General features: G+C 38.2%; 18 protein-coding genes and 1 long non-coding RNA gene across 44 annotated transcripts; 7 read left to right on the top strand and 12 right to left on the bottom strand.

The window, feature by feature from the left end:
* Positions 1-5,700: 5,700 nt before the first annotated feature.
* MGC82221 (uncharacterized protein) lies at positions 5,701-24,606 on the bottom strand. The gene is given in 9 exon segments (NM_001091493.1): positions 5,701-5,880; positions 7,485-7,623; positions 9,441-9,576; positions 9,967-10,227; positions 12,690-12,909; positions 16,364-16,451; positions 17,875-18,016; positions 19,570-19,671; positions 24,578-24,606. Coding segments are annotated over 9 exon segments (1,134 nt in total). The 5' UTR covers positions 24,596-24,606; the 3' UTR covers positions 5,701-5,852.
* A 684-nt stretch (positions 24,607-25,290) lies between these two features.
* On the top strand, positions 25,291-70,524 carry parp14.3.L (poly (ADP-ribose) polymerase family, member 14, gene 3 L homeolog). 2 transcript variants are annotated; one of them, XM_041562472.1, is made up of 16 exons: positions 25,291-25,607; positions 25,997-26,109; positions 43,971-44,065; positions 44,225-44,261; positions 50,103-51,295; positions 52,483-52,737; positions 53,115-53,339; positions 54,095-54,161; positions 55,013-55,156; positions 55,722-55,781; positions 57,149-57,325; positions 61,822-62,016; positions 62,712-63,350; positions 65,207-65,343; positions 67,483-67,657; positions 69,183-70,524. In XM_041562472.1, the coding sequence occupies exons 2-16, from the start codon at positions 26,103-26,105 to the stop codon at positions 69,470-69,472; spliced, it is 3,696 nt and encodes a 1,231-aa protein (XP_041418406.1). In that variant the 5' UTR covers positions 25,291-25,607; positions 25,997-26,102; the 3' UTR covers positions 69,473-70,524. The 2 variants fall into 2 exon arrangements, with proteins under 2 accessions (XP_041418406.1, XP_018111808.1); XM_018256319.2 differs by lacking the exons at positions 25,291-25,607; positions 25,997-26,109 and adding an exon at positions 31,747-32,004.
* Positions 31,812-96,833, bottom strand: LOC121393596. Of its 2 annotated transcripts, none has more exons than XR_005961178.1 (4): positions 96,520-96,833; positions 35,805-36,001; positions 34,329-34,476; positions 31,812-31,987 (listed from the first exon to the last, which is right to left on the bottom strand). It is a non-coding gene; the product is annotated as an uncharacterized LOC121393596 (long non-coding RNA). The 2 variants fall into 2 exon arrangements; XR_005961177.1 differs by lacking the exon at positions 96,520-96,833 and adding an exon at positions 37,932-37,998.
* On the top strand, positions 85,104-120,949 carry LOC108695267 (protein mono-ADP-ribosyltransferase PARP14-like). The gene is made up of 15 exons (XM_041562484.1): positions 85,104-85,287; positions 96,161-96,255; positions 99,005-99,041; positions 99,612-100,771; positions 102,076-102,330; positions 103,241-103,465; positions 104,275-104,341; positions 104,926-105,069; positions 107,125-107,184; positions 108,146-108,316; positions 110,863-111,057; positions 112,698-113,327; positions 115,897-116,033; positions 117,478-117,655; positions 120,211-120,949. The coding sequence occupies exons 1-15, from the start codon at positions 85,116-85,118 to the stop codon at positions 120,504-120,506; spliced, it is 3,822 nt and encodes a 1,273-aa protein (XP_041418418.1). The 5' UTR covers positions 85,104-85,115; the 3' UTR covers positions 120,507-120,949.
* A 19,353-nt stretch (positions 120,950-140,302) lies between these two features.
* Positions 140,303-173,951, top strand: comp.L (cartilage oligomeric matrix protein L homeolog). The gene is made up of 19 exons (XM_041562449.1): positions 140,303-140,426; positions 148,205-148,287; positions 151,136-151,187; positions 152,985-153,172; positions 153,864-154,001; positions 155,864-155,938; positions 158,047-158,187; positions 162,849-162,953; positions 163,694-163,801; positions 164,104-164,260; positions 165,742-165,860; positions 166,485-166,537; positions 167,328-167,521; positions 168,716-168,894; positions 169,503-169,551; positions 170,012-170,208; positions 171,003-171,175; positions 172,462-172,601; positions 173,524-173,951. Exons 1-19 carry the CDS (start codon positions 140,357-140,359, stop codon positions 173,574-173,576), a joined length of 2,274 nt encoding a protein of 757 aa, XP_041418383.1. The 5' UTR covers positions 140,303-140,356; the 3' UTR covers positions 173,577-173,951.
* Positions 173,952-193,788: 19,837 nt separating this feature from the next.
* On the bottom strand, positions 193,789-265,594 carry crtc1.L (CREB regulated transcription coactivator 1 L homeolog). 5 transcript variants are annotated; one of them, XM_018256291.2, is made up of 14 exons: positions 265,374-265,594; positions 248,268-248,384; positions 236,285-236,422; positions 232,343-232,404; positions 229,341-229,432; positions 228,661-228,740; positions 224,365-224,408; positions 223,369-223,589; positions 216,860-216,909; positions 215,329-215,562; positions 208,281-208,382; positions 202,319-202,402; positions 200,238-200,418; positions 193,789-196,658 (listed from the first exon to the last, which is right to left on the bottom strand). In XM_018256291.2, the coding sequence occupies exons 1-14, from the start codon at positions 265,497-265,499 to the stop codon at positions 196,447-196,449; spliced, it is 1,743 nt and encodes a 580-aa protein (XP_018111780.1). In that variant the 5' UTR covers positions 265,500-265,594; the 3' UTR covers positions 193,789-196,446. The 5 variants fall into 5 exon arrangements, with proteins under 5 accessions (XP_018111780.1, XP_018111779.1, XP_018111787.1 ...); XM_018256290.2 differs by having other exon boundaries at positions 216,770-216,909; positions 265,374-265,589; XM_018256298.2 differs by lacking the exon at positions 248,268-248,384 and having other exon boundaries at positions 216,770-216,909; positions 265,374-265,593.
* On the top strand, positions 248,181-698,751 carry fkbp8.L (FKBP prolyl isomerase 8 L homeolog). 3 transcript variants are annotated; one of them, XM_041581993.1, is made up of 9 exons: positions 248,181-248,275; positions 680,511-680,821; positions 685,865-686,034; positions 687,169-687,257; positions 687,698-687,915; positions 689,361-689,533; positions 690,142-690,219; positions 695,347-695,478; positions 696,549-698,751. In XM_041581993.1, the coding sequence occupies exons 2-9, from the start codon at positions 680,542-680,544 to the stop codon at positions 696,633-696,635; spliced, it is 1,227 nt and encodes a 408-aa protein (XP_041437927.1). In that variant the 5' UTR covers positions 248,181-248,275; positions 680,511-680,541; the 3' UTR covers positions 696,636-698,751.
* LOC121393593 lies at positions 273,925-277,793 on the bottom strand. The gene is made up of 2 exons (XM_041562431.1): positions 277,159-277,793; positions 273,925-274,251 (listed from the first exon to the last, which is right to left on the bottom strand). Exons 1-2 carry the CDS (start codon positions 277,746-277,748, stop codon positions 274,200-274,202), a joined length of 642 nt encoding a protein of 213 aa, XP_041418365.1. The 5' UTR covers positions 277,749-277,793; the 3' UTR covers positions 273,925-274,199.
* klhl26.L (kelch like family member 26 L homeolog) lies at positions 298,114-311,919 on the bottom strand. Of its 6 annotated transcripts, none has more exons than XM_041562377.1 (6): positions 311,803-311,919; positions 310,236-310,422; positions 307,850-307,927; positions 306,271-306,500; positions 302,435-302,617; positions 298,114-300,125 (listed from the first exon to the last, which is right to left on the bottom strand). In XM_041562377.1, the coding sequence occupies exons 4-6, from the start codon at positions 306,381-306,383 to the stop codon at positions 298,544-298,546; spliced, it is 1,878 nt and encodes a 625-aa protein (XP_041418311.1). In that variant the 5' UTR covers positions 306,384-306,500; positions 307,850-307,927; positions 310,236-310,422; positions 311,803-311,919; the 3' UTR covers positions 298,114-298,543. The 6 variants fall into 6 exon arrangements, with proteins under 6 accessions (XP_041418311.1, XP_041418304.1, XP_041418315.1 ...); XM_041562370.1 differs by having other exon boundaries at positions 311,751-311,883; XM_041562381.1 differs by having other exon boundaries at positions 311,779-311,876.
* Positions 323,086-353,220, bottom strand: tmem59l.L (transmembrane protein 59 like L homeolog). Its single transcript, XM_018256253.2, has 8 exons — positions 352,839-353,220; positions 344,111-344,216; positions 339,723-339,817; positions 336,069-336,218; positions 329,455-329,554; positions 328,554-328,665; positions 327,895-328,012; positions 323,086-326,723 (listed from the first exon to the last, which is right to left on the bottom strand). The coding sequence occupies exons 1-8, from the start codon at positions 353,001-353,003 to the stop codon at positions 326,562-326,564; spliced, it is 1,008 nt and encodes a 335-aa protein (XP_018111742.1). The 5' UTR covers positions 353,004-353,220; the 3' UTR covers positions 323,086-326,561.
* Positions 457,861-542,580, bottom strand: crlf1.L (cytokine receptor-like factor 1 L homeolog). Of its 4 annotated transcripts, none has more exons than XM_018256220.2 (8): positions 542,197-542,580; positions 492,765-493,043; positions 483,265-483,394; positions 482,436-482,605; positions 481,400-481,557; positions 480,276-480,444; positions 475,830-476,012; positions 457,861-458,908 (listed from the first exon to the last, which is right to left on the bottom strand). In XM_018256220.2, exons 1-8 carry the CDS (start codon positions 542,249-542,251, stop codon positions 458,868-458,870), a joined length of 1,185 nt encoding a protein of 394 aa, XP_018111709.1. In that variant the 5' UTR covers positions 542,252-542,580; the 3' UTR covers positions 457,861-458,867. The 4 variants fall into 4 exon arrangements, with proteins under 4 accessions (XP_018111709.1, XP_018111717.1, XP_018111731.1 ...); XM_018256228.2 differs by having other exon boundaries at positions 475,834-476,012; positions 542,197-542,579; XM_018256242.2 differs by having other exon boundaries at positions 457,861-458,945; positions 542,197-542,578.
* Positions 625,923-639,370, bottom strand: rex1bd.L (required for excision 1-B domain containing L homeolog). Of its 2 annotated transcripts, XM_018256209.2 has the most exons (5): positions 639,021-639,370; positions 635,454-635,536; positions 632,267-632,471; positions 629,774-629,862; positions 625,923-627,104 (listed from the first exon to the last, which is right to left on the bottom strand). In XM_018256209.2, the coding sequence occupies exons 1-5, from the start codon at positions 639,021-639,023 to the stop codon at positions 627,032-627,034; spliced, it is 453 nt and encodes a 150-aa protein (XP_018111698.1). In that variant the 5' UTR covers positions 639,024-639,370; the 3' UTR covers positions 625,923-627,031. The 2 variants fall into 2 exon arrangements, with proteins under 2 accessions (XP_018111698.1, XP_041418375.1); XM_041562441.1 differs by lacking the exon at positions 639,021-639,370 and having other exon boundaries at positions 632,267-632,545.
* Positions 644,921-649,305, bottom strand: uba52.L (ubiquitin A-52 residue ribosomal protein fusion product 1 L homeolog). 2 transcript variants are annotated; one of them, XM_018244982.2, is made up of 5 exons: positions 649,222-649,257; positions 647,600-647,713; positions 646,186-646,272; positions 645,261-645,363; positions 644,921-645,068 (listed from the first exon to the last, which is right to left on the bottom strand). In XM_018244982.2, exons 2-5 carry the CDS (start codon positions 647,700-647,702, stop codon positions 644,975-644,977), a joined length of 387 nt encoding a protein of 128 aa, XP_018100471.1. In that variant the 5' UTR covers positions 647,703-647,713; positions 649,222-649,257; the 3' UTR covers positions 644,921-644,974. The 2 variants fall into 2 exon arrangements, with proteins under 2 accessions (XP_018100471.1, NP_001085456.1); NM_001091987.1 differs by lacking the exon at positions 649,222-649,257 and adding an exon at positions 649,296-649,305 and having other exon boundaries at positions 644,932-645,068.
* Positions 655,070-663,569, bottom strand: kxd1.L (KxDL motif containing 1 L homeolog). 4 transcript variants are annotated; one of them, NM_001093315.1, is given in 6 exon segments: positions 655,070-655,635; positions 655,844-656,455; positions 657,096-657,142; positions 659,515-659,667; positions 660,636-660,745; positions 663,391-663,441. In NM_001093315.1, coding segments are annotated over 5 exon segments (588 nt in total). In that variant the 5' UTR covers positions 663,436-663,441; the 3' UTR covers positions 655,070-655,635; positions 655,844-656,222.
* An 11,747-nt stretch (positions 698,752-710,498) lies between the features above and the next one.
* On the top strand, positions 710,499-783,590 carry ell.L (elongation factor RNA polymerase II L homeolog). Its single transcript, XM_018256197.2, has 12 exons — positions 710,499-710,783; positions 751,653-751,700; positions 757,439-757,560; positions 760,244-760,407; positions 768,200-768,453; positions 770,874-770,998; positions 771,416-771,515; positions 775,275-775,734; positions 779,784-779,850; positions 779,940-780,111; positions 780,725-780,769; positions 783,058-783,590. Exons 1-12 carry the CDS (start codon positions 710,580-710,582, stop codon positions 783,172-783,174), a joined length of 1,878 nt encoding a protein of 625 aa, XP_018111686.1. The 5' UTR covers positions 710,499-710,579; the 3' UTR covers positions 783,175-783,590.
* Positions 783,591-813,643: 30,053 nt separating this feature from the next.
* On the top strand, positions 813,644-816,942 carry LOC121393530. Its single transcript, XM_041562364.1, has 3 exons — positions 813,644-815,488; positions 815,565-815,627; positions 816,008-816,942. The coding sequence occupies exons 1-3, from the start codon at positions 815,323-815,325 to the stop codon at positions 816,520-816,522; spliced, it is 744 nt and encodes a 247-aa protein (XP_041418298.1). The 5' UTR covers positions 813,644-815,322; the 3' UTR covers positions 816,523-816,942.
* An 8,434-nt stretch (positions 816,943-825,376) lies between these two features.
* LOC121401340 (putative nuclease HARBI1) lies at positions 825,377-827,363 on the bottom strand. Its single transcript, XM_041585752.1, has 3 exons — positions 826,662-827,363; positions 825,750-826,118; positions 825,377-825,519 (listed from the first exon to the last, which is right to left on the bottom strand). Coding segments are annotated over exons 1-3 (1,017 nt in total). The 5' UTR covers positions 827,308-827,363; the 3' UTR covers positions 825,377-825,517.
* A 15,707-nt stretch (positions 827,364-843,070) lies between these two features.
* Positions 843,071-863,342, top strand: isyna1.L (inositol-3-phosphate synthase 1 L homeolog). 5 transcript variants are annotated; one of them, XM_041580951.1, is made up of 12 exons: positions 843,077-843,102; positions 844,857-845,033; positions 854,887-855,006; positions 856,373-856,534; positions 856,913-857,042; positions 857,125-857,318; positions 857,788-857,937; positions 858,279-858,494; positions 859,428-859,592; positions 860,903-861,016; positions 862,408-862,625; positions 862,884-863,342. In XM_041580951.1, exons 3-12 carry the CDS (start codon positions 854,893-854,895, stop codon positions 863,110-863,112), a joined length of 1,692 nt encoding a protein of 563 aa, XP_041436885.1. In that variant the 5' UTR covers positions 843,077-843,102; positions 844,857-845,033; positions 854,887-854,892; the 3' UTR covers positions 863,113-863,342. The 5 variants fall into 5 exon arrangements, with proteins under 5 accessions (XP_041436883.1, XP_041436885.1, NP_001086783.2 ...); XM_041580949.1 differs by lacking the exon at positions 844,857-845,033 and having other exon boundaries at positions 843,071-843,102; NM_001093314.1 differs by lacking the exons at positions 843,077-843,102; positions 844,857-845,033 and adding an exon at positions 851,518-851,545.
* Positions 863,343-868,948: 5,606 nt separating this feature from the next.
* ssbp4.L (single stranded DNA binding protein 4 L homeolog) lies at positions 868,949-1,098,271 on the bottom strand. The gene is made up of 18 exons (XM_041562361.1): positions 1,098,053-1,098,271; positions 1,052,827-1,052,899; positions 1,029,250-1,029,311; positions 1,019,994-1,020,078; positions 908,783-908,872; positions 887,125-887,208; positions 884,982-885,041; positions 884,279-884,345; positions 881,438-881,508; positions 881,042-881,109; positions 879,352-879,397; positions 878,347-878,382; positions 878,145-878,199; positions 876,903-876,973; positions 876,555-876,633; positions 874,381-874,409; positions 874,193-874,294; positions 868,949-872,401 (listed from the first exon to the last, which is right to left on the bottom strand). Exons 1-18 carry the CDS (start codon positions 1,098,106-1,098,108, stop codon positions 872,372-872,374), a joined length of 1,164 nt encoding a protein of 387 aa, XP_041418295.1. The 5' UTR covers positions 1,098,109-1,098,271; the 3' UTR covers positions 868,949-872,371.
* Between the last annotated feature and the right edge of the window lie 55,162 nt (positions 1,098,272-1,153,433).

The following is a 1,153,433-nucleotide window of genomic DNA, read 5'->3' as shown; positions in this document are numbered from 1 at the left end:
GCTCTGTATTACACTAAACTTACCTTAAACTTGACTGGGCAAGTAACAATTCTCCCCAACTCCTGGTAGAGAATAAATTACATAAACTCTTTCCACTCATATGGGCCCTCACTGTACTGTTGGAGGAAGGGTTAACCACACTGATTCCACACACAGAACTTGATGTCACAAATAACTTGAGCTCCAGTGGTTCTTAAAACAAATGAAAACATTTTAGTGATAAAACAGATTCACAATCTCTTTGCCTAGTGCTGATCTGAAATAGAAACATCAGATACTTTGAACAGTTTCATCCCTCAGGTGTTACTTTTACTTTTCAGCTGCAGAGTTCACAACACCCCAGAGGTATTACTCACTGCCTTGGTGACACAATCTCCAGCACTAGGCGATGTTCGCTATGGTCCCCCTCTCCAGGAATCTCCTATCCCAAACCTAACTGCAGAGACGTAACTAGAGGGGGACGGGCCCTGGCCCGGGACGTGCAGCCGGGCTCTGCCCCCTCCGTACGGCCGGAAATGGCCGCATTTCCCTTAGAAGAGAGTGGCATGCAAGCTGCCAGGGGGCCCTGAGGGGGTGCAGGCCCTGGCCCAATCGCACCCCCTGCTCCCCTGGTAGTTACGCCACTGCCTAACTGATTGAGTCCCTTTACTGGCAACATCGACACCGCAGGGTACTAACCCTTCCTGGGGCATCTGGCTGCTTTACTAAGTACCCTGCACCTGCCTTTCACTGGCTGGCCTTGACACCCCTGGTTGAATACTGAATTGCCAGGGAAATATTTTGAAAACTTTTCTAAAATGGAAACAACTCCTCCTCCTTTCTGTAAATCAGGCCTAACTCTTAGCTGGCCAAAGCCTTCCCAGCGGACTGCAAGAAATAAAAGTTGGCAAAAACTTTACTCCCTACACATGGACATATATCTGTGCTGGAAATCTTGCATTCACTTATTATGACCAATGTATTGATCATACAGCCACTATCACATATATGCTCATAAACTTTGCTCAGTTTGTGTCCGCTCCAAAGGAGGACTTTCCTATAAAAAAAAAAGGATAGTACAACGGTTTATCAAAGTTTAAGTACTTTAAATACATTGTTCTAGTCTGTGTTAATCTACCAAAAACAATCCAAGTGAATTCAAAAGTAATAATGCAGATTAGCATATGGGTGTGCGTGGGTCTACTTTCACCCACAGCTGTCACCATTATACTTTTATATGGGGGGGTTGTGGATGCACACCTGAGGCCAATTTCCAAAAAGTATAAAGCCCTGTCTAAGTAATTCAAGTAAATATGCCAGTGCATGTAATTTTACTATGACTAAAGATAATAAGTTAGGGACCACCATGTGGGGTTTTACCTTGACGTGGTATGGTGGCTTATCAATATTATGATCATAACTTTGTACCAAAAAAAACCCTGTTTCAAAATTACATGCACTGGCATATTTACTTGAATTACTTAGACAGGGCTTTATACTTTTTGGAAATTGGCCTCAGGTGTGCATCCACAACCCCCCCATATTTAACCATTATACTTTTCTCAACATTATATTTATTTAAAAATGTACATGTTTATTACAATAATTTAAACTGTACTGCCCTCACGGCACTGTACTTAGGGTTGCTACCTTTTAAAAAAAAAATTACCGGCCCGGTGGGGGGCGGAAAAGAAGGGGGTGGGGCGTGACACAAAAGGGGGAGGAGCTGATGAGGGCCTGCAAAAGGGGCAGAGCCATGTGGAGTAGCATCACAAAAGGGGCGGGCCATGGGGGAGTAGCGTCACAAAAGGGGCGGGGCCACCCGAAGCCGACGAAAATGTAAGTTTTCATCGGCGGGCAGGGGATTTTGTAAATGGTATTACAAATTATCGGCAGCTACATTGCCGGTAAATTTGTAATACCGGCCCCGGCCCTGGCAGGTGTTTTACCGGCTAGGCCGGTAAAATACCTGCCGGGTGGCAACCCTAACTGTACTGTGTGTGTGCAGCTAGACAGTCAGCTAAACAATAGCTAGAATCTTCAATAAACAGAAGAAGTTGCTTTCTTGTAATATTTACTGGTGGATTCTACTGTTCTTATATCTTTTATATTTATATTTTTATGTGAAACTGAAAAACAATACAGATAACAGCGAATCAATATACGCATATGCAGAACAAATGTAAACACACTTACACATCTAAGCATCTAAGTGCAATAATGAATTTACAGACAATTGGTGTCCCAGGATTGAGCAAGAAACACCCAATGTCATGAGGAGAAAACATACAAAGTGAAAGCAATTTTACAACTTCCTGGTTTAGGTCGCTTCCTGCTTACATATTTAATACAGTACCTTTTTTTATAGCGGCCTCAGTGAGAGTGGCCACTAGATGGCAGTGCACCTATTAATAATGTAATTCTGCCAGAATCACTATGAGGGCAGCACATACTAAGACACCAAAGTATTATACAAGTGTATATTATAAAAAAAAGTCTATATAGTAAAAGGTGTAAATATCATCTCTCCGAAAGGCGTCACCCCAGGTGTCTTTAAAAAGCTCTTTTAAATAGTTTATAGTGAATAAACTGAACTCTGGGATGAAAAGGCTGCAGAACATTTATTACAGGATTACATTTAAATGTCATCATTCCATAAACAATCAAGTGGATCAACATAAATAACACCACATAGTATGAAAGTTTGTATAACAAAAAATTTAACTCTTTAACAACTGTTAACTGGAATAATCTTGTAACTGCACAGCACAACTAGCGATGTCAGCTGTCACGTTAGCCTGGAACCTACCTCGTCCCCCAAACAGATTACCACAGTGGCCCCTTGCTTACCTCTGAGGTGCCAGGCCTGTCAAACACGCCTTAACCATACAACTCCCATCCTAACCAATCCGTTGTCTCCTGAGCTCGACCACCCCGCCACAATGACCCTCTATGCTACCACTATATGGGGGGAGGGAGGGCAGGTTGTTTCCCTGTGCTGCCTGAACAGGAATTAGGAGTAAGGACTTCCCTGCCCCCTATTTCTACCCCCCTTTTGTGACACTCCCCTGCCCCTTGACTCAACCAATCCCAACCCGCCCGTGGGGGCCTAAGTATCCTCAGTCCCTGTCATGCCCCCTATTCCCTACGATTTTCTTACGGGTCATCGGGGTACTGGATCACATCGGCTGCTTGATGCAGTCCTGCGACCCGTCTGCGCCCATTCGCAGCATTGTAATCCTTAGGGCCGAACGTTCGGATTCACTCGATATCGCCCTCCCATTAGTGGGCATATGTGGTTAAGATCCGCTCGTTTGGTGACCTCGGAAAATGAGCGGATCTAATAGTGTATGACCACTTTTAGGCTGCAGGAGGATTTCCCATTGTGTGATTTTGGCCAATTCTGCCATGAGGCTACATTATTGCACTGCAAATCAAAGAAGACCGTCGAAAGAGACCGTCGCCAGTGCAGTTTCACTCCCTATCACCAGGCGAAAGATGGTTACTCCGCAAATTCACTAAAGTGTGAATTTTACAGAACGTTTCCTCTTTCGCCCTTAGACCAGACGAACTGATAAGATAAGTTGAAGCTATATCCACCTCAATCTTATGTCAGTGACATCATATCCTGTATTCCGAAAAGTCATAAAAGTTCTTAAAAACGCTGGCATTTTTTCACATTTTAAAGCAGGATTGCCTTCAAAAGTCCTACCTATTTTTGTGTCAACATTTTTTTTTCAACCACATTTGTTATAGGATGGGCTCATGTCTAGGACAGTAGAGGAAATGCTCGCACTGATGAATTAACGCTAGTGAAATTTTGCCAGCGTTCTGCTGCCCAGACGCAACTTCACAATTTAGTAAATTAGCGTAGTGGTAGTGAATTTTTGCCTGGCGAAGTGGCGCGAATTGTGTCGGATCGTTCGCTGGCGAAAATTCGACCTTTAGTGAATTTGCCCCATTGAGACAGAGAAAGATGCAACCAATGTTCCCTGTAATTCCTTCTCGGCTATGTGCACACATTTAAAATTTTTGTGCACAGTTTTTAAAAACTGTGTGCTCAAGTCAGAATTACTACAAATCTTTGTGTGCACCACAATTTGTTGTGTGGGCCTCAAAATTTGTGTGGGCCACTTAACATTGGCTTCCATCAGGTCTTAACCTATATATAACTGTGTGGTTGAAGTTTTGTGTGAGTGGGTGCTGTATGTCTATGACGAAGCAACCTTGTAGGAGTCTTATGTGACATATATTTTTTTTCATGGGGCAGAAAAAGAGTACATGGTGGTACATGTCACTGCAAGTTTTGTGTGTTTGAGTTTGCAGAGCTTGTGTATGCTCTGCTGCAATCTAAGGGTTCCCCACTGACCAAAACACTGTTCAGTCAAAACAGACCAATTCACAATCCTACATGGAGAACACTGCAAAACTAAGAGAAAAATTTATCAAAGGTCGAGTTTTTCGAGTGTGGTTTCAGTAAAAACTCGAATTTTTTGGGTTAAAAAAAGCTCTAATTTTTCAAGATTTATGATGGCCTGGAGCTGGAAATAGCTCAAATAGCTCAAATCTGAAACCAATTCAGAATGTTTGTAGCCTTTTTTATGGTGGTTTTCGCTCAAAAACAATAACTTCGAGTGATTCAAGTTTTTTTTCGGAAGAATGATGTCATATAGTGACTGAATGTTAAAAATTTTGGCTCAAAGTTAACAGAACCGTAACAAAACCGAAAAAAGCAATATTATATGAGCTACACCTCAGTTTTATGACCTGTGGAAACAGCCTTGGCCGCAATCTGCTGCATTTATATGAACTTGTAAATCACCATACATTTCATAGTGGTGGTACTTTATCTATTAGATATATTAGATACATTATGTACAATATCGAATCAAATCTAGGACTCCTTTATAGTTCTAGGTCCCATTGTATGTGTTTTTTTGCAAACTACAACTTAAAATTGCATAAAAAGTGTACAATTGACAAAGCAATTATCTCTTTGACCATGGCTTGTTAGACACCCTACAATATGGTTGTCAGCCATAACATTCCACACAAATGTCTCTAATATGATTCACCAATGATTGGTCATCCACAAAAGCCAAAAAACTTTTTCTCCATATTTATACTGCTAGAGCCCTCAGCAGATTTTGACACCCTCTCCTCTTTCAGTACATCTATATTCTTAAGGTACTACCAGTTAGGGCAAGCTGTGCGACACCCAGGTGGGTGCAAACCTAAGCTGCAGGACAATTCCCTCTTTTTAATTCTGCCATAAAACTACATAATTGCAGTTGTGAGCTGGGCATGAGAAAATCACTGTGTGACCTCAGTTGAGACTGAGACAAAGAAGATGCAATTCTGTTGAGTTGAGTGAAAATTGTTGGCCCACCTATACTTGGAAGGCTGAACTAGGTGTTCCATAACTGTGAAGTGCTTCAATGAAATGCTTGGTTTACTGGAAAGTGTGCTTGACCCAGGCATACAGTATATATCACATTCATTTGTGGTCAAGTTTTGTTTTGGTTTTTTTTTGCTGCCCCCCCTACTTTAAACAAATATAATCTAACTTTGATGTCAGTGAACTGTATCCCCAGCAATCTGTTTATGTCCTATGTACTTCATACAGTATACCTCCCAGTACTAGTTTCTTACAATGCTTGTACAGTTGATGCAACAGTGAGCTTCTGATGTAGCAGGAGTATAAATTTGAGCACACTTATAAACAATGTGAAAGCGTGTTTATTTTTTTTCCACTGGTAAATGAAAATCACTATATTAGTATGCTCTAAATCATCATGCTGCAGGTAAGCTTAAAGTTGATTTCTCTGTATAACTTTTAAAGTTGTCCACTGAAGATCCTTCAAATACTGGAATTAGCAGAAATACAGAACAGTGCGAAGGCTGCAATGAAAAAATATATAATATTTTATCTTACACATGATTCCATATGTGCACGTCTTTCCAATACATTACCCCCCTTTGTAATACTCATAATTTTCTTTTCACACACTGGTATGCTAGGTTGGCTGGTGTCATTGTACCTTCATATTTTGATCATATTGGGGGAAATCACAAAAGAGGTGGTGTGAATAACAAAAAGTTAAAGGCAAAAGGGTTGCATGGCAAATTAATGACTCGTATCTGTCAGTTTCATGGATTTACCATAATCTAGCCATATTTTTAAGCATGCTCAGTAGCCAACGGCTAAAGTAAATACACAAAGGAGGAGGCTGAGGGGTTAGAGGAGGAAAGGGAATCATAAGTGATTAAGTGGATGATGCAGCCTTACTGTTAAGCTTTGAACAACCGGAGTGGCATGCATTTTTAAAGATTTCAAAGAGGCTGTTCACTGATTCACAAAATTGTTTGTGGGGAGTTTACATGTCCTTTAAGCTATAAGTTAAGTTATTAGTAGTGAAGGGCGAAGAAATTTACCAGGTATGGATTCCCAGGAGAAAAATCCGGTAAGACAAAAAAAATTTGGCGTGCGTCAAAATTATTCAGATGTCCACCGACTTTAATGCATTTGGACAAAAAAGTCGCACGTATAAAAATTGTCATTTGCATCAAAATTTACATTATTCTGCATTGTTCACACCTTTAACACCTCTATTGTTCACGCCTGTAAAATCCTGTACTGTTCCTCAGGTCCTGAGTCCTGGGTTCTTCAAACCCAAACTGCTGGAGGGCACCAGCATTGTATCACTGTATATAGCACAGCATGAACTGTTCATCTTAGAATAGTTCTGATAGGGTCTGCCTGTAGTCTGCCTTCCCTATGCTCCTGGTGTGTGCCATACTCTACATGCCCTACTCTGCCTGTGTGTGCCTGCCCTTTTCTGTCTCTGTGTGCCATACTGTGTCTGTCCTATGCTCTCATTGTGTGCCATACTCTGCCTTCCCTATGCTCCCTGTGTGTGCCATAATCTGCCTTCCCTATGCTCCTTGTGTGTGCCATACTCTGCCTGCCCTATGCTCTCTGGGTGTGCCATACTCTACCTTCCCTATGCTCCCTGTGTGTGCCATACTCTGTCGTCCACTTGCTCCTTTGTCATACTCTGCCTGCCCTATGCTCCCTTTGTATGTCAAACTCTGTCTACCCTATGCTCCCTGGGTGTGTCCTACTCTGCCTGTGAGCAACACTCTGCCTGCCCTACTCTGCCTGTGGGAAGTGAGCCTGGTAGGGGTTATTAAAAATTGGAAATTGTTGATGAGTGATATCCCTGCAGTAAGCACCAATCATTTGGTTTTTTTTTTTTGGTGTGCTACCACTATTAATGTGGACATGGTCTTAAAATTTCGTATGGTAACATGGGTGTGGTTTGAAATAGCTATGGTTTAAAAATCTGATCTAAGTGATGCTTGTGATAAAAAAAATGGCAACTTGCACATGAAATGAGGTTTTAGTCTACTGTGGTGAACTGGGATCTGTATAACCCCTGGGTGCAGGCATAGTTCGTGTTTGAATTTTATCAGTAACTAATCAGTTACTGTTAATAACCTACCTTTCTCCTTTGTGCAAGAGATCAAATCCTTCATTGATATTTTGCAGTGGTAGCCTGTGAGTTATCAGCCCATCCAGTTCAAACTTCTTTGCCATAAAATCAGCAACCAGTTTTGGGACACAATCCCTGCCCTTCCATCCTGTAATATATTAGTAATATTTCTAAGAATATTTATATATCTCTCTTCATTGTCATCTGGGTGTAGACTGGATAGGCATAGGATCTGTTATCCAAAAAGCTCTGAATTACAGGATGGCCATCTCCAATAGGCTCAATTTTAATCAAATAATTTAAGATGTTTAAATTGATTTCCTTTTTCTCTATAGAATTAAAAAATTACCTTGTATTTCATACAAATAAAGATATGATTGAACCATATCAGAGGGAAAACAACAATATTGGGTTAATTAATATTTCAATGATTTTCTAGCAGACTTAAGTTATGGAGATCTAAATAACAGAAAGATCCCCTATCTGAAAAACCATAGGTTCTGAGTATTCTAGATAACAGGTCCCAAATCTGTACTATTATTCTTCAGCAAGACCCATACTGTTCTTGTATATAACATTTTAAATGAACATAGTAATTTTGATTAATTGAATTTGTGATATAGTTAGCTCACAGCAAATGTCTTGTATACTTGTATATTTTTATGGCCCCAGTCTAATGATATTTAAGTACTCTTTGGATTGACTCAGAGTCAGATTACACGTGACTAACATGTCTCAAACATCATCCAATCCACAAATTTTCATTATTGTGTATGAGACATACTGTATATATATTTGCAACTGTCCTTCACATTAACCTCAAGCTGGTGAAAGTTTGAACAAAGTTTTCAGAAACTGACCAGTGATTTCAGTTGTTGCTCACAAACCATGAATGTTTTTACCAGTCCAAAAAATCTTCCTTTATCCTATTTTTCTAAATGTGGGGCTTATCCTACTGAGAGCCCTAACCAGTAGATAGAAGCACATGAAAGCCAATGAGGATAATATTTGTAAAATATGTTTATGCACTCTCCTAGATATTCCTGAAGCCTAGTCTGTAGACCAATAAGAAAAACATTTTCCAATATTTTCATATATGTGTAATTATTATTTATTTATTAGTATGAGACGACAGTCGTCCTGACCAAATTTTAGGAATGAAGTGAAAAGAAAAAGTCTGAAGACCAATGTTTTCCCTAAAAGCATTTGATTATCCAGAGCCTACCCAAAATTGTTGACCAAGGTATGGTATCCATTCTGCAGAATGATGTCACAGTGACAGAATCTTTACAATTTGGCCACAATGTTAAAAGAACCATAACGGCACAGAAACAAAGGGGTATTATGTGAGATAAACCTCAGTTTTGTGACCTGTAGAAACACCATTGGCTGCAATCTCCTGAATTTATATGATCGAGGAACCATAAGCTACCCTATTGCCTTATATCTAGTATAGGTAAATCTAAAAACAACTGGACTTGCTGAGTAATCAATGAAAATGTTTCACTACTCATCCGAGCAGCTTCTTCGGTTCAACTGACTGGTGTGGGAAGCACCTAGCGCAAGCAGCCAAAGTACTCATTGGGGTTGAGTGCATCATTTCCACCATCTGGAGAGTAGGAACCTATGTATCAGTTATAGATGCCCCTTAATTGTGTACAATACAATGTAAAAACCCTGGGCAGGTCAGTGATGCAGTGGTTGGAATTGCTGCCGTGCAGTTCTGGGGGTCTAGGTTATTTCAGCTAGGGTACTTTCTGCAAGCAGTTTGTATTTACTCTTTTTGAGGTTAATCTGGTTTCCTGCTGAAATTGATCATAACTGAATATGATAGGGACTTAAGACAGTTAATCATCTGTACTGAATCAGTGACTGATGTGAATCATCCATAAATTCTGTAAGTGCTGTGTAAAATGTGAGTCCTATATAAACACATAATAATATTGCAATACCAACATATGTTACCTCCAAATAGAGTTCCTTTCAAAGTGCGTCCTGTGAGTATCTCCATAGGATTCAAGTTCAGTTCTGCTGCTAAAGGAGCTACACCAAGAATCACTGATGTACCATATGAATAGTTTGTGGATAGAAGAGCAGATGCCTAAGAAACATACCCAGAATGAAAACCTCCCATGTTCATACAAACAGAATTATTTTAAAAAACAAATAATACTTATTGTCCTACAGTTGTGGAATGTGATTAATGTCATATCTTCAAAAATTACCTGGCAGAGTTTTCCATGATTTTAGTGTATTTACAATAAAGACCACAAAAAAAAAAGACCAGAAGCAAAAATGTTGTATCTACCAATACTGAACCTCATTCCCCATATAGCTACATAGTCTCTGGTATCTGTTCTGCCACATTCTGTACAAAAGAAGCATGATGCATAGAATGGGGGTAAAGTTTGTATCATTACAAATGCAGACATTATGTCACATTCAATAATACAGTGTTTAGTTTATTATCATCTTTGCTGTGTTTACTAACCATGACACTGGTGTTTCCAACACACTCAAATGAATAATCTAGTCCCCCTTCAGTCATTTTTTCCAACACTTTGTGGATAGGCTCCTTATAATCATTTGGGTTGACACATTCTGTAGCTCCTATTTCTTTAGCTTTTGGAAACTTATCACTGTTTGTATCCACTCCAATGATCTTAGCAGCACCAGCTACTCTACATCCAATAACCACAGAGAGACCAACACCACCCAGGCCAAACACAGCACATGTGGACCCTTGTTTAACCTGTTGGGGGAAGAAGAATGCACAGATTATTTATTTATTTAGGAATGAAATAATAAGAAAAACTGTAATATATTGACATCTCTCTCTCTTTTTCTCCAGGTTCTATTCCAGCCAAGAAACTATTTGTATTGAATGTGTATGTTCATCCTGTGTATGCATGAATTTCCTCTCTCACTACATAAACATAGGTGCCGGTTAACTGGCATATCATAAAATTGACCATAATGTTTGTGAATGTGATAGGGACCTTAGATTGTAAACTCCACTGGTGCAGTCATGGTGCATAATCTCTGTACAGTACTGTAGAACTTTTAGATATAGAAAAATAATAATCACAAAGTAAATACATGAGGCAAAATGGAGCAAACCTTTGTGGTTATATGAGAACTTCAAAAGTAAATGCCACATCAAAAGTAAATGGTTTGTAATCTAATATAGGGAATATATAAGGGAATCATGGACCCATTGGGTCATGCCTTCCCTCCTCATTCCAAAAGAAACAAGAAGAGGTCCCCTTTTGAATAATACTCCTGTGCCTTTGTTCCACAAAGTTATTGCAAAGGAACATCTGTAACAAAGGCTATCTTAAAATTTAGGAGGTAGTGCTTTGGTCCCTCCCCCTACAAACTGACAAGTGGCAAAGGGCAGTGAGATGAGAAATGGAACCCTGCAGCCCTAAATCTTAGAATCAGGATTCATAGTTTGCCTCCTGCAAATGTATGAATAACAAAAGTTGGCCGACTAGTTCCATTTTAGGCTTAAAATATTAGAATTTCAAATATCAAAAAGCAGCATTTAAATCGCAAACATTCTGTTCCCTAATCATTCTACAGTATATTAGAGGGAAAATTGTGGAAGCACTCAAGGCTAAATCAAAATATATTTAAATATAATGGAAGTGCTACTTACAATGCACTTCCCTGGGCCCCTGTCTCATAAATAATTCAGTATAAATGCAAGTGCATGTTTACAAAACAGGGGTTTTTAGTTACCAAAGTTATGATCATAAAATTGAAAAGCCACCATACCACGTCAAGGTAAACCCCATATGGCAGTCCCTAACTTATTTTAAAAAGAAAGATTTCTCTGCATAATAGCATTACCTGTGTTCAGTGTGTGTTGAGCATTGGTTTCAATTTGAAGGCTGAATCCTCCCCCGCCAGTAAAGGCTTTTAAGAGAGAGGGATTGCCCAAACCAACGCCCACATTTAAAAGCGTAGGACCACCAATAGTTTTAAAGGGTGGGTATGGGGTGCTATTGAAAAACCACATGAAGCTATGCCACAGCTTCAGGCCAATATACTATATTAGAGGGAAAATTATGGAAGCACTCAAGGCTAAATCAAAATATATTTAAATATAATGGAAGTGCTACTTACAATGCACTTCCCTGGGCCCCTGTCTCATACATAATTCAGTATAAATGCAAGTGCATGTTTACAAAACAGGGGTTTTTAGTTACCAAAGTTATGATCATAAAAAACCTTTAAAACTATTGGTGGTCCTACGCTTTTAAATGTGGGCGTTGGTTTGGGCAATCCCTCTCTCTTAAAAGCCTTTACTGGCGGGGGAGGATTCAGCCTTCAAATTGAAACCAATGCTCAACACACACTGAACACAGGCAATGCTATTATGCAGAGAAATTTTTCTGTTTAAAATAAGTTAGGGACCGCCATATGGGGTTTACCTTGACGTGGTATGGTGGCTTTTCAATTTTATGATCATAACTTTGGTAACTAAAAACCCCTGTTTTGTAAACATGCACTTGCATTTATACTGAATTATTTATGAGACAGGGGCCCAGGGAAGTGCATTGTAAGTAGCACTTCCATTATATTTAAATATATTTTGGTTTAGCCTTGAGTGCTTCCACAATTTTCCCTCTAATATCCCTAATCATTCTGCCAATTACAACATTTATTGTTAATGTCCATAAGTTATGATTATGCACTGTGGAATAGGCAGGCACAATGGAAATATGGATCTCCAGGTGGGTGCCAAGGCCTTTACTTTAGAGAATCTCAGGTTGTCCCAGTGAAATCAAGAAGACTTTGCCCAATAGTAGGCCCAGTGATTGTAATCATTATTATTTTTATCACAGAGGCGCCTGGCGTGTTTATACAAAGACACTGTTGTTTTTGCTCCCGTTCCATATTGCCTGATGAAGCAGGAAATGCCTGCGAAACGCGTTGCAATACTGTTTTGTGAATAAACTATTATTGAAAATTACCACTTTCGTTGGTGTCTGCTTGGAGGAGGTAAGTTCATTACTACCTCCTCTGAATTACCCATTGGGTTTTTAAGTGCTTTTAGCTATTTTTTATCCTTTTGGCGCCTGTTTTGTCTTACTACATTATTATTATTATTATTATTATTATTACTCATAACATAAATACACAGATAGACTTTGCAAACATTTCCAGACAGACCACCCAATTATAAACTAGTTCCACACTTCTTACCTGGGCAGTGTTTAGAACAGAGCCATAACCAGTAGAAAACCCACAGGAAATCAAACAAACTTTATCTAGAGGAGCATCATCCTGTATCTTAGCAACTGCTATTTCATCCAACACAGTGTATTCAGTAAAGGTGCTGGTATGCATAAAGTGGTGGATTAGCTTTCCCTTGCATGTAAATCTGCTGGTGTTGTCCAACATCATTCCAGTATATTTTCCAAGGCTGGATGAAAAGTATGTTAGAAAACAATCAGTATAAAATAATGCTGTAAATATTGTGCAGAGAATCTAGAAAAAAATAGGTACATTTGCTTGGTTGAGTTTTCTATAAGCAAAGCAAGATCAGTGCCTTCGGTTTAAAGTCTTGCCCATGCACAGTAGCAACTTGCCACAGTTGCAGAAAAATAATTGGAAGAAAAATTAGAAATAATGTTATGTTGTGTAATTTGTTTGTCATAGGGGTCACATTCCAACTGTGTATTGAAACTCCTACCACCTATACAGAACTGTCACAATGCATTGTACTCATGATCATTATGATCTTTGACCAATTAAATTTTATTTTCAGATATCTTTTAAAGGCCCAGAGCAGATATGTGTGGTCCAATATGCTGCTTACTCACTAGCTGTGCGGTCAGTGTCAGACATCTCAGAACACCTTTACAATGTAAACTTTCTACTAGGAAGGAACATGTTGTCCTACCCATTACATAGTCCAGCAATCCCAGAAGTCTACTCATTATACAAGGAATATGTAAAGTATTTTTCTTTTAATTAACAATGATAATAATCTTAAATTTATTTTAAGTACAAATAAAGTAAGCTCTAGAAGTGCTCAGCAAGTTACTAAACTCGTGTTATTTAACTGCCAAAAGCTTTTTCGCCATGTACTGTATTATAGAAAATTACAAATTAGAGTTTAGTAATGTGCATTTGCACTGGCAAATCAGTATGATCATACTACTGAATGGGACATCTGGAAAAATGCCCTTCTTTGGGAAAAAAGCCCCTTCTGTGTCGGCACTCAGATTTTGAGCAAATACAGTACCTACTAATTTCCCAAAACTTTATGCCCCCCCCCTTGTCCAAGTGGGCCTTAATTACTACATAGCCCACAAAAGATGTATAACCCTTAGTGCTTACCACAGAATTTTATAATTTCATATAATACACAAAAGCCATGAATATCTTGTAAATTATATCCTTATAAACGGTGAGTTCTGATGTCATCAGTTATAAACGGTGAGTTCTGATGTCATTTCTGTCACATGACTCACTAAAATTTGTGTATTATAATTAATAAAGTACCTCCAGTTGTAAAATATGAGGATATTATAAGTTACCTCGGAGTTCCATGACCTGTATAAAAACACTCGGCCTTCGGCCTCGTGTTTTTATATGGTCATGAAACTCCTCGGTAACTTATAATATCCTTATATTTTACAAAAGGGGGTACTTTATTCACTATATAATACACAAGAGCCATGAATATCCTGTAAATTATATCCTTATAAACGGTGCTTAGTGATGTCATAAGTTATAATCGGAGCTTAGTGATGTCATTTCTGTCACATGACTCACTAAATCTTTTGTATAATAATAAATAAAGTACCCCTTTTGCAAAATGAGGATATTAGAAGTACATCGGAGTTCCATGACCTTCGGCCTCGTGCTTTTATATGGACATGGAACTCCTCTGTAACATATAATATCCTTATATTTTACAATAGGGGGTACTTTATTCACTATATTACATTTAAACCCCTGAGGGCTCTTAATTTCTGTTTACCCCATTAAGTTGGCTGCCTCACTTTGTTGTATCTTGTTGCCTGAACCCAGTCATTCATCCTGTAGTCTGTAGGCTACTACTTCACATCTCCATGCTCCTTTCCAGTTGCGCCATCTCTCAGTATGAATTTCCTTTATTTCCCCCTTGTGGGCTTTCATGAATAAATGGGGGGTTCTTCATATCAGATTCTCTGGTGGTCCCCAGGTGCCCCAGTCCCTCACTGTTGAATGACACTGCTATTTGGATTGCTCAGTTGGCTTGTTATACAATAAAGTATTTGTGTGTTTGTTTAATAAACACTGGCACCCAGCATATTGTTGTTCTGTTAGTAAATTGTGCAAAATTAAGGTAGTTCACGGTAGTAAATTATCATGAGATACAGTGGTGTGAAAAACTATTTGCCCCCTTCCTGATTTCTTATTCTTTTGCATGTTTGTCACACAAAATGTTTCTGATCATCAAACACATTTAACTATTAGTCAAAGATAACACAAGTAAACAAAAAATGCAGTTTTTAAATGAGGGTTTTTATTATTTAGGGAGAAAAGAAATCCAAACCTGTGTGAAAAAGTAATTGCCCCCTGAACCTAATAACTGGTTGGGCCACCCTTAGCAGCAATAACTGCAATCAAGCGTTTGCGATAACTTGCAACGAGTCTTTTACAGACTTTATTCAGCTTTATTTGAGGGGTTTCTAGCATGAACCGCCTTTTTAAGGTCATGCCACAACATCTCAATAGGATTCAGGTCAGGACTTTGACTAGGCCACTCCAAAGTCTTCATTTTGTTTTTCTTCAGCCATTCAGAGGTGTATTTGCTGGTGTGTTTTGGGTCATTGTCCTGCTGCAGCACCCAAGATCGCTTCAGCTTGAGTTGACGAACAGATGGCCGGACATTCTCCTTCAGGATTTTTTGGTAGACAGTAGAATTCATGGTTCCATCTATCACAGCAAGTCTTCCAGGTCCTGAAGCAGCAAAACAACCCCAGACCATCACACTACCACCACCATATTTTACTGTTGGTATGATGTTCTTTTTCTGAAATGCTGTGTTACTTTTACGCCAGATGTAACGGGACGCGCACCTTCCAAAAAGTTCAACTTTTGTCTCGTCGGTCCACAAGGTATTTTCCCAAAAGTCTTGGCAATCATTGAGATGTTTTTTAGCAAAATTGAGACGAGCCTTAATGTTCTTTTTGCTTATAGTGGTTTGCGCCTTGGAAATCTGCCATGCAGGCCGTTTTTGCCCAGTCTCTTTCTTATGGTGGAGTCGTGAACACTGACCTTAATTGAGGCAAGTGAGGCCTGCAGTTCTTTAGATGTTGTCCTGGGGTCTTTTGTGGCCTCTCGGGTGAGTTGTCTCTGCGCTCTTGGGGTAATTTTGGTCGGCCGGCCACTCCTGGGAAGGTTCACCACTGTTCCATGTTTTTGCCATTTGTGGATAATGGCTCTCACTGTGGTTCGCTGGAGTCCCAAAGCTTTAGAAATGGCTTTATAACCTTTGAAATTGAACTCAGGTGTGAAAAACCACATTTAAGTTATTTTTTAACAAGGGGGGCAATCACTTTTTCACACAGGACCATGTAGATTTGGAGTTTTTTTTCTCCCTTAATAACGTAAACCTTCATTTAAAAACTGCATTTTGTGTTCAATTATGTTATCTTTGACTAATAGTTAACGGTTTTTGATGAGCAGAAACATTTAAGTGTGACAAACATGCAAAAGAATAAGAAATCAGGAAGGGGGCAAATAGTTTTTCACACCACTGTATGTTAGCAAAATCAGCTCTCACCTGTAAAACTGCTCTATACAACCACAGTAAGTTTCATTCTATAAAGGTGATATGCAATATTTTTAAATGTTACAGTGGACTAAAAAATGTCACTCACTCCGATTTGAAGCACATGTTGCTCTTGGGATCTAAACAGTTTTGGCATTCTCCACACTGGGGTTGAAAGAGTGCGATGACTTTGTCTCCTACAGAGGGAAAGTTACAGCAGTGAGCATTGAAAGAGTTCTTTCCAAAACTATATTCTAAAAACAGAACATTTAACATACTGGAAGAAAAGTGGTCAATACATCATACAGCTACTGCAGAGGCTCACTTCCCATAACTCACCACCTCCATTTCTGGTAATAACAGACAGATAGAACAGTGGAGTTGGTGAAAGCCATGTCTGACTGCTTTACTTCATGCCACAGATCAATGTCCAGGGTCATACACAGTTGAAACACAACTTATTTTTTTGCATTTTGTTCCCTGCACCTTGAAAAAAAAATGCTGTATGTCCCTCCAGCCCGTGAATACAACACTTCCACAACACTTCTTGTGTTAGTCAAAGATGTATTCATGAAGATGTCTGTCTGTACCACATGGTAGGTGAGAAGGACAGGGATGTCTTTTACACACAAGTGCAGGGCTTAGCACCCTGCTCCATGCAAGCTGGCACTAGGTGCAGAGTGTCAGACTGCAGAAACAAGTGTTTTTACAATGAGCATTGAGGAGTGCACTTTTACATGTCTTTTTAGCTCTTGCGTCCAGGCTCATATTAAATGATACCTACAATCTTACAGGGAGCATTACATTTGGTTGCCTGAATCAGTGATCTCAGCAAACAGATGACATTTTAAAATTCAAGCTGGAGTGAAGCAGACCAGAAAGGCAAAAAACTTAAAACTATTTAAAACTCAATATATTTTAAAATAGATGTGCAATTATAGATGCCAATCTATAGAATATAAATTTAAATTCAACGGTGGTGTCCCTTTAAATTTTCCAATTATTATGTTAGAAATAAGCAACCCTCCCATCCCTAACAAATTACCTTCACCTTTTTACCTGCATTTATAGAGATATCCTTCCTGTTCAATCACATATCCCTGGAGAAGAGGGCACTGAACGAATAACTGTTGTATCTGACCTGTTTAACAGCTCATAGCAAAAAAGGGAAAGATGCAGAGACCTGTATCACAGCCTTTAGATTCAGCACTGTTATTCAAAGCAGGATCCTAGAACGTCAGGCAGGGAGAACCATGTGAGCACCCCTTGCTTAGTTATACCCCTGTTCAAGATGGTGTTTTTGTATTTGTGGAATAATAATTTGTATTGTGTGATTTTAGGTGAAAGGTAGTCCTGTAAAGGGTCCTGTTTTTTTTGTACCAGTGTATTTTTTTAAATGTCCACTTTAATTTATTTATATTTGTGCTTCCTGCGTAGAACATAGTGTAATTAGTCCAGTACACAAAAAACAACGTTCTATATTTTTTCTGTGAAGAATATTCAATACTTTACAAACCAAAATACATCAATTGATATCAAAATGTAACTCTAATAAGTGTGTATGTTATAAATAAATAAATCATTAGGGCTGGCAGTCCTGTTTGTGCCCATTTTTTTCACCTGGTTTTACATTTTTCACTCCTGTGCCAACGCTTTCCACTATACCAGCACCTTCATGGCCCAGAATCACTGGAAACTTTATAGAACTGAATGATCCACTTAGTACCGTGTCATCTGAACCGCAAATCCCAGTTGCCACCATCTGCACAAAAGAATATTAAAAAATATTTATGCATGGACTAATGCATAAAAATTGCATAATCAATATTTAGATTAGAAACAAACCATTAGACCATCATGTAAAAATTCCAAAATTCTGAGAATTCAGTTTATTCAATTTAGGAGGGGGTTCCCACTGTGGGTTGTGTCACTAGACTAGGCAGCAAAAGATGGCAATCAAATGGCACCTTGTGAGTTTTAATGCCAGAATTCATGCAATTCCCACTTTGACAATAGCACTTGATGTGTGAGGAAACGTGCATGTGCAGTCGGGGTCACTTTGATGGATCAGCTGCAATTTTGGCTGGTGCAACAAAGCAAGCAGTTGTAATGACTCTGTATTTCTGGGGAAAACATTGCATTGTGGGAAAAAATGGGGTGATTTATTTTCAAAAATTTTGTTTTGCATATATATATACACACACAGTGTCGGACTGGGATACCAGGGGCCCACCCAAAAACCTTACACCAGGGGCCCTCAGTAAAACCTTAGACCAGGGACCCACTCTCAGTACTAATATTCTTTATCTCCTCAATCAACCTCTATTCTCCTAGTTTGTTTTCTTTACATACTATAATCTATTATTCCATCTATTTAGCCTCTTTGTTCTCATATAATAGGGAATGCCCATGAAATAGGCCAAAAGTTTAGCAGCAGGAGGACCAACTGACACTTTGGCCCACGGGGAGTTTTCCTGGTATCCTGGTGAGCCAGTTGATTAAATATTCATTTTGGAGGCAAAGTTTTCTTTTAAGCAACTGACTTCTTGTGTTTTAGGGATATGCTACTATATCCATCGATATTAAGAATCTTGGGGATTATGTATTAAAAGGTACTAAGTTTGCCCAGGGGCAGTAAACCATAACAACCATTCAGCAGGTAAAATGTACTGGTCACCCGTTTAAATACAAATATCTTATTGTTTGCTATGGGTTACTGCTGGGGGGGGGGGGGTTATTCTGTGTAACAAGTTTATGTCCCAAACCATCTAATGTCAAAATGAATCCTCTTACTCTGTATACATAATTCCCATAGAAATTATTTGGAGGAATTTTTGTAGGTACAGTCTAAATATAAATATATTGAAGTAGTACATTTTGTGGGACAGTCCTGCGCCTTGGACATGAAGGGTAAGCCATTTTGAAAAGTGGGCAGAGTTTGCATGGATCAGGGGCAGGTTGGAATGGGGGGGGTGTCCTAGTTTGTCCCTCATTTGATAAATGTTGGCGACTGGAGGAGCGCTATGCTTAGAGCAGCATTCACTAATGCAAAGTACTACAGCAGATTAAAACACACAGGGAGCCCAGTACTTAAAGCTTTCAAGAGACACTTGGTAAGAACAGTGCTCCCTAGCACCTTACAGCCCCTGATCCCTTGCTTGCACATATTGTTATGGAGTTTTATGCAGACCATTTTAGTGGATAATATGTTATTTAAGGGAGAAACTTTCACTACAAACTGTTTCCACAAAATGGAAAAGTAGTTACAGTATAACAAGTGCTTAAACAATAAAATAACAGTATGGAAATTTTCACCTTTACACGAATTTCATGTGCCTTTGGAGGAGCAACTTCAATGTCCTCAATGCTGAGAGGTTGCTTAGGTGCCCAGGCCACCGCAGCCTTGCACTTAATCACCTATAAAGGAAACGTTCTAGTGTTTAATCCATATTCAAACATCATTAGTAAATCAATTATAAATATAAAAATACAAAATAAAAATGTGCATAGCCTCTTACTGGAAAAAAATATATTTTTACTCCCTCCTTCCCCCTCCCACACGTCCTGGATCTGAAGGGATCAGTAGACCCACTTGGTCAATATGAGTTCAATGAATAGGGATTGTGCTGAACATAATTTTTGCCTATGATTTCTTGAGGGGGAAACTGAAGCTACTCCATATTTGGTCTTTGTGAGGTAGATGGATTATAACAGTATACAACCCTCCCTCCCTTCACCCTTTGTTACTATTTTGTTAGCAGTAGTCCACTATGCGGGTGGGATTCTCTCTTCACTGGCAATCTAATTATCTACTTCACAAGAACCAAACACAGAGTACCTTAAATTTATCTGTTTGCCATGTTTAGAATAACAAAAAGCATAGATTTTTCATGACTGAAAAACTGGCCAAAAAGTATGTTCAGCCCAAGAGCCCTATTCATTGCACTCATGTTAAGCCAGAAATACTGTCCCTTGAAGAGAAGAGGAAGCAGAGGATGCATAAGTTTTAGAGATTTTTAAAAACTGTGCTAAAATGTGCTTGAGCCTTGCACTCCAAATTCCATAAAAACCTTTATCTGGGATCTTAGGCTTCTGGAGTAGGGGTCCTCTACCTGTAGGGTTTCTACTTGTCCGGTTATGAAAAGGACAGTCAGGTTGGTTCTCATGCCAGCTGTCCAGGGTGACAATGCAATAGCGACCACACGCTTCATAGAATCAGAAGTACATTAAAGGGCAATTTCAAATGAACAAAAACAAATATAGTGGTTGGGTGGGGAGACCCTGTATTAATATATGGCTGCTGTACTGCATAACTACCTTTCCTTCTTCTTTAAGCTCAGTGTTTTAAAATTAAGCTAAACAGGCTATTTATTTTAGGATCAGCATTGCCAAAAATATAATAATACATTTTCATATATTATTTTTCATATATTACAATATAAAAATAATTTTAAATTCTGTTATTGCATTGTACTGGCATTTTGTAATTCTAGTCAGCTCCTGTCTCTGCTGGTTTCTATTTTTGTTGCCTAAACAAAATCCTACCTGGTTTATTGTTTTAAGGATTTACATGGTTTTAAAATATTCTGGAGCACTTTACAGAGTTTATTTATGATTTATAACAGTCTAATGACCTTACAATTCAAAGTCCCTATCATAAATCCATGCAAGAACAGGGAGAACATATCTGCTCATAGTGTCCTGGCTAGAACAGAACCTAGGACCACTGATGTGCAAGTCAGCAATGTTAACCCACTCAGGGATAAAGCCTCAAAGAAGAATTGCATCGTCTGCAATTATGCTGAAAATCCAATGTCTGGATGGGGTAACCTCTGGTGTTCAGAGTCAAAATGGCATCATGCCAAATTCTTTTGGTGCAATTTTGCATTGCTTTTTAACACTGGCTACAGTGGGAACCCCATTGCCATGTTTGACAGACTTACAAGCCTGGCACCAAAATGGCCAAGAGCAATGGATCGCTGTAGACATAAATACCTTTAACAGATGCTGTTAATTTGCACAATGTGTCGTTAAATCAGCTCTCATAAAAAATTTGCACCCCTGAGGGCTTACACCCACCCCAGTGAAACAAAAAAAAATCCCATCAGATGCTGCTACACACAGACTGCTGTATGCACAATAAATGGTAAGATAGTGGCCATGTCAATCAACCAATGTTTTTTTTCAGTTGCATGTGTAAATTCAACACGCTAAAGAAACCCTGTGCAAGGCGGTTGTTTATCCCAGGGCTCTTTTGCACTAAAAGTTGTACTAAATACACCATTCAACCTAGAGCAGCAGGACCCAGGCGCCACAGTTTAAACTGCAGCACCCTGCTCAGTTACCTGTCACATTGATCCGTTGCAGCTCTCTATAGTGCTCAACTAGGGGTGGGTGTGAGCAGTGAACAGTGGGCACTGCACCTGTCTCTTTTCTTGAGACTCCTTCAACTGTTTTGCACGGCATTGGCCTCTGAACTTGAACTTTTTTGTGCTCTGCAGAGCAGAACAATGAGGGACATTTAAAAGGGGATCCATGGGCTGTGCTGTGAAAATCAGGACTGTCCCACAAGATGTGGGACAGTTGGTAGGTATACTCTGGATACACTAGTTTCCTTCCACAGTCATAAAATAATACTGGCAGGGCAATTGTCCTCGGATAATGCCCCTGATTTATGATATGGAAATAGTATTGGAAGCTCCAGCTGATTAAAAAGAAAGGGATATACAATAGCTGCATGTCCTTGTGGGCCCTGGGAAAATTCACTTTTTTATCCATTCATTAAAGTGGTCCTTATGGGTTTAACCTAGTAAATGTATATCAGGCAATAGAATGTCATCTTTATTAGTAGCTATTAGTGTTTATTTTGCTTTATTTCTTAAACTTCTCTCTGCAACTGTTCATTATTGACAAATATATCCTGCTGAAGAAATTATATTTCGAAAAAGAAAAACCAGCTACGAAGAAATCAATGTAGCTCATGCAAAAAGCAGTAATATAAATAGTGCATTGTTTTGGGAAAAAAAACTTTGATGAACTGTATAGCTGCCAGGATTGCAAAACACTGTTGCCTAAGATGTTAGTAATTAAATGTTTAAAGTAGGTGTGAGTGCAGGAATCTGTTTGCAAGCAGACTTTGAAAATATTCAGTTTATTATTTGCAATCTTACACTCTTTCCATACTACACTGCTGGCTGAGGCATAGGTGAAATAGAGCATTATCATGGCTGTTATGGGGTCTCTGATCATGAAGTAGACTTTTGCATTCTGCTGTCCTTAAATATACTGAATCAAACAATACCGTCAAATAGTTGAATAAGGTCAATGATCTCTGCAGTTAAATGGGTGGTTCACCTTTAAGGTAACTTTTAGTATTTTATAGAATGGTCAATTCTAAGCAACGTTTCAATTGGCCTTCATTATTTTTTTTATAGTTTTTTTAATTACTTGCCTTCTTCTGACTCTTTCCAGCTTTCACAAGGGGGGTCGCTAAAAACAAATGCTCTGTAAGGCTACAAATGTATTGTTATTTCTAATTTTTTATTACTCATGTTTCTGTTCAAGCCTCTCCTAATCATTTTCCAGTCTCTCATTCAAATAAGTGCATAGTTGCTAGGGTAATTTGGACCCTAGCAACCAGATTGCTCAAACTGCAAACTGGAGAGCTGCTACATAAAAAGCTAAATAACTCAAAAAACACAAATGATAAAAAATGAAAACCAATTGCAAATTGTCTCACTTTCTTCATCATACTAAAAGTTAACTCAAAGGTGAACAACTCCTTTAAATGAGTAAGACAAGTTACTGTATAAAAATTTAACTACAGGCAGTCCCTGGGTTACGTACGAAATAGGGTCTGTAGGTTTGTCCTTAAGTTGAATTTGTATGTAAGTTGACACATATACATTGACCTGTTGCAATTTTTTGTCTTAACATAGTATTTATTTTTACATTTTGTGCTCCACTGTAGACAACACAAGCCAGAGGGGATTGGGGCATTTGGTTTAGTAAAGCTAAATGCTAATAAAGACCAAGCAAACCACAGTACATTACTGTAATATCCTCTCTTTGTAAGTATGAGTTGTATGTAAGTTGGATGTTTGTAACTCAAATTAATTTCTATCTGCAAAAACTCTTTTTATAGACCCCAAGACAAATGGCATGAGACGTTTTGTTGTAGGTCTTCCTCAGAGGACTTTGGAGGTCAAAATGCACTAGGTATCACAAACCTTTAAGGAAATCTCACATTGCACACACTTTTTGTGTGTATATGTCCCTGAAAAGGTTGTTTTGCTTCTGTCCATGAAAGCAATATGAAAAGCTAGGGGTAAACAGATGCCTAAGACACAGTGGATATGGGGTCACAGTACCTAAAAGGTAGATGCTGATGTGTTTCCTTGATGCATGGAAGGGCATTACTAGCCCATCTATGCCAACTACTGCCAAGATAGTGCAACTAGTGCCCATGGTCTACAGCACACATTCAAGTGAGCCAGGGCCCGGAGAGTGGAGTTTTGATCATCACCGGCAGCAGAGGAGGGGGCACTGGGGGAGTTGCCAGTGCAGGTGGGCTGGCAAAGTAATATTGTCATGGGCAATTTAAAAATGTATACAGTGACAAACATTCTACAAAGCTTTATAGAGATTGTAAAATTTTAGGTCCTTATTGTATTCACAGACCATGGCCAGTTTTAATAGAAACCAGTTAACCTGTCTTTATGTTTTTGCAATGTGGAAGGAATGCATAGTACTACAGTGCTACGCAATATGTTGGCGCTATATAAATACATGTTAATAATAATAATAATAATAATACTAGGCAGAACCCCAACCAGACATGGGGAGAACATACAAACTCTTTTCAGACTACACCCTGGCAGGAATTGAGCAATCAAGGAGTTGCACCACAATGCAGCAATGCCAAGTCTTTGCCCTGTTTAAGCAAAAGTGTGAAATTTTGGCAATTTTGTAAATTTTGCCAGGACAACACTGGGGCATAAACATTGTTCTTGAGATTAGTTAGTTGCCCCACCCAAACTCCTTGCATCTATGTATGTATGTTTGATATAGTGTTTGACAGTTTTGGTAAACAGACCCCCCTTAGGGTGCTTAGGTATAATCATAAAGAACTCAGAGAATGTTTTATTTATTTCCATATTCTTTTGTGTGTTTTATATGCCATTATAGCTAGAATATAATAATTACATAAAAGTAAGATTTGTGTTCTTCATCCCCACACTAACAATATTCACTCAAGCTACAGGCTTCCATGCATTTATATATATCTTTCTTAAATCTAAAGAGACAGCAACAAACTGCTTACGTTTCCGGCAGTGGTCATCTCGATGTCTGTGTTTCCCAGATGCAATCCGTAGGAATAAAACTTTCCAGCACATATGAATTTGCAGGTGTCACATGCAAAACCACAACACCTCCTGCAGGGTAGGGACTGTGGTTTGTTCTGAGTCTTAAAGCTACACCTAGATAATACAAAATCCTGCTAAAATGTTGAAAAGGTTCCCTCTAATACTTGTTATCTGAGTGCACAAAAATTACCGTTTGTGCATGCTTTTAAAAACTGTGTGCACAGACAGGTGGGGCATCAAAATAAGTACTAGCAGGGAATTCTGCTGATTATAGAATCTACATGCTGGATTCAGAAAAAGGCAGCAGCATACTTCTAAATGAACTTCTAATTAGCCATGCAGCATGTGGCTGGTACATCGGCACAACTAGTTAAGTTATGTTCCTGTGCTGTGAGTTATTTACCATTTTTGCAATGGAACATGGGTGTAAGCAGAGCCCCTTCATCTCTGTGGGGACTGTACCCACAGGACCAAATGTCAAATACAGATAAAGCACTGCATGCAATATTTTTTCCTGGCCATCCCCGTCAACATGAAAATTCACTAATGGGTTAATCTCCTGCTACTCCCAGCCTGAACAGAAGATAGTTAATTTTAAGAACCCATAAAGCCCACCCCCTCCTGGCTCACATCAGTCTATTTATAAAGCCACCATAGGGCATGTTGACGGGGACGATAGCCAGGAAAAGAAAATTTTATGATATTAATTTTCTTTTTTCCTGCCCATCCTCCATCAATATGAAAATTCACTAATACGTCATACCCAAGCAATTAAACCACAAGGGAGGGAAGATAATTATACTTCAATTTATATGGCCCAACAGGCTAAAAAATAAGAGAACAAACTGTCCAAACAGGACCTGAGAGTCTACAAAGAAACGTAGTGGGGTAACTGCAGATCATTTCGGAAGACACTCCTGCCTCTGATGCCCAGGAGGTTGCCACACCAAGTGTCTAATGTACCTTACTAAATTTTCATGTTGACGGGTAAGTTTGATATTAATTTTCTTTTATCTGTCCAATGTTTCATTGCATTACCTGCTGTGTAATCTGTGCCTTTTCTCCTGTTTCAGCTTTGAATGGCTGCCCCCATTGCTACACAGTAGCTTGTTTATTTAAACTATAGTAGGGTTTCTAAAGCAAACCCATCATTTGTATCAGTGCAGTGCAAAAGTACATTGTATTTTCATTACTTTAATACACTTCCATTTTTTGGTGTTACTGTTCCTTTAGGGCTACGGAAGCAATGCTAACAGAAAGTAGTTACAGGAGTGTATCTTAATGGTGGGTCACAAGATGTTGCAGGACTGCAGTCCTTCGAATCCTCTAGTAAGTAATGAATTGTTAATGCCAAAAGATTTGTACATATATTCCAGTGGCATAACTAATGGAGAACAGGGAACAGACTCCATGGCTGCATGATGATCCAGCCTCTTCTGTCAAACTGCATCTGCAGGTACTACCATCACTCCTCAAAGTTGAATGGCAGGTAACACATATAGTTATGGTCCCAAAACTATATTATTGGGGGGGGCATACTTTACCCATTTTTTATAGAATCCTTGATCAATCTTGTCCCTCTGGAACAGGCTTACTACTAACTATACTACTAACATATTGTAAGAAAGTGAAACCCCAGGACAGTGCATGCTGGCAAAGGGTGCATGACAGGGGCGGGACAGAGCTGCCTGGCAGGGGATTAGCAGGGGGTTAGTGACGTAGTTGGGGGGTGGAGTTGTAAGGGGATGTGTAGCACTAACTGCTAAGGAGGGCATCCATTTTGGAAGAAGAAAAGGAGTCCCACCCTCCCTCCCTAGTATTTCCCTTTGTGCTAGTTGTCACAATTGTGGCCTGGGTAGTGGGGCACAGGATAAGTTGATGTGGAATGGTGAGTATTGAGCTGACTAACCAAGAGGTTATGAGAGGGAATAGCCCGTTGTCACAGCCGGGCGGCGGGTCCCTGGCAATGGGGAGAGTTAATTAAGTGGAGTTTTACCAAGTTGGTTAATAGAACTTGGTTGGTGGTGTTCCTCTCTAAGAGCGGTGGTCTCTGGGAGGGTATGTTGTATTGGGGGTAGCATGCAGTCCTGCGTACCCATCATGCTAGAAGGCACAAGCGGCTGGTGGCTTAACGATTGCATGTACCTAATTGGGTCCATTGCCAGGGGCCTTGCAGAGGATAAAATTTTAATGGTATTTCACTTTCATATTTGTATGTTTATAATGTTGTTAATATAACAGTTATTGATATATGTGTTATCTATTGTTAAGTGATCTGTTGTGCAATAAAGCTGTGGACATAAAGACTCCAACAAATAAAATGTATGGTGAGCGAGTTGGTTATTCCTAGGCCAGTTTGGGTGGAAAAGGCAGGTATTTGTCCCTGCCCATGTCATGCGCAGTGCTGTGTTGTACAACAGTAGCTACATAAATATAATTGAGGTTATCATTATAAACCAAATAATTTCTGACAACCACAGATATTCATTTGTATATTCTTCCTAAAACTATGGGTCAGGAAACTACCTTTAACTTGAAAAGGGGTAATTATTGGCAACATAATCATTTTATCTAAATATTTTATTGTGGTGTGTAATCACGTTTCCTTCAAAAAGTAATTGAGAAGAAAGCTGTTACATTGTGAGGATGCATTTGAGTGCAGGCATCATAGCAATTTGCAGTTTCATGGCTCCTAACTGAATGTTAATGTTATCAGCAGGAGACATTTTATGAATTGTCATCATCAGCATTATTCCAGATCAATAAGAGATCCAGACATCGTAGCACCTTATGGTCCTGTTGGCACAATATCTCAAGGATATTGCATGTGTTCTCATTAACCACAATAAACAGCTCATGGTAACCTAAGGCCTACATGTGACCTAGTTACAACGCTGCCACCAGTTTTAATATACTTTTCTCTGATAATTATTAACTGCATAAAGAAGGATTTACTGGGTTAAGCAGTACCACTGCCTCCATTCCCTGAGTAAACACAGCATTTGCAAATGTACTCTTTCAGTTAGGGTTTTATGCGTCACAAAGAACAACTAATAACATACAAAAATTGATCACTCTTTCTTTCTCCAGTGGCAGATGGATTGCTAAAATCCTTTGAGGTTCAAACCCACTAATATTTCCTAAACCTTAATATATGCAACATGTGTGCATGTTTGATGTACTATAATGCTCATAATGAAGAATAGTGGCAATTACAATGTTTCTCCATTTACCTATAAGCACTAATTTCACAGACCTGTGTATTTAAAATGTTAAATAACTAGATTAGCTATTTAAATAACCCACTACACCTACAATGATGTTAAAGGGAATTTATCTTTTTATTGAATTGATTTTCATTAAAACTTTGGTTTTTTCATTATTGGCTCCTTGAATGCTTTCTACTTTTAAAACTGTCCGGTTTCCAGGGCTACATTTTTATTGTTATTCTTATTTATTTATGCGGTAACTTTTTATTGAGTACTACTTCTTTATGACTTCAGTTTTGTCTATCAAACCTACCCATTGATTTACTTCATTAACAGTGCCGTATTTTTTTTTCTTTTTATAAAAATCCGAGGCAGGGTCCAGAAGAAGAGCTGCATTTTTTTCCACTTTGTACCCTGCCCTATGGGTGAGCACCTACAAGTGCATTCGGCAGTGCTGTGGGGGCAGTGGGAGACATATAGGGTTACCCTATGTCGCCAATTATCCCACCCATTACTCATGCCCCAACTATGGCAGGCAGTAAGAACAGCCCAAGCACTTTCATCTGGGACATATGTAAGTAACCCCTACAAACTTAGAGGAGACATTTCAAAATTCACACATTTTCATTTCCAACAGGGCTCTGAAGTCAGTAGATAAATCATTTGACTCTGACTCCTCTGTTTTTAATATTCTAATACATTTTCCATGTTAGTTGAAAGAAGTTAAGTACACAAAATATTTAATCACTGTCCAAGCTCAGCCGTTTGTGAAGCATTATGAAGATGGTGTCTGATTTTAGGAACAAACCAAATTACTATTGGTTAGGAAGCTGACGCACTACCCTATTGGCCATCCAATCCTGTCACTGCCAACAATGAATAAGGATTCTGTTCAAGTTTGGGTCTAAATCTATAACTCAGCCTATGTCATTGTGGCTAATTTATTTACGAAAGGAACTACATACATTCCTTAAACCTAAAGTTTGAACAAAAGACAAGAAATGAAAACAGTAAAGTTATAATTGCTCAGCTGGACTTCACACTAGTGAAACAACTAAGCACTGGGCTTAAAGGGGTGGTTCACCTTTAAGGTAACTTTTATGGTATGTTATACAACTTTTCAATTTGTTTTCATTATTTATTTTTTATAGTTTTATAGTTATTTGCCTTTTTCTTCTAACTCTTTGCAGCTTTCAAATGGGCGTTGCTGACTCTACATCATACTAAAAGTTATCTCAAAGGTGTACAACTCCTTTAAAGCAGAGAACTACTTTATCATGTGACTATGAATATTTTCATTCATCCAGGTCATGATATATCTAGTGTAGCGCTATAGTAAACTGATTCGCTTGAGAGCAGTTTTAGCTACTTTCCTTTGTGGGCTGATATCACAAATGAGCTCTCTTTCTCAGGGGCAAGCCCTTGCAACGCGGTGGAGGCATGGTGTAGTGTAACTGTAATTGGGTGCGATAGCACAATGATGGGCGCCAGTAGTTCTTTGACGGTTGAACATAGAACGGTGTTTATTAAACAATAGCACATAGATCATTCAGCACATTGATCCACAATGGAGCATAGAACATACACAGCAGCATAAAGGAAGCATATACTCACAGCACGTATAGGCTGAATCCTCACAGGCTAGGGAATATTCAGCAGAGAGTAGGTTGACAGCATGTGATGGGTATTGCCCAGTTTTCAGGATATCTTCCAGTGGCAGACTAGGGGAACTCCTATCATCCCTACCTCAACACTTTAGTCCTTACTCCGGGTCAGTAATACTCTGGGAATCTGGGATCTTAATCCCTCTAATCTCCTCAGCGGAGTATTGAGCTGCTCAACTAAATAACCTCTCTATCACTCCTAGAGTGATCTATAATTGAGTATAGCTGTCTAATTACTAGGGCCAAGGCACCTAGGGTCGACACTACCCATTCCCTTCCAGCCTGCTTGGTTGGGCTAAAGCAATGGACCCAGACCTCATGGTTCCTAAACCTTTTATACTCTGGCACAGTGCCATCTGGTGTACACTGTGTGAACTACAGGGGTTACATAAGCACAAGGTCCCCATAAGGACCCACTGAGGTGTCCATATTACTAGGGATGTGCCTGACTGTAAAGTGTAAGGGTGTCTAAGATTTTCACATCCCTACACTAGTATAGGTAAATCTAAAAACAACTGGACTTGCTGAGTAATCAATGAAGACGTTTCACTAAATCATCCGAGCACCTTCTTCAGTTCAGAATAAACTTACCTTTTTGGACTGTTTGATATGCATCCAAGAGGGGGGTAACTTAAAGACGGGAGTATACAGGAAACCCACTCATACGGATCAATATCTGTTGTTTGATTCCCACCATCCGCTGGAACACAAACTGGGTGTCATTAGAACTCTGCACCACAGGGCGGAATGTGTGGCAACTGATACAGAGTCCAAAGACAAAGAGCAAAAACATCTTAGAGGAGCTTTGAAAGCATGTGGCTACCCAGACTGGGCCTTTGTCAAAACAGCAGCAACCAAGCCCAACAGGAACACCAATAGAAATAACCACCCAGAGACACATAGTAGGCGAAACATAGTCATCCCATATGTAGCTGGAGTGTCTGAGAAACTCAGGAGGATTTTTAAAAACACCACGTCCCTGTGTTTTTCAAACCTAGCAACACACTGAGACAAAAACTGGTACACCCAAAGGATCCAACCCCTAAAGAAAAACAAAGCAATGTGGTATACGGAGTCCAGTGTAGCGAGGAGTGCACAGATCTATACATTGGGGAGACAAAACAGCTGCTCACCAAGCAAATGGCTCAGCATAGGAGGGCGAACTCTACAGGGCAAAACTCAGCTGTCTTTCTACACTTAAAAGACAAGGGACACTCCTTTGAAGATAGCAAGGTCCAAATATTGGATAAAGAAGGCCGCTGGTTTGAACGAGGCGTGAAAGAGGCGCTTCATGTCAAAGTGGAGAAACCATCCCTGAACAGAGGTGGGGGCCTTCGACACCACCTGTCTGCTACATACAATGCTGTTCTAACATCTGTACCCCGGCGGTTTCAGAACACTTCACACATCCATTTATGCAACTCTCACAATTAACACCTGTATCTAGGAGTTACATGACACATTGGATAATCCTATCACAGTAACTACACAGAATCTACACCTCTGTGAATTTCTTCAGATGTCACCTCTTTGAAGAGTTACAATGCCATTGTGATTGGATTAGTGGAAGAGTTTATATGCGGAGAACTTCCCACACCAGTCAGTTGAACTGAAGAAGCTGCTTGGATGAGTAGTGAAACGTCTTCATTGATTACTCAGCAAGTCCAGTTGTTTTTAGATTGACCTATACAAGATACTTTATCATGACTTTTATCTGTGAAATAGGACATTGTAACATATTGTATTTTTTTTTTTTTTTTACAATTAAAATTTATTAGGAGGCCCATTTTTGCTGACTCTGACTCCAGGTACTCAAAATTGCTCCTGACTGACTGCACAGCTCTGTGGTGCAAGTGTACAGCTGCTCTGCTAATGAATAATAATGCAACCATTCTACCTCTATAATCACCTTGAACAAAGTGAGTACCACATCCATTTAAACAAATAAACATGTGTTCCTTCTTTTAGAAACTCTGGAATTCTAAAAATCCAGATTGTGCAGCATGAGAGATGTAGTTGAACAACTCCTCTCCATTCCTCCATGCAACATAGAGAGGGTTCATCTGAACAAGAGGGTTCTAATTTAACAGTAATCTACCTGAGGAGTAGCTAAAGCCTTAGGTTTAGGCCAAGATACATTACATATATATTTATAGTTTCTGTCATGCACAACTGTATTTTATTTTTTATTTGGTAGTAATTCCCCTTTAAACAGCTGTGAGTCAAACCATATCAGGTTACACGAAATCCACCCTATTTTCCTTGTAACTTATCCCTGTTTCACTTTCATTTTTAACATTTGCTTCTGAAAAAGCAACACGTACATAATGGGGGACAGGATTGATTCAGATTATGATCTGCATTCTCTGGTTGTGGAAAGCAGCAAGGACTTAAATGAAATCCAACAGAGAGATCTGCAAAAGTTGTTTGTTGTAAATTACCAAGGAGAAGAATATATACTCTCGTCTATCTCTTCCAGGCTGTTCCGAGTGAGCTACAGAGAGGAAGGAGGTAAAACCTGTTTATTCTGATAACACTTAAGGAGTGTATAGCTAGGTCTGTATAAATACTTCTATATATGTGCACTGGTGCTTGTTTTCAATGGTTTGACAAGCTTTGGCCATTTTTCAACCAAAATGATAAAGTAACTATTAATACTCATAGCGTAAAAGGGCTGAGATGCAGAAAAGAGTTTAGACCTTTTCATATATAATCGAGCACTGTTTTTCTTCCTTGTGCCGCTACCGCTCCTTCTCTCTCCCAGCCCTTTCTTCCTGTTAGCTCACAGGGATGGGATTTCATCCCCCTCCTTGCACAGAACAACACAGAGGAGAATATGTACACAGACATACACCCCCCCCTCAAAGGACTTTGAAATATGGTGAAAAGAAATAGTTTACTTATTATTCCAACATTTGGTCTTCCTTTAGGGCTATTCCACACGGGGAGATAGCGACGCGTTTGCGGTCGCGGCGACAAAGCGCCGCGCCAGTCGCCGCGACCGGCGCAGGCGATAGTTTTGTATGGGCGCCTATGTAAAAACGCCTGTGCTAACCACACGAGGCGATGCGCTTTTCAACAGTCGCCTGAAAAAGCCTGGCGAGGCATTTTCAGGCGACTGTTGAAAAGCGCATCGCCTCGTGTGGTTAGCACAGGCGTTTTTACATAGGCGCCCATACAAAACTGTCGCCTGCGCCGGTCGCGGCGACTGGCGCGGCGCTTTGTCGCCGCGACCGCAAACGCGTCGCTATCTCCCCGTGTGGACTAGCCTTAGGTAACAACAGAGTGAGCCAAAATGTGTGTAATTAGTTGCTAAGAAAGCATGTGTGGGCCAGTGATCAGTTTACTGGTGTTAACATAGTTATATGGTGACATCATCACTACATAATTGCTGACAGTTAAGCGTGAGTGTGGGGGAAGGACTCACAATGCAAACACACTCATGTGCACACCCGAGCCCTATGGAGTACTTGACCCGGTGCTCGGACCCTAGGAAGTTGGCACTTCCGCAACACAGCAGGAACGAAGAAAACAGGTACCGGCACACAGGTGCAATTCAAGTAGGGGACTAGCCCCTTACGTGTTTATTAAGTCGACACAACATTTCGGGGGCAATTCCCCCTTCGTCACCGGGGGAATTGCCCCCGAAATGTTGTGTCGACTTAATAAACACGTAAGGGGCTAGTCCCCTACTTGAATTGCACCTGTGTGCCGGTACCTGTTTTCTTAGTTTCGGAAGGACTCAAAATCCCATCATCCTAGTTTAGCCAAATCACCAAAGCACAAAATAAGGTGTAAGAAGGACATTAAATGTAAATTGAATTAAAATTTTGAATTGGCAACCCTAAGTTGCTATAAGGCTGCACAGCTCACCGCTTTCTGTCCCCAAGTTTGCATAGAGTGATAGAAGATCATGCGATCACAACCAGACCCACTGATTCCCACTGAGTTTCAAGTCTTAAAGGGGAACCGTCACCAAAACTATAGCTTACTCACTAAGACTGGCCATAGACGCAACGATCCGGACCATGTGTGGAGAGTCCCAACATTTTTCGTCCGTCGGAGATCGGTCGTTTGGTCGATCGGACAGGTTTGAAAATCTGTCGGCTGCCGATAATATCTCTGCATGTATTGCCGATCGGAAGATTTTTCAGTGGGAGACTGTCACTAGCTTTGTCAGACATAACTATCGTACGATTGCTGTCAGGGGCAGAACATTGGCTGGTCTGTTCTTTTGTACTTTATTTGGTCGGAATGGTAAGACTTTGATCTGAATGGTTAGTGGAGGGTCGGGAGATGGGAAAGTCCGATTGTACGTTAATTCGTACGATCGGATCTTTGCGTCTATGGCCAGCTTTACAATAGTCATACAATAGGTGTTTGCTACTCTTATTTCCCTTCAAATTGTCTCTTTATAAAAAAATAAGCCTTATCACTTAGGGTGGTGGCAGATGAGGAGATTAGTCGCCCAGTGACAAATCTTCTCTGCTGCGACTTCAGAAATCTGAAGTGATTCGTATTCCTATCCCGCCAGCGATTTGTATTCTTGCCAGCGATAAGGCATTTCGGGGAGATTAGTCACCTGCAGCACCAAAGATTTGTCACTGGACGCCTAATCTCTCCATCTGTAGTGAATTTGTGATAAGGAATGTCTCATGAAGGTCAAATGCCTCTGATTTTCCAGTTGATAGGGCCTTACAAACAGTTTATTTGTTATAAATGTGCTTGATTATCATTCCCTCCTTTTTCTAGTAATCTCAACTTTCTGCCCAATTTAAAGCATTCCACTTCCCAATTAAAGTTATTTAACGGTACAATGGGAACAAAAGCAGTACCTTTACTGAGAAGAGAAGTCTCAGCTGGCATTAATGTATGATGATAGAGATTGTAGATGGGATTCATTTTGGGAACCTGGGGGGACGACCACGGCCGCCTCTTACCCCTACTGGTGTGCTTCTTTCTTCTTCTTTCTAATAATGACATCTGTGAAACACAAATACAAGAAACATTCAATCGTTTTGTACAAAGAGCTTATAACCAGTCTGTATTGAATACATCCCTAAAAAAGGCACGTACACATGTATCTCAGCAACATGGTCCAAATTCAAAATTTGCCAGTGGCCAATATTACAGTGTGACAAAAAGTCTAAATCTCTGACACAAAAACCAATGTGGGGCTATAAACGGGGGCCAAATCTAAGAGATCTGTTAATGAAAACCGATCCCGTTCAGTGTTATGAACCTAAAGGTGGCATCCTTGGCAAATTAAAGAAAGGTTGTTATAAATGTACCACATGTAGTTCTATGATGACTGGCAATACATGTAATATATACAGTATCATAACATGCCCATGTGGGGCAAGTCCCAAAATACGCTACGTGAGTGTATTTGTAGATCATCTATCAAAAAGGCTTTTGAAACCGGTAAATCGGATCAACTCCTGCCACAGCATTTTTTAAAAGAAGGAGATAGGCTCCCCACTCTAAGATTCATGGGTATTGATCTAATCCCAGAACCAAATATGGAAGGAGATTGGGATCGATTATTGCTTGACACTGTAGCTCCTAGAGGTTTGAACGAGTATTGTTCTTTTACACCTTTCTTAGAAGTGTAGTCAAAGTAACTTCTAATGTATCGTTGTAATAGATAACTATGCTGTCTCTGCGAATATATTCAACATGTAAATTGTTTTTATATACTGTATACAGGGCCACCATTAGAAATCCAGAGGCCCATACAAGTATAATTTTTGGGGCCCCCCCCGACCGCCCCAGCCCCCCCCGCCCGCCCCAGCCCCCAAGCCCCACCCACACAACAGTTAAAAGACCACACAGACATCAGTGCCTAAAAAGGTAACCCCCCCCACACACAAGTTATAAAAAGCTATTGATAGTCAGGGCCCCCTTATAAGTTAAAAAAAATAATTGGTGGCCAGGGCCCCCTTTACAAGTTTTTTAAAAAATTGGTGGTCAGGGCCCCCCTAAAGTTAAAAAAAAACATTGGCACCAGGGCCCTCCTTACAAGTAAAAAAAAATTGGGTCCCCAAAGAATATTTAAAAAAAAAACATTGGAGCCAGGGTCCCACTTACAAAGAATAATTTATTAAAAAAACATCGGTGCCAGGGCCCCCCTTACAAATAAAAAAAAAATTGGGGCCCCAAAGAATATTTTTAAAAAAAACATTGGTGGCAGGGGCCTATAGAATATTAAAATAATGCATTAGTGGCCAGGGGATTAAAAAAAATAAAAAAACACAAATTGGTGTTTAGTAGAATTGAACTCATGGCTTCAGGACTTTAACTTCGCCTACTTTCTGACTTTGGTCTTTTCGTGGCTTAAGGACTTCAATTTCGGCTGTTTTTGTGACTTCTTTTCGCCGCTTCGGAAGTTTGGCCTTGGCTGTTTTCGTGGCTTCGGATTTTTTCACTGCTTTGGGACTTCTGCTGTTCGGCTTTTCGGCACTTCTGCATTTCGTCAAGGAAGTTTATCTGATGATCTGATGATCTTCTGGTTAGGAAAAAATTAGAAACATTCTCAAATCTTTCCTAAGAAGAACATCAGAGCAGCCCTCTTTCTTTATCCTGACAACTTTCTTGACTACTTTGTGGTAAGACAGGTTGTAAAAATGACCAGCAGGTGTTGCTGGTATAACAAAATTTGTTCATGTTAACCGTACATGTAGCCTTTAATATCAAGGGAAAAAAATTTAATGTGCATTGCAAAAGTGCTTCAATTTTACATTCACTTATTTTTAAGGTTTACTTATCCTTTAAGGGAAGAGAGGCCATGCAAGAAGAATACCTTGTGTTTTTTGCTTTGAACATACAGTAGTTGCATGTTGCAAGTATGTTAGGAAATAATTTCCTACTATTTGCTGATAATTCTTCTTAAAGTTGCACAATATACTTTAGTTATTTTAGTCTAAGGCAATCTGCAACTGGTCTTCATTTTTTATTATTGTTGCTTTGTTGTTTTTTCATATATCTCAGAATTTTAATAGCTTTTGCAGTGGTTAGAAATTCAGATTGGGGGAGAAATAGGACTGGGCCTTTTGGAAACCAATAGAAATAGCAATAAACATGTAGCGTAACAGAGAATGAATTTCTGTGGTTTCTGCAATTTTGTGATTCTTAAAAGTGTCAAAATAGGGCAAAATACTCAACAGAAAAATACTGAAAGTTAATGTAATAATGAGCCTCTCATACATTATCAACATTCCTCAGTAGAAATTCTGAACAAACAACCATTGTGCACAGGCGATGCTCCTTTATGCACAAGTACACATTCATAAGTTGGTTTGCAAACAAAAAAAAAAACAAACACATGGTGCCTACTAAGCAGGTACAACAAGAAAAAATCCAATGGCACACAGGGCTCTTCCAATTTTTATTTGAAAGCAGAGTGCAAATGCAATGTTTCGGGAATAAAACAGTGCACATATATAGACAAATAAATCATTCAATTAATGTGTCATAATTGCATGTCCAATCCGTTCGAGTGAAAAAACAACATAGAAACACCTTTTTTTAAAAAAAAATTTACAAATTGTTTAAAAAGATACAAAGTGTAATATGTTAATACAATAAATATCAATGCTGTGTGATACAGTGCAATAGAATACAATAATTTCACCGATTTATACAAATAAAGAAAACATATGTATATTCCCATGTACCTACTCCTAAAGCTGTTTAAATTAAAGGAAATGTCAAGCCGTTTTTGACTTTTACCATGCCTGTGTAGCCTACTTTAGCCCCAATCGAACCGCATTATTTTCACTTGGAAAAACGCTCTACCTTCCCTGCACCAATGCATTGTTTGCCTCCCTGCGCCTTCATTAACCCAGCGGCCATTTTTTCATGCTTGCGCTCTTCCTATTAGCAATGCGCATGCGCCAATACTCCCATCTTTTTGACTTGCTAACTTGCTAGTAACTTACATACAGTAGTTATCCTGGTTGGCAGTGTAATAGTTAATGTCTCCGCTCTCTTGCTCTGCTCCCTGCAGTCAGCACGAAGAAATATGTGCTAGAAGCGGAGAGCTAAAGCTTGACAGAATACAGTCACTATAGCAACCACCAATGCTATTTTTTGATTGGCGGAATGAAGACACAGAGGTCACTCATGATGTGGCTGGATGGCTTTGCCGAGGCCGATTTAACTAAACTGCGCATGTGCTAGATTCGTTTAGACAAGTGCGCATGTGCGTCTCGCCAAACTATAGTTTGCATTCCGAAGGGAGGGGGGAGAGAGGCAGATAGTGCAGGACAGCAGCAGGCAGCCAAAATCAACAGAGCTGCTTAATGGATCACTTTTCAAGGGCTGCAATACTAGGTATGTAAAACATGTAACGAGGCATATCGCTTATAAAATTTTTGTTGTAGGAGTTGACATGTCCTTTAAGTAATGTCCTTTAAGTAATGTCCTTTAAGTCTTACCCTATAGAGGGAGAACAGGAACAAAGAGTAGCTGACCCTAATTAAAAAACCCATGGTGATCATCTGTAAAAGAAAATAAATATTTTTAATAAAAAACATTCTATCAAAAGATTTCTATAAAAAAGCAAGACATATTAAAATCTTCATTAAGACCCTTCGGATCACGGGTCTGAAGAAGCCAGATCCAATAACACTCTCTTTGGAGAGCCTACCAAGCAGGCCTGGAATTGTGGCAAGGCCACAAAAGCCCGGGCCTAGGGCGACATGATTTCAGGGGCGGCATGCCGCCCAGCCACACCATCTGGCAATGTACTGAGGACTGTGCGCATGGTAAATCTCCAATAGTTACTTTCCAGGCGCACCCAGAAATGTGTGCGTATGCGCACAGGAGGGGGGGAGGAGCTTCGGAGTTAGAAATCTGGCCCTGCTACCAAGCATTCTGGCACTGATTTTTAATGTGAGGACAGGAGTGGATAAATCTTGAAATTGATGGTGCTCAGTGCTTTGACTTAAGATAAGCCCCATTAGTGGCAGACCGATATGGGCACTTTAGGTGGGGTGGTCACATGTTGGAAGAAGTGGTGCAATTTTTGACCACACGCACGTGAAAGTAAGAATTATGACAATAAATCTACAGTAAACTGTAATCTACAGTTTACGTTATATCGTTTGTACTTTTTATACATTCCAAGAAAGATTTTATTGCAAACCTTCCTTTGAAACATACTGAAAATACAGAGATACCAAAGATACAATAGCTCAACCATGGTACAGCTGGCAGCTATATGTGTACAAGCTTGCATGGCATGGGTGACCGCAAATAGGGGCAAAGGGGGGCACTTTTGCCCTTAAACAGTGACAGTTGTGTAACTACCAGGAGTCTGAGGGAGTAGAATAGGGGGCATGGAAATAATGTCATCTTCTGTGTACCCCAAGCAGTACTATTCATTTTATTTTTATTATTATGGCAAAACATGGCTATGATGTTAAAAGAAGGCAGGGAACGAATCAGGAGGGGCGGGACTACACTGCTACTCTTGCAGCACAACCCTTCTCAGTCACTGTCCAATCATGACAGAAGTGGGCAGTTCTTACTCCGAGTGCAGGCCCACAGGAAATGTTTGTAGACATTCTGCGGAAGTGGCGGGCTCTACAAAATGGCAAGTGCAGTACTTTGATTTCTATACAGGGAGGCAGCTCTAGCTCTATCCACAGTCAGACAGTGGAATCTTTTACTTGACATTGACACACAGGAGTGATATCTGTACTGTCTGTAGTCCTACATAACTCTTTTTCCAGTACTACTTATGTTAGGTGCAGGAGAGAAGCACAGGGTAGGACTAGTTCTCCATGCACTGAGAGGAGAGTGTAAGTAGGGTTGCCACCTTTCTGCAGGTTTAATGCGAGACAGTGATGTTGTGGGGGAGGGGCCATGACATCGTTGGCTCCTGACCGTGACATCGTACGGGCGGGTGGTCCATCAGGGGCGGGGCTATGCCGTGGTTATCGCCGATTGGCCTTGTGGCATCAATCACAGGGAATCCTGCATTGTTTTCCTAATTTGGAGAACTGGCCAGGAAGTTTTGACCCGGGCAGCCCTTCAAAAAACCGGCTCTGGTGGCAACAAGTGTAAGTAGTTTAGGAAAAGAAATAATAGACCCCCAGTTATGATTTTATTATTGCGAATGATTACATAGTGTTTATTTATTGTCAGTGCAGCAGCATTATTGCACCATACTTCTATAGGGCTGTGTACATACTTTCCTATTCAGAGCTGCCATTCTACACAGAATTTGAATGTACAATGCATCTTGCCCCAGCCTCTGCCCAGCAGGCTAACATGGCACAGCAGCCACAGAAACCAATCTGCTCCTAACACATTGCTAAAGGATGAACGGAAAGTCAAATGGAACCAGACCAATTTACAGGGTATCCAAAGGTTAGCAGAAATAGTAGTTCCCTATAAGATGCATAATCAATTTGCTGGTTTGTGTTCTGTAGACAGTAAAAGTGAAGTTGACACTTTATACTGCTATGTGTTTTGGGTGCAGACATTTTGTGTGTAAATTGGGCACGGTGAACTAAAAATTTAGCGCAATATCCATAGCACAATGCACAATTTCACTTTAAAAATCTGGTAACCTTACATTAGGGGGGCCCAGTTACACCAAGTTATGCCCCTTAAGTAGCTGCCCTACTTGACAGCTGACAGCCCTTCTCCTTCCCTTTTGGACCCACTGACAGCCCACTTGCTGCCAAGTGATGAAAATTATTTGAAAGATGGTCATGCATTTCACTGTGGTAGTGTAGAAAAAACAGGTTATTTTTATTGATCAATCACTGAAAATTTTTCTGTGTAGCCCATGTTGCATGGCACATGATATAGCGCCATTGTTCACACCCTTGCACCCTGCAAAACTTCTGAATCCACATAACAGAGGATTTTGTAAGCACCACTGTTTCTTAGCATATTCCTCTTTTCCCCTACACATATATACAGGAAATAATGCAGGAAGTTTCTGTTTTGCAATTTTCAACTAAACTCAACCCATGTCAATAGGGACCTGGTCCAGTTCTGATATTTTGAGGACCTAATGCCACTTTACACCAAAGGGGAAAATTGAGGATTTCCCTGATAAGATAGGTCTATAAGACATCTCAGTGTCATTACATAGCCTTTTACAGCAAATGCTTACACTACTGGGAAGCAAAAGGCATATAGCATACTACTTGAAACTAAAAGTATTGGTGTAAGTTTGCTCTGATGTTGTAACTCATAGCTACCGGTTGAAATTAGTTGTGGTCATGGTCAGCTACAGCAGAACTCATTTAATAAATGTGGAAAAAATCCTTACCAGAACATGTGCTTTTTTTGTACGCAATCACTATCTTATTTAAGAAAATGTTTTGGACAGAATATTCAGGGTCACCTTTTTTTTATTCTGTTCATTTTCATCAAGCCTGAAAATATTGAATGTTTTAATAATCTTTGAAATAAAATAAGGAAGCTCTTAGAGAATATTCCCATTGACTTCTATGGAAACCTGTCAGCTTTTTTGGTATAATTTCATGTTTTTTCTACAGCAAATCGAGACTATTCGAGGTTTCAGTAAAATATTCTCGAGTTTAGTTGCATTTCTCAGAGCAGACCAAAATAACATACATTATCATTGCCATTTAGAGAATTGTATACTAATTACCACAGGACAAATTAAACAATAAACATTTGAGGAGAAGAGACAGTTTAGGCTGCTCTGCAAATGATTATTTTATTGTACTACCGATCAATGGAATTCTAACCTAATCCATAATATATTTGGTATATGGTCTGTTATAGTATACTGTATTGCTCAACCAGGCAACAGCAGGCATCTTGACTTATATTAGTGACAAACAGCAGAAGTGCATAACAGAGTGAGAAAAGGGTCCTATAATAATCTGTTTCAAGAGTTAAGTCCATGAGCATGCAAAATCTGCCTACACGAGACACAGAGAAATAAAACTGCAAGGGGGTTATTCATCAAAAGTCGTTTGAGGTTTTTTTCTGCCTCAAATAATTGCTTATTTATAAGCACAAAACAAAAACTGTGGTACCGTGTTAGGCTGTAGCAAAAATAACAAATAAATAAAAAAACAAACAAATACAAAAAGTATTGTAGAAGTGATACCTATATTGGCTAACAATAAAAAAAATAAATTGCAAGCTTTCGGAGCACCAAGGCCCGTTCTTCATCTGTGAAAGGTATTCATGGGCAATAAATTAGGAACTTACTGATAGATAGAGATCAAATGTAGAGATAAAACAATGAATTAGGGTGGGTTGTAAATAGTCCAGGAGTCTGGATTCAGTCAGGTCATGTTGTGACATGAAACCTGACCCTAAATTAAAGGAAATGTCAACCCTATTTCAGACCGTGTCGGCAGCTTATTGGCCCGTGTATGGGGGCCCCCGACGGGCTTCCCCGATCGAGATCTGGCTGAAAGTCGGCCAGATCTCGATCGGATGGGATTAAAAATCCCGTCGGATCGCGGCCGCATCTGTTCGTTGATGCGGCCCCGCGATCCGACCGCCCGTTTGGCGAATGCTAGGATCCGATCGTTGGGCCCTAGGGCCCACGATCGGATCAGCCCGATATTGCCCACCTCAAGGTGGGCATATCGGAGGGAGATCCGCTCGTTTGGCGACATCGCCAAACGAGCGGATCTATCCGTGTATGGCCACCTTAACATGGTGTCAGTATTGGGTGCCTTACTCCCACCTAAACCGCATTATTTTCTTGCCCCAATTCCACTCCTATGTCCTGTACTGCTGTCTTCTTCATCACTACGTTAAGAGTTCCACCCAGTGGCCATTTCCCTGACCTGACATCATCTTTTCCCTTCTCCCTTTTCTTAATGTGCATGTGGGCATAGCCCCTCCCGTCTGATTTCTCTAAGCAGACATATCTTTCGTCTGCTGTACTCAACTGACTCAAACTGCGCATTCTCCCCACGCCAAGCGCCAAGGAGAATTCTGAAGGGAGGGGGGAGAGTGGCAAGTATTTCAAGAATGCAGTGAGAACTTTCACTGATAAGATTTTCATTTGGGGGTTGACATGTCCTTTAAGGCCCTGTCTTAATGTGTTAAATAACTCCATACATTTGAATTCATAAATCTTCCTTTCCCATTCAGTTTTAAAGTTCCCTTTTAGAATTAAGACCTGCATGTCCTGAAGACTGTGATTTTGACTGCAGAAATGTTAAACCTGCAAATACATCCTGTACAAAAATCAAGTTCCAATTCTGAATACACAAAAAGTCTACACCATTCTGGACCACTATTCGTGTGCTTCATCCAATGTGGTATACATGATTACATGTACTAGGTGCTCTACAGGAGGCATATACATTGGGGAAACAGGACAAAAATTGCGCACCAAGATGAATCTTCACAGACATAAAATCAACACCAAATCATGTGGTACACCAGTGGGGCAACATTTCCCTCGAAAACTCGAATATTTCAGGAAAAACACAACTTGACCTTAGATAAATAACCCCCTAAATAATTTTTATTCACACATTTTATTTCATAATACAGGTATATAACCTATAATCAGGAATGCTTGTGTCCATACCTGTCCATACCGTTTTGAGCGGGACAGACTTGCTTTTGACAGCTCAACCCGCTGTCACGGATTTGTACTGATAAGTCCCGGGTTTCTCTTTGATCTGCTGCACTGAACAGCCAGAAACAGATACAAAGATTCTAACTTAATTGCATCTTGGCAGACAGCCCAGAATAGATACTTGACATAAGAAGAAGATAAGAAGTCAGACTCACAGCTTAAAGGGCAATTCACCTTCATTTGCAAAACTGTAATTACATATAAAAACCACAGAAATGTGTTCAAACTTTCATAACCTGCCAAATTATGTAAAATGAACATGGTAATTAGGAGGTGTTGCCACAAAATGGGCGTGTCCACAAAAATTTCCAAATATTTTTCTGCCTCTTTCTGGTTCCTAAATGTTGGGAGGTATGTTAAAAAGAATGTAATTGTAATTGTAGTCTTGTCCTGCTATAAATATAAATTCATACAGCTGGGTTACCGTAAAGTACAAGTTGCTGTTTTATTATTAAAGAGGAACAGGAAATAATTTAAAATATATATTTTATTAGCATGAACTTAGCATGTAGACGTGCTTCCTGTAATTTTGGAGCTTTATGCTTTATGTATATACTTACTTATAAATTCTGCTTGTGCTCCCTTTTTAAAACTACATATGCAGTGTTTTTACACTAAATTATTTTTAGTTTTGTGTGTTTGAGTGAAAATGTTGTGTGCCTATGCAGCCATCTTCTCAACATTTACAACATTGCCACAGTTTGGACAACTTGGTCATTCAAATGTGGTTCTTCACAGTGATAAAAAAAAGAAAATAACATCATTACATTCAGAGCAGGGAACAAAATATCTACATTCTTGGTGTTTAATAGTCAGTTTTGCTGTACTATGAGCAAGAGTACTAACTAGTAACCCTGGCTTTGTTTTACAGCTTGGAATGAATTCCTGGATAATAAACCACTTGAACTGAGGTCCTGTGGAGATACAATTGAGCTCACTATCCGGGTAGAAGAACATCAAGAAGAGGTAGGTTTGAACTTAATAGTTCAAGATGTTGATTTTTGGGTTGCCTGACCTCATATGCAGAAAGACTGTGCTGTGATGTGTAAATGGTGTTAAAAGTAACCAAGGAGTACATTAATCTACATTAATTAACCATTTACTCTTTCTTACACTCTTCTGCAGGACAATATGGCATTACCCTGTACAGTGCAATGTTCTGGTAAGAATATTTTGTATTCATTAATATCCTTGATTGGCAGAACTCAAGGTGTTTGATGCTATGCATAGTTTGAGATAGTTAACTATAGGATAAAGTTGTATGTGTAGAGAAAAGAAAGCAAGACAACACAAATACATAAATGATAGATAGGTAGATAGATATAAATTCAGTGGTGTAATTTGCAATCGGCGGGCCTGGGTGCAAGATGCATGCACCAAGAAATCCCCCCTGCCCTGCAGTCTGCAACAGCACTTATCCCAGCTTGGTGGGCCTCAAGGGGGTGCAGGTGTACCCCTGGTAGTTACACCACTGGATATATCATGTTTTATTATGCATAAGAACAGCCAATGTACATCAAATTAAACTGACAAATACAAGGAAGGAGGTAACTTGTGCAAAAATCTCTCTCCATTGTCTATGATACGTCCGAGTTTTTTTTAAATTAATTCTGGCACCCTCCCTGCATATCTGTTTGCACAATTACTTTCTTTTTTACACTATATTTTTCTTTCTCCATTGTCAGGTTGGGGGACACAGGAAACAGTAGGGCATAGCTAGTATCAGTAGGAGGCAGAGCCTCTTCACCCTTGGTGGATGCCCCTGTATCAAGGCTGTACAAAAATACAGCCCTGCCAGTCCCTGACTCTTCATCTTTTAAGGATCACATGGATAAAAAAAATGGAGGGACATCTCCGCTCTCTCTTTTCGGCCCCTGGTACGTCCCTTCGCCCCATTGTTGGCCACAGCCTGGGTGGCCCATCTTACCCAGGCTGTGGCCAAAACTGGGCGAAGGGATGTACCGGGGGCTGAAAAGAGAGAGCGGAGATGTCCCTCCATTTTCTTATCCATGTGATCCTTAAAAGATGAAGTCTTGAGTGGACTTCTCAAAGCAATTCTCTCAGGATCTCCATGCCAGGAGCTGTCCCAGTGGGCTTCCCAAATTAAAGAGGCAAACAATTTCATTTGAGAAGCTTTATTAGATACGGCCCAAGTGATCAGCAGAGCGTCAGCACTGTCTGTAGCAGCCCGCAGGGCACTTTGGATGTAACTGTGGTCAGCGGATCTCTCTTCAAAGAAATCTCTTAACGGTAAAACTACCCTTAACGGTAAACTACTTTTTGGTACTGACCTGGACAAAATTATCAGTCAGGCGACGGGGGGCAAAAGTACTCTACTCCCACAACCAAAGGCATGCACTTCCTTTCGCAGAGGAAAGTTTTTTTGCTCCTCTTACAGCAAGTGTACTAGACTGTCGCCAACCAGGCAACATCATCAAGCAGAGGACACTTTTGGGGCAAGCCCAAATCCACCTGGCAAAACCGCAAAACATTTTCCAGACCGGTGGACAAGTCCACCTCTGCATGACATGGAATCTTCCTCGACAGACCCCGTGGCACTGGGAGGAAGGTTGCACCACTTTGCGGATGCTTGGCTCACAAACACGCAGGATTCTTGAGTTCACAAGGTCGTGACACAGGGTAACCACATAGAATTTTCCTCCCTTCTTCCTCAAAAGTTCTTTATGTCAAGAGTCCCTCAAGATCCAGCAAAGCACAAGGCTTTCCAGGAGGTTATTGCTTCCCCTCATCCAGGCAGAACTAATTACTCCAGTTCCACCCGGGGAGAAATTCAAAGGTTATTATTCAAATCTTTTCATGGTTCATAAAAAAGACGGATTGGTCCATCCAGTACTGGACATGAAGGGGCACAACAATCATGGATCATGGCAACGGTCACAGCAGTAATCAGAAATGCAGGGGTCTTCATAACTCCTTACTTGTATGACCTACTAATCAAAGCACCCTCTCCATCTCACCAGGCACTCCAGGTCTCCATGACTAGGTTACAGGAACTCGGTGGCTTCAGCCTGGAAAAGTCCTCTCTAACCCCCAGCCAATCTATGGTCTCTCTGGGGATACAAATTTGATACAGAAGATTTTCTGCCTCAAGCAGGGCCGGACTGGGAGTAAAAAGCAGCGCTGGCAAAAAAATTTAAGCAGCCCACACAGAAATGTGTGCTGGTCTTTTACTAAACTCAATAATTTATCCAAGGCATGCTAGTAAGTAAAAAAATATACTTTATTTACATCAATAGTTAAAAACATGAAAAATATCCCCTCTAACGCCTAACGCGTTTCATGCTTACCCAGCACTTAGTCATAGGCAGAATCCAACTAGTGCTATGACTAAGTGCTGGGTAAGCATGAAACGCGTTAGGCATTAGAGGGGATATTTTTCATGTTTTTTAACTATTGATGTAAATAAAGTATATTTTTTTACTTACTAGCATGCCTTGGAGAAATTATTGAGTTTATGGTTTTACCTCTGTTTGGTCACTAGAGGTCTCCGGCATGCATACCAGTAACGTTTACTGATCCTGCTCCCAGTTTGATTCTAATTGGTCTTTTACTAACACATGAGTATATATATATGGTCATTTCCCCATGGGACCAGACTGTAAATTATATCCTTATAAACAGCGCGTTCCAACATCAGAACGCGCCATTTATTTAATTTTGCACCGGCGACCAAAACCTCGACGCAGACCGGAAAAAAGCTCTTTTCAATAAAGGCCTTTAATAGAAAATACTACATGTGTGGTGCTGTCTACTTGCTGATTGTGTATACAGAACAGGTGGAAGTGACTACCATAGACCTGCACCTTCTTCTACTGAATTTTGTGGGTGCTGACTTCTAATTTTTACTGCAATTCAGCATTAGTTATAATAATAATTTAATATATAAATTATATATAATAATATATAATAAGTTGTTAAAAAAATTAACTGGTCATTATTCATTATTTGTGGTTTTTCAGCTATCTGGTTGCTAGGGTCTTATTTAGACTAGAAACCAGGAAGTGGCTTGAATGAGAGACTTGGGGCATATTTAGAGAGTCATATTTTTAAGAGTTTTTTAAAAGTGAAGTTAGAGATCACCACAGTTCTCTAGAGTGATATTCCTCCACGTTCCATTCGTTTCTATAGGATTTTTAAAGGCATATTTATCAAAGGGGGAAGTTTCACCCTTTGATAAATAAGAATCCCATAGAAATGAATGGAGAGTAGCGGAATTTCACTCTAGAGAACTGTGGTGATCTCTAACTTCACTTTTTGATAATTATGCCCCTATGAATAGGAATACATGAGTTACTTAATAATAATAATAATACATGTGTAGCCTTTCAGAGCAATAGTAAGTGACCACCATTTAAAAGCAGAGATAGGTAGCAAATTATTAAAAAAAAGTTAAAATATGAAGACCAATTGCAAGGTTGCTATAAATAGGACATTCTATAACACACTCTACTAAAACTGTGCAGCCTCCATGTCACACTTATGAGTAGAACATTAGGCTAATTAGGTGGACCCGCCGTTCTGTCCAGGACAGGTACAGATGCTGCTGCCTGGCTGTGATTAAAAGTAAACAAGTGAAGTGCTGCTCCGCATCTAAACAGACAGCGGCAGCCCACTTATACACAAAGCAGAGCGGCCCCTCGGGCATTTGCCTGAGTCCACAGATTATCAGTCCGGGCCTGGCCTCAAGAGAATGTTACACACCTCCAGTCACTGGTCAACTCGCTAATAGTAAAGCAGAGCCACACCATCAGATATTGCATGAATGTACTGGGGGTTATGGTGGTGTCAATAGAAGCAGTCCCTCTCACCCAACATCATCTCAGAGAGCTGCAATGGAACATACTCAAGGCATGGAAAAAGAAATCCCTAATCCAGAAAATTTATCACACAAGACAGAGCCACAGCATCCTCTTCTGGTGGTTACACACTCCCCACCTCTCCGAGGGCCGTTTCCTAGGAGAACCTCACTGGCGTCTGCTGACAATAGACACAAGCCTCTTCAGATGGGGAACAGTTCTGGAAGGACGTGCAGCACAAGGTCGGTGGACTCAGGAATAAAATCTATTACCAATCAATTTAATCGAGATATGAACAATCCGATTGGGCCTGACCCATTGGCACCAGGAGTTAGCAGGACAGGCCATAAAGGTCCAGTCAGACAATTCCACAGCAGTGGCATACTTAAACCACCAAGGTGGTACACGAAGCAGAACAGCACTGCATAAAGTAAAACTCCTCTTTTAATGGGCGGAAGCCCATCACACCGACTGTCAGCCATTTACATCCCAAGCCTGCAAAATTGGGAAGCCGATTTTCTCAGTCGAAAAACTCAGGATCCAGGCGAGTGGTCATTAAAGGAGAAGATTTTTCACGACATAACACAAGTGTGGGGCATTCCAGAAATGGACCTCATGGCAACACAGCACAACAGATTGGGTCTGAGGTGCCTGTTACCGCGATCCTCTGGCAGAGACAGCAGACGCTCTGAAGGCACCTTGGAATTTTCAACTGGCATACGCTTTCCTTCCACTTGCATTACTGCCCAGAATGAACAAGAAGCTACAGAGGGGATAAACTACCCTGATTCTGATAGCTCCAAGGTGGCCCAGAAAAACATGGTTCTCAGACCTGCTCAACCTCTCAGTAGCGGAACCATTGACTCTGCATCCACAACCAGACCTTCTTCACCAAGGACCAATTCAGCATCCCATCCTAGCCAGCCTCGCCTTGACAGTGTGGCTCTTGAGACCCAAATACTAAATCAGGAAATTACCATCCCAACGTTTGTTCTCGGCTAACCCCAAGGAAGTAGCACTGCATTCCTTGGATGCCATCAGAGCTCTCAAGTTCTACTTACACAGAGTACAGGACATCGGTAAGTCTAACTCTTTATTCGTACTGCCTAACAGACCTCGACAAGGCTCGGCAGTTAAAAAATCTACTATCTCTAGATGGATCAAACAAGCCATTCAAAAGGCCTATTCTGCACAGGGTCAAACAGCACCTGACAGGATCAAAGCACATTCCACAAGGGGAGTGAGCACGTCCTGGGTATTTATTTCTTTAGCCAATTGGTATATATTGCAATGTGAGAACGGCTACTAGTTGCATTTCCCAAATGCTCTTCTTAAACAGTTAGCTTTAAACAGAGCCACGGTTTGCTTGTGAAATCCCATCACATGAAAGTTGCTTTACTGTATAAATTACAACTAGATGCAGGGAATTTCATTTGTCAAAATATTCCACAGGGATGACAATAATACAGCTGCTCAGCAATGATGGCTCTGGTTAATAAAGTTCACAAATATCTCTATGTGTTACACACTAAAACACATGTTCTTTCAGCTGATTCTTAGTGCCAAGCTGTAGCCTGGATACAGGTGTGCTCCGCCAATGAGGCGAGTTGAGAAACTTGCCTCAGACGGCAGCGTCCCCCTGATTGCCAGGGACGAATTTCCATTTTTCAACCCAGAATTCGGCTCCTCTAGTGCAGAAAGCGCAAGTTGTGCTCTCTGCACTAGCAACATGGACCCCCACCAGCAAAATGGGCAGGATCGCCCCTGTCAGGATAGTGCATGGGTAAAGTGTTGTGAACCATTGAACATTTTGACCTAACCACTGTACGTCTCCCTACTCCTCTACCGTGTCCAGCTACAATACACAATCTTTTCCTCACTGGAAGTTCCCTTAGGTTCTCACTAATCTGGACATCACAAACTACATATTTCATTCTTTATACTTGGAAAAATGCTCCTGTTTGATTTTCTGCACAATATAGTATATATATGTTAGGTTTGCTTTACTTGATATGGCACAGCAGTTACACAAGACATACCCTAGCCTAATATTTCACACATGGCAGGCATTAGTGATCACCAAGGGAAATTCAAATTCAAAAAACTGCCTATATCAGGCTGGATATGTAGACGCCATTAAAATTATCTGCAGCTTCTCAGGATTGATATAATGTTTTTTTCAACAGGTGCTGGTCAAAATTCTGCTAATAATGCATTAAATGTATCGACACAATCTAATGTTACGTCAGAAACAGTTCAGATGGCTCCGAATGTGACCCAAACTTCCATCCCTTTAGAAAGTGACTCACAATATTTTGTGGTCAGGGATAGCATTATTTATGCAGTGAAGAATAACTTTCCAGGTCTGAATATCCAAGTTACTCCATGGGAATTGAAAATATCTGGGGGCCCAAGAGATTTGGTACAGGCACGAAGAGAGATTAAGACTGCTATAGATGGAGTCAAGTTCAGGACTATTGCGTTACAGTGCAATATCAAAGATTTTCTCAGCTGCTGGGATAAGAAAGCCCTTTCTGAAAAAATATTTGGCAGGACACAAGAAGGCTGTGTTATCTTAGATTCATCACGAGGTCTGCGCTTGTATGCACCTTGTATCACTCTTCTTGATCAAGCAGAGAATTTACTAAAAGGAATTTTTCAAGAAAGAAGTATTTATATAAAAAATGAGGACAGAAATGTCATTGTTTCAGAGTCGTGGACAAGTTTGACGGAGAAAATTCAAAGCAACAAAAATATTCTTCTCTGTTCCCATGAAAACGAAAATGGTAGCTTGAATCTGTCTCTGCAAGGCTTTAAAAAAGATGTGGAAACAGCAACTGAAATAATTAAAGATCACCTACGCTTACACATTACAACTCAAGAAGACCTTAACCTAGAGAGTAGAATATTAGTTGAAAACCTGGATGACTTAATGCTAAGCTTTAATTTGGGAGAACTAGAGACAGGTGTTAGATCCTTACCTTCCTCAGGTACCAGTGTAACATTGATTGGACCAGAAAATGCTGTGACAAAATCAATGGAATTGCTCAGAAATGTAAAGCAAATCATTTGCCATGAGTTCCTTTCATTGGGAGAACATGGAGCATTATACTTTTTTAAAAACCAAGGAAAGGAAATGCTAGACCAAATTTCTAAGGATCATAATTGCAAGGTCTATATTGGTGAATCTAAGGAAGCATGCAGTAAGAAAGAAAGCAGAGGCAGAAAATGTGACTTAAGGACATTGCCCCCAAAAAAGGAAAAGAGTGCGGAGTGGCAGCAAAGTACAGCAGGTTACACAATGCCTGTTAATAGTACTGATAACAAGCAACCATTAATTCAACTTATACTGAGCTATGGAAATCTTGAAGAAAAACAGGTTAGTCATTTCTATTAGACTTAAGTGTTATAAATCACTAATAAACATATTTCTATGAGCTCTCTACTAACACTATACAAACAAATTTTTTAAATATCCTTTTTTCAGACATGCTGCAGCAGTTAATGCAAAACTATACTCCCTGTAGGTCTCTCTAAAAATATATCACATAAAACAGCTCGTATGTAAAACTCTGCTTCATAAATAAACCATTTTCATAAAGTTATGCTTTTTTTTAATAGTATATATCATTGGGTAATCTTAAATAGAAAATTACCATTCGTATGAGCCGCATGGTTAAGTAATCATTCTATATTTGTCATTTAAGAGGTGACAATTTTCCAATAGAATTACCACCTATTATCTTGTGGGCTGTTTATATGTGTGTGTGGGCAGAAGAGGTCATGTAATAGCGATTGCTCTTATTTATACTGGCTCATAAGGAGGGATTCTGCCTAGTGCAGTCTGGGGTATTGTAAATAAAGCATTGTGACTGAAAGGTAGTAGCTCTTGTACAGTAAATATGTGAAATGACAAGTTTTCAGATGTTATATATCTGAAACAGGAACCAGCAAGACATGTCATGTCATATAAAGTAATTGGGCCATTTATTTGAAACCCAAATTTTTTGGTTTTACATTTAATGTGAAGAGTTTATTGATAGCAGTCATTGTCCATCCACATAGGGCACAAGGCTTCACTTTAAAAATGGGTAACGTTATCTGTATAGTAAAATTCATATTGTGTGTCATCCTTGTGCCCTAATATGTTATTAACTTTTGTCATAACCATTAGCTAATTATATCTGCTAAGGATTTTTGCTTCCATGGGAAGGACCTTTTCTCACTGGGATCACCAAGTGATAGTCAGTGGTATTTCTTCACCTTCCCTCTTGTCCTCTCAATTCAGTTTTCTTTACATCTTGTCAGAAAGACAATTATGTAACCATACATTAAATCAATCATATTCCTTGCATTATTTTGCCACCATTCATGTTGTAACTGTACTTAACATCATGTCTTCACTTCTTTGTGTGCAAACTGATGGAACCTTTGCAGAGTGACCATTAAAAGTTGTACAATTTGATCAAAAGGATTTAGATTGACAACCAACTATGATATCTACACACAATTAAAAAGCATTCTGATAATATGCTAGAATCATTTTTTTGTAAATTTTCTTTACAGGCAAATGTGATCAGTGCCCCCCTACTTGCTGCCAACCCAAGACTTAATGTTTTGAATGTCACCAATAGCCTGCAAACTAAGGCAGGGACCAAATTCTCAACCCTTTTTACTACAATTCTTAATGATCGTCCCACCCTGATGCCAGGAAGTCTTGTAGAAATGCCATTGGCTAAGAATACACATGCATTAAATTGTGACTCCATGCTCTTCATTGTATGCACTCCTTATGATGAACCTCATGGCTCTTCAGTAAAGGTACATATTCTACTGTCTTCTTAATTGTCTTTATTACAAATCGTTATTGTCTTTATTATAATTAAAAATACATTTCAATACAATACATTTATGGACATTTTTTTTTGTGTTGAGTAGAGAAAGCACAGTGGTGCTGTAACTGAAGTTTTATATGGCTGAGAGTAGGGATGTTAATTGTGTTTCTAAAAGAGGGACAGGTGATTTCAGGCAGTGCCTTGTATGTGAACCCTCCAAAGTGATTTTGCATCTGTAAATTATTTTATGGTCCAGAGCTGAACTTGTATAGTATCTCTCCACAGAACTCTTACTGATAAGACTTACTATTTCTTTTCTTATATTATGATGAAATTGTTTTGATGATCTTTTATTTAATTCAGGATCTGAGAAAGGGGATTTCAGACATGCTGAAGAAATGCAGTCAAAAAAAGATGTGCTCGGTAGCAATGCCGACTATTGGTGCTGGCATAGCTTTACGTTTCCCTAATGAGATTGCAGCCAGAATATTTGGGGAAGAATTAAAATTATTTGTGGAAAAAGAACCCAATACCAGTTTAAAGAAAATACAGCTGGTGTTCCAGAAAAACATGCAGTGTTTATTTGCAGTAAGTGTTTTTGTTTTTTTTCTCTATTGTTTTTCCATACAAATACGGATTTTTTACTCCATAGTGATCCAGGTGATAGTCCAACACACTTTAGATACTCTAATTTACTTCAGAGCAGCACCATGGGGGGAAAACATATACTGTATATATTTGTACTAAGAATATATTATAGTGTGGAATACTTGTAGATATCTTGAATACAGTTGAACTGTATTCCCGGATTATTAGCCTAGGGATCAGTTTCACCAGTCAATATGTGATAAAGGTAGGTGAAAAATCCCATGGAGCACATTGGTCCTAGGCAGCAGCCCAACTTGCCTGCATGGGCTCTTCATGTGATCAGGTCAGTGGTTATAAACAGAATGGTCTGATAAATCCAATATGGCCAGCCATTGTTTGGGCTCATTGTGTAAACATCTACTCATTTTTGCAGCCTTCTTCGGCATATGGAGTTTACATAAACACAGTCAGAGGGGCCTAAGGGGTTATTAAAACAGAGTTTATATTTTAGACATCCAAAGTGGGGTGTAAAGTACACGTAGTTACAGGGAATAATACAAATTAATATTTCATGAATATGGTTAAGAATTGCTAAGGAAGGAAACTGCTTTATTTTGCATATTCTGGGACATGGACTTGAGTTATGTGAAGAAGATTTTGATGGCTAGATGAATGTGTCTTTTTTCAACCCTAATATACTTTGTAATGTTTTATGTAACATGTATAACCAATTATATTTCTGCTGTCTCCCCTAGGCCTATGAGGAAACATTATTACAAATGGATTTTGGAGGTCGGATTGTTCTGTGCAATGAAGATGGAGGTAATTCAACACATTTTTAATTTATTATAGTAATGACTAAAATAAATCATATTAGGCTCAGGACATGACTAAAGGTGACCATACAGGAGCCAGCATAACTGTTGATTTGGAAACTCCTGATCAAATCAGCTGCTTGTTGGTCAATTTATGGTGGTCAGAGATCAGAAAGGTATCTGTCAGGCAGGTTTGATATCATTTGCACTATCTTGATTTTTAAATTGGTACCTGGGTGGTCAGTTTTGCCAGTCTTACGGACTTTTCATTGTTAGCTAGCTACCTACTGCTTTTTCTAGAGTTTCAACGTGCAATTAGAAAAAACATTTCTGAGTGTTAGAAATGATTGGCCAACAATTTATTAGGGCATATTACCTACTAGTGACAATTAACAAGACCATATGCCTTATTTACTCAACTAATTAGGAACATTTTCAGAGGAAGGAAAAAGTCAAAGTAAAGGGCAGAATTGCCATTCTTGTTTTAATCCTGTTTTGACAGAGAGAGGGTGAATTTATTAAAATAAGCAAAATACACAAGCCTAGGTGCCAGTAGCACCCATCGGTAATTCTCTTAAAACATATTTCTAAAATGAAAGCAAATATCTGATTGGTTGTGGTAACTGCCCTGGTTCAGTTCAGCATTAATGCTTGTATATCAGTTCCAGATCACCTTTGGTTGATAAGATAGTTATTGCTCAACAATATGGTTTTGTTCTTGTTTTACAGTTTTATAGCAAGATGTAGCAATTTTAGATCACTTTTAAAATGTTTACTTTTTCATAATAGTTTTCATTTTGGTGTGGTGACATTTGGCATTGATATACTTAACTACTCATCTAATAACTCTTTTTACAGATCCTTTAAAAAAATTAACACTTGGACAACACATTGACCTGAGAGCAGGAAAGCTGTCTGTGTCTGTGGTCTACGGGGATATTGTGGAGGAAAACAACGATGTTATTGCAAACTCAACCAACTTTAATCACTGGGGACCTAAAAGTAATGAACTATGAATTATGTGGAGTCATGTTTTAACTAAAACAGATTTTTTTAAATACTTACAGGCAAATTTTTACTTTCTGAAACAATGGCAACTATTGAAGTATGCAGTATCTTTCTATCCACTTTTTCTGAAAAAGGATGGATATCCATCAAATATGTAGGAAAGTTGTCTTATTGATCCCAGGGGAGCTACAGTATGGCAGGGTAAGATTAAAAAAGAGTTGAAAATCTTTCAAAGGGGATAACTAACCAAAAGGTTCAAAGATCCTGGGCATTTGTGTTGAATGGGTAAAAACAAATCGACTTGACTTAAACAAAAGCACACACTGGTATAATCACAAAATGGGAAAGGGAAGGGTATGACTCCCCATTTTTACAGGGAAGTGGGGTATACACTTGAAGTCCTCCCCCCTTTTTTAATGATGCAAAATAAACTCTGTGAAGTTAGCAATGGTGGGAAATTGATAGAAGTTGTTTGTGGGATTTTCATTGGTGCCTTTGGGCTACGAAAATATTGTGTCATGTATTTTACTAATACTGTCACTTTTCTTGTATATTCCAGCTGTGGCTCATTCTATATTTACTGCTGCAGGACCTGAAGTGATTACAGATACTCAACGCTGTAAGTTCTTCCTCTAGGTAGAACACCCACTTTAGCCTTGGCCACAGACACTGACCACAAGATTCTTGTGTAAAGTTTGACCTACGTGTCAAAGCAAATGTTGCCCCCTGTGGTTGTATTTTAATTCTGAGACACATACCCTTGGTATTTTTCCCAGTACGGTGGGTAGGAACAGTAAAATGGTACTTAAACCTACACACCAGCCATGGATTTTTGAATTAGCAAAGGTGTTGATGCATGGGACAAGAGAAGTGATTACAGAATATTAACATGAGCCTTTGTGGTGAGGCAATTGTTTATTTACTTTAAGAGCACAGTTTACATTTATTTATACATATGGAACCAGAATTTGCAAGAGTTGTAGTGTTGGAAAAATTAACCAAGCCTGATATATTTTTTTTTAATATGTGAACAAGCTCAAACCTGATGTTTTAGAGAATCAGCTCCCATACAGAAGTTTTCTATAGATCAGCTGAAGTTTTGAGTTCAGTAAACTTTCAGTTATTTAAGGCAGAGCTGTCATAGTTCTAAGCAAAAGGGCCACCTGTTGTCGCAATTAAAGGATGGTTAACTGATCAAAAGAAGGGTACAGTCTGTTATATGATCACACCTTTTTAACCACATGCAATCTAACAACCACCATTATTAGTCCTTTCTATTATGGAAAAACCCCATCAGGAACACTCCAGGTGCCAAGCAATACAGCTAATATCTTATTTCTGCTCAAGTTAAAAAAAAAAAAAGACACGAGGCAGCTTGATTAAACTGAATACATGAGTGCCCTATTTGTTCAAACTTTTGTGATTTATCATTCAGAGCCACAAATCAAAAGCTTTTTTTTAAAAATAAAATAAGGCTGTCTAAATCCTGTTGGTACCATTTAGTTCATTTTCTCTGATATGGGATCTGTTGCCTCCAATATGAATTAATTATATCTTAGGTAGGATCAAGTACAAAGTAGTGTTTTTTTTTTTATTACAGAGAAAAAGGAAATCATTTTTAAAAGTTTAAATTATTTGATTAAAATTGAATCTATGGCCTTCCCATAATTTGGCTTTAGAAATTCAGTGACCTACTTAAAATACCATGGATTTTGCCAGATGCAGAGAAGCTGGTAAAAGTCATGTAAAAAAAACTTGCAGTCTTTTTATTAAACATTTCAATAAAGAACCTGCACATTGCTGCCTTCCTGATATTCGTTATGGCTGCATAAAGCACATCTTACAATTCAGTGATATGCAAATCATATACAGTACGTACCACTGCTACTTACAGATTAGAAACAGTTTTTACAGCAGTGCTGATTGCTGATCATAATAATAATCCTACTTTCACAGCACACATGTCTTTTCTTGTTCCCAATGCAGGTCACAGTTCTAACCAAAAGGTTGTGGTGACAGGATCAGGATCTCTTAACTGTAAATATATTTTTCACTGTGACTGTCAAAGTAGCCTTTTAAACATCGAGCACATTGTTAGGGAAGTATTACTGAAATGTGAGGAATCCGGCCTGCAATCTGTATCAATGCCAGCCTTTGGCACAGGTATGTGTAATTATTGGGGAAAGAAAGTGATTTGAACAGTGCTAGGTAAAACGTGTTTTGCTGTCTCATCAACACACAAAATCCACATGTTGGTGTGGATTCATTGAAGGAATGCAAATAGGTACAACCACTCCGACTCACCGCAAATCACTTGGTAGAAATCTGGCAGCTTGAAAATGTACAGCCGGGTGCTGGATTCCATTGGCGTCCTACGCCACATACAATAGGAGAACAAAAGGTAGAGTTCCGCACCAAGACACGCAGCATGGTTGCTTAACGCGTTTTGGGCACAGCCGCCCTTAATCATAAGCATAAAGGAGAATTAGGAGCACATAAACGCTATAGAAAAATGTGACTTAAGATGCCCTATTGGCAAACATTTCAATTCCTGTAGTAAACAGGGATATTTAGATCTCGAAGTTAAGGTCATTGAAAGGGTACATTCCCCTTTGGGAGGGGGAGATACGTTACGCTTATTGAATACCTGTGAAGCGTTCTGGATATTTACCTTGAATACCAGTAATCCACATGGACTGAATACCAGTTTCAACGTTTCTCACTTTGTATATATTTTTCTGGTTTATTATTTCACGTTTGTGTTTGATTGGATACTTTGTAGGTTTCCTTCAACCTTTTTATTGGCACAGTTTTTCAGTGTATCCTTTTTGTAGGTATATACAGTAGGTATACATAGTATTCATGTGATCTAATGCATAATTTAATACTAGAAGTCCACCACTAGAGGTCGTGGTTGGCCTTACCTCTTTATACCAACACTCCAGTGTTCCTTGATGCTTATAATCAAGGGTGGCTGTGCCCGAAAAGCATTAAGCAACCATGCTGGGTGTCTTTTAAATATGGATAAATAAAGATCAATGTTTTTAAAGTACTCCTGTTTGCAGAACTCTGCCTTTTGTTATACTATTAGATGCATTTAAGCCATACTTATGAGTACACAATCTCATATTGAACACCACTGTGGACTACAATACCAAGTTTTTGGTGAAATACTTCTGTATATCAGGGCCAATTAGCAGACAAATCTGCTACTTTCAGAATCCAAATATATCAGGTTGTATCCAAGGACAAACTTTGGTTTCCCCACAGTTCAGCACTTGCAGGTCCTCCTCCACCTGTTTGAGACGATCTCCAAGTACAGAAAATAAAGTGCTAGAATCCTCAAAAATTCATTGAGGAGGGGGATTTAACAGAAAGAATAAAATATAGTATAGTATTTTTTTAAAAAATTTTTTTTGTTTTTTGTTTTTTAAAAAATTGTTAAGGCCCACCGTGATTATTAACAGTGATAATAGTGTTCTTTTATTTAACTTAGAAGAAGAGAGCCCAAAAAAATGAAAGTGGTGAATTTTATCCCTCCTACAACAACCTGGATAGTAGAAAAAGAGTGGAAACAGCGCGAACAGGACCTATCAGGACCTATTTTTTAAAAAAAATACTATACTATATTTTATTCTTTCTGTTAAATCCCCCTCCTCAATGAATTTTTGAGGATTCTAGCACTTTATTTTCTGTACTTTCAGAATCCGCTTGTTCACCAAGCTCCTAGAAGCAAAAATTAAACTAACATTGGCAACCATGATATAGCGCATAACAACTTGTTATGATTTTTTTTATGATGTTCCTATTGTTTTTAGCTAGTGACTTAACTAGTGTGTTGGCTGGGGGTTCAACTGCACCTGGACCCCCCCCCAACAACAGAGAGAGAATTTGTCTGTTGTTGATTTTGACTAATCAGAAAGTTCTAAATCTTGCTTACTAAAGGGATCTTCCACCTAAAATGTATTTTTGTATAGTGAAAGAAAATGTCATTCTTAACAACATTCCAATATACATTAATTTAAAAATGGTTCATTTAAAATTAATTGTTAATGTATTTCCAACTGACAACAGTATCTGTCTGACTGTTTTTATTCCTTGCACTTCTGGGTCTGACTCTGGAGACAGGGTTGCAAACCAATTGATCAATGCACTTGGAGGAGAACTAACTCCTCATTATAAGAGTCAGACCCAGAGACTAGGGATATATAAATTACTGGGGGATTCCAATTCCCAGTGAATACAATTGCTAATGCCCAAGCCCAGCTGGTGCTTATTTTTGTAAAGAAATGCATAGGCTCAGTGTACATGCCAAAGAGTGCCACTATCTTCTGTGCCACCATCATCTATTTCCAGCAGATCCTTTTGACTGCCCAGGTACAGAATAGTAATGTTTACATGTGCACGTATAGTAAAACGTATAATTTTCTAATGTTGATTACATTTACAAATGACTATTGAACCAACTAACATTTTAGTTGAACATATGTAGTAAAATAACTAAGAATTGCATTTGCTTTCAGAATATATATTTATGTGAAAAAAAAATCGATTTTGGTTAAAGGACCCCTGTAAGGCATCCTGAAGCAGGCTAGTGATTTCTTACAGGGGCTGTTTTGTGTAATTGCATAAAGACATTCTATATGCAATCACCTCTGCCTCCCTATTATGTGTGCTGCTGTGTGTGTGTTTGGATAGGGTCAGTCTGCTCATGCAGGCAACCAAGCAATTACTAAATTGCACTACTGCTTCCAGCAATAGATAAGTTCATCATTAAGTCTATTCTGGAGAGCTGTAGATAAAAATAAAGATGTAAAAATGAAAGCCAGTTGCAGATTTCTAAAGCCCAATAAATATGCAAAAAATGTACCCGCACTGTATATAATAAGCAATATCCCATTGCTAATGAGCACTGCTTAGTTAAGTAGAAATTAATTTTGTAAACATGAAAATGGTTATAATATAGGCTCTAAATTGCGCAACAAGTCACCAATTACTTTTGATCAGTCTACTTCCAATATTATTAGTTGCAATTGGTCAATAAACTAGTTGACACCAATATTGGCGAATTATCTCTGTGGTCTAACGATTATGTTAGTTTTGATCATCTTTTTGATCTTACTAAAATAGCTGAAAACAAACTCAATATTTGGTTTCCTAGTGGTGTATAAATGAATGCAATTACTGCAGTTAGGTTATGATAAGGGGGGGAAAGCTTAGTTAATATCCTGGATATTTCACAAACTTGCTCCAGTGACTGATTTCACCAGTTTTCAAATGGGAAACTTGAGGGATCATTCACAAAGCATAATGTGCACTGTTTTTGCACTTTGTGCACTGCATTATGCCTTTTCTTTTTTTTTTTTCCTGCGGTGCAGGTGTTCTAGCACTTGTGCCCCAAGGTTGAAAAAATGTCCAGTGATGACCTGTACTTAACACTTAGCCAGGATTTGCTTTAGCTACTGGTGGTGAGTGTATCCAGAAGTAAACTTGGAAAGTGGAAACTGACATATTGCCTAAAAAGTTAAAACTGAAATTAGGATCTACTTACTCACCAATTACCATATGGGGTATATTTTATTTAACTGAGGTGTGCCATATCATTTTCATATTTCATATAGAGAGTGAAAAAGAAGTTGTAGTAAGTATTCAAACTTCACAACCAAGTTAAAATACCAGAACACCCCAATTAAAAATAGCAGAGATATTCCATCTACTATAAAAAATATCTGCAGATTCAAAGGTAAGGTATGAACATGGCCTATTTCTGTAGAGTAGGTTGTTCTAATCAAATAGTGTGGTGTAGAGGGTAACACAAGCCATTGCCAAAATTCTCAAGTGAGATCAAAATGAGTTTTTGGCAGTCTATGGGGAAATTATTTTAAACACATGAGTTCATGTTTTCTGGGGAATTTCCTATGGGCTTGCAATTAATTTCCGGGTGCTTGGTGTATTGGTTATGTTCAGGATATGGTTAGCAATTCACTTGAAGTTTAGTGAGATGCCAAGGTGTATTTAGTTATGGAATTGGGTGTCATACATTTGGGTAGGGTAAGTAAACCTTTTTTGAGGCAGTAGAAATAGTGTTACTGTTTGTTACATGTATACCTTACCTGTGAATCTGCCTGGTACTCTTTATGACAAACTGAATAACCCCTGCTGTTTTTAAATTGTGAATTGAAGGTTAAATTGTCATATTTACTACGGATCCTTAATCCTGCTAAATGTAAATAGATGGCAACTTTGAAATTGGTTTTCATAGTGGGGTTTCACTCACTTTATATGTTAGTTTTCAGAGCCAAATGCATACTATGTAAATGTGTGGGAGGTGCAATCAATTTTGTATTTTGGAACAGCCACTTTTATATTTTCACTTTTTATATGGAGTAGGGGTCTTCTGCATAAAGAGATATTGGTCAGTATGTATTGCAAATTTAATCCTTAATTGTAATAGTGACATCACAGTAGGGGGACATTTCCATCCACTCACCTTCTGCATGTTGTTTAATTACCATGAAATGGGCATTCTCACTGGAAAATAGGAAAATGGTTACTGTTGGATTTTATTTTGTCATATGTACTGTCACTTGTATTACTAACTGCATTTTATCTGGTATACATTACACCTAATGTGGCATTTGCTTTCCATTGTATTACAGGAGTTTGTAGGTTCGACCCAGAGACTGTAGCCAAATACATGGCAAATAGCATATCTTCAGTTGTCCAGAGTTCTAATCTGTCTAGCCTCACCTCTGTGCGTCTGGTCGCATTGAAACCCTACATCTACAGAATCTTTTCTGTTATATTTCAGAAATATTTCAAGCCAGCACAGGAAGCTACACGGAAATCACTTGGTAAGTGATGCTGTTGGGGAAGTACATTTCATGCAGACAAGTCATTTCTGTAGGTTTTTTTTGCTTCCTTGTGTTTTCAGCTCAGAATTTTAGTGGAAAAAAAGTCAGAGACACTTTTTGGGCCTCAAAATAAATAATTTAGCACATTTAACTTACACCAGTTGAAATGTCAAATCCACCAGTTTAGGGTTCCTACACAAAAGCAGATATTTGCTTCCAACTTGCTCTTTGGCAGAAATGTCAACACATACATAGGACTGGATATGGACCCAAATACACATATTATTCCTGATCTATTACTGGTCATTCAGATATTGAAAGGGGTGGGCAGAAAATCATCTCAGTTGAAGACCTCATCAGCCCATGAATGATATCTGCAGTAGAACCTTACTGTGCTCCTCCATTCTCTTTTATTTGATCCAATCACAGTGCCACAATTTCACTTTGTTTTCTGTGCCGTTAGCTAAACGCAAATGTGCCCTGATTCGGCTACATGTCTGTAGTAAGTGAAAACAATGGCAGCATTTGATAAAACAAACAGACAGACAGAAATGGGTAGCATTTTTCTGGTGGCAAAGAAAAATCGAATGTGACTTTAGCCTAAAGCCACTTATATATTCACTTGGTCTTTAGTTAGTGAAAATGCCAGCAAATCGTGGTAAGAGAAGTTTTTTCTCCTTTTGTTTCCATTCCAGATCTACTTACAGCACGTCTAAAATGCAGACAAGTCCAAAACACCAAACAAATAAAGTATAATGGCATCCATGAGATTCCAATACCTCATCATCCTATAGCTTTGCTGAGTATTGTAGGAACAGACCCAAAGACTTTGAAAACTGTCAAATCTATTTTGGAATCTGAATTTTTTAACCACTACTGGGAGGAGGAAATAGAAGATGCTCTGCTTAAAAGCATGTCAGAGGATGAAATCCAAAGCCTCTTCTCTTTGTTGAAAGAGAAACCACAAGTCCAAGTGATTCTGAATCAAGGAAGGGGATGTATTCATATTAATGGTTGTGATGCAAATATTCCAGAGTTGTCAGTTCAAGTGAAAAATAAACTCAAAGATATTTTACATGCTAGACAAGAAGATGCACAGAGAGATAAAGCAGGGCTTCTGATTCAGTGGAGTTATTGTAATGGAGCATCAGTCACCCCTTTTGAAGAAGAAACCTGTCAACAACTGGAAAAAAAGTTTACATCTGATTGCAAAGGCACATTGACTGTTGACTTTGACAACAGGACACAAATCAATGTGAACCTTGAGACAATGAAGGCTTTGATACCAAATCTTGGGCAGGAAGTTACTGTTGTGAGGAAGGACTTAGAATCAGGTAAGAGTGTATAGCTAGCATGTCTATATGTGGGTACTCAATACCATACACCCATTTTGTGTTCCTATATGTTCACATGTACACAAAATTTGTGTGTAGTTTTAGAGGTTTTTTCAACTATGGTGAAACCTTTCAAAAAAAAACCATGAATGTCTACTTATTTGTTAAAGGGCTGGTCAAACCCAAAATAACAATTTGCCTAAAAACATAATTCCAAGCAACTTTCAAATATACATGTATTAAACATTTTCAGTGCTTTTAAAGTTATTTGTAAAAGCAATTGCTATTAAAAGCAGCATTTGACCAACTCCTGGTTGTTACTGTTTAAGTAATGTTGCAAAAGTCTTAGTTCCCCAGCAAAGACAATTCTGTTAATCAGCTGCCTTGTCTCACATTGTATCAACAGTATGAGCCATCAGGGCAGAGAATAGAAAGGGGCAAACAAACACTGCTTTCAATAGCAATCCATATACAAATAACTTAAAAACCATGTGCATTTTTTATTTTGGGTGTTTACTTGCCCTTTAGATAATATTTAGATATAAAAAGGACGGACAAATAAAACAGGAAGCAAATCCGAATAAGAATACAAAAACCTTGAAACCTTTACAAATGAAAAAAAAAAACCCTGAAAAAGTCTAAAATCTTGAAGTAACTAAATATTTAAAAATTTGCAAAGTACAGCTCCCAATTGTATGTGATTTTGGCAGCTTTTAGATGACATAAGTTTACATTGGAATGTTTTGTGGTTTTTAAGCTTAATAAATATTGAATATGCAACAGTCTCTATTACTACAAATGTAACACTGTATTCCATCCAGGTATTACCGGCCTAACCTTATCAACAGCCATTTTACTTTTCCCCTACCCATAGACAAAATCACGTAAAATCACCGCCCACTATTTCAATGGAACAAACCATCCATTCTTTCTTATGAATGCGCTCACAGGAGTAGACTGTTTTGTATTACCAGCTCGTGCTCTCGCTTACTGCAGGCACCCTATTGTTTTGAAATTACATGCGACATTTGGAGCCTAAGTGCGTGGATCAAAAAAAAGTTACCACCCCATTTCTTATGCGCAAGTGGTATGGTCCGCACGTAGAGTACTGCGCAGGAGCAACGCGTGTTCAGCCACACAGGCGCTGCAGCGCTGTAAGTGGAGATGCTATCGTTATTACGGTAATTATCGATGCAATTGCTTTCCCGAAAGGCGTGTTCATCGTTTGACTATTTGTTTGGCTAGCCTAGTGTTTAATGATTACGTTTATGCGAAACGTAGTGGGGTTTGCTGCTTCCGCTTAGTTAGGCCTCGCTTCCAATGTGGCGTTAATGTTCGGTCTCTTATTGTGCAGCTCTCTGGTTATACCTACCTTAGCTACACTCCCCAAGCGCTAGGTTAAAAGCACATGGCGAGCATCGTATTGTGACGTTGCAGTGTTGAGTAACAGATTCAACGCTCTTCTCCCCGAGTAGTTCTCTTCATTCATTGCTTGTTGTGATCGATATTGAGCCGGTCCGTGGGGCACATGCGCAGTAGCGCATTGGCACATGCGCAGTAGCACATTTCCACGGACACAGGGACGGACTGGACGCAGAGACACTTGGATTTTATTATTATAGATTGGGGTTCTAAGCAAGCTAATGCATCTCCCTGTCCATTTCTGCAGTGTGGATATTGTCAGCAGCCTATGACTCTGGTTATACTGCAATTTATATTTGTTACATATAGACATAATCTCCTTACATTTTAAATATAATATTTCAAATATATAAGCACACCCAATACTTTTGGCAGTACTCATTTTTGAAAAGAGGTATATATTATTTTAAAAATGTTGTTACGTTTTTTCTCAGAAACTGATCTCCCTGACCACTGGGACCAAATGAACGGACATGCCCTAATGATGGTACCTCTAGATCCTAACTCAGAAGAGTACTGTAAAGTTCATGCTGATTTCACTAGAACAGCTGGCCATTGCTGCATTGTGAAGGTACGTTTCCATTAAGAATAGAAAAAAAACTACAGTAGTTCACTTTATTGGAGTGTTTGATTATGCATACCAATGAAACTAGATATACATTGGCTAGGTCTGTGGTTTCCAGGCTTTTTCATTTCAACCTCCCCCCCTTAGAGCTCAAACCTATCGCCAGGGCCCCCCCTCATCAAGAATACAGATAAAGGAAAATATTGGTGTTTCAATTATTCATTCGCTATATTTCTTACTCTATATATATATAGAGTAAGAACTGAAGATCGCACTCAGGTCTTATGAACGAAAAGGATCAATTTATTCAGTGGACAGTCGCTGACATTTCGACTGATACAACAGCCTTTCTCAAAGTACAAAAATGGTGCAAACAAACAAAATAAATACCAGATGTGGCGGGAAATTAAAAAGGAGCAACCGAAAGCAGGGGAAGTGACGTGACGAATACATCATAGGTGACAGTATCGCATCACATAATACCAAACATCTATGTTACGTGTTAAGTGAAACAGAAAAAATAAAGTATTAGATTACCTTAATAATACAAAAAATGAGAACTAAAATAAAAATAAATATACAAAGGAATATTAATTGAAGCCGCCGTAGCCACGAACTCGACTTACCGAGCCTAGCAAAGTATCAGTTACAGAGTATTAATAGTGACCCTGGGAAGCCAAAAAAGTGTCAGTAGAACTATGTAGCGAAAATATTTATAAGAAGGGAAGATGGTAACACTGTCTCGCATCAAGCAGCAATGCATTTGTGGAAGCGTGTCTCTGGAGCCGTCAAGTGGGAACAGAAATGTAGTAGAGACATAGAAGAGAAGCGAGTAGGAGTATCGTGGTAAGTTGAGAGAAAGAGGTTGAAAATAAAGTTACAAGAGAACATGAAAAGAAAAAAGAAAAAGCAAAAATTTAAAAATAAAAAATATATAAGATGAAAAAATAAAATAAAATAAGAAAAGAAACCACAAGTTAGAAGCGGAAAAAGAAGTAAATGTCAATTCACCACAATCGTGGGGTATGTAAGCAAAAATGTTGAAATGTTGAAATGATCGCTCACCAGTCAGTGTCTACGAGCTCTGGCATTCGGCCGCTGTAATCCATAGTGCATAAGTTAGGCGCAAACCCAAACCCCCCCTCCCGTTTGTTGCCCACCCTCCCTCCTCCCCCCTGGCCTAACCGTCCCGCTGGGCAAATGCCCCTAACTTGTTACTTACCCTTCTGTGCAGGTCCAGTCACAGACGACATCTTCTTCCACGCGATCTTCTGCCTGCTTTGAACGGCGCATGCGCAGTAGGATCATTTCGCCGGTACGATCTACTGCGCATGCGCGTGACTTTTGGCGCATGCGCAGTAGATCTGTACCGGCGAACTGATCCTACTGCGCATGCGCCAAAACGCCGTTCAAAGCAAGAAGAAGATCGCGTGGAAGAAGATGTCGTCTGTGAACTCCCTGGACTGGACCTGCGCAAAAGGGTAAGTAACAAGTTAGGGGCATTTGCCCAGCGGGACGGGTAGGTCAGGGGGGAGGAGGAAGGGTGGGCAACAAACGGGAGGGGGGTGGGGGGTTTGCTCCAACTAGGTTTCCTTCCCCTTTAATGAATAGTTTCCTTAAGTGCAACAGTGAGCACGACTGCACTTGCAGCTGCATTAGGAAATAACTCCTGTTATGTTTCTGTTTTAGCATACCAAACACAAGTTGCGCTAGCGTTAGATAATTTGCATACGGCGGGAATTTAAATTTCAATGGACGTACATGTTGCAGCAAATACATTACACTACACAAGCCCAGGGAAGCTTAATAAAAGAAAATAGAGTTGTTACGTATATTGCCCTACACATGAGCCCACAGTATAGTTTATGTGCCATATGTAAGGAAATGTAGGGGGGAAGAAGGGTACCCAAAAAAATTTACGATTTTTTTCAGCCTATCACCCTGTAAAAAGGAAAAGACGCCAGCGTTTTTTGGGACTAGAGTCTATCTATGTTGGGCTTGAGTCTATCTCCTTCGCTAGCATAATTATGCCAGTGCCCGTTAGAATTTTCTCCATCGTTAGCCACTTTGCCCTTTAGTAAATTTCCCCCATGGGTCAGTACTGCCAAAGTAAATCAGTTGCCTTTTTTTCAAATCCTTTTGCAGATTGAGAGAGTCCAGAACATTTACCAGTACATTGCATATGCACTCAGCAAGAAGATCATGAAAGAGAAGAATGGGACTGCTAAAGTTAATGAGTGTACTTTATACTATGGAACAGCATCCAAAAACTGCCAGTCCATTAACTACAATGGCTTTGACCGAAATTTTGACCTTAATGGTGAGTGGGGGATTTTAACCTTTAGTAAAGGTTTAACCTTTAGTAAACCTTTATTAAAAAATTGTCATCGGTCACAGTGAAATCTATCTATGTTTGCAGGGCCAAGCAGACCGCTACCCTTAGTTTTCCTGGCTTCAACTAGACAATATCGCTTGAAATGATCTTTTTAGTTCATGGACAAATCGTACATTTAAACGATTGTTTCAAGATAATCTTGGTCTCACGATAACGAAAAGAAGTTTTGCTTGATTGAAAAAGAAAAAGTCCTCCTGCAGTAGGGAAAATAATAAAAACTAAAGTTGTTCACCTCTAAGTGAGCTTTTAAGTATGTATAGATGGATATTCTGAGACAATTTGCAATTGCTTTTCATTTTTTCTTATATGTGGGTTTTGAGTTTTTTGGCTTTTTATTTAGCAGCTCTCCAGTTTGCAGTTTCAGCAGTCTGGTTGCTAGGGTTCAAATTACCATAGCAACCATGCACTGATTTGAAAAAAAATAGTGGTATATGAATAGGAGAGAGCCTGAACAGAAAGATGAGTAATAAAAAGCAGCAATAGCTCTAAATGTGTAGTCTTACAGAGTGTTTGTTTTTTTTAGATGGGTCAGTGACCCCCCCATTTTAAATCTGGGAAGAAAAGAAAAAAAAAAGCAAATAAATTTAAAGCAACCCAAAAGTTGCTTAGAATTGGACTTTCTATAACATACTAAAAGTTAACTTAAAGGTGAATCACCCCTTTTAAGGAGAACTCAACCCCCCACAAATAAAAACCCCTACCCAGTACCCTACATAGTCCCCCCTCCCTACTCTTAACATCTTTAAGTGCCCTAATCCTTTACTCGCCTATTAGTGCAGAGTAAGCGCAGCGGAGCTCATGGCTGCCATCTTCTAGCTTTGGGTCTTCTTCCTTTCTTGTCAATTTCCGTCACTTTTGGAGCATGCATAGTTGCTATGAACAGGAAGACTGCTCCAACTGGACATGCGCCAATATGGAGCTCGCTTCCCGAAAAAATCTGAAGCGCTGGAAGATGGCACCCACAAGCTCTGCTGCGCTTACTCTGCACTTATAGGCGAGTAATGGATTTGGGACACTTATAGATGCGGGGGGAGAGTAGGGGGGACTATCTAGGGTACTGGGTAGGGGTTTTTATTAGTGGGGGGTGTTGGGCTCTCCTTTAAGAAGGATTTTCTTGTAAATATATGTCCGAACAATTAAGAATGCTCAGATTCAGATGATTTTTTTAACTTTTGTTAAGTAAACTGACTCGCAAAACATGTCAGGTGTTCTCTTGCCCTCCCCTTTTTACCTCCCTCCATCCCATCTGGTTTATTTAATGAATTTTATTATTGCATCATTAGTTGTTATCCTCCTGCTGGATATGTAAAATTTACATAACTTCTTTACAAAACTATAAAAAAGTTACACCTGGCATAACTGCCGAATATTATGCATATAATGTACAACAAAATATTTTTTAATTCACTATTTAGTTTACAAACCTAAAAATATCCTTTTATCCTTGCAGCCACCACTTATGGTGATGGAGTCTATTTTTCAGTGGATGCCAGCTACTCTGCTGGGATAAAATTCTCTCCTCAAGATCCGGAGACCCAACTGCGATACATATACCAAGTGAAAGTGTTAGCTGGACACCACACAAAAGGAAGGAGAGGCATGAAGGCTCCTCCCTGCAAGTCCCCAAGTGCCCCATTTGATCTCTATGACAGTTTAACAGACAACAACGATGACCCAACCATGTTTGTGGTGTTTCATGATGATCAGGTTTATCCTGAGTATCTTATTTCCTTCAGATAAAAAAATCCCTGATGAGCTGTGACAAGATTATGGATTTTAATATGGAAAAATTAACCTTGAATGTATTGGAGGGGAAATGCAGGATGTTCACTGCAGTGTTATCACTTTTTCTAAATGCTGCCTTGTTTAACGTTAGACCTCAGAAAGGATTTTAATATTACTGTTAATACAAAAAACATTGTACTCACTTGCCATCAGACTTGTCAGGCTAGGATGCTACGGGGGCGCCATTTCAGTGGGAAATAATTTATTTTACAAGGCACTGATACCCAAACAAACTCCCCTACAGTAATATTGAAGTTATCTGACAAGAGATGGTACAATTTAGCACAATGTAGACATAATCCCAACTTTTATTGCAAGATACTTCAGACATTGCACACCCTCACCTTGCAATAAAAGTTGGGATTACCCCGTTTGAAGCACAACAAGGTACTGGTGTTCCATTTTGTTTAAAAGTATATTGCTGGCGTGTAGCAAGGCCAGTACTGTTACCTGCCCCTCTGCACAATTTACTAGTTTTGTCTCTTTACTGCTACATTGCAAGTTGGAGTTATATCACCCCTCTCTTCACTTCACAGCAGCCTATCAACAGAACAATGGGCAGCTAACCAGATAGCAGTTTCCTAACTCTGCTGAAGGATTTGTTTGCATTGCTTAAAATCCCTAGCCCCACCTAATGGGGGATTTTAGCTGTAAGGGGGTTTACTTCTCCTTTAAAATCATTAGTCAATGGTGCAATGAGGCTGTGACAACAAAGTTCACATAGACAATTACAAAAGGTCCTCTGCACTCAACCCATTATTATCAATAGTGTATATTAAGGACATTGAGACATTTCATGCATTAAGCTACTAAGGCGCAAATTTACTAAAGGCGAAGTTGCTAACGCTAGCGAAAATTTGCCAGCGTGAAGTCATTTTGCCACTTCGCTGATTTACCAATGGTCCCTGGCATATATTCACTAGTGAAGTAGACAGACTCTAGCGGTACTTCGAACCCTTACGCCAGGCAAAGTTGCGCTCTGACGAAGGGACGTAACTACGCTTATTCACAGAACATTACCTCTTGCGCCAGACTTTACTTCACCAGCTCAGACCAGGCGAAGTGCAATAGAGTAGATAAGAGTTTGTCAAAAAAAAGTTGAAATTTTTTTTAAGTCCCAAAAAAACGCGTTTTTTACTTTTTACTGGGTGATAGACTGAAAAAGATCGAAAAATTTTTGGGGTACCCTCCTTCCCCCTTACATTTGGCACCTAAACGATACAGTGGGCACATGTGTAGGGCAATATAAGACCTCTATTTAATTTCATTAAATTTCCCTGGCCTTGTGTAGTGTAATGTAGTTGCTACAGCATACACGTCTATTGTACTTTAACTGCACGCCGTATTCTAATTAGGCATCGCTAGCGTAACTTTGTTCGGCTTATTGTATTATCGCTAGCGCAACTTCGGATCTTAGTGAATTTGTGCAGCCCAGGCGAAAACACGCCTGGCGAAGTGCGGCGAAGCTGTCGCTAGCGCATTTTCGTCGCTTAGTGGATTTGCCCCAAAATCTGTAACTTGCTTGCTTTCAATATTAAAACTCCCTAATGATTTCAGCGCTACTAATCTAATTTCATATACCATTCAAGCTTTCTGGGTAATTGCAGCTGTATTAAAAGAAAATATTGCATACAGGTGCAGGGATGCGACATAATTAACATCTGGAGCTGGAGGCCCTTTCTGTGGCTTAATGCTGCAAACCAAGCAAGGTTCTACACTACCCCTAAAAATTTTTGGGGTGGGGCACTGACTTCAGCATGCTCAGTTTGCTCCTCTCTACCTTCACCGTCCTCCCCTCCCTGCTGTACTCTGAGCCCAGAGCTATGAGTGAGCAGGGAGAGACTCAGACTCAGGAAGTTATGGTGGTGTAAATGTGTTCATGCTCTGCATATATAAGCAATTGTTTAATCTACCTTATCTGATGTACTGTACTGTTTGAGTACTTATGCTTGTGTATTCAAAAAATCTTTATAAATTTTTAAAAACCTCTGAAGTCCTCATTGCGTGATTGACACAACACCACACCCTTCCTCCACAAAACATTGCAAGAAGCTAGCTGAGAGGGAGAGGGTCATGGCATTAACTATGTTGTACCTTGGGAGTAGCAAAAGTACATAGTTAGCTGTGCTGAAGTAATTTTCTTGAGAAAACCTCACACTGATGGGTGGGAACGGATAGCAAATATCTGCAATAGTGATGTGTGGGTCTAGTAAAACCAATCCCCAAATCGCCCTCCCTCCACCCACACCTGTGCCCAACTTCCAGGTTCCTTTTATAGACCCGCGTTGACCCGCCCTGCTGATGACAACACAAAAAGGGGGCGCGGCAAGCAGGCACGTGGCTATAAAAGTGGAAGTCGGAAGCCGGCAGTGTAAGGCGGGCATGGAGAGCAGGACGAAGAGCTCGACCCAGACCCGCCCGCCACCTGCAAATGGGGGTGCGAGGTCGGCCCAAATCCGACTGACCCAAGGGTCCTGCCGATATCAGGCCGGCCTGCACATCACTAATCTGTACAATGCAGAATGTTTACATTAAGATACAAATGTACTCAGAAGAACCGTGTGTAACCTTTAAAAAGCGGTTTGGCTTGTTTTTTCTGAAACTAATGCCCTGTCAGGTATAAACTGTAGATTAGGATTTTTACCCAAGGGTAGGTTACTTTATTATTTGCTTGTCAACCAAGTGGTTCATGGGCGTCTACAGAAGGGGGAACACTTACTTACACCCTGGACTTTGACTAGAAATATACTGTAACTTCTAATAACTACTCTTCTTTTAAACTATTAGAATATACCCATTTGTGAATAATTGCAGCTGTGTTAAAAATAAATACTGCATGCAGGTGCAGGGATGTGACATAACATTAACATGTTGTTAGTGGAGTACCGCAGGGCTCTGTACTAGGTCCCTTGCTTTTCAACTTGTTTATTAATGACCTGGAGGTGGGAATTGAAAGTACTGTTTCTATTTTTGCAGATGATACTAAATTGAGCAGAACTATAGGTTCCATGCAGGATGCTGCCACTTTGCAGAGTGATTTGTCTAAACTGGAAAACTGGGCAGCAAACTGGAAAATGAGGTTCAATGTTGATAAATGCAAGGTTATGCACTTTGGCAAAAATAATATAAATGCAAGTTATACACTAAATGGCAGAGTGTTGGGAGTTTCCTTAAATGAGAAGGATCTTGGGGGTCTTTGTAGATAACACGTTGTCTAATTCTGGGCAGTGTCATTCTGTGGCTACTAAAGCAAATAAAGTTCTGTCTTGCATAAAAAAGGGCATTAACTCAAGGGATGAAAACATAATTATGCCTCTTTATAGGTCCCTGGTAAGGCCTCATCTGGAGTATGCAGTGCAGTTTTGGACTCCAGTCCTTAAGAGGGATATAAATGAGCTGGAGAGAGAGCAGAGACAACTAAATTGGTTAGAGGGACGGAAGACTTAAATTATGAGGGTAGACTGTCAAGGTTGGGGTTGTTTTCTCTGGAAAAAAGGCGCTTGCGAGGGGACATGATTACACTTTCCAAGTACATTAGAGGACATTATAGACAAATGGCAGGGGACCTTTTTACCCATAAAGAGGATCACCGTACCAGAGGCCACCCCTTCAGACTAGAAGAAAAGAACTTTCATTTGAAGCAATGTAGGTGGTTCTTCACAGTCAGGACAGTGAGGTTGTGGAATGCACTGCCGGGTGATGTTGTGATGGCTGATTCAGTTAATGCCTTTAAGAATGGCTTGGATGATTTTTTGGACAGACATAATATCAAAGGCTATTGTGATACTAAGCTCTATAGTTAGTATAGGTATGGGTATATAGAATTTAATTAAAAGTAGGGAGGGGTATGTGTATGGATGCTGGGTTTTTATTTGGAGGGGTTGAACTTGATGGACTTTGTCTTTTTTCAACCCAATTTAACTATGTAACTATATAACTATGTAACTATATGTTCTCCTCTTACAGAAAGTGCTATTGCTGTGACCTATTGCCTGGGGAAGGGATATATTTGCCATTGGCCATGGAAGATGTTTCTAGAATAGAGGAGGGTGAGGTGCTACACTGGAAAAAAAATCAGTAGGGGGGGCATTAAAGATTGGGGGTCATGGGCCCCTTGTGTTTTGTAGGTAGTTCCTGTTCAATAGCTGATAAAAGGGGCAGTGATTGCATGTGCTAGGCTCTAACAGGTGGAAGTGCGGAGGGAGTTGCTAGCCAAATTGAAACAGCAGTGGCAGAGGCTAAAACTCTCAGTCAGGGAACTGCTGGGAATGTACAGATTGTGAATTCAGCACTGTGGCCTAATAATGCACAGTCACAGGCAAAATACAGTGCTAAGGAAAGGGATTCACTGCAAAATCGTGCAGCACATACAAATTAAAAAAATACTGCTTTCGCTGTGGTTCAACACAACACACTGCAAATTGTTACATGTCCTGCAAAAGCTTTACAGTGCCGCAACTGCAAGGTAGGACATTTTGCTAAGATCTGCCGTAGTTCTGCTAAAGATGTTCATGAAGTCACAACTACAAATGTCACAGTATTAAGTGTGGATAAAGCTGGTACATTTATTCCAGACAAGTTTATATGCACTGTCAGTGTCAGTACTGCTTCTGCTGACAAGGGACACTCCATTAACCTGATGCTTGATACAGATTCAGTTGTTTCTATACTACCAAAGGATATTTTCTTGAAATACTTTGCAAAAGATCCGCTTGTTAGACCTGCCCTGAAACTGGTCAGTTACTTAAAGGATCCAATCCCTGTGCTTGGTTGCTTGTCAGTGACTGTACAATTTGAATCAAATACTGCAAACTGTGACTTTTACATTGTGAATAAAGGTACTGCTATACTTGGAAGGGATCTCTCTGCTGCATTAAACCTACAATTAGTTGGTCTCATTACTACAGCACCAGTGCCTGCCACACAGTCAGTGTCTAAAATTTCACCACAAAGCAACACTTCACTGGGTTGTGCAAAGAACTTTGTACACAAAGTTAAGTTGAGACCAGCTGTAAAACCAGTACCATTTCCTGATTCAGCATGTCGGTCCTTTTACAGACGCGCCTATAGATTCTAGATTTGCTATAACCTTGATAGACTATTACAGTAAATTGCCTAAAATTGCATTTGTTTCTCATATAACATCAGCTACAGTAATAACATTACAGTCTTCAGCAGAGAAGGTAATCCAAAGGAGTTAATATCAGAGAACGGACCACAGTTTGTCTCATATGAGTTTGAATCCTTTCTGAGAGAGAGGAATATTGTGCATAGGAAATCTTCAGTGTATCACCCACAAGCAAATGGAGAAATCGAGCGATTCAACGGCAGTCTGAAAGAAGCACTACAGACAGCAAATCTTATTGGGAAATCTTGGAAAGTATTTAGAACAGAGTTCCTACATAACTACAGAGCAACGTGCCATGCAACAACCCAATCATCTCCAGCTGAATTATCACATGGCAGACAGATGCGCACAAAGTTACATGTTGCAGACATCAAACTTCCACAAAATACTGTGCCTACAAAATCATCTACTGCTGACATTGTGAAATGTCAAAAAGCCAAATGCATGGCTTATACTGACAGAATACTTGATGCCTGGATCTTTAGTCAGAATTAAGAAACCAGGAATACTGAAACAAGGACAATCTAAATTTACTACACCACTTGAAGTGAGACGCCAGCGAGGTCCATACACATATGAACTGTCTGATGGACGCATATGGAATGCAAGTCGTCTCGCTCCTGTTAGATATGACTTTGGAGAAGCTCCATTTGATGAAGGACATTTTCCTACTCCTGATGTCAATTGCAATAGGCCTGAAGAAAGTGAACCTATAAGGCGCACTGAGAGAATCAGAAAACTACTTGCATGGACCAAGGACTTTGTGATGTGAAGAATGTATAATATTGTTTTAAAATGCATACTGTTTAATTGTTGCTGTTTATTACATCTGCCCAAATGCTTTCCTACTATAGGGGGAATATGTGATGTTTATACAAATGGCCTGCAGGTGTCACTGTCTACATGACTTATACTGTGCATACTCCCTGACAGCGTGAAAGTGAAAGTTACTGTTGTGTAATGGCTGCACGAGAGCCTGCTAAAAAAGCACTGTTACACTCTACTCATCCTCGGCTACCCAAAACATAACATACCCCTAAAAATTTTTGGGGCAGGGCACTGACTTGAGCATGCTCAGTTTGCTCCTCTCTCCCTTCACCCTCTCCCCTCCCTGCTGAACTCTGAGCCCAGAACAATGAGTGAGCAGGGAGAGAATCAGACAGGAAGTTCTGTCACACCAAGTCAAAATGGCAGCTGCTATCCTAAACAAACAGACTGGAGCTGTTTACTCAGGTATGGTAAAGTATTCTACAGAATAAAAAGTGTTCTAGATTGCACTATTGTAGCTAAATCAACTGCCTCAGTAGCTTTCCTTTCTCCTTTCACAGATATTAGCAGTTTTAGACAGATGTATACCACTAGGCAGGCATCAACTCAACTCATTGGAGGTAGATTTCTCAGGCAATACTTGTCTTAAAGTGAAACAACCACAGTAAGGGAAGGGAAAGAGACTAGAACCATTGCCCTTTTTATTCTCTATAGGGGATCTTGACCACTAGCTGGTATTTCAATAGGTTAAATTAAAGGAGAAGGAAAGGTATTTTATACTTGGGCTGCCAAAAGTTAGGCACCTCAAATGATTCTATTAACTTACCTGATACCCAGGGCTGGTGCTCCTATTCCAGCAAGCACCATGGAGCGATCCTCTTCCAGCTTCTTCTTTCTTCTCGCGGCTGTGCATGCGCATTAGAGCAAAAAGCAGAACTTTAATGAAGAAGTCGGCAGGAAGAAAGAAGAGGCAGGAAGGTGATCGCTGCGTGGTGCTCACTGGAATAACCCTGGGCCGGTGCAGTTTTCTGCTGATAGGAGCACCGGCCCAGGGTGTCAGCTAAGTAGATACAATCACATGAGGATGCCTTACTTTTGGCACCACCAAGTAAAAACACCTTTCCTTCTGTAACAACTAGGGTTTACACCTTGGCTCGGTTATAAACCCGAACAAAGATTTTTTTTGCTCCAGACAGTTTTATTGAACAGGGGTCCCCAACCTTTTTTACTCGTGAGCAACATTTAAGTGTAAAAAGAGATGGAGCGCAACACAAGCATGGGGATGTCAAATAAGGGCTGTGATTGGCTGTTTGGTAGCCCATATGAGGACTGACAGCCTATAGGAGTCTCTGTTTGGCAGAACACCTGATTTTGATGAAACCAAAACTTTCCTCTAAGCCAGGAATTCAAAAATAAGCACCTGCTTTGAGGCCACTGGGAGCAACATCCAAAGGGTTGGCGAGCAACATGTTGCTCATGAGCTACTGGTTGGGGATCATTGTGCTTGAACATCTGGGCTTTCAAGTTCAAAACCGGGCAGGTGGCAGCTGATGGTATTTTTAGTAGTACCATTTTGACCTCGTGTAAGACAAAACTCAGTAAAGGAAAACCTTTAGTAATAGTCAGGCAATTTATTCATACATTATACAACATAACAGTTTTGTCTGGGTAAGCTGTTGGAGTAACACACAGAATGTCACCCAAGGACTTACCAAAGACCCACCTCTTGGTCCAGGCGTTATATAGCTTTCAGAAGGCATTTACAGTAATTGTGACAAGGGGTTCACTGAAATACCATACATGGTCTGGAGAGGAGACTTACTGGCATATATATTTATACATTCCTGTAAGATGTGCAGTTTTGCAACATAAGAGATTTCTGGTTTGAACTGTCCACAGCCTCGTAAACATCTGTTGGCTAAACATAACCATTGTGGTACAGACAGCTATTGAGCAACACTTCTGCAAAAGGGCATAAGAGACATGCTGACACTATGCTGACACTCTGGAATTTAAGTAACAGAGTGGTGATCATTTATTTGTATGGCCTAGTATAAGTTATATGAGTGACCATTGTCCACAGTTGACCATTAGCCCTTATAGTCCATCCTGCCTTGGGCCCTATAGCGTTATGGCGTCATAGAGGGCGGGGGTGACAACTATCAACCCTCTGACACTAGCCATTCGTCCGTTTTAGGATTTAGACCGTTCCAGATATATTTTATAATAACACAGCCCTACTACTAACTCGGTCATAACAGTGGTGTAAATGTATTCATGCTCTGCTTATAAACGCAATTGCTTAATCCACCTTATTTGATTCACTGTACTGCTTGAGTACTTATGCTTGTGTATTGTATAAATCTTTATTAATTATTCAAAACCTCTGCCTGATTGATTTGCAGTGTGAGATGCACCACACCCTTCCTCCAAAAAACATTACAAGAACCTAGCTGAGAAGGAGAGGGTCATATCATTATTTTGTACCTTGGGAGTAGCAAAAGTATATAGTTAGCTGTGCTGAAGTACATTTTCTTGAGAAAACCTCACCCTCAAACTGATGGGTAGGAACTGCAATCAAATATCTGTAAAATGCAAAATGTTTACAGTAACACAGATGTACTCAGAAGGACCATGTCTAACCTTTAAAAACCAGTTTGGCTTGTTTTGCTTTCAGTTTTCTGAAACCACTTCCCTGTCAGGTATATACAGTAGATTTGGATTTTTACCTGAGGGAAAGTTACTTTATTATTTGAATGTTAAACTGGTGGTTCATGGGTGTCCACAAAAGGGGAAACACTTACCTCCGCCCTGACTAGAAATATAACTTCTAATAACTAATCTTCTTTTAAACTACTAGAATAGACATATTGCATCCCAATATATAAGTGCTTCATTTATTATTGCCCAGATGTAAAAGTAAGACTAAGAGACACAAAATCCTATAGTGCTCATATAGTGCACTTATATGTTGGACAATGAGTCTGCTCTGCACATTGCAGCACATTAAAGGAGAACTAAACCCCCTAGTAACAAAGTCCCCTTAACTGCCTGCTGTCTCCCCCCTCCCCTCTCTCTCCCTGCACTGTGCATTAGTCTTTCGGGTCTGCTCTGCATTTTATGGGCACCTTTTTGATAAATGTACAGTGCGATAAGGGAGAGGGGAGGGGGGCGATGGCAGAAAGTTAAGGGGGGCTTTTGGTACTAGGGGGTTTAGTTCACCTTTAAAAATCAGTGAGAAGGACTGCACGGTCAGCCAAAAGACAGTACTTTAAGGGGTGGTTCACCTTTTAGTTAACTTTTAGTAAGTTATAGAAAGGCTAATTCTAAGCAACATTTTATTTGGTCTTCACTTTTTATTTTTTATAGTTTTTTAATTATTTGGCTTCTTCTTATGACAATTTCCAATAACAAATGGGTGTCACTGACCCCCTCTACAAAACAAATGCTGTGTAAGGCTACAAATGTATTGTCATGGCTACTTTTTTATTTCCAGGCCCACTTATATTCATATTCCAGTCTCTTATTCAAATATATGCATGGTTGCTAGTATAAGTTGGACCCTAGCAACTAGATTGCTGAAATTGCTCATTTGAGAGCTGCTGAATAAATTATATCACTCTGTACATCATACCAAAGGTTAATAAAAAGGTGAATGAAGCATGTGTTTGGGAGGTACTAGTGGTCATCTCCATGCAGCCCATGACCTTACTCCGATGAATACAGTGAAATACAGGTGTTTCTGTTTTCATAACACGTTTTGCGCTCCATTCTAGAAGTTTAAAGAGTTGCATCTTAGGGCACTCTTTGTCCCTCAAATCTGCGATGGGTCTCCCATAGGTAGGGTCATTCTATGGAAACAAAGGCCTTTGTGGAATCAAGTGCCTTCATTGCCTGCATAGCTATGTTGGTGTACAGTCTCCTAATGTTAATGTTAGTGACAGGCTTAAAGTTAGACAGAAACGGGTGAATTCGATCAATAATGTATCTTTGGAGTTGTGTGGTCATCAGTATTATTGCAAGTATTTTAGCATCAGTGTTTTTGAAGGAGATTGGCCTGTAGGAACTGCACTGGTCAGGGTTTTGGCTTCCCCAAATGAAGTGGGAAGGGCTCCAGATTCGAAAGAGTCTTGCAAAGTGGTTAGGAGATAGGGAGCTAATTGATCTAATTGACCAGTTGGATGGAAGGCCATCCATACCCGGAGTTTTATTAACAGTAAGGAATGATATAGGTGCTTTAACTTCCTCTATGGTTATAAGCTGATTGAGGGAGGCCTTATCACGAGGGTGTAGGCCATCATCACTCTTTATGGTCGATACAGCTGGTGGAGGGCATTGTGCTTTCATAAAATATGCTAGCAAAAATACCTCTGGGATTCATAAAGGAGATCCTTCTTTGTTAGGAAGGTATTCTGACGGTCTAAGGCATTATGTTTTCCTTGCAATAGTAAGTATGCCTCTGGTGTAGGGTTGGAGGTGTGGTCATTTTCTGCCTGAAGGGCTCCTGTTTTGCATGTTCAATTGTTTTTGTTTCTGGTGGCGATATAGACACAACCCCCCCCCCCCCGCATTGGATGTATCCCATAGGACTGCCTGAGAGGTTAAATTTGCATTTTGCACCCAATAATCTGTGTATGACTCGAAGTTAGCTGTCTGTACTCGTTTTTTTGGTTAGCCAAAATGACAGGTTCATTGACAGGAGTACTTTTCCCCCCCTCTGGATGTTTCCATCTCTAGGCATCTACTAGCTGGAGTGCTTCTGCCCATTGAGCTCATTTAGTTGGATCTGTGTCTTAGGAATGGAGGTGGTCGACTTGTGAAGTTAAAGTCTCCTAGGATTCATAGGGGGGAAGGTGGCAGTGTTACTAATTTGTTAGTAATCTGGTCTAACAATTCCTCAGAGTATGGTGGAGGCACCATGTCAGATTTTAAAATTTAATATAAAAAAATCTGTTTGGTCTTTCGAGAAATGGATTTCAGTGCAGAATTCTGTTGGAGCAGCACTATTAACTGAGGTCTGTTAAAAAAAAAATCATTTTTTCCCATGACAGTATCCCTTTAATAATATATGGTTGAGGGGGTACACTTGAGAGGACAATATGGGCTCAAAGTGGGCAGAACCAGTGATATACAGTAATTGTGCAGAAGAAGACAAAAGTTAAATCAACATATAAACAACATTTTAAACATTTCCCCGTTTCCTACCCTACCCAACCCCCAAACTTGGGTGGGTCTAGTACCCATAACAGTAGATCTTTTATTGGTGAAAGGAGAGGAGTCCCTATAAAACTATATCGTAGCTAGTGTCAGAACTTATAGGGCAGTAGTCCCATCCGACCCAGTTGTAATGCACTCTAGTGGTCTGTCGGAGTAAAAGCCGGAGCCTTGGCTAAGAGTGTGTGTGTCTGTGAGTTAGTTGTAAATAGGTGTCCCAGCTTGTCAGGATAAATGTCCCACCTGTTATCTCAAAAAGTAGGATACGTGAGAGGTGTGGATGTGTAATAGGACTGGGAGAATGACCCATATCCCTCTCCTTGAACTGAGGAAAGGAGGCAGCAAGTTCCCCAGTAGTCACATGAGGCTAATGAGTTGGGTTAGCAGAGAATCAGCAACAGTTAACGGGATTGGGTAGTTAGTCCCATCTCGGGCTATTGTTAGGAGATGGTCTCCGCAGGTCCCTTGCATTAAGTTAGGCATTAACTGCTGGTGTTGCAAAGAGGTGTGCTTGTTCAGCATCCAGAAACCTCGGTTTGGCTGGGAAGAGCATATTGTATTGAAGCTGTGCATCTCGCAGGCTTAACTTGTCTCTCTGGAAACTCGCTTTTTGCTTTTGAACTGCTATTCAGAAATCCGCATAGAAGAATATCTGGGAGTTGTTGTATTGTATTTTGCCTTTTTGACAAGCTTAGAGTGGCATCTCTATCCCTGTAGTTAAGGACTTTCAGTAGGAAGGGCCATGGGGGTGCTCTCTCCGTTATTTGTTAGCCTCAGCCTTTTGTGGTAGCCCAACAATCCGTACATTCTTGTGTCTGTGCCTATTCTTGAGGTTGTTGGATTTATCCAGGGCATTCTGGAATTGTAGTTGTAATACATGTATAGTGTTTTGTAAGGGAGATACTTGGTCCTCTAGTGTGGAGACTTTGTTTTCAACCTCTGTTGTTCTCTCCCTTATATTCTGTAATATTGCCTCAGTAATGAAATTTTTACTTTAGGAGCTTCAAGTTGTGCAGTGGCAGAAGTGCAGTTTTCCTGTATTTTGCCCCATCAGTTAATTTAATGTTGGTTCAGGGGGAGCCTGATTAGCTTGTGGAGAGCAGGGTGGTGAGTCGCAATCACCTTCTTTATTCAGCGTCTGTTGGGAGCTGTGTGCATAGCTTTCCAAGGACATTTTTTTTTTTTTTACCAAGGCCATGGTATCACTCTTCAATTTTGACTATACTTGCCCATGTGTGCGGTTTGTAAATAGTGCATTTTGGGTTGAAGTGTGAGAGGAAGCTGGCAGCTGCCCACAGAAGAATTTAGGTCAGCTGATTTAGACAGGATAGTATACTGGGTGTGGATTTCCAGGGACTTACAGTTGTTCACACCATCCTTATGGATTTATAATTGATGGTGAGTGCTTATCACTAACCACAAGGACTGAACAGCCAAGCACAGGGGTAGGGTACCCTCAGAATCAACTGTGAGTGTTGCCCCCTCACTGAGTAACACAGAGGGTTCCAGGGGGCAGGCAGAGTAGGGATACTATGCCAGGTGTAGTGCAGGGTGTCAGGCTGGCAGGTATCAGAATGTGCAGGGGGAAGCTGAGTGACTGCAGGCTCTTCAATAAAAACTGTATGCTCTTAGTCCAGAGTGCTTGGGAGCCTTGGGGCAAGTGGCCTTAGGTGAGTGGTCTAATGTGTAGCAAGGATTGTCACTGTCTGGATGCAGTATATTGGGGCTGCAGCATGGAGGTGGCAGGGCCAGTTGGGTTGCAGCAGGTAGGTGTCCCAGCCAAGGGCAAATGTTAGGGGCATCTCGGGGTCTCACAGTCACTCATCCTCTGCTGTACCACTCAGAGATCCTTCCTGCCCCTTCAACAGAGTGCTGCACATGGAGTTTGATGGATTTGCGCTTCTGGTTGGGCCATGTTCATGTGGCCCAGATGGTGTGGTGGGATGTCTGCTGTATAGAGGAGTGGTAGGTGTTGGGAGCCATGTAGTTGGAGGATGTAGGGAGATTTTGGATGGGTCCCAGGGAATGCCTAAAAAGCGCATCTGACATACATCACAACTGTACTGAGACAGTCCCAAATTTGACAGCTCAACCTGCAGTCCTGAATTGTTATTGAAATTTCCAAGTTTTTCTTTGATCTCCTGCACTGAACAGCCAGAAAATGATACAATGTTTCTGAAATGTAATTAAATAAGAGGCTTTGGCAGAGAGTCCAGGGCACTCAGCACTTGCACTTATATACATTTACAATACAATATACAATTTATAATAAGCAAAGCTACAATTGTAACTATTTAAGCTAAGCTGATGTCTTGGGGAAACTGTGAGTTGCAGCTTAAATGGCAATTCACCTTCATTAGAAAAACTGTAATAACTATAAAAAAAAAAAACACACAGAAATATGTTCAAACTTTCATAACCTGCAAAATTTTGTAAAATGAACATGGTAATTAGAGGGTGTGGCCACAAAAATGGGACTGCGGGTTGAGCTGTCAAAAGCGGGACTGTCCCGCTGAAAACGGGACAGTTGGGAGGTATGAAAGCATGTCTGAATTTAGCAATTTGTATAAAAATTTATGAAAGTTCTGAAAAATCACCTCTGAAACTTTCATTTTGCAATTACATATCTCCCACGTAGCGTTAGGTACAAAGAAAAAACATCCTAAATATGAATGCCAGGGTTCTACTGAACAGTTTGATGTCCATAGTGCATAGGATTACCAAAGTATCTGGTGTTTAGTAACCCCAAAATCAAGTTAGTGCATACAAATTGAAGAGGAAGTCACTTTAGCTACTACTGAATTGACATATTTACTGAGTTTTTTTGCAAAGTAAGACCCCCTAACAGTATGGAGACACTAGAAAACCATATATTTTTGTAAAGTACACATTGTGATGAATCCAAAATGGGTAAATACATCTTTTTACAACAAACCGCAAATACATGTTAAGCATTGAATCCAATGTTTCTTATGAAATTTCTGAAAATAGCCCCAAAGCTTGCATTTTACCCTATTGTATGTCACATAATTTATCAGTATAACATTTCCTAAATATACACACTTCTGGTGATAGCCTGACACAGTGTTAATCCATTAAAGGGTTCCTATCCACAGAGTAATGGCCCCATCACACCATTTCATTTCAGAAATCTGCATTAAAGTTCACTCTGAAGAACCACATTAACTCAGTGTTGCTTTATTTTTTTCTGCACTAAAAAAATAAAGCAACACTGAATCTATGTGGTTCTCCAGAGTGAACTTTAATGCAAATTTCATTTCCTAAATATGAACACCAGGGGTCTACTGAACACGTTGATGCCCAATATGCATAGAATTATTATGTGGCGTACAGAGGCACCCAAATGAAAATAGTGCATATGAATGTTCACGTCTGATACTCTGGCTGCTACAAGCCGGTTTGGTACTTAAAGGGTTAAAAGATCTATTATCTGTAAATTCATTATAAAAATTCTCCAGAATACATAAAGGCTATCTTCCATAGAGCCTGCTTTAAGCAAACAATTTAATTTTCCCCCCTTTCTTCTTCTCTGGAATAATAAAACATTACAATGTACTTGATGGTAAATAAGATGTATGAATTCATAAAAGTGGCAAAACAATACTATTGGGTTTATTTAATTTGTATGGTTTTTTTTAGCAGATTTAAGGGATGTAATCCAAATCATGGAAAGGTCCTGTATCCACAAAAACTCCTGGTGCCAAAGATTATACATAACAGATCCTATACTTGTATAATTATACAGTATTTTCACATAAGATACCCGTCCACAATAGACAATTAATAAGGCAGTGACTGAGCTTTCCAAAGTCTAATAATGTGAATTTAGGGAGCTGAATAAGAAGGATCTAAACAAACTGTGTTGGCATGCTCCATAACCCCTTTGTATTGCTGCTTTCTAATTCCATGATTCCCCATGAGTAGACAGGAAATATACAAAATACAATTTACATATATCATATATGTAAAAATTATGTATATTTCCTTTTCGCTATAATAATAAAACAGTGCCTTGCACTTGATCCCAACTAAGATATAATTAATCATTAGTGGAACACAGTCAGCCTATTGGGTTTATTTAATGTTTACATGATTTTCTAGTAGACTTAAGGTATGAAGACCCAAATTACAGAAATGTACGTTATCCGGAAAACCCCAATTCCTGAACATTCTGTATAACTGGTCTCATACCTGTATATTCCATATGACAACTACATAATATTTTAATAAAAGTATACGTCAGTGGTTGATGTGGCCTTCAGTTGTCTCTGTTTTAATATTAGTAAGGTACTTTATATAATTCTTTATATTGCATTTATTAGTATCTGTGGCATTTCAAGTGTTCTGGTAACCCTACCTTATGTTAAATATATAAAAGCAGGTAGCCTAAAAAGAAAGCAATTCCCCACCCTTTTCTTTTATCTGCTTTCACTTTCATTTGGCATTGAGCAAGGCTACACAGTTGACATGGATGTATACCCTTATTCCCTGGTTGTGGAAACGAACAGGGATTTAAATAAAAAGCAGCAGAGAGATCTGCAATATTACTTCTCCCTACGCAGAAAGTCCCAGGGAGGAGAGTGTGATCTGTCTTCAATCTCCTCCAAGCTATTTCGAGTAAGCTTCAGGGACAAGGAAGGTAAGACCTGTTTGCATTGCTATTAAGTGCTTGTGTTTAACATCTGCACTAGGACTGCAAGGACTGCAGAACAAAGTTGCTTTCCTGACTGGCTTGCAAAGTGAAGCAATTTTTCTCAGAAATTACTGTGCAGTTTGTTTATGTAAACCACAGTGTGTGTATATATATATATGTATATATATATATATATATATATATATATATATATATATTCCGGAGGTACCTGCACTCTGCCCATGTAAACAGCTTTGTGGGTGCTTGGTCCATTATTTATATATAACAATTCAAGGTGGACCAGCACACCAATTTCATCAATCAGCAAGCCCCAATGTGGGCCGAAACGTTGGATGCACAGTGATATTAAAATAAAATATTGGTGATTGATGAAATTGGTGTTCTGGTCCATCTTGTACCTTTATGTATATACAGTGTGTATATACATATATATATATATATATATATATATATATATATATATATATATATATATATATATATATAAAATATGAGTAGGGATGCACTGAATCCACTATTTTTAGGATTCGGTCAAATACTGAATCCTTTGTGAAAAATTTGGCAGAATAGCATAACCGAATCAGAACCCTATTGTGCATATGTAAATTAGGGAAATGAGGGGGAAAGAGTAAAAAAAAACCAGTAAAATATTTTTGACTTCCTTGTTTGTGTGACAGAAAGCCACATGATTTTTTGGATTTGGATTCAGTTTGGCTAAACACTTTGATTTGGATGAATCCGGTTTCCTGTTGAAAAAGGTTGAATCTGGCCAAATCCCAAACCAAATCCAGAATTCGGTGCATCCCTAATATATAGTGTGCTTCCCACACTATGGTGCCTTTTCTGTTTAGCTGTCAAGTATTCTAGCAATCCTTACTGTGAAAGTTTGTCTGTTATACATGTGTACTAAGAACACATTACTGTTGCAGTCACACAAAGTTTCCTACAGATGTTTCCTCGTAGTTCTTTTCATGAAACCTTTAAGTTTAGCCTAATCTGGTCTAGCCTGCCCCTTCTGGGAAATTTAGGTCCGGCTAGATCAACAGGTCTCAACTGGGTTTGGCTCACCTGCTCTGCTGTATGTGAACAAAAAGGAGGAATGGAAAGAAGGCTAGATGTTTGTATATAAAGAGAATAGACTATGAAAATAAGGAATATGAGTAAGGAGAAGAGGACAAATAATGTGGAGAGTAAACCTATGGTCTTTGGTTTTCTGGTGGGCCCTTAGCATCCCAGACTCACACTGGCTATAAAGTACACATAACCTACATGTTACATTGCTGCATCTTTTTTCTATAAAAATATGATTTTTCAGTTGTTTCCGTTTAGCACAGCTGGTGAGTCTGAGCTAGTGCTCTGCAAAACTGGATATTGTGAAAATTGTTTTAAAGGGGTTGTTCAACTAAGGGGCATATTTATCAAGGGTGGAATTTCAAACTGAAAAAACTTCCAAATTCGAATTCAAAAAGACCAACCGAAATTAAGTCGAAGTTTTTTTTGGTCGAATAGGTCAGTTTTCAATCGAATAGGTCCGTATTCTGCTGAATTTGAATCGATGTAATAGCACATTCGATCAAATTCGATTTGAAGTTTTTCCCCAAAAAAACTTAGATTTTTCAAAGTCCACCAATTGACTCCAAATAGGTTCTAGGAGGTCCCCCATAGGCTAAAACAGCAATTTCGTTTTGGATGGTGAATGGTCGAAGTCGAATTTTTAAAGAGACAGTACATGATAAATTTCGATATTCAAATTTTTATTTCAAATTTCGAATTCAATTTGGACTATTCCCTAGTCGAAGTACACAAAAAATAGCTTGAAAATCTAATTTTATATCGGTTCTTAATTAGCATCTGGAAGTTGCTTGTCAGTGGTGTTAAATCCAGTGTGTAAATGAAGCAACCCTTGATTTAACAGCAATCTCTCCCATAGTGTCTGCACTGAGGAAGCCTTGTTATTTCTTCTCTACCTCATTGGTAATCATTTACACCAATTTAATTTCTTCAAGAGAGTCAAGCACATTGTAATAATGCTGATAAGTGCTAGGAAAGCACATGGGTATTGGCAAAAAAACTAAAAAATCCTGCACAGTGGGTCACATGTCCATTCAGTGGAAAAAATACTAGCCTTCATATATTTTTATATTTCTTCCCTATTAATAATATTGGCATCAAGCATCATTTCTAGTGGCCAGGTGGCTACCCACTTGCACACTAAACTGTAAACCATGATTTTCCAACTACTACTATAGTAAAAACAATTTTAATGAAAGTAAAGTAAAATCATTTCTGCCCTATGTTATATTGAAAGCTTGCATGAACTAGCAGTATAAATACAGTATATGCCATCACATATTCCCCCACCCCATCTAGTTCCACAGTCCTATTTGCTAAATCATGTACTTCCTATAATCATTAATAGTGATGTTTATAATATAATATAGTAAATAAAGTGTCCCCTATTGTAAAATATATTTATATTATGAGTCCCCAAGGAGTTTCATGACCATATACAGGCCATGGAACTCTCAGGTTACTTATAATATTGAACAGGAGGCACTTTTTTATTATAATATTCGTTTCATTGAGTCACGTGACAGAAATGACATCACTAAGCATCACTGACGGTATGGCTTAGAGCAGTAGGGAACGTGGCCTAATATTAGCTTCAGTGTGGCCTATGGAAAGCAGCAAATATTTCAAAGCCAGGCAAGGCAGCACCAGAGGCAATACTTTATGTTTGACCATAGCATTTACCTAAATGTCATACAAATATGTGTTCCTCTGTAACATGTACTCAGAGAAGTTGTTTACGTTCTCTGATGGCAATACATATTGTTAAATCTATTGCACAAGCTTGCCAACCTAAAATATGTTGTGCATATGTTTTCATAAAATAATAAAGAAAAATAGTCCACAGTGCAGAGCATGTGAACAATAGGCGTAAGTAAATACAGGGCGTTTTCTTTTTTTGTTTTTCTTTCCTTTTCTCATTTTTCTTTTGTTTTGTAACTGACCTTGAAGCACTTAAAAATAAGAAGTAAGAAAATGTCTGAATGTAAAATTAAGCTTCGACTTTACATTCTAACATTTTACATTTTGCCCAGCTTATACCATTTCCCAAACGTTCTACTAAACTGGGGCTGATTTACTTATGATCAAGCCAAATTTTATATTTTATGATTGCAATTCCTGTTTCCACCCTTTGATACACATAAACATGCCCTATGTTTACCCGTAGGCTGAAAAACAGTCTGGTCTGGCTGGTCTTTCAAGATTATGCATTTAAAGGCACTAAGGTGTCAGTCTAATAAAGTTCATACGAATTGTCTATAACCCATCACACATTAGTGCTGAGAATATTCTTGCGACAAAATTAACGCCGCTCGCTCGTTTACTAAAGTGACAAGAGACAAATTAGTCTTGCGATAAGTGGTTATTACGCAAGCGTAGCAGTTTGTTTCAGCGTTATTTCTGCCGAATTGTGAGTTTTTTGGAGCTCATTTAGGTCAACTGCATAATCTGCTTTAAATCTTGCAGATTTTTTTTGGCACCACTGCTAATGGCCAGACTAATAAATATACTGTATATATGAATGAATTTATATAAAATTTTATTCATTACCATTTTAAAATGTGATATTAAATATACTTACGGCCAATTAAGTACTTTCAGAAATAAATGATTTGCCCATTATATTAATTTTTCTTAATGAATTCACTAAAAATACATTTATAAGTATCATTGTTTCCTAGTGCAATCACAAATTTTCGATGCTTATGTTTAAAAATCTGACTATACTCCTCTTTTACTATACAATTTCTGTCTTTTTTTCACATAACGCCACTCTGTGGGTCGCGATAAAAATTGGCGACAATTTTGTCTATATTTGGCAACAATTCTGGCATTAATCTTATGTAGCATGACAATTTACGTAGCATGAATGCGATGATAGGTGTTAATATATATGTTTGCCAGACTATTTGCTATGAGAGAAGTGCTCGCACTTTAGTAAACTTGCTCTTGTAGATTTTGTGGCTTTTTTCTGGCGCAGGCTATTATTATTCCTTCTTTGCTAACTGATTACCAACAAGAACAAATCAAACTTACGAGGGCATGGTGGACTGTCTCCACCTATGAGAAATATGTTGACAGTAACATTATATCTAGGGGGTTACGCATAAAAATTCTCCCAACCTTTGAAACACATGATGAGAACTTCAAGTCTAGGTGGGAAGAGGTACTACACAAATGCTCGATGCAACTATTGAATTTAGCATGCGAACATGAAAGACGTGTGGTATCCGAATTAACGACTAAAATAAAGGACATTGAGAAACAGCTAGCCGAATTTTCCCAAAATGAACTGTAAATTACACGTATGTCCAGAATTAATTCTGAAATAGATTGAGTAGCTCAAGAGATAATAGATAGGAAAAGACAAAAATATATTCGGGATACCACTGATTACACAATTGGGACTATCTATAAATGGGGTCGGAAGGGGGCTAATAAGGACATGTCCAACAGCGACTATTCCAGATCAGAAAGGTCAGGGGAAGAAACCACGACCCGTACAGGGCAAGCACAGATGACTGAACCCTCTGTTTTAGGGGTAAGAGGGGGGGAGAGAATTAAGAGATCGCGAAAAGTGGGCCTACCGTTGACAGAATCATTTTAGAGATACTAAATATTATCAACCTCAGTAGCCATGTACTTACCCCAACCCAAAATACAATTCTAAAGAAGGGTTTATCCTTCTCCCCCATGCATGACATCAACATTTTTTCCCTATACAAAGACCTTTTTCTGTTTTGTCGGAAACTGCTTCTTAAAAAATATTTTCACAGAGACACTGACCCAGAGGGACGAGTTTTGGCCAATCCCCTCATGGCCATCTGTGATTCACAAAACCCATATGACTTAGCCCATACGTCAGTAACCGCAACACAAGAGCAGTCAACCTTGGATCAGGCTATTAATGATCTACAAGATCTACTGTTAGAGCAAACAGAACCAACTCAAATGCTGAAGCCTAAGAGCAAATTTATGTCCCCTAGGAGCACTATCTCTGCTGTCACTACGTTTGGGGAATTGGTGATGAGAGACTTTATGAGCATGCCCAATAACAGTAGCGATAATCTAAACATGGCCGACAGGCTAGCATTACAAGAGATTGCCTCCTGGGAGGATGTGGTTATTAAGCCTTCAGATAAAGGCGGCAACATTGTCATATGGCCAAGAGTTATGTACCTTACGGAGGCTCTCAAGCAACTTAACGATACCTCCTGTTACAAAAAACTCCCATCCGATCCCTCTGTGAGATTCAGGTCCCTGTACAATGGATTGATCACTGATAGTTACCAGACAGGTTTAATTTCTAAGAATGAATACAAAGCATTACTGAATGAGACTTCTGTGACTCCAACTTTCTATATGCTGCCCAAAGTACATAAAAACCTACAGAAACCACCTGGTCGACCGATTGTCTCTGGCAATGGCAATATTTGCGAGATGGCTAGCCAGTATATTGATATCAAATTACGACAATTTGTGGTAACGTTACCATCATACATCCGTGACACCGGTGACCTATTACACAAACTTTCACCAGTGAGAGTAGACAAAGTGACCCTGCTGGTTGGCTGTGATGTCGAATCATTGTATTCCTCTATCTCACATAAACAGGGCATTAGAGCAATCCTTTTTTTTATGGAAACAGAAAGCATGTGGGGAGGTGAATATAGAGATTTCTTGGCGGACCTCACAGATTTTTGCCTCAATCATAATTTCTTCACATTCCATGACAAGTTTTATTAACTGGTTAGGGGTGTCGCAATGGGTGCGGCCTTTGCACCCACATATGCAAACCTATTTATGGGATGGTGGGAGGCGAACTATGTTTTTGGTGATCAGATGACCCCGTATCTCCAACATATCTCACACTGGTTTCGTTATATTGACGACCTGATATTCCTTTGGACAGGAGATATGGCAGCCCTGACTGAATTTTTGAACCTTCTCAATGAGAATGATTTGAATATCAGATTAACCCACACAATCAGTGATAAAAGCTTAGACTTCCTTGATGTGACATTGATTATTCAGGAAGATGGTTCTATCAGTACTGATCTATTCCGCAAAACAACTGCGACCAATTCTATTTTGCATTTTGATAGTCACCATCCCATTTCCACCAAAAGAGGTATTCCAATTGGTGAATTTTTGCGTCTAAGACGCAATTGCTCAGATCTATCAGTTTTCAAATCAAGGGCAGGTGAACTAACTAAACGCCTACAAGAAAGAGGATATTCATTGAATATCATTCGGCGAGCGTACTCTAGAGCTCTGAAAACTTCTCGAAACTCCTTACTAGAGGGCCGCAAACGAGCAACATAAGATGCAGATCAACCTGTCCGCTTTATCGGTACTTATTGCACAAAGTGGTCAACTATTGATAGTATACTGAAGAAACACTGGCACATTCTACATACAGACCCCACATTGGAGAAACTACTGGGTCCAAGACCCTTGACCTGTTGCCGCAGGGCACCGAACTTAAGGGATCGATTAGTAAAAATCCATTTCTCCAGACCACCAACCAAACCCACACGAGTAGGCACCTTTGCCTGTGGTAAATGTAGGGCTTGCGGCCTTATATATAATCAGAATACTGTCACTGACAGGTTTGGCAAGATACATAAGATCACCCAGTCATTTACTTGCACGACTGCTAATGTGATCTATATGCTATTGTGTCCATGTAATAAATTCTACATTGGCAAAACTAACAGGCCTCTTAAGAAACGCCTTCTGGAGCATGTCTCTAGTATCGAAAATGCACCAGAATGGGTTAAGAATCACAGAAAATTACCACCTGTCAGTCGGCACTTCATGGAATTCCACAATAATTCCAGTACTGATCTTAGAGCAATGGGTCTTGCCAAAGTTTCCCTTGGGATTAGAGGTGGTGATATCGAAACGGCATTACTATCTAGAGAAAGCGAATGGATCTTCAAAATGAATGCATTAGGCCCAATGGGACTCAATGAGAGTATTACAATGAATGTATTCATTTGAGGATATTCACTATTCATATGGGAACTGGTAGACAAATAGTTTTCACTCTGTTGCCTTGTCCTATCTGTTAAAATCACAATGTTACAATGATCACTGGAAACAGTAACACTCTTAAGTGATGCTTTGTATCCTTTTCCTCTGGCACTTAATGATTTTATGGTGCCTAATCCTTCTCTCCATGACTAAGTCTCATACACACATGCGCTCTAGTTGAGGGCTCATCAGGCAAGTTTCTGCAAAATGAGGCATAAGTAAATCAAGATCTCTCCACGGACACTACTAGCAGCGATGACAATGGTGCCATTTTTATTCACAGCGCATATGTATATGCACATTTAATGTGGGTATGGCAGCTGTTACTGCATTTGCGATAGGTGACAGGTTACACTAGCCTCATTATCAATTGTCTATCTAATCGTACCGGCGCAGTCGGTTGAGTGACGGGTCTGATCCTCCTTCCAGTGACGCACCGACCCGTGATTGGCCGGTTTGAATCTCAATGGCTCTATGCTCGTCTATTTATAGGGGCGAGCTTTTGGCAGCCCAATGCCTTTGACAAAGCCTGCTTTACGTGGGTGAAACGTGCGTCAGGTGCATTTTAGTTTGGTTAGGCAGGGTGACTGAATCACAAATTATTTAGGCCACGGCTTTGCTCCACGAATGGGAGAGAATCTCTGTGGGTGAAGGGGTGGGCGATCTACGGAACTGCTGCCTGGGTAGTCTAGATTTATGCGGCAAAAGTACCACCATCGACTTTGTATTATTAATTAGTGGATCAATTTTTGATGCCACCTAGACACAGTAATTCCTCCAAAGCAACGGAGGGGTACGTTTGAGGGTGAATGGGTGGCGGATCTATTCAGACTACGAATTGTTGGGTGGTCGATTAGCAAGGGGGAAAGAGGTTGCTCATATTGTTCACAGCCTACGAGACCCTTGTTTTCTTCTGCTTTATGCGAGTATCGCAGCTGTGCTCCACACCATGCCATTGCAGTTAGTTACTATAAACTGGAGTGGTTCACTGCAGATTCTATATATTAGCGTTATATTTGACCCAGGGGTGGCAAAGTTCGCTATACCTAACCAGGGTTCATTGTCTCCCTGTGTCTAACTTGGTTTTAAATGCTCTTCTGGAATAATCTCTTTTTTGATTAATTATCAGTAAAAGTTAAGTTTTAACCTTGTTCCGTGGGTTCCAAGGCTCCTGGATGGGGTGGTGCAGTTTCAAGGGTTAAGTTTTCCTCTCTCCTTTGTCTCAATACTCAATGGCACCTAAGTAAACCGATGCCTTAGTTCGCCAATAAGCAGGTAGAGTTTACTGGTTGCCTGTTTAAAAGCAAACATCTTATTGGTTGCCATGAGTTACTGCTATTGGGCAAACTTTATGCCTTTTATTATATATGGGGGCATGTTTATTGGGGCATATTTTTCAAGGGGTGAAAACATAACTCACCTCAGGAAGGTAGGGACACTGGAAGGGGAAACTAGGAGGAGCACAGAGTGTGGAGAGAACGGTCAGGGAAAAAAAAACAAAGTTCTAACTTGCAGTCTGGCATCCTTTATGTTTGACCATATTCTTTACCTAAATGGTCATACAAATATGTGTTCCTCTGTAACAAGAAATGTTGCTTATGTTCTCTAATGGCAAGACATATTATCTATTGCACAACTCGCCACCCTTTAAAAATATGTGCATTTCTAAAATAATAAAGAAAAATAGTCCACAGTCCAGAGCATATGAACAATAGGCGTAAGTAAATACAGGGCGTTTTCTTTTTTTTTTTTTTTCTTACCTTTTCTTATCTTTCTTTTGTTTTGTTACTGAACTTAAGGGCATAGACACAGTCAGATTCAGGGAGATAGCCACCCGGCGACAAAGCTCCTCTTCTTTGGGGCGACTAATCTCCCCGAACTGCCTTCCCCTGCCTTCCTACCGGCTAGAATGAAAATTGCCTGTGGGATGGCACTCGGAGCACTTAGTTTTCCGAAGTTGCCTCACGATGAAACTTCGGGCAACATCGGAAAACAAAGTGCTCTGAGTGCCATCCAACACGCAATATTCTAGCCAGCAGGGGAGACATTTCGGGGAGATTAGTCGCCCTGAAGAAGAGGAGATTTGTTGCCGGGCGGCTAATCTCCCCAAAACTGACCATGTTTCTCTGCCCTAAAGTACTTAACAATAAGAAGTAAGAAATTGTCTGCATGTAAAATTAAGCTTTGACTTTATATTCTAACATTTTACATTTTGCCCAGCTTATACCATTTCCCAAACGTTCTACTAAACTGCTGATTTACTAATGATCAATCCAAATCATTATTATATTCTATTATTGCAATTCCTGTCAGCTCTGTTTTCACCCTTTGATAAACATAAATATGCTCTACATTTATCCGCAGGCTGAAAAACAGTCTGGTCTGGCTGAAGTCTTTCAAGATTATGCATTAAAAGGCACTAAGGGGTCAGTTTACTAAAGTTCATACGAATTGTCTATAACCCATCACTCATTATTGCTGAGAATATTCTTGCGCCATAATTAACGCCGCTCGCTCGTTTACTAAAGTGACAAGAGACAAATTAGTCTTGCTATAAGTTGTTATTACGCAAGCGTAGCAGTTCATTTCAGCGTTATTTCTGGCGAATTGTGAGTTTTTTGTAGCTCATTTAGGTCAACTGCATAATCTGCTTTAAATCTTGCAGATTTTTTTTGGCACCACTGCTAATGGCCACACTAATAAATATACTGTATATATGAATGAGTTTATATAAAATTGTATTTATTACCAGTTTAAAATGTGATATTAAATATACTTACAGCCAATTAAATACTTTCAGAAATTATTTGCCCATTATATAAATTTTTCTTAATGAATTCACTAAAAATACATTTCTAAGTATCATTCTTTCCCAGTGCAATCACTAATTTCCGATGCTTATGTTTAAAAAACTGACTATACTCCTCTTTTACTATTCAATTTCTGTCTTTTTTTCACAAAACGCTCTGTGGGTGCGATAAAAATTGGCGACAATTCTGCCAATAATCTTACATAGCATGACAACTTACGTAGCATGAATGCGATAATAGACGTTAATATATATGTTCGCCAGAATATTCACAATGACAGAAGTGCTCGCACTTTAGTAAACTTGCTCTTGCGGATTTTGAGGCTTTTTTCTGGCGCAGGCTATTATCGCTGCTTATCGCACCTTAGTAAACTGATGCCTTAGTTCGCCAATAAGCAGGTAGAGTTTACTGGTTGCCTGTTTAAAAGCAAACATCTTATTGGTTGCTATGAGTTACTGCTATTGGGCAAACTTGGTGCCTTTTATTATATATGGGGGCATGTTTATTAGGGCATAATAATCAAGGGGTGAAAACATAACTCACCTCAGGAAGATAGGGACACAGGAAGGGGAAACGAGGAGGAGGAGGAGCAGAGTGTGGAGAGAACGGTCAGGAAAAAAAGTTCTAACTTGCAGTCTGGCATCAATGTGTGGATTTTTCTACTTCTGCTAAACCCTGAAATAGGTCATAACAACCATTGAAGCAAATACCAACTCTGAATGCAGAAAACATCGATCAAGACTGATTTATTTCTGCAGTTAACATTGGAAGTACAGTTAATAACCTATCCAGCCTTTGTGATCAGTTCACAAACTGCTTTGACATACTGGTTAGTTTTGTGGCAAAGCCATAGAATATTTATAATATCATGTTGTTATTATTATAATATATAATTTTTACATTAGAGTTGTCTAAATGATATTTGCTTTATAATGTAGCTTGGAACAGAGTCCTAAATTACAAAGAACATGAACTGGAGTCTGATGGGGAATTAATTTCACTGATTATTCAAAGAGAAGAGAACACAGAAGAGGTAAGTTTAGTTTTAACATCAAGAATAAAGGGAGATTATCAACTTTATTTATTCATTCCTCATGAAGTTTGTAGGGGGCCCTCCAGCAATTAAAGGCACACTACACCAAATTAAAAAAACTTGAAGTAGTTTAGAAGAAATGACAAAACGTCTCACCACCAGCATCCAGTATATCCTCTTTCCACAGACTTCAGGCGTTTTCCTTATTCCCCACAAACATCGGACTTGCGAACCCAGCCTCTTGGCCTTTCTTGCACCACTTACCGGTCAGGCAGTCCGCCGTACGTCCTACGAGCCCTCCACTTCGCCCCGGTAGGAATTTCTGATGTGCCAACTCCTTCCTTCAGCCAGCGAGCCACCACAGCAGCGCCCCCTAGCTTTTCCGGGTCGGATTTTCACCACTGACCTGGGTTGTCCGAACGTGCCCTGTCTATCTCTCTGTTCCCTATCTGTGGCTGAGCCATGGCTACTAAGCCTCTAGCTCCTTGGTGGGGTGCCAGCTACCCTTTCTAACTTTTGCCCTCACTGGCTATGTCACCTAGTGCCCCATTACAGTTCTATCTATCTACCTATCTAAACCTTCCCAATCAGACTAACCACACACTGGGTGGAACCATCCCTTTTATACCTTTTCTGCCCTGTCTCACTACTTCCCTCTAGTGGCCAGGACAGGAACTACATTTTACATAACACTGTTATATAACCCCTATATAACTAATGGGAACCCACTGCCATCTAGTGGACAAACCTTGTAAATACACCTTTTTAACACTTTAACCTTTCAGTATCAAAATTACACATACACATAACAGTCATTTTCTCACATTTACATCATTATTCGCTGCATTTTCATACAACACCATCTTCATTCACCTTACAAGTTTATTGTGAGATTATTCTTTGAGATCTGTAGGAACGTGAACCAGAAGCTAGTAGAATTCCTTTTAATAGTAAAATGGAAGCATTTTCACACACACACACACACACACACACACACAAATACATACAGTATATATACATTATATATATATATATATATATATATATATATATATATATATATATATATATATATATATATATAATTATTATTATTATTTTTTTCCTTCTCCACTCTGTTCCACTCCCAATCCCAGGTGCTCAGCCACCAGCACCCCAGCTGTGCATTAGCAATATAAAAACAGATAAGTGTCACTCTGGATTAAATGAATTAAGAGTGTTTATTCCAACAGTAGATGGATCCACATCACCTTATGTGTTTCTGGAAAATACTCCCTTAATTATACGCTTACAGGCCAGACAATACTGTTTCCTTAAATAGACAATATGACAGCGACATCTACTGGGCAACATCTAGATCATAGTTTTAAAATACATACATATCATGTGTTATATACACCAGAATATAGTTCCCAAGTAGTTATAAAAAATAAAAACATTTTTATTTCGTTACCTTAAAAGGCCAAGGCCATAATAACCTGTTAAAATATATGATTTGAGATGGAGCTAGTGCCTATAGCTTACATATGCTGTTAAACAATATACAAATTACTGACCATAAGTAAAGGAGAAATATGATTAAGTAATACAATACGATTAAATTAAAAATGCAAGATCATATCTCATGTTCAAACCTTTGGGTACCCTAGTATTTAGCTTAAAAATCCAGAAGGCATCTCTTAGATTCAGGGGTCGCAGAGTGTCCCTCCCTTCTAAGGGGGATTTTTACTTGTTCTAAAACCCTCACCTTCAGAGCAGAAACACCCCTGGAGGAACATACTGCAAAGTGTTTACCTATAGGGGATTTCTCATCTTTGTTCCCAATGGCCCTTATATGTTCTCTCACTCTATCCTTTAGACAACTAATGGACCGACCCACATATTGCTTGGTACAGCATTTAAATTCTAGGCGGTATACAATGCGTTTTGAGTTACAATTATAGAAGCCTTTATTTTGATATATTGAGCCTGTAACATTAGACTTAAAAATAACCCCCTTCGTATCAGAAACCACAGTTATGCTCCATTATATCGTAACATCTTGTTATTGTGTTCAAACACTTAAGAACAAAGATATCATTGTGATGACATTTTAATAAAGAAACATTTTGTAACCTTGTTTCCCATTTATTTACACATGCTTCTGCTTAAATGCCTTATCTGCATGTCACACCTTGAAAAACCTTTACTCTAGGAAACAACTTAATACCAATTAACAATTTAAACCACTGGGTGTAACACAATCTAATTCATGTATCCAATAGGCTTCTCTAATGTTTTATCATGATCTATCCCCTGGGATATGACCAAAACGTGATCAATGGACAGCTGAAAGATGCGAGGCAATGTTTAACTTCTGCCCAAAGATTGGCCACCAATTGTTGCACTATATCCTGTTTTTTTGTTTTCCCCACCTGAAACCTGCTGACATTTTCTGAAAACCAGTGAATTGTGGCAAACGGCAAAAAATGATAAGTCTGCTCTCCTGTAAGGATTGTCTCATTCACTTGAGAACTATTGGTTTGGCTGACCACATTGCTAAGTGTATGGCGAGCTTTACACAAATCCAGTTACACCCTTAATCCCAACAGAGATATATAGGTATGGGATGTTTTATCTGGAATGATTGGGACTTGGGTTTTGTGGATAAGGGACATTTCTGTAAACTTGAACTCCATAGCTTAACATTTGTACATTAAATAATAGTGTTACTAATCTTACACTTGCATATCTTCCCACTGTTTTGCAGATAAATATGGAATATCCTGTCTCAAATCAAACTTCTGGTAAGAATATTTCAAATATACAAATATACAAATTCTTGGCTTCTCAGTGAAATCATCAAGGGGGTTATTTATCAAAATCCAAAAATTTCTGATAATTTTCTGAAAAATACTACAACCAAATCCGCTCTGATTCTTTCCCCTTACTTATCAATACATTTTTCTGAAAATTTCCTGTGCAGGAAAAAACTTGATAAAACCGTGAAAAAAATCGTTTTCCTGATTCAATCCCTGAAAACTCAGATTATTGGCCAAAAACCGTGAAATCTTCAGATTATTGCACAAAACAGCACAGATCAGTATATCTTCGGGACTTCTCCCATTGACTTCTACATGAACCCAGCAGGTCTGAGTTGAAGTACTTTTTTATTCGGACTTTTTAAGTTTTTTCCCACTGATAATTTGGATTTTATAGTAAAAAAAAACCCCTCTATTTTTTTAGGGTTTTGGCATTCAGACTTTAATAAATAACCCCCAAATGTCCCTCTTTACTTTAAGTATGACAATGTATTGGAAACAATATTCAGTAGTGGTCTTATAATACTGTTTTATCACTTTTCTTTGCTCTAACAGGCGATGGTCTTGAAGACTCAAGAACTGACAAGTCAACTTCCATCCCCTTAGATAGTAATTCCATTTATCTGGTAAAAAGAGATGCTATTAAAGATTTGTTGAGTAGGGATTTCCAAGCTCTGCGTTTCCACATTGGCCTAAGGGAGCTGACCTTGACTGGGTGCCCAAAAGATTTGCAAATTGCTCGTCAAAAACTTAAGAACATCACTGATTCAGTAGTTTCCAGGTCTGTTGATTTGCCAAGAAATGTTCAAATATTCCTTAATGATTTGGATAAGAAAGCTCTTTCTGAAAAACTATTTGAAAAGACATCAGAAGGCTATATTATTTTAGATTCCTCACGAGGTCTGCATTTGTATGCACCTTCGATTGCGCTGCTTAACCAAGCATGGAATGTATTAAGGTGTGCTTTTCTAGAAAAGAAGATTTCAATTAAAAAAGAGGAAAGGATGGTCACTTCTTCAGACACGTGGATAAGTCTTTTGGAGGATATCAAAACCAACCAAGGTCTTGCACTTCATTCTAATGAAACTGAAGATGGCAGTTTGATTTTGTATGTTCTGGGCCTCAGAGAAGAAGTGGAGACAATGAATAAATTACTTAAAGATCACCTAAACCAGCAGCGTACAGTTCAAATAGATTTTAACTTGGAGAATCGAGTATTTGTTGAACACTTGCATGAGTTAATTGATTTCTTCAGTCTGGGGGCAATAGAGGCAGATGTTCAAATCCTTCCCTCCTCAGGTTCCAGTGTAACACTGACCGGACCAAAAAATGCAGTAGAAAAGTCAATAGAAGTGCTCAGCAATGCAAAGCAAAAGATTTTTCACCAGCCTCTTTGCATTCCGAAATATGGAGCAACATATTTTTTTAAGACCCAAGGAAAGGAAATATTGGAGAATCTATGTAATAATCAAAAATGTAAGGTCTTTATTTGTGAAACTGAGAAAGAATGCAAAAAAAGCGGAGATGACCTTGGGAGCATGCATAATGCCACCATAACGAAGGAAAATATTTCGAGCCAGAAGGTGGAAAACATTCAAAAAGAGGAATTTATTGCGATTCCCCAAACCTCAGGAAATGAAGTAGTTGGGAGTAAGGAAAGCAAACAACCCATGGTTCAAATTGTTCTAAGTTTTGGAAATCTTGAAGAGCAAAAGGTAATGTCACACCTACTGTAGCACTTCCATTTAGCACATATTTCAGTTTTACAGGAATATAAATGGAAAAAGATAATTTCGACCTTTAGCTGCTTGCTAGTCTATAAGGAAAGAAATATAATATTCTGATTATAAAATTGTAAAATTTAAATTTTCTGCTCTGCTGCTCTCGTTTACTGCTCTCGTTTACTGATCAGCATTTTAATGTAAATATCCAGGGGTTACACAGCTAAGGACCTAGGGCATTAAGATATTTTCTTGTCATATTGTGACATGTTTTAAGAAAGACTGCTATTTATAAGTATTTATAAGCAGTTTTATAAAATGTAACCCAAAACTGATTTTTACAGTGCCCCTAAAAGAGCATGGATCCCCTGTTGTGTGTTGCATTTATGCAGAAACATAACGTAGGGCAGTGCTTTCCAATTGTAACTTAAAAGGATTCCAATGTTGATTGATTTTTTCAATTGATCTCGAAAACTTGAATTCAAAAATGTTTTTATTTTGATTATCTTGATCGTGGAATTGATTTTTTTTAAAAATAAGTTTGCGGTAAAGTGTCCTGTAAGCAGTACTTTAACATCCATGGGGCCCTGTTAATTCATTTTAGGTTACACTCTTGCTTACTTTGGCTGCCCATACCAATGAGCTGTGAAAGGGTCAGCAATCCTACCAATGAAAAGAAGGAAGGAATATTAGTTATTATATTGGCTTTCACCCAGCCACAAATAGTTTTTTTAATGGTTTACAGAATCCTACCCAGTAAGGCAAGTCCTGTTTGTCAGTACTGGTTATACTGTTATACTTTATACTTAGAATACTTTTCAGTATAAACCAGCTAAACCCTGTAGGATAATGTCAAGTACCAAATGGTGTACAAGCTTCAGACATGAAGAAGTAGTTAGATAAATTCATATCAATGACTTGCACTGATGTTATTTATATAACATTTTTTCCACAGTGCAGTAATACCTACTTAAAAGAGGTCTATAATCCTTTGCACTACTGTTGACTACATTTCCCTATTCCATTGGAAGTTAAAATGCCCTTAAAATAGTGCATTAACTAGATTGGGCCTAGGAGGATCAGAGGCATAATATAAAATGTCCAGGATTTTTAACTGGAAATGTTGACGTGTTAGTATAAACCCCTAGGTTGAATAGTAATTGTGCTGAACATACTTTTTTGCCTATTATTTTAATTAGGTAGTATGTATGTGTTTGTTTTTTGTTGCACTAATCAGGGCAAAAATGAAAGTAAAAAAATGTGTAAAACAAAGTTCTTCAAAATCATTGTACTTACAGGCAAATGTAATAGGTGCTCCACTTCTTGCTGCCAATCCTGTTTTAATGTCTTTGAGTGTCACCAAAAGTCTGGAAAGTAAGGCAGGATCCAAGTTTTCCAGACTTTTTAGTGCACTCCTCAATGGCCGGTCCCGCTTGCCACCAGGAAGTCTTTTAGAAATGCCTCTGACCAAGAATACTCATTTCCTGAACTGTGATACAGTGATCTTCATGGTGTGTAGACCTTGGGATGGACCCGATGGATCTGCAACAACGGTATGAAATTCTCCATCATTTTCAAAATGCTATTTATTTCTGTAATATAAGCAAATAAAAAGAATGAAATAAGTATAACAGAGGTAATTTTAGCAGGGTTTCAAGTAGGTTTTTTAATTTACTTGCCAGAACAGTCTATTAGACAGTTGAGTAAAGTCTACTACATGTAACGCAACCCAGAACCTAACTTGTTTCTGTATATGGCATTATGACATTTACATAAACACACACACTCACAGATTTTATTATAAATGTCCTACTATATGGATTGCATTTTTTAGTAGCAGTATGCACAAAATGTCTCTGTCTTAAATATATTGATAATGGGTTGAGTGCAGAGGACCTCTTGTAGTTGACTACTATATGGATTGGACATGCTGATTTAGCCACCAATCCATTGTAAACCCGTTTTTTTGTGCAGAATAAAAATCATGAAGGTTTCTGGCTGCCGTGAAATGGAATCACAACAGGTGTTATAGGATAAATAAGGATTTATGTATTAACATGGGGCAACGTTTGTCTTTGATGTAAATCATAGCATCCAATCACTTTGTATGATTGGGTAATTCTACAGCTACCCCCAATTCCAAAGTTCTTTTGCATCCGTTGTGCAACAATTTAATTTACTGAAGTCGAGGTTCTCTGGATAAGCAGTTAAACACAGGTGTACAAGATGTCTGCCTTTTACAGCAATTTCTACATACCCACTAGATAACCAACAAAGTGCCCTGGGGATAAATTGTTTGGCAACTGGACAATAGAAAGATTATGCAGTATTTATTAATATACGTGTTTTTCATACAGCATCAGTATATCTATATCTCCTTCAACATGTTTGATGTTCAACAGCTCTTTAATTCTTATATTCTGGTCCAGTATATTTTTCTCTTTTTTTTTTTTTTTAATTCAGATGCTGAGAAAGGCAATCTCAGATTTCCTTCAAAAAAGCAGCAAACAAAAGCTGAGTGTGGTGGCAATGGCAGCTATAGGTCCTGGCAAGACCTTGCAGTTTCCTAATCAGACTGCAGCCAAAATCTTTGGGGAGGAATTAAAAGCCTTTATGGCAAGTGAACCCAATACCAGTTTAAAGAAAATTAATTTGGTGTTCCAGGAAAAAAATTATATTTTCTTCCACGTAAGTGTCTTTTTCATCTCTAATTCTGCTGCTATTTCTAAATGTACTATTATTAAGTTTTATAGAATCTGTTATGGGATGTTTACTAACCTGAATGCTTCATTTTTTTTCTAAATTTTTGTCCTTCCCTTGTGAACAGAAACAATGTGACAGGGGCCAGACACATCATTTAGAACCTATAATATTTATTTTATTAAAGACTCCAACACATATTTTCTTAAATATACACTAGTGTAACTAGTGTTGTCGGACTTATACTTTAGTACAGAACAGTATTTGCCCAAGCAAATTGTCAATGTCTTAAACATTTCATGGTGACCTGTCACCCAAACATAAAAGCTGTATAATAAAAGTCCTCAAGTTGAACATGAAACCCACATTATTATTTTTTTATTAAAAGATACATATGTTATAAAGGTACTTACAAATATCAGATATCAATCATTTATTGCCTGCCCTTTAAACATAACTCATATTAAGCAATGCTAGTCTGCCAGACTAGAATATGCAGTGCGGTTTTTGTCTGCAGTTACTCAATAGAGACATTGTTGAAGTAGAGATGTCCCAGAGCAGATTAACTAGTAAAGATTATGGAAATGGACAGTTATCAAGGACAGCTGACCTATGTAGCTTTGTTTACACAGTCGTAGAGGCGCTTAAATGGGATATAGACATTATGTATGTTGTATAAACACTGTAAGAGGACTATAAATACATATAAAGAAGTAAGACAAATGAATCACATGGTGCTAGAGCATAGTAGGAGACACATAATTACACACAGAGCTAATTCTGCTGTATTCCACTAGACCTATAAGGACACCCTATTGCACATGGATTTGGGGGATCGAGTTGTTGTCTGTGATGAAAATGGAGGTAATAAAATTATTTTTTTTTCAAACAAATCACCATATTTGTGCAGCAAATGAGCTACGTGTTACCAGACTTACTAACTGGCATATTTAGTACAGGTATGGGATCCATTATCCGGAAACCAGTTATCCACAAAGTTCCGAATTACATAATGGCCGTCTCCCATAGACTCCATTATAATCAAATAATCCACATATTTAAAAAAATTATTTCCTTTTTCTCTGTAATAACAAAACAGTTACTTGTACTTGATCCCAACTAAGATGTAATTAATCCTTATTGGATTTTCTAGTAATCTTAAAGATCCAAATTACAGAAAGCGCTATATAAATAAATAATGATGAAAGACCCGTTATCCAGAAAGCACCAGGTCCCGAACATTCTGGATAACAGGTCCCATATCTGTTTTCTGAATGTTCTAGGACTATTCTAGTAGTGCTGTTTTCTGGATGTTCTAGGGTAGAAGGTGTTTGTGTATCTATCTGAGGGAAAATATTAGTGTAGCTACTGTATTTGCTGGTATTAATGAACTGGTGGAAATTGGTAATGTTCAACAACCCTATACAAACATTTTTCTATTTCCACAGGAGCTTTTCACAAATCAGCACTTGGAGAACACATTGATATGACAGTAGGAAATCTGTTTGTGTCTGTAGTCTATGGAAATATTGCTGAAGAGGAGACTGATATTATCTTGAATTTAACCAACTTCACAGAGTGGAAAGCAGGAAGTAATGCTGTGGGGGGTCATGAATATACATTTAAACTAGGGGCTAAATGTGTTTGGAACATACACATGCAGAGTCAATGGCAATGTTTCATGGAATGAGCTAGGTGTAGTTAAATTGGTGCTCCTTCTGTGACCTATTGCTGGCCACCAATGCTGACAGAAGTGATGTCAGTGGAAGTGATTTGGGGGAATTCATGTCACTAGACCAATAAATAACTTTATGATGTAAACATTAATATTGCAAAACATTAACATGGTTTTCATTTTGTATTTGTTGTCGTTTTTGAATTACTTTGTTTTTTTAAGTTTGAAGTTAGGAACTTCAACACCTATCTGGTTGCTTGGGTCTAGTATACCCTAGCAACCAGTCAATGATTTAAAGAAGACTGGAATATGAATAGGAGAGGCCCTGACTAAAAAAAAACAATAATAAAATTGCAGCTTGACAGAGCAATAGTTTTTCTTGTTGCTGGGGGTTAGTGAAACCCCGTGTGACAGAAGGAAAGAAGTAGACTAGTAGACTAGTAGAAGAAGAAAACAATTTGATATTCATAAAAAATGAAGATTCACTGAAAATAGGACATTCTATAAAATATGAACAGTTAACTTAAAAATGATTTATGACCTGCATTTGTCACGGTATTGTAGTATTTTTAATAGGTCCGAAACATTTATGAAATCTGTATAGGTGGCTGTGTGGAAGCATTTTAGAAAAGATGTGTCTCAGGTTTACCTGAGAAGCTTTTTTATTGAATTTCCATAAAAAATATGTGTCTGCAGCAAAACATCGTATTTTCACCAGGATTCTTGTTCTCTGACTGAGGGACAAAATATCTGTGACACCCAAACAAAAAAGGATTTGTAAAACATTTCTTCAAATGTGGTTGTGTAAGCCCATAACACCATTATGACTTCAAATCCATTGATGCAAACACTAATTAGAATAATTTTACATGGTCGTAACAGAACTGCTTATATGGAAAGCTGTGCTGCTCTCTTTGCAACAGTATAAATAAACCTTACTTAGATATTTCTGTGTACTATTCTAAAACATTTTCTTAGCTTTTTTTACGTGGCATAGCATTTGAGGACATTACACCAACTACATTAAGGGGCAGATTCACTAAAGCGTTGAAGTGGCTAACGCTAGCGACTCTTCGTCAGCGTTGCCACCCGCAGGGACATCGGCTATTCACTAACAGTCGCTCTGGCGAACATTTGTTACTCCGCAAATTCACTAAAGTGTGGATTTTACTGAACATTACCTCTTTCGCCAGACTTGACTTTGCTACCTCAGACCAGACGAAGTGCTAAAACGAAAATAGATCTTCCTCTAAATCTTCTGTCACTTACATCATATCTTGTTTGCAGAAAATGCATTGAAGTTCAAAAAACGCTGGCGACTTTTCCTTTTTTTAAGCGGGATTGGCTGCAAAAGTCCATAACATATGGAACATTAATTTTACAGTGGGCTCATGTGTAGGGCATTGTATTAATTTTCTTGACTTTATTAAGGTTCCCTGGACATGTATAAGAAAAAGAGGTAACTTCAAGCATTTGCACCAACATTTATAATGAAGACCTCCATACAACTTTAAATTTCCTGCCATATGCAAATTGACCTAAGTGCAAGATCACTAGCGAATTTTCAGTAGGCACAAATGAACGCTAGTGCATCTTCTCTATGAAATGCTCGCACTGCTGAAGTAATGCTAGTGAAAAGTCACCAGCCTTCGACTCCCAGAAACGTTGCATTTTAGCGAATTGATGGTGGTGCGAGGGGTGCGAAGCTGACACAGGCAAAATTCGCCCTTTAGTGAATCTGCCCCATAGTATTCACTTACATGTCACCTTTTCATTAACAAAATATCTGGTGTTGTTCAGTCACTCACCCTAAGAGTGGGAAATAGAATCCTGGTGCCAAAGTCATCAGTAATCATTAGATATTTTAGGGACAGAATATATGAGCTATTTCTCACGTTGGCCATGTTGACATACACCAGTATTATTATTGCATTATTTTATTAATGAAATGTCCTTCTATAATTTTCTCCAGGTGTTGCTCATGCTATATTCACAGCTGCTGGACCTGAGATCATTGAAAAAGTTCAACAGGGTAAATCAGTTTTCTATTGGCTTGTTTCATTGATTTTCACTATATTTGTTGTGTTCACTGTTCAGCCTTTACTAAGGTTCCAGAAACACGCAGCACGTTGTCAGCAACGTTCTGCAAATCTTGCAGAAAGTTGCTGAAAATGTGCTGCGTGTTTCTGGAACCTTAGAATCTAATGCAATACCATACATCAGGGTGCAGCTCTGCTGTACACGAGAGGGAGAGAGGGAGAGAGGGAGAGAGAGATACAGTATTATTTCTGCAGGTGCAGCACAGCACTCTCTATATTACTCCCAGTGGTAAAGTCACAGACAAATACACTATCATATAATAAAACCAGAAATGGGGTAATGTTAAAGTTTGCTACAAGTTTAGTCATCTTTAGCATTTAGTCAGCAGGTCGCATTTACTGGTCACCTGTTTAACAGCTTGTGGTTTGCTATGGGTTACATCAACTGAGCAAAACGTGTGCCTTTTATTACAAATGGGGACCCACTTCCAGCAGATGTTTTAAGTTGTGGAAAGACAACGCCTCTCTTTTAAAGGGATACTGACATGTTTCTATGAAAATTCATGCAGATTCAATCTGATGAACAGTTATCTTAAAATGTATGTAATGCATACTCTATGACAAAATCTGTAATGAACTGGCAAAATCATTTTTTTGCATTATATCTGACCTCTGCTTTTGCTTTTCCATTATTTCACCATTGTTTTAATTTTTTTTCTGTTGCCTTTGCCCTCTTGCCTTTTGTTTTTACTATCACTTTGTACACTGTTTTCTATATTCTCGTTTACCTTCATCTTTTTCTCTTCAGTAAGTGACTCTTATATTACTACAGCCAAGAGGGTATACTGGCAGTCAAACATTAATTCATGAACATAAATGAACCTTATAACAATATTGTGTGTATAATTGTTTCTAGAAGTCTAAGCTCACTCTATTCTCCTTTTCCCAATTTAGAGCGTAGACAATCATTTGCGATAACGGTGTCAGGAAATCTGAAAAGTAAATATATCATTAGCACGAACTGCGAGAGGAACATTGCAAAAATCAACGAAGTAGTTAGACAGACATTAATGAAATGTGAGGAGATGGGCCTATGTTCTGTGTCAATGCCAGCTATCGGAACAGGTATGTGCAGCTCTGTTTGTATGAGAAATAAAACATTTAACAGTGTCAGACAGTAGTAGGGTTGCCAAACCCTTCCTTTATTACTGACCAAATACAGTATAAAACCCATGTTGCATGAAATCTGCATTTAATATGGTCTCTAATAAGCCAATTCGTTTAAAGATTTATTATACAGTATATATCAAACAACCAGAAATGTACTATAATACAGGCTAATACTGAGATATATATATATATATATCTCAGTATTAGCCTGGCAGATCCACGCAGGCAGGTATGGCACACCCAAGGAGAATAGGGCATGCATATTATGGCACACCCAGGGAGCATAGGGCAGGCAGAGTATGGCACACCCAAGGAGCATAGGGCAGGCAGAGTGTGACACACACTGGGAGCATAGGGAAGGCAAAGTATGGCACACCCAAGGAAAATAGGGCAGACAGAGTATGGCACACACAGGGAGCAATGGAAAGGCACAGTATGGCACACAGGCAGAGTATGGTACACTCAATGAGCAGTCGCTTGTGCGGAAACACAGAAATTTGCTGCAAATTTGTATCTGGCACACACAGGCAGCGTATGGCACATCCAAGAAGCATAGGGCAGGCAGAGTATGACAAACCCAAGGAGAATAGGGCAGGGATGGTATGGCACACACAGGGAGCTTAGGGCAGTCAGAGTACAACACACACAGGAAGCATAGGGCAGGCAGAGTATGACACACGCAGGCAGGTATGGCACACCCAAGGAGAATAGGGCAGGCATATTATAGCACACCCAGGGAGCATAGGACAGACAGAGTATCGCACACACAGGAAGCATAGGGCAGGCAGAGTATGATACACGCAAGCAGGTATGGCACACTCAAGGAGAATAGGGCAGGCATATTATGGCACACCCAGGGAGCATAGGGCAGGCAGAGTACGGTACACTCAGGGAGCATAGAGCAGGCAGAGTATGGAACACACAAGGAGCATAAGGAAGGCAGAGTATGGCGCACAGGGAGCATAGGGCAGGCATCAATTTTCAAATGCTAACACACACAGGGAGCATAGGGTAGGCAAGAATTTTCAAATGCTAACAAACCCCCAGAACAACCCCCTAGCAGGCTTATGTTCCACAGGCGGAGCAGGGCACAAACAGGCAGAGTATGGCAAACCCAAGGAGAATAGTGCAGGGATAGTATGGCACACCCATGGAGCACACCCATGGAGTACAGCACACACAGAAAGCATAGGGCAGGCAGAGTATGGCACACCCAAGGAGCATAGGGCAGGCAGAGGATGGCACACATAAGGAGTATAAGGAAGGCAGAGTATGGCGCACACAGGGAGCATAGGGCAGGCAGAGGATGGCACACATAAGGAGTATAGGGAAGGCAGAGTATGGCGCACACAGGGAGCATAGGGCAGGCATCAATTTTCAAATGCTAACAAACCCCCAGAACAAATCCCTACCAGGCTTATGTTCCACAGGTAGAGCAGGGCACAAACAGGCAGAGTATGGCACACACAGGCAGAGTATGGCACACACAGGCAGAGTATGGCAAACCCAAGGAGAATAGTGCATGGATAGTATGGCACACCCAGGGAGCATAGGGTAGGCAGAGTATGGCACACCAAAGGAGCAATGGGAAGCCTGAGTATGGCACACAGGCAGAATATGGCACACTCAATGAGCATAGGGCAGGCACAGTTAGGAACACAAATGCAGAGTAGGGCAGGCAGAGTATGGCAGACAAGGAACATAGTGCAGGCAGAGTATGACACACACAGAAGGCAGAAGAGAGCAGGAGACAGTGAAACCTATCAGGACCACTCTAAGATGTCCTACATACAGTAACACAGTGCTGGTGCCCCATCATCTTTTTGTATGTGTGAACAGGTGAACTATGTGGGCACTTTTAGTCTTTAAGTGTGTGAGCAATAGAGGTATTGCAGGTGTGAACAATGCAGGAGGATTACATGTGTGAACAATGCAGGATTTTATATTCTGAGGTATAAACAATGCAGGGGCAGTTAATCTCAGTACGGATACCTTTTAAATCTTAAACATGGTAAACAGACACAGCAGGCAGACTTTCATGTGAGGGGCCACACAAGGGAGACTGCCAGTTGGACAGCACTGATTTAAACATTAATTAAAGCCAATAGGAATGTTTTGCTTTCAATAAGGACAAAATATATCTTAGTTGGGATCAAGTCCAAGATTCTGTTTCTTTTATTACAGAGAAAAAGGAAGGAAATCATTTTTAAACGTGAATTATTTGATTATAATAGAGTCTATGAGAGGTGGCCTACCTGAACTTTGGTGCTTTCTGGATTATGGGTTTCCAGATAAGAGATCCCATACTGGTATTTTTAAGTACAATAGTCTTTCTGCTAATATTTGATATTCTTTGGTTTATTGATTTTTTCATAGTTCAAAAATACAACAAATAAGGAAAAGAAAAAGAAACAACAAAACGTTAAAAAAGGAAAGGTTAGGAAAAGAAGGATAATAGCTTTTCATATTATACACTGATTTTGCTTGTCTTTGTAATACAGGAGAGTGCATGTTCAATGCACAGCAGGTAGCACAATCCATGGCAGACAGCATATCTTCAGTTGCCCGTAATTCTAAGTTATCCAGCCTTTCCTGTGTGCGTCTAGTTATGATTGAACCATATCTCTACAGCATCTTTTGCACTGAGTTTAAGCAACGTTTTACAACAGAAAAGCAATCTTTCTGGAATCCATTGAGTAAGTATTGTTAAATTGCATGCTTATTACGTTTGATAACTGAAGTTTCCAGTTTAGGCACCTCAGTTTTGTGGCCTTCATGCTTTTGGTAGATTCTGGTTACTTAATTAGAGTTTTTCTGTTGCAGTTTACTTAGGACTGATATACTAATGATTGGTATGGAAGGACTAATTTGGACTGATACATAATGATCATTAATAGTTATTCATGCAAAAATCAAGTGATGCTTAATGAGATCCTTATGTCATAGATTAATAAAATGTTCTGGATCTTCCGGGAATGCCTATTTGCACATCTAGGAAAGTGCATTCCATTAAAATAGCTGGAAAATAAATATTAAAAAAATCATATCGCTCATAACTTGGGATTTGATAAATCAGACCAGTCAATATTTTTGAGGTCTGAGGTAATGAATCTTACCTCTTTTAGATTTTTGATAAATCTGGCCATCAGTGTATAAATACATTATTAGCTGGGTTTAAAGCAAGAAAAGGTAGAACTTGCCTCTGACGCCCCAGAACCTATATCATGTGTGCTGCACTGTTTGCCAGTATGAATAGTAATCTTTTAGTCTTTTAGGAGTTGCCTCCAGTTTCTGTCACTTTTGCTACCCTGTATGTGCTAGGTTTTGTGATAGTCTTGCAGAAAAGGCATTTGATAAATAATGTATTTTTAGGTTACACAGTGGTGGTAGTTCTGCTGCAACTTATATCTTCATTTAAGTGAACACACCAAGGGATTTCTAGTCTTTTCAGACATGGCATTGCTGAAAGTCTATAACTATAAACCCAGTATTTCAAATGTATAGAGCTGTAGAAAAACTATTGTAGCTGCTATTACCCAAGTACATCTAGAGATTTGCAGTGTTTGTAGACCTGCCACTGCATAATGACACAATTATTGAGTGATATATTATATATGATTCACTGACATAGTCAAAGCTTACTGTCAATTCTAACTGCCACTGTTGGCCTTATGTGAGAAAAGACTTCACAATGTGTTGTGGATTTACACATTCCTGTACTGTAATGTGACAGCAATATAACCCTACGGATAGACTATGCTTCAGTGCTTCACTTATACTTCATATATGTGACAACACAAGGCGTAATGCTCAATACAATGTGTGAGATAACTTTCCTTTCTCAGATGCTATTCATATATGTTGCAAAAACTACAATTATTGTACAGGTATGCAATCTATTATCTGGAATACTTGGGACCCAAAGTTTTCCAGATAAGGAGTGTCTCTGTGATATAGATCAGCATACCTTACAACTGCTAAAAATAATTTAAACCGAGTAGGATTGATTTGCCCCCAATATGCATTCTGGCAGCTTAGCTAGGATCAGTTACAAGATACTGTTTTATTACTATAGTGGAAAAAAAGGAAATCACTTTTAAAAATTAGTATTATTTGCTTAAAATCAGCTTTGTGGGAGATTACCTTCTCATAATTTGAAGCTTTCAGGATAATAGGTTTCAGGATAAGTATACAATTTATTGTCACTGTTGATATTTATGACTGTAATGTTTGGATAGAACTGTAGTAGAAAATTGTCATTAATCATTCATTTGTTATTCAACATAAATTGCCTGTACAGAACTACATACATTTTTTTGTCCAAATTGTATTCTAGAGTTACTCGCTAATCGTCTAAAACGCAGACAAGCCCAAGCCACTAAAGACATAAAGGATAGTGGGAGCCCAATCACAATGCCTCAACATTCTGTGGATCTACTGGACATTGTAGGACGAGACAAAGACACTGTGGACAACGTAAAACTTATTTTGAAATTAGAATTTGATAATCAGTACCAAGAAGAGATAATAGTGGAATCACAGGTTCAAAGCTTTACAAAGATGGAAGTTCAAAGTATCTTTTCTGTTTTGAAAGAGATGCCTGAAGTCCAAATGATACTAAACCAAATGGAAGGATATATTCAAATTAACGGATGTCAGATGAATGTAATGAAGGCATCGGCTCAAGTTCAAGAAAAACTCAGAGCTATTCTTAGTACCAGGTTGGAAGAAGCAAAGAGAGATCAATCTCTGATGCACTGGGTTTACATCAATGGAGACTTAACGGTCCCTTTTGAAGAAGAACCCAGTGAACAACTAGAAAAAATGTTTTTGTCTGGCTCCAAAGCTGTGGTGACAGTTGCTCTTGAAGATGGAACAGAAGTTACTGTAAACCTCAAGACAATGAAGGCAGCTATACCGAATATTGGGCAGGAGGTCACTGTTGAGAGGAGGGACTTAGCAGCAGGTAAAAATATTATTAAGAAAAAGAGATTATAGTTTTTAAATGTAAATATATGCTACATTTGAAAAATGTTTAGAAGAAAAATGAAAGTTGAATAACATTCAATCTTCTCTGGCATGGGAGATGCACAGTATTACATTTCTGTAATGTTCTTGTGTGTTTACATTATTAAATACAACATAAAGTGGACATAAAGTGGCAGATTCAGTGGTGTTACTACCATACAGCAGACCCCTGATCACCAGGTGTGTGTATGGTACCTCATCCACCTAGGGTTGCCACCTTTTCTGTTTGGGGAAATTGGGCCAGTGAAGTTGGGGGTGGGATCCAATGTCTAACCATCACCAAGTTTTTATGGTAAACAAGGCCCTTTACTGTTTAAACTTGATGCTTCAGCAATGATTGCCATTTACTATCATTACAGTGCTATGAATAGTTTTTAGTCTAACTATGACTATTTTGGAACACAAAAAGAAGGCATGAAGTTAATGTTGATCTCTTCAGCTGTTCATATAGTAGTCACAGAGGCCTATTTATCAAAAGTCTCATTTTAGTGGGTTTTGAGGTTTTTGAAACCACGACTAAACTCACTTTCTCTAAAACCATGAATGTCCTTAAATTTATTAAAAGAGCCGAAGTTAAGAAGCAAGAATGAAAAAAAGCACCGAATGATCCGAAAAAAATATGAATACCTAAATCAGGGGTGTCCAACTTTTTGCAACGAGGGCCAGAATTGGTGAGGTGAAAATGCTTGGGGGCCGACCATTCAGCCTGACATTCTTTGAACCATTGACATCATTTAACTCATTTAAACAAGGAATCGCATAGCCCTAGCAGTAATATTTGGGCACATTAGTGAAATGATCTGCCACTTGGTCTATTCTGCTGCCTGTGTGCTGAAGGTGTTAGTAATAGACACATACTGGCACGTAGTGACGCCATACTTCTTTAGTTCACTGTACTGGCACGTTAGTCTATTGACACCTTCAGTGTGCGAGAGCGGTGCATCACTATGTGCCATTACGTGTCTATTACTAACACCTTCAGCACACAGGCAGCAGTATAGACCAAGTGACAGATCTTTTTACTAATGTGCCTTAATATTACTGCTATGGGATTCCTGATTGTACTGTGCTGGCGGGCCGCATTATTATTAATTTCAGACTTTGGACATGCCTGCTCTAAAACCTTGAGTTTTTGGACAATTCCTAGCAAAAATATGAGAAAACCTCCAAGGCATGAACTGATTACAAATGATCCAATAGGATCATCGCAGCTCCCATTGACTTCTATAGGACCTCAACAACTTTTACCTTTTGAATTTTTGTATTTTTGTGGGTTTTTTACACTTAATAAATCTCAAATTTTGTGGGTTTTACAGAAATTTAGGAAAACCACAAATTTTTTGAGATTTGTGGAAAAACAGAAATTTGATTGTTAGTAAATAGGCCCCCAAATGTTGCACATCTCTGACTTTTGGGGGCACATTTACTTAGGGTCGAATATCGAGGGTTAATTAACCCTCGATATTCGACCGTCAAAGTAAAATCCTTCGACTTTGAATATCTAAGTATTTACCGCAATTCGTTCGATCAATGATCGAAGGAAAAATCATTCGATCGAACGATTAAATCCTTCAAAATCAAACTATTCGAAGGATTTTAATCCATCGTTCGAACGATTTTCCATCGACCAAAAATTTGTTGTTGTGTAGCCATGGGGCAGCCATTCAAGCTGTGCATAGGGTACATAGCAGATAACACATAAAACACCATTGTATTGGACAGGGCAGGTCAGGCAAGTGTAAAAGCCATAAAAAACTCAAATAAAGAACTTCACCAAGTAAAAGCAGTGGAGGTCCTATTGGAGCTGCGCTGATCCTTTTGAATTCTTTTCACTAGTAATAGTGCGAAAACATTTTTTATTTTTTAGCATTTGTGTTTCATTTGTACTTTTTATATTCGGATCTTTTAAAAAATGACATGGCGTTTGTGGTTTTAGAGAAAATGATTTTATTTGGGATTTCAAAAACCTCTGAAACTACTAAAATGAAAATGTTGATAAATGGGCTTCCCTGAGGCAGATTTGTAAAAATGTGACATTAGAACTTACCACAGAAAAACACTCACTTTCAATTCACTCCTATGGGATTTGGAAGCCTAATTATCAAATGGCGACCTCTAACTTTCAACTATTGATAAATACACTTCAAAAAAATCCCCATAGGAATGAATAGAAAGTGGGTGACTTTCTCTGTGTTGAATTCTGTTTTCATACTGTGATAAATCAGCCCCTTGGAGAGGATTTTGGAGAGGAAATGCATTGTTACTGTGGGTTTCAACATGGAAATTTGGGTGGGGGATGTTTTCGGCATGTGTATAAGCGCAGCCAAGTGTGGCATTAGCATAAGTAGTTACATAGTTTAAGTTTAAAGTCTGTTAATTCCAACCCTAGTGTGGCATTAGCCTTTCGCCTTGAAAACAATTATTTCAAATTAAAAATTAGTGTAATCCTATTATAGGTAAAGCGATGCATATATATTGTTTCAAATATTCCACTTTGTGTACTTTAGAATCTGATTTTCCTGCCCACTGGGATGACATGACGGTACATTTCCTAATGATGGTGCCACTAGATCATATGTCAGTAGAATACCGTGAAGTTTTGACTAATTTCACTAAAACAGTCCAAAATTGTGATGTTGTGAAGGTATGTTTCTACCAATACAATTATCTACATAAATGGACCAATCATGTATTTGTTGACTAGAGTGGAAGGAAATGTATTTAGACACTTGGAAATGAGCACGATAGGTGTGTGGGATCTATTATGCAGAATGTTTTGGACCTGGAGCTTTCTTGGGATCTATTATACAGGGATCTATTATACAGAATGTTTCAGACCTGGAGCTTTCTTGCTTCTTGCTATGGGAACTTTTTATGAAGCCTGATGACTTAAAAATCAATTGAAAGTAAAGTGAAGGATTGTTTTGCCTTCAATATAAATTTAGTCCAAGTACAAAGTACAGTGTAGTATCTTATTATTAAATTCAACAAAAATAAAAACTATATTAAGTGCCATGCCCATATTTTGAAATTTTTTGGATAAAGAGTCCCCAGATAATGGATTCCATGCTTGTAGTATGAATTTGTTTGGTACAGCTCAGTGGCAAATCTGGGAATGAGTTTGTGTTAGTGTTTGAATGTGTTTCAGATGAGTGAGATAAGTGAGTGTAAGTAGGTTTACGTTTATGTGTGCTTGAGTTTTAGAGAGATTGTCATTTTATATATATTTAGTGATATTTATAATATATATATGTATATATAACCAGCAAAGAGCCAGCACTCTCGTATAAAGTGTTTGTTTGCCTGGGTGCACGATCAATATAATATCTCCATCCATCCAAAGAAGATCAGCACTCTCAAGGCTTAAAAATATGAAAAAGGTTTTATTGAAAATAACACAGCATAGGACTAACGTTTCGGCCCAGTCCAGGGCCTTTTATTTAACATAAATAGCTAAGATTACTTCAAAAAGTAAAGCAATTAATAATGCAATTGTTTACAGTAGATAAATCAAATTTCCGAAGGCAGTTTCCAATGCCAGTGCCAGTTGGTGCCAGTACACCTAATTTGAATTAAGAATCAACCTTTGGAAAAACGTTTAGTAGTTGAGCCTCACTTAGGGGCAGATTTATCAAAGGTAGAGGTAAAAACTTCGAATTTCGAGCTATTTTTTGTGTACTTCAACTAGGAAATAGTCCAACTTCGATTTGAATTTGAAAAAAACTTTGAAATTCGAATATCAAAATTTATCATGTACTGTCTCTTTAAAACTTCGACTTCGACCATTCGCCATCTAAAACCTGTGCTGTTTTAGCCTATGGGGGGCCTCCTAGAACCTATATGGAGTCAATTGGTGGACTATGAGAAATTTAAGTTTTTTGGGGGGAAAACTTTGAATCGAATTCTTTCGAAAGCGATATTCCTTCGATCATACGATTCGAATACGGCCGAATACGGACCTCTTTGACCAAAAAAACCTTTCAACTTCACTTCGGTTGGTCTTTTTGAATTTCAAAGTATTTTCAATTTGAAACTCGACCCTTGATAAATATGCCCCTTACTGTATGTCTGTCCTTTATTATCTGCAGATTGAGAGAATCCAAAACCGTTACCAGTACTCAGCATATATGATGAGAAAGAACTACATAAAAGAGAAGAATGGCGCTGCCAATGTAAATGAACGCACCTTATACCATGGCACTGCATTCAAAAACTGTGACGCAATTAATTACGGTGCCTTCAGTCGAAGTTTTGCAGGAGAACATGGTGAGTGGCAAATATGAATCTTTAGCAGAAAGCTAAGGAAGGCCCCATACACATTGCTCTACTTCCTGCAGTTGGTCAGGACCAAATGAACAAAAAAAAATATATGGTGGTCTTATAGGGGTTGTTCACCTTTAAATTAACTTTTAGTATGATGAAGAGAGTAATATTCTGATACAATTTGCAATTGTTTTCCGTTTTTTATTTGTGTTTTTTGAGTTATTTAGCTTTTAAATTTTTAGCTTTTTATTCAGCAGTTCTCCATTTTGCAATTTGAGCAATCTGGTTGCTAGGGACCAAATTACAATAGCAACCATGCATTGATTTGAATAAGAGACTGGAATATGAATAGTAGAGGGCCTGAATAGGTAGATACAAAAGTAGCAATAACAATAAATGTGTAGCCTTAAAGAGCATTTGTTTTTTAGATAGGGTCAGTGACCCCAATTTGAAAGCTGGAAAGTATCAGAAGAAAAATGCATATGATTAAATAATGTAGACCAATTGAAACGTTGCTTTGAATTAACCATTCTATAACATACTTAAAGTTAACTTAAAGGTGACCCACCCTTTAATGTAGAACCAGTAATACCGCATCTGTCTGTTCAACCTCCACACTGAATAGCTAGCTATATTGAAGAGACAGCCATTGTAAGGGCAAACTGTCATGGGAAAACATGTTTTTTTCAAAACGCATCAGTTAATAGTGCTACTCCAACAGAATTCTGCACTGAAATCCGTTTCTCAAAAGAACAAACAGATATTTATATTTAATTTTGAAATCTGACATGGGCTTAGACATATTGTCAGTTTCCCAGCTTCCGCAGTCATGTGACTTGTGCCTGCACTTTAGGATGGAGCTACTTTCTGACAGGCTGTTATTTCTCCTACTTAATGTAACTGAATCAGTCTCAGTGGGACTTGGCATTTACTACTCAGTGTTGTTCTTAGATCTACCAGGCAGCTGTTATCTTGTATCAGGGAGCTGCTATCTGGTTACCTTCCCATTGTTCTGTTGTTAGGCTGATGGGGGGGAAAGGGAGGGGGGTGATATTTCACTACAACTTGCAGTACAGCAGTAAAGCGTGACTGAAGTTTATCAGAACACAAGTCACATGACTGGGGGCAGCTGGGAAACGTCCAAGCCCCATGTCAGATTTCAAAATTGAATATAAAAAAAATCTGTTTTGAAAAATGGATTTCAGTGCAGAATTCTGCTGAAGCAGCACTATTAACTGATTCATTGGAAAAAAACATGTTTTCCCATGAGAGTATCCCTTTAAGCAGTAAAAGCAATTTATTAATGAATTGGAGGCAGGCATTGGGAGAACTATATTTGAGTTTGCTTATTAGCTGGAACTGCTTAGTCTGTGCAGGGGTTCAAAACAAACTGTCATGCCTAATTTGTATGCCACGTCCTAAATCATCTTAAAAGGCACCTGTCGCGGGAAAATGGTTTCCCCCACCAGTGGTGTGGGCTAATAGAGGGAGCCCATTTGTACCACTAAGAATTGTGCCACAGCTTTTGCAAGTTTATGTACATGCATGTGACATCATATGCATGTGCATAACAAGCACGGTTAATTATGTGCTTGTGCACCACTCAACATAGCTGTCCACACGAGGGCTCCCTCCAAGTCAGCATAGAACTGGCAGAGGGCATTTTTTTTCTTTTTTTTTTGAAAGAACTATTGTTTCCCTCAACCGGATTGTGGGCTGTATTTCTCCACACCTCTGGTGGGGGAAACAATTTTTCCATGACAAGTGCCCTTTAAGACTTAAGGTGGCCATACAGGGGCCGATAAAAGCTGCCGACAGACCGAGTCGGCAGCTTATTGGCCCGTGTATGGGGCCCCCCGACCAAAAGTCGGCCAGATCTCGATCGGATTGTACAAAAAATCCCTTCAGATCGCGGCCGCATCTGTTCGTTGATGCGGTCCGGCGATCTGACCGTCTGTTCCCATTCCTTAGGATCTGATCGTTGGTCCCTAGGGCCCACGATCGGATCAGCCCGATATTGCCCACCTCAAGGTGGGCATATCAGGGAGAGATACGCTCGTTTGGTGACATCGCCAAACGAGCGGATCTATCCGCGTATGGCCACCTTAACTCGCTTGCAGACAAGTTGTTCCTCAAGTCCCACAGGGTTCTCCTTTGGGTATACAGTGATACTTCAATTTTGCATCATTTTCATTTGAAGCTATCCTGCATTACATATATATATATATATATATATATATATATATATATATATATATATATATATATATATACACATACACAAAAGCTATGAATATCTTGTTAATTATATCCTTATAAATGTTGAGTTCTGATGCCATTTCTGTCACATGACTCACTGAAATTTGTGTATTATAATAAATAAAGTACCCCCAGTTGCAAAATATGAGGTTATTAGAAGTTACCTCTGAGTTCCATGACTTTGGCCTTGTGTTTTTATATGTCATGGAACTCCTCTGCAACTTATGATATCCTTATAATTTACAAGAGGGGGTACTTTATTCACTATATACATTTTTAATGACAATTGTTCCTTGCAGCTTCTGCCTATGGGAATGGAGTCTATTTTGCAGTGGATGCCAGCTACTCTGCTGGGTTAACATACTCTCCTCAAGATCCAGAGACCCAACTGCGATACATATACCAAGTGAAAGTGTTGGCTGGACACCACACAAAAGGAAGGAGAGGCATGAAGGCTCCTCCCTGCAAGTCCCCAAGTGACCCATTTGATCTCTATGACAGCTTAACAGACAACAACGATGACCCAACCATGTTTGTGGTGTTTCATGATGATCAGGTTTATCCTGAGTATCTTATTTCCTTCAAAAATAAGTAAATTACTGATAAATAACTACTTTTTAGCAAATTAGATATGTTACTGATATACAGTATGTTACAGATGTGGTACAGCATGGTGATAATTGTAACTGCGGGGTTAGTACAGTATCAATCTATCTATCATATTCTAGTAAAAAATTACTTTATTTGATGGAGATTATCAACATTTTTTTCGGTCCTATTCTTGTACCTTTATTGTGACAAAAAAAACAAACAAACACATGAAAGAGACAGATATATGTCACACCAACAATAGATGGGAAGTGACATCACTATATCACAACCCATCCATTTTTTGTAACACTTAACATGCCAATGTTGTCAAACATTTAGTCAAGACGGTTCAGACAGCATCAATTCACCAATATCAAAATGTTTTTCATTGTAAAAACAATAAATCATCATAAAAATTGTTTAGTATGCTATAGAATGCTATGTCTAAGCAACTTTTCAAATGGTCTTCATTATTTATTTTTTATAGTTTTTGAATTATTTGCTTTTTTCTTCTGACTCTTTCCAGCTTTCAAATGGGGGTCACTGACCCCATCTAAAAAACAAATGCTTTGTAAGGCTACACATTTAGGGGCATATTTATCAAGGGTCGAATTTCGAATTGAAAAAACTTCGAAATTCGAGTTCAAAAAGACCAACCAAAATTAAGTCTACGTTTTTTTTGGCTGTATAGGTCCATTTTTGATCGAAAAGTTCCGTATTCGCCTGAATTCTAATCGTACTAATCGAAGTAATAGCGCATTCGATCAAATTCGAATCAAAGTTTCTCCCCAAAAAAACTTAGCTTTTTCAAAGTCCATCAATTGACTCCTAGTAGGTTCTAGGAGGTTCCCCATAGGCTAAAACAGCAATTCGGCAGGTTTTAGATGGCGAATGGTCGAAGTCGAATTTTTTAAAGAGACAGTACATAATACATTTCGATATTCAAACTTTCAATTTTTTTTCAAATTCGAATCGAATTAGGACTATTCCCTAGTCGAAGTACACATAAACTAGCTTGAATTTTTTTCATTTGAAAATTCACCTCGACCTTTGATAAATCTGCCCCTTATTGTTATTGCTATTTTTTATTACTCATCTTCTATTCAGGCCCTCTCCTATTCATATTCCAGTCTTTTGTTCAAATCAATGCATAGTTGCTAGGGTAATTTGGACCCTAGCAACCAGTTTGCTGAAATAGCTGGAGAGCTGCTGAAAAAAATACCTGAAAAACCACAAATAATACAACATGAAAATCAATTCAATACAAATTGTCTCAAAATTTCACTCTCTACTTATTATATAAATAACTCAAAGGTGAACAATCCCTTTGATTCATTAGCATTCACCCAGGAAATAAGTACAGAGGCAGTTTTTGAACTAGACTAGAGTATACCAGAGCTTCGAATCCAGAAGAATTTCCTCTGAAGTAGTTTTCTGGAAGGATCACCTCTCCTTGAAAGAAGGACACCCAATAAATGTAAATTGGGGCAACCTATGACCCAATTAAAAAAATGCTACATTGCTTTATAACAGAAAAGGTACATTTTATTAAAAAGTCTCTAAAGTGCCACAGATTTTTGGAACATTTTTTCTTTTAATAAATCTGGTATGGTGTGTAGCACCGGGCCATAATGTGAGGAAGCAGACCCCGTGGGGGGCCTACAGAATCTCCCTTCCCAGCTACTTTCCAACGATTTGTGCGCCCCTCCAAAGATTTTTTTTGTGTTCCAAACTACTTGTCACTGAGGAGTTTGATGACCATATAAAGGCAAAAAGCTATAGGCATGTTTCATTGGATTGTGACAAAAATTAAATTCATATGATTTCTATATCTTATTAATCTTAATAATTACATGAATTTTTCTGTTAGTTGGGTGATTATTTTTATACATAATTTGGTATATGGTGTAATATGTTAATGCAATAAAAATTTAAAAGCATTATTTTGTAGCATCTTCCTTTAGTCCCACCACTCCACATTTTGCTGTAAATTAGGGAATATCAGTTACAGTTTGTAGGATGCTATACCCCAGGGCAAAGTTCAAAGTGCAAAAGGCAGACATAAAAAGCCATGAAGTTTTATGCACCCTGTGCTGTTTTGGGTTGCAAGAGGCACAGATCCTTTTCCACCCCATACCCTCCCCCGTGTCATAAAGACTTGCAAGTTGATACTACGCATTATATTGTAATTTAGAGAGCTTTCAATTACACTTCTTACAGGATGCTGTAAGGCTCATTTACTACCCACAGGGCAGGGAGTTTAATAACGGTTCTGAAAATGACCTCAATAAGTGAAATTTGCAGCACTTTATATCTCCCACAATTCCTTATGTACGAAGATAAAACATTGTAAAATATGAATGTACATGAATTTTCATTGCTGACACGCTATTGGTAGCATGCACACGCTACTGACCAGTATCAATACATCAGTAGAAAGAAAGCCATATCATTTTGCAAACGACAAGGAATCCAAAATGTGTATATTTGAAGAGCAATTCTAAACAAGTAACGAAAAATAATGCAGCAACAAAATCACCAAAAATAAAATGAAATAATGTAAATCAATACAATACTAAAATAATAGATACAATAGTGTGTTTTGTGGTCAAAATATGTGATCCACTGGTCACGATGTGAAAAATAGTTTTAGGGCAACAACCCATGTAATGGCAGAAAAAAGCAAGGTGTGTGCACGTATTGTACATTTGCAAAAGCTGCGTGAATGAATACGTGTGTGTATAGTATTGTTTTTGTGTAAAACTGTTAGTGTGTTTAGTGTGTGTATGTCACCTGGGGGCACTAGCAGCAGACATGTGGTTGTCATGTGTCTGCTGTGTGCAAATACAATGAGCTTCAAAAGTCGTTGCCTCCAGCTGCTGCTGAAACACATTTCACTAACTACCATTAAATATTACTGATACATTCATACATTTTCCTGACAGCATATACAGTATCTGTTAACACCAACATTTTTTGTCTGTTAGGCCTACTTTGTTTTAGTACTTGTGATAACTATCTTAAACTCACATCGGTGTCCACTCCCCAGTGTGCAAGAGATATTATTTTTACAGCAACAAAACCTGGTTCTAGTGGTTTTTGGAAAACTCTGTCCTGTCCTTCACAGCATGCTTGCTTTTCCCAATCAGCTGCATAGGTGATGGCACTTGTGTCAGGGGTATGGCACTAGTGCTAAATGCTAATATTTCACAAGTGCTAGGAAAATGGCAGTTAAACAAGGCAGTAGGTGAATGGGTAGTGAACCACAGAGTCCCACAGCCCAATGGGGGGGGGATCACTTTCCAGTCACTTTCCAGTATCAAAATTAAGCCTCTTTTTGCCAGGAACCACTTTTTGGAACACAAAAATATTTTGTCTTAGGGGGATGGGAAATGATCACTTACTGGTTTGATGACTGAGTACACTTACCTGGCAGGGAGTGTTAGGGCCTCCAAGGGATGGAGAGGTGGAAGGGTCACTTTCTGGACTGCCAACAGAGCATCAATGTGGGGATGGGGGATCCACTTCTCCATCAGGCTACAACTTGATGGCAGGAGAACTACTTTCTGGTCAGTAATAGAGCATGGGGTGGCATGGGCGGCAATCAAGCTCAGGATGCTGTGCACTGAGGGTGGTTGCAATATCCCCTGCTCCATCTGCAAACGCCTTTTGGCTCAGAACCTATCGCTCTGTTTCTAGTGCACGGGTCAAAAGGTGTACTTTTAGGTGTCGGTTCAAATATTCCCAAATTAGCCATAATTGGCTAGCTACTTTGGTGGTGTAGTGGCGAAAGTGGCTGCTTTGTAAGGAGAATATTGTGAAGTTAATTCCCACTTCTTCTAACATCCGTGGTTTTAGGATGGGTTGCTGATCAGAGTCTTTGTTCTTTAAAAAGGAGCTCCTGACACCAAATATTCCAAAATTAGCTGCTGCTGGTTGGGTGCTCCCATGGTTTAGTGTGCAAGCAGTTGCTTTGTAAGGAGAAAGTTGTGAGCTTGATTCCTGCTCCTTTCAACATCCAAGGCTTTATGATGGGTTGCTTTTTTGTTTATTTTTAATAAAGGAGCACTTGACACCAAAAGTATCACTCCAAAATCTCTCATTTGTTAGATCCACTTATATTTAGCATTTGTGATAGCTACAGATGGAGCGACATTTATCCCAGAATTACACTACAAACTACTAGTACAAACAGGACAGCTTTTGTTATCTCAAATCATTTCCCTGCAGTGTCAGGGGGGAAAAACCTTCTTAGGGTAGGGGCACACTGGGCGATTCGGGGAGATTTAGTCGCCTGGCAACCAATCGCCTCGTCTTTGCGGCGACCAATCTCCCTGAACGCCTTACCTCTGTCTTGCGCCGGCTATAATGAAAAGTCGCCTGTGGCATGGCACACGCGAAGCTTCGTATTCTGAAGTTGCCTCACAAGGAAACTTCGGGCGACTTTGGAATACAAAGCGCCGCGTGTTCCATGCCGCAGGTGACTTTTTTTATTATAGTCGGCGCAAGACAGAGGTAAGGCATTCGGGGAGATTGGTTGCCGCAAAGACAAGGCGATTAGCCACCAGGAGACTAAATCTCCCCGAATCGCCAAGTGTGCCCCTACCCCTAGGCTGGAATTCTGTTGGTAAAAGGAATATCAGGCACCTATTCACATTTTTTTAAATTTTTTCTTTTTTCCTTCCATTCTTGACACATTACATTTTATTTCCCTAAATAGTTTAAATAACAGTACTCAAAGAACCCTGCAAGGGCCCAGACAATGCATGAACAATTTGGGTAACATAATAAAGTCATACATAGGCTGTTATGATATGATATCAATAAAGGGGACTATGCTTACCAGTAGACGATTATACCAAGTCTAACTAATTTAAGATTTGTTTGTATTAATGATGTCCATCTTGGCACTCTGCAGCAACTATACATGTAATCTGCTCACTCATTGCATACTTATTGGCTTGCCTGTGTATGGGGCTCTCAGAAAGGACTGATACCGAATATTAGTAATGTCCCTCCAAGGAAGTTCCAATGAGAAATGGATTTTCATCGCCAGCCCCAGTTGCAGTTCCACAAGCTCAGAGAGATGAGGCAGGCCAGGATCTATTCCCCCCCTGCAAGACACTCCTATGCAATGGGTTGCAGGCATGTGTGGGCAGGAGACCAGGGAGCTGTCCCCTGCTGGGGCAGCAAAGGACATGTTAGCATACATACCTCATCCTGCATTTGCATTGGAGCAGAGGGCCAGCGGCAAAGAAGTCCATACTTGCAGACAGCATTTGGAGCAAGTGACAGAGAGAATGGCCTACTCTAGAAGTGCCTAAGGGAAGGAATCAGCCACGAGAGCTCAGTGAAGCCTTCCAAGAGTCTTGGGAGAGGAGTCATCTGCATACAACAGTTGCTGCCAGGGATGCCTTTCTCTGTAAGTCCCTTTAGGAAGTAAGCAGCCTCAGGACCCATGACAGGGTCCCAGAAGAGAGAATAGATTTGCAGTTCCATGAGCTTGGACAGGCGAGGGTCTATGCTCCCTTGCAAGACGCTCCCTTGCTTCCGGTTGCAGGCATGTGTGGACAGGAAACCAGAGAGCTATCCCCTGATGGGGCAGTGAAGTGCTACCACTTCATTAGCATAGAAGCCAAATATCACTCTGAGGAATATCAAATACATTCCAGCAAACACTTTTACAGTTGGTCCTGTCTTTGGCTTTAAAATGTATATTGAGCTTTTAACCTCACTGGGGGCATCTAGTGGTGATCTTTTGCATGCAGCTTTGGTTAACTAAATGAGTAAAGGAGCCATACACTATTAGATCCGCTCGTTTGGTGAAGTTGCCAAACGAGCGGATCTTAACCCGATATGCCCACTAATGGCTGAGCAATATCGGGTGAATCGGAAAGTTCGGCCCTGGGGCGCAGACAGGTCTCAGGACCACATCAACTAGCCAATACGGTTCTGAATCGCTGAAAACTTGACCGATCGATATCTGCCCAATTTTTGGCCTGATATTGATCAGGAGGACCCGTCGGAGCCCCCACACAGGGGCAGATAATCTGCCGAATCGGTCTAAAGGATCAATATCGGCAGCTTTAATCTGCCCGTGTATGGCCACCTTTATTGTGGGATATAGCAAGTGGTTGTAGCCTTAGGGATAGATTGCACTTCATCTGTATGATTCCCAATGTCCCAATTTACAGACGTAAAAAAGGGAGGCCTTACTGCAAAGTAGGTTGAGGTTCAGAAGGTGAAGAGAAAGGCTGGTTATCACTGGGCATGGTCAGAGCACATTGGGCATTCTTTTCTCTAATATTTTCCTGCACAAAAAGCAGGACATGGGGAGAGGCAGTGATGTAACAGGTGGGGGCTATGACATTTAGGAGTGGGGCTGTGATTTTTAAGTGGGGAGCAGTGACATAGGGGGCAGGGTGGTGATGTTTGGGTTTCAGCTAATTGAAAAGAAGAAAGGCAAAGCTGACCTAAAAGTAAGGTGGCAAACCTAACTTGCACTATATTAAAGAAGATAAATCCATTATCTGATATATGTTTATCATGTACCCCCAAGGTGGGCAATAAAAATGGAACCCCTGTGGCAGCAAAGTAGACCCTCTTCAAGTTGTAGAAAAAGTACAGCTTTTGTCAGGGCTATGAAGGTCAAAACATTGTTGTGGGGCTCATTTATCAACACTGGGCAAATTTGCCCATGGGCAGTTACCTTTAGCAACCAATCAGTGATTAGCTTTTTAAAGCCAACTGTAAGTAGAACAATGAATGCAGCGATTTGATTGGTTGCCATGGGTTACTGCCCATGGGCAAATTTGCCCAGTGTTGATAAATGACCCTCACATTTTGTGGACATGTAAAGTATATCTCAAGAAAGATGTAACCCTGCAGAGTCTGTGCTTCCCTTGTGTGTAGGAACATTATAGTTTGTTTTCTGCTTATAGAGGAGACGCAAGCACAGGGAAGTCAAAGCAAGATTTCTGACGTTATTGGTTAAAAGATTGGTTAAAAGATTTATTTTGGTTCTTTATAAGACAATGGGTTGTTCTTAGAGTGATTGTTAGCCCTATTTCTTTTACCATGCAACTCCAAAGTATCCACAATAATATGGGGTCAAGTCTGGCACCTAGTTTGCCAATGCATTGCACCAGTGGCATGTGCAAGGTATTTTCTCTAAAATAATAATGTGTAATGTGTAATTTTTGCCCTATCTGTACCCTCTATATAGCAATTTCCCTCTCTCTCTTTTGGATTTTTGATGCTCCCCTATCTTATTCTCTTTCTGCTTCTTTAATATTGTTTATTGTTTATCCTTCTCTTGTTTTACATTTATGCTATCATTTCTTCAGCAGGTACCTTTTTTCTCCCCATTCTATGTTTACAATCTCTCAAAATTCACCTGAGGCCAAGACAGAAGAGAGCAAGACAATCTTAAATACCTACATAAATACATAAATGTTTGTGGTATAGAGTGAGCATGTGCAATGTACTTGAGATCTACCTATCACTACATATCACTAATAGTGTGTAGATCAAAACAGCCCTGAGAATCTGGGAGTTATTAGTGTTGGGGCCACCTAATAGGATTAAATGTGAAATAACCATAAAACATAAGCTGCAATAATTACATATTGCATAGCTGCATTCCATACTATTGCATAGATGCATAGTTAAAATTTGAATTGTAGCAATTGGCACAGGTAATCATATCAGGCCAGCAAAAGTGGGAGCTGCACCAACCCAAGAGCACAATGTATAAAGTGTAAGGGGTGAAAATGGGCACTCCAATGCACCCAATTATGAGAAAATATATATTATTGAAAATCGCTATAATATACCCTGAGCTTGAAATTTAAGTGATTGTTAATTATGCAAAATAGAAAATCTCATATGACTAGTGTCCCCATAATGGAGCAGAAGTTAAAAATCTAAGGACTGAACTCCACAGCGTGTTGAAGACAAGGCAATGACAAGCATGCGACGTGTCAAACGTCCAGAATATGTGACTGATCAAGAAATCACAGGTACAAACAACATGTATCCGACTGTCAGATAAAGACGCAGCATGCAGCATTCACATCTGACGCCATGATGAACACGACATGGAGTTCAGCCCTAAACCCCACAGAGGTTAGCATGAAGAAATCATATAAATAATTGCTGGCAATTAAATGTTATGAAACATATCAGTGCATCAGAATAAAGGTTATATAATGATTTCTTTCCTATTGCACATAATGAATAAACGCAACTGCAGCCTTTTTACAGTCCGATGCTGCATTGCAGTAAATTAATGTGGGGCAAAGTGAGAATGCACAAACTAGGCAGGTCCGGACTGAGAATTAAAATAGGCCCTGGCATTTCAGGTACACAGAGGCCAATTCAGCCCACACAGAAGCCCAAACAGCCCCCACCAGTCCACTAAATAGTGACTTTTTATTGCGCCTTATAGCAGCCCCTCTGGCATTTGCCAGAACCCACAGATTGCCAGTCCGGGCCTGTTCTTTTGTCTGATATGGCCAGTCATGTGGTAGGGTTAAATTGGGTCAAAGGGAAGGGGCTAAGTAGTGCCATCAAGCTCTCCAGTTTGGAGTTTTACCAGCTTTTTGGTTGCTAGGGTCCAAATTATTCTAGCAACTAAACAGTGGTGTGAGTATGAAATGGAGAGAATCTGAATAGAAAGATCAGTAGAAAATTTAACAATAACAATACAATTATCGCTTCACAGAGCAATAGTTTTTTTTGTTTTTGGGGTCAGTGACCCCCCCCACCCCATTTAAAAGCTGGAAAGAGTTGGAACTAGAGGACAAATAAAAAAAACTCCTCCTGCAGCAAAATTTCAGCTTAAACCTCTAATTTGCACATGATTCAGATGAGTAAGTGATAGACAGCCAGTTACGGTAGTCTTCTTTTATAAATGTTGCCTTTCCCTTACCTGAAATGTAAAATGGTGTTCAGTTACTGGTGTCAGTAAAGGATTTAATGATAGAAAACAAACCTAATAAAGAATAAATACTGATTAGGTATAAATACAAAGAATGGCATGGGGGGGGGGCTTAGACGATAAATCCCTATGATTGAACAGCAGTTTCATTACAAGTATATTTTTTATGTCTTATTGCTAAGATTTAGGAGGAGGGGGGGGATCAAAAATAATTATGCCGCGTGTGCCTGAAATTGTAGTTACACTATTGCTGCCAAAAAGGAATCTGCACTGGAAATCCCTCATCCTAATCTCAGTAGATTAAGTGGACATAGTCCACACCTACATAAACACATTAAATGCAAGTTAAAATAAATATAGATTAAGGACAGGATCTCCAGGTCTCCTTAGGTTACAAAAGAGAAAGCGTATGTCCAGCAGTAACTATTATGTTAATAATTATATTACATAACATTAACTGTGGTCACACCCATTACACATAAGCAGGGGAAGACCCCAATAATATAAGCATATGTAAGGGAGGGGTTTCTGGAAAGCAGTCTGGGTTTCAGATAGCAAAGAGAAAGGCTGGTTATTATTGGGCATGGTCAGAGCAGAAAAGTGGTCTAAAATATCCCAAACTTTGATTTGGGTTTGTTGGGAGATATAACAATGTGTGACAAGCCATAGCAGCTAACTGGTAAATTATCAGTTAATACTGTAAATTACCAATACAGAATGTGCGGCCTTTCCAGATTAGTAAATCCTCTTTGTATAGTCCATTAGCTGTATCACTAATGATTTTCTTTGGGACAAAAGCATAAAACTCTGCTGGAATAATCACTTGTTACACTTGTGACAGTGAAGAAACGCAGGTTCCCCCTTTTCCTCTTCTTTACTGGAAGTGTGTCTGTTTCCTGGAGCAAAGCATTCCAGCTTCTTGTTTTCATCTGAAAATGTTCTGCACACTGTGTCTCTGGATAAGATCAGGGGATTTGGTATTTCAAGTGAGGCATTATGCTGCATTAACTTTTATAGTCCAAGACAATATTCATGTTAAAAATAAAAAGAGTGGGCAAAACATTCCGAGCAATTTCAGAAGCATTTTTTGTCACTGTGCAGGCAGTGGTTATAAACAAAAGATAAAACATGTTTGTGGGTATACTAGACTGTCAGCGCTCAGTCGGGTTAGCAGTTTTTCAACTCCTCATTTGATCTCTTCTATACTGTTTTACCAGTTCTTAGTACTATGCTCTCCTATCTGTGCTCAGCCCTTCGCATTTCAGCCTGAGTCTGAGGGCTAAAATTAACTTTAGAGTGGTCACCTTTGCATGATTGGAAAAGTAGGAAGAGAAGAGAGCTGCGGGTCTACTTTTTCTTGTAGCTAACCAGTGGTGTAACTAGAGAGGGTGACCAGGCCATGGAGTCTGCTGTATAGAAATTCCCCCTCCCCAGCTGCTTGTCTACTGCAAATTGATGCCATATGCTTAAGCAGCAGAGAAGAGGGGTGGACAATTAGGGGTTGACTAGCTTCTTACCGGCAAGGTGTAGTTAAGTAAATTTAGCCAAGGACAGGGAAACCTTGTTCCAACAGGATTCCAGGATTATAGCCCAGCTGTCCATAAATATCCAACCAAATTAGGGTATGTATGACCAGCTTTAGGGATAGAATAAGCTGATCAGTTATGGAAAGAGGTGATGCTGAGAACTGCTGGAAAATTTGAGCTATGCAATGGATCATTAATGACCAGAGTTCCAGAGCTGTAGAGTCTACATTTCCGGTTGTGTAATAATACCTGGTGGAGTAGTGGGGCAGCAGGCGTGCGGTGTCTGACGTCATCTCGCTGGCATGAAATTCAAATATTTAAAGGTGCCATGGCCATTTACTGATTACCCAATATAGGACTATTGTACATAGTTCCTGGGTGTGCTTATAGTCTGTTCCTTGGTCTTTGCCTGTCATTGACCATCTCTGTATCACTGCCTGAACCGACCTTTGCCTGTTACTGACTATTCTTTTGGATCCTGACTCTGTACTGCCCTGACTGGTTTTGACCATTGTCTGTTCTGCGACAAAGATTAGCTCTAACCATCATCATCATCATCATCATCATCATTTATTTATATAGCGCTGTCAAGATACGCAGTGCTTTCTAACCCCGTTACTCTTGTCACATGTTCCGGTTGAATGCCCAGAACGCTCACCTTGGTCCTCTCACTTCAAGACCTGGCAGTATCTGAGTAGCAAAGGGCTCCTTGTGATGTGAAAAGTGACTGTTATAGGCAGAAGTGTAAGCCAAGATCAGAACCTTGGCGTTTCTTATGGGTTTGGTATACTGAGCATGACAGGTTGGCTATTTCACGTGGCAACACAAAGGGCAGCAAATCAAAACATTGCTGACACAATGGGGTTTATGCAGGGTTGGACTGGGCCGTCAGGACACTGGGAAAAAACCTGGTGGGCCTGCTCCCCGGTTGTGCTCCCCCTGCCTGCTCCCTTTGCTGCCCCATACGCACATCCGTCGGTACAGCTTGTGCGCAGCATGTGTTTTGCACATGCGTGTATCGTTCACTCGTACACACACGCCATGAGTTGTGAAGTTGAGAGGATTCCCCTGGGGACTGCAAGGAGGGCCCTTGTTTTGCAGCCCCAGTGGGCCCCTATGGCTCCTGTCTGACATCTTATTGGTTGCTATGATTATTGCCCTTTGGCCATTTATTACATATAGGGGAAGTTGCTTAAAACACCAAAGAACATGTTTGCACACATGGTTTAGATGGCACAGTACATGGGGAACTTATTTAGTGGAATTTTGGCCTGGCCCCACCACTACCTTAATGTGATACTGCTTGTCTTTAGGGACGCCTTCTTCTTCTGTAGAGTTTTTGCTTATTATGGGGGGGGGGGTTCTGCTGACCATATACAGAGAAATTAGAAAAACATGATGAGGAATGCCTTGCGCCAAGCAGAACATTTTCAAAATCGTAAAATTAGTTTGCAAAATGTATTCTTTACAAAAAATTAAGTTTAAGTTTACAACTTTTAGTTTTTAGTTTGATTAGCCTCCACAATCACAAACCGACATATTGATTTTGTTGATCTGGCTGGAATATTGGAAGGCTGTTTGGTTATTGTAGTCAAATTAACCTTTTCCCTTTTCTACTGTATGTCAACAATCCACTTAAAGCTTGACACATAAAATGCGCATGTGGCATGGATGGTGAATCATGTAATTTGGGTTTATTAATATTAAATCCTTTATACTGCATGTGGAACATTTAAACACTGGCATGAACAAAATGACTTTTACTGAGACATTAAAAAATGCATTGAAATAGTGCCAATTCTACCAAAACAGGCTGGTAATACTCTAGCATGAGGAAAGGCAGGAGAGAGCTCCAAAGAAAATAATGGATTAAATGATTTCATCTTCTCGGAACAAACTGTTCTCTGTTTGACCCAGGGAAAACTGTTTTTGCATATTTTGTCCATTTAAGTGTGATATTCAAATACTTAAAACAGGCCACAAAGAAAGTAAAATTTACTTTTCCAGGAGGGATAAATTGACAGTTTTTATTTATGGATACCTCCATCTGAGTACATGACACTACCTTTTTTATTGTATTTTTCTATAATTCCAGAGGAAAGAAATACTGTGAAAATGTATTACCTCTTACTTGACTTGTTTCTGATGGTAGAAATGTCACAGTGTTTCTTATTGGGCCTGGTGTATCCCGACTTTTGTCCTGTTTTAGTTGTCTAGATTTTGATTCATTACCGGTAAATTGATATATAAAAAGAATAGCGGTCACTGGAAGCAAGAGTGCTCATGCAGAGAGACCGTCTGCCATGACAAATTCATTATTGTTCACTCACACCATCCATCCTATTTTGTCTAAGTCTACTCCTATAGACTAACAGTTGAACTGCATGTCGTATCCTTGGCTGAGAAGTTCAGGGGGGCTATGCACCAAATGTAATTCATGAGCAGTTGCAGAAAACCAAATATTGCACCCATGCTCAAAATTACTTTTTACAACGAGAGTCACTATAGTTATATGTATAGCTTGCATCTTATTATTAATAACAAAATGTATTTGCAGCTTGATGTGTAATGCTCATTGCTAATTACTAATATATACCTTCAAACACACAGGCTTGAACTAGAGCCATTTAACACACCCCCCCATTTACACAATAAAACCACTGCGTACAGAAGGTCTGATGTTCAAGCCTGTTTGTTATATATTGTTAATTGTTCCAAATGTTGAGACAGTAACATTCTTTGAACACAAACAAACTGCAAAAAAGTATCTTAATGAAAAATCTGAATTAAACTTTAGTTTAATAATGCTCAGGGCTTCCTGATGTTTGGCCTGTTGTGTAACTAGGGGCACCTCATCTTAATGAGGGATAGGAGAAGTATTCTCCTTGACATACACTTGCCTATACAGGAATTGGATCCAGAAAGCTATGAAATACAGGCTAGACTCAACTTTAACCAAATAATACAAATTTTTAAAAATGATTTCCTTTTTCTTTGTTATATTAAAACAGTAGCTTGTACTTGATCCAAACTAAGATATAATTAATTCTTATTGGAAGCAAAACAAACCTATTGAGTTTATTTAATGTTTATGTGATTTTCTAGTAGATTTATGTTATGAAGAACCAAATTACGGAAAGATCCCTTATCCTTATCCAGGTCCCGAGCATCCAAACACCTGTAGCACTAGTTCTAACACTTCATGAAACAAGCTACAGTATAGAATGTGTTTTCAGATGCCTATTATGTATTTTTTATAGTAAAATCATGCTGTAAAATATTTTTTTAAATTACTGTATATTTTTTTATTACTTACTTCACTGTGGAAGCAAGCAATTAGGAATTCTATTTTATGAACTTTCTTGATTACATTTATGTGTACTGTCATAGAAAGGCAGGGGCCTTGGTTTATTGCCATTGTGTGTCCTTTAAAATGGTGGAGGGCCACATTGGATATTCCAGATGAATGCTCAAAATGTCAATATTCTTTTCCCTCAGTCTTTCAGTTTTATGGTCCCAAGCCCAAGCTTTTCAGGCATAATTGACCTTATACTTTGCTAATGCCCATTCACTCTGGAAAACTTGTAAATTTAAAGGGATACTGTCATGGGAAAAAAACTATTTTTCAAAATGAATCAGTTAATAGTGCTGCTCCAGCAAAATTCTGCACTGAAATCCATTTCTCAAAAGATCAAACAGATTTTTTTATATTCAATTTTGAAATCTGACATGGGGCTAGACATATTGTCAATTTCCCAGCTGCCCCAAGTCATGTGACTTGTGCTCTGATAAACTTCAATCACTCTTTACTGCTGTACTGCAAGTTGGAGTGATATCACCCCCTCCCCCCCCAGCCAAACAAAAGAACAATGGGAAGGTAACCAGATAGCAGCTCCCTAACACAAGATAACAGCTGCCTGGTAGATCTAAGAACAACACTCAATAGTAAAAACCCATGTCTCACTGAGACACATTCAGTTACATTGAGAAGGAAAAACAGCAGCCTGCCAGAAAGCATTTCTCTCCTGAAGTGCAGGCACAAGTCACATGACCAGGGGCAGTTGGGAAATTGACAAAATGTCTAGCCCCATGTCAGATTCCAAACTTTCAAAATTGAATAAAAAAAAATCTGTTTGCTCTTTTGAGAAATGGACTCTGCTGGAGTAGCACTATTAACTGATGTGTTTTGGAAAAAAAACATGTTTTCTGATGACAGGATCCCTTTAATTGCTACTACTTTCGAAAGCAGTGTGTTATTTGTAAATATAGCTGCAGAGTAAAAAAGTTGTATTTGTTTATTCCTTTCTGTTCTTTGGTTGTGACTTCTCCAAGTCTCTTCATCAGCTGGCTTGCACATTGGTTTACACAGTCAGTGCCAAAGGTGCGGAGAATATAAAAATCGAGTTTTTAGGAGTAATAGCATTAACAAATAAATGCAAAACCACTGAACATTTTAATTCAACTGATAAATAATATTCATTTGACTATGCCTAAATCGTTTTTGGGTAGAGGATCCTACTAACACATCTGTTGCATCCAACATGAATTCACAGAGGACACAATAAAAACAAATGCATACACGTGTATTATCTGGTTTTGATTAAATTAACCACTTGCTGATTAGCCAAGTTGTCATCACTCCAGTTCTGCTCATGATCCATTTCATTCTCCTCTCCAGAGTCGGACCCCGCCAGCCCAGACCAGCTCCCCTGATTTGCCTGTCCCCAAAACCAAACAATAATGTGCAGCATGCGTCGGCATTTGCACATGTGCATGGGGGCCCCAGAAGTTTGTTACCCAATTGTCCAGTCCGACCCTGCTCCTCTCGCATTTTTGTCACTCACACCAAACTTTAAGGTTTTTTTTCATAGTTGTAGAGTGGAATTACTTCCTTACCTCACTCAGTATTTACCCTTTACTTCAAGCCTTTAGCCCACTGGCAGGGCCTCGTATCTCTCTATACAAGTGTTTCAATAGCTTGTTGTAAAGCTTTGTTTGTTTGTATTATTCATTTTCTTCATTTTTATCAAATAGCATATATCATGATTGGGGAAATACACGTGCTACAGAGAATACTAGAAAGATTGTTATCAAACTGTTAAGCCAGATAAACCTATTTTTAAAACACTGAGGAAGTCATATTTATTAAATTGGCAGTTCTCATCGAAATATGAAATAATGCCATAAAAAGCCCCAAAAAGTTTCCAGAGAGTTTGGAGGGACAGCAAAATATTTGACAAAACAATAATGGAAAATCTGTTGCCGTAGTAAAATATTTTTGCCAAGAATCAAGTGCTTTACCCTCCACAAAGAAATAATAGGATTGCAACTGGTCTGAGATGAGGAACACATCTGATTTATATTATTTTCTTTTCTTTTTTTAGCTGATTTATATTATTTTAGTGATGTCAACACATTATGGGGGCTATTTACTAAACCTTGATTTTATCTCATTTTATTTAAAAAAACAAAAAAAAAACCCTTCCCATGCCCAATTTGAACTCATTTGTTAATTTAAAAACGCAAAGTAACTGGATTGGGAAAAAATTGGGACTTTTTTTGATTTTCAGGCTAAACCCAGTGCAAACCATAATAACTTTAAATTGAGATTGGTACCTTTCCCATTGACTCATACGGGACCTCAACAGGTCTGAGATGGTGGATTCAGGCCTTTTGCAGCAACGGGTATAAGAAATCTTGGAGAATTCAAGGTTTTTTAAATGAAATATTTGGGTTTTTGCCCCAAAAAGCACGACCAGATAAATTCAAGGTTTAGTAAATAGCCCCCATAATGTGTTGACATAATTTTTAATGGAATATAAATCAGAGGTGTTCCTCATCTCAGACCAGTTGCAATCCTCATATTTCTATATGTATGTGGGATTACTGAATATTCTGTGCATAAAACATGAGGAGAAATGGAGATAGAAATGTACATTGCTCACAATTATCCGCAGGTGCATATGCGCATAATTACCAACAGAAGCACAAGATTGGCTTTGCACATCTTGCAATGCAGTGGTCTAGCATGGTTTAAAGTACTACATTCAAGGTGCAAAGTGTAGGCCACACAGTCACAACAGGGTCCTGGAATTAACATTTGGCACAAGGAGATATTACTTCCCGGGTTCCCTGTGTGAGTTGCACCTTACACAACACAGTTCACACACAATCTGAGCAAAACCTGTGCCACAACTTGTGTCCAATTTAGTAAAGCATTAATTTGTTCTTGAAATTCTGGATTCTTGTATTGTAGGTGAGAAAAACATGGCATTTTGCACCTTGTTTGCACAATGAATTTGTGTCGTTAATTGGTCCTTTGCATTGCAGCAATACCAACACAGAACCTGCCACTATCTCTTTACTACCTGTCAATTGTAATGTGGCATCTAGTCTCCCATTGTCATTTGTTTACCTGTTGCCACTCAGGGCTGAGCCATTCAGCCTTTTCCTCCCTTTCTACTGCTTGTTTATCAGCCCTGGTGAACACTCCTTTCATTCCCTGATACCATTAGGTGATTCCACCTGCCATGGTGTATATCCCTTTCTTCCTCTGTGTTATCACTGGCCAGTTGATACTTTTTTATTTGGATCATTTAATAAATTTCATGACATTTGTGGTTTTAGAGGAATTGAGTTTATTTGTGGTTTCAAAAAGCTCCACCACTAAAATTCCATCTTTAATAAATAGACCTCTTACTGACATGATGGAGCTTTTTCTAGACTTAAGTTTTCTACCATGCGCTCCAATGAAATAGATCATCACACATTTTCCATTGGAATCAACGCGGCGTGAGCTGTGTTTTAGCAAAACAAAGTTTACTCTATATGTATGTTGTTAGAGCATATTCTTATGTTTTAATGGTGCACTACTGCTTCTTTAAACAAAACATAAAATATATTTGTGCATTTCATCTTGGAAGAAGGCAAAATCTCTGAATGCTCTGTAACCCTTGAATATCTAAATAAGTTCATTCAATGATGGCATTCACAGTAAATGTATTGGTATTAGAGGAATTTACTAAACATGAAGGTGGGGAGACTTTGGTACAATCCATACTACAAATTGAGGTAAATAATATAAAAGCATACATCTGGGACATGTGCTCAAGGGAAAACACTTCAATCTTTATACAATTATTGTGGGTTTGTTTTCTTTGCCTTGCAATCTTTTTTTTGTCTCTAATTGTGCATCAGATAACATGTTGGATGACTGTGTAATTATGATTGTGTGATATAAAGATATCTGTTTATATGGGCTTTTTTCAGGGCTGCATTGCTGTAGCAGAAAACCTCAGAGATCAAAATGTTTGAAAAATGTCTCTCACTGGCTTTCAAATTTCGGAACTGTGTCCTTTGATAGAGTTCCCCAAACAAATGTCCCACGAGCCATAGGCCAAAGCAAACAGAATTTCCCCTTTGTGGGAGAATTCAGTGAATTTGAATAAATCTTTTTCTTTACAAATGCTCTTATGAACCCTTACACATTATTTGCAACAACAAATACAAAGTCTGTTCTCTAATGGCATCGAGCGGATCTCTACTTGTATGGCCACCTTAAGTGTTTTATTTTGTGCAAGCTGCTTTGTAAAGGGGTACAAATAAAGAATGTATTTTTATAATGCAAATAGCTAGCAGTATGCAGGTTTAGCCAGCAGATGGCGATAAGCCCACTCGACAGCGGGGGGGTCGTTTATAAAGTTTGTACAGGGCATATTTATTTGCAAATGGTTGCATTCCCTGTGTTTTTTCCTGAATGCTGAAATATTGCACTGCTGTGCCCAGTTTTCCATTTTTTGTGAATTCGCATTGAGCAAAAATATTCATAAACGGCTCGCAAATGAGATAGCTGTTTGCAGCTGTGCGAGGTTGTTGTGCGCGAAAATATCGTTGACAGTAATTTAAATTCACAAGTTGCGAAACTGTTTTGCAAATATTTTCTTCGCCAGCAAAGTGTGAGTGTGAGCATAAATATTCACAATTTGCAATTATACCATCTTTAAAAAGCCCCTATGGACATTCACAGTGCGAATAAGAATTAGCAATTCTGTTTGTTTGCGCATTAAATACACCACTCTTATCTAAGTTTATAAATATAACCATGAGCAGTGCTAATATTTTCATTATGCGAATCATTATGCACTGCACAAAGTTTATAAATGAGCCCCAGTGCCTTCCTCTGGCACTTCCTCTTTTGGCCTGTTACATCAAGAAGCAGCATCAGACCAAAGTGGTTGGTACCATTAAGGCTAGCTATTAAATAGTAGTGGCAAGTGAGTTCATTTTAGGAGTGAAGTAAGTAAGAGAGGGCTAACAAGCACAGACAGCCTGTTGTCCCAACGAGGAGTAATAGTTTGGGCTAGAGCCCTGAAGTGATTGTGCACCAGAGATAGGGAAGTGAGTTTTCAGATGTAGGTTGTGGAGAGCCTACAGGAGAAGCTTGACAACTTTGTCGGGCATGGAGGACTATATAATATCTGTTGCCTATTTTGAATAAAAAATTAAAATAACTGTCCACACCACATTCGAGAAGCATTACATAAATGCCAAAATTCTTGACATTTTCAAAATTGAGCAATGCTCATATCTAGCTATTACGGCAAGTGATATCAACCTTAAATGTAAAGCAACAATTCAAGCAGCTTAAATTTAGGGATGCATTAAATCCAGCATTTTTGGATTCTGGCAAAAACTGAATCCTCCACAAAAGATTTGCCTCAATGCCAAAACAATTTGAGTCATTATTTACATGTTCAGAATTTGAATAAAAAATAATAAAGTAAAATTGCTGATTCAATTAGTCACGTGACTGTAAGAGCTCTATACTACTAAAAGTAAATTATTATAAAAACTGTTTATTTACATGAAGCAGGGCTTTACATATGAGCTGGTTTATGCAATATGTTTTTATAGAAACCTACATTGTCGGGGGGTATAGTTTTCCTTTAAACTAATGCATGCTCATCAACCAACCAACATCAAAGTTACTGCTCCCCCTGGGGGGGGGGGTGACTGAGGGCAGGGGCTTGCTTTGGGTGCCCCTAACATGTAGCCCACTTTGACTGTACACCTGATATGCAAAAATATTTTCATAGTCAAAGGCAAGGGCAAAAAGGTTATCAACCAAGTGTGTACAGGAATATGTTATGTACAGTTTCTATACTATACTATACAAAGATGAGTTGTTTGAGATTATCTCAGATCCTACGGAAAAATAAATAAGAAGGGATGGGGGGGATCAAGTTTGGATTAGTGTTTTATGTGTTGTAGCCAAACTTGACTTCCATCCAAGAAATTTCAGCAGTGGAATGAGAGTTACTACATATACAGAAGCAAGGGGACTTTGGGCAGGAGTTTCAATACACCGAGTGAAGAGAACATCACAACATGCTCTCAGTAGCGCTCCTCTCATCTTTCTGTATTTTCTTTGGATCATGCCAGCAGTTATCTGGAAGAGGTATGTAACATACAATGCTTCTAGTTTATAATAAACTGCACAAAAGTGGATTACACAGTTTGACTTAATGACTATACAGACTGAAAAGTACCAATAAAAACTCTTAGATTTATTGCTTTCATTGATATAACTAATGCTCATGTTGTTCAAAAATGTACATTTATATGTTAAACCATATTTTCCTGAACATATTAGATTTGATGGTAAGTATATCAGTTCAAATGTGCAAGATTGAAATATGTGTGTCATTTTTTGAAGTCCACATTGGAATGTAGATGTCATTTTTTTATCTTCACCACCAACTTTGAAACATGTTTAACAGGAGATAACTGCAGCATGTATAAATAAACCCTATTATTAGCAAGGAGATCTGTCCAGAAAACAGTAGGACATCACTTGAGATTAGAATAAAGGAATCATTGATTTTAAAGGGCAAGTCAATCCAAAACTAAACATCTGCCTAGTAAAAGAAATCATAATGCTATGCAAATTTCCAATATACATTCATCAAAAATTGTCAGTGCTTTTGAAGTTATTTGCTATTGAAAGCAGTATTTGCTTAGCTCCTGGTTGTTACTTTTTAAACAATGTTGCAAAAGTCTTAGTTCCCCAGCAAAGACAGGTCTGTTAATAAGCTTATTTGTCTTACATTGTATTAACAGTCTGAGCCATCAGGGCAGAAAATAAAAAGGGACAGACAAACACTGTGTTCAATAGCAATACATAAACAAATAACTAAAAAAAAAACATTTTTGTAATTAATGTATATTGCAAAGTTACTCAGAATTATGTTTTCTGTTCTAAGGCAACATTTTATTTTGTGGGTTAACTTGCCCTTTAACATTTACACTTATGCGATTTTAATCCCAAAAAAATGATAGGGCAGATACATTTAAAAGGATGCTGTCATCGGAAAACATCAGTTAATAGTGCTACTCCAGCAGAATTTTGCACTGAAATCCATTTCTCAAAAGAGCAAACAGATTTTTTTATATTCAATTTTGAAATCTGACATGGGGCTAGACATTTTGTCAATTTCCCAACTGCCCCTGGTCATGTGACTTGTGCCTGCACTTTAGGAGAGAAATGCTTTCTGGCAGGCTGCTGTTTTTCCTTCTCAATGTAACTGAATGTGTCTCAGTGAGACATGGGTTTTTACTATTGAGTGTTGTTCTTAGATGTACCAGCCAGCAGTTATCTTGTGTTAGGGAGCTGCTATCTGGTTACCTTCCCATTGTTCTTTTGTTTGGCTGCTGGGGGGGAAAAGGGAGGGGGATGATATCACTCCAACTTGCAGTACAGCAGTAAAGAGTGATTGAAGTTTATCAGAGCACAAGTCACATGACCAGGGGCCCCTGGGAAATTGACAAAATGTCTAGCCCCATGTCAGATTTCAAAAATGAATATAAAAAAATCTGTTTGCTCTTTTGAGAAATGGATTTCAGTGCAGAATTCTGCTCGAGCAGCACTAACTGACAAAATTTTTTCCCATGACAGTATCCCTTTAAATAGCTTCAAGGTTTGGATGCACTTTTTTAAAAAAATTAAGATATTAGGATTTGTATGAAATATGAATCTTTGCAAATGTATATTTGTCTTTCTCTGCTGCCCTATTTTTCTAAATTAATGAAAGACACTTTACCCAGGCATTTGCTCAGACACACAAATGCATATTTATATAAAATTTGTCCTTGTGATGATTGTGTATGCAGATTCAAAATAAGTCGTACAAACAATTTCTATATAATAGGCATATACAATAGGTATATTCAGTTTGGTAACATGGTACATTTTTATAGAGGTCTCAAAGAAAGGGCTCACTAATGTCAAGTTTAGTTTATGTTCTTGTTTGCATTCTCTTTCAATCGATGTACTGTACAATCTGTGCAATCTCTATTTATGCTTTATAAATATACTATCACTATTCCACTGACAGCATCAGCAAAGCAGACGCAGGTCAAGGACATTACTTGTTAAAGAACAACTGTCATAGCTATGAACAGTACTAATGCCCCCTAAATAATTCTCACAAGTAGGTGTTAGAGTGCTTAGGTGCTTAGAGTATTATGAGATATACTTGTTGTATTGGGGGGTTATTTATCAAAGTCCGAATTTATCTCAGTATTTTCTGAAAAAAACTCTGACCAAATCCGCACATTTTTTGGGCTTATTTATTAATACACTTTCCCGAAAATTTTGTTTGCGGGAAAAAATCCGAATAAAACATGAAAAATCAGTTTTCACCCAAAAACTCAGATTATTGCCAAAAAACCCAGCGCACATCAAAAAATTATTGGGACTTCTCCCATTGACTTATATGCAACCTCAACAGGTCTGAGATGGCGGATTTTCAGATTCGGATTTTTCCATCCCCAGGGTTTATTAAATTCCGAAAAATTCGTGATTTTTTTTTAAGAGTCCGATTTTATAAAAAAAAAAATCACCAATTATTTCGTGATTTTTGCATTCGGAGTTTAGTAAATAACCAGAGACGGAACTAGGGGGAGACGGGCCCTGGTGCGGGCTGTGCATCTTCTGTGCGGCGCTGCAGTGGGTGCGTGACTGCCGGGTGGCCCTGCTGGGGTGCAGGCCCTGGCCCAATTGCACCCCCTGCTCCCCCGGTAGTTACGCCACTGTAAATAACCCCCTTGGTGTAGTTCTTCAACGTAACATATCCTGCTGCAAATTCTACTCTACAATATATGATTGGTACCACGACCCGTGACTCACAGCATGAGTTCCCTCTAATCTTTGCAGGCCATGTGTGTAAAGAATTGATTTTTTCACATTTTTTAAAAACTGTGTGTACAGCATTGTGGTTGGGTCCCAGCCAGTACTAAATTGCATGTGTGCATACTGAATATGCGCTCCACAACTGTTTGTAGGCACTGGTGTTAAAGGGGACACCGATGAGCACTGTTCTACATCCAAGTGGAAAAAACCCCTCATAGTAGACAGTATTTTAGAAAGCCCACATTCACATTTAATTTGGCTTGGCATGAGATGTGCTTATGTCAGAAATGGCAGTTTAGTGGAAATGTGTAAATATTAAGTAAATGTCAGAGGATGGATTTTTATAAAACCACCTTTAATGTTTAGGGATTATGTTATGACTATGACTGTCCTTTTGAACATAAATGACACCATAACCCACAAATTATTACTGACAGAGGTTCTTGGTTGCTGTAAGCCTGAAACTTTCATGGTAAATCAAAGTCAAAGACCAATGGCTGACGTTGAAATACTATTTACTCCATTCAAGGGTAGAAATTAACCACATTGTTTTTGAATTCCCTATCATAAGTCATGGGTTTACTTTAAATTATGGAGTTACCTCTGATCATTTAAAAGCTCTAAAGGAGCAGTTAACTAGTATACCCTTCTGTACAAAACATATATCTAAATGACTTTCCAAAGGCATGGCATAAGCAGAAAATACATTTGAATGATGTGGTCTCTCCAGAAGAATGTCTATCAGTACTAAATAGGTCAGATTCTTATACATACAATATATTCATATATATTGTATTAGAGCTACATTATCTAACTGAAATGGGTCCTTTTTGTTCAAAACTTACAATTGAACACATTTTTGTAAACTTATACGAAATACCAAAATCAAGACATCTGCATGTTAGTTGGACTTTCTTATGGTGAGAAAAAAAAAGGTCCAAGTAAAGAGCAATAAACCAACAGACACCCCATGTTAAATATGCCAGGATGGGGTAAACACAGTACAGGTATGGGATCTGTTATCCTCAGGCCACAAAGGCCCGCTCCTAGGGTGGCACAAATTAAGTGGTGGCATGCCACCCAGCCGCATCTGAAGTTTGCTTACTTTTGGAGCACTAGGGAGTAGGCACATGGTGATTTTGCCTGTTATGTGAATCTACATGCACCCTGTCCCCTGTGCTCCTGATGAAGGTATAAAGGATGCACATGCACGCGATCCTGTGGGAGGAGGAGGGGCGACAGTGGACGTCAGCCTCCAGGTGCCCTCAGCAGAAATCCAGCCCAGGCTATCCTGTAGCTCAGATTAGATTCAATTTTAATCAAATAATTCTCATTTCTTAATTTTTCTGTAATAATAAAACAGTACCTTGTGCTTGACCCCACCTAAGATATAATTAATCCTTATTGGAAGCAAAACCATTCTATTGGGTTTATTTAATGTTTCAATTATATTTTAGTAGACTTAAGATATGGAGGTCCAAACTGCAGAAAGACTCCTTATCCAGAAAACCCCAACTCCCCAAGCATTTTGGATAACAGATCCCATATTGTATAAGCCTTAGGCCAGGCTCAAGTGTGGTGTTTGACCTTTTCTCTGCCGGTCATCAGAAATCATCATAGAGAAAATGAGATAGAATCTGACTGACTATCATGTTTTTATGCAGAATGCACTGCGTTCTGAGCTGCCTTGTAAGGTAATTAGCTTTGAATTTAGTGTGGCTGTTTGTGAGTCAATCCCTAAGCTCAGGTAACTGACTGAAGCCAAGATCATGTGCAATGAACCAGTAGAAGAGAAGATCTTGGGGTATATTCATTTCCATAGATCTTTACTAATAAAGGGTTGTAGTCACCTTGGGCTGCTACAGAAGCCAAAAGCATAATGTGTAGCATTTTTAGGTTACTTTTACTGCAGACTACTGGTTGCTGCAAGTGCACTGCTTAGAACAACATGCTCACCTTGTTGGCTAAATGGCACAACATCTCATCAATTTCAATGCCATGGGCTAAAACCAAAAAAAGAAAAATCTCGATTAGACAATTTTAGAGCTGTGTACAGTTCCATGCCATCCACTAATTGAGGTTCATGACCTGAAAATGAGCAATAAAAATACAATTATGCAGTTCTTTGCATCTCCAGTTCCTATGCTTCCTTTTAATTACAGTGAAAGAGAGAAAGTGCAGAGCTAGACACAATGACAGCCTCATATTAACAGGAGGGCACTTGCTTAGATTTGTGACGTAAATTCAACTGAAAAGTGGATACTTGAATAAGAATATTACGTATATTATGTATAAATAAAGGAAATGTCTTGAGCAAAACTGGTACTGGTCTGTTTGTTTTTGGTGTATATCACTTGTTATATATTTGTATGTTTATATGGAGTATACATAGCATTAAGCAGAACAACAGGGAGGTCATGTGCAACTGTTCATATGCAGATAATAAAATATAAGGATATTAGAAGTTATGAAGGATTTTCATTAAGATTTATAAAGGCACAAGGCTATGTACCATGGAACTCTGCGGCAACTTCCTATAGCTTAGTTTACATTTGTCTGCACGTTATTTTTTAAGATACACAAGTTTTAAGAGTCATGGGACACCATGGATTTCACAAAATGCCATTTATAACTGATGATATCATCAATCACCCTTTAGAAAGATATATTTGACATGTTATTAATGGTTCCTGACTATTTATCATTAATGTGTAATTTCTAGTTGTATTACAGAAAATATATTTATTTATATATAATTTTAAGGTGTTCATATCCTTTAAAATCACATGCAATAAAAAAAAATATCTATCTATCTATCTATCATCTATCTATCTATAGATATATATATATGTTCCTTTTACAGAGGGCTCCAAATGACAGTTTTCATTATAATGGTAACTACAGCTCATACAAAAGTCAGTTTCACAGATGTACACAAACAACAAAATACATGCAATCTGTAGAGCTATCCAGCCCCTCGAACTACTTCAGAGAAAAATCGTATTTACTGATGGCTGCAGCAGCAAGTGTAACAACAGAAGAGCATTTCCTAACCTTAGGAATCATGCTGGAGTAGCAATTATGTTGATAACTAAATAACAGGTTGAAATTGCTGTATTGCATGAAATTACTGCCTGTCTGAAAGCACTCTCAGTAGATTAACAGCAACATGTCATTATTCACTCTAAGCTAACAGGCTGGAGGCAAGTGTATGGGGAAGACTGGTAGATGATGATGGACAGTGATTTGTTGATCCCTACGTTAATATTTATGTAGAAAGCTCAGCAAAATGCCTGAAAGTCACAAAAGGCAGAAGCGCTTAGGAAAAATATATGCTTGTGTCTATATGTGCTGTACATATTTGGCCAAATATATATGTGTATTTATTTAGGCTAAATAATCAATAATGCCATGAAAATGAATTAGCCCTGATGTCTCTATTACTTGCAGGGTAGTAGTAAAATCACTTGAAGATGTTATGGCCATTGCACCTTAAAGGAGAACCAAACCCTTTATATTAAAATCCCCTACCCCCCTACCCTACATAGACCCCCTCCCTGCTCCCCCCCAGGCTAGGTGTTACCCTCAGTAAATACCCCTAACTCTTTACTTACCCCTGGTTGCAGATTTAGCACGTCAGAGTTCACGGACGCCATCTTCTTCTCTTTGGTAATCTTCAGGTCTTCTTCCGGCACTTTCCAACTGTGCACGCTTACTTCACGAAGATTACTGAAGAGAAGAAGATGGTGCCCGTGAACTCCAATGCTCTGAATCTGCAAAGAAGGGTAAGTAAGTAGTTAGGGGCATTTGCCGAGGGTAACACCTAGGCTGGGGGGAAGCAGGGAGCAGGGTCTATGTAGGATAGGGGAGTAGGGGATTTTAATATAAAGTGTTTGGTTCTCCTTTTATTTGATTGATTGAGTAGCTGGTCCTAATGGGTAAAAATGTAGGTTTGGGTGGTGAAGGTTCTTGGTTAGATGCAGTTGTGGGTCTATCCATTCTAACCAGTTCATATGCAGATAAAGTTGTTGTTTGAGTGAGTAGCTGGTCCTAATGGGTGCAAATGTGGGTCGAGGGGTGGTGAAGGTCAGTGAGTTAGGTGCAGGTGTTGGTCTACCCACTTAGACCAGATGAAATCTTTAATGTGTAGGGCTGTTTATGTGGTCTAGAAACTAATTAGCTTCATCTTCAAGTGACTCTCAATACTTTAAAATCTACTAGAAAGTCTACTTAAAAAATAATTAAAAAATTATATGTTGGTTTTACCACCAGCGATTACAGTTAAGGTGGCCATACACTGAGAGATCCGCTCGTTTGGCGATGTCACCAAACGAGCGGATCTCTCAATGATATGCCCTACGGCCCAACGATCGGATCCTAAAGAATAGCAATGGGCAGTCGGATCGCGGGACCGCATCAACGAATAGATGCGGCCACGATCCAATGGGATTTTTCGTCCCAACTGATCGAGATCTGGTCTGTCGGCAGCTTTTATCGGCCTGTGAATGGCCACCTTTATTTCCAATATAGATGCATTTTCAGGAGATTTGTCGCTCGCATTGGTGCATAAATAATCACGGGTGACAAATCTCCCCATTGGCCACTGTTTAAATTCCTTATTGTGTCACATTACAATGAAGCCTAGCTATGTGTTTACACTAAAAATTAAGGAAATGTATGCATATTTGGATAAAGATTGGATAAAATGTGTGCAACACAGAAAACCTCACTGGATTATTTAACAGTGTATTCAATATTAAGTTTTCTCAGGGTTGTAAAACAATAATTTACCAATGATTATATTTGCTTTTATGATATTCACACAGCTCCTGTCTGGAATAAAGTAGATAAGCATGCAAGGAAATGGAAATATCTCTATTTTCCCTGGTAGAGGAAAAAATGCAAATTTTTTCACAAAATGAATATACTTTCATTTTTTTCATCAATTGCTGATGTAATGAGATATAAGTTATAAACACTGCATGAGATGAGAAGTTCTCTCTTGTTCTAAATAAACACATACAGTCATTCTTCTAATTATTTAGGAGATGTCGGACCACAGTTACTTACGGAGATGAAAGAAACAAATTCAGTGCTAAAAGAGGTTCGAGAGCTTCTGAAACGACAGGTACATTTAATTATTCTAAAAGAAATTCTGTTTATGGGTTGCAAGAAAAATGTGTCGATTTCTGTGTATATAGAGTAGTATTATTTTATTAATCTTTCTAAATCATTTTACATTTAGGCTATGTCACATTGGTGATTTGGTCACCCAGAATGGCTCTATAAAATCAGGTTAGCTCAGTTAAGAGCTACATTCGCACTAGGAATGAAGCTGGGGGTGCCCCCCTTGATATCAGGCTTAGAGCCACTGGCTGCATCTCGACTTTTATAAGCAAATAAAGGCTGCATAGAAGCAAGCGTCATAGCCATTGCTAACATTTCAGCCAGCTGCATTAGTCTCTGTTATAGGGTGTGTTAAAAACCTCTACGCATGTGAACTTTTTAAGGATTTCAGCAGTGATGTGTGGGTAACAAATCAAAAAACAAAAAACTTGCAGTGCAGCAGTAAAGAGGGACTGAAGTTTATCAGAGCACAAGTCACATGACTGGGGCACCTAGGAAACGGACAATATGTCTAGCCCCATGTCAGATTTCAAAATTAAATATAAAAAAGTCAGTTTGCTCTTTTGAAAAACAGATTTCAGTGCACTATTAACTGATGCATTTTGAACAAAACATGTTTTCCCATGACAGTATTGCTCAAAGAGAAATATATATTAATTGATATCACAAAACTGACCCTTTATATGACACCCTTATAAAATAGAATAGAGATTGACAATCCAATCAATATCCTAGTCCTTGCAAAAGTCTATTTTTTTATTTTTAGAAGTATTAGATCTCATACAGTGTTAATATGGGGATAATATGCCTCTCTATCTTTCTCTTTTGCTCTCTCTACAATGTATATATAATTTTCCAAGCCTTCCATGTTTTTATCCAATGTGTCTAAGTTATGCAGAAAAACAAACGTGGCACTACCTGGCGAGACATTACTAAAATGCAAATAAGAACTTCTTGGGGATTTTATATTTCCTAGCCATGACTTAATAATCATCTTACAAATTACATGAATTTTTTTTACATCTGAGCCCAAATAACTGAAATGACATACCAGCACAATATTACTAGCACAGCTAAGTCTACTGGAATGTATCAAAGGGGAAAATTAGGTAAATATGACTCATCATGTAACATTTATTTTCACTCCAGGACATTATTCATTAATTCCTTCATTCCCGTACATTTGTAGACAGAACAGGAAGCTTGGAACCAATTAGAATAATATCCAGATTCATTACCTTGTTTTATCATCCAAATCTGATCATAAAAATGTGTTAGATACAATCCCACAAGTAGCTCTGGGAGTAAAGTTAATTGACTGCTTTTTCCTTTGTACACAAATATAAAAGGCTTTTTTTTTTATATTAAATAAATATTTGCCAATTTGCAAAAGTGAGAGATGAAAGGGCTTACTAAAGAATGGAAAGGGGAAAACTTGTGCCTTAACATTTCTTTTGCAAAGTGCAATTACAAAAAGTTATGTTGCATATTGTGTGTGAGTGAATGCAACATTGCCAACAAAGGAAAGGGTCGTATGCCGTAATTCAGAGCTTTTGGGATAACAGGTGTCAACGTTTGGTTTCCCAAAACCCAGAACAAATGCCAAGGTTCCGGTCACGGCTTGTGCTTCTGTCTATAACAGTCTTCTTTAGTTTTGAGAGGAGCCCTCCTCTACTCAGATGCCGCCAGGTCTTAAAGTGATAGAACCAAGGTGAGATGTCTGGGCAGACCAGGGAAGCGTAATGAATGACAGGATGGACGGGTAAAGAGGAAGCATAGTCGGGGGGGGGGGCGAGGTCAATACCATTCAAACAGTGCAGTACGGAATCAGGAGTCAAGGACTTAGTCAAAGACACAGGCCGGGGGCAATCAGTAATGCAGTACAAAGTCAGTATCCAAGAGAATGGTCAGTAATGGGCAAAGATCGGTACAGTGAACTAGCAGAAGTCTGGGACAGGCAAGGGTCAAAGAACAAATACTCAGACTTGAATCACGAACTATCAGGAAATAGACCTACATTGGGCAACATGAATAGGTACGTGTTATCTTTAAATATTTGAAATTCCTGCCAAGAGTGATGATGTCACACAAGTGCTCAGGAGAAAAAGACACATCAATATGGAGGTGGAGCACTGAAGGATGGAAGAGACTTGTGGCGAACAGGAGACGGCTGCGTCCCCACCACGTATCAGGTATCACAACAGGTTTCCAGATAACGAATACCATACCTGATTTTTATGTCCTCTCCATGACTGTGAGCATTTCCTCTGGTTAGCCGTTTCCTCCCATGCTCCATTAACATACAGGCAGGTTAATTGGCTCCTGATAAAATTGACCATAATCTGTATGAATATGATAGGGACCTTAGTAAACTGCACTGGGGCAGAAACAGAAGTGACTGTTATGAAATCTCTGAAAGAAGCTGCTGTATAATAATAATATAATAATAATAATAATAATATTATTATTATTATTTTATAATATATTATATTATATGCTGTCTGCCCTATATAAACACCAGAAAAAAATATAAACACATTGCTAATGCTTTGTGATTTTGCTTTGATTCACTGTGCATCGTGATCCACATGAACCATTGAAAAGCAATGATCATGGTCATTTGACATCACCTTAGAGCTAATGTGACTCTCAACACTGTTTTTATACAGCATTTTTCTAGTGGGCACTATTTTGTTGCAATGTGCTTAATAGTTTCTTAAAATCAATGTACATCTTTGTAAATATATGCCAGCTTTCACAGACCTTTGCCCTACCTACCCACACAGGGAACTCAGTTATTAATTCCTATTGTTGGGCAGAAATCATTGTTTTCTGCTTTGTTTTTGTAGATTGAAGAAATAACATTTCTGAAAAACACAGTCATGGAATGCGATGCTTGTGGTGAGTAGTATACTCTATACAATTGTATACTGTTTATATTATTATCCTCTTGTATACCCTTGTGGTCTACAATGTTCAGTAACACTCTTTAGATTAATACTTGGCAACTAGGTCTTCTGTTATGGAATGGAATGAGTTAGGGTGGTATCACTCACCCAGTTGGACCAGAGCGAAGAGTAACATCAGCTTCATGTGGAATATGGGCATCATTCTTTCACAGTCAGGAGAATTCTATAATTGGAACAGACACTGTATAATCATAGGTGACTGCAAACAGGAAATTAGACATACAGTTGGAAAAAAATCCCGACCTGATGTATGTCCAGCAGTATGTCTCTGTTAGGTACAAGATTGCTGTACACCGGGAAATTAGATGAACTGTCTCGCAGTCCTGCACATCATTTGCTTTCATTCCACCACAAGAAGTGCCAAAACAAAGTCTTATAAACACACTCCCAGTCAAAAACGATATTCTGCCAATGTGGACTATGAAAAACATTTTCTGTCCCTTGATATTAATATACCAAGAGGCCAAAAAAGACATGTGGAGAATAGATTCCAATGGAAAGCCGTTATTTGTTATTATGCAGCACAGGGAAGAATGGCCATTCCATGAAACAGGCAACGATTTTTGTAATTCCATCTAAAGGAGTTCACAGAACATTCTGTAAGGAAAGTACGCACTTCTGCAATTAGTGCTCTTAGTGTCTTCCTCAGAGTAGCTTGTTTTGTTTCCGAACAGAATGTTGGCACTTTCTGCACAGTTATTATGCAACTAGCTCCATCAATGTAGTCTTGCTACTGTATTGTAATCTTTCATTTAGAATTCATTCAACGAAGAAAACTGATTTTTTTTTCCCCCAAAAAGTTTTAAAAAGGTTTATAATGCTCCAATTTTCTTAGGTCTCAGAGGGATAAATAACCCCAAATGACAGCATTTTTTGAAGCCCTTTATGACAAATTTGGCATTAAAATATTTCAAAATCTGTAATTCAAACAAATACTTTGTCTGTTAGTTCGTGGTCTATCATTTCCATGGTGCCGTTATTCATTGGTTATGTTTAAACAATTGAAACCTAAAACTAAGGGGATTTCAGCCTATGAATTATTTAATTCATGAACAAAACAGGGCTGCTCTTGCCATGAGGCAAGGTGAGAACCTTGCCTCAGACGGCATGGAGCGGCCAGTTACCAGGGGTGGCAAAAAGCAGCCTCTGGTAACTTTAAGATCAGAATTTCCATATTTTAAGATGGAAATTCGGCTCTGCTAGGGCAGAGAGCGCAATATCGCACACTGCACTAGCGATGTGCCCCCCCCTGCACTCGATCCAACATGGCAAGTTGAGTGGGAGGGGTTGGCATTGGGGCTGCTGCCTCAGGCCCCTGATATGCCTCTAAGGGGAAGCGCAGAAGCATAAACCCACTAGTTTAGAAGAATGACCTCCAAAAGAGATTTTTAGAATTTAAAGAGAAATTATTATTGTCATAAGAACCCAGATGAGAACAAAAATTGATTGCTTACATGGTTTTCTACTATACAGAACAAAGTAAATGTCTTCCAAAAGGAGTTTGCTCACCATCGTTGTTTTGTTATGCCAAAGTTTATTTCATATACATAACATAATGACTTATGGTTCTTGAGCAGCAAGAGTTTTGAGTGCCTTATGATTCAGTGTGTTTTACAAAAAAAAAAGAAACTTAAAAATGAACGGCTAATAAAAATGTTCCTGCTATCCAGACTGGAGAAAATGTAAAGCACTTCTTTCATGCTGTTCTCTTTCCTGTCACTTATCCAAGGTCTGCATGGTTCTACAGGCCAACATTTCAGTGGGCCGGGAATTACTGTAACAACTTTCGGAAACAAATGCAACCCAAATCCATGCTTCTCTGGCGTGACATGCATAGAGACAAGCACTGGTTTTCAGTGTGGGTCTTGCCCAGCAGGCTTTTCGGGAAATGGAACTCACTGCATTGACATTAATGAGGTATGGAAAAAACCTTTAAATGGAAAATCTCAGTGTCCAAACATTTAGGAAAACAAACCTTAAGCCTGTACACGTTTATAAAGATCTTATATTATCCATAAAGTTTTTCTCAAATTGTGCTGTAACTACAGACACCTCTCTGGCTCTTGTGCTCGTCATTTTAAGGTACTGGAGATACATTTTTAAATCGAATTCCATATTTGGTCAAGTATATGTTTTAATACGGCTATGCCTAAAAGTGATATACACAATGAGCTGAATAAATCCCATTTCTATTCACTATTTATAACTGTATTTCGCCTTCTTCTGAGGATGGCCTGTAAATGCTTATGTAACCAGACAAACAGAAGAATTAAAAACTTTGGACACACTCCAGACATTTCATGACACAGTCTGCCCCCCCCCAGCATTTTATAGTACATTCTGGCCCCCACGCATTTCATGGCACATTCCGGCCCCCAACATTTCCTGTTATACTTTAAATGGTACGTATATATCCATGGTGTTTTAATGCAAGTACAAAACATGTAAAAAAAATCTGTAATGGGAATGCCTATTGAAATGTCTATTGTAATGTATAGTGGTGTTTGTAGGGGGCGGTATTTTATTTAGTAAAAAGTTATGGCCACTTTGTCTGGTTACATAGAGAAATCCTTTTCCTGGTAATCATGTGATTAAATTTTTTTCCCAGTGCACAGTGAACCCATGTTTTCCCAAAGTACGCTGCGTCAACACCGCTCCTGGCTTCCACTGTGATCCTTGCCCTATTGGTTATATAGGGAAGAGGGTAGAGGGCATTGGGAAGGATTATGCAAGAGCTAATAAGCAGGTAATTATGATACAATGGGACCACAACACATTATTTAATCAAAGGGCAAAAATAATGTTTCTCTGTCACTTCAAGATCAGATTTGAGTCACTGGACTAATACTGTGGTTAAACAATTTGGATATCTGTGTAGCATAAACTACTTTGCATAAAATCATTCTCTTTATCTTAATCTAGGACAGGATACTACCCTTATTGATGCACATTTTGGCTGTTCATGGGTTGCCGTGTCATAGCTCCACCACTAATGTCACTGCCCCATACCAACATCATCAGCTATGCCCCCAGACATTACCTTCTGCTACACCCCAAGTCTTACATGCAAAAGTGGCAACCCTAGTTACATTAAACACAAAAATTAAGGATAATGAATACATCCTCATGGGATGGAGGGGGGTGCCCGACCAGTGATGGACTAGTCTGCCAGGATGGGGCTTGGGGTACTGGGATCTTTGCAGGTGAATCCTGACTTTTTTCCCCTTTGCAGGTTCTGCTTGTGTTTCCTTTTTTTCTCCAAAATATAGAGGTAATTTGAGGAATGCACAAACAAACTCAAAAGCAATGATTTCAATAAAATCTGAAGAAAACAATAATTATTAATGTATTAATATAACACTAATATGTTTTATAGTGCTGTAGAATAGAAGGGTGTATCACCAAACATACAGATTATGCAAAAATATGATGTTATATATAACACTGAGTTATAGTTAAATAGGGCCCTTACTAATATAGCTTAGTTGCGTGAAAGAACACAAAAATAAATTTAGGGGCACATTTACTTAGCTCGAGTGAAGCATCAGAATAAAAAATACTTCGAATTTCGAAGTTTTTTTTGGCTACTTCGACCATCGAATTGACTACTTCGACCTTCGACTATGAATCGAACGATTTGAACTAAAAATCGTTTGACTATTCGACCATTCGATAGTCGAAGTACTGTCTCTTGAAAAAAAACTTCGACTACCTACTTTGCCACCTAAAACCTACCGAGCACCTATGTTAGCCCATGGGGAAGGTCCCCATAAGCTTTCCTTGCTTTTTTTGATCGAAGGAAAATTGTTCCATCGATGGATTAAAATCCTTTGAATCGTTTGATCGAACGAAATGCAGTAAATCCTTTTACTTCGAGGTTCGAATATCGAGGGTTAATTAACCCTCGATATTCGACCAATAGTAAATGTGCCCCAAAGTCATGAATTGACAGGAACTAATTTTAGTTCACCTGTACTTGCAAAGAAAACTTGTATCTTGAGAAATAACCATCTGCATTTTGTCAGTGGATCCACTAGGTGTCAGGCTGCAAGCAGTTGTTACAAACTAACAGAGCCAACAGGTATTATTATTTTTTGGCAGCTGGATCCCTTGTAGGGGATTGAATTACAAGAGCTTAGTTGTGTAATATATGACATTTATTCACCAGCAAACATTAAGGGGGTTGTTTACTAAACTCTGAATGCAAAAATCACTTTATGTATTATGTATTTATGAATTTATGTATTATGAATGGCCATTACTAGGTGCTCTATGATAATATTAGATATTTACCAACAGTGGCTGCTGTGAAATATACCCATATACTGTATATGGACACTTTAGATACTGTTTTTTTAAGCATATAATTAAGGGCGGAAATGCCCGAAACACGTCAGGCGGAATATGCCGCGTGTCTTTGAATGCGATAAATCACTGGATTTATTGGAATTGGAATTACAATAGCCTTTTGAAAATGCCTCTACCTATGCCGGTTGTTAATATGGAATTATACAGTTGTTATCTGAAGGGCCGGCTTATGGGTGACCATTCTCTAACCATGAATTATTTGTAAAAAGTGCAACTAACCATTTTAGTTTTTTTCTACAGATGTGTGACGATTTAAATGAATGTGGGAGTGGAAACAACCCCTGTCCTGCCAACTCTTTGTGCACCAATACCAAGGTAATGATAGTATTCAAAAACATTATATACAAATGACAGCAAGAGGCATGTATGTGCCATGTGTTCTACATGTTATTTCTGTTATACTGATGTCATGTTATATCAGGGCACTTGTATGATAGGTTTGGGAGCTTAAGTGTTTTGTGTAAAGGACAGAATATTTTTTTCCCCAAAAAAGACAAGTGAAGTGGGGAAGGGCTCTATGCACAATGGAGCTTCCATTGTGATGGAGTGGAACTACTTCTGTAAATTAAGGGGGTTACATAATAAAAAGCACTAAGTATGCCCAGGTGCAGGTACCCATAGCAATCAGCAGGTACCAATTACTGGTCAACTGTTTAAAAGCAAACATCTTATTAGTTGCTATAGATTACTGCACCTGGCCGAACTATTACAAACAGTATAGAGGTTAAGGTGGCCATAGACGTTAATACACATGTGTAGAGCTGAATCATCAGATATACAGGTAGAAACAAAGATTTTCTGACCAGCCCGATCCATAAGCCAACCAATATCCAAGTCTTCTGCCGATATTGGTCGGCTCGTCTCCCACCATACACACACCGAATTTAATATGGAAATTAGTTTAGTGCAATATTATCGGTGCGTCTATGACCACCTTAAGTGTGCTGTAATCATAAATGTAAAGGACATGTTTGTCTGTCTCCTCAGTGCAGGCCCCATTTACAGCTTAGGCATTTGTACAACTTTCCATAATGCATTGAATAAAGGCCTTACTTTCTAGTCTGATGAAAGCCTGAGGTGTCAATGACGCCTTGTGCTGAAAAAAAAAATATATTTTTGTACTTTTTGTGTGCAAATATTTCCTCTGTGGTCAAGGTAGTACAGGACACTTTCCAGTAACATCAGCTGGTTAAAAGGCTGTTTATAATATTTTAATAGTGCTGGTAAACATTATAATGGGAATACAAATATATACTTGGCTGTATGAAAGTTTACTTTAAATCAGCAAGAGGGACTTCAGTGTTTTATATTTTGCAGATTTACAACTCCCAGTATATTCCCGGAGAGTGGAATGGATTGCAGTTCTGCAACATCTGGAATGGCAGTGGTTGCCAATCCTTAAATAAAATATTCCTTGATCCTAAACCACTCACACACCATTCACATTCTCAGAGGTGCACATAATCCAATACCTAGTCTGCATGTGCCTTCATTACGATTTCTGAAGCAGCATTTTCTCGGTTGGATCCGGAGAAGGACCACATGAAAAAAAAAAGATTTATGTAGGCCTTCTTTCAGTGTATAATCAACACATTATATTCATTTCAGGTGTGGTGCCTGTGTGTGTGTGGTCTAAAACATACAAGAGCTTGTTCAAGGAGATGCTTTAAAAGTGCTGACACTTTTCCTCCACCTTGTGTTACTTTATTAACCACAATCAGAAATCACAGAGTCTAGCAGTTCACTGTGCATCCAATGAATGAGAAACCACTAGCACCTTTGATGTGACCTTTGATATATGTCAACAAATATTTCAGTTTAATGTAACCTGCTTTTATTTCATGTGTTCAGGTGCGCAGGATAATATGTACAAAGTAAGCCCTACTTAGAATTCCAGTATACTTTTCCTTGCACATGAACATAAAACCTGATAATTTGATAGTTTTATGCATTTAATATGGTCTATTACCTTGCTGCTAGCTAAACGATGAAGGCATAACAATGGCTTATCATCTGTGTTCAAGATTCATTATCTTGTCAAACATGACAAGACTATATATATATATATATATATATATATATATATATATATATATATATATATATATATATATACATACATATATATATATATATATATATATATATATATATATAGTAGCTTGAAACGTGAAAAGCACAAATCTTTTGCTATAATGTAAAAGTAATTGTTAACTTATGATAATCTGAATTTTAGAAAGTTTGTTTACACGTGCAACAATGCCAATTATTTGCCATCATTTAAACAATGTTTTCAGTTACTATTTGACTTTTCAAGCAATTTGATAAGGTTTGTTTGTTTTTCTATACCTGTAGTTCCCTTTTCAAACTCCTGATATGTATTACTACTGATAACTACTGATTACTACTTTTTTTACATATAGGGTTCCTACAAATGTACCCCCTGCAAGGCTGGGCAAGGTGGAGCCTGCAAAAGTGAAAAAAGGTGCCCCAATGGAGAGATAAGCAAGTGTCATGAAAATGCGGACTGCATTATGGAACGGGATGCTACAATAGTATGCGTGGTAAGGGCTAGCTTTATTATTTTATGTGGATATATAAAGGTCTTGATAAAGGTCTTAGGAACAGACCGAAACGTTGACCTCCTTTTAACATGTATTGAATAAAATTTATCTTTTTTAAAAAAGCTACAAAGGATCCCAGTGTGCACCTTACCTTTTTGGATTTTGTATGCAGCTGCAATTGGTAGCACCTGGGTCAATTGCTCCAGTGGTGTGCTGAACCGTTTGGATTATATATATATATATATATATATATATATATATATATATATATATATATATATATATATATATATATATATTATATATATATATATATATATATATATATATATATATATAATTAGGGATGCACCGAATCCAGGATTTGGTTCAGAATTCAGCCATGATTCTGCCTTTTTCAGCAGGATTCGGATTAGGCTGAATGCTTGTGCCTGGCCAAAACCGAATCTTAATTTGCAGGGGGCAGGAAGGGGAATCACGTGACTTTTTGTCACAAAACAAGGGAGTAAAAAATGTTTTTACACTTTTTCCTTTCCCAACCATAGTTTGCATATGCAAATTAGGATCCACATTCGGATCGGTATTTGGCCGAATTCCAAATAGTGGATTCGGTGCATATATATATATATATATATATATATATATATATATATATATATATATATATATATATATATATATCTATATCTATATCTATATCTATATCTATATCTATATCTATATCTATCTATCTATCTATCTATCTATCTATCTATCTATCTATCTATCTATCTATATATATATATAGTGTCCATGTTGGGCCAGCACTACTCGTAAGAAAAGTGTTTGGTGCCTGGGTGCTATCAGCAAAGTGAGTAGGATATCCTGGAAAAAGGCAAGCACTCACAGGTCTTAAGATGCAAAAAATCGGTGAAATTTCACCAATTTTTTGCATCTTAAAGGAGAAGGAAAGGTTAAAACTAAGTAAGCCTTATCAGAAAGGTCCACCTAAATATACCAGTAAACCCTCAAAGTAGTGCTGCTCTGAGTCTCCTGTCAAAAGAAACACTGCATTTCTTTCCTTCTATTGTGTACACATGGGCTTCTGTATCAGACTTCCTGCCTTCAGCTTAAACCTCATTGCCCTGGGCAAGAGCATGCTCAGTTTGCTCCTCTCCCCCCACCCCCCTCCCTTCTCTACTGTAATCTGAGCCCAGAGCAGAGAGAGACTAAGACAGGAAGTGATGTCACACCACATTAATACTGCAGCTCCTATCCTAAACAAACAGAGAGTTTCTAGAGCTTTTTACTCAGGTATGGTAAAACATTCTACAGAATAAATATAGTGTTCCAGCTTGCACTATTGCAGCTAATCTATTGGCAATAAAATGCCTCCATAGCTTTCCTTCTCCTTTAAAGGAGAAGGAAAGGTTAAAACTAAGTTAGCCTTATCAGAAAGGTCCATCTAAATTTACCAGTAAACCCCCAAAGTAATGCTGCTCTGAGTCCCCTGTCAAAAGAAACACTGCATTTCTTTCCTTCTATTGTGTACACATGGACTTCTGTATCAGACTTCCTGCCTTCAGCTTAAACCTCATTGCCCTGGGCAAGAGCATGCTCAGTTTGCTCCTCTTCCTACCCCCCTCCCTTCTCTACTGTAATCTGAGCCTAGAGCAAGGAGAGACTCAGGCAGGAAGTGATGTCACACCATGTCAATACTGCAGCTCCTATCCTAAACAAACAGTAAGTTTCTAGAGCGTTTTTCTCAGATATGGTAAAACATTCTACAGAATAAATATAGCATTCCAGCTTGCACTATTGCAGCTAATCTATTGGCAATAAAATGCCTCTGTAGCTTTCCTTCTCCTTTAAGACCTGTGAGTGCTCGCCTTTTTCCAGGATATATACATATATATATATATATATATATATATATATATATATATATATATATATATATAGATATAGATATAGATACATACATACAACCGGCATACTATAAATAAGCAACCAAATTATCTCTAGTAGACTGTGTTACATGTTATCACCAAACATATATACAGTGGGTCACTTTCCATGTAAGCAATGCAAGTTTCTTTCCTCCAGAAAATGGCTCATTTTGGAGACAATAAAACATTTTGATCCATCTATGAAAAGCAATTCTATTTTCTTCAGTAAAAACAAAAAAAAAAGCCCCCCGAAGCTTTAAAACAGAAGAACGATTCAATTAGAGATATTGGAAATAAGCATTATTTGAATATTTAATTGGAGGAGCATTAGATATGGAACATTTTGAAATCTGTCAAAGGGGCAAATTCACTAAGGCGCGAAGTGCTGAACGCTAGCGTTAATTCGCTAGCGTTTGGCATTTTCGCTACTGCTGCAAATTCACTAACGAACGCTGGCGTAGTTTCGCTAGTGTTACTTCGCAACCTTACGCCAGGCGAATCTTTGCTAGCGACGAAACTACACAAATTCACTAACTTGCGCAGTGTAGTGAACGCTACCTTTTACGCTAGACTTACTTCGCCACCTCAGACCTGGCGAAGCGCAATAGAGTAGATAGGGATTGTTTAAAAAAAAGTAAAAATTTTTTCTAAGTCCCAAAAAACGCTGGCGTGTTTTCTACATGATGGCTGATAGGCTGAAAAAGATTGAAAATTTTTTGGGGCTCCCCTTCCTCCCCCCTACATTTCCTGACTCATGGCAACTTACCTAGACAGTGGGCACATGTGTAGGGCAAAATAAAAATTTTATTTGCAGATTTGAAGGTTTTCTAGGCATTTGTAGTGCAGATCCGTGTTCCTCCATTGAAATTTGAATTTCGCGCCGTATGCAAATTAGCCTTCGCTAGCGCAACTTCGCTTTATATAGCGAAACAACGCTAGCACAACTCCGCAACCTTTCGCTACCCCTGTGCACAACTTCGGATTTTAGTGAATTTGCGAAGCGCTGGCGAAACTACGCCTGGCGAAGTGCGGCGAAGTTGCGCCTGGCGCAACTTCGCATCTTAGTGAATTTGCCCCAAAATGTGGTGTTTCAAAGGTTCACATGATTGAACACAAATATGGGGCCAAACATTTTTTTAAAGCACATTTGGAATTGGAGTCAACAAAAAATAACTGGCCTTGGCATTACATCAGTTGAACATGATGTAAGACTTCTAGCTCAAGAAAACAGCTATTTTGGAACCAATACAGACTGGCAAACAATCTTAAGCAGCTCACTCCATTCACAGGGATTGATACTTATTCAGCAGTGCTTCACATAGATTGATCCTTATTCACAAGGGCCCTGTCTTCCTGGAGTTTAACTTCCCTAACATAGTCACCAGGACCAGTCTTATCTGGAAAATGGAAACTCATATAGATGTGCAAAGATAATGCAAACTTTTGCTAACTGTACACAACTTTAAATTGAACTCCCAATCCACGCCATGCAAGGCACTAGTTCTAATTCTGAGCCACCTTGCTAAATGAAAGAGGGGAACGAACCAAGAATAAAAGCAAATATTGAACTTGGTTATGTCACTCAGTACTGTACAGCTGCTGTTAGTGATAGAAAACCCTTAATGTAAATATATGCAATATTAAAAAGCAACATAATTCTGGCTGTATATAAATCACTGCTTATGGGCTATGGGTTTCCTTTGGGAATCTGTATTTTGGGATTCTGTTTTTTTAAAAAAAAACAAGCAGATTTTATTTTTATATTTAATTTTGAATCTGACACAGGGCTAGGCTTGTTGTCAGTTCACAGGTGCCCTCAGGCATGTGACTTTTGCTCTGGTAAACTTCAGTCACTCTTTACTGCTGCACTGCAAGTTGGAGTAATGTCACATACCTCCTTTATCCGCCTAGCAGCCCATCAGTCGAACAACGGGAAAGTAACCAGATAACAGCTGTCTGACACAAGATAACAGCTCTATTGTACAGTAGATAGAAGAATAGCATGCAAGCCAAGTCCTGCTGTAACTTATTGAGCTAAACTGAGTACAAGAAACAATAGTTTTTCAATAATAATAATAACTATAATTCAGGAATATATTTATATGGTAGAATGAATTATTTGCAGTCCAAACAATGATTTAGAATTGTAATTTAGAATTAAGAACGACACCATAAAAATCATGACAGTATCACTTTAAAAATATATAGTATAGGGAGCTGTTGTAGTATATTATTGACATTCTTGCAAGCTCCTCCAGCAGTGATACAGCTCTATTAAACACCTCTCCAAATTATGTTAAAATAGAAAAATGAAAAATTATCACCCTAATGTTTCAGTGCCGAGTAAGCATTAGGGGGGGGGTCAGTCTTCTATGTTAATATATAATGCAATAAAGTGAGATTTTTCTTAATTTTTAGAACTGTTGAAGATTCATTTTTGGTAGACATCCAGCAATTAAAAGTAGAACATGATTAATAAGGGGCAATTTTTAAAAATTGGCTTATCCTTCATAATTATTGAGGTGGCACACCCAGAGATATTTGACAGTATTAACTTGTTCTTAATATTGGTGCTAGTGGTCCAGTAAGCCTTGAATATCACCCTAGAGGAATAGATTTACTATTATGTTATCATTCCGGCACAGATATGTTGTTAAGGTATTGGAAGAATCAAGGATTTTTCTTTGTAAAGGAATTGAAAAGAATGTATAATTTCTCTTTCCGTTTGTACAGTGCGCAGTTGGGTGGGCGGGAACTGGATTATTGTGTGCAAAGGACACCGACATTGATGGATTTCCTGATGAAAAGCTGAGGTGTAGTGACGTTAAATGTAAAAAGGTAAGAAAGCAAAGTCTGTCATTACAATCTGACAAATGATTTTGTAAAGAGACAAAAGTAATATTGATACATTGATAATTCTATGTATGGACTATTTCATTCTCTATTAGCTCCATAGTAGGTTGAACCACTTGTCTTAAGTAACAATAAATTTTTTTTCTATAATGATCATAGATTTAATAAAAAAACAATTCAATTTTACAAAGAAAAGAAACGAGAATTTTTTCTGTTGTATTAACATTTTCTTACATAATAGAATTGGTTTGCTGAAAAAATACTTATTGAAACGGCTTTTAAACATTTCTTAATCTGTTTCCCAGCATTTTTCTTACAATTTAACTTGTTTCTTGAAATGATTTTAAGAAAAAGTTCTGTTTATTATGAAGAATGCTGAAGTCAAAAGTTGCCAAAAAAAAGAAATATTTTAAAAAACAAAACAATTCATAAAAAAAGTTGATAAATGTTAATAAGCCTATCTAACAGTTTCATCCGGAAAATAAGGACTGAAACCCCTTAAAGGAAAACTTTACCTTCAGAATGCATACTTAATGAAAAGATCATTTATCATTATAATGAGTGACATATTAAAGAAAAGTACACCCCCAAAATGAATACTTAACCAACATTAGATTTGATACACCTAAAATACAGCATGGGTAGTCACAGAGAGATTTTGTATGACATTTTTAAGCCCAAATCTCCCACACATGTTCAGATATATCATTTTCTGACTGTTTCAGGACAACTGCGTTACAGTCCCCAATTCTGGTCAGGAAGATGCAGACAGAGATGGTATTGGAGATGCTTGTGATGATGATGCGGACGGAGATGGGATTCCTAATATGCAGGTTTGGCTCAATTTGTATATTAAAAAGCCTTCAGTCAAGTTACAATTTAACATTAAAAAATCAGATCTCATTAGCTAACCCAAGGGTTTTGTCTTAGTGAGGGAATGTAGCAGGTGTAACCCATACACACCACCAGATTGAGTGCCTCCAACAAAACAACCCAACACTTTCTTTAATACTAAATTACTAATAACATTAAAAATGAAAATGGGCAACAAACGTCACATGATTCTACACGTTTGTAGTACAGTTCCTGACTGTAAAACATACGGAATGAGTTTCTCTTCTAATTTTTAATACAGGATAACTGTGTTTACGTACCTAATGTGGACCAGAGAAATGTTGACCAGGATGACTTTGGGGATGCTTGCGATAACTGTCGTAATGTTAAGAATGATCAGACGGACACAGACCAGGACGGAAAAGGAGATGTCTGTGACGATGATATGGATGGAGACAGTATGTTAATTTGTGCTTGTAAATGTATAGGAAAGCAATTGTATAGGAACATCAGTTTGTGATATTGTAGATAGAACAATTGCAACATATCTGCAAACAATAGCTGGGAAATATAGAATAATAAAGAGAGCTTTAATTCAAATAAATTCGCCCATCACTAGAGAGAACCATTTGTCACCCAGCACCAAAGGCATTAGATGCCTTCATAAAGCCTATATTTTTGTTTGGCTACTATATCACATTATACATTAAGGGAGTTAATGTTGTGAGGTTTGTGAGGGTTTTTATACCTCGAATGAACTCACAACTCGAATGTTTTTGAGTTTATGAAAAAACTCGAATGGAAAAAACTCTAATTAGTGAATTTGAGGTGAATTTTTTTTGGTGAAAAAAAAAACTGTATTTGCTCGAATCAAGTTTTCGAGCGAAACTCGCAGGAAAAAACCCAAACATCATGAAGGCTACAAACATTTTCAAATGGTTCAAGGGACCTCTGCCACTGGTTTCTACATGATCTTGACAGGTTTTAGCTGAAGTATTTTCTGATTTAAGTTACCTCCATCTTCACGGTATAATACATTTAAAAAAAATTCAGGTTTTTTTATTAACCCGAAAATTTGAGTTTTGACTGAAAAATACCCTCAAAAAAGCAAAACAACTTGACCTTTAATAAATAACCCCCTAAATCTTACTTTTTTTCTCAGGGAATTAGTCCTTCTGTCACAAATCACAAAAATATTTACATTTAAGGCAGTTAAATAGGTGGAACTAAACATCAAATTGCCACAAAAATACACATAATATTTATACTTCCAAAAACATTATTTATATAGAACTCAATTTGTGCCTCACTCATGCACGCCAAAATGTTTGAAGAAAGAATGGTTTGCACCAAAAATGCTGAAATGTGTTTCTGGCAGGGCCGGAACTAGGGGTAGGCAGAGTAGGCACGTGCCTAGGGCGCAAAGCTGGAGGGGAGCCAGGCATGCACCTTCTCTGCCTCTGCTATCCCCTAGTCCGGTCACTGCTCTGGCCAACGTGTGCGTTTGCGCGAGTGCGAAAAATACTAGTGCGCATGCGCACTCGTATTTTTGCGCGCATACGCACTTGTGTCTTTTCGCGCATGCGCACTCGCGTATTGGCCACTTTGCCGGGCCAGGCTGCCTAGGACGCCTGCCCGCGGTTGGCCCGGCACTGGTTTCTGGCCAAATGATTCATAAGGCATCCAAAGGCCTAATGCTTGAGTCCAATTAATGCATTCAAATTAGTTTTCTGACCTTTATTTGAAAAGGTTTGGTGCTGTTTGAACTATATTACTTGCTTTTAGTGAATTAAGTTCTTAAAATGGGAGTTCAATACTTCTGCAAATAAATGTGCTTCTTCCCTACTTTGGATTATTCTTAAAATGGGATCATTTACAAAGCAGAAATTTGGAGTGTTCAGCATTCATCTGATTTTCAATGCTTTTTTTTTTGTTGCAGAAATTAAAAATGCAGTAGATAATTGTAAGAAAGTTCCCAATTTTGACCAGAAAGACTCTGATGGGGATGGTGTAGGAGATGTTTGTGACAGTTGTCCAACAATCAGGAACCCAGACCAAGTAAGGAAAGAGTGTACAAGGCGAGTCATCACAAATGCATTTTAGAATGTTGTCACATAGTGATGCGAAACGTATTGATTTCAAAGGGCGTCAACATTTTATTTATGCGTAACAAACAGTCAATGGGAGTTTTTTCTCATGGCAACTTTTTTGTCTCTGCGACTTTTTTGTCTAAATGCATTAAAAACAATGGGCGTTTTTTTCTTCTGGTGACTTTTTTTTCCAAATACATTAAAGTAATTTGGCCTTTTTATCTTATGGCGACTTTTTTGTCTCTGCCACATTTTTGTCTCTGCAACTTTTTTGTAGTGCCAAATTTTCTGCTGTGAATTCTTGCCGCAGCTTTGCGAAAAAATGTGCAGATGGCATAATGCAGAATTTCGCCTCGAATACGCTGCCGAAAAAAATTGCTCATCATTATTGCACATATGCATCTGTCTAAAATGGGTAAAACTAGCCCCAATTTAGCTTTCTCCTTTGTAAAAGTACCTCATATCCAGAGTACAAATGAATTTATAATTAAAGGTGCCATTTTTTGAGGTATTGAAAAAGTTATAAGCCCTCTCAACACACTCAATAAGGTTAAAACTAATGTATGCATCAAATTCTTACTTATTATTTCAGTCAGATGCTGATGATGATCTAGTTGGTGACCTCTGTGATACCAACCAAGATAGGTAAGGTTAAAAAAATTATAGTAGTTTTAACAATGTTAAAGACCAGAAAATGTTGAGTTAGTTACCTTAAATGCTAAAATGCATTTTCAATGGCCAATATTCTCTGTTTGCTTTCTTATGTACCAGTTACACACATCAGAGATCCATCTTTTCTGCTAGATAAGCTTTTCTATTGGGTTGAGTTGTTAAAGTATATGGATCAAATTGGGAAACGTTCATGAGGGTGCAGATATGGAAATGCTGCATTATATTGACTTCATTGTTTCAAAGTTTTTGGTGTATTGCGCATCTCCGAGTTATTTAGTACATTAACCCAAATAATGGCTCCATGTAAAGTTTACATAACAAACTGATTAAGGGTTTTGTTTTGTGAGCCAAGAAATATACGTTCAAAGAGAAATGATGTGAATGAATACAGTCCATGACACTTGTACAAGTGGGTTTGTTTTTGTCAAAATTATTTTGAACATGTGGGTCTTTAAGAAACATCTTCTTTCTTCTGTTTCCACCTTCTCTTTCATTCTGATGGTTGATTGTCTAATAAAACTATGTGCACCTCCCCAACATATGCATCACCAACCCAGGCTTTTGCATCTTCTCTATTATCCTGTAAATTCCTATTTCAGTGTGCAAAAGCCATAGTGTAGCTATAATGTAAGAGACTACAGGATCTTTTTTTTTTTTTAATTCCATCACCTGCACATATAGACATGTTCAGAGAAGATACAATTATACTACAGAGATGTTTGTGAGCACCTTATGTGAGTTTCTTGTCCTTGTTTATGAATAGTGATGGTGATGGTCACCAAGACACAAGTGACAACTGCCCTTCAGTAATCAACAGTGACCAAGTAGATAGTGACAAGGATGGAGATGGAGACGAGTGTGATGAGGATGATGATAATGATGGTATTCCAGATACTGCCCCCCCTGGGCCTGATAACTGCAGAATTGTACCTAATCCTGACCAGGCTGATTCTGATGGTGAGTTACTAGGGTGGCACTAGGGTTCAGACTTCATACAATGAACACAGGATCTCTAGAATTGTACCTGGTCTGCTTAGAATCACTGAAGAACACAATATGCTCTTGACAAACAAACATATCCTTCATATTACATTTAATACCAATTAACCCCTGCCAGTCTCTTCAGTAAATTTGATGTAATATATTTTTTTATTTATCCAGCGTGAAATTACAACTTTATTTCTTATTTATTTCTCACTACACAAACAAAGATTAGCATGGAAAATGTAATTGATAGGAAACTTCTTTTATTGCCAATCTGACTCATATTTATGGGCCTCTTGAGAAGAAGGTTATAAGACCATGTTTTATTGCAAGAGACTACATTACAACCAGTACATAATGCCCAGAATCAATTGTGACAGTGTAGATGGCACCCTTCAAATCCTTCCCTTTGCTTCACCCTAGGGGCTGGCTAGGGGGAAGGTCAATATTGAAGTTGCAAAGTCTGACAAGAAATCACTTTCACAATTTTACATTTTCTTAAATACAAAGACATTCACCAAGTTATTAGACACTACAAGCAATCAGCAATGGAAACAATACCAAGAGATAGTTTTGATGCAGTTGCGTCATCTTCATAAAGCATTTATTTTATAGAAGCACAGTCTACCAAACATTACAATAAACTCATATAGTTAGGACTCGCCCAGGGCTAGAACAAAGCCACCATCCACCATAGTGCAAAGTTTCTGTTTAATGGCACTTGCTCCCAAACTTCAGTTCAGCTTTGCCTGTGCCATTATAGATCTGATCAGGCCTATGTGCCTATGTAAATGGTATACAGAGTAAATGGTAAAATGGTAAATGGTATACAGAGTAAGAACACTTTGGGAGACCCATGGAGGGTTGGATCCTTTACTAATAGTGAATGCTAATGAACCTTAGCATTCATTGTTTTTATTAAGGCAGGTGGTTAGCGATTAGATTGTTTTGCAGACTGGTTGTTGCACATGGACTTTTATTAAGTCCAATGAATGCATAGATATTAGGCTTTTCTTAACAAGTCTTGGAGATTCCTACCTGAAGTATAGATCTTTAAGCTCTAAATGTTCTACAGTAGCAGCCTTAATCAAATCCTAGTTCTCGTTCACTGTGAGACCCATTAACTTTCTTAAATTGTCCATTCAAATACTGACATCTATTTTTCAGGCAATGGTGTTGGAAATGCTTGTGAAGGGGATTTTGACAAAGATTTAATTGTCGACAAGGTTGACGTTTGTCCAGAAAATGCTGAAATCACTCTGACAGATTTTAGGGCCTACCAGACTGTTGTTTTAGATCCTGAAGGTGATGCCCAAATTGATCCAAACTGGATTGTTTTAAATGAGGTAAGATCACTTGAATCTAACAACATTTTTTTTTTACACAGATACATATTACACCTGTAACTTTTTCATTCCCAAGTGTTCTTATATGCTTTATCTCACACATTTGAAGATATTTATGTCCTAATCAGCCAAGTGGTTCTATGAAATTGGCCTAAAACATTTGTTTCTGCTGTACTGCAAAACGTTTGAACAAAAAGCGTTTTGCTGATATTTTCCTGTTAAAAAGGAACTGAGTGGAGATACTACTGGGGAATGGCTTTTTCTCTTGTCAGGGTTTTAGTTCATAGGTCATGATTATCAAAAGAAATGTCACCATCTGTGCTTTTGGTTAATAATTGCGTATCACCGGCTAATCATAGACCTTCTGGTTAAAAACCGTAGCAGTGGAAAAGCTCCATACTTATGCCATTAACTCAAAGAATCATTATAACAAATAAACTCAGTAGATGTTATGTGTTCTTTGCTTTGATACAGTAAAATAACTATGAACAAAAAGTATCTACAGAGACTATGCCCATATTTCAGGTCCACTACAGATTTCTTTCTATAAAAAGTAGGTCAGTACACAACCATATCTTATACATATCTACTGTATATGTATGTTTCAGGGAATGGAAATTGTACAGACAATGAATAGTGACCCTGGACTTGCTGTGGGTAAGAAATGTCCTGTTTGCTATATTTTGTTGCTGTGTATCTTTAAGAATTATTGTATTATGCACATTCCTGTTTACATAGATGAATTTAAAATACAAATGATTATAAATAATGTTTTTACATTGCAAAGAAGCAACTTTAGGTATATACTGCCATGCAAGAACAGAGCGATATGTTTCCACTGCCATCTTGGCAGTGGAAATTCATGGTTGCAGATGCATTTTTAATGTTAATAGGTTCATCCTGCAGAGATACACAATACAGACTTGTGCTCAACTAGTCATATTCCATTAGGTACTTCACTCATCAGTGCTAGTCCTATCGGGCAATAGTACTGGAGAATGGAAAGTTAGACCACAAAAAAAATCATGTTTGCTGTGGTTTTTTTGTTCTGCTTATGTTTTCCAGCAGAATCTATCCCTTGAGAAATAATATGAGTATACTTCTTTTCTGTATTGAGGTTATACTGCATTCAATGGAGTGGACTTTGAAGGAACATTTCACGTTAACACAGAAACGGATGATGATTACGCTGGGTTTATCTTTGGCTATCAGGACAGTTCTAGCTTCTACGCTGTCATGTGGAAACAGATGGAGCAAACCTATTGGCAGGCCAATCCATTCCGAGCAGTGGCTGAACCTGGGATTCAGCTAAAGGTAACTCAACGATCTAACAACAAGCTCTGCTTTGGTCTCTGGAATATTTTAGAGCAGTTCCTGAAACTGTGCAGCTGCCCTCCCCAAAGCAATGCCCGGAGCAGCTTAAAGGCCAGTTAGGGTAAGATTTTAGGAAACTGTAAGCAAATTAGAGTGATATTTTTGGGTGGATCTCTCTTGTAACTGTGCCTAATGCAGAAGTGATTCCTTAGGTACGTAAGTACTGTATATAACATGGTGACTAAATTTGAATTTAAAAGGCAGGTTTGAAAAAGTCAGACACTGTTTTATGGTTTTGTGGTATAGAAAACCACCTTAAAACAACCTTAAATAGAAATTAAAAAACAAAATCTTAAAAAATGTGATTTATTTATAAAATGGTGCAATGTTGCTGCATTCAACTCATCAAAGAAGGCTGTACTGGCACTAGAGGCAAGTTGTAAGGCAAGTGTATAGATGCAAATTTGCAAATTGTATTCATTAATGAGCCTTATAGCTTTCTTATTGTAATTTTTTATTTTAAAGTAGCATTCATTAAAACATAATATCTTACTTTCCTTTTGTTGAATGTTTAATTATTTTTACTTTGTCTTCACTACTTTCTTCCCATTCCTACCTAACACTACCTCATTCACTGGCTGATAAAAACAGAGTTTCTCTGAAATGTCAGATAGACAAAGGTAGAAAATCAATGCAAATGATATATACCGTGTGAATGGGAATACCTGTTACCATTGCATCTGAATGATTTGTGTTCTATTTAAATAATATGAGATGTTACCTGCATTTGGCAGGCAGTTAAATCAACCACAGGACCAGGGGAACACCTAAGAAATTCGTTGTGGCACACTGGTGATACTGTCAACCAAGTCAAGCTGCTGTGGAAAGATCCCAGGAATGTGGGCTGGAAAGATAAGACCTCATATCGTTGGTTCTTGCAGCACAGACCTTCAGTAGGGTACATTAGGTAAGGAATTTATGGCAGTGTTCACACATTAAGAGAATGACACCCTTTATCCCTTTTACTGCCCTTCAATATATCACTTCCACATAAAGAGTTTATAGTGCCATCACCATAGATTCCATGTTTCTAGTCAGCTCTTTGCTATGTTAACACATGTGCACCATAATGACCTGCACTCATGAAAGAGTCAACCAAAGCCAATGGGATTGTTATTTTACTGTAATTTCAACATTTATTTGCCCTATTAGTCCTTGATTTCCCCTACATACATGCTTTCTTGGTCCATATTGTTTAATTCTACCCAGTTCCAAAAATAATCCAGGGCCTTTTGCTTATACTTGCAGTTTCAGTGTTTTAGGTAACAAAGAACTGACAGATGAGCTAGGATTAAACTCTTGAGGATGCTGGTTGGTAGACTTCACTAAAACATGAAACAAAATTTATATCAAGGAAATTCACAGTTTTCCTTTGCTATTTAATTATGCTTCCCACATGCATAGAAAAAAACTACAGATTTGCTTGCTGCTTAGATGTGATAATACATTACTAATATTATTATTAACACGTATTTATAACCAGCATATTCCCATTCCTGTACAGTAGAAGCATACTCTTAAAAAACATCTACTTGCTTCCAACTTTCCATAATATACTGGCAATTTCAGAGTTGTTTAAAGCAGTTTTGAATTAGAACTATTGTTGTAATGCTTTATTCTAGTAATATTTTTATACTTCATGTGAAGTTTTATTTTGTAAACTAATTCATTGTTGTTGTTCATCTTAAAAATGTATGCACCCCTTGAGGAAATGACTGCCCGAATAAGCAATACACTACCATTGCACGATAAAATTTGGGGTAACTGGGTCTACTATATCACAACTAACAGAGTGGAGAGTGATTCTGCTTAAAACATAACTGTTGCAGAGGTGGGCCACTTGTCTCACCTTTCTCATGTGTGCTCAGTACCACTTTGTGGGGCTCATTTCTTTTTTCTTTTCCTGTTTCTCGTTGCTTAACTTTTTATGATTGTCCTTCTGACAGACTTGTTTTATGTGTATAATGCTATGGCAAGTATTGTGCAATCTTACGCAACCGTGGATAACCAGTTCAATTGGAAATGTCTGTATTTTATTTTTATTTTATTTTTCTTCTGAAAATCAATAAAAAATAAGTTACAAAAAAAATAAAAAATGTATGCACCCCTTTGCCATTCTTTGATGTAAAAAGGCTTACCTACAGTAGTTTCTGCCCATACATGTTTTTCAGAAGAATGGCTTGTGTTTTGCAGGGTGAAATTCTTCGAAGGTCCTGAAATAGTTGCAGATTCGGGAGTTGTCCTGGACACCACAATGAGGGGAGGGCGCTTAGGAGTCTTTTGTTTCTCCCAGGAGAACATAATTTGGTCAAACTTGCGATATCGCTGTAACGGTGAGATATAGGAATTTCTGAAAAACAGTAACAGGTTGTGACCTAGAACTGGTGGGAGCAGAGTCTGTATAATAGGGAGGACTGGGTCAGTGTAATATAACTGGTTGTAGTCCATTTCAATACAACATGCCAAATCAAGTTTAATAACATTTTTCTCTGTTAGTAAACAAATGTAGAAGCGGTACACTACTGCTGTTAAAGAAAAATGGAAGAAAAAGAAAAATGGGAAAGTGGCAAAAACAAACTGAATGAAATTGGAAACAAAGGCGGTGACATGCTCTATGCAGTCTGATACTAGAATTTCTGCATTAAAGGAAAACTATACCCCCAAAATGAACACTTAAGCAACAGATAGTTCATATCATATTAAGTGGCATATTAAAGAATCTTACCAAACTGGAATATATATTCAAGTAAATATTGCCCTTTTACATCTCTTGCCTTGAGCCACCATTTCGTGATGGTCTGTGTGCTGCCTCAGAGATCACCTGACCAGAAATACTTCAACTCTAACTGTAACAGGAAGAAGTGTGGAAGCAAAAGACACAACTCTGTCTGTTAATTGGCTCATGTGACCTAACATGTATGGTTTGTTGGTATGTTTGTGAGTACAGTGAATCCTATGATCCCAGGGGGCGGCCCTTATTTTTTAAAATGGCAATTTTCTATTTATGATTACCCAATGGCACATACTACTAGAAAAGTATATTATTATGATAATGGTTTATTTACATGAAGCAGGATTTTACATATGAGCTGTTTTATGCAATATATTTTTATAGAGACCTACATTGTTTGGGGGTATAGTTTTCCTTTAATGTTATGATTCCCCGAATTGTTATTTGTGTTGTCAATGAAACATTATAATTCTAAGACAATGTCGCTGTCACAGTGTTATTAATACAGTGTTCTTTCCCCACAGATACCATCCCCAATGATTATGAGACATTTAAAGAACAGCTCAAGAAACTTTAATTATCCAACAATCACTTTCAGATTTATACCCAATCTATGATAGTAAACGTGGGTAAATGGTTTTATTTTCATCAGTTGATATCGCATTCCTCCTTCAACAAGATTGCAAGCACCTACACTCAAGGAACCATCAAAGCTAAAAAGGACATTGAATGTGGATAATCTCAGTTCTTTTACGTGGCATGCCACACCCTTTTGGCACACCATATTAAAGGTGCTGACTATTGCAAAGAAGTCTTCAGGTAACGCTCCCTCTTTAGCCTACCATCTGCACATGGAACACATTTTGTTAGATATCTATGGATCAAACTGTTACATCTTAATGAGGCAGAATATTACACCCCTTCCTCGTGAAGGTTTATGAATAGTTACAACCTTCTGTGAAACCTAACATATTTGTGACTTCTATTAATGTCTAGAGGGGAATGTAACTACAAGATTCTAATGCAACAAGGCTGAGTGAGTACATATAAGGGGTCATTCACTTACCACAAATGCAGTGTGCAATTTCAGAATCATTCTTTTACCCACAATAAAGCATTTTACTAATGTAATTGCGGGTGCAAGGGAAGAGATGCACCTGACAAAACTGCAGTATGCATTAAAATGCCCATATCTGTGCTTGCAAACTGAACACAATTGCAAAGAAACTTTTTCATTGATAAGATTTCATAATTTCTGACATGTGTATGATTCTTTAGACACGCTGCAACATGCTGCGTATATTGAGGCAGGCCAATGTGGGAACGCTGCAGCTACCAACACCTCCCCCTTCTGGGGGTAGCTCCAGGGATCCCCTTTGTGTGCACTTGCCATGATTTTTGTAAAATATACAGTTGTTCCTTTAATGAATGGCAATTTTTCATGCAACGCCATTTTGTGGGGCCGCAACTGCACTTGCAGGTTGTAAACTACCCTTATATACTTACTACAGGGTGCAAAAAAAATGTACCTATGGTGACCCATGGTGTAGAAATTTTAAAAATGTGAAAAAAAATTAAATGCCGAGGAGCTGAGGCTTACTTGTCAATGGTTAATTTTGTACCATTTGTGCAGAGCAGATGTAAGGTGAAAGCAAAATGCTTAAGTGAGAAGATGCTAAAGGTAAAAATGAACAGAACAGAAAAAAGAAGGAAAGTAAAAATGGAAATGGGTTGGTGAGAGAAAGGAAGACAAAAGAGCTTTAAAATAGAAAAGAGTGGAAGGAGTGAGAAGGAAAAGGTATGATGAAAAGAGCAAAGAATACGTACGAGAAAAGAAGGAAAGCTGAATTAGAAGAGAGATACAAACAGGAAAAAACTGACGATTTGAGGAATGAAAAAAGGGTGGAAGAAAGAAGTAGAAAAATGCAATTAACTTCCTGTTGGGTCCTCTGCACAACAAAAGGAAAATGCTTCTTTTAGATTTACCGAAACAGAGGAAGATTTCCATCAAAATAAAAAAGGCTATTCTGACCTCATTTTTCATTCTAAAAAGCGTATCATTACAAACAGGTGCCTGGATGTAGACAGCTGTACAGTATATAGAGTCTTGTAGTGAATTAAGTGCTTTTAGATGGTTTGCAGTATTTGTTATGATGCTGTATGAATTCATATAACATTTATGTATGTAGAAATGAAATAGTTACTGTGTAAAGAAATAAAAAAACAATTTCTTTGATATAAAGAATGTTAATCTCAACCATGACTTCACACTCTTTTGTTAAAATAGGCTTTAAAAACATGCACATATGCTAGTGTACCACACACCACAGATAAACCCACCAAGCATAATCAATTGCCTTTTATTAAAGGCTTAAAACACTGGAAAAGCCAAACACCATATAAAATGTATAAGCCAGTAAAGAATTTGGCTACATTGTGCCTCCTAAACAGTTTATTGCTACTGCTGTCTATTTGGAAATGTGTTAACGGTCAGAAATATTGAAAGTGCTGCAGAATGCCCCACCACATTCAACATTTAAAGTCACCTTAAGAAATAATTCAAAATCCTATTTTATCATGTTCATAAAGCAAAATAAACTTTACTAACACTCTATAAATTATCTCAATCGTGTTCCCTTTAGTTTGGGAAATCATCACCACAGCAAGAAGGCAGGTGCCATTTTGTACAAAATGATACTAAGGCAAGCTTTGCATTATCCCAAAATCGTGTTTATATGCCAGAATGGAGGACCTGATGCTCATGCACAGGCTACAAAATTAGAGGGTGAGGAGGGAGGGGGAATTTAACAAGTGCAGTGACATCTAAGGAGTGCTGGATGGAAAGTGAAAGTAATTCCAGGCCCCCCATTATGCCTAAGGCATAGAGGAGGGGCAGGCAATAAATGATTGACAGCTGAGATTTTAAAATGCTTTTATAACTGGTATGGATATCTTAAAAAATAATTTATTTAATTTTGGGGATATCATTTGTTCATGCAAAGTAATAAAGAGAAGTGATGAATCTGTCCCATTTTGCTTAGTCGAATATTAGTGAAAACGCATTGAAATCAATGTGAGGTTTTTCATTGCAAAATTTTCTTAGCAAAATACTTTGACATTTATGGCCATTTAAAATCTATAGATGGTAGAAAATGTTGTCCATAAATAGACCCGGGTTTCCTATGCCTGGCAGCCACCACCACATTCACGGAACAGACAGAAGGGGTTGAAGGATTCTTTTGTTTTTTTAGAAATACAAGTTATCTTGAAAAGGTCATCCTAACAAAAATAACGGCTTCATGAAGATCACACCTAAAAATTACTTGTTCATACTGAACCATCAAGGTTTGGTATTTATTGTACATTGAACTGAATTGAATCTGGCGTTTCATTTGGGACCTATTCTAAGGTGTATACCCAGCTTCTTCGGCAAAGCAAGGACCACACTTTGGAAACCACTTGATCATTTACACTCATGGACATGCTTCTGCCTAGTATTCTAAATGGTTTTAATCTGTTTGGCATCATTGACTGCACTATGTATTTTAGTGAAGGAGGATGTGAACTGAGCTGCGTCAAGGAACAATGTATTATCTCTAAAATATGTTGATATAATTCTCATTGTGCCTTCTGGATGTCATTTAGTATTTACCCCCTTCTTTACCACTGCCTCTACCAGGTTGTGTTATTATACAATTATACTTAATCCTACCATATTCTCCATAGCAGGTCCCTCCTGCATCCTTACAGCCTTTTCCCATTCCAGATCTGCTTGCCCTGCTTTTTCCCTGTCAATTATTTTGGCGTTATCTGTTGGCCTTTCATAAAATCCCTGTTCAGTGCTATCCTCCAGTCACTTGTGTGTATTTGTACATGAGTACATTAATATGAACAATCTCTAAATATAGATTCCACTGATCCTGTACCCTTAATTTCTCTTAGCTTAATCCTTAAATTTGTAATAGAAGAACCTGATACAGTGCCTAGTGCGCATTCGGCGTAGTAAATGGACAAAATATTATAACTAAGACTGTATAGGCTATTTTAGTGTAAATTAAATTATGGCACCTCCAAAATAATGAACTTAGTATTTCTAAGTATCTCAAGGGGGATCACATCCTCAAACTTCCTAGGTATCTAAATGAACACTCAACTTTCTGCAACAGGACCCAATTTAAAGATGACTAACTGGCAGCAACATGAAACAGACTGCTTCTTCATAAAGCAATTTTTTTATGAAGTGATATGCAAGCAACTAAAATTGCTGTCTTATTTATTTTTTTTATGTTAATCTGATCTGCCTCCAGTGCTTGTTGCCATGGCTGCTCAGAGATAAAATGCAGACTTCTATTTGATCTTAGATAGTACAGTGTTAGAGAGGGCAAGCATTTTGTAGGCACACATTTAACTCTCAGGAGACCATGATATTCTAGCCATAGCATGGGCTACAATCAAACAGTTGTACATAGTATAAAACACGATCAGATGTACATGGAATTCACATGCTAAAAAGCACTGCTACTATGTAACGGCAATTTGTGGGAAGTGTCTAAATGCCAGTATATGAGTAAAATGGAATTTCCTTCAGGTTGTGGGTTAAAATTAGGAACTTGCTACTACTCATGGCACAGCCTATGACCTCTATGATCCAGTAATTACACTTTTCCCAATGGGACATTATATTTACTGATGTAACAATGCAGCATTTTATCTACATAGTTAGAATTCAATAGAGCCACCCAACTCTAACCCACCATGCCATCATTACTTACAGTATGTCCCAGACTGACCCATTGCTGATGTCAATGGAGGAGAAAGGGTGGGTGCAAATATATAAATGAAAGTTGGCATGGTGGCCAGAGGAGGAATGTCAGAAGATAATGCAGTGTGCTGATGTCACGGGCAGGGTGGGCCATGGGGGTCAGGTCCAAAAGTCTGTATAGTATATCAGACAGCAACAGAACTAACCATTGGGTTACCCAGTAACTTAGCTATGCTCAGTAACCTCCAATGCTTTGCTAAGAGCAGGCAACATTCATATTAAATGCCAGGTACCATTTTTCCTTCATATCCATTAGCTCAAGCAGATTTTTTTAGAGACTTTCTGCACACAGCTAATTGCACTAAACTTTAGCAGTGGCTACACATCTACTGTATATAGACATACACTATTACTATACGCTATGTCTAGGCCACTCACCCAGCCTGGATTAATTTAATATCTATATAGTGAGTCCCAAAGCATTCCCAGCAGTTTGATATTTTTCCAATTTAGCTGCACTTTTGTTACCTGTGTTAGGTCATTGGTATGTGTTCAGCGCTGGGCTCTAGCACCCCTAACACACACATTGTTACTCTATTAAGTGACTAATATGTTTTGTACTGCAGGCAGAACAGCAAGGCTAGTGTCACTGTGCTCTTTAAATGTCATCAGTCACCTAAGAAGCAGATCAGTGACAAAACCTAAAACATTTGAGGACATGTGATTTGTCCTTTGATACACTGGAGGGAATCATTAAAATGTATTCATATTTCCTGTCCCCCACTGCCCCTTTTGTCATGAATTTTCTCTAGTCAATTCCCTCATTGCCGTACCCTAAATCATCCTTTCCACAGGAATTGCCATGTTCTCCATCCCCTCTGTATAGCCATTTGTGAGTCAATAGAACAATGACCAGGCTGAGCATTTGTGTGAATATATCCTATGAGTGTGGCGTATCAGTGGAGAAAAAGTGCCTGTTGTGATTGCTGCACTCGAAGCTCTTTCATGCCGAATACATTATCATTCCTCTCACCCAATAACAAGAGTGTCACAGATCAGAAATCCTCTTTTAAGCCGCTTGCCGTTTCCATGAAGATGAGAGAAGTCACATGCTGCTTATCACCCCCATGTTCTCACCTAGACAATAAGAATTATTTAGCACGCGTGGGATTGTGAGCAAATAGGACAGTTTGGGCGTTTGGTCTGGAGGGATTCATGATTTTCATATTGTGTATGTATTAAATACATTTAAAGGGAAACTATAGCTAGAAAAACTGAATATGATGGTTTCTTATAAGAGAAAATGTATTTCCATATAAGCATTTTATAGGAATGAAACTGCTCTTGGGCTTTTATTTTAAGACTGATTTATAAACAAAAAAGAAGATTGCTGCTTTAATGATGCAAAAATACAGCTGCATTCTGAGGGAAAACGTACTATGCTTCTCTGGTCTGAAACAGGGTGGAGAGGGAAGCAGTTTTGCTCCACAGATGTCACTGCTGATGTGACATCCCAGGGAAGCCATACATGAATACAGAGTACAGTGTTAAAATATGGATTTTCTCAAGGTTTATGGATACATAAACAGAATCCATATCATACGGCATGGCCACAATCATTTACAAGACTATTTCAAAATCATATCTGCAGTAATAAGAAGTAAAACAGTTTGCAATATTGTCTTCAAAATGCCCCACCTTGTCTCTACTTATGTTAGCTCTCCTTAGGGGACTGTTATTGTCCAATACATGAGGTCGACCGTACCCCATTATGAGTTTTTTGTTCTAACAACTAGTGTGCGGCTCAACGTCATTTATATTCTGCTATACTGTAACTAACTATTATGTAAATTGTACTAATAAACAGTACCATTGTACTAATAAACAGTACCTCCTGGTATAGTACTTTATCTGCTGATATACTGTAAATGTAAAGGCAGCTGATTGTTAGATGTTTTCAACTCAACCTTCCCATCTGGTTGTCACTAGTCTCCAATTAAAGCTGTAACATGAGTAGTAAAACAGTAACAACCCACCTAGCAGGCTGGTATTGCTAAATCTTACTTCCAGTGGAACAACCAGAGGTGCAATCTTAGTCCTCTTTCTTTGGAGCTCTTTCTAAATGACTTCCAAAAGTGTTTTGTTCCTGTGTCATACTTTGGAAAAAGAACAAGGAATACTCATACTATACAATGCTCATTGGGGCAGAATGTATAAAGTTTATTAGATGTGTAACTAGTAGGGATGCAATGAATACACTATTTTAGTATTAGGCCAAATCCCAAATCATTTGTGAAAGATTCGGGGGTATACTGAACCAAAACCCGGGCCGTGATTTTTATATGTAAATTAGGAACAGATGGGGGAAAGAAAACCGCTCTTTGGCCAAGTGGGTAAAAACATTTTTACTTCCTTGTTTGTGTGACGAAAGTCATGTGATTATTTGGATTCAGTTCGACCAGGCACTTTGATTCATCCAAATCCTGCTGAAAAAGGCTGAATTTTGGTCCGAATCCCGAACAGAATCCTGTATTCTGTGCATCCCTAGTAACTAGCCTAATTGTGATCATTCTTTTAGAGACAATAGGGCAAATTTACTAAAGGGCAAAGTGACTAAAGCTGGCCATAGACGCAACGATGCGATCGTATGAATCGTGTATTAGTACGATTTTCGGACCGTGTGTGGAGAGTGCCGACATTTTTCGTCCGGCGGAGATCGGTCGTTTGGTCGATCGGACAGGTTAAAAAATTTCTGGTGGCTGCCGATAATATCTCTGCATGTATTGCCGATTGTACGATTTTCAGTGGGAGACTGTCACTAGCTTTGGTCGGACATAACTTTTGTACGATTGCTGTCAGGGGCAGAACATCGGCTGATCTGTTCTTTTACTACTTTATTTGGTCGGAATGGTAAGACTTTGATCTGAATCGTTAGTGGCGGGTCGGGAGATGGGAAAGTCCGATCGTACGTTGATTCGTACGATTGGATCTTTGCGTCTATGGCCAGCTTAACACTGGCCAAAATACGTAATTTCGGTGCTTCACCGATTTACTTACGGATGCTGGAGTAAATTCGCTAGCAAAGGAGACATAACTACGCAAATTCACTAAGATGCGGATTTTACTGAACGTTACCTCTTGCGCCACCTCAGACCAAGCAAGTGCATTAGAGTAGATAGGACTTCCTCAAAAACGCTGTTGCCTTCCTTTTTCAGGGTGAAAGGCTGCAAAAGAGCATAAACATTTTTTGGGGTAACCCGCTTCCCCCCTACATTTCCTAACATATGGCACATAAACTATACACTGGGCTCATGTGTAGGGCATTATAACAACTCTATTTTATTTTATTAAGGTTTCCCAGGCTTGTGTAGTGTAATGTATTTGCTGCAACATATAATTGAACTTTAACTTCCCACCGTATGCAAATTAGGCAACGCTTCACTTTGCTTGGTGCAGTAACGCTAGCGCAACTTTGCCAGCGTTTGGCGCCCTATTCACAACTTCGGATTTTAGTGAATTAGCGGTGTCCAGGTGAATGTACGCCTGGCGAAGTGTTGTGCTGTGAGTGAAGCCGTTGCTGGCGAATTTTCGGAGGTTAGTAAATTTGCCCCAGTATCTTCGACAGCCATATCCTGACTTAATTGGATGCCCTTTAATCCATGCATGAAGATAAACAAACAGCTGCCCCACAGTCAAAACAGAAACCTAATTAGTAGATTTAGGGGGTCATCAGGAAATCTGCAATTAATTTCATTTATTGACCAGAGAGCCAATCTGCCAGAAATATCAATTTGTATTTGGTCAGCTTAAAGAAGTCCGTTTAAGGCTAGGTAGCAAAAACCCTTGCTAACATCTACAAGCAAGCAAAACTCATGACAAGCTAGATGTCTAAGCAGGTTAGGCAGGTCAACTAGCTTTTAGGCAGGTTATATACAGACTTAAAAGGTTGAACACGTGTCTTTTTTCAACCCAACTTACTATGTTACTATGTCAAATATAGAATGGAACATACTAACGAACAGTGAGGCTTAGCAGGAATTAGTGCCCCTGGCATCAAACATGCCTCTACTGTAGAATATGGAAATACACAACACCTGCCAATTGTCATATGGGACTAGTGAGATTTCAGACACTGCAAAGATTATTCATGACCCAACAGTAAAGCAACTTCCTATATCTGATCTTCCTTCTTCATTCAGGTCTTTACAGGTCACTGGTAATTTCCTTCAACCAACCTGTCTGCCTATTTCAGTTCAGTGCTATCGAATCCTTTCCATAATGGGTGAATTATCCAGCATACTGTATGCATTATGTTCAATGATGAAATTGTACAAAGGAGACTATTAGCCTGCTGGATGGACAAGGGCCCAAGAAATCTCTTGTGAGGCAGAATAAAATCAGCAGGTTTCCAGCTGCACAGAATTGGAACAATTCTAAAAAAAAAAAAAAATAGGGTGTGTATATTACCTTAAAAACATACTATTTCTGCTCTTTTTAAGCAAGTGTCTATATGTCCAAGGAAGCAGCATCTGATGAAATTTTAGGCTTTAGCTGAGTTTGAGCTGAACACAAACAGTTATTGCAAAGGAATTGTTAATCTCCTCCTAGCCTTTGTCCTACGCTGACTCATAAAGTGTTAGTGTGTGTAGGCGAATCTGCTAAATTACAGAGCTGAAAGAAAGCACTACGCCCACCGTGTAAAGAAAGGTAAATTACTGATTATTTCCCAAACTGTTTGAAGTAATCCCAGTTACTGTATCTGAGAAAACTTTAATCCACAAGGGCAGAATTTTTATTTAACTTAAGACTAATCATATGTATATAAAGAGAATATTGTAAAACATAAAGATGTTAAAACCATATTAGTGTCCCATGGGTATTAATGCACAAGGCCACTTCTAATATCCTCATTTTTCACAATAGGGTGGTTCATCGATTTTCGTTAAACTTAGGTAACAAGTACAGCTTATACCCGATGACATCTCAATACATATATAGTGAATTGAGCACCAGAACTTGATATTATATAGCACTCAGAGCATATACAGTGGTGATGACAGTGGAAGAGTAAAATGGAAAGTGGAAGTACAGTAGTACAGAAGCAGAAATGGGGGGGTGGAGGTTGAGCATGATGAAGGCACACAAATGAGGAGGTGGTAGAGAGAGTTATGAAACTTTCAGGGAATTAGGAGAGGGTATCAATCGGCATGAGAACCCTGAATTTCCCTTTAGTAATATTTCATCATAAATGAATACTTGTGGATAATAAAGTAAAACTTACAACAAGCTAAAATGTAAAAGTCTATAAGAAGTCAACTCAGAGTTCTATATGTGCATAGAGCTCCATTTTTCTAATAGACAATCATCTATTATATGTTACAGGTTATTCTAGTTTAATATATAGAGAAAAAGTATTGTAAAAATCAGTGCAAATCAAGTGCAACTGGCCATTTTGTAGAAGCATTGAGGCAGAAGGAAGTCAGAGAGGAAGAAGTTAGTAGTAGGGGTCAGAAAGATAGTAAGAGACACAGTGGCTCATTTACTATGGGATTGCACTCTGTGGCAATTGACCATACTGCAATATTTCTTACTGTACTTTGAACAGTATGTAAATTTCCCTGAAATTAGTAAAATATATGTTATGCAGATAGGGCTGGTAGGGAATGGGCATACATGTATCCGCCCTTCAACTGTGTTGTGAATCTTACACTTAGTTCAATGAATTCTGTATCTTTTTGCAGGAAAGCTGATGCTCATTGCTGATATAAAAGAGCTTAACTATGTGTGGGTGTGTCCATATTAACAACTACTGCTCCAACTAGCAAGTTCTAGAGGAGCCTTAAATGTCCTTACACTAGCATTTGTTGCATTTTTATATAATAGATTTAAGGCTACTAGTGTATGAACCAATTGATTGCATTGTACTGAGCCTGGTTGTATATGAGCTTTTAGATGTGCGTTTTAGAATTCAGGTTCCATTGCATGTTTTTGGAACTGCATGTTGAAATCATAACACATACTGTTGACAAAATTGCAAAAAACATAATATAGGCATTTCCATAGCAGCACATTCAAATGCTTGCATGTCAGGGACCCAAGGTTTTAAATGGGTAAAATTGTATATCTTCAGTTTTGTTGTCATTTAATTTGCAATAAACTCATAAATGATAGTGGGTCCTGCTTCCTTACTATGTAGATGGCTACTGGGTAAGCTGAAACTCTGGCAAATTAAACAGTGTTTATAATTATGGAGTTGATCCCCCCTATTGGCCCAGGGGTATTGTGATTAATTCCTGGAGCACATGGTTCACCCTCTTTGGTCTCTACCTAATTGAAGCTACATCTGGACAGACAAACCCTAGGCAGTTTGAGTCAGTACATGAACTCAGTACCTGAAAAGCCTTATAACGAGGTAGACCACCACAAACTTGCTGTGACTGCGCAACAAGATAGTAAGACTAGATCTGTTCCTCTGCTGTTAGGGCAGTAGCCCGCAATTTGTCACCAATAATTATTTGTGACTGTGAGCGACAAAAACTACCTCTCCATTGCAAATAACTGTAATCGCTGGCAGTAAAACCAACATATCGTGAAGTTGCCTGAATTCCCCCCCCCCCCCCGAGGCAACATCAGGTGACTTCACAATATGTTACTTTTACCACCAGCGATTACATTTATTTCCAATGGAGACACATTTTCAGATTAGTTGCCTGCAGTGGTGCTTATATAATTATGGGCGGCAAATCTTCCTGTCAGTCACTGCCCTTATGTGGCATGTGTACAACAGTGAACAAACAATCTTTACAGTGCCTTATTTCTCTGCATACTTATCTTGCTAATGTGAGTAAGAAAAGCAATTTCTCAGTCTGCCCAGACAGTTAGAAATAGAGGTGCAGCTATAAGACTATGTTTCTTTTGTGTTGTCAAAAAAAAAAAAACCATAGCAGTGGTGCCATCAGTCTCCCTGGACACAAGGGGAGTACCCTGTAAACCCCAAAATGCTGGTGGTGTCTTGGTGTTGTTAATATGTGGTGTAAGCTCCTCTTCAGCCGCTATAAAGTGTACATCTCCTACTTCATTTTCTGTACAGACTCTTCCAATGACATCTTTCTATAGCTCTGCAGCTGTGTTATATTAATAACCTCAGAAGTATTTCCAGAGCCCACATACACCAGCATCAAGTGTACCTTTATGAAGCTTGGCTTCCCAGCCAGAGTAGTTGCTGTTGTGGCTGTGTACCCGCACAAGAGGGACTACTTGTTGTGCCATAGTATACTCCACACACTCATCTTTTTCAGGCTATCAGGTTCACAGTGGGAAACATAATGATAAAAGAAATGTTTTCCCTAGTTTTTTTTTTTAACTCAGTTTGGTCTGCTGTCTGTAAGAAAACATTGAAATGATCACTATGGATTTCTACACCTGGAGCAAATTCTGTGTCTGCTATTATTTTAACCCACCATGTAAAGAAAGAGTTACCATAAGCCTCATGTTTCTAGATACTTAACACTTACTGGACCTTCATAAGAGTATGGACCACTAACCAAAGGATTAATAATTTAAGGATTTACTGTTTATCGATCACATCAATTCCAGCCCCAGTGGAGCATGCAATCTAATCTCCCTACCACATTCACTAGGCTCATGGTCATCTGGAGGCATTTTACCTGACATTTGGAGAAAAGTTAAATGGTACCCCTCACCTGAAGGTTTGTCAAGCAAAATAAATTTTATTTATACTATACTTTTTGTTTCCTTCAGTCTTGGAATTCACATCAAGCAGGCAGCTGCTATTTTGTGAACACTTATTAAGGAAAGCTTTATGTTCCAGAATTGTGGACCTGATGCCCATGCCCATGAATTGGCTACACAATTAGGTGGCAAGGAGGGAGGGAGAATGTGAGGCGTACAGTTGCAGAATTGAAAGTGAATGTAATTGCCTGCCCTGACTCTATGCATAAGGCATATAGGCGAGGCAGGCAATATATGATTGACTGCTAAGATTTTTAACTACATTTATAACAGATATGGATATTTTAATTAAAAAAGAATTTGGGTTACATGTTTAATTTGAAAAGGACTTATCAGCTTTGTATGTCTAGGTGACGGGTATCTTTAAAACTCAAGACAAAGCACACACAAAATGGGTAGAATAACAAAAGTGTGCTGCATAGCAACAATGCTGGTCTACATTTATCTTTACTATCCCAGGATAGTACTGCCACTCAATATGAATGCAAAGTTTATTTGTCATGGGTTTTGCTTAGTATATTACTGGGCTCTACAGTCACTTACCTGTCCCATTCTTCTTCAACTTTCTGCAAAGTTAAAGTTTTCTTTCTTTACGTGGGTTCTGCGGGATCACTCATCATTGATGGTCCAACAGTTTTCTGGACCCTATATCTTCTAGCAAGGATGCAAATACATTAAAGTATTTTCATACAACACTATGGTTTAAATCTGGCCACAGACGCAAAAAAGGACTTTCCCATCTCCTGACCTGCCACTAACCATAAAGATCAAAGTCTTACCATTCAGAAGTAGTAAGAACAGATCAGCCGATGTTCTGCCCCTGACAGCAATCGTACGATAGTTATGTCCAACCAAAGCTAGTGACAGTCTCCCTCTGAAAATCGTACGATCGGCAATACATGCAGAGATATTATCAGCAGCCGACAGAAATTTTCTAACCTGTCCGACCAAACGACCGATCTCCGCCAGACGAAAAATGCCGGGACTCTCCACACATGGTCCGAATTTAGCTGATTTCAGTGTTTCATTTGGAATTTTACACCTCTACACCAATACGTTTCCAAACTTGGATCTGGGACTAACTGTTTGACAGAGGATCTTATAAAGGGGTTGTTCATACTTTTAGGGCTCTTAAACATGGGTGTTTTTTGCTGCGCTCCCCTACGTTGTGCTTTATTCTGTTCAGCTGCAGGCAAGGACAGGAGTAAACTCACTCAATCATTGTCAAGGGGGCTGTGGTCACAGAGACACATGTAAGTGCCAAACACAGGTGAGATGCAACATAGGGACCAAGACTAACCGTTAGAGAACTCTTCAAAAAGGCACTTTACTTGTCCTTTAAAATTTAGTTTTTATCACCTGTACATAAATAGAGCTGCATGATGATAAAAATAAAATCACCCACAAAAGCATGTGCCCTTTATACATTTTATTTTGTAAATCTGTGAAGCCTACATATAAGGCAAGAAACACCACATTAAAAACAAACAGCCCCCTTCCATTTGCCATTCCCATTAAAAAAAAAACAAATAAAAAAAAAACCACAAATGGATACAACATATTATATAGTGTTTGCTTAACAAGAAATAAATTTCACGAGAGTGCTTTAAAAAGTTAGAAATGATTTATAATACACAAATTGCAATGTTACCGTGCCAGCATAGAAGACGCACATGCATCCATGCCTATTCTACGCTGTATAAATAATATGAAACTAAAACTACATTGGACAACACCAGCACATTGAATTAAAAAAACAAAAACAAACAAATAAAACAGAAAACAAAACAAACAGAAAAATAAAACAGACTGCTCACAGTGACAGAGGAAAAAAAACCCATTCAGAATGTAACATTCAATATTAAGACCTTTTTGAATGTACACAGAAATTTTTCTACCATGCTGTTTGGAGTGTGGGTTTTTTATTTAATATCCTGTATAGTTTTTTTTAAGAAATATATATAGATTTTTTTTTTTTGAATTACATTTAAGACATATCGTGTTTATGTGGGAAAGCATACCAGTCTTAACCAGATTCTTTAAAAAACTGTAAAATCCGGTGCTATATGCATCAAAGAGGGTTGTAACACAAATCCAGAAAAACACATTCTTGCTTTGAAAAGAAAATCATATTACTACACAAACTTCTAGTAAGAGCTGTGTCTGTACAAGATTTGCTTTTATCAAACGATGGGGGGCAATGGTTTAACATGCATTTGCAGCACATAATATAGCAAACACATTCTGTTTCCAGCCTCTATGCATGTTCTTCATGCACGCTGAATACAATACACCGCTTATAGTGAATAATACACATGTTGCACAATTTCATAGAAAGCAGTTTTACCCCTAGTACACCAGAATACATTGCAAATATTTGCATTTTTTTTTTTTATAAATCACAGTTTTGTGTTTAGGTATATTACAGCTTGTAAATACCATTAGTTTTCCAAATATAGGCAAATTCAACAGTCTATTTTTTTGTAAACCCACCCCCAGACCTATTCCCCTCAAATATTAGGAAATGCATAACATTACACAGCAGCATTAATGATCCGACAAAATCCTTTTGAAATAGAGTGTTATAGAAAATATAGATTTCACATATATTACCAATATTCACAAAGAACTGTAGATTAAATTCCCTTACATAATACCGTTAGAAACAGAAATGTATGAGCTGACAAAACACTAGATACATGACAGTCGTGGGGGCTAGTGTTTATTTGCAATGACACATGTAGATGTCTGGCATAGGATGGGGGTTTGCTGGAGACTATATACTCCAAGCCATTAGCTCCTAACAATACATTAATCTGCCTAACTTTTTCATCTTAAAGCAATATGACAAAGGCTCATACAGTAAACTCGGTTTCGAAAGCTGCAATGGACAATGTATGTTATGTATGATTAAATGAGCCACTTGCCACTGCTTTGCACAGTACAAATGCAAAAATGTATGTATTTTCCCCTCAATGTATACGATTTTCCAGAAATGGGTGAAGTTTAAATTTGCATAAAACTAACCAGGATGAACAGACTTCAAAAACTACTACAATACCACCCCTCTATATTTAGGCAGGACAAATCTGAGCTGAACACCTGAATAAGGCTGGGGCATACCATAAAGCAGATGTAGTTTTGAGTGGATCAAGGGCATGGCCAGGGCAGATGGGGGATTGACATAAAATACCCTGATTTTTCCAATTGGTAATGTCAGAAAAACCATATAATCTCCTGGACATAGGCCAAGCCCATTGTATCACTGATCATTACCATATTTGTGCTGTATGTGCAGTACAAACAGAAATTGAGTAAGTGTACAAAATGATTCTTTCTACTTTGTTTAGGGGGTTATTTACTAAAATCTGAATTTCTCATATTAATAAAAAAAAATGTTTAAAAAAAAAAAGACAATTGGATTGTGAAAAAAACAATAAAATAGAGTGAAAACCTGAATCGTACTTATTTTTTGGGCTTTTTTCACGGAATCACTAAGTTTTTGCCCACAACCCCCAAAAAAGTCAGATTTTCGGGCTAAACCCAGTGCAGAACCACGATAACTTGGTATAGATGTCTCTTCCATTAACTTAGAGGACTTCAACAGGTCAGAGATGGAGGACTTTTTTGGATTCTCACTTTTTGCAGCATCGGGATATAATAAATTTAGAAAAATTTGCATTTTTCCCAAAAAAGCCCGACCAGAAAAATTTGAGGGTTAATGAAAAACTCCCACACTTGCCTGAAATACCTTGAAAAATGGGATTTGTCAAAAAAATATTTTTTACTTTCTATATTGTCTTAATACCATTGATTAAAGGTTTGCCCTCACAGCCTGAAAATCCTGTAATGTTTCCAAAATAACCTTAGGCAAGGCTAATCCTCCCTGTTAAAAAAAAAAAATACTCAAAAATGAAGGTGATTGTGCTGCTTTATGGTCAACTCATAACAAAAAAACAAGTGCATTTACCAAAAGCTCCAGGTTTGATTTAACATTTTTAAATGCACTGATTAAGTTAATATGGCATTGCAGCTATGTGCATATTTTGCAGGATATTGGCATATGCAACCTTACCGTAGCTGCAATCCCCCCAAGAGGAACACGACAGAGCTGTGCACTCTGTTTTAGGCTCTATCTCACACCGATAATAGAACATATCAGTTCGCCAATCTATACTCAGCCCTTAAAAACGTTACATACACATTTAATTTGCATCCCAGCATAGTAACTATAGAGCAGGGGTGTCCAAACTTTTTGCAACGAGGGCCAGATTTGGTGAGGAAAAAATGTGTCTGGGCCGACCATTCAGTCTGACATTCTTTAAACCACTAACATCATTTAACTCATATAAACAAGGAATCGCATAGCCGTAGCAGTAATATTTGGGCACATTAGTGAAATTATATGCCACTTGGTCTATACTGCTGCCTGTGTGCTGAAGGTGTTAGCAATAGACACGTACTGGCATGTAGAGACGCATCACTCTCGCATACTTCTTTAGTTTATTGTACTGGCACATCAGTACGTCTATTGACACCTTCAGCCCAAAAGAAGTATGTGAGAGTGGTGTGCCAGTACGAGTCTATTGCTAACACCTTCAGCACACAGGCAGCAGTATAGACCAAGTGGCAGATCATTTCACTAATGTGCCCAAATATTATTGCTACGGCTAAGCGATTCCTGATTGCATTGTGCTGGCGGGCCGCATTATTATTAATTTCATGATGAAGGCTGAGGGCCGGTGTAAATTTGAAAACGGTCGCATTTGGCCCCCGGGCCTAACTTTGGACATGCCTGCTATAAAGGAAGCAGATAACTCAGTCACAGGGGGGCCCGGACTGCGGGATCTGCTTCCTCTATAGCTAACCAGAAAAAAAACCCTCCCCAGCTGCTCTCTTACCTGCGGTGGGGAAGGGGATGGAAGTCTGCGAGGGGCGGGGCAGAGGTAGGAAGTGGGAGGGAGGATGGGGATCGGAGTGCGCCGGGCGCCTCTGAAGATTTTTTTGCAGGGGGCCCTCCTCACTCTAGTAACGCCACTGCCAGTAAAATATGATGCGTCCATTATTGTAGCATTTTGAATTAAATATCTAATAGACCTTACAGCAAAGCTGCTCCAAATTGTAGTAGATATTGTGATCCATAAGCACCTTAGTGGAATTCATAATCAAATAAGCTTGCTTAATACCCAATATAATAAAGGGAAAATTACAATGCAAAGAAGACTACACTTAGTACTGCTAGAATGTTGCTGCATAACTAATTTCTACTGCAGTAGAAATGTTAAACCCTCAAAATAAATTGCACAAAGGAAAAAACTGGATTCTACAAACCACAATGGGCTAAAATGTTCAAAATCTGGCACCAAGAGAGCTAAGGTTGAACACTGCAATTTTGTATTATTTAAATCATGATGACAGCAAATTTATGGCAGTGTGGGACACTCTTTCTATATAGGAAAGCTACCAATTCAGAAGTCGTCTAAAGGCACATGCATTTTAATTCAGGGAGCTGCACTGTTTGGAGTGAAACAGAAGTTTGGCATTTTGTGCTGACATGCTGGTGTCAAGTGCTCTGCTACTACAGGACCAAAAAAAGATGCAGTGAATATTTAAGGAATAAATATTTAGAACATTAGCAAACCAAATGCATTGGCATGCAAAATTAGATAATATGCAAGAAGGATCTACTAAAGTAGATGGGTAATAAGAATACAAAGCAACAAGAGACAAAAGCTTACTTCTATCCCCAAGGATCCTTTGTGCAGTTTAGTAACATTTTTCAATTCTATTGTGTACATGCTCCAGTTCAAGTCTATACAATAATCCCAGGAATTATCAGTAATTAGCAATTTAGCTCTTCCTCCCCTGGCCTCTGCATTTTTTTTCCAGAAAGAGGGAAAAAAATTAAATTTTGTCAACCCCCACTGAATTAGCCTTTTATGTAAGTTAACATTTTGTTTTGTAAAGAAGCTGTTATTCAGAACTGGAGACATTCTATGGGATCATATTAATATTTTAGGTACTACTTGACCCTTTACATGCCACGTGCATTAAAGTGCCACTGCTGATACCAGAGTGCCTACTATTCCATGCTTTTTTATGATCAGCGGTTCATCAGGACAAATGAACATGTTCATGTCGTCTACTTGGGTCTACATGCACAACAGTTATGAGTTTCGATCCTTCCACTAAAAATTCAGACCTATTTTGTTTAAACAAGCTTAATTTAATATCATCTAGAATGAACAAACTTCCGGCGAAAACACAATAGAATTGGCTGGTAAAATAATACCTTAATGGTTTATAAGTTCCAGGAAATAACTTAAGGGGTTGGAATAAAGCCCAGTTAAGATGGCCACTGTTTTTAATCCACCACTTTATGTGAAGGTAACAGATAAATACAGATAAGGTATTACAATATAATAAGTGTACAAAATTATAAATTAAAGTATTATAAAGTATTAGTAATGGGCCATTATAAATTTATTTCCCCTGTCATGTATTCTAATGAAAACATTACAAAAAGGTAGAATGCATTTATACATGATTTTGCTGTTGATTAGTTTTAAATAATAAGCCTGCTTGCTACAGACTTTTATACAATTTCCCAGAGTCTCCTGCAATTTAGATGACAGTTTGATATCATAGGAAGCTGTGGGCAGGGGACATGTGTCAGTGAACAACGTCAGAAACAGAATAAATAACGATGCAAAGATCCACCACACACCCTCCAGTTTTGCGGTGCATGTAAAAAGAGACTGTACACATGCCCTTATAAAATTCATTCCAATCTGCTTATTTAAACACAATTCTGTTCAACATTAACAGATAAAAAAACCCTGGTTAATGCTTATCGACCAGGAACTTTTTCTCTAGTCCTCCATATAAACCCATAGGTTTTAAAGATACTTCAAAAGAGATCTGTTGAATTTACATGCTGCATTAGTGCCATTGTTTAAATGAGCACTTTCATTGGTCTGCTTTGATAGGATGGGTTGATTGCAATGGGAAAGGAAAAAGTTAACCATAAGGTACAATGCAATTAGACTAGCTCTAATACAGCTGGATCAGAGAGGGACTGCAAAAGACATTGCAACATTGGTATTTATTTGCATTTGTGTGTATACCCTACCACAAGAGATTCTTTAAACACAAACCATGTGCTTGTCTTAAAGTGGACCTGTCACCCAGACACAAAAAGCTGTATAATAAAAGTCTTTTTCAAATTAAACATGAAATTCAAGTTCTTTTTGATATTAAACCATTTATAGCGGTTGTAAACTCATTTAAAAATCTCAGCTGTCAATCAAATATTGCCTGCCCTCCCTTTATGTCTTAGGCATAGAGGCAGGGCAAGCAATTACTTTCACTTTCCATTCAGCACTTCCTAGATGTCACTGCTCTCACCACATTCCCCCAGTTCTCTAAACCATTTAATTGTGTAGCCAGTGCATGGGGATGGACATCAGGTCCCCCATTCTGGTGCACAAGCAAGATTTTGCAAGGCTTGTCTTAATAGCAGTGTCCACAAAATGGCTCCTGCCTGCTTGCTATAATTATGAGTTCTCAGACTGATGGAAACAAGATTCAAATAATTTATACAGTGTAATTAAAGTTTATTTTGCTTGACTAACATAATAAAAAAGGATTAGGAATAATTTTTTTGGGTGACGGGTCCCCTTTAATGAAATAAAGCAACGCTTAAGGCATACCTGAAGATGTTGGGCAAACTTGCACTGTGATATACAGTGATTCTGCACAGAATGAATGTCACTGAAGGTTGAACAATCATTTTGAGATTACAGGCAGTATGGTGAGATGAAACTGAAATTAAAAACTGAAGGCATGGACAATAATTTCTAGTATTTTACACATCCAGTAGAAGCTTGAAGTCTAAGAAAATCTCTTGGCTCTTAAAGAACAAACATGCTGGATGTCATTGATGCTTTACATGGAAACATGAATAAAGGAACAAAGATATGCTTTTGCCAGACTTGTGTCATGCACAGGAAATTGTGCTGTGCATCGAAGGATGAAATGCAAGGACCAGCATGGCTTAAATAAACTGCTTTTTTTTTTTTTTTTCCAAAAGAGCCCTTGTGTATTTGAATAGTGCATGCTTGATGTTTGAAACAACTGCATATTAAAAATTACAAAAATACGTAAGACAGCGGACTTTCATACTATGCAAAGATAGTGTTGTCTCACTGTAGCTTTGAACGACATGCCAGAATCCTAATTACCCACAAGGATACAGATTATGTACAATATTGTGTTTTCTTAAAGCCGAGTCACATTCGTTTATTGATTTTTTTTTTTTTCTCTGATTGGCTAGTTTTCTACATTTGTACACTGATAAGCAGGGAAATGACAATACTATCAGCAGTCTGTTTTGTTGATATTAGCTTGATACAAATAACTAATCTAATAACACACATTTATAGAAGACCAAAGAATGAGAAACTTTCAGTACTGTATTCCCTGCTCCCTTCGAAATGATTTTAGCCTACTTGTAAATACACAGCCATCAGAAGTGACTCGCTGATGGGGTACTGTACTAAGCTGGAGGCACTTGAATTGTTATTTTCCCACTATTAGCTTTATAACAACAATGCACCCAGAACCATAGCACTCGGTGCGATTTTTAAGGTAACCACTCAGAAGTGACAAAGCCTAGGAAATGTGAGGTTATATTGTCTCTCGTGGCAAAATGTAGTAAATCAAATCCATACAGAGCTTTCCTCAGTACAAAATTGGACGCAAGTGTTGAAGTTAAGGTCATAGATCTTCAGGGAAAGACTTTCACTTAAAACAGCAAAACTTGATTTTGCTTCTTGTGTTCTTAAAAAGATTTAACAGGTATGATTGTAATGCTTAAAAAACAGACCAAAAATCATTTAACTTTTTTACATTAAGAGTACAAATCCTATTTTGTTAACCTCAGCAAGGCAATGCTGTCTGTTTAAAACGATCTACAACTAGAATTAAATAGGCTATTTTACTTATGGAGCTAACACTATGATTATATGTTAGCTAATGTGAAAAAATGTATATTTCTTCTAATTTTCTTGTCTGAATAATAAAATTATTTATCAGAATTTACCAGAGATACAGAAGTTGTAGTACAAAATCTAGGTTAATCCTATTTCCGACTGGGGTAGACGAGCTCATGAACCAATGTTGCCCAAGCATCCAATATTATCACTTACTGGTTTAGTACAGAATATATTTATTTCTGTATAGCAGAACTATTATACATCATATAAGGGGCTTTGAGTAGCCCATATCTTGGGAAACATATCTGCAGATGTATATAAAGCTCTGTATAATAGATACTAATTCTAGGTGTGACTCACGTTTCTTTAACTTCCTGATTATATGACATCTCTTTTCTCCCCAAATACACTCTGGTTGTTCGGCAGTTTCCACCTTGCCATTAACTCCTTGCAGACCTATCAATTTAGGCTCATGCTCTGTTCCTTTAAGAAAAGGTTGTTTAATCCTGCGTGCAAACCTTAGAGGTTCCTTTTAGAAAATGATAAATGTGGGTTATAGTTAGCGTTGGGTATCTTTTGACAGTGCAGTCACCTCCGTTTATGCAGCAGTCATTGTAGCAATCAGGACAAAGTGCATCTAACCATGTAGCCTGGGAACGAATACGTGATTCACAACATTTGAAAAATACAATCACAATAAGTAACCTGTCATTGTAAAAGATTGCTATTGGTAACATTAGGCAGTTTTGGTTGTAGAAGATGGAATACATTTACATTTCTTCAGTAAAGGTAAGCAACTATAACGGTAAAATCAGCTGTTACATTTCAGGTGTTAATGCTCTTGCTTTGCATCTACAGCTGCCAATAAAACATACAACTGCATGCATTATCATATTTAACTTATACATCAGAAACAAACCATTTCATTTGTAACAGTGTAATGCATAGGAAGGAACCCATAGTTTCTAGTAGTAAGGGTGCATTTTATGAATAATCTGGTTGGCAAGATTACAAATTCATCCCCCTTTTTGTTTTATCTATGTATTTTTTTATGAAGCATTAGAACGTATCCCAAGTTTAACAACAACTTTCACAAATACTATGAAAACATGACTGCTTAAGAAGATTGTTGTTAGCCCTTCTGACTTTAAATGGGGTAATTCACAAGCTGGGCAACAAACTAGAAAACCATCCTTTGTAGAAGAACACAAAGTTTAATAGCTGGACTACTGTTTGATTAGCTGCTTATGATTTCCTATGAAAACTATTTCAATTGGCTCCTTCACTAACCGTGCAATTCTGTGTGCTGAAGCAGCCTCTATTTCTTTAGCAAATCAGACAATTCAGACAATGTGTAAAGTGTCTTCTATTCAGAAGGATGGATGTTTTTAGTCTAAATAATTAACAATATTTGTCAAGCATTCCCATGGCAGGCAAATTCCCTATGTCAGCTACAGTCAGAAACAAAGCTGTCTGGAAAAACCACAATTTTAATATCCAAAAAGTATAGCAATTCCTCATTAGATTTTGGCCTGCTTGTCCTTCTCAAGAGGTGAAATGCTATACACAGCATATGCTGATACAGGCTTTAGTAAGGCCAACAACTGTCTAGTAATCAGAGGATCCAATCTGTTTTCCTGCACCAGATTTAAACACTGAGTGTAAGCACTAAAAATAAAAAGTTAACTCAATGTCAGAACTTTGGTGATTAATAAAGAAAAATTAGATATAATCCTTCATTGGGCTGCAATGAACGGATTACAAGAGCTAAACATGGCACACAATATGTGATTCATAGCATTGCAAGCTTAGGACAACAAGATTTTACTCATTGTACAGCATAGAGCGACACCTCTCAGTGGTTGCCTTACACAATTGAACGTTTCTGCTCAGCGGGGGTAAGGACAGCATTATATTTCCTGCATTGAATATTCAATTTACAGTCGGTCCATTCTAAAAGTATCTTCTGTTGCTGGATCTGTCAGGACCATGTCTGGATCATTAAGCATATGCAGTCCATCCAATGTCAAGGGGTCAATTTTAAGTTCATCCAGAGGAAACTGTGAATCAGAATCAAAACTCACATCTCCAACACCTGCCAGTGTACTAGTAAGTTCCTTTGATAAGCTTGGGGGGGATTCTCCTGTAACTATAAAAACAAATTGTGAGATTGTGAGATCAGAGGTACATCTTAAAGGGAAATAAAAGGGATAATCCCTGGTGGGTGATTATAATAGCTTACCTGAAACCTGGGGCCAGTGTTTCTGGTTGCTAAAAGCAGCACCAGCCAGGGTACCACTCTAGAAGCACCATATCGCCATCTTCTTCCACTTCATGGATCTGTATGGCTCCAACACTGGTGCGCATGTGCAGTTATTAAAAGTCAAAAGCTGGCTTAATAGTCTACAGCATATGTGCACCTGTCCTGGTATGATAAAGAGGTCCCACGAAGAGGAAGAAGATGGTGACGCAGCACTCCTATAGCGGGACCCCTAAGAGTATGATCAATACAGCCAATTGTGTACAAATCTTAAATAAAAAGCAGATTTAAGAATGTGAGCTTTATTTTTACTCACTGTGTATGAAAATCCCATATATTGTGATGCATTTCATTCTTATCACTATGGGAATAGAGAATCTGCTGGCAAACAACACAGGCAAAGTCATATCTGTATCCAAAATGATTAAGTAATTTTTTCACAGTGATATTAAACTATTGTGAAAATGAAAATTTAATATAAGCTTCATCGTACTGAAATGAGATTGAGATTCTGCATAGTTTCAGAAATACTCTCGTTTATGTTCACTATTCCTTTCTCAGTATCTGTTTCTCTTCATTCTGTCTTCTTGCCCAAGATGGGTGTCAGATAAGTCATTAACAATTAGATCTTATAAGGGGCTTACATTCCTAGCAGATGAATTAGAGCTCACTCAAATAACTGATTCCAGTACAAACAAAATAACTGCCTGCATGTAGAGAGACATGATGTCTGGTGATTTTAATAGAGTGAGCTCTAATACATCTTCTATGTCTCCCTAGAAGATATATTGGATCTAACTGTCAATGATTATCGGACACCCAACTCCTGCATGAAGAGAGAATGAAGAGAAACAGATGTTGAGAGAGGAAAAGTGAAGATAAACTTGATTATTTCAGAAATAGTACAGAATTTTTAATATATTGAATTTAGAAAGTTTCTTATTTCAGTATGATGAAGCTTATATTACATTTTCACGATAGTTCCCCTTTAACTGTTCACAGAAAAAGTGACAAAATACATAAAAATAAATGTGTCCAGGTCTGAGGTATATTTTAATAGCTTGTATGCTATGAAGTAGACATATGCATTAATAAGAACCAAGTTTATTGTTTCTTATTAAAGAGCAGCCAAGTTCATGGTGCATGCAATGTGACTTCAGGTTATTAATATTAACATTTATAAGGGGACTTGGCATGGCAGCACAATTTGTTCTTGTTGTGAGTACATATTTTGGTAATAGTGTTCTACAAACATAATGCTAAAATCCTGTGCTGAAATCAGGCAAATTTACATTAACTCCCAGAACATATTAACAATCACTTCAAATAACAGCAGAGTGACGCACAGCAACTAAAGCCACAGTGGCCCCCAGAAGCTAAAGGTACAGTGATGCTCAATAATGCTTGATTTGGCATAAAAATTATTTTCTTCAGTATACAGGGGAAGGTTCTAGGGAAATATTCTGTGAAATGGGTATCAGCGTAACAGTTTTGGGACAGCTGAAAGTTATGTGTACCAGACCAGGAACTGCAGTTTATCATTCCCTGCATGCAGGAAATACTATACTATAAAGGTTTTTAAACGTAACAAGCCTTTTTAGTCCATATTGAAATCAGACAACACATATAATTTGCCTACACGATGAGTGTGATTTTCAAAAACATTGTACCTTTTAAACACGGTAGTTCATCTATAACAGTATGGACAGATCTGTGACTATCATTTTGTTTTGATGACTGCTCTTTGAGATTGTACAGGTATAGGTTATCCGGAATCCCCTTATCTAGAAAGCTCCAAATTAAAAAAGCCTGTCTCCCATTGACTCCAAATATTTTGAATTGTTTTTAAATGATTTCCATTTTCTCTGTAATAATAAAACAGTAACTTGTATTTGATCCAAACTATGGTAAGACATATTCTAATTGGAAGCAAATACAAACTATTGGGTTTATTTAATGTTTACATGATTTTCTAATAGCCTGTAGGTATAAAGTTTACAAATTATGGAAAGATCCGTTATCTGGAAAACCCTAGGTCCCAAACATTCTGGATAAAAGACCTTACCTGTATAATGGCCAGGACTATGAGAAGATTACAGAACAGGTAATGCCTATGGAGGAAACACTATTTCCTTAGGGTGGTCTAAGATTAGTGATGGTTCCCTACCAACACTAACCCTCCATCACCCAACCCAATCTGATATCAGTTACCGTATATACTCGAGTATAAACTGAGTTTTTCAGCCCCCAAAATATGCTGAAAAACTCTACCTCGGCTTATACTCGGGTCAAGCGCAAAAACGGTCGCCGGCGCCCAAGAATAGTCGCCGGCGTCCAAGAATAGTCGCCGGGGTCCAAGAATAGTCGCCGGGGTCCAAGAATAGTCTCCAAGAATATTCGCCGGCGTCCAAGAATGCTCGCTGGCATCCAAAAACGAGACAAGACACCTCCAATGGGAGCAGAAACCCTCAATTTTTTGATTGAAACTTACCAGAAGCTGCTAATACCGTCGTCTTATACTCGGGACGGCTTATACTTGAGGAAATACGGTATATATATACTCTATGAATTAACTTTAAAGAAAAGTTTTGGACCAAGAGTGGAAAAATTTTCTTTCCCCCCTCCCCAAAATGGGAAGTTTTTCTTGTTGAAGAACACTCTAAAACCCTTCTAGACACAGTTAATTACTTGTTAACAATATTCTTAGGATTAAAGCTGTTGCAATGATTTATCCTAATCCTAATTAGGTACGGATATTAACATGTACAGTGAAACCTCAATTTTACATACCCAGATTTTACGTTTTCCTGAATTTTACATGTTTTTCTGTGGTCCCACAGATATATAATCCATAATCCATTTCCATCATTTTACATTTTGCCAGATTTTACACCATTCTGTGTAGGCAGGTAAACTAGAAGTTTAAAAAGTGTAGTCTAAAATGTATTTTGAAATAAAATTCCAAAAAGAAAAAAAAATTTCGCAATCCTTTTTTTTTTTTTTTACATTTTACATGTCCAATAACAATAATAAAAAAACAATAATAGTAATTTTTTTTTAAAATGCAACCAACTTCTACAATAGTTTTTCTGCCTTGCCCTTTCTTGCCCTGAAGACTAAGACTTGGTGTGTGTGCTTTAATCATTGAAAAGTTAGCAAGGCGTGTGACCTTGCTGCATGAGATAACTGAAGTGAGGTGTCAAAAAATTAAAGAAAACACCAATCACTGTAGCTGTATAAACACCCTCCAGGAGTGATTTAAGCCTGTGGGTGCTGTAGATCTTAAATGTGTATACATCAAACATACAGATACAGTACTGATCGATACAAAAGGTAAATAGGGCCCTGCTCATTATAGTTTACAATCTAAAAGTGATTACAATTTCTAACTGAACTGCCCAGAAACCTTTATGAGTGCTATACAGAAAACTCAATAAAGGAATTACAAGAATCTAGAATAGAACTTACCTGTGAGAATGATGTTAGGTATGTTACTATGACTAGAATAATTGAGCTGCTGAGAATCTTGCAAGCTGCTGTGACTACTTGTAAGTCCCATCATGGCTGCCTGAGAGTAGTTAAGCGTTGAACAGGGGCTGTATAGGCTGTTGGAGCTAATTGCATTTTCTATCATGTTAAATTGCTCAAGCTGTGGAAAAGAGAAACAACCAATTAACATTTATGATTTTTAACATGTTTTTGAAGCTCATACATATAGGATTTATTTCTCATTAGTTTTAAATACTGACAAGCACTACCAACATTATTCCCATCTTGTTATCATCAGTCTTATTTGTAGTACAGTTCAAGACCAGAGCGTGCCTTGCATAAATCATATTAAAGGCTTGCCCTTCATTCTAATTACTAGTATATCTCATCGCTTAGATGTCAATGTCTGATCAGGTTTTAATTATTTTTTCAAGACTGTCATTTTAAATGAATGGAAATTAATGAGTGAGGTTAGGCTTCTGGAACAAGGAGATGGTGAACCAAAAATGATTCAGCATAATCTTAACCTAATACAAAAAATAAGATAGCCATACAAACATAAAAAGAGAAATTAATTTTACACTAGTCATTAGAGCAGATGTAAAAATGCAGAGAATGCCTTACAAAGCTAAGAGTGGGTCTCAGTTCTAAAACTCTTATGAAAAAGTATCATTGAAAAGTGAGTTTGCTGGAATGTTCAATAACTTTTCAGGGGGCAATGAAGGACAACAATGTCAGTTTTGATGCCAAATATTAAAGAAAAACATGTTAGGCAAACAGTCAAGAAGGTACCATGTGGCATTTGCCTTAGTGTTGGAACACTGCAAATATATTGTTCATTTTTATGACATTTTTTTCAGTGCATTAACAGTAGTCATTAATAGTATTTTAAATAACTAAAGCACACAGCTGGGTAATAAACTAGAACTGGTGAGAAGGCTGCATATTATTTGCAAGAATGTATAAATTAGTCCTAGCCCGGGTCCTAAGTTTGCCACTTTCTGTTAGGAATGTTCCAATCAGCAATGTAAGAGGATTCATCCAAATCCCAACCAGTTCATGTGAAATCTGATCATGAATTACTATCATGATCATGAATTTCCATATGCTATTTAGCAAACTGCCCAAAATGCCACTGTTGTCCTCTAAAGTCATATAGTGTTATGGGTCCTGAATCAACTTGGTCAGACACTCAGACATCAAGGATATGGTGCATCCCTCACTGTGTTTGCATAGGTTGCCTGTGTTTGCACGTCTTGCGTTTCTTTCCCAAAATCAGCCGAATATGTTCACGCCTAAGCAGACACAAGGCTCTCAATTGGCCCTAGCCTAAAAGTTATGTTTGTCTTCTGTGAGTGTGTATTTTTGTAAAAATATGCTACATTTGACAGAATTTTGTGAAAGTTAATCTATTTTCAGTAATGAGTACTTTTATAAAACAATGGTTGTGGGGCATATTTTGGAACTTACCAAAGCTTCCACAAAAAACTTACAGAATGTGTTAACTTGTGAAGATTGCTTGTTTCTCATGGGGTGGTCTTTTTTATTAATTCTGTGGAATTTTTATCTGTACAAGTTAGGAATCTCCATACAATTATGCACATTTGTTAATGGCTTGCTTGGGGGTATGGGACTTTTAAAACCTGCACATATAAGAATATGCTTACACAATTTCACATGTATGTATTTAGAGCCATATATTGTTATAGAAGTGGCATTACACAATAATACTGGAATATTTTGAAGTTAATGTTGAATGGCTTCTTACTGGTCTTGCGATAAGATGTAAAATAAATTTAGACTGCTATAACATCTATGGACACATGTTGGTAAAGGAACAGGCATATAGCCAAGAAAGGTAAAATCAGTAAGAAAACTAAGAGATTATTAAAAAGGACTGTGATATTATGGACCTTGCTGAATGACGCATTATCCCATAATAGCTCCCATACCTATATTAACCAAATTTGAAACAGTTGTGTGACACAACTAAAGGAAACATTGAGTAAGTACTTGTACACTATTTGTGGAATTTTCTGATCAGTGTTTAAGTTCATCACCTGGTGAGATAGGGCATTCGTTTGCCGTGCAGTCATCTGCTGGTCATAATAGGAATCTCCAAATACACTCCCTAGGATTGAATGCTAGAAACAAAAGAAAAGTTTAGAATGCTTTTATCTCATGACCTGAGAGTGCCATGTGACTTTTACGACCATGCTAAACCTCCTAAATGTTCCACAGTTAGTCACTGGTTTTAATCTGAGCTTTATCAACCACTCTATTTTGAAATATTAGTATACAACAGTGCTGTCCATCTGCCTAGATCTGGAGGTTTATTTGTATAAATTGTAGTAATGCTAGAAGTTAACACGTTTATCATTGCAGAATAAACCAGTTTGGTAAGAAACCACTAGAAAAATGTTCTTGTTTCATGGAATACACTAGATGCTGAAGTTCCCCTACCAAGTTTTAACATTTTTCAATGCCAAGCAAGTAGGACCCAATTTCAAGTCAGTCCTACATTCTTGGTTTCAAAAAAATGACCTACTCCTCAATTCAATATTGACTTTAATGTTTTAAGTGAAGACAGGCTGCTTCAAAATACAATTCACTAAGTTGATCTTTTCAACAGGTCTGTTTACTATACTAAAAGCAAAAGCACAACAAAAAAATGACATAATACACAGAGGCTACAGTTTTATAAATACATATTTTACTTACAAACATGGAATTGTGAATTAACTAGCTGTTCATGGCATTTACAACACGAAACTTAGACAATATGTTTTGGTACAGGCAGAATAATCAGTCATAAAATTAGGATGTATTACTTAAATTTGGGGTGCGAGGTTTTTTTTGTTTTTTTTCAAAAAATGCAAATCAGAAACATCCACAAAAAATGCATATTTGGTATTCACATGCGGAGAATATGTTGTGTTGTGTCATGTCAATAAAACAATATTTTTTCAGGATTATATTTCTGATATTTTTATGTATTTTGAGACATGTATCTTGATGAAGTGGACTTACACCTTCATAAAGGCATGTTCTCGGAAGGAAAAAAAACACAACATGGTTTTCCTAGTTAAACTAAAAATTGTCCTAGAAAAAGTTAAAACAGCAAAAAATTTTGAAAATGTATTCGGCCATTTGCACAGAAAATATTTTTGTAGAAAATCAGTTGAAGCTCAAAGGTTTAAAACAAAGGCAGGGTAGTTGCTGACTACAAACCGGTTGGTAGGGGCTCATCAGTGTAGTTCAGGGTCTTCTGATCAGTATATTTATAGCAAGAAGACCCACTATTGATGTGTTTGCAAAACAGTAGGGTTGCTAGGAAGAAATTAAATTTTCACTTCAAAGTTGACTTTCTCATGAACTACAGTACAATGAGTAGCAGCATACAGCGACTGTCAGTATTTTAAATTGCACACACATTTGCATTTGTGCGGTCTGCTCTATTTTATTACCTCTCCCGGCATTCATTTCTTACCTTTCCTCTTTGCTCTCTATAATCCAGTGATCCCCAACCAGTAGCTCGTGAGCAACATGTTGCTGACCAACCTCTTGGATGTTGTTCACAGTGGTGCTTATTTTTGAATTCCTGGCTTGGAGGCAAGTTTTGGTTGTATAAAAACGAGGTGCATTGCAAAACAGAGCCTCAATGTAGGTTGACACTCCACACAGGGGCTACTAAATGGCCAATCACAGCACTTATTTGGCACCCCAAGAACATTTTTCATGCTTGTGTTGCTTCCAAACTCCTTTTACATCTGAATGTTGCTCACAGGTTCAAAAGGTTGGGGATCCCTGCTATAATCCATGTTCTTTTGTTTCCTTCTCTACTGCAATTCAATGTTGTCCCAAATTGTTATGCTCTCCAGTTTTATCTCCATTCACTTCTGATTTCCCCTTCCCCCCTCATTCCCATTTTTCTCTTATCATTCTCCATTTTTCCTATGTCATTCATCATATGTCCTTCATCATATGCCCTTTCCTTTTACTGTGCCCTATGCATTTTTAACCTATGCAGTACTGCATTCTTTCCCCTTAAATTCTGCATCTCTTCTTGGCTTTCTTTTCTGAGTTTTGTCAAATTGATCTCCATTTCCTGTATGTTCTGCTGTATCCTCTTCATCTTCTGATCACTGCTGTTAAAAATCTCCCATTTGTTGACAATGTTCCGCTTCTTTCCAACTATATACAAAATGTCAGATATCCGGATATCTGATCAGAGAGTTGAGCAAAGCAGGAACTGGATATGAGTGACAGGAGTTTAAATCTCCCATCAGTTACTTAGTCAATGCTAGTGTAGCACAGCACAGTTCCCAACAAAATAAATACTCATTTTGTTTAAACTAATGACCAAGGCTAGTGGGCTCTAATAGAAAAGCTAAGGGGGTTATTTATCAATGGTCGAGTTGTGTTTTCAAAAAAATTCGAGTTATTCAAGGGTAGTTTTCAGTCAAAAACTGGAAGTACCACAAATCTGAATATACTCCAGCTAAAACTTGTCGAGATCATGCAGAATTCAATGGCAGAGGTCCTTTCAACCCCTTGAAGAATTTAATAGCCTTCTTGATGTTCAGGTTTTTTTCTGTGGGTTTCGCTCAAAAACTCTACTACTTTGAGCATTTTGAGTTGAAAATTGAATTAATTAAATTTTTTGTCTTTTTTACCCTGAATTCAGCGATTCAGGTTTTTTCTTGAATTAGAAAACATTTAAGTTGTGAGTTCATAGCGGTATAAAATACTCTAAAATTAAACCTTTGATAAATAACCCCCTAAATAAAATATACCTTATGAATTGTTATAAAGGTTGATTTTACAGTTCTTTAAAAGTCGAATGAACTCACAAATTGAGTTTTCGGTGAAAAAAAAAAAAAACTCAAATCGAATTCAACCTATTTCCAGGGTCGGGATATAAGTAGTCTTGGAAACTTAGACTTTATTTTTTAACCTGAAAATTCGATTTTTGACTAAAAATATAACCCTGAAAACTTAAATTTTCGTGGAAAACACAACCCCTTAATACATCCCCTTATTGTTAGTAGCTAGACTATAGATAATTTAAATATTTCTGAGCATGACATTTTCAAATTTTAAATTATACATCTTTCCTTTTTGATTGTCTCAATTCTATCTAGTTGCTTAAGTAATCGATCCTGGCAACCACAAACTAGACAGCTTGACAAGCCAAAACGGAGTATCACAGGGTCTGCTTTTATTTTTAACATCATGATCTGAATAAACTTTTATTTGATTTTATGATCTTTTTACCTTAAACCCTAAGCAAGATAAAGTTAGTTTTCCCATGTACAGGTAACATACACTTTAATACAATGCTCCTTAATTTAAAAATCCCAATCTTTTGTGACTACGGTCACTTTTCAATCGTTTTAAAGTGTGATTCTCATGCCCAGGTCTCTGACATTGGCATGTGTTATGCAGTGCCCTGTGTGTCAACAAATGTAAATAGCTAGCACCCTAAAAAACACACATAAATCCATAAATTAGTACATTCTGAGAAACGATGTATCATAATATGGTTTTATAGGTTTCAAGCCATTAGTGAAATCAAGTCATTGCTTCGTTTGAAGGTCATGGTCATATTGGGGGAGTTATGCGGAAGACGAAACAATGGTTGTCATTTCCCATAAAAAGCAAAAGCTGTTTCTTCCGCAATAAAACTATAATTAGATTTATATAACAGTTCAATAGCAATGCAACACTATAAGCACAGGATGAAAATACAACAGAACACAAGAAACAACAAATTCACATTTAGGTGGAAAAACACATACAGTTCACTATTGTTCTAGACCATGAATAAGAAGATTTGTTGCTTCAGAGAGCTAAGATATTATCAGTTCACAAAATCAATTAAACACAAGTAAAATTCTACAAATTACAAGCAATCCAAACACTGTATAACAGGAGAATACATTAGAGGGAAACACAAAGAGATCCCTTTGCAATTAGCACTTAAACAATAAGCAATATTATATTATTATTCACTATAATAATTAGCAAAGCCGAGTGTTGTCTAGCTTTATTACAGAACAAACTCAAAAACATAATTTATGGTGCTGCCATTCTGGTAGACATATTCTACAATGTATGGCAGTGAAAGAGTTATCATTCTAAGTCCTTTGGCTCACAGGGAGAACTCTCCAAGATAAAGGTACAAGAGCTGGCGTAGTTATGGCACACACAAGGGACTGAAACCTCTTTTTTCACAATATAATCTGACGTGTGTGCTGTAACCATGCAAAATCTTTTGTTTTCACTATAAGAATAGCTGGCTTCTTTAAGTTGTCCAAAGTAAATTTTTTAATACTTCAGTCACGTCACATTACCATAATTAACATTACCATCAAACAGTGTGTCTATTTGTTTTCCTTTAAAAGGGCATTGCAGAGTAATGGCTTAGGGTGGTGGCAGACAGGGAGATTAGTTGCCCAGCGACAAATCTTCTTTCCTGCAGGCGACTAATCTCCCCAAATGCCTTCCCGCCGGCAAGAATATGAATCGCCGGTGGGATGGCATATGAATCGCTTTGAATTTTCGAAGTCGCCTCACAAGGAAGGCATTTAGCTTTGTTTAAACTAAAGCAGTTCGTAGATTCCCAGATCTGGATGGCTACTGCATGACCATCTGGATACTCTGATGAACCACTTCCCAACACACTTCAGGATCACAGTGTTACGTAAAGCCTCTCTCGCCTTGTTACGTAAAGCCTCTCTCGCCTTGTTCTATTGTTAAGTGATGGATTGCAGAGGGACTTCAAGTCCCAGCATCCATCACTATACATTGGAGAGAAGCCTACAAAACAATACAGAATTAAATAGCACCATATGATGATAAAAAATATATATGAAATGCTTATCATGGTGACTATCCCTTCATTTGAGGAAAACGAATATGAACCTCAGCTCTTTCTAAGCAACTTTCTAAATGTAATTGGTTAAAACTTTCGTACCATTTCTCATAATCCATTTCTCCCATAATCAAGTTCCATCACTATACATTGGAACAAGGTGAGAGAATGGTTGCACAACACTTTGAGCAGCGGTAGTCAAGAAATGGTTCCTGTGAGCAGATACAGACTATCATAGTTTCCTTCTAACCACTAGAATCAGGTATATCTGTGTTTTAAAATAAAAAAAAACAATGTATGATTATTTTTGGAAGTTCAGATACTGTTTCAACCTTTTTAACATTAAGGGGCAGATTTATCAAGGGTCGAAGTGAATTTGAGGGAATTTTCAAAGTAAAAAAATTCGAAATTCTATGTAATTTTTTGGATACTTCGACCATCAAATAGGCTACTACGACTTTGATTTGAAGTAAAAATACTTCGATATTCGATTATTATAATAATAATAATACTCTCTTTAAAAAGCTTTGACTTCAATACTTCGCCAAATTAAACCTGCCGATATTCGAAGTCGAAGTATTCCAATTCGATGGTTGAAATTTCGAAGCTTTTTCTACTTCGAAATTTGACCCTTGATAAATCTGCCGCTAACAGCCCCAAAAAGGAAGGGAGGAGAGATATTATCCGACATCTGGAAAAAAAAAAATTAAAAAAATGTGCCTTTTTTTTATAGAGTTGACGCTACTGAACTGTGCTCTAAAATTCAGGTTGCGGCATCGTCAAGCTTTGCTGTAAATTATTTATTGAAAGCACAGATATAATGTACAACTTTCATCTTCCAAAGTCTTAGATCTTTTTTTTTTTTTTTAGAAATACGATACAAATCATCCACAAATTATCTATTAAACTTGCCAAACTCTTTGAAGACAATCTGAAGAGCATTCCCAAAGGATTGCTTGAAAACCAACAAAGTATCACGCTGACTACAGTCATCTTTTACAAGACCCACAACGCTAATTATGATACTATGCAACATGATGGGACATTAGAGATCACGAAGCACACAACAGATACAGTGATAGACCATGGGGCAAACATGAGAAGACTGGAAGCCTACAACAAAACCAAGGCACAGATTCCCTTACTTGAGGGGAGTTGCCTGGAGAGAAGCCTTGATTGGAGACAGGAGAAGTGGGAGACTGGATGGCTGGGGATCCAGCATTACTGCGGTACTGCTGGAGAGAAGCCTACAGAACAATACAGAATTAAACACCATCGTATGATGATAAAAAATATATATGCAGTGCTTATCATGGGGACTATCCTTTCTTGAGGAAAACTATTATGAAACTCAGCTCTTGGAAACTTTTTAGTACCATTTCTCATAATGGTACCTTTCTACCATAATCAAGTTAATCTTCAGCATCCTCCTCTAAGCAATCTGTCTGTCTACATGTAGGAATTGTAATTAAATTGACAGTGCTAATACATCATTGTGTGTGTGCTCCCTTTGCCTAGGCAATGTTGTAGAAATAACTGTCTATTAGCAAGCTGTCAATGAATATCTGCCTCTGACTCCTGCATGAAGAGAGATCGCTGAGGGGAATACTAAACAGTAACTTGATTATTTTAGATGTGGCACAGAATTTTGATTCACTATATTTAGAACGTTTCTTATTTCCATGAAATTGTTATTTTAAATTTTCATTGTCACATGCAAGTTATGCATGTAACTAAATCATCATTTAGATAGTGTCATCGACATTGTGACTTTGCTGAATATCCATAACAAAGCATATACAAATAAGCTTACCTTCATATGGGTAGCATACAGAATATTAGAGAGAACAAAAGCATTGAATACATAGGAAAGGTCTAGAACAGATCACAATTCTCTGGCTAAAAAAACACCACCTTACAATCACAGGTGAGCCTAAAATAAATCAAAACCTCCCAAAAATGATGAAAGAAGTTCTGAGACCTTGTTCAAATTGAGTCTGTATCTAAACACATAAAAATTACATTTAAAGGAAACAAACTCCCCGAGGGTTTTTAACATGGGGCCCCTCCCTACCCAATCTTTTACCATATTATCCAGGCTCCGGAAAGGAGCTGCCGTTCTACCTTGCATAAGCATCAGGTAAAATGTGACCGTCATATATGGCAGCTGCTAACCCTGCTGCCCAGGTCTGCATTTCATGCACAGGCGGTGGGTGGGAACAGGGGTTCCTTTCAGGAGATAGCATGGTGCAGCCTGGGTGGTCTGTGGTTAAAAAGCCTTGGGAGAAGATGTTACCATTTAACACATTTAAAGTACCGGTAGATTCTAAATTACCTGTGTATCTCAAATGTATGTTCCCAGGAGAGTGCTATTAACGGTTACTAATATAAGCATACACCCAATCTGTAGGTTATGCTTAAAGGAACAGTAACACAAATTTTGTTTTTAGAAATTATTTTTGTTTCAATCCCCTCCAGTAATGGGTCTGTGGTACCAACACTAACACTGATCAACATGGGGCCCTGAAGTAACCATGCCTGAAAACTTCACTTTTTACGCAATTTTGAGTTTTGGTTTATTTTGATTTTGATTAACAAGGATGTCTTATTGAAATACTGGGGTGTTTATTGAGAGCTATGTTATGTACAGTTAGGGTTGCCACCTGGCCAGTAACAATGATGGTTGATACCAATGTTATTAATAGGGGAAAAAGATCAATATTTAGGAAGGCCGATATTTTTTTCCAGAAAAGGTGGCAACCCTATATATAGTCTGAACCCTGAAATCTGTATAGGCTGGAAATTGGAACGTACCCCATTACACTATGTCCTGATGTATATCCAGGTATGGGATCTGTTATCCAGGATACTCGGGACCTGGGGCTTTCCGGATAACGGATCTTTCCATTATTTGGATCTTCATAACTTAAGTCTACTAGTAAATCATTACAATATAGCAATACAACACTATCTATCTATCTATCTATCTATATATATATATATATATATATATATATATATATATATATATATATATATATATTTGTAAAATGACAGAACTTTCTTGGTTTCAAACCTTGGAGAACGTTAAAGATGATATCTGCTTAATTTGGAGCATGAACTCATTCCATTCCAAGAAGACCCATTGTGTTAGTCAATCACGTAAGCTCAGTTTAACTGAGTAATGGCCTCAGTAATGTTCTCTCCAAGCCGTTTGCTTGTGCACACAAACATGTCCAGCACACACAGAAAACTATGGTGCATAGTTTAGTTACAATTCAGAGGCACCCACCTGTCTGTGCAAACAGATTTTTAAACCTGTGATAAAAAGATAATTTTTCTCATGCAGTTAAACATTAATTAGAAGGAACGCTGGCCAACAGCTGTACTGTCTGTATTAAGTCCTCTGCGAGCAAAGCTATACAGAGAAGCTGCACTATGCAAATACCTTGTTTTTCAGGCTCCCAATTTTTTGGAACGATACAGATGGGCTTAAAGTAAATTGGCCATATCTATGCCCTTCGTGAATACCTTGCATGTCTATCAACTTTATTTTTCTTTACTGACTATTTACATTTTCACACTGGAATTTAAACTTGAAATGTCAATTTTGATGTAATTTGCTAAGGTAAGCTTAATTTAAAAGGAGCCGGCACACCAGATTTCAAGATGTGCAGAAGGATGGGCCAGACAGATATTTATGAGAATATTTTAAATCAGCACATAAACTTAAAAATGTGCCATCATCAAAAAGACAATCAGCAGCTTTCCTACATTTTTGCCAAAACAAGACAATGAATTAGATAGTTGAACGTAGTTGTATATCGCCCAGTCTATAAATAATTATAAATATATGGAGACATATCCTAAGACTAAAGAACATTGCCCCAAAATATTTTTATTTTAAATTGAGGCAGTATTGAAAAAATATCTACAACCCTCCCAAACGATTTTACCCACCTTCACAGAATTCTTATCTACACTGACAAGACTTTCACTATCTAAGGGTAGGGGCACACTGTGCAATTTGGGGAGATTTAGTAGACTGGCGACTAATCGCCTTGTCTTTGCGGCGACCAATCTCCCTGAACGCCTTCCCTCTCTCTTGCACTGGCTAAATTTAAAACTTTGAGGCAACTTCGGGTGACTTCGGAAAATGAATCGTCGCGTGTGCTTTAGCGCAGGGGATTTCTCATTTTAGCCAGCGCAAGAGAGAGGGAAGGCATTCGGGGAGATTGGTTGCGGCAAAGACGAGGCGATTAGTCGCTAGGCGACTAAATCTCCCCGAATCGCCCAGTGTGCCCTACCCTAAGGATGCACCAAACACTGCTTTTCAGGGTTGAGCCAAATCCTAGGGTATGGATTCGGCCATGAATCAACAAATTTAGAAAAGATAAAATATCGGCCCATCTCAAGTTATAAAAAGGAAAAAATACACATATTGCTTTGTCCTTTCTTCAGCATGGTAAAGTCCTGATAATTTAGTCAGCCACAATGTCTTCAGTGGAAGTCTAAGAATACCTGAACTTCCCACAAAAGTTAATCAGGGAACAAGTTAGAGAGCTACAAAGGAGGAAGCAGTTGAAGGGGTTTTTCACCTTTGCATTAACTTTTGGTATGAGGTAGAGAGTGATATTCTAAGACAATTTGCAATTGGTTTTCATCCTGTATTATTAGTAGGGATGCACTGAATCCACTATTTGGGCGAACTCCCAAATCCTTTGTAATAGATTAGTCCGAATACCGAACCAAATCCAAATTTGCATATGCAAATTAGGGATGGGAAAACCATTTTTTACTTCCTTGTTTTGTGACAAAAAGTCATGCGATTTCCCTCCTCACCCGTAACTTGCAAATGCAAATTAGGATTTGGATTCAGTTCAGCCAGGCAGAAGGATTTGGCAGAATCCTGGCCGAATCCCAAACCAAATCTTAGATTTGGTGAATCCCTATTTATTAGTGGTTTTTGGGTTAGACTAGAAAGATGAGTAATAAAAAGTAACAATAACAATACACGTGTAGCCTTACAGTGCATATGTTTTTAGATGGGGTCAGTGACCCCCATCCGGAAGCTGGAAAGAGTCCGGAAGAAAAAGGAAATTAATAAAGAAACCAAAAAAAAAAAAAAATACTGAAGACCAACTGAAAAGTTGCTTAGAATTGGCCTCTCTATAACATACCACCCCTTTAAGTTAGACGTCCATTTACTCCAGCCTTTATAGACTATATTTTTGGCTAACTATATTGAAAACATTTTTTATTTTGCACATCATATCTATTTCCCCAGTTTTACAATTACACGGAACAGTCCCTACAGTGCTTGCTACTAGTGTATATGTCTGTTTGCATAGGTGCATGGACTAGAAGGTCAGATCACTTTAGGGACATTCAAGAGATTTTCACAGAAACGTGGGACATCCAAAACCGGTGCAATGCAAAACGGACAATGCAAAAACTGAAAATGATCCAAACAGCGCTTCTTACATTCTAGTTTTATGTTTTTAATCTTGTATACTACAATAATATTGTATATTACAATGGTTGATCTGTGGATTAGAAGTGACCTGTCCCCTATACAGCAATAACATGGCACTCTTGCAATTTGCCAGATTGGTCATGTGACATAAACTTGAAAAAATCAGTAGTCAGTATAACATTTCTTTAACCAAGAAAACTGAATTAATGCTTTATATGCAACTTACACTAGCTGAAAGTCCTTATGGTTTTGTAATAACCATAGCTTTCTAGAATTTATCCTGAAGCCTGGCTCCCTAGCAATCAGGTAGTTTGTATTCATCTTGCAGCATGTTATTCAAAGAGGTGCTTGAATCAAAACATTAGAAATTAGAATAACACAATTAAGAAACAAAGCATTTTAAATTTGAGGATGGAAGAGGATGCATATAAAAGCCTTTTCACAAGCAGAATAGTGTACATATAAATCAGCCCCATGTACACAATGGCAGATGGATTGCTCGATTGCCATTGCTGTAAGTGTCTGCAGACACCAGGAGGAATCAGGCTGTACTGGTGTTAGATACCAAGAGATAAAACAAATTCCATGGGAAAAACCACTATTGCATAGAGGACTTAAAAGGCTTAAAGCTCCCCATAGACGCAACGATTCTTCTTGCCGAACGACCAATTTTAGAGAAGTCCAACCAATCCTTAGAAATTATCGTGCTGTTAGTGGGATTCGAGCGATCGTACATCTTACGATTTTTTGGCCAAATTGATTGGCCAGGTCAAAAAATCTTTGTCGGTCCCAGTGCAATCTATCTATGTTTGCAGGGCCAAGCAGGCAGCTCCCCTTTGTTTTCCTGGCAAATTGGTCTTTTTAGTTGATGGTCAATTTGTACGATTGTACGATCGTTTCGATATAATCGTGGTCTCACGATGAGGATCGGATCTTTTAAAAATCTCAACATCTATGGCCAGCTTAAATAGCAAAGATATGCTGAGCAGCAGGCCCGGACTGGCAATCTGTGGGTTCTGGCAAATGCCAGAGGGGCTGCTATAAGGTGCCATAGAAAGTCAGTATTTAGTGGGCTGGTGGGGGCTTATTGGGCCTCTGTGTACCTGAAATGCCAGGGCCTATTTTAATTCTCAGTCCGGACCTGCTGAGCAGTTTAAAATGAGTGCTCTGCAGAAACCCAGCAAATTAATTAAAGGGGCAGTATACATATTGTTTTCTTCAGTTCAATATATAAAAATAAACTCATTGGAATTGAAAGGGCCATAATTCCATTATTTAAATATTTCCACTTTTTTAAAGGGGGAGTATAACCACCATGTGAAATGCGTGCAGTGAACAAGGTTTGTGCTAAACATACTTTTTGCCTATGAAGGAAAACCTATGTTTTTTTTATTTCTTGAGCTAAACAGGGAAATGGAGGCTACTCTATGGGGCAAATTCGCTAAGCGCTGAAAATGCGCTAGCGACGCCTTCGCCAGGCAAAGTTTCGCCAGGGCGCTGCTAATTCACTAAAATCCGAAGTTGTGCTCAGGGGGGTGAAAGGTAGCGAAGTTGCGCTACCGTTAATTCGTCAAGCAAAGCGAAGTTACGATATCGATGCCTAATTTGCATACAGCACCAAGTTAAAGTACAATGGACTTATATGAAGCAGCAAATACATTACACTACACAAGCCTGGGAAAGCTTCATAAAATAAAATAGAGTTGTTATTTTGCCCTATACATGTGCCCACTGTATAGTTTAGGGAAGGGGGGTACCCTCAAAAAAATGTACGATCTTTTTCAGCCTATCACCTTTAAAAAAGTAAAAGACGCCAGCGTTTTTTTCGACTTACAAAAAATTTCAACTTTTTTGAAGCAAGCTCTATTGCACTTCAGCCTGGTCTGAGGTGGCGAAGACAAGCAAGTCTGGCGCAAGAGGTAATGTTCAGTAAAATCCACAAGTTAGTGAATTAGCGTAGTTACATCCCTTCGCCATAGCGCAACTTCCCCTGACGTAAGGGTGCAAAGTAGCGCTAGAGTAGGTCCACTTTGCTAGCGAATTTATGCCAGCACCCGTTAGTAAATCAGAGAAGTAACGTAATGATGTCACGCTGGCTAATTTGCGCTACCGTTAGCCGCTTCGCGCTTTCGTGAATTTGCCCCTAAGTTTGTTCCTTGTGAGGCAGATAATTAAATTGCCAGTACACAGATAACCACCCTGCATAGCAGACACTCTCCTTTGTCATACTAATAGCATTAATTGCTAGGAATGCAATAAATTTAGAATTTTTGGATTTACCGAATTATCCACAAAAGATTTGCCGAAATAACCAACCGAACATGAACACTAATTTAAATTTGCACTAAATAAAAAAAAAATCAGATTAAAAAGAAAATGAATACCAACCTCATAAAAGAAAACACTTTATTTTGAACACAACATCCCCTTTAGAAGTATAATTTTGTATGAGATACAGTATGTGTGCTATTTTAGTATGAAGCATTGGATAATTATCTGTGTAACATTCATTGACATGCTGTCAGTGCACTCATTGTTTTACTAAAATTGAGGCAAACAGCCATGTAACATGAAAAAATGCTTTCCATTGCGAACGAGAATGTATGACAAATTACTCTCTATTTTCTAACAAGACTCACCACACATTCATAAACCAAAGTTTATCAAAGCAAATACTGTACTTACCATGAAAATGGCATGCATTAAGGTAAACTTACCGAATTAATATCCATAGCCAGAGATGATGGTGTCTGATTTCCTGGAGGTGACTGTGGAACTGTGGTGGATATAGTTACTGTAAGGGGAGGGAGCTGTGTTCCCCTTTGTAAACCAGAGCCCTGCATTAATGTGGTATTATGTGGCACTTGTGTCTGTTGCTGTGAACTTGGCTGTGTAAAAAATGTGTACGGGGGAAGCTGCTGGTCCAGAGACAAAGCATCCATTGCCACTGCCTGCAAGAAAAAACATTTGTGTCATTTTTAATGTTAGTAGATAAATAGGGGTTTTATTGAAATATTTTGAGCAATTATTTTGGGTATGACGCTTCTAGAAATAAGCAAGTGTTCTACTGCTCCAATTCCTGAACTGAAAACCATCAGATCACACTGCAGGTTTATGGTAGGGGTAGACAGGTTTGTCCAACTTTTTCATCAACACAAACAATTGCATTAGCATTCCTCTCTATGGGCCATGCACATAAAGCATTTTCTCCACAAGAATATCAAACCTGGGCAAGAAAGCTCGGACCTTTTTTTTCTGCACGCTATTGTGCATTGAAAGTTAGTGCAGAGACGGGAGGATTTCATTGTGGAAGTATGCATTTTTGTGCAAAATCCTCCCCACCTGAACACTAAAAGGCCAATGCCATGCCTCTCAATGCACAGTGATTTTAGAGCAGATGGAAGCGAATCAGTGGTTTCTCCCTAGCCACAGATTTGCTGACAGAGAAAACATCTCATGTGACATCTCTTTACCCTAAAGGTGCAAAAAAAAAAAGTGCAAGGAAATTAAGCCTATAAGTGATTTGCTACATAATAGCGCCTCAACCATATACAAAGTGTGACAGTAAACACAGGGGCTGCACTGTCTCTATAATATACTAAAGCAAATATACATACATACAGTGGAAATAAACATACATTAATAAGCAGTTTTATCACTATCCTTTACATAACATATTTATGCAGCACGTTACAGAGATGAGTTTTTTTTAACTTGTCACAAGAGACTTTCCACTGGGGGTTATTTAATTTAAAGGACAAAAAAGACCTAAACAGCTGGGGAGAACCATGAAGTAGTTACTCCTTAGTAGCCAAATTCTCTACATTTATTAATAAGCCAGCAAGCCTATTCTTTTGTGCTGCTCTGGAGTACATTCCTTCACAGCACTACTCCATCACATTTCCCCCCATCTCCGGGTATCCTTTGCACTGCCCTGGCTGGATATATATATGCACAGTACAACATTTTAGTTATATATTTTTAAAACCTTTTTTTTTTACTTTCTTAACACATAATATTTAAACAGTCATAATATTTACATATTCCTAAAAGCTGGTAGGGTGAATTATTTCATGAAGAACTGACTAAATTAACACCAAGTGAAATAATTCAGCCTAGCATCTCTTTAGGAATATGCTAGTACAGCAACTTCTATACCTGAGTAATAGGTGAAAGAGGGGACATAGTTGGAGACATCTGTTGTGACTGCTGCCTTCTGGATTCAGAGTTCAACGTAAGTGGACTTACAGGTGGCTGACGATGCTGTACTGATCCTGTTCCTTGCGTTGTTGTCATTCCTGTGTTACAAAATCCATATAGAAATATTATTATACAGAACTGCTTTTTCCTACCACTCATGTTTCCCAGTGCCAGCATGATGCATTTTGCTTATTAGCTGCCAATTAGATTATTATGACACCTGACTGAACAGCATTTTCTTTTCAAGCTAAAGCCTGTGATGCTACTAGAACTATATACTAATTTAGATTTCTACCAGGGAGAGGCAGGAACCACAGGTTAATTGGCTTTTACAGTCCATATGTATTTACTTTTACTTTTTTACAGCTTTAACTGGTACCCACTTTGCAATCTAATGTCACATATAAGATTTGGATTTTATTGAAGGTCACATTTAACAATTTAGTTGGAACGGTTTGGGGATTTATTCTGCTTTTATTTTTCTTATGACTTAAGTAACGTAAAAAAATTAAAGGCATTGCAGAAAGAAGATACATGACTATTCTGAAGTGAAACCAAGCCATTTATATTGTGTTACCTTAAAGATACATTACAATTCTGATATTCTGAACTTATTGAATCTGCCTCTGGTTGTGTGGCCCCAGAGTGGTTTCTTAATTTGCATTTACTGTAGAAGGGCTCAGTAAGGACATTTTATTTCCTCCTGCCTTTTTGATTTTTTTTTGATTTGCGCCCCTGAGGAAGACCCTTAAGGTCAAAACGTGTTGGGCTCACTTTCTTACATTTTTTTTGTTATTATTTTTTTGGGTGTGCTATCCATTACTTTGAATTCTTGTAAATTTTTCTGGAGACCCTTATGGGGAGTCACCTATGGATTAGCAACCCGTAGCTCAATCTAAGGGTGAGCGCCTTCTCTCTTTATTTTGTATTTTATTTCCTCCTGACTGAAGCTGTTAGCACTCAATGCTGTATGGCATGCTGCAGTTATACATACAGAATTAGCCTGGCTGCTCACTCCCGGTGTAGATACTACTGTGTGATTGTATATCTATATATATCTATATATATCTATATATATATCTATATATATCTATATATATATCTATATATATATATATATATATATATACACATACATACATACACACACACACACACACACACACACACACACACACACACACACACACACACACACACACACACACACACAATAGCATCATTAGCCAGAAATTACAAGACAGTTTTTTTTTTTTTTTTTAAACCATCAATTTGGCACTGCAAACAGTATATATTGCTGTGTTTTTGGGGCATTAAATATGAAGTTTCCCTCGCATTTATATTATTTATTTGGTTTGTAAACATGGGCCTCTAGGATCACGAGCATGACATATCTGCCAGTGGTTACCATGAAACATACCTTAAAAATATTGCTTGGTAGAATTACTGTATTAAAGGGAATGTCATTTGCTGGGAAGTCGGGCTTCAATTTGTTAGGCACTCCCCACAAACGCTAACTTTGTACTCCCGTGTATGCTCCTTTTGGCTGAAAACTGGCCTTTGGTATAGTCCTGGAAATACTGTAGCACTGTTTTGTGCGACTTCTCAGCAGTTCCTTGCAGTTGTGCACAGACTCTGCACATGCATAGTGGAGTAAAACAAACCACTGGAAAGTCCCAGAAGATAGCGGCAAAGTACTCACAAGAATATACTATTGGTCAGTGGTTATCAACCTCCCAGAATATTACACTTTGCTTGTCCTTTAAAGGAACAGTAACACCTAAGAATTAAAGTGTCTTACACTAATGACAATACAATGTAGTGTCATGCTGCACTGGTACAACTGGTGTGTTTGCTTCAGGAACTCTACTATAGTTTATATAAAGAAGCTGATGTGTAGCCATGGGGCAGTCATACAAAGTTGAAAAAGGCACAGTATAGTTCCTTTAATAAGGGTAATATGAACTAAATTCAATTACATTGCAGCTGCTATAGGGAGATATATAGAGGGGAAACATATGGGGCGTTGACCATGGATGAGTGCACAAAAAAAACAAGAGCTGTCTACTTTGTGCTACACCTCCATAGGTGCCCTTGTATTTTAATGTGAAAATAAGAAAAACTTTAAAATGGAGGATTTATTATTTAGGGAATCCCAGATTTTAAAATGTGGTGCATCACTGATTTTTGTAAAGCCACAGTTCCTACAACATTTAAAAGCATGATTGAGAAAAGGATGTTTAATTGCAACTTTGATCATCCCCAAAAAGCCGCAAGACCTGACCTTTGCATTAAAACATGGCAGGATGGCAAGGAAATGGATGTTTCCAAACAATACATTTTCCCAACACGATCCTACCAAACATAAACCATAGATTTCACAAATAAAACATTTTGCCTTAAATAAACTGTCCATCAAAAACTAACAAACAAGCTAAAACAGTAACAATGTGGTTAAACTGGTTTAGGTACTGTTTCATCTATTCAAAAAGGTGTGTTAGAAGTGAAGTCAAAGACTAATCATTCCTGTACTCATGTTTTGATGATTAGGAACAATAGTAAAGAAAATCCAAATATAGTGGCACATAAACATTTACCGGTAAAAGTATTTTTCTCAAATAGGTAAAATAAGTTTTATTCACTTATATCTTATTATGTTTGACAAAGACACATTGAGCAATTATTATTATTTGAATTTATAACGTTTTAGAAAACTGTTCAAAGTATTTTCATACTATATAGAAAGTTCTTGACTTTAAACAACAGATTTTTTTTTGGCAAAACTTAAATTTGGAACATTCTCATGTATGAAATCTATATGCTGTGCATCAATTATACCTGGAAATATAACTTACCGAGTAGAGAAATAATATTGAATGTATATGCTACGTGTGAAACACAGAGGTCATATTTTTACGAATATGCCAGTATAGTTTGGTTTACATAGAACAAACCTCCTGAATACCAAGAGAGAATTAAAGAACTGGAGCCCAAAAAATCAATTCTGGTATGGGTGAAATAATGTCTGCCAGGGGCATTTCTCTGCAAAAATAGTATTGTTTAGCAAATTTAAGTGCAGGCTCTATTATTCCGCACCATAGGAACAGCTTCCCACTGTCTTCCTCCGGCCATAATGAAAAATCCCCTGCGGCATGGCACACGCGGTGCTTCGTTTTCCGAGGAAACTCGGGCGACTTTGGAATACGAAGTGCTGCGTGTGCCATGCCGCAGGCGATTTTTCATTCTAGCAGGCGGAAGACAGGGTGAAGCCGTTCGGGGAGATTAGTCGCCCCAAAGAAGAGGCGATTAGTTGCCAGGCGACTAAATCTCCCCGAATCGCCAGGTGGGCCCTTACCCTAAGAGGTGATGGCTAGATGAGAGGAGATTACATACAGTGTATCCTAGAGGCTGAAATGAGAAGTTAAACTTTAAATCCTGTAGAAATGTTGTACTTATTTTATACAGGATTCAGTTCTACAATTCATTACATAGCATCCAGATGAGGTTATTATCGAATTGTGTAATGCTACAATAGGAAAAGTTTTAGTATGTAAATGTTTGTTCTGTGTTGTCTGAGTATAGGCTGAAAAACAGCAGTTATACTGTATGTGATAAAAGCACTTGTTTTATTGTTGGTTTATTAAGTTCTATTCCTTTTGAATATGGACTCTTTCCACCAAATTATACATGGCAACTGTTGATTTATGTTTTTTTAATTTCTAGTGGTTATTATGGTTTTTTAATTGAGAAACATGATAGAAACTTGTGCACGGAGTATTAAAAGGGCAGTATATATATTTTAGACATTCTTTTTTTTCTTTAATTATAATGACTAAAACAATAGACACAATGTATGTTCAGCAAAAGACTATCCATTGAACTAAGGTTCAAAAAGTGGGTATACTTCCCCATTAACATGGACGATGCAATTTGTGGATATAAGAATTCCAAGCATTTAACAAACAGGTCTCCCCATAGATCATAAAATGTTTAGATGTAAAGGAAAATGTTGGCATATCAGAAAAATCCACTGTACAGTAAACAAATATTCATCGCAAAACTTACCCCAACTGACCTTCAAGCTGTACTTTGATGTTTATAATTAAGAGCAAAATGGTTTATGGGCCAATGTAATAACAGGCACACATTTGCCCAGGTCTAGTAACCCACAGCAATTAACAAAAAGTTTTATTTTGAACAGGTAACCAGCAGAGCCCTTGTTATATATAATTAGAAAATAGCATCTAAACAAGCAGTCCAAATAGCAACTATTGATCAAATGTAGTTTCTAACCCCCTCCGATCTGGGTCCAGATTGAAAAAGTACTAATACATCTAGTAGGCTCTACCCTGAATGTGTGAGTTTATGCAACATGCCGTGTCTTTATGGGATTCAGACAAAAGGGCAGCTCATTTGGTAGCACCCCATAAGCCTGCCCTCTGCTCTGAGGCAATCCTGTCTGGATTAGAAATTATTTCCTTTAAAGGAAAACTTTATTCCCAAAATGAATATTTAAGCAATAGATAGTTTATATCATATTAAGTGACATATTAAAGAATCTTACCAAACTGGTATATATATTTAAGTAAATATTGCCATTTTATATCTCTTGCCTTGAACCCCCATTTTGTGATGGTCTGTGTGCTGCCTCAGAGATCACCTGACCAGAAATAATACAACTCCAACTGTTATAGGAAGAAGTGTGGAAGCAAAAGACAGAACTCTGTCTGTTAATTGGCTCACGTGACCTAACAAGTATGTTTTGTTTGGTATGTTTTTGTGCACCATGAATCCTACGATCCTAGGGAGCAGCCCTTATTTTTTAAAATGGCAATTTTCTATTTAGGATTACCAAATGGCACACACTAATAAAAAAGTATATTATTATGTAAATGGTTTTACAATAGCAGGGTTTTACAATAGAGCTTTTTGTAGAGACTTACATTGTTAATAGTTTCCCATTCAAACCATATTAACTACATTAGAGATTTGTACCAATCTATGGATAGATTGTCTTGTCTTTTGAACAAAAATTCCACCCACCTAGTACAGTATATAGTAACTAAACAAACAGCACAAATAATTATATAAAATGCTGACTTCGCCACTTCTGTTTCTATACTTTTGTGTATAGGCACAGCTCAATGAAAGCTGCAAAAAATAAAATACCTTATCAGATATGGTGGGAGAAGTAAGCAGCCCCCCAGTGCCAATTGTCATCGACTATGGGTAGCCAAACAATGAATCATGACATGCCCCAGTAAGCAGCAACCCATTTTTGTCAACTATAAAACCTTTTAGAAAGCACCATTATTTCAATCAAACAAAAAATGCAGGGAACAAACCACAAAGCTTTGCTAAATTGAGTATATTTTATGAAATAATTCAAAACTGAAAATTTACACTTATCTTCCACATTTAAGTAAAAAATACAAAATATGAATGGCAAGGGGTGTTCAGGACTCTATTACACCCATTATGTATATATTTACTAGAGAATGTAAATTGTAGTCACCCCAAAGTAAAATATTGCACATTCCTTTTGTTTAACATGCAAAATCAAGTCAGAATTCAGAATGAAATACATTTTTTTTTTTTAAAAAACAAAAAATGTATACAAAATAATCACACGCAGTGGCATAACTGCAGAGGAAGAAGACCCTGGGGGGCCCAGGATGTGTAGGGGCACCTAATTCATATACAATTTCAATAATTACTGGTAAAACAGGTTACCCTCTAGACATTTTGGGGGCCTGAAAAATAATTTGCTGTGGGGCCCAATAATATTTAGTTGTGCCACTGATCACACGGTGAGATTGGCGATGAAAATCCTAATTGCATTAGTCATGTTGGCACAAACAACATGAAACTAACCACAATGCGAAACTAAAGATGCAATAAACTCACCACAATAAAATTTTTACTTAAGTAGAAAAAATGTGAGTGTACACTTATGCACACAAACTAAACACACAGTGTAAAAAGTTCCTACACCCCCCCAAATAAAACATGTTAGTGTAAATAAAGTGTAAATTTAACAAGGGTTTTAGTGTAAAAAGTAAGTGTTTGCCATATACCTGGGTATAGGTAGGAATGCTAGCAGGGAGGGAGTATACATGGAGGGCTGTAGGATTTGAAGGACTAGCGACAAGTGGCCAGGGTGGTGCTGGTAGGGTCAGCAAACATGCTGTTTTTACATGTCTGCTGTTGTCTAGGGCTCTTAGAAGTTATGACATTGACTAGCCATCTTGAAAAGTAAAAGGACAAAAAACAAAGGATTTTGATATCACCCAGCCAAGGACAATCAAGACAATCAAAATATCCATAAAAAAATGTTTCAAATATCAACCCTATTATTTATTCACTACCCTTTTCTTTACACAATACATATTTTTTTTAAGTATAGATACTATGTAACATCTTCTGAATATCAAATCCAATTTTCTTATGCGTCAAAGCAGTACTTTTTTACAGGCATTTTTTATGGTATATACACAACAAAATGGCATGGTGCTTGTACAAAATCAACTGTACACATGTATGAGGATTATCCTTACCCTGACTGACAGTACCGATACCCAGGTGAGTTAAATTGCTTGCTAGGTTGCCGGTGCTGTTAGCGTTGCTCAGAGTTGGGAATGTGGATTCCTCAGGGTCTAATGGAATTGGTAATGGCGAAGGGAAGTGGATGTTTGTCAAGTCAGGCAGTGATCCGCCAGTGTTATGTGCAGCAGGGATCAGGCTCGTCGTATTATCCTGGTCACTTGACGGATATATGCTTCGTAGTGAGAGAAATGGGTTACACAATATTCAAGTGAGGCAGCAGAAACTAAAGAACCAGTAACACTATAAAAATAACATTGCCTTAAATACACAGAATAGCTAAAAATAATGAAATCTGTACATCAAAATATTTGGGATATAGGCCAAGTTGAATACAAAAGATGTGGTTTTGTTTGAAAATAGATATCTGAACACAGGAACTAATAAACATGGTGTAATAAAAACAAAAAACAAAATGCTGCCTAATATATGGGCAGACAGGAGGATCGAAATTTTGTTTGCTGGTGTAAATAAGTAAAATGCAGAGTATGACACACTGTAGTGTTAACTTGAGATAAATCTACATGCCTGAATAAAGCCATCATACAACAAAGAAAGACAGCTTTCTACATTTCACTGCCTTATGATATTTTGCCAAACAATGAAAAGTATCTGGTCAGCGATAAGAACTGCAAGTTTTATTCTTATCATCTGAAAGCATATACATATTACATTTTTTTTTTTTATTCTCATTAATCATTGAATTTTTTTAGCCTGAAAAAATACTTTCATTAGCAGTAAAAGGAGGTTGATATTCATTTCTACAACAATGACTCTGCTAGCAGAAATGTGCTGGTGGAGCAAAGGCCCGTGTGACATGAGCCTTAACTTCTTGAAGTGCATTTTTCTTGCTTCTTTTTATCTATAGTTTAAAGGTCATATACGGAAAGATCGTATAAACCAAAATGACCCAAATCTATTCTTTCAGTGTCACTGTACAGGTTACTTACTTGATTCCAGGAACTTCACATGACTTTGGCCTTGAAGATCCTGTCTAAAAAGAAAAAACACAGCATTCAGTTTAAACAAAAAGACCCAGCAATAAATAAATAAATAATAATAATAATAAAAAAATAAAAAAATAAAAAAATATATATATATATATATATATATATATATATATATATATATATATATATATATATATATATATATATATATATATATATATATATATGTATTTATTTCATATAGGCAGCCAAAACTGATATCAAAAAGCACTAGAGAGTCTTCAACTAACAAAGATCTAACGTGGGAAGTATGATAATGGACGACTTTTCTATGCATCTTATGTAAAAGCTTGTCTGTATACAATATCACAATCATTATAGTGTTTATAATTAAAACCTCTAGTGTTGCCACTAATTACTAAATAAAATTCCAACAAACACTGCTTAAACTGATTCACGCATAGAAAAGCATGGCAAACAGAAAAGACACAGAGCAAAAAACAAAAAATACTAAGTGCAAGCAAGTAAACATACAGATAAATACTGGTACAGGGTACAGTCAGGATTAGGGTTAGGGTTAGACTTGATACCAACAGCACACAAACAGTAACACCAGCACACAAAGCTGGGAGTTCACACAGAACCTGCACATGAAAAATTCAGATGGTTCAGGTGCTAGGAGAAATATTCAGGTACAGGTGCTAGGAGTATAATATGGATATGGTCTGGCCCCCATTTTGCCCTTTCTAAATAAAGGAATGATCATTGAGAACACAAAGTGCAGCTGCTATATACAGCATACTAACACAAATTATACATGTCCATACTAACTGAATAAATGTTTCTAACTTTCTTAGGCACTGTGGGAGTAGGAAAGGCATTCAGTTAGTGCTTAGATATTCTGGCACCAAAGGCCAAGTTATTAGAAGGCAACAGCGATTCTTTCCCCTGTCTTACATGAGCTCCTCCTATTGATAATGCATCTAAGACAGACTGAACTCTCTAAGGCTGATGGCATACGGTAAGATATAGTTAAATCTAAGCTACCGCGGGCAACAATTCTCCTGAAAAGATTTTCCATAGTATAACAATAAGATCGCAGCATGTAAAACCTGGCTTAATTGTGGGAAATTAATAGGTTTTACTTCATTTTATACTATGAAAAGTCATTTTAGGGAGATTTGTTGCTGCAGTAGCGTAGGTTTTACAGCAGGAGACAAGTATTACCTATGCCATCGCTTTAAAGAAAGAAAAACAAAGGGAGCCATCAGCAAAGAAGGTAGTCTCAATAAAAACTATAGCCATCTGTTACACTCTGATGCCATCAAAGGGGTGGAGTCTCCAAAACTGAAATGTTTTACGTGTAAAATGTACAGCAGCATGGACTGGTGAATTCTGCTGAATAATGTGCCACTTTGCATATAAGGATTAATTTCCTGCTAACATGTGCCTATTGGATTTTTAGGGTAATTTCACATGGGGCTGGGCAAAGTGCTTTAAGCTGATTTTCCACTGCCACCGTTGATTTAAATGATGTTGACACTTTCCAGTTTTTTGTCAAACTTACTTTCCCAAAAATAAAAAGTTTTGTCTCCTTGCCCACCCCACAGCCCCTACTGATCTCAGCTTTTATACCAAACCTTGGGTGCAGTGATTAACACATTAACAATGTAGTCAAGAAAAGCTAGTAGGAAAAAGTTTGTGCACCAGGTATAAATTTTATATTTATAATTATAATTTTTCCTATAAAAAAAACAGCAATGTATCATGGTCAATCAGTTTAAAGTGCCACTAAAACTTCTCTCAATTTGTATATGTCTAATGCAGTGATCCCCAACCAGTAGCTCTTGATCAACATGTTGCTCTCCAACCCCTTGGATGTTGCTCCCAGTGGCCTCAAACAGGTGCTTATTTTTGAACTTTTGGCTAGAAGGCACATTTTGGTTTGATAAAAAACCAGGTGTACAGCCAAACAGTTTCAATGTAGGTTGACAATCCACATAGGGGCTATCAAATGGCCAATAATAGCACTTATTTGGCACCCCAAGAAGATTTTTTCATGCTAGTATTGCTCCCCAACTCCTTTTACTTCTGAATGTTGCTCACAGGTTCAAAAGGTTGGGGATCCCTGGTCTAATGAATACATTAAAACACAATGGTGTAATTATTATTATTATTATACAATGATCCCATAGGCACACACTTATAACCCAGCAGCTTGGCAAAGACCTCATTTAACTGTGTAGCAAAATAAGCTGATGAACGAAACACGTTTAATATTTTATATTGTGAATTCAATCTGAAACACGTGTATTATACAGTACTACATGGTACTCATTAAAGGAGAAGGGAAGCTAACAAAGCAATTTATTGCCAATAGATTAGCCAAAATGGTGCAAGATATAACACTATATTTTTTCTGCAGAATGCTTTACCATACCATACCATAGTAATCAGCTCTAGACGCTCTCTGTTTGTTTAGAATAGCAGCTGTTATATTAGCTTGGAGTGATGTCACTTCCTGTCTGAGTCTCTCCCTGCTCACTCATAGCCCTGGGCTCAGATTACAGCAGAGAGGAAAGAAAAGGGATGGGAGAGGAGCAAACTGAGCATGCTCAAGCCCTAGCCCTGGAGGTTTATACACAAGCCCGTGTATAGACAATAAAAGGAAATAAATGCCTTGTTTCTTTTGACAGAGGACTCAGAGCAGCATTACTTTGGTTTACTGGTGTATTTATATAGACCTTTCTGATAAAGCTTACTTAATTTTAGCCTTTCCTTCTCCTTTAAGCCCAAGTTAGACATGGTTATAACAAAGCAAATGCAATATAAAGAGAAACCATAATAATTCAAGTTCCATTTATTTCTCCTTAATACTTTAGCTGTCATAGAAAATAAAACCTATGTTATATAGATGAAGTGGGTTCAGGCTGGTGCAACACCAGGCCCAGATATGTGGCAGGGCCACAAAGGCCTGGTTCTAGGGCGGCAAAATTTTAGGGGCAGCATGCCTCCCAGGCGCATTCCAAATTTGTTGGAAGCTCTGGTGATGCACTGCTGTTTAAAGTGGACCTGTCACCCAGACACAAAAATCTGTATAATAAAAGTCCTTTTAAAATTAAACATGAAATCCAATTTCTATTTTTTATTAAAGCATTCATAGCTGTTGTAAGCTCATTTAAAAATCTCAGCTGTCAATCAAATATTGTTTGCCACTCCTCTATGCCAGTGGCATAGAGGCGGGGCAGACAATTACTTTCACTTTCCATTCAGCACTTCCTAGATGTCACTGCTCTCCCCACATTCCCCCGTTCTCTTTACCGTTTAATTGTCTAGCCAGGGCATGGGGATGGACATCAGGTCCCCCATTCTGGTGCACAAACAAGATTCTGAGATGATACAAGGCTTGTCTTAATAACAGTGTCCACAAAATGGCTGCTGCCTGCTTCCTACAATTTTGAAATCCCAGACTGAAGGAAGCAAGATTCAAATAATTTATATAGTGTAATTAAAGTTCATTTTGCTTGACTAATGTGATAAAATAGGATTTTGAATACTTTTTTGGGTGACGGGTCCCCTTTAAACTGCCCTTGCACCTAATCCCCAGTGCTCTGAAGGGAACCTGCGTATATGTGCGCTCTCTGGGGGGGGGGGGGTTGACCCTCTGGCCTAGAGGCGGCTCTGTGCAACACCTGTCTAGCAATTCTTTTATTCACCTTTGACTATTTATATACTTGAAGCTGCCAAGCCCCATCCCCAGTGACATTAGCAATGGGTGGGCACGGGTATGTAAGTGAAAACTTTGATAGTTTGATGTGTAAATTGTTGATGTGCTTTGAAGATTTTCACATATACTAAATAATGGTGTCACAAAACATGTAGCATAATCTGGATAATAGATTCCAAGCCTGCATTAACACTTTTACCACATACATCTATATTAAATATAAAAAGTGAATGATAATTAATCATAAACGGTGAATATGTACAGAACCAAAGATTTAATAATAAATAGATTCCATTATGCCATAGAAGTAGAATTATGCTGATCCTCTCCAAAGGGTTGCTGTGCTAGTTGAAGTTTGTTTCTGTAAGCATGCCAAATTACTATCATCATATCTGTTGTTCAGCTGAGACAAATCTTATTTCTGAGTCCTCTTAGATATCCCCCAAATGTCCCTATACATGCACTTTTACATGTGAAGAGATATGACTGTTGTGGGTGTATAGCATGGAGCACACAATCCAATAACTATTTCTGCAAAAACTCACCAGCTCTTTAAATCATGCAACTACCTTTTTCGTGTCCCATCCTTGTTTTAGTATTTTATCTCCTTCCAAACTATCTTCCATTCCTGGTACAGTCAGTAACAACACTATTCAAGAAAAAAAATGTTTTAACTCTATCTACATTAAAAAGACTTATTGTAGCTATATATCAAAAGCAAATAGAATTGGTGTGTAATTCTGAATGTTCCATCACTCATCCAGGTGCAACATGGATTAATAACATCCATTAACATAAGTAGATTTAATAAACAAATACCACTAATTTAGCAAAGCTTTGCAGTTTGGCTAAAAAGACATTTACCTATTGTGAATATGTCAGGAATCTTTATAAGATTATACATATTTCGTATTGGGGCACCTGGGAAACATGGGGACTTCCAAATTAAGTTTTATTTTCAACAAATTTCTGATATGTTTCACTATATTAAAAAAAACACAAAGAATACATGGTTTTCCTAGGTAAACTGAAATACACATCAAGTAACGGAGAACAAAATATCTAAAAGTCAGTAACCACAAATAAAGTGCATAACTGTACTGACAGTAAGTTAACAGTAAAATTCATAAAGCAAATAGCAGTGAGACTTGAATGGTTTGGGGCCAAAACATGCCAATTTGTTCTTTCTGCCGAAAAAAAAAACTACGAAGATGTAATTACACACTATTTGAATTTAATTTTAGCTTACCTCGTTGCTGAACATCCTGAGAGCTTCCTGTGAAAGCTTCTTGTTGGCTGGGATTCAGTGTACTTTGGTGCAGGGCTGAATCTGAATTAGTTCTAAAAAAAATTAAAAAATAAAAACCCAATAAAAATTCTTATAAATAATTTACAATGTTACCTAAAATGTCCTTGGTAGTATATAAACAAACATACTGTATAGAAAGTATGCAGTAGGCATTCTGCCTATTCTTTAAAGGAAAACTATACCCCTAAAATGAATACTTAAACTAATGGAAAGTTTATATGATATTAAGCAGCCAAAAATCAGTAAATATTGCCCTTTTACATCTCTTTACCTTGATCCACCATTTTGTGATGTCTGTGAGCTCCTTGAGAAATCAACTGACTAGAAATACTGCAGTTCTAACCATAACAGGAAGAAGTATGGCAGTAGAAGAGAGAACTTTGTCAATTAATAGGCTGATTTGATCAAAAACGTATGTGTGTCCTTGGTTTATTTGTGTGCACTGTGAATTGTATTGTCCCAGGGGACAGCCCATAGAACTTAAAATGGTATTTAGGATTACCCATTGGTACATGCTATTAAAAAATATATATTTATGAAAAATGTTTATTTCGATGAAGCAGGGTTTTACACATGAGCTGTTTTATGCGTATATTTTTATAGAGACCTACATTGTGCGCTATATAGTTTTCCTTTAAATTAATAAGATCCATAGCACTTGTCAGGTGAAAGCAGCCTAGATACCAGTCTGTTTAAAAACTTAGTGCTGAAAAATGCTAAAAGATGCTATTTCGTAAACTGCTCCTTACACATACCCATCTATTAACCCTTCTACAAAATCATTAAGATTTTCCTAATGCAAACATCACAGGAAGCAGCAGTAAAGCAAAAAAAAAAAAAAAAGAGTTAGATTCAGTTAACTGCAGCAGATTTCATACAAATCATCTTTCATTCAGTGAGTCTAAATGAACTACTCCATTGCTGATGCAGCTTAGATTCAAAATACCACGAGGCAAATTCACTAAAGGGCGAATTTCCGCCTGCAAAGGCTTCGCCACACTTCGATCCACTGCGTCAGTAGTTAATTCACAGCACATATGCTAATTCATCAAAATGGGAAGTTGCGTCTTGGGAGTCGAACACTGCCGAATTTTCACTAGCTTAAGTTTGTTTCTACCTAGCAAAACTTCTTAGTACACTTACATTTAGGTCAATTTGAATAGGGCGGGTACTTATAGGTCATTTATATGACTATTAGAGATATTGGTGCAACTGCTTGAAGTGCTCACTTACTATTAAAAATGTCTAAGAAGGCAAAATAAAGACAAAAGAGATCCTCTATTGTCTGAGACATGAGCCCACCCTAAAAGCATGCCCCTCAAATGGTTAAAAAAAAAATTACAACAAAAATAGTTAACATTTACAACTTTAAAACACAATCCCAGTTTAAAATATAAAAAAAGACAGCTTTTTATTTTTATGACTTTTCTGTATACAGGATATGATGTCACTGACAAGATTGAGGAGGATGTAGCTTCATCGTATCAGTTCACCAGGAAACTCTGGCAAAAGGGGTAACTTAATGGAAAATTTGCACTTGAGTGAATGTGAGGAGTAAGGGCAGGACTTCATGGGCGATTTTGCAGCGATCCGACGCGCTGCACAAAATCGGATGCGTCACGTCGGATGCGGCCCTGCCTTAAAGATTGTTCGCCTAAGAGAAAATTCATCTGGTGAAAGGGCGCGAAACTTCACTAGCGATTTACTCTTTCACTAGTGATGTCCTATATGCCTGTAAGCAAATTGGCAATGTCCCTGTGGATGGTATTTCTGGTGAATTTTCGGTAGCAAGAGCCACTTTGCCCTTTACTAAATTTGCCCCTATAATTTGGTCACCTGTCATTACCTTTTTGTAAGTCCTGTCTAGTCTATGTACGGTACAAAGCATATTTCTGGCACTAATTAACATGGGACAACTTACAACAAAACAGGGGGTTATTTATCAATAAAAAATTCAAGTTTTCAAGGGTATTTTTCAGTCAAAACTCAAATTAGGGGAGGAAAAAATCTGAAAAAACACCATCTAAAATCTGTTGAGGTCATGTAGAAGTTAATGGCAGAGGCCCCTTGAACCATTTGAAGATTTTGTTGCCTTCATGATGTTCGGGGGGGGGGGGGGGTTCGGTGGGTTTCAATCAAAACCTTAATCAACTTTTCAACTTTTTTCCTGCAGAAAACTCAATCAATTGGATTATTCAAGTTTTTCAACCCTACTACATTGATTAAAGCTTTCTTACATTTGAATTTTTCTTAAATAAGAAACCATTTGAGTTGTGAGTTCACCAGTGATGTTGCTCATAGCAATCAGATATTTGTGTTTTCTAACTTGTAGGTGACTGTTGAAATCGAATTGCGGACTGGTTGATATGGGCACTATCACTGGTGAAGTTTGTCTACAATGTTAATAAATATGCCCTTTTATGAGTATGCATTGGACAACACCTCCCTCCAAAAAAAACCTGAATGCAATAAGTGTATGGAAACAATGCAATAGTTTTAATGCATACATTTAACATACATTCTATTAATGTTACTTATTTGGCAGAGATTGTAATCCAGAGAGGGGATAAAACAAGGAAAACCTTAGGAGGAAGGAATATGTGGGAAAATCTTTGAATTTCATATTTTCTAATTTGCATATTTCCATACAGCGCAACCTCAATTTTACATCCTCTAATTTTAAGTTTTCCCTCATTTTACATTGTTATGTTGTGGTCCCACCAATATAGTATGCATACTACATTTCCCTGATTTTACATTTTCCTAGATTTTACACAATTTTTTTCTGGTCCCGTGAAAAACATAAAATGGGGTTTTTACTGTGTTTGCAAAATTGTCCCCACCATTGTATTAAATGGGAATTTCCTAAAACTTTTTTCCACTTTTGACACTGGACATACCCCTTTACAGGGTTACACATAAAACACAAGATAAGCACTCACCGTCTCCAACTTGTATCAGGCGGGGGTGAGAGATATACAGCTCCATAGGGACAACTGTCTACGTGATGGAATGAATTAAGGTGTATTCAGCCAACAAAATGTCATTATACAGTGTTATTATACAGTGGGGGAAAAGAAAGAACTGTCTAACTTTAAAAAAAAGACATTATTAATACAATACAATTCTGTCTGCATGGATTTACATTAGCACCTTCAGATTTAACAGTTAGACTGCTTAAAGGGGTAAAATAACTATCTTACTGTAAATGTAATTTTTGCACTTTATGGTTATTTACCATTCCAGAAATGATCTGATATTTAAAAAAAATGTTTTCATGGGAATGTCAAGGTTATGTTACACATTGCTGGTTAACTACCAACAGAGATGAGACAGAATTACAAGTCTCTTTTAATGGAAAATAAGACACAAGTATGACAAAAAGCTTTTCAGTCTCCCCAAAACCTGCATTTCTGGCCATAATTTTGTGGGTTGTAATTAAGAGCTCCGTGCCTTTCCAAGTAGCACCTACTATAGCATGATACTTTTTCTAGCTAGCTAGAGACTTGTTTTGTTCAGACTCAAGTTGAATTAGCCTAAACAGTGCCCTGAGCTTAATCCACTTGGTGGGAAGAACTGGAAAACAGTGACCAGACTTTTGACACAAAATCAGTGCACAACCTAATTAATGTTCTTGTGGTGAATGGCAGCAAATCCCGCCAACAATGTTCCAACATCTAATTGGAATTGTTTTCAGAAAAGTACAGACCATCAAAAAGAGGAGCAATATCATATTAAGACCCTTGACTTTAGAATGAGAAGTTGGACATGTCTAGATACTTTTGGACATATAGTGTATATTCTGCCTGAAAGGAAAATTGAACACTAGGCTTTTGCCATCAGTTTTGTAATGTGTGTTTTTTGGGATCACTGTCAAAGAAAATCAAGTCGTTACTAATCTGTATAAATGCACCCTGCATGAAAAGAATTATGCAAATCTTAAATGTATTCAACTGAAAGGTGTCATGTCTCTGCAGATATGGAATCTTTTATCTGATTTTACACTACAAGGGAAACCACTCAGCAAAGATCTTGAAGATTATGAGAGCTGCTTAACTGAAAAGCGAAAACAGCTAATGTACATGGGTAGGTGTGCATTTGGCAAACACAGAGCATATATTTTTACATTATAGGCATAAAAATATGCAGCAACAATCATGTTTGTCAGATATCCAACTTTCAATCCTCCTGGGGCAGTTGAACAACAATTGTTGACTATCATTTGTAAGGACTGCCAGGACTCTATATTATGTGCACCACTTCTCTAGTTCAAGGAATGAGTCTATATTACTCAAGCCATATCTGAAATGGATTATCCATTTATAGCTATTTATATAATCATACAGTTGCAAAAATATGCATATAAGCACAAATGTATGGATGAAATGCAAAATTCTGGAGCTACTTCTGTATAACTGCAATATTCAATACTTTATTCCATTGGCTTGCTTTTTATTTTTTCAGCTTCATGAACAGCACTAAAATAATATTAGTGAAATACAAATAAACCAGGGGATTAAGGCAACTTGTAAAATAAGCTACAAAGCTGGTTAAAAAAAAAATCAGGAATCACTAGTATAGTAAGAAACAAAGAACAAAACAAATGCTACACACATGCAATAATGTGATGATAGAGACAAAGTAGTTCATGGAAATGAAGAAGAAAATAATTACAGCTAAAATAGCCTGTACTTTTATAAGTTTTTTTTATCCCACTGGTCAGCACAACTTGCACATCACTCTGTATAGTTTCAATTCAAAAGAACAATTTAGTTAGTATTGAAAAACGAAAAATTGGTTTAACCAAAAAGCTTTAATTCTATAGTCTTCATAAATCCAGAATCAATGCAAAGTTAAAGATGCATTTTCAGAAATTAAAGTCATAGTAGTCAGTCCAACAATATGTGCAGGAGGTTGGCACAGTTTCTGCCTTTGATTGTATCTTTGTTGTATAATAAAAGCTTTTCACGTTGCATGGAAATCACTGAAAGACTGCAGTGTTACTGTATTTTTTTTTTTATTTTAATGTGCAATTCAAGTTCACGCACATTGATCTTTCTGAGCCACTCTTGCTTAGTTTTCATTGTGATTAGAATTGCAACATGCCTGAAAGTTTTTTCTTTCTTTTTTTTAAAGCAGTCCTAAATCTATGACAGAAAGCATTAAGTTATACTGAATATGGCCACTACTTTACAAGTTTTCTTGTATGTCTTGCTAAAATACATTCTGAACTCAGAATATCACTGCCTCAGTGGACATGTCAACTTTTGCAATACAATATACAAGCACTAAACAACCAAAAGTTGTTATCTAGAATGCTCAGGACCTGGGGTTTTCTGGATAACTAATCTTTTCTAATTTATATCTTCATACCTTGAGTCTATTAGAAAATCATGTAAACATTAAATAAACCCAATAGGCTGGTTTTGCTTCCAATAAGGATTAATTATATTTTAGTTTGGATCAAGTACAGGGTATTGTTTTATTATTACAGAGAGAAAAAGGAAATAATTTTTCGAAATTTGGATTATTTTTATGAAATGGAGTCAACGGGAGACGGCCTTTCAGTAATTCTGAGCTTTCTGGAAAACGAGTTGCTGGATAACAGATCTCATACCTGTATTTTATTCTCACAACAAAAGTATTTATATGTTGTTGGTCCTATTTTAGTGTTGTAAAAGACTCTATTGCTCTGGCACGGCCTTATTTGCTTAAAGGACAAGCAAAGGCTGAATACAATTAAAGGAACAGTAACACAAAAAAATGAAAGTGTTTTAAAGTAATGAAAATATCACATACTGTTGCCCTGCACTTGTAAAAATTATATGTTTGCTTCAGAAACACTACTATAGTTCATATAAACAAGCTGCTTGTGTAGCAATGGCAGAAATTTAAAAAAGGCTATAGGGTACAGGATTAAGTAGTGGATAACAGATAATACCATTGGGTTCTACAGAGCTTATCTGCTATCTGCTGTGTAACCTCGGCCTTTTCTCCTTTAAATGGCTGCCTCCATTGCTACACAGCAGCTTATTATATAAACTGTAGTAGTGTTCCTGATGCAAACAGCAGTTTTACCAGTGCAGGGCAACACTGCATTATATTTTTAATACTTTAAAACATTTGTTTTTTTGATGTTACGGTTCCTTTAAGGGTCTATGGAAAGTGTACCTTAATACTGTCTACCACTGTTCCTGTTCATTTATTAGATCCCAATCTGTAGTTTTTACAAAACTGCTTAGTACAGAAAAAAAAAAAACTTGCTATGCCCTGGTCAGCAAGATCAAGAACAAATGTATGCGCAATGAACTCTTCCAAGTAGCACATGTACAGTTAATTCTTCTTGTGTGCATGCTTTCCCCATTGCAAGCCGGATCACTCGCACACATTAACCTAGCTAAGCCTGCCCTCTCTAAAACGGGAACCAATTGAAACCACTCATAGCTCTGCCAGCGAGCAACACGGAGCAATCATCTTCTTCACTTCTTCTTTCTTCAAATTTCCCAGGGCAGATGCATGCACAGTAGAATGAAATAGCCGGCTTTTTGTTAAAGTTCGGTTTTTCACTCTAATGAGCATGTGCAGCCGTGAGAAGAAGCAGGAAGAGGATCACTCCGTTATGCTCGCTGGAAGAACCCTGGCCAGGTGCAGTTTTCTGCTGATAGGAGCACCAACCTGGGGTGTCAGGTAAGTAAATCCAATCTCTTGCCTACCTTTTGGCAACCCCAAGCACAAAAAGACTTTCCTACTCATTTAAACAAGTGTAATATGTGGCTACCTATATGAAGCTTCTACCACACCCTCTTTGAATCCAGGTGTATTCATAATTGAATTATAACCTTAAACAACAGTGTAATACTTGGCTACCAACAAAACAAGGATATTTGTCGTCCATGCTTGTCTACTGATAAGGGTCGTCTGTGGGGGGATCCAAGGCGATTCCGTTCTCGATAGACTCTGTCAACCAGTCCATGATGCCGTGTTGTCCTGCTTGTATCTAGTCCAGAAGACTGAAATGGAGTCTGGAAGAACAAGTAAATAATTGTTAGAATTATACTGTGACATTGCACCTTAACATTTAACATTGTAAATGAAGACACAAATCCTTCAAGTTCTACCCTTTCTTTAAGTGTGTTTTGTTTTAATTTAAAAAAAAAAAATAGATATACTCAATATGTTCAATATATAAGTACACACACATTTATAGTGCAGGGCTATAAAATGTCAATGAAAATGTAAACCATTAGGCAGTATAGATCAATGAATTAAATTGTTAAGTGGTAGTTCATTATAAAGTTTGTTCATTCATGTGCACATATTAGTAATTTCCCTAATATACATTCATTAGCAAAAATGAACAGTTACAGAGTTAACTATCCCGAAATACACAAATCCACCACAGTAAAATCTCCTCAGGCTGTCTTTTTCACTGGGGTTCGGCGACACAGTCTTCCCCCCTCCCTTCAGTTCTCATGATGTCATTTGTATTGCGGGCTATGGCTGCCTGAAGTGCTTAGTGCGTTTCTATGATTGTGAATTGAACCAATAGCGAACAATGAAGGAAGGGACAAAGCACAGCAAATACCAGCATAGTAAGGGTCAGTGTGGGAATTTCTGACACTGAGGGTATGTGGCCTAAGAAAGGACTTTGAAAACATGGCCACTCATTTTGCTATGATGAAAGGACAGCGTTTGCAGCGTTTTATTTCAGAAAACGGGTCGCAAATGTATTTAGGACACTATTATTTTTGTAAAGATCATCTTTTTAGAAATTTTATAATGAAGGTGAACTACCCCTTTAAAAAAATAACCTTTAACTCTTAAATTGAGAATCTTTCTTATAAATTACATTAATAGATATAAAGCATATGTGGTATTATAATTAATACATAAAATTATGTTACTGTAGATTTGAATTGTTTAGTTATCAAAATATGAGAGCAACAAATACACTGTTTTGTCCACATTGTGATAGAAACCCTTCTAGGGTGGAAGAGTTAACTGACAAATGTTGGAAACAAAGTTCTGGCAGTTTATACACTACCCAATGTTTCTCACGTTATTCCACACAATAGTCAGGTAAATGCTCTGTTACTTAGGGGCAAATTAACTAAGGGTCGAAATGAATTCGAGAGAATTTTTGAAGTATAAAAATTCGAAATTCTAAGTAATTTTTTTTGATACTTCGACCATCGAATAGGATACTACGACTTCGAATTTACTTAGACTTTGATTCGAAGTAAAAATCGTTCGAATATTCGACCATTCGATAATCGAAGAACTGTCTCTTTAAAAAAACTTCGACTTCACAACATTTTTCTAAGTCTTTACACATCAAATAAAAATCCTTTGATCGATCGCTAAAATTGTTCGATAGAACGATTTTTATTTGTCCGCAGGATTGCCAAATTTGAAGAAAAAACTTTGAATTCGATATTCGAATTCGAAATTTTTTAATTCGATGGTCGAATTTTGAAGTTTTTTGTACTTCGAAATTCGACCCTTGATAAATCTGCCTCTTAGTGTTATCAAAAATGGAAAACCATTATTCAGAAATCTTTGAAATATATGAATGCCATTAGAGTGCATTTGAAGCGTTTATTTAATAATAAAAACACCTAGTACTTAATGGCAATACGCCAGCATAAATACATGTTGGTGGCAAAACTATACTATTTTATTTATTTTTTTTTACATCTTAATATTTCTTATAGTAGACTTGTGGTATTTTGATCTGAATTATGGAACAAAACCTGAATAGAAAGATGAGTAATAGAAAGAAACAACAATAAAATGTGTAGCCTTTCAGAACATTTATTTATTAGATGGGGGTCAGTGACCCATATTTTAAAGCTGGAAGGAGTCAGAAGAAGGTAATTAATTCAAAGACTATAAAAAAAAAAAAATAATGAAACCCAATTGAAATCTTCTTACAATTGGTCATCCTATAACATACTAAAGGTTTAAATTTAAAAGTGAACCAGCCCTGTGTTTCAACTGTCTCTCCTGCATTAAAAGTACTCTGCTAGTGACCATTTTCTCTCAGGTATAGAACCCACAGCTTGGAAGAGATTTACACAGATGTGTAACGGACTAGTTAACATCCAGCTAAGGAGTACCTGAAACATCCGTGCTTAAAGCTCTAAATTAATAATTACTTCTGCAGTACCAATACATTAATCACTGTGCTTCTCATTTCTTCTTTCATGTTGATTCTTCTGAACCCCCCCCTTTAAAGCAGGGTTGGGTCATACTCCTATGTACATAAACTTAACAGAGCAATACAGAATTTTTATAGTGTAAAACAAAGCAGAAGCTTGAATGTTGCCATACAAAACAAGACTAGCTGGAAAATTCTACCGAAAATGTTAGCCAATTTAAACAACTACTTTACCTACCTCTTCAAGTTTAGTTAAGGTCTGAACATTCTAACAAATCGAAAATGAAGTTATTAATATGCTTGTTAGCAGAAAAGCCCAGGGTATGACATGATTACAATCACTGAGGAATGCCTAACATTTAGCAGCCCAGTGATTTACACTTTTTTTCTCCTTTGTGGAATAAATTTAGGCTTTCAATGTATAAACATATTTAGGATGTGGGATTATTTTTTTTGGTCACTGAACCATTATTTATGACTGGATATATGGACTTAACTCAACAAGCCAATTCATAGAGTTAATGGAAAAAACACTGTTTTTTGACAATGTACAGTATTTTAGCCGAGAACGTCAAGAAATGCTTCTTGCTACAAACTACTGAAACCATTCATGCTCCTTCCTAGTATAGACATAAATTGAAACAGCAAGAGCAGGCAGTTCTCTACCAGAACACGGAGAAACACGGAGCTCAAAGCAGCAGATTTATTTGAGGTGTTATGGAGAACTATTACGTTACCAGTCCATTTTGCTGAGGCTAGGCAGAACAGGCAAGGCTCTGTTCACAGCAGAAAATGATTGTTGGGGGGGGGGGCTACCATTAATTTGCAGGGCAGCAGTAAAAAAAAAAGATTGTAGCTTATCAAAACTGAAGCAATAACTGAAATTAACCTAGTTTTTTCCAATGCCACAATTTTGAAGTAAAATATAAAAAACTGAATTGCTCTTTTAAAAGATTTTCAGTGCAGGATCAGTTGTGTGGAGAACTATTAATTCATGTGTTTTGAAGACCGTATACATTTAAATACACAGCACCATCATACTACAGCTGTTATCTTTAGTGAGATTACTGTGGAATTTTAGTTTGAGGTAGAAAAAGACAAATGCCATGCTTCCAGCAACGGGACATACATTGGGAATAGAATAAAGGTAACTCTTGGGCTACAGACCCAAAAGTGTTCTTAAAGGGTCAGCCAATATTTAAACTTTATATCGCTACATATTGTAGACATGGTAGAAATTAGGGATGCACAGAATCCACAATTTGGTATTCGGCCGAATCTTTGAATCTTTTGTGAAAGATTCGGCTGAATATCGAACCAAATCCGAATTTGCATATGCAAATTTGGGGTGGGTAAGGAAAGTGGGAAAACTATTTTTTTACTTCCATGGTTTTTTTTTAAAAAAAAATTGTGCTTTCCCTCCCCTAAGTTACATATGCAAATTAGGAATTGGATTCAGTTCTGCCAGGCTCAAGGATTTCGCCGAAATCTGCTGAACAAGCCAAATCCCAAACTGAATCCTGGATTCAGTGCATCCCTAGCAGAAATGGGTTACTGTTAACATTCAACCATATTCACCACATTCTAAATCAGCAGTCCTAGATTTTTTTCACCAACACCTCAAAGGCTTTCAGACATCTAACCATAAACTGTATGAAACAGCCATTTCAATATTATAGTCATGAATTACCTCACTTTATTTTAAGAGTCTTGGGAGGCTTCCGGGTCCATCCATAGTGCCCATATTTTGTCAATTTTTTGAGGGTAACCCCTATTCATGTATGTTAATTTATAGTAAGGGATAGCTTTATCAATCATGTTCTCCCAGGCTGTATGCTTTGGGCCCCTGGCTGATTTCCAATGTATTGCTATAGTTTTATTGGTGTACATACAAAGTAAAGTAATAAGAGTTCTCTGACCTCTCCTAGGTGACATCTTCAACCTGGTTAAGTAGCATTACCATAGGCTCTAGTGGGAAAGTCATTCCTGTTTTTTCTTTTATGCTTTCCGCTACCTTTCCCAAAAGCATTTTGACCACGGGCAACACCATACTAAGTAATAAGTGCAGGAAGTCTGCTGGAGCGTGTTGACACCTAGGGCATTCCTGACTTATTTCGGAGTTCATATTATGCAACCTTTTGAAGTGAGATATATACAGTGCAAGTATTTGAGTTGGGTTAATCTATCTCGGCTGCTAATGACCCCCCCTCAAGAATGGCTTCAAGGACATCCTCCCATTGTTCAGTAATACGTTGTGGGAGGTCCTGTTGCCACTTGTCAAATAATATGGGTAAAGTTGTGCTACCTGCTAGCATCAGTCAGGCATAAAATAAAGATAGGACTTTCTTTAGACCTTCTGTGTGCACCAGACTTGGCGTTGTGTCTATAGTTTGGCTTTCAAATTGGGCCTTCACTGCATAGCGGAATTGTAAATATCTGAAGAACATTGTATTTGGGAGAGAAAAGGTCTGCTTCAGTTCCTGGAAAGTTAAAAAAGTGTGCCCTCCGGCATAACATCAAAAATATTTCTGATGTTATATCTTGCCCACAGCTGGGGATCTGGTATGGTTTTGAACTGTTGAAGATTTGGGTTACCCCAAAGAGGTGTATAGTATGAGCAGTATAGTGGGGGTTTTAGAAAGTGTTTCATTGCCATCTTCCATGCCTTAACAACAGTTTTCATCGGTGGGGTGGCTAGTTAGGTATAAGTTATGCCTCTATATATGTTTTTAAGCTCCTCTAGGGAGCCCAGGGTTTGTGTCTCAAGCAGGGTAGCTGCATTTGTTAGTGAGGGGGAAGTCCATCTGCAGACTACTACTAGTTGTGAAGCCAGATAATACATGTAGGGGTGTGGAGCAGCCAACCCCCTCTTGTAGTTGGTAACTGTAACGTCTGCAGTGAGATCTTAGGTTGTTCGCCATTCCAGAACAATAATAACATATGGACATTGAGTTTGCGGAAGGTTGAGTGGGGAATAGTTATTGGGGATTGGTGGAAAGCATATGCGAGTTTAGGAAGAACTATCATTTTTAATAGGTTTACCCTACCTGTAAGGGGGAGGCGTCCAAATCTCCCTATTTCATTTTTTATAATACAGTTGACATTAAGCTCAGTAAAGTTTGTGATGTCTGTTTGGATCCAGATTCCTAAGTATTTGAATGCAGTTACCCAATGTAGTTCATGTATCTGATTGGGTGAATCAGGGGGCAGTGGAACTACTGGGAAAAATTACAAGTTTTGACCAATTTATTTTTAGGACACAGAATGTCATGTGGTTACTGATGAAGTCTAGTGCAGCTAACAAAGACTGAATAGGGTCTGCTAGATAAAGGAGGGTGTCTTCCACATATAAGGAGACAAGCTCCCTCATATTACCCAGTTGTAGATCCTTTACCTGCTGTGAGGCCTTCAAGCAACATGCCAGTGGTTCCATTGCCAAGGCAAACAGCAGTGGTAACAATGGGCACGCTTGTCTTGTGCCCCAGCTAATTGGAAAAAGCCTTGAGAGTAGGAATGGGCGAATTTGACACGCTTCACCAAAAATTCGCCGCTGTCGAAATGTCACCGACACCCATTAAAGTCTATGGGCGTCAAAAAAATCTTGTCGCTCGTCAAAATCTTTTTGACGCGCGTCTTTTTTTTTTGGACACATGGCGTCTATGGGCGTCATTTCCGCGGCTAAACAAGGCAAAAAAATTCGCCCATCCCTACTAGAGAGTTTAGCTATTGGGAGGGTGTATAGAGCTTGAACCCAGGTAATACATTTTTGATGTATCCCCATTCTTTTCATTGTGGTCCACAAATATTCCCACTCCACAGAATCAAAAGCCTTCGCGTTATCTAAGGAGACAACTACTTGACTACCAGAATTGTCATGTGTAACGGAGAGGTTTGTAAATAGTCTCCGTATATATGTACCTGTTGATCTCCCAGGCATGTAGTCCGTCTGATCAGGAGATATTATTTGCTCTATTGATTCCACTAGCCTGGTGGCAAGAACTTTTAGCTCCTTAGCATTTTTGCATCTACATTTATGAGTATGAAGAGCATAGTAGTGTATCCTTCCCACCTTTTGGTAAAAGAATTATCAGTGTTTCCCTTATGGACTGTGGAAGGGGGTTCCCCTGTATTATTCCATTATACAATTGGGCTAGTAGGGGTGCTAATTTCTTTGTGTGTTGTTTATACCATTCCCAGACATACCGTCTATACCTGGTGTTTATCTCCAATTCAGCCGGTGTAATGTCCTGTGCTAGTTTAGGAGAGGCTTGTTCTGACAATTCCGGCATTGGTATGGATTCTAAGTAAAACTGAAGGTCACCTGGGGTAGCCTGAAGTTTAGATGCCTGGTTATTTCCTCCGAGGACGAGGTGAGCTCTCCATTGATCAAATTGATAGCTGGTATTAGGGATGCACCGAATCCAGGATTCGGTTCGGGATTCGGTCTTTTTCAACAGGGTTCAGAATCGGCCGAATCCTTCTCCCCGGCTGAACCAAATCCTAATTTACATATTACAAGGAAGTAAAAAATCTTTTCCCCTTCCCACCCCTAATTTGCATATGGACATTGGTTCGGTATTCGGCCTAATCTTTTGCAAAGGATTCGGGGGTTCAGCCGAATCCAAAATAATGGATTCGGTACATCCCTAGCTGGTATAGAGATGCTTGTCACATCATCTTTGTCACCCTTCTTGGTCCAGTGCTCAAATATATTTACTTTCTGGAAAAGCATATGTTTTTTTAGTGAGTTCTAACTGTGCTAGGTTAAGGGCTTCTTGACATTGTTGCCATTCACGGTCTTAAAACAGTGGGTTCTGATACATATTTGGCCTCAGCCTCCTCCACTTTTTGGGATTTATGGGAGATATCAGCGATTACATTCAGATTATGTGCCTTGATGTGATTTATAAATACTCCTCTGATATATGCTTTAAGCGCATCCCAGGAGAGGTCTAGGGTAGTTTCCCCTTGGTTGGTGATCAGGTAAGTGTCTATACTGTTCTGGATATGTTCCACCAAGTTCTGATGAATATCCCAATATGGGCTCAATCTCCAGAGTATGTCTGCGGGCGTGGGCTATGTTATCAGAGTAGTCAGTATAGAAGAGTGATCCGATATACCTCTAGTCAGTATTTCTATGTTTTTTTATCATCTTGTTGGTTTCTTCACAGCCTAGGGCTAGGTCAATTCTGGATAAAGCATTGTGGCCTGTGGAGAAACATGTGTATTGCTGCACCCTAGGGTTGCGTACCCTCCAGAGATCTATCAGACGACATGCAGAGACCCACTTGACAAAAGCTTGAATGGTGACTTTTGGTGCCTTATGTTTATCTAGCCCCACATATGTAATTGCATTGAAGTCTCACATTAATAAAATGGATGCCAATAGGAGGGATATTGAAATTGGGACCATGATATTGTATAACGTTTCATCCTGGAGGGGGGGGGATATACACATTCACCAGGGTAATGGACTTTCTGTTCAGCGTACCATGTACACTGAATGATAAATTTACCCTCATCATCCCACACAATTTTATGGACAGTGAAAGGGCAGGATTTGCATATCAGAATTGAGACACCACTGGAGTGATAAATAGAGCCTATCCAGGGTTTTTGAGGGCAAGTATTTTGCTGCCTATCAAATGGGTCTCCAGTAATATAATTATTTGTGGTTTGATATTTTTTAAAAAGTCAAATACTAGTCTCCTTTTAATTGCATTCCCCAGGCCCCTCACATTCCATGAGAGTATTTTAGCTGTAGCCATAGTTAATCTGAGAGGTGATGCAGCCACTGGGGAGTGTTACTGCCCCTAACTGTGTTAACACAGCATGTAAATATGGCTTAGGCACTATATTAAAAACAAAAAAATATTTTTTCCCCTCCCTTTCCTCCCCACCCACTCCAGTAGATAATCGACCATGAGTGACTTTTATCCCTTAACTTTAACTGTTATTTGTAACTTGTGGGTTAGTGTCTTTCAAAGTCCGGTAGGAGAGCTTGATGGACCATGAGTAGTAGCAAATACCCCTTTGATATAGGGACAGTCCCAACAGGGTCATACTTGCCAGTCTCTCAGTATAGGATGAAGTAAGTGCTCCACCTTGTCGTAGCTGGAAAGACAGGTGTGAGGGCATGCAGGATATTCTGTGTTTAGAATGGTTACTTGTACCTTGAGTTGAATTTAGAATTTCTGCCCGTCGGCTTTATCTCCGTTCAGGTGAGATGCGTGGTTTCCTCTCTAGCCGGGAGATTAATTTCTCTGGGGAACTGAAGAAGTGTACCCTCCCATCATCAGTAACTCTCAGACGAGCTGGGTACATCATAGCATGTGGAAGTTTCCTTTGTCGTAGTTGCAGTTTGGCCTCTGTGAATTTTCTTCTCATTTTACTCACTTCTGTCCAGAAGTCCTGGTAAATTGATATCCTGTGGTTTTCAAAGGTAATTTCACCCATTTTCGATTATCTCTGTAATCGAGAAGCCGGGCAATCAGGGGGCCCTGGTAGTGCACCCAGTGGAGGGGGTTTACCTGGGATTCTGTGTGCGCTTTCCACTGTAAAGGCTGAGGAAAAGGCTGTTTGGCACTGCTCCACAAGTAGTAGTGCCCTCGGCTCTTTCTGGAATGCCAAGTATACTAATAATATTGCGATGTAGGCAATTTTCCAACCGAAATTTTTCCATTTTTTCCATTGTTTCAACCTGTGAGCCGCTGTGTCACCAGTGCTCACAGGTGGCACCATGTCAGTATGCACTTTATTTGCCTCAGTGCCATCTTGGGACATCCCTGTCTGATTTTTGTGTGCTTTCTTTGTGGCGGTTCTAGTCCGTCCCATCTGGTTTGACAGGGGGAGCGTTGTGCTGTAGATGCTTCCCGGTACATTCTGGCAGCAGTTGAGTCTTGGTGCAGCAGAGTTACGGCAGTATTTTAGGCCCCTGGTACGGAGCTCAGCTCGTGTGCGTCCTACCCAGTCCTCATCCGGGTCATGCCCCGAACTTGATTTTATTTACTACAGAACAGTTAAATAGAAAGTACTTCTAGCTTACACAGGATCCCAGCTCATTCACAGCAACTGCAGTAGGGGCTAACTGTAATCACATTACCCTTTCTGAAAAAGTCAATTTGAGTACTCCCCACCAATAAAATCCCCCTTCAACTAAACTTATAACAAAATATCAATGTCTTATGTTGTATTGCAGTTTAAAGGAATTGTTCAGTATAAAAATAAAAACTGGGTAAATAGATTTAGGCTAAATTAGAATAGGCTGTGCAAAATAAAAAATGTTTTCAATATAGTTAGTTAGCCAAAAATGTAATCTATAAAGGCTTGACATCGCTGTATGTCTAACATAATAGCTAGAACCCAACTAACTATATTAGAAACATTTTTTATTTTGCACAGCCTTTTTAACCAGCATTCATTTTTACACTGAACTGTTCCTTTAAAAAGGCACCTTTCTTGGAATACTCCACTTCTGTTTTTTGCACTGCCCTCAATAGTGTTCTCTGCCCTTGGCAGAATTCTTGTAAGCCTGTATTCCATGTTGGGGTTGCCAACCAGGGCAAGGGGAAGGGAGGAGGAGAATTAAGTGCATTCAATCTAAAATTTGCCAGATAAGGGCTTACAGAAAGGTAAGACTGGTTCCTATGAGATAATTACACATAGTGGCCCTTCAGATACTGCATTATATTTAGAAGTCTTCACTTTTCCTTTATAAATATCTTCTTTTTCTATGAAAGCCAAGCAGAAGACAGTGAAAGAAAAAAGCAGTAACTGGGGTAAGAGATGGGCTTCTTTATTCAGAACTGACTTACCAGATTTAAAGGGGTGGTTCCCCTTTAAAGAAGAAGGAAAGTTAAACTAAGAAGTAGGCTAGAACATTATGTTTTGAGCTTCTGTACCAGCCCCAAGCAACCACAGCCCTTTAACAATAAAGATCTGTGTTTCCATAGATGCCCCAGTAACTCCCCATCTTCTTTTCTGCTGATTCACTGCACATGCTCTGTGCTGCTGTCAGTTACTGAGCTTAGGGACCCACTCACAATATACAGTACACATAGAATAGAAATGTCACAGTATAAGGCTAATTAGTAATTAATATGGATAATTATTACATGGCAACACATAAACCAGTGCAATTAGCATCAGAATTTAATAATCAGTTCTGTAGCATCAGTTTATATTACTGGCCAACCTCATTTTCAGATTGATAATTTGTGATGACCCCTTAGTTTAGCTTCTCAACAGCTGCTCAGAGCCCACTGAGCATGTGAGTGTCACAGACACTTTCCAAGATGGTGACCCCCTGTGACAAGTTTGAAGTCCTGGATCATTGCTGCTATTGACAAGCTGAAACTTTAGGCTGGTGCAATAAGTGCAGTATATAAAACATGGCATTTTAACCCTGTTAATTTTTAGAGTTTAGTTCTCCTTTAAGTTAACTTTTCGTATGTTATAGAATGACCAAATCTGAGCAACTTTTCAGATGGTCTTCACTATTCATTTTTTATAGCTTTTCAATTATTTTCACTCTTTTTGCTTTCAAATGGGGGTCACTGACCCCATCTGAAAAACAAATGCTCTGTATGGCTTCACATTTATTTATACTATACTTTTTATTACTCATCTTTCTATTCATACCCTTCCCTATTAATTTTCCATCCCTTGTTAATATCAGTGCTTGGTTGCTAGGTTAATTTGGATCCTAGCAACCACACTGCTGAAACTGCCAACTGGATAGCTGCTGAATATAAAGCTAAATAACTCAAAAGCAACAAATAAAAAAAAAATAAAACCAATTGAAAATTGTATCAGAATATCACTCTCTATATCATACTAAAAGTTAACTCAAAGGTGACCAACCCTTTTAAAACTATGGGCCGACTCCGCTGGTCTCAACCTGCATATTTTTTTTCAAGCTGAGAGAAACTGATCTGCTCCAACTCAAATATGCGAAAGAAAGCATTTTCAGGCCAACGCTCCACCTGTCCATAGGCCAAGATTTATAATAATAACATACAATAAAATATTTGCATTAAGCAAATCATCAGCAAAATACAAATGCAATCTAGTAATTTGCAGAATATAGAAGAGAACAAACTGGTGATATCACAGTTCTGAAGACAACAGTACAATGAAAAACAGAAAGGTTTCCCTTTAACAATTGAAACTAGTTGCACTGTGTGGCTCTTCTAAATGTCCTATAATTTGCATTCAGTAACAAGGATGTCTGCGTATCTTCAATCTCAGGCATAATCTTTCAGCTCTGAATAATGCAAGATGTGCTTGACTTTTGGGTTGGGGATTAAGGTTTACTTGCAGAAGACAAAATAGGCATTATAAAATGTGTTGTTTTATTTATATAAACACATGTAAATAGATTTAAATACATGGATACAATTTTCAGTTTCTTTATAGAACATACACACGACTGTAGAAGACTTTACACTATTTACTTCCTCCTCTAATCTTTATAAAATAAGTGATCGCAAAAACAGATGAATGTGAATATTTGTTTCAAAATAAAAAAAATAATAGCAATACCTAGGCCTGTTCTTTATTACAATTGAATATCTAAATATATTTTCCTCCAATGCAGGGCTCAATATTCTCCCAGTGAGTTTGACAGTGAGGGGGTGAGTGGTCACACTTGAAAGACAAAAAACAAGTCCAGATCCATACACAGACACGCAGGAGAAAATACTCACCTGAAATGGTAGGTCAATGGCACTGTTTCCAATCTGATTCACGTTTGGCAGGGAGCCTCCATAGTACTGCCCACGGCTTTGTCCCAACTGCAAATATTGGGTCTTCTGTAGCTGTAACTAAAAGTGACATACTTATCACTTTAAGTATACGTGATGCATTGAGAATGCTTTATTTCACTGACCCAAACTAGGATAAAAGTATTTTTGTGGTTTAAGTAAATGATCTTGCACTGGCAAAAGGTTAATATACAATACTCAGATATGGTATCTGAGAATATATAGTATTAACTGTAGATACTCATCCTTTTTAAATTTGTGCTGCCAGAGTGCATAGTTTAAATGTTGTATAATAAAAATATAAAGTATTTTCTTAATTCTTAAGTCAGTAATGATGTCACTTTTATGTCACTGAAACTTGTGTATTACCAAAATTGTTTTACCCCTGGTTTAAAATATCTTTATATCAGTGGTGTCCAACTGCCAGGTCTACGTTGTGCAGCCCCTGCATTAAAGTCTTGCTGCTGTGACTGCTTACCTTGTGTAATCTTTAAAGGAGACATTAGACATATATTTAAAAAAAACTAATTTTGTATGCAATAATGAATAATACATGATGTTTTTACTTTTTTTTTTTTTTTTGCTGGTTTTACTTGGGGCTAAAAATTAATATCATCTTCAAAAATGCACCCTTTATTGGAGCTCCATATTGGTCTGTTATGGTCCCTGTCTGAGTGATGTACGGGTCGAGAAAATTTCTCCGCATGCACCCAGCTTCCCTTCACCTTTTATAGACCCGTTCATGACATCACAAAAGGGGCGGCAGGCATGCCCCTATAAAAACTAGGGATGCACCAGATCCAAGATTCGGTTCAAGATTCTGCCTTTTTCAGCAGGATTCGGATTGGGCCGAATCCTTCTGACCGGGCAAATCAAATCTGAATTCTAATTTGCATATGCAAATTAGGGCAGGGAGGGAAATCACTGACTTTTTGTCACAAAACAAGGAAGTGAAAAATGTTTTCCCCTTCCCATCCCTAATTTGCATATGCAAATTTGGATTCAGTTCGGTATTCGGCCGAATCTTTCGCAAAGGATTCGGGGGTTCGGCCGATTCCAAAATATTGGATTCGGTGCATCCCTAATAAAAACGGAAGCCGGAAGTTAGAAGGTCGCAGGCGGGCAGAGCAGGCAGAAAAGACCCACAAATGGAGCAGAGAGGTCGGCCCGAACCAGCCTAACCCGCAGGTATCGGGCCTTCCCCCACATTACTACTGTCCGTGTTTCAAATGAGGGGTGGGCGTGTCCTAACAGTCCCTGCTAGACGCACAGTAGAAGGGGGATAGCCAATCGCAGCCCTGCAGTCAAACAAGTCTTCGGTTACCTAATCAAGTCGGTCTAGCTGCTGATTGGTTCCTATCAATGTGCTAAGTGTCGCTGGCTCCCCTGTACAACCAGAAAATTCAGCAGGCAGGAAGTGGAACATATAGGTAGGGCTAGTTGAGTTTTGGGGTATTTTTCAATAAATCAGCCCCAAACACATTTTTTAAGCACATTCCTTCTATAGTTAGAAGAGTATAATGCACTGGCAGATTCTTGCTTTTACACAATATGTCTCTTTACACCATACTGAGATTAACCACCTCCTGTATTGTTCAGACCTCAGGTTCAGATGGTAAATCCCTGCAATGTCCATCTTTGAGTCACCCTGATAGGTTTCCATCTCCTGTTCTACCTGTCTTGCTCTACACTACCAAGCTGCCTATGTGCGTTGACGTCTCTTTGGTGTTTAATTTTTCACGAGTGAAACAAATCCATTCAGTGAGGACCATCAATTTGCTTTTTTGGTGTGCTACCACCATGAATATGGATGGGGTCTTCCTGTGATAACATGGGTGTGGTTTAAAAAAAAAACAGTGGCCAACAGTGGCTTCCTTAATTGGCCCTCCACCACCTAGGCCAGAAAAATTCCAGCCCTTGTTACAACAGTAGTTGGACAACACTGCTTTATATGTTCATAAACACTTCCGAGGCTTCGAATAGCCTTAGGGCAATGATTTAGAGCAGGGCTGTCCAACTGTCGGCCCACGGGCCACATGCGGCCCGCGACCCTCTTTATGTGGCCCTCCATATCAAAGTCTGCCTGCTGTGTCTGCTCACCATATGTAAGATTTAAAAGGTATCGCTACAGAGATTACCGTATATACTCGAGTATAAGCCGAGTTTTTCAGCATCCAAAATGTGCTGAAAAAGTCTACCTCGGCTTATACTCGGGTCAGCGGGCAGTAGCTGAGATTGCAGTCACTTTTAATCATTCCTATACCAACAGTTCACTTGGGGAGAGACTGCAATATCACACAGCGCCCTCTGTTGGTTATATGAAAGAATATCAGTGCGCCCTCTGTTGGTTATATGAAAGAATAACAGAGACTTCAATATCACACAGCGCCATCTGTTGGTTATATGAAAGAATAACAGTGACTGCAATAGCACACAGCACCCTCTGTTGGTTATATGAAAGAATAACAGTGACTGCAATATCACACAGCACCCTCTGTTGGTTATATGAAAGAATAACAGTGCGCCCTCTGTTGGTTATATGAAAGAATAACAGTGACTGCAATATCACACAGCACCCTCTGTTGGTTATATGAAAGAATAACAGTGCGCCATCTGTTGGTTATATGAAAGAATAACAGTGACTGCAATAACACACAGCACCCTCTGTTGGTTATATGAAAGAATAAAAGTGCGCCCTCTGTTGGTTATATGAAAGAATAACAGTGACTGCAAAATCACACAGCGCCCTCTGTTGGTTATATCAAAGAATAACAGTGACTGCAATATCACACAGCGCCCTCTGTTGGTTATATGAAGGGTTAACATTGATGGCAATATCACACAGCGCCCTCTGTTGGTTATATGAAGGATTAACAGTGATCGCATTATCACACAGCACCCTCTGCACATGGTAGTGGGACAGTGGGACAATGCACACAGCAATCCGTTCTCTCTCAATTTTCTGTCACCATCAATTTAGCAAAGAAGTCCGGTTGATCACTGGGGGGGGTCGATTTGGCGGCATGTGCGCTGCTGGGAGACAGGGCCGTAGTTGTGTCTAGGGTTATACAATAAGGTCAACAAGTTTTCCCAGTTTTCGTAGGTAAAATTAGGTACCCCGGTTTATACTCGGGTCGGTTTATACTCGAGTATATATGGTAACTGGCCCCTGCATTGTTTAAACCTCAAATTAAAACTAATCCCCTGTATTGTTCACACCTGTGATCCACCTCTATTGTTTATATCCTAAAGCCCTGTACTGTTCACACTTATGACCCAGACTGAAACTGCCCACATTGTTCACCTGTTCACACCTTATTCAAAATGCTAATGGGGCACCAGCACTGTGTCACTGTATGTAGAACATCTCAGACGGGTCCTGATTTTTCTGTCTCCTGCTCTGTTATGCCTTCCCTATGCTCCCTGTGTTTGCCATACTCTGCCTGACCTATGATCCCTATGGAACGTAAGTCTGGTATTTGTTCTGTGGGTTTGTTAGCATTTGAAAATTATTGTTAGGGGCCCCTAAGGTGTTTAATCATATGCTGGGGTACTGTATTATACACAGGGAAGGAGGCATATGGATTTAAGGGTATGTCTTAATATGACAACTGTTTCACATGAGTGACATCCCTGCCGGTGCCAGGCCAAGGTAGTTTAACCCTAGGCAAGAGCTTCAATCAGCGCCCCCCTGTCCTGCATTACCATTTCACTCCTTACCATGATGGTTTTTAAATAAAAAAAGCAAGAAAATGTACAACAAGTTTTCATTTATATTACTGCCCCCTGTACCAGCAAGTCCAGCAGACATCCATAATACAGGCCCCCCTGTAACTGTGCCAGGAGACATCCATCATACTGCCCCTCCGTACCTGTACCAGCAAGCCCAGCAGCCATCCATCATACTGCCCCTCGGTACCTGTATCAGCAAGCCCAGGAACTATCCATCATACAGCCCTCTGGCAGCCATCATATTGCCCCCAATCTTTACCTGTGCCAGCACGAGCCAAAAATCTGATCACATCATATTGCCCCCAAGTATTTATGTACCTGTGCCAGCGCCCAGCCCAATCTGTACCTGGCTGTGTCAGCAGGAAGCTTCACACTTTCACAGTAATATAAAGAATGTCTTCAGTTCAGTGCAACTATGCAAGGCTGAGAGCAGCAAGTGCGAGCCACACCAAGTAGGCTGCCAGCTCTCTGCCACCCAACTGCATCAGTGACGTCTGACACGTATATGCACGTCGCGCATACCATGATTACTGAAACAAATTATTAAATAAACGCTTGGAAAAACCCATTAAAAGTGCCCCCTCAATGATGGTGTCCTAGACAGCCGCCTACTCTGCCTACCCCTAGTTCCAGTCCTGTTCCCTACAGTGAGCACCAACCATCTGTTTTTATGGTGTGCTATTAATGTGGACATGGTCTTGCAGTAACATGGGTGTGGTTTAAAGTGGGTGCGGTCTAAAAACACTGGCTTCCGTTATTGGCCCTCCACCATGTGGATTAGAAAAATTCCGGCCCTCTGTACCATATAAATTGGACAGCACTGATTTTGAGTATTTTGTTGCCCAGCTAACTGCAATCTCACCAGACAATAGACAAAATGTTCTGACATGCCCTCATTCATTTCAGAGGCAATTGCCTGGACATGAAGGTGCACGGACAGATAAGGCAATTGTTGCTCAAAACTGTTGTCTGCCCTGCCTGTGGGTCCAGATGATTGCCAGTAAAATGAATGGGGGGGGTCAATTTCAAATGTTTTGTAGGACTAAGGTTCTATTGGTATATTTAGGAGGGAATGATTTAAAAGTCCAGTCAGGCAAACCGGTCTGAATTATATTAGTGTTCAAGAGCATTATATCAATTACTAAGCAAAAAAAATTATTTAACCCAACCCAATGAAGTGTGAAAGTTATAGACAGAGCTCTGTTCATTCATTGGCTGATCAAACCTGCCATGTATGAGTGGCCTTGCCTTTTTTTTTTACCCAAGCAGAAAAATGCATGTAATAAGAAAACAAGATGCCAGCACATAAAAAACTGTAAATGCAATCAAATAAAGACCAATTAATAAGATACAAATGCACCAGACCTATACAAACAAACTGACAAGCACTATGTGTAGGTTGTGTGCAGTTGCCAGTCTGAATAATTATTTGTGTAGTTAAAGGGTCAGCTCACCTTTAAAGTAACTTATAGTATCAAGTTTTGCAGTTGGTCTTCATTTTTTATTTTTGGTGGTTTTTAAATTTATTTTTTTCTTCTGCAACAGGAATTGCAGCAACTATATACTTGATAGGGTCCAATTTACTCTACCAACCACGCAGTGGTTTGAATATAAGACAGGGATATGAAAAGGAGAGGGAAAGAAAAGTAATGCAAATCAACAACAACAGCTATAATACAATTGTAGCTGCACAGAACAAGTTAGTTGGCATCCAGGGTCAGTGACCACCATTCCAAAGTTTAAAAGAGGCAGAAGACAAATAATTACAAAATATAAAAAATGCAGACCAACTGAAACGTTGCACAGAAAACGGTATTCTAGAACATACCACAAGTTAACTACCCCTTCAGTTTTAGCTTAGATGTTGTTTTTGATTATTATTAGAGGAAGAAAATAACTGGCTAAACAAAGATATAGTTCCATGAAAACATAGATTTAAAACACCAAGTAAGTATTATAAGGTTTGGAGAACAGGTATAGGTAGCCAAAGTAGTGAGAAGCAGAGCAGAGAAATGTGTGGTTTGAGAAATGAATCAGCCTGGCAGACCATTCACGACTGTGGTGTCAACCTGAAATCTTCTTCCATCCTTTAAAGAAATGAGGAGGAAGATACAGTGGATCTGTAACACTGATAGCTGAACATTTATAAGTAATGCATTTTTCAATATTTATTCTTCAGTTTATTTATACCATCTGTTCAATATGGCAATTTCAACTGAGCCAAGTAACCTCTAAACTTCAAATATGGTTACAATTTGTTCATAATATAGCAAAAATAAAAACATGAGGAGAATTACGATATTATTCATGTGCAAAGAAATAACGAGAATGGCAAATAGAATGTGTGATGTGGCAAATTGTTCTTGTGATGCAAACATAGCAAAATGGTGACTTGATGTTAGAAAATCCAATGTTAAGGCTTGTGAATCAATTTTAATCAGATTAGAGTCGACAATTAGCTACTATCCTCCAGAACTTTTAGCAACTTGCCTCAAAAGCATACAGAATATTTCTTTGAATGACCATATATTTATATAAAAGCTTTGAAACCTTACACCAAGAAAAATCTGACTGACCTATTGTTCTTTGTTTCCCATAAAAATGTTACCATCACTTAAAGGAGAAGGAAAGTCCTGTTATACTTGAGGGTGCCAAAAGTGAGGCACCCCCAAGTGATTATATTTACTTATCTGACACCCCAGGCTGGAGCTCCTATCAGCAGAAAACTGCACCAGGGTTCTACCAGCAAGCAGCATGGATCGATCATCTTCCGTCTTCTTCTTTCTTCTCGTGGCTGCACATGCGCAGTAGAGCGAAAAGCCAAACTTTAATGAAAAAGCCGGCTATTTCGTTTTACTGCGCATGCGTCAGCCCCAGGAATTTGAAAGAAGAAGCAAGAAGGTGCTCATTGGATAAATCCTGGATGGGTGCAGTTTTCTCCTGATAGGTACAAAGACCTAGGGTGTCAGGTAAATACAATCGATTGGGGTGCCTAACTTTTGTCACCCCCAAGTAAAAATTACTTTCTCCTTTAAACGGAATATCTAGCATCCAAAACACAAATAAGCATTATTTTTACGTTCTGACTGTTGCTTGATTTTATTTTGTGCAAAAACATTTTATGATAAAGAAGGTTTATCAAAAGTTGTGCTGAAAAAATTAATTCAACCTCATGGAAAAAAATCACTCCAAGTGCAGCTCTGTATTTTTAATAATTATTAATGTTCTTTGCGTCTGCATGGCATCATTTTCTCACTCAAAAGTCTTTCATCTCAAAATTGCCCTAATGTTTCAACTGAAATCTTTCCTTCATTCCATTGTCTTAATTCATGATTTAACCCGTCCATCACCATTTCTGAAATTGGCAGACAGAATGAATATAGAAACTAAAAGTGTAATTTCTCTTATATGCCTTGCTTTCAGCTATTTACTTCTACCCAGGATATAATTATTTTTTGATCTTTTTGACTAGAGCAGCTAATGACTACTAATGATGTACAAAATGACAAATTGTTGACGTGATTACCATAACTGACTCCCTCCTTAACAGAACTAAGTCCAGCCCAACGCATTGCAAACACTTATAAATACAAAACAATACCAATTTATACATACAAACAACTCCACCATAGCCAAGCACATTATTAAATTAAAATAGTGCTAAAAATACAATAGGAAGAGACACTATTGAAAAGAGTTTACAGTCTAAAATCTAATCCTAATTCAATTTCTTAAAGGGATACTGACAGCAAAGTTCTGATTTTGGAAGTAACGCAGCAATGACACTCTCAGGATACCTAGGCGAGAGTGGCTGTTGGATGATAAAGCCAGGGTATACAATATTTTCAGAATTACCAGTTTTTTTTTAAAACATCCTACAGAATGGCATGGCAGAAAACAAGAATGTGCTAACTGCTAAACAGTTGGAATTTAACACACAGTGTTAGTTATTTAAATTTATATAATGAATACAATTATATGGAATGGAAAAAAGTGTAAACTCAAGTCAGAATGATATTTCTGTACATACTATTGAGAAAAAAACAACTTTTTTTCAGCAAACATGAGCGTCAGCCCAGGGTCCAAGGTTAGGGATTATATTCATTGGGTGTCCTTTAAGCTGACCAAAAACATTGACCAGTTTATTTTTTCAGGCCCTAGTCAACAATCAGATCTTGGGATGGATTTTTTCCCTGGGCTGATCAATATGTAAACAAGAACAGATAAAACAATGATTATCTGTGTTCAAGTTGGTGTATAACCAGTTGAAGGGCAATAGGTCGCTAAAAAGGTTTTTTTTAGCAGCTACATTTTTGTTTTTATCTTAATGAAGTTTGGTCCAAATAGAACTACTACAAAAGCTTAATACTGAGAATTTTGACCAAGACGAGGAACTCCATTTTCATGTACAGTTTTTAAAGTATTTGCCTTCTGCTTCTGACTCTTTCCAGCTTTCAAATTGGAGTCACTGGCCCCCATCTAAAAAACAAATGCTTCTGTAAAGCTACAGATCTATAGCAACCAGATTGCTGAAACTGCTGAAATAAAAGATAAATAACTCAAAAACCACAAATAATAAAAAATGAAAACCAATAGCAAATTGTCTCAGAATATCACTTTCAACATCATACTAAAACTTAACTCAAATGTGAACAACCCCTTTAATCTCAACTACAATATAACCAATTCTTACTGGTGGCAAAATAATCCTATTGGGTTTAACATTTACATTTTTTAGTAAATTTAAGGTATGAAGATTCAAATTATAGAAAGATATCTTATCTGGAAAAACCAAGGTCTTGAGCATTCTGGATAATAGGTCCCATAACTTAAACTTTCATAATTTCTGAAACTGGGCATGTACTGAATTTCTGTGTTGAAATGTTATTATTTTTCTGGGGTTGCTTTTTAAAATCTTATAAAAAAAAACCCTATCAAAACCTGCAATTGAGGCACATGCAGGCGTTTTATGCTCTAGTGGTTTGTAGACTTGAGACTATAATATCTACTTTTGACTCTCCCAACCATACACAGATTTGATAAAAAAAAAACTGAAGTGAAGACTGAGATCGAACAAACATTTTTCTGCCAACGTGTTTTAATTTCCAGCTATTAACTTCTACCCAGGATAGAATTATTGCCAATAATATTTTTGACTAGAGCAGATAATGCCTAATAATGGTGTGCAAGTGACAAATCGTTGACCTGTGCCGACTAGAACTCGCACTCTCCCAAAAAGAACTGAGTCCAACAAAAACAAAGTCAACCAAACTCCCTTCCATGAAATGAACTCATTTATCAATAATGTTTGTAGGAAAAATTGGAGCGTCAAAGCGTCGCAACAAAATAGAGTGTCAATTCTGATTGTACTGTTGACACTCAGAAAACCTAACTTTATCGAATTTTCACTATAAAAACGAAATATTATCTGATGAAAACCCCGACTTTATTGGATTATCTAGCACAGATCGCAATGTCAAGAAACAACTTCAGGGACATCTGCCATTGACTTCTATATGACCTCAACAGATGGATTATTTTTGAATTCGGATTTTTAGCAGCTTTAGGGTATAATAAATCTCCATTTAAAAATTCAAGTTTTTTTCCCCACAAAAATTTTGAGTTTTCTCCTTTAAAATCTTGACCAGATAAATTTGATGTTTAATAAATGGGCCCCTTAGTGACAGGGTCATTTCCAACCCTTTAGTGATGTGATTGAATCTTTAGGTGTAACGTTCACCTGTGCTTTTCCTCCCATTTTATCAAAGAAATTTGAAACCACTGAAAGCTGAGCGTGGGGTATAAAAAGTTGTCTAATTTTAAGTGTATTGATTTACTGACACATACCTGGGGCTAGGAACGGACAAAGTTGGGCAAAAAAAAACAAAAAAACAGAACCAGGCTGGCAGAGGACAGTTATAATCCTGTAAAACCTAGAGTTCTGCAATATTTATGTAATGCACTTTATTAGCGACAATTTGTATATGTCAAACATAAATTTTTACATATTTGAATACAATTGTTTTAAAAAGGAGGTAGCCATAACTATCATGTTAGGCTTGAGAACCGCTGAGCTGAAAAAACATCATTGCTTAACTTGACTAGACCGAAATCATAGGACTTTTTTTCCAAATGGCTTGATTTTTTTTTTTGAGTTTTTGCCAAAAATTTTCAGATTATCGGGCTAAACCCAGCACAAACCACCATATCTTTAAATTGGGATAGGGACATCTTCCATTGACTTATACATGACCTCGAAAGGTTTGAGAAGGTGGATTTTTGGATTCTGTCTTTTTGCAGCATGGGGGTAAAATAAATCTCGAAGAAAAAAAATTCATTTTACCCCAAACAGCCCAACCAGAAAAATTTAAATTTTAGTAAACACCCTTAAGTGCACAAATTGCAGGAAAAAAGTGCTGAAATTTAAAAAAACAAAACAAAAACATTTCAAAACAAGAATCTAACAACCCATCTTTTACTTTTATGCTGATCTTAGTTTGTTCCACAGACAAGTACAACTTTAAAAAAAGCAAACACCACACAGAAACTACACACAAGACGATTAAATCAGTCAGGACATTTACAGTGAAAATGCATTGAGGCTGCAAGGCAAATGTGTATAATTTAACTGGCAACATGAAAGCAGGATAAGTATACCAAGGCAATGAACAGAGGGCTGCCACAGCATATTATCAGATATGTTTATTAGATTGTACAGAGACATATCTTGTACTATTTGCATTCATGCTGAAGCAACTCTGTGTGCTCCATCTTGTATATAGTTTCTCTATTCAGTTGCCGATGACTGACTTTAAACATACCCCAGGAGCCCACGTCTAAATGTACAGTGAAGCTCGTGTCTGTATTTACCAACAGCAAATTTGTCGCCGGGCGACTAAAGCTCCCCGAATCTTAGTGTGTGCCCTTACCCTTATGCAGGAACAAAATTGGATAATGTTGCAGTAGACTCACATAGCCATAAGCAACTTTCTTATATTTAAAATGGATTGAAAGCTATTAGTAAGCATTTGTGTAATTGAAAGCAGTTACTTGTCTGGCATTTTGCCTAACATTTGCCCCCCCCCCTCCCAATACCACTCAGGTTATATTTTGGCTTACATCCAGAACATCTATGGGGACCTTAAGATACTCTTAGACTGTTAAATACTTGAAGCACAGCACCGGTTTACGTTAAAAATAAAAAAGCCTTTATTCGATACACATGCAAACGATCTGGATAACAGCGACGTTTCAGGCCTATTTGGCCTTTTTCAAGCTGTGCTTCAAATATCTTACAGTATGTGAATGGATGGTGGCCATTAACTGCACTTGCACTGGGAAATTCTTTTTCAAATATAGGGTTAAACTCAGCTGATTCTATCAAGCTTGCAAACTTTCATAACCTGCCAAATTTTGTAAAATAAACATGGTAATTAGGGGGTGTGGTCACAAAATGTATGTGGTCCAAAAAGTTTTGCCATGTTCCATGCGGCAAATCTTTTTGTCCCTCTTTCTATTTCCAAAATGTTGGGAGGTATGGGGTAAGAGTTTGTATGTCACCCACAAATAGGCAGCCCCCGCCAAACATTTTTTTTCCTTTAGGGCCTTGGCAGGCGAGGAGATTTGATGTCTGTGGTAAATCTGCACTATTGCAGGCGACAAATCTCCCAAAAATGCCCTTTACTTAAAATGAAATCACTGCAAGTAAAACACCCACATGTAGGGTTGCCACCTTTTCTGGAAAAAAAATACTGGCTTTCCTGTATATTTTTCATTTTTCCTATTAATAACATTGCGATCAACCATCATTTTTACCGGCCAGGCCGGTAAAATACCGGCCAGGTGGCAACCCTACCCACATGTAGCACAGATTTTCCACGGACAACTAATATCACTGTGTGCCATTCCATAAAAGGACAAGGAAAGCCTGAGTTATTGGGGGGGCAAACTTTCAGCCCCAAGAACAAGATTCAAACACAAGAATTTTCTGGTGCAGTCCACACTGTGTGTACAGTGCCAGGCGGATCACACTCATTCCTGTCAACACACACAAAAGATGGCCGAAAAAATACTTTGCGTGTCACAGGCCCAAGAAATAACCATCCTCCAGAACTACACAGGAGACCATGATTTTAAAATGCAATCACAGGTAAACAAAAAGTTCTTCATTAATTTATATTAAAAAAAAGAAATCGATTTCATTAGGAAATGGAAGTCAATGAAAAGCAACAAAGCACAATAAATGGCAACACTTCTTTTAAACCTATCAACCTAAGAAAAAGCAGAATCATTATGAGAAACTGCAAAGGCTGTAGTATAGGTAAATCTAAAAACATACTAGATATATGGTATAGATATATGGTATATACTAGATATACCATGGACCTGGATGAATGAAAATCTTCATAGTCATATTGCAAAGGCTGTAATCGCTTCCACACATCACAAACATACTTTTTTCAGGCTACACATTTAAGTTAATCAATTTAGTTAGTTGTGCAGAGCAATTACTATTTGTGCTGGTTTGTGCAGGGTAGAAGTTTTTCTGTGGAAGGCACTTTTTACAGTAACAATTCTGCCTATAGACTATAGACTGCCTATAGACTTCCACACACATGAAATGGGAACAAACTCCGCACACAGAAGTTTACTTTCTGTCTCAAAATCCAACAGTGAAGTGCCAAAAAAAAAGTACAGAAGTCTAAGGGCTTTAGATTTTTTAGGTTACATCATAAAAGTTTGCACAAGGTCTTGTAGCCCAAAGGAACTAATAAGCTATGGTTAACTGGGCCTGGTACAAAAGTTAAATTTTTTTCAATATATTACTCCATTTATATAGAAGAAAAAGAAGAAAACCGTTAAACGTGTTAAAAAAAGAAAAAAACTTAAACATAAAGCTAAACCAAGATATAAACAACCTGTACATGAACTACACCTACTGCAGTATAGGCAACCTTGGGCTACCAGTGTGAATTCTATATGAGGAAGCACATAATGAGATGTCAGCCAGAACTACTCTTCACAATGACCATGATTAGGAAACACAATATCACATTGTAAGAAGCAGCTTACCAGGCATGCAATGGCACTGAACCTAAATGGGTTGTTCACCTTCAAAGCTCCTCTTTTGTTCACCTTGCAACACTTGTTTGGTTCAGTTGGTTTCAGGCAGTTCACCAGAAATAAAGACTGTTTCCATTGACTTTATATTTTCAATGTTATTTTCACCATCTAAAGCAGCTCTTGGAAGAGGTGGTTGCCAACCCTCTACATTGATACATTTAGTAGATACATTTCTTATCTTTAGTCCAGCAGGGTCCCAGAGTTTCATTAAAGGCAGCTTGTTAGAATTGATACAAAAGTTGCTAATAGAGATGCTGATGAAAAATATATCAACTTGTATCAACAAATTGTAACAGTTTATTGCCTGCACCTGAATTACTGAGCTGCCAGACTCATCAGACAGGAACATTAAACTTTAAAAGATGGCAAGTAATTGATAAAAGTCTTTATTGCTGGTGAACAATCTGAAAACATCTCAACTGAACAAAGTCACTCACAGGGTAACACACAGAACGCCAAGCATTATTTGCAAGCCTTGATTCCCTCTGGTGTTCCGTCAAGTCACCACAAAAGTACTTCAATCATGGGTATGGAAATCAGAGGCAAACAGCAGAATACCTGCTAATCAGTGCTTTATTGTGCGTCCACACAACATGTTTCGGGCAGCAAAAGGCCCTTGAAAAAGGGCCTTTTGCTGCCCGAAACATGTTAACTGAACAAAGTGTTTGTAAGCAAGAGCTTTAAGTAGGAGGCTTTTTTAACATTTACAGGAATTTTTAAGAAAAGTAGATCAAAATTCAAATAAACAAAACTACAAAAAAAAAAAAAAAACGCAAGACACAATAAGCACATAAACTAGAGGATAGACTAAATTAATCCATCCTGCCACCATTCACATCCCACAAACAGCCTTCACCTTCAAGGAACAGTACCACCAAAAAATGAGTGTTTTCACTTTCCACTGACAATATAATGTATTCTTGCCCTGCAGTGGAAAAACAGGTGGTTTGCTTCAAAAACTCTACTATAGTTTATATAAACATGCTGCTGTGTAGCCATGGGGGCAGTCATTCAAAGTTGAAAAAAGGAGAAAGGCACAGGAAACACAGCAGGTAACGGATAAGCTCTGTAGTATACAATGGGATTCTTTAGCACTTATCGGTTATCTACTGTGTATCCTGTGCTTGGATGGCTGCCCAGCAACTAATTTATATAAACTATAGTAGTGTTTCTGAACAAATACACCAGTTGTATCAGTGCAGGGAACAGTATATTATATTGCAATTCCTTTAAAACACTTTCATTTATTGATGTTACTTTAAAGGGACAGTATATCCATTTATTCAACATGAGTGCAATAAACAGGGCTTGTTTTAAAAAATATATATGGCTTTTATTATTTCTTGAGCTAAACTAGAAAATCCCATTCTACTTCCAGTTCTTTGGAGCACACACATAACAAGAAGAGAAGCTCCTGTAAGGAGAGCTCTCTCTCTCTCACACAGCCTAACAAATGCTTCAACTTAGAGGGGGGGGGGTATTTATACACAAAGTTCCCAACTGATGATTTATTTTAATTGTGCTGGTATGAACCGGAAGTAGAATTTGACTCTGCTTTCGGTTTCAAACGTTGTCCACTTTAGTGCAATAAATAAAAAATCGCATATTTCCTAATAAAACAGGCAAAAAAGTATGCACCATTTGGCTGCACAAAACTTCCACAGCAGTAAGAAATGTTGGACTTATTGGAACAAACTACACTATCTATAAGGCAAATGTACTGTATATAGAGTAGAAACCATATTAATTGAAGTAATGTTTAAAAATGAGGTATACTGCCCATTTAGCTTGTACCAAAGATATAAACTTGACAGGTACAAGCTGGACATTCCTGATTTACATTAATAAGAAATGCATGACACTTAAAAGGGTGGTTTCTTTAAGTTAAAGTTTAGTATGTTACAGAATGCCCTAATTGTGGCATAATGATCTTCATTATGTTTTATAGTTTTTGAAGTTGGTCTCTCTTTCCAGCTTTCTAAGAGAGGTCATTTGTAACATCAAAAAAAATAAATAAAGTGTTCTAGCATTCCAGGACAGATCAAAGTCTCTTGAAGATCGCTAAGGAATGGGGGGTGTCACTGACCCCAGCAACCAAAATACTATTGCTCTGTAAGGCTACGATTTGATTTTGATTTGTTATTATTACTGTTTATTAATTAACTTCCTATTTTGTACCTCTCCTATTCATATTCCAGTGTTTCTTTCAAACCACGGATTGGTTGCTAGGGTAAACAAGAGTCTAGAAATCAGATAGCTGCTTAATTATTAGACTGGAAACTTGCTACACAGAATGTTAAATACCTGAAACCCCACAAAAAAAGTGTCTCAGAACATCAATGATTACATCAGACTATAAGTGCATTTAAAAGAAAACAATTGTATACAAAGAAAAATACTATTCAGTGTGTGTAACCACAAAAAAGATGAAATGGCTCAGCAGTAAACATGTGGGGTCTAGGTGCACATGCTCTAGACCTAGGAGAAGGATTATACCGTTGAAGAACAGCAGGCACTGGCAGATCCCACAGACAGATAAAGTAAAAGAACTTCAAACTTTTATATTAAGCAAATTCGAGACACATAGCACTAAGGCACTGGCTAAACAAACAGGAATCATGTAGAAAAATATATACCTTACCCCCACCAATCACACACTAATTAGCCAATAGAACACCAGGGGCAGGGTCAATAAAACAAAAATAGTAAATAACACTTGAAAAAAAAACAAAAAAAACGTGGAGGTCTTTTTTAAGCATAACACCGGTATGTTTCTCAAATCTGCGTAAAATAAAAGTTTGTGTTTGTTTCCTTCACGCGTCTGTTGAATTTGTGAGTGTATTGTTCAATAGTATAAAGGTAAACAATCCTTTTAAATAACACAGGGTATACTCAACATGTTATCATAGATAGGCAGGCATTAGGTACACTCAGGTCAAGCCAAGCTGTTCACCCAAGTCAGGTTGCAGGGCATATTCACTGGTAGCCCTGACCCTAACTGCCCTAACCCAAACTATATTCTGACACATGGATTGCCACTGTTATTGTTTACATACTTGCATCTGCACCCTTCTGTGACATCAGAAATAGGCAGGTCTGGGAATATATATATATATATATATATATATATATATATATATATATACATACATACATACATACATACATATACATACATATATATATATATATATATATACACACACACACACATCAGCATGGTGGGTTGGGCCCAGCTAGACTTGGGGTAGGCAAGTTAGGGTCAGAAATGTCTTCAACCAGCGCATTATTAGTAGGCACTCAGTCCAATGAGTAAAAGCAGAGAAAAACTAGCAAAACATTGTATACAAATCCTTATGCATTTTGTGTTAGTTGCACTTCATCATAAGTGCATTTTTTTGCTACTTTTTTTCTCCTTTGCTGAAGGGCTGCAGCTTAATCGCACAGACGCCTTATACTTTCACTCAAGAGCTCCACAGTCAAAGCAAACTTAGCCAGAGATGCCCAAGCCTTCCATTGAACTACAACTCCCAGCATGCCACAAGCCTTTAGCAGCTGATTAGCAACAGTAAATAGTGTGCAGATTGAATATTCTTGGTGTACATGACATTTTCTTTTTTAAAGGCTTTTAATGAACTGCTGACAACTTGCACCTGTCCAGGGAAATCCCCAAACAGAGCGATTGGTTCAGCAGCATTCTGGACTTGCACCACGTCAATAGCCCATCAGTGGTGGCAGCAGCAGAGAGTGGCACTGTGTTTGTTTTGAGACTGGCAGCAGCAGCCCTGTCGGATAGTAGTTGGCAGTGGTCGGGTAGCCAATGGTTACACCACGGAGGAGGCAGAAGTTGATGCTACAAGAGAGACACACACTCAGGTGCCTACAAAGCTCAGGGTATGGAGTCCGTGCCCCATTTCTTGGGATCCCCAGGCTGTGCCTATGTGGGATGAAGTGACAGTCAGTGCCAGGCCTGGTGCTGTGACACTTCATTCCGCCCGTTCCTGTAAGACAATAGGGCAGCCTTCTGTTCCGCCTCAGTCTTGTGCAGGTGCTTTTCCTCCACCTTCTCCACCCCGGAGGGTTTGTCTGCTAATGAGCTGCCCGCTGGCCGCGTCTCTCCTACAGCATCAGCCTCCTCCTCTCCTGTGTCACCCCTCCTTCTGGGACTGGGAGAAACCCGCAGCAAGCCCTTACCCGTGCCGCCCGAGTGATGCTTAGGTCCTTCATGACCTCCTCAAAAGCGGCCGTTTCCTCCGCTTGCTTCTGATTGTGCAAAGCGATTTTCTCACTAAATTTCCGCGGATTGTTTGAGGTCGCCATTTTCCCTCCTCCGCCTCCTCCTCCTGACAAATGCGCGCACCCGTTATGTACGTGACGTTTCACCGAGGAGGCAGCGGGGAGGATGAATGGGAAGCTGAGGAGCGTGACGTCGCTATGCGCGCTCACGCCGTGTGTCCGAGGATTCTCAGGTCGGCGTGAGCCCAACTAGTTCACGGATGTCTGACGTGAAAATCATATTTGGCTATTGAAAACTCTGTTATTATGTGCAGTAACCACTGACAGACCATTGTCATTCCTTCACAAATGTGCCTTTTTATACCTCGTAATTTTAATATAAATGGGCTCCCATTCCAAAATACGTTACACAGACTATTGGATATTAAAACAGTATTCTGTATATAAAAGGGTCTAATGTACACTTCATCCTAAAAATAAAACAAAACTAGTGCTCACACTGAACATGTTGTCATTGCCAATTTGTTAATAATACAAAAAAAACAGAAATGTTTATTATAAAACAATAATAATAATATATATATTTTTTTTTTGTTTACTCCCTTGAATTCACCTGTTTTTGTCCACCCAAGTCAGTCAAATTGTGTTGATGCGTATATAATCCCCAATTAGGGTTGCCATCTTTTCTGGAAAAAAAAAATACCAGCCTTCCTATATATTTATCTTTTTCCCTATGAAAATTGGGATCAGCCATAATCTTTACCAGCGAGGCTGGTAAAATACCGGCCAGGTGTAGGGTTGCGACCTTTTCCAGAAAAAAATACCAGCCTTCCTCTATATTTATCTTTTTTCCCTACTAATAACATTGGGATCAACCATAATTTTTACCGGCCAGGCCAGTAAAATACCGGTCAGATGGCAACCCTAGCCTGGTGGCAACCCTATCCCCACTGTAAATTGTCACAAGGGATTGATTTAGACAAATATTTTTACAGGCTGGAATGAATGAAAAATAATAAATAATTAAGTTTGGAAGGTATGTTTTGTGTACATCATGTAACCATTGTAAAGCCACTCAGTAAAAGTTATGAAATATTAATATCTGGGCCCCTTCATTTCTAATCCTAACATGCTATTTAATGTAAAACAAGAAACCTTTGCCGGAAAATCATCACCAAATTGTCCCTCAGAATGTTTCGAGACAGTGATGCACCTGGAACAGTTGACTTGAACCAAAGGCTTTTCTTCCTCAGAATAAGAAATTTTTACTTTTGTCTCTAAATAATGGATTCATAATTTGGGTAAACAAATCAAAACAAAACACTTCAGAAAACATTCCTGTTACAGAAATCAAATGTTAGTCTCCCAGGAGATGTATTGCCATGCCCATAATCAAGTGGCACACTTCTGCTTCTTGTGTTTGATGGGCATCCAAGGTGAAGCCCACATGCTGCCCACTGTTACACCGTATTCATACAATGCTGCTAGGCTTCCAGGAGGAACCATGACAACAGGCAAGCAACAGAGTTGTCAATGTCCTTAAAATAAACATACGTTTTCACTCTGCATCGTTAGGACTCAAGTGGAGATCGTTAAGACTATGGGGGGATTCAAAAGTGGTGATATTGAGACAAAATAAAAGTGGAGATAAAAGTGTCAGATTTGCCACCAAATGCACATACCTCTATCTCCACTTTTGTGAATTTGTCTTTAAACAGATCATTTTCAGATTTTTTCTGAATTTACCTTTAGCACTTACTATACCTGTCAGTCAGACATCAAATTAGAATTTTTTGGGGAGGGGGTTTATTTTATCTAGGAAAATGATACATAATTTTTTTCACGATAACCTGGGCTTTCTTAATCTGCCTACATTTTTTTGTAATTCCAATTCTGTAACAAGATATAAGGGTCTAAATACAAGAAATGCTATTTTGCATAATATAGGGATTTGTATTATTTGAAATATGTTTTTATTATCATCATACCTCCCAACATTTTGGAAGTATAAAGTGGGCCATTTTTTTTTTTCACACGTAGTGCAGTGACATTTTTTGACCACACCCCTTTCTGTGGTCTCACCCCCTAATTACCATGTTCATTTTACAAAATTTGGCAGGTTATGAAAGTTTGAAAATAATTCTCCTTATCTAAACTGTTTTTTTTGTGTCTCAAAATTGTTACAAGTATCTTATTTGCACCCGTTAGCTGTTCTGCGCTCTCTGCTAAAAGCCAATTAAGTGAGAAACTTTGTTTCTTTTTCTGGCTGTTCAGTGCAGAGAAAATAGGGACTTTTTCCAGTCAAAAGAGGGACTGTCCCTCCGAAAAAGGGACAGTTGGGAGGTTTGTTTTATCCTATGTCAAGTGTCTAATTGCTGCTAAAACGAATACACGTTTTTTGTTTAATCAGTTTTTTACCTGTTTTGTTAATGAGGCTTTTACACCTACAGGGTTAGTAACAAACTTGTTCCCAAATAATTTACCTACAAGAGATGTGAAATGAAGATTGTCTGAACCAAAGCAGAGCAAGTTACCTTAGAATTGGTCTGACACATGGGGAAATTATACTGAGCTTTAGGGCTCTTACACACGGCCGTTCCGACCTGCGCTCCCCTGCGTTCCGTTTGTTGGCGTTCAGCCGCAGGGGAGCGCAGGAATAGACGCAAGTAATGATTTGAAATGGGGCTGTACTCACTCAGGCGCGTGTAGGCGCCGAACGCAGGTTCAGACGCAACATGCTGCATTTTTCCTGCATTCGGCGCCTACACGCGCCTGAGTGAGTACAGCCCCATTTCAAATCATTACTTGCGTCTATTCCTGCGCTCCCCTGCGGCTGAACGCCAACAAACGGAACGCAGGGGAGCGCAGGTTGGAACGGCCGTGTGTAAGAGCCCTTACTGCATTATTCCATTATTAAAATGTCGAGGGGAAAATGTAGTTTAAAATGTAGTTTTTGCGCCATTTTTATGTGGTTTGAAAGACAAATTCATAAAAGTGGCTGTAAACTGTCTTTCTTTCACTAAAATATGAAAAGTGGCGATTCAGTCGGAATTTACTCCAGTTTACCACCACTTTTACTCCAGAAATGGGCCATGTCTACTTTTGTGCCTGCACACAATTCATGTTCATGGTAGGCAGGAGGTACAAGAAGTCCAACTATAGTTACCGGTAAATGCCAAACTCCAGGTTTGTTCACAGTCCCAAGCCAGCTTGTCAGACACCAAAAATCAGAGAAAGAGCCAGCGCACCAGGCTCAAGGGAGACAAGTAATAAATATACGATATATAGTGTAGTATTTCTCATAAAACAGCAGTGTCCTTTTAGTGTTTTACAGGTATAAACTCAGTAGACACCTTTGTGGTAAAAGTCAGCTCCAGAGCAAGTATATATCAACCTTCCACCAAGAAAGATTGCAAAGTGGAGCAAAGTAACCTTACCATCCGCTACTAATGGATGGATACTCACAGGATCAAACAATATTGCGTGTGTTTTATTCTGCTGCCAGAAGAATATACATGCTTCTTAGATGCTGGATTACTGCACGACGTATAGCACCAAACCGTGTTAAATATATTTAAGTGAAAAATACTCTCACATTATTTTTAGAATAAAACAGCATATCAAGTAAAAACATCCATAGGTAGACTTCTCAAGTTTGTATAATGCCATTTCCTCACTGCCTTAGCATGTATTTTGGTAGAGGTGCCTTCTAGTGATGTCACAACCCGATGCGTTTCGCCTTCATTGACTTCCTCAGGGGCCAATCTTTGCCTTTGCCATTTTATAGCTATAAGCCCGTATTAAACAACCTCCCATAGGAAACATCAAATGCTGTAACAGTTCCTTCATTCAGAGCTTCGCACAGGGTACAATGAAAGTGACCACATTGCCTTATATTTACTCATATAACGTAAGGATATTGTAAGCTACCCACAATAATACGCCACACCCTCTCTCCCGCTCCTCACAACTCTGCAGTAACAAATATGCCTCTGTCTTCCCCTTCCTGCTTTCCTGCCCAAAAACTTACCAGAGTTGCAGAAGGACCGGAACAAGGTGGAGGCTTGCAGAAGATTTAAGTGCCACCCACTGTTGCACCCTAGGCACATGATTCATCTGCTTACCCCTAGTTCTGGGCAGCTTCGCAGCTTTGAAGGGAACTTGCATAAATACACTACCTATTTTTTGCTATGGTTACCGGTAAACAAGTTAGGGACCACCGTATGGGGTTTACCTTGACAACTTTATGATCATAACTTTGTAACTAAAAACCACTGTTTTTATAAATACATTTACTTGCATATATACCGATTTCTCAGCACTCAGCCTTTGAGTGCTCCCACAACCCCCCTTTTTTTGGATATTCTGAGACAATTTGCAATGGTTTTCATTTTTTTGTAGTTGTGGTTTTTGAGGGTTTTTTTTAGCTTTTTTTGCAATTCTAGTAATAGTTGCTAGGGCCCAAATTACCCTAGCAACCATGCTTTGATTAGATTGAGAAAATGGAATATGAATAGAAGAGGGCCTGCATTGAACTATGAATAATAAAAAGTAGTGATAATATATTTGTAGCCTTACGGAGCAAGATTTTTTAGATGGGGTCACTGACCCCATTTGAAAGCTACGTGTCAGAAGAAGGTAGCAAATAATTCAAAAACTATAAAAAAGAAAAAGTTACTAAGCATTAGCCATTGTGTAACATACTAAAGTTAACTAAGTTAACGTAAAGGTGAACCACCCCTTTAAAATCGGAGCTGTCAGTCACTTTCACTTTCCATTGAGCACTTTTTAGATTTCACTGCACCCTTCAAATTCCCTCTTCCTCCTCACTGTCTATAATTCCGTTGTCAGTGCATGGGCATTTGGTCCTCCATTGTGGAACTTACACAAGATCTTGAAAATGGTGCTGCCTTCTGTGACTGTGAATTCCAAGACTGAAGTAAAAAAAAAATTAAATCATTTATATAGTGTAATTAAAGTTTATTTTGCAGTAAGTGTATAGCCAGTTTACGTGTACTAATTATAAAAGTGTATTTCCTGATTAGAGTTCGACTTGCTGGGTATGATCATAAGCTAAACTTCTATGTGTACCATTTATCTCTACTGGGCATTGTAGTTTTTTTTTTTACTTACTGGAGCTGTAGTTATATAGTGAATAAAGTACCCCCTATTGTAAAATATAAGGATATTATAAGTTACCAAGGAGTTCCATAACCATAAAAAAGCACAAGACCGAAGGCCATAGAGGTGACTTCTAATATCCTCATCTTTTGCAACAGGGGGTGCTTTATTTATTATAATACACAGGTTTCATTGAATCATGTGACAGAAATGACATCACTTAGCACCGATTATAACCAATGACATCACTAAGCACCATTTATAAGGATATCATTTACAGGATATTCATGACTCTTGTGTATTACAAACCTAGAAAGCATTGAAAAAACACACAGCAATTTACCTAAAGAGCATTACTTTCAATTGATCCCCTTTAAGTAACACCGTCATAATTTTACGTATAACTGCAACTTAACCTGCTGACAAAGAACCACCAAAAATGACCTAAAAAAAACACGGTGTACTTAGCACTATTTGATCGCTGCTCTATTTGGTTTACGAGCGCAGAATGTCCTAGCTTAATTAAATTAAGTTCAGCCACATATTGGATAATGAAAAAATGCTGAGATTATCCTGGCACCTTTCAGTCTGAAAGCTTTCATTAGCTCAATGTGAACAGAGGGTGGTGCTGTTAAATAACATTTACCCCACTATAAGCTTGCACAGGGAAAATATTCCAGAAGCTAAAAATGCGCATACATCTCAATAAGAATGGTTTTCCATGTAAACCCAAAGGTGAGCTATAAATAAGTTTTTGCATCTGTATAAAAACATTTTAATGCATTGTACAGAAAATGTTGTATGGGACAAACTTGATTCACTCTGCTATGGTGTGTGGAGCAATAAGCATGGTGCCTCTACCTAGTGGGATCCAGGATTATACCTGTGTGTAGACATCATTGTTTGTTTTTTTCTGATGTTGGGTGCCTTATATTTTCTGCACCCTCTTCATCCTGTGTACTTTAGCACAACAGAATGAATCAGAATCCCCCCAGAAAGCCTAAGGGGGTTATTTACTAAACTCCGAATGAAAAATTACGAAAAATTCGTGATTTTTTTTTATATAAAATCGGACTTTTAAAAAAATCACAAATTTTTCTGAATTTATTAAACCCCAAGGATGAAGAAGTCAGAATCAGAAAATCCGGCATCTCAGACCTGTTGAGGTTGCATATATGTCAATGGGAGAAGTCCCAATCATATTTTGATGTGTGCTGGGTTTTTGGCAATACCCCAAAGTTTTCAGGAAAAATTCTGAGTTTTCGGGTGCAAAATCAGAAAATATCGTGAAAATCGAATGAAAATCCGATCTTTGTACGATTTTTTCGGATTTTTTTCCCGCAAATTTTTTTCTGAAATGTGTATCAATAAATAAGCCCAAAAAAACCTGTGCATATTTGGTCAGAGTTTATTTCAGAAAATACTGAGATAAATTCGGACTTTGATAAATAACCCCCTAAATGTTCTGTTTTGATGATAGTTGTTTGACCATTATTTATATTTTTTGCTGTGGGTATGTACCTCTGACTTAGACTCTCCAATGAACAGGGCAGTAAAATCCACAATTTTTGACTTACTGAGTATGAGTGAGTGCAAATCTAAAGCAGCCACCTGGAAATGTATGTAAGATGATGCTGTAGTGTAGTATTAGTTTGTTCAGTGGGCTGGTGCTGATTTATTTTTTACAGAATCTGGCAACCATAGTCGCTAGGCTTCAAATGCATTCTTGTGTCCCAGAATGGCTGCCTGCACCTGAAACTCCCTCCTCGTTTGGGTAGCATAGTGTTGGTGGATTCCATTAGCCCACGATTCTTACAGGGGAAATAATATCCCACTGATAGGTACTCTTTAACAGGGCTCTTGTTTACAAATGCATATTCAGTCACTAAACATTATTACACTTTGTAATTCTACTGAATATATTATATTGACTGCCGTTTACAGTCATGACCTTAGAGAAGTGTTTTGGGTTTTAGAAGGCATAGTGTGATAAGTTTCATTACTTGAATCTCTCCATTAAGTTACTGTCCTACTAGGGCAGCCAGGAAAAAAAAGTTTTGCTCTTCTATATAACACTATGTTTACAACATTTACAAGTACAAATTAAAATATTGCCATATAGTGAGGCACTTATATGGAAATAAGGCTATATTTGCTATTAGCTATTTCCCCAAGGGGATCAGGTGGAGAGTTTAGTAGTGTGTAGAATTGCAAAATTGGTTTGGCCAGATTGGGAGTAAAGATCATATCTTTGCATTGTGTGAAGTGCCTAAGATGTAAGTATATGAAGAACATTGTGTTTGCCAATTGAAACTTTAACTTCAGTGCATTAAATGAGAGTATATAACCCTGGTCCAAGAAATCATTTACATATTTTACTCTAAATTAATGTGGCCCAAAGTCAGGAATCGGGACTGTTTTAAGGTGCGGCAAGGAAAGCGCTCACTCCAATATAAAGAAGTAATAAGGGAGTTGACTTTATGGAAAACCTGCGAGGGTATAGTGAAAAGTGCTTGGCCATCTTAAAAAGGTTATTGCATCCCAGTAGTGTTAATGGGAGTGTGGACCATGTCTTCAGTTTGTTTTCCAAGGTATGTACCAGTGGAGCTAAGTTAAGGTCAAGGTATTGCGAAAGGTCTCCATAAACGTGGACACCAAGGTATTTAAAAGTGGTCACCAAGAGTAATTCGGAATGGAGCCAGTGGTGGTCTGGCTGGAAGGAGTTTATGGGGAAAATTTGGGATTTAGCCCAGTTTATCTTTAGAGCTTAGAAGGGTGTGTGTTGATTATTTGAAGGGCAGAAGTGAGGGCTTCAAAGGGTTTTCCAGGAAGCGTGCACAATAGATTCTATGATAGGACCAATATGGAGCCCCTCCACTCCATGCCATCTCTTAAGGAGAGAGACCAGGGGCTCCATTGCAAGAGCCAAGAAGAGTGGCGAGAGGTGGCATCCATGCCGGGTACCCCTATAAAGCGACAATGTTGGGAGGATGTTTTTATTCATTCTCAATCGGGCTGTTGATGGAATAGTGCTGAGATTCATTTGCAGGCATTAGGGCATATGCCAAATTTAACCAAAGTAGCCTGTAGATAGACTCAACGGAATCAAATGCTTTTTCATTATCCACAGACGACTTGTAGTGGCCACAGTTGTCATGTGAGGCAGTCAGATTAGTGAACAGATAGCAGATGTTGATGTCTGTCATCTGGCCAGGCATGAAGCCCATTTGGTCAGGGGAGATTAAAGTTAAGTTACCTGGTTAAGCCAGGTAACTAAAACTTTAGCTAGAGTTTTGGTGTCTACGTTAATTTTGGAGATTGGCCTGTAGGAGGCACATTGCAGTGGGTCTTTCCCAGGTTTGTGAATAAGTCAATGACTCGTTCATAGAGATTGGTAGGTCCGCCCCTGTAAAATTGCATTTAACTACATTACCAGCAGTGGAGTTAAATGTTTTTTATTGGTGACAATCACTTGGTAGGCCATCCATTCCTGGAGTTTTCCTAGGTGGGAGCAATTTTGCCCCTCCTCCTTTTTTTAAATAAATGAGGCCCATAGAGTCTATAGAATCAACAAACAAGCTGAATACAGTGCACATGTACTATTATATATATTTTAAAAAATGATCAGTTTGAGCATAAGACAAGAACAATATTTACATAAAATCATTTTGAGCCTGGAATTTCTTCATCCCCTTGGTTCTGAGGGTTAATATTCCTGTAATTAAAGGAAAGAAAAAGAATATGATTCACATAGTCATACACGGCATAAAAGGTAAAAGAAATGTATACATGCCCTGAGTACTTTTGCAATTTAAATTCACTGCTAATATCATGAATATGCAACAGGAACACTCACTGCTGTTCTGTCTAGCTAAATGTTAGGATGCATCAGTAACTTAACAACAATGTATATAAATACATATATATATATATATATATATATATAAATATACACACACACAGTATAAAATAAGGATGTAGACAGTTACTGTGGTGGTGAAAGCGACTTTGGAAAGGTGCTACTTCCACCTACTCCATCTGTTCAACCTCACACTGCACAACCCCTCTCACCCACCCCTCACTGGAAGTCCCCACTATGCTACACCTATCTATCTCTTTGTATATTAACCTGGTTTCCCCAGATATTGATGGACCATGACTTCCAGCATGTTTGTCTCTTGATTATATGTTGAAGAATGCTTGGAGTTATAGTTTGGCAACATCTGGGAACCCAAGATTAAGGAACATGGATCTACCCAACTCCATTATATAGGTCTCTGGGCCTGGGCCCTCCTACACAAAAATAAATATCTTACAGAAATTTCACGCATGCCCAGCCTTGGGGGTTGCTGCCATCTACTGGTGGAACTGAACATTGGACTACTTACAAAAAGATACACTTTACACCTTAGGCACACTTTGGTAGATTTTGCTCAAAGTAAGGTTTTTCTCCTAGCGTAAGAAAATCCAGTGAATTTCTCTCTGTGAAAAGTTTCCTCAACTATTAAATTTCTCACCCATTTCTGATCATGTTTTTTTTACTTTGCCCATTTGTTCTTTCACTAAAAAAAAAAAACAAAAAAAAAAAAAAACACCAGCTCATAACCAACAGGCAATGTTAACAATTCGATTGCATGAAATGAGAAACTCCCCACTTGACCAAGGTAAGAATCTATTTTTGAGGCGACTTGCAGAAACGGTAGTGAGAAATACAGCACCTTAATAGTGAGGAGTCTTTAACTGGGTGAATTACTGTGACATTTTTTTATTTGCAAGAAATGGAGTGTTCAGAACTGTAGGCTCCAGTTTTATACTGCCTATACTAGGGCACACAGACACAAGGCAGCCCTAGAATGATTATTTCAAAGTTATGCTTTGCATGTTGCATCAACACATACAACTGAATCACATGCTATCACATCACTGCTGGAATCACTGCTGGAATTGACAAATTGCACACATATTGGAAAAAAAAGCAAATTCATATTGGAAAAAAAGCAAATTCATATTTGCAACAGCACTGGTAGGTAAATTGTGTGCAAACCATTTTGCAAGTGCCCGCTACTTTCTGGGGAAAAACCACAGTATAATGGGTAAATAACGGCTTTTTGTGTACATATTAGCCTGAATGAGGGCAGATACATGAGGGGGGGTAGGGCCATGACATGAGGGGTAGAGCTATGGCACAAACTGAGTGGGGTCCTGAGATCACTGCCAAATCAGAAAGAAAATTTAATGAGTATGGCAGATGACTGCAGGGTAGTCGGGAAGCTGGGAGAGGGACTACCCCTCTGGCTCCATCGACGGATTTTGCCACATGTCTGCCACCTTAAGGCCCATGCCTAGGATAGCAGCTCCAGAGGGTGGTCTTCTGTACCTAAATAGAAAAAATGGCCCTGATAGTAGGTTGGAGACAAACAGTGACTTGGATAAGTCTGCAGATTCCATTGCATCCCACACAGTAGTGAGAATTTTGCAGACACTATTTAGCACTAAATAAATAGCATGAGCAACAGTAGTGTTTGAAAAGTGTATTTAAATGTCAGAAACAATGGATAGAAAATTATGTTAATACTCTAAGCAAAATCGAAATAGAAAATTGATTTATAGAAAATGTTTGTCATCCAAGTTTCTGGTCAACAAATTCAAACCCAGTAAGCCACTTCCCACAAATTCTCAAACCAATTTTCACTAGCCTAGGTATACAAACCACCATCTATTGATTATATTTAATTGGGGCACATATGTGTTACAGTATGTCTGCATCATTCAGTGTGTGCTTAATGCAAAGATTACACATCCAGCCTGCAGTGAAGATCCAATTTTATTCATTGTACAGTTCTCATTCCTTCCTCTGCTTTCTCCCTCATGCCATTCATCTTACTTCATGTTTCTACCTTCTTAGCCAGCCTGCACCTCTGCCTTAAAGGAGAAAGAAAGTCTTCTTCCACCTGGGGGTGCCAAATGTTGGCCCGGTGCTCCTATCAGGAGAAAACTGCACCGGGGTTATACCAGCGAGCACCATGGAGCGATCCTCTTCTGGCTTCTTCAAATTTCCCAGGGCAGATGCATGCGCAGTAGAACAAAATAGCTGACTTTTTAGTTAAAGTTCGGCTTTTCACTCTACTGCACATGCGCAGCGGCGAGAAAAAAGAAGAAGAGGATCGCTCCGTGGTGCTCGCTGGAAGAACCCCGAGCCAGTGCAGTTTTCTGCCGATAGGAGCACTGACCCGGGGTTTCAGGTAAGTATATACAATCACTTGGGGGTACCAGACCACCCACCCCAGCTGCAACTCCCAGCCGCAACCCCCCTCCACCCATACCTTATTATTTTTGTGGCCACCGTCAGGCATTTTTGGTAGTTAGGGGCAGTGCTCAGGGTTTCCTGCCAGGGAGCAGGTATATGTCAGCAGGGTTTTTTTTTCTGGTATTCTGCATGCCCAGTCCGACCCTGTCTGTAACCATTGTCAAGTTTAAAATGTATATAATATACTGCTTAGTGTGTTAGTGCTTTATTTGAGTAAACAACACTACAATATTGGACAACCATGGCCATGTAAATAAATAACACAACATTAATTTGCTCACATACAGTATGCATTGCCAAGTCAGTAACAGTTACCTTTTGCAGAAAGTACAGGGTACTTTGTTCTTCCACAAGGCTGCACGCACTGCTCGACTGCCACACAGGTACAGGATAGGGTTTACAACAGATGCCACCACTATCAGGATAGAAAAGGGGTTGATGGCATCCCTTTCAAAAGTTCTGCAAGTGCACAAACTACAGACACATTCATTTGCTGTGGCAGGTGTCCAGAGGAGAAGAAATGTGAAAGATACCACAATAATAAGCCTAAGCGAGGATTTCTTTGTGTCCTGAGTGCCAGAGTGTTCCCTCTGCTGCTGGCTCTTGGCAATAAGGTACAGTTTAATATTAAGGCCAAACATGATAATGAAAACACAAAGGTTACTAACGATATTGCTAATGCCTTTAAATGTGGAAGTGGACTCCTCAAATAGGCCATAAATTAATGTCATTATGGATGGGAATATCCAGCAGAAGACCAGTATTCCCACAGTTCGACTTTTGGTCATGCTTCTCACATACTGAAAAGGGTAAACCACCGCAAAATACAGCTCGCACTGAGAGGAGAGGATACTCAAGAAAATAACACCTATTATGTTGTACAGGAGCAGCCTGCAAGTGATCATAGCTAATGGACTATTGCTGATGTCAAACAAACCCGCATAAAACCAGCCTGCCCCCAGTGTGAAATCAGCCAGGCAGGTATTGAGTATATAGAGGAATCTGTTTTCTGTTCGCAAGGACCTATTGGTAAGTATAGCCACTGCCACAAAGCTGTTTAAAGTGACAGCTGAGATTGCCAGCGCAATGAGCAAGCAATAAAGAACTATGTAAGGGCTGCTGTCTAAACTCACTGATGGAGAAAGCATCTTACCTGATGTGCATAGGAACCATGTGGCTGTTGCCTTTTAGCCGACATCATCCTACTAAATAATGCATGTGACAATGTCCCACCTGGTTAAAGAATTACAGGTGTATTCGTTCATCACAAACACTGGTGCATTGGGGGTACACCATAGCCTAAGCTCCCCAAGGGCCTCATTATACCTACTGCTATCTCTCCAGCATGATTTCTCATGAATAAGTGATACAACTCATTCAATGACAGAAGTTTGAAGTCATAGATGTCACTGTACTGGTGGAACAGAGGACAACAGTCACCAATCTGTTAGGAAGCACTCTTCTTTAAATTGGTTTTAAACCACAACACAACATTTTGCATAATGAATACACATTTTGTCTCAGCAAATTTCTATTATAAATTGAAAACAAAAACTGTGGTGCCGTGTTAGCCAGTAGCAAAAATCACAAATAAAAAAACAAATAATTATAAAAAGTATTGGAGAAGTGATACTTATATTGGCTATATACTGTAGGTATCACTGCTGGTTCAGAACATACATGGGGGCATATTAACGAAAGTGTGAATTTTCTCCTTATCTAGCCCAGCCAAAGTTCCCCTCAATAGGTCAGATTAATTTTTTCATATTCACTAAAAATCATAAGTATGCTGTTGCAAGAGTAATCTGGCAAAAAAGATTTCGGGCTAAATTTTCTCTGGGAGAAATTCTCCACAAAATTATTCAGAAGCCATTGACTTTAATGCATTTGGACAAAATAGTTGCGCATATTAAAATTGTTGCTTGTGTCAAAATTATTTTGAACCCCATTGATTTCAATAAGTTTCGCTGTTTATAATTTTTTTTTTGCTGTTTCGCAAATTTTGCCATAGCAAAATGGGACAGATTCACCCATCACTATTCACATAGTACAACTGTAGTGGGGGATAATTTACTCCTTAAAAAATATGTATCTGGTACATTGAGTGGAGGAAATAATGTAGATAGATGCAAATGTGGCTACTCTCTCAGCCTGAACCTGGTGATATTTCTCATGGTGAAAATTCATTTTGTGCTCTTGGTAAATTGGTCTTGCACCTGGTGAAAAGATGTGAATGTTCCACAATGTGAAATTACTTCGCCAAAAGTCACCTCCTTTTAGTAAATTGAGTGTTGAGGAGAATTATTGATGAAAATACTCAAAATTTTAACTTTCCCCTTTTAGTAAATGTACCTCCTGGAGAGACCCAATTGGATGCGAGGTGCTGAGGACAAGTGAGAAAAGAGAACAGGGTAGGAGGATCTTGCACCTAGTTCCCATTGAATTGGGGGTGATGAAGGCAATATAAAGACCCTCAGTAGCTAATGACCTGCCAGAAGCAACAGAGAGGACTGCAACTAAGATGTGGTCTAAAGCTAAGTAAGTGGTTAGTGCTACTGTTGAAAATGCAAACCATGAAAAACTGCAATAGACCTCCAATGCAAGGAAGCTTTTCAGTGTTTTAGAGTGTGTGCCCCTACCTGTGGGAACTGGGAAAACTACAAGAGACCTTAGTCTATTACCATTCACTATTGTTGCGGATGCAAGTAGTTCCAGGGTTCCCACAGCAACTGGTGTCAACAGAATAAGACACACACCCTGGAATGACTGAAAATATTCAGCACAAATGTGTCCAATTGGCGACAAAATGCATTCATTCATTGTCCTTGAAGTTGCACTTTGCTCACTGCGGACACAAATGAGCCATAAACACTAATGAAAACACTTATTTTTTCCTTGTTTTATATAAAGCTCTATTGGATATTGTTGTGTGAGAAATTCATTTCATAATCCGTATCCTAGTAAAGGAGGCACATCACCATATTGTGTACACATATACAAGTCTCTTTCCACTATAGAGCAGAATTTTTAAAGGACAAGGTAACCTGACTTCTAGGCTTTTCACAATGGAAACCCCATTAACAGCAACAAACACTCACTGCACAAGTTGCAAGTAAACTTTAGTTTGACTTTTTACTTATTCAGTAGTAACTGATCCCTCGGTATGAGCGTGTTTTCTCCATAACCCATGAGAAAACTCAATTATGATCCATCATTTATTAATCAGAACATCCTAATTAAAGGCTGTAAAACTTTAATGAGAACACATCTATCTAGGTTATAACATTGTTTTTCTTTCCATTCAGGTGCCTAGAAAACAAATAAAGTCTATGGGGCCTGTTTGCCAGTGATTTTTTTCTTTATGTAAAGTCTGTAAATAATATACTCCAAATTCCTTGTTTATGAAAAGGCGAATGGTACATAAACCCCAATGGCGTAAATAAAGGCCCTGCAGGTCCATTTGTCTGCATGGTAGAAATTAAAATTGGATGGGATTTTCACACAATCAGGGTTGTAACTGGGGAAGGAAAAGGAATAGCTTATATTGTCACCCTTATTTAATATTATAATGTTGGTGAGCTATTATTCAATCTGAGAGCAATAAATGAATAGCTACGCTCCTCTTGTATGCATGTTTACCAGGGCTTCATCATCCAAATAGCTAATGCAAATTTCGATAATGTTAAAGTTGTGTTCTTCCGCTTGGTTTAGCTTGTATTTTGTACAGCATATAAATCATAGTAATCCATTTACAATACTTTCCATAGAATCTATAAAATGTCATTACTTATAACAAACCATTCTTTGGATTTCCTTACTCTGTGTTAACACACTCGGCTTTCTGATTTACAATACATGGAGAGGAAATTTTAGAAAAGAATTCAGGTACAGGTATGGAATATATCTATTATCTGAAATCTTTGGACCTGGGGCATTTCGGATAAGAGATTTATTCGTAATTTGGATACCCCTGCCTCAAATCATCAGTGCACTGAGAAGCCCCTAAAAATGAGCTGTTCAAAGTCTGTGCTTAGAAAAGGGAGAGGTTTGTTTGTTGAACGGTAGATAGGGAGCTCTGAACAAATTGCCCTGTTTATAAATAAAGTAATGGGGGTAAGGTCACTGAAAATAGCCCAGCTTTAAAATTATTGCTTTATAATAGCAGTAATATTGTTATGGCCTTCCCTGTAATTCAGAGTTTTCTGGATGTTGTGGTTCTGAATAAGAGACCCAATACCTGTATTTCACCTAAATCTGCCTTTAAGAAATATATTTTCCACAACTGCCAGCAGCTTCTTTTTTGCGTGTTAGTGTGAAAGCTACATGCATGCTCATTTTACAATTACTTCAAACCTCAGACTAGGAGCATTGGGACTTTAGACTTACAATAAAATTATATAGTAAATAATGTACTCCCTGTTCAAAAATATAGGGATATTATAAGTCACCAGGCAGTTACATGACCATAATAAAAGCATGAGGCTGAAGGCCTCCCAGGTGATTTTGAGTATCCTCATATTTTACAACATGGGGTACATTATTTATTAAATAAAGTATAAACTTGTAAAAAAAGTGAATGTTTATTTCATAAGTTCAAATTATGACACAAATTCACACCATATACCAATGGTTATATGGGTAATACACCTCCCCAAAACATTATACCAGTATATGGTGTGAATTGGTGTCATAATTTTAACTTATGAAATAAAGTGGAAAAAAGTTTTTTTTATACTTTTTTCATTTAATACTGGAAGGAAGGTACCAGTTATTTCCACTTGCCCCACCCACTATTTGCTTATCTTTGTAGGTACATTATTTATTATAATACATAAGTTTCATTGAGTCATGTGACAGAAATGACTAAACACAGAATATATCTGATGAGACCACTAAGCACCATTTATAATATCATTAACAGGATATTCATGACTCTTATGAATTATAGATTTATACTGTATATATTTAGTTTAAAAAAAATTACATTATAGGGCAAAGATTAAAATAAACTAGAACTTTAGTTATATTTTGTAGTCTGCACAAAAACTATTTTCTTTTTTGTGTGCTTTTTAAAGTGTTTTAAAGAGTGCACATGACGTGGGTGGGGTTAACCATTTCTAAATTTGCAGGAGCTAGTGTCATAGTTAGGAAAATTGCTGACATTTCTTATAATGCAGTAAATGTTTTGAGAGTTTGAGTGGATTAAACAGGTAATATGCAGGTTAGGGCTAATCCTTGCATCCTGCAAATACACAGAATAGAATACCGTTCTTTGCCATGAACACTAAGTGGAGCTGTTAACTTATTTTATGCAATCACTTCTATGGTGTTAAGAGTAAAAGCAGCGTTGTTGATAAATCCTACCATTGTCTGAATGCAAGGGACAGCATAAACATCAATCTTATGGCTTCAAAGCAAGGGAGTACTCAAGCCACCTTCAGTTTCAAGCTTTGGTTAAGAAAGAAAACAATGTTAACGAGACATTATATACATTTTTATTTTGCTTTGCTACAACCATCATAATGCTAGAACAGCAGAAGGAACGTCACATGCATGTGCACAACTGCTACTGAAGCCAAATATCCCGCACTGTGCATGAGCATATTGCTCCGGTGACTTCACTGAAGGGTTCTGCACGTGCAAACATCAGATTTTACCCCCCAACTACTAGAAAATCAGGGGAATGCTGAAAAGTGACAGGAGACTGAGGGAGGGAGCCCAAATTCAAATCATTCCTGGGAAAATGGAAAGAGTCGACAGGTCTGCACACAAGCTGTGAAGCACTTGGCGGACTCCCCCAAGAAGCTCTATACTTGGCGTACATAAGGATTCAAATAGAGGTTTGCAAAATCACACCTCTTTGTGATCAATTACAGAGCACTTGATCCAGAGATTCCAGTGCAGCCTGGTTATAAGTGCTAGGCCCTCCTATGTTCTGTGTTTTTCTTAATCCTGTAAGGGCTGGAATATCTGCATGCTGCTCACAGTCCAACACTCATTATTACAGTGCCATACTTTGTTTACTGGAGAGGCGCAAGTCACTGTGATTCAAAGACCTGCACCCATGGGTAGTAAGCATGGGCAAGGTACGGTCTGCGTCTACTTTTTTTTCCACTATGCACCCCATCTCTAATTAAATAAACCTTATTAAGTACAAGGCCCCTCAATGATTGGTAATTGCCAGTCATAAGTTGCTCTGTCCCCTTTTGCCGAAAAAATTAGCGAAACAAGTTGACGACAATGGGCAGTTTTTTTTTTTTGCTGTGAATTTTCTATGCTATGGATGTTTTTTCGCCTCCAAAATTTGCAGTGGTTGTGCGAAAAATATTTGTATGGCAAAATGTACAATGTTGCCGCTAATCCGCACCGTTCAAAAATTTTGCTCGTTGCTAGTACAAGTATACTACCTGTTATCGGGACCTGGGGTTTTAGTCAAATAAAAAAAAAATCATTTAAATATTCATTAAAATTATTTTGTCTCCAATAAGGATTCATTATATCTTACTTCAAGTACAAGGTACTGTTTTATTATTACAGAGAAAAAGGAAATAGTTTTAAATTATGATTAAAATAACGGGTTTCCAGATAACTGGAATGGGTATCTCAAATGAACCGATGAGAATAACTTGCACCTTCTGACTAGTAGACAAGAGCAGCAGAATAATGGTAATCTTAACAAGTTGAAGAAATGAAAAAGGGAAAAAATTTCAATAGAAATCATCGGACAATCTGGCCATGGAAGTGCCCAGATTAAACAGGCTTGTCTGAACAGTGGCAGAATTGGACTGTCAAGTCAAATGCCTCCACAGTAAGTGGGGGGATAAAATAACAGGGGGGAATAAAATGACATTTTGCAGGAAAAATTTTGCTCATCATTTATAATTTAGTTATATTTCTAAATATAATCCTAAATAAATTATAGTTATTACACCCATGTAAATAAAAAAAGAATGCAGAACATACAAATATCCGTTTGAAATTGAAAACATACTCAAACAGATGGTTTGAAGCTGATCTTTTGTCTTATTTAGATGTAAACAACATCATAAAAGAATTCCATTTAAATCTGGTACATGGAATTGGTCTGCAAGCAAAGATAATAAGAAGTCTAATTTGTAGCGACAAGCACATGGCATTTTATTTCTCCTGCATTATTATTCTAAACAAGGACATTTTATTCAGCATACTGATTTCGGGCCATTTTGTTCTACATTAAAATAGACCATACAAAGGTTATTCCCACAGTTATACAGTATTTTCAAACAAAGCAAGAAATGAGTGTTCTATTAAAATAAAATGCAGTGGACTAAAAACAAACATGCAATGCTTATAAAAGCATGTTCTTTATTGTTACGTATATTAAAGCTTATTTTAAAAAGTTATTACAATTCTGTTTGAAATTACAAAATACCAACAGAAAGGCACAGTTCTCACAATAGCCATGGGAAAACAATGACATTTTCGTAAAATTTGTATCCTCTGTTGACATTTAACTCTAAATAAACTGTGATGTGAAATATATTACAATTTTGTGTTCATAGGGAAAAAACGTAATGCCTATTGCAAAATATGAAGACACAAAAGGGCTAATTTACAATGCCCTATGCGGTGTGCAAAGTGCATAAAGAGGCTGAAATTAGCCATTTTTTTGTAGAACATTGTGCGGAGGCAATTAGTTTTTTTTGCCTCTTGCTCACTGCATAGGACATTGTGCAAATAGCAGCAGGATCCATTTAGGGGAGCAGAGACTGCACAGTAAATGGAAAGTTGCCTGTGTTTGGGAATGCTCCATTCAAAAGAAAGAGGCGGGTAGTTGGGTGTGCAATGTAGGAGGCGCAACCCTCATCAGGTTCCCATACTTACTACCTGCCCTGCACCTTGTGATGCTGCATTCATCACTGAGCACTGGATTTTTCATCGCTAAGTACATAGCTAGCACTAAGGGGCTCACTCTTGCAACCCTTAGTACTCCTGATCTTGTGTCCCCTGGGGTCGAGAATGACCTTAAGAGTTCTATTATCTATCTTGTTGCAGAGCTGAATCTCTGTAGGCCTGATCAGGTAAGCCCAAATTGTCCTAGAGCATGGGAGACCAGTTTAGGGCACTCATTTGGCAACCACGAATTAAGTAGACATTTAAGTGGATGGCCAGCTCAAAGGACATTTAATCCCCCCCCACCACCACCACACACACCCAAATTTCATCAGTCTCTGAAATCTTTAGATACCTATCATTCTGGTTGTTAAAAGGTTAAAAGTAAGGCGGCAGCATCTCCCTAATCACCTAGAAATCCTTCTCCTCCTCTAACCCACTCAGCTCCCTCCCTCAGGAATTTGCTTTAGCTGTTGACTTCTGAGCATGCTCAGTTCTTTTCAGCTCAGATTACTAAACACACCCTCCAGTCTAACAGCCAATGAAGAGATAGCATTGCTGGTTCCCATAGAAACTCTAGCTGTCTGATCTTATTTTTCTCCCCTAACCACCTCTCCTGAGCTCAGCTTAACCATTACAGTGCTCAACCCCAGCAGAACGTTTTATCAAAGTATGTTGTGCCTGTGTAAACCTGCATTCTGCATTGCATGAACTTTACAGCATACAGTACATGTCCTGTTTGCAGATGTCATGTGGCTTGGGTGGGGAAGATAACAAATACATGGTGGTAAAATGAAGCTTTACATGGCCTTTAAGTCACTGCAATGATCTGTTTGTAAAGGGCAACTAAAGGTAAAATTGGTAAAACCAATCAGACCCCCCTAGTGATTATAATCACTAACTTCAGACCCTGGGGTGGAGCTTCTCTTCCTTGAAAAATGCATGTTATGTGTGTTTATAAAAGTTATGTTTCTTTGGGCTTTCCCTGTCGGGTATGAGTAATAACACTGTTTGGTTTGCGTGCGCTTGTTCTGCATTGACGTTGTTGTGGGAATTTTGAAAGTCAATTGCATAATTTATATTTTTCTATATTTGTTGTGCTTGGCTGAATTGGCTATATCTTGGCCCTAATCTCTGCTTTTGAGGATTCCCAGAGCAGTTCTTGATTCCTTGTTTGTTATAGTCTTAGAAAGTCTGCCATTTCGTTTCTAGGAATGTTTTTAGTAACTTCAGATCATGCTGCATATCCGAGGAACTTCTGTTATGGGTGGTATGGCATGTTTGTTTTTGGTAATATAAATTGCAGCATGTTCTGATATCATTTCTTGTTCTGTTCCATTTACAAGGTGTCTAAGTGTCAAATGTGCACCAATCTGTGAGGCTCTTTGTTGCTTGAAACAGTGTTGTTTGTTTACGCACTTCTTGTATACTGAACCAATGCCAGCAATTGTACTCACAATTGAATGTAATCATTGGTACAGAAAAAAAAACATAGTTATGCAAGGTGATTTAAAGGTTAGCATTGCTGCCTTGCATAGCTCAGGATTCAAGCAAGGGCTCTATGTACAAAGGCCGCCATCAGGTGGGGCAAAGGGTACACCTGTCCTGAGCCTGGATAGTTTGGGGAGTTAAGGGGGGGCTTCCTTGCATAGCTGGGCCCCCACTTTCAGTGAGCTGCAGATTTGTAGGGGCCCTAGCCACCAATGATTTTTTTTTAAAAATGAAAAAACTTGTGGCCCTGGCAAAAATTCTTTTAATAACTTGTAGGGAGTCAGTGGCCAGCAATGCTTTTTTTCTTTAACTTGTAGGGGGGCCCTTAATGTTTTAACACTTGTGTCTTGTGTGGCCTTTGTACCGATGGATGGGGGGGAAGGGTGACAAGTGGGCTCCGTGATTTCTGATGGCAGCCTAGCTTGCATGGGTTTCCTCACACACTTCAAAAACATATCAGCAGGTTAATTGGTGCCTAACAAAATTGACCACAGTGTATGCCAATGTGATAGGGACCTTGGTATTAAGTTCCACTAGTACAGCAAGTGATGTTCCCTTAGGAAAAAAAATCAGTAACTTCCACTACATTCAAACTAATAACCCTGGCATTCATTCAAAGATATTCACCAGTGTTGTTTTCATTAGAATTGAACTCATGGCTTCAGGACTTCAACTTCGCCTCCTTTCGTGACTTTGGGTCTTTTCGCAAATTCAGGACTTCAATTTCGGCTGTTTTTGTGACTTCGGGTCTTTCGCCACTTCGGGAGTTCGGCTTCGGCTGTTTTCGTAGCTTCGGGTCCTTTGGCTTTTCGGCAGTTCCTCAATTCTTCCGTTCGGGACTTGAAAAATGGCCACACGGCTCGGGCTCTCTCAAAGGGGGCCCAGCTCTTTCAAAACTGCAGCACTGCTGGGCCCCCTTCATGTCTGGCCCAGGACACTCGTCCCCCGTCCCCCCTGATGTCGGCCCTGTCCATGCTCCCTGTTTAGTGCGAGAATTCTACAAGCAATTTCCTCAGAAGCCAAGACATAGTGGTCCTGGGGAGGGGGTACTGTCAGTGGCGCCCAACGGCATTCTCTTCTTCTTCTCCGCCACAGCCAAGATGTCGGTGCCGATAGCCACCACATGGGTTGTGGCACTGGCGCATTGACGTTGGCATGCAGACACCATTGTGCTGGGTCTGGCGCAAACATTAAAGATAAAAGAAAGCCTGGGGTTCCATTGGGATGGTACAGCTCCCCAAACCATAATGTACAGCATTTCTAGCCTAATTCCTTGTCCTTTAAAGAATTAACATTAGGAAACCTCAATTCTATATAGTGCATTTCTTTAAAAAGGTATCTAATATATTTAAAGGGCATGTTGACCCCAAAATAAAGGTTTGCCTACTTAAAAAAAAAAAAATATTCTAAGCAGCTTTCCAATATACATTTATTATAATTTGTCAGTGCATTTAAAGTTATTTGCAAAAACAATTCCAATTGGAAGCAGCATTTGTAGAAAAGAGGTGGATTGTCTTACCCTGTATCAACAGTCTGATCCATCAGGAGAGAGAATAGAAAGGGACAAACAAACACGGCTTTCAATAACAATACATATACAAATAACTTAAAAACCATAACAAAATTGTAATGAATGTGTAATGCAAAGCTGCTTAAAACTATGTTTTGTTTTATTAGGAAAAATAACTTTTTGGGTTGAGATTCTCTTAAGCACTTTATTTACAGTTTAATAAAAGCAAAGAAATAAAAAAAACCCCACATCCTTACCTTTTTACAATCACTGCTTTAATCTCTGAACTTGCATGAAATCCTCTGATTTATATTTATCTGATGAAACATTTGGAATTAGATGTACATTTATGTCATGTATCAATTTCATGGTGGTTCATTAAAATGCTTTTACAATTATAATGTAGCAAAATTTAAAAATTGATCTCTACACAGTGTAGGGACTTCACTTTAATGACAGAAGCAGCAATACCTTTTTTCAAAGAAGGAGACACTGACACCCAATGTATGTTGTGCTTGTTTTTTATTCACAGCAGTTTTTTTCCCCCAGACACAAAATTCAACAGGCAACATAAGGAAATAATCAAATTAAACAAAAGTTTTTCCTACAGAATGGTCTGTGGGCAGACTGTATAACTCAGCTTAAAAAAATGCTTCAGCAAGTATTAATTTCACCAAGCTAAACTGAAATTTAGGCCAACATCATGTTATGTCATATTCCTAATTTGCTATAATAATGTATAATGTACAGCACTGTTATTAAAGAGGTGGTTCACCTTTAAGTGAACTTTTAGTATGCTATAGAATGGCTAATTCTAAGCAACTTTTCAATTGGCCTTCATTATTTCTTTTTTATAGTTTTTGAAATTATTTGCCTTCTTCTGACTTTTTACAGCTTTCAAAAGGAGGGTCACTGACCCCATCTAAAAAACAAATGTAAGACTACAAAGTTATTGTTATTGCTACTTTTTATTATTCATCTAGCAATTCAGGCCTCTCCTATTCGTATTCCAGCCTCTCATTTAAATCAATGCATGGTTGCTAGGGTAATTTGGACCTTAACAGCCAGACTGCTGAAATTGCAAACTGGACAGCTGCTGAAGAAAAAACTACATAACTCATACAACAATTAATAAAAATGGAAAACAATTGCAAATGCCTCAGAATATTACGCTCTGCCTCATACTAAAACTTGAGAGGAGAACAGGAGAGTGAGAGGTGTAGATTTTGTTTCTGCTTTGCACTTTGATGCAGTGCAGCAAGATGAATTTGTATTGGGGGTTAAATTACTTACAGTCATATGAAAAAGTTTGGGAACCCCTATCAGCCTGCATAATAATTTACTCCATGTTTTTTTTTTAAATGATTTATTTATTATTTCAACACAAAGCCATACAGTTTGATGCATTTGTTTAATGTGCAGTAAAGTAGTTGACAACGTATTGAAGATTTTTCAATTTAACCCCTGGGAAAACAGAAAAAAGGTGCAAGAGTATATCATGAAAAGGGGAAAGAGAGCTAGAAAAGCTCTGGGTAAGAGAGGAAAGAGAGAAATGAAAGAAAAGAGGTGAAGAGGGGAGACAACGAGCAATATAATGAAGAAAAGCTGATCCAGCTTATATTTCCATGGTATGTACATTCACATGTAAACGGTCATAATAGTATAAGAAGCCAAAGAGACACATAACCTGAGGGGCCCTAGGTACGAAATATATTTCTCAAGATTTGCTCACCCTAGGTATTAAAGGTATATGTACAACATATTAATCATAATTTACTCCATGTTCGACAAAAAAGATAACTGTTATGTCTTTAATTTCCTAGGAACATTCAGTTGTATGAAATTAAATCAAATGTGAACAACTGGCTGTGTATATATGTGGGTACCCTTGTAATTTTGCTAATTTAAATGCTTGTAACTGCTCAATACGGATTACTGGCAACACCAAATTGGTTGCATTAGCTTGTTAAGCCTTGAACTTAATAGGCAGCTGTGTCCAATCATGAGAAAATGTATTTAAGGAGGCCAATTCAAGTTGTGCTTCTGGTTGACTCTCCTCTGAAGAGTGACAGCATGGGATCCTCAAAGCAACGCTCAAAAGATTTGAAAACAAAGATTGTTCAGCATCATGGTTTAGAGGAAGACTTCAAAAAGCTCTCAGAGGTTTAAACTGTCAGTCTCAACTGTAAGGAATGTAATCAGGAAATGGAAAGCCACATGCACAGTTGCTGTAAAACCCAGGTCTGGCAGGCCAAGAAAAATACAGGAGCAGCATATGTGGAGGATTGTGAGAATGGTTACAGACAACCCAAAGATCACCTCCAAAGACCTGCAAGAACATCTTGCTGCAGATGGTGTATCTATAAATCGTTCTACAATTAAGCGCAATTTGCACAAAGAACATCTGTATGGCAGGGTGATGAGAAAGACGCCCTTTCTGCACTCTACACGCTACAGTCGCTTGTTGTATGCAAAAACTCATTTAGACAAGCCACAGTCATTTTGGAACAAAGTGCTTTGGAATGATGAAACAAAAATGGAGTAATCTGGTCATAACAAAAAGCGCTTTGCATGGCGGAAGAAAATCACCTGCTACCTACTGTCAAATTTGGTGGAGGTTCCATCATGCTGTGGGGCTAGTTCAGGGACTGGGGTATTTGTTAAAGGTGAGGGTTGGATTAATTCAACCCAATACCAACAAATTCTTCAGGATAATGTTCAAGCATCAGTCACAAAGTTGAAGTCACACAGGGGTTGGATGTTCCAACAAGACAATGACCCTAAACACACTTCGAAATCTACAAAGACATTTATGCAGAGGGAGAAGTACAATATTCTGGAATGGCTGTCACAGTCCCCCGACTTGAAAATCATCATAAATCTATGGGATGATTTGAAGCAGGCTGTCCATGCTCAGCAGCCATCAAATTTAACTGAACTGGAGAGATTTTGTATAGACAAATGGTCAAAAATACCCCCATGGAAAATCCGACTCATCAAAGGCTATAGGAGGCATCTAGAGGCTGTTACATTTGCAAAAGGAGGCTCAACTAAGTATTGATGTAATATCTCTGTTGGGGTGCCCACATTTATGCACCTGTCTAATTTTGTTATGATGCATATTGCATATTTTCTGTTAATCCAATTAACTTTATGTCACTGAAATATTAAAAGGAAGTTGCTACTTTGAAAGCTCATGATAAACAAAACTCCAAAGAATTAAGAGGGGTTCCCAAACTTTTTCATATGACTGTTTATGCAGGAAAAGGCCATTTCAAATATTTTACTACCGGTGATTCACACTGGCACCAATGAAAAGATTTTTTTTGGACTATTGTTGGCTACGCTGGAGGGGACTATGCGTAAACAACAAAACAACCTTTGTTCCATTGCCTTTATCCCTGGCCCTGAGATATTCATGTACTGTTGTGTAATTTGATTACATAGACATCACTAATTTGTTATGCATTACAGGAGACTTCCCAAATTACAGCAAAGCACAGTGAAGTACAGCCAATTTTTTTCAAAGTGTTTATTGTCAGCTGATGTGCTGCATTTGCTACCCTTTTGGTTTGAATGTCATAAATTATCTTTAAAAGTAGATTGAATACATGTACGTATCTTTAATATGTTACATGGCACAGACAGGACTATACAGAATACTTCACAGATTAAAAGAATGGAAAAAGAGTAAAAAAAAGAGACCATATAAATATTTGAATAGAGAATCTAAGTCTTAACAAGTTTTTTGGCAATGCAAAGGGCTCGCTATAAACACTCACAAACAGCAGCCCTCTATGTATGGTCCTATGCACTGCCCTTGCTCCACAAAAGGGAACATAGAAGTAGCGAAGACTGCAGGAGGGCCTATAGTTTTGAGTAAGCATACAACAGCCCAATGCAATGCCAGCAGCCCAAATAGTTTCACAGAGTTTAGTGCTTCTAAATAAAAAGCAAAATAAAATATTGCACCGGGTTTAGCTTTTCAGTCACTAAAATTATACTGACATTTGAACAGACAACTGCTTTAATAAGATGGGTTATTTTTTTGTGCTCACATCAGTGGGAATATACACATACAACAAAATGATCACAGTATTATAATATACTAGACATTAAGCCCATTAAATTAACGGGCGCTAGAACAAATGTAGTCAAACATTCGCCAGAGACGGTCCATGGGGCACATGCGCAGTAGCGCAATCCCACGGACACAGGGACTGGACGCAGAGACACTTCAACTTTATTATATAGGATTTTTTGAAAGGGCAAAGGATTTTCAACAGGCTAGCCAGATGCTTGCAGTCTTTTTAATTGGAATATTTCTTTATCAATAAAAATAATCCATAGAAATCAAATCGTTTTTTCATAATTAAAAAGGGACATAATGCTAGATTACATCCCATTTACAATCGATTCTCCCAGAAGGTGAATCTTACCTATAGGCAGAAGATAGATGGTAGGCAAGCAGGAATATGGGCCATGGAATGTATGAAAAACTAACAGTTGTCATCCCCAGTTCATCTGCTAGACTTGGGCAAATGAACCTTTTTCCTAAGAATGTGCTGCCCCACTGACAGCCAGGTATAGCGTGCGTTACAGCGGCACGCTGCGCCGTGGTGCTTCCTGCCTTTGAGCACCAGCTTTCCTGCCCTGGCTTCTACTACGCATGCGCAGGCACGCGTACACGCGGGGGCGAGCGTGGAGCGGATCACTTTCCGATGAGCGCCAGGTACCTTTTAAAAAAAAAAAACCCCAAAAACTTTAGTCTGTGGCACAGTTTCTAATTCGAATCAGGAGCGAGTGGCCCACTTGAACGGAGTATGAAGCGGCCCTTCGGGCATTTGCCCGACCCCAGGTATTGCCAGTCCGGGCCTGCTGGGTGGCAACCCTAGGCACATGCGCAGTAGCGCAATCCCACGGACACAGGGACTGGACGCAGAGACACTTCAACTTTATTATATAGGATGTACCTAAAGGGCAAGGAAAACACTGCATATGGAGCAAGACAATAGGCCACATGCAAATGAAAGAGAAAACGTTACCTTATGGTTTATCACATAACTGACGGCGAGCTTTAATTCAAGGAGAACATTTTTTTTTTTTTAACCAAATTTACTTCCAATTTGTCCCATAGACTTCAATAGAGTTTTTATGTGATAAACAGTAAGTTAACTTTATCTCAATGAATTGCATCTGGCTCTATGGGCCAATCTGGAATTGAATAAAAAGATTAGGTTTTCTCATTTAACTGAATATGGCCCAATATGTGCAAATTTTAGCTACTCAAATATATAGCTTTCCCTACATTTACAACACCTTTTATTGCTTATCATGTACAACATGTACACATGTTTTAATTTAAACTTTATGGATTTTAAGTTTACAAAGAAATAGAATAACAACTGTGATTCTATTCATATAAAAATGTATGTATGATATAGATTAGTGTGCTTTATTCTATTATGTAATGCTGCATTATATTAAACACTGTATGACCAAAAGTATGTAGAGACAGCTTCTAATTTCATATTAATACTCTTGGCTTGAAATAGGGATGTAACGAATCCAGGATTCGGTTCGGGATTCAGCCTTTTTCAGCAGGAGTCGGCCAAATCCTTCTGCCCGGCTGAACCGAATTTGCGTATGCAAATTAGAGGTGGGGAGGGAAATCGCATGACTTTTTGTCACAAAATATGGAAGTAAAAAATGTTTTCCCCTTCCCACCCCTCATTTGCATATGCAAATTAAGATTCGGTATTCGGCTGAATCTTTTGCGAAGGATTCGAGGGTTCAGCTGAATCGGAAATAGAGGATTTAAACATGTTTTTAACATGTTGGGACAGTAAGTGGCCATAGACATTAGGCTATTTAGTATAACTCTTTAAGGTCAAGTCTTAAAGGACAAAGAAAATGTAATAATAAATAAATATTATTTGAGAGGCATACCTCTTATGCTGTTATTACTAATGTGTGGGTCGAGATTTCCTTAACCGGCACCTGACCCTAACCAGCCCCTTCCAAACCTGAACCTGGCCCTCTCCTTCCCCTTGCCCCGACATCACAAAATGGGCGGGGCAGGTGCAAGTATATAAATTCCGGGAACTGAAGCTGGTAGTGCGAGGTTGCGGACGGGGAGCGGAAGGGAGTGAGCCATCCGAACTCGCCCTGAAGATTTTTTGCGGGAACTTTGTTTAAAGATCGCTGTGTCTTTAGCTATTGGTCTGATATGCAGTGTTGTAGTAGAAAAAAGCGCCGATTATCCAGAAAAGAAATACCCATCATGCAATGCTCCGGCACTAAGAGCAAGACCAGCGAGTCTACACAGTTGATAAAACTTGAGGGCAGCACATGCGCATTAAAAAAGACTTGTGAGCTTGCTTTCACTGAACATACAACCAGCGCTCATCCACAAGTCTCCTCCAAAGCCCTCCCACCACTATGTGCATACTGTACAGAAGTGCACTATTATTGTAACAAGTGTATCAGCATACAAGCTTTCACATCCAGGGGGTAGAGTAGTTTTCGCGCATGCACATTTTGTTTGCGGGCACCATGTTTATGACATTACCTTAAAGAAAATGCCAGTGCTGAGATAGTAGATAGAGTGTTAGTTCCACAGGGCACTACAAGAGAACGAATCGGCTTTTGGAGAAATGATCTTAGTGATTAAGTCCATTCAGGGGCACTCTATTAGATGAAGAGGCAATGAGAAAAATACTTTCCTTGTCCTTTAAGTTGCTATAGAACAAAGGAACTTGGGGGAGAAGTAGGTAAGGTGAAGAGACTGGATTGAAGCCAGTGGATTGTGAAATTGATTCTTAAGGTGCTAGAGGTAGGTTTTTTACTAAAGAACATGGCATGCCCCCAGTTTATTGTTTCATTTAAAGGGATACTGTCATGGGAAAAAACATTTTTTTCAAAATGAATCAGTTAATAGTGCTGTTCCAGCAGAATTCTGCACTGAAATCCAATTCTCAAAAGAGCAAACAGATTTTTTTATATTCAATTTTGAAATCTGACTAGACTAGACATTTTTTTTTAAATTTCCCAGCTGCCCCTGGTCATGTGACTTGTGCCTGCACTTTAGGAGAGAAATGCTTTCTGGCAGGCTGCTGTTTTTCCTTCTCAATGTAAATGAATGTGTTTCAGTGGGACAAGGGTTTTTACTATTGAGTGTTGTTCTTAGGTAGCTGCTATCTGTTACCTTCCCATTGTTCTTTTGTTTGGCTGCTGGGGGGGAAAAGGGAGGGGGTGATATCACTCCAACTTGCTGTACAGCAGTAAAGAGTGATTGAAGTTTATCAGAGCACAAGTCACATGACTTGGGGCAGCTGGGAAATTGACAATATGTCTAGCCCCATGTCAGATTTTAAAATTGAATATAAAAAAATCTGTTTTCTCTTTTGAGAAATGTATTTCAGGGCAGAATTCTGCTGGAGCAGCACTATTAACTGATTCATTTTGAATTTTTTTTTTCCCATGACAGTATCCCTTTAAGGAACTTGCCTCTGATAGACTTCACAGGGCTAAGTTATAAAGTCATGGGCAATGTGCTATAATGCATGTACAGGGGAATGTAATAAAAGTCGCAAAGAGCAAAACAATTCGCACCAATAAGACTAAAAATCCACATCTCGCAATGTAATATTGTTCCTTAAACGGTTATTGCATTGCGAATTTTAATTGCGCACTGCGAATTTTAATTGAGCATTGCGAATTTTAATTGCGCACTCATAAGAAGTGCTTGAAGGTGTCGTAATCTTTTGGAGCAAACATAACGACTTTTTCAGTAAGAAGTTTTATTACATTGACTGCGCATTGGCGCAAACTATAAAATTCGCAAACGGTCTTTCACTGTCGGAAGTGGTCGCTAAACAGTTTCCGGGCTCGCAAAAGCTATATTAAATTTGCACAAAGCAAAATTTGTTCGCGCAAAGGCATAACTTTTCGCATTGCGAATAGTTTTTCCGTTAGCGATTTTTATTACATTCCCCCGGTAGTATTAAAAGTGCATTGATTTTATTCAAAAAGTTACTTGCATCCATACATGCTCCTAGCACCTTGTAGTAAAATTCAATGCATCTATTCAGCCTGTTTCTCAGGTGACTTGCATCATGCAAACGGAATGCTAATGTCATCACTTTGGCAAACCAGAAGTGATGCTATCTCCACTCTGAACCTAGGCACCATAATTTGGGTGTAATCCACAAAAAATATGTGCTAAATCATATTGGTAATTGTGTGTATGTTTGCAGTGTACGTTGCGGTGTAGGGTGCGGACAATTTAATTCTGTAATGCTGGGAATCATGGACAACAATGGTATCCGATGTAATTTTGCAGTAAACATCTGTTGCCGGGGGCTTTTACAGGTTTGCGCTAGAAGAGATCTGATTGTCATGAGTGTATATGAAGCTAACTTTCAAGATTGCTTTGATCTTATTGCTCTCACTTAATATATGTATAATAAAATATATGTGGGGTTGATATAGTGAATGACTAGGACAGAACAATTTCACATATGGGAATAAATGTACCAATGTGTTGGAGTTTAGTACCAGAGTTTTGTATGCCCTCTCTCTGGACCTCTCTAGCCACAAATTTCTGTCAAAGGGGCATATTTATTAAAGAGTGAAGTTAGATATCACCACAGTCCACTAGAGTAAAATTATGCCACTCTCCATTCATTTCTATGGGATTTTTGAAAGAGTATTTATCAATGGGTCAAAGTGAAAGTTCACCCTTTGATACATGTGCCTTTAAAATCCCATAGAAATGAATGGAGAGTGGTGTAATTTCACTCAAGTGGACTGTGGTGATCTCTAACTTCACTATTTGATAAATATGCCCCCAAGTCTTTCCAGTGATGGCCAATATCCCCAACATTCCCTTAAAAAATGGTGCTACATCTGTGCACAGTTTATACAAGTGAGAACTGGTGGTCTGATTGAGGGAAGGAGCTACAAAAAGAGATGGTATAAAGAGAAGTGCTCTTTATAAGCTCTCCACATAATGTCTTACTTGCAAATAGCAAAAGAGCTGTGTTTGGTATTTTAAATTGCTCTTTGCATTATGTGATGAGAATTATTATGTCCAGTTTTATTACATATATTAATGTAATGCCATCCCTCAGCAGACTAGAACATGCTGATGCACATTAGAGAATTTCAGATGTAACTGTACTGCGTATGCAGGGGCCTTTTTATCTTGCTGTATAAAATTATTTCCATGCAAAAATACAGTATAAAATACATGGCTATTCTTATATACTGGCCAATCTCTGTATTTTTTGTCTTTATAGTTATGGCGTAACCCATGCAAGTCACCACAAAATATTTAGAGAGTAATGGTAAAAACTGTGTTTTGTTGGAGGATCCAGTGGGGGTTTTTTTCACAGAATTTTCAAGCATTTGCTGCTTTTTACGTCGAAAACTTTTACTCTGAAACCGTTTACATATGCTCTTTTATACAGCAGCGCATGTTGATCAAATGGTAATGTGTGGTGTATTTGGTCACACTTTCTTTTTTGTTTTTACACAGCATAATAAATAGGCCCCTAAGTCTGCACCAGTTAAACCTAGAAAAGGTAAGCAAGTAAGTACTGTATTACTTTTTTCCCTTAGCTGCTGCATTTCTTTCACTAAAACAAGCACCAGCCTGAAAAAGTCAGGGTAGCAATAGTGAATTGGTCTTTCCTTGTCACTGAATAGCAGGCAATTGGCCAAACCAGGACAAGTTATGAGTCCTAGTAACTATATGCTTATTTCTATTTTATTGAGTGTCAAGGGAACATGCTCGTATGAAGAGTGTAACAGAAGTGTCTTAACCTGATTCCCAGGTAAACTAATGATTCTGTTCCCCCTTCAGTAGTCACAATTAGTGATAATTGAATCTGACCCGTTTCGCTTCACCAAAAAATTGCGAAAAGGTGGAAATTCAGCAAAATGCATTGAATCTATGGGTGACAAATTTTTTCACCCATTAGAGTCTACGGGCATCATTTTTGCTGTGCAACTTGGGGAAAAATTTCGCTCATCACTAGTCACAATTTTACTGTAATCATCTTATGACTATTAACTAAGCATGGGTTTGATTTGGATTGATTATATATCTGATCTGAAAATATTCTATAATTTTTTTGATTTTGAGAGGTAAACATTTTTAGAAGCACTTAATGGCTAATGTGTCTGAGTGGGGCCATTCTGTGAACCAAATTCTGGTCCTGGCCTGAACAATCAGGCCACATAGATAATCAACTTCAATTACTTAGATATTGCAAGCAAGTTACACAAGACTTTACATTCATTTATAACAAACAGAGGTCTTACAAGAGTTACAGAATAGAAATGAGATCACAGGGGACCTTTGGCCAGGCAGTTGGATGATTAAATTGGGCAATGATTCACTTTTTATTTTTAACCTTGCTAAACATATGGATCTTTCCATGGTTGGCTAGCTCAAAACATCTTACCAGTACACAAAGCAAAAAGTTTACAAGTTGAAGCACCAGGTAGAGTTTTAAATATCAAGTGTAGCCTCTTCTGTTGGAGGGTTTTTGGAGGTCAACTTCCTTGAATGCAAGGATGTGCAGTTTTCCTTCAAACACTGTAAAAATGTCAGTCTGTGTGTTCTCAAAACGGGATCCTCTCCCATACACTTCATTAAATTTGAAAGGTTCACACAAAGTAACTGAATGTCTTAAGGTAAGACACATTTGAATTTGAACCACACATCATATAAACTTTGTTTAGCATTTCATGTGCAATATCTTGAGTATAAAAAATAGTCATAGATTTGAAGAATTGTACCTTTTACTTCTTATTTGATTACCTTAGAGTTATAATTTGTGGTAATATGACAGATGCACATGCTATTCCAGCAAATGATTCTGGAAAGTGAAGGTCCCTTTCCCACTCGTCGGTTTCTGTATTATAGACTTGGACAATACTAGTAACATTGTTTAAGTGCCAGTTGTAGCCACCTACAATATAAATCTTTTTATCCAACAGGCAGCAACCTGCCTCAGACTGCCCAGCTTTCATTGGGCTCACTGTTGTCCACGTGTCCGTCTCTGGAACATAATACTCAACAGCCAAAACATCAAAACATCTATCAACATGGTCCATCCGTCCACCAAGAGCATAAATTCTATTTTTTGTTTCAACCATTGCATGCAGGACTCTTGGTTCATTCATCGGAGATTTAAACTCCCACTGATCTACAGAAGGATCGTAACAATGAAGAGCTTTTTTATCTTCAACAGATACTCCATAGCCTCCTGATATATAGAGTCTTCCACCAAGTGTGGCACCAGCATGCCCCCATGTTCTTCGTTTGAGAGAACAAACATAGGTCCATTCATTGTTTTTTGGACAGTACCTCTCCACAGATGCCAAACTTCCAGAACGATTTCGCCCTCCAGTGGCGTATAGCATTCCATTCAAAACATGTAGCTGGAATTGAATTCTGCATTCTTGCATGGCCAGAATGCGCAGCCACTGATTTAAATGGGGATCATAGCGAAAACAGCAATCAACAGCTCCCTCACCACTTCTGTATTGCAAAAGCTGTCCACCTACAACATAGACAAAATTATCGAGCACTGCAACACAAGCATGGCTGCATCCTATTTCCATTTCATTTAGGTCCTTAAATTGTCGAGCACATATATCCGGTAAGTAGTACACCTTGTTGCTCACTGTTCTGTCGTTATCTGTATAAGGCGTGCCACCAAATGTAATGAGTGAAAAGACATCGGATCTAATTACCGTTCTAGGAGATTGCATCTCATGCTGCCGGAATGGCAATATTTGGTAGTTGAACGCTTCAAGAAGATAGTGCCTACATAATGCATCTTCCACCATTATATCTACTGTTTGAACACTGTCCACCAATTCTGAAGACTTCATTAATGGAAAACGAATATGGCAAAGGACGTGGCTGGCATTAGCTCGGCGGGAATAGTCATACTGCAGCCAACGAATTGCAGCATGAAATAAGTCTATTTCATTGCAGTTTTTTAACTTATTGCTTTGAAGAAAGAAAACTAATCTTTCCAAAGGCAAATGAAGAAAATCTTCTTCTTCAGCAATCTTAAGAAAGTGCTTGAATGTGAAGGAGTCAACAGACTCTTTTAGAGAAGCCAAACTAAAAGTTGTAGCCATTTGTCCAATATTCAAGCAAGTTTCCACGCTCATTGCAGACTTCAAAAACTCTTCACAAAGCTCCACAACTGGCACCATCTGAAGAAATACTGCAGCTCCTAAAACATCATGAATGCAGTCTAGATCAAGAGTTACTTCTGCACTATATGCAAAGTCAATTATGTGTCTAAGTCCCCTGGAAGAGACACCTTTTAACTCAATAACATCTTGATTTGATTCCCTCATCCCTCCAGTGAACATTGCTCTAAAGAAGAAAACATGACACAGTTTATACGCTTAATATGAGTGTTCTTTACAACAAGATAAATGTTAACATGAACAGAACACATTTTACTAACATGAAAGTATAATGATGATGACAGTATTACAAATCACCTTTCCAAGAAAAACTAAAATCTATATTTTATCTTCTTCACCAAACTTTGGATCTTAACTTTACACATGGCATACTCTTTCTCACTTTTCTGTCAGAGTTCCTCTCCACACTTCTCTATTTAAATATTTCATGTGAGCCCACAACAGAAGTAATTTTCTAACTGGTGTCATGTGCACTGGTCTGCTAAACTAATGGCACCAAGCTTTACTGGACAGTCGCTGGTTTAAGATTTAAGGTTGTACACCTGATTAATTTGTTACATAAAATAAGAATGTTGCTTCGGGAGAACCATGCAGTTATCACAGAAAAGCCTGTAAATGCCCCTTTGGCAGGAAACATTCAGATAACATCTCTTTAAGGAAATAGCGTGTATTGTGGCTAAATATTCTGCGTGTCCAGGTACACGGTTCACTAGTCATCCAGTATTCTGCTATAAAGAAACAATAAAAATAAGGTACAAATTCTTTTTGTTGTTTCCACAAAAAAAAAAAAGAAAAAGACAATTAATGATCTTTGATCATCTACAGATTTACTCCATCAGCAAAACTATTAATATAGAATCTATGATCTGGAATGTTTGGGACCTGGAGTTTTTCCAGACAAGGGACCTTTCCATGATTTGGATGCCTATACCTTACGTATGCTTAAAAAAAAATTGAAACATTAAATAAACACAATTGGATTGCTTGCCACCAATATAGATCAAGGCAGCTTAGTTCGGATACGATACAAGGCACTGTTTTATTATTACAGAGGCAAAAGATAAACATTTTTATTAATTAGAATAATATAGTTAAAAGGGACTTTATGGGAGTGACCTTCCTGTAATTTGTTGCTTTCTGGATAATGTGTTTGCAGATATAGGACCCATACCTGTATAATCTTACATACTTACAACAGTCCACGCGAAAGCTGTATATAACGATAATACAGATGATACCCGCACCATGTATCGTTTTCCGGGTGCTTGGCCAAAATAATATGTAGATAATTATGAAGAGGACCAGCACTACGTTTCCAAAACACAATAATTCATTGTAGTGTCACAGTGTCTTCGGGAAGACAGGAAGACACTGTGACACTACAATAAATTATTGTGTTTTGGAAACTGAGTGCTGGTCCTCTTCATAAATAAAAAAAAAAAAACACACACACACACGAGACCTGTTATGCAGAATGTTTGGGACCTGGGGTTTTCTGGATCTTTCTGTAATTTGGATCTAAATATATTAACTCTACTAGAAAATCATGCAAACAATAAATAAACTTAATAGGCTTCCAGTAAGGATGAATTCTATCTTTGTTTGGATCAATTACAACTTACTATTTTATTTTAACAGGAAATTATTTTAAAAAATTTGGATTATTTGGATAAAATGGGGTCAAAGTGAGATGGCCTTTCCATAATTATATACACACCAGAATGTATTTGCTGTTTGGATTTTTCCCATTGACTTGAAAGGGTTTTACCAGGTCTGGTGTGTTGTAAATGAATGCCAATATTTTTGTATGGTTCAAATTTTCACATATTAGTATACTCATTAACTCAAACCTTTCATATGACATATACCTTTATTCAGATTTTCAGTTATGCTGTATGCATTGTAGTATCATACAAAATCTTTGTATGATAGTCTTTGTTTAAATATCCAGGGGCAAAAGATGGTTTGTATTGAGAGGCAGAATGAAGGTAGAACACTTTTCAAAACACTGCAGAGACGTTTTCCTAGGTTGCTAATCAAGCCCCAGAGGTGCCCTAGACACGTGCCTCTTGTGCCTACCCCTGCAAGCTTGCAATATACCCGTAAGCAGAATTTTGAAGAAAACGTGTGCATGTTCTACATCCCATCTCCCTTGCCTTTTATTTAATTAAAACCCTGGCATTATAATGGATTGTGAGTGAATATAAGTGCCTTTCCACAGCTGAAATATCTGCTAACTACAAAGCATTTAAAAAAACACAGATACATACAAACAATAATTTTTCAGAAGAGCCAAGTCTCGGCAGGTTTGGCAGGTCTCACATTTTGAGAAACACTTTGCTACAATAATGTATTTGAGAAACATTTACCTATATGGTTTACGGAATTAAAATGAAATCACCCCTGTATCTGTAAAACTACTAAGATAAAACCTGGTTAAGATAGCAGAACCAAGAATTACATTCCCAATCTCACCTGAAGTAGTCACTACAAGCTGCGAGGACCACTTTGTGAACTTGAAACACTTCATTGTTTATTGTAAGAATGACATCGAGCAGCTGGCCCTGAGCACGCAATGCGGTCAGTCCTTGTAAGAGAGTAGTGCTGTGGCCGGGCGCAGAAAAGGTGCATTTCACACTGCTGCTCTTATCTGCCATACTAAAAAGAAAACAGCCATAACTATCGTTAGCAACAAAATAATTTACTTCTTCTACAAAGATTTATATAGGAAATTACTGTTGATTTCAAAGTGTGTTTAAATCATTTACATATATAATACTGTAACATTTTTGAACAGCCTGTTTGGTGTTCAGCTTTATAATATTTTGACTTGCACATATTAGTGCATAATATGTATACTGAGACAGTTTCTATTCATGAAATCTCAGTAGATGTCTAAGTGGAGATTTGGAGGTGAATCAGGAGTTTCTCATCTCAAAATATTGTATCTGACCCATTATATCCATTTGGAAATTAGCATAAACTTGAAAAACTTACCTTTTTTTGATGGTATGTTTTAATAATGGATATAGGGGTCATTTATTTAGCCCCTGGTAACAAGTGCTACAGCATTAGGGAGCACAATATCACATAGTGCTTATCTAAGTAGCTCATGCGCCCAGGGTTCTGCTGCTCTTTGCAGAACCCAGACATAAAAAGCTGTATAATAAAAGTCCAAATTAAGCATGAAACCCAAATTCTTTTTGTTATTAAAACATCCTTATTGGTTACTTGTTAAAAATATCAGCTATCAATCAAATATAGCTTGCCCCTCTTTTATGCCTTAGGCATAGGGGCAGGCAGGTAATTACTTTCACTTTCCATTCTGCACTTCCTAGATGTCACTGCTCTCCCCACATTCCCCCTCCCTCCTCACATCTGTGTAGCCAGTGCATGTACATTGCACCCCACTTAATGTTTTTAAAAATTAGTGGTGAGCACAACTTTCCCATGTTTGTTATAGTTTATACAGGAGCCGTGGCCAGCTTCATGTTGTACCTCCCACCCTTTCCAAGGGCAACCAAGTTTGGGAATTTTACTTTGAAAGCAACAAGTAAGTTGCAGGTAAAACTTAGTCCTTGTGTAAAATGTATAATGAAGCAGTAGAATTCTTAATGAATCAGATTAAAGTTAAATGTAGGACTGGCCATACCAGGGATGATTTTGCCGTAGTTGGCCAGCTTAAATATATTGCAATATATGGACAAACAATCCCTGTTTTGTTTATAGGGTAAGGCATTTTTAGTAGCTTAAGGCACAAAATGTCTCTGTCTTAAATATATTGATAATGGGTTGAGTGCAGAGGACCTCTTGTATTTGGCTGTATGAATTTTGCGGTCACAGCCTCATAGCATCCCCGCTTAATGGTTTTAAAAAATTAGTGGTGAGCACAACTTTCCTTTGTTTGTCATAGCATGTACATCAGGTGCCCTGTTCTGGTGCATAAACAAGATTTTGGCATGATGCAAAGCTTGCCTTAATAGCATGATCTACAAAATGGCACCCATCTGCTTGCCAGGACTGTTAATTACAAGACTAAACAAAACAGGTTTTAAATAATTTTTATAATGTAAGTGATGTTTATTTTGCTAGAATAGCATCATAAAATAGGATTTGGAATTATTTCTTAGGTTGACAGGTCCCGTTTAAGGCAGGTGGTAAGGACAGGGCCCTAGTGAGGGCTGCACTACACTACCTAACTTGTGCATGTAAATGATGTACAAATTATAGAAGGGTATTGAGCAGATGAGGGGACGCCTACGCCCACCTGCCTCTCTTAGATACTGTGCTAACTAAAGCAGTCGGCACTGGATCCAAGGACCATGCTACAGTTTGCTGCACTCCAAAACGGAGTGAAGAGGCCAGCCAAACTCAGTGTGCAAAATATGGCAGATTATACAAAATGAAATGGCACATTCAGTCTATTTTTGACCATGACGTGATTTACAGTGTTGCTTTGTCCTTTGATACAGGGCTTGCTGACAACACTCTTCTGCAAAGTGGACAAAACCTAACAGAATAGGTTGAGTTAGGCTACTAGAAAGAAATACCGAATCCAAGTATTTATTGTGTGAAAACTCCATACAGATGCTCTTTGTCCAATATGACTGATGCATTTATGAGGGCACTAAAACTCCCGGGTCTAATATTTTCAGAAAATATCTAGCCCATGCTAAAAGCCAGACTGGTTCCCCGTCTGTTACAGAGACTGTGAGTTCTGGATCTGTGGCGGCTTTGTGTATTTTCAAATACAGTCCTCCATTCCACATGAAAATAATAAAAAATAACCTTCCTATTCTCCAGACTGACCCCGTCATTCTGAAAGATGGTTGTAATTTTGTCACCAGGAGAGCCAAAACTTTAGGTAACATCTTGGCCCCCAGTCTAATCACCACTGAAACCTCTATAACTCCTGCCTGGTTAACTTGGAATGGCATCTATAAACTTCCACAAGGTCTCTTAAATGTAAATATGTATCAGTGGCAAAAGACTACATCTTCAGTGACAAAGAAGAGCTACCGTATTAGACAGTATATAAACTGTACGTGGACACGTCAGGCATTACGTGGAACAAAGGCACTAATGTTTCTGATCATTTTGCCAATCGTTCTAAAGGGAAAGGTTCCTTTCAGTGATGGGCATAGAAAGGGTCAGTCTGGGTCCCAGAGGAGGAAATCTGTTTGAAGTCAAATGGATTTTTATGTTAAAGACAAGACAACCCCAGGGTTTAAGCTATGTCTTCAATGTGTCCTGCTATTGTGAATGGTCTTATTGGAACTTTCTCGGATGCCTTTTCTTCACATACTTTTCCTTGATTTTAATATCCATTCCTCCCTTTTCTACTGGTTAATTAATGTGCTATGTGGATTGGTAGGCTTGGGGTAGAGATGTGCTGTACAACCCCCACTTGTTTAAGCCTATGATTATGTGCCTGCACGAAACACATAAGGCTGTAATTTACTCCTTGCCTGAAATAAAGTCTGCAGTTCGTTTACTTTGCCTGTCTGTGGGATATGCGAGTGCCTGCTGTTTATTCCATGGTTGAATACCTCCACCTTGAGCTGTAGGACTGGGACATGTGCACCCAGACCCCACATGTAGACTGGTGAGACTCTATACTTTGGATATAAACCAGAAATCCCTTTTTTCAATATTGTGAATACTCCATACATAACCAATTTAGAGGGCTGATAAGTGCTTCTCTTTAGGGATACCCTGCTAACACTTTGGCTTCTGTATAATGGTAACCTGCAGATAAGTGATAAAATGGACGCAAAACTACATCTAGTTAAGCACTGTTCACAAATGTACTTGAGCCTATACGCACTTCTCTCTGCACTAAAATACCGGTTTTGCCTAGATTGCTATGTAAGGTGCAAAGAACAATGGGAATCAACGAAATAGAGCCTTGGAATACCTGCCTTTGCTTAATGTACCCACACACGCAACTGGTTACACCTAATAAATCACATACTTAAACCACTTCCAGTGATGTTGCTGATAATGTGATTCACACCTATGAATGCTATGCCAGCAAAACGTGAATCTGCTTTTGCTTCATTTTAATCCACAATGGTCAAGATGTGATGCCTGCAAATATGCTGGAATTCACATGATCTTAAGCCTATTTTTTTTTTACTTAAACCACTTTATATGAGCTATAGATTCCCATATACTGAACCCTGCAAAAGTGCAGCACTATACATAACCTAGATATGGTGGTTTTATTTAACCTTCAGGTTTCACAAAATGACAAACGTGCGCATAGTAACAATACACAAGGTTTTCATCCTGTATCAGCAAGGTCTCACCCAAGCAGAAATTTTGTAGTAGACAATTGTTTCCAGAGGTGTTGTCCAAGCTCTTTTGCAGAAGCACAAACAAGGCAGCAAGGCTGAAGAATGGAAACACGGTGGTCAGACATCAAGCAACACCATCAGGTCAGAACTGGAAGAAACCACTGGGATCCTGGTATACCCATATACAGGCCAGAGAAATCTCATCATGGTCTTGATGAAAGAATTGCGTCCAAAAAGCCATTCTGCCAAGGTGTAAACAAAGCAAAACATCTTGGCTATGCATAAGAACACAAGGACAGAGTTCAGAAAAATGGTAGAAGGTGCTGTGTAATGATCAGTCCAAACTTGGACTCTAACAGAAGGCAGGATGTCCAACGAAGGGTTAAAGAATGGTGCATGGAAGAATGTTTGCAGCTATAGTGAAGCATGGTGGAGATTCCCTACAGATTTAGGGGTGCATTTTCGCACATGGAGTTGGTGATCTGGTCAAGAGGATGAAACACTCACTGCAGTACAGGCAGATTCTTATCCATCATGTAGTAGCATCAGAGAGGTGTCTGATCGGTTCCAAATTCATTCTGCAGCATGAAAATGATCCCAAACACACAGCTAAAATAATTAAGGACTATGTGCAGTGAAAAGCAGAACAAGGAATCATACAACAGAGGGTGTGGCCCCATAAAGCCCTATCTTTAAAGCACAGCCAGTCTGGGATTACGGCAGAGCCAGAAGCAAGTAAGGTAGCCAAAGTCTGCAGCTGAACTGTAGCAAATTCTCCAGAAGGTTTGGAACAACCCATCACACAAATGCCTCTCAAAACTTCACAGTACAGCGCGGTGTAAAATTTTAGGAAATTGTAAAAAAATACTGTAAATACCATGTTTTCGGTTTACTGCACTTTCTTGGAGTTTCTTGATTAATAAAAACTAATTAGGACATTTCCATTAGTATTAGAGATCCAGCAAATTATCAGCATTTAAATAAGCAATTAGTAATTGTAGCAATGAGAGAAAGCAAAACATTGTGTAAATGCCACATAGAACCTCAAGCAAATCCAATGTATCTATTCTCAATATGTTTGCAAAATAAATAAATACGCATTCATGTATGATGGCATGCCAATACCCCCTTCAGAGGAACTGACACTGGCAATACACTTGTGATTTGTGAGTTGAAAAATGTTTGACCCACGCTAATCCTAACCTTTCCTCTCCGATTCTGAGACTGCCAGCCAGCCCACTGCAATGATTTACATAACTGCCCTTGACCCACCCATCTCTGATGCCACTGGAGAAGAGCAGGGAAGGCATGTGTTTATAAATAAAAGATGCAAGCAGTTTCAGCCATCAGAGAAGTGGGTTTGAGACAAAGTGCAAAAGGTAAGATGGGCTGGGCTGGCAGGGAGTCATACCTGCAAACCATCCATAACCCACTGTCGGTTGGTCAGAACCCGCCCAACATTATTGTGTCCACCCAATTTTTCCTGCAACATCTGATTAATGTACTAGCAATAAATAATCTGACACAGCCATGGGTATGTGATAAGTGAAAGCATTTAGCTAATGGGCAATATTATCTCAGGTATTCTCACCTGCTCTGCCGGATGGAGACAAATTCCCTTCTGCCGGATTCCGCCATGTTTCCCAGGTAGGAAGCCACTCAGGTAGAGCTTTAAAAAGACATCACCAACAGCACATGGGCACATTTTTGTATATATATTGAAAAACTACTGTATTGTTACTAACAGTTTTTACATATGTTTTTCATATCGTTTGTTCATTTACTACATAGGGTGTAATTACACCAGCTCAGTTACCCATACCAACCAATCAACAAGTAGATTTGATCAGTCTACTACAAGCAGTTAAATAAAAGTAAAAATCCAATTGGTTGGTATAGATAAGTGCACTGGGGTGATGTAGCCATCTGATTAATTAAGCCATCTGCATCATTGTTAATATATTCCAACAATTAATTTTCTTTCAATTACAAAGTCATTCTGGACATAGGTGGCCGTAGAACTGGAATATGTAGACTAAAGTTCATATTATCACTGTAAAGATGTATGTTAGCTCCAGCTTACATACTGCTATAAAGCAGTTATAGAGACAAATATGGTTCTTTGTGCAGACACAAAATGTTTTTTCCAATGAAGTCTAAAACAATAGATGGAACTAATTTTTAAACAGCAAAACTGTGTTTTACATGTGTCATTTGACCCTATTTCTTCTCTATATTGTGCCTTCTCAGGATCTTTACTCCTAACACCCACTGACAGCCATACGTAGACGCCTTTATGAGAAGTTTAAGTTTAGCTAAAGGGCCATGGCCAATCCCATTGCACTCATAGTTGGACAGTGGTTTACAGTATATCTTGAGGAGCATGGGCTGCTGCCTTATGCATTATTTTGCACACTTTGTACCTTATTTGAACAGGGCACTTCCTTGCAGCTCTGCTGTGCCATCATCCTACCTCAGCCACTCTCCGACACAGTCACCTTTGCAAGCACAGAGTGACTGTGATTGACTGAGAAAGGAGGCAGGTATATCAGAGAAGCTTCATCATCAGTGTCCAAAAGAAACAGTAAGACCAAAAAATGAAAGTGTCCTTAAGTAATGACAATTGTATGTACTGTTGTGCTGCACTGGTAAAACTGGAGTGTTTCCTTCAGAAAGACTACTATAGTTTATATAAACAAGCTGCCATGTAGCCATGGGGGCAGCCATTCAAAGCTGAAAAAGGAGAAAAGGCACAGGATAAACAGCAAATAACATAAGCTCTGTAGCACACAATGGGATTCTTTAGAATGTATCTGTTATCTACTGTGTATCCTGTGCTTGAATGGCTGCCTCCATGGCTACACAGCAGCTTGTTTATATAAACTATTATTGTTTGTCTAAGGTAAACATTCCAGTTTTGCCAATTTTATTGGTGTTAGTGTTCCTTTAAGAAGAGGAGATCACATGGTAATAAGATCAGGTAAAAGATTCCTAGTGTCAACATTACTGCAGGGCACTGAAACATTGTGTCACACAGAATGAGCATGATAAATGGGAAGGAAACTATAAAGGCAGCAGACTATGAGGGTGGCATAAATTGTTATAAAAAATATCTTATTGCCAAAGTTTAGGGGGCCTAAAGTGATTGAAGTGATTAACCAGTTTTTGGTCTATGTGGCATGTGTATGACCATGGTCTTCTCCAGTGCTAGACTTTTCTGTTGAAGGAGACATTACAGAAGATCCCCTTCTCTACAAAAAGACCCTGATCACAAGCATTCCAGATAATAGATCCTATACATGTACTACTTTATTCAAGATGGTGACTTAAAGGACAAGGAAAGTTAAACTAAAGAGGTAGGCTAGAAATGTTGTACATTATGTTTTGAGCTTCTGTACCAGCCCCAGGCAACCAAAGCCCTTTAGCGGGGAAGATCTGTGTCTCCAAAGATGCCCCAGTAGCTCCCCATCTTCTTTTCTGCTGATTTACTGCACATGCTCCATGGTGCTGTCAGTTACTGAACTTAGGGAATATAAATGTTGCAGTATAAGGCTGATTAGTAATTAATATGGATAATTACTACATGGCAGCACAGAAACCAGTGCAATTAGCATCAAAATTTAATAATCAGCCCTGTAGCACCAGCTTATATTACAGGCCAACCTCATTTTCTGCTTGATAATTTGTGATGACCCCTAAGCTTAGCTTCTCAACAGCTGCTCAGAGCCCACTGAGCATATGAGTGTTGCAGACATTTTCCATGATGGTGACCCCCTGTGACAAGTTTGAAGTCCTGGATCATTGCTGCTATTGAGAAGCTGAAACTTTAGGCTGGCGCAATAAGTGCAGTATATAAAACATGGCATTTTTAGCCCTATTTATTTTTACGGTTTAGTTCTCCTTTAAAGGAGAAGGAAAGGCACTATTTACTTGGGGGTGCCAAAAGTTAGGCACCCCAAGTGATTATATATACTTACCCCACACCCTGGGCTGGTGCTCCTATAAGGAGAAAAACCGGGAATTCTTTCAGTGAGCACCATGGAGCAATCGGCTTCCTTCTTCTTTCATCGAATTTCCTGGGGCAGATGCATGCGCAGTAGAATGAAATAACCAACTTCTTCGTTAAAGTTCGGCTTTTTGTGCTGCTGCTCCTGCGCATCCGTGCTAAAAAAGAAGAAGAGAGAAGCTGATCACTCCGTGGTGCTCGCTGGAAGAACCCCGGGCCGGTGCAGTTTTCTGCTGATAGGAGCACCGGCCTGGGATATCATATAAGTAAATACAATCACTTGGGGGTGCCTAACTTTTTGGCACCCCCAAATAAATAGCACCTTTCCTTTTACATTTCTTCTTTAAAATCGCTTTAAGAACAATGCAGCGCATCTGTCCGGATCACCAGACAGATGCGCTGCATTGTTCTTAAAGCAATTTTAAAGAAGAAATGTTTGTGAGTGTCATTTTTACTATTTATTAAAACTGTTTAAATGCTTCCACACACTTCATTTTACCCACTAAGGATACAAGAAGATTATAAGCGAACCAGGACACCTACCAATCTTAAAGCCTTTCTTTAACTTACTTCTTGTAAGTATGATCACCTGCTAAACTCACTAGGAAATCGGATTGTGGGCTCTTGTGGAACTACAACTAGACACCATGGGTGCAATTTCTACTTTTCAATACCCTTTGCAGCACAAAAGAATTTGGGTCTGAACTTAGCACTTAGAACAACTTTTATAGTATACTGTATGTGGACATTTTACTCATAAGTACTACACTATATTATTGGTTTGTTTTTTTTTCCCCCTCAATGGTTTTTACCTTTGAGGTATACACAATCCTATCTTGAAAAGTGTCTTTTAAGGGTGGAGGAAAGCCCTTTTTGACTGCTGGACTGGGGAAACACCATTCATTTAAGAGGATTAATTATCTGTATTTAAGGATTATTACAAATGAATGATTTGCTTAAAATGGGCACTATGACAGGTGGCCTTCTCGTAATTTGGTGCTTCCTGGATAAGGGATCCTATACCTGTAGCTCAGGAAATGATTGAAATTCTGTTATGAGTAAATTCACATCACCTAAATAAATAAAAAATACACTTTTTAACAGTGAATAATATATTTTTTTTAAATGCTTTTCTCTTAGTACTATAAATAAATAAACAGCAAGCCAAGTTGCTGAATGTGATGTAGTGGTGCTATTGACAACTTGAATTTCCCCACCGTCAGTGTAGGCAGGGTGCAACTAAATGTAAGCAGACTATGTGGCACAGCAAGTGCACATCCACTAGTAAATACAATACCCATAGCCCTGTACAGAGGTACCAAGGTGATTACATGTTCAAATCACTTATCTACCAAACAATATGTACATTATGGAAATGTTCCTGTAATGTCTCAGTGCTGTTTTCCTCAAAAAGTCAATAAAAAGAAAGCAATGCAGTAAATAGAATAGAGGCAGGCTTTGTCATCCCCTGCTTATAACTACTCACAAGAGATCCATAAGCTCCACACACGTACTTGCAACTCGAGCTGCCTGCTCACCTCATCTGTCTCACTGCCTCCTCCTTACAGGCAGTATGACTTCCTGATTAGCTGGTCACATGCTCCCTCTACAGATGCCTCTCTGAGTCAAACCATGCAGAAATGCAAAATCCCAGCATAGGATTGTATAAAGGTCTTAAGCGGAATCACTAAAATGTTTGAACATAAGCGGAATCACTAAAATGTTTGAACACAGTCTAAAAGGAATTCCAAATGAGACAATGCAGTATTTATCACAAAGAAAACATACATTATTTACACATTAGTAAACAGACTAATGAAAAATATTGAATATTTTCATGTACTTGGGGCCTCAGCCTGCGTCAAACATGCTTCCTTAGTGATATATATATATATATATATATATATATATATATATATATATATATATATATATATATATATATATATATATATATATATATATATATATATATATAATACACAAAAGCTATGAATATCTTGTAAATTATATCCTTATAAACGGTGAGTTCTGATGTCATTTCTGTCACATGACTCACTAAAACTTGTGTTTCAGTGAGTCATGTGATTTCATGTTTTGGTCATGAAACTCCTCGGTAACATAATATCCTTATATTTTACAAGAGGGGGTACTTTATTCACTATATAATCCAAGAGTATAAATATATCATACAAACAAAAAAAACGCACTCACAGGACTTCCTTGGTGAAAAAGACAAAATTTATTTAATTTATTTTATTTTTGAAGTAAATTTTGTTTTTTTCACCAAGGAAGTCCTGTGAGTGCGGTTTTTTTGTTTGTATGATGAATAATTTCATTTAACCAGCACCTAGGCATTGAATGATTATTTTGGAGTGCACCAGTTTCCTGTGATTGATATATATGTTGATATATTGGTGTGCGGGTAAACACTTGCCCCGTAATACAGGATTAGATTATTATTGATAGAAACCGATCCAAAGACCAACTAGTATACATTTTGAGACATTCTCAAGTTTGATACATTTTGACAGATGTTGTAACAAGTGACAATCTCATTTAAATAAGATTGGAGTAAGTATATGTTACAATCAGAACAGTGTCAGTTTGTATTTGTTATTTTATTATAGTAATGTTTATTTTATATAGTATATGTTCTTTTAGAGTTGTGTAGTTGTTTTATGTTTAAAAACTGACAAGCATTATAGATATGCAGGTATAATGTTAATTGATGCTGTGATAGACGCAGCTTAAGTGATATTCACACCTGACGAGGGTTACACGTCATTACTATCTAAGCTATTTCCCACCAGTGTGTTAATATAAGGCATATTCCACTGTGTATTTTTATGTTTTGAGAAAGGCCTTGGAGAGGCCGAAACGTCAGCATGTAGCTTTTATTAAATAAAAAAAGCTCAATTTAAGTCCTGAGAGTGCGGACTCAATTTGATGTGTGTATATATATATATATATATATATATATATATATATATATATATATATATATATATATATATATATATATATATATATATATATATATCTATCTATATATATATCTATATCTATATATATATATATATATATCTATCTATATATATATATATATATATATATATATATATATATATATATTGCTCAATTTATACTACTGTAAATTATGTATTAATTGATTAATCAAGTTTTAATAGATAAACTAAATAAATAAATGTGTGTGTGCCTTGAACACACAGATTACATGCAAAAACAACAACTGATATCCCATATCTCCTGACATTTTATAAATAAAAAGAGGGGGAAAAAGTTTGCAGTGTGTAGCGTGGAGAAACTTTTGACCATTTTTGAGGCCACACTCCCTAATAACCATGTTCATTTTACAAAATTTTTCAGGTAATGAAAGTTTGAGCATATTTCTATGTTTTCTTTCCCAGTTAATACAGTTTTGCTAATGAAGGTAAATTGCCCTTTAAGCTGTGAGTCTAACTTTTCCCAAGGTACCCCCTTGTCTAAATTGTTACAATGACTTATTTGCTTATCTCAAAATTGTTACAAAGTATCTTATTTGCACCTGTTAGCTGTTCTGGGCTCTCTGCCAAAAGCCAATTAAGTTAGGAACTTTGTTTCTTTTTCTGACTGTTCTGTGCTGAGAAAGTCTGGACTTTTCAGTACAAACGCAGGACTGCAGGTTGAGCTGTCAAAATAGGGACTGTCCCACTGAAAACGGGACAGTTGGATGGTATGATATCCTATAAGTTTTCTTTTTTTTGTTGTTGCTTATACAGCAACAAAGTGTAGAAGTAGTTAGTACCACTACCAGTCAACCAGAGGTAATATCAAAAATCAGTTGTAGCCTAGCGGATAGGGGGTCCTTTAACAATGTAGGACATGTGTGTAACAGTATACTGAGCGAAAAATGCATGTGATTTTGCCCTCCCAATTTTTATTGGTAGCCCAAAGCAGAAACAAGGTGCCTCATAAAAAAACTCCCATAGACTCTAATGTAGCTTGCTACAAAAATGACGTCCAACAAAATATTCTTAACAAAAAAGTTTCACAAATTTTTCGCCTTTTCGCAAATTTTATAGAAGTTTTGTGAATTTTTGCATGAAATGTTATCACAATAGCTTTGGATGTTATGCTTGTTTAATAAATTATCAAAGCCAATAAATGCATTGATAGAATCTGCAGACACAACATCCCCCAGCAGGGCAATACACATCCTTCACTGCTCTTATCATAAAGAACCATCTACACTGCATCAAATGAAAGTTGTGCTCCTCTAATCTAAAAAGGTTGCCACTGGTTTGTTGGTTTATTAAAGGAAAACTATACCCCCCAAACAATGTAGGTCTCTATTAAAAGATACTGAGTAAAACAGCTCATGTGTAAAACCCTGCTTCATGTAAATGAACCATTATCATAATAATATACTTTTTCAGTAGTATGTGCCATTGGGTAATCATAACTAGAAAATTGCCATTTTAAAAAATAAGGGCCGCCCCCTGAGATCGTAAGATTCACTGTGCAAACATACACACCACATGTAAGGTCACATGAGCCAATTAACAGACAGAGTTCTGCCTTTTGCTTCCTCACTTCTTCCTGTTACAGTTAGTGTTGTAGTATTTCTGGTCAGGTGATCTCTGAGGCAGCACAGATAGAGTCACGAAATGGTGGTTCAAGGCAAGAGGTGTAAAAGGGCAATATTTATGTAAATATATATTCCAGTTTGATAAGATTCTTTAATATGTCATTCAATTTGATATAAACTATCTGTTGCTTAAGTATTCATTTTGGGGGTATAGTTTTCCTTTAACAGGATATTCAGTTCCTGTTTAATGTGACTCAAAATAATTTTTTTATGTTTAGTGGTCTTACAAGCAACACAATTATTACAATATGAAAAACCAACAATATGCTTTATCCAAAAAGTGTTTCTCAATTTACATTCTATGAAACTGGGGACAAGATATTGTCTAAGGCTCTTAGCATTCTCATACACAAGTTTACCTTTGGACTAGTGATGTGCGGGTTGTCCCAAAAACCAGGCGGGTTCAGACCAGCTTCTGCACAAAATTTTCAGGTTGCGAGCGACCTAGCACTGCTTGCTTCTGGCTCCTAAATTTATAGACTTGCGCCTGCCCCACCCCTTTTGTGACCACTGGGTGGCACGTCGGACACGGGTCTATAAATAAAGGGGGAACACTGCGGCGGATCGGAGGGGCTGGGTTATGGTCGGGTACGCAGACCACTAGTTTGGACCTTATGAGTATATCCAGACCAGTATCCATTTTTATGACATCTCAATGTTTTTTAAAGATATTTTTTTAGTTTTTTATGCTTGGTACTAAATTGAGTCATGAATCGCATATCCAACCATGGAGAAAACAGCAGCCTTACACGTTTCATGCTCACAGGCACTTAATCATAGCCTTTGAATCTCATATCCCCTGTCCTACTTTTATTTCTTTCCTTTTTTACCTACACAACAGACTCCTATCTTTGAAGTCTATCTTCTTTAAACTTATGTAGATAATTTCTATATCTGCCCCATCACATTTTAATTAGTGGTACAGCACATATATGATGTATTATCTACTTATTTTTATGGAGATTGGCATGTCTCTAATGTCAGCCTCTTTGTCCCCAAGCCAACCTGCTAGATAGGGGGAATTCACCTTTAAATTAACTTTTAGTATAATATTTAGATATTTGGAGTCTATTTGTAATTGGTGAATTGAATTAGGGATGCACCGAATCCAGGATTTGGTATTCAAACAACATTCGCTTTTTTCAGCAGGATTCGGATTTGCCCATTCAAGTGCCTGGCCAAAACAAATCCAAATTCAATCACTTGACTTTCCGTCACACAAGCAAGGAAGTAAAAAAAAATTAATTGCACAATGCACGCACGATTCTCTTTCCCCCCTTTCCCTAATTTACATTTGCAAATTAGGGTTCAGATTCGGTTCCGTATTCGGCTGAATCTTTCACAAAGGATTCTGGATTCATTCAATCCTAAAATAGTGAAATCGGTGCATCCCTAGTCTGAATAGAAAGATAAGTAACAAAAGGAACAATCAAACTGTAACCTCACAGAGCAATAGTGTTTTGGCTGCCACAATTTGAAAGCTGAAAGAGAAAGGCAAATGATTCAAAAACGATTGAAAAAAAAAACAAGAACACTTGAAAAGTTGCTAAGCATAGGACTTTTTAAAACAAATGAAATGTTACTTTAAAGGTGAATTTTTGTAAAACATATATTATTCTGTGGACTGGCTTTAGTTATATAATGTTAATATAGAGATGGAAAGTTTCGATACATTTTAAAGCTAGAGTCATACAGTCACTTATAATATTTATTAACGTTTTGCCTGAGAAAAAAACATGGGCACATGAGTATGCTGACATGGGGATCATTTCAGACAATAGTTATAGCCTAACCAACATGATGGGAAAGCCCAGTCTGCACCGGTTGCTAATTTGAGAATCCTGAAACCTTTTGTGGAGGGATGTCAAAAACATTATGTTAAAGAGATTTACATTAAAATGCTAATTATTTGTTGTATTTAAATTTAAACCTCTAAGTGGGGTATTTATTAAAACTCGTTTATTTCTCATTTTGTAATCTGCCATTGACTTCTACATGGCTTTGACAGGTTTTGGCGGGAGTATTTTCCTATTTGTCTCAGTTTTGTTGCATAATAAATCCCGAAGAAGTCTTGTTTTGTTTTGGATATTTTCCGACAACCAGCCCAAACAGAAAAATTAAACCTTTAATAAATGTGCCCGATAGTTTTTTTTCTTTTTTTTTACACAGTTCTGTCCCTAGACTTTAGTTGAGCTTTGTTTAATCTGTTATCCTGCAGCAAGATACATACCATAAACACTTTGTGCATGGTCCCATTGGGTTATTAAATAGTTCAGACATCCCTGCTAAAGATTAAAACACCCCATTTAAAGCACAAGGAAATTTCTCTGGCAGCCAGGTGCAGTAAACTTTTCTTCCTCTGTTGGGAATATAGACAGAATAGGGTCATCTTAGGCAGCTAATAACCCTATCATTTTCACTAGTGTGACCAGAAAGAACTATAATTACAATATGTACACATATGGTTATATATGTATAAGGATATTGAGCAGAAACTAGAAGAAAATCTTGCCAGTGTTTTCTTTTCTTAGTTTGCAAGCATTCACCAAGCATGTACGTACATTTATTTAAATATTTGAACCACAAGTAAAAAAAAACAGAAAGCAAAGCTTCCTTTACATTTTCCTTTAAATTTAAATCCAATGCAAATTTACAGGCTCCGTGCTCCCCTGCTAGAACTTTTGTGAACTCCCTAAACCAGTACTGGCCGTTGATCCATACATGCTCTCCAATGGAATTGCGCCTGTCCACTCAGGTGACTTAAGCAACTCGTGTTCCGGCTCTGCTTAAAATACACAAGTTGCAGTGAGTCATGTCAAAAAGTGATATACTGTATGTTAAAATCCTACATTTTGTTGAGCCACCTTTTGCAGTAACAATAGCATTAAAGATGTTGTTCAGTTTTGAATGAACTTTTAAGCAGATTAGTTGACCAACTTTACTCATTCCAAAATGGATAACTGGATGAGCCTTTAATTGCAGCCTCTCAGCACATTGTACAAACCTCATACTGCAAAATATATACTAAACCAGTTAATCAGGCAACATTTGTTATATAAAATGTCATGTAGAACAGGATATGAGATAGCAAATAACATTTAGTGGTTGTAAAACAATTACTATGGACCCAGAAAGTAATGGAGACCAGTCAGTGGAAAATATATGTCATACACAGAAGAAGACTTGAAAAATATTTTGGAGTGGCGGTATTGTGCCACATGAAAGCATTTCCAGTGAACCATGACATTTAAGCAGGAATTAATTTGGGCTACATCTTCTAAAGTTAAAATAGCTTGCAGAGAAAAGTCAAAACAGTTCTCATTTACATAGAGGTAGGTTTGGCAGGACTGGATTGTGGTGTCTGTGTTTCCTGTGCATGAACATTTATTTACATAAAAATTTGTATAATTTATGTGAAAACAGCAAAATATGCTGGGGAACCTGGTTAGAGCAAAGCTATATACGTTGAACGGCGCTGACTGTATGGTCTGTTGTAATTTACCTTCCAAGAATGTATTCCAGTGGCTTTGTATGAGCCTTTGATTTTGAATACTATTAAAGTTTTTGAAACTGAAAGGGTTTTATTTATGGTTATATTAGCAGCAAGCTTGTTGATTTTACTTGCAAGGAGAATACATGGGCTAGCATTTTAATGAAAGTTTGATGTAAGACGACTAGTGCACAAGTTGAAGATCGCTCCTCTTTAATCATCTGATCATTTTATTAGTATCACACTGGAGATCAGAGATTAGAACCAGACACAGAAAGCAAGAAGTTTTGTGTATATCAGAGCAATTTTTTCCCCTGACTGACCAGAAGATGGCTTCAGATTCCATTAATAAAGTGATCATGCAACAAAAAAAGATTTTGGGAAAAGTAAAGATGAGCCATACCTATAGCCTGTAGCACATATATCCCAATGTCCCAAACTGCAGATTCCAAAAGGGGCATACTGAAAAGTGGGTGGAGAAAATCGGATTCGAGCACTCTCCATATCGATCTAAGAAGCTGTTCAGGCACTGTGTTTGGAAGAAACTGGCAACATGCAAGCTTTTTTTTGCATTGCATTTACAGCCCTATGAAATGAGCAGAGTAGGACAGAAGTAGGTGTGCTGTATCTTAGTACATAATGATATGTGGGAGATAAAGAGCTGAGAAGTATAAGCTCTGAAGCAATGTTTTGCAGGTTGGATTAGAAAGACATATTTTGGATTTAATATTCTGTGGCAAATTTACTGCTAGTGGCATTTCACCCTTTAGCCTTAAATATATTGCTTTGTGGAGTGGGTTTTTGGAAATTTGTTAATGTGCTGCTGTGGTGTTTTGATCAATACTACTCAGGAATCGGCTTAAAATCGTATATATTTGGTGTTGACATGAGTGGGAGACATTTCCAATTAACATAGAAGACATCTTCTGAAATCTCATCCAAATAAGCCTTCTGGTTGCACGTGCTACTGCCCACCCCCAACTCCCACAGTTTGGGAACCTCTGTCTTAAACCATATCATTGATATTCTGTAGAGTTGGTCAGTTTTGAAATACAATGGAAACATTTCTAAGGATAGAGCATAACAACCTGGGACTGCCCTTTGAAATTGCCTATTTGGTTGAACAATTTACTGATTTGATCCCAGTGGTTCTAATCCAGTTGAATTCTTACTTATTTGATCCTGTGTTCTATCTGCTCAGACTAATTTGCTACAATATGTTAATGTTCATATTCTTCTTTGCCAATGATTTAATCTTAAATAAAGCTTTTTCCCAGACAGAGTATTACTTCAGTATTATTTTAAAGGCCTGTCAAACCCTCTGTGCTACAATACAAATTGTTTAGTCTAGCAACTTCCAACTCATGCACAGGCCCAGATTTGTGGGCAGGCCACAAAGCCCTGGACCTAGGGCGGCAAAATGCTGGGGGCAGAATGCGCCCGCTGGCCGCAACTAAACCTGTTCCCATCACCCTACGAACCTGGCACTCTGAACCTGCCCGCCACCGCATATGAACCCGCCTTCCCAGTGCAAGTGGGAGAATTGTGAAGGCGGCTAGTATTGGGACTTTGCAAGAAGGATGGGGGGTTGTGAAGGGTTGGGGAGTGCAGGGGGATGTGTCAGCCGGGTGTGGAGGGGGAGTGGGTCGGGGTTGGGAGATGTGTGGCCTAGGGGTGCACCTATTAAAATCTGACCCTGCTCATGCATCACTGGGACTGCAAGGAGAGTGCCAGGATGACCATGGAGGGACCCAATGCATGGTTATGGTTTGGGTCACCCTTGCTTTGAATACTTTAGAAAAACCCAACGCTAGACAAAATTAAGTATATTAACCCATTATGTAAATTCCTTTGATTATACTGCAGCAGGTAGACAATTAAAAGCAAATTTGCTCAGTGTTAGTAAACAGAATGAGATGGTAAAAAATCCCTTTGCATGCTTGCAGCCACTTTCCCTTCATTTCACTGGAAAAGCATACTGCCTACTGTGAAACAGGAATCATTTGGGATCACAACTGAACATGGAAGTGCTCTAGGGCCTTATTTACTATACATATTGGCCCATCCAGGAAGCACATGTGGGTTTTGTTGCGTTCTGCACTATACACTCCATGACCTGCTCCTTAGGAACTGCTTCTGATCACAGACACACCTGTTTTCATAGGAAGGTGTAGCTCATGCATTCCATTATTGGATTGCAAAGAACAGGATCAAACCTTGGGGCAGGGTGCAAAAGACAGATGTCCTGTCCTTAAAGAAGGGGTATCTAGAGTGATCCATGTATGACAGCACCAATATCTGTCCATTCAAGGTGTAGCTCATGCATTCCATTATTGGATTGCAAAGAACAGGATCAAACCTTGGGGCAGGGTGCAAAAGACAGATGTCCTGTCCTTAAAGAAGGGGTATCTAGAGTGATCCATGTATGACAGCACCAATATCTGTCCATTCAAATTCTTAAAGCTTTTGGATCCAGTTGCCATTGTACTAGTTACACATTAGATAGTTCTGGTGTGGGAAAAACAAACTCACCTACAGGTAAAATGAACTCTCGAAAACAACTCCGCTTTGGAGCCCAATGTACTTTCTGCTCCATGCAACTACAACAGTTCAGGACCCTGGAGAGCAGTTTGAAATTATAGGCATGTTGAACTCATCCTTAATGTCGTAGCTTTTATAGCAGAATAGTTATGAAATTTGCAAAAGCCAAATCCCTTTTAACCTTAGTTACCACATAGGTTGGTAGGTGTTAGCTGGGCTGCAAAATGCACAGAAACCAGTGCATACAGACATATTTATTCATACACCAAAAAGATGAAGACATGAATGTACAACTGTAAAACATAAATCAAAGAAAGATCTAAAACCATCACATTTCTTTATTGCTTTTTAATTATGCATTATTTTCATAACAAAACATATTCACATAAAAATAATTTAGAAGATTATGACTCTCCAGTGTTTTTGACAATTATTTCAAGAACTCTTGATTCTCAACAGTTCTAAAAATGATTCTTTATTTTGCTGTATGTCTGCGCAACTTTGGTTAGAAAGCAGTTAAATTTTCATGTAATATTCATGCCACAGAACTTCATGACCAATGCCTAATTACTGCTACAGCGAACAGACTGCTACAGCGACAAATCCAACACTGGAGTATCCGTACTTTCTCAAAATAGATACTCATACAATACATAAAATTCCAGTTTGGATTATTCTAAATGGGCATTTATTGTACAAATGGGGTCAAGGAGAAAGTGGAATGGTAGATCAATGTTATATTTCCTAGGGGACCAGGACATATACTTATAACTATATATTTTATATTTTGTAAATTTATTATTTACATTTTGGTGAAATTTAAAAGCATTTTGGGGTTCTTATATGATTTGTGGAAGGCATGTATTGAACAAACTTGTATAATGTTACTCTGTCTAATGTGTTTCATCCATTTACTAGGCCAGAGCTACTGTATATAATTGCTGTATAGAAATACATATTTTAAATCTATATAACAGAAACTTAAGTACAGTAGAATCTATGCACACTCCAGCAATTTATTTATATGTCCCATGGCTAAAGGTTACTTTTTTACACAATTTTTTCATGGATCCAGTTTTATAGACGTGAGTTGTTTAATAATAACTTCATCATATTAAATTTATATTTTCTTTCACAATATAAAGAAGTTGTGGTGAAAAAGGGGTGACGTTCTCTTAGTAGGAAGCTCCACCACTCATCTGAAGCAAAAAATTAATAAATAAAAATCAGCACCTGTCCCGGAAAAAAGTTGTTTACGCCTAAACAAATAGCATGCACCCCCCTGGCAATGTAATTACACATATATTTGTAGCTTTGTAACTGTTTTCCTGTGTTATTTAGCAACCCATTCCCTATATTATAAATGCATAATATAATGATGGCATAATATGAAAGTATGATGTTTACCCCACTCAAGAACCATGGATGTTCTGTATAATGACACCACAGGCCGATAATAGAGATAATGCTGCATTTTAGTTATATGCTGTCATTCTCTTCCTGACATGTTATAGGTATGTGCCAAACTGTTCTTGCCACCCTCTAAGTGAGTTGTGCTGCTGTTAGGTGTAGATTTTTGTGCTGCATACAGGAGAAGAGGTCCAAGGTGTACCAGAGGTAACCTACAAAGGAAAGAATTGGCACAGGCATAAAAATCTACCTTATGGTTTGCTGCAAGTAAAACCAGCAACTGTCTGCATTTAGGTCCAGGGTTCCTCTGCACTACCAGGATGCCCATGCAGAATAAGCATGCAGAATTCCCATTTAGCACCAAAAATAACTGACCTGTTATCTCTCACTAATCCAGTCTTAATTAGTGGAAAAAAGGTGATAATTACTACCATAAGTACTTTTTAGCCTTCTTTAAGGCTCCATGGAGTTAGTCTGGATTACATCATTATTTATAGATTTTATTGCCGTTTATCATAATATTTAACCATTGTATGGAAAGAGGAGAACAGCGGGACACTTTGAACTGATTATTTGAAGGCCAATGAATTTACAATTACTGTTAAATCATCCCTGTGAAAACTTGAGGACTCAAGCACTCCCAAATAAAACACATTGGGTAAAAAATTATTATGTAGATTATCATTGGATTATGCTCCCCTTGCTAGAAATAAAATGACAACAAAGGTATGAAGAGCCAAGAAATCACAGTTTATTTTAAAAATGTCATACACTATGGTAAATTGAAGCTACTGTACAGCAGTTTTTATTACTCGCAAAGTCAGCATACATATAAGCAGATCTATTTTACAATCATACATTTCCTTACACTTTGTTTTATTCAGAGTTAACAGTTGCCAAGATCTCCTCCCTATCCCAGCTGAGACATACAAGTACTAAGCTGAACATAATGCTCTTTTTCTTTTCTCATGGAATAATGTTGAAGGCAGAGTTACATAGCAATGCATGCTTACATTTACTTAGAATAGGTAGGAGAAGCAGCAGATGACCAATAATCACTGCAAATTGGTCCCACGTGTAGATGGCCAAAGTATACTATTAAAATGTAAGAAGAAAGAATGTGATGTCGTCCGCATCGGTGCTCACCCATTCAGTTGTCCTCTCTGCCAGACGCTGCCCTCGCGAGACATAGGCTACTCCCAGCTGGTATACTTTAATACCATGATTTAATCCCACACAACTGGGCGCTGTTCCGGACATCCAAAGAGGACCATATGTTTGTTGCAAAACGGCTTTATTTCAACACACTTAGTGGTAGAGGTATGTGCAGTGGGTGCTTCCGGACTTATGTGTTTCTTGCCTCAAAACTCAGCACTCAGAGTCCAGAAAATCGCCCAGTTGTGCGGGATTAAATCGTGGTACCAAAATATACTATTAAAATGGATTGGATTGCAGGATAATTAATCAGAATGCTTGGCTCAGTTTGGTGCACCAGACTGTAAACCTGTTTTTTAATCAACCAAAACTTGCCTCTAAGCCAGGAATTCAAAAATAAGCACCTGCTTTGAGGCCACTGGGAGCAACATCCATTGGGTAGGTGAGCAACATGTTGCTTAAGAACCACTGGTTGGGGAACGCTGTCCTACACCAATCAGTTTGGTCACATTTTATGGAATATGTAGCCTGCTTTAAAAATGCTATAGTGGAATATATTCTTCAATGTATATACAATATAGATGTTGCATTCAAAATAATATGCCACATGGTGGGTAATAAAAATATATGTCCAAATGTCAATGGCTCTAACAATTTTTCATGAGATTGTTATATATATATAATCTATAGCACTGGGTTCATTATCTTTTGTTTGCCATGCTTCATACATATGTACATTCTCTTATTAATGGTTTGAAAAACACCTACTTCTTATTCCATTCCACATAAGTTTAAGCTGTGTCAGCTCCTGTGCTGCCATAATACCATTCTGTGCTTTTCCATCAAGGAGCTCCAACCATTTCTAGAATGCAAATAATTGCATATTTCATTTAAGTAGCTCAGAGCAGTACTTATGGCAGCTACAGTATATGGCTTGAATAAAACAAATTGATGTGATATACTGTAGAAGCACAGTGTAGACTAAGTGCTTTGGCTACTCTGTTCTGACAGTGTGTACCCCAACAGCTATGAGAATGTAAAATTTAATGTGAAATTATAATTGGGCTCTGGCAAAATTATACGTAGATGCAATTAAAGATAATGTAAAAACCACAGCACACTATTGAAACATTTAGCTTTATTCAAGGACATCTTACACTGCCTCTATCCATAATGTGTTGTATGCATGCTTTAGAATCACTGCTTGTCATATTTCATTTTTTCATCTTTCTGCTGACATTCTTGCCCACACCTTATTCTATATAAGTAGTTGTGCATACTAACCCTTGGCATATCATGCGCCACACTGACACCTTGCATGGTGAATGCTCGGAGTTTAAAGGTGATGTTGGAAGTGACAGACAAAGCCTTTTGTGTCGGTTATGTGTTGATTGCCAACCACAGCTCAGACATGGAAAGGAAAACAGGAAAAAATGCAAACCCGATGACAGTACTTTGCTTTTGTGGGAGAGAACTTTTAGGTGTGGAGTGCTGGAATCTGGATGATTTTGCAATGGTCAATGAATTATGGGGAGTTCTCTGATGGATAAGGTCCTTCTTTAATGAAGTTTTCGTTCACATTATATGTATTAAAGACAAATGTTCACAAAGAAAACTGTACAAATAGACTTCCTATATACAAACATTTTTCCATGAGTGTCCCTTCAACGAGATTGTCTTTAAGCGTAGGATCTTAAGAATTTTGTTATACCCTTTCCTTGTTGACAATAAAGATTTGACAGTATATGGTAAGTGGGTAACCACCAACAACGAATCTATGTTTTTGGGTTGGTTTTGCTAATGGAAATGTACATTGCCTAGCAACACGCATGTCCTGAATCAATCTTACACCAGGATAACGCTAATAGCAAAGGGTTAAAACAATGTTGATGCTGGTAAATATGTCTAAACCAGTGTATTTTGAGAGGGCATTATGATATACTTCTTCAATACACTGAAATGGGGAAATGTGTGTCAGGGATATATGTATCATTTTTATAATCACTACTGTGAAATCATGTATCCTGTCATTTGAGCAGCATTTGTCTAGTAAACGTAGAATTATCCTGGACATTGTTTACTATGGAAGTTGTCACTTAGCAATATATTTACTCCAACTCCACTTTTGAACATCATGCCCTTTATTTCAGAACATCTCTAAGAGAATTAGATGTTCACTTGAATAAGCCTACAAGGATGGAGGAAAGCTGGCCAATTTTTCATTAACGTGATACATTATGTATTAGCCTCCAATTTCGCAGTCAGTCTTTTAATAACAGACAACACTTGGGCTATGGTTCAAGAAGTAGAAAATTAAGCAACCTTTCTGACTACACAGTATAAATAAGAGCTTGTTCACATTCCTTTACTTCAAAGACCCAACACTATCTATAAAGCATACGTTTTTGCTGAATAATATTTTACAAACAAAATTAATACCTAAGAATTTTCACCAAAGACATTAACTGTAATATAATTCCTGATGTCCGAAGGTATTTATAGAAGCACTCAGCACGGGGGGGAGGGAATTCATACACACTTATAGATTAGTTCAAAGCCTGTGATAATTCGGAATGGATCAACATGGACATGCTTTATAGCTGTAGCTTGTAGATTACATTATACAAAATCAAGTGCCTCTTGTAGTTAAAGTCTTCTTTCCCATGAAGAAGATACAGTAGAGCATTGCCTTAAGAGAAGATTACACCTACAGAAACAGTCGTAGCACATTTCACTTGGGCTCTAGGAGAGGCTACTGTAGCGCTTATGATTTATTGGCTCCATGGGCCCAAGTGATCAAAAAATCAAGTCAATATGAGCAACCAGCACAATAACTGAAGCCTTTCACTTTTCTAATAAAAATACCACAAGAATTAGACCATTTGTGGTGTTTTTCTGTTGCTGATAAACAATCTTGATGCTTTGCAACAAAAGGAAGCAAAAGAGACCAGTAAAACAAGACAATTACCCACTCTAATGCTACAGGAGACTACAACTTATTGTGGTGCACACAACCCCCTTATAGCATTACAGATTTATCAAAGACCGTCTTAGATGATAGTTTTGTCCATGTCGACTTTGACAGGGAGAGGTCCTGCCTCCTCGCTTTCTTCTGTAGGGCAAATAGTAACAGAAACAACAGGCTGTAGAGGAAAAGGAGTGGGTTTCTCAATATCTTCAAGGTACTCCTTGTCTCCATTTATACTCAGGGGCTACAGAAAAACAACAACAGTAACAACATTATATTATTAACATTATATTAATTATATACTATATTATTTATATAGTATATACAGGTATGGGATCCGTTATCTGGAAACCCTGATTCAGAAAGCTCAGAATTATGGAATGACCGTCTCCCATAAACTCCATTTTACTGAAATAATACAATTTTTTTATAAATGATTTCCTTTGTGATTATAAAACAGTACCATGTACTTGATACATACTTAAGATTTACTTAATCCTAATTGGAAGCAGAGCCAGCCTATTGATTTTATTTAATGTTTACATGATTTTCTTGTAGACCTAGGGGCAGATTCACTAAGGGTCGAATTTCGAAGTAAAAAATACTTCGAAATTCGACCCTCGAATTGAAATCCTTCGACTTCGAATATCGAAGTCGAAGGATTTAGCGCTAAACGTTCGTTCGATCGATCGAAGGATTTTTCGTTCGATCGAACGATTAAATCCTTCGAATCGAACGATTCGAAGGATTTTAATCCAACGATCGAAGGAAAATCCTTCGATCAAAAAAAGTTTAGCAAGCCTATGGGGACCTTCCCCATAGGCTAACATTGACTTCGGTAGGTTTTATCTGCCAAAGTAGGGGGTCGAAGTTTTTTTTAAAGGGAAAGTACTTCGACTATCGAATGGTCGAATAGTCGAACGATTTTTCGTTCGAAACGTTCGAATCGAAGTCGAAGTAGCCCATTCGATGGTCGAAGTACCCAAAAAATACTTCGAAATTCAAAGTATTTTTCATTCGAATCCTTCACTCGAGCTTAGTGAATCGGCCCCTTAAGGTATGAAGATCTGATTTTCGGAAAAAAATGTTATCTGGAAAAACTCAAGTCCCGATCATTCTGGATAACAGGTCCCATACCTGTATTGTAAGTGATTAAGTGAAAATTCAGACACTTAACCATGTTTCCCCCATAATTTCAGGCCCAGACTGCCAGTAATTCCAGGATTACCTTGTGCCACCTTGCAATTCATTACAGCACACATGAGGCAATGTTAATTAATACTGTTGCAGCATAAAGCTACACGTATTTTCAAACTGAAGTAAATGGTGTTGTTTATTAATTGCATTGTTTAATCTGGCAATACCTGCATAATTGGTTATCACTTCAGTATAGATTTTGTTTTGCAGAATGGTACCTGTGCCTTTATGTGCTGATCAGGAGCAGTCACCAGACTTGCACAGCTGAGCCACAACATCACAATGATAGACAGAAAGAGGCAAGCAGCCAAGATCCAGCGTGGCAACCCTGAGCGCCTATGAGAAAGAATTCAACAGACAGAGTATTTTCCAAGGCACATCACTTGTCTTGTTTAATTACAGAATCAAACTTAAAACTCTGTGTGTAATGACAGGTTCCCAAGGTTACCCAGAGACATCAAAACAGTTAATGTACTTTTTTGTCTCCATTGAAGTTCTGCATGTGAATTATATATTATTCATATCATAGCTAAGATGAAAATCCAACAGCAGAAAAAACCCTATTTATTTTTACTTGTATGATTTGTTTCTACCCAGAGTGTCTAGAGTGTGGGCCTGGACACCCAAAAGGGGCCTGGAGAAGAGGCTAGGAGCCCAGACTAATGGTCAGTTAAGTGTGTTAGTATTTAGTAGTATTCCTTTAAAACAAAATCAGAATGGATTGCTCCAGGGACTTCAGAGATTTAATTACATTTTGGGGTCAAGCTCAAATGTATCTTTTCCCTTTAAAATGATGAACTGGCAGCTAGCTTGTTTGGGGAGTGGGGAGTGTTGCCTTGTGCATACCTAAAAAACAGGATTCAGAATATTGACTTACTTGGACATGCAGCCTAAGAAATCATGCTCTGATTGTGGGGTCTCCATATGAGGCAATTTATGTTTCACCTTGGACTCCTTTCTTTGGGGTTTCTCTGTCCTGTCTCGTAGGCCTTAAAAAAATAAAGGCTGTATCAAAACTTTGGCCAGATACACAAAAAATTAATTAATTGATATCCTGTACATGTGTTTTGTTTAGCCATCTTCTTTCTGTTGTCTAAACAATGGCTCAGCCAGTTGTTGTCATATTCATCATTGAATTGATCTCCCTCTAGAAATGGCACAGACTTTGCCAATGCATAAAAATATCTCCACTAATATTTGAGCATCAGTTAGAAAACCTTGCTAACATTTTTCTGTTACCACAGCAACCATTCAGCACCCATCTCTCAGTATACTCAAAGTTGGATGGTGAGAGAGAAAGACAGAGAGAAAGAAAAATTGTGGAATTACTGACACTATAGGGGAATGAGTAACAAAACTGATAATATCAGTGGGAAGGCAAAAACTCCACGGGGGATGCACAAGCAGACTATCACTACTAAGGTAGATGGAAATAAAACTGATGGGAAAATAAATAATTCAATGCTTGGCAGGTTATAGGATGAGCAGGCACTGCCAGTAGGAAAGTGGGTGCACTGCTGAAGAGAAGAAACTGCAACAACAAGACAAGTTATAAGAAAAGGGGGCATTTATAAGAACAACCTAAGTTCACACTCCTTGACTGGGTTTAAATGAAGATGAGGTCTGGCAATTAAAAGGATGAGACTAACAACAAATACTGTGAATGGATGGTCAGGAATACATAACATGGTTTGATTTTTCTCAAGCCAGTTGTTATATTCCTAGATTATGCCTGCAACAGATGGCACGTTTCCATGCAACTGTGATGTTTCACGTACCTGAATGCGGCTTGATTTTGGATGGAGTCCATGCTTTCTCTGTGACATCTGATCGTGGAGCTTGCAGCTCTAAAGCTGGAAACTCAATCTCTGGCTGAGACTGAAAAACACAAACACAGTATTTTAGACAGACAAGTGTTCAAATTAGCCCTTAAGTCACTTTTATAATAACTCAAACCATCATGTCACACGTCACTGTGAAATGTGTTCCATGTGAGAAGCCAGACTGTAGTCCCATTTTTTGCGTGATACCACTGCCAATATCCCCAAATGCATGATAGTGGGGGAGGAGTGGTTCTTTTTCTTGCCAATCCATACAAGAACAAAGGTGCATGAATGAGTATGTCAAGAAGTTTCCCTTTCTCTACCCAAATGAAATGCTCCTCTCCATCTCGACTCAAACTGAATTCATCCTAACGTTGTTCTGACTTTTGAGTACATTTCCCACAGCATCAAGCCCTGTTTTACTTGTGATAAGGTACGAGAGACATTACTTTGCTCCACAAAGCTCAGCTCATTTACATCTTGCTGTACCACCAAGAATTTCAAGCCATCCCTCTGGGGTTCATTTATTATGTGGAAGAAGGCGTGTAAAAAGCAAAACCTTGCCGTAATGCACCATTTTTTTAAAACTTTGCATCCTGCCTTCCCACGCTCTTTGAATTGCCAAAGATCTCTGCATTTTGTTTCAGAGCACAGAGGCCTGTGGCTGCCCCATGAATACAGTGCTGCCGGTTATGGCAGTACTGTATTCATGAGGGGCAGGTAGGTAAGGCACAAAGGCATTCCCCGCCTGCTCCCTACCTATCCGCTACTTTGTATATTATTCAGAAGTGCTACTTAGGGAGCAGCTGTGCTCTGCACCTTGCATAGTTTATCCAGTGAGGCGCAGAGTGCAACCCAGGCAGAAGTGTATTCAAATTTTTGCTGTATTTTGAAATGCTTATGTGCTAAAACTCATGAATGTGAATATTGGTTTCAATAACTTGAATGTTTGTCATTTATTAAGCTTAAAAAACTTTTGCATCTAAAAGTGAGTTTTAAAAAATTTGAAGACTTCACAAATTAGAATTTTGATAAATAGGCCTCATCTGGAAGCACTTTTGCTTTTGCACTTCTGCCTGGGGTCTTGTTAAAGATCCTCCTATGTTTGCAGCACCATCCTCTGGTGATATTTTAATCAGATTGACAAGCATTTTAGGGTGGAGATAATAAATAGTACGGGAAAGAGACAATTGCACTAAGGTGCATGACAAAACCTACATGCAGATCAGGTAAAACATTTTAAAAGGCTAGCAACATAACCATTGTATAGTTAGGGTTACCTCTTAAAACTTTAATTGTCCAACTTACAGATGTGGGGGGGGGCGGATTCAGCAGTCTTGTAAACTTTGTACAATACCATAATATCTAGCAAAATATATTGTAGAGTGAGTATTTGGAAATTATTTATACATGTCTGTAGGCCTTCAGAAAACCCAGCTAACTACTTACTGTATGTACCCTTTCATTTGTTGGGTCAGTGGTGGGGTCTGGACAGAAAAATATAGTAAATATGTACAGGAGCCCCAATCTGTATGTTATAATGCATGGCATGTATTTTAGCAAATTAGGGTTTTATCTAGGGATGCACCGAATCCAGGATTCCTTCTGCCCGGCCGAACTGAATCCTAATTTGTATATGCAAATTAGGGGCGGGGAGGGAAATTGTGTGACCTTTTGTCACAAAACAAGGAAGTAAAAAATGTTTTCCCTCTTCGCACCCCTAATTTTCATATGAAAATTAGGATTCGGTTTGGTATTCAGCCAAATTTTTTGCGAAGAATTCGGGGGTTCGGCTGAATCTTTCGTGAAGGATTCGGGGGTTCGGCCGAATCCAAAATAATGGATTCAGGCATCCCTAGTTTCAGCTAATGCAAACATATGGGATATGTCTATTTTACCATGTTAATTTCTATTTAAGCATAAGTACAGGAAATTCAGATATACATTTAGGGAAATGACCTTCAAGATGATAGGGGTTTATGTATCCAGGAACGCAGATGCAAGAGCACTAAGTGTTCATTCAGGAAGGCACTTGTGCACTGCACTGAGCATCAGATAAAAAAATCCTCCTCCTACCTTGTGCATCAAAATTACACATACGGTTAGGGCGGGAGGTTGGGATATCCCCTTTGAATTTAGTGCAGCCTAACGCAGGCCACACTAGATTCAGAACTCAATCTGCAGGTCTCCTGCAACTATTTGCATAATGCCCCACTCAGTGGGTAAAATGCAAAAAAATTGTCAATTCACTGCAAATCACATTGTAAATCAGCCCTGGTGTTTTTAAGGATGAACCCCAATGCCACATATGTCTAATGAAGTTAGACACAATGAAGTTATAACATAGCTGAGCAAAGATGGCAGAATTGTTCAATGTGGCCTATGTGAGGAAGAGTAAATACATTAATATCAAGAGATTGGGGGTACCTGCCTTATTACTAAAGGTTAATTACATTTGTCAAGATCATTTTGCAGTTACTTCTATGTTATTGCTGTGTGCAAAAGTGCAGAGCACAAGAGTATGATGTTAATGTGCGGTGACTGAGCAAAAGCATGTGGGCGTGAGGACTGCAAATAAAGAGCAACATGACAAGACAGCTGTTACAGAAGCAGGATGGTCAGGAAGAATGTATAAAAGTTGTAATTCATTTAGATTACTCTCTGCTTAAATAAAACAGAAAAAGAAAGATATTTTCTTAAAAAGATACACTCGTGCTTTTATTTCCTTGTGTTTGTGATTTTTGCAACTTTTTGGGGCCCATTTACTTAGCTCGAGTGAAGGAATAGAAGAAAAAAAACTTTGAATTTCAAATGTTTTTTTGCCTACTTCGACCATCGACCACGACTTCGAATCGAACGATTCGAGCTAAAAATCGTTCGACTATTCGACCATTCGATAGTCGAAGTACTGTTTCTTTAAGAAAAAACTTTGACCCCCTAGTTTGCCACCTAAAAGCTACCGAAGTCAATGTTAGCCTATGGGGAAGGTCCCGATAGGCTTTCTAAGTATTTTTTGGTCGAACAAAAATCGTTCGATCGATGGATTAAAATCCTTCGAATCCTTCGAATCGAGCTATTCGTTCGATCGAATGAATAGCGCTAAACCCTCAATATTCGACCTTAAGTAAATTTGCCCCTTTGTGTCTACTATGTTGGAACATAAATAAATCTAGTTAAACAGTTCTGTACAGACTTTGTTTTAGAATTTGGAGCAGTGACTACTTCGACCAAAACCGTACAGATATTTACTTATTTTTTGGATCATGTTACATGGTTAATAATTTATTTATATAGCGTCAGCAACTAATGCAGCACTTTATATTCCTTTACAACAGACAGGAGTCTTGCAATAATGTAGAGGGGTTGTTCACCTTTAAGTTAAACTTTAGTATGTTATAGAAGGGGTAATTCTTAAAAACTTAATTTTTAATAGCCTTCTTTTTCTACACATTACCTTTAAATGAAGGTCACTGACCCCAGTAGCCAAAAAAAAAGAAGCTATTGCTCTGTGGGGCTCCAATTTTATTGTAATTGCCACTTTCTACTACTTCTCTTCCTATTCAGACCTCGCTTAATCATCTCCCAGTCTCTCATTCAAACCACTGCGTGGTTGCTAGGGTAAACCAGACCATAGCAACCAGATAGATGCTCAAACTCAAAACTGGAGAACTGCTGAACAAAAAGCTAAACAATTCAATAACCACAAAACAAAATTAAAGTGAAAAGAGGATCCTAGTTGCAAGAACACAATCTAAAGTGTTATGGTACATATGGAACATATGGAAGATAAAACAGTTGATGTCTGATCAGTTAAAATACATTGACTGTGCATCCCTAAACAAGTGCGTCTTTAGCATTTGAAAGTCTGGAAGCTAAATTTAGGAACACAATTAAATCAAGGGAAGGGATGCAAAGAGAAGTAGGTAGGGCTAGATTAATAGTGGCACACAAGGAGAAAATGGAAAAGAAAGACACTTCATACTGGTAGTGTAGAGGAGGGGGGAGAATAGAAAAATCACTGAGGGATGGGAACAATAATGGCAAAATTTGGTAGAAAATGTTAACATGATAAAGATGGCTAGGAGGAAAGGTGACTAAAACATAATAAAAGAAAGGTTAGTCTTTAAACCCCAATTTGGCTTATTTGGTATTTTTATTGCCAGACCATTTTTGAACCTTTTGCGCTCTTTCACTTTAAGGGCCTAACCAAGAAGTTTACCCAGAAAAACAATAAATATTGGTTTTTTTTCAGGACAACCTAAGCTTTCGAAATATGCTACAATTTTAGTGCAAGTCCACTTCTGTGAAAAGATAACGGTTTCTAAGTGTCTAAAAATTAAAAAAAAAATCATGTTTCCCGTAATTCAAACTGTAGATATAGAAGAAGCACACCAATTTACGCTGGCTTTATCATATTTATTGCAGATGTTGTAGCACCAGCTTTCGGGGAGATGAGAGGCAGCATGGATTAAAAGAACGGATTCTCTTTCCTGCCAAGGATTGAATGAAAGTTTCAGTTTAAAGTGTTTTTTTTATTTTTTATAAATGTTGCATTTGTTGATGGATACTTTGTACAGATCGGTTTTAACAATGAAACTTTTATATATTGTTACCTTTATCACATTTAGTGCAGACGTTGTAGCACAAACTTTGCAGGAGAAGAGAGGCAGCATGGATTCTCTTTCCCTTCAAGGATTGAATGAAATGTTTTTTTTTATAAATGTTGTATTTATTGATGGATACTTTCTACAGATTGGTTTTAACAATGAAACTTTTATTTATTGTTACATTTTTTACAGATTAGGATACACAAGGAGCATTATGCATTGGACTGCTATACAATTGATTAACATGAAGCCGTTTTGGACTGTGAATAAATATGCAGCTAAGATGGGGTTAAATGGCTCACATGTTGTCACAAATGGGTTGTAAGTTATTTAAACTTGATTTGTGTTCACTATTGTGTACTTGCAGAAAGGGGTTGGTGCTTGTGCTACAACGTCTGCAATAAATATGATAAAGGCATAAGCCAGTGTAAGTTTCTATGCTTCTTTCCTATCTACAGCTTGGATGCTAATTGACTGGGAACTGAATGCACCCCATATGCAAGTAAGTGGTGTTCGGCAGAAAACCTTTTTTCTGCTGTCCCATAATACAAACACATGTATCAGAAACATAATTTATTTCATACACAAGAACACAGCAGATTTGCAAAGTTCTATGTCTCCTGAACGTGCCAATACCAAATAAGTATAGTTTTATGGAGATGTCTCACTTGTATAGATCAAAAGCTCCAAGCAGTACACTACCACATTTCTAAAGCACCGATCCACAAAATGGCATACTTGTGATTTAAATGCCAAACTTTTCACTAACAATATGTTTACCCTAGTAAACTACACAAAAAATCGATGTTGATGAATCCAAAATGGGTACATATATCTCTCTGCTCCAAACTATGTTGCAATTCTTTCCTAAGGTTATAATTTCTTTATAAAAATTTGTGAAAAATTACCTCAAAGCTTCCAGTCTACAGCATAATCTACCATATGCCACATATCATTGAGTAACCAGATAAAACACCATCAAAATAAACATCAGGGGTCCCCTGAATAGTTAGATGCCTGATGTGGCATATAGGGCACAAAATGAAGACACCCCATATGAGCTATCAATTCTGTAATTCCACATACTGCAAAATCAACACATTTACAGGGGCAAACGTAGAAAAATTTATAGTGTGTGCGATGTTGGAATCTCTAACTTTATCATATGCTTGGACGGCTTACTTACTAATCTTACTATATAACATATCTTTGGTGCAAATACCCTCTTCGTTTTATTGTGTATAGTGTTTGGTGTTTCAGTATTCACTGCCTCTCACTGCTTATGGTGATAGGTGTGCTAGGCAGTACCCTCTGCTTCTATATAATGTTCTTTAGTGCTTGAGGTGCCAGGACTTCTTTATATAATGTCAGTGCCACTGCTTCTCTCTCTGTATATATGGTTCTTAGGGTACCCCACAGCCTCTGCATGTAATGTGCTTTGGGTGTCATAACATAATCGACCTGTAGTGCCAACATTCAGAGCTCTCATTGGACATTGTGAAATGTTGGTGTTAATACCCACTGATTGCAGTGCTAGCACCTCTCATTGTATATAATATATAATGTTCTTAGGGTGACAGTGTCTGCTCCCATGCACTGTAATGTTCTTGGGTGTATGACCCACTGCTCTCATCGTTTACATGATGATATGCTGATGCCATTAACCATTGTATAATGTGCTGCTGTTAAACATGCTATAAATCAACCATGAACACCCAGTTGCCATCAAATTGCACACTCCATATTATTTGCTGGGCACAATGGTAATTTAATGTGTACTTCTTCTGTAGAAGGTGTCGGTTTGAGCTGAAACAAACACATTTAATTAAGTAAAGTATTTCCATTTCAATCCATTTTAGTATTGCCAATAAACATACATATATATATTATTGCAACAGTTGCATAAATGTGAGTTTTTCTTTAATTAAATCCAATGCCTGACTCACTGCCACTGTGTCTTACCTGGAAAACAACCACCTTTCCATCATCTGCTTGAAGGTAGAAGGTCCAAGTAGAGGAAATAAAACTCTGGGCTGAGCTGACAATGTCACTGCAGAAGCCAGATATGAGGTCAAACACAGACAAATATGAAGGAAGCCTGAGATCCGCCATCTGTCACAGACAAAACAAGTGGTGTAATTGTCACTGACTAGAATTTAGACTACAAATTAGTAGCGATCCTTAATAAACACTGAACGTTGAATTTTAATATACGAAATGTCTGATTCTCAATTCCTTATTCCATTAAAAGGCTACTATATGCCTATAGTATTAGTAACATAGGTATATAAGGTATATAAACAACATGCTTCATACAATTAGTGTGCATCAAAGACAAATCAAATCAGTAATGATATTGAAATACATACCACCAAATTGTAACAGAATATACAGGTAGTAGTGATAGCGGGCTGGCCCAATACCTATGGGACCTGCGGGTTTGCCTCTTGAGAAAGGCTTTACCCCAAAATGTTGGGGTAATTCTAATTTTCTGGTATGGGTACCCGCTTCCTTTTACTGCCTGTATATTCTGTTACAATATGGTGGTATGTATTTCAATATCATTACTGACTAGAGATGGGCCTATAGGTCAGTTCTTCCCCTTTCTTACAGATGAAGACAATCTACAATTATTTGCATCTAGGTAGAAATAAAAGAACCTCAAAGTAACAAAAATAAAAAGCAAGATATTGCTAGAAATGTTGGTTCTTGCCAACAAGTCTGTCAGGTGAAGAGCTAAATTACAATAATGACAGTATAATCTGTTCTAGAGATGTTCCTTAGTCCTTTGCTTCTTTGCTATATCTGCAGAGCACATCAGTGTTCTAGGCTGCCAGCTCTGCATGGCAATGTGCAAGCCAAAAGCCTTGTGATGCTGAGTCATTGTTCAGAGTAAATGTCAAAATCTGCAATCCGATTTGTCTCTCATGCTGATGGATGGAGGATTCACACACTCCAGCAATTCCCCATTGTTATTTGCCAACAGAAACCTTTAGCTTGCTATTGTCAGTTGCTAATGGTGTGGGGTTTTTGTCCCATGGCCAGTGAGTGCTCTACTGTGAATACAAATTTAAAGCATAATAAGCAGTAAAAAACAAAAGGAGCTGGATTCACATTCTAATTCAGTCCTTTCATTAAAGTGAACTGCAGACTAATTGGTATACTTTGAAATCTTTAACCATTTGTGAAAATCTTACTTATATTTTTAATGTACCAACTATTACTCCACATCCCCACTTAGCTGAGTTGTTCTTCAGGCATAGAGCAGAGTTTTTTTTGGGGGGGGGGCAGAGTAAAATAATGTAAATTCTGGGGAAATGCGTAACTTATTATTCAAATACATAGGATATAAGAGCAATAATATTCTGTATTAAGGACAAGGCTTAAGAGCTGCAGCATTAATGTTACACTATGAGACAACTTTTGTGGGAGCTTTCTTAAAGTCAGGTGCACTACCTAAAGTGATCTGTAATTGTAAACTAATTGTCAACAGTAATTAACAGACTTTCACTATTTACAGAAGGACCCATGTAAAATATGTTAGTATTTTAATTTCTGAAAAGAACAGTGCAACCATATTTTACAGGGTTATTTACTTACCACACCAGACTGCTGTCTGTTGCACAAAAAATTCCCATTCACAGGTACTCAACATGAGCTCCTAGCACATCGTACTGTTGCACTTGGTGCCGCTACCTCCTGTTCAGAACTGATTGCAGTTGAGCCTACTGATGCAGGACACTGTGGGAACCTTGGAGCTACCACCACCTCCAAACCATGCAGTAGCACCAGGGTTCCAGAGCAATTGCTGCAGCCCACTTGCGTCAAAAGAATCGGGAACACACGTCATGCTAAAGCCATAATTTATAAGTGAGCGCAGATGTACTTTTGAGCAACTGAAAATTTAGACACATCGGCCACAATGGCATCACATGAAACTTCACTTTGTGAACACTATGATGCTGGAATTACAGTAAAAACACTGCATTGTGTTTGGAAATATACCAATTGCATCCAAAATTGCATTTTGTACACTTTGTTGTGGTAAGTAAATAATTACTATGGGGCAAATTCACTAAGATGCGAAGTTGCGCCAGGCGCAACTTCGCCGCACTTCGCCAGGCGTAGTTTCGCCAGCGCTCCGTAAATTCACTAAAATCCGATGTTGCGCTCAGGGGTAGCGTAAGGTTGCGAAGTTGCGTTAGCGTTGATTCGCTATGTAAAGCGAAGTTACGCTAGCGAAGGCTAATTTGCATATGGCGCCAAATTCAAATTTCAATGGAGGAATACGTATCAGCACTACAAATGCCAAGAAAACCTTCAAATCATCATTTAAAAATTTTATTTTGCCCTACACATGTGCCCACATTAGTGAATTTGCGTAGTTACATCGCTAGCGAAAATTCGCCTGGCGTAAGGGTGCGAAGTAACACTAGCGAAACTACGCCAGCGTTCGTTAGTGAATTTGCGCAGTAACGAAAATGCCAAGCGCTAGCGAATTAACGCTAGCGTTCGGCGCTTCGGCACTTAGTGAATTTGCCCCATGTGTATAATGAAGTGAAATGCATCTACATATCTGGGAAATGCAACAACTGAAATGTCATATGGACCAAGCAGGGCAAGGAGGGAGTCAGGGATTTGAGCAGTTTGCCAACATTGTACAAACTAGGAAAGCAGGTGCACAACCTCAAAAGTAAAATACTGGGTACTGATCCATAGGAGGCTTCCCATAAGGGTCTCCAGAACAGACTACAAAATATTGAAAGTAATAGATTACACACCCAACTGAAAAAATTACATTTATTACAAAAAAGGAAAAAATAACAAACAATACAAAAATCATATTTGGTGAGCCCAACGCGTTTCAAACATAAGGGTCTTCCTCAGGGGCACAAATAATAAAAAATCAAAAAAGGCCCCTGAGGAAGACCCTTATGGTCGAAACGCGTTGGGCTCACCAAATATGATTTTTGTATTGTTTGTTATTTTTTCCTTTTTGTAATAAATAAAAACATTTTCAATTGGGTGTGCTATCTATTACTTTCAGTATTTTGCCAACAGTGTACATCTTGGGTCTCCGAATCTGATTGTAGAAAAATGTAAAATGCAGGAGTGTAAATTGGGTACCGCATTGCCCCCCCCCCAGTAGTTGCTCCTACTGTTATGCCCCTGTCTATGTAAAAAGCATACTGTGTATACATAAAAACACCAAAAGCACTGTATCACATTCTTAATAACATAACATTCTCAGAATAAAATAACATTCTCAGAGTTATATTTTGGATATTCTTTGCAAGCCTGTTCTGGCTCTCGTGTAACTTTATGAGAAATGCCTTACGAAACAACTACAGTTGTTCCCTACTATTTGTCTCTTATTAACTGCATGGTTAATCACATCGCTCCTTGTAGTTTTCAAATCCCCCATCGCTCCTTGTAGTTTTCAAATCCCTCCTTGCAGCTTGACAAGGGGTCAGTACAGAGAGTTTGAACTTTAGAAATACTGCACTACTGTATCTTATGCATACTGTGTTAACCGTGTTTACAGTAAAACATCTCATAAAGGTCATGTTGTAATGTGAATAGCATGCACCTTTCACTGATACATTCAACTGATACCTTTTCTTTCTGGTTTTCGGCTTCAGGCAGCTGTTTTCTGCAGCCAGTGATACATCCGTATTGTTCATCGGCTTTGGCATAGGCTTCAATGCAAGCTGTAAAATACACCAAATGTGGCAGATAAATTATCTATACAAGACAGAAAGCAAGGGGCTCAATCACATGTTTCAATAGTGACCAAGTTTAAACTCAAGTCACTCAAGGCTTTACTGAATATATAAAATATTCATCAATCTTTCTACTTAAGTCATCTTTTGTAAAACACAAAGCTTCCAATGCATTAATGGATTAGAGGTCATGCATAGTTTCTCTTCCAATAGAAATATATGTCTAAAGTATTTCTGTTTGTTTAGTGTAATAACTGGTAAACCAACCAGTATTAATTTGAGAATAAACCACAAGATTTTTGCCCTATGAGACATACAATGCCATTTGTGTAAGACCTTAGCCTCTCCCATAAATTTTTCTCACCTTCTTCTAGCTTGCATTTTTGTTTCAAGTCTACTGTTTTCGGAAAAATTGACTCTGTCTTTTAAGGATACTGTTGCACAATGTATTTTGATCCCTACAACCTTCTCATAGAATGTGAATGGATGGATGTTAACTCAAATACACTCTTTCCTGCTGGGTTTGAATAAGTGGCCTGACTGCATTTCCGTATCATGCTCTGTGTCAAAAGAAAATCTTACAACAGACATTATAAAAGCTCTTTAATATCTACTCATCTTTCTGTTCCGGGCCTCTCCTAATTATACTCCAGTCTCTTATTCAAATCAATGCATGGTTGCTAGGGTAATTTGGACCCTAGCAAACAAATATCACTCTCTACATAATACTTAAAGTTAAATAATAGGCGAACAAGCCCTTTAAGTGACAAATCAAGAAAAATGCTATATTATTAAATTGAGGCCCTATATAGAACTAATACCAGTGCTTAATTTATAAAGCAAAAAGTTATTAGCACATCAATATAACATGAATAGTAGAAGGGTTTAAGGATAAGAAGCTTTAAGAAGAGAAGTGGAAGGCCACACAAACTCACAGAATGGGACTGCAAATTTAAGTATGAAGTGAGTAAAAATGTTCTCTTACAAAACGATTTCCAGGCCTGACTCACAAATGACAGCAAGACAACTACAGTATATTGTGGTGGAACTTGTTTATTCTACCTCAATTACAGCAATAACATTCCTGCCAGATGGAATGGTGCCCCCCTCCCCGGCTATTAATGAATTAATTAGAAAAAGTTGAGTCAGGAAAAGTCTCGACAAAATAGATTGAAAACTCGAATTGTACAAATTTTTCGGATTTGATGCCCGAATCGCTTCATATCCGACAAAAGCCAGCTCAGATTACAATATCTTCGAATTGTAAAAAGGACATCTGTCTGTGACTTATACATGACCTCGGCAGGTTTAGGGATGGTGGATTTACTGACTTTTAGCAGCTTTGGGGTATAATAAATCTCAAAAAATTAGAGGTTTTCTTTCCTCAAAAAATTCTAGTTTTTGCCCAAAAAACCTTGACCAAAAAAAAATCGAGGTTAAGTAAATAACTCTCTCAAATGTCTCAACCCATCACTGCCATCAAAGACAAAAAACTCCAAAACACCTGGTCCAGACAAATTCTCTCCACTTTATTACTAAACATTTGACAAAATTTTAGTACCTCACCGTAACAGGGTTTTTAATAGTACAATTATGGGTTAACAATTTATTCCAGAAGCTTTGGAGGCCAGAATAGTAGTCATTCCTAAACCTGGATGAGATAATACATGCTGCAAGAATTTCCATCCTATATCCCTTCCGAAAATGTACTTGCAAAAGTATTGGCAGCACGAATGAACACTTTTATTACATCGTATTGTTCATTTAGACCAGAGTGGATTTGTTAAAGGGAGACAGACAGTTAATAATAAAATTGTGCATCAATTGGGCAACAACCTGCAATACCCCTTCAATGGTCTTATCGTTAGATTCTAATAAGGCATTTGATTCTGTTGGTTGGGATTATCTTTTGTTTTTTTTAATAAACATAAGTTTCCTCATCCGATATGTTCAAGCTCATTATAATGAGCCAACATCGAGAGTCAGTCTGTTAGTTTATGACTCCCGTCCAATATCTACGAAACAGTGTATGAGACAGGGGTGCCCCCTCTCCCTGCTTCTCTTCTTATTGGCCATAGAGCCTTTAGCCTGTGCTCTAAGACAGAACCCCAGTATATCTGCTGTACATTTGGCAGGCATGGAGATTCAATGTACCCTTTATGCGGACAACATAATATTGTCCATTACAAGAGCATTTACCACTTTGTCTAACTTATACTTACAAAGTTCAAGAATGCTTTGTCTGATCATTAACTCCTCGAAATCCAGGACATTGAATATCAATTTACCTCACCCACAACTTAACCTCATTCAAATGAACTTTGATTTTACATTGGAGGAACGCTCCTTGAAATATTTAGGAGTTAACAAATTCACATAAATCCCTTTAAAATGCCAACAAATATAGGTTTACTACAACAAATACATCTGATTCTCTTTACTTGGAAAGATCCCTATATATCAGGGACAGGTAGAATTCAGTCTATCAAGATAATAATATTGCCTACATTTTTTATCACCTTTCTGCTTCACCACAAATATGTTACAAACAAATATGGAACAGGGTAGAACCCTGCATATCTATAAAATAATATGATGTGTCACAAATTGGTTAGGAGTACCAGATTTTAATAAATATTTTATAGCTGCTCAATTGAGTCAAATGGCTAAATGGCACATTGCGCTAACCCCTCCCCTCTGGGTTCACTTAGAGGGAGCAGACCTGACTGATCATTCTATTTCCAAGCTCTTGTGGATCCCTAAAAAATTGAGATCTAAAGAACTTAATCACGTTATAAAACAGGCCCTGAGGATATGAGACCAAACGACAAAATATTATAAACTTGAATCCCCCCTCCACTCCCCTCTTTTGGGAAGGTCCCTAAATACTGCCTTCCTACCCAGGAAGACAGACAACTTTAACTGTTGGAAATCGTTTGGCTTGGGCAGAATTTAGGACCTGACCAAATCAGTCTCATCTGGCACAAATGAATCATTATGTGTCCTCTCTCTTGAAAGATAACCAGGTCCCATCCCGGACTCAATTTGATCATTTGAGTTATGTATCTCTAGGTCTTTAGGCACAAAAAATGTCTCCACAATGTACAGAGACTTGACCAACCACAGACCCTATATTACAGCTAAAATATGTCACAGATTGGCATAGGAAGCAGGGCAACCCACAATTTCCGGCAGTCTGGGAAGACATTTTACAGCAACCAGCTAGATGCTTTATCAACACCCCTATTCAGGAAACCCCATTTAAGGTATTATTACAGAGGTATATGGTCCCGGTAAGACTAGCCAAATGGTTTCCCGGCCTTTCCCCAAACTGTTTCAGAGGCTGTAATGTATTGGGCACAATGTGGCATATCTGGTGGGACTGTTCCGCAGCCAAAAACGACTGTGGATACGGGTCTATACAATGATTAATAATATCTTTGTCATCCCATTGAGAAAGGATCCTTATAACACGCTTTTAAATAAGACAATTGATCAATTTACCAACTCCCAATTTAGACAACTTAATCACCGTAATCTTCAGTGCCACTAAACAAATTATGGCCAAACACGTTGGAATTGAGGGAGAAAAGGCTGCATTGTGTGAAAAACGTCATCATCAAAATACATACAAAATTAAATCTGGACACTGCAATTGTGGTCATAAATAAACCCTTATATTATATTAGGCAGTTCAGACAATTCATTTCTTTCTTTTGTCTTTTTTTGAAACAATGGTTGCATCCTACAAAAAATATTGAGCATAGCTTCAGAGGACTATTTTTTAACTAAATGACTCAAAACCATACTTATTAGAGATGCACAGAATCCAGGACTTGGTTTGGGGATCATATTAATCTTAGTACTATTGGAGGGTAAAGATGTAATAGATGGTCTACAGTTTTATACTTGTCTAGTAACCCATTGTAACCAATCAAGAAATAGCATTCACTGGTCAGCTGTTTGAAAACAAACATCTGACTGGCTGCTATAGGTTATTAGATGGGTAAATGTAAAACTTTTTATTAACCTGTTAACATCATGCCACTATAAATCTCTGGATATTGTATTCCAGCAAATCTTTGTTCTTGGATTCTGCTTTTTTTAAAAAAAAAAAATTGCTCAGATCTGAATAAACAAGTTATTGGATTCATTTTGGTATATGTTCAAAACTTTTGCAGAGGATTGGTTATTTGGCTGAATCCAAAAAGCAGGAATTTGTTACATCTGTTACTTATGGACCGAATTCTAACATACTGGACATAAAGCATGAATAAATACCTGACTCGCATTCAGCTCTTGTAGTGTTGAGTTCAGCAGTGACATCCACAAAGCGACAGATGGAGAACAGCCGGCAGCCTCTAGAACAGGCAGAAATGACGGCATCCTGTAGACAGAGAGACAGTGAATAAACCCATTGTATGTGACTATGTAAATCATACAAATAGAGCTATATATGTATGAATCTTCTTTTAGTAGATAATCATCTGAATGCATGAGTTTCAACTTTTTTCCATTAAACTACAGTATTTAAAAAAGAGCTTTTTGAAACAAAAAACTGTAATGCTTCCATGTTTAAAAGGGATATTTTTGTTATTACGCTCTGGAAAGACAGACATTAATTCTTCTGATAACACTGTGTCCATCAGAACCATGCAGCTAAGGACACCTAAAGGAAGCAAAGGTGTAATAGCTCCACCCACTAACTTTCTGCATGCTCACCAGCCGCCACCTTTTCTATTCCCCCAACTCGGCACCTCTCACCCTGCTAACGAGTAACAGCAATTGCCTGATTGCTAGTTGTCCCTTTACAAAGTGAAGGAAGCAACATTGTAGCTTGATTTTAGCTGACCCACTTCTATACAAAAAAACATAAAGAAATCAAGTTATGGTGACTTCCCAAATCTAGTCTTGGTTTTACAGTAACGTTTTGTTGATTGTAGTCATAAGATCTATTATCTGGAATTCTTTGGATTGGGTTGGGGGTTTCATAATTTGGAGAACCAAGTGCTTACAACATCCACATTAAAAATTAATATGATTTGTTCCTTCTACATTACATGTGCATTTTGGATGTTGCCACAGACATATTACAACATGTCACCATAGACAGTAGGCCTTATTTATCATTTATGGGCAAGATGCAGAGAACAGAACAGTAAATAGGAACAAAACACACCCATTCTTTGTACTGTGCACCTTGTCCATAGGTTCCCTACTGCAACTCTTTGATCTCATGGGAGATTGTGGTTAGTAGTCGCACAAATCCGGAAGTGCCCTGTAATTACCACCTGCTAATGGCAGAGATCTTAAAGAGGTACTGACACCAGAAATTAAACTCTTTTTTACACCTATCATTATATTGCCTTTGAAAGCAACTTATAACTTTGCCATAAAGTATTTGCACGATACTTTTACATTACCTGTCTGATGCCCCATGTTCCTTTATGAGGGGCTGCCCTATTTGTGCAGCAGGAGTCCGTTGGCATTGGAAACTTAACTGAGAGGCTGAGATGGGACAGTCAAGTTGGCAAAACAGTCATGTTTAGAAACTTCAACTAAAAATTACTTCTTATTACCTCTCAGCAAAAAACGATCAACATGACCTAAAGGTAACTTTTAATGTACATTCATATTTAAAAAAGTAGTTTTTTAGTGTCAGTATCACTTTAAGTACAGGGCTGCTTTGGCCCTGACAGGACTGAACTCTGCACCTTGCACCAGTTTTTCACTCTGGAGCAAAGTGTAGAGAGCATTAATTTTAAGGGGTGCAATTGTGAGTTCTAGCACTTGCACCTGAGGCTATAAGTAATAAGTATAATAAATTAGTCCAGTTGAAAGTTTAGTCCCCAAGCCAGGCCAAACACATAGTTCAGAGACACTCTAGTCGAGTTTGGCCGAGACAAATATGCAATGCAGTGCACAAAATGAGCTGTTTACATAGTGACATTGACTACATCAAGAAAGTTGAAAAGCCTTATGGTAAAAGCAGGCATATCTATTAGAGATCTGCTTAATTCTGCTTGGATGGACTGAGTATGTGCCTGCATTAGCCTGAAGACACCCATTGTATCCCTTTATTGTAAAGTGCTACAGGGACCATGGCCCTGTACATATAATAATGATTGCAGTTGTTGACAATGTATCACAAGCAAAGAGGTTCTAAAGAGGGGATCAATTCTAAAGACACAGAAATAAAAGGAAACCTGGAACTAAATAGCACTTCTGGGTTGTATTGGACTTGCTCCTGAGTTAATTCACTAATGTAGCGAGTGTAGTGAAATAAGTAAGGACATGGGGGGTTGACAGTTTATTGTATAGACTGCAGGAGGGTAGTTGAGTAATCTCCCCGAAAAAGCCTTCCCGCCAGCTAGAATCTAAATCGCTGGCGGGATGTTTTCTGAAGTCACCTGAACTTTGGAAACTATTTGCTCCGAGTGCCATCCCGCCGGCATTGTATTGCTTCTTAAGCATCATTTATTGCTCCTCTAGGTTAGTTTGAGGTTGCCCATCCCTATTTTCCTTCTGGTAAGCCTCTTTAAATTTCTCCTTGAATAGTAATGTGATATATTAAGGCATGCACAGCCAACATATACATATATTGGCAGATATAAAAAGTTTTAACCACACATTGGAGTTTACCATCCTAAAACTGTGTAAGAGCTTCTTAACAAGGGAAATGAGATATAGGCTAAGCGTGTGTATATTTGTTATAAATTGTACAAATGTGCGTACAAATGTTGAGTAATGCAGAAAACAGCAGGTTAGATTGTGTGTTATGACAAAAAAAAAAATAAAAACACCCTATCCAAGACGGGTAACGGCTGGTATACAGGGTCCAATAATATAAATTAAATATCAATCTTAAGAGCCACACCCTGATACCCAGAGGCTGAACCCAAGGCAGATATGTGGAGTGAGGCAGATGGTGGTCAAGGTAATTATACAAGGTTTGCTGGCCAAATGGTCAAGAAAGAAGTCAAAGGGTTAACAACAGTTAAACGACACAGAAGTGTTGCCTAAGAACTGCAGACGCTCATCCTGTCTCAAACTAGTAGACAAAGGCCACATGGTTTGTGATTTTTGGAATAAGGAAACCATAAAATGGTGCACTAGGTATTGCAATATGTACTACAGTAAATTTTAGTGCCTTCCAATAAAGAAGGAGGCCTTTGACCATGTATGGTATATCCATGTACCCCTTTTTCTAATTTACAGCAAATGCCTGTAAAAGTTATAAAATCTTGTTGCAAGAGGTGTGCCTTTGGTAAGCCCTCGTTTTTCACCTAGGTGCCACACTGCAGTGTTACTGCGACAGCTTTCCCAAGCAAAACTTTTATATTGTCTTGTTGGGCTAATAAACTACCTCATTTATTTTGAATAGTCTTCTCTCTGAGTTTTGCTTTATAATGAGGTCTGAGTAATAAAAATAACTACAGTTACCACACCAGATGAGCAAAGATCAGTTGTCTCTTTGCATCCTGCCAGGTTCTGCAAAAGCAGCACATTATTGTCAGGCTGATTCAATCAGAAGACACTGAGGCAAGCCATCACTGAATTTGGGGGACTTGCACTGGGAAAGGTGGGAGCACCAGCTCTGGAACAGGCTGAAATACTGGCACTGGAACTGGTTTGAAGGCTAGCACAGGAACAAGCTGTGGAGTGGGTAGGAATTAATAGGCATCAGACAGGGTTTGCAAAGTCTACCAAGAGGCAAGAAGTCAGAGGAGAAATCAGACAATGTTGGAGGCAGTATTGGTATTGCTTAAAAAATCTGAACAACATACTAGATTATAGCTCCGTTTTAGAGATGGCAACAGAATAGTCCAAAAATGATTGTGGGCAATTGATTTCAGTGATGTTTTTGGTATAGATAGGACATGTAAAACCAAAGAGGGATTCCATGTTGTTTGAAGTTGAAGTTAAAGTTCATGATCAGAAGCGGAAGTTCTAACTGGATAAGGCATTGGTTGATGCAGCAGCATACAGTTCAGGTGCTAAGACGTGGCAACCATGTCTTCCAGAAACTTTCATAGCTCATAAATGTCCGTATGTCTCACCAGTACTTGCAAGATTTTCTCCAGCTAGTAAAGGCTTTCTACCACAGTACTTCCACAAGACCAGGAAATAACGACTAGAGAGGAAGCCTTCACTGGGGGAAATAGCAAAATAGACAAAATCTAGTAAAGTGGTAAAAAATAGGTTAAGCACATCCAAATTCAGGCACAGGCAGCAGTAAAGAGAAGTCAGGAAACAGGCAAGGAGTCAAGGAAGCAGAGAATCAAATTAATCTCAGATCAAGTTCACCCAGGTACTACCCTGGATGTACACCTACGATCAGGCAGGACAATGATGACAATGGAAATTATCTATGTCCAATCTTGGGCCAAATACAGTGCCATGATTTCCCTAATTTGAGTTTCCCCCTTTGGCCCTAAAGGCAGAATACCTCAATTTTGGCCTTCAAACATGCTCTAAGTCCCAGACATACCTCACTACCATGATTTCAGCTTACTGTAAAGCCATTCTACATTTCTCCCACTTAAAGTCTATAATGTACTTTAATTTTGGTAAACAAAATACATACTTATTTTTTCACTCTGTATAACGAAAAAAATGATTAAACTATCTAAGAAGATTTTATGGTTCTATATTATCTACAATAACTTTTCACTTTTTGCAGAAAAACTAGTTACACAGAGGTCAGGAGTTCAAGGTTGCATGAAGGTAATACATGTAATTCTTTTATTCATTGTGTAGATATGTTTGTGTATCATTATTTTTGTGCAAAATGATGACAACAAAAAATTAAATTATCTATATTCTTATGATAAAATATGGAAATGCTACTTCAAAATAATAAGTGATCCAGCAAAATGTGTTGTCCAGTAAGTAACCCATGTACATATTTCAGTAACGGAAATATTTGTCAACATGTATTACATGCTTTCTGCCCATTAACTTACATTTATGCAAACAATTACTGTAGGCCAGGCCTCTTAATTTTATCCAGTCTTGGGGATACAGATATGATTCAATAATAAACTATGCAATATGAGAATTTCTATGTTTGTTATTTGATCTGCTTTGGGGCCTTTAGGTCATTTTCACAGAAACGTTCATAATTATATTAATACCCATATTTTGAACTGGAAAATATTTAAATTAAGTCATACAATGGCTAAAAATTAGGTAATTGGTGAGTACATGGTGAAATGTTTCACTGTTAAAAATTGTAGTCACCATAACTTGAAATGTAAGTATTCCAGTGGTGTAACTAGATATTATTGGGCCCCACAGCAAATTATTTTTCAGGCCCCCAAAATGTCTAGAGGTTGACCTGTTTTACCAATATTTATTGATATTGTATATGAATTAGAGTCTTAGGGGCCCCTACACCTCCTGGGCCCCCCTGCAGCCGCAGGGTCTGCTTCCTCTGTAGTTACGCCACTGAAGTATTCCCTCTGAAGATATTTTCAGTATTGATATATTCATTTTTACCACCGACTCAGCAAACATTAGCAAGCAAGTGCTGCATTTGTTGCATATTTGTGTTGCATATAAATCCCCCCCCCAAAACTGATGTTATAGCTTTTTTTCTATAGTATTTCTGCTTTGTTTTCTACAAAGAACATTTGTTGCTACCGTACATAGTCTGATACAAATGTATGAATAGTAATGCATTTTTGATGATAAACATATTACAATAAGTTAGAACATTTTGACAGCTGCACTGATCTAGATAAGATATACTGTATGGTACTGAATAAATAAAGACATACATACTGTATATTCTTCCCCTGTGAGCTATGATAACATATATCAAGTCTGGTGAAATAAGAAGTAAAGCATGAATTTAGGAGACCCATGTGTGATCAAGTACTTTAAACGTAACATGCACAGAATCGCAACGCTATATGATACAAAGTGCCCTGTCAGCGCTTGGGGCAAAATCACTTAGGAACCTAGACTACAATGTAAGGCAGAGCGGTGCGTTTTTTCAGTATGCATTTGCAGCAAATATTCCATTCTCAACATCAGATTTTTAAATAATGCACTTAAAGGACATGAAAACCCTAAGATACTCAAATTTTTATATTGTTAGGGCACACTTTCCCCAACAGAACTGCATTATTTTTATATTCTAAATCACCCTTAGAACAAAGCTTTGAAAATCACAATTCTGACCAATTCTGACAATTTTTCCAGCAATGACATTGATGATGCCATCATGTTCCCAATGTGCATAGCCCCTCCCATGGACCACTCACTAAGACGCAGTATCACTATCGAAACTGGCAATGCAAATGCATGATTGGTGCACAGCAAGCAGCATGTGTAAGCTAAGAGGTTATTGATGACATGATGTGCACACAAGGGATCAGTTCCCAAAAATTTGTATCACTGAACAACGAAAAGCTTGCTTTTAATGCTGTTTAATGTGTATGCTGTTACTCCTCCTATGACCTGCACAGAATCACTGGTCTTGGTCTAGTTGCGGGAGAGATACTCTATGGCAAATTTTACTAGGCTACTCACCAGTATTTCATGACCTTTATTTGATAATTTTATAAAAGGTTGTGCATTACTCACTGTATGTATAGTGAAAAATGTGCAGAAGCCCGAGTGCTTTTATAGAGGTCATGGAACTCTGAGTTGACTTCTAATATCCTCATATTTTCCAACATAAGGTACATTATTTATTACAATATACATGTTTCAGTAAGTCATGTGATTAGGGATGCACCAAATCTAGGATTCAGTTTGGGATTAAGACAGGATTTGGTTTTTTTCAGCAGGATTTGGATGAATCCTTGTGCATGGCCGACCCGAATACGAATTTGCCTGAACCGAATAAAAATTTACATATGCCAATTAGGGGCAGGGAGGGAAATCATGTGACTTTTTCTCAATCCCTATACATGACACAAATTAAATCACTAAGCACTGATTATAACGGATGACATCACTAAGCACCATTTTACAAGGATATAATTTAAAGGATATATATGAACATCCACAAAAGTCTTCAGAAATATACAGATGTAGGATCTATGATCTGGAATGCTAGGGAACTGGGGTCTTTTAAAAACTGTTTAAACATGAAATAAACCCAACAGTATTGTTTTCTCAACAATATGGATCCATGCAGTTTATTATCACAGACAAAAAAGTATTATGTTTTAAAATTCAATTAACTTGCTTAAAATGGACTCAATGGTAGATAACTTTCCCGTAATTCACACACACACAAATTCATATACACTGTATGACTTATGCATATCTGCACAGCACTTTCATATAAATATATACAATATATATATGTATAGCATATTAATATTGGGATTCATTCGGCACTTTTTGTTTTCCGATCTCTAGAGTGCAGGCTAGCTGCACAAAATACAGAATGAAACAATAATGTTATATAAAAATTTTTAACCACTTCTTATTCCCCTATCTTCTTGATTTGGGTTTGACCAAATGTCTATCCAATTACAGCATCATGCCTTAGCTATAGTATATACTGAACCTCACTCCTGGCCTGAATAGTACATCTGATAAAAGGGGATTAGTCTGCTGTTTCATAATATGGAAATGATGGATACATGTTGCCTTCGAGACCTCTTCACTGCATAACCATTAACTGGACATAGTACATAGTATATATTCTTCCATTATTTATGTATTACATAAGGAAAAAAACACAGATCCATCCCTGATAAAGGAAACAATAGACAAGATTGTTCTACTATATATTTGTGCATGCGTGTTTGCTGGTGGGTAGGTATAAGCTACAAAACAAGACAGAGTAATGAAATACAGATAGGCATACAGATAGATAGATGACAGACAGAAAGATAAAGAGATGATGGAATACTATGTAATTGTGTGCGCATGTGTTTGTTGGTAGTTATGTATAAGCTACAAGACAAGGCAGAGTAATGAAACAGATAGACAGACAGACAGATAGATAACAGAATACTATATAATTGTGTGTGTGTGTTTATCGGTGCGTATGTATAAGCTACGAGACAAAACAGAGTAATGAAATACGAAAAGACAGAGACAGATAGATGACAGATAGATAGATAGATAGATAGATAGATAGATAGATAGATAGATAGATAGATAGATAGATAGATAGATAGATGATAGATAGATTAGATAGATAGATAGATAGATAGATAGATAGATAGATAGATAGATAGATAGATGATAGATAGATAGATAGATAGATAGATAGATAGATAGATAGATAGATAGATAGATAGATTATAGATAGATAGATAGATAGATAGATAGATAGATAGATAGATAGAAAGATAGATAGATAGACAGACAGAGAGATGATAGATAGATAGATAGATTGACAGATAGATAGATAGTTAGACAAATAGATAGATCATAGATAGACAAATAGATAGATCATAGATAGATAGATAGATAGATAGATAGATAGGTGACAGACAGACAGACAGATGATAGATATATAGATGACAGATGGCTAGATGGATGACAGGCCCCTGTGACCGGTTACCTATGTGGTAATGCAATGGCAGCATGGTTTCATCTAGTGACTGAATGCTGAATGAAACATGCACCAAGAATGAGGGAAAGGGCAGAAATAGGAATACAGATAAAGGAATGTGTAAAGGAAGAGATGGAGCCAGAGGACAGCTTTAGATGATGGCACAATGGCTCCCCTGTCACAAACAGCATGTGTAAGCTTACTTAGAGCATTGGCATAGTGCTTATTACTCTTTATCTGTCAGGTGATTTCTGATCATAGGCTGTACGGTGAACAGAATAACAAGGGGAAAGGGAAGATGTGTATACAGAATATATAGCTGTATATAACATAAGATCCTGAGGAAGATGGCACGGTACACTACATACAGCTGATTATAAATGACGGCTCCCTCCCCAGAGCATGACCTACAGCAGCATCAGATGTGAATACACTGGGCATTGTAAGGAGCGGACAGACAGCCTGGCCACATTCACTTACTTGGGCTGAGCTCTGCTGCAGGAAGATGAGCTGACACTGCTTGCTGCAGGATGTTATGTCCCCCAATTGGGAGTCAAAGGGATCCGCTGCAGACACCGCAGATACAATCACTATGAGGGAAAGGAGGAGACTGAGGTCGCAGCTCCAGTGTTCAGGTGCCCCCATGCTGCCGGGCTTTTAAATCCAGATCCAGGTGCGGATGGCCAAGCAGAGAGACACTCACATCAGCAGCCCCGGTGCGCTGTCAGAGCTGCTCTGACGTCACGTTATGGGTGCAAAGGACTCTGGGAGAGAGAAGGGAGGGAGCGCAAGATGCCCAAGTTGCTGCGGTATTCTTTTACTGACGTTCCAATGTTTTGGAAGGCCAATTTTCGCCTTTCCTCTCCCTCACCCTGCCTGTCACCTTATACGACTGCCTGCCAGCGATTGAACACAGTGAAACTGCCTTGGGTTTCCGGAAAGGAAGGGGGAGCGCATTATCAATTAAAGGACCAGATAAACTGAAAATAATTACTGCATGTTCATTGATAGGTTCCACTTATTTGTTTTAAGAAACTGAAAACAATGTAGTTTTTAAAGGCGTTTTTTTCCATTATGGGTTTGCCTAGTCCAGTCCCATTTACATTTACCATTTACATTTTTACATCCCAGGTGCATGACTTTACATTTATCAACATTGAATCTCATTTGCCACTTAGCTGCCCAGATTGCCAGTTTGTCAAGATCCAGTTTGTCACATCCTGGATGGAATTAATTGGGTTTAATAATTTTGTGTCATCTGCAAACACTGATACATTAGTTGCAATAACCTCCCCGTAGTAATTAATGAACAAGTTAAATAAAAGTGGACCCAATACCGAGCCCTGAGGGACCCCACTAAGAACCTTACTCCAAGTAGAGAATGTACAATTATAAACCAGTTTTATACCCGATCCTGTAGCCAGTTTATATCCATGAGAAAATGACTTCACTAAGACCAACAGCCCTTAAAGGGTTGTTTCCCTTTAAATTAATATTTAGTATGATGTAGAGCATGCTATTCTGAGACAATTTCATATTTTGTTTAATTTTTTATTATTTGTGGTTTTTGAGTTAGTTATTTAGCTTTTTATTCAGCAGCTCTCCAGTTTGCGATTTCAGCAATCTGGTTGCTAGGGTCCAAAGTACCCTAACAGCCATGCATTGATTTGAATAAGAGACTGGAATATGAATCGGAGAGGCCTGAATAGAAAGATGAGTAGTAAAAAGTAGCAATAACAATAAATGTGTAATCTCGCAGAGCATTTGTTTTCAGATGGTGACAGTGACCCACATTTGAAAGCTGGAGAGAAGAAGGCAATTAATTTAAAAAAACCATAAAAAAGAAGAAGAAGAAAAAAGCTGCTTAGAATTAGCAATTCTATAACATACTAAAAGGTAACAAAGGTGAAGCACCCCTTTAATTTCAAAAGCAGTCGTTTGCAGGGCACTGTATCAAGTGCTTTGGCAAAATCCAAATAAATCAAATCTACCGCAACCCCACTGTCTAAACTCTTACTAACCTCTTTATAAAAAAGCAATCAAATTTGACAAAACTGGGTTATTTTTTTCCTGGCCTCAAGCATTTTCTTTTCCTAAAAGGAGCACAGACCCAGGGCAAAAAACTTCACAATTTAATTCACCCCAGGTAATTGATCTTTTCTTGTTATTTCAAGCATTAGTTGTGCATGAAAACTATGTTTTTTCAAAGTGTTGCTGAATAAACTTATTTACATAAGTAGGTCAATACACTAATGGGGCTCATTTGCACACTGAGTTATTTCCACCAGTGCAGTGACCTGTTAGCAACCTATTAGCTGTCATCACTTACTGGTTTCTTTGTGTTATTGCACTTGGTTAAAGTCAAATAATTTGATCTTAAATATGAATACAATGGCTGTTTTCTGACCTGTATATACCTGTAACTATTAAATAGTGACTGGTAGTAGGTATTCAGAAATAGTTTTTTAAACAGATTCTGTCATGATTTTTATGATGTAGTTTTTATTTCTAAATTACACTGCAAAAAATTCACTCTACCATATAAAATTGCATTCCTGAACAAGCAAGTTTATTTTTATAGTTGTAATATTGGTGTGTAGGCAGCCATGTCAGGTCATTCTGCCCGGTCATGTGCTTCCAGAAAGAGCCAGTGCTGCACTATGGAACTGCTTTCTGGCAGGCTGTTGTTTCTCCTACTCAATGTAACTGAATGTGTCACAGTGGGACCTGGATTTTACTATAGAGTGCAGTTCTTAGATCTAACAGGTAGCTGTTATCTTGTGTTAGGGAGCTGCTATCTGGTTACCTTCCCATTGTTCTATTGTTAGGCTGCTGGGGGGGGGGGAAATAAGGGGGGTGATATCATTCCTACTTGCAGTAAAGAGTGACTGAAGTTTATCAGAGCACAAGTCACATGACTGGGGAAGCTGTTTGCTCTTTTGAGAAACGGATTTCAGTGCAGAATTCTGCTGGAGCAGCACTATTAACTGATGCGTTTTGAGGGAAAACATTTTTTTTCCCCATAAAAGTATCTCCTACTCAAACTGGACAAAAAAAATACAAGAGCAAGAGGCTTGAAAATAATGGTAGAAGGATTAGAAAAGAGTCATCCTGAGCATACACATTCACTTTTTGGTGTAGATCACCACTATCATTTTCTGCAAGGTGTTTGTATGTTCTGTAACTGTATTGGGTTTCATCCCAGTACTCCAGTTTTTTCTCACATTGCTATAATGTACTGGTTGACTCCTGATGCTATTCACCCTACCCTAGTGTGTGTGTGACTGTGATGGAGAACTTAGATTGTAAGTACTACTGGGGCAGAGACTTATGTGAATGATGTATAATCTCTGTAATGCACTTCAGACTATGTGATTGCTATATAAATATAGGGCAATTATTATGTAAAGCAGTATGTTTGTGTATGTTTATGATCCGTGGTGGTTTTGTACTCAATAATTATTGAGTATAACAATCCAACATTTCCCTAGTTGGCACAAAACAATAATAAACAACACTGTATTGGAGCACGGATAACATCCAATGCTGATGTTCATTTCATTATGGCTCAGCTACTCTGCATTTTCATACAATGATTTCATTTTTCAGTGTGCCGAGAGTTAAGACATCTTTATTCAGTACAGCACGCTCATTATCACCGTGTAGATGTTTGGGAGAGATTGCAGGACTCGGCAGCTCAAGCAGAGCCCACAAATGGGATCTGAAAATAAAAGGATAGACTCTTGTCTCAAACACACTTGTGATAATGTAGTGATAATGTAATGCAAATGCTGGTGAATACAAAAGTAGGCAGAACTCAACTGAGCAATTAGGACAGTCAAACTGAATTATGCCCACAGCAAAGTAGTGCAATCAATCTTTTTTTTTGGGGTTTTTAGGAGCTTAGAATTCATCTAACACACACAGAAGACTTTTCTTTAATTAGTGTTGAACGTGAATAGTGTCATCAGCTTTCCAATGTGGCTGTATAAAGGGCACCAGAGCTGGACTTATTTCTAGTCATTGCAAGAGTTGAGGCGAGGTGCTCGGAATTATTCTTCTGTATATTTTTGTAAGAATCCATTAAATCATTTTCTCTGTTTTGTTTACCCTCAGCCATTGTCATATTCCTGGCCAAATGGCAAAGGGAGCACAGCCTTTTTAAACAAAAGGTGTGTTCAACTAAATGTGGTCTAAATTTGCTCAAACCATGCTGAGAGAGAGAACATAAAATCATGTCTTGCAGAAGTACACCCTCAAATTCAAGTTAAGCTATGCAGGTGGTAAGTACAGTACACGGGAGCCACACCCTAACAGAGACCTGTGGCAATTTGCACAAAGCTTAAGGGCAAGGCTAGACGTGGCGTTTTTACGCTGCGTTTTAAAAAAAGCTCAGCCAGGCGTAACTACACATAAACTGCACTACCACTGAAACTAATGGAAAACGCACTATGGCAATTCACACAGGGCGCTTGCAAGCCGAAATCCGCCACAGGATGCCAGTATTGGCGTTTTTCAGCAGAAACGCCAATACGTCAAGAAACTACCAAATCAATAGACTCTGCACGTTTAAAACCACACTGCGTAAATACGCAGCGTATTTTAAATATAGTGTCCAAATTCTCAATGAGAACAATGAAAACAATGAGAAGTGCATGTTGGGAAAAGAAACCTAAGTGCTGAAAAACGCATGAAAAACCCATGTTGATGCATGTGGTTTCAGTGGCGTATTTACGCCCGGCGTTTCTTTTTTAAAAACGCAATGTAAAAAGCCATGTCTGGCCTTGCGCTACTGCAGTTTGCTAAGTGCAAAAAAGTTTTACAATTTTCCTGCAATGTTAAAGAGGTGGTTCACCTTTAAGTTAACTTTTAGTATGTTATACAATGAAATTCTAAGCAACTTTTCGATTAGTCTTCATTATTTACTTTTTATAGTTTTTGAACTATTTGCCTTCTTCTTCTGACTTTTTCCAGCTTTCAAATAAGGGTCACTGATCCTGTCTAAATACAAATGCTCTGTAAGGCTACAAATGTATTGTTATTGCTACTTTTAATTATTCCCCTTTCTATTCAGGCCTCTCCTGTTCATATTCCCATCTCTTATTTAAATTAGTGCATGGTTGCTAGGATAATGTGAACCCTAGCAACCAGATTCATGAAATTGCAAACTGGAGAGCTGCTGAATAAAAGATAAATAAGCACAAATAATAAAAATCTAATCCAATTGTGAATTGACTCAGAATATCACCCTCTACATCATACTAAAAGTTAATTTAAAGATGAACAACTCCTTTAATATTAGCAAATGACACCTTGTATGTTAAAATGTATTTGTAAAGGACAGTGACCACCAAACTATAAATATATTTAAAACAACAATTTACTGCATAGAATACATATGGTAAACATTCATTTTGTAATTAAAAATATGTCATCACCGATTTATCATTATTATAATCATATATTTATGAAGCACCAACATATTCTGCAGCACTGTACAAATGTCCATATACATTGGACATACAGATTTACATACAAAACAGCCAATAAGCAATGCAAGAGGGCCCTACCCAAAAGAGCTTACAATCTTCAACACACAAATCTATCCTATAATTCAAGACAAATAATTGAATAAACCATCTGAATAGACCTATTAAATACTGGTATTACCAAACACAACCCCTCTCATCTAATTCATGTCGACAACTCAACTGAAAGCCCAAACACAGGAGCATTGCCAAAGAGAGGTAATAAAACAGAATGTAATGGGTTCAGATGCAAACTATTGCAGAGCTGGGATTAAGAGATTTGAATTCTAGCTTTAGTAATGCAGCTGCAGTTTCAATATATGTTAAGATATATGTTTCCAGATGCTCAGGGATAAGTCTTCTTTATTTCCCATGGCAATTTTGATGAGCCATGAAAGGCCGAAATGACTCGATATGAGATGTTAAAGTGAGTTTCCAGAATCCATAGAGAATATTCTCATTCTTGTGTAATGTGATGTGTCTGTCTTCTAACTAAATGAACATGTACTGGGGGCAGGTTATTAACCTGTCTTTCTTAATGACAAGATCTTTTCTCCCTGCAGCACCGAAACAGGGCTTTGCATTTCCTGTAGAACTGATCGCTGTGGGCATTTCTTGCACCCAAAGAATTATTCTTTTTCTCTTTTTAATTTGAAGATGAAAATTACTTCATGCATTGGCAGTATTTACAGGACACGTAAGATGAAATATTTTTTTTTTCATATTTTATATTTATGTGAATTGTATTTCTAATGACCCCTTGTTTGTTACTACTAATTTATTGTTTTGTTGTACAGTGCTTTGCCCTCAAGGAGCGCTTTACAAATAAAAATATATATACATACATACATATTAAATGCAGAATTATAATTGTTAATTACTCCCATGCTTATGAATTGCAATGCATTTTTATAGTTCAAAGTATGGGCTATGTATAAGAATTCTAATACTAATAATAATAACAACCAATAATAAGTATAAGAATACAAAAATACTGCCACACAAGACTAAATGCTCACAGGGACATTGGGACATTGCCAGCTCAGTGTGGGCATATCAGGGAAAGATCTGCTCATTTGGCTACTTCTCCAAATGAGTAGATCTTGTGTATGGTCAGCTTTGCTCCTGTTAGTTTGTTTTAAGATTCAGAACCAGAGAACAGAAATAGATAAACACTGATTTTAAATCATTTGATTTAAAGGGTGTGTGTGTGTGGTTGGATGATGGGTTCACAATAATTTCCTAATAGATGAACAGTGCAGCTATAGAAGGGCAAAAATTTGACAAGCTGACTTGGAAAGGTAGCACGTTATGATGCTGCCACACTGCAAATCACCGAAGCTCTTTATTTTATACACAGTCTCCAGGAAACAGACATTGTCTGTGTACTTTGCAATGGAACTGCAGGTTAAGAGACTGCCAGGATCATATGGATTTCATCTTCATGGAAAACATTTACTGCACTAATTTTACTAATGCAGTTACTGTATATAAATCGATGTAGTCCTGAATGGGGATTGTTAGAAATGATATCACACCAAGAAATAATTCTAAATTCTTTGATTTTGTGCTAGTCATGCACAAACTTTGCATCATCCTAAAATCTTGTTTATGTGCCTGTTCACAAGATATATAATTAAGGAGTAATCACAAGATACATAATTATGGAGTATTAGGAGGGTTGGGGAACAAGAAGAGTGCAGTGACAGCAAGAAGGCACAGAATGGAAAATGAAAGGGCGTAGCTCGGGTAACTGAGGTTGAATGTGCCTGTGAAATGATGTGTGAAAATGATGTGAAGTGAACATGTTAATTTTGTGGTTAGAACAAACGTTATGGGAATAGTTGTAATGTGTTAAAAAGGCTACTGGGCAATAGCGTTAAAGGAATTGTTCAGTGTAAAAATAAAAACTGGGTAAATAGATAACCTGTGCAAAATAAAAAATGTTTCTAATATAGTTAGTTAGCCAAAAATGTAATGTATAAAGGCTGGAGTGATTTGATGTATAACAAGTCAGTCAGGACACTACTTCCTGCTTTTCAGCTCTCTTGGTTTACACTGACTGGTTACCCTGGCTACCAGGCAGTAACCAATCAGAGACTTGAGGGGGGGCCACGATGGGTCATATCTGTTGCTTTTGAATCTGAGCTGAATGCTGAGGATCACTTGCAAACTCACTGAACAGAAACCATGTACCATGTGGCCCCCCTTCAAGTCGATGACTAACTCAGAGTTATAGAGCTGAAAAGCAGGAAGTTGGATTCTGGCTGTTTTATTAGAGATCTGTTCACTCCAGCCTTTATATATGACATTTTTGGATAACTAACTATATTAGAAACTTTTTTTATTTTGCACAGCCTATCTATTTACCCAGTTTTTATTTTCACACTGAACTATTCCTTTAAGGTAATGTAAGTTTAGTTGTAATTCAGACAGCAGCCACTAGAGGGGATAGAGTGCAAAGGGGAGGACACACCCAGGGTGGGGTTCTTCCTGACAAGGCTGGACAGGTACAGATAGAGAGAGGGTCCATACCTCCCAACATTTTGGAAGTAAAAAGAGGGACAAAAATTTTTTTCCACACGTAGCGCAGCATTTTTTGACCACACCCCTTTCTGCGGCCACACCCCCTAATTACCATGTTTGTTTTACAAAATTTGGCAGGTTATGAAAGTTTGAAAATATTTCTCCTTATCTAAACTGTGTTTTTGTGTCTCAAAATTGTTAAAAAGTATCTTATTTGCACCTGTTAGCTGTTCTGGGCTCTCTGCTAAAAGCCAATTAAGTGAGAAACTTTGATTCTTTTTCTGGCTGTTCAGTGCAGAGAAAAGAGGGACTTTCCAGTACAAATGAGGGACTGCGGGTTGAGCTGTCGAAAGAGGGACTGTCCCTCCGAAAAAGGGACAGTTGGGAGGTATGAGGGTCTCCTAGTGAGAAGTAGTAGCTAGGTACTCAGTTAGACAGGATAGCTAGTATACTGTAGGTAGTCCATACCACAGAGAGGAGGTAATGGTCAAGAGGTTGTGACTAAGCCAGAGATAGGGCGGAAGTGATAGTTGTAGGGCCAGTGGGTACATCCTGAAACAGTGACAAATTCCTACCCGGAGTAGGGCAGAGGGGCTGGACTGCTGGGACAGGGAGGTGGCACATTTGGAAATTCCTATCTGGAGTAGGACAGAGGGGCATTCAATGCACAACAAACTGCTAGGACTAGAAGGTGGTTTTAAGGTCCTTTAAATGGATACGTGGTCCATGAAAACTGGGGTTGTGTTGCACTAGCGGAATGTTTTGCATGCCTGTCCGTGAAATCTGCATGACAACTGTATGTGTTAACCTGCATGTGAGCCTGTCAGCGAATCTGCATGAATCTGGATGTGACCACTTGCATGGGATAAGAGTGAATCTTGCTAAATAAATCGTATTTCCAGTTATTGATGTTGGAATCCTGCATTTAAGTGTAAGCTTACAAATTGCCTGCCCCACCTCTATGCCTGAAACAAAGTGGTGGAACAGGCAATATATGAATGACATCTATATTTTTCCCTATAATTCTTACAGATTGCTGCAATTGAGTAATTATAAGGGTGTAGGGAACTGGGGGAGTGGGTGGTACAGTTGGCAAGGAATGGAAAAAGGTGGTAAATGTTGTACCTGCAACTTAAGCACATTTCCTAATGCACCCAAGGCACGCTCCCCTCCCGGACACGCCACCCACACTTAATAATTTTTTTTACCCTATAGACATCCGAGGGCTGCACCCTTGAGGCTGTTGCCCTAGGTCCTCAATGTCTATATGGTAAATATGCCTTTGGTAGTAGCATCAAACACATTTTGTTCTTGGAACAACCTCTATTATTATTTAGGAGTTTAATGGCAGTAGAAGAGCAGTGTTAATCTTAGGAGTAGCAGTGTTCTACAATGTCTAGCCAGCATAGCAATATAGTGAGCCTCAGGTGCAGCATTACCCTAAGAGGATGGAGTTGCAGTACATGGAAATTATATTGGCAGTATTCATTCCAACAGATATATACACTTCTAACTCCTTATAACCAAAATAACAAATGGCTTCTTTTTACTGTTTCACATTCAATTTTTTTTCAACAAAAGGAAAGCTACAGAGGCATTTTATTGTCTGCAATAGTGCAAGCTAGAAAGCTATATTTATTCCATAGAATGTTTTACCATACCTTTAGGATAGCAGCTGCAGTATTAGCTTGGTGTGACATCACTACCTGCCTGAGTCTCTTCCTGCTCACGTATAGCTCTGGGCGCAGATTACAAGAGAAAAGGGAGGGGGGAAGTGGAGCAAACCGAGCATGCTCTTGCCGGGGACAAGGAGGTTTAAAGGAACAATAACGTCAAAAAATAAAAGTGTTTTAAAGTAATGAAAATATAATGCAGTGTTGCCCTGCACTGGTAAAAATGCTGTGATTGCATAACAAACACTACTATTGTTTATATAAATAAGCTGCTGTATAGCAATGGGGGCAGCCATTCAAAGGAGAAAAGGCTCAGATTACACAGCAGATAGCTGTCTGTCTAATTGTGTTATCTGTTATCCATTAGTTAACCTGTGCCATATAGCCATTTTTCAATTTCCGCCATTGCTCCACAGCAGCTTGTTTATATGAACTAAAGTAGTGTTTCTGAAGCAATCAGATCAGTTTTACCAGTGCCGGGCAACAGTACATGATATTTTCATTACTTTAAAACACTAACATTTTTTGGTGTTACTGTTCCTGTAAGCTGAAGGCAGGAAGTCTGATACAGAAGCCCATTTGTACACAATAGAAGGAAAGAAATGCAGTGTTTCTTTTGACAGAGGACTCAGAGCAGCACTACTTTGAGGGTTTACTGGTATTTTTATGTGGACCTTTCTGATAAGGCTTACTTAGTTTTAACCTTTTACTTCTCCTTTAAGGAAAAAGTTGGGGAAATTATAAATCAGTGAAGACAAACAAAAGTTCCTTAAGAATGCAGGTGTTTACAGAATTTCCTTTGTTTTGCATATCAGCAATGGAAACATATTGGAAATTATTTGGTTTAGAATGAAATACAACCTTGGCAATAACTTGAGTTGACATAAAGAACTCCTGAATTAAATTTGTGCCTTACCTGCAATTTTAGGAAAGGCACTGCTGGCGGTGGCCACAGACTTATTACGTTAAGGCTCCCATTATTTTTGAATTATCCCTGCCAAAATCTTTTTTATCATGGTGAAGAATACAATATGAATTATGCTGCTCTTTTCCATTGTATTTTGGCTTGGAAACCAGCTAGTGCTGAATCTTGATATATATAAATATATTTTCCAATTTCTAGAAATGTGCCAAAGCCCAAATATCCTGTATAAACATCATTTATAAAACATGGCTCCCTCCAGTGGATACATCTGAAAATGACATTGCTAGTTTAAAAATACAACAATTTTACCAAATACCTACTTGACAAGCCAGACTTTGTGAATGAATATGTAGCCTGTGCCTCTCATACATTTATGTTTTGCCTTGTATTTTGGCAGGAACATCACATGCCTTAACTAGAGGGCTCTCCAAGCAATTCAGCGAAAAAGAAAAGGTACTAAAATTGGATGCACACTCCGTATATATGTATGCCAAATGTCTACTTGCTGCCATGGAACACATCATTATTGATGGATCTTGTTTGCAGTTCTTTGCACCGGGTTTCTCGATCTTGCTATCATGCATCCCTCTTTGCACAGTCAATCAATGCTTGGAAATGACAAATAATAATTAGCCCATCTCCTGGGAAGAGAGATGTTTTCCATTTGTAACATACTGGCCTTTTCATTGTGGGTATTTTAGTCATCAACAGGTTGGTTTTAATGAAGAGTATTCTGTTAGGAAAAAGTTGTTTTATAGAGATTGATACAATCCTGCATTGGTTTTCTTTGGTCTAATCAAATCATTTAGTGTATTTTCTAAAATATTGAGTATTCATGTTTTAATAATATTAATAACAGTTAAAAATTGGTGTAAGTAGACATATAAGAAGGTACTAGCTTAATAGCATCATCAACTATCTCATACTGAATCCTTGGTGCCATCATGTAAAAACCATTGTGCCGGTAGATTTAATATTTTAGGGTTTCTATTGTTCTAAGATGTACTGCATGTATACATTGTATGTGGCTCAGCAAGATCAAAAGGCAAGGAAAGGGTTAAGTTAAAAAATGAGCATTCATGTACCATAGCCCAGACTCAGCAGCAGAAAAGGATCAGTTGTTCCTCCTACTCTACCTACTGAATTGTTAAAGGTGATCAAAAGTCTGGAACAAAGTTGAATTATTTATCTATTATAGAGTAAAATAAGTCAATAGCTGTTTTTGTTACTTTCAAAAAAGCATGTTCTTTGCAGCTATATAAATGCAAAAGGAGGTGCTTCCATCCTCTAACTAGAGGGTCAGTTGCACCACTGTCTACTGTACAGAGTGGAAGCCAATGGAACGTGCATCATTTCTGTTAAAAATTGTTATAAATCTTGTTTTAAAACTGCTATAGAAAAAACTAGGGATGCACTGAATCCAAAACGTATCCAAAATTCTTCTGATTGTGAAGAGAATATAGATTGTTAAAGGTTTTTCCAATATTCCCTTTTTATTAAATCCTAACTGTGTATCAAATTAAGTAAATCCACATTTGGTGCTAGGAAATACCAGACGACAAGTTGTGTTCTGATGTCGAGTGGGTTGCTGCTTGGTAGCTCAGTAATAACCATAAGGATCCTGAAGCTGTTATGTTTCTCTGTTGTTATGATGAAATGCTCATCTGCTGTGGTGAATGAGATCTAGGACAGTCTGTTCCCGCTAGTAAAATATTCACAGCTTATAATTTCTGCAATTCTTGCTACTGCTAAGAAATGTTCCTACAAAACACTCTTTTTTTCTGCAGTAAACTGCTCATATTTGACATGCTGACATTTTTTAACCTTTTGAACAAGGAGGTTGAGTAGACTGCTGCCCTGCAAACCATTAATATGCGTCATAAAACCTACTGGCCTTGTTTGTCACTCAGCAGTCTATTAAATTCAGGATAGCACTATGTCTTCTCACAGCATAAAAAAATCACTTGAGGCATATGCCTTTTAGTGTATTAATAATAGAAGAGAAAGTTTTAAAGAAATACAGATATTATCAGTTTTACTTGCCCTTGTTGATTGAGGATTTTTTTGGATCCTGTGTCAACTTTTACAGCAAGCAGTTAAAAAAACATGGCAGTTTCAGATGTAGACATGCATGTTTGAATTTTTTTAAGCATTTCACCATTATAATGTATATCCCCCTCAATTTTAATTTTGAAAAATTTCTTAACTCATTTGTCTTTTTTGACAATATGAAAACATAGGACTGTTATATAATTGATTACATAATGGACCATTTATGCTAAGCCAGAAAAACGATAACAAACCATGCATATGTTTTCTGTGTTTACCCCATATGTATGGAATGTATATGTGGAAAATGTAAAACTGTTCATAACACGGTGGTTGAAAACTAGGGTGGGGCCCAATTTGTGGAATAGAAAAATAAATAATGCTAATGTTCTTAGAAGTCTGTCCAAGTGATCACAATCCTTGTCCCATTCTTCTGTTGGGCTTGGAGACTAGAGAGTTAAAGGTAGGACTCATAAATGTCCTTTATTCATTGAAGGTTGTGAAAGGTCAATAAACCTTCACCCTTAAAGAATTTAATCAAAATGCAGCCACACATGTGGTCACGTCAAAATGGAAGCAAATGATGCTCTTATTGATTCTATTCATTATAGGTCATTTGTGTCCAAACACACTCTGTCTATATAGTATACAAAGGGCTGCTGCATCCATACATTGTGGGTAAAAAAAATGGCAATTTGCATCTGTAATTGAATGAGTCCCATAATCTATATATGTAGAAAGTTACCATGAGTATAATCATATTATTTCTGCTGAAAAAAGACAACTGTCAATGAAGTTTAATCCTTCCATTTGATCATTAGTTTCTCTGACCTGCATTAGACAAAGAAATGAAAATGTTCCCATTCCCACCAATGATAACAAGTTATGCTTTGTCACAGAAATGTATTGGAGGTCAGAGCTCAAAAGGGTAGCTTTCATTCTTTGCTGGGTCAAGCAGAAGGTGTACCAAAGCCCAGGGCTTTGGGCCTCGCAAAAAATCTGGGCCTGCATCCAGCGATCCTCCAGGACCCTAAAATAGTAGTAGGCGAGAGGTATGAGCCTAGTAGGGCCGTACTAGGGGTAGACAGAAGTGATACATGACTAGGATGCAATGGTGGGGGGTCCTTAGGTATGTAGCTCATCTGTCACCTACCCCTAGTCCGGTACCTTTTCCCTCACCACACGCTTCTCATTGTCCTTTTGTCCCTTCACCACCACCAATTTGTCATTGTATAACTTTTACAAGGCATACTTTGGCAAAGCCAAAATTTGGATAATGTTATTTTGTTTGTGCATGAAGTGTACTACCAAAGAACTGTGGGATGTGGTCTTTAAAATATATAAATTCTGATTTCACTTTGAGTAACCTCCCTCAAAGTGGTCCTTGACAGAAATTCTTTTTACATAAAAATTCTACTATTAGAATTCTATTCTAATTCCTTTCTATTTTCTGTGTCTGACAATGTAAACAGGACTCAGATCTCCTTCAGGTCTTTTAAGCAGCTTTTATTAGCTGGATGCAACATTGTTTCAGGAGTCAGAGCCAGGAGTGTAGAAAATGTAAACCGTCAGACAGATACTGCATACACCAGCAAATTAATTCACAAATAGGGTAACTTTAAAACCATTGGAAATGTATAATTAATGTATATTGAAAAGTTGCTTACAATTATATTTTCTTTCACTATGCAAATATAGCTTTTGGGTGGAGGACCCCTTTAATAACCCATGCAATTGGCAGCTAGAATCCTCCAGCTGCTTAAACTGTAACAAAACAGATATTCTGCACTGGAAGTCCAGTGGATCCATCACGAGGGTCCGATTTAACTCTCACATCTCAGTACTTCTACCACTAACATTGTTTTTACATAGTCTTTATCTTTTTTTCCATTTTCAGACAATGAAAGGAAATGATAGACTGCTGGAAAGAAAAGCAGACAATAAGCAAGAACACTGTCTCTCTGTTTAGGTGTGAAATCTGCAGTTAAAAAATGACGGGTGGTGATATCTGTTTAGTATAACTTGCTGTTTTATTTCTGCATCTTGTATCTGTTTTAATCAAGATGGGACATAAAATGTTTTAGGTAAGAGGTTATGAAATAGGTCAGAGGCTAAGAAGGGAATTAAGATTGATGGAAATGAAAAGTATTGAATAGAGCAATTGCTGTTTGGGGAATAAGAAGTGAAATTTAAAATGGAACGGGTTTTTCTGTCAATAAAATTTTTACAGCCTTTCTTTTTTCCCACTCTTTGTCTCTGATTTGAGGTCAGAATTTATTATTCTGGAAAAAGGATGACTTCCAGTGGAATAAATCAATGTTTTTTAAACTAAACGTTCTTAATCATTTGGAGAAAGGTTTTATCAGTTCATTTTATGAATACAAGTTTTATTCATTATCTTGGGAACAGAGACGAAGTCAACATTTCTCTATCCATTTAAGTGTTTCTGACAACTACACCCACTTTCTTTTATCTTGCCCTAACATATGGTTTCAGATATCCAATTGATAAGGTGTGAAGTCATATAAAAAGGGATATGAGTAGGCAGAACAGCACAATGAAATTTCCTATGGGATATTTTCTTTTGACACAAAAGTAAAGTTGTTTCATATTCTCAAACAAGGTCAACAGCTGATACTTAAACTAAGGTTTAGTGTTCTTAGTTGTTCATATCTATAGTAGGGCAGAAGGTTAGTAGTAAACGTGTTTTGTGGCTGGACCAGAAATTCAAAGTCACTGAGTAGGCTGTTATAGCTTGTAATCAACCATAGGGATATTTTAGAAATTCCTGTGTATTAAATCCTTCGAACTTCAGTGCCTTGGAGGATTATGAATGTACAGTATTCCCTGGACAGTCTCCAAATCCAAAAGGGCTCTTGTGTACAAGCTTTTAATTTTTTTATGCTGCTGGCATTCCTTTATTCCATTATTAAATGGACATATTATATGCTTAAATATTGCATAGTACAAGAAATACCTGTCCTGGCTTAGCTGTATGGTGTTTCTCTGTACAGAGTGAACAGGTAAACAGAAAGTAAGAGAAAGCAATGTCATCAATATGGAGAGTTGGCCATTGGCTGATTGTTGGCCACACCACTAATATTGTTGAATCCTCCCTAGGCCATGCTGCTATCTGACTCTTTGTAATGGTGAGATTCCCATATTCAGGAGGTGGCTCTCATTGAGGGTCCAAAACAATTCTAAGGTGGCCCAGACAGATCCAATGAGGTCATCAGTGGATTTTTTTGTTGTTTTAAAATTTCCGCTCAATAACTGTTGTGACCATATTTGAATATACCATATTGCAATGGGGGCTGAATAAAATTTTAATGGATAAAGGGAGTTTTAACAGAAAATATTTAAAACCTCTGTTGAATGAGGTTATAGCATAGGTTATGTTCGGCACAACACAGACTGAACAAGGTGGTATACTTCTCCTTTAAAGGCAACGCATCTCTAGAGTAGTAGATATGTCAATTGAGTAAAGGTTGATCAGCTACTGTCCACCCCATATTAGGACTATGGACAACAATACATTATTATTACATTATTTTATTGTTTAACATTGCTATGTTCAGCTACAAAATTATCAATAAAACAGTCTCATTGTTGATGTTAGATCAGATTTGCAAATGTCTAGCTAACATTGAATCATGAAGTAAGTTTTTATAGCAATAACAAGTGTACTAGAATGTCTATACTACCATCATTAATGCAATAAATGGTTTAACACATATGGGGTTATTTACTAAACCTCTATTTTTTTATTGTCAAAGTTTTTTGGACAAAAACTCAAATTTTTAGGGGAAAAACTTGAATATTTTGAGAAGTACTATTCCAAGTTGCACTCTGTGTCTGACTGGCCTACCAGGTACCATGATTATTCCTAGTGGGCCCTGGTCTGAGTGGGCTCTTTGACCTTTCTGGAGCACAAAGCATTTTCTACCTTTTCCTGGTTTTGCTCGTGTGTTTATTTATTTATTATCCGCAGTAAGAAGGATAGAAAATATGTAAATGGTGAGAGCAAGAGCTGCAAGATAGAGATAGCACTGGTATAAAGAGTATAAGCCTACACACTGTCTAGTCTGTCCTCTGCAATCTGAACATAAGGCAAATAAGTAGGTATGCACCAAATCCACTATTTTGGATTCGGCTGAACCCCCGAATACTTTGTGAAAGATTCGGCCGAATACCGAACCGAATCCAAATCCTAATTTGCATATGCAAATTAGTGGTGGGAAGGGGAAACATTTTTTACTTCCTTGTTTTGTGACAAAAAGTCAAGCGACTTCCCTCCCCACCCTAATTTGCATATGCAAATTAGGATTCAAATTCGGATTCGGCCAAATCCGAATCCTGCTGAAAAAGGCCGAATCCTGGCTGAAACCCGAATTCAGTGCATCCCTACAAATAAGTATAATTTGCAAAAAAGTGATTTTTGGCTTATATATAAAAACTAGAGTGTATGTTGCTCTGAATAATAATGTGTGGAAATGTTATATGTTGCTAAATATAAACAGTATACATATTACCACATAACTACTTAACTTGAAAGTCTTTCTGTCTTTTAGCCGTCCTCTTCCTTTGAGAATGAGCCTTGCAGAGGAATATAGGTATTGTAGAGGTTATATATGTGATAACTGAATCTACAAACTGTAGATTTTAATATCACAACAGCCTTTGATATTATGCTTGTCCCAGAAATCATCCAAGCCACTCTTAAAGGAGAAATCAACCTGTGGGGAAAAAAACCCTACCCCCACCCAAGGTAGCCCTCCCTCCCTCCTCCCCCCAGGCTAACTACCCCCCCCCCCCCCGAGGAGATGCCCCATACTCCATACTTACCCATCTGCACAGATTCTTCCAGCGAAATTCCACACGTCCATCTTCTGGCTCCTCTGTAAGTTCAGTTGCAATAAGTCTGCCCAGTACTATAAAAAGTGACTGCTCTGAGGCTTATCTCTTGTCCTTCCCAACTGCATCCGAATTCCCATATTTAAGGAAAGAGATGTATCTTTTTTTTCTCAGTATGTCAACAGATAAAATATCTGTTGTCCATGTGACACAAACAGGAAACTACTATGCAACATTCAGAGATTGGCCATGCAGGTGGGCCCTAATACCTCACTGAAAAGTATCACTGCATAGTCAAAACACATCCAGGCAAAATACATAATTTATCTTGTTTAGAGTTTGACTATCCCACAGGATTATTGGAAAAAACTCTCCAAGGGACCTGGCCGCTTCAACCATCCACTGCCTCTCTGGGACCTGCTGACACTGCCTGAAACTGCCTGATTTCTTTGGAAAACTTCATGATGGTTGTGCATTCCACCATGGAAGGCATGGTCATTTTTACATTTCAGCTATACAGGAAGCAGAGTAAAGCAATCACCATAGCAGGGCTGGAAGAGAAATAAAATTTGTGGCATTCTACTTGTGTGGATGCTTTTTCTGCAGAAATCTTACTGGCATGTCTAGGGTTAATATGACCATTATCTGCAGTGATCTGAGTAATCATGAGTACATTTTTAGCACGGCCCTATATTTTGTTAAGATATGCCTGCACATCCCTGTACATAGTGGGAGGGGGAAGCGAATCAGTGAGGGGTCAGCAGGTGCACTAATATGTTGTGTGGGCTCCTAGGGGCCAGTTCTTAAGGAGTATAAAATAATGCAGTTATTCCTGTGTTTTGCAAAGCTACTTGTAAATGAGCCAACTGACAAGATACTCACTGAATCCATGTGAATGGATGAGAATGGAGTGAATGGATGAGAGGCAGCAATGTATAATTAAGGCAAGTTGTTACAAAAATGCTTTAATCAGATGTAAGATTTCAGATTTTAATCAGTTTAAGTGAAGAGCATCCTTCTCTACCTAATAAACCAAATAAAGGACTACAATGGAAAAAGTAGGAGGTTAATGCAGATAAGTATAAAGTTTTCTTCAGGTCTAGTAACCCATAGCAACCAAACAGCAGGTAGCATTTGAAAGTAGACTACAATTTTTTCCCCCACAGTCTGAAAGTGAGAAATGATGGGGTAATAAAGATATTACATTTAATTAACTGTAAATCACTGTTTTCAAATATGAGACATGCAACCAACTAAACATGGAAAGAAACAGCTAAAAATGGAAAGAAAAATCATAGTGTACTGGCAACACATGCTAGGCACATGAAACAAAAGATTACAGAGAATTTTGTACAGATCTGGCAGGTCTTCTTATCAACAACAAAGCACAACAAATCAGACTAGATTCAAGATATTATACTGATTCTGTGGCAGCAGGAAACATAGGATCTTTTAAGTCGCATTCCAGTAAAACATCTTGTGCTATCTTAAGCACTGCCATTCTGCCTCAACAAACTTAAAACAAATGAGAAGACATATGTTCATACAAAACTCAGAGCATATTTTACTTTGGGGGCTTATCCATTAAAACCATATTTGTCATTCTGGCAGGAAATTTACATGCTGAAAACTTTTTCATGTTCTTCATAAGAGATTTGTTGAAGCTGCTTCATTAAAACCGGATTCTTATACCTGTGAAGTATTTGGCTGACCTTGAGATCAAGACCCTGGATTAACCCTTGGGCACTGAGAAAGACAAATATTCTTATAGTAACCTGATTTAATTTTACTGTCAGGTGCTTCTATGGTGCCAATAGCATCTCTGTGCAACTTGGGCGAATAGTAGAAATACTAAATCAAGACAGATATTATATTTATATTTGGATGATACAAACCCTTGCTCTAGACCAGGGGTTCCCGACTTTTTATACCCATGAGCCACTGTCAAATGTAAAAAAAGTTTGGAGAGCAACTAAGTATAGTGATGGGCGAATAAATTCGCCAGGCACTAATTTGTGGCGAATTTCCACATTTAGCTGTAAGCGAATTAATTTGCGAAACGGCAGCAACAATTTGCCGGAAAATCCGCTGAATCCAAAAATTATTTGACGCCGGTTGACTTCAATACATTTGGCGAATGATGACCAATAAAAAGGCCAAATTGGCACACATTAGCACCAATGAAAGATAGTGGCCAATATCAGAGCCTAGAAATCTGCACCCCCAAGAATAACTTCCTCTATATACCAGATACCTACATTTTATTTTAATGAAATTTATTTAATACATTTCATTTTATTTAAACGAAATAAATAGCAACAGCAGAGCTATAATCAAATGGGTTGTTCACCTTTGAGTTAATTTTTATTATGACATATAAACTGTTATTTAGCCTTTTATTCAGCAGCGCTCTAGTTTGCAGTTTCATATATCTGTTTGCTAGCATCCAAATTACCATAGCAATCATGCATTGATTGACTGGAATATGAATAGGGCAGGGTCTGAACAGAAAGATTTTTTTCGTAGGCAAAAATGGGTCTTGGTGAGTCTGGGGCTACCCATGCACTGATTTTAGTCAATGTGGGACAAATAGAAATCCCTTTGATAGGAAGTCCTTATAAAAAGCATTGGGAAACCAAAAAATTACTTCTGGTAGAGGCAGATTGCATGTTGTATGAATAATGCAGCCCTTGCTAAACAGGGCTGCATTATTCATAGTTACCTGCCTAAATATTTTATATATTTAAGTACAGTTTAAGCTTCCTAATGGAGTTCAAGCACCCAAACATGCATATTGTTTGTTAGAACGTTGCAACTCTGCAATATATATATATATATATATTGCAGAGTTGCAAAGTTTCTAACAAACATCTTACTACATGAAAGATGGATTTATCTTTTCTGTATTTCTGGGTTTGATTATTAGACATCTTTCTCACATATCCCAATTGCCTGGACCACCAAAAGCCTCCAGAATAAGGGGATTTGCTGTTGCATTCATTTCCAGACTGATTTGGTTTATACTCGACAGCAGTATAGGGGCAGAAAGTTTGTTATTTTAGGATATTTTCTAATCCCAGTAAACTGACTGCATGTGAAAGGAATGAATTAAGGAGTTTATTTACAGCAAGAGACCAATTTATATTAGGCATAGCAGGCCTGTACCTTCAAAATTCTACTTCCTGCCTAATGTTTTTTTAATGGTTTTACTTGGTTGGGATTTGGTGATGTGATTTTAAAGGGATTTTGTCATGATCTTTATGGTGTAGTTTTTATTTCAAAATTACACTGTTTACATTGCAAATAATTCACTCTATCACATAAAATCTTATTTCTCAATATTGGTGTGTAGGCAGCCATCTCAGGTCATTTTGCCTGGTCATGTGCTTTCAGAAAGCACTACAGATGGAACAGCTTTCAGGCAGGCTATTGTTTCTCCTACTCAATGTAACGGAATGTGTCACAGTGGGACCTGGATTTTTAATATTGAGTGCTGTTCTTAGATCTACCAGGGGGCTTTTATCTGTTTACCGTCCCATTGTTCTGCTGATGGGCTGCTGGGGGGAGAAGGGAGGGGTGATATCACACCAACTTGCAGTGCAGTAGTAAAGAGTGACTGAAGTTTATCAGAGCACAAGTCACATGACTGGGGGCACATGGGAAACTGAAAATATGATTCAAATATGTTTCAGCACTATTAACTGATCAACTGATCCACAGGACATGCACCTGTACTATACTTAGCAGCCTTATTGCTTTATTTGTCCTGAGTTGTATGTCTTTAGGTCTTCTGATACCATCCTCCAGTCTGAACCGAACATTGGATTTTAACATCAGTGCTGCAGTGAATAATAAACTCTTCATTATGTAAAATGCTTGAAACTACTGGCATCACAGAGTAGGGGACAAATGAAATATGCAGAACACATTATGCCTCCTTGTAGTGGAGGAATGTTGACTTAGTGAAGTTCTTTTCATAATGTGAGACTTGCTTGCAAATTTTGTGAATCTGGGGCCACTTATATTGACACCTTTTTTAGCAAGCGGTTTATGACACAAATTCCATTTCAGTCACTTCTTCTTCTAGTCTGTAGTCAATTGCTGATGTTTGCAATTTGAATATAATGCAATCCGGATAGTGGAATTTCTTGATGCTACATCACTTTACATCCGTCAATACCATTAGTCTTTGATCCAGTGTAGTTAACAGTTTAAAGGCAAACCAGTACTGCACCAATGCATCGATGCGATCTTTGTCCAACATGATATTTAGACCTGTCTGATTGATTCATTAGAGGCAATTATCCTGCCTGTATTTCTTTAGTGTGGGTGGAAGATGAAGTACCTGGAGGAAACACATGTAGACATGGGGAGAACACACAAATTTTTCGCAAATACTGAAGATCAGAAATAACACTGAAATAAACCATTATGCTTTCCAATGTATTTAATATGTGTATATGCGTTTATTGTAGTTTAATCCTATCAAACGCCCAGTGGCAACATTGGGCTTGAATGACTAATACTGGCCCCAGGCTATAATAAACCATAAAATATATATATATTATACTTTTATTGATGGAGATGAGCTTGTCCATTGCTGAGATTTTTTTTCTGCTATGGACCTTGCCAGTTATGTCACAGATTTATCTGTGTCCCAGGTGAATGACCTTCTTGCATTGATTGGATACTGAGATCAATCATGATAATGTTTTGGGTAATTAACTTATAATTACACCAAATTGCAGTCTTTCAAAATATTTATAAATTCATTGTTTGCCAATGCAGCTGATGATGAGCAAGCCAACCTTGTTAAAGGGGTTGTTCACCTTTGAGGTAAGTTTTACTATGATGAAGAGAGTGATATTCTGAGACAATATGCATTTGGGTTTAATTTCTATTATTTGTGTTTCTTGAGTACCAATAACAATACATTAGTAGCCTTACAGAGTATTTGTTTTTTATATGGGGCAGTGACCCCCATTCAAAAGTTGGAAAGAATCAGAAGAAGCAGTCAAGTTGCTTGAATTGGCCATTCTATAACATACTAAAAGTTCACATAAAGGCGAACCACCCATTAATACTGCTTAGGGAAGAATTGTTCCTGCTTAGGAGAACTTGGCATGCTCTGTGGTTTACGCCTTCCTTGAGCAGACTGTAGTTTCAAGGTAAAAAAAATTACAACAATACAAATTATTGAAAAAACAAGTCAGTGAATTGGTAAATTAGTAGTTCTAGTTCTAAGCAAGCTGCAACATGCAGTTTTTTTACCACCTAATTCTCAAGGTCATTTAATTTACAAATCAAAAACAGATGAGTTATATGTACCAAGAAATTTGCAGCCTGATTCCTAAAAATGTATTTTCAGAATCACTTGAATTCATTTCCAGGGGAATTTTAAAAACAGACAAGCTTTTCCAAAAAAAAACTTTTTAGCCTTAATGCAAAATTTAGTATAATTTTTTTGGTGTAAAGTTGCTCACTTTTAAGGGCAATATAGCACTAAACTTGCAACTCAAGTGGATGCAGGGTTAGTAACTAGCATATTAACATTTGGAATTAGTGAACCTAATCTGGTACTTATATGTGTCTCGATCTGATCTTTTGTCTTAAAAATAATATGAAGGCCTGATTCATAAGGTAACCTTCCAAGATAATACCTATGGTATAGACCTTTGTTGTTACCCAGCAGTTTAGAATGTAATTCACAAAGTGTGACATGTCACACATATTTGTATTTACCTTGTGTGCCAGAGAACATTCTAGCAAGCTGGTAGCCAAGCAAGCTGGATGTGCCAGTTCACTGTAAAGAGTGCCTAGTACTTTATGCCTCCACAGATCCATTCATATGAGATGGAACTTCAGCTTGTGAATCATAGAAAATCAAACATGACCTTTATACAGTATGTCTATTCTCACTAAACCCAGATGGAAAAAATTATGCAAACTTTATTTAAACTGATCATTCCAACTACCTATTGTATATGTGCATGCTTCCTTAACTGTAACAGCTCTATATTAAGTAAATAATGCTATGTTGAAGCTATAGTGGTAGGGTTGTTTTGCTGAGATATGTCAAAGGTCAACTGTATATCTGCAGATTAAGACATGTTATGTAAAGTATGTATATCTTTATTTATATGCTCTACTTGCATATGCAGTGCTGTACATATACAAAAAATTGCTAAATACATTACATGCCTCTTTATCTGCAACAGCACAACAAACCATGATAAGCCTCAGACCTGGGAAAATTACTGGACAAAAAAAGTCAGAAAAATAGGAGGAACAATTGAAGAATAAGGCAATAGAGGAACTAAAGGGAGAAAGGACAAACAGAAAATGCAAGGGAAAGCACAAAAGTAACAAAAAAAGGAAATACTACATGCTAACCAGTAAATGAAGAAGGGGAGCGCAGAAGACAAAGTGGAGATGGATAAATGAAGAAATCAGAAGGGGGAGCAGAAGAGAAAAGGGATGGGAAAGCATAAAAACTAAGAGAAAAGGAAATGGAAGAAGCACAGATTTAAATGAAAAATGAATTATGCAGAGGAAATAAAGACACACAGGAAAGAATAAAAGAGAAACATTGAAGGGTAGGTAAGAGCAAAATGCAAGGACATTTAAAAGGTAAAGCAAATGAACATAATTGTTACCAGATGTGAAACGCGTAAGGTGGAGGATCATGGGGCCAGTATGCTGAAATGTTTTTAACATAAATTTTTGAATAAATTGTGAATTATTTATAATTTTGAGTTATGGTCATTTTTTTTTTTTTTCATTTTTTTTTTAGAGGGCTCACAGTTCTACCTTTACACAGCTAATAAGAAGTGTATGTGCCCATAACAATTCAAAACAACCAGGGAACATCTCCCTAACTAGGGCAGCACAAATTAACTTTTCAACATCCCCATCCATGGTGCCTCTTGCCAAGAAAACAGTCCATAGAGATTTGCCATATTAATCTAAATTGAAATCATAAGCATAGGCCAGTACAAGATGGCTATAGCCAAGGCAGTGAAGCAGAACTGTAATTGTAGCTGTAATACAAAGCATATGCTCCCCAAATCGTTAGATGGGATATGCAAAAGCATCCACCACTTGTTCCCGAAGCATGATCTGATTAGGAATGGAATTTGGATAGGAAAGTCAGATCTGATTTCCAAATGCTAAATTATAGGATTAACTCGAGCAAAGAAACTTCAGACCTACATTGATTTGTTTATCAAGCTCATCATCCTGATATGTAATTACCAAAACATCTAATCAACAGAATCTCCCTTGTATGACATCAAAGAATGTAGTCCAGATTTGCATGGGTAAATATGTATTTTTACGTTTATATGACAGCATGATGTGGAAATGGTATATGTTAAAACTATCTTAGCAATAATATAGTTATAGAAATGTAATTCAGTTATACTACAGCTATACAGGAAATTATTTACACTAAATTTAGATACATTTTAGATAAATAACTTAACTCATATAACATGGCAAACTGTTGCCATATATTATAAAAATATTTAGGGGTTTAATTAGTAAAACAATTTTTTTTCTATTTTTTACCAGAAGCAAACTCAACCTAACTGCCATACACAAATTTGGCTATTTAATAATAATTAAACTTGAAAAAAATCAGATTAAAAAAACATGAAAATTTTTAGTTTTTATGAATACCTGGAATTTTACGAGTTTATAGGCTTAAAAAACTCGAATTTATCACGTTTTCGAGCAAAAAAACAGCATCAAACGCCCGAAAACACCTGAAAACCGTGAAGGCAAAAAAACATCTTCAAATCGTTAAAGGGGATGTAAAGGCAAAAAATAAAATCCCATTTTTACTTTCTTTAATGAAAAAGAACTCTCTAATATACTTTAATTAAAAATGTATACCGTTTTTATAATAAACCTGACTGTATGCAGAGAAATTCCCCCTTCGTTTTACTTGCTCTGACTGCTGCGGATAGGAAACTTTAGACAGTCTATAACTGCTCTGCAGGGAAACAGACATACTTTTGAACCCCACCTTACTTCACTGACCTCAAGAAGCTTTTTTTGTTTCCCTGTAAAGCAGCTGTGTCGAGATTTGTATCTGCAGACCCAGTGCATATTCTGATTATTAATCAGTCTTGTTGTATCAGCTTCTATGGCAGATATTATTTGACTTGTGCTGTTTTATTAAATAAGCTTAACCTCCCAGCTGAAGCCAAGACCACACTGAGCATGTGCATGGTCTTGTTCTTACTTTCACTTCAGTGTGGGGGATCTCCGATTGGTTCCAGACATCACGTGTCTCTGAATCCGGGTTCCTGGCCTAGGAACTTTCATCACACATTACGGATTTATTCAAACACAGTTTCAAATTTAAAAATTATGTAGCTTTATTAGTTCCATTAAAAATTGTTAGCTTTGGTACAGTGCATGACAATCACCACTGACGCGTTTCATGCCCAATGGCACTTCCTCAGAGGAAACCGTGTTTGAATAAATCCGTAATGTGTGATGGTCTTGCAAAGATGTTTAACAAAGTTACAAGATGATGACCCCTGCGACCAACTTTGAAAACATAAATCATTTGTTTAATTAGGCTTCTGGTGCAGTAAGTTCATGTTTATGTTTAGTATACAAAATAGAGCATTTCTAGCATTATTGTATTTTAGAATTTAGTTCCCCTTTAAAGGGACCCCTGAATTTGACAGGTTTTAGCTGGAGTATTTTCAGATTCAGATTTTTGGCTGCTTTTGGTGCATAATTACATTGGAGCCAAGAATATATGTCAAATGATTATGGCATGAGAAGGAAAAGGGTATATAATATGTCAAAAACTACCAAAGTTAGATTAACGGTCAGACAGAAATAATCTCGCAGGAGTGCTGAGAGGAAACAGAAACGTGGCACTTGAGCTGGTAAACGATCTAGACCAAGTAAAAAAACGATTAGCGCTATATTACCATCTGCCCTTCTTGCTAACATCTACTCTATAGAGAATAAAATTGACTATGGAGGAACACACAATTTGGGATAAGAGACTGTTGCCTTCTCGTGTTTGTTGAGAACTGGCTACAAAGGGACCAGATTCTGCTATCTATTTAGAGGGGTTGCTGTTATTCCGTGCTGATAGACGATCTGAGCTATGTGGAAAAAGTTGTGGATTGTGCATTTATGTTAACACACTATGGTGCACGAATGTAACAAGTTATTGTTCAAAGGTGGGGGAACTCATGTCAGTAAAATGCAGACTATTCTATTTGCCTAGACAATTTCCAGCTGTGATCGTTATTGTGGTCCGTGTGCCTCCTAGTGCAAATGTTGCTCAAGAGCTAGCTGAATTGTATGCTGCTATAAACAAGATCAGCATACCCAGAAGGAGTGTTAATTATAGCAGGAGTTAAATCATGTAAATCTTAAGTCAGTATTTTCAAAATGTTATCAATATGGTGATTTTGCTACACGTGGAAAAAATATCTTGGATCTTGTTTATTCAAATATCAAAGATGCTTACAAATGCGTTCCACAACCAAGTTTTGGTTCTTCAGATCATCTATGTATTACAAAAACGGAGCAAAAATAAATTACAGTATGGCCAGTGGGGTCTATGTTGACACTCCAGGATTGTTATGAGTGTACAGACTGGAATATGTTTAAGGAAACTGCTATTTACAAGGATCTGATAAACTTAGAGGAATATATGGCATCTGTAATGGGTTATATTACTATATTACTAGTCCGTTTACTAAAGTGCGGTAAATTTGACTTTAAGTTTCCGCATGTTATCGCTGAGAATAAGTTTACCAAACAGCGATGCGCTCAGAAGTCATTGCGACCACTTGCGGTAACTACGTTAACGAACCACCTTACGTTAGCGGTAATTTTAGCAAGTTGCGAATTTTCGCCCGACAAATTAAATTTTTGCAAATATTTATGCTATAAAATAGTCTTGTTTTATAGCGGTTATTATGGCAATTTTTACTGTGACATTTATGGCCAGAAATGCATCTTCAAAACTCATAAACTTTATTGACTGATGATTATACCATCCAACAACATTACCAGAGTAACACCAATCAAACGTGTGCATCATATAAACTCTTCTGCCAATAGAATCATATGAACAAGAGATCATACCAGTCAATCTCTTTGCTTCATAGAAATGCACAGTTTAATGTAGCCAATCACAATGAAACCAAAAAAGCGTAGAGGCTGATGATGACAAATCCTTGGACTGTGATGGCCGCTGGCAATAATACGCCTCTGAGCTGAAACTGCTGCTATTGCAGCAGATAGAAGAAGAAACAGCAATAGCTACAGATCTCTCTCCTGTTAGAAACGAATGATTGGTAAAAAAAGGAATTATGGGATATTTCCTGCCCGTTGAGAATTTTCTGGCGAAAAATTCTTTTACACCACTACATAGGTGGTGGTAAGATTTTGCGAATATTCTTGCGTAAATTTTGTCTTTTGCACATTTCGCTGTTTAGTAAACCAGGCGTTAATGTGTACGTAGCGTTATTTTCAGCAAATGCAATAACTGGTGAAAACATATTTTTAAATTCGCAAATTTATATTTACCGCAGGTTAGGAAACTGGCGAAACATATTCAGCGATAATGTTTTGTGCGCATTTTTTTACCGTGCTTTAGTAAAGGACCACTAAGGGGCACATTTACTTAGCTCGAGTGAAGGATTAGAAGGAAAAAAACTTCGAATTTCGAAGTTTTTTTTGGCTACTTCGACCATCAGATTGGCTACTTCGACCTTCAACAACGACTTCGACTTTGAATCGAACGATTCAAACTAAAAATCGTTCGACTATTCGACCATTCGATAGTCGAAGTACTGTCTCTTTAAAAAAACTTCGACCACCTACTTCGCCACCTAAAACCTGCCGAGCACCAATGTTAGCCTATGGGGAAGGTCCCCATAAGCTTTCTAAGTTTTTTTTATCTAAGGAAAATCGTTCAATCGATGAATTAAAATCCTTCGATCGTTCGATCAAATGAAATGCGGTAAATCCTTCGACTTCGATATTCGAAGTCGAAGGATTTTACTTTGACGGTCGAATATCGAGGGTTAGTTAACCCTTGATATTGGACCAATAGTAAATGTGCCCCTAAGTGTGTAGAGGATGTTACTATTTCTAAATCGGTTAGTATAAGAGCAAATCAGAAGCCATGGCTAAGGTGAAGTTAGGGTGCGCTTGAATGCTGCTTTTAGTGGAAAATCTCTTAAGATTGCAAGAGTTAGGTTAGTGAAGGCCATAAGGGCAGCAAATCGGGCATATTCACAAAAAAATATACAAAATCAGCTTTCTGATGCCAGGCAAATATGGCAGGGAGTTAAAGCTATTACAGGTTATAAGGTCTGTGCACCTAAATGCACTGAGGGTAAGTTCCTTCCGGACAAGCTGAATACTTTCTACTCAAGATTTGATGAACAAAATAATACTCTTGCAAGAAAGATTCCTCTTCCACCAAATAGTCAGGATATTGTATTTGTCAGCAATACTCATCTTTGGGGCCAGTTTGACTTTAATTCGGTTTTACTGTAAAACTTTATGACTACTTTATGGTACATCTACATCCATTCAGGATCAAAGACATTGTCAATTTTATCATGAGAGTGAAACAGCTATGAATGCATGTAAGGCAAACTAATGATGAAATGAATTGAGGAATACACTAAATATATTAAGACAGAGAATAATGTTAAATTGTATTTTGGGATTAGAGGAAGCATTTTTATTTCTTTTATTCAAGCTTTTAAAAGACAAGAGTTGGACAGACTGGTGGATATATTGGTGAGACATATAATGGCATATTGCTGGATATATTCTGGGCCAAAAAATTGGCCCAGAGACAGAAAGAAGCATAAAAAACTATATCTGCAACAATTCAATTTAGGGAAATATAAACATCATGTTTTGTTGAAAGAAGGAGCATAACCTGTAGGACAGATGCTAGTGGATAGCAAGTCAGACAATGCAGAGTATCTCTTTGTTGGTGACACATTTGCACCAACACTTTCCTCTATAGGGACATCACCATCTCAATTCCACCTGTTTCTGACATCAGCGTAGACGGTTGGACTAAGAGAGGATTGGTTAAGAGCATAAGAAGGACTTTTAGGGGTGGATTGGGTACAGGTTGGCAATCAGCTGGTTAGGGTAAGGTAGAGGTTAAACTTTTTCTGACTGTTCATCACTGGCATACTAGGGTTATACCAAGGAGGCATTGCTATGTCATATGTGTCATATGCCATTGCACCAGTCATGCTGGAACCGCAAAAATCTATAGAAGGAGTCTTTATGTCACTGATCTGACAGTATTAGTGCTCTAAGCCTCTCTGCATACTTTTCCACTTTGAGGGATGAAGCTTCTGGTTTCTTGCAGGCCATATGACAGTGGGAGTGTGTGTTTGAGAAAACCAGAAATGGTGTCACTGCTGGGCAGAAATGACATCACTTTGGTGGTGGATCAACCAGGTCAGAGGGGAAAAATAACTTTTAACTTGGGGAGGTTAGGAGAATGCATGCATTTAACCTGGGTTCCCAGGCAGGGTACACAATTGACTTGGGTACCTCTGCTTGGTTAGGGTATTGGAGCCTCTCTGCCTGAAACCTGACTTCTTTGTGAGTATTCCACAGGTACTGTACCCACAGGAACCTGACCTGATGCACAACTTAATGTTTATATCAATATTTTTGTACTTGCCTACAGATTCCCGAAAGCAGACAAATCCTCTCTTTTAGCCTGATTTCCTAATGAGCCAAATTTTGCACAATCTACCTATGTAATGGCCAAATCAAGCTGATTTAAAGGTTTGGAAATCCAGCCAACCAATAGATCACATAGGGGCCATGCAAAACCAGCAACCATGAGTTGTATGCATGTCCAAATGCAGTTCATGGGCTGTTTCTCAGTCCTTCCTAATAAACAACTGAAAGATCTATTTATTCAGATACTGAGCAGGACGCTAAGAATTCTGGACACATATGGGCCTAAAAGCTGCCAAATTGTTTTTTTTACATAACATACCTTCTAAATAATAAAGTCATTTTTATTCAAATGCAAGATCATATAATCTTATTTAAAAACAACACATATTACTGTTAACCATGTCATTAAAATGCCCACCACTATAATTAAATAAATACAGAAGGCATTTCATCCTTTGTTACAACTGCTTCAAATTTTCTTTACGCCTGTAAGAAACTGTTCCTTTCATTTCTCGCTACTTGTCACAATCTGTCTGAATGGGAAATGTACAAAGCACTTAAAGAAATTTCTCTTGTGTAAAACGCACCTACAGTAGGTTTATACATATGGCCATCTGGCTCGGCTTGGCTAGAATTTTATTAGCAAAAGACTCTCCCACATGCGTTTTTAACGTTGCATCTGTTCTTCATCAGTTACTTTACCCTATATTTCCTGTAAGTGGTTTGCTTGGGTAATAAGCAGTTACTCACATCATTAAATGAACAAAGTCTTTCGGATCACCTGCAGTTCTATTACACAGACAGTGGCCAAAGGGAATTTAAAAGGTGGTGAAAGTTAAGGTTTGAAATAAGCAATGAGTAGTGCATGTGAGGAAATGTGACACCAAAATGCTCTGTATCCCTTTGTGCTAATGGCTGAATGTATTTGCTCTTTATGATTAATACAATTGTACAAGCCTTTTCTAACTCCAGAGAGGAGACAGGCCAACTTGGTATTCGTGCTGTTGCAGAACTATACCTCCCTGTGATTATGAAGGGGTTCTAAAAACTGTAATTCTGTTTCTGCAACAGTATGGACATATTTCTGACCTAGTTAATTAACTATCCCTTGGCATATACAAGCATTCAAATACCTCCCCATCTCACAGAACATAAAACTAAGTTCAAAGCTTGTTTAGAACCTGAAATCTTATGCTCCATAAATCCTGGAAACTCTTAGGGTTTGATTTTCAGTGTTATGACCACATACTCAGGGTCATTAAGCTCAGAATCCTATTTTTCATGTGTCCCGTTGGTTATCTTTGCTGGAGATTCAATGCAATTTTGAGTTAAATGATACAAAATAAAATTATTATTGGTTCACCAATATTTAAGGAATTGTTAGGATAAAAATAAAAACTGGGTAAATATATAGGCTGTGCAAAATAAAAAATATTTCTAATATAGTTCATTAGCCAAAAATGTAATATATAAAGGCTGGAGTGACTGGATGTCTAACAGAACACTACTTCCTGCTTTTCAGCTCTTTTGGTTTCATAGTAGTAGTAACATAGTAATTAAGGTTGAAAAAAGACACACGTCCATTAAGTTCAACCTTTTAGTTTTTTTTTTATCTGCCTAACTGTTAGTTGATCCAGAGGAAGGCAAAAAACCTATCTGCCAATTTGCCTCAGAGGGGGAAAAATTCCTTCCTGACTGTAAAATGGCAATCGGACTAGTCCCTGGATCTACTTGTACTATGAGCTATCTCCCATAACCCTGTATTCCTTCACTTGCTAAAAAGCCATCCAACCCCTTCTTAAAGCTATCTAATGTATCAGCCAGTACCACTGATTCAGGGAGAGAATTCCACATCTTCACAGCTCTCACTGTAAAAAAACACCTTCCGAATATTTAGGCAGAACCTCTTTTCTTCTAATCGGAATGGGTGACCTTGTGTCAGCTGTAAAGACCTACTGGTAAATAAAGCATTAGAGAGATTATTATAGGATCTCCTTATATATTTTACATAGTTATCATATCACCCCTTAAGCGCCTCTTCTCCAGTGTGAACATCCCCAATTTGGCCAGTCTTTCCTCATAGCTAAGATGTTCCATACCTTTTAGCGGCTTAGTTGCCCTTCTCTGTACCCTCTCTAATACAATAATGTCCTGTTTGAGTGATGGAGACCAAAACTGTACGGCATATTCTAGATGGGGCCTTACAAGTGCTCTATACAGTAGAAGAATGACCCCCTCCTCCCGTGAATCTATGCCCCTTTTAATACAGCTTAAGACCTCATTTGCCCTTGATGCTGCTGACTGGCATTTCTTGCTACAGCCAAGTTTATCATTTACAAGGACTCCAAGGTCCTTTACCATAATGGATTTGCCTAATGCAGTCCCATTAAGGGTATAAGTGGCTTGGATATTTTTACATCCCAGGTGCATGACTTTACATTTATCAACATTGAGTCTCATTTGCCACTTAGCTGCCCAGATTGCCAGTTTGTCAAGATCATGTTGCAAGGATGCCACATCCTGGATGGAATTAATTGGGCTGGATAGTTTTGTGTCATCTGCAAACACTGATACATTACTTACAATACCCTCCCCTAAGTCATTAATGAACAAGTTAAATAAAAGATGACCCAATACCGAGCCCTGAGGGACCCCACAAAGAACCTTACTCCAAGTAGAGAATGTCCTTCTATTTCTGCTCCCATTGGTACCAAAGTCTTTTTTTTTAACCTTGGGAAGCATTAGGCCTGTTACTACAACAGCAAACAAATGTATTTATTATTCACATATCTGTAGAAAATAAATCAAATCAACTCTTGAAATGTCTTCAAGACAAACACAGTAAGTCCAGATGATTTGACATGGCAGTGTTTTTCACTAGTGATGGGTGAATTTATTCGGCGAAGCAAAACGCCCCAAATTCGCCCATCACTATTTTTCACTGCTATAGGTATTTTATATAGGGACAAACAGTTTGTCTTTGATACACACTAGATGAATTTCTAGGACCTGCCTGTTATCAGTTTCAACAAAGCTGCTGGTATTTATTATGCACTATTTATTTATACACTAGGTGCATATTTATTAACACTGGAGACATACATCACCAGTGATGTTGCCCATTCAATCAATCAATCAATCAGATCTTTGCTTTTGTTTTCTAACTTATACGTGACTGTAGGGTCGGACAGGTCCACACTCACATCTGCTGCTTAATGCTGCAAAACCCTTTGTCAGAGGTTGCGGCAAAAAAAAAATTTGTGCACACCAGGTGTGCCACGCGCATGTGCACAGATTCGGAGCACACGCCGGCGTGGCAAGGGGGGGTCATGGGGCAGTAGCCACAGTGGGCCCCGGGCCCCCCAGTCCGACCCTGGGTGACTGTTCAAATGTTAAATGTCAATGTTACTAAAACACCCCTCTCTGCACTAGTAGAGCCGAAATTTCGATTTTAAAACTGGAATTTTGTCTGTTGAAGGTTACCTGGGGCAGGGTTTTGCCACCCCTGGTAACTTGTGGGCAAGTCTCTCTACTCGCCCCTGGGGGTTTGGCTAAATCTTGTGCGAAAGATTAGACTGAATGCCAGAAGAAAGGAATCAGTTCATTGCTATTATACACAGTCTTATTAGAGGCCAAGACTGTAACATTACTCAGATGCAGCAGTTTATGTCTTAGTTCTTAGTTCATTGTTTGCATATCTATATAGCCAGCTTTAGGTCAGTTTTTCAATAAAGGGTTATTTAATGACACATAGGGGGTTATTTTTCAAATTCCAAAAATTTTCTGCTAAAGAACATTTGGTTTTATTTCACTGATAGTTGAGTGCCGGGTATACTGTATCAGTGTTTTTTTGTAATGCTAAGGACAGTTGCATGATGAGGTACCTGATAGAAACTATGTCCATACTGACATTAGGTTTTTAGTGTTTGCCCTAAATTTAGTTGCATACCTGGCATTTTACTATTTTGTCTTTGTATAAGTGACTGTTTCTTAGACCTCAGCTGTAAGGTTATAGAAGAAAGCATCTACCAGCAGGTTATGTTTTAAGCATTACAGATGATCATGTTTATTGTAAAGTATTTTTTTTGTATTTCTGCCATTACAGATGGATAGGTTTTAATAACCATTGCAGGTTAGTCTTTTATTATGACCCTTGCAGGCACTTCTGATTAGATATTTTGGTAGGGTTGGTGGTGGTACAGGTTAAATAATGCTGTTATAAGTAGGAGTGACAGTCTTACATAGTGCCAATCAGGGGTTTTCTGTTCTAAAGGGCTATTTTCTGTTTTGTTTCTGTGTATTAGTTTGTCTGTTTCTGGTAGGGTTGCCACCTGGCCGGTATTTTTTTTGACCAGTTCTTCATTATGGTGATTTGAATCCCTTCAGGAATAACAATATACAGGTATACCTGGAAAGGAAAGCCCTGGAACTATAAGCAAGGGGGCTGCATGACAAGGGATCCGGATGACCAGCAGTCAGATTACAATGGTTTATATTTAGAGATTGGCAGGATCAGAAGCAGATGTGTTTCGGTGAGAAGGAATGAGTTAAAGCAGGAGATGGCCAGGCCCAGGGGGAGAAAGATGTCAGGGGAAGAAGCAGTTCACTTCCTTATCTTCTGAGCAGGTAGAAACATCCCGCCCACCTTCCCCTATTTTGCAGATTTTGTGAAATGTCATGAGTTTTCTTCTTTATGTTCTCATATTATCTATTAATAACTGAATATGGATATTTTCCTGAAAGAATTTTTATATTTTGGTTTTTGTATCTTTATAACTTATAATTATGACAGTCTGTATTTCATTTATTTATGTTAGATGAATGTGAATCGCTTGATACAGGGAATGTTTCTGATCGCCATTGGGGTCAGGAAGGAATTTTTTCCCTCTTGAAGCATAATTGGCACTGGCTTCAGGCTGGGTTTTTTGCCTTCCTCTGGCTCAAAACAGTGCACATATGATTATATTTTTAGTTTTATTTGTCACAGCAGCGGTAGGACCTTGCCAAAGTACTGCACAAGTAAGTTTAGAAGAGGGAGAAAGGAGGTTCTCTCCTTTCTACTGCTTGTGCTAGGGGGCACACTGCAGATGCAGGTCCGGCAGGGCTGCTGAACTTCTCTCATGTTGGCGGAACAGCATAGCAGTGATCTCTTGGCTTTAAAATATTGCCTTGGGTTAAGCTGGCAAGATCCTATTTATTTGATAAAATGTGAATAAATGCTGTGGCCATTTTACACCCATCTTTGTCTTCTGGTTTCATTAAGGTATATAATAATGGGGTTCAGTGGGATGTCTCAAGGCGAAGGGTCAAATTGAAAAGTCCCCTTGTCATGTTTGGGACCTACACTAGGTATCTACTTTCAGAAGGGGTTTAGTATACATGCCTCTATTTGTGCTAAGTACTTTATATGCCCTGTACCTTCTGCAATATTTTAGGAAGATCTCTTACCTATAAAGGGTCCAGTTGTGTGTTCTTTACTCCTGCTAAGTGTTTCTTACAAGTGCATTGCAATCTGAGTTAAAACGAGTCATATATGTGGTGTATGCTTCCTGGTGGGTAGAGTAGTATCTGGTACTTTACGTTTTATGTCTTCTAAAGGGGTCTATTTGATATCTCTCACCTTCTGGTAGTGTCAAGCAGATCATGTTTATTGTGCTCACTGGGTGTGGCCTTGGCAATATATAGTCCCTTCACTCTGGCTGTTTTGCACACACTTTCCATCTGACATAATTTGTTATTTGCTGTTACATTTCTGTTTTATGCTTATTGTACTCCTATCATGGAAAAGGTTATCTTGCTAAATCCCAGTAGCATATAGTGTACAGGCCAGCCCAATACCCATGGGTCGGACGGGCTTGGGCCAACCTCGCTGCTCCTCTTGCGATATTTCAGGCCTGTTGACAAGTTGACATATGCACTTTAATTGAGCTACCTAGCCATTAAATGACTGTTGTGTTATACCAAAAGTTAAGATAAAATTCAATTTTAATGCTGCATGTTATTTAGGGGTAAGTGAACCAAACCTGCTGATATGTTTGCTTTTAAAGTGTCTGATATTAGTGTAACAATGTAATTTATATGAAGACTTATGGGGTTATGTTGCACTAGTACCCATAATAATAAATAATCTTGGTTTACCTGTTCAAAAGCATACATCTGTGGACACTATAAATTACTAAAACTGGTGCAAATATTGCCTATTCTATTAAATGGTTTTATAAATTAAGTTGTAAAAAGGAAAGTTTACCTTTGCAAAAAAAATCACTTAGGGGCCCATTTATTAAACCTCATTTATCTGGTTGAGTTTTTAAAGGGGAAAAACATGAATTTATTATACCCCAAAGCTGCTAAAAATCCAAATCTGGAAATAATCCATCTCAAACCTGTCAAGGTCATGTAGAAGTCAATGGCAGATTTCCCTGAAGTTGTTTCTTGACATCGTCATCTGCACTGGATAATCCAATAAAATCAGGGGTTTCGTTTGATAATCCAATGAAATCTAGTTTTTGCAGTGACAATTGGAGCATCAATTGTACATTTAGAATTGATGCTCAATTTGTTGCAGGATTTTTTTGCTCTTTTTTCAAGAAGAATTATTGATAAATGAGTTAAATTAGCAGATGTGGGTTAGGTAAATTTTGTTTTAATAATAAAAATAGATTAATTTAATTTTTAATATTATTAAAATGGGAGGAAATTTTCAAAATGCTTTAAAAATCTGTAAGGAAATGAACTTACCCTGGTGGTCTAGTGGGCAGCGGGTCCAGCGCCGCATCCTCCGTGTGGATGCCCGCTGTGCTCCTTCCTGGTTCTGGTCCCCTAGGGCGCGCGAGCTGCGTGTGTGCAAAACTTAAAGACCCTCCTGTGGTGTTCTTTCATTCCAGTATCCTGGTGAGACGATCATGCCCCTTTGCTCGTCCAGAACTGTTAGTTTTGCTCCTCTCTCTGTTAAGACCTGGCGACATCCAATTAGCCGAGGGCTCCTCCCGAGGTGAAAGGCGGCGGTTAAAGGCAGAAGTGAGAGCCGAGACCAGGGAGCTTAGCTTGGGTTCTGGATATAGGGTGCCAAACGTGACAAAATCTATATTTTTTAGACTGATATTTCAAGCTTTGTGACAAGTTGACATATCATGCACTTCAATTGAGCTACCTGCCCATTTTCTGTGATTTTATATGACTAAAATGCTGGCCAATTCAGTTATTTTATTGTGAACTCAAGTATTTTAAAGATGGAAAATACTTCTAAATACAGCCTTTGTTGGTGATAAACATTATGTTCAGGTAGGTTGCAAATTGCAAATAAATTAAAGTACAACTAAATGCCTACTAAGAATCAGTAAATAAATAATGTACTTTATGTGTAGAGTATCTTTGCCAATCTAGAGGTTCAAAAAGTCCAGAAGTCCCAGCTTGTACCTTCAGAGTCTTTTTTGTAATACCATAGCAAGCACACAGAGCAAATGCATACAGTATTGATTCATATTACAGGTATAGGACCTGTTATCTGGAATACTTGGGACCTAGGGTTGTCCAGATAAGGAGGCTTTCTGTAACTTTGGTTACCATACTTTTAGTCTGCTAAAAAATAATTTTAACATTAAGGGGCAGATTTATCTAACATCAAACGTTAGAGTTTTTTTAATTTGAATGAACTTGAATGACCTCGAAATTCGAATAGTATCTTATTTAAGAAAAAACACGAACAAATATTACTGACCGAAAACTTGAATCGAATTTGAATCAAATTCGACTAAACTCGAATATATTTTTTTTCTCTGAAAAGAACTCGAATGTCAGGAAGGCTATTAATGGGTCACTGGAATTTGGCGAATAGTCAAATTCAAGTTGTTCCCAGGGCCCAGGTATGATAAATCTCGAATTTGAATTCAAGTTTGGATTATTCCCAACTCAAATGTGAGTTTTGACCAAAAATCCAATGCGAAAATTGGAACTCCAATTTCCATGTCGAACCTTAATAAATCTGCCTCTTAATAAACCCAATAGGATTCATAAGGATTCATTATATCTTAGTCAAGTACAATGTACTTTTTTATTATTACAGAGAAAAAGCAAAAAGTTTAAAAAAATTTGGATTGTGTGATTAAAATAGAGTCTATGGGAGATGGCCTTCCCGTAATTTGTAGCTTTATGGATAACCAATCCTATACCTGTAGTATGACTAGGTAATACCATAGCAAACACACGGGCAAATATTTCTTATTAGTCTTATTTGTTGATACTAAAGCAAGCACACCGGGCAAATGCATTTTTCTTTCACAAGTATACAGAAAAATCCACATATTCCCACATTTGCAAATAACACAGCATTGTTCGACTATTGCAAAAAGGAGAAAATGATTATACTTAGGTGATAAATAAGTCAATAATTTGTATTATTAAATGCCATATTCTTATATCAATTTATAACAGATTTGATAAGCGCATCATTATGCGTAATTAAATATGATCGTATTACTTGATGTATATCTAACCCTAATTTGGTTACTGTCTCTTTAAATAGCAATTAAACCTTTGCAATCCAAGGCCCTGAATCCCTTTTGCGTATGAAAAGTACTGGCAACTGGGATTTATAGTGCAGAGCTTTCACCAAGGGAACACTGAGGAGCACACCTCAGAGGGGTTCCACTAGGGAAAAAAAACACAAGTTTGCAATGAAACAAATATAATTTTATAAAAACTGTAGTGAAAGACCTTGGGCAATATAATACACATTGCACCCCTGCACTGGGGGGACACGTGGGACCTACCCTACTCACTATAGGTATCACTCTGACTGTCTCTCCAACACAGTCCTTTTTATTATCACAGTCCCAATCCTCTAGAAGGGGTTAATACCCACACAGTTCAGTTCAAAAGGAATGTCCTCTCATAAGAGCTCTTATGTCCCTAGGTAGTGCTACCTGCCCCAAGGTACCTTTCCCTTTGGAGTTAGTAGCCACTCCCACATGACAGGTACACGAGCAAGACCTGTCCTCACCCTGGGGAATAACACAGTGGCCTTAGTATCCACTGCAGGAGATAGAAACTGGCTCTCCCTGAATCGGATGGCTCCCCAGCTTGTACTGGATGATGTCACAGGGGAAGGACTTGTCTGATCCCCTACAGATCCCCTACATTTTGTATTACTTATTATATTGAATAAGGGGTGCTAGTGATGCAAAATCCTGCAACAGCATCTCCCCAAGTGGCATTGTTTTTGCGTTCCTAAATTGCGTTCCGAAATATTCTCATGTATCCTTTGGTTCACAGTCTCTGCAGCTTAAACAGTCCATATTTTTAAGACAAATCAGAATTTTAGCAATTCTACCCACTGAACTTTAAAGGCTGCTATATATGCATGTATGAGAATATTATCTATGATAATATTTTATCAAAGTTTGAAGACTTAAATAACAAAGGAAAAATCAAAACCATGATGTAAATTACTTGCCTTATGTATCATTTTTAACATAGCAATTTATCATGCTTTTAATTTCACATTAAGATCACAATGTGAATAGAACATTCAATTAATTTACTTTTAAGAAATTATATTCTATATATCATCTATCTATCCTCAATCAAGACACTTTTTTAGACACTTCACAGAAAATTCACTGATAATATGATGGGATTGTAACTGACAACAATATGTAAACATAATCTTACAATCCTAATTTACATTTTAGATCCTGTCATGAAAAGGCTCAATTTTATTCCGCATAATCTAACCTTTGAAGCCCAAGAACCAGATAATATACAAAAACTTGAAGGGAAGTAAAAGGGATAAACTGTTTATTATATAGACTTGTAAATCTGCTCCCCTCATCTATTCCTAGTTCATGTATCCTATGGTACATACGCACATATACCACACATGATGATTTCATTTGTAGCGTTGGAAAAACACAGTCTTGTTAATGATATGTTTATAAGTGTCAGCTTTCAGGAATGCAATTACCAAGACTTCTAATTACATAGCAGTGATTTATTGTATACCCTTTCATATAATATGATTAAGGGACTCTTTTATTCATACAAAAGTTTACATATTATTTTACAGTACACAAAGTGTATCCGACAGCTACTCATTTGCCCCTTTCACTCATATCTGTTTTGCACAGCTGCATACTGTAATGTAAGTATGAATGTGATGTGTAATAAAAGGGGACAGTCAACTTAATGTTAGCCATGCTGCACCACTTTCTTTAATTCACTCATCAGTAAGACTAATACTGTAGATTTACATGTATTTGGCCCATCTTAAATGTGTCAGAATGTTTGGCATTCTTGCCTCACTTTTCCTAGACCAGGACACTTACCCCCATATGTAATAAGTGGCACTAAGTTTGCCCAGGAGCAATAACTCATAGGAACCAAAGTTGCTTTTAAACAGGCAACCAGTAAATTCTACCTGCTGGTTGGTTGCTATTAGTTTCTGCTCCTGGGCAAACATAGTATCTTTCATTAAATAACCCCTTAACACTGTGGCATTTGTATATTATTTCTGTATTTGCATGGGATTCTAATGAATGGACTGGTGTCTAGTGTATACAGATTTTGGTAAGCTAACTGACCTAGCAATTATGTGGAAGTCTGATAGCTAGATTAGAGGGTAATGTTATAAATGGTCTAAAAGGAACAGTAAAACTAAAAATTTAAAATATTTTATATGTATTTAAATATTGTATGCTGTTAGCCTGCACTGATAAAAAATTATGTTTTTGCTTCAGAAATACTACCACTTTGTATATAAATGGCTGCTGTGTAGCCATGGGGGCAGTCATTAAAGCTAACTACTGTAGGTCAAAAAGGCATCTGTTTATGCAGTAGATAACAGATATACTCTATAGAATACATTGGGGTTTAGCAACTACAGGTATGGGACCTATTATCCAGAATGCTCGGAACCGGAGGCTTTCTGGACAACGGATATTTCCATAATTTGGATCTTGATAACTTTAGTCTACTAGAACATTTAAACATTATTTAAACATTAAATAAACCCAATAGGCTGGTTCTGCTTCCAATAAGGATTAATTATATCTTAGTTTGGATCAAGTGCAAGGTACTGTTTTATTATTACAGAGTAAAAGGTAATCATTTTTAAAAAATTTAATTATTTGGATAAAATGGAGTCTATCGGAGACAACCTTTCCGTAATTCGGAACTTTCTGGATAAAGGGTTTCCGGGTAACAGATCCCATACCATATCCATGCTTTTCCCTGAATACAGAGCTATATGCAATTGGTGGTGCTACACTCATGGGTAGTAGGTGGCACATGGACGTCCCCATGAATGCCAAATACCATTAGTACCTAAATGTTGTTGTGCCTCTTGCAGTTGCATTCAAGAGAAATAATACATGTGCATTATTATATATTGCAGCTGATTAACCTCAAACTATTATTAATTATTACCATTTTGGGTCCCATGCTATTATATATAGTAGTAGTAGTTCGCTTATTCTGACATTGCATAGTGAGTGCTAATATATATATATATATATATATATATATATATATATATATATAATATATATATATATATATATATATATATATATATATATATAACAACAAGGGAATATTGTATTTGTCTATATATATATATATATATATAGTAAAGCTATTATTTCTCCAAACTCAAGGGTTTCATGGACAACCAGAAACAGCACCAAATATTATTAAAAAATATATTATATATAATATATAGCTAGCCTTGTCTTATTGTCTAATATGAACTACAATAATAATGCCCAAAACCGGACTTTATAATACAAAGATAATTTTAAAAAATATATAATTTGGAGATGTGTGTTCCCTTGCACCTGTGAGGATGTTCTTTCATTTAGATATAACAGTAGATCAATTCTAAGTACATAAACTAAAGTTCTCCTCATTAATGCTAATTGTCAGTAGGTGTCAGTATGGAGCCTGCTATAATATGATTTTGGAGTATGTTGAAAATATCATATGTAAAATACTGTGGCTGATCATTTTTAAGCCATTCATATTAAGTAGTAAAGATTAGGGTCATGTATAATTAAAAGAGGTGCTGAAACATCATATTCTCTAATAACTCTCTTATGTTTGTATGAAAGCTTTATTAAGACTGTATCCAGGTAAAGGGGACCTATCAGTTGCCATACTTATATCACTGCACTGCTTACATCTACCTTGCCTGCTTACTATGCTTTCTGTAGACTGTTCTTGGGTACACGAATCAGGTCCTAACTAATGTATTAAATGGGGTTGTTCACTTTTAGTATAATGTCATATTCTGAGGCAATTTGCAATTGCTATTCATTTTTTATTATTTGTGGTTTTTAAGTTATTTAACAGATCTACAGTTTGCATTTTCAGCAATCTAGTTGCTATGGCCCAAATTGTGCTAGCAATCGTGCATTGATTTGAATGAGAGACAGTAATCTGAATAGCAGAGGGCAATAACAATAAATTTGAAGCATTATGGAGCATTTGTTTTTTAAAGGGGGTCTGTGACCCCCATTTGAAAGCGGGAAAGAGTCTGAAGAAGAAGTTGAATAATTCCTAAAACTATAAAAAAAATCATAAAATGAAGAAAAATTAAAAGCTTGCTTAAAATTAGCTATTCTATAACATACTAAAAGTTAACTTAATGGTGAACCATCCCTTTAAAATCAAATAATGACTAATGTATTAAGAACAAGTTTTGCTTGATTAACAAGAAGAGATTTTGGAATTTTTTTAAACGGTAATAAGTTAGAACACTTTGATGCAGCCTTCAGTCATCTAAACACACATCATTGCTGCAGGGGAACATATGTTTGGTGACTGGAAATAATGGAAGAATAGTTTTATAGTGCTGAGTATATGGTTGATGGGTCTTAGTGAACCAATATGACGCAGTGTGAAACCTTCCTGTTATTTTAGGACTGCAACTTCCAACAATCAGCTACTTGTTACTCAGACGAGTATTCTGAAGCCTGCAATATAAACAGTAACAATATGACCATGAATTGTTCCTCTATCTACAACTTCAGCTTGGTTTTTATATACAAATTAAAATAGGTGTGCAATGGATGAGTTTATTCTATGGAATAATATAACTGAACTTACAGTGTGCCTTGTTGGCTATATGTTAGCTTTGTACCAGTTAGTTTCCCACCATGTTTGATATACTTAACCAGTGGCATGAAAAAATTCCTTCGTCCCCACATGATAATATTTTAAGAACCATCAATTTGCCTTTTGTAGCCCTAGGTATATCTTTTGTGCCAGTTCTTTGTGCTTCTTTGTGCTTGCCACCATAGACTGGAGACTCATTGCCTCATCCCATGCCAATTGTATAATATGAACACACCGCCCTCCATCACACTCATCAGACATGGGTTCATGAATACAAGTAATAGAAGCAGGTTTAATTTATTTACACTTGGCAGTAGTGGTAGTATTCTGCTGCTCCACTAAATGTCTATATTCCTAGGCTAAGGCCTTGGAGGAGTTTCTGTAAATATAAACTTGTCTATTTCCTGTACCATAAAGAAGGGAATAGTTATGCTGTCTATACCAATTATTCTAGGGGTGTATAAGGTTTATAAAAAGCTGCTTTCTCTTAACTCAATTGCTGATGGAGAAAGGGGCATGGAGACAGATGCTGACCAGGAACATAAACAACTGTTCATGAAGCTGCTGGTAGTATGGAAGGCTCAGAGAGCTGCTGGCTGTGAGATGGAAAGAGTCATTGAGCATAACTATAACAGTTGGACAGTAGGGGGAAGTGAAGCGAAGGCACAACCCCTCTCAGAACATTTAAAAAGGGCAGTAGATGCTTTTTCACCAATCTCTGATTCGTTCTTTGCCCAATACAACCAAGTGACATAATTTTTGTTAAAAATATTGGGGGTATATTGGTTTATAATAAAAGTGTTCTTAAAACATCAGACCAGAGATTGTGTTTAAATTGGTCTAGGCAAAATTATTGTTTTTTTTATGAAAAAAAAAACAAGGTAGATATATGTAACAACGTTTCTTATTATATAGAATTAACAGATGCCTATATTCAGTAGTCTGACTTACCAGTACTTTATTTTCATACACCTAAATCCTGTGGCCAACGTCAACCAATCTAACTAAACCATCTCAGCATGTGCTGTGATTAAATCCATTGCACAGCTGCTTTCTGCTTGTTCATGGCTGTAGCATGGTGAGATTGTAAAAAAGGTGACATTAACTAGGATTATTTACAGCGCAAAGCAAATTTATTTTCCCCTGGAAATCCCTCAAGCAGATAACCACATGTAATATGCAGACTTTATTATTGACAAAGTAACTTTTATCGCAGGAGGAACCCTTGAAATAAAAGGATTTCATAGTCTACAATTAGGGGAAATGAGGCAGTCTTGAGAACAGGTATTCCATAAACCTCCCTGTACTCCCACAGGAGGTGTGAGCTACTCAGAGGATCACCGCAGGTTATAATCTTTGCAATTAACTATTGGCAAGGCACTGTCTTCCCTGTGAAAAGAAGTTGTCATGGCATGAGATCAGTAAACAAGGCTTCAAGGTAAGAATCACTTTGGTAGTCAAAACAATGACTTACAAGAAAACATTTAAAGTATCATGGTAATGTTTGAGGAGATGCAAAAATGTCACTCATATATAGAAGAATAAGAATAGATGTATATGGCTTCTTAAAATATATTCATACTTCCCAAGTATGTTTCTAGCTTCTTCCACTTTGAGAAATATATTCCAAGCATGTATGAACCTTGCAAATGCCTAATGTCCTTTCAGTAAAATACTACTGCCTTGCATTAATTCTGTGCTTTGAGCTTGTTAGCTTTAGGGCATGGACCTGTGTTCTGTTATCCCTCTTAAAATATCTACTATTCTTGAACTCTGCAGGGCTGTTTGTTGTACTTAAAGGTTTTCAAGTATATTAAGCTATCCATGTTCTTTGCATCTGTCTTGGTAAGATTTACCATTAAGATCATGTACTTGGCAGCCCTTTTTGAATGGACCTGTGTTCCGTTATTCCTCTTAAAATATCTACTCTGCAGGGCTGTTTGTTGTACTTAACGGTTTCAAGTATATTAAGCTATCCATGTTCTTTCTTTGCATCTGTCTTGGTAAGATTTACCATTAGGATCATGTACTTGGCAGCCCTAGATGAATGGTGTCTAGTATGCTGATTTCCTTCTGGAAATGTGGTCTCTAAAAATTCACTTAATTCTATAGTCTGACTAAATATCTGTAAACAAAGAGATCATGTCAAAACACAATACTCACATTATACTCAGATATTTGATGTACTGTTCAATCCATATTGCGCCACGGGAGACATATATCTGAAAATGTGCAGTTTCAGCTGTATTCCGGTTTTCTTTCTACACCTTTATGGAAAAACTGTCTTCTTAAACAGTCAGCTTAAACCTGTACCCCTCTACACATATGTTCATAGTGCCACATTGTTTAAAACTGCAGATATGGGATCTCAGATCTGCATGCTTGGGGTTTTCCAGATAAGTAACTGTCTAATGATTACATAAAGGTTATGAACTTTAGCAGAAATACTATACAGGTATGGGACCTGTTATCCTGAATGCTTGGAACCTAGGGGTTTCTGTATGATGGATCTTTCTGTAATTTGGATCTTCATACCTTAAGTCTACTAGAAAATCAATTAAACATTAAAGAAACCCAATAGGCTGGCTTCTAATAAGGATTAATTATTTTAGTGTGGATCAAGTACAAGGTACTGTTTTATTACTACAGAGTAAAAGGAAATGATTTTTAAAAATTTGGATAATTTGGATAAAATGGAGTCTATGGGATGGGACGGCCTTTCTGGATAACGGGTTTCTGGATAACAGATCCTATCCGTAAAATGCTCGTTATACACTAATTGGATGTAGGTTGGGGTGGTATCTTTATTTGGGAAGGATTTGGGGATTTTAACTCTAGGTAGCGTCATTCAGTGGCTACTAAAGCAAATATAGTTCTGTTTTGCATAAAAAGGGCATTAACTTGAGGGATGAAAGCATCATTTATAGGTCCAGGGTAAGGACTCATCTTGAGAATGAAGTGCAGTTTTGGGCTCCAAACCTTAAAATGGATACTAATGAGCTAAAAAGAGTGCAGAGATGTGCAACTAAACTGATTTAATGAATTAAATGAGGAAAGGTTATAAGGATAAAGTTGTTTTCTCTTGCTAAGGAACATGATTACTCTGTACAAATACATTAGAGGACATTTTGAGATTTTTTTGAGTCCACCACTTTAGACTTGAGGAAATTAACTTACATTTAAAGCAGTGAAAATGGTTCTCCATGGTCAGGACAGTGAGGTTGTAGAATGTCCTGCTGGGTGATGGCAGATTATATTGCCTTTAAGAGTGGCTTTGATGACTTCTTGGACATTTGGAGAAGCATGTTATCCAAGGCAATGCTCTATAGACCTGCAGTTAGTTTTGATAGGTATTGGTATACATAGTTTTATTTATGGAAGTGTATGGAGAGGTATGTATAGGGTATGTGTATATAAATGCACTGAGGGTCATTTGGAGGGGTTGAACTTGATGGATTTTTATTTTTCAACCCGAATGAACTACAGAACATGAAAAATTTGCTTAAAATGTATTCTATAGGAGATGGCCTTCCTGTAATTTGGAACTTTTAAGAAAACAGGTGATCCTATATTTGTACCACTATGATCTAAAGCTTTTGCACCACAAATATAGTACCAGCCCTAAAGGTTGTTTAAATTATATATATATATATATATATATATATATATATATATATATATATACAAATATAGTACCAGCCCTAAAGGTTGTTTAAATTATATATATATATATATATATATATATATATATATATATATATATATATATATATATATATATATATATATATATATATATATATATATATATATATATAATTTAAACAACCTTTAGGGCTGGTACTATATTTATGGTGCAAAAGCTTTAGCTCATAGTGGTACAAATATAGGATCACCTGTTTTCTATATATATAGGTTTAACCCATTCAGAATGGTGTGTTACAATGTTGTCGCTTTGGCATAGTAATGTTAATTGTTTGTTGTCAGAAGTTTTTACATAATCTCATAATCCACAGTTGTGTGTTTGTTTATATATATTATTAATATGAAACAATTGTGAGTAATATGACGAATGAATTAATGAATAAACTAGTGCACTCAGGAAAGTGAAAGTAGAAGAAAATTGGAGATAATTTATATAGCGGTACCTTCTTATGCTACTTTACCTTGGTTTGTCGCTGTCTGTCTGTAATTTGATGAATGACACTTGTTCTTAGTTTCTCAATAATAATACAGAATAATGGAGTACTCACAATGTTAGCCTGATTATCATGCTTTATCAAGGGTATATATTGGTTTATTGCAGTCTTTGAGATTTTACTCTATGTCTTTGTATCACAGTTGCTATACCTAATGTAGATGTTAACCTGCAATCTTCTGGTGGACATATGTTGGAAATCTACCTTAGACAGCTGAACTGTTGGGTCCCAGCAAGGCTAAGTAAAACAATATGCATGGTCATGTTTTACTTTGATATTTAGATTTGACATCATGCTCATATGTCGTCAATATAACAAAGACTCTAAAGAGCCAACCATAAGATCCTGCATTGCATGAGAGCATTGAAAGCATTTGATATATGGTCTTTGTCTAAAATAAGTGAGTTAATTTATTTCTGGCAGACATATCTAAAATTCCAATGGAAATGAGTTTGTTCTGAAGACCCAATGTTGCATGATCCATTTACTCCATAATCAATTACTGCAATACCCCCCCTTGTCTAAATGCTCATATTAATTTCCTTAGAAGCATATCATTATGTTTTATTGTTAATACTACACAATTTGCAGATAACGGTTTCAAATGTATTGCAGAACAAAGTTATGTTGTATACAGGAGTTTATTCTATTAAATATATTATTCTCAAGAAGAGTTTGCAGCTTTTATCATTTAAAAAAAAATGAACTTTTAATATGTTATAGAATGACCTCTTCTTAACAACTTCTGAACAAAAAACTTAATGATTCAAAAACCACAAAAAATGAAGAGCAACTGCAAACTGCCAATATCACTGTCTACATCATAGTAAAAATGAATCTAAAGGTTAACTACCCATTTGATTGCTATGCTATTATTTAGCCTTCATATTTTATGCTAATATATGTCAATATGCTGTTGTGCTAATAAGCCATAGCAGTACACTATTACTTTATAGACGATGAATACATTTATCTATAAATGTAGAACATGGCAGATATCCCTGTAATAGAAAGTTATAATATTCTTGTAAAAAGAAAACGTCAGTTCTGAACTAGTATGGACAATTTATTCATAGCTCCATAGAAACAGAAAATTTCATTTTAAAAAAAAAATGCATTGTAGAAAAATCATTTAAGAAACGACAATCACTTGTATAACACATGCTGTAGAAATGAATGACACCTAAATCACGCACGTAATAACAAACAAAATTTAAAAGCAGCGTGGGAAGAATTTTTACAATAGATAAGTGGTTCACACTTGATCCAGCAGTTACAGAAAATCATATCCTTTGAAAGTATGTTCCACTTGACATCCATGATCTATGGTGATATTTAGGACCCGCATCATAAAAGGGTAAATAGCTATTCTATCTATGAACATTAACTATTTTTTTTTAAAGATGTAATTGTGCAGATTAAGCAGTAGACTCCAGGACAGAGCGTATATAGCAGGTAAGTAGAGACACAGGACATGCAGTTATTTGAAAACACTGTGGAGTAAAGGGTATCATTCAGCCGATAGAATCTAGACAGGCTGGTGAAAACAGCATCATTAATAATAGATGGTATCAATGTCTGCAGACCACAGTGGAGAAAATTCAGGTGTGCCCAAAAGCCAGCAGGTACATGACAAGTATACAGCAACAGTCAGACTTTATAACAATGAATTTACACAATAAACATAAATAAATACATTTTTAACATATAGCATTTCTCATAAAAAAAACCAAAAATATTATGTTCATCCAGATTGAATCTGACAATGCATTATTAGTATTATTATAATTACTATTATTTATATTACAACATTGCATCACAGTATTTTACAGAGAAAGGGCATATAAAGAGATATAACTGTTAAATACAAACATAGTTTAAGCTGCTTAGACTTTATTTGCACTAAAAAGACAAGAATTATAGAGTTCAAGATGTTGTAAAATTTAGACACAATGCAATTTTGTTTTGTGGGGCTAAATATATTATACATTCAAATTATAATTTGTAGACACTATTACATATATAAAACAAGAATTCTGTTAACAATAAAATCTTTTAAGATGCAATAACTGGTTTTGATAGAATCCCTTATCTGACTTTGTTTCAAACCTACTTGAAAGGGAAGAGAAAAGAGGCAACTAAAATGTTCTCCAGAACACACTCAAGATCATAATCTACCCATTGACTGAAATAAAGTATTGATCATCAAATAGAAATAAAAAGACTAGAAAATTAATATTAAAGGCATAGATTTGGAAACAGAGGAAATGACTTACTAGTTCATAGTCAGAAGAATATTGTATCTTAAGGGTTAAGCTTCACTATGTAGCAGTCCCAGCCAATGCGTGCCTAGTGTTCCATCCAGTGCATACTCCTGTAGCTGTGCTCCCAACTGTGCTTGGGGTAGCAAGGGCATGTATATGGCTAGCTAATCAAACCATGTACATTTTATATACATCCCTCTGTGTTCATGTACATTCAGGAAAAAATAAAAAGGTTGATTTGGCACCTATTTTTATTGCAAGCAGCATTTTGCCCTGTGCACACAAATGAAAATAAATTGGTCTTTTGCTAAATCATCTATAGCATGCCTGCTGAAAGGTAGGCAACAACATAATATTGGTAAATATATGTGCAAACACCCAAAAAGGGAAAGTGATTTTTTCAAGTTTAACAAGCTTGAAACTAGCTGCACATGTATGAAAGCCCTAGAGGGAGACCCAACTGTAGAAACCTTGGCATTATCACAGCCTTCAAAAATATTGCTTGTTTGCCCCAGCGCTCACTTCATTGTAACCCGCTGTGACACAGATGCTTTATAGGAGAGTGTTCAGTCACGTATCCTGTATTTACATCCAAGCATGCTCCTAGCACTAACGGCCCTGTGCAAGAAGAAAGGAAACATAATGAAACCTTTCACACATAGGATTTATAGGAGGAGAAGGCCGTTGGAGTCAAAGTCTATGCAAGCATTTTTCCTATATTAACCCAGGTTTTACAGTTCCTAATTGCTTTGTGAAGCACATGTGTCACCATGAAATCCCATAAAAGAAAGGGTTGGGACTGCAAAGCGTGTGTAAATCCTATGAGGTGGCAAAGGTGTCGGATGCATGATTAGAGTAAAATAAGAAACACTTTTGTTTCTTTAATAATGCTTTTAACTAATAAAAGATTTTAATCACTGAACTATTTAAGAATGCAATATATACAAAATAAACCTGCTCGCCCTGAATTTCTGTATAGCCATATTCAATTAAAAATAACACTTTTGGCCACCGGGTATTTTTGGAATTTGTACATTTACCTTTAAGCCTGAGATTTAAATGCAATAAAAATACTTATATCCGGCATGAGTCTTCATTATGCAAATTAGAAACAGCAGGTCCCAACTAGGCCAAACCTGAGTCTGGGCATTTATTCATTCACATTACACAGAGCCTTCAGAAACATGCACAGTTGAAACTGCTCCCAGACCTGACAAACTGTGAATGCTCCTGCAGCCTCTGTGTCAGCAAATGAGAAGAAGATGATCTGAAGGGGCAGCAGATGTGCACCTCTGCATGTATATGATAGATTTGCAAGTAGGAACACGTTTGATTGGAATTAACTGTGGAGAGAGGTAGCAGGGAGGTAGGCCAGTTGAGGGGTGCTGGGGTTTAGATGGGAGGTTTAGGTTTCCTTTAACTGCAATGCAGGAACATGCTCAATATTTACCTTGAGATTTGCAGTGAATCGTGTACAAGTTGCACAATAACATTAGCACCATAGGGATAGGTTAGCAGTACAACCCGCTACTGTAACTCTTGAAGTATGGCCATGGTAATTCTAGGGTTCCATAATGTCAAGATAGGCACTTGCATGACTTCATTTAAAGCAGGCCTGCAAGTACAGCATATGGAAGGAGCATTGATGGGTGCCATGTTATGAATGGCTAACACATGCAATTTTGAGTCCAATTTAGTGATCAGTAGTCCTACAGGGGACACAATTCCGGGGTAACACTTAGCAGGGGGGAGGCAGGGAGGGGAGCCAGTGGAGACTTATCACTGTGGGGGGTTTAGTTCTCCTTAAATGCAACACAAAACCAAGGTAGTCTGTTTGTTCAGTTTGGGTTCCTAGCTGGCACTTCTCTGATGTTTAAAGTATCTTCTGTATCCAGGTTTATGTATTTAAGCCCAAAAATGACTAAATGTTTTCATTACAATGATTTTTTCTTGTCTATGCTACTAGTGAATTTGGTACATTGATGATTGTCTTACAACCACTATATTTCAGGTTCACAGAGTTCACACATGGAAGCCCTTTCTGGCTGTTTTATTAATGAAACTGCAAAAGCAAAATAAGTACCACAGACACAGCTAAGCGTGTAAATGGTGCTTCATCATTTTACTTGGCCACAGAGAATGCAACAACAAGATAGTGTTAAACTACCCTTCATCAGCTTGACTGATGAAAATGCTATCTTGTTGTTTAATACTCTGTGGCCAAATAAATTAGGGGAAGCACCATTTCTATGCTAATCTGCACCACCAACAAAGTTTTATTTTTTAATAAATACTTACATAATGTTATGTATTATTAATATCAGAAAACCAAATAAAAAAGCAGCCACACATGTATCCATATCCATGTCCCTGCTAGCTTTGGGAGGTCATCTTGGCATGGATTAATTGGTCTCTAAAGTTTAGAGATCTGTTGTAGGCTGTACAGTGTAGTAGTGAAACCCAGATGGTCATGCATTTATCAAACTGTTACATTCCAATTTCTCATGAATATGTTTTTACCTTTCCCAGACTGTGCTCAAAATGTTGTGACTAATGGAATTGTATTCTATTGGGGGATCTCACTCTTCTGTTGAACATTCTTCCCTCTATTTTGACATTGTCAAGGGCTTTATACAATATATCTTGATCATGCCCCCTGCTCTTTAGTCATTAGCAATTGCACTAACAGTGAACTTATCAACATTATTCACTGTGTGTGGTAGGCAGATGTGTGTATTGTGTGTATTCTAAGGGCAGAGACACACACTCCTCTGTGTATTCTAAGGGCCCGGCGACAAATCTCCTCTTCTTGGGGGCTACTAATCTCCCAAACTGCCTTCCCGCCAGCCAGAATGTAAATCGCCAGCAGAATGGTACTCGGAGTGATTCGTTTTCTGACGTAGCCCGAAGTTTCCTTGTGAGGCATCTTCGGACGACTTCGGAAAACAAATCGCTCCGAGTGGTGATTTACATTCTAGCTGGAGGGAAGGCAGGGCAAGGCAGTTCGGGGAGATTAGTCGTGCTGAAATAGAGGAGGTTTGTCGCCGGGCGACTAATATCCCCGAATCTGAGCATGTGTCCTTGCTCTAATAAGTGATATGTGTTTTTAGTTTGTTTGTTTATTTACTTGATGGCATCAGTCCTAAAAGCTGGAGTGAAAGAAGAGTAGCCACACACTGCTTTCCAATACAGGTATGGGACCTGTTATCCATATTCCTCGTGACCTGGAGTTCTCTGGGTAACGGATCTTTTCATAATTTGGCTCTTCATACAATGGGGTATATTTATCAAAGAGTGAAGTTAGAGATCGCCACAGTCCTCTAGAGTTAAATTCTGCCACTCTCCATTCATTTCTGATTTTTAAAAGAGTATTTATCAATGGTTGAAAGTGAAAGTTCATCCTTTGTTAAATATGCCTTTCAAATTCCCATAGAAATGAATGGAGGGTGGCGGAATTTCACTCTAGGGGACTGTGGTGATCTCTATGTAGAAAAGCATTTGTTCATTAAGTGTGAAGGGTGGCACCTGATGCCTTTTAGTAGCTGGGTTTCCTTATAGTTACAAATATGTAGCAAAAGTCTCCCAGTAAGACCAAGATCAGAGATATTTGTCTGTACAGTAAAAGCATAATGCCTGGTCTATATGCTTGTATTCTTTTTTCCATTTTATCTGCCTCCCCAAAACTACTACACTGTGACTTCCATCTATTTGTAGACTTTTCCTGATGACTCAGATACAGAGACTACCATACCCAATTCTTTGAAAAGGATTAGGCATTCAGTGCCCAACATCTTCTCATTAAAGGGTTGGGTGAACCTTTTCAGAATAGTCATTCCACAACACTCTAGTTTCCAACACCTATACATATATATATATATATATATATATATATATATATATATATATATATATAGCAAAACTTTCCAGACCAGCACTCCCTTTTGGTGAAAAATCAACAATCTTTTATTGTGACATGGTATCTTATTCCAACGTTTCGATCCCAATAGGGATCTTTTTCAAGGAAGATCCACAGTGCTAACAAACAAAATCTTAAATACCCAAGTGCTACACAACAGACCAATCCATATCCTGGTGTCTCTTAATTCGTTAATTGATTAAAATTTAAATCTGTGATAACATTTAAAATCATTTGTATATGTGCAAACCCTACCGTGCACCCCTATTTATCCATTGCCTTGGAGTGCGGATACTCATCAAAGAAGTATATATATATATATATATATATATATATATATATATATATATATAGACAACTAAAACTTTGTATAAACCCAGACACCACTGCACATTTTATAGGGCATGAATCTTAGCGGGACTTCCATCCCTTTTATTACCTCCCTAGCTATCATTCATATAACAGCAATCAGTTCAGAGCACTCTCAGTTCAATGCAACACTTCCGATCTGTACTTTCTTTCTTGAAAACTATAAGCCCATGTGATATGCAGCATCCTTGGAGTCTAAATGCATTACATTCTTAATTTGTTCAATTTTTTCCTGATTGGTGATCAGTCACAGGATGTAACTTTTAAATTCTCCCAGCATTCATCTCTGACTAAATACTTGGCAAGATAATACTGAATGAATTAACCTTTAACCAATGCATCTTATGTTCAGATAAATGCCTGGAGAGTGGTTTGTCTATTTCTCATTTTAAACTCCTGTAGAACATTCCTCATGATGCGGATAATTGTGGCTAAATTGATATCATGTCTTCTCCCAGACATGTGTTTGAGATTTGAATAGAACGGAGGTGTGCTGGTCTGCAGATGTTCAGATTTACGACACACCTTGATCCTCTCTTCTCTCAAATTATGTCAATAAATGAGCATCAAGGGCTTTTTTATTTGTCATCTTGAGGATACAACACAAGGTAACTGTTTGCTTCTTAATCTCTGCTCCAGATTGAAAGTAACACATGGTTATGTTCACAGACAATGTCTATGCTGAACAGCTGAGTAGGTTTGATAGTCTTGAAATGGCCAATTAAAATGGCATGTGCTTTCCATAGATCTGTATATGGTTGGAATTCAAAAGTTATCGTCAGAACTATGACCTGTGCAGTGTGTAGTGACTTAATTAACATGGTATTTAATACTCCTGAGGTTGTTTGCATAGTAAATGCCTGCTTTTGACTCTATAAATGCATGTGAGCTGCATCTCTTGCTGCATCTGTGAGAACCCAGAGCTGGCACCACCATTGAGGTGGTGATAGCTTCAGGGACCCTGTGTTTTTAGGTGCTCTATGAGCAATTCACTCAAACAGACTGGTGGGCGCATTGACACTTTGCAGCAAACTGTACATGTTAAAAGTGTGATTTTAGACTCAAGTACCTTTATTGAATGCCAAGAAATCACCCAACTAAAGCAGAAGTTGTGCAACTAGAACTGCAGTAGGGCTCATTAAATGATCCCTTATATCATTTCTTACTAATTACAGTTAAAGTTTTCTAAGACTATTCATGTCCTGAAATGTGGTACTAAACACTGGGAAATTCATTTTTCTGATGGTAGAAGAAGATAATTTCTGCTCTGAAAAGCTTCAAACTGCACGGTTTTGCTAACATGAATGTACAAAGTAGTATATTTGTTACCATTGTAATTTATAACACGTATGTAGTAATATAGTAAGGTAGGTTGAAAAAAGACACACGTCCATCAAGTACAACCTTTTAACTCTATTTTAACCTGCCTAACTGCTAGTTGATCCAGAGGAAGGAAAAAACCCCATCTGAAGTCTCTCCAATTTGCCTAAGAGGGGGGAACTCTTTCCTGACTCCAAGATGGCAATCTGGCTATTTGTACTATGAGCTATCTCCCATAACTCTGTATTCCCTCACTTGCTAAAAAGCTATCCAACCCCTTCTTAAAGATATCTAATGTATCAGTCTGTACAACTGATTCAGGGAGAGAATTCCACATCTTCACAGCTCTCACTGTAAAAAAAACCCTTCCGAATATTTAGGTGGAACCTCCTTTCTTCTAATGGGAATGAGTGACCTTGTGTCAGCTGGAAAGACCTACTGGTAAATAAAACATTGTCCAGTCTTTCCTCATAGCTAAGATTTTCCATACTTCATATACAATATAGTATAGAAGAGCATATTCATCAAGCATACATAAATACTGACCAATACAAGATGTAAAGAAGGCCTTGCTCATTAGACCTTATTTGTTGTGTAATGTTTTTGAGAATTAGAAAGATATTGCAAGAATTTTTAACTTTAAGGCATAATTTATCAGAGAATAAATTTCCTTTCTATTTACGTACTTTGTATTTAAAGTTGCTTTCCTGTGCTTTTTGCTGCTGTGTCATTTTCCCCCATCCTGCAGTTTGATGGCCCTTTCGCGTCACTTAGTACAGAGTTGCCAGATTTGGGTTTGCTCTCAAGGAGGAATATCAGTAAACATAATTTTTTGGGTTAGTGCTAATTTGTCATTCCAACTACAGGCTAATGGAAGACTGAACAAATATTGGACCACAAAAGGGGCTAAAAGTGAAAATGCTGTAAAACTTCTTTAGTATCTTATGTCAGTCATCACGTAATAAAAACATCTAAGACTGCTTCAGTGGATGATACTCCACAGACTAACTTCAGATGACATCTTTAACCTGTGGCTCCCTTGATGTTGTTGATCTACAGCTCCAAGCAACCCACTACAGCTGAAGGCTTGACTATAGTTTGAGGTTTTCTGCATGACTGCTTTTAATTCTCTAGGTTACAGGATGTATTTCTGACCTAAAATATTCATCTGTACTCAACATGAGCCCTAAAGTCAAATGCCTCTGGTTTTAATTTTGGCAGGGCGGAGATGGCATTAAACAGGAAAATTGTCTGTTTTCCTATCCATGGACTATGGTAGATATGGGGTCACAATAATTGTAAGAGTGGAGAATTGACCCTGCGCACTTGACTAGTAATCATAAATAAAGCTGATGAGCTTTGGAACATAACTTGGTGCACAAGGTGACCAATTCTGCTTTTCATTCCAGCAATTGAGCTTCAAAAATGCTTTGCGGCCTTAGACCTAATTTGGTAAAATGTACGTTTTATGACTATTTCATCAAAATTCTTACTAATATTCCATGTTTTATACAAGCAAACACACATTATGCACACTTTTATATCTTCATTGAGAGTAGTATTGTTGTGTTTCTCTTGTGCACTTGCAGAGTATTTAGGTAGCGGATACCTCTGTCTGAAAAATGTTGATATAAGTTTCCAGTTCTAGGATGCAATTTATATTCCCAATGAACAGTAATCTACAGTAACATCTTTACTGACAGAGGACAAAAGCCAGGCTTGACCTTGAATCTCCCACTATGTATGATACACAGAATGGTTAAAAGAGTTGGCTGTACTAGTTACTTCATCATCAAACAGATGGCTTTGGGAGTAGCATGTCTGCCTTTATACATGTAGGTGAGGGCTAACACACATAAGGGTTTCTCTCACAGATATTTGTCATAAGAGGAAAAGGAAATCTCTTTTAGAGTTCTAGAATCTTTTTTTTTATTTTAATAGGACTTAAAACCTGTTAAATTACCCGAATCCTAAAATAATTGTAACAATTTTCTCCCTTCCAATCCTGCAAAATACATTATCAGGTGTGAATAAAGGGAGTGTGAAACATGATTGGTTTCAGTAAATCACATCTTTCATTGAGCGCCGTGCAATGTTGCAAAGTTATTGCAAGTCAATGTCGAAACAGCTTTGAGATTTGAAAAAAGCATAGAACTCTTTTGTACTATTCTTATTTTATTTCTACGGGCTTGATTAAGGTTACTAGTACCTATGAAAAAAGAATTTATTCACACACACACATTGGCCGGCATTTAGAATGTTAGAATATTGTTGGAAAGATTGTCTTTATTACAATTTCTTCGAAAATACATAGCCACTTTTTCTACATGTGTATGGTTAATGTTATCAGTGTACACTGTTGGCTGAAAATACATCACATGTGAGCAGCAACAGGCTTTAACCATTAAAACCCACAGCAGTATGCACAGGCTGGTCAGGGTGGTACTGGTGATCGACCAACAAAGAAAACGGTAAATGTGATATTAGCCAAAGTATATCAATCTACTACTTGTCATTCACTGGATTTTAGCAGTCTATATAAGCATGATCAGTGGCATATAACCCAGTAAATATTGGAGTTCAGAAAGTATAAGTGATACCATAGTCATACGCTTTTTTCCCTCTTATATCCTCCACTTTTCTTTTGTAAGATATGCTTGGCTGCAGGGTTGTGATACGAGTGTTAGGGCTAGAAACACTGCATTAAAGCGGGTGAAAGTTGGCTAAACATGACCAAATTTGATTGGACAGTTTGGCTGATTTCCACTATTCTATATGACCAGATGGCCATGTAGGCCAGTTAAGAGCCAGTCCTCTTTACTTCACAGTTTCAATTGGCCTGCACAAATGCAACAACAAAAATGTGTTCATGTATGACTTCTTGTTTATGCATAACTTTAAGGGTGGGTATTTACTAAAACTCGACTTTTTCTGACACTAATAAAAAAAAAAATCAACAAAACTCCCAAAACCAAATCCCCAATAATTATTCTCGAAAAAGTCGTTGCGAAAAAACGTTGCAATAAAACCATGCGTCAATTTGAATTCATGCGACTTTTTTGAATTGTCACAATGGTCAAACAAAAACAAAATCCTGAAGGTAAAAAAATTGCTATCGCTACAGGTTTTAGCTTTAATATTTTAGGATTTGAATTTTATAGCAGCTTTGGAGCATAAGAAATCTCTAAAAATTCAGATCGAGTCTGCCGTTGGACGCTGAAATTGCTTTTTTTTTATCCCTATCATATAATGGACACATGACATATTGATGCAAAGTGCAAGTATAATGTATAGGTGCAAATAGCTTTGTGAATAGAGTTTAAATGCTTTATGAATAGAGTTCAAATGCTTTACTAATTTTACTGATATCTGGAACATGAATATCTGGATAGGTAAAAGTCACCCAAAGCCACCCCAGCCCAGCTTTATCTGCATGTTATGAAGGGGACAGAGAGAAGAGGGAGCTGCTTTTGTTTCTGTGTGTCACACTGGGTTGGAGGTCACACACAACTGAAACCAGTATCCAGACTATGGAAGGATCTAGAAAGACAAGGCATTCTCCAGTGTCCCTTTATATATAGATACTTATCTAAGTTAAGAGTAACAGTAAAAGGCCATACATGCTCAGATGTAATTAAGGAGTTTGGCCTATTTCATCTATCTGGTTATATTTGGTCTGTTGCGAGACCCCTCAGACTGATAATCCTGTGATCCTGGTGGTTCGAAGATTACTGACCCAGTTGGAAAATTTCCATTGGTCAGGGGAAACTAAGTTAAGAAGAGCTGCATCTCTGCTGCTCCTCTTTACTTACTTCTGTTCCAGTCATTATGGGGGTCAGACCAAAATGGTGTTTAAGTGGTCAGCCCAATACAGCTCAAGGATCATGCTCTTGATATTGGGCATGACTTAGACACTGTCAGCATGCATTCAAGATCATTCTCTACTAGTTAAAGGGCAATGACACACTGAGCTATTTACTGTTCAGTGTTTGTTGCATCTACTAAAAGCCAGAAAATACCCTGCCAGGCTGCCAAAAACAATATTGAGAAATGCCTTTGCATTTATATGTGAACAATAACGTGATTTGAGTGTTTTAGCAGACAAATTCTAAGTATGTCTATGGCAGGGAAATTTCTGGTGTTAAGTGGCTGTGACAAAAAGCCAAACGACAAATAGCACTGAGTGTCATTGCCCTAAAAGTTTTTTTGTTTCCCTGCCACAATTGTAATCGTTATTTTAGTGTCAGCTCCCATTATGTGTCCTTATCTCCAAAACATATATCAGTTTGTGAAAGTGTGGGTGCTGGCTACTGAGCTTTCAAGTCATACAGATATTTGGATGGGGGATTGGATCTACAGTACTTCTATGTAGTATTTTGCAATGGATAGCATCAGTGTTTCATCAGGTTTTCTGTAACTGTTGCCTTTATTATGAATCGAAAAGCTACACTTATCTGCACTGCACTGCATTCCAAGCTGTTCACGGCAACCTTAAAAAGTTCACCATTTACATTAATACACTGGAATCCTGTGAACAATACAAGCTTGCGGCAATTTTTCTTTCTGTGATAAGGAACCATTTTATTGGACATATTACAGCAACAGTCTAGAATAAACATAACCTATATTTTTTTAAAGAACAGCTCTAGCCAGAGGCCCTCAGATTTCATGTTCTATTCTTCAATGCTGTGACCGGGCTTTACAACAAACCATTTTATTGTTCCATTTATTAAACAAACATTGTTGTCTGTACAAAGGGAGAGTTTATTTGACCCATTCAGCACGTGTAAAAAGATACCCTGCACTTTCGCGTGTTCTTCTATTGTTCTTTACTGTAAATAATTGTAGTCAGAGGAAGTGGGCCCTAAATACCCTTTAAATTAAGTGTTTTCACACAGAACTCTGTGAATACTACATACAGTATTGTGTGTGCTATCAAAAGTGCATGACTTGGAGGGACACTAGTTGCAGTGGTCATGAAGGAATTCAAGGCAATACTGGTAAAAAAAAGTGTTTTTGTCTTCGGTGCCAAAAATTCAAATTTGACGCATCCTGATGACTTCATGACGCCTGCGACTTGATGAGAGAGGTAAAAAGCCGAGGAAATCTTACAGGGAGCTTTAATTTCCCAGTTTGCCCTTTCTACTACAAAAAAGATAGATTTTTTTTGTTAAGAACAAGACTTGTATCTCAACCTTTTCTCCTTTTAGACTGCAAGCTCTTTTGGTTAGGGCTCTATTTACCTCTTGAATTGGTGATTTTGTACGCCTTATGTTTAGTATATAGTATATTTAGTATATACCCATTTTTTTGTACAATACTGTGGAATATGTTGATGTTTTATAAATACATGATAATAATAATAGGTAAAAAGTATGTTTATCACAAGCTATTCATTGTATTGTCCCTTTAAAAACGGTTTAATAGCCTGATCCCAGAATGTTTCTTGTAGTTCCAAAGGAGATTTAATATAACTGACCATTGTCATAAGGGTATCTGGTATTTACAGTGAGAGAGCTGTCCCATGTGTGCTAACCTTAAATAGCAATTAAAGTGTTTTGCATTTATGGATTGTGTCTGCATTAATATCCTCCATCAAAACAGCTACCAATCACCTGCATGGACACTCAATAACAAGGTAAAAGAAGGGCTTTACTCTAATAATTGGCCAAACCCCAAGTTCATTTGTAGTGAGAGAAATGACAGCACCAACATAGTGATAATGGCTAACACAAAGCAAAATATAAATGTAGTCCACCTGTGCAGATCATAAAAGATGGGAGAAATTACTCATTGTAAAAAACACACCGTATATATGCACACATGTGAAATGTTCAGTTATTGTTCATTTAGTCCTTTTTATAAAAGGATTGATAGAATTATTCTCTTGCCATTTTGTGAACAGATGTTATATATCATTGATAGACATGAATAAGATACTTCAGTGGCCAAATGATCCGCAAAAGTAATAGAATACTTGGCTCTTGGCTTTTACTTATTAACACATTTTTATTAAAGCAGCTCTCTCATAGTACCTTATTTCTATCAGGAATAGCTGTTAAGATATTACTATAGAATAAACTTCTCCACATGTAATTTTAGTCTTTGACATTCTATTGGAAGTACATAGTGAAACATATAATCCCTAGTGCACATTAAAAAATATTACATCACAGAGGAGTTCACATGCCATATAAATGTACAGGGCTGAAGGGGCATTTTGGCACTGGGTGCCGCCCTGAGACGGCAATGCCACCTCCCTTACCCCTCCCTTCATTTTCTGGCATTGGAGGGGGTCAAAGGGTTACCATGAGCAGCTTTTTGTCTCCTCTTGCCTCTTGCTAGCAGCACCCCTGCAGGGTGGCAGACTATATTACTCCTTATTAATCTCTTATTTTCTCTTAAATTTCTTTTTTTTGCCATATTTAATTTAAGCAAAAGGAAGATTTACACAGAGCCCATCAGGATAAGAAAGTCCTTCATTAGTTATTTTCAAATGCAATACAATTTTAAATTTTCACTCACCATCCTGAAGCAGCTTAACAAGTTCTGCACAGTTACCTAGCAATGACATTCCAGCAACAAAACATCTAGCATGTATTTCAGCCAAAGCTGAGTAAAATGAGACCGATATCTGCTTTTCTGGACATTTGATTGCAGCCATGAGTCAAGGAAGCCCTACTAAGAAGAAAGTAACCTGCCAGTTTGGTAGGGGAAAAATGCCAGAACAAAATGGCGTTGTTAAATTTTTATCTAGCAATACAAGTCATTCAAAATCATAGAAACTACAATTTAATCTCTTTTTAATGTGTCATAACTTCTGCAGAAGCAGTATTAGAATTTGATATTTTGATATGCCCCATGTCAACAGGCAAACTGCTCTGATAACTTTATTCCACTGACACAACAATTCTCCATGTGCGTTTATTTCCACATTGCTGTAAGCACAACATGTGCAAAATCTTGGATTCATTTGATCAATCCCAGCAGACAAGAGAGCACGTGCTTTTAATTAAGGAGTAGATGCTGCTATAACTCAAGCCTATCTAACTAAATATATACGAGGAACCTACTGTTCAAGTTACATCCTGCAGTCCAGCAATCAAAGGTCTTCTGGTTTAGAAGGTGGTTGCGCCTGAAGGACAGTTGACTTTTTTCAACCTAAATGAACTCACTGCACCCTCAAATTCAAGAAAAGTGTCGGGGCACTTATTTCTACAACAGCTGATTCCTTTCATACACTGATTGCTGGCCTCTCAGAAAGCCTGTTTACAAGACAGCATAGCACTTGGGTCTGATTGAGGAATGCCAGATGGTGTGCCCGGTTTATTGGAAGTTTACTTTTCAGGCCTGAACAAGGATCTTAGAAATGTGTTGCAGATGGATTATCTCGATTTCCGTTTTCAATAATAGACAATATGGTCCAGGCAAACGTTAAAGGAGATATTGTGACATTTTTAGTGTTCAGTTTGACATCTGCTCTAGAACTATTATGTATTGTACCAAGAATGCATGCCCTGCCATAAACAATTAATAAGACAATCTCACGGTCTGATGAAGGTTACCACAACCTGGTTCTCCATTTTCAAGTCATTTGGATTTGTCAACTTTTCCACATGTGTAAAACATATTATTATTATCACAAGATTGTTATATTTAAACAGTGATCGATGCCTCAAGTTTTCATGATCATTACAGCACAAAGCTCCATTATGCAGCCTTATCAAAAGAAGAAGACAAGTACACAAATAAGGCAGGGGAGGTAGCTGGTGGAGGGTTGTGGATGCCAAGGTGGGCCCTGAAGTTGGGGGGGTTGGGGGCCCAGAAGGGTGTGTTCGGGCCCCTGATGTCACAGCCCTGGTGAGTCCAGACCCTCCCAGTCTGACACTGAACCCAGGAAAGCCCACTGAGGGTAAGCAAACCCCTCCCTTCCGCCGACTACAGTCTGCTTTTCTCTTGGATAAGGGGCTGCTCATTATACAGAGACTTTGCAGTGGGCTGCTGATTTGTTTGAAGGACAAGAACAGATTTCGCCCTGTTTTGTTCAAGAAATAACAAAAAATAGAAATAATTCCTCATTAAAACAATAGGTAAAAACTATGATCAGCATAAGTCCTCTTCATTGCACTAATATGCAACAAGGGCCAATAATAGTGTCATAATCCATTGACAGAAAGCTGGGATATGTCAGCTGTAGTCCAATATGTATGGAAATGAGCATCTCAAATGGTTGAAAGTGGAGAAAATTATTAGCACAGGACAGAGACACCATATCATTATAGCAGCATAAATAGCACCCAGCACTTAGCACAAATAAGTATGGAATGCTTTATAATAATGACCCATGCAGACTCTGTATCAGTTAGTGTGTAGCGTGCGCTGACATTTTGGCTAGTTTTGCACATAAGGTATGTGTGTTTGTTTTCACTCTATGGATGATCTACTTGTACCACAGGGGAGAAGGACAGCAATTGTTATGGAGAATGAATGTTTTCTGCTGCCCTACTTGTACCACTAAGGCCCTCCCAAACACATCAGGAACAGATTCATTCTCCCTTTTCCACTATAAATTAACAATATTTCCATACTTCCCATCATTTACTTATGCACCATTAACAGTTCTCCCTACACGCACATATATTCATTAATAAAGGAGGTCATCTTACATGCTGTTTGCAGAGCTTTATAGTATCCACTATCCTTAATGCAAACAAGGTCATGAAATGTGTTCCTGTTCTGGTAAGTGGCTAATTAAATTGTACTGCATAGTAAACATAGGCCAATAGTTTGGGTTGCCAGATAATCAGAATGAGCTGAAAGAAACAAGGGTATAATAGGCAGGATTCAGGATTTCTGTTTACAAGCCTTTTGGGGGTTCCCTTAATAGGTCCATGAAGATTACCACAGGATCACTTACAAGAGCTTTTTCTTCAATTTGCATCTAAATTCCACTGGCGTTTCTTCTCTGGTTCATAAAACTTAATGATTTTAACACCCGGTTCTGCTGGAAAAAGGTTTTGAAATCTCTTAAAAACAAAGTGTTTTCCGAAAGGTCCCTGACAAATATCTTAATATATGGAGTTACCCCTATAATACTAGATAATTATAACTATTAAACATGTGGAAAACTTGCTTTAACTGCTGCTGCAAATATTGTGATTATGACAGGGCATTTTGCATGATAAACCTGCAAGAACAAACCCTTATAATAAACTGGATAGTTGTAAGTGCTTATTCACTAGTAATAGGTAGCACAGCATGAGGATTTGTAAATGGAATAATGTTCCTGCCATAAATTATAAGAGTATGGGAAGTCATAGGGAGTTCTGTGACCTAAAGAGGCATACAGACTTTCTTTTACTTTACAAATGATTAAGCCCTGAGGGGTGGTGTAGAATCCTTCAGTATTTGCAGGGGTTTGGTATTTTCTCTCACTCTTCATGAGTGGTAATTTTATCTACAAGTGACTTTTGATACAGGTATGTTAGACAAAATTCCAATCCCTGACACACAATGCCTCTCTATAGGGCTCATTTATTTCAACCAGACGAAAGTGCAAGAGCACAAAAAGGTGCAAAATGTCACCCCTTAGGGTGCACAGAGCTCTTGCTGGAGAACACATGACTTGCAGACTCCTGGCAGAGCCTGACCATTGTATTAGCACAAGACACCAAGGGGCACATTTACTAAGCTCGAGTGAAGGATTCGAAGTAAAAAAACTTCGAATTTAGAAGTATTTTTTTGGGTACTTCGACCATCGAAAAGGCTGCTACGACCTTCGACTACGACTTCGACTTCGATTCGAACGATTCGAACTAAAAATCGTTCAACTATTCGACCATTCGATAGTCGAAGTACTGTCTCTTTAAAAAATACTTCGACTACATACTTCGGCAGTTTAAACATACCGAGGTATAATGTTAGCCTATGGGGATCTTCCCCATCAGTTTTCTAAGGTTCTTTTGATCGAAAGAAAAATCCTTCGATCGATCGATTAAAATCCTTCGAATCGTTCGATCATAGGATTTGTGCTAAATCCTTCGAATTCGTAGGATTTTACTTTGAGGGTCGAATTCGAGGGTTTATTAACCCTCGATATTCGATCCTTAGTAAATGTGCCCCGAAATGTGCCTTTTTTCCAGGAGTCTGCAAAGCTGTGCCAACAACCTACAGCTCCTCATTCTAAAAAAAAAATAGGGCTTGTGACTAGAACATGTAGAAACAACAGTGTAGGGACCACTTAAGCTCCTTGAAATGGAGTGTAATAATATAAATTATTATGTTGTGTGTAATATGTTATGTATCTTTGTTTTTACTTGTAAATTGTCCTTTTGTTCATTTTACATTAGGAAAACCTAAAGTTTTTACTTTTTTGACCAAATGATATATTATTATTATTATTATTATTATTATATATCTATTATTATGAGTAATATATGAACTACTGTGTTAAAAAACACCTTTCTGCTTATAAGGCATTGTGCAATGAATCACACAAAAACAGGTATTATCCAGAATGCTCAGGACCTGGGGTAGTCCAGATAATGGATCTTTCCATTATTTGGATCTTCATGCTTAAGTCTACAAGAAAATCATGTAAACACTAAATAGGCTGGTTTTGCTTCCAATAATAATTAATTATATCTTACTTTGGATCAAGTACAAGGTACTGTTTTATTATACCAGAGAAAAAAGTCATGTATAAAAATTTGGATTATTCAAATAATATAGAGTTTATGGGAGACAGACTTTCTGTAATTCACAGCTTACTGGATGAGGGGTTTAGAGATAACAGATCCCCTGCCTGTTGTATTTTCTTACACACAAAGAATTTTCAGCGGTACAGCTGCCTGATCTTCCATGTTTAACTCATGTAGTTGTGTTTCTTTCTTTCTTTTTTTTTAACAATTCTTTTATTGAAACTTTTTAAATGCACACATTGTATATAAATGAGTTACATTTTGCTTTGTTGAACAATGAAGGTGATATTGCAGTGTCATTTATCCCAGAGCATTGTACATTCAACTGCTGTTTAAAGTTCCTCAGCACGCCATTGTGACATTTAGATCATACTGTAGGTAAGTGGAGTAGGGTTATGTTATGTTACATTACAGTATGTTAAGTTGTGAGGGGAGGGGCAGGCAGAGGAAAACTAACAATGAGTTTATCCCAAATTTTGTAGGTTTAGGAGTCCTGAGAGGCTTTAAGATCTGTCCACAGTGCCCATATTTTGTAAATTTTTTCAAGACATCCTCACCTCATATAATTAAGTTTATATAAAGGAACAACCTTGTCAATCATAGCCTCCCAAGTTGTAAGCTTTGGACCCCTAGCCTATTTCCATTGTAAAGCAATTGTTTTTTGGCGTACATACATAGTATAAAGATCAAAGTTCTTTGTCTGGGTGACAGGTCTTCGACCTGGTTAAGTAATATCACCATGGGATCCAATGGGAGTACCAGTCTTGTTCTATCCTGTATACTTTTCACTACCATTCCCAAAAGCATTGTGCCTGTGGTCAAGTCCATACTAAATGCAAAAATTCCTCTGGGGGGTGTTAGCATCTAGGACACTCCTGACTTATTTAATGATTAATTTTGTGTGACTTATGGGGTGTAAGGTATGTGCAGTGGAGGTATTTTAGTTGGGTTGATCCCCTTGAAGGTAGCCTCTTAAGAGATATTCCCATAAAACAATGAAAGAGGTGTCCTAAATTCTTCCATGCGTACTAAAGTCTCTATAACTCTCAGGGCTTGGTGGCTGAATTTGGTGCCCACTGCATGAGGTAACTGTAGGCATCTAAAAAACAGTGTGTTGCGAAGGAAAAATTACTGTTTCAACTCCTAAAAGGCTAACAGTGTGCACTCCAGCATTATTTCGGATATTTAATTCTATAGCGTGTCCATAACTGAGGGTCAGGTATTGTTCTCAGCTGTTTGAGGTTTGTGTTGCACCACAAATATATAGGAATATAGAGGAATATATAGTGAGTAATGTGGCTGGGGTTTTAGGAAGTTTTTTTTTGGCATCTTCCATGCCCCAACTATAGCTCTCATTACAAGGGGTAATATTTGAGTATAAGTTGTGCCCCTTAATAAGAGAGTTTTGAATTCGTCTAAAGACCCCAGAATTTTTGCCTAAAGCAAAGTGGCTACATTGATAGAAATGGTAAGGGCCATCTCCAGGCCACTACAAGTTGCGACTCTAGGTAGTACATGTAGACGTTTTGTGCAGCAAGCCTTCCTCTTGGCAAGGAGGGCAGTGTAGAGTTTGTAAGGATATTACAGGTGGTTCCCCATTCCAGAACAGTGATAGCATAAGCCCTTTACATTTAAGAAAAATTGAGTGGGAGGTTATTATAGGGAATTTATAGAACATTTTATATTAGAGTAGGGAGAACTACCATTTTGAATAGATTTATCATTCCTATTAGTTTAAGCGGAAGACACCTCCAATTTTCTGTTCTATTTTCTAGGTATCTTAATATAAGATTGACATTGAGCTTGGTGAACTTCAGTAGGTCTACATGAATCCAAAACCCTAGATATTTAAATTTGCTTACCCAAGTTAGTTTGTTTGTCTGGTTGGGTAAGTTAGGGAGGGTGGATCAATTGCGAAGATTACTGTTTTCAACCAGTTTATTTAAAGGCTGAGAAAAGCTGTGTGGTTGATAGTTAGTGCAGCTGACAGGGATTGGTTTGGGTATCGTCCGCATACATATAAATTAGTCATGTTACCCAGCCATAGTACTTCTAACCCATGTCACAATTTGATAAACCATGTCAGTCGTTCAATTGCAAGAACAAATAGCAGGGCTGCAATAGGCACCCTTGTCTGGTACCCCTGCTGATTGGAAAAAGCCTGGACATTTTAGAGTTGGTGAGGACCTTGGTATCACGAACTGCACCCTGGTCTCGGCTCACTTTTCTGCCTATATCAGTGCCTTTGACTTTGGGAGTAGACCTCAACTACTCAGATGCCACCAGGACTTAGTGTGAGAGGAACAAGGTGAGAGTTCTGAGCAAGTAAAGGGGCCAATTTGTAGTGGGTTGGAAAGAGGAGGAAACACTAGCAAACCAGGTACTAAAGTTCAAGAGAAGTTTAGTAAAGGAAGATGATGTACAGAAGCGTGGTCTAGGAACAGGCAGGATCAATCCAGGCAGAGTTCACTCGCAGTCAGTTACAGGGAGACTTCAAGTAGGGTCAGATATCAGGCAAATGTCAGTCCAGGCAGAATTCAAGCAAGGTCGGATAACAGGCAAACTGTAATGGAAGACAATCCAGAAACACACCCAGGAACTATGGAACATAGACCTACAACGGGCACTGAATCACTGCAGAAACAGGTTTAAATACATGCATAATGAGTAATCACACTGTGTGCGCACAAACATATAGAAGAAATAAATGTTCATGTTCGCATCTGGTGTGCACAAATACAATCCCGTGGTGGCAGCAATGGGTTTCCCACCACTGCCCCACTGAACCACAGGTAATTTTACATTACCCCCACCCAAGGAGGGGCCGCCAGGCTTGTTTAGAAACCTATTGTGAAACTGCTTCTTGAGGCAACTAGCCCTGACATCAGAAGCAGAAAACCAGGGTCTCTCCTCCGGACCATGACCCTTCCAGTGCACTAAATAGTGTATCTTACCCTGGAAGAGTCTCTGAACTCATGTTGACCCTCAAACAATACTGGAGGAGGAGGAGGAGTATGCTGTCGAACCTGTGTAGCTGGTTTCAAAATAGAGACATGGAAAGAGTTAGAAACTTAAAGGTTCTCAGGAAGTTTAAGACCAACTGTGGGAGGATTAATAACCTCCACAATTTGATGTAGACCAATGAACCTAGGCCCTTACTTGAGTGATGGAACCTTGAGTTTAATATTCCTAGCAGATAACCACACCATGTCCCACACCTGATATTCAGGTGCCTCCCTTTGTTGCCTGTCAGCAGCTCTCTTTTGAGCAGACCTAGCCAAATAAAGGGACCCTTGCACTTTGACTATTTATTTTGACTATAGGGGGCCTATTTCTGTAAAACTCTATTACAAAAATTTGCCTAGTAAAAGTTGTCACGATCCTATAGAAGACAATGGGAGCAACGCCAATCCTGTTGGACTCTTTTTAATTAATTCGGGCTTTTAGAGGTTTTCTCATTTTTGTCCAAAAGATCAAATTTTTAGGGGTATTCATTCAAAATGAATTCATAGATTGTTCAGTATTTGTTTCATTCATGCTTTTTAAATTCAGATCTTTTAATACATTTCCTGACATTTGTGGTTTTAGAGAAAGTAAGTTTAGTGGTTGTGGTTTCAAAAACCTCAAAAACCACAAAAATGAGACTGTTGACAAATAGGCCTCCAAATGTCTAAAGGGGTCCTGAGAATGACAATAGGGGAGTTATTTATCAAAGGTTGAGTTGTGTTTTTCCTGAAAAATTCGAGTTTTCAAGGGTAGTTTCAGTAAACTAGGGTAGTTTAGGGTAGGGTAGTTTTGAGATTTATTATGCCCCAAAGCTGCAAATTACTCAAACCCAAAAATATTCCAGCTGAAATCTGTCAAGGTCATGTAGAAGTCAATGGCAGAGGTTCCTTGAACCATTTGAAGATGATTTTGAGGTTTTTTTTCTGTGGTTTACACTTGAAAACTCGATAAATTTGAGCTATTCTAGGTTTTTTTCACCCATAACTCGATCAATTAGATATTAGAATATTCAAATTTTTCTCCTGGATTGCATTCACTCATATTTTTTACACTCGAGTTTTACCATAAATAAGCAAACATTTGAGTTGTAAGTTTATTCAATGTAGAAAAAAACCTCAATAAATAGATGTCTCTCAAGATACAGTAACTGGAAAAGTTAATATAAATGAAAAAGCATCTCAGATATCCAGCCATTTGGCAATGTCCATTTGGTGTAGCAAAATTAGAATTGCACTAATCTATAGCATTTTCATTATTCCAGACTTTCCTCGCCTTATGCTTATGTTTCTGAATGCAATGCCAAAATCATACCTAAACAACTTCCACTCAATGTCAAATTCACATATTTTATATTGAATTTTTTTTTTTATCCATATTAGATAACTGCCTAAAATTACCCCAGATTTAAACAGTAACACAATTCAGTCAAACAATATTTCCAAGATTTGTTTCATGGTAACTGATCACAAATATATGTGGGCCAATGGCATCTTCATTTGTAATACCCAAGACAACCAATTAGCCACTTTTAATGCTTCTATTGAATATTGTATAAATTCAGCTTCAAGTTTATTATCCTCAGAATATTATGGTACAATATGTGTCAACTAAATGTTTAATATTTCCAGAACATAAAAACATATTTCTGTATTATCTTTGCATTATATCAGGTGTGGCAATATGTTCCGCTCCAATAACGTGTGGACATTCAGATGCAACTGCCTTTAAGCCGTTTTTAATGCCAGGGCTCCCTTACTGTGTTTGTTCCCTGTGGTTTGCTCCTTGGTATAGAGTATAGAGGAGCATGTGTCAGTGCAAATACCTTTCTGAATACCAATCGGATGGATGCAATTTTTGTCCATTTATGAACTTTACACTTTTTTTTATGGGAGGGTAAGGGGGAGGTTAATTGGGAAAGAGTTAGCAATGGCAGGTACAGATATCATTATATTTAGGGAGTTGTTTACTAAAACTCGTTTCTTCAAGTGAAAACCAGCATCAAACACCCAAAATATCTGAAAATCGTAAAGGCAAAAAACATCTTCAGATGGTTAACGGAACCTCTGCCATTGACTTTTACACAAATTCAACAGGTTTTAGATGGAGTATTTTCGGATTCTGATTTTTGCTGCTTTGGGGGCATAATAAATCTCTAAAAATTCTAGCTTTTTTTTCTCAAAAAATTCTACTTTTTTTCTGAAAAAAATCTAAAATAAAACTCGACCTTTAATAAATAGACCCTTTAATGTACACTGGATTAGAGCATCATATTCGTGCAGTGACCTTACTCAGAATCAATTCACAGATTTCTACATTTTGGGGGTTATCAATGGTCGAGTTGTGTTTTTCGAGATTTTTTTTTTTTTAAAAAAACAAAAACTCTGATCTGAAAAGACCTGATGAGGTCACGTAGAAGTCAATGGCAGAGCTCCCTTAAACCATTTGGAGATGTTTTTAGACTTCATGATTTTCAGTTTTTTTCGGTGGCTTGCATGCGAAAACTCGGTCAATTTGAGCTATTCATAAGTTTTATATAAGTTTTTTCCCGTGCTGCTCTCTACTTTTCTCTCCCACTTTGCTTTTTTATTTTCTTCCATTTTTCCTTATTTTGCACTTTTTTCCTCCCCTTAATTCTTCTACTCCAGCATTCTCACTCCTATGCCCTATCTCCTATTTTGCAATTTTTTTCCCTTTTACTTTACTTTCCCTTTTTACTTTGTACTCCTCCCTCTTTTCTTCGTTTTTTCAGCTTCCATTTTCTCAATAAATTCCCCATACAGCAGCCACTTTGTTCACCTCAGAAAACCAGAGGTGTATTATCAATTCCCTCTCTAAGGGTCATGTTGCTGTTTGCGCTCTGCTTCTTGTTGGCTGTTGTTACAGGAGGTTGTGGCAGTTTGGCTGCCTAAAATTCTTTATCCCTTCAGACACTAGTACTTCCTACTTTCTTGTGCCAGTGAGCAGCAGAAACATTGGTAGTAAGGATTGAATGTCCTGCCACTGAAACAATACTCGTGCATAGTTACTTATTGCTACAGGATATAAATGACTTGCAGGAATACAAGTTAATGAATGAATGAAGGATTTTAGGCAGCCAATGAAAGTCACAAATATTGTGAATAGTCACAGTAGTCAATTTTTTTTTCAACCATGTGTTTATTTATTTATAACACACATGAAATTTGTTTTCATTTTGCAGTAACGTATATAGTAAGAACAAGCAGTATGGTTTTTCCAACAGTTTTCAACAATGGTTTTTCATCAATATACATATAATTACATTACAAACAATACAGCTCAAAATATAGTATATGACCCTATGTAGGACTCGATGGGTATGTAGCCAACAGTCTGTTTATCTGATGACTCCTGGGGGGTGCGAAAACAAGTCTTTCCTGTTCACGTTGCCAGTTGTCGAGGTATTGGGATGCCTCCACTTCAAGCGGGTGTTCTCTAAGTGTTTCTTCGTTGTACCATGTTGTTTGTCTGAATGTATAAACCGTAAGATATCTAGTATGGTGTGGGAGTGTTGTTTTATATGTTATCCAGGAGTTAAAGAATTTTGTTGTATTGTGCTCTTTTCTGGTTATTGCTTCCAACCAATCCATATGAAATAGGTGATGTAATTTTTGTTTGACTATCAATATAGACGGGATTCCAGAGTCAACCATTGTTGCAATATCGTTTTTCTAGCTGCTGCAGCTAGTCTACCAATCATGGTTTTCTCTGGTTTTGATAATTGGGTATCATTTGTGGTGTTACTGAATAATGCCCATCAATTTGTGTTTGAATAGGTTTCCCAGTCATCTGTTTCGCCATATGCGGCTACTTCTTGCCAAAAAGTTTGTAATTTTGAACATGACCAAAGGTTGTGTATTAAATTGGCTCTTGGTAAGCAGCATCTTAGACAGTTATCAGAGGAGAGATTTCCTATTTTATGTCGTCTGATTGGAGTAAGATAGGAGTTATGCAATATTTGGAGAGCCATCTCTTGATATCTGCTCGCTGGGAGTAATTTCATTATTTTCATGTGTTGTTTTAAAAATCTGATTTTGTTACTTCTGGTATATCTTTGATCCATTTAAAGGTGGAGTTTCCTTCATCTTCTAAATTTATTACTGTTTGTATAGTCTGATATAGTTGTGACGTTGTTTAGTTTGGTATCACAGTAGCCAATTTTAATGGTTCACCTATAAATAACCCTATAGTATGATGCCATTCATATTCTAAAACTATTTGCAATATTATTATTTTTTTGTGGTTTTGATTTATTTAGCAGCTATCTGGTTGCTAAACGTTGCAAAACTTTCTTCCAGGGGTGCACAAAATTAGATATGTTTACCTTTACATACCTTTCATTTCAAACTGAAAAAGATAGCAAATCTGCCATTCCATAAGAATAAAACCTCCTTTATTTTCACATACGGCAACCTCAGCAATGTTTCAGCCTGCCAGCTCCCTTTTCAAGCTGACAAAGTATCAATTAAATATAACATCTTTTTTTGATTCTCATCACTACCCAGAGTCTTCCGACTCTGATCTGGTCTTACTTCTGGTAATGGGTGACCACATATCTGGCGGTTTACTTTCTGCTTCATGTTTGTCATACGTGTACTCTTTTGGGCTACTCCTACTTTTGGGCTACTCCTATCAGCTTACTCTATTAGTTTTTTGTATCTTTCTTTCTTTCTTTCTTTCTTTTTTACATTCTTGAAACTTTGATTTTTTTCTTCTCTTTCCCCATTTATATCTTGGTCACCTTATTTTTTTGGGTCTCCTGTTACCTCGATGTCAGGTACAACATTAATCTACAGTCTGCCCAACTGGACTGAACCTTTTATACCAATACCTTCTGGCACCTGAACCAACAATGTGGGATTAATTCTTCCCTGGTACTCTAACCCTAGTGGGTACAAGATTTCTGACACTTAATCCGTGTACTCCATGTCACATGACCCATGTACACCCAATGAGCAAATACGCCTTCCTTGCTATCTATTGTGATGTGGTCGACCAGACCCTGTATACAGTGTCTTTCCAGTTACCTAGATGACGATATGATATGCTTAACTATATGCCCCATATTTGGGCCTCTGTGCTTTATATGTTCTGGTAATGCTTCCTTTATACTAACTAATCAGTCGTCTCAACTAGATTGCCACTATGCGAGTTTGTACTAAGGACTGCATATTAAAATTCTTTGCATCCGCCTTCAATAGTGATCATTTAAGGAACAGACCCATGGTTTTCTTTTTTGTTTTCTGCTGTTTTTCATTTGTTTAGCTCTTAAGGTGGCAATACACGAGCAGATTAAAGCTGCCGATATCGGTCCTTTAGACCGATTCGGCAGCTTATCTGACCATGTGTGGGGGCTTCTGACGGGTCCTGCTGATCGATATCAGGCCAAAAATTGGCTAGATATTGATCGGTCAAGTTTGATGTTTTTGTTGTACGATCCAGGACCGCATTGGCTAGTTGATGTGGTCCTGCGACCCGTCGGAGCCCATTCGTAGTATTGTATTTCGATCGTTCGGCCCCAGGGCAGAACGTTCGGATTCGTCTGATAATGCATAGCCGTTAGTGGGCATATCGGGTTAAGATCCACTCATTTGGCGACCTTGCTTATAGTGTATGGCCACCTTTACACTTTACCTTATCTCAATGTTTTTAGGTTTCCTCTTCTTCTGTGATTTGTCTTGACAGATGGACCTGTCACTATCTATGCACTAGTTGTGCTGCACCTGTTTTACATCTTTAAGTAGTTACGGTGATATATCTAAGTAGTCTCTGAAAATCACGCTGCTACCTACCTATGGTTCCGATATTATCGGCAGTCTCATATATTATTTTTTGCTCTTGTTAACAATGACTGGTTCAAGAGCCCAACCCAGTCCATAACTTTCCCCTCCAGGTCACTGCTTTTGTTTGGATGCTGAAGCATCTTCATACAATGACCATAACTATCTCCTTTTGCTATTGACCAAGTATATTCCGTTTATTATGACTAGTGATAGCCAATTTGCCCCGTTACACCCGAAAATTAGCGAATTTACGAAATTCGTGAAACGGTAAAAAATGTATTAGCCCATCACTAATTATGACGCATCACATTGGTACAATGCAAATTGGTTCTGTGATGTATGTAGTATTAGACAACTCTTATTATGTTGTTATGCGACTTTCACACTGTAGGTGGTGATTGTACTAGTTCTTTTTATGTTTCCATATGGTCTCCTGCTCTGCTACGAGGCTCGCCAGGATGTCCTTTAATGGGAACATTGTATCTAAATGTGATTAATCCTGTATGATACATTAAGATTATATGATTGCTACTTTGTACTCCACCAGTATCTCTATTGGCTTTGCATATGTTTTTTATGTCTTGACTTGTGTTCGCTATTCTACATATGTCACATGTTTGGTGTTTTTTCTTTTCTCTGTACACAGTCCTCACACAATGATGTAGATTTTATGTCATTACCCACTACTTTCCCACCAGATTGGGTTTATTAGACACCATTTTTGCTTGTGTATTCACTTTGAAAAAGGCTAGCCGAAACATTAGTCTCCTTAATAAAAGCATCTTGACATTTTTATCAGACCTGTGAGTGTGGTGCAAACTCTTTCTCTTTCTTATCAATAATCTTTCCAGCTCAATAAGCATCTTGTAGACACAAATAATAGATTTTCACACCCTAGGCATGTGTGGTCAAATTAATAAAGCCAGGTCTCACTCCTATTGCTCTTGGTCTTTATCATTCCAAATTGTCCCCTGAGAATCTCTCCTCCTTCCAGCCACTTTAGAAGGCAAAACCCATAAAATAAAACAGTTCCTTTGTTCCATGTGGTAGGGTGTTTTGTAAAGTGATGTTTCCTTGCATTAGGGATTCTTTTAATGTCCTGGAATGCAGCCCGTACTCCATAACTCAACCTGTTTTGAATAGTTTCCTGATACCAATAACATGCATGGACTCTTTGTGCAGTCGAAGATATTATTTTAATCAGTTGCAGCTGAAACTGACATGATTCACACAGAACTGGCTTGTGTTACTAAATTACAATGTAAACATTCAGAAATTAATCAATAAACAAGAACTTTCTTGTACAAGGTCGAAAATGGGAATTTGACATCTTGTTTATTTTCATCTGTATTCTTAGTTCAGTTCTACAGAAATCTTTGATTCACTCCTATTAAAGAAAAGCAAAAGCTTCCATACAGGGACCAGCATGGTCTTGCTAAGCTGACTATTTGGTTAAAATGATCCTCCCATAAACTACCAATGCAACAAACCAGTATAGGGTTACATTGTCTCAACCAAAATCTAGAACAGTGCTGACCAACTTCTGTGGTACCAAGGGTGGGAATTTTTCTGGCCTACATGGTGGCCAGTGTTAACAACTCCCACTCTCACTTTAAACCACAACCATGTTACCACAAGACCATGTCCACATTAATTGTGGTTGGTGCTCATTGCAGGGATATCACTTATCACTCATATGGGGAAAAAGTTGTCATAAGACTAAGACATACCTTTACATCCATATGCCTCATCCTCCCTGTGGATAACACAGCACCCCCAGCACACAATTTAATACCTTAGGGGCTCCTAACAAAATTTTTCAAATGCTAACAAACCCCCAGAACAAACACCTACCAGGCTTATGTTCCACAGGCAGAGCAGGGCACATACAGGCATACAGGAGTATGGCACACCCAAGCAGAATAGGGCAGGCAGAGTATGGCACATTCAAGAAGCATATGGCAAGCAGAGTATGACACACACAGTGATCTTAGGGCAAGCAGAGTATGGCACACACAGTGAGTTTAGGGCAGGCAGAGTATGGCACACACAGGGAGCATAGGATAGGCAGAGTATGGCACACACAGTGAGTTTAGGGCAGGCAGAGTATGACACACACAGGGAGCATAGGACAGGCAGAGTATGGCACATACAGGGAGCAAAGGGCAGGCAGAGCATGACACACACAGGGAGCATAGGGCAGGCAGAGTATGGCACATACAGGGAGCATAGGGAAGGCAGAACAGAGCAAAAGACAGGGAAACCTATCAGGACCACTCTAAGATGTAATACATACAGTGACATAGTGCTGGTGCCCCATCAGCTTTTTGTATGTGTGAATAGGTGGGCAGTTTTAGCCTGGGTCTCAGTTGTGAACAGTACAGGTCTTTAGGGTGTGAACAATAGAGGTATTACAGGTGTGATTGATGCAGAGGGGATTACATGTATTTACATGAGCCAGTTAGCCTTTTAAATCTTACATATCATAAGCAAACACTGCAGGCAGACTTTCATATGGGGGCCACATAAGGAGGATCTCCAGAAATAATGTAATCACCACTTCACTGATATTTAAAATAGACAAAACACAATTACATGATGTCTTCTTAATAAAAGGGGTTACTTCAAATATCAGAATTTGCCTTTCTATTAAACCTGCCCTAAGTCTTACTTTGAATATTTTTTTGTTTTAGACCTGTGCAAAACATACTCATTAAAAGGGTAAATTATGGTGGAACATTATGTGCTTGGAGTTGTACTTGGAGCATCATACTAAAAATGTTTAGAACATTAGAAAGCAATTTGCATGAAATATTTATTAAATTGATTACATTAGTTGAAAATATGTACAAAGAGGATTTGAAAGGAGTGGCTGGATTTATCATGTCATAAGACATTCTGTACAAGATTAAAAGTGTGGGTAAATGTGGTAGAGTAAAGGAATTCAATGTGACAAAATTAATGAGATTACAGGAGTGGAAACATTTAAGATTAAGAGGTTTGAGAAATTATTTGCAGACATTGTCATGATTTAACAAACAATTCAACATGTTTTTCCAGATCTCCAGCATATCATGCACATTATGGATGTAGTAGAGGTAATGAGAAATGGACATCCATCTGCAAGCCTCTTAATTGCTCACTGTTCCTTACATGCAATAGTGTGCATCTATGGGTGAAGCAAAGAAATTGCACTGTGTTTGCTCACGGCAGGAGGTATGTATAGGTGTCCAAATGTGCTGCATCTTGTGGCAAGTGCAACAGGCAAATTGGAAAAGGACACCCCATAGCAGAGCACAATTAGGTGAAAGTGCAGGGAATTTAAATCAGTGCTATTTTGCATCTTTTATTGCATTTAGAGCTGCACCTACATGTCATAAATGATTCCTACTTTTTTACACTTGTATAGAAATTATAAAAAATAGTAAATCTATTTTTAGGTGGATTAACATTAATTATAAGACGCATGAAGAAGGGATTATTCATATGGTCATAGTTTCTGTTAAGGTGTACATCACCTTAAAGTGGACCTGTCACCCAGACACAAAAATCTGTATAATAAAAGTCCTTTTCAAATTAAACATGAAATGCAATTTCTATTTTTTATTAAAGCATTCATAGCCCCAGGCATAGAGGCGGGCCAGACAATTACATTCACTTTCCATTCAGCACTTCCTAGATGACACTGCTCTCCCCACCATTTAATTGTGTAGCCAGGGCATGTGGATGGACATCGGGTCCCCCATTCTGGTGCACAAGTAAGATTCTGAGATGATGCAAGGCTTGTCTTAATAACAGTGTCCACAAAATGGCTCCTGTCTGCTTGCTATAATTTTGAATTCCCAGATGGAAGAAAACAAGATTCAAATAATTTATATATTTATAATATATATATATATATATATATATATATATATATATATATATATATATATATATATTTGCTTATGATAAAATAGGATTTTGAACAATTTTTTTGGGTGACGGGTCCCCTTTAACAAATTACAATTGGTCTTCATATTTTTTTTTTTTGTGTGTGTTTATTAATTACTTAACTTTATGTTTTGTAATTTTCCAAATTGTAATTGTAATCACTGTCTGCTTTTCCACGTACCCAGCAACCAGGCAGTAGTTTAGGAGGATAAGCATTAAATAGTAAAAATAACAATACTGTAGCCTCATGTAGAATTGGTTTAGAGTGTTTTAAACTACACGCTGGAAAAAAGCAGAAAATGGAGCTAAAAAATTCTGAAACAAACATACAAATAAAAAAAGTCAGCTGAAAAGTTGCCCAGAACTGTCCAATCTATAATATAATAAATGTTCATTTAAAAACAAACTTCTCCTTTAATGGACCCCTTTTTTGGTTATTCAATACATTTTTATGAACCCCTGAAAGTACAAAAAATGACCATATGAATATTTTAAGCCAGTGGCTTTAGATCATAAATGTCACGTATGGTTTCCCAAAACCCAGAACAGACACCAAGGTTCTGGTCACAGCAGGGAACGGAACGTGCAACAGGAGGAATGGGGTGAGAGTAAAGCTTAGTGGTGGAACAGGCTGGGGTCAAAACAAATCAGACGGTGCAGTATGGAGTCGGGAAACCAGAAGCATAGTCAAGGACACAAGCCAGTGTCGGTCAGGATCTGGAAGAATAGTCAGTAAAAGGCTAAGGTCAGGGACAGGCATGGGTCAAGAACAGGAAATCAGATAAAAAGCACACCGAGGAGCTTCCTTACAATAGACCTACATTGGGCAATGGGAAGTAGTATGTGGCACCTTTACATTTTTGAATTTTCGCTCAAAAACCTGATGATGGATGCGCTCGTTATAACCAACGTTGCACACAGAAGGAGGACCAACCCTACTAGGAAGATGGCTGAGGGTGTCCCCACTGCTTCAGAGGTAACTGTATGATAAAAGCATGGTAATATATATAGTCTCAACATTTTTTGTAGTGGAACACAAACACTTTTTGGTTAAAATGCTTTGGCCCATATTTTGCAATACTGTCTAAAAAATGGGGCAAAAATAATGTTTTCTGCGGCACTTTTTTACACTTCATAAAACTATGAAGTTGTAAAGATCCATCTGCAAATCTGTGTGCAGAAAAAACATTACAGACTTACTAAAAAAGCTATGATTGCTAGTAAAATGCATACGGCAAGTTCTTCGAGCAATTTTACTAACACCAGTTCCTGCAAAAGTTTACTAGACAAGCAAAGTTTTTACCTATACACTATAACAAACTTTGCCAACTCCTTTAGTGTATAATTGCCATACACTAGTGATGGGCAGATAAATTAGACAGGCGTGAATTTGAGCAAATTTCCACATTCCGCAGCAGCAAAATTGGATAAATTCGTCCATCACTACCATACACATTAAGGAGTACAATGGGTGCAGACTATTGTGTACTACATTGTACATTTTTATATTTATAAAATTGTCGGACTGCGCGAGCGATTTTGTCGCGATCCCACGCGCTGCGACAAAACGCGTGTGACACAAATAAGGCAAGAGATAAAATTGTGGTGTCGCAGCGTTGATCCGACGCGATCCGACTGTTGGACGCAGCACGCAGCGTCTGCATCCGACAGTCGGATCGCGCAGCGCGTCGGATCACGACTAAATCGCTCGTGGAGTCCTACACTTTTCACAACTTTTTTCCAGAATTAAAAAACTTCACATTGTAGAAAATGTAATATAATGGTCAACATAAACATTTTTTGTACCTTTTCAATCAGGAAATAATAATAAGGAAGTATTATAATTAAGAAAAAATATCTTGACAAATATCTTGACATCTGAAATAGAAAGTTGAAATAGGAAGTGAAGAAATGTATGTTTTCCTGAATAAACTTGCCCCTGTAATAGATTTGTCTAAGAGACCAATCAAAATGACCCAGAATATTTTCTAGCATTTCTAACAAAACAGTAGTGTTTTTTTTCAATAAAATGTTGGATTGGCAAAGATGTTAGGAGGGAACAGGTACCTTGGAGAATTTCAATTCATACTCAAAAGTTTTTAATTTATTTATTCAATAAAAATGGTCTAATTTTTCTGCATGCTGGGCACAGAATTTACATAAATTAAATAATAGCTGCCAACCCATGCCCCCTCTATGTCTCTCCTGTATGGTTAACTAATACATCTAACTAATGGAACAGATTCTTGGTTTAGGGTTTTTAATTTAAAGAACAAAGCCAGTTAGAATCATAGTAGGGAACAGCTACAGTATATATTTGTGAACAATATTTAGCTTATGAAGTGCATCTTAAGCAACATGCCTGCAAAACCTGTAGTGTTGCATGCTGAGTGCCCTAGTAACTTCTATTGTAATTTGAACCAGAAATGTGAGAAAAAGTCTTAAAAGGCAAATGTATTAAATGCAAAATAAGCTTATCATCAGAAACACACAGTTGTTCATTTAATGTGAGTAATGAAAAAATACATTTTATAAGGCACATTCTCATCTTAGAAAATTGCCTGACAAATATTGAGCATGCATGAGTTATATGAGTGGCTTTAATAAGTTACTGTGTATGTTGTGTTACCTTTTAATGGGCCAGCATAGAGCAGTTTCAAAACTCATATGTTTGAGGCCTGGGGCCTATTAAAATTTATTAAAAAGATTATGTCATAAGCTTAAAGCTAAGGCCTTTGTTGGCCACATTAGGCCAGTGGATTGCCAGGTAAAGAAAACTGAACAAACATGTCAGTTATAACAAATGTTGGTGTTGAAACCTTCTGAACTGTGTAGGCCCTAATCATTAGATGAAAAGATTAGATGTGATGATGAATAGCACACGTTTGACCAGTACACACTCACAGAGTCATTTCATTAATAATCTGGGTGTTTATGAAACATTTTTTCAAAATTACAAGCCAACAGCCCCTCGTATTCAGAAGGAATTCCACTGGTGAGGAATCAGGGTGATCCAAGATATTTAGTTACAGAAGGTGCAAAAGCTAAAACTAAATATGGAAAAATGTAATGAGCTTTCTTTACATTTCTGCAAACAATTTGACATTGTAATCGCCAATATGAACAGAAGCCAGAAAAATAAGGTTTATTCCCCTTGTAAGCAGGGAACGTCGTTGCAAAGCGAAACCTTTTTGGCTCAATAGAAGTGTTGGTGTTGAAGTGGGTAGGAAAATACATGCTTTTAAGGCTTACAAGTTAGCTGGGACAGCCGAAACATTTATAAGGTATAAGGAAGCCAATAAATCGTGCAAAAAAAATCAGGCAATGTAAAATCGATTTGGCAAAGGAATATTTCAGCAAGCAGTAAAAAGAATTATTAGCAGTAAAAAAAATTATTTTTTAAATATGTAAATAGGAAAAATTAAGCAGGAAGGGGTGTGACCCTCGATATCAGGGGTCAGCTGGTTCATGAGAACAAAAAAAAAGCCAAGATTCTGAACTCATATTTTTCGTCTGTCTACACAAATGAGGAACCGGTTAATGGAGGTTTCTCTCTTAATAGTCCTAATTCTAGTAATACAACTAATGATGCATGGTTCACACATGTTCTAGAGACTATAACATGTCAAGATAAACAAAGGTCTGTGGCCAGATAGTATTCATCCTAAAGTCCTTAGCAAGCTTAACTCTGTTATTGCCAAACCTGTTTACTTAATTTATCAGGATTCATTGAGGTCTGGCATGGTGCAGAGAGACTGGCGTATAGGTATTGTGGTGCCGCTATTCAAAAAGGGTTTCTGTTCTCAACCTCAAAACTACAGGCCAGTTAGTCTGACGTCTGTGGTAGGAAAGCTTTTCGAAGGTTTAATAAAGGATAAGATACTGGACATCAAAGCAAATCATAATACTATGAGTTTGTGTCAGCATGGTTTTATGCATAATAAATCTTTCCAGACTAGCTTAATTTATTTTTATGAGAAGGTAAGCAGGGACCTCAATTCTGGATGTCAGTGGATGTCATTTTCTTAGACTTTGCTAAAGCATTTGAAACAGCGCCACACAGAAGGTTACAGGTTAGATTAAGGAATGCTGGCCTGAAACATAGTATTTGTACCTGGATAGAGAACTGACTAAGAAATAGATTACAAAGAGTGGTGGTAAATAGAACATTTTCTAATTGGACTAGTGTTGTTAGTGGAGTGCCGCAGGGCTCTTTAACTTGTTTATTAATGACCTGGAGGTGGGCATTGAAAGTACTGTTTCTATTTTTGCTGGTGATACTAAATTGTGCAGAACTATGCAGGATGCTGCCACTTTGCAGAAGGATTTGACTAAGTTGGAAACTGGGCAATGATGTTCAATGTTGATAAATGCAAGGTTATGCAGTTTGGCAAAAATAATATAAATGCAAGTTATATACTAAATGGCAGTGTGTTGGGAGTTTCCTTAAATGAGAAGGATCTAAGGGTTTTTGTAGATAACACGTTGTCTAATTCTGGGCAGTGTCATTCTGTGGCCACTAAAGTTCTGTCTTGCATAAAAGAGGGCATTAACTCAAGGGATGAAAACATAATTATGCCTCTTTATATGTCCCTGGTAAGGCCTCATCTGGAGTATGCAGTGCAGTTTTGGGCTCCAAACCTTAAGCGGGATATAAATGAGCTGAAGAGTGTACAGAGAACATATACAACATTACCTATAGGTAACTGCAGTGCTGTGTGTCCTAGATAAAGGGTTTTACCTTTTCCACTTGCCCTTAACACTGCTATGTGAGGAACAACTCCCTGAAGGACAAGCTTACATGCTACTCTTACATCTCAGGTTGAGCTCTTGTGGAGTTAATGGAGCAAGGGTGTCTTTGAAGTAGAACTCTCAGAGAGAAGAAATCAGTTTGTTGTCATCTATTTAGTTGAGAGTGACATTTTTGGAGAAATGTAATACTGGATGCTCTAAATGGGGGAAGAAACAACATTCCAATATAAAACGAGTTCAAGAGCAACACAAGCATGAAAAATGTTCCTATGTAGTGCAAAATAAGAGCAGTAATTGGTCATTTGGTAGCCTCTATGTAGATTGGCAGCATAAAGGAGGCTCTGTTTAGCAGTACACCTGTTTTTCATGCAACCAAAGCAGGAATGCAAAAATAAGCACCTGCTTTGAAGCCATTGGGAGCAACATCCATGGGGTATGTGAGCAACATGCTGCTCATGAGCCACTGGTTGGGGATCACTGCTCTAAATGAATATATGAAAAGACATAGGCAAACTGTGTATAAACAACAAATGATTAGTCTGTGAATACATAGTAAGTAAGGTTGAAAAAAGACACATGTCCATCGAGTTCAACCTTTTTTTTTTTTGTTTATTAACTACCTATCTGCCAGTTGATCCAGAGGAAGGCAAAAAACCCATCTGAAGCCTCTCCAATTTGCCTTAGAGGGGGAAAAATTCCTTCCTGACTCCAAAATGGCAATCGGACTAGTCCCTGGATCAACTTGGACTATGAGCTATTTCCCATAACCCTGTATTCCCTTACTTGCTAAAAAGCCATCCAACCCCTTCTTAAAGCTATCTAATGTATCAGCCTGTACAACTGATTCAGGGAGAGAATTCCACATCTTCACAGCTCTCACTGTAAAAAACCCCTTCCGAATATTTAGGCGGAACCTCTTTTCTTCTAATCGGAATGGGTGACCTCGTGACAGCTGGAAAGACCTACTGGTAAATAAAGCATTAGAGAGATTGTTATATGATCCCCTTATATATTTATACATAGTCATCATATCACCCCTTAAGCGCCTCTTCTCCAGCGTGAACATCCCCAATTTGGCCAGTCTTTCCTCATAGCTAAGATTTTCAATACCTTTTACCAGTTTAGTTGCCCTTCTCTGTACCCTCTCTAATACAATAATGTCCTGTTTGAGTGATGGAGACCAAAACTGTACGGCATATTCTAGATGGGGCCTTACAAGTGCTCTATACAGTGGAAGAATGACCCCCTCCTCCCTTGACTCTATGCCCCTTTTAATACAGCTCAAGATCTTATTTGCCCTTGATGCTGCTGACTGGCATTGCTTGCTACAGCCAAGTTTATCATCTACAAGGACTCCAAGGTCCTTTTCCATAATGGATTTGCCTAGTGCAGTCCCATTAAGGGTATAAGTGGCTTGGATATTTTTACATCCCAGGTGCATGACTTTACATTAATCAACATTGAATCTCATTTGCCACTTAGCTGCCCAGATTGCCAGTTTGTCAAGATCCTGTTGCAAGGATGCCACATCCTGGATGGAATTAATTGGGCTGGATAATTTTGTGTCATCTGCAAACACTGATACATTACTTACAACACCCTCCCCTAAGTCATTAATGAACAAGTTAAATAAAAGTGGACCCAATACTGAGCCCTGGGGGACCCCACTAAGAACCTTACTCCAAGTAGAGAATGTCCCATTAACAACCACCCTCTGTACCCGATCCTGTAGCCAGTTTCCTATCCATGTGCAAACGACTTCATTAAGCCCAACAGACCTTAGTTTAGAAAGCAGTCGTTTGTGGGGCACAGTATCAAACGCTTTGGCAAAATCCAAATAGATCACATCTACTGCCCCCCCACTATCCAGAATCTTACTTACCACATCATAAAATGCAATCAAATTCGTCTGACATGACCTATCCTTCATAAAGCCATGCTGATTGTTGCTCATAATGCCATTCATTAGGACAAAATTTTGAATGTGATCCCTTAACAAGCCTTCAAATAATTTGCCCACCACAGATGTCAAGCTTACTGGCCTATAATTGCCAGGCTGAGATCGTAATCCCTTTTTAAATATTGGAATAACATCAGCTTTTCTCCAATCCATAGGCACCATACCAGATGACAGTGAATCTGAGAAAATCAGAAATAAGGGCTGGTCTAAAACTGAACTAAGCTCTCTAAGAACCCGGGGGTGTATGCCATCAGGCCCTGGAGCCTTGTTTACATTAATTTGTATTAAAGATTTTTGAATCATATCCTGAGTCAGCCACTGACTAGATTGAGCTGAACCATTCGTGCAGTTATTAAGTGAGCCTGTGAACCCAGACTCCTCTATTGTATACACTGAAGAAAAGAACTGATTTAACACATTTGCCTTATCTGTATCTGTTACAACCATACTGGTACCATTATTTAATGGAGCAACACTCTCAACCTGCATCTTTTTACTATTAATATATTTAAAAAACTTTTTAGGGTTAGTTTTCACCTCCACCGCAATTAACTCTTCATTTCTTTTCTTAGCCTTCCGGATTGCTGATTTACAACATTTATTACAGTGTTTATATTCATTAAATGCAGCTTCTGTCCCTACAGATTTGTAGTTTTTAAATGCCTTTCTCTTCTTTCCCATTAACATCTTTACCTCTGTATTAAGCCACACAGGATGATTCTTAGAGCTTCTACGTTTAGTCCTTAAGGGAATAAATTGAGAACAGTAATGATTTAATATAATTTTAAAGGACAACCATTTCTGTTCTGTGTTTTTAGCTGAAAACCTAATGCCCCAATCAATGCTCTGTAGGGCAGCCCTCAAGGCACTAAAATTAGCTTTGGCAAAATTCATGGTTTTTGTTGCCCCAGTATATTTTTGTTTTTTGCACCAGACATTAAAAGATATAACATTATGGTCACTATTACCCAGGGGTTCAATGACTTGCACATTTGCTATAAGTTCTGGGTCATTTGAGATCACTAAATCAAGAATAGCATTTTTTCTGGTAGGCTCCTCAACAACCTGTGCTAAAAAATTGTCGTGCAATAAGTTTATAAACTTGTTCCCATTAACTGATCTAGCAGTACCGTTGCTCCAGTCAATATCTGGGTAATTAAAATCCCCCATTATCATTACTTTACCTAAACTAGCAGCCTTTTCTATTTGCATTAGGAGCTTTGTCTCTTCCTCCTCACTTACATTAGGGGTCTATAGCATACTCCTACAATTAATTTGCTGGATTCTTTACAATTGGTGAAGAACTCCACCCATACGACTTCTGGCCCCTCATTTTCTAACACAACCTCCTCCTTTATATGAGCTTTTAAATCCTGCCTAACATACAGACATACCCCTCCTCCTTTTCTATTGCCTCTGTCCCTCTGAAACAAAGTATAGCCACTGATATTTACTGCCCAGTCATGCGACTCATTCAGCCATGTTTCGGCCACACCAATCACATCATATTTTCCTTCCATCACCAGCAGCTCCAGCTCTCCCATTTTACCAGTCAGACTTCTTGCATTTGTAAACATACATTTAATACTGGCACCATATTGAACATATGACATGTGGTCCTCCCTATCCTTAACAGTATCCCTAGCCAAATCTCCTCCCCCATTTTCCCTTTCTTTGCCCACTATCTCATCTAACCTGTCTACCACTGAATCTTTTACTGAACCCTCCCCCCCCCACACCTAGTTTAAAATCTCCTCCAACCCTCTAGCCATCTTCTCTCCAAAAACAGCTGCCCCATCATCATTGAGGTGCAGCCCATCCCTAGCAAAGAGCCTGAAGCCGACTGAAAAATCAGCCCAGTTCTCCAAAAACCCAAAACCCTCCTCCCTACACCAATCTTTTAGCCACGCATTAATCTCCCTATGCTCCCGCTGTCTCCTTAGCGTTGCTCGTGGCTCAGGTAATATCTCTGAGAAAATTACCTTGGAAGTCCTCGCCCTCAGCTTTGAACCTATTTTTTCAAAATCATTTTTGAGGACTTCACCACCTCCTCTAACTTTGTCATTGGTACTTATGTGTACCAAGACCGCTGGGTCTTCCCCAGCCCCTCCCAATAATCTGTCAACTCGTTCCACCACATGCCGAACCCTAGCACCAGGCAAGCAGCAGACTGTTCGGCATGTAGGGGCCTTGCGACAGATTACCCTATCCACCTTTCTAATAATTGAATCCCCTATAACTAGAACCTGCCTTTCCTTCCTTGCACTCCCCCCACCACCCGTATTAGAGCCACTGCCTCCCGGGGTGCTCCGAGAGTCAGCCTGCTCCATACACGCCAGTTCGGAGTTTTCCTCCCCAGCATCTTCAGCCAAAACGGCGAATTTGCTGTTTTGGACAAACTGTGGACCAGCCCCCCTACTCTTCTGTCCCCTACTTCCCCTCTTGACTGTCACAAACCTTCCTCCCTCATTAGCCTCCACTGCCCCTTCTCCTCCCCCCACTCCACTAGCCCCTGCCAGTGGTTGCTCTGCGAGCCTCCTTTCCTCCCCCTCGTTTGCCGATGCTCTCAGTGCTGCAAGTTCACCCCTTAGAGTCTGCAGCTCAGATTCCAAGATGAAAACCCACCGACATCTCTCACATGTAAATACTGCATGGAACTGCTGCTCCAACACCACATACATGTGACAAGACACACACCGAGTAATACCAGCAAACCCACTCATATTTACACTGGGTACTTACAGTCTCCCAAATGTAATTCCTCACCAACACCTTTTCAGTTTTAAACGCCTTAAAGTTTTTAACGCTGCTTAACACTTAATTCACATGCAACACTTCGATCACATGCAACACTCGCTAAGCAGCTCCCACACTCGCTTTGCCTTCACAAGTGTAAGGTTTCAACCAGAGCACTCAAAGCCTGTTCAGAATTTACCTGATTAACCCCTCCCCCTTAATTAGAAGAAAGAGGGAAAGGAGGGAAAAAAAATGCTATTTGCTACCAGCAGTAAATAAAAACCCTTATTAACTTTTTTTTTTTTTATGTTCCCCTTAGACCTCTAAAGCTAAAACACAAAAAGAAAGTAAATGCACTTAATGTATCAACTAGTTTACCCCAAAGAGAGAAAAGAAAAAGCTGTTTGTCTCAGTCAGATAACTCACATAACACACAGCAGTCAGTTATTTGCACTTACTCCCTCCTTGCACCCAGCACTCCCAGCATGCACAGCAAACACCAACGCCTTAAGGTTTTTAACGCTGCTTAACACTTAATTCACATGCAACACTTCGATCACATGCAACACTCGCTAAGCAGCTCCCACACTCGCTTTGCCTTCACAAGTGTAAGGTCTCAAATTTGGGTTCTGATGTTAAGGTGCAGATGTCACATGTCAAATTTGATTGCATTTTCTTCATTAAACCATATAAACCTGTTTTCATGAACCATATAATTCTCTGACTCAGATAATAGTATTTTTTGTACACTTAGATCTACCAGGTATACCTGGATTCCATAATATGGGGGACATGGCAGTCTGCGTAGAAAACTGTGTGGCCTTCCTTAATCAATTGCCTGGTGCACAATCCTCTGGGGAGACGGCACTCCCTCGATATCCAATGTAAATCAAAGAAAGGAAGGATCGGCACACAGGAACAGATGCAATGTGGGGTAAACCCCTAAGTGTTTATTGTGTCATATGTTGCACAACGTTTCGGGGGCACGCCCCTTCGTCAGGTGATGCATGGCAGTCTGCCCCATCTGCCCCTTATTGTTAAGATTCTTGCGAATAGGCATGGTGGCATAGAAGGAGAAACAAAAACAGAAATATGCTGTGGTTCTAATAAGCATAAGGAAACTTCCAGGTCCCAACAGCTGTTTCACATGTGGAAAGGCTCTGTTTTTATATATGGAAATATGTGTTTTACCTAAAGCAATAATAATACATTTTAATATGTACAACCTAAAGAGTAAGGCAGTACATTTCAAACATGGTGACAGTCCTGATTTGGATTGGCTTGTCTTGAACAGACTGTTTTGTAATGAGATCCATTGTTGCATGTCTGTGAACAGCAAGACATGATACTTTCATAACCTGTCAATGATATGGTGGCCAATTTTAGCAATGTTTACTTTAGCACTACACCCAATGTTTCTGCTTATTTTGTTCTTGATTACAGCTTCATTTTTAATATGTCTGGGTTTAATTATCATTTCCGCTTGCACAGGCCAAAATAAATCTAATATTTTTTCCCTAACAGAATTTGGCTCTTCCTACGTGTTCATTTTTAAATAAAGAGAATGTTTATGAAGCTGAACCTTTCCAAATCAAATCCGCCAACAAGGCTGATGGAGGCCTCGTATGGTATTCTGGGTGAGGAGTAAATTCCATGGTGGAGTTTTCTCACAACCTATCCCTTGACCTATTGTCAGGAATAACAGGAAATAAACATGTTTTTTTTTTAAAAGAAAGCCAATAGTAAGTTTTGGACATATTATTCAAAATTAAAAGTATTAACATATTTTATGCAGTTAAAATATTTGTGATATTGGTACATCAAAACTAAATTAAAAGATATAATTTTGGGGCAAAGTGGTCTATGTTTTTATCCACCAGACCATCCACCAGACATTTTTGGAATGGCTAAAAGATTGGTATTGTAATAATAACATAATTTATGAATAGGAGGTACCTTTCATCCATTGGAGCTTATATTTGGATATCATGTTAAGGATGCAAGTAACTAACAAAACCCTTGGAATACACAACCCAAATTCTGAGCCTACATGAGACTAGATGTAATATCAGATGCTTATACTGATGATATGAATTGCCATTATAAGTTGCTCATTCAACTTGTTGGTTGTCCCCTATTTGAGGTCAAAATAAGGTACATTTTTAGGGTGATACATAGTAATGAAGTGATATCTGCAGTCTAAAATTGATGGTAACAGTGTAGAGCAACATTTGAGAAGAATGTTAGGGGTAATGCAATAAAAGGGACAAAGTTTGCTCATATCTAGTAACCAACAGCAAGCAATGAGATGATTGGTTGATAGTGACTAGTAAATGGTATCTGCTGATTGGTAAACTTTATGGATTATTAGACCATAATTAGACCATTGTGTGATGCAGTTGAGCCACACTGAGTTTCTATGGATGAGATTCTTGATAGCTGGAGACTCCTATAAATTTTTAATGTATATCCAAAAAAGTGTCAATAGTAACACTATTCTGCGGTGTGTAATTTGATCCAATGCCTTGCCCTGTCAAAGAGATGATACATTAGTGGAAATTAGCCATGTTTTGGCACTGTTTTGTCTTTTGGACAACAGTTGTGCCAACAATAATAAACAAGGTTCACTTTATTTTCCATCACTACTCTTGTTACTTTGCCTAATCTTTCTTCTTCCACTTCTCTGTTTGGCAACTCTACTCCAGAGTGGTGCCAAGCCCTACTTTTCCTAAAGAGGCCTGTTAGCCTACAAAAACTTCACTCCCTGCTGTCTTTTTCTGCTGCATGGCTTGAAAGACAGAGTAACTCTCTACCTCCACCTCAGCTTTATAGAGTGTAGCCATACCATGACTGCTAGGCAGTGACCAATAGATTATGCAGAGAAAAGTATAGAAAAATAATACTAAAGGACGAAGTGGCTAGCACTAGCGAAAATTCGCCAGCATGACGTCATTTTGGCACTTCGCCGATTTACAAAGGTCCCTGGTGTACATTTGCTAGCGAAGTAGACAGACTCTAGCAGTACTTCGCACCCTTACACCAGGCGAAGTTGCGCTCTGGCGAAGGGATGTAACTACGCTAATTCACTAAGTTGCGGATTTTACTGAACGTTACCTCTTGCGCCAGACTTTACTTTGCCAGCTCAGACCAGGCAAAGTACAATAGAGCAGATAGGAGTTTCTCTAAAAATAGTTAACATTTTTTCTAAGTCCCAAAAAACGCTGGAGTCTTTCACTTTTTTTAGCGTGATATGCTGAAAAAGATCGTAATTTTTTTTGGGGTACCCTCCTTCCCCCTACATTTCCTAACATATGGCACATAAACAGTGGGCACACGTGTAGGGCAATATAACAACCCTTTTTTATTCTATTAAGGTTTCCTGGGCTTGTGCAGTGTAATGTATTTCCTGCAGCATATACTTCCATTGTACTTTAACTTGGCGGCGTATGCAAATGAGGCATCGCTAGAGTAACTTCGATTTGCTTGACGAATTAACGCTAGCGCAACTTCGCTACCTTTTGGCTCCCTGGACGCAACTTCGGATTTTAGTGAATTTGCACTGCCCTGGCGAATCTATGCCTGGCGAAGTGTTGCGAAGTGATCGAAGCCGTCGCAACTGCGGAGTTAAGTAAATTTGCCCCTTAGACTTTGGGGCCCATTTACTAACTATCGAATTTAATTTTTTTCCAGAAATCTCTAGAAATGGGTGGTTTTCTAGTTTTTTTAAACAAAACTCTAGATATAACAGATTTATTAAGTGTAAAAACCACAAAAACCTCTCATACAAAACTTTGACAGGTAAAAGGTGTCAAGGTCCTATAGAAGTCAATGGTAGCTGCGCTGATCCTATAATGGACCACTTTAAATCAATTCAAACTTTAAGAGGTTTTCATATTTTTTTCAATACGAATTGTCCAAAAAACTTGAATTTTTAGTGGTTTTCCAGTTATTTGTATTTTTAAGTTTTTTCATTTGGATTTTTTAATAAGTGCCACGACATTCGTAGTTTTAGAATTTGTGAGTTTAGTCATAGTTTCAAAAACCTCTAAAACCACTAAAATCCGACCTTTGATAAATAGGCCCCAAAGTGTTAGGAAATATCTGAGACAAGTATAGGTATAGGACAAACTGTGGTTATGGCACACACAGGACATTTTCAAAGCACAGATGTTTCCATTTCCTCGGGAGGTAAAATTACCTGGGGAATTATCCTATTTTAAAGGAGAAGTATAACCCCTTGTTCAACATGAGTTCAAAGAAAAGGACTTGTGCTAATTGTACTTTTTGCCTATGGTCTGGAATACAAAAATAAAATGGCTCTTTTTATTTATGGGGCTACTTTTTACTACTTTTGATTTTAAATATGGAAAACATAGATCTTTCTACAATAAGCAAAAAGTATGTTGGACACAAGACCTATTCATTAAACTCACATTGAACAAATGAGTATACTAATCCTCTGAACTGAAAAATAATGTCAACTTATTGCAAAGTTATAAACATTCTGCTCCATAAATATATTCTAAAAATGTAAGCAGCGTATATAGCGAACTGAGATGTATTTTCTTGAGTTTTTTCTGCTCCTTTTAAATAGGCCCCAAAATAAATATTTCACACAGAATTACAAATTCGAATTATGCTTTGAAAAACTATTTATTAAGAACAAAATAATTTTAAAACTAAAATGTAAAACAGTTCATATAGAAGTTAATGGCAAATTTAAAGCATGTGAGTAGTTCAAATTTTTCATACCCATTGAAAACAGTAAATAGAGTAAACATTTGATGTTTCATGTTTCATGCAGCCAGATTTTTTATATTTGCATTGTGTTCACTAATTCGAGTTTGATAAAAAAAAAAAGTTTATTCGAAGTAGAAAGTGTTACGATTGGAATTCCGAACCTAGAACAAACCCCTAGGTCCCGGTCACGGCTCAGACTTCTGCCTTTAAGAACAACCTTTCACTTCGGGAGAAGCTCTCCGCTACTCGGGTGCTGTCAGGTCTTAATATGAGAGGACTAAGGAGAGAGTTCTAGGCAAGCAAGGAAACCGCATGTTATACTGAATGGAAGAACAAGGAACGTTGTCGGGGTCACAGATGAGCAGAGCAGAACAATAACAGGAGACAGTAGCGTAATCGAATTCACAGGCCGGGTCAAAATACCAGAGTGTTACTGGATCCGAGAGAAAGGTCAAAACACGCAGGGGTCAAAGACAGGCAGCAGACAGGACTTAGGTCAAACATCAGTAAAAATACAGATAATCACACCCAGGAACTAATGAATAGACCTTTACATTGGGCAATGAAAACTACACAGAGAGTCCATTAAATAATTAGAATTTCGAGCAACCGATGACGTCACATCTGGCACTTTCCGGGTAAATAAAGAATAAAGGCGTTGACGAAGACAGACGTGATGGGCGTCCCCGCCGAGGGTGTGACCGGCGTTCCTGTCGCACCCCCACTAGACTGCCAGGGTGAGTTCTCACAGAAAGTTCTTTCAATTCAGTCTATCTATTCTGATGCATTACTGGATCTGCCAGTCAGGGACAGAACTTGGGGTAGGCAGAATAGGCACATGCCTAGGACGCAGAGCTTGGGGGGCACCAGGCACGTACCTTTCACTGCTGCCTACCACTATCTGATCTGCACAGTCCTGCTCTTTGTGCTTGTTTGAATGAATGTCCGTGTATGTACGTGAGAGGCATGCATATGTGTGTGGGGGGGGTGACACTGCCGGTTAGCACTCATGTACGCGTGCACAGTGATTGGGGTGCCCAGACAGCCTTGCTGCCAGTAATTCCAATGTTCCCTTAGAGGGTTTTGTCAATAGCACTACTTTCTTCCCGTAAATAAATCATATGTGAATACCCCTATTAACACAACTATTACCATAAAATTTTAGGCAGGGAAAACCCACTACCCAACTTGTGTGTGATTTACCAAAATGGACCCTAATAGGGCTGATTTATCAAACTACAAGATTGAGTTTTTACTGCAGAAAAAAACACAATCACTATTTTTGAATTCAAGTGTGCATCCCTGTGTTATTATCAACAGACAATAAATAAAATACATGCCAGTGGAGGAAGCACCTCCACCTGAAGTGAAGATACCAGTTTCCTCTCCTTTCAGTTGTGGTTCAGGTGCTTCATTAGTAACATTAGTATATTACGGACCTATTGCTAGTGTACAAACACATATTTTTGTCTAACCATACAATAATGAGGTGTAAAAACATAATTAGCATTTATCTAAGCAATTAAAACACTGAATAAACTGAAATTGTCAGTTAGCTCACATTGTTTCTACCTTATGCTTTAATTTGTATTATGTATGAATTATTAAATGTATGAAAAATCAGCAAAACTTATAAATGACACAATGTGGACCATAGCCATTTATTATTGCACCACCATGACAACTGTACTCTACTTTCCCTATACTGTCACATTCTTTTTCAGGTTCCTTTTTCCTCCAACTGAATGTTTTATAAACAGTACCTTCATTATACATCTCATGTAATGCAAACCATATGAAATGTATTTATAGTTTCTCTGCACTCTTGAAGGATAATTAAAACCACAGGTCCAATCAGTCAAATTTTCTTCAAATACAAATAGTAAGGGAATAAAAGGAATGGAAAGAAAATCCAACTGTTCTGATAAAAATCGAACATTTTGTTAATGAATTCCTTTGTAAAAAAGGATTTAGTTCTGTGGCTTTTGTACTGATTTGGATTTATTTTAGTGTAACATAAACATGCACACATTTTTTCAGTCCTTTATCAGATTATTGCTAATGAGCTGCCTTTGATACTGATTATAGCAAATGAACCGATGAGCAACTGGAGAATGGTAATAGTTACTATTAAGTGGAAAATTATCTCTTCATATACTATAAATTAACATTGTTTTCAGTGTTTAAAAATCAAAAGTATCAAAATACTTTCTAATTTCAACAACATGCATTACTGTGATAACGTTAATTAGCTTTTTTCCAACATTAGAATAGTTTTCAGAATTTCATATTACGAAACATTTGCATAATCTGATAAAAGAATCCTTTAAAATCCTTTTTGTCCCCTACAGTGTTTCCACAAAGAATGACAGAGAACCAAGAACCTACTCTGCACCAAGAAACTGTGGGTAAAAATGTAATGAAATTTGTAATATTAAGGGTCATTTCTTTGGATGATTTTATCTTGTATAGCTTGTTCCATATACAGGCGTGCGTGAAAGTTTGTGAACCCTTTAAAATTTTCTATGTTTTTATATGAATGTGACCTAAAACATGATCTGATTTTCAAACAAGTCTTAAAAGTAAATGAAGAAAACCTAGTTAACAGTGAAGGGCGAATTTGGGGGAAAAATTCACGAAACGGCACCAGCCGTCTAGTTTTTGACGCCGGCGTCCATTTCTTTGATGCAGTCGAATTTTCGCATCGGTTTTGAGAATCGTGGGGATTTGCCGCGAATTTGCGCCTGGCAAATAAATTTGCCCATCACTACTAGTTAAATAAATGAAACAAAAATTATTATATTTGGCCGTATTGGAGGGAGGAAGGTACCTCGAACCTTCTGTTCTAACTGTTGATTCATTGGATTGTAGTGGAATTTCCACACAACATGGACCGTTGCTGGAGCTTTAAGAAAGTGTTTAAAGGAGTATACCTATGGCTACTTTTTGAGATTTTTTGTTGTTGTTGAATAAATTACTTTTTAACTCCAACACGTATTGGAGTGAATTCCAGATTGTACCAGCCCACTACTAAACACAAGTATGCAAATTTCCTCCCCAAGCTGAAGGTCTGGAGCCTGAGCACCTGGACCCCCTGCTAATATTGGTAAGTCAATCTTGCTATCTACCACAATCAACACTGGATGCCCCCCTTTTGAAATGTACCTATGGTAACAATTTTCAGGCACTAGCACATGAGGTAATATGGATCAGAAATCTTGGGAGTGGTTGTCATGAAGCATGGTTCTCAAACTTTTCAGCTATTCTAAATGTGAGGCTTCCAGAGGTTTGTACTTTGAATGGGAGACCAATATTTAGACAACAAGGTTGTGTTCAATGTTTACAGGTCCTAGGCTGAAATCCTGGTTGGACTAGTTTTGAACCAGTCATTTTCTCTGGGGGTGTCAGAGACATCTATTGTTATGTACTTCCTTTAGATTTCATCACATTGCTTTTTTGTTGAATTGATTTCTTCTTCTCTACCCCATTTGGATTCAGATACAATTATAAATGATTGACCATATCCCATTCTTTTTATAGGTTTTTCCCTAATAGTTGAAATTGTCTAAAAGTTGTCTTAATGTTCCTGATAGTTTTGTAAAACAGATTGTTCCTGCAACATTTACATTTTAAGGCCATATTTAAGTTTTATTTGTAGAATAATTGTTTAATTAAGTCTGACTTTATTGAAGACATTTTAACCAATTAGCCGTAACTTATAGGCAAAATGTATCCTGAGTTACTTTTTTTATTTCCTTTTGTTTTTTTCTAAGGAGAGAATTCTGAGTATTGCAAACAGATGCATTCGATACTTCCAATTCCTAAATCTTCTGCTGCATCAAGTACAATTAATCTCAGGGTACTATGCCTATAATTTGCTTTCTCTTTCTCTTTTGTCTTTGTATTATTATTGCCTTAGTTTTACTAATTTTAGGCATATGGAGGTAGAGGAAGTTAAATATATGACTATTCCTAAAGCCACATTAAATAAATTAAAATCTCTATTTCTGTAATCATCAGAGCCAAATGATACAACCTAAGGACTTATAACCACTGCACTTTTCCTATTTTGTTTAACACATCCAAGTAAGAATGAAACTAATGAAATCTAAGCATAATCAAAAGAAACCTAATCATAAAAATAAACTTTAAAAAAGATCTTACATTAAGTTCTTCAAATGGTTCAAGACTACTACTACATAATGAACACTCATTCTAGTTTAAGTGAGTCTCTTTGAGCACCTTTAATATAATGAAAATACTTCCTTAATAGTATTTTAATTGTATGTCTATCTTTTTTTATTTAGTGCTGCTTACATTTACACCACTGTACAAATTAATAATACATTACAGTAAGGACAAGAGGAAGTAAAGTGCACTAAATGCATAATATCAGTGTTTTTTCTGCCAGTGAAAAAAGCAATTAAATGAAGCATGCTGTTAAGCTATGCTGTCTAACAGGAGTGATACTATAGAGTATGTTTTTAATAAAGAAAATTATAGTAGACATTCCCAAAAGCCTATGCACAAGGTTAATCAAGTTGTGAAACATGTTGATCTAGCTTTATCCCCTACACATTGTAAATACACTACAACCTTTCAACATAGGATTTGTGAATTTACCTCTCTCTTCTTTTTGTTAGAATTGATAAAATATGATTCTGGATTTCCTTTTTATCATATATGATTATATATCCTGAAGGTGCACTCCATATACTGCAGTAATACCTGGGTGCCAGTAAAAATGTAACAGTAAATACGTGAAGAATATCGACGCGGGACGCGGGACTTTTTCTGAGCAAGCAAGAGTTGATTATTTATTGGAACTTAACGTTTCGATCCCCCACAGGGATCTTCATCAGGAGAATTCAAAACAAAACTTTATTATTATATATTTAACCTTATTATTATATATGCTAATGAAAGTGTGGCAGGGGGTACCTTTCTCAAGAAAAATGGAAAAAACAAAATAATTATAAGAGCTTGTGTTCCCTCAAAATTTTGGGGGACCGAGTGCTCAAGAATTAACTTGTGTGCTTGTTTTTTTTAAAGTGTGTGTGTGTTATGTGCTCTGGACTCAAAATTTGTTTGCATGCAAAGCTTAGAGGGAACATTGGTTGAGAGCTAAAATAATGTTTAGAAGTGGCTATATTTAGGGGCAGATTTATCAAGGGTAGAATTTCGAGGGTTAAAAAACCCTCAAATTCGACCCTCGAAGTAAAATCCTTCGAATTCGAATGTCGAATTCGCAGGATTTTAGCGCAAAAGGTTCGATCGAGCGATCGAATACAAATCGTTTGATCGAACGATAAAATCCTTCGAATCGAAAAATTCGAACGATTTAAAGCGATCGATCTAATGATTTTTATTCAATCAAAAAAAACTTAGAGAAGTGCTATGGAAGGTCCCCATAGGCTAACATTGCACTTCGGTAGCTTTAATGTGGCGAAGTATGAGGTCACATTTTTTTTAATAGTACTTCGATTATCGAATAGTCGAACGATTTTTACTTAGAATTGTTCGAATCATACGATTTGATCGAATTTGACCAATTCGATGGTCGAAGTACCCAAAAAAATACTTCGAAATTCAATATTTTTGCATTCGAACTATTCTGCCCCTTAGTATTATCTGTGTAGGGATAATCCTTAATTTAGGATCAACATCAGTTGGAAGAATCACTGAAGTAATGACTGCAGTTTCCTAAAGTTTTACTTCATCTTAATTTTTATTTAACATGTCCTTTGTAATTGTCTAAACAAAATATTAATGTGAATGTATGCTTATTTTCCCTTTCAGTCTCCCACCCAAGCATCTATGAATGTGTTGTGGGTTTTGTTTACTGCATTAACCTTGCTTAAGCTTCCATGGTCTCTTAGAATCGTTGGTAACCCTGAAATCATTGACTGCTCAAGACTGGTGTAAAATATACAGTAGGTGACCCTTGTGCCAAAGTGCACCATATTATTTAAATCAACTGCAACTGGCATATTGGGGCACAAATAGATGTGTGCATGTACTTTACCAAATGGCATTCTGACTGATTCAATACTGATTAAATGCAGCAATTCGCTTTGCGATTATAAATGAGCCATTGCGTGTTTTGTACAATTTTTGCTAAAACAATAGTTTCAAATATAATGGCATTCTGATATTCTTTAATAAGATGATAACACTTTTCTTAAATTCACATTATTAATATTACAGTATGACCTAAACCTATATTAAGTTTAAGATACTTTACTGTACACTGTATCAAGATCCAGAATACAAGACATTTTCCTCTTGTTATGTGGTATACATTTACTGGGCAACAGTTTGTGGTATAATGACCTGAACAAACATTAATATTGATTTACAGTTTATTTTTTGTTTTTTTTCAAATGTTGATATTTTGTATACCTTTATTTACTTACCACTGAGCACATCTTAGTCTTCTGAGAAACTGTTTGCATTTATGGAGCTCTGTGATAAACTTGTCATCAGATAACATTATATACTGTAAATTGATTGGTGAATATTTGCTGGTCTTTCCCTTGATATTGCATGGGTGCTTCTGCCACAGTGAAAGCAAATTGAATACCTTTCAATTTCTAACTTTCTCTAGACTAATCAAGAGTAACTGATGATTAGTTGCCATGGTTATTTCACTGGCTTGGCAAATATGTTACATGCTAATCCCAATAAATGGTAAAAAATGTATTAAAATCTTTTTTTTAGAGTAGAAATATTTCCCCAAAATGATACTGTAATAAAATGACTACTGGATGATTATTGTTGCTTATGGTTGCCAAGATGATCAGCGTTCCTATCTCCACAATCATCTTACAAGCAGCAATTTTTCTTCAGGCCTTCTGCATCCAACACACCACTACTATTCCTTTATGTCCTATTATGTTGGAACAAAAGCCATATTATTTGTACATAATTCAGATCTAAAAACAAGCATCTCAAAATCTTGGAAGGTTTTAGGGGTATAGTACACTATGGAAAGGGATATCAACTGCAACAGCGAGAGTACATTTCTTTTACTATAATCTAACACAGGTTCCATGCTCAGCACACAGGTTGTTGCAAATGAACTTACTTAAAGTAAATAACCATATTTTAAGAGTGTTCCATTGATGATATTTGTTTGAATTTTTGGAGGAATGGACTTTGCTTTCAAGTTAAATTAAACAATATACAAAATAATTGTTTGTGTTTTGTGCACCTAAATTATGGCACACCAGGAGATTAATCTCGAGCAATAAATCTCCTCTTATGTGGGTGACTAGTCTCCTGTAAATCCTTTTTCATCAGGTGATAAAGTGAATCGCTGGTGGTAAAACCCAAGTGTCAATTCACTCTTTCAAAATCACTTGACGTTTCCTCTTGAGGCAGATTGGAGCAACACATGGGTTTTACCACCGACGATTCACTTTATCGGCAGTGAGAAAGCATTTACAGGAGATTAGTCACCTGCAGAAGAGGAGATTTATCACTGGCGATTAATCTCCTGGTGTGCCATTACCCTTAAGGTGACTAGATATGGAAATTTGCTGACAAATCCCTCCAAAAGTTTGATGTTTATCCTCATATTTCCCCATCTTGTTTTGACCCTCATGAAAATTATATTGATAAGATAAATAATCAGGAATCTTCTTTTAGGGAGGGGTAGTGACATGACCAGTATTCCTCTGCTATTATAGGTATGGGACCTGTTTTCCAGAATGCTTGGGATCTAGGGTTTCCTGGATAAGGGGCCTTTCCTTAATGTGAACCTCCATGCCTTCCATTTCCATCTCAAGCAACATTAATTAAACACAATAGAATTGTTTTGCTTTCTATAAGGATTAATGATATTGTAGTTAGTATCATGTACAAGGTACTGTTTCAGGAAGAAAAAATCTGAATTCTTTGATTAAAATTGAGTTTGTGGGAGATGGCCTTCCTGTAATTCAGATCTTTCTGGATAACGTTTCTGGATAATGGAATTCCATACCTGAACCTCCCATATTTGCAATGCTTACCTGGTCAGCTGCGAGAACATTTGGTGATGCTGGTGATGTTTCTCTGAACTCTTGTTGCATTAATTATGCTCTGAATATGGGGCATGCGAGAAGGGGCAGTCCATTGCAAAAACCTTTTTCTTTATTAATCTTTTAACACAATTGTTCATGAGATTTTATTTAAACAGACAGCATTCTACCATTTTTACATGTAAAATATCTATCAAGTGTGGTACATTAAAACACAAAATGTTTTTCCTATAGGTTTTTCTGATTAAAAAACACATTACTATTTTAGGCAAACCTGACTTGTCAACTACCCTAAAAATGTTAATTAATGTTAATCAAAATTCTGGTTATCTATTTGTGAATAACTCACGAACATTACAGGTGGCCACATACTACCTGACCCTCTGGTGCTGTTACTAAACCTAGTTACAACTCTGGCTCTTCCCGGAGTTGCGAGAACTCTGCTTGCCATACTTATTATTATAGCTAAGAAATGCATTGTCATGCGCTGGAAAGCCTGCAATCCCATGTCACTTATGCTATGGCAGAATCAAGTAAACCAGATAATTCATTATGCAAGCTCATTTATACTAGAAGGTACTGCCCGGATAAATTTGGAGAAGTGTGGAAACCTCTGCTTGAAACCTCTGTCCCCAGTGCATTCCAATTCATTATGGAGCGCAGGCTATCTCAACACCAATTTTACTCGACAAGAGAAGAATTAGCCAGTGGTTCCTTCTCTAAGGAGCAGACAGACACACTATTGCACGGATATGATCATGCTGCATGTGAGCTTGGCTTGAGCTGGAATGTGCCCATTGTATTAAACACTTGTATAACTGTAATGCTCCTATCTATTTCTAGATATGTACTGTTTGTACCTGTACTAACCATTAAAAATTATGTTGTTAAAAAATATGTTAAAATCAAATATTCATGCAAGGTCGGTTGGATATTATTTTCGACCCGTGTGCATTACTGAAGATTATGACTGATTCATTTAGAAACGTGTTGCTCTTTTTTGCATGCTTGAAATGATTCACAGAGTGTTGCTATAGAGACACTAAGCACACATTAAAGGCATAAATCATATTTATTAATATAATAGGCAAACTTTGCCTGAAGGAGGGATCCTAATGATTACTGCTCTAAACACAGCTCGTGCTGGCAAGGAGTTTCCCATGATGACAGGTTATGTAGACTGCATTAGTCAGCCTGACGAAAAATAATTTCCTCTAACAGCTGCTATTGTGTGTAATTATGTAGGAGGTGGCACTGGCATAAGGGAATTCCTCTTTGGAGGCAAGTCAAGAGCATGCCAAGCTTCTGAAATTAATTATGCTGGTAGGCTATTTTTCTATTGTTTATTTGCTAATACAGCAACTAGAGGTGCTGCTGTGCCCCCTCGAAAAATGGTCTAGTAGATGTGATTGTAGTTTTGAGGATTAGGGAGAAGCAGCTGCCTAAAAAGAATGCAGGGATCTCCTGTGCTGGAAATGAGTTACATTTGCCACTATTCTCTGACAGTCAAAAGCTATGAATTGTAATGTATCAATATTTTGAGAGAGAAAGGTTGCCTCTCAAAAAAAATCTTATCTTATTTGTATGGTAGCTTACACTTTAATAACTTTATCCCTTGCTATTGGCTGGTTATCTATTCCTAGCATTCATTGAAGCTGGAATTATAAAGCATATCTAGCCTGCCTCAAAAAGTTTGTACATAAACAATGACAGTAATATTAAACATTATTGTGGGAATGTAATTTGTTTTGCTAGCACAACAAACATGCACAAAGACAATTGCAAACTTTAGCAAACATGCTTGCATCCTTTGTGACCTTTTTGACAACTGAATCGCAAAGTTTGAGAACAAATAGATTTTGCAAACATTCGCATCGTATGTAATTACATTTTACAAGCGCAAAGTCTTTTTAGCAACAAAATATTTAATAGAACTCCAGAGCAGGTTTTAATGCTAAACTTTTGCTTAGCAAAAATCCGCAATGTAATATTCGCTATACAGTGCTAAACATTCGCAAAGATGCCATTTTAAATAGTGCATGCAACTTTTAATTACATTTCCCCTTATATTACTTATATTACATGAATCACGTTCTTTGTTAAAAATGGCATTTTTGCAAATGTTTAGCACTACTCTCAATGTAAAATAATTCACTGGCGAATATTAGATCACTAAACAAAGGTTTAGTGTTAACACCTGCTCTTAAGTTTCGTGAAATATTTAGTCACAAAATACGCTTTGCGATTGCGAAATTTTATTACAAATTACAAATGTTGTGGAAGTTGGCAAAAGCCATTTGCAAGGAAGTTGTTGAGGTCTGTAATCGGTCAAAAAGGACGCAAACATCGTCGCTAACATTCGCAATGGTCTTTGCAAGCATTTTTTTGCTCTAACGAAACATATTGCATCCCCCCAATAGATTTTTCAAGTACTTTCACCACCCAATGATAATAGGTTCACTATGGACTTGTGCCATAACTTATATTGTTACTTAGGAAAGACTGTAATTTGCATAAATATATACAGGATTCTACCAGCTGGAAGACAAGTGCATATTCAATGTACTGTGCCACGTTGACCTGTTTTTTCTAGCCTTTAAAATGATACTGACAAAAATGTTACTCTCAAAATATTAAGCTAGATTTACTTAGCTCGAGTGAAGGATTAGAATGAAAAATACTTTGAATTTCGAAGTATTTTTTTGGCTACTTCGACCATCGAATTGGCTACTTCGACCTTCGACTACAACTTCAAATCGAACGATTCGAACTAAGAATCGTTCGACTATTTCGACCATTCAATAGTCGAAGTACTGTCTCTTTAAAAAAACTTCGACCACCTACTTCGCCACCTAAAACCTACCGAGCACCAATGTTAGCCTATGGGGACCTTCCCCATAGGCTTTCTAGGCAATTTCTGAATCGAATGAAAATGGATTAAAAAAATTTCTTCGATCGTTCGATTGAAGTTATTGTGGTAAATCCTTCGCTATTCGAAGTCGAAGGATTTTACTTCGATGGTCAAATATCGAGGGTTAATTAACCCTCGATATTCGACCCATAGTAAATGTGCCCCTAAAAGTTACCCATAGGTCATGTTGACTAGATTTTCCCCTGAGCTATATGCACAAGTTCTTCTTTCCGTGTTGCCATTCTGTAAAGGTTTTAGTTCTGAAGCTGGTTTATTTTTAAAATATATTTGTGCACTTTGCATTTAAAAAAATCAATGCATTTAAATAGCATACCAGGGTAAAAGAGAAAAAAGAAACTACAGTGTACAATAAAGCAGTCAAATCCTTAGTACTTTAAAATATATCATTTATTTCTTATGTAAAACCAGTTGGGTTATTAGGGGAAAAAAGATTGTGTGGTTAGGGGTGATTATATCACCTCAGGATTTTTATGATATGTTTCGGTGAAAACAATGCTATAGCCTTTTTATTGCTCATTGCTAAATTCTGAATTTCAATTAAACTTATTTAATTTTATTGCAATCAGTGCCTTTCTAACTACAGCTGTGTGAGTCATCAGAAGAACACACTTAGATCAAAACATATTGCACTGATCAGAGAAGCCTGATCCCGAAGGTATATTCCAATGCTGTTTCCTAAAACGGGTTGGCCTGGTTAAATGATCAAATATTAGATGTAGGTGGATAAAGCGTCATTTGGGATTTCAGATGAAGAGCAATTATTTTTGTCCGGTATTTGTTTTCCTATAAAAGGGTAAGGTTAGAGTTTATCTGGCTCTCAGGTTGAATATGTTGACTAGGTAGCAGTGAGTGGCATCTGAATGATGCACAAGTTGGTCATATGTAGAAATGCAAAGCTTAGAGGAAACACTGAAGCAGAGTCCATTGTGAGAAACTCAGATAACTTTTTTATGTGCAGGTTTCCTATGAGCATGCCTAAATAACTAGCCACAACCTATGTTGAATGTAGAATTGGACTGTTTAAACTAAGGATACACTGTAGCCATCCAGCTTTGAACAGCAGCTTCCAACATAGGAGGACTTGCTGCTCAACAACAAGTCGATGGCTACACAATGAAAATACTGTATTAGTAAGTACCAAAGGATTTTCAAAAGCAGTTTTAAAGGACCAGTTGTAGGGAGTGTGAACCTCAATTTTTTTTAATTAAAAAATTTGTAAGTGTAGAATGAAAATAAAATGCAAAGACATATTAAACTTTTAAATCGCTAAGTCTTTATTAAGAAATAACTTACCGAATCTCCGCTTGAGCTCCTCTTCAGAAAAGGCGATCTGGCGATCCATCGTGTAGTGCTCGATTTAACCTCCCTGCTTTCCTTACAGGAGATAGCCAGGGAGGAGAAATCGAGCGACGCATGATGGATCGTCGCCACGTCGCCTTTTCTGAACAGGAGCACAAGCGGAGTTTCAGTAAGTTATTTCTTTAAAAGTTTAATATGTCGTTGTGTTTTTTTTGTTCTACAGTAACAAATTTGTTAATATAAAATATTGATGTTACTGATCCGTTAAGTGTACCCCCCAGTGTAGATGCCAAGGCAATAGGCTGTATCAGGACAACTTGAGAGACTTTAGTTCCAGTGACAGAACTCGTAGAACTAGTGGCACTTGGTCCCAAATGAAAATAAATGCAGTTTTACTATAAAACACCTTTCAGATCACTTAAGATTCTACCATATACCCAAAACATTGTTGTTCCTATTTTACCTTTACTGGCTTCTCTAATGGTAGAGCATTACCTTTTTAGACTAATGAAATCGTTGGCAAAAAGTCCTTTTTTCCATATTCCCTATTTAAGTAAATATGCTTTGCCCAGTAATAGCAGATCAAGATTAAAAGAACACTGTGATCTTGAAGAGTTTCTCCTCAATGACCTACCTAATGTTTAACTAATAAGAGTGTGATCTATAAAGCAAAGCAATTCAGTCTATAACATCCATTCTTTCTTTGTGCATTAGCACAGCCCCAGGACAAATATCCTATATTTTTAAAGAACATATTATTTTGCAAGAGGAAGTAAACTTTAAAAAACATAAAAACATCAAAACATTGAATTAAAAAGGGAGACTCAAAGCCAGCTTTACAAAGAACATTCAGATTCTAGACTTACAAAAACATAGAAAGTACAACTGCAGGCATTACAAAACGGTTCTAAATTTACAAATTTAAATAAAAAATAAAACCTAAAGACTTCAAATGAAGCACTGAAAAAGAATCATAATATAAAAAAAGTCTTCCACAAGATTATTTGGTCACCTTCAATCCATGAATTCAGGAGCTGAATGTTATTTACATTTATGCCAAAATGCGTGACTTCATTTTTGCTCGCCTGTCTTTATCAAACAAAGGTCCTCGCCAGGTTGCCAAAGATGTAGTTAAACGTCTTCTCCAGGGCGGTGCTCGTGTTTGGCTGCCATCTTGCGTTAAGCTTTCAGCTTCGCTTCTTTTGTGTTCTCTTTCTCGGCTGAAATAAGATGCTATAACTTATCACCTGGTAGAACCTGAAAGCATAGAAAACATCTTCAAGGCACTTTTTCAGTGGAAACACTATTTATTATAGATGTTAATATCGCTACTCTATTTTCATAACAACCAATGATATGTTTAAAGTTACATAGCTCAATAATAATGAGATCTCTTTCAAATCTCTTCAAAAATATGCTTGTAAGCTAATATATCATTCTTGGATACTAGTGTTAAAGAATAATGTCTTTTTTAAAGAGACTCTATTGTACCTATTGTTTTAAGAAATACAATATCTGTGTTTTTGGATATTTCAGGAACTAAACAAGAATATAAAAGCGATTCCACTTTCACATCCCAAAGAACTTCAAAGGAGCTGATAAAACTAATTACCAGTCCTCTGAGAGGCCCCTGATAATAATGATAATGAGCTATCCAAAGGCTGCTGCTGAGAGAAGGAAGAGGTTTGTTTGTTAAAAGGTATATAGTGAGCTCTTAGCAAACTTCCCTCTTTCTAAAGGAAGGTAGAGGTAAAGCCAGTGAAAATAACCAACTTTCAAAGTATTGCTTTATAATGACAAAAATAGGAAATATGGATTTGTTTAGAATTAAAACAATAGACAGAATGCAATTTCAGCAGTCCTATTCATTGTAATGTGTGTCCATAGATACTGAAGCAGAATTGCAGTCTGAATATCTGAAAACTTCCATGAAAATGAAAAACGTTAAGAACAAAACTAATAATTTTACTCTAATAATTTTAGTCTACATCTAAATGTTAGTCTAAATACAGAAACAGAATTACAGGCACATGAAGCGATGATAAAAACTACATTTAAAATGCCTTAGGAGTTTTGGAAAGACGCCACAGTTCATATATTTACAATACAAAAATATAATACATTTTTACTATGCTTTCATGTTATGTGTTTCTAAGGTTTATAGAAAATCACCACGGGAAGCAGAGAATTTTCAAAAGCATGTACTTTCACATCTCTCTTAAAGAGCAGAGCCCACCCAGGCCTCACTTTGTTACACTTGGTCAAAAGGATGGGAAGTACAACTTTAGTTCTAGCACATTACTAATAATAGAGTGGAAATTGTTGCCATCATGCAAGAAGTCAATGAACATGGACACAGGGCATCAGTGCAAAATAGATAGAATCCAATAAATGGAATAGCTAGAACTATAAATAGTTTGATAAAGTGTTTAAAATGTGCATAATATAATGCCATGAATGGTTTATAAATGGTGGCAATATGGAGACAAAAGAAAGATGTGAGCAGTGCAGAGAGTTTATATTAGGACTAATGGTTTATAAATGATGAAAATAAAGGAAGAACAATGGTGCAGAATAGAACATTTTGAGCATTGGATGTATATAATGTTAGGAGTGTATGGATTATGTTTGGGTAAGGATAGGAAAAATGTTTGCAACCAGGCTCTTGAAGAAACTATATATATTTAAAGGGGAACTCTACTCAAACATAACTTAAGCTTTTTGAAAAGTAAACATAATTTCAAGCAACTTTGCAATATACATCAATTAAAAAATATGCAGACTTTTCATGATTTTTAATGGTTTGGAACGGTTCCCTAAGCCTAGCCCCCTGCTCTTCTGCTGATCTATCTGATTACTTTGCTGAGCTGGCTGACTACTGTTACTTTGTATCAACAGCCAGCTGTCCTCCAAACCTCACAATTCCCTGTACACATGATTTCAACAAGGAACGGAACTGTTAGAAGAACTGTTAACCAGCTGAATTGCAGCATAGAAAATGGCATTTATTTATACTTTTTGAAAAACAGGTAACTGTGATGGGTATATAAGGGGTTTCTGGGTTATGTGAGACTCTTTACAAAATTATTTTTGGAAGCCGCAGTTCTCTTTAACAACTTGTAAATGTCTGCTGTTCTTCATCAGAATACCAAAACTTGACTATACATGCCTAAATTTGACTATCCCTGCCAATGAGCTAAATGAACACTTTGGGGCCGATTTAACAAAAATCAAGTTGACAGTTCTTTTTCTCAATTCAAGAAAAACATGGAGAAAAAGCAGGTGAGAAAAAACACGCAAATATTTTCTGAAACCTAGAATAGTCAGAATGTATTAAAGGGAAAAAAATGCAAAAAGTCGGCCGAAAAAAACGAGCAAGTAAAAGCTAGTGAGCCTGTATAGAAGTCAATGGGAGTATTCACTAACTTTAATTTCTTTTCCCAGGTTATTAAAACATTTGAAATTTTCAGCCTCATTGAAAATTATTCAATGGGATTCCTGCTGGCATGCTTCTTTTTTCCACAAAAAAAATGTGCATATTTGATTGCATTTTTCCTTAAATAACCTAGAAAAAGTCACAAGTTTTTCACCGTTTCTTTTCCCACAAGATGCTTCCCTGCAAAGGTAAATTAATCAAGGAAAATCTTTTGCTTACTTGTTTACTTGTTATGAAAAAAAGAACTCAGAAGCATCAATGCCTTCTAATGAAATGCCCCAGTCCTCCGTTTCTAGTGAAACATTAATTTCCTGTGCTGATAACTACTGTCTTACATTTTCAATTACAAAAAGCTGTTTGTCTGCTGCATTCATTTATTTTGCTTTGTCTGTTTTCACTGACTTTATTATGGCTCTTGGTATCTTTTCTACAAAGAATATTATTGGAGATTATAAATAAAAACATATGAATATCTACTTGCCCGAGGCTGCTGTTTTAACAGTTAATAATTTTCTTGAAAGAGCTGAAATCTTAAAATCACAGGAAGTTCCTTATCAATACCAATTAGAGGAAGGATAACCAGATCTCAATCTAAAAATAGTCTAATTGAAATCATGTGGCTTACAGATGCAGGTGTAGAGAAATATTGTTATCAAATCATGCTGATAAAAGTAAGCACTTATTTTATTTGTCTAGGACATACTTTCAGCACTTGCAGGAACAATTTCCATCCACAGTTATCTAAGATACCTAATAGTTTAGGATTAAAACTGACAGTGATGATGTCATTAAGGAAAATGTTGTATAAAAATCCGATTTTTCGACAATTTCTTACAGTGTTAAGGAACTTACTGTAGCTTCCATTAAGGGGTCAAGACAACAAGCAACATAAATATAGAACAATGCATCCCGTTGCAAAAAAAATGTATAATAATGAAACCCTGTACTGTAATTTATAAGGCTATCAAATGTGACATGGAAGGTGATGTGGTTTTATTGCATTATTTAGCAAGTAACAGCTTTCTAAATGCGGAGGTTCCAGCAGGTGTAGCAATAATAGTGCAGTACAGTCAGTCCATCCAACCAGTTCTATACCCCTGCTATAGTCAATACACAAACTGTAGTTACTCCCCACTAGTGATGGGTGAATAAATTAGCCAGACACAAATTTGCGGCGAATTTCTAAGTTTCGGCGCAATTGAATTAATTCACAAAACTGCAACGACAATTTGCCGGCGATAAATCCGAAGCCCCTAAAAAAATTGTTGCAAGTTAAAATTGCTGCTTCAAAATTATTTGGATGTCCGCTACCTTTAATGTATTTGGACCAAATAATCATGCGTATAAAAATTGTCGATTGTGTCAAAATTATTTTGGACACCCATTGGTTCTAATGCGTTTTGCTAATTTTTCGCTGTTACCTGAATTTCGCCAATTTCTCAGCGAAAATTTGCCCATCACTACTCTCCACTCTTTCCAGCATATTAATATCATTCTTATGGACTGGAACCCAAAATTGCCTTACCAGTGACCTATAAAGAGTCAAAATTATGTTACTTTTACAAATAGAAGTGGCTTTGCAACTAGGTCAAATTATTATTATGGGTGACTTCAATTATCCAGACATTGCCTGGGGTGATTGGGCCAAGACAGAAAAAACTAGTAGGTTTGTAAATATGCGGACAACTTTTCATTCAGCTCGTTCAAGGAACTACTAGAAATGATTCTCTTTTGGATCTTGAAATAACTAATAACACCAAACTTATGTCTAGCATTTGTGTGGATAAGCATTTAGGGAATAGTGAGATTCTGTTGCAGAGGCAACTCTATAAGGGAGTAACTAAAACACTACATTTTAGACATGCAGACTTTGACAGTATAAGGGCATCTCTACAACATATTAAGTGGGAAATTCTAAAAATGGGATGTCTTTAAAACGCTGCTTAATAAATATACATGTCAGTATATTCCCCTTGTAAGTAAGGAACAAAACCTTTGTGGTTCAATAGAAGTGTTGGTGTTGAGATTGGTACGAAATGATGTGCTTTTAAGGCTTTCAAGTTAGCTGGGACAGCCAAAACATTATTATCAAGTACAAGGAGGCCAATAAATCACACAAAAAAGCTAAGACAAGCTAAAATCTATATGGAAAAAGGTATTGCAGCAAGCAGTAAAAATAATCTAAAATTATTTTTTAAATATGTTAATAGTAAAAAAATAAAATAGGAAGGGTGGGACCCTTAATATCAGAGGGGTGTCAGTTGGTTGATGAGAACAGAAAAAAAGCAGAGATTCCGAACTGTTATTTTTCATCTGTCTACACAAATGAGGAACCAGTTAAAGGAGAAGGAAAGCTCCAAGACAGTTTATTGCCAACAGATTAGCCACAATAGTGCAATCTAGAACGCTATATTTATTCTGCAGAATGCTTTACCATACCCGAGTAAACAGCTCTAGACACTGTCTCTGTTTGTTTAGGATAGAAGCTGCCATATAAGCTTGGTGTGATATCACTTCCAGCCTGAGTCTCTCCCTGCTCACTTACAGCTCTGAGCTCAGATTACAGCAGGGATGGGAGGAGGGAGGGGGAGAGGAGCAAACTGAGCATGCTCAAGCCCTGCCCTGGAGGTTTATGCTGAAAACAGGAAGTCTGATACAGAAGCCCATGTGTACACAATAAAAGGAAAGGAATGCCGAGTTTCTTTTGACGGACTCAGAGCAACATTACTTTGAGGGTATACTGGTGTATTTATATAGACCTTTCTGATAAAGCTTACTTAGTTTTAGCCTTTCCTTCTCCTTTAATGAATATTTTCTTCTTGATAGTCCGAATTCTAGTAATACAACTAATGATGCATGGTTCGCACATGAGGAATTTCAAAAAAGACTAGAACATGTTAAGATAAACAAAGGTCCGGGACCTGATGATATTCATCACAGGGTACTTTGCGAGCTTAGCTCTGTGATTGCCAAACCTCTTCACTTAATTTTTCAGGATTCATTGAGGTCTGGTGCTGAAAGACTGGCAAATTGCTAATGTGGTGCCACTATTCTAAAGGGGATCCTGTTCTAAGCCTCAACACTTTAGACCGGTTAGTCTTAGTCAGTAGTAGTATAGCTTTTCGATGATTTATTAAAGGATAAGATATTGGACCTCACTGCAAATCATAATACACGGCATTCAAAATTTGGGCAGTGTGCTGAAGTATTTTGTTTTGGCATTATGGGAGAGTTATTGCTGTAACTCACCTTATCTAAATACTTGAGTTACCCATATATATTTGTAATACAGATATACAGTTGTTTTACACTGTCAGCTCCTTTTGTACCATCAGGGCCAGAACTAGGGTAGGCAGAAGATGCACCTGCCTAGGGCGCAACAATGGGAGGGCACTGGGCAGGTATTGGTTAAAGGGTCTGCCTACCCCTAGTCTGTGTTCTTTCCCCTCTGCCACTCTCTCCCCTCCCTCCACTGCCCTACCCTCTGCCTCTCCTCTGTTACTGGCATACGCATGCACATTCGCAATTTCGTGCACACGTACAATCATGCTCACGTGAGAGCGCATGGGGGGCAACGTGAGGAGCAGGTGGTCAGCTTGGCCTGCTCTTTGTACTATTCCTTTCTCTAAACTTTCTTCTGTTGAATAGTACAACTATATTGTAAACCAACCAAAAAAGTCTCTTCCTTGTAAATGATTTTCTTGAATTGAAATGTTTATTAAAAATGGCAACTATTAACTGCTTAAGGCCCACAGATGTTGACCCAATGATATTGTTAGTGCAATCTCTAGAAATGCTATCGCTGATACACTACTCTGTGTTACAAACAATCTTTATTGGCTCCAGATGTCTGAAGGTGAAACTTTCTTAAAGGTGTAAAATAAAACCTTGGCTATTTAGATGCAAGGACAAGATTAGTGTGTTACATTAAAATGAGGTTTCAATTACTTGCATGAATAATCACAACTTCATCAGGGTTCAAAGAGAATGTAAACTAGTCTCTGAGAAGATAGCTGTGGCTGCTTTAACACTAAAACATGTTTTCAATGGTAGATACAGCTTTCATAATGTCATAGTTTAGCAGTACTGCTTAATCCTTGTTAAAACAAGGCTTGTATACGTAGAAGCTATGCTTCCTAAATAGCTATTCTAAACAAAGCCTTTACTAGTAAACCAATTTATGTGAAGTAATTAAAAGATGTAACAGAAGAAGAACAGATATCCCCAAAAATTCTAATCCAGTTGATATTATTTAAGACAGCTACTTAATGTTAAATTTTAACTTCAGCATGAGCGTTTTATAAAGAGCACCACATGGGCCAGTCATGACCGACTGTGACTTTTATTCCTGGCATCTTTACTTCACACTCCTCCAACATTTTCTCCCAATTGCCCGATAAACTCAGTTGTGGATGTTCTATTACCAGTTCATTCCCACACTAAAGGTTCATGGTATCTAAATTAATAATGCAATACTTTTTTTTTTTTTTTAATTGCCGGATAAGCCAAGAGGCGTCAACCCTCCTAAGAGCCTTTTGAAATGGATGGAATGTTCCAAGACTCCTCATTAGAAATAATGCAAATACTAAAACACATTGCAGTGCCATTAATGGATTTAACACCATTAATCCAAAATGATTATCTGGATCACATGAAAGGACATATATGTAGAAAAAGTTATACCTGTATGCGAGAAGAGTTTATAGTTTACTTGATATGGAACTCTCTATTTTAAGTGATACTATTTGTAGTTGCATTGTCAAAGGTCTAGATCTCTGTTTAATCTTCATTAAATACAGTGTTTGTTTATAGTGATGGGCGAATTTGCGCCGTTTCGGTTTGCCGAAAAATTTGTGAATTTCGCTATAAATTCGCGAAACGGCGAAAAATTCACGAAACGGCACCGGCGTCTCGTTTTTGATGCCGGCGTCCGTTTTTTTGGAAAAAATTTTTTGACGCCGGCAAATTTTTGCCGTGAATTTTCGCAGGCGTTTCGCGAATTCACGCCTGACGAATAAATTCGCCCATCACTATTTGTTTATTTACTGTCCTCTAAGATGCTGAATTATAGATGCCGATTTACTGAGAATAAAGAAATTACTCAGGGTGTGTGAGACTATAATTCAAGGAAAAGTTTCTGAACCCTCCTTTTTGTCTTCATACCATTACCCAAATGTAACATCATAAACTCTACGACAGCTCGAATAATGATAAAGGAAAATATTTCAACATATAGGGGGGATTCATTTAATGGCTAATTTTTGCCAGCGAATGCTCTGCCACACTTCGTGCCACTTCTTCAGGCATAAATTTGTTACCACTACGTTAATTCACTAAAATGTGAAGTTGCGCCTCTGTAGCCGAAAACTGGCGGAGTTTCACTATAGTTAATTTGTTAGCGTGAGCATTTCATAGTGAACTTTAGCTAGCGTTCAATTTTGCCTAGCGAAACTTCGTTAGTACTCTTACGATTAGGTAAATTTGAATAGGACAGGTACATATAGGTCATATATATGTCTTTATTAGAGATGTGGGTGCAAATGCTTGAAGTGGCCACTTATTATCACATATGTCCAAGGAAGCAAAATAAAAGATAAAAGAGATCCTCTAATGCCCTAGACATGAGCCCACCCTAAAACAAATGTGGCATGCCCCTCAAATTGGTTAGAAAAAATTTTAACACCTAAATCTTTAATAGTTAGAACTTTTGAAGGCAATCCAGCGTTTTTTAGAACTTTTAGGACTTTCCGGAATACAAGATATGATGTCACTGACATAAGAATGAGGAGGATGTAGTTCCCAGGTCTAAGGTGGGCGAAGGAGACTTTGGCGAAAGAGGTAACGTTCTATAAAATTTGCACTTCAGTGAATTTGCAGAGTAACGATCGTTCATCTAAGCAAAAATGTGCTGTATGCCTATTAATAAATTGGCAATGTACCTGCGGATGGGATTTCTGGCGAATCTTCACTAGCGAGGGCCACTTCGCCCTTAAGTAAAACTGCCCCATGGAATGCGCAGTGCTGAAGAAGTAAAAGTGCAGCAAATGTAAAAAATATGCAGTCCTCTCCTGGACAAAATTAAACTCCTGAGTGCCTGAATATAATGGTATGACAATAGATAGTGAGCTAGTTACATGCCGTAGGTTAATAGACTCCTGATAAATTGATCATAGTGTGGGTGAATGTGATAAGGAACTTAGATTGTAAGCTCAACTGAGGCAAAGCTGAGTTGGGTAATGCTCTGTATGTCAGTACTATATAAATAAAGGATAATAAAAATAAAACCAAATACTGATATGTGTTTATCTAAAATCACACCAGTAGGAGTGTGGGAGTTACAAGCATATATGCACCATGTTAGAAATTAAATTATCCTCAAAGGTCTGTTTAAAGTCTGCTATGCCATCAGGTATATTTGCTGTTCTCGCTTTTTCCTTTATATTTATTCCTTAGTAGTGCCATTACTTTCCTGCTTTGCGTCTAAATACACCATATATTTTGCAGCAAGTTTCCTTGCATTGCTAAGCCAATGTGACATGGTAACTCAATTAGCCTTGCAAAATGAAACATGCCATTAATCACAGCACAATTGTCCCTTGAAAAGTATCAAATATTCCCAACAACTTTGCTATTCCAGATTCTTCACTTTATGGCAAGGGACACAGAAAACACATTAAGCTCAACAGATTTGCCAACATTCATTAAAGGAAGTACTATATTTCCAGTAATTAAAACAAAGTAAAAGCTGTCACATGGCCAGATTTGTTAAGCCTCATTGCAGATTTCATATGATATCTCAAGGTTTATTCTGTTTAAACAAATCACAGTATGTGCAAGGAAGGCTACTAAAACCATATTTAATTTATTATTGTCATATCCTTCAATCTCAATTAGGGGAGAGGAGGGTCTCATTTTATAACTGGATACATATGTGAAAAACAAAACAATTTACTCATTATTTATACCCAAGTAACAAACAATTTGCAAATACCACACTGATACACAGTAAATTATACATGCATTAATTCTGTATGCAGGGTAACAGGCATTTGCTAAAATTTGAAAACATGCACAATTTTAATAATAAAGAGGTATTTAACTATGTATAAGTGGCATATGTAAGGGAATAAGAGGTTGTAAGAGAAGAAAAGGGCTTAGATGGTGCTAGGAAGGACAGAAAGTAGATGGATGGGGATTGATATGAGAGGGTTTGAATCTCGCAGGAACTAAGATCAGGATAGGGAAAGCTATTAGTGGGAGAAAAGGAAGAGGAAACCTTCTGGAAGCAGGGACTATCCCGGCCCCTCTGCTGCCTTAGGCAGCTTGCTGTGCTGCCACCCTCCACCGCGTGCTCACCTTATTATGCTGGAGGGGTCGAGAGGGGGGTCCATAATGGCGGCAGCGGTGTCCAGGGGGGGTCAAGGATGCCACTGCAGAGTGCACAATTGATCTCTGCACCAGAACAGCCAAATATTCAGTTTGAAAACCAGGAACCAGCATTTTTGCCACCCCTGGTAACCAGTGAGGCACTGCCTAGAGGAGAATGTTAAAAATTCCCGGAGCCCCAGTTCAAGTTATGACTAAATATAAACTACACACGGTATACACATGAGCCATGAATTTTGTGTAAACATTATCCTTTATCAATGCTTAGTGATATAAGGTGTAATTATAAAAAATTATGTACCCACTGTTGTAAATTGTGAGGACTTTATACTAACATTGAAGTTGAAGATATATGACCTGTATACAGTATAATAAGCAGTCTGTTTTTGGCCCTGTGCTTTTATATGGGCAAAATAGACCCATCAATGGTATAGTGAGTAAAAACATATTAACATAGTAAGTTAGGTTGAAAAAAGACACACGTCCATCAAGTTTAACCTTTTAACTCTATTTTAACCTGCCTAACTGCTATTTGATCAAGAGGAAGACAAAAAATTTAAGCCGCTTCAATTTGCCTCAGAGGGGGAAAAATCCTTCCTGACAAAATGGCAATCGGACTTGTCCCTGGATCAACTTGTACTATGAGCTATAGTATCTTCCAAGTACCCCCTCTTGTAAAATATAAGGATATTATAAGTTTCTGAGGAGTTCTATAACCATATAAAAGCACAACATTTTTTCAACAGGGGGTACTTTATTTATGATAACACTGTGCACAAGTTTCAGTGAGTCGTGTGACAGAAATGAAATCATTATGCTTCGATTATAAGCAATGACATCACTAAGCATAATTTATAAGGATATAATCTACAGGATATTCATGGCTCTTGTGTAATATATCCTTATAATACACAAAAGCCATGAATATCTTGTAAATTATATCCTTATAAACGGTGAGTTCTGATGTCATTTCTGTCACATGACTCCTTGAAACTTGTGTATTATAATAAATAAAGTACCCCCAGTTGCAAAATATGAACATATTAGAAGCTACCTTGCCTTCGGCCTCGTGTTTTTATATGGTCATGAAACTCCTTGGTAACTTATAATATCCTTATATCTTTATTCACTATATAAACGATGAGTACTGATGTTATCAGTTATAAATGGTGAGTAGTGAAGTAATTTTAGAAGCTATATAAAAAATATATGTATAAAAACACTCGTGTTATAATGTGGTCATGAAACTCCTTGGTAACTTATAATATCCTTTTAATTTACAAGAGGGGGTACTTTATTCACTATATAAATGTTCATGGAATTCCAAGGTGACTTCTTATATACTTATATTTTACAGTCAGGGGTGTGTTATTCCTTATATAATATCAAAGGCACCGGTGAGTTTTCTGAAAATCATTACCTTGTGTTTTATGTGGTTTTACCTTGTCTACACAGGCGCGTGTAGGCGCCGAACGCAGGTTGAGACGCAACATACTGCATTTTTCCTGCCTTCGGCGCCTACACGCGGCTGTTTGAGTACAACCCCATTGGAAAAAACGTAATACATCTATTCCTGCACAGGGGAGCGCAGCTACAACCGCTCATCAGTAAGAGCCCTAACCCCCAAAAATGAATAATTAATGGCTCTTACTGACGAGTGGTTGAAGCTGCGCTCCCCTGCGTTCCGTTTTTCTGCATTCAGCCGCAGGGGAGTGCAGGAATAGACGCATTAAGCTTTTTTCAATGGGGCTGTACTCACAGAGGCACGTGTAGGCGCCAAACGCAGGAACAATGTAGCATGTTGCGTCTCAACCTGCGTTCAGCGCCTACACGCGCCTGTGTGAGTACAGCCCCATTGAAAAAAGCTTAATGCCTCTATACCTGCTCTCCCCTGTGGCTGAACGCAGAAAAACGGAACGCAGGGGAGCGCAGCTACAACCGCTCGTCAGTAAGAGCCCTAAATATTACGTTTCTAAGATGTGAAATCCATATCTTGACTGCCATTACAATAAAGGGAACCCTTTCTATGCTGTTCATTACGCCCATGCCTTCCTAACTTCTATCACTTTTTAATAACATTACAGCTAGATAAGGCTAAAGAGGAAACAGAGGACTTTTAAATCCAGAAACAATGCTAGGGTGAATGTAGAAATCAGTTTCAGCTGGTGTAAAAAAAAGCAGGCAATGGGTTGCTCATAATTTGCACCTCACTTTACTGATGCCGATATCTACATTACATCTTCTCAAATTATGGCATAATAGAGCTGAACCTTTGTAAAAAGAAACCATCTGCGTGAGCCCTCTGCAATATGATTTACATTGTACGCACACATGCAAACACACAAACATCCCTCAGATAATTCTGGGTCGGTCGTTGGTTTTATTTATACGAACAAGGGCATCCAGATGGTGGCATCCACTGAACTGATTATTATCAATAAGCTACATCTGGTATGTTTTTATATTTCTGAGAATTTAAGTTTTGCTGCAATAATTTTTATAGTTGAGCAAACAGCTGAAAGGGTAAAAAGTGAGGAAGCCACATCTACTGTAAATCTATCCTGGAGTTCTGTTTTAGCTGAACAGACCTGTTCAACTTGGAATATTTGCTATTGTTTCCTATGTAAAAATACATAAGGCATTATTTGGTCCTTAGAACAGAACGTTCTGAGTCGCTCTTCCATGTTCTCTTTATAGTAAAAAAGGACCAGTCAAGGATATTGTCAGTTAAACTCAATTCCAAAAAAAAAGTGGGATGGACGGTACTAGCGTAAATTCTTTATTAAAAGCCTTTTTGTTTGGCCAGCTACGTGGGATGGCACCTTTAACTGCTGAAAAGTGCATTATATAAACAAGAGTTATTGCGTAACTGCTTAACATCCCAGTAACACGGGTCTTTATGGTCTTATAAAAACATGTATATCGTGGGGTATTCATCTCTGAGAAGGCCTCATGTGTTTATAGGCAGCAATTAGAGCATGGTATGTATCAGAAATCTGAAAGGAAAATATACAAGACGTTTTTAAAAGGTGAAATAGCTCTCCCACAACCATAAACGGCACTTCTCACCAGCAATAACCCAGTGAATTTGGCATAACATCTGGTTCCCACAGCAACAAATATAGGTGCACGCAATGGATTTCTAAATATGACATTTTATTTCACGTCATAAAAATATATAGAGTTTGAGGTTTTATTTAGAGAAAGAGTGTCCCAGGGCAGTCGCTAAAGCATTGCTGGTTTCAATACCACAGTGCTAAATTGTGCTCTGCAGCACCGTTAATATAATAATAATACATAAATTAGTAGTATTATTATTAACAACATTATATCTACAGATGTTAATTCGGTTATATACCCTATTTCAGAGATAAGTAAGTACTGTAATAAATGGGGTTGCATCCACACCAGGACCTCTAGACTAGGCCATGAACACACTAAACAAATACACATTGCCATACATTCCTCTCATACTAAATGGATTAAGAAAGTCATCCCCAACTATGTAAATACTAACCACAATCAGCACTCTCAAACCCCAGCTGCAAAGATGTATTTTGAGCTGTATTGTAGAAAAAGGAGCGGTAAGAGACTGGAAATACTGAGACATGACGTTTTAAGAAGTATGGGCCACACAGGTGCATGTACTAGAACACAAAGGGGGAAATAATCACATTCTCTGCTCTTGTTATAACACCCATCATTCTCAGCCTCTGTCAGGTGATCCCTGTAAAGTCCAATAAAAGGACAACCGTTTTCCAATCATTATTACAAAACGATATACATGAATTCTGAAAGTGAGTGTAGAACTGGCTAGACCATGGATGTGTTTGACATGGCTGCTCAGCTGAAATATTTTGCAATATATCAACAATGCTGTATTGCTTATTTTTTAGTAGTTTTTGCAAAAATGTATTAATGGGCTTTAAAGAGGTTGTTCACCTTTAAATTAACTTTTAGTATGACGTAGAGAGTGATATGCTGAGACAATTTGCAATTAGTATTAATTGTTTATTATTTGCAGCTTTTGAGTTATTCAGCTTTTAATTCATCAGCTCTCATGTTTGCAATCTGGTTGCTAGGGTCCAAATTTCCCTAGAAACTATGCATTGATTTGAATAATATACAGGAATATAAATAGGAGAGGGCCTGAATAGAAAAATGAGTAATAAAAAGTAGCTATAAAAATACATCTGAAGCCTTACAGAGTATTTGTTTTTAGATGGGGTCAGTGACTCCCTTTTGAAAACTGGAATGAATCAGAAGGTGGCAAATAATTCAAAAACTATAAAAAAAAATAGATAATGATGGCCAGTTGAAAAGTTGCTTAGAAATAGCCATTCTATAACATACTAAAAATGTGAACCTCCCTTTTACTTAATTGATATGAGCAAGTACTGAGTGCCATTGGACTGTCTAAGCACCTTTTACAATACAAATTACTTTTACATAAATTACAGATTTTTTTCATTATGCAAAATGTTATTTTTTCATTGTTTGTGTGGATTTCCCCTTTAATAAATATGAAATATACTGGTCCCTGTAGCAATCCCTAAAATGGAGGGGAGGGGAGAAAAGAGTAGCTTGTGGAAAGTAATGACTAAGTATAAAAGGAAGCCATTATATAAATAAACACCTGATGTCTCTGGCTATATTAGTACATAGCGGCCTTTTTATCATGGTGTAAAAAAGTGGAGTGAAGCATTACTGGTGATGTTGGCCAGAGCAACCAATCAGCAATAAGATTTCAACTGCAAATATCTGATTGGTTGCTATGAGCAAAATCATCAGTAATGTTTCACTCCAATTTTTACCCAGCATGATAATAGAACCCTTTTGATACATTTTTTACTTTTTACTGTATTCTACACAGGTAAATGTGACTTGTTGCCAGGGCAGCCATCAGGGATTAAAAGAGCCTCATCATTGCTGGCACCCTAATAATCCATATTTTGTATACTTTGCTTTGTCACAAAGATGGATCCAAAGGCAAATCGTGCCGATTTTTTTTTTTAGGTAGTTGCAGTATGGAAACACTTCAATACAATACATTACATTGCAAAGGTATTAGTAAAAAAATTGCCGCTCGCGTCAAAATTATTTTCACCCCCATTGACTTCAATGCGGTTTGAAAATTTTGCTATAAATTAGTGAATTTTTCAGAGAAGTCTTTTGATAGAGTACGTACCAGATTTGAACAAAGATTTTGTTATTCTGCTTTACTAGACATGATGGGTTTGCCCTTGTTTACCTATCCTCTGGCTATATTTGTTTTATAAGATGAAAGCTGCAGTTAGAGAAGGATGTTCTACATCAGACATACGTAGAATTTATAAAACAGGTGGAGCCAATATTGTTCATGCAAATGAAGCAGGGCGTGGCTCTGTATGATAGATGCATCATTTAGCTTTTAACATTCCAGGCAACTTAGACATGAAAGTACCAGAACACCAGACAACATTTTTTGGTCTACCTTTTATCAGTGGAGGGTACTCTAAATTATTGTATTAACCCTACTCCATTAATACTGATTTACCATAATTTACACATTAGTGGGGTACTGGAGTAGTAACTATAACCTCCCCAATAAAAAAAAAAAAATATTAAAAAAACACACTATTATTAAGTAAAACCCTGCACACCCTTTTTGGTCAACATATACACAAATACACAAAGGCAGTATGCTAATTCCAAATGAATGTTCAGTTTACTAGAACATTTACTACCTTTTATATATACTCTGTCACTTGTTTACTAGAAATGCACAACATGGATATATTAAAGTAGTAGCAGGCAAAGGGTTTATTGTGCTCCATCTGTAGATTGGAAGATGTGCATTGATAAACCCCGTCTAACCCTGTCCAGGGCCAGATTTAGATTCCAGGCGCCTCTAGGCCCGCTGTCGTTTGTCGCCCCTGTCCCCTCCCTTTTATTCGTTCAAATTTTCATCATCCGGACCGGAGCAATGGGGATTGGTGCACAGGAGATTTTAAAAATTTTAAAAAATTTCTATGCTCATCTCCAGTGTTTCTGAAACAATGTAGGTTCGGTTGGGCAATATGCCACCCCTAAAAAGGACTAAGCAGTCATATGCTGTAACTTTAAGGACGGTTTAATCCTTTTTTTCTTTCATTTTCCTATCTGTTTTCTGATTGGTTGTTTTTTGTTTAAATGCTCATTTCCTGTGGCTGACATCATAGCCCATGATTAAGTGTCCTTGAGGGTACAAAACGTGTAGGGCAGATGGAGATGCAAGTATATATTTTTGTAACTTTGTCTAATAAAGATATATATTTTTAACAAAAACATTTTGGTCCTGTGGATCCATTAGAGTGCTGGACAGCCCTGCTTCAAATTTTCTATACAACTTACAGCTTTTCTCATCAAAATTATGTAGAGCTGGGAGTGTGGTGGTCCTACGCTTTTAAATGTGGGCGTTGGTTTGGGCAATCACTCTCTCTTAAAAGCCTTTACTGGCGGGGGAGGATTCAGCCTTCAAATTGAAACCAATGCTCAACATACACTGAACACAGGTAATGCTATTATGCAGAGAAACATTTCTTTTTAATAAGTAAGTTAGGGACCGCCATATGGGGTTTACCTTGACGTGGTATGGTGGCTTTTCAATTTTATGATCATAACTTTGGTAACTAAAAACCCCTGTTTTGTAAACATGCACTTGCATTTATACTGAATTACTTATGAGACAGGGGCCCAGGGAAGTGCATTGTAAGTAGCACTTCCATTATATTTAAATATATTTTGATTTAGCCTTGAGTGCTTCCACTATTTCCCTCTAATATAGTATATTGGCCTGAAGCTGTGGCCTAGCTTCATGTGGTTTTTCAATAGCACCCCATACCCACCCCTTAAAACTAATGGTGGTCCTACGCTTTTAAATGTGGGCGTTGGTTTGGGCAATCACTCTCTCTTAAAAGCCTTTACTGGCGGGGGAGGATTCAGCCTTCAAATTGAAACCAATGCTCAACATACACTGAACACAGGTAATGCTATTATGCAGAGAAACATTTCTTTTTAATAAGTAAGTTAGGGACCGCCATATGGGGTTTACCTTGACGTGGTATGGTGGCTTTTCAATTTTATGATCATAACTTTGGTAACTAAAAACCCCTGTTTTGTAAACATGCACTTGCATTTATACTGAATTACTTATGAGACAGGGGCCCAGGGAAGTGCATTGTAAGTAGCACTTCCATTATATTTAAATATATTTTGATTTAGCCTTGAGTGCTTCCACTATTTCCCTCTAATAGAGCTGGGAGTGTGTAAAAAAGAATGAAGAATAAAAAGTGCCTTACCTACCTGGTTCCGTGTTTTGTGTGATTTCTGCAGCCACACCCTCCACTGGTCATACAGTTTGATACTGAGGTTGGAGCAACCATATGCATGTTTCTTGACCCATCCAAAGAACTGCTTTAGCTCTCGTCGCAGTGTGGAATTCTGCTCCCCACTTTTTGGGTCACATACCCCAGTTATTCTTTCTGGAGAACACATCAAGTAAGTGAAGATTTTAGTATTTAGAATTATGTGAACAAAATGGGTTAGACAAACAGCATTTCTTCTCATTTACACTCTTTTCCTTTTGTGTTCAAAGGGGTACTTCACCTTTATGTATGCTAGATGTCCTTTTCTTAGCAATTTTTAATCCTTCACTTTTTGAAGATACATTTTTTTCCTTTCTCTTCTGCCTTTTTCAGCTTTCAAATGGGGGTCACTGACCCCAGCAGCCAAAGAAAGTGTTACTCTGTAATGCTATTTTTTTTTTTTGTTATTGCTACCTTTTAATACTTATCTTTCTAATCATGCCCTCTCCTATTCATTTTCTAGTCTTTTGTTCAAACCATGCCTTCATGCATTCATATCAAATAGCTGTGGAGATAGAGAGCTTCTGAACAAAGAGCTAAATGATTAAAACAATTATAAAGAAAGACAAATGGCTCATTGTCTCAGAAATCCCTGTCTGCAATATTCTAAAAGTTATTTTAAAGGTGAGTCACCCATTTAATTAACAAAATTATTTAGAGATGAATGTGTGATCAAACTGAAGGTGTCTTTAACTCATTCTGGCTCTTTTTACCAGTAAGTCCTTGTTCATAATGATAATGCTTATTTTGAGAAACCAATGACCAAATGATAAGTAACTGGGGCTTTGGCCTGTAAAAGTCAGCAGCAGCATATGGAAGGGCAATGACTGCTCATAGACTGTATGAAATATTAAAGCTTCTACTGTATATGAAGAAATACAGTTTCTATAAAGTGTAGCATAGTCATAACCATGTATTTTGGACAGTTTCAGTCCCTAAGGCAACCCATATAGTGTAGGTTTTCAGGTTATTTATACACAAGTGAATTGATAGGTGAATAAGTCATTCTGTTCTTTTCTATTTCTCATTTCCTATGCTTGTGTCAACCAGGGCCGCAACTAGGGGTAGGCAGAAGAGACATATGCCTAGTGTGCAGAGGTAAAGCGGCACCAAGCATGTACCTCTTCTTCTGGCTGACCCTAACACTGAACTCCTGCCTCCCCCTCCCAGTGCCATTATTGTGAGAGCTAGTGTGCACTGGCACCCGCATGCCGGGGGTAGGGCAGCTGGATGAGGGTGCTCTGCCTAGGGTGCACCAATGACTTGGCCTGGCCCTGGTGTCAAGCATGGTTCCATGTAATTATTCTTGAAATGTGTACTGGGGTTTTAAGGTTCAGCTACATCAGGTAAAGCAACCACCTCTAGTTTAAGGGGAAAGTAATAGTGGTGGTTGTATAAAAAGGACACTCCCAGGTCAACAAAGTAGCAGATGCTAAAGTTCAGCAGGTAGCATTTACTGGTCTCCTGTTTAAAAGCACACATCTGATTGTTGCTATGGGTTGCTAAATAAAGGCAAAATTTTAAACATTCATGACCATATAATGCTTATATATATATATACGCTTTTATTATTATTATTATTATTATTATTATTATTATTATTAAATCTCAAATTTTACAGTAACAGCATGTTAAGCTTAATTGTATGCAAAGCCCTTTCATTTCTGTCAATTACTGAAGAATTTTGATAGGGAAATGGTCATGCAAGAAAAGAGGATGAGATATAAATGTTATTTGAAACTAAATTCAATACTATTTCTTTATCTAAATCACTAGTAGACATTTTTATCCATTAATCCCTTCCCTTTTTAACAGCAAATTTGTGTTAGCTAAAGTTTACATATTAATTCTGCTGATGTTGAAAACTTAGGAAAAAAGTGATGTAATTGTAATGTCTGTTTTTGAGGGTGTCGGTCAAAAATAATATTTTTCTAAATTGTTTCAGCAACTTGATTTTAAAAATAAACAACTGAAATACATACATATCTAGATATATATATATATATCATATTATGTTTGAATCATGTTGGCCTGGGAGTTAGCAGAGCTGTTTTCTTCAAATCCTGTTTATATCCAGGATTATAAAAACCGGAAAAATAATAACATTGAGATCGGTTAATAAATAAGAAACAGAGGGCTGTTGAAATCTGCTGGCACTAGATGAGGTATAAAAAAACAAGAGGTATTTCCCCACTGGGAAATAATATTCAAGGATTGGCTTTTCTGCAAGAACACCAGGTGTCTGAACATAGTTAAGACATTCCTGCCTAGGATAGGGAGCAGTCTGTAGAATATTAAGTGTACGGCCAACTATCCCCAAACCTATCTGCTCCAAACATCATCAATTTTTGACATAAATGAAGATAGGCCGCTGCCATATAAGTCTCTGACAAGGTTATTGTCACCATGCATACAGCCAAAGTCTACTCTAGTCACACAGAAATGTCAAAAAAGATAGAACAAGATAATACTGACATGAAACACCAGGTCATTGTTTTGTGTATAACTAAAGGAAACTAATGAAAATGATTTCCCCTATAAGAAAACAAAAGGTTGTGAAGAATTTGATTAAATGCACTATAGACCATTTAAGTTATCACATTGAATCTGAATATTTCAGAATATAAAACCAGCAGACTAAGGTAGTAGAAATTCCCAATGAGTCAAGGATCCTGCATATAGTAGAACCCCTTGCACAGCAGCTACCACAAAACAGCATATAGGAGATCCATAATTTTCGGTTGAAATGTAATTGATAATCCTATTTTGTCTCAAAACATCCAAGGATTATAGCCATATGCTGAAACAGTCCTTTGTGCTGTGGCATTATAAAAGGTGCAGTTTCAGGATATCTGATGTATGTTAATTATTCTATATTCTTTACACTACTCTTACTCTAATTATGAACATTGTAATAACAATGTACATGCTGCTTTGTACATGTTAATTTGTGTTGCTTTTGTGTATGTTATTTCATTTTATTTTGTCATTTTGTTTTAAAAAATCTATAATAAAAATGAAAAAAAAAGTGCAAAGCTTTAAAGGAAACCTGTCATTTTCAGTTGGATTTCCACAAGTGTTTTGCTCATCTCTGTACACATCCATGAGCAGTGTGTGGCTACAAACATGACCACGAGGTTTACTGAAGTTATTACAATTTTAGAACAGGCTACATTTTTACTAATTTAAAAGAGAGGCATTGATATGATATACATATGGCAAAGTAGTAAAAGTAATTAATGGAAAAATGTGCTCACAAAAGTAAAAACAATTTGGGAATTGTACATTATGTCAAAAAATACCACCAACAAAAAGATCTTTACAAATAGTTATGTGTAAAATAACATATTGAAATAAATTTGTATTATTTATATGTATTTTTTCCATTTATCACTTTTTTTCCATTCCCTCAACCATATTTTTGCCGAAGAGGAAGTATATCCATGTAGACATCAGCAGATATCTAGGCATAGGTCCAAAACAGCTATGCCATATGATTTGCTAATTAAAAAAACAAAGTTCTCCACATATCAAACCAGAATTTGTACAGAAAACTTTTATTGACAAATTTTCATCATATTTGTCGCCTGCTGATTACATCTCTTTCAATAGTGTTTCAGTGGATCACACACTGTACCATAATAAAAATGTATAAATATCACTGTATTTTAAAAATGTAGCTGCAACAAGCAACTCAAGTACTGTGTGCAAACTAAGAAAATCACTAGTTTATTAAAGTAAATAGCAGTTTAAAGTTTTGAGCACTAAGCTACTGTGGAATTCCAGCTCCTAATTTGTTACACCAGGAACCTGCATTTTTTGAAGTTTGCAATTGTTGAATGATTTCTTCTAAAATAAACAGATTTATATTGAAAACCTTCCTTTAAGCTGTCATAATGTACATGGCAGTTGGCATTAAGAAAGTCTGTATTGACTCCTGAATAGTGATGGGCGAATCTGTCCCGTTTCACCAAAAAATTCGCAAAACGGTGAGAAAATTCACAAAACGCCGAAAAAATTAGCAGAACGGCAAATTTGCAAAACGCATTGAAGTCAATGGGAGTCAAAGTTATTTTAATGTGCAAAATTTTTATGAGTGACAATTTTTATACTCGCGACTATTTTGTCCAAATGCACTTAAGTCAATGGTCATCCGAATAATTTTGACGCGTGACCATTTTTATGCGCACAGCCATTTTGACATGCGTCAATTTTTTTTTTGTCACAGCAAATTTTTCCCCGGTGAATTTTTGTTGTACTTTTGCAAAAACATCTGCGGCAAAATTTCGCCACAAATCCATTCGCCCATCACTACTCCTGAAACTAGTACACCATTGCAACGTTAACCTATCTGTGCAAGAGGAAAGCTAGCAAACTCACCACTTCTTGGAGTGGAGGCAGCAGTGGGATTGCTCCAGTCACTCCAGATTCCAGCCTTTTTAGATCCATAAATTCCAAATGGATTGCATCGGACTTGGACAAAATAGACTGTTCCTGGCTTAAGACCAGCTAGTCGGCAGGATGTCTGGTTACCCACGTCATCAACCACCTGTAATGCACATTAGTCACATGCTGTTATTTTTTTTCAAAATTGTGTATGTTTTCTATTTTCAAAACCAACAGAATCATGAATCTGGTAACATATTAGCACACATAAAACACTCGCCATAGGCATGTGAGTCATGTGGGCATGTGAATGCAAGATAAACCGCATTACAAACAATTAGGTCCTGGGACTAGTACACAAGGCGGTAGCAAGAGAACAGTGGAATTTCATCCATTTCCAACTCTCTAAATCATTCTCTCCACCTCCCAGCTGTTGGCCATACATGCCCAGATATAGTCTAGCAGTTTGAATCATATTGCTTTACCATCTAGGCATGTATGGCAAGTCAATGGGCTGTTTGACAGGTAATCTTGTAATCCTAGTGTATCAAACATTACCTACCCTGCATTGTATTTATCTATTTGGTCTGCAGGCCAAATAGTTAGGGAACCATATGGGTTGACCCATGTATGGCCACCATAATAAAGCCTCCCGCACTACCCCAACCTAAAGTCCTGCACAGTAAGACAAACTGAAAGGGTGGGATGGTACAATGCTGCTCCACACTGTCAGATTAAAATGGCTAACATTCACATTCAAAGTGCTTTCCTTTACTATTTGTGTAAGCAATGCTTCTTTTCCCAACAAGCTTGCCTACAATTATCTGTGTCCCCCCATGACTTCATAAGCTCCCATCTCTTAAACTATTGTTCTCCAAGAAGCTTTAGTATTAGAAATTTCTTTATGTTATCAAATATCAAACAAAAATTGGTTCTTTTATACCATTTTAAGGCCATACAATTTTTCACAGAGTACATGCTGTTTTTTTAATTATCCTTAATAAAATATCAGTTTTTGCATTTTAAATCAGTCAAATGTGTTTGTCAGTGAAAAGCCTTATTTCAGAAAAAAAAACTGATAGCCATACAAGTGGACCACCTGATATAGTATGCCATACCTTCCATTCTGTACTGTCTTCAACTCTATAGCGGATCTGGTATTTATCTTGAAAGAGAAAGTCCTTAAGGGCAGGTGGAGAACTCCAGCGCACACTTAGCTGATCCTCCAAGTCGCCAACTCGACTCACATGGACATCTGATGGTGGGTCTGTCGTCACTGTAATGGAAGGCCAAGTACACCATAAAACGAAGAGCAAATTGCAGAAAACTTTTGACAATATTTGATTAGAAGATATAATTATTTTATATGCTTTAGACCAAGGTTGTCCTGTTTAAGAGAATCATATACCTCTTTGTATATTATCATCATTTTAATTAAATCTATGTGGGATGTCAAATAACCTCCATCAAGCATAAGTTACATAGTTAATTTGAAATGAATAAAGGCAATGTTCCATCAAAGGCAGCCCTTCAGTGTCTCCACAGCATCATTACCCACATTATAATAATAAAACATGGACGCTCAAGCAATTAAAGCTTTTAAACACTCTATGGTGGAGTCTGTGTAGTGCTACTGTAATATAACTAAGGGATCGATAGTGTATCTATGATTTGGCAGTTTCCTGACCCCAACTTATTTCAGTCATACAGAGACCTTGAATCCACTGTTGCCTATGACTTTGCTGCCAAGTTATATGATTTAATATTAAAATCTTTTTTTCCCATACATGATTAAAATGCTTTCTAATACATTGAAATCATAAATTTGAATATTAAAATAAATCCGAGAATTCTGACATGCATCACGGTTAGTGATGGGCGAATCTGTTCCGTTTCACTGAAAAATCTTTACGTCTCCCATATGTGCCATGCAGAATACAGAGGCAGTATAAAGAGCAACATAATTTGTTTGACCTGAAAACAATGTTTTTCTTATGCACCCTTTGAAATCTTACATTTAAAAGTAATCCTGAATGAACTTCTGACATTGAAAGGCTTAAAGAAAAAGGTTACAAGGCAAACTAATTTGCACAGTGAATACTTCCTAGGGCTATGTTGTAGTAGGTCAAAAGCACATGTTTCAGTGTATCTTACCCACATCAAGAATGTCCAAGGTTATTATGTCAGAGGTGGTGGATCCAAGTCTGTTTGAAGCTTCCACCCAAATCTCGTAGGGTGTGAAGAGGGCAAGATCCTTTGGGATATGGCAGGAGTAAGGCCCCATGGTGTGATATTCTAAACATGTATTATCTCTGCCGTACCACCTGGAAAATATAAGGCTCCTATTAGCTTTCATCTGGTCCCAATTTAACACTTTTTACTATGGTACCTGATTAGCTACGGAATATTTCATAACAACCCCCTATCAAAATCCTATTTGACTTCAGAAACATTCCTAAAGAAAATGTTAAATGAATAAATATCCATGAGTTGTATTTTACTCTGAACCATACTTGTACTCAGTTGAAAGTCTAATTCATGTTTTAAATTAGAAATACATGCAGAATGCAGACAAGAGTCCTAAAGAGGAAACACAAGATCAAAATATATCTGCAAGCAGAAAGCACCATATGAGATTTCCCCTCTGCAAACCACAGATGCCACGAAAAGTTTATATTTTATAGATAATCCAACTGATCAGCAGGTGAAACTGTAATAATAATAATAATACTGACATTTGTATGAGGTCATGCTCATGCTAAGAACTGGCAAATAAGATACATAGGTGGCCTTTAGAACAAAGTGACCACAGTTTGTAAGGCATATTTTTAAGTCACTAAATAGAGACATTTTATTCAAATAAAAACAATATTCCACACCAATAGAAAGAATGAAAATCATATAAAAAATGTAATAACAGACACATTTTAAATGTAAGGCCTCTAAGTCAGTATCCAACATGTTGTTCCACCTAGAAGCATACCTCAGTTTGTATTTCAATGTGTAATTTGTGTGCAGAAATGTCTCCCCTTCACTTCCTGGAACCCATTTGCAGGTTAGATCTTTCATATTCTTTGACCAGCAGGTAATATTGGTTGGTTTTTCAGGGGGCACTGCAAAAGATAAAAAACACATACAACAATATTCCTGTTAGCAAAAAAAAGTCAAACAGATTCGATATAACTGTACTGGTTGTTTTTTTTTTTGTTAACCATATATATTGAACATTATACAATCATTGCTTGTGATGTGTAGACTCAGAAGCAGAACATTTGATTCCCTTCAAGCAAATGCTGGGTTTTTTTGTCTATAAGACACAGTATTTTGGAATTTTATGAATCCAACCATAATTACAACATTCATTATGTGTCCATCAAGGCTGCACCTGCTGTTATATGTATGACAAAATGAAATGACATAAGTACATAATTACATTTGTCCGAATTATTGAATGGGGTTAACGTTTTTGCTAATTTTGCCACGATTTTGCAAATTGTTCTGTGAAGCGAAAGAACAAATTCACTGTTGAACTGTTATGCCTATTCAAGGTAGTTTGCAATACCCCGTGCTCCATCTGTATATGACTGTAGGGATTTAAAGTGATGTGTATCTTTATCTATAGCTAGGATGTCACCATGGCCTAATAGGTTGCCTGAATTGGTGCATTTTTGTCAAAAGTGCCAAACTAAACAGGCATCACATAAACCTAGTACAGCTAATGTTTAATAAGTACTCTCATACAATGCAGGGTGTTCCAGAATTATCATTATATTTATATAACAATGATTATATACAAAGTGGTACACACTACACAGCATAAAAAACGTCCTAGCCCCATGGCCTTGCAACACACATATGCATAAACATCTACCCTATGCCTGTAAGCCATAGAAAACTATTATACATCATTATACAGCTAGAATATGGAACGGTATAATTATATTGCTTCCTAAGGGTGTTAGGGCTAGGGCAAAGTTTGCCTGTATTAGAGCATAAGCCTAATGATATAATTTATGAGTGTAGTGTATGAATTGGAATTTCATTTCATTTTTACCAACAATGCAGTGTTTTAATTTCCAGGGCTCCACATCAAATTTACATCTGCATGTGATTCTTTAGGTGGACTCTGTGCACTCTGTGTATTGACACAGGCTGCTATAGGAACTCAAGCTCCAGGGTTCCCAAATGTCAACAGATTAACTGGTGCACACTTTGGAACAGGGTGCGGGACAGATGTAGTGGAGCCAAAAGCAACTATGCAGAAGTTTAAGGATGAAAGTATCTTTAAGGAATTGCATCAGGTCTCTGTGGTTGCTGGTTATAAATGAGTCCTCGTATATTTAGGAAGAGAGAATCAGTTCCAGGATCCTCTACGAACACATTGTTCCCCCACTAAATTTGATATGCATCCAGTGCATGTTTAATCATGTTGTATTAAAAAAAAGTCAATACAGGTATGAGATATGTTATCCAGAAATCCGTTATCCAGAAAGCTCCGAATTACAAGGCCGTAGACTCCATTTTATCCAAATAATCCAAAGTTTTTAAAATGATTACCTTTTTCTCTGTAGTAATGAAACAGTACCTTGTATTTCATCCCAACTAATATATAATTAATCCTTATAGGAAGTTCAACCAGCATATTGTTTTTTTTTAATGTTTACATAATTTTCTAGTAGACTTAAGGTATAAAGACCCAAATTACGGAAAGATCCATTATCTGGAAAACCCCATGTCCCGAGCATTCCGGATAACAGGTCCCATACCTGTATTAAATCCTACACTAGAGTTGATCATTGCATTAAAAAATGTCTTGCTTTGCTCAAATATACATTCTTTGGGTATATTGGTGGTTTAGAACAGATAGGGATTAAACAATTGGCAGATGTATTCTGTATGCTCCCCATCAGCAAAGCACAACTTTGCATTGACAAGAACTACAAAGCTGAGACTTGTTAGAGAATACAAGTTTGTTATAGTTAATATTTGAAATAAGGCTTTGAGAGGAGAGATCAACTAGTGTCAGTGTGTTATACAATGACTGTTGAATGATTTTTAATCTCCTGTCAAAGTATTCTACATAGGCTGCATTCTTGTACAATTGCTTGTTGTCGATTTGTGAATAAGGATAAATGTACGTACAACAAGGTAATTCCATGCCATGGATGTTCTTAAACATTCCTCATCCTATTTTAATGGAATAGCCCAGAGGCAGAAGCAGAGTACTCTAGGAATGACTTAATAGAATAAAGTGCTTGGATAGAAAAGAATTGTCTTGAGCATAACAGGATGAGCATTTTATAGCATGCAAGGTTTTTTTTTTGTATTGTATTTATACAGATAAACTGGGCTGGAAAGCAATATGTATTGCTGTTTCAGCCAGAAAAATATAAAATTGTAACCCCTTATGTTACAGTAGCTAGAATCCATTACAGCATACGGCGGCATAACTACAGGGTGCCGGATTTCCCCACACACACCAGCACTCACACAACCTATACACACCCCTTTATCCCACCAACTTGCTCTCATATTGAGACCCCTGCGGAGTCTGCTTTCTGGCAGCACACTGATAACACCAGTGGTAAACTTAATATATGCTAAGCTTTGAGTTGCCTAATTTTCAATGTACAAGGGGAAAAATGTTGTATGATCACTAAAGAAGCTCAAACATCAGTGGCTGACAATGACATGCATGTGCAAGGAACCCCGCATTCTGCCCCTGACTCCTAATCAATCATTGAAATCAATGCATTGCCTTAATGAACAAATTATAGTTATAAGTGTTGAATTTGTATGTATTATTAGTGTCATGGTTTCAGACAGTTAAAGGAGAAGGAAAGGTTAAAACTAAGTAAGCCTTATCAGAAAGGTCCATCCAAATATACCAGTAAACCCCCAAAGTAATGTTGCTCTGAGTCCCCTGTCAAAAGAAACACTGCATTTCTTTCCTTCTATTGTGTACACATGGGCTTCTGTATCAGACTTCCTGCCTTCAGCTTAAACCTCATTGCCCTGGGCAAGAGCATGCTCAGTTTGCTCCTCTCCCCCCCACCCCCTCCCTTCTCTACTGTAATCTGAGCCCAGAGCAGGGAGAGACTCAGGCAGGAAGTGATGTCACACCACATTAATACTGCAGCTCGTATTCTAAACAAACAGAGAGTTTCTAGAGCTTTTTACTCAGGTATGGTAAAACATTCTACAGAATAAATATAGCATTCTAGCTTGCACTATTGCAGATAATCTATTGGCAATAAAATGCCTCCGTAGCTTTCCTTCTCCTTTAAATACATTAAAAGTTGATAAGACTGTTGACAAGTTATTTGGTCTAATGGCTGCAAATATGCATGCATAATCACCAAGCACCACAACATGGAGACATTTTTATCACATGGTGGTTTACTATAATAGACAAACGTTTTTGCATTTGCACCTGTTGAGGGTGGCACAAATATGCTGTGAATTACAATACACAGTTTGCTTCCAGAACACCTAAAAATGGCTAATGTATTAGGGCTCATTTATATCCTCCAGTGTAGTGAGAAAAGTGATATTTCCGGTGCAAGTACCATGTTTTTGCCCCAGAATTCCAGCATTGTTGCAGTCAAGTGGGAGTTGCAGTTGATGCAGTTGTGGTCAATGTGTCAAAATTAGTGTGAGCTGACGTCATATGCAGTGTGCAAGTGATGCATGCGGCCTATTATTTCGATGCAATCTGTGGGAACCCTGGTCTGGAGGTGGTGGTAGCTCCAGGGTTCCTTTGCATCAGTAGGTTCAGCAGTTCTTGATTCGGAGTAGGAAGGAAGAGGCAACTACATGGAAGTGCAAGGAGCACATTTTGACACATTAATGAATGGGTTTTTATGCACAACTATGGGGAAATTTGTGTGAATGCAATTATAAATTAGCCCTATTATTTTACTTCATCCATTATATTATATGAGAGATTCTACAGTATACAGATAGTTTACATAAAACTGCAATTATAATCATATAATAGATCACAGATGAGTTTTGGCATCCTGGTCCACCCATGCCTCCATTTGTGCTTTTCATATCATTTCTTGACATGTCCAGGTATACTCAGCACTTTGCTGTGCCCTACTAATGAAATGTATTTGAATTGGCAATGCTCTTGCTGCTTTGGAGCAAGAAAAGCTACTGTTTCAATATTATACTGCCTCATTAAATTGGACTATGTTGAAAATAAATCTTTTATATGCGGTTTAAGAGTTACTTGGATTTTCTTTCAGGTTCTACACAGAGATCTGGTGGATTTGGACTGTCCTTGCAAACAGGAATAAAGAGAGCTTTTATTCCTATAAATCTTTATTAAAATGTAAATCTTTACAGGACTTGATAAAATACCTTTATTTCTGGCATTTTTATAGTACTCATTAAATGCCCATTAGTCATCTGAAAATATTGCTACATATCCTTTAAGCGCTTCTTACATGTATAAAAACTACTGGATTTAATAAAAGAGCATTCAGAGAAGAGGTTTCTCTGCCCCTGAGTAAGAAGGCTTGGGTGAATTCCACACTATAGCAATAGATGACTAAGAGAAATGTATTCAGAAAAAGTGAAGCAATATTTGAAACAAATTCTAAACATTTAGAGGCCAAAGAAAAATAAATATTAAACCAATTAGAGCGGTACTTCACTTATTTGTAGTTTGCTCAGCATGTAATATTAGCTTTCTCTCTGCTCTTCTCATCTGCAGTTTATTATGTCTTAAAAGAGTTTAGCAAATGCTCAGGCAATCTAGTAAAAATATAGGTACCGACTACAGAAACTATTAATGCCTTTTGGGAAAACTTCAGTATCCTAAACTATAGGTTTAGATTAGTGAAAATTTGGGGATATTTTGTCTTTAATTTAACTTTATTTAATTTGTCTTTATCATCTTCTTATTCTCTCTCACCCTACAATATAATACATTTGCTTGTATATTTCAATGTTTTTGTACAGCTTGCTGTGACATAGGTTTTCTTCACTGGCTTCACCTGAAGAATGAATTGCATTGTTCTATTTATACCTATGGAGAACAATTCCTATGTAAGCAAAATTAGAGCTAACAATAGCTAGAGAAATGAATGTTTGGGTACACCATTGCTGTTATACCAAATGCCTACACACCCTAGCACAAATAATGGATTTCTAAAATTAAGACGAATGTCATGCAAATCTTATGTTATTTATAGGGCATATCAGGGGTGATGGAGTATTACTTTATAGTGATGTATACAAATGAAACTGTTATAAAACGTATTAATTATTATGTATTGACCTCCCCTTAAATATCCATTTAGAGTTATAGCCTGGAAACAGATATTGTTTTAGTACTGAATATCCTCGGAAGGCTATGGCAGGTTGACTGTTGTAACATTTTATGCATTTCTAACCTTTTTAATGTACTAAGCTGCCCAGATATTGTCTTGAAACCACCACTAGATTTGAGTCCAAAAAAGTCTTTTTACTCTAGTACTGCAGAGCATTTACATATTTTAAATAATTTGCATATGCCGGAATTTAAAACAGAAAATGTGCATGTGAAGGCAAAAAAACTATTTTCCATTTATCTCATTTATGCGAAGGCCTAAGAAGACATTGGATTACACTGTACATCAACGTGCAGATACAGATCTATACATATTTTATAGTTGCACCTGTTATTATTTTAGAGATAGGTGTTAGAGTCTTTGTACAGTTCTTTGACGTGATTAACAGATGTGAAAGCTGTAACGCCTTACTTCAAAGAGTAAAGCCTGTAATGCAGGATGGGCATCTTTGCACCGGTATTGTTTTTGCAACAAGGCTTCCACACTAAATCAGAGCCATACCACATTACAGCTGCAATATGTTCTCTCATACTTGTTTTCTAAAATAAATATCCCTCTCCCTGTAACATTCTGTTTATTTTACATGTGGTTGCTAATGGAAAGTCTAAAGAGAACCTTTTTACTACGGTAAATGATCGTAGGCATTAACCTTGCCATTTCTTGCTTATTGAAGTAATTGGCCTAATGGCTAAACCCTTTGAGCTTTGTCAAACAATGAAATACCGAGAAACCTATTAAAATCGCCATGAGTGAACATGGAAGTCCGGGCCAAAACACAGCATAAATTCTGATGTCTAGTTATTTTTGCATTCTCGTAACTGAGCTATTTCTAGAATTGTGTCCATTTGAGTTTAAACTTTTGTCTGATATCAACAGGGTAAAAATCAATTGTTTATATAGAGACTTTATACAGAGAGTAGCTCTATAAATAGTAGTCACACTTATTCTTAAAGTTTACCCATTTTTAGGTTAATGTCACACATGGTGATTTCTCCTTTGATTCCACAGTAAAGCTGGCCACAAAACGCAAAAGATCCGATCGTATGAATCAACGTACCATCAGACTTTCCCATCTCCCGACCTACCACTAACCATAAAGATCAAAGCTAGTCTCCCTCTGAAAATCATACAATCGGAAATACATGCAGAGATATTACCCGTAGCCGACAGAAATTTTCTAACATGTCCGATCGACCAAACGACCAATCTCCGCCGGACTTGCGTCTATGGCCAGCTTAAGAGAAGTCCCCAAATGGGTAATGGTTGCTTTTCATTAAATTTAGTAGGATTGCAGGGCTTAGATATATACTCCCCCAACCAATCCACAATTTCTTCCCTTACAGCAGGGGTCCCCAAACTTTTTTTTACCTGTGAGCCAAATTCAAATGTTAAAAAAGTTGGAGAGCAACACAAGCATGCAAAAAGGTCCTGGGTGTGCCAGTTATTGGCTGTGATTGACTATTGGTAGCCCATATGTGGACGGTCAGCCCACAAGTTGATCTGTTTGGAAGCACACATGGTTTTTATGCAACAAAAACTTGCCTTCCTTGTCAGGAATTTAAACATAAGCACCTGCTTGGAAGCCACTGACAGCAACATCCAATAAGTTAGTGAGCAACATGTTGCTCGCAAGCCACTGGTTGGGGATCACATAGCTACTTTAAAGGCCTATTCAAAAGACAAATTCTAAGCTGAAATATGCAGAAGAAGGATTCCTTTAATGCCAATAAGCTGTTTCTTTCATACAAACTATGCAGTTTAGAAGCATTTGCAAATTGAGGAGATGCATATTTTTTAGAGCTACTAGACCTTCAAGTAAGGCTTTGTTTCACAACCTCTGTGTAATAGAGTCCTAGACTATGGGGTAGCCCCCTCCTAGGGGACAGTTCGTATGATGATGACAACCTCTCCTTTAAGTAATTAACCACTATTAAGTATTGGGAGCAGCCACACTGATCTGGTTTGACTACAAGTTTCTCATAAATTATAACACTGAAAAGTATATAAGGAATTTGTGTTTGCCTGGAAACCTGTTGTGTATTGATGTTTACACGCTTAACGTGATACTGACACTAAAAAACAACTTTTCAAAATATTAATATACACAAAAAATTACCTATGGGTCATGTTGACCATTTTTCACTAATAGGGCTGTTTTTGTTCCTAAACCTGAATGTTTTGCCAACCTTTGTAATATGTATAAACCTCAGGAAACAACAATTGAGGAACCGGCACACAGAGATAAATCCAAAAAGGGATTGACCCCTACGTGTTTAATGTGTCATGCAATACATAACGTTTCGGGGGCTGGCCCCTTCGCCAGCCTCTGAAACGTTGTGTACTACGTGACACATTAAACACATAGGGGTCAATCCCCCTTTGCAATTATCTCTGTGTGCTGGTTCCTCAATTGTTTGTTTCCTGTGGATCCATGGGAAGGCCGTCTCCCTAGAGGACTGAGCATCAAATATACAGGAGGGCCTGGGAGTGCATGCAAAATTTACTTTGACCAGAGTTTCTAAACCTAACAGACTACTGTTCAGTAATGTAACTATGAGGTGGGCCTGGGTGCACCTCACAAACTGCTAGCGGGCTCGCAGGGGGTGCGGCCCTAGTACAACTGTACCCCCTGCTACCCCGGTAGTTCTGCCACTGCTATTGTTGCACAAATATGGCAGCCCCCTCATAGAGAACCATGGGGAATCAGGTAATGTAAAATTATCAGTGAATACGTTTATGGCAAAATTATAAACAGCATGCAAAGACAATGTTATGATAGTTTTAATTTCAGGTGTAACTACCTCTTTAATACCAGAAGACCCATGTTTTGTTAATTCAGGGTGGGGAAAATTACATTATGACTTAATTAATTTACTTTTGTTTGGTGCAATAACTTTATAGGTGATATAGGTCTATAATAAACTACTGTAGCCAGTAGATTACAGACAAGATGTCTTAAATGTTACCATTCACCCTAACAGACACCCTAACACAGTGGAGGAGATTAAGCACAGGTGACAAAACATCCTGTCTGCTTTAAAGTCTGTAGTCTATAATATGCTGTGAAGCATTCAAAGATTGCAGTGGCACACCTTCATAGATCATAGACAAAATTAAGAAAAATCAAACGGGGAAATGTAACATGTTAGAGTTAACATTTTGGTTGCATCAAAGTAACAAAAACACAATGTTAACTGTAAATAAAAATAATTATGATTGTTAAAGGGATACTGTCATGGGAAAACATGTTTTTTTCAAAAAACTTTAGTAACTCTTTACTGCTGTACTGCAAGTTGGAGTGATATCACCCCTTTCCTTTTCCCCCCTCAGCAGCCTAACAAAAGAACATTGGGAATGTAACAAGATAACAGCTCTATAACACAAGATAACAGCTGCCTGGTAGATCTAAAAACAACACTCAATAGTAAAAGCCAAGTCCCACTGAGACACATTCAGTTACATTAAGTAGGAGAAATAACAGCCTGCCAGAAAGTAGTTCCATCCTAAAGTGCAGGCACAAGTCACATGACTGGGGCAGCTGGGAAACTGACAATATGTCTAGCCCCATGTCAAATTTCAAAATTAAATACAAAAAAAATCAGTTTGCTCTTTTGAAAAATTATTTTAATGCAGAAGTCTGCTGGAGTAGCACTAATAACTGATGCGTTTTGAAAAAAACATGTTTTCCCATGACAGTATCCCTTTAATAAAAGTAAATAAGGGATACAGAAACTGATGTTGGCAAGCCAATTAATTTTTAACTTTATGACAAAACCAGTATTTCATATCACGTTGCCACCTATACAAATTATAATCTTAAAGAAATGCAAAATCTACACAGTGCAGTTTTCCATAATACCTTTGAAAAAAAGTCCCCAAATATACATTTGTTTTTTGGGGGGGGGATAGAGGATAACTCCAGAGATGACCTCCTGTGTCAAATTTATAAATATTTGAAGGGACCTCCAAAGTTTGGCCTTGTATAGAAAACTAGCCTTAAAACTCTAATACGGACAAGATCTTCTTGTCTAGAATTTGCTTCTTGGTGATAATTTAATGTTAACCCACCGGTGATACACAATTGGGCATCCATTCAGTTATACATGCCCTTGTTTTCTAAGCCTGAGAAGTAAAAACATACATCCAACATAAAGACATGAGCCCGCCAGGATTCTCCCGTCTTTGCCGTGACACACCAGGTTATCTCCTGACTGCTGCTTGGATCCGTTCAGGTTATTCAAGACCACACTTAAAGATGTGCTGTTGAGTATCCTATATAGCTCTGCTGGGAGTCGTCTCCCATTGAAGGTCCAGGATAGGTCCTCAACTTTCAGGTTTAAATCTTGGTCCACTGAGCAAGAAGCGGTTAGTGATGATCCTATTGTTAGAGTTGGGTCTTGTGGGATTATTACAGCAGGATCTGCAGAGGAAATGAGGAGAAATTAATTGTAAGTAATTAGTGGGTATGTTACTCAGGCATTCTAGATACAGGGTTAAATACAAATTAACTATATTTACTGGTTACTTAATATGGTATGTGTAAGTCTTCTGTGTGAATCATTTGTTTGTTATATTAAGTGTCTTACCATGCATCATTACGACCTCAAATATTTTTTTAATTACAGTTAGTCTCCAAGAAAGAGAGGGTATGATTTAAATTGTCTTCAGCTTCAAAAGTATAGTATTGATCATAACACAGGTCCTGTCTTCCAACTACTGTAATAATCATGGTTTCCTTACACAACTGATATGATTACAATATAGGAACAATTTCTCACCTAGGCAGAAAAACAACATTAAAAGTAAACTTTTTTTTTACCTTTAAAAAACTATAACATACCGTAATTCTACATAACAGAAATACACCATAAGGGCAATGATTTTATTGCAGAATACTATCCTGTGTGATCAATGGCCCACATTAAATATCCTTTTTTCATGACGCGTTCCAATATACAAAACTACATAAACACTGCACAAACATTTCATATGCACATATGCACAAACAAATCATTTTTATATAGCGGCAAGATTGCTCATATTGCATATATTTTATTCCTCGTAAAACTAATTCAAAGTACAATTCAGGCTAGTTTTAGAGGACTTTATGAAGTAGGAGATTATCTATCATAAGAATCTTGGGAACATGTAAGAAATGTGGAAACTCATGAAATGTACAAAGTCAAATCCTGGATCTTTGAACCTATAGCAATTAAGTATTTGTGTTCATCCAGCAGAACTACCACCGCCTGACTGGTTTACTAGAAATGAAGCAAACTTGGCATTTGTTATTACATTACCCTCTTGTGAATAGTGATGGGCGAATTTATTCGCCAGGCGCGAATTCACTGCGAATTTGCGCGATACGCCGCCAGCGAATACATCCGTGAAACGCCCGCGAAAATTCGCCGGCGTCAAAAAAAAAATTTCCGAAAAAACGGACGCCGGCGTCAAAAACGGGCGCCGGCGTAAAAAAACGGGCGCCGGCGTAAAAAGACGGGCATCGGCGTCAAAAACGAGACGCCAGCGCCGTTTTGCGACTTTCGCGCGAAATTCGCGAATTTTCCGACGAAACGCCGCAAATTCGCCCATCACTACTTGTGAATCCTCCAGGCTTTTCTGCTTTGAAGAGCCTCCATAAAGAATTACATGGAGACTAAATTCAGTATCTGTCTGTTTCCTAACTTTGAACCACATGAGTAACACAGACATTAAAATATAGAAAAATATATTATGCAATCCATTATCTGGAAACCCGTTATATAGAAAGCTCAGAATTATGGTAAGGCCGTCTCCCATTAACTTCATTTTTAATCATATAATTCAAAATTTAAAAAAGTATTTCCTTTTTCTCTGTAATAATAATCAATCCCTTGAACTTGGTCCCAACTAAGATATAATTAATGCTTATTGGAGGCAAACTAGCCTATTGGGTTTAATGTTTCAATTTTTTTAGTAGACATAAGGTATGGAGATCCAAATAAGGGAAATAGAAAACAGAAAAAAACAGGTCCCAGGCATTCTGGATAACAGGTCCCATAAACTGTATCCATAAGCATCTAGAATGCAGTTGAATTAGTCCTCCTAAGGGCAAATTTACTAACCAGCGAAGTGGCTAACGCTAGAGAAAATCCGCCAGCGTTACATCATTTTGCCACTTCGCCACTTTACTAAAAGTGTCCCTGGCGAAAATTCGCTAGCGATCTAGTTAAACTAGCACAACTTCGCAGCCTAACACCAGACGAAGTTGCACTCTGGCAAAGGGGCGAAACTACGAAAATGTACTACGTTTTTTTTTTTCTGAATGTTACCTCTTTCGCCAGAGTCACTTCGCCAGGTCAGACCAGGAGGAGTGCAATAGAGTAGATAGGAGTTTGTAAAAAAAAAAAAAAAGTTGACGTTGAAGTTGACGCTGGCGTTTTTTACTTTTTATAGGTACCCTCCTTCCCCCCTACTTTTGTTAACATGGCACCTAAACTATACTGTAGGCACATGTGTAGGGCATTAGATCACCTCTATATAATTTTATTAAGCTGCAGCATACACGTCCATTTAAACTTCTATTTCGCGCTGTATGCAAATTAGCCTTCACTAGCGCAACTTCGAACAGCTGATCGTAACATCCCTAGCGCAACTTCGCAATCGATCGGTAACTTGTGCGCAACTTCGGATCTTTGTGAATTTGCGCAGCCCTGGTGAATCTACGCCTGGAGAAGTGCGGCGAAGACAACACTGGCGCAATTTTGGAGGTAAGTAAATTTGCCCCTTAGTCCTTAGTTGTCTAGCAACAGAAATGTATATGCTCAACGCTTCTTTATTTTGTGGGTCTGGGTTAATGGTAAATTACTCCTTATGTGTTATGCAGTTTTATTAATATTGCATATTTATAGGACTTCCACTGGGCCCTTATATATTTTTTGATCCCTCCTCGGGGTTTGCTATCTCTACCAGTTTTGATAAAAGACAGAATGCAAGCTTGAAATCTCACTAAAATGTCTATAAAATTTCTACCCTATTCTTATGCACTGGAATGCTGAATAGCATAATGTGCTATTCTATAGTGTACTACACCTGCAGGTGGAGAAAAATGTTATCTAAGCATTTGGGGGCAGATTTGATAAAGGGCATAGTGACTACCGTTACCGTTTTTAAGCACTTCGCCGATTTACTAACGGGGGCAGGCGTAACTTCACTAGCGAAAGAGACAGACGCTAGTGCTTATTCACACTCTATCGCCAGGGAATTTTCGCTCTGGCGAATGGACGTTACTCCACAAATTCACAAAGATGCGGATTTTACTGAACGTTACCGCTTCCGCCAGACTTGCCTTCGCCAGCTCAGACCAGTTGAAGTGCAATGGAGTGCCTAGATTATCCTCAATTTTTAGTGGAAAAATGTTCTAAGTCCCAAAAAACGCTGGCGTCTTTTCCTTTTTTCAGAGTGATAGCCTTGAAAAAGTCCTTGAAAATTTTTTTGGGTAACCGGGTTCTCCCATACATTTTCTAACATATGGAACATAAACTATACAGTGGGCTCATTTGTAGTGCATTATAACAACTCTATTTTTTTTAATAAGGTTTCCTGGACTTGTGTAATGTAATTTATTTGCTGCAACATATGTGTCCATTAAACTTTAAATTTCCCACCATATGCAAATTAGAGCCTGATCGAAGACCTCTAATGAAGTTGCGCTAGGCATAATTGAACGCTAGTGCATCTTCACTTTGATTGTCGAAGTAACGCTAGTGAAAAATTGCCAGCGTTCGGCGTCCTGGATGCAACTTTGCATTTTTAGTAAATTAGCGTTGTCAGAGCAAATTTTCATCTGTGTAGCGATAGGTGCAAAGCTGTCACTGGCGAATTTTCACATGTACATTTCCCCCTTGGAGCGCAGACTATCCATTGACGAGGGATGTTGAACAAAAGCAGATGACCACGAAGGAAGGGGAGGTAAGAGCTTAGAAATCATGGAAAATATGAGGAATGGGCTAAGAAAATGGGTTGTGATGAAGATGCATGTATCGATGCTGGCATGACCAAGACATTCCAGTGGCTGGGTGATGTCCTAAAAGTACGTACAGTAGTTGTGACCCAGTTATGTGTCAGTTATTGATAATTATCAATTATTGGTCCATAGTAAACTGCCTAACATCAAAGCATAGCTTGAATTGAATATCAGGAATAAGGTATTACAGTGGTTGTACAGGTTTAGCTCCTATGTGCCCTCTGATGGCATCTGTTCCTCTGCAACACCTGTGATTCCAAAGCTTGCACAGCTCTTGCCTACAAAGTATCACACTAAGACATGGCTGGGAGATATAGTGGTTCTTTGAGAGCAGAATCGTGGTTAAGTTAATGATATTATTAGTGGTGCTTGACATAATTCAGAATCACTATATGTCGTTGTTGATGTCATTCTTACTACTTCACATTCTGTGCCTTTCCAAAAGTCTTATCATATTGTATTACACTATGGGGATAGGTAATCTACTAAGCACCAATGTCCAGCGCCACTAGTAAAACCACTAGTAACTTACAGGAGAAAGTGGATCAGTATTATTATACTGCTAAAACAAGACGTGTTCTGAAAATCAGTGTTTGGAACTAAATAATTCTCAATCACTCTCTATTTATTTTTCATGGAAATCGTATCAGCCTCAGGCAGTAAAATGGTTACAAGATTGACAGCTTGAAATATATCTTAAATTAAACATTTCCAACTGTCTTGTGATCCTTTCCTGTCAAGCTTAATGTTCTGTGAAGAAAGCACACATTTTGGCAGAAGGAATGCAAGGCTGTGGTTTAAATGTGGTCATTTTGTGGTTGATTATGCAAATTATGTATAACAAAAAGTAGACAAATGTTATAAAGTAGCCAGCTAATTATTTGTCTTCTCTGAATGATACCATCTCAAATAAAAGGAATCTGCATTGTAGTTATTCATATTTTTTAGTCATACATAGAGAGGTTTGATGTCCTGCCAGCAAATGTCAGAGAGCAGAGAAAGCTCCTGAAGACTAGCTCATAATATGAAACAGTCTATGATGTATGGGCAATGACTAGAGATCCTGTGGCTGAAGTCTGAATTTTTATGATAGAATGGATTTTAAAATGTTATTGTCAGAAGATGTTAGATAGTTGGATAGACAACTAGAACATAGGAAGATAGTAGTAAACACATTAAGTAGATATATACAGTAGACTATATATAGTTTGAAATATGTTTCTGATTAACAGTGATTAAACGGCTCCAAAAACACGAAGTATAATTCAAAAAATTTCAGCCCAGTAATGTATTGGTCTAAATGAAGTTGAAGGAGAGTAAGGTACCACATCAGTGCCCCTGACTGTTCGATAAGCAGGGAAAGTCATTGATTTAAATGATATATTTATACAATGTAATACATTGGTATGAATACATGACACTGAATAAGTCAAAAATCATCTCAAATCATAAACAAGTTCAATAAAGTATAAGCCTCTATTGAGATCTGGATGAGGGACCTCCCACCTTCTGACTGTCATATATTTAAAACATTTTAAAAACACACTCAACATCACTGTAGACTTACAGGTATTGATGGCAGACCAGCTTAAATAATTAGTTAATCACAATACACATAATTTAAATTTACATTTAACATAATATAATTCTGAAAGCAAAATCATATCATCCTAGACAATTGATAACAAACATACCCTATGGTGAATTTGTTACATTGCATTATTCTTGTGAATAATGTGACCTACCTTTAAGCAGGGGATATACTCTGGAGACGACCTAGATGAGTATGTCCCATTGATCCCTCAGTGATCCCCAACCAGTGGCACGTGAGCAACATGTTGCTCACCCGCCTTTTGGTTACTGCTCTCAGTGGCCTAAAAGCAGGTGCTTATTTTTTAATTCCAGGCTTGGAGGCAAGTTTTAGTTGCATAAAAACCTGGTGTACAGCCTATGAGAACCTCCTTTAGACTGCCTGTCCACATAGTGGCTACCAAATAGCCAATTATAGCCATTATTTTGCACCCCTCATAACCGTTTTTCATGATGTTGCTCTCCAACTCCTTGTAAAATTGAACGTGGCTCTAATGGAAAAAAAAGGTTGGGGACCCAAGCTTTAGAGTGAGGTATATCTCCTCTAGTGCGAAGGATAATTCTGGATTCTATATTGCATACTTCAGTCCACTATTTGAGAAAATAAAAAGGATTATAAATAAAAACAGATCCTACAAACAGATCCTACATTAAATCAAATATTGAAGTGTAGGCTTGTGACTAGGAGGACAAAAACATTAAAGTGGTAATCTATCCCATAGTTTTATTGAAGACTAGGGTATGGAAGGGTATATTCGCTTGTGTAGGGAAAGGCTCATAATGCAATTTAGAAATATTAAAATGCTTAGAATTCTGTTTATGAGTCACCCACTCCACCCACACAAACAGAAATGTTTTATTTTCAGTACCATGGACAAGAGGCAGGCCTTAATTAGCCTGTAACTTTTCATCTTCCTCACACAGACATTCCAGAATTCATTAACATATTGATGCGAGCAATACAAATTTCCATTGATAGTGAACAATGTTAAATTTCTGTACTAAGCGGTTATCTCTCTTTCATTGTCTTACACATCCACACACAAGTACATAAATTCTACTAAAATGTAGGGATACTAAATAGCTATCTCCAACAAAACCAACTCTTTCTCTTAAGGATACAAAGAGCATACCTTAGCATCTCTTATTAAATATAACAAAAGTTGTACCAGCCATCATCATACAAAACAATTGATGGGCAAATAAAGATAATGCAAGTCATGAACACCTCTCTCCAAGGATGTGATTCCTACAGCTCCCCAATATCCCAGGACCACTACCCAAGGAAATACTGTATATAAACATATTGGGGATTTAGTTTGAGATTCGACCAAGATTTGGCTTTTTTCAGCAGGTTTTCGAATATGGCAGAAGCCAAGTGCCTGGCCGAACTGGGGTCATAGGTTTGATTCCAACCAGGGCACTGCAAGTAGTGTGGAATTATAGTCCTCAACTGCCTTCTCTCTGCAGTGCTTTGAAGGAACCTTCCAATTTGAATTAATGCTCTTTTCCCTACAAGGCTGTCAGCTGAGAGAACATTTCTTTTTACTGCACATTTGCATTTATACAAAAATTAATGCCGTCCTACTGTTAGTTTCATTTTTACAGGTTGACCCTCATGCTTGCTGTCATTCACCGTACTACTCATGCAGGTACAACACAAACGGTGAAGTATTCAGAAATGCTTAAACATCACAGCTTCAGAAAATTCAGAAATATGCAGGTATACAGCATTGTCAGTTGTAAATATGTAAATATATCTAAATTTAAAAATGCATTTCTAACACTGAAATCCATAATGCCTTTAGGAATGCATAAAAGTGTTGCATCGGTCATAATCTTTGCTATACACCCTATTCTGTTCTTGTTTTGCATTACCATTTATCTGATACAATAACAAGAAGGGCCTTAATCATGAATACTTACACTTTGTAATTTTTGTAATTTTCATTTTAAATATCTTTTCTTTTCATAAAATATTTTGGAAAGTGTTGCAGCTTGCCTTAGCCTGCCATCTGTTGGCCTTTACCAATGGCTGCAGCTTCAAATTTTCAACTATAAAATATCTACATTATAGGAGATGAAAATGGGTGTTTTTAAATGTTATTGCATTGTAGCTCCCATTAACATTTATTAGTCAGTGCAGTTTTTTAGTAGCAGTAGTATCAGGTGGAGAGTAACATTTTGAGTACTCAAAAGTTGCTATTCTAATTCTAATCTAGAATTCATGTGATTTAGTTGTATAATCACATTTACTTTACAGTGCTAAGCAATATGTTGGCGCTATATAAATACATGTTAATAATAATAATAATAATAATAATTACATTACATGATCTTTTGATCACTTTGATTTTGCGGCCTTCTGATTTTTAATGCAGTTGTGTTTGGTTGGGCTTTTTCAATCATTTAGGTGAATTTTAAATGGGCATTTGCACGATGAAGTAATTACATGGCACAAATGTAAAAGGTGCCTAAATGTATCTTCTCAACCATCCAAAAGAAACAAAAACAAAATAATTGACTTGGTATACCATGACTGAAGCCAAAATATATATAAATTATATTCACCCAGTGTTGGAGGAATGAGAAGGAACTGACAAAATTAAACAATGACCACTAATAGAGTTTTAAGACCTCTGGTTTTTATACTCTTACAAGGCCATAATACTAAACAGCCTGAACTGGTTAAGACTTATTACAGGCCTTAATGAATTGCAAGGGTCCAGCAATATTATCTTTTTCTGTGTCAGCAGAAGTAGAGACTGTATCAAACTTTTGTGCCTGAATTGTATGAAGGTACTGTTCATAGGACCTCAGTGGGTCAAGCACAAATGATAAAGGTTTCACAGCCTTTGCCTGTTGAGTGTGACAAAGCTATTTCTAGAAATTCCACTAAAATAACTTCAAAACATGGCTGTGAAATGGAGAAAGGAAATGCCTCTGGACTATAATAGTGAACAAGTTTGGTGAAACAGGTTACTGTTAAATCTGAAGTGTGCTGCACATATTTTACCTTAAGATGCACCTTTGAATTATAGGAATAAGTTGTTATCTGTGATGGCTCTCAGATCTGGGACACTATCACGTACCATGAAGTTTTAAAACTCTCACATGCCTTGCTGGCCATTACATCATCAAGAAGGCTACAAAGAATTATAAATTACCCTTTGGGGATTAATGGACGGATGTCTGTATGTAAGCCTTATTTAAAGAAATGCCTCATACAAGGCCCTGTATTGGCTTATGTAGATCCTACTAAACCCTACACCCTCCATGTGGATGCTAGCTATGTTGGCCACCTGAGGAAAGTATTTCATTAAGAGTACCCTGATGAATTACATCTTTTGCCATATAAAAAACAAAGTTTGAATTTAAGTGATAAAGACCAGCTAGTGTACAAGTTAGAAATTTTGGCACTTAACTGAGCCAATGTTGTCAAATTTCATGGATAACTGTATGGAGTACTATTTGACGTTAGAACAACCCTATAATGTATGTTCACACCATGTCAAAACTAGAAGTCACAGATGGTTAGCTGACTTGCTGGAGCTGATGATCTAAAAGACCTGGCCTACCTGCTACATCTGATAATAAAAAGTGCAAAGAAATGATAACCTATGGGTCCAATGACTTTTGCCTTGTTTCTGCTGAAGGAAGGAAAAACAACTTCTCAAACTTAACAGTAGTTGATATACTGGGTGCTAGATGCCTTTTAGTTCCCCTGCATTACTAGGGATTGATCAATTTTGCCATTTAAATAAAAATATTTAGGGCCCATGAGCAAAGTTGTTCTTAAAGAGAACTTTTAGAGGTCTCTGCTTACTGATAGCACAATCCTTAGCAGAAATTTCAGCTAGAGAATGAACTCCTGCATAGGACGGTATTATACCATGGTCATTCTGATTAATTCTCTTCCAAAGAATTATTGACAGTCTGTGCTCAGAAACATATATGACAAACATGGACATTTAGGCACTAAGCTGACCTATGGCTTGATTCAATAAGTTCTACTAGAACCTCTACTAAAATTAGATAAGCATCAGAAAGGCTAAGGGCATATTGCATTAAACACGGGAACAGAGAATATTGAGTACTACAACACATCTAGCTGAAATATGTCATTCCCAGTCACGGTTGTGTTTATAATGGTTTACTGTTATAAACTACAAAGGACTATCAAACAACTTGCACAATTTAGAGGAGACCTGACTGAGAAGTGTTATCAGATCCATTGGACTTTCTATTGGCTATTTTTACTTCTATTTTACAGTTACCTGTTCTCTCGTGAGAGTTTAATAAATGGCAATTGTAAATAAGATGTGTCATTCACTGATTCTTGGGTTTTTTAGCCTGGTGCTCTGTGCAGAGTGTCGCATTACCCAGCGCTCTTAGAGCTTGCTTAGCAAACACTTGAGCTCTGGGTAATGCGTTACTCTGCACAGAGCAACAGATTAAAAAAACCTATGTGCCTCTACCAATCACTAATATACCGCTGACTAACGTAATTAGTGCAGTATTCATCTGGGTCTCTGTGCACCAATTCCTAGTATAACACAGTGTGCAAATGGCAAAAAATGTGGCGCCCTCAGTCATGTGATCTGTGCTCTGATAAACTTCAGTATCTCTTTACTGCTGCACTGCAAGAGTGATATCACCCCTCCCTTCCCCCACCAGCAGCCTATCAACAGAACAATCAGAAGGTAACAGGATAACAGCTCCCTGACACCTGCACTGCTAAAAATGCTCCCATGTAGTGGTAGATTTGAGAATAGCATTCAATAGTAAAAAATCCAAGTTGACTGCGACTCCTTCAGTTACATTGAGTAGGAGAAACAAAAGCGTATCTAAAAGCAGTTCCATTGTGAAGTTCTAGCTCTTTCTGAAAGCACATGACCAGGCATGGCTGCCTACACACCAATATTACAACTAAAAAGATACATTTATTGGTTCAAGAATAAAATTTTAAATGGTAGAATGAATTACTTGAAATGTAACAGTGTAATATAGTAACAAAAAATCTACACCATAAAAATCATGTCAGAATCCCTTTAATCTCTGAATTTTGCACATGTAACTGCAACAGACAGACAGATAGATTTTTGTTTTTATGCTTTAGATATACTGTAATACTAATTTTGCATCTTTTACTTTGGTAGAGCTGTTTAACATAACCTAAATAAGGTTCTTAAAAGTTAAAAAGTTTGTCTGGAAAACTTCTATGTTTATTTCTTTCAGTATATTAATTAATTACTGAAATGACACAATCACTGTATATAACTGCACACGATTCAAATAAGTTTGATACAAGCTCAGTGTTATAGCGTATCATTCCCTCTGTGTTTCCTGAAAAGAAGTCACACTGGAATATGTCTTTTCCTTTGTTAAGTCAAAAGCAGTTAAATCCTTCAGTTACATTTTACAAGACAAGGTCACAGTTAGAAATGGAATAGTCATGTGGTGAAATTGCCCTATATGGAGTGTAATTTCATTTGGCAGGAACACCAAATGTCCTTCAAAATATAGTATCTGCATATTCTTCTTTGCACATATTTATTCCTTTTCATTCCTAATGTTAAAGGAGCACTAAAGTTAAAATCAATCGAGGTGACAAAATATTAGGCACCTGTAATGTTTATAATTGCTTATGTGATAACCTGGGCAGTGCTCCTGTTGATGAAAAACTGTACTGGCTTGGGGTATCTCTGTAAAACATCCTTGTCGCTTTCTTCTGTCTTCTGGTCAAGGCAGCCGAATGCGCAGTAGAGTGAAGGCTGAAGTTAGAATCAAAAAGCCGGCTTTTACACTGTACTGTGCATGCCCCTACCTGGGCCCAGAGAAAATGAAAAAGAAAAGGATGGAAGATCCCGCTTAAATACCCAGGGCCAGTGGAGTTTTCTGTTAACTGAGTACTGGATATATGAGTCTGGGGTATCAGGTAAAGTTGGCTAAACATTGAAAGATCTGCTCGTTTTGTGAGGTCGCCAAACAAGCTTTCCCCTAATAAGACTTTCAACTAGGTCCATTAGCAGCTTTTATTGGGCCACCTGAAGTGGCCTTAGAAATCCCTGTGTGCCCCCACAGGGATTCAGTTCTCATTTAAATAATCGTTTAACATCAGAGAAGCCACTCTTACATATCAAGAATGTCAAGACACTCAAAAAGTATTATAGGAATGGGATTTGTTATCCGGACACCTGTTATCCAGAAAGCTCCGAATTACAGAAAGGCTGTCTTCCGCAGACAATTTCATCCAAATTATTCAGATTTATAAAAATAATTTCCTTTTTCTCTGTAATAATAAAACAGTACCTTATACTTGATCCAAACTAAGATATAATAAATCTTTTGGGTTTATTTAATGTTTAAATGGTTTTAAGCAGATTTATGGTATAGGGATCCAAATTACAGAAAGATCCCTTATATGGAAAATACCAGGTCCCGAGCATTCTGGATAACAGGCCCCATATCTATAACACCAAGATGTGAACTAACCCCATATTATAAAGGCAATAAAATGATCCACTACTGGCTATTTTTAAACATAATTTATTTCATTAATTGTAAACACAAAATAAGGTGTTACAAATGCCAGGATATTCATATTTTATTAATAAGGGGTTTGTTGCTATCTCTGACAAAAATGTGACACTACTTTGTTGATGTTGATTTAGAGCTATGTAAAACAAATGCAGTAATCTTTCTTCAGAACACACCACTGCAAATCGAAAAAATATCCAAGCACAGAGGCTTCTAATAGGTTTTTGTGTTTTTTTGCCATAGAATGGATTATTGGTATTACCCAACTGTAGTGGCTGATAACACAAGAAGAGGAATGCAGAGTGTTTCACTAAACAAATAATGAATAAAAAACAAGATTTAGTGAAAGAAGCAGGTTTCATTAGCTATTATTTAGTTTCATTGTTTTTAACTCTCCGACTTTGCAGTATACTACCCTTTGAACTCCAGCTCTGTAAAACATACGGCCGTGGGCAGTAATTAATACATCTCTTCTTAACACCAAAGAAATAATAGCCTGGAAGTGTTCATCCATATGTCTGACAGGTTCAAGAGCGTTAACACTGTAAAACATCACACGTCATTTGGCAATGTAAAAGGCACATGGAGGCTGTTCCTTTAATAGTGTTCCTTTAATAGCCTCACCCTTAAGAAGGCCTCATTTCCCCTGTTGCTGTTTCCCATTTTCATGTCACTGGGACAGTCCACTTGTGAAGTGAAACACTTTAAACTCTGTTGCCTTTAGGATAATTGTCTTCTCAAATCGACGGCAATTATCTCTTTTTCTAACATGAAATGAACCCTGACAACATGGAGTTTTATTCATTTTAGACAGCTGTAATAACTAAATATTAAATAAAATGCAAACTCAAGGCTCCATGGCATTATAGTTGCGTTTAGAAATTTAGAAATGATCCCAGTTAATAATGAACTTTGCTGCCAGTCTCATATACTCTTTACTGGAAAAGTAATAGCTAAAATCGTGGATGGGAGTTTGGTCAAGCTTGAGTTTTAGTAAATAACCCCCTTAATTACAATATGTATTCTATATATTTATTATTTACAATATGTATGTCTATATAAATATACACAAACACACACACAACACTATTACCCAGTTATATTATTTTCCCCAATATGAATACATTCACCTAGACCACACCTTACCACCACTTAATTAAGGTAAGTTAATTAAAAGGCCATATAACTGTTGGACTGATATGTAATTAGCAAATATATATGGTTTGGATATTTCTTGCTCAAAACTAGACAAACGCTGAAATTAAAAGTAAAGCTAAATTCTACTTCTAGTTCTTATGAGTACAATTGAATCATAGCAGCACTGAGAAGCCTCTAAATAATGAGTTGCTCTTTATCTCACAGCCTAACAGGCTGTAGCTGGGGAAAGGAAAGGATTTGTTTATATAAATGATTCCTGGTTTTTGTTGATTGTGTTTGCATGAACAGGAAGTAGAATATGACTTTACTTTCCATTTCAGAATCTGCAAAAGTCATAACTATTTCCTGATAAAAACAAAAGTATGTTATGCCAAAGCCCTATCCATTGAACTCATGTTGAAAAAGTGGGCTTACTGCACGTTTAAGTATAATGGTTAAATTTCTGTCCTCTGAGCTCTGTCATGCCTTCTTAGTGAAATCCTACCAAGCATTTTAACTGAACATTAGAAAAGAGCATTTAGACAACAGCGATCCTTTCTGAAGTCCATTATTTACACCACTGCACACAACACCAAAAAATGAAAAATATTCATTTGAAATGACAGATATTCCTATCTTGTAAACAAGGATTTCTTTGAAGTACAAGTCCTGTTTTCTATTGCAGTGTGTTTGCTATCAGCTCTGCTGTGATCAGCCATCTTTTATCTATTGCTTAAATAAAGCCTGGTCTATAGTGTTCAATGGAACATAAGATAACAGATATTCATTACTTGCCCCCAAAAGCTCAGTAAAAAGAAACCATATGTATTTTTAAATAAAAATAATATGCTTCCAAGAGAAGATTTTTAAAAGTACAGACCAGAGGGGAAATTTATCAAAATGTTAAACATTTTTTTTGCAAAGTTTCTCACACATGAGAAATGCTGCAGATCATTTTTAGCTAAAAATTTAAAAACATCTAAGAATTTACCATAGACTTAATGGTAATGCAACTCAAAAAGGCTGGGGAAATAACAGGGAAGTATTTATTAATTATTATTATTTATATAGAGCCATCATTTCATGCAGTGCTTTACAGAGTAAAGAATACAAGCACAGGTATGGGACCTGTTATCCAAAATATTCAGAACCTGGAGTTTTCTGTATAATGGATCTTTCTTTAATGTGGATCTTCATACCTTACGTTTACAAGAAAATCATGAAAACATTAAATAAACCCAATAGACTGCTTTTGCCTCCAATAAGGATTAATAATATCTTAGTTTGGATCAAGTACAAGGTACTGTTTTATTATTACAGAGAAAAAGGAAATCATTTTTAAAAATTAGATGTTTTTGGATAGAATGGAGTCTAGGGGAGATGGCCTTTCTGTAATTCTGAGCTTTCAAGGTAATGGGTTTTTGGATAATAGATCCCATACCTGTATAACACAACATACAGACAAACATTTCTCCAAAGATGACATACAGTTACAATTGGAGAGACAGTAGGGGGAGTGGCCTGCTCACAAGAGCTTACAATCTAAGACGAAGTATGTAAGCAGAAAGTCGGGGGACTCGGTGGGTGGTCTAGTTGCTACGTGTTTTAGTTACCGTCTTAAATATATTCCAGTTAATTTCCTTTCATTAAAAGAAACATGGAGGGACCAGTTTCACTGGATCATGGCAGCTTTAGGCCTGACTTTTCTTGTTGAAGTAAACACCATGCAGAAGACTAAAGAAAAATGTATATATACAGGTAGGTATCTATTATTTATAATGCTTGGGACCTGTATAACTAATAGAAGTACTGTATTCACCTTTTCAGTGCTGGAGCATACCGCCAAATATTTTGGAAATAGAAAGATGGACAAAAGTACTGAGTGACATTTTGACCATGCCCATTTTGTGGACACACCCCCTAATTACCATGTGGTTTTTATGCGTTATTACAATTTTGCTAAAGTTCTCCCAAGAGACCTGCTTATCTCAGATTGTTCCAAATATATCTAAGTATCTTCTGGGCTCTCTGCCAAAAGCCAATTAAGTTAGAAACTTTGTATCTTTTTCTGGCTGTTCAGTGCAGGAGATCAAAGGGAAAGTCGGGACATTTCAGAAACAAGCCCAGGACTGCGGGTTGAGCTGTCAAAATCTGACTATACCGCAAAAAGCGGGACAGTTGGGAGGTATGCTGGAGCACTTTGATATTATTATTATTATTATTATTATTATTAAACAAAAGTCCTAACATCTATACACACTCTTTAACACCCTGCTGCGAGCACCAATGTACCAGATCAGTCAGCCACAGTATTTAGTGGGCGTCTGCAGTGAAGCTGGATTTCTGGGGGAAAATGCTGCATTGTGGGTAACAATATTGCATTTTGTGTCTGATATTGCACTTGAATTTGTAAATGAGCCTTTATGTGTAGGGGATGATTCCAAAAAGTTATGTAATTTTATATCCTTTCTTCTGAGAATGTGATACTATGTTAGAATGGCCACGTCAATGTTCTGTGGTTACCCACACCGCAGCACAGGTGGAATGACCAGCCCTTCCCATCCAACTACTGATGCACCTGTGAGAATATCAGTAAATAGCATGCACTGCTAATGAGCCCCAAGGGCAGGTCTAACAACTCTGATCTTGCAGGTGCAAACTGGCTCTACTAGAAATGCTGCTCTAGGCAAGTTATATTCCATTAAACGAAAAGGCTCTAGCACAGTTGCTCACTATATCTGACAGCACAGATTTTTCAGTTTTTTTATAAATAGGACCTCATTAAAAGCAATTACAGGGTTGCTACATGTTAAATTAAATAAACAAATAAACTTATTAGCCTACAGCAGAGGAAGACCCCCCAGCCTTGCTCTCCAAATTTCAACACCCACCTTTAGCCCACACAGGTGGTCTGAAATCCAGTTCTGCAATTAGAATCATATCAGCAGCATTGATAAGGAAGTGTGTTTTAGTATTTCTTTGACTCAACCATTCCTTAGCATGTTCTGACATCTAGTGAAGAAAGTTTTTGGACATATAACCCTTAGGGGCACATTTACAAAGCTCGAGTGAAGGATTCGAATTAAAAAAACTTCGAATTTCGAAGTGTTTTTTTGGCTACTTCGACCATCGAATGGGCTACTTCGACCTTCGACTACGACTTAGACTACGAATCGAACGATTCGAACTAAAAATCGTTCGACTATTCGACCATTCGATAATCGAAGTACTGTCTCTTTAAGAAAAACTTCGACCCCCTAGTTCGGCAGCTAAAAGCTACCGAAGTCAATGTTAGCCTATGGGGAAGGTCCCCATAGGCTTGCCTGCGTTTTTTTGATCGAAGGATATTCCTTCAATCGTTGGATTAAAATCCTTCGATTCGAAGGATTTAATCGTTCGATCGACCGAATAATCCTTCGATCGCAGGATTTGCGCTAAATCGTTCGACTTCGAATATCGAAGTCGAACGATTTTAGTTCCTGGTCGAATATCGAGGGTTAATTAACCCTCGATATTCGACCCTTAGTAAATCTGCCCCTTAATGTGCCACATATGGTGAAATATATGGCGCTGACGCTCAAGTGCCAGCATCTCACGTTTCTGAAAAACACCAAACCAAAGGGGTAAAAAAGATGTGTAGGTGTGTGTATATGTTTTATTTATTTTTTTTGCATATTTGAGGGACTCCATACTGCTTCATTGTTTTCTACATCTCTGTTTTTATTTCATGCATACATACAGACCCCCATATAAAAATCAGCGAGGGTCCTCCCCAAAGTTGGAAAAGTACATAACATAAGAAATAGTTGGCAGTACAGGAGATTGGAAAAACAGATCTTAGTAAAACGAAAAGGTAAAGATAGGCCAAATGCAAAATTATTTCCAGATGATTCTAAGTAATCAAAAGGAATATTTTTTACATTTTGGTTGGTGATGTTAGGAATGAAAATAAGGCAAGGCCAATTGCCAAGATCCTCCAATTATAATCTGAAATGATTGGTCCTGCACATAGGTTTCAAATAAGCACGCATCTAGAACAAATCTAAGTTTTCGTTATTTAGCTTTCAAAGAAAGGAAACTTTGTACATTATCATTTCATCGCTGCACGTTCCTTTAATTAGTGGAAAGAGCCAACCCACAATAACACAGAAAAGGCACCGCTCTGACTCCCCACATGATAATACTATTCTTCACAGATGCATTGTACCTTTGTTTTTTTGCTTTTTTACTAGAGATAAAATCCTTTCTATTTTTCAGTTGTGAATCTTTTGCGCAAAGTATATGACAGGGTGTAACTAGGGATCCCCAAAAGGCTATACAATCACCCGGTGCATAGCTTGAAGGGCATGTATATATATACCTAGTTATATAGAACGACTAGCAGATGTGGCGCTGTACATTTTTACAATGCAGTAACAGGGATAAACGCAATAAAAATTGCAATAAATAAATATAATTATACTAGGGGTCAATAACTGATCCCAACCCCAAGTGCAAGGGCACTAAAAAAATACCCCTTAACCCTCATTTAAAAAATGCTTGCATCTGGCTATGCTCTGAACCTACCCCCTAGCATAGGAAAGGCAATAACTACAGGTTCATATTGAAACCTGTTTCTGCTGGTGCTCCCTAGCTTGCAAATCTGAATGACCCACAGGTAAAGTAGTTGGAGTGGGGAGCACCTACATGCACCAATCCAGTGTTGAATGCAGGCAGCACTGTATACATGGGGCTAAATCAGATCTCGGTGCTTCGACTTGGAGTGCAGGTTACAAGTGCAAAACCTTGTCGGACTGTGCTGTGCACCCAGTTCTGCAACCTTAAAAATTAAATGGCTCATAAGACTCATAAAAGAAAATTTAAGAGAGGAACAAGATAATAAAGCTGCAATCTGTCACCTGGTTGTTTGATCCAAGTGCCTTTTGTAAAAACAGATTCAGTCTTATGTTAATAGCAAATGTCTATTCAAACCTATAATCTATGGTGGGGGTCCCCAATCTTTTTTTACCCGTGAGCCACATTCAAATGTAAAAAGAGTTGGGGAGCAACACAAGCATGAAAAAAATGTCTGGGAATGCCAAATAGCTGTGCCAAATAGCTGTGATTGTCTATTTGATAGCTCCTATATGGACTGGCAGCCTACAGGAGACTTTAGCAGTAAACCGGTTTTTTATGCAACCAAAAGTTACCTCCAAGGTACAATTCAAAAATAAGCACCTGCTTTGAGGCCACTGAGAGCAAAACCCAAGGGATAGGTGAGCAGCATGTTGCTTGTGAGCCACTGGTTGAGAACCAGTGATCTGGGACAAAGTTCTCACAATGAACAAGGGCAATAACAGTAGACTGAATATCACCCCTAGAAAACGGCAAAACTCTCCAACTTCTCACCTTCAACTAAATTGTCTTTTATATTAAAACATTATATTAAAACATATTTTATAATGGCCAACAATGAAGGGCTATAAAATATAGCTCTTGCCAAATTGCTCACTCAGTTTCTAAAGACTTGCATATGGTTGGTTGAGTGTCACCGTATTCCAAAAAGGGTGGCGTAGAAACCTTGAAATGATTAGTGAGTGATGAAAAACGAGAAAAATATGGCTCACGTGCAGGAGAGAGAAAACGTTAGAAAAAGATGACAGTTCAAGGCTACAGCACTTTAATTATTTAAGTTTTATCTAAGCAAACAGATCTCTGGGGAAGTCTCAGTCTAGCTGGAACACTTTGTAATTCACGAGCCAAATTTATGTCAGTAGCAAAGAGATCCCGTGCACAGGTGGCTATAGAAACACACAGCCCCTGTAGGTTCATTATTTTATCATTCAGCAAGATTAATTGTGCGCTTGTGGGTGCGTGGGAGGGATTGAGTGAAATTACCGAAATGAAACCTGTTATTTTTTATCTCAAGATTTATTTTTTTCTGATAAAATATGTTGATCTGATGGAATTAAAAAAAGAGACTATTGCTTTGGCAACCATTTCTGCATATTCTAACAAATCCTTGTCAAATACGCGTTCTACTTTTTTTTCTAATCTTAGATTCTATTTTATATATCCTAGAATGGATTAGGACAGGTAAGATCATTATGCTTCAGAGTTATATATTAGCATAACCAAATGAAGGATACCAATATCTGGTAATGTAACAGAAAGGGAAGGTCAAATTGAAATTAACATTAAAAATGCTCATCATGTTTTTTCATATTATTTTTAGTATATATATAGTTGACTGACTAGACTGGATGACAAATAGGAAAGGACCTGAAGAATATCATTCTGGCTACTACCTACAACCATATATCTATTTAAAATCCAAGCTGGAGAAAAGTGATTGGCAAAATGAAAATGCCATGATAAGAATAGCAGTCTGTTTAAAGACTGTCTAAAAGATAGTAAAACTATATATTTTGGGTGGAAATTTTTCTTTTAACAGGGAAGACTGGCATGCTAAAGGCAAGAATATAAGGGAGTCAAGAGAGGTGAATAATTTTAAAATAGCTATAGACTGCCATATGTAGCTTTGTGGTTACTTATAACTGTGTGGGTACATTAGATATAACAAATACCTGTATATACAAGGTACATTTTTATGAACTCTCCCCAATACCAACAAATGGCTTGGTTTCCATGGATCCATCTCAAAGTCATTGTGGTCTTTTTGGGACATGAAATTAGGATTTATTACACTTTATATAGTTACAGCCAAAGGGAATACTGAATCCTGAAACAGAAACATGTAGTAAGCAAACTCTCTCCTATGGAAAACCATGGGATCTGCTCCAACGTTATCTCTAGAATAAAAGTTGAATGAATAGTTGTAATTTTGTAGTTGCAATCAGCATTATAATTACCGAACCTGGAACACCTAGAATCTTAATAATAGATAAGCATAAGCATAGTAAAGCAAGTTGAAAAAAGACACATGTCCATCAAGTTCCACCTTTTAAGTCTATATATAACCTGCCTAACTGCTAGTTGATCCAGAGGAAGGGAAAAAAAACCCATTTGGAGCTTTTTCAATTTGCATCAGAGGGGAAAAAAGAAGATTTGCAGGAGTTCTCAAAATGGTGTATTTCTTTAGGGACTCAGTGTGCTAGGCCACCATACAGCTACACAATTTCAAGCTATAAGTATTGAAATACTACATCTGATCAGGCACAGTTTCATAACTCAAGAATCCTAAAAATAAAAATGACTGATTCTTCAACAATTCCGTTGCTACTTATGAATTCTGCAAAGGAACACTCTCCAGTTAATGCAACTGTTGAATCCTAATAGCCTAGTGCCCCATGCACAGTAAGCAGAAAAGTTGTAACTATGTACTGTATGAATCAGCTTTAAAGTTATAGTGGCTGTACATACAGTAAGAGGGGTAAGCAAGAAGGACAGAGGAGGTGGGGTCCATAATCTATGAAGATTAGGGTCACGTACCTAGAATTCCTTTGGCAAACAAGAGAAAATGAATCTCATTTTGGTGCATTAAAGGGGTTGTTCACCTTTGATTTAACGTTTAGTCTGATGTAGAGAGACAATTTCCGATATTCTTAGAAAATTTGCAGTTGGTATTCAGTGGCTCTCCAGTTTGCAATTTCAGCAATCTGGTTGCTAGGGCCCAAATTACCCTAGCAACCATGAAACGATTTAAACAAGAGACTGGAATATTAATAGGAGAGGGATTGAATAGAAAGATGAGTGATAAAAAGTTTCAATAACCATACATTTGTAGTGACCCCCATTTGAAAGCTGGAGAGAGTTGGAAAAAGGCTTACTTGATTATTAAAAATAAACAATGAAGACTAATTGAAAAGCAGCTTAGAACTGGTCATTTTACAACATGCTAAAAATTAAATGAAAGATGAATCAAAATGTGCACTTAAATAAATAGTTTACACTCCGAGGTTATATAATAAATGTGCAATGCTGCTACAGCACCTATAGCAACCAATCATCAAGTAGCATACACTGGGCATCAGCTTAAAAACAAAGTTCTTATTCATTGCTATGGGTCAGTGCACCTGAGTAAACGTTATGCTTTTTAGACCTAAACGACTGAATTAGCAACATCCTTAGCAGTAACATAAAATGATAAGAGTTAACTGCACATGTATAAATAAACACAGAGCTCAACAGAGGCACTGAAAGACCTGGCATATTTATCCAGCAGTTACTAGTGTGTGTGTGTATATATATATATATATATATATATATATATATATATATATATATATATACAGTATATATATATATATATATACAGTATATATATATATATATATATATATATATACAGTATATATATATATATATATATATATATATATATATATATATATATATATATATATATATATATATAGTTGAGACTTAAAAAATAAACTTTTTAATAGTATAGACTAAGTTCATCTTACAGTTACTGTATAGTGGCCTCTATACACATAAATGATTTAGTGTTTCTGAGCAGTGGTCCACCTGTCTCTCCCAGGTATGCCATGAACACAGCATTTCCAATAATTTTTTTATGGGAAAAGGTGATAGATAGAGAACAGACTGCCTCCCTGTTTTTCGGCCGAGCACAGCAGCAGTCAGAAATGTTGTTGTTGGATACAGTTTTGTGCTAGTGGGTTATTTATATCTTTTACTCTTTAATTATTTATCATATCTCATCCATGTCTTACATTTGATCCAATAGATAAGAGATAGAATATACATACTATACAATATACAAAGAGGCAATGAATGATAAATATTTATTTAAATAATACTCTACCCATACCTTATATGTAAATATGAAACTAGAATTATATGATATATCATTCATGAAAAAATAATGCAGAAATATAAAGTTAAATAAATTTGATTAGGAGTATTTCCAATCGGGGACCAAACAATGCATTAAAAGGATGTACCTGTGCACATAAAACTACTATAGTAGTGGTGACAAGGTTAAACCTACGATTGCTACATGTTCACTCAATTAGCCACGCCAGAACAAATGAATCCCACAGTAAGTGCCTAAAAGGGCCGCCAAATGTAACTATTACAAATGAATTTAGGAAAATGTCCGCCTCATCCAACACAAAAGATAGTATGAATTATACGTTAACTCTAATAAATAGCACATTTTAGGGATTAAATAGAAACATACCATGCAGTGTACACATAAAACTGTCCAAGAAGTAACAACTTTCGACCTTGTATACTCACACATGTGCCCTTATTTATCATCATGGAAATCTGATTTATTTCTGTGCTGAGTATAAACTAATTTAACCCTTCCACGCACATGATTTACAGAGTAAAAGCATTGTTATTTCCTCTATGTTTCAGAACTGGAAACCATGTTCCAAAGCTTCCGCAAACCATTGTGTGTATAAAGGATTATAATCCTACTCTTTTGACTAGCAAATCCCCTTAAAATTGAATTCATTGGTTCCTGCAGCTCTATTTTTATTGGCTTTTCTTTAAGTTATTTTATGTTATCTGCCAACAAAGTTAGAGCAAAAGCACTATTGCCCCCACCACCATACATGATAGACCAACTTGGCAGCATAACTACAAACAAATTGTATTTCCAAAAATTTCCAGATTTGAAATATTCTCAATGTCTCAATTAGTGACAGTTGGCAAAAATGCATGCTGGGCATTCTTCCACCTAAATAGTAAACAGAATAAGAATAAACCCTCTACTCTTTCTTCTTATTAATTCTTCAAAGAATCATGCAGATATCACGTGCGATTTCCAAGTGACAGTGTAAGGAGTCCGATATATAGTTATAGTCAGAGCCAGCCAAAATTGTAGAAGACTCCACCTTTTTATTTAAAATTCCTGTATTAAAATAGCCCTTACCAGGCCAGAATAAAAAGAACATGCCTAACATGTTCCCAGTTGTATAACCCTTGTTCATTTAATCATTTGCTCGGTGGCTATAATGAATGCTATGCAGCATATGATGCACAGAGTAACAGCAAGTAAAGGAAAACTACTTGTGCAGAGGAAACATTTTGCAGGGCTCTATTTGTGCCATGCTGACACAGAGCAGAAAAATGGGAAGGCATCATCACCACTAACACAAACAGTAAAAGCACATGAATATGTGGAGAGTTGTATCTTCCCTTTTAAGATCAATTTTATTTCATTATTAATTCTCAATGACAGAAGACTCTGCAAACATGCTAAAGGGATCTTTATAAGTTGCCTTTCACGTGTAAAGACCAAATATGGTATGGCAGCTTGCCTCTTTTTTGGCAGACAGAAGGTTTAATAGGGTAGTGATTAGAAACAGAACAAGGTCAAAGATAGCCTTCAGCATTTAGGGTATGCTCAGGGTTATACCTCTGTAACAGCTGCAGTGCTTATGTTTGCTTATCAAGGTGACAATCCAAAAAGGAACTTTAGCTTTATAAATAGTGTACATTACTGCCAATCCTCTTAGACCCTGTAAACCACGGATAGCAGCTAGGGCTTGGAAGAGGCGACATGACTATACTCTGCCTCTGGGAGCGACTCAAGGTTTAGTGTAGAGGGGGGAGGAGGTTAGTCTTTGGGTGGAGGAGTTGGGCTCCATATAGTTTTACATTAACTTGCTGGCCACCACTTTACACTAACCAGCAAAAAGTGAAGTCCCCTTCTACCCTCCCTAGGACAGGGGCTTTGCTAGCATTAATAGTGGGGGAGAGTCTAGTGAGGTCAATCTAGTTGGAAGGCTTTCTGTGCATCTATTATTTGCCTAAAATAAAGCCTGCAGTGTCCATGGGATATGTGAATGCCTCCACCTTGAACTGTAGTTTTGGGACATGTTCACCCAAACCCCACCAGTAAACTGGTGAGATCCTCTACTTGCATGGCCATGCACCAAGATTTTTTCCATTATAATGTGTGTGAGTTGGTGGCAAGAAAAAAGCATGTGTTGGGGCAATGGTTTAAAACCTAAGTTGGATTTCCATAGTTGATTTGATGGTATTCTATTACAGCAATATAAATTGCCCAGTAGCAGTTGGCTTTTGGAGTTATGGATGACAGCCAGGAGGTTGGGGCTAGAAGACAGAGCTTGGAGGAAGGGCAGATGGATAGGGGGCTCTCTTGTAGGTGTATGCTATTCTCATGGTTACTGTTATGTGACTGTTATTTATTGTTAAGATACATGAATATACACATTTATATGTATGGTTCATATGCTTGCATACCTGTACTCACTAGGAGTTCACATGGTTTGTAATTAATAAAGCTGTGGCTAGCATTACTCATTACTATTAAGAGAATAGTGTCACTTATGTTATTGACAGTCAGTTAGGGAAGCATAGTAGGCAATGCGGGATTTATGAACCTTCCAAGTATACCAATGTGCCACATCCATAAACAGAACAAGACATGTTTCTGCTGCAGGTTGGTATCTATTATAATAAGTTGAATTGTGCTACTATTTAAACAAGCAATCACATTTGTACTTGCAGTAAATCCGCTCTTTGTGGCTGCAATGCTGATGTCTTTCATCTGTGTTTTAATGCGTTAAACATTTTCTAATTTGTGACGAAGGCCAAGAGTGATGACATTGGAGAGGGGGTTTATATACTGCCAATGACAAGGAGTAAGGGGAGCAAGTCATGGCTATATAATCATCACAGCACACTAAATGGGTACATTTCTACCACTGTATGAAACCCGAAGGGTATGTACTAAGCAGTAGTTGTCATGTACCTATTCAGCATCATATTTTAGCCTCTAAAAATGGCAGATACATAAATGTGATTAATCCATGTTCAGTCTGACCACCCTTTCAGAGTTGTGGAGGATTCTGCAAAAAAATCTGTTCTAAATATGGTGCGTGTTCTGAAATATTTTTATGTAGGTTCTCACAATAATAACAAATAACCATTAACTGTCCCAGAAGTAACTGAGAACCAAACTGATTCCAAAGAAGTACATGTATATCTGCATTTGATTTCATGTTAATGTGATCCATCAGCCCCAAAAATGGATTCTTGGCAATCTAGGTTTGATGCTTTTGGCTTACAGAGTCGTGCATCAACTTAATTTGGAAACACTCACTTCACTGTTGTTAAGACTTAATGAAAACTGTTCATCCATTGCAGAATTTGGCACAGAGATGGAATTTATACGAGAGAAAGTGTTTTGTAACTGATCCCAAATACATCATTGTAAACACTAGCTAGCAAACTGTCTAATCAAGGTAAACTATGTGTATTTGCCCCAAAGCCTTTCCTGGCACATGCTATTGCCAAGCAAGCCTTTTTCAACTGTGGCACAAATTGTTATGGGGTGTTTGAGGAGGCCAGGATTTCTATTCATCAGTTGGAAAGATGCTGGCTGGATATCCCTGGATAATCTTGGTTACAATACTTCTACAAGCATCAGAATATGCTAATGTGAATATACAAAACACACAAATCAATTATCAAGGGGTAATGTAATAAAAGGTGCTTTGCACCAGGTCCAATAACCAATAGCCTACCAATTAGTAGGCAAGATATACAGTATTAGTCACCTGTTTGAAAGCAGATATCCAGTTGGTCACTGTAAGATACTAGACCTGGTATCTAAACCACTTATCTAATAAGTGCATTGGCCTCACAGAACCCTCATGGGTAGATGATCAAATATATATATATATATATATATATATATATATATATATATATATATATATATATATATATATATATATATATATATATATATAGACATCATTCACTTTCAATGTGCTTGCTGGCAAGTATTGATAGTCTACGGCAGTGCTTCCCGAATTGAGGAGAGTTAATAACGATTTACTCCCAGATACGCCCACCAAAAGCCTAGCTTGAAGGTCAGTTAAAGTGAGATTTTGCATGAAAACTTATTTGCTGTTCTAGACATTTTTAGAAATATGGCGGAATGACAGCAATGTTTTCACATGTCTGTAACCTTGTTATGAGTTAAGGGATTCTGACCAAAGGTTCGACCTCCAGGTGTGATTGAATTTAAAAGTATGACAACTACTGCTTTTCCAATTAAAGAATTCTTTACCCCACCAATTACTGAGCACAGTAGTTTGCACCAAATAGATTGGATGAATGTGGCTGCTGTAGTTTACCTGTCACTGGTACATACTTAGTGGCAAAGCCATATGCTCCACCATGTTTGTTTGTCATACCCTTTTTGTCAGACCCTTGTCACACTTACTCTGATATAAATTACTTGATACTCCCTTATACATAAAAGTTACAAGAACAATGTTATAAATTAACTATTATGTCCTCATGCACAAGGCATACTGTTATTTAAAAAAAATGTAATGTTCATTATGTCTTCAATAAATTCTAAATGTCAACGGCTTTGGTTTTTTGGGGTTTGTTCACCTTCAAACAAACTTAATTTAGAATATTACAATTATGACCATTTGCCATTGGGCTTTATTTTTTTTGTGGTTTTTGAATTATTTACATATTTTGTTCTTCAGGTCTCAGGCTTAGAATTCAAACTGTTATCTGGCAGTTATGGGTTAATTAACCTAGCTCAGGCAGCAGTTGTTGAAATGGAAGATGAATAGTAAGAGGGACTCAAAAGAGCAAAATACGCAATAAAAAATATTGAAATTCTGGAAAATAGGAGGACTAATAATTAAAATAAACATCAAATTAACATTATATAAATAATGATGACTATTAGGAAAGTTGTTTAGAATTGGTCCATCTATAACATACTAAAGGTGAACTTCCAGACCCTGAAAGCTTGCTACTCTGAAGTCATTAACCACCGTCCCCTTTTCCTTGCCAGGCAGTGTGTTGCCAATGACATAGATCAAAGAATAAAATAGGAGCGTAGAGACAATGGTGCTGCCAGTCAATGACTATTTAAAATCTGCAGCAGTATAAAGGTATATGCTCCCTCAACAAATGGTATCACTATCTACACCAAGTACATATGCTATCATCCAACAAGACTAGACCAATCCAGCCACACACACTGGTTATTTATATTTGCAGTCTAATTTTGCGGACAAAGGGGCATAATGATTAAAATTCACATATTCTGGTGTTATTTTATCTTGTAAAAGCAAAGTTGGACTGATACTTTTCTTGCTACTGTGTTTACTATATATTACTATATATACTATATATTACTATAAAACCATGATTTGTTTGTTTAGGGCCAACTTTTGCTTCAAATCTAATCATTTTGATGTATCAGTATGCCTTTAAGACCACACAGCAATGGAATAGCAGACAACTAAAACCCAAAAACAAATGTGGCTGCAATAGGCAGCATGTGAATAGGGAACGTCAGTCTGCTCTACAGGTCCTTGATAGCCAGCTGTTATAACATTATAATATAGCAATAACTTCACTTTTTATATAAAAGGAAAAAAATGTGCCATTTAATTTACACATTACACAAATCTCAATACCACCTCTCCGCTAAAGTAAAACATGCTTAAGATGATGAATTGTCGACAAGTACATGAGGCAGGTTTATTTACTAGGTAAAAGTCAGAAATGAAAAATATTTAAACATAAAACAGTTCAGTAAGTACATTAAAATGGAGCACAGAAAACACATGGCTTAGATGTTTATTATATGCCTTATTCTGATTAGGGATTTACTCAGTCTTAATGATGCATGTCTAGAAAAATTCCCCAAATATATAATTTTGGCCAGTGTGACACATTACCCATCATAATTATAATGACTCAAAACATATAACTAAACAACTTGCTGACAGATCAAAGTCACTAAACAATTCCAACATAGAAATCTAATGTTTATCCATAGGATCATATTTATAAACAAATTAATAGTGACCATAATAAGACCACTTTTTTTTGTTGTTTCCAAAAATGTATAAGAATGCACAAATCAGATAACGATAACAAAAATCCATTTTACTTGAAGACCTACAGGGTTTAAAGAGCTAACTTACGTTATGCTGATTTAAAATAATAAATAAATCTCTCATCCAGATACAAAACATAATATTTCTCACACTGAAGTTAACGAATCACACTTTTGGAATTGCAATATATATATATATACACACACACACACAGTATATATTGCTGTACAATGCATTGTGCTAAATAGCTGTATGTATTACCAGCACAGTGTTAACATTCGCATATGAATAGGGACCTGCAGACACATAAAATTAGATTTTTCCTAACCCTGGCTTATACAAGACAGTAGCATATTTATAAAGCTGTGTTAAAAAGTGCAGATAGAACACAGTTTATATCCCCATGGTATGCCATGTGCCAGGATACCCTGATGCCTGTTAACTAACCCTGTTCACAACATTTTTAACCACAACACCTTATATTCAATTTACACTTGTTTTTGTGCATAAAAGAACTGGGTGTAAAAGTAGAGTCCTTGACAAATTGATTCCCATGGATCCACCCTCCAGGTGTTGTTAAACTACAGTTGGGTTGCTGTCAGGGCCACCATTAGAAATCATGGGGCCGTACAACAATTTTCAGGGCCCCCCTGGGCCCCACCCACCCTGGCCCCCAAGCCCCACCCCAATCCACACCACAGTAAAAAGACCACACAGACATCAGCGCTTCAAATGGTAAAACCTCCCCACACACAAGTTATAAAAAGCGATAGATGGTCAGGGCCTCCTTATAAGTTAAAAAAAACTGTAGCGCCAGGGCCCTCATAAAAGTTTTTTTTAAAATAAAAAATTGTTGGTCAGGGCCCCCCTACAAGTTAAAAAAAAAAAACATTGGCACCAGGGCCCCTTTTACAAGTTAAAAAAAAACATCGGAGCCCCAGTTTTTTAAAAAAAACATTGGTGGCAGGGGCCTATAGAGTATTAAAATAATACATTTTAATTAAAAAAAAACACAAATTGGTGTTCAGTAGAACTGAACTCGCCTCAGGACTTCAACTTCGGCTATTTTCGTGGCTTCAGATCTTTTCATTGATTTGGGACTTCGGCTGTTTGGCTTTTCAACAGTTTGTGGCGAGGCGGCAAGGCTACGGCGCTGCCTAGGGGGGCCTGACTATTTCGAAAAGTGCAGCACAGCTGGGCCCCTGCTAAGACCCTTCAGTTGCCCATTCCTGTGTAGGTCACAGGTCCACAAAACAAACACATATATACAATTTGTTTCACTTAGTACAGCATCTTATCAATAGTAAGGTCTAGTGATCTCCCCCACCTTCTGCTTTTATGACCCCATATTGTTAGGAGAGACCATGCAACATTTCTTTTACTATTCAGGGAATTATTCAGTCACTGGTCATTCTATTAAATACTGCCTAATTATACTAACCTGAAATGTTCCATTCCATGGCTTTTTTGCCTTGCTTGGTAAACTAATATACAGACATCACAACTGAGAAGCGTAATCTTATGTCCACAGTTGCAGCAATTTCTTCCCTAACAATTATATGTCAGGTTTTTCTTTGACACTTTTCATCATAGAAGATCTGCGCGGTGTGAACTGATGCCTTTTGTATTTGATTCATTTTACCCCTTTTTATTTATTAAACTTATACACTAATGAAGACAGTCTTCACAAATTTTGTATGACACCCCATGAACTATCTCCAAATCCACAATGTAAAATTATATTTAGGAAATGGCTGAGGTCTGATGAATTTTCTACCTTACAGAATTAGCAAGTTATAAAGAATAAAAAGACATTATACACCTTTTTTCACCATGAGCCCAGTAACTACAGCTTGTATTCAAAATGCATTTTTGCCTGTTGTTTTAATGAAAAATGATCTAACCATGCAGAACAGTTATAATGAAATATATCCAAGAACATACACGATGAAACCAAATCCATTTGATCCCATTTATTTGAGATATAGTTGGAGGAGGAGGAGAAGATAGTTTATTAAATTACATTTTCTAGTAAAACCACCTGTATAATGAATTTCTCATTATCATGTTTAGATTCCTTAAAGGGGTGGTTCACCTTTAAGCTAAATTTTGATATATTGTAGAATGGCCAATTCCAAGCAACTTTTTAATTGGTCTTTATTATTTCTTTTTTATAGTTTTTTTTAATGATTTGCCTTTTTCGTCTGACTCTTTCCAGCTTTCAAAAAGGGGAAACTGATCCCATCTAAAAATAAATGCACTGTAAGGCTACAAATGTATTATTATTGCCAATTTTTTATTATTAGTCTTTATATTCAGTCCCTCTCCTATTTATATTCCAGTCACTTATTCAAATCAATTCATGGCTACTAGGGTCATTTGGACCCTAGCAACCAGATAAATAAAATGCTAAATAACTCAAAAACCACAAATAATAAAAAATGAAAACCAAATACAAATTATCTCAGACTATCGGTTCCTATATCTTACTAATAGTTAACTCAAAGGTGAACACCCCCTCTAATATCTCTCTCAGAGGGGTGGTAAAAGGTAGGGTAAAAACATATTTCATAATGGAATCATAATCTAATTAAATAGAAATAATACATATTTAAACCAACCTTTATTTATTTGGCCAAAGGTGCGTATGTTTATGAAAGGTTAATGAATTAACCCAGCACAATTTTTTATGTCAAATTTTTTATATGAGTTATGTATAAGTGTAACCTAGTATGAGTTTAGAAAGAGTTTCAATGGGATGTAAGATTAGCTGTACAGTGACAGTATCCCATCTGTAATAATAAAACTGTACCTTGTCCTTGTTCCAAACTAAGATATAATTAATCCTTATTGAAAGCAAAGCTATCCTATTGAGTTTATTTAATTTTTACATTATTTTTTATTAGACTAAGGGGCAGATTCACAAAGGGTCGAATATCGAGGGTTAATTAACCCTCGATATTCGACTGGGAATAAAAATCCTTCGACTTCGAATATCGAAGTCGAAGGATTTTAGCGAAAATAGTGCGATCGAAGGATTATTCCTTCGATCGAACGATAAAATCCTTCGAATCAAACGATTCGAAGGATTTTAATCCAACGATCGAAGGAATATCCTTCAATCAAAAAAAGTTAGCCAAGCCTATGGGGACCTTCCCCATGAGGCTAACATTGAGTTCGGTAGCTTTTAGATGGCGAACTAGGGGGTCGAAGTTTTTTCTTAAAGAGACAGTACTTCGACTATCGAATGGTCGAACGATTTTTAGTTCGAATCCTTTGATTCGAAGTCGTAGTCGAAGGTCGTAGTAGCCCATTCGATGGTCGAAGTAGCCCAAAAAATACTTTGAAATTCGAAGTTTTTTTACTTTGAATCCTTCACTCGAAGTTAGTTAATCGGCCCCTAAATGTATGAAGTTCCAAATTATAGAATGTTCCGTTATATGGAAAACCCCAGTTTCCATGCATTCTGGATAACAGGTCCCATACGTGTACTGAGATAATAAACCTAACTATATGGTGATGAAAATAAATGGGACTAAAATGTATATCAATTTGCATTTTTCATATCAGCACACATTTTTTACAGCATATACAAATGAAATCATCTGTAATATTGCAGATCTATGTTACATTTGTCAGACCTACAAATCCCTGTGACACACATATTCTCAACTGCTATATTCATTTCAAAATACATTAATGTTCTTTATGCACTACATAAAATATATAATGTAAAGAGTATTTTTTATCATTTGCAAGTATATATATATATTTTTATTTTATTTTTTTTCGTCTTTTTTTTTTTTTTTAAAGATTCCAGCTTGTTCATTCTCTTTTACAAAAAAGCTCATGTCCTGTATGACAATCAAAGGGTTACTTTTGTACCCTGTAGAGTGGAACAAATCTAAGCCAGATTCTAACCAAGAACTTCTGTGTACAAAGGACTCCAAGGTTGATTTCGGTAACATAAACACTAGACATATTTCCATGTGTATAGCACAGATCTTTTTTTCCATGGGATTTCTATGGCATTGTGGAAATATAAAAGAAGTTTTAGTGGCATGGAGACAAGATCTGTAAACACTACAGAGAAATTGCTGTCCCAGGTCACACAGTGGTCTATGCATGGCAGTGCTAGCGAAGTCCAGGGAATATCCTAGTATGAGTTAAAGAATAGAAAGATAACTGGTTATGGTTCTGCATTACTAGTGGAAAGGTAGAAAACAAATAAAAAAAATGTCCTTTTCAATGGATTCTCTGTCCTGTTTGCATGTAATGCTTCTCAGTTTTTTCCCTAAAATAAAGCTGCCAAAGCAGTACTGTTGGGGGCACATTCACTAAGCTCGGGTAAATGAATAGAGGTGAAAAAACTCGAATTTCGAGGAGTTTTTTGTGCTCCTCTGCTATCTAATTGGCGTAAATTCGCCTGAGAAGAATGATTCAAATAGATGGAGCGAAAAAACGATGCAACTATTCGCCCATTCGATAGTTGAAGTACTGTCTCTTTTAAAAATCATTCGACTGCCTATTTCGCCAGATTAAACCTACCGAATTGCTTTAAAAGCCTATGGGAAAGTCCCATAGGCTTTTTTTCTAAGTTTTTGATCGAATAAAAGGCATTCGATCGAATGAAAATCCTTCGATCGAATATTCGATCGCTCGACTATAGTTTACCAATGGTTTGCCAATATATACATCATTGAAGACTACAACTTCTTAATTCCCATAGGGTACTAGGGTTCTAATGTTGTACATGAGGCTATTGTCACTGCTATATAAATGTCAGTGAAGTGGAAGAATTCATATTCTTTAAGTGCAGTTGTTTGCTGTTAGGAAAGAGGAATGAGTTATACAGCTGGCATATCATGGTTACCTATATTCAAACTATCATCACAATCTGAAAATAAAACTTCCAAAAATTATTTAGGTTATTAACACAATATTTCTTGGCCCTACTGCAGTAAGCCAGTAGCCTGTCAGTAAGACTCTCTATGAAAAAAGCAGATATTATTTTACCCTTCTAGTGGTGGCAGTGAATAGTATTGTAACCCTAGTACAGTTTAGGGATCGGTAATAGAATAGAATGATTTTAAATCACTGTCAAACTCAAAATGAAAACAATCTGAAATAAGCCATTCCATATTTTGCCATTTTAGATACCTTTAATTTAGTTAAATGCCAAACTCCGAACTAACATTTAACATGTACTTAGCTACCTTCTTTGGTATTAATCGATAAAAATACTTGACGTTATTTAAAGCAATGCTTTTTCCTTATACACACACCGTATATAAATATATATACGCACCAGTACTTACACACAAGTGACATACTGTATCTTAAACAGAACACATAATTAAATATACAGAAAATCCCTTGTGTTAGAATATACTCTTGAGATAGTTTAGATTTATAGACTTTGCGGTCACCATTTTTTATCTATTAATGTGCTGTTGATCATGATGATAATAATAACAATAATAATAATAATAAATGTTAATCCTTAAATCCATATATATTTTATTTAAGAAGAATTTTTTCTTCCCCTGTACATGCCAAGATGAGTGAAGCAATCTTCACTAACATTCAGATTCTGAAGCAATGCCCTCGTTAGATGTATAGAGATATAAAAAATATGCTTCAGTCCAGAAGCATATTAAATATATGATAAATGCATATAAAATTTTTCCTCAATCTCTAGACAGCAGCATAAAATTTGACACGTATCAAAGATAAAAAATAATGCGCACATCACGTTTCATGTTTGCTGCCCTTCTGATCAAATGGTGAGGAATTGGTTGTTGCCCTGTGTCGTTATTGCTGCTGTCAGTGGTTCTACAAAATGTTGCCTTTCTTAGCTCAGGAGGGATGCAGATACACTTTTAAGCAATTTCATTTCAATGGTTCATTTCTGTAGGCCCCACAACTCCTGCAAATTATTTTTCCTTGGCCAAATCCATCTGGCAGCAGTGGTTATGTGGCCAATTATTTCAATATATTAATGTCTTAGTTTCTTCCTTCACATATTGGATTGAGAAAGAATTGGCAGATCAGTGGGTTTTTTTTTTTTACTTGCTATCACTGAACTAGCATTTAAAGTATATAAAGCAGACAGAAAATCGAGAGTTGAAACCAGACCCATTATTTTACAGTGTAGGGGGAGAAACCTTTTTTTTTTTTTAAATGAACATGCAAGTGGAATACTGCTTTACAAGGATCAAATGCATTTTGTGCATCTGGAATGCTGCTGAAATCTGCCAGCGTGTGTTAGGAATAGTCACAAATCAACACAAGATCTACTTCTTTTTTCACTATATGAATTATGTTCCAACAGACATATATACAGTAGAGATAAAAGACTAGACCACAGACAGCTTCCTAAGTATATATTATTATCATGAAGCTCTAGGGTGGACTTTATTAAATACAACAGTTCTTATTTCTGACATCTTTTAAGTGACTTATTGCCTGCAGTATTATATCATTGATTAATTTGCACTTAGCACCCCATAGAGCGTTCCTCCCTAAAAAAAATGTCCTGCCTGCAACAAAACTGCTAACAATTCTGGGAGTTGTTTATCACAATTGGTTGAAGGTAATTTTTTACCCTAGAGCTGTACAAATTGGGCCCACCAGCCACATCCAGTACTCCAAAAGACCCACAAGGGCTTTCGTATGACATTCTGGTTTTACTACAGTTCTACCAGCAGATATGTAATATAGGTGAGAACTGGTCCTCTGCATTGGAAAATATGGTCAGTACAGGTATAGGATCTATTTTCCGGACCTAGGGTTTTCCATAATTGGAATATAAAACATTTAAACATAAAATAAAACCAATAGAATTGTTTTGCCACCAATATGGATTCATGCAGCTTAGTTAGGATCAAGTGCAATGTTTTATTATTACAGTGAAAAAGGAAAACTAGAATTATTTGCTTAAAATGGACTTTATAGGAGATGGCCTTCCTGTAATTTGGATGTTTGGGTTAATAACGGGTTGCCTGCTAAGGGATCTCATGCCATTGCTAACCAAAAATAAATGAATATGCCATTTGTTTCATTCTTTTGTTTCATTCCTGGAAAAAGGTACAATTTCCAACTGGTCTTCATAACTTTGACAAAATGACAACATTCATATAACAGGGACACACGTTCTCTTTATACTAAACCTTAGGGCAGATTTATTTAGACATCTGGAAAGTACTCGTTTTTTGGGGGGATAAGCTCCTTCATCAACTGTATGAATGAGGATATTGCTCTTTAACTCTGCCCTGTACAGATGTCCACATAAATCTACTCTAAAGTTCAGCCTAAACAAAGTGTGTGTTCCTGTAATATGTATATATGTCTGGATAGTTCAGTAGGCCTTTAAATTCGTTAAGGCACTAAGTACAACACCAGTTCTATATGGTGTTAACTAGAAAGCGAAGGTGAACAACTAGAGGTAACAGTAAAACCACAACTATTGTATTCAGCGGTAGTCGAGAACAGAAAATACAGCAGGTAAACTGATTAAAAAGTGACCTCTCCAAAAAACTCTCCCATACATATTTTGATATTTTAGGCTGCCTAAAGGTATTTGGTTTGTAAGACGAAAGAGATAAAACGAAACCTTTCAGGATCCTTACGCCACACAATGATTTGATCTCCTTTCTTCCTTATTTTAGCCTGTGTATTTCTGCAGGTTGCGCCATGGATTTCAATCTGATCAGCCTTTGTGCACTTACACACAAGCTAAGGTCAGCACAAACACGCAAAAGGAGGTACAGTATCTCCGGTCTGCTGCATGTGCGTGCACGTAGGCTGATCGGATTCAAATCAATGGAGCAGGGGCAGGGAGCAGATCTGCTTCTCTCAGCCTGCAAAAATATGCAGACTGAGAACAGCTGGAACCTTCAGCCTTAGGTTTCTCCATTCCAAAATGGTAGTATCACAGGTTGATAATGAATACTGGACCTTTGGGGACATTTTGTCTTTAACTCAGAAGCCAATTTACTTATCATTCTGACACTATTTGTTAGCTTAACATAAACATTTACAAAAATTAAACTCTCCCATAGCAATTAAGTTATAGGATAGTCACCCTTGAAACTTTCAAATCAGTACTGGTGCACACAGCAATTAAGTTGACATTTCCTAACTCCTGAGCGTTCCAGCACTAGTGTGGTGAAAGTTCGCAAAGCAGGAAACCATAGAGATGTGCAAAGGAAGATTATAGTTGAAAATGTTTTTTGTAAAACCAGCACAAACATAGACATGTTTTAAGTTGGGCACCAATAAGAGTTCATCGCTTATCCTCTATGGCTGACAACTATGCATACACATATTGTATATATGTGTGTATATATTTTTACTAGCATGCATTTTTTAAGTTGCTAGTGACTGCTGCAGCTTGAAGTGCATAGCAATATAATCGACATTGGGGATGCGCTTACCACACCTTCATCAGGATAGATGTCTCAATGAGGGAGTACTAAGAAAATTTTAACTTTTTAATTTATTTTCAAAGATATGTAAAGACTTTTGTAGCACAGGTCTACTAACAAAATGTTGTACTATCTGGGAATATACAAATATTATATTTAATATGTGGTGTAAAAAATGGCGGATAAATGTTGGCACACCCTGGGTAAAAAAATGGCATCATTTCTTTGTGTGCTTTTTCTTTGAGAAACTTACTTTCAAAGGTCTGAAGCAGTGTAAAAAAACACAGTGGCAAAGCAGGCGTTTGCATGGCATAAAATAAAACACACGTTTATAAATTCTCCATTTATTTTACACAGCTTTCTACACTTTTTTTGGCGAATTTAATTTTACACAGCATAATAAATAGGCCCCTTTGTGGAACACTTTACTGCACTTTGAAAAATGCTTGGTTGAACCACTTAAATGCAATACCAGAAATGAAAATAAGTTGCATAGTAACATTCATTGAAGAACTATACAGTAGAACACTGAATAGCAAATAGGAACTGCTGTAGACAGAAAAGCAGCTGGTCATAGCATATGGGCAGTAACATTTGTCTGTAGGGTAGACAACCTTGGTGACTGGCGCCTGTTGTGAACTTTTTTTTGTCTGTTTATATGTATCCTGTAAATGAAATAGGTGTGCCCACCCTACACACTGGTGCCTACCCAGACTACTCGTTATTTTTATTTTGTAGATATTTTTTATGTGGGACATAAAGTTTGCCAACTATTTTAAGTACAATTGGCGGCATACAGAGAACTGAGTTTTTTTAGTATTAACAAATTACAACTGTTGCTGAATTGCAAAATCCATACAATTTCAAATTATTCTTTTAGCATAATAATTTATTCTCCTTAGCCTGAGTATTAGTAAAGTTTTTTTGGTATCCTACCTGCTTTTACCTCTTGTTTCAAGTAGAAAAGCTGTCCTGTTGTAGAATTCATCCAGAAAACATAGAATTTTTGCCATTTGCATCACATTAATTTTTTATTTACCTTGTAACTTTAGTTTAGGAAATAAAGAGAAATATGAGGTACAAGCCTTAAAAGACCTAAGAACAGGGTAAGGACCAGGTTAATGTCACACTGAGAAATAAATAGTTGTATAGTAAATTTGTAAATGTGTAAAAATATTTAGTATATTTTTTTTAAAAAAAAAAATCAGTTTTCAATGACTTTATTAGGTAGTTAATACATTTCTAATTTTAACTGTGCACAGGACATTTTTAAGACCTAGTTGACAGGGTGTATTTTTATGGTTTTAAAAATAACAGATTTCAGTTGAAAATGTTATTAGAAACACTACTGCAAATAGGGTACTAAATGCTTTTGTGGGTTTATCAAATCTATATTAAATATAGGAAAAATTGGGCCCTCCAAGGAAAACTGTCCACAGTATAGTGATTTTCCTTAAAGGGATCCTGTCATCAGAAAACATGTTGTTTTTTTTCAAAACACATCAGTTAATAGTGCTACTCCAGCAGAATTCTGTACTGAAATCCATTTTTCAAAAGAGCAAAACAGATTTTTTTATATTCAATTTTGAAATCTGACATGGGGCTAGACATTTTGTCAATTTCCCAGCTGACTTGTGCTCTGATAAACTTCAATCACTCTTTACTGCTGTACTGCAAGTCTGAGTGATATCACCCCTTTTCCCCCCAGCAGCCAAACAAAAGAACAGTGGGAAGGTAACCAGATAACAGCTCCCTCAAACAAGATTTCCCAGCTGCCCCCAGTCATGTGACTTGTGCCTGCACTTTATGAGAGAAATGCTTTCTGGCAGGCTGCTGTTTTTCCTTCTCAATGTAATTGAATGTGTCTCAGTGGGACATGGGTTTTTACGATTGAGTGCTGTTCTTAGATCTACCAGGCAGCTGTTATCTTGTGTTAGGGAGCTGCTACCTGGTTACCTTCCCATTGTTCTTTTGTTTGGCTGCGGGGGGGGGGGAAAGGGAGGGGGTGATATCACTCCAACTTGCAGTACAGCAGTAAAGAGTGATTGAAGTTTATCAGAGCACAAGTCACATGACTTGGGGCAGCTGGGAAATTGACAATATGTCTAGCTCCATGTCAGATTTCAAAATTGAATATAAAAAAATCTGTTTGCTCTTTTGAGAAATGGATTTCAGTGCAGAATTCTGCTGGAGCAGCACTATTAACATTCATTTTGGAAAAAAATATTTTTTTCCCATGTCAGTATCCCTTTAATGTTTTTCTAGCATTCCCCAATAGTGAGTAAAGTAACTTTTTGTTCACTTCACTGGATGTACTCTCAAAACTGGAGGTGAAGAGTGATAAGGAGTTACCAAAGTACTTGTTTACAGATTCTTACTTGTCACTTGTCAATTCCTGCCAAACCTCAAGTCCTGTCATCATTAGACAGCAGCTATGGATAAAAAGGCTCCTGCTGTTGCTTATTTATTTTATAACTAAATAGAAGTGATGATGGCAGATGACCTCATCATTATTGATGTCATAATGTTAGTTATTGGAACTAATATGGCTTTTGTAAAATTTGCTGCTATTTATATAGCACCAACACATTTACGTAGCACTTTACAGATATTTTACATCATTCAGATCAGTCCCTGCCCCAGTTGAGCATACAATCTAAGGTCCCTATCACATTCACACACAGTGGGGTAAATTCTATCAGGAGCCATTTAACCTTCCTTTATATTTTTGGTTTGTGAGAGTAAACCGGAGTACCTGGGGAAAACCGACGCAGACACAGGGAGAAGAAACAAACTGCAATCCAAGCCAGAACGGAATGTCAGTTATTACTTTAGTGATTATAGCAATAATTCATTGTATCATTCACATAAAGCAATTTTAACACCTAATTAGTAAATAGTGCCAAAATGTTTACCAGTAGCTAGAATTTAATGAAATAGCAAAAACTTACTACTTTACATAGTTACACCAGGCTTAAGAAAGTTTTGTATGGCATTTCTCACTAATGCATCCAGCAATACGCGCTCTGAGGGGAGCAAAATCTGACAATGAAGATTCCTGAATGTGCAAAATACAAGAAGGGCAATAAACTGAGCCTGGAATACACTGAACCCACACCTGGTAGATCTGAAAACTTGATATTTAAATTATTTACAGGGAGATTAATGTTTTCTGCAATGAAGTCAGATAGAATATGATTAATAATAATTAATTATCACTATTTCTTGTCTGATCTAAAAATGGCAGTTGAAGGATTTGTTTTTTAATGTGTGGCATATGAAATACCATAGATAATTCTTGAAAAAGCATAAATACTGCCACAATTTCCATTTAACTCTTGTTCATATTTACAGACTGTTCTGAAAACAAGCACATACAGACCTGTATGCTGAAGCATAACAATAAACACTCTAACAAAATGCTATATCCATACCTAGACATGTTGATACAGATAGAAGAAGAATGCAATGTTTAAGTCCTCAAGAGATGCTAATAGCCCAGTTTTATCCACGCTTGAATGCAAAGCAATCAGTCAGCAAATCAGTCACTTTGATTGACAGATCTATTGCAAGATATGTTTGTTAGAGGTGTTTGCTTCAGTCACTGGTATTAGTTTCCAGCATGAAAAGGACAACAGGCACAGCGAAAGAGAAAGCCCTGTTATTGGCATACTGATATTGTGAGCAAGACAAATTATATGAAAAAGCAAATGATTAATGGAGAGCAAAGAATCTGTTGGAAAGAAAATCTTGTGCTGAATCTGGGCCACTGTTTGTAGGTTGTAAACATATACAAAGTGCACAAGGAATTGGGCAAAATATTTTATCAAAATGATTAACCGCAAAGGTTCTGAAGACATGGTTTTTTGTTCAATAGTAAAAAGTCACATACTGCCACCACGTGGTGTGCCCCAGATTCATAAATTATTTATAGCCAATTGGAAAGGCCAGGTGAAGCCCCCACCAATATTACTCCCAAGGAATATGTGCCATGGTTTTCAAAAGCGAAATGAACTGAATGGAGCTCTTGAACAAACAGCGTAGCTATAAATAATTGTGCAAAAATCCAAGAGGTATCTGTAAAATCTAGAACATGTTCTACTTTGTTCGTGGGTGAATAAATGATGAAAACAGGCTAACCGATGGGTTTAAAAGTGTTTAAAAATACATTTTATCAGTTTAGAACTTGGGGTTATCAAAGATCTGACATTCTCCATTTAAAAGAAAACAAAATCTTTTTGCATTAGGACAGCCATTAAAAGCAACATTAGCCTTGGAATCCTGACATTTATGGCTGTCTGAAGCAACTGTCTTCTCAGACTATAAAACTGGTTGGCACGTTAATGACTAAGAAGGAAACAGCCATTTGTGATGTCAAGTAGGTCCAAAATGAACAGACGTCGGTGCACACCATATCAAGCAATAGTAGGAGGTTTTTGAAAGCTACAGATTAATGCAAATTTGCATCCTGTCAAAATTAGAAAGATGCATATATTTCTCATATAGAAGTACATATTATACAATGACATGTATACTCTAATGACAGGCAGGTTTTTTGTATGTATACAGACAGGCTCTAATAAGTGTTATCACTTTGATAGAAGTCCATCTAAAATAAATTATTACTACAACTTTGAAGGATTAACAGAATGTCTTTCTTTCCGAGTACCAAGGACCTTTGTACAAAAACTTGTGATTATGTTATTTGTTTTATGGCTCATCCATCTCCTCGTATCTCAGTCCCCTAATCCCTTACCCTTGATCCTCTCCATTCATTTCTACCAGTACCGAGGGAGTTAATAACAGCCACATGTCTAGTAACACCAAGAATGTGTTAAACTAGGCTACTTTGTATGGGACATTGCAAAAGCAAAACAAACATATTTTCTAATAAGGGACAAAGTAATGTTATTCTATTAAATGAGCAAGAACGGATTACTTTACCATGTGGATCTGTTTATGACATTATTGTACATTGAAAGGAACAGCTAATGATGCACTAATTCATTCTTAAGTGCCATGAAACTCAACCCCAGTTTAAAGGGTGACAGTGCATTAATAAACTCTAATATATTAATATACTCTAATACAGTCCAGCTATAATTTTAAATTAAAGGAAACTTTCAAAGCTTTGTAATTTGTGTTGCTTCCTTTATTTAGGGTGCACTGTATGACTGGTCTGTCTGTTTTGCAATTTTCCTTAAATGTCTGCAGACAGGTCCTACACATGAAACATGCTCAACCCACCTGTACGAGAAGTCATTTCTGTACTAAACTATTAAGAATGATGAACATATAGATTTCGGGTTTGCGTGTAATGAAGCAGTGACATGTGGAGGAGTTTATGACATTGACAGAAGAGAGACGGAGAGTGGTTCTTCCAGGTGATTAGATTACTTCAAACTTTGATAACATGTTGGGAACATGAACATGTATGATGTGGTTGTGTTGTCCTTCTTTTATTATAAAAACACCCTTCCAAAGGACCAGTGACATTAATTGGACATGACAATATTCCTTTCTATCTTGTACATAAAATTTCTTTCTTTGAGGTTCTTAGATAATACATATTCATGAACTGCCCCCAAAAGCCCTACCAGAAAGACAGCAGCTGTTTTTGTTTAAAAATATCCCACCTTCTAGAAACACTGCTGAATATGTTAACACTGCGGACTTACAGCAATGGCACATGGGTTATGCATGTGTTTTAAGTTTTGCGTTTTCAAGAAGCTCAAGAGCTCAACAATGAAGCACAAAAAGCACCCCCATTGATTTTCAAGTGTTTGTGCAAGAACTTGTCAGCCAATTCAAATGCAAGTCTATCTGATAGTTTTAGGTACTTTGGCTAACTTCTTGGTCTACTTAAAGCTGTAATGCTCAACATGACCATAATCATCCTGTGTGCATTTCTCTGACAATGTTATATGCTTGCTATAATTTCCTGGTCACCCTTTAAGTATTTATGCTATTACATTTTTTACTCACAGAGGCATGGTGATATATTCAAAGTGAACTGCATTTTTTTCTAAATTATTTGTATTGCAAAACTACATTTACATTCCAAAGCCTACTGTAAACAATGCAGATGCTATATGAACTGGCACCTATTGTGCTTGCGTAGAAGAGAAAACTACACATTAATCCTTCTCTCTGTAACAATCACTGTACTAATCTAAATCTTTATCTTTGAACTGCAGAACTGACACTTTAACCATGTCTCCTGAACTGTAAAATTGAATTACTGCTATTGGTACCCAAAACCTTATATTACCTAGGTGACAACTTTCAAAAATTAAAAAACAAATCAGAAGCAGTGGCACAAATCATTGTTGTTTTCGTTATTTCTTTCACATAAGAACATTTAACGGTTTGAAAGTTACAAAATTTACAGTAAGTAAATCAAGAAGGCATTTGTAAACCTACAGCCTTGAGCGAACCAGCATTAGCACCCAAATTCTAGTGGAGGACATGAGCATCTGGGAGTTATGGGTAGTGTTGTTGCTTTAATTATTATGCATAAATACAGGCTTGTAAAATCCAATACAGGTAAAACTGAAGAAATGCATGATTGTAGTCCAGTAACAATATTAATCCTTTTATAAAATTATAGAAGTTGTGTATAAAGGTCAATGGTACTATATATATTGAAGAAAAACATAAACCACCAGTACTAGAGCTTACTAATAAAGAAACGTTAAAAGTGCTATAAATGCTGCCTTGCATCTAGTTCTTGATTTGCACAGCTTTTGCAAAAGTGTAATAAAATACAGTAAACTGAGGCAGTATATGGAAGTTCTTGAAACGCATGGGTAGTTATATAAACAACACAAAGAGTATGCAATCGAATAGCACTGGCTGGAATAACACGTGAGATTAGTGTCCAGGCCACATTTATTTATCTCTGTCCCATATTATATTTTTAACATGCTTTAGGGAAATGTACCTTCCCTTTTTGTAAAGATGAATTCAGCTAGGTACTTATCAGCCACTATTAAGCTTTAAAAGAGTTTGCGTTCAACAACTCAGCACTAGATTAATTCTAGGAACTCCAGTCATGTACCATGACAGTTTTATTTGGATATTCTAGTTAATGGGCCCAAGACATGATGTTGCAATACAGAAAGCATTTTTATTATTTGAATACAGTGCAGCCGAGCTACTGGTTGCTCTAGTAGGTGTGTACATTCAGTGGGCAAAAAACAGAATTCAATTAGTCAGATACAATTTAGGCAGATACACCTACATCACTTATTATGATTTGCATTATGATCCATTTCCTGGAAACCTGCTATCCAGAAAGCTCTGAATTACAGAAAGGTTGTCTCCCATTCACTCCATTTATATAAATAATTCAAAAATGTTAAACTGTTTCCCTTTTTCTCTGTAATATTGAAACAGTACCTTGTACTTGATCCCAACTAAGATTAGAGGCAAGACAATTCTGTCGGGTTTATTTAATGTTTAGATTATTTTTAGTAGGTATGGAGTTCCATATTACACTAAAACCCTTAATCCAGAAAACCCCAAGTCCTGTGCATTCTGGATAACAGGTCCCATACCAATAGACCAATTAATTCTATTATTATGAAGGGCAAAACTTACATTAGCATTAGTAGATACATTAACGACTTACAACAACATGGTTTTTTTTTAAATGCTACAGATTGATTTATGTCAATATCCTTCTTGTATTAAAACAGACCAATATATTATACAGATCAATGCTCAAAGCTAAGTATGGCTAAGCTAAGTAAAAGCAGAGAGTAATAAAATATCACATTTGTGCAATCCCAAATCATCAGCATTCTGCACAGATCAATGCAAGGTGTTTTGATGAAATGTTTGAAAACTCTATTATTTACAAAGTTCACATTAAAAAAATGTCAGCGTAAAAAGCAAATATGATGCCATTTAATGATTGCTACAGATTTTTTTTAAAGAAACTATAACTGCTTCAAAAAGGCCAGATTCCCAATGGGTAGCTAAACAGGCAATTTAAAGCCAACGTCAATAAAAATTGAATGCTTGAGGTGAAAATTAAGATACTCAGTTTTCAGAAATCCAATTTCTTGGTCAACCTTATAAATATTATGTTGTCAACCTCCAAGGAGTAAGAATATTAAAATACAGGAATTCTAAATCTAGGAAATTACCTTGTGAAGGCAAACCATTGTATTCGTATTGTCACACTCCGAATGGAAATTCAAGACTTAAAGATATTTTTTAATTCAAAACTGAGCACAAGTCATCAGGCTAAATAAGTTACATAACTGATTTAAGAGTATGCAAAGGAAATCTCATACATAAAGCAACATGAAATCAAAACTTCAGAATTTCTTTACGCAAAATCAAACTATAAATATTTTCCTTTTTAAAATGTCCAAAGAAAATGATCTTGTACATGTAATTAGTAGAATTACAGTGATTATCAGTTAAGTGCAGAAGTGCTTTTATTTAGCAGGATCACATGGTCTAAGAAAGAAGGTAGACATAAATAAAAATAAATCGAGAGTACCTGATGTGTAAATTGACAATTAACTGTAAATTACCTCATGTGCTTGATGGGGCAGCTGCAGACACTCCAAAGGGGCATTTAATGGTAAAATGTTGATTTGTGTAAGCATATATAAAATATGCTTGGATCAGGTCTAATTCAACTCATTGAGTTAAAGTGGTCAGGGTTAGCGATAGTTCATGGTATCTGAAAGGGTTGTCTCACATTGAAATATAAAACAAAATAAATTTGCTGCACAGACATTCCAGGGGCATAGATTTGTAAAGACAAGTTTATGGTTACCATGCCAATTACAGTTGTGCACATAAAAACAGGAGTTTGTACTTGAACTTGATGGCAACTAAGCTTCATGAATCCATAATGGTGACAAACAATCCTATTGGGTTTATTTACAGTTTGTATGATTTTCAGCAGACTTTAGGTATGGGTATCCAAATTACAGAAACATCCTTTACCCTGAAAACCCTTTATTTATATATATATATATATATATATATATATATATATATATATATATATATATATATATTATATATATATATATATTCCTGATTTGACCACATGCTTATAAGCATGGCTTCGCTTTATTCATAATGTTATAGCATGAATTCTATAGGATTTTCAGGAATTATAACTCTCGTTGTAGATAGATGTGCCCAGTTAATTTGTGTGTGTTTTCCTACCACCTATCTTATAATATTATATATCTAGAAAGCAAAGACAATAGGAGAAATATTGCTAGCCAGGAGTAAAATCTAATTGATGGAAGGTTACTGTTTGCTAAGACCTAAATTATACAATTGTACATTTGATTTACTATGTATCAGGTTACTTGACTATTGCAAATTCCCTGCCTATATATATATATATATACTGTATCCAATGATCCCAGTATGGCAGTAATCAATCCAAAAAGTTGATGCGATTATTATATAAATTATTTATTCATTCATGGATATGGATGTATTTGTGCATTTGCACATGAAAAGATGTCATTATAGATGTCAATAAATATATAAAATACTGGGAAGGCTTAATTCTGTACTAATAGCAAAATACAAACTACAAATATGGGGGTTTGTGTTTAAGAATATTGACATTTCTGTTAATCATCCCTTTTCTGCTTGACTTATAATACATAATTAAGCCTTTAGACTTTGAGAATTTGAAAGCAATATACAGTGCATTAGTGTGGACATGTGATAGAGAGAGTAGCACTACCAATACCTGAGAAACAAACACAATATATTGTCTTAATATCTAAGATGAGACATTCTATCCAACACGTTTACTCCTGTTTTCATATAATAAAAAATCTGGTTTATGTTTCTTAATGATGTAGAATGGTGCCCATTTAAACAGGGATATGGATTTAACAAGTACAAGATGTTTTTAACACAATCATTTGACCATGACCCCAGGTGTACCTTCCTTAACGATTTTCACAATAATTTTTAGCCATCACTATGTCTCCATACTGGACTTCTACAGTATATCAGCATTTGATATTTTGTATGCAAATGCAGCATTTAAAACAAACAACAACAACCAGAATGTATTCCCCTGGTTAATAATGTAATTATGAACAGAGTGTTTCAGATAACCAGTAACTGTCCAGTTACGCCAAATCAATGGCTAAAAAAACATAAAGAAAAGTTCTGCCATAAAATACACACAATAATTAGAGGAATCCTGGAACTCTGTTGAGTCAACACACTTAATTCTGGAATGCAGATTCACAAATGGAAAAACAGCTCTACTTTTTTTCGGAATGAAGGGTCATTATGCAGAGCGCAAACATTTTAACGTGGTATGAGACGATTTCTGCCTTCCACTGGTTTTAAGTGGCCTTTGGTAAACAGACTTCAGAAGAAATTTAAAAGGAAATAAACAATGACTGTGTCACCTACAGTATGTCAACTTGCTATTTGCATTGACATTAATGAAGGGATCAGTAGCTGGCAAGAAGATTTTTATAACTCAGAAAAGGTTTGTCAGTTACTGTTTCCTGTCTGGCTTTAGGAACATGAAAATACAAAATAACCATGTACTGTGTTGAATTTCCAGCACTACAATGTAGTCGCTGGCAGAGGGGTCACCAGTCACATGCATCTTATTACTGTTACATAAAGTATACCTGGAGAGAAGCAGGTGTATTATGCTTTGCTAGGAGCCATATATTTACCCCCCAACATTTTATCGTTAAATTGCAAATATTTAATCATTTCCTTTTGCCTAATTTCCCATGAAACTGCAAACTTCAGCACATCCATATATATGTAAAAACCATCACACACATATAATATATATATATATATGTATATATATATATATATATATATATATATATATGTGTATATATATATATATATATATATATATATATATATATATATATGTATGTGTGTAGATCACAGTGAACTGAATATACTATACTATATGCTGTGCACTGATAAAATATACACAAGCAGGCAAGAATCGTGACATACTGAAGTCTTTAGAAATGCAAAAAAGACTCTAAAGTTTGCATACTGAGAGTGGTTTAGAGTTCTGGCTTAGAATCTTCTTAATCCTTATCATCCTTTATTAAGAATCAGTGCTTTAATCATTTAGCTACATACTTTATTTAGTATAAATGTCATACATATGTAAATATGTGTATTAAACGAGTACATGAAACTATAGAATCGGAGCAAAGGCTTCTATAAATTCATACATGCGCACATGGCTTAAATGTATATTCCTCTACATACTGCATTTCTGTCCCTCTGTATCCCCAATGTATTTTTAACACATTTTAGTGTTCTAGGGAATGTACCCATAGGACTATTTTTGAGCTTCTACCAGAGGGTATTTGCCCTTATCTAATACTCTTGCTTCTTCAAATAAAAACAGTTCTTACCGAAGCTACCTCCAAGTATTTTTTATGCAAGGCTGCTATCCAGGGTAAGTAAATATTTCTTGTTGGCACAGAATGGAAAATGCTAACAACTGATGGCATAATTAATAGGGCATGACAATATTAACAGAGCATGTCAGTGACACTTATTGGAGCCAGAAGCTTCTGACATGACTTAAATATTTATACTGTGCCAACATACAGCAAATTAGCAATACTAATACATGCACCTTGAACCATGATTTCAGTGACATGGTGCTGGGTGTGTGCTCTTTTTTTTAATATATTGCCTATATACAATGTATATAAGGGGGATAGTTTTCAAAGAGATACAGTCCCAAAATCTTTTAAGTATTAATGCCAATACTATAATTAATCTCAAACATTTTTACTTATTTTTCCAAGACCCTAGACACACACACACACACACACTGTCAGAAACGCTAGCATGGAAGTTGTCAGTTTATAAGGGGGCATTTCATATTGACAATAAAGTGATAACCATTGTTAGTATATTAATAAACATATTCTATCCACTGCAAATATTTAAATTTGATTTATGAAAGGCTGTAAAAGGACATTTGACTAGCATTTACAAATCATTTTAATCTTGTTTTGCTTTAAGTACTAGAGAGGTACCAGATACCTCAATAGCGCTCCTTGCTTCATGACCTCTGCCTTGCAGTGCTTCCTAATGCTGCTTCTCAATTAACGTGCTGCTGCAGGCAATCAGATTATAGTGCAGTTCACCCATTGAAAAGTCTGAGGAATACAAACATTTTCTGCTTCCGTGCAAACATTGGGAATCAGGTATTCAACAACAACATATGTTTCGCTTGCCTACAGAGTTTTCAAACCCCCTTGTGTATCCCCCTGCTCAAATATTAGAATGCCAGTTGCCAAAGCATAATTGTACACAGAATAAACTGCATTTTTTTTTTATTTGTGCACGTGATCGCACAATGCTTTTTTTCTTTTTAAGAAAAAAAGAAAAGACATAGCATTACCCTTCTAATGTTTTCCTAAACTATGCAGCATCTATTTCAGCTGTACTTTGAAGACAAAAAGGTCGCATCTGTACGTCTCAATTCATCCTGCAGAAGGATTTCTGCTTGTGGCTGTTTGATTTCGGAAGATTTAATCCACATACCTGCAATCCTTCTGTTTTTGGAGCCTTTTTTTTGTTGAAAAGAATCAACTGAATGAAGAACCGCTCGTGTTTACATTTGGAGATTTCTGCGCTATAGTACTCGAAGAATGGAGGATGACAGTATGTGAATCTATTTATTTTTCTAACAGTCTAAATAAAGTAAAAAAAAAAACAGCTTTCTTCACTGAACTCGCATTGCTGGTATATGAGTGCAGGCATTTTAACAAACACATTTAAGCAGTTACTTTGAAAAAAAAAGAGAGAGAGAGAGAGGTCTTCAACATATTTGCACGCACATAACTTCTTTATTTCACTGCCTAAATGCTGACCAAATCTTTATGGAACTCTCAGCAGCATAAAGCAATCAACTTTCTCTCTGAGAGTCTCAAAAGTGTTCAGTCAGCAGGCAGTACCACTGCTTTTTAGACTACTGGCAAACTTGCACATGCATTACCTAAGAGAAAACTAAAGATTACTTACGAGTCAAGGAGTTCACAATTAATGTGCATATCCATAGGAGCAGTAAACCGATCATATTTCAGGTTTTTTTTTTTTAAATCCACTTGAGTACTTTTAAAAATTCCACCTTGGTTTTCTTGTAAATTCTAGAATTTTTTTCCACTGGTACTGCTGCAGGGGTGTCTCTTGTCTATATGGCTTTTTTTCCCCTTTAATACGTACAAGAGAAATAACTCAAGCATGCATAAAGGAAACAGACAACTTGCAGGTTAAGGAAAACCCTTTTGCAAGTCTGAGCAACTGAAAACTGACAAGCTAAATATGCCTGTAGCCCGATTCATTTCCCCGCCCACATGGGTTACCAAAATTACCAAGCCCTACACAGCTTGAGAAGGGATCCTTCACTTTTTCTCCTCTGCCCCCTCTATAACACCCCCTTTATTTCACATTTTATGTCTGTTTGCATTTCCTGCAAATGCTTTATTCTGTTTTTCTTTTCTTTTACTCAAGCTTCATAAAAAACATTCAGATGTGAGTCATGGTGAGAAATTATCTGACTCGTTAAAATGAGGTCACTTGATATATCACCAGCCCAGCCAAAGTTTCATCTGTGATGTCATTCAAATTTAAGCAAGACCTAATATAAAGACTAGGAACATATAATAATAATATAAAATATATTACCAAGTTGCTTCTAATAGTACCACCCTGTTCAATATTCATCCATAAAGACGATGATTATTTTGTTTGATGGAGTCCCCAAAATTCCTAATTTTTAGCCAGACAAATTAATACTTAAAACGTTGAACCCAGCCTTACATATAAGGTGAAAAAATAGGCTTTATGCAAAATGTTCTGAAATGTTCTATGCTGCTCAGACTTTCTTTTAGTTCCAGGGGAAAAAAAGATGCGCTTTTTAGGCCTATACAATTTATAAAGATTATTTAAACAGATTTTTGCTGAAGTTAAAAAAACAGCAGATAAATACTATTTGCCCCACTGTGAAGCAATGGCAAAGCTGTTCATATCTTTAAAAAAATAGCCTAATTGATTTTTTTTTTAATTTGCAATTTTTGTTTAACAATAAACACTTAACAACTTGCACTTGTATCCACTAGTAAATACAGACATATCAGCCTGTAGGAAATGTGAGTGAGAAGACTAGTAACACCTACTTTATTATACCTTTTTTAACGACCGGCTCACATAATGCACAGCACACATGTTCACTTTGTGCACTCCCAGCTGCTATTGAGCTTGAGATCCCATAATCCTCAACCAGCCATTGAAATTGTACTGACTGGAATGAAGCAGCGCAGATATCTGTGACATAGAATGAAAGGGCAATCTTTTGAGGTACAAGGCAGAGAACCAGATGTATTTCAAATTCAATAAAAAAAAGATGATAAATAGATAAATAGATAGATATAAAGAAAGAAAGAGAGAGAGAAAGAAAGAAAGAGAAAGAAAGATCATAGATAGATGATTGATCATAGACAGACAGACAGACAGACAGACAGACAGATAGATAGATAGATAGATAGATAGATAATAGAAAGGTAGGGGCAAATTTACTAAAGGGCAAAGTGACTAAGGCTGGCAAAAATTCGCCAGCGTGACATAATTTCGGAACTTCGCCAATTTACTAACGTGGCGTAACTTCGCTAGCGAAAGAGATAGACTCTAGCGGTACTTTAGCCCCTAATGGCAGGTGAATTTGCGCTCTGGCGAATGGACGTAACTACGTAAATTCACTAGGATGCGGATTTTAATGAACGTTACCTCTTGCGCCAGACTTGTCTTCACCACCTCAGACCAGGCGAGGTGCAATAGAGTAGATAGGAGCTGGTGTCTTTTACTTTTTTCAGTGTGATATGCTGAAAAAGGCTTATGTAGTGTAATATATTTGCTGCAACATATACGTCCATTGAACTTTAACTTCCCGACGTATGCAAATTACTAGTGCAACTTCGCTTTGCTTGGGGTAGAGCCGCTAGCGCAACTTCGCCAGCGTTGAGCGCCCTGGACGCAACTTCGGATTTTAGTGAATTAGTTTTGTTCTGTCGAATCTACCCCTGCCGAAGTGTTGCGCTGTGAGCGAAGCCGTCACTGGCGAATTTTTGTAACTTAGTGAATTTGCCCCATAGATAAAAGTATAATCTTATTCTCAGGGCAAGACATAGATTATAGATTTTTTATATATATATATATATATATATATATATATATATATATATATATATATATATATATATATATATATATATATACACGAGTGATTATTTAATAAAATCTTTTGTGACACAAGTATCTGGAGTGTGGGTCCATCTATAAAAATTATACAATTTGACTTGACCCAGCACCCGCAACTAGACATTGGAGTTTGAGTGCAGGTACTGTATAGATTATAGAGAATAGATGAGAAAAGAAAGAAAGAAAGAAAGAAAGAAAGAAAGAAAGAAAGATGATAGATAGATAGATAGATAGATAGATAGATAGATAGATAGATAGATAGATAGATAGATAGATAGATAGATAGATAGATAGATAGATTGTGATAGATAGATTGTGATAGATAGATAGATAGATAGATAGATAGATAGATAGATAGATAGATAGATAGATAGATAGATAGATAGTCTTATTCTCTGGGCAGGACATAGACCATAGCCCTGTTTTAATCACTACAACGTTGTGACTTTTGTGGCTGTTGTCTCTGCTTTCTATAAACTGGCGTGTGTCTCAGGTTCTGCTGTGATAAGAATTATTTACATACACATCTGTTAACATTTATAGGGTTTTTTTCTAGTAACCTTTTATTTTATTATTACTGCCCCTTTAAATTAGCATAATGTCTGTTATATAATCTGTTCATAACAAGTAATCCAACAGTGGGCTGCAGTAATCGAACGACCATGATAAGCCTTATAGGGAACAAAAATATCTAATGCCAGTGACCACCAGGTGGTGTATACTAAGTAAAAGTATATCAGTACAAGGCAAACATTCTCCCTGCTTACAACTCTTTTTTTTAACTTGTAAGTCATACACTATGGCTCTGGTTTCTGGAAGAAATAAAAAATAATATTTTTGTGACTTTGCATAAGATTTAGCAATAGAGAATTTGGGTAAAACCTAGAAAATAAAAATAATGTATTTAAAATAAAGAAAAGCACACAGCTTGTGTGATTTCTGCACTGTGGACAGAAAAATATATTTATGGTAACCTCATAGTTCCCCAAATTTTGGTACTAAACCTTAGTTGAAAAACTGCATGATACACCTCTACCCTTTTATTTTTGATGTATCTGCTCTCCCTGTAGCTGTTATTTCCAGAATAACAGATGGCATCTTTAAATATGTAACTTTTCATTTGGCATATGTTTCAACATAAATACTATGGAAATATTGCCCATTTCTAATTTCAAGAACATTACTCTGTGGGGCAGTACAAGCTAACGATCCATATTATCAACTGCTGACTGCCACTAATAAAGAGAAAGGAAGTAGAGAAAAGGCAAATTTTTCTTATGGGTTTTACTTTTATACCCAAAAGCTATAAAATATATCAGGTCCTTCAGTTTAATGATAATGTATCCTGGGAAATGTGACACTATTTGTTTATTAAGCAATAAATTCCTGTTGCTTAAATACTTCACCCCACATTTCCCTCTTTAGCTCAGAAAATAATTTGGTTCAGTAGGTTCCCCTGAGGCAGTAGGAAGCCACGCAAGGAGCAGCAAAATTTTGGTCCTTTTACCATTCTGTGTTTGTATTGCTGAGCTGTAGCTTCCAATGATCCCATCTAAAGAACAAATGTTTGTTAGGCTATAAATGTTTGTTACTGCCATTATTTATTGAGGCCCTCTCCCATTTATATTCCACTTTCTTATTCAAATCAATGCATGGTTGCTAGGGTGACTTGAACCCTAGCAACCAGATTGCTTTAATTGTAAAGTATATAGCCTCTGAATAAAAACCTAAATATCTCAAAAACTACAAATAATAAAAAATGAAAACCAACTGCAAAGTGTCTCACAATATTGGTCTCAGGGCTGGAACTAGGGGTAGGCAGAAGAGGCAGCTGCCTAGGGCGCAACAATTGGGGGGTGCTGGGCAGCTACCTTTTCTGCCTACACCTATAATGGACCTGACACTATACTTGCGCCCAACAATGCCCCTGCCACGAATGCGCATGCAAAGCTGTTGACGGGATGGGGCAAGCTGGCCGGTTGGGCTGCCTAGGCCTTCCTCTGATTGGTCTCGACATTATACTAACGTTAACTCAAAGGTGAACAACTCCTTTAAGACAAATGCTGTTTTCAAAAATGCAACCATCCCATAACCTATTCTGGAGTCTGGGGGTCATTCAACCAGAGGGTTTAATAAAAATCACTCTTCTGTCATGCCATACAAATTGAGCTAAATCTGGCCCCAGAGCCCTCTCCCTTAGCATGATGTTTTCATTTCTTCCTCCTCAATTAGGTATGGGAGTAATTAAAAAATAGTATGGGATGTTCCCTTAAGGGCACTATATTCTCTTACTTTTCGTGGGTGGGTACCCTACAGTAAATAAGACAGAGAAAACTAATAGTCTGGGGTTTATTTAAGACCATAGTCTGGGAATTAAAAGGGTTCACTTACCAAAACATAATAAATATCAAATAGTTAGGACAAAGGAACAACATTTGTATTTTGTATAAAGCTAATCATAGATAGGGTTGCCACCTGGCCGGTATTTTACCTGCCTGGCCGGTAAAAATGATGCTTGATGCCAATGTTATTAATAGGAAAAAATGGCAAGAATATAGGAAGGCCGGGAATTTTTGGCCACCCTAGTCATAGACGCAAAGATACTGTCTTACAAAACTAAAGTTTGAATGATTTTCGGACTGTGTATGGAGTGTCCTGACATTTTGTACTGTGGCAATCGGTTGTTCAGTCGATCGGACAGGTTGAAAGATTTATATCGGCTACCAATAATATCTCTGCATGTATCGCCTATCTCACAATATCAACAGGTGACTGTCACTACTATTTGTTACTTTCGTACAATTGCTGTCTGTCAATTAATGGCCAGAACATCGTCTGATTTATTTTTCGTACTTATTTTAATCGGAATGGTTAATGGTAGATCGTTTGAAAACCTGCACATCCATGGGCAGTCTAATGCCTGCGGTTGGAACTGACCTTACCCACAGCCTCTACTTAGAGCAGAAAGCAATGCCAGAATCCAAAAGACCTCCAAAGTTGTTTAATAGGTTCCCAGAGGCTGCACAAAGTAGCCCATTACAAATTCCAAGTCTGTTCTTGTAAATTCATTTATTCCTGTTGTTTCAACCAGCATTTTTTTTTCTCAAAAATATTCTGTAATCTCAAAGACACAGTAGACAGCAATAGTCTTCAAAAGGCCTTATCAGAAGGGGTGAGAAAGATAAGACTTTTTTCAGTGATAAGAGTCTTTGTAGTCTTCATAGAAAGATTTCAGAGCTGTCTGGTAAAGCCCCATCAGTGAAAATAAACAGCCACACTTGTGGGGACACACAATATCCTCAGTAGGCTTCTAGTAAAAGAGGTCAAATATTTTGTAATATTACCAATGGTCTGATTAAACGAACATTGCATAGGGCATATATTCAGAGAATGGCATCTGACTTGTCTGGCAGTCACATGATAAAACAGAGCTTGGGTGGCATTTACAGACCTGGCTTCCTGTGATTCATGCCAGATACATTCTGTGGCATTGTCCCTTCCCACATTCAGCTGACTGCATACTGGAAGTCACTTGTTATAGACTATTACTGTCCAGTACAGCCTGTGATGCCTTATAACACAAGCCTGACCTTGAACAAGATGACTAATTAATGAGTCCTTATGCTTTTCTGCAGCACAAAAAAAGGTATTTGCAGCAAAGACCAAGTTATATATTAGTAAAAGTGATTATCTTTTCATATTTTTACTATTAAACACTAATAAATTCATTTAAGTATTTCCTTTACTAAGAACCATCTACAATATTTGAGAACCAATCTGAATCCCATACTTACCAAATGAACTAGCCAGATGAATGCATGGAGCTCACTTCCTTGTAAAATGATTTTTCTGCCACAACTATTGTATGTATTTTTAAATTTCCCAGTTTATATACTTTAGAAAGTGTTTTCCCTATTAGACTCTGACAAGTTCATTTGGTCAGGGAAGTGTAGTAAGCTATCATACTCAGTGCTACAGCTCCCTAGACTACATGGTGAAGTGGCTCTTCCAGACTAGAGAGTCTATTATTTGGCCTCCAAATTGTAAAATTAGATGTAGCAAAACGAATGCCTCCTATAATATCCTTAGCACATGCTGGGGCAGTGAGGCAGTACCTCTGCATGTATTTCTAGAAACCATAGACAATTTTGCATGCCCACTCCCCATCATAGGAACCCTTTTTCAAGGAGGTCCTTATCCAACACCAGGGGATCTCCTTGAATAAACGGTTGTCAGACAATGATAAGATCTCCCATTTTAAGAACCCAGTTCTGGCACCCACAGGGAATACAAATAGTTGATGATTTATATGAAGATAAACTAATTCTATACTTTGATCAAGTTAAAACTGATATTGATGCAACAGCTAAGGCCTGGCTTCAATACTACAAACTTGGGCAAATTTAATAAACATCGACAATGCATCTTAAAGCAATAATATACATTATTCACATCACATAGTCCTGGGTCCATGCAGGTAGTTTTCTGATTCTCTCAGTACGCCTTAAAGGTTCACTTTCTTCAGGCCTATTGCAGTTGACATCAGGAGTAGGAAAATGTCCTTCATCAAATGGAGCTTCTCCAAAGTCATATCTAACAGGAGCAAGATGACTTGCATTCCATATGCGTCCATCAGACAGTTCATAGGTGTATGGTCCTCGCTGGCGTCTCACTTCAAGTGCTGTAAAAAATTTAGATTGTCCTTGTTTCAGTATTCCTGGTTTCTTAATTCTGACTAAAGATCCAGGCTGAAAGTGTACTTCTCTGGCACCACGTTTTCTGTCAGTATAAGCTTTGCATTTGGCTTGTTGATGTTTCACAATGTCAGCAGTAGATGATTTTGTAGGCACAGTATTTTATGGAAGTTTGATGTCTGCAACATTTAACTTAATGCACATCTGTCTGCCATGTAATAATTCAGCAGGAGATGATTGGGTTGTTGCATGGCACGTTGCTCTGTAGTTATGTAGGAACTCTGTTCAAAATACTTTCCAAGATTTCCCAGTAAGATTTGCTGTCTGTAGTGCTTCTTTCAAACTTCTGTTGAATCGCTCGATTTCTCCATTTGCTTGTGGGTAATACACTGAAGATTTCCTATGCACAATATTCCTCTGTCTCAGAAAGGATTCAAACTCATATGAGACAAACTGTGGTCCGTTGTCTGATATTAACTCCTTTGGATTACCTTTTCTGCTGAAGACTGTAGACAGAAATGTTATTACTGTAGCTGATGTTATATGAGAAACAAATGCAATTTCAGGCCATTTACTGTAATAGTCTATCAAGGTAATAGCAAATCTGCAGTTTATAGGAGCATCTGTAAAAGGACCCACAATAATCAAGAAATGGTATTGGTTTTACAAGTTCTTTGCACAACCCAATGAAGTGATGCTTTGTGGTGAAATTTTAGACACTGGCTGTGTGGCAGGCACTGGTGCTGTAGTAATGAGACCATCAACGAATTGTAGGTTTAATGCAGCAAAGAGATCCCTTCCAAGTATAGCAGTACCCTTATTCACAATGTAAAAGTCACATTTTGCAGTATTTGATTCAAATTGTACAGTCACTGGCAAGCAACCAAGCACAGGGATTGGATCCTTTAAGTAGCTGACCAGTTTCAGGGCAGGTGCAACAAGCGGATCTTTTGCAAAGTATTTCAAGAAAATATCCTTTGGTAGTATAGAAACATCTGAATCTGTATCAAACATCAGGTTAATGGAGTGTCCCTTGTCAGCAGTAGCAGTACTGACACTGACAGTGCATATAAACTTGTCTGGAATAAATGTAGCAGCTTTATCCACACTTAATACTGTGACATTTGTAGTTGTGACTTCATGAACATCTTTAGCAGAACTACAGCAGATCTTAGCAAAATGTCCTTCTTTTCTGCAGTTGCGGCACCGTTTAGCCTTTGCAGGACATGTAGCATAATTTGCAGTGTCTTGAACCACAGCGAAAGCCGTATTTACTATTTGTATTTGCTGCACGATTTTGCAGTGTAGGTGAATCCCTTTCCTTAGCACTGTATTTTGCCTGTGCATTATTAGGCCACAGTGCTGAATTCACAATATTTACATTCCCAGCAGTTCCCTGAGAGTTTTAGCCTCTGCTACTGCTGTTTCAATTTGGCTAGCAACTGTAATAGCCTTTGCAAGGGTTAAATCCTGCTCTAGGAGCAGTCTCTCTCTAATGCGAGGTGAGTTTGTTTTTTCCACTATTTGGTCTCTTAGCATTTCATCTGTTAGATTCCCAAACTCACAGGTAACAACCACCTCTCTCAAAGCTGCTACAAATTGTTCTGTGGATTCGCCATTATGTTGTCCACGTTGGCGGAAAGTTCTTTATAGCAGTAAGAGCAGTTTCATAAGTCTCATCGGGTAATGATAATGTATAGAATATACACTGTCCCTCTGCTCCCAGGCAGTGAATAAGTAAAGCACGCTTTCTAGCAGCAGAAATCTCCCCTTGGTCAGCAGCAATAATGTAATACAAATCCAAGCAGTAAAAGGTATGGTAGGCTCACCAGGGATTGGAAGAAAAGGTGCAGGCTGCTGCAGAGGTAGAAGAGACATCCTTGTCGCCATTTGTTATGTTTTGGTTAGCCAAGGATGAGTAGAGTATAACAGTGCTTTATTAGCAGTGTCATGCAGGCATTACACAACAGTAACTTTCACTTTCAGTTTTAAGCTGACAGGAAGTATGCACAATTATGTCTTAAGCACAGGGACATCTACAGGCCATTTGTATAAACACCACAGTAGGTAACTTCAGAAATAAATGGGAGCTTTGTGTTACAGATTTGTAGGATACGGAATGGGAGGAAGCTTTGGAGGCCCCTAGCCTTCAACTTTAGAAGCAGATTCTCCGAAACACTTATTTTGCACCAAACAAATTTGATCTGGTATGGCAATGCTGGTAAGAGGCTCTGGGTTTGGAGGACATTCCCCCCTTTAGAATACCACTTATAATTCTGCTAAAGACTATACTGTGGAATTAACATATCCAATGGATAACAGCACTGTGCACTGATAACCCACCTCTTTTTGGTTTTTTTTCTTTGGTATTTGTATTTTATTATATGTTCTGTTGTTTTATAAAAAAAAAAAAAAAAAGAAGAAATACCAGAGGGAAATGTCACAGCTTCGATTCTGTTTGTATGGATATTTAAGGGCATATTTATCATAGCATGAATTCTCTCTTTCACTTCATTATGAATATGCCCAAAATACAAATGAACAGAAAGCTGGAGAATTTTTCGGCGATGTACCAAAATGTGCCAATAATAATTTCATATTGATTATCATGCAGCTTGTTAGATAGGCTAAATGTAGGGAGAAAGTACTATTTATATGTAGTGGCAGCCACACACAGGCCATTGGGTGTGCTCTTATACTAATCAGCCCATGGGCTTAACGAAGATCATATGAGGGGCCACACATGCTATGGCTGCCTTTTAATTGTTCTGATTGTCTAAGATGAGAGATGAACCATGCAGTAGATAACATAGTGTATTGGCAGATGAAATCTGTACACATAGAACGTGGCTATTCAGGATCAGTGGGCCACCACAAACTTCAGTAATCATATGAAATTATTATTGGTACGTGTAGGCCATTGACAGAATCCGATGCTCAGTTTCCTTGAGCTATCAATTGGCATTAGGGAGATGCAGGTGTATAGTTCCATTTTAAAGTATGGAAAATTTAGAATATGTGTAACTAGTTTTGCTGTGTGCTGGTGAAATATAGGGGCAAATTCACTAAAGGGCATATTTCACCAGCGACCGCTTTGCCACACTCCACCAGCCGCAAATTCGTTACCACTATGCTAATTCACTAAAGTTTTCGCTAGCATTACTTCGGCAGTGCAAGCATTTCATAGCGAATTTTCGCTAGCGTTCATTTCTGCATAGCGAAACTTCGTTAGTACTCTTACACTTAGGACACATCCCTGTGTATAAGTAGTTTGCTATTGACTATAACTTATAAACCACACATATTTTCTAGTTAGCTGTTATTAGCATTTACCACCCCTGCCAGGAGGCAAATTAATCAAAATTACAAAGCAAGCCTTATATAGTGTGACATCAAACACATTGGATGGGGGGCGGGGCACCTTAACAGGAAAAAAAGAGGAGGGGTCAGTGTATGGCTGCAGGCTTTATGTTCAACACCCCTGCTGTATACCTTAGCATTAGTTAGGATCAAATACCTATAAAGTAAAAATACAGGTTACATTTTGTTTTGGCAGCGAGTTACAGAAAGTTGTATTTTCCTGTTAAGTAATCCTAGCCCGGAGCACTAATGAAGATGTACAGATGGGATTACCTTGCAGTAAACCCTTTGGAACAGTGTGCATTATGATGTCTGACATTTTGACGAATTATTCTTTAAAATACCATGTGCCATTTAAATAAAAGTTTGGAACAGCATCTAGGGCAAGAGATATTGTATTCTGAAAACATTTTCTGATGCTTTACCAACACGAAAGAAAAGTGAGATTACAGTGCATTTACAGAAAGATTTCCCTCAGATGTTTGGAATGTATAAGTGGAATTTTTGGGGGACTTAAGGACTGTTAAGTAACATGACAGAGCTGGTAAATTCCTCCTCCCTAATCTTTCTTCTTATCCTTCCTGTTGAAATTTGTCTGAATTACACCTTTGCTTGTTATCTCTAATGTAACCACATATCTTATTAATGCATTATTTTGCCCATAGTGACCTGCTTTAGCGTATAACAATAAGTTTGCACCCCTTATTGTATAGCAGCCTTGGATAGTAGTGAATAAAATAATGTAATTAAAATATTGCAATTTTAAAGCTGTCAAAAAATGTTGCACCAGGCTGTCAGGGCATGATGGGAGTTGTAGTTATGTTCCTTGTACCATTTGTGATTATCCCTGCCATTGTAGGACAAACAACCAGATGTGGAAAGTTGGCAGAGATGGTGATTACTTGGAAACATTATGTGATCTGGATGAGGTCAGAAATGGAACTTACAAGGGGTCAGACTACTGTGTCCTATGGTACTGCTGGTCTCTTGTCCGGGATTCCCTGTTCTGCTTATAGAAAATCTTACACAGTTAACAATTTGGTGGGTCTTATTAAGCAATTAGCTGGGCATTTGTACCAATGCTATAATACCATTATACAATAACACAATAACAGTCATTAATATTGTAATAAATACACAGTATACACCCTTTGGGGGGTGGCTGTGAAATGAGAATCAAAGGCATTCGTTGTCTAGGATAAACAGGACTGAATGAGCAAAATTAGATTGAAAAAGCAAAATCTTTTCTATGGCTACTGTGGACCCTCACCCACCCCTTGTAACACTATTTAAACAATAGTGGCCAAATATCCCCTTTAATGGCCACCTTTTGTGGAAGTGTAAGTGGAAGACACAACTGTGATGTTAGACACAAAATGTAACCCCTAATGCGCAATGCGCCTAGAACTTCAGCCTGCCACTGCAGCAGTGCAAGTGAACTATACCACCAGAGCTTGCAACAATTAACTTGTTTATTAACAGTGAACAACTGAATAAATGAAATTGGCAGTCGCTTAGTTGAGGTAGTTCAAATTCAGTTATGACAGTCCTTCCCAGAGGTAAAATAAGCAAATGAATATAGGTTACCACACTCATGTGCACAGATTCCTCCCTGGGAATGACTCGCTATGCGATGTGACCTTCAATGTGGGGTCTTGTATTTGGCACCCCATCTGGAACTCAACTCATCCTCTAGAGTCCTATGCTATAGCGACTATAATTGTTTTAAACCTGATCTAAAATCAGAACATAAACTCTGGGCCTATACCCACCTCCCAGAGAGGTGAAGTCCCAGGAAAGACCCTAAGCACATGGTACTCTACCCTTTTATATTGGAACATACTGCCCTTTACTGGCCATTCTTTAAGCTAGTATTAAATTACACTTAACCCCCAGGGAAAGGAAATCACTACCTGGGTTAACAAAGGACCCTCATCTAGGTTGTGAATTCTTGGGGTCTCTACACAAACAAGAATCTGGGTGCAGACAAAAATAAACAGGAAGTCAGGCCTCCTACTTAGTTTTTTTTCAATAACATGCAGCTGAGGGACATACCTACAATCCCTCAAGCAGCCTGGACATCATTCACTGTCTTCCAAAAATCTTTGCATCTTTGGCAGGGAAAAAGGTAAAACTTGTGTTTAGGGGGGTTGACAATAGATGGCTCCCGACAGAAAAGTATACTTATATATCAAAGTTGTTATTTTTTAGCGGCAGCTAAGAATTCCCTATAAACATTAAGTTATTCTCCACCTATGATTTCTAGAATGGGGCACAGGATGCTACTGGACACTGGCAAAAGGATTTGTGTTGTAAAAAAATATTTTTTATCTTATAAAAACCAACACAAGCGCTAGAACACTAAGGGGTACAAGTAGGGCAGATTTATCAAGGGTCGAAGTGAATTCGAGGGAATTTTCGAAGTAAATAAATTCGAAATTCAAAGTAATTTTTTGGATACTTCGACCATCGAATAGGATACCACAACTTTGAATTTACTTCGAATTCGATTAGAAGTAAAAATCTTTCGAATATTCGACCATTCGATAATCAAAGTACTGTCTCTTTAAAAAAACTTTGACTTCAATACTTCGCCAAATTAAACCTGCCGAAGTGCTATGTTAGCCTATGGGGACCTTCTACAATCATTTTCTAAGTCTTTACAAATTGAAGTAAAATCGTTCAATCGTACGCTAAAATCGTTTGAATCGTTCAATTCAAACGATTTAATCGTTCGATCGAACGATTTTACTTCGATCGTTCAATGGCCAAATTCGGTGAAAAATACTTCGACTTCGATATTCGAATTCGAAGTATTTTAATTCGATGGTCAAATTTCGAAGTATTTTACACTTCGAAATTCGACCCTTGATAAATCTGCCCCGTAGTGTCCATGAGTGTTCAGTTATAAAGCACTTTTCTCTGCAACATTGGTTGAAATAAATATGTGAAACAAGGTGTAGAATACAGACAATTTTTTTGTTACATCATCATCATCATTTATTTATATAGCGCTGTCATCCCTAAACACTTCAGATAAAAGCTGGTCCTGCGGCCCTATTTAGGGCTCATGCACAATGCCCCATAAATGTACCAAAATTGTCATTGAGCTGCTACTGGAAAAAAACAAAAGAATGTTGCAGAATAAAAGATAGGAAACAATTGAGTCACTGGGGTCAGTTTAGCACTCACGGTACAATGCAACACTGCCATGGTTCTTTCACTTTGCACCCTTTCCTGTGGGTAAGAGAAGCAGGTCCTTCCTCTCCATGAAGTGCAGGGGCCTGCACTTCATGCATTCCTCAGTGCTGTATTCATGATAAGCAGTGGGGGAGATACATTGGGAGCAAAGTTCCTATAGTAGCATTACACTGAAATGGCATCAGGGAAGATGCTATAAGCAAGTATTGAGCATTTAGTTTTGATCAAACTACAAGTTAGAAAATGAAAGCAAAGATGAGGTTGATTGGTATGTACAACTGTACTGGTGCAAATAAGTGCTTTTGTTACAAATACCCAGGGCTGGAGCCTGGGGTAGGCAAAAGACACATGTGGCTAGGGCACAAAGGGGTGGGGGCTCCCGGCATGTCAACAAACCCTAGTCCTGCTCTTGTCCCCCACTGCCCACTCGTAATTTTACTGGCTCTATGCACGTGCTCAATGTGTGCAACCACAGTGGGAGGGGGCACATTTCTTGTCCAGGTTGACTATGGTGCCTACCCAGCTTGGCCTGGCCCTGCACATACCTCTCAGTATGGAGAGCAAAAATAGAGAGCCTGCCCGTCTATGCAGGGGTGGGGGCACATAGACAGGACTAGCAGTCATTCATTATTCACAAGGGAGAAACAGTAACATAAATAGACGTTTTTATTCTGCACTAAACTTAGTTGCATATGCTTTGGTTCATAAGTTGCATTAGTAATTGTGCACAAGTTGTGGCATCCACTGTTGATCTAAGCAAACACTGCTTTGTGAGATAAAAAAAAAAACATTGCAGTTTGTGCCTACTTATTCTATCGATGGACCACTAGAATTTTTTTTAAAAAAGATGTCAGGAAATGGCAGAGGTCTTTTCAAATTCATTCCTCCTTTACCTTTCCAATGGCAATTTAATGATTTCAATGCATATCAGAATCTTGGAGACTTTCTGTAAACCCTATCAAAGGGAAAATTCCAAGTACTTTACATGTGATTCTTTTCCTTTTGATTAATAATGATAGTTAAAAAAAAAAAAAAAAGTTATGAGCACTTTCAGATGTCTCCATGAAATTGCAATGTATGGCATAACTAAACAGGGGGCTAAATGCTACAGGGGTTATGTGGAATACTACCCAAATCTTACTGGAAGGTCATCGTACTCGGTGCTCAATTGTATTTATATCTGTGCTGTACAGGTAACTGTCAGGAAAGAACATAAAAAATGGAAAGCTCTGCAGTGAATAATTATCTATATAAAGCCACATGCTGATGTTCATTGTGTACTTCTACAGCTGTTATAGAAATAAGGCAAAGATCCCCAACAGTAGATGCAGAGTAGGAGCAGCCAGATCTGGACAACAGCACAGTAACACTCCTAGCACTAAAATATGGATTCACTTGATTGTGTTATGCTGACTGCCAGCCTGCAGAGAACAATCCACATCTTTTCATGTTGTTATTGTGACCTTCTGGGTCTCCAGAGGGTGATTCTGTACTCCAGGCTTTCATTATAAAAAACTGGTGCATGGTCACAATTACATGGTAGTCACTGGAGGAAATGCTTTGCAGTTTTAGTAACAAAACCAAAAAGCACGTCTCCAAATACCATATGCGTTTATATAATACATGCAACCTCATTTATAAAACAGGCAGCAAGATGAAAAGTGAGAGAATAGACACAAAACCTGAGGGCCAGGTGGGTTCAGGCCATTCTATTAACTCCAGGAATGGGTTATTGGTGGGCCACAGGGCAAGCTTCCCTCAGGGACTCTACTTGCTGGTATTATATCATCAGACGATGTCAGACAAGCACAGGGCTAAAGAAAATTCAAATTGTTTGGGTTGGTTTGCGCTCATGTTGGGAAGTGGCAGGTTAGGGTTGAGTCTGGGTCATGAAATTCCTGCATTGTGATTGTAGAACTAGCAAGGTCGAAGCACTGGAGGAAGTAAGGAGATGGGGAGCCCAGTAGGGTTTACTTGTATTTGTTAGTACAGTGTTCTGCATTTTTTTTAATATGTTGCAAGCAATTGTGCTGCCCTTAAATCCCCTGCATTGGTGTTTAGCTGTTATTAAGTGAGACAGGAATATTTAAGTGCACTAAGCTGTACATTAAAACATTAAAATACAGAGCTGTGAATATTTGATAAATTATATCCTAATAAATTGAGCTTAGCAATGACATGTTATAATCAATGCCCAGTGAGTTAATTCATGAATTATGATTTACTGAAACCTGTGTTTACACCCTGTTAAAAATATGAGGATATTAAAAATCATCTGAGAGTGCTATGACCTGTTTATCCTAGGAAGAGGGCACAGTGGTCAGTAAAGCACTTTGGGAAGTAGAAAAAGGGATCTAGTTCTATGAGTAGAGAGATCAGGAGACTGAAGGACAGTGGGGGCAATATTAAGCATAGTATACTGTATCTTTATTTGTCCTATGGTCTCATATTTTATGGTCCTCATTGACTTCAAGTAGCCTTATAAATTATAGCAAAGGTATATTATTATCTATGTATGCTCACTAATAGAGTTCCCACTGCCTTGCTACATCCAGATGTTATGTAGTGCAGAATTGCAAGACTGTTACATTTCTTGTTAATTAGTTTTATCATTTTACTGAAGTAGTTACAGTAGTAGTAACTTCTGAGGCCTTTTCAAGGTTCTAGTTTTCGACCAATTTTAAAAGTAAAATTTACAAGTGAAATTTACAGTCCCCGTGCACATAGTTAACTATATTGTGTACTATACCTCGTAGATGTTATCATCCACTTGCATCAACTACAGGATCTGTTATTCAGAATGCTCGGGGCCTGGGGGTTTCTGGATAATGGGTCTTTCTGTAATTCAGATCTTCATACCTCAAGTCTACTAGAAAATCATGTAAAAATTAAACAAACCCAATAGGCTGATTTTGCTTCCAATAAGGATTAATTATATTATAGTTGGGATCAAGTACAAGGTACTGTTTTATTATTACAGAGAAAGGGGAAATCATATTTAAAAATGTGCATTATTTAGATAAAATTGAGTCTATGGGAGATGGTCTTTTTGTAATTTGGAGCTTTCTGGATAACAGGTTTCCAGATAACATATCCCATACCTGTACATTGAAATCATAAAAGTTATCAATCTCAGTTGTACCTGTTATCACACCTCCATTACACCTAGGTACACCTCCATTGCAGTAGATCCAGTTATTCACCCTAGTTTCTCTGTTTATGTCCTTTATCAAATCTACTGCCAACCAGTTCCCCAGACCTTCAAATTGCCCCAACCCCTGCCTCATAGCATCACCCCCAGGCAGTTGTGCCTGCATGCTCATCCTCTGGATATCACTGCTGATGAGCCATATCACCTTAATCAAGTATTGGGGTACAATCCATTTCAAATCTGTTTGAGGTCCAGCACTGAGTATAGTGTGTATAACATTAGCCTTATGTTAGTAACAGGTTTCCATCAGGGAATGCCATTTGCAGTGTCCCCCATCTGTTGACACTCACTTAGACAACTTTTTGAAAAAATATTTGAAGTGCTTCAGTGCCTCAAGAAACCATTCTCTCTGTCTCCCGCTTTATTTATTTTGATTCACTAATGTGCTGAGTTTCAGCAGCAGATGAATTTTAATTCAGTTTAGCAGGGCATGTTTTTCTCCAAACAATAATAAAGAAAAGTCGTAACCAGCCAAGCCATACATACTTTATGTATTTTCTGTCAACCAGCTCTTGTAATTACACTGCACCATGTTCAGGTTAAAATGCACAGTTACAAACAAAACAATTCTTGAACTTACTTACTAACAACATAATAAATAGTATAAATATATAGTGTATGTATGTATGTACACAATAAAGGGTTCCACGACCTGGGTGCCAGAGACAAAGGAAAAGTAAACAAGGTACAGAAGGATAGCCTTATGCTGAATAAACCTCTGCTGTTGTTCTTTCATCAAATCCCATGAGTGCCATCCTTCTGTACCTGTTTAGTATCTATCTACCTACCTACCTTTTCTTTAAAGAGACAGTACTTTGATTATCGAATGGTCAAATATTCAAACGATTTTAAGTTTGAATCGTTCAATTCGAAGTCGAAGTCGTAGTCGAAGGTCAAAGTAGCCAATTCGATGGTCGAAGTAGCCAAAAAAAACATTCGAAATTCGAAGTTTTTTTTATTCTATTCCTTCACTCGAGCAAAGTAAATGTGCCCCATAGTATATGACTTTTTGTAGAAATATGTAGTTTTCTAGTTTTAGAGTTCTCTAAAACAATCCCTTGACAAGCATTTTAGCAGTGTTTGCAATTCATTGTCATAGCAGGCAACTGAGAGCATAAAATAGCTTTATGAATTTGGCAGTATTGTAATAAACTTGTATTTATAAAATCAGCAAACCATAAAGTTAAACATATTTGGAAAACAAATGGCTATTTATAGTATGTTCTATTTGAGGCTATATGCATCCTTTGCCTTACATCCCAGATTACCAGATTATAGGCCCTGTCTATCTAGTGAATAAAATACCCCCTATTATTATAAGGGGTATTATAAGTTATAGAAGAGTGCAATCAACATATAAAAGCACAGGTCATGAAACTCCGAGGTTACTTTTATATCCTCATATTTTTAAGCAGGAGGTACTTTATTTACATATTATAATACACAAGTGAGTCATGTCACAAAAATTTAATTCAACCTAATGTAAACAATGATGACTTTGAAAGGGGTCGTTCACCTTTGAGATAACCTTTAGTATAATGTAGAGATTGATATTCTGAGAGAATTTGCATTTTTTGTTATTTGTGGCTTTGAGTTATTTAGCTTTTTTATTCAGCAGCTCTCCAGTTTGCAATTTCAACAATATGGTTGCTAGGACCCTGGCAACTATGCATTTATTTAAATAAGAGACTGGAATATGAATAGTAGAGGCCTTGAATATAAAGATGAGTAATAAAAAGTAGCAATAACAATAAATGTTTAGCTTTACAGAGCATTTATTTTTAGATGACCCCTGTTTGAAAGCTGGAAAGAGTCAGAAGTAGAAGGCAAATAATTAAAAAACTATAAAAAAAAAAATAAACAATGAAGGTCAATTGAAAGGATGCTTAGAATTAGCCATTCTATAACATACTAAAAGTTAACTTAGGGTGAACCACCCCTTTTGCCATGTTAAATATAATGCAATATATACAAACAATCGATGTCTTGCTTCAAGGGCTATTGCTATTGTTTTGCATAAAATGTCATAATGCCCTCTAATATACCGATATCCCTCATTGTACTCCCACTATAAATTCAAAATGTTCAGGGTCAGCACAACTTTGTTTTGAGTTTACATATCATTCGATTACTAGGTCACAGTATGTTAAACATTCTGTAATATAGTGGCCATTCTACATCTTTAAATCAATCTTGATAGCAGTGTTTTTGGAAGAAGCCTGTAGTTTCCACTTCACTGAGCCACTGTCAAAAGGTATTTTGATATGGTAACCAAGACAATTGAGGATAATTGATTTGAAAAAGATATGTCCATTTGGTATTTATAGTTCTGATCATTTTTATTTGTTTTGTGGGCTGGGTTAACAGTGTGTTTTTTTCACTCACTGTCCATTAGCAATGCCTCGAATAACAGTACAGCTAACAGCTCTCAAAGAACGAAAAAGTGTATTTGCAGATTGGGAAATATTTCTGATAGAGAAGTGTTTGATTCAGGTATGCTGAAAACTGAGCCATGATAGTTCTTGTTATGAAGGATTTGCACTTGGCTTGCATTAAACAGGAATTAATGTAAGGAATGCTCTTTACACTTAATGAGCACACGCCAGACCCACCCAGCAACAGTGCCTTTGAAGATTGTTATGTTTTTGGTCAAACAGAAAGCCTGGCTTGTGGCATTTTCCATGTGCCATGTGTAATTCTTTGGGGAGGGTCACGTTGTTTAGGGAGTAATATTTCCAGCTACTAAGAAAAAGCAGTCATACAGATACCACGTTAAACCCTGCTGCAATAACTTGCACTGCAAATATGTATAAAGATGACACATTTAATCCGTTCTGCTCTGCAATGTTTATGTTTTTCTCTGTCTAATTGGATTGGCATCAAACATGTTAAATCATAATGTCTAAAGCACAAATTTCATGCCTCTATAAAACAACGCCTCACTCCTATAAATGCTCTAATTGTTTGCAATAACTCTTCCCAAAATTCATTAAGTTTCTTTTTGCTTTTTACTATGTTGCATAATTTCATCATAACTTGCCCCCCCATGTAGTGCTTTGGAGCCCCTCCTCCAGGAGGGCAAAAACACAGTTAGGGACTTGTTATAAAGGCTTCATGAGGCCCTCCTCTAAATGTACATGTCTTTCCCACCTGTCCTTAAAGAATACAGAGCTGCCAAACTCAGCAATGTAGCCTTTGCCCAGGGCCTTAAAGCGGCCATGCTCACTCATTTGTCTGGCATATACTGCATGCCAAAAACATGCACAAAATGTAATGTTTCACACCCAGCCTACAGATAAAACATAACACTTATGGCCATGCAGGTTGTCTGGATGCTGTCTGCCACATAAACAAGGTTCTCAGAGTATTGCTGTCCCGTAGAAGCATAACTTGTGCTATTAGGGCCCAAAACAGATTTTCTTTAAGAGCCCCAACCCTCTAAATATGTTTAATGAAATATTAGACAGAACACAAATAGGCATTCTACACTGTCCCATCTCTTGTTATGGCCCTGCTTCACCACATGTATCTCCTTCAACCCTGGCTGCACATTGAATGTAGTAGTCCAGCATAAGGTCTTATTTATTAAGAGAGTGAAAGTATTGCATGCAAAGCTTCCGCACCACTGCACTCCCTTAATAGAAGTGGCAGGTCTGAGCCTCATGTTTAAAATAACCAATAAAAAAGGGAATACCTGATTAAATGGTGACTAAATGGTGATACACTATGGGGCAGATTCCCTAAAGGGCGAAGTGGCTAACGCTAGCATCAATTCCCTAGCGTTACCGCCCGCAGGGACTTCGCTGATTTCCTAATGGACGCAGGCGTCACTTCGCAAGCGGAGGAGATAGACGCTAGCGTTGCTTCACACTCTAACGCCAGACGAATTTTCATTCTGGCGAATGGACATAACTCCACAAATTCACTAAGATGTGTATTTTACTGAACGTTACCTCATTCGCCAGACTTGCCTACACCAGCTCAGACCAGGCGAAGTGCAATGGAGTGCATAGGACTTCCTCAATTTTTAGTGCAAATATTTTCTAAGTCCCAAAAAAAGCTGGCGTCTTTTCCTTTTTCAGAGTGAAAGCCTGCAAAGGTCAGTAAAATTTTTTTGGGGTAACCGGGTTCCCCTCTCCATTTTCTAACATATGGAACATAAACTATACAGTGGGCACATGTGTAGGGCATTATAACAACTCTATTTTATTTATTAAGGTTCCCTGGACTTGTGTAATGTAATGTATTTGCTGCAACATAAACATCCATGCAACTTTATCATTTCCCACCATATGCAAATAAGGCAAAGCTAGCACATCTTCGCTTTGATTGCTGAAGTAACATTAGCGAAAATTCGCCAGCGTTCACTGCCCTGGACGCAATTTCGCATTTAGAGTCCAAAGTTACTGTAGCACACAAATCCGTTTTTAGTGATGCATAAAGTGATTTTTATTGGCTCATTGCAGACTTCAAAGCATGGCAATGTTTCAGGCCACACAGGGCCCTTTATCAAGCCTGAACCTACACTCTAAAGGTGGCCATACACGGGCAGATAAAGCTGCCGATATTGGTCGTTTGGACCGATTTGACAGCTTATCTGCCCGTGTATGGGGGCTCTCGAGGGGTCTTTCCGATCGATATCTGGCCACGATATCGATCGGGAAGGTTTGATTTTTACCCGTCGGAGCCCCTTGGCGAATCGTAATTCGATCGTTCGGCCATACGGCCGAACGTTCGAATTACTCCCGATATAGCCATGCTGTTTAGTGGCATATCGGGGAAAGATCCGCTCGTTTGGCGATGTCGCCAAACGAGCGGATCTTTGAGTCTATGGCCACCTTAAGGGGCCGATTCACTAACTTCGAGTGAAGGATTCAAAGTAAAAAAACGTCGAATTTCGAAGTGTTTTTTGGGCTACTTCGACCATCGAATGGGCTACTTCGACCTTCGACTACGACTTTGAATCAAAAGATTCATACTAAAAATCGTTCGATTATTCGAACATTCGATAATCGAAGTACTGTTTCTTTAAGAAAAAACTTCGACCCCCTAGTTCGCCATCTAAAAGCTACCGAACTCAATGTTAGCCTATGGGGAAGGTCCCCATAGGCTTTCCTACGTTTTTTTGATCGAAGGATATTCCTTTGATCGTTGGATTTAAATCCTTCGAATCGAAGGATTTAATCGTTCGATCGAAGGAATAATCCTTCGATCGTTCGATCAAACTATTTGCGGTAATTTGAAGTCGAAGGATTTTAATTCCCAGTCGAATATCGAGGGTTAATTAACCCTCGATATTCGACCCTTGGTGAATCGGCCCCTAAGTGTTGTGTTAAATAGATTAATTAGGAGTGGTGTGGTAAAAGAGTGAGAGGGATTAGAAAAACATCCAATAAAAATTGGTTAAAGTATATCCATGTTTATATATCATGGAATCTGATTAAAGTGCTCCATTTTATCCACAAACCATAGTCCAAAGGAAGTGTCAATAATATCAAAAATAATGTTCATAATTCAAACACCTTGTGTAAGTCCATGTATCTTAATGGAATATCAAATTAGTGTAAATATTAGTGAATTAGCGTTGTCTTAGCGAATTTACACCTGGCGAAGTGTTGAGATGGCTGCGAAGCCGTCGCTGGCGAATTTTCACCGGTTAGGGAATTTGCCCCCATGTCACAGTGCATTTATGGTTTTGCCAACATACTTTGCTTTTTAAATGATAACCATCATGGTTATCCAACTGGAGATTCATAGACAAGATGTGGGTCTCCAAGTGAAGGTTACGGTCCCAAGCATATCCAAAAAATCCATAGATGTCTTTGCATGACATTATCATTTTATAATAATTTGACCCGGAGACATGTGGAGTAGCAGATAAGCGGTTCAAGGTATCTTAGACAGCACTGACATACAGAAATGTGCAGACAGTAAAAGCAGGCCCAGATAGTAGTTCAGCCGTTTACCAATATTTACATATGGGGCTATGTATGATTTAGGACAAAGCAAGCAAATAATTGCATGTGGGCACTTCCCTAAGCTAAAAGCATTACTTAGTGTATTATTTAAGTTTAGGGAACTTTGTTAAAGTACACTCATTTACATAATGGGAATTCCCACCCATGGCTACCCATCTGCAGGGCCACCACAATGAGCTCTAGGTCGAACTATTGGATCAAGCATTGGGGCCTACAGAGGTTGACCACTGTGGTTGTCTTCCAAAAGGGTTTTTAACCAGCCCAATTGACATCTGACTGATTTTTGGGCCCCATACACAAGCCCTTAATGTATGACCACCTTAAAGGTTAACTTCAATTTCCTTGTATACTTATTCATTATTATTGTCAGATATACAGTTAAAAACAACAGTGAAACAGTGCAGGTGTTATAACACAATAAAAAGCCTGTTTGGCTTTATCCTGAAGGTGTAAAGATTGAAAGTTAAACTGGCTACTTTAAATAGAGAGATAGATGATGACGGATGAGAGAAGATAGACGCTATATGTTATAGAGTTAAATCATCACCAAACACCCTATTATTAGAATTGTGTATGATAAAATACATATAACTGCAGGTGCAGAATTGGGTTGTCTATGCTGCTGTTGCCTGCACACAATTTATTGTGGCCTGAGGTAATGTCAGGTGAAATGACCTTTTGTCGGTTAAAAGGTAAGCTTTTGATGGTCACTTCAAAAGGCCTTAACATTATAGCACACAAAGTGAAGAATAACCCTTATGTTAGTTTAAACAGACAATAGTATTTAGAACAGAGGGCAAATTACCTTTAATGTGGTGACATGCAAGAGAACACCAAAGTGATGTTCCAGCGTAGCTGAATAGAAGGCTCTCGTCTGATTAGCTAGTTCATTTCCAAAGCATCAACAATATTGTGTATCTGAAAATGAAACCTGGCAAATTAGGACTGTGTCTTTTATACTAAAAAAGATCGACAAAGAAAACAACATATTACTCCCAAATTTAAAAGACTTTGACGGTGTTATCTTGTGCTCAGTTCATGATGCTATAAATCAGAGGTTGGAGGGTCTCGTAAAAGACAGGGAATCAGGGATCACTCTGAGGCCACAAAACAGAACAGAGAAACATATACTTCATATTATGAACAGTTCTGCTGTCCTTTTCAATGCTAATGAGGATGAACCAGTTTTACTGGTTCATTACCACAAGGCAAGGACAATACTGAAACATTTGCACCAGACTTTGTGAGCACTGACAAACAAATCTGACATTTTTTACACTTTTTGGTTAATTAGGGGTCCATTTTCCCAACTATAGGGGTTATATAATAAAAGGTATTAGGTTTGCCCAGAAGCAATAACCCATATTAGCAGGTAGAATTTACTTGTCGCTAGGGATGTAGCGAACTGTTCGCCCGCGAACTAGTTCGCGCGAACTTCGACCGTTCGCGTCCGCCGAATGTTCGCAAACGTTTGGGAACGTTCGCATTTTGAGTTCGCGTTCGATCGTTCGACCATTCGAATTCCTTCGACCGCTAAAAATCGAACGATTTCCATTCGTTCGAACGATTGTAAGCATTCGATCGAATGAAAATCATTCGATCGAATGGCTTCGATCGTTCGATTCGAATGAAAATCCTTCGATCGAACGATTAAAATCCTTCGATCGTTCGAATCGAACGATTTTAGCGGGTGTTCGAAGTTCGCGAACTGTTTGCGAACGTTCGCATTTTTTGCCGGTGTTCGCGAACGGCGTTCGCGAACACCAAATCGGCAGTTCGCTACATCCCTACTTGTCGCCTGTTTAAAAGCAAACATCTCATTGGTTGCTATAGGTTACTGTTACAGGGCCAGCTTAGTCCTTTTTAATACATATGGGGGTACAGATTTGTCTGATTCATGCAGAAACGTTTGCTGACAAAGACATTTGAAGAAGGAGATATTGCAACCAATTTTCATGAATGTTTGCCCATCATCCAGTCCTGTTTTGTTACAGACTATGAGGCATATTTATTATGCTGCGTGAAATGAAATTCACCAAAAAAACAGTGTAAAAAGCTGTGTAAAATAAATGGCGAATTTATCAAGGCGTGAGTAATTTTACACCCATTTTGCCACCGTTATTTTACATTGCTTCCAGTGGAACTCACTCTGAGGGGCATATTTATTATGCTGTGTAAAAAACAGTGAGATAATACACTAAACATCGCCAGGCGTCGCTGTGTAAAAAACACCATAAAAAGATGTAACATCCTTAAGCCGGTAGCAATGTAAAAAGGCTATGGCAAATCTGGCGTTCACATGGCATACAATAACACTCTTTTACACAGCGTTTTCCAGCAAATTTCGTTTTTATACAGCATAATAAAAATGCCCCAATGCATAAATATTTTACGCCATTTTTGACACAGCGAAGCCTTGCGATGTGTGGTGTATTATCCCGCTGCTTTTTACACAGCATAATATATATGCACCTATGAATACGTTTTTACTGGTTGCTCTGATAAGGAACCATATGCAAACAGTATTCTAATGTATAAACAAAATACACAGATATGCAACAATTACATAAACAATTGTAAAAATAAATCAGCATTCATTCTTTATTGTTACCTTATAGGGATAGGATGCCTTGTTTGGAAACCCATTATCGAGAAAGCTCCAAATTACAGGAAGGCCATCGCCCATAAAGTCCATTTTAATCAAATAATTAACATTTTTTCGAAATGATTTCCTTTTTCTCTGTAATTATAAAACAGTACCTTGTACTTGATCCCAACTAAGATATAATTAGTCTTTATAGGAGGCAGGACAGTCCTATTGGGTTTAAGTAATGTTTACATAATTTTATAGTAAACTTAAGGCATGAAGGATCCAGATTACAGTAAGATCCCTTATCCAGGAAACTCCAAGTCCAGAGCATTCTGGATAACAGGTCTCATACCTGTAATCCTAAATGTACAGACTATGCCGTTCCTTGGATGATATCATATGGCCTAATCACCAGACGAGGAAGGGAAATTCTGTGATTTTTTTTTTTTGCTGAGTACTTTTACAATTTTAGAAATCAAATGTGAAATTTTAAATTGCACCAGCCCTTATTTGCCTCTTTATAAAGTACTTTAGATGCCTGACACAAAGCTAAATATATTAAGTGGGTGTAGGGCTTTAAGAGATTAAGAGATTAAACCGATATGACCGGCTACTACTGGCAATGCTCGCGGACACTGTAGAACATTGAACCTATGGGCCTGTGCTGCAACATAGATATCTGACCAAATACATAGTAACATAGTAAGTAAGGTTGAAAATAGACAAGTACCACATCCTTGGGCCAACCACTCAGATCTGTCTAGCAGGGCCTTCTTAAGGAAACCCCTACAAAAAATATTTTTATTGTTGTTGAGATAGAATTATTGTATTCTATTTTAACTGTTTTTGTAGGCTTAGATAAAGAAGCAAATGCAAGTACTGGTAATGTTTGCAGTTACATTTTTGTTGGTTTTCTGTTTTTAATGTGTACAAAGAGAAATTCCATCATCTTATAAACCTATTGTTATATTCTTCTGAACACTACTTTAACATATATATATATGAAAATGCTAAACATTCCTTCAAATTAAAGCAACATGTACTTTATGTGTACTTTCCCATTGAAAACTGTCTTGTAAGTAGAACAGAATAAGAAGAGTACAAAGGACTTCCTAAACTTCATTTCGTTTTCTCCTTGGAAACAGCTGTTCCAATAGAAGCATCATAACACTGCTGATATAATTTTCTCAGTCCATTAAAATGGTTTTTCTCTTGAGATTCATATGACACATAACCTGAACAACAAAGTACACAAATCATTTTGTTAAAGGTCAGTCTTCTGAAATAAGACATAATAGAATGAACAGAACCTTAATAGCTTATTGCCAGGGATTTCCAGCAAGCGGGTGGAGTCATCTGGCTGTGGGAAGGGACAATGGCAGAGAATGTATCCGGAATGAATCACCGCACTCTACAGTCAAGCACAAGCTTGGGTGGTTCAAGGCTTCTAATACAATTCAGAGATTCTTTGATTAACTCACAGTCTCATTTTCCAATATTTCTTTGGTCTCAAAGGATATGTTTGTTAATGTAGGGTTTTTGATGTCTGTGGCAAAGCAAGTATTTTTGGACCTGTTATGTCAAGGAGAAGGAAAGTAGAAAGGAAAAGGAAATTGACTTTAATAATCAATGTAAAACAAGCCATGTAATAATTCTCTTTTTATATTAAATGATGATTGCTTGAGTACTTATTAGTATTTTTGAAGATTTTTTTAGTGTTTGTTTGTGTATGTCCCACTGGTCCTTTAAAATAACTAATTTCCACTCAATCAATCAATATAACCAGAAAAAAGAAATGGATAGAATGCTCTCAGTGATCATCCCATGGAACATCTATTTATGTGTCCAAATTGCACTAATATCAGGCTGTATCCTGCAGGATAATTATTCAGATATTGGGAAATATGTTCTATGTTGTCACTTATTAAAGGGATACTGTCATGTGAAAACATGTTTTTTTAAAAATGAATCAGTTAATAGTGCTGCTCCAGCAGAATTCTGCACTGAAATCCATTTCTCAAAAGAGCAAACAGATTTTTTTATATTCAATTTTGAAATCTGACATGGGGCTAGACATATTGTCAATTTCCCAGCTGCCCCAAGTCATGTGACTTGTGCTCTGATAAACTTCAATCACTCTTTACTGCTGTACTGCAAGTCGGAGTGATACCCCTTTTCCCCCCAGCAGCCAAACAAAAGAACAATGGGAAGGTAACCAGATAACAGCTCCCTCAAACAAGATAACAGCTGCCTGATAGATCTAAGAACAGCACTCAATAGTAAAAACCCATGTCCCACTGAGACACATTCAGTTACATTGAGAAGGAAAAACAGCAGCCTGCCAGAAAGCATTTCTCTCCTAAAGTGCAGGCACAAGTCACATGACCAGGGGCAGCTGGGAAATTGACAAAATATCTAGCCCCATGTCAGATTTCAAAATTAAATATAAAAAACATCTGTTTGCTCTTTTGAGAAATGGATTTCAGTGCAGAATTCTGCTAGAGCAGCACTATTAACGGATTCATTTTGGAATTTTTTTTTTTTCCCATGACAGTATCCCTTTAAGGTTTGAACACTGAAGGGCTCATTTGTGATCAGTACATGTACTGTATCGTACAGTTTGACACATTTTCAGCAGGGTTCTGTTTACATCTTGTATTGGTTATCAATTGTATTTTTGTATGTAATCTGCATGTTCGGTAATAATAATAATAACAATAATTGTGTTTGTATATGGCTATAAGCCCGTGTGCTAGGTGCCTTTGGATACAGTGCAACACACGTAAGCTTAGATCACAAGTTTCTGCCCCAAACATTAATCAAATTAAAAGTTGAATTTTACAGGTCAACCCACATTTTATTTAATATATTGACACTTGATAAATTTAGACTGGACTAGACATGTGCTATTTGTATGTGCTATGCTTCATACATATTCTGAGGTGTGAGTCTGTGGACTGTGGTGCCTCTGAGCTAATATAGAAATTCTAGCCTAATTATTTGTTGGGCTTTACTGCTTCTTTAACAAAGGCTTGGTCAAAGTTGTGTTATTCCTGGAATTTATTTCATCATTTAAGATAACCACAAGACCTTGTCTACTCATATATTACATTTGTTTTAAATAGAGCTTACAGTCTTGCAGCATTAACACTGGAGAAACATCTCTGTCTGGGTGCATTGTGCCTACACAAAGATTTGTTCATATTCTGGAAATGAAGAACAAAGGCTCTTTCAGTTGGTGCAGCAATGAATGTCCATTGCTCTCATCTCATTTCAAACATTTCTAGTGACCTTTGGATGAATTGCTCGGCATATAAGTGTGTCTCTTAGCTTCCCGAAATCAGTAACTGAAATGATCACTGTGAATCATATAGTGATTTGACGACCTTCTGACACTATTGGTAGCCACTGGTACATTGGAAGTGCTGAATCATTGTTCAGTTATATTGGAAGTATGACACATAGCTTACACACCATGATAATAATAATTGGATAGAAAGTTAATAACGATAATGTCCATTTTTGCAGATCGTTTGTCAAAAAGGAAAAATTACTACTATGTCGCCAAAAATGTGCTTCTTCTTTCACAGCATGGCTGATAGAATGTTATGCATGGATACTATATCATGGTACCCTGTGTCTGGCACATCTTTTGTGGACCTTTCAATAAGTGCTTCAAAATGGACAGGCCTGCTTCTCTATTTTAAATAGGGACCTTAGGAGGCCATTGTATGATTAGCTATTAAGAGTTTATATTATCCCTTTATTGTCTGAATAGGGTTAGATTGGAGCATCAGGATCAACCGGAACTGAAACTCAAGGGCCCTTTATAGGAACTAAAGGGCCCTTCTCCCTGCGCCCAAACTTGGACTGCTTTTAACACACACACACCCTCCCCGCTCATATGCATGCACCAACACTGTGTACTTCTGTGCTTGCTCCTTGTTTCACAGATAGCAGCCGATGAAGAGGAGCAAAACTGGGTCAGAGGGGCCCATGAAGGCTGGGTCTTTCGATCAGACATGTACTATGAAATGAAATACAGAAATAAAGTACTATTTGTGCAGATTCACGTTGTCTGTCTTGCTGGGTATGAGCAGATACCCCCATATTTCAGTTGAGTGTTGAGTAAACTACATTACAGCAATAATGTGGCCCTCCATTGTACATAACTAATATCACTTGCACCAAAATCATGGAATTATGCCAGAACTGCACATAGATGAGTAATTAACAAGCAAAAACAAAATTGATTAAAAAAAAGGGCCTGGGACACAGAAAGTAAGTGCTGAACACTGAGCTTGCAACTTGCAGCCAGAGCTGTATTATTAATGCAAGGAATTGGGCAACATCACTTGTATGTCGCCTTTTTATTTCAATAAAGCCGTAATATGCCCTTCATTAATCCCATCATATCTTACACACTATACCACAGACACAGCACTGAAAGTTTTCCGAGAATTCTACCAAATTTTATCACATGATTTAGTAACCTTATATTACAGAGCACTGCATGGCGACAGCATTAGCATACAATTGCTGCCAAGCATATTGTCAAGTTGTGGAACTGGTTAAAAGGAACAGGCTGGCATAGGGTTAAGATGAATACAGGACATTAACCATAGCATTAGCATTATATTCACCACTGACTAGAGGACTGCAAACTAAAGGCAAGTATAGACAAATAGAATAAGTTAGAATGGAAGCCTGGATAGATGGAACTGGATGCAGAATAAACACTATTACAAAATTGTTCTAAGACTGGACTGGATATCAGTAACAAGATCAGGCCCAATTTAGCACCCTGATCCCACTTCCTTACCTTTCATTGGAGACAGTGTAACTTGCACACTGTTGGTGCCCCTGTTCTTTATTCAACCCAATGACATCTAACAACAAACAAGATGCATGCTATGACTTTATGCAAGCAACCACAAATAATAATAAAGATGCCATTAGTTTGATGAAAAGTTATGAGAAAACTGGATTTTAAATAAGCATGTGCTTACCTTCTGTTCTAAGCAAACTGTGTCAAGGTGCATGCAACAATGATTGGGTAAGAGAAAAGTGTGAGTGTACAACAGTCATTTCCACTGGAAACTGCTGACTGAAGAAACTTAACCAATAGATTGGCCACAGGTGGGTTCATAAATCATGCAACCATGAAGGATTTTAGTGCAGAGGAAGAAATTACAATAGGACAAGCAGTTGCACAGCAGTTTTAGTGACTCCAAAGGCAGGGATAGGAAAACCATAATATACACATACTCATCTGCAAATCAATGGTTCTCATTGCAGTTTCAGCCTCAGTGCAAAATGTATGTACCAAGAAAATCCTTTTGTTTTGAATGGAAATGATTTAATATTTCAGCTGCCGGCAAAAGTGCATTTTTCCCCCTAAGTTTACTAAAGTAGCTTCATTTTACAAACATTTAAATAGCAAATCAAAGGGGTTTCAATTAAAAGAGTAACAGACATTTCAAAGTACAGCAAATGAAAGAGGTGCGTGGAATCTAAAAACCTAAGGAATGTTTTACTTTTGTGTAATTATCCAAGCAGCCTTGAGAAAGAACATACTCTATGAATTTCCTTAAAAGAGTGGGGCGGAGGGGCTCATCAAGACATAATCAGTCCTGACGGGGTATCCTTTCAAGATTTATCCCAAAGTTGGAAATAGTTTTCGAAGAATTACAGCTGAATTAGGAAACCAAATGAAAAACAAAGTTAGCCTAGGGGGGAATCTGCTACAGAAATGACTGCAGCTCCAGAGAAAGCTTAACAAGCTCAGAGCTTAACGAGCCCCGATTATGATATTGATAGGCCATTTTAAAATATAGGAAGGAGGAAACATGTTCTGAGCATTTTGATCATTTCCAACCTCCACATTCATTTTACTTTGAAACAGATGTGTTGGGATTAGAGCTTGGAAGAGTTAAGGCAGATGGTTTAATGATTGTGTTGTACTGTAATGGTCGTATTTAGCCATGTAAAATTGCCTGGATGCACAGAATTAAATTTTTTCCTTTGTTAGTCTGAAGCATTTATTGTAAAGCTATGAATGGGCATGAGAAGGATATTGACATTCATAAGTAATTGCTATTTCTGCCTCTTTCTTATAACCCATTTCTCCTTAATGGGGATGCTAAAATCAGGAGCATTGCTGCCCTCCCTGATGCACAAACAAATTGGAGGGCCTATTCTTATCAGATCTACTTATCTTTGTCCCCAGTAACCACTAGTTTTTTAATCCTGCCACCCACCACTCATATTTCTCGACTCCTGAAATAAGACTGGCCCCTTTACTTTATTTCCTTCTTCACTGTGTCAACTAAGACCCAAGGGAATTTGCAGTCAGAACCTATACAATTTTTATAGCTATGCCACTATCTAAGAAAATGTGCTTGATGATGGCGTTTGTATCTCGCATTCAGTTTTCTTATTAAACCACGCCCTCAGTGATTCCCAGCCAACAGCAATAGCATCAGTCATAAGCAGAAAGTCCTAACTGGGCCATGGACATTCTGTATGCCATCAACTTTTAGACTTTAAACAGTAAAGCCTCATTCACAACACAGACATTTAGGGGGTTATTTATTAAAGGTCAAGTTGTGTTTTTCCCTGAAACATTTGAGATTTTCGAGGGTAGTTTCAGTAAAAACATTTTTCGGGACAAAAAAATTCGAATTTTTCGAGATGTATTATGCCCTGAAGCTGCAAAAAGCCTGAATCCAAAAATACTCCATCTAAAACCTGTCAAGGTCATGTAGAAGTCAATGGTTGAGGCCCCTTGAACTATCTAAACATGTTTTTAGCCTTCATGATTTTTGTGTTTTTTTTGTCAGTGGTTTGTGCTCAAAAACTCATTCAATTCGAGGTATCTGAGGTTTCGACGATAATTCAATCAATCTGAGTAGTAGGAGAGAGTGTCAGAGCAAGGGAACATGTCAAAATCATTATTCTACACTACTTTCTTTTCCTTTACAGAAATAGGTATATTTATTACTAGACCTTTCTTTGCCAAGCAAACCTGTTTGTCTCATATCAGCAAGACTTTTTTATTATATAGGAGAGTCTCACTTAAAAATTGCTGTAATTTTAAGGTAAACACAATATAATGAAATAAAACACCTTGACCACCCTGAAAGCACTAGCAGAATAAAGTTGTTACTTGTTACAGCAGGGAAACCATAATTTTTACTGGCTCAGTTTAATTACAGTAAGACAGACAGTTCTGTAAATACTGGCGGGAAATGTGACAAGAAAATGCTTCCAATGCTTTGGGAAAATGAACTGTGTTCAGTGTGTTCATCTGTCCTCATGACAAATGAGATGTAAAAGGCAAAAAATGTCAGGAGAGCCCAATGGTGATATAATGTCATCATGTCTTGTCAATACCCAAGTATAGGTCTTCTTTGCAAAGTTCCTGGATGCTCCTAAATACGTTTCCTGCTTGATTCATCAGTTATTGACTTCCTGCTTGTTCTTGACTACGATTCCTTGCTGCCTGTCCCGACTGTTCTGCCTGGATACGACTACGAACCTTCTTTAACCCTTTTGATTCTGCGAACTGGACTTTCTGCATATGCTCCTAACTTCACCGATCAATGGTCACTGGGTCCTGATAGAAAACAAGTGGAATATAAGGAAAAAGAATACTGTTTGGAACAGGTGGAAGGTAATCAGGCAAGGCAGGCATAACTAAGGGTCAAAGCCAGATCAGCTGTAGAATCAATAATAATGGTGGAACAAAGCAGTATCATTGTGTTACCTTACAAATGTATGTATGCAGAAGCATATATGTATATGAAAAGGCCAACTGACACACAAGCTTATAATCATTATGCAACTACAGACAACAGTTTGTCCATTCACAGGAGTTGGAGTGAGAAAATTCTGAGCAAATAACATTTCTTCACAGCAGGGTAGCATTTACTGATCAACTGTTTGAAAGTAAATCTGATTGACTTCTATGAATTGCTAGATTTTTGGGAACTTTTGAAACATTTTGTCTTCCACAAACCCCAAAGACTTTAAAACTGTTTATTATCCTAGGATACAGCCAGGTCAAGTATTAAGTTTTTCCGTTTCACTATCTGTACATATAAATATTTTCTTACAATTATATTAATGATCCCACAATTACTTTTTAATAACTGCAGTGTAGTGATTCGGTTTCCCTAGACCGTGTCTATGGAAAGATTTGTTCCCATATTTAATTGTTTTCTTTGGATATATTATTTACACCAGTATGGACATGGCGATTCACTCCTGCACAATGGGTAGACGCATGTGTTGGATTAAATACAAAGCCTTAGTACATTCCAGCAACACAATGGCAGTTTTATATGTTTTTACTTAAAATTTAGTTGTGTTTCTGAAAGCGGTGGAATAAAAATCCACCTTAAGTCCTGGCGCTCCTTGGATGTCATAAATGAAGCACAAGTTAAGGGCGTGCCAGGGGCTGCCTGTGTGCCCCCCCCCCTCCCCAATATTTTGTGCAGTGCTTACATGTGCTGCTCTACATTTTTGCAAGCTATTGGCTTTGCACAGTTGGTGTACTTGCATCTTGCTTGCTAAACAAGGTTCTATGTAAGTTGCTGCTCATCCAACTTTCTCTGTGTCTCCCAGGCCAAATCCTAGCCAAGGAGAGCCAAAATTTTTGATTGTTGTGATGATAGTTCATGTTGTATCCTTATAGTAAGTAATCTTCAGGGTCAGCCTTTCACACAGTTTAGATATCATCCTTCACTTTTTTATTTTACCTTGTTTATCTTTAATCTATCTTTCAAGTATTAAAATTTGATTTATTATTATATTTCTGTTCCAATGCTTCCCTTCTTATCAATCAAACTGCAGAAGAAGAAGAATTCCAAGCAGTTTATTCGAAAATTTAACAAAACTTTTCTGACTGTAAAGTTTTTATTAAACTGAATTAATAGTTTAAATGAATGTATTATTAACTGTTTTGAACAGTCAAATAAAAAAAAATAAATTGTTAAATCTAAAGTTTTGCTGTATCATTGCCAACTGGTAAAAATTACAGATAATTAACGAATTAGCCACTATAGAATTTGTGCTCTGCCATTGTCTACTTCCTTTTTTTCTTTAATCATGCTTGTTTCCATCCTATCCACTACTATAAATACTCTATGTAGTAAAATCCCAGCATAATATCATAGACTGTAAGTATGGCCTGTCTGCTAATGTTATGACAGCATTTAGATATAGCTTCTAGGCATTTAGAATGTAAGCTGTACTTGAAAGTAACTGTGCATGAAGAATGGGCTGTCCTTATTTCCTTGTCATTTAAATGGCACAATATTAAATGTATAAGTCAGCACATAACTGCGTATATAAAAAGAAAAGTTTCACGTTAACCCCCTGGTCTGTCTAGTCAAGCTTTGATTTGCGGCACATTGTAGAAATCCATCCCCAAAGACTTTACTTCACTCAGCTGTAGAATTTGGGATTTTAGCTTGCTGTCAATTACAAACCCATTTTTTGACTGCCAAAATTGCTAATGCAAATGACTTCCAGTAGAGAAACCGAACTCTGTGAGATCAAGAAATTTGAGAGTAGAGGTCCATAAGAGGCCTTAGCCCTTCAACCCCACTAATAGTGTAGCCCAGTTGCAGAGCATATCAGACACTAATACTCCCCTGAGCACAGACTTGAAGGATCACTTCTGATCACTTCTGTGAACCTGGATCACCTCCAGTGAAACCTCCAGGAAAATCCTCTGACCTGATTCCCTATCCACTGATTCTACTACATACTTTATTTATGGGGTCCCTGTCCCCTAACTTCACCAAGAGCTTGCTCCTTTAGGGCTTTCTTTTCCGGAGTTCTAGACACCCAAACCTCATCCACTTCCTACTGAACTGGAGCAACCAGCTCCCACTTATTATATCAAACTCCACAGGAAGTGGTCACCACTCACCTGGACCAATAGGAAACACATCCCACCCAGGTATCCAAGTTACAGGTACCAGAAACCAAAATAGATCACATAAACCTAATAGGACAGAATTTCTCAAACCAGTCGGAGAGTTAATTCAACAGGTCCAGACACTCGCTAGAAGAAGTATGATCACCTTACCTCACATTGTTTAAAACACATGTGACCTACCTTCACATATATGCTTTCTTCAAGCTCCCAGTGCTTTTATGCTTACATGTAGGCAATATAAGTGGTACGGGACAATATTTGCCTTGCCGTATATCTTTCCTGGCACTGTATTACTATGGTCTCTGGGTTCTCTGCCAGCCAAATGCTAAAACGTCCTGGCAGTTATTTGCAAATGGCCTTCCATAATCTGTTATTGCTCTGCTGTATAGAATATCTTATTGCCATGCAAAACTGCCTTTTATAGAAATTAGTCTGAATCACGTGTAGATGTCCTCCCTAAACTTTTCCCAAAACAATCACTGGGCAAAGTCTAAGCAGTGACATCATTCATAAAGTATATCACTATATGTGTGTTTGTATAGAGGAGATCTTTGGACTTGCAAATCTAGCCACTGCCTTCCCTCTTCTGTCCTTGGTTTAGCTTTATTTAGGTCACCATGGTGAACCTTAGTTTTCATTTGTTTCACCACGATCACCTAAATGCTAACATCCTCCTTAACAAAAGAATATCTACAGTCTTGTCCTTCATTCACTGCCCACCCACGTCAGGTAGGACAAGTGATTGTTAGACTTACTTACCTTGTATCTCCTGTGACAACTCCAGTAAAGACACCCATGTACTAGACAAAGAAAGATATGTGAATAGCTCAATTTTTTCCTAGCAACATATTAGTCATAATGAAAATTAAGAACAGATTTAAGATTCTTCTTAAGTTCATCTCCTACAGTTGAACACTACAGTTGAAACTGACAAAGCCTACCTACAAACTTTTACTCCTTGACTACCAAAGTGAAACTTCCATGGGGAGAGGCCAGATATATAAAAATATATATTTTTGGAGGAGCAGGATCTTATATAAAATATAAAAGGTCAGGCATTTGTCACCAATAATTGAGCAAACACACTAAAATAAATATATGCCATTCAAGAAATGAATCACATTATTTCTAAGTGTCCCCTATATGTATGGTTTTTATTTTAGCAGCAGTACAGTGTTCCTCTTCCAGTTCTACTTTTAACACATTTTTCCCAACTCTATCAAACAATGATTGGCTCTCTAGTGCTCCTTGACAGGATCTATGTTGAGCAAAGCAAATATGAATAGATTTCTTAGTAAGTCAATATTCAATAACAAACTCCATTCATCTTAGATTTCTTGCCAGATATCTGTTCCAAAACAGACAACAGAGAAAGGCCAAGTTATTTCCAGGCACTTAAACTTTGTATTCCAAGCATCAAGAGAATTTCCACTTTAAACTGAATACATTTCCTGTGCCACAGATACTTTAGCACCTAATTTTTCATCTGCAGCAACCTTTAAATTCAGCAATGGCAGGGTGCTCCAGTAGCTTTTCAGATTATTATTACTTTTTTCTAATGTGCTTATCGTATTTCAAGCTACAAAATTGTTTTACATTGCTTTTACATTATGTTATAATGACTGAGCATTTTGTTAACATTAAACGAGTCTGCCTCAATAGAACAGATCTAGTTATGGGGGAAGGTGAAATGCAGAAAAGATTTAGGGGGATGTTGGAGGACTGTGTGCCCCCTAAAATACTTTACCTAGAATAGTGGAATGTATCATATTTGAAATATCTGCCTTAAAGAAGTATCAGGCATTTTTCCCATAGATTTAAAGCAGAGTGCAGGTGAAGTATATTTTACATTATTTGTTTGTATTCGCTTTATAATTATAAGGAAGTAACAGTAAACCATTCCACTCATTACGATGCATTTCTTTTCTCTAAAAAAACTACTGCGGCAACATTTCTCCCTTCTTTAATTCAATTGATTGCAACCAGAGCAATAGGTATTTTAAAGGGAAACTGTCATGGGAAAAAAAAATTTTTTCAAAATGAATCAGTTAATAGTGCTGCTCCAGCAGAATTCTGCACTGAAATCCATTTCTCAAAAGAGCAAACAGGTTTTTTTATATTCAATTTTGAAATCTGACATGGGGCTAGACATATTGTCAATTTCCCAGCTGCCCCAAGTCATGTGACTTGTGCTCTGATAAACTTCAATCACTCTTTACTGCCGTACTGCAAGTTGGAGTGATATCACCCCCTCCCTTTTCCCTCCCAGCAGCCAAACAAAAGAACAATGGGAAGGTAACCAGATAGCAGCTCCCTAACACAAGTTAACAGCTGCCCGGTAGATCTAAGAACAACAATCAATAGTAAAAACCCAAGTCCCACTGAGACACATTCAGTTACATTGAGAAGGAAAAACAGCAGTCTGCCAGAAAGCATTTCTCTCCTAAAGTGCAGGCACAAGTCACATGACCAGGGGCCGCTGGGAAATTGACAAAATGAATATAAAAAAATCTGTTTGCTCTTTTGAGAAATGGATTTGAAAAAAACATGTTTTCCGATGACAGGATCCCTTTAATGTTGCACTGTGTCATCTTTTGGACCTCTAGTAGTAGTTTCACACATAACCCATCAAGGGTTATATTTATGTCAATAGAAAAAAGTGTAAGCTAAAGCTTTTTGGCTGAAAGTTGGAAAAAAATACAAAAGGCAATTGCAAAATTATATAAAAAAAACAAAGGCCAGTTACTAAGAATATGCTATTCTATAACATATTTTAAAACTTGAATGAAAGGTGGCCTACACTTTTAAGGTGTTAAACAGCAATAAGGCATGAAAATGCAAAAAAAATACCTTTTAGAAAAAAAACAGCAATAAGGCTTGAAGCCTGCAGTCAAAATATCCTACCACCAAAGCATTCTGGAAAACAGATCCAATACCTGTTTGGTCAAAAGGTCTTCTCCCTACCTTTCTATATTAGTAACTCAGTTTGGAAAAGAAAAATAGATGACTTAGATAATAAAAACAAAAGTCTAAAGCCTAAAAGTCTAAAAGCCTAATTTACTATGCCTTTGAGTGCTAATTTGCATGTCACAACCAGTAAAAAAAGACAAAATAGCATTCATTTTCAAGTAAAGGGTTTTTCTCTAAGAAGGTATAATCCATGCCTGTGTTTAAAGCAATGTCCTTAGTTAAGGCAGAACTTTGTGTTCTTTACTTTCTTTAACTGGTTTGGAAACCCAAAGAAAAAAAGCATGTCAAACTGATTTTTTCTTGGATACGTAAGAATCCCAATCCCTTAATAACAGGTGCTATATGTAAAACAGAATACCTACAGTGGTTAAATTACAGACGGCATCACTAACCAGAAGCCTTCCTTCAGCGATTGTGCACTGTCACAAGTGTCATACTGGTTTCTGATGGATGGAGCAACTTTTTAACTATTGCTAAAACATAAAAACATTTTTTATAAAAGGTATGGTGTTGCCACAAGTTCCACAACCCAACATTGACCCCAAATACTCAAAATGCTGCATTGTAAACTTGTGTTTTAAACGTATGCACCTTATAAAGCAAGCAAGCAATTATTTATTAATATACATACCTTTTTTTCTGTAAATTACAAGTACAGGTACCTTACAGTACGGGGCACATTTACTATTGGTCGAATATCGAGGGTTAATTAACCCTCGATATTCGACCGTCTTAGTAAAATCCTTCAACTTTGAATATCGAAGTCGAAGGATTTACCGCAATTGGTTCGATCGAACGATCGAAGGAAAAATCATTCGATCTAACGATTAGAAGGATTTTAATTCATCGATCGAACAATTTTCCTTCAATAAAAAAATACTTAGAAAGCTTATGGGGACCTTCCCCATAGGCTAACATTGGTGCTCGGTAGGTTTTAGGTGGCAAAGTAGGTGGTTGAAGTTTTTTTTAAAGAGACAGTACTTTGACTATCGAATGGTCGAATAGTCGAATGATTTTTAGTTCGAATCGTTCAATTCGAAGTCGTAGTCGAAGGTCAAAGTAGCCAAAAAAATACTTCGAAATTCGAAGTATTTTTTATTCTAATCCTTCACTCAAGCTAAGTAAATGTGCCCCTAAGTCTTCCAAGAAATCACGTAAACATTAAATAAACCCAATAGGCTGGTTTTGCTTCCAGTAAGGATTAATTATATCTTAGGTTGGCTCAAGTACAAGGTACTGTTTTATTATTACAGAAAAAAAGGAAACCATTTTTAAAAAATTGTATTGTTGGATAAAATGGAGTCTATGGGAGACAAACTTTCCATAATTTGGAGCTTTCTGGATAACAGGTTTCCGGATAACGGATCCCATACCTGTAGCACCTACTGATCTCCATGTCGACTAGAGCCAAATGTAAATCTTTCTGCTGGACTACCCTCTTACTGCTTATCCATTGAAGGCTAATATATGCCTTTCACCCTCCAGCATATAAGTCGCTGCATGTCTACTATCAGCAAATCTGAAGATCCTTCTATAACATCCACCAATGTTTATTTAAACACCTTGGACTTGTTGCCAATGATTCCCATATGTGGTAATAAACTGAACCTGTTCTGATTCCTGTACTTTCTTTTGTTTATTGGTATATAATAGGTTTTTCCTATCTGCCCTCAAGGCACTCATATAACTCGGTCTCAGATTTTTATTGGGATTGCCTCCTTTTACAACCTAGCCCTTAATTTCAAAGCATGCTTTTTTATTTATCTATGTCTGAACAGTTCCACAGAATGTGTAGCAGTTGTCCTGATGGAATTCCTTTAATGTGTAATTTAATGAGTGGCAGCTTCCAGTATAGTGCTGCATGTTGGTTTTCAATAAATCAAAATCAATAACTTTTTTTCTATCACTATAAATTTTAATTCTTAATCAAATAAAAATTGTTAGCATTGATATTATTGCTGCCAATGTACTATGACTATATGTACTATAAATTTGTTGATCTTAGCTTCAGTAACATTATATTATCTGCCCAATTTGTTAGATCATCCATTCTATTAGCTTATGTTGTTGCCTATCTCTATTTTCTAGTTGCTCATACCCATACCCTAGCGGAACATTATAAATCAGCCAAAGTTGTCTGTGCATATTTATTTGAGAAAGAATGTAAAGATCAGGAATGGTTAACTTTTGTGGGATGCTAGATGTCCAGCAGCGTGTTCACTTCTGCTATCATGTTGGATCAGTCAAAATTTAAGAAAGCAGAGAGTGTTAAAAGTGCAATGCTGGGACTCTCATGCTACTTTGTATAATATGACAGTGTGGTCTTACCTTGCCTTAAACAGCTTGTTTTACTAATGTTGTTTGGCAGTTAGGCAATGATGTAAGGTTAAAGAAGTAGCTTTAGTTTTGAAGGGCAGAAAATAATATGGGGAAAACAGAGGTTTGAAGAGAGGGCTAGATTTGAAAAGAGGCAGAGGATAAGGCAAGTGAAGTAGCAGAGCAGAACGGAAAAGACAAGATAATTGGAATAGAAGGAGAAGAGAACATAATTATTGGGAGAGATCACAGACAAAATACAGAAGAGAAGAGAGAGCATAATGGATGTGAGATGGAGAGAATGGATTGTAAAGTAGTCAAAGGAGAGAACAGGATTGAAGTTGGAGAGAGCAAATTGGAAGTGGGTAGAGTGGGAAACAACAATAGAAACATTGGTGAGATAAGGTGGCCATTCACGGGCAGATTAAAGCTGCCGATATTGGTCCTTTAGACCGATTTGGCAGCTTATCTGCCCATGTGTGGGGGCTCTCGACGGGTCCTCCCGATCAATATCAGGGCAAAAATTGGGCAGATATCGATCGGTCAAGTTTGATTTTTCGTACGATCCAGGTCCGCATCGGGCTAGTTGATGCGGTCCTGCGACCTGTCAGAGCCCATTCGTAGTATTGTAATCCGATCGTTCGGCCCCAGGGCAGAACGTTCGGATTCATCCGATATTGCCCAGCCGTTAGTGGGCATATCGGGTTAAGATCCGCTCGTTTGGTGACCTTGCCAAACGAGCGGATCTTATAGTGTATGGCCACCTTAAGGCAGGAGAATAGAAAGGGGGGAATGAGGAGAAAGTATTTATATGTCTCATGCTACACACATAGTACTGCCTTACACTATTAACATTGCAAATAATTCACTCTCTACTATTTAAAATGTTATTCTTGAACCAACAAATTTATTCTTTTAGCTGTAATATTGTTGTGGAGGCAGCCATCTCTGTGCATTGTCCCTGATCCTGAGCTTTGGGAAGGAGCCAGCACTTCAGGATGGAACTGCTTTGAAACAGCTATTGTTTCTCCCCTTTTCATTGTACTTAAATAGCACCCATTCTTGCTCCCTACCATAGTAGTAGACACGAGAATAGCATCCAAGCAGGAAAAAGTAGTTTTTTCCTGCTTGGGTGCTATTCACATGTCTTTAACCTTCGCTTAAGGAATTGTAGACAGAGACTTCTCAAGGTTCCTCTGGTCAACTATGCATCCAGAACTGCTGGTGTTATAGCACAGATACAGCTTAATAATTCAGAATCTTATATACAAGTTTGCAGAAAGACTGTTCCTATCTCCTTAGATCTCATCAGTGCAAGATATTGGAGCATGGCTTCTGAGGGGGTAGGACTCAGTGAAGCCAAAGAGCCCTTCTCAAATAACAACACTTGGGGCATATTTATTATGCAGTGTAAAACGAATTTGCTGGAAAACTTAAAAAACTGCGTAAAATAAATGGCAACTTTATCAATATGTGTTTTCTTTTATTCTACATCGCTTCAGACATTTGTAAGTTCCTGGCGGAAGTCACTCTAAGAAAAAAACACGTAAAAATGTACGCCATTGTTTACACAGCAAAGCCTGGTGATATGTGGCTAATTGTTTTTTACACCACATAATAAATCTGCAGTGTAGATCTTTTGTTTGGCAGTTCCATTTTTTTTTTATCAACTCAGTTATTGGCCTCCTCAGAGTTATTATCCTCTCTTTGCATCCTGCCCCAGTCTCTCTCTCTCTCTACATCCAATTTGTCTTTCTCTTTCTGGCGCATACTGATCTTTATTTCCCCTTTCCCCATTTCTTCGCATGACTTTTATTCACCATGCCGTATATCTTGCCACGCCAATTACTGTTCTTGTTTGTTGGGAGCTTTTCATTGTTATTATCAATTCCGCAATATCCCAGATTCTGCCATCAGACAAAAGCATGTGCTAAACTAATGATATACCATTGTTTTGTTGTTAATACTTTGCATTAAAGCGTGTTATTCATACCTTCATAATACCTTGATGTGTAGTGCTTTGACCCGAAGAAGTTATGTTGTTTGGATTTGCATGCATGCATTCTTCTTACCACCTTGCATTTAAGAACATGTCACATTTCCTCTGTCAATGAAGCGTTAAACTTCTAAAAACATTTTTCAAGGTTTACCTGGTCCCACCACGATTAATGCTGTATATAAAGAGGGTGAAAGCGCTCCAAATATTGTCATGTGTACAGAGAGACACATTGGTATTACAGGTCCTATATTTTTGGGTTGTTAAATGTGTTCCCCTCCCACTTGGCAATGGCAATTCAGCCTGATTATCATCAGGAGCATTTGGGCATTAGCAAAAAAGGACCTCCACTTGCAAGAAATGCATTTATGCTTAATGAAAACAGAAGGAATGCAAATACCTCACGCTACATATATAGCATTTCCTTAACACCAAAAATGAGAGGCTTAAACCCTCCTTTAGGAAATTAAAGCGGACCTTTCACGTACACATGAAAAGCTGTATAATGAAAGTCCTTTGCAAATTAAACATGAAACCCAAATTAATTTTTTTATTCAAACATCCATAATTGTTCTAAAGGTTTTTAAATATTTGAGCTGTCAATCATATATTGCCTGCCCCGCCTCTATGTCTGAGGCATAGAGTTGGGGGCAGTCAATTACTTTCCCTTTCCATTCAGCACTTCCCAGATGTCACTGCACTCCTCACATTCCCCCTCAGGGCCGGAACTAGTGGTAGGCAGAGTACGCACGTGCCTAGGGCTCAAAGCTTGGGGGGTGCCAGGCACGTACCTTCCACTATTGCCTACCCCAGTCTGGGCCTCTGAATCCGGCTTGTTGCTGTGCGCCTATGAGGTGAGTGAGTGGGGTGTGTGGGAGCCCACCAGGAGGGGGTGACGCAGTGGTTCAGTGTGCATGCATACGCATACATAGGAGCGCATGCTCATGTAGTGCCGTGCACCGGAGTGGCGATGTGGCCGGCTGGGTTGCCTGGGGTGCCCAGCTAGCCTGGCCTGGCCCTGTTCCCCCTACCTCCTCACACTCTATAATTCTGTAGGGTACTGCCAGCGCCGATTCTGACTAAGGAGCCGTCTGAGGCGGCTCCTGCAATGCCGCCCCCCCCCTCACCGGCTTACCTGTAGGGAGGGGAGGCAGGAACACTATTTGCTGAAAGCTGAAATACGGCTGTTAAAGGTGCAGGAGCAGCTTTTTGCCGCCCCTGAAAACCTTTCTGGTGCTGCTGCCTGGGCGAGCGGCTCAGCTCACCTCATTGGCAGAGCGCCCCTGGGTACTGCACATGGGCATTAGGTCCCCCAATTCTGTTGCATACACAATATTTTGGGGTGATACACAACTTGCCTTGTCCACAAAATGGTGTATGCCTGCTGTGATTAAAAAATTCCAAGACTGAAGGAAACCAAATTTAAATAATAAATATTGTGTAAGTAAAGATTATTTTGCTCAACTAACATGATAGAAAAGAATTTGTAATTATTTATTAGGGGTCACAAGTACCCTTTAAGGGTGGAGACATGCAAATTAGTCATTAATGTCAAAACATTAACATGTTAACATGTACTACTTTGTAGTGGAGATTTGGTTTATTGACAGGTACCATAAGGACCATGATACCATAGTCAGCATGCCTCTATGTTACTTTTATGAACCATTTATAAATGTAATGAGAGTGTGTTGACAAGCCTTTTTTTTTTTTTAGAGATGGTTCTCAGGCAAACATCCATACATATATATATCAGGTATTTTACAAAATCTTTGTATATTTTGTGGTCTTTGGCAAGTTCAATGGATGAGTAATGTTCACCAATGCATTTTTATTTTATTTCATCTGTATGTTCATAGATTGTGTTATGTTAAAAACAATAACAAGAAAAGAAACAGACAAATCATTATTACACATCATGACACTTATAGTCTTGGCAATAAAAAAGGACAATTTAGCAGTTGAACAAAATGCCTCAGTTATTTATAGCAGATTGCTGTTCTTATTTCTGATGTCTATTTCTAATGTTACCAATGTGTCCCATCAGTCGATCAACTCTCCATGCTGAATTACTGTAGATTCTCCTGCCATCCCACTTGAAAGCATGACCCACAAACACATGAGGTCAGTTCCCACAAAAAATGAAAACAGACATATATCTCCTGGTGTGGAGATGTGACAGCTCTTGGTCCTAACTCCTGCTGCGCCACAGCTCAACAGACGGATTTTTCAAATATCTTTACAACCATAATAAGCTAAAAATTAATTTCCGAGATGCAAAATAACATGGAGCGCTCTGTGAAGAAACCAGCCATGGTTTTACACAAAACAATAAAACTTGAGAATTTTAAAAGAAATGCCAACCAATAAAACGCAATGTCAGAAAGATACTTTGCCGAGATCACATGGGGACATGGAGGACCTGCGTCTACTGGCGAACAAATGTTACCAACAAAGCGATCTTACCCACTCCTCCTCCCAGCACGAACCATACTCTACAGGAGTCTGGCAGATGGGCCTCCTCAAAATGTCTTACGGTCATAAGGGGTTTGGAAATTAATTTCCGAGTTGTAAGAACGAGAACAGTTCTATTGACGCCATAAAGAAAGCATCAATGTTCAAATGAGGGAATAATTGAATCCCGGTGCCTTTAAAAGCAAGAACAGGCAACATAAAACAATGTGCTTGACTATTCATTTAATGCCAAAAATATATCTGTAAAAGAAACATTTTTTCCTATGATTGCAACTTCACATTTACTGCTTGTGCTTAGCCATTTACCCTATCACTACCATTAAACCTTTCACGCAGAGCAAACTCGTGGTTTCCGCCCTATTTCTTTACGTGAAAAGGTTAAAATATCTTGCTAATAAATAACAGAGGTATTTCAGTGTTTGTTATGGTACATTACTCCGTGCAATATTAGATTAATGTCTAGAATGTTAAATACTGAACCTATAAAAAAAAGATACATCATTTTTCAAGGCATTGATCTATGAGCCATGTGTGGATGAAGCCAAGTTCCAATATAAAGGAGATTTTGTGGTTTTTAGGCTCAGAGGTGGAATTACAGGGGGTGCTGGGTGAATTACAAGGAGAGTGAGTGGTCTTCATTAGTGTTTCTTCTATGTCGTACAGTGGAGACACATGTTTGAATAGAAGGTGACTTGTTTGGCTTCAGTCCCATTACTGGAGTCCAGCTGGCAGATTTAGAAGCATTGCACAGTTCCTGGGGTGTGTTGATATCTCACAGCATTCTCTGAACAATGGGTTGGCACAGCTACAATAAAGCTGATAACTCTTTTGTCTGCTTCAGAGATTAAGAGAAAGTGAAGGAAGCCTACCTCAAAGTAATTCTGGAATTTGAATACATTTGATCTGCTGCTTCTTCATCCAAGATGAGCAGAGGCCTAGATTTTAAATAATCATATCTGTCTATATTTATCCATTCATCTATCTATCTATCATCAATCTATCTCTGTCTGTCTCTATACATTCATCCAACCCTAACTTTTTAATGACTCCAGATAATTTCTTAATTGGGTAAGTAAACTGATGCACTGGAGAACCATTCAATGGACTGAAAAATACTGTAACATAAATAAAAAAAATACAGTTTCCAAAAAGAAGACACAAAAATGGGTCATTAGAGTGGGGGCTTTACATGGGTAGAAGGAGAATATGATTACCCTATCAGTCAATCCATTGATATAAATAATTAATTCCCATATAATAAATAATTAGTTGCATAAATCACAAAAATAGCACATTGTCAAAAATTGCATATAAGAAAATGCATCTCATTCAAACCAAGTAGCACATTTTAGGAATTTTCACCCCCCAATGGCCAAACTCTAAATCACATTTCAACAATTTGGCTGCCTTATGGGGGTAAGTCAGGGATTCCCAACCTTTAGAACCGGTGAGCAACATTCAGAAGTAAAAGGAGTTGGGGAGCAACACTAGCATGAAAATGTTCCTGGGGTGCCAAATAAGGGCTGTGATTGGCCTTGGCCATTTAGTAGTCCCTATGTGGATTGTCAGCCTACATTGATGCTCTGTTTGGAGTTTTATACAACCAAAACTTGCCTCCAAGCCTGGAATTCAAAAGGGGTTGGAGAGCAACATGTAGCTCACCAGCTACTGGTTGGGGATCACTGGGGTAAGTAACCCTACACAAAAAGCTGTGATATTTATTTTTACTGAGCACAAGTGGTCTTTACCGCAGAGCAAATATTTCTACAATACAATTAATACACACTGCATTGCAGAGCTAACAGGTATACAGCACAAATATCCTATTGTCAGACTGTGTTGAAGAGCTTACAGTCTAAGACAAAATAGACAAAATTATGTTATGTTATAGAATGGCCAGTTCTAAGCAACTTTTCAGTTGGTCTTCATTATATATATTTTTATATATTTAAAATTATTTGATGCCTTCTTCTGACTTTTTCGATCTTTCAAATGGAGGGGTCATTGACCCCTTCTAAAAAACAAATGCTCTGTAAGGCTACAAATGTATCGTTATTGCTACTTTTTATTACTCACCTTAATGTTCAGGCCCTCTCCTGTTCATATTCCAGTCTCTCACTCTCTGCATCATACGAAAAGTTAATTCAAAGGTGTACAACCCCTTTAAGCTTCATTCTGTGGTAATAAGAAATGTTCTATCTATAATCAGTTCAAAATGTACTGTTTCTGAGATCATCAAGATAATCTACAAATCCCCCCCCTCTCAGCAGTCTGTCTCTGTTCACTCTCACTTCATGCATGAGTCACAGTCACGTTTTGATGGACATATTGGTTTAATACATTGGGGGTCACTTTGCCTAAAAGATGTATTAAAGCTAATTTAAAATAACCAACTCTGACATAAAATTACACTTAGAGACACAGGATTTGGGTTGGAATCAATTATATTGAAAGACAGCTAACTTATTTTAGGCAAAGGGAGATCTCTGACTCCTGCTTGAAAGGACATCATGATCATTGACTAGATTACTTCAAAAAAGGTACATCATTGGTAATTGATTGTATTTAGAAAGTTCATTATTGCTATGAGATGCAGTTTATATTACATTTTCATTTTGAAACAGTTTCCCTTTAAATTGAAGCTTGTGAAACAAGTTCATAAACACATTCTATGTATAAATTGCATTCAGGAGCAGTCTTCTTTTTTAAAATGTTTTGTCCATACCCTAAATCTGCCCACAGCCACATTCACTCTCTGGTAAAAGCCCTAGCACTCAGGACTACCAAGAAAATCTGGCCAATTAGCCTGGTATTATTGGTATGGTTATATTTAAAAAATCTCAGGGTCAATTTAAAACAAGCTCATATGTAACTGCCCCCAACAACGTTGCTTTCATCATAAAGGGCATAACACTAAATATGAATGATGTCAGTTTCAAGAACCATATTATAAATGAGGAAAATGGGCATTCGCATACTTTTAAGAGATTAACTGGAATGAAAAAAAAGGATTCTCTTTACAATCTAGGGGGACCAAAACATTGGCTCTGAAATGAAGTACAAAATCCTTTAATGTTATGCAACACTGCCATATAGCCTTTCCCCTATTTGATGCACTACTACCTGGGCTGGGGCAGGGGTAAAAAGAGATGTGTGCAGTGATTTTGCAGGTTGTGCCCCCTTTTATAAATGACCACTAGATGCTGTCTAAGTGACACAGGCCTGAAATAAGCTATACACTATTAAATAATCAATAAAGTCTACATTTACTAAGGTTATGAAGCCAGTATACATCTCAGCTCTGCAATTACAGGTGAAACAGTACCACATTATGCTGTATAACAGGAAAATGGCAAGAGGTGGTATCACTTCTCTTACTGTCATAGGTCAAAATTAATCAGTTAATAGTGCTGCTCCAGCAGAATTCTGCACTGAAATCCATTTCTCAAAAGAGCAAACAGATTTTTTTTTAAATCTGACATGGGGCTAGACATATTGCCAGTTTCCCAACTGCCCAAGTCATGTGACTTGTGCTCTGAACCCCATCAGCAGAACAATGGGAAGGTAACAAGATAACAGCTCCCTGACACAAGATAACAGCTGCCTGGTAGATCTAAAAACAGCACTCAATAGAAAAAAACCCAGGTCCCACTGAGACAAATTCAGTTACATTGAGTAGGATAAACAACAGCCTGCCAGAAAACAATTCCATCCTAAAGTGGAATAGCTTTCTGGCAGGCTGTTGTTTCTCCTACTCAATGTAACTGAATCCTAAAGTGCTGGCTCTTTCTGAAAGCACATGACCAGGCAAAATGACCTAAGATGGCTGCCTACACCCCAATATTAAAACTAAAAAAAATAAACTTGCTGGTTCAGGAATTAAATTTTATATTGCAGAGTGAATTATTTGCAGTGTAAACAGTGTAATTTAGAAATAAAAACTACAGGCATGTTAAAAAGGCAAAGCATTCAGAGAAACAGTGGGTCCTAAACACTAAACTATGAGCCAAGAATGCCTACTGATCACAATAATAATTATTTGCTCTTGAATGCAAAAGAAATCAAATTTTTTTCCCTTAGCCATCCAGTGGCTGGGATACCAGGAAAACTCCCGGTGGGCCCAGGGGTCACTGGGCCTCTTGCTTCTAAACATTTGACCTATTTTATGGTCATTCCCTATTTCTTTATGAGAACTAAGAGGCTTAATAATGGAAGAATATAGTATAGTATGTAGAGAAAAGAAACTAGGAGAATAAATAGGTTGAGTGAGGAGAGGACTTTTAGTAGTCTTTAGTAGTTTGGAAAGTGGGCCATCAGCCTAAGGTTTTCTGGTGGGCCCCTGGCATCCCAGTCCAACACTGTAGCCATCTCTGACATTCAGCAGTAAAGAGTTCACTGTGTTTATTGCTATAGACATGGCAGACAGCTGTCCATGGTAACTTTAATACAGGTCCCAGCACGAGCTATAAAAAAATAAAAAGCATGTTATAAATCAATTTACTCATCTAGTTTTGTGGTGTGCGTTTATTGGCTCATACTGTTTTGGTAGTTTTTTTTTTGTTAGGTAAGTGCAGGTGGAAAAGAAAGTGAATTTGTTTTAGCAGTGGTATTTGCATGTTTGTGTGGCCCTTTAGGGCAAATGCATTTGCTAACCATAGAAGTGCAAAGGACCATGCGAAGTGTACTGTGAGCTTTCCATGAGAGAATAGGATCTGTTTGTTTAGTGCTATAAGCAAATCAAATGTTTTAGCTCCAAGTATTTGACTCCACACAGTACAAACAAACTGAACGTGTACTTTCTATGCCCTAACATAGAGGTCAATAAACTGTGGGGCAAGGCCCAAAGAAATGGATGGGCTGTGTGACAGTCACTTATGTTATCATTTGAATGATATTAGCTGTCTATTATTTTACTAGAGCTATTTTAAAAATACCCGTGTGGTACCTATTATCCAGAATGCTCGGGACTTGAAGTTTTTTGAATAAGGGATCTCTGTAATTTGGATCATCATGACTTAAGCCTACTATAAAAGTATTTATACATAAAATAAACCCAAACGTCTTAGTGGGAATCAAGAACAAGATTCTTCAAACTGTGTAATTTATCCCTACTCCCAATACTATAGTATAATCAATAAGTATAATCAATTTTGTTTCAAATTCCCAACTGAGAAGAGTTCTTATTCTAAGAATGTTGCTGCCAGGTACAGAACAGTGATCTACCAGTTGCTTGCTGAGCATTGGTGAAAGCGAGAGACAAGACAGAAGGTTGATTGATAATATGTCAAACTAACATCCTTTCAGTTCTTGTGATTTTCAGAATTCGGTAACCTTCAAATGCCTTCAATTTTTAAGGAAATCTGGGTGTTGAACTTCACAAGACACAAGCACTAGAAATTTATGAGACTCGCCACAATAGCATGACGCATTTTATGTGGTTTTCCATTGCTTTTAACTATGCTTCTTATCTTGCCACATGTTTTATATGAAGTAGCAAGTGGCTTTGCACCGCTTGCTGTTAAAGGTAATCACTGCCTTTGGCCAGCTACATATTCTTGGTGAGACATGGACTAATATTTAGCCAGATGCATTGTGAGCACATCTGCCATGCATTATATGGGTATGAATTAAAAAATAATTTAAATAAAGAAAAAAATATACTGAATAAAATGCCAATGTAATTTATTTTGCGTTAGGTTCAGTCACAGTAGGTCCTCATTTGCTTACGTAGACTAAGCACTAAGGGTACAAAAGTGTGCCCATTTGAACATCTTACACATCAGGCTTTCATCCAACCTGAGCTTTTGTCAGGGCAAGACTGGCAATCAGTGAGTTCTGGCTGCTGTAAGATGCCATAGACACTCAATATTTATTGGTCTGGTGGGGACTGTTGGGCCTCTGTGTACCTGAAATGCCAGGGCCTATTTTGACTCCCAGTCCAGACCTGGCTTATGTGCACCCATGCCATGTGCTATTTTGCTGGTTGCACCTTGATCTTGAAGTAACTACAGGGCTCCAACTGCATATTGTGACTAGTGTTGCCAGATGTTTCACCTACAGGACTGCCTGCAGTTGAAGGGCATGCCTGCCTAAGTGCTGTCACAATTCACTACCAGTACACGAGCCCTTCTATATTTAGAATATCTGTATTCAATATTAAAAACTACTCCGCACAACTATTCAGTATGTCAGTTGCCATTCAATAGTAATCTTGTTTTTCCTGTTTAGATATCGTTATTTGACCCAGTGTGCTTTTGAAAAAAAAATTAATATCAATTAATTTTGCAGATGTCACTTCTTGTGTTGTGTCTTTGATAACTTTTGATGTATTTTTGTTTCCATATAAATACTATTTAAACTGTCAAAAAAAATGTCCAAGTTTAACCCTGAGGCATTTGAGTTAATAACAGGGAAGGTGACCTAATCTTGTCTGTGCTTTCTACATTTTAATATAAACTTGACAAGAGGCACAATGGCTTCCAGAAATATAAATGACTGAAGTGTAGACAGGATAAGAAGAGGCCAGCTTTTCACACAATAAGCAATTACACACATATATATATATATATATATATATATATATATATATATATATATATATATATATATATATATATTAAAAGTAATTTACCCCAGAACTCCAACATATAGCCCCCTGGGAAACCCATTTTTGCACAACTGAACTGTAACTAACACAAAAAGAGACACTTTTAGTTACAAAGTTTGTACAAAGTATGCATAAGCTGACGCGCCCCGTCAAGGCAGTGTCCATGCGTCAGTCCTATCCTAAGTGAAAAAAGTATCTTCTTTGGGGGGAGAAAGATCATACCTGCTTTTCTCTTTGTTTAGCATGATCTCTTCCAATGACACCATTAAGCAGGGGTTGGGAGAGCAAACATCAAGGAGATGATAATACTTTTTTCACTTAGGATTAGGACTGACGCATGGACACTGCCTTGACGGGGCGCCTCAGCTTATGCATACTTTGTACAAACTTTGTAACTAAAAGTGTCTTTTTTATCATTAGAGTTACAGTTCAGTTGTGCAAAACAGGTTTTCCCAGGGGGTTATATGTTGGAGTGCTGGGGTAAATTTTTTTTAATTTGTATATCAAGCCGTACCCACATGCACCCAATCAAAAGGGATTGAGCTGCATTTTTTTGATTATGATTATATATGTACAGAATATCTATGTATATATAGTTCCATATGTGGTGCACTCCAAAAAATAATCATCAGATGCCTGGTGCTGTCTCAAACTTCATACATAGAGATTCCAACACTCCAGGACTACCAAATGTGGTGAAAAAGTAAGGAAGAAACCTTGACAATAACTTCTTTACTTTTCACCACATTTGGTCTTGAAGTGCGTCTATTGTTGGAATCTCACTGTATATACAGTATATATCTGTGAGTATCATGAAAAAAATGGAAAACCTTTATAAGTATATATTGAGAACACCATAAAGATATCACATAGCAGTCTTAGCATTAACTTGTCTACTGCAGTTTGGAAATTAAAGCAAATATTCAAGCAGTTGATTAACCTGGGTGAACATTGCCACTGTTCTTAGATACCTCTAAATGGTAACCAGCGCTGATCAGTTACATCATCGATTTTGATCACACAGTAGAATAAAAATTACCTAAATCTTCATGCATACAGTATCATTTATAAGGCTGCACTTCCGTAGTGAAGCCAAGGGCCATTCATTTGAATCAGTGCAATTTAACTAGTGTTTTTGTCTGAGCAAAGAACAAATTTTCCAACCAAATAGCTTGGAGGCATGTGTAGTGGAAATCTTGGAACCATCATTATGGGGACTGCGAGGTTGCAGCTGTCTTCTCTGTGGGACCATATTTGTGATTTTCTAGAGACACAAATGAAGTCATAGACATTGGGAACTTGATTTAACCTAGACAAGGCCAAAAGGACAATGCATAACATATACTGCATATATGGAAAGAAAGAAATGTATGATAAACCCGGATTTTAGATTCATGTCCAGAGCTCGGATTTATGAAAGAAGAGCCCTTCATTACACAGCAGCACAACATGGGTTTCCCTGCCAGACAATACAAATATCTTCTATAAAGCACCATCAAGTTACGCAGTGATTAGTTAAAGGAAAACTATACCCCCCAAACAATGTAGGTCTCTATTAAAAGATACTGAGTAAAACAGCTCATGTGTAAAACCCTGCTTCATGTAAATGAACCATTATCATAATAATATACTTTTTTAGTAGTATGTGCCATTGGGTAATCATAAATAGAAAATTGCCATTTTAAAAAATAAGGGCCGCCCCCTGGGATCGTAAGATTCACTGTGCACACATACAAACCACATGTAAGGTCACATGAGCCAATTAACAGACAGAGTTCTGCCTTTTGCTTCCTCACTTCTTCCTGTTACAGTTAGTGTTGTAGTATTTCTGGTCAGGTGATCTCTGAGGCAGCACAGATAGAGTCACGAAATGGTGGTTCAAGGCAAGAGATGTAAAAGGGCAATATTTATGTAAATATATATTCCAGTTTGGTAAGATTCTTTAATATGTCATTCAATTTGATATAAACTATCTGTTGCTTAAGTATTAATTTTGGGGGTATAGTTTTCCTTTAAAGACACCAGATAACATATACGGGGGAATGTAATAAAAATCGCTAACGGAAAAACTATTCGCAATGCGAAAAGTTATGCCTTTGCGCGAACAAATTTTGCCTTGTGTGAATTTAATATAGCATTTGCGAGCCCGGAAACTGTTTAGCGACCACTTCCGACAGTGAAAGACCATTTGCGAATTTTATAGTTTGCGCCAATGTGCAGTCAATGTAATAAAACGTCATTATGTTTGCTCCAAAAGATTACGACACCTTCAAGCACTTCTTATGAGTGCGCAATTAAAATTCGCAATGTGCAATTAAAATTCGCAATGCAATAACAGTTTAAGGAAAAATATTACATTGCGAGATGTGGATTTTTAGTCTTATTGGTGCGAATTGTTTTGCTCTTTGCGACTTTTATTACATTCCCCTGATAAACTCTTACTCCTGCAACCACATTATGAAACAGTTGGGGTAGGTGGGAGGCTGGCATTAGATGCCATTATGGTCCCACATAACTGCAGATATAGTAATATGAATCTTTTAACCATAAGTAGTTACAATAGTATAAATATAATGCACAACAAGCTAATAAAAATCCACCTGCTGTATACTGTATTGACAAAAATGCAACAAAAGGCATTTATACCCTCTCTTTGGAGAATGCATGTGTACAAAGCAGTCATCAAATGTCCTACTAATCACTGTGGGTCACCATTCCATCTGTGAAAGTTCAGGCACCCCAGGTGTGCAAGGCCTGGGGCAAAACCATCTGTGGCTTCAAGAGCAGCTGGCCTTTTGGTCAGAGGATCAAGTGTTTCTAGAAGGGACACATGCACCCCTTCATGAACTACACAGAAACTACACAGAAACTTAGCCAAAAGGACAAGTCTAATATCACAATCACTCTATCCTTGTCTTATAACTTTCATCAGATCTTTGTATCAATTGAGTAAAAAATACTTTTAGTATGTTATAGAATGGCCAATTGTAAGCCACTTTTCAATTGGTGTTCATTATTTATTTTTTTTATAGTTTTTTAGTTATTAGCCTTTTTCTTTGGATTCTTCTCATCTTTCAAATGACCTCATCTAAAAACGAATGCGTAAAGCTATACATTTAGGGGCCAATTCATTAACTTCGAGTGAAGGATTCGAAGTAAAAAAACTTCGAATTTCGAAGTGTTTTTTGGGCTACTTCGACCATCGAATGGGCTACTTTGACCTTCGACTATGACTTCGAACTAAAAATCGTTCGACTATTCGACCATTCGATAGTCGAAGTACTGTCTCTTTAAGAAAAAACTTTGACCCCCTAGTTCACCACTTAAAAGCTACCGAACCCAATGTTAACTTTTTTTGGTCGAAGTATAATCCTTCAATCGTTGGATTAAAATCCTTCGAATCGTTCTATTCTAAGGATTTAATCGTTCGATTGAACGATTATTCCTTCGATCGCTCGATCGCAGTTTTTGAGCAAAATCCTTCGACTTCGATATTCGAAGTCGAAGGATTTTCATTCCCAGTCGAATATCGAGGGTTATTTAACCCTCGATATTCGACCCTTGATGCATCTGCCCCTTATTGTTATTACTACTTTTTATTACTCATTTTTCTATTCAGGTCCTCTCCTGTTCATATTCCAGTCTGTTATTCAAATCAGTGCATGGTTGCTCGGGTAATTTGGACCATAGCAACCCGATTGCTGAAATAGCAAACTGTAGAGCTGCTGAATAAAAAGCTAAATAATTCAGAAACCACAAATAAAAAAAAAATGAAAACCAATTGGAAACTGTCTCAGAATATCACTCTCTACATCATACTAAAAATTTGAAGGTAAGCAACCCCTTTAAAGTCTGACTTTCAGGCATAGTTAAGTTATAAGGGTCTCCAGGACCATTAGGTTTCCTTCAGTAGGATATAGATTGTACAAATCTCCTTTGACTGCAGAGACTAAAAATCTCAAAGTCAGATCTATTAGGTATTTCAATGGTATTATTAAGGTGATGCCCTCCGCATAATTAACAAAAATCCAAACCCTATTTTGCATATATAAATCTGAAAAAAATCTAAAAAAATGTCTGCTGGATCCAGGTTTGGATTTGGTCCAGCACTAAGGATTCAAACGAATCCTGAAAAATTGCTAGGATTTGAATGAAACCCGGACCAAATTATATACTCAGTGTATTTGTAATTAAAAAAAACTATTGAAGAAGCTTCAATATATGATTAGAGGGAGTGCCTAATATACTGAAGGAGACAGGGGATAAAGACTATAATTACGGATACAGTTTTTATATAGGGGTCATTCACATCGATATTATTAATAGAATTTATGGAGGAGTTTCAGCTGACCAAGTCAGGCTACTACAAATAAGACTACGTGTCCATTCTTTCATATTGTGCAGCAGTTATTTATTTCTGTAGCTGCTGTTGCTGACCTGACAGTAAAAGTACAATCACCTTAGTAATTGGAAACATGTGGTTAGTAAGGCAGTTCAAAACATGCTTTTGGCACAAATTAAGTCCTTTTCACTGAACACCTTGCCTCTGTTTCTTAATCTTGTTAAGGAAATCAGGGTTTGAGTTATTGATATCTAACATTAAATAAATAGAGATTTCTTCTCTGGTCCTTTGGATTGGATCCAGATTTCCCCGTGCCCTATAGTGAACCAAATGATATAGATTGGGAAATATCTCAATAAATCATCAAAGTAAAAATCCCACGTGGTTAAGCTGTAAGGCTGGCTAGCATGTGTCTGCCAAGTGGGTCATTTTTAAACAGGTTAACAAAGGGTCTCTATTTAGGAGAGAAAAGAAATTGAACATTTACCTTTGTGACACGTCTCCTGCATTATTAACTGAAAAGATCAAGGATCTACAACTACAATTCCTTGTAGCAGCACAGCGACTGTAGATTTATTATTTCAATTTAGTATACTGTTGTGCTGTCCTACACCTCTGGTCTGATCTCTAAATAATGCTTCAGTTGTACATTTTTTTTAAATAATCTTTTTCCAGTTTCTTCACAAATAGAAAAAAGTATTATTTTCTATGGGAAAGGATACTGGATTTAAATATACAGGTACAAATTAGTTTATGTAACCCACACACACACACATACTGTAACCCACAATAACCAATCAGATTGTTCTTTCATTATTCTTACTGTGTCAGAAACTGCTGATTAGTTATTATGTACTAAACGAATGAAAACCTTTCCAGGGGTAACAAGAAAGCCCTCCCAACTATCTTACAGTATGTAGTAATCTAGCAGAAATATGTCCCAATGCATTATACCTTTGCAACTAATTAGATATCTGTTTTCATTTTCCAGCCTGCACTAAACTAATTAAAACTAGTGTCTGACTGTTTGCTATGGGTTTCTGGATGGCAGGGGTATAATTGCATAGGAAGCAGATCCTGCCACTGCTTGGGGGTCCAGAAGGTAAATAGGTTGTCGAGTGATACATTAATTGATTAGTTAATTAATTAATTAGCTTTTTTTTTTTATTACCTGTCCGTTAAAAATTATGCTTGGTAACAATATTATTAATAACATCAGATAACAAAATAGGAAACAAGTATTTTTTTCCAGAAAAGTGGGCAAACCCTATATGGGATGTATAATCCAGAAAACCATTATCCAGATGGGAATGCTGTTTTTCATAAATCCATTTTTTAGCAAATAGTTCTTATTCTTTTATTTCCATTTTGTCCAAAAAAAAAACACTTGATGGTAACAGAAGTACCATAAATCCATACTGATGGCAAAATAATCCTATTGTAATGTTATTTTGACATTTCAATTTCTTTTAGCAGCATTATGGTATGATCAAAATTTCAAAACGCAGTCCTGGGCCAAAACCGCGGACATGATAGCCAAGTCCTGGTTGTCATCCATCCACCACCTTGCGTCAACCCACTATGTGATTGGGCTTTCTACTCTCACTACCTTTCTACCTGCAACCTTTTCCCCTCCGCTCCTCAAATCTCACACCTCTCTTGTTCCTTATGCTGCCAACTTTCCCCCTGTCAGCCACTTGTCTGTAGATCCTGATGCACAGAACTGAAGTTAGGGGAGACAGCAGAGGTTCCTTATCAAGAAAACCCCTGGTCCTATGCATTCAGATTCAGGTAATAGATCTGATTCTTGTATTCTATTATTGTATTACATCACTTTCTAACTTCCACTTTATTTAGGTCAATGGTATGAATTAGGGGTAATCGGCAGAGTACATGCCTAGGATGCAACTAGGGAAGGGGAACTATGACCCTGTGCATATGCCTTTGCTGCCTTTGAACTTGGCAAAACTGCTTGTATTGCTGTGCTGGAGCAAAAGTGAGTAGGTTGGTGAGCAGGAGGCAAAGCTAGTGGGGCGGGGTGGTTGGCAAACTGGTATGTTGGTAGTTTGGTGAACCAAGGGTGGGTATTGTGGTAGGGTGGAGGTATAGAGAACAGGGTGGGGTATAGGCAGTAAGAATGTTAAGCAGAGGCGCAGGTTTCCTTGTATGCACTTTTTGGCCTGGCTCTGTAGGTGTCACTGTCCCTGGAAACCAGAAAAAAACATTGGTCTGTGTGATTATGATTTTATTATTATTGCGGCTGCTTTTTATTTTAGCCCCATATTCATATTTATTATTGCCTACAGGGCCGCCATCAGGGGGGACAAGTGTCCCGGGCCTGGGCATGAAGGGGGGCCTGGCAGTGCTTTACTTTTGAAAGAGCTGGGCCCCCCTTGAGAGCCCCGAAGCCGTGCGGGCATTTTTGAAGTCCCGAACAACCGAAATGCGGAAGTGCCAAAAAGCCGAACAGCCGAAGGACCCGAAGTCGCAAAAACTGCCGAAGCCCCAAAGCGCGAAAAGACCCAAAGTCACGAAAACAGCGAAATTGAAGTCCTGAAGCGGCGAATAGACCCGAAAGGAGGCGAAGTTGAAGTCCTGAAGCCATGAGTTCAATTCAACTGAACACCAATTTTATTTTATTTTTAATCCCATGGCCACCAATGTATTATTTTAATATTCTATAGGCCCCTGCCACCAAGGTTTATTTAAAAATATTTTTTGGGGCAACAATTTTTTTAAACTTGTAAGGGGAGCCCTGGCACCAATGTTTTTTTAAAAAATATTCTTTGGGGCCCCAATTTTTTTTAACTTGTAAGGGGGGCCCTGGCGCAAATGTTTTTTTTTATTATTATTTATAAGGGGGCCCTGACCACCAATAGCTTTTTATAACTTGTGTGTGGGGGGTTACTTTTTTAGTACTGATGTCTGTGTGGTCTTTTAACTGTGATGTGGAGTGGGTGAGATCTGGGGTTGGGCTTGGGCGCAAGTGTGGGTGGGAAAATGTTGTTGAATGGGCCCGTAATTTCTAAAGGCAGCCCTGATTGCCTATAAGTCAACATTTATGTGGACTGGGTATATAAAAATAAGATTTAATATATGGGAATGTCTTTGTGGTCTAACCAACATGGAGTATTAATAAATTTGCTGGGCCCCAGAAACCCATCATGTAGGTATTCCCCTAGCTTTGGCCATTGCTTACTGCTGGTTATGGTTTACTATGGAACACCCAGTCTAAAGTACTAGGAGCCCAGCCAAATATAAGGACAAGTGACATGGATAGAACTGACTGCTACAGGCATAAAATAAATAACAAATAATAGTAAATAATAAAGTATCTCACTGACATAGATTAAGTCCCTAAATCATATCTAGACACAAACATACTAATAGTATTAGTTGCAAATTCCAGTTTTTTACTGGTTTAAAGCAGATTTGGGTGAACTACACTGCCATCTTGTGGTCATAAAGCAATTGGAAAGTGCCAGTGTTCTAATCACCTCTTATCATAAGACATATTGATAAGATTCTCTGCATACTTGCAAAAGCACTGCAATTATCCTTTATTAATGGATCAATAACATTTGTTGGCTTTTTACCATCACACTTCCTATTAAAATATATATGTACAATATAAGGATATTTTAAGTCACCAAGGAGCTCCATGACCATATAAAGGCACAAGGTGGAAGGGCAAGTTATTTCATATAGGCAATGGAAATAAGAGATGATTTATAATGTCCTCATATTTTACACTGGGTGTATCCTATTTATTCTAATACAAAATATGCGGTGAGCACCAATAATAACTGCTGACATTACTAAGCATCATGTATAAGGATATCATTATGGGATATTTATGGTTCTTGTGTATTATAATACATATAATAGTTTGCAATGCCATTATAAGAAGGGTTTCAGTAAACTATTGTGGCACAATTTTGACACTTACTAGCCCCAGCAGATCTTGTGTTAAGCTGGACCCTTGATGTTCAGAAAAGCCTATGCCATGTCAAAGTAGACAGGTTGCCATGGCATCTGAAATAACTTGTCCTTTATTTAAAAAATGGAAAACATAGAATTCAGGCAATAAAACACAGTAAGCTATACAAGAGTACATTAACAAGCATATTCAGAGGCTAGCCCTTTTTCATTTGGCAGAACAGGAGTCCACTTCATACTCCCTAACTTAGCCATAAGTTAAACACCCTGACTGAGCCACAGTGAACATGTTCTGTATTTCAAGAGGAATACTCACAAGTGCAGGACTACTCATATTACATAGGTACACAAATGCACCAGTACAGGTATTCATGACAACCAATTATATTTGTGCTTTAATTTTTTACAGGTCTGGACTTGGAGTCAAAATAAGCCCTGGTATTCCAAGTAAATAGAGGCCCAAACAGTCCCTAGCCCACTAAATAGTACATTTTTGTGGTACCTTACAGCAGCCCATGGCATTTGGCAGAACTCACAGATTGCCAGTCCAGGCCTGGCTGACGAGTCAAAACGAATTCATGATTGGTTGTTATTGGTTTCTTCACTGGTACAATTTAGCTGTGTTCGAAAATCAGCCACACCTCCCAACTGTCCTATTTTTAGCGGGACAGTCACAATTTTAACAGCTCAGTCCGCAGTCCTGGATTGTTACTGAAAAGTTCAGAGTTTCTCTTTGACCTCCTGCACTGACGATAGAAAAAGATACAAAGTTTCTAATGAAATAAAAAGCTTGGCAGAGAGCACAAAATACTCAGCACTTGCACTTAGATACATTTGTAACAATTTAAGATAAGGAAAGATACAATTGTAACTATTTAAGATAAGCATGCATCTTGGAAGAACTGAGACTTGCAAATTACAGGGCAATACACCTTCATTAGATAAATTGTAATAACATAAAACATTGCCCTAAAACCCCCAGAAATATGTTCAAACTTCCATAAACGGTCAAATTTTGTAAAATGGACATGGTATTTAGGGGGGTGTGGCAACAAGATGGGCAGGGTCAAAAAAATGTTGCTGCACTGCACACTGAAGAACTTTTTGTCATTCTTTCTGAATTTCAAATGTTGGGTGGTATGAATCAGCCCCTCATTACTATTAATATCCAGCTAATGGCTACCTAAAGAGAGCTATAAAGCAGCACCCAGGGGGGATAACAGCTCTTTGCAGAACATTCTGGTTAGCTGAATGAAGCAAGGATGAGAACTGTACCACTACTATTATGGGTTATATTAGGGGATTCACATTCTTTAGCACTTACTAAATACCAGTGTATTTAATTTTCCAATATAATAATTGCATGAAAATAATGTCACTACAATTTTCAAGAGGTTTCTTCCCCTTATTTTGTTCTAGTCATCAGACAGTTGGTTCCAATTCATACTGTTACTGAACTTTAATTTGCACCTGATCAATAGGCCCAGCTTAGGTTGACAAGTACTAATAGTACAGTAAGTCACTTTATATATTTTTATTATTATACATAAAATAAACAATGGTGCATTTATTCTGGCAATTCTATTATTCCTCACTACATTTTTATATTTACTAATGCTTCATCATTTTTTATCCTAGTCAATATAAGGGCCAAATGCCCCAGAAACTGAAAATATTACACATCAGCAATGAATCCTTCTTAGAAAGATTACAGCTATGTGTATGTGTTGCTAGAAACTATAAATATTATTTTAAGAGAAAATAATGCGAGCTACACTTGAAAAGCTAAAGGAAAACCATTACCATCTATTTGAAGCATCTAAATATATAACATAGATGGTTAGGTTTATTAAAGGAGAACTAACGTTAAAATTATTAGACAAATGCAACACATTGGGGTCGATTTATGATTGCTTAAGCCTTTCAGCTCAAAGCTACTGAGCTTTTTCTTACTTAAGAAAGCCCACTCAGGGGAAAAATACCTAACTAACAAGGTTTTTTTCCCTGATACCCATCGTGAGTTTCTTAACTCACTTGGTGTTTCCTTTATGATTGCTTTTCTTTTCTTCTGATTTAAGCACATGCCCTGTGATTCTTACAATAACTTGAATACCAAGTAATAATCAAGTTATATAGTTATTCAGTTATATAAAGTATATAGTATACAATTACTTATACAAGGCTAGTTAGTTATAAACTCTGTTTCCCTTTACATGGCAGCATAGGAACCAGTGCATTCTGTTTCCAAATTGATTTCTGAGCACCCCTATTCTCTTTGCAACAGCAGCCCAATGCACACCAAGCTTGTGCAGTGTCACTGACACTCAAAAGATGGTGGATGAAACAGTTTAAATTCTGGGAAAACGTAAAATCCAGGGAAAAAAGCACATAGGTAAGCACCGATATGGGACAGCAAAAAAATGTGTAATTTCTGGGAAAATTCAGGGATGTAAAATCATTTTTTTTCAGTTATATACTGGGAAGTTTGCCTCATGGCAACCTACAAATGGATAAACTGATTCCTTCTTGTAATTATTAATCTTAAAGGGCATGTAAAGTCAAAAAAATAAAATCACATTTTTACTTTCTTTAATGAAAAAGAAGCCTACCTCCAATATATAATATAAATGTGTACCATTTTTATAACCCGACTATATGCAGTATTCTCCCTTCATTTATTGCTGTGGATAGGAATTGGTCCCTAACTGTTCTGCAGGGAAACAATCATACTTATGAACAGCAGGGGGAACACTCCACCTTACATCCCAGCCGTGCAGAACTCAAGCAGCTTTGTTTGTTTCCCTGTAGAGCAGTCGGTGACTGTGTAGAGACATGAATTGGATTTTATATTTGCCTTTACATCCCCTTTACCGTTTCCAACTCCAGCTGCAGGGACAAAGATTATGGAGCCAGATTTAAACAGATAAACTGGGATTCTATTTGGAGGATTATTTTGCTGCAGCCATTAGTTCTGCAGAGTTGGAGAAAGTTTGTATTAAACATTACAAAAACTATAAAATCCACATTAGATTACATGAAAACAACACAGGATCCAGCACAGTCTGCCTATTCTGATTATTAATCAGTCTTGCTCTATCGGCTTCTAGCAGATATTATTTCACTTGTGCTGTTTTGATAATTTATGACGATCCCTAAGCAGCCTAGAACACACTGAGCATGTGCACAGTCTTGGTCTTGAAGAGATGTTCAACAAAGTTACAAGATGGTGACCCCATGTGGCCAACTTTGAAAGCATAAATCATTTGTTTTATTAGGCTTGTGATGCAGCAAGTGCATGTTTATCAAGCTGACTGCACAAGAGGGAAGCTTTCTTTGTATATTTTAGAACTATACAAGAAAACCCAAAGGACCCATAGGGAAAATAGAAACTAAATGTGGATAGGGCCTTGGCTGGAACTGAACGTAATGATAATCACTGTCATACTTATTAGGTCTATAAATAGCATCTAGGGAATCCTATGGAATCGTACAACACATATTGCAGAACCATAGCTCTTCAATATTCTTGATTTTTTAATTTCCCCCTATTTAATATGTGTCTAAACCTTAAAATATTTTAATAGAGACTTCGGAAAAAAAATAGACTGGATAAAAATAACAGTCTATCTGGGCTTTGGTGAATAAATGGTTACTTTTTTTGTGCAAACAAGCACTTTGTGTCCATTTGTCTGGAAATGTGACTTTCTCTTCCTGCATCTTTGTAACCATAAATCCTTTTGCTGTTTAATGGTTGAAGAATTTCCTCCTAATGATCCTTTTTTTAGATAATATAATGTGGACAAATATAAATTATTTTCAGATGGGGAGAAGAAAATAATATCTGGAAGAGAGGCACATTATAGCCAATTCATGCATTTAGCTCCAACTTGCAGACCAAAGACTTATTATGCTGTCAAAACCGGACTTAGATTCTTACGTCTCTAAATGAATCTGTCAACTGGGGGTTGGAGAAAATCAACCGCAAATTGGGTAAGAGCCACCCATTTTCGGAAATGAAACGCAGACATGTAAAGCCAGAGGAAAACGTGGTCTTAATTGCAAGTTTTCTTTCTAACGTTAATACATATTTTTTACATTTTCCAAAAGAAGAAGCCAACACAAAGACATAAACTGTTATAACCTGTTTAAGAGAAATATAGATTGCAATTGAAGACAGCAGGCCTGCCTCCTTCCCTCACTTCATATGTTCTCCCACTGACTGGGTTCTGCAGCAGGAATCATTTAATGTGACGAATAAATCTTACCATGCAAACATTTATTTATGCGGTGCCATACAGAGCACATAGTACCTAAGAGAAGCAACATAAAATAGGAAACATTCTATCTAAGTGCCAAAAATGTATTCCACTGTGCACTGCACTGAAGCCCTTACTATTAGACTTGTAAAGGAGTAGAAAAAACACAATGGAATGGATACAAATCCTGGAGGGGTAAATTCACAGTCACATGTTTGTGCATTTGAGGGTGACGCAACATTCCAGCTTTCATTTTTAGTTGAGAAAGCAGGTAAATAGCTGTCTAATCTGTGGAATTTAGGATGGGCTGTAGAGAAGAAAGGGGTAGTTCTCCTTTAAATTTGAGCATGATGTAGACAGTGATATTTAGAGAACATTTGCAGTTAGTCTTTATTTTGAATCTTTTTGTGTGTTTTTTTTTTAATTATTTTCCCTTTTCCCTTTTTCAGCACATCTACCATCTTGAACTTCAGAGGTTATCTGGTTGCTGGGATCTGAATTACCCTAGCCATGAGGCGGTGGTTTAAATGAAAAAAAAGGGTAGGTGAATAGCAGAGGGTCTGAAGCTGAAAAGAGGAAAGCAAATAATTGAAAAAAAAAATAAAAGTAATTCAAATATGATGTACTAGGTTTTTTCTTTTTTTTATATAAACTATAGTAGTCTTTTTGAAGCAAACACACTATTTTTACCAGTGCAGGGCAACAGTACATTATATTGTATTTACTTTAAATCAGTTTAATTTTTTTTGATGTTACTGTTTCTTTAACTCAAAGGTTAGTTACCCCTTTAAAAAGCAGGTGTAGCAGGAGACGCAGAGGCAGATTTTACTCAAGATATGGGTAGGATGGAGATATTATACATAAAGTTGGAGGTGTATAATGCAACCAGAACAAGAGTTCTAGTTAGATCCCTCCTCTACTATGCTAGGAAAATAATTATTATGAAGTGGATGGCTCCTTTACCTCCAAAACAGGGTGACTGGGTACAATATGTTAACAAATTGCTCCCTTTGATCAAACTGACCTATGAAGCCAGAGGTTTTCCTGGAAAGTTTGGGAATATTTGGGACCCTTGGACAGATGTGCACCTGCCAATGTTGCCTTGAATTATGCATGATATTATTCTGTGTGATTATGGAATGTAAATGATGTTCCGTTTCTATTGACTTGCTGTACCTCCCCCCCCCTTTTTTTCTTTTCTGTATCCCACTTTTTTGTTTTCTTTTGGAAATGTTGATAAAAAGTTACCTATTAAAAAAAGTTGGAGGTGTATTGGGTACTGCCCAGGCCTGAATGCGCTAATCACCATTGCTCCGGTCCCTTTGATGAAGATTTGCATAATTAAAGGGGAGGGGACAAGGGCAACGAGGGGAAAGAGTTAATATAGAATTTTGTGTCAGGGAAAAGACAGAAGCCAAATTTATTGGCACATACAAGCAGGAGAATCTAGTGAGGCTGTTAACTCTAACTGCTGCCTAGGTTCCTGAGGAATAATTTGCACAGTGTAACTGGGAGAGCAAGAGCTAACAAGAGCCATAGCACAGGAATGGAAAGGTTCAGACTGCACACTGCCTGTGTTGTACTCTGCAGTCCTATGGCACATACGTATACTTTGCAAAAAAAGTGATTTTTGTGGTATATTTAAAAAACTAGAGTGTGTGTTAATAATGTGTAGAAATGTTAATATGTTGCTAAATATATACAGTATGCATATAAGATAAGTCTACTAATCCTATACACACTGAAGTAAAATATTTGCATTTAGTAAGCACATATAAGCTACACTTTCTATCAAGGTAATGTCCTTACATCTGTCACACAAATGTATTATACTTGGGTGGAAAGACCATTAGGCAAATTTACTAAAGGCCGAATTTTTGCCTCGGAAGGCTCCACCACACTTCGCGCAACTTTGTCAGACGTTAATTCGCAGGGCATACACTTATTCATCAAAATATGAAGTTAAGTTTCTTTAGCGTTACTTTCTGCCTGGCGAAACTTTTCAAGTCAATTTGAATAGGACAGGTACAAAAGGGCATATACATATTACTGATGATAGTGAAATTAATTGAAGTGGCTACTTATTATTAAAAATGTCCAAGGAAGCAAAATAGAGACAAAATAAATCATCTATTGTCTTAGACATGAGCCCATCCTAAAACAAATGTGGCATGACCTTCAAATGGTTAAAAAAAAATTAAAAATATATATTTAACAGTAACAACTTTCAAACATAATCCCACGTTAAAATATGAAAAAACACCAGCGTTTTGTCTATTTTTTATGACTTTTCGGCATAGAGGATATGATGTCACTGACAAAAGATTGAGGAGGATGTAGCTTCATCTTATCAGTACGCCAGGTATAACCTGGCAAAGCAGACTCTGGCGAAAGGGGTAACACACTGGAATATTCACACTTTAGTGAATTTCAATGTTCTTTTAATATAGCAGGGCGCCCGGTCAGCTTGGCCTGGCCCTGCCATTTATTATTTACTGATTTGATCCTCTATGTACGCAAAATGACAGGGAATATATTGAATTCCAATCAAACATTGGAATGATGTAGGAATGCCTAAATTGGAGGGGTAACCATTTGCAGTGGCTAAGTTTTCATTATTTAATGCATCGCTTATTGTATGTTAGGTTGCTAGTCAGACTCTCAATTTATCATGTATCTCCACAGTATTTTTTTTGAAGGTTTGCATTCCAGAAAGGTTAGATCCTCTGCTACCTTACATTTAATCTGGAACACGTTGTTGACACTGTATAATAATTGCAGGTATGCCAGGCATCAGTATGTCCTTTGCCCATTTGCAAGGCCCCCTAACAGACATACCATCAGGGCCGGATTTACATAGTGGGCGCCCCTAGGCCCACTACCGTTCATTGCCCCTGTCTCCAGGGGGACAGGAGCAATGGGGATTGGCGCACAGGAAAATTAAAAAATTATTGTATACCCAGCGCATTTTTGAACCAATGTGGGTGTGGTTGGGCAGCATGCCCCCCCCCTAAAATCCTGCTGCCCTTGGCCCGGGCCTAGGTGGCCTTTCCACAAATCAGGGCCTGCATACCATTCAATGCAAACGTTTGGGACCCTTTGCAAATAACATATTTAATTAAGTACACTTTCATTTATATTTATGTAAGAGAAAAGTAAGAAAACAACTAGAACAGGGATCACAACTTATTTGCAAATATTAATGCACAGTTACGTTTATTTCACCAAATTCAAAAAAACAAGAACAAAGAAAATAGTAATTGTGGCACTTGCAGAAGTATGTTCAGTGATTTTTGCAAGGTCCCTCACCCTAATTGCCCCCACTAGGCCTTTATGAGTTGACTGTTGCCGGTTGACAACTGTGGGCTTCAACCTGAGTGAGATTTGGAAATTAAGGGGCAGATTTATCAAAGGTTGAGTTGTGTTTTCCTGAAAAATTGTAGTTTTTTGACGAGAGATTTTCAGGGTTTAAAAAAAACTAAAATTTTTCAGGTTTTTGTAAATATAAAAAAACTAGAGTTTTTCGATATTTATTTTACCCCGAGGTCATGTAGAAGTGAATAGCAGAGGTCCCTTGAACCATTTGAAGATGTCAATAGCCTTCATGATGTTTCCTACGGAAAACTTAAACTTAATACAAGTTTACGGATTGTTCACCCTGAATTCACTGAGTTTTTACTATTTGAGTTTTTTCTTAAATCATTTGATAAATAACCCCCTAAGGGAATTGATGCCTACAAAGGGGAAGGCTATAGAAAGATTGCAAAAGCTCCCAGCTCGCTATTGTCCATAATGTTATCAAGAAATTGTAGTTATGAGGAACTACAGAAGCCAAGAGAAGATCTAGAAGGGGTGTAGGGACGGCATTGCTTCAGCTGCTGTAATGGCTTACCCTGGTGGTCTAGTGGGGGGACGGCGGGGAAGACGGCTGTTTCCTCCTGCGCCGTTTTGTTAAGGGTGCGTGCGGCGCGCCTCTGCTGTGTAAATTGGTGCATGATGACGTCAGCGCACAATGGGGCGAAATTGGAAAATATTTAAAGGGCCATTATGCAGATTCTCATTGCCTGTTATAGGTTTGTTCCTCGTGCCTTTAGCTTTTTGCTATTCTGATTCTGAGCTTGATTCTGACTATCTGTTGTGACCCCTGCCTGTTCCTGACGATTCTGACCTCTGTATCCTGATCCATTTCCTGATCCATTGCCTGAATTTCGACTACCTCTTCTGCTACGTATATCCCTTTGATCTCCCGGTTTTGACCCTTGCCTGCCTGACCTCACTTTGAACGCTGCCTGCCCAGACCCAGCCTGATTTGTTTACACTCACTTTCTGCCTGCCTCGACCTGGCCAGTTCCGACTACGATTCAGTTTAACACCTTGTACCACGACCTTCTGCCCAAAGACTTTGCTAACAGTTGTGCCCCTCTGCTTATCCAGAACCTCTATCCTTGCACCTCTCATTTAAGTCCTGGTGGCATCCAGGTAGCTGAGGGCTCCTCCCGAGGCCAAAGGCGGTCACACTACAGGTGAAGCACGAGCCGAGACCAGGGTGCTTGGCATTTGTTCTGGTGTTGGGTGCCAACCGTGACAGCTGCCTCAGGGCAGCAGCTGGATATGTGAGATTGACTATCTCCATCTAGTGGGCTACTAGGTAATTCTGATTGCATGAGGCGAGTGCCATGTTACAACAATTAAACCTTTTGGGGTAGATGTATCAAAATGTGATATTAGAGTTTACTACAGAAAAAACTCTGTCTCTATAAATCTACCCCTATATATTGTTATACAATGGCACTTGGTTATAATATATCTGTCATCATGCATACCTGTGAGCTTTTATATTATTCTGCTTAATTACATAACGCTCTATAAGTAAACACTGCTTCCTATTTTTATCCATGTAACTGTAATGGGCATAGCAAAATTATTTAACTGTGCAATCATTCCTGGCAGCATAAAGTCTCTCAATATTTTTATCTCTAAAGCATAAGAGGGAAAAAACACAAGAAAATATCATATAAGTATATAAGTCATGCCCTTTATACTTTCCAGACAGCGCTTCCTTGCCCCTTGGCCCCAGGGCAAGGCTCTTGAACAAGGAGAAATAGAGGACTCCAGCACTTCCTGACTGTCTGGCCAATAGAGCCCCAGTATGTGGATGACTTAAGTGTGGCATATGCTCTGAACTTGGGGATGTTCCCTATTAGAATGGAATGCAAGGGTCACATGTGTCAGAACATGCACAGTGGAAGCTGATCCAATGGCCCTGAAGTAAGGGCTGCTTTATCCAAGCCTCAGATCTCATACTTAGCTTAAGTGTTTCTAAAAAAGTGTTTCTAAAAATCAGCTGCTGAATACTCAGAGAAGGTTTTATTCAAGGATTTTTTTTACGTTACATTGACATAGTGCTTCCATTATTAAACCAGATGTATGTATATTCAACATCATATATCAAATGTTTACACATACTATGTTAAAGGTTCAGAATCTACATTATGGGGCTTCTACAGATTTGTCAGAAAGATACCTAAATTTAATCAGGAGAACAAACTGTACTAAATGTGCTCACAGTTACAAATATATAAACAAAATGGTCAGTGCATGACTGTTAGACACTAGTTTCTTTATTATTATCACAGATTTGTAAAGCGCCAACATATTCCACAGCTCTGTACAACAAGTGGGTGCATACATTAAGGGGCCAATTCACCAAGCTCGAGTGAAGGATTCGAAGTAAAAAAAACTTCGAATTTCAAAGTGTTTTTTGGGCTATTTCGACCATCGAATTGGCTACTTCGACCATCGAATGGGCTACTTCGACCTTCGACTACTACTTCGAATCGAAGGATTCAAACTAAAAATCGTTCGACTATTTGACCATTCGATAGTCGAAGTACTGTCTCTTTAAGAAAAAACTTAGACCCCCTAGTTCGCCATCTAAAACCTACCGAACCCAATGTTAGCCTATGGGGAAGGTCCCCATAGGCTTGCCTAAGTTTTTTTGGTCGAGGAATAATTCTTCGATCGTTGGATTAAAATCCTTTGATCGTTCAATCTAACTATTTGCGCTAAAATCCTTTGACTTCGATATTCGAAGTCGAAGGATTTTAATTCCCAGTCGAATATCGAGGGTTAATTAGCCCTCGATATTTTACCCTTGATGCATCGGCCCCCTAAATATATAAATATACAGGTGTAGGCTCTATTATCCAGAATGCTTGGACCAGGGTTTTTTATTTATATACGGGGACTTTCTGTAATTGAGATCTCCATACCTTAAATCTAAAATATCATGTACACATTAAATGGGATTATTTTGTCATCAATATAGATTTATGCAGCTTGGTTACCTTCAAGTACAAGGAACTGTTTTGTGATTATAACAGAGAAAACTTAAATTGTCTAATAAAATTAGAATTATTTGCTTAAAATGGACTCTGTAGGAGATGACCCTCATGTTATTTGTAGCTTCCTGGAAAAAAGTTTCCAGAGCGATTCCACATTTTAATAGATTTATAAATGTGTTGGTATTGCTTTTCTGCCCTGGTTCTGTGTTCTACATATTTTATATAAATATAGTTGGACATTGTTTTTATGCACTCAAAGGCTGTGGCTGTTTTGTATGGGGTGCCGTTTGTCCCAAATACATTCTGTTTACAAAACTATCCCTAATACACAGAATGAATGTCTCTCATGGTATATAAGTATTTGTGACCATACACAGAGAAATAAAATATACAAAATACTTATTTCTATTAAAGAATGAAAACAAAATCTGGTTAGTGCACAAAAGGATGTCATTATATCACAAACTCCATTCTGTACAGTTTAACAAGCAATCTGTCGCACAAATGTATAACCTCCATGTAACGGACACACTTATGTGCAAAGTTACTTACAGAATGAATTATGTAAAAAAAAACTTGGACATAATATATAATAGTGTAACTAACTAGTGCTTGTCAAGTTAAATTTGACTGACAAAATAGATATCTGTGACAGAAAGCAAGATTTTATAGCACAGGATTCATTCTTTCCACAAAATGACAGTTTTGTTTCACAAAACAGTTAAAATAACCATTCTGTGAAGCAACACTGTCAGTCACATTCCTGAACCAATAAGAACAAAGCTTATTGCCATATACAAACAAGATGAGAAGTGGCCAGCTCTGTTCCACATGGCTAAGGCAAAGTATCTGACCTGCTATAGAGGGCGCCCTCTAATGTCCCCTGTGCTGCATAGTAATAAACATTTCCTAAAAGAGCTGCTGTTAAACACTACAGGTTCATAAATGGAAGTTTTTACAAATGGCTGAGAAATATAATGCTGCACTTATAATGATTGTAGAGAAATAAAAGTATGCAAAACATAAATATAATCATTTTAGGCATACCTCCCAACATTTTGGAAGTAAAAAGAGGGACAAAAATTTTTTTTCCGCACGTAGCGCAGCAATTTTTGGACCACACCCCTTTCTGTGGCCACACCCCCTAATTACCATGTTTGTTTTACAAAATTTGGCAGGTTATGAAAGTTTGAAAATATTTCTCCTTATCTAAACTGTGTTTTTGTGTCTCAAAATTGTTGCAAAGTATCTTATTTGTACCTGTTAGCTGTTCTGGGCTCTCTGCTAAAAGCCAATTAAGTGAGAAACTTGTTTCTTTTTCTGGCTGTTCAGTGCAGAGAAAAGAGGGACTTTCCAGTACAAATGAGGGACTGCGGGTTGAGCTGGCAAAAGAGGGACTGTCCCTCCGAAAAAGGGACAGTTGGGAGGTATGTTTTAGGTGATATGGCTATGCTTATTGTAGTAACCTGCTTGTGTGGCCATTTTGGTTAAGGGCATTCCTGCTGTTTTGCCATTATCTTTTGACTCACTCCTGTTCCTCTTCCTGTCTAAGCTGAGAGCAATAATGGGACAGGCCACACCCACCTGCCATATTATATTAAATGTACCAGAAGTTACTGTGCTTGTCTGGCTGCTTTGCCTGACTCTCAGAGTCAGTTATAAGTTTTGAATATGACAGTTAAGACTCCAATGTCTCCTCCTAGCTGTAATCTTGCACCAATTAGCTTGTAGTAGTCTCTTAATAATCATGTGCTTACCTATAGTTCAACTACTACATAATAGCTTTAGCCAGAGACTTGGGACTGATCATGTGCACACATACCTCCCAACTGTCCCTTTTTCAGAGGGACAGTCCCTAGCTGTAATCTTGCACCAATTAGCTTGTACAGGTATAGGATCTGTTATCCAGAATGCTCGGGACCTGGGGCTTAGTTTCCATATAAGGGGTCTTTCCGTAATTTGTATCTTCAAGTCTTAAGTCTACTAAAAAATAATGTAAACAGTAAATAAGCCCAATACGCTGGTTATGCTTCCAATAAGGATTAATTATATCTTAGTTTGGAACAAGTACAAGATACTGTTTTTTTATTACAGAGAAAAAGGAAATCATTTTTAAAAATTTGGATTATTTCATTATAATGGAGTCTACGGGAGATGATCTTTCCGTAATTCGGAGCTTTCTGGATAACGCGTTTCCGGATAAGGGATCCCATACCTGTAGTAGTCTCTTAATAATGTGCTTAGCTATAGTTCAACTACTACATAATAGATTTAGCCAGAGACTTGGGACGGATCATGTGCATCACACATTGTGTTTAGTATGATGTGTAGGTTATATGAGCAGCCACTCCTGAGTACTGTGTGTAAACAAAAGGCTTCAGGACTTCAACTTCACCTCCTTTCGTGAATTCGGGTCTTTCACCGCTTCGGGACTTCAGCTTCGTCTTTTCGGCACTTCCGCATTCGGTAATATGCGAAATGGCCGCAGGGCTCGGGCGCTCGTAAAGGGGACCCGGCTCTTTGAAAAATGCAGCACTTCTGGGCCCCCCTTCAGGCCCGGAACACTTGTCCCCCCTGTCCCCCCCTGCTGGCGGCCCTGGACATGCATGTGACATGGGCGCAGTTGTGCTCTCTGCTCTAGTGTTGTGCCCCCCTCGACCCACTCTGATGTAAAAGGGTTAAGCACTGGGCAGGTAAGGGGACGGCATCATTAGAGTCTTTTGTTATAAATAAATATAAAGCATTGTGCAGCTTGTTGCTTCTATATAAATAGATTATGATCCCCTAAAATTGCCCCTGCCTAAATGACCCCCTTTTGTTTACACACAGTACTCAGGAGTGGCTGCTCATATAACCTACACATCATACTATACAGAATGCATGGTCATACCTCCCAACATTTTGGTAAAAAGTAAAAAGAGGGACAAAAAAATTTTTGTCATGTAGCGCGGCAAATTTTTTTGACCACACCCATTTTTGTGGCCACACCCTGTAATTACCATGTTCATTTTACAAAGTTTGGCAGGTTATAAAAGTTTGAAAATATTTCTCCTTATCTAAACTGTTAAAATTACTTATTTTCTTATCTCAAAATTGTTACAAAGTATCTTAGTTGCACCTGTTAGCTGTACTGGCCTCTCTGCCAAAAGCCAATTAAGTTAGAAATTTTGGACACAATAAAGATCTTTACACTTTGAATTGGTGCCTGCTGGAAGTCTGCGTTCATTGAGTGTCTGCTCCTTTTTACATTTCGGTTTGTCTGCCCCCAATGCTGAGGGCTCAGGGCAGTGCACCTGGGCCACTTCCCTTACGTGGTGAGTAATTTGTTTACCACATTGAAGTACCCATACTACAGATGACTTCTTTTTCTGGCTGTTCAGTGCAGAGAAAAGAGGGACTTTCCAGTACAAATGAGGGACCTCAGGTTGAGCTGTCAAAAGAGGGACTGTCCCTCTGAAAAAGGGACAGTTGGGAGGTATGTGTGCACATGATCAGTTCCAAGTCTCTGGCTAAAGCTATTATGTAGTAGTTGAACTATAGGTAAGCACATGATTATTAAGAGACTACTACAAGCTAATTGGTGCAAGATTACAGCTAGGAGGAGACATTGGAGTCTAACTGTCATATACAAAACGTATAACTGACTCTGAGAGTCAGGCAAAGCAGCCAGAGAAGCACAGTAACTTCTGGTACATTTAATAGAAGATGGCAGGTGGGTGTGGCCTGTCCCATTATTGCTCTCAGCTTAGACAGGAAGAGGAACAGGAGTGAGTCATAAGATAATGGCAAAACAGCAGGAATGCCCTTAACCAAAATGGCCACACAAGCAGGTTACTACAATAAGAATAGCCATATCAGCTAAAATGATCATATTTATGTTTTGCATACTTTTCTTTTTCTACAATCAGTATAAGTGCAGCATTATATTTCTCAGCCATTTGTAAAAACTTCCATTTATGAACCTGTAGTGTTTAACAGCAGCTCTTTTAGGAAATGTTTATTACTATGCAGCACAGGGGACATTAGGGGGCGCCCTCTATAGCAGGTCAGATACTTTGCCTTAGCTATGTGGAACAGAGCTGGCCACTTTTCATCTTGTTTGTATATGGCAATAAGCTTTGTTCTTATTGGTTCAGGAATGTGACTGACAGTGTTGCTTCACAGAATGGTTATTTTATCTGTTTTGTGAAACAAAACTGTCATTTTGTGGAAAGAATAAATCCTGTGCTATAAAATCTTGCTTTCTGTCACAAATATCTATTTTGTCATTCAAATCTAGCTTGACAAGCACTAGTTAGTTACACTATTATATATTATGTCCAACTTTGTTTTTACATAATTCATTCTGTAAGTAACTTTGCACATAAGTGTGTCCGTTACATGGAGGTTATACATTTGTGAGACAGATTGCTTGTTAAACTGTACAGAATGGAGTTTGTGATATAATGACATCCTTTTGTGCACTAACCAGATTTTGTTTTCATTCTTTAATAGAAATAATTCTTTTGTATATTTTTTTTCTCTGTGTATGGTCACAAATTCTAATATAACATGAGAGACATTCATTCTGTGTATTAGGGATAGTTTTGTATACAGAATGTATTTGGGACAAACGGCACCCCATAGTTTTGTGTCCTCTCTAACTTAGATAGCTCAGCTATTATTTTCACATTGTATTTTGTCCTTGTTCTCTTTATCTGACTTAATTCCACTTGCCAGGAAGCCAGGTTTAAGCACACACATGTGGACTACATGACAACAAAGAGTGTATTTATAAATGTCCACAAACAGTGTTTACTAGGTGCTACGTTAACCTTCAGTGCCACAGTAGAAAATTACATATTACTTAGACTGTGCTGCCCATGCACCTAAAGATTGTGGGTTGCAACAAACATAAACTATATTTAAAAAAAAACAAACATAAACAAGATTTCAACCCTGCTCTTTCCTGGCCAGTCCAGGAAGCTTTCTTAGTTTCTGGAGGGCCTTAGGTTGCCCTTCATTGATAAAACCCAATGCAATAAACTCAAGTACAGAATGTGTTGGTAATAATGTATTTGTAGTTGTTGGGCAGCATATGGTACCACCAAGGTTTCCGAATAATGCCGCTAATGGTTACCAACCTTTGTTATTTGTTAGATTATACTATGCCTTCCTGTTAGTGTCCTAATTACTGTAAGGGCTTTCTTAACAAAAAAAGAAATACGATTTTTTGTTTATATAATATAATTTAATGCGCATGTGATTTTTGGAGCAATCTCAGGTTTGTACCAACTTCAGTTTGTTTGCTGCTGAAAACCAATATGCTTGCATCTGGTGTTGTTAGTGTGGAATGGTTATAAATTATTAACATAATGAATGAGATCATGTTATTTCCATTAGTTACTCTGTACAATTATATTGTTACTATCCTCTCTTGTTCTGATGTAGATTAGCTATGAATTGCAAACGTGACAAAAGTCTGCGTAATTGTTTCATAAAAGGTACAAGAAATCATGAAAGCATTTTAAACAATCCAAAGCACCAACCCCAACCTATTTAATAAACTAGGAGAGAGACTGAACCTATTCAGAATCTGAGTGGATGAAGGCATTTAGGTTGTAGTGGTTGTTCACCTTTGAGTTAACTTTTAGTCTGACATAGACATTGATGTTAGGAGACAATCTGCAGTTAGTTTTCATTTTTAATGATTTGTGTTTTTTCAGTTATTTAGCTTTTCATTCACAATTCGCTAGTTTGGAAGTTCAGCAGCTGGTAGCCAAGGTGGTGTTTACCTTAACAACCAGGCAGTGGTTTGAATGAGAGTCTGGAATATGAATAGCAGTGGGTCTGACTATAAAGTCACAAGAAACAAATGCAAAAATGTAAACAAATGTAAAAAAATGGGCACCAAATGCATTGTATTACAAGCTGCTACAACAATAATCCCAAGGCACTGGAAGGCAGAGGTTCCACCATCTATTGAAGAATGGATTAGAGAGAGATATAATTTTATGAAACCGGAAGAACTGATCTCATCACAAAATGAAACTTACGATACATCTGTGAAATGTTGATCATCATGGTGTTTTAGGATCTGCCAAATAAAACAAGGACAAATTAAAGAGGAACATACCTCTATGGCTAGCATCATTTAAACAAATAAAAGAAGGATAAAATGAGAAGAGAAAAGGAAGTAAAAAAGGAAAATCGCTTAACTCAACATTTTAGACTAAACAATTGACCAAAAGCATAGAGTTATTGAAATAGATATACTTATGTATTAATCACTGATTAGCTGAATATGAATTTATTTGTATCAATTACTCATCAGATAAATTCAAGATAAATATTCAGAAAGTTTATTAGGAATCAATCAAAGCTTTTATTCCTGATTTAAAAGCGAGAAAAGCTTATTCAATAAAAGCAAATTTGTTTGTGATGCAGTTATGGGAACTGCCAGAAGCTCTGAATATGTAGTGCCCTGGTTAGTTAATGCTTATAGGAGTTGGTGTAAATAAGGGATGTCTAGTGATTCCTCCTTAGGAATAACAGATGACTAATTTTCCTAGCCCACTGAAGCAGAGATAGAATATAGTCTACATGCAAGAATTCAGTTTGTGCACCTTTTTACTGGACCTTGCTAAAGAACACATTTGTTAATATTACGCCCTATGCAGAACTGATAGATCAAACTTTTCCAAACTAATAACACTCTTCTGTTGGTTATTTGAAGGGCATGCAGTAAATGTTGGAATACATAAATTGGTGGTCAGTCCGCAACAAGCTTTGATTTTAGTGCAAGAGTCTGATGCACAACATTTGCTCTTAAACTGACATAAGCACCCAAGCACCCGTTACAAGGTCACATCCATACATATATTAGGTGCTGCTCTTCACCACAAGACTGTCTTTATGAAACCATCTAATTAAACATTTGAAAAATTATTTTTATAAGACTTTGGAGCAAATTCACCAAAGGGCGAATTTTCGCTTATGAAGGCTCTGCCACACTTTGGGCCTCTTTGTCAGACGTTAATTCACAGTGCATACGCTAATTCACTAAAATACAAAGTTGCGTCTCGGAGGCCGACCGCTGGAAAAGTTTAGCTAGCATAAATTCGTAAGCGAGAGCATTTCATATCGACCTTCCACTAGCCTTAGTTTCTGCCTAGCAAAAAATTTGCTAATACACTTACACGTAGGTCAATTTGAATAGGACAGGTACATATATGCCATATATATATATATTATTAGAGATGTTGGTGCAAATGCTTGAAGTGGCCACTTATTATTACAAATGTCCAAGGAGGCACAATAAACACAAAAGAGATCCTCTAATGTACTAGACATAACCCCACCCTAAAACAAATGTGGCATGACCCTCAAATGGTTAAAAAAAAGTTTAAAAAAATGTTTAATAGTTAGAAGTTTTAGAGACAATCCTGCTTTAAAATATGAAAAAACGCGAGCGAGTTGTTACAGGATATAGGATATGATGTCACTGACATGAGATTGAGGAGGATGTAGCTTTATCTTATCAGTTCTCCAGGTCTAAGATGTCGAAGGAAACTCTGGTGAAAGAGGTAACGTTCTGTAAAATTCACACTTTAGTGAATTTGCGGAGTAACGATCGGTCACCTGAGTGAAAATGCGCCTGGTGAAAGGATGCGAAAGTATGATTGCACAATCTCTTTCACTAGTGAATTGCCCTCTATGCCTGTTAGTAAATTGGCAATGTCCATGCGGATTGAATTTTTGCCGATTTTTTTTTTTAATTTAAAGGTTTTTATTGTTTTAACATTTTCCTGAACAACATCATAGTGGATATCAGTTGAGCATTTAAATAAGAGTATAGTCTTGCAATTGTAGAGGTCAACTAATTGCTGAACTAACGTCTGATAAAGGATTAATAGAATAGAAGAGTAAAGAGTTTGGCAAATTTTTACTACCGAAGGTCACTTTGCCCTTTAGTAAATATGGCCCCATATCTTCTGATTCAACATTATGTGTGTACTTTGTTTAAATTAATATACGCTAACTTAATGCATTTTTTTTAAATTGTGCTGTCCCTGGATAATAACTGCAAACAAATGCTCTTCCTCAAAGACCCACAAGCGCTCATTTACTAAAATAACTACAAATCTGCAATAATACAATAACCCATAGAAAGGGACAAGGCATTCCTTATCCTAAAAACACTAGTTTGGGAGCATAAATAGAGAAATGTATAGAAGCAGTCATGTAAAACAGGATAGGCAGTGATTTTGGTCTTCCTCCAGTTTGTCCATTGGGACAGTTACATGCATAGAGTGAAACCCTGGATGCCACACATACAGCTGTTAGTGTGTGGAAGGCTTTATTAAAGATTTCATCACAAAGCAGGTGATTTAGCTTATGTATTGAGAAGGGAAGCAGAAGGCTCCTATTATTGTATATTAACCATGAAAATCCTTAATACTGCTTCTGTAAATGAACAACAAATCAAGAGTTGCTTGTGTATCTGTCTTTGTCTTAGTATATTTTAAGGACACATTTGAGCAGCCTAGCATTTTGTTTATGGACAGATACATACTATTCAAGCTCTAACTCACCTATAAATTATTGTAATTATGGGTTTTGTAGTGCACCTGGGCCTAAGAATCTGGCTTTTACAATATGTGCTACTTTTTTCATGGTGCTACAGATTTAGAGGTGGAGAGCAATGTTTTAAAAGTTCAGTCAACATAAATAATACATTTCTAATCTTTTGTCTACTGAGACAAAAAGACAATAACTTAGCCACAGAAAACATAACCTGTTCACAGTTCTCTTTGTCCCAAAGCAGTGAAAGTGAGAAGATGAAATGAAATATCAGGTTTAAAAAAAAAGAAAAGCTTTTCCGGATCTCAGTTCCCTGAGCTTTAAACACGAACCAATTGATGGAACTCTTGCCTTTCGCTTCTGTGAACGGTTTACCCAGGAGAGGTTTTCACAAGAAGACAGCTAACGAGGTTGTGAAATTGAGAAAATAGTGTTGGTGTGAGGCCAGTATAAATAAGAGTATTTAATGTATTAATAAATCACTGTATTGATGTAAGTGATGAATACTTTGTGGAAAAATAAACTATTTATTCTTTTGTTAAAATTCTGACAGCAATGAGACGCCAGACTCTGTTAGCATATCCTCTTGGATTTACTGTAGCCATGATTTCTGGTACAAGATGGGGTAGATGAGCCTTTACCTATGAAGCTCTCAGGAGGGAAAGCGGATGTGGTTAACTGCATTAATGTTTATTTAAATGCTCCTTGGATCAGACAAATGTACCCAATGAGAGTCACAAAATAAAACCAGGTAATGTAAGTTCAGAGGTGTTAACAATAAACTCTACTCGCATCTCATCACATTTTATAAATTAATTTTCAAAATTGGACTCTTATACACATGCAGCTGATACATAGTTAAACATTAACTGAGGCTGAAGAAAGACACATCTACCAAGTTCAATATTTTCCTCAAATACTTTAAATCCTGTTTAACGAAAGGGGAAAAAAATCCTTCCTCCAAGTCCCAACATGGTATTAATACCAATGGCCTTTTTATATTTACTTGCTAAAAAGCCATCCAACCCATAAAGGAGAACTAAACCCTAAAAATTAATATGGTTAAAAATGCAATATTTTACATACCTAACTTTTTGTACCAGCATCCCAATAAAGTTTCAGCATCCCAATGGCAGCAATGATCTGGGACTTCCAACAGGGGGTAACCTCTTGGTAACACTCACAGGTGGTTGTTGGGGCACTAAGCTTAGGGGTTGTCGCAAATTTACAAGCAGAAAATTAGGTTTGTCTGTAATATAAGCTGATGCTACAAGGCTGATTATTAAAAAATTAATTATTAAAATTCTGATGCTAATTGCACTGGTTTCTGAGCTGACGTAGTAATTATATGTATTAAGTACTAATCAGCCTTATATTGTGACAATTCTATTTTGTATATTGTGAGTTGGTCCCTAAACTCAGTAAGTGACAGCAGCACAGAGCATGTGCAGTGAATTAGCAGAAAAGATGATGGGGAGCTACAGGAGAATCTTTTAAAGCATAGATCTTCCCTGCTACATGGCTGTGGTTACCATATTGTACCATCAAGAGATGGACCATTTATTATAATTTATTCATGCAGTACTAGCATGTTTACCCAATGCTTTAAAGACTGCTCCAACATCTGCATGCGCCAATACATCGCTCCCTTACAGATGAAGACGGAAGATTCGGAAGATGGCGCCCATGAGCTCCGCTGCGATTACTCTGCACCAATACGTGAGCAATGTATTTGGGTAATGAACTATGCGGGGGGAAACAGGGAGGGGGACTTTCTAGGGTAGTAGGTAGGGGACAATTTTAGTTCACAGAGGGAGGCCCATGGAACCCAGGGTTCCCAAATTTTTAGAAACTTGTCTGTGCCCTCAACTATAGGGAGCCGATTCACTAAGGGTCGAATTTCGAGGGTTAATTAACCATCGAATATCGAAGTCGAAGGATTTAGCGCAGATAGTTCGATCGAAGGATTATTCCTTCGATCGAACAATTAAATCCTTCTAATCGAACGATTCGAAGGATTTAAATCCAACGAGCGATGGAATATCCTTCGATCAAAAAAAGTTAGCCAAGCCTATGGGGACCTTCCCCATAGGCTAACATTCACTTCGGTAGCTTTTAGATGGCGAACTAGGTGGTCAAAGTATTTTTTAAAGAGACAGTACTTCGACTATCGAATGGTCGAATAGTCGAATGATTTTTACTTCGAATCCTTCGATTCAAAGTCGTAGTCGTAGGTCGAAATAGCCCATTCGATGGTCGAAGTAGCCCAAAAAAAACTTTGAAATTCGAAGTTTTTTAACTTCGAATCCTTCACTCAAAGTTAGTGAATCGGCCCCTAGGTGTTAATTCATTAATCATTATCTTAGTTATGCAGGACATAAATTGAGGAATTAGAGTAAGGGTGTAAGCCAAGATTTGGTGATAAGTTGTTTGGCCATCGTAAAGCTAAAAGTTTACAAGTTTAGTGTTAATGTTGGGCAGCCGTAAGTAAGGCCATCCAAGGATCTTCTCTTAGATGAACATGGATAAGTGACTCAACGAGACTCAATTCTCTAAAAAATCTTTGCACTAGGAGACATTGCCACGATATGTGGCCCATTGCACCTTCAAAAGATGGACTATTTATTATAATTTATTCATGCAGGACTAGCATGTTTACCTAATGCTTTAAATACTGATTCATAACAGTACCCATCCCAGAATAGCTAACAATGTAATGTCCCTATTTACACACATACTGTATACTATGGCCAGTTCCATTTAATCAGCCCATGTTTTTGGAGTGGAAGAGGAAACCAGTTAAAAGCACCCCCTTGAGGCATAGGAAAATAGGTAGGAGCTCAGAGGCTGAATTCCCCAGGTGTCAAATTCCAGAGGCTTTTTTTTTTTAGATTTGGCATGGAACCATTCACCAATAAAGGGCTACTGAAGCAAGGTGATTGGGTCCCTAGTGGAAATCTGCATTCCCCAATGTAGGCACACTAGTAATATGGCTTCTAGTTGGAACTGTACTATGCCAAGAAACTAGTTGGTTAAACTGGATGGGAAATAGTTCCAATTAATGAACTTGACTAATAAATCTCCCCCTCGTTCAGACCACTTATGAAGCACAAAGCTGCCAAACTAACAGAAGTTGGACTCCATACTAACTGAAGTTGGACTCCATACTAACTGCACTTTTTGTTTTCTGTCTCCCTCTAATATTTAGCTATGTACTAATAATGTGGAATGAACTCTGGAATGTTTATCTGCATATAACTACAGTTAGGGGCCAATTTATTATCGTTCATTTTTTTTTTGTTTCCATGAATCTTTGTTTTGAGCTTCTAGAAGTTTTCAGGGTTTTTTTTTCTTTGGAATTGCAAACTCTATTTATTCTTATTCGGATTTGTTCCGCATTTTTATTTGTGAATGCTTTTTATATTTGGATCTATTAATAATTAAGTAAATAGTTGTGGTTTTTCAAATTTGAGTTTTGTCGAGGTTGAAAAAATCCTAAAATTACACAAATATGAATTTTGATAAATAACCCCTTTATTTTTTCAGGGGACCAGAAAAAAATGGTGTACAGGCAATTTAAAATTGAGGTTTCACTGTACATCTCTAAACTGTTTTTCCTCAAATGTTAGTATATAGTCCATTTCACCTACCTATTCCAGCTATGAACTCCCCACCATTCCAAACCAGTAAATGTAGTTGAAATAAAAGGGTATTCATGTTTCCTTACTTCTACCAAAACCAGCCCTGCATATAATTAAACCCCAGTGTATGTTTGCATTTTATTGGGCTGCCCAGAGCCGAACAAGTTAACACCCTCCAGATATATGGTTTGTGTTTTCACTTACATCACATTCTGACATTTTCACAATAAAACAAAAAAACGGTTTTCTAATGGCAGATCTTATTAATAACTACACACACCCCAGGCGTTTGTGGCCTTCTCTTTCCATTTAAGTAATTGATGACTATTAGACTTTCCAGAAAAGGAGTTCTAGTCTTGGCTCAGAAAAATGTTAATTGTTATGTGGAAAAAACAGTAAATAGAAGCAAAAAATAAAGGGAGTATGTACTACCACCCTGTGATGCTTATTTTTATTCTTACCCGAACAGTATTGTACTGTATATCTGAAGATTCATCTCTACACATGTGTATTGAAACAAATAATCTTTCCTGGAAAGATTGTAATTGTAACATCTGGCTCTTTATTTCTAACTAGGATTCTCCACCTGACCCCCTTTACCTTCTCCAGTTTAGGACTTTAGAACTGTACTTACTGGTAAATTTGTACAGACAGGCCAATAAGAAGGTAGCAGCAGTATGCAGGTTATCTGCTAGCTAGACTGATTTGACCACTGTGATAAACCATTTGGAAAATGCTTATCCAGCATTACACCTTTGTTTTACAATCCCAGAGGACATACAACATTTTTAATGTTGTACACTCCACATGTTCATAGGGTTTTAATTGCGCTTTTGGATTTGTATGCTGAAAAAGTTAGGCTTCACCTGGAGATTGTGAAATTTTGGTTACTTATCTGCTCTGCCACTTCTTTTACATACACAAATACATATACACACTGATCATTTACAGTTTAACAATACCTGTACAATTTAGAATTTATAGCATTATCACTATAAACAGCATCTCATGTCATACCGATCTATACCTAAACTATAGTAAATAACGGACCATCACAAAAGTAAAACTTTTATTTCTTTATTTATGGCATGTAGAAGGTCAAACTAGAGCTGAAAGCTGTAAGGTAATAATATTAATATATATTTGTTATGCAAAACAAGGAAAAGCCTCATTACTACGCAATGCTAACAAGTACCAGCAAATTTGGACATTAAATTGTGAAATTATAGATTTTCCAAAGTGATGGAGGGTGTCACTTTCTGCCTACTCTTCAGTTCCTGTTTGGGCATAGACACCGTGCAAACGTGTTTTTGGTAAATAAAAGCCCCTAAGTTCACCGAGGTCAGTGGGAGAGGCTAGCAATGTATATGCAATAGGGAATCACTAAAATCATCAATGAAAATTGCTGATGCAGAGGTTGTACAAGCCTCATTCTCTTTCATGTAAATTGAATTTACCAAAGGTAATGATGTAATTTAGTAGGACCAAGTGTGCCCTATTACTAGAGAAAATGTAGTTTTAGGGTTTGCATGTGATACTGACATGTTCCAGATATTAACAGGAAAAAATTGTAAAATGTGCCGCAGTCTTTCAGTCTTCCCAAGCAAGCTCTCTCTTGAGACAGAGGTAGAGTAAGCAGTTTGAAGCAGGGGGTGAAGGAATGTTTGGTATAAGAAATAATATTGAATGAAGTTCTCTTATATTCTTATGAATGCATAAACAAAACTTAAGTACATTTAACTAAGGGCAAAACTTTTTGTTGAAAGCAGATTATAGAAATATTTTGACAAAAAAGTTGGTATGTTTTCCAAATAAGCAATTTTACTGAATACAAGTGAGCCATAATCCCAATCCCTCCTATTTTATCTTGCAGCCAGTATGTGTGGGGTATGTGAAGAGAAGAAGCCAGCTAAACTTAGAACAGAGGCCTATATAAACAGCAAACAGAGATACCAAAACCTTTATAGAAGAGGGCTACAACACATTACTTAATGGTATCACACTAAATAATATTTCTAGATGCCTTAAAGGGACACATGCAAATTATTTTGATCATTTACATCATCAAATCATTTTAGTTTGAGAAAAGGCTACAAATTCACGTTCGGTAAAAGTAAAAAAAAAAATGCCCAAGAAATGGTTTCCATTCTGTGAATTCCAAATGGTGAAATCTCATTGTATTTCTTCACAGTCATACTTGAAGTCTTGCAGTACTTCGCTGATTGCTTCCACGCTTTTAATTATCCTATGAGGAGGGATGGAAACTATAAATAAATGTGCATCTGGCTTTCATTAGCCACAATATATATGTTTAGGTAGGCTTTTATGAAACACCCAAGACAAAGCTGAACTGAACGTGTAGAATGGAGTGACATGCTGTCTTATACATCGGACGCACAAAAGGAGTAAACTCAGAATCTAGAATTCAATGTTTAGACTTTTTAACCATTTAATTGTAAGCTCCATATTTTTTCCCAAGAACAGTTTTCTCTAACTTTAGTGGATAAATATATATATTGATAATTCACTTTGTCAGATAGAAAGTTAAGAGCAATTTAGTGTACAGCTACCACTGTATTATGTGCATTGTTATGTACATCGATCTTCATTAATCAGTAACCTCTAATTTGCAGCTGTGTGTTGCAGTTAAAAATGGCTGCAAGACCACAGGTCTAATACTGGCAATTTACATGATGCAGTGCAACCCCATATAAATAATGATTATTAGCTTGCTGGTTTCAGTATACGTCTGTTATCTTAATTGAATCATTAAGAATCACTTTAAACTCTTTAGAGTGTCATTAAAAGTGTAATCTATGTCCCAAACACTGAGCTGGGACGGAAGCAATATATCTCTGAATGAACTGAAGTTTATCCAGACCAGTCTAGAATGTAATTTGTTACGTACAAAATGAGTCAATGTAATTAAAAAGCAAAAAGTATAATAAAGAATAGGAATGGGGTCCCAGTCTCTTGGGTATACCATCGATAATAGTAAAGGCAATTAAAGAAGAAAAAAACAGGTTTAATTATAATTAATTATGGGGAAGGTCCCAGTGTCTGCGCTGATGTCTGTACGGATATCAGATGATTTTGGGGTTTGCAGAAAACTCCAAACAATTCAGAGTTTTCAGGGAAAGCTTCGAAGTTTGCCCGACCCTAATTTTTCAGGCCTTTTTCTTCATAAATAAGGTCCATTTCTGAATTCGGAGTTGCTCGAAGTTTGACCGTAGAATTACTGAGATAAAATCCGACGTTGATAAATAACCCCCTAGGTGTATGGTTAGCTTTAGAGGCAGATTTACTTACAAAAGTGAGTCCCTGCATTATATTACTACATATGGACTCTATTAAACAGAATGCTCAGGACCTGGGGATTTCCAGATAAAGGGCCTTTGGATCTTTATACCTTAAAGGGATACTGTCATGGGGAAAAAAAATTTTTTCAAAATGAATCAGTTAATAGTGCTGCTCCAGCAGAATTCTGCACTGAAATCCATTTCTCAAAAGAGCAAACAGATTTTTTTATATTCAATTTTGAAATCTGACATGGGGCTAGACATATTGTCAATTTCCCAGCTGCCCCAAGTCACGTGACTTGTGCTCTGATAAACTTCAATCACTCTTTACTGCTGTACTGCAAGTTGGAGTGATATCACCCCCCCTTTTCCCCTCCAGCAGCCAAACAAAAGAACAATTGGAAGGTAACCAGATAGCAGCTCCCTAACACAAGATAACAGCTGCCTGGTAGATCTAAGAACAACACTCAATAGTAAAAACCCATGTCCCACTGAGACACATTCAGTTACATTGAGAAGGAAAAACAGCAGCCTGCCAGAAAGCATTTCTCTCCTAAAGTGCAGGCACAAGTCACATGACCAGGGGCAGCTGGGAAATTGACAAAATGTCTAGCCCCATGTCAGATTTCAAAATTGAATATAAAGAAATCTGCTCTTTTGAGAAATGGATTTCAGTGCAGAATTCTGCTGGAGCAGCACTAGTAACTGATGCGTTTTGAAAAAAACATGTTTTCCGATGACAGGATCCCTTTAAGACTACTATGTAAACATTAATTATTTATTATTTCATATAAACATTAAATAAACCCAATAGACTGGTTTTGCTTCCAATAAGGATTCATTATATCTTAGTTTGGATCAAGTACAAGGTATTGTTTTATTATTGCAGAGAAAAAGGAAATGATTTTTAAAAATTTGGATTATTTGATTATAATGGAGTTTATGGAAGACAGAACTTTCTGTAATTCGGAACTTTCTGGATAACCAGATAACGGATCCCATAACTGTATATATATATATATATATATATATATATATATATATATATATATATATATATATATATTTACACACACACACATTATCCCCCAAAGGTTTTCCACTTCAGTGGCCACAGGAGTAGTTCAAGTAAAACACAAGAAAAAATATGTAATTAAGTGACTATAACTATCGCTATGTGTGAGATACTCCATTTATGCACTGCCCATTCATTATTGAGTTAATTGCTTCTTCCAAATTTATGTATTGATTCCAAAATATTAGAATAGCTATTTTACCTGAAATATTAAGGGCTTAGCTACACACAATGTTACGTAAAAAAAAGCACTATAACAAACTGACACAGTGTTATTCAAAATATTGAGTCTGTGTTGGTTTTATCAGGCTACTCAGTTTTATGTGTGATTCAGTAAGTTCTAATGTAAGCACCTATTCACTTAGAACCACAGATATTGCATCCTTTTAGGTTGTCATATAATCATAATTTGGTATAATGGTATAATCACACCAGTACCTTAAGAGACATCTCATCACTAGACAAGCTAAAATTATCTATTATAAGGTTTTGCTTCACTATATGTGTATTTTTAAACTAACAGTTACCTCGAGTACTTACTTGTGTTTCAAAATTTGCATTTCTTCTTGGTGCAATTCCTGGCTAGGATGATCCTGAGCATTTTGCTTGGCTATCTGTAATCTGGCTGTCTGGAATAAGAAAAGAAGCTTTGTAATTAAATGTGTTTATTTTACCCAGGTTTCTATCGGTATTTAGTGTGAAAAAACAGAAACGGCTCTGGAGGGTGAGAATTCATTAATTCAAGAGAGTATAAGCAGCCCAAGGCGAAAACATGCAATTAGTAGAGGAAGAGCCAATGACAGAGCTAGTGAGAACTGGATATAAAGGAAATAATAAACACAGAGACAATAAAAAAGAGAAAATGAGAAACATGACAGATTTTGTGGTTTTCATCCTTTGAGTCCCGGGACAGGCTATATATCTGGGACCAATTTGTTCATTGATGTTTTATAACAGCAGCTTTCCTAATTATGAAAATAAATCCATTTCTCATTATGATGAATGACAACAGTAATTTGGCCACTGGAGGGCATTTTTGATGAGAGTCAGTGGGTGAGGTACCTCATACACTGGCTGCTACTATTGATATAAATGAACACATGCCCACTAAAACTAAAACACACTCACTGCATGAAAAAATTAATTAAATGTATAAATTTGAGTTCCCAAGCATGATGCTGGGGCTCAAGTGCTCTTGAAGGGTGGGGGGGGATTTTAACTTTGCCTGAGGAAATCCTAGCTCTGGGGTTTGGCAAATTGTTAGCAATGCCCACCCGTGTGACCAAAATCGTTTTTTATTTAGCCGTCTCTTCTTTTAAAACCCTTTGGATATGGGTCCATTATGGAAGAGAGCTGCACCACCATTATTGCCCCACAAGTTTTCCTTCAGACCAGCATGGGTAAGCATGCTCAGTAGAGAACTTTCTTTGGCACTAATTGTATTGCTCATGGATGCAGCCTAGATCGGTGCAAGGGATAACTGGTAGTAGATAACATGACATTGCCATCCTGTGACAGCACTGGCATACCCAAATTCTTCCCTACAGAATTGTTAATTTCTCTTGGGGGATTAGGTAGAGTGGATCTATTTGGGAAGCTGCAATCAACTTATTACACCATAATATAGCGCTGAATGAACTTTATTTTTCTTGTCCCAATTATATAATGTCATTTAGATTGCAGCTATAAGTTTGTGAATGCACATGGAAGACCAATAAGACACAGGACTGTTGGCTTGTTAAGACGTGGCAAACCCTTGCCAATCATTCTCATTTTTGGCAGTAGGAAGCAGGGACTCAAAAAAAGCATACCACTTAAAGGGGAACTATTGCGAAAATAAAAATTTTTATATTAGCTTCAGCATACTGAAATAAGACGTTTTCTAAATATAATCAATTAAAAATGTTGTACTGTTTCTGAAATAATCAAGTTTTTCTTCACTATCCTTCTCTCAGCATCTGTTTCTCTTCATTCTGTCTTCTTGCAGCAGTTTGGTGTCAGATATTTCTTGACAGTTAGATCCAATATACATTAGATGTATTAGAGCTCACTCTATTAAAATCACCAGAAATCATGTCTCTCTACATGCAGGATTTGTGCAAAGGGCAGCAGTTATTTTGTTAGATTTTGTTTGTACTGGAATCAGTTATTTGAGTGAGCTCTAATTCATCTGCTAGAAAAGGAAGCCCCCCTATAAGATGTATTGGATCTAACTGTCAATGAACATCTGACACCCAACTCCTGCACAAAGACAGAATGAAGAGAAACAGATGCTGAGACAGGGATAGTGAACATAACTTTTTCCAGAAACGCAGAATTTTTAATTAAATGTACCTAGAAAGTTTCTTATTGGATGTGATGAAGTTTATATTAAATTTTCATTTTTGCGATAGTTCCCCTTTATTAAGCGTCTAGACTTCCATGTTGTTAAACAAACAAAAATCACAATAAGTGATCACAGGAGCCATAAACATTTATCTTCCAAATGACACCAATTGGAAAGGAATATTTTGCTATTTAAATTTTCCATAATTGTTTTCACAAAAGCAGTTAATGTAGACCAATCCTACATGGATGCAATGGATCCAGTGCAATCCACAGCACAAATCAAAATAAGCCATTTAGATGTAGGATTTGATATCTCCTTTTTTACAGGGGCAGTATACCTTATCAAAATGAAATGTGGAACATACTTTTGCCCAAAAAATCTATGTTTTTTGTTTTTTAATTTCTTGAGCTTAACAGGGTAAACATGGAAACTGGAACTACTCCATGTTTGGTCCTTGCAAGGCAGATAATTAGATATGCTGAAATGGGTATATACTGCCCCTTTGAAACATGGTTTTAGGTAATGTTTATTAAAATTGAGACTATTCTGTATTTTATGGCACTGTATGCTGGGGAAACCAGCACTAATTGGTCTGTTTGAGTGAGTAGGAGGGAGAGGTATACTTTGAGCAAAAGTCAGAGCATGGGAAGTAGTGTAAGAGCGAGAAAAAGGTAGTAAAGAAGTTTCAGGGAGAGACAAAGTACCAGTTCCAACTTCTCTTTTTCCATCTCCTGTATTTTTTCCAGATGTTCGGAGAGATCTGATCGATCATACACTTCACGAAATCGATCCTTTATTTGGATTACTTCTTTGCTGATACCATTGAAGGCCAGTGTGATCTCATGGACTAGCTGCCGGTATCTGACGAAGTCATAGTGTGGGCCTGATTTCAGATATGCCTGATGCCCCCTGAAAGCAAAGTAATTTAACCCTTGCAGCTCCATAGAGGCACGCACTGAATTGTGCTGCCGGCAGTTCTGGAGCTACAAGGGTTAAAAAAAAGATCACATGAGAAACTCATATACCGTCAAGGCTACAAATCACAGTGTAACTGTTTTTGTTTAGAGTGAATGTTTATACAGATCCCTCCTGTTGGCACTAAGTGTTGTATAATGGAACCTTACCTGCCGACTCGTGCAAAAATGTGTTGATACATGAGCACACAATTTACAGGGGATTCAATTTTGCCCCACCAAAAAAGTTATGCACATATGAAACCATGGTCATAACAATCAATTACCTATAATTGCTGTTTGGAAACCACTGTCTTTGAGGGAACACTAGTGTGGTGGGGGTAAGAAGGGCCAGGAGTGGGAAGTTTAAGGCTATTTTCACAGTGGTGCATTACCAATCAGTGAGTACATGGAGGAATATTTATTATTGCCTGAACAAACTTTTCATTAATGAATAAGGGGTGCATTAAAACTCTGGCATTCTACATACAAACAGATCACACAGTATTTCACAGAAGCTGTACATGCACACATACATACACATGAACACAGTTACAAGGAGACACATATATGTATTTCTTCAGTTTAGACTATACAAACGCTTTTTCAAACTACATAATTATTACATCCTTGACAGCAAAATTACCCATCTCAAATTCAAGTCTGAAATTGTTTTTTTAATCTCTGTTAAAGTAAATATGATTAACACATAGAGGGAGTGTTGTATATTTCACTGTCTATAAAGCTTATGGGATATGAAAACCAACAGATGTCCTTAAATCGGGTATAAAGAAAAAAAAAAAAAAGAGACTTCCAATATCCTGTCATGTGGTTACATTTAACTGTTATATTATAATATATGTTTAAAGAAATAAACCATCCAGAAAATATAAAACATTTCAATAAACAAACGAACTCATATAGACGTGTTAAAAATGGAATGCATACAGGCTCCAAACTTTGAGAACTTGACTTGAAGCTGACCCTGAGATTAACCTAGAAAAAGTGCCGTAAGCAAATGAAATAGTATTGCAAAGAATGGGCAAGCAAGCAAAGGCAGTTTGGATGGATGTGTTGAACCTAATTTTATAACTCTCACCTTGAAAATCTGGATTGCACATTGAGGTTTTTTTCAACCGATTGAGACAGCTTTGCAAAATATATGAAAATCCTACAAAGTAATATTTTCATACCTAAGAGTGCTCAGAAATAAGTAGCCCAGGATGCCTGGAAAAGTTAACCATTAAAAGCACCAATGGCAAAGATTTTTCAGAATTGGTTATATGGTACAGATTGTCTTTTTTCAGCAATACAGTATTAGTGACAAAAAAAAAACATAAAAATGCTGAGCTCATCGATTTCTTATATGGAGATTCCCCCAATTAGCTACCTAATATGTGACCTCACATTCCTTCCTATAATTTACAGTTTATTTTTACATTTATGCCGACACTGGCGTTATTGCCTTATAATGATAATACACAATAATATCCTATTTTGAAAAGGACTAAAAATGTTTAGAAAAAAGTATGAACACAGTCATGTGTCTTATTTGTCTTCCATGTGCATGCAAATGCATATAGCTGCAATCTAAAGGACTAAATGTATTAAAGAAGTCTTTTGTATTGCTGCTCACCTAAATTTCTAATTACTTACTTGAAAACATTATTTTAGCGATACAAAAAAAACCACACAGGTTAAAAATCTGAGCCTGCTTGCCAATGACAACGGGTTAACTTTTTTTTTTGTATTATTTGCCTTCTTCTTCTTTCAAATGGGGGGGGGGGTCACTAACCCCTTCCAAAAAAAACAAATTCTCTGTAAGACAACAAAAGTATTGTTATTGCTACTTTTTATTACTCCTCTTTCTATTCAGGCCCTCTCCTACTCATATTCCAGTCTCCTACTGAAATCAGTGCATGGTTTCTAGGGTTATTTGGACCCTAGTTACCACATTGCTGAAAATTTAAATTTACTTCTAAAATCCTGGGAAACAATTACACTTTTTTACAAAACCAGTTTGAAGGTGGGATTAAACCAGCGTTAGAATTCATAACACTGGGGAATTTTACCCCTGTTATGTATGCAGCCAGTAATTAGTCTCTATAATGACTATAGCAAACGCAGCGTCTGCTTTAAATGCTCCTCAAGAAAAGGCCTAGCATATTTTTCAGTGAGATAAAATATCAGGGCTGCCCCACAGAACGCAGTATATATTAAAAACCTGTATGTGTAGCCTTTTGGCTTTATCTAGGGATACAGTAAGGTACTTGGATGTTTTTTTAATACATTTTTAGTAAGTAAGCTGATAAAATCCTTGTATTGCAATATGTGTGCAGTCATAACTGAATGGGAGCATAGAATTTAATGACTATAAGGGTATACAGTTAGCACTACTTGTAAAATGCAGTATATTATTAATTAATTTCCCTACCTGTTTATGACCTGGTAAGTGAATACTGCCAAAGTAATGCTGAACAAATGAAAAGAAATTGAAATGCTGTTGTCATCTAAAGAGCCTTTGGCAAGCTTGGTAGTATAAAATTCCTTTTGATAGCCTCAGTTAACCAAGATTTCTCCAGTGAGACAGGATTGATACAGAATGAACTAAATATCTAGTTACAGAAAAAGTGTATGCCTTTGTATGATTTGGAAAGGAAATTAGATTAAGAGCACTGCTTAAGCAAGGACTGACGTGAATGACTGAAGTTGAAAAAAAACAGCATAATCGGTGTTAAATAAGTATAAATAATGAACAAACTAATCTTAAATTAACCGGAATAAATAAACCTGCAACAAAAACATGCATGCAGAAGCACTCCAGTAAGAAAAAGTGTAGTATGCACAAACCAAATAAAAATAAATAATGAACAGCTGACTGAATGTTCCTTTATCAATATAATTTTCTCGCCCTGATGAGGAAAAGATAGCAGCTTACTCTTCAAACATCCGATAGGTCTCCACGCGTTCTGCTTGCAACTCATAAAATCGCCGAATGAGGTTCCGGAAATCATTGTCCATCTAGAGGTAAGCAAAATATTTAGCTATAGATGGCAAACAAACTGTTTTTTTTTTTTTATTTCTTAGAAAGCATGTAAGGAAACAGTAAAATCAGCCAAAGTATAGATCCCAATAATAAATATTTTAGACAAAAATGTATCTTACAAAAAAATTTTTTACAGAACAAGTGGAAAAGATATCCTATTTCATTTTTAGCAGAGGCTTTCATACAGAGCCAGCACCTGTAAGCATCCTTGTTCAGCTCAACAAAAAAACTAGCATTATTTTACCACCAAAAGTCCTAACTGGTCAGTTCAATGTCCCTTTAAGAGCAGTGTGACAAGAGCAGTGTTTTACTATATTAATGACTTATAATGTGCCTAACCACACTAGGAACTAACACTGTGTTTTCACACATAATTACGGTAAAGCCAGTCTGTGAACATATTTGTGGACCACACAGTCTGGGAAAAGTGAGTCATTCAATAGAGGCTTCTAGTTCAACCCAAAGTTAGCTAGCACACACTGCCACTCACTGGAGAAAATGGTTACTACATAATCCAAAGGACCAGGATGCAGAAAAGCAAATATTAAGGGCCATGCTTACATGTACAGTTTCACAGTACACCCAGTAACCCCCAAGTAGTACTCACTTTTTATGTTTTTCAGTGGACCAGAAAAAAAATAGTGTCAAATCCAGGAAAAAATAAAATCAGGGAAATACACAAAAGTATCTTGTTCTTTGTGTAATCAAAGGATAAAAGCACAGGAGTTTGTTTTACTTTGAAATAGGGATGCACCGAATCCAGGATTCAGTTCAGGATTCAGTCTTTTTCAGCAGGATTAGGCTGAATTTTTGTGCCTGGCTAAACCAAATCTGAATCCTATTTGCATATGCAAATTAGGGGTGGGAAAGGAAAGCACGCGACTTTTTGTCACAAAACAAGTAAGTATAAAAAAAAGTGGTTCCCCCCCACACCTTATCCTTTCAAGTCCGGAATTTGCATATGCAAATTAGGATTCCAATTCAGTTCAGTATTAGGCCGAATCCTTCGTGAATCTCAAATAGTGGATGCAGTGCAACCCTACTTTGAAACACACACTGACACACAGATATGGGCTGACAAGCAAACATACAAAATAGACTAGGAACACAAAGGGCTGGAACAGAGCTCTTAGCAGGCATGGAATACAATCAAAAATAGGAGCAAAAGTAATACACCAAATACAGAAAATCTAAAAACAACATGAGAATTAATACAGACTAGATTAGCTAGAAAACATTTCACAGGGTGTGTGTATGATTGAGAAAATGTATTTAATGCTTTTTAAAAAAAATTGATATTTTTTTGCTTTGTTGCTTTACTCACTGTTAATACCAGCTGTTTACCTATATTTCTTATACCGGTAACTCTTAAATGCTGTACAAATCTTCTGTAATCTATTAATATAGGACCAATCATGATGCTCTGTTCTTTTACTGTTCTATGGTCTGGTGACACTTTTTTCTGCTCAGTAGTAGAGGGGTTAAGGGTGCATAAGCAAACTTGTCACGGTTTGCATGCAGACAGTGACAAGCATTTTAAAGGGGTGGCTCACTTTGAGTATGTTATAGAATTACTAATTCTAAGAAACTTTTCAATTGGTCTTTATTGTTTCTTTTGTGTCGTTAATTATTTGCCTCCTTCTGTATCTGAAACAAATGCTCTGTAATGCTACAAACATATTGTTATTGCTACTTTTTATTACTCATCTTTCTATTCAGGCCCCCTCCCATTCAAACTCCAGTCTCATGTGGCTAGGGTAATTTGGACACTAGCAACCAGACTGAAACTGCAAATAGAGAGCAACTGAATAAAAAGCTAAATAACTCCAAAACCACATAAAAAATGAAAACCATGTGAAAATTGTCTCAGAATATCACTCTCTAGATAATACTAAAAAGTTCATTCAAAGGCGAACAACACCTTTAAGCAGTAACCTGTAAAGGTCCCCATAGACGCAAAGATTTTTCTTTGCTGAACGACCGATTTTAGCGACAAATCCGTCAATTATCGTGAAGTTAGTGGGAATCAAATTCGTACATCTTACGATTTTTCGTCCGATATCTGTCAGAAAATTGATCGGCCAGGTTTAAAAATCTTTATCGGTCCTAGTGCAATCTATGTATGTTTGCAGGGCCAAGCAGGCAGCTACCCTCAGTTTTCCTAGCAATATCGCCTGAAATGGTCTTTTTAGTTGATGGACAAATCGTACATTTAAATGATCGTTTCGAGATAATCGTGGTCTCACAATAACGAAAAGATCTTTACATCTATGGCCAGCTTTAGTGCTACTATGGTCTCCTTCACAGAATAATTCAGAGATTTTAATCTTAAATAAAGAAATAATAATACTCAATAACCATGGACTTGATGGATGGCTGTACTGCCCACATCTCTTTTATTTATAACTATGGGGCAGATTTATCAAAATGTGAGTTTAGATTTTAAAGGGGTTCACCTTCAAGTTAACTTAGTATGTTGTAGGCTAATTCTAAGCAACTTTTCAAATGGTCTTCATTTCTTTTTATAGTTTTTTTAATTGTTTACCTTTTTTGTCTGACTCTTCCCAGCTTTCAAATGGGGTCACTGACCCCATCTAAAAACAAATGCTCTGCAAGACTACAAACTTTATTGTTATTGCTACTTTTTATTCCTCACTTTTCTATTCAGACCTCTCCTATTTCATACTCCAGTCTCTTTTTCAAATCAGTGCATGATTGCTAGGGTTATTTGGACCCTAGCAACCAGATTGCAGAGCTGACAAACTGGAGAGCTGCTGAATAAAAAGCTAAATAACTTAAAAACCATACATAATAAAACATGTTTTATTATTATTATGGAAATATTATTATGGAAATTGCCTCAGAATATCACCTCTTCATTATACTAAAAGTAAACTCAAAGGTCACCTTCTATTCATTCCTATGGGATTTAGAAGCATATTTATCAATGGATGGAAGTTAGAACTCACCATTAAATAAATACTCTTCCAAAAATTCCAGAGGAATGAATCAAAGGTGGGTGATCTTTTATTTATTAAATCTAAACTCATATTTGGTTAAATCTGCCCCCTTATGTTCAAAACACATAGTGCTATGTTAACGCTAGGTCAGTGTACTACTCTAGAATTAGCACAATCTCCAGCAGAAGACTCTAATGCGGTGTTATAAACCCCATGGTGTTTATAGTGTTGGTATCTGAGATGAGGGCAGGTAGTAGCTACATTAAGTCAGGGGTCATGTTACAGGGCAAGTTATCAGACCATCAGATGAAGAGCACATGACATAAGGCTGTTTTACGTAATCTGCAAAGAAATGGTGCGTAGTGTCATAAAGAAAGCCGCTATGAGTTTTGTAAATAAGACAATAACAGGCTTCCGTAATACTAGCAGATCTATGAAATAGAATTGGAAGTGAGCAGAGCTCCCGGGCTGCAGCGTGCAGAGGAGAAGGCAGACTTACCATTATAAGAGATGACAGGCTAAACACACAGCATATAAGGTTTGCTACAGGTATATGGAGCTTTGTATGCTACCAGCGAGACGAACCTCACCCGCCTGCAGAGTGGACGCGCTGTAATGATCCCAATACTTCTCACTAGCTCCTCCTGGCGCATAGACTGACTAACTGCACCCGGGATTAGTTCCTGTATTTCTGTACTGCCGAGAGCAAATTAAACTAGTGAAGATTAGGGCATACTTATTCTCACTAATCGCGAGTGTGCTGAATCACGGGTTTTGCCATAAAAATGGTTGTGTCGGTAGTGAGTTGCAAATGTGCGATTTATGTTTTGCTAAATTTTTATAGCGGTGATGATTAATCAGTGTCAATACTCAATGATAGTTATGCCCCTAACCAGCCCATTGCGTCCACCCCAATCCCTACGGTTTCCAGAATCATTATAAAACCCTACGGTTTCCAGAGCCACCCTCATTCTGTCCAGTCCCCCTTCCCCATAATGGCATAGTCCTGCCTCTGTGATGTCAGCACGGTGCACCCCTTCAATAACTATCTTATTCGATACTGACAAATGTGGCAACCGCATACATCTCCCAGACTCCCACCATTGTCCAGGTGGTGCTGGAACACTGCAGGGATTTGTATCTCTGCAACGACTGCCTTGTTTATTCATATTGCAATTCTGCAGTAAAGCATGCAACCTCTTTTATTAGTCATACATTTATACTAGCAAGCATCTGCAGTCCTAAGTGTTTTTCAAGGAGAGTGTACCTCATCATGTTCAAAGTCAGAGAGGCTAACAGTATGGCAAGTACATGTAAGTTAGCGCACCACATTTATTCCATATTCACCAATTTTTATAGGAAAGCTATAGCCTTAAAAATCCTTAAAGGAGAACTAAACCCCCCCCCCAATAAAAAAAGCCCGTACCTACTACCCTAGATAGCCGTCCCCCCCACATAGTTGATTATCCCTGAAAGTGACCCTAACGCAGTACTGGTGCAGAGTAAGCACAGCAGAGCACATGGGTACCATCTTCCGACTCTTCGGTTTTCTTCCTTAAAGTGATCCTGTCATCGGAAAACATGTTTTTTTCAAAACGCATTAATAGTTAATAGTGCTACTCCAGCAGAATTCTGCACTGAAATCCATTTCTCAAAAGAGAAGATTTCTTTATATTCAATTCTGAAATCTGACATGGGGCTAGACATTTTGTCAATTTCCCAGCTGCCCCAAGTCATGTGACTTGTGCCTGCACTTTAGGAGAGAAAAGCTTTCTGGCAGCCTGCTGTTTTTCCTTCTCAATGTAACTGAATGTGTCTCAGTGGGACATAGGTTTTTACTATTGATTGTTGTTCTTAGATCTACCAGGCAGCTGTTATCTTGTGTTAGGGAGCTGTTATCTGGTTACCTTCCCATTGTTCTTTTGTTAGGCTGCTGGGGGGGGGAAGGGAGGGGGCAATATCACTCTAACTTGCAGTACAGCAGTAAAGGGTGATTGAAGTTTATCAGAGCACAAGTCACATGACTTGGGGCAGCTGAGAAATTGACAATATGTCTAGCCCCATGTTAGATTTCAAAATTGAATATAAAAATATCTGTTTGTTTTGAGAAATGGATTCAGTGCAGAATTCTGCAGGAGCGGCACTATTAACTGATTCATTTTGAAAAAAATTTTTTCCCATGACAGTATCCCCCAGTATGTCCTGACTGTGAAATGAAAGTTCTCTTCTTCTAGTCTAAAGAGGTGGCCTCTGGTACGGTGATCCACTTTATGGGTAACAAGGTCCCCTGCTATTTGTCTATAATGTCCTCTAATGTACTTGTAAAGTGTAATCATGTCCCCTCACAAGCGCCTTTTTTCCAGAGAAAACAACCCCAACCTTGACAGTCTACCCACATAATTGAAGTCTTCCATCCCCTTAACCAATTTAGTTGCACGTCTCTGCACTCTCTCCAGCTCATTTATATCCCTCTTAAGGACTGGAGTCCAAAACTGAACTGCATACTCCAGATGAGGCCTTACCAGGGACCTATAAAGAGGCATAATTATGTTTCCATCCTTTGAGTTAATGCCCTTTTTTATGCAAGACAGAACTTTATTTGCTTTAGTAGCCACAGAATGACACTGCCCAGAATTAGACAACGTGTTATCTACAAAGACCCCTAGATCCTTCTCATTTAAGGAAACTCCCAACACACTGCCATTTAGTGTATAACTTGCATTTATATTATTTTTGCCAAAGTGCATAACCTTGCATTTATCAACATTGAATCTCATTTTACAGTTTGCTGCCCAGTTTTCCAATTTAGACAAATCACTCTGCAAAGTGGCAGCATCCTGCATGGAACCTATAGTTCTGCTCAATTTAGTATCATCTGCAAAAATAGAAACAGTACTTTCAATGCCCACCTCCAGGTCATTAATAAACAAGTTGAAAAGCAAGGGACCTAGTACAGAGCCCTGCGGTACTCCACTAACAACACTGGTCCAATTAGAAAATGTTCCATTTACAACCACTCTTTGTAGTCTTTCTTTTAGCCAGTTCTCTATCGAGGTACAAATACTATGTTCCAGGCCAACATTCCTTAATTTAACCAGTAACCTTTTGTGTGGCACTGTATCAAATGCTTTAGCAAAGTCTAAGTAAATCATATCCACTGCCATCCCAGAATCGAGGTCTCTACTTACCTTCTCATAAAAAGAAATTAAGTTAGTCTGGCAAGATCTATTACGCATACAACCTTGCTGGCACAAACTCATAGTATTATGATTTGCTATGAAGTCCAGTATCTTATCCTTTATTAACCCTTCGAAAAGCTTTCCTATCACTGACGTCAGACTAACTGGCCTATAGTTTTGAGGCTGAGAACGGGATCCTTTTTTGAATAGAGGCACCACATTAGCAATTCGCAGTCTCTCTGCACTATGCCAGATCTCAATGAATCCTGAAAAATTAAGTAAAGAGGTTTGGCAGTAACAGAGCTAAGCTCGCTAATTACCCTGGGATGAATACCATCTGGCCCCGGACCTTTGTTAATCTTAACATGTTCTAGTCTCTTTTGAATTTCATCATGTGTGAACCATGCATCATTAGTTGTATTACTAGAATTGGTACTGTTAAGAAGGAAACCTTCACTTACTGGTTCCTCATTTGTGAAGAAAGATGAAAAATATGAGTTTAGAATCTGCGCTTTTATTTTGTTTTCATCAACCAGCTGACCCCCCTCTGATAGTAAGGGTCCCACCCCTTCCTGCTTCATTTTTTTACTATTAACATATTTAAAAATAATTTTGGATTTTTTTTACTGCTTGCTGCAATATCCTTTTCTATATCAATTTTAGCTTGCCTTATAGCTTCTTTACATGATTTATTGGCGTCCTTGTACCTTATAAATGTTTCGGCTGTACCAGCTAACTTGAAAGCCTTAAAAGCACGTCTTTTCTTACCCACCTCAACACCAACGCTTCTATTGAACCAAAAAGGTTTTGCTTTGCAACGACGTTCCTTGCTTACAAGCGGAATATACTGACAAGTATATTTATTAAGCAGCATTTTAAAGACTTCCCATTTTTGTTCTGTGTTTAACCCTGTGAAAAGCATTTCCCACTTAATATGTTGCAGAGATGCCCTTATACTGTCAAAGTTTGCACGTATGAAATTTAGTGTTTTAGTTACTCCCTTATAGAATTGCTTCTGCAACAGAATCTCAAAGGAGACCATTTTATGATCACTATTCCATAAATGCTCACCCACACAAATGTTAGAGATGAGTTCAGTATTGTTAGTTATTACAAGGTCCAAAAGAGTCCTGGTAGGTTCTTGAACGAGCTGGAATAAAAAGTTGTCATTCAGCATATTTACAAACCTACTAGCTTTTTCTGTTTTAGCAACCCCATTACCCCAGTCAATGTCTGGATAATTGAAGTCACCCATAGCAACAACCTGACCCAGCTGTGAAGCCGCTTGAAACTGCAAGAGTAGCTGGGCTTCATACTCAACACTTATATGAGGTGGTTTATAGCATAAACCAATGATAATTCTTTTTGTTACCTTTTGCCCAGTCAAAACCTCTACCCAGAGTGATTCTACACCCTCACCAGTGCCAGCTATTGTTATTTCTTTAGCACATGGCTTTAATTCAGGCTTTACATACAAACACACTCCTCCACCCTTTTTAATCCCTCTGTCCCTCCTAAAAAGGGTGTAACCATTTAAATTCACAATCCAGTCACATGTTTCATCCCACCAGGTCTCAGTGATACCAATTATATAATTGGATATAAATTAATATTATCTTCAGAAACACCCCCTTTATTTGGGCTCCCCACTGCTGTTATCTGGTCCATGTGCATGTTCCAAATGAGGAGTCCCTGCCAAAAGAACAGTAGAAGTGGTGCAGCCAATCACAGTCCTGCTGTCACAGAAGAAAAGTCAGGCTTCGGTTCCCTATCAGGTCAGCCTAGCTGCTGATTGGTTTCTATTCTACAGTGCAGTGTGCTGAGGCGCCCAGCAACCCTGCACAGCAAGACAATTCAGTGGGCAGGAAGTGGAACAGTTTTTGCAGAAATTTTCAATAAAGTAACCAGAAACACAACTTTTTAAAGAACATTCCCTCTATAGCTAAACGTTTAATGCATTGGTACATTTTTGTTTTTTACGTCTCATTTAAATAATTTTACTGATACTAGTATTGCCGCACTGTGAATTAAGCACACATTCCCAACTGTATAGCTTCGTAGCACCTTGCATCTCTTCACTCATGACAATTAGCCTCTGCACTATAGTCAGAGGTCCAATACATTATATTTAAAATATTAGGTCCAATTGCAGTGAAGGCCTTTGGTTTCACCAGTGTTCACACAATTCTCCTTCTACATACCAGCAGAGAAATAGATGCATGTGCATGTCACACTCAATGATGGTAGCTATGACATTTGGACGCTGCAAGAAAATAGTTGTAAATTGTTTGCAGGCTCATATGGAGACAAACATAATCAGTGATGTTGCCCATAGCAACAAAGCAATTTGCCTATAATTTAAAAAACAAAAGCTCGACGGGTTGTTATTTGTCACCAGTGTTAATAGTTGTGCAATGCCGCCATCTACTGCTTGAGAGAGAGAGAGAGAGAGAGAGAGAGAGAGAGAGAGAGAGAGAGAGAGAGAGAGAGAGATTATTTCTTATAACAGAAGTTTCCATGGTTCAGGGGACATTTAAGTTACTCATGACTTTTGCATATTACATACAAACATTATGCAACCTGAGTATTGTTTAAGTACTGTACTAGATGCAGTATAATCTACAGCACTATCAAATATTAAGCCAACTCTAATAGTTTTCATGTTTTTCTTTCATCTATGCCATGTACAAGTACATGGAGATTTTCTAGATAAACCCACTTCAGTTTACAGACCATCACCTTTGCTGGCATAGATTTAGAATATTGACAGGCAACCAAGGAATTTTCCCTGCAATTTAACTTGTTTGGCTGACCATGTATCATGCCACACCTCCAGATGAACTATTCAATTTCCGATAATACCTTTATATCATAGAGGTTTGCAGACTTTTTATAGCAGTGATGATTAGTCAGTCTCAATATCTTGACAGTAATATGGTTGTTAGCTAGTGATTTACTGGCTAGGAAAAATACCAGCTAAGGTTGTGATGCAAACAAATGTAACTGCAATGTACTTGCTAGATAATTCCTGTTCCTTCCCTTCATTACTCTAGGATTGTTATGCTCCCAACTAGCCCATTGCATCTCCCACTTACTCCCAATACATGCAGGTCCCAAAAGCCACCCCCCCCCCACTTCAGCCCAATATGGAACAGTCCTATGCATTCTGCACAGTGGGTCTTTGTCTAAAATATTATAATAAAAAAATCAAGCAAAACAATTTCTTTTTTTCGTCTTTATTTGTCAACAAAACTCAATACATGCAAAGGTCAGTTTATTTGACCTTCTTCTTGGGACGCAGGTTATTGGTGTGTCCACACTTCTTCTTACGGCAATTTACAGCACGAGGGTGAAGGCGGGCATAGCACCTGAAAGACAACAGATCATCAGAACGGTGCATCGGTTGCTGAACATTACCAATACCCAGGTGCATGCTTTTCACTAGACAGCATCTGAAACTACATAAGCTGCACTCAACATTTTAAAATTTGTCATCCCCGTTTTAGCACGCACACACAATGCAAAGATTTCTCTTAAGAACGAAAGCACAAAGATCTTACTTGCGGCAAATCATTTTGTCACAGTTGTATTTTTGAGCAAGTTGGCGAAGAGAAGGCTCAATGATACCTCCACGCAGACGCAACACCAGGTGCAATGTAGACTCTAAAGTTCAGGTTAAGAAATTCAAATATTACACTACACAATCATCCAGCTTTGAATACACTAAAACTTACACCATGCCTTTTAACATTTAATAAGAGTTGCATTAATATAACTTTACGTAATCCAAAAACTTTTATACAATTTATACAGAATGCATTTTTATAGAATCAATGGAGTGTGAGTCACAGATGATCCCCCTTTAGGTCTTATATAATTAAATTATGCCATTGACAAGGTATTTTAAAACATGCACAGGAGCTATCAGGAAACTAGCATAAATCCATGTCGATGGCATTTTTTTTTTAATTACAGTAGTCTTAAAGCATGATGCAACAGAGACAAGTACAAAAACTGAATGCCTCAGATAAAATTTATTTTAGATTTGAAGAGGATAAATTGGTTCCTGAGAGAGCAAGTAAAATTCAGTAGGCTATATAAACGAGAATACAGGCAGTTTCCAGGTTAAATGCGAGGAATGCAACTTAGATGTTTGTCTTACTATATCTTTACCTGTTTTTCTGTGCATTTTTATTTTTACATTTCTGTGCTCCGCAGCAGAAAACAGACACCAGGGGGGGTTGGTGCGGGTGGTTTATTAAAGCTAAATGCTAATAAAGGTCAAGCAAACCTCAGTACATTACTGTGATAGCCTCCATTTGTAAGTGTGAGTTGTTTGTAAGTCGGATGTTTGTAACTCAGGGACTCCCTGTATTCTAATTTGAACCATAGCTAGTTATGGTTAATGGGGACAATTATCACCTAATGATGGAAATGCATCTCTCAAGACAAATACTCTTCTGTTCAGTATATTAAGAACTGTACCTTTCTGGATGTTATAGTCAGATAGAGTGCGTCCATCTTCAAGCTGTTTACCAGCAAAGATCAGACGCTGCTGGTCAGGGGGAATACCTGAGAGAGAAGAAAAATTTAGCATTCACTTGCACTACAACTTACAGACTATCTGGGAAAAATCATCCGCAAATGTAGGGTCATATAGGGTGAATAGAATTGTGAAAAAAAGTATTTACCAAGTACAGTTTAAGAAAAACTATTTACTCTTGGTAATCTGGGTACAAACTACACTATTCTACTGAAATGCCTCTGGATCCCATTTCACACATTGTTCATTTCATTTAAGTTGCAGTTACCCAAGGATTTGAAAGCCATCTGTTACTAGCAATTAGGGATACATCAAATCCACTATTTTGGATTCATCCGAACCACCAAATCCCTTTTCAAAAAATTCGTCTGAATACCGAACTGAATCCTAATTTGCATATGCAAATTAGGGGTGGGAAGGGGAAAACATTTTTTTTACTTTCTTGTTTTGTGACAAAAAGTCACCCGATTTACCTTCCTGACCCTAATTTGTATATGCAAATTAGGATTCAGTTTGGCCAGGTAGAAGGATTCAGCCGAATCTGAATCCTGCCAAAAACCACATAATCCTAAACCGAATCCTGGATTCGGTGCATCACAAAGCACAAGCTTCACTATTGCCAATCAAGATCTCATCTGGACTTAAACTATTGGCTACATGTTTTGTGTGACTGGACAGTAATCAACACTTTAAAGCAACCACATTAACCATGTCCACGTCAGTTTAATTTCTGGATTGATCATCTGAAAGATATTGGACTTCTGATAAATTCATTAAGTTTCAGGGCTGCACTAATATTTACCCTAGTATTTCACCACTGATTGGCAAACTGGCAGTGTTCTACCCCAATATTCTTCCTGATCAATGTACATTATGGAGCCTATTTATCATGCTGTGCAAAAAATTGAAGAGAAACATCTCCAGTGATGCTGCCAAGAGCAACCAACCAGCAATTAGACTTTAAAAGTCACATACTGATCACCAGTTTTTCTCCACTGTTTTACACAGCATGATAAATAGGCTCCTATATGTGGCCTTTGTGCTTTCCTTAATGAAAGTGAATATGCCTCTAGATTATACATGTGTATCAGATACTTTTTCATATCATTAGATAGAAATTCTTCTTAGTTGCTAATGCTATAATAACCTAGGTCACATAACGGTGTCAATTGCAGTTAGCCAATGCTTTGGGAAATTAATTTCAAAATTGATAGTAAGAGCTCAGTTAGAGTAACATCTATTACATTATTTCCATAACTAGTAATTAGCACTGCATGACTACCCTTGGACATTCACCCTCTTTGCATTACTAGCTGTCTAGTATAGATCTTTCTTAAATATAGGCATCCAACTTACCTTCCTTATCCTGGATTTTAGCCTTCACATTTTCAATAGTATCACTGGGCTCAACCTCAAGGGTGATGGTTTTCCCAGTAAGGGTTTTTACAAAGATTTGCATCTTCCCGTTTACTGTAAGGACAAAAAGAAAAATTGCTAAGACTACAGATACAAGAATACAATATTTTGGTCCATGCCAATATAGCAGGTTTATGGAAATAGTTTGACACTTCCAAAATGAACAAGTGCAATTCATGGATTGACAGATTTGATGTTACACAACATTCTGATAACACTAAATGCTTCAAAATATATATTTAAAACAAAGTACAGGATCTCTAGGTCTCTCTCTCGATGTTTGGAGTTACCACAAGGTGAAGCAGGTATTTTTAAAAAATGTAGAAAAATAAAGCTTTGGAAAAAAAAAATAGCGCAACTTGCATTTTTTTTCCCCTGGAAGACAACCTTAAGCTTTAATGATTCAACTGTGTATAAAGTGAGAATTGTACTGCACACGTTTGATCTAGCAGATTCACAATAAATTGCCCACTGCCCATCCCTTTAACCATAGATGAGTATTTAAAAATGTAAGAAAATACCACTTGGGAAGATGAATTGTTCTTAGAAAATATACCTGCATTGAATGTTACCAGTGTCCTAGTTTAAAGGAAAGATCTGAGCTTATTTTACATATATAGTTCCTTTAATGTTTGAATACCCTATCTGAATCATACATTTTTACATATACAGTAGAACCCCCATTTTACATCCGATGATTTTAAATTTTCCCTCATTTTACATTGTTGTTTTGTGGTCCCACCTATATATTATGCAAATACTTTTCCCTGATTTTACATTTTCCACCTTTTTTTTTCTGGTCCCCTGAAAAACGTAAAATGGGGGTTCTACTGTATATTAAATCCAATGGCTGTTAACTGACCAATACTTAACAGGTGGCTTGTATGTACATAAACCGATTGCTGGAAGTTGTTGCAATAATATACTTGCATGAATTAAGCTAAACATACAAGTGCTTCACAATCTCAGCATAGCCTCAAATTTCACAAATAAGTAGGCTATTTTGATACATAAGATGAAAAATGACAAATGTGGAGAACACCATTTCTAAAGGACATAAGCAAGCAAGAGGGACAAACCATTCTAAAAAGTTTTAAACCTGTATTAGGTTAATTAACTCGATCAGAAATATCAAGCAGCCAACCAGCAACATCTGGGATAACCCAACTACAACTCAAGGGTTGGAAGAAGTGGCTTTATTTACTGGCCTTGTACCTCCTGAGTCCCCTAAAACCACTTGGGATGCTGCCTCTAGAGTTAAGCCTATGCCAGTAAGGGAGCAGTAGTAACAGCTAGAGATACATCCAATTAATAATCAGATGCTGGTAATTGTACAATAGTAAAACCGGTTGCACGATAGCATACATAACTGAGCTGCCCAGGCATTTACGTATCTGTCATTAGTATACTGAAAAAAAGAGGAGTTTGGTAAGAGCGGCCTAATCCAGCAGCACGCCATGCGCTCATATGTGCAACGCGGCCTGTAAAGCTCCTCTCTCGGCAGCGGAGAGATTTGGGATATAGAGAGAAGGCACGTGTAAGGACTCAGGCATCACCCTCACACTATGACCACTCGCACTGCGACCCCCGGTGCCAACTTAGTAATAGAAGGAACACAGCCATGCAGAATACCCACCCGCACGGCGGCCGACTGACTAGAAAAGGAAAGAAAGGAAGCGGAAATTTCGTCTTCCCTGAGAACGTGCAGGCGGGGCTCGAGGGGACGTCTCTTCCTGCATTTCAGCTGCCAGCATGACTCGTATTGGCTAAATCTTAGTCTATAACGTTGAATAGGGGAGGAGGTGAAGGCCATCTTTGTTATTGGCAGTCGACACTTCGTCTGGATTTTAATTATTAGCAGTGCCGGACTGGGACACCAGTGGCCCACCCAAAAACCTTAGACCAGGGGCCCACTCTCAGTACTATTATTCTTCCTCACTCAACCTCTATTCTCCCATATTATAATGTATTATGCAATTTATTTTGCCTCTTTATTCTCATAGAAATAGGGACTGTTCATGAAATAGGCCAAATGTTTATCAGCATGAGGGCGCACTGACACCTGGGCCCACCGGGAGTTTTCCTGGTATCCCTGTGGGCCAGTCCAACACTGATTGTGCCTCTTTATAGGTCCCTGGTAAGGCTTCATCTGGAGTATGCAGTGCAGTTTTGGGCTCCAGTCCTTAAAGGGGAAGGAAACCTAGTCGGCGCAAACCCCCCACCCCCCTCCCGTTTGTTGCCCACCCTCCTTCCTCCCCCCTGGCCTACCCGTCCCGCTGGGCAAATGCCACTAACTTACTTACCCTTCTGCGCAGGTCCAGTCCAGGGAGTTCACCGACGACATCTTCTTCCACACGATCTTCTTCCTGCTGTGAACGGCGTTTTGGCGCATGCGCAGTAGGATCGCGCATGCGCAGTAGATCGTACCGGCGAAATGATCCTACTGCGCATGCGCCGTTCAAAGCAGGAAGAAGATCGCGTGGAAGAAGATGTCGTCTGTGAACTCCCTGGACTGGACCTGCGCAGAAGGGTAAGTGACATGTTAGGGGCATTTGCCCAGCGGGACGGGTAGGCCAGGTGGGAGGAGGGAGGGTGGGCAACAAACGGGAGGGGGGCTGGGGGGTTTGCGCCGACTAGGTTTCCTTCCCCTTTAAGAAGGATATAAATGAGCTGGAGAGAGTGCACAGACGCGCAACTAAATTGGTTAGAGGGATGGATGACTTAAATTATGAGGGGAGACTGTCAAGGTTGTACATTAGAGGACATTATAGACAAATAGCAGGGGACCTTTCTACCCATAAAGTGGATCACCATACCAGAGGCCACCCCTTTAGACTAGAAGAAAATAACTTTCATTTGAAGCAACGTAGGGGGTTCTTCACAGTCAGGGCAGTGAGGTTGTGGAATGCACTGCCGGGTGATGTTGTGATGCTGATTCAGTTAATGCCTTTAAGAATGGCTTGGATGATTTTTTGGACAGACATAATATCAAAGGCTATTGTGATACTAAGCTTTATATTTAGCATAGATATGGGTATATAGAATTTATGTGAAAATATAGAGGGGTGTGTGTATGGATGCTGGGTTTTCATTTGGAGGGGTTGAACTTGATAGACTGTTTCAACCCAATTTAACTATACAACTAGGTCTAGGGGGGCAGATTTTCACTAAAGGGCAAATTGTCGCCCGTGAACGCTTCATGCCACAGGCTAAATTCATTACCACTACGCTAATTCACAAAAATGTGAAGAGCGTTACTTTGGCAGTGCAAGCATTTCAGGATGGAAGAAAAATTTCAGGATGGAAGGAGCCCCACACACTGCGCTCACCATACGCCAGTTTTTGGTTCAGTCAAGAAAGCCGTCCGTACCCTATTTCACCCCATATAAGCCAGAATATGTGCACAGGTGAAGTATTTAAGGGCCTGACCTTTATTAACATAAGTGGAGGGGACAGGAGGGGCAAAGGGTCTCTTTAACTTATTGCATGATATACCCTTTCTTTAAAGTGATACTAGCATTAAAAAAATATTATTCAAAGTATTAAACGTACATCAAAAGTTACCTATGTCTCATATTGATAATTTTTTGCAGATAGGGCTGCTTTTGTAAGTAATTGTTACTTGAAGTTCCTAAACCTGACTGTCCCTTCTCAACATGTCAGTTAGAGTTTCTAATGCTAACAGACTATTGAAGCTCAAATATGTCAGCCCCCTCATAGAGGAACTTGGGGGATCAGATAGGTAATGCTAAAGCATCTGCAAATACTTTTATGGCAAAATTATACATAGAATGCAAAGACAGTGTTAAAATACATGATAAAAAGGTTTAATTTCTGTTGTCAGTTTCTCTTTAAGGACTATTTGACACCAGTAGCCCATATGTCGCTGTTTACAAAAAGTTGCAGTGGCCCCAAAACCTTCTGTACCATTTCCCTCTTGGCTAACATTTATTTTTTTCCTCATGCTTTGAGCCCCTTAGCTTCTTTTGCTTTGTCTTCATTCTTCTCTATGTATTACCAGATACTTTTTATCCAACTGCAAACAATGTTTTGTGGCCAAATTCATGTCATGTGACTGCACAAACCTGGCCCATGCACCTGAATACATGGATTGGACAGAGCAGTGCTGGCAGTAGGGAGGGTAGCAGAGTCTTTACTAGGGGCCCTCTAGTCCCCTGGGGTCACAGGGTCTGCTGATAGGTAGTTACACCACTAGCCTTAGGGCCACAGGGTACATATCTCTTATAAAGGACCTTAGTGCAGCCCACACTCTCACTTCTCCCATGCAATTCACAACTTTATTTTTGTTAAGCCTCTAATAACATCATGGTCTGTTACTGCAGAGAAAGAACATTGTGAATTACATTTCAAGATGTCGCCTTTCCCCGGGCACTTGCTTTCTCTTGCCTGTCTCTTCCTGTGGTATGATGAATACCTTTTGTCCCTTTGTGCAACAGAGGTACAGATAATATAGTACATTATAGATAGAACACCATTGTATTGAACAGAGCTTATCTGTTATGTGCTGTGTAACCTGTGCCATTTCTCCTTTGTCTCAGCTTGAATGGCTGCCCCCTGGCTACACAGCAGTTTGTCTATATAAACTATAGTAGTACTTATCTGTTATCTACTGTGTATCCTATGCTTGATTGGCTGCCCCCATGGCTACACAGCAGCTTTTTTATATAAACTATAGTAGTACTAATCTGTTATCTACTGTGAAGCCTGTGCTTGAATGGCTATCCCCATGGCTACTCAGCAGCTTGTTTATATAAACTATAGCAGTCTTTCTGAAGCAAACAAACGGCTTTTACCAGTGCAAGCTAACAGTATATTATATGTTTACTTTAAACTGCTTTCATTTTTTTTGGTGTTACTGTTCTTTTAAATCACTTTAACGAACGTGAATAAAATCGTTCATTTACAAATCAGAATCTTCTGGAGTAATTTGATTTAGCATTGGGGTTGTTTTTAAAAATGGGCTTCATTACATTTCTGTGGTTGAAATAATTTTATTCACACTCTAATAGGGATTTTGGCAAAAAGAGTAATGAAGGAGGACAGCTGATAACTGAGGGAAGAGAACACAGGTGTGAGTGAAGGTTTCTATTAGAACAGATTTTAGAAGTGCGGTACATGTTGGGTTGCCACCTGGCCGATATTTTACCTGCCTGGTTGGTAAAAATAATGGCTGATCCAAATGTTATTAATAGGGAAAAAAAAGATGACTATATAGGAAGGCCGGTATTTTTTTCCAGAAAAGGTGGCAACCCTAGCCGGGGGTCCCCAACCTTTTCCACCCATGAGCAATATTCAGATGTAAAAAGAGTTGGGGAGCAACACAAGCATGAAAAATGTTCCTGGGTGGTGCCAAATAAAGACTATAATTGGCTATAGGGTTGCCACCTGGCCTGGTCGGTAAAAATGTTGTTTGATGCCAATGTTATTTATAGGGAAAATTCATAAAAATATAGGAAGGCCGGTATTATTTTTCAGAAAAGGTGGCAACCCTAAATGACTATTGGGTAGCTCCTGTGTGGACTAGCAGCCTACAGGATCTGTTTGGCAGTACTCCTAGTTTTTATGCAACAAAACCAGAAATTCAAAAATAAGTTCCTGCTTTGAGGCCACTGGGAGCAATGTGTTGCTCACGAGCTACTAGTTGGGGATCACTGCTTTAAGCTATGTTCTTCCTGATCACTGTACATTATACGTGGGTTTTGTGCTTTCCCTAATGCAAGTGCATACAAGACCATATTATGTGTTATTTTATTTTGAGGGTATGTATGTTTCCTCCCATGCTGACTCAAAAAATATTCAGTTATAATACACAAAAGCTATGAATATCTTGTAAATTATCTCCTTATAAACGGTGAGTTCTTATGTCATCAGTTATAAACGGTGAGTTCTGATGTCATCTCTGTCACATGACTCACTGAAATGTGTGTATTATAATAAATAAAGTACCCCCAGTTGCAAAATATGAGGATATTAGAAGTTACCTCGGATTTCTATGACCTGTATAAAAACACTCGGCCTTCTGCCTCGTGTTTTTATCCGGTCAATATATAATACACAAAAGCCATGACTATCGTGTAAATTATATCCTCAAAACAGTGATTAGTGATGTCATCAGTTATAAACGGTGAGTAGTGATGTCATTTTTGTCAATGACTCCCTAAAACTTGTGTATTATAATAAATAAAGTACCCCTTGTTGGAAAATATGGGAATATTAGAAGTAACCTTGGAGTTCCATGACCTGTATAATATATGGTCATGGAACCCCTCAGTGACTTATAATATCCTTATATTTTACAATAGGGGATACTTTATTCACTATATCATTCTTCTGATGAAATTGATACTAGTGTGTGAATGAAATATGGAAATAAGATTGTAAGCTCCAGTGGCCAGGGCCACCATCAAGGTACAGGGGATGTATTGGATTAATGATGTGGATGTGGCTCTAGACTACATCCACACAGGCCTCCCTTCTATGCTACTGCTGGGTTTGGATGCATGCACATCCATGCACACATGAACCTGTGCTCTCTACACTGGCTCATGTTCGATGAGTGCATGTAACGTTACTAGATCTGCACACACACTCCTTGCCTTCTTCTTTCCAATGGGTGTTCATGACCAGACCCAGTTGCGCATATAAAAATAAATATTAAAAGAAAATAGAAATAATTGGAAAAAGCTAGATAGGCCACTGATCACACTGGGCCCCTGTGCATTAATCTGCCCTTATGGCAAGAATACTGCACTGCTCTGGAATTCCTGATATAGCTCAGCAGCAGCTCATGAAATTAAGTGGGAGAGGCACACATTAGCTCATCTGCTGTAGTGTTTGACATCTTTTTAACAGTAACATTTTTTTTCTATTGTCTTCAACAGTGTGTACTAAAGCATGGAAGTAAAAACATGTGGCATGAGATAAAGGCAAGTTGTATTTTGTAGAACATCTTAATATCTGGGTTGGATACAGAAAGTACAGCAAATTCTTCTACTACATAGAACTGCTGCTATGTATTGTTTTCTGTGTTAAGATTATTGAAATGTCACAATTTATTACTCTTAAAATGAACCTTTCACCCAGACATTTGGGGGGTAATTTATTAAAGGTTGAGGTGTTTTTACCTGAAAAATTCATGTTTTTACGAGGGTATTTTTCAGTCAAAACTCGAGATTTATTATACCCAGAAGCTGGAAATAGCTTAAATTCAAAAATACTCCAGCTACAACCTGTTGAGGCCATGTAGAAGTCAATGGCAGGTTCCTTGAACCATTTGAAGATGTTTGTAGCCTTCATGATGTCCGGGTTTTTTCGGTGGGTTTTGCTCGAAAAATTGATTAATTCATGTATATTCAAAAAAAAAAACCACACATACTTGAAGCAGGTGAATATATCTATCCATTTTCATTTCAAAGCCAGCAAATATTGGTTACAAATTATTTCATTTTATTGTAAGGGATGCTGAAAAAACTTAAAAATAATTAATAATTAAATAAGTGCTAAATACCATGATTTTGTCACTGCAAATAACACTTCTGTTTCAAGCAGATACAGATATGTACTGTCTTGGGATGTCTAATCTTTTGCTTTGAAAATGATATATATAGCTTTTTTTTAACACTTTTTAGAAAGTCTTCTTACATTAAACTTTGTGACCCAAGGCTTGAGCCTGATTAAATGCAATCAGCGAGGAAGAAGTAAATTTGTGATTGTGCGGTTCATGAAAAAAATGGCATTTCCCTGCATTATTTTTTACCAGATACACAGAAATGGCCAATATGACAAAAGAGGCAAATATGATCTTTTCTGACAAAATTCAGACATGATCAAAAGACACAGGGAACACAAGCCCAACAACATGAGAGAAGAAGTGAACATGATACTAGAAACACAGAAATGGGCATAAAATTGAGAATAAAATCTAGTTAAGAAACAGCATTAGCAAAAGGGAGTAACAGAATTGTTGACCAAAAAAGGAAAAAGAAATAAGTTTAATGTACAAATGATCTTTTCTGACAAAATTCAGACATGATCAAAAGACACAGGGAACACAAGCCCAACAACATGAGAGAAGAAGTGAACATGATACTAGAAACACAGAAATGGGCATAAAATTGAGAATAAAATCTAGTTAAGAAACAGCATTAGCAAAAGGGAGTAACAGAATTGTTGACCAAAAAAGGAAAAAGAAATAAGTTTAATGTACAAGCGTGTGTTCTAAAAAAGACAAGAAAGGAGAGGTGGGAAGTCATGGTATCAAAAGTGAGCCAAGCGTGCAGAAATACCTTTCCCAAAAACAACAGCTAAGAGTCCTAGGAAGAGCTAGCTCAGTCTTGAATCTGGTATCAACCATCCTTTTACTCAACACTGACCCAAGTTTTGCTTCTTACGAATACTTGACAATGCAGGGTTGCTTATTTCCAGGCAGCATAACAAGAATTCCTTGGTGGAAGAAGGATGACAATGCATTGTGCTGGAGGTTGAGAAAAAAGCAAACAACCATAATTTAGACATAATTTTGTGGCTTTCACCCTATAGTCTGCTAATCCTCATGGACCAACTCTTCATCTGTCAGTATCTGCCCATTGACAGATGGAGTGTCAGAAGGAGCCTGGGATAAGTCCTCAAAGTCCTGGCTCATAGCAGGTGAAATGATAGAGGGGCTTGTGTCACAGGACTCTGTGCTTTGTTCTGATGTCGCAATTGTGGTTGCAGCACTTTTGGGGGTTGGGTCAAAATCATCATCATCTTCTAGAATGGGAGATTCATGAACATCTGTGAAATTTTAACAGAATACCAATGTTAATTGCAATACACAAAAACATGCAAATGTACAAAGAACCCCTACCACCATCGCTGCACAGGTTACCCTCCTCAACCAAATATATCATTCCCAAGAAGGCTGTCCCCTTCCCCTGTTCCTTCTTTAGAATGCAGAGCAACACAGCAGGTTGGCATCTGCCGTGTATGGCAACTTCGCATCCAGTGCCTAGTCTCCCCAGTGTTGATCAACCAGGAGCACATTGCTCTAAAGCAATACAGTCTTACAGTAAGGGCTTAGACTTAAAGGCTCATTTACTATAGCAAGGCACAGTGCAAGGTTCAAAACTGAATGCAGAAATGCACCCTTAAAATTGCCAAGTGCTTGGATTTATACAGTATGTTCTGGCACAAGGGTGTAATGTTCTTTACACCTGCTTTGAGCAGATGGTACATACAACTTACCCTTTGCATATAACTGAATATAACTATAGAAGCTATGCCAGTCAAATCACATGCAAGATGCAAGCTTTTATCATTTGTCATTAAGTTATTCAGTATTTCCTTGATTATTTTTGAATTTACAACACTAAATCCTACAGATGATAATGCTTTAACCATTATTGTATATAGGACTGAATAAAGAGAAACTTACTATTGAAAGACTCTGGATATTGCTTTGCCAGTTTCCCTTTTAACATCCTGCATGAGTGAGAAGAAAAATAAACTGATAACTTGTTTCTAGGTAGCATTATATATTTCAGATAAAAATGTGTATTCTAGTTGTAGATGATGTTAAGTCTCTTACTGCCCAGGGAATTGTTCAACATATAGAACTTAGTCAATGTACATGTGCTGATCTAACATTTGGGAGAAAACTGCAGTGGTCAAGCCCCAACCTACAGATGCCTCCTATTATTTGAATTAAAATGTGCTGTTTTTCAGCAGGAATGCTAGGGGATACCAATGTAATGACATAATGCTAGTGCTAGCATCTGCTAAATAGGGCACTATCACAAAAATGTATTATGGGCTTCATCTCATTCTGTACCATTATTAAGTTACACGTCAGTACCCACATTTAAGTAATCTGTTTCCATGCATAGGTCAAAGTTAGAGTTTGAATCACGGTTAGGTCAAATACATTGGTGTGTGCTCCATTTGCCTACACAATGTATCAGAGCTAAATGTTTTTTTTTAAATATTTTTTTTAAGTAAAACTTAATTAAAGAAGTAGGCTATAAATGTTGTAAATTATGTTTTGGGCTTCTGCAGTCCTTTTCATCTTCTATTCACTGATTCACTGCCCATGCTCTGTGCTGCCATCAATTATCAAGCTTAGGGACTCAGAATATACAGTACACATGGAATATAAATGTCACAATATAATACTGATTAGTATTTAATACAGATAATTACTATGTCAGCACAGAAACCAATGCTACTAACATTAGAATTTAATAATCAGCCTTGTAGCATCAGCTTATATTTCAGGCCAACCCCATTTTCTGATTGATAATTTGCGATGACCCCTAAGCTTAGCTTCTCAACAGTTGCTCAAAGCCCACCAAGCATGTGAATTTTGCATACATTTTCCAAGATGGTGACAAGTTTGAATTCCTGGATCATTGCTGCTATTGAGAAGCTGAAACTTTAGGCTGCTGCAATAAGTACAGTATATAAAATATGGCATTTTTAGCCATAATCATTTTTAGGGTTTAGTTCTCCTTTAAAGGAGAAGGAAAGTGCTTTTATGCTTGGGGTACCAAAAGTTAGGCACGAAAAATCTTTCGTCCACTCTAACATCAGATTTTTGTTTTTACCTGCATATCTGACGATTCAGCATTAAAGGGGACATATAGAATAAATCCTAAAACCCTAATTTTGTAGGCAATTATAAGTAATATAAGGTGTTGCTTTTACATGGTGCTAAAAATTTATATTATCTTTTAAAGTAGTTCCTAGGAATAGTTCAGGAAGTGGAAGAGAAGGGAGGGATTATAAGGGGTTTTGCAGAAATATTCAATAAATCAGCCTGAAACACTACTTTTTTAAGCACAGTTCTTTTATATCTAAATAAGTATAACGCACTGGTACATTCTAATTTTTTTACACAAAATGGTACGAAAAGGTGCCTGGTTAAATATCCAAGGTTTTTTACTGATATCGGTCAGATATCTTTTGTACGATAAATATTGGTGCGTGTATGGCCACCTGCAGAGACAGACTGCAAAGAGGGTGGTAGTAAAGAGTAACTTGATTATTTGAGATATGGTACAGAATTTTTAACTGGTTATATACAGGTATGGAACCGGTTATCCAGAATGCTCAGGAATGGGGTTTTCCGTCATTTGGCTCCCCATACATTTAAAACATAATTTAAACATTAAATAAATCCAATAGGATTGTTTTGCCTCCAATAAGGATTCATTATACCTTAGTCATGATCATGTATAAGGTTCTGTTTTATTATTATAGAGAAAAAAGGAAATCTATTTTAAAATACTGAATTATTTGATTTAAATGTAGTCTATGGGAGATGGCAATTCCATCATTCTGAGTTTTCTGGATAACAGATTCTATACCTGTATTAAGTTTCTTATTTCCATGAGAGATTTTCATCCTCACAATAGTTCCCTAGCGAGGGAGCATCAACCAAGGCATTTTTATCCTTGAGAACTGTAGCATTGAGAAAATCATGTATGCCATATGTTTTAAAAATATTCTGCTGCTTGAAAACAAAATGCAGGCATTTAAAACCATATTGCAATTGATCTCTAACAGTGGAGGGGCAAATGCAGGGTGCATAATGTGCCATTTTTAGTGCATTTATGAACTTTTACCCTATGACAGATGCGACTTGTCTACTACTAAACATGTACCTACGGTCATCCTTTTTGACTTCCCCTATCAATTACTGTGGAAGTTTTATTTCTTCAGATGGCTGCAGCCCAGAAATTAGCCTACTGGACCTCACTAGAATGAAATAATAATAATAGCTTCACTTACATATATATGTCTGCAATTAGAGAAGACTTTGGTCACTGGAAGAATATAAATTCCAAACCTCATACCTGATTCTTCTAAAGATGATGTCCAAGTCTTTCTTCATTTCCACCAGTGTCCTGGTGTGATGTGCAAACCGATCACTCATCTGTTGCAATCGTACATTGGAGAGACCATTGAAATTGAGCAACATTTCATTGGTTTTCTCAAAACGATCAAGCCTGGAAAGATGATCACAAAAAAAAAAGTAATGCAGTAGCAATTCAAAAAATGTACTTTCAACTGTGATGAAAATGTCTCTGTAATGGAGGCATTATTAGCCTTAACTAATAAATATTAGGTAGGGGGGACTAATTTGAAGTAATGGTGCAAAGCTTACTCAAATCCAAAAAATAAATAAAAAGATAGTGACAATAGCTGGAATACTCTCAAATGTGTGCATTATAGGCGCATTTTCCGTCAGCTATGATCCATAGTCAATCTCATTATCTAACATAGTTGTTAAATTGCATCGTTAACCAGAGCTGCAAGTCAGAATCTTGTAACTGCCTGATCTAAACTAATTGCTCACTGATTGCTTCTGGAAACTGGTGCAATTTAGCACCTATGTTAGTAAATCAGCCCAACTGATTCCAAGAAGACAAAACAAAACTAGAGAGTTATTCAAATTCGATTTGAGTTTTTTTAAAAAAAAATATTCTAATTCGATTTTCGAGATTTATCATGCTTTGGCCCTTTAAGAACTCAAATTTGTATGCTTTGAGATATAAGGCTTTGCATTGGTTTAATAAATAAATGTTTAAAAAAAAAAAAAAATTCGACTATACGTCTACACCTGCATATACATATACATGAAAACAACAATAGAAGGACATAAATAATGTGTTGATTTAAAAAGCCATAAATTGTCCATATATCACCTTTAATATTTTTGACTACATTACATTTTATGTTTTGGGTTATGTTTTGGTGTGTGGTCTCTTGATTATTTTTATATTATTACAAAGAAAAGAGAAACCATATTTTAAAGATCAGGATTATTTGCATAGAATGGAGTTTATGGGAGATGGTCTTCCCGTAATTTTGAGCTTTCTGGAATGGGTTTCCATATAAGACATCCCATACCTGTGTGTATATATATATATATATATATATATATATGTTGTAAAGATACAGTATATGTACTTACATGTGTCTCTGAGCTAGAATGATAGCATTAACATCCCCTGTATTCACCATATTAAGTATTCTGCTACAGAACACGCCAGATGCTGTTGCTTCTGTCACCTGTTCTGCCATCTACAAAAACAAAGTTTTACCAGAATAATAATTTGCAATGTTTACAGATTTAAAAATGTGCATAATAATATAAGTTGAAATTACTAACAATTTTACATGCATTGCAATTAAAGACTAAAGTTCTTATTTTTACCGTGTGATCATATTACAGTCAAAAATATCAAAAAAAAAGTAGCTACATTCCTAAACAGCAGAGAGATGAACAGTGCACCTGCTGTGATTTTGGCCATGCCCACTATTCTAAAGCTAGACCTACTATTCCAGATTTTGTCAGGCAGTCTGGATAGTTCATGCCAATGTAACGTCAGCTTGGGGAGGTTAGCCTCAACAGAACTTCATAAAGATCATAGCTGATCCATCCATACGGAAAATGTAATGTGCTGCTAGACTGGTAGATGAGGCAGTGAGAGGAGCCGCAGCTCAGATAAAAAACTAAAATACTTGCTACACACGTCCTCTTGTGGCTCTTATACACAGAAGAGCAACTCAACTGCTTGTGTGCCTTCAGTGAATGATTTTTAAGACCCTTGCTAAAGGATGCTGAGCAAACAGATTTAATTTATTGAATACAGAAGAGGCACTTTTTCCCAGAAATAGAAACATATATTTTTGGAGAAATCTATCTTCTCTCCACAAGGACAACTGCCAAGACATATTAAAATATGACTCTAGGACAAAGCCTCAAAGCCAGGGCAGTTTAAAGGGACACTTTTTTAGGATACCGTATATAAAAATTAAACAAAATTCTTATGAACTCAAGTACTCAGTACTCATTTATATGCTGAAGTGCCAGGAGGCACGAAACGCGTCAGTAGTAAGGACATTATGCACTGCTAATTGTTGGTAAATAAAGAAGCTTTTATTCATCTTCACTTGTCCAAAAAAACTCATATTTATGATGCTGTGAAGAAGTTCCATAGCCAGGGAACAGGAGATGGACATGTGACATTCTTGAACCAATCAGTGCATCACTGGTAAACGAGTAGCTCACTTTTAAGTTAACTTTTAGGGGCACATTTACAAAGCTCGAGTGAAGGATTCGAATTAAAAAAACGTCGAATTTCGAAGTGTTTTTTGGGCTACTTCGACCATTGAATGGGCTACTTCGACCTTCGACTACTACTTCGACTTCGAATCGAATGATTCGAACTAAAAATCGTTCGACTATTCAACCATTCGATAGTCGAAGTACTGTCTCTTTAAGAAAAACTTCGACCCCCTACTTCGGCAGCTAAAAGCTACCGAAGTCAATGTTAGCCTATGGGGAAGGTCCCCATAGGCTTGCCTGTGATTTTTTGATCGAAGGATATTCCTTCGATCGTTGTATTATAATCCTTCGATCGCAGGATTTGCGCTAAATCGTTCGACTTCGATATTCGAAGTCGAACGATTTTAGTTCCTAGTCGAATATCGAGGGTTAATTAACCCTCGATATTCGACCCTTCTTACATCTGCCCCCTAGTATCTTATAGAATGGCTACTTCTAAGCAACTTTTCAGTTTGTCTTCATTCATTTTTTTTTCCGTTTTTTAACTTACAATAATTAATTAGCTTTTTTTGTCTTTCCAGCTTTCACAAGGGGGTCACTGGTCCCATCTGAAAAAACAATACTCGGTTAAGCTACAAATATTATAACTACTTTTTATTATTCATCTTTCTATTCAGGTCCTCTCCTATTCATATTCCAGTTTCCTATTTAAATCAAAGTATGGTTGCTAGGGTAATTTGGACCCTAGTAACCAGATTGCTGAAACTACCACCTGGAAAGCTGCTGAATAAAAAGCTCATTAACTGAAAAAACACTAATAATAAAAAATGAAAACCAATTGCACATTGCCTCAGACCATTACTCCCTACATCATACTAAAAGATAGCCCCTTTAAATTACAAGCTGGAAAGAGGCGAAATAGGAAGACAATTAAAAAAAAAAAAACAACAACTAAAATAAAGACCAAGAAGAACAAAAGTTGTTAATAATAGGCCATTCTATAGCAGGGTAAAATAAACATTTTTAAAAGAGATCCTTTACCGAAAAACAATTGTTTGCATATAAAAAGAATACACAAAATAACCAAAACTGCTTGTACTTTTTACACATACTTTTAAAACCACTGAAAATGTTTACTTTTTGGATATTGGAAAGTAACTTAGAAATAGATTTTACTTCTCTATGCACAAATCAGTGTTTGGATGGATTACGCCTTTAAAATACAGTCCCTCGATGCTCCTGTAAAAACCACATTTTGGTACATGTACTTCTACACTAGCTGAGCTACTCAACTTGTACATTTATTAATGAAGGACTCCTTAAACCATTAAACGATTTGAGAGAATGACAATATGTTACTTAACTTCCGTAAACATTTACAGCACGAAAGTTGCACAATTTCATTACAGTTCCCATAGTCCCTGTTATAGTTACAACTAATACCTAAGCACAGAATTCGGTTTTCTTGTTAAAGCTCAGACATGTCAGACATGTCACAAGCTCCAGAAGTAAACAAAGTAGAATGACAGGTATTACTACATATGCATGTTACTATAGACATTCTAAGGTGTTAATATAGCTTGCATTCTAATTTGGGAACAAGGTGACAACCCTATTATACCCGAAAAACACCCCCCAACAGGCAGACCGGAAGTACCGAAAGTGACTGAGGTTCATGAGAATCTTGACAATCCTTGTTCATTTTCACCTATTCACACAACATGCATCAGCCACCGGCAATCTCCCAGCACTTCCTGGTTAGCCATGTAATCTAACACCTCATTGGTCACAACAAGCTTTCCTCTGATAGGACCTGGTTACTCACTCCACCCACTGCCCTTAACTTTAACCCCCTCAGCACAGGCTGAATTTTGTAAGCAACATATGAAAGCACTTTAAACTGCAGCTTTTTTATTGTACTTATTTTGCCTCTCTGAACTAGCTAGGCTATATTCACACGGAACAGTAGTAAAGACACAGTCAATTGAATCTCGTACAATTACAATCCACGACGACTGTGTATTAGTGTATAAAACACCAGACAAACGTTTCTCACATACATTTATATATACATCAAGTATATTTCATATAATTGTTTTAAATAAATTGAAACCACTTTTAAATGATTGTATTTTTGAAATCCTTTATGTAAACATTTTTCTTTTGAATGGGAGAGTGTGGTTTTTTTTTTAGAAATGGCAGCATTAAATCTCTCACACTGCACTAGGTATAACCTAAAGGGCAACTAAATCCCTTAAAATTTGGCATTTCTTAAAAGAATTTTCTTAAAAAAGATGTATTTCTAGAAAAAAAAAATTCTTCTTTGATGAGCAAGGATTTTAATAAAATTCTCACAGAGAACTGTGAGTCTGTGCCTGTGTTACATGGTTTACTATAATTGCTTGTGATTTAAGCCACTTTTCTGGCAACACTGTGGGCTTGTTGGACTTACATAGATTAAAAACTATGGTAACAGTGCAAAGTTGCTAAGCAACCAATTAACGATTGGAGAGGTCAGCAAGGCTGGTTATATAAATAGCTGTAACTATATTTAATTCAGAAACAATTTATTAGAAGTACACAGGTCTGGACTGGAAGTCAAAATAGGCTCTGGCATTTCAAGTACAAATAGGCCCAACCAGCTTCCCATCAGCCCACTCCACAGTGACTCTCACAGATTGCCAGTCCAGGACTGGAAGTACACATTTGCAATTATATTTAGTAAAAGAAGGTTTCCATGAATTTAGTTAATGAGGTCCTTAAATAAAATACTTTCTTGGCAGGGATAAGAGGCTGATGAAATCTGTACAACAGAAATGACACTGTATTTAAAAGAGATGTGTGTGATTGCATCCAATCTAATTTAGGTACACTATAATTTACACTTCCCTGCTTCGTTGCACTTTCATGCCATGTATCGGCAAGAGGACTCTTTAAAGATGGTCATACATGGGCAAAGCCTGTACAGTAGTAACTAATTGTCCTGCAAGCCAAATGTACTGATGCAAGGAACTATATATGGTATGGTCACCTTTCTATTGTCCTGTGCATTTGGATAGACAACCTGAATGATTGCAAGCACAGAAAGTGGCAGTAAAGACATGACAACTCCCTAATTTTGCCAGGAGTTACATTATTTGGACCCCCTGTGATTACTTCTCATAGGGAAGGAAGGAGATTCCTGGTTCTAGTCAGGGCAGCTTTGTCTGTGTTTTAGGTGTCGGTCAAAATGTCCATCTTGGCAGTGACTGTGAGAACAAGGTATGTGTGTTGTGTGGGGCCCAAGGGCACGTCAGCAAAGAGTGCAGTAAAATTCGATGCAACCTGTGCGGTACCTTGGGCCACACACCATGAGTGCCCAGACTCCTGGCATAATATCACTTAGGCTTACCCGAGGGTAGAGGAGGAATGCTTTCAGCTAGTATAGGTTCTGTAATGGAGCAGAGAAGAGTGGAGGAGTAGGGATGTAGCGAACGGCGGAAAAAATGTTCGCGAACATATTCGCGAACTTGCGACAAAACATGCGAATAGTTCGCGAACGTCGCGAACCCCATAGACTTCAATGGGAAGGCGAATTTTAAAAGCTAGAAAAGACATTTCTGGCCAGAAAAATGATTTTAAAGTTGTTTAAAGGGTGCAACGACCTGGACAGTGGCATGCCAGAGGGGGATCAAGGGCAAAAATGTATCTGAAAAATCCATTGTTGACACAGCGCTGCGTTTTGTGCTGTAAAGGGCAGAAATCACACTACGTCACTCAGGTGATGTTTCTGGACACGGAATGTGAAAAAGCTCACACAGCTAGGTGGCACTTGGTTAAAGACTGGGCAAATAATGCCTGCAAGGTCAACGTATACACTACAGCCGTTGGATACGGAATATATTATTGCTGCTTGAAAAACGTCACTCGGGTGGTGTTTCTGGAGACGGTATTATTATTGATATTTAGACAGCTAGGTGGCAGTTGTTTGAAGAACAGATGCAGATGAGAGATCAGCAGCAGGACAGCTGCCCACAGCAGCTACATACAGAGCACTGCAGTAGAAGGTAGATTACTAGCCAGCAAAGCTACCTAACCTAAAATGTCCCTCAAATCCCTGCAGAGTTCTGTCCCTACAATACAGAGCAGTATCAAGTAGATTACTAGCCAGCAAAGTTACTAGCAACTGTCCCTCAAATCACTAACAGCTCTCTCCCTACACTAGCTCTTCCAAGCACACACAGGCAGAATGAAAAAACGCTGCAGGGCTTCAGTTTATATATGGAAGGGGAGTGGTCCAGGGGGTGTGGGGGTGGTCCAGGAGGGAGAGCTTCCTGATTGGCTGCCATGTATCTGCTGGTCTGGGGTGAGAGGGCAAAAATAAGCGCCAGCTAAGGCGAACCCAAATTGGCGAACGTCGCGCGACGTTCGCGAACATTCGCCGAACGCGAATAGTCGATGTTCGCGCGAATTAGTTCGCGGGCGAACAGTCCGCGACATCCCTATGGAGGAGGCAGGTAATGATGCAGAAGCAGGAAAAGTGAGGAAAGGAGATAGAAGATAGAAGTGAGAAAGATGAGGCGGGGAGAAATGTTAGCAAAGGAAAGCAGAGAATTCCCCCCAAGAGTGCACCCTAAGTTAAGGCAAGTGGGGAGAAGGAAGAGGGGTTGATGGTGCCAGGGAAGAGGGCTGAGAAGGTAAATTTTTGATAAGAGCCTTAAGATCAGGAAAGGTGAAATACAAAAGTAAAGGGGAGGAATGGGAGAAAAAGAATGAAGATCAGGAGCAACAAGAAGTTAAAGGGAAGTAATGTTTACAAACCACAACTCCAGGAATGGGCAATAAATTAAGATAAGGGTAAGAAGAGAAAGGGGAAAATTCACAAAGAAATGGTACAGGGAACTTATTTCCTGTAAGTAGATGGATGTTTTTAAGAAATTAAAGGGAAAGCACAAGGGACGTGGGAAGGGGGAAGAAGTTCAGGCCAAACTTCTTAAAGGGGTGGTTCACCTTCAAACAACTAGTTGTTTTCAGATCGATCACCAGAAATAATGACTTTTTCCAATTACTTTATATGTGTCAGCGGTTTTCTAATATTGAAGTGTAAAGTGTCATTTTTCACCTTCTAAAGCAGCTCTGGGGGGGACCCTGTAAACTGTTCTAAATTGATACGTTTAGATACGTTTCTTATCTTTGTCCCTGCTGAGCAGAATCTCTGGGTTTCATTACAGGCAGCTGTTAGAATTGATACAATAGTTGCTAATACTCCAGAGATGGTGCTGAAAAATGTATCAACTAAATGTTGCAAAATTGTAACAGTTTAGAGTGCGCCTTTACTGAGCTGCCAGACTGAAATACCAGAAACAGGAACATTCAACTTTAAACTTAGATTTTGGAAAAACAGTAAAACATAAATAATGTAAAGCAATTGAAAAAAAAAGTCTTTATTTCTGGGGAACAATCTGACAACAACTGAACTGAAAAAAGTGTTTGGAATGTGAACAACCCCTTTAAAGGAACAGTTCAGTGTAAAAATAAAAATTGGGTAAATAGATAGGCTGTGCAAAATATAAAATGTTTCTAATACATGGGACATAACTGTTCAGTGAGTTTGCAATTGATCCTCCGCATTCAGCTCATATTCAAAAGTAAACAGTTATGACCCATGTGCCCCCCCCCCTCAAGTCACTGATTGGTTACTGCCTGGTAAACGGGGTAACCAGTCAGTGGAAACCAAGAGAGCTGAAAGTCAGGAAGTAGTGTTCTGGCTATTATGTTAGACATCCAGTCACTCCAGCCTTTATACATTACATTTTTGGCTAACTAACTATATTAGAAACATTTTTTTTATTTTGCACAGCCTATCTATTTACCTAGTTTTTATTTGTATTCTGAACAATTCCTTTAAGGCCTCAAAATCTTAAAATAGGATGTGCAACCACACCTAATTCGGGATAATTATTCAGCATTTAAGGTGCATGTGATGTGAGAAATCACTGGGAAAGCACAAGGGACAGTAACTTGTACTGTATAAAAAATGTATATTTTTCTTTTTCACAATATAAGACATAGTAACAGATGTCTTTGGGCTATTTTTATGTTTTTTGTAAATGGACTTCATGATGTATGTGAATTTGTTAGTTTAGTAGGTTAAATCTGTTAATTTCTTTTTATGGTTGTTTTAATCTGTAATTTGTATTAGTTCAATAAAAATTTTCTTCCCCCACCTCCCTTATGTCATATACTTCTGGAGCAGTAAATTTTCAGTGATGTCAGTGGGAGCTTGTGCACATGTGCAGTGAGCATTCAGCAACAACAGAAGAGTGGTTTCAGGCAATGACATCATGTCTGGAATGTGTAAAAAAATTCCTGTCAGTAGAGGACCATATCTATAGCCAGTGGCGTAACTATAGAGGAAACAGACCCCACAGTCACAGGGGAGCCCAGGGGTACAGGGGGGCTGCTTCCTCTATAGCTAACAAGAATAAAAGGAGGGGACGGAGCGATGAGCGAAAATGGGTCTAGTGGCCCCTGCTATGTAAATTCGGCCCTGAGGACAGCACAGGCAGGGTGCAGACCAAATATCTCTATCTCTGTGCTATTGCTATCTATTAGCGTTCTCCAGTTAAAACTGTGCAAATTCTTTCTTACAATTAACAGCCTCCCAGAATTCTACAGCTTGTATGTGGCCATAAATGTGGTTTCTGTCTTTATCCCTACACCATCACAGATTTCTATATTAACTTTCCTATCTTTCTTACTGCTAGTAATAAGTGAAAATACAAGTAGAACCAGGAAAAAGTAGAAAAGAATTAATGCTTTGCTCCATAAAGGTCAAAGTGCCCACTTAAGCTAGGGCCCACTGGGAAAAATCACAGTACCCCAGCAGGCCAGTCAGAAAATGCACAGTCCACCCTAAACAGCCACCCCAACTATGTTTTTTAGAAGTAACATGGTTTTGGCCCTCCACCACGCCTGGACTGGCAATCTGTGGGTTCTGGCAAATTCCAGAGGGGCTGCTATAAGGTCCCATAGACAGTCAGTATTTAGTGGGCTGGTGGAGCACTATTTGGGCCTCTATGTACTTGGAATGCCAGGGCTTATCTTGACTCCCAGTCCAGACCTGCCCTCCACTCTTCTGTAGTGATGTGTGCGTTTTCCTGAAACCTTCAGGATGGTTGGGCAGGTTCTGGCTGATATTTCTTTGATTATTGCAGGCATGGGTTGGGTGTGGGTCAGACTGCATAAGTCCCCCCCTGTCAGGGAGCCGGGAGCCCCCTCTGGGGAGTAGTCCGGATCTAGGAGGAAGCCCCTCAGGAGGGATCAGGGTCGTGGTATCCAAGGGTAAGACAGGAGAATAAACAAAGTCCAAGCACAGGTCAAATGGCAGGCAGAGTATCAGCGAAGTCCAAGTCCAGGCAAGGGGTCACAACAAGGAATCAGGCAGATATAAGCAGGGGAAACAGCAAGGGAACCCAGGAATCTCTCAGGGAACAGGATCCTATTTTCGGGCGCCATCTTGGCGCCTCAGGCGTCCTTTTATCTTTGAATTTGGCGCCCTTGCGCCAGCGTCAGCGCGCCTGCGACCGTCGCGCCGTGCTGGCGTCACAACGCCGGCGTCGGAACCCACGTGGGTTCCCTGGGCGCCGCCATCTTGGTTTCTTCGCCGCCGGGAGCGGACGCGACTCCTCGCGCTCCCGGCGGTCTTGACAGTACCCCCCCCCTCACGGGGGGCCTCAGGACCACCGGGACTTGGTTTCTGGGGAAACTTGGAGTGGAAGTCTCTTACCAAACGAGGAGCATGCACATCACGGTGTCCCTCCCAAGAGCATTCTTCGGGGCCAAAGCCCTTCCAATGGATGAGGTATTGAAGGGACCCTCTGGAGATTCTGGAATCAAGGATTCTCTCCACCTCGAATTCTTGTTGACCCTCCACAGAGACAGCAGGAGGAGGAGATTGGACACCAGAGAAACGGTTGGAGACGGTGGGCTTCACCAGGGAGACGTGGAACACGTTGGGGATTCTCATCTCTGGTGGGAGTTGAAGTCTGATGGCTACAGGGTTAATTATCTCCAAGATGGGGAACGGACCCAGGAACTTCGGACCCAACTTGGGAGATGGCACCTTCAAGTGAATATTCCTGGAAGAGAGCCAGACACAATCACCCACCTTGTAGGGAGGAGAGGGCCTTCTACGGCGATCCGCGAAAGTCTTGTGGACTAGAGCACACTTCTCTAGATTAGACTTGGTTGCAGCCCAAATAGCAAGCATATGGGCTGCCAGATCATCTGCAGCCGGGACGTCCGACAACACGAAGTCCTGAGGAAAGGCTTGAGGGTGCTGTCCATACACCACCATAAATGGAGACCTTCCTGTGGAGGAATGACATGCATTATTATGAGCAAACTCCGCCCACGGGAGGAGGTCAGACCAATCGTCCTGGCAAAGAGACACGTGGTTCCTCAGGAACTGTTCTAAGGCTTGGTTCACACGTTCAGCTGCCCCATTCGTCTGCGGGTGGTAGGCAGACGAAAATTTAAGTGTTATTCCCAAGTCTTTACATAGAGAACGCCAGAACTTGGCGGTAAACTGGGTGCCTCTGTCGGAGACGATCTCCACCGGGAAACCATGCAGGCGGAAGATGTACTTAATAAAAAGTTGGGATAATTCCACCGCAGAGGGTAACTTCTTCAAAGGGATGAAATGGGCCATTTTGCTGAAGCGGTCAATGACAACCCAGATCACAGTATTCCCACCGGAGGGAGGAAGTTCGACAATAAAGTCCATAGAGAGGTGCGTCCACGGACGAGAGGGAACCGGCAAAGGCTGTAACAACCCGCTGGGGCGGGAATGGCTAGGCTTAGAAGTGGCACAGACATTACAAGCAGCCACAAAGTCCTTTACATCCTTGCGGATATCAGGCCACCAGACTAGGCGCCTCAAGAGTTCAAGGGTCTTGGCCGGACCAGGATGTCCAGCTTGCCTGGAGCAGTGGGTTTGTTGCAGGATGGCCAGGCGAAGTTCTGGAGGGACGAAGGCCATGCCAATCGGAGTATCTTGAGGAGCCGAGGACTGCCCAGCCAGAATCTGGTCGGCAAATTGGGGATACAGAGAGGCAATGATCTTGACTGGTGGAATGATTGGTTCCTGCCTCTCAGGGTCACGGTCCACCGGAGTGAAGCTACGAGACAAGGCATCGGCCTTCAGATTCTTGGAACCTGGGCGATAAGTCAAAACAAAGTTAAATCGGGAAAAGAAAAGGGCCCACCTGGCTTGTCTGGGATTTAGCCTCTTGAGGGACTGTATAAACTCCAGATTCTTGTGATCTGTGAAAATCTGGACAGGAATTTCAGAGCCCTCCAGGAGGTGACGCCATTCTTCAAGGGCAAGCTTGACTGCTAAGAGTTCTCGATTTCCGACATCATAGTTCTGCTCTGCGGATGAGAACTTCTTGGAGAAAAACGCACAGGGGTGCAATTTTCCATCAGTGGAGTGTCTCTGAGACAGGATAGCTCCGGCTCCGACTTCAGAAGCATCAACTTCGATGCAGAAGGGTAGTGCAGGATTGGGATGTCGGAGAACAGCGGACGTGAAGGCCTCTTTCAAGGACTGAAAGGCTTCTATGGCAGATGGAGGCCACAGGCTGGGTTTACCCCCTTTCCGGATGAGGGCCAGGATAGGTGCAATGCGGGAAGAGAACCCCCGGATGAACTGTCGATAATAATTAGCAAATCCGATGAATCTCTGGATTGCCTTGGTACTCAGTGGGAGAGGCCACTCCTGGATGGCCGACACTTTCACGGGGTCCATCTCAAATCCCTCTGGAGAAATAATGTATCCTAGGAAGGGGATCTTGGATACCTCGAAGACACACTTCTCCAACTTGGCGAAGAGAGAGTTCTTCCTCAGACGAGAGAGTACCTCCTTCACCTGGGAGCGATGACTTTCAAGGTCCTTGGAAAAGATCAGGATGTCGTCCAAGTATACGACTACGAACCTTCCTAGGAGATCTCGGAACACATCATTAACAAACTCCTGGAAGACGGCAGGGGCATTGCAAAGGCCGAAGGGCATAACAAGATATTCATAGTGCCCATCCCGAGTGTTGAATGCCGTCTTCCATTCGTCACCCTCCCGGATGCGAATGAGGTTGTAGGCCCCCCGGAGATCCAACTTGGAGAAAATCCTTGCCCCTTTCAGCTGGTCAAAGAGCTCGGCAATCAAGGGCAGGGGGTACCTGTTTTTCACGGTGATCTTATTCAGACCCCGATAGTCTATACAAGGCCGAAGGCCTCCATCCTTCTTCTCCACGAAGAAGAACCCAGCCCCTGCAGGAGAGGTAGAAGGGCGGATAAACCCCCGCTGGAGATTTTCTTGGATGTACTCCTTCATAGCGGTAGTCTCTGCAGGAGAGAGAGGGTAGGTGCGCCCTCTGGGGGGCATAGCTCCTGGCAGGAGTTCAACCGGACAGTCGTAGGAGCGATGTGGGGGAAGGAACTCTGCAGACTTTTTACAAAACACATCAGAAAATCCCTGGTAAGTGGAGGGCAAAGTCTTTAGTTCCGCAGTGGAGACATTCACCTTCTCGAGGGGTTTTGGCGGAAGGCAATGTTGCAGGCAAAATAAACTCCAACGAGAGATCTGCCCAGTGGACCAGTCTATGGTGGGGTTATGTAGACGTAACCACGGAAGACCCAATATTACTGGAGTAGAAGGGCAGGGAATGATGAAGAAAGAAAGTTTTTCTTGATGCAGCGCCCCAACTTGTACAGATAGTTCCGCCGGGAACATTGTGACGAATTCAAACTCCAGGGGTTTGTCATCTATGGCGGTAATTCGCAGGGGTGAAGACAATGGAAGCAGGGGAATCTTCATGCGTTCGGCAAAGAAGGCGTCCATGAAATTGCCATCCGCACCGGAGTCGAGGAAGGCCCTTTCGAAGATAGATTTACTTGCCAGGTGAATCTGCAAAGGAAGGAGAAGTCTGCGTGAATTTTCTTGATACTTCTCCTGAGGCCCTCGAGTGATGCCCCCTACATGAGAAACCTGAGACATACCTCGGGGTGCAAAACTCTTGGCTTTGGCAGGACAGGCGTTGGCAAAATGGGAATGCCCACCACAGTACAAACAGAGACCTGCCATACGTCTTCGGAGTCTTTCCTGCTCGGAGAGGCGAGCCTTTCCTACTTGCATAGGTTCCTCCAGGGGAGACGTGGACACATGAGTCACAGGGACAGCGGATGCTTGCAGAATCGGCCTTAGAAAGCGAGGAGCCAACATGGGAGAAAATCGTCTGCTGCGCTCTCTCTCCACCAGGTGTTCTCTGAGACGGGTGTCAACCTTAATGGATAGAGCGATCAGCCCTTCCAGGGTGTCAGGAGTCTCTCTGGAGACGAGATCATCTTTGATGCGGATGGATAGGCCTTGGTAGTATACGGCCTTGTAAGCGTCATCACACCAGGAAGTCTCCGCCATCAGAGTTCGGAAGTCTATAGCGTACTCATTGACACTGCGGCTTCCCTGCCGGAGCTGCAAGAGACGGGCAGGGGTGTTCGTAACCCGACCTGGAGCATCAAAGACTATGCGAAAAGCTTGGAGAAAGTCTTTAACATCATAAGTCACCGGGGAATTCTTCTCCCAAAGAGACGTTGCCCACTCCAGTGGCTTGCCTTCCAATCGAGACATCACATACCCCACCTTGGAACGCTCACTTGGAAACTGTGTGGGTTGGAACTCAAATTGAATTTGGCATTGTGTGGCAAATCCCCTGCAGGCTTGTGGGTCCCCACTGAAGCGAGGGGGAGGTGGAATGCGAGGCTCACCTGTCGGGTAGCTTGCGTTCGTAGAGGCTGCCGCCATGGGGGGATCTCCAGTAGGTGGAGCAGCGGAGGGCGCAGAAGGCACTTGAGCTAGCAGGACATCAAGTGCTTGCCCAATGCGAACCTGCTGGTTTTCGTAGTCCTCCATGCGGGATGCCAGTCCGCGGAGCGCTCGTCCGACATGAGGTGTGGCTTCCTCAGAAGGATCCATGGCCCGAAAATAATGTCAGGGAGCCGGGAGCCCCCTCTGGGGAGTAGTCCAGATCTAGGAGGAAGCCCCTCAGGAGGGATCAGGGTCGTGGTATCCAAGGGTAAGACAGGAGAATAAACAAAGTCCAAGCACAGGTCAAATCAGGGGCGCTCCACCAATGAGGCGAGTTGAGACACTCGCCTCAGGCGGCAGCGCCCCCCTGGTTACCAGGGGCGGCAAAAATGCCGCTCCTGGTAACTAAGAGCCGAATTTCCGGTTTTCAACCCGGAAATTCGGCTCTTCTAGTGCAGAGAGCGCAATTGCGCTCTCTGCACTAGCGTCGTGCAGCGCCCCGACCCCCTCCTGCGCAGAAAATGTGAGCGCCGTGAGGAGGGGTCGGGGCGGCAACGGAAGGCCGCCTCAGGCGGCATAAAGGCGCGGATCGGCGCTGGGTCAAATGGCAGGTAGAGTATCAGCGAAGTCCAAGTCCAGGCAAGGGGTCACAACAAGGAATCAGGCAGATATAAGCAGGGGAAACAGCAAGGGAACCCAGGAATCTCTCAGGGAACAGGATCCTATTTTCGGGCGCCATCTTGGCGCCTCAGGCGTCCTTTTATCTTTGAATTTGGCGCCCTTGCGCCAGCGCGCCTGCGACCGTCGCGCCGTGCTGGCGTCACAACGCCGGCGTCGGAACCCACGTGGGTTCCCTGGGCGCCGCCATCTTGGTTTCTTCGCCGCCGGGAGCGGACGCGGTCTTGACACCCCCCTACTCTGCTCCCTAAGATTTCCCCTCTTGTTGGAACCAGAGGTGTGCATAGAAGTATTAAATGGAGTTGGTTTTTTATGGGTTAGGGTCGGGTTTTGGTTAAGGTTTTGTGGTTTGAGTTTTTTCTTACCAATTACTATCCTGCTCTCTTGCATTAACAACCTAGTCTCCAGCTTCTTACAGCTTGCACAAAAAACAGTTACCATTGAAAACACATAAAATCCCTTATGAATTTACTTCACATAGCACTGAGCAGAGAGGAAGGTGTGATTGGGGACATAGCCAGGATCAGTACAAAACATGTCTGGAACATATTGTGGTTTTTGTATTTTTGCGGGAGACATGTGCAGTGGTCAATAACTATAAAAACTGTTGCCCAAAACTGTGTTATACTGTCTCAAATTTAGTGTCAGGTGCTAAATGGTGTGACATGATAGTTTTGCAGAGATAAACATCCAATACTTATTGTAATTGTTTTAATTATAGACACAGTCAGATTGGGCCACCTAATCTGTAGACAGGGCCGCTCCTGCCATGAGGCATTAACGATGTGGTCCCCCCTTGACCCACTCCGATGCCAAATGCTGACCGGGTGAGGTGGGGTGGCAAAGTCCCAGAAACACTGATATATATAGACCTACAGTGAAAATAAGAAAAAACTGATGGGAATTGTCCTTGGCTTGGTGGCAACTTGAGCTCCTTCGGTACTCTGGTAGATCAGTCTGGCTATTTAAAACAATGAAAACAGTTGCGTAACTTGATGTTACTGAGCTAGGGTTGCCACCTGACAGGAATTTTACCGGCCTGGCCGGTAAAAACAGGGTCTGACTGGCCTGCCGGGGCTCCGGGTACATACCTGGTGGGCCAGAGCCTTGGTGGGCCCCTAGGTCCTCTAGTAATATTGGTGCGATGCTACGAAGTGATGAAGCTAGAGTTGCTGTGTCAGCCAGCAGGTCTGATAGGCCCTGTCCAGACTGTACTTACTGAGAGAGGTAATGGACCAGGGTGAACCTGGAATGAGATGGGTCATCTTTCACTGACACTGACGGCTGGCCTGGGAGTCTGTTCGCAACCCGTCGTCCCCCAGTGCATGCGCACCATTAACAGTGCGGCTGAGCCGCTTTGTGGAAATTGCGCTGCCAGCAGGAAACACTACACCCAAGATGGGCCAGTCTACTTGACTACTGGTATCCCTCCCTCTTTGAGACACGTTCAAATCTAAAATTAAGGATCTCCAAAGCCCCATGCTTAAAGTCTCTTTTCTAGACTAATATAGGCTGGCTGCCCGACTCAGTGACTGGGGTTGAGGGCCCCTGAGGTGGGAGGCCCGGTGGTCCCTGGACACTGCGCAATAATGATGGTTGATCCCAATGTAATTAATAGGGAAAAAAGATAAATATATAGGAAGGCCAGTATTTTTTTCCAGAAAAGGTGGCAATCCTAATCCAGAGAGGCTGTTCTATTCTACCAGTATATATTGAAATTGCTCATAAATTGGGTTTTGTTGGGCCCCCTATACCGCCTGGGCCCCCTTGCAACTGCAGGGTCTGCTTCCTGTAGTTACGCCGCTGAATGAAAATAACAAACACTGTTTATCTACTTTGTCAAGATAATAACATAGGTTGCAGTTGCAATTCTCTTTATTATGCATACATATTTTGCCACGGACATCACAGCTACAATCATGTGAAAAAAATAGGAGCAACGCTACAGAGATTTGCTTTACTCTGCATGTAAGACATATCAAACGGGGAGGAGATGGAATGAGCCTATCAGGAAGCTGGAGTTGATAGCCAATTGGGGAACTGCTTACATTCTGTTCTAGGAAGTGTTTTCAAGCTGCAGGTGGGATCTTGCTAACATTCCGGGGAGATCAGTGACCACAGGCTGTACAAGGCAATCTCTGGGGTAGGTTGCTCCGGGTTAAGATGTGACGTTAAAACGCGGGGGGTAGATGAGACAGCGTAATAACGTGGGTTATTGTAGCGATAATAACAATCCCTGGGGGTTTGTACTAATAACAACAAGCCAGGGAGCTGCTGTATATATGCCATGTGTGTTTGCCTATGGTTGTGTTGGACTCCTCGGGCCTGCTACCCAGCTTGTGTACGGCTGATATATTAGACAGCAGCTCTCACCTGTGCCACTGCTGGCTGCTGCCGATCTGTCAATCTGCTTATTGGTTCCAGTGTGCCCGAGGCAATTGAGTCTTGTCAGAGAGATAAATAGAAGTCACACTTTAACCCATTTCAGTGACACACAGAGGTTGACCGCTGTAACAGCGAGAGGGACTTTACACTAAAGGTAATTGCTCTCTTAATGGGGTGGATCACCTTTAACTTAATCTCTGGTATGTTATAGAATGGCCAAATATAAGAAACCTTTCATTTGTTCTTTCATATTTATGTTTGATACTTTTTGAATTATTGGCTTTTTTACTCATTTTTATTCAAGGCCTTTCCTATTAATATTCCAATCTGTTATTCAAATCAATGCCTGGTTGCTAGGGTCATTGGGACTCTAGCAAACACACTTGAAAAAGGCCCTGTGTGCCCGCAACATGTCGTGTGGAAGCACAATAAAAGCCTAATTGCAGTTAACCTACTGTTGTGAGTGCGTCCCATACTTTATAATAAACAGATTGCTGGAATTGCAAACAGGAGAGCTTCTGAATAAGATAAATAACTCAAAAACCATGAATATTAAAATAAAATGAAAGGCAATTGCAAATTGTCTTATATCACTCTCTACGTCTTACTAAAAGTTAACTCAAAGGTGAACAACCCCTTTAAGGTCTTTCATAGAGTGCATTAGATACAGTCTGCAATTTAAGTAATGGGCACCCTATAGCAATTGTTAAATTACCCAAAAAATAATTTTAAATAACATGAGTAACTTTACAATGCTGCTAATGTGCAGGCTGCGTTGAGAGGCAGAGTTGGACCAAGGCTGGGAGGGCACAGCCAAAACATTAGTGTTTCAAATAAACACAAGTTTATAAGCCTAACCTACGTACTCACACAGACTGGTGATAGTAGGGCAGGGTAGTCCAATGTTTAGTATTCGCTAAACTACAAGGTTCACAGTGTGAATTTGCAGTGCAACACATTTCTGATTTTAAAGCTTTTAAACTAAGCAATTTGCTTATTGCCATTGGTTTTCCTTTGCCAGTTGTGTGCATGGAAAGGTTTGGTAGCATGAAAAAACTATAATTAATTCAATGCAGGGAAATCTGACTGCTACACTCAAATGCAGTTTATCTTTATTTTAGCTTGGCTTTATTTTAAAGGTTATCAACATTTTTTCATTTTTTTGTATGTTTGAGTAGTGTGATTTTGAAATTGTAAATGCTCATTACTACTTCATCTCTTCTATCCCCTGTTAAAAGACCCTGTCATACTGCACTTATAATATGCTGTATGTATATGTGATACAGCTGACATCATACGGACTGATTATATAACTGAATATAGTTGATAAGAAGATATTTTTCATGTTATTTTTGGCTCTTTATGTGTTATATGGCACATATGTCCAGCTGGAAGAAGGTTGTAGTACCTTAGGGAATATCCTGCCTTAGGCACGTATGTAGGCCATTATTTGTAAATAAGCTAGCCCAGAAACATGTTGTAGGTGCCAGCGTCTTCAAAACATTTGATACTTCAGTAATTCACATAACTTACAAACTAATTTACCTCAGAGGAAAAATAGGGAATGAAAGGTGCGCTGGGGATACCTGTAGAGAAAGGGAGACACAGCCTATCTAGTGTAGTATCCTTTGTACACTTTAGCGGGTATTAAATAATCAGATCTACTCACATTCGTGGAATGATCATATCGCAAAAGAGATCTGATCGCATATGTCTTCAGTGTGAGGTTAGTTTGCGGCTGGCGTGTCTGGTCGGTTCCTTCGCCTCAAGGCACATGAATGCCACGCTTCCCAGCGACACACCAAACTGCTCTTCCTTAGCAAATAGAAGGCACTGGAGGAGCAGTTTGGTGTGTCGCTGGGAAGCGTGGCATTCATGTGCCTTGAGGCGAAGGAACCGACCAGACACGCCAGCCGCAAACTAACCTCACACTGAAGACATATGCGATCAGATCTCTTTTGCGATATGATCATTCCACGAATGTGAGTAGATCTGATTATTTAATACCCGCTAAAGTGTACAAAGGATACTACACTAGATAGGCTGTGTCTCCCTTTCTCTACAGGTATCCCCAGCGCACCTTTCATTCCCTATTTTTCCTCTGAATTTTATGTGGACAAGTGGATCCATAGATTGAACTTTGGTGCAGCTTTCTTCCCCACCGTTTTGGACAGAGCGCAGTCTTCACCCCATTGACAAATAAACTAATTTACCTGATGCAGATATACTAGACTATACACTAGGGACAGTTTACTCAGGACCCAGTTAACCTACCTGTGTATTGGGAGGAGACTGGAAGAGAAGAAGTCCCCTGGGGGTACCAGTGCGCATGGTATCAGTAAAGATGTTTGCATGTGTATATACTGATTCAAATGGTAGCCCCTATAGGAGCCTTACACCAGCATTTCTGGAGCTCATGAAGAAAAGCAGGCACAATGGCAAGTTTAAAGGAGCCCATATAGGTGCCAAAACCTTCATAAATGGCTGTTTTTTGGGGGGAGGGCTGTTTTGATGCCTCTAGCAATCATAATTGATTCCTAGTGTACTGGTTACGATTGCATCCAGAAGCTAAGCACTGCAAGATTGCAGAATGTATCCAGCCTGTGGAAGTTTATATATTTATATGAGTGAGTTGGCAACCTTAGAAAACAACTGAGATTACACCCATTAACTGCTACAATCTGACAACATTCTGGAAGCTTGCACTAAACGTGTCAACCCAAAAAATAACACTTTGCCTAATAAAAGAAGACACAATTCTATGCAACTTTCCAGTTTGAATTTATCAAAAGTTGTTAGTGCTTTAAAAGTTATTTTTTTTAAATGTAATTGCTATTGAAAGCAGCATTTGCTCAACTCCTGGTTACTTTTTAAACAAAACCAGTCTCCTCCAGCAAGAGAGGTCTGTGAATCCATTGGCTTGTGTTAAATTGTTTCACCGGGGGATGGAATAGAAAGGGACAGACACTGCTTTCAATAGCAATACAAATAACTTAAAAACCATAGTTTCCAAGGTATGAAGAAACATAAAAAAAATATATATACTACTGATATAATAAATTTAGCATAAACGGCTCGTTCCACCAGTTGAGGAACTTGGCAGATGAATTTTTCCTGAATAACATCAGAATAGTTCAGAGTGCTTTGAAATTAGAATATCATACTGAGCAACTTTACATTGATTTATCTTAAAGGTTTCCATTTTGACAACAAGCTCAAATGGACCTTTGAAGTATATCATGAAAAAGTAAATGCAAATTGTTTTGCAAAAATTAAAATAAAATTGTCGTGAAATCTCTGGCTTCATTGCTTACTGAGCTGTGCAACATTAAACAATGTTGCTGCTATAAAGTAAAGTATGAGTATGCAAAATTGCCAATAAGTACGCATCTAGATTGATAGAACATGAGCACTGATGTTTTGGACTCCCTAGTTTGGGAACCTCTTTAATAATAAGTCTTGATTTGCACTTGTAGAGAGCATAGCTTAAGTTTCTTGGGTTGGCAATGGTGATAAGTATGACTGCCACCGTTAGTAACCAGGAGCCCTTTGGGTCTGCTGCCCCACATAACCCTCCCTGTCGCTTACCTCCAGTAATACAGTAAACATATTTACTAACACTGGATTCTGTCATATAGTACTGCAGTTCTAGTCCACTTTTTATATATGTTTTTACCAAAATAAAATACAATTGCAGATTGTTGTGCAAAAGTTGTTCACATATGTATGCCAGTTTTTTTTGTTTTTTTTTAGCAGCATGTAGTTTTTTCGGCACCTTCAGTTTCCCTTACATTTGTTTAAATCCGTTTCTGCTACTTCCCAAAAATCTTCATAGTGCATGGAAGCTCATATTTTCTTCACATTTTGTGCAGGTCACACTCCTTTCTTATCCGAGAACTAGAGATGACCTCTACGGAAGAGTCCATCTCCAATATATCTGATATTCATGATCAAGGAGAGAAAAAAGTTGAAATCCATCAAGCTGAGAGGACAGAGTCAAATCCAACTCTTCTGGAGAGCACAGAGGATTTTGAAATAATAGACAGCGCTGTGGAAGAAGATGATCTGAGCGATCTTCCTCTTTTGGAGGATGTAGAGAAGAAGGAGAATCCTGCAGCTGAGAATGATTCAGAAAAACAGCAGACCGATGCAAAGGAGGTACAAGAATGGTTGGATGTCCTAGGTAACTATTTGTTGGTTAATCAACCATAAAAAATGTATTGGTAATATTTATAAAAACAGAGATGAAGTGTTTCTCCACAAGGCAATATACCTGTACATTTATATTCATAATTAGTAGGCCTTAGTGCACTCATCAGGTTACTGAGGTATGAAGAGCTTAGTCTTGCCAGTAGAAACAATGCCTCCTGCCTGTCTAACTGAGAAAAACCAGAAAAGATATCCAATCTAGCAGCTTGATAAGGATTTTAAATAAGACATGACACTGGATCTGAGGCATAGTTTTGTTATTTAAAGAAATATAAAGTACAAGTTACACTTTAGTTAATTATTTTTGGCCAGCCATAAAAGTGTGTTGCTTGTTTCTTCTCTTTGTGTCTTTTCCAGTAAAATTAGATGCTTTATATTCTCATTATAGCTTCCTGGGCAAGAGCAATGAAATGGAAAATTACTCCTTGTAAATTGTAGAGAAGCAGCATGTGAAATGTTTTATGAAACCCAATTTCTATTACATTATTTAAACCGAAATAACATATTTGCTCTCATAACAGCTCAGTACATATTAGTGGTTTTGTCACTATGCATTTAAAGACCTCTGTAACTCTATTAATCATGTAATTAATGCAGTAAAAGAAAGCCTGTCTTTTATAATGAAAAAATGTGATGCTTGCAGGGCCGAAACTAGAGGCAGGCAGAGAAGGCCCCCGCCTATGTTGCAATCATATGGGGGGGGGCACTTTTAATGAGAATGTGTTTTTTTTAAAACCCTGGCTGCTGGCACAGGTACACAGATGTTTGGGGCAATATGATGGATATTTGGCTCCTGCTGGCACAGGTACAAATGAGGGGCAATATGATGGTTTTTTTGGCTACCGCTAGGATAGATACAGATTGGGGTTAAAAATATGATGGATGTTTTGGTTTATGCTGGCACAGGTACAGATTGGGGGCAATGTGAGGGGTTGACTGCCGTTAGCACAGGTACAAACGGGGGCAATATGATAGGTGCTGGCAAAGGTACATGGGCCAATATGAATGGTAAGGTGGGAAATGATAATGGGGGTGGGGGGGTGGAGGGGCACTGATTGAAGCCCTTGCCTAGGGTGCCAAAATACCTTGGCCCAACCCTGGATTCTTGTATCCATGTGTAAATGCACAGTGAAAGTTCTAAAACAAATACAGGAAATAATAGACTCCACTTAGAATAGTATAGTGCTAGTGATGTGCGGGTTGACAAAAAGTCGACCTGCAACTGGCCTTAACATGCCCCTCTATGACGTCACACCTATAAATAGAAGCTGCCGGAGGCCAGATCCCCCGGAAATCAGCCCGAACCTGGATTATGGGCTGGCCTGCACATCACTAATACAGACATAAAACCTTTTGACATTAGCAGAACCTAGACTTAAGTAACAGTTTTTTTAGCCATGGAGTACACTTTGTTCAGGGTCGGACTGGCCCGGCCGGGGAGACCTGGGAAAAAAACCCGGTGGGCCCCCGCCGAGCCAGACCCCTCTGCCAATCTCCTGGGCCTCCCTAAAAAAAATCATGCCGCACAGAGCACTTTGCGCATGCTAGCTGTGTGGCTCCGGCTGCGTATGAGCGCCGCTCCGTTGGGACAGCCATGCCATCATTATAGTGGGGCGGTTGAGGCAGGGGGTCCGGAGGGGGGCCCTGGACAGCAGTCCCGGTGGGCCCAGGGCCCCCCAATCCAACCCTGTCTTTGTTTAGTCTTGACCCATCTTGTACTTATGAGAGTTCTGATATAATTCTTTTGTATATATTATGTGCATATAGCCTCCTCTACAACTCCCCCTAAAGGACCTAATGCTCTTAAAGATAATCCTGTGGACAGGCCTGGACTGAGATTCAAAATAGGGTTGGCCATTTCTAATACACAGAGGCCCAAATAGCTCCCCAACAGCCCACTAAACAGTGACTTTCTATGGATCTTACATCAGCCCCTCTGGCATTTGCCAGAATCCTTAGATTGGCATTCTGGGCTTGCCTGTGGACCTTACTGACTAGATCCCAGCCTGTTGGATTTCAAGACTGCCCCAGACTAGTAAGAGGAAATTATACCTCTCCTTTGAGTCAGTGGAACTCAGGCAAAGTCAAGCAAAACAGAAATGTATAATACATTATTATTTGTCTTGCACATTTTGTTTTCAACTGAATATTTATTAAATGATATCATAATTATGTCACTCATTATATTTTCTAAATTAACAAGAGGCCAGCATTTTGCAAAAAAAAACATCATGTGCATATACATGTCATTATGCGTTTTCTCCAAAAAGTGGTTCACTAGACTTGGCTCATTATGCTCCTAAAATTTCCTTTCATGAGTCGTGGTGAACGGTCGGCCTGCCTCAGACAGCCGGCAAGGTGAGCCAGAGCCAATGATTATTTCCATTCACACAGCCATTAATAGTCAGCCTGCCACAAGCTTCAGCACAGAGCACTGACGCTGGGAATATATTAACTGTCACCCAAGTGAAATATAGAAGGCCCAGAGGAAGCCATTACAGGCACTGAGTATGACTGGAGGAGATGATTTACGATATGCTGGGTTACTCCAACAAGCCAGTGTGGAGAGAAGGCATTTACTATAGAAAGACTGCAGTATATGGGGAAATGAGGCATGTTTGGGGACAGGTGGAATGAGTGGCCCAGAAGGCTTTAAATCTTTTTATTAAGCACAGGTGGAATAACAAGATAGCGAATTGGGAATCCCAGAGCTGAGACCTCATTAGTAGTTCTGCATGCTTTGTGCCAGGATCTCTCGAATCTTGTGTGTTTAAATTCTGTTCTTGAAAGGTCCAGTGCAAATGTCTCATTCATTTTATAGCGGGAAGCCCAAAAGTTTAGTAAAAGGAAACGGATGTTTATATAGCCCTTATATGCTGTCATATACGTGGCTACAGAGTCTTTATGTAGATGCTCAGGTTCGTTAACTTTCTATGAGATCATTTTCATAGCGGACACACACATTTTAGGCCAAATGAATTAAATAAATCAATAAAAATGGTCCCTTGTTGCAGCTTTTGCATGTATTAAAATAAATCATTAATGTAGTGTAATCACACAACTATTTCATTCGAGAGCAGAAATTATTTTATTGTATGTGAACTGTCATTTCAGTCTTGGTCAAGGTATAAATATGTATCAAATGTGGAAAATGTGGAGCTGAGACAAACAATGTCCGGAAATTGTCATGAGTTTCAAAATTATGCATATGTAGAATTCAGTACTGTACCAATTAATTATTTTTATAAATTATTCTAAAATTATTGGTACGATTTCAAGACCTACTTAAATCTTTCTAATCATTCAAATGTAAAATATTGGATATTATCCAGCGCTTCATTTGATGAAGAAGGACTCCATTCAGACTACAGTTAATGGACTTTGCATGCACGGCGTAAAATTCTAGGTCATATCTCCAGGTTCTGTACATATATCTGGCGTTCATTACAACATGCAGAACTCAACCAATGTTATCATGAAGGCATTGAGAAATGCAAGGCATATATCCTGTAATTCTCTAGCTGCACCTACCTGAAATATAAGCGGGTTTGCAATAGCGCCAGGCCCGGATTTGTGGAAAGGCCACCTAGGGCGGCAGGCTTTTAGGGGGACGGCATGCTTCCCAAAAACACCCACATTGGTTCAAAAAACACTGGGGATGCGCTGGAGATACAACCATTTTTTAAATTTCCCATGCACCAATCCCCATTGCTCCTGTCCCCCTGGAGGGGACAGGGGCGACGAACGGCAGTGGGCCTAGGGGCGCCCACTATGTAAATCCGGCCCTGAATAGCGCATTAATTGGCCAAAAAAAATGTTTCCAGCCAAACAATATATTTTAAGAAACTTTAAGTTTAATCCAAACTTTTGATGCTTCTTTTGAATGTTCAGTTAATTAGTTGTACAGTATTTATTTAAACCCTGCTGACTCAACAACTGAGAAAAAGAAATAACTTGTGGCTTTTTCACTTGACAATGATTTTAGTTCTGATCAAGATATGGGGTTACAACAACAGAAATGCAAAATGTAGAAGCCTGGCATTGTCCTGTTGCAATTTTAATTTCCATGCAACCTTTGACTGTAAGGGACAGTAGTATGTAAGTGCATGGTATGCCAATGATTGACCTGTGGACCAAACAAAGAGACAATGTATGACGAGCCGTACACAGGTTCGACCTACTATCTGTTGTAATTTAATTAGTTAGAGCCAGCTGGTTCTGAGATTCAAAATAGGCCATGGCATTTTAACTCAGAGGCCCCAATTAGTCTCACGCAGTTTTAATGGATAGTGAATGTCTAATAGATCTTACAGCAGATATCTTTTTTGGGTCCTCTTTACTTCCTTTCCATCCACCAATGGAAATTTTCTGTTAGGGCCAACAATCCTTGATCCAAAAGGATTGCAGAGTTGAAGAGGCCTCAACACTGAGCATACATGCCAAAATGGTAGTGCAGTATGATTAAGAAATCTGCCAAGCTAAACCTGAGCATGTATGGCCATTATAAATGTCTTTATTTTCCATAGCTACTATGAAATTGAATCTTTTTTCAGTTTCAGTCTTGCCTAAATCTCCATTGATAACTGTCTTATTTATCCCCCTTATCCACCCTGTGGTGTTTCCAATTAAAAATGTCTAGTAATGGTATTGTACAGTTATTGCTGTAGGAGGAACAGCTACTTTTATATGCAGGTAGTCTGTTCAGAAGGATACCATAAAACATTGCAAATATGTCCCATACCAAGCTCATTTAAGACAGGCAAATAGTAGTATGTAGTTGTACGTTAGGCATTGGTGTTATACTAACACAGAATGTTAAGCGTTTTGCTTTCTCTCTGTTTTGTCAAATTGAGGTGGCAAGTCTTTTAGCTCCTATCAAACCATGAGAAGTAGTTGATAACTACATGAGTCTTTCTGTGGCACTTCTACTCTAATTTGGCATATCGGATTGCAGCAACATATTTATTTGAAGTTGCTAGCCTGATGCTTTTTGACATGATATACAATATCTATCCAGGTAATGGGATCCTGAAAAAGAAGGTTTTAATCTCTGGAAAGGGTGCTGAAAGTAGACCAAGAAAAGGACAGGATGTTACTGTGCAACTAAAGTCCATGCTGGAGAATGAAAATGTAGTAGAAGATCAAGAATCTCTTACCTTCACATTGGGAGACGGTGATGTCATTCAGGTGATTTTTTTTTTTTTTTTAAGATGTTTATTTATTTTGTTATTTATTTCACAAAAAGAATAACAGAAAATAAAAACATTATAAACATGTACAACAAAACATTTTACAGTCTGTTATATAGTTAAAAATGATTGTTATGCATATGTTACTACATCCGTTAATACCCTTATTTCTTTTCACGTCTTAAATTGTCAGCCTACAGCATAGTTATTGAATAGTTAGCCTTGGTGTTGGTATGTCTGGGGGATCTAATGATGGGTTAGCATCTAGCCAAGGTGTCCCAATTCTATCAAATTTTTAAAGGGTTCCACAAGCAATGTATGTTAGTTTTATAACAGGTACCATCTTATTCACTAAAGTGATCCACTCTGCTAGTCTTGAAACCGATATGAAATAATTATAATGTGAAAATGCTGCTCATCTTACAAAAAACTCATTCCAGGGTCATTGGTGGCCTCTAGTGGCCACAAGAGTGAATTATAGCTGAAGGTTTATGAAAAGACCCCAAAAAATCGAATGTACCATAAGGCTAAAGGCAATGTGGCATTTTGAATAACTCTGCTGTCCTGCAGAAAGACAAGGTCTCCCTGTGACATATGGATGTCTTGCTGAAGGACAGGGGTAGTCAAAATACCCATATGACTTAGGATTTAAAGCTTTGCATATTATCCAAGTTAAGAGATTGATGAGTTGCATCATAGTCTCATAATAATAATATTCTAACTTGAGATCTTTATGTCCACGTGTTCCTCCATCCTATATCATCTGGATAAATATAAGCTCTTATAGCATATAACCTTCTTTCATGTTTCACTTTATATCCTGAAGAAACTATGGTTATATGACTTTTTTCCAAAACGTCCAAATTTAGGCTACCTCCACACAGGGAAGGTCAGCCACTCAGCTTGCAAATAAGCTCAAGCTATACTCCTCCGCTCTCTGGTGCACCTGCACCCTGACACAATGCATCGGCCTGGGTGCAGACACTTGAAACGGATTTCAGCACCAGACGCTTGATTATTGTTTTTAGTGCTTAAATCTTCGCTGTATCTGCACCCTTAACCCCCTCGCTTATCAGATTTTCATTTAGGCAGTCCGTTTATTCTGAGCTTTTACATATATTTGTTTGTGCAGGCCCTGGACCTGTGTGTTCAGCTCATGGAGGTGGGAGAAACATCCCTCATTGCATCAGATGCCAAGTACTGCTATGGAAAGGAAGGCAGGTGAGTTTATTTGTGATGCATTAAGATTGGTAGTGGTATTATTTGAAACATGCATTGACATGCAACACATTACAAACTAAAACATGCTGAAAAGGCATAAAGTATATTCAATAAAAAAATAGAAAATACTATTGAAGTCATCGTAAAAGCATTTTCTCATTCAAAGGTGACCTGCAGCTATTGATATTAGCTTAGCTTTATTTCCTAGTTAAAGCAATAAGAAGCTGCACACAATTCCCCTTTACTTTAATTCAGTGGCTACAAGATCAAATCACGCTTTGCAAATTGACAACTCCAGTTGGAAGCATACAGTTAGACAAAGTCGCATCAGTTGTTTTTATCCAGAAATAAGCTAGGTTGAGGAACTAGTTATCTTTATTATGACTACCTATAATTATCCTGAAAAGTGTTCATAATTAGTTTCATGAACTATTCTCTAGGAGTCCAGACATTCCACCCAACTCCAACTTGAACCTTGAAGTTACCCTGCTGGATGTTCAAGATGGACCAGATCTAGAGAACCTTTCTGGACAGGAGAAGCTGAATTTGGCCAACAAGAAACGGGAACGGGGCAATTTCTATTACCAGCAAGCAGACTATATTTTTGCTATAAATTCCTATGACATAGCACTAAATGTAGTGAATTCAAGCTCCAAAGGTCAGTCCTGGTATAGGATCTTTAACCGGAATGCTTGGGACTTAGGGTTTTCTAGATAAGAGATCTTTCCATAATTTGGATCAACATACCTTAAGTCTGCTAAAATTTATTTAGCCATTAAATAAACCCAATAGAATTGTTTTGCAACTACCGGTAATATGGATTTTCTGCAACTTAGTACCATCAAGTACATGGTAGTGAAAAAGAAAATCATTTTTAAAAATTAGAACTATTTGCTGAACATGTGCTGTGTGGGAGATGGGTTTTGACTAATTCACAGGTTTCTGGACAAGTTTACAGACAAGGGATCTCATACCTGTACTGAATTTTACATTTTCAGGATTTGGTCAGGTTCTATCTTTATTAGGAAATCTAAGCATATGTAAAGTTGCCCGTATGTATTGCTTTAATTAATAACATTAACTTCTCTTTTACAAGTGACTGTAAAACGTCTGTGTATAACGCTTCTCAAGTATGCCAGGCAATAGTGATGTGCGGGTCGGGATTTCCCCGACAATTCGACGCGCAACTATTTTGTCCAATTGCATTAAAGGCAGTGGGCGTGCGTTTAATTATCGTCGGCGTTGAAAAACTTTAATTGACCGTGAATTGCCGCCTGTCGAATAAATTCGCCCATCACTAATTCTGAGCAATGTTGCTTACCTTGTGCTTAAGAGCTAGAAAAATGTCACTAATGCGTCACCACACAAAAGGGCATACATTATCAGTATCAGGAAATGTATACAACCTGTTCAAGGAGTGATATTTTACACCTTGTACATGCACCAAGCAAGTAACACAGACATTGTATGTGCTGTCCATTTAAATTGCCGGTTTATGCAATTCGGTGCATGTCTAAGGTGTATTCTAATACGCTTTGCTGGTAGAAAGAAATATGTTCAGCACAAGCAGTTTTCATTGAAGCATGAGCAAACAGTGTGTGTGTGTGTGTATATACATACATACATACATACATACATACATACATACATACATACATACATACATACATACATACACACACTTTGTGTGTACCGAAATAAATGTTGAAGCTTCATGTATAAAAAATACGAGACGATTATCCCTTTTGTAACTGCACATCATCCTCCAGTCTCTAGCAAAATTTTAACCATTGCTGAAGCAAAGACATACATCGAGCTTTACCTGTAGTGTGGGAAATGTCATGTTTTTCTCCTACAGGTTTCTAGGAGAACAAATATGAATACAAATAACCATGTGCTACCACACGTCCTATATATAAAATCTGTATAACTGCTTTTTAATATGTGTCTGTTGCTATTTGCGGACATCAGAAATGCTTAAGAATTATGGCATCATATTCTTTGGACAAGATTTTTGATACTTTGTATAATTTTTATTTATTTCTAGGCAGTATTTATCCTATAAAAATGCTTTTGTTTATTGATCTTCTGCTTTCTCTATAGTTGATTTCAGTTCAGAAGAAGAATCCTCTTTACTGGATGTCAAAATGAAATGTCTGAACAACCTTGCAGCATCACAGCTGAAATTAGACCATTATGAGGCTGCCCTGAAATCTTGTAATATGGTGTTGGAGCACCAGCCTGAAAACATTAAGGCTCTGTTCCGAAAAGGAAAGGTAAGTTCTATAGACACTCCCTGCTATCAGTGTGTGTGTTATTGAGTGGATACAAAGGGTCCACCATTAAAAAGGTGGCCATTAGTCATTGTCTTTTCACTAAACTTCCTAAAACAAATCTTAACAGTTTTTCGGTGGTGCTCTATTAATGACATTTAAATTACGGAAAGGCCGTCTCCCATAGACTCCATTATAATCAAATAATCCAAATATTTAATACCTTGTATTTGATCCAAACTTAGATATATTTTATCCTTATCAGAAGCAAAACCAGCTTATTGGGTTTATTTAAGGTTTACCTGATTTTCTAGTAGACTTAAGGTATGAATATCCAAATTACAGAAAGATCAGTTATACAGAAAACCCCAGAGCATTCTGGATAACCAGTCACATACCTGTAGAAATGTGCGACTACAAGTCAAAAAGAAAACATTGGTTGTCAGGACCCCCCAATAAAAAGAAAAAAAAAACAAGTTATATTAACCAGGTATTTGCCTAAATGGCCAGTTGGAAAGTCTGGGCCTGCTCTCTGTGACACAAAATTGTTTTCTGTGCCATGCTATAGTAAAAAAAAAAAAAAAAGCCAATTTGGTGTGTTTTTCTCACAGGTGTTGGCACAGCAAGGGGAGTACAGTGATGCTATCACTATCCTAAGAAAGGCCCTGAAACTGGAGCCTGCCAATAAGGTAAATCCGTCAATTCAGTTTTGTAGTAAAACAGTAACTAATTTGTTTTATGTTGCCTGACTTTGGCACTATGAAAATTAAAATATCAGAATAGAAGCTGCAGTATTTTACTATTTTTGCGTTTCCACCTGGTATGTTAAGTTAGTACAAATAACTTTTGGTATTGTACTATTTTTATAGTCTTTATTTAGTTTCTGCAGCCTTTAATTTTGACATTTTGAAATTGCTATTTGTTTGCTAGGCGCACTGACTCTAGCAACTAGACATTGTGTGAATGTTTGAATAGAAGAGGACCTCAAGTGAAATGTATGCAACAATAACAACAAGGATAGGGAATAATTTGAAGATGCCACAAAAATTCAGCAGAGTAGTGCAAGACTTTTGCAGCATGACCGTTCTTGCTCTCCATTGCTAGGTACAATATATTAGTGATGGAGAGCTCGAGCATATTCTAGTCATATAGCTGCAAGAATGTCGAGAAGGAATGCACAGTCAATAAATTTTGCCTTCAACAGAGATATTTAATATATATCCTAAATATTTTTCACAAAAATAATTCTTGTCTTGATGTAAAAAAATCATAGGTTTAGAGCAAATAAGCAAGGCTCTTAACACACTTCAGAGATTCGCAAAGCAGACTACAAAAAATCAACTCTTATTAGAATCCGCATTTTCCACATGTGCTTTACAATGACTTTATACTTGCACAACCCTCCAGACTTTTATTGGAGTCAGAACTCCTACAATGCACTGCAGCATTCCATTTAAATTCTAGGAAGTGCTGCTGGCCTGCCTCTTAGATTTTTAGAGGTGCAAGCCACCACACCCAACTGAATCAGAGGTATGGTAATATATTTTAAATTGTGCTTGCTGTTTGGCAGTATTAACAGCCAAATATATCTTCGTACAAAAGCATTTTCTCTGTCATCATAGGGGGACACAGGAACGATGGGGTTAAGCTCCACCCTCCAGGAGGCAGGACACTTACTAATAAATTTGTGGGCGTGCCTAACCGGCTTAACCCCCACACTCCAGCTTATCCAATCAGTTTTTTAAGTGTCCTGCTACCAGGAGGAAGCCAGATCAGAGGAAAAGGCAGAGGAAGATCGGAGCAAGGCAATCAGTCTTCTGCAGAATTTTGGCTGGACCATAAATTGGTCGAAGTCCAATTTGCGACCCAGTCATCACATGACATTCCTGGGTCTCGAGTTCAATACCATTACACAAATGGTGCATCTTCCGTTGGACAAGCAAATGAAGGTCATGAAGCAAGTCCGTCTACTCCTCCGAGATCAGAGTCCAACTGTTCATCTAGGAATGAGAGTGCTGGGACTCATGGTTGCTACCATAGAAGCCGTTCCATTTGCACAGATTCACTTACGACCGTTGCAAGCGAACATTCTAACGTCATGGAAAGGGGGAGCTCTCACTCGCAAGCTCAATTTATCTCAGTCGACAAGAGTAGCCATCCAGTGGTGGCTGCGACCGACCAATCTCTCCAAGGGTCAATCCTGGGCGACGCAAGATTGGAAGATAATTTCCACAGATGCCAGTCTGAGGGGTTGGGGAGCAACCTGGGACAACTTGTCTGCTCAAGGCCTATGGTCTCCAGGGGAGTCCAAACTTCCCATCAACATTTTAGAGCTGAAGGCGATAAAACTAGCTCTATCCGAGTGGACAGAGTTGTTACAAGCAAGTCCGGTTCGGTTACAGAGCGACAATGCTACCGCAGTGGCGTACATAAACCGCCAGGGAGGTACTCGCAGCAAGGCGGCGCTGTTGGAAGCTCAACAAATTCTCAGTTGGGCGGAAACCAACGAAGTACAGCTGTCCGCGATCCATATCCCAGGAGTTCTAAATACCAAAGCAGACTACCTCAGCAGAATTCGTCTAGACCCGGGAGAATGGGAACTTCACCCAGACGTGTTTGCAAAACTAGTACTCCAATGGGGACAACCACAGGTCGATCTAATGGCATCAAGAAACAACACAAAGGTGCCTCGGTTCTTTGCTCGTTACCGAGAGAGACTGGCGGCAGGGGTCGATGCCATGACACAGAAGTGGCAGTTCAATCTAGCGTACATATTCCCTCCGCTACCCATGCTTCCACGAGTCCTCAAGAAGATCAGACAGTCAGGCATCACGGTAATTGTGGTGGCTCCTTACTGGCCTCGGAGGACTTGGTTTTACGACCTTCAGGAAATGTCAATAGCACAACCGATACGTCTCGAGAACAGGCCGGACCTTCTGTTCCAAGGGCCCGTTGCACATCACAACCCAGGGCTGTTCGCTTTGACGGGGTGGCTGTTGAGGCAGACATCTGGCGAAAACAAGGGTTAACAGAAGAAGTTATTGCCACATTATTGAGAGCTCGTAAGTCTTCATCTTCAAAATCATACTACAGAGTCTGGCAATCCTATCGGAGTTGGTGCGAGGAGTTCAATCTATCCTTTCACAAACTTAGCATCCCGAGAGTTCTTTCCTGCAGCGCGGGCTCAGGCGAGGTCTAAAACTCAGCTCTCTGAAAGTGCAAGTATCAGCTCTGTCAATCCTATTTCAGTCCAATCTAGCCTTGAATGATACAGTACGTACATTTCTGCAAGGAGTGGCACATATAGTTCCTCCGTATCAGCCTCCAGTTCCAGCATGGGATTTAAACATTGTTCTTGAGGCCCTTCTTGACCCACCGTTCGAACCGATGGGATCTATTTCAGATACCTGGCTTACTTGGAAGGTAGTGTTCTTATTGGCAATTACATCCACTAGAAGAGTGTCAGAACTGAGTGCACTATCGGCAGATCCATCTTTTCTAGTGTTCCACAAGGATAAGGCAGTCCTACGCACAGTTCCGTCTTTCCTTCCTAAGGTGGTCTCGTCATTTCACATCAACCAAGACATTGTTGTTCCCTCTCTCTGTCCGGAACCAAAGAATGATAAGGAACGTCGACTACACAACTTAGATGTAGTTAGAGCCTTACGATGGTATATTGAAAAATCAAGGTCTTTTCGACGGTCTCAAACTCTCTTCGTATTACCATCAGGGCCCAGGAAGGGTCATCCTGCATCTAAAGCTACCATTTCTAGATGGATCAAGGAGACCATCAGACAGGCATACATGGCCAAAGGGAAGATTCCACCGGAGGGAGTTCGAGCTCATTCTACAAGAGCAATCGGAGCTTCCTGGGCTTGGCGTAATTCGGCCTCATTGGACCAGATTTGCAGGGCGGCTACCTGGTCCTCTGTACATACTTTTACAAAATTCTATAAAGTTGATATTTTTTCTTCAGCTGAAGCATCTTTTGGGCGCAAGGTGCTTCATTCTGTGCTGAAGTAATGGTTAGTTCGTTTTCCCGCCCTGCTGTTTTTGGGGGCTGCTTTGTTAAGTCCCCATCGTTCCTGTGTCCCCCTATGATGACAGAGAAAACAGGATTTTTTATACTTACCGTAAAATCTGTTTCTCTGTGATCAATAGGGGGACACAGGGCGGCCCGCCCTAAAACTTTTGTTTATTGACCATTTGGTCATTTCAGGATAACTCCCTGATTTACCTTCTACGTGGGTTATTATTTTGATTATTACGTTATCTTGTTACAGCATCTTTTGTGACAAACTGATTGGATAAGCTGGAGTGTGGGGGTTAAGCCGGTTAGGCACGCCCACAAATTTATTAGTAAGTGTCCTGCCTCCTGGAGGGTGGAGCTTAACCCCATCGTTCCTGTGTCCCCCTATTGATCACAGAGAAACAGATTTAATGGTAAGTATAAAAAATCCTGTTATCTTTCCAATACTTACAAATGGTTTAGCATTTACCTTAAACATTTATATTTAATACAAACTAGCTAGTAAAATGCATGGTTCATATGTAGGGTTGCCACCTATTTCCTTGAATAAAATTGACCTTTGGCTCGGGGAGTGGAAGGTCACATCATAGGGGGCAGGGCAATGACATTACTGGGTGGAGTGGGCAGAGAAATGGACAGGGCAGGTGTGGAAAAGGGAAGGGAATTGGAGGGCCTATCCATGTAAAGGGTTATTGGTTAGCGGAGGGGGTCAGGGAAGGGATTTATAGGGTGTTACAAATGTACCTCCAAATTCATAATTTCGGCACCTGGCCCTAGCTGGTGATTTACAGACCAGGCCTGTCAATAATAGCCAAGTGGCAACCATATTCACATGTGCTGACCAATTCAGAGTAAAAAAAAGAAAAGTGCATTAGATAGCCAGCTTAATGGAGAGAAGGAAAATGATCAGATTCATATTCTGAGTGAATGGTGTAATTCCTGTCCATACAAACTCAAGTGAGGGGATACAGGTATTAGCACTGGCCTAGCCACACGCCAGTCATGAATCCAGTGAATAAGAAAGAGCCAATACCTGTTTTTGCAGCAAACGGGGTGATCGCAAATTTATTCCATGGTGCTAGTGACACTTAACACAAGATCAAACGTTTCGGGACCGCATGGCCCTTCCTCAGTAATTCCTGTCCATCCATGTGAACACTTGCATTAAAGCCAGTGGTTTTAGCACACACATTTTATCACACATTATAAAGGATTTATTAAAATATAACAATTCATATCTCATAGAGTATGTATCACTTTTATGGTATTTTCAAGCGTTACTATGCTAAAAGAGTCATGGCTGAAATATCCAGTCGTACAAAGGAATTATTTACAAGAGGTCTTTGGAAAGTCAGATGTAACATGAGCTGTGATATTCAGACTTCATGGACTCTAGCAACTTTTGCATTCCAACATTTGTTCAGGCTACCCTTCACTCACAAGATTGTTTATGTATTGTTATTAGTCTTCTGCAGTGTTTCTTTTGACAGAGGACTCCTTTGAGGGTTTACTGGTATGTTTAGGTGTGCCTTTCTGATAAGGCTTGCTTAGTTTTCACCTTTCCTTTCCTTTCATGAAGTAAGTGAATATGGCCAAAAATGTATATTCCTAGCTTACAGTTGTGGTTATAGGGAAGCAGTGAAAGTGTTATTATTACATTAAACAGCTAAATTCATCTGTTTCATTATCTGACTGGCCCTTGCTTATCTAGATGTATAATATTAGCATTGGCAAACCCCTGAGTGACTGCAAGTTAGTTGGTTCAATGATTTGTTTCCTCTTCTAGACAATACATGCTGAACTTTCCAGGCTAGTGAAAAAGCACACAGACCAGCGGAATGTAGAAAGTGCCATGTACAAAAAGATGCTGGGGAATCCAAGCAGTGCTTCTGCAAAGCCTGCCTCCAAGTCTTCTTGGGTAATATGCTAAATGTGCATTTCATTCTCATATTGCAAACAATTTTTTGGGGGGGGGATTGGACCACTAGTGGAGATATTTAGTCTGAGGGCTAATTAGGGAGTGAACTTAATTGGGGAGAATGCCCATATGCTGTCCTAGATAAACCTGAAAGACAATCTGGCAGGTAAGTTAGATCGATATACTTAGGACTATGGCTGAAACGGATACCAATATATTTCTGTATCTATTCAGTTCCTAAGCTGAGGAGGAAGGACTGATCAACGGTTGGACCCTTAAGAGGTGGGGGGGGGCCTTGGCAAAAAGTAAATGTAAAAAGTGAAACCACAGAAATAGCTGTTAACTCACATTTTGTGGGCAACAGCAAGCCTTACTAAGATAATAAATATTTGCATATGTTAAACTAAGGGTATGTAAATATGACATTTATTTTGATATAAGCAAGTTTGCAGTGTGCCGAGGCTTTATGAATTCACTACACAGCATTGCATAAGTTATCCGATCTCATGTTTCTAAGCTGGTCTGTACCTCTGGATATGGTCTTATCAATATTAGGGTAATGTACATTATACACTCTTTTGGATATTTACCAAAAAATTTATCTGACTGCCAAATATTACATAAAACTGAGACAAATGCATGCATGTTTTTCCACAGTAATGGTGACAGAAGTTATAGTAACTAATAGGATTTTTGCTACAAATGCGGGTGTTCTAAATAAGCTGAACTGTTAATGTAACATGAATTCTTCTTGTAATGGTTTTTTTTTATAATAGATAAAATAGTATTTATAATATCTTGCTTTGTGGAAAGAATAATAATAAAGGCCAATCAAGTGTTTCTTTAGTCAGTGGTGCTAATGGCAGTTAAATATTGAATGACTTGAATATGAAATTAAATGATATTAAAAATGCAACAATTTAATCTCCACTTGAATTTTCACTTTGTTATATCTGGGTGGTTGTGTGGTCTGGGAATTCTTGAGGTAGTTTTTAAAATTAGCAGAATAGGTAATTCATAAAAACCATCACATCATTTAAATTATATTTTGTCTTCTCTTAAACATGCAGTCCATCCCTTGGAAGTGGCTTTTTGGGGCAACAGCTGTGGCAATAGGAGGTGTTGCACTGTCTGTCGTAATAGCGGCTCGTAACTAATCCATCAACAGTAATGTGTGAGGACCGAAGCCATTACCTTCAGGAGGAAGGTCTAGCAACAGTGTCATCCATTCTCAAACAACCCTGAAGTGGAAACTTTTATGGATACAGTGTTCAAGTGAGAAAAGAGAAAATGTGCATAAACTGTACTTTTTATATAGATCAACTCCAATTTTGCTCACTTAAATTAATGTAAAATTGTGCACCTGTTCAGAGAAAAGCGTAATTAAAAAAAAAAGTTGGTAACAAATCGTTAATTTACTGTTCGGATCTGGAGACTATAGTCCGTGGCACGAGAGTTCTTTTCTCAGTTCTGTATCTAAGATATATATATTTTAGGAGCTATATGTTCTGTTCATTAAGATTTTCAATCCAAAGACTGCAGAAACCTTTTCAATCCTGGCCTTTGCATTCCAGTATAAGAGGAGACTAAATGATTCTGAGTGACCTGTAGCCACACAAATCATTTGCTGTCATGATGGCACGGCACAAAGATATTGTTATGAAAGTAAAATACATATTACATGTATGTAATACATGTGTAGCTCACGTATTTCTTCTGAGATACTGATCAGAGAGTATGATATGTTATGTTTAGCTATATATGTATATATTATTATAGGGAAAGCATCTGTAAGCCAAGGTGAAGTTTGGAGAGCTTTCTATCATGTACAGGGGAAGGCATAGAGGACCAACTTTGTATAATGTCTTGTTAAAGCAGTACAACCAGGATCTTCTGTGTAAAATTAGCTGTTGAACTTTGTTGCTGTGTTTCATGCTGGTTTTTCATTAAAAACTGGAATATTTCTTAAAGAAACAGTCTTGGCTTTGAGATGTTCGGTTTAACTGGACTACAGCTTTTTTTTCTCAATAGTTTGGTGACATTTCAGTAGGGGACATCATAGGTACATTCTATTGCCACAAATAGCTTGGTCCGAAATGGATTAGTTATGTTATGTCAATATATTTATTTTAATCGTGAATTATTAGAGCATTGGGTTTAGCTGTTTATCAACACTTGCGTTGTAGTTAAGAGACTAGGTAAGTGAGGGAAGTATCATGCTGGAAGATATTTGCGTAAAGAGAGAAAGTAAGAATAGTCAAAGTGCTAACTGCCACTAGTACATAAGCTACAGCAACAAACCAAAGGGTTGACTGCTTTATGCCATGTAATTGATTACTAGGTGCTGGTGTGAACTTTTACCATAATAAATTTAATTATACCACTGCTCCACCTTAAGTCTTGTCTTGGTAAGTAGGATTGTCTGTAGAATTACCTTGTCCAGCTGTTAAATACGAATTATTGAATTAAAGAATGACCATGTCCATCTGAGGTATCTGCAGTAAGCTAATGTCACACACTGTTTTTCCCCACCAGCTGAGAAAACACTTTGTATGTAGGCAGAGACAGGAATTCTATCCAACTGTCACTGCAATAACTACAGTTTGGCCAGAAAAACCTGATCCAAAAACAATGTGACGTTAGCTATATGGGCAAATGTAATAAAAGGTGCAAAGTCTAACCACATATAGCAAACATTCAACAGAAAGCATTTACTGTTCACCTATTAAAATTAAGCCACTTATTGGTTGCTGTGTGTTACCACACCTAGGCAAACTTTGCACCTTTTATTATATAGAAGGGGTTTTAGATCTCCATTTGAAATGTTTAAACGCACTGTGCATTATCAATAGCTTTGTCACTTTAATTGAAACAATGGCTAGTGATCTTTATAAACACCACTAACTGTGTAGACAAAGCAACCTTTTCTTTATTCACAGAGTTATGCATGATGGATGAGGGTGACTTGTTGCTTCCTATGCCAAGGTGTAGATTACAAACACAGTACCCCTAGTGGTTGCCAGCTTGGCTGAATCTAACAGTGTGACAAAATCCTCTTGTATAAATGCAGAGAAAAAAACACGCTGACCCCTTATAATTTATACAAAAGTAAAAGATATCACACACTTACGTATGAAGCTTCATATCCCAAAATTTAAGGTTAAAAAAAAAAAAAGTTTTATTAATAAATGTTTAATAGAAAATGTATATTGATCTACAGATAAAAATAATTGTGTTTAATTTGATTGCTGAATAAATAGTCACCTTGTTTAACCTGTTTGCCAAGCGTTTTATGTTCACTTTTTATAAATGGATTTAGTGTACTTGTGGAGCAGAAGTTCTGCTTTTTGCTTCTTATTAGTTATGTTCTTGATTTATGTGAGTAACCACCTTTGACTTACATAAAAGCAGGCTGTTTATTAACAAATGCATATAGTGTTATGGAATCCTTGTCTATTGCAATAGACAAAGTCATAACCAGTGGGCCTAGCCAATGCACATGGCTTGTTAGTGCAGAACTGAAGTGCAGCATTTGCTCCAGTACCAAAATCAACCAATGAAGATAATTGCTAAATGCTTATTAGTTGCTATGGGTTAGAAATAGATCAAACTTTGCACCTATTGCTAAATTACTTTGTCTTTTAGGGCAATGGCACATGAAGCCATTTTGCACTGTTATTTGAGAAAGTGACAACCTCCCATCGATGTAGCGGCTACTCCATTGCAAACTTTTCATGAAGTGCCTTTTACATGGCTATTTCGCTGGAAGGGAAAGGTTTAACCCATCTATGTACTTTTTTTGTTTTTGTTCTTAACTTCTGTATTTTTGATGTCCTGTACTTATCAGACAATAGTGAGTAATTATTCTGATGCCTTTTAAATAACCAGGAAATGTAGGTCAATGCTGTGTACTAAAAATGTGTTGACAATGCTCATGTGATAATGATATAGGCATGAGCCTCCCTACGTGCTTGAAGGTATTATTACTATACTTTACAAGGCAGGGTGCTGGAAATAATTTCCAGCGTTGTGTGACATTTGCCTTGCTAATGATAACTTGAAATAAATATAATAGATAAGCCATATAAGGTGTTATGTGTTGGTACATGGTCCCTAATAAAGTATAGTAAATAAATGTTACATGTTCTGCAGTCGAAAATGTGGAGCACAGTGCTTTACTTATGGGAACATGCAGAGATGCTTACAGGTTCTGGTCTCCAATTACTAGAAACAACTACAGGTATAGGATCCCTTATCCAGAAAGTACACTTCACCATATACACCACTGCTTCACCATAACTGATAAAAAAAAACTGGACACACCAGTAGGAAATCATTTCAGCAGCCCTTACCACTTATTTGAGAATTTTGGTTCTTAAGGGGAATTTTGAAACAGAAAACTAAAGGGAATGGGAATACAAATTAATTAAAACATTCAACTCTCTGGAGCATTGTTTGAACCTGGGCCTTGGCCAGTTAAGAACTGCTTAAGATGACTAAGCACCCTAAAAGGTGCGAAACGTGTAGGGTGGATGGAGATGCAAATATATTTTTAATTTTTCTACTAATAAAAATATTTTTTAACTGAATATCTCTGGTCCTGTGGATCCGTTTGAGTGCCGGTCAGCTCTGCTTCCTTATCTTCTGCTGTACCGCTCCCTAAAGCTGGGGTCTGGGGCTGGTGCACCTGGACCACTTTCACTGTATGGTGAGTTACTTTACATTTAATTCTAGAGCACCTTGTTCTCCTCTACACATTTGAATAAGAACTGCTTACACCAAGTCAGGAACACAAAACAGGATTTGTACGATTTTTTGACATTTTTCATCCGGCGGAGATCGGTCGTTTGGTCAATCGAACAAGTTAAAAGATTTCTGTTGGCTGCCGATAATATCTCTGCATGTATTGCCGATTATACGATTTTCAGAGGGAGACTGTCACTAGCTTTATACTAAGCTCTATAGTTAGTATAAGTATGGGTATATAGAATTTAATTAAAAGTAGTGAGGGGTGTGTGTATGGATGCTGGGTTTTCATTTGGAGGGGTTGAACTTGATGGACTTTGTCTTTTTTCAACCCAATTTAACTATGTAACTATGTAGCTTTGGTCGGACATAACTTTCGTACGATTGCTATCAGGGGCAGAACATCGGCTGATCTGTTCTTTTCTACTTTATTTGATCTGAATGGTTAGTGGCAGGTCGGGAGATGGGGAAGTCCGATCGTACGATGATTCGTACGATCGGATCTTTGCGTCTATGGCCAGCTTTAGCCAATAAAGTTATCAACTTGATACCACCCTTTTGTTATTTTTTGTGATGTGACTGGTTAACACGGTACAACAACTTTACCAAATTCCCACAGACTCTCATTTTATATAATTAAAATTTTAAACGATTATTTACATTTCTCTGTAATAATAAAATAGTACTTTGTATTTGTTACTAGCTAAAATATAATTAATCCCTACTGGATCCTACAATCCTTTTTGGTTTATTTTGTGTTTAAAGTTACATTTCTAGACTTAAGATATGGAGATCCAAATTATGGAAACAACCCTGATCAGGAATACCCCAGGTCCTGAAGCATTCTGGATAGCAGGACACATACCTGTAATAGTTACCTGCATCATCAGTCTGTCTTCAGGTAGTTTGTTTCAAGTTTGATTGAGAAAACATTCCCCTCCGGCCCTGGAATGCTCTTGAAAGTTTATTACAGTAAAGCAAATAGGCAGCTACTGGATACAAAACCATTTTCTCTATTACAAAATCAAGCAAATAACGATAAATTAAGGTTTAATAAGAATAATCTAGGAATATATAGACTTTATGGATCAGTTACACTCAAGGTAACGTAGATGGGTCAAGCAAGTTTGGTGACAAAAGAATAAAATTCTGTGTATGGATATTCCCCCAGGAGCCCCTCTGACTAGGATGGATTCTGTTCTCAAACTAGCCTTGGTCACTAGTACCCTGGCCTTGAACCAGACCCACCTGATTTGTTATGAGAACAGTTCTTTGTTTTTCTGTGCTGTGGAACAATATCTATATGCTCTACCATCGGTAACCTCCTTTTTACGCCTGTAAGTTCTTATGTCATACGTTCCCAAGTCTATAAAACTCCGTGATTCCTTTGTTTGGGGTTCTGACTCTTTGTGAGTTTGGAATCCATGGAGCTTGTGTCAAATAAATGTTATATTTTTCTACCTCGTGATCTTCGATTATTGAAATTCCACAACACTGTTCATAAGAATTTATAGTTTGGAATACTAAGTTATATAGGTTGTTTGAACCCTAAATAAAGACTAGAGTAGCAGGGGATCTTATCTAAATATATATGCATAGGAAATTATCCAAATATCGTTATCTGACTAGTTACTGCCTTTCCTCTCCCATAGACGTAATTTTTTAAGAATTTTAATTATATCATTATACAGGTAATGATTTCCTTTTTCTCTGTAATAATAAAACAGTACTTTGAACTTGATCCCAAACTAAGATATAATTAATCCTTATTGAAAGCAAAACAGTCCTATTGGGTTTAATTAATGTTTAAATGATTTTTTTAGTAGACTTAAGATATGGAAAACGAAATTATGGAAAGTCCCCCTTATCTGGAAAACCCAGGGTACCAAGCATTCTGAATAATAGGTCCCATAACTGTGCATGGACAAAAAATAGGCTTTACAGAGGCATTGCATGACCTGTGGCACAAAGTGTAATTTGTCACAGTCGAACACATTTACTTGGTATAGTCTGCATGCATAGGAATCTGGCATCCGCACGGGAAGTATATTAAACATTTAAGAAGATAGTTGAAAGCCAAACCTGCAAATCAAGTGAACAGACTGCATAGTAACTGAAGGTGTTATTCTGGTTCAGGTCATATTATGCCAATCTATCACTTAGTGATAGATTTTTTGTGAGTCTCCCTTCTGTTGTTGAAATAGTCACCAACGCAATCACCCAAAATCCCCTTTCCACTGCTTTGGGCCTCCACAAGATGGGAACCTCTGCTCTTAACAGGCACGGACAAAAGTCCTGTATTTTAATATTTGCCATGCATTCCCTTATTATTGGCTTGTGACACTGTCACCCAATACAATAGGCATCTGGTTAATGATCTCTGAACTCCTTTCATTTCCCCATCCTCCTACACTCAATAAATAGTTTCATTTTGCCAGCAATAACTGTAAAACTGTGAATACAAAAGCAACCAGCCAAAAATATTTGAGCAGAAATGATTCAGTGAAGGCAGGCCCAGTGCCATCCAAACAGATGGTAAATCTATGTAGTCATAGTTTTGATTTTAGAAATTTTTTTACTGCTACTTCCCTTCGTAGTGATATCTTACCTTTTCTTTGCGTTTAGAAAAGCGTATCCATTGAATAATATACAAATATTAGAAAAAATATGTTTTTTCAGTCCATGAATCTGAAGCAAGTCAATTTCTGTAACTGCACACTTATTTTTGCAAGGTTTTTTTTTTCTATGTTTTCCCTAGTGGCAGAACAAGATTCCCTATTGCCCAGCTTAGAAAAGCCTATCCCTTGAATAACATACAAATGTAACTGCACACTGTTATTTTTATAGATATATATATATCTATATTTAATAGAGACCTGGACCAGTATTATTCAAGATGGTGTTTAACCCTTTCACTGCCAGTCAATTTGGTCACTTGCAAACTTTTATTGCCAGACATTTGAACATTTTGTGCTCTTTCGGTTTTGGGGCCTTTCCTGGGGGGAGGGGGACTTTCCGTTTATCCAGGTAAACAATATATTGTTTTTTTTCAGGACCTAACCTAAGTTTTCAAAATCCACCAGAATTTTGATGCAATTCTACTTCTGTAACAAGATCTACGCTTATAAATGTCGAAAAATTTTAAAATATTTGTTTTCCATAATTAACGCATATGGTATAAACATAATTTATTGTATGCATGAAAATACAACTGATTTGAAAGTCCCTTGTCTTCTGAATGCGCCAATACCAAATATGTATAGTTTTATGGAGATTTCTGACTTGTATAGGTCAAAAACTCCCAGCAGTACACTTCAGATTTTAATGGCAAAAATTCCACTACAAGTAAGTTTACCCTAGCAAACCACACATTTTTACAAAGAAAGGATTCTGACTAATACAAAATAAGTAAATGTGTCTTTCAATTCTAAACTACCCAGTCAAAATGCTTTCCTAAATTTACAGGGTTTTATAAAATTTTTAAATCAACTCAAACCATTGTATCTCTCGCATATCATCAGGTACAAATATAAATCACCCTAAATATGAAGGCCAGGTGTCCACTGAACTGTTTGATGCCCAATGTGCATAGGTTTACCCAAGTATGGGGCCCCAAAATGAAGATGATCTATCATTTCTGTTGATCCAGCTACTACAAAATCAACACATTTACCAGATTTGTGTGGGTTAAGCTACAAAATAGTATGCTAACCCCCAAAAAGCCATATATTTTTGGAAATTACACATTCCCCCAAATCCAACAAGGGTAAAGATGATAAAATTGCAATAAAGCCACTAACATTGTGCAAAGCAATGTAATAACAAAATAACATCCAACAGCATAATTAGTGGCCAAAATTGATGATCCAATAGTCACACTGCCAAAATAAACAGTTTTTTGGGGGGTAAAAGAAAACCGTAAAATGAATAAGTAAAAAATAAGAAAGAACCTCTTGAGTGAGTTTTTTTGGGTATACATTTCTAAAAGTTGTGTGACAGTGTGTGTATATAAGTGTTTATAAGTGTGCAAAATAAAAAAAAGAAAAATTCTTTTTTACTAAAATGGGTGTGTGTAAGAGTGTAGAAATATATGTAAGTGTGTAAATAAAGGCCACTTACCATTCCTGGAGCAGGAGGGATGATGTCATTGCTAAAGGGGTCCTGGAGGTCCTTGCCTGTAGAGGCTTGTGTACCAAGAAGTGTGTGGACGATGCTGGGGAGATGAGGAAGTCGCAGCGTAGCAGACAAGTGATCTGATCGCGTCTGCTGCTTTAAGATCGGCCCTGTGACTATGTTGCAGGACCCCAGCCTCGTTGCCCACAGGGCTGTCACGCTGCGGAGGCGTCTGAAGTTGCAGATGCAGAAAGAACTGCTCATCTGCATAGGCACGTACTTCGTACATTATATGCCGTATGTGCTCGGCAAGCAAAGGGTTAAAAGGGACACTATTGCTTGAAAATATGATTGATATTTCCTGGTTGTAGATCATTTTAAAAGTAACTGGAGATGGAGATGTCCAGCGTAACTGACCAATCATTGCTCATTTATGAATAATGTGAACACCTCAAGTCCCCTATTTGATATGGAACTTGCCTAGTTAAAGGGGTACTTATCATGACAATGAAATTTAATGTAAGCTTCTCACTCTAAACACAATCAATTAAAAAAAACTATACTGTTTCTGAAATAACGATGTTATCCTTCACCATCCTCCTCTTTGCAATCTGTCTCTACCTTTTCTCTTTATGAAGGAGTTGGAGTCGGATCTAACACAGGGGGTGCTCCCTGTGTCTAGAAGTTGTATTCGAGCTCACTCTTTCCAAATAACCAGAAAATACGGTCTCTCTACATGCAAGATTTGTGCTGAAATCCTTTTTCTTGTAGATTTTGTTTGTGCCGCAGTCTGCTAGGAAAGGGACTCCCCATAAAAGATGTATAAGATGTATTTGTCAATCAAAATCTGATCCCGACTCCTGCATGAAAAGAGACGGAAGGTAGACATGCTCAGAGGCGACATAGTGAAGACTAACATGGTTATTTCAAAAATTGTATATTTTATATATTTAGAAAGATTCTTATTTTAATGAGAAGTAGCTTATACTAATTTTTAATTTTTAATTTTTTTCATGATAGTTCCCCGTTAAGTACTCCTGATAGATCATAGAATGTATTCTGCTTACTGCTTTTCTTGGCAAGGTTTCTGTGTATAGCAAGAGTGGGGATTTGTGACTGTTGGAACAATGTATTGCTGATCAATAATATTGGTCAACTGCTTTTCAGCCCTTTACTGTGCAAATAACAAATGGGCTATTATGCTGATTTGCAGATCACAGTGCCATTGGGAACTTATACTTAATGTTGCAGTGCTACCATATCTTTAGTGTCTAGCCTAGGAATGACAGCTCTAGTTGCAACCTGTCTTACTCAATGGGATTTGTTTTCTGAAGTGGTAAAGCTGCTAATCCCTTCTGTGTTCTTCACAGGGATTTGTCTGTTTTATTTTCCTCACGTTGGAGCTTCACCTGAAAATGTTGCAGCGGACACCGTTTCACTCCATGGTGGCAGTGACTAATACTCTCATTAGGATGCATTGCAAAAAGCAAGGCTTTGTATTTATTTCTCTGTGCTGGAGCTGGCATAGATGTTAATACTGCATCCTTCATGTTGAGATTATGACTAAGTAGTAATAATATGATGCAAAAAATTTACCAATAGGAGGTAATGGGGGAGTGCTGCCTATGCCTTTACTTCAGAGAAAATAGAGCATGCAAGATGTGCAGTGATTTCAACCTTTGCAACTGACCTTTTCAGTAACATTATTAGGTTTTCAGTAGCCCAAAATACAGAGCAGGCAGAAACATGGCCAGTAACATAACTATGTAGTGTCGGGCGCGGGTGCAGATCGTACACACCCCCCGGAATAGATTATTTTTGTTAGTGCCTAAGTGGTCACGCAAATCTCCAGCGGGCCCGCAGGGGGTACGGACCCTGGTACAATTGCACCCCCTGCTCTCCCTGTAGTTCTGCCACTAAACAGGGCACAGGGTGTTCTGTTTGTAGAACAACCCTGCTAAATGAACACAAAGTTCTCAAATGTCAAACCTTATTATTGTTAGAATAAAACATATCAAAATATGAGGATATTAGAAGTTAACTCGGAGTTCCATAACCTGTATAAAAACACTCGCCCTTCGGCCTCGTGTTTTTATATGGTCATGAAACTCCTCGGTAACTTATAATATCCTTATATTTTACAAGAGGGGGTTCTTTATTCACTATATAATCTACAGTCTGGTCATTTCCCTATGGGACCAGACTGTAAATTAGATCCTTATAAGCGGCGCGTTTTGACGTCAGAACGCGCCGTTTATAACAGGGGGTCCCCGGCCGGCGAATTTGATGCCGCCGCGCGTCCGTATTTTGACGCTACCAAAGGCTGCATAAAATGAAGCCTGAAATAAGTCAGGAATGCCCTAGGTGCCATTACTCTCCAGCAGACTTTCTACACTTAGTATGGAATTGCCCATGGGGAAAGGTAGTGGAAAGCATAAATGAAAAAACAGGAATGACTCTCACTAGACCATATGTTAACGTTACTTAACCAGGTTGACGATGTGTCACCTAGGAGAGGTCAGACAATCCTAAAATTATATTACTGTGCATGTATGCAAAAAAGACTGTAGCAATACTGTCACGTTCGGCATCCTATATCCAGAACCAGTGCTAGGCTCTCTGGTCTCGGCTCTTACTTCTGCCTAAAACAGCACCTTTCACTTCCGGAGGAGCCCTCCGCTAATTGGATGCCACAAGGTCTTAATAGGTGAACAGCCGCTTTAACACTTGCTAGTCATGAAGCTTTGGATCCCTCATCTTTTAAAGTCTAGGAAACACCTGATCACTAGCTGCTAAGTTTCCCCCAGGACATGCCTAACCAATAGATAGGTACCTACCCACCTTCCTAAATGTGAACAAACCAAGTCCAGAGCTGTGTTTACCATTAATGGGATTCTCCTAAGTATGGGTAAATGTTAAGAAGGTTTCCAACTTTTCTGGTGTGGCATGGTGATGTTGAGAGGATGGGGACAATGACATGGATGAGATAAGAAGCAGGCTTGGGACAGATCAAGGAAGGAGACCAAAAATGCCAGCAATACATTTTCAGGTTAAAGAATTCAGGTATGAGTACATCAGGTATTTTTGAACTGGACAGCCCCAGGAAAAACCAGGCTATCCAGTTCCAAACCTGCTTTTCTAAAACTGGCCTTGACAATATTTGCTTGTTCTTAAAAACAAGGGCCCATCCACTTACTCATAGTTCTGTTTATGTGGCATTATATAATTACATGAATGAGGTAAAAATAATTCTTCTACGATTCTATATCTTATCTGAAAAAATATATAATAAAGGTTAAATGTTCATATGCTTATATGCTAAGCGTTTTCTGTCGATCATTCTATGTAAAATTGATTTTCCATGAATAAACATGAATTCTGGCGAAAACACCTGGAAATTGCATGCTGTTTCTCACAGTTCAATTGTTTCTGCAAAGTCAGATGATTTATAATGCAATACTATTCCATAACAGTTGAATATTTTTCTTCTCAGACAGTATATCTCAGGCAGATTGGGTTTTGCTAAAATTCTCCTAGTATATTGTCTAATTTCACTAAAAACATAATTCCAAATTATCTTCATTGTTTAGAAAACTCCACTGTCAAGATAAATTCTAGTGCAGTGGATCCCCAATCTCAAAAGTTTCTCTGTCCGGGAGTCACTGACCCTGTGCCCATGTGCAGGAAGTTGAAAAAAGAAAGTTCTGGACTGCAGAGCTCCTGCGCATGCCTTTCCTCTGTAGCTTCATTTGCATGTCATAGATCCCACTGGCTGAATTGTACCAGCCAACCATATCAAAAATATGCAAATGAGGTGAAATAAAAGGACCATGCACAGTAGTACTTTATTCCTGTCCTTCCTTCTGTCACATGGTCTGGTTCTGAAGTAACAGTCAGGCGGAGGAGAGAGAGACTTTCAATAGAGTCAATCTTTAAAGAATAAAGATCATTTAGAGAAATGTTTTCCTGGACCAAGGTGTTCAAATTCGGATGATTATGTGAAGGTGAACATTGCCTTTAGATGAAGCATTTAAAGCACCTGGTTGGGAAAAACAGTAGAAACCTCAGATAACTTTTCTCATATTTTTTCTAACCAGAAGAACTTCAGACCAGCCTTCTTTCTTTCTCCTGACAACCTCATGGACTACTTCATGGTCAGAAACTGACCAGCAGGTGGCTCTGTTGTAACAAAATGCATTCATATTAACAGTATAATTATCCCATAATATCTTGCAATTAAAAAAAATGAATGTAAATTGCAAAATAGCACTCGCGTCACTTTTACATTCACTCATTGAATGATACTGTAATGAGAAAACATGTTTTTTTCAAAACGCATCAGTTAATAGTGCTGCTCCAGCAGAATTCTGCACTGAAATCCATTTCTCAAAAGAGCAAACAGATTTCTTTTATATTTGGGAAACTGACAATATGTCTAGCCCCATGTTAGATTTCAAAATTAAATATAAAAAAATCTGTTTGCACTTTTGAAAAATTTATTTCAGTGCAGAATTAGCTGGAGCAGCACTATTAACGGATGAAAAAAATGTTTTTCCATGACAGTATCCCTTTAACTTTTAATGGGCATCTGGATAAGGAAGCCAGGTGGTACGTAGGATGGAGGAGATTGGTTTTATGCAGATATGAGAGAAGCAGAAGAATGCATGGCTCTGAAGGACAGACATAATCGAGGCGTGTTGATGCTGTGTGATATCATTACTCAGTTTTGCAGCCCAAATGCATTTACAGGGCGGATAACGTTTAGCTACTTACCCCTGTTTATAGGTGCCTGTTACTGCAGAGCTTTTTTGATATGTTCTATCTAGATTGCTGCCTACCCCAACAACCTGGCCTTTTTCTTGGCCTTGCTGAACGCTTCCTTTTTTTCCCCCTTACTCCATGGGCTTTTTGCAAAGACAAAAGCTGAATGAAGTTCACAAATGCCCTATATGGCGCACAATGTTGGTATAAGAAAGAAATATGTACACGATCCTTAATATATACTCCTAAACAACTCTTGGACTTTATATTCGTAATAATTAGGGATGCACCGAATCCAGGATTCAGTCCAGGATTCGGCCTTTTTCAGCAGGAATCGGATTCGGCCGAATCCTTCTGCCCGGCCTAACCGAATCTGTATTCTAATTTGCATATTCAAATTAGGGGTGGGAAATTGCGTGACTTTTTGTCACAAGACAAGGAAGTAAAAAATTTTTCCCCTTCCAACCCCTAATTTGCATATGCAAATTCGGATTCGGTATTCGGCAGAATCTTTCAAGAAGTATTCAGGGGTTTGGCTGAATCCAAAATTGTGGTAGTAATAATCAAATACACATAGTAGTACACAGAGGCCCAAACAGCCCCCACCGGCTCGCTAATAATGACCAGGCCCAACTACCACACAACAGACCACCCCCTCCCACCAGACATACTTGTTCCAACACCTGCAAATAAACTATTTCTTGTCAACAAATGTCCTGTTTTATATGACTATGGACTTTTATGTAACCCTGTAGAAAGCCATGATTCACATTTGACCCCTGTATATCTTCCTGTGTGAGAACAAAAATCATTGTATTCTAGTGAGCTTATTGGTTATCTTATGAGTAAAAATTTGCAGCTCATTTATTTAAGCTAGCAGTCTAAAGCAGACACATAGTTGTCACCAGCGCAGGGTAACTGTTTGTTAGTTTTAAATGCATATAAAACCCTGCCATGTGTTGGGTGTTACTGGCCATTTAACTACAAGTAATAGTCCGCAAACACGCTGCCAATGCATGCTGGGATTTGTGCTAAGCTCTCTGGGAGAAACATCAATTATTTGATAAGAATGGCAGAACGGCAGTTCTGTTTCGGCCGCTTGTAAACTACAGCTGATTGTCTTCCGGCTGTCAGGCTTCACATGTATCTCTCGTCATAGCCTGCCCTTTTGTAAGTGACCCAGCCAATCAGACGCTTATGTTGCCTTAGAGGGCGTGACTAGCAGCGGAGATTTGATTACTTTTTTGCTATCTGCATAACACAGCCCTCCCATCCAAAAGCGTCTTTACTGCGATGGTAATAGCTCATCCGGTAGCCAATCAGCGCGCCTCCTACCCTGCTGAATAATGTAACAGTGCTTCGTGTGGGACTGACCAATCCGATAACTGCATAAGTCCGTAGGTTGTTTTTACAAGGCTATTGGCTGAAATACAAACAACGACACGTTGGAGAGCCAATAGCGCGGATGTCTGAATAATGGAATGAATGGGAGGGATCTGAAGGTGGGGAGCTGGGCTAGCGGTGGTGGCGGCGGCGGAGGGAATGGTGTTGTTAAGATGGCGGCTCTGCAGGAGGAACGGAGCTATGGGCTGTCCTGCGGGATCGTCGGCGGTAGAGTGTCCGTCTTCCATGTTAAACTCACCGATAGCGCACTGAAGGCCTTCGAAAACTACCAGAACAGCCGGGTAAGATGAGCTAAGAAGAAGTGGGACCAATCTGGAGTTGGGTGAATTTCCTAAAGGGCTTTTACTTGGTTACTGTTCCCATTTCACTTCTGTGGGGGAGTCCAGTAACGTGCCACCTTAACCCCTTCTTCTTGGGACCTCATGAGCGCCCCTTGTTACATACAACTGCCTCTGGGACCCATGAAAACACTCATGTCACTTTGCAGCAGGAGTTTGGGGGCCACCATTATTCTGTGTAACATGCTGAACCTCTGATCCATATTGTTCACAGTAGGCTCCATATATAGACTGCTACCCTGTGTTCATATTTTCAGCTCAGTGACTGCTTAGTGTTGGGATTGGGGATCCTTTATATTACCATGTGTCCTGGACCTATGATCAGCATGTTTCATTATTGCTTGAATTGAGGGACCCATAATCCCAGTTTGGGGTGTCTAGGCCCTAAAGGGGTCTCACATGGCGAATCCTACCCAGTTATTTTCAAGCCATTGATTCGGATTTTTTTTTTCCGGGCATTGCTGTATAAAATTAGAGAACCCCGATGTATAGTTTTCCATGCTGGCCAACATTATCCTAGCATGTTGTGCCAGGTTTCTAAAGGAATGTGCTAACCCTATACATAGTTTAACAAGTTGCATTGTAGCCGGCTCGCTGAACCCATTCGACCAGCTTTGTCAATGGGTGATGCTAGATTTAGGGGACAACCTTATATAGCCTTATGTGCTGCACTGCAGACAGCTATCCAAACCAGTTATTTTAGCTGACTGGGCTTCACCGTATTTCAGGGAGCCCCTGTTAGTACATACCAGTCCACTTCTTGTGCTCACTATCCCTGCTTGGTCCTTGTTGGCATAACAGGGTGCCAGAACCTTCACAAGCGTCAACCAGTATGCCAGAACCCTCAGAAGCCACACTCAACCAGTCATCTGCCCACAGAATTTGAGCTTATTGTTTACAGTGAGGGTTCACATGGCTTATGTGTATATATAATACTGCATACCATCCTTCTCTCTACAGTCTACACCCATTATGCCAGCTCCATGTTCCTGGGCACTGCAGGATCTGTGAGACAACCATATAAAGCTGTATATACTGCACTTAGGTGCACCCTGGGATATTGTGAGTAGAATGCTGGCTATTTGAGCACTGGAGGAGTTTTAGGACACCTTATAGACTTTAGTGGTCCTCTCTAGTTGTATGCACCGGTTTTATCAGCTTTGTAAGGCCCATCAAGTGAATTTAGATGATTCTTCAGAATGTCATGTCTTATGTACTGCAGTTATGTCCTAGTCTGGACCCTTCTGGATGTATATTTTGTGGGTCAACTGGGTGTAATTTACTGTGTGCTGCAGACTTTAGTCTATGGCAGGTAAGTTTATGTAGGTTAGTAGATTTATGGCAGGTAAGTTGATATTTTCCGTTGGATAAACCTCCCCACTGGAAAAGTAGGGTTTACTTGATGTAGAAGTTTCCAGGGTTTACATTTTGAGTTTCCAGCAATGTGTTTGTTTTTACTGTTTCTCCTCTTGGGTTTCTACTTTTTTTTTTTTTTAAAAGGTAAACTATTTGCTCTGGGTTTGTACTTTAAGCAGCATTTGAGATGTGTTGTGGGGTCTTTAGTGTTGATATTGTGTTTATTTAAGCACCGTTTGTGACTATGGAGCTAACTTCACTCTTGATAGATTTTCTGCAGAACTGGCACAGCAGGAGAGGTCTCTGGCTCATTAGCGTTGAGAAGTTACTAGGCCCTGCAGGAAAATCCCTTTAAGTCCCCCTCTCCACTGCCACACAAAACTACTAGGAAGGTTAGTTTTCCCTCACATGTATTGAAATAATGCATTAGTCAGGAATCCTACCAGGCCTTCTATACTCTTGAGGCCCAAGCAAATACTATCTTATTGTTTTACCCCTGTCCAGACTGCTGTAGGGCTCCATTTGCCATTTCTGGCAAACCCCTGGCCTTCAGAATGTTGGTAAATTAAAACTACCAGCATCTGCAGACATCCAAATGTTATCTGGGAATTGGAATTTATCGATTTTTTTTATTTATTTTATTTATTTTTTTAGGGACATCAAGTATTTGATTTCCTGCTCATAACTGCACCAGTACAAAGAAAGACTCACATTTTTTGCCTTTGTTTAGTAGTGTGATTTTAGCTGATGGTGTTGCAAAGGGTTACTTATGCTAAAGTACAAGATGCTCTTATATGGAAAAAGTTATTTGTAGTTTTGTAATGTGATAGCCCGGAAGTTATACAGTGTTGTACATATGGTTTATTGAAGTACTTGGGTTATGATTTTATACTCTTCTGCAGTCTCAAAATAGTACACTGTTCTCTGACAAGGAAGTGAGTAATGCAAAGGAATTAACATCTCACAGTTTGCTGGAAAATAAAGAAAAGTTGAACTGATAATCATTGATTTTTTTGGGGGGACGGGGGCTTGTACACACTTGCATACATTTCCAGGTGTCAGTAATAATAAATATTTATATACGCAGCTCATTTGAAGTCTTGTACAATTCAAATGTGTCGTTTTCTAGTGGACCCTAAAAGTCAGATTTAGAAACTGGTAAAGTAGTGTACCCTACTCTGATTGGCAGTGTTTACAATCTATCTCTTGTTCTTTTACAAAGTTCTTCTAAAGGATCAACAGGCCATTCCCGTGTTAGGGCACTTTCTTAAATAGGTGTTGTTCACTGACCGATGCTACAGCTTTATTTTATGTTCTTATGGAGGGTAGTTGAGGAAAACTGCTAGACATGCACAAGTGAGATAATTAGTCGAGTCAGGAATTCTTAACTGAATTGGTATTATCAAACAACCCATGTTGTTTGGTTAACCACTGGGAGAAATGTCTGACCACATTAATCCATTAAACTGGTTATATGCAGGCAGATCTAAGTTACCAATTTAGCCCCTTCAGACTGAAACTGCACTTTATTCAACCATGTATAAGGTCTTCCAAGCAACTCACCCTATTGATATCTAACCAGTTTTTGGACATTTATTTATCGGGTAGGTTTAAAAACGTTGCCTGGTGGAGACTTCATTGGTGCATTGACATGGTCCTCTCCCAACAGAGCCTGTATTGAAGTTTGTTATGATCTGACCATTGAATTGGGCCAAACAATCGAATTGTTGGTTGTCCTTGCCAAATGAGCAGGTATTTACAGGACTGAAACTGTGTTGATTGATGATCACTTCCCTAACTCTGCAAACCTTGCAGTGCTCTGGAAAACATATCTGTTTATTAATGTAATAGTAGCTGTCAAAATGTTTGTCTTCACAAAGACTTTCTTCATAGACTAAATTAAAACCAGCCCTTCTTGACATTAATCTAGTCATATGATTATTGTTCCTTATGGAGACTGGGCTAGGATGGTAGCCGCAAACATTTATCAATATATAGTTCTGTTCGAGCAAACGTCTTGCAGATGGTGTTTTACATTATTACATAGGTATATTTGTATTGGGTGGGGGGAAGAGATATCTGCATGCTGTTTTACATTTCAGCCTGGTGGGAAAAAATAGCATAAATATTTGTGCTAAAGCCTGTACTCACCATAATAGAAGATGCCAATAGGACTGTGTCCTTCTGCAAATAGTGTGCAGGCCTGCAGGCCTCTGTAAATAGTATTCTATTACAGCAAGCCACGTATGGGGTTGGAGAAAACCTCGCTGGCTTAAAAATGCCGGACTGGGTATAATTCCTTCCCAGTGCTATAGTTTCCTTGTGCACTTCCCAAAAATAGTGAATACTGATGAAACTAGCCCATGTGTATGTGGCTGAGGCATGGAAATTAGACTGTACACTGCTCTGTAACAGGAACTCATGATAGAAGCGTTCACAAAACCGATATTGTACAAGTGGCGACATTTCTATTGTTCCATTAATTTGTGCCAAAAGCTTGCACAGCAGGAAGAGAATAGGGTCTGCAGCTCCTCTTCACTTCCTCCTCTGCAATGCATTATACAGTGGCAGATTAAATCTCGGATCAATAAACCAGCTAATAGCAATGGAATAAAGATAGCGGTCAGGATCGTCACCCAAACATAATTGTAAAACTTTATTGGTACTTGAATTGCTCACTTATGGAGCTGTGTGATGTGTATCATCATCATCATCATCATTTATTTATATAGCGCTATGTGTATGCATTTCCCCCAAAACTTCTTTGCTTAGAATTTGAATTTTTACTCTGAATTTTGCTGTTTAGGGGACTTGGGGAGATTTGCAGTCTTTTTTTCTCCCCCCCCACAGTCTGTCACAGAATGGGGAAAAAATGCTACAAATCTACCCCTAATAGTGCACATGTTTTTGAGCTTGTGAGGCTACAGTAATTCCAACCCTCTCTAGTAACATAACCACCAGTAGGGTCAAGTTTTTTTGACCTGAGCCCGCCCACACCCTCCTCCCCTCTATTTATAGGCCTGTGCCACCCCGCTGATGCCTTCACAAAAGGGGTGGGGCGAGCACACACCTATAAAAGCAGAAGGGTAGAGCAGGCAGAAGAGCTCAACCTGAACCCCCAAATTGAATGCTGAGGTTGACCCGAACCTCCCCGACTCATGGATATCAGGCCGATCCACACAGATTCACTATATCGGAGAGCCTTCCCCATCCATAGCTGTGGAGTCTTAATCCCTTGGCACCGCTTGCTTCCATACTTAAAGGACCAGTAACATCAAAAAATTAAATTGTTTTAAAGAAATAAAAATATAATGCAGTGTTGCCCTGCACTAGTAAAACTGCTGTGTTTGCTTCAGAAACATTACTATTGTTTATATGAATAAGCTGCTGTGTAGCCATGGGGGCAGCTGTTCAAAGGAGAAAAGGCTCAAGATACACAGCAGATAACAGATAAGCTCTGTAGAACATAATGCTATCTGTTATCCATTATTTATCCTGTGCCATTTAGCCGTTTTTCAATTTCCGCCATTGCTACTCAGCAGCTTATTTATATAAACTATAGTAGTGTTTCTGAAGCAAACAGATCAGTTTTACCAGTGCAGGACAACACTACATGATATTTTCATTACTTTAAAACACTTTTAGTTTTTGGTGTTACTGTTCCTTTAACTTTTCACTTACTCACAATATACATAAGTACACATACATAATATACAATTTTTTTAAACCTTTTTTCTTTTTGTCTTTTGCTTAAACTTTAGGTTTAAGGAATGTTTGTAATTTCTCTAATAAATAAAATAAAAATCCACAATGACATAAAGCAAACACCATCTTCAAAATTACTTTAAAATTGCCGAGCTTTGGCAGTGATAAAATGCCTTGTATGTCATTTTCTTTCAGTATGCTTTAGTATGTTAAAAACAGAGGAGTCTGAGGTACCATAAACTGAAGAGTCAGGATATATGTCGAATGATGTATGTGCTGATCCCACAGCCCTGGTCCCACTTGATGTTATAACAATGGTTGATGTGAGTTCTTAAAACGTATTCCTTGGGTGGGCTTCCTGGTGTTTGGCGGGTGCTGCGCAGGAAATTTTCCACCTTTGCATCAGGAGTGCCTTGCACTAATTTGTGCTGGAATCCTTTATACATCTGTTGCGAAAAGGCAGATCTGTTTATATCTGGACATTAACTCATTAGTAGTGATGAGCGAAAATGGCACCCAAATTGGGATCTGCAACCTTGGCTCTCCAGCTGTTAAGGAACTACAAGTCCCACAATGCATTTGCCTTTAGACTCCATTGCATTGTGGGACTTGTAGTTCCTTAACAGCTGTAGAGCCAAGGTTGCAGATCCCTGGATGGGTGGAAAAATTTGTCATTGTCAAATTTGACGCGCGTGTAAAAAAAAAAAAAAGTTTTTTCGCGAAGTGAAGCAGGTCAGATTCGCCCATCACTTCTCATTAGCTCACTCACGGAACAAATTCCAGCACCGTTTCATAGTTCAGTGTTTCATGCTGAAATCTGTTCCGTGTGTGCCTTAAACAGATACTGACACATCCCTTCTAACGGCCTGTTCATTATGTGGGGTTCGGAAAGCTGCTAGAGGGACCTGGCTTTGTAGCTTGTTTGCAGTATGTACATAAATCTTTGTATGAATAAGCACACTGAAATATGCCCAGATTCTTCATCATTTATTTATATAGTGCCAGCAAGTCACATCCAGCATCCTTTGCCAACCATAGCTAAAGCACTGAACATATTTGAGCACAGAACATATTTAACCCAATCCTTGCTTTTTTTTCCACACACACACAATCTCACTGGTTTCTTTATATCTATATAAATCTATATCTATATAAATGGCACAATTTTTGGCTTGTGGGTGGCAAAATGCTGGAAAACATCTGTACATAATAAAGGAATTTGTTTTGATCCTACCATTGTAATTGCAGGTCAGGCGGTTATGCATTTTTTGAGCAATATCTTTCTGATAACAGCACAGTTGCCTACAGAAGGGTATTTTCTAGCCACCCACAAGCTATAAGTCATGTGCCATTACCCTAAGGAGCTGTTACCTGTTAAAGTCACTTCTGATTTACATAAATGGAAGCAAACACATTTTCAGATGATAATGGACTATGTAGGCAGACTCTCTGCGCTTCTGTTGATGTCAGTGAAAATTGATCACCCTGACAGCTGCAGCTTGTAGCATTTATCAAAACACCTTGGAAAGCCAATATTAATACTATATTTATAAAACTTGTGCAGAGATTAACAGTGTATTCCCATATAATATTGCAGTGCCCTGCGTCATAAATTGATGAAATGAAAAATTGATATAAAGCTATTGCCCAGGAACCTGCTTTTCTCATGGTTTATGTCCAAACCTAACAGTATTTGTAGGGCTCAAAACTCCCTGCAAAATTGATTGGAGCCAGACGTTTTTCTACTGCGTGACCCCTTTCTTCCCTCTAGCCCAATGTTTCTGCACTTGTTTCCATTGGTTAATACTATACAATGGCCATTTGTGCTCGGCTGTTTTTCCCCTTTTGTGCCCTCCTTCATTGCATGGGTAGAATCCTAAGAATCTAACTTTCTATGAACCATAACTCCTGTTTATATAGCTGTGAGGGAAACCCTAGGACTTTCCTCAGTCTTTCTTATTGCTTGTAGTGATTTCTTTGAAAACAAATATTTTCCAAAATGCAGTTCTTTTCTAGAAGCCCAGTCTGTACTATTTACAGCGTATTTGGTGTTCATCTGCTGCTTACAGGTCAGGATTTTAGGTCAGCAGCATCAGCCAAACGTTAATTTGTTCTTAAAATAAAAAATTTGAAAGGGTCAGTACTTCCTCAGACTAGACTTAACTGACTAGCAGTGATCCGTGAACGTCTTTTCTGAAGACTCCCACAAAGCACTGTGCTAATTGTGTTCTGCTTCCTGCTGTTAAAGTTGGAGATCAACCTACACCATTTCTACTTTTCAAATGTTTGGAAAGACTGTATTTACTTCAGCCTATAGAAAAAAACTGTATTATGGCTCTTAAAGAATATTTAAACTAGGGATGCACCGAATCTACTATTTTAGGATTCGGCCAAATCCTTTGTGAAAGATTTGGCCGGACACCAAACTGAATCCAAACCCTAATTTGCATATGTCAGTTAGGGAAAAAAGGGGTAAAGAGAACTGTTGCACAGTTAAAAATGTTTTGACTTTCTTGTTTGTGTGACGAAAAGTCATGTGAATTTTTTGGATTTGATTCGGCCAAATCCTGAAACCGAATCCTGGATTCGGCGCATCCCTCATTTAAATAGCGTAATATGACCTGTCCTAGTCAAGTACTCTTAACTGATCTGTATATGAGTTCTAGAATGATTCTTCTGTCTGTCTTCTTTCATTGTGATTTACAAATGGAATGTTGTTTTCATCCTTGTTATGTTTCTTACCCTCCAGGAAGTACTCTATTGATAGGCCCTTCTCTCTATAATTACCTAATGTCTCCGTTTTAACATTTCTCTCTTTCCCAGTTCTTCCATTCCAAACGAAGAGGGATTTTGTGTAAAATGAAAATACTTTCAATTTCGTTGTTCTGTATTTAGTGCAACAAATGCCCAAATCAATAGATATTCTACTATTATCCCTAATAGTGCCCTATATTTTAACAGACTTTAAAGTAAATTCCACACTTCTGACTTACTACCCCTTATCCTCTGCAACAAACAGAGATGGGGCTCGATGGGGCCCCAGAGGCTTTCCTTAGCATCTATTGCTAACATCTTTATCCACCTGGCTGTTCTAGCAGTCCTCCAGAACTTAAATGCACTTTAGTTAGACTAGTACAGGTATGAGACTTATCATACGTTAAGTCTTCTAGAAAATCACGTAAATATTAAATAATCGCAACAGACTGGTTTTGCTTCCAAAAAGGATTAATTATATATTAGTTTGGATCAAGTATAAGGTACTGTTTTTGGTTTTTTTTTTACAGAGAAAATTGAAATCATTTTTTAAAACTTTGGATCATTTAGATAAAATGAAGTCTATGGGAGATGGCCTTTCCGTAATTCGGAGCTTTGTATACAATAGGTTTTGTTATAACAGAAAAAAAGAAAATCGTTTTTGAATTTTGAACTATTTCATTTAAAATGGTTTCTATGAGCGTCAACTTTCCTGTTATTCTGTGCTTTCTGAATAAATAAAATAATTCAGATTTACTTTTTCTGTATTAATAAAAGAATATCTTGTTCTCCCAACTAAGATAATTTATCCTTATTGGAGGCAAAACAATCCTATTGACTTAATGCATAAATTATTTTTAGCAGACTTAAGGTGTGGGAATCCAAATTATGGCAAGATCCCTTATCCAGAAAACTCCAGTTCTCCAAAAATCCCGGACAACAGGTCCTATACCTGTATGTATTGTTCAGCATTAATGGTGCCTTCCAATATGGGCACGCTACCCATGCCATGCCCACTAATGCGCCACTATATTTTTGTAGATGCCGGCTTTAGAACTGTACTTTGATAACAAAATGGTCCTTATTCTCTTTAGCCCGGAGGAGGGTCCATGAATTTCAAAAATTATACTATACAGTGTATATAGTATTATATATACTGTAGCTCAGGGGCCCCCAACCGCAGTGCTGTGGACATACTTGAGCTGGGCTTGCGAGTATGCCCCCAGAATAACATATCTGTCTCCCTGCATTCAAGCTCATGGAATTTCTAAATCCAAAGCAGCTCAACAGTGGTTCTTTTAGCTAGTTCCTGGTCTAGTGTGAATCTCTGCCCCATTTCCTGAGCTCTCCTTCTCTCTTTGACGCTGAAGACTGTCAAAGAGGTTTCTACTGTGCATGCTTGCTACTTCTGCTCCAATGCAAATCAGGATTTCTTTTGGAAATCATGGACCCTGCCTCATTACCCAGCTCAGTTGATCTGCACTGTAAAATACAGCTTCCGCTTTAGTGCAGATTAGTCCTGCGCGGAACCAATTTCTAGAACCCGAACTGCAACCCGCATATTTACCGAATTCTGATCCACTACCCAACCCGCAAACTGCCAACACCATCAAACGGGAAGTGATGGTGCTGCAACCCGGAAGTGACATCATCAAAAGTGGACGGACCAGAAACAAGTTTTGTAAAACTTTAAAAGGAGTAAAATAAAGACAGTATTACATAAGATAAGAAATTTAGATGAGACCTGCACCTATACCCGCACCTCCCCTCATTCCGCAGGGTGCCCCCTTTTTTTTTGCGGGTAATGCGCTGCTACTTGACCCGCTGCAGGACTAGTGCAGATACATGTAGTGGGAATCGGCAAATCTACTGATCGCCACTCCACACTAAAGTGGAAGCTGTACTTTTTCAGTGCAGATCAACTGAGCTGGGGAAGGGAGTGGATATGCTTCTCTCAGCCTGCAAAAAAACACAGTACCCTGATTTAGACTGCTGGCATCCTGGGAAGACTCAACAGGGTGGACTTCATAAGAACTCCCTTATGCTGTCCAGTCATGCTTATGTGAAGTTCTATCAAAGTCTTTACAGAACACACTCTTCTGCTAATGCATCACCATTTCCTCTGATGAAATAAAAATTGTATTTCCCTGGTAACAGATACTCAGATATGTCTGCAGTGCTTGAGGAAAATGCCACGCTACAACTAACCTTAACTGTTTTGTTGTCCATCCTCGCAGCAAAAAGAGCATTGTGACATTTGGATTCTAAGTAATCAGGGATTCTGTTTGGTGATGACAAGACTATGGAATTAATAATTTATCTGAGATTTTTTTTGAAGCCTTCACAGCCCTATTTCTGTTTGGTGTGTTTTAATTAGGCTGTATTTCTAAAGCTGGCCATAGATGTGCAGATTTTATCCTTTCCAAAGACGACCTACAACTAACCATTCAGATTATATAAGCAGTAAAAAGAACAAATCGGACAATGTTCTGGCTGTGAATTAACAGACCGCAATCGTACGATTTTGTCAGGCAGAGATATTATCGTTAGCCAACAAATCTTCTAACCTGTCTGATCGAGTAAACAACCTATTGTGATGGTAATGTCGGGACAATCTACACACAATCCAAAATTTGTGCTAACCTTCATTTCGTATGACTTTATCTTTGCATCTATGGCCAGCTTTACCTTTGTTGATTTAAAGGCATAAAGCATATGTTGTGAGCAGGCCTGGACTGGGATTCAAAATTGGCCCTGGTATTTCAAGTACACAGAGGTCCAAACTGTCCTCCCACCAACCAACTAAATAGTGACTGTCTATGGCATCTTAAGGCAGCATCTCTGCCATTTGCCAGAATCCACATATTGCCAGTCTGGGCCTGGTTGTGAGGACAAAGAAATCACACAGCAAATGCACTGGCCAAATAAAAAAAGTCCTTAAAAAGGACTAAAGAATAGTTCATAGTGAAACCTCAGTTTTACATAACCTGATTTTAAGATTCCCAGCATTTTAGACTTTTACCACCAATTTATAATGCATTCATTGGGTGCTTTTCACTGATTGTAAATGTTTTCCCAGATTCAAAAATGTTGTCCTCTGTGAATATTATTTGTGCAATTAATAGGTTTAAAATACTAACTAAATTCCTTGAAAATAATCATTCCTTCAGGAGATCTTCTGATGTGACCCGTGTCAATTTGAAGTAGGCCCTTTTCCTTAGAGGCTTTGATGTTGTTTTTTTTTTTTTAGTTCATTTAGCCTTATTGCACCTCTTACCTTGTTTGAAAGCCTTGATCACCTCACTTACAATGCTCTTGGCAAAGGTTGTGCTTAACTAATTAAAGGAACTGTTAATAATAAGCTTTTGCTCTGTGATTGTAGGCAGACAGCAGATGCCATTTTAAGAATTTGAATAAAAAAAAAACCCTTCATGCATTTTGTATGCAAATACAAGGCATATTTATGATCTAGGCAACATCTTGTATATGGCTATGTGAAAGTAAGAATGGAATATTATAAATTATTACTGATTCCCAAGACTGACTTCCCTTAATCTTACTACAGAACAAACTGTTTTAGACTGTATAGTATTGCTCTTCTTGCTAATTGTTTGTCAATGTGTATTTCATCCTTCCCTCCCAGAGCAATTAGTAGTGTCATGTTTATATTGCTGGTTGCATTGGTTTTTGGTGCTGGTGGCTTATTGGATAACAGACTATATTAAACGTGGGACAAGTAGCTTATTCTGAAATGGAGTGGAAGACATGTACTGTTACCAAGACAGGGGACAATTGACCACCACCAATATATCTGCCAAACTGATCCTCTACCTTTCTTAACCGTTCTAATTAGGGATGCACCGAATCCAGGATTTGGTTCGGGATTCGGCCTTTTTCAGCAGGATTCGGATTCAGCAGAATCCTTCTGTTCAGCCGAATCCTAATTTGCATATGCAAATTAGGGGCGAAGAGGGAAATTGCGTGTGTTTTTGTCACAAAACAAGGAAGTTAAAAATGTTTCCCCCTTCCCACCCCTAATTTGCATATGCAAATTAGGGTTTGGATTCGGTTCGGTATTTGGCCGAATCCTCCGTGAAGGTGCATCCCTAGTTCTAATATGACATTTTTTATGGATCATTATTAATAGTACCAGGAAATCCATGGTTTTTTTAAAGCTTTTTTTGTGTCCATGATGGATTTTTTTTTTGTGAATTGTGATTTTGTTTTTAACGTTTTTCCTCAAAAATGTAAGGAGATCACCCTAACAAGGGGGAACTTTTGCAGATGTACACTGGGAACCTGAGACACTTTTAGTGGCCACCATAAAGGTGCACTAAGGGGCCCAATGCTGGTGTAAAGTTTATGGCTCCCTATATCTGCAGAGATGATTCATCATTTACATCAGTTCCTGGCTGACCTACTGAAGTTCAAAAGCTTACAGTCCCTTACATTTCATTAGACTGCATTATTGCCATAACAGCAGTGCATCAAGATTTTTTTATCTTGTTTCTGTTCAACACTGTAACAGGCATTTTACTTTGGTATAATTTGAAAAGTGCATGGTGCTAACTTAAAGGGATACTGTCATGGGAAAAAATTTTTTTTCCAAAATGAATCCGTTAATAGTGCTGCTCCAGCAGAATTCTGCACTGAAATCCATTTCTCAAAAGAGCAAACAGATTTTTTTTATATTCAATTTTGAAATCTAACATGGGGCTAGACATTTTGTCAATTTCCGAGGCTGCCCTGGTCATGTGACTTGTCCTGCACTTTAGGAGAGAAATGCTTTCTGGCAGGCTGCTGTTTTTCCTTCTCAATGTAACTGAATGTGTCTCAGTGAGACATGGGTTTTTACTATTGAGTGTTGTTCTTAGATCTACCAGGCAGCTGTTATCTTGTGTTAGGGAGCTGCTATCTGTTACCTTCCCATTGTTCTGTTGTTAGGCTGCTGGGGGGGGGAAAGGGAGGGGGGGGAATATCACTCCAACTTGCAGTAAAGAGTGATTGAAGTTTATCAGAGCACAAGTCACATGACTTGGGGCAGCTGGGAAATTGACAATATGTCTAGCCCCATGTCAGATTTCAAAATAGAATATAAAAAAATCTGTTTGTTCTTTTGAGAAATGGATTTCAGCGCAGAATTCTGCTGGAGCAGCACTATTAACTGATTCATTTTGGAAAAAACTTTTTTTCCCATGACAGTATCCCTTTAAATGTTAAGGACTATGGCATGTGTGTATTGAATTTGTAACATGGTCCATATTAAAATTGTTGCTATGGGAACAGACTTGCTGAGATTTCTGGAAATTTGTTATCCTATCTGGTTGTCACAGACATGACCTAATACTGGGCAATAGGAGGCTGGTAGAGCAATGCTGGGCTGGGAAGTGGGAAATAAGTTGCTCCACGCTTTTGAGAGCAGTGTGTGTTATTGACAGGGTGCCTGCATTTTCCTTTTAATACCTGGGTCACATGAATTCTGTAACTATAACAAAATAAGTTACAAGATTTGTTTTTTATTTGAATTGTATCACATCTTACAAAAATATAAACAAAAGGATTTATTAATACATAATTATAAATGCAAACATATTCTGCAGCTCTGTATAAAAGTTTGGTCTACATATGAAACATAAAGATGATGTGCAAAATTGCTAGATACCAGAGGTGAAAATGGCTCTGCTCTTGCTATCCATGGCTAGATCTGCCTAATATGGCACTACATAATGGAGTAAGCATGATCATCTAACCTGGAAGATTATACACTGATCGGCTTAGTATACCTACAATTTTTTGACCTTTCATGCCAACTATGATGTGTGCATTGTTGAGTTTGGATTTATAGTCTACTGAAATGTAATACACTTTACTCGCTTTTGGCAAAACAAAAAACACTACTCTTCAATTGAGCTTACGTTCTACACCTGACCATACTCTATAACATCTGCTCGTATGACAAGGTTTCCTAATGAGCGAATCTTTTCCCCGACATGTCCACCTAAAGTGGGCAATATCCAATTTATTCAGAATGTTGGCCCTAGAGCCAAACGATTGGATTACAAAGTTGGAAATAGATGTTGGCGCAAGGTCTGCATCAACTAGCCATTGTGATCCTAGATGAGACGGGAAAATCAACCTTCTGATCGACACCTGGCTGATATATATGTTGGCGGGCCTCATACACGACGGATAAGCTGCCAAATCTGTTTAAAGGTCTCAAATCAGCAGCTTAAAACTGCTTGTGTATGGCCATGTTAAGACAGGGGATATGAAATGCATGGTGTGGGAATGGACAAGGTCAAACGTCCTAAGTTAGTCATGTGATGCTGAGCATTGCCTTAAGCAGATGGTAGTAAAAAATGTGTTTTAAGAAATTGTGTAATGACAGAGCTTGGGAGAGAGTCTGATGGAATGTGGGTGTTAATTCCAGAGAAGTGGTGTGCAGCCTTATGTGAAGAAGTAATGAGTGAAGTGTTGGTGTACATTGTTAGACCATAACTAGTAGTTTGGTGAGGATCCTGAAATAAGTTTAAAGATGTTTGGTGGAGTGATCTACTTTGCATTTTAAAGAAACCATTCAGATGATCAGAATAAGGAGTTTCTCATGTTAGATTACTTTTTTAAAGGTATTTAAAAGTTGCCACCTGTTCTAATGCTTCTCACATGTTTTAGTTCACTGGATTTGCCAATGTTAGGAGCCCCAACCCCCAGTAAATTGACTTGCTAAGCTGGATCAGTGCTGGCAGCATATTGGCACCCTCAGCAATTTATTTGTAAAGCAGTTTATTCAGCTTGCCAGTCTACAAAAGCATTGTATCAGAAACTAACTCTTCCACCCAAGATTCCAGTTTCTATAATGCATTGCCTGCTGCTTCTTTTAAGGGCCTTATACATGGGCAATTATGATTGCATTCCCATGTGGTGGGGGTTTTGGGTTTTTTTTGTATTTTTTGGGGGGGGGGGCATTGCTGAGGAGTTAGATGACCCTAGTCTTTTTTTTTTTTTTTTTTGAGACTGTTCTAACAGTAGCACACTAATACAGCAAATGTAGATTAGGGATACACCGAATCCAGGATTCGATTCGGCCTTTTTCAGCAGGATTCGTATTTGGGCGAATCCTAATTTTGCATATGCAAATTAGGGACAGGGAGGGAAGTCACGTGACTTTTTGTCACAAAACGAGGAAGTAAAAAAATGTTTTCCTCTTCCCACCCATAATTTGCATATGCAAATTAGGATTCGGAACGGTATTCGGGCGAATCTTTTGCAACGGATTCGGGGGTTCGCCAAATCCGAAATAGTGGATTCGGTTCATCCCTAGTAGATACAGCTTTGCATGTCCAGTCTTCTCTGCTTTCTGTGTGCTCCTATATGCATAGTCTCCTGGGGTCACTTGACTCAAACTCTACACAGGAATGCAGTTCGAAATACTTCTGTGTAAGGGCCATTGTTAAGCTTTTTTCACCTGTGTTAACACATGCAAAGCATTGTAGGAATTGGAGTTTTGGCCGGAGGACATGTGACTGGTGAAACAATGTTGCAATGGTATGAATTGGTGTTGAGCGGGTTGGCCTGATACCCACGGGTTTGGGCAGACACACACACAAGGAATTATGGCCGAGCTCTTCCTGCTGCCCATCCCGCCTGTAAACTAATTATACGACCCTTCCTGCGTCTGCCCGCCCCCTCCATGACGTCAGAGATGGGGAGGGTTGGACATGGATATATAAAGGGAAGCAGACCCGATGGGTTAGGATCAGGTGTGGTGCAGAGTGGCGGGTTAGGGTCAGGTGCAGGTTGACAATTTGTTGACCAGCACATCACTAGTATGAAAGCACAGGAGGAAATTGTAAGAGGAACTGCTCTCAATAGCAGATTCATTTTCAAATACACTTAGGGGCAGATTTATCAAGGGTCGAATTTCGAAGTTGAAAATACTTCGAAATGTGACCATCGAATTGCAATTACTTTGACTTCGAATATCGAGGTCAAAGTTTTTTTTTCATAGAATTTGGCCAATTGCGGTTGAAGTAAAATAGACGATTCGAAGTAAAATCAACGATTCGAAGGATTTCAGCAATCTATCGAACGATTTTTCTTCAATTTAAAAAAACTAAGAAAACTGCTCTAGAAGGTCCCCATAGGCTAACATAGCACTTCGCAGGTTTAATTTGGTGAAGTATTGAATTTGAAGTTTTTTTTTAAAGAGACAGTACTTAGATTATCGAATGGTCGAATATTCAAACTATTTTACTTCGAAACGAAGTCGAAGTTGTAGTATCCTATTCGATGGTCGAAGTATCCAAAAAATTACTTTGAATTTCACATTTTGTTTACTTAGAAAATTCCCTTGAATTCACTTCGACCCTTATAATAAAGTTTTCTCTTGTTCAGGCTCTCGTGTTTTACAGTCCAAAAAAATTTAAGATCTGGATAGTGGGTGTTTTTGTTTGTACTTGGGGTACAATGGAAAAAATATGATTAACATGCTTTATAAACCCTGGCATCTTTGTAGAGGGGAAGGGGACATGTCTGAGCACGGTCAGTGGTATTTTTAATATCTCATTACTTCTCGATATAGGAACAGATACTCCAACGCAGAAGCTGTGCTGATACATTATTTATTATAATACATTTTTTAATATGGCAGCCTTCCTTAGAAATAAGGAGATTATATTTAATGTATTTGATTAGGTATGTGATGTTGATAAGTAGAAAACACAAGATTGACTTCTGCGGCAAACCTGCTATGGTACAAGGGGTTTTGGGAGGTTCCAAGTTCTGAGCAAACATCACTACACATGCTTTTGCATTCTGGGGGATGCTTCTTTGTGGTCAACATCAGATACAAGTGAAGGTTGTAAAAATAACTTAAATTACTTAAAAAACTTCTGTGACTGAGACATTATGGAAACAAGATAATTTAAAATTTAACCCAATTTTAGTATGCCGTAAGTAGCTAAATCCTTTACAGATGTGTGTGTGCTCTAGCTAATCAGTATACATGGTGATTCTTTGATTTAGCAGTCGTAAAAGTTGCGGGATCCTCACGAAATTGTCTTGTGATCTACAGCTTAAAGGACAAGGAAACCCAGTCTTTGTCTTTTATATTAGGGCATATTTAAAAGAATGCACACGTATTTACTGTTCCTCTCAAATATGTACACTCCTCCAAAGAGAGCCATGGCAATCAAGCTTTCTCTCTAAAATGTGGCAGATGTCACATCTTTTACTGCGCACCAAGACCCTACGCATTTCTTTTGTTTAAAATTCTGCGCATGCACATTTTTCCAGACTCCAGCAACTTAAAAGGAAGTTAAAACATTATACCTGATAGGGACTTTAGATTGCAAGCTTCTCTGCAGCAATGATTGTGTGATGTATAATTGCCATCAACACTTGCCAATAAAGTAAATGGTCTGTTTAGAGTAGTATTGGCATTTTCTCAGCTGTTTATGTATTGGAACAGGAATTTGTGTAATTCAGGTACTTAGTGAGCAGAGAAAAGAAGCAAAGTAGGGAGTTATAGCAATATCTGATGTGTCACTAAAAGACTACAACAAAGTAAACAAGCCCTTTATTACAAAATCCTGCTTTTTGTTCATCCGTTCCTTGAGTACATAAATATTTAATGCCTTGCTTGAAATAGCTGCATTGAACAGAGCAGCAGAGAAAAGAAACTCTATATTCTGTGAAAGTGAGCCTATTAAATTCAAGATTTAATTTTGATTCCTCAGCCATAGATACAGCTCTTGCAGCCAATTGACCCAAAGTAAAATGTTAAGTAAACATGAAATATATTAACTGGAGTTATTTTAGTTTGTGTGTTTTTTTTTTCTTCATGGGTTTAACTTTATTTAGTTGATTGCGGTTTATTTATTTAAAAAAAAAAGTGGTGATCTACAGAATTAATCGTTTTTCTTTGAAATGTGTGTAAGCTTGAGCACTGCATAAGTTAAGATGACATAATATCCTTATATTTTGCATAGGGAGTATTGATCATTATTCACTATACAGGCAATATTTTACTCCATATTGCTATTCCATGACCATATATAGTGATATAATCTGGCTAAACTTTTTTAAGTGCTATATAATTTCCAGTCCAATATATAGGGAATAATGTTCCCCCCAGTTTATAAAATATACAGATATATTATGCAGGTAATTCAAGTCACGTGTGTTTTTTTTTCTTCTTTTATAAAGAAATGCATACATAACGTTTGGCACACTTCTCTTTAAATGGAAGTCCTTTAACAGTCTGTCATTTGTTTTCTCACTCTAGGCCACAAGCCAGATTTTCTAGGCAGAAATTGCACTGTTAGATTGATCTGACTCAGACATGCTATTGAGAGCAATAGGGAAAGTATGTTAGAACATTTAATCCCCCCCTCCCCTCTTGATTTGTTGGTCGTGTGTATTAAAAAAAAAAAATTCCTGGAATATTTTGAAAAACAGTGTGTAGTTTCGGGGAAATAAGTATGGCATTTTCTGAATTTCTTCTTACTTGAAGTACTGCTTGTAATGGGAAATGCTATGCTAAGTTCTCTCTGTTCCCTCCTCTCAGAATGGTTTCTGAGAGGAGGAAACAGAGACTGAAGGAATTTATCTATTGCTTCCTGAGCACATACACAGATTATATTAAGGTTTTTGTAAAAATATTCTAAAAAAATGCAAGGGTATTTACAGAAGTATGATGTTCTCATATAACAAAAGCAAAATAGACTGGTTCACTTTCTTCTGTACCATATTAGACATTTTGTATATAGAAGGCACCTTTTCCATCAGATTATGGCATTTAGACGATGTGTAAGTTGATTGACTGCTAATCATGTTTTGGCATTTTATAGTGGTGCCTGCTTGACTGCTCAGGTATGAGATCTGTTATCCAGAAACCCGTTAGCCAGAAAGATCCAAGTGTTGTTCTTAGATCTACCAGGCAGCTGTTATCTTGTGTTAGGGAGCTGCTATCTGGTTACCTTCCCATTGTTCTTTTGTTTGGCTGCTGGGGGGGAAAGGGAGGGGATGATATCACTCCAACTTGCAGTACAGCAGTAAAGAGTGATTGAAGTTTATCAGAGCACAAGTCACATGACTTGGGCAGCTGGGCAATTGTCAATATGTCTAGCCCCATCATGTCAGATTTCAAAATTGAACATAAAAAAATCTGTTTGCTCTTTTGAGAAATGGATTTCAGTGCAGAATTCTGCTGGAGCAGCACTATTAACTGATTCATTTTGAAAAAATTTTTTTTCCCATGACAGTATCCCTTTAATGTTAATGTGCCAAAACTATTGCTATAAGACCTGTAATGCTTTATTTTTATGTATGTTTATTACAAATTAAACATAGCTAAGACAGAAATAACCGTTTATTGTATATTTCCACTTCTATTTTATTTTTATTTTGGTTTCTTTCTGTTTTGGATTTCCAGTTTTTAACTTACCTAATGTGTTCAAATTCTATCCCAAAATATATATTTTGTGGTGTTGTTGTTAATGTTGCAGATATTCCAGTATGCAGAAAAGGGCTACTTAAATGTATCTCCACTCCAGTCCTTCCCCACTGCTGCCTGCAAAGTTTCCCTTGAGTTTATTCAAGTTATCAACAAAATTTTAATTTGACGTTACTATAAATATGCATGGCCTGCGGTGTAGACATTGCCTCTCGCACCATGTCTCCAGGCTACAAGAAAAGGGAGTATTTTGCACACAACAAAAATAGTTATTAGAGAATGTTATGACCACAATTGGATCACAAAACAGGCAACTTGTCAGTCAGTATACGGGTGATTGCAAGAACATTTACTGTACACAGTAGGTAGTAGGGTGTAGTAGTTACTCATTACATGTCTCTTGGACTTAGATGAGCTAGCAGTTAGCAGTTCTTTTCTGTAGTTCTCTTCAACATCTTAATCTTGCTATTGCAAATGTTGCTGGTCTAGTGGGGTGGAGGGGACGCCCGCAGCCACTTAGGATTTGGCGCGTGCATCCTGACGGTTTTGGCGTGCGCTTCTGATGTAATTGCGCGTGGTGCGAAATTAGAATATTTAAAGATGCCTCGTCCATTTGTTCATTACAGATAGTTCCTGTGTGTGCTTCTTGTCTATGTTTTTTGAGAGTTGCCTGTCCTTGACCACCTCTGTATCGCTGCTTGAGCCGACCTACGAACTATTCTTCCAGATCTTAAATTTTTACTGCATGGACATTGGTTTTGACCCCTGCTTGTTTCTTCTGCTACCCGTAACTCTTTCCACGTTACTCCTGTCACATGTTCTGATTCCCTTGCCTGCCCAGAACTCTTGCCTTGGTACTCTCACATTAAGACCTGGAGGCATCAGAGTAGCGAAGGGCTCCTACTGACGTGAAAGCCGGCTGTTCTAGTCAGAAGTGTGAGCCATGACTGCAACCATGGTGTTTGCTCAAGGTTTCACATACCAAACGTGACACCCATTTTATTTTGGATTCATTGCCATGGGTTACTCCCAGGGGCAAAATTGGCCAATATTCATAAATGAGCTCCATTTACTTTAATGCAGCATACCATAGGTGTATCTCTTTCCCTTTTTAAAGCAGAAGTGTTGTGTTTAGAGTAAGTGGAGGGTGGGTTCTCCAACTCACTAAATTTCATACATTAGTTGTCCATAGTTCTGAGCTTTAATAAAGTCAACTGCTACAATGAATACATTATTGCAGTCATTCTTCTGATTATGCTTAGAAATGTATCAAATAATGTAGCAAATTATTACGAGACACCTACTGGAGAAAAATTTCCCCCACCAGAGGTCGGGGCTACTGGAGCCCTCACTCCAATTAGCGGAAACAATACTATCCTCTTTTAAAAATTGCTGGTGGCAAGCACTATGCTGCCTGCACCTGGAAAATGATGGGAATGTTTTACCTCTGTAGGTGGTCATAATTCATCTGAAAAACAAAACCTTTTTGCAGCTGTATAGGCTGGCAAACTATATAAAAAAAATTGCCCTAAAGATTTTATCTATGAGGCCTATTTATAAATCTAAATTGTTAATTTTACATAAAGGGAATAACCTAGTATAATATGGATCTTAATTTTATAACACTGCAGTGAGGTTCCCCTTTTGCATAATTTCTGTATTGAGAAATCCTGGTGTGCCTATTTATAAAAATGGTTATACTAGAATTACCAGAATTTACATCAAAATATTGCACACATGGAAAAAGCTGCATTGGGTCATTTTGTACCAGTATTTCCATGCATGGATTTTTATTTTTGTGCATACCACTGCACAAATATTAGATCAAGCTAATTGGACTTCATAGCGCATATAACACCAATAAAATGTAACATTATAGTTATGTATAAATTATATATGCAGGACTGCTCCTTTCATGAGCTAAGGTGAGAACCTTGGGTCAGGTAGCAGAACGCATCTGGTTACCGGGGCTGGCAAAATGCTTCCTCTTGAAACTTTTAAGAGGCAATTGCACTAGTGACGTGTCATCCCTTGGGTCTTTCCAACATAAAGAAGTTAATCATGAGTTGGGTGAGGGGCTCCATCAGGCCTGCTGCTCTCTCCCTTGAGGGGCATTTTCTGGGGGGGATTTTTAGTTTACCTAGGAAATGTATACATTGTTGTTTTTTTCAGGAGAACCTGAGCTTTCTAAATCTGCTGGAGATTTTGTGTATTTCTACTTCAGGAGTAAGATTTAGAGTTATAAATACCAAAGAAAATTTAAAAAAAATTGCTATTTTTCATGATATAGAGATTTATACCATAATTTTTTATTCTATGCACAACAATTACTAATTTGGAAAGCCTTGTGTCTCTCGAACATGCCAATAGTTTTATGGAGATTTTTGACTTCTATAGATCATTTTTGGGGATAAAAACACAAATACGTTGACCCCCCTTAAACCATACATTTTTACAAATGTACAAATTCAGGCAAATCCAAAATAGGTAATCATGTATTTCTGCTACTGAGGCGCAATGCTTTCCCAAAATTTACAGTTTTGATGAAATACTGGAAAATCGTCTCGGAGCTTCCACTTTCTAGCATCTCCCACATAGTATAAGGTAACGAAAAAACATCATAAATATGACTGCCAAGGGTCCAGTGAACAGTTTGATGCCCATTGTGCATAGTATTACCAAAGTATCTGGCACTTAGACACCCCAAAATCAAGTTAGTGCATACCTATTGCCCCAGAAGTCATTTCAGCTACTGAAAAATCCACACGTTTACATTTCACTTTAAGCAGATCCAAATGAGTTGCAATACTTTCCCAAAATTGTTGGTTTTGATGAAATACTGGAAAATTGCCTCAAAGCATCCACTTTCTAGCATGTTATCGCCCACATAGCATAAGGTAGAAAAAAAACCCTACATTCTAAATTTCCCAAGCCACCCATGGCAGCACTTCACCAATATGAGTATTCCTGCCCTACAGGCCACTGGACAGGAAAGGGTTAACCCCATTAGGCTATAACATCCGCCTACTACCATCCCCATTGTCTTTTTTCCTGTATAGGCCATGGATGTGCTTACCGATTCCAGGGGTGTCCCTCTCTTCTCCCCTGCCTCCCAAATTGCTCCCCTGAGGGGATCGCTGCGGAGAAGGACCGAAAGGCTGGGTCACGGAGTTCACCTAACAGAGGCCGACAACATAGCTGGCCGTGAGAGGGGTGAGTTATAGCGGCTTCTAGGCAGTACCGCTTGGATTTCCTGGCCGCACGGAGTAGCAGAGGCATTACACGCTGGTGTTGGTAACCGGAAGTGCGCGCCGGAAGTCTCCCTCCCAGAGCCAGGGTTAGTTTGCGCTATTGCGTTCCACTGCGGAGGCGCTTGCGTTTCACGGCTGACGTCATTTCCGGGTGCGGCGCTCTTAAGCAGGGAGCGCTGGAAATCTGATGGCGCTCTGAGTTGACGTCACAGTAACGAACGGATCGTGGTGCAGTTGATGAAAGTAAGCTGGTGCTCTTAGAGGTGCGCTTGTATTTGGCAGCAGAGAATTTATTAGGATTTTTGCTTGTCCAGTATGGAACAGCCTGGCTCTGGGAAAGGGGTTCAGCCTAAAGTCTCTAGGTAAGCATAAGGCAAGTTGTTTATTCTGCCTGATTAAGAGAGTAAGGAGGCTAATAGGATTATATTTTATTCTAGTCTCTCTGTGTCTGCTGAAATGTCTAAAGCTGAAAGTCTTCATTCAAGAAAGCAGTCCTCCACTGATGCTCAACCTTCTTCAGGGGATCCTCAGACTACTTCACTTCCCCAGTTGGATACATTAGTCTCTATAATTAAACAAGCAGTAGTGCAGGGGGTCCAAGAAGCGTCGACATCTGGAGTAACTAGAAAGCAAAAAAGAGCAAGGGAAGTTATATATGATTCTCTTTCAGAAGTATCGGAAGAGGAACTCTATGATCCTGCATATATCCAATCCGATCTATCTGAGGAAGGGGAGGTTCCCTCTGAGGAGGAATCAGGTTTTGATACGGCGATAGTTGTAGGTCGGCAGTGGCGCTGACCTCAACTTCAAGGGCCATGAAAATATGGGTCAGTAACTTGGAGGAAGCAGTAGCTACCAATGTGAAAAGATCAACTTTACGTGAAATGTTGTCTGATTTGAAGGTGGCAACGGATTTTGTTGCTGAAGCTTCACTGGATCTAGTTCATTTGGCAGCAAGGTCCATGGCTCTCTCTGTGGTATCTAGGAGGGCCCTGTGGCTAAAGCCCTGGTTTGCAGATTCTGCCTCAAAAACAAATTTGTGTCAACTCCCATTTGAAGGTGGAAGACTGTTTGGAGAAAACTTGGATTCGATAATAAAGAAGGCATCAGGTGGCAAGAGTGTGTTCCTGCCGCAGGAGAAAAGGTTTAGACGACAAGGACAAAGGTCAGAATCTCCTGGGAATAGATCCTTTCGAGGTGCTAGGCAATATAGACCTGGCAAGTCACAGCATAGACAGACATCTTGGAGGAGTGCTAAAGGAGAGCCACCGCAAGCGGCAAGAAAGAATACCTCCTTCAGAACTTCCTCAAACAGAATACAATGAGATGAGGCCGACTCAAGCCTACGAGGTATGAGCGCGACTGGCACTCTTCAGCGAGGTTTGGGTCGAAAGAATTCGAGATCATTGGGTTTTGGAAGTTATAAAGGAAGGATACCGATTGGAGTTTTCAAAGATGCCAAAGCACAATCTGTTTCGTGTTTCGTCAATCCCGAATGTTCAGGGAGCAAGTCAAATCTTTCGGGAATATGTGGATCAGCTTCTACAGATAGGAGCAGTGGAGCCAGTACCCTGTCTGCAGCAGCAGAAAGGTTTTTACTCAAGATTCTTCCTAGTCAGGAAATCATCGGGAGATTTCAGACCAATGTTGGATTTACGTCCATTGAATCAGTTCATAAATTGCAGGAAGTTCAAGATGGAATCTATCTCCTCCATAATTGCTGCAGTGCCTCCACAAGCTTGGATGGTCAAGTTAGACCTCAAGGACGCATACTTTCATGTGCCGATCTACAGGTCCCACAGGAAATTCTTGCGGTTTGCAGTCCAGGGACAGCATGTACAGTTCACGTGCCTACCGTTCGGCCTCTCTACGTCTCCGAGGACTTTCACAAAGGTACTGGTAACAGTGATAGCCCTGTTAAGAGTGGAAGGAGTATCGGCTTTCCATTATTTAGACGATATTCTGTTGGTCGCCAATTCAGAAAAAGAAGCAAAGGAAAGCAGAGACAAGACAGTCGAAGTTCTACAAGATTACGGCTGGATAATAAATTGGCAGAAGAGCCACATAGTGCCAACACAGGTTTTGCTGTTTCTCGGCGCAGAGTTGAATACAGTTCTAGAGACTGTTTCTCTTCCGGACCAAAAGATCTTGCAGATTATAGACAGAGTGGAATCCTTCAAACAAAAGTCAAAAGTATCTGTCCGAGAATGTATGTCCCTCCTCGGTCTTCTCTCCTCAACAATACAGATGGTGCGTTGGGCAAGATGGCACATGAGACCTCTACAAGTTTTCTTTCTAAAGTCAGGGGAGAGCAATCCTCCCAAGATGGGGAAGTCCCTTCTTGTTCCAGATCATGTAAAAGCAAGTCTGGAGTGGTGGTTAAGGCCGCAGAATTTGTCAAAAGGGTTGCCGTTGGCACAACCCGACTTCATGGTTATAACCACGGACGCCACTCAAACAGGCTGGGGCGCAATGTTAGATGGCATGTCTGCTCAAGGGCAGCGGGACTTGGCTCGGGTTCCCTCCAATATTCTGGAGTTAAGGGCCATAAGAATGGCTTTGCTAGCCTTCGCAGAAAAAATTGCCCAAAGTTCGGTCGGACAACGCCACGGCGGTGGCATATATATATATATATATATAGTCCTCCATGAAGCCAGCACTCTCGATAAAATAGTTTCAAACGCCTGGGTGCAGTATCAACAATTACAATCTCTGCATACACGAATAAGATCCGCACTCACAGGACTTATGAAAATTATAGAAAATTTATTGCGAAAGCCTAACGTTTCGGCCTCCTCCGAGGCCTTTTTCAAAGTAACAAATACATACACACAAATGCTTTAAATACCCAGATTGGCGGGAAAAATATATTTTTTGGCCAATTAGAGATGACGTATCCACCCCATCATTAAAGTACGACAAATATACAAATCCCAGATAACAAAATAATTATCACAAATCACTACATAAACATAAATAATATAACAAAAACCCACTTCCTAATACCATGTTAAAAACGTTTTAAAACCAAGTATTAAGTAACATTATATCACTACCCCATTTGTTGTTAAAGTTGTTACCATAGTTATGACTTGTTACAAAAATATCAAAGTTTGAATAAGGATGGAAGGTCTGCTCAGGGGCTCACTCCACACACATATATAGATATATATTCGTATAACTATGCTAATATCTGAACCTAGATAACATCACAGTGATTCCATATAAAGTGTTCAGGTAACAGCCGTATTAACCCTCTCTCTACCGTTTAGTATCATAATATCCCAATGTTTCTCTCCCCATCACTAATTAATTGCTAGGACCTGGTAAGTGTACTTCCCATCGATATACCCATTATTAATGAACCCTTTATTGATATACCCATTAATGTTCGCTGGGGGGTCCGCGACAAACAAAAGGGCATGTATTCACTCTAACCCGATGATCTATATCAATATAACCTGATATTCAGGCGTGTATTCATTGTGCTTGTGCGTCACATTGCTTCAGTGTATAGCACCAACACTCCTCCGTGTATAACCCTACAAAGGTTAAAATATAAATATGTTAATGTAAAAATAAAAAGATTTTTTAAATGTGAGTACCCCAAATCATATACTATAATACACCTCAATCTATTAAAGTTGATCCTTAATAAACATATGTACCTGTGAACATGAAATACAAATGAATAAAAAATTTAAAATAAAAATAAAAATACAAATCCATATAATATGCCCCTAGTGTCCAGAAATCATAATCCCGGTGTATCAGTCAATCTTCATTAACCCTATAGTGTCCAAAGAAGAATAAATAAAATCATGCCTTAATAGGTGCTAGTCCGAGAGAAGAATGTCCTCTGTGTGGCCGCTGCCCCCCCAGTCGATATATCCGGCACCCGTCCTCTATTAGTGTTCTCCCATCGCAACGGTAAAGCCACACAGTGGCGAGGCAAACCCAGCCCCCACCACCGCTGTGAAGAGCATCCAGAGGGACAAGGTACCCCAAGACAGGGTACAAGCCGAGAGACGCCGCAAGAGGCCAATGCGCCGCAGATGCATCCCAGCGTCAGCCACCGGCCATCCGCGAACACAGACCTCCCGCTGGTAAGTGTACACATATTAAAAAAAAAAAACCTCATTTGCTTACGGCTCACAGTCCAAATCCCCTTCAACTGTAGGTAATAGAGGTAATTACATCATGCTCCCAGCTCATACTTCAACACCTCTCCAACTGTCGGTAGTAGATGTAATTGGATCATGCTGACGGCTCTCAGCTCAGGACATTTATCCAAATGTGGGTAATAAGTGTAATAGGAACATGTTTACAGCTCATTGACCGGATCACCTCTCCAATCACGGATAGTAGGAGTGAATGTAAAAGGGTCATGCTTACGGCTCACTGTCCGGATCACCTCTCCAATTCCGGATAGTAGGTGTAGTGGGACCATGGTACAACCCACAGATAGTTCCTTGTGTCAGGTGGCGAGTCCCCTTTCCAGACCATTAGAGACCTCTGGGAGAAATCTCGGAACGTCAGTCCAAATTATGTTAACCATGCAAATCCAAGTATTAGCATTTTGGTAAATTCATTCGTTTTCATACTTCAAAACTCACGGGTGCCCGGCTTAAATTAATCCGATACAGTCCTCCATGAAGCCAGCACTCTCGATAAAATAGTTTCAAACGCCTGGGTGCAGTATCAACAATTACAATCTCTGCATACACGAATAAGATCCGCACTCACAGGACTTATGAAAATTATAGAAAATTTATTGCGAAAGCCTAACGTTTCGGCCTCCTCCGAGGCCTTTTTCAAAGTAACAAATACATACACACAAATGCTTTAAATACCCAGATTGGCGGGAAAAATATATTTTTTGGCCAATTAGAGATGACGTATCCACCCCATCATTAAAGTACGACAAATATACAAATCCCAGATAACAAAATAATTATCACAAATCACTACATAAACATAAATAATATAACAAAAACCCACTTCCTAATACCATGTTAAAAACGTTTTAAAACCAAGTATTAAGTAACATTATATCACTACCCCATTTGTTGTTAAAGTTGTTACCATAGTTATGACTTGTTACAAAAATATCAAAGTTTGAATAAGGATGGAAGGTCTGCTCAGGGGCTCACTCCACACACATATATAGATATATATTCGTATAACTATGCTAATATCTGAACCTAGATAACATCACAGTGATTCCATATAAAGTGTTCAGGTAACAGCCGTATTAACCCTCTCTCTACCGTTTAGTATCATAATATCCCAATGTTTCTCTCCCCATCACTAATTAATTGCTAGGACCTGGTAAGTGTACTTCCCATCGATATACCCATTATTAATGAACCCTTTATTGATATACCCATTAATGTTCGCTGGGGGGTCCGCGACAAACAAAAGGGCATGTATTCACTCTAACCCGATGATCTATATCAATATAACCTGATATTCAGGCGTGTATTCATTGTGCTTGTGCGTCACATTGCTTCAGTGTATAGCACCAACACTCCTCCGTGTATAACCCTACAAAGGTTAAAATATAAATATGTTAATGTAAAAATAAAAAGATTTTTTAAATGTGAGTACCCCAAATCATATACTATAATACACCTCAATCTATTAAAGTTGATCCTTAATAAACATATGTACCTGTGAACATGAAATACAAATGAATAAAAAATTTAAAATAAAAATAAAAATACAAATCCATATAATATGCCCCTAGTGTCCAGAAATCATAATCCCGGTGTATCAGTCAATCTTCATTAACCCTATAGTGTCCAAAGAAGAATAAATAAAATCATGCCTTAATAGGTGCTAGTCCGAGAGAAGAATGTCCTCTGTGTGGCCGCTGCCCCCCAGTCGATATATCCGGCACCCGTCCTCTATTAGTGTTCTCCCATCGCAACGGTAAAGCCACACAGTGGCGAGGCAAACCCAGCCCCCACCACCGCTGTGAAGAGCATCCAGAGGGACAAGGTACCCCAAGACAGGGTACAAGCCGAGAGACGCCGCAAGAGGCCAATGCGCCGCAGATGCATCCCAGCGTCAGCCACCGGCCATCCGCGAACACAGACCTCCCGCTGGTAAGTGTACACATATTAAAAAAAAAAAACCTCATTTGCTTACGGCTCACAGTCCAAATCCCCTTCAACTGTAGGTAATAGAGGTAATTACATCATGCTCCCAGCTCATACTTCAACACCTCTCCAACTGTCGGTAGTAGATGTAATTGGATCATGCTGACGGCTCTCAGCTCAGGACATTTATCCAAATGTGGGTAATAAGTGTAATAGGAACATGTTTACAGCTCATTGACCGGATCACCTCTCCAATCACGGATAGTAGGAGTGAATGTAAAAGGGTCATGCTTACGGCTCACTGTCCGGATCACCTCTCCAATTCCGGATAGTAGGTGTAGTGGGACCATGGTACAACCCACAGATAGTTCCTTGTGTCAGGTGGCGAGTCCCCTTTCCAGACCATTAGAGACCTCTGGGAGAAATCTCGGAACGTCAGTCCAAATTATGTTAACCATGCAAATCCAAGTATTAGCATTTTGGTAAATTCATTCGTTTTCATACTTCAAAACTCACGGGTGCCCGGCTTAAATTAATCCGATACAGTCCTCCATGAAGCCAGCACTCTCGATAAAATAGTTTCAAACGCCTGGGTGCAGTATCAACAATTACAATCTCTGCATACACGAATAAGATCCGCACTCACAGGACTTATGAAAATTATAGAAAATTTATTGCGAAAGCCTAACGTTTCGGCCTCCTCCGAGGCCTTTTTCAAAGTAACAAATACATACACACAAATGCTTTAAATACCCAGATTGGCGGGAAAAATATATTTTTTGGCCAATTAGAGATGACGTATCCACCCCATCATTAAAGTACGACAAATATACAAATCCCAGATAACAAAATAATTATCACAAATCACTACATAAACATAAATAATATAACAAAAACCCACTTCCTAATACCATGTTAAAAACGTTTTAAAACCAAGTATTAAGTAATTCGTCGTACTTAAGTCGTACTTTAATGATGGGGTGGATACGTCATCTCTAATTGGCCAAAAAATATATTTTTCCCGCCAATCTGGGTATTTAAAGCATTTGTGTGTATGTATTTGTTACTTTGAAAAAGGCCTCGGAGGAGGCCGAAACGTTAGGCTTTCGCAATAAATTTTCTATAATTTTCATAAGTCCTGTGAGTGCGGATCTTATTCGTGTATGCAGAGATTGTAATTGTTGATACTGCACCCAGGCGTTTGAAACTATTTTATCGAGAGTGCTGGCTTCATGGAGGACTGTATCGGATTAATTTAAGCCGGGCACCCGTGAGTTTTGAAGTATGAAAACGAATGAATTTACCAAAATGCTAATACTTGGATTTGCATGGTTAACATAATTTGGACTGACGTTCCGAGATTTCTCCCAGAGGTCTCTAATGGTCTGGAAAGGGGACTCGCCACCTGACACAAGGAACTATCTGTGGGTTGTACCATGGTCCCACTACACCTACTATCCGGAATTGGAGAGGTGATCCGGACAGTGAGCCGTAAGCATGACCCTTTTACATTCACTCCTACTATCCGTGATTGGAGAGGTGATCCGGTCAATGAGCTGTAAACATGTTCCTATTACACTTATTACCCACATTTGGATAAATGTCCTGAGCTGAGAGCCGTCAGCATGATCCAATTACATCTACTACCGACAGTTGGAGAGGTGTTGAAGTATGAGCTGGGAGCATGATGTAATTACCTCTATTACCTACAGTTGAAGGGGATTTGGACTGTGAGCCGTAAGCAAATGAGGTTTTTTTTTTTTTAATATGTGTACACTTACCAGCGGGAGGTCTGTGTTCGCGGATGGCCGGTGGCTGACGCTGGGATGCATCTGCGGCGCATTGGCCTCTTGCGGCGTCTCTCGGCTTGTACCCTGTCTTGGGGTACCTTGTCCCTCTGGATGCTCTTCACAGCGGTGGTGGGGGCTGGGTTTGCCTCGCCACTGTGTGGCTTTACCGTTGCGATGGGAGAACACTAATAGAGGACGGGTGCCGGATATATCGACTGGGGGGGCAGCGGCCACACAGAGGACATTCTTCTCTCGGACTAGCACCTATTAAGGCATGATTTTATTTATTCTTCTTTGGACACTATAGGGTTAATGAAGATTGACTGATACACCGGGATTATGATTTCTGGACACTAGGGGCATATTATATGGATTTGTATTTTTATTTTTATTTTAAATTTTTTATTCATTTGTATTTCATGTTCACAGGTACATATGTTTATTAAGGATCAACTTTAATAGATTGAGGTGTATTATAGTATATGATTTGGGGTACTCACATTTAAAAAATCTTTTTATTTTTACATTAACATATTTATATTTTAACCTTTGTAGGGTTATACACGGAGGAGTGTTGGTGCTATACACTGAAGCAATGTGACGCACAAGCACAATGAATACACGCCTGAATATCAGGTTATATTGATATAGATCATCGGGTTAGAGTGAATACATGCCCTTTTGTTTGTCGCGGACCCCCCAGCGAACATTAATGGGTATATCAATAAAGGGTTCATTAATAATGGGTATATCGATGGGAAGTACACTTACCAGGTCCTAGCAATTAATTAGTGATGGGGAGAGAAACATTGGGATATTATGATACTAAACGGTAGAGAGAGGGTTAATACGGCTGTTACCTGAACACTTTATATGGAATCACTGTGATGTTATCTAGGTTCAGATATTAGCATAGTTATACGAATATATATCTATATATGTGTGTGGAGTGAGCCCCTGAGCAGACCTTCCATCCTTATTCAAACTTTGATATTTTTGTAACAAGTCATAACTATGGTAACAACTTTAACAACAAATGGGGTAGTGATATAATGTTACTTAATACTTGGTTTTAAAACGTTTTTAACATGGTATTAGGAAGTGGGTTTTTGTTATATTATTTATGTTTATGTAGTGATTTGTGATAATTATTTTGTTATCTGGGATTTGTATATTTGTCGTACTTTAATGATGGGGTGGATACGTCATCTCTAATTGGCCAAAAAATATATTTTTCCCGCCAATCTGGGTATTTAAAGCATTTGTGTGTATGTATTTGTTACTTTGAAAAAGGCCTCGGAGGAGGCCGAAACGTTAGGCTTTCGCAATAAATTTTCTATAATTTTCATAAGTCCTGTGAGTGCGGATCTTATTCGTGTATGTATATATATATATATATATATATATATATATATATATATATATATATATATATATATATATATATATATATATATATATATATATATATATATATATATATATATATATATATATAAATAATCAGTTTGATTATTTTGGGTTGGCCAAATTTTTACGGACAGAAACAAGCAAACAACACCTACACATAGCTGAAAATGCAATAAATGGCTAAAAATGCACCAAAGTTGTAATATAATCACCTAAATAACATACAAATAGTATTGCACAGTGCAGTTAATAAATAAGCTATTCGTGAAAAAAAACCCACTACACTTAGCAAATTGTGTCATTGCCTAAGGGCAGGAAAACGAGCTGGTAGCGGAGGCGCAACTTTACAAAACGATTCTCTGCTTCCAAACCAGGAACTGCTGCAGAACGTAGATTCTATATTCTGTAGGACTTAAATTAGGCAGCAGCAGCCACAGGAGAACCTCTGGTTAAAAGGATGCTGAATATTTGCATTTTTTTCTTATAACTTTTTTTTAAATTTAGTAGTGACATGATATGCACTTTAGTCCCTGTCCTGTTTGTTATACCCCCCCCCCTTTTTAAGTTGTTTGTGTTGTTCTTTTCAAATGACCAGCTGAGGGGGACTTTAGATACTCTTCATTAAACAGTGAGAATCGTCTGCACAAGATTGAGAAGCTTGGCTGAGACTGGCCATATACATCCAGGTATATGTTGGACAGACTGTTATATTTGTACCAGGGATATTTGGTGGTTTGTCAGTTGAATATATCTGAAAATGTGATTTGCCAGTGCACAATGTAGAGGAGTGCATGGTGATATGGCAATTGAGGCACATCCTTTTTTTTTTATATATAATTTTTGCTTTCAGCTTGTTAGTATTTTAGCCTGCCTGCTTTTTAACTTTGGAAGCAGGGAGTAACATGGCATTTTTAACGGCTTATACTGACTGAGATACTAACACCAGAAAGTAAACTTTCACATCTATCATGTCTTTTGCCATAAAATCAGGCACATGACCCATCTGACCCCCATGTGCCTCTATGAGGGGGCTGCCATATTTGTGCCAGTTAGTGCACGGTTTTACTTTGGGCTTTTTTCCCTTGAAAAATTCAACTAATTGCAGTTGCCTGTGTAAATCCCTTTAGTTAATAAAACAAGAAAATATATTGTGCATGGGTAGCCCATATAAAGATCTGCAAGGCAATGTTACCACAATATCTTTGAAAAGATTAGTAATAGATACTGAAGACTATTGAATCAACCACTGTCACTTCTTGGCAGATATTGCTTAAAGTTTCTTTACCAGCTCATATTTCATTCATGAGAGGAAGTGAAGAAAATAAGAATTTCCCTTCAGTGTTGAGGAACTTAAAGGGGCACTACTACTATTTTTATAGCTTTCACTGATATTTTTGGCTTCATGCTTTTACTTTATGGTATGTCTACTCGAATTCCCTACCCTAAAGGAATGGTTTTCACGTGTACATTGGAATTTTATGTGCTGGGTGCTGTTTTAGCAAAGTGTGTGTTTGCATACACAATAACTTAAAGGGATCCTGTCATCAGAAAACATTTTCAAAATGCATTAGTTAATAGTGCTACTCCAGCAGAATTCTGCACTGAAATCCATTTCTCAAAAGAGCAAACAGATTTTTTTATATTCAGTTTTGAAATCTGACATAGGGCTAGACATTTTGTCAATTTCCCAGCTGCCTCTGGTCAGGTGACTTGTGCCTGCACTTTAGGAGAGAAATGCTTTCTGGCAGGCTGCTGTTTTTCTTTCTCAATGTAACTGAATGTGTCTTAGTGGGACATGGGTTTTTACTATTGAGTGTTGTTCTTAGATCTACCAGGCAGCTGTTATCTTGTGTTAGGGAGCTGTTATCTGGTTACCTTCCCATTGTTCTTTTGTTTGGCTGCTGGGGGGGGGGGAAGGGAGGGGGTGATATCACTCCAATTTGCAGTAAAGAGTGATTGAAGTTTATCAGAGCACAAGTCACATGACTTGGGGCAGCTGGGAAATTGACAAAATGTCTAGCCCCATGTCAGATTTCAAAATTTAATATAAAAAAATCTGTTTGCTCTTTTGAGAAATGGATTTCAGTGCAGAATTCCACTGGAGCAGCACTATTAACTGATTCATTTTGAAAAAAATTTTTTTTCCCATGACAGTATCCTTTTAAACTTGTCATGAAAATGTGTTTTTTTTTATCTTTTTGAGAAATAGATTATTTGTTTATTTATTTTAATGGGGGTAAGGTTAATTAAATCCAATTGAAAAGTTGCCAATAATAGGACTATCCATAACATACTGAAGGTGGGGGACTGCCCCTTTTAAAGAAACCAAGAAGATATCTTAATTGTATGAGCAAAAGGTTGACCTTTCTTCTTTTGTTTCTTTTTAAACCATAGTTACTATTTACTTTTCACTAAGACTTTACTGGCACTTTCAAAATCAAAGCAATTATCTACATCCTGACTAAAGAGGCATGCCATTGAAGAAACGAGCTTACTGTTAGTAGCACTAGCTGCAAATCTCTATCCGTGAGAAGGGACTAAGTTGCCTGAAAATATATCTATTCTTAATGATGGATTAACATACAGAATTTTCTTGAGCAAATACCACAGTAACTAAAGTCTGAGAATTTCTCTTTAGCTAGTCTTTTGTTTTTAACCTCCATTCAGTATTTTTGTTTTTACATTACCTGTGTTGTGCACTTTATTTAAATTCATTATATCACCTCAAAAAGGTGCCCGGTGCCCTTAAGGTGAACACATACATTTAATTTGTGAGATTATTTTTTCCAGCTTCATTCCTTATGTCTTGAAATACTTAATACGTAATATAATAAACTGGTGACTAAGGGCAATCACATTTTGTTTTCATGCAGCTAACAGGTACTACTAAACAAGTAACACATTTTATATATTATAATTTGTTTATATATTAGGTTTATATATGTTAGGTAGACATATATAGGCTCAAAAGAAGCTAGCACACACAGGACCTCAAAGGCTAGGGACCTAGCCGAAAAGTTAGTTTTTTTTTCTGTTAAAATAAAAACCTTTTTTTCTCCATAACTCCTGTTTGTGCTAGCTTCTTTTGAGCCATTGTAAATACTAATACATAGCTGTGCCCCAGGCACCTTATACCAGTATATGTGCTGTGCTGGCATTTTCCAGATACATATGGACACTAGAGTGATGTTGAAATAAACCTCTTTTTGATTGAAGATTTGGTGTGCTGGTCCACTTTGAACTTTGTATACTTTGATTGACCAAGCACCCACTCTAGGAAGGAGTGCAGGTACTTTGTGAATGTTTATATATATATATATATAGTGACACGCCACTCTCGCATACTTCTTTAGGATGAAGTTGTCAACAGACCTAATGACGTGCCAGTACTGTAAACTATGCTTCATTATTTTTAATTTCATGACGGAGGCTGCGGGCTGGTGTATATTTGAAAAAGGGCTGCAATTGGCCCTCGGGCCTGACTTTGGACATGCCTGAACTGTATGGTTTGGTGGATGCAGGCTGAGGACAGCTGGCTGTTGATACAAACTAACAGTAGTCAGCCAGCTCAACAAAGTAGTCAGAAAGATCAGCAGTAGAGCAGGGGGCAAGGCTTAGGGGACTGTCAGAAACCGTTAAAAATCATGAAAAGTCAGCATATTTTTAAAATGATTTATATTGTAAAGTTGCTTAAAATTGTTTTTTAAAAAAAAAAAAAAAAAAAAAAAGCTTAAGATATGTTTTGTGGAGTTCCCTTTAATGTTCCTGTCTCTGGTGTTTCAGTCTGGCAGCTCACTGATACAGGTGCAGATTCAGAACTGTTATATTTTGCTTCATTAGTTCATATATTTCTCAGAAGCATATTGGCAACTATTGTGTCGATTATATTTAATGAAACTCAGGGATTTTTCTCAGCAGGGACAGAGATAAGAATGTATCAATTTAGAACAGTCTATGACCCCCCCCCCCCCCGAGCTGCTCTAGAAGAACAAAAGAACTTGAAAAATGGAACTTTACACTTCAATATTATAAAAACTGTTGCATAGAAAATAGAATAGAATTGGAAAAAGTCTTTAATTCTGGTGAAGACAACTGAACCGAAAAATGTGTTGAACAACCCCTTTAAATACAATCCAAACTAACTAAAGTATTATTCTTAGAAACAGATTTGTTTCTGCCATATCCTCCTTCATAGAAGCTCTAAAATCTGATTTGATTGCTTGTATTTAAAGTTATTAGGAGTCGGTACATTTTTGGCGACTCCCATGCCAGATACCCCAAATTGCCTCAGACTCCACAGCTCTTTTAAAATGTCACTCTCAATATAGTACATAGAAACAATAACAAAAAAGGGGGGTTGTGGGTGCAATCCTAAGGCTAAATTACATTTTAAAATACATGCACTTGCATATTTATTGAATTACTTAGACGGGACCAGGGAATCGGCATTGATTAATTGGCCAGGTCAGGAGCACTTCCATTGTATTTAAAATCTGTTATAATTTAGCCTTAGGAGTGCACCCAAAAACTTTTTTGTATTTGACAGAGCAACCCTACTAGAAAATCTCATGCTCAAATTCTGCTGTAATTGTGGATATAAACACACAAGCAAATATACAATCACACTAAAGTCTAGCATTTGTTTTAAGTTCTGTTATAGTTTCAGACAGTGCACAAGCTATGATATTTTAGCAGTCTGATTTGTGCTTTATACTCCAATCAGTAGGATCTGCTAATCTGAGCATCACCGCTTTACCACTGAGGTCAAGCATCCTATATTTTTGTTTTTGCATATGTTAAAAACTGCACTAAAAAGCCATGGACAGAGTCATCATGGCCTGTATTTGGAAACTGGCTCATTTTAACAACTATTGGATATGCTGGCAGCTTCTAGTCCCTAAGTAGTTAAATGCTTAGGTGTTGGGGGATGCCCCTTAACTACTGTACTTTCAAGCAACATTTAGAAGATGTTTGTAACTTTCCTGTTTTTAAATGTCTATTTTATTTCATTTGCCCTGGCAAAGGTCTTCATGCTTGGGGTTTTATTTTTAATATTGTTTGTTACTGCGACTACCACAACAGCCATGGGAAGTCGCAACTGCAGTTTATGTCCTAGTTAGTAGATTAGCAAAGGGTTGGAACAGTATTCTACAGTTCCGTGCAATCAGGTTCAGCATTCAGTGGTCTTTTTTTTTTCTTTTTCTTCACTTTTGCTTTCATTTAATTGGCAAATAGAAATCTTAAGAGGTAAATGTATAGTTATTTTCCTTGCACTTATTCCGTCCGTGGCCAACAGCTGATGGCACAAGATCTTTTTTCCCCATGTGTTTCAGCCACCAGAGGATCGCCCCAAAAACACCCCTGCCAGCTGCCCCACTACTGGTGATTCTTGTACTCAAAACATGCACATCAGTGTTTTCAGGTCAAGCACTGCTAGTATTGACGACGATTCTTCTTGCCGAACGACCGATTTTAGGGAAGCTAGACCAATCCTTCGAAATTATCATGCGGTTAGTGGGATTCGAACGATCGTACATCTTACGATCTTTCGGCCGACATCTGTCAGGAAATTGATCGGCCAGGTCAAAAAATCTTTGTCGGTCCCAGTGCAATCTATCTATGTTTGCAGGGCCAAGCAGGCAGCTCCCCTTTGTTTTCCTGGCAAATTGGTCTTTTTAGTTGATGGTAAATTCGTACGATCGTACGATCGTTCTGAGAAGATCGTGGTCTCGCGATCAGGATCTGATCTTTTAAAAATCTCAACATCTATGGCCAGCTTTAGACATGTCAAAGAAAATAAAGAAACTGTTACACTCACGAAACTTGGTTACAATGTGTGGTGACTTAACAGCTCAGCGTCTCCTCCAGTCACGTGACCCGACGTGATATATCCAAGTAGCAATAAAGATGAGGATGCGATGCTGTGTTGAAATGGTGTGCCAAAAGGCACCTCCAAAATTTTTATTTGTGCGGAATGTGGCCCAGACGTTTCAGGAGCTACCTGCTCCTTTCTTCAGTGGGTAAGTGCACAATGCTTATGTTTGTATCATTGTGCACTTACCCACTGAAGAAAGGAGCAGGTAGCTCCTGAAACGTCTGGGCCACATTCCGCACAAATAAAAATTTTGGAGGTGCCTTTTGGCACACCATTTCAACACAGCATCGCATCCTCATCTTTATTGCAGCTTTAGACATGTCACAAACTAAAGTTTTTGATTGCTAGCTGTATTTATTTACAAGACATTCGGGGTTGTTAGCTTTGAGCCAGTGAGCCTCCTAAACCAGGCATGTCAAACTTAACACAAAAAAAACAAAAACATTTTAAACTTATTTAAACCTGTTACTTGTTAAAGCTGCTGCAAAGCATATTCCTAGATTAGTTTTGTTCTGACTATGTGCATTTTGTAGTTTATTGTATTGCTGTTAAATTATTGGCAGGTGTCTTGTAAAAAAAAAAAAAAAAAAAAAAAATCCTTTTTTTCTTGTTTTTTTTTAAAGCTTTTGAAAGAAAATGATTAATTGGTGGCTTGATGCTTGCCTAGAAAGTTTCAGGGAGTGACATTTTAAGCCATGACGTACTTTCAGGATGACTTTCTACACACTGTCCGTTTCATTGAATCTTGCAAGACTTCTCTCATGGGGATTTCTTAGCAGGTGGTCTTTGGAACAGATGGCGCCACTGACTGCAAGTTAGTCATCTAGTGCCGGTTATTGTGGAACTGGTGCATGGTTCAGCAGCAATTTTTACTGCTTTCTTCAAATAAAGGAATGATTGCTAGCTTTCAGAGAAGTTCCAAAATTGGGTCTACTAGTGATGTGCAGGCTAACCGGGACCTGTGGTGGCCCACGGGTTGTCCATTGATTGCTTGGATTTAGGTGGAAATTTGGCCAACCATTGCGGGTTAGGTTTGGTGTGGGTCAGACTGGGGAAGTACACTCCTACCCTGCTTTTGAAGATTCTTGTTATCAGAGACATGAACAAAAGTAGCATACAGCGAGAGACAATGCTGGTACGGGTTGGGTGTAGGTCCTAAAATGGCAATTTATTGCAGATTTGAGTCGGGTGCAGTTTAAGGGTTTGCAGGTTAGGATTTGGTATGTGTTGAGTAAAATGTGTTGTTTTCTTGTAAAGCAAAGTTCTGTTTTGCAAAAAAACTCACTTGCCTGCTGGAGACGTTATTCATGGAGTAATCTACCCTTTGATTTATTTTACCTTGTTTTATATTACTGTATTAAATGAAACATTCCTATGTACACTCCCAGGACCAAAGCCAGTACTATAGAACAAAGAAGATCCAAATACATGTACAGGATCCATTACCTAGAGAGCTCCAAATTATGGAAAGGCCATCTCCCCTATTTACCATTTTAAGCAAATAATTCTGATTTTTAAAAGTGATTACCCCTTTTACTGTAATCATAACCTGGTAATTACCTTGTAATTGATTCCAAACCAAGCTGTATGAATCTATATTGGTGGCAATCAATTCTATTAGGTTTATTTAAAGTTGAAATGATTTTCAGCAGATTTAAGGTATGGTGATCCAAATTAAGGAAAGATCCCTTATCCAGAATAATCCAGGTCCAGAACATCTGGATAATGGATCCTATACATGTACCTTTATTTGGAAGACTCAACAAATGAAATTAAGATCACCAATATTTTCCCTTGCAAAATCCATGGCAAAATTTTTTTAGAATGCTAAAATATGGACGTTGTGTCCTGAGTGTCAGCAGAATTTTGTATTGTAGATGTTTTTTGAACATTACTTTTAGATTCCAAAGCCAAAAAACCCTGGACCAGTAGGATTACCTCAGGGAACCATATATGTTTATATAAGTACACATGCAGCCAAATTCAAAATGGCTAGCCATGTCTTTCTATTCAAAACATCTTGGTCGCAATGCTTTACCAAATTTGTCAGTTTCATGAGAAACCTGAAAATCACCTCAAAGTTTCCACTTTCTAGCATCTTATCTCTTATTTTTTACCTTTGTAATCTAAAGTACGCGATATTCTGGGTAGTGCTTTGAAAATATGATGATTTGCTACTGGCAGTTTTTGATCTATGGAAGTCAGAAATCTCCATAAAACGATACATATCTGGCATTGGCCCTTCCAGACACTTGAGACTTTCCAATTCAGTGGAAGTTTTGTTTTATTTTTCAGGTATAAATCCCAATATCATGAAAGATTGCATCTTTTCGTATTAAGAGCTCTAAATCTTGTTCCAGAGGTGGAAATACACCAAAACTCAGGCAGATTTAGAAAAGCTCAGGTTCTCCTGAAAAAACAACAACAATGTATAGTTTTCCTAGGTTAACTAAAAATCCCCTGCAGGAAATACCCCTAAAATGAGAGAGCACAAAATGTTCAAAAAACACCTGGCAAATGAAATGGGAAATTCTGCTGGAACTTAAAGGGTAAGGAAATGTAATAGTTATGCAATTGATTACTTATATTTAAGGTTCTTTGATTAAAGTTAGTCATCTGTTGTGTTTATTGCAGCAGTGTCAAGTATTGCACACCTACAAAATTGCAAACGGAAAACTTCTCAATACTTTCTAGAAAAGCTTTAGTGCTATAACACCATTAGTCAAAGGGAATGTTCACAAATACGTACCGGCAATTTATGAACTATAGGCCTTGATAGATAACATAATCTGGAAAGGTGTGTTTGTAGCAAACGTGGGATTCAAAGTACTCTGCACTAATAAATTCTATGTAATAATTATTCAGACTGGTCAGATTTTGATACAAGAAGTTTGAAAAATATGGAACACATATATATAGGAGTAGGGTTGCCACCTGGCCGGTAAAAATGATGGTTGATCCCAATGTTATTAATAGGGAAAAAAGATAAATATATAGGAAGGCCGGTATTTTTTTCCATAAAAAGGTGTCAACCCTATATAGGAGTAAAACCAGACTACAGTTTATGTATACTATAATGTTTGCACTAATGTTACTCTTTTTCTTATTCCAGGCATCTCTAAAGCTAAAGCCAGCCATCCGATTCCAAGGCTCCCAAGGGGTAAGTGAGAATTTAAATGAATTCTTTTTTTAAGATGTTAATAGTTTTTACGCCCCTCTTATCTTTTTGGTGTAGACTGGAGTAGTTTGTTAACCATAGTAATTGTAATAGATTTGGGTTTTGAACAAAGACTGTGTGCTACAATACTGAATTTTTTTCCAGTTTATCTAATTGCAAGGTGATACCTTTTTATTTCTTCATTTCCCACCACACAGACAGGGAAAAGAGAAAACTCCGTTATGTGTCTTGTAAACAGATAACCACTTTTCCAACTAACAGATACCACTTTTCCAACTAAAGGTGGCCATACACGGGCCGATAAAAGCTGCCGACAGACCGTGTCGGCAGCTTATTGGCCCGTGTATGGGGGCCCCCGACGGGCTTCCCCGATCGAGATCTGGCAGAAAGTCGGCCAGATCTCGATCGGATGGGATTAAAAATCCTGTCGGATCGCGGCCGCATCTCTTCGTTGATGCGGTCCCGCGATCCGACCGCCCGTTTGGCGAACGCTAGGATCCGATCGTTGGGCCCTAGGGCCCACGATCGGATCAGCCCGATATTGCTCACCTCAAGGTGGGCATATCGGAGGGAGATCCGCTCGTTTGGCGACATCGCCAAACGAGCGGATCTATCCGTGTATGGCCACCTTAAAGCAGATTTCTACAGAGAACATTATATAAGACAGATACACAACCCAGTTTTTTTACGCATGTGATATGACTATGGTGTTGACCTTCACCTCTAATTTGAATCACCTAATAAAAAGGGCAGAGATCACTTTTTCTTTAGATGAAACTAATAAATCTGGTTTGCACCAAAAATGTGTGTGTTTATTTATTTATTTTTTTAAAAAACTTTTATATCAAGTTGCACCCCATCTGCAGGGTCATCACCCCTTCTTGCTTTTGTAAATGTATTATAAATACAATAGGTGCCCTGATGAATATAAGCGCCTTGTGGGTCAGCTTGCCAGTGAGACCATTGCATCGTTATACCTTAGCACACAAGCTTTTTGCTCTGTTGGCTTATTTTCCCCTCTCAGACTTCCTGCCATACACTTCAATGGCAACTGCTTGTCATCACTGATCCAAAGTTAACTCACTGGGACAAATGATGTGATCCAATTTTATTTTATTATGTGAAAATGTGAGCTGCTACCATAGCAACTGTATTCAAAGAAAGGCAATGATGGATTGGATCTCAATTCTGTTCTATTTTTGCATGTTTTGACAATATAATACAGCTTACCACATATTAAAGTCTTGTTTGGCAAGATTGCAGAAGGCTCTTACATCTAAAGTGACAGATCTTTTTTTTTTTTTTTTTTCATGGCAACTAAAATATTTTTTTTTAACTTAAATATATACAGTTAATTTCCTTAACTTTTCTGATTGCAATTAAGCAATATTTGCATCTGTGTTCATTTTAGGAAGAACCCAATGCATAGGCAAAATAGTTCAGTCAGAAATCAAAATGATTGGATTTTATGAAAACTCTATAAAAATAGAAAAACTTCAAGAAGTCATAAAAGGAACAGTAACATCAAAAAATTAAAAGTGTTTTAAAGTAATAAAAATATAATGTGGTGTTGCCCTGCCCTGGTAAAACTGTTGTGTTTGCTTCAGAAACACTACTATAAATTATATAAATAAGATGCTGTGTAGCAATGGGGGCAGCCATCCAAAGAAGAAAAGGCTCAGGTTACACAGCAGATAGCAGATGAGCTCTGTAGAACATAATGATGTTATCTGTTATCCACTATTTAACCTGTGTCATATAGCTTTTTTTCCCAATTTCAGCTATTGCTACACAGCAGCTTGTTTATATGAACTATAGTAGGGGTTCTGAAGCAAACACATTGGTTTTAAAAGTGCACGGCAACACTACATGTTATTTTCATTACTTTAAAACACTTTCATTTTTTGTGTAACTGTTCCTTACACAATGATCTTCATTGCATAGTTTATCCCCCCTGCATAACTGACTCCTGCTTACAAAGACTGTTCACAGGTAAGAGATTTTTTTATTTTAAATGATAATCTAATTTATCTCCATTGCAAGGACCAAACATGGAGTCGCTTCAGTTTCTTCGTTTAGCTTAAGAACCCAAATTAACTATGTAAATATGTGACCCATGGGAAGCCTTTTTCAATCTGCTATGCTGTTTCTTCTACTGTTCCATCTTATCATGCCTTTCTTATTCCTCTCGTGTTTCTCTTCTACTCTTTTTCATTTCAGTCCAGCTTCCAGCCCTACCCTCTGACTCCTTTTCTTATACTTGATCTACACGTTTCTATTTAGTATCTCCTATTCTCATGCACAGCTTTCATCTGTCTTTTTTTTTTTTTTATTCTGTCTTTTTTCACATTTCTTTTTATACATGCATGCAAAATTCTGTATTCACTACTTTACATTTGTTCTCAGCCATTTCTTTCGTTGTTCCCATCTCGCCTGACCTGTCTCTTTACTAGTTTTAATATCATGCTCCTATCTGCTTTCCTACTCTCCTGTTCCATGTCTGTTTCCGATTGAGCAATTGTACAGCACAATCTTCCAACCTGCAATTAACCATTTAGATCTGGCCATGACCGCATTTGTACAAAAGTTATGTCCGACAAATAGTAGTGACAGTCGCCCATTGATATCAATACATGCAGAAATATCGTTAACCGACAGAATCTAATCGACTAAATTGCCATTTTTGGACACACAGTCCAAAAAACCGTACAAAACAAATTTTCTTTCAACTTTGTATCTATAAACAGCTTAATGTGTTGTATTTGTGGTCGGTTGGAGGTTAGGCAAGGGGAAGGCATTTTAGGGCGACTTGTCCGAGGCAGTGCTGTTTTACTGTGGGCAGCAAATATATACTTGTATGGCAGTACCCTAATGTTCTTAAATTATCTCTACCTTTCCTATTCTGATCTTTCCTCTTTTTCCCAACCTGATTTTCCCACCTATTTCTGCAGCAAATTGTCTTGCTTCTAACATTGCAGTTGCCGGGCAGAACTGCACAGTAACCAGATTAGAGTGGGAGATTTAAAATATTATTATTTTAAATCCTTTTTGCTTTAGTACGGTTTGTGATTATGTTATATCAAATATAATTTTAAGCTTCGTGTAAGCCACACTTGTAAATAAATGTTTAAAGTGTCATCTTTGTGCTCTTTCTCTGTGTGCCAGGATTATGCATAAGGTGTCTTTCTGTCAGGGTTCATTGTGCCATCTGTATCAGCATTAATATGTTTAGCCTGTGAATTCTGTGTGCAGCCAGTCATCCATCTGCTGTCTGTTTCATGCTGTGCTCTGTGCTGTGCCACTCAGTTTGTGTTCTTTCTGCTAAGTAAATAAGTATATGGTTATGTGCGAACGGAAAAATGATGTATGGCTCCCATGTGTTCTGAGTGCTGTTATGCATACACTGATGGCGTTGCACTGCACATGTGAATGGTGTCAAATAAAGTGGGTGTTGTGTGTTTATTTTTAAAGCATGCATTGGGACACTTTCCAAAGATGGTTACAAAATCACAGGATCCTTCCACATGGATTGAATAATCAGGGCATTTCCTAATTCTGCTTTTTTTTTTTTTCTTTTTTTTTTTTTTTTAAATGTGTCTTACACTAAGGCTGTGCAACTGTATAGGAAAGGTCAGGACTTATTAGTTAATTCGTACTATTGAAAATATGTCTGAGTGTATATTATAGACTTGCAGCAATTCTGCTTACCTACCATGTAGGTAAATGTACAGGCGCCTGGATGGTTGCTGTTCTGCACACTGTTTGGCTCCTTTGCCTCAGCATTTTCTTCTGATAAGGTTTGCATGAGGGGTTAGTTAAACAATTCACTCTTTCTTGTCCTGTCACCCTTTTTGTGGGGGGTGCATGTAGTATGTACCTGGAGGAAAGGCCTAGGAAACCTTTGTTACACTCTGCTGACCTCTGTAACCTCTAATGTTTAATTTATCCTTTCGAAGGAACTTGCTGGATTTGCATGGCTCATCATCTCGTCATTACTGAAACAAACAAATCTTATTCTCACTTTTAATCATGCTGTTCTGGATGCTTCACATTGTGTCTCTCATTGCATTTTGCTGATGGCACATGGTTTTCTAGACTGCTCAGATGTACCTGAAATCACCCATGCTACCTTCCAAGGACACTTGTGCACACACACTCACAGTGGATTGTGGCAACAAAATGTGTGTGTATACACAAAGCCGATCCAGTACCTGTTTGTGCACACATATAAAGGGACGGGAAGCAGCTCATTATCTTCTCTTCGCTAGCATATCTACGTCAATGGAGAAAATACCCCAAGAGCCATTAGATACAGGGAGATTCTTGTGTTATAAAACCTTGTAAAAGTATAGCCCTCTGACCTCTTAAAAATGCAAATCGCACTAGGGAAACGTAGCACTGCTTCTTTCTTCGTGAAGAAACTGAGCTGTGTGTGCTTTCCCACCAGCAATCTGCTTTTTAGTCCATGGGGAAAGAAAACAAGATATGTTTTATTGCTAGTGGTAGACTAGATTAATATTGGGCAACCAATATCCCATGTGCCATTGCACTAACACACTGAGAGATAATTGAGAGACACTGTTTACTGAACACAACAGCATTTCTTGGACTGGTGCATACAGTACCCATTCCAAATTGAGTTTATATTGTCACTCAAAGCAACCCATTGTTCAATGCAATAGATCAGATATGATCAACACTTTGTGAAGTGTGTATTATACAGTGAATAAAGTACCCCCTCTTGTAAAATATAAGGATATTATAAGTTACAGAGGAGTTTCATGACCATATAAAACACGAGGCTGAAGGCCGAGTGTTTTTATCAAGGTCATGGAACTCCGAGGTAACTTCTAATATCCTCATGTTTTGCAACTGGGGGTACTTTATTTATTATAATATACAAGTTTCAGTGAGTCATGTGACAGAAATGACATCAGAAATCACCGTTTATAACTGATGACATCAGAACTTACAGTTTATAAGGATATAATTTACAAGATATTCATGGCTTTTGTATATTATATAAAAACTAGACATTAAGCCCGTTAAATTAACGGGCGCTAGAACATATGTAGAAAATTCACCAGAGACGGTCCGTGGGGCACATGCGCAGTAGCGCCAGAGACGGTCCGTGGGACACATGCACAGTAGCGCAATCCCACGGACGCAGAGACACTTCAACTTTATTATATAGGATAAATCATTTGCAGCAAGATTAAATGATACACAGGGTGGCTGTCACAAGTCTTGGAGTTTTAACAAACATATGGAGAGAGCTATCATGGAGCAGATCAATCAAGAAACATGCCCTTAATTAATGTGTGCATGGAATTAAGTAAAGTACAGCATGTTTTGTGCAATCTTGTTGATTACAAAAGCTTTTCTCTTTGTTTTTCTGGAAGAGCTACAAGTAACTAAGGCAAACCTAAGAGACCCGAACAGGGATGCACCCAAATAACTGGGAAGCACAGTGGTAAAGGGTCAAACCAAGAAAACAATGAAGGAACTTGAACCGAAAAAAAAAAAACAGAATCCACTGCTTTAAGTGACTTCTGAACTTTGTTCCTGTTTAATGAAATGCAGGAAGACCGTTTTAACTCCATTAAAGAGGGAAACCTTTGTTTATACCTGTGCTTATCTACAAGCCAGCCACAGTTGTCTCTGCTTAGCTAGCTGCTCTCTGCATACTGTTGATCCTTCACTTGTCTCCTTTATTACAGCAAATCACCATTCCCCTGCCTGAGAGCCCGACGGAAATACGGACTTTCACGTTCTATCTGTCAAATGTTGGCAGAGACAGTCCCCAGGGGAGCTTTGACTGTATCCAGCAGTACATTCAGAGGTGAGACATGCCCCTCTCCCCCTCTGCCAGTGGCGTCATTAGTGTGTCATTTCTGTCGTAAACAGACTTATGGGCTTTCGTATTCGTTCTTATCTGTGAGGCTAGAGTCATATGTCACTGCATGCAGCTATTTTCCATGTAATAAGGACAATGCAAACAAAAGCAAGTAACACATTTCCAATACAGTATTCAACAAGCAGTTTTTTCTCTCTCTCTCTCTCTCTCTCTCTCTCTCTCTCTCTCTCTCTCTCTCTCTCTCTCTCTCTCTCTCTCTCTCTCTCTTCTCTCTCTCTCTCTCTCTCTCTCTCTCTCTCTCTCTCTCTCTCTCTCTCTCTCTCTCTCTCTCTCTCTCTCTCTCTCTTTTTTTTTTTTTTCAATGAGTCCCACCCCCCATGTTCTCAGTTTGTGTTGTGACCATTGGCTGTAGTGTAAAAAAGAATGAATATCCAATATTTCAGTGCAAAATATCACTATATTTGTAGCGGGCTGAAATTGAACCAATCACACCAGCTCTGGTACTCTGGACACTGCCTCCAGGGTCCCAATCACAAAACCATTCCTATTCTCATTTCATAGATTTATGTATTTATTTATTTTTAAGCGATTTGTGTTGCTTCTTGGTAGTCATAATCTCTTTTCTGTTTCCCTCTGTGACCTTGTGTTACTGAAGTACATTTTTCATTATAACCAATGAGATTGTTCTGTATTTAACTCTCTATCAAACGAATAATTATAAGCCTGGTCTGCTCTGCTAATTACTCCTATATTTTAATTATTGCTCCCTAAATGCCAATGTGTTAGATTTCATTGATTGATGGAAAAAGCCTAAATGATTTTTGTTAATATACAGATAACTCCTGTATTGATGTGTGTATGTAATCTATGTTTGTTGTATACACCATTTCTGTTTTAAATGCCATGTGGTTTTTAAGTGGAACGACGCATGTGATTTATGAATGCATCTACAAATTGCACAATGCGTTACTGGTCAGATATCCAGAAAGTCAGTCCTCTTTTAAAGACCCAAGCCAACAAATCATTGTTTGCTTCAATGCTTGGGATGGTAATATACTTTCCCTGGTAGCCCTTTGTGTGCAATTTATATTATGCCAGCATCCATCAGTTCACTATTTTTTTTTTCTGTCACTTTGAATTTTCTGCATTCAGTTAAAGGGATACTGTCATGGGAAAAAAAAATTTTTTCAAAATGAAACGGTTAATAGTGCTGCTCCAGCAGAATTCTGCACTGAAATCCATTTCTCAAAAGACCAAACAGATTTTTTTATATTCAATTTTGAAATCTGACATGGGGCTAGACATTTTGTCAATTTCCCAGCTGCCCCTGGTCATGTGACTTGTGCCTGCACTTTAGGAGAGAAATGCTTTCTGGCAGGCTGCTGTTTTTCCTTCTCAATGTAACTGAATGTGTCTCAGTGAGACATGGGTTTTTACTATTGAGTGTTGTTCTTAGATCTACCAGGCAGCTGTTATCTTGTGTTAGGGAGCTGCTATCTGGTTACCTTCCCATTGTTCTTTTGTTTGGCTGCTGGGGGGGGGGGGAGGGGTGATATCACTCCAACTTGCAGTACAGCAGTAAAGAGTGACTGAAGTTTATCAGAGCACAAGTCACATAACTTGGGACAGCTAGGAAATTGACTATGTCTAGCCCCATGTCAGATTTCAAAATTAAATATAAAAAAATCTGTTTGTTCTTTTGAGAAATGGATTTCAGTGCAGAATTCTGCTGGAGCAGCACTATTAACTGATTCATTTTGAAAACATTTTTTTTCCCATGACAGTATCCCTTTAACTTTTATGACACCTTGTAGGGACTGAACATTTCATCAAATACATTTTACTGAACATATTTTAGAGTATGTGCACCATCCTTCATTATGCCATTTATATGTTATACAGTGAAGGCATTGTTATTGGCATCACAGTACCTTCCTTCTCTGAGTATTTGCTTTCATAAATGCTTGAGGTGCCATGATGGCACTGGCACATTGCTTTAGAGTCTGCACCCAGACTAGGATTAAGTCCCAATACTGGATTTAGCAAAGCCACTCACTTGAATCAATACATGCAAATACAAATATGCAGTGGAAATAAAATCTTATTTTCCTGTTTTAAAGGGAGAATAAAGATCCATATATAACCTTAATTCATATTTAATGTAAGGATTAGTTCATAGTTATGTTTGCCTTTGACTTTCTAGGTTTCTGCTGAAGGAAAGACTCAATTTGTTTTCGTTAAAGAATGAGTTGGTCTTTTTAATGCAGGGTTGGGATTAGTCGGGCATGGATATGCACAGAGGCCCTACTGGGGCCTTCATCACCCCCCTAGGAGCACTTTGCTTAAGTGGTGTTGCTAACAACTTGTTTACTTGGATCAGTACCTGAGAGTGTTCTAACCCCCCTGTGGCTTTTATACTTGTATTGGGACGTCATGTCCTTGTAAACATGGGACAAGAAAGTCTTAGCCCACCTAATTGGCACCTTACCTCAGGCCCTTTGGTGTGTGATTTGTTTTTCTCTGTGTTTGTATGTTCCACCTGTTTCACTAGATCTGAGCATTTTATCTGCTGCTCTGCTCAGGTTATTCTTGGTGCTTCAGCTTTTCATTGGAAACAAATGCCTGTTTCCCTTTACCTCTTATAACAATGTTTTATCCATTTCTGCAGCAACGGGCATGTCAAGCTGGACTGTCTGGGCAGCATCCAGGATAAAATCACTGTGTGTGCCACAGACGACTCCTATCAGAAGGCACGGCAGAGCATGGCGCAGGCTGAGGAGGAGAACAAGAGTAGGGGTGCCATTGTCATCAAAATGGGCAGCAGATATGGAGGTATTACTATTTTTTAATGGCAGGTTTTCACCCATAGTATGAATAGCCATTTACAGGTCTGACTATCCGAGGAAAAATAAAATAGAAATATCGCAAATAAGAATTATTTATGTTGCTTCATTTTGGTGTCTCTTAATACAAACTACTAATTTCAGTTTGCTTTAGTGATAGAGTTATAGCTAGTATACCAAACAGTAGGCTTGTTATGCAGGCATGTAGACATGTGTATAGATAGTTAATATGGACTGGTTCAACCGAGACTTTCTCTTAGCTGATTTAAGCTAGTGCTTACATTTGTGTGCACAGTGTTCCATACAAACCAGCCTGTGGACTTAATTAAATAAAATTGCAGTATTTCTGTATGGAATTATCCAATGGCATGTGCTTCTAGAAAAGTATATTTTTTATGAAAAGGCTTTCTTTATATGAAACTGTTTTGCATATTAGCCGTTTTTTGTGAAATATTTTAATAGAGCCATGCAGTGTGATAAGTTGCCCCATTTTTCTGAGCTCTGGGAAATGAACAGCTTGATGAGATCACCCTAACTTGAGCCATGTTTGTAGGACTCGTCTGTTGAGCTGGTTGGTATTTTAGGAATATGAGCTCACCACTGAGCCATCCCTAGGAGTTTATTGAAGCTGCATGCCTTCTGGACATGCCAAATTACATCAGCACCCAGCAAGATTTGGCTCCTTTCCTACATTTGTGCACTGTGTAGAAAGGAACTGTTATATGGTATGCTGGCCTGATGAGCTGGATAGGTTTCAGGAATGGCATTGGTATTATGACCAGGGAGTGCTAATCATTCAGTTGCAAGAGGCTTTCTAATTGTTAATTTTCCCACTGTATGAGCAGTCGAGACCATCGGAAATTCAGCATTTGCCTTAAAGGGTTCCCAATTGTACAGTAATCACGTTTAGGCATTCAGAAAAATCCCCCAACCCTCCCCCCATTATACCAATTTGGGGGTGCAGTAGATGGGTAAGGATTAAAAAAAAAAAAAAAAAAAGAGAAATTAAAGTGGTTCATCATTTGATGTGTGTTAAAGCATCTCTCAAACATCCTATCTGTGTGTGTGATTATTGCATGCAGATCAGAAACAGAAGGCAATTGGAGTTTAGAACATTAAATTAAATTTGTTTGTTATTGCTACAGTGCTACTTTAGTTTCGAATGTGTAGCAACCTTGTTCTAATACATCAGTAAATATTTGTAAGACTTTATCCTGGGAAAGACGACTCGTGGTAAAGATATTGCAGTGCACCAGTTGCAGAGGGGTCTTGCATGAATACAGTGCTCATATTCATGTTGAGAATTCTCCGTTATTTATATATAATACACAAAAGCCATGAATATCTCGGTGAGTTCTGATGTCATTTCTGTAACATGACTCACTCAAACTTGTGTATTATAATAAATAAAGTACCCCCAGTTGCAAAATATGAGGATATTAGAAGTTACCTCGGAGTTCCATGACCTCCGGCCTCGTGTTTTTATATGGTCATGAAACTCCTCGGTAACTTGTAATATCCTTATATTTTACAAGAGGGGGTACTTTATTCACTATATAATCTACAGTCTGGTCATTTCCCTATGGGACCAGACTGTAAATTATATCCTTATAAACTGACGCCAGAACGCACCGTTTATAAACTTAAAGAGACAGCACTTGTAGCTGCTGCTCTCTCCTCTACCCTGTTTCCCACAGTTTGGCTTTCATGTGCCACACTTCCTTGCTTCGCACGCACTTAACACGCTCCACCTGTTTCAATGCCTCCCATCTATCGGCTGCACTTTCCTTCCTCCCAAGTCACCTGCAGCTGCGTCCCTGCATGGTGTCGCTTCCTTCTTCACAGGATTCCTCTTCACTCTCGCTCACCCTCCCGTCCACTATGGCAGGTCATGCTCCCCCCTCCCTCCATCACCTCAAATCTCGCTCCCCCTCGCACCAACTATCACATGTCTGGGAAGGGGGTGTGACTTCCTGTGTGAGGAGAATAACTGACTTTACTGTTGTGAGGTAATTTTGAACCTATAAACCTATTATACCTATTACCTTTGAACCTATAAACCTATTATAAGCACTTATAATATCTTTATAAATTACAGTAGGGGGTACATTATTCACTATATCACCGACATACTGTGCAGCATCAATCACAATACTCCTTGCCCCTGTGGAGTTACCGGTAAGTCAATGGTTCCTATCACGCAGACACATTGTGGTTCGTTTACCTGCATAGTGTTTTAGAATTATTCTCCCGCTCAGTTTTTTTCGGTGATCCCCCTCATTAATTGTATCTTGTTGCAAATACATCATTGATTTAGTATGATCTAGTTATTCAGAAACAACCAAACAAACCCTTCTATTGGCATGCAAATAGTTGTTCAAAGATTACTTAAAAGGACTTCTCCGTAACTTAAAGGGGAACTAAAGTCTAAAATAGAATAATGCTAGAAATGCTGTATTTTGTATACTAAACATAAACATGAATTTACTGCACCAGAAGCCTAATTAAACAAATGATTTATGTTTTCAAAGTTGGCCGCTGTCTTGTAACTTTGTTAAAGGGATACTGTCCTGGAAAAACATGTTTTTTCCCAAAACCCATCAGTTAATAGTGCTGCTCCAGCACAATTCTGCACTGAAATCCATTTCTCTAAAGAACAAACAGATTTTTTTATATTACATTTTGAAATCTGGCATGGCATTTTGTCAGTTTCCCAGCTGCCCCAGTCATGTGACTTGTGCCTGCATTTTAGGATGGAACTACTTTCTGGCAGGCTGTTATTTTTCCTACTGAATGTAACTGAATCAGTCTCAGTGGGACTTGGCTTTTACTATTAAGTGCTGTTCTTAGATCTTCCAGTGAGCTGTTATCTTAGGGAGCTGCTATCTCATTACCTTCCCATTGTTCTGTTGTTAGGCTGCTGGGGGGGAGGGAGGTGGTGATATCACTCCAACTTGCAGTAAAGAGTGACTGAAGTTTATCAGAGCACAAGTCACATGACTGGAGGCAGCTGGGAAATTGAAAATATGTGTAGCCCCATGTCAGATTTCAAAATTGAATATAACAAAATCTGTTTGCTCTTTTGAAAAATGGTTCTCAGTGCAGAATTCTGCTGGAGCAGCACTATTAACTGATGCATTTTGAAAAAAACATGTTTTCCCATGACGGTATCCCTTTAAACATCTTTGCAAGACCAAGACCGTGCACATGCTCAGTGTGGTCTGGGCTTAAAGGGATCCAGTCATCGGAAAACAAGTTTTATTCAAAACACATCATTAATAGTGCTGCTCCAGCAGAATTCTGCACTGAAACCCATTTCTCAAAAGAACAAACAGATTTTTTTATATTCAATTTTGAAATCTGACATGGGGCTAGACATTTTGTCAATTTCCCAGCTGCCCCTGGTCATGTGACTTGTGCCTGCACTTTAGGAGAGAAATGCTTTCTGGCAGGCTGCTGTTTTTCCTTCTCAATGTAATTGAATGTGTCTCAGTGAGACATGGGTGTTTACTATTGAGTGTTGTTCTTAGATCTACTAGGGAGCTGTTATCTTGTGTTAGGGAGCTGCTATCTGGTTACCTTCCCATTGTTCTTTTGTTTGGCTGCTGGGGGGGGAGGGAGGGGGATGATATCTCTCCAACTTGCAGTACAGCAGTAAAGAGTAATTGAAGTTTATCAGAGCACAAGTCACATGACTTGGGACAGGTGGGAAATGGAGAAAAATGTCTAGCCCCATGTCAGATTTCAAAATTGAATATAAAAAAATCTGTTTGCTCTTTTGAGAAATGGATTTCAGTGCAGAATTCTATTAACTGATTCATTTTGAAAAAAAAAAAATTTCCCATGAAGTTGGGAGGTTAAGCTTAGGGATTGTCATAAATTATCAAAACCACCCAAGTCAAAGAAGCTGATACAACAAGACTATTAATAATCAGAATATACAGACTGCACTGGTTCTGCGGATACAAATCTCTACACAGTTGCTGGCTACTTTACAGGGTAAAAACAAAGCTGCTCAAGGTCAGGGAAGTAAGGTGGGGGGCCTCCCCCCAGCCATTTGAAAGTATGATTATTTCCCTGCAGAGCAGTTAGGGACCTATCTGCAGCTGTCAGAGCAAGTAAAGTGAAGGGGGAATTTCACTGCATACGGTCAGGTTTATTATAAAAACGGTAGGCATTTTTTAATCAAAGTATATTGGGGAGAGATTTTTTTTTTTCATTAAAGAAAGTAAAAATTGGATTTTTTTTTTTTGCATTTACGTCCCCTTTTACTTGATTTAAAGAGCTGCCTCGCTGCGCCCCATGCCTCTTGAACTGTGGGTGGATTTTGGAGCGAAATGCAAAATGTTCGCCACGTCTGCCTTCACCCGAGCGGAAAATATGCTTCCAGGCGCAGAAGTGCAGCAAGGCAATGGATTCTCGCCCTGCGTTTCGCCATAATCTGGCCCTGGCCATTTAGTATATAATATATTTTAGTTATAAATCCAAAGAAACTGTACTTGCTTTGTAATTCAGACTGAGTGATGGGGAATTGCCCAGCATTTTAAACCCTTAAGGCCGTTACAATCACCATAATCTAATTGCAGTGGATCTCTCGGATGTATTCAGGTAAGTGTAAAATGAATCTCACTGAAGAGTAAACATAATGCACTTACAGTGGTACCACCAAACATATTTTAGTTTTTAACTTTTCAAGTTAAATGGTTGCTAACTTGGCATAACTAACTTCTGTCACATCTCTCAAACAATTTGTATTCTTGGACCAATATATGCATGTTGCTGTCATCAAAGCAGTTCCCATATGCCTTTCTTTTGCCTAAGGGGCAATTTGGTCTCCTCAGTGTATAGATTGGTGCACTCATTATTACATTGGACAGCATATTGCTTTGCTTTTGTTTAGGTGTTAGTCATTTGGGTACACCAGCTTGGAAATCACAGGCATGGGATGTTTGTTGAAACTCCATAGCCAGCATAATCGAAATATAGTATGTTGTCATTTTTGCATCTCCTCACTGTCTGGTATTTGATTCTCCTCTCTCTTCAGATTAAAACCCCAGTTTGGGTATCCACAAGCTTTCAACACAATGCTTGTTTTTATTGGCTTTAAATGATTACTGGTTGTCACAGTTTCAGCTTTGTGGTGTAGAGTTCTGCATTTTATCTTTCAGTGGGTGGTGGAAATCAAATACTGGCAGTATTGGTGGATTCCCTGCATACTTAAATTTTCAAGTTGTCTCTGTCTTTTTCGTGTATCCCATTTCAAAAATGCCAGTTTGTCTTTGTGAACTTCATGATGTTGTGATGAGTTCACTGAAGGCTGCAACCTAGTGAATTTGAATTTTAACCTGGTGTCATCTGCTTATCTGAACCAATAACTTTGTGCTGTATCCCTGAAAGTGCTCACGGCTCTCCTTTCCTCCTGTTCTGTGTAAAGGTGTACTAAGGTGGGGTTCCGAGGCAAACCCACTACACAGCCATGTTTTTGCTGGTAAAAAAAAAATAACCCTGTGCTTGAAGTAAGTGGTGTTTAGACATAGGTCCAGTAAAGCACAAACTAGTTCTGGCATGAGATTTATTGTGCTCTTGAGGGTGGTATCTTGTATCAATTGCCGCCGAAGTTAGTATGCACGTTTATAATAATGTACTGTCATACAATACCTATTGTCTCATAGGATTCTAGTTTTAGCTCCTGTGCTATGCTATGTCCATGGAGTTCTAAATGTGGTGCACCATGTTCCCAACTAAACAGGATAAAGATGGCTAAACTCTCACCAACATGGTTTCATACAGTTTTCTGTGGCACACTATATCTGTCAATGGCATATCGGTAGATGAAGCGGAGCCCTAGCTTCTCTGCCCTTCCTTCTGTTTGATCATTGGGAGCTATATACCCTAAAGATTAGAGCAATAGAAATGTAGCCAATATCAAGCATGGTAGTGATGTATAGTCTGACAAAAAGTTCACCTAACCCGCTCGCTTCTGATCTGCACCCGACCCTAACATGCCGAGCCTACGGTATTCATAGACATGCACCTGACCAGTCCAATTTTGATGTCACCAAGGGGAGGGACACACAGATATGAGTCTATAAATACCTATATTCTGGAGGCAGACCCACCCACGAGAGATGTGTGGAATGCCGGCCAAAAACTGCCAGATTCACAGTCCCATGGGTTCTGGCCCGGCCCACACATAACTAGTGTATGGCCCATTGCAAGCTACCTGTATGTTCAGTCACCTGAACCTGGTAAATCAAGTAGCATTGTTGTATGTTACCTAGTTGATGCTGCTTCCCATTACGTGGGTGAACTAAAGAAGCCACTCAAATAAGCAAAGAAAAGTTACTCAAAGTCCAGTTACTTTAGACTCATTTGCTACTTTTACTGTAAATTATTGCCTGGATAAAAAAACATCCTTGCTTTCATTGTAATTTTTGTCTGAACATATAGCTATGTAATGTTAATTCTAAGGATTAGAGTAAAAAAAATACTGCTCTCAATGTCTACACAGACATTGAGTTGATAAACTTGGAATAAATCATAAAATATTTTACGATGCTTAGTCATAAGGTTAGACAAATATTTGGTGATGAAAGCAGAATGTATGTATTATACAATGTCGACTGGTAGCTATCATCTCTTCTACAAGTCTGTTCCAGCTTTATGGCAGGTGTTGTGTTTAGTAAATCAGATTTGTTGTGAATCTCAAATTAAGTTTACTAAAAATAACTGGAATGTGAATTTGTTGTCTCAAAGATTCAAGTTCTGTTTTTATTTTTTGCTTGTTTGGTTTTTTTTGTGAAACACATTGCTCATAAGAGAAAGTAGAGCAGAAACCACTGTCTGCCATGTCTACTTTGAATGCAATTTAAAGGAATTGTTCAGTGTAAAAATAAAAACTGGGTAAATAGGCTGTGCAAAATAAAAAATTCATACCCACTCAAGTCTTATCCCTGATGTTGCTTGATTTCAGCTCCCAGCATGCTGCAAAGAAGAATGAAAGGAACTTAAGTTATCACCCTCTGGAAAGAGCTCCCTCCCCACTCCCAAACTGCACCACTGCACCCCCCCCCAACTTTCCATTACCTGTTTTGAAAAAGTAGAGTATTGTGGTGGTGTTGATGAAGACCATTTTGCAGTGTACAGTTGAAGCTGATCTAGACTTGGCTTCAACTGTGCATGCTTCTAGCCAGCAACCACAAAGCAGTAGTGTGAGATTGCACCCATCCAATTCCTCTACTCTGGTTTGCTTGAACAGGTAAGTGAAAGTTGCAGTGTTGGAGGTTGCAGTGGTGCAGTTCACTTGGGGGTTAACCCCTCTTTAAGGAGGAAAAACAAATTCCTCTTGTTCTCCTTTAAGGCATGCTGGGAGCTGCAGTTTAGCAACATCTCAAGGCTCATCAGCCTGTTTGCAAGAGATTCCTACCTGCTCTGTGTACATTTAATGTGATACTGGCATCTTCCTATAACTAATAGGTACATAACACTAGTACAGGTAAACAACATGGTTGTCATTCCAGATAAATGCTTGTCTTGGCTAAGTTTGGAAAGCCAATGCTTATGCTCATGTTAGACTGGGCAGCTTGATTCTTCAGTAGGCTAGTGTACTGTTTATTTCTACTCCAACCTTTTTCCCCCAATAAAAGTTTATTGCCCCTGTAGTACACATTTGCCCCACTATAAATATAAAATAATATGCATGTTGAGAATTGATTGCTTAGACATTAAAGAGATATTGGAAACCACCTGATCCTTGATTTTTTGTTTGTTTGCTCTTTTAGTTAAAAAGATTCAGGTGCGGAAACCTGCTCCTGGAGTCCCAGATGCTGTTCCCTCCCGGAAGCACCCCACTCCAGTCAACCTTGCTAGTGCCATACGGAAAACCAGCACAGGGCTGTCTCAGCGACCCTTCAAAGACAGGGTAGTGCACTTACTGGCCCTAAAGCCTTACAAGAAACCTGAACTTATCTTGCGATTGCAGAAAGATGGACTTTCAATACAGGAAAAGGATTTGCTTGACAGCCTCCTGCAACAGGTTAGTGTAAGGAAATGAGCTAACCAATCTATGTTGTTTAGAAGCTTTGATTTGTCAGTTTTCCTACCTGTGCTCAGTAAAATTTAACTCCAGACCAAACTGAGCAATTGGGAAGAAACAATTCCACATCGCAAAACTTTTGGATTTATAAACTCTTAAATATTGTGTTTTTTAAGTAGCGATGCACCAAATCCACAGTTTTTTTGTTCAGCTGAACCCCTGAATCCTTTGTAAAAGATTTGGCTGAATCCCGAACCAAATCCGACCCCTAATTTGCATATGCAAATCAGTGAGGGGGAGGGGAAAAGAGACAAGGAACAAACTTCCTTGTTTTGTGATGAAAAGTCGCATGATTTTTCGGATTTGGTTCGGCCAGGCACAAGGATTCGGTACATCCCTATTTTTAAGTAAATGCATATATTCAAAAGAAATCTATTAATGGAACTAAGCTGTAACGCTTTTTCAGGGTTGCATAAAGCATGTTCGTTTGCAGGTCTATTTTAAACTAATGAAACCTGTCAAGCCATAAATAGCAAAGCCTGAGGAAGTGCCAATGAACTCTGATACATACAGTGCACTCCTAATATTCTTCTTTTTATGAGTGAATGTTAATGTGTAACTCAATGAGTGTGTATATTTCTAAATAATTTGCTGTAGATGTGCTTTGACTTTTATTCGCCAGGGAACTGAGCACCATCTGTATGACTTGGCTCTATTTGAGTCAAAGAAATCGCTAAAATGCCTTTGAATATGCCTTAGCTACCAAGTCAACAGTGAGACCAGCCCTCTCATTCCCCAGTAGATATACTCCAGTAACCCATTGACGCACACAGTGTTTTCACAAATTACCTGCCATCGCATGTACTTTAACATGATTTCCATTTACAGTCGAGTGGGGGGAAAATGTTCCAAATCGCAGTGTGCACACCATATCTTAACATCTAATTCAGGAGCGCTCATATTTTACTAAAGTGCGGTCTACTTCTAGTCGTATTGTCCAATTATGATCTACATCATATACACAAATTACCTGCCATCGCCTGTACTATGACATGATTTCCATTAACTGTCGAGTGGGGGAGAAAATATCCCTAATTGCAGTGTGCACCATATCTTAACATCTTACCCAGGAGCACCCATATTTTACTAAAGTGGGGTCTACTTCTAGTCCAATTATGATCTACATCATATAAACAATATACATATACATCATATACACAAATTACCTGCCATCTCCTGTACTTAGATTTCTGTTCCTTGGAAACTATTACTTAAACATTATATTGATTTATGAGAGAATTTCTATTGCTATATTTAACAAACAACTATTTCTCAAGTAACCATAACATAATAAATATCTGAATTAAAATAATTAAATAAGAGGTGATATAGACAAACTGTTTGTTGACAGTGTCTTGAGCTAAAGGTCTACTGGTAGATCCCGATCTACCTTTTGGGCACCCCTGATTTAACCCTTACCTGGGAGAGTATGGGGCAGCAGGGTCTCCTAGGCAACCCCTCTACTCTTCAAGCAAGGAAAAATACACCTTTTTAATGAAAATCAAAATCTGTTCATATATTATGTACTATATATACTTTTTGAGTGTGGAAAACTTAGAAGAACACTTATACCATTTAAATATAAGAATAATATTGTCCCTTTGGAATTCCAGTACTTCTTGTGTAAATAAACAATAATTGCAGAACCATGGCTTTTTTTTTTAATCAAATGCTCTGCTCCAACTCCGTTCCGAGTTCTGTTAAAGGAGAACTAAACCCTTTCTCCCCTCCAAGCTCCCTCCTCACAGAATGTATTGTTCTCAGAAATCTCCCTGTCTGCTTACCTGCAGGGGAGAGGTGGAGGGGGCAAGGCTTTAGTTCTCCTTTAAGCCTTTTGGTGCTTTCATACAAAACATTTTTATCCCAGGCCTGCATAATATTTTTTATGCTCTATAAGTACACTGGCACTAACTTGTTCAGCATTCTCTGTCCAGTGTGGCACTTCATCCTTTATCACAAAAGATTTGTGATAATGGATGCGTTTTTCTGCTGTCCTCATATTATTTGGTCCCTTAGGGAGCATGACTTAGGTTTGTGCTGTATGATACTCCCATTCACACATGCACACACATCTTTACTTAGACTTGCAATTTAACAACAAACATAGTCAAAGGGTTGTTTTCTGTAATGTTGCAGTAAGAAGAGCTTGTCTCAAAAGCTAGTGTTATGAGCCATTGCAGGCCTTCAATATTGACCTTTTTAATTTGCAGTTGTTTTTTGTTTTGTTTTTGTATGCTATCTTTAGCTTTTATTGAATGCTGAGGTTTCACCCCCAATCTCATATCCTTGTGAGGTATTTGTATTACTTGTTTTTTTCTGCTTTATTTTTCAATTTCATATCCATACTGCTTATTATACAGGTGGCAAATCTGAGTGCCAAAGACTGCACCTATACATTGAAAGACTGTTTGTACAAGGAAGTACAGAAGGACTGGCCAGGCTACTCTGAAGGAGACCAACAGCTCTTAAAAAAGATTCTTACTCGGTAACCCCCCCCCCTGCTCACTTTAATTCCTTCCAGATATGGATATATATATTATTTTTATATGGAATTGTAGGTGCATTTTTGTTCTAGTGGGCCCCACATACTGTGCTGCCAAAATGAATTTGCTTTCTTGTGTTGTGTTGAAACTGTTAACAATTCCTAATGGCAGTGACATAAGCCTGCGTACTGCCTGCCACACTATAAATTCTTGCCAGCCTCAAAATCCCCTGCTTTGACATTCTTCCATATAATCTAGCATAGTTTTTTGTGTACCAAATTGTCCTCATACTTGTAAGTGTTCAATCATGTAGACTTTTTACTGCAAATATTAATGCACTTCCCACTTTTTTTTTACAACATGCGTTATTTTGTGCTTTAACCAGTTTCAGTAATGAATGTGTTGTTGCTGTCCTGCAGAAAGCTGTTACTGCAGCAGAATTCAAGTACCCAGCCTGGAGACAATGCACCTCTGAGCCCTCCAAAAGAAAATGTGAATTCTTCCTCCCCTCTCCCTCAGGTATGTTGTGAACAACTGTAGCGTGCACCTTTCCTTTAACATGCACTGTATGTGACCTACATTATACATTTCAATTTGGTATCTGTTTTTCCAGCTCTCTACAAATACACTATATTTCAGATACAAATGTGCTGTTTTGTTGCAGACATGTTTTTATACTCTAGTTCTGTTGAGAGTCGAAATGGCATTAGACCTCTTTATCTTAGGACTATGTGAGAAAAGCATTTTCTCTGGCATTGTATCTACGCTGAAATTAAACCACAGCGTCACTTGCTTCTGCTCTCAAAGTCTCGGTTTATTGACAGACAAGGTATCTGTATTTTGGTTCAAACACAGTGGATGTTGTAAGGAAAGTGTATACTTTTTGTATCACTTTTCAGCTCTAAAATTCAAGGTGGCCCCCTACTATTATGGCCAACCCCATACATATAGTAACTTGTGGCTTATTATTACAAAGAGCCCTTGCTTGGTTGCATTTCTTTTTATGCATACATGTAGCTAGGGTAGTTAAGCAGGATAGGTATAGGGTCCGAAAGTATAGGGGTAGAGGAAACCTTCATGCATTCCTCTATAATCTCTTTCCAAAATGTGTGGAGCTTATGACAGGACCAGACCATGTGCATAAAATTTGCTGGCGTATAATGACATTTAGGGCACTCATCAGCAATAGTGTTAGTTATTTGAAATAGTCTATGTGGAGTGAGATAAATCCTGTGTAGATATATAAATTGTACCATTTTGTCCCTGACACTTATAAATGAATCATATACCGCCTCCAAGACTTCTTTCCATACATCTGGAGTCAAGGTTAGGATATCAACATTCCATTTTGCATATCGTTTAGGGATTATTTGTGGTGTGGGTAGACTGATTCGTTTATACAATTGGGACATAGGCTTTTGTAATCCTGGGGTATGAATATATTCCTCTAATTTGGTGGGACTTGTCTCAATATTAGCTTCCAGGAGTTTAGCCTGAATGGCATGACGTAGTTGAAGATACCTGAAAAACATTTGGTTCGGAAGATTAAATTTACTTTTAAGGTCATCAAAAGTTTGTAATTTGCCTTCACGCTGTACATTTAATGTAGAATTAGTCTTTTTGTCTCCACATAAAAAAAATATTTCAGATGCAAGGAACTTCCTTTAGCTACAAAATCCCAATATTGATAATTTCCTATTCTAGGCAGAGAGGCGGTTACTGGTTATTTGGTACATTATACACTGAAAGCAGGAGTAATGGTAGTGAAATCCCAGCACAAGTGAGAACAGTGGGAAAATGCCATTCACTGTAGATTGTTCAGTAAGATCAATTATGACCCTGGCACATTATACAGTGTGTAATAAGTAATTGGGAATCATAATGATATAGCATCCCCCATATAGCACATTATTCAATGAGAGCTATGGGTAATAGGTTGTAATATTTAGCATATAGTTAGCATATAATAAAGTGAGAGCAAACAGAACTGGCATCTACATCCTAATATACAGTGAGATAAATGGGTAATGTCATCATCATATTCTATGATAAGAGCAGATCAGTTTTGTACTATCAAAAACATTATACAATGAATGGCAGTAGGCACTGGAACCCCAAGCACATTATATACATAAAGTGAGAGGTTCTGGCACACAAAGCATATTCTTCACTAAATGGTGGTGGATGTATAAAATCCCAAGCACATTATATACTGTGCAAGTCAATGGGTCCTGCCATACAGGATGGAAGTGGCACTTGTATAATGACTGCATTGATAACGCAGCTGGAAATTATTTGAATTCTCCAGTACCTGCAGTGCATGTTCTATTAAATGTTGCCAGTTTGGGTCGCTTTGGGCCCTGCAGACATGGCAATTGGGGCAGCTTGCCAAATGACTCCTATAATCGTTTGCCACTGTTCGTACACATATGTTGATAATGATCTAGACAAGATCTGTGACTTTTCTATTCCTTGTAAAGAGCTTACCAAGATTGCAGTTATTTCTATTTGTCCTGTTTGCTTTAAGCAGTCACCCTTTGTGTGCGTGTCTGAAAGGATGTTGTGAAATCCTCACTGAGTCATATACCAGGGAACTTTATCCTGCTCCCTCTGAATGAGGTTGTAATTGTGCAAACCATTTAAATGCCAAAGGGATGTGGAACAGTAGTCACTCCTAGCAGTGCCATTATAACTACTTATACCTTAACCAAAACCTGCTTTGCTGTTTATCTATACTAACAGATTAACAGGTTAGGGTAAATAACTTGTATGGGGCCTGGGGATTTCTAATAGCTTCCATGATTGGTATCTAGATAATATGGTGTAAACGGAGGAGATTTCTCAGAACTGTTCTACATGTGTATAAAAATAATGGCTAACTTTAGCAAAGCATTGCTGTTAGGTTAGAGCAGAAATGGATATTTACCCATTTTGGATTCAAAGGAATGTGTACTTTCCAGAAATGTATCGTAATCTGGGGTAAACCAATTATTAGTGGAATTTTTACCCCTGAAATCTAAAGTATGCAGGTTTCTGGAGCACTGCTTTGGAAACTCAGTATTGTGTTGCTGGGAGTTTTTGACCTAAAAGTAGGAGATTGCCATAAAAACTACACATATTTGGTATTTGAGCATTCAGGAGACATGGGATTATTTGTTTGTGCATAAAATAAATTTTCTGATATATATGTTTATATAGTTAAAGTTTGTAGGTATGAAGAGCCCTATATCTTGTTACAGAAGAGAAATTCTAACAAACAAAAAAAAAGAAATCTGTTGCACTAAAACGAGCAATGTATATTTTCCTAGGTATATTGAAAGCCCACCCAAGTAAATTCCCTAAATAGAGAGAGAACAAAATGTACAAAATGCATCTGGCACTCCGAGTAAATATGTGACATTCCCTTGGCACTTAAAGGGTTAAATTCCCTATTCACATGTTAATGTTGAGACATATAAGCTTTCACTCTGCTGTTATAAGTGTGTGCAGCTTTTTTTTTTTGGTTTAGGAAACCTGTTTAGCCTCTGACAGCTTTTTCCATACAGCGTGTTGCATGGTACAATCCAGCCTTCTAACAAGAAAGTGACTATTGCAAAGGAACATTATGTCCCAACATTGCTAAGGGAACTGCACATGTAATAACATCCTGTGTATTTATTTCTGCCAGTACAATTTCCCATCTAGTTTTGCTTCTAGCAAACATGCTTGGTACTTTTTCCCCCCGGGAAAGAATTCAATTGAGTTCCTTAGGCGGTAGATCCTGGAGCCCAAAATAATTTTAGGCTCACATGTTCTTTCCTTTGATTCGAACAGCAATTGCGCATTTTTATTCATGGTGGATGTCTGTTTTTTTTTTCTGTCCATCCACTGCTTCAGAAGATTTTAGACCGCACAGAGTTGTTTAAATATTCTCTGCAATTTGTGGTCTATCTGTCCTTTTGGAGGGCCCTGTTGTTATTATAAACAACCACTGCCATCTAGTGGTTCAATTTATCATAGTCATTACAACCATTTGAAAAAAAAACCTTATGTCTGCTTTTCTCTGTTCTAATCGGTTTGGGTGGCAGGGCAGATTTCATCAAAAGCCAGATTATTCTAATATTTTTTATGTCCTAAAATACAACTTTTTTTTTTTTTATGAGGGACAGGTTAAGAGATGTTGCCGGCTTAATATTGTTAAAAAAAAATGACTATTCAAAGGAAGTGACACCTATTTGCATCAGTGCCCATCTGTTATGTTTACAAGGTAATTAATATATCATTCTTTTTGTTCAACAGAAGCGGCCGTCACAAAATACAGATTTCACTGATCCCTTATCGAAGAAACTTCGAATCTCCCATTTCATGCATCGCTCTCAACCCACCTTCAATGGAAAGCTGAGCTCTTCCAATGGAAAGGATTCACTTGCTGCCATACCTTCCCAGATCCCTTCGTCTGACCCAGTCTGTTCCAGCTCCCATTTACCTGCTTTTCATGACCCCCTTTCAGACTCCAGCACTGATACCCAACACAGAGACTGTGTGAGCCAGGAGGCCTCAGAGAGGCTAGGCCATCCACTTCAAACAGACAGTAATGCTGAGGGCAAACTGAACTGTAACTCTCAGCATGCCAAGCCCAAAAAGAAGTCTAAAAAGCACAAAGAAAAGGAGCGGTCCAAAGAGAAGTTAGGGGAAAAGCAAAACTGCACTCCTGTCAAGAACTCTGGCGTAACTGGTGGAACTCTTCAGGATACTATTGGTGAGGCCTTTGCTCTGATTAATTTTAGCTATGTCAAGCCTCAAACTAATTTATTATTAATACATGTTAATCACTGACCCAGAATAATTCTTTGCTTGGCTGTGGCCCCAGACTGCTAGTTGGCTTTATGAGGATATTTTTGTCATTTATTTAATTTACCTGCTTTTGGATTCTGCTTCCAAACCATAACTAGTACAAAGGCAATCTCTGACTGTGTCATACTATTCAGTCAGAGCATCATAATCTAATGCTGGTGCATGTGTAATCGCAATGTCATAGTCCCATTTTAGCACAGCCCTTTCTTTATGCATTCTAACATGATAATTTTCCCATGTTTTCACCCTTCTTACTTGCTTATTTAATAGAGAAAGATCTATCCAATAACATGGAATTAGATAAAGAAGCAGAGCTTAGGCACCACTCCTGTTTGTCTGTGTTGGAGAGCTACATGTTTCTCATTAACTTGCCTTTGTCTTTATCTGGACTGGGATTCAAAATAGGGCCTGGCAGAGGCCCAAACAGACCCTCACTGGCCCAATAAATAATGACTGTCTATGGCGTCTTACAGCAGCCCCTCCTGCATTTGTCCAGCCTGCCTTGTCTAATACTACCAAAGTACAAGCTTATACCAGCAACACACATCAGACAAACTACACTGTACCTGCAGCTCATGCCACTGCTGTTATCTTAAATCCTGAAGTGATGTCATTGGGGAAGGGGGTCATAATAATGGAAGAGACGCCCACTTCCATCTTCCATCTTCCTGTAAATACTGGTCATTTGTCATCACTTGGCCGACTACAGGACTCTCTGTACCTAAGTAATCATACATTTACAACACATTTATTGTAGCACATCAAAGCACACTGTGTACCAGAGGAATACTATTTGTGTTACACAAGCTGTTTCAGACTTCCTTTTTAACGCAGGATCCGGTCATATGCACAGAGTTTGTTTATAAATTATATATTTTCACAACCAAAAGAGAAATTCACATTGTGTGAAGACTCTTTTACTGATTTGCTCACTTTTGTGTTCTACCAGCAGCTAATACATATTTGCAGAAGTTCAGTAGAACACAATACAAAACGTGTTTCTCTGTTTGCAACTTCTACATACACATCCAAAGCAGATCAGTTAGTCCATACGGCAAGCACTGCATAGAAACCAGCAGCAATTAACAAGATCTCGTGGTCGTCTTCTGATCAAGTATCAATGCAGTCCCTAGAAATATATGTAAACTATGCTTTTGGTCCTGTTCTTCCTTCTATTGCAATCAAGGAAGGGATAGCTTTTATATTCTCCTAGAAAAAACTGCTTCAATGGTGTATGAATAGTAACTGGCCCATAGCTGTTTAAAGCACAGCTACTTTCTGCACTTGAATTCATACAGATTGCTTAGCCATGCTGTTTCTTCTGTCTGAAGGCAGCAATTTTTATGCACTTCGTGAAATGGCACAACGATCACCTGTTTTGGGGACCCCATAAGCTAACACTGTAAGCACCTGTTCACTATTTCCGGCAACTGTCGCCTGACAGTGTTGTTAGGCGACTGCCGTGTTAGTGTATGGGAAGGTGGTTTGGACACTTAGTTTAACTCTGTGAGTACGGATCACACACGCATACTTTCATACAAGCAACAAGATTATCAAAATAACCTACTTGACACCTATATTTGCTATTCATTTACACACATTTGTTTATAAGCGTTACCTCGTCTCCCTGAGCACCCTCATGTTGGAACTGTCTTCTTTGCACAGTTGTCCATTTAATACTGTCTATGTGAAATGCACAAATGATTAGTAATTATTTCTGGTGCATAGCTGCTTAGCAACCAGCGCTGGCTGCACTATGTATCTCCACCGATTACTGATTAACCTTGCAAAGTGTGCTTTACTTCTGTGGCCATGTAATGTGGTCTTCTTCTGTATTGTACATGGCACTGCAGGGATTCGTTGCTCCGTTTCCCCCATGGGAGCGCACTATGTTATTGGTCAACGATTCCATGTATACAGACCTATAGGTGAAGCACAGATCAGTGAACTTAAAGGCCCAAAGAGTTTAATGAGCTTGCTGATTTTCTGTGTTGCACTGCAACCATTATATGTACCCATAAAAGAGGACATAAATGGGGATACTTGGATTTTGTACAAAGTGGTACGACTTTGCAAAGGAAGCAATTTTCCACATACATTAATGTAGCAAGAATTTTTCAAAAAGGTCATCACAGCTTTAATCACTACAGTGCATGCCCAGTCCCTACATCACTGGCCAATAAGATAAGTTGTGCTACCTTGCACATAACCAGACTGCAGTCATTTCTGAAGATTTCAATCTATATTTTCCTACATAAATCAATAGCATGTCAGCAGTAGCACTAGATCTTCTTAGGAAGCAGCTGGAATGATGATACGGACACTGGGGAACTATGTTCTGCTTCTGTACCATGCACAGGCAAATGGAAACTGCCCGAAAGAAAAAGTTTATGTAAATTGAATCTTGTATGAAACATAAAGCAATGTCTTTCTCTCTCTCATGAAAAGCAGTCGTCCGCTAAGAGTGTGGCTCGCTGGATATGTATATGGAAAGTGGTGGAAACTCCCAAAGGGGCAGTTTACTCCTCCTTTTAAACATTAGTTTCATGAGTAGGGCTGCACATTTTGCCTATTGTTTTTAATTAGGCGGGAGGGGGGGGGTCTATTTCTTGCATTATATAGAGCAAAAAGTTAACCAGAACAATCAAAGCAAATCTGCAATAGATTATGAGATAAGGAGCAGCTCAAGATGCAGGTTGAAGGAAGTTTTAGAATGGAGTGTGATTGGGCCACTATTTACAGATCATTAGAACTAAGCAACGATGGCACTTTTGCATTTATATGGCAACCACTGTGAAATTTCTATACGTCTATAGTAAAATTAGTAGTTAATAAGTGTCAGTGCAAACCTGCCCTTGCTCTAGATGTGTTTAATATAATATGACATTTAGAGAATGAGAAATAAAGGGGCCTGTAACAGGTAAAAGGTTGAAAATTTTACTTTCCACTCTACTTTTTGCTTTTGAATGGGGCTTGTTTAAAAAGAGGCTTCTCAGTGAACACAGTTACTTGTTTTCATTGCTTGTACAAATCAGGAAATATGTGACTTGTGTTTAAAATTTTCCCTATTTAGTGCAAAAAATATCAAAACCCCAAAATATCTTCTAATTAAAACAGCACCCTGTTTGCCCAACACACCTCCCCATTCTGCTCCATCTTTCTGTAATCTCCATCTAGAATGCTGACTCCCATCCGGTGTGCCTAGATATGTGCCTCTTCTGAACAACACACAATTCCTTAGCCCGCTCAAGCATGCAAACCACATTATTAGTACTGGGATGATGCATTTTAGTAATGTTATCTGTCGAGTCATGGGAACCTTCATGCCCGGATTCCGGGCTGCTGGGTCCTAGTTCCCTGCAATCCAGCACCCCCCTCCCTCCGCCCGCGGGTGCATGTGCTGGAGCACTGGAGATTACAGAAGTACCCATCCCTAGCACTCCGTAGGTTGCGGCTGGGCTGCACGCCAAAATCTTGCTGCCCTAGGTCCGGGCTCTTGTGGCATTGCCATAAATCCAGGCCTGGGAACCTTTCTTTATATTTGTAATACTGTGTGCCCTTTCTCCGAAAGCTCTTATCTTGCCTTATCATATTGCTAAAAGCAATTCTATAATGTGCACTTCAGGGAAGATTGTGACCACTAGATGGTGCTTTTATTCATTTCTTGACCATCAATTTTACGGTCAATGTGTACTTATGTAAATATAATAATATACTTAACTGCATTGTTACATGTATTTTAGACTTGCATGCATGTGATTGTTGTTTGTCTAAATGTATAGTAGAGATTTATTGATGTTTCAGCCAAAGAAATGTGGCAATTAAAAACAAAAAAACACATACACTGAAGAATTTGTGTTTTAACATATAACCGTGATTTTACAGAATGATTTGACTTGCCCTAAAACAGAGCCACTGAGTTTTATATGTAACTGATTCTTTTCTTTCTCCTAGATTTAAATGGTGCATGCAGTAACTCCAGTGTTCCCACTTCCACATCAGAAATGCCGGATTACTTACTGTATGTCCATCCCAGGTTTTTCCTTTGCTCTGAGCTTTGCACCTGCTGCACCCCAACACACGCCTTTACATGCATATCATTTTTTATAGGAAATATGCGGCAATCTCATCTCCGGAACAGCGGCAGAGTTTCAAAAATGACTTCAATGCAGAGTACAGTGAATACAGAGACTTGCATGCCAGGATAGAGCGTATAACACGCAGGTTTACACAGTTGGACTCCCAGCTCAAACAGCTTTGTCAGGGCTCAGAGGAATTCAAGGTAAGAAACACTCAGAATGAGTCCCAGGAACGATACCTATATTTTTGGGGTTTTGCGGATAAGATATCTTTCCATAAGCATATTTACCCAGCATTGTGGGCCTGCGCCATTTAAAAGGCCCATACAACAGATTGTGGAATGTGTCAGGCATGATGGTCAGCTATTGTGATCTTTATTGTAAATGTTATATAGATTTGAGATGAAATATTCCTCTCAAATCCCTCTAAAAGAAATCCTTCACACTAAATATATATTGTGCACAAAGCTACATATTATTATTTGTTCTGATATAGTTAAACTGGCCAACCGATTCAAATTTATCACTGGTCTGGCCAGTCCTACATTCATTTTTATTCTTATTCAGAATTCCAAAATGTTATTCTGCTTTTATAAAGGGACACTACAACTTCACTTTACATCACTTTGGGATGGTTGCCCTATGTATTGGATTTATGATGGGGCAATGCAGGAAGGGGGTTTTGAGCACTAAACCTTGTTAAATTTACTGTTACTTGTTACCATTTCTCAAATGTTTTATTCTCTCTCCATTTTCTAAACCATGTGCCATCTTACATGTTGTCTTCAATTCATCCATACATTTTTCTCTTTCCAGACTATCCATGATCAGATCCTACAGGAATATCGCAAAATCAAAAAAGTAAGTTGGGGATATTTTATTTTATATGCACATCATTTGCACATGAAATAATATAGTATACTTTTGTGAATGCAAATTACAGGTGTTGCTGGTCTTTTTTGAGGATATACACTCACTCGCGCACACTCACTCGCGCACACTCACTCGCGCACACTCACTCGCGCACACTCACTCGCACACACTCACTCGCGCACACTCACTCGCGCACACTCACTCGCGCACACTCACTCGCGCACACACACTCGCACACAAACACACTCGCACACACACAAACTCACACACAAACTCACACACAAACTCACACACAAACTCACACACACTCACTATAAAAAACAAGGGGAAGTTGTGCTCACCACACATTTTTAAAACCATTAGGCGGGGTGCAATGAGGCTGTGACCACAAAATACATATAGACAAATACAAGAGGTCTTATGCACCCATTATCAATATATTTAAGACATCTTGTGTGTGTGTGTGTGTGTGTATATACATATACACATACATTTTTATATATGAAACATACATTTTTCCTATATATTTGGGCCAATTTTCATCCATATGTTTACTTGCAAAATCTTAATACATTTTTGGCAAATAATATGTACCGCTCACCAGGGACTAGATGGATTAGAATGGAAAAATAGAATAATTACCAACATTGCTTGGTTTGTCTAATAGCTGTACTGGTCTCTATTTTGTCATTATCTTCTGTTACACCCCTCTGACAAATCTGGTCTACTGCACCTTTAAAAGATAAAATAAAATCAATACAGTTTGTAAAACCTCTCTCTTACAATGCCCACACTACTAACCCTGCCTAGATATCTGTCATTGAATAAAATGTATAGGCCTAAGCACAGTTGCCCTATAGCACATGTTAAGGGCATTTATTCCACTATAGGTCTCTGTGAACTAATACAGTGCCTTCAAGGCCAGCGTTCCGAAGTTTCCAAAATTGCCTCCATTGACTGACACCAAACCTCTACAAATGTGGTCTATCTGCAATTAGCAGAATAATCGGATCACTGGAGGGGTCTTATCAAATCTGTATGACAGTGCTTTGCTTTTAAAAGGACAGTAGACTCCGATGTTCCACTTGGCCTGATAATAAATCAAATGCTTGTTTTGTGCATATTTTCATCCTGTTGTATTAAAGGGAACCAATCATAACTAAAATAATTTACTAAGTAAATACACTGAAAGTTGAAGAAATCTGATTTTTAAAACAGTTAGGATTGTTTGTATAATGTAAATCATCAGCTCACTATACCTTCTGCAAGATCTCCCATATCTCCACTGCAGTTCTAGCTGAGGCAGCCATCTTGGATTTCACTGGCTCCTCCTATCTATATTTTCCCAGCCAACTGCAGTTCTGCAGTTTCACATGCTCCTTTGAAATTCTTTGGTTGCTTAACAATTCTAAGCTATTTTCAAATCAGCCAAACTTCTGTGTTAGCTGCTGTTCAGTAGTGCTGCCACCTTCTTGAAGTTAGTGTGTGCCCTTCATTTGCATAATAACATCACCAGCAGGGGACAAGAGAGGAATCGCGTGAAACTTCTAGTGGAGGAGTTTACTAAGGCTAGGCATTCTGGGTAGAATACTCAGGGCAGTGTTACAATCTGAGCATGCTTGTGAACTCATTTGCATGTTATAGTCACAGTATTGGCTCCCTCGGTGAAGGAACCCATTTGACAAAGTAAGGGATTTTTTTTAAAAAATGCTGTTTTTTTTTTTTGTTTTTTTTTGTTTAAACCTATATATGTATTTTGATTAAATGTGTTTAGGTTGTACTGGTCTGATTGCTAATATGTGTTTGATTTTGGCTGTGATAGGTATCCTTTAAGTAAGAATTTTCCGTTTTACTTGGTTTTTCAGAGCAATTGTGGGAAGATAAAAAAAAAAGGCAGTTAATATCAATAAACACTCACAGTTAAGCCCCCTTCATAATTAACTCCTCATCTGTAAGCCTAAATCAAAAACGGAGTTAAGGAGCATGTTTATACAGAGCTCATGCCATTTATACTTAACTCTTTCGTATATTTGAAGGTCAGCCCAACAGAATGAGATCTGTAATAGCTTTGGCGCCATCTGACATAATGCATTTGGAAGTAAGGGTTTGGAAAATCAGCTGATTTGTCTAAAAGTCCCTTGGGTTGATAATGCTTCAAAACTCTGGGTATATACCAAGTAGAAATGTGCGATGTAAATATCAAGGTGTAGAAGTCTGTTCTAAAAATAAATATTTACAGATTTTTTTAAATTTTTTTTTTTATTCCAACTTTCTAGACAAATCCAAACTACAGTCAAGAGAAGAACCGGTGTGAATATCTTCATAATAAACTTGCCCACATAAAAAAACTCATTGCACAGTATGACCAACAGCAGTTTCAGTCTTGCCATTGACATTTTCCACTTGGTAACAGAGAATTTGCACCTGGCTACATAACCTTTTTTTTTTTTTTTTTTTTTTATCTTTTTGATCTTTTACAAATAATTACAAATCCTCCTTTTTCCAAAAAAATGTTCTACAAACCAAGCCGAGGACTCAGCCAAGGAATTCTATTGGTTATTTCCACCATTTGCCAAACCAAGTAGTGAAACCTGCAACTGGTTTATATTACTTTTTTCACAGTTTTTCCCTAATGGTTTTATTATTATTTTTTTCCTTTTTTAACATCTGATGTTTCTGGTGCCCAACTGAACTTTTCAAGAGAGATTAAAAAAAGAAACATTTTGTTGATAAAACGCCAAAAGAGATGGTATTTTTATTTTATGGATTATTGCTGGAAGCCAATAATAAAATTATCCATGCATTTAAATATTTGCAACGTATTTTGTGTATCCCCATTTCAATATACCTGCTGAACACGTGTATCTGCTGAACACGTGTATTCGTATACTGCAGTCGTCTTGTTAATGGAAATGCAGGTATGGGATATCCTCCATCTCCTTAGTTTATGGTACCTCCGACTTCAACGCCTCTATTTTTAAAGGTACAGTAACACCAAAAACTGAAAGTATACTGTATAAAAGTAATTATATAATGTACTGTTGCTCTGCTCTGTTTGCTTCAGAAAGACTACTATAGTTTGTATAAACAAGTTGTTGTGTAGCAATGGGGGCAGCCATACAAGCTGCAGAAAAGGCACAGGCTACATAGCAGATCACAGATAAAACACCATTGTATTGGACAGGGCTTATCTGTTATGTGCTGTGTAACCTGCACCTTTTTTCCAGCTTGAATGGGTGTCCCATGGCTACACAGCCGCGTGTTTATTTAAATAATAGTAGTGTTTCTGAATCAAACACACAGCTTTTACCAGTACATGCTAGCAGTATATTATATGTTAATTACTTATGTTAATTACTTTAAAACAAAACCGATCCTTTAATATACAAATTTATTTTCCATGTTGATTGAAGAAGTTACGTGCACAACATACAAGGCATTTTATCACTGCCAAAGTGATCATTCTTAACCAAAATCAAAGTTAAACTTCATAAACCAAAATCAATTGGAAAACCTAAAAAAGCTTATATATTAATTGAACCTGGCGTATAGCTGTTAAATACAATACAAAATAAACTAAAGTATTGTTCTTAGAAACAGAATTGCTTCTGATATTTCCTCCTTTATAGAAGCTCTTAAATATGATTTGATTATTTTCATTTTCAGTTATTACATTTTTGGCAACTCCGACTCCAGATACCCAAAATTGCTTCCAACTTCAAGACTTCGACTTCACAGCTTTGTATGTTATCCTGAAACGTGGTACTTGGGCTATTCTGGATAAGGGGTCATTTGTATCTCCATACATTAATACTGCTGCTCCAGCACACTTCTGAAATTAAATCAGTTTTTTTCAAAAAAAGCAAACCTTGAGGTGGGCAATATCGGGCTGATCCGATCGTGGGCCATAGGGCCTGATGAGGTTTTTAGTCCCATTCGATTGAGATCTGGCCGACTTTCGGCCAGATCTCGATCGGGGGAAGCCCGTCGGGGGGCCCCATACACAGGCCAATAAGCTGCCGTCTCGGTCTGTCGGCAGCTTTTATCGGCCCGTGTATGGCCACCTTTATGCTGTGTTAAACTTCAGTCAATTTACTGCTGCACTGCATGTTGGAGTGATAAGCACATGACCAGGCAAAATGACCTGAGATGGCTGCCTACACACCAATATTACAACTAAAAAAATACACTTGTCGGGTCAGGAATGAAATTCTAAATGGTAGAGTGAATTATTTGTAGTGTAAACAGTGCATTTTAGAAATATAAACTATACCATAAAAATCATAACAGAATCCCAAAAATAATTTAAACTCAATAGGGTTGCTTTACCTCCAATCTTAGCTGAGATCAAGTACAATGTACTGTCTTATTCTTACAAAAGAAAATTTAATAACTAAAAAATAAAACAAATTGATTAAAATAAAGTCTATGCAAGATAACCTTCCTGTAATTTGGAGCTTTCTGGATAAGCAATCCCATGCCTGTATATGAGATGGTGAGAAAAAGGATTGATTGTTTAATAACATATCTTTACCCAATTACATGTTCAGGATGAGTGATAATGTATTGTAATGCTTAAGCCAGTGTTGGAATAATGGAAGGGCAAGTAGCTTTTGATGCATATTATTTTGAAATTTGCCCTTTGTACAAGTGCTTTTTTGATTTTGAGCCCCATTAAATGAAGTGATTGTGTTAAAAAAAGGCTTTAGTTCCTCACATTTTTATGCAATCTTTTTGTTCAACCCACTGAATTAAAGCTGAAAGTCAGTTCAACTACATCTGAGTTGTTTCATTTAAAATTCATTGTGGTAATGTACAGTACCAAAATTAGAAAAAAGTTGTCTCTATCCAAAGATTTATTTGCAGTAAAAAACGATTGGAATCGATGTTTTGACCCTCAATGGTTTCTTTATCAAGATGTTATCCCTCAATAGGGCTTTATCAAGATAACAACACTTAGGTAAAAGTAACATATTTATAACCTCATAAGTGCACTCCCCCCAGACAGGTGCTTCCATCAGGAGTCCAACATCAAATCAATTAATCCCGAATTCCTTGTGCAGTTACAGATTACTGTAAATACTGCCACCTATGGGTGAAACACAAAAACAACCAAACATAAATGGATAAAATTAGACAAACATTTTTGTAAGTTAAAAACAAATATTGGCATTCATCAAAAAAAGGCAGATATGAGCAATATTCTTTTAAGCCCCTTGGAGATAATGTATTCAGCTTTTGTATCCAAAAGGTTTCCCTTTGCAGTAGCATGCGGCAACGATCACCCCCACGGCGGGGGTCAGGGATAGTGTCTATCCCCATAAAACAGAAGGTGGGTGGACCATGCCCTTTTTCTAAGTAATGTTTGTAAAGGGGATATCAGTTTTCAAATGCAGCACATAGTGCTGATCTATAGTTACCCATGCGTTTGCGTAAAGAATTCTGGGTTTTACCCACATATGTTAACCCACAGGGACAGATTATGTGGAGTGTCCTTTAAGTAGTATGGTAGTGATTGTACTGGTTTTTGTAAATAGTGATCAATAAAGATACCACAAAAGTAAAATAAACGGTTCCTTGATGATGGGACGCCCCGGTGGATTTGTAATGCTTTTGTGGATTTTGGGGAGACAGTAGAAAATGGGACAGATTGGAAAATTGGGTAACAAAAAGATCAAGGTGTCTCTTGAGATCCATTTAGATTCCACAGCATAATTCAAAACCCCAGTCAGGATATTTTTATACTCATTCACAGGATCAGAGCGTAATTTCTCGTATGTTTTAGTATCACTCAATTGATTTATAATTTCATTATGATAATCCTTATAATCCAAAAGGACAACACCCCCTCCTTTGTCCGCAGGGCGTATAATGATGCTGTGATCCTGTTTAAGGGTAGAGATGACCCTACGTTCTTCTTTGGTTAGATTAACATGTCTTTGTTTTTTTGCCCAGAGTCTTATTAATTTCGAATGTAGTTGTTTGTAAAAAGGATTTAATACTGGCATTATTTGAATTGGGATCATAATTACTTTTCAATTTCCATTTATTGGGGGTTTCGGTAATATCAGAGTTAGAGACATCAAATTCCTCCATTAAACGTAATTTGCGACCCAGTTTGTAATGTTCTATGGACCATCTATACCCATCATAATTTACTGTGGGGACAAAGCTAGCACCCTTAGAAAACAGTGAAGACTCACCATCAAATAGTATGTGGTGTGAGAGGTTGAAAATGGGAATCATCGCTGGCTGCGTGGTAGACGGCCTCTTGCGGTTTTGCCCCCGGTGTAACCGCCTCTTGTGCCTGCGGGATGAAAATTGGAGCAGGTAAAGGGCGCTCCTGTGTGGGAGGTATGTTGGAAAAAGAGCCGCGAAGTCTGCTCAATATCGGTTCTTGTGTCAGTGGAGCGTGGGTCTCAGCTTCAGAAACCGAGTCGTCAAAAGTAAAATCAGAAAGTGATCGTGATCCTAAAAGGATGGTCATCACCTTCCAATATAACACCAGTTCCTCCACAATTAGCAACATTATAGGCAAAAACTGGCCAATTTTGGCTAGTTATAGTAGTCTCCCAAGCATTTTTAAAAATAAACCTATATGGGGCTATAAACTTGGTAGGAACCTCAAAGATATCCTGATGCCATCAGATCCTGCAGAGTGTTACAATGTTTCACCCCTTTTATTGGCTCCATTAAAAAATGGTTGCTACAAATGTTCGGGTTGCACCACTTTTTGCCATCCACACACAGGGAAAAGTATTGAAATAAAACACAGGATAACGTGTACCAGAACACACATGATTTATATAATAATCTGTCCCTGTGGGTTAACATGTGGGTAATACCCAGAATTCATATGCGAACTCATGGGTAACCATAGATCAGCACTACTCCCCAAAATCCACAAAAGCATTATAAATCCACCGGGGCGTCCCATCATCAAGGAACCGTTTATTTTATTTTTGTGGTAACTTTATTGATATTTACAAAAACCAGTACAATCACTACCATACTACTTAAAGGACACTCCACATAATCTGTCCCAGAATTCATTACACGAACACATGGGTAACCATAGATCAGCACTACGTGCTGCATTTGAAAACCAAAAAACTGATATCCAACTTTACAAACACTACTTAAACACTACTTAGAAAAAGGGCATGGTCCACCCACCTTCCCTTTTATGGGGATAGACACTGTCCCTAACCCCTGCCGTGGGGGTGATCGTTGCCGCATGCTACTGCAAAGGGAAACCTTTTGGACACAAAAGCTGAATACATTATCTCCAAGGGGCTTAAACGAATATTGCTCATATCTGCCTTTTTTAGATGAACGCTAATATTTGTTTTTAACTTACAAAAATATTTCTGTCTGTTGTATCCATTTATGTTTGGCTGTTTTTGTGTTTCACCCATAGGTGGCAGTATTTATCTGTAACTGCACAAGGAATTCGGGATTAATTGATTTGATGTTGGACACCTGATGGAAGCACCTGTCTGGGGGGAGTGCACTTATGAGGTTATAAATATGTTAGTTACTTTGACCTAAGTGTTGTTATCTTGATAAAGACCCTATTGAGGGTCGAAACGTCGATTCCAATAAAGTTTTTTTTTACTGCAAAATAATTTTTTTAGACAGAAGATACAATATAATATGATCTAAAGTACAGAAAAATATCTAAATTACCTATCACTGTTTGGTTACACCAGGATTGACCCCCATTGGTTTCCATCCCTTGAGGCTGAAGCTGTGCATTGTATGTAAAGTAACTTCACATCCACTCCTCTAAGCAGGTTGCTGGTAGTATACCTGCAGTACTGAAAGAATACGTAGTCTTCAAAAAAAGCAATTTGTACTTTGCCAGCGTGAAGGCAACTTGTGGTATTCTTCAGTGTTGAGTTTTGTGTGGTTCTAAGCACATGCCCACTGCATTTGTATGAGAACATAGTACAGGTATAGGATTTATTATTTAGAAACGTCTGACACAAAGAAATAGGGTTTTATGTAAACAAACAAGTGTTATTCTTAGTTTTTTTTTAACTGACTTCCTTTTCCCGGGTATAAAAAGTGTACTTTGTACTAGATGTACAGCTTGTGTGCAATTTGTGTTGCTTGCAAAATATCCCGGTGAATTGTTTTAATGCTTTTTATCAGCATTAAGTCATGTTGTTTTACATTACAGAAACCTGGTCCCTTGCATTACCCCTCTACAACACTTTCCCTTCCAGCCAATTCATGTCTGTGTTTAAAAAAAAAAAAAATAAAAGTACAATTCATACTGATAGACATAGCAACACATGGTCAGTTAGCATTCTGAGTAGTGTCTGGCTAATACAATGGACCTGTTTAATGATGTTTGCAGCAGAGATACCCAATATCATGTTGCCAGGGTGGAGGTTCAGCATACAGCTTGAATACATGTCGGCTATGAAATCTTTCAGGAGCTGTTTTGTACTGTATGTTTAGTGCTCGTGAGTGTGTTGTCAAAATAAACCTTCATCCTTCAGATTTTAGTTAAACCAAATAAATAAAATAAAAAGAATTTGCAGAGCATGGAAAACCCCAAAATATGCTCCCAAGATATATCAATTTTGGGCTGTAGAAGTATAAAGCATTCAAATTTTCACAGCTTATACTTTGACACCTAATGCTTTTGAAAACTAAACTCGCTGGGGCTTATTTATAAACACTGGGCACATTTGCTCATGTAGCAACTAATTGGCGATTTGCTTTTTTTCAGCCAGCTGTAAAGCACAAATCTAATTGTTTGCATTGGTTACTGCCCAGGTGCAAATTTGCCCAGTGTTTATAAATAACCCCATACGGTCTGCAGGCTACATTGCAAAAGTCCCTAATTTTACAATAAACCTACATAATTATACAGATAAATCCATATTTTTGAGCATACTGATTTTTGAATTCAATTAATTTAATAGATAAATGTATTTTCTACTCTAAATTCACCAACAGGAAGTCTTTAAAGTTAGAAAAATCTGCTCAACACTGTTACTGCATCTTACCTAACACATGTTCTTGGGTACAAAGACAAAACGTCAAATAGTTTAATACTCCGTGTGTATAACATTACCCAGTTGTGACTTGTACAGACTCCAAAATGAAAATAATGTATAAGATATTTCATTGCCCTTCACACTGGTTGCGATTTGTGTAAATTACCATATAAACCCCAAAAAAAAAATCAGATCTTTTTAGAAACTGCATATACTAAAGAATTCAAAATGCTTAAATTTGCTGGTCTTTACAAAATTGTCTCAAAGGTTGAATTGTACACCGTTATCTCCCATTAGCTCTTTTGTACTGACACAATGTTCTAAATATTACTTCCTTATGTCTCCTGTGTTTATAATCTGGAATGCATGGGACCGGGGTTTTTCCATAATTTGAATCACCCTTCCTTAAAGGGGTTGTTCGCCTTTAAATTAACTTTTAATATGATGTAGAGGGTGATATTCTGAGACAATTTGCAATTTAGTTTTCATTTTTTATTATTTTTGTTTTTTAAATAATTGATCTTTTTACTCAGCAGCTCTCCAGTTTGCAATTTCAGCAATCTGGTTTCTAGGGTTTAAATTACCCTAGTAAACTTACATTGATTTGAATAAGAGACTGGAATAGGAGAGGAACTTAATAGAAAGATGAGTAATAAAAAGTAGCAATAACAATACATTTGTTTTCTAGATGGGGTCAGTGACCCCCATCTGAAAGCTGGAAAGAATCAGAAGAAGGTGGCAAACAATTCAAAACCAATAAAAAAAACGAAGACCAAATAGAAAAATTGCTTAGAATTATCCAGTCTATAACATACTAAAAGTTAAATTAAAGGTGAACCACCCATTTAAGTCTACTAAAACATTTAAACATTAAAGGGGACCCTTCACCCAAAAAAATATTCCAAATCCAAATAATTACACAATATTAATTATTTGAATCTTGTTTCCATCAGTCTGGGAACTCATAGTTAGGCAGGAGCCATTTTGTGGACACTGTCATTAAGGCAAAGTCTTACATCATCTCAGAATCTTGTTTGTGCATCAGAATGGGGGACCTGATGTCCATCCCCATGCCCTGACTACACAATTTAATTAAGAGAACAGGGGAATGTGGGGAGAGCAGTGACATCTAGAAAGTGCTGAATGGAAAGTGAAAGTAATTGCCTGCCTTTCCTCTGAGGGACAGACAATATTTGATTGACAGCTGAAATGTTTAAATGTGTTTACAACAGCTAAGAACGCTTTAATACAAAAAAGAATTTGGATTTCATGTTTAATTTGAAAATAACTTTTATTAGACAGCTTTTGATGTCTGGGTGACAGGTCCACTTTTAATAAAGTAGACTTGTGGTAGCTTTATCATCCAGTGCAAGGTACTGTTTATATTATTACAGAGAAATACTTAGAATTCTATTACTTAAATGGAACTGAATGGGAGATAACCTTCCCATAATTCTGAGCTTACAGGGTAAAGGTTTCCACATATTGCACCCTTTACTTGTACCTTATATATTTAAATAGATCAACATGCCTGAGGAAGATCACTATGATGTGAAAATCTGTTACTTTTGCTGGGAACATTTATAGAAGTAAACAATTTGAATTTTTATTTAGTATATATTTAAAAGCAGGTCAAAGTTTCGGTCTTTTCCTAAGAACTTTATCAAGACCTTTCACCATGCCTTGCACCAAGTGTATTTCTTCCTTTGAGGAATCTCAGGCTGGGTTCTCTTTTTTTCCTCACCTTTATAGTCACAAGAGTGTTGCAATGAGCCCCTGTGCTCATGGGATAAGGAGCCTGTCTGATATATATATATAAATATCCTGTAAATTATATATTTGGTGATATTGGTTATAATTAGAGATGGGCGAATTTGCGCCGTTTCGCCGAAAAATTCGTGAAACGGCGAAATATTTGCGGAACGGCGCCGGCGTCTCGTTTTTGACGCCGGCGCCCGTTTTTTCGGAAATTTTTTTTTTGACGCCGGCGAATTTTTGCCACAAATTTTCACGGGCATTTTGCGAATTTATTCGCTGGCGGCGAAATGCACAAATTCGCCGCAAATTCGCGCCTGGCGAATAAATTCGCCCATCACTAGTTATAATTGGAGCTTAGTGATGTCACGTGACTCATTGAAAGCTCCCCACTGCACTGGCAGCTTTTAAAAGCATGTTCAGTTGTGCTGGAGTTGGAGTATAACCTTCACAGACATGGATATAATCCTAATGTGGGAATATGTGACCAGGAGATAAGAACTTGATCTACAATGCCCTGTGTCTGGGGAGGGTAAGACTGTTCTTAGAAAGAACATCACCGCACAAGCTTTAAAAGAAAGATATTTTTTCTTGGACTGAGGATATCATCTGATAAAAAGTCAAATTGTAGAACCAGAGCACTTTTTTGTGCAAATGAAAGGCAATTTTTGTCTTATGTTTTTTTTTTTTTTTTAACTTGTTTTTATTAAAGGTCGATCATGTACATCAACGAAAATCGTTTGGACCTACCAGAGGTCCGAAATAGTAAATAAACAACATGGGGTAGTACGTACATGTGTCATAAAGTGAAAGAATAGATAAGGAAGAAAGGAGAAAAAGGAAAAAATCAAGAAGTAAACAGATAAACAAAAACAATAAGCTCTGATATTGCAAATTACAAAGTATGGATCAGTTCCATAGGCCAAAGTCAATTACCTTAGATATGAGGCCAGAAGCCTGTTAGTCTGTTGAGTCCTGGGGGGCGATCCTGGAGATGGTACGTTCCCAGAAGGTAAACTTTGAATATATTGAAAAGTTTCTAGTAATAGTGAGTTACCTCTAAGACTTTCCAAATCATACCAAGTGGTATTCTGAAATGTATATGTGGTCAGATACTTAAGCGTTCGTGGGAGGCTATTGATATATGCTTGCCACACAGAGAAGAATTTATCTACCCGCTGTTCTTTTTTGACTGTGGCTTCCAGCCAATCCATGTGGAAGATGTAATGCAATTTTTGTTTAGTGAGTAGAAGGGATGGGCTGTCTTCAGAAAGCCATTGATGCAGAATTGCCTTTCTGGACGCTGCTGCCAACCTGATCGCCAAGTGTTTCTCAGCTCTCGATAAATTCATATAATGAGTTACAAAGCTAAACAATGCCCATTCCATGCTTGGTTGGATCTGTGTGTTAGTCAACTGCGTCCAGTAAGAGGAGACATCCCGCCAAAAATCTACGATTTTAGGACAAAGCCAAAACATGTGCAAGAGATCTGCTTTGGGGGCCTGACAACGAGTACAGCAGTCTGAGGGGAGACTACCCATTTTATAGCGTCTCTCAGGGGTCAAATATAAGTTATGTAGAATCTGTAGGGTCATTTCCTGATACCGGCTAGCCGGGAGCAATCTCAGCATTTGAACATGAGACTTTAAGATCTCTGTGGGGTGTAATTGAGGTATAGATAGAGTCCATTTAAACAAAGATTCTCCTACCGAGTCCGTGTCAATGCTAGTACGTATTACACAGTATATGTGTGAGGTAGAACGACATGCAGTTTGATCTTTCCAGAGAGTATCTACCGCATGAACAGTACCTTCATCTCCTATCGTCTGAGTGGCAGTCCTAGCGAAATGTAACAATTGCATACTAAGAAATAGGCATGGTTTTGTGAACGGGAACTTTTCGTGTAGCTCTGTCAGGGAAAGTAAGTCTGAATTTTGTTTAAGTAGGGCACCTATATTGTATAGACCATTATTTTTCCAGAGTTGCAAGGTAGGGTGCGACATGCCGATGGGAAATTGCGCATTACCAAGCCAGGTAAGGTATGGCGAGCATTGCGGGGAGAGGTGAAACTTGCGCCGTAGGGAACGCCAGGTTTTATAGGTATCTGCGAAAAGTGGATTATCTTTCAGAGGTTGTGGGACGATTGAAAGTGGGGAATGTAAGAGGTAGTTCAGAGTCAAACCACAAGACTGATATTGATCTAGGTCAATTGTAGTAAACTGATCACGATCCATGAGCCAGTCCCCAGCATAACAAAGTAGTGCAGCATAATTGTATTCCTTCATATTTGGTAAGTTGACCCCCCCCTAAGGCTTTGGGGAGATGCAGTTTATAGAGACTAATCCTAGAACGTTTGTTCTGCCATATGAATGTACGGAGTATTTTATGCAAACGTGACAAGTCCGATTTTTTTAATACAATATGGCAACATTTGGATGGGGTATAAAAGTTTTGGAAATAAAATCATTTTAATGAAATTAATTCTACCCAAAAAAGTAAGGTTAATGTGTTTCCATTGAATGGTCTCCTGTTGTATCTTGTCTATGATAGCTCTAATGTTCAGCTGATAGGTATCTTTATGCTCTTTCGGCAACTTGATACCTAGGTATTTAATACAGTGATTGGCCTTTTTGAAGGGGAATTCTGATGCCAGGCCTGTTGTGTCACGTCATGAAGTAAGAGCGCTTCAGATTTGTTTTATGTTTTTTAAATCTGATGATATTAAGGAAAACATAATATACTGCATACTGTTATTTTGAAAAATGTATATAAAACATGATAAATTGGGGGGCGTGGCTGACCGGGCAACTGTGCAGACGCACATCTATAAAGCACGGCACTTACCTTCCCAAAGTGCCCCATGCTATCGGCGCATCTCGCCCAACGTCGCTAAACCCGCTCCGCTTGAGTGGGGGAAGGCGACCGCTACAAGAGGAGCCCTTCCCTGAGGCGCTGCGGCCAGTGCAAGCCGAACGGGGATTCCGGCCTAGCTTCTTTCCGGAGCCGCGGCCTAAATTTGAGGAGCCACACAGCGGAGCGGAATGTGCGCCAGGGGAGCTGTGACGCGCCTGGACCTGGAGAGAGCTATAGGGGGTCCCTCAGATACACCTCGAAGGGGTGAGTACCTCTGCCCTAGAGGGACTTTCACATACTTTGCCCACAACAGACTGAGGCACCTCCAGGCCTGCCACAGGCCGAGGGACAGTGAGGTGTGTCATCAAGGCCTCACCCAGCATACAGCAGTAAGGCAACGCTCCACCCTTGCAGCTTGGGGTTTGAAGGGTTGATATTAAACCTGCACCTATAAATATCATATTGCCAAGAACACCTCTGGTACACTGGGCTGGTACTAAACAGCAGCTTAATTAGGGTGCAGCATGTACTCTAACCCAGGCTGGGTGGTCCGGTTGGCCTCACACGGCTCTCACACATTTGCTGGCACCGAGGTTTGGGTCTGACTACACCCCTCCATGGCTTTCTAAAACCTACCTTATGCTAGAGATCATCTTGCTAAGTGGAAAATAAACATACTACTATGGGTAAATACGGCAAAACAAAAGAGGGCACCAAAGACACTCCAAAACAGCATAAAATGACCGAATCCCAAAAATTCTTAAAGAAGTTTCTGGCCCCAGCAGAGCAGGAAAGGGCACGGGTGGAAACAGAGAGGTTGGACCAGGCTGAAGGAGATGATCAGGCCTCTGACGATGACTCTACAATTTCGGAAAGCAATGCATATGCCCTCTTAAAAACTTTACCCACAAAAAGAGACTTAAAAGATTTGGCGACCCAGATTAAAACGGCGCTGCGAGAAGAGGTTGCAGATCTTAAAATGGAAATCGCATCCCTTCATACCAGAACTGAAGCAATAGAAGGCCGAACGGAGCAAACTGAGCAATCAGTTGACTCACTACTCAATGTATCGTTAATACAAAATAAAGCCATACAATCCTTGACTCGTAGGGTTGAGGACCTTGATAACAGAGGGAGACGGTGCAATCTACGCATAAGAGGTCTTCCTGAAACTGTGGAAGCAGCCTCCCTCAAACAGACGGTAACCTCATTGTTTAATTTGGTGCTCAATACACCAACAAGATACACATTGAAAGAGTTCATAGAGCTCTCCGACCGAAGGGACTCCCATCTGACAAACCGAGGGATGTAATCTGCTGCTTGTTACATTTTACAGTGAAAGATGATATACTCTCTAAAGCCAGGCAACAGAAGCTGATTAAAATGGATGACGCCGAGGTCTCCATTATGCAAGACCTTTCCTGGTACACTTTGCAACAAAGGAGACTCCTCAAACCTCTGACAAACTTCCTGAAGGAAAAAAAGATTTTATTCAGATGGGGATATCCGTTCAACATACAGGCCACTATTGCAGGGAAGCTACACACACTATCTACGCCGGAAGATCTGCGCCCCTTTCTTCAAGTTTGCAACGCACCGAAACTTGATCTTTCAGAATGGATTAAATTTGTGCAACTGCCGACACCAACACCGATGCCGCACCAAGTACCGTGGACAGAGGTTGAATCACCTAAAGCAAAGAGAAGCAGGTCGAAGCAAGCGACAGGCAAACCTCCCGGAAGTCCCACTCCGTCTAATCCTGGATGACTCCATATTACAACTGGAGGACCATCCAGTAATTTTGCCATTTTTCTTTAATATGCTCCACTTAAATTGATCCTACTTATTTTTGTTATGCATGAGATCTAGCATTTTCTGCTATCGAAGCACCTACGAATCACATGTTGCTCAACACCCCCCCCCAGTATTGGGCCAGACGAAATGTCTGTTGATTGATTGGCGTTTACAGGAGAGATGCCCATTTGAAATGTTTGTTTCTTTTTTCAGCTTTTTCTATCTACGACTTCTACCCTCTTCCCCTACCCCATCCTGAGCTTGGAGGCAACACAGTTGGTAAGCTGTTTATATTGTGTATTATTCTGATTGTATCTTGTCTTTATGATGGAGAGTAACTTGAAAATAATTTCCCTAAATGTGAACAGCCTAAATGTACCGGAAAAAAGGAAACAGATGATAAATCTGATGAGGAAAGATAAGGGGGACGTACTTTTACTTCAGGAAACACATTTTAAGAAAGAAGCCCCGCAGATGCATAAACTAGGCCACTACTCTCAGTGGTTTTTTAGCAATAACCCCATACAAAAAACGAAGGGAGTGGCCATAGCTATTAAAAACTCCATAGATTTTAAGGTCGCGGATAGCCTTGTAGATCCCAATGGGAGGTATGTTCTAATAAAAGGCCTATTACACCATACACCTTGTACGATCGGTAGTGTCTTATCTTCCTAACCAGGGTCAGGCGCAATACTTGACCAAACTAAGTGCAAAGATTTCTATTTTTTCGGAAGGGATACTGATCTTGGGAGGAGATCTCAATATGACACTGAATCCCAAACTAGACACGTCCAAAGGGCAATCCCTGCTAACTCCTAAAAACATTTCTCAATCTGCCAAATCACTTCAAAGACTTAGGGTCATAGACTCCTGGAGATATCTCAATCCTAGTGCTAAACAATTTACCCACTTCTCATTCCCTCAACAGAGTTATTCTCGTCTAGATTATGTTTTTATCTCTCAACACTACTTGCATTGGCTTGTGAAAGCGGACATGGATAGCATAACTTGGTCGGACCACGCGGCAGTACATATTGTACTTAACGTGCCTACCAAACCTAAGCCGGCTTGGAACTGGAGACTTAATGATAATCTATTAGATAATACTGAATGCAGGGACGAAATCGTGGAAGCTATTAAGGAATATATCCCCAGAGTAAGAGACGATGCCACCTCACAGCAAACTAAATGGCAGGCGTTGAAATGTTTGGTCAGAGGTATTTTGATTAAGCATGGCGCGCGCCTTAAAAGACAAAGACAGAACACGCTTGATGGTATACTTCATCAAATACAGCAGTTAGAAGCCCAACACATTGAAAACCCATCTCTAGATAACCTTAAAACTCTGACGGCGAAAAGAACAGAATTGAGGCAGTTATTAAATGTCTATAGCAAACATGCAATGATTAAACTTAAACAAAAATATTATGAGTTTGGCAACAAATCAGGGAGGCTGTTAGCTAATGCTCTAAAACATAGACAAAAACTATCTTACATACATAAAATCAATGATCAGAAAGGTAACTTACAGATCCTACCGACAAAAATAGCCAAAACTTTTAGACAATACTATCAAGATTTATACAACATCCCTCAAACTATGACTCAAGAAACGCTAGAGGCTAAAATCAAAACTTATATAGCAAAATATCCCTTGCCTGGCGTTGAAGAAACCCTCCTAAAGGAACTGAGTACCCCGTTCCAACAATATGAAGTACTAAATGCTATCAGAAATTTAAAACTACACAAGTCTCCAGGGCCAGATGGTTATACCGGGAAGTTTTATAAGGTTTTCGCCGCTCAACTGGCCCCCCTTTTCCTCAATTTTATAAACGAGATTGATGAGAACCACCCCTTAAATAAAGAAGCCTTGCTAGCTTATATTACAGTCATCCCTAAGATAGGTAAAGATATTACTCGCTGTGGCAATTATAGACCTATATCCTTACTGAATCTTGATTTAAAACTATATACTAAAATTATAGCGCAGAGACTTAACCCACTTCTCCCTAGGTGGATACATGACGATCAAGTAGGTTTTGTCAAGGGTAGAGAGGGCAAAGAGAACACCATGAAAATCCTTAATTTGATTAATTGGGTGAAGGTTCAACGCCTTCTCTGCTTCTTTCCACTGATGCGGAGAAGGCGTTCGATAGAGTTAACTGGACATTTCTCAAATTAGTTTTAGAAGGCACTGGCATTGAGAAACCCTTCAGGGATAAAATTATGGCCGTGTACACATCACCGGCAGCCAAAATAAAGCTAAATGGCATTCTTTCGGATATGTTTGATATAAGGAATGGCACTCGCCAGGGCTGCCCATTATCCCCGTTGCTCTACGTCCTCTGCATGGAACATTTATTGTTAGCATTGCGAACTAATCCAGATATCTCAGGTATGCTCATAGACACACAGGTATATAAACTTGCCGCATTTGCAGATGATCTTCTTTTAGTTATAACGAATCCACTTATCTCGATGCCCAATGCTATAAAGAAGCTTGCGTTATATGGTGCGCTCTCAAATTACAAGATTAACATGACCAAATCTGAAGTCCTCCCCATATATATGCAGCGATCTGCGATTCACCAATTGAGAGCTAACTTTAAATTCCAATGGCAAATGGACAAAATCAAATACCTGGGTGTCTATATACCAAATGACTTAGATAAAGTGTATGCCTACAACTACAAACCTATGGTTGATACTATATCCACCTTGTTAAAAGAATGGGATAAGACCCATTTTACTTGGACGGGTAGAATATCTATTGTTAAAATGTCGATTTTACCAAAAATGTTCTACCTGTTTCAAACCTTGCCTATTCTGATACCTAAAGGGTTCTTTTCGACTCTGACTACTATTATTTGCAACTTTGTATGGGCCAATAAACGTCCTCGGATTAGTAGGTCTATCTTGTATCAACCTAAAGGAAGAGGTGGTCTAAGCCTCCCAGATTTTTACTCGTACTACCAGGCTTGTCTGTTAGCGAAACTGGTTGAACATTCTAACCCTCGCTCTACAAAACAATGGAAGTGTCTGGAAGATAAAGGAGCTAAATTCCCCGTCAATAATATTCTCTGGAATAAAGGGAAACATGTGGCCTTAAACCTGAAAGGTAATCCTCAAACTTTAGCCTTAGAAACGTTCTGGTCTTCTTTTAACCAAAAGCATAGGCTCATCCCCTATCCTTCTCCATTAGCTGCTATGAGTCAAAATCTGGATTTTATGCCAGGAATTCTGGACAAGGGAATGGCATCAGCTTTTGGAGTTCAACACTTACAGTTAAAACATGTCCTCAAACCAGAAGCTTCTGAATCTGTAATCAAGGAATCTGAAAGTACATGGGATGATAGGGACCATTGGAGGTATTGTCAAATCCAACATTTTCTGCAATTGAACCCAATGCTCCAACGAGCCAAACGTTTATTGACGGAGTTCGAAACCCTTTGTGATAGGAAAACTGTCCCACACCATTTAATATCAATGCTTTATAGATTGATAATACAAAAGAAATATCCTACGTTGCCGCATTTTACTAGAACCTGGGAACAGGAGCTACAGTTGCTTATATCAGAGAGTGAATGGGAAAAAATTTTCAGGCTGCTAGCAAAGTGCTCCATAAACAACAGGTTTCAAGAAAATTCGTATAAGATATTGTCGCAATGGTATAGAACGCCTGTCAAATTATTTCAAATGCACTTGATCCCAGACAATACATGTTGGAGGTGTCATGAGGAAGTGGGAACGATATCTCATCTCTGGTTTTTTTTGTGATAAGTTAAAGGTATTCTGGAATAATGTACAAATGGCATGTCGGGAGATCCTAGGTTACCAGATAGATCTTACACCCCAATTACTATTGTTGTCCCATACTGACACCCCAGAACATTCCTTCAAATCTAGTTTGCTTAGTCAATTACTGCTAGCGGCAAAAATATTAATACCGAGACACTGGAGAGAGGTCGCTTCCCCGACCTTTGAGGAATGGATCAATAACGTTAAGGATATTTACCTTATGGAGGAATTGACCTCATACCTAGCAGTGAAAAAAGATAACTTTATAATGACCTGGCAGCCCTGGATCTCTTACCTACATGTACATAAGAGTCTGTGATGTATTACTAATCTGCAAGATTTTTGCCTCCAAGCTCCCCTTCTCCCTCTTTTTTTGCCCACTTTCTTCCCATCCTTTTCTTATCATCCTTACTATTTTGATATCTCATTCAACTTTCATGTGTTTATTTTGAGAAAAGTGATCTTGAAATTTCGATAGCTTACAAACCTAAGTAACAGTCTGACATGTCACTTTAATGCATATCTGTTGTGAACCTGTTTATTCTTTATGAATAAAGTTTTCTTGAAATACAAAAAAAAAAAAAAAACATGATAAATTACTAACTAGGTACTTACTGTATATGGAAAGAACTTTGGGCTCCTTACTTAAGGGGGGATGCAAACAATTTTTCCCCAATAGTACTGTGTGGCCTCCTTTCGGTGCTTCAGAGGGGAAAAAGTCTGCCAGGACTTTGCAGGGGACTATCAGTGGAGAAAAAGAGCACTGGTCTAATTAGATGGAGCTTCTTGGGGAAAGAAATGAAGTGCAATTTAGTAGTATGAGGGATTGCAGTGTAGCGTAGATATGCTAATCTATTATGTGATGCTGGGGTAGAGAATCTGTATGGTCCATTACAGGGTACTGCCAATGAAAGGTGTACTAATCTATTACGATGTGCACTGGGCTTTATTGGTATTGGTGCTAAGTATTGTATTGATGTGGATTGTGTAATACAAAAGAAAAAAGGGGGGCATTAACTTGAACTCGCCAGGTCCACCCCAATACCCCCTAATCACTTGACAAAGGCCCAGGGGAGTAGAGGTCTGATATAAACCAGCCCCCCCCCTCCCTGCATAGTCTGGATCAGATCCCCTATTATTACACCAGTGGCATTAGTGTAACTTTGGAAACTATGCATGCTAGTGATTGACGGATCATTTATAATTATTTACTATTCATTGCTTGTCAGATGAGCATTGCTTGATATGTTGATTTGATCACAGCTGCATTTATTGCATCTAAGTAAAGGAAAGTGCTTTATAAAAGCAATTGCCATTTTACATTGGCCTTAAAATGATTTGCTAATGAGCTATGATAAGCTAATGTGGTGACGCATGCCTAGAGCTAACAGAGGATGCTTGGCATGGAGCTGCACTGGAATTTTCCACTAACCGTGTGCCGGCTCCTGGAAATTTCCACTTGCTTCTTCCATCCAGTTTCTCATTAACCATTCCGACAGCGACAGGATGCTTTGGCACTCACAACAGTATCATAGCACAAAGGAATCCAGCTTGCTTTAGTCTGTCAGCCCTTACACTTCTACATTTACTTGCTCCTGTCTGCTAGAATTAATCTCTTGCCATGAATATTAATAGAGCAATCAAACAATGGGATAGGATACTCACACTGAACTACAGATACAGTCTTCATTTTAATTAATAGATCCCTGCTGGAATGGAAATTGTCCTTTCCTATAGTGCAGACTGCATATAACTTTGTTACAAACGACGTGTGTTTACCAGTGATGACTGACTTGCAGCAATTTAGTTGAGGCCAAGGTTTAGCTGTGAGGCCATGCACTATACGTGGTTTAGAGCAAAATTGTTTACTTGTGTTGGTGCTTGTGCACATTGATAATGTAGCATTCCAACAGGAGAGGCTAATGGTTGGCTAATGAAGAGGTTCAGCCAGAATACAGTGTGAATCATCACATTCTCATAAAGACACCGCAGTAGAAACCCATCACTGATTCTGAATCTTAAAAACTCCTTTGAGTTAACTTTAATATGATGTAGAGATCCAAATCCAGGATTCGGTTCAGGATTCAGGCATTTCCAGCAGGATTGCCTGGTGCCTATATATAATTATATACACATAATTTACATATATATGCACATTTGGATTTGGTTTTCGCCTGAATCTTTCACAAAGGATTCTGTGCATCCCTAGTAGAGAGTGATATTCTTTATTTATTTGTGTTTTTTAAGTTGCTTAGCTTTTTATTCAGCAGCTCTCCAATTTGCATTTTCAGCAATCTGGTTGCTAGGGCCCTAGACCACAGGGTCTGTTTCCTCTATAGCATTCAAATCCCCCTCTCTGCCGATTACTATTTCTTTTCATTGATGCGTCTGCGCTACCATGCAGTGGGGGAGGGGGGTTGCGGAGAGGCACGAGCAGGAGCGGATTTAACTCCTATTTCTAATTGATAGATTAGGAATCAAACAAACACTGCCCCGCCTCTCATACCCCTTGTTCCGGCCCTGGCCTTGGGCAATAAGGGTGGGCTGACCATGGTAATATTAAAAGGACTGGGGGATAATTTTGGAAACATAGGTCATTTCTTTCATATTTGGGGTGCTGCAGTAAGTTAATGGCATTTCCTTTTTACAGTTTCTGTCTCTATGCATTCCTCATAAAGAAGGATTAAGAAATGTATGCAGGTTTTGTAACTGTGATTAACATCATTAACAGCTAAACTTTACCTGTCGTGCAACTATTTAATGTATTTCTGCTTCTAGACTCTTAAGACCCCGGAAGCCTGTTCAGACTGGCCAGACACACACACAGGGCTTTGGAGGCATGCCAAGCAATATGCTATTCTTTCAAAATGTATACTCTCACTACTGAATGCAAGCCAGTGAAATACCATAAATAGCTACTCATTAGCTTATATGTCTCCATAAATTGGATGCTAGGTAAGCAAATGTTACACAACAGAAAACACTGCTTTATTTGCCTTTGCACTCAATGTATCTGCATATTCAGCATCTTAATATTCATTCATGTTACACCAGTTTGTCATTACAATCCTAATAAATTCACACCAGTACACTTTATAAATGTTGTGAGCCAAAACAACAGACCAGCCCATAACCCCCATCTCTCTAGGTATTGGTTCATCAGTTCAGTACACTTCTATCTGCCGTTATGCGCTGTATTTGTCAGGCAAAATGTTCAACTGCCCAATCATTGAGTGGTCACATACCCAGAGGCTCCAAGGGGGAATTAACAAATGTGTTGTAAGCAAAACTTTATATAAAAAAGCTGCAATTGTACCACCACATTTTTCAATATTGTCGCAGCTCTATTAATACATATGCAATAATATTGTTAACAGGGGGTATGACTGTCTTTGAATCAAAAATTGCTAGGGATGCACAAAATCCAGGATTCTGCATTATTTAGCAGGTTTGGGTTCGGCCAAATTCGGCTGAACTGAATCTGAATCCTAATTTGCATATGTAAATTATGGGCCGGAAGGGACAATCACTTCATCTCAAAACAAGGAAGAAAAAAATAGTTTTTCCACTTTTTCCTTTTTTGACCCAATTTGCATATGCAAATTAGGATTTGGATTCAATTGGGTATTCACAGCACCGGATTTGCTGGGCAGGCACCTGTCTGGGGGGAGTGCACTTATGAGGTTATAAATATGTTAGTTACTTTGACCTAAGTGTTGTTATCTTGATAAAGACCCTATTGAGGGTCGAAACGTCGATTCCAATAAAGTTTTTTTTACTGCAAAATAATTTTTTTAGACAGAAGATACAATATAATATGATCTAAAGTACAGAAAAATATCTAAATTACCTATCACTGTTTGGTTACAGCAGTGATCCCCAACCAGTAGCTCGTGAGCAACATGTTGCTCTCCAACCCCTTGTATGTTGCTCCCAGTGGCCTCAATCAGGAGTTTATTTTTGAATTCCAGGCTTGGAGGCAAGTTTTGGTTGTATAAAAACCAGGTGTACTGTCAAACAGAGCCTCAATGCTCACATAGGGGCTACCAAATGGGCAATTACAGACCTTTGTTGGTACCCCAAGAACATTTTTCATGCTTGTGTTGCTCCCCAACTCCTTTTACTTCTGAATGTTGCTCACGGGTTCAAAAGGTTGGGGATCCCTGGGTTACAGGATTGACCCCCATTGGTTTCCATCCCTTGAGGCTGAAGCTGTGCATTGTATGTAAAGTAACTTCACATCCACTCCTCTAAGCAGGTTGCTGGTAGTATACCTGCAGTACTGAAAGAATACGTAGTCTTCAAAAAAAGCAATTTGTACTTTGCCAGCGTGAAGGCAACTTGTGGTATTCTTCAGTGTTGAGTTTTGTGTGGTTCTAAGCACATGCCCACTGCATTTGTATGAGAACATAGTACAGGTATAGGATTTATTATTTAGAAACGTCTGACACAAAGAAATAGGGTTTTATGTAAACAAACAAGTGTTATTCTTAGTTTTTTTTTAACTGACTTCCTTTTCCCGGGTATAAAAAGTGTACTTTGTACTAGATGTACAGCTTGTGTGCAATTTGTGTTGCTTGCAAAATATCCCGGTGAATTGTTTTAATGCTTTTTATCAGCATTAAGTCATGTTGTTTTACATTACAGAAACCTGGTCCCTTGCATTACCCCTCTACAACACTTTCCCTTCCAGCCAATTCATGTCTGTGTTTAAAAAAAAAAAAAAAAAAAAAAAAAGTACAATTCATACTGATAGACATAGCAACACATGGTCAGTTAGCATTCTGAGTAGTGTCTGGCTAATACAATGGACCTGTTTAATGATGTTTGCAGCAGAGATACCCAATATCATGTTGCCAGGGTGGAGGTTCAGCATACAGCTTGAATACATGTCGGCTATGAAATCTTTCAGGAGCTGTTTTGTACTGTATGTTTAGTGCTCGTGAGTGTGTTGTCAAAATAAACCTTCATCCTTCAGATTTTAGTTAAACCAAATAAATAAAATAAAAAGAATTTGCAGAGCATGGAAAACCCCAAAATATGCTCCCAAGATATATCAATTTTGTGCTGTAGAAGTATAAAGCATTCAAATTTTCACAGCTTATACTTTGACACCTAATGCTTTTGAAAACTATAAATAAGCCCCAGCGAGTTTAAACACTGGGCACATTTGCACATGTAGCAACTAATTGGCGATTTGCTTTTTTTCAGCCAGCTGTAAAGCACAAATCTAATTGTTTGCATTGGTTACTGCCCAGGTGCAAATTTGCCCAGTGTTTATAAATAACCCCATACGGTCTGCAGGCTACATTGCAAAAGTCCCTAATTTTACAATAAACCTACATAATTATACAGATAAATCCATATTTTTGAGCATACTGATTTTTGAATTCAATTAATTTAATAGATAAATGTATTTTCTACTCTAAATTCACCAACAGGAAGTCTTTAAAGTTAGAAAAATCTGCTCAACACTGTTACTGCATCTTACCTAACACATGTTCTTGGGTACAAAGACAAAACGTCAAATAGTTTAACCTTTTAAGTGCCAGCAGAATTTCACATTTTGGTTACGCGAAATGCCAGCCGTTTTTGAAACATTTTGTGCTCTCTCACTTTAGGGGCATTTTCTGAGGGGAAACCTATAGTTTACCTAGGAAAACTATACATTGTTTTTTTCGGTAGAAACTGAGCTTTCTAAATCTGCCTGAGTTTTCATGTATTTCCACCTGTGCAAAAAAATTTATAGTGCTAAATACCAAAAAAAAAAGAAAAATTACCATTTTTCATCGTATATCAATTTATACCAGAAAAATATTTCATTTTACGGAGGAAAATCCAACTGATTTGGAAAGCCTTATGTCTCTTGAACGTGCCAATACCAGATATGTATAGTTTTACGGAGATTTAGGACTTCTGTACCTCAAAAACTCCCGGCAGTATATTAACGAATTTTGAAAGCACTAAGGCAGAAAACGGCATGCTTTAGATTCCAAGGCAAAAAATCTTGAAACCGTAGGTTTACCCCAGAAAACCATACATTTTTGAAAAGTACACATTCTGCCGATTACAAAATGGGTAACTATGTCTCTCTACTCCCAACTACCAAACATAAAAGCTTGTCTGAACATAGCGGTTTTTCATAAAAAAATTCAAAATTCTGAAAAATAATTTCAAAGGTTTTATTTTGCTGCTCCGCATATCCCAAACTATATTAGGTACCAAGAAAAAGCACCTGAAATATGATTGCCAGGGGTCCACTGAACAGTTTGATACCCATTATGCATAGGTTTACCAAAGTATCTGACATTTAGAGACACCAATATGAAGTTAGCACATCCAAATTGTTCAGGACTTTACTTCAGCTACTGAGAAATCAACACATTGACTGCATTTTTTGTGGGGTAAAAACACAGAAATATATGTTTACCCCCCAAAACCCATATATTTTTGGAAAATACACATTCTACTGAAGCTAAAATGGGTACCCATGCCTTTCTGCTCCAAACTACTGAGTCGCAAGGCTTTCCCAAAATTGTCGGTTTTGGTGAAATATCTGAAAATTGCCTCAAACCTTCAGCTTCCCAGCACCATATCGCCCATGTATCATTACGTACTAAGAAAAAGCACCCTAAATATGATTGCCAGGGTTCCTCTGAACATTTTGGTAGTCATTGTTCATAAGTTTACCAAAGTATCTGGCATTTAGAGGCCCCAAAATGAAGTTAGCGCATACAAACAGTCCCATGGGTAACTTCAGCAAATGAAAGATCAACACATTGACTGCATTTTTGTGGGGTAAAAACACAGAAATATATGTTTACCCCCCAAAACCCATATATTTTTGGAAAGTACACATTCTACCGAATCTAAAATGGGTACCCATGCCTTTCTGCTCCAAACTACTGAGTCGCAAGGCTTTCCCACAATTGTCGGTTTTGGTGAAATATCTGAAAATTGCCTCAAAGCTTCAACTTCTCAGCACCATATCACCCATGTATCGTTACGCACCAAGAAAAAGCACCCTAAATATGATTGCCAGGGTTCCTCCAAACAGTTTGGTGGCCATTGTTCATAGGTTTACCAAAGTATCTGGCATTTAGAGGCCCCAAAATGAAGTTAGTGCATACAAATAGTCCTGTGGGTAACTTCAGCTAATGAAAAATCAACACATTGACTGCATTTTTGTGGGGTAAAAACACAGAAATATATGTTTACCCCCCAAACCCATATATTTTTGGAAAGTACACATTCTACTGAATCTAAAATGGGTACCCATGCCTTTCTGCTCCAAACTACTGAGTCGCAAGGCTTTCCCAAAGTTGTCGGTTTTGGTGAAATATCTGAAAATTGCCTCAAAGCTTCAACTTCCCAGCACCATATCACCCATGTGTCATTATGTACTAAGAAAAAGCACCCTAAATATGATTGCCAGGGTTCCTCCAAACAGTTTGGTGGCCATTGTTCATAGGTTTACCAAAGTATCTGGCATTTAGAGGCCCCAAAATGAAGTTAGTGCATACAAATAGTCCTGTGGGTAACTTCAGCTAATGAAAAATCAACACATTGACTGCATTTTTGTGGGGTAAAAACACAGAAATATATGTTTACCCCCCAAACCCATATATTTTTGGAAAGTACACATTCTACTGAATCTAAAATGGGTACCCATGCCTTTCTGCTCCAAACTACTGAGTCGCAAGGCTTTCCCAAAGTTGTCGGTTTTGGTGAAATATCTGAAAATTGCCTCAAAGCTTCAACTTCCCAGCACCATATCACCCATGTGTCATTACGTACTAAGAAAAAGCACCCTAAATATGATTGCCAGGGTTCCTCTGAACATTTTGGTGGCCATTGTTCATAAGTTTACCAAAGTATCTGGCATTTAGAGGCCCCAAAATGAAGTTAGCGCATACAAACAGTCCCGTGGGTAACTTCAGCTAATGAAAAATCAACACATTGACTGCATTTTTGTGGGGTAAAAACACAGAAATATACGTTTACCCCCCAAAACCCATATATTTTTGGAAAGTACACATTCTACAGAATCTAAAATGGGTACCCATGCTTTTCTGCTCCAAACTACTGAGTCGCAAGGCTTTCCCACAATTGTCGGTTTTGGTGAATTATCTGAAAATTGCCTCAAAGCTTCAACTTCCCAGCACCATATCACCCATGTGTCATTACGTACTAAGAAAAAGCACCCTAAATATGATTGCCAGGGTTCCTCTGAACATTTTGGTGGCCATTGTTCATAAGTTTACCAAAGTATCTGGCATTTAGAGGCCCCAAAATGAAGTTAGCGCATACAAACAGTCCCGTGGGTAACTTCAGCTAATGAAAAATCAACACATTGACTGCATTTTTGTGGGGTAAAAACACAGAAATATATGTTTACCCCCCAAAACCCATATATTTTTGGAAAGTACACATTCTACCGAATCTAAAATGGGTACCCATGCCTTTCTGCTCCAAACTACTGAGTCGCAAGGCTTTCCCACAATTGTCGGTTTTGGTGAAATATCTGAAAATTGCCTCAAAGCTTCAACTTCCCAGCACCATATCACCCATGTGTCATTACGTACTAAGAAAAAGCACCCTAAATATGATTGCCAGGGTTCCTCTGAACATTTTGGTGGCCATTGTTCATAAGTTTACCAAAGTATCTGGCATTTAGAGGCCCCAAAATGAAGTTAGCGCATACAAACAGTCCCGTGGGTAACTTCAGCTAATGAAAAATCAACACATTGACTGCATTTTTGTGGGGTAAAAACACAGAAATATATGTTTACCCCCCAACCCCATATATTTTTGGAAAGTACATATTCTACAGAATCTAAAATGGGTACCCATGCCTTTCTGCTCCAAACTACTGAGTCGCAAGGCTTTGCCAAATTTGGCGGTTTGGGTGAAATATCTGGAAATTGCCTCAAAGCTTAAACTTTCCAGCATCGTATTGTCCATGTATCATTACCAGCATAAAGCATCCTAAAAATAAACATAGGGGTCTACTAAACAGTTTGATGCCCAATGTGCATAGATATACCAAACTATGTGGCGCACAGAGACCCCAAATGACAACATGTATAGACATTTTCACCGCTGACGCACTGGCTGCTGCAATATAACCACCCGGTGTGTGTATTATGCGACATTAGACCACCTAACAGTACAGAGACCCCAGAAAACCATATATTTTCAGAAAGTACACATTCGGACGAATCCAATATGGGTAAATAAGTGTTTCTACTGCAAACTGCCAAACTGCAAAGCAATGCTGAACATAACGGTTTTTATCAAATTTCTGAAAATTGTCACAAAGCTTGAATTTTACCCCATTATATGCCCCACATTTCGTAACTTATCAGCATAAAACATCCTAAATATGAACGCCAGGGGTCTACTGAACACTTTGATGCCAAATATGCATAGATATACCAAACTATGTGGCGCACAGAGACCCCCAAATGACAATAGTGTATATACATTTTCACGGCTGACGCGCGCTGGCTGCTGCAATATAAGCACCTGGTGTGTGTAATATGCGACATTAGGCCCCCCTAACAGTACAGAGACCCCAGAAAACCATATATTTTCAGAAAGTACACATTCTGACGGATCCAATATGGGTAAATATGTGTTCCTACTGCAAACTGCCAAACTGCAAAGCAATGCTGAACGTAACGGTTTTTATCAAATTTCTGAAAATCGTCACAAAGCTTGAATTTTACCCCATTATATGCCCCACATTTTGTAACTTATCAGCATAAAACATCCTAAATATGAACACCAGGGGTCTACTGAACACTTTGATGCCCAATATGCATAGATATACCAAACTATGTGGCGCACAGAGACCCCCAAATGACAATAGTGTATATAAATTTTCACAGCTGACGCGCTGGCTGCTGCAATATAAGCACCTGGTGTGTGTATTATGCGACATTAGACCCCCCTAACAGTACAGAGACCCCAGAAAACCCTATATTTTCAGAAAGTACACATTCTGACGAATCCAATATGAGTAAATAAGTGTTTCTACTGCAAACTGCCAAACTGCAAAGCAATACTGAACATAACGGTTTTTATCAAATTTCTGAAAATTGTCACAAAGCTTGAATTCTACCCCATTATATGCCACACATTTCGTAACTTATCAGCATAAAACATCCTAAATTTGAACGCCAGGGGTCTACTGAACACTTTGATGCCCAGTATGCATAGATATATCAAACTATGTGGCGCACAGAGACCCCCAAATGACAATAGTGTATATACATTTTCACGGCTGACGCGCTGGCTGCTGCAATAAAAGCACCTGGTGTGTGTATTATGCAACATTAGACCCCCCTAACAGTACAGAGATCCCAGAAAACCATATATTTTCAGAAAGTACACATTCTGACGAATCCAATATGGGTAAATAAGTGTTTATACTGCAAACTGCCAAACTGCAAAGCAATGCTGAACATAACGGTTTTTATCAAATTTCTGAAAATCGTCACAAAGCTTGAATTTTACCCCATTATATGCCACACATTTTGTAACGTATCAGCATAAAACATCCTAAATATGAATGCCAGGGGTCTACTGAACACTTTGATGCCCAATATGCATAGATATACCAAACTATGTGGCGCACAGAGACCCCCAAATGACAATAGTGTATATACATTTTCAAGGATGACGCGCTGGCTGCTGCAATATGAGCACCTGGTGTGTGTATTATGCGACATTAGACCCCCCTAACAGTACAGAGACCCCAGAAAACCATATATTTTCAGAAAGTACACATTCTGACGAATCCAATATGGGTAAATAAGTGTTTCTACTGCAAACTGCCAAACTGCAAATCAATGCTGAACGTAACGGTTTTTATCAAATTTCTGAAAATCGTCACAAAGCTTGAATTCTACCCCATTATATGCCACACATTTCGTAACTTATCAGCATAAAACATCCTAAATTTGAACGCCAGGGGTCTACTGAACACTTTGATGCCCAATATGCATAGATATACCAAACTATGTGGCGCACAGAGACCCCCAAATGACAATAGTGTATATACATTTTCAAGGCTGACGCGCTGGCTGCTGCAATATGAGCACCTGGTGTGTGTATTATGCGACATTAGACCCCCCTAACAGTACAGAGACCCCAGAAAACCATATATTTTCAGAAAGTACACATTCTGACGAATCCAATATGGGTAAATATGTGTTTCTACTGCAAACTGCCAAACTGCAAAGCAATGCTGAACATAACGGTTTTTATCAAATTTCTGAAAATCGTCAGAAAGCTTGACTTTTACCCCATTATATGCCCCACATTTCGTAACGTATCAGCATAAAACATCCTAAATATGAACACCTGGTGTCTACTGAACACTTTGATGCCCAATATGCATAGATATACCAAACTATGTGGTGCACAGAGACCCCCAAATGGATATATAGTATATAAAATTTACAAGGCAAAACAAAATAAGGCAGTAAAGAGTGAAATGCAAAAAAATCCAATAAAACCACAAAAATCAATGTTTTTTTTCCAGACTAGTGTTATCGGCCGTCAGAATCACAGTTTGAATATTTTAGCTACGGCTAGAAACAAGTGAACACAACATATGCAGAGCTGAAAATGCAATAAAATGGCTAAAAATTCAATAAAATGGCTAAAAATGCACCAAAATACCCAAAATTGCAATATAATCACCGAAATAACATACAAAAGGTATTGCACAGTACGGTTAGCGAATACGCTATTCGTAATGGCAATAAAACATTTTTTTCAGCCAAAAAAAGAGACGATGCGATAAGAAAAAAAAAAAAAAGCCACAATGCCATGTATGTGCGTGTGCGTGTGTACAAATGGTAAATTACATGTTATGTGTGCGTGTGTGCGTGTGCACATGTGTGTAAGTGCAGTGAGTGTAAGTGACCCCCCCAATCCCCAAAAATGTATGTGTAAGTGTGTGTAAGTGTGAATCTAAGTGTGTATTACTGTAATAAGTGTGTGTTGGTGTGTTTGTGTGTGTAATTGTTGCACTAACCTGAAAAAATCGCTGAAGACTGTTGCAGGCGATCAGGAAGAGCCCCTGGAAGACATCTGCCTCGTGGTTCCTGTCTGTGTGCTGTGGGGGCGGAGATCGACGATCCGGTGCAGGCTGCAGCAGCAGGACACGTAAGTAACACGTGCCTGCTGCTGTTTTTGGGCCCCTGGGCGATCGCGCCCCAGGGGCCATTCGATCCCCTGCTCTGCTCGTTGCCTAGGGGCAGGGGATCGAGCAGGAATGGAGCGAGCGGCTCTAACAGCCGCTCCTCCGCTTCTGAACCCGGAAGTGCTGCAGAACGTAGAATCTACGTTCTGTGGCATTTCAAGTACCTTTGCCACAGAACGTAGATTCTACGATCTGTGGCATTTAAAAGGTTAATACTCCGTGTGTATAACATTACCCAGTTGTGACTTGTACAGACTCCAAAATGAAAATAATGTATAAGATATTTCATTGCCCTTCACACTGGTTGCGATTTGTGTAAATTACCATTTAAACCCAAAAAAAAAAAATCAGATCTTTTTAGAAACTGCATATACTAAAGAATTCAAAATGCTTAAATTTGCTGGTCTTTACAAAATTGTCTCAAAGGTTGAATTGTACACCGTTATCTCCCATTAGCTCTTTTGTACTGACACAATGTTCTAAATATTACTTCCTTATGTCTCCTGTGTTTATAATCTGGAATGCATGGGACCGGGGTTTTTCCATAATTTGAATCACCCTTCCTTAAAGGGGTTGTTCGCCTTTAAATTAACTTTTAATATGATGTAGAGGGTGATATTCTGAGACAATTTGCAATTTAGTTTTCATTTTTTATTATTTGTGTTTTTTAAATAATTGATCTTTTTACTCAGCAGCTCTCCAGTTTGCAATTTCAGCAATCTGGTTGCTAGGGTTTAAATTACCCTAGTAAACTTACATTGATTTGAATAAGAGACTGGAATAGGAGAGGAACTTAATAGAAAGATGAGTAATAAAAAGTAGCAATAACAATACATTTGTTTTCTAGATGGGGTCAGTGACCCCCATCTGAAAGCTGGAAAGAATCAGAAGAAGGTGGCAAACAATTCAAAACCAATAAAAAAAACGAAGACCAAATAGAAAAATTGCTTAGAATTATCCAGTCTATAACATACTAAAAGTTAAATTAAAGGTGAACCACCCATTTAAGTCTACTAAAACATTTAAACATTAAAGGGGACCCTTCACCCAAAAAAATATTCCAAATCCAAATAATTACACAATATTAATTATTTGAATCTTGTTTCCATCAGTCTGGGAACTCATAGTTAGGCAGGAGCCATTTTGTGGACACTGTCATTAAGGCAAAGTCTTACATCATCTCAGAATCTTGTTTGTGCATCAGAATGGGGGACCTGATGTCCATCCCCATGCCCTGACTACACAATTTAATTAAGAGAACAGGGGAATGTGGGGAGAGCAGTGACATCTAGAAAGTGCTGAATGGAAAGTGAAAGTAATTGCCTGCCTTTCCTCTGAGGGACAGGCAATATTTGATTGACAGCTGAAATGTTTAAATGTGTTTACAACAGCTAAGAACGCTTTAATACAAAAAAGAATTTGGATTTCATATTTAGGCGTCCGTTTACTAAAGCGCGGTAAAAGTTACTATATATTTTCGCATGTTATCGCTGCGAATATTTTTACGCCAAAATATTCGCAGCGACAAAGTTTACTAAACAGCGATGCACTCAGAATTCATTGCGATCAGTTGCGGTAACTACGTTAATGAACCAGCTTACGTTAGCGGAAATTTAAGCGAATTGCGAATTTTCTTGCGAAAAATTACGTTTTTGCGAATATTTATGCTAGAAAATAGTCTTATTTTTTGGCGGTTATTATGGCGGTTATTATGTCAGTTATTACTGCAATATTTATGGGCAGAAATTCATCTTCAAAAACTGAAACTTGACTGATGAATTACCAGAGTAAAACATGTATGCATCATAAAAAACAATTCTTCACCCATCCAGTCACAAATCCTTCTGCCAATAGACTCATATCAGCAAGAAATCATACCAGTCAATGCACAGTTTAAAGTAGCCTATCACAATGAAACCGAACCCCCTGCCAATAGGATGATCAAAGTTTCAGAAATCAAATATATACAGCCAATTGACACCTGTCATTTCACAAAACACATCCCACTGATTGATTGCTTATAAGTGCCCTTGGTATACAGTGAATCTTTGACAGGAGTCTCAGGAGTGAGGAGACAGTAGTGAGAGAGAGAAATAGTGAACAGGTCAGGCCCTGACAACCAGGATGAGGAAAGAGAGGGAGCATCTGAATCAACAAAAAGGATTAGGAGTACCAAGTTTTCATATGAAGAAAACTGTGCCTTAGTACATGGTGCAGTGAACCACTGGCGTGAAATCTTTGGGCAGGATGCCAGCAAAACTGCCATGTCTAGGAAGACTCTGCTGTGGGAGATCACTAGATTGGTGAATGCAGTGTCCTACCACAAGCGAACGATCATCAACTGCAAAAAGAGATTGAATGATATAAAATGTCAGCTAAAGAGAAAACTGGGTCAAGAGGCCAAATATGCAAGAGGGACTGGAGGGGGTCCAGCCCTACACCTCAAATATCTATCATATGAGGAAGAGCTAAAGAAGGTTATTGGTCCAGATGTGGTAGAAGGAATCCAGGGTCATATGGATACCGATCTGCAAGGTAAATGTATTTGCTTTTTATTTCTACTTAATTCTGCACTCTAGCAGCTGCATTGATGAGCTGCCTCTCTTAGCTGCCTTTAGCTTAATGTTAACACTACCCTCCCCAAGCTCATTTGCTGATGTTACAGATGCTTGTGTTTACTGTACTCTACTAGCTGATTTCTTGCCAGCAGGGTGGGAGAAGATTTTCTATTATCTGTGCTCCACCTTATCCTATTGCTGCCTTCTTGCTAGTACAGAAACACTCCACCCCCTTCTCCCCCTCCCCATTGCTTGTGTAATGGTTACTTATGTGTTACCTGGTCTACTAGCTGTGTCCATCTTATGCTATTGCTGCCTACTTGCTAGTACAGAAACACTCCAGCCCTCTTCTCCCCCCCTCCCTATAACTTATGTAATTGTTACTGATGTTGCCTTGCCTGTCTCTTCCAACATCACACACCCCAAAAACACACATACTTGCTTATGTCATTCCAGCATAACCCCCCTAAACACACAAATGTGCATAACTTTTATGTTTTAGATACCACTGTGCTTTATATAAAAACAAGTGTGTTTGGATTGTAAAATAATATGTTTATTAATTTTTTATGTCTAGTTGTTCAGCAACACATTGAGGAACAGCAGCAGGTGGAAGCCATCTGTGCAAGAGACACCCAGGTGGAAGCCATCTGTGCAACACACACTCAGGTGGAAGACTTCTGTACATCAGATACCCTAGATGAAAATAATGATGAAGGTTAGTGTTGTTCACTCATGTGTCTTCATATGTTGCTATAAAGAATTTTTTTAAATATTTTTTTTCTTTTCTTTAGAATATATAATACTGGAGACAGTTGAATGTCCAGATGTTCTAACCTGTGCTGGAAATGAAGCAGGTACATTTCTGTGCTTTGTAGAGTTGATAGTCCAACAGAAATTAGGCCAAACTAGCGAATTGTGTGTCAACCTGTATGTATCTCTGGACTGGGTATCAAAATAGGCCCTGGCATTGCAGGTACTTATAGGCCCAAACAGCTCACAGAGGCCAAAAACGCTCCCGACCAACCCACTAAGTAAAGACTGTCTATGGCATCTTACAGCAGCTGCTCGGGAATTTGCCAGAACTCATTTTGCCAGTCCGGCCATGCTTGTTTGTGTGAGTGTGTTTGTTAGTGTTGGGTATGTTAGTATGTTAGTATTTGTGTACAGTATGTGTGTGTGTATGTCTGTAAATTAACATTCTGAACTATATCTAACTTGTTCTTTTTTTTCCAAGAACAACTTGAAACTAATATCTGTGAGCAACATGCCTCTGGATCAGCAGCATATCATGAAACTACCCCTGAAAGTCCCCAGGCAACAGCACCCCAAAGGAGTACTGGACCATTTTCAGCGAGAAGGCGAACTCCTGGACGGGGAAAGCCGTCTACTGGCAACAGTGATCTACTTGAAAATGTCAATAAATTAGCAAGGTTACATATTGCTCTAGAACAAAAAAAAATAAAACTATTGTCAAGGCATATGACTCGTCTTCAGCAATTTCAGGCCCAAACACTTGAGAAAGTAGAACAACAAAATCAGATGTTAAGAGAAACAAACATTTTTTTAAGACAACTATCTGAATGCAGGCATGGAGCTGCAGTATGCAGTAGTACTGCAGTTCAAACAGATGAGCCAGTTCAAACAGATGAGCCAGCAAGGGCACCGGAGCAATCAGCCCCAGTTACTAGTAGGGGTGGTTGTACAAGGGGTAGGAGACGTATTAGGCCCCCTAGGCTTCCAGACCTTTAAATTTTTTTTGGAAAATAAATATATTGTTTTCACAGTTTTTGGATTTGTGTAAATAAAGGTTTGCAATTGTTTTTCATAAATTGAAATCTCTTGTTTTATTTATAACATGAATAATGACCTGTAAACTGAAGGGTAAGATTTATGAAGGAAAATGGAAAAACTAATAATAAGTGGATAGAACGTGGGACACATATAATTGGTTTAAATTATATTTGAATGGACAGGCCTTTTAGTAATGGTGCTTTCTAAATTACGGGTCATCATCATACTTATACATTTAAACCTATATATATATATGACTGAATTAATAATTGAATGTACATGTGAATATATAAGGCTGGCACACAGACCTGTGCTGAATTATTTTATAATCCTGAGCTCGCTGCCAAAAAAAAGGACATAGCAGCAATTAAAGACAGCCTGGATGGGATGAAACAGGACATTGAGGAGCTAAGGGCTTATTTTTCTTTAATTTCATTTAGTTTATTATTTCATTTGTTTATTAGCAAACATTTGTTTTATTTTTTAAATTGTATTTTGCACTTGCAAAAACTTTTACATACTGATAAAAAAACCTTTTTATGCAGTAATAAAAAGATTTTCAGTAATGCCAGTGTGTGTGTGTGTGTGTGTATGTGTGTGTGTGTGTGTGTGTGTTTCTCTATTTATGTGTGCCATGCTGCTTTCCCATACCGTTATAGAACAGGCTAATCTAAGCAACTTTTAAATTGATTTATATTAGATATTTATTATAGTTTTTATAGTTTTTGATTTTTTTTTCTTTTTCTTCTGTTTCTTTGCTGCTTTCAAATGGGCATTGCCCTCCCATGAAAAAAACAAATGCTCTGTAAGGCTACAAATGTATTTTTATTGCTGATTTATATTGCTGATCCTTCTATTCAGACCTCTATTCATATTCCAGTCTCTTATTCAAATCAATACATGGTTGCTATGGGAATTTGGACCCTAGCTACCGGATTGCTGACACTGCAAACTGGAGAGCTGCAGAATGAAAAGCTGAATAACTCAAAAACCACAAATAATAGAAAATGAAACACAATTGCAAATTGTCTCTGAATATCCCTCTCACATATTCATTATTCAACAGTAAACACAAGTCATGGCAGAAGTCAGTTCCCTGACAACTGATGAAGCACATTAGGCCAGAATGATACCAATCTTCAAGGTAGATTTTTCTATTGTCTTTCCTCACTCTGCAGAGTTACAACAGCATTTAACATAATAATATAACATAATTATTCACAGTGCATGGTTGCTAGGGTATTAATTACCATAGCAACCACACTGCTGAACATGCAAAACTGATAGCAGCTGAATAAAGTTGGCCTTGGTAGAATTCCTTACTGCAAGACCTAATTGTTGGTTACACAAAAAAACATTTCATGGTATGTATATAAATACATGAATGATTTCAAGAATACATTAATAGGTTGTTTTCAATGCAAAATTAGCAAGAAAAATAACAAGAAAAATAAGGCGACTAATATATAGTAACGGTCAGTATGAATAGCGACTATTCTAATAACTTATACGCAACGCTACTATGGAGACTATTTCCGCGACAAATAATATTTTTCCGCAATGACGTCACACGCGCATGCGCACGTACGCGCAGGTGCGCACGTCTTTACTGGGATAGCAAATTGGAGACATGGCTGGAGTTAGCTCCCTCACAACTGAAGAAGCAAAGTACGTGGCAAAATATCTTCTGAGACGTGACTATGATACTCAGCCATTAGGCACCGTGGGGGTGCATGAAGTAAAAAGGAGAATCATGCACAAACTAGTGCGTAAAATGCACAGAAAGTTTGGCTTGGACATGGAGGTTCGGCAACTACAACGCCTGTGGTCTGACATGAAAAGACGTAACCATGCTATGATCCAAGAGGTCCAAGAAGGTAGATATTGTTATGACTGTATAGCAGTAGCTGATTTGTTTGTATGGGCAACATCACCAGTATTGTCTGTCACCAATCTTAAAGGGCTGGTTCACCTTTAAATTAATTTTTGTTATGTTATGGGATGGATATTTCTACACAACTTTTAAGTTGGTCTTCATTATTTATTTTGTATTTATTTCGGAAATTCAAATGCTACATTTGAATGGTCTAATATACTTTTAAGATAGCCTTCATATTCTTTTTTTTTTTTTTTTTATTAAGACAAGAAAGTAGGGAGGAGAGGGAGGGAACATGTAGGGAGTACTGGCTAACGAATCTACTACATGTAAAAGGTGAGCAAAAGTTCTCATTTGTCTTGAAACCAAGCCGTTGCTATCTCTAGTCAAGTGGTCCATAGGGCAGTTCTTTCATATAGCTGTATGCGTTCCACTTCTTGTTTTACTTCCTTAACTGTTGGTAGTGTGGGCCTCTTCCAATTTTTTGCTAATAAACTTCTACTGGCCAATAGTATTTGAATGGTTGCCCTTTTTTCATTTTTGTCCATTTGTTGCGTAAAGAGACCCAATAAGACCATTTCTGGTAATAGTATATGGGATATTCCCGTGGTTTCTGTAATAAGATGGTTGACTGAGGTCCAATATGTTTGTGCAATGGGACAAGCCCACCACATATGTAACAGAGTTCCAACTCCAGCTTGGCATCTCCAGCAATTATTCGGTACCATGGGAAAGGCTTTATGTATTCTCTCCGGGGTCATGTACCATCGGTACATTATTTTTGTGGTTAGTTCATGATGATTGAGCGCCCTAGAGAATTTGGAGGTTTGTCTGAACAGATATTCCCATGTCTCCGCATCTATTGACATGTTCAGGTCTCTCTCCCATGCTTCTTTAGCCGACAGTGGTTGGCCTGTAATGCTTTGCACCAGTATGTTATAAATGGTAGTGGTACCCTTCTTGGTTCTTAGGGTATTCCAGCACTTTAATTCAAATCTGGTTGGTTGATGTGCGCTCAGCCATTTGTTGGTTTGTAAGTAGTGTTGTATCCGAAGGAATGTATACAGTTGGGCGTCAGGTAGTCCATATTGCTTTTTCAAGTTGGAAAAAAGTTTTATTCCATTAAGATCATAGAGGTCTCCAATCTTTGTGATGCCTTGTTGTTGCCACGACTGTAAATACAGATCCGGTATCGCCTCACTGAAAATAGATATGGGCGCCAGTGTCGGTAATGGGTTGCTTAGGTGCCGGTTAGCCTTAACCGTATACCAAGTTTTCAGTGTGGCTTTAAGCGGTAGAGATAAATGTTCCAAATTTGTGTAGTGGTGCTTTCCTAGTGTCCAAATATGGGATATGCCAGTATGGCCAAAATGAGATTTATAGAGCCAATTTTCCATGTCTACCCACTTCTTGGACCCTGGAGGTAGATGCCAGTCAGCCAACTGGTCCAAAATAGTGGCCTTGTAATAGGCTAGCATATTTGGGCAGGCTAATCCTGCTTTTCTTTTGCTTGTATACATCACTGATCGTGGGATCCTTGGCTTCCGATGGTTCCAAATAAAGGACATTAGCAGTCTCTGCATTTGTTGAAAAAATGTGTTATACAATGGGATGGGCAAAACTCTAAACTTGTACAGGATTTTGGGAATTATTAGCATTTTAATTGCATTCATCCGTCCCAACCAAGAGACGTAGGTCGTCTTCCATGTATTTAGGGTCTGTAGTGTGTCTTTTAGCATGGGAGCGAAGTTTTGTTTGTAGAGCTGCGCTGGGTCTGCCGATATTTCCACACCCAAGTAGTGAATCGCAGTAGGTCGCCAATCCAAGTCATATTCACGCTTCAATTTGTCGACTTCCAGCTCGGGCATGAGAATAGGTAGTGCTTGGGTCTTAATGACATTGAGTTTATAGTATGTTAACCTGCCAAAATGTCCAATCAAATCAAACAATTCCTGTAATGCAATATGAAGGTTAGTAATCAATAATGCAATATCATCTGCAAACAGTAGGACTTTATGGTCTTGAGGGCCTATCGTTACCCCCCGGATGTTTTGGGAATTCCTTATGGCTTGTGCCAGTGGTTCAATACTTAAAATATAAATGAGAGGCGACAGCGGGCATCCCTGTCTAGTACCATTCGTCGGGGGGAAGGCCTGAGATAAAAATCCATTTACATTCACCTGGGCCGTTGGGTCAGAATAAAGGGCCATGATAGCTTTGGAAAATGAATTAGGAATACCAAAACACTCTAATACTAGCTTCAAATAAGTCCAATTCACTCGGTCAAACGCCTTCTCAGCGTCTAATGCTAATAATATGGAAGGAATCCTTTGTGTGTGTATTTGGTGGATCATATTAAGAAGCCTTCTTGTGTTATCGTACAGCTGACGTACCTTAACGAAGCCCGTTTGATCAGTATTAATCATATGAGGCAAAGCAGTTTGCAGGCGTTTTGCTATTATGGATGCGTATATCTTAAGATCACTATTCAATAATGATATAGGGCGATAATTTGCACATTTGGTGCTATCTTTACCTGGTTTAAGTATAGTTGATATATATGACTTTAACATTTCTTGGGGAAACTGTCCGGCAATGGCTGCGGCGTTCAGGGCCCTAGTAAGGTATGGAGCAAGGGCGGTAGCAAAGGACTTATAATATCTGTTAGTAAAGCCATCTGGGCCGGGGCTTTGTTTTGTGGCAAATTCTTTATCTCTTGTAAAACTTCCTCTATTCTAAGAGGTCCTGTTAAAGTTGCAATAGTAGAGGCTTGTAGGCAAGGTAGATGTAGTGATTGTAAAAAAGATTTAATATCAGCCTCTAGAGGTTTTGCTATGGAGGAGTCATCTTTCAAATTGTATAGAGCACTATAGAATTGAGCAAACACATCTGCTATATCTGTAGGATTTATTTTAGTTTCTTGAGTGGGCGTCTGTATCTTCCCTATTCTATAATGCGTCTGTTGGTGGATAAGTTGCCTTTTAAGAATGGCCGTCGCCCTATTTCCCATAGCATATTGAATACTTTTAAGTTTAATTAATTGGTTATGGCATTTGCTAAGAATAAGTAAATTCACCTCCTCTTTGAGTCTATTCAAAAGGTCTATGATTTCAGGAGTGGGGGACATCCTTTTTTCCTGCTCTAAGTCAATTATTCTTTTAAGTAACTGTTCCTGCTTGGCTTTCGCTGTTTTTGCTTTATGAGTGGCCAAACTAATTAGGTGTCCTCAGAGCACTGCCTTATGGGCACACCAAAGTGTTAGGTCAGCTATTTCTGTGCTATCATTTTGGGAGAAAAAGTCTGTTAGAGTAGCTTCTATTTGTTTGTAAGTATTTTTGTCGTTTAGCAAAGCATTGTTAAGCCTCCACGGGGGACGTGTATTGAACTGATATCATTCTTGCAAAGTGAATGCTACTAGTGAATGATCCGTCCACATTGTATTCCTAATCGAGCATTGCGAGATTGCATTCAGTGTTTGAGGGTGGGTTAAAAAGAGGTCAATTCTAGTATACGTTTTATGGTGAGGGGAGTAGTACGAGAAATCTTTCATGTTAGGGTTTTGCACTCTCCATACTGTACATCGTACAGGTTGTATTGTGCTAATAATTTGGAAAAGGTTTGGGATTTCTTGGTCACCGCTTTACGGTATTGTGTGGGTAGCGCATTTACTCGTGGTAATCTGTCCATATCTGGGTCTATAACATTATTAAAGTCCCCACCAATGATAACAGTGCCCTGCTTACAGTTATGAAGTTGCTCAAAGGCTTGCCTCAGAAACAGATTTTGGTTGGTGTTAGGGGAGTATAGATTCATCAACGTATATTGCTGTTGGTTGATAGTGCATATAACAATTAGACATCTGCCATTGGGATCAGCTAAATGTTTTATACTAGAAATGGTCAGGGACCTTCTAACTATAATTGCAACACCTCTTTTTTTTGTTAGGGAGGGCGCTGCTGCAATCATTTTGTAATGCTTATTAGCAATAGACATTTGGTCCCTCAGCCGGAAATGCGTTTCTTGGACCCATATGATATCTGCCTGTTGTTTTTTGCATTCTGTCAGGGCTAATAAAAACGCTTGCGCGAGGTGTTTAGGCCCCTCGCATTAATACTCATACATTTAAGTACCATTGTGACTAATACGAATGCTATATTGTGTACCATTCAGCTGATCCCATATCAATAGAACAAGGCTCAATAATACAATACATGCCAGTCTCCCAGGAAGAAGTAGGTAAGGGTAGGAAGAGGTAGAAAAAAGCATGGAAAGGTAAACATAAAACTTACAACTTATGTACAGTTTAGCCAGCACTTGTGGCCAATCTCTTAATGCATACATGCCCGAAGATGGGCAGACAGTCTTGCAGTGGTAGAGAAGGGTGGTAGGGGGTGTTTGATTCAGTTGTTATGGAAACTCAAATTTTCCAGTTCCGGTGCCTGGAACCATAGAAAAAAATTAGGTGACCCAGGGACTTGGGGTCAAATTTGTTGTTAGCAGATTGTGGGCAGTCAAGTAGTACCCAAATCATCCTCCTTTTCTTTCTCAGTATCCACATGCATCCTACCAGGTTGTTGATGCCGTGGCTTCAGAGGTGCTGTAAGTGGAACATTCCACTTCGCTAACGCTTGCTTCCCTTCCTCCGCATTTAGGATTATTTTTGTGGAATTTTGCCAATGGACCAATAACTTTGTTGGATATCCCCATTTATATGGTATATCATGTTGGTGCAAAGCTTGTGTTATTCCGGCTAATTCTCTGCGCTTCGCCATAGTGGCAGCAGAAAAGTCAGCAAAAACTTGTATTTTCTCATATGGCTGCGGAAACACTTTGTGTTGTCTTGCGTAGCGCATCAAGTCTTCCTTTATGTGGAAGAAATGAATCCGAAGTATAGTGTCTCTGGGTGCCCCGTTTGGCGCAGTTCTGGGCTTGGGGATCCTGTGTATTCTGTCAAGAAGGAGGTGGTCTACAGGGGTTTCTGGGAGTATTGTAAGGATAAGGTCCTGCGCATACTGACAGAGTTGTGGCTGCAAAATGTCCTCAGAGATACCCCTCAACCTTATGTTGTTCCGTCTAGAGCGGTCCTCCACATCAGCCAATTTATTTTGTAGCATAGTAATTACTGACTCTTGTGTTTCAACTGTGTCAGCTATAGTGTTATGCGCCTCCACTAACTCCTCCATTTTAGTCTCAATGCGGTCAGTGCGGGCAGCTATAGTTTGGAGCTCAGTTTTAATGTCTTGTACTGCCTGCTTTGTATCTGTACAAATGTCCTCTCTTAACTGCGCAAGCAGCACCTTTAAGTGCGCCTCGGTAATGCTCTGCGTGCTGTCTGTGTACTTAGCTGTCTGTCGATCCATTTCAGCAACGTTGCGCACTGGAGAGGATCTGCAGGAGGAGGATTGTGCGCCATCTTGGCTGTCGTCCTGATTCGGCGTCTTAGGCTGAGAGCCGTAGAAAGCGGTAAGTCTCAAGGGCTGTTGCTTGTCCTTCTTTTTCGGCATGGCTGCAGAGGCCTCTGTGTTTGTGTAGCGCTCGTTTGAGTGCCCTGGGGCTGCAAAATGCTTCAGTTTATCGGCACCGGGTCTGGAGCTGAGCTAAGGTACGTGCGGTCACATGCGCCCGTAAGCCACGCCCCCCGCCTTCATATTCTTATGACAATTTCCAGCTTTCAAGTGGGGTCACTGACCCCCATGTAAAAACATGTTTAGTAAGAGTACAAATGTATTGTTATTGCTACTTTTTATTACTCATCTTTCTATTCAGGCCTCTCCTTTTCATGTAATCAATGCATGGTTACTATGATACTTTGCACCCTAGCAAGTCCAGTACCTTAGAAATGTACAGTAAGTTGTTTAAATAATAAACCAAAACATTATTTTGAATTATTTTATCCCAGAGCTTGCCCCGGTTGAAATTGAGCTAGGACCGGATGCTGTTGTGGAAGAGGAAGAGGTGTGAGCCAGTCCGGATCCAGAAATGGGCCCATCTGTGCAAGAAGCAGGCACACAAACCTGCACAGAACTTTTATATGCACCAGTGCTGGCAGAAATAAAAAAAGGACATTGCTGACATAAAAACCTGCCTTGACAACATCAAGCAGGTCATAGACGACACAAAGGCTTAAAGCGGTTGCCTTACATTGTTTTTCACCTTTTTATTTTTTGCTAAGCTGACAATTAGCAAAGTTTTGTTTGTTTTGTATAATTTATATATAGGCTTTTAAAATTTTCTAAACTGGAGACTACTTTTAAACTTTATTTTTATACACTTCCTGTTATGACGCAATAAAAGGATTATTATGTATACCAATGATGTGTGATTCACTATTTATGCGTGCATTTCTGCTATATTACACTTTTATGCAGGGGAGATTAGCTCATTCACAAAAAATGTACTTCATCAGGACGTACGAAGAATGGAATACATGGCTGCCTTACACACTTCTCGTTTACCGAGATACGAGAAAGTTTGGTCTCCTTGGGTCGCTTTACACCCCCCGACAACATGCTAACTTACTCCCAGACTGGGATCCTCATATTTCCTTGATTTCCCCCGAGCTCGGACAGTTTTGATGCTTTAGTGTTGTTTCCTTTTTTTTTTTTTTTTTTCCCTTTCTTTTCTTTTTCCCTCCCTACCCTTCCCCTTCTTCTGTCTGCTCTTTTTGTTCCCTTTTTTCTTTCTGTTTACATTTATGGAACGCTGATATTGTAAGCAATAAATCGGAAGGGCTTTCCCTTCATTGGGTATAGGTAAACCTGGGAAGCGTATGACTTCTCTTTTCTATTGTAGATGCCATGCTCTTCCCCTTCTTTCATTTTTTTGTACAATGCGTAATATGTGCTGATCTGAGGTTTGTGATAACATTGTGCAGATTTTGTTACGTCGTGACTGTAAACTTTATGTTAAATAAAGAGTTAAAAAAAAAAAAAAATGTACTTCATATATATTTCTGATGGATACTGACCTTAAAACATCTGTACTTGGTAGAAGGTAAAGTAGAAATTTTAAATTTTAAACTTGAACTTTTTACAATCAGCTTCCAACCGTAGTTCAAAAATAAACTGGAAATCACATTCCTAAAAGAAAATAGATAAATAGATATAATAGGGTTGAATTTATCATATGACTCTTTCCAGCTTTACTGCCTGATCTAAGCTTCAATTATTATTGCTACTTTTTTAATAATTATCTTTTAAATCAGGCTTTTTCCTATTTGTATTTCAAGGCATTCTTCTAATTTTGCCAACATGACCTACCATTAATTCCAAACATAAATATGTTCCATTCAATGCCCAAAGTAACTTACACTGGAAAAATGATGTGATGAGATGCGATCTCACACGTTTCCCTTCATCACTTGAATCTTGGGAAACTGCAGGGTAACCGGGAATTTCAGGAGGAAGTTCCTCATTAGTTTCCAGAACCACTCCATGATCTAAAGCTAGATTGTTCAGAACCGCACATGCCTGAATTATCTGAGAAACCGTTTCTGGAGAATACTGCAGGCATCCACCAGATTTCGAAAGACAACGGAAAGTAGATTTGAGGACTCCAAAGGTCCGCTCAATAACTCCTCTTGTCTTTATGTGGGATGTGTTAAATTTTAGTTCGGTCAGTGTCCTGGGATTAGATACAGGAATCAGAAGCCAGGGTTTACATCCATATCCTGCATCTCCTGAAATAAATATGAATACAATTAATGGTCCTATACATATAAGGATGACTTTTGATTACAGTCATGCTACAGCAAGCACAGGGCACCTACATAGTGAGTGGCCATACATTTGCAGATTTGCTGTGCTGACTACTTTGCCAGTTTATCTGCCTAGAATGAAGAGCCTGGATTATGAATAGGAGTGGGCCTGATTAGAAAGATTACAAAGATGAGTAATAAGATGAGTAATAAAGAGATGCAATAACAATAACATGTATCCATAGAGAAGGATTATTTTACAGATGTCAGTAAGCAGGTCCGGACTATTAAAATAGGCCCTGGCATTTGAGGTACACATAGGCCCAATAAGCCTACACAGAGGCCCAAACAACTCCCACCAGCCCACTAAATACTAACTTTCTATGGGACCTTATAGCAGCCCCTCTGGCATTTGCCAGAACCCACAGATTGCCAGTCCGGGCCTGTCAGTAAGCCTCTTTTGAAAACAAGAGTCATAATAAAAAGGCAAATAATTAATCAAATAAAGGCAAGTATTTTACTTACCAACCAACCAGCCCTCTGGCATGAGTCCAAGCTGAAAACAGTCAAACAGAGCTGACTGCCGTAAAATGTATGAGTCGTGACAGCTCCCGGGAAAACCAGAGTGAATACTCATAATCCGTTGATGGGAGTCACAAACAACCTGGACATTCAACGAATGTGTATGCTTCCTGTTCCGAAATTGTTCTTCAGTAGCATGTGGAGGTGTTAATAAAATGTGTGTGCAGTCTATTGCACCAATGCAATTGGGCATGCCTCCTAGGTTATAAAAACCAGATTTCAATTCCTGCCACTGTTCTGGGGTTGATGGGAAACAGACAAATTTTGGGGACTGTTGCACTATAGCTCTCAAGACAGGTTTCAAAAGTCGAGAAAACGAAGAGCGACTTAGCCCAATCACCCTTGCAACAGATGGCTGAAAATTGCCTGTACCAAGGAAATGCAAAACTGCCAGCAATTTTACTATGCCTGGAATAGCCTGTGAGCGACCGGTCAGTGGCTCGAGTTCCTGAGCTATGCAAATATACAAAGCTTGTATAGCTTGCCTATTCAGACGGAACAATTCCCTGACATCAGAGTCACTCAGCTCTTCTAGTACAGAGCGTGGTCGAAACCATCTAGGCTGACGAAGCCTGTCCCTCCTAGCCATAATCACCTCTAAAAGATGCTGCAGCCGCAGCCAAAAGCAAAACCCAAAACATCTCGTTCTCCTTCTCTTCTCCTGCCACTTCTCTCTTCTCCTGTCACTACTCTCTTTTCCTGTCAGGAATGGCAACATGAATTATGGGTAAAACAAGGTGTTATGGGATATTTCCTGTCCCTCCCATTGACAATTTTCTGGCGAAAAAATAAGTTAACGCCACTATATATATGGCGGTAAAATGGTGCGAACATTCTGGCGTTAATATTGTCTTTAAACCATTTCGCTGTTTAGTAAACCAAGCGTTAATGTGTACGTAGCGTTATTTTTAGCGAATGCGCTAACTGGCGAACAAATATTCTTGCGCAAGAAAATTCGCAAATTTATAGTTAGCGCATGTTAATAAACTTGCGAAAACATATTCTGCGTTAAATTTGTCTATATTTTGTGCGCAAATTTTTAACGCACTTTAGTAAACGGACCCCTTAATTTGAATATAACTTTTATTAGACAGCTTTTGATGTCTGGGTGACAGGTCCACTTTTAATAAAGTAGACTTGTGGTAGCTTTATCATCCAGTGCAAGGTACTGTTTATATTATTACAGAGAAATACTTAGAATTCTATTACTTAAATGGAACTGAATGGGAGATAACCTTCCCATAATTCTGAGCTTACAGGGTAAAGGTTTCCACATATTGCACCCTTTACTTGTACCTTATATATTTAAATAGATAAACATGCCTGAGGAAGATCACTATGATGTGAAAATCTGTTACCGTATATACTCGAGTATAAGCCGACCCGAGTATAAGCCGAGGTACCTAATTTTACCTACGAAAACTGGGAAAACGTATTGACTCTAGTATAAGCCTAGACACAACTACGGCCCTGTCTCCCAGCAGCGCACATTCTTCCAAAGCGACCCCCCCAGCGATCAACCGGACTTCTTTGCAAAGTTGATGGTGACAGAGAATTGCCAAACGGATTACTGTGTGCATTGTCCCACTGTCCCACTACCATGTGCAGAGGGTGCTGTTTGATATTGCCATCACTGTTAATCTTTCATATAACCAACAGAGGGCGCACTGTTATTCTTTCATATAACCAACAGAGGGTGCTGTGTGAGATTGCAGTCACTGTTATTCTTTAATATAACCAACAGAGGGCGCAATGTTATTCTTTCATACAACCAACAGATGGCGCTGTGTGATATTGCAGTCACTGTTATTCTTTCATATAACCAACAGAGGGCGCACTGTTATTCTTTCATACAACCAACAGAGGGCGCTGTGTGATATTGCAGTCACTGTTAATCTTTCATATAACCAACAGAGGGTGCTGTGTGATATTGCAGTCACTGTTAATCTTTCATATAACCAACAGAGGGCGCACTGTTATTCTTTCATATAACCAACAGAGGGTGCTGTGTGATATTGCAGTCACTGTTATTCTTTAATATAACCAACAGAGGGCGCACTGTTATTCTTTCATACAACCAACAGATGGCGCTGTGTGATATTGCAGTCACTGTTAATCTTTCATATAACCAACAGATGGCGCACTGTTATTCTTTCATACAACCAACAGATGGCGCTGTGTGATATTGCAGTCACTGTTATTCTTTCATATAACCAACAGATGGCGCTGTGTGATATTGCAGTCACTGTTATTCTTTCATATAACCAACAGATGGCGCTGTGTGATATTGCAGTCACTGTTATTCTTTCATATAACCAACAGAGGGCGCACTGTTATTCTTTCATATAACCAACAGAGGGCATTGTGGGATATTGCAGTCTCTCCCCAAGTGTACGGTTGGTATAGGAATGATTAAAAGTGACTGCAATCTCAGCTACTCGGGTCGGGTACTGCTGACCCGAGTATAAGCCGAGGTAGACTTTTTCAGCACATTTTGGATGCTGAAAAACTCGGTATATACGGTACTTTTGCTGGGAACATTTATAGAAGTAAACAATTTGAATTTTTATTTAGTATATATTTAAAAGCAGGTCAAAGTTTCGGTCTTTTCCTAAGAACTTTATCAAGACCTTACACCATGCCTTGCACCAAGTGTATTTCTTCCTTTGAGGAATCTCAGGCTGGGTTCTCTTTTTTTCCTCACCTTTATAGTCACAAGAGTGTTGCAATGAGCCCCTGTGCTCATGGGATAAGAAGCCTGTCTGATATATATATATAAATATCCTGTAAATTATATATTTGGTGATATTGGTTATAATTGGAGCTTAGTGATGTCACGTGACTCACTGAAAGCTCCCCACTGCACTGGCAGCTTTTAAAAGCATGTTCAGTTGTGCTGGAGTTGGAGTATAACCTTCACAGACATGGATATAATCCTAATGTGGGAATATGTGACCAGGAGATAAGAATTTAATCTACAATGCCCTGTGTCTGGGGAGGGTAAGACTTTTCTTGGACTGAGGATATCATCTGATAAAAAGTGAAATTGTAGAACCAGAGCACTTTTTTGTGCAAATAAAAGACAATTTTTGTCTTATGTTTTTTAAATCTGATGATATTAAGGAAAACATAATATACTGCATACTGTTATTTTGAAAAATGTATATAAAACATGATAAATTACTAACTAGGTACTTACTGTATATGGAAAGAACTTTGGGCTCCTTACTTAAGGGGGGATGCAAACAATTTTTCCCCAATAGTACTGTGTGGCCTCCTTTCGGTGCTTCAGAGGGGAAAAAGTCTGCCAGGACTTTGCAGGGGACTATCAGTGGAGAAAAAGAGCACTGGTCTAATTAGATGGAGCTTCTTGGGGAAAGAAATGAAGTGCAATTTAGTAGTATGAGGGATTGCAGTGTAGCGTAGATATGCTAATCTATTATGTGATGCTGGGGTAGAGAATCTGTATGGTCCATTACAGGGTACTGCCAATGAAAGGTGTACTAATCTATTACGATGTGCACTGGGCTTTATTGGTATTGGTGCTAAGTATTGTATTGATGTGGATTGTGTAATACAAAAGAAAAAAGGGGGGGCATTAACTTGAACTCGCCAGGTCCACCCCAATACCCCCTAATCACTTGACAAAGGCCCAGGGGAGTAGAGGTCTGATATAAACCAGCCCCCCCCCCTCCCTGCATAGTCTGGATCAGATCCCCTATTATTACACCAGTGGCATTAGTGTAACTTTGGAAACTATGCATGCTAGTGATTGACGGATCATTTATAATTATTTACTATTCATTGCTTGTCAGATGAGCATTGCTTGATATGTTGATTTGATCACAGCTGCATTTATTGCATCTAAGTAAAGGAAAGTGCTTTATAAAAGCAATTGCCATTTTACATTGGCCTTAAAATGATTTGCTAATGAGCTATGATAAGCTAATGTGGTGACGCATGCCTAGAGCTAACAGAGGATGCTTGGCATGGAGCTGCACTGGAATTTTCCACTAACCGTGTGCCGGCTCCTGGAAATTTCCACTTGCTTCTTCCATCCAGTTTCTCATTAACCATTCCGACAGCGACAGGATGCTTTGGCACTCACAACAGTATCATAGCACAAAGGAATCCAGCTTGCTTTAGTCTGTCAGCCCTTACACTTCTACATTTACTTGCTCCTGTCTGCTAGAATTAATCTCTTGCCATGAATATTAATAGAGCAATCAAACAATGGGATAGGATACTCACACTGAACTACAGATACAGTCTTCATTTTAATTAATAGATCCCTGCTGGAATGGAAATTGTCCTTTCCTATAGTGCAGACTGCATATAACTTTGTTACAAACGACGTGTGTTTACCAGTGATGACTGACTTGCAGCAATTTAGTTGAGGCCAAGGTTTAGCTGTGAGGCCATGCACTATACGTGGTTTAGAGCAAAATTGTTTACTTGTGTTGGTGCTTGTGCACATTGATAATGTAGCATTCCAACAGGAGAGGCTAATAGTTGGCTAATGAAGAGGTTCAGCCAGAATACAGTGTGAATCATCACATTCTCATAAAGACACCGCAGTAGAAACCCATCTGAATCTTAAAAACTCCTTTGAGTTAACTTTAATATGATGTAGAGATCCAAATCCAGGATTCGGTTCAGGATTCAGGCATTTCCAGCAGGATTGCCTGGTGCCTATATATAATTATATACACATAATTTACATATATATGCACATTTGGATTTGGTTTTCGCCTGAATCTTTCACAAAGGATTCTGTGCATCCCTAGTAGAGAGTGATATTCTTTATTTGTTATTTGTGTTTTTTAAGTTGCTTAGCTTTTTATTCAGCAGCTCTCCAATTTGCATTTTCAGCAATCTGGTTGCTAGGGCCCTAGACCACAGGGTCTGTTTCCTCTATAGCATTCAAATCCCCCTCTCTGCCGATTACTATTTCTTTTAATTGATGCGTCTGCGCTACCATGCAGTGGGGGAGGGGGGTTGCGGAGAGGCAGGAGCGGATTTAACTCCTGTTTCTAATTGATAGATTAGGAATCAAACAAACACTGCCCCGCCTCTCATACCCCTTGTTCCGGCCCTGGCCTTGGGCAATAAGGGTGGGCTGACCATGGTAATATTAAAAGGACTGGGGGATAATTTTGGAAACATAGGTAATTTCTTTCATATTTGGGGTGCTGCAGTAAGTTAATGGCATTTCCTTTTTACAGTTTCTGTCTCTATGCATTCCTCATAAAGAAGGATTAAGAAATGTATGCAGGTTTTGTAACTGTGATTAACATCATTAACAGCTAAACTTTACCTGTCGTGCAACTATTTAATGTATTTCTGCTTCTAGACTCTTAAGACCCCGGAAGCCTGTTCAGACTGGCCAGACACACACACAGGGCTTTGGAGGCATGCCAAGCAATATGCTATTCTTTCAAAATGTATACTCTCACTACTGAATGCAAGCCAGTGAAATACCATAAATAGCTACTCATTAGCTTATATGTCTCCATAAATTGGATGCTAGGTAAGCAAATGTTACACAACAGAAAACACTGCTTTATTTGCCTTTGCACTCAATGTATCTGCATATTCAGCATCTTAATATTCATTCATGTTACACCAGTTTGTCATTACAATCCTAATAAATTCACACCAGTATACTTTATAAATGTTGTGAGCCAAAACAACAGACCAGCCCATAACCCCCATCTCTCTAGGTATTGGTTCATCAGTTCAGTACACTTCTATCTGCCGTTATGCGCTGTATTTGTCAGGCAAAATGTTCAACTGCCCAATCATTGAGTGGTCACATACCCAGAGGCTCCAAGGGGGAATTAACAAATGTGTTGTAAGCAAAACTTTATATAAAAAAGCTGCAATTGTACCACCACATTTTTCAATATTGTCGCAGCTCTATTAATACATATGCAATAATATTGTTAACAGGGGGTATGACTGTCTTTGAATCAAAAATTGCTAGGGATGCACAAAATCCAGGATTCTGCATTATTTAGCAGGTTTGGGTTCGGCCAAATTCGGCTGAACTGAATCTGAATCCTAATTTGCATATGTAAATTATGGGCCGGAAGGGACAATCACTTCATCTCAAAACAAGGAAGAAAAAAATAGTTTTTCCACTTTTTCCTTTTTTGACCCAATTTGCATATGCAAATTAGGATTTGGATTCAATTGGGTATTCACAGCACCGGATTTGCTGGGCAGGCACCTGTCTGGGGGGAGTGCACTTATGAGGTTATAAATATGTTAGTTACTTTGACCTAAGTGTTGTTATCTTGATAAAGACCCTATTGAGGGTCGAAACGTCGATTCCAATAAAGTTTTTTTTACTGCAAAATAATTTTTTTAGACAGAAGATACAATATAATATGATCTAAAGTACAGAAAAATATCTAAATTACCTATCACTGTTTGGTTACAGGATTGACCCCCATTGGTTTCCATCCCTTGAGGCTGAAGCTGTGCATTGTATGTAAAGTAACTTCACATCCACTCCTCTAAGCAGGTTGCTGGTAGTATACCTGCAGTACTGAAAGAATACGTAGTCTTCAAAAAAAGCAATTTGTACTTTGCCAGCGTGAAGGCAACTTGTGGTATTCTTCAGTGTTGAGTTTTGTGTGGTTCTAAGCACATGCCCACTGCATTTGTATGAGAACATAGTACAGGTATAGGATTTATTATTTAGAAACGTCTGACACAAAGAAATAGGGTTTTATGTAAACAAACAAGTGTTATTCTTAGTTTTTTTTTAACTGACTTCCTTTTCCCGGGTATAAAAAGTGTACTTTGTACTAGATGTACAGCTTGTGTGCAATTTGTGTTGCTTGCAAAATATCCCGGTGAATTGTTTTAATGCTTTTTATCAGCATTATACCTGGTCCCTTGCATTACCCCTCTACAACACTTTCCCTTCCAGCCAATTCATGTCTGTGTTTAAAAAAAAAAAAAAAAAAAAAAAAAGTACAATTCATACTGATAGACATAGCAACACATGGTCAGTTAGCATTCTGAGTAGTGTCTGGCTAATACAATGGACCTGTTTAATGATGTTTGCAGCAGAGATACCCAATATCATGTTGCCAGGGTGGAGGTTCAGCATACAGCTTGAATACATGTCGGCTATGAAATCTTTCAGGAGCTGTTTTGTACTGTATGTTTAGTGCTCGTGAGTGTGTTGTCAAAATAAACCTTCATCCTTCAGATTTTAGTTAAACCAAATAAATAAAATAAAAAGAATTTGCAGAGCATGGAAAACCCCAAAATATGCTCCCAAGATATATCAATTTTGGGCTGTAGAAGTATAAAGCATTCAAATTTTCACAGCTTATACTTTGACACCTAATGCTTTTGAAAACTAAACTCGCTGGGGCTTATTTATAAACACTGGGCACATTTAGCAACTAATTGGCGATTTGCTTTTTTTCAGCCGGCTGTAAAGCACAAATCTAATTGTTTGCATTGATTACTGCCCAGGTGCAAATTTGCCCAGTGTTTATAAATAACCCCATACGGTCTGCAGGCTACATTGCAAAAGTCCCTAATTTTACAATAAACCTACATAATTATACAGATAAATCCATATTTTTGAGCATACTGATTTTTTAATTCAATTAATTTAATAGATAAATGTATTTTCTACTCTAAATTCACCAACAGGAAGTCTTTAAAGTTAGAAAAATCTGCTCAACACTGTTACTGCATCTTACCTAACACATGTTCTTGGGTACAAAGACAAAATGTCAAATAGTTTAATACTCCGTGTGTATAACATTACCCAGTTGTGACTTGTACAGACTCCAAAATGAAAATAATGTATAAGATATTTCATTGCCCTTCACACTGGTTGCGATTTGTGTAAATTACCATATAAACCCAAAAAAAAAAAATCAGATCTTTTTAGAAACTGCATATACTAAAGAATTCAAAATGCTTAAATTTGCTGGTCTTTACAAAATTGTCTCAAAGGTTGAATTGTTGTAACGATCGCCGCCCGGAGCAGGCCCAGGAGCTCCGGGCGGCGCGTCCTCTCCTGCCGGCGTCGCTCCCAAGATGGCGGCGCCCATGGCCGCCACGTGGGTAAGCGGCGCCGGCGCGATGACGTCAGTGCGCCGACGTCGGCGCAAGGACGTCAATGACGTCACTAAGGCGCCAAATTCAAATAAAAAGCCTGTTTAGACGCCAGGATGGCGCCCAAGTATAGGAAACCTTGCCCTAAGTATTTCCTGGGTTCCCTGTGTGCTAATATTCCTTATCCTGATCCTGATTATTATCCTTGACCCCTGCCTGGCCTTTGGACTTTGCTGTTATCTGCCTGCCCCTGAACTCTTGCCTGGATTCTGACTACTCTCTGGATTAACCCCTTGGACACCGCGACCTTGCACCCTCAAGAAGGCTTCCTCCTTGATCCCGACTACCTCCCTGGAGGGAGCTCCCGGCTCCCTGACATTATACTTGGGCCATGGATCCTACTGAGGAAGCTACGCCTGATGTCGGACGAGCGCTCCGCGGACTGGCATCCCGCATGGAGGAATATGAAGCCCAGCAGTACCACATTGCACAGGCACTCGATACCCTTCTCTCCCGAGTGCCTCCAGCGCCTCCTGCTTCCCAAGCGGCTGCAAATCCTCCTTTGGCGGACGTCTCATCTAACACAGGTTTCTCGTCTGGTGAGCCTCGTATTCCGCCTCCTCCTCGCTTCAGTGGGGACCCACAGGCCTGCAGAGGTTTCGCTACACAGTGCCAGATCCAGTTCGAGTTTCAACCCTCGCACTTCCCCAATGAACGTTCCAAGGTGGGGTATGTAATGTCTCGTTTGGTGGGCAAACCGCTTGAGTGGGCAACATCTCTTTGGGAGAAGAATTCTCCACTGACTTTTGATGCCAAGGCTTTTCTGCAAACATTCCGTACTGTGTTTGATGCCCCGGGTCGGGTCACTAATGCTCCTTCTCGTCTCCTGCAACTCCGACAGGGAAACCGTAGCGTCAGTGACTATGCTATTGACTTTAGAACTTTGATGGCTGAAACTTCCTGGAATGACGATGCCTATAAGGCCGTATTCTATCAAGGTCTGTCTATTCGCATTAAAGATGATCTTGTCTCCAGGGAGTTCCCTGATCTGCTGGAAGATCTGATTGCACTGTCCATTAAAGTGGACACTCGTCTCAGAGAGCATCAAGTAGAGAGGGAGCATTGTAAACGATTTCAACCCGTGTTGGCACCTCGCTTCCAGAGACCTCTCTTGCAAACTCCAGCTGCTCAAGCTCCTTCTTCTCCTCCGGAGGAACCGATGCAGGTTGGAAGGGCTCGTCTCTCCGAACAAGAAAGACTCCGTAGACGAATGGCTGGCTTATGTCTGTATTGTGGCGGACAGTCTCATTTTGCGAATTCTTGTCCAGCGAAGCCCACGAGTTCTGTTCCCCGAGGTATATCTAGGGTAACACATGTAGGGGGCACTACTCCAAAGTCTCAAGAGAACACTCACAGGTTTCTCCTTCCTTTACAGATTCGCCTAGCCACTAAGACTATTGTTGGCTCTGCTTTCATTGACTCTGGAGCTGCTGGGAACTTCATGGACGCTCTGTTCGCCAAACACTTGGAAGTTCCCTTATTCCCATTGTCTACTCCTCTCCGAGTCACAGCCATTGACGACAGACCCCTGGAGGCTGAATTTATCTCCATGACGACTGGGGAATTGCCTGTGCAGGTTGGGACATTGCATAAAGAAAGACTTTCGTTCCTAATTATTTCCTGCCCATCCGTTCCAGTTGTGTTGGGTCTTCCTTGGCTGCGCCTGCATAATCCTTCCATTGATTGGTCCGCAGGACAGATTTCCCGTTGGAGCCCATTTTGCCAGCAGCACTGCCTTCCTGCTGAACCCCTCCGGAGGGTGAATATCTCTTTGTCTGATCTGAAGACTCTACCCCCCTTTTACAAGGAATTCGCTGATGTGTTCTGTAAGAAGTCTGCAGAATTCCTTCCTCCACATCGACAATACGATTGTCCTGTCGATCTCCTGCCTGGAACCATGCCCCCTAGAGGTCGTACTTATCCTCTCTCTCCAGCGGAGACCACTGCTATGAAGCAGTATATCCAAGAAAATCTTCAGCGGGGGTTTATTCGCCCTTCTACCTCTCCTGCCGGGGCTGGATTCTTCTTCGTGGAAAAGAAGGATGGAGGCCTTCGTCCTTGCATCGACTACCGGGGTCTTAATAAGATTACGGTTAAGAACCGGTATCCCTTGCCCTTGATTGCCGAACTCTTTGACCAATTGAAGGGGGCTAAAATCTTCACTAAGTTGGATCTCCGTGGGGCGTACAACCTCATTCGCATCCGTGAGGGTGATGAATGGAAGACGGCTTTCAACACTCGTGACGGGCACTATGAATATCTCGTTATGCCCTTTGGCCTTTGCAATGCCCCTGCCGTCTTCCAGGAGTTTGTTAACGATGTGTTCCGGGATCTCCTAGGAAGGTTCGTAGTCGTGTACCTGGACGACATCCTGATCTTTTCTAAAGACTTAGAAAGCCATCGCTCCCAGGTGAAGGAGGTACTCTCTCGTTTGAGGAAGAACTCTCTCTTCGCCAAGTTGGAGAAGTGCGTCTTCGAGGTGTCTAAGATCCCCTTCCTAGGATACATTATCTCTCCTGAGGGATTTGAGATGGATCCCGTAAAAGTGTCTGCCATCCAGGAGTGGCCTCTCCCGCTGTGTACCAAGGCAATCCAGAGATTTATCGGATTTGCTAATTACTATCGGCAGTTCATCCGGGGGTTCTCTTCCCGCATTACACCTATCCTGGCCCTCATCCGGAAAGGGGGTAAACCCAGCTTGTGGCCTCCATCTGCCATTGATGCTTTTCAGTCCTTGAAAGAGGCCTTCACGTCCGCTTCTGTCCTCCGACACCCCAATCCTGAACTACCCTTCTGCATCGAAGTTGATGCTTCTGAAGTCGGAGCCGGAGCCATCCTGTCTCAGAGACACCCCGCTGATGGGAAGTTGCACCCCTGTGCTTATTTCTCCAAGAAGTTCTCGTCCGCAGAGCAGAACTACGATGTCGGGAACCGAGAACTCTTGGCTGTTAAACTCGCCCTTGAAGAATGGCGTCACCTCTTGGAGGGTTCTCTGATTCCTGTTCAGATTTACACCGATCATAAGAATCTCGAGTTCATCCAGTCCCTCAAGAGGCTAAACCCCAGACAGGCAAGGTGGGCTCTCTTCTTCTCTCGATTTAATTTTATCTTGACTTATCGCCCAGGCTCCAAGAATCGGAAGGCCGATGCCTTGTCTCGTAGCTTCACTCCGGTGGACCGCTCTCCTGAGAGACAAGAGCCAATCATCCCTCCAGTCAAGATTATTGCCTCCCTGTATCCACAGTTTGCCGACCAAATCCTGGCTGGTCAGTCTTCTGCTCCTTCCGGTACTCCCATTGGGATGGCATTTGTTCCTCCTGAGCTGCGTCTGCCTATCCTGCAACAGACCCATTGCTCCAGGCAAGCCGGACACCCTGGCCCAGCTAAAACTCTTGAACTCTTACGACGCCTGGTCTGGTGGCCTGATATCCGCAAAGATGTGAAAGACTTTGTTGCTGCTTGTAATGTTTGTGCCACATCTAAGTCAAGCCACTCCCGCCCCAGTGGGTTACTACAGCCCTTGCCAGTTCCTTCCCGTCCCTGGACCCACCTGTCCATGGACTTCATTGTCGAACTTCCTCCCTCCTGTGGGAACACGGTGATCTGGGTTGTCATTGATCGTTTCTCCAAAATGGCCCATTTCATCCCTCTGAAGAAGTTGCCCTCTGCGGTGGAGTTGTCCCAGCTATTTATCCAGTACATCTTCCGCCTGCATGGTTTCCCGGTGGAGATCGTCTCCGATAGAGGCACACAGTTTACTGCCAAGTTCTGGCGTTCCCTATGCAAAGACCTGGGAATTGTTCTTCAGTTTTCATCTGCATACCACCCGCAGACGAATGGGGCAGCTGAACGTGTCAACCAAGCCCTGGAACAGTTCTTGAGGAACCACGTTTCCCTTTGTCAAGATGATTGGTCTGATCTCCTCCCGTGGGCGGAATTTGCTCATAACAATGCCTGCCACACTTCCACTGGAAGGTCCCCATTTATGGCGGTGTATGGTCAACATCCTCAAGCCTTCCCACAAGACTTTGTGTTGTCCGATGTTCCGGCCGCTGATGACCATGCAGCCCACATGTCTGCTATTTGGGCCGCAACCAAGTCCAATCTGGAGAAGAGTGCTCTGGTTCTTAAGACGTTTGCAGATCGTAGACGTAGACCCTCTCCTCCCTACAAGGTCGGTGATAAAGTCTGGTTGTCTTCCAGGAACATTCGGTTGAAGGTACCATCTCCTAAGTTGGGTCCGAGGTTCGTAGGTCCTTTTTCCATCCTGGAAGTGATCAATCCTGTGGCTGTCAGACTTCAGCTTCCTCCTGAGATGCGAATTCCCAACGTGTTTCATGTCTCCTTGGTGAAACCCGCTACCTCCAACCGCTTTTCTGTTGTCCAGCCTCCTCCTCCTACTATCTCTGTGGATGGTCAACAAGAATATGAAGTGGAGAAGATCCTTGACTCCAGAATCTCCAGGGGGTCTCTTCAGTACCTCATCAAGTGGAAGGGCTTTGGCCCTGAAGAATGCTCCTGGGAAGGATACTCTGATGTCCATGCTCCTCGTCTGGTGAGGGAGTTCCATTCCAAGTTTCCCCAGAAGCCAAGTCCTGGTGGTCCGGAGGCCCCCCGTGAAGGGGGGGGTACTGTAACGATCGCCGCCCGGAGAAGGCCCAGGAGCTCCGGGCGGCGCGTCCTCTCCTGCCGGCGTCGCTCCCAAGATGGCGGCGCCCATGGCCGCCACGTGGGTAAGCGGCGCCGGCGCGATGACGTCAGTGCGCCGACGTCGGCGCAAGGACGTCAATGACGTCACTAAGGCGCCAAATTCAAATAAAAAGCCTGTTTAGACGCCAGGATGGCGCCCAAGTATAGGAAACCTTGCCCTAAGTATTTCCTGGGTTCCCTGTGTGCTAATATTCCTTATCCTGATCCTGATTATTATCCTTGACCCCTGCCTGGCCTTTGGACTTTGCTGTTATCTGCCTGCCCCTGAACTCTTGCCTGGATTCTGACTACTCTCTGGATTAACCCCTTGGACACCGCGACCTTGCACCCTCAAGAAGGCTTCCTCCTTGATCCCGACTACCTCCCTGGAGGGAGCTCCCGGCTCCCTGACAATTGTACACCGTTATCTCCCATTAGCTCTTTTGTACTGACACAATGTTCTAAATATTACTTCCTTATGTCTCCTGTGTTTATAATCTGGAATGCATGGGACCGGGGTTTTTCCATAATTTGAATCACCCTTCCTTAAAGGGGTTGTTCGCCTTTAAATTAACTTTTAATATGATGTAGAGCGTGATATTCTGAGACAATTTGCAATTTAGTTTTCATTTTTTATTATTTGTGTTTTTTAAATAATTGATCTTTTTACTCAGCAGCTCTCCAGTTTGCAATTTCAGCAATCTGGTTGCTAGGGTTTAAATTACCCTAGTAAACTTACATTGATTTGAATAAGAGACTGGAATAGGAGAGGAACTTAATAGAAAGATGAGTAATAAAAAGTAGCAATAACAATACATTTGCAGCGTTACAGTGCATTTGTTTTCTAGATGGGGTCAGTGACCCCCATCTGAAAGCTGGAAAGAATCAGAAGAAGGTGGCAAACAATTCAAAACCAATAAAAAAAACGAAGACCAAATAGAAAAATTGCTTAGAATTATCCAGTCTATAACATACTAAAAGTTAAATTAAAGGTGAACCACCCATTTAAGTCTACTAAAACATTTAAACATTAAAGGGGACCCTTCACCCAAAAAAATATTCCAAATCCTATTTTATCATGTTAGTCAAGCAAAATTAACTTTAATTACACAATATTAATTATTTGAATCTTGTTTCCATCAGTCTGGGAACTCATAGTTAGGCAGGAGCCATTTTGTGGACACTGTCATTAAGGCAAAGTCTTACATCATCTCAGAATCTTGTTTGTGCATCAGAATGGGGGACCTGATGTCCATCCCCATGCCCTGACTACACAATTTAATTAAGAGAACAGGGGAATGTGGGGAGAGCAGTGACATCTAGAAAGTGCTGAATGGAAAGTGAAAGTAATTGCCTGCCTTTCCTCTGAGGGACAGGCAATATTTGATTGACAGCTGAAATGTTTAAATGTGTTTACAACAGCTAAGAACGCTTTAATACAAAAAAGAATTTGGATTTCATGTTTAATTTGAAAATAACTTTTATTAGACAGCTTTTGATGTCTGGGTGACAGGTCCACTTTTAATAAAGTAGACTTGTGGTAGCTTTATCATCCAGTGCAAGGTACTGTTTATATTATTACAGAGAAATACTTAGAATTCTATTACTTAAATGGAACTGAATGGGAGATAACCTTCCCATAATTCTGAGCTTACAGGGTAAAGGTTTCCACATATTGCACCCTTTACTTGTACCTTATATATTTAAATAGATAAACATGCCTGAGGAAGATCACTATGATGTGAAAATCTGTTACTTTTGCTGGGAACATTTATAGAAGTAAACAATTTGAATTTTTATTTAGTATATATTTAAAAGCAGGTCAAAGTTTCGGTCTTTTCCTAAGAACTTTATCAAGACCTTTCACCATGCCTTGCACCAAGTGTATTTCTTCCTTTGAGGAATCTCAGGCTGGGTTCTCTTTTTTTCCTCACCTTTATAGTCACAAGAGTGTTGCAATGAGCCCCTGTGCTCATGGGATAAGAAGCCTGTCTGATATATATATATAAATATCCTGTAAATTATATATTTGGTGATATTGGTTATAATTGGAGCTTAGTGATGTCACGTGACTCACTGAAAGCTCCCCACTGCACTGGCAGCTTTTAAAAGCATGTTCAGTTGTGCTGGAGTTGGAGTATAACCTTCACAGACATGGATATAATCCTAATGTGGGAATATGTGACCAGGAGATAAGAACTTAATCTACAATGCCCTGTGTCTGGGGAGGGTAAGACTGTTCTTAGAAAGAACATCACCGCACAAGCTTTAAAAGAAAGATATTTTTTCTTGGACTGAGGATATCATCTGATAAAAAGTCAAATTGTAGAACCAGAGCACTTTTTTGTGCAAATGAAAGACAATTTTTGTCTTATGTTTTTTAAATCTGATGATATTAAGGAAAACATAATATACTGCATACTGTTATTTTGAAAAATGTATATAAAACATGATAAATTACTAACTAGGTACTTACTGTATATGGAAAGAACTTTGGGCTCCTTACATAAGGGGGGATGCAAACAATTTTTCCCCAATAGTACTGTGTGGCCTCCTTTCGGTGCTTCAGAGGGGGAAAAGTCTGCCAGGACTTTGCAGGGGACTATCAGTGGAGAAAAAGAGCACTGGTCTAATTAGATGGAGCTTCTTGGGGAAAGAAATGAAGTGCAATTTAGTAGTATGAGGGATTGCAGTGTAGCGTAGATATGCTAATCTATTATGTGATGCTGGGGTAGAGAATCTGTATGGTCCATTACAGGGTGCTGCCAATGAAAGGTGTACTAATCTATCACGATGTGCACTGGGCTTTATTGGTATTGGTGCTAAGTATTGTATTGATGTGGATTGTGTAATACAAAAGAAAAAAGGGGGGGCATTAACTTGAACTCGCCAGGTCCACCCCAATACCCCCTAATCACTTGACAAAGGCCCAGGGGAGTAGAGGTCTGATATAAACCAGCCCCCCCCCTCCCTGCATAGTCTGGATCAGATCCCCTATTATTACACCAGTGGCATTAGTGTAACTTTGGAAACTATGCATGCTAGTGATTGACGGATCATTTATAATTATTTACTATTCATTGCTTGTCAGATGAGCATTGCTTGATATGTTGATTTGATCACAGCTGCATTTATTGCATCTAAGTAAAGGAAAGTGCTTTATAAAATATTAGAGGGAAAATTGTGGAAGCACTCAAGGCTAAATCAAAATATATTTAAATATAATGGAAGTGCTACTTACAATGCACTTCCCTGGGCCCCTGTCTCATAAATAATTCAGTATAAATGCAAGTGCATGTTTACAAAACAGGGGTTTTTAGTTACCAAAGTTACCCTCTAATATAGTATATTGGCCTGAAGCTGTGGCATAGCTTCATGTGGTTTTTCAATAGCACCCCATACCCACCCTTTAAAACTATTGGTGGTCCTACGCTTTTAAATGTGGGCGTTGGTTTGGGCAATCCCTCTCTCTTAAAAGCCTTTACTGGCGGGGGAGGATTCAGCCTTCAAATTGAAACCAATGCTCAACACACACTGAACACAGGTAATGCTATTATGCAGAGAAATCTTTTTTTTTTTAAAAATAAGTTAGGGACCGCCATATGGGGTTTACCTTGACGTGGTATGGTGGCTTTTCAATTTTATGATCATAACTTTGGTAACTAAAAACCCCTGTTTTGTAAACATGCACTTGCATTTATACTGAATTATTTATGAGACAGGGGCCCAGGGAAGTGTATTGTAAGTAGCACTTCCATTATATTTAAATATATTTTGATTTAGCCTTGAGTGCTTCCACAATTTTCCCTCTAATAAAGTGCTTTATAAAAGCAATTGCCATTTTACATTGGCCTTAAAATGATTTGCTAATGAGCTATGATAAGCTAATGTGGTGACGCATGCCTAGAGCTAACAGAGGATGCTTGGCATGGAGCTGCACTGGAATTTTCCACTAACCGTGTGCCGGCTCCTGGAAATTTCCACTTCCTTCTTCCATCCAGTTTCTCATTAGCCGTTCCGACAGCGACAGGATGCTTTGGCACTCACAACAGTATCATAGCACAAAGGAATCCAGCTTGCTTTAGTCTGTCAGCCCTTACACTTCTACATTTACTTGCTCCTGTCTGCTAGAATTAATCTCTTGCCATGAATATTAATAGAGCAATCAAACAATGGGATAGGATACTCACACTGAACTACAGATACAGTCTTCATTTTAATTAATAGATCCCTGCTGGAATGGAAATTGTCCTTTCCTATAGTGCAGACTGCATATAACTTTGTTACAAACGACATGTGTTTACCAGTGATGACTGACTTGCAGCAATTTAGTTGAGGCCAAGGTTTAGCTGTGAGGCCATGCACTATACGTGGTTTAGAGCAAAATTGTTTACTTGTGTTGGTGCTTGTGCACATTGATAATGTAGCATTCCAACAGGAGAGGCTAATAGTTGGCTAATGAAGAGGTTCAGCCAGAATACAGTGTGAATCATCACATTCTCATAAAGACACCGCAGTAGAAACCCATCACTGATTCTGAATCTTAAAAACTCCTTTGAGTTAACTTTAATATGATGTAGAGATCCAAATCCAGGATTCGGTTCAGGATTCAGGCATTTCCAGCAGGATTGCCTGGTGTCTATATATAATTATATACACATAATTTACATATATATGCACATTTGGATTTGGTTTTCGCCTGAATCTTTCACAAAGGATTCTGTGCATCCCTAGTAGAGAGTGATATTCTTTATTTGTTATTTGTGTTTTTTAAGTTGCTTAGCTTTTTATTCAGCAGCTCTCCAATTTGCATTTTCAGCAATCTGGTTGCTAGGGCCCTAGACCACAGGGTCTGTTTCCTCTATAGCATTCAAATCCCCCTCTCTGCCGATTACTATTTCTTTTAATTGATGCGTCTGCGCTACAATGCAGTGGGGGAGGGGGGTTGCGGAGAGGCAGGAGCGGATTTAACTCCTGTTTCTAATTGATAGATTAGGAATCAAACAAACACTGCCCCGCCTCTCATACCCCTTGTTCCGGCCCTGGCCTTGGGCAATAAGGGTGGGCTGACCATGGTAATATTAAAAGGACTGGGGGATAATTTTGGAAACATAGGTCATTTCTTTCATATTTGGGGTGCTGCAGTAAGTTAATGGCATTTCTTTTTTACAGTTTCTGTCTATGCATTCCTCATAAAGAAGGATTAAGAAATGTATGCAGGTTTTGTAACTGTGATTAACATCATTAACAGCTAAACTTTACCTGTCGTGCAACTATTTAATGTATTTCTGCTTCTAGACTCTTAAGACCCCGGAAGCCTGTTCAGACTGGCCAGACACACACACAGGGCTTTGGAGGCATGCCAAGCAATATGCTATTCTTTCAAAATGTATACTCTCACTACTGAATGCAAGCCAGTGAAATACCATAAATAGCTACTCATTAGCTTATATGTCTCCATAAATTGGATGCTAGGTAAGCAAATGTTACACAACAGAAAACACTGCTTTATTTGCCTTTGCACTCAATGTATCTGCATATTCAGCATCTTAATATTCATTCATGTTACACCAGTTTGTCATTACAATCCTAATAAATTCACACCAGTACACTTTATAAATGTTGTGAGCCAAAACAACAGACCAGCCCATAACCCCCATCTCTCTAGGTATTGGTTCATCAGTTCAGTACACTTCTATCTGCCGTTATGCGCTGTATTTGTCAGGCAAAATGTTCAACTGCCCAATCATTGAGTGGTCACATACCCAGAGGCTCCAAGGGGGAATTAACAAATGTGTTGTAAGCAAAACTTTATATAAAAAAGCTGCAATTGTACCACCACATTTTTCAATATTGTCGCAGCTCTATTAATACATATGCAATAATATTGTTAACAGGGGGTATGACTGTCTTTGAATCAAAAATTGCTAGGGATGCACAAAATCCAGGATTCTGCATTATTTAGCAGGTTTGGGTTCGGCCAAATTCGGCTGAACTGAATCTGAATCCTAATTTGCATATGTAAATTATGGGCCGGAAGGGACAATCACTTCATCTCAAAACAAGGAAGTAAAAAAGTTTTTCCACTTTTTCCTTTTCTGACCCAATTTGCATATGCAAATTAGGATTTGGATTCAATTGGGTATTCACAGCACCGGATTAGCTGGGCAGGCACACTACCTCAAGGCTACAAATTTATTGTTATTGCTACTTTTGTTTACTCTTCTTTCTATTCAGATCCTCTCCTATTCATATTCCAGTCTCTCATTCAAATCAGTGCACTGTTCCTAGAGTAATTTGCAGTAAGTAACTAGCCAGTGCCGGGCCTGGGCACGGGCAGTGCAGCCGGGCCACCCTCCAGAATCGATCTTCTTACTGGCTGAGGGGGTGTGGGCCCTGGTCCAATCGCACCCCTGCTCCTCCGGTAGATCCGCCACTGGTAATTTGGGTCCTAGCAACCAGATTGCTGAAGTTGCAAACTGGAGAGCTGGTCAATAAAAAGCTAAATAACGCAAAAACCACAAATAATAAAACATGATAGCCAATTGCAAATTGTCTCAAGATATCACTCTCTTCATCAGTGATCCCCAACCAGTAACTCGTGAGCAACATGTTGCTCTCCAACCCCTTGGATGTTGCTCCTAGTGGCCTCAAAGCAGGCGCTTATTTTTGAATTCCAGGCTTGGAGGCAAGTTTTGGTTGTATAAAAACCAGGTGCACTGCCACACAGAGCCTCAATGTAGGTTGACAATCCACAAAGAGGCTAAAAATGGACAATCGCAGCACTTATTTGGCACCCCAAGAACATTTTTCATGCTAGTGTTGCTCCCCAGCTCCTTTTACTTCTGAATGTTGCTCACGGGTTCAAAAGGTTGTGGATCCCTGCTCCACATCATACTAAAATCCTTTTGTTGGAAACTGAGAGCTTGCCCATCCCCCCTTGAGACTGGAGTTTATTTCGGACAGCAAGCTGTATCTGTACTATTTATCCTAGGATTTATTTCTGTATAGAGATAATAGAGTAAATACTTGAAATCTATGTTTGGTGCCATATATCAACCAAAGCATCTTTTGTTTGGTTTAAGTGGCAGGTGATATATATAGTGATAAGTATTGAATTTGCAATAATGATTGTGCTTCCAGCTGCTAATCTAGCTGCATAATGAATATTACTTAATGATTTCACCTACCATATAGGGATTATCAGGAGTCTCTTTCCACACAGCATCACATGGACTCTGCACCTCATCATATGTAATGAAACAAAGGTTAGTTGGTTCTTGCCACATTTTGTATCTTCTGCACCAGTGGAATAACTACAACTAGCTGGGCCCCACAGCACATTATAATGGCCCCAAAACCCAATAACCTGTTTTGCAAACATATACAAAAAATGCAAAAATACACAGGCTGACATCAACCAGAGCCTTCAGCATGTGTGCCCATAGCCTTAGTGTATCACAGAACACCCAGAATAATGTGTACAAATATATTGTCAGTAGAGTGCCTAAAATAGATACTCAGCAGATAGCTGGATTATATGCATCTCTCATCATTTTGGATGAAGCCTCTGTATGGTAAGGACCCTTACACACCGCCATTTTTACCTGCTCTCCCATGCATTTCGCTTTCTTTCGTTCAGCTGCAGGGGAACGCAGGAGTAGACGCAGTTGATTATTTTGAAGGGGCTGTACTCACACAGACGCATGTAAGTGCCAAACGCAGGTTGGGATGCAGCAAGTTGCATTTCACATGCGTTAGGTGCATACATGCGTCTGTGTGAGTACAGCCCCCTTCAAAATAATTGACTGCATCTACTCTTGCGCTCCCCTGTGGCTGAACCTGAAAGCAGGGGAGTGCAGGTAAAAACGCCTGTTTGTAAGGGCCTTGAAGTATTTAAGATAACCTACTAAAATCACATTTTCATATTACAGTCAGCAAGAACAAAAGCTCCAGCCCTGGGCTACTGTCACACTGAGAGTTCCTGGTAATTCTCCAACAGTAGCTATGCCCCACATACTGTGCACCCTGAGGTATCCAAGCCATTTGCAGGATTCATTAATTCTTGTATCTAAAGATAATACAAATAACCACTTTAATGTTACTGTAGTTATTGAAGAGGCTACGTTGTGCACTGCACCAAACACTATAATAACACTGAATGGCATTCGCCCAAATGTATGTGAAATGTATCAGTCATTGAGTGAACAACAGCAGGGAAGGTACTTGAAATTCCTTGCATAGTGTGTCATAAATGCAAACTCACCCTGCAGTCTTTGCAGAAATAGTCAGAATATTTTCCTTGAGGTGTAGAGGGCTGTTATGAAACTATAGTGTGCATTTATGAACACAATGCAGTTTACATAGCTCAGATACAAATCACCAACGTTCTTATTATTTCAACAGAATAGTTCAAGGGGCAGATTCACTAAGGGTCGAATTTCGAAGTAAAAAATACTTCGAAATTTGACCCTCGAATTGAAATCCTTCGACTTCGAATATCGAAGTCGAAGGATTTAGCGCTAAACGTTCGTTCGATCGATCGAAGGATTTTTTTAAATCCTTCGAATCGAACGATTAAATCCTTCGAATCGAAGGATTTTAATCCAACGATCGAAGGAAAATCCTTCGATCAAAAAAAGTTTAGCAAGCCTATGGGGACCTTCCCCATAGGCTAACATTGACTTCGGTAGGTTTTATCTGCCGAAGTAGGGGGTCGAAGTTTTTTTTAAAGGGAAAGTACTTCGACTATCGAATAGTCGAACGATTTTTCGTTCGAATCGAAGTCGAAGGTCGTAGTCGAAGGTCGAAGTAGCCCATTCGATGGTCGAAGTACCCAAAAAATACTTCGAAATTCGAAGTATTTTTCATTCGAATCCTTCACTCGAGCTTAGTGAATCGGCCCCCAAATGTCCACTAATTCGTGTCTGCTGCAACTTGTGCATGCTGCACCAGTATAGCTGCAAATTGGCTTATTTTGGCAAACTATATGGGGATGGGGACACTGCAAAATATCAATAACAATAGTCAGCTCAGCTATGGACTGACGCTGTTAAAATGGCATTCAATTGTTTCCTTGTGTACCGTAAATGTGTGCAACTGTTTGCCCTTTATCACAACAGGATGGACAAAATGCTCACTGCAAATTACATAGTTACATAGGGTTGAAAAAAGACAAAGTCCATCAAGTTCAACCCCTTCAAATGAAAACCCAGCATCCATACATACACCCATCCCTACTTTTAATTAAATTCTATATACCCATATCTATACTAACTATAGAGTTTAGTATTACAATAGCCTTTGATATTGTGTCTGTCCAAAAAATCATCCAAGTCATTCTTAAAGGCATTAACTGAATCAGCCATCACAACATCACCCGGCAGTGCATTCCACAACCTCACTGTCCTGACTGTGAAGAACCCTCTACGTTGCTTCAAATGAAAGTTCTTTTCTTCTAGTCTAAAGGGGTGGCCTCTGGTACGGTGATCCACTTTATGGGTAAAAAGGTCCCCTGCCATTTGTCTATAATGTCCTCTAAATTGCTTAGTAAACAAATAAAATATGTTTTTTTAACAGGAATTGAATTGTGTTATCACAAACAAGAACATGTGAGACCTCTGAAGTCTTACATATTGCCCATTATGTGTATTCATTTTAACTACAGCATGAAATTGGAGACTTGTCTGAAAATCTTTTTTTCTGTATTAAGATAACACCCGTGGCATAACTACATATTACTGGGCCCCACAGCAAATTATTTATTACACAGACGACAATATCCCATAAGGTAGAGTTGCCAGACCTCTGACATACTTAAATCAATTTTTATTGGCAACCATTATTTTTTACTGACATATTAAAAAGTGTCATCATTTCTCAAAAAGTTAATGAACTTGTAGTGAAGTGAAAAGGAGAATTAAGGAAGAGTACCCAAGTAAGTAAAGACACAGTACTATTGTATTTATTATTATCATCATGTATTTTTTAGAGTGCCAACATACTGGAATCAGTGTCGGACTGGCCCACTGGGATACCAGGAAAACTCCCAGAGGCCCAGGTGTCAGTGGGCCCTCCTGCTTTTTAAACATTTGGCCTATTTCATGGTCATTCCCTATTTCTATGAGAAAAAAGAGGCTAGATAGATGGAATAATAGGTTATAGTATGTAAAGAAAATTGAATAGGAGAATAGAGGTTGAGTGAGGAGAGTAAGAAAATAATTCTTAGAGTGGGCCCCTGGTCTAAAGGTTTTTGGGTGGGCCCCTGGTCTAAGGGTTTTTGGTGAGACCCTGCTGTCCCAGTCCGACACTGACTGGAATTACAATTTGCACATCAGCCTGCGTCCCTCTGGGCCTCTAGTTTATTGCCCTCAGCCTCCCAGCACTGATTGCTCCTTTATCTCCTGTCTCATACCTCCCAACATTTTGGAAGTAAAAAGAGGGACAAAATTTTTTTTCCCGCATGTAGCGCAGACATTTTTTTGACCACACCCCTTTCTGTGGCCACACCCCCTAATTACCATGTTTGTTTTACAAAATTTGGCAGGTTATGAAAGTTTGAAAATATTTCTCCTTATCTAAACTGTGTTTTTGTGTCTCAAAATTGTTACAAAGTATCTTATTTGCATGTGTTAGCTGTTCTGGGCTCTCTGCTAAAAGCCAATTAAGTGAGAAATTTTGTTTCTTTTTCTGGCTGTTCGGTGCAGAGAAAAGAGGGACTTTCCAGTACAAATGAGCGACTGCGGGTTGAGCTGTCAAAAGAGGGACTGTCCCTCCGAAAAAGGGACAGTTGGGAGGTATGCCTGTCTGAACCCCTCTTCCTCTTCCACAGTCTGCACATGTGAGTTTACACCAGGGAACTTTAGGTGCCCCTGTGTTTGTAGCAATTAGGTCGCACTGTATAGGGTTGCCACCCAGCCGGTATTTAACCGGCACAGGTCTCAAGGCTAGTGCCGGTATTAAAAAAAAAAATACTGTCAATTACACGGCCAGTAACATTCTGAGGAGGGAGCTTTGCTGCTCCCTCCTCGAAATCCCCAGCTATGTGGGCTGCGGCGCCTGGGACGTCACGGTGCTTACGTGATGTTGTGACGTCACAGTCTCGGGTGATGAAATTTGTGGGCAGCGTGACTGATGTCCTTAAAGACACGAGTGCAGGGGGAGCATGCGGACAGTTGTAAACAGAAGAGCTGTGTGGTGCGGACAGCCTGGCAAACTGACAGCACAGCACACTATGGATGGGACTTTGGGTAGGATTGGTGGTGGGGCTTTGGGCAGGGCTAAGGCCAGTATTTTTTTCTAGAAAAGGTGGCAACCCTAACTGGGAACTGGCACTTATGTGATAGTGTCACACACTGTAACCTACAGCACTCTAATACCCCTCTGAATTGTATCTGTAACTGACTTTTTGTCTCCTTGACACTGAGCACTTTATCTGTATTGAAATTATATTTATGTGAATTGTATTTCAAATAGTATACTTAGTGTTCCTTATTAATGCAGTGCTCCTTGTTTGTTACTACTACTTTATTGTTTTGCTGTACAGTGCTTTGCTCTCAATGAGTGCTATATAAATATACATACATCCCACCATGCACCTCTCACCTACATACATTCATCCTCTCCCCTCAGACAAAACTCTCACATGATATCAGTTATTATTTTTGATAAAGTGTATCATGTAGAGGCAGTTATCAGAAATAGCACCGCCCTCTTGGATTCCTGCCCTGGGCCCCAAGTGACGTAAACCGGGCCCTACTGCCCTTCCTGAATAGCAAGTAGAGAGATGCTATGGGACTCTGTGTTCTGTCACCTGGGCAGGCAGATTCTTGTAACCAGAGGCGGGTGGGCGTGGCTAGAAGTGGAGAGACCGAGGGGAGGGAGGAGAGTGACTTGGTCAGATTACACTGACATTACAAAACAAGGGAACTGCGTAAGAAGCCGGCATCTTCTGTCAGCGGTGACACCTTCTGGAGCCCACAGTAACTGTAAGTGACGGCTCCCACCACTCACCCTAATAGAGCTCCGTGCCGATGGGTGGATATACATAAGGAGCGGGGCTAGACTCGTTTGCCGGATGGTGTTGTTGGGGGGGGGGGTCCACGCTAAACTGGTCCACGCTAAACTGCACCGACGCTCGTGCCCTGGGTTTGTACTTTCTTTCCTATACACGTGCGTGGGGTCATGACTAAGAGCCGGGACAACTGTGTGGGTAAAAGCGGCGCTGCCCCGGGCAGGGCTACGGCATGTCTATAAGCGTGGCTGTACGGATCGCATTTGGGCGACGGTAAAAGCAACCGATGCGCCATTCCGAAAGCATAGGACATCGCACGCAGGACAGGTATTTCGCAGCAGGATGTCCTAAAATGCGTGCGTTCTGTATGGCTGCTCTTCTCATTCATTCGTACTAGGAAGCAGCTTCATCTCCTTCCCCCCCCGCCCTTGTCTGCTGTTCCATTTAAAGGAACAGTAAAACCAAAAAAAAAATAATAATACAGTGTTGCCCTGCGCTGGTAAAACTGCTGTGTTTGCTTCACAAACACTACTATTGTTCATTTAAACAAGCTGCCTAGTAGCAATGGTGGAAATTGTAAAAGGGCTATATGACAGGATAATTAATGTATAACAGATACCATTATGTTCTACAGAGCTTATCTGCTGTGTAACTTGAGCCTTTTCTCCTTTGAATAGCTGCCCCCATGGGCAAACACTGCAGTTTTACTAGTGCAGGGCAACACTGCCTTATATTTTTATTACTTTAAAACAATTTCATTTTTTGATGTTACTGGTCCTTTAATGCACTGCCTGCCAGCGCAATCTGCTGCCTACAGGGGCCACGTTTGTCTGTCTGTCTGTCTGTCTGTGCTCTCAGGAACTATCCACAGCCTGTGTGCTTTAGCCAAAGTTCGCTCTCCCCTTTTAGTTTACAATAAGCTTACATATATTGTTATCGTGGGTAGATTGTGAGCTCTTTTGCACAGGACTCTCTTAAAAATTGTGGATCACCGTCACATTAACTTTTAATATGTTCTAGAGTGGCTAATTCGAAGCAACTTTTCCATTGGTCTTCATTATTTATTTTTAAAGTATTTGCCTTCTTCTGACTCTTTTCAGCTTTCAAATGGGGGTCACTGACCCCATCTAAAAAACAAATGCTCTGCAAGGCTACACATGTATTGTTATTGCTACTTTTTATTATTCATCTTTCCATTCAGGTCCTCTCCTATTCATATTCCAGTATTTATTCAAATCAAGGCACGGTTGCTAGGGCAATTTGGACCCTGGCAACCAGATTGCTGAAACTGCAAATTGGAGTGTTGCTGAATAAAAAGCTAAATCATTTAAAAAACACAAATAATAAGAAAACCAATTGCAAATTATCTCAGAATTTCACTCTCTACAACATACTAAAAGTTCATTTAAAGGTGAACAACCCCTTTAACCCTTGTGTCTGTTAGTGGCTGTTTTGTATTTGACTCTGTGTGTTCAATGTATATACCTATGTAGAAAAAGTTAGTGCTGTATAAATATGTGCTATTGAAGAGGGCAATTTCCTGGGTCTGTATGATGCCAATTTCCCCCAGTCCTGTTGCCTAGTGACGCAGCCTCCCCTCCTCCTGTCTCTGCATATAGCAAAGAGAATGTAGTCCATTGTGATTGCTGGGAAATTCCGGAGCTATTAGCAGCCTGAGTAGAACATTGCTGGAAACAGTAATTGCATGATTGAAGTGTCCACTTAAAGTGCTCTACACCATACTGCTTATACAGTTCAGCACATATGATTCAGAGGCATGGCTGCCATCAGGGGGGGACGACAAGTCCTGGGCCTGACGGGGGGCCCGGCAGTGCTGCATTTTTGAAAGAGCCAGCCCCTCTTACGAGCGCCCGAGCCTTGCGGCCATTTCGCAGGTTGCCAAATGCGGAAGTGCCGAACAGCTGAAGCCGAAGTCCTGAAGCGGCGAAAGACCCGAAGTCACGAAAACAGCCGAAATTGTAGTCCTGAAGTGGCGAAAAGAACTGAAGTCACGAAAACAGCTGAAATTAAAGTCCTGAAGCGCCGAAAAGACCCAAAGTCACGAAAGGAGGCGAAGTTAAAGTCCTGAAGCCTTGAGTTCAACTCTACTGAACACCAGTTTTTTTTTTTTGTTTTTTTTTTAATCCACTGGCCACCAATGTATTATTTTAATACTCTATAGGCCCCTGGCACCAATGTTTTTTTATATATTTTTTTAAATTTTTGGGGCCCCAATTTTTTTTTTAACTTTTAAGGGGCCCTGCCACCAATGTTTTTTTACAAAAAAATGTAAAATAAATTTTTTTTTTGGGGCCCCCCCAATTTTTTTTAACTTGTAAGGAAGGGGCCCTTGCCACCAATGTTTTGTTTAAAAAAAATAAAATAAAATAATTTTTTTTAGGGGCCCCAATTTTTTACTGAACACCAGTTTTTTTTTTTTAATCCCCTGGCCACCAATGTATTATTTTAATATTCTATAGGCCCCTGCCACCAATGTTTTTTTTTTTTGTTTAAATTTTTTTTTAAAAAAAATGTTTTAATTTTTTTTTTTTGGTGCCCCAATTTTTTTTAACTTATAAGGGGGTCCTGACCATCAATAGCTTTTTATAACTTGTGTGTGGTTACTTTTTTAGCACTGATGTCTGTGTGGTCTCTTAACTGTGATGTGGAGTGGGCGGGATATGGGGTGGGGCTTGGGCGTGAGGGTGGGCTTGTTGTACGGGGCCCCGTGATTTCTAATGGCGGCCTCTGTTCCCTTTAAAGGTGGTTTCATTGTGGTGTTGTTGGCATGTCTGGGGTTACTGTAAAGTCCATTTCTTGCATTCTTCCAGCATGACATCTAGGGTTAACTTCCTGTAGCCTGTGGCTAGTTTATTTAACCTGTGACTCGTTAGCCAATCCTTCTTTGTGAGGGCATAGTAGAAGCTCCACAACAGCTGGATAGCCAGAGGTAGCAGAGACTTATGAAACAACAGCAAGTAATATATGGTTTCAATTTGTAATAAAGAAAAGCTCATATTTAGTTATGTCATTGATTTATAACTTCAATATTTTGCATCGATTAATATTCTTAGGTCGTCAGATGTTCAAAAAGGTCTGAAATTCATGTATGATCTTATGGCTACATATGTCCTAAAACAGTCCTATATAATACAATCGGTACAATTAAGAAATTCTTCCTTGCAATTTTGTTCTAAGAATTATGGGAAACTTGACGCTATTTCAGAAAGTGAACATCAAAGTCCAACAGTTTTTTCTTGTTTCCAGAGTTATGAAGCATGAAAAGTGTTCCAATGATATTTCTGTTCTCCACAGTTCAATATGGCTGAGATGTTCAAGGTGGAAAGCCCACACGTGCGATATTTAAAGGATGTGATAGAAGCCGATTACAGCTATGACACCACACAAGTCTATGAGGAGAAAGGTGTCACCAAGGTAAGTGTCATTTGGTCCTGATAAACTGCATTTAGATCATTAAAGCCTAATACAGTATCATGGAAAATTAGGCCCGATTTAGTAACTTTTGCTGTCATTCTTCTAAGGGAACTTGGATAGCTACAGTAGCTATCTAATATATATGAGTGCTGTTTATTACTGAGTCTAGGCAAATGCATATGCCAAATTTTAGGCACCCCCCCTTCCCCAGTGATTATAATAACTTAGCTGATACCGTGGACTGGTGATTCATTTAGCATAAAACTGCACCAAACCTGGATACTTCTAGCAAACATCTGAAGGTGGTCTTCTTCTTCCATTTTCGCACCCGGTGCACGTGCAGTAGAGTGAAAAGCCATACTCTAAGCAAAATGCTGCCTTTATCACTCTACTGCACATGTGTTGGCCCAGGGCCACTAAAAAAGGAAGAAGTGGCAGAAGACGATGGCTCTGTGGTGCTTGTTCAGAAGTTAACAGGGGCACCAGCCCAGGGTAATGGGGGAAGCAATTATAATCACTAGGAGGTGTCTAATATTTACCCCTCATTTACCACTAGGCTAATTCAGTAAAATGTGAAGTTGTGTCCTTGTCGCCGAATGCTGGCGACTTTTCGCTAACATTACTTCGCAGTGCGATCATTTCAAAGTGAAATTAAGATAGCCATCACTTTTGCCTAGCGAAATTTGAATAGGGCCGGTACATAAAGTCATATGAAAAAGTTTGGGAACCCCTCCTAAATGGAGTTTTGTTTATCATTGGCTGAGCTTTCAAAGTAGCAACTTACTTTTAATATATATCATGTTTAATGGAAACAAAGGGTTGTGAATTGCAGGTTGCGGGTACGGGTTCCAAAAAATGGACCCGCGCAGGACTCAAGGCTGTGAGACAATCTAGTTGCCTAGAAAAGAATGGTGTTGGTTTTGCAGCCTATTGCATTAAACAATTAAACATGCTCATGTTATTTAAGAGAATACAATGCTTGATAAATCAAATACAGTTCAATTTTAACAATAAAAATTCCTATTTAGAGCCTTATTACCCAAGAGTAGATTTAACACATTTCTGTACTGATAAGCTTTTTGTTGGTCGGTGCACAGAGATAAGTGACTGCTGACAAAGTAACATGTGTAGGGTACATTTACAATTTAAAGCCAATATTCTTATTCCGATCAGATGATAATGGAGGACAAGTGTAAGATCTTTTTTGTCCTGCACATCATACATGACTGTTTATTCATTTGATGACCATATGATTTTAGGTTTCACTTTTGTTTCATTTTATCCAAGAGTAGACCCATGTGAAGGATCTATTTTGTTGCTCCTGAATGTGAGCTGCATTAACTTTACTTATTCTTGTTGTACTCAGGTCAAACCGTGTTCCACCAAGTTTACGTTCCACACAGAGAGAAAAGTTCCCAAACTTGGTGTCATGCTGGTTGGCTGGGGTGGAAATAATGGAACCACTGTCACTGCAGCTGTATTAGCCAATCGTCTGGGGCTTTCTTGGATGACCAAAACAGGAAAAAAGGTATATTCACACACACTATGTATTCATTTCTGAAGATAAAATGTTCATTCACTTGTCTAGTGCTTATATGTGATCTCTTTTATCATACTTAGTTTTTCAGTATAATGAATGAAATGGTAGTACTTTATATTGTATAATATCCTATTACTAAACACAGAGAAATATTGAAAAATTACACTATTGCATTGGAGACAGTAACTTACTATATACAAATATATATATTCTTTAGGCCTTACTGCTTTTCTTATCAAATAGTGCTAGTTTACTTATATTTTTAATAATGCAATGGATAACTGAGAAGTGTTACAAAGGATTGTTGATGGGTGTATTTTGTTTTATAAAAGGCTTCTTCCATCCCCCCCTTTTTTTGCCTTACAGGTTGCAAATTACTATGGCTCACTGTTCCAATCATCCACTGTGTGTCTGGGCAGAGGTTCTTCTGGGGAAGTTTTTGTCCCTTTCAGAGACCTTCTGCCCATGGTTAATCCCAACGATCTAGTCTTTGATGGTAAGCCAGTAATATAGACATATTGTTATGTTCCGACTCTGGATATCTGTTTTTCTATGACAATCACTTCTTTTGTACCTAGGTTGGGATATCTCATCCTTGAACCTGGCCGATGCCATGTTTAGGGCAGAGGTTTTAGACTGGCAGCTTCAGGAACAGTTAAGACCATATATGGAGAAGATGAAGCCAAGGCCATCGATCTACATCCCAGAATTTATTGCAGCCAATCAGGAAGACCGAGCTGACCATACCATCCATGGAACTAAAGCTGAACAGGTAATTCACGTTGCTTCCGGGTTTAATTGGTTATTAAAAATAAGATGCCTCAAACTTTAGAATCTAACAATTTCTCCTTCTTTTTACTGCATTTCTACATTAAATGGCGGAATATTACTGTGTTGTAGTTGTCATGTTGTTCTTAAGTTCCTACCCCCTCCTTAATCACTTGCACAGTCTGACAACTGCACCTTTCTTTGGCTGTGTAAATAGGATCATGTACAGTAAGAAGAAATTGGGAATAGAGGAGAGTCAGTGGAGTTATGTATTCATATCTACTTTTAAATATGCAGATAAGTAGTTTTAGTTTACACAACCTGTAGTATAGTATGTGTAGACTAATGGCAAAAAAGCAGACTTGTGTGTAACAAACAGGGAGCTTTTTATTGATTACGAGAGGTGACAGGAAGACAGGGGTTCAGTGGTGAACCACCCATGTACCTGACCTTCTTCAAATTAAACGTTTTAGGTGCAGAAAATTCGAGAAGATATACAGGACTTTAAAAGGACCAGTGGAGTAGACAAAGTTATTGTATTGTGGACAGCAAACACTGAACGGTTCTGTGACATTATTCCTGGGGTGAATGATACGGCTGATAATCTACTTAAAGCTATTGAGGTGAGTAAATTTGATTTAGCTGTACCTTTTTCTCATCATGTTAAAAAGTGTTAATATGTCATGTGTTGTGATATTGTGGTGTTTGCTAACAGTGCATGTCATTTGCATGGCATTGTCTCATGATTAGTAAAAGGTGTTGTTTACTATAGGGGATAAAGTAACCATAAATACTTTTACTTTTCCCCTTCTGTATATTCAGTCATGGGAGTTTATTTGTATTGTTGGTATAAGGAGTTGAAACTAAATCATTGGTTTAATTTAGGGAATATAATTTTACTGCACCACTAAAACAGGCATATCCCGTGTAAGATTACTGGTAACACCTTCTTCTTCCTTCACAGAATGGTCTTGAAGTGTCTCCATCCACAATGTTTGCAGTAGCCAGCATCCTGGAGGGCTGTGCTTTTATCAATGGATCTCCTCAAAACACATTTGTCCCAGGGGCTATCGAATTGGCCATCAGGCATAATGTGTTTATTGGTGGAGATGACTTTAAGTCTGGGCAGACCAAGATCAAATCTGTTCTGATGGATTTCCTAGTCAGCGCTGGTCTCAAGGTAATAGCAAAACTGATTTAGGTATAAAGTTTGGTTTCTCATTTGCACATTATGTATTCTAGGAATAATTGTACCTAAACAGGAAAAAGTAGAATGTATTTCTAGTACACAGGCACACAGAGCCCCCCTCAGGCCAAACAAATAATGATATTTGTTTGATATCTACAGCAGCCTGTCTGCCAAAATCTGCCAGCCTGGTGCTTATGGGCATATGTACCTGTGAGCCACATTCAGATGTAAAAATAGTTGGGGAGCAACACAAGAATAAAATGTTCCTGGGTGGTGCAAATTAAGTGCTGTGATTGGTTTTTGGTAGTCCTGTGTGAACTGGCAGCCCGCAAGAGGCTCTGTTTTGCAGTACATCTGTTTTTTTTATTCAACCAAAACTTGCCTTCAAGCCAAGAATTCAGAAATAAGCACCTGCTTTGAGGCCACTGGGTGCAACATCCAAGGGATTGGTGAGCAACAGGGTGTGTTAGACCGTTTTGATAGGTGGATCACATTATACATCTGGCATGTGCCAAATATAAGTGACATCGTCAGACAACATGGCACTATCAGTATTAAAGGCTTGACAGTAGGACACACAAAAGACGGTTTTACCTGTGGTCCACACGTTCCCAAACATTGCAGCTACATTGTTGGGAATGTTAGGAGCCGGTGGAATTGCATAGTGACTTCACTATAATTCTTTCTCATCAGCATCTGTTAGTTAATATTCTAATGCTGTGTTCTATACTTGAATTTTTCTCCTACTTTCACCCTTCCTGCGCCTCATGGTTTATTTTATTAGTATGTATTGGAGAATGCCTTGCTGTTGGGAGGAACAATTCATTGGACATATTACTTGCTAGCTTTTCTGGATTTTGCCTGTAACCCAGTACTTCGTTTTCTCATTTTGTTGTGAACCCTTCTCTCATTTTCGTCTCACAGCCTGTCTCCATTGTAAGCTACAACCATCTGGGGAATAATGATGGGAAAAATCTCTCGGCACCCCAACAGTTTCGGTCGAAAGAAATATCAAAAAGCAACGTGGTGGATGATATGGTGCAGTCTAACCCTATTCTCTATGGGCCTAATGAGAAACCAGACCACTGTGTGAGTACTACTAGCCCACCTGCACATGCCATTGTAAAACCCTCAAGATATATGCATAGCAAATCTATTCTTTACGTAGTTCCTTAGTAATGACTAACTCTACAAAGAGCAGAAAATTATAAGTTAGAAGGAAAATGCACTTATTAACTTTTATGGTCAGTCCACACGAGCAGATTCGGGGAGATTTAGTCGCCTGGCGACTAATCGCCTCTTCTTCTGGGCGACAATCTGCCTTTGCGTGTCTTCCCGTTCGCTATAATGAAAAGTCGCCTGCGCTAAAGCACACACGGCGCTTTGTTTTCAGAAGAAGAAGACATGCAAAGGCAATTCAGGGAGATTGTTGCCCAGAAGAAAAGGCGATTGAGATCTGTCAGTGTGCAGTTCACTTCTGTTGTAGCTCTGAGAAATAGTAGTAAAGCTGCAGAAGAATCTGTCAAGCTCTCATGTGACTGCAGAGGCTACAAGCTGTCTTCTTACTTAGGACTTTGTTAACCAGTGCAGGGGTCACATAATATTTGGTGTCTTTTCCAAGCTTATAAATCAATTTCCACATAAGCAAACAGACAACTATATTAACTGGGATGACACAGTGGTTTGGTCGCCTTTTTATTGCTTTCCCATAAAACATGGCTGCTGCACAGGAAGTATACAATCATGTGACAAAAATGCTAACTGATTAGATGTAGTGTGTTTTAACAAAGCATGCTGGGGAAAAGGCTAACATACTAGATTTGCAGTGCCACATACTACTTACACTTTTTCATTCTTAAATTATTTTGGACCAGGTCGTTATTTTTCCTTAATTAAAATGGGATAATTATCTTCATAAAGTAAGAATAATTATAACATAAGAACATTATCCTCAGGGTTACATAAATGCACTTTTTTTTACAGTTTGTATTTTTTATCACATTGCATTTATTCTGTATTATTTTGGAACATAAAAATATTTCATAATAAAAGAAAATATTATTCTAAGCAATATTATTATTAATTAATTTTTTTCTTTGTATTTAATGTTATTTATAAATGTAAAGCCTTCGCTACCTGACTGTTTATATTCTCTGCACTGTTGGTTCTAACTCCTAAAATAATGTAGCCGAAGCCAACTCATTGAACTGAATAACAGAAAGGGAACTTTAATCGGGATAAAATTATAATGCTAAATAGTTTATTTACTTGTCAAACAGTACGGATCTCTTGGCATGAACCCCTTAAATGTTTGTTATTTTTTTATGCTCCTTCATGTCATTCCTGTACATTGGAAGCACTGTGGTGTGAAATTCTGCATTCTTATTCTCATTGAACAGGTGGTGATTAAATATGTCCCCTATGTGGGAGACAGTAAAAGGGCAATGGATGAGTACACATCAGAAATAATGATGGGGGGAGCCAACACTATTGTTCTGCATAATACATGCGAGGTAAGGTTCCTTTTATCTGTTTTTATTTGTATTTATTTGCTTCATACAGGCGACCAATGCACTAGTTTGGTGTTCCGCTTTGCATTCTGGTATTGCCAACTAACCACAAATAAAACCTTTGGTATTCAGTGCTCGTAACAGAAAATCCATTATCTGATGAGCTCTTTTGCATATGTCATCTAACTATCTTGTAAGTTAAATCTGAGATTTGCCAGCCATTCTTGTGTAAGTTTTGTATGCCTTGAAACATCAAACTGTACTGCAGCCTATGGCTCTAGAGATGAGACAAGTAATTAAGAAAGATCTCTGAAAGGGCAGCATTAACACACCCAGAACTATGGCCTAACTTTCTGATACCGAGTAGCTTGCAAGCAACATGTTGCCCACCAGCCCCTTGGATGTTGCTCCCAGTTGCCCCAAAGCCAAAGGCAACTTTTTGTTGCATCAAAACAGGTAAACTGCCAAACCGAGCCTCATGTAGCCTGCTAGTCAGCATAGGACTAGCAAATAGCCAATCACAGAACATATTTGGCATCCAAGGAACTTTTTTAAAGCACATGTTGCTCCCCAAATCTTTTTATTTTTGAATGTGGCTCACATGTAGAAAAGGTTGGGGACCCCTACAGTTCATGCTTTCCAGATATTCAGACAGCAGCTCAAGGAGAATGATCAGTAATATGTGAATTTGGGGGAATTGAACTGCTCACTGACCTAGCTGTGCTGTTGTGACATAAATAGTAGTTGTGGGGGCTAAGCAGGGGTGATTCTGCTCCTCAAAACTTCAGCGCACAAGCGTGTCAAAAAGTTCCACATCACTAGTGCAATGTGACTATAGGGGTTAAAAATTGGAAATTCTGCTCTTAAAGTTACAAGCGTTGGCTTTTTGCCACCCCTTAATCCCATCATAGCACTGTCAAATAAATCCTGTTGTGCAGCCACTGTATCTAGGGTGAGAATGTAGCAGGAGCTAGTCTGCTTGGCATTCATTTGTTTGAACCGATATGGGTTTAAGTGCAATATCCAGTCCAAGCTGACTACAAGTGGTATTGAGAGGCTCAGTGCTGGCAGGATTTGTCTATATTGATTTGTACTTTCACAGATGCAAGAACAGAGAGTTATAGTTGAGGAGGTTTAATGGTCTGGTGGACATTGCCATTTTCATTGTGCAGTGGGCAAGGTGAGTTACAGTTAAACAACTGCTGGGAAACTGCAAGCTCTAAAGGCAAAAAATAACTTTTTTTTTCCCAAACCTACCTATGTAGCTTCTTACTGAGTTGTTTGAAAAATAAATGTCACATTATGGATCTGCTCATAATTTTATATGATCCTCTTTGTAGATAATGTGATTATTGTCATAACCAAAAAGTAAACCCCCTCCTTTTCTTTCACAGGACTCCCTGCTTGCCAGCCCAATTTTCCTGGATTTAGTGCTTCTTACTGAGCTCTGTCAGAGAATAACTTTCCGCACTGAGACAGACCAAGAATTCCAGACATTCCACAGTGTGCTTTCCATTCTGAGCTTCCTGTGTAAGGCTCCTCTTGTTCCTGCAGGGACCCCGGTAGTCAATGCTTTTTTCAGGCAGAGGAACTGCATTGAGAACATCCTACGGTACAGTATATACAGTAGCTGTTGTGTATATTATCTAAATATCCTGTTTAGAAATAGCATGTTCTTGTTCTGACTTATGTTTGCTGATCTTAATGACCGTAGCCTGATTTATTGAAGATGTGAATAAGAACTGAACTCTCAATAAGTTCTAATGTGTCTACAGTTCAAGCTTTCTCATCTCTGCATCTGGGCATTTCCCTTAGGTCTGCATGCTCTTTAGTAAGGAACAAGAATCCTAATGTTTTCTTTCCTTACCAGGGCTTGCTTGGGTCTTTCTCCTCAAAACCACATGATGCTGGAGCACAAGATGCAAAGAAGCTTTGTCAGCCTCAAGCGGCCAAGCGTAGATTGTAATGCTTACCCTATTTCCAGTAAAAAGGGGAACGGTGTCAATGGTTTCCATCCTCCTGGCATCAGCAATGGCCTCAGCCACTCCAATGGACTGGGGAAGACTGTGATCAGCAGCGACATTGAGATTGAGAATTAGAGGAGATGCTGACACGACTTTTTAGAAAGAACTGGACCTTTGTAAATTAGAAACCTCAAACTGACATTACAGCTACTGACTGCACTGATACTGATAGTGCTTTTTATTTTTAGACTTGCTAGAGTGGTGTGCTGTGTTTTTGAGATGTTCCGGGACTGAAGTTCCTTATCTGTGTGGTTTGGTTACCAACCACCACTAGTCCAGCTCAATAAAATGAACTTCTGACAGCGTGTGATGTTGTGTCCCTTATCTTTCTCTACTCACACATTAATATTCATGCACATTGTGCTTTATAATTTCTCTATCACGTCCAGCTTTTATTGTCTATACTTACATATTTACTCAACTACCCCCTGTCATCTGTGAAGCTTTGAGCCGCACGTTTGAGAACATCATGAACGTACATGCATGGAAACCTTCAGCTGCCTAAATAAACCTGCTTATTTCTACATTTTTCAAATTATCTTTGCACATTCTGGGAATTTTCTAAGATATTTGATAAAAAGAAAATGCCCCCAGCATCATCTAACAAATCATTTCAAAGTATAGCCTCCTTTTGTAGAGACGTGCAGAATTTAACCCATGGGATCTCAAACATGTTATTCCTGCTGAGGAAACTTCAAATGTATTGCATTTCCCAGCTCAGCAGAAAAAGAAAGGGCTGGATAGTTCTGAAATATTTAGTATGGCAGAGGTATACTATTCACTTTAGGTTGAGATAACAAACTACACCATAATGGGAAATATCTGCAAGATATAAATCTGAAAGGGTATGTTCTATGCACCTCATATGGAGGCTGTATTGGTGAACAGCAGAGGATCTTCAATCTTTACCTTTCTCAAACCCCACCAGTACGAAGTATGTCTACTTTTTGCTTTATTGTGATGTATTTGTGTCCAAGAATGAACTTTCAGCCAATTACTTATCAGTTTATATTGTACAAAAGAAAAAGGGCTGACAATTTATTACAGCATTACCAGCTTTCATGAGATACAGGTGATATTAGTGACCTCCTATAATATCTGATGGCATCACAATGAATATCCTGTAAATTATATCCTTATAATCGATGCTTAGTGATGCCATTTGTGTCACATGACTCCCTGAAACTTGTGGATTATAACGAATCATGCACCCAAGTTGTAAAATATGAGCTTCAGTCTTGTGCCTTTATATAGTCATGGAACTCCCTGCTGAGTTATAATAGCCTTATATTTTACGGTAGAGGGTACATTATTCACTGGGGAATCTACAAAATGGTAACTGTACCATGTTATTTACTTATAAACATTCAGATGTTTGAACATGCCTTTTATAACTTAGACACACACAGAGCTTGTAGACTGTGCTGTTATCTCAGCACCCATAGCCCTTCAACCACACTCTCCAAGATGTTTACACTGCTGCTTAACTCCCCCAGGCAGTTCACCCCCTTCCTCTGGCTGGATCTTCTGTGACTGACTGCCATCAATTTTCAGGAGCTGGACCAACTGGAAGGGAACAAAGGAAAGTGAGCACTAGACAGAAGCATATAGCGAAGGAGGGATGAGAGGGAACGCTCTGTGGAACAGATGTGAGCCTCACCCTAAACAGGATGAAGGACAAAGTGGAATCAGAGGAGAGGGCATGAAACAGATGGGAGGCTGTAATTCTACAAAAGACAAAGAGAAGGAATAGTTCCCTGAAGAAATGTTTTGGTGACTTCCAATACAGTATCTTTATGAGTTACAGTAGGGGTACATTATCCACTTTATATATACACGGCTGGAGTTGAAACATTTAAGTGTTAGTTCACACGAGGAGATTCAGGGAGATTTTGTCGCCTCGTGACTAATCGCCTCGTCTCCCCGAACTGCCTCAGCGTGTTTTCCCATAGGCTATAATGAAAAGTCTCCTGCGCTAAAGCACACGCAGCGATGTTTTTTACATAGTCGCCCGAAGTTCCGGTGGACTATGGAAAAAGCATCGCCGAGTGATAGTGATAATACTGTTAAAAACCAAAAATGAATATAAATTGCAAAAGTGCTCAAAGATGCAACCTGATTAGGAGGCTGATTTACTAAGCCACATTTTATTTTCAGGTTGGACTTTTTGTTGCCAAAAACACAAAAAAGTAACAGGAAAAAATAAACTTTTCTGGGATTTATCATGTGACAAAACTATGCTAATTCCACTTGAGTACGAAGAGCTTATCTGTGAATAAACCTTTTAGTGGGTCAGGTGCTAGACAATGAAAAGACCACCTGCCATAGCTCAAGCAATATTTAAAGTTCAAAATACACTGTAGGGCACCAAAACTTCACTATTAGTGCTTCAAATGTGCTTTAATGGCTCCACTAATAGGTGCATACAAGACAACATTTCAGGCCCCACTGGGCCCTTTCTCAAAACCTCTGCAACAATTTAGAATCTGAAAATTCTCCAGCTAAATCCTGATGAAATCGTGTAGAAGTGATTGGTAGATGTCCCTTTTACAACTGGAAAAGCTTTCTCTGCTTCGTTGTTTTAGAGGGGTTCATTTATTTCAGGCCTGGATTTCAGGCAACGCCATAATAGCCCAGGCCTAGGGAGGCATAAATGAAGGGGCATCATGCAGCTCAGCCACACGGGTTTAATTCTAGAACACTTGCAACTAGGCGGTAGTGCTCCGGTACAAAGAGAGGATGAGCGATTCTTTGGGAGGGGGGGTAGTGGGCCTTTAACATCAGCTTAAGTACAGAGCATGTGCTTAAAGAGAGCAGCAGGACGTGCCACCAGCAAGGCTGACAAACGAAATAGCCAAGTCATTGCTGTTGTGAGCCTGTTAGGTGTGAATTTCTCACCATTTGGTGCACTGGTACCATCCATCGTGGTCATGTCAAGTGTTCATCATAAATATGACTCATAATTCATCAAGAAATGAATAATCAGTATTTTCTAATAAATAAATAGAATAAATAAATAGATGGTTAAAGATAGCTGTCCCAAGCTATTCGATGGGAACGAGCACATTCAATGGGAACGAGAGAAAAGGAGGGCAGAGGGGGCTCTCATTTTTTTTGTTATTTATTATGTGGTTATCCCTGAGACACCAAGCAGGAGTGGGCCCTTCAATCCAGTTATACATACCATCTATAGGGTTCCACTAATCATAATCTTTACATACAGAGTGTTCTCATCAGTCATTGGCTCTTTGGCTTGATGGTTCACACCTATAAGACCATTGCCTTTGATTGTAGAAAGGAGAGCACTCGACAAAGCAGATTACTGCTGAAGTGAGGTTTTATTTCAGACTTGCTGACACAACGGGGCAGATTTACATATGGTCCAATATCGAGGGTTAATTAACCTTCGATATTCTACTGCCGAATGTAAATCCTTCGACTTCAAATATTAATATAGTTAGATCGAACGACCGAATGAAAAATCGTTCGATCGAATGATTAAATCCTACGAATCGTTTGATTTGAAGGATTTTAATCCATCGATCGAATGATTTTTCTTCAACCAAAAAATTGAAAGCCTATGAGGACCTTTCCCATAGGCTAACATTGGTGCTCGGTAGGTTTTAGGTGGCGAAGTAGTGGGTCGAAGTTTTTTTTAAAGAGACAGTACTTCGATTATCGAATGGTCAAATATTCAAACGATTTTTAGTTCGAATCGTTCGATTTGAAGTCGTAGCCAAAAAAAACATTATAAAGTCAAAGTTTTTTTTATTCTATTCCTTCACTCGAGCAAAGTAAATGTGCCCCAACATGTTTCGGGCCCAGATCGGTGCCCTTTCTCAAGGTTTTTTTTCTACTTTGACTAAACTGACATGTAAAAATAACTTAAATGTTTGCTTATTTAAAAAAAGCTCAATGGAAAAAAAACTATAAAATTATGTAAGTTACAAGCTCAAAAAACATTTGAAAAAGTAAAAAAACTTTGCTTAGGAAACTCTCATTGATTTCTACATGAATTCAACAGCTGAGATGCCAAATTTTTAAACTTGCATTTTTTGTGCTTAATCAATCTCTAAGGGGCCCATTTACTAAGGGTCGAAGTGAATTCGAAGTGAATTTTCGAATTCAAAAACTTCGAATTTCAAAGTAATTTTTGGGTACTTCACCCATCGAATAGGCCAAAACTCGATTCGAATTGAAAAAACTTAGAATATTAGACCATTCGTAAATCGAAGTACTGTCTCTTTAAAAATCTTCGACTTCGCCACCTGAAACCTGCCGAATTGCTATGTTAGCCTATGGGACCTCCAAAAACCATAAGTTTTTAGAAGTCAAAGTCTTTTTTTGAAAATCGTTCGATCGACCGATTAAATCGTTCGAAACATTCGATTCGAACGATTTGAATTAGATCGAAAACTGCTAAATCTAATCACTTCGAAATTCGACCCTTAGTAAATGTGCCCCTAAATGTCAAAGGTTTTTGAACTCAAATTTGTGAGTTTTAGCTCAAAAAAACTTGAATTCTAATTCAAGTGTTGATAAATCGTCCCCCCCTAACAATGAGGCATGAAACCTACAGAAACATATAAAACAGAGACCAAACAATATTTATGAAAAAATCAAATTACATTTATTGATGCAGTTTTGTTTTTTTGTTTTTTTTTTTGTTAAGCAACTTTCAGTCTAAAGAATTTTTACAATATAAAGAACATACAAATGACATGATATTCTATATATATATATATATATATATATATATATATATATATATATATATATATATATATATATATATATATATATATATATATTGGTATATTTATATATATTCGCTACACTGGACAACTAAAATCTAGGACTGAATTCTAACCTACGAGCAAAATACAAAGCCAGCTCTGAGAGAGAATGCTTTATATTCCAAATACTGTCATATCATATAAAGAACAAAGAGCAGTACAGTTTTATTTTTTTGTCTTTTAAATCCTGTCCTAATGTTACAGTATTTTACATCACACTATAGTTACGCAGACATTTCAGGAGGGAGGGGAAAAGTATAAAAATGAAGAATAAGAGGAAGGCGGGTAATTATATCATTATTCTGTACAAAGTTGCTTTGGAATACAATAGAAAAAAAAAACAACCAAAAGAACAGACATCTTTTTTTTAATGAGGTCCATTATGTTTAGAAAAAACAAAAACAAATAAATCAACAAAACAAAACAAAAATCCTTCATAAGAAATGTAAAAGTTGTCCCATTGTGTAAAAGAGACTGTTTGCTTCATTTCACCTACCCAACAGCTTCCCTTGTCCCTGCAATACTCTTATGGGAGAGGTTAGAGGAAGGGGAGGAGCAGCACGGAGGAAGTTCATAGAGAGGGTCTTTCTTTGCTTGGCGCCTATCTGCTGTGGCACTGACAGACCCTACATGGCTTGGGAACAAGGTATTGGGGAAATCACAGTTGTGTTGAAACAAAAAAGAAAAAAAAAATCCCACATGCAGCAAACATGATTAAATGAAGGGATCAGATTTGTTATCAGGAATAAAGTAGCCGCAAGTCCAGTAATTGTGTATGCAATGTGTGTTGTGTATCAAACATGGCCGCCGATATTTCAGCCAACCTTACTCTATCCAGAACATAATAATCCAGCCCTAGTTTTGCCAAGCGGATATTTCTGCATTCAGTGTAATATGGAAGGTTCTGTAATGACTGCGTCTCTGGTTATCTCTGTTTGAAGGTTTATAGCATGGCTAGAATAATCCATTCCATCGCACCGTACAAGCTGTATAGGTGGGTGCCAGTATGGAGGTGGGTTTATTACGTATGTCTCTTAACACTGTCACTTGAAAACTCTCATTTTTTAGCGTAGAGTCCGTCTACTCATTAACACCAGCCATGGCCATTATCTATCTCAAACCAAGCCTGCTATCCTAAAGCCCCCATCTGAATTTATGGTCTTTTTTTTTTGTTCTCTATAAATGAATAAAGGTGGTCATTCAGTGATCAAACATAATGAAAAAAAATCTAATGGCAAATAGTACAATGCAAACTTTGATTTTGACCAAGATTACTGTTGTTTTATTATTGCCGGGGGTACAAACCTACATCTGTAGCAGAAAATCTCCCTTCCTTTAGAGAAATAAAGATATACAAGACTGTTGTTTCTCTGACAAAATGCAAGTCGTTTATATGGGGAGGCACATTTATCAAGGGTCGAATTTCGAATTGATGTGAGTTTTTTTAAACTCCCTTAAATTCGACTGAATTCGAAATTGACTGGGGGAAATGTATTAATAAAATCGAATTTTAAAAACTCAACATTGGTCACTGGAACTCTAACGTTGACTTATACAGCAATTCGGCAGGTTTTAGTCAAATTCTTAAAGGGCCATAGTATGATAAATCTAGAAAAGCAAATTAATTTTTTTTTGGAAAAACTTGAATCTAGTTTGGATAATTCCCTAGTTGAATTTGCCGTTTTTGACTACAAAAACAATTTATAATTTGAATTTTCAATTTGACCCTTAATAAATCTGCCCCAAAGTGTTGCTCATATGCAAGTGAGATTTTTTTTAGTAGTGGGGGTAGCAATAGGTGGCTCACAGATACAACAGCAAAATAAAATGCTGTTTGGGACACGTATATAGTGTTAACTCCATCAGAAAATGGCAGTTTTGAGTATCAGAATTTGTATTATGGTATGGTGAGTTCTGTATATGTCTCACTGCTGAAGGAGGAAAAACATTGATCTGTATAAGTCAGTGATCCCCAACCAATATCCCGTGAGTAACATGTTGCTCTCCAACCCCTTGGATGTTGCTCCCAGTGGTCTCAAAGCAGGAGCTTATTTTTGAATTCCAGGCAAGTTTTAGAGGCATAAAAACTATGTGTACTGCCAAATAGAGCCTCCTGTAGGCTCCCAGTCCACATAGGAACTACCAAATAGTCAATTAGAACGCTTATTTGACATCCCAATGACTTTTTTCATGCTTGTGTTGCTCCCCTACTCTTTTTACTTTTGAAATGAGGTTGGGGACCACTGGTATAAGTGAATAACAAAGATGGTCCCAGACGGCTGGAGCTGAGAAACACTCCCTTGTATTCCCCAGTTTGGGGATTGATAAATCTGCCCCTTAATCACATACCATAATAGCATATTAATCCTATAGAAAACCAATGAAAGCTTGCACACATCATAACCTCATAACAAGAGCCCATTGAGGAGGGAGTGCCTGGGGCCAATAGATTTCTTGATGGCGGCCATGTTCTGGGCTTTACTGGTTCAAACCAAACCCTACTATGTGCAGCACCCTGCCATTCTTCAAAGGCTGTCCCTACTGTTTCTCCTAGTGCCCTCTGATGCTGGGAAGATGTACTTATAAAACATCTGGAGTCTGTAGGAAGAATCTCTTTGCCTTACATAAAAGCAATTGGCCAAAACCAAATCACTTTCATAGGAAATAACATTTTTCACCTATTGAACAACACCTTATAGTTACTATCAATTTAAATATTGCTGTTTCATTAAGCACTGTATGTGAATATTGCTTTGTTGGACCACTATTATTTCAAACGTTGACTACTGCAATCAAAAATCTTAGGAGCTGCAGGTTGAAGTCGCTGGGATCTGAGGGGTTAATCTGTTGCAGAATGTATTACGGGTCGTTTCCAGCCTGATGTGTTAGTGGAAGTGTACTGAATTTGCAAAGTGTTGAGGGCATTTCTTTTAAATGTGAAACAGAAGGGGAAAGTATATTCATACTATCAATAATGTAATAAAATGCACCAGGCCCAGTAACCAATCAGATGCTTTCATGCACACAGTAAATGCTTCATGTGATTGGCTGCAATGGGTTACTAAACATGGTGCAAAGTGACCTTTATTACCTCTCCGACTAGATTCTGAATTACTGTCTACAGACATTTATGGTGGATCTTTATGATGTCAAGACCTTGTCACCTTTCTTAGAACCAAGTTTGTTGATGTCCTGGTATGAAACATATCTTACTGACCATACACAAGTCTAACATGTACATGTCACAAAGATCAAGGGTAAATGCCATTAGAACTACTAATATACTCTGATGAATGCATTTTCAAAGCATTCTGTAATATAGGGGGAAGTCCAATTACCTAAATGTGCACTCATATAGATAATGTGTGATTTTCTCTGCCCCCTCCTAATCATCACAGAAGTATGTTACATATACATGTGTGTATGTAGGTAGGTATGTGTTTATATATGGTTATGCATGTTGTGTTTTTTTGGTTTCCTGGAAGAGTCTCCAATGTTCTGCAAACCTGGGAAAGTGATTTTTATAGCTAAAAACTGGATGGAAAAGATATTAGACAAGAAGGTTCCCAGAGAGCAAATCTAGAATACTTATGGCAAAAACTGTCCCATGTGGTTAACCAATGAGATGCTGTATTCTCCAATTGTAATAGTTCTTATGCTATTGGTGGTGCCATCCATGTTTCTTCTAAGCAGCACTTCTTTTCCGAGTGGAACAAAAACGAATAAAGGTGATCACCAGGTCATTTTCCCTTCGAAAGCAATGCAATGAGAATATAAGAGAGAAAAGAGCAAGAACTATACAGAATGTGGGAGAAATGCTTAGAAAATTGTAACTGATGAGCTGTATTCTCAAAGGCTGCTGTATGAACAATAATGGTACCACCATCCCATAGAAATCCAGTACGATGATTTCCTTATTATATTATAGCTTGCAGTCCTGAAAAAAGTGGCATAACCAAAACGGGTGTGGGAGCTGCCATTTTGTTCTCTTGGGAGGCGCATTGGGTGCCATGGCTTCTTTGAAGGAGTGCTTGGTGAGCAGCCCCAGTTTTAGAAAGATTGTTGTGAAAAAGGAAAAACAAAATGAATCTCCATTAATGGCTGCTTTAACCCATTCACTACCAGAGACCGTCCCCATGGGCATTAAAAAAAAAAGCTCTATTTGTTACCAACAAATACATCAGTGAATTTGAATGCAAGTCCCACAAGCTGCATTAGAAGGTCCAGGTGAGGGTTATCCCGTGTCTTCAGATCATGTTTTTCTAGAAATAAAGGAGAGTTTTCCAGAGGTGAATCCTGAATCCTCCCACCAGCGCACATTGTGGTTAAAAGTCATTGCAGAAATGCAATCCAGTCATTTATCTTTTTGTTGTCTTTGAAAAGGATGCAAGGAACCTGTAGAATGGGTGCTTTCCTGCTTCTAAATATACAATTTTGCAAAATTCATTTGTAAATCCTCACTTCCGGGGGCACTGGCAGCCTTCCAGTGATGAGGCCTTGAGAACACTCATTCCAATGGCAGCCGTGGGGGGGGGGTATCACACGCTCATGGTCATGCTGGGAGAATACTGTGCAGAGAAAAAAAGTAGATATGGTTACAGATAATGGTAAGCTCTACCCCTGATCATGATCTAAGTAGGAACCACACACTCTCTATGAAATATATATATATATATATATATATATATATATATATATATATATATATATATATGTATATATATACATTCCCATGGATTCAACTAGGCATATGTCTGGCCTGAGTGTGTGTGTGTGTATATATATATATATATATATATATATATATATATATATATATATATATATATATATATATATATATATAAATATATATATAAAATACACATCACTGAAACTTGTATATTATAGTAAATAAAGTAACCCCCCTAGCAAAATATGAGGATATTAGAAGTTACCTCAGAGTTCCATGTCCTGTATAAAAACATTCACCCTTTGGCCTCGTTTTTATATATGGTCATGAAACTCCTCTGTAACTTCTAATATCCTCATATTTTACGAGGGGGTATTTTATTCACTATATATATATATATACTGACGGATGGATGGTGCCGCAGTAACAACAGAGATGTTTAAGGGGTCGTTCACCTTGTTTACTTTTAATATGATGTATAGAGTGATATTCTAAGACAATTTGCAGTTGGTTTTCATTTTTTATTATTTGTGGTTTTTGAGTTATTTAGATTTTTATTCAGCAGCTCTCCAGTTGCAGTTTCAGCAATCTGGTTGCTAGGATTCAACTTACCATAGCAATCATGCATTTATTTGAATAAGAGACTGGAATATGAATAGGAGAGGCCTGAATACAAAGATGAGTAATAAAAAGTAGCAATAACATGAAATGTGTAGCATTTGTTGTTTAGATGACCCATTTGAAAGCTGGAAAGAATCAGAAGAAGGGAAATAATTCAAAAACTATATAAAAAAAAAAATAATGAAGACCAAAGTTGGGTTGACATTCCCTTTAATATTAGGCCAAAAGTGTAAAAGGTGGGGTAAAATAATTGACATATTTATAAAGCTGGAAATCATACTGAGAAATGGAAAAAAAATAAAATAAAAGTCAAGCCTGGACCATCATCACGTGTGTGGCTAGAGGTGGTCCATTGTTATGCAATCTGAGAATTTAGATGATTTATTGCCTGTTTGGTTGTCATGTTTAACCTCATAGTCTCCAACAAAATGGATTGATAATGGGGGAAATATGGTACGGGTGACCGTAGTGTGAAAATGTACTAGGACTTGGAAAGTAAAGCACAGAGATCAATAGCTTTACTAGAACATCATAGAAATATTTTGCAGAGCACAGGGATTGTACAAATCTTACAACAGTGAAATGTAAAGTGTATAGGCCTCCCATATTCCTTTCCATATTACTGTGTTCGTAAACCCAGCCTTTCTCTTGTCTTCGTAGGTCTCTTATTACCAATTATGCCTGATAATAGAAGTTGGGAGAACCCCAAGTTACTAATAAACAGGAAGCATTTAGTGGCCTGGCACAGCAATAATAAGTGAGGGCTCTTTATGGAACATTCACTGGTCTCTTCCTGCACCAGCATATACTGTACAGCAGACAAGGAAGAACTGGAGACACAAATGCAACAGGTAGTTCTTTACCACCACCAAGTCCAACAATGACATTTTTTTATTTTTCATCCTGCATAAAATGTATTATAATGTAATATTGTTTTACTAGGTATTCCATTATTCTACTAACAGGCCTACCATTAACCTGCAAGGCATCAGTAATCACATACTCCAGCATCCACTCAAATTAACATGCCTCCCATTATTTACTGAAATTTGTACAACATACTTACGCTTTCATTTTGGAAGGGGTTCAAAAAGTTCCCAGCCATCTCTCCGTCATCTCGAGGTGTCCCCGGAGGGTTATTCATCCCTGCCATATTATTTGGAGAGTTCTAAAGTCAGAACAGAGAGAGACTATTAGATCGACCCATGGCAGAACCAAGCCACACGTACACTCATCCAATCATATGTTAATTACCTTTGGCAACACATCCATGTCCCCGGAGCCTATAATAAATAAATAAAATGTATTAGATTAATGCAATGCTCTTTTGGGATACTCAGCATACTAAGGTTAAACTATGCTCTCACGATACACACCACTGACATTTTAACACATAAGTATCATTACAAATAAATACTCAAAAATAGCAAAAGACTGAAGAACAGAAAATAACAGCTATCGGCAGAAGTAAACATTTAAGTTGTAGATGTACATAACACCACTAGATGGCTGCCTTACATTATTTTCAAATCTGATCATTTATTAACCAAGCTTTAATATACAAAATATATACAATGTTACTCATAATATAACTACTTCAGGTGTTGCCTCTGTTATCCGGAAACCCATTATCCAGAAAGCTCCAAATTACGGGAAGGCCATCAACCATAGACTCCATGGCAAACAATTTTAATTTTTCAAAGTGATTTCCATTTTCTCTGTAATATTACAATGGTAAATGGTAAAACAATTCTATTGGGTTTATTCAATGTTTAAATATATTTTTAGTAGTCAATGTATGGAAATCCCACTTAAGGACAGATTGGTGTTCTGAAAACCCCATGTCCCGAGCAGATAACAGGTCCCATACCTGTACCAGTAACTATAAGTATATCTGTGCTTTGTTGCCAAACCTAATAGCCTAATCTTTGTTCTTGTTTATATTTCCAACTATCATTTTGTCCAAACATGGCTGTAAATTTTCATCTCTGAGGACACCAGGTCTAGCGCCTATGGTTTTTGGTAGATGAGCAGAAACAAGCAGCACTTTTATTATGGAGGACTACGCACTAACATGACATGGTTAAATCTCTGTACTAATGCAGCCAGAGATATTGTTAATCTGTTAATGCTACTCTAAGGAATTGTCTTTTTGCTCTGTGGGGTCCATTTCTATATTTGAATTGCCTTGTGTTATTATATGTTCAGTTCTTCATGAATGCTATCCAGCTTTTCAGCTATTTGAATTATGAGTTTTTTTCTCTGCTGAGCCTTTTTCTTTTGCAGCACGTAGGCTCTCCATTTGTTCCTCATCCAGTCTCTTTGTTATCTATTATGTTCTAGGAGCTATTATCCCAGCATCACCCAAAGATGTTAGTGATTTCCCCCCTTTCCTCGTGCTGGAGAGGAGGCATGATGTTCTTTTGGCTAGCTGAGAGAAATAATACATGTATCAGTGTGAGGGCAGTGCCCTTTATGTTCTGTGATTTATCTGTGCACTTGGCGCTAGACTGAAGTAATATCTGCACCTGGGTATTTGAGTCCAGGGGCATCTGTCACGTGAGAAGAACAGCCACAATGTATCAACAAATCACAGCTTGGTGAGCATCAATCTAAACTCAATTGCATGCTTAATTGCCTAGCTTGGTCCTAACACAGTCTGGCCTGCGATCCTACCCATGGTCAGCAGTGTTATCAAGGGGAACTCATCAGTGTTCAGTTACTATCCACACTCACACTCTGCTGCACCCCACCATGGTGTTTGTTATTCCAACATCTGCTCTACATTATGACTACATTGCAAACCAGCTTCTACTCAAAGAAAAGATGGTAATATGTGTAAATACATAATGCTAACACAGCTACATTTGCTAGCCAGAACCCCTATATGCAAAAGCAGTGCATCTAAATATTGTCCCTACATGGTAGAGGCCTGGAACTGCTTCTAGACCTTAAATAAACTGTGTTTTGCCATTGTCCCCCACCCCAACACCAAGGGGCACATTTACAAAGCTCGAGTGAAGGATTCGAATTAAAAAAACTTCGAATTTCGAAGTGTTTTTTGGGCTACTTCGACCACCGAATGGGCTACTTCGACCTTCGACTACGAATCGAACGATTCGAACTAAAAATCGTTCGACTATTCGATCATTCGATAGTCGAAGTACTGTCTCTTTAAGAAAAACTTCGACCCCCTACTTCGGCAGCTAAAAGCTACCGAAGTCAATGTTAGCCTATGGGGAAGGTCCCCATAGGCTTGCCTGTGATTTTTTGATCGAAGGATATTCCTTTGATCGTTGTATTAAAATCCTTCGAATCGTTCGAGTAAAAATGGAATAACTTATAGGTATCTTTCCAGGCTGTAAGGTACCTGTTAAAGGTTTTCTTTTCTGGCAGTCTGAAAGGTACAGTCAATACAGAACTCTTACCTAGAGATCCATTCATATGATGAGGTTCCATGGCTCCCATTCCTCCCATGGGACCATCAGGGCCAGGACCCATTGGGAACTGTAAGGAAAAGTTGGTCAATTAAAACATTGGCTAAAACAATCCATCTGTGTGTGTGTGTAATGTCTGTGTAATTCATTTGCCGTCTAAGAACGATGTATGTGTCCAAAACAAAATCGTGATGATATTTAACTAAAAGGTTTTGTCCTGTAACAACTACCACAAAGACCTTAACAATGCTGGCACTGTTACCAGAAACATGTTTGTAACACACATGTCTGTTAATAGACTGCGACTGGAACGTTTTACAAGGGTGCAAAGTCACTTACGTTAGGTCTACTCCCGCCAGGTCCAATAGGGTTCATCATAGTGTACATGTTTTCACTAGAATTTGTAGAGTCTGTACAAGAGATTAGTAAAGATTAAAAAATGGAACCTACGGAACCTAATATAATGTTGGATAGTACATGCAAGTAGTTCATCCACCATCAAGCCTTCAGGGTTATAATAATTATAATAAAAGAGCATGTCAACGGAACAAAAATTGCATCTGCTTTTCTTCTAGAATCAGTGTGGTGCATTTATTTGTGCTTTGTCACTGTGACTTATTGTTGGCCTACACAACAGTGATGCTCCATGGTGCACAACTACATAGTTCGGCACTACAGTTGTTGCACATACAACTTCCAACATCTCTGGCACTGGAGATACTGGCAAATGTAGATTTATATAACAACACCTATTCACATGGGACCTGTTATCCAGAATGCTTGGGACCTGGGGTTTTTCGGAAAATGGATCTTTCCATAATTTGGATCTTCATACCTAAGTCTACTCATAAATCATATAAACATTAAATAAACCCAATAGGCTGGTTTTGCCTCCAATAAGGATTAATTATATCTTAGTTGGATCAAGTACAAGCTACTGTTTTATTATTACAGAGAAAAGGGAAATAATTTTTAAAAATTTGGATTATTCGGATAAAATGGAGTCTATGGGAGTCGGGCATTCCGTAATGAGGAGCTTTCTGGAAATGGGTTTCTGGATAACGAATCCCATACCTGTACTACATTTCGCATTGTCTCATTTCCTTCCTCCTGTTGTTCAGTGATATTTCCATTGAATTGTAATCTTGAGCCCTATAAACTATACTGATTAATCAGGATACATAGGATTGTTGCATCTTTTCAGCAGCTGGATATTAAGCAGTATATTTGTTTTATCCAATAATCGTGGGGTGCTGCATTTACATGAGTGTTATTGCATTTTAATCACTGGTACAATTTAGTGATGCTCACAAATGGGTCAGTTGTAAAGTTTACTAAGATCCAGTAACCTATAGCAACTACTCTGACCAGTTCCTACGGGTTCCAAATCTCTGACAAGGTTGTATGGGTTACTGGACCAATGGTAGTACTGTAAGCACAGCTAAATCTAACTGGCTTTCTAACTAACCTTCTTGTTGAGAACCATCACACTGACATTTATGTGTCACTTACTCACTATGCTGGGAGTGCTTTTATTGAGCTGATAAAAATAAGAAAAGTACAATATTTGAGTTTTATTACCTCCAGGGCTTGGCATGATAGGGGTTCCTGGAGGACCTCCACCTCCCGGGGGACCCTAAAACACAGAAAGAGTTTCTAGTTTTTAAATAAACTAATTTATGGGATAATAAACAGAAAGGATTGGACTGACACAGGGAAAAAAGGTGCTGAATAAAACATGATAAAACATTGAAATTGGCATGTGTTTTACCACAGCACTTACCACATAGTTTCCTGGTGAGGATGATGAATATGCTATCTGCATTGGAATAAGCAAAAAAAAACACATTCTTATTAATAAAGATTTACATAACATTACATTGGGTATATATAGACTAAAACCTAGTGGATGCTTAATTATTCATTGTGAGGTTCTATTATTTTCTTTTAATAGTTTTTTGAGAAATAATGGCTTATGAGTGTGCTTCCTCTTCCTCTTCTTTAGCTTGATAAAAGGCCACATGGCCTGAAACGTCGCGGGGGATGCCCACAAGAGCACAAATAAAGGCTTTTTAAACCACATCCAAATCGATGGTGGTGTTCATTTTCTACATTACATGTGCTTCCTCTTCCTAACATGCCTTTCTTTCCCTAACATTCCTTCCTATCAGCAGAAATTTTGACTCAAGAGTAACTGCATATATACCATATATTCATGGCAATAGGGTGTTAAAAAGTCGTTGACCCTTGATCTGTTTGCTTGAGTTAAAACAGTCGATTTCATGTCATGCAACCACTAACAATAGAAATTATGTCTGATGAATGAGATTCAAGATGGACTATCCTAGCCTGAGAATGCAGGAGTTTCTATAATATAACGCAGAAAGACAGAAAGGCCTTGGAGAGAAGAATGAGAACAGCTGAATCAAAAGAACAGCAACCTAATATATTGAATGGAAATATTTTGTCTTTAATATTATAAGTGTGGAGAATTTGGGTATATCACTTTCATAAAAATTCCCTGTTTTGTTCAGCTTCTAGCAGGCATTTAGCTACTGGAAGTGTGGGTGCACCAGTGCTGGGTAGTCACTTGTCTGGCCATATTTGAACCTTTATCTTTTTGGCAAAAGGAATGTAATAATAGAGCAAAACATGTATAGTTATTAAATATATAACGGCAGAATTCTACCCATAAATGATATCATGACATATATAACCAAATGTTAACATCCCACACTCTATATGGATTATTGAATAGCAACATTCAGAATTTAAATGAATTACTTACCGAGTTAGCATTTGGATTTGGCCAGGGACCCCTTCCTCCTGGACCCCTGTGTAAAATAAAAGGGCACTCTTTAGTTTATATGCAGTTTGCAGACTATACATAGTAATACTAACACTGTAGCACACTTTGAAACAATGCACTGGGTGTCATATGTCTGAGCACATATCAGGGAACAGTTGCATGAGTGGCCAGATGAACTAGTGTGCTGGCTTTTTATGTGAAACAATTGACTGATTACACCAGGCTATGTATATATATATTAATATATGCTGCATAAAGTTTATGGGCAACCCCTCTTTTGTGTAGTTTTGTGAAATTAAGATTTTTTTGTATACATTCTAAGGCATTCTAACATAATGACTAAATACCCTTGCACTAATTTTATGCATGTTTCCTAACCAAAAGAATGGGGGATGCCATAATGGAACATCCATAACAAAAATATAAGATATATATGATTTTTTTTTTTTTAAAACTTTTTTTTTATTGTATTTTCAAAAAACAAAAAGATATATATGATTAATATAAGTGCCATTGGGTAGTGTGAAAATGCTTTTGCAGAGGCAAGTAAATGTATTATTGTAGCATATATATATAATGGTTAACCTTTAGTATTTTTCTAGTTCTATCCCACACAAAATTCATCTTTGCACATGTCCTCATCCTGCATTTGCCACTTATATACTAATAAAATAAGCAAAAAGGAATTACAAAGTATATATTGCAGATCCAACTGGACCTCTAGTAGTAAAACTAAATATATAAAAGATTTGTTCTTTTTCTAATGAAAACCAAGGATTAGGGAATTGGGAAGTAGCAATATAAAGGGGTTATGGAGCATGCCAATGCAGGCTGTTCAGATCCATCTTATTCTGCTCCCTAAATTCACATTATTAGACCATTTACTGTCTAATTAATTCTCTATTGTGGTCCGTCTCTGTTAGGGTCTGGCTCAACACCTAAATATAGCTTATGTGAAAATACTTTATAATTATACAGGTATACAATCCTCCTCTAATCTTTGGCACCTGGGATTTTATGGATAAGGAACCTTTCCAGAATTTGGATCACCATTCCTTAAGGCTACTAAAGGCATTAAACAAAGCAATAGGATTGTTTTACCACCAATATGGATTAATACATCTTCCACTCTACTGCTTACACGCTACTATTGTTGAAGTACAGAGGGAGAAGTATATTGTTCCATTGCAGTAATAACAATTACTTATCAAATCCAACTAACTCAGAAGAAATAAAGTATCACCATTCACCAATAGCCTTTGACATCACTGCTGCTTCACAGTCAAAATGTGTAAAACGTTCTATGGTTCACAGAAGCAGTGAAGTAGTAGTAAGAAACTTTGCCCATGTTACTACTTGACCATAATCCCTTAAACCTTGTTTAGTTTTTTGAATAATTACATATACATTATTTAAACTGATTTCGGTTTTAAATGACTGTCATTACTTGCAATGTAAGACTAATTGATCTTGACTATTCTATTTAATGGTCATGTACTGTATTACATACAGATCAGTCCTAAAACAGATTCTTATGCTTACAGCAGAGGAATATTGTTGGCATGTTTTCACTTAGATATCCATAATAAGCCAGACCCTTCTATATTAAAAAAAACATAGAACAGATTGCTCTAATGAGAAAAGAGTAGACAGAAGCATAAATACTTACATATTCATCCCAGGCATGCCAGGGCCACCTAATGAGTTTGGAGGAGGCCTCATACCACTGCCATAATTCTGAAATGAACAATGGATAAAGGTTAATCAAACTTTTCTATTCTGGCTTTAGCAACCATATACATGTTTCTTACATCTATACAAGTGATACATTTTTAATTTGTTAACAAAAAATAAACAACCAGCAGCTACTGTTTTGGTTAACTTGTGACAAAACAGAGGAACAAACATTTCCAAAGGACCAGTAGGAAAGGGCATTTGGCAAAGTTTTCTTAGAAATCTTGCTGAAACATAAATTCTTCTGAGGTTCTGAAACCAATAGCAAAACAAAAATAACACAGTAGCCTCTTCTATACCACTGACAGTTTTTGTAGCTGGGTTTTATTACCTGTGGCCCCATTGCTCCCATGCCCCGTGGTGGGTTCATTCTCTGCATAGGGCCTCCCATGTTTGGATGTCCTGCAAATGATGATTTGAATATTAGTATTTATGCAACTGACTGTATACTTTTTGGAAATTGTAGAGTCTTTAGCTTTATTGTCAGCTTTATTACAGGTCAGGGAACATCATCTGACATCTTTGGGAGCATGGTCTGCCTCTCTACATAGCAGGGGCAACTCTCAGTTTATAATATAATATAGATATAATAAAATGTGTAAAAAGCATAGTTATACCCCAGCCTGTACTAAGCAACAATCTCAACATTGCATTACTGCATCTGTTTTCTATGTGGTATCAGAAATATTTTTAGACAATGTGACTTTTAAAAAATACTGGGCCATTAAAGGAGAAGGAAAGGTTAAAACTAAGTAAGCCTTATCAGAAAGGTCCATCTAAATATACCAGTAAACCCCCAAAGTAATGCTACTCTGAGTCCTCTGTCTAAAGAAACACTGCATTTCTTTCCTTCTATTGTGTACACATGGGCTTCTGTATCAGACTTCCTGCCTTCAGCTTAAACCTCATTGCCCTGGGCAAGAGCATGCTCAGTTTGCTCCTCTTCCCTCCCCCCCCTTCTCTGCTGTAATCTGAGCCCAGAGCAGGGAGAGACCTAGGCAGGAAGTGATGTCACACCACATTAATACTGCAGCTCCTATCCTAAACAAACAGAGAGTTTCTAGAGCTTTTTACTCAGGTATGGTAAAACATTCTACAGAATAAATATAGCATTCTAGCTTGTACTATTGCAGTTAATCTATTGGCAATAAAATGCCTCCGTAGCTTTCCTTCTCCTTTAAGGTGTTACAGACAATAACCCAAAACAAAGAATAAAGAGCTGCAGAATTATTTTAGGATCCCATTTAATCCACAGACGAAAATGTTTGGACGTTATAAATACAGTATACCTTGGGTAAAATCAAAAATAGCTCATGCACTGTGGAAACCCAGACTAAAGTCAGAGATGTAGCTAAAATCATTGAAATATCTATTTAGGAAGTAGCTGCTATCTACTTTGAAATCTCTTTTTCATACCTTCATCTTTTAGAGCCTCAATTTCATCCACTACAAACTGATCTGTGAGATCAGCCAACCTTTCAAGATAAAAAATCTGATCCAACTTTATTTATTCATACTCCAAAACTGGAAAATACATGCAGATTTTAAAGGGGAACTATCGCGAAAATGAAAATGTAGTATAAGCTTCAGCATACTGAAATAAGAAGTTTTCTAAACATAATCAGTTAAAAATTCTGTACTGTTTCTGAAATAATGACATTTATCCTCATTATCCCTCTCTCAGCATGTTTCTCTTCATTCTCTCTTCATGCAGGAGTAGGGTGTCAGATATTCATTGACAGTTAGATACAATATAACTCTACTATTCTCTATTAAAATCGCCAGACATCATGTCTCTCTATATGCAGAATATGAGCAAAAGGCAGTTATTTTGTTAGATTTTGTTTGTACTGGAATCAGTTATTTGAGTGAGCTCTAATACATCTGTAAGGAAAGGAAGCCTCCCCTATAAGATATATTGGATCCAACTGTCAATGAATATCTGACTCCCATCTCCTGTAAGAAGAAGAGAAGAATGAAGAGAAATAGATGCTGAGAGAGGGATAGTGAAGATAAACTTGATTATTTCAGAAACGATGCAGAATATTTAATTGATTATATTTAGAAAATGTATTACTTCAGTATGATGAAGCTTATATTAAATTTTCATTTTCGCAATAGTTCCCCTTTAAAAAAGTTTTAGGAGCTTTTAATGGATAACATCTACAACATATTTTGCTAAGTGAAAATCTGTGACCTATTCTCTAAGTATATCATTCCTAGTGCTTTAAAATTGAACTGGAGGGCACCAGGATACCTCTCACTACTCTAGGCATTTCAAAACCCATGGATTATTCATGGTCCTGTTATAAACTGAGAAAACGAGGAAAACATAAACGAAACCAAGCAGTCCTTTGCTTCTCTATTTGTGCCAGCTGTTAAGGTGCACCACTAGGAAGTAACGGTGACTCCTGATAGTGTCCCTCTGCTTCTCCATCTATTTCCACTCGAACAGAGTTAAAACTCATCATATGGTGTTAAACCAGCGTTCAGTGATTGTAATTCATGTACTCAGGATACACTACACAAGCTTTCCCTAATCGCAGAGAAACCTATCAGGGGAGTGCTCAAGAAGTCTGATCTGCTCTGGAAAACTGCTGTAAAATGCAACCCCGATCTTAGTGATACAGTAATTATTGCTGTATTCTGTCCATTTAAAACCCTGGCTCTAATGAGCCACTGAAAGAAAAAGAATATGGATTTAGAATATTATACCATTTTGGTCTATGAATTTTCAAGCAAATATCTAAGTTTATGGTACATAGTACTACTATAAGGATACCTGAATCAGACTCATTCACATCACACTGCTAGTATGAACATAACTCAGTATATTAAAAACATTTATTCACATTCTCATGGTAACACTGTTGCTAGTACATGCAGATTATGAGTTAATATTTTTATTTTCATGCCCAAAACATGTCAGACATTTGATTATTCAGCCCAACCCTCACTGTAACCAGTACTCAGGCTGGTACCCAATTTATATTTGGTGCTACCTAGTTTGGTGGAATGATACATAGGGAAAACATACCAAGTACACAGACTTAACGATAACTGTATCATTCTATAAACCTAACTAAATTACTATAGAAAGTCTCAAATAAATAAGGTGTGAAGTTCCTCTTATAAAGAATGAATGATAACCCTAACAGTATTTAAAGCGTACCCTGTGGTCGAGTCGGATCCATAGAGTTTGGCAACAAAGGCTGTGAACCTGGAACCCCAACAGGAGGCTGAAAAAGAAAGTCAGTTATTTTATGTGCAAATTTAATTTTCTTTATGTAAATATCTACGCCTTGAGGCACTTTCAGTTTAAGCTACTAGAGGGACAATATGGAGCATTGTGCACCACCAGGGTGATCTAGTTAAAGGACCAGTGCCATCAAAAGTATACATTGAAAAAAACCCACCAAGACAAATTAAACTTTTAATAAATAAAGTCTTTATTAAGAAATAATTTACCGAAACTCAGAAACTTCAGAAAAGGCAATCGCGATCCATGGTGTGTGCTCGATTTCTCCTCCCTGTCTTCCTTATAGGAGATAGCCAGGGAGGAGAAATCGAGCACCGCATGTTGGATCATCGCCCTGTCGCCTTTTTTATTGAGAAGTGCAGTTTCAGTAAGTAATAAAGGCTTTGTGATTGTTACGTTTAATTTGTTATAGATGTTTGTATACTAACGAATTCTTTTAAAAAATTTTTTTTATGTTACTGGTCCTTTAAATATATCAGGTCAATGTACTAAAGCTAATACCAAGAATAATGTTTTAATGCATTGTGCTTGATGCAACTATGCCATTCATTTTGTTTCTTTGGCAAAATAATTACTTTCAATCAGTGAAAACATTTTGATGGAATTGGATCCAAACCTGATTTGGCATTCTGAGGGAAGGTCTTGGGCCACCTGGATACCGTGGGGACATAAAGGGCTGAAGAAGACACAAGGGGAAAAGTGAGTTAATTCCAGCAACAACAATGGTTTTCCTAAGCGTTATATTGGACCTTACGTATACAATATGTTGGAAAATCATCATGCATGGTGCCCTGGAGCATATGGATCCTGTTCAGCTCCAAGCAACTTGGGGTAGAGTCCTGCAGCGGGTTGGGTTACCCGCAAAAAAAGCAGGCACCCTGCGGAATGAGGGGAGGGTTTTCAGGTGCGGGTATAGATGCGGGTCACTGGTCGGGTTGCGGGTCTCTAAATTTCTTATCTAATGTAATATTGTCTATATTTTACTTCTTTTTAAGGTTTTACAAAACTTGTTTCTGTCCCTGCCCACTTTTGATGATGTCACGTCCTGTTTGCAGCACCATCACTTCCTGTTTGATGGTGATTGGCGGGTTATGGGTCTTGTTGCGGATAAGGTAGTTGTGGGTCCTGGGTTGGGTAGCGGATCAAAGTGGGTAAATATGCGGGTTGTGGGTCTGGGTTTTAGAAATTGGTTCCGCGCAGGACTCTAACTTGGGATTTCTTACTAGATGTTATTACTATAATGACATTGTGAATTAACCAATAATATCATCAATTCGGACAAAGAAAAATATAATTTATAACATAGGTAATAGGGGAAAAAGGCAGAACGTGGCTATTGCATGAAAAGGCTTCCCCTAATAAGGTAACAAGTAAAGGCAACCTAAGCAGCATGTGCTTCCCATTTTTATATTAATTCCTGCCTTTCCCCATAGTACTAGTCATTTGTTACAAAGAGAAAAACACAGGCTGGATATTGTTGTTACATTGTTAAGGTGCTTCTGGGACAGCAGCTGTCTAATCAAAAGACTTAATATTATGGGATGTTCAGTTATTTCCGGGCATTTTCTCAACCACGGCCACTGATCAGTTTGTGGTCTATATGCCTGTAAGTAAAATGTTCAGTCAAACAGTAAAGGGATTAGTTAATTTTGCTACCAAATGAATGGGCTGAGTAACGATAACCAACATTTTACTGAAATAAACTGACATTTAAATTAATGTTTAAAAATCTAAACCCCCCCCCCCATTTTTAACCATTCTAAAGGCAATCCTAAGCAACAAAGGCCAATTTAAACCTTTTACAGCAGCTGAAATTCATGTGTGCCAAGGATGTGAACAGGATCAAACTGCCACTGATGTTCATGAAGACGGAATGAAGTGGCGAGAAGAGAGCTACACAGACAACCCAATAAAAAAGACTCTGTGCAAAGAAACCCCAAGCACAACCTCCTGTCTATGGACTTTTTTATTTTGAAAAAATTTGTCCTGTTAATATGTGGAGAAGGGCTAGGCTTTATCTGCTGTTCAAACAAGGCAACATGTTTCATTGCCTTGGCTTGGCTCCTCTATTCCCAGGACACAACAGGTAGTCAATACAATATTAATATTACATTATTTTCATGCTGCCCTTAGTGAAAGATGTTCAAATATTAATGCAGGTTTTTCCATTTGTGTAGAAATGTAGAACTGTAGAAAAGTACAAATGAAACTAAAGGGGGGGCTAGAAATGGGAGGTTTGCTTTTCTGTGTATGCCAGTGCTTTGGGTTATTGCAGATCATGAGTGTCTGTGTTCTTACAGACACATTTTCTTTTGTGACAAGCACTTAATTAAAGGGGATCTAAACCCATAAAATTAAATATGTAAACTTACTCTCTCCGAGCACTTTTGTATTCATTTTATATTATTTTGTGTTTTCTGAGATATCTGGCATTTAAGACTGCTAATACTAGTAACTACAAAAGTGCACATTAAAAAACAGTTTAATATACATTATGGTCAGGGAAACATAGCCTGGCCTTGGTTATGTATCACTACTGGGCACTGGGAACCAAAATGTAAACTAAACTTTTATTTTACTTTTTGGAGAGACTTAATAGAGTGCCTGCCACTGCTTGCTTTTATAGTTTGCCTAATACTGGCTTCATGAATTTTGTCTCTGGCTTGAAAACCCTTTTCTTTCTATGGTTTGCAGCTTGATAACAAGGTGTAACCAAGGCACACTGGAAAATATCCGTCGGATTAGACCTTCAATCTTACCTGACTGTGAGGACCCATCATAGGGTTGTTGGGGTTGTGCGGAGGAGGCTGCGCGTGAGGTGATGGCTGAGAGCCTGGAGGTCCCTTAAAAAAGAAGATAATAAATATGGTTATGGTATGATAATAATAAATAGCTTACAATGCCAAAATACACACAAGTATATGCAGCCCCATAAAGTTTGCACACTGCACACAAGACCCTGCACACAAGAAAGACTGCAAATTGAGTGATGCCCATTTGAAACACATTGACCTATATAAATGCAACATTACATCAGTAACCCCCAATAACCCCCATTGCTCTGGAATACCAAAGTAAATTGCTAGTTGGTTACTGTGGGTTCATTGCTACAAATAGCCAAGTCTCTGATGCTAAAGCTGGCCATAGATATTCCCATTATATTCTTTGCACAACAATTGTTTAGATATCGATTGTTTTGATGCAACAATCTAAAACTAACCATTCAGATTTAAATTGTAGGATTAAAATAGGAACATAAATAAGATGATGTTCTGCCCATTAATTGAAAGACAGCAATTATTCTTAAATGGTTCCTCTGCCCGCAGTTTCAGATTGTGTTTTAACCTGAACTAATAAAGATTCTACGTTTTACTTCAAGTTTGGTTTCCCCGACATCCTGCTTCATTGGCGCACTCGCACACAATAAAGTTTCTTGACGTGTGAATCACCGCAGCCAGAGTGGATTTGTGGGAGGCGTGCTCATAGCAGGTTATACTGTTTCCCTGTCGAGTGCGGCAATGGCGTTGCCCCCTATCCGATTATTCTTAAATGATGCCTGACAAATCATAGTGACACTCACTGATACATATAGGCATATTATTGTTATGTGTCAGAAATTTTCTAAACTGTCTGATCGACTGAATGACCAATCACCATAGTCCGAAAATCGTACAAATTATATGTGTATCTATGGCCAGCTTTACTCTAGAAAGTTATCACAGATTTATTGGGGTCTAATGACATTGTCATATCCCATTCTATGCATTCCTAGGTGAGCCATATTAGCAAGGAAGAAAGAAAATAGGAAATGTTACTATTACAACCCTGCTTGTCACAAGCAAACGGAGTTCCAATTCTATCTATTTTTTTGCATCTTAATTTTCCTGTGTATCAGAAAACTATTTTACATTTCAAATAAAACATAAATTTTTTTTAAGGCAGCAGCAAGAACTCAGCTAAATAGGTCCCTGTCCCTGTATGGGACCTTACAGCAGTCCCTCTGGCATTTACCAGAACCCACAGATTGCCAGTCCGGTCCTGATCTTTTTTTTATAGGGAATTGTAGGCTTGTATATATCCATAGCATATGCATAATATTATATTCATTTACAGAAGAATTTAGTGTAATTAGTATTGTTCTATATGTATATGATGTTGTTGCAGTTTTGCCCAGTGGGTGATTCTAGTATCTAGACAGGCCAGTGCGACCCTGACCTGAATCCACTGGTTTAACAAGATATTCTTAAATAAGAAACACACAATTGAATGCATCCATCTGGCTATGTGAAATTCCATCCTGTGCCACTTGGAAGCCTTTTAGATTATATACAGTATTATTAAATCTTATATACAATTTATTAGGGATGCACCGAATCCACTATTTTGAATTCGGCCGAACCCCCGAATCCTTCGTGAAAGATTCGCCCGAATACCGTCCGAATCCGAATTTGCATATGCAAATTAGGGGTGGGAAGGAAAATAATTTTTTACTTCCTTGTTTTGTGGCAAAAAGTCACACCTAATTTGCATATGGAAATTAGTATTCGGTTCGGCCGGCAGAAGGATTCGTCAGAATCCGAATCCTGCTGAAAAAGGCCGAATCCTAGCCAAATCGGTGTATCCCTACAATTTATATATATATATATATGAATTCAGTTGCTTACTCACCTTTTTAAAACCAGAAATATATACGATTCACATGCTGAATGGCTAACTAGCAAATTATTTTGACGCCGTGGCTACATATTAACCAGTGACGACTGTAACAATATCTAAATAAAATGATAATTAGCCCTTTAGGATATACGCCTTGCAAGTGTTGTGTTTTAAAGGGGTGAGATGGCAAAAGTCATATACTGTAGTAGTTCATTCCTATTATCCCACTGTGTGGTGCAATGGGGTACGAAGTTGTAGCAAGGAATAACCACTACAACTGCTTCTCAGTGCAAATATTTCCAGCTGAGAAGTGAGAAAGCATCTCCAGCATTTGGTTTCAAATTTAATAAAGCTTCTTATTACAGCTTGCAATTAACATCCAAGGCTAATAAGAGGCATATGGCAGCCACTGGTTTGAGTCTGTAAGCCCAGTCCCGCTAGGTACCAACCAGACCAATCATGTCCAGGCAAAAGAAACGGGGATAAATGAAGCAATTAATAAAATCATTTTCTATCCAGCTAAGGAGATAAATACTTGGCATAGTCATACACACTGTGTTCAAGACAAACAAAAATGATCCACCATTAGAGGGCACTGTGACCTTTCTCATGTCTCCGGCTGTTTAGAAGAAAACGTTATTCCCCCATTTTTGACAGCAACAAGTTTGTTGCTACCCCCTCCTCTTTCTGTACCTGCAGCATGCTATAAAAAATTAGACAGGCCAAAATTTAACCAGTAAAGGGATGGAGAAATAAGACTAACTGCAGACCCTTCATAATGTACATATTTCCTACAGCACAATAAGCTGATTAATGAGGATCTGTCAGATCCAGATAGAAATTCAGCAAATAGCTGATGCTATATGCTGCCAAAAGACAACTGTCAATGATTAACTTTGGGGAGCCAATCCTCCCCGTGGAGGTGCCTTTTTATTAAAGCGTGGGCACTGCAGTGCATGCACACCTATTGCATTTCATTTGCACTTTTTCAGTAAACAAAAGTATACAAAACGGTGTGCATATATAAAAAGTGTTTTCAACACTATAGTTCATTAGCTCAAACTAGCAACTTCATTTAAGATGTTTGAGCACAAATATATTGTAAGCCTGCTCTCATTAGAGAGAGAAACAAATTTGAATGGCAAAAGTGAGACAAGGTCTGGCACAGAAAGAGAAAAGAAAATTCTGGTTACACTGAAGGTGGAAGGAGGGTATTGTTATCCTCATATTAAAGCCGTAAAATTTGTAAAAATTTAGTATAGTCGCTATTGCAGGCTTCACGTCGGTTTATTGGTACATTATTATATTTATATTAAGGCATGCAGCTGGACTAAAGTTTATTGTCCAGGTCAACAGAGACTACAATTAGTCAACCGTGAATCTCTTTTTAGTGAAATATTTGATTTATCCAAAAAAAGTACTAGCACCACCTGAAAGGTTTACTCCCTCATTCTAAGTGTAGTCAATACTTCTACTGCTGGCAAGTCAGAAACTCATACAGTATGACTAGTGTTGGAAATGTTTAGGTGCCTCCAGTTAATGCTGTACATCTATATGCTGAAAGCACGGCCATACTGTAAAATACCTACAATAGAGGCACCTATATATATCATCAACAGATGAATCATCTACAATAGAGGCACCTATATATGTCATCAACAGATGAAACAAGGTCAAAATATATTAGGGATGCACCGAATCCAGGATTCGGATTGGGATTCCTTCTGCCTGGCTGAAACGACCCGAACCCAATCCGAATCCTAATTTGTATATGTAAATTAGGGGCGGGGAGGAAAATCACGTGACTTGTCACAAAACAAGGAAGTAAAAAATGTTTTCCCCTTCCCCCCTTATTTGCATATGCAATATATATAAAAATATATACAAGCCATGAGCGTAACAATAGAGGAAGCAGACCCTGCGACTGCGGGGGGCCCAGAAGGTATAAGTGCCCTATGAGGCCCTAACTCATGTACAATTTCAATAAATATTGGTAAAACAGGTCAACCTCTAGACATTTTAGGGGGCCTGAAAGATAATTTGCTGTGGGCCCAGTAATATCTAGGTACACCGCTGATACAAGCATAAAAGCCTTTGGAAATGAAATGACTCCATGCTCTCAGTGGAGTTTCAGTTGATTCACTATTTAGGGTTTTTTATTCACTATATAGTATCTATAAAAGCTGTCTATTATTGACTGTAACTGTGTAATTTATGGGATGTAAAAAAAAATTGGAAGCACAAAAAGAAAGTATGACACGTAAAGCAAGGACAGAGCTGGATTATAATCATCATTTATTTATATAGCGCTGTCAAGATACGATTATAATGTTCCCTTACTTCCCCCTATTGAATATTAATCCACCCGAACAAAACCTATAACCATTGATAGTAACGTTTCAAACCAAATACAGAACAGGTACATTTTCTTTAAAGTACAATAAACTACCAAACTAGCAGCCTTACCAGGAACACAGAGCTCATCTAAGTGCCAGTCAGAGAGATAACATCAACAACACCTTGTCAAGACTGAAGGGACAGAATAAAGGTGGGACAAGTTGGCAGCTTGCCAGCGAATGCAGTAAAGTGACAGACAACGACATAAACGATGTTGCATAAGGGAATTATTTTTACATACTAAATTGTCAGCAGCAAGACAATAAAGCAGAGTTGTGAAATCAATAGACTAAGTTTGTTAGAAATTGCTCGCCCGACTGTACAAAGTGTAAAGCCCAACACATCTCTGCACAACTCTATTTATCTGCTTTATTTATTGTAAACATCTGCAAATATTCCATCAATCAGCACCTTCCTCCCTCCACTTCTCAATGCCTTCCTCTGCTGAACATTTTTCTCCTTCCTTTGTCCACATACTTGTCTCTTGAGGTCTTTACATTCATTCACTCGGAACGAGCCCTTCGTTTATTTGTATACGCCTTATCCACTTACATTTACTTTGTATGATATAAGCCTGACTAGTTTAACTAAAGTCTTTGTTTCTGTAGATGTACAGTGATAAAGGAGTGGCCAAGAAAGAGAAGGATCAAACAGGTTTATTATTGATATTAACATTTTCATAGGCTACTGTACAGGAAATGAATAATCACTGTGAAATGTAATAGTATTATTAAGTCAGCTGTCCCTTCCCGCTGAATAGGAATACTTGGTACTTGATATAGAGCATACCTATCAATTATCAAAAAAAATGAGCAGAAATATCCACACGCTCTTAAGATACAGTCCATTGTTAAAGGACATAACCATTAAAAATATAGGAAAATGTATTAAAATTTTAACTGGGGAGTCCTAAAGGATTTTATCACAATAACTAAATACTATCCTGACAGTGAGAAAAGTATTTAAATTGGCACATTCATCAAAGCAGTCAATGTGTCAGTTTATCACAATGTGTTCCACTGACATCATTCTGTGCTATGGGGAAATACTCTTTTTCCAGGGTGAGCAAAACTTGGTAAAGCTGAACCAGTCATATATTTTAACCACCACCAGAGCATTCTTGGGCCAAACTCAACATAGACCAGTAACGTCATATTCAATGCCATTAAACTGTCAGATGAAACAGGCTGTGGATCATGAGATTATAGGTGTTTTATTTGCTGGTGTTCTTTTGCCAGTGGAGAAAATGCAACATTTGACACTACCCTCATAATCAGACAATGTGTAACATATTTTATGCAATTTAGGGTAGGGTCTCACTTGGTAGCTTTAGTAGCAAAATTGTAAAATATGAAATCTGCTCTATGTGTATGTGTAACACTTCTCTTATAATGAGTCAGTGGTTTGAATCTCTTTGGCAGGGCAGTGGAGTCGGTACATAAATCCTCTGACTTCGACTCCTCTGTTTTTAATACAGGTATGGGACCTGTTGTCAAGAATTCTTGGGAACAGGTGTTTTATGGATAAGGTATCTTTCTTTAATTTGGATCTTCATACCTTATGTCTACTAGAAAATCATGTAAACATTAAATAAACCAAAAAGGCTGTTTTGCTTCCAATAAATTAATTATATCATAGGTTGGATTAAGTACAATGTTTTCTAATTCTAAACAAAATCAACCAACCAATCAACCAAAAACCTAAAACAATTTAAAGGGATACTGTCATGGGAAAAATTTTTTTTTTCAAAATGAATCAGTTAATAGTGCTGCTCCAGCAGAATTCTGCACTGAAATCCATTTCTCAAAAGAGCAAACAATTTTTTTTATATTCAATTTTGAAATCTGACATGGGGCTAGACATTTTGTCAATTTCCCAGCTGCCCCAAGTCATGTGACTTGCTCTGATAAACTTCAATCACTCTTTACTGCTGTACTGCAAGTTGGAGTGATATCAACCCCCTCCCTTTTCAACCACCATTAGCCAAACAAAAGAACAATGGGAAGGTAACCAGATAGCAGCTCCCTAACACAAGATAACAGCTCCCTGGTAGATCTAAGAACAACACTCAATAGTAAAAACCCATGTGTCACTGAGACACATTCAGTTACATTGAGAAGGAAAAACAGCAGCCTGCCAGAAAGCATTTCTCTCCTAAAGTGCAGGCACAAGTCACGTGACTGGGGGCAGCTGGGAAATTGACAAAATGTCTAGCCCCATGTCAGATTTAAAAATTGAATATAAAAATTCAAAATAACCCAAATATGGATTTCAGTGCAGAATTCTGCTGGAGCAGTACTATTAACTGATTCATTTTGAAAAAATTTTTTTTTCCCATGACAGTGTCCCTATAACCTGACATGTATCTGTAGAATAGCTGCGAAATACAATCCAAAGTAATTAAAATATTGTTCTCAGAAACAGAATTGCTTCTGCCATATCCTTCTTCATTGAAGCTCTTAAATCTGATTTGATTATTTTCAGTGCTTGTTTTTAAATTTGTTAGGAGTTGGTACGTTTTTGGCGACTGACTCCAGATACCAAAAATTGCTTCCGACTCCAACTCCACAGCTCTGCTCTATGGTCTCTTATCTCACAACCTTGCAGCCTTGTGATTTGCTCACATAATAATTGAGGTGGTGATGAGAAAACAAACAAAACACATATGATTATAATGTCAATTTTCTTATTAACCCAGCCCGTTAATTATTAGTGATACAGATTTTAGACCACTCAGCATGTCTGTACAGACAGCTAGAATATTATAATTGAAAGCATATTGATTAAACTATAACCTGTTAAGCAGCTAAGAATAGTACTGAAAAATTAGAAAACGTAAACCTTATTAACTAATTGTTTAATATCATTTTCAGTTGGGAATACAATCTTTTCTTTTTATTTTCTTAAAATGATACTAACCCCCCATAATAGTAATCTGGAAAACCATAGGAGAAAGTCTTGCAGCTATTGATATGGAGGTAATAATTGGTTTGAGTGTATCCTAGGGTAAACGAGAGGAATGGCAGTTATTTTTTTCTGATTTTAATGGATCCTTTCTCATTATTATATTCTGTTTACAGTAGTTACAAGTCTCCCTGTGCTGATAAGCACTCTCGTGGCAATATTGGTGTGCTTTCAGTGTTTAGGAAAATACTTTATATTTGAACCTTGTTAGCAATAAAGGCAATAGCAGCCATAAAAAAGAAAAAGTACAAAAAAAAAAAAACAATTCCGTTACCACTGCCATCTGGTTCACACAGGATTTGAAAAGAATGAATATCATCATTTCCACATACGTCACCATGGAATCCTGCTGATGACTTTGTCAGACAGTTGGCTGGTGATTTTGTGCTCTTCACTCCCCTATGGAATTTTATAGAACATATTTTTGTGTTGTGGACATTTCACCTCTAGCTGTAGCCAGTGGAAAAGCTGAGTCTGTACTTTTAGCCTGCGGATCCATCAGCTGGGATGCTTCCCTTGAAGAAACATGGATTTGATGTTCTTCTTCTTACAATGATTTTGCAGATAAAAAACAATTATCTTCTACAAGAATATGAGAATTCCAAAGTGTTATCAAAAGGTGATTTTCCATCACCCTAGTATACCATATCATCTATTCTTAGGCAATAATATCAGTGAAAAATCTACACAGTAGACACAAAAACATGGTGGCCACCAAACTAGTCTACCACTTGTCCAACTAATTGTTCCTAAAGAAATAATATGATAGCTCTAGGTGGCAGAAGAGAAATCTAAGCCAGTAATGAGTCTAGCAGAGGAAGAAACCTGGCCAAGTTGTTAAATTAAGGGAAAAGCCACTGCTGCCTAAAGAGGTTTCTACCTTGGCTCATCCTCTTACTTCTTGATGGTAATTACATTTGTGCTTGGACACTTAATCCGTTAAGTAGTCTGTGTAATTAGATATTAAGACATTGGGAAGACGATGACAGATTGACCTCACCTACTCTGCCTACTTTTTTCATGCTTTAAATCTCAATGCAGGTTACAAGTAATTTGTCAGAGATTGGCCAATACTCTTCAGAAAGGAGATACCTGAGGGCTAACATTTTTGACTGACTATGCAAAGTTTTTATTGTTGAGAAATGTACAATCTAACACATGGAGCTTGGTGATCACTGTCCAGAGAAGTTAAAAATGGCTGCATATCTCCATAATAAATGCTCCAGAAATTCAAGACAACAGTGTAGACTCAGCTCCATTATGCCTACCATTGCAGTTTTAGAAACATAGGGCTTAGTTCATAAGGAAGCTAAAAAACCCTTTCATTACTTCCTGCACCAGCACAAGCGTGATTCAACAGTTTACATTTTGGGTAACTGTACGTAAAAGTCTGGTGATACATGTTGTGCATAAAGCATCAGACTTGTAAAGCATTTCATCCATAGAGCATTAGTAGAATAATTCCTAGTGGTACCCAGTAGTACAGCAAGTAGGTAAAATGCCATTGTGCACTTGCCCATTATTTGGCACTGTCTGCCATGCCATTAAAGAAAACTGTACATAGATCCAGAAATCCACACAGTGGAACCATTTAAGGTATTGCTACCTTCATTTTGTGCTTTTATCTGCAATGCAAACACAAACAAAAACACTGATCTTGTAGAACTATAACAAACAAGGGAAAGTTGTGCTCACCACTAGTTTTTAAAAATCATTAGGCGGGGGTGCAATGAGGGTGTGACCACAAAATACATATAGACAAATACAAGATTCCTCTGCACTCAACCCATTATCAATATATTTAAGACAGAGACATTTTGTGCATACTGCTACTGAAAAATGCCTTACCCTTTAAACAAAACAGGGATTGTTTGTCCATATATTGCAATATATTTAAGCTGGCCAACTACATCAAAGTCATCCCATATCTGGCCAGTCCTATGCTCAATTTTCATCTGATTCATTAAGAATTCTATGGTTTAATTATACATTTTATAAAAGGGACGAATACGTTTTACCTGCAACTTACTAGCTGCTTTCAAAGTAAAACTCCCAAACTTGGCTGCCCTTTTATTAGACACCAGTGGGACTATAGTTGGAGAGGGTGGGAGCTACAACATTGATGGAGCTGGTCACTGCTCTTGTAGAACTATAACAAACAAGGGAAAGTTGTGCTCACCACTAGTTTTTAAAAATCATTAGGCGGGGGTGCAATGAGGGTGTGACCACAAAATACATATAGACAAATACAAGATTCCTCTGCACTCAACCCATTATCAATATATTTAAGACAGAGACATTTTGTGCATACTGCTACTGAAAAATGCCTTACCCTTTAAACAAGAAGGTGTGAAATAATTACCAAATATTAAGATGGCAAACCTATCAAGTTCAGTTAGCTGAATAAGCCTTTGCAATAAATCATGCTTATATTTATGGACAGTAAATACATTTGCCCCGACTTACTGAAGCCATTAAGCAGCATCTGAAACAAGATATAGAGAAATATTGAAGCTGATGGATAAGAGCTCAGCTAGCCTGCCTTTTATACATACTTTAAGAATGCGTTTGGATGGACTGCTGGGTTCAGTCCAGGATCTTCCAAAATAACTTTTCCATTTGATTTTAAAAATGTTAACCCCGGCCATACCAAGAAATGATATTGGAGCTATTTATAGTACTCAGTCTGCAGCTCTAAAAGGATTCCGGCTAGCTGTAAATAGTTCAGAATTCCAAAATGTATTTCTGCAAACCTTCGCCTGTTACATAATATTTGACAAAATGCTTGCACAAGAAAATGTGCATGTGGCTTATGAAGGTTGGAAAGATTTTTCTGGATTAGCAAAAAATAGACTTTCAATATAACTCTATCCCCGTTGTTTTGTACAACTTCTTCAGTAAAAAAGTATTCTTCTTCTGTATAAAAGTATGGTGTTCAGCTTTCCAGAATTACAAATATGAAGAAATACATTTTTTACTTCAATCCCTTGTTAAGTGGGGATAGCAACCTTTTGCAATGCTATCGTGATTATCTCTCAGGAGAGTATCATGTTTTATATTACCCAGGCCAAAAAAGCTCGCTGAAAATGAAAGAATGTAGAATCAAGGCACTCTCCCACCCTATGAACACAGCTTAGATAATTCTAAACAGTCTAAGACACCTTAATATAGAAGCAATAAAAAGATAAAAGGTCTTCTATGTGTGTCAGTTTTATACATAGTAAAGACTGATTTCATTTGCAGATTGTTTTCAGCCACAGGCAGTTGCTAGGATGCAGGTATGATCCGTAGATATGCAATGGACATTATGTGCAATAAACATGTAATGGCTTGTTTCGGTGGGTGGTTTTCGTGAAGATATTCTGTGAGTTAACCATCGTGCATATATAAGCTGTTTTATGACATATCGATACAGGGACTAGTAAACTTTGATATATTCTATTTTTTTAACTGGCACCCTAACATTTATTTCTTATTTCATAGGATCCTTGAAAGGGCTTCAGAGATCAGATATGATGTGTCTTGTGCCACAGTTTATTCAGATTAGGCTGAGTGAAAAATTGGACTGATTTAGCATCACAGAACTACAGCGGTGAACTGCTCCACACTGCCACCCATGCAATTTAATCATTGGTGCAGGACTGAATGCTCATATCAGTCCTAACTAGGGAAAGATTGCCAAACATCTCCATACTTTCTCATGGACATACAGTATGTCCAAGACCTAAGAGGTTTTTATGGTGCGAAGCTACAATCACTAAAATGGAACTGTTCTCTATACCTTGTCACATAGGTTTAGAGCATTACTAGATGTTACTGGGCCCCACAGCATGTCAACTGGTTCATTGCCCTGTACTTGTAGAAACACATTGCACGGCTTATATGTTAGACTGAAGAAATGCCATCCAATCAGACATACAAGAACATGGCTCTAAGTGAATAAACTGTGTTAGCCTCAGAAACCTTAAAATTGAATGGATTATCCTTGAATCCCGTTTCAGGACTTAAAATCACTAAAACTGCATAAAATCCTCAAGAGTGAAAGCCAAATACAGATTAAGAAATACAATACAGTAAGAAATGTTTTAAAATACTTTTTAAAAACAGTTTTTTTAACGGGTATACCTTAGAACATGCTAGCCCATAAAAACTCTATTTTACACCAGCATTTCTTGTACTCAGATACTGTTTGAACACTGCTCCTGGGTTGTTATAGTAAACAATAATAAAGGAGTTATAAAACAAAGAATTCATGGCAAATATAACTAACTACATGATACATGAGATATTTTTGCAATCTAGCTGTGCCTCAGTGAGAAGACAATTTATCTGAGCCCCCAAAAGCTTTGAGTGTAAAAAAAGAGGGTATGTTTTGATGTCAGAAGTGATAGGGATGTTTTGGAAATAGTGTTGTTGTTTTAAGGCTAATTCAGTTTAACTCGGAAACACAAGGTGATTCTCCTGCATTCTTACGCATTGCTGTTGTTGCAATTGCAGCAGTTCTGACAAACTAGTGTGATTATTGCCCAAAATGCTCTTGTCAAGGCTTTCTCGTAGATAGTTGATGTAGATGTTTTGGAGCAGTGACCTTTTCTTGGGAAAGGCAAGTGATCCTGGAGGAGTTAATTCAGTGAAAAAATAAATCCATTTCCATTATTGCTCTACAATGACAAAACATTAGGAAAACATGTTTCTTTATATATTGAAAGAATAGGCAGGTTTCATAATTTAATTTGGCCAAATAAATTGGGCAGAACACTAAACCAAATCTGAACTCTTACTTGCATATTCAAATTTGACATTAAAAAATCACATCATCTTCGAACAAAAACAAAACCAATGTCCAGTCATCTGAAACTATAAAACACACTGTAAGAAGCTGATTTATTAATTTTTAAATTCAACTTTTTTCATTTAATTGCAACCAATTTTTTTTTCTTGATTACTAGCATATTTTTGAGAAGCTGAAATCAGAATCTGAAAATCAGAAACTGAAATCAAATGTAAAAATCAAATGAACTGAAATCGTTTCCAAGTCCTGGAAAAAGCAAACTTGTTTGCAATGAAAATTGCATTGTTACATTCATCTTCAAGGAGTCTCTAAATTATTTCAATGTGTATTACATGTTTTAAACTTCTAGCAAAGCTCCTATATATTAAAGAGAATAGGGGACCGATACTAAACTACATTCCTACAAGTAAATATATGGATCAGCTTACTCTAAACACTTTGATGTTGGCTGCCTTTCCCCTTTGTGGAACTTAACACAATTACCTAGTCACCTAGAATCAAGAACTACTGAAAAATGAAATGGGAAATTATCCTTTGGCTTTTCCTTAATGGATCACAAAAGCTTAAGGACATCATGAACCAAGGTGACTAGCATAACTATAGCTCTGTAAAAGTAGTTCCACATAATAAGCTATCCCAGGTGCCAAGACATTTCCTTCTTACCTATTTACTATTTTATATAAATAGAAAAAGGTTTAAAGAGATACTGACACCAGAAATTAAATCTTTTTTTACATCTATCATAACATTGTCTTTGCATGCTATTCAAAGTTTTTCCATAAAAGTATTTGCCCAATGCTTTTACAGTTCCTATCTGATCCCCCATGTTCTGCTGTAAGGGGGCTGCCATATTTGTGCAGCAGTAGTTTGTCAGCATTAGAAACAATGACAAGTTGACATGAGTGTGTTGCCCCCCCCTCTCACAAAGATTTAATGTAAAAGTGCATCTGGTAAGGGGGATTTTATGCTAACTATAGAGGAGGCTGATGTGCGGGCCGGCCCGCAGGACCTGAGGTTCTGGCAGAACTTTAGCCTCCGTTCCTTCTTTTGCCCCACTTCTTCACTACTTTTTATATACTCACGAGGGCCTTTTGTGAAGTCACACGGGTATATAAGAGGGGAGAGTGCCGGGTTAGGGTCGGTACGGGTGGAGGAGCAGCAGGTTAGGGTCGGTATGGGTTGAGGGTTTCTCGACCCGCACATCACTAGAAGCCGACCATTGGTCTGCTGCCGCTATAGTTACACCACTGCAAGCTTATAAGGGACAGCCAGATTGGCAAAACTGTCAGGTTAAGGAACTTTAAGTAGCAATTTTCTTACAAAAGCAGCCCTATTGGTGAAAAACAGCCATGTGACGTATGGTTAAGTTTGAATCTATATTTATGTTTTGAGGAGTAGTTTTTTAGTTTCAGTATAACTTTAAAGCATTCGTAAATCATCTGCGGCAGTTTAGCCAGAGTTTTAGGGGATGCCATCTATAACAAATGTTTATAAATTCAGAGGAAAAACAAGGGTACTTATTTTGCTTAAAAAAAAGAGACCCTGAAAGTAGCTTTGTTGGCATGCAAGGTGTTAAATGCATTCTATGTGTATTCCAGTAGGCGACAGCTGGAAAGCAGAAAAGAATATCCTAGCATATAAAGGGAAACCAGGGAGCACTTTAGTATGAGATTATTTGAGTGATATTTCAATTTTTTGCAAAACCTGTCCCTTGCGTATCTCCCCATGTGTAATGATAGCATCGAATTGTAGCTATTTCTTTCCACTATTTCTGGCGTTCAGAGAGTCATTCAAGGGAAGGCTTTCAAAGGAAAGTAGCCCTCTCTCTGCTGCTCTCTCTGTCCCTCTAACCCTACGGGAAGCAGATGCCTGCCCATTTCAGTGTGTCGGCTTTTATAAGAAAGAACTTCCAGCTTCTGATCTACTTTGAAGGATGGTTGGTGGGGGCACCGTAGCCTAACTGTAGAGGCAGACATGGTGCTTCAATCTCAGTCTAAATCTGTATGTGCTGAATACATTAATAGATATATAATAGATATTATATAGATATAATAGATGTATATATACTAGGGATGCTCCAAATCCTTTGTGAAAGATTCGGCCGAATACCGAACCATATCTGAACCCTAATTTGCATTTGTAAATTAGGAGAAAAAGAGAAACCGTGAATGCAGTGAGCGATTACATTTTTTTTTGACTTCGTTGTTTGTGTGATGAAAATTCACATGATTTTTTGGATTCGGTTTGGCCAGGAACATGGATTCGGCAGAATCCTGCTGAAAAAGTCAGAATCGTGCCAAATCCCGAACCAAATCCTGGATTCACACAGAAGACAGAACAAAGTATCAGTTTTAGATAAGTGCCACTGGGGGTTAGGCTTAATTTCATGAAAGGGATTGGTTGTTCATGGAACACATCACCATAGTGTTTAGCACACTTAGGAAAAATTGTCTACAGTCAACTTAATTAGGAGTAAGAAAAGCACTTAATTGCAACATGCTATGCCTTGAGGAAATGAGAGGTTCTCTCTCTCTTTTTTTAAAGTTAGCCCTAAAACTGATCTGTACACTGCTTATACATTGCAACACTAAACACTCCTGATTGGATTCATTTGAAGATGTTTGGCAGTAAAAGATAATCTTTTTTTTGTCAATTATTACTCAATTCAGTTCTGTTCCTCCTGCCAGTCACACACACATTACATTTGTTGCACATGTGACATGTTGCACCCATGTATGGGATATTGAGGCTCAGCACATGATTGATGGATTGCCAATGTTGACCACTGTTTAAATGATGATACTGGGACCTCAATAATTTTTTTGCCCCTCTGACCTTCCTTTAATATAGAGAGAACTAGAAATCGATTCATACTGTATAGGGAACAGATATAAAGCAATACTTAAATACACACACAAATAAAAATGAGGGTGCTACTTTGGCACAGTGGTGCTTGTGGAGCTGCTTTCTCTAGTGCAGGGCAGCTCTCCAAGTACCTATGACACCTAATTTAAAATAATACATTTAGGTAAGATGAATACAGGCATAACACAGCCAATATGAATACACCTTAATATATTATTTCAAATATTGTTTATAAGGACTTAAGGAACAACCTCTGACTATTTGGAATGCCTGCACATAACAAACCAATACCAATTGCAAATACTTGAAGAACAGTGTAGTGCTTATAGGCCTGGCATCCTCCAAAAACCTTTGATTCTTTTAGGGTTTATTGCCAAATGAATTGCTAAACCAACAGTGCTATCCCCCATTTTGTTTCTCAGCATTCTGGGACACTGACCTTGGCTAGATATTAGCCAGATAGGAAGAGATACACTGTTTTTTGTTTACCCTCTATTCTGTTTTGTGGTGCTAAGGCCAGTCATTGCTGTACATTTAATGTTGCACTTCTGACCAGACCATTATTCTTAAACTGGCCATAGATGTGCAGATTATAGCCTATGTCGGACAATCGTCCGTGCCAACCTTCCGACTTGTAAGCCTTTCAAATTATTATAAAGTAGTAAAAAGAACAAACATGATGCTCGGGCCATTATTGCCAGACAGCAATCGTACAAAAGTTATGTCGGACAAATAGTAGCGACAATCTCCCATTGATATCGTTAGATAGGAAATACATGCAGAGATCTTATCAGTAGCCGATAAAAATCTTTTAACCTGTCCGATCGACTGAACGAACGATCACCATGGTACGAAAAATGTTGGGACACTCCTCATACGGTCCGAAAACCGTATGAACCTTTGTTTCGTACAATGGCATCTTTGCGTCTTTGGCCAGCTTGAGGGCCCAATGGCAGATTTTTGCTCAGTGCTACCCAATTGTGAGAAGAAGAACTAGAGATTAGTTCATGGTTCCTGTTCTTCTCTTTGCAAAACACTGTGGTGCTTTAAAAATAATACAGTAAATAAATGGAGATTTAGAAGGCATTACAGGAAAGATTAATATAAAGGTTGATATACATTGATATATATAACACTTATATAACACACCATATTTGTGCTTGTTTTAAGGGTGACTATCCTGGGTACTTTCTTAAATAAAAATGATGGTCATGAGTGAAATATTCACTGGCCAAGAAATACTGTTGACTTTGCTCCATGAATTTAAGCGGCTCCCTTGGATTAGACAGCTATAGGGTCCCAAGGAGACTGAAGTTAGGAACCAAACTCAGTGAAGAGGCTTTTTGTAAATGCACAAGGTTGATGTTTTGTCTGATGAACAGATGAAGTACGTCTTTATTTTTTTTTTCAAAGCTGGCCATTGTTTTTCTCCCTGGCTGCTTCAGAAGCTGTTAACAATTAAAGAGAAACGATTCCTGCAAAGAGAGGAATCAGAGGGAACACTAGGAGAAACCCACCATCCTCCCCACCCTCCGCTTCCCATCTCAGAGATTTATAGCCAGCTGTGCTGCTGAGTGGAGCTTGAAATAAATAAATAAGATGGAATAAGAGGCCCAGATGCTGGGGAAGGGAAAATATATATGTTTATACACATATCTATTTTCAAGGTTAAGTTCTTTTTTTTTTTTACCTTAACTAGTGTTTCCCACATAGCTTATTTATGCCTCACTTCATTGCTGGGAAATGTAAGCTCTGCCGGTTCAGAGGGTGGTCACATGTTTCTGAATCTACCATTGGTTACTGCAGTTGGATTGTAAATTCTCATTTTTATAAAGTCTCTGAAAGCCTGATTCCTGTACTTCTTAGCACAGACAAACGTAGATATTACAAATAACAATGTCATTAGAATGCCTATCAATACCTCTACAGTGTTCAACAGCCTTCTCGACAAAATACCCAGAATGCTCTGCAAAAGCTGCTAAAATGGACACAGCAATTGCTTTTCTATCTAGAAGGCCGATGTCCCCTTCCTGGTGAAGCTCAGACAAGCATTGTCTGATAATCCTGTTTGGAGAGGTCTCCTGCTTGCTGATATATACCCTTAGGATACAAGAGGGCTTAGCACTGCTTGATTTAGACTGCATGGCCAGTGTTTAAATGCTTCACTTGCTGAGGAAAAAAACCCTAGCTTGCTTAATATAGATGTCTCAGATCCTGTCTGACAGCAGTTGAAGACTGTGAAGCTCTTCTCTCCAGGAATATAGCGCTGTTACAGATATTGTTAAGGGCACACATACAACAAAATACTTAATTTTGGTAATTATTTTCTTTTTTACATTGAAAATTGCAATCTGCAGTTTATGTTTTTGAACTACAATTCTCTCTGGGGTTTGATTTTATCATTATTTGAGAACTTTTCATTGCTAAAACTGTGGCTCTACTGCTTTGTTAAATATAAAAACACAGGCAGGTAAACTACTGTGGGATTTTTATATATGCATTTTATTTCTGTCAGTCTCTCAACTTTTGCACTGGTTGCTTAGCAACTTGTTAGCAAACAAGGGTGAATGTTCTATAGAGTGACTGTGGTAGAAACACAAGCTGTGATTGTTTGCAGATTGGGGATTTCTTTACGATGCCTGCAGTGTAGAAAAGGAGAGGGTTTGAGTGAAAAATCAGGCATTGGATCATTTTCCCAATAATGCTTCATATGCTGCAAATGAAAGTTCTCATCTTTGTTATTAAACACCCAAGATGCTATTAGTTACAAGTACAGTAATATAGAAGTATTCTAACTATAGCTCAAAAAAGAACAAGCTCCTAAATTATGCAAAAATCTCTTTTGCTGTCTCCACTTGTTTCTGCAAACCTCTCAACTGTTTTAGCCTTTATGTCCTGGGAAATTCCTCCCAGTGTATGTGTCCTTATGTATGCATTTTCTATACTTTCAATTTTTAGACTAGATGTCACCTCAATGGAACGAGAAATAACATTTTTTGTGTTGCCATTTTAAACTAGTAAAGATTCTCTGATCAAAGTGGATGAAATGTGAAGGAAAGGGGCATAAAGGAGAGTAATTTATGTAATGTGTTTTTGGCAACTTTCATTCAAACATTGTGGGCATTATACACCCTTATTTAACACATGTGCATTGAATAGGGCATAGGATGAACAAAGTTTTTGCCTATTGTTTTAATCGTGTAAAATCTATGGTTGTTGAGCTTAACAGGGAAACTGAAGCTGAATAGAAGTGAGATAGATACTTAAGACGACCAGTGTACAACTGCCTCCCTTCACCCTTTGTGGTGACTGTTTTGTTAGCAGAAGCCCATCATGCATGGGATTTATCTGTGCATTAGTAATCTACAGTAGAACCCCCATTTTACATTCCCTGATTTTAAGTTTCCCCTCATTTTACATTGTTGTTTTGTGGTCCCACCTATATATATTATGCATAATACATTTCCCATGGTTTTACATTTTCCTGGAGTTTACACCATTTTTTTCTGGTCCCCTGAAAACCATAATATCTACTGTAATTATAAACCTCAATTTTCCCTGTTTACCATGTTTATCTCAAGTAAAAACAAAACATCCTTTTAACAAAAACGCATTGCTTTCAGAATAGAACTTTCAGTTTGACCTGAGCTGGCAAAGAAAGTTGGGGGCCAGTATTGGTAGCTGCACCTGGGAGTCACTTAATGATGGGTGTATTTACGAAGATGTGTTTGATAAGATACTATGTATTCTGAGGTGGGAAAGTGTGAATGCCAAAATATATGAGCCTTATATAAACTAAGTGTATATATACTTTGGCTCTTTAAGACGAAAGCTTTTCCAACACATCTTGCAAGCTAATCTTTATACAGACACAGTGGCTGGTGGAAAAGTCTGTGTGCCAGCAATCAATAAGGTGAAGCTATCTCTAATTCAGCTAGTATGGAAAATATGATGGTATGTCTGATATAACTGCCTGCATAAACAGCCAGTCGGAAAGCACAAGAATAAATAAGGTGTTGCGTGTCGACTTGCAAACAGGGAGGAAAAATATATGTGTCTTGTTGTAAGCAATTTATGCCTAGTCCATTGCTTTGGTGATACTGATTAATTATTGGTATTTGACAGTGCTCATTTCTATGTTATACTATATACAGTATTTATATATATATATATATATATATATATATATATATATATATATATATATATATATATATATATATATATATATATATATATAGTACAAGCATAACCCTTAACTCCTGTACAATTAAATAACTGATAATGCAGTGGTTCACAATACCCCAGACAACCTAATAAGATCACTCCAGAAAAGTAATTCAGATCATTGGTTAATCTAGCACATGACAGTTAAAGGTAGAGTAACACCAAAAAATTAAAGCGTTTTAAAATAAATAAAATATAATGTACTGTTGCCCTGCACTGGTAAAAGTTATGTGTTTGCTTTAGAAAGACTAATATAGTTTATATCAATAAGCTACTGTGTAGCCATGGGGCAGCCATTTAAGCTGAAAAAGGAGAAAAGGCACAGGTTACTTAACAGATAACTGATAAGCTCTGTAATAAAATACAATGGTATTCTACAGCATGCATCTGTGCACCAATTTTACCAGTGCAGGGAACAGGATATTTCATTTTAATTGCTTTGGAACACTTTCATTTTTTGGTGTTACTGTTCCTTTAAATCCAAGCTTGAAAGACTGCAGTCCTATCCTGTTATTACTCAGTGGGTTTGCCAACCCACTCCTACATTGCTACCTGCCTGCGATCAGGGCATCAGTATTTACCCCTTTCCACATAAGAACACCCATATTATGTAGACTATTTAACTATGTTGTATCATGGAGCATTATGTTAAAAGAGAAAGTGGGTGGAGATTCAGGAAGAAGTTATAGACCCCCAAAAAATTGACTATGCTATAACCCCATATATAATCTTTCAGCATTTCTATAAGTGGACCAATCAAGATGAAGGACTTTTTCTTAGATTGCTTCCTTTGGGTCACCGGAGTAAAAGGAATTCCCTGTTTTAGGCCGTCCACCATGGGTTGAAAACATGATGCTCCCTTTTCTTTTTACATAAAATTGCATTAGTGCTAATTATGTTCAGGCAAGCTATTCTACTTTAATTGTTTATTATTTCTCTTCCATTAAATTCCCTAATGAAGATTTTAAAGCAGAAGGCCAGATCTCGTAATCAAGGAGATTTTAGTAGCCAGAAGCCTGTTAAAAAAACTCTTCCCGTTTCATTACATTGCCTTTTTTTAATAAGTTAAGGCCCCAAGCAAATAGTCTTAAAGATCATTTCCTATAAAATGTTACAAAGTAAAGTAACTTTGCTGCATGGTAACCTGCCTAAAAGATTGCTGCACATTTAGCCAATAGAAATGGAAACCATTTTAAACTTTTCTTCATACGTTTATTCTTAGACTTGCTGCTGTACAGTCAGTAAAGTAACAATTAGGGGAAAGTTGTACACGCATTTAAGACCATGGAAATATGACAAGCATGTATCTGTAGTACTCTTCCCAAAACCACACACTGACCTCTCATGAATTATCTCTGTGAGTTTGAATGATGTGATTTGAATTACTGAAGCAGAGAAAATTATTTCTTTAATGTGAAATACTGTTATCAGATTTACTGACATCATAGTTTTCTGGTGTTGGAAATATGTATCCTTTTCAGCAAAGAGACACACCTGAGTGTTGACCACCATTTACCAACTGCAGTATCTGTACCCTAACTAGTAATTTCATTTACCTTATGGCCAGATAGTAAATGGATCACCCAATAATGGTTGGTGCTCAAGAAACTTGCAACAAAGCTTGCATTGTAGTGTAAAATGAGCAAAGTTTACCTAAGCATGCGGATGCAATAAATTTTTCTTTTTCTTTACTGGTCCTAAATTTTGTGAGTACCTATTTCTCTACACAATCCTGGATTATTTGCTTCCTTTGATGATAGCCTGGGTCATGAGCACCGGGACTCCATGTTTTTACCTAGTGAGCTCCAACCATTTGTGTTGTTCCTGTGATGGATTCAGTCAATGTGAAAATTTGAAAAACTACTATGCTCATCCAGTTATAAGTACCTGCTGCTTTTCTATAGGAACTAGTCACATCACTGCAAATTAAGTGTATTTTGCTTCAGTCCAGGGCTCTCGCTGATTAAATGAAAAGCTTTTAAGCAGCAAACGAATGTAGAAATATTTTGGCACAATGTACTGTGCTGTCTTTGCTTTGAGGAAAGACACACTTTTATGATTAAATGAAACTATTCCTTTAGATTTAAGTAATAAATATAGTTTTTTCATAGATCACTACCAGAAAAAAATGTTAGTATCTATAAAACTATTCAGAATTATGTATTCAGACTCCATTTCTTTTTTTTTCAAGTGTAGACAGCAAAGGCTAAGAAAACTACAGTACAGAAGGGGCTTTAACATATATAGGACAAAAACAATAAGTTTGAAGAAAGTTTACTATTAATACATGAACCCTTCAAATATTTTTTGCTGCATAATTACACTGGGACTGCAGATAATAATGGCAAATGTATATATGCAAAGCACTGATTTATAAATGATGTAAAAATAAAAAGTATGTTCCCCACTAAATAGTGCACTTCAAAGAACATACATCGAGGTTGCTGCTGAGGGAAATGTAAGGCCACATAGTAAAGAATACAAAAATTCACATGCAGAATAATATTTCTAGGTACCTGAAAGAATCCTGGAGGCATGGGTCCACCTGGCATTCCATCATTGGGAGGCATGTTACCCATCACTGGACTGGGAGCAGCAGCCGCGCTCTGTAAAAGAGACAAGTAGGGAACATATCAGTAAAGTCAAAAAGAGGGATATAAGTTAAACTGGCTTTTAGAAACATCTTACAAACATATTTATAAGCCAGAACTAACCTAACTACAATGTGTAATGAGCAATTTGGCCTTCCTAGGTCATTTTTGGTGGCACATCAGGTAATGTTTCAGTTAGGAGAGAAAAACAACTCATACAGCCCCTTAATCACATGAGCCAGGGAGGTGCAGGTAAACTGTCCTATATTTGAAAGTATTTCTGTCTTTCTTTTTGGGATGAAAGAGTAGGTGAAACAGAGAAAAGTCTAAGGTGCCCCCAACTGAATTGGGGATTATTGTCTTCAGTAGATGAGAAGCAGCCAGTGATGGGATTTGCATGTTACACTCACTTTCAAGTTATTACTGGATCACTGCCACTGCTAAATACATATGGCTTGAATATGAACCAAAACAACTAATAATTTCCCCACAAGTTTTTTTTGTAGAGGAAACATATATTATTTACTTTAAGCTACTTCCTTTTGCTTAGTAAAAGTGGCTGAATTTAAGGCTTACTGATGTATTTGTGTATTGGAATGGGTTGATTTCTGAAATAATCAAGTTTATCGTCACTATCAGTCTCTCAGCATCTGTTTCTCTTCATTCTGTTTTTATGCAGGCGCAGCAGTTGGGTGTCAGATAGTCATTGCCAGTTAGATCCAATATATCTTATGGGGGGTTCCTTTCCTAGCAGATGAATTAGAGCTCACTCAAATAACTGATTCCAGTACAAAAAACATCTAACAAAAGAACTGCATTTTGCAGAAATTGTGCATGTAGAGAGACATGATGCCTAGTGATTTGTAATACCTCTTCTAGGCAAAAGGAGCCCCCCCTATAAGATATATTGGATCTAATTGTCAACACCCAACTCCTGCATGAAGAGGAACAGATGCAAAGAGAGGGAGAGTGAAGATAAACATGATTATTTCAGAAACACTATAGAAATTTTAATTGATTGTATTTAGAAAGTTTCTTATTTCAGTATTCCGAAACATATATTAAACTTTAATTTTTACTATAGTTCCCATTTAAACCTGAGACTTAATGGTTTAGATCAAAGTCTACTGTCTTGTGTAGAACAGAATTGTAAAGTCCATATTCTTCACTGGCTGAATACAACATGTAGTGCCTTTATTACATAACTAGGGGCAAGACACAAACCCCCATGTGTAATGAAAGGCACTGAGTTTTCACAGGCACAGTAACCTATAGCAATCAATAAGATCTTTGTTTTTAAGCAGGTGACCAGAACATGCTACCTGGTATAGGTGATAAAAACAGTAGCAAACTTTACAATAACTGCACATTATAGTGCCTAACCCCAAAAGTGCATAAAATGGGTGCACTTAGCAATATGCCTCTTGGTTTGTTGCTAAGACAAAAGATCTTTGTGCTTTGATCAAAGACGTCTTTCTCTAAATACAGGGCTGCTTGTGTTCAGCTATGCTGTATTCAAAGGGAATGGGATGTGGGCAGAATTGTATTTATATATTGGAACCAGTGGGCCAATGCCTAGGGCAGCAGCCCTCAGTTACCTGCTGCCATACACTGGCAGCTAAATAAAGCAGCAGAACTTGCATTACACAAATTATACTGTGAATGCACCAAAGGTTGAGGTCAGTGGCATACAGAAACTAGAGGAAGAAGACCATAGTGGTGGGGAGCTGGGTATGGGCAAAAGAGGGTGGACAGCAGCAGAGAGGGCAGTTGGCCATTAATGGTAGAAGTGCATGCCAAGCCCCTCCAAAGATTTTTTTGGTCTCTGGCTGAGGGGCTGCCCTCGGATGTAGGAGGCCTATTAAATCATGCCCATTGATGCAAATGGTTTTCGCTATCTCAGAACTGGCAAGACATTTTGATTAGAAGGCCAATGATGAAATTCTACAAATGCTTTAGCTAATAAAGCAGAAATATATAACTTGGTAAAAACGGTGCTGGCAAAAAAACTTTTTAGCATAGGATGAATGAAATTCAACCTGTGGGAAAATATCATTTATAGCCAGATTTGCTCAACCAGTAACAAATCTGCATGAGAAAGTGTCTAGCTTAGACTTAAAACTCTGTATACAGTGAAACCTCAATTTTACATGCCCTGATTTTAAGTTTTCCCTCATTCTACATTGTTTTTTCGTTGTTTCACCTATATATTATGCATAATACATTTCTCTGATTTAACATTTTCCTGGATTTTACATCATTTTTTTCTGGTCCCCTGAAAAACGTAAAAAAATGGGGGTTCTACTGTATTTGTAAATGGCAGAATCTCTTTTTACAGACAAGATTCCACAGAATTCGAATCACTTCCCAAGGATAATATTCTGGAGGTAGAAGGGTTACTGTATAAACGGCAGGATCTTTTTTTATTTAAACATATCTTCCCAATGAAGACATATTCTCTAAGGGGATCTGTTTGGCTTGAGCCTTACCGCTAAAGGGCGGAAGTGTTTAACCAAAGTTGTGTCCTGTAACCATGGCAACATCTGACTTCCAACTGTTTTATCAAACCTGGCACAGAAATCACATTCCCTCAACAGCACGGACTATCATTTAACACCGTACATCTCCCTCGGTGTGAGAGGCCATTGCTTTTGATGTGGGCAGATTGCCTTTTTCTAAATGCTTCTTTTAGCTTATTCACACGCAACTCCAGCCACTTCTATACCCAGGGCTGCAGTTAAAGAGGTGGTAGATGCCCTATGCAATGCTTAAAATATGGGAAAGCTTGAGAAATAAGCAATTTCACCCTCCATATGATGTTCGCTTTTAGACTTATTACTCCTTTGACTTCTGCTGAATAAACTAAATATTTTTTAAAATTGGCATTATTTATTATGTCTCTTTGTTATATACATTTGAAAATTGCACATTTTCCTTTACTGTACCAGCTTCCCTGCTGACAAACATATATATAAAAAGCCTACGTATCAAATAATGCAGTCGGATTAAAAAATGATTTTATTTTATTCTAGTGGTAATACTAAAAAGTAATCCACCCCTTTAAACTACACATCCAGCACCTAAAGAAACTTTGGCTGTTGGTGGATTCAGAGAAGGCTGGACAGTGCTGACCGTATAACAAAAATACAGTTATGGGACCTGTTATCCCGAATGCTCGGGGCCAGGGTTTGTCCAGGTAATTGTTCTTTCCATAATTTGGATCTTCATACCTTAGGTCTACTTATTAAACCCAATATGCTGGTTTTGCTTCCAATACAGATTAATTATTTTTTAGATTCAATCAAGTACAAGGTACGGTTTTATTATTACGGAGAAAATGGAAATAATTTTTTGAAATTTGGATTATTTGGATAAAATAGAGTCTGTGGGAGTCAGTCTTTCTGTAATTTGGAGCTTTCTGGATAAGGGGTTTCTGGATAATGGATTTCATAAATTTTTGCAAGCTACATTCCTAAATATGCAGCCTCATGTTATGTTGCCCCATGCAGGGCAGTTTCTGCCATGAGTCAAGGTGAGAACCTTGCCTCAGGCCGCAGCGGCCAGTTACCAGGTCAAGTTTTTAAAACAGAAATTCGGCTTCGTTATTGTAGAGAACCTTGTTCTAGCGATGCAGCCCCCTTCGAACCGCTTCAATGCTAACGTTTTAAAGCAGAGCAGGCGGGGAGGGGGGCCTCAGGCAGCAGCAGCCCCAGGATCGCCCCTGGCCCCATGTGAGGTATCAGCTGTGTTCCCTTTGCATCACATTTAAACTAGTGAGACACTTTGCTACTGCTACAGTAACTTCTTTTTATTAAAACTGGCACATAAAATCAAACTCCCTTAGCAGCACAGACTATGATTTAACTTCACATATCTCCCTCTGTGTCATACACTACTGCATTGAAGTAGAAAGATGAACTGAATACTGTTGCACTTATGAAAGGCAATTTCACATGGGCTTTGCCAGCTATTTGGATAGTGAGGAGGAGACACTTTTATCTTAATGTTTAACAAAAGAAAATCTTGAAATTGGGGGTATCGAATAGTGTTTTTAATCACAGAACAAGATTCTATTTTTTAATATGGTTTCAGAAGCATATGAACTCCAACGAGTCTACCTTCTAATCAGGGTGTAACCAGGTTTTAGATGAGCAGGGTTAGAGGTATTGTGTATCGCACCAAAGCATTCAAATGTTCATGGTAATAGGCTGTCTAGGAAGTTATTATGTGTTACAGATGACAATGACTACTCATTGGGTTAGGAGAGGTTGCAAGACAAGGAAAAAAATTTGGGGTATAACTTACTGAGAACACACACGCACAGTGTCGGACTGGGAACCTTAGACCGTGGGCCCACTTACCAAACTATTATTCCTCCTCTCTCAACCTCTTTATTCTCCTAGTCTTTATCTCTACATACTATATTCTATTCTTCCATTATTAAGCTTTTTTCTCCATAAAGAAATAGGGAATGACCATGATATAGGCCAAATAGTTAGAAGCAAGAGGCCCACTGACACCTCCTGGTAGCCGGTGGGCCAGTCCGACACTGCACACGCATATACCTTTCCTGCATATTTTTCCATTATACTGCACATATCATTCTGAATTGTAACATGGATTGCGCAAGATGAAATACATATTACTAGCATGAAAAGTACGTTCCCTCTATTAATTATCAAATATGGTAATTCTATTAAATACTGTATAGCATGTGTACACTAATGGGTGCACAATAGCTCCTAGCAGCATCATGTGCCTGGTACAACCGGTATGGGATCCATTATCCAGAAAGCTAAATTACAGAAAGGTCATCTCCCATAGACTTCATTTTATCCAAATAATCCAGTTTTTTAAAAATGATTTCCTTTTTCTCTGTTATAATAAAACAGTACTTTGTACATGATCCAACTAAGATACAACTAATCTTTATTGAACCAGAACCAGCTTATTGGGTTTATTTAATGTTTAAATGATTTTGCAGTAGACTCAAGTATGGAGATCCAAATAACAAAAAGATACATTATCTGGAAAGCCCCAGATAGCCCCAGTATATGGGGATATATTTACAAAAATTATGTTGGACTCTTGTGGCTTTTGCAAATAGAATTTGAATTTTCTTCTATTTGCAAAAGCCCCTAGAGTGCAACAGCAGTTTTTATGGATTTCCCTGATTTTACATTTTCCTGAACATAGTTTTTCTCCTGGTCCCCTGAAAATGTAAAAAGGGGCTTCTGCTGTATGTTAAATTGATGGACAATTAACTATGTGAAGATCACATGGATTTATCAATTTATTGTAGCCACATTCTAAGCAAATTCTGTAGTAAAATGGAGGAACAAGGAACACTGATATTATATTTACACAGTCCAAGTGACTGCAAAAAGAAGCACTTCAAGCCCTTGGGCCATGATTTTTGCCTGAAGCCTTTTCAATTGTCAATAATAAGCCAGGGGCTACTCACAGTGCATCCTACTGTAGTCAATAGAAAATGTTTCTCAGCATTTTAAGCAATCAAAAGCACGCCTTTACCAGCTTGCATCTTATTTATCTACATATGAGTGGAAGCTTCTTTACTGTTCTAAAGAGGAAACATGACTGTACTGTACAGGAATATATTTACTGAGCCATAGCACTTTACACTAACTTTTGTACATCTGTTATTTTAAACATCTCTATCCATCTTTTACTAACTAACTAAAAACTAATAGTTAGTTACTAACTAAAGCAAGACAAAAATATGCACTAAATCCATAACTGAAAATACAGGACTGTTCTCAGTACTGAGCCGAGGGTTGTCGATAATCCCTCTAGAAACAGATGAGCTCCTTTCTGATTTATAGAAGTTTAATTCCATGTATGCCCCCTTTCAGTTTTTACACTGACCAGAGCTGCATAGCTAGAAAGCACCCTATAGTAGGCTCCCAAATATACAAATAAACACAGTACTCTGTAGTCTGAATCTAGATTGCTGCTAATATATGGTATTGCCATTGTTCTGAGAATTAAACATGTTAATGTGACTGTGTGTTCCCTGCCTTTAGCTCTGTACTCCAAGATTACTTTCCCACAAATGAAAGTTGCTTGATTACACATTTTACTGTTATTCCCTTGTGTTTCACAGTGCCCAAAGATATGTACTTCTCTTGCAAAATTACTTATGTAGCGGTAGATACCCCAAAGCATTGTAAAGTTACATTTCCCAGTGCTCTAAATAGCATCACATAATGTAACCTTTTTGCATACAGCTGAGTACCTTCACTATGGAACTCCTTTTTTCCAAATACTACAAAGTGCACAAGAATGTCAGAAAGGTGGCTAAATCCTGAGAAACTTAAAAAAAGGGGAAAAAGATTGGTAGTAATCAGAGGCAATGTAAATAAAACAATAATGCTCTGTATTTGACATAAAGGATGCTCGTACTATTCACTGGAACATGCTTAGCTGTACTGTCTTTCAGAAAATGCTCCACTTTAAATTATTGTGTAATGATATCCTTTGAAAGCTAACTTTTAGTGTGTTATAGAATGGCCAATTCTGCGCAACTTTTCAGTTGGTCTTCATTATTTTTATTTTTTTATATAGTTTTTGAATTAATTGCCTTCATCTTCTGACTCTCTCCAGCTTTCAAATGGGGGTCACTGGCTACAAATATATTGTTATTGCTACTTTTTATTACTCATTTTTCTATTAAGGTCCCCTCCTATTCATGTTACAGTCTCTTATTTAAATCAATGTATAGGATGAAACTGCAAACTGGAGAGCCTCTAAATAAAAAGCTAAAAAGCTCAAAAGGCACAATTAATAAAAAATGAAAACCAATTGCAAATTGTCTCAGAATATCACTCTCTAAAGCATACTAAAAGGTAATTTAAAGGTAAACAACCCCTTTAATAAAAAGATTTACACTTTTGTGCCCCAGAATAAGTTGCTTATCAGTTTCTAATGATTTACTGTCAGATCCCAGTCACTAAGTCAGAATTCCACAGACAAAAATGGTTTCCCTTCACCCAATGTTTCCCTTTGGCCTAAAAATAAAACTGCCTATGGCTGTGACACATAGGGTTGATGCCAAGCAAAGCATCAACCATAATTCTTAGCATAATATCTCTACAACAGCATTTCAATCAGGTCTTGGTCTGTGCACATTTCTTTTTCAAATGGGGTAAATGGATCCCTTCCTGAACATATGCACATTCTCCCCAGTGAGAGAAAGCTCCGGTGCAAGTATTTGATTCGGTGTTTACTTCTATTAATTTTGCAGTTAATTAGTTTCAACAGAACAACAATAATTAGATATGTCTTTCCCTCTTTCCTTCATCTCCAAATGAATAAAACATTTACTGACAGCTTATCAAGAACCGTACTGTGAAGCCAAAAACATTGTTGCAATAGAAAAATAGACATTGAAAAGGTATAAAAACAAAAGACTATAAAGCTGTGTTGTGGACACAAGGCTCTGCATGTGAAGAGGTACTGTATATGCTAAGCATGGAATGGTAGTGTGAAGGCTAAATAGTTAAAGGAACAGTAACACCAAAAAATTAAAGCATTTTAAAGTGATTAACATATAAAATACTGTTAGCATGTACTGGTAAAAGCCGTGTATTTGCTTCAGAAATACTACTATATTTTATAAAAATAAGCTGTTGTGTAGCTATGGGGCAGCCATTCAAGCTGGAGAAAAGGCATAGGTTACATAGCACCTAACAGATAAACCCTGTCCAAAACAATGGTGTTCTATCTGTTACCTGCTATTTAACCTGTGCTTTTTCTCCTTTTTTTCAGCTTGAATGGCTGCCCCCATGGCTACAGCTTGTTTATATAAACTATAGTAGTCTTTATGAAGCAAACACACCAGTTTTACCAGTGCAGAGCAACAATATATAATATTTTAATTACTTTGAAACACTTTCAGTTTTTGGTGTTACTGTTCCTTTAAAGAGTGTATCACTCTGCTTCCTTCAGGACCAGTTTTAGGGAGAGAGACCTTGGGTCCTTCAGCAAAAGGGGGGCCCCTTGGGGAGGAAATGTAGATACAAAGTAGAAAGATATATATTTTCAGTACTAATATCAGGGATAGCCTGTCCAACTGTAATCCCACTCTTTATGGACAGTATCTTTAAGAATCCTACTGACATTTGAAGGTTATTTTTGTAATTACAACTGGAAGGCTGCTGGTTTAATAGCCCTGATTTATGTTATTTATTTCCTACTCCCATGAAAGTAGTCCCAACCTTTCTGCATTACTGGGGCCTTTTCTTTACTAACACTTGCCCTGATCCCTCTTCATTTACCTGTATGTGAAGAAAAGTGGATGAAAGAGTATATAATATGGACGATATATCACAACAATTTCTTACAAAAGACCTGCAATTAACAAACAAAGCAATTGGTCGTTTAGTCCGTCGGACAGGTTAGAAGATTTATGTCGGCTAACGATAAGATCTCTGCATGTATTACCTATTTGATCATATCAATAGGTGACTGTCACTACTATTTGTCGGACATAACTTTTATTGTTACATTGAAATTAATGATATTCACGTCTAGTTTAAGGGATACTTGAAAACCAGTAAAAAATAATAAAAAAAGACCACAGAGGCAAAGAACTGTGTATATAAGAGTAGCCAGAGGAAGAGAAAATTTGAATAACAGCATGGAGAGGATGGCGGCAGGGAAGGAATACTAGAAAAGGTATAGAAAACATCAAAATAGAGAAAGGGAATGTGAGGGCATATGGGGTGTTAAAGTTGAAGCAGGTACATTAATAGTCAGATGTAAATAGGCTTCAATGGGTTAACATGCTGAAAATGCCGTCATTGCTGCTCTATCACCTCCTCCTCTACTTCTACATCGCATCGGCCAAGGGAGAAAAGTACCTTGCTCAGCAAAGCCTCCTGCATATCAATAAGATTAGCTTCAGCAATGAGAGGGGTAGAGCACTCTGCTGAGAATAAGCGAGGGAAGTAAGGAGAGAGAGAGAGAGAAAGACAGCCAGGGAGGAGAAGTGTAACAAGGCAAATGAACCACAGTAATCGGAACAGAATGAATGAACAAAACAAGCAGAAAAACACAAAGTGTGTGAGGATAAAAATAAGTAAAAGTAAATGAGAAAAGAGAAATGCAGAAAAGACTGAACAAAGGATTAATGAACAGAATTACAGGTAAATGGGACTAAACAAAACATAATAGGGGGTTAGAAAAAAAGCACAAAAGACGAAAAGCATATAAATACACTATGTACATGAATAAAACCCAGATGCATTATGTTTTGCCTGTCACTTCAATGAACTTTGACAGCCAGATATACCCCTGCCTATGTGTGGAACAACTTTCATTCTTGGTTTAGGCAGAGTAGGGAATACCTCTTATAGTAACGTAAGGATTCTCTTCAAACCAAATTACTTACATATACAATTTTCTTTACTTGTTCAATGCAAGGATAAAAATGAAGAGGCAAGGTTTCATGTGTCTAACCTCCCATAACATTCTAACACAGAGACAATTATTTGTACGTCCAGTTAAGTTACACAGATTTAAGAACAAAACAAGTGAGGGGCAATTGTTGAGATGGATAAGGTTAATTATATCAGTTTGTGTCATTCTTTGTTACAAGATCTTCAAGGACTTCAAATAAACACAAAAAAAGTTTATTTCAACTTTCAGCTCCTCTACTCGAGCCGTCTTCAGGAAGGACTTCCTGAAGACGGCTCGAGTAGAGTAGCTGAAACGTTGAAATAAACTTTTTGTGTGTTTATTTGAAGTCCTTGGAGTGCGGTTTGTGATTATTGATATTATATATATATATATATATATATATATATATATATATATATATATATATATATATATATATAGTTTTTTTATTTATTTGCCTGACTCTGTTGCCTTTTCACTTACCCCATCTAAAAGAAATGCTCTGTAAGGCTACAAATACAAGTATTGTTATTGATACTTTTTATTAACTCGTCTTTCTATTCGGACTCTCTCCTATTCATATTCCAGTGTCTTATTCAAATCAATGCATGGTTTCTATTGGACCCTAGCAACCACATTGCTGAAACTAGAGAGCTGCTGAATAAAAAGTTACATAACTCAAGAACCACCAATAATAAAAAATCAAAGTCAATTGCAAACTGTCTCAGAATATTGCTCTCTACATCATACTAAAAGTGAACTCAAAGGTGAACAACCCCTTTAAAGGATAACTAAGCTTTTGATTTTAAAATCTCAAAAAAGACTCTTAACAGACCCCAGAATGACATACCTCTCTCCCTACACTGAGTCTGGTGGCTTTTCTAAGATAGCTGAACCCCGTAGCTGAAATCAGCTCAGCCCCCTTTAAGATACAGAGCTTTCCTTGTACAGTACAGCAAGTGGGTCAAAAAGAGCTTTCCTTGTACAGTACAGCAAGTGGGTCAAAAAGCTTTCTACTACGCATGCTTGCTGTCTGCTGCTTAAATGGAAATCAATGAGGCATGTGCAGTTAGTAGACAAACTTTTGACCACCTTCCTGTTCATACTGAAAAGAAAGCTCAGTAGACTAAAGGGATGGAGTTTCATGATAAGGTCTGTTTAGAGGCTTTTTAAGGATCTTAAATAAAAGTAACCTTAAAAAGGTGTAAGATACAATGGATTTTTTTTCACACAATTCTCAACTGACATGTATCTATGGATATAGGAAGCCTCTATACCTCCACCCCAATTAATGAGGACCTGTGGATAGAAACAAGATAATACTTTGGATGAGGATCAATGTCACAAAATGCTTATTGTTCTAAATGCTGTACTGATTAAGAACAACGTTTCAAGAGCAATCTTTTGCACAAATTAAAGGGCTCACATTTGGCCCCTCCTACGCTAATAGTTTATGGATTATTTTGAGAAGGCTTTTGTATATCCCATACATCTCCCATACATCCATCTCTCATGTAGCATCTTGGGTTTTGTTATATTGACGATTTGTTGTGTATTCGGACAGGCTCACATTCAACCTTGCAGAATTTAAATTGTTGAATAGTTGTCCAGCCTTTCTATGATCTATATTGTAATCCAATATTGATTCTATGATGATTCTGAATGCACATTATTAGATATTATATCTGACTTTCATCTGATTTATGCACTAAAAATACAGAAAGAAATATTTATTCCATTAGACAAGCTTTCATCCTAGTCAAAACAAGTAGTATTTACACTTTATAATAATTTAAAGCTTGCCATTAAAGCTGCAGTCATTTTCTCCAGACTAAAGCTTATTGGCTCACTTATGATAGCCTCCTGTCAGGCTGTCAAGCTAATAGCTAGCTGAAAATTGCCCAGTAATCAATCGGTCAAGTTTGAAAATCCCATCAGACGAGCACTGCATTGATGAAGTCCTTATCCGATGGGTCCCCATAGACCTTCATTTTCCGAAGTTGTCCGACGAGGAAACTTGGGCGACTTCGGAAAATGAAGCGCTCCGAGTGCCATCCTGCCGGCGATTTAGATTCTATCTGGCAGGAAGGCTTTTCCGGAAGATTAGTTGCCCCGAAGAAAAGGCGATTAGTCGCCAGACGACTAAAGCTCCCCGAATCTTCCCGCGTGTCTCTGCCCTAACATAGGTCAACAGAGAACTTGAGAGCAAGTGGGGTTTCCAGTATGACATCTTTATCTTATAGAGTGATAATATCCTCATATACATTTCTGAATGTTGCCCTGTGCAGTTTTTTAAATAAAGCCCCCCAGTTAACTTGAAGTATAGAGCTCAGCACAAACAGTCAATGGAAATCTAATGAAATGACACCTTGAGACCACAGCATCATTCATTGTCTCACTATATTTCATGGATTTCCTTTTCTCCAGTAGCAGATGGACAAACTCATTTATTCATCTCCCAATGGTCTTAAAACTGAGTATGAGAAAAATAGCTTCTCTAATTCCCTTCGAAGGTGTTGATATCACATGGGTAAAAAAAGTGTGCTATAGTAAAATCTGATTCTGAATATTAAAGGTCACCATTAAATTATTGCCAGAACAATGCAGGGAATGTGGAAAGGGCACACATGTTATTCTCTGCCAAATTATATGTTTCTTCATTTATGCCTGAAGAGATTGAATATCTCCTTTGGCTTCCACTGCTTCTAGTAGCCACTTTCTGAGATACCTAGAGTTTTTTTCCTACACATTAGTAATATTGAAAATAATTTGTCAAATACATTTCTAACACAATGCCTCATGTTATGTCCTAAGAAACATTATAAAGTGATAAATTGATTCTGTAGTGCTGGGAAAGTAAACGCAACAGTTTAGTTAGTTTTATAAAGCCATGTTATTTGGGGAAAACATAACTACAGCTATCAATAATCTGTTCCTGTGTAAGCCTTCAGTAAATAATGTCATATCTATCTGTATTTGTATGGCCAATCTTGCAATCCCATTAGCACAGGTGATAACATTCTAAATAAAACCCCTATCTGTAAGTGCATGGGCCATTGTCTAACAAAAGATCTTTCTTTTCAACAACATGTAGTACATATCAGCAGCTTTACAGTGATTCATTTTTTAAAAGACAATATCTATAAGTGTATGGACAGTTTTAGGCTCTTACCAACTATTATCTCTAAAAATTACTGGATCCTATAATGGCCAGATATTCAATAAAATGATCTAACCCTTGTATAACACACATTATGCATTGCTTAACAAATGTCCACAATTCAAGAGATGGATTCATGCAGTCTTCTAAGGGCTAGTCCACACGAGGAGATTCGGGGAGATTTTGTCGCCTGGCGACTAATCGCCTCGTCTTCTGAGCGACTATCTCCCCGAACTGCCTCAGCATGTTTTACCATAGGCTACAATGAAAAGTCGCCTGCGCTAAAGCACAATCGGCGATGCGTTTTCAATAGTCGCCCAAAGTTGCCTCAGTGATCCTATTGTAGCTTATTGGAAAACATGCAGAGGCAGTTTGGGGAGATAGTCACTCAGAAGACGAGGCGATTAGTCGCCAGACGACATAATCTCCCCCAATCTCCTCGTGTGGCCTTACCCTAAAGCTTCAGGACAAGGTAAACAAGCTAAATAAGTGAAGTAGGCAAAGTAATACAGGCAGAACCCTGGATGACTATTTATATTGCTAGAAAACAAGCCCGTCTGACTTACAGTAACAATTGGCAATCGTTCTATATTGTTTCACTGAATTTATGAGACCTTTACTGTATCTTTTTGTTAGGTACAGAATCTGTTATGATTAATTTCACGTTTCTCATTCACAGGGGACAGGATTTACAATATCTCAATTGCTTAAATTACACATAATTCATATCTCCTGATATCTGTCATGCTAAGAACACAACTGTTTTTGTGTGCATGTATGTATGTATGTATGTATAACTTGCTACGTGGATAGGCAGTGCTGCAGAAGAATCTTAAAATGTAGGAAAGTACACATAAGGTGATAGTAATCCTTTATATAATCAATATGGTTAGCAGATGTCACATGGCTGTTGTGTGAGTCTTAAGGTTCAGTTGTGTGACATACAGAACATACCAAATATTGTGAATTGCTGCAGGGATGGCACATAACCCTTCACCTTCCAACCCTTACCAGTCCACAAACTTAAGCGTCATTCGGGCAGGCAAGTTAGGGAGCAGCAGACCCAGGCTACTAAAGGCTGTGTTCTTACTGCCTGCCATTTTACTGCAGGTATGGCTTGATTCACCTGACTTTTCACCTGTGCACTAAGGGGCTTGCTCTTGCACTTCTGCCTGGTTGCATCGTAAATGAGCATTTTTGTGTTCTCAAACAACCTAATATGACTTCACATTGATATTTCTACTTTTAAATTAAAAACATTAACAAAAACATAAAGTGACATTAAATCCTTGTCGAAATTAACATATCTACCATAAGCTTGTCAAAACAAATCTAAATGCATTTGGGGACTTTGTGTGAGCTCACTTGACTTTGCATAACTCACAATGTGGTAATTTGTCTGTTCCGACACTAACGTGTTGGTTGCATACATTTTAATTATTCTCTAAACATGCAATGATATACTTGTACAGTACTATACAATGGTGTATATATATATATATATATATATATAAATATATATATATATATATATATATATATATATATATATATATATATATATATATGAGAGCCACACCTATTACTTATTTCTATAAAATTAACTGAGCTGAGTCAGGAGAATAACAATAGGAGAAGTAGACCATATTCTTTGCCTAGAATATAGTTTTGTTAACTACTAGGTTATATCAATATGCTCTGCCAAAACTTTACATAACTGCTAACCAGTAATATAGCCATATGCTGCTTGTACCACACCTATATTTTGTACTGATTGCTTGCGCAGTTTGAATGAAGTGGACATATAATAAATATTAATGTAGGCTTCTTTAACTCAGAGAGATTAGTGTTAGCTATTGTACTTGACAGACTAGAAATAAACGCAACAGAATATTATCAACTTTGACCTCATATATGATTAGTCTGTAAAGGCAAAGGAAAATGCATTCGATTATAACCCACTGATGCAATTTTAATCTCCAAAAGTAAGGGATTTAAGAATTCACAGTCACCAAAGACATTATTGTTTGCTAAAGAGTTGGAAGTCACACATTTTGGCACAAACACTACAATATTTCAACCACCGGAGCAAGAAGTTTAGCTTCCAATAATCACATCAGCGAGGCCAAATTGACCTTTCTTATATCCAAGGAGATAGAGAAAGTTTCAATGGAATGGAACAAAAATGAGCCAAGAAATACCTTAGCCAGCAAATATCAGACAGTGAAAAAAATTCAAGGACAACTTTACTGGAGAAGATGAAAATACACGCGATAATAGCTCTCTGTAGATACATACAGATATATATATATATATATATATATATATATATATATATATATATATATATATTTATAAAATGCACCCTCAGGGCACTTGAAAATAAGTGTTTATAGTGTTAGTTTTACAGTCAGGCTTTGGTGCCAGTTTTTATACAAATCTATGGTAATAACTGTGCCTGTGCTACCTTAGAAAACTATGAATATAATTATCATCCATACAATCTATTTATATAAGGCCACCACATTCTGCTGCACTCTAGATAATATTGATGAGTAAGGTTCAGAGACACCGAGAAGAGTACTCCAGGGCGGATATTGCCCACAAGGGTCTCCTTTGTAAAATATATAAAAGTCCATTTACAAAGCCAAGGCTTGCCCGGATTTCCTGCAAGGCCACAAAGGCCCGAGTCTAGGGTGGCATAAATTAAAGGGTGGCATAAATTAAAGGGTGGCATAAATTGAGGGCTGCCATGCTGCCCAGCAGCACAGAGGATTTGTTTGATTCCGGAGCACTAAAAACTAGGCGCTAGTGTTCCACTATGAAGAAAGGGTGCACATGCTTGTGATCCTTTGGGAGGGAGGGGGTGCCAGAGGACACCCTCAAGGCAAATCTCGCCTTGTCTGAAGGCACTGTGCTAAGCAGAAACACTTGGATTCATTTATTAACTCTTGCCAAATTTTCACATGAACACTGACCCATTGCAACCAATCAACTGGCTGTTTGACAACATTTTTCAAGACCATATCCACATTAATGGTGGTAGCACACCAAAAACCAAATCACTCATCATTCATGTGTGATCGGGCAGAGAATAAGGCAGGCAGAGTATGGCACATAAGGAGCATAGGACAGACAGAGTATGACACATACAGAGAGCATAGGGCAGGTAGTGTATGACACATACAGGCAGAGTAGGGCAGGCAGAGTATGGCACATACAAGAGGCATAGGGCTGTCAGAGTATGGCACATACAAGGAGCATAGGGCTGGCAGAGTATGGCACACACAGGGCTCAGCATAAAGGTATCCAGTGCTTGACCAAGGGATCAATATAAATCATACAGGCCGACTCGCCACGAATATATATCTCTAAATATAAACGTATATAAACAGGGGCCGCTCACCATTCTCATCTATTAGACCCGGGTGCAATGAGCCCTGGACCCAGCGCTTGTAAAGTGGAGCTGTTACACTTCCCCTCCAGTGTAAAATTCAATCTTATACAATCCGTTAAGAGATCTTACCCAGTCAGCAGTGTGACCCAGGTGCTCCCGCCCTGAGTCTGTTATTAAGAAGAACACCTATATCCACTGTACACCACTGTTCACGTAGCGGTACACTCAAGGGTCCCATGAATCTCTCAATTCAAAGATTTTTATTTAGGTAAAAAACATTACTTTATTAAATAAATCTTGTATTAAGAGCAGCGTCCAAGGTCTGACGCGTATCGTGTCACTGCACTTCCTCAGAGGCACACACAGGGAGCATAGGGCAGGCAGAGTATGATACACACAAGGAGCATAGGGCAGGCAGAGCATGGCACAAACAGGGAGAATAGGCAGGCAGAGTATGACACACACAGGGAGCATAAGGCAGGCAGAATACAGCAGGAGACAGGGAACCCTATCAGGACCACTCTAAGATGAACAGTTCATACTGTGCTACATACAGTGACACAGTGCTGGTGCCCCTCCAGAAGTTTATTTGGTGTGAACAGATGAATAATGTGGGCACTTTCAGTCTGGGCTGAGATGTGAACATTACAGGGCTTCAGGAGTGTGAACAATATAGGTGTTACAAGTGTGCACAATGCAGGAGAATTACAGTGTGAATTTGAGGTGTAAACAATGCAAGGGCCAGTTAATCTCAGTATTTTAAATCTTACACAAGGTAAGCAGTCACAGCAGACAGACTTTCATGTGCAGGGTCGGACTGGGGGGACCGGGGCCCACCGGGACTGCTGCCGAGGGCCCCCCTACTGTGACGGGAGGGAACTGCTCGGTCCATGCGCAACAGCGTCGCTTGGCACGTATGCGCAGGCGGTGCAGCTCCTGGAATTTTTTTTTCTCAAATCAAAATATTTGGAGAGGGGTTCTGGCCTGGCGGGGGCCCATGAGGGTCGGGGCCCACCGGGTATTTTCCCGGTGTCCTGCTGGGCCAGTCCGACACTGTTCATGTGGGGACCCGAGGGCCATCGTTGGACAGCACTGATCTTAACCACCTATAAGTGCCAGAACACCTATATCCACTGTACACCACTGTTCACGTAGCGGTACACTCAAGGGTCCCATGAATCTCTCAATTCAAAGATTTTTATTTAGGTAAAAAACATTACTTTATTAAATAAATCTTGTATTAAGAGCAGCGTCCAAGGTCTGACGCGTATCGTGTCACTGCACTTCCTCAGAGGCACACACAGGGAGCATAGGGCAGGCAGAGTATGATACACACAAGGAGCATAGGGCAGGCAGAGCATGGCACAAACAGGGAGAATAGGCAGGCAGAGTATGACACACACAGGGAGCATAAGGCAGGCAGAATACAGCAGGAGACAGGGAACCCTATCAGGACCACTCTAAGATGAACAGTTCATACTGTGCTACATACAGTGACACAGTGCTGGTGCCCCTCCAGAAGTTTATTTGGTGTGAACAGATGAATAATGTGGGCACTTTCAGTCTGGGCTGAGATGTGAACAGTACAGGGCTTCAGGAGTGTGAACAATATAGGTGTTACAAGTGTGCACAATGCAGGAGAATTACAGTGTGAATTTGAGGTGTAAACAATGCAAGGGCCAGTTAATCTCAGTATTTTAAATCTTACACAAGGTAAGCAGTCACAGCAGACAGACTTTCATGTGCAGGGTCGGACTGGGGGGACCGGGGCCCACCGGGACTGCTGCCGAGGGCCCCCCTACTGTGACGGGAGGGAACTGCTCGGTCCATGCGCAACAGCGTCGCTTGGCACGTATGCGCGGGCGGTGCAGCTCCTGGAATTTTTTTTTCTCAAATCAAAATATTTGGAGAGGGGTTCTGGCCTGGCGGGGGCCCATGAGGGTCGGGGCCCACCGGGCATTTTCCCGGTGTCCTGCTGGGCCAGTCCGACACTGTTCATGTGGGGACCCGAGGGCCATCGTTGGACAGCACTGATCTTAACGGTTTTGAGCTTTGAAGAAAAATTTGTTTAGGACCCCTCAAACACACGGCAAATATAGTATTTTTCACAGTAATATGTTAGAGGCCCACTGGGCTCTAAAATATTTACCTATGGATGCTAATTTGCTCTTTTGATGGTAAATCACATGCAAGTTGCAATGTGTGTTTATTTAGCAAGCTCCCACATTTAAACTGGAATTCTAGAAAAAAAACTGTGCATTATGTCACAATTTTTATGTTGTGAACATTATTCTTAAATGTGTAAATTAGTCCTAGTATCTTAAAGGGGAAATCTACTCCCAAGTGTTATTTTGCCTAATGAAATAAAATGCAATTCAAAGCAAATTTCCAGTATACATGAATTCAAAATTGTCAATGGCTTTAGAATTATTTGCAAATGTAATAAGTTGGAATCAGTATTTTAGCCATTTTTAGTCACTGCTGGCTCTGAAGCAATGTAGCAGACACCAGATGACTGACATAAGTGTAGACACACATATGCACACTTACACAATTTTGTGCCTTCTTTTAATTGCATCATCTGTTATTTTGCATGAAAGAAGCAAATTCGCTGACAGAACTGCGCTGTACCTTTTGTATGTTAATTTGGTCCATTTTTAGCCATTTTATTGACATTTTATAGCATTTTCTACTCTGCGTAAGTATTGCTTGCTTGTTTCTGTCAATAAAAACTATTGGGCGAAGCTAAAATATTCAAACTGTGATTCTGACTGCTGATTACACTAGGCGAAAAAAACCCATCAATTTTAGTCATTTTATTGCATTTTGCCCTGTTATTTGTTACTTTGTTTTGCGCATGGAAATTTTGTCTGGTATATATCCATTTTGGGGTTTCTGTGCTCCACACAGTTTGGTATATGTATGCATATTGGGCATCAAACTGTAGACACACGGCATTCATATTTAGGATGTTTAATGCTTATACATTATGTAATGTGGGGCATATAATGGGGTAAAATGCAAGCTTTATGACAATTTTCAGAAACATATATTTTTGTGTTTTTAACCCACAAAAAATGCAAGTAATGTGATGATTATGTAATAGCTGAAGTGACTTCCGGGACACTGTATGTGCTAACTTCATTTTGGGGTCTCTGAATGCCAGATACTTTGGTAATCATATGCACATTGGGCATTAAACTGTTCAGGGGACACCTGGCATTCATAATTAGGATGCTTTTTCTTGGTACCTAAAACTATGTGGGAGATACGAACTTGCAAAGTGAATTTTTTGAGGTGATATTTCTAAATTTTCATAATTTTTTTTTTTTTATAAAACCACTAAGTTCAGTAAGGCTTTGATGTTTGGTAATTTGGAGAAGAATGTCACGGTTGCCCATTTTGGATTCAACAGAATCTGTACTTTTCAAAAATATATGGTTTTCTGGGGTAAACTGTTCCAGGATTTATTGCCTTAGGAATCCATATTCTACACTGGAGTGCTTTGAAATTTGGTAAATCTTCATAAAACGATACATATCTGGTATTGGTACATTGGAGACACTTGAGGCTTTCCAAATCAGTTGAATTTTTGTGCATAAAATAAAATATTTTTCTGGTATTAATCCCTATATTGTGAAAAATGGCAATTTAAATTTTTTTTTGGTATAAATCTTGCTCCAGAAGTGGAAATACACACAGATTTAGACCCCCCCCCAGGAAATGCTCCTAAAATGAGAGAGAGCAAAATGTTTATAAAACATCTGGGACTCAATGCGACATTCTGCTGGCACTTAAAGGGGTGGTTCACCTTTCAGTAAACTTTTTTGCCTGTTCTAAGCAACTTTTCCATTGATTTTTATTATTTATTTTTTAAAGTTTTATAATTATTTGCTTTTTTCTTCCGACACTTTCCAGCTTTCAAATGGGCGTTGCTGACCCCTTCAAAAAAACAAATGCTTTGTAAGGGCTCTTACAGATGATCGTTTTTACCTGCGCTCCCCTGCGTTCCGTTTTTCTGCGTTCAGCCACAGGGGAGCGCAGGAATAGACGCATTACATTTTTTCCAATGGGGCTGTACGCAGGAAAAATGCAGCATGTCCTGTTCTATTCATATTCCAGTCTCTTATTCAAATCAATGCATGGTTGCTAGGGTAATTTAGTCCCTAGCTACCCGATTGTTTATAATGCAAACCGAAGAGCTGCTGAATAAAAAACTATATAACTCAAAAACCTTAAATAATAAAAAATGAAAACCAATTGCAAATTGTCTCAGAATAGTACATCATACTAAAAGTTAACTCAAAGGTGAACAACCCCTTTAAAGGAGAAGGAAAGTCATCCTGCACTTGGGGGTGCCAAATGTTAGGCACCTCCAAGTGATTTTTTTTTTCATTTTCTCCTTTAAGGGGTTAAAAGACAATTTCCCTTGTATCTGTTACTATCAAATGCTGGGGCAACCAACACTAAATACATTATGGAGGGGGTGAATACTACTTGTACTCACACTGCACAGGTGCATGAAATATATTTCATCAAACTGAACAGGGCGTAAGGAAAGCATGATAACAACTATTCTCTAGGGACGAGGAAGAGAAAGCTCTGAAGGGGTTAATAGCCATCTAGAGACTGATTTACAGAACGGCTCGCCCGCTTCCCACCACCAGTTGCCATGGAGACAGTGGCCCTACTGGCTTCTCCAAACGTTGTTGTTCAAGCTGGCCGCACGTCAATCACACAGCACAGAGTTTGTGGGAATTAAAGAAACTCACATTAAAAAGTAATTATAGGCTGAAGAAATCTGTTATGAATTTAAAAATGTTATGAATTTATAGGGTTGGACACATGATGATACAGAGAGTGTATGCCTGGGTCTAAGACCCTAAAAATTACCTTTTAACATAGTGTAGACTGGTTTTCTAAGCAATTGGTCTTCCCTTTTTTCTATTTCTACTGTGTTTTTAAATGAATATATTTTGTCCGCCGCTCGACAGTTTAAGAGCAACATTTTGCTGTTTAGTACCACTTATCCTAGTAATTAGCAAGTGGTTTGATGAATAGAAAGAGGGACAGAAAGGTCTGCTGTGTGCAGTGCACCACCATTTTTTTGACCGTGCCTTCAATGTGGTCACTCCTATATACCGAACCCGTTTTACACACCCCAGGAGTGCCCTTATAATTACGAAATAAAATGAATTATGGCCATATTAACCCCAGATGTGCTGGTATAATCATGAAATAAAATGTATATATGGCATATTTACCCCTGGTGTGATGGTATACTCACTAAATAAAATGGATAATGAGAATATTTAAGGGGCTGTTCAGCTTTAAGTTAACTTTTAGTATTGATGTAGAGAGTGATACTCTGAGACAATTTGCAATTGGTTTTTATTTTTTAGTATTATAAAAAATAAATAATGAAGACCAATTGAAAATTTGCTTAGAATTGACCATTCTGTAACATACTAAAAGTTAACTTTTAACAATCAGCAGGTAAAATTTACTATTCAACTGTTTACAAGGAAACATCTTATTGGTTGCTATGGGGTACTGCTCCTTGGCAAACTTAGTATCATTTATTACATAAAGACAGGGATGGATTTCCCGTGCGGGCGCCCCTAGGCCACGAAATCCTAGCACCCGCCCACACTAACCCTCCCACGAGCATACACGTAAGCAACAGAGCGATGGGGACCCACAGTAACAATGTGCGGGTCCGGTAAAACCCACCCGATATCTGCCCTCCCTCCACCTGCCCAAGCCCGACTTCTGGATTCCTTTTATAGACCTGCGCCGCCCCGCCCCACGATGAAGTCACAAAATAGGTGGGGCGAGCAGGCGTGCGTTTATAAAAGTTGCTGGAAGCCGGCATTGTAAGATTGCGGGCGGGGAGAGCAGGCATAAGAGCTCAACCTGGACCCTCCCATGACCTGGAAAGGGGTGTGCGAGGTTGGCCAGAACCAGCCGGCCAGTACTAATGCACAGCTCCCCAAAAAGCGGCTGGGAGGCATGCAGCCACTAATATTTTGCCGCCGTAGACCCGGGCCTGTGTGGTCTCGCCACAAATCCAGGCCTGCATATAGGAGTTTGCATATTAGCCCAGACATGGCAGTAAGACCACTGTAGAAATGGCCAATGAGCACTCCATTAATTCGAGACATGCCAATAAGCTGTATGCAGAAATGGATAGATTGAAAGCATTATCCTACCTACACTTGCACAGAAGATCACCAAAGTTCTTTTTTCCTAATGCTCCCATGCTGCTGCTTCTCTCTCTTTCTCTCTCTGCCTGGTTTACAATTCTGTAAAAGAATCCAAGGTGGCCATGTATTGCACAATGAAACACACGGCCATCTTGGATTTTTTTTTCCTTGAGCTGATAGTTGGCTGGGAAGAACAGAAGAGAAGCTAAGCAACGTGGGACATTTATAATACAATCCAAGACAGGAGGATGTGTGCTGAAAATTGGGACTCTCTTGCAAAAAGTAAATAACTTCAGACGTGTTTTGGTGGAATCATTTTCTTTCTTTCTTTCTTTCTTTCTTTCTTTCTTTCTTTCTTTCTTTCTTTCTTTCTTTCTTTCTTTCTTTCTTTCCATTAAGCCAGGTATCACACTAATTAAACCCATCACTTACTGAGCAGCCATTGAGCTGTTAAGAACACAGAAGATCCGTGTGTAGCAACATTTAATCTCCCTGGTACAGCAGTTGAAAAACTAACATGTGCACGGTGATCTCTACAATGACTATGTTTTAATATAACACAGCACTGGTAATAGAGTTTCTACAGTTGTTTCATGTAACAGACATAATAACACAGTGGTAAATGTTTTTTTTAGAGTCAGTAACTGATATTTTTCCTGATCTTTTTTTATTTAAACTCTGCATGGTTCCTGTGTACCACTACTAATACAGAGAACAGTGAAAACTTTACACTTTGTCAAACTTTTATCTGGGGTCCCAAAGGCTAGCTGCTACTGGCAATATGGAATACATGTATGTCAATGTGAAAGTTTGGAAGCTAGGCTGTGGCAACTTGTTAGGGCGGTTAGGGGAATTATAATGAACAGAATGTTGTACAGACACTTTGTAAGAACTGGGCTTCCAAATAACATTCAACAATAACATTTGTACAACCACAGTACATCACAAAGCAGAATTTTCTATCCTAGAAGCAGCTATAATGAGACACCGTGTTCCATTAAATCTGGTCTCCTCCTGCACTGGCAATTGCTGATACAAAGAATGTCTGAACACATTTAATTAATAAACAATCAATATAAAAATTCAGCTCTGCATTGCTGGCTTAATTACTTTAATGACATTTTAGGAATGCAATGTCGTGCTCTGCACTTTTGACAAGAACATCCTGTTCTTTACCCTTCTCATGGATAATGGTTAGATTTTTTTAAAAAAAATCATAAAGCGTTATTCTGAAAGAGGAAACTAGCTAAGTTAAAATGTAGTCAAACATATGACTACTGTAAAGTCAATGAAAAAAGTGGTATGATGATAATCTATGTAACCAAGCCTAGAAAAGGGTGTACTTTCAATATACTTTAGGGTAGGGACACACTGGGCGATTTGGGGAGTTTTAGTCGCCTGGCGACTAATCGCCGCGACTTTTCTCCCCGAATGCCTCCCCTCGCTCTGCGCCTGGCTAAAATGAAAAATCGCCTGCGCTAATCACACGTGGCGATTCGTTTCCCGGAGTCGCCCGAAGTTTCCTCGTGAGGCAACTTCGGGCGATTTCGGAAAACGAATCGCCGCGTGTGATTAGCGCAGGCAATTTTTCATTTTAGCCAGGCGCAGAGCGAGAGGAGGCATTCGGGGAGAAAAGTCGCGGCGATTAGTCGCCAGGCTACTAAAACTCCCCAAATCGCCCAGTGTGTCCCTACCCTTAGGGGACTAATACTCATGTGAGTACCAAAGAGTTGGTGCTCACAGGAGTACCAATCAAAATTGCAGCATGGTTTTCTGTACTCAAGATAAAAACTGTTAATTCGGAAAACGAAGCGATCCGAGTGCCATCCCGCTGGCGATTTAGATTCTAGCCGGCGGGAGATTTGACTAAATCTACCCGAATCTTCACATCTGTCTCTGCCCTTAAAGTCCTTTTGAAAACAATAGTAAAAAAGAAATCTCAGCAGGCAACTTCTTTAAGTAAACTCCCTCCAAGACCCAAAATATATCCCAAAGGTCATTTCCTGGAACCTAGAAGAAAAGCAAGTTTCGTCACAAGTAAAAAGAAAAGAAGGGGGAAAAATGCATTCTTTCTAATTGATGGGCTAGCTTGTTCCAAGGAAAATGTATTATGCTACTGTGCTTGGATATTTCTTATCTGTTTTGTATGTTAAAGATGCTTAACACTCTGGGGCCGATTCATCAATAGTCGAATATCGAGGGTTAATTAACCCTCGATATTCGACTGGGAACTAAAATCGTTCGACTTCGAATATCGAAGTCGAACGATTTTGCGCAAATCCTGCGATCGATCGATCGAAGGATTTTTCGTTTGAACGATTAAATCCTTCGAATCGAACGATTCGAAGGATTTGAATCCAACGATCGAAGGAAAATCCTTCGATCAAAAAATCACAGGCAAGCCTATGGGGACCTTCCCCATAGGCTAACATTGACTTCGGTAGGTTTTATCTACCGAAGTAGGTGGTCGAAGTATTTTTAAAGAGACAGTACTTCGATTATCGAATGGTCGAATAGTCGAACGATTTTTACTTCGAATCGTTCGAATTCGAACAAATTTAACCAATTCGATGGTCGAAGTACCCAAAAAATACTTCGAAATTCAAAGTTTTTTACATTCGAATTCTTCACTCGAATTTTGTAAATCTGCCCCTCTGTGTTCAAGGGCTCAAACAAACATATCTGGCTTTAGAAAAAACGTCTGTAAATAAGAATGATCTCTTCTTAGGTGCTCTTAATGCATGCAGTCAATTTCTTGTCTCGGTTTATTTCCAAGTCCCCTCATTACATTCGACAAAGCAGCTGCCCTCCTAGCACAGTTGATGACAATTTTTTCCTGTTACTAATAGCGAATTTACACCGTCTTGTTTTAACCAGTACATCCATCAGCACTGTAAAAGAAAGTACCCCACATTGACATCTCCTTCGCACTTTGCATCAAACCTGTTGGGTCCACTCTTACAACTAACGAGCGATTAATTGAAAAGAATTAATGGGACTAATTAGAGATGCGGTACAAGGAAGACCAGCAAAAAACTTCAACCAAAGTAGGAGAAACTTAACGAAGTGTGGTTATAGTGGAAAGCATGACACATCCGAAGAGTTGAATGACATTAATTGGGCATAATAAGCAGTGTTCAAGTTCAATGATATCATGCTATGGGTTGTTGATTGCGGGAATCAAATTAGAAAATTTACAGTACTAGAAACCATTTCCAAAATAATTTTAGACATACACACAAGGGAAAGAACGAATAACATTTATGATTCACATTAGGAATCATGAGTAAGTAGTGTGAGCTGATGTATTACTATGTATATGGACAGATTACATTATTATCAACACTAGCAAAGTTTTTCATAATCATACCTAATTGAGATCCATAAAATATCTAAGATCAGAAAGTTTAGCTATAGATATCTCACAAGTGATTTTCCATTAATGTTTTTAAGGAACTCTTAAAGAAGACCATAACTTGCTTAAATGCAACCAAGTGTGTTATAGGAAGGATAAATTCCAAACAATGCCACTAGGATAAAAACTAATGCAGTGGTCAGCTATGTTCTCAACACTACAGGTCTAAAGCACACATGAAAAAGCATAACCATATTCTTTTGAAATTTGAATAAACTGAACCAAGGATGCTTGCTCCCTTAATTCCCATGCCTTTATTTAAAAATATAATAGAAACTTTGTCTCTGTGGTTGATGTACTCTTTTATCTCCTAAAAACTACATCCATGGCCAAATTACGACATTTACCCTTTGCATGGTTCTGACAATTTTGATCAACCCTCAGGGATTAAACCACTGCTGAGTTATTATCTAAATATACTGGCCTTGTTCCTTTTAGATAAAGCTTCTCTTACTTGCAATACTAAGTCTCTGATTTAACTTAAGACAACTGGGAGAAAGGATTATACTATCAAAACTTTTCACAAGCTGTAAGATAGAAAGGAGGGCCATAAATAACTGCACATGCTGTGTCTAGGAACATAGACTCACTGTTTTTTTTTCTGTTTTGGTCAAATTTGTTTGACAGCTAGCAAAAAACCTAAAGCTGGCCATAGATGCAAAGATACTTCCCCATCTCCCGACCTGCCACTAACCATTCAGATCAAAGTCTTACCAGTCCGATTAAATAAAGTAGTTAAAGAACAGATCAGCCAATGTTCTGCCCCTGACAGCAATCGTACGATAGACAAAGCTAGTGACAGTCTCCCACTGAAAATCGTACAATCGGCAATACATGCAGAGATATGATCGGCAGCCGAGAGAAATTGTCTAACCTGTCCGATTGACCAAACAATCGATCTCCGCCGGACAAAAAATGTCAGTCCTAAAAATCCTCGATTGGTACGATTGGATCTCTCCAAGGGGTAAATTTATCAAAGAGTGAAGTTCCGCCACTAGAGTGAAATTCCACAGCTCTCAATTCATTTCTATGGGATTTTGAAAGGCGTATTTATCAATGGGTGAAGTGAAAGTTCACCCTTTGATAAATACGCCTATAAAAATCCCATAGAAATGAATGGAGAGTGGCGGAATTTCACTCTAGTGGCGGAACTTCACTATTAACTTCACTCTTTAATAAATATACCCCCATGTCTGCCCTGAGTCATTCTAGAGATCAAGATGTTGATGAAATTTGCATTTTAATGGTCAACGATATAATAAAATATATTTTTTTACATTTGAGTATTGTTTTGAAACACGAAACATACTTATTATCATCTATCAGAGCTGTCTTACATTATTTTGATTAATTAAAAATGAAATACCTCCTCTTAGAACAGTCCTGAATGTATAAGAACTTATACAGGTATTGCACCTGTTTTCCAGAATGCTAGAGATCTTGGATTTTCCGGAAAACAGATCTTTCTATAATTTTGGCTCTTCATACCTTAAGTCTACTAAAAAATCATGTAAATATTAAATAAACTCAATAGGCTAATTTTGCTTCCAATAAGGATTAATTCTAAAGGTATGGGACCTATTATCCAGAATGCTCGGGACCTGGGGCTTTCTGGATAATGGATAGAGAAAAAGGAAATAACTTTTCAAAATTTGGATAATTTGGATAAAATGGAGTCTAACAGATCCCTTACCTGTATAAACTAATATATAAACTAATATATTTTTGTAAAAATACCTGCTAATGTACAAAAGATGAGAGGTCAGTTACCAGGGGAAGAAGTGTGCCCCTTAGTTCTCATTCAGCAGTCTGTGTACCTCATGCCAGTGTGAAGTGCAGACTGCAGCTCCTTTGCAGCATGTCCTCTGCCATTCCCAAGGAGATTAAGAGATGATTAGGGGACAGAAAAGGGGGACACGCCTATGTGACACCCACCCATAATAAATACAAAGCTGCCAAACGGGCTGTATTCATTGGGGGGCTGCAGATATCTGCAATCTGTAACAGAGCTAAATAAGAAGGCAGAGTGCACTTTTCACTCTTGGAGGTTGTAAATGCTACCTATTGAATTATAATTTCCAAGATCTTCTACATTGATTTCAGAGACTTGAGTATGGGTGTGACATGTGTTAAAGGAGAAGGAAAGGTTAAAACTAAGTAAGCCTTATCAGAAAGGTCCACCTAAATATACCAGTAAACCCTAAAAGTAATGCTGCTCTGAGTCCCCTGTCAAAAGAAACACTGCATTTCTTTCCTTCTATTGTGTACACATGGGCTTCTGTATCAGACTTCCTGCCTTCAGCTTAAACCTCCGTGCCCTGGGCAAGAGCATGCTCAGTTTGCTCCTCTTCCCCACCCCCCTCCCTTCTCTACTGTAATCTGAGCCCAGAGCAGGGAGAGACTCAGGCAGGAAGTGATGTCACACCAAGTTAATACTGCAGCTCCTATCCTAAACAAACAGAGAGTTTATAGAGCTTTTTACTCAGGTATGGTAAAACATTCTACAGAATAAATATAGCATTCTAGCTTGCACTATTGCAGCTAATCTATTGGCAATAAAATGCCTCCGTAGCTTTCCTTCTCCTTTAAAAGTTTGAACATATTTCTGTTTTTTTCCAGTTGTTACAGTTTTGCTAATGAAGGTGAATTGCCCTTTAAGCTGTGAGTCTAACTTTTCCCAAGGGACCTGTTATCTTAAATTGTTACAATTACTTATTTGCTTATCTAGATACATTTGAATTGTTACAAATGTATCTTATATTCTGTTGTGGCTGTTCTGGGCTCTCTGCCAAAAGCCAATTAAGTTAGAAACTTTGTTTCTTTTTCTGGCTGCAGAGAAAAATAGGACATTCCAGTACAAATGAGGGACTGCAGGTTGAGCTGTCAAAAGAAGGACTGTCCCTCTAAAATGGGACAGTTGGGAGGTATGAATTACGTTTTAGTATAATGTACATAATGATATTCGAAGACAATTTGCAATTGGTTTTCATTTTTTATTGTTTATGTTTTTTTTTAGTTATTTAGCTTTTTGACAATCTGGTTGCTAGGGCCCAAATTACCTTAGCAACAATGCATTGATTTGAATAGGAACCTGAAATATGGTTAGTAGAGGCCTGAATACAATACAGTAGCAAAAAAAAACCAATACATTTGTAGTCTTACAGAGAACATTTGTTTTTTAGATGGGGTCAGTGATCCCCATTTGAGTCAAAACAAGACGATAAAAAAGTCAAAAACTACAAAAACAAAATAATTAAAGCAAGTTGAAAAGTAGTTAGTCATTCTATAACATACTAAAGCAGAGACACACGGTCAAATTCGAGGAGATTAGTCGCCCGGCGAACTGCCTTCCTCTGCCTTTTGCCGGCTACAATGTAAATCGCTGGCGGGATAGCGCTTTGTTTTCCGAAGTCGCCCGAAACCTCATGCCGGGCAACTAATCTCCCCGAATTTGATTGCGTATCTATGCCCTAAACGTTAACTTAAAGGTGAACTACCCCTTTAAAACATTGGTTATAGACATCCTGATAGTTGAACATCATTCGGTATAATCTCACAGACCACACATCACTTGCATTTGAATATGGTTTCGAATTTAGCAACTATGGATTTCATAAACATATCAAACTGGTACTACATTATACAATAGAAGAGGCTTACACTATCTACAAGGCTACTGATGCTGCAAAAAATGTACAATATACAGTATAATGCATTTATGGTGACCCATAACACCAGAAACTCTGTAAATGATACATTTATCTGGCTTTTTTCATCATTTTAGTAGGTCACTACACACAGTGGAGGATTTAAGTGAACAAAAACAGATTATCCCGTTTGCTAGTTTAAATCCATCTTTTTAAAGTCCACCAAAGCCAAACAGGAGATAAGGATAAAATAAGTGACCTTCCAGCACAAATACAGGAGCTTAGTGGAACAGAAAGTACATATGATGGGCCTGTTATATGACACACTTTGGAGAAGAAATTGTTGGGGGGGAGGGGTGATGAGAGTAAGATGTTTCCATTAAATGAAGTCACAATTGAGAATGATTTTAAAGCAGCAGAGTGTTCTGTTATTCAATGAATAGATAGCGAAGAAGCACGCACTAAAAGAGCCAACCAATGTAGTTAAAAGTCTTTATTCAAAACAGCTAAAACAAACGATCCTAACGCGTTTCGTACCCGAGGATACTTACTCATAGGATGCCTATGAGTGTTAACCTATACATGCCATCACAAGGCCAGATTTAAAACATTGGCACCACTAAGCTGGAGAGTCCATTCACCTCCCAACTTACAGCATTTAGCCATTATACTCCTTTGCGCCACAGACAATTATTTATACTATCAAGGCTCTATTTGAAGAGACTGCTTAATAAATATGACATGCCATATTGGGGCAAAAGATTCCAGTACCTACCTTTCATTAACCACAAAGAGAAGAGGTGCAAGGCTCAAAACTAGAAATGCATCTATATATATATATAGAGAGAGAGAGAGAGAGAGAGAGAGAGAGAGAGAGAGAGAGAGAGAGAGAGAGAGAGAGAGAGAGAGAGAGAGAGAGAGAGAGAGAGAGAGAGCCTTCCCTAATATCTGCATTTTACATCCTGTTCATATTGTCCAGGTATGGCATTCCTTATCTGGAAACCCGTTATTCAGAAAGCTCCAAAGAATGGGAAGGCTCCATTTAAAGGAAATAATTCAAATTTTATACATTATTTCCTTTCTCTCTGCGTTAATATAACAGGACCTTGTACTTGATCCTAAATTAATCCATTATGCTGGCAAAACAATCCTATTGGGTTTATTTAACATGTACATGTTCCAAATTTTAGAAAGATCCCTTCTCCAGAATCCCCTCCTTATCCCAATCATGTTGGATAATAGATTCCATACTTATATTATGAGTTCCTATCTTCTAGACAAAATGGATGCACTACCTATATATAAAAATACCCACACAAACATCACAAATCTAATCTTCCTCCTTCCATAAGAGCTAAAGTGCAGCTGCCGCTTTAAGAATGGAACTTGCTGCAGCCCAAGCCATAAATAGAACCTGTCACAGAGATGCTGATGGGCTGTGATGCCATGAACACAGAACGCTCCTTTCTTATGCCAGTTTACAAAGCTGCTGTGCAAGGCCGGTAGCATTCAGTTTGGGAGGTGCATGCTTCACATTTTCTGCAAGAACAAGTCTTTAACCCCATGATTGCAGAGAGCCAGAAATACAAATAAATCAACTGAGAGGAGTTATGAGTTCTGGCACTACTATAAATCAGTAATACTGCTAAAAATTGGGCCCTTATAACTAAGGTCCAGTAACAAAATAATATAAAAATACTCTACACTTTATATACATTAAAGGGATTCTGTCATGATTTTTATGGTGTCGTTTTTATTTCTAAATTACACTGTTTACACTGCAAATAATTCACTCTACAATATAACATTTAATTCCTGAACCAACAAGTGTATTTTTTTAGTTGTAATATTGGTGTGTAGGCAGCCATCTCAGGTCATTGCCCGGGCATGTGCTTTTAGAAAGAGCCAGCACTTTATGATGGAATTGCTTTCTGGCACGCTGTTGTTTCTCCTACTCAGTGTAACTGAATTTGTCTCAAAGGGACTTGATCGTACGAATCGAGGATTTGTACGATTTTCGGACCGTCTGTGGAGTTGCGACATTTTTCGTCCGGCGGGCATCGTCGTTTGGTCGATTGGACAGGTTAAAAGATTTCTGTCGGCTGCCGATAATATCTCGGCGTGTATTGCCGATTGTACGATTTTCAGTGGGAGACTGTCACCAGCTTTGGTCGGACATAACTTTCGTATGATTGCTATCAGGGGTAGAACATCGGCTGATCTGTTCTTTTCTACTTTATTGGAATGGTTAGTGGCAGGTCGGGAGATGGGATAGTCCGATCTTACAATGATTCGTACAATTGGATCTTTGCGCCTATGCCCAGCTTTAGTTCTACCAGGGAGCTGTTATCTTGTATCAGGTAGCTGCTATCTTGCTAAGGTGGCCATACACGGGCTGATAAAAGCTGCCGACAGACCGAGTCGGCAGCTTATTGGCCCGTGTACAGGGTCGGACTGGGGGGTCCGGGGCCCACCGGGACTGGTGTCCAGGGCCCCCCTCTGGCCCCGCTACCTACTTGTTCGGCGAATCCCTGCTCGGCGCATCGCGCATGCGCAAACGGCGCGCATGCGCAAACGGAAACGGCGCTCGGCGCGCATGCGCAAACGGCGCTACTATGCGCCGAATTTTTTTTTATTATTTTTAAAAAACAGTTTGGGAGAGGGAGACTGGCCCGGCGGGGCCCACTAGGGTCGGGGCCCACCGGGTATTTTCCCGGTATCCCGCCGGGCCAGTCCGACACTGCCCGTGTATGGCCCCCCCGACGGGCTTCCCCGATCGAGATCTCTCGATTGGATGGGACTAAAAATCCCGTCGGATCGCAGCCGCATCTGTTCGTTGATGTGGTCCCGCAATCCGACCGCCCGTTACCATTCGTTAGGATCCGATCATTGGGCCCTAGGGCCTACCATCGGATCAGCCCGATATTGCCCACCTCAAGGTGGGCATATCAGGGAGAGATCTGCTCGTTTGGCGACATCGCCAAACGAGCGGATCTCTCCGTGTATGGCCACCTTTACCTTACCATTGTTCTGTTAGGCTGCTGGGGGGAAAGGGAGGGGGGGTGATATCACTCCTACTTGCAGTATTGCAGTAAAGAGTGACTGAAGTTTATCAGAGCACAAGTTACATGACTGGGAAACTGAAAATATGGCTAACCCCATGTCAGATTTCAAAATTAAATACAATAAAATCTGTTTACTGTTGGAGCTGCACTATTAGCTGATGTGTTTAGAACAAAACATGTTTTCCCATGACAGTATCCCTTTAAAATGTTATAGGGCTCATTTACTAAGGGGTGTCAATCTGTAAATCTCAATTTCACGCACACAAGTCACCTTGCCACCCCAAGTTGCACCGACCCCCTGAGTGTCACCTACAGAGAGAGAGAGGCACTCTTTACATATCTGGCGACACTGCCTGAGTAACAGGTGACATATGTGTGGGAGTGAAAGTCTGCCCAAGATAGGCATCACTTACAGGGCTCCCTTGTGCCTGGGACTGCATTCTGTGCACAAACACCAACTATGGGTAAGCCACAGACCCAAAGATAAAGCCACAGACCCAAAGAATCTTTGTGTCGTAAGATTTTCAGCCTATGTGTGGATGTTTCGTACCATGGCAATCGGTTATTCAGTTGATCGGACAGGTTAGAAGATTTCTGTCGGCTATCGATAATATCTCTGCATGTATTGCCTATCTGACAATATCAATGGGAGACTGTCACTACTATTTGTTGAACATAAATCATACCTCCCAACTGTCCCGCTTTGAGCGGGACAGTCCTGATTTTGACAGCTCAACCCACAATCCCGGTTTGTTACTGAAATGTTCCGAGTTTCTCTTTGATCTCCAGCATTGAACAGACAGAAAAAGATACAAAGTTTCTAACTTAATTGACTTTTGGCAGAGAGTCCAGAATAAATACTTAGATGCTTTTGTAACAATTATAGATAATCAGGTCTCTTTGGAGAACTGAGACTCACAGATTAAAGGGCCTATTCAACTTCATTAGCAAAACTGTAATAACACATAAAAACCACAGCATTGTGTTCAAACTTTCATAACCTGACAAATTTTGTAAAATGAACATGGTAATTAGGGGGCGTGGCCACAAAATTGGTGTGGCTCAGGTTTTTTGCTGTAAAATCTTTTTGTCACTCTTTCTATTTCCAAAATGTTGGGAGGTACGCACAGTGTCGGACTGGCCCGGCAAGATACCGGGAAAAAACCCGGTAGGCCCCGACCCTTAATGGGCCCCCATCCCCTGTCCCGGTCGTATTTGACAAAAAATAGTTTTTTTAATGCGCCGCATGCACCTTTCACTAAGGAGCGCCGAGCAGGGGGCAGGGCGTAGGGGCCCTGGACAGTAGTCCCGGTGGGCCCCGAGCCCCCCAGTCCGAACCTGTGTACGCATAACTTTCGTGAAATTGCTGTATTTGAATTATTGGCCAGAACATTGTCTCATTTCTTCTTTTTACTACTTTATTTAATCTGAATGGTTAGTGGTAGGTCCATTGATTGCAAATAACGAGCGTTTGTCAGATATAAGGATATATCTGCACGTCTATGGCCAGCTTAAGGGCTAAGTGTATGGATTTGATAAGATACAGAGCACTGCCTGAGAACTTACATAGTTTTTTGCACCCACAAAACCATGCCTATGATCCTACGCGCCTAAATGCAGCAAGAATGGCTCAAGTTCACATTGCATACCATTTACAAACAGGTTCAAGTTTTGCTCAGTGTTGCCACAAGGCTTGTTCATAAGGGCTGGTTTGTCAAAAGTGCAAAAATAGCAGGAGTTTTTGGAGAAAAGGTAACACCAGCTGCTTAAAAAATGTTTTAATAGCTCTTTTGTGGTGAGGACAACATCTAACAAAAATAACACGTAAGTAGTGGCATAATAATAAAGTGGATGCTAGGATCCTTCTGATAATTAGATAAATATTCAGAGCTATCATATGGCCAACCAGGAGGACCACACAGGAGTGGCATAATGAAATATGTCTGATGATCATTTACTATGAATGTGATATGCAGTCTCTTATACAATCAACTGGGGATTTTTTCATCTGACAAAGTTGGGGCTAACAAAAAGGTAACAGTAATTATGTGTGCAAGGGGCAAGCTGACCTAACCTCTGACAATGGATGCCCTGTAGGTGGCAGTGTGTGATACGGTAAGACAGGCTCCTATATCACATATAGCTGGAAATCATTAGGAATACAAAGATGGATCATAAGTATTATTTTTGTCTATATACATAGAAATTTATCAACCACATTTTTTCCATAAGCTAGCCAATTTAACCAGTATCTATGTTTCTAATTGAATCATTCACGGACATGTTAAAAACTACAGTTCTTTTCAGTGCAAGTACAGAACCTTTCAAAATGACAACTGCTGTGTGTTTGGCTTTGATCACATTTCTAGTAATCTGGTATGCATGTCTAATTATGAATTTAGGAACATTATAATGCACACTGTAAAATTAAGTGGTAATTAAGGGTGGGCCCTTGCGGAGCCTATACCTCTTGGTAGATATGGGATAGGACTAACAAGGGAGTATAGCAGGGAACATAATTCCTGTCTCAAGGGTGAGAGCACTAGAGGACTAATCACCAAGCAATTATATATGCAATACATTCCAGAAAAGATGAGCTATGCCACTGTATGCAGAACAAAGGATACTACCAGCAGTAGCATTATAAGGGGCATATGTTAACGACTAGATTATATTAGTATTCAAAATTAACACAGTTATAAATAATTAATGGGAAGCCCCTTCTGTGGGAAACAAGAATGAATGAATGAAGTGGAAAGCAGAGAATTTGCATGGTGATATATATGTTTAGTGCAAGAAGTTTATAAACCATTAATGCCTTTGTGATAGGGAGAGTGTATATAAATGTGTGCAGTATGACCACATGATGGTGGGAATATTTTGGTGAAATGGACAGTTAGCCAGATTACTCTGTGAAAGTGTGGGGGGAATATAAAATTGGGAATGTGCGGGTTTGATTTGGGACATTGGTTGATGTTACATTTTTTTTTTACATTTTTGCCTAGCAATTGATTGTGTCCTCTGACAATAGTTACTGCAGTACCAAGTCCTACTTGTATGATTACCCCACATACAAAACCCCTGGCCTCATTAGTATGGGATTTTTTTTTTTTATATTTCAGGGTCTATAAAGCCTTGCAAGCCCTAAAAGCGCTCTAAAAATATATCATGGGTATGAAAAGCAAATGTCTACAGGCACTGTTATGCACATTTAATAAGAGAAAAGACTTTGGAAAAATATGTGAGATTAAAATTAAGCAGCGCCAAATCAGAAACAGATTTAGTTGAGAGCAAATTGATCAGGACAGGCTGAAGAAACACTGACCTAATCTAGTAGCCACATCTGTGGACTGAATACCAAGCCTACTGGCTTTTTCTCCCTGCTAACAACAAGCTGCAGCATTCTCTACTCCCACTGAAAAGCAATCTACAGTTTAGTTTTGTTTCTTTTTTTACCCTTTTGAATAAGATGGATTTTCGAAAGCAGCAGGGATTTTAAAAAATCACAAGGAGTGAGGGTAGAATTTTAGTGTAAACGCCAGCTCAAACTTCATCTCTTGTCATTTATGAAAAGGCTGCTGCTTGAAGGAAAGAAACTAACCAAATGCACAAACAAAAGAGTATTTCAGGACAGTGTGAGAAAATGTTGGCCTAATTTGAAATTGCTTTGTTCAGCTGGCAGGTGATCAGCAAGGCTACAGCAGACATCATATTTCTTGATCCCGCCATACTAAATGGTGAAAAGAATTGTAAAATAAAGAGCTGAAAATCACGGATAGCCATTTTTTTTTTGTTGCCCACAGGCACAAAATCTTGGAATGGATGTAGAATGAATATCTAACGAAAGATCTTAAGACAGAGGTTGAGTTTGGTCCCAGTTACACAGCCCCGAGGATCAAATTAGCAGTAAGCATTGCTATTGAACCTTTGTACCTTTAATTATACAATGAGACTTTTGCTCATTTTGCTTTTGCCCACTTCACCTTAACATGGAATCTTATCTATGTATTCATCAGTAAGTGTTAGTACTGTCCAGCTTTTTCAAGGTACTGGACTGTGTACTCGATACACAGGGTTTCCATATTTTGGAGTGTGATCAACTTTTATTAAAAATTTCCTACACACTTTCAAACTACCTCCTATTGATAAAGAACTTTGATACGTTGATAAAGAAACAACATTCTTTAGAAATAGGCAGACACTATGTCTTGTAAAAGTACAAAATGTTCCAATTTAAAGAGTTTATAAGAAAGGCTCTAAAAATGTTGGAAACCTAGTCCAAAGCCTGGGCTACTAATTGGAAATGTCTCCATAAATCTTATGTTTTTTCTTGTTTTAGTACACCTCGTGTGCTGTAAAGCTGTAAGGTGTAGTGTTTTAATCTTTTTGTTTCAAAGACCAAAAGCAATGCCCATATCTCAGTGCTTACACTATTTTTACCATTTGCGTGGTATGGTGGGAAAATACACTAAACTATGTTTAAGAGCAGGACTATAAGGTACACATCTCAAGTCATGAGAGTTGAGCAGAAGCAGCTACATTCTATAGCATATGGATGTTGATCATAGGATAAATGGGTTGCAGATAAATAGCTGTAAGCTATATAAATAAGTATATGAAATCCACATTTTGTTGACAGCAAGGTTGGACTGGCGGGTGCAGCGACCTAAGGGAGTGCTGGTGGGGTTCAGGTCTGGACCGGCAGGGCCCACCGGGTTTTTTCCCAGTGTCCCGCTGGCCCCGTCTGACCCTGATTGACATTAATGAATTATACAGTCAGATATAAACAAGTGACCATAGGCACAGCCAGAAGGGCATAATCTTTGTTGGCATTCTGTTTCTATTTAGTAGGTATTATAGAACTCCCTCTTTTCCCCCAAATTACAAAAACTGCCTCAGTTTATGGACCAGATACTGGTTGCTTAGGGGCAGACTTATCAAAATGTGAGAGCTGAACTCTAACTTTGCGCATTGATGAATACACTTCTTAAAATCCCAAAATAGGACTAAATAGAAAGTGAGTGAACATTTCTGTAGTGCGATCTAATCTCCAGAGCTATGCCTTTTGGAAATCTTCTGAATAAGTGCATGTCCCGAACTTCAAGAAATCTACTAACAACCTTTTTACAAGGGATGTTTTTTTCACTGGCCGATTATGCAGAAAACACAAAGAGATTCAAACTACTGTACTCCAGGTTCCCTAGTATAAATGGAATACAGCTGTGCTCAGCAGTGATTTTATACCTTGGCAGCTCCACTATATGTGGTAGCAAGATTAAATATTGTTCTAATACATCCTTCATTCAGTGTTAAGAAAAGTTTAGACATTAAGTAAAATCTACTCCTACTGAGATTTCAATAAGAATTCTGCTTATGCGGAAAGAACTTCAAAATATTGAAATGTTTTTGGCCTATGGTGAGCCAATTCCTTGGTCTAATGGCGGTCAAATTTATACTTCTAATTACAGCAAAATGTCCACATCGTAGAGGAAAAGTATTAGGAGAGGAAGTGAAGCAGAATATATTTCTCATAATCGATGTCAGCATCAATTATACTTAAAGGAAGTTTATTACAATAAATAATTTGGCATGCTTGCTGCAAAGATTAAGCTGAGACCAAACATTGTAATGAAAGAACAAAGGAATGCATATAAAATAGGATATACATAACTTTTTTTCAAGTCTTTATAGAACCCTAATTTAGGCTTCTTTCATATATGTAAAAGAAGACTTTTTTTGTAATGTTAGAATGCACTACCTGGAATATGGGGATAATACTTATGATGAGAAGTTTAACATCTAAAACTATGTGGTGACACAATTCCTAGACTTCCTACAGTTGTATATGCTCTAAAATAAAACTGTACAGTTAAAGGAGGATAAATACAAGAGGATAAGGGAATTTAGAATATCACTCCAACACAGGAATCACTGCTACATCAATTGCAGATATAACTATGAATAAAAATTGTACAGGGCTAAGATACATGAGAAAGGTGGAACGTCGCCTATCCTGCTTTAACTGGGTGCCTTGCATTTTAGAAGGTTTGTGTTGACTTTAATAAAACTCCTGTTTTCACCTACAAAGCCTTGTGGATATGTTGTTTTTGCACCCTATATCTTAACTATATTTTATCCAGGCAATGGAATTTCATACACACATATTTATAGAGATTCAGCTGCATGCCTACACATGTATATCGGTGCACATATACTCTCTCACAGACACACACACACATTGTATGATCAATATTTGCCACATAGAGAAGGCTGTGCTGTTCATGTTGCTGGTAGCAGTAGAGCCCAGGACTCACCCACCCCCAAATCTGTAGCAAGCACGTAGCACAGCACTGCCAGATCCATCAGAGCAGACAAGGCAGGAAAAGTAGGGAGGCTGGAGGCACAAACAATGAACACAAGAGCCTCCCTCCCCCCTCTTCTCCCCGTCAGACCCTGCAGTTCATTTCAGGAGTCAGTGACTTATTTAAATGAAATATGACTAATCCTTTCCCTGACAGATGTCACCAATTTAGCAAGCGGGAGAGGCAGGGGAAGCTGCTTCATTTGCAAGTGGTCCCTCCATACTGATTAGATGGGCAGGGATGTGTCAGGGCTGTGCCGCAGACTAAGTTTCCTACACTGCGAACCTCATTATTTAACCTTGTGAGGTGTGAAGGTTTGTTACAAGTGATGTTGCATACAGCAACTACTTTTCATGCTTATAATACAATTTGCCTCTAAAGTCAATGCCATTACAGGCTGCAGTTTTTACAGAGTAAAATTGATGGAATGTGAATGTGTGTTGCAGCCCCCTGATTTATATGGATATAAAAAAAAGTTGCTCACATAGAAACCCAGTGCAAAGTCCTCTATCAGCAGTTTCAGAATTTAACATGCATGTCAGTAGTTCCAGCCAAAGATGGATATTGGACAGGAATTAAGCAGACAGTTACAACGTGGAGAATGTAGTTCACTAATTACTAGACCTGTACGTATAAGAAATAACTTTATTGCTGTTCATTGTCCTTCCTCCATGACACTTTGCACTATCCTTGCCTATGTAATAAAAGCCATGCTTTTGACAGCTATGTGTATGTGGAGACCAAATGAATTTTAGTAAGCAGGGTTGGAGGCTGCCACCCCAGGTGTACCCACACCCCCTACAGGGGCCACCGCCACCCATCTTCCTCGATCGCACGTAAATTAAACCTACCTTTAGTGCTAGGCGAGGTTCGGTCTGGGCTGGCGGGGCCCACTGGGTTTTTAGCCCAGTATGACCCTGTTAGTAAAGGAGGGAAGGATAAATCAAGCACAGAGGTGTTCAAGGTATTATTACATGACCTGATTGACTCAAACATAAATACGCTAGCACAGCACATCTGACATCAGACCCTGTTTATTTGACATCATGTCTAAAGAAGCACCTAAACATTTTCTCTAACTCTTGGTTAGACTGCTGTTGTCTGTTATGAATGCACAAATGTTTTCAAGTGGACTAGTTTAATATGCTATGGATATAAGTAGAGTGGCGAGCAATATGAGGAAGAAAAGGCTATAATGGGGTGACGTGTTTACAAAGAGAGAGGAAGGTTGCAGCTATGGCAATGTATAGCCGTGTATGGCGAAGGGGCAATTGTTTCTTGTCCTCGCAATCAGCAATTCATTAATAAAATTGACCTAATCACAGCTCTGAAATGAGCAATTTGCAATATAATATTTTTCTGTTTAAAAACTTTGAGAGAAGGTTCCAAATTATGAGCTGTTTGAGTTGTCAAACAAGATTTAAAGATCTTACAGAGTCACAGTAATCTTGCTTTGACCAAAAAAGTGCAGCCTTCCCCAAATGCAAATATATGTTTTAGTTATAACCTTTATTTCTATGTATAATTCCCTGTCCTAGTGGAGCTTACAATCTATGCTCAGTTATGCTTACTAGCGTGTACGTTATTACCATGCCATGTTGTTTTCTTATGTTTATCGATTCAGCACCATGTATGCTGCTAAACACAGTAGATACAAACATGCACATGTACTCCAAAACAAACAACTGTCTTATTTAAAAAGCAATTTTCCCCTAGATCCTCTGTAAATTAGGTAAGGTATATGAGGCAGGTATAGAGAGCCCAGATAATGCCTCTCATTTATGCCAGTCTTAAATGTGTCTGAAACAGACTGTCTTTCAGCCTGGCTAAAAAGCACTTTGCTTTTGCAGCTCCCACGGCTGCCATATCCTGGGCTGTTAGCCTCACTTTGTATTCATAACAGCACTGCCACACTAACATTGTTATGCTATTGCACGATGGATGCCTTCCTAGCAGGTCCAATATGCATGTTATATTGTATATTTCTGAGCCTCGCAAATGCACAACTGGCCTGGATTATTTAAAGTAACAGCTGACTACAAATTTCTATAATCATGCCACTTGACTGTTAGCATTATGGGGCAAGACCTCTGACCTGCCTTCTGATTCTATGCTCATATTTCATTTACTGCATTATATTTATCCCGTGCAGTCTTTTGACTTGACAGTGTGAATGTACAAACATTGGCCTCCTCCAGGTTACTGTAAATCTAAGACATTGCATAATGTATGCATTATGTATAGTACCATAAGCTTTGCTTACTTCCATTACAATATTACAGCTAATTGCTGATTGGTTGCTATTAGTTACTAAATGGGCAAATTGTGGGCAAAGCTCTGGATTTGCCATTGATTGTTCCCTTTTTTTAAATGTGTCCGAAAACTTTGTTACTGGGATTTTCTATTTGTGACTAGTTTTTCACCGTTTGTATGTCTTTCTGAATCAGGCCTGGGGGGGGGGGTCACTGACTTTGTAAACTGTTCTAAATTGATACATTAGTTGATACATTTCTTATATTTGGCCCTGTTGAGCAGAATCCCTAAGTTTTGTTAAAGGAAGTTGTATATTTCACAGGTGCAGCTGAGAAATGTATCAACTATTGTAGCAAATTGTAACAATTCAGAATCTGCACCTGGATTACTCAGCTACCAGACAAACTCCAGAGGCAGGAACAATAAATTTACTCAAGTGCTCATCAAGTGATACTTTCCCTGCAACTTTCCTTGTCACAATTTTCACCTTGGTTAGCTAAGAATTTAGTTGGAACTTGCAAGTTCTTGACCTATAGATCACAATGATTTTTGTCTGGTCAAAGCGGGAAGTGGAGAAAATAGATTGTAAAATCTTTGTCATCTTCATCTTTGGTGAAAAAATATGAACGTTTTTACAATATAAAAGTCTTGAAAAGTTTTCAAATATGTAAAACAATGGACCTGCAAGAAAAAAAAATGCTAAAATGTATTAGGATAAAAATTTGGACTTTTATAAATCGGCCCCAGGTATGAGTGAGCAGGTAAATACCTACAACTCAGTTCTGTCTGCTGCTATCAATACTCATGCCTCTCTGCAGCCACAACGCAGTCGAGCCAGCAATCCCCATCCCTGGATGAACGGCCAGATGCGATTTCTGTGGTCCTGTACGCGAGTGGCAGAGCGCATGTGGAGGAAATCCTATACAAAAGCTGACTTCCTCCACTATAAATTTCTCATGGCCTGCCTTGGTACTGCCTTATCCCAGGCTAAACAACAGCACTACAATACACGCAATACATAAATAACAATAAATCAAACCCACAACGCTTATTTTCAATATTCAACTTTCTACTTCATCCCTCTACAAATAAATCACTAACACCTGAACATTCCCCCCAGGACTTTGCTGACTTCTTTGAAAGCAAATAGTAAAAAACAGTGTGCTCCTGTCCTTACTCTAGTATATTCAATTCCTCACTAACCTCTGCTACCTTCCCCTTGTTATTCAAACAGGCCTGTGTCAAGCCCATTCTGAAAAAGGCTACACTGGACCCATCCTGTTTGTCTAACTACCGTCCTGTCTCTCTCTTACCGCTAGCCTCTAAACTTCTGGAATGTCTTGTCTTCTCCCGTATTACTAACGTTCTCTGCACCAATAGTCTGCTTGACCCTATACAGACTCTCTTTCGACCTGCACACTTCACTGAGACTGCCTTATGTAGAGTTGCAAATGATCTCCAGACTGCTAAGGCCAAAGGGGCATTTCTCTCTTGTCATTCTCCTGGACTTAGCTTCTGCTTTTGATACTGTTAACCATTCTAATGCAAGTTCTCCATTCAATTTGTATCCGTGATCAAGCTGCATCCTGGTTCTCCTCCTCCTTTCTGACCGCTCCTTCACTGTTACTTTTGCAAACAAATCCTCTCCTCCTGTACATTTTAATATGGAGGTGTCTCATGGTTCTGAACTTGTTCCTCTGTTGTTCTCCTTGTACACTCTCTCTTTAGGAGACCTTATATCTTCATTTGGCCTTAAATATCACCTCTCTGCCGATGACATTCAGATATATTTAGACACTCCCTCACTAACCTCTGATGTTCAAACCCAGATAGCAGACTGCTTAGTAGCTCTTCCTGGATGAACCAACAACATCTCAAGCTCAACTTGCCCAAGAATGAGCTCATTATCTTTTCACCCAAAGAGAGCCCTTCACTTCCTTTCACCATTACTATTGATGGCACTATTAACCCGGTTAACTCAGCACGCTGCTTAGGGGTTTGACCAGTCCCTCTCCTTCTCTAACCATATTAATAATACTGCCAACCTACCTGTCTTTTCTTCCTCCGCAATATAGCCAAGATCTGCCCGTTTCTTTCACAAACAACAGCCAAAACACTAATCAATGCCCTTATCTTATCCCGTTTAGACTATTGCAATCTCCTCCTGACTGGTCTTCCTGACTCCCATCTCTCTCCCCTCCAATCAATCTTAAACTCTGCTCTCTCCTAAAAGGGAACTTGCTCAACTCCAACTAAAATCCTTAGCGTGGCTGCCTGTTAAGCAATGAATAGCATATAAAATCCTTCTACTAACATTCAAAGCCCTTCACTCCTCTGCTCCTCATTACATTTCTTCTCTTGTCTCACTATACATTCATGGTCGTCTTCTCTGCTCTTCTCAGAGTCACCTTCTCTTCACACCATCCACATCCACTGCCACCTCTCGTCTCAAACCCTTCTATCTTGCTGCTCCTTACCTCTGGAATTCCATCCCTGAATTCCTCCGTAAGGAATCCTCTCTTAATCTCTACAAGACAAAACTAAGAGCCTACCTTTTGGAGTGCTAGAACATTAGCCTAGTCCTGTCCCTAATGACTATGCCCTACCTTGTGCACTTTTTCCTCTCCAATTTTTACCTGTATGTTAGCCTCCCATCCACTTAGACTGTAAGCTCTACGGGACAGGGACCTCCTTCCCACTATGTCTCTTACCACATAGCACTTAAGCTCTTTGTCCTATGAGTCTGTATATATTTATTATGTGATTTGTCTCCCCCATGTATACTTTTATATATATTGTACTTTTATACACTGTGCAGCGCTTTACAAATAAAGTTATACATACATTCATACATCCAAGTTTAGGGGCTACCTATCTCAGCCTCCATTATGCTTTATCAGTAAGAGTACCAAGATTTGTAGTTTGGTCTCCTGGCAAATAATTGTTAGTTGTATTACAGTGTATACCATGTACAAGGATTTGTATCAGCATGAAAAGAAAAACAACAAGAACTGAACTTGCTCAGGATATGATAGATTTCCAGGATATCCACCTGTTTACCTGTAGGGGGAGCTGTATCACAGCACATACTTCTGTCATCAGGCCCCCAGCAAAGATACATTGTACTTTTGGGACAGCATATGAGGATATAAAAAATACAGTTTAAAGAAAAGTAGTAAAATAACCAAATTAGTTTAATGTCGTGTTCCCATAGGGGATATGATAAATATACATAAATATTTAAGGGGGCCATACAATAAACTCTCTGATGCTTTATTCACAGGTAGATTCTTTCAGCAGACACAAGGGCATCCATTTAGATTATAAGAAGCAGGTTTCATCTTGATGATTGGATGTTTTTTTAAATCAGGATTCATTTAGAGACGAAGGTTGAACCTAAGTAACTATGTAATTTCCACATGATTTACAAAAGCATACCCAAATTAGCAGCCACACTGGCAAAATGCATGCAAGATGTGGAGTCATTTTTCACGATCAATCTAATTTCAAACTGCATCCCTTTTAGTGTGCCCGATCAATACCAACATTAGCAAGGCATTCAATAGGTGCAAGTTTAATGCTTGTGCCAGTTGTAAACTTTACACTTGCTTTCATCCCTGCTGTCTTACATTTAGCCCTGTTGTGCACTACAGCAGTCTATGATATGATTAATATTCAAGCAAATTTTTGTTTAAGGTTCCAGAAACTGGAAGCATCATGTGTAGAGGAGGAGAAGCTGTGCACCAAAGGCCATAAAAACACTAAGATTTGCAGTGTGAATACAGGGGAATCCTCCACTACTACCAACTTGGCAAATATTTTTTAGCCTCATAGACTTCTTAAACTGTATTTTTGGCATATTTGTAATCTGTATGTTACAGCTCAGCGTTGGATGCTCAGAAACTCACATATATATTCATTAACCTGTTGCATTGTTGGGCTCTAGCCTCTTTTTTCTAGCATGTGAGTTAATGAACCTCATTCTATCACTGTTTATCTGCTGCAGGATCACAGCTGAACTTACTTTACAGCCCATGCAGAAATCCTTTTGCAAGACAATAGTGAGTCTGTGGACACAGCCAAAACTAACAGCCCCCAGGGCTCACAGCCCTATGCACCCCCTGAATCTCTCTCTCCCCCTGAAGATGCTCCCCCCTCTTCAGATGCTTTCTGCTGCATTCCTCAGCAGTTTTAACTCTTGCACAACTATCTGAGTTTCCAGAAACCTAACTGCAAATCAGAAGCCAAAGAGAAAAGGTTCATTTGACTCACTGTATGGGTTTTCCTAGTCACAGTACATTTTGAGATTAAATCCCATCTATGCTACTAGCCACTGACACTTATATTGGGGTGCCAGTTCACAATTTACTAAATAGTCTGGAACATTAGATCAGTGATATATGGCTGTGTCTTCTGTTTGTACAAAGTCAAAGCTGTTCCTAAATATAAGATCTGCTCATTTGTTGAGGTCACAAAAGGAGGAAATCTTTCACCAATATGCCCACCTTCCGGTGAGCAATATTGGGCTGATCAGATTGTTTGGCCCCAGGCCATTAATCAGATCATAACTGCTGCTAACAAGCCATTGGATTGAAAACTACATCAACGCACAGATCAGGTCCATCATTGATGGGAAATTCAGACTTGCCCAATCAACATCTGAACGATTAGAACAGTTGCGTTGCACAATTTGCAATAAACTGATATACATGTTGAATGGATATTACAAATGCATACTTAAGGTGGCCATACACATAGAAATCCACTTGTTTAACGATTTTGCCAAAAGGAGTGGATCTATATGTGCACTATACATCTTCCCTGGAGTTTTCTATTTACCAGTCTAATACTGGTGAAATATACACAAAATTGTGACCTTTTCAAGCACACATCTTACAATATATATATATATATATATATATATATATATATATATATATATATATATATATATATATATATATATATATATAACAAACAAGGGAAAGTTGTGCTCACCACTAGTTTCTAAAATCATTAGGCGGGGGTGCAATGAGGGTGTGACCACAAAATACATATAGACAAATACAAGAATCTTGTATTTGTCTATATATATATATATATATATATATATATATATATATATATATTTCCTTATATTATATATATTATCAACACCGAGATATCTTGTGCATCAATGTTAAAAGTGTATTCAAATTTGCATGAATAGCCGACGTGATGTTTTGGTCCACATAGGGACCTTCCTCATGACAAACATGCTCATATTCAAAACCCAGATATATACCCATATATATATATATATATATATATATATATATATATATATATATATATATATATATATATATATATATATCTATTTCACATGAAGAAACAGGAATCTCAGATGACAAACGGGATTTGATCTGCATTGTAGTGTATCAATCTTAATGGCCATTAAAAAGATTCTTAGCTTTTGTTTTTTTAATTCCATTTATATACAAGCTACCAGGCAGATAAACTACACTAAACAAATATCACATTTATAATGGAATATATGAAAAAAGTTACTTATGAATCGAATACAGATACTATAAAATTATTTTCGGCTCTGGGGCTTTTACCACGATCCTAGGAGCCCTCAGTTAAATGGTTGAATGCAATTTCCCTTTTTGTTGTATCCAGGACAGACTGAAAAGAGGTGGGCACCCTAGTTTTCCTTTATGCTGCTCCGCTCTGACCCTCTTTTTACAGGATATCCTCCTGACAGGGATGATGACCCCCCAGGGGCTGCTGAATGATTGATCTATGAAACTGTCAAATAGGCTAGTTGAGGCTAAAAAACTCTTATTAAAGCCACTGCTACAATTAATCCATTGCCAGACAGAAGACTAAGCTAAAACACGTTGGCAACCAAACTGCAACCATTGGCCACCAGTTAGGCAAATAATATCAAACCAACTAGTTTTTCTCCTCTGCAGCACACAGAGGCCAAATGGCTTATACAATGCAACTTTTTTTTTTTTTTTTTTTTTTTTTTTAACAAAAATCACTTAATTATGCTATAATCTGTTACTGCCTTTACTCTTATATGGTGCGGGTACTTTTTATATGCTGTACACTAAGGAACAATGAGTCCCTAATTTATGAAGGTTATAGTCTAGCTGTTGACTCTTGAGCTGTATCCCTAAGCCTGTAGAAGTTTCAAGAGAAGTTTCAAGAGTTTTTCCCTAAAACTCTCCTAGCCCTCCAAAGTAGACATCCCAAATTACATTACAATTTTTTTTTTTGCATTTTGCATTCCTCCCTATCAGTACTATATCTCACTGATATCATACATAAGACCACAGTGCAGTTTTGCTTTCTTATATTACACTATAATCAGACATCTGCGGGTTTAGGTTATTGGAACTACACTGAACTACACTGAAGCACTGATCAAATGGTAAAACAATAGGGACACAGGTGTAAATAGAATAGGAGGGGTTTTAATTGGACAATACACTTAAGCTGGCCATAGATGTAAATATTTTTAAAAGATCTTTTCGTTATCGTTAGACCAAGATTATCTTGAAACTATCGTTTCAATGTACGATTTGTCCATCAACTAAAAAGACCATTTCAAGCGATGCTGTCTAGTTTAAGCCAGGAAAACTGAGGGTAGTTGTCTGCTTGGCCCTGCAAACAATTGGACAATAGATAGATTTCACTGTGACTGCTGAAAATTTTCTAACCTGGTGGATCAATTTCTGAACGATTTTGGACGAAAAATCGTTAGATGCACGATCGTTTGATTCCCACTAACCTCACAATAATTTTTGGATTGGTTGGATTGCACTAAAATCGGTCGTTCATCAAAGAAAAATCTTTGCGTCTATGGGGACCTGTAGACATCGGCCCTGGAGAGCTGGTGAAAAGTTTTAAAAAGTATTCCAGCAACATTTGAATTGGTAGTCCAGCAATATTTGGGTAAAGCAACATGGCTACACACTGATATTAAACCCACATGGCTTTACAGAGATTACACAATATTCTTATTGGCCCCTGCCCTGCTGGAACCAATCAGGAACCAATTAACATGCCTGTATCTTTTTAGAGTCAGGAAACTGGAGTACCTGAATTAAACCCAGGCAACAGGGAGAACATACAAACTTTTAGCATAAAGTGCAAGCTCTCCCTCACATACTAGGACATTGCTTGGCTGTGTAATTTTAACACCGAATATTTTATTTTTAAAATTATTAAAATGCACAGCAACTTTTCTATTACTTTTTGCCCAGTAAATATTTCTGTAATAACTGTAAATAAAAGAGTGAAAAAAGGCTGAACTGAAGCTTTTTGCTGATGTTTTTGTGCCTTCTGTTAATTATCATATTGTCTTTTGATAATCAAATATCATAGTATGTTTGTGATGATATCTTAATTTGGAGATTATAATGCAGCTGAACAACTCAAACTGAGTTTAGGTTTTCCTCCTTAGCCTCGAAGTTCCCTTTGGAGTCCTTTTTTTATTTTCCAAATGGTTGTTTAGGTATGGGATCTATAACCTCTAATGCATGGGACCTTGGATTTTCCAGATGTCATAGAATAATGTGGAGCATCTTAAGTGCCTAAAGGCCACCAAAAACATTTAACCATCAAAAGCTCAAAAACACTGTTTTGATATCAACTTGGAATTATGCTTTATCAACAAGTACAAGCTGCTGTCTTGTTAGTACAGAGAAAAAGCAATGAACTCACTGTATAAGCAGGAGACAACGGCAAATGGCATTACCATTATTTGGAAGTTTCTGGATAGTAGCTAGTATTTCTGAAATCTTGAATTCTAGCTTCTACACATAACCTCCCCCCCTGTCACCATCAGATGGGGATAAAAAATAAAATGGCTAACTCTGCTTTGAGTGCTTCTGGGGGACATGAGTCAAGCGCAGGAAACAAAATTGTGTCTCGTTAGTTGGTTTCAGATGTTGAAAGCTTTGGAGCTGTCTCTTTTTAATCACAGACATTTCCGCAGTTGGAAGTTGGGCCTTTGCAAAAGGAAATAAAAAGGCTGTGTTGTGGATTGTAGTCAGTGAGAGGGGCTTCGTTTTAACTCTCTCCATGTCTGTTCTGATAATGGACAGCAGTTTTCTTTCGAAGAAAAAAAAGAGCCTTCTACAAAAGGCAAAGGCAAAACAAATATATTACCAGAAATTGTGAGTGTAACTAGTATTAGAAGGAAAAGAGTACAATTTCCTTTACTACCTATGAGTGGAAAAATGCAAATCAGCAGTCAGAAATCTCTATAGTGCAAGATTAAGAGGGGGTTTGGGGTACCTGTCCTACTATTTATGACAGTAAATGCTTATGGACATTTCCTGTTTGCAAGTCAATCAATCCATATGCTGCCTTCAATGGCTTTTTCAACTATCTTTGCTGGTTGTAAGGCATCCTACATTGTAAGCTCTTCAGGGACATTGACTGATGTGAAAGATGAAAGCTATGGGTACCTGTGTCGGCCAATATAACTAAAGGACAATATTAATAATTATAAAGACTGCACTAAACATGGAGAAAATTCTTCGGGAAAACACTTCATGCCCCTATGCGCAATAGCAAGTTAATAAGCTCATCAACTTCTTAAATAAAATATAAGTAAAATATAATTTACTTGATTGCTTAGGAAAAGCCAGACAAGGATGCTTGATTCAAAGGTAAGGGCCTTAGATAACTGCACTCTTTCTACATACAATGGAAAGGGGAGTGAATATAGAAAAGCACACGCTGGTGTAGAGTTTTATATAAGAGAAGTCTCTGTGCCTAAGAATGGTTGTTCCAAAAGTACTGGTGCCATGAAGAAATGAACTAATTCATCCATAAACATCACTGAGAATGTGAAGGCACCAATAGTGGTGGATATAATCCTAGGCAAGGAACACTGAACAGTCTGGTTTCTTGGCACCAGGACTTTGCATTTTGTCTTATGGCTCTGTTCAGGAAGCAGAACATGATGTTTAATTGACAGAAACCTGATTAGCTAACTACAGGAAATAAACAGAGACTGTCTTCAGTCAACCTGCTTCCAATCTACACATTTGATCCATGGCTTTTTCTCAGAGGCAGCCTATCCAGCCTGTAATAAATTTATGAGCCCTGTCAGTGTGGCATTAGCGTGTATCAGTGGGCAATGAATAAGGCCTAACTACTCCAATGTTCACAGCACAATGGCACAGCTCTCCGAGTCCTGATAGCATTGATTATCTTTGCAGCTTAAGCATCTCATATCTTAAAACTAAACTAATCAATTACAGTTAACTAGCTGCATTGTGTATGATTTGTGCAAAGGAAAAAAGCCTTCAAACAAATATATCAGTGGCTATGTTAAATGGTAGTGGGTAAGGTTCAATCTGATATACAGAGCTATGTTTTATTCTGGATCCTTCTGAAGCTATCACCTGTAGAGGATGTTTTCTTGAGAATCTATTTTGAAAACATATTTTTTTTTTATTACACATTATCGTGGCAGTACTTCTCAAGCAGTACTACTGTATTGGCCAGTATTTGAAAATGAACATCAACTAAATGCAAACACAAGACAGACTAAATATGCAGCAACAGGCAGCGAGGAGAAATAGGGAGAAGGATATGAATCAAAGTAATGGTATGTGCTGTACTATTGTTTAATATATGCCCACATTGGTGTGGGGGATGTTAAAAACTTTTTTTTTTCCTCTGCAACTTTTACTTTATCTGTACGTATGGGGAGAGTGGTATTATTGTCGTTGCCATTATTATATTATAGATTTTAGAGGGAATAACCTCTAGCTTTTAGAAATAAAATATCCAATATATCCAATAAATACAGTATATATAACTGCATATTTTGTAAAGAAAAAAATTAAGTTGTGATCTTTCAGTTCACTTCCCTAATACAGTTAAATAAGCTCTGTTTATTTCAGAGAAACTGCATTGTCTTCTATTTGTTCCATTTCTCGGGTAAATCCAGAATTTCACCCTCACACCACACACTCTCTGCAATACAGAAACCATTGGATGCAAGCTTTGCCTATACAGGAATGGGACCTGTTATCCAGAATGCTTGGACCCTAGGGTTTTCTAGATAATGGATCTTGCTTTCATTTAGATCTTCACAACTCAAGTCTACTACGAAATCATGTTAACATTAAATAAACCTGATATGCTGATTTTGCTTCCAATAAGGATTAATTCTATCTTAGTTTGGATCAAGTACAAGCTACTGTTTTATTATTACAGAGATAAAGGAAATAGTTTTTTTCTAAAATTTGGATTTTTTTTTTTATTTGGATTTTTTTCTTTAAATTTTTTTTTAAAAAAACGTGGATTTTCTTTTTAAATTTGGACTATTTGGATGAAATGGAATCTTTGGGAGACTGCAATTTGGAGCTTTCTGTATAACAGGTTTCTGCATAACGTATCCCATACATCAACATCTCCTTCACCTGTATGTGCAAACAGCAGTCAGTGCTTTCAACAAAGCTCTAATCTTCATTTTTTAATGTGTTTTGCTTTGTCATTACTGACACCATAGCTTGCCACAAAGATTTCCATATGGCCTCTTGACTGTGCTCCTGCCACAGTATTCTCTACTGCAGGATACTTCTTGCTTCAGCCAATACACTTGCATTTGTCAACCAACACATATTTAGTATAAGTATTCCTAGCACCCGAACTAGAACCTGAACCACAGAGTATCCTATTAAGCTGCTTAGAGCATTGGCATGAAAGCATTATTACATCAGGCAAACCCATGCCAGGACTGATGATATTGTTTAAACAATAATTTGTGGTGGGCAGGGTCATAAGAAGGAAACTGTGTTTTCCTGTGTGTGACTGAGGTTTCTTTCACAGGATGCTCCAGTATTTAGAGCCAACCCAAAGTTTCTTGCAGCAGCATTTTCCCCCACAGATTTACAGACGGGCCTCAATAAATGCTAGGGGCTTAACCATCTTAATAAAATCCCAGTTAAAAAAGTTTCAAAAATTGAGCAACGTGACACATCAAAATCTGTAAGTTTAGTAAATACATTATTATCTATTATCACACAGCCAAAAAATGGCATAAAGTTGCATTTTTACCAGAAAACAGACATTACACCTTTGTGGAAGCTGAAGAACTAAGGGCTTGTTGGGTTTACTATTTTGACATGCCTTGGAAAGTGCTTCACTGTAACAGTAGATACACCTACAAGAACTGCAGTTGCAGTTCCTAACTTTCTGGTGCTTTGGAAAGTTAAAATCAAAAATCGTGTCCTCTTACATGATTCTTATCTTATTGTGTGTGTACAATATCTGGTCTGTGTTTGTGTGGTACACTAGTGGGAATTCTTAGGGCAGATTCTTACACTACTCCATGTGCAGTGAAATAGTGTGAAGAAAATGCTGAAACCCATCATGTGCAAAAGGCAATGGGACCTACATAGCAGAAAGGGTCTTTATGACTCTCCAAACTTGGGAAGGTGAGAACACATATAAACTCACAAGAGTCAACATGGACTTTGTAAGGTTGTATTAGGCATAGCTTCCAAACATGTTTGAACTAAAACTCCCACCATATTTAACTAGCTACTAATCAGGTGAAGAAGAGTGATTTGTCCATGATTATCCAGCTGTTCCTCAAGTGCAACCACAACTGCAGTTCCCAGAATCCCATAGGTATCTCAGCCACAGCTGTAGAGCCAGAAGTGGAAGGTCACTGTTGCAGGAGTTGTGGTGGAAATCAGCTGGAGGGTTATGTGCCTGACACCACTGTGCTAATGTGAGTGTGTAGAAGACTGAAGGGGGAGGGTGCATTTGCTGCGATGGGGAGAGAAGTTCTGAGCCTCACACATTCCTAGCATCATTTCATAGAACATAGAGGAAGGAAGAGAGGGGGGGGATAAATATACTCTGAAAGCACGCAGGGGCTCTTCTCTTCTATTTAACACTTCATTTACTCATTTGTTGCTTACCTTTTCTAACTCACTTAGAAACATTGTGCTGTCACACATTCTTGAAATTATACACACACACACATACATATCAAAACACATATCCACAATAATTGTAAAAACCAAGACAAAATGAATCATTTGCTCTCCTCTCAATTCTGGATACTACATAGACCTTATATACCACTTTTCCTACATGGTTGTCCCAATATGCCAGGACTGATGCAAATATTGTAGTATTTGTGATTTAGTCGTGTTATGGTGATTTCACTTTAATCAATGAAGTTGCTCCTTTTAAATTGGGATCATTATTGGATTTAGCTCTTACCTGGCGACTGAACAATAGTGGGGGGTGGTTGTGCAACTGCCCATTCTTCCCCTAACTTATATGTGCAGTATGGTAGCAGGTAATAGACAAAGTTGAAGGGTTCTTAGAAAATGCTGACACCAGCGAAATACAGGGGCCTGGGAGACACATATCCAACAGGGTCAGTTTTATTCAACCTCTTTGTCCGAAGGGTGGAGGTAAATATGTACATCAGGTTTGGAAGTCATCTGCAGCCTGGGGGACTTAAACATTCAAGTACCCTAAACCCTGACCCTGGCTGTTAGTATGGAGTTATAATTATATGTTATGTTAGATTGAGTCCTATGCCCTCTGCACTAGTGTGGATAGAGGGTTGGTTTCCTTAGAGTGCCAGGCCTATATTTTTTTGGGGTGAGAAACAAAAGATATATTGCAATTGCCCTTAGTGGAATTAGTGCAGAGACTGCTTCCAAAATGTGAATAGAAGATGGAAATTCCCAAAGGTGGATTAAAGTAAAATTGGAGTAAGGAATACTAAAATAGGAAAACTGCTTTTAAAAAAGCACAAAAACTTCTCTCCAGTTTCTTGAAAATAGCAATTTAGTATGGTTTGGCACCTTTTATGAAAACAAAAACTTTTTTTATATTTAAGTACCATGAACCAAGCACACTAATTTAACAGAAAAGCTTGTGATTGATTTAAGTTTTTTTGGCTTTATTAACTCCTTTTTGGTGGCATTAATAATGTCAAATTCAAAATGATTAAGTTACATTTTCTGAAATACTCCCAAGATTTTAGGGTGGTTTAAAAAAAAAATCTGTATGTTTGGCCATTATCACTGCGCACATGGGGCAAATTTCGGCCAAAGTGTACATTTTCGTGCCAAAATTGGCCACAATTGCACATTGACAGACAAATGTTCCGTCACTGTACAAACCTATGGGGCTCTTTTGGCCTGTATCTGCCTTTTCTTCACTGACACAGAAAATGTATAGTGTGCCATAGCAGTAGGGTCTTTTTTAGGTATATATACAAAAGATAAAGGGTTTTCTTAATAAGCAACATACAAAAAAAGCAATATTAGTGGTAGCAGGAACATTATATTTTTAAAATTCCAATACAGTATATTAAAATATTTCTATGATTTAATATGTGTTTTCCCTTTAAAGCAGGCGTGGGGTTTAACATGTCTAATTGAACCACCTCCCGATTTCTTAAAGGAACAGTAACACCAAAAAATGTAAATAATGAATAAAATATGTAGTGTTGCCCTGCACTGGAAAAACTGGGGTGTTTGCTTCAGAAAGACAATTATAATTTATATAACAAGCTGCTGTGTAGCCATGGGGGCAGCTATTCAAGCACAAGACAAATAGTAGATAACAGATAAGCTATGTAGAATCTCATTGTATACTACAGGGCTTATCTGTTATCAACTGTGTAACCTGTGCCTTTTCTCCTTTTTCAGCTTGAATGGCTGCCCCCACAGCTACCTAACAGCTTGTTTATATAAACTATAGAAGAGTTGCTGAAGCAACAGTTTTACCAATACAGGCCAAGTGCATTATATTTTAACTAATTTAATACACTTTCATTTGTTGGTGTTGCTGTTCCTTTAAGGCAGAGAATAATAATAATAAAGAACCACTATATTCTGTAAAGTACAGAAGATATATTTTGACTTACTATCAAAAAATAATATAACATTAGAGTTGCCGCCTCACTTATTAAATCATGGTTATTTTAAAGTTATTTGAGAGTCCTGCTGAAGGCTGCATGGATTATGGTAGAGCCATGCAGTATATTTATTTAACATGTATTTTTAGAACGCCAACATATTGCACAGCGCTCTAAATGAATTCCTAATTAGCAATTAAGCATTTGATTTCACTTGTGCATTTAAAAAAACTAGCATTTTATTGTTATATGAGAGAAGTGGTATAATAGCATTACTGTTCCTTTATGACATTGTTGTATAAAAAAACATCTTGATCATGGAAGACAACGTAGGACAACATATAAATATTGTTACACTACAAACCCCCCATGCAGTCCAACAACATAATTTTGGCTGTTAGTTCATACCGCCGGAAAAAATACCATTCTGAATATGTTTTGTGTGTTTACACACAGACACACACTTATAAAATATGCATTAACCCCCAACACTTGCAGGTTGCAAATTTTGACAGAAAAAAATACCAGTCCCTCAATAAGGTTTTTATTCTTGGTGTCCGTCTGTCCTTTTCCTAACCCCCACACCTCCCCCTCCCTTCCCTTTCTTTGTCTATTGTTTATCCAGATCTAACTAACCCTGGGCGGGCTGAGGGCGCCTGATGCCTCACATAGTCCCAGAGCGGGCTCAGCTTTTCCATATTCAAGACAGCAGCTGCCATGGCAACCGGGCCTAAACCTGCCAGCTGACCTGCAAGGCAGACTGGCTTCTGAAGCAGTGTGTCTCCGTTCAGGAGAATCTCATTAATTCTAAAATAGAAATCATTTATGCATACAGCGTACTCACTCCAACCCCCCCCCCCCTTGCTCTAAAGGAGCAAAGATTTTTTTTTCTCTCTTTTTTTTTTTGCAAGTGGCAAAAATTGTCTCAGGCAATTTTATCATTGTATTAAAAGTGTGTACGCTCCATCCCATTATGTATAAAGAGAACATGCTTTCCCTCTGTGCTTAACCATAAGGGAAACTGTTTTTTTACAAACAGGTCAACTATTTCCTGTCCACAAACTACCACAAATGAACTGCCTCAACAACAACAAAAATATATTCTATTATAATCATAATTATAAACTGCTGTTTTACTATTTATGGGAGTTAGGATATCATAATCCATTGGAGAGACCTGTATCTGGTAAGGACTATGATTCAAAATAGGCTCTGAAATTTCTAGTACACAGAGACCAAAAAAGAGCCACACAGGTCCAACTAGTCACTGCCCATTACATCTTACAGCAACTATTGTGGCATTGGCCAAAATCTACAGACAGGCCCAGGCCAGGACCTACAGCAGCTGACACAGCAAGTCCCCAATGCTCTGGGGAATAACCAATAGATTAGCCTTAGGGTTCCCGGGCCTTTGTACAGATTGTCAGCCCGGACATGCCTTGTATTCATGCGAGCGTATATATACTTAAAATAGGGGATGCACAAAATCCACTATTATGGGGTTAAGGTGAATCCCTAATGCTTCATGATTCAAGATTCGGCCAAATCCCGAACCAAATTTATATATGCAAAATAGTGCCAGGAGGGATCAATGAGAACTGCACGCTGCGTGGAGGTTAAAAAAATGTCACTTATTTGTTAAAGCATGTGATTTTAAGGATTCAGATTCGGTATGGCTAAGCCATAAAATTCGTATAGCAACATGTTTCAGACATGTTTTTTATAATTGATTTTGAGAGAGGGGGCACTCAATTGCTGTTTGGTGAACCTTTTAATCTATGATAAAACTAGAATATGCAGTAATAGAAAATATAACTTTTTTTAACTAGTTTTTTCAGTAGAACTCCTCTTTCTAGTTGGAGCATATGGGGTGCCGTTTGTCCCAAATACATTCTGTATACAAAACTATCCCTAATACACAGAATGAATGTCTCTCATGTTATATAAGAGTTTGTGACCATACACAGAGAAAAAAATATACAAATGAATGATTTCTGTTAAAGAATGAAAACAAAATCTGGTTAGTGCACAAAAGGATGTCATTATATCACAAACTCCATTCTGTACATTTTAACAAGCAATCTGTCTCACAAATGTATCCTCCAAGTAACGGACACAATTATGTGCAAAGTTACTTACAGAATGAATTATATAAAAACAAAGTTGGACATAATATATAATAGTGTAACTAACTAGTGCATGTCAAGCTAGATTTGAATGACAAAATAGATATCTGCGACAGAAAGCAAGATTCTATAGCACAGGATTCATTTTTTCCACAAAATGAAAGTTTTGTTTCACAAAACAGATAAAATAACCATTCTGTGAAGCAACACTGTCAGTCACATTCCTGAACCAATAAGAACAAAGCTTATTGCCATATAACAAACAAGATGAAAAGTGGCCAGCTCTGCTCCACATGGCTAAGGCAAAGTATCTGACCAGGAAAAGGAAACCATAGAGGCGCACTGGTACTGCCATCCTGATAAGCTGTACAATGTACTAAACAGTGGACTAACAATAAGTTATTAGGTCCCACAGTACAATAATTGTGTTTAATTTTGAAATCTCTGACATGGGGCTAGACATGCTGTAAATTTCCCAGTTGCCCTCAGCCATGTGACTTGTGCTCTGATAAACTTCAGTCACTCTTTACTGCAAGTTGGAGTGATATGTCCCCCTCCCTTCCCCCCAGAAGCCTATCAACAGGAAAACATTTGAATATATTATTTTCATTGTTAAAAAATTTTTTTTGGGGGGGGTTTACAACCCCTTTACATTGAAGGTGGCAGTTGCTCCAGTGTTACAGAAGCCTGCATCCTAAAGAATATATGGCACACGTCATATTTATGGCAGATATGACGACAACTGGACTAAGAGCAGTGGTGTAACTAGATATTACTGGGCCCCATACCAAATTATTTTTCATGCCCACAAAATGTCTAGAAGTTGACCTGTTTTACCAATATTTACAGGGCTGGATTTACATAGTGTGCGAACCTAGGCCCACTGCCGTTTGTCGCCCCTGTCCCCTTCCCTTTATTCATGCAAATTTTCATCATCTGGACCGGAGCAATGGGAATTTAAAAAATTATTGTATCTCCAGCACATCCACAGTGTTTTTGAACCAATGTGGGTGTGGTTGGGCAGCATGCCACCCGCCTAAAATCCTGCCGCCCTAGGCCCGGGCCTAGGTGGCCTTTCCACAAATCCGGGCCTGAATACTTATGTCAGTTTTTTCAACACAAATAAAGCCAATCTATTGTTCTTTAATTGTTGTTATGTGGTAGCACATCATTTTTCATTTGGCAACTGACTGGATTACAGAATTATATTTGCAACAGTTGTTGGGATGCAGGCTTGCCAGGCTTGATGCAGAAGATATCCTAACGATGGCTAACGGGTGGTTGGATCGCAGGACCGCACAGATGCGGGCGCACAGATGCGGGCGTGATCCGACGGGATTTTTAGTCCCGTCCGATCGACATCTGGCAGACTTTTGGGCAGATATCGATCGGGGGAATCCCGTCGGAGGGCCCCATACACGGGCCAATAAGCTGCCGTCTCGACAGCTTTTATCGGCCCGTGTTTGGCCACCTTTACTTAATAACAGTCTAGATGAGACAGGGTTGCATAGTATAAGTTATAAGGCATTATAAAACACTACAGCATAGTAGCCCATAAGAACAGGATTGCTTCCTATTACAGGAAACAAGACATGCTTTCGGCACTCCTGAGGAACTTTAAGTACACAAATGCTACTAGAGCACAGGAAGTAGGACTGGATTACTGCAGGGATCAATTCATTACTCAATGGAAGGCTATAAAGCAAAGTGTTACAGAGTTTCTCAAAAAGGCACAATTTTCCCCCTAATAATGGCAAATTAGTAAATTCTAATGGTTCTTTCACACAGCATTAATATACTGTAAATATGTAAAGTTAAAATCATACTATTCTAGTCAACAGCTTATTGTTTTAAGCTTGCATATTGTATTGTTCCGGGAATTTGTCTCAAGCCCCTACAGTTAGACTTATATATTATTTTGAAGAGTTTTATACACACCCACAGTTAGCATCTACTTCTTCCAAAAATATAAGGTTTCGATTGTTAATTCAGAAATCTGTTTCAATTATTTAACAGTTCATTCAAATAATTATTCTAGAAATGCTTGGATGGAATGCATGAAAATATTTAAAAAGCTTCCCTTTAAGCGTAGTTGTTACTAATTACTTTTACACTCCCATGTCTTGTTACTTTCTGCTTGCGATACGTTGCAATACATTCTTATCACTGTGAAAGCCAAGAAAAGAAATAAAAGCATTCAGACAGGTGTAATATATAATGTAACTCAAAACAGAATCATAGCTCCCAACAGTTTGGAGATAAAAAGAGGGACAAAAAAGTTGCAGCGCATAGCGAGTCGAAAATATTTTTGACCACACTCATTTTTGTGGCCACACCCCTAATTACCATGTTCATTTTACAAAATTTGGCAGGTTATGAAAGATTGAACATATTTCTGTGTTTTTCCCCCAGTTATTACAGTTTTGCTAATGAAGGTGAATTGCCCTTTAAGCTGTGAGTATAACTTTTCCCAAGGCCAAGGGACCTACTATCTTATATTTTTACAATTACTTATTTGCTTATCTCAAAATTGTTGGGGGGGTTTAGATAGGTGAGAGAACCAATCCATACACATAGGATAAAATCACTGTCCAGCTTAATTTGAGTAATTAAAACAACAAACAGGCTGTTTGTTGTTTTAAATGGACAACTTTTAAGCAATCCTTACACATGTGCTATAATACAATGGCTGTTTTTGATTTTGTTACTTAGGACTTTATCACTAAAAGCAGCTATATCACTGACTTTAAAAAACAACACAAGGGAACAAAAACTAGAAAAATGAGCCCCACACAAATATTTTCATACAAAAGTATAACCCACTACATAGTTTTCAGAAGTAGCATTTATTAACTGTTATTTCTGGGTTACATCTGCTACTGTGAAAGCAGAGGCTGCAGTGACCAGGACCCATGAGCCAGAAACCTGAGTTAACAGTGGTTTTCTGCAGGAGTGCGCTCCCAGTCATTTATGCTCATTCTTCAGCTGTCATGGCACACAGTAAAGCTCTACCCTAGAAAATGTAAGTCCCACTGGGCCCACTGAGCCTAGCACAAATGATACAAGAGCACGGTCTTCAAGCACATTGACTGGACACAAATAAAACCAGTAATTGCATCAGTCAATTTTTGCCACCCGAGACTTCCTCCAAACTATAACTTATCAAGCTTATCAGGAGCTGTCAGATACTGGTAGTGGCAGATACTGGTAGTATGGATCAATTGCTAGAAGCACTCATATGCCAGCACTCATGAGGGGTTTGCGCCAAAACTGTACAGTAACAATATACAGTTAGTAATGTGTAGATGAGCAATAAACCATGTTTACCTACCCTTTATTCAGAGACTATCCTTAGGTATGTTGGGAGATATAGGTCCACGGAAAGGCATATTTACTTACAAGTACTTACAGAGCTTTAAGCAAAGGTGGGAGAATCAAATCCATGTGGTTTTAATATTTTCCTTCCAAACCAACTAATAGTGGTTAGCACAACCACAGGTCGGTTATTTTTTAAACCAATTTTAGAAATGTGCATACTGAATACTGATGCATTTACTGTTCTTGAAAATGTTCATTTAGCATTCAAACAGGGAAGGGGGTATGGATACTCACAGCCCTGACAATTAAAGGATTCTTTTACAAAACATAACAGAGCTAAGGCATTTAAATCTTCAACAACAACAAAAAAAACAACAGGTTAATCACAACGAATAGATCAGGTTCAGTCTCAGCAGGACCTAACCAAATACAACTGAAATAACCAGGTTTTAATTACAACTGGTGTAATAAAACTATTCATTTACTTGAAACCTATATTGTAAATGCCTGTAAAAAAATTTGTCTAACAATTCTAAAAACTTTTTTACTTGAACAAACCACATATATTACTGTTAATACTATATTACTGTTACTTGCTGAAATTCCTTTCTTTGAATGGGCTGTGTGTGAAATTGCCTAAACACTTCAGCTACAATATGCTATAATGCTATATGCTATAATGAATAAAAAAAGAAGACATTTTGGGTACTCTGTAGCAAGCATATGGCCACATTTCAGAAAAAAATGTTGTCCAATGGCCCTATCTAATATAGATTGCTCCATTTAAGGAACAGTCTATGGACTAAACAGAGAAACACATATACACAGAATGGGCTGTTAATGTACAAAGTAAGCTTCGCAGTTTTTTTTTTACTGTGGTAGTAGATGGCAAAATATTGGTGTGCAGTTTACCAATTAAGTAGTTGTTCGCCTTCCAAACACTTTTTTCCAGTTCTGTTGTTTTCAGAGTGTTCACCAGAAATAAAGACTTTTATCAATAGTTTTCCATTTGTTGTTTACCATTTTTTCCACAATTAAAGTTTAAAGTTTAAAATTCCTGTCCCAGGTAGGTAGCTGATCACCAATGAATCGTAAGTGAATAGTGCTTAAGTACATGCAACTATGTATTTTGCCTGTGTTTGTAAATAAGCCCTATAGTTTTAAGTATAAGTTCACCAAACTCTGCTGTCCTGGGAAGGCTAAATGTATCCTATTTACTAAATTGCAGGTAGCCAGTCGGTTTTCTGCTCTGTACAGAAAATCTCAGCATTCTAGAATCTATATATACAGTGTATATCACACAAATCTATATATACAGTGTATATCCTGATCATTTCACTTTTACTGTTCCCCAAAATAGGGCTGTTTGTCAAAGAAATCAGATCTGAATATCAAAGAATATCAGATCTGATAAAGTGTAGAAGTGTGTCAATGTTCCTCTGTTTAGAAAGGAAATCACACTGCTGTCTGCTGTCACACCTAAAGATACAGTTACTGAAGAGGAGAAGTATAAACACAAAGCAACAATTATGATGAGAATGGTGTGGCATAACCCTTTCAGAGTAAGCTTTCTGTGATGCACGCATGCAGTGACAGCACCTATGGAAATTATTTTTAAATACTGGCACCTGGAAAGAAAATGAGCCTCTGTAACACCCTCACCTAAACTCATTTTTTAGGTTATGATTACAAAATAAAATTGTTAAATTAGCATTCTGGTAGTTTCTTGGCCAGTGTTTAGAAGCAACATTTCCTATACTTGTTCAGTAATGCATCCTCTTCTTCTGTTGCTACACTGTTTCTTAAGCTGTCAATACTAAATGGGTTTCCAGAACAACACAGCGGAGAAAGGTGGCTCCCTGCTGAGGGTAGTGTATGGCTAGGAGGGCAATGCAACAAAAGAAGACATGTATTGTATCCCAGGCAACAATCCGGTAAGCACACTGCAGCAGCGTGGTACAGACAAAATAACATGTCACTTGTGAGGTTGCGAAATGCCTAATGAAACATAAGGGCTTCCAGCCGCAATGCTGTGTGGTAATAGCCAATCTGGCTGGATATTTTATGAATAATACATACTGTATACATTATATATAGATATGGATATACTATTTAATCATCCAACACAAAGTTTTGAATATACAAAATAAAAATGCATTTAATATACTTTATACTTGATTATTTTACACAGTTACACACACCTTTAATTTTTTTTGCAATTGCAAAAATACATACATGCAGAAATTGAGCGCCAGATCGCTCATTGCTGTGCACACTGAATACATCCCCTGCCTGTGATAAGCCGGTGGGACCCAAGGGGGTGCATAGCTGGGTGCAATTGCACCCCCCATAGTTAGTGCTGATCTGTCTCTTATAGTGAAAATAAAGGGAGACTTTCCGATTGGTTGTACGGGTTTACTGCTATTTTTCATTTTTCAATTTTGCCATGACCAGTGAAGAGAAAGTAGGCATGCAGTAGGCAGAATTCTTGTTCATTGGTCTTTATGATAACCTCATTTACAATTAATTTACAGGGAACCTATACAGTTAAAGGAGAAGAAGGCTAAAATTACGTAAGTTTTATCAGACTACAGGTCTACATAAATACACCAGTAAACCCTCAAAGTAATGTTGCTCTGAGTCCTCTGTCAAAAGAAACACAGCATTTCTTTCCTTCTATTGTGTAAACATGGGCTTCTGTATCAGACTTCCTGTTTTCAGCTTAAACCTCCAGGGTAGGGCTTGAGCATGCTCAGTTTGCTACTCTCCCCTCCTTCCTCCCCTTCCTGCTGTAATCTGAGCCCAGAGCTATGGGTGAGCAGGAAAACTCAGGCCGGAAGTTATGTCACACCAAGAAAATATGGCAGCTGCTATCCTAAACAAACAGAGAGAGCTTCTAGAGCTGTTTACACAGGTATTGTAAAGCAGTCTACAGAATAAATAGTGTTAAAGCTTGCACTTTTTGTGGCTAATATATTGGCAATAACCTGCTTTGCTAGCTTTCCTTCTCCTTTAACATTCTTCTGGAAACAGTGAAAGTTGTACCATGTTGCCTTTTCCATGTAGTTTTCATGTCACACTTTGGTTTATGGATTCGGTAATGATATAAACCTCCTCCACTATCCCTATTTTCTAGTTCACATGTCTGAAATAGTTTTCCTCTCACATAATGTTCAGTTTCAATAAACAAGTCAGAGGGCTAAAGCTGCAGCCCTATTTACTTAGGAATGTGTCTGGTGGGGAGACAGACCACCCTTATGAGGCACCAAAGTATCAAATCTTCAAGAATTTCTTTAGACACAATCCATATATTTCTGTATTATACATGCATTTGCTAGCTAACCTAGGAAGATTTAAAATCAGGACCATTAATGTATAAGAAAGGCTTTCGGGATGTCATCTCTCTAGCATAGTTGAAAAAGCTTTGTTTTTTTAAATTATTATTAAAATTCTCTCACCAGCATGTATTTAAGTATTAGGCTGTACGCTTTCATGTTTTATACCTTGCATATACTATTTTGAGTGATACAGTTAGGTCCATAAATATTTGGACAGAGACAACGTTTTTTCTGATTTTGGTTCTGTTCATTACCAAAATGAATTTTAAATGAAACAACTCAGATGCAGTTGAACTACAGACTTTCAGCTTTAATTCAGTGGGTTGAACAAAATGATTGCATAAAAAATGTGAGGAACTAAAGCCTTTTTTAACACGATCACTTCAGTTCAGGGGCTCAAAAGTAATTGGACAAATTAAAAAACTAAAAATAAAATGTTCATTTCTAATACTTGGTTGAAAACCCTTTGCTGGCAATAACAGTCTGAAGTCTTGAACTCATGGACACCACTAGATTCTGGGTTTTAATGCTCTGCCAGGCCTTTGCTGCAGTGGCTTTCAGTTGCTGCTTGTTTGTGGGCCTTTCTGTCTGAAGTTTAGTCTTTACTAAGTGAAATACATGCTCAATTGGGTTCAGATCAGGTGACTGACTTGGCCATTCAAGAATATTCCACTTCTTTGCTTTAATAAACTCCTGGGTTGCTTTGGCTGTATGTTTTGGGTCATTGTCCATCTGTATTATGAAACACCTCCCAATCAATTTGACTGCATTTAGTTGGATTTGAGCAGTAGTTGTGGAACAAATCCAGGGCAGCAACTTGTCTGCAAAGTTCTTTATTGGGATAATGAGTTACACAACATGTTTTGGGCCCACGCCCTTTATCAAGTGATAAAGGGCGTGGGCCCGAAACATGTTGTGTAACTCATTATCCCAATAAAGAACTTTGCAGACAAGTTGCTGCCCTGGATTTGTTCCACAACTACTGAATGCATTGAACTATTGGGTATTACACACAGAATACCTGTGGAAGAAGCCAACAAAGAAATTCGGTGAGCTTGCTCTGAATATTATAGTTGGATTTGAGCAGACAGTATGTCTCTGAACACCTCAGAATTAATTTGGCTGCTTCTATCCTGTGTCACATCATGGATAAACACTAGTGTCCCAGTGCCACTGGCAGCCACGTATGCCTAAGCCATCACACTGCCCCCGCCATGTTTTATAGATGATGTGGTATGCTTTGGATCATGAGCTGTTCCACACCTTCTCCATACTTTTTTCTTGCCATCATTCTGGTAGAGGTTGATCTTGGTTTCATCTGTCCAAAGAATGTTTTTCCAGAACTGTGCTGGCTTTTTTAGATGTTGTTTTTAGCAAAGTCCAATCTAGCCTTTCTATTCTTGATGCTTATGAGTGGCTTGCACCTTGCACCCTCTGTATTTATTTTCATGCAGTCTTCTCTTTATGGTAGACTTGGATATCGATACACCTACCTCCTGGAGAGCGGTGTTCACTTGTTTGGCTGTTGTGAAGGGGTTTTTCTTTACCATGGAAATGATTCTGCGATCATCCACCACTGTTGTCTTCCATGGACGTCCAGGTCTTTTTGCGTTGCTGAGTTCACCAGTGATTTCTTTCTTTCTCAGCATGTACCAAACTGTAGATTTTGCCACTCCTAATATTGTAGCAATTTAACGGATGGGTTTTTCTGTTTTTGCAGCTTAAGGATGGCTTGTTTCATCTGCATGGAGAGCTCCTTTGACCGCATGTTGTCTGTTCACAGCAAAATCTTCCACATACAAGCACCCCCCCCTCAAATCAACTCCAGGGCTTTTATCTTCTTAATTGATAATGACATAACAAAGGAATTGCCCACACCTGCCCATGAAATAGCCTTTGAGTCAATTGTCCAATTACTTTTCAACCCCTGGTTCAATTGCTTTTGAGCCCCATGAAATGAAGTGATTGTGTTAAAAAAAGGCTTTAGTTTCTCACATTTTTATGCAATCTTTTTATTCAACCCACTGAATTAAAGCTGAAAGTCTACAGTTCAACTGCATCTGAGTTGTTTCATCTAAAATTCATTGTGGTAATGTACAGAACCAAAATTAGAAAAAAAGTTATCTCTGTCCAAATATTTATGGACCTAACTGTATATTTAATGTTAACGTGAGTATGAAAGAGACATAAAAAAGCAGACTAAAGGCAGAAGTAATGTGCCTATTATGCCTAAGCAACAATGGCAGCTTTGCACCTAAAACATATTCTAGGCTCCAACAGGGAGGGACTGATGAGAATATGTGTACTATCTAGTGTTAGATATTAGAACTGACTTAACATGGGAGATTTTCTTCCGATAGACATAAACCACCATGGGCTGCAGAGTTTGTAAACTAAACATTAGTTAATTTACAATAATTAGTCTTCAAACGCCCACAGGAATTTACTCTTTTACAAAAAGAAAGAGTTTTCTGTGCAGAATATGAAGGTGCTTTGTATAATGAAACTGAGGAAAGGAGAGGTTCAGAAGCAGAAGTAATGCTTTCACTAATCCCTTCCCTTTTATAATATTGCTGCAATGACTATAGATTCCTGTTTGTTTTCTGAGTTAATAAATCTCTTGCACAATATTTTAGGACCCCCTCCCTTTGTTTTGGTGGGATTGTAATATGCACATTAAACTGAAAGGTAATTTTTAGGCAAACCTTCCATTTTGAAACCATATCCTATTGCCTATTATCAACCTGTTTGAAGACATGTTTGAGGGCCAAATTATATTAAAATGATGTCTTCAAAAGCAGTCTTTAGAAACCATGAGCAAATGGAAATCCATTTTCATTGTTGTTAAATATGAAATCCTCCACAAAAGATTCAGGCAAATACCAAACAGAATCCAAACTCCAATTTGCATACAGTAAAACCTTTTAAGTACCTGATTGGTCCCACCAATTTATAATGCATTTCAATGGGTGTATTTCCCTGATTTTAAGTAATGTTTTTCCCAGATTTTACATCAAATTTTTTTCCTGAAGTACCGTATATACTCGAGTATAAGCCGACCCGAGTATAAGCCGAGGTACCTAATTTTACCTACGAAAACTGGGAAAACTTATTGACTCTAGTATAAGCCTAGACACAACTACAGCCCTGTCTCCCAGCAGCGCACATTCTGCCAAAGCGACCCCCCCAGCGATCAACCGGACTTTGCAAAGTTGATGATGACAGAGAATTGCCAAACGGATTACTGTATGCAGTGTCCCACTGTCCCACTACCATGTGCAGAAGGTGCTGTGTGATATTGCCATCACTGTTAATCTTTCGTATAACCAACAGAGGGTGCTGTTTGATATTGCCATCACTGTTAATCTTTCGTATAACCAACAGAGGGCGCTGTGTGATATTGCAGTCACTGTTATTCTTTCATATAACCAACAGAGGGTGCTGTGTGATATTGCAGTCACTGTTAATCTTCCATATAACCAACAGATGGCGCTGTGTGATATTGCAGTCACTGTTATTCTTTCATATAACCAACAGAGGGCGCTGTGTGATATTGCAGTCACTGTTATTCTTTCATATAACCAACAGAGGGCGCACTGCTATTCTTTCATATAACCAACAGAGGGTGCTGTGTGATATTGCAGTCACTGTTATTCTTTAATATAACCAACAGAGGGCGCACTGTTATTCTTTCATACAACCAACAGATGGCGCTGTGTGATATTGCAGTCACTGTTAATCTTTCATATAACCAACAGAGGGCGCACTGTTATTCTTTCATATAACCAACAGAGGGTGCTGTGTGATATTGCAGTCACTGTTATTCTTTCATATAACCAACAGATGGCGCTGTGTGATATTGCAGTCACTGTTATTCTTTCATATAACCAACAGAGGGCGCACTGTTATTCTTCCATATAACCAACAGAGGGCATTGTGGGATATTGCAGTCTCTCCCCAAGTGTACTGTTGGTATAGGAATGATTAAAAGTGACTGCAATCTCGGCTACTCGGGTCGGGTACCGCTGACCCGAGTATAAGCTGAGGTAGACTTTTTCAGCACATTTTGGATGCTGAAAAACTCGGCTTATACTCGGGTATATACGGTACCCAAAAATGTATTTTTTCCTCTATGAATGTTATTTTTAGTGAAATAAAGAGGTTTAAAAGACTAACCAGATGTATATTTTGTCATGGTTTTGCCTGTAAATGGTCAATTCCTATTAGTCTGCCCCTTATACAGTCCTGCACCAATCACTTATTGCTTTAGGTTGTGTATGTGACTGACAGAGAGGCCTTGCACATGCCCCCCATAGTGTAACATTAACACTGCAATGCTTTACCCTTGTTATTAACACAGTAAATGTTGTATCTCAATGTAAAATGGACTCCTGTGCTTATATCCTTTCAGTACTTGAAGAGAAAGTTACTTTAACGCATTTCCCTAATTTTACATTTTCCTGGATTTTACATGATGTTTTTCTGGTCCCCTGAAAAATGTAAAATGGGAGTTCTACTGTATTCAAATCTGAGTGTTGCTGGAAGTTGTATTTGAATGGCAGAAGTGGACGGACACAGGCCCAGATATCAGCACCTGAGTCCAAGCACCCGGTGCCCTCGTGAGCGCACCACCCTCGAGCCTGCTGCCCTAGGCCCGGGCCTTTGTGGCATTGCTACAAATGCAGGCCTGGTTGGACATCCCTGGTTAGCTATGCCTACGTGTAAAAATGTGTACATTCCAGTTGACCATTAAATAAAGGAGGACTGCCCCTTTAACTTACTGTCACCCAGCAATGCCTAAAGAAAATATCATTAATTTTTGATTGTATCTAAAAGGCATCTCTAAATTTATATCAATCGTAATTTATGCATAAATTCCATTTACCTCAAGTAGCCCTTTCCTCTCTCTCAGTAGTGTGTATTAAATACACAGAGAGCTAAGAGTGTCCCTAGCATAATAAACCCTCTGTTCTGATTGGTATTTGGGATGGCAGAACATTTCCAAACTTGCCAAATGATTTTATCTGTGCTCACAGGTAACTTTAAAAAATGTTTTTCTAGTTACGCCTATGTGATATTCTGACAGCCTGGCAGTGTAGAATCTGGGCTAATTTTTTTTTTTGCACAATCATTTCATGAAAATATGACATCCAGCTTGCACACACATGTATGAACAAATATTTTGGTCTCAGAAGAGTCATCACTCTGGACAACATATATAGGAAACTTGCTTATCTTTCACAAATGCTGAACAGTGACCATCTGCTATAAAACAGAAAATTCAGAGAGAGACTGGTTGGTATAAAACAAACTCTTTTGTTGCTAGGCAGAAATATATTCCCTCATCAGCAGGCCTCTACTTCCCCCCTCCTGCGCCCCTCCTGCACATGTTTCTGTTTTACAGCTCTGTTACTGTTTAACCCTAGAACCTCCAGCCAGAGAGGATGTCAGCTTCCCCTTCTCTCCTCCTGTCCAATATACAGTTTAAGGTGTGACATTGATAGAAGAATTAAGTTATATATTTAAAAAATGGGTGAGAATGTGTAGCTATCCTATATTTTAACTAAACAAAATATGCACACTCCCTCACTTTTCAGAAATTATTTTCATTACTATTATCATACTTTATATAGAGCAGGAACATTTTGATATTTAGGTCAGTCTCTGCCCTAATCTAAGTTCCTATCACATTCACCCAACAATGGTTAGTTTTATCAGAAGCGAAATAACGTGAATGTATGTTCTTGGAGAGTGAGAGGAAACCAGAATATGCAGATAAAACGCCAGGAAATATAAACATACCATAAAAACTCATTCAAATAGTGCCCCAGCCATTATTAAACCTAGAACCCCAGAGCTGCAATGCAAAAATGCTAACTGGCAGGATAGTTGAATGAAGGCATTATTGAAACATTGAAAACATTATTGAGTTAATCTCTCTTTTTAAGAGTAGAGGCACCTGATTTCACAGCAAATATGATATTGTTTGTTTTTGCCATTCCATACTATATGTGGTTCTGGTGTCACAGGTGGAAAAAAAATGGATGCTTTAGGGCCTACTGGCTGCTAAATGTGGCTCTATTTGATTTTGAAAAGACATCACATATTGTATGGCCCTGGTGGGTATTTTCAAAATCCTATGAGGGCAAAAGACCAACACTAAGGGGGTTATTTATCAAAGTTCGATTTTATCTCAAAATTTTCTGCTACAAACTCCGATCAAATCCGCTCAGATTTCTTATGCTTTTTTTGCCCTAAACTCTGAAAACTTCAGGGTATTACATGAAACCCAGCGCACATCAAAAAATCATTGGGTCTTCTCCCATTGACATATATGCAACCTCGACAGGTCTGAGATGCCAGATTTTCTGAGTCTGACTTTTCCATCCCCGGGTTTAATAAAGTCTGAAAAAATCACAAATTTTTCGGGGTTTTTGCATTTGGAGTTTAGTAAAATAACCTCCTATGGGTACTTCAAAACATATAACACCAATTATAGGTCTATTCTGAAAACAGCTCCAGAAAAGATTCCTTATTATTATTCGTAGTAGTATTATACTACTATGGGCATTTGAAGGCTTTTTGAGGACAACCCTATATGAGGACATACCCTCATAATATTATTGTGCTTTCCATGCAGATGACATGTTCCATGAGTGCATACCATTTCAAATATCTTTAAAGCCAATGAAATGTATAATTCTTTCATTATGCAGTGGAAGACCCCTTTAAAAAAATGACTGTTTATCCTCTGTGAACGTTACTTTTTGTGAAACACTTCACATTTTCCCAATATTTTTTAATTCTGCACCAATTCTGCAGTCAAACCTCTATTTTACTTTCCCACATTCTATGCTGTCTTTTTGCTGTTCAGTAAAAAATGTACAATGGGGGGGGGGGTTCCTGTACATGAAATCAATTACAGTACCTTACAATTTTTGTAATATAAGAAAGTGTAATATAAAGCAACTTTCCAGTATGTATTAATTAAAGCTTTGCAATGGTTTAAAAAATGTTTCTAAATGCAACTGAAATTTGAAATGGAAAGCATTGTTGTTTTTACTTTTCTATACTTTGGTTGAGTCTTGAAACTATTTAGCATGAGTCAGTTCTCCTCCAGGTCTGCTAATCAGCTGGCTCCTGTTACATTGTTATAGCTGTCAGAACCAATATTTACAAATCTCTTTTTTTATCTACTGTGTTATAGAAAGTTGCTTAGAATTGCATTTTCTGTCATTATGCAAAAAAAAAAATGCTCAGTTGAAATTCCCTCAGAGAGTTCACAGTGAAGCATAGAAGTAGTTACACAGTCTCGGAGTTCAGGTGCAAGTAAGGTAAACACTCATTTTGAACAAGAGTAGTTCAGAGATAAATAGTTCAGAGTCCAAAGTTTAGGCAAGGTATAGGGCAGTGATCCCCAACCAGCTCATGAGCAACATGTTGCTCTCTGACCCCTTGGATGTTGCTCCCACTGACCTCAACGCAGGTGCATGTTTTTTAAATCTAGGTTTAGAGGCATTAAAAAACATTTGTACTTCCAAACAGAGCCTTTTGTATGCTGCAAGTCCATGTACGAGCTACTAATAACAGCTCTTATTTGGCACCTCCAGGAACTTTTTGCATGCTAGTGTTGCACCCCAACTCTCTTTACATTTTGAATGTGGCTCACGGTTAAAAAGGTTGGGGACCCCTGGTATAGGGGATATTCCTGCTCTTATTCTCAGCTGGGGGCTTCACTGCAGGCCACGGAAATGTAGGAAGTGAAGGCAAAACAGCCCTTGGGGAGGCAACCCACAGGGAGAAGGGATTGGTGGATAGAATACCCAGCCACGTAGACTAGCAACATGGCTAGTAAGTTGAACAGAAGGAAGGGCAATGGCAGGGGGTCAGAATGAGGTAGTTGAGCAAAATTAAAACCTGACCATTTGTGCATAGGTGAACCTTACTTTTCTAGTGATTCTAAACTGTCTTGTACTGCTGAATAACGTTTAGCCTATTGTCCAGCAAAAAACATACATATTGGGTAACTCATCAAACAGGCAGCTCCCTAAGCACATACACTTTGGTCTTGCTGACTTACTTATATGCCTGTGTCTTTTACATTTAACTGAAAGACCTAATATCTTGCTCCAGGGCATCCCCTGTTCTGCTCTACTTCTGAGATCATAATCTATAGTGTCTCCTCCCACTTTATCAGCCCTCTATGGCGTTATACTTCTGTGTCTAAAGCTGGCCATAGATGCAAATATCCGATCGTACGAATCATCGCACGATCGGACTTTCCCATCTCCCGACCCGCTACTAACCATTCAGATCAAAGTCTTACCAGTCAGATTAGTTAAAGAACAGATCAGCAATGTTCTGCCCCTGACAGCAATCGTACGATATCTATGTCCAAACAAAGCTAGTGACAGTCTCCCACTGAAAATCTGCAGAGATATTATCGGCAGCCGACAGAAATTTTCTAACCTGTCCGATCGACCAAACGACCGATCTCCGCCGGACGAAAAATGTCGGGACTCTCCACACACGGTTCGAAAATCGTACGAATCCTCGATTCGTACGATCAGATCTTTGCGTCTATGGCCAGCTTTACACATATAGAATATATAGAATATACATCTTATAAGATTTATCCTGGTTATACACTGGCTAACACAGGCTGCCAACTCTGCTACTCCTGACTGACAATTTATTTGCCCAAAATGACCAATATGTGCCTAGGGTTGATTGGATAGTAATATAAATGGTTGGAAAATCATGACCTTATTGGGCCGTGAACGCAGACCCCCTTCTTCCAAATTTACAAGTTACCCCAATGTGATCAAATTGTAGTTATAGACCAGACTATCAGATCAACCTAATTTGTCCTATCACCTTAGGGCCAAAGGGCCCAATAAATCTTTGCCCTTTTCTACAACATAGTAATATTTACTAAAAAGTGATAAAAAACACTATTACAAGTACCATGTCCCACCCGCAGAAATCCCCTGAAATGGTTTTCCAAAGTTGGCAACTATGTGTTTGCTTGATTTACTCTTAATATTCCTGTTGAGCAAGGTCTGTTCAACACTGCCATATTCCTAAGTGTAACATATGCTTTAACATGGGGAGCCTGGGCCTACTAAAGCATCTTATTATACCCACCAGCAGCTCTGCATGCAACCAGCAGCTGTCAATATGTTCTCTAAGCCAGCCAAAAAGTCAACTGATGGTTAAGTTACTAAGAAGGAAGTTGTAAAAGGTAAGAAGGGATAACAAGAACTAGCAGTAGTAGCGCTTCCTCTTGTGCTTATTTGTTGCATTGTGATAGACAGGAGCAAAAATAATTGCTTATCTGACACATCAGAATTTCTTCCATTATTGTGCACTCACTGTTTACAACATCCCCCAACACACACACACACACACACACACACACAGACACACACACACACACACACACACACACACTCCTTATTCAGGGCTGGGTTTACCAATATGCCACTTTAGGTCAATCTGTTTTGACTACCCCATTCATGAAGCCCACTCTTTGACCCATGACTCCTTTTGTCAACCTCTGGTAGTTATGAATATGGTTTGCATCACTTCTGTTCCTCTCCCAACAACTTCTAATAAGCTTCTAATCTACGCTCCTAATTGCCAGGCTGCACACCATTATACATGTTAGCAAAATGATCTAGCAATCATATATATATATATATATATATATATATATATATATATATATATATATATATACCAACAACATGTCAGTGTAAAAAATACAATAAAATATGCATATAAATACTAATATCTTAACATGCTTATTAGCAATGTCGCATATGTCTTAGGTGAAGGTTGTGTAGCTCTATGGGTATAGTATCCTGATAAGAAGCTACACATAGTAAAAGTCTATATTTGAAAACTCTATATGGCACCTCCTGCAGGTGTCACTTGTACCTCCAGTGCCACATCATTAGTAATCACTAACAAATCTGCCTTAAAAATACTACTGAGATTAACTAATTTTCTATGAACACAATTTGATTGTAGTAGGCTTGGATACTGGTAGCTATTGTAGTGCTAGCTTCAATTCTGTTATGGTAGACCAAAAGACATTATGTTGTCTTATCCAAGGGCCAAACAACTGGATCAACCTGTTATTACCCACACACATCAAAGTGGGCATGTCAGTAAGAGATATGTTCATTTGCCGACCTCATCAATCTTATAATCTTTGGCCACCTTTAGATGAGCATTAGATGGGAAATGTTGGATCAGCATAGATAACCCTTGGGAAGCCCATAGTAAAAACTGAGACCCAGCCTTAGTATTAAGCAGTAAGACCTGCCACAAAAATAAGGACATCACTTGGGCTTTCTGAAAGCACATTATACACTTCACTACTGCAAGTGATTGCTCTGAGCTGTAAAAAAAATAACAAAAGGCACTTGACGGCATATTTAAGAGAACAGATTTGACCTCTGGCTATAAAGAAATCCATAACAAGGATGGAGACTCTGGGTGAATTAAAAAAGAAAAATTATAAAACTGCCGATGGCAGTACGATTTACATGGCATTTGGCTGAAGGGTGGAAAGGATTTGTGAGAAAAACCGTTAAAGGGGTTGTTCACCTTTGAGTTTATGGGTAGCTTGATGTAGAGAGTGATATTCCGAGACAATTTGCAATTAGTTTTCAGTTTTTATTTGTGGTTTTAATATTATTTAACTTTTTATATAGCAGTTCTCCAGTTGGCAATTTCACCAGTCTTGTTGCTATGTTCCAAATTAAAATAGAGTCATAAACACTGATAGGTGATGATTTGCTGTGTAAGCACTCACCAGTTTGAAAAAGGGGTCCAGGTGAACCACCCTGAACCTTTAGCTGAGGGAGCGGATAACCAGTAGAAAAAGTGTGCTTCCAAAGACAAATTTTCCTGGCAGACTTGTCAGTTAAAAAGTATTTTTATTTCAGTGCACTAGGATACAGCCTTACGCGTTTTGTTTCAATAGGATACTTAATCATAGGCTATGATAAAGAATCCTATTGATACAGAACATGTCAGGCTGTATCCTAGTGCACTGAAATAAAAATACTTTTTTAACTGACAAGTCTGCCTGGAAGATTGGTCTTTGGAAGTGCCTGCACATTTTTTCTACTATGTTCCGAATTACCCTAGCAATCATGCATTGATTTGAATAACAGACTGAAATATAAATAGGAGAGGGCCTGAATAGAAAGATGAGTAATAAAGAGTACAGTTGTAACCTTACAGAACATTTGTTTTTATATGAGGTCAATGACCCCATTTGAAAGCTGGAAAGAACCATAAGAAGGCAAATCATTAAAAAATTATTAAAAACAAACAATGAAGACCAATTAAAAAGTTGCGTAGAATTGGCCATTCTATAACATACTAAAAGTTAACTTAAAGGTGAACCACAACTTTAATGCTTTCATGGAAATATATTTACAAAACAAAAGTTCCCACTACTAGGCTTTATAATAAAATGTATCCTATCATAGATGCAGCACTGTAATAGCTTGCTCTGCACAAACAACCTATTAAATGTACAAGCCCTACACCATATGGGTTATCGTGTTGACTTTCTGGCCATTGGTTAACTGAACAGCAGCACAATTGTGTAGATAGAAAAGCAGAGCACCAAAAAATATACCATTGTGTTGGGTTTTGTTAAATGTAGAATATGCAAAACATTTGTATATAGGCAAAAATAAGGAGTGCGTATTAAATCTAAAAAAGAACACCACAGCCTTTATAATATAACTTACTGAAAGAAAAATTGTATTGGTTAAAACCCCAAATTGCCTTATGAAAGAAAACATAATTCTAAGCAAGTTTCAGATTTACAGTCATTACAAATACTCAAGACAATATACATTACAAATAATTTTACTGTTATTTTTAAATGTAACCGCTATTAAAAGCTGTCTGCCTCTTGTTCTCTGCACTATTGTTTGTGACTTCTTGAATGTATCAGAAGCCATCTGTTAACAGTGTCTGAAGTAGCGATACGTTTGTCAGAAAAACTCTGACCCGTACCCAAACCTAATCTGTCCTTATATAATCCGCATCCACTGATACAGATAGAAATTCGGCAGTGGGAAAGTCAGAGATTATGGCCCCATATATGCGAGATGTTTTAACAAATACCAACCATCATTTCCAGGAAAACGCCTTGGCTGCTAGGCTAGTGTATCACATTACACATGCTCTACAACCTTGAGAATAAAGATTATTGCTGTTTAACTTTATTGCTCTTAACACTTACCATAAGTGCAAAAATCATAGCTGAAGTATTAATCATTCGAGCTATTGGAGGCCTATGGCCTTAAAGTATTATAAAACACTTCCTATATTTAATTACAGTAACAACAAACTTTTATGGACCTCCACCACAAACAAATATAGGTTTATAAAATAAAACGTATCCAGTCACTACATTAAGTTAATATTCAGATGAACTTCTCAATTTAGTCCCAACTCAATTTTAGCTAGCTTCCCATAAAGGTAGTATAAGATACACGTGTTTCTCCGATGTGACAAAGGACAGGGAGCTATCAAATGTTCCTTCTCTGCAAGAGCCCTTTGCATAAAGAAGTCTCCCTTAATGGCCTTGATTTCAACAACGAGGTTATGTTGGCAGAACCTACCCCATTTAGAGAGAACTGACAAGCATGGATTTAAAGAAGAGCCTGCAAGAAAGATCAGGAGCACAGTTGCTGGCTTCAGCTCAACCACCTCCTGCCCGGCCATCCAGTCTGTCGGCTGCACTAATATTCTCCAGATGTGACTGGCCCACTGCAATACATGCTGGCAGCTGGGAAGGTGGACAACTGCCGGCCAAAAAACACTCTACGAGCATCTTGTTCCTTGTTCCATAATGTTCCTATGCTAGATACATTGTGTTATAGCACTGTACAATTTAGCAATTTTTATTTTAATTTTGTAATAGGTTACTGGCTTTTGTATTTGTATTTTGTATGGTTTGCCTTTTTGGTGGATCTTTGTCTTTCATAGTTGTATAATGGTGCAGTATACAACAAATATTTTACATGACTTTTCTGTTATGTATTATGTCATATATATGTACGGCTTTCGGGCAGTATAAAATGTGAAACTAATTCTGAGGAACAAGGCAGACACATAGAAGCTGCATCAAACAACACCAAAACACATTAAGGACTTAAACCCCCAGATGCTTAAACTTAGCTAAACATACATATTTATTATTAAAGAAAAAGTCATATTTATTAATCAATTATACCTTTAGCCAGCATAATTAAAAACACCCTAACCCATAAGAATAAAGACAATGCAGATTAGATCAAGTGGTCCCTTGTATATAGAAGCTACATCCCCTTCATTTATAATTCTTGGGACACTCTTATCTCCAAAGTACCAGTTCCGTGCAGGCTACATTGGTGATAATTATAACCACATTTTGAATAACCACACATTCTGCAACACAAATGGAAAATTGGCAACACATATATTTTTGTTTCAAAACACTTTGGGTGAGAAATGGTTTGGCATATCAGCAAAGAATAAACAATTGTATAAAGCTGCAAAAGTTCTGAAACCTCACTTGCAAAACTACCCTACAAGATGATAAAATACTTCCTAGGCATTCTCATGGGAGTTCATGGCTTTGGAAGGAAACCCAAGTAATCACGTAACACTTCTCGTAAAGCAGAGCATCCGATATGCATTCTATAGATTTCACACAGCCTTCACTCAGAGAATTTGCAGGAGGAGAATTGCTTGGAGGAAGTGCCAGCAGACTGAATGCATTGTGAAGTCAACATGTTTTAAATTCCGAGGATGTGATTTCAGTCCATGAGAGAAAATCAAATAAAAGAAAAACAGATTATCTTGCAGGATGAATATGTTAGAAAAGTAATCCCAATAATGTCTGGGGTGTTGTAAAGTCACATCTTTTCGAAACCAAGGTACCACAAAGCTAGGTGATTTAGCTTATGGAAATGTAAACAAATGCACTTGCACAAAACAAGAAGCACCTGAAAGTTGAACCCAATACTCAAAATTCACATAAGAAAGGTATATACTCTAACATTATCAAACATATGGTATCTTTTTAGGTAAGTCATATCTGAGAGAGAAAAAGTACATCACTGAACCACAGTAAAACAATCACAACTACAGGAATGGGATCCATAATCCGGAAACCAGCTATCCAGAAATAATTCTAATTTTTAAAAAATGATTTCCTTTTTCTCTGTATTAAATAACTTGTACTTAATCCCAACTAAGATACAATTAATCCTTATTGGAGGCAAACAATCCCATTGATTTAATTAATGTTTAAATGTGTGTAAGGTATTGAGATTGAAATTACAGGAAGATCCCTAAGCAGAAAACTCCAGGTCCTAAACAGGTCTCATACCTGTATAAGTATAAAGCTGGAAATTAAGAGCAGTGACATGCCTTTGATTGCCATGGTCCCCTCACAGTTAAGTTTTGCTGCCGTGAACTGTTTTGAACATGTTTTGTCCTATGGCACACTGTTGTGTCTTAAAAAAAGTACCACTTGGGTACACTGCCAATGGGATGCAATGTTTTGATCTCTGCAGTTCTCCTTGAAACCGCTGTGTGTCTATCTAATTACTACAATACAGATCAATAGAAATGGTGAACAAGGTGCTGCTTGGTCCTAATTAGAGTTAACAATTTAAAGTGCTTTAAGCACAGTGTGCAGTCAGAGATAAAGCAATGTGCTGTGAGATTACTTGAAGGCAGATAAAACTGCAAGAACGATGCAGGGACTTCCAGAGGCACAGTGCTGCTCCACTGAACTGTTGTAGCCCGCATGTGAATAGGCAGTGAGTGAGGTGGTAAGTAGTAGATAAGGAGAATTATAAAGAACTTAGCAATAAGGTTACAGATGTAAGGTGGAACATTATAATGGACCGTTTTGAAGTTCAATGAAAGCAGATTAGATTTTATCCTGGAGCTGGTGTAGTGATTGGGAGGATGGAGTGGCAGCGGAGGTACAGCTGGTGACAACACTATACATTATACACTGGAGTGGCAATGACAGTCTGTGGAGAGGAACAGTTGTTTCTGGAGAGGGTACACACGCTGAGTCATCTCTGTAATCATAATGATACACATTTGAACACACAAATACACTGATCATCTTTATTTCTATAAATGTATAAAGGTGTATAAAATATTTTTATACACTGATAAACAAATGTGTAAAAGTTGATGTACAACAAAAGTATATATACAGGTATGGGACCTATTATATCTTAGTTTGGATCAAGTACAAGGTACTGTTTTATTATTACAGAGAAAAAGGAAATCATTTTGGAAATGAAAATTGAAATGAAAATTGGATTATTTGATTATATTGGAATCTATGGAAGACAGCCTATACATAATATGAAGCTTTCTGGATAATGGATCCCATACCTGTACAACTATTCTTTTGTCCATTTGAATTAATCTCATGCATTGCAATTACAGAAATAGTCAACTATTATTATTATCAGTGGCAGATAATAATGATTATTATTATTATCAGTGGCAGATAATAATGTCACTATTTTACATCTGTGTAACCCACGGAATTCAGTGGGACAAATTCAAGGCGATATAATTCATACTAACATCTATTCATGCAAGACTTTTGCGCTAAATTAATATAACCATTAACAATGCTTTATAAATTCACCTGATTTTACGCACCCTTAAAAAACTATGTCCCAAAGTATTTCAGACTTTTTATGCTGGGACAAAGTGGTGGGTTATCACAAGGTCTATGGGGGTAAAAAATCCATTTGAGCATTTTTCCTGCTAGTCAAAGATGTTTGTCTCCAAATTAGGGGTGGAATAGAGGCTGGGCTGAGTAGGGTAGGGGTTAGGTTTGGTGTTTACTAGGTTAAAACACAGATTTTTATTGGGTGATAAATACGCTTGCTGCCACCCTTTGTGTGGAAAGGGTGAACTACAGTACTTAAATTACACTCATTTGAAAGATTAAACCAGTAGGGTCAGGGAGGGATCTCTTTCCAGACATGCTACATGATTCAAATGAGAGGAACAGGATTCATCTGTCTGTATAAACAAGTAGACAGATTCTGTTCCAGTAACATATTATAGGACTTGATAACTGTAAATCAAACAGAAGACATTTTTTTCTTACTAAAGTTACTATATTACTCCACCTTAAAGGGGAACACGTAACCACAGAACAGGGTTCCAATCAATACAAATGCACATTAGAGCTACAGAAATTCCTTGATGTATGGAAGGAATCCGTACTGGCTTATTGCTTAGAAAAGTCTCCAATTCAGGCATACTCTGAAAATAATATTATTTAGTGTGAATCAGCCTCATATCAAGAATACGAGGAATGGAAGGTAAATCCTTATTGCACAGCACAATAAAACTACTTTTTAAATCTAATCTTTAAACTAGGTGATGATTCATTGGTTGCCAGAAGATGGTTAGAGATAGCGGATATCTATGATTTCTAATGAAGGAATAGAGAGCTGGCACGAGAACTTGGCTGCTTAATAAATCCATAGTATATTAGTTTATATAGTATATATCACTAGTTTTTCGCCAAGTTATGCCGCAAAAATGACACCCATAGACTCCAATGGGTAGAAAAATTCAATGCATTTCTTTGAGTTTTTGGCAAAGCGAAATGGGTCAGATTCGCCCATCACTTTATATCACCAAATGTATGGATCAGTCCAGTTTGGCTCACCCTATTTGTAGTCAGCAAAAGAACACCTGGGTATGCATCTTGTGTACATACATTTCAGTGAAGTCATAGAAAAATATAAATAATAGTATACAGGAAAGTGGTTTTCAATATTTTTATTTGGCAGATGTTTATCTTTGTTTTGACATTCCCTTAAATTATTGTATTTACTATTCTCACTGAAAATCCATTAAAAGCCTAAAAAGGAAATAATACATTGAGTTGACAAAGATCATATTTAAAAATGTTAAACATTATTATTATTCTAATTGGATGTGGATCTATCAGCAATATAGTTAGATTACTCAGAAAAAGGGTTATACAAGTGTCAGTATGTACAATTTTTTAAAAATAGAGAAAAAGATTACCCCATATAAAAAAATGTATTGAGCAATCTGTAAATAATTGGGAAATATGGGGTAATCTATTTCTCTAATTTTTAAACATTATTATTATAATTATTGAGACTAGTCTGCTTAAAGGAGAATTAACTAAAGAAGTGAAATGTTGTACATTATGTTTTGGGCTTCTGTTCTGGCTGAAGGCAACCAGTGAAAATGCCCCAGTAGTTCCCCATCTTCTTTTCTGCTGATTCACTGCACATGCTCTGTGCTGCTGTCACTTACTGAGTTTAGGGACCCATTTGCAATATACAGTACACATAGAATATAAATGTCACAATATAAGGCTGATTAGTAATTAATACCGACAATTACTACATGGCAGCACAGAAACCAGTGCAACTAGCATCAGAATTTAATAATCAGCCTTGTAGCATCAACTTATATTACAAACAAACCTCATTTTCTGCTTGTAAATTAGTGATCGCCCCTAAGCTTAGATTAGAGCACACTGAGCATGTAAGTGTCGCAGACTCTTTCCAAGATGGTGACCCCCTTGTGGCAAGTTTTAAGTCCAGGATCATTGCTGTTATTGAGATGCTGAAACTTTAAGCTGCTACAATAAGCTCTGTATGTAAAACATGGCTCTGTATGTAAAATGATTTAAAAATTAAATAAACCCAAAAGGCTGGTTTTGCTTCCAGTAAGGATTAATTATATCTTAGTTTGGATCAAGTACAAGGTACTGTTTTATACAGAGAAAAAGTAAATCGTTTTTAAAAAAATTGATTATTTGATAAAATGGAGTCTATGGAAGACAGCCTTTCCGTAATTCATAGCTTTCTGGATAACAGGTTTCCGAATAACGGATCCCATACCTGTATATGTTAATTACACATTTTCAATGAAGGAATTCGTCATACTTGAAAGCCAAATGATGCATATACAAAGACAGGAGTTCATAGCACATCTGCAATCTAGGAGCAGAGATAACAACCATGCACCCATCCAAATCAGGGGACTTGCCGCACACCACCCCAACATTTGCTCCCCTGTAAGTGACATTACTGGAAGTAATCATTGCAAAAAGGAACCTGAAGCAATGCAATGCTCACTGCACAAGCTCACACTGAATTTTGCCAGAATAATCTGGAAAACCAAGGGAATGAGGTATAGTGATGGGAGACAGAGGGGTAACTCCTGGGAAAATAGGGGGAATTGTAAGGTATATAGGAGGCTTCTAGTAGCTAACCAAGACCAATCACAGAGGTGATGTGGCAATTGCCTAGTCTGGCAGATAGGCAGGTTAAAAAAAGTAAAAAGGTTGAACTTGATGGACGTGTGTCTTTTTTCAACCTAACTTACTATGTTACTTACTATGTTACTATGTTGGGAAGGTAGCTTGAGGCATAGACAAGAGTCACAACAGCTACCAAAACTGTTCCACTGGTTGCCCATCCCATAGTTATTATCTGATTGGTGCTCCAAATATCATTTTGCAATCCATTGTATAAATTCAATACATAAAAGTACAAATTTCACATGTGGAAAATGTAAGTAAATACACTGAAAAAAAAAAATCAGGTGAAACAGATCAAGGACAAATGGAAGATCTTCATACTAACTGTTGGCTGACCCATAGGTGCCCATTGTATCCATATTAACTGCCTTTACTTTGAAGGTCTACGTCTTCCTTTTAAGGGTAAGGGCACACTAGGCGATTCAGGGAGATTTAGCCTTACCCTAATGCTATCCCTGCTGTTACTATATTTGTAAATATTTCATAATTACAAGCTCATCTGATGTTACATTTACATAATTTCAGTAACAATTAACATTCCAGCAATTCATGTATTTATCAAAATCAGAAAATAGTTAGTTATTCCATATACAGTAACATTTGTTGTGATTTTAAAAAAAAATCTCTTTGTCTTTTTGCCACTAGCTGGCCTCAGTCTCAAAAGCGTGCATGGTTATTCCCAATGGGCTGGGCCTGGATCCTACACTCCGTTCATATAAAATTATTCATGTGCTTAGTGGGTCTCCAGCAGGGAAGTATTGCACAGCATGGGCTATGAAATATTAATGTATCTTCTAGCCCTGGAATGGAGCATGCTCACAGCCCTGGGGCAGGTGGGGGAGGCTTGGAGAGGGGCACAGGATGAAGGTGAGGAGTAAGATGCATAGGAAAAGAGGGCACACAGTGCCAGGTGAAGAAGGATAGATGTCACAATACAAATGTAAACAGTGGTACCCAGGCAGTACTGGATAACACCATAACTATTAACTGCATGCATACAGGCTCCATTAGCAGTACACATAATTCCTGTGTGTGCAAATCAGACCCTCAGAATACTGGGAATAATTGGTAGCACTTACATAAACAAAAATGAATAATAACTGCATTATTAGCAACATGTAACCCTCCAGTTCACGCATGTGTGTTATTCACATGCTCATGCTTACCGAATTGTGTCAATCACAATTCTGGCTCCCTTTCTGAGAATTAGTGATTGCAGACAGAAAGCTGCTAAGCTGTATAGATTCAAGTCTTTTTCCGTTTTCTCCAATGTCATTTAATGCAATCTAAGAGCAACGGGTATGCACATTTTAAAGCAAACACATCAATAAAGCTCACAGTAGGTCTTCTAAGAAGGGAATAATAAAGGAATCTTTCTGCCTTTTTTCCAATAGTGATTTTTCTTGCATTATATCGGTTTTACACTACTATTACTGCTTAGAAGAAAGAAATCATTTAAAATCCATTTGGTGAGAAAAAAAAACAATATGGTTCCATGGTATTATTGCAAAGCTATTTTTGTGTTGGACCACTTGACGAGACAGCACATTAATGTACAAAATACAAATTGGGGAAATGTAATAAAAGATGTAAATAGGAAAAAAATCACGCACGTATACCAATTAATTATTACACTGTGAATTTTAATTGTGTGTAGCACATTTTTAAGATTAAGATGTAATATAGTAACATAGTAAGTTAGGTTGAAAAAAACCAAACGCCCATCAAGTATAACCTTTTAACTTTTTTTTAAACTGCCTAACTGCCAGTTGATCCAGAGGAAGGCAAAAAACCCATCTGAAGCCTCTCCAATTTGCCTCAGAGGGAGAAAAATTCCTTCCTGACTCCAAAATGGCAATTGGACTAGTCCCTGGATCAACTTGGACTATGAGCTATCTCCCATAACCTTGTATTCCTTCACTTGCTAAAAAGCCATCCAACCCCCTTCTTCTGATCTAATGTATCAGCCTGTACAACTGATTCAGGGAGAGAATTCCAAATCTTCACAGCTCTCACTGTAAAAAACCCCTTCCGAATATTTAGGCGGAACCTCTTCTTCTAATTGGAATGGGTGACCTGGTGTCAGCTGGAAAAACCTACTGGTAAATAAAGCATTAGAGAAATTATTATATGACCCCCTTATATATTTATACATAGTTATCTTATCACCCCATAAGCGCCTTTTCTCCAGCTTGAACATCCCCAATTTGGCCACTCTCTCTTCATAGCTAAGATTTTCCATACCTTTTACCAGCTTAGTTGCCCTTCTCTGAACCCTCTTTAATACAATAATGTCCTGTTTGAGTGATGGAGACCAAAACTGTACGGCATATTCTAGGTGGGGCCTTAGAAGTGCTCTATACAGTGGAAGAATGACCGCTTCCTGACGTGAATCAATGCCTCTTTTAATACAGCTTAAGACCTCATTTGCCCTTGATGCTGCTGACTGGCATTGTTGCTACAGCCAAGTTTATCATCTACAAGGACTCCAAGGTCCTTTTCCATATTGGATTTGCCTAGTGCAGTCCCATTAAGGGTATAAGTAGATATTTTTACATCCCAGGTGTATGACTTTAAATTTATCCACATTGAATCTCATTTGCCACTTAGCTGCCCAGATTGCCAGTTTGTCAAGATCCTGTTGTTTCCTATCCATGTGCAAACGACTTCATTAAGCCCAACAGACCTTAGTTTAGAAAGCAGTAGTTTGTGGGGTGTGGTATCAAACGCTTTGGCAAAATCCAAATAGATCACATCTACTGCCCCCCCCACTGTCCAGCATCTTACTTACCTCTTCATAAAAAGCAATTAAATTTGTCTGACATGACCTATCCTTTATAAAGCCATGCTGATTGCTATTCATAATGCTATTCACTTTACAACATTTTGAATGTGATCCCTTAACAAGCCTTCAAATAATTTGCCCAGATGTCAAACTTACTGGTCTATAATTGCCAGGCTGAGATGGTAATCCCTTCTTAAATATTGGAATGACATCAGCTATTCTCCAATCCATAGGTACCATACCAGATGAAAGTGAATCTGAGAAAATCAGAAATAGGGGCTGGTCTAAAGCTGAACTAAGCTAGCTGAACTAAGATGGCATTTAGTTAGTTGCAAACACAATGATTTTTTACTAAGAATTACATACAAGTACTGGTGCAAACAACTGTTGACAATTGGAGGATGGGTCGCTAAATATATAAAACATTACATACAAACAACTCTCTCAGAGCCAGTGTAATAAATGAAGCACAGGCTCCATTAATTCAGCCTTTTAGATTAGCTTGATGCCACTCACAGTTTGATGGGTACTACTCGTCCTTGAACATGTTGGTGCAGCTCTTTTATCTTAACTATAAAGCTTATTTAATAAACAGCTTTTTAAACCTGTCAGAAGGAAAATCAAAATCAGCAACTTATCAATTCACACATTTTAGTGTTTGACACATACAGGAGTTGATTTAATTGCAAGAGATTTATGTATGTATTTCCTCATATGCGTTAACGGAATTTTCAAAAGCCTCAGAACCACAGCAACTTGCCAAAAAAGGCATCTCTAGTTCTAACTGGGTGAACATTTACATATCTGGATTAGCAGGCTGCAGGTCTTTCAGAAAGATACTTTTTACATATGAGCTAGTGTCATTACCTGGCCATACTGGAGTGCTATTTACACTGGGCTAACTTTACACTATCTAGGCCTATTACACTGCATCTTTCACAAAGGGTTGATTAACAAATGGTTGGCAGGTGTCTGCAAAGTGGAAAAAAAAACCAGACACAAGTCACCATGTTATTTGCTCTGCAGAATGAAGCAAAAGGGCATCATTCAGGTGTCAGATTTTATTAAAGTGTACAGTGCAGCAATGCCCCAGAAGAGAGTGGGTGCGATTTTGTGCCCCTCAGTGTTTTAGCACTTGCAACTGGGGTATTGATAAAAATCCCACCTAAGTGATAGCCAGACACAGCCTTAATTCTGTGTCATGAGGCTGTCCTCTGATGTGGTCGAGTTAAATTCACCTCTAAGGGCTTTAGCACAAGGGCAGATTCGGGGAGATTTAGTCGCCTGATGACTAATTGCCTCTTCTTCGGGGTGACAATCTCCCCAAACTGCCTTCTTCCTGACTTCGGGCCACTTCTGAAATTGAAGTGCCGCGAGTGCATTCCCGCAGGCGATTTTTCATTTTAGCAGCGGAAGGCAGGGAGAAGGCAGTTCAGGGAGATTGACGCACCGAAGAAGAGGCGATTAGTCACCAGACGACTAAATCTCCCCTTTTCTGCCTGTGCGCTAAAGCCCTAACATCTTGGTTGCAATGTTCTCAGATGATACAAGGTATTGAAGGAGAAGGAATGTCACAATCACTGGGGGGTCAAAAGTTAGGTAGCCCCCCCAGCAATTGTGCTCAGTTGCCTGATACCTTGCTCTTGTTAACAGAAAAGTTCCCCAGCCTGAGGTTCTTTGCAGAAAGTTCCACAGAACAATCCCATTTTCCACTTCTTCTTTCTTCACTATATCAGGGCTGACACATATGCAGTAGAGCAACAAAGATGGCTTTTTGTTAAAGTCTGGCCTTTCACTCTACTGCGCATGCGCATAAAAAGATGGTGAGGGAAGAGGATTGCTCCATGGGGGTAGCAGGTTAGTGAACACAATCACTGGGAGGGGTTCCTAACTTTTGGCACCCCCAGTGATTGGCGACTTTCCTTCTTCTTCATACAGTATAAACATAATCATTACAGTGACTGTAAAACTGTCACTAAAAAACAACAATTTTTTTCCCCAAATGAGAAGTCTCTTGAATTGATCCCCCAGTGATTAAAATTTAACTGGAGTGATGCATCTCTAACAATGCTTTTGTACTCCTTCACGCTCGCCTATTTAACTGGATAAATACTTTAAATTACCATGAGACAAATGGTAAATCTTGTAATTGCAATGTTTCAAATAAAACTGTTGCAGTTAACATGCACTAAAGTTCACAATCACTGACTGTCATACAGCATAATAGCAACTCAGAACTCCACTCTCTGCAGTAATGGTAAATCCCCTTAATAGTTTCTGAGGACAGTAAGGCATTTATGCAGCTCCTTAGATGAGATATCTGCATGCCCTAGCTGTGTTGCTGTCAATTAGCAGTGTTATCCAGCTTTAAGTAGCTGATGTAGGATCCAAGAAACATCTGGAGAGCCACAAATAGCAGGGATCAAGGAGTTGTCAGAAATAAACTCTATTGTCAGAAATGTACTCTAATTGCAAATTTCTTAATATGTACTAAACTATAATGTATAGTTTTACATGTTGGTGGCAGCCAGCAATATGAGAACCTAAAATCAAGAAATTTAAAGACATTGTGGCCTTAGTCTTATAGACATACATGGAAATGATAAACTTCAACAAAATATAAAAAAAGGCACATATGGGTAATCAGAAGGACTTTGTAGACATTGGGGCAGATTTACTAAAGGGCGAAGTGGCCATCGCTAGCGAAAATTTGCCAGAAATCCAGGATGCCGAAAGTCATAAAAGTTGTAAAAAATGCTGGCGTCTTTTCATTTTTTAAAGTGTTAACAATTTTCTTTAACCAATTTGAGGGGCATGCCAAATTTGTTTTAGGGTGGGCTCATGTCTAGGGCATTAGAGGATCTATTTTGTCTTTATTTTTCTTCCTTGGAAATTTGTAATAAGTGGCCACTTCAAGCATTTGCACCAACATCTCTAATAAAGACGTCTATATGACCTATATGTACCTTCCCTATTCAAGCAGAAACGCTAGCAGAATGCTACCGAAAGATCACTAAGAAATGCTTGTGCTTAAGAATTAATGCTAGTGAAGCTTCACCAGCGTTCGGCTTATGAGACACAACTTCGCATTTTAGTCAATTAGCGTAGTAGTGGTAACGAATTTACGTCTGGGTTCCCTCTCTAGCTTCCAAAATAAGGTACAGGGTACTTCAAAACTAAATGTGTTTTAGCCGCTTGCTTGGGGTTTCCATGAGAGGCCTATGTTTTCCAAAACGTGTCCCTGAAAGAAGGGTTTGATTGTATTTTTTTGTATTGTTTTGTTGTGATACAACTTTCTGGAGAAAAAAAGCCCTTTACTCCAATTTCACACTGGAACTCCAATTAATGGTGGTTATATGAATTACCTTATTATTATAAGTACTCTATACAACAGTTGGGGTTCCTATTTAAAATAAGGATTATTAGAACATTCTCATAGCAACTTTCATGGTGAAAAATGTGTCTAGTCGGAAGCACATGAGCTAATATATCATCAGTACAGGTAAAGGACCTGAATGTTTGTGACCTCGGGTTTTCCGGGTTTGGATCTTTCTGCAATTTGGGTCACCATACTAAAAAATTATTTTTACATAAAATAAACCCAAATGGATTGTTTACTTCCAATAAACATTAATTATACCTTAGTTGGGATCAAGTACAAGGTACTGTTTTATTATTACAGAGAAAAATGGGGAAAATAAATTAAACATCTGGATTATTTGTTTAAAACGGAGTGTATGGGATATTGCCTTCCCATAACATGACAGATCTTATGCCTGTAAAACAATCTTTAATTAAGTGATAAAACTATTACAGATTTGTCTTAAAGTTGAATCAGGTAAGTTATGAAGAGCGCTAGAAAAAGTCATATTCTTAACTGCCAACCATAGGCAAGTAATGCATTTCTTAAAATGCTATAGCCTTAAATTTGTACATTTGTGTTAAGTACAGGGGAATGCCAATGTTGGCACACTTTTTTAGTATTTCTCTGTACTGACAATGAGAAAACCCAGGTATTGTTCTTGCTAATGACAGTCCATTTATGGCTTTGTTCGATTTGCCACTGCCTCTAATGAGATTACACAATGCCCAGTGGGCTCCTAGACAATTACAAATGGAAAATTAAAACAAAGTCTCCAATCAAATAATGATATCCCAGCCTTGAAGGGGCAGAGCGTGTAAGAACGTGATTACCCCAGTTATTTAACTGATTAAACTGAGTGATATTTTTGTTGAATGAACTTAGAGTATACTGAAGAGAAGCAACTAGATAGATAGATAGATAGATAGATAGATAGATAGATAGATAGATAGATAGATAGATGGATAGATAGAGCATTTTAACTAGAGGAGTTCTCCTTCTGGACATTACACTTTGACAGATCAGGTGGTTTACCCCAAAGCAAATGTCCCACCTGCTGCTTGAGTTCACCGAGACATACAAGGGGAATCACGATTTTAATTAAGTTTATTTAATCATCCATTGCAGAATTAAATAATCTCAAGGTTTCTCTGTGGGAACAGAAGTGGTTTGGTAGAGGAAAATGGAAGAATATGAATTGTTCCAGAGTTTTGGCTAATGGTATGTTTGTAGGGAACAGAAATGCATAATGCACATCATGCACCTCCTGTAGATTTGTGGGAGAAAAATAACCACTTTTCATAACAATGAATGAAATATCTTCAATGGAAAACCCATTATGATTGGTCAGAGTAACAGTCCCCTGAAATGAAGGTTTTGTCCGATTCTTACAGTTTTCTACTCCAATGAAAATCATAGGAATATTCCATCCTATAGCTATTTGGCATATGACTACCAGAAGGTGGGGGATTTACAGGAAACTATAATTTTGCATTCATTGTTATTTCTTCTAGCTATCTGCTGTTTACAATTATGCAAGGGTCAATGAACTCACTACACAACAAGTTAACATGTACAGGTACATTTATTCAAGGACAGGTCCTCAAGTAAATTCAAACAACTTCATGGTCAGGCAATAAAAGAGTTAACTGAATCTGCCACTTGTTTCTGTAGGAAAAGCAGTATGTATTTCTGCTCTATTCCCTCCCCCCACCATCCCAACCCCCTTCCTAAACGCTTTCCCTGCTGTTGGCAGGAGGCCATATTAGTTTTCACCCAGTAAAACTGTCTCCTTCTCCCTTCTGTCAAGCCAGTGAGAGAGGGAGGAGGTGGTAAAGTCAGTCCCCATAGAGAGGGAAAGGGGCAGGGTTTGGCTTTACAGTGTGCAATATGAAGGCACTGGGCTGCAACACACACTCTTTAATTCCCAAAATACCAAACAGGGTGCAGTGCAGTGACAAATTCCATAAAACTTTGTATTTTGGAAAATAGCATGTCTCAACAGGGTATTGTATGCTTATCTACACTAATATTGCCCAATATTGGAATTGGAATTGCCCATGAAAAGGGCAAAATGACTGACTGACCTTAGTGAACTTAAAACACCATAGAAATGCTATCATTTTAGGTAGGGGCTTAGACCGATGAGAGGAATTGATAATTAGTATGCATATAGCTTAATGTTAAATAAAATACAGACTGGTGGTCTACATTCTAAGAGATGGCAGCCTTATTGGAAACAGCTATGTAAGTGCATAAGGGTTAAAGTCACTCACTGATGAGGTTTAGCTCAGGTTTATTCATTTTAAAGGTCATTGGCCTCTATTAAATATGCTTTTTATCTTCTTTCTTTTGTTCCTTACATAAACAAATGGAAGGAATTAGGAGACTCCTAGCCACAACACAGTTTTTCTATAGAAGCCCTTCCTGCATCTGCATTGAAAATATTCTGACCCCCTCCCAGTGCTAAAATGTGAGACATGAAGCTCAGCATAAGACACAGGGAGACTGCACTTTATTTACATATATATATATTGTACAGCACTTTGTTATATGGTGATGCTTTATAAATACTTGTTAATTAAAAAAATATAGGCACAAATAAGTATTTTGGGGTGATAGGAGACCGGACTGACAATTTAGCAAAGCTCTGAATTATGGAAAGATTTTCTCCCATAAACTCCATTTTATCCAAAAAATGCAGATTTTAAAAAAATGATTTTCTTTGTAATTGATCTCAACAAAGAAATACCGGTAATAAATTCCTGTTGGAAGCAAAACCAGTCTATTGGGTTTAATTAATGTGTAAATTATTTTCTAACAAACTCAATGTATAAAGATGCAAATTAAGGAAAGATCTGTTATCAGGAAACCCCAGGTCCAAATCATTCTGGATAACAGGGCCCATACCTGTACCAGGAAACATTTCTCAGGGAAATAAAGTATATACAATTATATAGTGAATGTAACAGATTAGTTAGGATTAGTTATTTACTGCTGTCATAGCTTGGGTATCTGCTCTCTAAGGCAATCACAATACATTTGCACAGCTTATTTAATCTTAACAAAAAGTTGCCTTTTTTGTGGTTGTGGGACATATAGTGCATATAACAGATTTTGTACATATGGTACATATAGTAAGCCCATAATGAATGTTCCCACTCAGGTATGGTACCAAGGCCTTCTGGGTGTATTGTGGTGAGGACATGGGGGTAGGGCAGCACAGCTGGTCTGCATTTCATTCTCCTTAATGACAAACATGTCAAAGAAATGAAACACTATGGAGCATGCCTTGCAGTCTGGATGGAAATAAGAACTGAATCCAATTAACCCCATCAAGACAGTATGTTCTGGTGGAAAAAGTATTAGCACAACAATAAGCAGCATTACTGCCTAGCCTTGCCATAAACTGCACTAACTCCCTGCAAGATCTTTCTGTAAGTTTCCTACTCCCCTTATGCCGGGTGCATTGGTCGTCAATGTCTTAGGCAAAACTGCAGTACTACAATGCAACTTCATGAAAATAATAACAATAATAAGGTATCACTTGGAGACACTGACTACTACATTCTCCAACAATATCCAGCTGACTGTGGCAATGGTAGTTCAAAACAAGTATTTGCTCTTAGAATAAATGGCAAGTGGCTGCAGGCTGACATGGGCGTTTTGTTTGCCGTTCACCCTGGGATGACTACAGCAATCACAACTGCCCATCTGCCATTGGGTTAAACATTAATTTCACCCAGTGACTGTCCAATTGCTTGAGCTTGGGCAGCAAAAGCGTTAGCTCTTCTATCATACATTGGCTGAGTTAAGTTAAACTCCAGGACAATTCTTTCATCTTTTTACAAATCCTGTTACATGCTTCTGTTGCTTGAAAGCTTTCAGTTTAACCTATGTGAACCAATAAATATATTACTTTTCCCCCAAACTTGCTTTTCACTTGTGATCTGAAAAGGCTTTGAAAAGGTGAGATGTGAGGATGAGTGTCAGGCCAAACATTATTAGAGAGTATATTATAGGAAAACTATGGCACTCCAATTGATCTATGAGAAAATATACTGTTTGACATCCTTCATATAAGAGAGAGGGCATGATACAAGGAATTTAAAGGAGAATCACAGAAAATAGAAGTGATCAGTCAGGTAATAAGGCAATTATTGAGAGAAATACAAAAGCTGAATCAATAGCTATACTAATGCAATCCGCTAAGTGGAGCTTTGTTTCTTCTTATGATTATCTGGATATGATTCAATCACCTAACTAAATCCCAGTAGCTGCCCTCTTGTTTTTTACACTGAATATACCAATGTGGTTTACAGAAATTAAAGAAACAACTGGGGTCTCACTAGTTATAAAGATGGTAGTTGCAAAGGATGAATGATGAACCCATGAGGCAAATGCCTGGTGTGTATTACAGAAAGAATGATTTCTGGGAAAGGCTTTCATGTTTGAGGGATTGTTCAGCAACAACACAAGATGACCTTAACGTGTCATCCACCCAGCTTTTGAAGCTAGGTTACCCCCCATGGCACTCAGCTAATTGTTTAGTGTGGCCACTTAGGATTCATTTTTAATAAACAGGATTTTAGTGTCATTCCCTGGTACATTAGAAACTGCCTATGAATAGAACAAATGTTTAATATTAATCAGGAATGTAGAACATTTTATTTTCACAGAAGATTTTTTCCCCAATACACTTGGGAAATTATTTCCTAGAGAGTATATAACAGCTTTATCATTGTGAATTTACCAAAAACACGGCAAATAATCCAGGGAATTTAAATTTGAGGGACGTAAATTTGGGGTTCAACTGCAATTGCAAAGTTATAGTGCTATAACAGTGCACATACAGTAGCAGTGATGCATAGGCTTCAGATGGCTGCCTTACATAGCTGTGATTTATTAAAAACACAAGAGCACATCAACCTGAACTGAATGGGTCTAGGCAGCATTCTAAAGACTTTCATGGATGACAGCTTTTGTCCTAGGAGATAAAGATGGGTTACTGGCAGTATATATATATATATATATATATATATATATATATATATATATATATATATATATATATATATATATATATATATATATATATATATCTCTATAGGGAAAAAAAATATTTATATATACAATTTGCTGCACTGTATTTAAAGGTACAGAGAAAACACTGAAAACAATAAAACTTATATCTTGCTGCTTTAAATGCTATAGTTTTTTAGGCAGCCTCCAATCTTGCCACCTAAATAAACGCCCCCATACACGGGCCAATGGGGGCATGCCAACAGCTGGCCCCAATCGATATCTGGGTGAAAGTTGGTCAGATGTCGATCGGGCAGGTTAAAAAATTCCTGTTGCATCGCGCCCACATCTGTTTGTAGATGTGGTCCCGCAATCCGACCGCCTGTTTTGCATCTATTCTGATCCTAGGGCCCATGATTGGATCAGTCTGGTATCACCCAACTCAATGTGGGCATATGGGGGAGAGATCAGCTCATTTGGTGACATCGCTAAACGAGCGGATCTCCCTGTGTGTGGCCACCTTAAGTATCTATTTGTCTAGCTTAATTCCATTGTCGCTACATTTTATTGTCTACTACATTCTACACAAAGTAGCAGCTCACACCTAAATCACTTGAAAACTTCCTAAATCACTTGGAGGGTTACTGGCAGTCAGGGCCCAGGGGTATGACAATGTGCTATACTTTATATGCTATTTACTTGCAGCTCAACTTGTCTTTGCATGGTGGTGGGCATTCCCCTGTGCATATAACCCTGAAACAATATTTGAGACCCAACTAGCAGTCTCATTTGAAACCCTCAAAATCTCTCTCTCTATAGAGGGACCAGGCTATATCAGATTACCACTTCTACAAAACCAACAATCAGAGCCTGGAACCAAGCCCAAATCTGTTCCCTAGTGATACTAAGTACTGCTTTCCAATTCACCAGTAGTACAGCCAAAAACTGCTGCACTTAAAACAACCTACCGATATACCAATATAACATTCCCTTCCACATTCTAAAGGTTGACACTGCAAAGATAACACACACACACATATATATATCTATATATATATATATATATATCTATATATATATATATCTATATATATTTATATATAGATATATATATATATATATATATATATATCTATCTATATCTATATATATATATCTATATAGATATATATCTATAGATATCTATATATATATATATATATCTATATATATATATATATATATATATATATATATATATATATATATATATATATATATATATATATATATATATATATATATATATATATATATATATATGAAACACCACTCACTAACTGTACTATAGTTATTCTCTCAACTATATTTGTTATAACACCTGTATGTATGGCTTGCTCTTGGTTGCGCTATTAAGATTATGGATTAAGAAGGAAGATATTTCCTATCCTGGTGTTAAAGCAGAGTAGCTTTAAACTGGAGGTCCCACACAATTACTTTACCCAGTTTAATTATGTTTATATTCTGCTTATTTGAAGACAAGTTTCTCATTTAGTCGCTGTGTGGACTCATCTGTAATATTTTGAGTTTACGTAAGGGTTTGGCTTTTAAAATAAGGTGACAATACTAGGGATGCACCGAATCCACTATTTTGGATTTGGCAGAACCCATGAATCCTTCACGAAAGATTCGGCCGAATACCGAATTGAATCAGAATCCTAATTTGCATATGCAAACTAGGGGCGGAGGGGGAAAAGGCCGGATCCTGGCCGAATCCTGAACCGAATCCTGGATTCTGTGCATCCCTTGAAAATACAAATTAAACAAATATGCTACACAAACTTTCAAGATAGTCTTAATGTGATATCTGGAATCTAAGAGGGTCCTCTATGTATTCCACCATTCTGTAAATCAGTCATGGAACTAGAAAGACATACATAATCTGAATATTTGCATATCCCTCCTGTACTTTTAGCTTTCCTTCCAGCTCAGCACCAAATACTATCTGATGTCACCTTTAGATTCATGGTACCATAGGCTGCCATCATGCCATGCATCTGTCAACTGAGATTACTGGCAAGCAGGAGAGTTGTGACATCTATATTATACAGAGAAAACACACTGTTTGTAGGGAGGTAATTTATTGAGATTATCTTTACCAGAGAGCTGTGGAGCATGGATTGTGCTTTGCAAGAGGCAACCAGCCCTCACTTATAACAAATTATGGCCTGTGAATGTCGCTGATGTAGAGGAACTAAACTTGAGAGAGTGCGTTTTCAGACTAAAAGATAATTGATTTCACACTGCAAATAGAAATATGATATCACTGGCATGCAGAGGCACTCAGGGGTTGCCACACACATGAACTGGGATTTGTTACGCAATATATACATATATATTGTGTGATGTCTACTAAACATAAGGAAAACTATTGCAATTGATCTGCCATCAATAAGTGTTTATGCTGGGTTAATTGACTAAAATTACATCACTAATTTGTATAATAAATAGGTCATCATGTGCATATATTTGATTTTACACAATAGTCGTACAGTAAAAAACAGTATATATATATATATGTGTGTGTGTGTGTGTGTGTGTTTTGTGGAGGAATGGCTGTTGGTATTTCTTTTACTGTGGTATATATTTTCGAGATTATGACTACATGAAAAGGCAGGTTCTTTTCTAAGAACAAAAATTCAAAATTTCTTTGTAACCTATTCACGCACGTTCACGGAGAATGCTTACCAAAGCAATATATTTTAATTTGTAGTGACATAAAGGCATAACTATTAGTAAAATACTGTATCTTGCTTTATCTTGAAATAAGATTTGTCTTTAACAAAATAAATTGTTAGATATCCAAAACACAGCTCTGCGAGTCACAGAGACTCTTCTTGTTATAGGCAGTGAACCATGATTCACTGCTCTGTTGACTTGCCCAGGACATTGGTGAGGTGTGAAGGTATAACACCCAGTCTATGACTCCCCAATTTATTCTACTAAAGTCGTGTTTCTTAATCTTTTTCTTAGGGAACCCAAAGAAAATTTCAGAATAAGCTTTGTGATCAAAAATATTGACTTAAAATCCCTTATGTTTTAAATTACCATGTTCTGTTATTTAAGGGGATCGTGATATCCCAACAAAACAAGCACAGGTAGCCAATCTTAGGTCCTGGTACACAGCATAAGGAGATCTGCATTAGAACAGGCTGATTATGTGCCTATGTGCTGCATTCAGGGGAGATTTTAAAAAAATGTTACAAAATATAATGCAGATGTGCAAGATATTGATAATGTGTTATTCCCTCTACTTTGTATTTTACATTTTAAATGATCTCATTTTGCTTACTGTTTGATGACTAACTCAACAAGCTGTCCAATTAAACCCCCAGAGCAGAGGTGGCCAACAGTTGTTGTTGAACCACAGCTTTGAACACTCCCTGACAGCATTTGGCACTCCTGAAGAAGATTCAGAAGTTGACTTATGATCAGTTAATAGGGCAGGAAGCTTACACCCAATAGACTCAAATGGACAGACAGAACAATAGTAAAACCATTGTTTTTCAGTTTTAACGCATATGTTGATTTATAAAATCAGTTAAAAGGCAACCTTTACAAAGCAGAGTACATCAGAATAAAAAATAAGACAAACAAACAGAAGCTTGCTTCCTGAAATGTGATTTTGTTTCCCAATTACACAATTCTAACTGCAAAGATATTTCTTACAAAATATGGATATTGATCAAAGTGCCCGAATATTGAAGACCCAAGAAAAAAACCTTCCACGAGAAATCCTAAAAATTGGCTTAAGTGTTAAACTTCTTTTCTTTTTGGCAAACTTGATGTCCCCTTGTATGGCATCCCTAAATGACCATGTGTTTGTTTTGGATATGCTTTGTGGCACCATAAATACAATATGATTATTTCACAGTTAATACTTTCAAAAAAAATCATATATGTTATGCCAAATCTTCCAAAACAACATTTTAATTTGCCCTACAAATGTCCTGTAACTAATATGCTCACTATATTAGAGCGGTCAACCTTCCTTTGTTTCTGCCTGCGTTACTCTGTTGATGTGTTTACACATGCTCTACACTTAATTGACACAGTAGCTCTCATTTGCTTTGATCTAAATTAATTTGTTAATGGTCTTAATTTACTCAATTAGCTGAATTAGGCAGGATACGGACTTGTGCTTCTCCCTTATTTTTTACAGGTTTTCTATTTCGGAAGTTCAACACAGGGAAATGGTCTGTCAGTCATGTATATGCAAAAGAAGGTGGTGAAATGAGAGCTGGTGTCACTTATAAAAATGATTTGCACCTTTTTCAAACAATAGCTCTGAGAAGAACTTCCTAAAGTAGTGTTGTGTGTCACATCTATCAGAATCCTTCTAGAGTAGACAAGAATATTTGGAAATTCCAATGATTTTAAACCATTTTATGTTCAAAGCAGGAAATTACTCTTCTGTGCTTAAACATGGCTGCCACTTAATGTAAAGTCTTTGGGGGAAGTGATATTCGTACAGCAATATGATTATAAAAGGAAATATTCATAAAACATGACATTGGAGTTGTATGACAGCAGCTACATGAATGTCAAGCGTGATTTTTGCGGTAAATGCTGTGCCACGCAGTAACCGTTGCAAAGTTAAATACCTTACTGATATGTAAAGCAATGAGGACTGTATGGGGGACTCAGAATTTTAACCAATCAATGTTGTGGCTACTAATATCAAGTGCAGAGTTTTCTATAACATCACTCACTTTACTAAGGTGTGATAAGCAGCGATAATAGCCTGCACCAGAAAATAACGCCAGAAAATCTGCAAGAGCTAGTTTACTAAAGTGCGAGCACTTCTGTCATTGTGATTTTTCTAGGGAACATTTCTAGAGAATATATTAAAGCCTATTATCACATTCATGCTATGTAAATTGTCTCGCAAGGTTTACTAAAGATTAGCTCCAGAATTGTCGCCAATTATAGACAAAATTGTCTCTCTACCCAGAGAGTGGCGTTAAGTGAAAAAAAGGTGAAACAAAGACATAAATTGTATAGTAAAAGAAGTGTAGTCAGTTTTTTAAACATTATCAGTGAAAATTAGTGAGAAAGAATGATACTCAGAAATGTATTTTAGTGAATTTGAGGGATGCACCGAATCCACTATTTTGGAAAAGATTCGGCCGAATACCGAACCGAATCTGAATCCTTATTTGCATATGCAAATTAGGGGTGGAAAGGGAAAAACATTTTTTTCCTAGTTTTGTGACAAAAAGTCACGCAATTTCCCTCCCCGTCCATAATTTTCTTATGCAAATTAGGATTTGGATTTGGTTCGGCCGGCAGAAGGATTCGGCCGAATCCGAATCCTGCTGAAAAAGGCAGAATCCTGGATTCGGTGCATTCCTAGTGAATGTATTAAGAGAAATTAGTATAGTGGGAAAATAATTTATTCCTGATAGCACTTAATTAAAAAAACATTTAATAATATATTATAAAATGGTAATAATTACTATTCCATATATATATATTTATTAGTGTAGACATTGGCAGTGGTGCCAAATAAATCTGCAGGAATCAAAGCATACTATGCAGTTAACCCAAATGAGCTCCACAAATAAAAAAATCTAAATTCGCCAGAAATAACGATGAAACGAACTGCTACGCTTGGGTAATTAACGCCACTTATTGCAAGACAAATTTGTCTCATTGCACTTTTTGTGGCTAGCATATCCTCAGCGATAACGGACGACGGCAGGTTATAGAAAATTCTTATATACTTGCGCTACGTGTGCAGTTCTTGTTTTCCATTCTCAACCCTGATTTGCATATGCAAATTAGGATTCGGCTGAATTTTTCCACAAAAGATATGCGGGTTTGCACGAATCCCAAAACAGTGGATTCATTGCATCCCTAGTTTTGAGGCTGTGTCCCCATTTCTCTAAAACAGCCATGTTTTTCATGCCTTATGGCTGACATTAGAAAAGAGCTGCCTGTCACAGTGGTCACAGATCCAATGTGAAACGTTAAAAAAAGAGATCCAATGTGAAACATTAAAAAACAGAGGCATGACAAAAAAACAATAATAAAAAAAGTTGCTTCAGTTGGAAGCAGAGTCAAAGATTGCTTGGGTTGGTACAGGTATCAGATCTCTTTTCTTATTCAGAAAGCTCTGAATTACAGGAAGACCATTCCCCATACATAAACTATATATAGCTTTGTAATATATCTTCTAAGAATCATCTCATGAAGCACCAATAGGTGTGAAACATAGTTTGCCTTCTTTCTTTTTTTTTTTACATTGTAAGATCTTTTGGGCAGGGGCCTTTGTAATCGTGTATGTTTAATGTATACACCCATGTAATTTACAGCACTGGAGATTATACTGGGGATTTATAAATATGCAATAATAATATCAATAATAAGGGGACTACTGGTCCTAGTATGGTGTATATCTAATACAAGTGTTTTTTATATCAGTACAATGTAGAATACCTACCACAGGTTGGTATAGGTTTGTTTTTTATTGTAGTTGTTTCTAGTCTGCCATATTAGTCTAATGAAATGATTCAAATCGGACACAAATATTACATAGAGTGTGTCATTGCACACGCTCACATACATGGATGTCATGCAGTCGATTTTTAAGTTCATTTTAATTTCTAAATAAAATGTGAAAAAGAAATGGCAGAGAATAAGGAAACAAAGAAACTTTCAATAATGAAATGCAGAGCAAAGCCACAGATTTATCTTGTGTTGTGCTGGAGGAGAGAACATTGGAGGGAGGGGAGGCAGGAGAGAGAACAGCCATACTGGGGAAGGAGGGGTCCTTGGGGGATTAGCCCTCCAGTACCATCATGAGTATAAAAATAGGTCACATCTATTCTACATGTCACTGCCTGGTGAGGATAGTGCTGGCAGAGAATTAATTTAACCTTGAAGGTGCTGGGTGGCTTTAGCATAGGGAATCATATTCTCTTAGCATGAACACCCCCCACATTGTCCAAAAACCCCAGTAATGAGGTGACACTGGCATTCTTTTGAATTAAGCAGCCAGTTAAACAAAATTTGCAGTCCTGGGAGAATATCTACATTATCTAGAATATCTAGATTACTACTATAGAAGATGTTGTTACTTTGAGAATAAAAAAGGAAGTCGGTTTTGAAAACAATTACTTTTTTTTTTATAAAAGGTGCACATAATTTATATTTAAGTTTACTATTTTTCTAATATTTTTCTAGCTGTTTAAATCGAACACTAAAAAAATAAAATAAAAAAAAGATGCAAGGGACTAAATCCGTAATTGGGATTTTGTCAGAAATCTTTGATACTCTTGCTGAGTACTGCATAATTTATATGCAGATCACAATAGGAACAATCAATTTTGCAATTAAAAAATCCAGAACTAAATTAGAATCAAGTTTTAAAATATTTATTGTATGTTTTTCAAGTGCTAAATCATGTTTCAGACAAAACCACATAATCTACAGTATGTAAGAACATACACTGCAATCCAAGTGTACTGTGCAAGCTTCATTCTTCAGGCCTCTCTCTTGTTGATGTTTATTTCAGTTATGGGAAAACTCTACATTTGGGTAATCATTGCGTTAAATCTCCCAGTTGCAATATGGAAACAAAATCAATAGTGGCACAGTGATATTATGCAAAATAACACTGATGTTATAGTGTATTATACAAGATAATAATGGTCCAGTTTGTTGGTGATGGCTATTTCCATTGAGCAGTTGGAGCCCACTTTAACTTAGCTTGGGGGGCATTACTTCTTTATGGAATTCTTTGCAAAGCACTATTGCAGCTCAGGTCATGCAAAGTTTGCTGCAGTCGCATGAAACAAATGGCATTCAATAAAGGTATCCACTGACTGTGTATAAAATTCAAGAGTTGAAATTTGATTACAAAAGAGTTGGCCTTACATGTTTCGTGTTACGTTAACATTTAGTCAGGAATAAGCCTGTGAAGAGGATTGCTCATTGAGTGCCTGCTCTTACACAGTCCGATGATTTTGCTCCCCTTGACTGCAGTGATTTTTTAAAAATGTTTTGGTACTACTATTATCTTATTGTGAAATTAATTAGGTACTTTTTTATTGCCCCAAGCCTGACAAAGGGCTCTTAGTATGTTTTCAAGGACATCACTCATTTTTCTGTAATCTGGCCCATACACATTTACATTGCATTATCTGCACTTTACACTAAATAAACTGGGCAGCACTGCACTAAATAGTAGCTTTAATATAAGGTACCTTATCTACTTTCCTTTGTGTGCAAGAATATTAAATGGTGTGTGTTCAAAGTGATTGACATAAACTTAGTAATAGTAATGTTTTTTGCTTCTCCAGTGTACTGTATTAAAGTGGTTTTGTCTGTGCCTTCCAATTAAAACAAAAAAGCAGTCTTGCCATGCTTTAAGGCAAAAGCATATGGGGCATTTTGATCTTGATGAACCTCATAGCGAGAAATGTAGTAAATCAACACCCCCTCCTTCCCCGAAGGCAGATACTTCCCATTCAGTTGACTGAGAAACGCCCTGACTGTGGAACACTGGTGTGCCATTGACATAGCTATCGTGGGAGAATGCTAACTTCCAAGTTCTCCTGTGATATTCTCTTAATCACAGTAGAGTGTGCCATAGGCAACATTTGTGATTATAATAAAGGAAAAGCAGTTGCCGGAGGGGAAGGGCATTTTGCTGCAATTCTCCCTGAGAAGAAAACCTACGCTCCATGGGCCATATGGCTGATATTTAACCTATCTTTGTAACAGGTCATGAAGTCAAATAAATCAAGAATCGTCTGTCTGAAACCCAGTGTTTACAACACTGCATGCTGAAGAACTTTAATCACTATTAATTAGTAGTATGAGATTAGAAAGGTTAGAAGAGGCAAGAGAATCAGTATCTCTGTAGTTCTTAAACATACCAGTTTATAAAAACAAAGGCAAAAACCTATTCCATTACTACGCAAAATGTATTCCAACACCATTTTCATACATCTGCATCACTACAGATGGAGCAATCCTCATCTAGACATTTGGATCATATGGTTCATCTACGTCACTCCACTTTGAGATATAATCAGACCTTGCTCCACTGAAATGGATGCTGCAACATGTTGGTTGGTCAGGTGTCATGAAAAATTAAAAACACTGCTCCATCTGCATTTAGGTATTGTACAAATGGCATGGAAAATGATGTAATGATAATATCCCAGTAACAAAAATCATCTCTAAATTTCTGACATGCAAAGAAATGTAGAAAGTATCCTAAAAAGGGCATTAAACTGACTCAAAAAAATGTTGAATAGCAACCTTTTCATATTTCCAACAGTTTGAATAAAATTCTCCTGCAATGCTGACACTGTACTTTTGAAGAGATGTCCTTGAGTTTGAATAACCTAGCTAAAAATATTATTTATTAACCTTGTTCTGTCAGAATATAATAATATATGCTTGGCATCAACTTCCTAACAGAGTGAGTCAACTAGAGAGTGTTTGGCCAATTCCTGCCCACCTTATGGAATTTCAGCAATGGAAATATTAATTGTTTATTGCTTTTAAGTGAATATGTGATTGTTGTCTAGTACTCATGTCCATTATCTCCAGGGCTCACTCCTCCCCTCCCTACTGTAATCTGAGCCCAAAGCTATGAGCGAGCAGGGAGAGACTCAAGCAGGAAGTGATGTCACACCAAGCCAATATGGCAGTTGCTATCCTAAACAAACAGTGAACACTTTAAGAGCTGTTTACTCAAGCATGGTAAAGCATTCTACAGAATAAATATAGTGTTATAGCTTGCACTTTTGTGGCTAATCTATTGGCAATAAACTTCTTCAATAGTTTTCCTTCACCTTTAACATAATGACTCCTGGGTGGTTCGGCTATAAGTGATTATCTTGACATATCATCATTAGTAAGTGCTTGTTCAGCTTCCTGAACAGGTCCACCACCTCTAAGTTATTCTACAAGGTACTATTCTATTATTACAGAGGAAAAGTAAATAATTTTTAGAAATTTTTATCATTTTATTAAAATTAAGTCAATGGAGTTGTGGGATATGGCCTTCTCATAATTCTTTATGAGAATTCATAAATGGGATTCCAGATAATGGATCCCACACTATAAGTACAGGGCTGTTCTGGCCTTGTCGTGCATAAACAATGGTTGCCAACTAAACCTTAACCACAAACTACCCTTTAAGTGCCCCTTTCCACACTATGCCTAGAGGCACGTGTTCACAATGACATCTCGAAATGCACAAAAAGCTGGATGAAACATTTTCATTAGTGGCCAGATAATTTCTCATTTCAGAACCACTACTCATATTTAATGTATAAATCATAAACGTCGACTGTATTCCACTTGATTTCTTTGACTGGTCGCAGGATCTATACTTCTGACATTAAAATAGAGCAATGTAAGCAAGCCAATTTCCATCCAGCCTAGACTGTTTCTTTAAAAGAGAATTCTATGTTCTGTGACATCTTTGCTGTCTCAGGAGTAAGCATCCCTGCAGTATGCACTGGGTCGCAGTCCTTTCTTATCTTTCCACCCTGCCTGCTCCTCTGTGTCCCCAGTTTATTCAGTACCTGCTGCTACCACTGATCTGCCAGCTGCTACTGTGAGTCTGTCTTCCCTTTCCCGACACAGCTATTACCTCCCAGCAAGATCAGTATCACAGCAACACCACCAAACGGTTCCCCTGTTGGCAGAGAGCTCCCGTGTGCCTGCTCTGCCCATATTTGTACAATACAATGTCATGTAATGGGGAGGCTTGTCTTGCTTTCTACTTCTGCACCAAATGATGCCCTGCTTTCCGGCTTGGAACTAGAAACAGTAACGGCTCTAGGCGATTTATTTTAGCAGTGCTCTGAAGTTTCTCTGGAAATCAAACTTGGGTGAATGCAAAGAAATCAAGCCAAATCTGAAACCACCAAGCATTGTATAGTACTTTGCATCAACTAATGGAAAAACTTTTAGCAACATCCGATTATTGATGATAAAAACGTAACAAGTCTCTATTTTGGTAGACTGTGCTGTTCTTTTATGTCCAGTGACTTTTTTCTCCTTGAAATAACACTATAGACAATCATGACTCTCCTTGTTGTTATACTACAACTGACAGTTTTGCCTGTACATACAGGTGTATGTACAGTATCTAGTAGGATTTCCAAGTAGAGTAACACATGGGGCTCATTTATAATGATGATTGCTTTCACTGTTCAACCTGCAGCTGGTTGAAAAAAAAGATCATCACTGATTGGTTACTATGGGTTACTGCCCAGGAGAAAATTTTCCCAGCATTTATAAATAAGCCCCAGTGAATATTTTACTTTGCTAGTGCTGAAAGGGTTAATGGTAAATGAAAGATCACCAATTAACAGCTGAAGGGTGTTTCAAGGTGAAGAGGCCTTGTACTGGCTAGATACAATATGTTACCTGTACCCAGAGTACTAGCAGTTTTGCAATCTTGCCTTGGACAAAAACAGTGCTCTGTATCTTTCCATCATCTCGAGTCATTCCATCTGGGAATGCAGCCAGTTCTTCAGAATAGAAAAAAACCTTAGTAAATCCTGTACACCAGTCATGTATAAACCCTTTCATGGCCAGAGCAGCCACCACAGCATTCTAGATACAATGCCGCTTTTTATATTAATTGCAATGACGTGCATGTTTATGAAGCAAGTGGATAATGTCAGTGAATGTTGACTCTCCACTAGGAATACATGCTATCGACCATTACCCTTATACGCAAGCATTGTATAAATACTCAAGGAACATAGAACAGTATCAAAATGATATAATTCAATGCCTTTTACTAAGTAGATTACTGAGTTCCAGGCTAGCCCTGAACTCATATACCTCTATGCCTGAAGCACACATAGTGATGACAGGTCAACCTCTGCTTAGAAATGCTCAGGCAAGTGCTTCTGAGCAAAGGTCACAGGAACGACACTTCCTATACACTGCTTTGGGACTGAGAGATGGAGAAGGTTGTTTTAACATATAGCAGCAGTGGTCATAATATGCCACATGTAACAATAGTCTAAAAGAAAGTAAGTTACACAATGCTGCTCATTTAAAGTTTATTCAACCATATTATCTTCAGCAATCTGAGAGCTCTTAAGGTGGCCATACACGGGCCGATAAAAGCTGCAACAGACCGAGTCGGCAGCTTATCGGCCCGTGTGTGGGGCCCTCCGACAAGCTTCCCCTAACGATATTTGGCCAGATGTTGATTGGGTAGGGTTAAGGATTGTGGCCGCATCCAGGGCAGGAACTAGGGGTAGGCAGAAGAAAGACCAGTGCCTGTCTTCTGCCTACTCCTAGTCCATGTTCCCGCTCCCTCTCCATTACCTTCCAGTTTTTTCCCCTATCCTTCAATTCCCAAGCTCTCCTCTCCCGTTCTCAAGCTCTCCCCTCCCCTCCTGTTCCCTCCCTCTCCCCTTTGGTTTTTCCCCTCCCTCTCCCCTCCCCTCCGGCAAACTCCCCTCTGTTGCTCTGCGCATGTGTGCGCACGCTGCATGGGGGGGGGTGCGTGCATGCACACGAGCATGGAGGGGAGAGCGTAGGGCACCCAGTCGGCTTGGCCCGGCACTGGTCCCACTATCCGACCGCCTATATTGGCAGCATTATGATCCGCTCGATCTGATCAGCTCGATATCGCCCACCTCAATGTGGGCATATCGGGGAGAGATCTGCTCGTTTGGCCATGTTGCCAAACGAGCGGATCTCTCCGTGTATGGCCAGCTTTAGACATTCTATGCAACTGTTCTTCTTTTTGTTGTGCAATAACATTCCTGCCTTTTCAATGACAGTGACAGCAGGGGGTTAAATATAGGAATCCCCAGCATTCCATGCTTTATTCATGAGCTACAAACATGAGAGAATCATTGCCACTGATCGATACTAACACCCAGAAGCCGAGCTGGCGTTTCTATTCTTTTTATTGTAGGTGAGTTGCACAGGGAATATCAGATTTCCTTTGGAACTCTGTTTGCCATGTAGCAAAAAATTGACTCTTTGCTGGCAGAGTAGAGCTACTTTTCTGCACACACAACAGGATTATAATCAGAATGAGCCAACAGTTTTGGGAATAGGCCACCAAACCATCTTTGCTATGGCAAACATTCAAGTGTTCAAGCATTTTCATCCCAAGCATGTTAACAGGGAAACAACAGAACTGTCTACAAGAAATAACCCTACTGACTTGTGGGTATTTTTCTAAGAATTTAAATATTAATAACCTTCTGACTGCAAATCACAAACATTCAAGGGGGTATACTATACATCTCAGCTTGGATAGGATTCCAGAACCTCGGCCATGTGTATTTGCTGATCACTCCTGGCACGATGCAGTGACATTTTGTACAATTCAGCATAACAATTTGTTACATAAGTATAATAAAAATGAATATTGTGCACTGAAATTAATTTAGTATAATTTGCAGCAAAAGATTGCATCTTAATGTAGGAAATACCATTATAGTAATAAACCACTTAAAAATGCATTAGAGAGAATGCATCCATGAGCTTCCAAATATTACCTCCACACATAAGAATAAGAGTGACCCCCAGCTTTCAGCACTCCACACCTCCCACATTTCTAGAGATATAATGGTGCTCATTTACAGATTCACTGTAAAGCCAAACCCTCCTTCACATACAGACAGTGTAACCCCTTCATGGCCAACAAGTTCCGGCATGATAACAATGGGATTACAGATTCTGTGCTAGCTTGTGCGGCCGATAGATAGAACTGGTAGCCAGTGCATCACAAACCATAGACATGACACAGAGTTTAGTAATCGTGTTACCTTAAAAAAAATCTATGGATTAGCCTTGAATCCTGTTTTGGGGTTTACAAATCCTTGAAAGCAAATGACACAATTGAAAATAAAGCTCCTGTTCTGCTGCAATATATTTGGACCATATTATGTTATTATTTAATACAAAAATGGATCAAGTTAAGAAAAATGCCTTTGCCACTAATTATTAGTCTCCATTAGTATTGTCCACTTTATTTTAAATTAGTGTATATGCTTACAACATATTGCAATAGAAAAAATAGAAAAATGTAAACTTGCGGCCATAATGGGATATAGATGCAAATAGGCAACAAATATGCCTACAATCTTCTTCTCATCATGGCAGGGATGTAAAAAGCTCTTTAGTATCTGTATCATGCCATATATATAACCTATATCAACAACACTGTTATAAGATAATAAAGTTAAACCTAGGGCTGGAAATACCCCCAACAAATCATTTTGACCAGTAAAAAATCTGGGGGGAGTGCTTAATTTTTCTTGACACTTTTCTCTATACTTTATGGTTGACTGAATTATTTAAAGTAATTTCGGTAGGTGTTCAGCGGGAAAGCTTATTTGATATACTCCTGCTTTTTAGATTCGTAACCTTGTTAATGCTTACTGCCCAGTTTTCCCTCTGTTGAGGGCAGACATCTAAAAATAAGGTTAAGCCCAAATATGTCATAGCAAGGTAAATACTCTGGATGTTGCGCCCAGTAGTCTCAAACATGTTGCTCTCAAACCCATTGGATGTTGCGCCCAGTAGTCTCAAACAGGTTGCTCACAAACCTATTGGATACTGCGCCCAGAAGTGTCAAACAACTTGCTCACAAACCCATTGGATATTACGCCCAGTAGTCTCAAACATGTTGCTCACAAACCCATTGGATGTTGCACCCAGTAGTCTCAAACTAGGTGCTTATTTTCGAATTCCAGGTTTGGAGGCAATTTCTGGTTGCATAAAAACCAGGTGTACTGCCAAATAGAGTCTCATGTAGACTGCCAGTCCACACAGTGACCTTCAAATAGGCAATCGTGGCTCTTACTTGGCACCCATGAAATTTTGCTTGTGTTTCTCCCCAACTCTTTTTATATTTGAATGTTGCTCATGGGTAAAAACGCTGGGGACCCCAGCCTTATTTTAGAGTCTAGAATATGTCACAATGGCATAACTACCCTGCATATAGTAGACCCCCTTGTATACTGGATGATACAATTAATATAGTGCCAGTGTCAATCATAAAGGTTGGCCTGCCGGCTGAATTAGCTGACCATGTCTCTAATGTGGACAATTTTTCATGAAGATCCATGTTAAACTTGGCAGCACTGTGAGACACAGATTTTCTATTCTGTAGGGATAAGTGAAAGGTGCTGAGAAATTAACACAGTTGCCCTCAGAGCTAGAAGTGTGAAATGCTGAGCAGTAATTTCTTATGGGTCAGGTAAGCTGCAGTGCAGCTATGATTACAGTTATGAAGACCATTACACTTTCCAAAATCATCTCAGTTAATTTAATGGTTGCTACCAAATACACATTAATAAAAAAAGTAACACAAAGTATTACTTAAGCATCAATGACAGATATAAACATATTAAATGTAGAGGTTATCTTATCTTTTATTGTTTTAACACCATTTACTACAAAGCAAAGAAGTCATTCAAAAACTGATGTGTAAAAAAAAATTATATTGAAATAAGTTAAAATGATTCTAACTGACATTGAAAGTACAGGGAAAACAAATATATGCCAACACGCGTTATTTTTCATATTTGTGTACTGATATGTGCCTTTTTCCCCTGCTGGGTTATTCTCCCCACACATCATAAATAAATATTAATAACAGTAATATAAATGCTGTGCAGTTTTTAGAAGGAAGAAAAACAGCGCCAAGGAAAACAGTGCCAGCGTTCAGTCAACAATAAAACTTTATAAAAGCCAAATAAGATCTGTCAAAGAATAGATACTTTACATCTCTGTTTGCTATGAAATCTATAGTCCATGCACACAAGATCTTCTCAGTCAAACCAATCTCTGAATGATCAGATCACATGGAGGGCAAAAAAAGATACCAATCAAAGGAAAGCTAAGATCACTGGAGGACCATAGGACCATGATAGGTAGATTGACTAAAGACTGATCAAAATCTCTTGTAGCTGTCAATATGACATTATTGATTGCCATGGACTCTAAAGGCCATGTCTGCAGCTTATCGTCCCGTGTGTAGGGCCTTCTGATGGACTTCGATATGTGGATCCCTAGCCCTAGGGCCCATGATCGGAGCTGTGCGGTATGCTGCCCCTAGGAATTTGCCACCCTAGGCCCAATATTGCCCACCTCAATGTGGGCATATCGGGGAGAGATTCAGTGCAGTGGAGCTCACGGACGCCATCTTCTTCTCTTCGATCTTCCTTGTGAAGTAAGCGGCATGCGCCGTTGGAGCAGTCTTCCAGGTTTTTGAGAACTATGCCGAAAAGTGGCAGGAATTGCCGAAGCACCAGAAGAAGACCCATAGATTACTGAAGAGCCTGAAGATGCGCCCGTGAGCTCTGCTGCGCTGAATCTGCAAAGAGAGGTAAGTAAAGACTTAGGGGCAATTACCGAAGATTACACCTAGGTGGGGGGGGGGTGTCTATGTAGGTTAGGGGGTTGGATTTTTATTTTTATGAATAAGGGTTTGGTTCTCCTTTAACACATGTGAACACACATATAATCTTATGATTTGCATAAAAAAGTACACAGCCTTGAAATGCCACAAAATCTATTGAAATGTGGATATTTTAGCAAAAAAAAGCGTAGAATTGTTCCACAGAAAATCTGAATGTATTAAGGGCACAGAGTGATATAGAATGATGTATCCCAAACAATTCTACAGCACAGAAACTGTTAACCAGAGGGGAAAACCAGAGCTTGAGAGAAATATTCTTTGAGCCACCTATTAAACAGAAAGCCCTGAGCCTACCCACAGGAATATATATTCGGCCTGAATCATACACAAATGTGCCGCAGCCAAGTACAATAGCTGCACGCAACAGGCATAACTCTGATTTTTTTTTTAAATATATATTTTAAACCATTCCAGCTGTTTTTCTACATTCCACCAGAGTGCTGTAAATGAACGTGGTTAAGGTGGGGAAAGAAAAAAGAAACAACACAAGCCGCATAGCTGGAAAACAATGAGACCAACATTCATTTTTAGTATAACTAGCCAAATATTTAACATCTGCAGTTCCACTTGGGACTGGACAAAAAAATTCTGACCAGCCATTATTTGGTAACCACTCCCATGATTGCCTGCCTTCCTTACCACCAATCCACATTTTTTGTTGTTCTTGTTCAGTTATTTTACCTTTAAACCCTTAAATGATAATGCTGCAATAGGCAGAGTAACATGGACAGGTAATTCAACTGACTAAACATCACTTTAGAGGCCTATTTATGGAAGGTCGGATTTTAGTGGTTTGTGAAACCACGACTTAACTCACAAACGTCAAAACTATGAATGCTGTGAGATTTATTAAAAAACCATAATAAAAAAGTACAAATAAAAAATTACGCTGAAACCCTCTAAAAACAAACTCTAAAATTTTGAGTTTTTCAGGCAATTCCTAGCAAATAAAATACAAAAACCTCTACAAATAAAAATTGATTTAGAGCAAAGGATAAGTGCAACTCCCATTGACTTCTATAGGCCATTGACAACTTTTACCTGGTAAAGTTATGTATTAAAGACTTTGTAGTTTTTACCCTTCATAAATCTCAAATTTTTAGAGCTTCTTAAAAAAATGTAGAAAAACACAGATTTTAAGAGATTGGTGGGGAAAAAATTTATGTTAGTAAATGACCCCCTTTGCATAGATATTCTTTAGTAAATTTTGCGTCAGCCACTTAATCTACTGTACATCCTAAGGACTCCAACCAAGGTCAGTTTTTCGGCTTTACCAAACCTCTGCAAGCATAACATCCCAACTTGGAATTAGCAATCAAAATGTAAAGGCAATACAAATTTTAAAAAAAGAATGCAACACAACAATTTCTTTTTATCTTTTCCACCTTAATCACAGGAAACAAACACAACTGCTTGAGTAACTGAAGCACTGCAACATGTCCAACATGTTTCAACCAGCAGTCGTTCCGCGGTAAGGTAAGACTTACATAATCATGGAACGCCTTGGCTTCACTGGAGTGCTCACATGTTTCACGTCTGTCGGGGGCAGCACAGTACAGATCCCAGAATACACTGTAAATATAGATAAAGTTGAATGTATTAACAACGCACACTTCAGACACCTTAAACCAACTGTACAATTATACAAATAGATAATCTACACTCACACAAGCAGATTGTGACTTCTAATTCTCTCATTCTTTAAATATAATAAAGCATTTTAAACCTTTACAACAATATATTACAAAAAAAGTTGGAATATAACAGTGCACACATATCAGTATTATTAAAATGTAACATGTTGAGTTAATGTATGGTTTTCTGGTGTAAGTCAGAAGCAAAGAGAGATTAGGTCAAGACGTGGGCAAAGTGGAGTTTTTCCCCCCAGAATTCAAGCATAATTGTGCAAATCATTGCTACAACTACATGGCAGCAAAGTGCAGGGAAGGTAACATTCTTACATTTGTACTGTGAGATACACAATGTAAAGTGAATAACAGAATTGGTAGTGAGGAACCCTATGTAACAAGTTTAATCAAGAGATGGCCTTCTGGCACCAAAATTCTGGCTTAAAGGTAAGAACCAAACTATAATTAAAGAGCCAGAATAACACAAAAGCCCTATACTATTTAAATTAATTCAGTTTGAATAAAATGCGGCTTTGCCTTGGTTGGTCAACACATTTGCTAACCATAATCATCTGGTACACTGCTACACAGTATGTGATCTCAGCAAGTTCTCATCTTGAGAATAATCTTTGGCTACTCTACATTTATTTCCAGTAGAGCAAAGGAACCGAGATGCTCCACTTGGCCTTGTGCCATTTGAAATTGGATGGAAAAAGTCAATCTTTTCATGCTCCAAAAGAGATCGTTTGACAAGGAGATGACAATGATCAAAATATAATAATGTGATACCTCCATATGACATGTTCCAATAGAATAACATATAATCTATTTAAAAGTAATAGACATATGAGAAACCTCATCCAAAAGCAAAACAGTGATTGTTAATACTTTATCAAAATTTTGTTTAGTATGGTGGCAATCTGCTCGTTTTCTCTTAGGCCAAAGTTACACAAGACTTGGAATGCCTCAGTTTTCCTAAACGAAAATAAAACAAATTCCATGGCTCTTCCAATAAATGCTACTTAAGTACTTAAGTGAAAACGAACAACAGTTTGAAAATACCAAAGTATAATTGATACACAGCAACCTGTTAATATTGTAAGAATTTATTCTGGTACCACAAAGAAAGTCAAAATGTTTCACCCACTGCCTAATTCTGTGAGTTCAGTACATAATGGAAGCACATGAGACACACTCCCTATGCCCAGCTGCAAGTAGTACCAAACAGCCGTGCTATACTGTGTCACAAAAAATAAATGCTTCTGTAGTGCTGTTTCATATAAAAAAAATAATCATTTTGAAACTCATTTAGCAGCACAGTTCTGACAGTAATGCTGCTTATTCTATCTTAAATGGATTTGTTTTGCTCTTCAAAATGTCTGATAACCACTGTTTGAGGCATTGAACTCCTTGTATTCAGCATAGTTTAAACAATTAAAAGTTACATTTTCTTACAATTATGACATCCGTTTTCTGTTAAGATGCGTTCTGTTTTACTGTAACTCTTTCCACCCTGACCAAAGCATTGCTTGTGCTAGGCTGCTGTTCCATTAATATAACACTATTTCCTTAAGGGCTGTGTGGGTGTTGGTCCAAACTATTCCTATGTAAGCTCTCATAGTCTTTGTTTTAGTTACACGATGAAAGAGTACTATTTTCTTATTAGGCAAAGCTGCAGTGGAGTTTAGAATTCCAAGAAATTGAGATCAACATGCTCCAAGCAAGACCTGATGGATGCAGACTCTGTTCTCTCAGAGAAATGTATGTGCTAGCAAAACAACACAATGTGCTGCTAGTTTTGGAATTGAGACCTAAATTTGCAGATTGTGTACACCAATGGAAGACTTAACACTTTCTACTTACTTGGAGTCAAGGAGGTTGCAAGGTGAATTTGTATTCATGAGACATAATCAGGTGCATAAATCAAACGCTTTGTATAAAGGATAGAAAAAATTCCAAAACGTCTTAATGCTTTAAACCTCTATTGTACCATAAAGAACAGCTTTATAAAATACTAACCATTAAACAATAAAGACCTAGATCATTTTTACTCAGTCCTTGATCTAGTCTTAAAATGAAATAAAATCAAATTTAATATGCAATCCTTAACATATGTATGAACTTACTAAGGCATCTGGCAATGATGCACCCTTTTCCCAGTTAAATGAACAGTGAGCCTAGGTTGTACCAAATGTTTCATTGGAGCCTATCTCATGTTTATAAAGAAATAAAAACATAAAGAGATGTGATACACATTGTTTTTATCAATATTTTTTTTTGAAAATGTAGGGGCACATTTACCTAGGGTCGAATATCGAGGGTTAATTAACCCTCGATATTCGACCGTCGAAGTAAAATCCTTCGACATTGAAGTCGAAGGATTTACCTCTATTCCTACGATCGAACGATTCAAAGGATTTTAATCCATCGATCGAAGGATATTCCTTTGATCAGAAAATTGTTAGGAAGCCTATGGGGACCTTCCCCATATGCTAACATTGGCCTCAGTAGGTTTTAGGTGGCGAACTAGGGGGTCGAAGAATTTTTTAAAGAGACAGTACTTCGACTACCGAATGGTCGAATAGTCGAACGATTTTTAGTTCGAATCGTTCGATTCGAAGTCGAAGGTCGTAGTCGAAGGTCGAAGAAGCCCATTCGATGGTCGAAGTAGCCATATTCGACCATTCGAAATTCGAACTATTTTTCCTCTATTCCTTCACTCAAGCTAAGTAAATAGGCCCCGTAGTGTTTTAAAATAATTTCTATAAAAGTATATTTCATTCATACATGCCCAATTACACAGCAATATAAGGCCTTGTTAACACTAAAGTCTGTTGGAGAGATCGATAATTTCAACTAAAGATAATGGAACATATATAGCGTTTCACTTCAATAACCATCATGTAAACCTATAAAATTTTAAGTAATGTGCAGTTTGATGTGTTATTTCATTGCAACACCATGCATCACAAGCAGTGATGGGTGAATAAATTTGGCAGGCAAAAAACTGCGGCGAAAATCTGCCACGACAAAAAATAGTTGCACATTAAGATTGACGCACGCACAAAAATGACACATGTCAAAATTATTCGGACATCCATTGACTTTAATGCATTTGGACAAAATGGTCGCACATATAAAAATGTAGCGTCACAATTGTCTCGAAAAAAATCAAAATCCAATTGTTAGTAAATGGCCCCCTTAGAGTTAAATGTGTGTTAATTTTCCTTATACTAAACCCCATCTTGCAACTTTTAGCTTTACAACTCCCTTGAGCCGCCTCTGTGTAATAAAAACATTACAAAGAGGTGTGTCCTGGTAGTCCAGGGGTATGGCATACTGTCAATTGGGATGGCACTCTCCTTAGTACAGAGTGATAATAAAAATCTATGTAAGTATTCACTGCAGTCACTTTCAATGTTAGTATTATAACCCTTTAACCTAAACCCTTCAAAGAATATAATTCCTTTTGATTGACTTCAATAAATGTTGCCGTTAAAAGTCAACAAAACCCAGAAAAAAAACTCTGTGCTCTGTTCATATATAGGCTACCTTTATGGGTTTGAAAAAAAAAAACACATAATGACCTAGCTATCTTTTCCATGAATTGCTTCCTAACATACTGCAATATTCCTTTGTGAACCTGAAATCTGCGCAGGACTCATCTGCATTATCTGTTTCCCTACTTAGATTCTGAACTGCAGGATGCAATGCCAAAGCACTGCAGTCATCCATAAGAAACTGTAAAATGTTCAGTGCAACATAACTATGCTTGTCAAACAACTATAGCCTGGAATAATGTGTGCCCACCATATCAACTAGCAATCACCAAGAGCAATTACAATTTCTAATATAATGCTAATCTTGACATATTCCCTTCTACTGTCACAAAATCAATACTGCACCCCAGTTTTTAAGATTTCTTTCTATTGATACAACCATATTGTTTCTATTCCCTCAATTAGCACATTGGGGCATTTTTACTACTAATAGCTTTAAAGATCGTTTGTGCATATACTGCACGACACAAAATTATTAATCATTTGAATGTCATGTTTGACTTTGGTTTCATACATTTAAGTTGAATCTACCAACACTGGTTTGTATCTGATATTCTCCCAAGTCAGTATTCCAAATTCCTCCGCAAGGAAGTACATTCAGTGCCATAATTTTAGTGCAGATAATCCAAAGTAAATAATACCACTTGATTCTGAATAAAAATGAAGGAGAATTGGAAGTGCCTTACAAAACAGCATAAGTAAAACAATTTGTCATGAAAGTGCTTGCATGCTCTGCCAGGAATTAGAAAACCATTGCAGATCAGTAATTCCAGTTTCATAAGCCTGTGGACCTGCCACCTTGGGGTATGAATACCACCAAGAGTAAAATGCTTAAAACAGAAAGAACGATCAAAATAAAGATGAATGAGACTGAGAAAAACATCCAGGTGGTTGAACGCACTGAAATGCACCATAGGCAACCTTACAAGCTATTGCCCATGAGTACTAATCCTAGATCATCCCTCCTTTTAACAAATTCAGTCCAGTGCAATGAAGTGCATTCAGTCTCTTACACTAGTCCACCAGGATTTCAAGAAAATACACTAAATCCATCTTTACCCAGAATACAGCTTTAATTACAAGATAACACTCTGCAGCCATATCATAGGGTTTCCTTTGAATACTCCAGTATCCTCCCACCTTCCAAAAGATAAATTGGTCCTACTGTGTGTGTGAATGTGATAGGGCCCTTAGATTGTACAGTAAACTCCACTGGGTTTTTATGTTTTGGGCAATGATGTGAATGATGTATAACCACCGTGAAGCACTGTGGAATATGTCAATGCTATAAAAATATAGGATTATAATATTAATTTACAACAACTAAAAGACATCAAACGACATAAAAACATTTTCAAATGCAATCCCCCTGTCTGGAGGAGATACTGGTGGACACAAACCAGCAAACACAGGAAGGTTGAGGAGACAAACAGAAACCTGCTCTCCACTGACAAAATCATGTTACTCAGTGCAATCTCTTCTGTCCCATTTAAAGAGACGGTTCACATTCTAAATAGTTATTAGAAATAAAAAGGGTTATTTATGTCTGAAAGTGCAGTGAGAAAAGCAAGCACAATTACCAGGCTTTTTTATCCACACTGCATTTTTTTTTTACAGAATTTCAGCTACCACCTGGTCTGGAGGAAGGCAGGGAGTACTGAGCGCCTCTCAGCGCAACTATACAGAAGTGCATTTTGACACAAGTACTTTTGATGAAAATAGTTTTAGGTGCAACTCACTGTGGGGAAAATTGCAAGTTGCCAACTGCACTTGTGGATGTAAATGTGCCCTATTGTCTACTGTAGCACATTACCTTTACCATAACCATTAATAAGCAAGGATTATACCGTTGCTTATTACTGGTGGAATTAATGGTAATGTAGGGTCCAGTATTTATGAACTGTTAAGTTTATCAGATAGCCAAGATCATGTCCAGTGTTTACTGTATATAATCAATGCCTAGATTTGCCACTAAATAATTGTTAAAATATTCATAAAAATCAAAAATAAATATACAGTAGCACTCTTTGTCCTGATATGATTTTATGATTTTATATTTATTATGTGATTTGTCTTCCCCGTGTATACTTTTATATATTGTACTTTTATGCACTGTACAGTTGTGCAGCTTCATAACAGCTCTTTACAAATAAAGTTATACATACATACATATATATAATTATAGAATCCAATAAGATAACATGATTATAATGCATAGATCGTTTTGAATTCCCTTTGAGTTTATTCTAAGCAGCTCAATGTTACAAACATACTGTATGATACGATCAGAAAAGAGCAGTTATATTTGTAGGACCTTGGCCTGTAGAGCAATCGTCGGAATATAATAGCTGCTCGTTAGAACCTTATATTGTAGCAAGTGTATTTTCAAAGCTGCGACACGGATATGACCCAGAACCAATAGTGATAAATGTTGCATGTCACTGTTGCACAGTCTCTGAATCCCAATGCTGTAACCTTTGGTGTTGGTTGAAGGGCTCAAAAAATGCAATAGGAAATGATTTTAGTTCCTGGTATACAGATAGAGATGGATAAAAAAAGACACTAAATCCCAGCAGTGCACCAATAAATAATTTGAAATACATGTCTTTCTCATAATCGATGGGTCCCTTGTGCAGAAAAAGGGACCATAATTTACGAGAGTTTCTCCATTGTAGTCAAAATATAGACAGGTTGCAGCTTCTCTCCAAGGCAGTATGAATGGCTCCGCTCTCCCAGGAGTGAAATCATACACGAGAGTAGAATACAGATCTCACATTTTCAACTGAACCTGTATGCTGTCTATTGTGAATTCTAATTTGCTTCAAGAATAGAAACATTCAGCATCACATCGGAAGCCATATAAACTCTAAACATGTTTAAAATCTGGGATTTCAAAAACCTCTAAGATTATGTTCATAAGAGTTTATTTAATACATCAAACAGTCTAGTCTGTTACTGATGCCTTTGGCTTTTTGATTGCCTTCTGACTTCTTCCAACTGGAAATCCTTACTAAAAGGTATTTATGAGGAAGAAGGGAAAGCGGGGTAAGAGGAATCACTCTAAAGAGACTGCATCAAGAGACTTGAGACTGCATAGGGGACAGGGCTAACGTAGGAGAGGGAGGGGTTTGGAAGAACATAGGAGAGATTTATACATAATGGGGAGTGGGCAGGGCAGAAGAGGGGCAAAGGCATGTGTGCATGGTTATCTGTGTGCATGGGTATCTGCGGGCAGATTTCCAATATATGGGAACCTTTAGGCTCATTTTTGAATGGTGCTTCATTTTAAATTATTCTATAGTAGCACTTATGACCATTTCATTTACCTTTAAATGTACTTTTTATATGACTGAGACAGTGAGGCAATTTCCAATGGGTGCCAATATTTTTTATCTTTCGAATTATTGAGTGATCTATTTGCTAGGGTCCAATTTACCCAAGCAACCAGGCGGTGGTGTGAATGAAAGAACAGGAGAGAGTCTGAATAAAAAAGTAAGAATGTAATTTAACAATAACAATAAAATTACATTCTGGTGGATCAATAGGTTTATGGCTGTCGTGGTTAGGGTGGCCGGTAAAAATTTTGGTTGATCCCAATGTTATTAATATGGAAAAATGATAAATGTATAGGAAGGCCGGTATTTTTTTCCGGAAAAGGTTGCAACCCTAGTCGTGGTGGGTGACCTTGATTTGAAAGCTGGAAGAAGGCGGAAGAAGTCTGCAAATAATAAAGCTATAAAAATTAATAATAATAGAAAAGTACACATAGGACATTGTATAACATAGTAAAAGTGAACTGACCCTTTAATGAAATCTTTATCATATATATCTGAGGAATATACAGTTAGGCCCATAAATCATTGGACAGAGATAACTTTTTTCTAATTTTAGTTCAGTACATTACCACAATGAATTTTAAAGGAAACAACTTAATTTCAGGGGCTCAAAAGCAATTGGACAATTGACTCAAAGGCTATTTCATGGGCAGGTGTGGGCAGTTCCTTTGTTATGTCATTATCAATGAAGCAGATAAAAGCCCTGGAGTTGATTTGAGGGGGGGTGCTTGTATGTGGAAGACTTTGCTGTGAACAGACAACATGCGGTCAAAGGAGCTCTCCATGCAGGGAAAACAAGCCATCCTTAAGCTGCAAAAAGAGAAAAAAAAACATCCGAGAAATTGCTACAATATTAGGAGTGGCAAAATGTACAGTTTGGTACATCCTGAGAAAGAAGCACTGGTGAACTCAGCAACGCAAAAAAACCCGAACGCCCATGGAAGACAACGGTGGTGGATGATTGCAGAATCATTTCCATGGTGAAAAGAAATATCTTCACAATAGTCAAACAAGTGAACAACACTCTCCAGGAGGTAGGTGTATCGATATATTAATCTACCATAAAGAGAAGACTGCATGAAAGTAAATACAGAGGGTGCACTGCAAGGTGCAAGCCACTCATAAGCATCAAGAATAGAAAGGCTAGATTGGACTTTGCTAAAAAAAAAACATCTAAAAAAGCCAGCACAGTTCTATAAAAACATTCTTTGGACAGATAAAACCAAGATCAACCTCTACCAGAATGATGGCAGGAAAAAAGTATGGAGAAGACATGGAACAGGTCATGATCCAAAGCATACAACATCATCTATAAAAAAAAGGCGGAGGCAGTGTGATGGCTTGGGCGTTCATGGCTGCCAGTGCCGCTGGGACACTAGTGTTTATCCATGATGTGACACAGGACAGAAGCAGCCGAATGAATTCTGAGGTGTTCAGAGACATACTGTCTGACATACTACTGACAGCTAAATGCAGTCAAATTGATTGGGAGGCGTTTCATAATACAGATGGACAATGACCCAAAACATACAGCCAAAGCAAACCAGGAGTTTATTAAAGCAAAGAAGTGGAATATTCTTGAATGGCCAAGTCAGTGACCTGATCTGAACCCAATTGAGCATGCATTTCACTTGTTGAAGACTAAACTTCGGACAGAAAGGCCCACAAACAAGCAGCAACTGAAAGTCACTGCAGTAAAGGCCTGGCAGAGCATTAAAAAGGAGGAAACCCAGAATCTGAGGATGTCCATGAGTTCAAGACTTCAGGCTGTCATTGCCAGCAAAGGGTTTTCAACCAAGTATTAGAAATGAACATTTTATTTTTAGTTTTTCAATTTGTCCAATTGCTTTTGAGCCCCTGAAATGAAGTGATTTTGTTAAAAGAACGCTTTAGTTCCTCACATTTTTCTTTTTGTTTTCAACCCACTGAAAGCTGAAAGTCTGCAGTTCAACTGAATCTGAGTTGTTTTATTTAAAATTCATTGTGGTAATGTACAGAACCAAAATTAGAAAAAAGTTGTCTCTGTCCAAAGATTTGTGGGCCTAACTGTAGATTCCATTCGTTTCCTGATTCATCTTTCTGACCCACACTTTAGGTATAGTGAAGTGTGAAAAGAGTCATGTTCAGAGGGAAGGGTTCAGAGGGAATTTCCACAGCTTAATTCTACAATAAGATTTCAATGGCTTAATTCTAAAATACAATGAAAAATATAGTACTTACCACCACCAAGAGTGTAAAAACCCAGGAGGTTCTCCTAATGTGATATTTTTCTCCCATCGTATCTGTATAACAAAACCATAAAAAAGTGAAAAGATTGTACTACACAAACATGAAATCTGGTGATTTTTCTCAAAATTGTTTCTAATAGCTAGAGGCAAAGACACATATAATTCCAAGAAGAAAACATGAGTTGCAATCGTCATGTGTTCATTTTAAAGGGCAAACTTCTCCCTCTGACTAACTCTCCCCCTCCTGCAGCCTGTGTGATGCTAGCAAGGCAGCCAGGGGGTACACATTTACTGGGCACAATCAATCCTGAAGCTTTAAAGCAATATTTCTTACTACTCAGTAAGTCACAAGTCTAAATGTCCTACTTATACAGGGCCCCAGAGGGCCAAAAATAGGTTCCTTGATTGCAGCTAGTGTCACACAACTTTCCTACCATTATTAATTACTTCAGGAAAAATGCCTAGAATATGACAGTAGCCCAGTATGCAGCCTATGAAACATGCAACTGAGCTTCAAAACACGCACTGGAATCTACTTTAGCTACATATAACTTCCCAATGGCACTTGCAAGTCAGTGGAAAAATGAAACCAGCTCTGTATTCTGATTATTAATGAGTTGCGATGCACTAGTATTTGTGGTGCCATATAAAAATAATATACATTAATTACTAATCATCTTTGTATTGCAGACTGTTTTTTATCGTTTACATTACAATATTTAATCTTGCGAGTCGTTACCGAAACTCAGGTGACTGACAGCCCAGAGTATAGCAGATGGAGAGCTATTTTATGTATATTTGGAGGCACAATTCTCCATTGCTAATGTTCTGTGATGGCCTCGGACTGGTTCATAAGCCCTAAACATGTGGTGTAGCATTCCTTACATATTCAAACATTTCTCTTTGTTGAGATTTGTAAAATAGTAAATATGTTTTATAGATTGCAGCAAATGTGATCATTTATAGACTGTAACGACTCATCCTGGTGATCAAGTGGTGTGGTAGATACTCTGTGTGCACCGGTATCTAGGGCACGTGTGGTGCGCTTCTGCAGTATTTATAGGCGCGTTGACGCCAGCGCCCAATGGCACGAAATTCAAATGTATTTAAAGCCACATTTTGTATTTTTTCACTGCCCGTTATAGGTTTTCTCCTAGTGAGTTCCTGGTGCTTCTGTGCTGTTGAAGCTTCTGTTTCCTAACTTCTGATTACCTGTTGTGACCCCTGCCTGTTTTTTGATGATCCTGACTTCTGTATCCTGACACCTGCCTGGTTACGACTCTGCTGTATTCGTATCCCTTCTGATTGATCTCCTGGTTTGACCCTTGCCTGCCTGACTCTGCTGGTACTCTGCCTGTCCCGACCCGGGCTGACTACACTATCTGTCTATGCCTTGTACTGTGACCTTCTGCCCAAAAGACTTTGCCTACAGTCGTGCCCCTTAGCTCATTCAGAACCCTTCATTTGGCACCTCTCTTAATAAGACCCGGCGGCATCCGATTAGCCGAGTGCTCCTCCCGAGGTGAATGGCGGCTGTTAAAGGCGGAAGCAAGAGCCAAGAACAGGGTGATTAGCATTGGTTCTGAATTTAGGGTGCCGACCGTGACATAGACTCATTTTTAGTACAGTGGAGGAAGCCAATCTAATCTGAACTCATCACATCATACTTTTCTTGTATAATGCTCATCACTGACAAGAACTTGAGGCATTTCTTATTACTGTACAAAAAAGCATGGGTATACCTTAAGGTCTCTCAAAAAAATTTAATGTATGTACGTATTTGTAAAATAAATTATTGTGACAAGGTCTGGTCACCCCACGTGGTACCAGATTTGGCTGCCCTGGATCTTCCTTTCCTTGGGTCACCAGGAGATAGGCAGTTGGTGGTGATCCATTTTTCTGCATTAGTCAGGAACTATAGCTCAGTAGAGCAACATTTATAATAGCTGAGACAGGATCAAAGAGGTTACAAAATCATATGAAAATGCAGGGACACCTCTAACAAATGCAGTGTATACGGGCTGCACTTATTGCATTTAAATTATTATAATTTATTCAGTCAAGCTCTTATAGCTGGGTTTTCTAAATGTGTCCCTACATTTTCAAATGATCTGGTAACCTCTGTGTTGTGTATGTATACATTGTATATGGACTTGAGGATGTCTCCAGACCTCAGTCCAGACATGCACAAGAACAAATAAATGGACTTTATGGAATACATGTACTTCATACAACAGATGAGCAACGTTTTGTATGCAGACTAATATTCCAGAAATGTTGATCCCTCCTGTTTTTTTTAAAAAAAAATTGTATTTATTACTGTTGTCTTTAAGAATTTACAATCTAGTTCTCAAGGGCAACGTTACAGTAATTCACCTAAAGTCAAAAGAAGAATTCAAAGCCAGTTGTTACAATTTTTCTCTTGCAAATGGATCAAATTGCTACAGGATATGTGCTGATAAAACCCCAGATCTTTCTTTTAAACAACATGGCTTAACCATAAGGGTATAAATGCAAGCATCAACTGCATGTCCCACTGAGTCTGCCCTCTATGTACCTGCCCTAAAACCTCAGATTTAATCTACCATGTTGCCTTTCACTCCACTGCCAAGCTATACATTCCTGATGTACTGAGTGATATCTCTATTTTGTGAGCAGCCTCTTAGTTTCTTATATGTTCTTCTGAGATTATTAATGGAATTAGAAGGAAATCCTGTGGGCCAACAGACCATGAGAATCAGACAGTGCCTTGCACTACAGGCAAATACTGAGGTTTATGCAAGTATGAAAAGACACGTGCATTCACATTTAACAGTGATCATAAGTCAGACAGCTGAAGGCTTACAGTCATCGGTGTCAGCTTTACTGCATGTAATTTATGCTGGCAATAAACCTGGCAGCCGATATGTTGCTTAGTATTATTGGCAGGTTTTCAATCCTGTGCCAGGTTGTAACTATGGCCTTGGAATACTGGTACTTTGCAGCACAGTAAGCATATGAAAAAGGAAAAATGTGTCCTAGTATCTGTTATCGTACTGAAAACATGGTTCACACTAATTATTTGGCCTTGTTATGCAAAGAGGTAGGAAAGTTAAATATTATGTTGCACTAAGTGTTATAGTTACAGCATAGAATAGTAATGCCAAACCAAAGGCCCTTTAGCTAATGCTGGGTTGATTATTATTATTATAGTAGCTGTTGGTTAGAGTTTATGATCACTAAGCTATAGTGTATAGCCTTGGTACAGAAAATAACAATCAAGTATTATAAACTACATTGTGTTGCTCATCCATAAGGAAATTTTAGTAGTGCAGTAGTTTTTGACCAATTCAGAATTACCTTTAATATGAACAATCACACAAAATAAAAAAGAATAGCCCGTTAATATAGCCCGTTCCAGTTTTCCATTTCCTTCCAGAATATTTAAAAAAAGATGTCTACTGTAGTTATTACCCTACTACTATAACAGTAAAATGGTATGGTTGTATATCTTTCTTTAGTTTAGCCTCCTTACTCATACATAGAACAGCCTCACGAACTCTAAAAAATAACACTAACAATCTTCACCATAGAGTCTAACTTTGCTATGGTGAAAAGTGATACTGTTCAGCCAAGTCTACTAAGGAACACAAACCCATCACAAATTTCAATAACTAAGAACTTACTCCTTCCTTCTCCCCCAGATTCAATGTACTTGCATCAGCATTCATGTATGCTTTTTATATATGTTTAATCAACGCAAGAAAGAGACTCTAAGGAAAACCAGTTTTACATTACACATGATAAAGGTGTCCATGTCTTCACAGAATCTGTGGATTAAATTGAGGTATCTAATATTCAGTCAACGGTTTTTCGAATTCGACATCATTTTGCAGCCGGAACACTTTCTTGCGGTTCTATTATATGGATAATGGAGTCCTTATGGCAGCTAAAAGCAGGTAATAAGGAAAGTAATGCAGTTGTCCTACTGCTGCTGCTTTGCTCTACATCCTGCTGAGAGCACAAGTGTTTTGAACAGGTAATGTTAGCTTGGAATGGCAGAACTCTGCTGGGCTTCACACCTATTACTTCCCTCATACAAAGTGGGAATTAGACCCTTCTGCCACATACTGCATTTAAGTAGTACAGGTAGTGCTTGGCATCATAACACAGTGAACATATTATTGAGTTCTAATAATATCCTGTATTTTTATGGCAGTTTTAATTGCAGAAGGATTTACAACTTCCCTTTACAGCAGTCATCTCAGGAGGGAAGAACTTTCTATTGGTTTCACTGAGTGTTTCTCAAATAGGTTACTAAGAAGACTTAACATTAGGGGTCAGCTTGAGGATTGGGTTACAATTAAATGGTCTTCCAAGCCTAATTTCACTAAAGTAAAACTTATTAGTAGAGTTGGCAGTTATAAGAATAAGAAGCCCTGCAAATACTTTGCCTTTTGTGATAACTAGAAGCAGAAATAATTAAAGGAGGCAAATGGGAGCTCATTCCTAGACTTAAAGTATCACACAGCAGAGGTGGTTTGTATGGTGGCTGGAGAATTCAAGACAAGCTTACATTTATTCATAATGTAAAATAATGCCAATAAGAAATCAGCTATGATTTACAAGAGTAGTGTATGATAAAATGTGATATCTATGTTTTTAAACTGAAAACACAGCTTTAAAAAATGCTAGTATTCACTTTCCACTTTATGTAACCTATATATTAGTAGAAGTAATAAAGGTTCAGTTGAGAACAAATAGCTAAAGTTGCAACTATGTGAAATATAAAAAACATTGTCACTTTTTAAGCAAGGGGGCTAATTTACTTACAGATTCTAAGTTGCACCAATGAAGTTACTAGAAACAACCAATAAGTCATTTACTGCTATACTGTAGGTATCTGAACTGGTGCAATATAGCACCTTTGTTAGTATATCAGCCCAAAGGTGTCTTCCCAAAGCAATTTCAAATATAGTGCAATGGAATGATTAAGAGGGTGTAAAAAGGTTATAGGAATAACCTTCTTTTCATATTCTGCTAATAGTTACATACATAGTTTCATAGATAATTTGGAGCAATTTCAACTACTCCAAACGAACCCCAGGGCACATATATGCACATATTTATAAAGACCTATGTATACACACTCACATATAGAACTCAGGGATGCTACACCAATGAGGCAGTGCTGAGCAGGTTACCAGCAAAAAACAGCAAAGGTAAGAGGGCTGGGGGGGGCATTGCAGGAGCCATCAAAATGCCCCTGATAGAAATATATATACCAATATCTACACTAACTAACTGTAGATCTTGAGATCACATTAGCCTTGGATTATTCTTGTTCAAGAAGTCTCCTAAATCACTCTTAAATGTGTTAATATCTGCCAACACAACATTCCCAGGCAGGCATTCAACAAACTCACTACCTTCACTGTGAGGAACTACCTATGCTGCTTCAAATGAAAGTTCTATTCTATAACGTCCTCTAATGTATCTGTAAAGAGTAATCATGTCCCCTTGCTTGCACCTTTTCCCCAAAGCAAACAATTCCAACCTTGACAGTCCTTCCTTAAAGTTTAAACCCGTAATCTTCAACCAGTGGCTTGAGAGCAACATGTTGATCACCAAACCCTTGGATGTTGCTCCCACTGGCCTCAAAACAGGTGCTTATTTTTTAATTCCTGGTTTGGAGGCAGGTTTTGGTTGCATAAAAAATAGGTGTTCTGCCAAACAGAGCCTCTTGTACAATGCCAGTCCACATAGGGGCTACCAAATAGCCAATCACAGGCTTTACTTGGATTTTTTCATGCTTCTGTTGCTCTCCAATACTTTTTTACATTTGAATGTGGCTCACGGGTAAAAAAAGGTTGTGAATAAATGCACCACATTAGCAATTAGTCAATCTCTCAACACCATGCCACTCTTCAAGAAAAACTGTAAAATTTAGTAAAGAGGTTTAGCAATCACAGAGATGACCTTGTTTATTAGACTTGCATGAATACCATCCAGTCCTGGACTTTTGTTTACCTTTAAATGTTCTAGTCTCTTTTGATTTTCCTCCCGAGTAGCCCATGCCTCAATTGTTATATTATTATAATTGGGTCTATGGATATAATGGATATAGACTAACTCCACCCTGATCCCCACCCCACACCAAGATACAATATGAAGACATTTTTCTTCTGAAAATTACAGGCTGGGACATGAAATGGAAAGGCTAATACATGATGATAAATAAAAACTCTTCTTTGCAATGAACGGTAATAAATCAACATAGTTGATCTCATTAACATAGTTTTTCTTGCTATCAGCTCCCTGCAAAATGCTGTTGTTGTGTCTGTCACTATGGATGTTCACTTTTAACTGAGCAGTTAATATCAAAACAACTGTATAAAGCTTAAACCTTTCATGTACAATAACAAGTTGTTCATCAGTTTAGAATTTGACTGCTCTAAATATATCTATTTTCAAGGGAATGCTTTTTATAGCTGAAAATGGCTATAAAAATATACATTCCAGAGGTTCAGAAGGTTTTAATACCACCATTTGTCTCATAAAATTCTGCGATCGTCAGTGAGATGACCTTCATCATTCAACATGAGACCGTAGGCAGGAGGTTAGCTGTAGGTAAGACCAGCTCTTATAAGGAGGCTCTGATGTGCAACAGAATGGATGATTGTTTAGGACAATGTAGGATGATCAAAATGAGAGTGCTAATTTGCAGGTTATAGACTACTGGCTACTTTTCGCTTATAGGGTGAAAAAAAGGAGGGGGTTTGTATGTTTGGCAGGAGGTGGTGTTGGATGAGATGTCTACAAGGTGTCTACAAGGTCCAGCATCCTCAGCATAAATTCAGTAATTCAATATAATAAATCTATGGTTCACAGTTTCAAGTGAGATACTATATTTCTGTAGACTTAACTGAAACTACTTGAACAGACAGCAGTGGCAGAGGTTGTGACTAGGGTTGCCACCATTTCATAAATTTTCTACTGGCCAGTGCTGGGGGCATGAACAAAAGGGGCAGGCCATGACAAAAAAGGGGCGGTTGTGTCGTAAAACGGGACTGAGCCATGTCACAACGATGGCCAGAAGGAGAAGAACAGTTTAGTTTCTAGTGGATTGGGGGCGGGCAAAGGGATTTTGTAAGGGTATTACAAATTTACTGGCAACTTCATTGCCAGTAAATTTGTAATACCGCCCCCCGGCCTTCGCAGGTGTTTTACCGGCTAGGCTGGTAAAATACTGGCTGGGTGCCAACCCTAGTTGTTTGAACATTGCACATGGCAGGGAAAATTAAAGTAGTCCTTAAGCATTTTTTCACAAATTTCACATATACATGGCACTCTTTCATCCTTTTATCTTTTTTTATAAAAGGGCACCCGTTATCCTAAAATATTTTCCCCCACCAAAGGTGCAGGCAACAGTAGTTTTTTATTTTTAATTTGCCTCCCACCTGGGCTAGGACACCTGCACCTGGAGGGAGCTCCCGGTTCGAGCAGCCATGTTGGGGCATGCGCATGCGCAGAATGAGCGAATGCCACAACTTGCTCATTATGTGCATGAACTTGATGTCAGCCGCTCATTATGCACAAGCACACTGCACAACATGGCTCCCTCCCGGTATGAGTGTCCTAGAGCTGGTGGGGGGCAAATTTAAAAAAAAACAACTACTGTTACCCCCAAACGAAGTGCCTGCACATTTGATGGGGGGATATATTTTAGCTCACAGAAAGGATTCCTGTGTCCCTAGCCTCTCCAGTCAAATAGCGTGGTGTCCGGAAAAGAGGTCGGCACCTCTCCAATATACATAGAGATGAAAAATTCTGGTGAATTTTTTCATTTCTAGGGATATATTTTAGGGCAACAGCTGCCATTTAAGTAGATTCCATGAGGTATAGAGTGCATTTTGTTTGATGTGTGTTGTGTTGTTGTCATAGTGTTATTTAAAAAGACAATCCAATTTGACATTACACTGGTTTCTTTTACCAGCCATGAGTAATATCTAGTTTGTTGTTTGTGAACGCTCTATCATTGGCAATTTGTGTACTGTTGAAATTGTACAAAACAAAGTTTGTATAATTTTTGATTAATGTATGTTGACCAGAAGAATCCAACCAATATTTATGGATATCAGACTCACTGTGTACATTAAATGGGGGAGGGGGGGGCAATTATCACAACATATAACACTATAAAAGTTAAATGATATACTGTACATCTAGGTATATATATATATATATATATACACATTTATATACCCCCTCGTCCCATAGCCTTCTCCTATGCTCTCCTACACCCCTTCCTTTGTTTCCGCTTTGTCCCTTCCCCAACACCTGGTCCTTGTTGTAATGGTCTCCCTAGCCGAATGTCCCACGCTCTGTATATATGTACAAATACATACTGTTTATTGCATGGTAACTCCCCAGCCAAGGATGTCATGATTTTTCATTTACTTTATTTTTTAATAACAATGTTAAAATTTTGGTTGCTGTGAGACTCTATGTTAACAACACCACAGTTACCATTTGATTGAACTATACATATAGCTATGGACATATTTTAGCCATCTATTGGCCATACTTGAAGTTTACACATCTCTCCTCCCTTGGGTCCAGGTACGCCCATGTCTGACTATAACGGGTAATACAGGAGGGACCACAGGCTCAGCCCCCCCTCCTGATGTCTGATGTCCCAACAGTGGAACATACTGTAAGGCCAACAGGTACTGACATTTTCAATTTCTACAGTTCTACCAATGGGGACCTTCATGTTACCGCCTCTGGAACTAAGCGCTGTTCTGCAACAGACTGTTTTATGCGCACAAGCACTAAGCTTTATTGGTTGTTCTTCAACTAGTTTTGATACTTTTGACTTACCCTGCTGATTTCCAAGCAAGAATGGGTTTAAAGGGCATGTAAAGTCTAAAATAGAATAAAGCTAGAAATGCTGTATTTTGTATACTAAATATAAACATGAACTTACTGCACCACAAGCCTAATCAAATAAATAATTTATGCTTTCAAAGTTGGCTACAGGGGGTCACCATCTTATAACTTTGTTAAACATCTTTGCAAGACTAAGACTAAGACTAAGTGCACATGCTCAGTGTGGTCTGGGCTGCTTAGGGATTGTCATAAACAAAGCTGCATGAGTTCTGCATGGCTGGTAAGTAAGGCTGCTACCCCTGCTGTTCATAAGTATGATTGTTTCCCTGCTCAGCAGTTAGGGACCATCTGACAATTCCTATCCACAGCAGTAAATGAAGGGAGAATTTCACTGCATACAGTCAGTTTCTTATAAAAATGGTACACATTTTTTAATTAAAGTATATTGGAGATAGGTTTCTTTTTCATTAAAGAAAGTAAAAATGGGATTTTATTTTTTTCACTTTACATGCCCTTTAATACTTGTTGATCCCACTAAACTCTTTCTATGAGTAACTTAACAATACTATTTATCATTTTGTGTTATTCAACAACGTTTTTGCTACATTGTGTACAAAGATCCAATATTAATGTATTAATGTTATTTAGTCACTACTTTTTTAGTAAGCTGCTACTACCTTTTATATAACGTGAATTACTTTTGCGCATTTCCTCCCCCTACTATGACATCACAACACCTCCTCGTTCTTGATTTTTATTTGTGTACCCCCTACTATGATGTCACTACACCTCCTTTTCCCACCCCAGGGGCTGTTAAATGGTTGTGGATTGTTTGTATCAAGCACTTTGATAAAGGCTAAGAGTGCTAGCCAAAATGTTAGCTTTTTGCTCCAATAAACACCAGAATCTTTGCATTAAGCCCTGTGAGTGTGATCCGCTGTCTAAATATATATATACAGTTAGGTCCATAAATATTTGGACAGACAACTTTTTTTTCTAATTTTGGTTCCGTACATTACCACAATAAATTTTAAATGAAACAAATCAGATGCAGTTGAACTGCAGACTTTCAGCTTTAATTCAATGTGTTGAACAAAAAGATTGCATAAAAATGTGAGGAGCTAAAGCCTTTTTTTTATCACAAATGCAGAACCAAAATTAGGAAAAAAAGTTGTCTGTCCAAATATTTATGGACCTAACTGTATGTATGTATATATATATATATATATATATATATATATATATATATATATATATATATATATATATATAGAAAAATACACATAAATTGTGATAACACAGCTTCATAGCACCAGACCGTGCCTTCAGGTTTAAAGCAAAAAAGATAAAGAAAAAGTAATATCTATTACAGGGAAATAAAGTTGTAAGTGGCATTTAAATGCTTGGGACAAATAAACTGACATTTCCACAAGTTAATATATTCTGTATCTCTGTGCATACAACAAGTGGGAATAATCTTTTAAGATAAAATGTTAGATCAGATTAGATGTCAAATAATCTAAGGTCAAAGACACCAAACATAAATTTACGCATTAAGATCCTTTCCCAAAAATTATAAATATTTTGCTGGTACAAAGGTGACTGTGTATAGCATTTATGAGACATAAAAGAAGGGGATCTTTAAGATTAAAAAAAATTGTAGAAAGATTATCAAAAACACAACAAACGAAAAAACCTACAGTAGCAATAAAAATAAATATTTTTTTTTATACCAAGAGGGAGATCTGATCTGAGCATTCCAGAGAACTCACCCTTGGATCAGTTATGGCCAAAGCCTCTGTGTTTAAGTCAAATTCATAGCCAATATAATCAAATTATATGTATTACTAGTGATGAGCGAGTTTCACCTTTTTGATTCACCAAAAAATTTGCGAATTTCCCGTGAAATTCGCAAAACGCTAATTTTGATGCCGTCGTCAAAATATTTTTGACACTGGCAACAATTCCGACGCCGGTGACAATTCCAATGCTGGTGACAATTCTGACGCCCATTAAAGTCAATGGGCGCCAAGAATTGTCGCCGGCGTCAGATTTTTCTCCGGCGTCAAATATATTTTGACGTACGCAAATTTTCGCAAGCAAATTTTTGTGGCAATTTCACAAATTTATTCGCCTGCGGTGAATGGTACTAAATTACATACTATTTCGGTCACATTGCTGATATTTTTTAACATCTCAATGTACAGTAAGTTTAAAAGTTACCCAGTCCCATTCCACATCTACTTTTAGACTATTTCAAATTAGCAGCCCTGAGACCATGTGGAAAACTGAAACCCATTGGCAGTCAAATCAATAATATTAAAACTTACAAACAGATCTATAAGCTTGAGTAAGAGTAAGAATGCTATGTTTACAAGGCCTTGTCAAAGCTTTGTAAATGCTGACCCAGCCCAGGTAACTGGCAGAATGAAAGCAATAAACAGTAACACATGCACAAAACAATGACTACATCCACTGTGGAACTGGCAAGGTGTTGTGTTGCGCATCCCACAGATAATGATCAAAAACAGTTGTGATTAGCTCTTCAAAGCTACCCAGACAATGTAAAACGTGTATCTACACAAAAACACTTTGTCCCCTCAACTGAGAGTCAGCTTAGCTGGACAAACCTAGACATATAGGGGGTTATTTATTAAATGTAGCATTTGTGAGGTTTATGAGATTTTTTACACCTTGAATAAACGCACAACTTGAATATTCTCTTATTTATGAAAAAACTCAAATGTAAACTCAAACAGTTCATTCGGGGGGGTATAACACTCAAATTTATCTAGTTTTTGGTAATAAAAACTTGAATCAGTTAAATTTATCGAGTTATTGAGCGCAAAGCACCAGAAAAAAACTTGAACATCATGAAGGCTAAAAACGTCTTCAAATGGTTCAATGGACCTCTGCCATTGACTCCTACATGACCTCGACAGGTTTTAGCTAGAGTATTTTCGGATTCAAGCTATTTCCTTATTCGGTGCAAAATAAATCTCAAAAAATTCTAGTTTTTTTTTCTAGTTTTTTTTACCCCAAAATTAGAGTTTTTACTGGAAACTACCCTTGAAATCGCCAATTTTTCTGGGAAAAACACAACTCGACCTTTAGTAAATAACCCCCATAAAGTTACTCAAGCAGCTCAATTTCAACCAAACTGGTACAACATGCATTTGGGAGATGAAAGCATCTGTTTATATAAGCAATAACCAGCATTTAAAGAATTAAATTGCAACCTATTCTATTCTGGCATTTGGGCATATGCAAAAATGCTGAAAGTTTTATCTAACACAAGTGTTATTTAAGTGACCAAGAATCTTTTGGCTCAGCTGTTTGGTTAAACAGGCCTATCTATTTAGGGACCAACTTAAATATTCAACATGAGTGCAATGAATAAGCCTTTTGCTGAACGTACCTTTGCCTATTGTTTTAATCAGAAAATCACCTGAGGCTTTTGTTATTTATTTAAATGGGACAAACAGGGACATTGAAGCTACTATTATAATAAAGCTACCAGCAGAAGTCCATTATACAGGGGAATTAACTTTGCACTGGTAATCTACCTCACAAGTGGCAAGCATGGAGTAGTTTTTATCTCCATATTTGTTTTGTTTAGCTCAATAAACAAAAAACATAATTTCTTTTGTGATTAAAACAATAGACAAGAAGTATGCTCAGCACAAGCCCTATTCGTTACACTCATGTCGAACATGGGGATATACTACCCCTTTAATAGTTTCCTCAGTCTAATGCTGTTGAGAATTTGTATTAACAGAACCAAAAAGAGCATTCAAGGTTATTTGTTACACAAATGTGTGTGTAAAACTAAGAAAACCTAGATCTGCAACACAGAATTGGTCTCCATTGAAACAAAATAATTAGACAGTAATCCAAGGATGGAAGTTGCAACAACCAAAATGTGTTCTATGATAAGATTAGTTTTCAAATAACTTAAAATAGTTTTAAAGTTTGATTAGAATTATTTGTTTTCATGATGTATTTGTGTTTAGTTCCCCTTTAACACAGTTCCCACATGAATAAGACAGTGAATTAATCACACTCATCTTGTTTCCAAATCTAGCCATATACACTTTCTGCAAGAAATCCAAACCACTATAAATCCAACCAATAATTTATTTATTGCTGTCTTGGAACATCCTTGCCATGAATAGTAAATTATACAAGCATGGCATGAAATAGTTGTGTGTTGTTGATCAAGCCACATATTACATTTTAGGATACAGAATTTACAAAGTATAAACTATGTCTATTTTCACCCAAGGTGAGATCTAAATATTTATGTAAATATTAGGATATGCATTATTTTCCCTTTTCTTTTCCTCTCCTTAAATTTTATGATGGTTGCCTCTGCTTGCAGTCTGGCCTAAGTTGCCATTGCCCTTTTGCCGACTGGCACCAAGCTTCTTTATTCCTTTGCCATTCTACTAGGTTAGGGTAATGGTACATGAGGAGATTTAACACTTGTGAGAAATCTGCACTACTCTTGGGCAACGAGTAGGGATGTAGCGAACGGCGGAAAAAATGTTCGCGAACATATTTGCGAACTTGCGTCAAAAATGCGAACGGTTCGAACATATTCGCGAACTTGCGTCAAAAATGCCATAGACTTCAATGGGAAGGCGAATTTTAAAAGCTAGAAAAGACATTTCTGGCCAGAAAAATGATTTTAAAGTTGTTTAAAGGGTGCAACGACCTGGACAGTGGCATGCCAGAGGGGGATCAAGGGCAGAAATGTATCTGAAAAATACATTGTTGACACAGCGCTGCGTTTTGTGCTGTAAAGGGCAGAAATCACACTACGTCACTCAGGTGATGTTTCTGGACACGGAATGTGAAAAAGCTCACACAGCTAGGTGGCACTTGGTCAAAGACTGGGCAAACAATGCCTGCAAGGGCAACGTATACAGTAGTGGGTACGGAATATATTATTGCTGCTTGGAAAACGTCACTCAGGTGGTGTTTCTGGAGACGGTATTATTATTGATATTTAGACAGAATGTGAAAAAGCTCACACAGCTAGGTGGCAGTTGTTTGAAGAACACACTGGGCAAACAATGCCTGCAAGGTCAACGTATACACTACAGCAGTGGATACGGAATATATTATTGCTGCTTGGAAAACGTCACTCAGGTGGTGTTTCTGGAGACAGTATTATTATTGATATTTAGACAGAATGTGAAAAAGCTCACACAGCTAGGCGGCAGTTGTTTGAAGAACACACTGGGCAAACAATGCCTGCAAGGTCAACGTATACACTACAGCAGTGGATACGGAATATATTATTGCTGCTTGGAAAACATCACTCAGGTGGTGTTTCTGGAGACGGTATTATTATAGATATTTAGACAGAATGTGAAAAAGCTCACACAGCTAGGCGGCAGTTGTTTGAAGAACACACTGGGCAAACAATGCCTGCAAGGTCAACGTATACACTACAGCAGTGGATACGGAATATATTATTGCTGCTTGAAAAACGTCACTCAGGTGGTGTTTCTGGAGACGGTATTATTATTGATATTTAGACAGAATGTGAAAAAGCTCACACAGCTAGGCGGCAGTTGTTTGAAGAACACACTGGGCAAACAATGCCTGCAAGGTCAACGTATACACTACAGCAGTGGATACGGAATATATTATTGCTGCTTGAAAAACGTCACTCAGGTGGTGTTTCTGGAGACGGTATTATTATTGATATTTAGACAGAATGTGAAAAAGCTCACACAGCTAGGCGGCAGTTGTTTGAAGAACACACTGGGCAAACAATGCCTGCAAGGTCAACGTATACACTACAGCAGTGGATACGGAATATATTATTGCTGCTTGAAAAACGTCACTCAGGTGGTGTTTCTGGAGACGGTATTATTATTGATATTTAGACAGAATGTGAAAAAGCTCACACAGCTAGGCGGCAGTTGTTTGAAGAACACACTGGGCAAACAATGCCTGCAAGGTCAACGTATACACTACAGCAGTGGATACGGAATATATTATTGCTGCTTGGAAAACGTCACTCAGGTGGTGTTTCTGGAGACGGTATTATTATTGATATTTAGACAGAATGTGAAAAAGCTCACACAGCTAGGCGGCAGTTGTTTGAAGAACACACTGGGCAAACAATGTCTGCAAGGTCAACGTATACACTACAGCAGTGGATACGGAATATATTATTGCTGCTTGGAAAACGTCACTCAGGTGGTGTTTCTGGAGACGGTATTATTATAGATATTTAGACAGAATGTGAAAAAGCTCACACAGCTAGGCGGCAGTTGTTTGAAGAACACACTGGGCAAACAATGCCTGCAAGGTCAACGTATACACTACAGCAGTGGATACGGAATATATTATTGCTGCTTGAAAAACGTCACTCAGGTGGTGTTTCTGGAGACGGTATTATTATTGATATTTAGACAGAATGTGAAAAAGCTCACACAGCTAGGCGGCAGTTGTTTGAAGAACACACTGGGCAAACAATGCCTGCAAGGTCAACGTATACACTACAGCAGTGGATACGGAATATATTATTGCTGCTTGAAAAACGTCACTCAGGTGGTGTTTCTGGAGACGGTATTATTATTGATATTTAGACAGAATGTGAAAAAGCTCACACAGCTAGGCGGCAGTTGTTTGAAGAACACACTGGGCAAACAATGCCTGCAAGGTCAACGTATACACTACAGCAGTGGATACGGAATATATTATTGCTGCTTGGAAAACGTCACTCAGGTGGTGTTTCTGGAGACGGTATTATTATAGATATTTAGACAGAATGTGAAAAAGCTCACACAGCTAGGCGGCAGTTGTTTGAAGAACACACTGGGCAAACAATGCCTGCAAGGTCAACGTATACACTACAGCAGTGGATACGGAATATATTATTGCTGCTTGGAAAACGTCACTCAGGTGGTGTTTCTGGAGACGGTATTATTATAGATATTTAGACAGAATGTGAAAAAGCTCACACAGCTAGGCGGCAGTTGTTTGAAGAACACACTGGGCAAACAATGCCTGCAAGGTCAACGTATACACTACAGCAGTGGATATGGAATATATTATTGCTGCTTGAAAAACGTCACTCAGGTGGTGTTTCTGGAGACGGTATTATTATTGATATTTAGACAGAATGTGAAAAAGCTCACACAGCTAGGCGGCAGTTGTTTGAAGAACACACTGGGCAAACAATGCCTGCAAGGTCAACGTATACACTACAGCAGTGGATACGGAATATATTATTGCTGCTTGAAAAACGTCACTCAGGTGGTGTTTCTGGAGACGGTATTATTATTGATATTTAGACAGAATGTGAAAAAGCTCACACAGCTAGGCGGCAGTTGTTTGAAGAACACACTGGGCAAACAATGCCTGCAAGGTCAACGTATAAACTACAGCAGTGGATACGGAATATATTATTGCTGCTTGAAAAACGTCACTCAGGTGGTGTTTCTGGAGACGGTATTATTATTGATATTTAGACAGAATGTGAAAAAGCTCACACAGCTAGGCGGCAGTTGTTTGAAGAACACACTGGGCAAACAATGCCTGCAAGGTCAACGTATACACTACAGCAGTGGATACGGAATATATTATTGCTGCTTGGAAAACGTCACTCAGGTGGTGTTTCTGGAGACGGTATTATTATTGATATTTAGACAGAATGTGAAAAAGCTCACACAGCTAGGCGGCAGTTGTTTGAAGAACACACTGGGCAAACAATGCCTGCAAGGTCAACGTATACACTACAGCAGTGGATACGGAATATATTATTGCTGCTTGAAAAACGTCACTCAGGTGGTGTTTCTGGAGACGGTATTATTATTGATATTTAGACAGAATGTGAAAAAGCTCACACAGCTAGGCGGCAGTTGTTTGAAGAACACACTGGGCAAACAATGCCTGCAAGGTCAACGTATACACTACAGCAGTGGATACGGAATATATTATTGCTGCTTGGAAAACGTCACTCAGGTGGTGTTTCTGGAGACGGTATTATTATTGATATTTAGACAGAATGTGAAAAAGCTCACACAGCTAGGCGGCAGTTGTTTGAAGAACACACTGGGCAAACAATGCCTGCAAGGTCAACGTATACACTACAGCAGTGGATACGGAATATATTATTGCTGCTTGGAAAACGTCACTCAGGTGGTGTTTCTGGAGACGGTATTATTATTGATATTTAGACAGAATGTGAAAAGCTCACACAGCTAGGTGGCAGTTGTTTGAAGAACACACTGGGCAAACAATGCCTGCAAGTGCACTACTATTGGTGCACTACTATGAAGAACAGCAAACAGCACTGGACACGTTAAAGAACAGTAAGATAAGTAAAATAAAAAAATATATATATATGTATATTAAAAAAAAAAATTACTCTGGTTGGTGCTGAACTACTAGGAGCAGCACACCAGTCCCACTCCCCAACACAGCTAGACTAATAGCACTGGGCTCTTATAGTAGCAAAGTAAAAAAACAAAAAAGAAAATAAAAGCAGTCCTTACAAGGACTATTGGGTTATTACAGCAGTCAGCAGATGAGATCAGAAGCAGTGCCCACAGCAGCTACATACAGAGCACTGCAGTAGAAGGTAGATTACTAGTCAGCAAAGCTAACTAACCTAAACTCACTGTCCCTCAAATCCCTGCAGAGTTCTGTCCCTACAATACAGAGCAGTATCAAGTAGATTACTAGCCAGCAAAGTTACTATCAACTGTCCCTCAAATCACTAAACAGCTCTCTCCCTACACTAGCTCTTCCAAGCACACACAGGCAGAATGAAAAAACGCTGCAGGGCTTCAGTTTATATATGGAAGGGGAGTGGTCCAGGGGGTGTGGGGGTGGTCCAGGAGGGAGAGCTTCCTGATTGGCTGCCATGTATCTGCTGCTCTGGGGTGAGAGGGCAAAAATAAGCGCCAGCTAAGGCGAACCCAAATTGGCGAACGTCGCGCGAGGTTCGCGAACATTCGGCGGACGCGAACGGTCGATGTTCGCGCGAATTAGTTCGCGGGCGAACAGTCCGCGACATCCCTAGCAACGAGTCTCCTGAAAATACCTTGGTATTAGATGCTAGAAAATGGAGGGGAAGGCTGTTTTACCACTGGCACCAATGCTCAGGTATTTTCAGGAAATTAGTCATTCACGGGCAGCACAGATGTCCCCATGGGCCATCACCCTTATTATTAGAAGCATGACCAGCAAGCAATGGGGACATGACCCCTCACTGTAATAAGCACTGCAAAAAGAAGTTCTACCTTGAAGTAATTTTCTCACTGTCCCAATAAGCAGTGTATCTTGGCTTTTCTTGTTTTGTTCTTTGATAGTCATTCTATGGGTTGGATTGTGTACTGGATTTTGACTAATAAAATGCATATGAAAATAAGTAAATTATTTTCATTATTCGTATCTTTACTTTCAATGACATCAATCAAAATGTTCCACAATAAACACACTGACAAACCCTAAAATAAATTCAAATTCCATCTTAATCTAGTTCAGTTTCCTGCTTTATTTGCTTGGCTTGCATACCATTAAAATGAATCCACACACTCAGAGTGGATCCTGCAAATCCCAAATTAGTTGAAGTGCAATTTAAGCGATTCATTCCTCAATTAAAATGAGTGAACGGCCACTTAGTATCAATAACGTCTGCCTAGAAGCAGCAGGAAGGGATTAAGACCAAATGGAAAAACATGCATCTGGATTAACAGTTTCATTGACCTGCTGCCTAAAACTTGTCTAACTTCTTTAGCAAATGAACACCTTGGCAAATAGACTGTAGTGCTGTAATGGACTATAATGATCTGTAAGGCACAGGATAGCAATCATTACCCAGCGTTCAAACCAATCCCTCATTAGTAACAATTACTTCCCTGCTCTAATGAATTCACCCAAGAAATCATTACTCTCCACAAGCAAACATAATATCTCCAATATCTCCAAATGATGGCATACAGTTTATTCTATTTGACATTCTACCGGCACATTACTGTGCAAGAATTTAGGGCCTTATGTTAGAGTATAAAACAGTTTTAAAGCTGAGCACAACTTTTAATACATAACAAAACTATTTTGTTATTATAAAGGTGGAATGAGGATGGGACCACATAATTCAAGCACAAAAAATCCACTGTATACATTATTATAGATAATATTTTGTGAAATATAACTTTGTGGTGTCAAATAAACAAATTAGCACTTTAGCAAAGCAGGTTGCAGGTAAAGGACTTTGAATGGAATGTACTGTAATGTGGGTATGTCCAGACTAGAAATGACTCTAAATGTCACTGCCTTTGATAGCTGTGGTTAGCAGTAGATTGCACTTGTGCACCCTAGGGCTGCAATTGTAGATTACCCTATGCACATCTCTTGAAGGGATCGGCACCCTCTCAACCAAACTGGAATTAAGGAGGAATAACTGGCACACAAGGGTGGTGCCCGCAGGGTAAACCCTTGCAAGTTTATTGGCACTACGCCATACCTCCCAACTGTCCCATTTTTTGCGGGACAGTCCCGATTTTAACAGCTCACCCGCAGCCCAGAAAGGGCAATTCACCTTCATTAGCAAAACTGTAATAACACATAAAAACCACAGAAATGTGTTCAGACTATTATAACCTGCCAAGTTTTGTAAAATGAACATGGTAATTATGGGGTGTGGCCCCAAAATGTCCATGGTCAAAAGTGTTTGCTGCACTACGAAAATCCCCAGTAGAGCAGTAGATTGGCAGGGATTGATGTAAATGACGATCATGCTCTGAAAAGTGCTGTGTAACATGTTGGTGCTATATAAATATGGGATACTAAAAATAATAGTTATAAAATAATAGACTACGGGATCTTTTAAGAATGTTTGTTAAAGGGTTGGTTCTCCTTTAATTTAACTTTTAGTATGTTATGGCTAATTCTAAGCAACTTTTAAATTGGCCTTCATTTTTTTCTTTTTTATATTTTTTAGGGATATACCGAATCCACTATTTTGGATTTGGCCGAGCCCTAGAATCCTTCGTGAGAGTCGGCTGAATACCGAACCAAATCCGAATCCTAATTTGCATATGCAAATTAGAGTTGGGAAGGGGAAAACATTTTTTACTTCCTTGTTTTGTGATAAAAAGTCACGTGATTCCCTCCTCGTTCCTAATTTGCATATGCAAATTAGGACTCGGTTTTTGTTCAGCCAGGCTGAAAAAGGTCTAATCTTTCCAGAATCCTGAACCGAATCCTGGATTCGGTGCATCCCTAATATTTTTGGAATTATTTGCCTCCTTCTTCTGACTCTTTTCAGCTATTAAATGGGGGTCACTGACCCCATTTGAAAACAAATGCTATGTAAGACTACACATTTACTGTTATTGCTACTTTTTATTACTCATCTTTCTATTCAGTGCTATTCATATTCCAGTCTCTCATTCGTATCAATACATGGTTACTAGGGTACTTTGGACCCTAGCAACTTGATTGTTGAGACTGCAAACTAACTCAAAACACACAAATAATAAAAAATGAAAAGCAATTGCAAATGGTCTCAGAATATCACTCTACATCACAATACAAGTTCATTTAAAGATGAGCAACCGCTTTAATACAGACTAGGATTAGTTTCTAGACTTGAGGAGAAAAGGTATCTCTTTGTAGCAAAGGACTAAAAGATTATTAGCAAAGACAGATAGACACTGAAACCTTTCCTAGTAATATGAAGATTCAATGACATAGCATTATTGCATATTAACATCTTTGCCTATATTCTTGGATCATTGATAAGCAACATGAAAGCCATTAGACAGAAAAGGGCTCACGATTTTTAATCATAAAATCAAACTAATATAGAATAGCAACTACCGTATATACTCGAGTATAAGCCAAGTTTTTCAGCACCCAACATGTGCTGAAAAAGTCTACCTCAGCTTATACTCGAGTCAGCATGTAAAAAATGATCGACAAGAATGGCTGCACTACTGACCAGAGTCCCGTGCCCCTGCACCCCTGATGGGGGCCGCAACTTTACTCGTAATCGCTCCCCGAGAAGATTCAGAAGAGAGAGTAGAGGGAACCAGCCCCATACGAACATCTTCCTGGTCATGCGAAATGACGTCATAACGTGTCGCGCTTGTGCAAACAGCGTCACTGCACGCTGCTGTACTGTTCGCGCCTGTGAGAGTGGAATTGGACTAAGCGAGCAACAGTACGCACAGATCATTTTGTCAGTTTGCCTGGTCCTGGTGGCTGCTCCCTGGCTGCAAGTGCAGTCAGTAATCTACAATTTAAAAGTGGAGCCAGCCATAGCAGACAGGATTATTGTATGTTTTCTTTTATTGCAAATCTTCCACTCACTTGGTAAGTTAAATAATGAATTATATTAATAATAATCTGTCTGCTGACTAAAATAAATAATAACATGAGCCGATTCAGTCAAACAGACTTCAGACAAATGCTACAGCCTGCAGAGTTTTTTTAAAAAGGGTTTTTTGATTATCGAAACTTACCAGTAGCTACTGCATTTCTCACCCTAGGCTTATACTCGAGTCAATACATTTTCTCAGTTTTTGCAGGTAAAATTAGGTACCTCGGCTTATACTCGGGTCGGTTATACTCGAGTAAATACAGGTACTTGTATACCAAAAGGCAAAATCCCACAAGCAAAATGAATATGTATTTAAAGTAACAAAGTATCATTTAATACAAGCAAAATGGCGAATGCAAAATTGAGTGTGCATTGATGCTGTTCAGAAAGGAACTTGCTCCCATACATGATACTAACAACTTGTGCCATCACTAATGTGCCCATCCAACCTGTTCTAATAAATTACTGTATGTGTAACTGCACAAACTGTCACGAGGGAACCCTGGAACTACATCTAGCCATAACCACATGCTATAGATTTTGCACATTGCAAAAGTGAGTTGAGTTTTCAGTTTCTCACTTATTTTGCTATTTCATTTAATATAGAACGTTTTTTTTCTGGGATCACCTAACACCTTAACCAATTTAAAAGAAATTAGGAATGGGCAATGTTTTTGCTTAACTAGTGTTAATTTAGGTTGGTACTATATTATAACAAAATCCTTGGTAACCAGGTAATTAGCTTGGCATATTAAACATATCATTCATTTTCTTATACAGTTGAACCCACATTTTACAATTTCATGGGACCAGAAGAAAATGGTGTAAAATCTTAGACAATGTCATACCAAGGAAATACATTATGCATTATATATTGGTGGGACTACTCATTGTATAAACATTTTTCTTTAAACTTCTTTGCACACATAGCAAACAATCAGTAATTAGTTTTGACTTGTGTACTACTAGTAAGAATATGAAAGCAAAGATTTAAATCAGTCCCTATTTATGCTGAATTTTCTTCCCAAGGATCTGCATGTGAGGTTGGAGGTTGAGGGCAAATTTCCTCTGCTGTAAAATCAGCCTGAGGCCCACAAGTTATTATGCTTTTCAAAGCACTGCAGAAAAAGTGGTGCCACAAAAATAAGTTTAACAGTGTGCTAATGGATTTAAATAGAAAGCAATGATGGCAGAAAAGCAGCTACAGAACAGCATATTTATTTCAAGCTGAGCTTCAACTAAGCCTCCATCCTATCGGTATGCACAACAGTGTAGTGCAGGGAAGTTTAGTTTCAAAGCAGGGGCCCGCATCTTTTTTTACCAATGAGCCACATTCAAAAGTAAAAAGAGCAACACAAGCATGCAAAAAGTTCCTGGAGGGTACCAAATAGGTCTGAAATTGGCTATTTGATAGCCCCTATGTGGACTGGCAATGTTCAGGAGGCATTGTTTAACCTGGTTTTTATGCAACTAAAACTTGTCTGCAAACTAAAATTCAAAAATAGGCACCTCCTTTGAGGCCAAGTGGTTGGTGAGCAATAGTGATGTGTGGGCCAGCCTGAAACCTGAGGGTCGGGCGGGTTTGGGCTGGCTCCTGCACAAAATCTTCAGTGTCTTACCACTGCTGGCTTCCGGCTCCTAAATGTAAAAACTCGTGCCCGCCCACACCCCTTTTGTGAGGTCACTGCAGGACGGGCACAGGTCTACAAATAGAGGGGGAATGGTGGGCTGGGTTAGGGTCGGGGGCGGGTCAAGAAATTCTCGACCTGCACACCACTAGTGAGCAAAATGTTAGTGGTAAGTAAGCAACATGTTGTTCATGAGCCACTGGTTGGGGACCACTGTTTCAAAGGATTAAAAGTAATGCTCCCCAGGGCCAGAACTAGGGACAGGTAGAAGAGTCACATGTCTAGGGAGCAATGGTGTGGGGGGCGCCTGGCACATACCTAATTTGTAGCCTACCTCTAGTCCGGGCTCTTTTCACTTAACCACCCAAGTTTTTTCAAGTCTCCCACTCATCATCGGCAAGCGTGGCTTGGCCCAGCAATGATGATTCCTCAATGGTTTTTATGGAATAGCTAGGGTAGAATACCAGCTTAGTACAGGCAGGCTTCTCTCTTGCTTGAATTCCATTTATATGTGAATTGGTAGGCAGTGAAGTGGGAGAAAGTCATTTTTATCCCTACTCTTCCTTTTTTTAAAGTTGCAAATCCCACACCTTTTCAAGAACACTTAGACTCCAGGAAATTTACCAGCACTGCTTTAATTCATTATGGGCGTCATATGTATTTGCCAAAGAAAGAAGAAATAACAATAACGTATATACATGTAGTTGGTCCTTACCTCTGACAGGAATGTCTGTGCAGATTTCTGAGCTCCTACATGCAGTAAATATTCATACACATATAAAGCTAACCTGAAAAAGAAACAGAAAGATAAAATTAAAATAAAAAATATTTCATCACTGCAAAAAAAAAAAAAGATTTGTAGGTTCAAAGAATATAATATAAATCCATTTCCCATGGTGCATCCACAGCTCAAGATTCAACTCATAACATTTCAACTGTTTTCAAGTATGTCCACTGGGAAGACATTAGAGATACCAACATTAATTACATTACATGTTTAAAGTGAGAGAGCAGACGTTCAAGGAGAAGGATTTGACAGTCCAATAAATGATTCCAGGAATTCTAGTGCACAGTAGGAGAAAAGTTTCTTCCTTTGGATCATAAGTTAGATAGAATATGAATAATAAACCTAAAATACAGTTAGATATTATCTACATAAGGAAGATTCTACATTCCCTTACAGGCCTATATTTCAGGTGCTGCATTGTATGACCACTCTGGGACACAGATTTCCTTGCATCCCTTCCACATACAGATAGCATAAGGTAAGGCCAAAAATCAGTTTTATTCTTGAGACCCAATTAATACAATCACAGAGAAAAATCATCTGGAAAGCAAAACTGAGGATCACATTTTTGCACGTGTAAAAGGCTATGTATTCCTATTTACACCAAGTCACACCCCTGATCTAGTCATGCTTCCATGGCTTCCACCTGTCCTGTTTCTTCCCAGTCAGTCTGGTTTTCGTAAGGGCTGTCTGGGTCAAAACTGCCTGCCCAGTTTTCCAAATAAACAGGACTCTCCTTGAATGATGCATCCATCAGCCAATCAACGATTGCTGTCTCATAGTCCCAGGCTCTGACATCAGGAACCCTTCCCTGATGTCGCCCACTCCGCCACCTGACATCACTTGCTCACTCCCCCTTTACACCACTGCCCCACCCCCTGCTTGGAGTTATCGAAGAAGAAAGGTGGCAACCCTAGTCATGCCATGCCACTAGTCCACCCCCTCCTTTTCTAGAAGGAGCAGTCATTTTTAAGATCATTGAAACTAAACTGGAAATATGTATTATTAGGTATTAGGAGTTAAAAACATTTCTTTTCGAAAATTAGTTTTTATGAAGAGCAGTTTAAAGTACAAAAAAATCACAGGAGATGCTAATCTGTTGGGCATGCACCCAAAAAATACAATTTCTAAACTTGGACCCCTGTCCTCTTCACCTAATTATACACTAATGCGCATGGTCAATGTCCATGTTTTTCAAACTCCACCATCCCTTTCTTGTTGAAAAATAGGTGGAAAACAGAGATAAGGCCTTGCTACATTTTTTCCAAATACTAGTGCAATTAATGCAGAATTGCCTATTAGATAATATAATTATATATGGTGAATAGATCAAAAATACTGATGCAAAACAAGACTTAACTAGAATTTTGGACACCCAATTGCTTAGTGTTATCATGAGCAGAATTTTGAGAACAAAAAAGTAAAAGCTTATTCTTCTGTAGGCAGTTTGGTGCATTATAGTAAAGTAGGTGGGAAGCCTCTTCAGTATTCCTCTGGAACAGAAGGGGTTTATGAAAAAAGCAATACATCAGCAAAGTGTTTTCATCTCAATTAACCCAGTTTTGCAAGCATTAAGGGCTAATACTAGAAGGAAGAGCAGTTCATTTCTGTAATAGTCTCACTGGGAGACTGTCCATTAGATGCAGCTTACAGTACAGCGGAAATATATTACAATACAACCACTCACATCTCTTTTCCTTGTAGGATTCCTTTCATTGCAGGATCAAGATTGCAGATTCACTACCTGTAAACATTCACCAAATACACTTGGCTACAGCAAACAAGACCTACATAATCAAGCCTATGCTATTATTAATCATGCATAAGAACAAACATAATTTTGATATAATCCTAGAATTTGCACATTTATTCCAAAAATATCTTGTTTACATGGAGCCTACAATATTGCTAATGGCACTTCACCAACTAGATCGTACCATGGATTCATTCATTAAACATTATTGTTAATTAATGCATTTTGCTCTAGTTTTCATGTTCATTCATTACAACAAGATGTGTCTTATTACATCTCCCTTACTGAATGCCTGGCACACATAATTTTAGTGGAATTCCCACTGTGAGCTGCTTTTTAGCACAGGATGCTGGGATAGCTGGGGAGTCATAGGTACCGAGTGCTGTATTACTATTACAAATGCCAGACCTGCTCAAATATGACACTCAGGATTACAGGTGGTTTTCACCTTTACAGGGAGCACCTGTGGCAGTTGATTAATAAATCAGTGCCAGTGTGTATAGTACAGGCCTGATTGCAAATAATTAACACAAAATAACACTGTTATGCTATAATAGGAACATTTTCCATTGGGATTGGAAGCAAAGCCCTTGCTTCATTGCTTACCATTTACAAATTTAATAAGAGGCAATATTCTCTAAAGATGTAAGGGGAACATAAGAACGATGCAGTCAATGATTTAGTAAAATGAATGCTATATGCTAAAATACATACAATTCAGTAACAATAAAACCTATGTTGTGAGCTTTGAAAAAACATTCCTTCTACTGAATGACAATGTTTCTTCAAAGCATTCAGGTATTCCAAGCTTTCAGATCAAAACTGGCACTACAAACCCTGGAGAAAACTCATTAATGCCACCAAAAAATGGCTTTCATGTTATCTGTAGGTTTGCCACCTTTTGCATAATGCCAGCTGGGGCAAGGGCAGGCCATGAGGGGACGTACCCATGATGTAAGGGATGGGGTAATACACAAATGGGGCAGAACCACTACATCTCTGGCCTACTGAAGGGAATTTTGTTAGTTGAGCACTGTCTGTTGTTTAGTGGGGGAATTCAAAGAGGGGATTTGGTCATGCCAGGGGCATGGCTAGGCCAGTAAAATATCGATCAGTTGGCAACCCTATACCCCAGCCACCAAGATTCGGGTTGTCAATGTTTCTTCCAGCTGATTGGAGATTTTAAAGGGGTGGTTCACCTTTAAGTTAACTTTCAATATGTTATAGAATGGCTAATTCTAAGCAACTTTTTTAACTGGCCTTCATTTTTTCTTCCAGTTTTTGATTTATTTGCCTTCTTCTTCTCTCTTTCCAGCTTTCAAATGGGGGTCACCCACCCCATCTAAAAAACAAATGATGTGTAAAGCTACAAATGTATTATTATTGCTACTTTGTATTACTCATCTTTCTAATCAGACCCTCTCCTATTCATATTCCAGTCTCTTGCTCCAATCAATGCATGACCGAAAGGTACAAGCTGGGCATTATGGAATCAGTGTTCCCTATTGCTTGATGGCCAATGCACTAAATAACTGGTAAATTGTGCACAATATTAACATATTAAAACTACCAGTAGAATATCAAGTTGTTGGGTTCTACAGCAAAATCAGAACCCCAAAATCCCAAAATAGATAGGCTGTGCAAAATAAAAAATGTTTTCAATATAGTTAGTTGGGCAAAAATGTAATGTATAAAGGCTGCAGTGACTGAATGTGTAACATAATAGCCAGAACTTCCTGATTTTCAGCTCTCTTGGTTTTCACTGATTGGTTACCAGGCAGTAACCAATCAATGACTTGAAGGGGGCACATGGGCCATAAATGTTGCTTTTGAAACTGAACTGAAACCTGAGTATCAATTGCAAACTCACTGAACAGTTATGTTCCATGTGGCTCCCCTTCAAGTCGCGACTAACTCAGTTAGAGAGCTGCAAAGCAGGAAGTAGTGTTCTGTTCTGTTAGACATTCAGTCACTTCAGCCTTTATACATTACATTTTTGGCTAATTAACTATATTGAAAACATTTGTTATTTTGTTTTGCCTGTTTATTTACCAAGTTTTTATTTTTACACTGAAATGTTCCTTTAAAGGAGACATTTTATATAACATCCATATTCAAATATATTACTCATTCTTCCTCAAAACATGTAACATGAGATCTTTACAGGTCAGAAGCTAGGCTGAAATAAAGAGTAGGAGTGTCTCTTCAATCACCCACAGGAAGTGGTCACAGCACTGACTGACAGGTTTAACTCTGCAGGGAAACACCTCCCCTCCAACCCTATGTCCTCTGTGTTCCCAGCCTGCACATAGCTGTCTTATGCTGTTGCCTGATCATTCACTTATAACAATATACCTTAAATGCTCAACATAAAGCAGTAGATGTGAAGGTTAATACAAACTGTAATAGTAATGTAATAGTATTATTTTCTTTTACAACTCCTGTGCTCCACAGCAAATAGGCATCAGTCACAAATGTACATGGTGAGCTGGACATAATCTATAGTCCATGATACATTATTACTCACTATTCAACTCCCTGCCCATACAGTGTAAATTAGTATTTACTGTGATATTCCCTAACAGCAGCTGTAGGTTTTTTTTTCTGCATATTGATATATGATCAGGTGCAGGGAGTTGCAAGGGAATAAATGCAGCTGTTCTGGGACAATTTATGACCAGGTGCTGGAAGTTGCAAGGGAAAAATGCAGCTGGTGTTGAACAGTTTATAATCGGGTTCAGGGAATTGCAATGGGAAAATGCAGCTGTTCTGGAACATTTTATGGTCAGGTGCAGGGAGTTGCAAGGGAATAAATGCAGCTGATGATCTGGATTGTATAACATATAATAACAGATGCAGGGAGTTACAAAGGAAAACTGAAAAGATGTTGATTGTTTTTTGTATACAACCTAATACTGAGTAGAAAATGACTATGGTATTTAGACTAACTGCTGATACACTTTGCCCCAGAAAAGATTAAAATACTTTAAGTAGCAGATTATGTTTTATTTATACAGCAGTTTGCTTTTCTTTCCCCCCCCCCAATTATTGCAGGGCAAGGGAAAGGAACAAGCAATGAAGGGGGGGGACTAACAGGGCAGAGAGGGGGTTAAATTAACAGGGCAGAGGGGGGTTAAATGAACAGGGCAGAGAGGGAGAGAAACAAATACTGCTAGGAGGGGTTAAATGAACAGGACAATTAGGGGTTAAATGAATAGGGCAGAGAGGGAGAAAAAGAAACACTGCAGGGAGGGGGTTAAATGAACAGGGCAGAGAGGGAGAGAAATGAACAGTGCAGGGAGGGGAGGGGGAAAGGAACAGGACAGAGAGGGACAAAAAGGAGCAGTTCAGGGAAGGGAAAACAAGCAGTAAGGTTTAACAGATGTCTGCAGGGAAGGACTGAGTGTGACATCAAAAACACGTCCACTCCTCCCTCACTGGCTGCTGCTCTGTAACTTAGGTCGAAAGAGGCTTTGGCTGTAGAGTCAGATACTGGAAAGTCCTGAACAGGAAGTTACAAAGGGGAGGGCTGAGCACAGTTTTCAAGCTAATACAGATGTTTTTGATCAAAAAGGTATTAAAATAAAAACTATTTCTTCTATATCACATTATTTTATATTGTTTGATGCATTGTGAAAATGTATGCTATATGTCCCCTTTAAAGATCTATGCTTCTGGTAAGGTGAATTATGTGGAAGCAATGCAGAAGCTTGGGCTAACAGATACTTGGGGCAGCTGAGCAAATGAATGCATAAAAAAGACAAAAACCTCCACACTTCATTATTTCACTTGTCAATATAGACACTCTCACAAATGTACCAAGCAATTTAATAGTAATGCATTGTTTTATCTAATTGGATATATATACATGAACATTGATACAAAAATCCCAATTAATAAATTTGACTAGATGCCAAAAAGCAATGATTCTTTGCCTATCTGTCAGCACATTTTAACATTTTACTGACACGGTGCACCTATAATAATGTTAGACAGAAATACACTAGGACGGACTAGAGAGCCTTAGCTAGAGTAACTTCGTACAGTCACACCGGCATGTCCCTACGGGAAGTCATTTATCTTTTTAAGAGTTTTTACAGGTTTTTGACACCTGGCCAATTAACTCCAACTTTGGCATTAAACAGAGGTTAATGAAGTGTGTGAAAAGCTCACATTTGACTAATTAACGGTTTTATGCAAATGTAGCAACTTTCCTGCTACCGTGGAAAAAAAACAGATGCAGCTTCTCAATATCAATTGCAAAGAGCAAGTAATGTTATATCAGAATTAATTGCTTCTGTGACATAACAGGAAAGGTGTACCCACAAGAGTTAATATTTTAGTTACCATAAAGAAAACAGATTATTCTCTATGAATAGTGATGGGCAAAATTTTTTGGCCAGGCATGGATTCGCAGCAAATTTCCGCGTTTCACCGGCTGTGAATGTTCTGCCGCAATTGCTGCAAAAATTCACAGACAAAAAATTTGTCGTGCAATTGCTGCAAAAATTCACAGACAAAAAATTGTCGTGCATTAAAATTGGCGCACACATAAAAATCGGCGCTCGTCAAAATTATTCGGATGCCCATTGACTTTAATGCATTTGGACAAATTAGTTGCGCGTATAAAAATTGGCACTCGCGTCAAAATTGAATGCGTCAAAATTGAATGCGTCAAAATAATTTTGGCGCTTATTGAATTCAATGCATTTTGCAAATTTTTCACTGTCTCGCGAATTTTTCGCCAAGCATAATGGGACAATTTTGCCCATCACTATCTATAAATAACGTCACCATACCTTCTAACATTTTGGAAATAAAAAGAGGGACAAAAAAGTAATTTTTTGGTTTTTTGACCTCGCCCATTTTTGTGGCAACACCCCCTAATTACCATGTTCATTTTACAAAATTTGGCAGGTTATGAAAGTTTGAACATATTTCTGTGTTTTTTTTCAGTTATTACAGTTTTGCTAATGAAGGCGAATTGCCCTTTAAGCTGTGAGTCTAACTTTACCCAAGGGACCTGTTATCTTATATTGTTACAATTACCTATTTGCTTATCTCAAAATTGTTACAAAAGTATCTTATCTGCTGCTGTGACTGTTCTGGACTCTGCCAAAAGCCAATTAAGTTAGAAACTTTGTTCCTTTTTCTGGCTGTTCAGTGCAAAATGAAAAAATGGCCTCTCCTTTTTTAAAATCATCAGAAGAGTATATCCTTTGTTATTTAGTGTTAAAGGAGAAGGAAAGGCTTCATACACTTGGGGGTGCCAAATGTTAGGCACCCCCAAGAGATTATATTGACTTACCTGAAACCCCAGGCCGGTGCTCCTTTCAGCAGAAAACTGCACCGGCTCGGGGTTATACCAGTGAGCACCACGAATCAATCCTCTTCCTCTTTCCTTTGCGCAGCTGCGCATGTGCAGTAGAACAAAAAGCCGAACTTTAACTAAAAAATCGGCTATTTCATTCAACTGTGCATGCGTTTGTCCTGGGAAATTTGAAGAAAGAAGAAGCAGGGAGAGGATCGCTCAGTGGTGCTCACTGGTATAACCACGGGCAGTGCTGTTTTCTGCTGATAGGAGCACCGGCCCGGGCTTTCAGGTAAGTAAATATATTCATTTGGGGGTGCCTAACATTTGGCACCCCCAAGTGTACAAAGCCTTTCCTTCTCCTTTAATGTCTACTCAGGCTCTAATACTCTTCACACTATCTGGCAATTTATACATCCTGATGTTCCTAGTAAAAGAAACACAAAGTATCATATCCCCAAATGGCCTGTACGCCCTCCTTTTTTCAACATAAGTTCAGTGTTGAAATAGGGGTTTAGCCAGGGCCGGAACTAGGGGTAGGCAGAAGAGGCACGTGCCTAGGGCGCAAAGGTGGAGGGGCGCCAGGCACTTACCTCTTCCGACGCCTACCCCTAGTTCCAGAAGCTTGCGAGTGTGCGTCCTCTGCGCATGCGCATTCGTACGTCCTCTGGGCATGTTCGCGTGTCATCGGTGCAGTAGCATCATTGGCGCATGCACATTCGCGCGTCATCGGCGCATGCGCATTCGCGCATCATCGGCGCTCTTCAATACAGCAGGGGGGCGACGTAGTCGGCCAGGTTGCCTGGGGCGCCTGGCCGACTTGGCCCGGCACTGGGTTTGGCCCATGTGTCCCCCCTCAAGTCACTGTGGAAACCAAGAGAGCTGAAAAGCAGGAAGTAGTGTTCTGGCTATTATGTTAGACATGCAGTCACTTCAGGCTTTATACATTACATTTTTGGCTAACTAACTATATTAGAAACATTTATTATTTTGCACAGTCTATCCATTTACCCAGTTTTTATTTTTATACTGAAAAATTCCTTTGAAAATCAGCGCCGGAGTGGGTCAAAGGGGGGCAGCATCGCTAGTACAATGAGCACAATAGCGAAATACTCCTTATACGCAGGCTTTTCATTGGATGATCTGATTTGTATTGATTGTGCTTATAAAATCCTAGAATGTGACTGTACTTTCAAATTCATATTTTGCACTGTATAGGGCAAGAAATAACAAAAACTGCAGCGATTTTATAATTAAAAAAAGTAACACCCGTTGATGAAGTATCCAATGAAGAGCTGAGGGTCTGTGGAGCAATTACCTATATTTGTCCTTTTGGAATATTAGGTAGATCTATGATTGTTTTGTGCACCAAATAAATCATATTCAAAATGGGTAAATATATATTTCTACTACAAAATTACAAATCCTAAATTTAGCAGTTTTTATAATAAATTATGAAAATGCCCCAAAAAGTAATTTAAAGACCAGTCACCATATAGTATATCTTTGGTAATTAGACATTATAACAAATTCAAACCTGGTAAATATACATTTTTACCAGATCAACAGTACTGCAACGTCTAACCAAAACTCCATCTACTACACTACTTTCCAATTTTCTATTCATAAAAAATCTGCATAAATAATAACACTTGTCAGCCAAATCTGCTTCTAATAAATAATACTAATGAAAATTTTCTCTAAAAAAGCATCTTGAATATAATAGAACATTTGAATATAATAGAGCTTTGACTCATCGTGTAAAAACAAAATATATTTTTAGAAATTCAGTTAGCATATATGCAGATCTTAAAGTTTCTATGTATTTGTACATGGTATTATATCAGTGGCATAACAAGAGCATGCTAACTATAGAGGAAGCTGACCCTGCAATCCAGGCCCTCCTGTCCCCACTGAGTCCACAGGATCTGCTTCCTCTATCTTTACACCAATTTAATATATACATATGTGATGATTAAAGACAATATTGGTCACATTATATAAATTAATGAAAACACCTACTGACAACAAATGCTGTCACACTACAAATTGCATCAATTGTGAAAAAAAATTGTTGCATTAAGTTGTTCAGAGAATTACAGTCACGTGACTTTAAGGGGGGTATTTACTAAAACTCAATTTTTTCTCACTCCCAAACCGGAATCTCAAAAGTCGGTATGAAAAAACAGTGCAACAAAATGATGTGTCAATTACATTGCGGGGTAAATATGTAATTTCTGGCCCTGGTAAGTGTTATACCGGCCATGCCTGTGGCAACCCTACACATCATTAAGCACCATTTATAAGGCTATAATTTAAAGATTATTCACGGCTTGTGTGTTGTAAACCGATAATACACAACAGCAATGACAAAACTGTAAGATATATTTTCTTGATGTAACTTGTGTTTAAATTGTTTATGGTTTAAAAAATAATGTATCACCTGTTGTAAACAATAGAGGATACATTATTGCCTAGAAGTTGTAATGATGTCAGCAGATATAATCAATGCTAAATGGTGTCGCATGTGTCACACTGAAATTCAGAATGAATTCAGATATCCATGTCATGTAAAAAATGACTTTTATATGGACTTTGAACACATCAGATCATAATAAGGAGACATCGCACAGTAAATGTATTCCTGCAGTTAAACATTCCTACCAATGTTTGCTCTTTATTTCCTAACAAATAGTCCTTAAAACAATTACAAAATAAACAGGCAGTTCTTGGTTTTCCTGCTAGAAGTTCCATTTGAGAAGGTCAATAAGACTAGTTGAAGTGACCTCCTTTATCCTTTCATTAGAAATAAAGAGTCCAGAGTAATCTTTATCTGGCAGGGATTGTGTAGGAAGGCCTGTGTTGTTAGATAAATTGGCCCGGTTTTTTCTCACTTAGCTGCTTTCCTTGATATTTGACCCTGATGTCAGGTAAGATTCCCCTTTGGTAAGAACACTTCACAAATACAATTTAACCCCTGCCACTGGCAATATTTGTTTATAATTCCATGCAGTGGTCACAGCAATCCATATTGTTCCTTCTCTTAACCCAGAGAACACATCTTTCATGTGATTTATACGGTTTACTCCTGCTGTTGACTTTGGCTGGTTACACATACAGTTGAATTGCTACTCATAAAAAGAAAACATCCAGTCTGGCTTGCTTTGCCTTAATCCCATTACTGGCTGATCTTGATGGTCATAAAATGTCTTCTTTAAGTATATGACTATTATGCCTGACCTGATCTGGGTAAAAAAAATATTCAACCCACAAGACTGGGTATTTATTTTGTTTAGCAAATAGAGCCAAACAAAGAAAAGCCCTGGAGCTATAAACGCAGGGGCTGCATGACAAGGGATCCAAATGAACAGCAGCCAAATTACACTGGTTTATATTTAAAGACTGGCAAAATGATGAAGCTGTGAGTGGGTGAGAAATAATTAGTTAAGGCAGGGAAATGCCAGGCTGGGGGCGGAGAAAGAGAGGGATGTGATGTCAGGGGAAGAAGCAGTTCACTTCCTTATCTTCTGGTGTCTCATTACGGTATTTAACAATGGGGCTCAATGTTATAGCTGAAGGCAAAAGTTAATTGAGTGGTCCCCTTGTCAAAGGTTTTACTTTAGTTCCGCCTATAATTCCGATTTTAAGAATTCAGCCACGCTAGGCCCAGGCCATTTTGGCTTTTCCACATATCGGGGCCTGGGTAAGCAACTGTGCCATAGATACTGTGGAATGCTTATTATTATTAGCCTTATAAAAGGTAATGGTATAAATATAACTTTATAAAAATAACTATGGCCAACTAATGCCACTACGAGTTACATTTTTATATGAGAAAATGCAGTGGTCTTTCCTTCTGGTGTCTGATAATTGGTCATTGATGTAATGGAAATTTTACTGGAATGTTACAGATAACATTAGACCTCTTTACTCTTTCAGGTTTGGGTAAGCGTTGGCTTGGTGTAGGAAAGGTGCGTAATGGAGCCACACAGTTAAGTTTAGGTTGCTCCAAGGTTCATTTATAGAAATAACACGCAGGATTGCCATCTTGGTTTTGTTTATTAAACAGGCCATTGGAGAAGGATAAGCAATTTAATATGATATGACTTAGAATCTTGTATAATTAGAATGTGTAGTTCTCAAAGCCAACTTTTCTGCGTGAGTGTATAAACATGTATTTTCCAGGCATTTATTAGAGCTATATAAATTGGTCATACAGTAATAATAATACTAATGATTATTCTTTTTGCCAAGATTTATTACTTTATGGCAAGATTTAAACAACTCCAAATGTAATATTTCCGGGCTTGCATTTGGGGAAAAAAAACCATTTGAATGATTGTCAATTATTAAACAAAACAAAAAAGTGCAATAAAAAAAAACTAAAATAACTCTGTTATTGCCAAGAGTTTTCACTTTATTCCAGCTACAATATGCACACAGTTAGGAAGGAAACATGCTGGCGTGGAACAATTTTTGTAAGCGACACTCCAGGAAATGAGCTTCAGAACTGGCCAGCTATTCTACAACAGTGAAATCCCTGCTTCTGTTTCTGGCATGTGTGTCATTCTCGCTATACAAGGAAACGGTGGATAATAAGCAAAAGACTGTGCTCCAATTTGCAAGGCTATAAAGGACTGGATCCCTTTATTACAGTGGGTTCCAACTTCACTCCTCAAGGAATCCTAGCACTTCTGCCTGTATGGCTATTCCTGCTCAAGCACATGGTCAGTTATTGTTACCAAAATAAGTATTGAATAACTTTTGTTTGAATAAGGGCAATGCTGAATACCTCCTATTGTGAAATAATTACAAGTAGAAATCAAGTTTACAGAGTTAAATTTGTGGCTAAAGTCTTGGTGTAGGAAGGAAGGGTTTGGATTCCTAGAGCACTGGGCTGATTTTTCCTTGGGGTACAATCTATATAGTTGAGATGGATGGCACCTCAATGGAAGGGGTTCTGCTGTGCTAGGTGAAAGAATGGCTAAGAGGCTGGAAGAGTATTTAAACTAGGCAAGGGGAGTGAGCCAGAGTATTATGGGGAAGTTAGGGTAGACTCGGCAGTGGGATAAGTAAGGGGCATAGCTAGGATATATTTGGTATCACTGAGATACTGGTGGGATGAATCCTGTGACTGGGCTGTCAATTTAAATGGCTACACATTTGTTAGGAGGGACAGAGGAATTAAAAAGGGTGGAGGAGTTTGTCTTTATGTAAAACCTGAATTAAAGCCATGCTCTAAAGAAATAACCATAGGCAGAGGGTGTGGAATGCCTTTGGGTTGAGATTTCGACTGGGCAAAAAGCTATAAAGAAAATTATCATTGTTGTATGCAACAAACCACCTCGAATAATGTGACGAGAATGAAGCCCAACTACTATTACAAATGGAGGCTGCTTCACAACTAGGTCAGGTTATTATTATGGGTTCAATTATCCAGACATTGACTGGGGAAATGGGGTTGCCAAGTCGGGAAAAGCTAATGGGTTTGCTAATACACTTAATGCTTTTTATTCCAGCTAGTTCAAGAACCTACTAGGAATGACTCTCTTTTGGACCTGGTAATAATTAATAATACTAAACTCATCTCTAGCATTTGCGTAGGTGAATAGTGATCATTACATAGTCATTACATAGTCTCCTTTGAGATTATATTGCAGAAACATCTCAAGGGAGAAACTAAGACACTAAACTTTAGACGTGCAAACTTGATGGTCTTTTTTCAACCCAACTTAAAGGAACAGTCAGGCACACTCGCGAGTGTCTATTGGATGCTCGGGCGCATGTACGAACAGGTGCTAGCGCACGTGCGCCTATTAAGTGAGAGACAGGTTGGGCAAAGAAAGGAGAGGAGACCAGATTAGGGGTAGCAGGCAGATGAAGTAAGTGCCTGGCACCCCTCCCAGCTTTGCGCCCTAGGCACGTGCCTACTCTGCCTACCCCTAGTGGGAACAGTAGCTAGTCTTTTAAGTAATGTTGTGCTTAACTGGCAAAACACATTTGTTTGCTTCAGAAATTCTACAATAGTTTATAAAAACAAGTGGCTGTGTAGCCAGGGTCAGACATTCAAAGCTGAAAAGGGAGAAAGGTACAGGACACAGCAGTTAACAGATAAGCTCTGTAGTATATAATGGGATGCTTCAGATCTTATCTGTTATCCACTGTTATCCTGTGCTTAAATGGCTGCCCACATGGCTATACAACAGATAATTTATATAGACACTAATAGTGTTTCTGAAGCAAACACACCCAAGGCAACAGTACATAATAATGTCATTCCTTCCATTAACTATGTAACTATGGGGCAAATTCACTAAGATTCGTAGTTGCGCCAGGCGTAACTTCGCCGCACTTCGCCAGGCGTAGTTTCGCCAGCGCTTCGCAAATTCACTAAAATCCGAAGTTGCGCTCAGGGGTAGCGTAAGGTTGCGAAGTTGCGCTAGCGTTGATTTGCTAAGTGAAGCGAAGTTACGCTAGCGAAGGCTAATTTGCATATGGCGCGAAATTCAAATTTCAATGGAGGAATACGTATCAGCACTACAAATGCCTAGAAAGCCTTCAAAACATCAAATAAAAATTTTATTTTGCCCTACACATGTGCGCACTGTATAGGTAAGTTGCCATGAGTCAGGAAATATAGGGGGGAAGGAGGGGAGCCCCAAAAATTTTTTCGATCTTTTTCAGCCTATCACCCATAATGTAGAAAACACGCCAGCGTTTTTTGGGACTTAGAAAAAATTTTGACTTTTTTTGAAGCAATCCCTATCTACTCTATTGCGCTTCGCCTGGTCTGAGGTGGCGAAGGAAGTCTAGCGTAAAACGTAGCGTTCAGTACACTGCGCGTGTTAGTGAATTTGCGTAGTTACGTCCGTAGTGAAACTTCGCCAGGCGTAAGGGTGCGAAGTAACACTAGCGAATCTACGCCAGCGTTCGTTAGTGAATTTGCGCAGTAACGAAAATGACAAACGCTAGCGAAGTAACGCTAGCGTTCGGCGCTTCAGCGCTTAGTGAATTTGCCCCTATGAGTTTACACTAGAATTGTATGTAATCTTAGACGACCCACAAATTAAGTCATATAGTACAGATTGCTTCTCAACAAGAGTTTTTAATCCACACATTCTGATGCAAATCATCCAGACATAATTGCCCAAAATTGGAGAACCAGACCAGCTAATGAACTCCACTGGCAAATCCCACAAGGAGAAAGGACCACACTTGGGCAGGAACCTTGAACCAACCACTCAAATCAGTGCAATTTTGTTAAACTATGGACTGCATACATCCCATGTGTTGGCTCGCTTAAAACAGCTATGACTAGGTAAAAATGATTTCTTTTTGGAGACTTAAAGAGGTGGTTCACCTTTTAGTATGTTATAGAATGGCCAATTCTAAGCAACTTTTCAATTGCTCTTCATTATTTCTTTTATTTTTTTTATAGTTTTTGAATTATTTGCTTTCTTCTGCTTCTGACTCTTTCCAGCTTTCAAATGGGGGGTCACTGACACCATCTAAAAAACAAATGCTCTGTAAGGCTACAAATGTATTGCTTTTGCTACATTGTATTACTCATCTTTTTATTCAGGTCTCATCTATTCATATTCCAGTCTCTTAGTTAAATAAATGCATGGCTGAAATTGCAAACTGAAGAGCTGCTGAATAAAAAGCTAAATAACTCAAAAAACACAAATAATAAAAAAATAAAACCAATTGCAAATTGTCTCAGAATATAGGCTACACTTTTTTAAATTAAAATATCATGCAAAAAACATGAAACTAACTTGCAAAACTGCACCCAAAAATACAAAAAAGTGCAAATAGTCGGAAATATCTACTGCAGAGCACTGAAAACTGAGATAAAAGTAAAATATACTTCTGGACACCATGTTGTAGGGAGTTCATTTATGGACAATATTGAGAGACTATGAAGGTGATTTCCCTATTCTGCTACCAATATTGATTGTGTATTGGATGGCATATTACCAAACAGAAGACTGACTGTGAGCAGTGCATGACTTTAGCAGGCAGACAACATTGCTTTATAATTAACATAATTAAATCTTCTTGTCAAAGCCATTGACCCAACAAAGGGCTTTAGCCCAAGTAGGTGGAAGCAAAAGACACAAGTTGCACTAGTCCCTGTAATTACAGTCTGCTCTATAGCAGGCAGAAAGACTGGCGAAGAAGACTTACACTGCACTCTGCACCAGACTCAATAGGTTCTACCCCTATCTATGTGCAGAGTGGTTTGTACATTATGATTTATGTCTGACTATGCAGAATAGTCAGTGCCATAATGTTTTTTAAGTGTACCTCTCTGCATGTTGTGCTTTATTGCAATTGCACATCTCATGGAGCCATGTACACTATAGTTGCAATCGCTTTATACAAACTGGCAAGAAAATTTGCATGCCTATTCACAGGTATCATATTTTCAACACAATTAAAAGTCTCCTTAAGACACTATACTAATATGCACAAAGTCACATACACATTTTTATGCTCATTTCAGGTATAAATCAAATAAGGCTTATTTTATAAAGCCATTTGAAAATGACTTCCACAATAAAGTAACATTTATCTTCTTCTACATTCTACAGTTTCACCTGGGTAGGCTTTTGCTGAGAACACTGGATAAAGATACATAACAGATAAGATTTACTTTGGGTATTTTAGGTTACGCAACCATTGTTAAATCATAGTATTGATTCTTTGAGCAATGTATCCTCCAGACTTGCACAGTTAGCAAAGATAGAGGAACAGAACAATAAATCCCTATTAAGAGGTCACACAAGACAAATATTAATAAGAGTAAAAACTATATTTAGGGGAAAATTTATCAAAATGTGAGTTTAAAGCTTAATAAAAACTCACCCACATTCTATTCACTCCTATGGGATTTTTAGAATTGTATTTATCAATGGGTGAACGTTAGATCTCACCATTTGATAAATATGGTTTTCAAAACCAATATGCCAAAAAATTAGACAATACTATGGCAAAATGCTTGCATAAAAGTGTTAAATAGATGTTCAACAATATTTTTGGTAAATAGATGTTCAACAATATTTTTGTTAAATATACTTTTAATCTCTAAAGAAAAAACCCCAGAGCCATGCAAATGCAAAAATGGCTAAAAATATAATGGTACTTCCGTTTGTATTTTTCTGTAAGGATTGGAAAATCAAGAGCCATATTTACACCCTATGCATTCAATTCGTGGAAGGCAAATTGCCATCTAAAGCTGTCTCCTGTGGCTCAAAGCTATATTTAATGTTGCTTGTGTTGGTGGAAATATTCTGTGCAGCCGCAGAGTTCACAAAGGAACAGTAGCTGGGAATATTTGATTGTGGACTTTACCCATTCACTGCTGGGATATACAGGCTTTTCAGAATAAAGAAGCAACTGCACATTCCATTATGTCAAAAGCATGAATGGTGGGACCCTTAGTCACAGAGGTAGGTTCGTTGGTGGATGAGAGTAGGAAAAAGGAAAGATTTTGAACTGTTATTTTTTGCCTGTTTACACAACAGGAGTGGTGAGGGTTTCCTTTTTAATAGACCCAACTGTAATTACATAACTATTGATGGATGGGTGACTCAGGAGGAAATTCAAACAAGACTAGAACATGTAAACAAAGGTCCAGGGCTAAATGGTATTCATCCCAGGGTATTTATTAAGATCATCTTTGTGATTGCCAAACCTCTTTACTTAAAATGTCCAGGAATATTTGAGGTCTGTTATGGTGCATAGAGATTGGTGAACTGCAAATGTTGTACCTTTATTAAAAAAGGGATACTGATCCCAGCCTTTAAACTATATGCCTTTTAGTTTGACATCAGTGATAGGAAAGCTTTCGAAGGAGTGATAAGGAATTAGTTACAGGAATAAACTGCAAATCAAATAATATAATTCTGTGCCATAACGTTATGTTAAATGGATTTTGCCAGACAAATTTAATGGCCTTCTATGAGAAGGTGAGCAGTAGCCTAGACACTGGGGCAGCAATGGACATGGTCTACTTAAACTTTGCAAAAGTATTTGATACAAAACCACACCGATGGTAACTGGTTAAATTAAGGAATATTAGCCTGGAACATAATATCTTTACTTGTATAGAGAACTGGCTAAAGGATAGATTACAAAGAGTGGTGATAAATGGAACATTTTAAAATTGGACCAATGTTGTTAGTGGAGTGCCGCAGGGCTCTGTTCTTGGTCCTTTGATTTTGATTGTTTATTAATGACCTTGAGGTGGACATTGTAAGTACTGACTTTGTTTCTGCTGATGGTATTAAATTGTGAAAAATATAAGCTCGGGTTTAGGATGCTGCCACTTTATTACTTAGCAATCATCGGGCACAGGATAATCAATTGGAGTAAACACAAATGAGTTCTTTCTTTGACTTATTTTGTTTGGCATTAATTGCTTTTTTTCTAACAATCTTTTGTTAAAGGCACACTGTCAAAGGAAAACATATTTTTTTCAAATTCATCAGTTAGTTGTTCCAGCAGACTTCTGCACTGAAATCTGTTTTTCAAAAGTGCAAATAGATGTTTTTATATTTAATTTTGAAATCTGACATGGGGCTAGACATATTGCCAGTTTCCCAAGTGCCCCAGTCATGTGACTTGTGCTCAGTCACTCTTTACTGCTGTACTGCAAGTTGGAGTAATATCACCCCCTCCCTTCTCCTCCAACAACCCATCAGCAGAACAATGGGAACAATATAACCCCAACTTGAATGTAGTTTTTTTTATTGTTACTAAAATAGAAGAGTCAGTATATACATGTTTATTACATTTGCAGAAAGCATGCATTTTCATAATGACATACCTTGTCTGCACTGAAAACACCTGCACTGATTTATCCATCCCTCAATCTGTCTATAGTCTTGACCTCCACCAATTTAAGCTGGCCATACATGTTCAATTAAAAGTAGAAGTAGAAGTAAAATCGCTGGGGGGTGCCAAATGTTAAGATGGCCATACATGTACACAATTTAGTTAGTATTTCTGCCGGATAATGATATCCATGGGCGACTACCACTACTAAACCTACAATTGTTGCCTGCCAATTAAATGGCCAGAAACTGTTATTTTTCCAACTTTAAACCTACAGATTAAATCTCAATATTAGTTTTAGATTGTTGCATTAAAGCGTAGGACCGATATCCGATGTACGACAAATAAAATCTGAAGGTGCCAGCTTTAAGCACATCCCAGTTATTATAATCACTTACCTAATACCCTAGGCCAGTGCTCCTGTTAGCAGAAAACTGCACCGGCCCTGTGTACTGCTGAGAGAGCACCACTAATCCAACCTTGTGTTTCACTTCTTCTTTCTTCAATGGCCTAGGCTGGTTCATACTGAGTAGAATAAAAAAAGACAGCTTTTGCTTAAAGTGGACCTGTCACACATAAAAAGCTGTATAATAAAAGTCCTTTTTAAATTAAACATAAAATTAATTTTATGTTCATAGCTGTTGTAAACTCATTAAAAAATATCAGCTGTGAATCAAATATTGTCTGCCTCTCATCTATGCCTTAAGGTGGCCATAGACACACAGATCCTATCGTACGATTCGTACGATTTTCGGATCGTGTGTGGCGTGTGCCGACATCTTTCATCTGGCGGAGATCGGTCGTTTGGTCGATCAGTCAGGGTTGATTTTGACGCGACCAATCCCGCCGGAGCCCATTGCGCATCGTAATCGGATCGTTCGGCCATACGGCCAAACAATCAGATTACCTATGATATAACCATGCTCGTTAATGTCATATTGGAGGAAGATCTGCTCGTTTGCCAAACGAGTGGATCTTTGCGTCTATGGCCACCTTTAGGCATAGAGGCAGGGCAAACAATTAATTTCACTTTCCATTCAGCACTGTCTAGTTGTCACTGCTCTCCCCACATTCCTCCAGTTCTCTTAACCAATTAATTGTGTAGCCAGTGCATGGGGATGGACATCAGGCCCCCCCATTCTGGTGCAGAAACAAGATTTTGAGATGATGCAAGGCTTGTCTTAATAGCAGTGTCCACAAAATGGCTCCTGACTGCTTGCTATAATTACGAGTTCCCAGTCTGATGAAAACAAGATTCAAATAGGATTTGAAATAATTTATTTCGATGACGGGTTCCCTTTAAAGTTTGACTTTTCAATCTACTGTGCATGAAGATCGACCGTGTAGAAGGAAGAAGCAGGAAAAAGCTCATTGCGTGGTGCTCATTCACAGCAGGGCCGGATTTGACGAAGCGGCGCCAGGAGGGCCACATGGTCCCAGTGCCAGCCGCTTCCAATCGCCTACGCCCCCCCCTGTGGCTACAGGGTCATAGCACCGGCTGTGACGCCGTCAAGCACAGAAGCACTGGAGAGCTTCAAATCCCCAATGCACCTAAGGATGCAGCTGGGTGGCATGCCGACCCTTAAATTTCGCGCCCTAGGCCTGGGCCTTTGTGGCCTCACCACAAATCCAGGCCTGTTCAGGCTGGTGCAGTTTTCTGATAACAGGAGCACCAGCCCAGGGTATCAGGTTAGTGATTATAATCACTGAGGGGAGGGGGGTTTGTGCCTAACAAGACTATGAAAGTCACCCAGATATCTGTCAGTAAGGTTTGAAAATCCCATTAGACAAAGCCCACCATGTCAGTGCATTGATGCGGTCCTCTTCTGACAGGCCTGAGGCCACACAGGTAGGTAGGTGGCATAATCAGGCAAAAATAGCAAGGAAGCAAACGTTTTGCTCCTTTCAAATCCTGGAAGAATAAAGCTATACAAGGTATCCTGAACAGGAGGGATATAAACTCCAATTTCCCCTAAAGTGGTATCAGTTACCATAAACAAACTGCATTCAATGTAATCCTCTTTTTACGGAACACACTTGGGATAAGTTCATAACGTTCGCACGACTGAAAGGTACATATAACAGGAATTATCGAGGGACCTGGTGGCAGTGAATGATAGAGCAGTGGGATAATAACTAGTAGTTTGTGAAAACTCACTGGCCTGCATTGCAATTTAAGGATTGTACTTACTTTTTTTCAATATAGGCACAAATTCCTACAAAAAGCAGCTCAGCTTTGTATTTGACTTAAGTCAAATTTTTGCTTGGTAAAGACAGTGATTCACTGTTCTCTAACTGTGGAAGACTAATACAACACATCATCCACAATTTAAAGGAAAATTCCTGTAGTCCTATAGGATTAAAGAGGTAAAGTGGATTAAATGTTTTCTTTATTTAGGATTATTTTACATAATTCAGGTAACTTTATGGTACAAGTATGTTTTCCCACTAGCATTAATGTAAATGGGAAACTTGTAGCCAGCACCCTAAATTGCATTAATTGTTATTCTAAATTAAACATAAAAATTTCAGTAGCTCAATAACTAAGGTTTTTACTGACCTTTTTGCTGATTTAAATAAAGAAACAGCTATGTCTTTTGTTTTTTCTTGCACTAAACCAGAAAACCAAAACAATCACATTACTTGTTCTTCCAAGACACTTTTTGCTTTGGGGAGGAAGGGCTTTGTTAACATAAAGCTCATTAGCTTCTTTTGAACAAATTTCCCTGCTTATAACAGGGAGTGAGGTCAGTGAAAAACAAAATACTTTTCCATTCATATTCCATTTATAGTAACATAAAGCAAGGAAAATAAGATTAAAAAAAACAATTGTCAGAATACATTTCCAACACAAATCCTATTTATTGTACAAATTTTTAGTGAAGCTGTATAAAGCCCCTTTAAGATACTGTGCACTTTGGTCCATGTGGTTGGGACTGTTTCATTTGGGTTGGTTTATTACCCTTATAATAATTCATAATACAGGAGGGGTTTACATTCCTTAACTGACAATCGTTGCAGTGATCAGCAACACCAAGAAGTGTATTGTCTTTTTCAACAAAAATACTTTAACTATGTATGTATATATCATTTTAAATCAGGTAGCCCTACTAATCAATTTTCCAAGTACAGTTTTACATAAGCATTATATGCCTTTGCCCCCAAAAAAATAAAGGGCATTGTGCACTTCAAGCAGAAACATATTACTGCCATGAGACAAAGAGGCTTTACTGCGAGGACTGCCCCCGGATATACAAAAGATTGATTTCTACTAATGTATTATTAAGAGAGAGTCATTTTAGGCATCTGATTTATGCTCACTGAGTGCTAATATGCTGGATCAGAGATGCATGTTTCTAGATATTGTAAGTGAAAAGACAAAGCTTTAAAAACAAGTGCAGGTTGCAACTTCATCCTTCAGCCAAGTAACTAAACAAAGAAAGCATCTTTCCTGCTAGAAGATTCTTTGCAGTACAGTATTTATACCATAAAGAAGCCATACACAGAAATGTTTTGGCTGCCAACTCTTACATTCAACAGACAATTGGCCAATGTATTTTATAGTGAATCATGTACCCCCTATTGTAAAAATATGATATTATAAGTCACCAAGGAGTTTCATGATCACATAAAAGTGGCCTCACTAAGTACAGATTATAACTGATGACATCAATAAACATCATTTATAAGGATATCATTTACAGGATAATCAGGACATTGTGTATTTTGATACTTTCTCCAATCAATATTTATTTGAAGTTTGTTTACATATGGGGAAGGGACTTCCTTTTGTCTCTTTCAAACTTTGCTCTTAATCTTTAAAACTGTACTTTGCGTGTATTTGTATTTATACTGTAATGACACCCTGTTTCTTCTATTAATTTATTGTTCTGCTGTACAGTACTGAATACATAATGATATATAAATAAAAATATACATACATACATATCAAATGGGACAGTACAGTCCCAGCTGCTGAAGGCCATACATGCATTCCTTGGTTAGTGGGTCTGCTTGTCCTGCCGTAAACTATCTGGACACTGAAGGAGGAATCCAATCCAACAATCCAATCAACCAATGTGGTTAAAATTATATTTACATTTATAGGATATATGAAAGGCTCCATGAATGTACAATGCAGTGGTGCAGATTTGTATAGGTAACACAGAAAGCATGATGTAATCTATGCCAATAACTCCTCTACCACAAAGTATGAGATGCCAGAGGACTGTTACCATCACATCATTCTCCCTTTTTATCAAATCCATTTAGTAATTCATAAACACTGCATTGTCTTCTGCTACTTAAAGGAGAAGGAAAGCTGAGGCAGTTAATTGCCAATGGCTTAGCCACAATAGTGCAAGATAGAATGTTATATTTATTCTGTAGAATGCTTTACCTTACCTGAGTAAACAGCTCTAGAAGTTCTGTGTTTGTTTAGGATAGCAGCTGCTATAATAGCTTGGTGTGACATCACTTCCTGCCTGAATCTTTTCCTGCTAGCACACAGCTCTGGGCTCAGATTACAGCAGGGAGGGGAGGAGGGAGGAAGAGAGAAGCAAACTGAGCATGCTCAAGCCCGTGCCCAAGAGGTTTAAGCTGAAAGATGCTGATACAGAAGCTCATGTGTACACAATGTTGCTTTTGATGGAGGACTTAGAGCAACATTGCTTTGAGGGTTTACTGGTGTATTTATATAGATCTTTCTGATAAAACTTACTTAGTTTTAACCCTTGCTTCTCCTTTAAAAGCATTGGCACATGGGGTTATTTTTACTACCTGCGGGGGAGAAATCTTCCAAAAAAGACTATCCATTGAATAACATTGCAATTGCCGAAAGTAAAACGTAGTACTCATGGCTATGCAGATTAATCACAGAAAAATGCGAAGGAAGAAAGGTTCCCGCAGTTAAACCGGATTGCCGCAAGTACAAAATTGTACTTGCAGTGATCACAATGTTATTCAATGTAAAGTCTTCTCAGGAGATTTGTCGCCCATAGTAGCAAAGATTTAACTGTGGGTGACAAATCCCACCACTGTGCCAGTACCCTAAGAAGTAGCATTGGATTATGCTGCATTAGGCATAGGTAAATTCTATTTCACTTAAGAGAAAATCTTCCTACAAATCAATGTTCCCTCTAATTCCTTCTGGGCATAAAATTGTGCATAGAATTACTTTTGTGCGCACATTTTAAACTTGTGGCCCACTGTTTTAAAAACTGTGTGCTCAGGTCAGAATGAATACAAAATGTTTTGTTTTCACACAAAAATTCTTTGTGTGCACCACACTTTGTTGTGTGTGCTGGCCTAAAAATTTGCATGAATGAGCACACACCTTAGAGGGAACATTGCTACAGATACAGGTTTCTATAACATATTTTAAAAGAAAAATAAATTTAGTTTCTGTTTCAATAAATTATTATTACTATTTCGACTTTTCTATCTAATTCAATTTCTAATAATTTTTACAGTGATTTCTGAGGCATGCAACATTTTTTTTTTACGAATAGTGGGTTTTCTATTTTTTTGAATTTTTAAACAGGAGGCATTAAAACAGCTTAACTGACAAAAGGTTATACATTCATGAAACTATCCCTAGTTCATCGCACAAAGAATAAAATCTGCACGTGTATGGCCAGCTTTAGTTAAAGGAGAACTAAACCCCCCCATGCCAAAGGCGCCCCTTACCTGTCAGCCACTGCCCCTCTCTTCTCTCTCCCCACTGTCAAAAAAAACCCTCAAGAAAATTGTGACCTTAAAATACAGAGCAGAGCTCCAGGGCACCATCTTCTTCTGCTTTGTATTCTTTCGGGGCTCAATACTGACACGAAGCATGCAGGAGCATGCACAGTTGGGCTTCAAATGGGCATGCTCAAATCAGCATTGAGCTCTGCAATGCTCTGCATTTTAAGGTCAGATTTTTTTAAGGGGTTGTTTTTTTATTAATGCACAGTGCAGGGAGGGAGAGCAGAGGGGGCAATGGCAGGTAGTTTAGGGGAGCTTTTGGTATGGAGGGTTTAGTTCTCCTTTAAAAGAAAATCCCCCCACATCTGCACCTATTTAGCCTTTGGACAGCGACGACCAATCTATCTGTGTTGTTCTCCTGCAGCAGGGTTAGAACCAAAGATGGGGTATCACTGCTCTATAGTAAAACTGACAGTAATAAATTGTGCTCTGAAGTGCAGGCAAATAACAGCAACAATGCAGAGTACATATGCTTTTACATTTTGGCACAGGCACACTTTGCCTGTGCTCTCACACTAAATTCAAAAATACCTGCAAGTACGTTACATAATGATCTGGTTGATCCTGCCCCCAGATCATATTTAAGCCCTATCGATCTTATTCAAATTAAATGTTCAAACATCACAAAGGAAGGGGAGGTTTGAGAACATGTGTCAAACAAGCAGTCCACGTATGCAATCACTCTAGCTTTCCAAAACACCTCTGCTATCTTTTCTGTTAATAACGTCCATCAACCCATAAAGGTTTCCCAATGGAAACATTAAATGGGAGTTGTATCAATTATGCATTCTATCAACTATGTAACTATATCCTCTTTTCCATGAAACACTTCATATATTGCTAAGGTATAATTAGCCTAAAGAATGTTTATATTTTATGCTGTACTGGGACAAAAGATTGATGCCAGAAAGCATATATTTGTCTTATCATCATGAGTTCAAACACCACATGGTTATGAGGAAAGTCTTTTTAAATGGACATAATGAAAATACAATTCTACCACAATATGTATAGGCAATAACCAGTGGCTACAGGTTTATACACAAGCTCTGCTTAGCCTTTATATATATAGCACCAAATACATTCCACGGTGCATTAAAGTCATTTGTACCAGTCCATATTCCAGTGTAACTTGCCATCTAATTTTCTTCTTATAACTATGAAATGCACAATAGCCAATTTCATCAAGAATCTGCCTGTATTTTTATGGAATGTGGGAGGCAATTGGAGTAAAGTGCCCTGAGGGAAACCACAAAGGCACTGATAGAAAATACCAACTCTGTGATCAGCTTACCATCAAACTTAGGACAGGCAATGACCACTTCAGTTTTCCTTTAATGGCAAAGTTATTAGGTAGATAGGTCCTTGCAAGGTACATAATTAGATTAACAGTTCACCAGATAATCCCAGGCATAATAAAGCAAACACATTTTGTGAATGTAAATAAGTAAAACAGTATATTTTTAAAGCTGCTTTTTTTTTTATTTTGATCCAGATTTGTGTCGGCCTGTCAATTATTTTGGAATCCTGAATGGGGGAGGGTTCTTTACTGGCAATCTAATTATATACCTTGCAAGGACCAAGCATAGATTAGCTTCAGTTTCCATGTTTTACTCAAGAAATATCAAAAAACTGTTTTTTAATGATTAAAACAATAGGCAAATACTATGTTCAGCAAAAATCATATTCGCTGAACTGATGTTTAACAAAGTATTATACTGCCCCTTTAAGGCAGGGGATAAATGACTGAGCAATACTGTATGTTTGTGTAAAAAATTATATATATATGTGTGTGTAGATGTATTTACTTGGTAGTTCAGGCAGACTATGCCCAACTGAATAAGCTTATGTCAAAAAGGGTGATTTAATATTATTGTTACACAAGGACTTTATCGATAACAGAGGACTGAGCACTGTTCCAATGCTCAAGTGATTGTTATAAGCTGATAACCAGCATTAATGTAATGCAAATGTATGAAGCAAACAGGAAATGCTAAAATATAATTTAGGGGAAAATATGCAACTTGACCTGCACAAAGTAGGAAGCTGAAGGGAGGAAAAAATAATAATTATACAAAATACAACAGATAACGTCATTCTCTGCATGGTTCTCATCTGACTCATCGGAGGTAGAGAAGTGTTCATATGAATAAGGCTGTAGACTTGTGAATCACTTATGACTGCCCACAGAACTAATCTGAAATGACGTCCATGGCCTCTTTCTTGCGCCTTCCCAACATTCCTTGTGGCACAAAGATCTTAACCCCTTCCTGACAATCTACATGAAAAAGGACTAGAGAGCAGAGTAAATAGAACACAGAAGCACACAATTAATGGAGCTGAGCACAGAATTAAACTAAAATTTTTTTAAATTTAGTCATTTGCCATCTAAGATCTATGTCTTTAAAAATGTCCTCAATATCTTCCCAACTTATCTGCTGATACATAGCATATACTCTGGGCTGCTGGCAGATACCTAATCTTAGGAACCACCTCACAGTATAATGTTTCTACAACAAAATAAATTCACACACAAGCCAGTTTACTAATTCATTTGAAATCCTGTTATTTGGTAGCATAGAAACCACTGCATTATGGTTAAAAACACACATTTCCAAAAACAAATTTAAAAGTAAGATATAATATATTCAGCACATTTAGTGGTAACTTAGGGCAATGCAATGATCAGGTAGGTTTCATCAGTCAAAATGGCAAGTTAGACAATGCAAACTAACAACGGCTATTAACTGATTGCAGTGGTTACTGAACTAGTGGAATTCATTCTGAAACAGATATCTTATTAAGGGTTTCCTTATTCAAAGTTGGTTCATTTATTGCAAACCAATGGTTTTCAACATTCTGTTAGAACTAGAACTGCCTTTATAACCCAACATATACTAACGTTTTTCCTACCCCATCTCCAGCGCATGACTAGGTTACTAGGTTACTCTGCTATAGTTTAAGGAGTATCCAGGGCATCATTTATTTCAGCACTCACTTACTTTAGCTGCACTTCCCTCGGCCATTTCAGAGCTAATACCAACTGAACCTGCTAAGCAGATATGGATTGCTTGTAGCCTGTTCTAGCAGGAACGCATAATAGAACTTTAATAGTTTCCCAGGAACAGATTGTGCTTCTAGAATCACACCTCACACACCAGCTGCCACTCCCCTTTCTCCCACTGCATTTCTGGAGCAAGGAAAATGTTTTTTAAATATTTGCTTAAAATGGACTTTATGGAAGATGGTCTTTTCATAATAACAAGTTTTTTTGAAAATGGGTTTCCAAATAAGGCATCCCATACCTGTGTGTGCGACTGGGCATGTATAAAAACTCAGACTGAAAAAAGCCAATCTAAGGTTGCCAGTTGCCACCTGTCCGGATTTCACCCAGACAGCCTGTTTTTTTCAAATTAGGAAATCAGGACAGGCCACTGATGGTAATGACATGGCGATCAGCCAACTGCCGATCGTCACTTCATCAGTCCCGCCCCTAACGTCATCTGCCCCAACCCCTTACATCACTGGTCCATCCACCCATGCAGGGGTGGATTAATGCATAGGCTAACCTAGGCTACAGCCTAGGGGCCCACAGTGCTGAGGGGCCCATGGGGCTTTTTCAATTTTGTTTAAAGTAGGGTGCTGTGCTACCTCTCCCCTCCTGCACAGGCGGTACCTGCTTTCTGGCTGGCTTATAAAGGATTAAGCAAGACACAAGCACGGCTTCGGGGAAGTGACCGTCATCGCCGCGAGCCAAGGCAGACGAAGCATATAGAGCTTCAGCGCACACAGATACGTGCCTTGCCTAATCTTCTCCCAGCCTGCCAGAAAGCAGGTTCTGGTCATGCATGGGGGGCAGCATGGCACCCGACCAGGTCCAGCAGCACTTGGGGGGGCTGTGGAAAGAGGGGGGGGCGCCCCTGTGGAAAGTGTAGTTTAGGGGCCTCGCATAGTATTAATCTGCCACTGCCTCCATGTCATCCACCTGTCCCCGCCATCATCTGCCAGACCCCTGATGTCATCCACCCCTTTTCCCAAATCAGAAATGGTGGCAACCCTAAGCCAGTCATCAGTGCTACAGCCATATATTAAATCTCCATAAAATCTCAATAAAAAAAAAAACTCTGTTTAAATACTGCAAGTAGTGTCCACTTTGGCTGCCATATTGACTTCTACAGCTGAAGTATTTTCTACAGACTGCAAAAGCATTAGCCATAAACTAATAGTACAGACATGCAAGGAAGGAAATTTGGAATGCTTAGCGTCATTTGTCTAATACAGAACACCTAAAATTCTCTTTGCATAATATCACAGAATGTTTTGCAATGAGTAAGTAAGTAAAAGGGCAGCATTATGGCAATATAGCAGTGACATCATATTCTAGCAACAGCTATTCAGCTATGGCTTGCATACAAATGATATTGAAGTTTCTGAATCAAACACATACAGTAGCAGAACCATTTCTCTTTCTGGATTATTGCCCAGACACACTTTACTCTATATAAGGTGGTTTTAACAAAAGAACACAACAAACAATGGTTTTAGATAGACAGACAGGCAGATAGACAGACAGAAGCATGCACAAAAAAAGACAAGCTTGAATGTGTTATTTCTCTGACAATTGTCTGTACACAAAGAGATACTTGCAAAGGCAACACAAATGAATCCACTATCCTTTAGATAAAAACAGGAGGTAGGACTCTGGACAAGAGCATGACAGCTGAGCTGTCTCAAATTCCTTCATAGAGGATGTAGTAGAGCAGTCTTCGCACAAAAAAAAAATTTCTATGCTTTTTGTTGAAAAATATTTTTCATTCAGTGTTGTTTACAAAAGAGGGAATGATGTCTCAGTGGTAAGAAGGGTCCTGATTCCTGGTTTATCCACAAAGCAAAACATACTGGTAGGTTTAATGGCCCCTGATACTATGGACCTTAGTCTGAGAATGTTAAATGAAAATGATCATCTCTGTAAATATTTTTATAGAGCTAAAATATTCTGACGTGAATTACAGAGTGACACATCATTCACATAAGCCCCTACCCCATTTGGCCTTTTGAGAACATTTTTGTAAAGGCAAAACTAATCATGCCAAGAGAATTCTTTAAATAGAAGTTAAATAAAAGTATGGAATCCAGTGTGCATCTCCTGAATTGGGGGCAAATTTACTAAAGGGCGAAGTGACTAACGCTGGCGAAAATTCATTCATTTCAGAACTTCATTGATTTACTAACGGGAGCTAGCGTAAATTCACTAGCGAAGGAGATCAATGTCCGTTGAACGCTGTTTTTTCACTGAGGGCTAAATCCTCCCCAGCCAGCAATCACGGACATTGATTACAGGTAATGCTAGAATGCACATAAAAAATAAAACAAGTTAGGGACCGCCATTCGGGGTTTACCTTGACGTGGTATGGTGGCTTATCAATTTTATGATCATAACTTTGTAACAAAATAACCCCTGTTTTGGGTACATATGCAATAGCATTTATTATACTTATATATATATACTTTAAAGCCTTTAGAGTGCTCCCACAACCCCCCCTGTTTTGACGAGATTCGGCCAGGATTTGGCCCTTTTCAGCAGGATTCGTCTGTCCGGGCAAACCAAAATCGAATCCTTATTTGCTTATGCAAATTAGGGATGGGGAGGGAAATCACGTGACATTTTGTCACAAAACAAGAAAGTAAAAAAAATTTCCCCTTCCCACCCCTAATTTCCATATGCAAATTAGGATTTGGATTCGGTTCGGTATTCGGCCGACTCTTTCGCAAAGGATCTATCTATATCTATATCTATATATATATATATATATACTGTATATGTACTGTATATATATATTGCATAAAGATTTTATTTATTAAAATTCTGTTCAGGGTTTTTACATTCTCATTTATTTGAGTGTGTTGTAGATCGGCATTGCAAGAAAGTAGTTTTAACCATCGAGTCATATAGGATAAAAAATATTCAAAATAAATGGAAGCATTATAATTTACATATTACAGTGGTTTATTTAAACAAAGCACATTGCCAAAACAAAGGAGGAGCCATATAAAACTGAAATAAACTGAACATTATAACGTATCAGTCTGTGTATAATTTATGGGTATGTATGTACGGGAAGATAATCAAATGTTATCATCAATTTATTCTGCTTTTTAAATTTTCAATGGAGACCCAGAGTGATCTTTTTTCGTAGGGCCCTATATCAATACCTAAACACCGCAATTATAGGCCAAAGGTAATGGTGAGGAAAAAAAAGCTTTAAACAAAAACAACTACTCGGATTATCTTCATGGAACTTTTTAACTAGAGACATGAGACCAACTTTTTTGATAGTGTGTATAAAAACAATATTTTTTTGTGTGTTTGTAAATACAGTCCTGTGAACCAGAACTAGACACACGAGCATGAATTCCATTATGGATATTCATACAGACTTTTCAGTGCACTCAACAATGGTTTGCTGGCACTGGTATCATAAGCCGTGTGTGCAGTGGTAAACAGGCTAACAGGATACAATGGGGGAGGAATGTAGCAAACAGTATTACAGAAATAAATTCTGTTAGAAAAATAATGGTATACAGCTGATAACAGTTTGTGCTCCCCCATACCTTGAAGAAGCTAATGATGAGTACAACTCAATCTTTGTGCCTTGTTAAAATGTATTTAGTAGAATTATTTATCCCACCAGATAATATGCACCCTTTGTAGGGCACAAACATTTAGGTAGCAGAAAATAACCAATGTATTAATTAAAAAAAAATTTTATAAAATGAAACAACTATGCAACTAGACAGAATGTGGTCCTTTTCAAGGTAAAAATACAAAGATTAATACACGGCCCGATAAAAACTGCTGACAGACTGAGTCGGCAGCTTATCGGCCCATGTGTAGGGCCCTCTGACGGTGACGGGCTTTCCCAAATGATATCTGGCCAACTGTCGATCGGGCACGGTTAAAAATCCCGTCGGATTGTGGCCACATCTATTCGTTGATGTGGTCCCGCGGTCCAACAGCCCGTATTGGCTACATTATGATCTGATCATTGTGCCCTAGGGCCCACGATCGGATCAGCCCGATATCTCTACGTGTATGGTCACTTTAGCTTAGTTGCCTGAGAAAGACAGATGTGCTGCAGTTGTGGAGGGTAATTCAAATGAAATAAAAGTGACAGCATTTGAACATGTTTTGGCAATAGAGTGCTATCCGGAATTTAGCAGCGATTAACATGATGGTCACTCAGGCTCAATCTAAATAAGTAGTGCAGAGTGCTGAGTACATGTAACAAGAATGAAGAATTTTAGCTGCATAATGCATTTTTCCAGGCTATGATTTCTGAATGTGTAATTGTATTTGCTAGAAAAAGGAAGATAGTAACAGGCATCATTAAACATGTGTCACAATTGCCCATTAAAAACCTAGAAGGGTCAGATTTCAGCCAGTTTGCCCTTTCAGAAGCCCCAGGTGGTCATTTGACATGGGAACACCCAGTGATGGTTTACTAGGCTGGGCTAACACCTCTTATCTTTGCTGCTATTGTTCCTGTGACCTATCTCATGCTCTAGTCACAGATGGGCCCAAGAATTTACTTGGTTTGGAATCACAGTTTCACAGTTATTGCATTATAACAGGAGCACATTAGTGATCCCTGCAAGAAATGACATTTAGTTTCTGAAAAAAAAAGAAAAACTGTTTTTTAACTAATACTGTGTGTGTATTCTTTCCTTACACCAGGCTGCCCTGTGGGATAAGCGGAACACTGTGCAGTATGCTGTGTGGCTCTGAGATGATTTCATTTCAGAAATAATAGGACAGGGAGAATGTGTGTTGCGTTGGGAGGGGCAGCTGCCTATGACGCTGATGATAGTATCATCTGAGATACATCAATATGGCACAAGAGTGCTGGCTTGTAACATAAGTTGCTTCCATATGGTGTGAATGAGGCATGTTCTTTACATCACCCAAAAACAAAAATAGCAAAGATAAACAATCAAAAGAATAGGGCACATTTTTTCACCATGTTCCATGCATTTTTTAGCATTCTTTTTTATTTTTAGGATTACTAATAAAGCATTCCCACCCAAGAACTTTACCACAAGGATATCATATGATTTGTATTTAAAGTGACGAGAACACATCAAGAGGGGACAGCAGAAAAATCCTGTCAGGGACACATAGCAATAGGGGGCCCGGACGGACAAGGTGGACCAATTCATGGACTGATGAAGGAGTAGAACTTGCACAAGGAATGAGCAGAGTTTGAGCAGTTCATATGGTTAAAATCAGGCACGGACTGGGTCCATGGGGCATATTCAAAGTAACTTTAATTGGCAGAGCCCACTAGCTAAGGGGTCCATGTAGGCAGTGGAGCAATGGGGAGGGGGCATACTAATAAAGTAGTGTGGGAGCCTATTTTTTTTTTATGACAGCCTTGCTATGCTTGAATATTTTTGAAATTTAGCTAGTTTGATGCTATGTGTAGATGCTTACACTCTCCTGACACAAGGTATTTTCAATGCTGAATCTATGTAGAGCACACACGTCACCTATTGTCTAACACTAGCATATTGTAAGCACAGTTTACACAGCTTGGAAAAGGGATTTACAGCATCTTCAGATCTAAAATAAAACCTTTATTTAGCAACCACACAATAAGCCCCAGATTCATTGTCTTGTATGCACACACAACACAATTCAGAAAGCTCAGCTGAACAAATGTAGGTACAGCCTGGCAACATTCAAGTTTGTAATTTCCATATGCATAATACAAAATAGCTGAAAGCCTAGTGGAACAGTCTACATAAGCACTATGGAATAGAGTCAGTGTCCCACAAGACAAGGTCAGTTCACTTGCTGAAGAAGGAGACTATGCTGTGGGATCATGGGGAGAGGGGCTCAGTAATCACATTTATTAAAGGTTCACATAATTACCCAAACCAGATCAGTCAGATTTTTTTTATGCCCCTGAATCAGTTACTACAGACCTGCTTGGAAATGTTTGTGGACTATTTAGCAATCACAATGAAAGAGATGAGAGAACGAGGCAGTGAAAAAAGCAAAAATAATAATAATAATTCATAACTAGACATCTATTACTATAAAACACTGCACTTTTTTATTACAAAAAAAAGAAACATTTCATTGCTTTCTTTAGATGCTTTATATCCACCCAGGGATCCTTCCTTAAAACAAGCAAATATAGTTTTACCAACAGAGCATAAATACTTCTACCGGTGCAAACGTTCCCCCAAACCTCCAGCATCACAGCATACAAGAAGTTGTAACTGGTGGACAAAACATATTAACTCTCTCTCTCTCTCTCTCTCTCTCTCTCTCTCTATATATTATATATATATATATATATTTTATATTATATATTTTGAGTATATATGTATAGAGTAGTGATGTGCGGCCACGGGTTTGGCGAGTTCCGACCGAGACCGACCTCTGCACATCCTTAGCCAGATTCCTGCTTCCGACATTCTTTTTTATACCCTTGTGCTTGCCCAGCCCCTTTTGTGATGTCATTGGCAGGGTGGGTCAGTGCAGGTATATATAGATGCAAGGAGGCAGGCATGGGGTTGAGTTTTTCTCGACCCGCATATCACTTTTATAGAGTACCCAGGCATTAACCAGTATAGTGTGTGCACATCAGTGTGTGTGTGTGTGTGTGTGTGTATGTGTATATATATATATATATATATATATATATATATATATATATATATATATATATATATACAGCACATATACACTAGTAGTATAAGTTAATGTGTAACATTTTGCGTTCATGGTCACCAATTCATAAATGTAGCATAGCAGCTGGCCCTTTGTCACACATCAAATATTATATCAGTGATCCATATACATTCACCCGTGTAAACAGACGCAATTTCTTTAAATTCTACAACAAAGGCCTGTTACAAAGACAAGCGGGTAAAGAAAAAAGCTGTCAGAGTCTAAAAGTTTTTATTAAAGGGGTGGTTAACTTTTAGTATGTTATAGAATGGCCAATTCTAAGCAACTTTTCAATTAGTTTTTTTTTTCTTTTTAATTATTTGCCATCTTCTTCTGACTCTTCCCAGTTTTCAAATGGGTGTCACTGACCATCTAAAAAAACAAAAAAAAATCGGATTTGGATAAATAACCCACTTATTGTTATTGCTGCATTTATTACTCATCTTTCTATTCAGGCCCTCTTCTATTCATATTCCAGTCTCTTATTCAAAGTAATGCATAGTTGCTAGAGAAATATGAGAGACTAGCAACCAGACTTCTGAAATGGCAAACTGGACAGCTGCTGAATAAAAAGCTAAGTAACTCAAAACCCATAAATAATAAAAAAGAAAACATTTGAAAATAGTCTCAGAATATCACTCTCTACATCATCCTAAAGTTAACTGAAAGGTGAACAACACCATAAGGGTCTGGCCACACGGACAAAACTTTGGGCAACTTCGGAAAACGAAGTGCTTCGTGTGCCGGCCCCCAGGCGATTTACATTTTAGCCAGCCTTAGCATTAGCCTACAGGTATTTTCAGATCTTTCATATCTGAAATCTATGTCCTTCTTTTACTTGGTTGAGTGACAGCAGATTCTAGGGAACAGCAAACACAACCGTGGCATCTAAATTTTGTTGACAAAACAGCAGCAGTGATTATTTATCCTCTAATTTGCCTATTACTGTATTCTGATTTTTAGAATGTATGCAGATTAAACTGTCATTTTATTTTGAGGTAAATAGAAACATGCAAATAAAGTATTGATTGGACAATATCTCTGCTCTGCTCATTAGGTCCATGGGCCAGTATGTACAGGAACTTATGGTCACAAGAGCCACAAATGTAATTTTACTGTCTATCCAGTAAAACCAAATGTAGTCCCTGCTGATAATAATTTCTTTTTTCTATGGCTCATAAATTATTTTCCAGTGCTGCCCCTCCCTACCCATTTGAAGAGTATGCCATTGTGTTTTTAGGTGTCAAGCTCATAAATGGAATAGTTACTGAATTTATGGCCCCTGCTTTATGGACTCAAAACATGGGAATTCAAAATATACTGGGATAGATATAAAGTGCTGCTAAATATGATATCCAACAATTCTCAAACACAAAACAGTGGGAATAAATATGACAATGCATGGGCCAAGTGCTACTGTTCTGCAGACCTATTTTCCTGGTTTAGGGGGGAAGTGGGCAAAATGCTAGCATTGTGGCTTTAAACAAGCAGAATGGTACATGGCCCCTCCTGTGGTTCTGTCTGCAGGCCCATTGCCATCCCGCTGTTTTATACCAAGTACATGTGATATATTTTGTTTTCTGCACAGGGGGGGAAACTGTTCAGGAGCAGAAAGTATCCCTCGCTAGAAATGATTTGCCTCCCACAGTGCAGAAAATACAAGGAAGGCTTAAGGCGTATCAGAATAGAAATTCTAGCTTTTAAAACATTCCCGCTGACCTTTTTATTGTGCAGGTGAACTAGCTATCTGTTTTTTAGAATTGCACTATATGCCTATATATATATATATATATATATATATATATATATATATATATATATATATATATATAATGCTTAAGTTAGTTCATCTACACCTTTCTTTGCATGAACATGGGATTAAAATAATAGAATCTCAGTTATAAAAACTAGAAATGGAAAAGCATGAATACTTATAAGTGCAATAGTATAGCCTTTGGCCAGAGAATCAAGTCCCTCTCTGTGGAGGGGTCCAGACTTAACAATAGGTTGTTTAGTCAATCTGTCAGTTAACTTTAATATCTTTGCATCTATTGCCTATCTGACAATAACAATGGGAGACTGTAACTGTTATTTGTTGGGCATAACTTTGTACATTTGCGGTCAATTAATGGCCAGAACATCGCCTGATTTGTTCTTTTTCCTAATTAAATCTGAACAGTTAGTTGTAGATTGTAGCATTCAAACAAACGATCGATATCTGAACGTTCGTTGTGCTGGTAATAAAAGCTGCATGTTTATGGCTAGCTTTACATCCCTTACCTAAGAAGTACCCCACCCACTGAAAAGAACAAATATTCTGCCAAAAGGCAGAGAAGTGATAAGCTAGTATCTTAACTTAATCATAATAAATTGTTCATCCTTTCAGGAGTATGTAATACAAGGAACTTCTCTGAGGAAAGGTTGTAGTTGTAATGACAGAATGTATAAAATCATACTACATCAGTTACCATATAGTCAATAGGAATCACTATAATCATGGTGACCATGCACAATTATTGCCTATTTGCATTTCCCTTAGTTCCCTTTAGACATATGCAGACTACAGATGAGAGAATTATGATGAGATATTAAACCCAGGCTGTGTGACAGAGGATCGCCTCATCCAGCAAATCCAAAAATCTGGATATATTGGTTTTCCAGGTTACTACACTGGTGTCACAAAAATTTTACTCTACAGTAACTTTAGTGCTGTGGAAATAGGCTTAGGCCCAAATGAGTAAATGAACCCCAGGCCTGCTGGAAAAAAAATCTGTAGACCACTAGTGAAATTTACAAAGTTTAATGCAGTCTAATGGGCAAATTTATCAAAATGTGAGATTATAGTAAACCACAGAAAAATTCACCCACTTTCTATTCACTCCTATGAGATGTTTACACTACTGTTTATTAGGGATTCACCAAATCCACTATTTTGGATTCGGCCGAATACCAAACCGAATATGCAAATTTAGGGGTGGAAAGGAGAAAACTTTGTTTACTTCCTTGTTTTGTAACAAAAAGTCACACGATTTCCCTCCCTGCCCTAATTTGCATATGCAAATTAGGATTCAGCCGAATTCTGCTAAAAAAGGCAGAATCCTGGATTCTGTGCATCCCTACTATTTATCAATGAGTGAAAGTTAACCATTTGATAAAATAACTTTTAAAAATCCATAGGATTGAATAGAAAGTGCGTGAATTATTCTGTGGTGTACTCTAATCTCACATATAGAAAAATCTGCCCCTAAAAGTCACCATTTTTTTTTTTATTGTGCGAAATGTATTATGTGGTGGCCCTTTATATAATATAATACTGAATATTCATGTTTGTGTTTTAAAAATCACTCTGAATTATGTTTGGGGCAGCAAGAATGCTGTAGAAGTTTTAAAGGGAAGGGGTATTGCTAATCTGCCATTTAAAAGGAAATGAATAACAAAGTCCTTACCAGCCTCTGTTTCTGAGTTCGTAGGGTATCCATATGATGTAACACTACCATCCTTTTACTATATGCTATACTAGATCCACAGGCACACAACTCAAACACATTTTAATGATCATTTCTGTATAAAAGCAGTTTCAAACGAAGCCTTCACGACACAAGGCATCAGTCTGTCTGGATGGCCCTCCTGGGACTCCAGTGGCCTATGCAGGCTTTGGGACAAAGCATCAATATGCAAGCTCAATTCATATTCAAATGAAGAATATTTATATGTAAATGATCTGTATAGCTGTCCATTGTCATTTGTAAGGAAGATTTGGTCTGGCCTGGGTTCCCCTGAGGACAAAGTTTAATCCCTTTTATATTTTCATTGGTTTAGATAGATCTATGCTTCTGAACAGGTCTTTTTTGCCCTTAAATATAAATGTTTTGAATTATATTTTTTTCATCCATATTTAATCAAATGCTAGATAATGTCACTACATATAGAGACATGAAAGAAAATGCAAATTTCTAAAAAAAACTGTAGGTGCTGTAAACAAGGTTATATGCACTCACTTTATGCCTCTTTAGCCAGTGTCATTATTCACTGTTTTAAATGATAATTTAATGAACGATTGGACAAATACACCAATTTACTAAATAATTTTTAAGAAATTGTTCCTCATCAAAAATGTCATCTTTGTGAAAAACATGTATCCCATTGCTCGTAATAGTTTAAATTAAAGTAAATTAAAGAAGAATATTTAGAGTATGTGGATAATACTGGATGGAAAATCTTATTTCTAAAATAAAAGTTTCAAAGTACTGACAACAGCCACGTGAGTAGATGACGCCGAGACCTTAATTCAAGGTGGGCTCAAACATACAGCCTAAAAAACATCTAATACATGTCTGCTTTTAAAGAAAGCCTCATGAGTTCTATCATCCCAAAAGTATGGTGCCCCTAGAAATTATTTTTAAATGCTGGCAAGTATGATCTAAATTCATGTACCCTCAATTGTAAAATATAAGGATATTATAAATTGCTATGGTGTTCTATTGAAACTCCAAGGTGACTTGGGAGGTTGGAGTGGAAAGCAAAATGCAAGTCAGTCAAATTTAAATTTTAGGGAATATCTGCACTTGTACATATAACTCTGTATCTCAAAGTGGGGCGAAGAAAAAAAATGCAAGCACCAATATTTACCCAAGGCTAAGTATCAGTTTCAGTTAAGATTACATCTTGTTGCTGTCACTATGCATGGAAAAAGCAGAACCAGCTTGGAATCATATTTATACTGGTCTTCACTTTTAGGTTTGTTTCCCATAAGAATGTTTTACTGCATTTCATTTGAAGTTAGCCAAATGTCCCTAAGGAAAGAGGTGTACAAATGGAGGTCAGCTTGTAGACTTGATTGTAGCTGAAATAAAACCAATGGCAGTCAGCAACCACTGAGAAGTTACAGATACTGTAGCTCTAACTGTCAGTGATTGGTTGCTTTGGATCTCAAGTTCTACTGGACAGGTAGACCGGGCAGAATAGTTCAATGTGATGAATGATGCAATGTTATAAGATAAAGCCATCAAAAGTGATAGCCCATATCATTAAATTACACTAACACCTTACACTAACAGACGAAAACACTTGGTATTCAATATGCCCAAGGTTTGCCTTGTGTGCTATTGGCCTAAATGGTCACTTCATGCTCCCAAGCGACATTTCAAAATATTACCAAGGAAGACTATGTGCTGAGAGCTTCTGGAGAAGCCTTTCACTGTCTGGCAGGGATGCCAAGAGAAGCCATTCATACATTCAAACAGCAACCTGATTGAAAGGTGGTATTTACATATGAGTAATAGTTGGCAGCAACTGAGAGATTGAGAACTGAGAAAAGGTAATCGGTGAATTTCTGAGTAGGCAGTGCTGGAAAGAATGTATAGGACCTCTGGATGCCAGATAGAAAAGCGGTGGCATCACTGATGAAATATTTCACTGTTTTCTACTTGCGAATGTATACTGTACCACTATGCAACTGGTGTAACAATTACACCTAAAGCTTTTAGACTTTTAGAACACAGGGTGTTTTGTCTTGGCAAATCTTCCTAAGGATGAATAAATCAGATAAACTGCTGAAAGGTTTACTGACTCCTGACAATTATGAGCCTTTGTGGACTGTGTTATGTACCAGAGCTAGGACATGAGGTACTTTTCTGTGCAATACTCACATACCCCCAGTTGCACCCTAGACACATGCCTCTGCTGCAGGGCTGGAACTAAAGGAAGGCAGCAAGCCATAGGAATCATATACATACAGGGTAATATTAAAATGCAGATTGCTTCAGGTCAGCTCAGGAAACCGAAAATGGTACAGCTAGTATGGCTCAGTTAGCACACTTCAAACATTCTGAAGGAATACAGTAATGCGATAGAACTTTACATTTTGTTCTTGGCTGTTAAAGGATGCTATGAAATTCCTGTGGCAAACTGAATGGCTAACCAGACTTAAATACAAACCGTTATCAATATATCTAAAATGCAAGCATCCTCTTCGTGAAAACCACAGTAACAAATATGCACAAGTCAAATGTGTTCTCTTTATCCAGTGTTTAACGTCTTGAGTGACAAAATCAGGACTAATATACTTATTTTAAGATTTTCAGGGGAAGGTACTTTATCCTTTAAGAGATTAGGGCTTATGGCACACATAGCTTTTGATGCACTTTCTCATTGTGTTTCTGGATGAGTCAATGGCAGGCAACTTGGCCCACTCTCCACTGGCAGATAAAACGCTAAGGTGCCTGTTTATCTTGCTGTGGAAAAAAATTAAGCATTACCAGTGATGTTGCCCAGAGCAACCAATCAGCAATTAGATTTCAACAGTTAGAAAACAAAAGCAAAGATTTGATTGGTCGCTCTGGGCAACATCACCTGCCATGTTTTACTTCACTTTTTACAAAGCATGATAAATAGACTGCTACGTGTGTCATAAGTGTATGTTTTTTTACTTAAGCTTTCATTCCCATCAACATGAAGGAAAAGTGAAACAAGTCACCCTGCAAAGGCAATTCTCACTAGAAATGAATGAGGGGTTAATGAGTTTCAGGTCATCCAAACTATGCGGTTGAGTATTTTGATCTCTGCTATGAGCACTGGTGATCAAATCAACACATTCACCATAGTCCAAAGGCTCTTGAAACCTAAGGTATTTTGTCTGCTTCAAAATGCCCTTTTCCACCATTAGGCACTTCAGATTCATTTGAAATATGTCATCTTTGGCAGATGCTGTCACTGTCAGGTTGGAATCAATATGGAAAACACTGTATTCCTGACCGATCCCTGGCTGACAGTGAGATCATCTGCCATTCAAATAAATCAAAAAATGCTGCCAGTCATCAAGGGCATTTTGACCACTGCAGTCCTTTTTAAAAGAAATATTCTGGGCAAAGCACAACAGGAACTGTGTTCTGTGATCTTCAGTACAACTTTTTCTCTCTCTAACTTCTCTAATTTCTGTTTCAGATCTTTCTTAAAGAGGGTGTTCACCTTCGGACACCTAGTTGTTTTCAGATAGATCACCAGAAATAACGACTTTTTCAAATTACTTTCTATTTTCTGTAGTGTGTGAATTGTCATTTTTCACCTTCTAAAGCAGCTCAGGGAAGGGGGGGGGGGTCGCTGACCCTGTAAACTGTTCTAAATTGATACATTTAGTTGATACATGTTATCGTTGTCCCTGCTGAGCAGAATTATTAAAGGCAGTTGTTTCAATTGATACAATAGTTGCTAATATTCCACAGATGATACTGAGAAATGTATCAACTAAATTTGCAAAATTGTAACAGTTTTGAGTCTGCGCCTGAATTACTGAGCTGCCAGACTGAAACATCAGAGACAGGAACATTCAACTTTAAACTTAGATTTTAAAAAAACAGTAAAAAATAAATAATGGAAACGAATTGAAAAAAGTCTTTATTTCTGGGGAACAAGGTGAAAACAATTGAACTGAAAAGGTGTTTGGAAGGTGAACAACCCCTTTAATCGCAGGTGTGAACACTGTAATCCTAAACTTTTTCAATCACTGATGGTCTTGCTGCTAGCCTTGTTTAGACTACTGTAATGTTCTGATATATATATATATAGAGAGAATCCTAATCAAAGAGAATGGCAAACCAGATGGACATAGAGCCATTCACAGGTATGAATGAAGAAAAATGCTCCGTATACAAGCAGGGAAAATAACCATCAACAACTAATGATCTGCTGGCTTCCCTGTTCCTGCTTCTAGCTAAGGAGATGTCCGGTGTGACAGTCAATCCAGACGAGTGCCCAAACCAGGAACTAAGAACTACAAAGGAAAAGAAATTGCCAAGGCAAGGACAAGAGTATAATTTATAATGCTCCATCTGGTTAAACAGATATTTATTATTTGCAATAACTTTATAGAAGGAAATAAGAACAGAAAGGATAAACCTTAAATTAATTATCACTAATAAACTGCCCCACCCCCAACCAAAATGCTTGTGTATGCCTTTACCTTGTGGCATGGCAGCAGTAGAGCTGTATGTCCAGTAGATACAACTGCATGTTCCACACACAGGGGCGATCCTGGCCCCTCCGCCACCTGAGGCAGCTTGGAGTTGCTGCCATCCCCCACCCTCCTCCTTGGTGCACTCATCTTTTTGGTTGGGAGGGTCAACGAGGGCGGCGGAGAGGGCCAGGAAGCTAGCGCAAAGAGCATAATTGCGCTCTCTGCGCTAGAAGAGCCGAAATTCCGGTTTGCTGCCCCTGGTACCTAGTGGGGTGCTCAGTGTCAGACTGGCCCGGCGGGACACCGGAAAAAACTCGTGGGCCCCGACCCTCATGGGCCCCCACCAGGCCATACCCCTTCTCCGGAACACCCCTCTGTACAAAAAAAATGTTGTTTTTTTTCGACACTGCGTAGCACCGTCAGTGCATGAGCCCCCGATAGCGCATGCGGGTGGTGGCGTTCGCACATGAGCACCTCCATGCGCATGTGCCAAGAGGCGCATTGGAGTAGGGGGATGGGGGGCCCTGGACAGCAGTCCCAGTGGGCCCCGGACCCCCCAGTCCGACCCTGGGGGTGCTGCCGCCTGAGGCGAGTTACTCAACTTGCCTCATTAGCAGAGCACCCCTGTCCACAAGGATACACCTAAGCAGATGGATATAAGAAGCCGTTTGTGTGACCTGCTAAAATCACCTGTGCAAACTCATACAGTGCAGAACTTTCAAAGAATATCACTCTTTACACCATACTAAAAGTAACTCAAAGGTGAACAACCCATTTATACTAATAAAAGTAATTGTTAGATTGGCTGCTGGTTGGTAACTTTGAGATTTATGTAGGTAACCCATTATGAATGTAAACAAATGGTAATTTATTATGCACAGTGCTGTCATGTGCAAGGGGCTGAGATTGTAAACTCCACTGGATCAGGGACCGATGGTAGTTATTTTATCTTTGTAAAGCAGTGTGGAACACATACAATGAAAAATAAGAAGCGATATTTTTAGTGGCCTTGTTAAAAAGTTTTGATGTCTGTCCAACAAATCTTTCGCTTTCATTATTTTAATTGCACTAGAGCTTTCTTGTTGCTACTGGTAACTGCATGGGGCAAATTTACACTGGGCTTCTTTAGACATTCTTTTTAGCTTCTACTTTCAGCACCTTCTTATCCTTGAAACAAAAGTTTATATATACATACATTCCAAGGCTATTGCACACGCTTATCCAAAGGTTACTTACCCTGGTGCTCCCAGAATTTTCATAATACAATTAAGTAGAAGCTGGTGCACACAGGGAATTTAAGATAGATCTTGAGAAAGACCCAATAGAGGATCAAAAATGTTGATTAAATAAAGGCTACATCTTGAAAAATTCCCTGTGTGCATCAGCTTCTACTTAATTATATATATATATATATATATATATATATATATATATATATATATATATATATATATATATATATATATATATATATATATATATATATATATATATATATATATATATTTAGTGAATAAAGTACCCCCTCTTGTAAAATATAAGGATATTATAAGTTACTGAGGAGTTTCATGACCATATAAAAACACGAGGCCGAAGGCCGAGTGTTTTTATACAGGTGGTGGAACTCCGAGGTAACTTCTAATATCCTCATATTTTACAACTGGGGGTACTTTATTTATTATAATACACAAATTTAAGTGAGTCATGTGACAGAAATTACATCAGAACTCACCGTTTATAACTGATGACATCAGTACTCACCGTTTATAAGGATATAATTTACAAGATATTCATGGCTTTTGTGTATTATATATATATATATATTTTTTTTTTTGTTACATAATATTTGAAAACAGACATGCTAAAGCAGGTATGGGCAACCTAGAGAATGTTACTAATCTAAAACTTCCAGCATCTGACTGACAATCAATGGGAGTCGTGGTTCAAAAATATCTGTGGGGGATGCAGGTTGCCCTCCCGTGGCTTAAAGTTTAGAAATAAAAGAAGCGTATTACAATGTACTACCGCCAAACCATTCATTATGTCTGAAGCATTGTCCACAGTACGGATGGAGGGTAGCTTTGTGTGTCCCAAATGACAAGGAAAATAACCCTTTCATTGCTTAGCAAGGTAAAAACTGTGCCAACTGCTTCCTAACAATTGGAAACTCCAGAGCTATGAGCCCTAAATCTCGGGTCAGGTCTACAGGATGCCAGTTTTCAAAGTAAATGAACTGATTTAATGCTTGCAAAGATGGTGGGAAAAAATAAAGGGGAGAGAAGAGAACCGATGATAAAGAAGGTCATTGTTTTGGCAGCCTTTGTATGGGGACTCCCTGACTGTGCTCTAAGCAGTGCTTGGGCTTCATTGTGATGTTTGGGGGGTGGGAGGGAGAGCACGTTGTTCTTAAGTGAAAATCCTCCAAGTTAAATAAAAGATTAATCCAGGAGATGGGACACTGGCTGGAAAGCTACTTTTAGACAACTTTCTGTGGAGCCAATGAAACCGACTGCCTGCGTAAGGCACAATTCATTCATAAATAAAATAGTGTCTGCTCATATTACCCAAGAACATATAATTCTTAGACAACTGCAGCAATTAATGTAAATAAATACAACCCCTGCCCCCCCCCCCACCTCAAGAGGAAATATAATGCCGGCATCCAGACTGCCATCCTGACTGCTAGTAGGAGGGAAAGAACTTTTCAGCAGAGCCCACCATCCAGCCGTATGGGTACATGCAAAGCATAAATTACTGCACAAAGAGATCAGTATGAAAACAATGCTATCTGATCATCAGCACTAATTAAAGAAACACACACACACACACTGCTGCATACAGCAATCAAGGTAATTGAGAAATTAACGGAAGGAATTAACACAGTACTGTTAAAGTTTTTCTTCTCTCCTTAAATGAACACAGCAAGTGCACATAATAACAGCAGCTCACAGCACCCACATGGTGTATTTAAAGGGCTGCAATGTTTATTTGCCCCCATGAATGTGTGCCGGGTATGTACCCAACTCATGTCAGAGCCTTAAAGGGCAAGTAACCGTAAGACAAAAGATTGTACACGTTCTATGTTTCTTGATATATATAAATAAACATATACACACTGGTAATGGGGATGCTGTATAGAATTGAATGTTACATATCAAGTGTTGACCAAAAACTAGTCAGACATCAGAATACTGTGTATGGCAATAACCCCTAAAAACGTACTTTTGCTCCAAAGTAAAAACTTTGGTTGTTGGACAGACACTAAATACTTTTAAAAAGGCTTGTCTGTATTTTGGAGGTTACTGGACCTTTAAGATGTATTTCGCTATTGGTCCATGTGCAGAGGAGAAGAAGAAAGTTCCAAGAAGAAGCCAGGGGGAGAACAAAGCATTACATCCTCCCCAGTCCCACACAACACTGTCCGCATCATTCCCAAACTCACACTCCCCAAATGGTGCAAATGGGCAAGTTCAGAGCGGGAGTCGCTACCAAGTGACCCTAAACACAGGAGAGCAGCGAGGTCCCACACGGGCGACTACCGACAACGGCCCGGGACAGTGTGTAGCCGGTATCATGACAAAGTTGCACAGATGCTCTCACACATGGCAAAGTTGCAGTTCTGATTCCGGCTGCACGTCCTGTGTCCCGTACACCATCCAGCGTCACTCATTCCCCCCCGCTGCCCGGCTAACCCTGTGTAGAGAGTGCAAGGAACATGCCCGCTGCTCTGTGGTCCCACTCGTCCCCCCGGTGAATGTGCCCGCGCGCAGCGTAGAAAAGACAAGAGCGCTGAGGAAGAGACGAGCCACTTACTTTTCCCTGGCCTGGCTATCAGAGGGGACAGTGGATCCTTTCCCTTTGGCATACATGCTTGTGTGAGACTTTCCTACTCAACACCTGTCAGAGGAAGCAGCCAGCAATGCTCTCTCTATCTCCATAGCTACCCCTTCAGTTTTCTACATCCCAAAGCATTGGCCACAAATCAGGCACATTTTCTAATGGGGGATCTTGAAACAGTCACCGCTCTCTCTTTTTTTTTTCTTTCTTTTTTTTTTTTTTGTTCGGCTGTTCCAGGAATTGCTCACTCCTCCCTCCCTGATGAGATTGTGGCTTTTTTTCCCCTCTTAAAAGGGCAATGCCCAGGGAAATGATTAAGCACGGAGCTGTTGCTTTTCTGCCTTAACATTTCTTTCATAGCTCACTCACTCGAGATAGCATTTTATATACATTAGGAAAATATTTAAATATGACAATTATGTATGTTCTCTCTCTATTTACTTATACACACACACATATGTATAATAATCACTTCCCACTAGAATATTTATTCTATTTTATTATTTATTATTATATCTATTTGTACACATACATATATATAGAAACCATTGTAAATATATATATATATATATATATATATATATATATATATATATATATATATATATATATATATGTGTGTGTGTGTGATATGTGTGTATATATATATATATATATATATATATATATATTATATATATATTTATATTTTTTTTAATTAAAATATATATATATATTTTTTTTAATTAATTAATTTTCTCTTTTAAAGAAGAAGAATCCTTTGAATATGCCACCACCATATTTATGATGGGATTACTTGCCCCCACTACGTACAAGGTAACTGTTTTGGGATTATAGAGAAAAAGGGGGTCATTAAAAAAAACAAGAATTGTTTGCTTCATAAATGCAGCCTTTCTAGATAATGGGTTTCCAGGCAACAGATATCACATAAACATATACGTATATATACTATGTGTGTATATATTTAGGTACAAAGCACCTCAAATCACAGGTAGTCTTATTTTCTATTTTTTCCCTTTCCTTCAGCCTTTTTTAATGATTAAACCAAATGGAAATTAACACCACCCAATTAATAACCTTTTAAACAATTTGAGTTAAACAAAATACTTTCGGAGAAATGTTCCATTAAAAAGGCCACTGGAGGGCACTGTCGATGTCATTGGATGAGAGGACAATGCAAGCAGTAAGGGCAGAGACATACATGAAGATTTAGGGAGATTAAATCGCCTCTTTTTCAGGCGACTAATCTCCTTTCAAAAGCTAGAATCTACACAGCCAGCGGGATGGCAATCGGATCGATTCGTTTTCCGAAGTCGCCCAAAGTAATCACCGGCGGGATGGGACTCAGAGCACTTCGTTTTCTGAAGTCACCCGAAGTTGCCTCAACTTCGGGCGACTTCAGAAAACGAAGCGCTCCGAGTGCCATCCCACCGGCGATTTTGATTTGAGCCAGTAGGAGGGCTTTTCGGGGAGATTAGTCACCCGAACAAGAGGTGATTTGTCGCCGGGCAACTAAATCTCCCCAAATCTTCGCATGTGTCTCTGCCCTAAGGCAGCTTACAAAGAAATTTGCAAATAAATAAGGACCACCTGGGCAGCATAATCTATGTCAAAATATTGTGCTGAGCAATTAAAGCAGAACTAAAATGTAATTAAAGAAGTAGGGCAGAAATGTTGTACATTAAGTTTTGGGCTTCTATACCAGCCCAAGGGAACCATAACCCTTTAGCATTAAATATCTGTTTCTCCAAAGATGCCCCTGTAGCTTAACTTCCCAATAGCTGCTCAAAGCACACTGAGCATGTGCGTGCTGCAGACACTCCAATCAAAATCCAAAATGAGAAACTCATGTGACAATTTTAATTCCCTTAATCATTACCTATATAGCGATGCTGAACCTTTAGGCTACGTTAAAAAATGCAGTATATAAATATGGCATTTCTAGCCATATGCATTTTTAGGGTTTAATTCTCCTGTAAGAAAAGTGACAGTCTGCATCCCTTTTGAATACTGAAGCAAGAAATCAATATATTGGTCCAACTTGTGGATACACAAGTTTTCTGGTGCTTTTTATTTCAACATTATCTTATGAAATACAGTATATATCATTGATTTCCGAACTGGAGAAATATCCACAATGTCCAATGCAAGGACAATGCCATAATAAAATTGTGCCTTAATAATCTTCTACCCCATTGCATCACTAAATACAGAATTTCATAAAATCTCCTGCCTAATTGGCACAATATATTAAAAGCACACTAAATGAAAAAATGAATGCACATTTTTGGTACAGGTATTTCATTTTAATTAGTATATTTCAATGTATGAAATTGTCTCTTGGATGCAGTAACTGGTTACACCATCAATTGTAGCAAAATAAATAATCAAATAATAAACTTTCTGTAGATACTTATCTCTCCTTCAAGGTGCTATGGGGAATTTTGGTTTAAACCCAGTAGTATTTGTGAGTTTTCAATCACATTCTTGCAGATCCTTTGCTCAACACCTTATTAGGATTCGTATTCAGTTCGATATTTGGCCGAATGTTTCACAAATGATTCGGGGGTTTCAGACAAATCTAAAATAGTGGATACGGTGCATCCCTAATCTCATGCATACATGCCAAATCTCACCTTGTGATATCCTCTGGCACAAATCAGAATTCAAAACTCCTTTAATGATGGCATGTCCAGGTCCTGATAAAGAAAAAGCATCCCTAAACCATCACCACCATCTTGACTGTAGACATAGGGTTATTATTGTAAAGTTAAGTCTGACTTCCTTTGGAGTTTCTGTCTTGTTTTGACTTTTTTACTGGATTTTTTTTTCCTGACAGTAGATAATCCTTAAACTGTTCAGTATCATAACCTATTTGATAGGCATCTGCAGTTCTGTGGGAATCTCTTTAGTGGGGCACAATGCCACTAGTACATTCAAGCTTCAGCATTAAATATTTAACTTTATCAATCTCAGGCCAATCCACACCAAGGTAAACCACAGAAGCTTTTGAGGGTAACTGTTATGTTCTGGTAGACAAGAATGGGTATGGTGTAAATAAGAATGGGTATGATTGCCACCTGCCCGGTTTTGACCCAGACAGCCCAGTTTTTTGAAGGCCTGCCTGGGTCAAAACTAATTTCCTAATTTGGAAAACCGGGCAGGATTTCCTATAATTGACATGGTGACTTGCCAATTGGTGATCGCTGTGTCATAGCCCCCCCTGATGTCACGGCCCAGAAACATCACCATCCCGTCCCCACTGTGCCACTTCCCCCTGCCCGGATACCACGGGGCGAAAAGGTGGCAATCCTAGGTGTACCAGTGCTTTATTTACAGCTTTATACAGCCATTACACTTTAGTAGGAACTTCAACTCTAAAAGGTATGGCAGTGTAGAAAGTACTATGTATGCACTGTATACAGTGACACCTACAGGTCATTTGTACATTCGAAAACCCCATATTCCCCCTATAGTAGAAAAACATTTTTTTTGTAAGAAAGGAAGATGTAACAACAACAAGAAATAAAATGGTATACATCTTAAAGCAATATTATACATTCTTCACATCACATAGTCCTTGGTCCACACAGGTAGTTTTCTAATTCTCTCAGTACGCCTTATAGGTTCACTTATTGCAGTTAATATCAGGAGTAGGACATGTCCTTCATCAAATGGAGCTTCTCCAAAGTCTAACAGGAGCGAGACGGCTGGCATTCCATATGTGTCCATTAGACAGTTCATATGTGTATGGACCTCGATGGTGTCTCACTTAAAGAGGTGCAGTTAATTTGTCCTTGTTTAAGTAGTCCTGGTTTCTTAACTATGACTAGAGATCTAGGCTGAAAGTGTACTTCTCGCGCACCAAGTTTTTTGCACGTTTCCACAGGCAACCCCTTCTACTTTTCCAGAAATGTGCAATTTCCCACAAAGAAATCCATGTACACTCTCCCTTCAATTGTGGTTTGTCTTAAGTAGGTCACAAGGGACAACAGAAATTCATACATTTTTTGGATTTAAATAGTGTGTTACATACTGAAGGAAACAAAGGCACAAGGTTTATGGGGAAACCTAATTTATTACCTGAAAATGGGGGTTGCCACTTAATGCTTGTGCATTCGTTATAGGGCAATAGTCCAGAGAGAAATCTATGTCCCTAGTCCAATGTTATATTTAGGTCTGGTGCCACCTTAGCAATTTTCACTTCTGTCCGCTATGCATTACAGTGTGCCTTATATCCCCTCACCCTACCTGCTCCACCACCCATGGCTGGGGAGATTTTTTTTTTATATTGCAAAAAATGTAATATTTTTTATATAGACACCCGAGAGCTTACCCCCTAAAGCTGCCACTTTATTTATAGGTCCTTGGGTGCATAAATATATATATAATTATAGCCCAGTCCTGCTCCCTTTATCTGTGATTTGCATGAAATAGCTAATAATGGGTTGCAGATATTTATTAATTTTTAGATTTAAACAGTGAACTACATATAATTTGACAGGTGGTGTCAAGTTAAATAAAACACAGGGACATAGACTTTACAAAGGTAAAATAAAAAAGAGGAGATACAAGAATTTATCACATTTCCATGAATCAGAGTTGACTATCACACCTCACCAACAGAATAGAAAAACACGTAGCCTCATCCATTCAAAGATACAATATCTGTAAATATAAATGCAGAAAGAAACCACTGTGTAGAGCTGACAGAAAGAACTGAGAGGCGCACAACATGAAACAAGTCTAATTATTAATAAAGCTTCCCCTATAATTGTTTCTCTGCATGAGCCATCCATATGTCCTGCTAAATGCTGGGATATCAAACTGTACACATAATTCACCAACAATGCAGAGAAATTCATAATGACTACAAAGCTATACAAAGAAGCACCTGATAGAACTCTATTCATCAAATTTAATACATCTACAAACACATTTCCATCGTATCATACCACAAGTCCTGCAGTACTGCAAATCTGTGGGGTTATTGATACCTTATTATTTAGATTTTTGTATAATTATGACTTACTTGGCACTATATAAGTGGTCTTAATTATGAAAAATCAAATGCTTTTATTAAACACAAAGACATCTTTTTTTTATGTCAGTGAAACGGAGGCTGCAGCTTTACCCCTTCTCCCCCTTAATGTACAAAAGAGCCCCGATGGGACCCAGCTGTAAGAGCTGTACCTGAGATTTATGCTGTGGTCAGTAATGCATAACGTGTGTGTATACAAACAGTGTATACACACACATAAACATACAATATAAAAAAAATCTTTTTACCAATAGCAAGAAGTAAGCATAAAGAAAGTAGATGCCTTCCACCAATTTAAAAAAAATGCAGGAAAGAGATGATAAAAAGAGCAGCACAACCCCCCAAGACAACATGGTCACCTTTAGCGAACACTAATAGTTGCCCCAAGAAAATTCTGGAAAATTGAATTTAAATATGATTCTCTTGGACCCATATTATATATTTTTATATTAGATTTTCTTTCCAGTCTTTTTATGGCCTAACCAAAAAAGATGAAGGCTTTGCATTTAAACAAGCATTAACGGTAAAACATGAATGATTAATGGCTGGGTCATGGTTTGCTTTTGTGTAAGAAACTTGTGAGTTCAGGATTTTGGTCTCCTTGGGCTCATTTTATACATTAAATACATAGATATTGACTTGTCCCTCTTTACCATGGGGTGAAGGCCTCGTGCACCAGTCCCTAAACTTCAAACATAATAAAGGCTTTTTTCCATACCAATAAGGATCCAACAGAATTGCAGCTAGATCTCTCATCCAGATCCTGTATGAGCAGTGAAGGTTTCTTGATTTTCTTAGGGAAACGCCACAGTCACGCAGTTAACTGATTAGTAATCCAGGAAACTTGAAGTGGCCTTATGGAACCTAGGACTCACTTATTCTCCTTCAGACACCCTATAAAGTTGAACAAGGGGAAGAGAAAATATTTTCCCCACTACAAAAACTATAATTGCCTATTAAAGCTAAAACAAATAGGACAGGAATCTGGCCAAAATATAAACCCTATAAACCTGTTTTCCAGTGTTTGTCTTACAGACTTTTTCCTCCATTGACATTACTAACTGTAATACTGTTAGGTCTCTAGTGCAATGCCCAAGTCCAGATGTTTATTCTTAAGGGGTAGTTTATTCTTAAGGGGTAGTTCACCTTCAAGTTAACTTTTAGTATGTTATAGAATGGACAATTCTAAGCAACTTTTCAGCTGGTCTTCATTATTTATTTTTTATAGTTTTATAATTGTCTTTTTCTTCTGATTCTTTCTATCTGTCAAATGGGGGTCACTGACCCCATCTAAAAACAAATGCAAGGCTTCAAATATATTGTTATTGCTACTTTTTATTACTTGTCTTTCTGTTTAGGCCCTCTCCTACTAATATGGCAGTCTCTTATTCAAATCAATGCATGGTTGTTTTGGCAATCGGGGCCTAGCAACTAGCTTGGTTAAATTACAAACGGGAGAGCTGCTGATTTTAAAGCCCAATTGCAAATTGTCTCAGAATATCACTCTCTACATCATACTAAAAGTTTATTCAAAGGTGAACAACCCCTCTAAACAGATGATAAGTAAATGCTACTTGTTGATTGGTTTATATTGATTAATAGACCAGTATAACATTTTGCAACTTTTATTGGATTACCCCTAAATATTGTAGGTTACACAGATGAAAGTTGTTCAGTTTATGGTTTAATAAAAAGTCTACAAAATGGCATAAGGTATTAAAAAGTATTCCAAAAAGAAGGAGGTGCTGTAAAAAGAAAATGGCTGAACTAACAAAGAAATAATAACTACATTTGAAATGATTTAAGATAATAGACATTTGGGGGCCGATTCACTAAGCTCGACTGAAGGATTCGAATGAAAAAAATTCGAATTTCGAAGTATTTTTTGGGTACTTCGACCATCGAATTGGTTAAATTCGTTCGAATTCGAACGAAATCGAACGAATCGAAGTAAAAATCGTTCGACTATTCGACCATTCGATAGTCGAAGTACTTTCCCTTTAAAAAAAACTTCGACCCCCTACTTCGGCAGATAAAACCTACCGAAGTCAATGTTAGCCTATGGGGAAGGTCCCCATAGGTTTGCTAACCTTTTTTTGATCGAAGGATTTTCCTTCGATCGTTGTATTAAAATCCTTCGAATCGTTCGATCGAACGTTTAGCGCTAAATCCTTCGACTTCGATATTCGAAGTCGAAGGATTTCAATTCGAGGGTCGAATTTCGAAGTATTTTTAACTTCGAAATTCGACCCTTAATGAATCTGCCCCTAACTGTGTGGCCAATCAGTAGGAACCATTTTGTGAGAAACCAAAAACAATTTTTTTTCCAAAAAATTGGTTTGAAATAGATATTAAAATTATATTTTTAGATAATCACAAATAACATTCAGAACTCAGTGTGTTATGCAGCTGTTATTTAGTCCACCTATCTAGCAGCAGAGAGTTGAAGTGATAGCAAAATGTGGTGGAGCCCCTACAGGCAAAAAAAAGTATGGCTCCAAGTGTGTAATGTTTTTATTGGCACAGTGGACTATAGGTCTCTTAATTGAGGCTATTGAAATATATTCTCCATCTCATCGTAATAGTATTTATTTGTACACTTGTATATCTGTCTTTCAACCTTATTTGTTTCACTTTTTTACATTGAGGGCCAAATATATTTAAAATCACAATACTCAAGTTGACTTTCTTTTCCCTAACCCCTTTGATCCAGACTTCTGCAACAGTTGGCTGTGTAATTCATGAAAAGATGAAGTGCACAGGAAGCAATACAGGAAATGGCCCCAGGCTGTCCTCATTTTGGGACAAATTTCCACTTCTGTCTGTCTCTATCATTGCTTTTTCAGACTACTCATGTCAAGATGCTGGATGCCTAATGCATTTCAGGAACAGCCCTTAATCATAGGCCATGAGCCTATGATTAAGGGGTGTTCCCAAAACGCATTAGGCGTCCATTCCACAGCAGCCACCTGTGCTTTTTAATGTACTAATAAATATCATTTTTGACTTTACTTCATGAGGAAGTGTGCCCTAATTTTTTTCTTGCCTTGGATAACTGGAGCCTGAGGAGCTTTGTATGAATGCAGGCACCTTGAAACCTCAGCAATCCATCTGAGATACTTAGCAAAGGGAGCAGGGATGAGTCTGAATTGCCTTGTTAAATTACTACAAACAATCACTAATATGGTTAGTTTATTTGCAATATTCAGTTTTTTTTAGTTTTTCTTATGTACACCTCTGTTCTGTTGTGCTCACTCTTAAATGTTCACGTTTTCAACTATTCCCAACCCCCATATTATCCTCTACTTCTGTGCAGTATTTATCTTTTTCTGTTTGCCCTCTGTACATACCTCAACATATATTCTATCACTGTCCAATTTCCCTTGCTTAAGAGGTTTTTTTTGTGAGTGTGTTTGTGTTCCATTGTCCACATTCCACAAAGACCATCCATCAATGCAGCAGTTACTGTTCGAGTTTAGGGTCTCCTTTTCATACTGTTTCCTCACTGATGTACTTACTGTTCTCGCTGATGTTGTTATACTTCTGATAAACACAAACCCTGCCTCCAGTCTTTGCTTTGAAATCCCTTCTTCTTCATTCTGCTTAAAAAAAGGCCAATATAGCCCCAGCAATTGTAACATATTTTAAAAATCTGTTCTTTATTTTGTATTATTTTTAATCTAAAAAAAATACCAGGACGGATAGAACAAGAACCCTTTACACACAACTGGTTCTACTGGCTTGTTGTTTGTTAGGGTAGAGGAGCGCGGGGGGGGGGGGTTTAATCCTATGGTCCTCTAGACAATCTCCACATTTTACAAGAACTCTCTTGCAGTATTCCATCATTTACAGCAGGGCTTTGCATAATTGTTAAGTAGTGTTGAAGCATGTGGGGGTTTTGCCAGTTCTCCCTATGCTTCTGAGTGCTTGAAACATTTTAGGAAAATGTGTAGGTTCTCTTGGTCTAGCTAACTTTAATTAGTCTAATTAGTGTTTGTGTTGCTGTTAGGGCAATATCTGGCCAGGTAGTTTGATTGCAATGGTTATCCCTGTGAAGACTGTGGTGAAATAAATATTTAGTCTAAGATTGCCCTAACGAGTAAAGTGGTACCACTGGCAACTGCTCCAGGTTGCAAATAAATGAATCATGTCAAATATAAGAGATAATTGCAATATATATATATATAATACACAAAAGCCATGAATATCCTGTAAATTATATCCTTATAAACGGTGAGTAGTGATGTCATCAGTTATAAATGGTGAGTAGTGATGTAATTTCTGTCATGACTCACTAAAATTTGTATATTATAATAAATAAAGTACCCCCAATTGTAAAATATGAGGATATTATAAGTTACCTCGGAGTTCCATGACCTGTATAAAAACACTCGGCCTTCGGCCTCGTGTTTTTATATGGTCATGAAACTCCTCGGTAACTTATAATATCCTTATATTTTACAAGAGGGGGTACTTTATTCACTATATATATATATATATATATCATATGCTCATCATATTTATAAAATCAACACAATATGATATCATGATTACTGAACTGAGCATCTCAGATAAATATCTGTAGTTTTGAAAGATGTGTACAGAATTATTTTACAATGGTTCTCTTTCCCCCAACAAAAACCTGTAACATCCCAGAAGTATCCACCATAGTTAACAATTCCACTATCACCCCATCTCCCTAGGCCTGGTGCCTTGGGGCTCTCCAGGGGTCTGCCCTGCCCTTCATTCCTCACATCCAGTCACATTAAATCATGTCACTTTCACCTAAGGAGCATTTCAAAAATACAATCATTTATCACCAAAGATGCTGCCAAAATGACATATGCAAATCAGCGAGGGGGAGTGAAAAAGAGAGCACAAAGTGCACTGCTAAAAAATTTTTTAGTGCCTTGTTTTGTGACGAAAAGTCACATGATTTTAAGGATTCGATTGGGTTTGGCCAGGCACAAGGATTTGGCCGAATCTGAGTCCTGGCCGAATACCGAACCGAGTCCTGGATTTGATGCATTCCTACAAAATACACTGCATTATTGGTGAACCCTTTTTTATGATGACAGGCTTTTACTTATGCTTTCCATGCAAGCCTGTCATTTCTTATGAAGAATTAGAAGCATATGCAAGAACAAGGACCTCTGTGTTAGAGCCCGATCAAGATGGGTTAAGTACAGGGTGAGGGCTCCCTTAAACAGCTGAATTCTACTCTTTGTGCCACAAAAATATGGTGCAGTGCACAAAGCCTGTGCAGGGGCTAGGTGCAAAAGCTTATGGTTGCACTTTTGTGCTCTACTACTCTCAAGCCATTTCAAATCAAAATTAATGGCACATCATCAAAAAAATTTGGCAGGTTTCACCCACAGCAGTGGCCAAGTCACCTAGCTCCTTGTGTGGACAGCCATGTTGGGGAACATTATTATTATTATTATTATTAACATGTATTTATATAGTGCCAACATATTGCGTAGCACTGTAAAGTAAATGTGATTATACAACTACATCACATGAATTACATACATAGAATATATGGAGTAACAAACATCACAATCAATACAGGTACAAAAAGGTGAGGAAGGCCCTATGCATAGGCATACAGTCTAAAGGGAAGGGAGTAATACACAAGGTGTGGGAGTGGGCAAGATCGAATTGAGTGGGTGAGAAATGTGGTGTTGCGTTTGGTAGTTAAGCAGAGTGAGGGTAGGCTTCTCGAAAGAAGTGCGTTTTCAGAGATTTCTTGAAAGCAGAAAGGTTTGGAGAAAGTCGGACAGACCGTGGGAGAGCATTCCAGACGAGGGGTGCAGCCCTTGCAAAGTCTTGAATGCGAGCATGTGAGGAGGTAATGAGAGAAGAGTTGAGTAGTAGGTCAGTAGAGGAGCGTAGTAAGCGAGTGGGTGAGTATATAGAGATGAGTTCAGAGATGTAGGGTGGGGCAGAGTTATGAAGTGCTTTGAAAGTCAGTGTCATTAATTTGAATTTAATTCTGAAAGGTAATGGAAGCCAGTGCAGGGATTGACAAAATGGCGAGGCAGAGGAGGAGCAGTTGCTGAGGTGTATGAGCCTCGCAGCAGTGTTCATTATGGACTGGAGAGGTGACAGTCTCTGGAGGGGGAGGCCAATTAAAAGAGAGTTACAGTAATCTAGACGCGATATGATGAGAGAGTGAATAAGAATTTTGGCAGCGTCTTGGGTGACAAATGATCGTATTTTGGATATGTTCCTTAGGTGGAAGTGACATGATTTAATAAGTGACTGGATATGAGGAGTGAATGACAGGGCAGAATCTAGGATAACCCCAAGGCACCGGGCCTGGGGAGAGGGGGTGATAGTGAAATTGTTAACTATGATGGATACTTCCGGGATGCTACTGGTGTTAGTTGGAGGAAAGAGAACCATTTCGGTTTTAGAGAGGTTTAATTTAAGGTAGCGTTGCGACATCCAGGTAGAGATAGCGGACAGGCAGGAGGAGACGCGAGTTAGGAGTTCTGGGTTGAGATCAGGAGATGAGAGATAGATCTGAGTATCGTCAGCATAGAGGTGGTAGTGGAAACCATACGAGTTTATTAATTTGCCAAGGGAGGAAGTATAGAGGGAGAATAGTAATGGTCCCAGGACAGAGCCTTGAGGAACTCCACTACTAAGTCTAGGGGGGTTGAGTAGTGTAATGTCCCTTCTGATAGTGTCAATTTTGTTTTTGAAGTGCTCAGCAATATCTTGAGCAGAGACAGATGTGCATGGAGGGGGTGGAGAAGGGCAAAGGAGAGTGTTAAAGGTGGAGAAAAGTTGTGCTGGTTTTTTATGCATGCACATATTGAACATGTGCTTCAGGTTGCACATTATGCACATGCATGGGACATAAGATTGGGAGGTGCCTCCACAGGTTTAGGTGGGGAACTGGCGTTACGGCCAGGTGTGCTTGGGTCAGGAGCAAATTCCAAAATTTGAATATTAAAATGTCTCATGTACTGTCTCTTTAAAAATTCTATTTCAACCATTCGCCATCTAAAACCTGCCGAATTGCTGTTTTAGCCTATGGGGGACCTCTTAGAACCCATTTGGAGTCAATTGGTGGACTTTGGGAAAAACTTTGAATCGAATTTGATCGAATGCGCTATTACTTTGATTCGTACGATTCGAATTCGGCCGAATACAGACCTATTCAATCCAAAACTGACCTATTCGGGCAAAAAAACCTTTGACTTAATTTCAGTTGGTCTTTTTGAATTTGAATTTCGTAGTTTTTCAAATTCAACCCTCGATAAATATGCCCCTTAGTTGATACATTTCTTATCTTTGCCCCTGCTGAGCAGATTCCCTGAGTTTCATTACAGGCAGCTGTTGGAATTGATACAATAGTTGCTAATACTCCAGAGATGCTGCTGAGAAATGTATCACCTAAATGTTACAGAATTGTAATAGCTCAGAATCTGCACCTGAATTAGTGATCTGCCAGACTGAAACACCAGACACAGGGACATTCAACTTTAAACAAAAAACAGATTAAAAAAAAAATGGCAAGCAATTGAAAAAAGTCTTTATTTTTGGAGAACAATCTGAAAACAACTGAACCGAAAAAGTGTTTGGAAGGTGAACAAACCCTTTAGTCTACTAGAAAATCAGGTAAACATTAAATAAACCCAATAGGCTGTTTTACTTCCAATAAGGATTAATTATATCTTAGTTTGGATCAAGTACAAGGTACTGTTTTATTATTACAGAGAAAAAGGAAATATTTTTAAAGAATTGGATTATTTGGATAAAATGGAGTCTATGGGAGACGGCCTCTCTTTAGTTCGGTGCTTTCTGGATAATGGGTTTCCGGATAACAAACCCCATACCTGTAATGTGATTGATGGTTTAGGAGCTCTGCTGCATGTTTTGGGGGAAAATGCATTTGTATTCATAAAATAATATATAACCATTTTAAATGTATTCAGATGTGTTGTATCTTTAATATGCAAGGCAAATACTTGAACATATTTTTAAAATAATTATGAATATAAATGTTATCCTGCCTAATAGTTCACTTCTTCAATATAAATTTAAAAAATAAACTATTCCTATCAGCTGCCAAATGGCATTGAAACATGTGTTCATTCATTTTAATAAATGCCACATGAAACTTATTTTAATAATGATTATTAATGAAAAACTGACAGCCGTATTAATACACATTCAACGCATTTTGTTTTGATTCTTGCTCTGTGGATCCAGAAATAAATAAAAAATGAAAGTATATATGTAACTATTTGTTGCCTGGATGCAGTGAGGAACTGAGTGTCTGATTTTCAAAGGTTCATATATTTGTATGGTGAATAACGTACCCTCTATCGTAACATATAAGAAAATTGTAATTCACAGAGGAACCCCATTCAACTTTTTGTTTTTATACAGGTCAAAGAACTCTGAACACCGACATCTAATATCCTAATATTTTAAAGGTACATTTTTTTAAGGTGCATTGTTTATTATAATACACAAGTTTGTGTGACAGAAATGACATTGATGAGCAACGATTATAGCTGATGACATCACTAAGCACCATTTCTAAGGATCTACTGTAATTTACAGGTTATTTGTGTTTTTTTTGTCTTGTGTATTGTAAGTATATAATTTACAGGATATTCATGGCTCTTGTGTCATATATCCGTGAGCTGGAAACCTGTTTTCCAGAAAGCTTTGAATTATGTGAAAGCTTTCTCGTCTTATAGAGTCAATTTTAATTCAAAATTTTAAAACATTCCATTTTTTTCTGTAATAATAAAACTGTCAAGTAATGTAAATATCAATGGACCAGCGCTAAAAACAGCTTGAGCATAGACAAAAGGGACAGTTGACTAATATAGTGTAGTATTTTTTGTTTCTGGGTGGTCACACACTCTATAAATGGGGATACTCCTTCTCTTTCAACTTTAAAGTTGTTACCATCACCTTTTATCCAACCAGTGTGATTTTTAGGTGGATACTTACAAACTTTTAAAATTCTTATGGGCCTTCAGGTATAGTGCTGGCCTTCAATCTTCCAATAGCTCTGTAGGAATGTGCTTAGAATAGTGTAAAATCCTCTTTAATAATAAAATATATATAAAATGATTGCACTCACATTTCCACAATGCTTAAGCGTATATATCAGATATAAGCATATATAACAGACCGCATTGTGAAAAGACCGGACTGTAGCACTACAGGGACTCTGATATATATATATATATATATATATATATATATATATAAATATATATATATATATATATATATATATATATATATATATATATATATATATATATATATATATATATGTAAAAAAAGTTTGTAAAAAGAAAAAAAGTATATATACACACACACATATATACTTTTTTTCTTTTTACAAAATTCTTTGCTAGTGCTATGTAATAACTTGGAAAATGATCTTGATTGATTCAGAAAGTGCTTTAAATTTAAAACAATTGGTACAGATAACATCCAAAGGAAAGAATTGAATTGGACAGCACATACTAGTTGAATCCATTGTGATGAAGTGACAGACTGATCTGCTTTGATAATTGTATGAATTTGCCAAGGGGGTCCTCTGCAAAAAATATTTTGCACAGTTAAAGAAAATGAAATTGTGAGCAACTTTGTACATGAATTACAAGCTGTCAATGGTTTTTAAAGTTTTTTTTTGAAAAATGTATTTGCTAATAAAAGCATTATGTGCCGGCTGTCTATATTCTCTCTCACTCCTGGCTATGACTGGTGAAACAATAATGCACGTCAGCTAATTAAAACAAAAAAGGGATATAAGCACACTCCTTTCAACAGAAATTACATTTAACAAATTTAATTTGAATTATTGAATATATATTGGAACGTTGCTTAGAATTGCACTTTCATTGTATATCTAATTTAGGGTAAAATACCCTGATTGTCAGGGAGACTTCAGGAAAAATATTGAACTGCTGGCAATCACTGTGGATACCCCCAAATCATCTAGAAATTTTAAAATGCATAGACACCACCGTGTGAAGGACTGAGGTATTAGCAAGACCATTAGACTTGAAAAACCTAAAGAAAGCAATACATTCTCCTGATACCCCCGCTTTTTTCTTCTTTCTGCATCCCTTTCCCTACCCACTGATAGAACTGGTAATAAAAATCTAGAAAAAAAAAAATATGGATGGATAGACTGGGCTAGGAAAAGTTGGTCATACTTGGGTCAACAACAAAGATAGGGGTACTGTACCAAATTTGGTACCATAACCCATAAATATAGGTATTCCAATAACACAAACAGATGCTTAAGGCCATTCCTGAGGGCTTACACAATGTTATGGTAATACAAGGCCATGGATGATCCAACCCAGAATTAAAAAACAAACAAAATGTCTAATAAGTATAAACTAAAATAGTTTTGTATGCTCATGTAGTTACAGGCTAGCTTCTGTACCCCAAAAGCGCATATATAAATCTAAAGGCCACAATATGGTGTGTATTTCACCAGCAATAAGCTGGTGAAATGTAAACTCCAGGGAAAACTGTATGGCTGCAGCAAGTAATGCTGCTTCATTCTGTTCTGGCTTAGGAAAAGATGGATTATGGGTCCCTGGAGTGGATGGAAGAGAGCAGGATGGGCTTCCATTCCTTTCTCCATGTAAGGGTTTGTAGCTGCGTAATTAGAGGTAGTTTGCTAGTTAATTGATAGTTAAAAGGAGGTGTGGAGCAACACCTCAGAGCTAGCTTCCCCCTAAATACCTCCTTGAGTGGAGTAGTGTAAGGGGCCACTTGTGAACCTCTTTGAGTGGAGGGAAGAAGGAGTGCTGGTAAGCACCTGGGAACAAGTATGTGTTTCCCGTGAGTTGGAGAGAGCAACGAAGGACTGGAGAGGACGAGAAAAACCCTCACAGGAGACAAGAGTGTTTAAAGTGTGTTCTGAGAGATGATTCTGGGATTTGTGTCAGCTGAAAGCCAGTGAGGGCTAAAAGCATGAGTAAAGTGAACATCAGGCTGAAGAATTGTGTTTTGTGCAAATAAAAGCCAGCAAAGCTGCGTTTTGAAAGTGAAAGGCTGCGTCAGTCTCCATTTCTGTGCTGAAATCTGTGCCGTCACATCTAAAATCGGCAATCACCAATGTTCGGAGCAAATCCTGGTTTTAACTCCCATATATCAAAATAGTTAAATAGTAAAAAGGTTAAAATGTGGAACAAGTCAGTACTGAGAAAATGGCAATGGCAGTTGCAATGTCATTAGATACAGTATAACATGGTTAATGATAGCTCCACAAATTCCAAATTTCATAGAAATGGCCTGTCTTGTCAATTTTTTACTGTATAAGAATAGCAAAACTATAAAATGTGCAAAACACCAATAAAACTGTAGCGTCTAAAGTTTTCAGGAAGAATTTAGCTGGAAAAGGATTTTTTTAATGATGAGTCTGAATGCATTAGGAAAATGAAATCAAAAGAGATCACATCTATTATAGGGAAAGAAGAAGAAAAATGGAGGTAGAAAAGGGGAGAGGAAGCAGAAAAGGAATTTAGTTGAAGAGAAGCAGAGAGCATTTAAGAGAAGGAGATCACACAAAGCGCAAATGGCAAAAGTAGTGAAAACTGAACTGAAGAGGGGAACTGTTACAGACAAGGACAATGAGAAGTAATGGATAAGGGGAAAAGAATGACAAAAGCTTTGTTTGAGCTAATTATCCTCCTAACCCCAAGAACAGACACAAGGAATGTAGTTATGTTCCTGATTGATGGCCACCTTTGGAGAGATACATAGAGAAGAAGTCTTAATTCCCTGGTATGCATTAGGAAAGGTAAAGGGTGCGAGTAATTTCATCTGGCCCCAACTATTTGTGTTCCAGCTCAAAAAAACTAATGTTTGGAATCCACATGCTTTACCTTTGGGAAATCCCAGTCTGAAACTCAGTAAAATCAACAGTAAAACAGTAAATCAACCTTGCTGCAGATCTGCAGTGTTGACCAAGAGGGCTAAAGGCTAGTGGCCTCTAACAAGGGCCTGTGCCAAGATAATGGGTAGAGTGAGTGGACCAAGCTGTGCATAAGGCTATGGGCACACAGACTGAGGACTCTGGATGTTGTCAGCTTGCATATTTTTGCAGGCTGAGAGAAGCAGATCTGTTCATTGCCCCTGCAGATCTGCTCCTTGCCCCTGCTCCACTGATTTGAATTTGATCGGCTTGTGTGCACTCACACACACACATTGAAGTTGAGGTTGAGCCTTCAGCTCCACTGTGTGTAAGCGCACACACTGACTGATTGTATTCAAATCAATGGATTAGGGGCAGGGGGCAGATCCGCAGGGGCACTGAACCAATCTGCTTCTCTCAGCCTGCAAAAATATGCAGGCTGACAATAGCCAGAGCCTTCAGCCTGTGTGCCCTTAACCTTGGGCATAGCTTCTAGGTTCATGTGCCTAGTTCCTATGAGTGCACAATTTGAATTCTCTTGTATTGCAGTTTGCAGAGTAATGCTGTTCATTCAGTTTTAACATCTAGTTTAAACAGGTAGTTTTATAACTAGTTGTTACTTGTTGTATGATATAGGCTGCAAATCCCTAGTGCTGTTATTATATTACTACAGAAATTGGGAAATTTTAAGGGTAAATTCCCCAAAGCAAATTCAAGTAAAGTTGCTGTCCTAAACACTAGTCTCCCCCTTAGTTTTCAAGATATGATCATATTTTTCACTAATATTTGAAAGAGCAGTGTCCTCTGATTTTCAGTTTGGTCAGAAAATAGTAATTAATAAAAAATGTTACTGATTCTCTTGATTTATTGTCAGCTGAGTGATAGAACTAAGCAGGGAAGCATCTCAAGAAGCTTCTGTATTTAGTAACTTGTTCTTCTTATGGCTGGTCTTGCTGTTTTCATAATTTTGATAATTGCTATTAGTTTGAAAACAAGGCAAAACAAATTTATGTAAATTAAGAAAACTAACAATTTTGCCCATGGTTGTTTGTTGCAAAAACAGGTGTGTACAGAGATACTGCCAAGAAAACTGTGTAAATCTGGCATCTATATATAAATGATACAATTTTACCTGAAAAAACTTACTCTGTATATAAAACCTAGAATTCGAAAACAGCTTTCTTATTATGTGGATCCATAAATCTACCTTATTACATACTTGATATATAAGTATATAATATTCTACATATGTTTTTATTATGGCCACTCTCTTATTCCACCTTCATTCCCTCTCTGTGACCCTAGCAACACAATAGTACTTCAGATGTTGGATATGAGGAGCTGTAGAAGTAAATTGTTTCAAAATTCTAAAATAAAAAAAAAATAAAGTTACAAATCATTTCAAAATGGCTGTCTATTTCATCCTAATGGGAGACTGTGATAAGAGATTAACAGAAAAAAGATGCACCGTGCAATTTCTTTTCCTTTGTGCGCATTTAATAAAGCTTTTTTGAAACTGTGAAAGTATTGATTTATCCGCCAATGGAATAAAAACAATTTGGCATTTTATACTTTGCAACAATTTAGTAAAATTTCTTATTGAAAATAATTTTTGGCCCAAAATACGCAACCTTAATGGTTTAAAAGATGATATGATATGCACAATTAAGGGGCAGATATATTAAGGTACGAGTCGTGTTTTCCACAAAATGTGAGTTTTTTAAATTTTTTTGGTCAAAACTCACATTTTCGAATTTTTTGAGATTTCTTATACCCGGGCCATGGAAATAGCTCAAATGCAAAAATACACCATCTAAAACCTGTCTAGGTCATGGCAGAGTTCCCCCTGAACTATTTGAAGATGTTAATAGACTGCATGGCGTTTGAGTTTTTTTCAGATGGTTTTGCAGAAAAACTCAAATGACTTGAGCATTTCAAGTTTTTTTTTTTGTTGTTGAATACTCGATTAATTTGAGTTTTTGGGTTTCACAACTTAAAACTCAGAGAATCAAGTTTTTTCCATTCAAGTTTTTTCTTAAATAAGATACCATTCGAGTTCATTCGAGGTATAAAAAACTCTAACATTCGTTTCGGGCAGGCCCCTTCGCCTGATGAACACAACAAAGGTGTATGAAAGCAGAGAGTGTCATGGTTCTAGTACATGCCTTACAACTGAACAGTCGTAAGATTTTTGTACATGGTTTGCATATTTAATAGAGGTGGGTTAACAAGTCCAGTCCTGGGGTAAGCTAGTTAATAATAAGGATGCACAATATGGATTTGTGTTCATTGATAAAGTCAGACATCATTTCAAGCCAACAGGTCCAATACCCAGGCATCAGATGCCAGTTTGCTTAGGGGAAGGGGTTTATTTTCTAGTGATGTGTAATTCCATAATTATCTAATACGTAGAAACCATCCTACCAGTTGCATGAGTATTTGGCCACTGGAGCACTTTCATTGAAATCTAATCCCATTGTGTAATAAAAGGCACAAATTGACCAAGCACAGTAATCCATAACAACCGATAAAATATTTACTTTTCAACATTTCAACACTAAATGCTACCAGCTGATTATTTGATATATGTAACTAGACCTGTAGCACATTTATTAACATAAACTAGTATGGTATTTTATTTTAAAGGGGTCATCCAAGTACAGACATATGCATATTGAAAGATAATGTAATTCTAAGCAGCTTTTAAATATACATTAATTACAAATATTCAATGGCTCAAAGTAATTTGTAAGTGTCACTGCAACGGAAAGCAGTGTTTGTTCAACTGTTTGACTCATTCTGACCCTTGAATCAATGTAGCAGTAGTAGAACTCAGTTCTCTGTCAGTTGGCTTTTTGCTACAATTGTTTCAGGAATCAGAGGCAGAATTGCAGAGTCTTTAAACAGTCAGGCATATAGTACTTTCAATTGCAATTACAATTTTCAAATAACTTTAAAAATACTGACTTTTTTCCGTTTCATGTGCAATTGAAAAACAGTTTTAGGTGGATATCCCTTTTAACTTTGCTAAACTAGTAATAAAAAGACGCCAAACTACAAGTTCTATATTTCAGAAATCTCTTGGTCACTTTCAATTATGCCCAGCTATAGCCTCTTATCATGCTCTTTGCTCTGTCTGCCTAGGGCTTTCTCATTCTGAAGATTTTTGGGTTTGTTTCAATGCTGGAGATTAACATTAATTTGGGACTGATTTAAAGGGAGTTATCGACCAGGCTGTAAATGGCTGGTGACCGGGTTATGGAAGCAGAACAAGGTGAGCTCATATTTCTCTTTATAAATGCAAGTATGCAGGTAAATACAAATCTCTCTGCAGAATTAACCATCATAAATGATTACTGTTGGAGTTGAACCTACATCAAAATGTAGGTTCTGAAACTATAACTGTTCTAAACTAATTTAATTGAAATAACAATTTTCATTAAATGGAGATAGAAGCCAACAAATTTGTTACTCCCTGTTTTGATCCATCATTTATATCTCTTCAAAATAATGCCAATAATAATACAGTAACCATAATAATAATAATAGTAATAATAATAATACAGTGTTCTTGTTTCACACACAGACCTGTTTTGATAAGTTATTTATATCTCTTCAAAATAATACTAATAATAATATAGTAATAATAATAATAGTAATATTAATAATAATACAGTGTTCTCGTTTCACACACAGACCTGTTTTGATACGTTATTTATATCTCTTCAAAATAATACTAATAATAATACAGTTATAATAATAATAGTAATATTAATAATAATACAGTGTTATTGTTTTACACACAGACCTTCTGGCCAAATGTCAGCTGCCTTCTTTATCTGAAAACCATGACTTTTACTACGTACAAAAAAATCTTCTTTTCTTATTATAATAGGTAGGATCAGATTAAGCTAAACATTTCCTCCCCTCCCCCTGGCAGCCTCAGCAGTTACTGCATTCTCTAATCTCCACAGATTCTTCCAAGTGTCCTCCTGCTTGCTTAGAATATATAGAGATATTATTAGCAAGCAAAACCACAATCTCAGCAGGGTGGGAATAAATAATCAGGATAATGTTCGGATTTATTTTCTAGTCATGATTTCATTCTAGGCATAAATATAAAATGAATGAAACAAGAGAGAACTATAAAATATATTTTTTAAATGGTTGTGCACAACAGCAATTTTGACATTTCTACAATAAAAATTATACCCTGTCTTTTATGTGAATTATACAGATAAGTGAGATACTCAACAAATCCTACACAATCATAGACAAAGGACTTGAATGAACATTAACAGTAAAATAACATTTTCTTTGTATGACAACATACCTCCCAACATTTTAAAAATAGAAAGAGGGACGAAAAGATCTGCCGTGCATAGCGCAGCAAATTCTTTTGGCCACGCCCATTTTATGGCCACATACCCTAAATACCAGATTATGGAAAATCTGAAAACATTTATGGGGGTTTTAGGGTCAAGTTTTATGTGTTATGACAGTTTTGCTAATGAAGGTGAATTGCCCTTTAAGCGACAAGTCACAGTTTCCCCAAGAGACTGGCTTATCTTAAATAGTTAACCTGCAGTCCCGGATTGTTACTGAAATGTCCCGAGTTTCTCTTTAATCTCCTGCACTGAACAGCCAAAAAATTATTTGTTTCTGAAATGTAATTAAATAAGAGGCTTTTGGAAGAGCTCAGAATAATTGGCACCTGCACTTAGATACATTTGTGACCATTTAAGATCAAACAATCTTTGCATCCAAGACTCCAGTTCCCACAATGCTTTGCATGTTCTGTGACAGACTTGAGAATAAGGGGAGTGACTGAAGTGGGCATCATGGGAACTGGAATGTTAGCTGGAGGAAAACTGATTCCTGATTCATTGTTTCTGAAGTCTGGAAAACTGAAAAGAGTATGGTAAAGGAAAGGCATATATTGCTTTCAGTTGTCATTTAAAAAACATTTATATCTGAAAATAATATTGGCTTAGAATATTTTCTTTCATTATAGATAGAAAAAAAGCTTTTGATAAACAAGCCCTAAATCATGGCTAATGACAAATCAATTTAGTTTTCTTTCATTCTGTATACACTCTGAATAAGAGAACAGTCACCCATAGCAGGACTAATCATCTTTTATTTAAAAGCATTGCTTAGATTTACTGCACTGCACCCTAGCTCTATGGGGCATATTTACTAAGGGTCGAATATCGAGGGTTAATTAATCCTAGATATTCGACCCTCGAAGTAAGATCCTTCAACTTTGAATATCCAAATCGAAGGATTTACCGCAAATACTTTGATCGAACGATCGAAGGAAAAACGATTAAATCCTTCGAATCGTACGTTTCGAAGGATTTTAATCGAACGATCGAACGATTTTCAGAAAAAAGTTTAGAAACCTTATGGGGAAGGTCCCCATAGGCTAACATTGAAGCTCGGTAGGTTTAAAGTGGCGAAGTAGTAAGTTTTTTTAAAGAGACAGTACTTTGACTAACGAATAGTCGAACGATTTTTACTTCGAATCGTTCGAATCGAAGTCGAAGGTTGTAGTAGCCTATTTGATGGTCGAAGTACCCAAAAAAAAAACTTCGAAATTCGAAGTTTTTTTCATTCGAATCCTTCACTTGAGCTTAGTAAATGTGCCCCTAAGACTGCATTAGGTATAAACATGGAGAGTGGTGTGATAAGAAAGCTTACTTGTAAAAGAACACACAGGGGCACATTTACCTAGGGTCAAATATCGAGGGTTAATTAACCCTCGATATTCGACCGTCAAAGTAAAATCCTTCGACTTCGAATATCGAAGTCGAAGGATTTTGCGCTATTCCTACGATCGAACGATTAAATCCTTCAAATTGAACGATTGGAAGGATTTTAATCCATCGATCGAAGGATATTCCTTCAATCAGGAAATTGTTAGGAAGCCTTTGGGGTCCTTCATCATAGGCTAACATTGGCCTCGGTAGGTTTTAGGTGGCAAACTAGGGGGTCGAAGAAATTTTTAAAAAGACAGTACTTTGACTATCGAATGGTCAAACAGTCGAACGATTTTTAGTTCGAATCGTTCGATTCGAAGTCGAAGGTCGTAGTCGAAGGTCGAAGTAGCCCATTCGATGGTCAAAGTAGCCATATTCGACCATTCGAAATTCGAACTTTTTTCCCTCTATTCCTTCACTTGAACTAAGTAAATGGGCCCCACAGAATCACAATGTTTTCAGTACTGGTATGGGACCTGTTATCCAGAATGCTCTGGACATGGGGTTTTCTGGTTAAGGGGTCTTTCCATAATTTGGACCACCTAAAACACCTAATAGGATTGTTTTGCCTCCAATAAGGATTAGAGAATCCAGGATTCGGTTTGTGATTCGGCCAAGATTCGGCCTTTTTCAGCAGGATTCGGCCGAATCCTTCTGCCTGATCAAACTGAATCCAAATCTTAATTTGCATATGCAAATTAGGGAGGGGAAGGGAAATTGCATGACTTTTGTCACAAAACAATGAAGTAAAAAATGTATTCCCCTTCCCACCCTAAATTTGCATGTGCAAATTAGGATTTGTATTCAGTTCGGTATTCGGCCGAATCTTTCGCGAAGGATTCGGGGGTTTGGCCGAATCCAAAAAATCCAAAAAATCCTAAGTAAAAGTAATTTAGGGTTAATTAAAGAACACAACTACAAGTGCAAAAAACGAGTTTAGGCACAAAATGCCTTGTAGTGCAGGGGTGCTGAGTTTGATTCCAGCCAGGACACTATCTGCAAAGACTTTGTATATTCTCCCCATGTCTCCATGGGTATCCTTTTGATACAATGGTTTTCTTCAATACTCCAAAACATATAGGCAGGCTAATTGGCTCCTGATAAAATTGGCTCTACTGTGTGTGAATGTGATATTGACCTTAGACTGTAAGCTCCGCTGTGGCTGAGACTAGTGTGAACGATGTAAAATGTCTGTGAAGCGCTACAGAAACCCTCTGTAGGTTGTGTCAATTGACTTGTAGCAATGCTTATGCTATTTGTGAAGTGATACAGTGTGCTCTGCAATTTTTTGTGTGCAAGTATACACAACTGGGTTCTGGGAAAAACACTCCATTTGTAGGTTAAAAAAAGAAGGCAAATATCTGAAAAGTGCACCTTGCACGTGAGTTGTGAAGCCATATAGTTTATTATTGATTATCATGCTTACTGTATACACGGGCTATACCTTTAAATAAGCTATAAACTAATTACTGTGAGAAATAAACAGTTCTCTGTCAGGGCAGGACTACATGGCCGCGATCCGACACGCTGCGCAAAATCGCAGGCGTCACGTCTGATGCGACGGAAATAAGGTAAGTAAGGGCAGTGTCGGATCGTGTTGCATTGTTGATGCGACGCGACACGACTGTCGGATGCAGACGCAGCGTGCAGCGTCTGCATCCGACAGTCGTGTCACGTCGCATCAATGCTGCTACATGATGCGACAATTTAATTACTTACCTTGCGGCTGAATCTGCCATGTAGTCCTGCCCTCAGTCTCCTTGAAGCTGTACTGCTTATCCTCAGAATTTTGGGGGTGGGGGAGAATTCACAAATGGGGTGATATTGAGACAAAATAAAAGTGGAGATCGATTTGTCAGATTTCCCATCATATTCACAAACCACCTTCTCCATTTTTATGGGTGAATGAAATAAAAGTCGGTAATGAAAAAAATATTCACAATGCAAAAAGTTATGCCTCTGTGTGAACAAATTTGCGTAAATTTAATATAGCTTTTGCGACAATTTCCCGACAGGGGAAGAAGGTTTGCTAATTTTAGAATTTGCACCAGTGCGCAATGAATGTAATAAAACTTCTTACTGAAAAAATACTTCTTAAAAGTGGGCAATGCACAATTTAAAATTCGCAATTAAAATTGTCAGTGTAATAGTTTAAGGAAGTACTACATTGCAAAATGCAAATTTTTATTTTTATGTGTGCAACTTGTTTCACTTTTTGCAACTTTTATTACATTCCCCCATTAGTCTTTTAAATCTAGATACTGTTTTTAATAGCATTTTGGCAACATTTTTTCTGAATTTGCCTTTAGCTCTTCCTAAACCTGTCAGTCTGTCATCAAGTGATTCTCAGCTGTACCTGTGCCAGTACCAATGATTTGTGTTTCAGAGAAAGATTTGCTGCCTCTTTTAAAGGCCCATATGGGAGGACACATGCTTTATATAAAGATTTCTATGTTTTATTTCCTCCAAATGCTGATATTGCCTCAATCATTAAGAAAAAAAGTAGCGTCATGATCATACGTATATAAGCAAGATGTATGTAAAAGTTTCACAGAAAATAAATAAAAATCTTGAATAAAAAAAAAAAAAAGTAGCAAAATGATGCAAATATGAGTTAAAACATGTTTTGTTGCCAATAAGTTCTTTTTACATATTAAATGGCATAAAATACACTTTTATGGTTTTTACTTGTTCTTAAAAATGTTAATTAAGAGTTTTATACTTATTACTATTCTAAGGTTATGCAGAAAACATTAATATGTTATCTCCAATACAGCCACAGAAATAGGGGTGAATTGAAATTGGAAGAAATAATGATGTGGGGGGGGAGAGTTACACTGAGCTTTACTCCATTTTAAAAATGTCGGGAGAAAATGTTGTTTTTCTTCTCTGTTTTTGATGTTTTATCAACATATTCACTAAAGTACCTTTAAACTGTGTCAGTTTTAACACTATGTTTACTCCAAAAGAATGCTTTCTCCACTTTTGTGAAATCCCCCCTTGGTGTCGGCTTGCATTCACTTATGTATATTTATTCAATATTCCTCACCTTCTTGCAAGAGTTAATCAGATAATTCCATGAACCCCTCGCCCCCTCCCATTGCTCAAAAAAAGTGCAATCTGATTTCCTTTTGTTGCAACATAATAATGCGTCTAAGGAAATTAGTTAATTGTATTAACGCATAATTAATAACCTGTTCTACCATTTCCCACATCCCGCGCGTTGCTGCATTGAAGAGTTGCAATTATACCTTTCAGTCACAACACAAAGAAAATTAATATGTTCTAATTGCTTGATGAGGTTTACATGCTGAAAATTAAGAGACTGATTCAAGCAGGAAGAGCCACTTGCTGCTGTTAATATCAATTTGACAGTGAAAATGACAGTATGTTTTGTCACTGACCTGCTTAGAAAAAACAGTGGGGAGTATTAACCAGTTATGCTCCAGATGGACAGCAATAAGTGGTTATTTATCAAAGGTCGAGTGTTAGAGTTTTTTATACCTCAAATTAACTTCGAATGAACTCACAACTCGAATGGTATCTTATTTAAGAAAAAACTTGAATGGGAAAAACTAGATTCTGCAATTTTCAAAACCCAAAAACTCAAATTGCTCAAATGATTCTAGTTTTCAGCAAAACCCTCCAAAAAATCTTGAACATCATGCAGGTTGTTAGCATCTTCAAATGGTTCAATGGACCTCTGCCATTGACTTCTACATGACGGTGTATTTTCGGGTTTGAGCTATTTTTCAGGGTCAGGGTATAATAGATAGAGAAAATGTCAATTTTTTTATTGCTTCTAAGCAGGTCATTTTCAAAAAATACAACTCGAAAATGGAGAACACAACTCAAACCTTAATAAATCTGCCCTTTAAAATACAGCCAAGTGAAGACATGTTCCCTATTGTTCTTTTTAGAAAAAAACATGAAGGAAAAGTATCAGAATTGCTAAGAGATATATTTGTTTATGATTTGATTATGATTCTACTTCTGGTATTTATAGAGCATGTATACATTAAATAGAAATGCACCTTAAAGGGGAACTAAAGTCTAAAATAGAATAATGCTAGAAATGCTGTATTTTGTATACTAAACATAAACCTGAACTTACTGTACCAGAAGCCTATTTAAAGAAATGATTTATGTTTTCAAAGTTGGCTGCAGGGGGCTGTCATCTTGTAACTTTGTTAAACAAGACCACGCACATGCTCAGTTGGGAGGTTAAGCTTAGGGATTGTCATAAATTATCAAAACAGCACAAGTCAAATAATATCTGCCATAGAAGCCGATACAGCAAGACTGATTAATAATCATAATATGCAGACTGCACTGGGTCTGCCGATACAAATCTCTACACAGTCACTGGCTGCTTTATAGGGAAACAAACAAAGCTGCTCGAGGTTAGGGAAGAAAGGTGGGGGGCTCCCCCCTGCCTTTGAAAATATTATTAATTCCCTGCAGAGCAGTTAGGGACCATCTGAAGTTTCCTATCTGCAGCTGTCAGAGCAAGTAAAAGGAAAGGAGAATTTCACTGCATACAGTCAGGTTTATTATAAAAACTGTACACATTTTTTAATTAAAGTATATTGGAGATATATTTCTTTTTCATTAAAGAAAGTACAAATGGGATTTTATTTTTCTGCCTTTACATCCTCTTTAAGTTATTCCAAAAGCAAGCTTCTAATTCCTTTGTATACTGTATGTTCATTAAAGCTAGCCCTACAACAAACAAGCCTAAGACAAAACAAAGGAAGGATAGTACTGTATATCAGATTTAGAAGACATGCATCTACATAAAAACTTTAAAAAAAAACAATTAAATATTAATTGTGCTCAGAATGCTTATCTGAACCCTTTGGAATTTTACACCCTCCATCCACACATTTGTTAATTTTCATGGACACATTCCTAAAATGAACAGTTATTGTATCAGTTTATTAATTACTGTCATTTACTATAGATGGACATTGGTCAGAATGTACCAAGTTTGATTCTGATATAGTGCTTCAAGACGTTGAATTAGACTAAGCGAAAGTCCCTTACAGAAAAATTCAGGTATGGCATTTTAAAGGTAAGGAGCCGCAAGAGAAAAGGTTTAAGGTGGGAACAGAGTGGTGGCACTCCTGGACACAGGACTAGAGAATTAGAGGTGTCTGGAGCTAATAATCCAACAATGAGATCACTCAAGTGTGTCACAGGGTGAGAAAAGTGCAAGAACAGAGTGTTTGCACTGCAAAGTTTTTTTAAGAGGTGTTTATTGGGAAAGGCCCATACAATGTCAAAGCTGCAATAAGATAGTGATGGTCTTAAATATTAATGTTACAGAAATGCTAGTATCGGGGTTGTACTGTGACCTGCTCCCCCGATCAGCTGCCCCCTAAAAAAAAGATCTTCTGCAGCTGTGCATCAGGGTTCACACATGCGCACGGCAGGGGGCAGGAGTGTAAAATTCGGAAAGGGGACCTCATTGACTGCCAGTAGGGCCCTTCATGTCGCAGCCCCAGTTGGGCCCACAATGCTCCAGTCAGACCCTGGCTATGGACAAAGTAAGGTCACAGGATAGATAATAATACAGCAGAATATCCTGCAAATAAACAGAATATGGATAATGTTGGTTCATCATTCCTGTTAAACGCCTTCTAGATTATATCTTATGCTACATTTTAGATTTATACATGTTAGCCCTTCTCAAACATAAACTGATCTTCCTAGTCCCCACAGAGTGTAGCTGCAGAAGGAGACCACACAGCACCCTGAGAACTGAAATGTGTAGATGGTCACTTTTAAATGGATATTTCGAGGGACAAAATATCCAGAGATTGTCATGAAGTCATGTGTGTCTAAGGAAATCAGCAACTGTTGGCAGCATTGTTGGTTGCTGCTCAAAAGAGAAGCTGATATATAAAGAGAATTTGGCCAGCTGACCTTTCTTTATTATTCTAAGTGCTATCAAAGACAGTTTGTTTGAATTAAGATGAATATCTGTTTTTTCCAAACAATTTAAAGGTTTAAAGATTGTTAAATGAAGAAATATAAAAAAAGGCTAATTAGTTCCTATGCAATACATATACTGTTTAGTGATGGGCGAATTTATTCGCCAGGCGCGAATTTGCGGTGAATTCGCGCGATTCGCACCCAGCGAATAAAAATTCGCGGTAAAAACGCCGGCGTCAAAAACGGGCGCCGGCGCAAAAACGAGACGCCGGTGCCGTTTCGCGAATTTTGCACGAAATTCGCTAATTTTTCGGCGAAGCAAAACAGCGCAAATTCGCCCATCACTAATACTGTTATAATCAGATACAGGTATGCCATCTATTATCAAGAATGCTCTGGACCTATAGCTTTCTGATAAGGGGTCTTGCCATAATTTGGATCTCCATACCTTAAGTCTACAAAAAAATATTTAAACCCAATAGGATTGTTTTTCCTCCAATAAGGATTAATCATATCTTAGTTGGAGTCAAGTACAAGATGCTGTTTTTTTATTACAGAGAAAAAAGAAAACATTTTTAAAAATGTGATTATTTGATTAAAATGAGTCTATGGGACTAGTCTATGCCTTCCCGTAATCCGGAGCTTTCTGGATAACGGATCCCATACATGTATACGTCTGTGCCTCTGCAGAACAATACTGTATACATGTGCAGTGGAAATGTTCATGACGCAATGTATTGAAGGAGACTGAGGCTGTGAAAGAAGTGTTTCAGGTAATGTGAAGAGTGGGTGAAGGAGCACCCCCCCCGTGCTGTAATGAGGTGAATGGAGGCAGAATGCTGGTAGTAAGGGATATGGAAAGCACAGCCTGCGTTGCACAGAGGTGCAAGAGGGAGGGATGATGATGGTAATGTGGGGGAAGGAGTGTTGCCTGAAGCATCACAAGCAAGATTTAGCCTGAATCAAGGGGAGAGATTCATATATTTATATTTAAAATATGAATGCGTTTTTAATGGTTCATGAACTCAATGTTATAATATCCAGCTACAATAGCAGATCTAAAACAAGTAATCTGACAGCTATTGCATTAAAAACACACAGATTCTATTTGCAGATTATGCAATGGCATGTGTATATGTATATTTACTACGCTGCCGTAGACCAGAATTTCTCATTACAATAATGCCTAGAAAGCCATGCCTAGTTCTTGTTATAATTACTGAAAAAAAGTGCAACAGAATTAATTCTTTTAAAATAATAAAAATCATTTTGAATAATCATGCTAATTCTGAACATGGGATAGTTGGATCATATTGTATGAATGTTAAAGCATTTACCTTAATTTACACCATTCAATGGTGACTGATCAATCTCTGTGTGAGTGTTATATAAGACTGATCAGATTATTTTTATCTAAAAAGAATGGGGAATGTATTAACATGAATTATGTATATTCGTATATTACAATAATTTTCTATTTCTTCAAATTCTGGTTTAAACTGAGCAATATTATATATCACCAGAGGCTACACGGGGACTTTATGCTGCTGATCACCTGCTGTTTAAGGCTTTAACCTATTTGTTGCCTCTAAGAAGCACCTGATACAAACTGTACGCATAAGGAGACTTGATGCGCAGCACTGTGTGGGAAGGCAGGGGAATCTGGGGAATCATACAATATTACTAATGATGTGTGATTTTCTTATAAATGCTTGCGTGAATAATTTCATCTGCATCTCATCCTCCTCTTTGCCCCATTCAGGAGAGATTTTTGTTGTGCTTTACCAACAAATATAAAAAACAATAGACAAGAGAGCCACTTTTCTCTATTTCCCACATTACATCTTTTATTCTCCCATATTACGTCTCTCCGCTCTATTTAACATTAATTTTAATAGTAATCTATTGCCTTTATGGCATGTCATGTCAATTTACCAAGAGCTTTTCAACATCCCTTAACTTTCAGTCACCAAACATATCTTTTCTGGTTACTTGAATTTTTGATATTATATCCAACACCAAAACCAATACTAACTAGTTCCACTTTCTGTCTCCTTCAACATTCCCACCTGCCTTAATAAGCTCACCAGCAGCCTGTGACCATTTTATTCCATCCTTTACCCTTTATTTCTTTCTCCCCTATCCTGATCCAGCTCCTGTGAGGACAAATACACAACTTTGAGCAATAAGCTATTTACAGTTGGCACCTCACTGTCCCAAGTTTACTCTTGAAGTTCTGCAAATACACTACAAGAGCACAAAATTAGCACTTGTCACACCACAATGTATTCAAAGATTTGTTTGTTGTTAAATTCACCGCCAAAAAACTTACTTCAGCATCTGCAAATTCAGGCTAACAAATGCTTTCTAGGGGAAAAAAACTTCCAAAATGAATGTTCTACTATCTTATTATATTTCTTTGCCTGGCTCTATATCCTCATTCACATGCTGAAGATATTTTAGATACAGTGATAAACCCTGCACACTCATTCTTGTATAATGTCAGCACAGCCTACATTTGGAATTTATTATGGAACTGGAAGACCACTTGAGGTTAAAGAAAAGAGTCAGAACCGTGAACAAAGGAATCACAGAATTTTTATCGACTTGTAGAAAGAGAGTTACTGGTTGGAGAGTATATAAATATTTCTTCACAGCACAGAAAAACAAAGAACTTTTAGCCAAACAGTCAAGGCCAGGGTATTAGTCACCAAGGCTAGCTTGAGAACAGAATCAATCCAAGTCAGACTCTTCCCATACCAGACCTAAGTCTCTTGAAAAAAATTTGGAACATTTGGAAAGTTGCCACAAACACTACACTCTTGTTATGAATTCAGTATGCTCACACTAATCCCTACTCCACTAGAAACACACATGATATATCCACTTGCTCGCTGAGAACAATTTTGCAGTTGGTTACTTATATCACAATTTCAGTTTTGACGTAAGAATTTGTACCATCTGCTCCCAGTTCCTTTTTTTCCATTTTATCACGTATATCCAGGCCATGCCAAATATGGGCAATATTTATAAAACTTGATAAAAACCAGCATAGAGATATAATTTTTTGTAATGCTTTTTTACACAGTACTTCTTAGGTAAAGCACGTATGCACTTAAACTTGGTTTCGGTAAGGAGTAGCCACTGCAAAACCATCTGTAGAAACATGGATTAGAAATAAGATCGAGTCTAGTTTACTTGCCGAGTCTATTGAACCATGGGGTAGGCTCTATTATAAAAAACCTCTTCAGAGTCCATTGACTGGGACATTTGACAAATTGCTACAGCATTATAAAAAGGTATAGGGATCATTTACTGCCCCCCTGGATGCAAGTGCAAGAGCAGAGGGTGAAAAATATGCCCCCTAGGGGGTTATTTATTTAAGTCCGAATGCCAAAAACTCAGAAAATTTTATTTTTTTTTACTATAAATTCCGAATTTTTTGTGGAAAAAAAAACTTGAATTCTTTGGGATTTATTATACCCCGAGGATGGAAAAGTCAGAATCAGAAAATCTGGCATCTCAGACCTGCCAAGGTTGTATATAAGTCAATGAAGATAACCTGATCCTGCGCTGGGTTTCGTGCAATAATCGGAAGATAAATTAGAAAAACTTGTACAATTCAAATTTTTTCACGATTTTTCAGAGTTTTTTCCAGCACAGGAAATTTCTGGTTGGAGTAGCTTTCAGAAAATAATGAGATATTTTCAGATTTTGATAAATAACCTCCTAAGTGTTCAGCAATTGCATCCAGGGTCTGTCTGTGTCCTACAACTAGCACCAGAAGAAAAATCCATAGCCATAGGGCCTCCCTGGTTTCTGGTTATTAAACATTGACTTTTTATGTACCAGGGACAGCTTTTTAGCACCCCTGGTAATGTCCCACCTGAGGCAATTATCTAAACTTGCTTCATGGCAGAAACCCCACCATATAATCATAGCCCATGGGTCTGATTTACGAACATAGGTGCTAATAGGTGCTAATTTGCATGGTGTGGTTTAAAAAGTGTTAAGAAACAGAATCAAAAGACCTGGCTGATTGTTATAAACTACGTTTGTGCCATGTTTATAATTTAATCTTTTAATTTGTTTTGATAAATGATTTGAATGTACAGTATATAAAAAATAAAATCAAGACTGTTGTACCTTATATGAGATATTACAAATTGCTAAACGTAACAATATTTGTAATAAACTGCATAAAATACCTCTATTTAAAATGTGAACTACAGATTCAAAATAACGTACATGTACAGCATATTGACTGTTTTTGACTGCAGGTTTTATGTTCTCCTGTTGCAAATTGTAACTTTGATACAAAACTCCTTTGTTTTGTAGTTTTGGTTACTTCCCATGTAAAACTGCTTTTTGCAAAAGCACATAACTTTTTTAAGATTCCAAGGCTTTCACGGCTCAATGCCGCCATTCTTATTGCTGCTTCCCATGACAATGTACCTACTGTTTAATTATGATGAGTGTCCCTGCCTTGGTCTAGCCTTCCCTCCAGCAAAAACATACAATATTGTTTCAGGAATATATTCTAAATTGTTAGTACAGGTATGGGACCTGTTATCCAGAATGCCTCGGGACATGGGGTTTTCCGGATAACGGATCTTTCTGTAATTTGGGTCTTCATGCCTTAAGTCTACTAGAAATTCATTTAAACATTAAATAAACCCAATAGGCTGGTTCTGCTTTCAATAAGGATTAATTATATCTTAGTTGGGATCAAGTACAAGGTACTGTTTCATTACTACAGAGAAAAAGGAAATCATTTTTAAAAATTTGGATTATTTGGATAAAATGGAGTCTATGGGAGACAGCCATTCCGTAATTCGGAGCATTATGGATATCGGGTTTCCGGATAAGGGATCCTATACCTGTATTGTTAAAATTCATACATGAGACATCAAGATGTAAAAGACGCTTTAAAGGTAGTATGACATTTAGATGTCATACTACCAACAAATATACTATCCAAAAGAACATCTTCAAACGGATATTCAAACCCTATTAACGGTATGGGATCTGTTATCCACAAACCTGTTATCCAGATAACTCTGAATTATGGAAAGTTCATCTCCCATAGATTTTATTTAAATAATCCAAATCATTATTTATTTTTCTCTGTACTAAATAAAACAGCACCTTGTACTTGATCCCAACTAAGATATAATTGGAAGCAAAACCAGCCTATTGGGTTTATTTAATGTTTACATGATTTTCTAGTAGATTTAAGGTACGAGGAGCCAAATTAAAGATCTGTTATCCAGAAAATCCCTGGTCCTGAGCATTCTGGAAATCAAGAGAAAACAAGGGAAATTTGTAAAAATCCTCATAAGGTTTGATTGGTTTTTTTAGAGTGGTAATCTGCACTACTATCTTCCACTGCAGGGACTGAATTCCATGCTGGTCACTATCTACAAGAAGTTTGTATGTTCTCACTGTGTCTCAGGGTACTTTGGTTTCCTCTCACACTCCAAAAATATAGCAGCAGCTTAATTGGCTTCTGATGAACTGCTCAGTGAGTATGATAGAGACCATAGATTGTGAGCTGAGTTATGGACTGAAGTACAATCTCTGTAAAGCTCTGCATGAATGTGTTAGTGCTATATAAATAAAGGATAATTAATAAATATATAATTAATAATCCAGGCCTGGAATCAGCTATTGTTGCCTTGTAGTGATAGTCAGCATGGTAAGCTTTAAAATATAGTTTTCTTTAATTGGATAGCTCACACACTTTCTGAAGCCTAGGACTGGTTGCAATGTCCATTTACTCTTTATCTGTATATCTACATTTACAGCAAAGCAGCCATAAATGAATATTATTTCCCAGCAGATGTCACTCTGGTGCTTTTCTGTACACTAATATATGACCATCCTCTGATCCGATAGAAACAGAAACACAGGGACCATGTGCTACTTTGCTTTTAGTTTAAGGCAACCCTACCAATGATGGTAATCTGCTACCCTTCATATACCTGCTATTCTTATAAGAAAATTTACTATACTCCTGCCATGTGTGTGCGTTTGCGTATAAACACTCAAAATTCCTTTTTCTCTAATAATAAAACAGTCCTTTGTACCTGATCCCAACTATTTAATTAATCCTTACTGGAGGCAAAACAATCATTTTGGGTTTATTTAATGTTTTCATGATTTTTTAATAGACTTAAAGGAACAGTTCGGTGTGAAAATAAAAACTGTGTAAATGCAAAATAAACAATGTTTCTAATATAGTTAGTTAGCCAAAAATGTAATGTATAAAGGCCAGTGGCGATCCTAGAGGGGGGCGGGCCCTGGTGCGTGACGTGCAGCCGGGCCCCGCCCCCTCCGTACAGTCGCATTTGCCGGTCTTTTACAGAGACGAACGGACTGCCGGGGGGCCCTGAGGGGGTGCGGGCCCTGGCCCGCTTGCACCCCCTGCTCTCCCCGGTAGTTACGCCACTGATAAAGGCTGGAGTGACTGGATGTGTAACATAATAGCCAGAACACTACTTCCTGCTTTTCAGCTCTATAACTCTGAGTTAGTCAGCGACTTGAAGGGGGGCCACATGGTACATTTCTGTCCAGTGAGTTTGCAATTGATCCTTAACATTCAGCTCAGATTCAAAAGCAACAGATATGACCCATGTGGCCCCCCTCAAGTCTCTGATTGGTTATTGCCTGGTAACCACGGTAACCAGTCAGTGTAAACCAGGCCCGGACTGGCCGTTTGTGAATACGGGCAAATGCCCGTTGGGCCGCTGCCTGTGCAGTGTAAATGGGCCGCGGGGCAGTGCGCACCGCACCATAACAAAATTAAGGAGCTTACTTCCTCCCGCAAGATCCTCTGTGCGCACAGTAGCAGACGATAAACAGATCATTTTCTTCAGTCTGAAGAGCTCACCCCAAGGGCCGCGTATGTTTTCTTTTCTGTTTTTTTTTTTCCGTGTCTGGACTGCTGAGGGGGGTGGGGGTTTAAGCAAGTATGCGGAGGAGAGGTGGGACTGAAAGAAGAAGCGTCCTATACGTCACCTGTGTGCTCTCAGCTATGGGACAGTCACAGATAACAGCCAATTGCAGGTAGGGAAAAAGGTGCCAGTGTATGTCTGTGTTGTCCAGTATTCAGCTGACAGGCAGGATGGATTGCAGACACTGGTGCTGCAGATTCATCCTCTCCCCCCCCCCCCCCAGACTATCAGTTCAGAAAGAATGCTGGGCAAGTAAAGAGGATACAAATCATTTTTATTACACTGCCTCATGATTTTTTTTTTAACCCTTTCCTTGTTAGCAAAAATTGCATTTGTGCCATTTCTGGGGGTATTTATTCACGGAATTCTCACTGTGTTCATCCTGCTTTTACTCTCCTCTGGGGTAGTATACATGGAATTGCAACTGTGTCTTTTGGGTTTTATAAATTAAATTGCATCAGTGTCTTTTTTTTTAAAAATAAATGTTTAGCTATCTATATTCAATATTCCTCCATAGTGGGCATGGTCACAGAACAATTCAGCAGGAATAGTCCCTTAGTTTGCTCATAGTCTGTACAGAGAGATCCCATAAAACTATGGCAGCATAGGTATTCCCTGTACTAAGCACAATTCAGCAGTAACAGTCCCCTAAGTTTGCTCATAGTCTGTACAGAGAGATCCCATAAAACTATGGCAGCATAAGTATTCCCCTGTACTAAGCACAATTCAGCAGGAACAGTCCCTAAGTTTGCTCATAGTCTGTACAGAGAGATCCCATAAAACTATGGCAGCATAGATATTCCTCTGTACTAAGCACAATTCAGCAGGAACAGTCCCTAAGTTTGCTCATAGTCTGTTCAGAGAGATCCCATAAAACGATGGCAGCATAGGTATTCCCCTGTTCTATTTACCATATAACAGGAAGGTTTGAAGGTAGTTCTTTAAAAATACAAAAATACTGTGAAAATGAATTCCTGTGTTATGTTTGCAGTTGAACTCTATAGAAATAAATAAGTGAAATGAGTCATGGGACAAAAGGAAAGGCAGTCACTTTTCGTCACCCAGCCTTGGAACCCTGTGCCAAATGGAAAAACTCCATTTAGGGGGCCATGCCAAAATGGTTTCAATTGGGCCCCACAGTTGGTAAAACCAGCCCTCCACATGGGCCTCTCTGCACAGTCTGCTGTCCCGATATTTTTTTTCTTATCGGAGGCCTGGACCACCTTTTTTTCCTAATTTTATTGGGAGCCCTGACCACCAATGTTTTATTTATAGCTTGTGTGGGTGGGGGAGCTTGGTTGCCAATGTCACACATATATACAGGTATGGGACCTGTAATCCAGAATGCTCCAGACCCGGGGTTTTAAGGATAATGGATCTTTCCCAAATCTTGATCTTCATACTTTAAGTCTACTAGAAAATCATATAAACATTAAATAATCCCAATAATATAATTTTGCTCCCAATAAAGACTAATTATATCTTAGTTTGGCTCAAGTACAAGCTACTGTTTTATTATTACAGAGAAAATGAAATCAATTTTAAACATTTGGATTGTTTGAATATAATGGAGTCTATGGAAGATGGCCTTTCTGTAATTTGGAGCTTTCCGGAAAATGGGTTTCCGGATAACCCCCATACCTGAAGTGGGCTGCTTTGATTTTTTTTGCCAGGGCTGCTTTTTAATCCCAGTCCGGCCCTGGTGTAAACCAACTGACTGGTTACCTGACTGGAAAAGCAGGAAGTAGTGTTCTGGCTATTATGTCCGCCTTTATACATTACATTCTTGCCTAACTAACTATATTATAAACATTATTTATTTTACACAGCCTATCCATTTACCCAGTTTTTATTTTTACACTGAACAATTCCTTTAAGGTATGAAGATCCAAATTATGGAAATATCTGTTATGCTGAAAACTCCAGGCCCCAAGCATTCTTGATAACAGGTCCCATATCTGTAGTACCAATGATTTTGTGCTTTGTCACTAGGATGGGGAAAGAAAACCTGTGTATGGGGTTTCAATCCATTATCCAAAGTGAAAACAAATATCTGACAGTTCTAAATGTTAAAACATAGCTCGAAATATCCAGTTAAGCAGGTGGATTTTTTTTTTTAAAAAAAAGAAAGCAACATTTGGGTGCCTGACATGGAAAATATTTGAACAGCTTTTTACACTTAAGAAAATAAACACCGCTTACATATATTTATGTTTATTTACATCATTGTTATTTAATGGAGACAATAGAAATGACCATGTTCAGCTGAGTTTTCCTGTGTTGGAAGTATCAACAACAGACTGCAAGCTTCATGGGTTGGGATTCTCCATGTAGGTTTACCAACTTCTCTTAAAAAAAAACATGGACTTCCTATCTTCTTTACACTTAATTGCACTTGCATCAAGCATCTTATTCATCGCTGGGTTGATTCCCACTGGATAGCTACCTTATTTCCATTTCAAATGTTGTATACAACACATCAATAAAATTAGCAAAGTGGAACAAAAAACAGTTTCTACATACAATGGATATGACGATTTATGTACATTTTAATTTTTTAATTTTTTCGCCCACGATGAGGGATGCATGCGATTACAGGGTGTCTTAGTTGTGTTAATAACTGGTTTTTTATTGGCTAACGATCCTCAGGCAGTTGACCCATACATTATTTGTCTTTAAAGTTGTGTCACTTCCTGGTTTTGTGAAAAAATGCTTTTATCAAAGTGGTTTTCTCAATCAAGAAATGCCTACAGAGAAACTTGTATTAATGAGACCTTAAATCTGATCACTGGGCAAATGTTAATGCAATAGGGAAGAATATTCAGCAAACATCTGCTCCAACAATATTTCCTATTGATTTTTCCACTGTGCTGGATAATGTTCTTGTTTGCCAAATGAATTAGAAGACAGTTCCATCAGAATGACCATGTGTAGTCATTTTGTTCCATAACCTATTAGAAGGAAATGATAGCTACAGTTTGGAATTCTGACCTAATCATTAATATATACAGTATATAGGCAGAGATAGAGAAAAGAGGCACACTGCGATCAAGGAAGGTTGGCAAACAATGTAAATCATGAATGGTCAGCCTACCGTCCTACTGCTGTTGTTATTCAACTAAAACTCCCAAACTCCTCTAGTAATCAGGTGAAGCTACAGTGGTACTTCAACAGTTACATAGTGAAATAATGTGTTTTTTATCAGTGATAAAAGGTCCCCTTTTATATAATTAACTGGGAAAGTAACTATCCATTCTGCACTAAAATTTGTGCCTACTTTTCAGTTCCAATAAGAGTTGCAGAATATTAATTGCTAACTTTCTGGCTAAATAATGCAGTTTTCTGCTTGAGAAGCTGGGTTAATGTAATTAAATTTGCACACATCTAGTTACCTATAACATACAACAAGTTGCTTGTTTTCAAATGCTACCTGCTGATTGTTTGCTGTGGGTTACTAGACAAGTAGTGAACCATTTATTACCCCCTTATCCTTTGTAATGCAAATGAAAAAATCTAGAAATGAGCAGATATCCATTTGTTTTGAGAGCAGTGCTTAGTTGTCCCCATACCGGGTTCTGGGGAAAGAAAATATGGGGCTAGCTTGTATGGAATCACAAAAAATACTTCCAGGAAAATGTACAGATGAAGCCACTTGGATTTGTGTGTTAAATAAGTCATGACTCGGGATTAACTGTAGAAACTGTTATCTAAAGTCATTTTAACTCATTTAATGCATTTAACCTTTTCATTAGCAAACCAAAGCAACATTGTTAACAATGGTGAATGCTTTAATTAGATGGGATGCTGAGACGCAGTTTTCTGTGTTAAATGGGATAAATGGGTTAAATGTGTTTAGATATTCTCTGTTAAACACACTAACCAAGCTGGCTTCATCTGTATTTCATTTTGAAGTACAAGTATTGGATCTTATTATGCAGAAAAGCATTCTCCAGGTAGCTTCAAAATATGGAAATGTGATGCTCCACAGAGTCCTATTTAAGCAAACAATTCTCTTTTTAAGTGATTTTCTTTCGCTAAAATATAAAACCAGTGCATTTTACCTGATGATAACTAAGCGAGCATTCCATATCTGTACTATAAGAGAATATTCTGTCTCCATGAAAGTCTTCAGCTTATTCCATTTTTTTAATTTTCTAAACATTAGATACGGTCAAACCGTAAACTATGTCATAAGCTGTCATATTTAATATCATATAAGCTGTCATATTTAATATCATATAAGCTGTCATATTTAAAATAGTCTGTTGTATTTTAAAGTAGAAATGTATCACCTTCCAATGGGTGGCATAAAAAAGGGAGGACATCGAGTAATAAGAAAATAATTAAAAACTACCCTATTTTATTCTGTGAATAAAACACAGGCAGATACATTGACGTTACTCTGCATGTTGCTGTCACTTCATGTGAGGAAAAAGTTACTACTTCTGCCATTTCAGTGAGTCCCACACAGCCAATCAGCAGGTAGCATTTACTTGTCACCTGTTCACCTGTTATTGGTTGCTGTGGGTTACAGCACCTAGGCAAATTTGTGCCTTGACCCCTAGAGTGATAAATAAATACATTAAAATGAATGAAAGTAAAGTATAAAAAAATATATAATATTTATATTTGTTATATATTATATAACCAGTGGCATAACAAGAGCGTGCCAGGCCTCCCGACCAGGAAATCTTCAGAAGAGTCAGGTATGCATATCTGCTCCAGCCCGCAACCCCACCCCCACAACAATGCTAAAGAAGCTCACCCCACTGTTCTGGCCCCAGTTCCCCAGAGACCCCCCCCCCCAACTGTGTTGTCTGCTTCCTCTATAGTCACTCCGCTGTATATAACAAATACATTTATTATTTGTCATATCACACATGTCCTTTAAATTCCTCAAAATCCATGTATTAAATTTGGTTTTTACATTATCCCTATAAACAACAACATAAGCAACAACATTCTTGTAATGTAGATAGGACTGGGCAGTGTTTCCCCCTATACATATTTGACAATAGCCTGTTCATGATTTTTGTAGCGAGTTAATGTTTTCTATGCGACCTGCCTTCCTGCTTCCCCTCAGGAATAGTTATTCCTGTTCCTCTGTTCAGTCTTATATGGCAAAGTAAAAGCAAGATGGCTAATTATGCAAATTGTCCAAACAGAAGGTGGTTAGGATCAAGTGAATTTAATTTCTCCCAGGACCATAAGACAGATGAAGGAGAGTCTTGTAAGGTGAAAGGGTGCCTGGTGAGTTAGTTGGTCTGAATTATCCAGCATCGCTACTTTATGTTCATTAGCCAGCAGTAGCAGTTTTAGGCACAACCCTGTCTTCTCAGTGGGAAGTCAAAATGAAGGAATGCTTTTGTCTTTTATTTGTGTGGGTGGTTGGAAATCCCAATGTGCAAACAATACCTTTGGTCCTATTAGACAAAAGGTTCAGTACAGAGAAAAAATAGAACAACAAACAGTGTCGGACTGGGATGCCAGGGGCCCACCAGAAAACCTTAGGCTGAGGGCCCACTTTCTAAACTATTATACCTCCTCTCCTCACTCAACCTCTTTATTCTCCTAGTCTCTTTTCTCTACATATTTAACTCTATTCTTATTATTAAGCCTCTTTGTTCCCATAAAGAAATTGGGAATGACCATGAAATAGGTTAGAAGCAAGAGGGTCCACAAACACCTGGGCCCACCGGGAGTTTTCCTGGTATCCCTATGGGCCAGTCCGACACTGACAACAAATGATAAGAGATCCTGAAATCCTTTTTGTATCTTGTAAACCTGCAAAGAATACATTCCCCCAATAGGCCCGAACAGGCCTACTGGATTAATATTACTAGTGATGGGTGAATTTATCCGCAAGGCATGGATTCTCAGCGGATTTCCACACTTCGCCACCTGCAACTTTTTTTTCGAAACTGCTGCAAAAATTAGCAGCGGAAAAATTTGCTGCAACAAAAAAAGTTGCATGCATAAACATTTTTTTGACGCCTATTGACTTTAATGCATTTGGACAAAAGAACTGCATGTGTAAAAATTGCTGCGCGCATAAAAAATGTGCGGCAAAATGATTTTGACTTGCATTTGGACAAAAAAAGGTGTTTCAATGCGTTTTGCAAATTTTTCCGGAGTTTCGCTAATGAAACAGGACCAATTTACCTATTTGTTTTTTTTTTGTTTTTTTTTAATTTAGTCTGTTCTCTATTATAAACATGATATTATTCTTTGGCAGTACAGGTGATATCTACTGATATGGGGTTGTTGGAGTGACATTAATTCACTTACTGAAGCATGCATTGGAAGCAAGAATAGTATGTACTTACAATACATTGTACACTATGGCTGCCCCTAATCCCAATACAGTAAACCCAATACACTACTTGCATTATACTAAACGTTTTATTTGCACATTCCAGGTTCTAACAAAAGGTAGTCAGTATTATTGCCAAGAATGAAACACATTGTCTGTTTCTGCCCTAAACACTTTGTCAGACAAGGTATCTTCAGAAGTGATGTATGGCTTGAAGGTGGGGAAAAGTTAAAAGAGTGCTTCCATTGGGTCTTTCTCTTGTCCCCATCCCTGCATCACTACAGAGAAGTCGCGGTCTGTTTGTAGCCAACACAGGTAAATAAAGGAGGGATAGAGAATCAGTGGTAAAAAATTTTTTTTGAAGTGATATTACCACATGCCTCTAAAACAGGGGTCCCAACTTTTTTTTAACTTTGAGCAACATTCCAATGTAAAAAAAGTTGGAGAGCAACGCAAGCATGAAAAATGTTTCTGGTGGAGCAAAATACGTTTTGTGATTGGCCATTTGCTAGCCCCTATGTGGACTGGCAGCCTACAGGAGGATCTGCTTTGCAGTACACCTGTTTTTGTATGCAACCGAAATTTGCTTCCAAGCCAAAAATAAGCACCTTATTTGAAGCCACTAGGAGCAACACCCAAGAGGTTGCTGAGCATATTGCTCACAAGCAGGGTGGGCCCAGGGCCCACCGGGGCTGCTGTCTCAGATCCCACCTCCTGAACTCCATGCGCCTACCACGCCGCATGGCTCCACGAACACACAGCGAGCGTAAAAGATGTGTAAACGATGCGCATATGCAAAGGACGCAACGCGCTGAGGCATTACCAACTTTCCTTTCTGGGGCAGCTGGGGAGCAGGTCTGGGCCGGCAGGGTTTTTTTTTCCCAGTGTCCCACCGGCCCAGTCCGACCCTGCTCACAAGCCACGTGTTGGGGGTTACTGCTCTAACCTGCAACATGTCAGTCTCACTTTAATTTTAAGCTGTAACTACCCTGTTAGACACCTTAGTTGTAGAATAAAATGTACTTGAACTACACCAAATACCAGTCTACCCTGAAATAAGACTGTAATAAGATTTTAGAAATTAAAAAAGTCCAAAAATTATTCAAAACCAAGCAAAACATGAAAGATTTATATATTTTGGAAAATTTGTTTAACATTGTATGAAATCCATTTTACAACTAAAAATACAACAATGTTTCCTGAAAAGCCTCATACTGTGATTACACTATTGCATGTAATTTCCAAGATCTGAAGGAAATCATTTTCCTTTGCATCACATATTTCGAGGTCAGGAAATTCTAATCTACTGTGGATAGTAGTAACAGAAACTTTGGTATGAAAGCAAAATAAGATTTTTCCGCCATCTTGCTTAAACGTATGCTTTCTTCCACTGTATGGAACGTTTTACACAGTTATGTTTAGTTATTATATAGTTTGAGGACCATGTTGGTTAAAAAAAATTGATCCGGAGAGTTGAAGAATAAGAAACAAAGATCAGATCAGCAAATAACCTCTAATAATTTGAGATCATTTGGCCTGCTTACTGCATAACTAATTATGTGCATGTGCAGGCCCAGATTTGTGGAGAGGCCACCAAGGCCTGGGCCTAGGGCAGCAGGATTTTAGGGGGGCGGCATGCTGCCCAACCACACCCACATTGGTTCAGAGACACTGGGGATGCGCAGGAGATACAATAGTTTTTTACATTTCCTGTGCGCCAATCCCCATTGCTTTGGTCCCGATGATGACAAATTTAGCGAATAAAAGGAAGGGTATCGTGGCGACAAACAACAGCGGGCCTAGGGGCGCTCACTATGTAAATCCAGCCCTGCGCATGTGGTCCAATTGCTCACAGGTTAATGTTGATCTCTTTTACTTCCTTATAGCACACAATCATTCAGGTAGACCTGCCCAAGGCCACTAACAGATGACATAGGAAATCTGCTGAGGCCTCATTAGCCCATCAACCTCCTGCTGTCTTTATAATCCCCAGTTTGGTCTACAGTTTTGCAACTGTAGAAGCTTAATGTAATCCATTAAAATGAGCCTCAGATGAACAGGAAGCAAGAGTTTATTGGTTAACTAAGCTCAGTGTGTTAAAAATACTTATACGGAATGTTGACAATGCCAACTGAATCCCAAGAAAGTCATAAGTCTGAAACCATTCTCTTCACTTACTTTTCAATAAAGGTAAGTATTGTTTTATAGCAGCAAAGGGAGCCCGGATCCAATTACATCTGGCAGCCTACTTTGGCTCTTAGTCACAAGGTTCAGTATAGTCATAATATCATAGAGGCTGGGAAATAAATCTCAGAATTGTGCTCAAGTTTCCCATGTTCAAAATCTGTTACTCTAAATGTGCGGTTTAATAAGGACATTTTACATCGGTACAATGAAACAATTATAAAAAACTTCTTAAATGGGTACTGCTATAATGTATTGCCTGATCCTTTAATCTCCCAAGTTTAATAAAGTGTACCTGTCTTTTTCTTTAAAATTTTCTTTAAAAGTCAATAGTTCCTTTACTAAAAAGTTTTTTAACTGATAGTACTTAAACTGCTTACCTACTATAGACCATAAATCCTACAGCACCAGCTGTCAATGACCTAACTTCAAGCACCATAAGTTTCAGTGTTGCACTTTGAGCTATGCCATAGCATGTGTTGTCTGCAGTGAAAGGAATTCCTTAGCTTGTACCAGAGCACTACCTAACACGTTTTTCAGGCTCATATTCTGTTGGTCTATAACATAATCAAGGCTGCACCTCTAGAAGAAAACTTCTTTAATGACTTCTGTTGCATGGAATCAAAACTTGACTACTTCCCCAGTTGCAGCACTTCCACAAGGAATGTGATCAATCAATGTTTGAAATGGTGATGTCAACGAATCACTTAGAGTCTTTGGGTAAAGTCTGATGGCAAAGGCTGGTTTAGCAAGGATACAGCATTATTATTAATTTTTTATAATGTGGGTATGATGATTATGTGTGTGTGTTTTAAAGTGTTTAGTTGGCTCTTGCTTTAGAAAATTCAAAATGGTTTTAAATGTTCAGTGTGGTATGAGAAGGAATGTGTTTACTGATTTTGGGCAGTTTATTTGCTGAGATACATAGTACATTACATAGGTCGAAATAAGATACATGTCCGAGTTTTATTTAGACTTTTGTCTACCTGCCTTATTGCTAGTTGATCCCCATCTGAATCCTTTTATACATTTGTTTCTGACTCCAAACAAGAAATTGGACCTGTCTCTGGATCAACTTTTAAAGTAAGAGCTAATTTCAGCAATCAAGTGTATCATCTAATTTATCTGTCAATACATTTCCACTTTAGTGAGAGAATTCCAAAAATTCACAGCTCTCACTGTAAATAAAATCTTTTAAAATATTTAAATGGAACCTTATTTCTTCTAATCTCAGCAGATGCCCTTGTGTCTTTTGGAAGAATCAGTTGGTCAACATATCTCTTTTCAAACACCTCTTCTCCAGCCCAAATAATGGCAAATTGACCTGCTTTTCCTCATACCAGAGTTCTTCAGTACCCTTAGTTGACCATCTTTATACTTAGTAATGGCCTGCCTCGACTCTATGCCTAAGGCGTGGAGGACAGCTCAGATATTTTTAAATATCTTTATAACAGGTATGGATGTGTAAATAAAAAAAAAGAATTTGGGTTTCATGTTTAATTTGAAAAGGACCTTTATTACACAGCTTTTTATGTTTGTGTGACAGGACCTCTTTAAAGGAATTGTTCAGTGTTAAAATAAAAACTGGGTAAATAGATAAACTGTGCAAAATTAAAAATGTTTTTAATATAGCCAGAAATGTAATGTATAAAGGCTGGAGCAAACGGATGTCTAACATAACAGAACACTAATAAAGATAGAAATATATATATATGTGTGCAGTGAGAGAGAAATGCTTTGTATCCAAAACTGGTTGCTTTTAATTACTGATAATTTCAATAATTTGATTATTCAAAATAAATAACATATCTCCCTTGTCTGCAATGAAAACACATTTACTTATAGACAAATTAACAAAAGACTTTAGTTTTTATTTTAAATTGCCTAACACATCAGTAAGTAAAGCTGTTTTTTTCTTTAATAAAAAAACTTATGAAGAATCTATTCAGACATGCCTTTAGCATAATGGCATCTTCATCCATCTCTCTTCTATCCAAAATAGTAATCCTTTCTTCTATGTCTGGATTTTATTTGTGCTATTCCTCTCTTAATATTAAACATAATTTTTTGCCTGCGCAGGTTAATATTCCTACCACCCTGCTGAGCCCCCATATTACTCATCTAACGCTTGACTGGCTAAGCGGAGTGTTTTGCTTCACAGAAATGGTAGTGCAAAGCTCTTTATTTCCTCCAGCGAATACACATCTTAATGAGTTAGAAAGGCTGTCAGGTTCTCCGACAAAGGAATAGCGAGATTTCTACAGTGTACATCAAAAACAACTTCTGCAATGGAATCCTAGACATGGCAAATATTAGGAACTAGTTTATATATACTCTGTAAATAAAACAATATTTTGTTTGTGCATTCAATATTCATTTGCATTTCTTAGTAGTTAATTGGGAAATTAACACCTTCAGATTACACAGGTATCTGGATTTTACAGATTTAGGAAAGTGGAACACTCCAACTGTGTAGGTAGAGGCTGATCCACCCAATGTTCTGTATGCACTAAGAAGCATGGCATCCACCTGTCAGTTAACACATGAAGCAGAACTATCTGCAAGGAGTTTGTATGTTCTCCCTGTGTCTTCGTGGGTGAAGCAGAAGCCAATGTCCTCCTGTGTTTCTATGCAGGTGGCAAAAGCACTCAGTGCGCCACTAGCCTTGAAGCTTTACCTTGGTATGATTAATCCAGTATTACATGGATGGTCATAATATGGGCATCAAATAGGCATAAACAATGCTATACTGTCCAGTTTTTCTTTTTAATCTGAACCATTCCCATAATCATTGGAAGGGAAAAGAGGGACGTAAAGAAGTTCAACATCTCCAAAAAAAACTATTGGCTATAAGTCTGTTTAAAGATTATATGGTATCTAGCTGTAAAAAATCATACTTTTTTCAAAGCCCTACTTTTTTTTACAGGGATAGCTGCTGTGTATCAAACCCTTTATAAAACCTTACAGCACCCTGCATGGCAAACTCCCCTGCTAAAAAGTTATTTAAGCAAACGTTTACAGCACTGAGGAAGAGGATGAAATGATACCAATGTGCCTGAATCCCGAGGGCAGAATTGGCAATGGTGCCCCCCTGCCCCAACCCCATCCTCCAAAACGACTATGCTGTCACACCCTCTTGGACCCTGGTAGTTATGGCAATGGTTAGAAGGCAGTAAACATTAAGTAAAGGTCATTTTTAAATCTCATTATAGCTTGCAATTATAATCAGTAGGGCTCATTTACGGCTGCAGGTTCATTGAGCTACTTGCGCTTTTCCCCACAGTCAAGTTGTGTGTTAAACCACTTTCATTAAAGGTTCTTGCGTCAAAATGCGTTCCTTGCACTTTCCTATAGTTGCACTAGGTGCAGCTCAGTTCTTCATGCCTTCTGTTTCGATCTGAGTACTGCTGCACCTATAGAAAAAGAAAGAGAACCCTGGAGCTTCTTCCACTTCTGGACCATGCAGTGGCTCAATTGCATTCTGCATCCTGTGTCAATCAGCACAGTTCTGTTGCACCAAAAGAATCAGGGGTACATTTCAATTGCCAGAAAAGAGGCCATGCAACACTGGAAATGACGCCAGCCACACTTTGAAAATATTCAACAATTGCACCCAATTTGCAGCAAACCATACATAGATTTCAATCCTTTTTAGCAAATCAGACACAATTGCGGTAGGTGCCATGCAACTGTGTAAAGAGAATTGTCCATTTGTGTCTACAAAGATGCCAGAATTCTGGGAAAATGATGCATTGTGGAAAAAAACATTGTGATTGTGCTTAAAATTGCACTTTGCTCACTACACCCTAGTAAGTGAATGCGCCCTAGAAAGTTTCACCAAGTTTCACCAGGTCTAGTAAGTAATAGTTGCAGATGCAAATCTGCATGTCTTTTTCCAAAACCAGAAAGGAACACTTTGTCGCTGACAACTGTCAACTTTAATAATGTTTATGGCTTAGAATATTTATAAACACATAACATGACTAGTATCTATCAATACACCATGAACAGCATTATTTCTTGCATCATAGGAATCAGAAGTCTGGGTGCCACAGTATTTCCACTGAGGTTTTAATACTGCTGTGCTATGGATAATCCCTGAGTATCCTCTGCTTAGTACCCAATATTTATCAAGCAGCCACAGTAGTTAGTTAATACTGGTAGACTGTGACATTGGCATGCTGTATTGAAGGCACAGAGACATCAAAACACCAGCTTTATTAATAAATGTTCTTCTATGACATGTTTGCCAATCCTATGATTTATTTCTGATATTATTTTATCTTCCCACTGTGCTAAATTATTTCTTGCTGTATTGCAGTAAACAAAAAGGATCTGACACACACAGAGGGATCGGTTTACACAAAGAACAATTCTTCTGCGTCTAGACTGTTGTAGGTAGATTCAGTTAACAACGGTTCGTGTTTTGACAGTGGAAATGCTGTCTAATTTAGGGGTATTTGCTCCCAGGCACTCTCAGTCATATGAAGTCGTTGTCGCCCATTGACTTAAACGGATTTGGCAAATTTTTCGCTGAAGTGAAACAGGTCAGATTTGCCCATCACTAATTAACAGTAATTCTGCTCTGAGCTAATGATCTCCAATAACAGGGAAACTATCATGTACCACAACTGTACTCCAAAGCTGTACTGCAAAAGTAATCATCTGAGGTCAAGTATGATGATTATTTTAAAGTATTTTTAAAAAATGATTCATGGGATACCACCAGGGCACATCAACCTTACAGTAATACATCAGAAAAAGTATAAAGTTTGGGGCATTCTTCTGCATTCCAAGCCCCACTTCCAAAATCTATTTTTCATATATTTTACAGCTACATACAAGTATAATTATATCCCTCCCATACAAAGTGGACCTTGGAAAAAAAGTCCCCATATGTACAAAAGACTCTCCATTCGTGTGCAATAAGTTACTGATTCCTTTTATTTTCAACAGAATTTTTTTTAATGTCATTAAATTGTCCTAGCAGCTTTGGGCACAAAGGTGCTTTATTAAAGTACCCACTCAGCTGTATCAAATTAGTTTTCACTTCTCTAACTACCTGCAAGAAAAAAGGAACATAAGCTTGAGGATGATGATGCTAAAGCTAAATTAAAGGTATGTTCTCTTCCCATAATAACCTATACAAATGTATTTTTTTTTACAGAGGCAGTTTTTATTGCATGAGTTTTCACAACACAATATATATATATATTGAATATGGTTATAAATGGTTATAAATGGTTATAAATACATGCAGTTTGATTCTTTTCAGATCTATTGAAGTTGTCTAGTACTATAGACTGTACTTCTTTTGCTGCACTGATGCAGGGTTGGGTTAATGGAAATGTTACATTATTCAAGTATGTCCAACCTTTTTTAAATGCCAGATATTCTCTACTAGGGATGTCGCGGACTGTTCTGCGGCAAACTTTTTTGCGCGAACATCGGCTGTTCGCGTCCGCCGCAAGTTCGCGAACGTCGCGCGACGTTCGCCAATAGGCGTTCGCGTCAAAATCGTTCGACCATTCGACCATTCGGTCGCTAAAATCGAACGATTTTCGTTCGATTGGAACGAAAATCGTTCGATCGAACGATTAAAATCCTTCGATCGTTCGAATCGAACGATTTTCGGATGTTCGAAGTTCGCGAACTGTTCGCGAACTGTTCGCATTTTTTGCCGGTGTTCGCGAACGGCGTTCGCGAACACATTATCGGCGGTTCGCTACATCCCTATTCTCTACATGCATTAAAAAAAGCCTGCGATATATTGTTTATTGGTAACTTATTGGTAAGTGATGTTTTCTTTGCATATGGGTTGTCTATGTTACTGTGCATCAGTAGCTTACATGTTGTTAAGAAAGGAGGAATCTTAAAGTGGCTCCATTTTAACACAATTTCGTTCATGATACATGGGCTCCTTAATGGCAATTATTTTGCCCACTAGATTTTGTTAAATTAGATTTCTTTTTATACTGGAAGACTTACACTGAGGTTAATTAGTATGTTTTAGTAAGTATAATTGCAAGTGTCAGGCAATTACTTTTAGTATTGATCTGAAACCTGTGTCTGACCTTCATGTTTTAGGTATAAAATTATAAAAATGCAATGGAAAATGATTTCTGAGGCAGACCATAAAAGACTGGTTAATAGCCTTCATTAAGAGCCTTACACACAAATAGTTTACTAATATTCTATTACACTAAGATATCTCATAAAATTATCATTCGACTTCAGGTCAATTATATGAAACTGTGAGTCTGTTCCTTTGGAACTTAAAATGAACATCAACTGTGGAATCACTTCCTAACATCCCCTGCAATACAGTCTGCCCTTATTTATCTTCATATGTAGTATCACAAGCTCAAGTTTCTATTTACCTGGGTCATAGGCACAGAGAATGGAACATAATGTGTGTCGGCGGCAAATTTTTGACGAAACAGGTCAAATTCGCTCATCCCTAGTGATGACCAAAACTGCTGCATCCTGTTTTGCCAAAAAAACAGAAAAATCTACAAAATGGCAAAACTTCACCGACATACTTTGGAGTCAATAGAAAGTCATTTCCATAGGTTACATTGCAGTTAATCGTTTTTAGCTCTGCAATACCATCGATATTTCCCGACCTTGTTAGAGACGTTTATGCTACAACTGTTCTTCATAGAAAAAAGGCTCCCATAATATCAGTTTATTCCAAACATGGTGGCCGTAGATTCAGACTGGCATTTCAAGTACACAGAGGCCCAACAACCCTCCACCAGCCCACTAAATAGTGACTGTCTATGCCATTTTACAGTAGCCCCTCTGACATCTGCCAGAACCCACAGATTGCCAGTCTGGTGGCCTGACAGTTCCTTATATAGACAGGGGGAGGGCTATTGTTGTCTCTGATCCCCTTGGTTGATGTGTAAGACAAGGAACTGGATAATAATATCTGTTTTTTTCCTGGTGCAATATTTATGTTAGAGCTCAGATTCAAAAAATTTGTTGCCGTTGCCCAAACTGTGAATTCTGCCCAAAACTGTAGCAGTCAAAAAGTTTGCTCTTTCCGAGCTCTAACCAAAGTTTTAAATCTTTTAGACTTGTGACCAGTGGCGGAACTACCAGGGGAGCAGGGGGTGCAGAAATTCGGGCAGAAAATCTCGTACGGAGCCCGGCTGTGCGTCACGCACCAGGGCCCGCCCCCCTCTAGTTACGTTTCTGCTTGTGACGGGGCTTTTGTGTCTCCTAAACTTACTTTGCAGTTGCTATGTTAGCTTTTATATACACTAATATTCAGGCACAGTGAGTATCTACAAGGGTCATTAAGAGTCAGAGGACCCGCATTGACAAATCTTGACCTGGGGAATCCTGAAGGATTGCCTGCAGTTTGTTATTTTCCTCCATATATAAAATGTTCAACCCATCTGAATCCTTATCCCCTGATGCAAATGCAGGGAGAAATGATTAAAACAATTATTTTCCTTTTTAATGGTCAGTAACCATAGTTACCACTCTTGTTTTTTTTTATTACTTGTCTACCTTTTTTTATATCTATCTGGACTGGAGTTGTTAGCTTGGGGAAGGAGAGATGCAACGATACTTATTTTGAAAAACCCTTTATAATAAAAATAAATATGCAAAGAAAACTAGTCCTATGTACTGTAAATATGACACTTTTTTCAAAATCTAATCCTTGTATTTGTGCTAAAAACAATTAGTAATCGTTACTAAAGAAACGCAGAAGAAGAAACAAGCGCAGGTGCCAATTCGCTAGTGAAACAGACCATCGCTATTGGTTATTCACACTCTATCACCCGGCGACTTTTCACTCTGGCTAAAGGATGTTACTCTGCAAATTCACTAAAATGCGGATTTCACCTCTTTCGCCAGAGTTGCCTTCGCCACCTCAGACCAGGCGAAGTGCTATAAAGCAGCTAGATCTTCTGTCACTTACATCATATCCTGTGACCCGAAAATGCATCAAAGTTCCCTTTTTTCAGCATGATTGCCTGCACAAGTCCTAACAAACTTTTTTTTGGGTAACCATTTTTTTCCAGACATTTCCTAACATATGGAACATTCATTTTACAGTGGGTTCATGTGTAGGGCATTATATTAACTCTCTTGTCTTTATTAAGGTTCCCTGGACATTTTTAATATAAACCGGTAACTTAAACCATTTGCAGCAACATTTACAATAAAGACGTCCATACAACGTTTTAAATTTCACGCCCTATGCAAATTGACCTAAGCGCAAGATCACTAGTGAAGTTCCGCTAGGCACAAATGTATGCTAGCACATCTACACTATGAAATGTGTACACGCACAGCCAAATTAACATTTGTGAAAAATTGACAGAGTTCGACGCCCGGGACAAAACTTTGCATTTAAGTGAATTAGCGTATTTGTGGCGTATTTGCGCCTGGCGAAGTGGTGCAATGGGTGCGAAGTTGACGCAGGTGAAAATTCGCCCGTTAGTGAATCTGCCCCCAAGATGGGAATAGGACCAGTCCCTGGATCAACTTGTACTATGAGCTATCTTCCATAACCCTGTATTCCCTCACTTGCTAAAAAGCAATCCAACCCCTTCCTTAAAGCTATCTAATGTATCAGCCTGTACAACTGATTCAGGGAGAGAATTTAAAATCCTATACACTTTTTATGACTGAATAATCAAGTATATACTTCTGTTATTTTTGTTGGTGCTGCCTTTCTTTCTTTCAAAAGGAAGCAGTGCTCTCATACTTTAGGGCTGAGATTGTAGTCACTCTGTGCCACATGAGATGGTGATCGAATTGCTGGCAATAACAAAATGTCGCTTCCTAATGGTTGCAATAGGTAATACAATTGTTCTTCACACTAGTACCACCCGTAAAGGGGTAGTTCAACTTTAAGTTAACTATTAGTATGTTAAAGAATGGCCTTTTCAAAGCAACTTTTCAATATGTTGCCATTAATTATTTTTTATCGTTTTTAAAAAAATTGTCTTCTTCTTCTGACATTGCTTTCAAATGGGGGTCACTGACGAGATCTAAAAAACAAATGCTCTGTAAGGTTACAACTTACAAATGTATTGTTATTGCTACTTTTTTTTAACAAAATGTGTGAGAGTTTTGCTGGCCTGTTGTAGTGATACATAGAACATCAACATCATTATTATGTGCCCCTTGCCTCCCACATCAACTGATGGGATTGGGGCCCTCCCTCTAATAGACTTTAAGCTCCACTGGGGCAGGGACAGATGTGAATTATGTATAATCTCTGTAAAGCATTGTCAAAATATGTCAGCCCTATAGGATTAAAAGATAATAATAAGGGGGAACCGCCAAACAATTGGTTTACTTTCTCTGCATTTTTTAAGTAGTGGCTCTCTTGGAAATGCAAGAAATGCAACCCTAGGTCTGGCTAATTCTTCTAGGTTTTATGGCTTCTTCTACTTTCTTCCTTCTAGGTTTTAAGAATTCTTCGTCCTCATTATTCAAGGCATTTACCGTTTTAATGCTTGCTGATAAAATACCCATTTTCGTACTTTTGATTTTGTCTGCACCTTTATTTTATTTCTCTGTGGAATTATAAAATTATTGCACGGTTACATTTTTTTTCCTTTAATATATTTCCGAAACAGGTAGCTTAGCAAGATCACACCTTTGCGGGTATCTAGAGAGATAAGCTTAGCTAAACAAACAAAGATTAAGCTTTGAATACAGAGATGGATTTTGATTTGAACTCAAGACATTACCGTAGCTATTATCCTGGAATGAGTACAAAACGCATGTGGTATATTGTCTTATGACTGACAGAGTTAGCCTGGCATGCCTACCCAAGGAGCTTCATTAAGCAGCTGGTAAAATTGCTTCCCTTGGCATGGATGATGCTAAAAGATTAACTTGTTTCCAAATATTTACACAGCTTTTGGAATACAATGGAAGTTTCATAATCTCTCCTCCAGTCTTAAAGCAGCAATACATGTGCTGATTTTAAAAAAAGGAAAGAAAAAGTATTGACCATTCTATTTATACAGTATCTCACGCTGGGCATATACAGTACATATATTTGTGTTTAAAGACCGATACGGGTATGGGATCCGTTATCCGGAAAGTTTCGAATTACAGAAAGGCTGTCTCCCATAGACTCCATTTTATCCAAATAATCCAAATTTTTTAAAAATATTTCCTTTTTTACTGTGATAATAAAACAGTACCTTGTACTTGATCCCAACTAAAATATAATTAATCCAAATTGGAAGCCAAACCAGCCTATTGGGTTTATTTAATGTTTACATGATTTTCTAGTAGACTTAGGTTAAGAAGATACAAATTATGAAATAATCTGTTATCCGGAAAACTCCAGGTCTCGAGCATTCTTTATAACAGGACCCATACCTGTATTAATATTTAATTATCTATTTTTATATTGCTAAAAAAACTGCAATTAGGGCTCATTATTAAGCCAACCCAAATGACATTATTCATTAAAGGTTCACCATTCCTCTTCTGATGAATCATGTGTAAGTGCGACCATTCACATGGAATTACCACCACTCCGGATCAGGTCCTGCTTTCCCACAGTGGGTTGCATCAATAGTCACTACAGACTAGCTAATTGCTGGGGTTTATTAGAAGGGTTTATTAGAAGGGGTTGAACTTAATGGACTATAGTCTTTTATTTAACGTAAATGAACTATGCAACTGTGTTGTGCAGAAATCCAGAGTCATTGAGGCCATGAGCTGAACTGCATGGCCAAGACAGCAATTGCCATTCTTAAAATCTTGGCTGCCAGTTGCACAGGAAAGCACTCACATACAATAGAGTTGTCTTGATGTATCGATTGTGACAGGGTGTCAATTAAAACATTTTGGTGATAAAATTGCAATTTAAACCCAAAATTGCAGAGTGCACTGCATTTATAAATGATCCTTTACATGTCCATGTAGAAGGTGGCTAAAATGGGGTGGGTCAAGCCAGCAGGCAAGCCTCCAGTCAATTTGGATCTGGGCAAGAGAGCTGGGTCTAAACCTACAGGAGGAGCATCTTGGCAAATGGGTATAAAAACAGATTCATAGCTCCAGATGTTGTGGAATCCAAGAACTTAGTTACCAACTGTTAACTAGATGGTATAACTCACAAACCCTGCATACAATTCAAACAAGAGCTGTGGAATATCATCTTGGTGAACTGTGGCATGTTCTGTGTTCACACTTTTATAAATATGCCTTTATGTGTCCATATAAGGTTGGTTAATTATTTAAAATATAAAAAGA

This window comes from Xenopus laevis, chromosome 1L (genome assembly GCF_017654675.1).
Source record: "Xenopus laevis strain J_2021 chromosome 1L, Xenopus_laevis_v10.1, whole genome shotgun sequence".
Classification (NCBI taxonomy): domain Eukaryota; kingdom Metazoa; phylum Chordata; class Amphibia; order Anura; family Pipidae; genus Xenopus; species Xenopus laevis.
The sequence above is the reverse complement of the archived record's forward strand: the minus strand, read 5'-3'. Positions and strand labels throughout refer to the sequence as shown.

What these genes read in the sequence shown, in the direction of transcription:
- LOC121393593 (XM_041562431.1), bottom strand. Translation starts at nt 277,748, where the DNA reads ATGATCACTTGCAGGCTGCTCCTGTACAACATAATAGGTGTTATTTTC. An exon ending in CCCTGTACTTTCTGCAAAAG is followed by an intron (nt 274,252 to 277,158) that starts GTAACTGTTACT and finishes CTTTAATTACAG; the next exon opens with GAATATTAACCCTCAGAACC.
- tmem59l.L (XM_018256253.2), bottom strand. Translation starts at nt 353,003, where the DNA reads ATGGGGGCACCTGAACACTGGAGCTGCGACCTCAGTCTCCTCCTTTCC. An exon ending in TGCAGCAGAGCTCAGCCCAA is followed by an intron (nt 344,217 to 352,838) that starts GTAAGTGAATGT and finishes CTCTGTCTACAG; the next exon opens with GATGCCGTCATTTCTGCCTG. An exon ending in ATCAGCACATAAAGGCACAG is followed by an intron (nt 326,724 to 327,894) that starts GTACCATTCTGC and finishes GTTTTTCTGTAG; the next exon opens with CCCCTGAGTATAAATGGAGA.
- LOC121393530 (XM_041562364.1), top strand. Translation starts at nt 815,323, where the DNA reads ATGTTTATTAATTTTTTATGTCTAGTTGTTCAGCAACACATTGAGGAA. An exon ending in AGATGAAAATAATGATGAAG is followed by an intron (nt 815,489 to 815,564) that starts GTTAGTGTTGTT and finishes TCTTTTCTTTAG; the next exon opens with AATATATAATACTGGAGACA. An exon ending in CTGTGCTGGAAATGAAGCAG is followed by an intron (nt 815,628 to 816,007) that starts GTACATTTCTGT and finishes TTTTTTTCCAAG; the next exon opens with AACAACTTGAAACTAATATC.
- comp.L (XM_041562449.1), top strand. Translation starts at nt 140,357, where the DNA reads ATGCTCTCAGTAGCGCTCCTCTCATCTTTCTGTATTTTCTTTGGATCA. An exon ending in CATGGAATGCGATGCTTGTG is followed by an intron (nt 151,188 to 152,984) that starts GTGAGTAGTATA and finishes CACTTATCCAAG; the next exon opens with GTCTGCATGGTTCTACAGGC. An exon ending in GTGACGTTAAATGTAAAAAG is followed by an intron (nt 162,954 to 163,693) that starts GTAAGAAAGCAA and finishes TGACTGTTTCAG; the next exon opens with GACAACTGCGTTACAGTCCC.
- uba52.L (NM_001091987.1), bottom strand. Translation starts at nt 647,702, where the DNA reads ATGCAAATCTTTGTAAAAACCCTTACTGGGAAAACCATCACCCTTGAG. An exon ending in TAAAATCCAGGATAAGGAAG is followed by an intron (nt 646,273 to 647,599) that starts GTAAGTTGGATG and finishes CTTCTCTCTCAG; the next exon opens with GTATTCCCCCTGACCAGCAG. An exon ending in TGACTATAACATCCAGAAAG is followed by an intron (nt 645,364 to 646,185) that starts GTACAGTTCTTA and finishes CCTGAACTTTAG; the next exon opens with AGTCTACATTGCACCTGGTG.
- parp14.3.L (XM_018256319.2), top strand. Translation starts at nt 31,821, where the DNA reads ATGGGGGACAGGATTGATTCAGATTATGATCTGCATTCTCTGGTTGTG. An exon ending in TAATCACTGGGGACCTAAAA is followed by an intron (nt 55,157 to 55,721) that starts GTAATGAACTAT and finishes TGTATATTCCAG; the next exon opens with CTGTGGCTCATTCTATATTT. An exon ending in AGCTACACGGAAATCACTTG is followed by an intron (nt 62,017 to 62,711) that starts GTAAGTGATGCT and finishes TTTCCATTCCAG; the next exon opens with ATCTACTTACAGCACGTCTA.
- ssbp4.L (XM_041562361.1), bottom strand. Translation starts at nt 1,098,108, where the DNA reads ATGTATGCCAAAGGGAAAGGATCCACTGTCCCCTCTGATAGCCAGGCC. An exon ending in CCAAGGCGTTCCATGATTAT is followed by an intron (nt 908,873 to 1,019,993) that starts GTAAGTCTTACC and finishes TCTCTTTTACAG; the next exon opens with AGCGCGGCTGCTGCTCCCAG. An exon ending in TGCCTCCAGGATTCTTTCAG is followed by an intron (nt 887,209 to 908,782) that starts GTACCTAGAAAT and finishes TTCTTTTTTAAG; the next exon opens with GGACCTCCAGGCTCTCAGCC.
- fkbp8.L (XM_041581993.1), top strand. Translation starts at nt 680,542, where the DNA reads ATGACCTCTACGGAAGAGTCCATCTCCAATATATCTGATATTCATGAT. An exon ending in TGCTATGGAAAGGAAGGCAG is followed by an intron (nt 687,258 to 687,697) that starts GTGAGTTTATTT and finishes ACTATTCTCTAG; the next exon opens with GAGTCCAGACATTCCACCCA. An exon ending in AACTGGAGCCTGCCAATAAG is followed by an intron (nt 690,220 to 695,346) that starts GTAAATCCGTCA and finishes TTCCTCTTCTAG; the next exon opens with ACAATACATGCTGAACTTTC.
- ell.L (XM_018256197.2), top strand. Translation starts at nt 710,580, where the DNA reads ATGAATGGGAGGGATCTGAAGGTGGGGAGCTGGGCTAGCGGTGGTGGC. An exon ending in GATTCCAAGGCTCCCAAGGG is followed by an intron (nt 751,701 to 757,438) that starts GTAAGTGAGAAT and finishes CCTTTATTACAG; the next exon opens with CAAATCACCATTCCCCTGCC. An exon ending in AACTCTTCAGGATACTATTG is followed by an intron (nt 775,735 to 779,783) that starts GTGAGGCCTTTG and finishes TCTTTCTCCTAG; the next exon opens with ATTTAAATGGTGCATGCAGT.
- crtc1.L (XM_018256290.2), bottom strand. Translation starts at nt 265,499, where the DNA reads ATGGCGACCTCAAACAATCCGCGGAAATTTAGTGAGAAAATCGCTTTG. An exon ending in GCATCACTCGGGCGGCACGG is followed by an intron (nt 248,385 to 265,373) that starts GTAAGGGCTTGC and finishes TGTCACTTTTAG; the next exon opens with TTACAGCTACAGAAGACCCA. An exon ending in CCATTGACCTACCATTTCAG is followed by an intron (nt 236,423 to 248,267) that starts GTGAGTATTTTC and finishes TTGTTCTTCCAG; the next exon opens with ACTCCATTTCAGTCTTCTGG.
- crlf1.L (XM_018256220.2), bottom strand. Translation starts at nt 542,251, where the DNA reads ATGATCGGTTTACTGCTCCTATGGATATGCACATTAATTGTGAACTCC. An exon ending in AATTGTGAACTCCTTGACTC is followed by an intron (nt 493,044 to 542,196) that starts GTAAGTAATCTT and finishes TTTCCTCTGCAG; the next exon opens with ATCCTGCTGTAATAATCCCA. An exon ending in CTCATGTCTTTATGTTGGAT is followed by an intron (nt 483,395 to 492,764) that starts GTATGTTTTTAC and finishes TATCTTTTGCAG; the next exon opens with TGCCCCCTGAAAAACCAACC.
- klhl26.L (XM_041562377.1), bottom strand. Translation starts at nt 306,383, where the DNA reads ATGTCTGACCACCGTGTTTCCATTCTTCAGCCTTGCTGCCTTGTTTGT. An exon ending in ACTACAAAATTTCTGCTTGG is followed by an intron (nt 302,618 to 306,270) that starts GTGAGACCTTGC and finishes TTTTCTTTTTAG; the next exon opens with TATGGCAGATAAGAGCAGCA. An exon ending in GCTTGTAGTGACTACTTCAG is followed by an intron (nt 300,126 to 302,434) that starts GTGAGATTGGGA and finishes TTTCTTCTTTAG; the next exon opens with AGCAATGTTCACTGGAGGGA.
- LOC121401340 (XM_041585752.1), bottom strand. Translation starts at nt 827,307, where the DNA reads ATGGCTAGGAGGGACAGGCTTCGTCAGCCTAGATGGTTTCGACCACGC. An exon ending in GCCAGAGGGCTGGTTGGTTG is followed by an intron (nt 826,119 to 826,661) that starts GTAAGTAAAATA and finishes TATTTATTTCAG; the next exon opens with GAGATGCAGGATATGGATGT.
- LOC108695267 (XM_041562484.1), top strand. Translation starts at nt 85,116, where the DNA reads ATGGATGTATACCCTTATTCCCTGGTTGTGGAAACGAACAGGGATTTA. An exon ending in CCGATGGATCTGCAACAACG is followed by an intron (nt 102,331 to 103,240) that starts GTATGAAATTCT and finishes TTTTTAATTCAG; the next exon opens with ATGCTGAGAAAGGCAATCTC. An exon ending in GAGGAGGGACTTAGCAGCAG is followed by an intron (nt 113,328 to 115,896) that starts GTAAAAATATTA and finishes TGTGTACTTTAG; the next exon opens with AATCTGATTTTCCTGCCCAC.
- rex1bd.L (XM_018256209.2), bottom strand. An exon ending in ACCTATCGGATGTTTGAAGA is followed by an intron (nt 632,472 to 635,453) that starts GTAAGCTGCTAT and finishes CTTTGCTTTCAG; the next exon opens with GGGGCATCAGGCATATCTGA. An exon ending in ATGCAAATTTTGAAACACAA is followed by an intron (nt 627,105 to 629,773) that starts GTAAGTACTCGA and finishes CCCTCCTCATAG; the next exon opens with GATAATTAAAAGCGTGGAAG.
- kxd1.L (XM_041580964.1), bottom strand. Translation starts at nt 663,435, where the DNA reads ATGAACAAGGATTGTCAAGATTCTCATGAACCTCAGTCACTTTCG. An exon ending in ATCATCTTTAGAAGAATCAG is followed by an intron (nt 657,143 to 659,514) that starts GTATGAGGTTTG and finishes TCACTCATGCAG; the next exon opens with GATGTTAAAAGGGAAACTGG. An exon ending in ATATCCAGAGTCTTTCAATA is followed by an intron (nt 656,456 to 657,095) that starts GTAAGTTTCTCT and finishes AAAATTTCACAG; the next exon opens with ATGTTCATGAATCTCCCATT.
- isyna1.L (XM_041580949.1), top strand. Translation starts at nt 854,893, where the DNA reads ATGGCTGAGATGTTCAAGGTGGAAAGCCCACACGTGCGATATTTAAAG. An exon ending in TGACCAAAACAGGAAAAAAG is followed by an intron (nt 856,535 to 856,912) that starts GTATATTCACAC and finishes TTTGCCTTACAG; the next exon opens with GTTGCAAATTACTATGGCTC. An exon ending in ATGGAACTAAAGCTGAACAG is followed by an intron (nt 857,319 to 857,787) that starts GTAATTCACGTT and finishes TAAACGTTTTAG; the next exon opens with GTGCAGAAAATTCGAGAAGA.